Here is a 1,049,020-nt window from a genome sequence, read left to right as displayed (position 1 = left end):
GTTTTAATGTTAGGGCTATAAAAGAAAAACAACCGAAGAATAGTTGGACTATATAACACTACTAAAAAATTCCTGGTGAGTTAAAGGACTGACTGTTTTGATTCCAGGCTAGTCTGTGATGGCTTGGGAGAGTGTAAAAGCTTTGCAAGGCAAGGAACTTGGGATCCAGACCCAGTACTATCTTCACCTGATAAAAGATCAAGGCTCTTGGGGTTCTTTTCCTCATTTCAATAATTATAGTGAGGAAGAGAGGACATAAGAGGAATTCTAAGGCCCCTTCTGCAGTAAAATTCTATTTTGTTCTACAAAGACTATTTCTGGATGACTTTGCAAAAATAGATAAAATGCAGAACTTGGGAAAAAATGGGGTGAGAGCTAACAAGAGATATCAGACTGACAATGCAGACATTTTATTTAAAATTGAAAATCCTTTCTGAAATCCAATTGTTATATTAATAATTTTTCAGGCAATGCGTACTTAGTATTTTCAAGTGAGTCATTGCTATGACCTTGGGAAATGCAGAAAAAGATGATTTCCAAAAACTGTTACTTAATCAGTAACTAGGACTATTACCAAGGCCAATATCAGAACCCACTCCAGAACATGAAGATTCTAGGAATGAAGCTCTTTTCACTCACCAAGGGTTTCCCTCTGCTCCTCCCCCATCTTTTTCTCCTTTCTTTTTTCTTTCTTACTTTTTTTTAGGACTTTTCAGAAATTGTGAAACATCTCTTAGTTAAGCAGTCACTAGGTTAGCAGTGGCAATCAGATGGATGGAGTGTTTCAACACCCCATACAAATCAAGATCAAATGATCACAAAGCTCCAGTTTCATTGCACCTATACCCTTTGCAATGACATGTGGAATTCCACATACACAGAGAAATGGGAAATAGAAATATCAGTCATTCTCTTTCTTAGCCTTTTCCTCTAGTTTGATTTGCATTCTGTGTAAAAGTTATCCCTTTTATAAGTACTCTTCACTTTTCCAGAACATAGCTAAAACCATAAGTTATTTTCTTGTAAGACTGAACATATCCTATGTTAGAAGAACTATCTCTCTGGTAACCCTTTTAAGCCCTTGATAATTTCAGAACAATTCTGTCTGAAGGTAAGTAGTAACCTGTATTGAGTAAAATACTATGGAAACATGACCATCACTTTAAGGATGATTTTTTTAAAGTCTGTCATGCAGTGATACTAAAGTTTTAAGTTCATTATGTAGGTTCATTTCTCTTTCAATTTAGTGCTGATTCATTTTCCTGATCTTTTTAAAAAAAGAATTCTATCTGCTATTCATTCTGACCCTACTTCACAGAGTTTCTCATTCAATATGCACCTTGATTGAAAATCATTTTCATTTTGAAAATCTACACTTATATTTTTAGTATTGGGCTCATATTTGAAACCACTACTTGAATTCTCTGCTAAAGGCATATTTATCCACAAAACTTGTCTCTCCTACTTGGCAATCACTTGAGTCTCTCAAATCTCAGGTTTGGCCTTGGTGAGGATCTTCCCCAAGACATATGGTCTTATAGTCCCAAACACCCTCTAAATGTGAAAAAAAAAAAAAAAAAAAAACCACAGATGCTTTCTTTTACTGCTGTAGAGACACAAAAATAATGATTTTGATAATTTAGTGCTTTTATTGAAGGGTCACATTTTCATGTTGATATAGTCAGCTTTTGCTAGAGAAGCAACCCAAACTCTCAGTTGCTTATAACAGCAAGCATTTTCTTCTAACCCACATCACATGATGGTTGTTGGCCGGCTAACCAAAGACCAAGCAGTAGACCTGAGTGCAGGTCTGCTTATATTCTTATTCTGAGATCCATGTTGAAGAAGCAGGTCCTCTCTGGGACTTGTTGGCAGAAGTATAAGAGGCAGAGGCAAATTATAAAACTGTATCTAAAACTTCTGCTCAAATATAGCATGCAGCATGTCAACTCATATCCCATTGGCCAAAGCATATCATATGAAAAATCTGAGAGTCAATGTGCTAGGGATATATAATCCTCTTATAAGAAATAAATGAATGAAAAATTAAGAACTTTAATCAAATCCATCATATCCATCCTCTGATAAAATATTAATACCAACTTACTTTTCAAACAGATTTGGTTCCTAGAAAGATGTTATATGCATATATGATTTTTGTTTTAAGACCATCAGTCAGTCAGTTCAGTTGCACAGTTATGTCCAACTCTTTGCAACCCCACAGACTGCAGCACACCAGGCTTCCCTGTCCATCACCAACTCTCGGACCTTGCTCAAATTCCTGCCCATTGAGTTGGTGATGCCATCCAACCATCTTATCCTCTGTCATCCCCTTTTCCTCCTATCTTTGATCTTTCCTAGCATCAGAGTCTTTTCTAAGGGAACAGTTCTTCACATCAGGTGGCCAAAGTATTGGAGCTTCAGTTTCAGCATGAGTCCTTCCAATGACTACTCAGGACTAATTTCCTTTAGGATTGACTAGTTTGATCTCCTTGCAGTTCAAGGGATTCTCAAGAGTCTTCTCCAACACCACAGTTCAAAAGCATCAGTTCTTCAGCCACAGACTGTTTCATTTTGAATAAACACTTCATTGTAATGAAAATACTCTTTTTAAATTTATTTTTTATTTTTTGCTGTGCTGTGCAGCTTATGGGGTCTTAGTTCCACAACCTGGGATTGAACTCAGGCCATGGTGGTGCAAATGCTAAGTCCTAACCACTGGATCACCAGGGAATTCCTCCACTCATTATTGAATTATTTGCCCTTACTTGCTTTTTTTATGGAATGAATTAATAAACTGAAAAAGTTCCCATGAGAAGCTAAATTCATCATTGGTTTCATCATTTTACAAAATTCATAAATGCTATATGATTCTCCCTTTTAAAATATGTATCTTCAGAAATGGCATTTAGTTTCAAAGTGGATTTTACTTCATGAATTCTCATGCACCTACAGTGTTTTCCAAACTTGATTATGAATTCTTTCAAACAAACAAAAAAACCCTACTGTAACCACAGTAATGACTTACAAGATTATTATTGTAATGTTACTTAAATGTACAGAGTAAATATTAAAAGCATAAAATTTAATCTATTTTCAACAAAGAAAGTATAAAACTGAACAAAATGATCAAAACAGCCATTTGAAGGTTTGAAAATTATTAAAAAAAAAAAAAAAAAAAAGCCAATTCATGAAGAACTGCTGGGATCTGGGTAAGAAAAGTAGAGTCTGTGGTCTTTTTGCCTGGGGTGGCTCCCTTCCTACTCACCCTTAGCTCAATGAGCATATTGTTTTAGCAGAGCAGGGCTGACAGTGAACTCCAACAGCTTCTGCCAGGAGAAGACTTCATTTGGAGTAAAGGACAAGAGTCCATGCCAAGCAACATTGTCACTGAAGTTAGCTAGTTCAATAAGAAAAGAGTATGGAAAACCCATGTCTCTGCTAGCCTGAGGTCCCACTTAGGGCAAGTTGTGGACTGGTCAGAAATTTAATGGGGATACCCTGGAAATGAGAAAGCCATAGAAAAGCTAGATACGCTCTACACACATCTCTGGACAACTGAGAAATGACATGTACATTTAGAAGAGAGACAAAAAATGATTTGATAGTTAAAGCTAAGGAAGACGTGAGACATGCTGGAGAAATTCTCTGTCAGAGGATTGAAGCCTTACTGGTTTAATGTATTTGAGCACCATCTCTACCTGTGCCTCAGCTGGTAAAGAATCCTCCTGCAATGAAGGAGACCAGGGTTCGATCCCTGGGTTTGGAAGATCCCCTGGAGAAGGGAAAGGCTACCCCACTCCAGTATTCTGGCCTAGAGAATTCCATGTTCGCAAAGAGTTGGACATGACTGAATGACTTTCATTTCACTTCACTTCTACCCAAATCACTGCCTGACCACAAAGTTATGCACATCTAAAGGAAAACTCTAGGAAGCCAGGCTAAAAAATGTAATAATAATAATAATACCTGAGCAGAGATATCAGGAGCTATGAATCATGAGGGAAACGGGTTCTGCAAGCTAAGTCCAGGGAAATTACTAAAAAAAAATATTCTTCAGGAGGGAGAAATGAGAATCTTTGTAGCAATGAGAGTTGCTATAATTTATTATTTAAAATGTTCAGTTTTCAACAACAACAAAAAAAGAGATATGCAAAGAAATAGTAAAGTCTAACCCTTACTAAGGAGAAAAATCAGTCAATAGAAGGTGACTTTTAAGTAGGCCCAAAGGTTAGCTTTAGCACACAAAAACTTCAAGGCAGCTATTTAAAAAGATTTAACCGTACAACTGACAAGGGGTTAAAATCCAAAATATACAGACAGATCATACAACTTAATTTTAAAAAATGTTAATCAAAACCACAATGAGGTACCACACTGGTCAGAATGACTTTTATCAAAAAGTCTACAAATAGTGACTGCTAGAGAGGTTGTGTTGAAAAGATAGCCGTCCTCCACTGTAGGGAGGAATGTAAATTCCTGTAGCCACTATGGACAACAGTATGGACATTCCTTAAAAAAAATAAATATAGAGTTACTATATGATCCTGCAATCTCTCTCTAGGGTATATATCTGGAAAAGATGAAAATTAATCCAAAAAGATATATGCACCCCAATGTTCATACCAGCATTATTTATAATGGCCAATATGTGGAAGCAAACTAAACATCCATCAGCAGATGACTGGCTTAAGAAGATGTGGCGTGTGTGCATGTGTGTGTGTATGTGTAAATATATATATACACATTGTATATATACAGTGTAATATTAGTCATACAAAAGAATGAACTACTATATATAAAATTCATAAGCGACAAGGATTTACCGTATAGCACAGGGAACCATGAAAGTGAAAGTGTTAGTTGCTCCACTGTGTCCAACTCTTTGTGACCCCATGGACTGTAGCCATCCAGGCTCCTCTGTCCATGGAATTCTCCAGCCAAGAATACTGGAGTGGGGAGCCATTCTCTCCTTCAGGGGATCTTCACAGGGATCAAAACTGGATCTCCCACATTGCAGGAAGATTCTTTACCATCTGAGGTATAATAATCTATAGCAGAAAATAATCTGCTATATATATATATATGTATATATATATAGCAATACAATATTTTAAATTAATATAGTTCACTAATAACTATATTATTAATTATAGTTAATAATACAATAATGTTTAAAAAACTAATATAATATTATAAATCAACTATAGTTCACTAAAAAAATTTTAAATATGTTTTAAAAAAGAAAGGAAACCATGTTTAGAGACCTAAAAGTATAATAACAATTACACAACAAATAGAGAATATCAATAGAGAAATAGAAACCACAAAAGAGAACCAAATGGTGATTCTCGAGTTGAAAAGTTCAATAACTGAAATGACAAATTCATTGAATAGGTTCAACAGCAGATATGATATGATACCAGAAAGCATCAGTAAATTTGAATATAAGTCGAGAGAAAATATACAATCTGAAGAACATGAAGAAAAAAGAAAAAAGATTTTTAAAAAAGCATAGCTTCAGAGATCTGTGGTACAATATCGACTGTACCAAAGATGTGTAATGAGAATCCCCTACAGGGACAAAAAGCTTATCTGAAGAAATAGTGGGAGAAAACTGTCTGCATTGGATGAAAAACATTACAGATCTAGAAAGGTCAATAAATTCTAAGTTGGATAAACACAAAGAGATTCATATCAAGGCATATCATAGGTAAACTGCTAAAGCTAAAAAGGAGGAAATACTGAAAACAACAAGAGAAAAAAAAACTTCACAGGAACACTGGAGCTATACAATTTATAGCTGATTTCTCATCTGAAAAAAATGGAGGCCAATGGCATTGGGATGACATTCAATAAGCTGAAAAGAAAAAAACAAAACAAAACTAAACCAAGAATTCTGTATCCAGGAAAACTGTCCTTTAAAACTGAATATCACCCAGCAATTTCAAAAAAGAAACAAATGATTGATACATGGAATAGCCTGGGTAAATCTGCAGTGAATTAAGCTGAGTGAAGAAAGCCAATCCCAGAAGATTATATACTTTGTCATTGTATATAACATTGTTAAAATAAAAATTTTAGAAGCGGAAAACAAATTAACAGCTGTTAGGGGTTAAGGAGGGAGTGGATATCTGAGGGAAGTAGGTCCGCTATAAAAAGATAACCGGGGTTGGAGGGGATTCTTGTATTGATGGTAATGTTTTGTATCTTGATCTGTATCAATGTTACTATCTTAGTTGTGCTATAGTACTATAGTTTTGCAAAATGCTACCAATTGGGGGAAAATGAGCACAGGATACACAGGATATTTCTGCATTATTTCTTATAATTCCATGGGAATCTACAATTATCTCAAAATAAAAAGCTTAGTTTTAAAAATTACATGTAAAGTTAAACATCGTATTTTTTAAACTTCAGAAAACAAAGTGAATGAACCAAACACTCCAATTAAAAGACAGAGATTGTCACACTGGCAAGAAAACAATCTAAATGTCTGTGAACTGATCATGGATAAACAAAATGTGTTTTATCCATACAACACAATCTAGAGACAGTAGATTATTGATAGTCTGCAACTGGAGGTGGGAGAGGGACTGATTCAAAGGGGTACAAGAGAGCTTTGGGGGGAAACTTAAATGTTCTAAAATTGGATTATGATGATTATTGCACAACTGTAGACACTTACTTAAACAGAAATCCTTGAACTGCACACTTAACATACTTGAATTTTAAAGCATGTAAATTACACTTCTATAAAACTATTTACCAAGTTATGCTTAATTAAGTCTTCATTCTCATACTTCTTTTGAAACCTACTCATACAATTATCAATCCAAAAGTCTTTTACAAATTAAATATAATCAAACCACCAAACTAGTAAAATTCAAATTAACATTTCTAGGACACAACTGATAAACTTAAAATACCACCTTTTCCTTAAATAAGAAGTTTTCTCACTCTTGCTGTGAATATCGCTATGGTTGATGGTTGATCTAGTGCAGGCTTTTAGAGGCTGAAGTGTGCCTTATGGTAAATCAATTATCTTACCAATTTTCCCTCCAAACTACTGCAAAATTCTCCCTTGCATAGTTGGACCAGAATGTGCTTTGACTTTACTTGGTGCTTAGACATCATTCACTAGAGTGTAAGCCCCACAGGACTGGAAAAATTTTTTAATTCACTGCTGTGTCCCCAAAGCATAGAACAGTAGTACATGGCATACTGCAGATATCAAAAGAATAAATGAGTGACTTCACATGTAAAGACCACTTCTATTATGTGTTATAACTTCACAATATTATTCCAGTTTACTGTATCATTTTCACATGATACTATCATAATCACTAAACAAGAACATCTTACTCTAAGAAAATGATTTTCAATTGCCAATTATCACTGTAAAAAAAGAAGAGCAAACTTTTTTCCCTGTATTTGAAACTAGTAAGAGTTGTCTATTCACTGGTGGCTCAGTGGTAAAGAATCCCCTGCCAGTGCAGAAAACAGGGGTTTGATCCCTGGGTTGGAAAGATCCCCTGGAGAAGGAAATGGCAATCCATTCCTGTATTCTTGCCTGGGAAATCCATGGACAGAGAAGTCTGGCGGGCTACAGTTCATGGGGTTGCAAAAGAGTCGGACATGACCTAGCAACTAAACAACAATAGTAGTTGTGGGATGAGTGTTATCATTCTGACATCAGGACGTGTAGCAGGACTGGACATTATTACCAACACATTCAAAATTAAACTCTGGGGGATCACTCAGTATCAGCACAGTCATAAATATGTAGCCCTCCTCTGATCTAAAACTGTTTGTCATTTCAGTTTTTCAGCCTGTTTCCTCAGTAAACAGTAAGTGTTTTTGATAATTTGAAATATGTTTACATTAATTTTTAAATAGCATCTAACTAAAAACTAAAATGAAAAATTCTCCTAGAAAACTCATAAATGCTGAAGCATGTGTTGTGTGGATCTCAGTTTAGGAAGCACTGGCTTAAATCATTACATGTTTGACCTGATGTTGTTTCTCAGTTTGATAAGCATTTATATTTCATTACTGTCCTCACTAAAAGCATGAAATGCTCCAACTACTTGTTCTGTTGGGAGGTATATTCTACTTAATACTTTTTTAAATTGAAAACATCTGCTTTTAACTGTTTTTTTAGGCTCAATTCATTCCTACACTGTTTTATTATGGAGAATTCTGAAATCTCAACTATTTCTTTAAAAGCTGAAGCAGATTCTTGGCCAAGGGTAGAGGAGTGGCTGTACACTGGAGAGGGAGAAAGGAGAACAAAGACAGTTTATGGGGGAATTCCCTGGTTGTCCAATGGTTGGGACTCTGTGCTTTCACTGCTAAGGGCACAGGTTCAGTCCCTAGTCAAGGAACTAAGACCTTGGCAAGGCAGTCAAAAAAGAATTCTTTTTTTTTTTTTTAAGTGAAGATCAAAAAAAAAAAAAAAAAATGCAGTCGTAACAACAACAGAAGATAACTCATTGGCAACCTTCCAGTTTGTTCCCTGGCAGAGGCAATGGCAACCTTTTGGGAAAGAAAACTAGTTTCACTACTAATCTTCCCCCACAGAGTATCAGCTCAGACACCTTTACATTTGGGGGTCTTATACACAGAAAATTAATTCCCTTCCTTCATTGACATGAACAAATATTAGTGCCTACTGTGGTTGTACAATATGCTAACTGTTGGGGTTATGGATGTAAATGAGAGACAGTTCCTGCCTGAGAATGCACATGCTATCAGGTAAAAGAGAGACAAACTGAGTATTACATACAATGCATTGTGTAAAGTTCCGGCATCAATAGAAGTGCCTTCTGAAGGCATAGAAGGGAAGCACCTGATTAGCCTTAAATCCAAGAAAGCTCCCTTGATGAGGAATAGACTGATGAAGGGATAGAGAGAAGTAAGAACAGGCAGCAGGATGTTACAAGAAGAGGTAGCAAAAGCAGTAAAGGCACTTAGGCAGGAAAGAAAAAAGGAACTTGGAATTGAAGAGAGATGTGTCCGTTTTCTTATTTATCCCTTTACCCATCCATCCACCATCCATTCAACCAACAAATACTCAAAGTTAAATTATCTCTTAAATTCCAAATGCTGGGCTAAGTGATATGAAATCAAAAATTATTAAGATTTGACCCCCATTACTCTAGAAGAACTGGAAATCTCCAAATGGTTCAGGAGAGACCTAAATAATTGCAGGATCTCCTCATCTATTTCTTGAAGCTGTTCAGTTCTCTCCTTCTTTACTGCCAAACTAATCTATTAGGTTGGTGCAAATGTAATTGCAGTTTTGGACCATGAATTTAAATAATTATAACTAGTCTCAAACACATTTTAATTTATTTTTTAATAAATTTGTTTTATTATTTTATTAATCAAAATAGGAACCATTACAATTAACACATTCTTTTCCAACAAGAAGTAAGTTTGCTTATGCCTATAATGTGAAAATCCACGCTTCAGGAAAGGATTTTCTGCCTCTTGCTAGTTGTGGAAGCATTTCCCCTGAAAAAAGTTGTCAAGATGCTTGAAGAACTGGCGGTTGGTTGGCGAGAGGTCAGGTGAATATGGGGGACGAGGCAAACTTTCATAGCCCAATTTGTTCAACTTTTGAAGGTTAGTTGTGAAACCTACAGTCAGGTGTTGTCCTGGAGAATTGGGCCCTTTCTGTTAACCGATATGGGCTGCAGGTGTTGCAGTTTTTGGTGCATCTCATTCATTTGCTGAGCATACTTGTCAGATGTGATGGTTTTGCTGGGATATAGAAAGCTGTAGTGGATCAGATGGACAGGAGACCACCAAACAGTGGCCATGACCTTTTTCTGGTGCAAGATTGACTTTGGAAAGTGCTTTGGAGCTTCTTCTCGGTCTAACCACTGAGCTGGTTGTCATGTAAGATCCACTTTTCGTCATACATCACAACCCAACTGAGAAATGGTTCATTGTTGTTGCATAGAATAAGTGAAGACAATCGTGCAAAGTAACGATTTTTTTTTTTTTTTTTTGGTCAGCTCGCAAGGCACCCACTTAGCCAGTTTTTTCACCTGTCCAATTTGTTTCAAATGCAGAATGACCGTAAAACGATCAATGTTGAGTTCTTTGGCAACTTCTCATGTAGTTGTAAGAGGATCGGCTTCAGTGATGACTCTCAATTGGTCTCTGTCGACTCTGCTGGAAGGCCACTAGGCTCCTCATCTTCAAGGCTCTTGTCTCCTTTGCATAAGTTCTTGAACCACCACAGCACTGTATGTTCATTAGCAATTCCTGAGCCAAATGCACTGTAGATATTGTGTGTTGTCTCTACTGCTTTATGACCCATTTTGAACTTGAATAAGAAAATCACTGGAATTTGCTTTTTGTCTAACTCTTATTTATCCTTCACACTGAGGACAGCATACTTTTTCAAATGCAAATCTGATTAGGCCAGTGCCTCTGAATTCTCACTGCTATGAGATGAAATGAAAAATGTCTCAGCATGCTCCTGCCTGGTCTGGATGCTTCTACCAACCTCTCCAGTCTCAATCTTGTCCTTCTCACTCACTTCTCTAGCCATACAGGCCTTCGTGTCTTTGTTCTTACCATGGTCCTGTCCCTCTGTGACAGGACCTTTCTTCATGCTGTCCTGTGTGTATGGAATACTCTTGGAGAAATGTATCCTTCGTCATCCTTAAGACTTCAGCCTAACTCTTATTTGTTCTTCAGGGAAGAAGACTTTACCAACCTCTTAGACCTCCGGATAGTCCCTTATGATCTCTCATTTGCACTATTCACCACCCTTATAATCCTGTATCTATTTATGTCATGTTCAAATAAGGCCTATTTCTCTCACTAGATATAATAGTAAATGTATATTTTTCCTCACCTAATCCAGTGCTCAATAAAATATTCATTGATTGAATGAATGAATATATATAGTGTGTCATTCCCAGGTGGTGTTAGTGGTAAAGAACTCGGCTGCCAATGCAGGAGACTCTAGAGGCACAGGTTCAATCCCTGGGTCTGGAAGAATCTCTGGAGGAGGGAATGGCAACCCACTCCAGTATTCTTGGCTGGAGAATTCAATGGACAGAGAAGCCTAGTGGGCTACAGTCCATGGGGTCGCAGAGAGTCAGACACTACTGAAGCAATTTAGCATGCTTGCATGCACATATAGTATGCTAGTTGCACTTTCCAAAACTGGCCATGACAACATCTCCCATTGCACATGTATTTCTTAATGTGTGGATTTAATGCACCTCCTATTGAGAGGTGGTAACTGTGTTCTCTTCCCTTGAGTCTAGGCAGGTGTGTGATTACAGAAGTGAATTAATTGTGAAAAGGGCATTTCCATACAAAAAGAAGAAACTCTCTGAAACTACAATTTAACTCAATTCTGACACTATGCTGAAATAGCATCAGAACCCACAGGTTAAGGAGTCACTCCTACAAGACTGCCTCCTCCCAACTTCAGATGCCATTTGCAAGTCCAGATTGTCACCTGTGCTTCTGATCTACTTGCTACAGATTGGAAGTTCCAATGAATCCTTCTTTGGGTTTGATTTGCTAAAGCAGCTCACAGAATTCAAAGAAACATTTCACTTAGAAGATCACGGGTTTATTATAAAAGGTTGTAACTCAGGAATAGCCAGAGGGAAGAGAGACACAGGGCGAGGTACAGGAAAAGAATGCAGAGTTTCCCAGCCTTTTCCAGGGGCATTACTCTCCCAGAACCTTGGTGTGTTCACCAACCAAAAACTGTATGAACTCTGTCTTTTGAGGGTTTTATGGAAGCTTCATGACATAGTCCTGACTTATTAAATAATTGGCCACTGGCAGTTGAGTCAACCTCCAGCCCCTCTCTTCTCCCTTGAGATTAGGGGTGTGGGACTGAAAGTTCTAACCCTTTAATCATGTGGTTGGTTCCCCTGACAACCAGCCCGCATTTTTAGATTACCTATGGGCTTTCTGAAAGCCACCTCATTAACATAACAAAAGACACCTTTGGGGCAATTCCAAGAATATTAAGAGCTCTGTGCCAGGAATGGGTTGAAGACCAAATACTTACATTTTTTATTGTAAATCCCAATATCACAGTCTCGTAAGAATATTGTTGATGAAAAGAAATCAAGCTCAAAAATACAAATTGTCGGGTTCTGTCTACAGAGTTAAAAGATAGGCAGATCAAATTGACAAAGATAAGAAAATGGTTACTGTTGAAAGCAGTAATGACTGGGAAGGGCCTAAGATAGATAATGTTTTATTTCTTCCTTTGGTTACAGGAGTGTGTTCATTTTGTGAAAATTCATGAAGTTGTACAAAAAATACTTTGCTTCGGTGTGTACATTCAGTTCAGTTCAGTCGATCAGTTGTGTCCGACTCTTTAAGACCCCCTGAACTGCAGCACACCAGGCCTCCCTGTCCATCACCAACTCCCAGAGTTCACTCAAACTCACGTCCATCAAGTCGGTGATGCCATCCAGCCATCTCATCCTCTGTCATCCCCTTCGCCTCCTGCCCTCAACCTTTCCCAGCATCAGGGTCTTTTCAAATGAGTCAGTTATTCGAATCAGGTGGCCAAAGTATTGGAGTTTCAGCTTCAACATCAGTCCTTCCAATGGAAATCCAGGACTAATCTCCTTTAGGATTGACTAGTTGGATCTCCTTGCAGTCCAATGGACTGTCAAGAGTCTTTTCCAACACCACAGTTCAAACGCATCAATTCTTCTGCACTCAGCTTTCTTTATAGTCCAACTCTCACATCTATACATGACTACTGGAAAAACCATAGCCTTGACTAGATGGACCTTTGTTGGCAAAGCAATGTCTCTGCTTTTTAATATGCTATCTAGGTTGGTCATAACTTTCCTTCCAAAGAGTAAGCGTCTTTTAATTTCATGGCTGCAGTCACCATCTGCAGTGATTTTGGAGCCCCAAAAAATAAAGTCTGACACTGTTTCCCCATCTATCTGCCATGAAGTGATGGAACTGGATGCCATGATCTTCGTTTTCTGAATGTTGAGCTTTAAGCCAACTTTTTCACTCTCCTCTTTGACTTTCATCAAGAGGCTCTTTAGTTCTTCTTCACTTTCTGCCATATAAGGGTGGTGTCATCTGCATATCTGAGGTTATTGATATTTCTCCCAGCAATCTTGATTCCAGCTTGTGCTTCATCCAGCCCAGCGTTTCTCATGATGTACTCTGCATATAAGTTAAATAAGCAGGGTGACAATATATATCCTTGACGTACTCCTTTTCCTATTTGGAACCAGTCTGTTGTTCCATGTCCAGATCTAACTGTTGCTTCCTGACCTGCATACAGGTTTCTTAAGAGGCAGGTCAGGTGGTCTGGTATTCCCATCTCTTTCAGAATTTTCCACAGTTTATTGTGATCCACACAGTCAAAGGCTTTGGCATAGTCAATAAAGTAGAAATAGATGTTTTTCTGGAACTCTCTTGCTTTTTCCATGATCCAGCGGATGTTGGCAATTTGATCTCTGGTTCCTCTGCCTTTTCTAAAACCAGCTTGAACATCTGGAAGTTCACAGTTCACGTATTGCTGAAGCCTGGCTTGGGGAATTTTGAGCATTACTTTACTAGCATGTGAGATGAGTACAATTGTGCAGTAGTTTGACCATTCTTTGGCATTGCCTTTCTTTGGGATTGGAATGAAAACTGACCTTTTCCAGTCTTGTGGCCACTGCTGACTTTTCCAAATTTGCTGACATATTGAGTGTAGCACTTTCACAGCATCATCTTTCAGGATTTGAAATAGCTCAACTGAGATTCCATCGCTTCCACTAGCTTTGTTTGTACTGATGCTTCCTAAGGCCCAGTTGACTTCACATTCCAGGATGTCTGGCTCTAGGTGAGTGATCACACCATCATAATTTAACTGGGTTGTGAAAATCTTTTTTGTACATTTCTTCTGTGTATTCTTGCCACCTTTTCTTAATATCTTCTGCTTCTGTCAGGTCCATACCATTTCTGTCCTTTATTGAGCCCATCTTTGCATGAAATGTTCCCTTGGTATCTCTAATTTTCTTGAAGAAAATTACATTATACTTCAGTTTTTTTAAGTGTGTACATTATACTGTGAACATTATACTTCAGTTTTTTTAAGGCAAGCTCCCTGGCTCAAGTTTATAGTCCAAATTCACAGCTATTAGCTAAAGGTTTTATTTTGTGGCCAAGACAGTCACTGTTTGTTCTTCAAATCCTGTTTTACTTTCAAAATCTCTGGAACCAAATGACTAGGATCTTAGTTGGCTGGTTATGACCTTTCTTAGGCCTTCTAGAATGACATCTAATGACATAATCATTAGACTTTACCAAGCCCTTCTGCACATTTTTGATTAGTTTTTGCAGGATTATCATCACATATTATTGCTATCGTTTTGAGATTTTTTTGCCAGCTGTTGTCTGTTCTTTTTAATACTCATAGACATGATATGCCTATACCCTCTGCTTACCTCACTTGCAAAACTACAGCCAAAACAGGAGTTAAACTAAACCTTGTCTCTCAGAACTTGCCACTCTTAATTGTGATTGAAATCAGGCTCAAGCAGAAGCATCATAAAGCAGTAAGAGCTACAGAGAAAGGCTGGCTGGTCCAAATAGTAACTGAGAAATAAATCATACTAAATCAGGAATAGAAACAGAAGTAGAAAAAGTGGCTGAAATTTTTTTCTGTGACTTTCAAAAACTTCTTGAAATATCCATGATTATAGGCCACAGACAGTAGTATTTTATATATAATAATAAAAAAATTAGTATTTACAGTGCTTAATGTGTGTCAGATTTTGTGCTGTGTTTTTATACATATTGTCTCTGTTAAGTCTCACAACTACCTATAAGAGTGATTATAATTATAGTTATCTCCATTTTACAGATGGGGAATTGGAAATTTAGAAATATTATTAACTCACCCCAGACCATCCAGTAAATGAGTGGCAGTGTTGGAATTTGATCTTAGGTCTCTCTGGTCCTAAACTCCACTATTTTAACCAGTATCCTCTACTATTTATTGTACACTAGATAGTGTATGCTGATTGGAGATAAGGGCTGAAAGTTTATATAGGAGAGCTGAAATGACGTATGTTACAGTAAAGTGTCATAAACATAGATCAAAATACAAATATTGAAAGTACACATCATGCTAATCATGCCCGGAATAGACAGGCCACCAGTAAACCCAACCATATGCCATATTATTTTATTTTATGGGACCTGGATGCATTGTATATTCACCAAAGATGTCTCTTACTCTCTCAACATTCATCAGCATATTTGTTTAGATACTCAAGGTTGTTGGATCTGTTAACTGAGATTAATTTATAAACACTATGGGTTTTACACATCATCCGGGACCATTCTTTATTATTTTGTGCCTGTACAAGAAAAAAGAAAAAGAAGACTTGGGGACTAGAGGTTCACTTTCCTGTATTACTGTTGCCATGACAACTCCCAGGATCTTCTCTGATGATCTGTTGCTATCACTCAAAAAAAAAATTAGTAAGTTTTGTGTTTTTATTTTCTACCATTGACTTTTTCTGAAGTATTTTATTTCTTATGTCTTATGACCCATGACCAGACAAACTACAAGGCATGAATAATCATCTTAGTTGCTTTGGGATCAGGTTCATTGGTTTGTGTAATTCAAAAAAAAATTTTTTTTAATCATGAAACTAATTACTGTGCTTTCAATTTAAATTTATGATGTATTATGGTTGAGCTAACCATAAAATATAACATCATAAAACAGAAGATTTGGCTGGTGCTGAAAGATTATGGCAAAATCAATGGACCAGGCTTTCTAGGCTAGTGTGGTAGATTGTGGAGGACAAGATTGTCTATCTGAGCAGCAGAATAGATAAACTGGGTGTCTAATGTGGTTGAAGGGACCATTAGTTTGCTACTTTACCCCAAAATATATCTTCTGATACTCATCAGACATGGTGCCTGAAATGCCACTATTAGAGCTTTATTTCTATGAATCTTCAAAAGTTTTATTAAGAAAAAAATATCGTGTGAAATAAAAGATACATATTTAGAAGTGCATAAACCATAAATGGAGAAGGCAATGGCACCCCACTCCAGTACTCTTGCCTGGAAAATCCCATGGATGGAGGAGCCTGGAAGGCTGCAGTCCATGGGGTTGCTAAGAGTCAGACACGACTGAGCGACTTCACTTTCACTTTTCACTTTCATGCATTGGAGAAGGAAATGGCAACCCACGCCAGTGTTCTTGCCTGGAGAATCCCAGGGACAGGGGAGCCTGGTGGGCTGCAGTCTATGGGGTCACACAGAGTCGGACATGACTGAAGCGACTTAGCAGCAGCAGCAGCAGCAAACCATAAATCAATTTAACAACTACAGTAACTACTAAGTAAACACCTGAGAAACCATCACTGAAATCAAGAAATAAAACACTGAAAGCACTCCCCAAATTCTCCATGTATCTTATCCAATTAACAGCTCCTTCTCTCTTTCCCAGAGATAACAGCATTCTTGATATTTACAGCAACAATTCTTTTCTTTATAGTTTTACCAGCTGGGTATGCATTCCTAAACAATATAATAACATGTTTTCTGTTTTTAAAGACTTTCCATAAATGGAATTATGTTATAGGTATTTAATGTTTTCCTTCTCTTGCTAAAATTATATGTAAGATTCATTTAGGCTGTGATAATTAACTACAGTTAATTCATTACCATTAGTGTATAGTATTCCATTGTACTGTACTGTTGATGGGCATTTGGGCTATATTTTCTTCATCTTTTGGGTTGTTCAAATAATTTTTCTACTTCAGTCTTTTACTGTGATGAATTACACTGATTGATTTAATGTTAACCCTATCACACATTCCTGGGGTTTTAGTTCCTGAGCAACTCTTTTCATATGTTGAGACTGTGGTTGTGCTGTGCTTAGCCATGTCTGACTCTTTGTAATCCCATGAACTGTAGCCTGCTGAGCCCTATCCATGGAATTTTTCAGGCAAGAACACTTGAGTGGGTTGCCATTTCTTACTCCAGGTGATCTTCCTGACCCAGGGATCGAACCTTCGTCTCTTGTGTCTCCTGCACTGGCAGGCACCTGGGAAGCCCTAATGTTGAAATTAACCTCTATTTTTCCTTTTGCTTAAAACCCTTGCTGAGTTTTGGAATCAAGGATATACTAACCTCACAACAGGATTTGGAAAATGTTCCCTTTCTATTTTCTGGAAGAATTTGTATCTGTTCAATTTCATCATTGACATATTTCATTATTGAACATTTGGTAGAATTTTCTGGTGAAGAACTTGATTTCTGTCCCACTACCCCTGAGAGTGCTGAATCAAAGCTCAAGGTTCCTATAAATGTTTTTTAACATTGGCAAATGCTCTCAAGCAGTATTGGTGCTCAGTGACTTTACTAACCTCTTTGGGATCAGGTTATCTCTCAGAATTTGTCTGACATTTCCCTCAGAATATGTCTGACATTTCCCCACAATTTTATTTATTTTAAACTAGGTTTTAATTTATTTTTTGCTGTGCTGGATCTTTGTTGCTTTGCACAGTTTTCTCCAGTTGCAGCGAGCACAAGCTACTGTCTAGTTATGATGCACAGGCTTCTCATTGTGCTGGCTTCTCTTGTCGCAGAGCACAGGCTCCAGGTACATGTGAGCTTCAATAGTTGCAGCACACTGGCTCACTAGTTGCAGCATATGGGCTTTAGAGCTTGGGCTCAGGAGTTGTGGTTCACATATTTAATTGCTCTACAGCATGTGGAATCTTCCTGGACCAGGGATCAGACCCAGGTCCCCTGCATTGGCAGGCAGATTTTTAACCACTGAGTCACCAGGGAAGTCCTCCCTACAATTTTAAATTCTTTAAGGTTTAAAAGTAAATTTAAAAGTTTTTATTTGCTTTTGCTTCAAGTCTGCATTTTTATTTGTTTTGGAGTCCAGAGAAAGTAGATCTGAATAAATGTTTAAAAAGGAATCCTCTATAAAATGCAAATGTGCTTGGGAGAGTAAACTCTTTGACTACTTCATTGATTTAGTTAAGTTCATTGTTTTCCTAGTATATTTCAGAACTGAACAAGGAAAAATGATGGGACAAAAGTGAAGGAAAAAGTATTTTGTCCTAGTAAAGACAGATCATAGAAGTGGTTTACTGCCTATGCCACACAAGCTCCAACTTCTACTGGAAGAAGTAGTAAGAACTGCTATTGTGCCCTGACCTGCTCGCTTCACCATTTATGTTCTATTGACTTCACTCCTGGCTCCACATCTGCTCTGGTCCCAGCACCACCAACCAGCTCTGCTCCCATCTTTTCCACACCTTTGGTCTCTAGTGTTTCATGGTTCATTAGTCTCTGGAAACCAGAGGCACCAAACCTTCAAGTGTTCACTTCAAAAGTAGGTCCTTGAAAAGTTTCAGGGGACACAGTTTGACAAGTAATCACATGGTGCCCTGGGTATAGTAAACCACCCTTAGAAATTACTTTGTTTTTGGAAAGAGGTCACAGGCTGTCTGGATGAGATTAATTTCCTGCATTATTGAGGGAATAATAATCTCTCCTCCTTAGGGAAGTGTTAGATGTTCAGTCGTGTGTGACTCTTTGTACCCTCATGGACTGTAGCCCACTAGGCTTTTCTGTCCATGAGATTTTCCAGGCAAGGATACTGGAGTGGGTTGCCATTCTCCTCTCCAGGGGATCTTCCTGACCTTCTTGAATCTGGGTCTCCTGCACTGCAGGCAGATTCTTTACCATCTGAGCCACCAGGAAGAGGATGCTTTATTCACTTATCTACCTGAGATCTGAGCAGTCTACCTGAGATCTGAGAGGTCTACCTAAAATCAGAAAACTAATTAAACTGATCACATGGACCACAGCCTTGTCTAACTCAATGAAACTATGAGCCATGCTGTGTAGGGCCACCCAAGACAGGTGAGTCATGGTGGAGAGTTCTGACAAAACGTGGTACATTGGGGAAGGGAATGGAAAACCACTTATTATTCTTGCCTTGAGAACCCCATGAACAGTTTGAAAAGGCAAAAAGGACACTGAAAGATGAACTCCCCAGATCGGTAGATGCCCAATATGCTGCTGAAGAAGAGTGGAGAATAGTTCCAGAAAAAATGAAGAGGCTGAACCAAAGCTAAAATAGTGCCCAGTTGTGGATGTGACGGATGATTGAAGTAAAGTCTGATGCTATAAAGAACAATATTGCATAGGAACCTGGAATGTTAGGTCCATGAATCAAGGTAAATTGGAAGTGGTCAAACAGGAGATGGCAAGAGTGAATATCAGCATTTTAGGAATCAGTGAACTAAAATGGACTGGAATGGGTGAATTTAATTCAGATAACCATTATATCTACTACTGTGGGCAAGAATCCCTTAGAATAAATGGAGTAGCCATCATAGTCAACAAAATAGTCTGAAATATAGTACGAGGTGCAATCTAAAAATGACAAAACGATCTCTGTTCATTTCCAAGGCAAACCATTCAATATCACAGTAATCCAACTCTATGCCCCAACCACCAATGCTGAAGAAGCTGAAGAGGAATGGTTCTATGAAGACCTACAAGACCTTCTAGAACTAACAACAAAAAAGAGGTCCTTTTCATCACAGGGGACTGGAATGCGAAAGTAGGAACCCAAGAGATACCTGAAGTAAGAAGCAACTTTGGCCTTGGAGTACAAAATGAAACATGGCAAAGACTAACAGAGTTTTGCCAAGAGAACACTCTGGTCATAGCAAATACACTCTTCCAACAACACAAGAGAAGATTCTACACATGGACATCATCAGATGGTCAATATCGAAATCAGATTGATTATATTCTTTGCAGCTGAGATGGAGAAGCTCTATACAGTCAACAAAAACAAGACCAGGAGCTGACTGTGGCTCAGATCATGAACTCCTTATTGCCAAATTCAGACTTAAATTGAAAAAAGTAGGAAAAGCCACTAGACCATTTAGGTATGACCTAAATCAAATCCCTTATGATTATACAGTGGAAGTGAGAAATAGATTCAAGGGATTAGATCTGATAGACAGAGTGACAGAAGAACTATGGACAGAAGTTCATGACATTGTATAGGAGGCAGTGATCAAGACCATCCCCAAGAAAAAGAAATGCAAAAAGGCAAAATGGTCATCTGAGGAGGCCTTACAAATAGCTGAAGAAAGAAGAGAAGATAAAGGCAAAGGAGAAAAGGAAAGATATACCCATCTGACCACAGAGTTCCAAAGAATAGCAAGGAGAGATAAGAAAGCCTTCCTCAGTGATCAATGCAAAGAAACAGAAGAAAATAGAATGGGAAAGACTAGAGATCTCTTTAAAAAAATTAGAGATACCAAGGGAACATTTCATGCAAGGATGGGCACAATAAAGGACAGAAATGGTATGAGGACCTAACAGAAGCAGAAGATATTAAGAAAAGGTGGCAAGAATACACAGAAGAACTATACAAAAAGATCTTAATAAACCAGATAACCATGGTGGTGTGATCACTCACCTAGAGCCAGACATCCTGGAATGGGAAGTCAAATGGGCCTTAGGCAACATCACAACAAACAAAGCTAGTGGAGGTGATGCACTTCCAGCTGAGCTATTTCAAATCCTAAAAGACGATGCTATAACAGTGCTACACTCAATACACCAGCAAATTTGGAAAAATCAGCAATGGCCACAGAACTGGAAAAGGCCAGTTTTCATTCTACTCCCAAAGAAAGGCAACGCCAAAGAATGCTCAAACTACTGTACGATTGCTCTCATCTCACATGCTAGCAAAGTAATGCTCAAAATTCTCCAAGCCAGGCTTCAACAGTACGTGAACCGAGGACTTCCAGATGTTCAAGCTGGATTTAGAAAAGGCAGGGGATCCAGAGATCAAATTGCCAGCATCCATTGGCATCATCAGTAAAGCAAGAGAGTCCCAGAAAAACATCTACTTCTGTTTTATTGACTACGCCAAAGCCTTTGACTGTGTGGATCACAATAAACTGTGGAAAATCCTTCAAGAGATGGGAATACCAGACCACCTGACCTGCCTCCTGAGAAATCTGTATGCAGGTCAAGAAGCAACAGTTAGAAGCAGACCTGGAACAATGGCTGGTTCCAAATTTGCAAAGGAGTATGTCAAGGCTGTATATTGTCACCCCGCTTATTTAACTTATATGCAGAGTACATTATGTGAAATGCTGGACTGGATGAAGCACAAGCTGGAATCAAGATTGCTGGGAGAAATATCAATAATCTCAGATATGCAGATGACACCACCCTTATGGCAGAAAGTGAAGAGGAACTAAAAAGCCTCTTGATGAAAGTAAAAGAGGAGAGTGGAAAAATTGGCTTAAAACTCAACATTCAGAAAACTAAGATCATGGCATCCAGTCCCATCACTTCATGGCAAATAGATGGGGAAGCAATGGAAACAGTAACAGACTATTTTCTTGGGCTCCAAAATCACTGTAGATGGTGACTGCAGCCATGAAATTAAAAGATACTTTCTCCTTGGAAGAAAAGCTTTGACCAACCTAGACATCATATTAAAAAGCAGAGACATTACTTTGCCGACAAAGGTCCATATATTCAAAGCTATGGTTTTTCCAGTAGTCACGTGTGGACATAAGAGTTGGACCATTAAGAATGCTGAGCACTGAAGCATTGATGCTATTGAACTATGGTGCAGGAGAAGACTCTTGGATGGCAAGGAGATCAGACCAGTCACTCCTAAAGGAAATCAGACCTGAATATGCATTGGAGGACTGATGCTGAAGCTGAAGCTACAATACTTTGGCCACCTGATATGAAGAACTGACTCATTGGAAAAGACCCTGATGCTAGGAAAGATTGAGGCAGGAGGGAGGAGAAGGGGGCATGAGAGGATGAAATGGTTGGATGGCATCACTAACTCAATGGACATGAATTTGAGCCAGTTCCAGGAGTTGGTGATAGACAGGGAAGCCTGGCATGCTGCAGTCCATGGGTCACAAAGACTTGGACATGACTGAGCAATTGAACTGACTGACTGACCTAAAATCACTGATTTTCCAGGTAACAAGAGGGTTTGGAAGGCCCCTAAGACATGCTAGGTTTCTCTAGCTGCTGAAGATGCCCCCAACGTCTTTGTTTTCCAGCAGTTATTTTACAATGTCATTAATATATCTTCTGAATAAGTTCATACATCTCCTATGGATTTTTAAGCTAGTCATTGCAACAACTCTGCTTCCATCTTAGCCACTTGCTTTGGCTTTCCAGTCTACTGCAGAATTTTCATGGAGATGCATACATAATAGAGCTTTGTGTGATTTATTTTTGATAACTAACAGGACAGTATGATATGAACTTGTGTAAGACATGAAATCAGGTCACAAACTCAGGTACACAAGAAATATTATTCTTCCCTTTTTCTTTTAATATTTCATTTTTAATTCTATCCCTCAGACCACCAAGTTGGGAGAAAATTTTGCTATATTAGTAGTTAGTTTGGTGTTCTATTTCCAGTCCCCCTTCCTCCATCCCTCCCTCTAAGTTGTGTCAAGACTTCAGAAGCTATCACAATGAACAGCACTAGGTTTAAGAAGGAGCAGGAGGATACTTGTTCATCAGTCATTGGTTTGCAATGCTCATGTCTTCACTTACCTCCTCTGAGTTGGCCGCCATCTTCTCCAGATCCACAAGCTCTCTGCACTTGCATATCACTCATGAGCAAAGCCAGGAAACTCAAAGCTTATGGTTTTCCTAAACCAGTGGTTCTCAGCTAGGGCAACTTTGTCCCCAAGGAACATTTGGCAATATCTGTAAACCTTTTTTATTGTCACAACCTAGAATAGGCGGGTGTTACTTAACACTAGTTAATAGAGGCCAGGGCTGCTGCTGCTGTTGCACATCCTGCAATCAAGGACAGCCCTCCTATCCCACGCACCACCTAAGAATTATCGGTCCAAAATGTTAATAGTGCTGAGGTTGAGAAACTGTGCTCTAGACCAGCAAATTTGACCACTCATTAAAATTGGAGAGATTTTGAAAAATATCTATTCCTGGGGCCAAAGTAGACTATTTAAATTGGAGTCTTTAGAGGTAGACTTTGGTACTGGCATAAAAAATATAAAACTAAAAAAATCTCCAGATAATCTGATGTGCAGTCATGGTTGAGTACCACTGTCTTGGATGATTCATCCACTTATTTCTCTCTGGAGTCCAGCACTCCCTGTGTGCTATCAAGAAATGAAGTATTAAGAAACCTATAGACCTCTCGGTTCTCCATCCCAAGAGAGTCTTCTTTGAATCTAAGGGAGATCCTCTCCCCCTTCTGTTTCTTTCAGCCCACTTTTCTTGCTTATGTCACTTATAGATTTATGCTTTTAGATTACTAGGTCCCATAAATCACCTATGTACTTTCTACCTGCCCCTTACTTTCCCTTAAGCAATGAGTTAGTGAGTGAGTAAGTTAAGTTGCTCAGTCGTGTCCGACTCTTTGCGACCCCATGGACCGTAGCCCACCAGGCTCCTCCATCCATGGAATTTTCTAGGCAGGAGTACTGGAGTGGGTTGCCATTTCCTTCTCCAGGGGATCTTCCCGACCCGGGGATCGAACCAGGGTCTCCTGCATTGCTGGCAGACGCTTTACCTTTGCAGTCTGAGCCACCAGGGAATCCCCTTAAGCAATGAAGCACTGCTGAATTAATGGGAAATGAACAGGAAAATGCTGTGTGTGTGTGTGTGTGTGTGTGTGTGTGTGTTTAGAGTAGGTACCAGTGTTTGGGGGGACATGAATTCATGTCTCCCAATATTATCCAGGTGTAAACTTCACAAACATTCTATAACTTCTTAAAATCTACCACTATCATTCCTCACTGAAGCACCTGAATATGTCCCAGTTGACTTCAGTAAAAGAGTTCGTTTATAGTTTAAACGTTTCTAGTTTTGTTGAATAATTATCTGAATCTATAACTTCACATTTACAATTATTAAGGGACAATTCTAATAGGATATTTTACCATCAACTCACACTCAACCTTTCCAAAGCAAACACATCCTCATCTGTTTTAAATGTCCCCTTTTTCTACTCCATCCTCTCCTTCATTTCTGAATTACTTTAAAGAGAACAGCAGTCCTTCATCACTCAAGGGTGAAAAGGTAGAATCACTTTTGATAACTATCTTTCCTCCATCCCTTGATCCTATTACATTATCAAGATCTTTTAAATATTTTTTGAATGTATCTTACTGCAATTTCATTCTTAAAATTTCCATAGCTACCACCTTAGTTCATGACCTTATCATTTCATGCCTGCTTTACTGTAATATTTTCCATCATACTTGGCTCCATTGATTGCCACGCTCCATTCATTCTGAAGCCAGGATATTGATATCATTGAGTCCTGCCTGCACAAACTCATTGTTCTGCATAAGAAATTGCAAGGGTTTCCTCATTGTGAGTTGAATCAATTGCAAGTTTCTTTATGTTGCCTTCAAGTCCTCCACAAGCTGACTCTTTCATCTGCCTACCCTCTCTAAATCCATAAATCTTCTAACCTATCCAGGCTATGACCTAAAAATCACATATCCACCATGGCCAGTTCTAAAATTGATGTCACAGACAATCTGGTGTACAGCTGGGACCACAATTCCTGCCACTGCACTGGGCTGCCTGCCTCTCTGGAGACAAAATTTTCAATCAATCCTCCACACAGAGATTAGAGGTGAGTTTTCTGAAGGTGAAAGCATTCAATAGTAACAGTAGAAATGAGCCTTCAGGAGTCCTTCTCCTCCAGCCAAGAGATAAATAAAAAATACTATCCCTCCTGGATGGAATGGCCAAGATTACTCCTATCCTTAAAAACATAAAGGATGCAGGGGCAGAGGTTCCCATTGTATTCTCCTGCCATTCAGCAGTTTGGTCCCTACAGAATCAAATATTGATATATTGTGGTGGATGAAGGAAGACTACTGCAAACTCAGACACATAGGACTTGTAGCATTAGATGTTGCATCCTTGCTGGAGCAGATTAATGCAGCCTATGTATATGGTATGTAGCCATTGATCTGGTGAGTGCATTCTTTTTCATCCCTTGTCAGAAAGAAGAATCAGGAGTGGTTTGTATAAATGTGGCCTAGACCACAGTACAATTTATGTCTTCATCTAGGGCTATATTAACTCTCTTTTTCTCTGTCATAGTCTGAAGGACCTAGAGCATCTGAACATTCTGTAGAATATCACATAGGTCCACTGTTTCCATCTATCAATGAGATCATGTTCATCACACTGCTTGAACTGCTTGAAATGCTAAGTATATCGTGGGCCTTGGTAAGACACAGATACTCCAGAGTAAGAGTGATGATGAAGTACAAAGTCCTGCCCCCCTCCATTAACTGGGGAAAACTCTCAAAGAATGTCTCAACTACAGTGCTTCTCCTGGAATGAGCTGAAGCCTCTCTTGAAGCTATATCATAAATCAATTTCTCCTCAGTGAATTCCACTTTCTTCACTGCTTTATAAGGATTGTTTCATACTGCAGTTCCCAGTAGGTCTCCTGTGTACAAATATCCCACTAAGAGTCTGTTTCATGGGCAACCTGAGCCTTAGATAAAGCCTGAGGTAAAGTTTTAAATAATGTGGGGGAGTTGGTAGGTGATATCAGCCACCAAGGTAGTGAGTAGTAGATTCTGATGGCAAAGTTCTAACCTGGTTTTTGGTGGGAGGGAGAAAAGAGGAAGAATGGCCTACCATCTACAAGAGACTGTGAGAAGCTAGGACCACCTCCAATTCCAGCTGCATAGGAGTGTGGGAGAGAAAACAGCCTTCATTTCAGAGGACCAAAGCAGAAGCAGAGACCTGAGAGGATTACTGCCTTCTGATAAGCTCTAGAAGGTGAAGAAAATGTTCAGAGCAGAGTGAGGGGATTTTCTGGTAACAGAACATGAGTTTCAGATTGCTGGTGTAAAGGGAAGGAGTAAGATAGAATCTAAAAGGGGGATGCAAAGAATTGCTTGCTGATTAGAGTGGGTGGGAGGAGAGGCATCTTGGGTTATTACCAGTAATTAAAGTAAACAGAGATGAACATAATGAAATCAGCCTTGGAATTGTTAAAACAGAGCGGGGCAGGAAAGGCTGTGCCTGAGGATGAAGAGGACAGGTGAGGGCATTGTTGGGAATGCAAAGTGTCAGGATCCCCTTTCCACTGGAGTTTATGTGAAGGCTGGGAGGAGTGGCTAATATTGAGCATTAGACTCTCTGAGGCTTTCCCTTCAATCCTTGCATAGGGGAGACTCAATCTTTGCCTAAAGTAAAACTCCCAGCACATTTGTGAAATCAGGTGAATTATTTTTTTCTCTTTCTCACAATAGCAACTATGAGAGATATACTCCTCAATCATAAAATCTTTCCCTTCCTAATTACTGATATAGCATTAAATTAAAGACATTTGGTTGTAATAAAAAGGTTCAGAAATTGAAGCTGTCAAGCAAAAATATCCGTGTTAATCTCAGCACCATTAAACATACACACATAAAGAAAAAAATGATTATCTGACAAGGGGGAAGAATAAAATCATCAAGAAATGAAAACATGTTCTGTTTATAAAAAGCTGAGGTGAAGAATAGACAGGAAAAAATAAAGAGTGAATTTCAATAACTGCTGAACAAAGCTTTCTCATTTTGTCCAAAAAACTGATTAAATGCCTATGGAAGAAAGATTCTAATTCTAAGCCCATCTTTAACCTGAGTAACTTTGGGGGAAAGTCATTGATTTATTCATAAAACAAATATGTATGTATTTGGCACCTACTATGTGTCAGGCACAAACTTAATCTTGAAGATAAAGCCATGCAGAAGACGAAGAGAATCCTTTCCTTTATAGAATTGGGGTTCATAGCCAGATACAGACAGAGCAACAGTAGGATAGTGTGGTAAGGGCTGATGGAGAAAGTACAGGCATTTTCTGGGAGCACTTAGGAGGGGTTTTACCTTAATTTCAGTAGGAGTCAGAATAGTGAGATGACTAGAAGGGAAACACCTCAGAGGCGAAAGCAACAGCTCCTTAGAGGCCTAAGGTAGAGATCTTGGCAAAACCGGCTGGAATTGTTAATAAGTGATAGGTGGGGAGCAAAGGAGCAGCTAGAGTGTTAAACAAGGTAAAACAATTAAGTCTTTACCTTGGGGAGGATGAGTCATTGGTCACATCTGCATTTTAGAAAGATCACTCTTAGTACTGTGGAAAAAAAAAAAAGGATTGATGAGAGGTTTGAAGCGATTAGACCAGGTGATTTTTAAGATTTTTTCCCACCTCAAACATTCTATGATTTAAGGAAATTGTAATCACCAGATAGTTCAAAATAGCCACAGATTATAATAAGGACTAACATTTACTATATCCCTTCTGAAAGTCAGGACCTATTTAAGCATTTTATATCAATCAGTAAATTAAAATCCCACAACAATGCTATGATATATGTTCTATTATTATTTTCATTGTCTTACTTTATAGAAAAAGAAACTGAGATGCAGTGAGGATCCTTGGTTAAGTGGCAAATCTAGATTTGCATTAGATTTCAGTGCCCAGACTTTACCTTGGGATGAACATATACTAACTACTCCACTTCCCATTATTCAGAAATCTCATGTCCTGGGAATTTCCTGGTGGTCTAGTGGTTAGGACACTGCACTCTTATTGAGAAGGGCCCAGGGTTGATCACACCTGTTCAGGGAACTAAAATCCCACCTGTCTTGTGGTGCAGCTAAAAAAAAGAAAAGAAAGAAAGAATTCTCATATCCTACAGGAAGCATTTCTCAGGTGAAATGAGAATCTCTCTTTGTGACCAAGAGTGACAAATCTATAATCTGTACCTAAAGTTGGGACGCACTCAAAAGAGAAAGCAGGACGGTAACCAAGCTGATTTTCTCAACGTCTGGACTCAGAGATCAACTTTGTTTTGTCATAAATAAAAAGGTTTCTAGCTTTCATAAAATCTTTTCCCCAATCCTACCATCATCACACTTAAACTGGTTAATCAAATGCCTTCTCTTTTTTAAGCAATAAATTGGAGGGAAAAAGTGTAAGAAGCAGCATAAGCCTATGATCATATCCTTTAAAAATAATTAAAGACATTCTTTAGCTAGAGTAATTATTCCTGTTTTTCAACTGAATTAAAAGTGGCTTGAGTTTAAAAAATGAATTAAATGCACAACAGATGGGAAATCACTTTGATATTCCAGGTTTGGTAGTTGAAAGTGTTGCAGATCTTGTCTAAAATTACTATTAATAACAGTTTAAGGAAACTGGTAGTTTTTAAGCAGCTTAATGGTTGAAGAAAATAAACTTTTCATTTTGTGATTTCCAGAGAAGATGGTCCCTTCAAAATGGGAGTGACTAATATACTAATATTGTTATTATTGTTCAGTTGCTAATATTCTAACATTGTTGTTGTTCAGTTGCTCAGTCCTGTCCCACTCTTTGCAACTCCATGGACTGCAGCATGTCAGGCTTCCCTGTCCATCATTATCTATGGGGTTTGCTCAAGCTCATGTCCACTGAGTCAGTAATGCAATCCAACTATCTCATCCTCTGCCATCCCTTCTCCTTCTGTCTTCAATCTTTCCTAGCATCAGGGTCTTTTCCATTGAGTCAGCTGTTTGCATTACGTGGCCAAAACACTGGAGCTTCAGCTTCAGTATCAGTCCTTCCAATGAATATTCAGGGTTGATTTCCTATGGGGTTGACTGGTTTGACTACTTTCAGTCCAAGGGACTCTCAAGAGTCTTGTCCAGCACTACAATTAGGAAGCACCAGTTTTTTGGTGCTCAGTCTTCTTTATGGTCCAGCTCTCACATCCATACATGACTACTGGAAAAACTATAGTTTCGACTATATAGACCTTTGTCAGCAAAGTAATGTCTCTGCTTTTTAATACTCAGTCTAGGTTTATCATAGTTTTCCTTCCAAGGTGAAGCGTCTTTTGATTTCATGGCTGTAGTTACTGTCTGCAGTGATTCTGATGCTCAAGAAAATGAAGTCTGTCACTATTTCTATTTTTCCCCATTTATTTGCCATGAAGTGATAGGACTGAAAACCATGATCTTGGATTTTTGAATGTTGAGTTATAAGCCAGCTTTTTCACTCTCCTCTTTCACTTTCATTAAGAGGCTCTTCAGTCCCTCTTCACTTTCTGCCATTAGGGTGATATCATCTGCATATCTGTTGACATTAATCCCAGCAATCTTGATTCCAGGTTATGATTCATCCACCCTGACATTTTGCATGATTATTCTGCATAGAAGTTATATAAGCAGGGTGACAATAAACAGCCTTGATGTACTCCTTTCCCAATTTTGAACCAGTCTATTGTTCCATATTGGGTCTAACTGTTGCTTCTTGACCTGCATATAGGTTTCTCAAGAGGCAGGTAAGGTGGTCTGGTATTCACATCTGTTTAAGAATTTTCCACAGTTTATTGTGATCCACAAAGTCAAAGACTTTAGCAAAGTCAATGAAGCAGAAGTAGATGTTTTTCTAGAATTCTCTTGCTTTTCCTATGATCCAAAGGGTGTTGGCAATTTGATCTCTGGTTCCTCTGCCTTTTCTAACTCCAGCTTGTACACCTGGAAGTATTTGCATGTACCATTGAAACCTAGCTTGAAGGATTTTGAGCATTACCTTACCAGCATGTGAAATGAGAGCAATTGTGTGGTAGTTTAACATTACGGGGAGAAGGCGATGGCAACCCACTCCAGTACTCTTGCCTGGAAAATCCCATGGCTGGAGGAGCCTGGTAGGCTGCAGTCCATGGGGTCGTGAAGAGTTGGACACGACTGAGTGACTTCACTTTCACTTTTCACTTTCATGCATTGGAGAAAGCGATGGAACCCCACTCCAGTACTCTGGCCTGGAGAATCCCAGGGATGGGGGAGCCTGGTGGGCTGCTGTCTATGGGGTCGCACAGAGTTGGACACGACTGAAGCAACTTAGCAGCAGCAGCAGTTAACATTACGGAGCTCTATACAGTCAGCAAAAACAAGACTGGAGCTGACTGTGTCTCAGATCATGAACTCCTTATTAAAAAATTCAGACTTAAACTGAAGAAAGTAGGGAAAACCACTAGACCATTCAGGTATGACCTAAATCAAATCCCTTATGACTATACAGTGAAAGTGAGAAATAGATTCAAGAGATTAGATCTAATAGACAGAGTGCCTGAAGAACTATGGACAGAGGTTCGTGACATTGTACAGAAGGCAGGGATCAAGACCATCCCCAAGAAAAAGAAATGCAAAAAGGCTGAATGGTTCTCTGAAGAGGCCTTCCAAACAGCTATGAAAAGAAGAGATGCAAAAGGCAAAGGAGGAAAGGAAAGCTATACCCCTTTGAATGCAGAGTTCCAAAGAATAGCACAACAGAAAACACAGAAATACAAAGGATCATAAGAGACTACTATCAGCAATTATATGCCAATAAAATGGACAACGTGGAAGGAATGGACAAATTCTTAGAAAAGTACAACTTTCCAAAACTGGACCAGGAAGAAATAGAAAATCTTAACAGACCCATCACAAGCACGGAAATTGAAACTGTAATCAGAAATCTTCCAGCAAACAAAAGCCCAGGTCCAGACGGCTTCACAGCTGAATTCTACCAAAAATTTAGAGAAGAGCTAACACCTATCCTACTCAAACTCTTCCAGAAAATTGCAGAGGATGGTAAACTTCCAAACTCATTCTATGAGGCCACCATCACCCTAATACCAAAACCTGACAAAGAAACCACAAAAAAAAAGAAAACTACAGGCCAATATCATTGATGAACATAGATGCAAAAATCCTTAACAAAATTCTAGCAATCAGAATCCAACAACCCATTAAAAAGATCATACACCATGACCAAGTGGGCTTTATCCCAGGGATGCAAGGATTCTTCAATATCTGCAAATCAATCAATGTAATACACCACATTAACAAATTGAAAAATAAAAACCATATGACTATCTCAATAGATGCAGAGAAAGCCTTTGACAAAATTCAACATCCATTTATGATAAAAAAAACTCTCCAGAAAGCAGGAATAGAAGGAACATACCTCAACATAATAAAAGCTATATATGACAAACCCACAGCAAACATTATCCTCAATGATGAAAAATTGAAAGCATTTCCCCTAAAGTCAGGAACAAGACAAGGGTGCCCCACTTCCACCATTACTATTCAACATAGTTTTGGAAGTTTTGGCCACAGCAATCAGAGCAGAAAAAGAAACAAAAGGAATCCAAATTGGAAAAGAAGAAGTAAAGCTCTCGCTGTTTGCAGATGACATGATCCTCTACATAGAAAACCCTAAAGACTCCACCAGAAAATTACTAGAACTAATCAATGACTATAGTAAAGTTGCAGGATATAAAATCAACACAGGGAAATCCCTTGCATTCCTATACACTAGTAATGAGAAAATAGAAAGAGAAATTAAGGAAACAATTCCATTCACCATTGCAATGGAAAGAATAAAATACTTAGGAATATATCTACCTAAAGAAACTAAAGACCTATATATAGAAAACTATAAAACACTGGTGAAAGAAATCAAAGAGGACACTCATAGATGGAGAAATATACCATGTTCATGGATTGGAAGAATCAATATAGTGAAAATGAGTATACTTCCCAAAGCTATTTATAGATTCAATGCAATCCCTATCAAGCTACCAATGGTATTCTTCACAGAGCTAGAACAAATAATTTCACAATTTGTATGGAAATACAAAAAACCTCGAATAGCCAAAGTGATCTTGAGAAAGAAGAATGGAACTGGAGGAATCAACCTGCCTGACTTCAGGCTCTACTACAAAGCCACAGTCATCAAGACAGTATGGTACTGGCACAAAGACAGAAATATAGATCAATGGAACAAAATAGAAAGCCCAGAGATAAACCCACGCACAAATGGACACCTTATCTTTGACAAAGGAGGCAAGAATATACAATGGATTAAAGACAATCTCTTTAACAAGTGGTGCTGGGAAAACTGGTCAACCACTTGTAAAAGAATGAAACTAGAACACTTTCTAACACCATAGACAAAAATAAACTCAAAATGGATTAAAGATCTAAACGTAAGACCAGAAACTATAAAACTCCTAGAGGAGAACATAGGCAAAACACTCTCCGACATACATCACAGCAGGATCCTCTATGACCCACCTCCCAGAATATTGGAAATAAAAGCAAAAATAAATGGGACCTAATTAAACTTAAAAGCTTCTGCACAACAAAGGAAACTATTAGCAAGGTGAAAAGACAGCCTTCAGAATGGGAGAAGATAATAGCAAATGAAGCAACTGACAAACAACTAATCTCGAGAATATACAAGCAACTCCTACAGCTCAACTCCAGAAAAATAAATGACCCAATCAAAAAATGCGCCAAAGAACTAAATAGACATTTCTCCAAAGAAGACATACAGATGACTAACAAACACATGAAAAGATGCTCAACATCACTCATTATCAGAGAAATGCAAATCAAAACCACTATGAGGTACCATTTCACACCAGTCAGAATGGCTGCGATCCAAAAGTCTACAAGCAATAAATGCTGGAGAGGGTGTGGAGAAAAGGGAACCCTCTTCCACTGTTGGTGGGAATGCAAACTAGTACAGCCACTATGGAGAACAGTGTGGAGATTCCTTAAAAAACTGGAAATAGAACTGCCTTATGATCCAGCAATCCCACTGCTGGGCATACACACTGAGGAAACCAGAATTGAAAGAGACACATGTACCCCAATGTTCATCACAGCACTGTTTGTAATAGCCAGGACATGGAAGCAACCTAGATGTCCATCAGCAGATGAATGGATAAGAAAGCTGTGGTACATATACATAATGGAGTATTACTCAGCCATTAAAAAGAATACATTTGAATCAGTTCTAATGAGGTGGATGAAACTGGAGGCTGTTATACAGAGTGAAGTGAGCCAGAAAAAAAAACACCAATACAGTATACTAACGCATATATATGGAATTTAGAAAGATGGTAACAATAACCCTGTATACGAGATAGCAAAAGAGACACTGATGTATAGAACAGTCTTTTGGACTCTGTGGGAGAGGGAGAGGGTGGGATGATTTGGGAGAATGGCATTGAAACATGTATAATATCATATATGAAACGAGTTGCCAGTCCAGGTTTGATGCACGATACTGGATGCTTGGGGCTGGTGCACTGGGACGACCCAGAGGGATGGTATGGGGAGGGAGAAGGGAGGAGGGTTCAGGATGGGGAACACATGTATACCTGTGGTGGATTCATTTTGATATATGGCAAAACAATATTGTAAAGTTAAAAAACAAAATAAAATTAAATTAAAAAAATATACTCCAATTTTATATTGGAGTATATATACACCAATTAAAAATTAATTAATTAAAAAAACAACAAAGAATAGCAGGAGAGATAAGAAAGCCTTCCTCAGTGATCAGTGCAAAGAAATAGAGGAAAATAATACAGTGGGAAAGACTAGAGATCACCTCAAGAAAATTAGAGATACCAAAGGAACATTTCATGCAAAGATGGGCACAATAAAGGACAGAAATGGTATGGACCTAACAAGTGGAAGACATTAAGAAGAGGTGCCAAGAATACACAGAAGAACTATACAAAAAAGGTCTTCACGACCCAGATAATCATGATGGTGTGATCACTTACCTAGAGCCAGACATCTTGGAATGGGAAGTCAATGGGCCTTAGGAAGCATCACTACGAACAAAGCTACTGGAAGTGATGCACTTCCAATTGAGCTATTTCAAATTCTAAAAGATGAGTGCTGTGAAAGTGCTGTACTCAATATGTCAGCAAATTTGGAAAAGTCAGCAGTGGCCACAGGAATGGAAAAGGTCAGTTTTCATTCCAATCCCAAAGAAAGGCAATGCCAAAGAATGCTCAAACTACGGCACAATTGCTCTCATCTCACATGCTAGCAAAGTAATGCTCAAAATTCTCCAAGCCAGGCCTCAACAGTACGAGAACCATGAACTTCCAGATGTTCAAGCTGGATTTAGAAAAGGCAGAGGAAATGTTGGCAGATCAAATTGCCAATATACACTGGATCATCAAAAAAGCAAGAGAGTTCCAGAAAAACATCTATTTCTGCTTTATTGTCCATGCCAAAGCCTTTGACTATGTGGATCACAATAAACTGTGGAAAATTCTGAAAGAGATGGGTATACCAGACCACCTGACCTGCCTCCTGAGAAATCTGTATGCAGGTCAAGAAGCAACAGTTAAAACTGGACATGGAAAAACAGACTGGTTCCAAATCGGGAGAGGAGTACATCAAGGCTATATATTGTCTCCCTGCTTATTTAACTTACATGCAGAATACATCATGAGAAATGCTGGGCTGGAAGAAGCACAAGCTGGAATCAAGATTGCGAGGAGAAATATCAATAACCTCAGATATGCAGATGACACCACCCTTATGGCAGAAAGTGAAGAAGAACTAAAGAGCCTCTTGAACTAAAGACAGTGAAAATTTTGTCTTAAAAATTAACACTCAGAAAACTAAGATCATGGCATCTGGTCCCATTACTTCATGGCAAACAGATGAAGAAATAGTAACAGACTTTACTTTTTGGGGCTCCAAAATCACTGCAGATGGTGAATGCAGCCATGAAGTTAAAAGATGCTAGCTCCTTGGAAAAAAAATTATGACCAACCTACACAGCTTTTTAAAAAGCAGAGACAGTACTTTGCCAACGAAGATCCAACTAATCAAAGCTATGGTTTTTCCAGTAGCTGTGTATGGATGTGAGAGTTGGAGTATAAAGAATGCTGAGCGCCGAAAAATTGACGCTTTTGAACTGTGGTGTTGGAGAAGACTCTCAAGAGTCCCTTGGACTACAAGGAGATCCAACCAGTCCATCCTAAAGGAAATCAGTCCTGAATATTCATTGGAAGAACCGACGCTGAAGCTGAAACTCTAATAATTTGGCCACCTGATGCGAAGAGCTGACTCATTTGAAAAGACCCTGATGCTGGGAAAGATTGAAGGGAGGAGAAGGGGACAACAGAGGATGAGATGGTTGGATGGCATCACCAACTCAATGGACATAAGTTTGAGTAAACTCTGGGAGTTTGTGATGGCAGGGAGGCCTGGCATGCTGCAGTCCCTGGGACCGCAAAGAGTCGGATACGACTGAGGGACTGAACTGAACTCGAATATTCTTTGACATTGCCCTTCTTTGCAATTGGAATAAAAACCTACCTTTTCCAATCCTGTGGTCATTCCTGAGTTTTTCTAATTTGCTAGCATATTAAATGCATTTTACAGATGAGAAGAGTGAGATACAGATCAATCAGGTAACATGAACAAAGTCAAATGACTTGTAAATCGCTAAGGTAGGATTTGAATCTAGTGAGTCTGGCTCCAGAATTGTGACACTTTATTGCCTCCAAGGAAAAATCTCTTGAGGAGAGCATCCTTCCAAAATACAAATACAAAGCCCCAAGAGGAGAACATCTAATGCTTCATCCCTTTCTTCTTGCTTTAAAACTAGACATGATACCTGGAGGTGCAGTGGTCATTATGCCATCATGAGGAGTCAAGAAAAGCATGAATTAATGATGGAGAGAATTCAGTGATCTAGACCTTTCCACTGAGCACCACTGAACCAATGGCCATAATAACCTGCCTCTGGATTTTATATTATGTAAGAAAACAAAAATCCTGTATGTTTATAATTGGACTTGCTATATATTGCAGCCAAGCACCTTTCTAATCAGTGCACTTGTGTACTATTCTATGACAGCACTTTTCAAATGCCTGCAATCATTTGGGCCCTCATCTCCCTCCCTTTATAAGACTGGGTGTTCCTTAATGGCAGGAGAAGTCCAGTCTAATAATTAGTTCTTCTCAGGGATGGCTGCCAGTGACCACCCCCCCGGCCCACCACCACCACCACTCTTGGATTAAATGCCCTGAGTCCTACAGCTATCCACGAACTCAATCCTGCTAACAAAAGTGAGCCTGAAAGCTAATCCTTCACCAGTTCAATCTTAAAATGACTGCAACACTGATGACATCTTAACTAAAGCCTTGTGAGAGATGCTGACTGAGCCAGAGAACCCAGCTAAGCTGTGCCCAAACTCCTGACCTGCAGGAACTATTGTTTAATAAATATTGTTTATACTACTAAATTTGGGAGTAATTTTCTATAAAGTGATAGGTAACTAATGCAGTGTCCAATAAATATTCAATTAATAAAGCAATAAGCATTCGTTGAGCTGAAAAAAAAATGGGTAACAAGTGGAAATACAGGAAATATTAGCGAAGAATTCCTCCACAGAGAAGGTGATAACTGAGCTGAAGTTTGAAGGGTGAACAAAGGGGAATGGAATATATCTAACAGAGGGATTGATGTGTAAAGGGCAGAGAGAATGTAAGGAGATTTGAGTTAGGAAACTTTCTAGTAGAGCCTTTAGAATGGAGGGCAGGATGTCTGTGGGAAAGAGCTGAAGATAGAGGTGAAAGCTTTAGTAAGAGGAACACTCGGAGGCTTTGTATGCTGTGCAAAGATGAGAGCTTTGTTTTCTAGACAATGGGGAGCAGTGAAGGCTTTCCAATAGGGAAGATGCTTTAGATGGTAGTTATGGAGGGTGATGGAGTGGGAGTAGTTGTGGGGATGACTGGAAGGAGGCTGGCTCCTTTCAGAGCAATGCAACTCCATTTGAGAGAGGGGTATAGAGGATAGGATCTAAGGTGACTTGTAGGTCCTGTAGGTATACTTCACTGAGAGAGGTCTCTGCTAAGCTGCAGACTTAAATGAAGGCATTATCAACACAGAGGTGGTAGGTGAGGGATGATGGACATTTAACATGCACATACCCTGTGGCAGATCTGAGATTCTCTTATGGTTTCATATTTATTTCTTACAAGGACTTGGTGAGTTGTGCATGATTCACTCCATTTTACAGAGGACAAGGAAACTGAAGTTCAGAGAAGTCAAATAACTTGCTCAAGAAAGTGAAAAAAAAAGTGAAAGTGTTAAGTCACTCAGTTGTATCTGATTCTTTGCAACCCCATGGACTATAGCCCACCAGGCCTTCTGTCCATGGGATTTTCCAGGCAAGAATACTGGAGTGGGTAGTCGCTCCCTTCTCCAGGAGATCTTTCTGACCCAGGGATTGAACTCAAGTCTTCTGCATTTCAGGCAGAATTTTATCATTTGAGCCACCAAGGAAGCCCAGCTAATAAGCCCAGCTAATAAAGAATCAATGTTCCCACCCACATGACTGTCTCAGAGGCCCAGATTATTTCCACTTCCCGTAGCGCTCTAGGAGACTGACAAAGTGACAGGAACAAGAGGGGAATTTGGGGAAAAATGGTATTGAAGAGGTGGATGAAGAAGAGGAACCTGCTAAGTGGACCACAAATAGGTAGTCCAAAGCAGGGGAGATTTGAAAGGGTTGTGTCATGAAGGCAGTGGTAAGAGACAGATTCAAGACGAGGACACTGTCAACAGGATTAATGCAGTACTGAGATGAACGACAGGAAAGCAATTATTATCGGTCTTAAAAGGACAATCTCAATAGCTTGGTGCCAGATTGCTCGTGCCTTAGGGAAGACTTAGATAAACAATCAGGGCAATGAATGCAGACAAAAATCTGGCTATAAAGAAAAGGAGAAATATTAAAAAATGTGGACAGGGAACTCAGGGTTCAGGTAATATTTTGCTTGTTTACAGGAAGAGTTTAGACATCGGGAGTTGATCATATTCTGTGCTCAGAAAGACCTAGTGGTTAGGAAGAGGACTGGTGGTTACAGGAGAGGGAGATTATTGATAGAATCAAGTTTGTCAGCTGACACAAGAAATTTCAGTCTGGAGAGAGATGACAGCCTCCACCTTGGTCTCCAAATTTAGTCTCCCCTTCATGTGACCTGGAATGATTCTTCCTCTGCTGTCTTGAAGTGATCTACTTGGTTCCATTATTTTTTATGTCTGCTCTTGAAAACAGTTTGAGATCTTTAACAACTAATTCAAAATTCTGCCCCTGAGGGGCAGCACCAGACTACAAAAATAAGTTCTAACAAGATTTCTGGGTCTACCATAAATGTTCTGTGTGACCCTTGTTTCTTAGTTTTTGCTCTGTCTTATCTCCTTAGATCCCTAAAATATTGTAAGGATTCAAGAGATCACTGTGTTCTTCTATCTGGTTAGTACTGAACACAGTTTTGTGCACACAATGGATGTGTAATAAACACGCTGATTTGCATCTGCTTGATTCTGAGAAAATCAGGTCCATATAAGCCTTTTAAGGAAGACCCCTGCAGTCCATAGGCTAGAGGTGAGGTCATAAATCTATATCTAAGCAGCCTTTGTTATTTTTCTTATTAGGTAAAATTGTAATAGCAACAGTTAAATAGACTGTGATTTAGAGGTTAAACTAGAAACTGCTGGCTCCCTTCTCCTTCAGACCATCAAGATGCCCTTTCCTTAGCATGTAGGGGCAGAGTAATTGTGAATTCTATATGTATCAGTAAGTTGCTTGCAAGCAGCCATTACCAAAACGAACGAATTGAATAATAGCATTACAATGGCTAGTTCATGTAGAAATTTGACCCAGAGACAAACCCACTAACATGTTTCTGCTTGTTTCTAATTTTAGAATTCTATCAGATTAAGGCAAAACTGAGTCAAATTATCATTCCGTTCCACATAAACTGACATTAAGAAGCTGTTCTTTTTCATTTCTACCTGGAAACCTATTTCATCCAGCATTTAAACTAAATGCAATATAATAAGCATATGGTTGGTACATGCAGGATGATTAAGCTAGTTTGTAGATGCAGAACAAGTTCACATCTAGAAGAAAGGAAGACATATTCAGTTCTTCATCCGGGCATGTTTCAGTGTCATGGTTGATATGTTCTACTCTACGTAAGGTTGCTTTGATATTGTACAGCCACTCCAAATTACATCTCTACATATGGATGAAATCTCAGCCCACCGCAGTATCTCTGTGGTCTTCAGTCGCAGTGAACATGAAAATCACAGCATGAAGAAGTCAGAACGTTTCCCATTCCACTCAGACTCAGAATTGAGTTAAACAGCAGTGACATCCCTATTGCACTGGCTACGAATATACACTATGGCTGCATCACTAACATTGTATTTTGCTTGTGTCATTCAGTAGACAGTCTGGTGGTCAAGTCTGATTTGGAGCCCAAGAATAGGAGAATCAGGAGTGAAGGATTGTGTTTTTGAAGTCCTGAAGCACTCCCTAGCTTTGTTGTGAATTTTCATCACTAGAGTGTTAGGAGGCCATGTGCCTGAGGGGGCTGTCTGTCAGCAGAGGCATAAAGCAGTGTTCTTGGCTGCATGTGATCAATAAATATCCATTGGCCCTTCTGTGAATAGCAGAGTTGGTGACCTCAGTGTCACAGAAAATTTCTAATTTGGATAATTACATTCTGCTTCTCTCTATTGCTCCTGTAGCCTAAATAGAAAATGGAATTCTTCATTTTCGTTTGTCAACTGCTGCTTAACTCACACTGCTGTGAGGTGTCGCTGTGAGCTGTTAAACATCTGCTGTGCCCTACTTCGGAGGTGGTTGCATTTTAATTGAATTTCACTTTAATTGACTTGAACACACTATATAGGTAGTAAATCTGTTTGCAAAATGCTTTCAAGTCTACTCAGATAGAAAGATTCCCATGAATATTAAAACACAATAATTAGCTTCATGAAAGATATTTGGAGATTCATTTTTCTTAAAAGATATTTTGTGAAGGAAAGTCTATTATTGAGTATTTTTCATGAATGTACAATAAAATAAAAATTATTTTTCTTTATAAAGCTAAGAGTGTGCAATTAAAAAATTAATCAGTGGGTAGCTCCTCAATACCTGCTTAGCACAGGACTAGGTTCTTGTAAAGAAGTGCTAAACAGATCCAAGAATAGTTTCCACTAGAGGTCAGGCCTATCTCACCAAAGCAAGCACTGGGAATCCCAAAATATAGAGGGAGGGGAGGAGAGCAGAGACTATATGCTCTGCCCCCATCACCAACCACCTCTCCTTCCAATCTCCCATCAATAACAAAACCCTTAGTTTTAAAGCTCTATGGAAGATCCCTTGAAATGCGAATTTATGTCTTGAAAGGACTACTAAACAATCAAATATTCTTACAAGTTTTTTTTTTCTTCTCAACATTTAATGAGAGCCCACTATGTACCAGAAACCTTACCTACAGTATTGTGATCACCACTGGGTGGGTGAAAATATTCTGAGAGGTGTGTTAAATGGCCAAAGTTGCATGGTTAATAAATAACAGAAATAGCATTCAACTCCTTTGGCAAGTTGTTGCCGTTTCTACCTCCCCAGCTGGCCTCCCTGCTGATGAATTAGATATGGCCCTTGTCCCACAGGCTGAGGGAAAAGCAGACCTGTGCATAACTACCATACAATGTCATGGGAACTACCACAGAGAAGTATACATTCTGGTACCTGAACTCAGAGGAGGGAATTACTAACCCTGACGTGGAGGGGGAAGGGTGGAGCAGGGCCAGAAAATGTTTTCATAGAAGAGGTAAAATTTTAGACTGGGTCTTGAAGGACAAAAAGGGGGTGAGTTCCAGAGCACAGGTTGATTAAGTGAAAAGTTCTTGGGCTTTAGAATCAAGAAGACTAGAGTCTGAATCCTGGTTTTAGCTCAAACATTCCATGAACTCGAGCAAGCTTTTTAAATTTTTTCTAAACCTGATCTTTCTCATTTTCAAAATTGGAAAAACAGCTAAATTCTAGGAGTACAGGAGGAAGACATAGATAGTACAATGCCTAGAACATAGTGGACATGCAGTGATAACCATTTATCTTCTTCTTTCTCATGCAGAGAGAGTGACATGCACCAAAACAGGCTGATGTGAGAACCAGAAATTTGGTGTGGCTCCAGCAGAAAAAGGGTGAGGTATCTTGGTGGGAAACAAGGTTTATACAGATTCTGAAAGACCTTAGGTATCCTTAAGGAGTTTGGATTTTATCCTATAGGAAGTTGGGAGGCTTCAGTCATTTTGAAGCCAAAAAATGTCATGATCAGATTTCTGTCTCAAAAAAACTCTGATTTTCAGTGTGAAAATTGAACACTAGAGTGATAAGGAGGCCAGTTAGGAGTCTGTTACAATGCAACAACTTACAAGATTTGAGACCCAAAATCCATATACTGAAAGTAAAGATAGAGAGTGACAGTAAATGCAATTGATGGAAATTTTTGACTGAAAAACATTAAAGCTAACTTGGAAATTTTAATTAATGGGTTTCTGTACACAGTTGCTACTAACCAGTTCAGGGGAATGAACATGTTTTTGGAGAAAGGATTATTAATATTATTTATACAATAGAATTTGAGACATGTAGCACATACCAGTATACATTTCCAATGTAGTTAGAAGTTTGGCCCGATGCTCAGGATAGCGGTATGAACATGATTGTTAATGTTATGTAGGTGGAAGCTGAAGTCACGAGATCAGGCAAAATCATCCTGGGGGAGCAGACAAAGCACTAAGAGAGGAGATCCATGGGAGGAACCAGGGGAGAACATATGTCTTATGGAAGCAGGTTATTACTGCCATTGGTTCAGTGACCTCTTATTGAGGTAAGAAAAAAGCTTGCCTGATGAATTTTAGGAAGCCTTGAGGGTTGGGTAAGGGTTAGGGGAAGAGGGTGAAGGTTAGCTAAGGGGAATCATCAAGGCAGGAAACCTAAAATGAGTTTAGCATAGATTAACTAATCCCATTAGCTGTCAGGGCCTTGGAAAGCAGAGATCATTCATGCACAGAGGGAAAGTTATTTAGAACAATTTTCTCAAAGAGCAGTAGATAAGACATTGGCCAACAGAAAGAAACTTCAGCTGAACCCTATAAGGACACTTTGCCCTTGGGAAGGTGGAGAGGGTGATAGGAAGGAGATTTCAAAGAGGAGATGATACAAATGTTCTTAGAATGAGTGAATCTTGAGTTCAATAGGAACTTGGAGGCCATCAAGTCATTCAGAGAAGCATGGAAACACTTATTATGAGCTTAGTATGTATAACCTAACAATAATTCTCAAGTGAATGTGTTTTTTTCTTCTGCTTTCCTAGATATTTAACCTTCATTTCTTTGAGCCTGGGTATCCCAATGTGGGTAAAAGAATATGTCTGAGAAATTAGGAACTTTGAAGAAAGAATGCAGAGTGAGGATATGGTAACATTGTGAGATTCAGCTTCTGACATGCAAAATAGGATCAGACAACAAGACTATAGCTTTGCTAATCCAATTTTTGTCTTGAAAGAGAATTTCCTAAATCCCCTCATTCCGTATATTGACAAATTTACTACTGAGCTTGGGCGACAAAGTTCAAGATGGTGTTATACCATCTTGTAAGTGACATACTGTATCTTCCAACAGACCACAAGGTAAGGTGAAGGATGTGGCAGAGATACTGGTCTTCTCAAAAAGCGAAAGAAGAGACAAGATAGTGTCTATCAGGCATCCCTGTTGAGTCCTGACCTACTATGAATTATGCATTGTGGAAATAAAACTTTTGTTTAAAAAAGCGTTATTATGAGTGAAGTACAGTGATATTTTCTGTTCAGTTCAGTCGCTCAGTTGTGTCTGACTCTTTGAGAGCCCATGGACTGCAGCACACCAGATTTCCCTATCCATCACCAACTCCCAGAGCTTGCTGTTCAGTTCTACTTTATATGATTTTATTTTAAAAAAATCTTAGACACAATCTACTAAATTGATTTTATAACCTAAAATGGATTTTGATCAATAGTTTCAAAAATATTTAAGATTTTTAATGAAAAATTATATATTCTTTATTTTCAATATGATGGAGAAGTTTTACTGTGTTCTAACATCTTTGGAAAACATTGAAATGTCAAAGAAGTTGATGAGGAAGACAAAGAAGAAGTGAACTTAGAAATTAATGGAAAACAATGTCTTTAGATAAAGAGCCTCCAAGAGCCCTCTGTATCCTAAACTAGAAGTCTTTTTTCTTAATATTTATTTTATTTATTTATTTAGCTGTGCTAGGTCTTAGTTGTGGCATTCAGGATCTTCAGTCTTCCTTGAGGCCTATGTGATCTTTATTTGAGGCAAGCAAACTTTTAGTTTTGATGTGTGCGATCTAGTTCTTAAGCCAGGGATAGAAACTGGGTCCCTGTATCGGGAATGTGGAGTCTTACCCACTGGATACCAGGGAAGTCCCTAAACCAAAAGTCTTAATGTTAATAATATAGGGTTGGGGCTGAAGACTTTGAAAGACAAGGAAGTACAGGACAAAAGAGGGGAAAAGAGAAGGTTTGAGGGGCCACAATTGGCTCTCATCAAGGTGGTTTCCAGGAAATCCCTGGAGGAAGTCTCCCACCTAAGCCTGCCTGTGCACAATTTTCTAGAGAGAAACAAACAGGAGCCATTCCTGAGAACAGTACGATATGCAGAGTTCTCTGGAGGGGTGCCAGGTGCTTATTTGAATTGCTGATGGTGGATGATCAACATCTTTATTTGAATTGCTGATGAAGTAGGATCCAATTTTGGTGTATCAGGGGTTCAGATGTGTAAGGAAGTACCTCCAATCTTAGAAAAAAGGGATGTGACATCTAAAACACTAAATATTTGTAACTAAAATTATTTTTCATCTCATTTCCTGCCCTTACTATATTTTCTTGAAGAATCTCCACTTAACAGTCCCCAGGTCACTCACCATGTGTCTATTAGAGACTGTGAGGAGAACCGAGTAAACGGAGATTGGCCTTGGGGACAGATATTCTGAAGAGAAAATTTTTACAAGGTGAGAGGCATAGCTAAGTGAGTAGGGGTCTTTGTTTGCAAACACAAGAACAAAACCCCAAAACGAATTTAAGCAAGCAAGAAAAAAGAAACAGTGTTGTTGGGGTGACTTACGAATTCAAGTCAGCAAGTATGCAGTGAGGACAGGGCCAGAGCAGTCTGGGGACCTCAATAACAATAACCAATATGTAGTCTCTTGAAAGTGCCATCACTGGAATGGGCCAGCTCTTTGTATCAGTCTCAATTCCAGAGTCAAATTCCCAAAAGACAGTCTCTAATGACCTAATCTGGGTCACAGTCTTATCCCTTGACTAGAGAATGACAGCACATCTTGATTGTTATACTCATCAAGTCTGTATCCAGTGAAGGTGAGAAGAATAATTACACAGGGCAAAAGAGGACAAATAACAGAAGAGGGATTGAATGTTGGACTGTGGAAAATCACAGAGTCTACACCATGCAGGTATCATGCTGATAAAGAAAGCAGCCTCAGGAGACCTACTGGGCCCAGAGGGGACAGAGCAGCTGACATCCGTTCTGAGAGGCCTGGGATCTGTGCATGGCTCATGTCCAAAGCAAATGCATTTGACTGCCTGCATCCCTTTCCAGGACTGAATTTGGAATTCAAATCAAACGCTATTTGGATGGAAGAGATATGACTTTACTGGACTGTTTCAAAGAGCACATCAAAGGAGCTCTTTGTAAATAAATCATACTGCTGTGTTATATAAATCTTGAAGGGCTGTAACTGCTCTTAAATATGCAACTGGGTTAAGTTACAATTAATGGCAAATGCCAGGACATTGTTGAATACATTTTTCTCCTTTTCTTTTTATCCTTTCAAGAGGTGAAAATGTTGATTCCGTGCCTATGGGAATTATGGATCAATCTTGTCTATTCTTTTGCTCATCATTTGCCATGATATTCCATATTTGAACACTTACCAAATGCAAACTGGGCTTTTTCCCATGCAATTACAGGTTTTTACTGAGAGCATTGTTGCTTTTAAATCAGGGGAGAGCACAGATTACTGAAAGATAAAATACTGTCCTATGATGCCACTTTCTTAAATGAATAAACTTCACATACAACTTGAGATGTATCTCTTTAGTAAATTTAAGTAACATACTACACATACACCAGCATTCAAATCCACACATGCACGTTACTGCTGCTGCTACTGCTTCTGCTACTGCTACTTCCTAAGTACATAAGCCCATCTGATTTGTGTGATCACAAATGGACACAAAACGTCCATTTGTGATCAGCTCTTCTTTCTCCAGAGACTGGAATACCCGAGGGAAGACTGCCATTTGTAGAGCTTGAAATATACAAAATGTGTGCTCCTTGCTTCATGGTCTTCCTTTACTAAAAACTTTCAATAGTCTTCTGCTTACCACTCGATTTGTGGTCCCTGCTGCTGTTACCCAATAAGCCACAGCTTTGGCTGGAAGACAGTGCAAATTCTTAAGTAAGATCAGCAGTATCTGGTCTTAATGCTAGGTTGGAGATGCTAAACTACTTATCCAGAAGTTCCAAAGACGTTTCAAACTAAAGAAACTTTGGAGTCCAATTCCTGGACCACTTTTGAGAAAGTACAAATGCTAATACCATAGCAATAGAAACCATTTAAGTAGATCATCACCTTTTTAAATCTATGGATGCCAAACCTAGCTGGGAAAGAGAAAAACCCTGAGGGATAGTGAGGGATCTGAGAAGGTCATCTGCTTTAAGTGGAATTAGACATGTCAACAAATCATTTGTTCATTCCAATTTGATCACTAGGCAATTCCTACCTTCTGACAGAATTTCAATTTCACCAAAACTGGACTTGTGTATTTATATAATGGATTTCATGTTTTTAGTTGCAATATCCTTGAAAATATGCCAATATAAAGAATGAAGATAAATACATCTATGGATGTAGCTCATCACTACCATTCTAGGGAAGGATATTCCTAGAGATATTTGCTCAAAATGTCTAAGCAGAAGGATTTTGTGAGATCTATAAAAATTCTAGCAAAGTTTTATTTCATTTTCCAAAAATGGATTAACCAAAAACAAATAAGAAGTTCCTAGTTATCCCTATAGCGAAATAGTGTAGTGTACTTCAAGTTACTAGCCTTCCCCAAACATTATATGTAATAATCATGAATCCTCACTGTACCTACAAAATCTTTCTTAATACTTTATATGGATTTATTTCCTTAGTTTTATATCTGAACAACCAACTAATTCTGCTTCCACTAATGTCAGCCTGACTGATATACCACCTCTTTAAAATGCTGTAAGTTCAGATTTGATTTTCCTAGATGAGATACTGCATTTTTCATGATGAATCAATTTGAGGGCTTGACTAATTTTTTATAAAGGAAAGACTGTTTTCATAGTTTCTGGTCTTTCTCTTTCCTGAATAAGATTGAACTTGTATGGAGAATCACCAGTGGTTTCTCATTATGTAGACAGCTACAGTAGAACCCTAGGTTATGGTTGGAAGGATCATCTTTTGATCTTCAACTTGGCTACCTGTTGAAGTAGCCATGGTCATCATTTAGTCCTGTCCAACTCTTTGCGACCCCATGGACTGCAGCATGCCAGGCTTCTCTGTCCTTCACTGTCTCCCAGAGGTTGCTCAAACTCTGGGAGTCAGCGATGCCATCCAACCATCTCATCCTCTGTTATCCCCTTCTCTTCCTGCCTTCAATGTTTCCCAGCATTGGAGTCTTTTCTAAGGAGTTGGCTCTTCACAACAGATGGCCAAAGTATTAGAGCTTCAGCTTCAGCATCAATCAATGAATATTCAGGATTGCTTTTCTTTAGGATGGACTGGTTTGATCTCCTTGCTGTCCAAGGGACTCTCAAGAGTCTTCTCTAACACCACAGTTCAAAAGCATCAATTCTTTGGTGCTTAGCCTCTTTATGGTCCAACTCTCACATCCATACATGACTACTGGAAAAACCATAGCTTTGACTATACAGATCTTTGTCAGCAAAGTAATGTCTCTGCTTTTTAATATGCTGTCTAGGTTGGTCATAACTTTTCTTCCAAGGAGCAATGGTCTTTTTAATTTCATGGCTGCACTCACCATCTGCAGTGATTTTGGAGCCCCCAAAAATAAAGTCTGTCACTGTTTCCATTGTCTGTCCATTTATTTGCCATGAAATGATGGGACCAGATGCCATGATCTTAGTTTTCTGAATGTTGAGTTTTAACTCTCCTCTTTCATTTTCATCAAGAGGTTTTTTAGTCCCTCTTTGCTTTCTGCCATAAGGGTGGTATGATCTGCATATCTGATGTTATTGATATTTCTCCTGATAATCTTGGTTCTAGCTTGTGCTTCATCCAGCCCGGCATTTCTCATGATGTACCCTGCATATAAGTTAAACAAGCAGGGTGACAATATACAGCCTTGATATACTCCTTTCCCAATTTTTAACCAGTCTGTTGTTCCCTGTCCAGTTCTAACTTCTGCGTCTTGACCTGCATACAGGTTTCTCAGGAGGCAGGTAAGGTGGTCTACTATTCCCTTCTCTTGAAGAATTTTCCACACTTTGTTGTGATCCACCCAGTCAAAGTCTTCAGTGTAGTCAGTGAAGCAGAAATAGATGCTTTTCTGGAATTCTCTTGCTTTTTATTTAATCCAACGGATGTTGGCAATTTGATTTCTGGTTCCTCTGCCTTTTCTAAATCCAGCTTGAACATCTGGGAGTCCTCAGTTCATGTACTGTGGAAGCCTAGCTTGGAGAATTTTGAGCATTACTTTGCTAGCATGTACCTGTCAGAGGGACCAATATTTTTGTTTCTCAGCCTATCTTGCGGAGAGTCATGACTTAATTATTTCATCAGAAATTACCACTGACCTTCTGTGGGACTTGTTCTTCCATAAGACATACAGAATCAACTGTAGTCAAGTGTTGCCCACTATGCTATTGAATAATTTGTAACTTCTGAGGTTTGTGAAACAAATGTATGATTCAATACAGCTAATTGTGTTCTTAAGGGACTTACAGTCTCCCAAATTATAAAAGAAGTATGTGTTGTATGATTCCCTTTGGGATTTTCTAAAGCTTGAATGGTGACTTCAGTTTTCTCTCGGCCCTAGAGACCTTTTGTGTTGGACCTCTCTGTAGATTACAGTAACTATCAATCTAAGAATTACATAATTGGTCAAATTAATTGCTACATATGATCAAATTTGGGGATGGGGGATACTGTGTTTATTTTTCTTCCCTAAACTTTGCCTTATAGCTTTCTTGAAATTGTTGTCTTAAAAGGGATTGACCTAGACTTACTGCCCATTCTGACAAAGCTCTCCTTTATCTCAGGTACCCTAAATAAATGACTCTGGGGCCAACCTTGGATAATCTGATTCAGAAGCAGAAGAAAATAACTCCTTCATCCAAAGTAAAATCTACTTCTTCCTGCTGAGTGTGACCTGAAACTCTTTTCACAGGAATGAAAGTGTCTCATTTCACAGCTAGAAATCAAGGACAAACACCTGGAAGATTTAAACTCTGGTGTAGATGAGGTTCAATCTAACTGCAAATGCTGCTTATGAGGGTTGATTATGTAGGCCTGGGAAGGTAAAAGATGGACCAGCAACAGTGAGAATGGGAGGTTGTTATGAAGAGAAAGGGACAGTAAAAGAGAAACTCCAGCAGAAATGCCACCTGGCAGTAGGGGTTCAGAAGCCTGAGGGAGTGACTAGCATAGTTTTGCCCTAGCGGGTAAGGTCTTAATGACAAACAGATCAGGGGAAGTCAAGAAGAGGTAAAACAGAAAGGTGATAACTTATACATGTGCATTTGCTTGGGTAAGATGTTTCTGGAAAGCTGTGACAATTGAGAGGAATGACTCCTCAACCATCAATTTTGAGGCAATATTTTAGAATGTGGAAAAATCTTGAGGCTAAGCATTTATACTCCAATCAAAGTGTTTGGAATGTTTGTAACAGAGTGTGAAATAAACCCATGATATAGTTAATCAGAGTTTCCTAAAATATGCTATATTCATGTCTCTGGGATTAAAATACTGAATGAAAATCACACTTTGAATCTCACTAACATACTTGGGAGACTCTGATATGCAAGGGATGATATAAAAGCATAGTTTTTATATTTTCAGAGACTCTCCAGTGACACAATGGGAAATCTCTATATATTTTTTAGACTATAGTTTCTCATCACTATAATGAACCACGCTGAGAAAAGTGTCAGGAAAATACTCAGAACAATGAAGCAACTTCTACCAGAAGAATTCTCTCTGGCCAGTGCCCTGTTCTGACTAAGAAAGGCAAGTATACAAAGGGAAAAGGAAAAGGAAAGGTAAATTAAAGTTTATCTGAATTTGAAATAAAAATCAAGATAAAGTTTTGGACTTTCTCTATGATAAAGCAGAGTTCAATGAGACAATAATATTAAATTAATCTTTTCCTTTTTACTTAAGACCTATGGCTTGGTGGAACACAGAAACATCGTAGACATCTAACGTATCTTGATTTTCAATGCATATTTGATGAAGATTTCCACAACAGCCTCGTGGATGTGTTGTTGACATGACAGCATCATTGGTGAGTTATGGAGGTTTGCACAAACACAACTGTTGCTTGTGAATGACAGGGTGTGGGTCAGTCTTCTTCCAGAGCAAATTCTGAGCAAAGCACACAATGCTACCAGTGAGACAGCATCTTCAGAAAACGTGCTAGAAGCTCTCCTTGACTTCATCTGTTCATCAATCTCAGTGACTTGAATAAACTCCCAGAAAGCAAGATTATTCCAAATTTCAGAGTGTAAAATTAGGAATGATGATTTGTTGAATAGAGTAAATACAGCAGATTCCATATTACCATTTATTATTTACAGCAGCCAGAATACTGAATTAAAACCTATAGAAAATTTAATAGAAATAAATGATATTCATGTATTTTTCATCAAAAAAAGTGTGGTTTGGAGACAGGTTGTTTTTCATGAAAACATCTCATAGAACATCATTCTATCTTAAAAATGAAGTGTCAAGACCATTAGACTAGTGATTTCTTAACTTACAGAGTATTTTTTTAGTGGCACATTTTAAGAAAGACATTGATAAATAGTGAAGGATCCAGTCGTGACTGAAGCATCCTGGAGACCATACCTACTGAGGAACAATTGGAAGGTAATATGCTTCTTAGTGTTGATAAGTGAAAAGTAAGAGGTTCACTATAAAACTTTTAAAATATATTTTAAGGGTTTTCCTGGACAAGGAAAAGGATACATTTGTTTTATACTGCTACAACAACAGCAATAACAAAACCCCCAGACTGATAATGAGGCAGATTTTAAGTCCTGAGAAAATATATATTTAGTTAACTAGGAAAGTGATGTAGGTTGCCTAGCAAGGCAAGGAACTCCTTTTGCATCATGGCAAAGAGGTCCTCAGGAGACTGCCCACAGCACAGAGGCAGTAATTAAGACATGGGAGTAGGTAGAAGGAGAGATATAGACTGTGAAGGGAAGAACACCAAGGATGGAACCCTACATGGAGAGTCCCTGAAGAAGGCAATCCAGAGGAGACTGAGTAAGAGAAACTCAAGACTTAGGATACAGAGAACAGCATCATTTTTTAGAAACCAGAGGAGGAAACCAAGAAGAAATAAAATGATCACCAGCATCGAACAACTCAAGAAAGATCAAGTAAGATAAGAACTGAAGAGTAAAGTTTGGATTTAACAGACAGGGCTCTGTTGATCTTAGTGATTTCAGCCACTGTAAGAGGACAGAAGCCAAACTGTGGAGAGTTGTGGGAACATGAATGGTGATGAAGGGGAGCAGACAGTAATAGCCGCTCTTTCCAAAATGTTCCTTGAAAAATTCCAAAGGAAGACCAAATGTTTGTTTCCCCCACACCCAAATCATATGCTAAAGCCGCAGACCTCAATGTGATGGTCTTTGGAGTTGAGGTGTTGGGAAGTAATAGGGTTAGATGAGGCCATGAGAGTAGAGCCTCATCATGGGATTAATGGCCTTATAAGAAGAGGAAGATAGAGAAAGATCCCCTTCTCTCTGTCATGTGAAGACACAGAGAGAAGGCAACCATTTCAAGTCACCAGAAAGAGAGCTCTCATCAGAATCTGACCATGCTAGGACCTTGCTCTTGGACTTCTAGCTTCCAGAATTCTGAGAAAATACACTTTTGTTGCTTCAGCCACACAGTTTATGGTATTTTGTTACAGCAGCCTGAGCTGACTAATACAAGCAATATCCAAAATGAGGTTCTGGATCAAGGGACTGCTAGTTTATTTTTTTAGGATGGGCAAGGTTGATTGTATTTCCAGGCTTAGGTGAGGAAGGCAGTGAAAAAGAAAAGGTTGAGGATACAGAAAACAAAATGGATAATTAATGGAACAAAACTCCTAAGAAAGCAGTAGGAAGTGGAGCCAAGAGCATGACACAGGGATTGATCTAAAATAGGAAAAATACATAGTAGGTATATATGAAGCAGAGTTTCCAGAATCATGCCCTATAATTGACTGTTGAAGTGTTTAATACTCTGCATTCAGGAAGTGTTGGAAGACAATAGAGTACAAGGTTGAAGAAGAGGATTCCACAAAATGCTTTGTTTATCAGGAGCCTTGTTGATTTACTACTCGCCTTTCAGAAACTATTTCCTCCAAGTATTTTGGGGAATAATGGGGAAATTTTTATTTCCATTGTAGCTATATGGTAAATAGAGTGATTTTAAAAAAATAAAAAAACAAAGTTTAAATAACTGCTTCTAGGTGAAGTTTTAAGTCAGGAACATACAAGTCCATATCAGTCAATGAAAATAAATAACAAAAATATTACTAATGCTGCACAATACTCAGCCAAAAGCATTTTCTAAAGATTTCCAATGCAAATCTGAGTGTCAGAAATATTTTTCTATGAAGAGAATAATTTCACCTCTCCTGGAATTATTAAATGCCCAATTTTTAAGATATAAACTCTTATTTTACTATTGAGTTCTTTGAAAAACACATTTATCTGGGCTCAAGGAGTCTCTGCTGATGACCTTTATTAACACAATTTAACCCTGATTTTTTCTGTTCCTGCAGCTCAGGGAATTCCATGTACTCCCCAAGTAACACCTGGAACCTCTCAAGTACAAAATGTTTGTTAATTCAAGTTTCATTGCTTTTTAGCATTTTCCCAGGAAGTAATAAATGTGACAATCAAAGCATGACTGTCTTGCAGAGCCTCATCTATATATAATATAAATAGCCTGATTAAAGATTTAGTCGTCCTGATTTGCAAGTGGAGGGTTTTAAAACGCTGCCATCTACTGCACAAGCCACAAATTGCATAGGCATTATTTTTAAGTTTTTTTTTTTTTTTCCTTTTTAAATATTTATTTATCTGACTGTGACAGGTTACAGTCTTAGTTGTAGCATGCAGGATCTTGGATCTTTGTTGCAGCATGTGGAATTTTTAGTTGTGGCATGAGGTATCTTTAGTTTGTTATTTAGTTACTCAGTCGTGTCTGACTCTCAGACTCCCTGTCCTTCACTATCTCCTGGAGTTTGCTCAAACTCATGTTCATTGAATCGGTGATGCCATCCAACCATCTCATCCTCTGTCGTCCCCTTTTCCTCCTACCCTCAATCTTTCCCAGCATCAGGGTCTTTTCTAATGAGCCAGCTCTTCACATCAGGTATCCAGAGTATTGGAGTTTCAGGATCAGCGTCAGTCCTTCCAGTGAATATTCAGGGTTGATTTCCTGTAGGACTGACTGGTTTAGTTGTGGCATTTGGGATCTAATTCCCTGACCAGGTATCTAACCCGGGCCTCCTGCATTGGGAGGGCTGAGTCTTAGCCACTGGACCACTAGGCAAGTCCCCGCATAGACATTTTATAAACTGAAAATAGATATAGGAGAACATGTTTGGCTCTGCTGTATCCAGCTCTATCACTAAACTGTTGAAGATGATTTGAAATAGTAAAATTAAATTTATATTTAAAGATAAATTTATATATGCACTACCATGACACTTTCTACAATAGTCAGGCTTGTGGAAAAGCAAGATTGGGGAGCATTTGTGTGTTCTGACATGGGAAGCGTAGTGTGAAACTAGTTTTTAAGTATACTACTTCTGCTAGTGGCTAAGAACCTATTGTTGTGAGTCACCAAGTAATAACCATCTTGAACATTTAACACATGCTTGATTTAAAGGGGAGACTTATAAAACCTTCAGTGAAACAAAATAGCTTTTTGTCTGGTTCTCAGAGTCTGTGAAATTCTCAGTTCAAGGGAGGTCAAATATTTATATAATAATGTATAGAGTTAATTCATCCTTTTCTGCAGATTTTTATTATAAAAAAGTTGCTTTCAACAGAATAATTCATTGATTCTTTTTATATCTCATTTGAATGTATATATTTAGTAGAGAAATTTTTATGAGAATATAATCTATAGAGCCTCTATCACCCTAATATCATGAAAAAGTACCCTTGACTGAATTAAGTAAAAAGAATATGCTTTCATTATTAAGTCTCCATTCATCAAGGGAAAAAATGTTCTCTAAATCTCAATCATTTTATGTTTGCCTTCACTGAAGTGGATGATCTATTCTGTGATTTCAGTTATTGTCTAGTATAACACATTAAAGTGACATATCTTAGGATTTCGATTGGCAAGGCAAATATAAATAAGCAAGATCAATAGCCTGATGACCCCATGGATCAGAACCTTGGAGTCTTAATGTTAACCCATTATCTTTCACAGGCTTCTATTTAGGTGTGTGGCATGATACCAATTTACCTGCTTACAATCTGTGAATAAAGAATATTGACAAAGAAAAAATAATTGAGAGTAAGCATGATAGACTGGTGCCCTGCTAATGTGACCATTAATCATTAGAACAAGCAATTTAGAAAAGTGTATAGTAGGGAATTCTGGTGCATTTAAATTCAACATTTTAAGCTGGACTCAAGTTAGTTTAACTTAGTTCACGTTTTGGGTTACATCTATAGAAATAATTCTTGATATATAATGCAGATTCTCAGTAATCTTATGAACAGCTTTATTTTTCTGGTGTGATGGTTGATTTTATGTGTCAGTTTGGCTAGACCACAGTGCCCAGGTATGTGATTAAACATTATTCTGGATATTTCTGTGAGAATGTTTTAGATGAGATGAACATTTCAATCAGGAAACATTTAAAGCATAGTGGCCTGCATTGGATGGGATTCATCCAATCAATTGAAAGCCTGACTAGCATGAAGGAATTCTGTGGAAGATGGCTTTCAAACTTGAACTGTCAATTAATATTCCCACCAATAGTGCAAGAGGATTACCTTTTCTCAACACCCTCTCCAGCATTTATTGTTTGTAGATTTTTTGATGATGGCCATTCTGACCAGTGTGAGGTGATACCTCACTGTAGTTTTGATTTGCATTTCTCTAATAATAAGCCCAGGTGTTTCTTGACTTCCTACTTTGGGTGTTAGTCCTTAAATGTCTTGTAAGTCTTCATAGAACCATTCAACTTCAGCTTCTTCAGCTTTACTGGTTGGGGCATAGGCTTGGATTACTGTGATATTGAATGGTTTGCCTTGGAAACAAACAGAGATCATTCTATCATTTTTTAGATTGCATCCAAGTACTACATTTCAGACTCTTTTGTTGACCATGATGGCTACTCCATTTCTTCTAAGGGATTCCTGCCCATAGTAGTAGATATAATGGTCATCTGAGTTAAATCCACCCATTCCAGTCCATTTTAGTTCTCTGATTCCTAGAATGTCAAGGTTCACTCTTGCCATCTCCTGTTTGACCACTTCCAATTTGCCTTGATTCATGGACCTAACATTCCAGGTTCCTAGGCAATGTTGTCCTTTAAAGCATCGGACCTTGCTTCTATCACCAGTCACATACACAACTGGGTATTGTTTTTGCTTTGGCTCCATCCCTTCATTCATTCTGGAGTTATTTCTCCACTGATCTCCTGTAGCATATTGGTCACCTACCGACTTGAGGTCAAAATTCTCTAAGCCAGGCTTCAGCAATATGTGAACCGTGAACTTCCAGATGTTCAAGCTGGTTTTAGAAAAGGCAGAGGAACCAGAGATCAAATTGCCAACATCTGCTGGATCATGGAAAAAGCAAGAGAGTTCCAGAAAAACATCTATCTCTGCTTTATTGACTATGCCAAAACCTTTGACTGCGTGGATCACAATAAACTGTGGAAAATTCTGCAAGAGATGAGCATACCAGACCACCTGACCTGCCTCTTGAGAAACCTATATGCAGGTCAGGAAGCCAACAGTTAGAACTGGACATGGAACAACAGACTGGTTCCAAATAGGAAAAGGAGTACGTCAAGGCTGCATATGGTCACCCTGCTTATTTAACGTATATGCAGACTACATCATGAGAAACGCTGTGTTGGAAGAAGCACAAGCTGGAATCAAGATTGCCAGCAGAAATATCAATAACATCAGATATGCAGATGACACCACCCTTATGGCAGAAAGCAAAGAGGAACTCAAAAGCCTCTTGATGAAAGTGAAAGAGGAGAGTGAAAAAGTTGGCTTAAAGCTCAACTTTCAGAAAACTAAGATCATGGCATCTGGTCCCATCACTTCATGGGAAATAGATGGGGAAACAGTGGAAACAGTGTCAGACTTTATTTTTTTGGGCTTCAAAATCACTGCAGATGGTAATTGCAGCCATGAAATTAAAAGACGCTTACTCCTTAGAAGGAAAGTTATGACCAACCTAGATAGCATATTCAAAAGCAGAGACATTGCTTTGCTAACAAAGGTCTGTCTAGTTAAGGCTATGGTTTTTCCAGTGGCCGTGTATAGATGCGAGAGTTGGACTGTGAAGAAAGCTGAGCGCCAAAGAATTGATGCTTTTGAACTGTGGTGTTGGAGAAGACTCTTGAGAGTCCCTTGGACTTCAAGGAGATCCAACCAGTCCATTCTAAAGGAGATCAGTCCTGGGTGTTCTTTGGAAGGACTGATGCTAAAGCTGAAACTCCAGTACTTTGGCCACCTCATGCAAAGAGTTGACTCATTGGAGAAGACTCTGATGCTGGGAGGGATTGGGGGCAGGAAGAGAAGGGGACGACAGAGGATGAGATGGCTGGATGGCATCACTGACTCGATGGCTGTGAGTCTCAGTGAACTCCGGGAGTTGGTGATGGACAGGGAGGCCTGGCGTGCTGCAATTCATGGGGTTGCAAAGAGTCGGACACGATTGAGCGACTGAACTGAACTGAATAATAAGCCATGTTAAGCAGCTTTTCCTATGCTTTTTGGCCATCTTTATGTCTTTGGAGAAATGTCTGTTTAGGTCTTCCACCCATTTTTGATTGTGCTGTTTATTTTTCTGATATTGAGCTGCATGAGCTACTTGCATTTTTTGGAGGTTAGTCCTTTGTCAGTTGCTTCATTTGCAATTATTTTCTCCCATTCTGAAGGTTGTCTTTTCATCTTATTTACAGTTTCCTTTGCTGTACAAAAGGTCTTAAGTTTAATTAGGTTCCATTTGCCTATTTTTGTTTTTATTTCCATTACTCTAGGAGGTGACTCAAAGAGGATCTTGCTGTGATTTATGTCAGTGTTCTGCCTATGTTTTCCTCTAAGAGCTTTACAGTGTCTGACCTTTAATCCATTTTGAGTTTATTTTTGTGTATGGTGTTAGGGAGTGTTCTAATTTCATTCTTTCAACAAGTAGCTATCCAGTTTTCCCAGCACCACTTATTGAAGAGATTGTCTTTCTTCACTGTATATTCTTGCCACCTTTGTCAAAGATAAGGTGATCATAGGTGGATGGGTTTATCTCTGGGTTTCCTTCCTAGCTTGTTCCATTGGTCTATATTTCTGTTTTTGTGCTAGTACCATACTGTCTTGATTACTGTAGCTTTGTAGTATAGTCTAAAGTCAGGAAGATTGATTCTTTCATCTCTGTTTTTCTTTCAAAAGCTTGCTTTGGCTATTCAGGGTCTTTTGTGTTTCCATACAAATTTTAAACTTTTTTTTGTTCTAGTTCCATGAAAAGTGTCATTGGTAATTTGATAGGGATTGCACTGAATCCCAGCCTACTGAACAATCCTAGATTGTTTTGGGTAGTATAGTCATTTTCACAATATTCATTCTTCCAATCAAAGAACATGGTACATCTTTTCATCTGTTTGTGTCATCTTTGATTTCTTTCATCACTGTCTTATAATTTTCTGCATATAGGTCTTTTGTCTCCTTAGATAGCTTTATCCCTAGGTATTCCACTCTTTTTGTTGCAAAGATGAATGGGATTGTTTCCTTAATTTCTCTTTCTGAGTGTTCATTGTTAGTGTATAGGACTGTAGGGGTTTCTATGTATTAATTTTGTTACTTTACTAAGCAAAGACTAATAAAACTAAAAGCTGGTTCTTCAAGAAGACAAACAAAATTAATAAATCATTAGTCAGACCCATCAAGAAAAAAGGAGAGATGACTGAAGCCAATAAAATTAGAAGTGAAAAAGGAGAAGTTACAAAAGACACTGCAGAAATAAAAAGGATCATAAAAGACTACTACAAGCAACTATATCCCAATAAAATGGGCGACTTGGAAGAAATGGACAGATTCTTAGAAAAGTATAACTTTCCAAGACTGAGCCAGGAAGAAATAGAAAATATGAACAGACAAATCACTAGTACTGAAATCGAAACTGTGATCAAAAATCTTCCAACAAACAAAAGCACAGGGCCAGATGCCTTCACAGGTGAATTCTATCAAGTGTTTATGTACCCTTTTCAAACTCTTTCAAAAAACTGCAGAGGGAGGAACAATCCCAAACTGATTCTATGAGGCCGCTATCACCCGGATACCAAAATCAGACAAAAATTTCATATAAAAAAGGCAAATATCACTGATGAACAAAGATGTAAAAATCCTCAACAAAATACTAGCAAACAGAATCCAACAACACATTAAAAGGATCATACATGATGATCAAGTAGGGTTTATTCTCCACTTGATGCAAGGATTCTGTAATATAAGCAAACTGATCAACGTGACATACCATATTAACAAATTGAAAGGTAAAAAACCACAATAATCTCAATAGATACAGATAGAGCTTCCATCAAAAATCAACACTGATTTATGATAGAAATTCTACAGAAAGTGGGCATAGAAGGAACCTACCTCAACACAATAAAGTCCATATATGACAAACCCCAGCAAACATTGTTCTCAATGGTGAAAAATTGAAAACATTTCCTCTAAGATTAGGAACAAAACAAGGATGCCCACTGTCACCACTATTATTTAATATCTCTCTGGAAGTCCTAGCCATGGCACTCAGAGAAGAAAAAGAAATAAAAGGAATCCAGACTGGAAAGGAAGAAGTAAAACTCTCACCGTTTGTGGATTACATGATACTGTACAGAGAAATGGGAGAAGGTGATGGCACCCCACTCCAGTACTCTTGCCTGGAAAATCGCATGGATGGAGGAGCCTGGTGGGCTGCAGTTCATGGGGTTGCTAAGAGTCAGACACGACTGAGCGACTTCACTTTCACTTTTCACTTTCATGCATTGGAGAAGGAAATGGCAACCCACTCCAGTGTTGTTGTCTGGAGAATCCCAGGGACGGGGGAGCCTGGTGGGCTGCCGTCTATGGGGTCGCACAGAGTGGGACACAACTGAAGCGACTTAGAAGCAGCTGCAGCAGTACAGAGTAAAATCCTAGAAATGCCACCAGAAATACTTCTAGAACTAATCGATGAATTCAGTAAAGTCAAAGGATACAAAATTAATACACAGAAATCCCCTGTAATTAATTTTGATAAAAGACCTATGTCTTATAACTATGGACATGTGAGCTTGGAATTTAATAGGCTGAGGCTTTTATTCTCTTTTGTTAAGGTATTCAGTGCAATTAGAAGCAAACAGCTTATCCTATAGCCCTTAAATCCCTCACAACCTTATTTTCTCTATGGGAGCAGCCACTTGGCTACTCAGTGTTGCTTTCAATGGACACTTAGTTCCATGTGGCTGTAGGTGTTCACTGTTATTCAGTCAGTTCAGTTCAGTTCAGTCGCTCAGTCATGTCTGCCTCTTTGCATCCCCATGAATCGCAGCATGCCAGGCCTCCCTGTCCATCACTAACTCCCAGAGTTTACTCAAACTCGTCCCTAGAGTCGGTGATGTCATCCAGCCATCTCATCCTCTGTCGTCCCCTTCTCCTCCTGCCCCCAATCCCTCCCAGCATCAGGGTCTTTTCCAATGAGTTAACTCTTCACATGAGGTGGCCAAAGTATTGGAGTTTCAGCTTCAGCATCAGTCCTTCCAATGAACACACAGGACTGATCTCCTTTAGGATGGACTGGTTGGATCTCCTTGCAGTCCAAGGGACTCTCAAGAGTCTTCTCCAACACCACAGTTCAAAAGCATCAATTCTTCGGTGCTCAGCCTTCATCACAGTCCAACTCTCACATCCATACATGACCACAGGAAAAACCATAGCCTTGACTAGACGGACCTTTGTTGGCAAAGCAATGTCTCTGGTGTTTAATATGCTATCTAGGTTAGTCATAACTTTCCCTCCAAGGAGTAAGCATCTTTTAATTTCATGACTGCAGTCACCATCTGCAGTGATTTTGGAGCCCAAAAAAATAAAATCTGACACTGTTTCCCTATCTATTTCCCATGAAGAGATGGGACCAGATGCCATGATCTTCGTTTTCTGAAAGTTGAGCTTTAAGCCAACTTTTTCACTCTCCTCTTTCACTTTCATCAAGAGGCTTTTGAGTTCCTCTTCACTTTCTGCCATAAGGGTGGTGTCATCTGCATATCTGAGGTTATTGTTATTCTCCCGGCAATCTTGATTCCAGCTTGTGCTTCTTCCAGCCCAGCGTTTCTCATGATGTTTTCTGCATATAAGTTAAATAAACAGGGTGACAATATACAGCCTTGACGTACTCCTTTTCCTATTTTGAACCAGTCTGCTGTTTCATGTCCAGTTCTAACTGTTGCTTCCTGACCTGCATATAGGTTTCTCAAGAGGCAGGTCAGGTGGTCTGGTATGCTCATCTCTTGCAGAATTTTCCACAGTTTATTGTGATCCACACAGTCAAAGGCTTTGGAATAGTCAATAAAGCAGAAATAGATGTTTTTCTGGAACTCTCTTGCTTTTTCCATGATCCAGCAGATGTTGGCAATTGGATCTCTCATCCCTCTGCCTTTTCTAAAACCAGCTTGAACATCTGGAAGTTCATGGTTCATATATTGCTGAAGCCTGGCTTGGAGAATTTTGAGCATTACTTTACTAGCGTGTGAGATGAGTGCAATTGTGTGGTAGTTTGAGCATTCTTTGGCATTGCCTTTCTTTGGGATTGGAATGAAAGCTGACCTTTTCCAGTCCTGTGGCCACTGCTGAGTTTTCCAAATTTGCTGGCATATTGAGTGCAGCACTTTCACAGCATCACCTTTCAGGATTTGAAATAGCTCAACTGGAATTCCATCTCCTCCACTAGGTTTGTACATAGTGATGTTTTCTAAGGCCCACTTGACTTCACATTCCAGGATGTCTGGCTGTAGGTCAGTGATCACACCATCGTGATTATCTTGGTTGTGAAGCTCTTTTTTGTACAGTTCTTCTGTGTATTCTTGCCACCTCTTCTTAATATCTTCTGCTTCTGTTAGGTCCATACCATTTCTGTCCTTTATTGAGCCCATCTTTGCATAAAATGTTCCCTTGGTATTTCTAATTTTCTTGAAGAGATCTCTAGTCTTTCCCATTCTGTTGTTTTCCTCTATTTCTTTGCATTGATCGCTGAAGAAGGCTTTCTTATCTCTTCTTGCTATTCTTTGGAACTCTGCATTCAGATGCTTATATCTTTCCTTTTCTCCTTTGCTTTTCGCTTCTCTTCTTTTCACAGCTATTTGTAAGGCCTCCTCAGACAGCCGTTTTGCTTTTTTGCATTTCTTTTCCACGGGGATGATCTTGATCCCTGTCTCCTGTACAATATCACGAACCTCAGTCCATAGTTCATCAGGCACTCTATCTATCAGATCTAGTCCCTTAAATCTATTTCTCACTTCTACTGTATAACCATAAGGAATTTGATTTAGGTCATACCTGAATGGTCTAGTGGTTTTCCCTACTTTCTTCAATTTAAGTCTGAATTTGGCAATAAGGAGTTCATGATCTGAGCCACAGTCAGCTCCCGGTCTTGTTTTTGCTGACTATATAGAGCTTCTCCATCTTTGGCTGCAAAGAATATAATCAGTCTGATTTCGGTGTTGACCATCTGGTGATGTCCATGTATAGAGTCTTCTCTTGTGTTTTTGGAAGAGGGTGTTTGTTATGATCAGTGCATTTTCTTGGCAAAAGTCTATTAGTCTTTGCCCTGCTTCATTCTGTACTCCAAGGCCAAATTTGCCTGTTACTCCAGGTGTTTCTTGACTTCGTACTTTTGCACTCCAGTCCCCTATAATGAAAAGGACATCTTTTTGGGGTGTTAGTTCTAAAAGGTCTTGTAGATCTTCATAGAACTGTTCAACTTCAGCTTCTTCAGCGTTACTGGTTGGGGCATAGACTTGGATTACTGTGATATTGAATGGTTTGCACTGGAAACGAACAGAGATCATTCTGTCTTTTTTGAGATTGCATCCAAGTACTGCATTTCTGACTCTTCTGTTGACACTTCTATAAATGATTTTTGTATCTTAATATTTTACTGGTGTTGGTGGTTTAGTCACTAAGTCATATCTGACTCTTTGTGACCCCATGGACTGTAGCCTGCCAGGCTCCTCTCTCCATGGGATTCTCCAGGCAGAAATCCTGGAGTGGATTGCCATTTCCTTCTCCAGGGGATCTTCCTGACCCAGGGATCGAACCTGGTTCTCCTGCATTGCAGGCAGTTTCTTTACCAGCTGAGCTATGAGGGAAGCTTTTAGTGGTAAGAAGGAAAACCAAAAGCATTAATGAAAGACTTGAAACTGTGTATACTCAACTATTTTATTAACATACGCACAGCTGAAAAGAGCAAATTTTGTGAATATATTTCAGAAAAGAAATGAGAAAAAGGAGAACAGTGACTAAGAGGAAACAAAGGAGAAACTAGGAGGGTAGAGATGAAGGAGAGAGAAACAAGGGGGAGAAGGAAGAAATTAAAGGACATCTTGATAGGAAAGAAGCTAGAAAGAGGGAAGGAGATATTGAGGGAGTGGAGAAGAACTGGGGGAGAAAGAAATGTAGAATATTCAAATGCAAAAGATGGCCTCCAGAGCTCACACTTTTAAACATGATAATCCAAGTTGACACAATTAGTAAGTGGCATTTGGATTTGGATCCAAATCTCTTAATTCTTTGTTTTGAGATCCTTTATTTCACCAAAGTGCCCTCTGGACCTTTCAAACATAATTTTTTTCATTTGATTTGGTGTCTAGAACACTATAAAATCATGTACAAATGAGGATGGTAATGCATTACTTGAACCATGTGGTTTACTCCATCCAGTCAACTCAAAAGTAGAGGTTAACTAGCTTCTTTGATTCTATATTTTGTTTTGCCTTGTGAGACCTTGCTCCTGCATGTCCTTCATTCCAGAAAGTAACCAGATAGTTCCACAGTAGACAATCTTAGTTTTTTCTATGATAGACTGTATATGGCACCTTAGTTCATGTATCCATTTCTTACTAAGTTTACACTGACAGGCCTGTGTGATGTACAATCTAGATAGGAGGCATTTGAGTTAAGTCAAATACAAAATGTAATTAAATGGATGAATTTTTTTCTGAGGCAAAATCTCATTTTATTTAGGCCAGTATGATTACAGCTTTATAACATGATTTCAGACTATAATGCCATTAATATGTTAATCCTGAGGAAGTCAACTGGATTTTATATACTAGCTATAACAATAAGTAATATTTTATAGCTATATGATGGTTGTTATGAATATTAATTGCCCCTATCAACTGTTCCTGGACTATTACCATTTATTCTCTATTGCTTTGACTTTACAGTGAAGGTGCTATAGTGAAATTACTATCTGTGCAAATCAATTTTTAAATCCTTTGGATTACTCTAATTCTATCTTCTTATTTTTAATGAATGAAAATTGTAGAAGTAGATTATTCTGGAGTTGGAGGTCTGATTTTACCCTTCTTTTACTCATATAATTTCAGCCAGTCTTTATCCTTACACATAGATGATATTATTTGCTATTTTTAAAGGGAGAAAAAAATTGTTTTAAATTAGTGAATAGAAGACTTAATACACAAAAGAAATGAATCAGAAAAACCTGAATAATCAGGCAATTTCAGAATAAAATAATTATGTTTAAAGTCAATAGCTATGGGGACTTCCCTAGTGGTCCAGTGGTTAAGAATCCACTTGCTAGTACAGGGAACATGGAGTCAATCACTGGTCTGGGAACGAAGATCCCACATGCCTCAGGACAACTAGGCCCATGTGCCACAACTACTGAATTCTATACAGCCTAGAGCCTGTGCTCCACAACAAAAGGATCCACCACAATGAGAACCCCATGTGCCGGGGTCCAGCCCCGGCTGATCCAGGGTATTTGAAGGAGAGATGGCATAGGCGACCTATTTATTTAAATACTCATCAAAGATATAAAGAGTAATAGAATGAGGATAGCTCAGTGAGGAAATTCAGTGGAGAAAAGAGGCTGAGTAGCTTGGTTTACACAGGAGACCAATAAAACTTCAAGACAAGAAGTTTGCACCACTTACATAGGCCGCAGGCATCCTTCCGTTCTCCCGAAGGAGAGGAGACACTGAGGCCGCCCCGGTCGGATCTTAGAAGCCCAGGCATAATTATTAAGCATGGCGGCTTCCACACTCCAGATGGAGACTCAGCCAGAATTTGAGAGAGAGAGCGACATGGGGAGACCAAGTTTCCATGAACAAGGCCCGCATTTTATTTTCCAAAGTAGTTTTTATACCTTAAATTATGCATAGGGGATAATGGGGGAAGGGGTAGAGTCATGCAGTAAGCCAGGCTTTCTTCCTGCAAACTTATCATATGCAAAAGTTTAGGTGATTTACATCATCTTCTGGCCAGGAGGCCTGTTAACATTTTAAGAAACTTATTTTTCTCTAAAGGTGATTATTCTAAAGTCAGGCGCCAGCCTCCAAAAAAGCATTGGATAAAGTTGCATTCCTATAGGGCAAAGGTGAGGTGGGCTCAATCAAGAAAAGAATTAACTCAAGGGCCCAAGGTTACAAACATTGAGGCTACTACTTACATTTCTATACACCCATTATATCAATCAATACACTGCCAAGGACACAGTAGGTAAGGGGTATGGAGACTTAGCAGCAAACATTGGCCCAACAAGTGAAAAACCCTTCACCAATACAATTTCTAATCAATCTTTTAACTACTCAAAGGAATCTGTGGTTAGACAGTTTAAAACATCTCCTGCCTCTCACAGTTGGGAGGCTCTGAACAATCACATTTGGCCGGAGAAACCTATTCAGGCAGGCTAGAGGATTTCCAAAGGAGTTTGTAGGTTGAAACGCTGTCACACCCAGGAATTATTAACTGGAGCTGTAAGCTAACTCTTTTTTCAAAGAGAGGTAGTGTGGGACAGCTCCCCCGTAAAGTCAGAGGTGTAGGTGAGAGCACAAAGCAGAAAGTAGGCAGACTCTGGTTTTGGGGGTAGATGCTCGAGAATTTCCAGGGGGACTCCTGAGGCTCGATCCCGCCTTTGCGTATGCCAAGCCTCCTTCCTCATGACCTTTGCCACGGGCAGAGTTCCTCACGCTGGCTCCTGGCAGTGATAGACTTCCAGTTGAGCTATTCCAGATCCTGAAAGATTATGCTGTGAAAGTACTGCACTCAATATGCAATATGCAATATGCACTAAATATGCAATATGCCGGCTCCCGGCACCCATGCACCACAATTATGGCAGCCCCTGCTCACTGTAACTAAAGAAAGCCAGCACACAGCAACTAGGATGCTATGGGCCCCACTGAAGACCCAGTGCAACAAAAAAGTAATCAATAGCTATGAATAATCTGCTTGAACAAGGCTCATCAAAATATTTAGTGAAAATTCTTTACAGTATTACTGTACATGAAAATAATACATCCCAACTATGACTGTACTCTTTTTTTAAAAAAAAAAATTTTTGTCAAAAGTGTACCAAGAACTCTTAAAGAGTAGAGACACGTTTATGTATAACTGACCACTTTGCTGTATACCTGAAATCCACATAACATTGGTAATCAACTCTACTCCAATATAAAATTTTTAAAAATGTTAAGTATACTAAGAACTCTTAAAAGTCAACAATAAGAAAACCAATTACCCAATTTAAAAAATTGGATGAACGATGTAAACAGACTCTTCTCCTAGAATGTATACAGATGGTACATAGGCATATGAAAAGGTGCTCAACATCATCTGTCATTAGAAAATTGCAAATTATAACAGCAATGAAATACCACTACAGAATGGGTAGAATTTTTTTAAAATTCTATTAGAATGGTTAGAATTTTTAAAAACTAAAACAAACAACACTAAACTAACAAAGAGGTGAAGCAACAGGAACATTCACTCATGGGTGGGAATGAAAAATGATGTAACAACTCTGGAAAACAGTTCAACAATTTCTTACAAAGCTATGATCCAATAATTGTGCTCCTAGGTACTTACCCAATAGAGCTGAAAACATAAATCCACACAAAACCCACACAGGAATATTTACAGCAGCTTTATTCATAACTGCCAAAACCCAGAAGCAACTGAGAAGCCCTTCAATAGATGATGAGTAAACAAACTCTGGTACGTCCATGCAATGGAATATTATTCAGCAGTAAAAATAAATGAGCTATCAAGCCACAGAAAGATGTGGAGGAATCTTAAATGCATACTGATAAGTGAAAGAAGTGGGTATATACAGATGTTATGATTCCAATTATATGACTTTCTGTAATTCAAATTATATCACATTCTGCAAAAGGTAAAATTCTAGAGACAACAAAAAAGATAAGTGGTAAAAAAAAAACAAACACACAATGGTAGCTAGAGATTCAGAGCAGAACAGAAGGGAAGGAATGAATAAGTGAAGCACAGAAGAATTTTAGGGTGGTGAAAATATTCTGCATAATACTGTAATAGTGGATACACAACATTATGCGTGTCACAACCCATAGAATCCTATAATAAAAAGTGACTTTTGATGTAGACAAATTCAAAAATAATAATTTAGGAAGTTGGAAGATCCCAGGAAAATGTAGACTGTGACAGGAGAATCTAATTCTATTACAAATGCAAGAAACAATTTCACTGAAGGGAGTCCAGGGAAAGGTACTGACCTAAATAACTTGGGAAATGAATGTAAGATGAAAGGCAAAAAAAAACTGCACATAAATAATGTACTGTAGTCTATAAAGTTGTTTACCACAGGGATATGGGTTAACAATTCCAAGATTACTATACATGTTTATTGGAATTAGACAAGTAAGTAAATGAATGCCAGATGGTGGAAGCCAAATTCCTTACTGCTGAAGTAGATGTGAGAGTTGGACCATAAAGAAGGCTATGTGCCAAAGAATTTATGCTTTCAAATTGTGGTGTTGGAGAAGACTCTTGAGAGTTCCTTGGATTACAAGAAAATAGGTCAATCCTAAAGGAAATCAACCCTGAAGATTCATTGGAAGGACTGGTACTGAAGCTGAAGCTCCAATACTTTGGCCACCTGATGTGAAGAGCTGACTCATTGGAAAAGACCTGGAAGGTAGGGAAGATTGAGGGCAGGAGGGTGACAGAGGATGAGATGGCTGGATGGCATCACCAACTCAATGGACATGAATTTGAGAAAACTCCAGGAGATAGTGAAGGACAAGGAAGCTTGGCACACTACAGTCCATGGGGTCACAGAGTCAGATATGACATAGCAACTGAACAACATCAAGGAAAGAAAGCTAGAATGATCCTTGTGGTAATCAAGTAGAATTGGAAACATTAAGAACTCATGTTTAACTTCATATATATAAAATGGGTACTTGCAGAAATATTTACACATATGTGTATAGACATGGGTTAGTATACACATATATATTTTCTTGGTCTGTCAGCTGACAGAAACTTAAAGAAATGACATCCCTATAGCAACAGGCACACCTAACATTCAGTGTGGATTTTTATTTTCTTCTGCTAAGATAGCAAAAGAGATGATTTATCGTACACATGTTACATTCAGCCACAATTTAGAAGAGAACTAGTCCATAATATCACAGATTCAGGGCAAAGGACCAACAGGAACCACTTTGTTATAAGCAAGGTGAGTCTCTCAAAGGTGGTCGAGGGGATCAGAATGGCCACAGATGTTCCAGATCCATTGCGAAAAGTTCTAGATAGTAGACATGCAGCCCAATAATTTGTACCCATGTCCCTGGCTTCCAGCTTCCCTTGTTTCTGCATCTGTGGCTTCCATGGGTGTACGAATTTACTTGGACCTCTGAGTCATCATTTTTCTTTTGTGCTTCAGCCTGTGCATTGCTTCTTCCTCCACTTTGCTCTCATGGCATGGAGGTTTCTCAAAAGATGGTGCTGTGGCTGAGAGCTCAATGTGGATTTTTAATACCATTTTCCATTAAAAGGAACCAAGATCCTTGAAGAGATAGCTGATTCTAGGACTGGGGCAGGAAATATACAAGATAAGCCTAAAGCATCTTGTAATGCCAGAAAGTAAGGAACTTCTTAAACAACCCATATCAATGGGGTTATGTCAAAGGGGCAGAGGATCCAACTAAAAGCTCCTAATGGCCAAAGCTGGACCAATTTGAGCAACAAAACTGTGTTGGATTATACCCCAAAGTTTAAAGGAGTATTTGTGAGTCCATGCTGATAAAATAAATAATTGCATAAATTAACAAACTGGTAAGAAGGGACAAATGCCCCATGCAGGAGAAGTCCAAATTTGAGTTATATAGCTTCTTCACCCCAAAGGAAGGAGGTATAATTCCATTCCTTAAGTGTGGGCATGCTCAGAGACTTTCCTTCTAAAGAGTACAATATGGAAAGTGGGGGGGGGGGGAAGGATAACTTTAAAATTACCAATGTCAATGTCAACAGTCATAAATCATGTTGATTGCATGTCTCCTTCGTATAATATGATGAAAATGGCACTTTACCTCTTGTCATATTTCTTCCTCAAACCCACAACTCCAGTCTAATCATGAGAAAAACATGAGAACAATTCCAGTAGCAGGGCATCCTATAATGTACTTTACCATGACTCCTTAAAACTCCTTGTCTTTACAACTTTTTGTATAGCTCAGTCATGTCTGATTCTTTGCAACCCCATGGACTATACAGGTCACAATACTTGAGTGGGTAGCTGTTCCCTTCTTCAGGGGATCTTCCCAACCCAGGGATTGAACCCAGGTGGACACATTGCAGGCGGATTCTTTATCAGCTGAGCTACTAGGGAAACCCTGTCTTTACAAAAAGCATCTTAGAAATTCCCACAACTAAGGGGAGCCTACAGAGGGAGGCATGACAGCCAAATGTAATGCGGTACTTTAGAATGGATCCTGGAATATAAAAGGGATTTTAAGTAAAAACTAAGGAAACCTGAATAAATAATAGATTTTAGTTAACACTAATGTATCAATATGGGTTCATTAGTTATAAAAAAAATACCATACTAATGTAGTTAGTAACAGGATAAATTTGATAGAAAAGATATATAGGAACTTTCTGCAGAAGCTGCTCTATTTTTATGTAAATTTAAAACTGTTCTGAAAATTAAATTCTATTCATGAAAAAAGAGGCATGCTATTTGCCATCACTAAGCTTGGATTAATTATAATATTTCTTTATTTTACATTCAAAAGCAACCTGCAAGAGATATGTAACTAGTAAGCAAAAGAGCAGGAATGTACCAGATCTGCGTTTGGCTGCAAAGCTCTAGTCTTTCCACTAGATCAGCATTTGTCAAAATATGTCCTAGGGGACATTAAGCCCATTAAAGAGTCTTGGGGAAAAGTGTTTTTTGTAAGAAATTATTTACTTGTTAAATATATTTGGGAAATTTGTTATAAAGCTCCCCTGGGGCCCTTTGCTAAGTCGCTTCAGTCGTGTCCGACTCTGTGTGACCCCATAGACGGCAGCCCACCAGGCTCTCCCGTCCCTGGGATTCTCCAGGCAAGAACACTGGAGTGGGTTGCCATTGCCTTCTCCAATGCAGGAAAGTGAAAAGTGAAAGTGAAGTCACAGAGTCTTGTCCGACTCTTAGCGACCCCATGGACTGTGGCCCACCAGGCTCCTCCATCCATGGGATTTTCCAGGCAAGAATACTGGAATGGGGTGCCATTGTCCTTTAGAGATGCCCAGTAGACATTAGCAAATAAATGATTCTGAGAAATCTTACAATAAAGAAACCTATTTAACTCTAACACAGTGTCTCCCAAACTTCTTTTCTACATAATCTACTTTTCACATAACTTTTACTTCACTGGCCTTGCTCCACCAGGCTGGGAGACTGTGACGTTGTCTTTGTGCAGTATGTATTGACAATCTGTGGCAGATACTGTTGACTGCTTCCCAATATCAACTCACCCCTTCTTCTTTAGTAACAAGCTCAATTTTTAATTTGACACATTGTTCGCTAAAGACTACATTTCCCAGCCTCCTTTGCTATGTGTCCTAACCTTGTGATTAAGTTTTGGCCAATGAGATGTAAACTGAATTATCTGTGGAACTTAAGCAAATATCCTTAAAAAGGAGACAGGGTTCTCTTTCCAACTCCCTTCCTTCTTCTTGCTAGCTGAAGTATATACATGAGAGCTGGAATTCTGACAGCTATCTTGAACCATGAAACAGCACACTAAGGATGATACAGGAGCAAAACAGAAGAAACCAAGACCCCTGACTCCCATGTAGCTGCCATATCAACTCTAATCTTCCTACCAACTGCCTTTACAAGAGAAAGAAGTGCAAAGATATACACACCTATCTTGTTTAAGCCATTTTTATTTTTTTTTAAATTGAAGGATAGTTGATTTACAATGTTGTGTTTATTTCTGCTGTACAGCAAAGTGATTCAGTAAGTCTCCTACATGTGAAATTTCAAATATGCGAACATATGTTTGCATGTCCAATCACATAAGCTAGTTCACATGTCTGGTGTACACTGTCAAGTGTGTGCATCTTCTACAAGTGGTTGTGCTTCTGTGTACTTTACAGTACTGTACTGAGTATAGTACTACAGTATCTTTATTTCAAGCCAGGATGTCTGGAAGAAAGCATAAATGCAGTGGTGATGTAGCTGCTACTGCTGAAAAACCTAACATTCACAACACAGGAAATGGCAAGGGGATTTTCTTTCTTTGATGAGGCACTTGTTAGCTTTTGAGGCATAGGACCTGACTATAAAACTACACAAAGGTTGCAGCAGCTATTCAGAATGCAATTCAGTGCTACCGTGTCATCTATGATGAGAAAAAAAAGAGCTACTACCCAGACATTTTTTTCAAAAGGGCAGACAGAATTGAATCCAGCAAGGAACCAGAACCTGTGCCATCAGCATAAGGCATAAGTGAAATTGCAGCTTGCCCTCCATCTACTATTGCTGATGATCCTTCAGCTCTACCATCTCCCACCTTCTCTCCCTCCTCCAGTCAGCAATTCTTCCAGGCTGTTCACTCAGTGCCAGCCCCTGTATGTCAAGTGTTGTACTGTACTGCTATTTTTTTTTTAATTTTATTTTATTTTTAAACTTTACATAACTGTATTAGTTTTGCCAAATATCAAAATGAATCCGCCACAGGTATACATGTGTTCCCCATCCTGAACCCTCCTCCCTCCTCCCTCCCCATTCCATCCCTCTGGGTCATCCCAGTGCACCAGCCCCAAGCATCCAGTATCGTGCATCGAACCTGGACTGGCAACTCGTTTCATACATGATATTTTACAAGTTTCAATGCCATTCTCCCAAATCTTCCCACCCTCTCCCTCTCTCACAGAGCCCATAAGACTGTTCTATACATCAGTGTCTCTTTTGCTGTCTCGTACACAGGGTTATTGTTACCATCTTTCTAAATTCCATATATATGCGTTAGTATACTGTATTGGTGTTTTTCTTTCTGGCTTACTTCACTCTGTATAATAGGCTCCAGTTTCATCTTTTCAAGGTACTGTACTGTAAGAGTAAAAATGTTTGTTTATTCTTTATTTTTTGTGTTTGCTTTTTATATATTATTTGTGTTTTTAATGTACTATTTATGTGGAGTAGCATATATATATTTATGTGCATAGGCATGTGCACTAGGTTGCTTCAATCATGTCTGACTCTGTGAGACCCTATGGACTGTAGCCTTCCAGGCTCCTTTGTCCATGGGATTCTCTAGGCAAGAATACTGAAGTGGGTGCCATTACCTTCTCCAGTGGATCTTCCCAACCCAGGGATAGAACCCATGTCTCTTATGTCTCCAGGATTGGCAGGCAGGTTATTTACCATTAATGCCATCTGGGAAGCCATATATATATATATATATATATATATATATATCAACTATATATATATATATATCAACTATATATATATATATATTCTCAGTACTTTATAGTTGATTATGGTATTTGGGTACCTAGGCTCACTCTGTTGGACTTAGGAACAAATTGAACTTACAAACGTTCTCTTAGAATAGAACTCATTCCAGTGTAGGGGACTTACTATATATATATTCTTGTTGCTGCTGCTAAGTTGCTGCTAAGTCGCTTCAGTCGTGTCCGACTCTGTGCGACCCCACAGATGACAGCCCAACAGGCTCCTCTGTCCCTGGGATTCTCCAGGCAAGAACACTGGAGTGGGTTGCCATTTCCTTCTCCAATATATATATTCTTGTTGCATATATATATATATATATATATATTATTTTTAATATTCTTTTCCATTATGGTTTATTACAGGATAATGAATATAGTTTTCTTGGCTATACAGTAGGGCCTTGTTACTCATCCAATCTATATATAATAAGTTATGTCTACTAATCTCAAACTCCCAATCCAGCCCTCCCCCATATGATTTTTAAAATTTGATATGTGGCTAATTTGGTTTAGTTGCTATATGCAGCTGAAATGACCCCTAAGTGATATACATTCTTATTTAAAATAAAACAGTCTGAATAAAATAATACATAAGCAAAAAAAAAACTCACTAAAGTATTGATTATTGAGGGGTTTGGGAGAGGAAATAGTCCTTTTGTGCTAATAATTGGCACTTAGTTTCAAACAGATAAAGTCTTTGAAAGTCAGTCATGGCAATCTGTTGTCTATTCAAGTATTAGAACAGAAGTATCATCTTCTGAAAAATCTTCCATTATTTCCCAGTCAGACTTAGATGTTCCTCTTCTAACTGGCATCAAACCTTGAGATACTCCCTATAAAACAATCAATGCACTGTGAATTGTCAGTCTTTTTATCACCTAAAGAGAAAAATTTAGATTCTCTCGCCTCTTATCTCCCATACCACAGGCAAGGACAGCTGTTACAGTGCAAGAAATAATTGTTTAATGAATGAATGAATAAAGGAATTTGCTTAAACTTTCCAAACAGTTAAATATGTTCTTTACCCTAATTTTCCAATATCATCAAGACAACTGGGCTATTTTTTCATGGGATCTTCCTTCTAGTTTTTGGTCTTTCTGTTTGAAGTTGTTTTTCCTATGGAAGCCTCCCCTTGCACACTCCACATTTTATGCAGTGTAGAATGACTCGTTCCTTGTAAAGACATGCAAGCCCTTCTCCTTTATCTTGGGTCTGATACACAGAACAATTTGATCAGGATGGAGATTCATCACAGCCCATTGTGACTGAGTACAGCTTGCAGGTGATACAGGCCCAGGAGAAATGTAGCTCAGGGATGGCCATGTGGAAAATGGATAACATCATGCTCAGTCTTGCTGGCTTCCTGACTAGAAAGTATGCTGGATTCGGGGCAGGGGGTGTCAAGTAGGGATGGCAAGTCCCAGAGTTATGAAGACTCTTCAGTCAGCTCAGGTTCTCAGGTAGGACATTTTTATGACCTTGTAGAGGATAGAATCCTGAATACCTTTTGACTGAAAGTCCAAGAAAATCCCGAATTTCAGTATTTCATCTCTAAATGTATAGCTTTCAGTATAAAATATGCTTAGGCATTGAAAGTGAGATAAGCTTCTCTCTTCTCATTTTTCACTTGAAAAGAAAAGTGACAAATACAGCATTTTGAATTTGAATGTCTTTAGAAAGGACAGGTAATCTGTGCTTCACTCCAGACCCACAGTCACAACTACTTTATGTTTTATGTTACCTGCGTACCCCTGCAGGTATGTGCATTTGGAATCTCTAAAAATAAAAGTTTATATTCAGACACCTCTGTATTTTAAACACTACCACTGGTCCCTGTTTCTTAGGGATTCATTTTATAAATGATCCATCTAATTGGGAAAAGGGAGGATTATTTAATAAATGCTGCTGAGATGATGAATTAATAATTTAAAACCACAATATAGATTCTTATTTCTCAGCCATATATCAAAATAAGTTTAAGGTAGATTTAGAGCTACATATACAAGTTTCAAACCATTAAAAATAAACTAGAACTGGGAATGGGATACTTCTGGAAGGAGGAGGAATACTAAATTTAAAACATGGATGAAAATGGGGATTATTTAACCTCATAAAAGTTATTTTGACTTTTACAATAAGGGTGTTTCCAGACCTATATGCCTGGTATGAAGGAATGGTTAAGTGAAAGATGGTGCCTTTATATCAGTGGGGTATTATGCTGGTATTAAAGTTATAGTTAGGAAGGATTATAATAATGATACGAATCACCAATATAATAATAGTTATGTGTCATATGTTCTACAGGTATAACTTCAGTACCCATAGTAGCTAAAATGCAGTTATTGTTATCTTGATTTTATAGGCAATGAAACTCAGGCATGAGAATAAAAAAATAGCTAATATTTATTGAATGCCAGGGCTTCCCCAGTGGCTCAGCAGTAAAGAATCCGATTGCAGTGCAGGAGCCACAGGAGACATGGGTTCTACCTCTGGGTCTGGAAGATCCTCTGAAGGAGGGCTTGACAACCCACTCCAGTATTCTTGCCTGAAGAATCCCACTGATAGAGGAGCCTGGTGGGCTACAGTCCATAGGGTAGCAAAGAGTTGGACATGACTGCAGCAACTCAACACGCATGCACACTGAATGCCAACAATGTGCCAGAAATTGTATTTTATCCCTAAATAATACCATGCAATGTAGATATTATGTGATGTGTTCGATGTGTTAATTAGCTTGTGGTAATCATCTCACAATGTGTGTGTGTGTGTGTGTGTATGTATATATATATATATATATAACCTAATAGAAGCAGAAGATATTAAGAAGAGATGGCAAGAATACACAGAAGAACTGTACAAAAAAGATCTTCATGACCCAGATAATCATGATGGTGTGATCACTGACCTAGAGCCAGACATCCTGGAATGTGAAGTCAAATGGGCCTTAGAAAGCATCACTACGAACAAAGCTAGTGGAGGTGATGGAATTCCAGTTGAGCTATTCCAAATCCTGAAAAAGGATGCTGAGAAAGTGCTGCACTCAATATGCCAGCAAATTTGGAAAACTCAGCAGTGGCTACAGGACTGGAAAAGGTCCGTTTTCATTCCAATCCCAAAGAAAGGCTATACCAAAGAATGCTCAAACTACCGCACAATTGCACTCATCTCACACGCTAGTAAAGTAATGCTCAAAATTCTCCAAGCCAGGCTTCAGCACTATGTGAACCATGAACTTCCTGATGTTCAAGCTGGTTTCAGAAAAGGCAGAGGAACCAGAGATCAAATTGTCAACATCCGCTGGATCATGGAAAAAGCAAGAGAGTTCCAGAAAAACATCTATTTCTACTTTATTGACTATGCCAAAGCCTTTGACTGTGTGGATCACAATCAACTGTGGAAAACTCTGAAAGAGATGGGAATACCAGACCACCTGATCTGCCTCTTGAGAAATTTGTATGCAGATCAGGAAGCAACAGTTAGAACTGGACATGGAACAACAGACTGATTCCAAATAGAAAAAGGAGTATGTCAAGGCCACATATTGTCACCCTGTTTATTTAACTTGTATGCAGAGTACATCATGAAAAACGCTGGACTGGAAGAAACACAAGCTGGAATCAAGATTGCCGGGAGAAATATCAAATAACCTCAGATATGCAGATGACACCACCCTTATGGCAGAAAGTGAAGAGGAACTAAGAAACCTCTTGATGAAAGTGAAAGAGGAGAGTGAAAAAGTTGGCTTAAAGCTCAACATTCAGAAAACGAAGATCATGGCATCTGGTCCCATGACTTCATGGGAAATAGATGGGGAAACAGTGGAAACAGTGTCAGACTTTATTTTTCTGGGCTCCAAAATCACTGCAGATGGTGACTACGGCCATGAAATTAAAAGACGCTTACTCCTTGGAAGGATAGTTATGACCAACCTAGATAGCATATTCAAAAGCAGAGACACTACTTTGCCAACAAAGGTCCGTCTAGTCAATGCTATGGTTTTTCCAGTGGTCATGTATGGATGTGAGGGTTGGACTGTGAAGAAGGCTGAGTGCCGAAGAATTGATGCTTTTGAACTATGGTGTTGGAGAAGACTCTTGAGAGTCCCTTGGACTGCAAGGACGTCCAACCAGTCCATTCTGAAGGAGATTAGCCCTGGGATTTCTTTGGAAGGAATGATGCTAAAGCTGAAACTCCAGTACTTTGGCCACCTCATGCTAAGAGTTGACTCATTGGAAAAGACTCTGATGCTGGGAGGGGTTGGGGGCAAGAGGAGAAGGGGACGACAGAGGATGAGATGGCTGGATGGCATCACTGACTCGATGGACGTGAGTCTGGGTGAACTCCGGGAGTTGGTGATGGACAGGGAGGCCTGGTGTGCTGCAATTCATGGGGTTGCAAAGAGTCGGACACGACTGAGCGACTGACCTGATCTGATCTGAAACCTTAAATATATACAAGTTTTATTTGTCAATTATGCGTCAGTAAAACCAGAAACAATTTTTAATTGTGAGTAGGATGTGAAAGCTCTACCACATCATGTTTTTACTACTATGCTGTTTTTCTGAGTTCAATAGATAAATGCTTTGAGTTCTTAAAAATTGAATAAAAATTTCAAAATCACTTAAAAAGTGCAGAAACTAAGGAACAAAGACCACACAACTAATAATTTGCACGTATGCGTAGGAAAAGTGCTTTTGTCTTGTTTTTTCTATTTTTCCTTAATTTCTAAGTTGTCTTTAGTGAGAATTCACTTTATAAGGAAAAATTGCATTTCTAAAGAATTCCAATAGAAAAAATAGCCAGTGCCATTCATACCCTGTCTGCGGTCTCCTTGCTCAATCATCAAGAGTACTCAGGAGCCTGTAGGGAAGGCAATCAGAACTTGAGTGTTTAGAGTATGTAAGTAAGTTTAGAGTAAGTAAGAGTATGTAAGTATGTAAGAGTATGTCAGAAGTACAGGCAGGGAAGAAACTGTGAAATCAGGTACAGCTTAGAGAAGAGATTTTTAACCACTCTGGAGTCACTAGGTATCACTATTAGTATCTGATAAAAACTGAAGACCTTCCCGCCAGAAAAATGCACCTCCATTTACTCATGTACAATTTCAGGGTATTTCCAGACCTCTTTATCCACAGAAATCCAGATTTAGAAGAACTGACCACAGCAGCAGTCTCCTGGAAAGCAAGGACCACCTTACCACTAGGGTAAAAAGTGGGGAGATAATTTTAAGAAGTGAAATGGAATGGGGCTTCCCAGGTGGCACTAGTGGTAAAGAATCCGCCTACCAATGCAGGAGCTATAAGAGACATAGATTGGATCCCTGAGTTGGGAAGATCCTCTGGAGCAGGGTATGGCAACCCACTCTAGCAGTTTTGCCTAGAGAATCCCATGGACTCAGGAGCCTGGCGGGCTACAGTCCATAGGGTCACTAAGAGTCAGACACACCTGAAGCAACTTAGTACACCAAAATGGAATGGCCTTTTTCTCTGCCTGCATTTTAATTTGACTGTTAGAGATTCCTATGGATGACCTAACAGTCCCTTTCAAAAATATTAACAATCTCGGGAGAGTGAAAAAAAAAATGGTGAGCCATTAACCATTAACACTGTAGTATAAGTAAATTTGGGGCTTCCTCAGTGGCTCAGCGATGAAGAATCTGCCTGCAATGCAGGAGATGCATGAGATGCTGATTCAATCCCTGGATTAGAAAGATCCCCTGGAGGAGGGCATGGCAGGCCACCCCAGTATTCTTGCCTGGAGAATCCCATGGACAGAGGTGCCTGGCAGGCTACGGTCCACAAGGTTGCAAAGAGTCAGACATGACTGAAGCCACTGAGCACGCACACATAAGTAAATTCACTCAGAGTGCTTTCTTTCTAACACCTGTGCACAATCAGATGAATTACACAAATGAGAATTTTAGTTATTCTGGAGCCTGGAATACTTTGGGAAATGAGATAGGCCTGGAAAAGGATACACATTACTGATCTCTAGATGGAAGTGACGGTACTGGAGGTGAAAGAGGGGTGCATATGGCAAAAGACCACTACAATATTGTAAAGTAATTAGCCTCCAATTAAATAAATTAAAAAAAAGAGGGTGCAGAAAGGAAAGAAAGGTTTCAGATATATTTTTTAAATACTTAATAAGTGCCAGGTATTGTGAAAGTCAACTCATGTATATTATTATGACACATAATTCTCCCCAAAATTTGTGTGGTATTTTCCCCACTTTACAGACTTAAAAACAAACCCCAGAGGCTCCACAGTGGAGAATAACTTGCCCAAGTCAGCTGATGAGTGACATGACCAAGACTGATTGGACTCAGGATTGTTTTCCTCCAAACAAAGCCTCTTTGCCACAATGATTTCTTTGGATGAGAATCTAGCCATTCCTTATAAGATTGTTTCTATGAGAAAATATAGGTCAAATTCTTGACTTACAAATGTAATTCTGAAACACAATCTGCTTTTTAAATGGAAGCTGCCAATGTTCATCTTGATCACCATACTGTTATTTGGAGGAGTTTCTTCCTAACACACAGAATTGGCCTGATGGGCTTCATATACCAGTGCTTGCTTTTTAGATGATCTCCCTGCAAAATATGCTGGCATTCTTCAAACAAACATATGCCTGGGTGTTATTTAATTAACTGCTGAGCTATGAACATTGTGAAATTCAGGTTTACATATGTTTTCAAACAACATATTTTAAATAAAGTTATTTGCAACCAGAAGAGGAAGCTCATTTATCCATCATTCATTTGACTAATATCTGTCGAGCATCTCCTCTGTGCTAAACACTGTAGTAGGAGGGAGGCTGCTGCAGTGAACGGAGTCCCTTTCCTCAAACAGGCTGTGTCTCCTGAAAATCTGTCAACAGAGTTCAGATGCTTTTACTATGGTGCCCCTGTGGAGTAGAACTTAAAATAATGAATGTATTGAGAAGAAAAAGGAATGGAAATAGCCTTTCTACTACATAAAATATAAATCATCTCTGGATCTTCCTGCTCACCTCGTGCACTATAAATTGTTACTTGGATGAATGCCTGTCATTCAGTCAGAAATTCAACCCTTTGCTTGCATGGAGTGTATTACAAGTTGCTGTGGTGGAAACACAGACATGGGCTTAAGCAGGCTGCAGTCTAATGGAGGAGACCAGACAAGCTAAAATTACCAAGAAAACTCAAGGTCAGGTGTCAGCAAACATTCTGTAAAGGACGAGATACTGAATTTTAATTTTGGCCTTGCAGCCATTATGGTCCCTATTACAAGTACTCAACTCAGCCATCATAGCATGAAAGCAGCCACTCATGATATATGAAAGAAAGGGTGTAGCTATGTTCCAATAAAGACTCATTTGCAAGAACAGGCAGCAGGCTGGATTTGACCAACAGGTTCTGGTTTGTTGTTCTTGCTCCTGGTGAGGCAATTTTGCTGCAAGTACCCTCTTATAGAAAGCCAGCATAGGAACCCCTTCCCTTCCTCACCATAGGATGCATGTCCTTTTCAAAATGACAAGGCCATCTTCCCAGATAAAGACACCATGTGTGGGACAATGACTTTTTCAGGTAATGCATTCCTATGCCAGAACTTCCACGAAACCACATGTAGACCCACACTGCAAAAGTAAAGTATTTCAATTAAAACTGAAAATGATTGGTAAAGAAAAGCAGGGAAGCCATTGCAAGTAGGAAACAGAATAAGCCTCAACTCACTAAGAATATGAGGGCATGAGAAACAGCCTGATGGAAGAGAGGGCATGCATAGGCATGAATGAACGCAGCAGGAAGTTTCCATGAGAAGATAAGCATGAATCTTTGGAGTTGACATTTTAATTCAATTTGAAAAACAAGCAGGGGATCTAAGGGAGAGACAAGCCCCATGTAATGAGTTGAAGCAGGAAGAAGTTGCAGTCTGGAAGCCAAAATCTATCTAGACCAATGGTCCAGGATATGTCGTGTGGATGGTCTACTCTAGTCGAGGTTGTGCCTTATTACACTACTGAGGGAGATCAAAGGCCTTGGTGAATTGTTGCTGTGAAGCTGAAAGAAGGAGAAAGGTTGCAGGTGATAAACCATGACCTGGCCATCTGTGTGGACAGAAGTAGGTGACAAAACTTTCACTTGGGAGCTTTGCATACAGATCAAAGACATATATCTTATGTAGGCAGCAGAGGCAGCTCATATCATAATCCTAAATTGGGTACCCACACATAAGCAGCAAACCACCTGTGGCCAGGCTAGTATGTACCTATCCAACAAACCCAGATATTGCCCATCAAGCTGAAGCATTCATAAGATGTGCTTTCCTACTATGTGACAGACCCAGTTCTGTTTTTTGTCTTTGAAAGACATATTCCATTTCCCCATCTCTGAGTCGCATCCACTGGAATCTTAAGCTATCCTGGTTGTGTCCCAGTGTCCACTTGGTGCTCAAAATTTACTGTTCTAATATTTTTTTCTCTTAAGGGGGGAAGCCCAATTCTTACAAGACCACTTATTTCCACACTTTATATACTTCTAGATTTTTTTTTTTACATTTTAATATTCTGCTCCTCTTGAACATCTACACCCTTCCTATGACCCATTTTCCCTACCATCTGGGTCAATTAAGTCCAACAAATATTAAACGAGCATTTACAATGCCCAGATACTGTCTTAGGTTTTGGAGATAAAATAATGAATAAAATACTGCATTTCTCCTTAATGAGTTCACAGTAAGATGGGATGAATTTACAGTTGCTATAGAAAGAGATTTATTTATAATTTATTAGACATTGATGAATGCACCATTGTGAGAGTAGAAGTTTCTCTTAAAGCACTGTTGATAATAATAACTTACATTTGCGTAAGCACAATTACAAACTCAAAAGCCTTTAGGGTTAAGCAGTTTATGTCAATTAATGTTACATCCCAGGTGTGAAACCTGTCAGGGACTATCATTCATCTGAAAGCACCCAAATTAGAGAACATGAAACAAATTCTTCTACAAAACCAAACGTGTCTCTGGGCTACCTGGTTGAGAACATGGGTTTACTGCTTTAGTTTTTATGAAGTAAACATATGTTTTCATTTGACTAGCACAAGAAACTGTAAGGCAGCCTGGACAGGCACTACTGTGTTTGTTTTACAGACAAGAAAACTGAGATTACAATTTCCTATATGCATGGGTGAAGTTGTACTTATTATTCTGGTAAGCTCATCTATATGTTTATCAGTACAGCAACTGGTCTCTGAGAAAGGCTCTCTGTGAAATCTGGCCTTTTAGAAAAGCACATGTGTAATAGTGAATAAAAGTAGTGGCCACAGGACTGGAAAAGGTTAGTTTTCATTCCAACCCTAAAGAAAGACAATGCCAAATACTGTTCAACCTATCCCACAATTGCACTCATCTCACATGCTAGCAAAGTAATGCTCAAAATTCTCCAAGCAAGATTTCAACAGCACATGAACCATGAACTTCCAGATGCTCAAGCTGGATTTAGAAAAGGCAGAGGAACCAGAGTTCAAATTGCCAACATCCACTGGATCATCAAAAAAGCAAGAGAGTTCCAGAAAAACATCTACTTCTGCTTTATAGACTGTGCCAAAGTCTTTAACTGTGTGGATCACAACACACTGTGGAAAATTCTTAAAGAGATGGGAATACCAGACTAGCTTACCTGCCTCCTGAGAAATCTGTATGCAGGTTAAAAAGCAGCAGTTAGAACTGGACGTGGACCAACAGACTGGTTCCAAATTGGTAAAGGAGTACGTCAAGGCTGTATATTGTCACTTACATGCAGAGTACATCATGAGAAATGCCGGGCTGGATGAAGCAAAAGATAGAATCAAGATTGCTGGGAAAAATATAAATAACCTCAGATATGCAGATGACAACAACCTTATGGCAGAAAGTGAAGAGGAACTGAAAAGCCTCTTGATGAAAGAGAAGAGTGAAAAATCTGGCTTAAAACTCAACATTCAAAAAACTAAGATCATGGCATCCAGTCTCATCACTTCATGGCAAATAGATGGGGGAACAATGGAAATAGGGACAGACTTTTTTTTTTTTTTTTTTGGCCTCCAAAATCACTGCAGATGGTGACTGCAGCCATGAAATTAAAAGAAGCTTGCTCCTTGGAAGAAAATCTATGACCAACCTACACAGCATAGTAAAAAGCAGAGACATTACTTTGTTGACAAAGGTCCATCTGGTCAAACCTATGGTTTTTCCAGTAGTCATGTATGGATGTGAAAGTTGGGCCATAAAGAAAGCTGAGTGCTGAAGAATTGATGCTTGAAGAATTGAACTGTGGTATTGGAGAAGACTCTAGAGAGTCCCTTGGACTTCAAGGAGATCCAACCAGTGAATCCTAAAGGAAATCAACCCTGAATATTCACTGAAATAACTGATACTGAAGCTGAAACTCCAATACTTTGGCCACCTGATGCGAAGAACTGACTCACTGGAAAAGCCCCTAATGCTGGGAAAGATTGAAGGCGGGAGGAGAAGGGGACAACAGAGGATGAGATGGTTGGATGGCATCACTGACTCAATGGACATGTGTTTGAGCAAGCTCCAGGAGTTGGTAAGACAGGGAAGCCTGGCATGCTGCAGTCCATGGGGTCACTAGGAGTCGGACACGACTGAGCAATGGAACTGAACTGAATAGTGAATAATGTTGAATATGACCTCTCTTGTCAACAGCCAGGATTCCAAACCCTGGCCTCATTAATTACTATGCTTAAATATAGGCCAGTGAATATAACGTCTTAAGACCATCCCTCCTTAAAGAATTGCCTGGCAAGCAGAGTAGGGTTCAATGACTAATACTTGTCCATGAGTATCCTAGTTGATAATAAGTCATTTGGTGTGATAGGTGAGAGGAGCCAGACTGGAAACCATAAGTACATATGTGCCATCTGTATCCTGAAATGTTGCTCTCAAGTGTGTTTTCATCTCAAGTGTGGGAGTGGGAGCCAGATTTTAAAGAAATTTAGCTGAGTGAGATGCTAATGGATCTCTGGGCCTCTAGTCTGTCCTTCTTCAAACCTAGTACATGAGAAGTGATCAAGTAACATTCTCCACACTTGAGCACTGAGTGTTGGTATCATTGGCTCACGTATGGGATGAAAACTACTCCGTTACACCAAACATTAAAAGAAGAGGGAAAGTTACAATGTGGGCAGATACTTTCACTCCAGTGTAGTTAGTTGACATTTTAATACTTTGGTTTTTCTTTTAGACATGACTTAAAATTATTCTTACATTCAAACTAATATATGGTGCTAGTATTTAAAGATCACATCTATTTGTGGCCAATGAAGAAAGCTTTTTTAAGAAAAATAATAAACTTTCCATTTTAGCCTAATTTTCACAGAGTTCTCACACTTCACTTAGAGAGATTTAATATCCTAAATATAAAATGTGAAGAGAAGGAGAGAGGGGGAGAAAAAAGAAGTGAGAAGGAGGAAGGAAGACTATGTACCTGGTTTTAGAGGAAACAAATTTCCTTGGAGTTTTCGTAAATTCTAAAAATCATTTTAAACATATGATTTCATAGAAATATAAAGATATGCTTTTTTTTCTTTAATTCCCTTGGTATGGTAAGAATAAGAAGGATATCTCTAATTTAAAAAAACACACAATAACAAGATTGTGAAATCAGTTACTCTGACCAGTGTCTTCATTAGAATTCAGGGTGCTCTTTGGGCACCCATAAATCTGGACCAGATGCAGGAAACAGCTGCATCCAACTCCTTCTCTATTTATGAAAAAGTGATGAAGATTTTGTCCCTCCAACTAGCACCTGAATTCATACATATCTGCTTCCTACATGCTTTCATGGATGAACTTTTCTCATTTTTCCAAATTATGTGGAAGTTTTCAGCTTGGTGCCTATTAATACACTGACTGCGTAGACAGCCAGTTGCCCTACTTCAACCATTTCATTAGGTTTCCACATGAGCAAAAATGGATTCCAACTGTATTATGAATCTAAAGAAAGAATCTTTCTCCTCTCACCCTCCCAAACTACTTATTATTCCATTAATTTAAGAAAACAAATAGGATCTTAAAATGAATAGTTAATGCACAGAAATTTAGTAGGCTTTTCCTCTGTGCCCTTCTTCAATTTTACTGTGAATTCCAAGACCCATTTCTCTTTCCAGATTGCTCTGTTCAGATTTGCTTTCAAGAAGGGTCCGTGCTTTAGGATGACAGAATGTCCTCCTGTCATGGACACTGCCAGCATTTTAGCTTAAGCACCATTGTCTGACTGTTTCGACTTTATTAACCTTTTCCAACTGATGGCTACCCCTGTGGCTCTATTTGAGGTGTCTCTAAATGAGACATATTTTGAATTTCTCTAATTACAGAACTATCTTGACAATGACAGTCACTGACTGTAATTACTCGCCCAGTTTCCTCCAAATCTTTAAAAAAAAAAAATTTTGTCAAGGCTGACAGGCTACTCTGACATTTCAAAAATAGTTATTTTCTTGCGTGTAAAATTATCTGCTGTTTTGCCTCCCCTATTCTGCCTACTCGGCTGTCCCTGTGCATCCTCCTCCCTCTCCAGAGGTCTTCATCAATCATTCACATTTGAGAATAAATGCTACACATATTTCTCCTCTCTGTGGCCACTACCCTGGAGCCCCCAGAACACTGAACTGAATATGTGCATGTGAAAGCCTTGTTTACAACATCTCTGCAGCTCTCCCATAACTCACTGCATTTTCCACCAAAGGGTGGGAGTGAGAGAAGTGTAATGAAAACTTACCAAGACATCAGTCTCCTGGACAAAAGACTTCAAGTCTGTTAGTCTTGTTAGTGTTCCTGTGAAAAACAATGAACAGCCTAATGAATTATCTTGAAGCATATTAAAGAGGAAGATAGATATAAATCTGTAGGGATAATGAGACTTATCTCTGTGGGTTTTTATTAATGAGAAAAATATGTCTTTTCTATACAGAATGAAATCTTTAGGCAAGAAACAATTACTTAAGAAAGATCATTTAGTCCATTGTATAATCACTTGTCTAACATCTCTAATTTACATTTGTGCTCTGACACAGGGAAGAAATGAAATGTGACACTTCTGGATACCAGGACTCTTTGTAATGACACAAAACAAATTTAATCATCTTTCTTGCACTTACTTATTTTTTTAAACTTCCACACTTCTCTTAAGCCTCAACTTTTTATGATGTCAACCATGCTCTGTGTGTCTGCACCAAGAAAATTTGATTGATGTGTTGGTGAGTGTTATTTCTCTATAAGGCTAATAAGGAATGGTGATAGCACACCTTTAGTAGTCATTATTACTATTTACATGGCACCATTCATCTCAGGACAGTCAACAAAAATAATGTGAACCCAGATTCTGCATTTGTCACTTTGTCAACTGTTAGAAATTTAATCAGACTCTGTGATCTTGGAAGAATCACAGAGCACTGAGTATTAAGGTGGAAAACACCTTAGAGATGACCTAGTCCAGCACCTTCCCATGTTGACTGGGCATCAGAATCACCTAAGGTCATTTTAAAATTACACGTGGGACATACTCTTACAGACTTTGATTCAGAAAATCCAATATAGAGCTCAGGCTCTATACCTGTACTGTTTAAAGCTCCAGAGGGAACTCTGATGACCAATAAAAATTGGACTGTGAGTTACCATCAAATTCACTTCTCTTATTTCAGAGGAAGAGAAGACTGAGAACTACATAGTTTTTGAGACTTTTCAAGAGTTACATATGTAGCACATGATACTATTAGAGTTACATCCAACTTTCCCCACTCTTCATTCTGTGCTCTTTTATGTTGGTCAGGATTCATTTGGTTGCAAACAGCAGAAATTCATCTAAGCTACTTTAAGCTAGAAAGGAAATTCATTGGTTTCTGTAATGGGAAAGTCCTCAGGGCTAACACTGGGACCAGGGGCAGTGTTTCCCACTCCAAGCCTCTCCAATATATCCACTGGTAGCCGTAAAAGCATACTCTACCAATCTGGTAACTACAATGGAAAGAGTTTTTTTCTAATAGCAATAGGGGAAATAAAATAACCCAGGGAGCACCCTGATTAGACTGTTCACTTGCTTCCTCCTCAGCCAACGGAGTTCTCTAATGACAAGGATGGGTGAGTGAGTAAACTATCCTGTAAGTGTGGAACAGAAGTGGATCTGTTGCCAGAAAATGACTGGAAAATACTTTAGACATATGAAAACAACCAGTGTCTAGTTCATCTGTCTGAACCACCCTGTAATCTAATTCATGAATTTCAAACTTTTTTAACCATGACCTACTGTGATGAAAAATAACTTGATCCTAAGATTCCCAAATTTTATGAAACACAAGTTTCACAAAATAATACTGTTTTGCATTGCACTCTGATATTTTCCATTCTATCACTTTCTACTTCATTAAAAAAAAAAAATCCAAGTCCTGATTTACCATAGTATTTTCGTGACCACAGTTGGTTGAGCGAACTTTGAAAACTAGTTTGATTAATACTCAACAAATATTTAATGAACAATTAATAATGTTCAGCTATAGAGATAAGAATTATTCAGCATTTAAATGACACAGATGGCAATCTCTGGTCTCTAAATGTGTAAGTAATCAAGAAGAGACTAATTAGGTGTGTGGCACAGAAGAAGGAAGCTAATCAGAGGGAAAAGCAATACAGCATCTCTCAGGAAGAAAGCTGAGGGATGGGGTATACTGAATCTAGCCAGAGATGATGCTAGATAAGAACCAGGCAAGGAAGCAAGCAAGATGGATGGCCAGCCAAAGCCAGGAAGTAACACGCAAACCAAGGGTGAACAGAAGGTAATCCCAGGAGACTGCCAAGAATACATGAGAAAACAGAAGCTGAGAGGAAAGACAATTATCATGACACTGGAGGTAATGTCAAATGAGAACCAGCAGCACATAAAAGTAGGTCGAAAGCCCTTTCAACAGCTTGTGCTGAAAATCTGCCCAAGAATAGCCAGTGAGACAGAGGAGAAGGAGACTACCCTGGCACGTTCACAACCTAGGGAATGTGATAGGGAATAATAGGGAAATGGAAATCTTGCTTAAATATTACCAGGATCTGTGGAGTAAATCAACTGTGAGTATTATAACCACCCTCAGCCTCTTCCTGAGAATGTGCATTATGGAGCAAACACTACTCTAATACATATGGTTAACAAGGATTTCTACAGGAGAGATTGATAGCTAGGTCTCAAATGGTAATGGAAGATTCTAAAGTAGTCAAATCCTGTGGTGAGCTCCTTAAAGCTCACAGTAATGGTATTATCTAAGAAATGCAAGGAATATCTTCAAGATGAGTATGTTTCATATATGTTGTGAGGGATAACTTTAAATTATACTTGTTTATTTACTTATTTACACCTCTTTTGTTGACCAAAGCATTTGAACCAGCTCATATTTGTGTTTTTATTGTATAAAAAAAGTCTTTACATTATGGATGCTTCCTCAAACTGTGAAAATAACTTCCAGATATCTTTTCATGCTGTGAAAAAACTGCAAGGAGGCCCATGAATGTTGGTACCTTTCTTCTTGATTTCCTTGAATTCTTGCCTGCATCTTTACCTCTTAAGAGAATTTTCTCTTTGTTTATTAGCTCTGGTCTCCTCATGCAAAGAAATAACCATTTCCTATTGAAGTGCCTTCCTATTTCATTTTTCTTACTGCTTTCTTTCCCCCAACTACATGTTCTTTCCCATATAAAACTGAGATCTAATAAGCATGTCGTCTCTACCTGGTGAAACCCCTTGGTAAGCTGCAAGACCTGGATTTATGTTCCCCCCAAAATCTCTTTCCAGGAATAAGCTTCAGACTGGGTTAAAAGCAATTGCCAACTCCTGTCTCCTCCTACCATTCATTTCCATCTCAAGGACAAAGAACACAGCCTCGGCTTCCAATTTAGCTCCCAATGTGCAAATAAAGCCCAGCCACAGAGAGGGAGTTATTGCTATCCTGGACTTATTGCTTCTACGGCAAGCACACTTACACACCACACAAAGAGTCAGGGAGCCCTGGCCACATGCTACCTCTCCTCACAATTCATTGCTCCCTGTCTGCTCTCATGAGAGACCAGGCTTTCATTAATCAACCTTGAGTGTGACTACCCTGCATATCTGCTCAATGTTATATGTCCCTGTGGTTGGAAATGAGTAACTTTAGGAGTCAGTTGTGGAACAGTTCTGTGCATAAGCCAGTAAGATCAACGCATACAAGTTCTGCAACCATTTTTCTAAAACCATTCTGGCTTGCTGCTGTTGCTGCTAAGTCACTTCAGTCGTGTCCGACTCTGTGCGACCCCAGAGACGACAGCCCACCAAACTCCCCCGTCCCTGGGATTCTCCAGGCAAGAACACCGGAGTGGGTTGCCATTTCCTTCTCCAATGCATGAAAGTGAAAACTGAAAGTGAAGTTGCTCAGTCATGTCCGACTCTTAACGACCCCATGGACTGCAGCCCACCAGGCTCCTCCATCCATGGGATTTTCCAGGCAAGAGTACTGGAGTGGGGTGCCATTGCCTTCTCTGTTCAAAGGTCTAGGAAAGATAATAGGAATATTAATGGCAACCAGGATGGATTGAAGATGGGAAGGGTAACTCATAATATTTTGGAAGTTCCCTGGAGTACCTCATAAGACTAGGTTCCAATATGATTCAATTTTTACTTTCTGTCAACCTTGTCAAAGTACTTGATACCAAAGTCATACTAATTATGTTAAAAAAATGAAATAATTATGTTGTACACCTGAGGGTGTAGATTCATATTTGCCATCATTAATTTGCTAACATCTTTCTTTTTTTTTGGCTATTTAGTTCTTTTTTTTTTTTTTTTTTTAATTTATTTTATTTTTAAACTTTACATAACTGTATTAGATTTGCCAAATATCAAAATGAATCCGCCACTGGTATACATGTGTTCCCCATCCTGAACCCTCCTCCCTCCTCCCTCCCCATTCCATCCCCCTGGGTCGTCCCAGTGCACCAGCCCCAAGCATGCAGCATCGTGCATCGAACCTGGACTGGCAACTCATTTCATACATATTTTACATGTTTCAATGCCATTCTCCCAAATCTTCCCACCCTCTCCCTCTCCCACAGAGTCCATAAGACTGTTCTATACATCAGTGTCTCTTTTGCTGTCTCGTACACAGGGTTATTGTTACCATCTTTCTAAATTCCATATATATGCGTTAGTATACTGTATTGGTGTTTTTCTTTCTGGCTTACTTCACTCTGTATAATAGGCTCCAGTTTCATCCACCTCATTAGAACTGATTCAAATGTATTCTTTTTAATGGCTGAATAATACTCCATTGTGTATATGTACCACAGCTCTCTTATCCATTCATCTGCTGATGGACATCTAGGTTGCTTCCATGTCCTGGCTATTATAAACAGTGCTGCGATGAACATTGGGGTACTCGTGTCTCTTTCCCTTCTGGTTTTCTCAGTGTGTATGCCTAGCAGTGGGATTGCTGGATCATAAGGCAGGTCTATTTCCAGTTTTTTAAGGAATCTCCACACTGTTCTCCATAGTGGCTGTACTAGTTTGCATTCCCACCAACAGTGTAAGAGGGTTCCCTTTTCTCCACACCCTCTCCAGCATTTATTACTTGTAGACTTTTGGATCGCAGCCATTCTGACTGGTGTGAAATGGTACCTCATAGTGGTTTTGATTTGCATTTCTCTGATAATGAGTGATGTTGAGCATCTTTTCATGTGTTTGTTAGCCATCTGTATGTCTTCTTTGGAGAAATGTCTATTTAGTTCTTTGGCCCATTTTTTGATTGGGTCATTTATTTTTCTGGAGTTGAGCTGTAGGAATTGCTTGTATATTCTCGAGATTAGTTGTTTGTCAGTTGCTTCATTTGCTATTATCTTCTCCCATTCTGAAGGCTGTCTTTTCACCTTGCTAATAGTTTCCTTTGATGTGCAGAAGCTTTTAAGGTTAATTAGGTCCCATTTGTTTATTTTTGCTTTTATTTCCAATATTCTGGGAGGTGGGTCATAGAGGATCCTGCTGTGATGTATGTCAGAGAGTGTTTTGCCTATGTTCTCCTCTAGGAGTTTTATAGTTTCTGGTCTTACGTTTAGATCTTTAATCCATTTTGAGTTTATTTTTGTGTATGGTGTTAGAAAGTGTTCTAGTTTCATTCTTTTACAAGTGGTTGACCAGAGTTCCCAGCACCACTTGTTAAAGAGATTGTCTTTAATCCATTGTATATTCTTGCCTCCTTTGTCGAAGATAAGGTGTCCATATGTGCGTGGATTTATCTCTGGGCTTTCTATTTTGTTCCATTGATCTATATTTCTGTCTTTGTGCCAGTACCATACTGTCTTGATAACTGTGGCTTTGTAGTAGAGCCTGAAGTCAGGTAGGTTGATTCCTCCAGTTCCATTCTTCTTTCTCAAGATTGTTTTGGCTATTCGAGGTTTTTTGTTTTTCCATACAAATTGTGAAATTATTTGTTCTAGCTCTGTGAAGAATGCTGTTGGTAGCTTGATAGGGATTGCATTGAATCTATAGATTGCTTTGGGTAGTATACTCATTTTCACTACATTGATTCTTCCAATCCATGAACATGGTATATTTCTCCATCTGTTAGTGTCCTCTTTGATTTCTTTCACCAGTGTTTTATAGTTTTCTATATATAGGTCTTTAGATTCTTTAGGTAGATATATTCCTAAGTATTTTATTCTTTCCATTGCAATGGTGAATGGAATTGTTTCCTTAATTTCTCTTTCTGTTTTCTCATTATTAGTGTATAGGAATGCAAGGGATTTCTGTGTGTTGATTTTATATCCTGCAACTTTACTATAGTCATTGATTAGTTCTAGTAATTTTCTGGTGGAGTCTTTAGGGTTTTCTATGTAGAGGATCATGTCATCTGCAAACAGTGAGAGCTTTACTTCTTCTTTTCCAATTTGGATTCCTTTTATTTCTTTTTCTGTTCTGATTGCTGTGGCCAAAACTTCCAAAACTATGTTGAATAGTAATGGTGAAAGTGGGCACCCTTGTCTTGTTCCTGACTTTAGAGGAAATGCTTTCAATTTTTCACCATTGAGGATAATGTTTGCTGTGGGTTTGTCATATATAGCTTTGATTATGTTGAGGTATGTTCCTTCTATTCCTGCTTTCTGGAGAGTTTTTATCATAAATGGATGTTGAATTTTGTCAAAGGCTTTCTCTGCATCTATTGAGATAATCATATGGTTTTTATTTTTCAATTTGTTGATGTGGTGTATTATGTTGATTGATTTGCGGATATTGAAGAATCCTTGCATCCCTGGGATAAAGCCCACTTGGTCATGGTGTATGATCTTGTTAATGTGTCGTTGGATTCTGATTGCTAGAATTTTGTTAAGGATTTTTGCATCTATGTTCATCAGTGATATTGGTCTGTAGTTTTCTTTTCTTGTGGGATCTTTGTCAGGTTTTGGTATTAGGGCGATGGTGGCCTCATAGAATGAGTTTGGAAGTTTACCATCCTCTGCAATTTTCTGGAAGAGTTTGAGCAGGATAGGTGTTAGCTCTTCTCTAAATTTTTGGTAGAATTCAGCTGTGAAGCCGTCTGGACCTGGGCTTTTGTTTGCTGGAAGATTTTTTATTACAGTTTCAATTTCCGTGCTTGTGATGGGTCTGTTAAGATTTTCTATTTCTTCCTGATCGAGTTTTGGAAAGTTGTACTTTTCTAAGAATTTGTCCATTTCTTCCTCGTTGTCCATTTTATTGGCATATAATTGTTGATAGTAGTCTCTTATGATCCTTTGTATTTCTGTGTTGTCTGTTGTGATCTCTCCATTTTCATTTCTAATTTTATTGATTTGATTTTTCTCCCTTTGTTTCTTGATGAGTCTGGCTAATGGTTTGTCAATTTTATTTATCCTTTCAAAGAACCAGCTTTTGGTTTTGTTGATTTTTGCTATGGTCTCTTTTGTTTCTTTTGCATTTATTTCTGCTCTAATTTTTAAGATTTCTTTCCTTCTACTAACCCTGGGGTTCTTCATTTCTTCCTTTTCTAGTTGCTTTAGGTGTAGAGTTAGGTTATTTATTTGACTTTTTTCTTGTTTCTTGAGGTGTGCCTGTATTGGTATGAACTTTCCCCTTAGGACTGCTTTTACTGTGTCCCACAGGTTTTGGGTTGTTGTGTTTTCATTTTCATTCGTTTCTATGCAAATTTTGATTTCTTTTTTGATTTCTTCTGTGATTTGTTGGTTATTCAGCAGCATGTTGTTCAGCCTCCATATGTTGGATTTTTTAATAGTTTTTCTCCTGTAATTGAGATCTAATCTTACTGCATTGTGGTCAGAAAAGATGCTTGGAATGATTTCTATTTTTTTGAATTTACCAAGGCTAGCTTTATGGCCCAGGATGTGATCTATCCTGGAGAAGGTTCCATGTGCGCTTGAGAAGAAGGTGAAATTCATTGTTTTGGGATGAAATGTCCTATAGATATCAATTAGGTCTAACTGGTCTATTGTATCGTTTAAAGTTTGTGTTTCCTTGTTAATTTTCTGTTTAGTTGATCTATCCATAGGTGTGAGTGGGGTATTAAAGTCTCCCACTATTATTGTGTTATTGTTAATTTCTTCTTTCATACTTGTTAGCATTTGTCTTACATACTGCGGTGCTCCCGTGTTGGGTGCATATATATTTATAATTGTTATATCTTCTTCTTGGATTGATCCTTTGATCATTATGTAGTGACCATCTTTGTCTCTTTTCACAGTCTTTGTTTTAAAGTCTATTTTATCTGATATGAGTATTGCTACTCCTGCTTTCTTTTGGTCCCTATTCACATGGAAAATCTTTTTCCAGCCCTTCACTTTCAGTCTGTATGTGTCCCCTGTTTTGAGGTGGGTCTCTTGTAGACAACATATGCAGGGGTCTTGTTTTTGTATCCATTCAGCCAGTCTTTGTCTTTTGGTTGGAGCATTCAACCCATTTACGTTTAAGGTAATTACTGATAAGTATGACCCCGTTGCCATTTACTTTATTGTTTTGGGTTCGAATTTATACACAATTTTTGTGTTTCCTGTCTAGAGAATATCCTTTAGTATTTGTTGGAGAGCTGGTTTGGTGGTGCAGAATTCTCTCAGCTTTTGCTTGTCTGAAAAGCTTTTGATTTCTCCTTCATACTTGAATGAGATCCTTGCTGGGTACAATAATCTGGGCTGTAGGTTATTTTCTTTCATCATTTTAAGTATGTCTTGCCATTCCCTCCTGGCTTGAAGAGTTTCTATTGAAAGATCAGCTGTTATCCTTATGGGAATTCCCTTGTGTGTTATTTGTTGTTTTTCCCTTGCTGCTTTTAATATTTGTTCTTTGTGTTTGATCTTTGTTAATTTGATTACTATGTGTCTTGGGGTGTTTCGCCTTGGGTTTATCCTGTTTGGGACTCTCTGGGTTTCTTGGACTTGGGTGATTATTTCCTTCCCCATTTTAGGGAAGTTTTCAACTATTATCTCCTCAAGTATTTTCTCATGGTCTTTCTTTTTGTCTTCTTCTTCTGGGATCCCTATGATTCGAATGTTGTAGCGTTTAATATTGTCCTGGAGGTCTCTGAGATTGTCCTCATTTCTTTTAATTCGTTTTTCTTTTATCCTCTCTGATTCATTTATTTCTACCATTCTATCTTCTAATTCACTAATCCTATCTTCTGCCTCTGTTATTCTACTATTTGTTGCCTCCAGAGTGTTTTTAATTTCACTTATTGCATTATTCATTATATATTGACTCTTTTTTATTTCTTCTAAGTCCTTGTTAAACCTTTCTTGCATCTTCTCAATCCTTGCCTCCAGGCTATTTATCTGTGATTCCATTTTAATTTCAAGATTTTGGATCAATTTCACTATCATTATTCGGAATTCTTTATCAGGTAGATTCCCTATCTCTTCCTCTTTTGTTTGGTTTGGTGGGCATTTATCCTGTTCCTTTATCTGCTGGCTATTCCTCTGTCTCTTCATCTTGTTTAAATTGCTGAGTTTGGGGTGTCCTTTCTGTATTCTGGCAGTTTGTGGAGTTCTCTTTATTGTGGCATTTCCTCGCTGTGTGTGGGTTTGTACAGGTGGCTTTTCAAGGTTTCCTGGTTAGGGAAGCTTGTGTCGATGTTCTGGTGGATGGAGCTGTATTTCTTCTCTCTGGCATGTAATGAAATGTCCAGTAATGAGTTATGAGATGTCTATGGTTTTGGGGTGACTTTGGGCAGCCTGTATCTTGAAGCTCAGGGCTGTGTTCCTTTGTTGCTGGAGAATTTGCTTATTATGTCTTTCCCTGGAACTTGTTGGCCCTTGTGTGGTGCTTGGTTTCAGTGTCGGTATGGAGGCGTTTGATGAGCTCCTGTCAATTAATGTTCCTTGGAGTCAGGAGTTCCCTGGAGTCAGGGTTTGGACTTAAGCCTCCTACTTCCAGTTATCAGTCTTAATTTTACAGTAGTTTCAAAACTTCTCCTTCTATACAGCACCACTGATAAAACATCTACGTTAAAGATGAAAAGTTTCTCTACTGTGAGGGTCACTCAGAGAGGTTCACAGCGTTACATGGAGAAGAGAAGAGGGAGGAGGGAGTTAGAGGTGACCCAAATGAGATGAGGTGGAATCCATAGTGGAGAGAGTGGGCTAGCCAGTAGTCACTTCCTTATGTGCACTCCACAACTGGACCGCTCAGAGATGTTCACGGAGTTATACAGGGAAGAGAAGAAGGAGGCAGGAGACAGAGGTGGCCAGAAGGATAAAAGGGGGAAATGAAAAGGAGGGAGACAGATCCAGCCAGTAATCAGTTCCTTAAGTGTTCTCCACCGTCTGGAACACACAGAAATTCACAGAGTTGGGTAGAGTAGAGAGGGGTTAGGGAGGAGATACAGGTGACCTGGTGGAGAAAATGGAGAGTCCAAAGGGAGAGAGAGCAGTCAAGCCAGTAATCTCGTACACTAGTGAAAAATGGGTCCTGAAGATTGGGTTCTTAAAGGTACAAAATTGGTAACAAATACATAAAAACAAAAATTAGAAATCTAGAGTAGAGTTTGGAATTTCAAAAATGCGATGTTAATGAAAAGAAGAAGGAAAAGAAAGAGAGAAAAAAAGAACAAAGAAAAACAAACAAGGTCGTGAAAGTAATAAAGAAACTACAGGTACAAAATTGATAACTAATACCAAAAAGCAAAAATTAAAAATCTAGAGTAGAGTTTGGAATTTCAAAAATACAACGTTAAAAAAAAAAAAAAGAAGAATAAGAAGAAAAATAAAGAGAGAAAACAAACAAACCAACAAAAACAATGTCGCAAAAATTATAAAGAAAATACAGGTACAAAATTGATATCAAATACCAAAAAGCATAAATTAAAAATCTTGAGTAGAGTTTGGAATTGCAGATATACGATGTTATATAAAAGAAGAAGAGAAAGAGGAAAAAAAAAGTCACAGAAATTATGAAAAAAACTATAGGTACAAAATTGATAACATATATCAAAAGGCTAAAATTAAAAATCTAGAGTAGAGTTTGGAATTTCAAAAATACAATGTTAAAGAAAAGAAGAAAAAGAAAAAAAAAAAAACAAAAAAAAAAACCACAGTCAAAAAATTATAAAATATATATATGAAGTTTGCTGAAGAAGAAAAAAAAAAAATAGGGTCTTTTTTTTTTTTTTTGCAAAGTAATAGTTATAAAAGTGAAAATTAAAGGACAATAGAGGACTTAAAAAAATTTTTTTTTAATTAAAAAAAAAAGAAAGAAAGATTGATCGTAAAAATAGTAAAAATATATCTAGGTCTTTCTCTGGTTTTGTTGTGAGTATTGTGGGTTCAGTTCATTTTTGGCAGTTCCTTAGTCCGACTTATATTTCTCAAGATCTATAGGCCCCTTCCTATGTAATCCGTAGTAACCACAGGGTTTTAATCTATGGCCTGTAGCTTCCAAGGCGTTTCCCTCTGTTATAGCTTCTTCTGTTTGCTGGTCTCTTCAGTGTCTGGTTCCCGCCCTGACACAAAGGGGACGGTTGAGGACACTATTTTTTTTTTTTTTTTTTTTAATTTAGGCTCACTTGTTCAGCCGCGCTGTGGGGAGGGAGGGAGGGATGCTGCAAACAGATAACACTGGCGTGCGCTCGCCGTGCCTCAGCCACACTGGGTCTGCCCCTGCTCACGGTGCGTGTACCCTCCCTGCCCACACTGCTTGGGCTCTAGGTTGTTCCGCCGGGAACAATCAGAGGCCGGCCCTGGGCTGAGCTCCCAGGTCCAAGCCGCTCAGGTTCAGGCACTCGGGTAGTCCTCAGAGGCACAGACTCGGTTGGGCCTGCGTTTTGTGTTCTTCCCAGATCCGAGCAGCTCAGGTGATGAGGTGTTTGGCGGGCGCCAATGCTGCGACTTATCGCCTCCCCGCCACTCGGTTATCTGGGTGTAAAACCGGCGCACCTTCTCAGGCAGATGTTGACCGTCCAGACCCCCAAGAAGTTTTAGTTAGCAAAGAAGCCTGCTTACAGTTTTATAGATAGTGTCTCTCTGGGGCTGCGATTGCCCCCTTCCGGCTCTGGCTCCCTGTCACCGGAGGGGGAAGGTCTGCAGCCAGCTATCTCTGTTCAGTCCTTTGTTCTGTGCGCGGGCCTGGTGGTGTCTTAGGTTAGGGCTGGCTTTTCGCGTGGTAGATATCCCACAGTCTGGTTTGCTAGCCCAAATTATTTCGCTCAGATAGCGCTCAGGACATTCGGGCCGATTCTTACTCTAAGGGACACAGCCCGCGCCGCACTTCCCTGCCCAGCCCCCGCTTGCTAATGCCGTGTGCAGGCGTCTGCGCTGCTTCTCCGCTGGGGGAGTTACCGTAGGGCTCACAATCCGCGATTTTTAATTGTTTATTTTTTTTTCCCCTCCCTTTTATGTTGCCCTCTGTGCTTCCAAAGCTCAGCACAGATTCGGCAGTGAGAGGGTTTCCTGGTGTTTGGAAACTTCTCTCTTTTTAAGACTCCCTTCCCGGGACGGAACTCCGTCCCTCCCTCTTTTGTCTCTTTTTTTGTCTTTTATATTTTTTCCTACCTCCTTTCGAAGAGTTGGGCTGCTTTTCTGGGTGCCTGATGTCCTCTGCCGGCATTCAGAAGTTGTTTTGTGGAATTTACTCGACGTTTAAATGCTCTTTTGATGAATTTGTGGGGGAGAAAGTGTTCTCCCCGTCCTACTCCTCCGCCATCTTTGGAAGCATTTTTTTGCTAACATCTTTCTATCTTTCTTATTTCTTGCTATTTTATATATACTGCCATCTTACTCCTGATACCTATGGTTTGATTTATATTTTTTATGCTTTATTGTTCACATTTTTCACTTCTCCATATTTCTTCCTTATCTATCCATTTTATTCTCTTTTTTTGATGAAGAAAAATCTTCATTTCAGAAAATTTGGGGATGACCCCGTAGGACAAAAATAGAGGGATAGAAGTGAGAGCCTGAGTGTGACCCCATATAGCTCAAAACAAACCATGCAATTACATTTGTTTCTATCTGAGAATCTTGACCCACTGGTGTCCTCTTGTAGGTAAGGCTCTGGCTTGCGATGGGATATTGGAGCAGGGACTAGGCGTGGGGGTGGGAAGGCTTTGAACACTTAGTAGATCTGTGTTCTTTGCTGCTGGGCTGATAGCAAATAGCAGTACAAATATGTACAAAGTGCCCTGAACAAAGTCCTCCGTAACTGCAATGATACTGCACGACTGGCACCACTCAGTAGAGTTATGTCTTTGAGAAAAAATAGGTGAAGGATGAACTTCAGTAATTGTATATCAAGAGTGTTTAAGGTTTAGGAAATGCTTCAAGGATGTCATAGTATGTCCCATAGGAATAGGCCACCAGTAGACTCTTCAGATATGATTCCATTGTTGTCTGACTGGAAAGTGTTGTGAAAGAGGAGCAACACTTGGTTGAGGGCTTCCCTTATTGGATGAGCATCTATCTTCTCATCAGGCCTTTTCAGCAGCCTGCTCCCTAGCACCTAAGGTCTTCCTGTGGGTGGCCCTGAGGAGTATCCCCATGTTGCTCTCAAGCGACGGCAGGTGGGACCAAATAGTTTAAAGTTTTCATACACCTAAAAAGAGTGACAAATTCACAGCTCCTTAAAAGTCTTGGCTATTTATTGCTAGGAACTTATTGTTACTTTAGCAAGTAATTTTTAAATTACATTTTATACTGTTTGTTACTAGTGTGTAAAAAATGTTAAAGACTTTCATTCTTGTGCTTTCAATGTTATAAAATATTCCCAAGCATTCCTTTAACGTGAAGATTTTTGTCAGTATCACTTTCTCAGAGACATCTTAATTTTTTTCATTCTAACCACTGTCCTAATTTACATTGATATGTTCACCTTCACAAAATTCCTCTAGAATTTTCCAAATGGTGTTCACCTAGAGTTTTTCAAATGATGGCACTGTCAACATACTCATAGTCAGGAATTTATTCTATAACTTCATCCATAAGAAACTCAATTTTCTCTTCCAATGCTATCATTTTTTATTTCTTTGCTGCACTTTTATCTTTTGTGACCAATTCCTTTTATTGAGTATTCATTTTTGTAAAATGTCATGTGGGTTGGGTTATCACTGAGAGACAAGAAGGCAGCACAACTGCATGCTTTGCTGTGTTTGAACTTCATAACAAAGGCACAGCGACAGATCACAAACTTTAAAAGTAGTGATGCGATTGGTCACTGATCACATGCCCATCTGTTCTTTATGCACTGATTTGATACATCTATATCAAAGTATATATTCTTCAGGTATATACTCACTCCTGAAAAATGAAAACACTAACTGAAAGAGTTACATGCACCCCAATGTTCTTAGCAGCACTATTTACAATAGCCAAGATATGGAAGTAATACAAAAGTCCATCAACAGATGCACAGATTAAGAAGATGTGGTATTCACATACAATGGAGCATTATTCCACCATAAAAATGAATGAAATTTTGCCATTTGCAACAACATGGGTAGAAAGTGAAAGTCACTCAGTTGTGTCCCACTAATTGCAACCCCATGGACTGTAGCCTGCCAGGTTCATCTGTCCATGGGATTCTTCAAGCCAGAATACTGGAGTGGGTACAGGGAATCTTCCCAACCCAGGAATCTAACTGAGGTCTCCCACACTGCAGGCAAATTCTTTACCAATTGAGCCACCAGGGAACCTGAAGGAAATTATGCTATGAAAAATAAGTCAGATAAAGACAAATATTATATGTTATCACTTATACATGAAATCTAAAAAATGAAACAAACTCATGAATATAACAAGAAAAACAGACTCACAGATACAGAGAACAAACCAGTGGAGAAGGAGGGAGGGGCAAGATAGGGGTAGGGGACTAAGAGGTATAAACCACTATGTATACAATATATAAGCTACAAATATGTTGTAAAGCAGAGGATATATAGCCAACATTTTATATGAATGGAGTATAACTTATAAATTTTTGAATCACTATGTTGTACACCTGAAACTAATATTATAAATCACCTGCTGCTGCTGCTGCTAAGTCGCTTCAGTCGTGTCCAACTCTGTGCGACCCCATAGATGGCAGCCCACCAGGCTCCCCCATCCCTGGGATTCACCAGGCAAGAACACTGGAGTGGGTTGCCATTTCCTTCTCCAATATAAATCACCTAAACCTCAATAAAAACTAAAATTAAAATATGGTTATGCTTATGTGCAAGTGTGTGTGTGCACATGTGAACAAAAAGTTTCACATGTGAAGGATAAATAACAGAATTAAAGAGAGATTTCAACGTTATACACTTCTGAAGTTTTCATATGTACATTTTACTTTTCCCTTTTAAAAGAAGTAAAGACATATACAAAGCAATATATGTAATGAACAATGTATGTTGAAGTCTAAAGTTAATATGTTAACTTTACTCTCCTTTGAAAAAGATCTTTAGAACACTTAGACTCCTACCAACACCCTGCCACCTTGCATGCCATTCTTTTTTCCTTTTGCAGATGGCAAATCGTGGGAACTCAGCCTCCATAATCACACGAGTCAATTTCTTATAACAGACTTCTTTCTATCTCTAGCCTATGGATTTTGTTGCCCTGGAGAACTTGGTTAATATATGGCCTTGGATCAGCGAAGTGGCGAGGGCAGAAGCCAGGCTAAATTGAGTTTGCGTGACACTCTTGCCTCATGTTTTAGTTCTGACTTTTTCCAACACCATAAAATTAGACATTATTACTATTATCATAATTTTTTTTTTGCAGGCAATGTTTTAGATTCAGCTATGTTTACCATTTTCTTTCCTCACCATTATTCCTTGTATTTTTAGTCCTTCCTTCCAGTGGAATTATCCCTCTTTTGAAGTATAACTTATACATATAATTTAAGTATAGATCCATTGGTGACAAACTCTCTAAGTGTCCATTTATCAAAAGAAACTTATTTTTCTCTCATTCTTAAAAAGAAGGTCTTGACATAAATTTGAGATAGATATTTTATCTCAGCTCTTGGAAATAGTCTTCCTTTCCTGGTATTCATTGTTGACTCAGAAGTCTACTCTCAGTCTATTTGTGGTTTCTTGTTAGACTTTTCTCTTGGGCTGTTTTTATGATCTTTTGCTTGTGTTTGCTTTTCTGCAGTGTGGTAAAGTGGCTAATGGTAAATCCTGTGGTGTCACATGGTAAGGAACAGGCTTTACTGGGGGAACACTAACATGCCAAGGATAGTAAGCAAGGACCCAAATATCTCAATTCTTCCTCCACCCCATAGAAATCTAAGTCACTGTGGGCCATACAACCAAGCTTCAGTGAAGAGACACCCACTTCATCCTCTCTCCTTTTTAATTGGGCAAGCATGAGAATAATCTCAGTGGGGCAATCACAGATTACTTAGTTTCCAGGAAATGATGATTCAGGTATCAACTATTTACAGAGAGTTTTCTGAGAAACTGAGCTGCCCAAAACCTTGGAGGTCTTCAGACCAATAAGAAGTTGTAGAGCATCCTTTGGGGACTGGAGGCAGCTCCTGGCCCTAACTAGTTCATTGTCCAGGCAACAGGCTTCTGGAGCCTCAGCAGTTTCAGTCTCTGCTGATTGATTTGCTGTAGCAAACTTGCAGCCACTAACCTCTGGTCTCCGATATATCTGACACAGGAAGAGAGAGCAGTTATTTGCCCCTCATTCCCACTCTGCAGCCCTTCAGTTTCAGGATGGGATATGTCTCTCTAAATTCAGCCAGTCAGGGTTTATCATTTCCCCTGAGCAGTTAAGGAACCTGCCTGACAATGCAGGAAGGCAAGAAATGTGGGTTCCATCCCTGGGTTGGGAAGATCCCTTGGAGTAGGAAATGGCACCCCACTCCAGTACTCTTGCCTGGAAAATTCCATGGGCAGAAGAGCCTGACAGGCTACAGTCCATGGGGCTGCAGAGTCGGACACAACTGAGCACATCCACATCCACTGAGGAGTGAAGTATTAATAGATTTCTCTTAAGAGTCCTACATTCTCAAGGAATCCAGTTGTTATTCTGACTTCAAGGGGGACATCTAGAGGCAGAGGAGAGTAGCTGCAGAGCTAGCTGAAGGCACTGATATGTGAATCGTACTTCCAGCCATCCCTGTGGCCCTCTTTACCTGGTGACCAGGGTTCCTGCCAGGGCAGAGACTGCTTCCTTGATGCCTAACTCACACTCACCCATTTTGGACTTCATTCTGGTTAGAATGAAGAATGACGTTTCCCTATGATGACTTTTACAGTGGAGTGCTTCAAGGCTTTTTTCCCTCTTTGCTGATTTTCTAGGAAGTCTCTTTCCCTAAACACTGTTTCATCGTTTCTCTCTTCCATTTATTAAACCCCAGGAAAACTTGTTTGTCTATCAGTCTTCTGGCTTTCTTTTGTACCCTATAGCTGCAGCTGCCTGCAAACACCCAAGAATTGGGCCCAGAGCCAGAAACACATCACTTGTTGACAACCCTGCCACTCAAATAAGGGATTTTCCTAACTTGGCATGCTTTCTCCAGATGGTGCGGTCTCAGGCTCAGAGAATGAGCCTCTGCTTTCCCCATACTACTCAAGAATGAGGAGAGGATGCTGGTCCTCTCTTTGGTCAGTCCAGCAATTTATCCTGCATTAGCAGCCCCAAGGATTGGTAGATCCTGGAAGCATGTCTATCTCCTTCTGCAGACCACCCACCCCTTCTAGTCTCCCTGGTTTAATTCAGAAACTCTAAGTGTAGCTAATTGGAGCAAATTACTGAAAAGAAATTTGGTAAATATATCTATAGTCTCCAGAATCTATCGACATTTTGACCTTGTTACTGATTCCCAAGGGGTCAGTGACCCTTCGATGGATCCTTTGCCTGGAGTCACAAATGTTAATCAAATGAAACCAGGTTCAGTATAGCACAGCAATTTAGGAATGAAGAAGGGAGAGATGTGCTCTAAAAACACTTTCTCCTGGAAGGGAGGAGAGTAAGGGAATTTTAAGTGAGGCAGATTTCTTAAGAGCTCTAGGAAGGGGCGGACATTTCCAGAGGCAGCTGGGTCTTTCAGTCCTACATGCTTCTTTGCACAAACTTGCTAAGGCCACCTGCTGCTGCTAAGATGCTTCAGTCGTATTTGACTCTTTGCAACCCTATGAACTGTAGCCCCCCAGGCTCCTCTGTCCACAAGATTCTCCAGGAAAGGATACTGGAGTGGGTGGCCATGCCCTCCTCCACGGGATCTTCCCAATCCAGGGATCGAACCTGTACCTCTTATGTCTCCTGCTTTGGCAGGGCGGTTCTTTACACTAGCGCCACCTGGTAAGCCCTCCTAAGGCCTGAAAGTGAAAGTGAAAGTCGCTCAGTCCTGTCTGAGTCTTTGTGACCCCATGGACTACACAGTCCATGGAATTCTCCAGGCCAGAATACTGGAGTGGGTAGCCTTACCCTTCTCCAGGGGATCTTTCCAACCCAGGGATTGAACCCACATTGCAGGTGGATTCTTTACCAGCTGAGCCACAGGGGAAGCCCTAAGGCCTAGAAGAGTACAAATCCCCTCCCTGGGCAGGTATCTTAGCATAATAATGAAGCAAAGGTAACTTTTAGACACACTTAGTCTCCATCTCCTTTGTGCAAGCACTTTACTGTGGTCAAGTCAGACTGGATTCAAGGCCATTGATTGACCACTGCCTAAAGCACAGCTGAAAAACATCTCTGTCAAATACCAGATGCTTTTGTAATAAACACAGATAAATCAAGGAAAGGATCAGCTTGCAGAGGCTGGTATGGGTGACAACCTGATCATTTCAGTTCTAGGACTTTAACTTAGGGAAATATTGGAATACATGACAAGATTATTCATAAACATTTTTATAAAAGCAAAAGTTGGGAATAATTTTAAGGCTCAGTTGGTGATTGGCTGAATATATTATGATGCACCCATACAACTGAATTCTATGTAGCAGCTGCTGCTGCTGCTAAGTCACTTCAGTCGTGTCCGACTCTGTGCGACCCCATAGACGGCAGCCCACCAGGCTCCCCCAGTCCCTGGGATTCTCCAGGCAAGAACACTGGAGTGGGTTGCCATTTCCTTCTCCAATGCAGGAAAGTGAAAAGTGAAAGTGAAGTCGCTCAGTCGTGTCCGACTTGTAGCGACCCCATGGACTACAGCCCCCAGGCTCCTCCGTCCATGGGATTTTCCAAGTAAGAGTACTGGAGTGGGTTGCCACTGCCTTCTACATTGTAGCTATTTAAATTTACATTGCAGATCTACAGTTATTGAAATGAAAAAAAAAAAAAACATCTTTGCAAGATCCTGTAAGGAAAAAGCAGTCTACAGAACAGCATATGTGATACGAACCCAATATATATTTCATTTGACCCCTAAAGCATTTGGTACTGATGATTGCTCCCTCTTTCATGAACCTTTCTTAGTTTCATGATACCTTTTTGTTCACTCCTAATTTTCCTGTGCTTTCTCTGGCTGCCTTCTCAATTTATTAATCTATTCTTTTTGTCCACTTCTGAATGTAGATGTTTTTCAGATTTCTGTGTTCCCCTTCTTTTATCTTTTCCTTCTATCCATGCTCTTTGATTGACTGCACTTGGTTCACGAATTTAATAGCCATTTAAATGTTAATGACTCTCAAATCTGAGTGTTTAGCTTAAGTGGTTTTCTAAACTCCAGAACCATTTAGCCAACTGGGCATGACCAGTGGGACATCTTTCAGTCTCCTCAAACTGCCTGCCCCAAACAGAATTCATCTCCTCCATCCTTCCCAAACCACTTCCCCCAGTGACAGCCGCTATCTCCACTCAGTATCCTAACAGTCATTCTCGTCTTTTCCCTCTCTTTAACCAAACATATCTGTCAGTCCTACCATCTGAATAGCTCTCTAATCTGTATTTCTCTTCATATCCTCTTCCTAATGTTGGATTATTTAATAGCTTCATCATATGATCAAGGCACTGGCAGAGTACGGGCAGAGTATGGGAGCTCTCAGAGCCACCCACACTGCCAGCCAAGACTCTTGGCTATTTGTTATTTAAGAATTGTACTCTCATCTGAGAAAAAGATGAACTTGATGAATGGAGGGCAGAAGACAAAGATATTCCCTGTTCTGTTCCCAAGAAACAATTGATATGATACTGCAAGGGAAGGATATTAAAATACTAGATGCTCTTCAAAATCTTCTCACCTTTCTCAGCCATGGGAATTTTTACATACTAGTTACTTTGCAATATTTTTAATAAGCAGTAGAGGAAGCCCATTCTCACTGTCAATCATCTCATATATAAAAGAGAGAGGCACTTAATTTGCATACACCCATCCCAAACCAGGAAAGCAGTGACCAGATCAGGTCCAGAGTTTAATTGTAAATGGACATCATTTTATCAGCTAATCCTGTGACAGGAGAGGCATTCACTAACAGAACTATGAGATAGAGCCAAGAGAGAAATGACCAGTAGACAACTGAGAAACCAATGTATAGATAATATATGGTTAATATTTAACAAAAATATCAAAGAGAAATGAAAAAAAAAACTTTTTCAAAGAACTCTTTGATTTCTCTCACTTAATGTCCTGCGTCTTTCAAACCAGGTAATTGATTTACATCCTGACAAGTAGGAGGAAGTCTCCCTTGATATTTGACCAATTTCTCTAAAACAGCTGGAATTATTTTTAATGGCAAAAATTGGAAAAAGAATATTTGACTTATCAAAAAAGATTATACTCAACATAAGACAATATCAGAACATAAATGAATTTCCTTACAAATATTTTTACAGTTTAATGTAACTTTTATTTGAAATACACAGGGGGGAACTTGAAAACACCACAATCTTTGCAAGATTTGAGTCTTTATCAGACCCTGCTTTTGCCATTCCCTATTTGTATTTCTTAAAAACTCTAAAACAGTTTACAAAATCAGAGATTTAGACAGTCTCTGGTTTTCCAGTCTTGCCTGTTTAATATAATCAATACTGCTGCCACTGTGATCTTTCCAAGAGGCAAAGATTCATGTTAAAAATCCTATGATTCCCTATAATCTTCAAGATTATGTCTAAACTTCATGTTATGGCATATACAACTTTTTATACCCAGGACACTCTTACCTCTTCAAGCTTTTTTTTTTTGTATTCTCCCCTAGACTTATTACTCCATTTCCTTCCTTGTATCCAACCAGCTGGCTCTGCTGAAACATCTGCAGGTTTTGTAATGTTTTAATGCTGTTTCTAGCGCTGGGTCTTTACATGTTCTTCTTAGCCATCTGGCTAACTCCTACTTATATTTCAGTATTTATATCATGTCATTTTCTCTAGGAAGTCTTCTATGATGTGCACTTTTTATGTCCTACTCCCATCATTTTTGTGTGAATTGCCAACACCCCAATTCCCACAGACCAGTTAAAACCTGCACATTCAGTGGGTTTTGTTACATTAAAGGCAATTCTGAGCTTGGGGAACCTGGATCTTTTATAAATATTCCTGCATTTTACTCTTGAAATAAGTATTATCCTTAATTATGCTGGATAGAAAGCTTGGTTGCCCCTTTGCTACAGTGAGAGACATTATCTCTATCTTTTAAAGCTGTTTGCTAGCCAAACATCCTAGAAGAGATAGTCCTAAAAAAAGGGCAGCCAATGCCTTGCTCACAAGTGAAAATTTGAGAGACCCATGGAGGAGTGATTCACAACAATATTTTGAAGCTAGAGCCAGGATTTATGGTGGATTTGTGAGGTAATTTTTTAAAAGGGCAAATAAATATGACTTCGAAATCATTGACCTAAAGAGCTAGAAAAAATATAATGGTGATTTATTGAGATGGAATCACTATATGAGTAGCAGGGCAAGAAGATAAGTGTGGTTTTGGTCAGGCTAATTAATCAGTAAAATAATTACAATCATAATGATATTTATTGAGTATCTGCCATGTGTTGGGCCCTGTGTTAAACACATCACATACATTTAATTGATAAATATCGGTTAAGCACCTTATACATGCCAACTTAAAAATATAGTCACAGCCTGAAGGTTGAGTTGTTTTATTTGGTGGGAATTCTTAGGACTTTAAGCCCTGGAGACAGCACCTCAAGTAGCCCTGAGAAACTGCTCGGAGGAGGCCAGGGAAGGAGTCAGGTTATATAGAAGTTTACTACAAAGCAGGACGTCAGTCTGAACATCAAAGATTATTGTTAATTAAGGAAAACCAGCTATTTTAAGTTAAGGAATCTAGCATTATTCTATGTAGGGAAAGATGGAGGCATCTAGACTCACTGAAATGATTCCTTTCACATCTCAACTTTCTGGGGCCAGCATCCTGTGTTTTCACATCCGCAGTCTGTAGGGACTGGCTACAGGTATTCTCCTTTCTGAATTACCTTTAGGGCTTATTGGCTCACACCAGAGAGATGCAGGCACTGATGATTGTGACATCCTTGCTTATTGATATGGCAGGAAACACTCCATTTCATGTACATGTTAGTCATTAGTCTAGGAGCTGGAGATACTGTATTGAACAAAGCCAGCAATATCACTACTTTCCATTGTGGTGCTTGCATTGCAATGAAGGACAGTCAGGCTGCTGAAAAAGTTCACTATGAGTGGGGATTATCTTTTCCTGAGATGTCAACTGTGAAAGGTAGGTTTTACTTCTATTTTCCCCTGCGTTACAGATGAGGGAGAAAAAAGCCTTGGAAAAGTAATATGACTAAGGTCACAGTTAACAGGTGTTGGAGCCAAGATGCTAACTCATGTTTCATTATTTGCCTTTTGAATAAGAATGTAATTATGAATATTCACTAGTAAAAGTGAATATAATGAATGTCTTTTAAGAAGTGTTAAATTAGCCTGTGCAATAAATTTTCCTCAAAAATGCAATATTGAGAAAGTTAAAAAAAAAAATAAGGTCAAAATAATGGATCTGGCTGTTACAGTGGAAAAGTTAACTGAATTGCTTTTTCAACTTAATATTGCTTTAATTTCACTCTGATATTGGATTTTCTTATATTTCATCACATAAATTACTTTTGAATATATTTTCATTACATAACTATTACTTTCTTTTTTCTTTTGTGATATAATTTTTAAAATTATGTCATTGAAATGAATTTGAGTAGAGGTAAATTTCAAAATATTTTCCCTATTCAATGGAACATTTAAAAAGACTTCTAAGACATATTCGTAGCTCTCAGATAGTGTAAAGCACTGAAAATCGTGGTCCTGTGATGAAAACCCAACACTTAGAAGGAGCTACCTTTGACCATTTAGCAAAGAAAAGGTTTTGTGAAAAATATTTCCTGGGGCTATCTACAGTGAAATTCTCAAATAATGGACAATAAGAAACATTATATTTTTTGCTAAATGTAATAAAAAAGATGAAAGGAAAAAACTGTGGAAAGGAATTATTACTAACATATTTATTCAACTACTCATTTATTAATTTTGTATTTATATTAATTATTATTTAATGAGACTTGGCATTTGTAACACTCAATAAGCTTCTAATTACTGCCTGTCTTCCCTGCTAGACTCCAATTTTTACAAGGATTGATACACTGTCTCTTTTGGTCACACTTCATTCCCCAGAACTGCAGCATGATAGGTCCTCAGTAAATGCTAGATTCATGAATGAAGGAATTAATAAATACATCTGGGTATTTTCATCCAATTGGTGCCTGAAAAATCACAGACACAAATATTCATAATACAAGGCTTAAAGTTTCAGGTGCTCAGTTCAATTCAGTTCAGTTCAGTCGCTCAGTCGTGTCTGACTCTTTGCGACCCCATGAATCGCAGCACGCCAGGCCTCCCTGTCCATCACCAACTCCTGGAGTTCACTCAAACTCATGTCCAACGAGTCGGTGATGCCATCTAGCCATCTCATTCTCTGTCGTCCCCTTTTCCTCCTGCCCCCAATCCCTCCTAGCATCAGAGTCTTCTCCAATGAGTCAACTCTTCGCATGAGGTGGCCAAAGTATTGGAGTTTCAGCTTTAGCATCAGTCCTTCCAAAGAACACCCAGGACTGATCTCCTTTAGAATGGACTGGTTGGATCTCCTTGCAGTCCGAGGGACTCTCAAGAGTCTTCTCCAACCCCACAGTTCAAAAGCATCAATTCTTCGGCATTCGGCTTTCTTCACAGTCCAGCTCTCACATCCATATGTGACCACTGGAAAAACCATAGCCTTGACGAGACGGACCTTTTTTGGCAAAGTAATGTCTCTGCTTTTGAATATGCTATCTAGGTTGGTCATAACTTTCCTTCTAAGGAGTAAGCGTCTTTTAATTTCATGGCTGCAGTCACCATCTGCAGTGATTTTGGAGCCCCCAAAAATAAAGTCAGCCACTGTTTCCACTGTTTCCCCATCTATTTCCCATGAAGTGATGGGACCAGATGCCATGATCTTCGTTTTCTGAATGTTGAGCTTTAAGCCAACTTTTTCACTCTCCTTTTTCACTTTCATCAAGAGGCTTTTTAGTTTCTCTTCACTTTCTGCCATTTAGGTGCTACAACAAGTGTAAATGATTAATCCTGTGAGACTCGAAGGGTTAGAAAATTTTGTTCAAAAAATTGGGGGAGTTTCATGCTTCAGGGCTTGGATTTAAGATAGGCGGATACCTTCAATCTGGTTTCCTAGAAAATGCAGTCCGAGTCAATGATGACAGTGCTTTCAGACAAATGGAAGCCTCATACAAAGGGCAGAAAGGGCAAGTACAGAGGGAAATGGGATGAGTGAACATATGGGAGCTTGGATTTTAAAAATAACTAATTGAGTTTCACTTCTATCTAGATTATAAAAATCTGAAAAGAGCATTACACCTATCCTAAACAAAAAAAGTAGGATAAACTAAAAAAAATAATAATTTTCTCTAATAACCCATCAGATAGCTAAGATCACAGGGAAGCCAAGTAATCTCACATCAGGAAAGACAGGCTCCTCCAAGGACAGATGGAATGGGAGCTCTAACTCATGTGTGGCAAAATAGGGGCTGGGGAAAAGATAGATGTCATACAAGGAAGCAAAAACATTCAGCTAAAATTTTAAATAATTTTAAAGGCTGATTGTGATTAAAGTAGAGCCACAGATACAACAGGAGTTCACACTCACCCACAAACTCATCTCTGCAGACCCTGACTGAATGCTTACCAGAAAGATGAGGGGCAGAGCAGACAAAGTTTTGCTTGGAGGTGCAAGTCTAGAGGAAGGGGAGTGGCTACCTCTCCTTTGGGAAATGGACTTGGAGAAATGTTGGGAATTGGGAACTGAACAAAGCCCTGCCTGGACCCTTGTTTTGTATAAAACAAAAACCTTAAGTCTTTGGAAGAAAGGCAGTAAACCCTATCACCTCCATGGTACATGTGAAAAGCTGAAACTACAAGTGGGAGAAATGTGAAAGGAAAATCCCTCTAAGCCTAGAAGTGGAGCAGGAAATACTCTTCCACAGAGTATTTGTGGTGTAAAGACACACAGCAGAGTTTAGCTGGTATGGGAAGGAGGACAGGTTTACTGAGCAAAAAAAACACCACTCCTTAAGGTTCAAGGCCTGCCTTAAGCCTGAAGCAAGACAGGAAAACAGAGTACACTCCACCATCCTCCAATCAGACAAGCAAGTACTAAATTACAGAAAGCATTCTGTCTCTGGAGGAGAGGCAAGAAGGTGAAGAAAGACCATCTCTAAATTGTGGATGCACAGGGAAGGCTAAAAGTTGAGGATGAAGCAAGAATATTGAAACAAAATGAAACACCCAAAACTGTCAAAGTCCATTCAGATTGCAAAAATGAAACACTGCTGACTGTAATTTATAAACAGAAAATTATTTCTGACAGTTCTGCAGTCTGGGAAGTCCAAGAACAGGGTGCTAGCATTGTAAGGTTCTGGTAAGAGCTCTCTTCCTGGTTCATAGCCAGTGCCTTTTTGCCAAAGCCTCCTGTGATACTGCCAGCCTCTGTGGAGCCTCTTTTATTAGAAAGTGAAAGTGAAGTCACTCAGTCATGTCCAACTCTTTGTGACCCCATGGACTGTAGCCTACCAGGCTCCTCCATCCATGGGATTTTCCAGGCAAGAGTACTGGAGTGGGGTGCCATTTCCTTCTCCAGGGGATCTTCCTGACCCAGAGATCAAACCTGGGTCTTCTGCACTGCAGGCAGACGCTTTACCGTCTGAGCCACCAGGGAAGCTTAAAGTGAAAGTGAAAGTTGCTCAGTCGTGTCTCTTTGCAATCCCATGGACTATAGAGTCCATGGAATTCTCCAGGCCAGAATACTGGAGTGGGTAGCCTTTCCCTCCTCCAGAGGATCTTCCCACCCTGGGATCAAACCCAGGTCTCCCACATTGCAGGTGGCTTCTTTACCAGCTGAGCCACAAGGGAAGCCCAAGAAAACTTCCCTTCTCCAGCAGATCTTCCTGACCAGGAATCAAACCAGGGTCTCCTGCATTGCAGGCAGATTCCTTCCAACTGAGCTATCAAGGAAGCCCATTAGAGCACTGTCTAAAAAGGAGGGAGCCACCCTCATGACCAATCACTCCTCAGAGGCCCTATCTCCTAAATCCATCAGATTGGGTATCAGGATTTCAACATATGAAATTGGTGATATGGAGCAGGGGGACAAAACATTTGGATCAAAGGACTAAATTTATTAGCATCAAGTTTTTCAATAGTATTTTTTGTCATTTTATTTATTTATAAGACTTTTCCACTTATCATTAATTTCTTTTTTCAAAACCAAACTTTGGCTTTATTAATTCTCCCTATTTGTTATTTGGTGCCCATTTTATATTTCATTTTTATTTCTACTTCTTTCTACACTTTTTGATTTATTCTTAAGTCTTACTACTTAAGGTGAACTCAGCATTAATTTCTAGCTTTTAAGGCTCCATTTCCCTCTTAGTACAGACTTTACTGCATTCTACAAGTTTTGACATGTACCATTTTTGTTATATCAGTATTAAATATTTTTTAAAATCTAATTATTTCATCTTTGAATTCAGTAGCTCAGTCGTGTCTGACTCTTTGTGACCCATTGAACCACAGCACGCCAGGCCTCCCTGTCCATCACCAACTCCCAGAGTCTACCAAAACCCATGTCCATTGAGTCGGTGATGCCATTCAACCATCTCATCCTCTGTCATCCCCTTCTCCTCCTGCTCTCAATCTTTCCCAGCATCAGGGTCTTTTTTTTTTTTTTTTCAGTCACTGTAATTTTTTCTTTCTTTTTGTTTTTAATCGAGTCTTTTTTTTTAATTTTATTTTATTTTTAAACCTGAAACACTGTATTAGTTTTGCCAAACATCAAAACGAATCCGCCACAGGTACACACACGCTCCCCATCCTGAACCCTCCTCCCTCCTCCCTCCCCACACCATCCCTCTGGGTCGTCCCAGTGCACCAGCCCCAAGCATCCAGTATCATGCATTGAACCTGGACTGGCAACTCGTTTCATACATGATATTACACGTTTCAATGCCATTCTCCCAAATCTTCCCACCCTCTCCCTCTCCAACAGAGTCCATAAGACTATTCTATACATCAGTGTCTCTTTTGCTGTCTCGTACACAGGGTTATTGTTACCATCTTTCTAAATTCCATATATATGTGTTAGTATACTGTATTGGTGTTTTTCTTTCTGGCTTACTTCACTCTGTATAATAGGCTCCAGTTTCATCCACCTCATTAGAACTGATTCAAATGTGTTCTTTTTAATGGCTGAGTAGTACTCCATTGTGTATATGTACCACAGCTTTCTTATCCATTCATCTGCTGATGGACATCTAGGTTGCTTCCATGTCCTGGCTATTATAAACAGTGCTGCGATGAACATTGGGGTACACGTGTCTCTTTCCCTTCTGGTTTCCTCAGTGTGTATGCCCAGCAGTGGGATTGCTGGATCATAAGGCAGTTCTATTTCCAGTTTTTTAAGGAATCTCCACACTGTTCTCCATAGTGGCTGTACTAGTTTGCATTCCCACCAACAGTGTAAGAGGGTTCCCTTTTCTCCACACCCTCTCCAGCATTTATTGCTTGTAGACTTTTGGATTGCAGCCATTCTGACTGGCGTGAAATGGTCCTCTGAGTCAGCTCTTCACATCAGGTGGCCCAAGTATTGGAGTTTAAGCTTCAACAGCAGTCCTTCCAATGAACACCCAGGACTGATCTCCTTTAGTATGGACTGGTTGGATCTCCTTGCGGTCCAAGGGACCCTCAAGAGTTTTTTCCAACACCACAGTTCAAAAGCATCAATTCTTTGGTGCTCAGCTTTCTTTATAGTCCAACTCTCACATCCATACCTGACCACTGGAAAAACCGTAGCCTTGACTAGACGGACCTTTGTTGGCAAAGTAATGTCTCTGCTTTTGAATATGCTGTCTAGGTTGGTCACAACTTTCCTTCTAAGGAGTAAGCGTCTTTTAATTTCATGGCTGCAGCCACTATCTGCAGTGATTGTGGAACCCCCCAAAATAAAGTCTGACACTGTTTCCACTGTTTCCCCATCTATTTGCCATGAAGTGACGGGACCAGATGCCGTGATCTTCGTTTTCTGAATGTTGAGCTTTAAGCCAACTTTTTCACTCTCCTCTTTCACTTTCATCAAGAGGCTCTTTAGTTCTTCTTCAGTTTCTGCCATAAGGGTGGTGTCATCTGCATATCTGAGGTTATTGATATTTCTCCCGGCAATCTTGATTCCAGCTTGTGCTTCTTCCAGCCCAGCGTTTCTCATGATGTACTCTGCATAGAAGTTAAATAAGCAGGGTGACAATATACAGCCTTGATGTACTCCTTTTCCTATTTGGAACCAGTCTGTTGTTCCATGTCCAGTTCTAACTGTTGCTTCCTGACCTGCATATAGGTTTCTCAAGAGGCAGGTCAGGTGGTCTGGTATTCCCATCTCCTTCAGAATTTTCCACAGTTTATTGTGACCCACACATTTCACCTTTGAATTATTTAAAAGTATGTTTTTGAATTCTCAAACCTATGAATTTTTTATCTTTTAAGTACTGACATCTACTCTTTGGTTTTTGATTGCATTGCAATGAGAATTACGATCTTTATGATGCCAGTCCTTTGAAACTTGTTTAGATTTGCTTTATACCCTCGTACATGGTAGTCAACTTAAATAAATGTACTGCATGTGCTTAGAAAAGTGTCTTATCTTGTAAAACAAGCTTATTAATTATGTTTTTCAAATCTCCTATATCCTTACAATTTTTGTTTGCTCAACCTAACAGTAATTTTGAGAGACTCTTGAAATCTTTTGCTATAGTGGTGGATTTGTCAACTTTTCCTTGAATTTTCATCATTTTTTTTTTTGCATTTTCAAATTTTGTTGTAATTTTAATAGAATTGTTCCATAATTTTGATGCAATAAAAAAGCTATTAAGCTTCAGATTATATTGTACCATGACTCTCACTCTTGATGAAAGAAATACGTTTTCATTTTGGTCACTTAACATCCCTGGGTTGTTTCCAAACATGATTACTATGAAAATTAACCAATATAAGTAGAGTAGTTTCTCAGTATTCATGGGGAATTGTTCCATGGATGCTCAAGTCTCACATAAAATGGTGTGGTATTTGTGTATAACCCAATGCACATCCTCCCTTGTATTCTGAGTGACCTGTAGATTACATATAATATTTAAGTTCAATTCAGTTCAGTCACTCAGTCGTGTCCTACTCTTTGCAACCCCATGAATTGCAGTATGACAGGCCTCCCTGTCCATCACCAACTCCCCGAATTCACCCAAAGTCTTGTCCATTGAGTCGGTGATGCCATCCAGCCATCTCATCCTCTGTCGTCCCCTTCTCCTCCTGCCTCCAATTCCTTCCAGCATAATGTTTAATACAATGTAAATGCTAGTAAATAGCTGGTGAAAGTGAAAGTGTTAGTCACTCAGCCATGTGCAACTCTTTGTGACCCCATGGACTATGGCCTGCCAGGCTCCTCTGTCCATGGAATTCTCCAGGCAAGAGTGGGGTGGGTAACCAACCATTCCTTTCTCCAGGGTATCTTTCCAACCCAGGGTTCCAACCCAGGTCTCTGGCACTGCAGGAAGATTCTTTACTGTCTGAGCCACTTGGAGACCAGTAAATTCAAGTTTTACTTTTTGGAATGTTCTGAATTTTTTTTTATTTTTTATTTTTTTTTTTAGTATTTCAATCCGATGTTGGTTGAATCCATGGATGCAGAACCTGAAGATGCAGAGGGCCAACTGAACTAATCAGTGGAGTGCATATATGTTTTTATCCTAGCAAAAAGGTCAGAATGAACTCTAATGTAATAGATGGGTTAGTTTTTTATTGGTGCTATAACAAATCACAACATACTTAGTGGCTTAAAACAACACAAAATTATTTTCTTAGAGTTCCAGAGGTCAGAAGTCTGAAATAACTAACTCATTTCGAGGTCTGAGCAGGGCTGCATTCCTCTCTGGAGGTTCTGGGAAGAATCCATTGTCTTCCCTTTCCCAACTTCTAGAGTCTGCCTGCATTCCTTGGCTCCTCTCCCTCTTCTAAGCAAGCAACATCAGGGCAACTTTCACACTGCCGTCTCTCGGGCTTATGCTGCCTCCCACTTTCACTAATAATGATCCTTGTAATTATGTTGGGCTCATCTGGATAGTACTGTCTAATCTCCCCATCTCAAAGTCAGCTGATAACCTTCTTCAATCTGCATTCTAATTCCCCTTTGCCATGTAATCTAACATATTAACATGTTCTGGAATTAGGCTGTGGCTATCTTTGAGAAGCCATTATTCTGCCTACAACAGGTGGGAAATGGAGCTGGGAGGGACATGAAAGGTGGACATCATGCTTAGATTGAATTAGAGTAAGTTAAGGTTAGAGAAAGTACATAAAATAATACAGCAATCTGCCCAAGTGTGATATGGCTTTCAGATCTATTTCATGTTTTCTCCTAATAAATGCAAGTAAACATAGGTAATTACATTTATATGTTATTAAAATATATTTACTTCAGAAAAAAAGTCAACATTTGGTTTCTTTTCAGATAATACCCTAAATAATGTCCTCATCTATCTGAGTGGACTTCCATGAATGTCTAACATGGTAATGAGGATACACTACCCAATTTCTAAAGATCGTGCTACTCCTTCACATTCAAACTTCCTTAACAGTAAATGTTCAAAGGACCTAAAGTTAACTGCATTTCTGAATAAACTGCCTGGATTTTAACTCAATTTTATTTATTTATATACTTATTTATTGTCTGCACAATGAACATTTCATTCCTTTGTGGTTCAGGGTAGTCTTCAAAGTGGCTAAAACTACAATAATAAGACTGCTGAGCGAGGATGGGTGTCATAATTAAAGGCACAGAAAACAATCATCCTTGCAGCTAAAACTAGAACTTTGGGAGTTTTGCTGTTTTAATTTTTCAGTAGTTTTCTTAGTAATTCATTTCATTAACCAAATGTGGTTAAATATGTACTTTGTACCAGAGCTCATGCTAGTCATTTGGGATAAGTAAAGTCATTAATCAATTCAGTAAATATTTATTGAGTGCCTCCTAGGCATTAGGAAATTTTTTGATTGAGCTCCACAGAGGCCTTACATTTTAGTGTGAGAGACTGACAATAACAAGTAAAATATGTAGATGATAAGTACTGTGAATAAGTACCGTGAATCAAAATAAAGGAAAAAAAGGGGGATAGGGGACAGTGAAGACAAGTAGTCAAAGAAGACTTCTTTAGTAAGGTGACATTAAGCAGAGATCAAAGGAGGTTAGGAGTGAGCAGTGTGAATAAGATTGAGAAAAAGATTCCAGGAGGAACAGCAAGAGCAGAGTCACAGGAAGCTGGAACCTGCCCAGCATGGTCCAGTCCAAGGAGGCCAGTGTGGCTGAAAGAGAGTGAGCTTAAGGAAGAGAAGCAGAAGATGAGGTGAGCAAAGTAAAGGGCAAGGTGGGAAGTACGTTTTAGGGGGTCTTGTACATTGTGAAGATTTGGCTGGGAGGGCAAATGAGAAAGCTTTGAGCAAGGGAATGACTCAAAATTATTTTCATAAAGTTAGATTAAGTTACTAAAATAAAATCTTCTTGAAATTTTCCATCTGTATTTGGGCTTGTCTCTAGTTTATCTGATGTCATGACCAAGTTCCTCAACCAGTATCAAAGATTATCTTTCTGTTTGATTACATTTTAAACAATTAATTTATATTTTATTAGTCCTGGGATGCCAGTACATAGGTAAGTCAGACTTTCAAAATGGCATTGAAAAACAATTAGCTTGAAAACACATTTATCACCAAGTATTTTAGGATTAAAACTTCTATGTTTATTTAATATACAAATCATTAAGTTAAAAACTAGAGAATAAGTAACCAAAGATTAAAAGAGCACAGAGATATTGTTTAAAAAATTAAAAATAAGGATTGTAAGCTTAGTTTCATTTGTTTCCTTTTTGGAGGCTCATAAACAGTATTATAAATAAGTTATTTGAGCTTGTTTTGAAGAATGATATTTCCCATTGTTTCATGTTATTTGCTTAATGTTTTAACTTTGAAAAATCAAAATTACAGTTAAAGACCATTTTAACACATAAATACTACACTTTTTGCTCCTATGTTTACATATTGATAGACAGCAATTTTTAGGACTCTTTAAAATATCCCTCATGCATAACTGTTGGAGATTCACAGCTTGTGATGTGTTCACCTTTTTTTTAATAGGAAACTGTTTCCACATCATTTTCTCACACTCCTTAAACTAATGATATATGTATTACCAAAAATTTCTGTTTAAAAAACTAATTCTGACAAATAGACTTTTTTCCTTCAATTAAAACTTGAGTTTTAATACAGCAGGCCTAAAACTAAAGCTATTAAATATGCCATAGAGGATTTTAGTGAGCTTTTCACTATTGGGATATTTTCTGAAGACACATTCTTCCTGTGGAAAAATAATTTATACCATTTGAGCACCAACTTCCATCTACTACTATTACATTTTTAAAGGATTATTTGCAGGTTAATGTGTAATAAACATATATTCTCTGTGTGCAATCTGACCCAGAGAACTGGCTCAACTATCTTTGTGGTGATAACTTCTGTAACTCCCTTGCTAGGCCACTTCCTCTGTAGCTTCAGATCCCATTTCTTCTGGACCTCTTTAACTATTTACCCTGTAGACACTTCAAATTAAATCTGAGAAACTCACTTTGGTCTTAAAGATAAAAAACTAAATCCCATAAAGATAACACGAAATCAATAAACCTTCTCCTTCTTTATATTTTATTTCATTATCTGCAAAGCCTAAAATCACCTAAGAAACCTAAATGCTACTGTTAAAGACTCCAGCCTCCAACTCATTTTATCAGCCACTGAATTCTACAAAATTACTCCTAAATTTCTCTCAGATTCAGCTTCTTCACAGTATGATGTAATAGAAAGATTAAGGACTTTGGAGTCAACCAGACCTAGGTTCCAGAGAAGGCGATGGCACCCCACTCCAGTACTCTTGCCTGAAGAATCCCATGGATGGAGGAGCCTGGTGGGCTGCAGTCCATGGGGTCACTAAGAGTCGGACACGACTGAGCGACTTCACTTTCACTTTTCACTTTCCTGCATCGGAGAAGGAAATGGCAACCCACTCCAGAATTCTTGCCTGGAGAATCCCAGGGATGGGGGAGCCTGGTGGGCTGCCGTCTATGGGGTTGCACAGAGTCGGACACGATTGAAGCGACTTAGCAGCAGCAGCAGACCTAGGTTCAAGCATATTCTACTTTAAAGATAAATTACTTAACTTCAGCTAGTTTTTTCCCATTCACAATCTATTATATTGTAAAGCTTAAAACGGATAATATATCTATTACAGTGTCTGCCACATTATGTTTAATAAGCCTTCATTGCCATTCCGTTACCTTGTTTCCCATTCCTTTAGTTTAGGCCATCATCATTTATTGTTTCGAAGTTTGCAGTAGTCAAATTGATTCTATTTTCCATGCTATAGTCAAAAGGAACTTCCTTAAAGTCAAGTGTTCATTTGCTTCTTTGCCTAAAATTCTTTTTTGGCTCCCCGTGGCCTATACAAGGTTTAGTCCTCTTAGTGTAACATGCACTTGAATCCAGCCTGACCACCTGCCACTCTGTAGATTTATTCTTAAAAATTACTTGCTGGTCCCCGACATGGGATTGCCTATTTGCTCCTTTTATGTCTTTATTTGTCTTTTTTGTCCTTTTGCTTAGAATCCCTTTGTTGGTCTCACAGGTGAACCCTTATTCTTAAGTCTCAGTTCCCTCCTCTGGGAAACTTTCCTAAATCTGTCTAGGCAGTAAGGCACTCCCTGCCAGGTGAACAAATTGTTTATCGATTGCTTAACTGGTATGTCCCAGGCAGTACAGTATATACTGAAAATGGAGCTGTGAAGAAGACAGGGTTTACTGCCCTCATAAAGCATCTAGAGATAGACACTGACATTTAGACAATTATTTAGTTACAATTTTGTTGAATGTTAAAAAGATAGTGTTATGGAAATGTATAACCCCATCTAGAGAGGGTGGATGAAGAAGAGATACTGAAAGATTTGATGGATGGTTCCATTGTACCTTTTATATTTCTTTCTTAAAGTACCTAAACAATTGCATTTGAATTGCTTTAAATATATGATTTTTAACTAGCTGGTAAGTTATAGGAGACCATGATTATCAAAAGATCCTTCTGGCTATCACAAATATAAGATTCTGATTCTGACATCCATGACTTAAATCTATGTACATCAGGCACTAAGTATATAATCTTTTATCCCTAGCAATAACCCAGCCATTATTATCTCCTTTTTACAGATAAAGAAGTTTACGATTCAAAATTGATGCTGAAAGTTCAGATTCTCTGTACACAGGTGGTGAATCAATCTTCCTAATGGAAAAAATCCCCAAACAAGATTCCCAAAATGGACCAGAGTTTCCCTAAATGGACCAGGTTGAGTGACCTCAGCGTGCACACTGGGGGACTTACCAAAATGCTGGTGATGTGATGTCCTGAAGGCTACCTTCTGCTTCCCCAAAATAATTCCTCAGAGTGGGAAGTCCAGTGCAGTCCAGGCAAGAGGAAGAGAAGAGCATCCTCAAAGCACAAAGGGCTTCAGCAGCTGATAGAGCAGTCCCTCTTCCACTGTCTATTCCCACCTCAGAATTCCAGCTGCACGGACAGGGTACAACGAAGGCTTTGCCTTTCAAGGCAAGGGTTCTAGGCAATCTGGCCTCTCAAGGAATTCTCCAATCCTCCACTCTCTCAAAGGAGACTGGTGTGGAGAAAACCTCACAGTGTCTATCAAGCCAATGGACCCCCTCCACCCTACTCCACTAACTTGGGACTGTCCCAAAGTTGAGCCCCATGTTGGGCACCAAAATTGATACTGAAAGCTCATCTTCTCTGTTCACCAGTGTAATCAAATCTCAGAGACAGAGTTTTGGGTGAAGTAGGAAAGGATAGCTTTATTAGTTTGTCAGGCAAAGTTGTGGGGGTGAGCAGTGGACTAATGCCTTTAAAACTGTTGTGTCCCAACTTGGGGAAGATAGTGACAAGTTTTATTGTAATTGTTCAAAGAGAGTGTGAGCAGCTTGCTGACGCTCTTCTGATGGGTTGGTAGTGAGGTTAAGTAGGTGCCAACATTATCAACCTTCAGGTCCAACCGGTCTGGGGTCAAAAAGCTTACGGGCAGCCTACTATCATTAACTGTTTACTTCTCCCAGCTGGAGTGGGGTTCAGTATCTGCAAAACGCCTAAAATGTTGTGCAGGTCCTTTGATGGGGAAACAGGACCCGGTCCCAAGGCTGCTCTTGACTGTTTCTCCCTGGGGTCACATCACCTACCTTGGCTAAGTAACAACCGCTTGAACGTGCCCACTGGAACTCAGGCATGGTCATGGAGGCTGAATGAAGGCTATTTCCTGTTATCAAGGAAATGGGGGACACAGAAATGCTTTGTGCATAGGAGGCCCATAGGACCTGACTGGGCAGCAGTATGAATGGTTCAACAACTCTTCCAAGGTCTCTCTGAGCCAATGGCCCCAATCCAGCAGCTTTCGGACCCCAAACCCTCTTTTTACCACACATTTCTGTCTGCTTCTATACTTGTTTATTTTCACAATCTTTTAGTGTCTGGTTTCTAGTAAGTGTTCCACAAACAGCCTAAAACTAAAAGGAACGTTATTTTTCACTCTTGTTGCCTTCAGCAACTCACACCAGAACTTCCTCACGTTGAGGGGGAGAGGCATTACCAGATGGTCTCGCTTTTAGGCTTGCAATAAGGCTACTAATTCCAAATTGTTTGTTCGATGCCATCAGTCTTTTTTTTTTTTTTGCACTGGAGGCCAATTTCTCATACCCTCCTGAAGAAAAAAAAAACCCACTTTTTGAGAATATTGATCAACTGAGCCCACCTTCCTCAGCTGCCTGTATGGACTGGGGGGCCTCCGCTCCACAGCCTCCTTCCCCTCATGGGTGGGGCTACACGACAAACTTATCCATCACTTAAGGTTTCTTGGCGCCTCTAGGCAGGAAAACTGAAGCCACGGGATCTCTGCTTACTGGGAGCCTGCGGGGGCCCCCTCAGCTCCTTTCAAGCACTGCCTCTGTTCGTTCTTTCGACTTGTAGGTGGCAAAGACCACAGGCCTAGATGCCCACCACAAGAAAATACGAGCGGAACAGCCCCTCGGTGGCGCCAAAGCCCTACAGCCTCGAGCCTTGAAAGACTAGGGAGGGGTCGACGCTCCTCTTGCGCGCTGACGTCACGCCGACGCTCGGCCACGCCGGCTCCTCCCAGAAGCCCGCGAGTCCGGTTTCCGGCGGGAGCGTGGAGACCGTGGTGTAGGTGAAGCTAGGCTGTTGGATCCGGCGCTGGCCACGGGCTTCTCTGTCCTCTGCTAGAATGCCTCACCTGGAAAATATGGTGCTTTGTCGCGAGTCCCAAGTGTCCACCTTGCAGTCCCTGTTTGGAGAGGTATTGTGGTCCAGCTATCTTTTCTCTTCTAAATCCCAGAGGCAAAGAATTTCACGGTCTTTAGACAGTTTCCAATATTTAAATTTTCGTTTGAATTGAGGGGCCATAGACAATGTTTGCGTTTAGATAGGGGATGTTATAGGTCTGTCCCACTCCTCACCTAAAGTAACTTCTGAGGAGTTTATTGAACTGTACTGGCCCGCTAACTAGGGCTCGTTGGCCCAGGCATGTTTTCTTACACAGGCCAGTTTTGAGAGAGCGCTAATACAGAGCAGCAACTCAAAGTTGCTTCTTACCCCAGCTGTATAGGAGTTTATCCAACAGGTGTGTTTGCACGGTGTTACTTATTCAAATCTGAATCCCCCGCCCCCCGCCCTGTTTCAGGGAGGTAGTTGCTCTAAGTCCTGTGTGGATGGGTGATTGCTGGGAAGGCCAGTAAGGTCCATCGTTGTGCATCTGGTTTAAAACGTCAACGGCTTTTCCAACGTTATTAAAGCACAGAAGAGGTGTAGTCTTGCCTTCTTGACTAGCAGTTCGGGTGATGCCTAAGAGAAGAGGTTAAGTTTCCTCTGGATGAACACCACTAGGGAGTCCTTTCCGTAGGAGCTTGCATTCATCAATTGAATACTTTAATCTACTTTTTAATTATATTCTGGTGGCCTTTAGTGAGCCTTTGCTTCAGATTCATGAATGAGAGTTGGAATTAATCAGATTCGGATCTCATCTGAAGGAGAGTAAATGAGAATTTAGAGTCATACTCATGTTCTCCCCCTACGCCTCAGGTTTTTCTTGAGTACTGCTTTTATCCAACTAGCCGGTTGGCAGCCTAGGGTGGCCTGTGAAGTGTTAGTGGAAAAGTACCAGCCTCCTGAAGGGGCGCATTAGTTAGGGAAGATGTCAATGACTGCATCCTCAGTCAATATTCTAGTTAATCCTAGTTACCCATATTATCACTGAAACATTTTCTTGGTTATACCTCATGCATTCATTCCCTGGAGTTAACAGACCCAGATCTCTCCAAACAGAAGTGGTGCTCCTGAAAATGAATGTTGGCAAATAGAGATGAGTAGTATCAATTTGGTATAGATCAGAGAAACAAATCATGTTTAACAGTTTTAATAGCACTTTTCTGTAAGGTGCGGTGCATGTGGGAGATGCAAAGATTTGGAAAAAAAAAAAAAACTGGTTCATATTTCTAAGCAGACTCATTTATGTATTCAGGAGATTGTTATTGAGCACCTTTTCTGTTCCAGGCACAGTGCCACATCCAGAATTATTAGTTTATGTTAGATTTATGAAGGTGAAAGGTAAACTAACAGTGCAAGAGTTCAATTCTGGGTAATACTAGAAAAAATGATGTAAGGTGGATATTATTAAACACCTTTTGGATGCAGACAAGTATGGCAGGATTCCAAAAAAACGAGAATTTCAGTGTAGCTTGAAAAGGTGTCCTAATGAATATCTTGAGCTTCTCTTCAAGGTGAAATATAGTATTTGGATAGCAGAGATGCTCAGAAAGCTTGCATTTAGTTCTTGAGACAGAATTTTTGAGCTAGTTAATTTGCAAGATGCTTATGTATAAACTTAAGAAAAGAATCCATGAATTAGAACATCCATTTTTAGTTTATTGGGCTGCTATTGCCATAGGCATTTACCATTAATATTTTCCTGTATAAACTGAGTTCCTCATTTGTCTTGGAAAAAGGAAATTTGTAACTTGGTGGCTAGAATGTAATAAATGTCTGTGACTACAGTTGACCCTTGAACGATGTGGAAATTAGGGGTGCTGACCCCCTATGTGGAGAAGGCAATGGCACCCCACTCCAGTACTCTTGCCTGGAAAATCTAATGGACTGAGGAGCCTGGTAGGCTGCAGTCCATGATGTCGCTAAGAGTCGGACACGACTGAGCGACTTCATTTTCACTTTTCACTTTCCTGCATTGGAGAAGGAAATGGCAACCCACTCCAGTATTCTTGCCTGGAGAATCCCAGGGACGGGGGAGCCTGGTGGGCTGCTGTCTATGGGATCGCACAGAGTCGGACACGACTGAAGTGACTTAGCAATAGCAGCAGACCCCCTGTGTAGTGTAAAATCAGTATGTAACTTTTGACTCCCCCAAAACTTAGCTACTAATAGTCTTACAGATAAACAGTCAACTAACACATATTTTGTGTATTGTATGTATAATATTTTGTACTCATTTACAATAAAGTAAGCTTCAGAAAAGGAAATATTAAGAAAACCATAATAAAGAGAAATACATTCACAGTACTAAACTGAGTTTATCAATGCCTTAAGTTTATGTTGTCTACAAGATGAATTGTGTGTCAGTATGTACATCAGTATTGTGTTAATAATGCAAAGCATTGGGCATTTTATACATAGTAGAAGGAAGAAGGATGGAGAAAAGGGGGAGAGGGAGAGAAGGAAGGGAGAGGCTGGGAAACACAGACATACTGTATGGTACTGTAATCCTTTGAAAGCCAAATTATAAGACAAAACTAATACATTATTAATTTTATATTAAATATCCCTCACCTTATGACTTTGTAAGGGTATACTATTATCTATATATATTTTATGCTTCATGGCATGTCTAATTTTTCTTAATTTTTTCTATATTTTTAGGCTATGTGGTTCTTCTGTGAGTTTTTTCAAATTGTTGCAAATCTCCAGAATTTTTTCCACATATTTATTGAAAAAAATCTGTGTATAGGTGAACCCGGAAGTTCAAAACCTGTGTTGTTCAGGGGTCACTGTACTGTTGTAGTGGTAGATGGTGATCATAGAAACTCTACTTTTTCATGGAAATTGAATTGTCACCCAATTTTCTTGTAATTATTTTTTAAGTGCATGTGAATTCTCTCAAAGCATATTTTGTCTCTGATTTTTGTACTCTTTAGTGCATCATGGTTTTCAGCATTTAATTGTTGTCTAATAAATGTTCATTGAATGAATGAAGCATATTTGTAATATTGACCAGACCATAGAGAGATGTTTGACACTTTTTACTTTTCTCTAGCCTGCTAACTCATAATGTACTCCAGGAGAATCTTGGGAATAGATGTTGAAATGTATGCTGTGTAGATTTGATCGTTGAAAACAGTGATGATGACATGTATACATTTAGGCCAGGGTAAATGTAGTATACTTAATTCAGAAGTATTCTGTAAGTTTTCCTTAGAACAGAGGATTCTTGAAATTCTAGCCCTGTGATTCTGTATGCTTAGTTTCAGAGCTTTAAAATGTACAGTGAAGTTGCAGCCTGTGAACTTAGATTCTATAAAAAAGAGCTAAGAAAAAGAAGTATGATCAGAATTGTTCTTAAAAAATCTGTTAAATCTCCCATAAATTTGAAAATACAAGTGCACATATATATATACCTATATAATAATAAAAGATTTAAGTATATATATATATATAGAGAGAGAGAGTAATATGTCATGTATAATACATAGGCCAAGTATGATTTTTCCAGGAATTTTGAGAAAAAGCAGAGTTGAATTTAAGTAAGTTTAAAGTATAATGATGAATTCACAAAATGCTCACTGTTGAAAAAATTTGGATTAAATAATTTATCATGTAAAACTTTTTCAGAAGTTGATAAATGTTTATTTTTTGTTTTGTGTGCGCAGATTGATATTTGCCTTTTTTCCCCTAGAGACATCATTTCAGCTTTCCGTCTATTTTTATTTATGGACATACTGCCAGTGGAAAGACCTATGTAACACAAACTTTGTTGAGAAGTTTAGAGGTAAGACTACCCCAAGCTCAGTGTTAATTGATTTTTATTTGTAGACTCCTAGAAATGGAAGGGATCTGGGAGATGTTTAGTTTAAACTCATGTTTGTCTAAATCTATTTTTTAATCTTTTCTTTGTCCTCACTTTCTCAGTAAATTGAATAGTAAATGTGTTCTGTGGATTCTGTGTCATTAATATCTTGACTCCGTGTAGCTTTAATCATAGCCATTGCTGCTGAGTTTCATTTATTGTGTTTGTTTCGTTTATTTCCACAACAGTTTTCTAAGTGCAGTCTGTTCTTCACCCTGCAGCTAGTCCATGAAAATCATAAATAAGATCTTCAGCAAAATGTTCAGGTCTTTTGCTTGGCATATAAGACCCTTCGTGAGCAGAATTCAGTTTATCTTTCGTAATGTAATGCCTAAGAATTTGAGACAGAATCTAGCAGGCTCATGTTCCTCTTCTAGGTCCACCCCTTAGTGCTCTCCCCATCTGAAAAGTGGGGCTAATAGCGATGACATTTAGAATTTTTGTGAGAATTTAGTGAGTTAATATATGACAAGTACTTACCACAATACTTAGTGTATAGTAAGCACTCAGTAGAGGTTAGATGCTATTACTCATGATTATTGCCACACCTCATTTCGTATCCTAAACCAGGGATGGGCAAACTTTTTCTTTAATGGCCAGATAGTAAATATTTTAGACTTGTGGGCCAGGTACTTTCTATTACAACCTCTCAACTCCTCCTCAGTAAGAAAGCAGCCGTGGACAGTATCTGTCTGAATGGACTTAGCTGTGTTCTCATACAGCTTTATATATCAAAAGACTGTTATTTGCTACTCCTGGTCCCAACTTTAGCTCACAGTATGTGTGTTTTGTGTGGCATACTGGAGTATTGACAGTTCTTGCTGTTTCTTACTTTGAACCCTGGGCATACACTGCTCCCTCGGCTTGGAATCACTTTCTTACACTCATTCTCTCCACCTGTCCTACCCTTGAGTGTGCACGGTCCTGGCTCAGGCATTTGTTTGTAAGTCCCTGTAGGAAGTATCAAAAAATAATGTATTTTGAATAAAAGCATGAAAATTGAATACAAAAGTTCCATATTTAAGGACTGTATTTCATTTTTTAATGTATCATGATTTTTGCTGCTAGTTGATCATTGTAATAAATGATGATTATCACGACTTTTCATACAAATTTACAAAGAGACGTTTAGCATATGTTGCCATTAAAGGCCATAGATAGCACACAGATAGCAGTAAGCAAGACAGTTACTCATAACGGAGATAGTGTGGACTCTAGTTCATAAAGAAGTGGGGGTAAAGGATGTCAGAAAAATGCTGGTGAAATTGTGCCTAGGTAAATATATTGTAGCCTTACTTATACTGTTCCTCTGGAAAACAAAATCTTTATTGGGTGAGATTTATAGAGCATCACTAAAACCGGTTATGTTGTTTAGTCGCTAAGTCATGTCTGACTCTTTTGGGACCCCATGGACTGTAGCCTGCCAGGCTCCTCACTCCATGGAATTTTCCAGGCAAAAATACTGGAGTGGGTTGCCATTTCTTTAGTCAGGGGATCTTTTCAACCCAGGGATTGAACCTGCCTCTCCTGCATTGTCAGGTGGATTCTTTACCACTGAGCCTCCAGGGAAGACCAAAAATAGTTACAGGTGCCATGCCTCAGAGCGATCAGTACTGCTTTTTGATTTCATTTTGAGAACAGACTATATTTGTAAGTCTTTTGTTTCTTCATTGCTTCTGGAGTTAACTTCCATTTTGGTAGTTCTTTAAATGAAAAGTTCATTCTCAATCCTCACAGGTGGATTACTGTGGTTTCTAACTCTTAATTTTAATTAGCATTTTTTTTAATCTAGGTGTGTCCATCATTAAAAATATTATCTTAAAATTATAAATAAATTCTTACTAAGAATTTTAACATTCACATGTCCTTGGGGTTCTTTTTATGAATTCTTTAGAAGAAATTACAAGTTTTCTTTGAATCCCTGTTGGAAACAAATGAAAACTCAAATAATTGAAGTGAGTTTAATGGAGGGACTGTTTTACAAAGGTTGAAGAAGTGTTAAGGGAACCAGTAAGGGATGGTGATATGCTGAGAGCCTGTAGCTCCCTCAGACTTAAATGGACCATCAGAAGGAAGTGTAAAGGCCCCAGCAAGAGGTGTAATCTGTGACAAGGGGCTGCCCAGCTCGGCCTTTAGGAGAAGATGGAGCCACTGTCAAGCTCTGGGCCACTGAGGGATGGGAGAGGGAGTCAAGGGAATACTTAGTTTTTTTCTCTCACCACTCTTCGTCTGTCTCCTGGTTCTTCCCATTGACTGAATCCACTAGATCCAGAAAAACTAGAGTCTGAGCGATGCAGTCTGTAGTGGTCAACCTCGGGGGGCACAGAGCAGTTTGGAGAATGGTGGGGTATAGATTTAGAAGGGCAAACGGGATATCCAGCAAAGCCATTATTGTGTTTGTATGTTTTCTATTTATACTTTTTGTTTTTGTTTTCAGCTTCCACATGTCTTTGTGAATTGTGTTGAGTGCTTTACCTTGAGACTGCTTTTGGAACAAATTTTAAACAAATTGAATCATCTTAGTTCTTCAGAGGGTGAATGTTCTACTCATATAACCTGTGAAATATTTAATGACTTTGTTCGCTTATTTAAACGAATAACTGAAGCTGAAAATCTCAAGGATCAGACTGTATATATTGTAAGTAATTTAATTTCATTATATCATCTCTTACTTGAAAACTGATCTATGAAATCAGTTTCCATATTTTTTTTTTGAGATCTGTTATGTACAGTGCATTGTACAAGGTGCTTATGTGATTAAAAAAATGATATATTTCTTTTTTTAAACTGAGGTATACTTTTTCAATTGAGGTATGTATAGTTGATTTGCAATATAATATATGTTTCAGATGTACAGTGTAGTACACCTGAAACATTGATTCGGACAGGGAGGCCTGGTGTGCTGCAATTCATGGGGTCGCAAGGAGTCGGACACAACTAAGCGACTGAACTGAACTGACTCCATTTATAGTTATTATAAAACATTCACTATATTTTCTGTGCTCTACAGTGTATCCTTGTAGCTTATTTATTTTATATGTAGTAGTTTGTACCTCTTAATCCTCTGCCTTTATGTTGCCCCTTCTTCATTCCCTGTGCCCACTGGTAACCACTGGTTTGTTTTCTATGTCTATGAGTCTATAGATGTAGTTCTTATCTAAAGGGAGCTTCAGTTTTAGTAAAAGAGTTATGATATACTCATATATGACTACATGTAGAATGTGATTAGTGATAACATTGATAGGCAAAGCGCTGATCCAGGTACATCTGGTACAGCCTTATAAGGTGATAACATCTGAGATGGAGCTAAAAATATGATTAGGGTGTTAGTAGAAAGAAAATAAAGAAGAGAAATTTCAGATGGAGGAAATTAGGCAAAGGCATGTAGATGGGAATGGAGCCTAGGGAATACCAAATACTCTGGTCTTTGTGGGTTATAAAATATGAGGGAAGACAAAGAAAACTAGAAAAGTGGGAGGGGTAGATCATGGAGTGTCTTGAAAACCATACTAATGTGCCTTATTTCGTTTCCTATTCAGTAAGAGGAAGATGTAGAGCAACAAACATGCTTTAGGAAAATTGCTCTGAAGGCATGTTGAATAGATAGATTGGAGGGAATTGAAAGACATAGGCTAGATGGTTTTGAGGCTCTTGTAACTGTTTTCATTAGAGGCAATCTGGGCCTGGATTAGAGTTGGGGTAGAAAATGCAGAAAAGAATAAATGTAAGAGATAGCAAAGGTCAAATTTGTCAATTGTGTATGGGGTACGTCTGGGAAAGATGAATCATTTGATTTTAGATTGACTTAGTTTGAGTTTAACTTGTTACATCAATTTGAAAATAATTAGCAGACAACTGAAAGTATATAATGTGCTTTATGTTAGTAAATTTTTTATAATACTTTAATCTTACTTTAAAAATGATTATCTTTGGAATTGAAATTCAATTTTAATATAATACCATCTCATAACAGCTAAGTTATAAACTCACTGAAAGGACTGAGTTTTATGCATTCTTGCATCTTCTTAAATGTATAAAATAGTTCCTTCCACTTTTTAATTTTGTTCATTTATTTATGCAAATATCCCAGGCACTGTTTTAGATACTGGAGATAAAACAGGGACAAAAGAGTCTTCGCCCACTTGGGGCTTATAATCTAATTGAAAAAGGTAGATAATAAGCAAGTTAATATGTAGTGGATGTGGTACATTAGAGTAAGGCAGAATCAGCTGTGGGGGGGGGATAGTTATTTTCTAAGTGAGAAGGGCAGAGAAGATCTCACTGAGATAATGATAACAGAGCTGAAACTGGATGGAAGTAAGGGGCAAGCCATGAAAATATCTTAAAAAAAAAAAAAGAGTATTCCAAGCAGAGAGATTTGTGTGAGCATACAGAGATTGGAGTATCAAGAAGGCCATTTTGGCTGGAATAGTTTAAGTAAGAGGGGAGAGGGGTAATGCTGAGAAAGAAAAAGTACAAGATAGAAGCATGCAGGCTAGTGTTATGGGTTGATTTGTTTCCTCCGAGAAGTTGTTGAAGTTTCCTCCAAAAAGTATGTTGAAGTTCTAGCCCCTAGAACCTCAAAATATGACCTTATTTGTAAATGAGATCATTGTGGTTCTAATTAAGTTGAGGTCATACTGGAAGATTGGGCCCCTCATCCAATATGACTGATGTCCTAGTGAAAAAGAAGAAATGTAGAGACAGACATGCACACAGGGAGAATGCCACATAAAGTATGTTGCCACAAGGCAAGGAATTATCAGGAGCTAGAAGAGAGACCTGATACACCTCCTTCTCTAGCACCTTCACAGAAAACATGGCCCTGCTTGATCTGACAGTTACAGCCTCCACAACTGTGAGATAATAAGTTTCTCTTAAACCACCCTGTTTGCCTTATTTTGTTATGGCAGCTAGGAAACTGATACAGCTAGTTACAAAGTTTTTGTGCAGCTGAAGGAATGACTTTGTCATGATCTGAGTGAAGAAAACTACAGCAGGTGGGGTCTTGCTGGGGGTAAAAATCCTGAGGAATTTGGTTTTGGGCATGTAAAGTCCAAGTAGAAATGTTGAGTTGGCACTTGGACACTTGGCGTCTGAGGTCAAGAGAGGTCCAACATGGAAATACCATTTTGGATTTCTGAGCATATACTTTAAGCTGCAAGATAGGATTAGGTCACCAGCAGAGTGAGAGAGTTAGAAAAGAGTTGAGTCCAGTGACTGAGTACTGTGGTGCTCCAGTATTGAGGTAGTGAAGAAATTAGGAGACAGAAGATATCATTGATGTACAAATAAAACTTAGATAGTGAATAGTCTTGGAAGTCTCTCTAGGCTTCCCCTTTCCTGTACCTTTGACTAGAAAAAGTAGGCTTTTGTTGGAGTGCTTTTGGTTTCTTCTCCTTGGCCTTTCTGTGTTGTAGGCTTCTTCAGCTCTACACATGAGGCAAGAAAATAACTTAGACAATTCACCCTCCGAAGTGAGTTGTCATTCTTCTGGTCCTGAGGTCCCTAGCTAGTTTGCCTTCTTTCCACCTTTCAGAGCCTTATTTGTTTTGTATGTAATACTCAAGATTCTTAATTTTACTTAGGAGGAATAGGAAAAAGTACATCCGCTCCATCTTAGAGTAAGTACATAGTAAAGAATTAACAACTGCTAGAATAGTTTGGCACCATTACCTTGATTTATGCTAAGGCTACTTAAATTTAACCCACAGTTGCTTCTTTTAACATTAGTACAAATATCACCATGGTAGAAGAAGGCATATAAAATTTTAGTATTATCAGAAACAGCACACCCCGCTGCCCTCACCTTAAAGGGGCCTACAGATCACACTTCATAAGCCAGTGATACAGAATATAAGTTGATCTTTCACTGGGTAGGATAGGTGACAAGATCATTGGAGGAGAGAGGGATTTAAGGAAATAAATAGTCTACCATATCAGAAGGAAGTCATTTATGTAGATTTTTAAATATGCAAAAAATATAGGAGTTATGTTAGAAACATGATAGTCAGAAACTGTAACATTTAAAGAACAAGGAGGAAAGACCCCAGAGTGTTGGATAACTCCAACAAGTAGAGTTTCAAAGCTGTGTCTTCAGGGAGGAGGAGAGATCAATATTCTGTGAGGAGCCATGAGGAATCAGTAGGACCCAACTCCTTTTTCAGGCCTCATGGATCAGTGTTGGCATTCAATGTTGTTTGTTAGATGACTAAACATTAAAGGTGAAAAAGTTTGTAGGTGTTTAGCGTAGAACATTTAGAGTAATTTTGTAGAATATGCAGTTATTTAATTATATGAATTGGTAAGCTTCAGCACTTAGGAAATAATGCAGAAAGATGTTTGAGAATGTTTTCTAGTTAGTAAACATCCTTACAAATCAAGTCTATTAGATTACTTTCATGTAGATTATTTTTTAAAATGTTTGAATTAAAATTTTAACTTGAGTATTAGTTATTTGATAATTGCTTTAAAGAAGTATCATTTATTAAAATACTATCAAACCATTAATTACAGTGGGTTAATTATATTAAGTCAGAAGAATGAACTATTACTGCTTCAGCTTTGTGTTTTGAATTAAAATGGGCATACAAATGGACCAATTTATTTGAATTAATCTGTGTGCTGTATCAGAGAGTTTTAAATGGAAATTGATGGGAAAATTGCATATTGAGAATACATAGTTGAGAAACTAATTTGTTTCTTTTTAGCAGTAAATAACTAGCTTTATTTTGTCTAAATGAATTAGGAATAAAATATCTTAAGTTGATTACTCTCATACATTGTTTCAAGCTGCCTGTTAATCAGCAAAACAGATATAAAACATTTTGGATTATTCAGGGAAATAATATTATACTTTCTGAACTTTAATTGTATTCCTAATGTAAATGATTATAATTATAATCCCAGTAGTATTATCATAACACTGAACAAAAATTTAATCTTTCTTAACATGTTTGGTTTTCTAGCTAAAGGGTTTAGCATGCATTTACAAAGTTCAAGCAAGTAAAGTTTTACATATTGAAATTTAGAATTTTCTTCTATCTCTCAGGTCAGAAAGCTTTGTTATTATTGGCATGTGGTAGACATTTATCTTTTATTAAGTGACATAAAAATGCATGTAGTTTCATTTCGTGTATACCTATAAGAAAAGGTCCTTAACATCTTAATTCACTATCTTTTTGATAGTTTATCTTTAAAACCTTTTTAAGTGTAATTATGACTTATTCTCTAAAATTTGGGTTAAAACATGTTAGTAGACTTATTGACCTATTTGAAATGTCTTCCATAAATTTTAATACTCTTTAAAATATTAATTCATGTCACATTTTTTAACATGGAAGGTTCAAATCTTGAATTATATTATGTAAATGTTTTGTGAAAGGACTTTTAAAATTGATTTTGACACTGTGGTTTTTTAAACAAGGTTCTAGATAAAGCCGAGTATCTAAGAGATATGGAAGCAAACCTTTTACCTGGATTTCTTAGATTACAAGAATTGGTAAGTGATGTGTGAATCTTTTTCCCCTATGGCCTAATCAGTAGATATGTGTTGTCAGTTTTTTCTTTTTGCCTATTGGATAGCTGAGAAATAATCTCTCTCTATTATGAGTGAAGTTGAAGATTTTTTCAAAGTTTTAATCGATTTGTACTTTGATCACACTTATTCTTCAGTTATTTAGCTTTTATTTTTGATTGTGAAGTGGCTAACACTACTTTCTGCTAAAAGAATTCAGGTGTTTACTAGAATAAATGGTGGGAAAGGGCTAGACTTTGAACTGTCTGCAAGAATTTTAAAATTTTCTTTTAAGAAATATAAAATAGAATGACAGGTCTGCTCTGGATCATCTGACATTCTGTCTCATGGCCACTCAGTTATTGGAACCAACTTTGTGTTGCAACTTAAAATTGTGTTGGCACTGAATAATATTAATTCTAATTGTCAGGGCTTCATAAGAAAAGAAAGGGATAAATTTACTGTGTATCAACATACGTGTCAGGCGAAAACAAATAATACAATGGCAACAACAGATAGTAGTTTATAGTAGTTTGAGTAAAGGAAATCGGTGAGAGAGTTCAGTTTTCACCAATACCAGTTGGTATAGGAATACTAAACTCAAAAGGCTATTTCCTGTTAGTACCATATTGATGAAGGAATAAACATTTAGTTTAAGCAAAACAGTAATGTTCATCATATTCAAATAATGTTAATTTAAGTTTTATTGGCTTTATAATCTTCTATTTAACTTATAAATTAAAAGATTGGTTTTATAACTTTATAAGTACCTTGAACATAAGTAGTTTATACCTACTTAATTTTATGTCTCTGTTATTTAAGTATAATATTAAGGGACATTATAATAAAAATTATTGGTTGGGGCATAAACTTGGATTACTGTAATATTGAATGGTTTGCCTTGGAAATGAACAGATTATTCTGTTGTTTTTGAGATTGCATCCAAGTACTACAATTTGGACTCTTTTGTTGACTATGATGGCTAGTCCATTTCTCCTCAGGGATTCTTGCCTACAGTAGTAGATATAATGCTCATCTGAGTTAAGTTCACCTATTCCAGTCCATTTTAGTTCACTGATTTCTAAAATGTAGATGTTCACTCTTGCCATCTCCTGTTTGACCATTTCCAACTTACCTTGATTCATGGACCTAACATTCCAGGTTTCTATGCAGTATTGTTCTTTACAGCATCAGACTTTACTTCCATCACCAGTCACATCCACAACTGGATGTTGTTTTTGCTTTGGCTCCATCTCTTCATTCTTTCTGAACTTATTTCTCTACTGATCTCCAGTAGCATATTGGACACCTACTGACCTGGGGAGTTCATCTTTTCAGTGTCCTATCTTTTTGCCTTTTTATACTGTCCATGGGGTTCTCAAGGCAAGAATAAGAAGTGGTTTGCCATTCCCTTCTCCAGTGGACCACATTTTGTCAGAACTCTCCACCACGACCTGTCTGTCTTGGGTGGCCCTACAAGGCATGGCTCATAGTTTCATTGAGTTAGACAGGGCTGTGGTCCATGAGATCAGTTTGATTAGGTTTCTGTGATTGTGGTTTTAATTCTCTTGGCTCTCTGATGGGTAAGGATAAGAAGCTTATGGAAGCTTCCTAATGGGAGAGACTGACTGAGGGGAAACTAGGTCTTGTTCTGATGGGCGGGGCCGTGCTCAGTAAATCTTTAACCCAAATTTCTGTTGATAAGCAGGGCTGTGTTCCCTCCCTGTTGTTTGACCTGAGGCCAAACTATGGTGGAGGTAATGAAGATAATGGCGACCTCCTTCAAAAGGTCCCATGCATGCACTGCTGCACTGCATACCCCCAACCCTGCAGCAGGCCACCGCCGACCCATGCCTCTGCTGGCGACTCCTGGACACTCACGGGCAAGTCTGTGTCAGTCTCTTTTAGGGTCACTGGTCCTTTCTCCTGGGTCCTGGTGCACACAAGGTTTTGTTTGTGCTCTCCAAGAGTCTGTTTCCCCAGCCCTGTTAAGTTCTGATGGCTGAGGGCTTATGCCATACCCAGGTCTGCTGTACCCAGAGCCCCTGCCTCTGAGGCAGGCCACTGCTGACTGTACCTCTGCAGGAGACACTCAAACACAGTTCTGGCTCAATCTCTGTGGGGTCTCTGGGTCCTGGTGCACACAAGGTTTGTTTGAACCCTCTGAGTGTCTCTGGTGGGTATGGGGTTTGATTCTAAACGCAGTTTCGCCCCTCTGACTGTCTTCCTGGGGCTTCTCCTTTGTCCTTGGACGTGGGGTATCTTTTTGTGGTGGGATCCAACATTTTCCAGTCGATGGTTGTTTAGCAGCGAGTTGTAATTTTGGCGTTCTCACAGGAGAAGATGAGTACACCTCCTTCTACTCCACCATCTTCCTCCTCCACATTGTTCTGCTCCTTGTTGCTGGTGAGCTGGAGTTTGCTGCTCCTGAGAAATCGGTATGCGGGTCAAGAAGCAACAGTTAGAATTGGACATAGAACAGCAGACTGGTTCCAAATCAGGAAAGGAGTACATCAAGGCTGTATATTATCACCCTGCTTATTTAACTTATATGCAGAGTACATCATGAGAAATGCCAGGCTGAATGAAGCACAAGCTGGAATCAAGATTGCCAGGAGAAATATCAATAACATCAGATACGCAGATGACACCACCCTTACGGCAGAAAGTGAAGAAGAACTAAAGAGCCTCTTGATGAAAGAGGAGAGTGAAAAAGTTGGCTTAAAACTCAACATTCACAAAACTAAGATCCTGGCATCCAGTCCCATCACTTCATGGCAAATAGATGGGGAAATAATGGAAACAGTGAGACACTTTATTTTTTGGGGCTCCAGAATCACTGCGGGTGGTGACTGCAGTCATGAAATTAAAAGATGCTTGCTCCTTGAAAGAAAAGCTATGACTAACCTAGACAGCATATTAAAAAACAGACGTTACTTTACCAACAAAAGTCTGTCTAGTCAAAGTTGTGTTTTTTCAAGTAGTCATGTATGGATGTGAGAGTTAGACTATAAAGAAAGCTGAGTCCTGAAGAACTGATGCTTTTGAACTGTGGTGTTGGAGAAGACTCTTGAGAGTCCTTGGACAGCAAGGAGATCCAACCAGTCAATCCGAAAGGGAGTCAGTCCTGAATATTCATTGGAAGGACTGATACTGAAGCTGAAACTCCAATACTCTGACCACCTGATGTGAAGAGCTGACTCATTGGAAAAGACCCTGATCCTTGGACAGATTGAAAATGGGAGGTGAAGGGGATGACAGAGGATGAGATGGTTGGATGGCATTCCCCACTCAATGGATTTGAATTTTGAGTAAACTCCGGGAGTTGGTGATGGACAGGGAGGCCTGGCATACTGCAGTCCATGGGGTCACAAAGAGTTGGACACGCCTGAACTGATAATAAAAATTAAGTAAATATTTGGGGAGACAGTGCCTAGAGTCTTTCCACCTTTAAAAGTTAAATGCATTACTCAAATTTGAGTAACTAAAAGTTCTAAACTGATTGCCACTTAAATCATTGTATGCTTAAGATTAACTCCTAAAATCCACTTTTACTAATAGTCTTGGGAGGGAGATGTGGAGAAGACAGGAGAAAAGTAAGTATAACTCTTGGTGGTGTAATCTGGAAGTCTTCTCATGTAGTCTAGCCTCTCCCAGTTTAATTATTTCTTGGCAGTTTACTACTGACCCCAGGGATCTGTCCTCATTGACTAGAGGTCTCTTCCTCTCTTTTTGTTGTGTTGAGTTTGTGGGATTTATTTTTGTTTTTGCGTGTATTCATCCACTGTTTCCCATTGCTTTGTTCAAGGACTCCTTCTCTGGTAGCCAGAGTGCATTCTTGCTGTCCTCTCACCTTTCAGTAAAACTTACTCCCTTATTTTCCGCTGTGCCTAGTAATGGTGATCATGCATCCCGCCACAGTAGTTAGGCCATTCACTTTTTTTACTTTTAGTTATAGAAGCTATTTGAAGAAAATGAAACAATTCATATAAGCTCAGCTCCACCAGAAAAGAAAATTGTTGTTTTGATGTTTCTGAAAACATGCTTGATTTTTAAATGTGTATGTCATTGAAAAGAAATATAGCCAAAGCATTTCCCACTTTTTATATTAAATACTTATCAGAGTAAAATGAAGTTTAAATTATGATAAATATCACTGCAGTTGAAAGTGCTTTCAGATGAACAGATGAGAACCAACCTTTTATCAGTCCTTTTAGACTGATAAATAGCCTCGATTTTTTAACCTCTCAGTATTTTTTTAGCTGATTTTATAAAATGCTTTTGGATAATCATATTTTAAAGCAAAAGCAGCTCAATGCTTTGTGATGAAGATTGTGTTTAGAGCATGCCCATTTATCTCTATAGTAATCAGGAATTATTAAAAATTAATAAGACAAAAAGCATTTGAAAGTAAAAATCTTCTCTTTCATGAAGATGCTACATTTTCTATGGAGTCATTAATTTATTGAACTTAACTATCTTTGTTAGCCAGAAGTATATTTCTATAAAGAATGAAAATTTGAATAAAAGATTACACATAAGTTAGAAACTATAAAAGTAAATCACCATCAAAGAATAGTGTAAGAGATTTGGTCCTAAGAATAGTTATAGAACAAAACAGATATCATATCTGTTACTCAACTTAGGAGACATCCAAAAGAACATGAGAAGAATTAAAATTTGTTTTGGGAATGCAGAGGTGTCTACAGATAAATTCTAGCATTAGAATTAGCTTTCATGGCCACTCTGTAGAAGGATAACATACACACTGAGCTTGTTCTCTTAATGTTATTTCTAGAATATTATAATTTCAAAAGATGTCTGTTTACTTAACATTGGTATTTTGGATGCTCATTCTTGTTTGTGTTTTTAATGTATGCTCATCATCTTCTTCAACAAATATATTATTTTTTGTGGGTGCTATAGCCATTTCAGTTTTGCCTTTTTTGGTTTAAGTGTATGGTTTGAAAACACCCATTAAAAGATTTTATTTTAATCATTCAAGCAGATGTGTTTCTTAATTTCTATAAAATAAGTCCTTGTGTGACTCTGCTAGTGTTACGTGTAACTGAATTGTCAATTAACCTGAAAGTTTTATGGAAATTTTAAGTAATTATGTAGGAAAATTTGCATATAAAGATGAGCTCCTTGATTAGGTTTTCTAAATATGGCTTATTAATATGCAAATAATTTGCTATATATTAGAACTTGGCTGGATTTATTTTGAAAGAAAAATTCAAATGGAATTATTGTTCTGTTTAAGATTTTTTAATGCAAGTTTACTTTTATTTATCTCTTTTACAGAGTGACAGAAATGTGACTGTTATCTTTCTCAGTGAAATTGTTTGGGAAAAGTTTCGTCCAAATACCGGATGCTTTGAGCCATTTGTCTTGTATTTCCCTGATTATAGCATAGGTAAAATTGAATACATTATTTTGACTAATGATACTCAATAAAATATTTTTTTGTTGTTTTAAAGATTAAGCTAGCATGTTCAAATGAGAATACTTTGATGTCTTAATCTATTAGGGTTTGCTGCCAATCTCAAATAAATGTTTGTATTTCTGCAGTTAATAGAGATTTTATTTTGGAACTATGAGAGATGGTTCTCTTATAATAACTTTTTTTTGAATGAGCATTTCTCACATATTTATGCTAATGGTGTATTTTCACATTTTTGTAGTCAGAACAGTAAGATATATATGTTGTGATTATAATATCCTTATAAGTGAAAATCAGACTAAGTTAGCAAAGTACATTAAAATTGTACTGAAATGTTTGTATACCATGTGCCTGAGTTAAGTACTACCCAGAATGTATCTTTTAATTTTGTAAATCTCATTTTTCATTACTGTAACTCTTACAGTAGCAACCACTAGTCCTTATTGTTGTGTGTGTGTGCTTAATCTTAAATTCATAGATCTTAATGATCTTTATCTTTTGAAAAGCACAATAGCTTTTTGTGTTTCTGAGTAGTTTTGTAGATTAATACTGTGCTGTTACTGTACAAATATGATACTTCTGATTCAAAGATTATAACTTAAGCATAAGGTGGTTAGAAGCTGTGAAAAAGATACCTTTCCTTGACCTTGGCTTCAAAATACTGTCCCTTTGAACTAACAGCTATAAACATTGATTTTTAAGATCAACACAGTTTTGCCTGTTTTCACAAGAACACAGCAGTCAAATAACACCTCCTGCCTTTGCTAATTAACTGAGACAGAAAAAAGAAGACCAAAATAGATAAAGGGAGCCCTTATTTTTAATAGGGCTATGAAAATCACAAGGAGAAAAGGGTAGGAAGAAAATAAAGGATTTGATTAAAAAATTTCTTTGTATTTAATGTCATGACTGTTAGATGTTAAAATTTTTCATGACCTATTTTAGGTTTAAGTAGTGAAAAATTATTTTGAAATGCTAGTTTTCTAGTGATGTTGATATTAAAGTATGTTATCATGAATTGTGATTTTTTTAAAAATTTGGATGTAAAGCAGCAGAGATGGAGACAATTTAAGGACATAAAAGTGATCTTGTTAATTTTAAAGAGTATAGGAAAGTGTAGATTTTTGAAAAGTATGATATGGAAACAAGTTCATCTAGTTATGAAATTTTAGAGCCTTTAACATATCATTTTTTAAAAAAATTCAAAAACACCATCACACAAGAAAAAGTTAAAAAAAAAAAAGTATTAATTGATAAGCCAAATTATAGTGAGAATAAGTAAGAATAAACCTGGGCAAAAGGATAATCTTAGTGCCTGAGTCATCCAGTCATAACTTGGTACATATGTCATCTGTAGGACTGTGTTATCTAACGTTCAGGACACCCTTTCCTCCTAGCAGTATCAGAGCCTAATTTGGATTTCTTGTTTTCTGGTCTCTCCCACATGCAGACTGCTCATCTTTTGGTAATTTTTTTTTTTTCCTTCGGTTGGATTATAGTACAGTTAGTCAGGTTTTTGGTTTAGTTATTGGAATAACTAAATTCCAAACAATTGGAATAAATCATACTGAGCTCTAGTAAACAATCTGAAAATCTCAGTGACTTATAATTTCCCACCTGACAACCTTTGTGCAATTTTTATCCTACACTTTACATATGTTACTGTTTGTGCTTTCAGTTCAGTTCAGTCGCTCAGTCGTGTCCGACTCTATGCGACTCGTGAATCGCAGCACGCCAGGCCTCCCTGTCCATCACCAACTCCCGGAGTTCACACAGACTCACGTCCATTGAGTCAGTGATGCCATCCAGCCATCTCATCCTCTTTCATCCCCTTCTCCTCCTGCTCCCAATCCCTCCCAGCATCAGAATCCTTTCCAATGAGTCAGCTTTTCACATGAGGTGGCCAAAGTATTGGAGTTTCAGCTTTAGCATCAGTCCTTCCAAAGAACACCCAGGGCTGATCTCCTTTAGAATGGACTGGGTGGATCTCCTTGCAGTCCAGGGGAATCTCAAGAGCCTTCTCCAACACCACAGTTCAAAAGCATCAATTCTTCAGCGCTCAGCTTTCTTCACAGTCCAACTCTTCCATCCATACATGACCACTAGAAAAACCATAGCCTTGACTAGACGGACTTTTGTTGGCAAAGTAATGTCTCTGCTTTTTCATATGCTATCTAGGTTGGTCATAACTTTTCTTCCAAGGAGTAAGCGTCTTTTAATTTCAAGGCTGCAGTCACCATCTGCAGTGATTTTGGAGCCAAAAAAAAATAGTCTGACACTGTTTCCACTGTTTCCCCATCTATTTCCCATGAAGTGATGGGACCAGATGCCATGATCTTCGTTTTCTGAATGTTGAGATTTAAGCCAACTTTTTCACTCTCATCAAGAGGCTTTTTAGTTCCTCTTCACTTTCTGCCATACGGGTGGTATCATCTGCATATCTGAGGTTATTGATATTTCTCCCAGCAATCTTGATTCCAGCTTGTGCTTCTTCCAGCCCAGCGTTTCTCATGATGTACTCTGCATATAAGTTAAATAAGCAGGGTGACAATATACAGCCTTGACATACTCCTTTTCCTATTTGGAACCAGTCTGTGGTTCCATGTCCAGTTCTAACTGTTGCTTCCTGACCTGCATATAGGTTTCTCAAGAGGCAGATCAGGTGTTCTTGTATTCCCATCTCTTTCAGAATTTCCCACAGTTTAATGTGATCCACACAGTCAAAGGCTTTGGCATAGTCAACAAAGCAGAAATAGATGTTTTTCTGGAACTCTCTTGCTTTTTCCATGATCCAGCGGATGTTGGCAATTTGATCTCTGGTTCCTCTGCCTTTTCTAAAACCAGCTTGAACATTTGGAATTTCATGGTTCACGTATTGCTGAAGCCTGGCTTGGAGAATTTTGAGCATCCTTTACTAGCGTGTAAGATGAGTGCAATTGTGTGGTAGTTTGAGCATTCTTTGGCATTGCCTTTCTTTGGAACTGGAATGAAAACTGACCTTTTCCAGTCCTGTAGCCACTGCTGAGTTTTCCAAATTTGCTGGCATATTGAGTGCAGCACTTTCACAGCATCACCTTTCAGGATTTGAAATAGATCCACTGAAATTCTATCACCTCCACTAGCTTTGTTTGTAGTGATGCTTTCTAAGGCCCACTCGACTTCACATGTGGGCCAGGATGTCTGGCTCTAGGTGAATGATCATACCATTGTGATTAATTGGTCGTGAAGCTCTTTTTTGTACAGTTCTTGTGTGTATTCTTGCCACATCTTCTTAATATCTTCTGTTTTGTTAGGTCCATACCATTTCTGTCCTTTATCGAGCCCATCTTTGCATGAAATGTTCCCTTGGTATCTCTAATTTTCTTGAAGAGATCTCTTGTCTTTTCCATTCTGTTGTTTTCCTCTCTTTCTTTGCATTGATCGCTGAGGAAGGCTTTCTAATCTCTTCTTGCTATTCTTTGGAACTCTGCATTCAGATGCTTATATCTTTCCTTTTCTCCTTTGCTTTTCGCTTCTCTTCTTTTCACAGCTATTTGTAAGGCCTCCCCAGACAGCCATTTTGCTTTTTTGCATTTCTTTTCCATGGGGATGGTCTTGATCCCTGTCTCCTGTACAATGTCACGAACCTCAGTCATCAGGCACTCTATCAGATCTAGGCCCTTAAATCTATTTCTTACTTCCACTGTATAATCATAAGGGATTTGATTTAGGTCATACCTGAATGGTCTAGTGGTTTTCCCTACTTTCTTCAATTTCAACCTGAATTTGGCAATAAGGAGTTCATGATATGAGCCATAGTCAGCTCCCGGTCTTGTTTTTGCTGACTGTATAGAGCTTCTCCATCTTTGGCTGCAAAGAATATAATCAGTCTGATTTCGGTGTTGACCATCTGGTGATGTCCATGTATAGAGTCTTCTCTTGTGTTGTTGGAAGAGGGTGTTTGCTATGACCAGTGCATTCTCTTGGCAAAATTCTATTAGCCTTGCCTGCTTCATTCTGTACTCCAAGGCCAAATTTGCCTGTTACTCCAGGTGTTTCTAGACTTCCTACTTTTGCATTCCAGTCCCCTATAATGAAAAGAACATCTTTTTTGGGTGTTAGTTCTAAAAGGTCTTGTAGGTCTTCATAGAACCGTTCAACTTCAGCTTCTTCAGCATTACTGGTTGGGGCATAGCCTTGGATTACTGTGATATTGAATGGTTTGCCTTGGAAATGAACAGAGATCATTCTGTCGTTTTTGAGATTGCGTCCAAGTACTGCGTTTTGGACTCTTGTTGAGCATGACGGCTACTCCATTTCTTCTGAGGGATTCCTGCCCGCAGTAGTAGATATAATGGTCATCTGAGTTAAATTCACCCATTCCAGTGCATTTTAGTTCACTGATTCCTAGAATGTCGACGTTCACTCTTGCCATCTCCTGTTTGACCCCTTCCAGTTTGCCTTGATTCATGGACCTAACATTCCAGGTTCCTATGCAATATTGCTCTTTACAGCATCAGACCTTACTTCTGTCACCAGTCACCTCCACAACTGGGTATTGTTTTTGCTTTGGTTCCATCCCTTCATTCTTTCTGGAGTTATTTCTCCTTTGATCTCCACTGATCAGTTGGGCTTTACATAACTGAAAAGGCAAGGTGGAAAATATCTGTCATCATGTACCCTCCTGGAGATTTGTTCAGCCCTTTGGATAATGAATGTATAGTTTCAACTTTGGGAATTTTTCAGCCATTATTTCTAAAAATATTTCATCTGTCCCCTCTGCTCCCCCCACCTTTTTCCAGGGCTGCATTACATGACCGTTAGATCTCTTGATATTGTCCTGCTGAATCTCTTATTTATTCATTTAAACTTTGTATCTTTTTTCCTCAGTGTTTTATTTGGTTTAGCTTTTGCTTCTGTGTCTTCAAGTTCACTGACCTTTTTCTCTACAAGTGTCTTCATCTGCAATTATCCAATCCAGTGGATAAAAAGAAAGAGAAAAGGCACAGGAACCAGAGATGAAATTAGAAAATTAAAAAAGGCAGAGGAACCAGAGGTCAAATTGCCAATATCCACTGGATCATAAAGAAAGCAATAGAGTTCCAAAAACATCTACTTCTGCTTTATTGACTACACCAAAGCCTTTGACCTTGTGGATCACAACAAACTGTGGAAAATTCTTCAAGAGATGGGAATTCCAGACCACTTGACCTGCCTCTTGAGAAATCTGTATGCAATTCAAGAAGCAACAGTTAGAACTGGGCATAGAATAACAGACTGGTTCAAAATTAGGAAAGGAGTACATTAAGGCTGTATATTGTCACCCTGCTTATTTAACTTATATGCGGAGTACATCATGAGAAATGCTGGGCTGGATAAAGCACAAGCTGGAATCAAGCTTGCCAGGAGAAATATCAATAACCTCAGATACGCAGATGACACCACCCTTATGGCAGAAAGTGAAGAAGAACTAAAGAGCCTCTTGATAAAGTTAAAGAGGAGAGTGAAAAAGTTGGCTTAAAACTCGGTATTCAAAAAACTAAGATCCTGGCATCTGGTCCCATCACTTCATGGCAAATAGATGGGGAAACAATGGAAACAGTGAGAGACCTTATTTTGGGGGGCTCCAGAATCACTGCAGATGGTGACTGCAGCCATGAAATTAAAAGATGCTTGTTCCTTGGAAGAAAAGCTATGATCAACCTAGACAGTATATTAAAAAGCAGAGACATTACTTTGCCAACAAAAGTCCGTCTAGTCAAAGCTATGGTTTTTTCAGTAGTCATGTATGGGTGTGAGAGTTGGACAATAAAGAAAGCTGAGCATGGAAGAATTGATGCTTTTGAACTGTGGTGTTGGAGATGACTTGAGAATCCTTTGGACTGCAAGGAGATCCAACCAGTCCATCTTAAAGGAAATCAGTCCTGAATGTTCATTGAAAGGACTGATACTGAAGCTGAAATTCCAATACTTTGGCCACCTGATGTGAAGTACTGACTCACTGGAAAAGACCCTGATGCTGGGGAAGATTGAAAATGGGAGAAGGGGACGACAGATGATGAGATGATTGCATGGCATCACCGACTCTACTGATATGGACATGAGTTTGTGTAACCTCCGGGAGTTGGTGACGGACAGGGAGGCCTGGAGTGCTGCAGTCCATGGGATCGCAGAGAGTCGGACACGACTGAGTGACTGCTGAATCCAGTGGAATTTTTCTTTATAGATCTCATTATGCTTTTGTTTTCCTTTATCTCCTTGAGCATATAATTATGTTTTTAATAGTTGTTTTAATGTCCTTGTGTACTAATTCAATTACCTCTTTCATGATGGGGTTGTTTCTATTGACTGATTTTTCTCTGTTATGGATATCCATTATACTTTGTCATGTGCTTAGTAATTTTTGATTGGATGATAGATATTAAATTTTTTGTTGTTACATGTTGGATTTTTTTCTGTTAAGCATTTAAATCACTTGAAGATACGTTTGACCCGCTTGAAGTTATTTTTAAGCTCTTTTGGAAAGAGGGTTCAGGGCTAATTTTAGTTCCACTTCTAAGATACTTCTAAGTCCTTTTGGATTCTCTGCTGAATGCTCAATGTATTTAGTATAGTTTCTCTATTCTTACTGGTGGAAAAAATGAACAGATTATACCCCTGTCTGAACTCTGGAGATTGTTTGACCTACAGTTCTCCAATAATTGTTTTTTTTCCCCCAGAAGTTTTGCTTGTTTTTTTCTGGGCTTTTACTCTATCTATGCATGCAAATAGGAGAAGCAATGGCAACCCACTCCAGTACTCTTGCCTGGAAAATCCTATGGACAGAGGAGCCTGGTAGGCTGCAGTCCATGGGGTCTCTTAAGAGTCAGACATGACTGAACGACTTCACTTTCACTTTTCACTTTCACGCATTGGAGAAGGAAATGGCAACCCACTCCAGTGTTCTTGCCTGGAGAATCCCAGGGACGGGGGCGCCTGGTGGGCTGCCATCTATGGGGTTGCACAGAGTCGGACACGACTGAAGCAACTTAGCAGCAGCAGCAGCATGCATTTAAATGTTAGCATTCAGCTAAGAATCAAGGACAACCCTTAAGGCAGATTTCTGGGGCTTTTTCTCTGCATAGTGTCCTTCTCTCATGATGTTTACCCTGTATATTCTAGTACCCTTAGCTTTCTCTACTCTCACCTCTGTCTCAACTCAACTAAGATTAATGGGCTCCTTTTGCAACTCTACTATACTACTATTGTAAAGTTTCCTCTAATTAGAAAGCCTGGCTGATGGTAAGACTCACCTCATTTCCCTTTTCTCGTATTAGAGTTCTTGGCTGCCTGATGTCTGAAAATAGCTGTTTTCTATATTTTGTCCAGTTTTTAGTTGTTTATTTATAGAAGAGTATTTCTGAACTGGAAATACTCCCTCATGACTGGAATCAGAAGTCCCTCTTTCTTCCATCCATCCAGTTATCTGTCAGCTTTTATATATAAGTACCTTTATCTCCAAGTTTTAAGGTACTTTTTACAAGTTTTTACTGTATCAAATATTTATGTTTTAAAACTTGGTAACATTAAATTTAAAATTGCTATTAGGTGTAAAAATACATAGGCTTCAAAGTCAAATTTTGAACTTGGTATATTTTTTTCCAGTGGTTGTGATATAAAATTGCAGATCTAGCAACAATCTCTATTTAGAATTCCTTCAGGATAACATTCTAGGCATGAGAATAGGCTTTAAAATGTTTTGAGAATGGGGACTTTGTTTATTTGGTTTTTGGCATTTTGTTTGGCCAACTGCCCTGTTTAGCAGATCCTATTATATACAACTATTTCTGAATTTCTGTATATTAGTATCTATTGATAGACCATATGTATTGTTATGTACCTGATTGACTGTGAGGAAAAAGAGAACAGTTAAAATCAAGGTCTGATGGTAAATGGCAACGTATTCATAGTAAAAATACTCAGAAGGATTCTTAAGAAAAAGGAAATTGACTTGATCAGAGCATTCCATAAGAATTTTCACTTGAAAGTATTGTGATAGTCTTGAACCCTGTGGAACTAGGTTTACAGTACTGCTGCTGCTAAGTCGCTTCAGTCGTGTCTGACTCTGTGCGACCCCATAGATGGCAGCCCACCAGGCTCCCCCGTCCCTGGGATTCTCCAGGCAAGAACACTGGAGTGGGTTGCCATTTCCTTCTCCAGTTCATGAAAGTGAAGTCACTCAATCATGTCCGACTCTTAGAGACCCCATGGACTGCAGCCTACCAGGCTCCTCCATCCATGGGATTTTCCAGGCAAGAGTACTGGAGTGGGGTGCCATTGCCCTCTCCGAGGTTTACAGTACTACTCTTGGTCAAAGAGCTCTTAACTGAGAAGTCGAAAGAGACCATCGCATCAAGAAGTCAGAGGGAATTGCAATAAGGAATAAATGACTGACTGATTCAGGTGCTATAAACTGGGAAATTTTGAATAATAGATGGTTTCTTTTTAGTTTTAACTGTGCTTCTACAATATTACATTTCTAACAGAATAAAATATAAGTTTAGGATTCTAAAGGCTTCCCTGATACCTCAGTTGGTAAAGAATCCACCTGCAATGCTGGAGACCCCAGCTCGGTTCCTGGGTCAGGAAGAGTCTCTGGAGAAGGGATGGGCTACCCACCCCAGTATTCTTGGGCTTCCCTTGTGGCTCAGCTGGTAAAGAATCCGCCCACAATGATGGCCACCTGGGCTCGATCCCTGTTTGGGAAGATCCCCTGGAAAAGGGAAAGGCTATCCACTCCAGTATTCTGGCCTGAAGAATTCCATGGACTGTATAGTCCATGGAGTCCCATAGAGTTGGATGTGACTGAGCAGCGTTCACTTTCACTTAGGGTTCTAAACATGTGATACTGTATAAGAGTAAGATAAAAGAAATAAAGATAACCAAAGTTGTAGGAAGAAAACACATTTTATTAAAAAAGGGAATGACAAAGTAAAGATGAAGATTTTCATGAAAAAATTCTTGAATTGTTTTCATTTTACAAAAAAATGAAGCACATTTTCCAATTTGGTGGTGATTTATATAGTACCTCTTTGTTTTTACCTAGCTGACTTATGTAATTGGAAAAATAACTGAAGTCCATATTATTTTTTTGCTCTTGATATTGATGTTGCTTTGCCTATTATAAGGTTCTTGTGATTTTCTTTAGATGTCATTTCTTAGTATATATGTCAGGTAAAATTTAGTTATTTTTCTAGAACGTTAGATTCATGATTCTTTTACCTCAGTTTCAAAACTTGTATTACTTTTACATCCTAATCTTGTAACTGTTTTATTATTTCTGATAATTGCTGAACCTGTGTGTTTATTGTTTAAACCTGTATTATAAAATGCTAGAAGATACGACTAGGGTTCTAGATCAGTCATTTCTGTTCATTTATGTCCCGTGAACAGGGAACCTGCAGAAGATCCTATCTCATGATCATCCTCCAGAGTATTCAGCTGATTTCTATGCTGCCTACATTAACATTCTTCTTGGAGTTTTCTATACTGTCTGTCGAGATTTGAAAGAGCTCCGGCATCTGGTGAGTTCTCATTTTGCTTAAATAAAATGTACATCTTTTATGTAGAAAAGGTGTGAGATAGGCTAGAAGCTAAAAATTTATTCTGGAAGTAGAAATCTGTGGGTTAGTACAAATTTTGACCTGATCTGAAACCTTTCAGTCATCTTTAGTTGTTTACTTTCATATATCCTTAGGAGTGTGTTTTTTATTTCCTCCTTTCTCTTTTCTCTAATCACAAATAATTTTTATTAAAATTAAAATGAAGGCTAACAGAGAGGAGGTGTGAAAACTTAATAAGCAATTGTATATCTAATTTTTTTAACAATTGTTTTTCAGGATTTTGTATTAATATATATTGATATTACCAGGGCTTCTCTGGTAGCTCAGACAGTAAAGAATCCTCCTGCAGTGCAGGAGACCTGGGTGTGATCCCTGGGTTGGGAAGATCTCCTGGAAGAGGGCATGGCAACCCACTCCAGTATTCTTGCCTGGAGAATCCCCATGGACACAGGAGCCTGGCAGGCTACAGCCCTTGGGGTTGCAAAGAGTAGGACACGACTGAGCAGCTAAGCACAGCACATGTATTGATAGTGATCTGAAATCTAGATGCTCTTGAATATGATCAGAAGCTTTACATAGGTCTTTCCTTAGCCACTAACCTTGAGTTAGTCATCTTTGTATAAAGGATTACTTTGAATTTATATAAAAGGTTACTTAAAAAAATTTGTTTTAAACATTAGCTGTTTATACTTCATAGGCAGTTTGGAAAATGTATTTACTTTAATTTTCATATTTAACTTAATTTTGATCTTTGTTCTTTAGTTGTGTGGATCCATGAGGGAGAAGGCAAGAATATCTGGTTTCTTAAAATCTTTTATTAATACTTAAGATCTTATCTCCATGTAACAAGATGGTAAAATGTCTAAGGTTAGAAAATGGAACTTTCAAAGGAACAGATTCTCTTGATATATTTTCTTTGCTTTGTTCTTTTCTTTGCTCTGAAAAATATTACTTAGAAGGATTCAGTGTGTATTTGAGGTAGAATATAGGAGAAATTGTGTTCACATTTAGTATGTTTTTGGAACTTTTAAATTGTAGGCCTCTTCTGATTTAGATGTAGATTTCAAGTGTCTTCTAAGTAGGGAACAAACCAGAGACAAACTGTTCTAGCTCAAGCTTATCACTAACACCTCTCCAGAAGTTGAATGTCTGAGATTCCTGGTGACAGAGGGAAATGACAGCAAGGGGGCTTACAGAGGGGATAGAGGGTCAGTGCGCAGTTCCTGCGTGAGGTGGAGTCGGGAGCGAGTACTCATCCTCTGTCATTCCTGGGAAATAACTTGTAGTTACCATTCCTTAACTCTGATGTCCTTGAATCCTGCAGGTATCTGTGCTGGCAGTCATTTCAAAGTAGATTATTATAAAGTACAAGAAGGAAGAATTATTTAGAGAAACTATTTGTAGGAAAAGAAAGTGTTAAATCTAAATATGGTTTTTATAAAGTCCTTTGGGTTTCACTGAGGAATGATTTTATTGAGGGATGAGATTACAACTTTTTTTTCTTGTTATTGTTACATTATATTCAAAAACTTGAAACTTGAAGTGTGGTTTAAGTCTTTATTACTACTAGTGATTCTAGTAAATATAAGATGATCTTTAAGTAGTGGAGAAAAAACAGTATAGGGTCCTTATTTTTCTGCATATGTAGAATGTAGGATAATAAACATATATTTTCCTTTTTCCTTTGAATGGATACTTTTATTTGTTTCAAAGTTTGTAAGTGACACATTTCTTGACAGTTTAATAAATCATCTGCAAAATATTCTTTTTAGGCATCTTTTATATGTATGTACTTTTAAATCTGCTTTGGGGATTGTTATGTTACTTTTTATCTAGAGGCCAATATATTAGGTGGGGATTTATCCATTTAAGGAATATTTTACATGTTGTATTACTGCTGTTATTGATAATTATCATTTTTATTGTTGTAGTAATAAACTGATAACATTTCATTTGGGCAATTATATTGAAATAAGTTTTCCTGAATCCTAACAAAAATTTTACTTGAAAAATAATTTCTAATTGTGGTAGATAAATTTTTTTTCTCTTTTCTACCCCTTTGTTTATAGGCAGCACTTAATTTTCCTAAATATTGTGAACCTGTGGTTAAAGGAGAAGGTAACTATAATTTTACTGTAATAATTTTTCTTTTGAAAAAAATTTCTATAAGATCTAAATTATTGAAATTTTCTCCTTTTTGGAGTAGCAAATGAACGTGATACTCGCAAGCTCTGGAGAAACATTGAACCTCATTTGAAGAAAGCCATGCAGACTGTTTATCTCAGAGAAATATCAAGGTAATTTTTATTTTATTATATATATTGTTTCTATATTTTTGTTTAGAATATTCACTAATGTGTCCACATGTTTTCTTACCTTCTTCACATTGGGAAAAAGTTCTTGTGAATTTTGAATCATTCCTTACTATTTGGGGAAAGACAGACAATTTTTAGCCAGTATGTTACACAAGGCATATTTCTAATAACTGTTAATTTTTTTAAATCTGGAAAGCTATAGGAAAATCCGTTTCAGCTTTGTGTTTTATAGTTATGTTAGATATTTGAAAATAATGAAAAATTGAGCATTGAAGTGTATAAATCAAGTCATAAATCTATGTTTGTCTGTTCATAGTAATGAAACTACTCAGGAGACATGATTGCGCAGACAGTATAGTGAGAAGAACAATGGTTTTGATTTCCAGCTTAGCTATTTTCTGCCTTTTGAGGTATTAGCAATTCACCTTAAACCTCTAGACCTCAGATCCCTCTTCTAACAATCCTTAGAAGATTTCAGTAATATATGTGAAAGTGATTTGTGATATAAATAAGAAAGCGCCTTATGGATGTTAGGTTTATAAGTCTACATTGCAAAGCAACATAGATTTAAAAACATCAACTCTTCTGTCTTTTTTCACTTGCTAATTTTATCACTTTTCTTTTATGAATACCTTAATCTATAACTATTTCATATTTGATTTAATTAGCTGATTAGAAGATTTTAATATTAATAGTTTCTGAATAAGTAGAAACATTGCAAAGATATTTAATCCTTTTTTAATAATATAAAGTCATTTGATGAAAGTTTTTGGAAGTCACAGAATAGAAAAGCTTATGATCTGATTTTTTAAAGGTAGAAAAATTTGGGTGGTTGTTACAGTGACTCTTATGTAGTGATACAAGGACTTCTAGTTTTCCATAGGATAATGTTGGCCACCTGAATCCAGTTCTCTCCACAAAGATCACTAAGGAGAGCAAATAAAATCACTCTAACCCTAGCCTGCAGTATGACTAGAAATCTACTCTGCTGGCTCTGTGGTAAAGAATCCGTCTGCCAGTGCAGGAGCCCCAGAGATGCAGATTCGATCCCTGGATGGGGAAGATCCCCTGGGGGAGGAAATGTCAATCCACTCCAGAATTCTTGCCAGGATAATCCCGTGGACAGTGGAGCCTGGTGGGCTATAATCCATCGGGTTGCAGAGTCAGACCTGACTGACTAAGCATGCATGCCCACGCTACAGAGTTAACTACAAGTTTTAAGTTATATGTAAATAGTGAAATAAACAATTGAAGCCAGCAGAGCCAACTCTGGAGCTGAAGTGAAAAGTTAAGCAATGACTATAGGAAAGAGAGGAGAGGATGGTGGGGACAGGGCATGGGGTTGACATGTAGTCCTGAAATACAAATGAATCACCTCTGGAAAGACAGTCCAACTCTAAGTGAGAAAATACTGAGAACAAATGAGGCCTGAGCACTGGAGAATCAAAAGGAAATGTTTGAAGAGTATGTAGATAAAAATTAACAAAGTAGGTTTGGGAAAGTACTGTTTTTGAGGGTGATTTGATAGGACATGGTATCTCCTGTCTGCTTGATGGTAAAGAATGAAGTAGAGTGGGGGGATTAAGGCATAAAAAGGTAAGCTACTTACCAAGGAAGGTGAATCTGTAATAAAGCAAAATGATAGGTGAGCAATATTTTCAAGAAACTTGAGGAGAGGAAGTGTAAGCCAAGGAAGTTTATATCCAGCCAACCTGTCATTCAGGTATCATGGGTGTAGAAAAACAGTGTTAAGCTTGTAAGAACTCAGGGAACGCTATATTCATAAGCACTTTCTGAAAAATCAGTGCAATGGAGATGCCTAGGGAAGCTTTAGCAAAAGGATTGACGGGCACTACATTTGATCATAGGTCAAAACTAAAATATGGGAACAAGGGTAGAATACTGTTTGTATAATTACATTCTCTGACAGGATGGGAATAACACAATTACAAAGTTAAAATATGGAAAAAGAAGAGAAAGAGAAAAGGCAAAGTAGAATAAACTCATGGTTTGCTGTACACGTAAAAGGTGACATCAGAATAGTTCAGAACTTAAAATTATTAAAAAAAAAAAAAATTACAGAAGTCTCACACCCCATTATCCCTTTCACTTTTTTCCTTAACCACATAGGTAATTTCTAATTTGTTATCATCATCTTTCACAAGTATGTCTGTATACACATATATCGCTATATATGCAATTAATATGTAATCTATTTGGAGAAGGCAATGGCACCCCACTCCAGTACTCTTGCCTGGAAAATCCCATGGATGGAGGAGCCTGGTAGGCTGCAGTCCATGGGGTCGCTAGGAGTGGACACGACTGAGTGACTTCACTTTCACTTTTCACTTTCATGCATTGGAGAAGGAAATGGCAACCCACGCCAGTGTTCTTGCCTGGAGAATCCCAGGGACAGGGAAGCCTGGTGGGCTGCCATCTCTGGGGTCGCACAGAGTCGGACACGACTGAAGCGACTTAGCAGCAGCAGCAGCATAGTATGTTTAGATATAGATCGCAGAAATCAGTGTTGCTAATTTGATCTCCTACTTTACTAAGGTACTCTGAAAATATTGTTCTTTATTGGGGTGTACCCATTTATGTTTATTGATAGGAAACATATATGTTTTATTATCCTTGATTAGTTTGCAGAATCTCTTATGTGATTATTTTCTGTCTCTTTTTGAAAACAAAATTGGTATTTAGGGCAGTTTGCATTTTTGTTCCAGCTGTTTACCTTTATAATAATAGCACATATAATGCTTGTAGTTCCTTTTTATCATATTGTGGCATAAAGGGCCAGTGAGACTCTCCAGCAGTGTAATAGAGAAATGACATTCTAAGCCAGGTGATATCTCCTGGTCCATTTGAAACTGTCCCTGTATATGACAACCATTTTCCTTGCTACCTTTGACTGTCATTCACACATGTATAATAACAATTTTTGCTAAATTAAATCAACAGTATCAGTTGGTGCTTTTTGATAACTTTATAATTGTGATCATAAGAAAAGAGATTTTTGAAAAAAATTAACATCTGGGCATATATATATATATTTTTTTTATATTATATTATAATATATATATATTAAATTATATAACAATATATAATTTTATATTGTTCTAATATACACTAAGTGATTTTGTAGCGGTACCAACGTGTATATTATTTGTCTTGTTTATAAGGTAATTAGTGTATTTTGTCAAGTCAAAAAAAATTTTGTTTTTCTAGGGCTTTAAGTATAGTATATTGATTTTATATATTTTCAATCCATTATTACCCTTCCATTTTTTTTTTTCCAGTTCGCAGTGGGAAAAGCTACAGAAAGATGACACAGATCCAGGACAACTGAAAGGTATCAAAGGAAGTGTTGAGACAGTTACCAGAGACACTTCTTCAATGATTACTCATAATCAAGATACCAAAGTTCACACTAAATAGCATTAGTCAGAAGTGTTATAAAAGATAATTTACAAGCTACTGTTATTTATTTATTTTTTGCTGTATCACAGTATCTTAGTTCCCCAACCAGGGACCAAACATGAAAGCAGTTAGTCTTAACTACTGGACCACCAGGGAATTCCCACAGGCTACCATGATATTTTAAATAATGATTTAAGGTACCATGATATTCTAATTACTGGTTTTCTTTTAAGCAGTACTGCAGTGTAATGGGAGGAAATGAAGTTTGAATACCAGTTTTCTATTTTTTACATGTTGGATTATATCATGTGAAAACCAAGCAGTTTATATTTCTTTAAATGCTTGTATTAAACCAATCAATTGTATACCTAATTTTATCCAAATGTATATGTATTCCATGAGTTTTATGGAATAAAGTTCAATTTTATGTTTAGTTTGAGGATTACATTTCATTTGGTTATATTTTGAAAGCTTTGTCCTTTTGTTTCCTTTAAAGAAACTATCACCTTGGGTTTATCCCATAGAACTACAGCTGACCCTTGAACAACATATATTTGAACTGCAGAGGTCTACTTATAACACAGATTTTTTTCAGTAAATATATTGTAAATTTTTTTGGAGATATTCAACAATTTGGAAAAACTCATGAATGAACTGCATAGCCTACAGATATCAAAAAGAAATTAAGGAAAAGTTAAGTATGTCATGAATGCATAAAATACATATAGGTATACATACACAAAGTATATGTTAACTGACTGTTGATGTTATCATTAAGGCTTCCAGTCAGCAATAGGCTATTAGTAGTGAAGTTTTGGGGGAGTCAAAGTTATATGCAGATTTTCTACTGTATAAGAGTGGGGTGTCATAAATAGCCTCCATTATTTAAGGGTGAACTTTACTTTTATTTAAAAACAACAACAACAACAACAAAAAACTACCTAAAATATTTTGGGTCAGTAGCCAGTGGTGGGGAAAGTGGTATGAAATGAAGTGATATTGAGATTCTGTTTTGGTTTTTAAATGCTTGAGATACTCTACAAATGATTTTCGATTGTGTGCTGTAATGAAAGAAATAGATACAGGAGTTAAAAATCTGCAATAATTTGTCTGCTCTACTGCCTGTGTGACCTTGAGACCGACTCAGTGTCTTCATCTAAAATGGAAAGAATACCTACCATTAAATTACTGCAAAAATTCAAAGTGGCTTAAGTAAAGCACCTAGCACAGTGTCTTCCACATGCTAGATATTCAGTAAATACCAGATTCCATTTTCCCTTCCCCTAAAAATCATTGCTGCTGACTGACTACTGTTTAATGTATCCGTTCATTCTTTTGCATAAGGTACTGTAAGGATACAAAAAACATTAAACTTATCTCCCTCAGTAAACACTGAAGCTTAGTAGGAAATATAACTTACATTTAATTAATTCTTTATATAAAGTTACATGGACCATAAATATATATGAAGTGAGAATTCACAGTAGAGATAAATTTTCTGTTTTGGTGTGGTAGGGGAGCATCATGGAATGTTTAGTGGAGTGTAGCTTTGAAGGATTGGAGAAGGCAATGGCAACCCACTCCAGTGTTCTTGCCTGGAGAATCCCAGGGACGCGGAACCTGGTGGGCTGCCGTCTATGGGGTCGCACAGAGTCGGACACGACTGAAGCGACTTAGCAGCAGCAGCAGCAGCTTTGAAGGGCAGGATGGCTAGGATTTAGACTTCATGTAACAGAGTAAGCAGAGCATATCATTATAACAAATAACAGAATGAATAAAACTTATCATTAATAATAATATTTGCCCCTATCACCATTATTATCATGGCATTTTGAGGTCAGGGCACTTAAAAATCTTTTGACTACAGGATACCATATGGAAGTCAATACATAAGTGAGAAAGGATATGATACTTAAAATCTGATGGTAGCCTGTTAAATACTTCATGAAAGTATTTTGTTCTATAGGTCTCTCAGCATATACTCATGTGGAACTTCCGTACTACTCTAAATTTATTCTAATTGCTGCATACCTCGCTTCTTATAATCCAGCAAGAACCGACAAGAGGTTTTTCCTTAAGGTAATCATTTCTTTTCACTTTATTTTTGAAGAAATAGGGAATACTTTGAAATTCTTCAACTCCTATAAATTTATAAGGGATAGAGATTAGAATAAGAGATTGGTATACTTAGGGTTCATTCTTTAAAGATTTTGTTTTCTTTTAATCATTTATCCTTTGTTTCTCACTTCACCTTTGCCAATCAACAATGTTAATTGAGAACTTTCTTTAGGATTTTAAGAATGAATGAGTGCCACTTTTGGGGTGGAGACGTGATGGAGCAAACAAGCTAAAAAAGATGTATTAGTGTCTAGTAAGATTGATATGATAAACAACTTGCAGGAAGTGTTGAGGAAAGAAGGCTTCATGGAGAAGGTGGCATTGGTTGCTGAATTTTGAAAGACAAATTAGTCTGAAAATGACAGCAAAAAACACATGTCTTTCCTGAAATGAATATTGATAATAAAATCTACAGGCCTTCAGAACTTTATCCATCAACAGAGCATTCCTCACACTTAACAAACTTCTAAACAGAGTTTCTTTGGAATGCATGAGCCATTTCTTCAATCACCTTCCACCTAAGGAAATACCAACTCTTTTTCCATAATGAACTCAGCTGCTCTTCCCCATATAATCACTTGTTCTCTTTTACCAATTCATTCTGTCAAATGGGTGAAAAATATCCTTGCAACCAGATACATTTTGCTACACATCCTAGCCATGTACAGTTACAAGCTAATTAATAAAAAATTCAGTCAAACTGAACTTTTCTCTTTTCGAGGTCTTGGCTGCTTTTCCGTCTAACTCTCCAACCTTTTTTTACATTGGTTTCTCCATCTAGAATTCCTTCCTCTCCAATCTCTGAATGCTTGAATTTCACCTATTCATTTTTTTTTCCGCCTTGAATCATTTATTCTTTATTTCTCACTTCAAGATAACAGCCTACGTTGGGTGAGCTAGGTAATTTCACAGAGAAGTTCAGTAATAATTGTACATTTAAAAAAGAATAAATAGGTTTTGTTAAAAATAAGAGGGATGGGAATAATTTAAAGGGTGGTAACTCCTTTATTATTCTAAAGTTCCTATTATAGCATCATATGCTCCATACACTGTTATCCGGAACATTCAGGAGCCTTTGCATGTATATTAATTGGAAAGAAATCTCATTTTAGAATTGTTTTCTTTTTGAAAACTATGCAATTTGACTTATTAAATGTAATATATTCTTATCTATTTCCTTTTTGCCTGTCTCTACCACTAGTCTTTCATTTAAAGAGGGCAAGGACTGCCATCTATTTTTTTTCCTCCACTCTTAAATCCAAGTACTTAACTAAATGCTCTCAATTTTATTTGAATTGACAACTTGCCTTACAGAATGAATGAAAACTCATTAATATTTGTAAAAGTCTTATTTTTATAGAAATAAATGTGCTGTAATAAATCAATACAAGTTCTTTAGGAATATCACTTTTATTTTAAAACCTCTTTACATGCAAAAGTAATCTTGCATATGATCAAAATCTGATTTTAAAAATCTAAAATATGTTGATATTTTAAGGTGATATTTTAGGCAGTAAATAGAATAAAATAATAAAGCCCAAGATACATAAATTAGTATTGTGTGTACCATGTTTTAAACAAATTGTGCTTTCTGTTTTATGGAGTCCTATCTTTTATCTTAAAAATTATTTATCTTAATTGCAGCATCATGGGAAAATCAAGAAAACCAATTTTTTAAAGAAACATGAAAAGGTATTTATGTTGTAATTTCTCTAATGAAAAAACTTATGAATTTAGAATATTATTAAAAGTAAATTAATGCATAATTGTATTAGCCATTTGGCTATAAGAAGTTACTTGTATTGATATGGCACCGTCATAATAGTATTTTATTATGTAGAATATAGTGATTGGGGAGGCACAATTCAGTTGAGCTGGTTCTAGAGGTAAAAGTGAGTTGACAAAATTTTTTCTAAGTGAATTAATAGATGAAAAAGGTCACATTGGAATTTTCAGTTAAATATAGAATGTATTCCTCTTGTCCCCTATGAAATACCCACAGATATGGTGTTGAAGAAGTTAAAAAGGTAAAACTAAGAAGGTCTAAGCAGATCAGAGATCTGTAAAGTTTGAAATTGACTGGTAGATAGATTTACAGGTGACTAAGCAGATCAGGGGCTTCCCTGGTTGCTCAGATGGTAAAGAATCTGCCTGCAATGCAGGAGACCAGGTTTCAACATGTGGGTCGGGAAAATCCTCTCGAGGAGAAAATGGCAATCCACTGCAATATTCTTGCCTGGAAAATTCCATGGACAGAGGAGCTTAGCGTAGTCCATGGGGTCACAAAGAGTTGGACACTACTGAGCAACTAACAGACACACATAAGCAGATCAGGGAAGACTGAAACGTAATGCCCCAAACAAGCTGTTTTGACCTGAGGATCTAGAAATGCTTAGGAATTAGAAGCAATATGCATCTTTGGAGGTACGGTTGTGGGGCAAGATTGAAATTGGTGAAAGGAACATTTAGTCTATTTGGATCTCTCTGTGACTTTTCTTGACAGAAACTAGAGGAGTTTGAACTATAGACTTAGCACTATGGATGCTGAGAGTTTTGTTTCTCTTTTATTGTTAAAAACCGTTTTACTTAGCTTACACTTCTGAATTGAGGACATTGTTTTACTGTCTTTGCTGCTAAAAAAAAAAAGCACTTGCTGTGAATCTGTTATTCTTGTGTTATTCTTGTTTTCTCTGGGTGCTTTCAAGTTCTCTTTTCCTTTTACTTTAGTGTTCTTTGAGTTTCACTGTGATAATCTGGGATTGAATTTCTTTTTACATGGCATTAATTTGCTTCCTATTTGGAATAATGATGCCTTTTTAATTTTGGTAAAGTCTTAGTCATTAACTTTTCAAATATTGCCCCTCATCCATTCTCTCCTGGAATAGGAAATGGCAGCCCACTCCAGTATTCTTGCCTGGAAAATCCCATGGACAAAGGCGTCTGGTGTGCTACAGTCATGAGGTCGCAGAGAGTCAGACATGACAGAGCATGCACAAACACACACAAGTTTCCGTTCTCTCTAGCATGTCTTCCTGAGACACTAAAGTATCAGAGTCAGTCTAATTCTACATTTTCTATTTTTGCTGACCTGTGCACATAATGTCCTGCTTCCTGAATATTTTATTATTTTTAATTGTTGGCTTAACTTAAATGTTGGCATTTTTGAGGCCTGAGGTGTGTTCCTTTAGAGAATTTTTACGCCTGCTTCTATGCAAGCACTTAAAAATACCAGTAACTTGGGATCATTTGAAATTCAGTTCTCTGCCTGGGTGCTTTCAGACCACAAAGATACTGTGAATTCTGCCTCCACATCAGAATTAGCTCTGGCTACTAGTTAAAAGTCTCAAGGAAAACTTTTCTCCTCCATTCACACAGAGCTAGGGTTTGGCAGGCAAATTTCCTTATCAAATCCATTTGCTTGGCTTGGAAAGACTTTTCTAATTTGCCCTTTCACTGAGACATCTCTGATTATGCTCTCTGCTATAGGGAGATCATTGATTTTGTACCCCCTTTCTTACGCGTGTAGCTGCTTTGGGTCATAAAGGATTGGTAGGAGAAGGGAATACTTCTGGCTGAGGTAGTGAGGGAAGGATTTGTAGTAGGGCTTGCATTTTGAGTGGGCACTCAAGAATGGTGAGGATTAGATATTCAGAGATGGACAGAGAAGATATTCCGATTGAAGAAATACCAAGAAGTACAGGTGAGAAAGTATAGGATTTATAAATTACATAATGAAATACAGTTGGCTGTAGTATATGGTGAGTTTGAGAGAAAAGTCAATTGAGGCCAGATCGTGGAAGAATTTCCTCACTCGGCAGTTAGGGGAAGAAAGCCCATCTATTCTCTGTATCTCAGTACTTGGTGGTAATTGGGGCATGTTTATTGAACAAATGAATAAATTGGATGAATGCATGAAGAAAATCAAAGAATGAACATAGAGCTAAGAGATTTTAGGCCTTACTCTTTAGACAGAAAATTATTTAAGAATGTTGAGGAGGGACATATACGAATGCTGATCAGAGAGAACTGTGAAAGAGCTTGCACTTTAGACCATCCTTGTGAAATGAATGGATTTCTACAAGTCTAGGAGAAGGCAACGGCACCCCACTCCAGTACTCTTGCCTAGAAAATCCCATGGACGGAGGAGCCTGGTGGGCTGCAGTCCATGGGGTCACTATGAGTCGGACACGACTGAGCGACTTCACTTTCACTTTTCACTTTCATGCATTGGAGAAGGAAATGGCAACCCACTCCAGTGTTCTTGCCTGGAGAATCCCAGGGACAGGGGAGCCTGGTGGGCTGCCGTCTCTGGGGTCGCACAGAGTCGGACAGGACTGAAGCGACTTAGCAGCAGCAGCAGCAGCAGCAGGAAGATAGTCTTGATGGAGGGAACTGTATGAGCGAAGACATTGTGAGGGTGTTTTTAGTTGTGAGGGTGATTTTAGTTCTAGGTGAATGATAGTTCTTCTGATATCCTTATAGATTTGATTTTTGCAGTAGCCTCTTGTCTTTGGTTCATGTCATTTTAAAATCTGAACTAACTTACTAAAATCTGTATACACTTAGTAGTTCCTTTGTATTTTTATTGCCTCTCCTCTTGAAATCTTATTGAATGCTTACTTTATGCCAAGCATTCTGCTAGAGGCTCCAAAGTGGAGAACAAAAGAACCATTGTCTGCTCTCATGAAGCTTTCAATTTAATCAAGGAATCAAACATTAAATGCAAACCATAGGAGCTCAATTCTGTTTCCTTATTTAAATTAAAGGAGATTTGATTTAATCTTAAAAAAGCAAACCATACAAATAATTATCATTAACAGTTGTTTTAAATCTGTTGTGTTTTTTCTTCACTTGTATTTTTCTCTATGTACCTTCATTTTTTTGAGATGTACTCATTTTTTTAAGATTTTACTTTTCAATTCAACTAATGCGTGTATGTGATACCAGGTTATTTGCCAGTTAGTTTATATGGAAAAGGCTTCCCTGGTAGCTCAGACGGTAAAGCGTCTGCCTACAATGTGGGAGACCTGGGTTCGATCCCTACGTCGGGAAGATCCCCTGGAGAAGGAAATGGCAACCCACTCCAGTATGCTTGCCTGGAAAAGCCCATTGACTGAGGAGCCTGGTAGGCTGCAGTCCATGGGGTTGCAAAGAGTCGGACACGACTGAGCGACTTCACTTCACTTTATATGGAAAAGCAACATTTTTCCTTTCCTCACTCATAGTTCTGTTCCCCTCAATTAAACTTCTTTTAATTGCTCCTAGTTTTAGTTTTTTTCTGGTATAAATATCTATAACTCCAAGTTTATGCTTCAGGCTCTATATTTTTTAATTTGACTTGATACCAGTTTTGATTCCTTTTTATCTCCTCAAACATTTATTTTACTTGGTTTCCTTTTTCACCTGTTTTCTTCTATTCGTACAGACCTTCATTCTTTAATGAGCTGTGGTGAATCTAGTGAGGTATTTCTCACACTTTGACTCTCTCTGTAGGTGGGAAGCCAGTTTGTGTTTATAGAACCCAAAATCAGGACTATGAAGAAGATAAATGTCATATGCCCTGCAGGGTACTGGAACACTTTAATTTTGAATTGGAAATGTGTTTTCTAATCATAAAATAAGTGAAAATTAGAAAAGTATTGGTGGCATTTTGCAGTGTGATTCTCAGCTTGAATTGCCTCCCACTTTACTCCCAACACGTCAGGAATTTGGTAATTTTTACTATTCTCAAGTCACTTCTAAGTGTTAATGAGGACAGGGACACCAGTTCCAATTTAGATAGTTCAACTTTTACCTTTATGTTTTTCTTTATTCCCTCTAACATAATTTCATTCATTATCCTTTCATCCATTCATTTTTTAAACTAACAAAGTGCTAGGGATGAAAAAGATAAGTAAAACATCTGTTTTCGAGGCATTTGTGTGGAAAAGAAAAAAATGTAAATAAGTATGTAATGATAATAATAATAAAAGTTGTTGAGCACTGTAAGCCAAACACTGTAGACTCTGTGTATGATCTTACTTAATTCTCAAAATGAGTTAATAAATGTAGTTAACTATCATTATCCTCATTTTCTAGATGATTAAATTGAATATTAAAGAGAAATTTAGTAACTTGCCTGAGATTATATAGTTTTATGGTAGCACCAGCATCCAGTTCCTGGACTTCCTGAATCCAAAGCCTACTGTGATGTTTGACATACTGTTCTAGCACTCATACAACTGACAAATGATTATTATCTAGGATTTTTAAAGACTCATGCAGACAAATGAGAAAAAGGCAAAGGTCCAGTAAATAAATGGGTAAGTGATACAAAAAGGAACTTGAAATGTCTTATAAACATGACACAGTTATCACCCTCATTGACTAATGAGGGTGCAACTTTGACTAATGAGAAATGCAACTTTTAAATATACAGTTTATTACTTATTTATTTATTTTTGGCTGCACTAGGTCTTCGTTGCTGCGTGTGTGATTTCTCTAGTTGCAGTGAGCGGGAGCTACTTTATAGTGGCAGTTCATGGGTTTATCATTGCAGTGGCTTCTCTTGTGGAGCATAAACTCTAGGGTACCCGGGCTTAAGTAGTTGAGGCACAAGGGCTTAGTTTCCCTGTGGCATGAGGAATCTTCCCAGACCAGGGATCGAACCTGTAACCCCTGCATTGTCAGGCAGGTTCTTAACCAGTGGACCACCAAGGAAGTCCCAAGAAATGCAACTTTAAGCAACACTGGGATATTATCTTACACCCTTAATATTAGCAAAACTAAAAAAGAGTCTTTACGACTGCAAGTGTGGGTGATAGTGTGGAAAAATAAGAGCCTGAAATTCTGCAGTTTGATCATATCAAAGTCAATATTTGAATGTACTTTGCATTGATGAGGATAGGCTGGGTAGTACTGTAGTGACAAACTCTGTGACCTTCATTGGCTCCCAAAGCTGGTGCTCTGTGACAGGGACAGGGTGGGTAGGGAGGTAGGAAAGGGGTTCAGGATGGAGGGGACACGTGTATATTTTGGCCGATTCATATTGATGTATGGCAAAAACCATCATTATATTGTAAAGTAATTATCCTCCAATTGAATAAACTGGAAAAAAAAAAAAAAAGGAATACTGGAGTGGGTTGCCATTTTCTTCTCTGGGGAATCTTTCTGACCCAAGGTTCGAACCCGCATCTCCTGCATTGGCAGGCAAATTCTTTGCCGCTGAGCCACCAGGGAAGCCCGCATATATAGTAATAGTTTAAAAATTGTTATGAAAATTATAAAAATACCAAATTCTGGAGAACAGTTCTTCTCGAGAGGGAAGGGGAGAATGAGATATGGAAGGGGTGCAGGGGTCTTCAGTTTGTAACATGATCGAATGCTTTTTTTGTACAAATTGCATAATATTTGGATGTGGTTGAAATTGGGTGGTGGGTACACTGGTATATTTTCTAAATGTTTGAAGTATTTAACAAGAAAAGAATATAAACTTTAAGACCTGGAAAATGATTTCTAAACTATCTTTTAGATATAAGTAGCTGGTATAAATTACTTTTTTTGTAATTATGAATAGGTTTTTTTTTAACTTATTCTTTAAAGAAATAGTTAATCCCATGCATGTAAATAAAGCTTCCCATTTATTTGTCCTTGCTCATATAGAGTACTTAAATTCTTACACTGCTACTAAAATTATCTGATGCTGCTGCTGCTAAGTCGCTTCAGTCGTGTCTGACTCTGTGCGACCCCATAGACAGCAGCCTACCAGGCTCCCCGGTCCCTGGGTTTCTCCAGGCAAGAATACTGGAGTGGGTTGCCATCTCCTTCTCCAATGCATGAAAGTGAAAAGTGAAAGTGAAGTCGCTCAGTCGTGTCCGACTCTTAGTGACCCCATGGACTGCAGCCTACCAGGCTCCTCCATCCATGGTATTTTCTAGGCAAGAGTACTGGAGTGGGGTGCCATTGCCTTCTCCGAAAATTATCTGATATAATTATTTAATTTAATTATCTATAGACCCTTGAGCACTGCAGTTTTCCAGTAAGAAATAATTGTATTATTGACTCTGTAGACAAGTATGAACATTTTACAGTCTTAAAATTTTTTAATAAATTTTACATTGTTTCAAACTGCAGCTTATTCACATCCTGTGAAACACTGCATTCATTTTCTAAGCTTGTATTTACTATAACTCGTCTTTTTAGAACAGTTAATGTTGAACAAGTACATTTTTTAGGAAGTGGCACAAAGAGGAGTGGTGAGGCGTTAGTAGTAGATTATAGTCTAGGGGTTAGGGCCTGGACCCTACTTTTGATTGTGCACTATCTTGACAAATGACTTGGCTAAATCACTTAACATCTGGTTCAGTTCAGTTCAGTTTAGTCGCTCAGTCGTGTCCAACTCTTTGCGACCCCATGAATCACAGCACGCCAGGCCTCCCTGTCCATCACCAACTCCCGGAGTTCACTGAGACCCACGTCCATCGAGTCAGTGATGCCATCCAGCCATCTCATCCTCTGTCGTCCCCTTCTCCTCCTGCCCCCAATCCCTCCCAGCATCAGAGTCTTTTCCAATGAGTCAACTCTTCACATAAGGTGGCCAAAGTACTGGAGTTTGACCTTTAGCATCATTCCTTCCAAAGAAATCCCAGGGCTGATCTCCTTCAGAATGGACTGGTTGGATCTCCTTGCAGTCCAAGGGACTCTCAAGAGTCACAACAGCAAAATAGGGGTGATGTTTGGAACTAGACTGGATGACTTGTGAATTCTTTAATGTTTGTTGATGCTAAGTCAGAACATCTTGAAGACACCATTGAAAAATAAATCATTATCATGTCAGGTAAAATTTTAACTTAGAGACTGCCAGTTAGATTTCTTAGCCTGTGTGGGGAACTGTTTACAGTATAAATATGTTGTTATTGGGAATTTATAATACAGAAAGCAAGTGTTCTGCTGTAAGAAGAAATCCATGTTCTTTTTTCTTATAGACAAGCAATCATCTCCTCGGACCAAAACCATTTCCATTAGACAGATTACTGGCAATATTATATAGTATTGTGGACAGCAGAGTTGCTCCAACAGCAAATATCTTCTCCCAGGTAAGCTTAATGATAGGGCTGTTACATATTTTCTTTATCTTTATGGAATTCTTCAGGTAGTATGTCAGTAGAGTTCCAGACATTTAGATATTTGGTCTGCATATGTTGCTACTATAAAATGAACAATGTCCTTGGTAAGTAATTGAAATTTGCATATACTTAAGATATAACTGATAACAGAAACAACTTGATGTTTCTAGGCTTTTTCTTTTTTTAATAAAGAAATTTAATAATGATTATCTTGCTGATTAAAATGACTTCATGATTAAATTGTTGAATTATAATATAGAAATGTAATAATGAACAAGTTTAAGAAATGTATTTGTAAGAAAATGATCTATAATATTCTTATTCTCATATGTATACTTTGCAAGTTGGCAATATTCATTTTTTAAAAAAGTGATATAGTTTCCAAAATGATTAAGTTCTCAAAATTTTCACTAGATGGCAGCAGTAGCATAAAAATAGGAAACATGACCTTTATAAAGTAGTTAAGCTTCTTTTTTTTTTTTGATAACAGTTAAGAAAAACCTATTCATTGAAAATATAGTCGCAGACTTCTCCTGTGGCTCAGTGGTAAAGAATCCACCTGCCAGTGCAGGAGACATGGGTTCAGTCTCCGGTCCGGGTAGATCCTTGATGCTCCGGAACAACTAAGCATGTGTGCCACAACTATTGAGCCTGTGCTCTAGAGCCTGGGAGCCGCAGCTGCTGAGCCCATGAACTGCAACTGCTGAAGCCTGCACCACAGGGCCCATGCTCTGCAATAAGAGAAGCCACTGGAATGAGAAGCCTGCACGCTGCAACTGTAGAGTAGCCCCCCAGTTGGTGCAGCTAGAGGAAAGCCAGCATGGCAGCAAAGACCCAGCACAGCCAAAAATAAATAAAATAATTTAAAAAAATATATAGAGTCACAGTAGATCTCTTAAGTGGTTCAGAAAAACAATACTTAGCACATAGTGTGAATGGATAGAAGAAAAGACAAATGATGGCACTAGTATTTACGGAAAAGAAGTGTCACCTCAGATGTTTCAGTTAGCATTTTGTTTTATGTATATGTTTTTAGGTTGAAAACATGTAAATAATAACATTTACATTTCAGTTTACTGCAAATAAATATGGTTCGTGAATACATTTTATAATCTAATGCATGATGGTAGCCTTTAATGCTTCATTTAAAGAAGTCTCTGGTGACCAAAAATAGGTATATTCTCAGTGTGCTCAGCACACTGATAATTTTTATGTGAGTCAGCTTTATAGAAAATTGTATATACATTTATTACATTTTTGGAGAAAGGGAGTCTGGTGAGTTATTGAGTTATATAAATAGCTAGATGGGTAGGTGTATGGTTGCCCTAATGTTGATAATTTAAACAATTTTAATATGTATTACAGGAATTTTTTATGATCTATATGTATATGTTTATAATACATATAAATGCTTTTTCTGAAATTAGTTTTTAGTCAAATTGTACATTTTATTAATATGTAATACTTGATGATCTTTATTGTAAGGAATTGAGCCTCAAGAGGTGAAATGACTTTCTCACTATGACTGAGTAAATCTTCAAGAATTAAAGCCTAGAGAAGTGAAGTAGACAGTACTTCTAAACAGAGCAGAAAGATGGTTGCATCATGTATGATTATTAATACTTCTTAGGTGCCCCAAAATTACTTTTATGGGAGACACATATAAGGATGATAAATGGGAGTTTCTTTCTTTCAGAGACCTTATATTTTGGGGGGATAAAAAAAATGTACATAAAAAGTAGTATTGTAAGGCTGTGAGTGAATGCTAGATGGTGCAGCTGCAACGTTTACAGTAAAAAGAGGTCACTTCTGGATTGGACAAGAGAGAACTTGAAGGCATCACAGTAAAGGTGAAAAATGGAGCTAGATTAATGAGTAGGATTTTTTTTCTTTAAATACTGCTAATTTATATAAATGATATGTGTTTGTTGTACAAAAATGTGTAAATAAAAAAGGAAAAATAATAGTAGAATTAGCTGACATCTTATATCCAATGGGTAGTATTTATAGAACTTTAAGAGGGAGGACAATATGACCAAAGTGTGGGACTAGGAGAAAAAAACAAGACACAGTTGTGTGAGGCGAACGTGATAACCATTACACTAGAGAAACACGACCTGTAAGACACACATTTGTGAAGTGTCACACCCTATGAGTCGAGAATAAGTGGGGTTATATGGTAGCCCGACTACTAAAATTACAGCTATTTTAGTTATGATTTTAGTTGTGATGTAGTAGTAATTTTAGTTGTGATGTAGTAGTAAGTAATACTGCCACTACCACACATCACACCTTACATATTTACCTAACATTGGTAGAGCATTTCTAGCAGCAGATGTAGGTTTATAAGGATGGACAATCAAAACAATGATAGGCTGCTGATTTAGGGATCTACTTGCTATTCTGAGACTTTTATGGATGAACAATGTCACTGGTCTTTGTTTTCAGTAATGTCTATAATGTTGTACTTAAGCAATTTAGCACAAAATCGATCTTTGTGTTTTAATCAAGCTAAATTCTTTTCAGCTTTAACGACCTCAGCCTTTTCATTCTTTATCTCATCTAGTTAGCAGTCTTCAAAATGATAAATTTTGTATATTTAAAATATTGTTTTAAATTAATTTATTTGATGAAAAATCATTTAGTACTTCATCTCAGTGATTCCATTTAGGATACAAAGGTTGGAGGAGATGGTACAAAGGCATAGATATCCATAGGTTCTGCATCCATAGTGTCAACCAACCACAGATTGAAAATACTCAGAAAAAAAATCCAGAAAATTCCAAAAAAACAAAACTTGAATTTGCTTCACTGGCAACTATTTACCTAGCATTTACAACTATTTAATAGCATTTACATTGTAACAGGTACTAAAGATAATCTAGAAAAGTTATAAAACGTGTGGGAGGTTGTAACTAGGTTATACACAAACACTATGCTCTTTTATGTAAGGTACTTGAGCATCCTCAGATTTTGATATGGAGAGCTGGCGGGTGGTGTCCTGGAACCAATCCCCAGGATATTGAGGGTGACTGTATAACTAATTCTAGGAAGTTTACGTTTACTTTTGTTCGGTCAATAGAATATCAAAGAAAATTAAAAAAAAAAAAATACTGTCTTTAAGAAATGTGACAGAAATTACATCCAAAAGAAAGGTACGTCTCCCATGTACCTTGTATTTTTTTCTCCCCATTATCTCTCACTGACTTCTTTTTTTCTCCTTTTACTTTTCCATCAAAACTATGCTTTTGCCCATGAAGTGAAGTGAAGTTGCTCAGTCGTGTCCAACTCTTTGCGACCCCATGGACTGTAGCCTACTACGCTCCTCCGTCCATGGGATTTTCTAGGCTGGAGAAAATCCAGTACTGGAGTGGGTTGCCATATAGGAATGACAATTTGTCTTTAACTTTTAAGTGCAAAACAAAACTAGGACATTTGCATTGGAAGTACTTATTTGATATGAACACTAGATGGCAATATTGCTGCGTTGTAGCTGTAAGATGAGCAGGAAAATCTAGCTTTTTACTTGTTAATATTGTCTTTGATATTTAGAGAGAGCTGTTTGTTAATTTAATACGTTGGATTGTTTGAAGAAAAAAAAATCCTGAAGATATTTATGAGCACATTCACACTTCTACTTTTTCATTAAAATGTAAATAAAATTGGTAAGGAATTGTGTTGCATGAATACTTTCTACTTGAAACCAAATTGCTTTATATTGGTTATCATATTTCTGTGTGAGATAGGAAAAATTATTTTTCTATCTGTTTTGTCTGCCTGTAACTGTTTTAAGGATTTGTTTTATAGTAATTTGTTATTTTAGGTTATGCTTTTAATTTATCTTTTTAATTCTTTTTTTGTCTTTTTTTTAATCTTGAAGAAAAATGAAAATTTGTTTGGAAGCTTTATTTCACTGTTTTGATATTTCTGTGTCTTCTCTTACTCAACCTTGCCCACTCCCTCCATAATCTTACAGTTAGGTGAAAGCAGTAAAAGTATGGTTCTTTAAGATTGTCAGATATATCACTTATTTAAAAATATTAAGCCATATCACTTTATCTTTTCCAAGAGGATAGAACTGCTGAAGAATTTATTCCTGAAATTATTGATACAGGTTTCTAAAGTGGCTATTAAAAGGAAGATTATCTTTAAAAAATTAAGGACATTCAATTACATATATACTTATATCACATTGTTATTGATCTTATTTGATCAGTTAGCATTTTGAAAAATTACTTTTGAAGGTAGTTCACTGTAATTCTGCAGTTTGGGAATTTTAAAATAATAACTTGTTTCTTTAATTACAAGGAACAGTGCACTGTGAATTAATTTCTAGAAATAACTGGAAGATAAAAGGAACGTAATTCTTGTTTAGTTATACATAGTTTACTAAGAAAAATTTTAAGTGAAAATATCCTTATAAATTTATTTTCACTTTAAAGAGTATAAATAAGGAGCATTTTGGAGCCAAGTGTAGTAATGTACAGTTATTTTTTCAAAAATATGCATTTCCATTACTATATTCTTTTGAACTCACATGATACTGTATATTGGAATAGATTTGGACTTTTCAATTCAGTCGCTCAGTCCTGCCTGACTCTTTGCGACCCATGGACTGTAGCACACCTGGCCTCCCTGTCCATCACCAACTCACAGAGCTTACTCAAACTCATGTCCATAGACTTGGTGATGCAATACAACCGTCTCATCCTCTGTTGTCCCCTTCTCCTCCTGTCTTCATTCTTTGCCAACATCAGGGTCTTTTCCATTGACTCAGTTCTTCTCATCAGGTGACCAAAGTATTGGAGCTTCAGCATCAGTCCTTCCAATGAATATTCAAACTGATTTCTGTTAGGATGGACTGGTTGTATCTCCTTGCTGTCCAAGGGACTCTCAAGATTCTCCAACACCACAGTTCAAAAGCATGAATTGTTTGGCACTCAGCTTGCTTTATAGTCCAACTCTCACATCCATACATGACTACTGGAAAAACCATAGCTTTGACTGGATGGATCTTTGTTTGCAAAGTAATGTCTTTGCTTTTTAATATGCCGTCTAGGTTGGTTATAGCTTTTCTTCCAAGGAGAAAGCATCTTTTAATTTCATGGGTGCAGTCACCATCTGCAGTGATTTTTGGAGCCCCCAAAAATAAAGGCTCTCACTGTTTCCATTGTTTCCGCATCTATTTGCCATGAAATGATGGGACTAGATGCCAAGATCTTAGTTTTTTGAATGTTGAGTTTTTTTAAATATAAATTTATATATTTTAATTGGAGGTTAATTACTTTACAATATTGTATTGGTTTTGCCATACATCAGCATGAATCTGCCACAGATATACACATGCTCCCCATCCTGAACCCCTCTCCGTCTTCCCTCCCTGTGCCATCCCTCTGGGTCGTCTTCAGTGCACCAGCCCCAAGCATCCAGTATCATGCATCAAACCTGGACTGGCGATTCATTTCATATATGATATTATATATGTTTCTTTTTTTTTTTAATTTTTTTTAAAATTTTATTTTATTTTTAAACTTTACATAATTGTATTAGTTTTGCCAAATATCAAAATGAATCTGCCACAGGTATACATGTGTTCCCCATCCTGAACCCTCCTCCCTCCTCCCTCCCCATTCCATCCCTCTGGGTCGTCCCAGTGCACCAGCCCTAAGCATCCAGTATCATGCATCGAACCTGGACTGGCAACTCGTTTCATACATGATATTTTACATGTTTCAATGCCATTCTCCCAAGTCATCCCACCCTCTCCCTCTCTCTCTCCCTCTCCCACAGAGTCCAAAAGACTGTTCTATACATCTGTGTCTCTTTTGCTGTCTCACATACAGGGTTATCATTACCATCTTTCTAAATTCCATATATATGCGTTAATATACTGTATTGGTGTTTTTCTTTCTGGCTTCACTCTGTATAATAGGCTCCAGTTTCATCCACCTCATTAGAACTGATTCAAATGTATTCTTTTTCATGACTGTGTAATACTCCATTGGGTATATGTACCACAGCTTTCTTATGCATTCATCTGCTGATGGACATCTAGGTTGCTTCCATGTCCTGGCTATTATAAACAGTGCTGCGATGAACATTGGGGTACACGTGTCTCTTTCCCTTCTGGTTTCCTCGGTGTGTATGCCCAGCAGTGGGATTGCTGGTTCATAAGGCAGTTCTATTTCCAGTTTTTTAAGGAATCTCCACACTGTTCTCCATAGTGGCTGTACTAGTTTGCATTCCCACCAACAGTGTAAGAGGGTTCCCTTTTCTCCACACCCTCTCCAGCATTTATTGCTTGTAGACTTTTGGATCGCAGCCATTCTGACTGGCGTGAAATGATACCTCATTGTGGTTTTGATTTGCATTTCTCTGATAATGAGTGATGTTGAGCATCTTTTCATGTGTTTGTTAGCCATCTGTATGTCTTCTTTGGAGAAATGTCTGTTTAGTTCTTTGGCGCATTTTTTGATTGGGTCATTTATTTTTCTGGAATTGAGCTGCAGGAGTTGCTTGTATATTTTTGAGATTAGTTGTTTGTCAGTTGCTTCATTTGCTATTATTTTCTCCCATTCTGAAGGCTGTCTTTTCACCTTGCTTATAGTTTCCTGTGTTGTGCAGAAGCTTTTAAGTTTAATTAGGTCCCATTTGTTTATTTTTGCTTTTATTTCCAATATTCTGGGAGGTGGGTCATGGAGGATCCTGCTGTGGAATGTTGAGTTTTAAGCCAACTTTTTTACTCTCCTCTTTAACTTTCATCAAGAGGCTCTTTAGTTTCTTGTTGCTTTCTGCCGTAAGAGTGGTGTCATCTGCATATCTGAGGTTATTGATATTTCTCCCAGCAATCTTGATTCCAGCTTGTGCTTTATCCAGTCTAGCATTTCTTATGATGTACTCTGCATATAAGTTAAATAAGCAGGGTGACAATATACAGCCTTGATGTACTCCTTTTCACATTTGGAACCAGTCTGTTGTTCCATGCCCAGTTCTAATTGTTGCTTCTTGACCTGCATACAGATTTCTTAAGAGGCAGATCAGGTGGTCTGGAATTCCCACCTCTTGAAGAATTTTCCGGTTTCTTGTGATCCACACAGTCAAAGGCTTTGGTGTAGTCAATAAAGCAGAAATAGATGTTTTTCTGGAACTCTCTTGCTTTTTCTGTGATCCAACGGATGTTGGCAATTTAATCTCTGGTTCTTGTGCCTTTTCTAAATCCAGCTTGAAAATATGGAAGTTCACGGTTCATATACTGTTGAAGCCTGCCTTGGAGAATTTTGAGCATTACTTTGCTAGTGTGAAATGAGTACATTTGTGCGGGAGGGAGCATTCTTTGGCATAGCCTTTCTTTGGAGTTGGAATGAAAACTGACCTTTTCCAGTCCTGTGGCCACTGCTGACTTTTCCAAATTTGCTGGCATATTGAGTGCAGCATTTTCACAGCAGCATCTTTTAGGATTTGAAATAGCTCAACTGGAATTCCATCACCTCCACTAGCTTTCTTCAAAGTGATGCTTCCTAAGGCCCTTTGACTTCACATTCCAGATGTGAGTGATCACACCATTGTGATTATCTGGGTCATGAAGATGTTTTTTGTATAGTTCTTCTGTGTATTCTTGCCATGTTTTCTTAATATCTTCTGCTTCTGTTAGGTCCATACCACTTCTGTCCTTTACTGTGCCTATCTTTGCATGAAAAGTTCGTTTGGTATCTCTAATTTTCTTGAAGAGATCTCTAGTCTTTCCCATTCTATTGTTTTCCTCTATTTCTTTGCATTGATCACTGAGGAAGGCTTTCTTATCTCTCCTTGCTATTCTTTGGAACTCTGCATTCAAATAAGTATATCTTTCCTTTTCTCCTTTGCCCTTTGTGTTTTTCTTTTCTCAGCTATTTGTCAGACCTCCTCAGACAACCATTTTGCCTTTTTACATTTCTTTTTCTTGGGGATGGTCTTGATCACTGCCTCCTGTACAATGTTATGTTTGGACTTACGTTTATTTGTAAATTAGCTCAATTTTTTCCCCACAAGTATTGCATTAGTTGTAGTAGCATTTAGTTATTAACCATCTGTATTTTGCTCGTTTAAGTTTTGGTTTATTGATATAGGACATATTTAAGCTATTTTGGTAATTTTTAAATGAATTTCTCATTAATCAGAAAGCAGAATGATTTAGTTATTTTATGTATGGAGAGTTTTTGAAGCAGGTGCTTCATCTCTAATTTACCATAGCTGTAGGACATGTTTTTGCTAAAATTTTAGGTAAGGTTGCATTTACTTATTCAACCAAAAACCAATTTTTGGCATTTTTCTTCAATTATAGGTAGATGTATAGAACATTTATATAATTTTCAGTTTCAGTGATGGGATTTTGTCCATATTTATGTGATTAAAAATGTTTAGATATAATTTAGTTCAAATTTCAAAGTCAATATTCGATCTTTTTTTGCTAGTTGAAATTAAAATTTTCTTTCTCTGCTTAAAATTTTATTTAACAGATATTTTTTAAGGGCTTATTATGTTTCACACTCTATGTTATATAAAGAGAATACAGAAGTCAAGCAAGTGCAGTGCTTGTCCTCAAGGGCCTTTTAATCAGTCTATAGCTTCCTCTGCCATTCATTAGTATTGTGTGCAGCTGCCGAATTATATCACAGTTAATGGTGTATATGTATTTTTACTGGGAGGGCATTCATACTGAAGGAACTAATATTAAATACTTAAAGTGAGTATGTTGCAGGAAGGGGGATACCTCCAGGCCTTGAAAGGAGGCTCTTGTCCAGCACTCGGAAATGAATTGTCCTGGGAGACACACATGCTGACAAATGACAAAGCAAGAGACTTTATTGGGAAGGGGCACCCAGGCAGCAAGCAGTAGAGTAAGGGCACCCAGGAGAACTGCTCTGCCACATGCTTACAGTTTCTTGGTTTATGATAAATGAAATTAGTTTCCTGGTTGTCTTTGGCCAATCCTTCTGACTCAGGGTCTTTCCCGTTGGTGCACACATTGCTCAGCCAGGATGGATGCCAGCAAGAAGAATTCTGGGAGGTGGTAGGATGCGTGGTATCTCCTTCTGACCTTTCCCGAAATCTTCGGTTGATAGTGACTTATTAGTTGTGTATTCCTTACCAGGATTTCCTGTCCTAAAATAACTCAGGCAAATGGTTATATGGTACCTGGCGAGGGTAGGTGATTTCAGTCAGTGTGTTTCCCCTGACAAATATATTAAAACAGGATTTTTTTCACTTCAGTAGTCCCTGCTGTTTTATAATATAGATATTTGAATATCTTCCAAGTTAAATGGCAAACCTATTTGTTGAATGTTTCCTTCTGACAGTCCTTGAACTTAGTGTTATGCAGCATGATTGTTTGATACCTATGTCATACCTAAATTTTGCTAATAATTAAATTATGAGAATCTCTTAAAACTTGAAACTCTTTCATTTCAGTTCAGTCACTCAGTCGTGTTCGACTCTTTGCAACCCCATGAATCACAACACACCAGGCCTCCCTGTCCATCACCAACTCCCAGAGTTTACTCAAACTCATGTCCATTGAGTCGGTGATGCCATCCAGCCATCTCATCCTCTGTCATTCGCTTCTCCTCCTGCCCCCAATCCCTCCCAGCATCAGAGTCTTTTCCAATGAGTCAACTCTTCTCATGAGGTGGCCAAAGTATTTAGGGACAATAAATACTCTGTTGTGCATAGCACATTATAAACTAAGTGGCGTTTCTTCAAGTTACATGGCTGTTTTTCAAATATTTTGTGGTTAAAAGTTACGCTCATTATGTTACTTTTTTATATGCAATATTTCAAGCTATATTTGTAGGTTTTTAACCAAAAGTACTTCAGTCAAACTCATTTTATAGACTTATAAAACCTTTTTACCTTAAAAGTTAGTATATTATATAATACAATAGTTGTTTGGCTTATATTTTTGAAAAAGTAGTTATATTTATCAAATGCTAGTCACGGAACATCAGAAATCATAGATAATAAAATACTATCCATTGCATATATTGGTTAGATAAGAATTTGAACTTGATAAACATATAATGTCCTACAATTTAGATATATAAGATATTCATATAAAGTGATGTAAGTATGATAATTACTTTTATAGAAAATGAAATTGGTGAACAAAAGGGACAGTTTTACTAAAAACAAATTCCCTGGTTACTGGAGTATTAGAAAATGTGAAAAGCTGTTCTTTTATGATTTCTCTGTGTTTCATTTGACTTGTACCAACATTCTAGTGCCTCTATAATATACAACTGAAATGCTTGATGCCATTAAGGTTAATTATATAAATTATAGGAAATATCCTGAATGCTAGCACTTTCTAATAATCTTACTATTTTTTTTTCCTTAGCCACAACTGAAATTGTGAGGCATTCCGTTCCAAAGATAGCGCAAGAACCTTACTTAATGCCTACTTTGCCGATGAATAGGTCAGCAAGGGTGCTGTTTGACAGAGGCGGGCTCTTCTCTAGCAGTGAAGAGCCTTACTGTCTTGAAGCTCTGTCTCCACCGGGGCAGTAAATTAGATTCTGAAGTCTCCTGATACTCTTGGTGTAGATATGTTACCATTCTGCCTGTTAGACTGCTCTGCTGTAAGTGCTGATTTCAGGAGACTTTTTTAAAATGGTTTGGGATGCTTCATATTTGGAAAGAGTAAAGTTGAACTGTGGTTGGTTTTCACTAGCTGCTCTATTGTAAGGAATACTGATATTAACCAAGTATTAGTAGTATTACCAAGGTTAATAAAAAGCACAGGAATATTTTACTATGTTGCCCAGGGATAAAATCTTTCTTATTTTCATTTATAAAAGGATGGTGTTTACACCTGCTTTTCTCCTGCCTTCCCTAAATCTGGTGTTGAATTTCTTCAGTGTAGCCACTTTGCCTTTTGTGAATATATCAGCCCAGCAGTAGGCATTTTTACTGAACTCCAGAAAAATAGAACCATTGCTTAAGTGTGACATGTAAAATACTGCCTAAGGGATAGAAAAATTGTATAAATTATGCTTTCAACTGTTAAAGAGAGTACTCTTTTGGAACCTTATTCTTTGTAGGCAGTATTTTATAACTACCTTTCTAATAAATATACCAAATGTATACCCTTTATTTGCATTTTTTAGGGGGAAATGTGTTTAACACCAATAAATTTTATATGACTTTGCAAATATTTTGCTGAAAACGGACAGAATTTTATATGGATATGGGCTTATACATGTCTAATCAAGTAAACCTCTTAATATAGAGTCTGTATAGGCAAGTGCATACTTTAGATAGAGCTTTATGACTATATTATTTTCATGAGGATAGGAGTTTTAGCAAGAACAACTTAGGAGTTAAATGATTTGGAAAAATCCACATTATGGAAATGTGTGCTACATTTTAAAATGCTCTGTAAAAAGTTGATTAAAAGAAATGTTGATGCTTAAGGGGGTTTCCAACGAAAAATTGTCTTGATTCCTTGTCAGCTCATAACCAATCAGAGTCCTTTGGAGGATATTGGCCTCATCTGCCTATAAGTAGATATTTTTCAAGAGCTTGTGCTGCACCAAGTCCTTATGAGAAACTAGGGTCTTTAGTCCCAAGTCACATTTAGAACCTAAAGTGCTCCCTCACTTTGGCCACTCTAGTGGTGGAGAGTTGAATTTCCAACAATTAGGAATAAGAAAGGGAACTAGTTTTACCTAGGGCTGTCTAATTTATTCCCTTTGCTTCAAATGCTACGTGTATGCTAACTTTTGAGTTCTGAATTTCTAATCCTTTTCCTCTAGCTCTGGACCCAGATTGCCAACAGCACAGTCATACCTGAATGTGCCTTATTTATCAACACTGATACATCCAAAACCAAATTATTCCCTAAATAATATCCTAACTGGTCTTCCTGACACTGACATTTTTTTTTTTTTTTTTTTTTTGACACTGACATCTTCAAATTTGTTTTGCATACAAGCATCAGAAAAAAATCTTTGAAAAGTAAATATGCTTTTATGTTTATGGTTTTTTTACTGAGTTGCATTGTCTGTGGAACCAAGACTACATTCCATAACATTTCTTGTGAGGCCCTTCACAGACTGACAGTATTTTCAGCCACTGTCATTATTCATCTTGTACACCATTCACCGTAAGCTCTTTCTTTCTGAAAGCACACCCATTTTTCTCGTTGTGTTGTTACATGTGCTGTCCTCCAGCACTTTTGAGCTCTATTTGATGCTTATGGTCCACACCCCCACAATGCCATTTCTTAATGAATTCACATTTTGCCTCCTTTCCTATTTATTAGGCATTACCTTTTCTAAAGTCAGGTAATTGGATTTATACATATCACTAGCATAGCACTCATAGTGTCTTATTGCCATTGTATTATTGTCTCCCCTAATACCTTAAATTCTTTGTGGGCATAAACTTTGTCTTTATTTTTCTGTCTTTTGCACAGTGCCTTGAACGTGGGATTCATTCACTGAAAGAGTGACTTCCCATTCTTGTAAGCATGAAGTTAAGGCCTTCCTAGATACTAAAGATTAGAGACACTATCTTTAGTTCCTCTAAGTATAAACATTCATGGCACTTTTTATTTGAGTGTTTTCGAAGAGTAACAATCCACTCCCTGCCTAAAAAAAAAAAAAATACAAATTCAAAGTGATTTTAAGTTGAATTAGCTTTGAAAATATTTCCCTCCTTTCCACTGTAGCACTCATCACCTCTACTTTTTATTTGTAAAAACTGTCAGTTGAACTCTTGATATATGCCATATGTTCATGAATTATCACATTACTTGAAATCAAATCAAATGTGTTTCTTTTTGGGTTGTATGGACCTCATACACTGATATATATCACATTTTTTATTTAAATAATTTAATGTTTCAGATTGTAAAGCTCCTCCAAAACAAGCAGGATAGGATGTTTCACAAATCAATTAACATATATACCAAGCTATGAAAGTATAAAAATAATGAGCATGTTAAAATTTAATTACAGTTGTAAATTGATTTCCTTTTGTTGGCAGAAAGAACATAGTTTATTAGCCTAGGAACAGGTTCACACTGTTTTAACATCAAGCACTTCCAGCTGAAGCTTGTTAGTGACTGCCTCTCAGATTAAGGGGAAAAAACCCTCCCTGTGGTACATGAACTCCTATTGTTAAGACATAAATAATCAGCTCATCTCCTACATGGATGAGAACAAAGAACATAATAGTACACAGAGCAAAGATTAACTTAGCAAATATTGTATAACCCCATTAAAGATGTAAATTTTAAAATATCTTATGTTTAAGGAGATTTTTATTTTTCTCTATGAATGCCTCAGTCATGACATAGGTGCTAGTCGGAGGGAGGAAAAATAACTTTGGCTTTTGAATTAGGTAGATGCATTATTTTAAGCTAAAGTAAAATAAAATCCTTTAATTAGTGTCAGTATGCTACATAATATGTATATGTGTGTATATGGGCATATGTGTATAAAGGCTAAGGAAATACTGGTTTTTTGATAGCAAGAATATTTATTTTCAGATATTTAGTTTCATTTATTTTTAAGCCAATGACTAAAAACCAGAATTTACATTTTAAGGAAAAACACCAGTGAAAATATGCCTTAAACTAGAGGTAAAGAGACTGACTTTTTGTACAGCTTTCTTTTTAAACTTTATTCTGTATTTTCTAGTCCAGAATCTAAATCCTCACTTTGGAGAAAAAAAAATGCATTTTCTAGGCTAATTTTTATTCAGTTTCACTCATTTGAATTTGAGCTTGATACAGTAGACAACAAAAACAGCTCTGGAGGACAGTGTATACCCCTCTAAAATCTGAAAATTATTGGCAAAGGAATATGTCTTCGTAGGGAATAGAAGCCAAGAAGGGGAGTAATAATTTCCCCACAGAAATTTAAATTTACTCAAATAATTATTACAATATTTCTTGAAAATGATTCCCAAGTGTTTCAGGAAAGACCAATTAAAAATTCTTGATGTTTATGCTAACTTTTATTCAACTATTACATATTTTGTATGATTTATAGTCATTATTTTTTTATAAGTTATCTTTAATCCACAAATGTACAGGAAATTTTTTATAGGAAATTTTGCTTTGGGATACCATTTTCAGTGTTGTCTAATAATTTCAGATTTTCAGAAATTGTGCTTTTTCCTCCACTCTAATTTATCTTTTAAAAATTAGGCCTTAAAATAAATAATTTCATATGTAATATGTTTATTTTTCATTTATGAAAGGTTTGCACATCATTTGTTGTTGTTATTTAGTCACTAAGTTGTGTCCAGCTCTTTTGTGAACCCATGAACTGCAGCCTTCCAGGCTCCTCTGTCCATGGGATTCTCCTGGCAAGAATACTGGAGTGGGTTGCCATTCCCTTCTCCAGCGGATCTTCCTGACCCAGGGATCGAACCCGCATCTTCTGCTTGGCAGGCAGGCAGATTCTTTACTACAGAGCCACCTAGGAAGCCCATTACACATCATTAGGTTAATAAATTGCATATTAATATTACTTTGACATCAGACCTCTCATATTTGATAATTTTGTTCACAGGATTGTTGACTGTTGATTCTTAAGGCTATTATCTATATCCCTGGGGCAGGATTTTTGCCTGTATTGAGATGCTTCTTTATCTTTTTTGTTACAATTTTATTTGCATTTTCCCTGTGTTTTATCTGCAGTGGCTTTGCTGCCGAGTTTCTAACCTGCAGCAGACTCCCCTTTCACGGTGGAATGCTTTCAGAGTTGTCATTCTACTCACTTTTCCTTATTGTTGCCTTCTGTTAAGCTTTCCTTAGTCTCATTACAATGATGTCTTCCCTATATTCTGCATCTCCCTTTGGGATAGTGTAAGGAATATAAGCTTTGAAAATTCAGATTGTATTCAAATCCAGTGTAGTTGTTACTGCTATTAGCTCAGTGACCTTGAATATTTATTAACCTCTCTGAAGTTGTTTCCTGTTCTGGAAATAAGCTTTATTTATAGTACCTAACTCATGGCTGGGCTTTTGTGAGGACTAAAGGAATTAAAGTGCCTAGCACTCTTGCCTGGAAAATCCCATGGACGGAGGAACCTGATAGGCTGCAGTCCATGGGGTCACTAGGAGTCGGACACAACTGAGCGACTTCCCTTTCACTTTTCACTCTCATGCATTGGAGAAGGAAATGGCAACCCACTCCAGTGTTCTTGCCTGGAGAATCCCAGGGAGGGGGAGCCTGGTGGGCTGCCGTCTATGGGGTCACACAGAGTCGGACACGGCTGAAGTGACTCAGCAGCAGCAGCAGTACACTGCCTGTTATCTGTAGTCTGTAGATGCAGATCTGTCAATGTCTATATCTAGTCTATAGAGCCTGGACTTAATAGCAAGTTTCAATCCCTCTTCCATTAATTACCCATGATCACTAATACTAAGTAGTTTCCCATACCTCTTATTTCTCTTCTCTCAAGTTTTGTCCATATCCTCTGCCAGATCCTGAGAAGAGTGAATACCAGTTACATAGTGTGTAATTTGAAGAGCAGTAGAAGAAAAGATAAAAGTACTGAACTGGGGTCTTTACTACAGTCATAGTCTTGACAGACTACCTTCTAATATTCATCAATACCCCAAGTGAGGCACTATTTTGGCTAAACACTTTTAATATGTTAATTATTCTTAGGATTACATACTTAATTTAAAATTTGTTGTTACAACTCTTAAAATATTTTGTAGTAGACCTCTTGCATGATATATATGTTACATTCTTTTTCATTAGGACTTTTGCATTTGTAATTTGAAACATGTCCAACATATTAATTTGTTTGAGGTGACTGAGTAGGGGCTGATAATGCCAGTCATCCTTTTATGATGTCTGTTTTCACATGTGTGAAACAAGGCACTGATCTCCCAGAATTTCCAGTCCTGATGGGCTGGCTCAATTTTATTTCATAATAATTTTTACATTGGAACACTTTAGTACTTATTGTTTAAACTACATTTGTTTTCTGTAGACCCCAAACAAACAAAAGCAAAATTTTCACCATTTAAAACAATAGAAATAAAAAGTAGAATTTGGGAAAATTTAGAACACTGAAGGTGGTATTTACATAATAGTTTTGCTATAATCCTCCTGTGCTTTAAAGCAAGTGATAAGTTGTATTAGCCACAGGTTTGGAGCAACTTCGTGATGTCTTAATGGCCTCACAGCATGAAACCAACAGCTACAAATTCTTGTGGCTGAACCACAAGTCACAACTAATTATCAAACTTTCAATAGGAAAATCTGTAATCTATAAACTTAAAAACCCATATAACCTCAATCCAGTGGCATATTGATATGGAAATAATTAATATTGTTAAACTTGCCCACTTTGAGAAGTATTTTATCAAGTAGTTTTTTTTAAATCCCTGTAAATAAAGGTCAAAAATGTTTTTATTTCTATGAGTAGATTTAAATATCTGCTTCATAGGTTCTTGTTATTTTGAGACAAAATGCCTTCTAGCAGTTTATAAGTTCTCAAAGCCCTCTATATTTTGTGTATTTTTTCAGTGTAGTTAATTTTTAAATAAAAATATTTTTGAGTTGCTATAGATTTATGTTCAGTTGTAAGAAAAAATAAGGGCTCTTTCTTGCTGTATGCCCTTTACTCAGTTTCACAACCAGTAAATTGATATTGATGTGATCTACTGATCTTAATTAAATTTTCTACTTTTGCATTTATTCATTTTTGTCTATATCTGTGCATATTGGTTATTTGAAATTTTATTGTATGTGTAGGTTTGTGTATCTTGCTCCGTAGACAATATACCAGTTCTATAATCACAAGGACCCCTCCTTTTATAACCACACTCACCTTTCTCTTGCCTATTCCCCCAGTCCCTGACAACCACTAATCCTCCAGCTTCTAAAATTGTGTTGTTTCAAAAATTTGTATAAACAAATTTATACAGTGTTTAACATTTGAGATTGGCTTTTTGTCATTCGGCATAAATTCCTTTGAGAGTCATCCAAATTGTTGCATGTACCAATAGTTCATTCTTTTTTTGCTGCTGAGTTGTATTCCATGATATGATATACATAGTTTGTTTAACTCTTCACCCATTGAAGGCTCTCTGGGTTCTTCCCAGTTCTTGGCTGTCACAAGTAAAACTACTATGAATGCTCATATACAGGTTTTTGTGTGAACATGTACAAAAGATGCAACTACTGTGAATATGGTAATTGCACGTTTAATTTCATAAGTGGTATCAATGTTTTACTACCTCCAATGAAATATGATAACCTTACTTCTTTCTAAGTTCTTTTAAATTCCTGCTTTTTAAATATCATTGTTTTGAGGATCAGATGATAAGCAGTTTGTAATCAAATATGAGTTAGAAAACTCATGAGATAGTCTGCTTTATTCATATTTCTGCCTTTCTGTTGTTCTTTATTCCTTTTTCATGCTCAAGGTTCCTTCTATTATTATTTCCTTTTTGTTTAAAGAACTCCATTTAGCAGTGTTTCAAAGATGAGTCTGCTACTGACTGATTCTTTAGTTTTACCTCATTTGAGAATGTCTTTATTTCTACTTTATTCATGAGGGATAGTTTTGCAAGATATAGAACTTAGAGTTACCATTTCTTTGGCCTGGACTCCTGTTTAGTCCAGGAGAGAAATAAGCCTACCTGCGTAGCTTTCTGTTCTGTTCTGGATTAGGGATCAGGAGATGCTGAGCCTACATCACCTTGTGCAGTTGCTGCAGCCATAAGACATCCTGTCTTTACATTATTCCTCCAGTCCTGGAAGTAGTCTGCCTTCCTCTTTCTGCCTTTCAGAGTCCTTTGATAAGGTTATTTCCAGGGTTTATAGTTGTGCTTAGCTGGAAAGAACTGTAAATATGAATCTAACCCATGTTATCTGGACCAGAAGTCCTGCTGTATTTTTTTTTAAATGTGTTTTCTTCTGGCTTGGCTTGCTGTTAGTATTTGTTTATGAAACATGTTCTAGGTTTATTTAAAGCTCAGTTGGATGAGAAGTTTTCTGTAAATTACACAGTGCTAAAAAGGATTTCAAAATATTAAAATATATTTTGCCATTATTTAGAGAGCTTTGCCCCAACAAAGATTAAATCCTTCTAAGATCAATTTTATTGGCTACAAAATACTCCTATTTATTCTTATTTGTTGCAACTAAAACATTTCCTTCATTGGGGGCCTTAACAACAGTAATGACTCTTGTGTGTCTATTTTCTGTGTTCCTAAATCCTTGGCTGCTGCAGCAGATGGGAAAGACCGATTCCACTTCTGTCTTATGATTGCACATGCTCACATACAGAACTGAGTCTGGTCCTGAGTACCCTTACTAGTCTACAGGCTTTTGCCATATTCCTGTTGATCATAGCAAATTATTTAGACATTAATGCCAGCCTGCAGATAGGAGGACCTTATCATTTTGTCATGAGCACTTAATGTTGGGCAAGGAAGTAAATCAATATTTTCCATGATCCTGTCCATCTTTGAATGCACAGTACCTAGACCAAGTCCTCAAGAGTTTCATGGATATGCAGTGGGAAATAAAATTAGGGATTCAATAACGGAGAGAAAGGTGGGTATTCTTGTACTATACACGTATAGTAATAATTTTCCACAAGTTCTGTATATTTTCCCAGAATTTTTCATCTAGGCATAAATTAATATGTTTGAGATTCAAAATGTTGACCCTGTGTTGTTGTTCAGTTGCTCAGTCGTGTCCAACTCTTTGCGACCCCGTGGACTGCAGCACACCAGGCTTCCCTGTCCTTCACCATCTCCCAGAGCTTGCTCAAACTCATGTCCATTGAGTCAGTGAGCTATCCAACCATCTCATCCTCTGTTGTCCCCTTCTCCTTCTGCCTTCACACTTTCCCAGCATCAGGGTATTTTCTAATGAGTTGGCTCTTTGCATCAGGTGGCCAAAGTATTGGAGCTTCAGTTTTAGCATCAGTTTTTAAGTTAATCTTTCTACTTTAATTTTTTCAGTTTACTCTAGCATCATTTTCATAAACTATCAAAGTACTTTTAAGTTGTTGGTATTTGTACATTTCTTTATGTAATGTTCTCCTAAATTATGTATTTGTTTTTTCTGTTCATATGGTAACTCAAAGAATTAAAAGACTCTGAAATTAGTTTTTTTTAATGTGAGAAATCACATTATAATTTGTTTCATTTTAGTTTAGATTTTTGTGTGTATTAGCATCTCCTAAATCAGACCCCATCCATCTTCCCCTGCCAAATTGAGCAATCATCTTACTAATATTTTGGAAATACCTTTTGACTGCTACATCTTAAAATAGTACTGTATCCTTTGTACAATTTATGTGATTAATGTATCCATGGAATCTTGGTAGAACTGATTCAAGGGACTATCTGTTTCAGTGTAATTGCCTTTGATAATTAACTGTAACTAATACAGTGAAGATGAGCTTGATAAAGGACAGAAATGGTATGGACCTAATAGAAGCAGAAGATATTAAGAAGAGATGGCAAGAATACACAGAAGAACTGTACAAAAAAGATCTTCATGACCCAGATAATCACGATGGTGTGATCACTGACCTACAGCCAGACATCCTGGAATGTGAAGTCAAGTGGGCCTTAGAAAGCATCACTACGAACAAAGCTAGTGGAGGTGACGGAATTCCAGTTGAGCTATTCCAAATCCTGAAAGATGATGCTGTGAAAGTGCTGCACTCAATATGCCAGCAAATTTGGAAAAGTCAGCAGTGGCCACAGGACTGGAAAAGGTCAGTTTTCATTCCAATCCCAAAGAAAGGCAATGCCAAAGAATGCTCAAACTACCGCACAATTGCACTCATCTCACACGCTAGTAAAGTAATGCTCAAAATTCTCCAAGCCAGGCTTCAGCAATATGTGAACCGTGAACTTCCTGATGTTCAAGCTGGTTTTAGAAAAGGCAGAGGAACCAGAGATCAAATTGTCAACATCCGCTGGATCATGGAAAAAGCAAGAGAGTTCCAGAAAAACATCTATTTCTGCTTTATTGACTATGCCAAAGCCTTTGACTGTGTGGATCACGATCAACTGTGGAAAATTCGGAAAGTGATGGGAATACCAGACCACCTGATCTGCCTCTTGAGAAACTTGTATGCAGGTCAGGAAGCAACAGTTAGATCTGGGCATGGAACAACAGACTGGTTCCAAATAGGAAAAGGAGTATGTCAAGGCTGTATATTGTCACCCTGCTTATTTAACTTATATGCAAAGTACATAATGAGAAACGCTGGACTGGAGGAAGCACAAGCTGGAATCAAGATTGCTGGGAGAAATATCAATAACCTCAGATACGCAGATGACACCACCCTTATGGCAGAAAGTGAAGAGGAACTCAAAAGCCTCTTGATGAAAGTGAAAGTGGAGAGTGAGAAAATTGACTTAAAGCTCAACATTCAGAAAACGAAGATCATGGAATCTGGTCCCACCACTTCATGGGAAATAGATGGGGAAACAGTGGAAACAGTGTCAGACTTTATTTTTCTGGGCTCCAAAATCACTGCAGATGATGACTGCAGCCATGAAATTAAAAGAGGCTTACTGCTTGGAAGGAAAGTTATGACCAACCTAGATAGCATATTCAAAAGCAGAGACATTACTTTGCCAACAAAGGTCCGGCTAGTCAAGGCTATGGTTTTTCCAGTGGTCATGTATGGGTGTGAGAGTTGGACTGTGATGAAGGCTGAGCGCCAAAGAATTGATGCTTTTGAACTGTGGTGTTGGAGAAGACTCTTGAGAGTCCCTTGGACTGCAAGGAGATCCAACAGTCCAATCTGAAGGAGATCAGCCCTGGGATTTCTTTGGAAGGAATGATGCTAAAGCTGAAACTCCAGTACTTTGGCCATGTCATGCGAAGAGTTGACTCATTGGAAAAGACTCTGATGCTGGGAGGGATTGTGGGCAGGAGGAGAAGGGGACGACAGAGGATGAGATGGCTGGATGGCATCACTGACTCGATGGACGTGAGTCTGAGTGAACTCCGGGAGTTGGTGATGGACAGGGAGGCCTGGCGTGCTGCGATTCATGGGGTCGCAAAGAGTCGGACACGACTGAGCGACTGATCTGATCTGATCTGAATACAGTAAAAATAATGAAATAATGAGATAACCTGAAAATATTCTTGAAATTCTAACTTAACTAGATTAGAGACAGATTTTTGTTTATGAAAAAATGGAAGAGTAAATTTAGCCTATAATTTGGATTAGAGTTGAATTAAATATGTGAGAGTATTTGAATCACAAGAAAGTAGAAGTTATAAGAAATAATATAAGGAAATGCCAGTGGGAGAGTAAAATATGAGTATGTTTTCTGTATTAAAGGAAAAAGAAGTACTAAAGAAGCCTATTTTAATAATAAAGGGAGATTAATATTTCAAATGTTAAAGGGTTTAAAAGACATTTTAAAAGAGATTCAAATATCTATTACTAACCTACTTTAGCAAATGAATCCCTTGTAAAAAAAAATAGAAAAGAACGAAGTTAATGAATATATTTTGCCATAGGAGATAATATTAACTCTTCTGTATAGCCTCCCATTTATTACAATTTCAGACCTACTTTCTCATTATTATTCCTACCTGTTTCTAAACTGGAAACGATAATGAGTTTGTCTTAACTTTCAGCAGTACTCACTTTCCCCAAAAGATACCATTATTCCTTGACTGCTCGTCCTGTTTTGCGTCTCATCCCTTCCTAATAAGGGTCTTGTGACACTCATCTTGTGAGAGAGGTGGGAGCTTTGTGAGTGCATTTTGTCATTACTAAGTGAGCCCTTCTTTAAATCTCTTTTTAATTCTCTTCTGTCTGTGTTAATATACCTTCGTTGTTTTAGTTTGCTTCGTGTATCTCATCCTGTCCTCTGACTGTTAACCTTCCCATATTCTTCTATTTTGTTATATCTCTCCTAAAGAGCATATAGTTGGATTTATTTTTCAGTCACTTAATCTTTGACTTTTATTTGCAACATTTAGTTAACTTTTAATATAATTTCTAATGTAATTTTGTTTATATCTTATCTTGTTTTATTCTATTTGTCTTACCTACCTTTTGTTTCTTTTTCTTTGTTTTAGATTTTTATAATTCAGGTTTCCTTACCTCTGTTCTCTTAGTTGTTGCTATAAATATTATAACATTTATACTTACCAAAGTCAAAATTTAGTGATTTACCATCATATTTACCAGTTTCTTCATTCCTTCTTAAATTTCAGACCTTCCAACTTGTATTCCTTTTGTTTTCACCTGGAAGTATATTTTAGGAATTTCTTTAAGTGAGTAGGAATATTTTGATAGCACACTGTTGTTTTTAGTTTAGAAATGTGCCTTTTATTTCATCCCCAGTTTTAAGAGATTGGTTTTTGGGGGCATACATTTCTGAGTTAACAATTACTTTCTTCAGTATGTTAAAAATATAGGTCCACTATTTTATGTCTTTCATTGTTGTTCTTAAGACAGTTGTCTGTTCAATTGCTAGTCCTGTAAAGATAATCTGTTTTTCCTTTTCTAGCTACTTTTAAGAGCTTTTTATCTTTGATATTCTATACTTACTGTGGCATATCTAGGTATTGATTTCTTTTTATTTCCCCTGTTGGATTTATTTAGCTCTTCAGTTCTATGATATGGTGTTCTTCATCTTTTTGAATGAATTTTCATCCATCATCCATTATCTTTTCATCCATTATCATTATCTTCTGCCCCTTTTTTCTGTCTCTTTTCCTTCCAGAAATTTGATTAGAAATATGTTAGATTTTCTCATTTTGTCTTTTCTATTTTTTTTAGTCTCTTTAGTTTGCATTCTGTATCATTTTTTCATAACTACCAATGTATTCCTTAATTTTCCCTACATCTGGGTCTGATATGCCATATAATTTTTAATTATATTTTTCATGCGGTTTTTTTGTCAATTCATTTTTTTATCCACTTCATTTCCCGGTGAAACTGACACATTGAGCATTTTTTCCAAAGGGATTAATATATGTGGCCCATTATGTTTCTTGATCTGTTCAGAAGTATTTTTTTTAATTGAAATATAGTTGATTCATAATGTTATGTTAGTTTCAGGTATACAACATGGCAATTTTATATTTTTTTAGATTGTTCTCCATTTAAAGTTATTACAAAAAATCGGCTATATTTCTTATGCTGTGCAATAATCCTTGTAGTTTATTTATTTTATTCCTAGTAGGTTTTACCTTTTCATTCCCTCCTCTTGTCTCACCCCACCTTCCCTCTCTCCACTCATAATTGATAGTTTGTTGTGAATGTTTATAAAATCTCATACAGATATATTTTTTAGTATTTATTTATTTTTGGCCGCACTGGGTCTTTGTTGCTGCCAGGGAGCTTTCCGTAGTTGTGGCAAGTGGGGCTGCTCTCTAGTTGCGGTGTGTGGCCTTCTCATTGTGGCGGCTTCTCTTGTTGAGGAGCCTGGGCTCTAGGGCACACAGGCTTTAGTAGTTGCTGTGCATGGGCTCAGTAGTTGCAGCTCACAGGCTTAACTGCACTGTGGCATGTGGGATCTTCCTGGACCAGAGATTGAACCAGTGTCCTATTCATTGCAAAGTGGATTCTTAACCAGTAGACTACCAGGGAAGCCCTCATATAGATGTTTTTAACCTTAGGTGGTTTTATCTTTTATTTTCTAAATAAGTTAAGCATGGCATATAATTCAGAAAGCTATAGGAAATATATGAAACAGTTTTCAAGTAAAATACAGTGAGTTTTAAGTAAACTAATGGGTTATTAGAAAAGAAACCTATTTGTTAAATTTGAGATTGAAAAGTGCTAATAGTAATAATATAAATAGTAGCTCATATTGAATACTGTGTTTCAGGCACTGTGTTAAGTTGCCTTATAGATGACCTCATTTAATGGACACAATACTATTTCATACATTTTTAACAACCAACTTAATTTTTTTGTTTCATTTAACTCTTAAACTAGGTAAATGTGAGCTCTTTTATAAAAATGTTGAGTAACTTAACATTTTTCATCTGTTCATAAACTTTGCTCATACGTACCTGTTAAATACTACTAAGAAAATCATTAATAGAATGACAGCTGGATAACTATACCTCCACAATGAGCAAACACTTAAAGCGCATACCAGGTTTCCGATTTAATGGTCAGGGAGCCCTTAGTCCTGTTGCTGGAGACATACTGATGTGTCTGTTCTCTTGAACACTCCCTTTTTCACAGATCATCCTCATTCTTTTAACAAATTCTTTATTTGGGTAAGATTATAATACAGCTTATTAGAACTTAGCTCTCTCAGCTATGATCACATTTTAGCCACTCTTTTCATAAGTTTTAGAATTGTAGTTAGGAGATCTAAATCCTAGTCAAGTAAGTTTCTGCCATTATGTAGTCATTATCACTTTGGATAAGTCACTGAACATTTTGATTTCTACATTGCTAAGTTATCTGAATCTAGCAATTTTTCAGTGCAAGAGTTTGACAAACTTTTTCCAGTAAGAGGGCTACATAGTAAATATTTTAGGCTTTGCAGTCCAAGAGACAAAAATGGAAGATACTATTATGATATAAGTGCTTGTATATAAGTAAGAGAGAAAAACTGTTGTCTCACTCCACCTTGCTGGCCTGTCATAGGTGATCCCATTTGTGGGCATGGTTTGTACTCAGTCGCCATCAGCTCAAGACATTCTTGGAACAAAGAGGGAAGGGAACTGGCCGGCAGAATAGGAAGAGTGACCACTTGTGGTTAGTTTCAGTCTTTGTCACAGTGGCTTTCATGTCCCTGTGTACTCTTGTTTCCCTCTGGAGAATCCAGCTTTCTTAACCAAATTTCAAAGAATTGCTAGTATACAGACTGCTTCTGTGATATTCCCCTCTTAAAAGTCAGAAATGCTAGAGAAACTTCATGAGTTGGAAATTAAAGAATTCTAAAATAGCTTGGGGCCAAAAGAAAAAAATCAAAGTGGAAACTGAAGTGTAAAACTATTTCCAGGATAGTAGAGTAAACCAGTAGAATGAAAAAATAGTATAATTCAGTTCAGTGAAAGGCAAGAAAAGAATGAGAAAGACACATAGAAAAAAATAGAAAAGTTGACACAGTGGTAGAAATAAAATTTTAGAATATCATTGCAGTGAAGGGAAAAAGAGTATATATTTCACCCAAAAGGTAAAGGTTGTTAGACTGGCCTATAAAAAAAATCCCTCTGCATATTGTTTATGTGAGAGCTGTTTAAAGTTAAGAAAATATAAAACTTTTAAGTTTTTATTGAAAAAATGCTTTGTATTTGCTAAATATAGTCTTTTCTATATATAAAATACTGTGGTATCTACCCATCTGTTGGTTTTTAAAAATTGTTAATATTGACAGCTGACTGAACACTGCATAACAGTTCCCCCTTTTAAATTGCAATAGTAGAGTCTGTGTAGTATAATAGAGTGAGCATGAACTCTAGGTTTGAATTCTTACTAAGCCACCTAGTTCTGGGGTCTGAGGAAAGTTACTTAACATCTCTAAGAATCATTTATAAAATGAGTATAATAGCATCCACTTTGTAGGGTCATGAGGCATAAATGAGATGCTGTGTATAGAGTACATGGTACCAAGCAAATCACTACTACGTTATTGTTTTTATCATTCAGAATGTTTACTGCATCTCAAGGTATTGATCACAGATTAAGTGAACATTTTTTTTATTATTCCTAAGGCATATGATTAAGTATTAAAGATACTGCCATCAACAGTTACAGATCATCAAGTCTCCTGATCTTCTTTCTTGCCATTGTTGGCTTCTTTTTCTGTTGGCCTTCAGGAGATGAGGGGAAAAAAAAAAATTGGGAAAAGAAAATAGGCTACTCAAAGAATTCCAGCTCTTGGGTCAGCTTTGTTTCTTGGATTTCGGAGCACTTAATACTTCTGTCAGCGTTATGCACATGAAATTATTTTGGATTTTGATTTTTGACTTGTCAAAATGCACTTTTGCCATTGTTAATCTCCCTGCTCTTTTCCTGACTGTCTAATTGAGGATCAGTTTAAAAGCAAGACTAAGTCTAGATCTGAAGGATGGATTTCTTATCTAACAAGCTACTCAACTCTGAAAAAGGCCCACTTTCACATTTTAACTGCTTGATTCTCAAGGGAGTGCAGATTTGATATTCTGAGGTATTTGGATAGAAAGTTCATAAAATTTTTATGGAGAGAAGGAATGTCCTTTGTTTATAGTTTTTAAAGGTTAGCAGTCATATGTGTGTCGTTAGTTGAAATAAATTTATCTCTAGTGGAGTCCTTAAAGGTTGATCATTAGTTTGATTAACTAGGACGTTAAGCATATGTACAAATTTGTGTATACAAATTTCAAAGTAGTCATATTTGCAGATGCTCTTGTGAATTCTGTTATATATTGTTATCAAAGTAACTATAAAATGTTTCAGAAACAAGGACATCATGCAATCTGGTTAAACCATTTTCTCATAAAAATACTTTTCTTATTTTTAGATTACCTCTTTAGTGACCCTTCAGCTCCTAACCCTGGTTGGCCATGACGATCAGCTTGATGAACCAAAATACAAATGCACAGTGTCTCTAGACTTCATCAGAGCTATTGCTAGGTAAGCATAGACTAATCACTAATGTAAAATGTCTTGAATTATGTAAATGATATACTAAATATAAAAATTAATCTTCTTCCTAATGTAATGTCATTAGTCATTTAAGTAAGAGAAGATCATTTAAGTGCCAAGAATGACTGTTTCACTGTAGAATGAACACTCTCATCAGATTTACAAATGACAAAATTCAGAGAATTAGTTAACATGTTATATGGCAAAAATCAAGATTCTGAGAGTCTGAGACAGACTGGAATAGTGGTCCTATAGTAGCAAGGTAGGATTTAATGGGCAGCTGACTACAGACAACTTGTATATACTGTAGTGTATGTGTGTTTGCGTTAGTTGCCAAGTCCTGTCCAACTCTTTGCAACGCCATGGACTATATAACCTACCAGGCTCTTCTCTCCATGGAATTTTCCAGGCAAGAATACTGGGTTGCCATTTCCTTCTCCAGGGGATCTTCCCGACCCAGGGATTGAATCTGTGTCTCCTTCATTAGCAGATGAATTCTTTACCACTGAGCTACCTGGGAAGCCTGCCAGTTTTCTCTAGTAGTAGCTTCTTACTTTTTCAAACTCCTATCCCTCAGGATTGGATGCTTTTTAAGTGCTATCCTTTCTTTTTGTTGCCACTTCTAGATAGTTATTTTCTCCCCAATTTCTTGGAAAAATTTGAATTTCTTTGAGACTCTTAAAATCTGGCTCTAGTTCCCTCTTTTTCCAATTGATTATCTTCTACCAGCCTCCCAGCCATTCCACTACATGTATTGAAAAGTAGAATATGTGGTTTACAGGTTTCTTTTCAATCTAGATTCTGATTCTTGACTGTATTCAAACCACAAGTCCTAACATCTGTGTTCACTTTGTTCAGCAGTTACTGCTTCAGAGAACAAAATTGAAACTGAGTTGAGAACTCCTTTCACTACCTACATATGTGCCCATCTTCTGTCTTTCCTTTATCAGTAGATTGGGATTCCTTCTCCTATGTCAGATGGGCTCTTCCACTTCTGTTCTGAATTCCATCTCCTCCCTTTTTCCAGCATCTGTCCCAGCCCTCAGACTATGTATTCTCAGTGGCACCCAACAGGATTGACCACTCTCTCTCTTTTAAAACTCTTCTCCTAGAGTGCATGATTCTAATCTTGTGATTTTCATCTTTATTCCTTGGCTGTTTCTTCTCAAGCTCATTTGTCAGCTTATCCTATTCACTGGCCTTTATTACATTTAGTTGTTCCTTGAGGCTTGGCTCTTTTCATATTTTTTTTTCCTAGACTATTTTTACTTTACTCCTGACTTCAACAACTATGTACTAATCATACTCCCCAATTTTTTAGAGGCCAGACCTTTTTTCTAGTATTCTTGACTTTTGGATATTTCCTGCCTGTATCAATATATTTCCAAAACTGAACTCAGGAATTCCCCCCTCTTCTGCTTGCCAACAAAAAAGGAATGATGCCGCTTTCTTTCAGTGTTCCCTGGTTCATTGATTCGCACTTGCAGTCTGTCATGTTGCACAGGCCTAAAACCTGGTAGTCACTAGTGACATTTGTCATCCCCCTACTCCCAGTATCCAAGCATTAGTCTTTTTGAGCCTGTCAGGTTCCTCCTATGTTCTCAATTCATTCACTTTTATCCTTTATACCATTAATGTTCTAGACCAAGCCACTGTTATCTCTTCTCTGGTAACCTTCTAGTTGGTTTTCTGTCTACTCTTATTCTCTTATAATTTGTCCACACTATTACCAGAGTGATCTAGTAAAAACTTAATGTCACCCTTCTACTTAAAAGTCTTCAATAATTTCCTGTAACTCTTAGGATAAAAAACCAAAATGTTTAAAATAACTTTCAAGGCCCCAGTGACTTGGCCTGGCCTCAGCCTTTGTGCCCAGCCATACCTATCACACACATCTTCTCCGTTAGATATTTATACTTTGACCACTTTTTTTTTTTTTTTTTTTTTCAGTTCTTCACATTCACCATTCGTTGCATATGCAACACTTTCCAAATCCTCCTCTATCCAGCTAACTGCTACATAACCTTTAGATTTCAGTTTAAATGCATATTTCTTGAAGAAGCTATCCTCAAGCATACTATGACCTCCCATTGTCCACGCCCTCCACCCTACTCCCACACACTATTCACAGTTAGTTTATCCAGGTCCCCTTATCTTCTGAGACTTACCATTATTTTATTTAAATAATTCATTCAATAATTAGAACTCATTTTTCTTCCTACAGTATAAGCCCATGAAGAGCAAAGCAGAGACTGTGTCAATCACTAACTTACTCAAACCTTCTCAGAGGGTGGGAAGAATTGAGAGTAGCACTGAAACATATGCATTATCATGTGTAAAATTAGATAGCTGGTGGAAATTTCCTGTATGACACAGGGAGTTCAAGTCCAATGCTCTGTGACAACTAGGAAGGGTGGGATGTAGTGGGAGGTGGAAGAGAAGTTCAAGAGGAAGGGGACATGTGTATACCTATAGCTGATTCATAATGATATATGGCAGAAACCAACATAATATTGTAAAGCAATTATTCTCCAATTAAAAATAAATAGTTTTAAAAATTGTGAGGTTACTTAAAATTGTTATTTTAAAGGATAAAAACACAGGAAAATACTCATGATACAAATGTAAGTGGTTAAAACATTAATACAAAAAGTTGTATATCCAAGAAAGGTAGAAAAACCTAAGGCAAGGCAATAATGGTTAAATTGTTGGTTACTGCCAAGAAATCAGGCAGAGTCTATCTAATGGTAAAGCTGTCATTTGTGACTTTAACAAGAACACTTTCAGGGATACAGTGGGGTTACAAGTTAGGATATAGTGCATTAAGTGGTATTTGTGAGTAAGTTGATGCCGCACATGCAAAGAATGCTTTTTATTCACTTAAGATTTATTGTGATGTTCATTATAATCACTATACTAGGCTTTGGGGATGTAGCAAGATGTATAACAGATCTGTATCCTCATGTACCTATTTTCTAGACTATTTTTGCTATAAAGAGGAATAGAGGATTGTTACCTACTAAACAGCTTGTGGGGGCATGAGTAGCTTATTATTTAAGATATGAGCATATTTAAATGCTGATAGGAAACAACTTGTAGGGAAGAAGAGTTAATGATACAAAAGAGAGGTGACTAATTTAAAGTCCTTGAAAAGATATATATAACATGGGATTTAGAAACTTGAGTTAAAGAAATAGCCCTAAATGAGAGAGGGGACTCCTTTTTCATTATACATGAGGAAAAGGTGGTTTCAGATGGAACTGCATTTAGAGATCTGTTGGCAAGAAGTTGAAGGAGCTCTGACCTGAGGCCTTCTATTTTATGTGTAAGGGTAGAGGCAAGAGACTTAAGGACAGAAGTACAACAGTTTGAGACAAATATGGATAATTGAAATAGCTGCCACGGAGAATGGAGGAAAGTGCTAGCAAGGAGAGCAACTTGCTGAGAGTGTTGAGGGCCCAGTTGAGGTTCCCGACCTTGAATTTACAGTGGCACCAATCTGTGAAACTTGTGATCTTCTCCGACAGCATTCCATGTGCTGGGTACTGGGACAGCAAAAGGGTATAATTGAAATCACATAGGATTGGGGTTTTGCCAGGTGAATTGAGTGGATGCTAGCAAAGGAATGCTTGAGGTGACAAACCATGGAGTCTAAGCTAAGAAGGGAAGAAAGGAAGTAAAGCATGTGGAGGGCTAACAGTTCAGTGCCTGGCACTTAATAGTAATTATTTGTAGATGAGGAAAAGGCAAAGAGAGGTTTGTACACTGATTGTTTCCAGGTGTTCCAGGTCACTTAAAGGAGATTGGGATCAGGGTGGAATGTCTGAATTTATGTTTTTTAGAAGTAGAACATTTCTGAGTGTGATCATGAGAGTAGAAAAGGTCATTTGAGGTAAAAGGGACAAGTGCAATGAAGACACTAAAGCTGAGGCAAATCTTGGAATAGAGAGGAAACTGAACTGGATGCTGCATTATTCACTAAGAGGTGGTGACAGGGGATTAAAGGGTGTTAGTGGAATGGTTTGAGTCTCACAGGAGCAGAGCCTTTTGCACAAGGACAGCAGCCTCACATGACAGAACTGCCTGGACTATAGTAGAGTCAGTCTAACCTCATTGGAAAGAGCTAAAGACGAGACTTGATCCCTCAGTGGGAGCTAACTTTCAGTTAAGCTTGGTTGAGAAAAGAAAACCATTCAAGGAAGAGGTAGAGGACATAAAGGATCTTCTTGACCAAGGAACTGTGAAAGATTTGGACACAGAAGCAGTAGGAGACTGGTTCTAGAAAGGAGCACAGAATATGGAGGTAGAGTATGGAAGAACACAGATGAAAACATGCTTAATAAGCATTGTACTTGAATTGTGCTTAATGTTAACAGTAGTTGAAGTTTCTGATTTCTTTCCCTCCACACTAGGAAGACACTGCAAAATAACTTAATATTGTAACTTAAAGTTGTGTGATTGCAAATTCTCTGAAAAACCAAACTAAGAAAGAAAAATTCAAACTGCCTACATAAGTAAAAGGAAATAAAATAATACCCCAAGAGAAAAATTTTTGTATGTCAGTGCGGTGAAAGCATCAACAACGTGAAATAAAAGGATAAAGGCAAAATTATCCTTCAGTTCAGTTCAGTCGCTCAGTCTTGTCCGACTCTTTGCGACCCCATGAATTGCAGCACGCCAGGCCTCGCTGTCCATCACCAACTCCTGGAGTTCATTCAAATTCACATCCATCGAGTCAGTGATGCCAGCCAGCCATCTCATCCTCTGTCGTCCCCTTTTCCTCCTGCCCCCAACCCCACCCAGCATCAAAGTCTTTTCCAATGAGTCAGCTCTTCGCATGAAGTGGCCAAAGTACTGGAGTTTCAGCTTTAGCATCAGTCCTTCCAAAGAACACCCGGGACTGATCTCCTTTAGGATGGTCTGGTTGGATCTCCTTGCAGTCCAAGGGACTCTCAAGAGTCTTCTCCAGCACCACAGTTAAAAGCATCAATTCTTCGGCATTCAGCTTTCTTCACAGTCCAACTCTCACATCCATACATGACCACTGGAAAAACCATAGCCTTGACTAGACGAACCTTTGTTGGCAAAGTAATGTCTCTGTTTTTCAATTTGCTTTCTAGGTTGGTCATAACTTTCCTTCCAAGGAGTAAGCGTCTTTTAATTTCATGGCTGCAGTCACCATCTGCAGTGATTTTGGAGCCCAGAAAAATAAAGTCGGACACTGTTTCCACTGTTTCCCCATCTATTTCCCATGAAGTGATGGGACCAGATTCCATGATCTTAGTTTTCTGAATGTTGAGCTTTAAGCCAACTTTTTCACTCTCTCTTTCACTTTCATCAAGAGGCTTTTGAGTTCCTCTTCACTTTCTGCCATAAGGGTGGTGTCATCTGCATATCTGATGTTATTGATGTTTCTGCTGGCAATCTTGATTCCAGCTTGTGCTTCTTCCAGCCCAGCGTTTCTCATGATGTACTCTGCATAGAAGTTAAATAAGCAGGGTGACAATATACAGCCTTGATGTACTCCTTTTCATATTTGGAACCAGTCTGTTGTTCCATGTCCAGTTCTAATTGTTGCTTCCTGGCCTGCATATAGGTTTCTCAAGAGGCAGGTCAGGTGGTCTGGTATTCCCATCTCTTTCCTTAGATAATCAAAATCCTTAGATATATATGCCACATAATTAACTTATAAGTAGTCTAAATTCTGATTTAAGAATTACTCCTAGGCAGAATGCCACAAACACTATTTTTGTTTATCCTTTTTCTTTCTAGATATTACTTTAGAAAATAATTCATTTGTGTTCAGTGAGAGAATCTTCTATAGTATTTAAAAACTGTCTTTGGAATGTGTGCCCAGTTTTAATGTTGCCCTTGCAGTTACTTTATAAAATTCTGCTGTCTTAAAATGATACATGTGGGAATCAGTTGGTAAGTTACCTGTTTATATTGGAGGATGGAGGGATGATAGGAAAAAGTAATTATCATCTTGGGAGTAAATGTTTCTTAGAGGGATGATCTTACATATTCAATTCCCAATTAATTTAGTTTTTTTTTTTTTTTAAGTCCAAAAGCTTTAACTGTATGATTCAGTTTGCTTGAGTACTTCCCAGTGGCAAAGCAGAGAAATAGGATGTCATGAACCTTTTACAAATGCTTAGTGTTTTTAAGTCAGTCCAGTCGTTCTATAAAGAAAAATTTATTGCACAAACTGTGCTGCAGTGTTAAACAAATGGATTATTAGGTAAGATGGAGTTCTGCCACAAACAAATCACAGTATTTTCATTTGTTTTAATTCTAGTACTAGTCTGTTACACAAACATTTCTCTTTACCTATCACAGCATAGTTGCAGTTCTCTGTTCTCCTTACCTCTCGTACTATTGTAGTTATGGCTTCATATGGATCATTTTGTATGGCTTTGTAATAGTCTTATCAAGTAATGCCTTCTAGTCCTATAGTATTGCAACTTTGTTTTAATCATAGCTTCTTTAAACTTTTCTTTTCTATTCAGTGGGGAAAAAATAATAAATCCAAAAGACAATAAAACTTAAAATTAAGTTCAATTTACTTTGTCACTTTAGGTTTATAACCTTAGGACCCAAAGTCATTGTAGGGAAGTGTGCCTGGAGAGATGTACGAATCCATCTGTCCTTTTTGCCTGTGATTAAAAATAGCCTACTGTGTCTTTTGTCTTCTAAGACCCCCTAAAAAAGATGTTTCCAACCAATCATGAAAAATCTTCTCATGATTTTTCAAAAGGTAATTTTTAGTGGTACATTGTTACTAGTAAATTTGGAGAGTTCTGTAATGGGCTTCCCTGGTGGCTCAGACAGTAAAGAATCTGCCTTCACTGACCCAGGTTCAGTCCCTTGGTCAGGCAGATGCCCTGGAGAAGAAAATGACAACACACTCCAGTATTCTTGCCTGGAGAATTCCATGAACAGGGGAGCCTGGCAGGCTACAGTCTCTAGGGTCGCAAAGAGTTGGATACGACTGAGCGAATAACACCACTAACACATAGTCGAATGAAAGGAAAGCACATAAAAATAAGTAGCTTTATGATATAGTAACCATACCTTTTGTGACATTATGCCTAAGATAAGTTGGTTTCTTTTTTCCTTTTTTTTTTTAGTAAGTATTTTTAGTTGTTTTAGTACCCCCAGTGATAACAGGATTGTTTTGGCAGTGTTTTTATGCAATTTGGAAAGTTTTGGTGTTCTTCAGAGAGGCACTCTTGTAGTGAAACAATTAAAGTACTCTTCATTCCATCATTAGGTGCCACAAAGCCATAGCATCTCATTTGAGCTATTTTTAAATGTTTTTGCATAAGTAGTGTCTATAGTTCCCTATTCCTGATTTTTAAAAAAATTTGATGTGTCAGTCATTTGCTTAGAAACTTTTTTAGAAAGTGTATTACAAAATGATAGACAAAAACATCAATTAATGATGGTATAATAAATAAGAGCATGCAAATTAGTGAATCTTTAAAAGGCTGTTCTCATATGGATGATTATTTTTGCAGAATTGAATACTTTAAGGCTTTAATTTTATACTTATTGCTAGATCATTATATCTAATTATTTTGACCATTTATTCAAATAATAAACCTCCAAGTCTGAATATCTATAGTGAAGAATGAATTTAGAGAAAGGAAAATAATTATATGTCTCTGTCTTCTGCTATTTTATTCTGCCTGCCGTCAGAGTACAAAAATATACATTCACATCGTCTGTTTGTTGTATCGTATTCTTGGATCATACAGATTTAGTTACAATACACACACAGGTCAGCCAGTGTAAAAGACTGAAAAGAATGAAAACTACAAACGAGGACAGATGAGCTATGCATTATGTAATGATAAAACAGGTGTTTGGGAAGATAAACAATGTTCAAAAGCAAAGGAGATTTAAATACTGCTGCATCTGTAATTGCTTTATTCTGGTTATTAGACAAAAAACAAATAGCTTTCAAATGAAATCCAAACTTGCTGTGCTATAATTGAAATATATGAATATTGGATAGTTCTGACTTCATTTACTTTTGTTAGAAAAGCAAACTTTATGCATGGGAGGGAAACTTTTTAAAGAAACTCTGTTCCTAGTGACATTAAAAAACAATGTTAATTTTGTCATGATGCTTTTGACAGTATCATAGGGTTGTTTAGCATTAGTTGTGAATTATTTGGCATGTGCTTCTCAGAATCATACATACAAAGCTGAGCAGTCTAGGGGGTGAGGATGCTAACATACTATCTGTTTTTGTTTATAGGACGGTGAACTTTGACATAATAAAATACTTGTATGATTTCTTGTGAAAACAAGCTTCAAAGCCATATGGACACTGTGACAATGACTAAGCCAAACTGTGTTCATCCAACTACTCAGCTGGCCTGGGAGAGGAGTTCTTTGGCTCCATTGGATTTGTCCAGACAGGTGCTGGCCCAGCATGGAATCTGATGAAAATACTCTGATTGGTCTGGGTGAATGTGAGCAGAAGACTATTTACCAGGGACCCTGGAGTATTTGGAAAGAACGTGTTAATTATAAACAGCAGGGTCTGAGCACAATCTGTTCTATTCTTAATGATGTTATCTTAACACTGAAAATGCCTGAAACCCATTTACTTAGGACTGCATTTTGCTCTGTGAACTATCCCCTGCGCTTTGAACGTGCCAGCAGCCCTTGTATATAAGCCCAGTCTTTTCACTTCCTCTCCACAGGAGCCTCTGCAGTTGCTTGCCAAAGCAGATTTTCCTAAGGCCACCACTTTAAAAGATCATAGTTGCAAAATATAATAAGTAGAAGTTTTTTGTTATTTTAAGATCCAAGTTTATATGTGTCTGTCTTTCACTCTGATTTTCTCAAAAAGCAAGGTAGTTTGATCAGATAGGGCAGCTTTCCACCTCTAAGCCTCCTTGATAACTGCAGTATACTTAGGTGAGATTTATCTAGTCACTCTGGCAATAAACTACTCAACATAGCTTTTTAATCTGCATAATGATTTTCTTTCCTTTTTTTAATCACTGACCTTTAATAGTTCCACAATAGAAGTTTTCCTGTTACATTAATTATGAACCTAGGGTCTGATTTTCATACCTACTTTTGAAGTTTTCTGTTAGCACTTAAATGCTTGAAAATTATTTTGAACAGATTTAAAGTGCTTAATTACAGAGCCTACTTTAAATTTCAGTTGCATTTTATACTTTCCTTCTTTGTTTGGAAAAAAAATTTTCACAATAGTCACCTTCAAATAGCAATAGGAAGCCTATTAATGTAGTGACTGACACTTTCTGGATCAAAGAAAACAAGGAATTGTTTACTTGTGTTTATTTATAGGTACTGAGTGGGGGGAAGGAATGAAATTATTCTTCGTCTCCCTACATAAGATAAAAGATAGCAAGGAGCACCCTTGCCCTCTGTCTCTTGTCCCACGGAAGATGGTGAAATTTTGTGTTCTACAAGATATTTGGAGAAGCCAGGGCCAGGAAAAAACCATGTGCATTGCAAATTCATTGCAAATGCACTTAGAAATCTGTGCATCATTCAAGTAGAAGGCAGTTTGAGTAGCTGATTCAAGGAAGAGCAATGCCACTTGAGGGAATTTTCACCCCCTTTATAATTTGCCATCAAGTGGCAAGTCTACTGTGCAGCCTTCTTGGATAGCCTGGGATCAGTGAGCATTTTGAGGGAAAAACTCTGGAATTTGAGGGGGGAAAGAGTTTGTCAAATAGGGGGCTGGGGAAGACAAAAAGGAGGCAAGGGTTCCTATATGTGACTCTCTGTGCCTCCTTACTGCAGGCCACCTGTCCCCTGCCCAGCACCTTGCTCATCTTGCACTGCCCGACACTGCTACCAGCCCTGTGTGTGGCTTCCCTGCAGAACACCTTGTAACCAGATTTTCCCTGCCTCTGACTGGGCCATCAGAACTTTTATGTTTTGTAATTTACTTCCTAATGGCTTGCTAAATGACTCACTAATTTGATTAATTTATTTAAACAAAGACTAACAGAGCTTAATATGGATATTAGCATTTTAACAAGGGTCATCTGCATATGAATTTTCTAATTGGAAGGTATAAATCTCCAATTAAAGGGGAGAATCTAATGATGAGAATTATGCTGGCTAGTGGGCCAGATACTTAAGAGGGAACGTGCTTAAATTATTCTCAGCATTTATTCTACCTAAATCTAAAAATGATTTAGGAAGTAGAAAAATGAAGTTACCAAGCTGTGGGATTTCAGATTGTTTATACAGTGGTTATCCCCCATTTAAAAAATGTCTTCTTTCCATTATTGTGACTCAGATATATATGGTTAGGGGGAAACCTTACTTCCCTTATTACTTTCCAGTTTAAATCCCTAAATTTGTCTTCATTGCCGAAGCAGTTCTTTTTCAGTAATTCTGGAAGAGATCCTGATCCAGCAGGCCTCTTTTCATTAAGGCCTAAAAAGTCAAAAAGGTGTCAAGTCTCTAGGGCAGCAATTAAGACTTGGGGCTCTGGAATCAGATACCAGCTATATCTCTAGGAGCTATGTGACATTAGGCTGATTATTGAATCTCTCTGTGCCTCACCTACAGTGAGGTACACCTACAACTTCTCTCTTGGAGTTGTTTAGAGAATTAATAATTAAGTTGATATATCTAAGGTGGTAGATCTCAACTGGAGGGAGTTTTGTCTACCAGAGAATATTTAGCAATTTCTGGAGACATTTTTGATGTGACATTTGGGTGTGTGGTGGGGCTGGGTAGAGACCTGGGATGCTCCTGGAAATAGAGAACAAGCACTGACATTTTGTCTTTTTTGATAATAGCCATGCTAACAGACGGAGAAGGCAATGGCACCCCACTCCAGTACTCTTGCCTGGAGAATCCCATGGATGGAGGAGCCTGGTGGGCTGCAGTCCATGGGGTCGCGAAGAGTCAGACACGACTGAGCGACCTCACTTTCACTTCTCACTTTCACGCATTGGAGAAGGAAATGGCAACCCACTCCAGTGTTCTTGCCTGGAGAATCCCAGGGACGGGGGAGCCTGGTGGGCTACCGTCTATGGGGTCGCACAGAGTCGGACAGGACTGAAGCGACTTAGCAGCAGCAGCGTGCTAACAGATGTGAGGTGATATCTGATTGTGGATTTGATTTGCATTTCCCTGATGATTAGTGATTTGAGCACCCTTTCATGTACCGTTTGGCTGTTTGTATGTCCTCTTTGAAAAAAATGTTCAGGCCCTTTATTCATTTAAATTTGATTTAATTGTTTTGTTTTGTTTTGTTTTTGCTTTTGAGTTTTTAGAGTTCTTTCTATCTTCTAGATACAAGTCTTTTATCAGATATGTGATTTGCAGTTATTTGCTTCTGGTCTGTAACTTGGATTTTTATTCTTTTCACAGTGTCTTTTGTAGAACAGAAGGTTTTAGTTTTGATGAAGTCTGATTTATCAATTTTTTTTGTATGAAATATGGTTTTGGTATTGTAGTTAAAAAAATCTTTGCCTAACAAAGGTCACAAAGACCATCCTAAAGGCCCACACCAGAATTATCTGATCCAAATTTCAGTAATGCCAAGATTGAGAAACCCTGGTCTAGGTAAGGTAACTGGTACACCATAATTGCTCAATAAATGTTACCTATTGTCACTGTCCTGAAATATTTGTGGCCTAGAAAGGAGGTCAGTGATGGAATGCAATAGCATCCCAACTAAGTAGAGAAGCGGCGCTCTCACCTAATCCTATCTAGGAAACTTCGTGTTAAAAATTTTTAATTATTCAAATGGACACAATACCTTGGATTTTTACTTTTGGAATTGAAGGATTCTAATTCACATGCAGGTTTCATTACTTATTTTTCAGGATCTTGTTGAATAGTCAAAAGCTGAACTGAGAATGATCAAATCAGAGAGCAGGTGACTGAGGAGTTACATTGTTTGCCCTCAAGGTGTGATGGCTGAACAATTAGTGGTGTACTTCCAAGGAATTTAGTTAACCAGCAACTGTTTAATGTAATTAAGGTGGTCTGGAGCAAGGAAAGCTCAGCATAAGAAGTCTCCTTTGTTCCTCCAAGGTATGCTGTACTCTTCTCGTACTATGCAAAGAAAAGTAATGGACCAAATCCAGGGATAATGCATCTTACTACATTAAGTACTCAAAAGAGAGTCTCTAAAATAATAGATGAAATGCAACCACTGCTCCATGTACATGATCAGGACTGTAATAGCATCCTCCACTTTTACCTGAAGTCTCACACTACTGTGTACCATAGTTGCATCTTATGCCTGTTTCCATGAGCAGAGACTTGGATTGGAGGTAATTAACTGGAGGTTGATATTGTTCAACTTCATCCCCTACATTTTGAAAGCTTCATCTCCTACAAAGTGTGACAGTCTATCATATGTAAAATACTTTAGATAATTTTGCATGTAATTTCAGTCTGATGACACAGTTTGCTTTCAGAAATGCTTAGATTTCTTAGAGCTCAAATCCTTCCTATCAGGATATCAACATTTCACTCAAATTGGCTTTTAAATACCCTGAATGCACAGTTAGTGTTCATTTTCTAGCAGTGACACATTCATGAAGCACAGTTTGAGAAGTAGAAATTTGGTAGAGCAGAGAAAATTATAATCAGTTCATTCATTTAACTGCATGTTGATGCACAATAATGATGGGAATTTTAGGAGGCATTCAACTGTTTGAGTAAATAGTGGTAGCTTTGGCATGAGGAAAGAGCCTGGATTTTAGAGGCAGTAAAGATTTGCATGGAGTTTTGGATAAACCATAATCCACTTCATTGGCCTTTGAGGAAGTTGAAAGTCTTATTTAATGGCAGTTTCCATAAAATTTTTCAATATTCATAAAAAAAAATACTAAGTATCAACTATGTGTAAGGCATTGTGTTGGGTGTAGAGGAAACAGCAGTGGACAAAGACAAATTTCTGTCCTCAACAACAAGTGCTATCAGCATTTGCAGAGCCGGTGTTTGAAATGGGAAATCCTAAGGGAAGAACTAGGTCTATGGGATGAAGAGGCTCATGAGTTCAGTTTTGAACATATGCCATTGAGGTGCTTGTCCAAGTGGAAATGTGAAATAGGTAGCTGAATCTAGTTAGAGGTGCGAGTTGGCACCAATCATTAATTTTCGGGATCATCAAAATAGAGGTGAAAGGTGTTCTTGACATTGTGAGGGAGAAACCATCTTGAAATGAATTAAGAAGGTGTTCACAGCTATTGGTCTTCAGCTCACCACAAAACTACAAAATAATTTTATTTTTTCAAATAACAGTTCTCCACTATTCATATAAACCCCATTCCCTTCAGTATAAGAAATGGCAATAGGAGACCTGGGCTAAGTCCTGCAGCCTAAAAGGAAAAACCAAACCCACTTAGTATCTTAGTTCTATGGAGAACATTAGATCCAAACAAATGCTTTCATCACTTTGGGCCAATTTTCATAATAATAGAGGCATTACACCGGCTCAGGTGTGCCTGAGAATTTCTGAACCCACTTTAGGTTGACTTCCTCTGGGAAAGAACATTCAGCCATCCTAGTTCATGGGACTCATCCAGCTGGGAATAAAGAGAGCAATAGAGGAGCAGAGATGCACTAACCCCAGAAGCATCCATGAGAAAGGACACTAAAATAGAAACCCCTGCTGTTTTCTACATCGGTCTTTATTTAATTGAAAAAAATAGACTAAAGTCATCAAGAAGGTGGAAAGACATGGGAAAAAGCCACCTGGCTTGTGGAGGGATAAAACAGACAGCTGTTACAAATGCCTCTCAGTGTAAAAACAGTAATTAAGCTGAAGTGACCTACAGAGAAAGGAAATAGAGCTAAATAATCAAAAATTTTAATTGTGATATTGTAACTGAACATTATGTGGGAGAAATAAAACATGTACCAATAAAAAGACTTCTAAGATTACTAGACTAGGAGAGCTAACTCCCAAGTTTAGGTAAGATTAAATCTTTGGAACTGTTGAACAAAAGAGGACACTGCCCACAGCTCCTGCTGCCTGGGCTGGTTGCCTGATTTTTTAAAGGGTAAAAGTTCCGGGTTAAACTGAAACAAGAAAGAAGAGAATGGGAAAAGAGCCCTACACCCATTTAAAGCAAAAACAATTTAGAATATGTTTTTTATAGTGCTGTTAAACATAGTTTTAAAATTGTTTTAGTTATTATAAAAGGAGCAAGTTTACTCTGGAAATTTGGGGCAACTAGAAGAACTAAAAATCATCAGTTAACAATATCAGAGAGATCCTCTGTAAGTAAAAATTTTGATACACTTTAGTTATTGTTCTTGTAGTTTAAAAAAAGTGTAATTGTGTCTTTTATATTTTTCAATATAAGGACAGATCAGGTTGAAACTAATGGTTCTCACAGCTTGTGAATATGACTGGTAGAGCTTAAGATTGGTATTTAATCAAAAATGTTTAGATTTAAAAAAAATTTTTTAAATCAACAATTTTTTTTAAAAAATCACTTTTATAGCAGGTAGTTAAAATGTGAAACTACATCAAACATAATGAAAAGCAATATATTTCAGAGATACGATATCAAAAACAAATTTTCAAATATTTGTGGCCAGTGTTTCCTTTAATAGAATTGCTTATTTAAAATGCTTGTCCTGATAATGAAATGGGAAAAAGAACAACAACAACAACAAAAAACACCAAAGTGAGGGAAGAGAAAGAAAAGCTGAAGGACAGAAGGAGGAAGGAGGGCAGTAAAGTAGATGCTGACTTCTGGAGGTAAGAATCAAAAATGATTTGGAAAAAGGATGTTCTGTTATCTATTCCTAGATGACAAACCACCTCAGACTTAATAGCCTGAAAACAGCAATCTTTATTTTGATCATGAATCTGCAGTTCGAGCAGAGCATGGCTCCATGCAGTGTCCTGTGGTGCAGTTTGAAACTGGAGTTGAATCACATGAAAACCAGCTTCCTCACTCTTGTCTGGAGGGTGACATGGCCGATGGCTCCTACCTGGAACACCTACATGTGGTCTCTCCATGTGTTCTCTGCTCTTCCTCATGGCATGGTGATTAGGTTCCGAAAGTCACCATCCCAAGAGAAACTAGCAGATGCTGCATGTCCTTTCCTAATCAAGCCTCTGAAGTCTCATAGCATCACTTTTGCAGCATTGTGATTAAGGCAGCCATTAAGTCCTGCTTGTATTTAAAGGGAAGGGAATTATACCCATCTCTTGATAGAAGGAGTGTCAAAGAATTTGTAAGCATGCTTTTAAATTGCCACAAAGAACATAATAGGCTAAAAATTAAAATATTATAGATTGCAGATGGAGAATATATTTTATGTCCTTTCAAAATCTGAATTAGTGTAACACACTATTGGTTGTACCCATATCCCCATCAAATATCTCTTCCCCATTCTTCCAAAGCACGGGAGCTCTGGCTGCAAAAGGGCCTATATTACTGGAGTATAGAAAGCAGAGGCAGTTGTGCTAGGAGATGGGATTAGAGAGGCAATGGTTGCCAGGTCATACGTAGCTTGAAGGGCACTGAAGGACCTTGGTTCTTATTCTGTATGAGATGGGGGAGAGTTTTGAGCAGAGGAGTCATATGATTTGGCTTAGTTTTTTGTTTGTTGTTGTTTTTTTTTTTTTTTTTTTTCAAAAAGGTGGAACCTATATTGAGATTAGAGTTGAAGCAAGAAAAGCAAAAGGATATTAAAATAATGTAAGTGAGAGATAATGGTGGCTCAGATAAAGGTGTTAGCAGTGGAAGTGGTGAGAAGTTGTGTCAAATTTAGAATATAATTTAAAAGAAATATCTAGAGGACTTACTGATTAATTGGTGGGTGCCATGTTGAAAGAAAGAGGGATGATTCCGGGGGTTTTGACCTGACCATCTGGAAGCGTGGAGGAGAGAGAAGATCAGGAGTTCAGGTGTGGACATAGTAAGTTAAAGATTTCTGTTAGGTGTCACATTAGCGATGTCAAGGAAGCAGTTAGACAAGTCTGGGGCTTGGGGTAGAAGCCCAGGCTGGAGACATAAATTCTGGGGTTTTCAATATCTAAAGGGGAATGTATAAGGGAAATGTGTATGTGAAAGAATTATGGCCATATATCCTGGGTCAAAAAACTACTTACTCAGAGTTCCAGCCCAGGAGCATTCAGAACCCCCCGCCCCATCCCTGCCCCCTAGAAGATAAACCCCATCCCTGGGGAGTTGCTTCTGAACTGTAAGGAATCTTTGATCACATCTTTCCATGGGAAGACTGGATTCATGATATGACTGGAATTTTATTCTTTAAATACTGAAATAGCAAATACCAAGTTATTAACATTAATACTAAAATTTCAAATGATCTTTGCAGCATTAAAAAGAAAAATTACAAGAAAGGAGTAAGTGGGTCATAGATTTAGGTAAAGCAATTTACATGATGCCCAGTCCAGACAAAATGACCTCTAAATATTGAGTTCACTGGTTGAATATGCTAATTAATTCCCAAAGCCCATTCTTTTAGAGCTGTTCTTACTATTAGGAATTTGTGTTCTTTCCATTTCAGAAGTAAAAAGTAATGAAAAGGCAATATGCTGCATTTCTTCAGTAAAATAAAAATTCCTTATGTCATTATGCTGAGTCATGTCCGACTCTGCAACCCCCTGGACTATAGCCCGTCAGGCTTCTCTGTCCATGGAATCTTCTAGGCAAGAATATTGGGGTGGGTTGCCATTTCTCTCTCCAGGGGAATCTTCCTGACCCAGGGATCAAACCCACAGCTCCTACATTGGCAGGCGGATTCCTTACCAGCTGCACCACCTGGGAAGCCCTAAGTGTACAATATTGGTCACTTTTTTTCTTTGAAAATATCCATCTACCTTTTGTTGTTTTTTACCCTAATCATGATAAATGCACCACTGAATCAGGCTCAGTGGAGAACATGTTTGGAGTTGTGGCTACAGATGCTGGGTTGGTTTGCAGTGATTCTCCTTTAATTTCCATCATGAATGGTTCGTTAGTGAAAGTTGAAGGAGACAGAACAGAGTAAAACTGACAGACCTATCTAATGATTAAAACTCTTAACTGTGGCTCTATCATTACATTACAATAAATAAGCGCTACCTGATTAAGGAAGAAGAGGGCAAAAGCTCACGGGATTACTTGGACACATATTGCCATTTGATATAGAAATTTATTTTTATTTTTCTCTTTCTCTTTCACTCTCTTTTCACTTACTTTTCACTGGTAAAACTAAATGATTGTAATGGTGATAATTACCAGGTGAACATTTATGTGCTTGGCATCATGATAGACAATTCATATACATTATCCTTAATACATATATAGTGTGTAGGAAAAAAATGTATTCAGTCCACAACTGACACTAGAATGCCCTCTATATCCAGTCCTATTACTACCAAGGTGATAGTTGACTGCACATGCTGGGGGAAGGTGTGACTGTGTTCACACCAGATCCAGCTTCTCCCCCCAAAGTAACTGGGCACGTGCAGACTATATGGCTTTGTTCCCACACAAGGACACTCCTTCAAGACTACAATAGGTAACTCTTTCACCTAGTGCCATAGAGACAGAGAAAGTTAAGCAAAATGAGAATACAGAGGACTTTGTTTCTGGTGACAGAGCAAGAGAAAGCCCCTGAAAAAAAGAAACAGAAGTATACACAACTTACCATATGTCAAAGCATTAGTAATAAGAATGCCAAAGAGATTAAGATAAGAAGAATGCAGTGAAAATTTTAACAAGGTGCTATAAAATACATTTTAAAAAGTAACAGAGCTGAAGAATACAATAACTAAGATGAAAAACACATTAGAAGGAATTAACTACACATTAGGTGATACAGAGAATGCATAAGTGATCCTGGAAAATAGAATAATGGAAATCACTCAGAACAGCCAAAATGAAAACAGTATGGAAAATGAGAATGGCTGAAGGGATCTCTGGGACAACATCAAACACAGTAATGTTTACATTATTGGGGTCCCAGAAGGGAAAGAAAGTGGTTGAATATATAGTTATTGAAATTATGACTGAAAGCTTCCAATGCTTAAACAAGGAAACATATCTAGGTACAGGAAACACAGGAGTCCCAAACGAAATGAACCCACCCTCAAAAGACGACATCACAATTAAAATGACAAAAATTTTAAATAGAGAATTCTAAAGGCCGCAAGAGAAAAAGTGTCGTATACAAGAATCCCCAAAAGGCTATCAGCTGATTTCTTTGATAGCTGGCAGGTCAGAAGGGAGTGACATGATATATTCAAAGTCCTGAAAGGGAAAAAAACTGCAACCTAAAATATTCTACCCAACAAGATTAGCATCTAGAATCAAAGGAGAGGTAAGAAACTTCTCAGACAAGCAAAAACTGAAACAGTTCATCAATAGGAAACCTACCCTAAAAGAAATGTTAAAGGGTCTCCTCTAAGTGGAAAAGAAGAATCTACAGGAAATGGAAAATCCCACTTAGAAAGGCAAGTATATGGTAAGGACTGAGGGTCATCCACGTATATAGGCCAGTACAAAGATTAAAAGACAATTATTAAACCAACATAATTACAATAAACAAGGGATAAAAATAAAGATGTAAACTATGACATCAAACCACAAAATGTTGGGGAGGGGAATAAAAAATGTAGATATTCTTTTAGAATGTGTTTGAATTTAAATAATTAGTAGTCTGAAACAGTAAGTACAGATCAATATATATGAATCCCCTGGTAATCACAAATCAAAAACTAAAAAGAAGGAAACACAAGCATACAGAAAATCATCACACCACAAGGGAAAGAACTAAAAAAGAACAGAGAAGAACTACAAAAATAACCAGAAAACAAGTAGTGAAATGGCAATAAGTACATACATATCAATAATTACTTTAACTGTCAATGAACTAAACGTTCCAATCAAAAGACATAGGATGACTGATTGGATAAAGAAGTAATAAGACCCATCTATATGTCACCCCAAGAGACTTGTGTCAGAGCTAAAGATACACATGACTGAATGGGAATGGAATGGGGATATTTCATTCAAAATGAAATGACAAGAAGGGGTAGCAATACCCATATCAGACAAAGTATACCTTAAAAACAAAGGTTATAAAGAGAAAGAATGGCATTATATAATGATAAAGGGATTGATGCAAAAGAGGGATATTATACTTAACATATATGCACCTAATACAGGATAACCTAAATATATTAAGCAAATACTAACAGTTTGAATGACTCACAAGCTGGGATCAAGATTGCCAGGAGAAATATCAACAACTTCAGGTATTCAGATGATAACCACTTCAATGGCAGAAGGTGAAGATGAATTAAGAGTCTCTTGAAGGTGAAAGAGGAGAGTTAAAAAGCTGGCTTAAAACCCAACATTTAAAAAATAAAGATCATGGTATCCAGACCTATCACTTCATGGCAAATAGATGGGGAAAACGTGGAAACAGTGTCAGATTTCATATTCTTGGGCTCCAAAATTAATGTAGATGGTGACTGCAGCCACAAAATTAAAAGATGCTTGCTCTTTGAAAGAAAAACTGACAAACCTAGATAGTGTATTAAAAAGTGGAAACATCACTTTGCCAACAAAGGTCCGTATAGTCAAAGCTATGGTTTTTCCAGTAATCACATACGGATGTGAGAGTTAGACCATAAAGAAGGCTGAGTCCCAAAGAATTGATGCTTTTGAACTGTGGTTTGAGAAGACTCTTGAGAGTCCCTTGGACAGCAAGGAGATCAAACCAGTCAATCCTGAAGGAAATCAACCCTAAGTATTTGGAAAGACTAGTGCTGAAGCTGAAGCTCTAATACTTTGGCTACTGGATGCAAAGAACTGACTCACTGGAAAAGACCCTGATGCTGGGAAAGATTGAGGGCAAAAGGAGAAGCAGGTGACAGAGAATGGGATGGTTGGATGGCATCATTGACTCAATAGACATGAATTTGAACCAACTCAGGGAGATAGTGAAGGACAGGGAAGGCTGGCATGCTGCACTCCATGGGGTTGTAAAGAGTCAGACGCAACTTAGCGACTGAACAACAGACAAAGTGAAATATTGACAATAACGCAGTAATAGTAGGGGACTTTAACACCCACTAACATCAGTGGACAGATCATACATACACAGAATAAGGCAACAGTCTTAAATGACACAATAGACCAGTTAAACTTAACATATCTACAGGACATTCTAATCAAAAACAGCAAAATACACTTTTTCTTCCCCGAATGCGCATGGAATGTTCTCCAGGATAAATCACAGAATAAGCCACAAAACAAGTCTCAACAAATTCAGGAGGATAAAAATTATACCAAGCATTTTTTCTGGCCACAGCAGTATGAAGCTAGAAATTGATTACAGAAAGAAAAAAGGGAAAGAACAAACATGTAGAAAGTAAACAACATACTATGAAAAAACAAATGGGTCAATAAAGATAGCAAAGAGGAAGTCAGAATATACCTTGAGACAAATGAAATGGAAGCAAAATTCTCCAAAACCCACTGCATGTAGCAAAAGCAGTTCTAAGAGAAGTTTATAGGATGGAGAACTTCCTCAAGAAACAAACAAACAAATCTGAAATAATCTAACCTACCATCTAAAGAAGTGGAATTAGAAAAAGGATGGATAAAGCCCAAAGTCACCAGAAGGAAGGAAGTAATGAAGATCAGAAAGGAAATAAATGCAATAGAGACAAAAGAAAACAATAGAAAAAATCAATGGAACCAAAGTTTAACTTTTTGAAAAGATGAGTAAGATTGATAAACCTTTAGCCAGGCTCACCAATAAGAAAAGAGAGAGGACCCAAGTAAAGTGAGGCAATAACAACTGATCCCACAGGTATTTTAAAAAGTCATGAAAGAATACTACAAATAGTTGTATGCCAACAAACTGGACAACCTGAAAGAGATGGACAAATTTCTAGAAACATACACCTGCCAGGACTGAGTCAAAAGCAGACTATTTGAACAGACCAAATTTGTAATTTAAACCAGTAAGCAAGCCCCCAGCAAACAAAAGCCCCAAATCAGCCACCTTCACAGGACCATTGTACCAAGCAGAACAAAGAGCTAATACTTATCTTCCTCAAACTATGCTAAACAAACTGAAATGATTGAACACTCCTAAAATCATTCTCTGAAGTCACCATTACCCTGATACCAAAACCAGACTAAGACACTACAATTCCAGTCCTAAGTTATATGCTCAAAACTTCTGAATGTGTTTGACTACCAAAAGATGCATTTAAGAATGTTCTTTGTGGCTTCATTTCATCATTGTCAAAACTGAAAGCAATAAAATATTCATCAATAGGAGAAAGAATTTTAAAATTGTTTATGTGTTCTTATAATGAATCCACAACAGCATGGTTAAATATCATAGACATTATGTTGAGTGAGATATGCCAGAAATAGGAAAAACTAATTCATGGTCATCTGAATAATGATTACCCCCAAATGTGGTGGTTATAATGTTATAAACTAAAAGAGAATATGATAGAACTTTCTGGAGTGCTAGAAATAGTCTTTATCTTCATCTAGGTGGCAGTTACACTGGTGTATAGAAAAATTCAATTGATCTGTAGTCTACAGAGTTATGCAGTTTATTCATTTCACTATTATGTTCTTATTTTTACTTCAAAAACAAAACAAAACCCTCAAACCTAGCAATGATTCTCTGTTCTAGACCATAGGGGATCTACTCCATGAGTCAATGAGTATTACTGACTCATTGGTAAACAAGATAACAGAATCGAATTGAAAAAAATAATATGAAACGTAAAAATTAAAAAAGGGAAAATAAAACCCTAGGTTTAAATTTCCCACTTTTAAGATATAAAGTGTTAGTTGCTCATGTCTGACTCTTTGTGACCCCGTGGACTGGATGGAGCCCACCAGGCTCCTCTGTCCATGGAATTCTCCAGGCAAGAATACTGGAATGGGTAGACATTTCCTTCTCCAGGTGATCTTCCCAACAAGGATTGAACCTGGGTCCCTGCATTGCAGACAAATTCTTTACCATTTGAGCCACCAGGGAAGCTCCTACTTTTAAAAGCCCTGTTATATTTTCAGTAAATCTGTAGGGAAGTGCATGAGGAAACCAACGTTTTGGAGAAATTAAGAGGTATGTCCAACGCCCAGGTAAGCAAGGTACAGAGCCAGGTTTCAAACCCAAGCCATACTGTACCATTATACCATGGATGCATTTTTAGTGAGGCTACATTGGTTGGTGTATCTTCAATACTGTGTTCTCTAGCAACCGTAAACATCACAGGTTGAATTCTTGAGATAAACCTTGAAATCCTAATTAACGGAATGGTAGACAACATAACAATCAACTTCAGGGTCTCTTATCATTTGCCAAATGTAGAGTCAGCATATTTGCATTACATTGTATTCTAAGGGGCCCCAAAATATTTGCAGTGAAGAGCTGGTCTGTTTCTCATTTGAAGCTTTGCTCTTGATTATCTCAGAAGGGGAGTACAATCCAGAAAGTTCATGTATGGGGAAGGGGCGGGTGTGCTGACAGGTTTAATCCAGGCATGTCTTCTCCCCCATTGAAAATACTCTTATGTCATGATGAGAGGCCGCTGCTGAAGCTTGTGAGCCCACAGTCAATCTCAGTTGAGTTTTCAGTCTTCTAGTAAGTCACGAGCAGCTAGTAGGGACCCTGTGGGGTTCAGTCATCATGGGGATCTATTTTAAATGCTGTCAGTGAAAGAAAGAAAATGCATTGATCATAATATACTACTTTAAAAATCTATGACTTGTAATGCTAAGACAACGTAATGAATTTATTAGGAACACAGCAAGGGTTTGGACATTATTTCCTGAACATCCTGGCCTTCTACTGTACATTCACAAACAATGAATAAGAATTGTTAGCTGTCTATATTTTTTTAAGAAATCATCTGAAATAAAGCCTTTCCCAGACTAGTTGTTATAAACTAATACATCTAAAAGTATATTAATTAAAACAATAATCCCGTAAAAGGGTGATTGAGTAGCATATTGAAGGTGAGGAGTGCTTAGTGGAGGCTGGGGCTTAGGTTAGGAGGCTTAGGTTAGCTCATGTTGAACTAAGTTTGTAAACATTCTCTATGGGATTAATTTTGTATTCATGACATTTAATAATTATTCTGGTTACAAATCAGTGTCAGCAGCAGTAAAATTATAAATGGACAGGAGAGATATTACAGGTGGAAAATAACTGCTAAATAACAGCCAACATGCACATTAAAAAAAAAAATAAAAACAAAGATGGGAACATCCATCACAAGAGTGTTTCTTCACCTGACAGAGTGACTTACTTAAAGGATCATCCAGCCATATCCTTATGAATTCAGAGATGTCACTTATAGACAGAATCTTTATAACCAAGTCTGCTGAGTATGTATTTCTTGTATGCACAAAGCAAACTGCAATGCCGAAATATATGCTGCGAAGTGGGGAACTCATAATTTGACTTTACCATCACATAGTGGAACAGCAGCTGTCCAGGTAGGTTTTGCTTGGGGCAGGGGCATGTGAGATCATGCAATTATTCCTGCTGATTCTGTTCCTTCAGAATTTTCCTCTACCTGTTTCCACATTAGGAGAAGAGGTGACTATATCTCTGGTTCATTGTTTGATGAAGGCATTTTTAAATGAGGATGCTTACTTACAGTTGTTGTTTATGTCCACAGACAGATGGTTTTCTGGCCTTGTCACCTAACAAGACTGGGCATATCACCCTGATTTTTCAAACAAGTCCTCAGTTGAAATTGGTTGTTTTAATTATATATCTCATTTAGGCTGCTGTGGACATTCTATTCTACATTCCTCCTTTGGTACCTTCCTTAGTCTTAAAAGCAACTGCATACCTTCTTCAAATTCCTCTCTGAATCTGACACCTCTTCTGTCATCGTGTTTCCTTCTCTGCCTCTCCTGCCTCCCCTCTTCCCTGTAAACCCTTCTGATTACAGTAGGCCCACCCAGATAATTGAGGGTAATCTCCCCATCTCCAGATCCTAAAATCAGTCACATCTGCAAAGTCCTTTTTGCCATGTAAGACACATATTACCAAGTGTTAATGGCACCCCACTCCAGTACTCTTGCCTGGAAAATCCCATGGACGGAGGAGCCTGGTAGGCTGCTGTCTATGGGGTCGCACAGAGTCAGATATGACTGAGTGACTTCACTTTCACTTTTCACTTTCATGCATTGGAGAAGAAAATGGCAACCCACTCCAGTGTTCTTGCCTGGAGAATCCCAGGGACGGGGGAGCCTGGTGGGCTGCCTTCTATGGGGTTGCACAGAGTCGGACACGACTGAAGTGACTTAGCAGCAGCAGCAGTGAATAGGATGTGAACACCTTTGGGGGGCTATTTGCCATGTAAGGCAGCCTCTTTACAGGTGTGAGTGAATAGGATGTGGACACCTTTGGGGGGCACCTAAGGACTCATTTGCTAGGGAGAAAAGTAGCTAAGTTTCCATTCACAGCTTTTCATCAAGCTTTGGCCAGGCACTCTGCAGAGCAGGGTGGGGTAGGATAAACACACGCCACTGTTATTTCAGGACCAAGGGAGGGGAGGCATTCAGGAGAGGGGAGGGGCCCATCCATTTGGGGAGTTGGGGGAGACTTTTTTCACCTGGTTGTAGTACATGCTGTGACAGAGTTACACAGAATGAAGGAGTTGGAAGGTGATCCATCCAACTGGATGAAATAAAGACAGTCCATCGTGTGGTGACAGCATACAGGGGGAGGTGGTGGCATGTAGCCTGGACCTTGCAGACTTGGTAAGATTCTAAGGGCAGGAACCAGGTGAGCAAAGCTTGGAAACAAGGAATACTTTCCAGGAAGAGTGAGGAAGGGTTCCAGTCGGCAAGGAAGCTCACCTAACTGGGGTCGTACCACCCAGCTGCCAGCAACTGAAGGGAGATAACTTTGCTCTCTGGTTTGAGCATACTGGATAATTTCTCAAAGGCTGCCAATCCCCCTCCTCAGGTTAAGCTGTCCTCTTGCATCATTCTGCTCCTCTCTTGGCCCCTTTAACTCTGCCTTCATTTCTCCTGTTCTCCCATTCTCAGTCCTCACTTTGCTATATAGCTTTGTCTTCTAAGCCTCAGGTAGTCCCCCAGGTAATTTTGCTTACAGGTGAGATCCACCCCTGTATCCAGACATCCTTCATTCTGGGGAAGGGCTCAGCTCACTGCTGGTCCATGTTTCATAAGAGGCATTAGGCCCCATTGTTTATTACTTAATTAGCCCTTACAAAAGTGACAGTGCAGTACTCCAAGTCCAGCTTTTCCAAGGAATTAGTTTTTCAAATGTGGTTATATTTGTAGAATAAAAAAGAGATGATCATGAAAGTAAGGTGAGGTAGAATGACTACAAAAGAAAAAAATACTGCTTGTTAGAATCTATATCGTTATAACTGTCCAGTCCAATATGGCAACCACTAACCACACGTGCCTATTTAAGTAAATTAAAATGAAAAGTTCAGTTCCTCAGTTGTACCAGCCATGTTTCAAACTCTCAAGAGCTACCTGTGGCTAGCGACCTGGTTATTGGACAGGGCAGATGGAGAGCATTGTCATTATATAACCTTCTGTGGGACACCACTGGTTTGTATCCATGCTCAAAACCCCCAACATCTTCACATAAAATCCAAAACCTCTGTCATGGCCTATCGCAATGGTTTCCAAGGAGATGATACTGTCTACTGGGGGGCATTTGGGAAGTATGTAAAAGTGCTACTGGTATTTAATGAGTAGGGTCCAGGAATGCCAGACATCTGTGCGATGCTCAAGAGTAGATTCCCACAATGCAAAAATGTCCTGCATCCAGCAAAACCTTTGAAAAGTCCTGGAATCTATCATTGATAATTATGAATCAAACCTAGCTCCTAACTCCATTTTATATATAAACACAAACTAATGTTTATAGTCTTTTGCCACACACCTAATTATATAGAATGCAACTGTTGCATACTTCAGGAAATGTTTGTACTTTGTTTTGCTCAGAACTCTTCCAAGAGTACTTGCCATTTCAGAAAATCTCTGAAAACATGGTGCTTTTGAGTTGTCAGCACATAGGTATCAACCCATTGTCACATTCACAGTGATTTGATGTACAGGTGCAAGGATCCTACTAATTCATATAGCCTGGGAAATAATTATTTTATTGAAGACCTACTGCTTCCTGGAATTGGGGTATTACATTAATTTTTTAAAATCATGAGTGAATGTTGTATTATCTACAGATTTTTATTTCAAGAGAGTAAAAGGGCCATTTGAAAACATTTGTTATAGCAAAGATGCCTTTGTTTTATAGATTCAAGTACCTCCATGGGGGAACTTCCCTGGTGGTCCAGAGATTAAGACTTCACCTTCCAATGCAGGAGGTGTGGGTTCGATCCTTGGTAGGAAACTTGGATCTCACATGGTTCATGGCCAAAATAACAAAACATAAAACAGGCAATATTGTAATAAACTCAATAAAGATTTTAAAAATGGTCCACATAAAAAATAATCTTAAAAAAAAAAAAAGAACTCTCCTGGGGCTCTTTAAGCCACTTTGGACTTGCTCCCTCTGCTCCCCCCACACCAGCCTCTTGCTCTTTCCCAAGCTCTGCAAACAGACTCCTGCTTCAGCCCTTTGCACTCTATGCTCCCATGACCTGAAACACTCTTTTCCCAGTGCTCTCCATCCCTCCCTTACTTAAGTTTCAGCTCAGGCATCAGAGAGAACTTCCCTGACCCTTATCTGCAATGACACCCCCACTTCGTTCATCATCCACCTGTCCTGTATCTGATGGTTTACTCTATTTGCTTCCAGCTCACTCATGGCAGCAGGTACTTGGTAGTGTTCACCACTATACCCAGCATTGTGATGGGGCTCAATATCCCCCTTGAAGAGAGGAAAGAAATTTGAATTCCTCAAGCAAAGTATTCAGGGTATTGAGAACTTATATAGCTTAAATGGATATTGGGATTTTTTTTTTTTTGTAATTGAAGTATAGTTGATTTGCAATATTGTATTAGTTTCAGGATTTTTTTTAAGGTGGGAAACCATTTTCTAGAAATCTTAAATGTGTAAAAAATTACAAGTTGTATTATTATTAACTTTATTCTTTGTTAAGACTAAACAATCCAATTTTTCAATTTGCTTGTTCTCCTTGGAATTCATCTCCAGTGATGCCACAAAAAAAGCTTGAAGTTATGATACACTGTATCCCAGGAACAGTTTGACAGTTTCCTTACTGCTTATAACCTGCAGTTGCCTACAGAGGCCTCCTCTCCACTGTAGTCTCTGCCAAGTGGTTGTCACAGCATTAATTAAACTGGAAGAATAAAGGCATTGCATGTCATTTTCTATATTGAATGCCTTCATGTTATGGACGAATCTCCATGGAGAAATCTGGTACATAAACTGAAAACAAATGCCTGGTAAGTTTACAAAAGCTCAATCAGGGTATTGTTAAGGGGAGAAATTGCTGCACACTGAAATGTGAACTCTTCCCTGTATCATGTTTTTTAAATGTCTTGAGAAATATGAGTTTACTATCTTTTTTATTTTCCAAATTGTATTTCAACTTCATCCCCCAAAACATTTTCAGCAATTTTTAATAGATACAATTCTTAGTGTTACTGTATCCAGACAATAGGCTATCAACTACTATTAAAATAAGAGCTATATTGCTTCACTGCATTCATACATATGGATCAAATTTTTAATTTATTTTTAGATGTTCTCAGGTACCATATATACAAACTGTATTAAGCATATTGCATTTTAAGATATGTGGTTTTAATAACAGTGAGCATAGTGAGCTATAAAATCAACTGAAAAACAGTAGCCTTGCTGTTTTTCAGAAAAATAAATGACTTTGGAAAGATAAGGCTTTATCCTCATGTTCCAAAGTTCGGCTCACTGGGCTTCTGTTAAACTAGGATGTGCTAGGGTTCTACAGGAGGCCTTCCCTGGAAAGAGAGATTGTGGACAGAGTTAGCAAAACACCTCGGCCAGCCTTGTCGACCTGAGAGCACAAGGGGAGGGGCATGCCACGAGCCTTGGGAGAGCAGAGTGAACTCTGAAGCAAAGTCTAGACCCGTGCTTCTCAACTCCTGTTTTCTCTGGCTGTCCTTACTTGCCCACCATGGTGTGAGAATAGAGATTAAGAGTAAGTGCTCAGGATTTGGGGCTTCCCAGGTGGCGCTAGTGGTAAAGAACCTGCCTGCCAATGTAGGAGACATAAGAGACTCAGGTTCCATCCCTGGGTTGGAAAAATCTCCTGGAGGAGGGCAAGGCAACCCACTCCAGTATTCTTGCCTGGAGAATCCCTTGGACAGAGGAGCCTGGCAGGCTACAGTCCATAGGGTAACAAAGAGTCAGACACAACTGAAGCGACTTGGCACTCATGTTCAGGATTTTGATAGACTAATTATATTGCTTTGAACTTAATAATAGTACATTATATTTTATTAATGTAATTATCATTCTTATATTTCTATTTTTTATTTTTCTAGTAATACTTTTTACTGTAATATTTAGAAGTGTTGGTCCACTGAAGATTGTATTTTTTTTCTCTTAAAAAAAGATCCCCAGAAATAGACCCACAGACATAGAAAACAAACTTATGGTTACCCAAAGGGAAAGGCAGGGGAGGGGTAAATTAGGAGTTTGGGGTTAAAATATACATAGTACTATATATAAAACAGATAACTATCAACAAGGATTAACTGTATAGCACAGGGAACTATACTCAATATCTTGTAATAACCTATAATGGAAAAGAATCTAAAAAAGAACATAAAACTAAATCACTTTGCTATACACCTGAAACTAACACAAACATTGTAAATCAACTATATTTCAATATTTTTAATTAAAAAAAATTTATAAGTTCCCTTACCACAGATAATTTTAGAAGCAGTGATTGAAATAAAATTGAACTGTGTAAATAAATCCATTGCCAAGGAGTGCACTCTAAGTAGAACTTTACTTAGAGCATAGAAGTACAGATTGTTCTGTTTTTGTATTAGGTGCACAATTCCTGAAAAGTTTGAGGTACAAGATGAGAGAGATCATATTATTTCTAAGGTAACTTCTTATCCTGGTTGTGTGATTATTCATTTAACAAACATGTATTGTTAAATGTTCCAGATGCTTAGAATACACTATTGGATAAAATAATAAAAAAAGGAGTTTACATTCTGGTGGAAGGACAAATATAAAAAAGCACGCAAATTATGCAAATGTAGAACAGTATTTGATAGAAATGCAAGTTAGGAAGTTACAAGTGCAAGAGTTGTGTCTATGTGTGTGTGTATCTGACCATTTATGATACTGTGGTAAGTGTAAGCCTCATTGAGAAGATGACATTTGATTAAAAGTTTGAAGATGATGAGGGCTTAGCCATGACGCTTTAATGAGGGAAGAATGGTCCAGGCTGAGGGGAGAGCTAGTGCAAAGACCCTGAGATAGAAGAGCTGGGAAGATGGGTGAGGGAGCAGTAAGTGTACTGGAGCAGGCTGTTCTGGGGAAGTGATTGGAAACGAGACTGGAGACAGAATGGGAACCTAGATCTCTTGGGGCAACTTTGGCTTTTTCTCGGAGTGAAATAGGAAACCACAGAGACGGGGCTTGGGGTTACAGGCAGCACATTTTAAAAGGGCCACTCAGTCCACTGTGTTTAGAATAGAGTGTGATGGGAGATCAGTTAGGGGGCTGTTCTCGGTAAGAGATGATAATGGCTTGGTCCAGAGTAGTTGCAGGAGAAGCAGTGAGAAGTAGGTGGGGTCTAGTTATACTTTTATGGTAGAGCTAACAAGATTTTCTGACCTATGGGGATGTAGCATATAAGAGAAGAAAGGATTCAGTTGTCTTGGTCTCAAATCTTATTTTCTACCATTATAACTTCAGAAACATGCTTTTTCAGAGAAACTTTCCTATTATGTGTAAAAACTACAGTGAAGAGTCATGATTTCAAACCCTGGATTGTAGCCTCCATTGGAATGAGCCTGTGTCTTTTCCCATCTCTGACACTATCATGAGACGTGATTCCAGGTATACTACAGGCTATTAATGTGTTTTATGGCATAAAAAATTTTATACTTTGATTTACACAGAAGATACATACCTGTAATTCTCTCATACATTTGTGACAATAACAAATAATCCCCACGAGCTATCATACTTTAGCATCTATCATATATCTATATCATTGTCTATATGATAATGATTCTTGTTTAATGAGTTTTACATTCCAATGGGAGTTAAAGCTACTATAGGGGTTAAATTATTATTTCCAAGTTTTACTGGAATTCCCAGCTTGAAGAAGGATAAGAAGATAATTCTTTAGGAATAGTACCTCTTGTCATTCAGGGTCTGGACCCTGGTGGCAGCTCACTGAGACCAGAAGATCCTCCCGTATGTACTGTCTGTTGGAGAAGTGACGGGACACTTCTACATTTTTTAAGGTTTGCTCATTGGAAATGCAAATGGAAGAGCTACAGTTTTAGAGTTTCAACCATGCCCCTTTTGAAATCTAACCTCAATCAGACCTGAAATCCAGCCCCTTCAAAAATCTGCCTTTTAGTCTAGGGCCCTGACATCAGCATTCTCTGGTTTTAGAAACAGATTCCCATCCAGAAGAGAGAAAGACACAACTCACTGGAGGAGCTGTGCTAGACTGTATATCAAATCCTCCACACGCATAACCCAACTGTCTGCAACCTGTCGCCTTTGAGCATTACTGTCCCAAGCAGCAGACTGCAGAAAAGGCTTTGAGTTTAATAAGCATCTTGCCTGAAGTCACTCAGCTGGTTAATTTAGCCAGAATTTAACTCAAATGGTTTCATCCAAACCCCTTGATGTCCACCGTCCCACCACTCTGCCTCTTAACACAACAGAGTACTTGCCAAGTGATAGTCACATTCCTTCCTCTGAAACTCCAGCATCCCCTGTGGAAAATCCTTTGTAAAGAGAGACCAGGGCATGTCCTCCAATTTCTATAGTTTACCAATCCTGGGCATTCATCTTGTCTAGATTGAACTTCAGCCAGTTCATTTTTAGCCAAGTTTCCAATTTAGGCAGCCAGTGGGCAAAATACAAAAACCACCCTGTCGGAATCAGATGAAAAAGAAATACAGGCTGGGGATTCTTGGCATAACGATGAAGCAGGAGGTCCAGGGCCCTTGCTGCTCTTTTAAATGGTCTCCTACTAACACAGAACAGGGAGCATCCCTCTGGCAGGAGACACAAGAGCAGCATCCCCTCAGTAGATGAGCAATCACTGCAAACCACCTTTTGAGTTTTTGGAGAGAAGGATGGATTTGTTGGAGCCAAAAAGAAACAAAACTGACTGCACCACCTCAACACCCGAAATTGAAAAGTCCTTGGCCGTGGTACAAGAAGCACAATGAACACTAAGTCAGCCAAACTCAATTCAATTGACCACGGGAATCAAGGTGGGAAAACAAAAACAATTGATTGAAATGGTCCTGCTTGTCTCTTCTGTTGATCCTCACGCCCACACCCGTCCTTCCCTTTATCCTTTCCACCTGCTCGGTCCTCAGCCACCATCAGTGCTGTGAGCACATTAACCCTCAGGAAGCTAACATGGGAAAGTGAAGAGGCGGAACATGTGGGCTTCCAGAGCACTGAGGCTTCAATCTTTTGTCTCCTCTCATCTCAGAAACAAAGGTCAGGTCAGGAGAGAAGAATCCAGAATAGAAGTGGGAGGTAACACCTCCAGATTCTGATGGGAGGGAGCCCAAGAAAGAGGGGAGAAGGAGAGTTGAGAGGATGGCAGAGTAAAGGAGAACAGGGAGTGGAAAAACTAGGAAAAGCAAGAGTGATGGGATGAAAAGAAAGGACTCCACCCAGATACCACCAGGAAGGCCCTCCAGAATAACGTGTCCAAACAACACGACAGTACTGTGGCTTCTGCTGTTTTCAGGTCCTTTGAGAAAATAAAAATTTAAGATAGTATCAAGATAGATGTCTGGGAAGTCTTTTTAACCTACTTACTTAGCCCTGGTGGGACTGAACTCCATCTGCTTGGAGCCCCTCTGTCTTCCTTCACAGAACCACTGATGGTTACCTGCCTCCATTAGTGTGAGGCCTGTCACTCTCCCACCCCCCAAAACTGAAACGCTATCAAGAGTGATGACTGTCTCTAATAGGCCTTTATAGTCCCTGCCCTTCATATGATTCTTGCCTCATGTCAGGGACTTAATAAATAAAAAACCTAAATACCATAAAACCAAATCATTCAGTTCAGTTCAGTTCAGTTCAGTCACTCAGTCGTGTCCAACTCTTTGTGACCCCGTGGCCTGCAGCACACCAGGCTTCCATGTGCATCACCGACTCCCAGAGCTTAATCAAACTCATATCCATAGAGTTGGTGATGCCATCCAACCATCTCATCCTCTGCCGTCTCCTTCTCCTCCTGCCTTCAATCTTTCCCAGCATCAGGGTCTTTTCCAATGAGTCAGTTCTTCACATCAGGTGACCAAAGTATTGGAGTTTCAACTTCAGCATCATCCTTCCAATGAATATTCAGGACTTATTTCCTTTTGGATAGACTGGTTGGATCTCCTTGCAGTCCAAGGGACTCTCTAGTGTCTTCTCCAACACCACAGCTCAAAAGCATCAATTCTTCGGCACTCAGACACTGCAGCCATGAAAATATATCCTGTGTGAGTGCATGTATAGAAAGATCCAAAACAGGCAATACTAATCTTTGGACAGGAGTCAAATTATTTTTGAGTAAGAGTAATAGTGGGAGGTGCTGTGAGGGAGCCTCTTAGAAGTAATGATGTTCTATCCTTGAGCTAGGTAGTATTTTTTTAAATATTATAAATCTGCTTTATTTAGTGCTTGCAAGTGGGCAAAGAGCAGAGGAAGCATCACAGGGAATTAGGCCCTGTACACCACAGAACTGTCATTCCTGTTTTCATAATCACTGCAAGGGAGGACCCAACACCTGTCTGGTGGGAAATTTCTTGGGTCAGTGGAAAGTCAGGGGAGTTTACTCTGTTGTAGCATAGGACCCAGGCAGTGACCTTCTGATGGTTGACAGTAGAAGCTCAGGTGGAGCAGGTGTTGGCAGAGAGGAGATGAGGGCTCTCATCAGCCTCAATTCTAACTCCAGGAGTAAGAGAAGTAGAAAGCAGGAGAGAGAAAAGATCTGGAGGAGAGAGCAGTGCAGCTGAGAGGGGGCCTGAGACTATGGAGCCTACCTGAAGGCAGGGCTTCCATGCTTGCAGCTCTTCTCCTGGAGGAGGAGGTGGTACTGTATTTGAGGAGATGGGACTGCTGTCTCTGGTGGAGCTGAGGGCATTTCCCACAAAAAACTTTTTTAAAGTTTCCATTGTGAAATTTATTAAGCTTATATCATTATATCATTTATATCATAAATTTATTTATGATTTGTGCACTTTTTCTTTATGTATATGTGTGCTTCAATGAAAAGTTTACTAAAATGAAAAAAGAAAAATCAGAGAATTAGCTGCTTCAGACAGAGGCACTATCAAAAGAAATTGAGGTGGCTCAGAGACTCTAATTATACAAGGAGCTGTTTCTCCCTTCTTTCTTCTGCTGAGTATGAATTAAAATAGCTTACAAATTATATGACAAGCCCCACCAGCAGTTCCTAAACATAATTACTCCGTAGCACATCTTATTTCACTGCTGATCAATCATTGATCCTTAACAGGTCAACAAAAAGGAATGCATCCATATGTATTGCAAAGTACAATCTAATTAAGGACCTCTGTAGTCAGTCCCATGTTCTATATTATTGATTCCCCAAAATGTTGTTACACCAGAGGTGAACAAAAAGATTTCCTGCATCAGTAAGCTTTCAGGATGTCAGACACTGAAAAGTGAATTGTGCCTCTGATTAATTGACTTTAATAATAATAATTTTATTTATATAGAGACCTTGCCAAGGTATTCAGGGAGCTGTAAAGCAACCCATAATCCATGATTAAAGCATTATACAAGCAATATATAACAAGACTCCCTCCTAAAGTAAAACAAAGGGAAGAGATGGATGGGGCTGAGATATGAAGGTGCAGGAGAGGGGACGGGCTGTAGATTCAGTGTGGAAACGGTGGGTGATAAATGCTTCGTTAGAGGAAGAGGGGAGTTTCCTGGGATTGGCAAAGGAGTGTAATTGAACAGAGTTGCATTGAAATAATGGCCTATGGGGAGTCAGTCTGAACTCTGCAAAGACGTGTGCACGTCCTCCTCTCTGACTCTGATGAAGGGAGCACAGATAATCATCACATCTTTCCTGTCAGCTACATCCTATCTATGGGCAAAGTTTTTCATAATGATCCAAACAGCAGAAGTTAAGGAAAATCTTCATATAAATTATTCCTCACTTCTTGACATTGGCAAAAGACCTGGGTAATTTTCTTTTTATCAGCTCCTAGTGAAGTCCTGGGAAATATAAACATGTGTGCAAGTGACTGTGAAGGTGCCCAAGTATGAGAATTCTGAGAGAACAACAGCAGGAACTGAGAATTAGGTGTGATCAGCTGGGGCTTCCTTCCTCTGCAGACCCTTCCCCAGTTCCGCCTGCATGCCTTTCCCATGCCTGCCCCAGCCTCCATCTGCCCACATGACCTCTCTCTTCACCCATGGCTCCTCTCTGGGTCTTCAGTTTTTCACTTTCTTCTCTTGTGGTTTGCAACCAACGCATGGACATTAGTTTAAAATATGCAAAGCAGAGAGAAATGTAAAGAAGTGGAAAAAAATTATCCCTAGTCCAACCACCCCAAAGGCAACTGCTTTTTTGATATTTCCTAAAATATGGTATTAATGTGTGTGAAGTATTTACAAGAATAACATCTCCATGGATATGACCACAGTGTTGTCAGTGGTTATTCTAGGTGGTGGGGTGATGGTTCTCACTTTTATCTTTATACCTTTATATAATGTTGGAAAAAACATACATATCTATTGGTTAAAAATCAGGGGAAAACAATAAAGTAAAAAAGAGTCAAGCAGGTTATTTTTCTATTGAGATTTGTCACCTGATATTAAATGCTATCTAGCCCATCTCTTTTAGATGGGATGATATGATACAATTTGATTTCCAAAAAGATGATTGGTAGATGGTGAAACCACATTTTTGGACAGAATGTTGATGGTCTGGTTCTATTTCACTCTAGGTTACAAGTTTAATTTTTATTTAGTTCGGTCATGTAAGTAACAAGAAAAAAGAGTCATAGTAGGAAAAGTAAAACTAATTAACAATAACCACAGGTGATGAGATGAATGATTAAAAATGACACAGCCCCACTAGCAAGGTGATGTGTGCAGCTAAACAGAAAAGCTGAGGTCACTGAAGGGAATTTTTCTCTACTCAGGGCTGGGGCAGGGGATTCCCTGTGGCTCAATTAATTCCACCTAATTCCTGGGTAAATTGAATAAAATGTTTATCTTATGTTGGGTAAATACAGTGGTTAATATCTACCCAATGCAATGCTGTCTGCAATGAAAAAAAAAAATTAAACCCCTCTTTTGTTTTTTGTTGTTCTTACCTAGGTTGGCTACATAGTCATGTGCCTTTGTTTGATGAAAGCTGAAAAGATGTTCTGGCACAGAGGAAGTGGAGCCAGAGGTTACTGGGAATCCTTGGGCAATGAGTGATTGATTAGTGGGTGAGGAGTCAAGTGAGAGCTAGTGCCCTGGATTGAATAAAAGAGCTTCCATTATTCAGGGAGTGCTAGAGAAGGATAGAGAGAAACTGCATGGAAGGCTGCCATGAGTCTGAGAAAAAAGCAGCTTTCTGGGAAAGAAAACAGACGTTAGAGCAAAGAAGGCAACCATATTCTACCCACTGAGCAAAAAAAATTAGGAAGGACAAAGGATAAAAAATGAGTATGGAAGGAGGCAGATTGTAGAATGTTATATGTGTTTTGCTTTTGTGCACTATTTCCCCTTTAATATTTGTCCTTCTCTTGATTGCTGATTACATAGTCACCAATTTTATAGATTTTTATGTTTAAGATGAGAGTTTGTTTCAAAGCCTACAACTGATGCTACATGATTGCTCAGTCTTATCTCTTCGCGTGTTTGTATTTCCCTGCAGTATGTGGTATCTGAGACTATTACAGAAGAAAGAAAACAGGAAAGAATATAAGCCATCTCTGTTGCTTAAAGTGGGGTAGCAGCTGAGTCAAAGCTGGGATTATCAGGTAACAAACTGAGGTTCGATTCTTGGATTACTCTGATGTGATAAGACTGTCTTTCTCTAAACAGTGTTTGTCAAACTGCCAGTTGGGGTCCATTCCTGAATTGTGAAATCAGTTGGATGGATTACTCAGCCTTTTATAAAATTCAGGAAATAGAATAGAAAATATCAGAATGCATTGCATGTGGTAAGAACAAGTATTGTTTTATAAAACTTCTATTGTTTCTCACACATACACGTATTCCTGTGTGTGTACTGATTTGTAATGTAAAATGTATTTTTATATGGGTCAGAGTAAAAAAAAAAGTAATTTCAAAGCTACTTTCATAGAGTACATTCTTCAGTACTAATAAATTATGAGTTAAAGATATGGAAGCAGTATAATGAAAATTATACTTTATTATAATGGTTTTCTATAAGGATTTTGAAGCAAGGAAAGCCCAGGCTTGAGTTGTTTCAAACCATACTAAACAAAGACATTCTCAGAAATTGCGCCTAACTGGCAGATTAATAAACCTTTTAGTAAAACTGATAGAGTTGAATATATCTGTGTGTGAGTGAGTATTAGCCTTAATATGTTACCTTTTGAAGCCCAAACAAATTAAATCTACAAATGTTCAACTTCTGGTAATTTAATATAAGATATGGAGGCTAGTGGATCAGAGACTTAAACATACATAGTAGATAAGAAAAACACCACTTATATTTGTTTTGGAATATGCTACTTGAGTATTTTTTACTACATTTACCTCACTATCAACATTTCCTATTTAACTATATTGAGGTGAATTTCCTTCTCTGAACATAGAGTTTCTGACAGTGGAGAAGGTAGGTGACTCAGAAGCAAACCAAGTGATTAAAAATTATCATTTTGACATTAAAATTTGCATCCACAAACTAGCTATTTTATAAGAGGTTTCTGTAGCTGGCAGAATTCACAATTATGATATAAATATTTGTGTATTATTTTTTCTATTTTTTACTTGTCGAATCCAGCTTAATCCCTATTGAGAATGTTTTATCTTAGGAGTACCAAAACATTTTTATTATTAGGAAGTTTTACACAAAAGTCTGCCTGTTGTAGACTCAAGGGAGGGTGGATAGCATCATGTGCACCCACCTGAACTGATCCATATATTCCCGGGCTATGTCCTGATACTTTTTCAGGCTGTAACCCAAGAACTTGGTATAGGGTGGGTCAGCAGTTACCTAGATGTAAGAAAATAAATTAAGTAGTAATGTATTTTAACTTTAACATGCTTTTAAGAAATCTGTACCTGAAATTCCCCTCAAAAAGAAGCACTCAGTGAAGAGAAAGTGGGGTGAGTGATGAAGGTACATTGAGGAAGATACAAAGCAGTGAAAAAAAATCAATTTTAAGACTTTGGCACCAAATCTATAAGGAAAAACATTTAAATTTTTTTTTATTTGACAGTATTTCTAACTGAACTCATGGGCAATCAGTCTTCTATAAAGTAGCATTTTAAGAGAATACACCAACAGATTGAAATGTGGTTGTTGCTTTTTGAATTTTCATTCGCTGAAAATTTATCTTTCAATCTGTTCCTCACTTAATTGTTGGAGATATGTAGTACTCTCTTTAATAATTAGCAATCAGATTTCTTCAAAAGAAGAAAATCCCTTGCAAAATTATCTTTTAGAAAAGTTGTTGATTAAAGAGCACTATTTCTTGTTAAGAGTGCTGTAGATTACTTGGCAGCACACATCTTTATTCATGAACACCCTTTGAAATTCAGTTTTGCATGTACTTAATGTAATTTTTTTCTTCAAAATGAATGAAGTTATTTAAAAATGAGAATAAATACCCACATTTAGTCCTTTGAAACAATTAAAATAGTTAAAAGTGATTGTCCTTTAAAAACCTCTTTGCTTAGAAAAGCATATTGGCTATCACTTATAGTCATTCTTTGTAAGTTTTAAAAATATGAAACACAATCTTTATCAAAACCATAGCTGTCTTTTTGTAGAAATTGACAAGCTGATATTAAAATTCATGTGGAAATACAGGGAAGCCAGAATCCCCAAAACAATCTTGAAAAAGAAGAGCAAAGTTGGAGGATACACAGTTAACAATTTCAAAACTTACTTAGAAAGCTACAATAATCAAGACTGGCATAAAATTAGCATATGTTTAGACGTATGGAACAATGAGACAGAATTGGGAGTCTTAAAAAAATATATATTTATCATCACCTAATTCTTGACAGGGGTGAAAGAATTCAATAGGAAGAATGGTCTTTTCAAGTAGTAATGCTAGGACAGCTGGATAACCATGTAAAAATAATGAAGTCATACCTCTCCTTCACACCACATACAAATTTTAATTCAAAATTAATCATAGACCTAAATGTAGGAACAAAAACTATGAAACTCTTAGAAGAAAACTTAGAAGTAAATCTCTGTGACCTTGGATTAGGCAACTGTTTCTTAGAAACAACACCAAAAAAACAATTAACAAAAGGAGACATAGCTTGATTGAACATCATCAAGGATGAAAACTTTTGTGCTTGAAAGGACAGCATCAAGAAAGTGAAAATACAACTCACAAAATGGGAGAAAATATTTGCAGATCACATATCTGAAAAAAGTTTGATATCCAGAGTATGAAGAACTCTTACAACTCAACAACAAAAGACAACCTAATTTTAAAATGAACAAAGAATTTAAATAGACAGTATTCCAAGCATCTATTTAAATGGTCAATAAGTACATGAAAAGATTTTCAGCATCATTGTTACTAGGTAAGATTTTCAGCATCGTTGTTACTAGGTAAATGTACATCAAAACACAAAGAGTTGGCCGTGACTTAGGAACTGAACAACAGCTATATCAAAACCAGTACTTCTGTGGTGTGTTAGTGGTAAAGAATCTGCTTGCCAATGCAGGAGATGCAGGTAAAATCCCCTAAAGAAGGAAATGGCAACCCATTCCAGCATGCTTGCTTGGGAAATCTCATGGACATAGGAGCCTGGCAGGCTCTAGTCCATGGGGTCACAAAAGAGTCAGACATGACTTGGTGACTAAAAAACATACATAACAACATCAAAACCACAATGGTACCACTTCACACACGTTATGTTGGCTGTGATCAAAAAGATGGACAATCGTAAGTGTTGATGAAGATATGAAGAAACTGGAACCCTCATGTATTGCCAGTGGGTATGTGAAATAGTTCAGCTGCCTTGGAAACAGCTTGGAAGTGCCTCAAAATATTAGAGTTACCATATGACCCAGCAATTACATTCCTAGATATTGACTCAAGGGAATTGCAAAGATATATCCACACAAAAATTTGTACATTAATATTCAAAGCAACATTATTCATAGAAGTCAAAAAGTAAAACCAACCCAAATGTCCAGTCAACTGATAATGGGTAAATAAGATGTGTATCCACACAATAGAGTTTTATCTTGCAGCAATGAATTATTCAGTTATGAAAAGAAATGGAATACTAATACAGTCTCCAACATGGATGAACCCTAAAATCATTGTGCTAAGTGAAAAAAAGCAGACATAAAGGCCATATATTATATGATTCCACCCATATGAAATGTCCAGAATAGGCGAATCCATAGAGACAGAAAACAGATTAATAGTTGGCAGGGCTGGAGGGAGGAGGGAATGAAGAGTGACTGCTAGAGGGTAAGGGATTTCCTTGAAGGGATGAGAATATTCTAGAATTAGTCATACTGGTATATACTAATACCACTAAAACATACACTTGGAAAATATTAATTTTATGATATGTGAAAAAGTATTAGCTCAGTTGTGTCCGACCCTTTGTGACTCCATGGACTGTATCCCGCCAGGCTCCTCTGTCCGTGGAATTCTCCAGGCAAGAATCCTGGAGTGGGTTATCATTCCCTTCTTCAGGGGATCTTCCCAACCCAGGTCTCCTGCATTGCAGGCAGATTCTTTACCGTCTGAGCTACCAGGTATGTGAATTATATCTTAGTAAAAAACAAAAAGTTACTTTTTAGGGGACAATTGAGGCAATATAGACTTGGTCTTATATTAGACAATATTAGGGAATAATTTCCAACTTTCTTAGGATAAAAATGAATATCTATAAAAAATGAATATCTATAAAAAATCATTATTTTAATTGAAAAATCCTGAAATATTTAAGGATCCAATTTATGATGTTTGCAACTTATTTTCAAATAGTTCAACAAGAGAGACATATCTTTATACATGCATAAATAAGCAAAGTTAGGAAAACAATTGTTCAGTCTGGGGGGGCATGTAAGTATATACTCTACTCTTTTTTTCAGCTTTACGTGTAACTTTTCATAAAGTTGGGAAAAGAAGAAAAAAAGGTTCCCTAAAGTTTCATCCTTGTTGTTGCACAGTCGCTAAGTTGTGTCTGATTCTTTGCAACCCATGGACTACAGACAACCAGACTCCTCTGTCCATGGGATTTCCCAGGTAAGAATACTGGAGTGGGTTACCATTTTCATCTCCAGGGAAAGTTTCATCATTAGGCACATAGTAAATACCATTCCAATCTCCTTTGTGGGTTTGATTTTAGAAGCAGGAGATAATTTATAAAATGCTATATAGAATTTAGTGATTTTTGTTTTAAAACTCTGCATTTTTAGAGATTAGAGTGTTTGTCACCACTGAATTGTGACAAATACAAAATCCATTATTTTATAAGTCACTTGTCTACCTTCATTATTTTATCTTCTAAATTTAAGACACATTTTACTTTCCTTGGGGTTTCCCTCACAGCTCAGCTGGTAAAGAATCTGCCTGCAATGCAGAAGACCCCGGTTTGATTCCTGGGTCATGAAGATCAACTGGCCTGGGTCATGAAGATCAACTGGAAAAGGGATAAGCTACCCACTCCAGTATTCTTGGGCTTCCCTGGTGGCTCAGCTGGTAAAGAATCTGCCTGCAAGGTGGGAGGCCTGGGTTTGATTCCTGGGTTGGGAAGATCCCCTGGAGAAGGGAATGGCTACCCACACCAGTCTTCTTGCCTGGAGAATTCCATGGACTATACAGTCCATGGGGTCACAAAGAGTTGGACAGGACTGAATGACTTTCACTTACTTTCCTATTCAAACTTTTTAGAAAAATTTCAGGGCTGCTCAGGGTTAGATGATGAATAGCTAGTAATGATTATTTTGATGGCAAACTTTATTTTCCAAGCTGTTGGGGAAAATTTTTTATCAGGACGGTCTTCAGAGAGTAAAAGCAGAATCATTAGACTTAGCTAGAAATTCACATCATGGGCTTCTTGAGAGGAACAGCACATAAATGAGTACTAGACATCTTGTAAATAGATTGATGAGCTGACAGAATCTGGAACTGGAAAAGTAGAGCTTAGGCAAAATATTGTATAGACAAACCCCACTTAGGACTGACAAAGCAGCCCTCTTAGTGCTCAGGCTCTGGGGGCCTGGTTATCCTGGACCCTGTCACCTTGCCAGGCCATCTCCCCCTGACAGCCTCCTTCTAACCATCCTTCCAACCACGAACCTTTCTGTTCCAGGGGGTGGTCTTGGACCTCTGTGGGAACACTTATCAGTGAGACAAAGACAAGTTTTCAACCGAAGAGTTTTACCTTTTTCAAGAAGTAGAAAAGGCCTTACAGGTCAGCATCTACAGCCCCTGAATATGGAAACAATTGCTCAGTCATCCACTTACCCTCTCACTGGCAAGTTTTGCATATATGGACTGTCAGAGCAAGAATCCCATTGACCTTGTTCATCTCTCTATGCCACTGACATAAGGGAAGTGCTCAGTTGATATTGATTGAATGAGTATTAGTGCCAACTAATACTATGTTGTGCCATAATATTAGTGCCAACTATGTACAATACCCTGTGTCAGGTATTGGGGGTGCTAGGATGTAAAACACCATCCCAGCACTTGGAATTCTCAAACAGCCATAAACAAATTATAATGTTGCAAGTACAGTGGAGAGATACATGTGAGGTTTTATGAGATTACAGAGGTGGGTAGACTTAGGAAAACTTTCCCGAGCTGCAATCCATAGTTACACTGATAGTTATAATGCAGGGGTTAGCTTCTTTCACTGAAAACTGATTCTATTCTGATAATGTAATTGAAACCCAGAGGCCCATGTAATCAATGTCTATACTCATTTGTACATACTGGGCAGTTGTTAAAGACCAAAGACACTTGAAAATGATCTCTTCCCTGATGCCTTTTGACTGACATGACCTTCCAGTAAAGATCAGATCTTTTCTGCAGGAAGTGTTCTCTGAGCAATCTTGCTCAGATCCAACTTTCACTTACATACTCTGCCTTTGTTTTTACCAATTTGAAGTATCAGACATATTGCTTTGAATTGCTGTTCCTTGTTTTGTATATCTATATCATTTTTCTTGCTGGATTTTCAAAGGATGAGGGCAACCAGTTCTTTTCATTCCATTCTTCTCCCTTTACCTCCTTCAAGTAGAACTTTGCCCAGAGCAGTTGCTTCATCATGGTTGCTCAAATGTACTGGCTTTGTTGTTACCAAATATAACAATATCACTGGGGGCTCCCTTTTCCTTTTCACTTAATTAAGGCCTATGTGATTCCCTTTTTATGAAAAGAACTCCTCCCACTTCCTCCTGTGGGATGGTCAGGGCACTCTGATTCCCCTTTGGTTCAGTGAATGAGTGGCTCAGTGAGACACTGACTAGTCAGACATGACACTGCAAGGCAGGACTTGGGACAACATTGGATTTGTTCTAAGCTCCTTTCCCTCATCGCTCCTTCCAGAGGTGCATTTTTATTCTTTATTTCCATTTCTAAAACATACCACATAGGATCTGCAACTCATTCCCAATAAGATTATAAAGAATTGAAAAGATTTTAAATGTCTCCTTTCCTTAGATTAATTGTAATTCAATAACCTAGCAAAATCTTAAACAAGGAGTGAAACTACAACCATGCAATGTCAGATATTATACTGCAAGAGAAACAAGTACTTTCTGGCCAGCTCAGTTTCCTCACCCATCTCGGCACCCTTCATAGAAAGAAAGCCAGCATGCTCCCAAGGGGTCACCAGTTCATATCTAATGTTGGCACTGATTGTTGCCTTCTTGGTGACAACTTCATATTTACATGAAATGAAGTGGTAATTTCATTTCCTGTTTCTGGTACAAGGATGCCCAGTGCACAAACTCCATATAACAGGTTTCTATCAATAATTAGCACTCTGTAGGAAATCAGACACCAGGGAGTGAATAACCTGGAGGAAAAAGCCTCTCTCCCTTGGGTGCTGCCTTTAACAAAAAGTTGACACATCCTTTGGCAGGGAAGGCTAAGAGGAAGGAATAGAAAACTTAATGTGCAACTTTCCAACCTCTTCTGGGAATAAACTCGATAAGCTTTGGTATTCACCAGAATCTGATTTGCTAATCTTGAGAAAGTACTTTATAAGTTTAACATAAATTTAGAAAAAAAAAAAATTTAGAAGTACTCTAGCCCGGAGAACCATGCAGCACAATGGTTGTCCTTTTGACTTATAGCTGCAGTAGTAAGACCCTGCATGCGTTTTAGATGATTCAATCATATTCTATCAAACTCTGCAGCTCTGGTGTGAACTCTATGTAGATCATTTACTAGCTTTCCTGATAATAAAACATCATAATATGAACATTTCTTTCCTTGGGATCATAACCAAGAGATAGACACTATATGTGGCTCTGTAGCTGTCGAAGCTGAAATACTGATATCAATCATTCATAAAAACTGGGGACACTATAAAAATTAATTTGGATTTGGGTATTTAAAATCAGAGAACTGAAATAATAGGTTAGAAGTACCAAATGTCGTGAATACTTCTTGAAAGTTCCTATATGAGATACTGACCAAAAAAAAAAAAATAGACACTGTATTTCAGAGTAATTATTTAATAACAATAACATGAACACTAATTCTTATGTTAGTTTCTTCCAAATGATAATAATGCACTGCATACATATAGTGTTTTACTCTTTATAAGGCACCACATCACAATGATTCAGAATATTGACATTACGAATTACTAGCTGTGTGACCTTGGATAAGTTTCTTTGCCTTTCTGTGTCTCAGTATTTTTCATCTGTAAAATGGAAATAAGAGTACCGCCTGCCATCTAAGATTGTGAGGGCTGAAGACACTGAAAGCACTTAAGGTGATGTCTGATACAGAGTAAGGGCTTCATAAATATCATCTCAGTACTATTTTCTTTTTCATAACCTACATTCATCTGTTCATCACAATAAGCATTAAATAAGTGTTTAAATAACACAATAAGTGTTAAAGTATATTGGTGTGGTAGCCAGTGATAGAACTAGCTTATGCAGAGAGGCAACTTACTTTGACTCATGGGATCCAAGGAAAGGTTGGATACCCAAAACTATGGGAAGATCCTCCAGCTCACTAATTTGTTCTTTGACTATAATGATTCTGCTATTAAACCCATTTATTGTATTATTCTCCATCACAATATGTTCAGTTGCCTATTTTTCATAATTATTTTTCTCTGCTTCATGTTTCTAATATTCCTTATATCTCTGAATTTTTATTTCATTTAAAATGTTTCTTACATTAATCCTGCTTTTTGCGTGCAAGTTGTTCAGTATTTGCTTTCATTTTATCATGTTGGTCCTTGTAAGAGATCTCATTGTTTTTTCCTTGGGATCATCGCTGGCTTTGTGTTCTGGAGGTCTTCTGTTTACCCTTCCAGATCCACTCACCATCTTTTCCCACCCTGCTCAGTATCCTTTAAGACTGACCTATACAAACAACTTCGACAGGTTCCCTTGCCCTCTGGCTTCTGGAAAGAATCATCAGGAGAATGGTGGGAGGGAGAGCATGAGGTCAAGGGTATTTATCTCTCACTTCCCTCCCTTGTGTCCTTGACTGAAGATTGGAATCTGGACTGTCTTCTTTTGATTCTAATATCTCTTACCTCCTTCCAGGTCTGTTACTAGTACTTAAGTACTACCATATGCTGCCCATACAACTATAAATAGTCTTTTAAGTTTTCTCAAATTATCAGGTTGAATATGCCACTATCTCCTGCCGGATCCCTGGCTAATATATTCAGCTAGTGATGTCTACCTGGAGAGAAAAGCAAAAGCTTATTAGACACTTACTAGCATTTCTTCAAGTGAGTTAGAAAATAGGGAGTTCTAGACCAGGTGATTTCGGGGAAATGACCCATGGTGGAGAGACCCTCAAGCTGAAACAGAAGGATAAGCCACCCACCCCACCTCATCCTTTCCACCCAGGAGTTCAGCCCCTCTTCTTGGGAACTGCTTTTATCCTAGGATGCCATTGCTAAAGTTGTGGGGGTTCTTTGAGAAAGAACAGGTTGCTCAGGTGCTTGACAGCTCATCTGTACTTAAACTGTCTATTCTTTATCTCTGCAACTTCCAGAGCTTCTTAAAAGCTCTGTGGTTGTGGTAGAGAAGGCAGTAATCTCTGCTTAGGGAATGTTGGGAAGAGAAAAGATCGTAACTAGAAAATTTCCTGCCAGCCTATCACCATTTGGTTCTTTAAAGCGTGCCTCATCATCTATCCTACCCTAGACCCAACCATCTTCTGTTTCTCAAAGAGTTTCTTAAAGTTTGTTTTTGTTGTTGTTGTTGTTTTAAAGATTTAGAGCCAGCTCTGAGCTCTTCAACTTCTCTTCGGTATAGTTTGGGGAATGAAATCATTGGTGGAATTCCTTGGATCTGTAATTGAACACCCGTGCTCAAAAGATACTTATGTTTTGTTAGCATTGATGTTCTGATTCACTAGAGCAATGATTATTTGCCCAAGGAAGACTCTCAAAGGTTATTGATTGGGCTGATAATAAACAGAGTCAATCCTCAGAGGTAACCCAATCCATCTCCCTAGGGATATCTGTACCCGAAGCTATCACAAAGGGACAGATAGAAAATTTCTGCCCAAGTGAAGGAAGGTCTGGCCCTACCTTCTATGGTTATTATACTAACACTGTCCTGAATACTATAGTGGATATCCTGATGTACCACCTAGGCTCCCATCAGGAATGAAGGATTATTACCCCAGGTGTTGGGTGTGCTATCAGCCCTTTGGGGGGATTGCCTTGATTGAAGAGAGAAAAGGAGATATGATGAGAAGACGCTGATGCTAAGTGTAAGGCAGAAATCAGAGAACTATTAAAGTTTCTACCTTTGAGTACCTCACAGTCTTGCTAGGACGATAACTCACAAAAAGAAGTATAATTGAAAAAAACAAAAGAGTATGTGATAAACCACAAGAGTGAGCCAGGCAACAACTACAGTAATTTTCAAATTTGAAAGAATATGCATGAGGTCTGTTTGGGCAACGCTAGTCAAGGAAGATTCTGTATGTAGGAGATAATTGTAAAGAGACTTAAGCCTGGATGGAATTAGCTAGGATATGCTGCAAATATGGTTGATCTAGGAAATTCTTAACCCTATCAGTTCAGTTACTTCATTCTCTCAGTTGTGTCTGACTCTTTGTGACCTCATGGACTACAGTATGCCAGGCCTCCCTGTCCATCACCAACTCCCAGAGTTTACTCAAACTCATGTCCATTGAGTTGGTGATGCCATCCAACCATCTCATCCTCTGTCGTCCCCTTCTCCTCCTGTCTTCAATCTTTCCCAGCATGAGGGTCTTTTCAACTGCGTCATTTCTTCACATCAGGTGATCAAAGTATTGGAGTTTCAGCGTTAACATCAGTCCTTCCAATGAATATTCAGACTGATTTACTTTAGGATTGACTGGTTGGATCTTCTTGCTGTCCAGGGACTCTCAAGAGTCTTCTCCAACACCACAGTTCAAAAGCATCAATTCTTCAATGTTCAGCTTTCTTCCTAGTCCAACTCTCACATCTCACATACATGACTATTGGAAAAACCATAGCCTTGACTAGATGGACCTTGGTTGGCAAAGTAATGTCTCTGCTTTTTAATATGCTGTCTAGGTTGGTCATAACTTTCCTTCCAAGGAGTAAGCGTCTTTTAATTCCATGGCTGCAATCACCATCTGCAGTGATTTTGGAGCCCCCCAAAATAAAGTCTGTCACTGTTTCCATTGTTTCCCCATCTATTTGCCATGAAATGATGGGACCAAATGCCATGAAATGATGGGACCAAATGCCATGAACTTAGTTTTCTGAATGTTGAGCTTTCAGCCAACCTTTTTTTCACTCTCCTCTTTCACTTTCATCAAGAGGCTCATTAGTTCTTCTTCACTTTCTGCCATAAGGGTGGTGTCATCTGCATATCTGAGGTTATTGATATTTCTTCCGGCAATCTTGATTCCAGCTTTTGCTTCTTCCAGCCCAGTGTTTCTCATGATGTACTCTGCATAAAAGTTAAATAAGCAGGGTGATAATATACAGCCTTGATGTACTCCTTTTCCTATTTGGAACCAGTCTGCTGTTCCATGTCCAGTTCTAACTGTTGCTTCCTGACCTGCATACGGATTTCATAAGAGACAGGTCAGGTGGTCTGGAATTCCAATCTCTTTCAGAATTTTCCAGTTTGTTGTGATCCACACAGTCAAAGGTTTTGGCAGTCAATAAAGAAGAAATAGATGTTCTTCTGAAACTCTCTTGCTTTTTCGATAATTCAACGATGTTGGCAATTTGATCTCTGGTTCCTTTGCCTTTTTTGAAATCCAGCTTGAACATCTGGAAGTTCACGATTCATGTACTGTTGAAGCCTGGCTTGGAGAATTTTGAGCATTACTTTACTAGCGTGTGAGATGAGTGCAATTGTGCAGTAGTTTGAACATTCTTTGGCATTGCCTTTCTTTGGGATTGGAGTGAAAACTGACCTTTTCCAGTCCTGTGGCCACATACATGACTACTGGAAAAACCATAGATTTGAGTAGACAGACCTTTGTTGGCAAAGTAATGTCTCTGCTTTCTAATATGCTATCTAGATTGGTAATAGCTTTTCTTCCAAGGAGCAAGCGTTTTTTAATTTCATGGCTGCAGTCACCATCTGCAGTGGTTTTGGAACCCCCAAAAATAAAATCTGTCACTGTTTCCATTGTTTCCCCATCTATTTGCCATGAAATGGTGGGACCAGATGCCATGATCTTTGTTTTTTGAATGTTGAGTTTTAAGCCGGCTTTTCACTCTCCTCTTTCACTCTCATCAAGAGGCTCTTCAGTTCTTCACTGTGCCATAAGTGTGGTGTCATCTGCATATCTGAGGTTATTGATATTTCTCCCAGCAATCTTGATTCCAGCTTGTGCTTCATGAGCCCAGCATTTCGCATGATGTACTCTGCATATAAGTTAAATAAGCAGGGTGACAATATACAGCCTTAATGTACTCCTTTCCCAATTTTGAACTAGTCTGTTGTTCCATATCTGGTTCTAACTGTTGCTTCTTGACCTGCAATACAGATTTTTCAGGAGGCAGGTCAGGTGGTCTGGTATTCCTATCTCTTGAATAACTTTCCACAGTTTGTTATGCACACAGTCAAAGGCTTTAGGGTAGTCAATGAAGCAGAAGTAGATATTTTCTGAAATTCTCTTATCTTTTCTATGATTCAATGGATGTTGGCAATTTGATCTCTGGTTCCCCTGCCTTTTCTAAATCCAGCTTGAACATCTGGAAGTTTATCAGATAGTGTCTTTCCTATTTCAAATTAATTGACATGTGTTTCAGAGAATTCATCACCACAATGGCCATGAGAACAGTCAAATGACTGAATTTTTGTCCCCCTAAAATGTCTGCTCAGTTTCACAACAACCCTATGAGACAGGTACTATCATTATTCCCAACTTACCAATCAGGAAGTAAGGTCAGGATGGATAAGTGACTTTCTCAAGATTACATAGCTAGTAGGTGGTTGTGTTAGGATCCAAGTCCAAGGAGTCTGAGCCAAAGCATGTGTTCTCCTACCGTATTTCCAAGGCTTTCCTCTGAGACAATAAATGTTAAGACTTGGATTGAAATTGTTTATGAACTGATAGATATAGTCATGAAGTGGTAGAAGAAGACTTGTTTATCTTGTTTTTTATTTTTTTTTTTTTGAGAAAGCAGTTTTTGCAGCAGCCCAAATTATATCATGAGTAAGTGAAACAGTTGTTCATTAGATCTCCAGGATAGTGTAACTCTCACTTGGCAATTGCTGTAAGAGGTGAAGAAGATGAACAATCCTAAATGTTCACTATGGAAACATGGATATCATTTCTAGTCATATGGTGTTCACTAACCCAAGTTTAATTTACCCCAGGCAAATACATGTTTCTGGGTGTGGAAGGACAAAGGAAAGGGAGATGGTGTATTAAAAAAAAAAACACAAAACACAAAGAACAGAAACAGAAATAATGGAAAATTATCCCTTGCCCTTTCCTTTAATGGCAGTCTCTGTTGCACATAAGCAGACTGCCTTAGTGTTTTTAGTGAAAGTTAATAAAAGAGAATTTGTTTTGGAGATGAGACAGTACCTTACCTGATGGTTGAACTATTTTGAGTTCAGCCTTTGTGGCTTTATTGAACAGAACCCAGGTGTTCAGAGGCAGCTGCACAGAACCCAGTCAGTTTGCACAGAGAGACAAATGGGCTTTTTATAAACATGGGGAGAGTTATGTATTGATTCAAGGAATTCCTGAAATCACTGATTCCTTTTAATGACTCTTCTCTGATGAAGTGTCATCTGCAGGTAAACATGGGATCAAAGTTCTGATTTCTCCCAGGATTAATCATTTTCTTCTTTATCTGTGTCAAAGTTCTTTGATATGGCAAAACTTCCTTTTTCAGTTGAACTTACTGTATGTTTAGATTTCAATCAATATTAGTAAATATTGGCTTGAAAAGTCACTGCTTGCTTGAGGGAAAAGGGTTATCATTAGAAAAATTCCCATTTGCCAATTTTTTACTCTACTTCTTTCCATAAAGAGGTAAGCTTTAAAATCTTATTAATCTGAGAAAAAAAAGTTTGGTCAACATTCTTTCACTGTTTCACTTTATTCCAGAATATTTGGGGGAATTTTTCTGATTCTACATGTACTTTGTAGCATAGTTTTTTTAAGTACAGTTTGAAATCACAAACATTTGAACTGAATTGTGTGGTTCTACACCTTTTCATTGCCTAACATAGAGCAAGTTACCAGCTTCATAAAAGAAGATAATGACAAGACCTACATTTTTTGGTGGTTTTGAGAGTCAAAGGTTATGATCTATATGAAGACTTTGGTTCAGTGTCTGGCACATAAGTGCTCAATAAATATTAGCTATTAATGCTATTGTAATATTTAAAAACATATATGTATGCAAGTTATGGCACACCATAACTTTTTGTTATTGTTTTGTTATTGTTTGCATAATCTAAAAACGGCTACACATTACAGAATCCAGTTGTAATGAACTCAGTAATTTTTAAAAAAGATCCATGCAGTTAAAAATCCTTGAACAGAGATATCATTTGTAAAGGTATATCCAATGTGATTTTTTTTGTTTTTTGTTTTTTAATTTTATTTTATTTTTAAACCTCAAACACTGTATTAGTTTTGCCAAACATCAAAACGAATCCACCACAGGTATACAAAAATGAAGCATCCATGCCAAGCAAACGTTATTCTATGCTTTAAAATGGTGGATATATTTTCACTTTAGAATTCAAATTCATAAGGTCACAATGCCCAGTATAGTTAAAATATGTTGTTTATTTGCTAAGTCCTGTCTGACACTTGGCAACCTCAAGGCCTGTAGCCTGCCAGGCTCCATTTGTCCATGGGGTTCTCCAGGCAAGAATACTAGAGTGGATTGCTATTTCCTTCTCCAAGGGATTTTCCCAGATCAGAGATCAAACGCATGTCTCCTGTGTTGGCAGGCAGATTCTTTAACCCTGGTTAAAATAACGTAAGGCAATGGCAACCCACTCCAGTACTCTTGCCTGGAAAATCCCATGGACAGAGGGGCCTGGTAGGCTGCAGTCCATGGGGTCGCTAGGAGTAGGACACGACTGAGCAACTTCACTTTGACTTTTCACTTTCATGCATTGGAGGAGGAAATGGCAACCCACTCCAGTGTTCTTGCCTGGAGAATCCCATGGACAGAGGAGCCTGGTGGGCTGCAGTCCATGGGGTCGCACAGAGTTGGACATGACTGAAGCAACTTAGCAGCAGCAGCAGCAGAAAATACATACTAATTGAAATGATAATATATGAAAATTGAAAATACACACTAGTGTGTGTGTAAATGTGATGATCAGTATTTCAAATAGGGAACCATAGGCCGGTCAGTTAGTGACAGTGACCTTTTTATTGTCATAGACAACTGGGGAACTGCACTGCAGAATCATTTTTATGTATTTTTTTCAAAATGCAGGTATCAGGGTCTCACCTTGAATCAGAGCTTCCGAGAATGGAACCCAAACACTTGCAGTTTTTTATTACTGTGGTCCTGCTATAAGTAACTGGAAAACTGGGGAACATATATGAAACTGTGGTTTTTTTGACATTGGATAACAGGCCATTGCACGACTGTGATCCATGGAAGGAGACAAACAAATGAGAAAGTGAAAGTGAAAGTCACCCGGTGGTGTCCGATTCTTTGCGACCCCATGGACTGTATAGAATTCTCTAGGTCAGAATACTGGAGTGGGTAGCCTTTCCCTTCTCCAGGGCATCTTCCCAACCCAGGGACTGAACCCAGGTCTCCCTCATTGCAGGTAGTTTCTTTACCAACTGAGCCACAAGGAAAGCCCAACAAATAAGATCAATTCGTTGAACTCCCTCTTAGAGGCTGTTTGCAAGAAGGACCCTAACAAAGTCTGATGATTTCATGGTGGGGTTCTTGCAGGCTGAAACGGCACAGGATTTGTGGAGCAGAGTATCATAGAGGAGGAAGTGGTAAAGAGAAATCTCCAGAGGTTAGCATAGGGTTCTCCGAGTCTATGGCTAGGTACCAATTTATGCATGTGATATACATACACACACACACACACACACACACACACACACATGCACACACACACATGCACTATATGTGTATCTATATTAAGGGAGTGGATGACATTTTTCTTGATATTATGTTTGAGAAGTTCATCCATGATGTGTGGCAGTAGCAGCTTCATGTCATTGCTCCTTATTATCATATGAACTTTATTGCTTATTCTTGTATGATTAAAGCACATGGTATTTATCATTTGGTGGTTCAGAGAACTTTGATTTGTATGTTTTTTATTCATTTTTAGTTATTACACATAATGGTGCTATCAATATTTTCATATGTGTCTTTTGGTTCATATATACAAGCATTTTTCTTCAGTGTAAGCCTAGGGGAGGACTAGTTGGGTCATAAGATACATATACATGTAATGTACATTTTCCCAGAATGGTTGCACCAATTTTACTTCCACTAGAGGACATGTGAGGTCAAGTTGTTCCATAGTCTCAGCAACACTTGATATTGTCAGTCTTTATAATTTTAGCCATTCTGGTGGATGTGTATTGATATCTCATTGGAGTTTTTGTTTGTGTATTTCCCTGTTTAGTAATAATATTGAACACATTCATATGCCTTTTGCCATCTAAATATCTTTCTATAGGAGTATCTATGTTTTTCTTATAAATTTATAGAAATTATTTTTACACATTCTGGATACAAACCCTTGTCTATTATATGATTTTCAAACATCCTCTCCAACAAAATGGAAGATCTTTCACTGTCTTATTGGTGTCTTTTACTTTAGGAACTGGAGTTCCTAAATTTAATTTGTTCTGATTTATTTATCTTTTCTTCTACAGCTAGTGCTTTTTGTGTTCCATTTCGGAAATTTTTGCCCATCTTACTTCATGAAGATATACTCCTGAGTTTTTTTTTTTCTAGAGTTTTTTCCTGTCGTGATCATGGGAGCAGTCAAATTTCATTTTCAGTTTTCTCTTTCATATGAATGTCCATTTGCTGCAAGACCATCTTCTCCCTTCTGCACTGTGCCCCCTTTTACATAATCAAGTGTCATATATGGATAGGTCTTCTGCTGGATTCTGTTCTCTTCCAATTCTCTATTGTCTATCCTTACGCCAGTACCACCATCTCAATTGTAACAGCTTTAGAATAAGTCTTGATATTCAGCAGTGTGGCTCCTCCCAGCTCTGTTCTTTTTCTTCAAAGGTGTCTCGACTACTATTAGCTCTCTCTGTTTGCATATAGATTTTAGAACCAGTTGGTCAATTTCTACTTTTTTTCCCCCTTTCACTTGTGAGATATAATTGACATACAGAGCTGTATGAGTTTAAGGTGTACAGCTAATGATTTGACTAGTATACATCATGATGACCACAGTCAGTTCAGTGAACATTCATCATCTCATATAGATACAATATAAAAGAAAAAGAAGTTTTTTCCTTACGATGAGAACTTTTAGGACTTACTTCCTTAACAGCTTTTGTATTTAACATACAGCAGTGTTAATTATATTTATCATGTTGTACATTATATCCCTAGTTCTTATTGATCTTGTAGCTGAAAGTTTGTACATTTTGACTGCCTTCATCCAATTCCCCCTCCCCTCTCTCTATTTCCATGTAGATTTTAGAACCATTGGCCAGTTTCTACTGTTTTGTGTCAGTTGTAATATGTTTCTGCAATTTTTTAATTTTACCTAAACTTGCAAATCTCTCATCATAAATCCTAATATCTTCATATTATCCTTTTTATTGTCAGAAGGACTGGTGGTAATATCCCTTTTTCATTTCTAGCATTAATCATTTTTGCCTTCTCTCTTTTTCCATTGATTAGTCTTGCAAAGTTATTATCAATTTTCATAATCTTTCTAAAGAATATTTTTTTTGCTTGGTTAATTCTTCTTTTATATTTATTTTCTTTTAAAATTCTGCTTTTATAATTTCCCTACTTTTACTTATTTTGCATTTCTTTTTATTTTTGCAACTTCTTGAGATGGATACTTAAACCACTGATTTTAAGATGCTTTGCTTTTCTAATATACATGTTGACATTTATACATTTCCCTGGAAGCACTGCTTTCATTTCTCACAAACCTTACTATACTAGATTTTCATTAACAGTCAGTTCAAGTGATCTCTAATTTTCATTTTGATTACTTCTGTGTACCAGGTTATTTAGAAGTATATTGTTGAAATTTCAAACATGGGAGTTTTCTAGTTTTTTTTCTTGGAGGGGGGTGTTATTGATATCTAATTTATGCCTAGTGTAGTGAGAGGATGTACTCTCTAAATTTAAACTTAAGAAATTTGTTAGCGTAGCTAATGAACTAGCATATGTCCAATTTGGATAAATGGTGTTGCAGTTAGGTGTATTCTTCTATATATGAGAGTTGGGTCAAGTGTATTAATTGTCAAGTTACTAATACCAGTTGCTAGTAATATGAGGATTTACCAGCTAAAGTGACTGTTTCATTCTTTTTATTTCTCTGCTGAAATTCTCTTTTTTGTTCTTTTAGTTCCTTTTAGTAATTTTAGTTCTTTTAGTAATTTAGTTGAACATATCATTTTGAAGTTCATGCCTGATAACTCTGTCAGATAAAATAATAAGTATCTATCATATGCCTCCAGATACCCTGGAGAAGGGATAGGCTACCCACTCCAGTATTCTTGGACTTCCCTGGAATTCAGCTGGTAAAGAATCCACCTGCAATGAGAGAGACCTTCTTTCAGTCCCTGGGTTGGGAAGATCCCCTGGAGAAGGGAAAGGCAACCCACTCCAGTATTCTGGCCTGGAGAATTCCATGAACTGTATAGTCAGTCCATGGGGGTCCCAAAGAGTGGACACGACTAAGCGACTTTCACATCATACGTTTTATTATCTTGGCCTTTAGTTAAGTAGTGTCTTCTCAAATGCCTAAATATTTTTCACTGGGTATCATACACTGTATATTTAAAAAAAAAATGGAGAGGAATTGAAGTTCTAGATAATGTTAGCTTCCTTCAATGAGAATATTCTTTTACTTTTGTAGTTTGGTCTTGAGCTAGGGCCTCCAGATCACTTTACAACCAGAAATTGAAATGGTTAAACCTTGGATGTCAGCATCTGGCAGGGCTTTACTCCCAGTGTATATCCCTGTGGGGTCCAACTCACCTCTATAAATAAATTCCTGCTCTACAGAAAGCCTGAGCTTCCATTTTTGCCCAATAGACCTGTGTCTGCTTTAAGTTCTGCTCAACTTCTCATTCACTGCTTGTAAGAATGCTGTCCCTCTTGAAAGGATAGTGCTACCAAATGCCAGTCACCTCTTTGGGCTTCCTGCCTCTCCCTAAGATGTTTCCTGACACGTCTTTACTGCCTTGGTGGTGTATGTGTATTTCAGCTTTCCTAGTTCTCAGTGGGGAGTTTGGTCCAAACAACTAATTTTTGATGGCTAAAAAGTAGAACTCCTAGCCCAGAGAATTTTAAGCTAATAGCAATCTCATCTCATATTATGTGTTAATTGGTTTAGTAAACACAGACCTATGTCTATAATTCTCCTAGCAGATTTGTGAGCTTAAAAAAAGAAGAATTGTTGTTGCTTTAAGCTAAGGTTTAGCATGACTTAACTATTATACAACTGTAGTAAGTGATGCATATTTTGGTATTTGTATCTGATTTTGGTACTGCTGGCATAAGAAACCTCTGAAACATGTTATCACCCTTGGCATCTCATGGTTCATGGTAGCTGGAGGAGACACAAGAAGAGTGTTAGTGAAAACCTAAAGGGGCTTGAGAAGAGCATTAGCAGAAGTCTAACCTCCCCCCAACCACCCCCACCAAAGGACGCTTTCAATAAGGGCCTAAAGGAAAGGGGAGAGGAGAGATGAACCAAAAATGAACTGTGGCAGGAAGAATTCTAAGACCACCCCCATGCTCTCCACCTCCTGACGTGGCACCCATGACTAGGTTATATGGCAGAAGGAATTTCACGGATACAATTAAAGTTCCTAATCAGCTAACTTTGAGTTAATCAAAGAAAGATTACCCTAGGGAGATTAACCTAACCAAGTGTGTGTGTTCTCAGTTGCTCAGTTGTATCTGACTCTGCAACCCCATGAACTGTAGCCCGCCAAGCTCCTCTGTCCATGGGATTTTCCAGGCAAGAGTACTGGAGTGCGTTGCCATTTCCTCCTCCAGGGGATCTTCCTGACCCACAGGAATTGAACCACATCTGCATTAGAAAGCAGATTCTTTACCACTGAGCCTCCTGGGAAGCCTTTACAATTTTGACAGTGGTCCTTTTCTGTGAAGAGATTTGAAGTGTGAGAAGGCTTGGAAGGGCCACCTGGTAAGGACATGACAGTGTCCTCTAGGATCTGAAAACAGAAACAGAGACGTCAGTTATACAGTCCAAGGAAATGAATTCTGCCATCAACTCAAGGAGCAGCAGATCTTTCTCCAGATAACCAGTTGCCTGGTTATAGCCATGCGAGACCCTGAGTGGAGGACCCAGCTGAAATATGCTCTGAGATAATAAATCTGTGTTGCTTTAAGCTCCTAATTTGTGACAATTTGTTGCACAGAAATAAAAAAAAAAACCAAAAAACTAATACAGCAGTTGTTCAATTTTGAAGGGAACTGGATGAAATATAAAGAAGCCAGGTTTTTTTAGATTTGAACATAAAAGGTACCCTTTCTCAATCTGATAAGATGGCAAACCATTCTCAAATTAAGAAATGGCTTCCAGGCAAAGATCAAATCTAGGCTGGGCCTGTAGAATTCTTTTATAAAGCTTCAGAATGATGTAAGATGGCACCTCAGAGACAGACTCAAATACAAAAAAGTTTTTCTAAAGATCTTAAAGCATGCCTTACAGATTCTTGTTATGTAATGGAGCGTTTTAGAATCTTATGGGATTATCACATAGCAGCTTCATTAGGACCCCAACTTAGAAGAGAGCGTATCTTAAAGAGACTGAGATTGTGGCTTTCTTAAGAGGACTGAATTCATGGAGAACTCACAGGATATTTTAGAGAACTCTTCTGATGAAAGCACTATCAGCTTAAACTAAGAACCAAAAACAACAGAAAATGATTTCTAAGGAGCTGAACTAGGCTTCCACCTGTGCTTACCTGCTTTCCAGAACTACTATGGACCAGCAGCTATTGCATGCCTCTATATCTTCCCTTTTCCAACTTCCCTGGTGGCTTAGATGGTAAAGTGTCTGCCTGCAATGCAGGAGACCTGGGTTTGATCCCTGGGTAGGAAGATCCTCTGCAGAAGGAAATGGCAACCCACTCCAGTACTCTTGCCTGGAAAATCCCATGGCCGAGGAGCCTGGTAGGCTACAGTCCATGGGGTCACAAAGAGTCGGACACGACTGAGTGACTTCATTTTCATATCTCCCCTTTTCCAGCTTTAGTCTTTGAATCCATTGCCTGCCTTCCAATTCAGTGTCTCCTCCATGATGGCCCATGGCAAAACAAAGCCAAAGCAGCTTATGGCTTGCATTGAAGCCCATGGTCTCTGAAGGATCCATGCAGCTGGCTCAGATGTGCCTGAGCTGCCACGGACTTCTCCAAATAGAAGAGCAAGGTTGTGGAGACAGTGAATGACCAGCTGGCTCCTCAGTTTTTTGCCTTAAGAATTCTCCATCTTTCTCATCATTAAGTACATGTGCACAAGCATGAATACATGTGTAAACATGTATGTATGTGTCCAAGTGTGTTTGGGTATCTTTCCAAGAGGACTTTCAAGCAATTTTCTCCTAACTTCTCCTCAAACTGATGTGTGCCCTTCCATCCAACAGAAAAACTTCCTCTGCCTCTTTGTAACCAAGTCCATTTCCCTAGTTTAAGAGAGAAAAACCTCAACTAGCTCTTTTGTCAAACACAGGGCATATAAGAAAGGGGCATGCTCATATCAGATATCGCTCAGCACCTATTTTAGTAGTTATTCCCTCAGCATATCGTCTCCATGGGTCAGTCGTGGTTAGAGACAGCCCCTGGGCATCCCAAATGTAGCTGCTGAACTCCCAGGATGCCCTCATTAGCATAGATCCAGACTCTGCACAGATGTAGAGAAAAAACAAGGAAAAAGAAATCTGTCATTCAATTCTTTCAGAGATTCTGTAAAGGAAAAGGTGGACTGACCAAATTGCATAATTCTCCAACCAACAGGCTCACCAGAAAGTGTGGACTTTCTTTAAATGAAAGAGCTGAAGAAGAGAGTTTTCTAAAATGGGGCACATGTGTTTTTTCCTTTCCTGAGGGAAAACCTGTTCAACTTTGGGTTTCACCGCTCATAAATTATCAAGTTATTTCTCACTTACGACATAAATATCAGTCTGGTTGGTATATCCACCAGCACATCAGCTGAAACTGAAGAGAACTAAATTTACAAAACATTAAATCAATAAGCACGTGTGAATGGGTAAACAGCGTGATATCCTCCACTTAATAAGGCCAAGGCATTGCTGTTAATCATCTGTTTTGCAGCTTCTGAAGTTTTTTCCCTTTTAATTTTATAGTGTTGCTAGAAGCCTAGGTGAGTGAGGTCCTTCTATCAGAAGAAGAAAACAATGTATCTCAAAATAGGAAATGAGAAATATTCCCAAGAAGATGAAACCATAATATCTGAAGTGCTGCAATCATTGCAAGATGCTGTAATCATAAGGAAGAAATAATAGCTACATTGCTTAAACTGAAGAGAAACCCCAGAACATACAGGGCTACCAGTTGTCTCTCAGGAAAACACCAATCTTCCAGATGGCAAATGGAGGTAGAAAAGAATAAAAATAGCATGTTTGCTCCCTTCTCTGTTCTAGGACTCCCCCAAAACATGTCTCTAAACCCACAAGAACAGATTGGCAGTCTCCTCACATTAAAAAAGATCCTTCTGTATAAAAGTACCCACCCCCACCATGGGCTTCCCTTTTATGTTACTAAACAGAAGTCATTACAGGCTGGATTGGAGTATTTCAACTGCTTTATTTGCAATACCCAGACCAAGAACAACATACTAGAGGGAACCACCAGCAGATGAGAGATTTCATCTGGTAGAAGATGTTAATGACCACTGCAAATTGGTGGGAGCTATAGCTTCCTGGTGGCTCAGAGAGAAAAGCGTCTGCCTGCAATGCAGGAGACCTGGGTTCGATCCCTGGGTCAGAAAGATCCCCTAGAGAAGGAAATGACAACTCACTCCAGTACTCTTGCCTGGAAAATCCCATGAACAGAGAAGCCTAGTAGACTACAGTCCATGGGATCGCAGAGTCAGACATGACTGAGAGACTTCACTTTCCATAGTCCTAAATAGTTCCGTGTAAATGCAAAGAAGGACAATAATGTGGAAAGAACTGAGCTGCCAAGCAAAACCCAGAGGGGACTCAGAACTTGGAGTTTGCAGGGGTGGATGTGGGAGTGAGAAAGATGGAAAAGATGGCATTAACTGGAATTCTATATAAATACATAGAGCAGACTTGCCTGAGAGAAGGCTGCTGGTGGATTCTGGCCTCTCGATAAACATACGGACCAATTCTCAACCACTTATTCTAGAGCAAACCCTTTGTATTGAAGGCTTGTACTCCCTCTCTACCACCATTAACACACAGAAACATAGCTCCTAGGCAGCTTTTCTACTCAGGGGTAAAAATGAGCAAGAAAATATGCTAACAGTTACAACAGGAGAAAATCCATATCTGCTACCTAAAAAGTAACAATCTAGTCCATGTTTCCTTGTGAATGGACAATACATCATATGAAAAAATCCAGAATCATGAAATCAAAAGTTCAAGATAAAGAGACTATCTCATTCCCAATAAATATGAGATAATTTAGGGAAGAGAATAGAAAAAGAAAAACTGAAGTTATATTTCCAAAGAGATTCGGTATGTTTATTTTTTTTTAATTCAGGAAATCCCTTTGAAGGATTCATTAAGAAATAGTAAAAAGATTGTCTATAGGGCTGGGAACTAGATGAGAGAGAGTGTTGTCACTGTGCATTTCTTTTAGCCTATTGAGTTTTGTCCCAGGACCATGTTTTCCTATTTAAATTAATAGAATATAATAGATACATAAATTAAGAACAAAGTATCATAGAAAAGGAACAATCAGAGAACATGAAGGACCTCTTGGAAAAGAAAGACATTATTGATGAAATAATAGAAGAGTTTGGATAAAAGAGTAAATATACAAAGAGATAGCAAATCTCAAATGTATGAAGTTCATGAAATGAAAAAAACAGATATTATCAAAGAAATAATAGAAGAAAATTTCTCAGAGCTAAAAAGATATGAATCTTTGGGTTGAAATTACTTTTTGCTAATTCTTCTGTTTTAAAAGATAACTGCATAAATCTGTAATTACAAAACTGTTTATGGGCTCACACATGTAAAGATATAATTTGTATGACAGTAATTCCTTCTGAGGGAAGAAAAAAGGGATGTATGCATATATTGGGGAAAAGATTTTAGATAATGTTGAAATTAAGTTCGTATTAACTGAACTAAATTATTTTTAAATTAGGATTGAATTTACTCACCAGATTCTGAGGATGAATGAAAAAAGACCCACAAATAGACATCATTTTAAAATTTCAGAACTTCAAAGAGAGAGAAGAGATCTTAAGTACTTCCTTGGAAGAAAAAGAAGTCATTATATAAAAGAATAAGAATCAAACTGCCATGAAGCAATGCATTCAAAATTCTAAGGAAAATAATTTTCAAGCTAGAATTCTGCAACCCAGTCAAATTTATCAATCAGCAGTTATGGTAACATAATTTTAGATCTACAAAGCCTCAGAAAATTTACATGTAAAATATCCCTCCTAAAGAATTTTCTTCTGACAAAATAAGATAAAAAGTAATTCAAAAGGAGTTGTAAGATTCAAGAAACAGTGGCACTAATTTGGGTGCAGAATAAAAAGAAATCCCAGAGATCTACAGAGAAGAAATCTGTAGCTGGCCTGGAAAGCAGTTAGCCCAAATTAGAAGGGCAAGTCAGGGGGCTCCTACAAGAATGTGTTTAAGTGGTAGCCAACGAGATCAGTGGTGTGTCTGTGTGTGTGTGTGTGCGCACGCACGCACGCGTCAGTCTTACATATATCAGACAAAATACCTTCCACATCTTCTTTTCCTCTGGCTCACCTGACAAAAAAAGACAGTGCAGGTTGAACTCAACTCTGCCTAGGCTATGTCTGCACATCAGCAGCTGTTCATAACTGGGGAAACAATTGCAGCTGGAATGACTGGTCTCTAGGTGCATGACCACAGATCTCAGAGATGCCCTCAGTGTAGACTACCAGTGCTGTTATGTTTAATTTCCAGTCTTTCTGTAGCATCTATTTTATACCATCTTCTTAGTCTCTAAACCTCGTACAACTGTTGCCCATTCCTAACTCTTAACTGATACTTACATTATTGATTTATTGATACAGTAGACATATTGCTCAGAGAAGGCAATGGCACCCCACTCCAGTACTCTTGCCTGGAAAATCCCATGGATGGAGGAGCCTGGTAGGCTGCAGTCCATGGGGTCCCTGAGAGTTGCACAGGACTGAGCGACTTCACTTTCACTTTTCACTTTCATGCATTGGAGAAGGAAACGGCAACCCACTCCAGTGTTCTTGCCTGGAGAATCCCAGGGACGGGGGAGCCTGGTGGGCTGCCGTCTATGGGGTCGCTCAGAGTCGGACACGACTGAAGTGACTTAGCAGCAGCAGGCATATTGCTCTGTCTAATTCTTTTCCTCATGATTATAATTAATTACATCAGTATGGACTCCTTCCTGACATGCACACAGACATAAAATCCCATGTGGTCTAGAGAAGAAGAGAAAGTCCATCTACAGAGAAAGAGAAGAGAGAGCAAGGTAGAGTGAATCCATCTGGGCTCAGTTTTCTTGGTTCCAGTTCCCTTTTAAGGTCCAACAGCTTTTTTGCCCTGAATTCAATGAAATATCACTGTATCTTCATGTAAAATTCCGTGCCCTCCCCACCCCCACTTCTAGCTTGAGTTGGTTTTAGTTGACTAATATAGAACATCTGAATACTTTCTGGCCTATTTGGGACTTTGAAACTGTCTTCTGGACAAATTCCCCTAGTTTGGTTGGTGAATTTTTGTCCTGGGTTGGTGCACCACACCCCCCATGCCAAGTCTGGAATTGCAAGATAAAGGAGTCAAGCAAATGAACATAAGTATTTGGTTTATACTAGATTAATGCTGAATTGGAGGATGTAACTTTTGGAGATGTGTAACTAGAGAGAATTTCATAATGTTGAACCCTAGAATTTGGCCAACTTACCCATCCATCGCAGGTTGGCAGGAAAACTGTGACCTCTCCTTGCAAGGGCAGAGCCTTTGCCACTAAACTTACCTCATGGCACAATTTCTCTGCACCCAGAGAAATCCAAGGAAGAAAGAGGGAAAGGAGGGACTAAGCTGCAGACCCACAGTCCCTGCTTCTGAAGTCACTCAGCAGACAAGAAATTCCTCCCTTCCGAGAGTCCAGGTATGTTTTGCAATGGATGTTTCTCCACATGGTTCCACAGAAACCAATGGAGGGGGAAATACTTAGTCACACATGTTCCCTCCCCCTCCAGCCTAGTTGTGTCCTCTACACACACAGGGTCAGGAATCTCCTTTTGTCTACTCTAGCGCAGCAATAAGGTTGTCATTATGGAAAAAAGAAGACATAAAAATTCAGCAAATAATTGGAAAATATTTTGTGACATCTTTTAAAATAGTGATTTCTCCATCTAGAGTAGGTTTAGGAAGTTGACATATATTTCTGACCAAGACGTCTTGGTCACATTTCACGGAATATTTCCTTTGAGGAGTTACAGGCAGTATTCATACTTAAACGGCGATCTTTTACAACCCTTACAATACTGTAATCAATTCTAGGTCACCAAATGTAGCTTGTGGCCAAGGTCTTGCAAAAAATTGCTTCATTGTGCTTCACTCATTGTGGCTAAGATAATGGGACAGATGCCTTCTGGAATAACAGTGAGATTTCTTGATAAAAGTCATTCTTTATGAGCAGATAGCTCGGGAAGGCCGAAGAAGGCAGTGGCACCCCACTCCAGCACTCTTGCCTGGAAAATCCCATGGACGGAGGAGCCTGGTGAGCTGCAGTCCATGGGGTCGCTCAGAGTCAGACACGACTGAAGCAACTTAGCAGCAGCAGCAGCTCGGGATGACAGCTTGTTAAAAGCTTGGGTGTCTCTGCCCTTCTCTCTTGGTCACCCCATCCATAGTACATTTGAATCCAGGCAGTTAATGTCATGGTCCCAGCCCAAAAAGATGGATCAAGCAGGTATTTGCCATTCAAGTTCTTGCAGGGAAGATGGCATGCCACAGTTTTGAGGCTACTGGGACATGCAGCCCAATGTACTGTAATTAAATGTTGTTTTTCAAGCCTACTAATAAGACTGGAATAAAAATAATTGGGCAGATGTCTTAATTTTACATACCTCTCAATGTAATTAAGTTTAGGGTGATCTTTAGAAAAAAAGTACCCAAAGAATCTTTTGATCAGCATAATTTTTGAAGGCAACACCATAGAACTAGAATAGTTACAAGAACTCTTTAACTCCTTTGATAAGAGAAAAAACTTTCTTCTTATGCCCAATTTGATAGTGAAAATAAGATTTAAGTGGTGAGAATTATCAATGCCATCTATTTGTGGCTGTATTTTCAGAGTAATTAAATGCAACACACAACATTGAAATCTCAGGGGCTTAGCGCATAAAAGTGTATTTCTCACTCTTATCACAGCCCAGTGTTGACAAGGGAGATCTCCATCTTCTACAACACCTGTGCATGTTCTTCAAGGTTGCCTCCATTGGGAAAGAAGACATACCAGCCCCTACATGCCTCTACCTGGAAGGGACACATAGAGAAGCCATTGGTCAATTTAATCATATGCTGCTACTGCTAAGTCGCTTCAGTTATGTCCGACTCTGCGCAACCCCATAGATGGCAGCCCACCAGGCTCCCCCATCCCTGGGATTCTCTAGGCAAGAATACTGGAGTGGGTTGCCATTTCCTTCTCCAATGCATGAAAGTGAAAAGTCAAAGTGAAGTCGCTCAGTCATGTCTGACTTTTAGCGACCCCATGGACTGCAGCCGTAACCTAATTGCAAGGCGGGGAGCGTGTTGGGAAATATTAATACATAATAAAAGTGTAGGTTGATCTTTAGAAAAGAATATCCTGAAAATGCTATACTCAACATCATTTTTAAATGCACTACCATAGTGAAAGCACATGGGTATTTGGTAAGCATGGTCTCTGTCACTGTAGCTAAGTACAGCTGTCAGGCCATCTTTCAAATCAATGGTGGTTGCTTTTAGCAAGGCAGTCCTACTCTGTTCAGAATTTAAGAATTATATAAATTTCAGAATTTAAGAATTATATATCCTTAAGTCTATAAGGACAGTAGGTATTGGCATGTCTAATTCAGTCCTCAGATATTGTAGAATACACACACACACACACACACACATATGTATATGCATGCTAAGTCACCTCAGTTGTGTCCAGTTCTTTGTGACCCTATGGAATGTAGCCCATCAGGCTCATCTGTCTATGGGATTCTCCAGGCAAGTATACTGGAGTGGATTGCCATGTCCTCCTCCATGGGATCTTCCTGACTCAGGGATCGAACCTGGGTCTCTTATGTCTTTTACATTTGCAGGTGGGTTCTTTACCACTAGCGCCACCTGCGAAGCCCATTCATGTGTGTGTGTGTGTGTGTGTGTGTGTGTGTGTGTGTGTGTTTGTGAGACTTTGCTAAACCTGTTAGTAAAAGCTTATTTTCATGTATAGGATATTTATTTGTAACAAGTTCTTTAACTTCCGAGACTCACTGGATAGCTCTCTCATTTCAGTTTTGCTTTAGTCCAAAGAGGTTGGAAGACCATTGACAATGCCTCTTAAAAGATGATCCTGCAACATTATCTAAGAAATCTTTAAGGTTCCTGGGTGGAGACAGATGGTGCTGTGCAGCAGTTAAATAATCAGTGCTCACCAGACTGTTGATCTTACATGCGAATCATAAATCTCCAGACAATGACTGATGGTACTTGTGAACATTTTCCCACAAACTCATCAGATGTGCTTGCCATAATGCACCCAGAAAACCGAGTGCCCCTATTATGCTAATTGTGAATTACACAGGCAATGGAAGCACAAAACTTGACCAAGATACAGGGTTTGATCTGCTTTAAGGTAGAAGTGAGCCTCTCGACATAAGAACTCCAAGAAGTGGCCTGACATCAGATTGTTCACTTTGTTTTAGGCCTAATGTTTGAGGTTGTATTCATTTGCTTACCAGTAGTATCTGATGTGTGGATGTGTACTGAGGATTGGTTTTCAATATGTTTTTTTAGAAAAAAATCTAAGTCTATCGCCTCTCTATTGTTATAAAAGACTTTGAATTTGTTAAAAGTAAAGAGAAACAATAAATGAGCAGGCTGTCATTCAGAAAGACTGTTCTTAATTGATTTAGAAATACTCTAGGCACCCCATCTTTGTTTTCAAAGAAACTCAAAGGGACCAAAACACGAGCAGTGAATCACTCTAATATACATACATATATATATATATGTATATATACATATATATATTTAATTTAAGTGACTTTTGTTTCTTATATATATGTTGTAGATAATTAATTACAGTATTTTGAATCTTTTTGTTTAAAGTTTTAATGGAAAAAGCTGACGATTTCATACTGGGGTAGTTAAGATGGTTAGAATACTATTAAATTCACATAGATTACCTGCAGGCCTAGGAGTTGCTAATATTTGAACTTTGCCCATTACTTTCAGGGTTATCCTAGCTCATCACAAGTTACAGTGGAATATGTCTTCTCAGGAAGTCTATGCAAATGCAGCCTGTGAGGGTGGTAACAAGGATAAGGACGTGAAGATGTTTAAGAAGCGGTTTAGATAGAAGATAGCTGTTTTTGCTTGTTGTCTCCATTATTCTTCCTTAATGAGCCTAACTTGAAGGAGGTGAGGTTAGCCATAATAAACTGATAAGGCAAGACTTTTCACATGTGTAATCTATTACTTAGAAGGGAGGATAATACAGTGATAAAACATATTGGCTTAGAATCCAATTTCCTGGGTTCAAATTGCATCTCAGCCACTTACTAGTTATAAGACTATATCTTAGAGCCTCAGTTTCTTCATCTGTAAAAAGAGAAAAATTATATTATCTATCTTACAGTGTCATGATGGATAATGAGGTTGTGTTCATAAAGAATTTAGCAATTAATGTTTTCACGTGTGTTAACATGAGAGAGCTTAACAGGTGCTGTCCAAGGTCCTGAGGTGAGCTCTGAATCATGATTGTTACAACACAAGAGAAGTGTACATCATGGAAATCTATGAAGTAGATGACCTCCCATTCGGCAAGGCTTTCTATGTAGGGCACCATTTTGACTAATTTGAAGTGAGACCACTGATGAAGTGCTTCACTCTTAAGCTGTATCAGGGGATTAAGTGCCACCAAGTTAACTAGCCATTTAAGAAAAGAGCTGTTTTGAGTTGATTTGTCCCTCCCTTAAGTGAACTACCTTATTGATCAATTAATATCTCTGTGGATACACTTTAACTTTAAAAACAAAATATATCCACAAATTTATTCTTTATATGGGTTTGATGTATGAAAAGGAATTTTTTGTGAGAATCTGTTTAACCTGGTAGGCATCCAACCAACATGTTGTGTTTAGTAACTCATGATCGGAATATAATGTCCAATGCACAGGTAAGCTGTCATCTATTGAATTGTATGGAATAATCAAATGTCCTCCTGACATTATATTATGTATTATATAATTTATTTTTTACTTCATGTCCCCCTCTCTTATGAGAGAATAGTTGATCCATAAGAACAGGGTAGTGTCTTCTTTGCTCACTTTTATTCCTAGAACCTGAAACTATACATAGCATATAAAAGACATACCAACAATTTAGATAACCTAAATGAAATGTACAAATTCCAGAAAGGCAAAAATTATTGAGATTGACTCAAGAAGAAATAGAAAATCTGAGAGATATATAACAGGTGAGGAGATTGAATTAGTAATTTTAAAACATCCCACCAAGAAAATTCCAGGCCCAGATGACTTCATTTGTCAGTTCTACCAAATGTTTGGGCTTCCCTTGTAGCTCAGTCAGTAAAGAATCTGCAGGAGACCTGGGTTTGATCCCTGGGTTGGGAAGATCCCCTAGGGAAGGAAATAGCAGCCCACGCCAGTATACTTGCCTGGAAAATCTCATGGACAGAGGAGCCTGATGGGCTTCAATCCATGGGGTTGCAAAGAGTTGGGCACGACTGAGTGACTAACACTTACTTACTTTCTTACTTACCAAATGTTTCAAAAATTAACACCAATCTTTCGTATACTTCCAACACATAGAAGAGAGGGCACACTTCTTAACCTATTCTATGAGGTCAGTATGGTCCTGATAGATAAATCAAATGAATATCACAAGAAAACTACAAACCAGTATCTCTTCTGAATATATATATATATATATATATATATATATATATATTCAGAGAAGGCAATGGCACCCCACTCCAGTACTTTTGCCTGGAAAATCCCATGGATGGAGGAGCCTGGTAGGCTGCAATCCATGGGGTTGCTATGAGTCGGACATGACTGAACGACTTTGCTTTCACTTTTCACTTTCATGCATTGGAGAAGGAAATGGCAATCCACTCCAGTATTCTTGCCTGGAGAATCCCAGGGATGGGGGAGCCTGGTGGCTGCTGTCTATGGGGTCACACAGAGTTGGACATGACTGAAGTGACTTAGCATAGCATAGCATAGCATATATATATTCCTCATCAAAACAATAGCAAACTGAATGCATATAAAAAGGTTATACAACATGACCAAGTGGTATTTTCCCAGGAATGCAAGCCAGTTCAACATACAAAAATCAATTAATATTATATACCATACTATAAAATAAAGGACAAAAAACCTGCATGATCAAAGACATAATCCAATTAAAAAATGGTCAAAGGATATAAGTAGATATTTCTCCTAAGAAAATATACAAATGGCCAACAAATATATAAAATGGCATTTAACATCATTAGACAAGATATTAGACATCATTAGAGATTGTGCACCTCAAAATCACAGTAACGTACTACTATGAACCAATTCAGATGTCTATAGACTAAATGATTGACAGTAACAAGGTAAAATTGGAACCCTCACATATTGCTGTTAAGAATATAAAATAATGTCACAGTTTGACAGTTTCTAAAAATATTTAATGTAAAGTTAATATGTGACCCAACATTTCTGCTCCTCACTATGTACCCAATAAAGTTGAAAACATATGTCTTGTACATGAATGTTTATAGCAGCAGTATTCTTAATAGCCAAAAAGTGGAAACAAACACCCATCAATGGATGAGTGGATAAACAAACTATGTTATATCTATACAACGAAATATTATTCAGTCATTAAAAGGAATGAAGTTCTGATCCATGCTACCACATGGATGAACCTGGAAATTATTATGCTAAGGAAAGAAGCCAGTAATAAAAGACATATGTTATATGATTCATTTATATAAAATGTCCAGAATATCCATAGAAATAGAAAATATAGTTGCAAGGGCTGGGGGTGGGATAATAGGGTGTTACTGTTAGTGGACACAGGGTTTCTTTTTGTATAATGAAAATATTCTGGAATTAAATAATAATGATGTTGCAGAACTCTGTGAACATACCAAACACCACTGAATTGTGCATTTTAAAAAGGTAAAGTACATGATATTTGAATTACATTTTAATAAAGCTGATTTTAAACATTTGAGTGAAGAATCACAGCTAATAATTGAAAATACAAAGAATTTCATTCCTTAATTGCTTCTTAAAAAGAAAACTGAAAGGAATCCAAATATATAGTTCTTACCCACTGCCCTCTTGCTTTACATCCATTCTGCCACCTTTTCCTTTGAACTTTGCAAAAAAATTGTGTTATTACTTTCTCTTACCACATCACTTCTACATCCTTCATTGTGTAAATAAACTTAGCATCTTTGATAGTGAGAAAGAACTCATCTTCTTCACAAGACTGAAGGGAATGAAGAATTGCCTGGAAGTTATAGGATATTTTTGGTAGACTAGGAAAAGAAGGATTTCTGCCCATACTCCCACACGGAAACTTCTATTTGTGTTCGTGTATGTAGAAATAGGATATAACGTACATTTAATGTTGCAATAAAGCAAATTGTTTTGTAGTTAATGATGCACATTAAGGTAGGAATTCCTTAAGTGATATAATATGTTGGGAAGGATTATCTTTTTTCTTTATCCATTCCCTATTCATCCCCTCATGGAACCTGGTTCTTTCCAGTGCTTGGAGAGGGAATAGAAAGGAGCTATCTTTAATGTAACTGAAGGGAAGAAGACAGACACTAACACATCACTAATGCAAGAGCTATCTTGAAGGGAATTAACTTTTGCGATGTGAGTGTTTTTATGAATGGTTGCTAGATGTTTTCACTCTTAGGCCAGTTCACTTTGATATCTCTTCCTTCTTGCTATTCACTCAAAGGATTTGGAGCTCACTTTCTCCCCTAGGGTGTTAGAGGAACTTGATAGAACACAGAGTAACTACAACCGTCAGCAGAAACAGGACACAAGATGAGGTCTGCCCCTTGGGAGCGGGCAGAGAAACGGTTCTGCAGCCTCAGGTATTTTTGAGGGAGAAAAAAGAAGGTTCAGGGAAAGGGCCCATGGGAATTTTTTTTTTTTTTTTTTTTTTTTTTTTTTTTTTTTTTTTTACAGTCAGGTTCACCAGCATTAGCTGCGAGTCTAGAAGTAAGGCCCTGTTGTCTAAAAGTGAGACTCAGAGACCACACAAATAGTTGAAGAAAGTCGGTTGCAAACTTGTCACTCCGAGGGCCTTAGCTGAGTTGGAATGCTATATTACTTAAATAGCAACCCACTCCAGTATTCTAGCCTGGAAAATCACATGGATAGAGGAACCTGGTAGGCTACATATAGTCCATGGGATCGCAAATAGTCAGACACGACTGAGCAACTTCACTTTGACTGTAGTGTAAAAATAGATAACATTCAGTGTGGTTTTGTGCCTATATTTGATTGTTTGAAGGGGTGGGCAGGTCACTCTTACCACACTCCCAGATTACCAGATAACTCTTTGACTCCTCCGTTCTGAGGGGCAGGAGGTGAAGAGAGCAACAAGTGGGACTGCCCAACAATCTCTTCTTGATTTTAGTTATGTAAACTTATGTCAGGGAGGAATTTAAATTGTCCTCTTTTGATTGATTTTATGTTGTCCGTATTATGGTTATCAGTTCAGTTCAGTTCTGTTCAGTTGCTCAGTCATGTCTGATTCTTTGCAATCCCATGAATTGCAGTATGCCAGGCCTCCCTGTCCATCACCAACTCCCGGAGTTCACCCAGACTCACATCCATCGAGTCAGTGATGCCATCCAGCCCTCTCATCCTCTGTCATCCCCTTCTCCTCCTGCCCCCAATCCCTCCCAGCATCAGAGTCTTTTCCAATGAGTCAACTCTTCACATGAGGTGGCCAAAGTACTGGAGTTTCAGCTTTAGCATCATTCCTTCCAAAGAAATCCCAGGGCTGATCGCCTTCAGAATGGACTGGTTGGATCTCCTTGCAGTCCAAGGGACTCTCAAGAGTCTTCTCCAATACCACAGTTCAAAAGCATCAATTCTTCGGTGCTCAGCCTTCTTCACAGTCCAACTCTCACATCCACACATGACCACAGGAAAAACCATAGCCTTGACTAGACGGACATTTGTTGGCAAAGTAATGTCTCTGCTTTTAAATATGCTATCTAGGTTGGCATAACTTTCCTTCCAAGGAGTAAGCGTCTTTTAATTTCATGGCTGCAGTCACCATCTGTAGTGATTTTGGAGCCCAGAAAAATAAAGTCGGACACTGTTTCCACTGTTTCCCCGTCTATTTCCCATGAAGTGATGGGACCAGATGCCATGATCTTCGTTTTCTGAATGTTGAGCTTTAAGCCAACTTTTTCACTCTCCTCTTTCACTTTCATCAAGAGGCTTTTTAGTTCCTCTTCACTTTCTGCCATAAGGGTGGTGTCATCTGCATATCTGAGGTTATTGATATTTCTTCCGGCAATCTTGATTCAAGCTTGTGCTTCTTCCAGTCCAGCATTTCTCATGATGTACTCTGCATAGAAGTTAAATAAGCAGGGTGACAATATACAGCCTTGACGAACTCCTTTTCCTATTTGGAACCAGTCTGTTGTTCCATGTCCAGTTCTAACTGTTGCTACCTGACCTGCATACAGATTTCTCAAGAGGCAGATCAGGTGGTCTGGTATTCCCATGTCTTTCAGAATTTCCCACAGTTGATTGTGATCCACACAGTCAAAGGCTTTAGCATAGTCAAGAAAGCAGAAATAGATGTTTTTCTGGAACTCTCTTGCTTTTTCCATGATCCAGCGGATGTTGGCAACTTGATCTCTGATTCCTCTGCCTTTTCTAAAACCAGCTTGAACATCAGGAAGTTCATGGTTCACATATTGCTGAAGCCTGGCTTGGAGAATTTTGAGCATTACTTTACTAGCATGTGAGATGAGTGCAATTGTGCGGTAGTTTGAGTATTCTTTGGCATTACCTTTCTTTGGGATTGGACTGAAAACTGACCTTTTCCAGTCCTGTGGCCACTGCTGAGTTTTCCAAATTTGCTGGCATATTGAGTGCAGCACTTTCACAGCATCATCTTTCAGGATTTGAAATAGTTCAACTGGAATTCCATCTCCTCCACTAGCTTTGTTCGTAGTGATGCTTTCTATGGCCCACTTGACTTCACATTCCAGGATGTCTGGCTGTAGGTCAGTGATCACACCATCGTGATTATCTGGGTCGTGAAGATCTTTTTTGTACAGCTCTTCTGTGTATTCTTGCCACCTCTTCTTGATATCTTCTGCTTCTGTTAGGTCCATACCATTTCTGTCCTTTATTGAGCCCATCTTTGCATGAAATGTTCCCTTGGTATCTCTAATTTTCTTGAAGAGATCTCTAGTCTTTCCCATTCTGTTGTTTTCCTCTATTTGTTTGCATTGATCACTGAGGAAGGCTTTCTTATCTCTCCTTGCTATTCTTTGGAACTCTGCATTCAGATGCTTGTATCTTTCCTTTTCTCCTTTGCTTTTCACTTCTCTTCTTTTCACAGCTATTTCTAAGGCCTCCCCAGACAGCCATTTTGCTTTTTTGCATTTCTTTTCCATGGGGATGGTCTTGATCCCTGTCTCCTGTACAATATCACGAACCTCATTCCATAGTTCATCAGGCACTCTATCTATCAGATCTAGGCCCTTAAATCTATTTCTCACTTCCACTGTATAATCATAAGGGATTTGATTTAGGTCATACCTGTATGGTCTAGTGGTTTTCCCTACTTTCTTCAATTTAAGTCTGAATTTGGTAATAAGGAGTTCATGATCTGAGCCACAGTCAGCTCCTGGTCTTGTTTTTGTTGACTGTATAGAGCTTCTCCATCTTTGGCTGCAAAGAATATAATCAATTTGATTTCGGTGTTGACTATCTGGTGATGTCCATGTGTAGAGTCTTCTCTTGTGTTGTTAGAAGAGGGTGTTTGCTATGACCAGTGCGTTCTCCTGGCAAAACTCTATCAGCTTTTTCCCTGCTTCATTCCATATTCCAAGGCCAAATTTGCCTCTTACTCCAGGTGTTTCTTGAGTTCCTGCTTTTGCATTCCAGTCCCCTGTAATGTAAAGGACATCTTTTTTGGGTGTTAGTTCTAAAAGGTCTTGTAGGTCTTCATAGAACCGTTCAACTTCAGCTTCTTCAGCATTACTGGTTGGGGCATAGACTTGGATTACTGTGATATTGAATGGTTTGCCTTGGAAACGAACAGAGATCATTTTGTCGTTTTTGAGATTGCATCCAAGTACTGCATTTCGTACTCTTTTGTTGACCATGATGGCTACTCCATTTCTGCTGAGGGATTCCTGCCCGCAGTAGTAGATATAATGGTCATCTGAATTAAATTCACCCATTCCAGTCCATTTTAGTTCACTGATTCCTAGAATGTCTACATTCACTCTTGCCATCTCTTGTTTGACCACTTCCAATTTGCCTTGATTCATGGACCTGACATTCCAGGTTCCTATGCAATATTGCTCTTTACAGCATCGGACCTTGCTTCTATCACCAGTAACATCCACAGCTGTGTATTCTTTTTGCTTTGGCTCCATCCCTTCATTCTGTCTGGAGTTATTTCTCCACTGATCTCCAGTAGCATATTGGGCACCTACTGACCTGGGGAGTTCCTCTTTCAGTATCCTATCATTTTGCCTTTTCATACTGTTCATGGGGTTCTCAAGGCAAGAATACTGAAGTGGTTTGCCATTCCCTTCTCCAGTGGACCACATTCTGTCAGATCTCTCCACCATGACCCGTCCGTCTTGGGTTGCCCCACGGGCATGGCTTAGTTTCATTGAGTTAGACAAGGCTGTGGTCCTAGTGTGATTAGATTGACTAGTTTTCTGTGATTATGGTTTCAGTGTGTCTGCCCTCTGATGCCGTCTTGCAACACTTACCCTCTTACTTGGGTTTCTCTTACCTTGGGCGTCGGGTATTTGTTCATGGCTGCTCCAGCAAAGCACAGCCGCTGCGCCTTACCTTGGACGAGGGGTATCTCCTCACCACCGCCCTTCCTGACCTTCAACGTGGGATGGCCTAGAGGAGCTATTATGCTTATTGTATCTGCAAATTGGGGGATCACTTGTAAAGGTTGTTTTGTGAAATAATTTTTAACCGCTTTAGCAAACAAATACATTTGGGATGACGATAGTGATTTCAAATTAGGGGAAGAGAAAGGAATCAAATTCAGAATTAATACCTTAACCGATAGGAAAAGAAAAAATATTCAGTAGTTTTATAAAATTGACTAAATGCCAACTCTATTGATAAACATCCCAGGGAAACCTACAAAAGCTAGGAATCCTTGAATCTGGCATGGTCCACTCCTCCTAACAGAATAAATCTCCAGAGGTTTGTTGCAGCTATCTAATGGGAATTGTGTGCTAATAAGAACCACAGTGGAAGAGATCTAAATTCCTGTCCAAATCAATAAATTAAATCACTGCCCTCACACCTCAGAGTTTGTAAAACTTTTCATTCTTGAACTACTCAAGTGTGTCTAATCATCAGACTCACACCTATTTTTATGAGGTGGGCAAAATGACTTGTGCCAAATAAATTAGCATTGACAGGGACTGGGTTTCTTCCATTGTTATTGCTTTAATGCTCAGAGAAATGCTTTGTTTGAAGCATGTTGCAAGACAAATACATTTTTTGAGTGTCAGATTTCATATGCCTGCATCTTTTCCTAGTCCCTTACCTGTCATTATATGAAACTTTTATGACTACTTGCAGACAATGGCCGGAAACACAAAGGGAAGAAAAAGAGCATAGTTCAGTAAATAACAAATCAGCAATTTATGCTCGGCTGAGGAATTCAGCTCCCAGGCCCCAGACTGCTGAAGAGGCTGGATTCAGGCATAGTTGGCACTGGTGAGTCATAGAGAGGCGCTTTAAGCACCCTTGTGTCCTGCTGTTAGTGGAGCTAACCTCGCTTCCACTACTAATCAAATCGAAGAATCTCACATCAATTGCTTTATTTGCTTGCCTCTGTTTCTTGACCTGCAAAATCAATCAACCAACATTGTACTCTTCCTTTGATACACATTATGGTTGTAAAATATTGCTAATAAAAATTAGAAAAGTAGTTGACAGTTAAATATAAGTTGAATAAAGATGGCACACTGCAGGCATAAAGGGATGGGCTTTGATTTCTCCAGAACAATGATAGCCTACATTTATAGAGGGTTTTACTATGTGCCAGGAGTTATTCTAAGTACTTTACTTATATAACCACTTATTTAATCCCTTTAGAAACCCCATGAGTTCGGTATTTCATGTATAACATGCAGAGAATAATAATTCTATATCACAAAATTGTTGGAACAATTCCAGGCATAAAGGAAACAATAAATGTTACCTGTTATGATTTGGCTCACAATCTACTCTACTCTTTTTCACTCCTTGAAAATTCAGGCATTTGCTTTTCTCCAGTTTTGGGGGTACTTTTTCCCTTATCCATGATATACATAAGTCACACACACAGATTCTTTCTATGTTTTAAGATAAAAGTTTTTGAGCTTAAAATATTGGATGCACTTAACACAGTGGTATCACCTTTTCTCTTCCATTTTTTCACTCCCTTTTTGCTGAGTTTTATGCCATGCTTACTTTGATAATTGCCGGGGTCCAGCCCCGGCTGATCCAGGGACTTCGAAGCGGGGACGGCATCGACGAGGATCAGGATACAATAGCTTCAATTAGATATTAATTAGAGATGTAAAGAGTAGTAGAATGAGGATAGCTCAGTAAGGAAATTCAGTGGAGAAAAGAGGCTGAGTAGCTTGGTTTACGCGGGAGACCAATAAAACTTCAAGACAAGAAGTTTGCACCACTTACGTAGGCCGCAGGCATCCTTCCGTTCTCCCGAAGGAGAGGAGACACTGAGGCCTCCCCAGTCGGATCTTAGAAACCCAGGCATAATTAGTAAGCATGGCGGGTTCCGCACTCCAGATGGAGACTCAGCCAGAGTGAGAGAGAGAGCGACATGGGGAGACCAGTATTTCGAGAAACTGATCCCAATTCTTTATTTTCCAGGGTCTGTTTTTATACACTGAGGTGTTATACAAAAGTCACGTGGGGTCAGCAGTCCTGACTTTTATCAAAGTCAGGTGCTTCATACAAATGTATACAGAGGTCTTAGGGGTGTTACATCATCTTCTGGCCAGAGGGGCCTGCTGACAATTTATGACCCTCTCCTTGTGACAGCGGTCAGTCATCCAGGGCACTTATTTCTCCAGGGGCGATTATTCTTAAAACAGACACCACCCAAATAAAGTTACATTCCTATAGGGTGAGGGTGTAGTGGGTTTTAGTTAAGGAAAGAATTTACTTGGCCTAAGGTCTAACGTGATTAATATCAAAGGTTAATACTTATTTCTTCTATATATTCATTAATGTGTGTAAGGACAGGGGATGTGGAGACTTAGCAACAAACATTGGCTCAACAAATGAAAAACCCTTCACCAATACAATTTCTAATCAGCCCATTATACTTATACTAATAGTTTTCTAACTTTTCTAAGGAACCTGTTTTTAGAAGGTTTAAAGCATCTCATGCCTCTCATGGTTGGGAGGCTGTGAGCAATCACATGTGGCCGGACAAGCCTGTCAGGCAGGCTAGAGAACCTTCAGAGGAGTTTGTAGGTTAAAACACTCTTGTCACACCCAGGAGTTTTTATTAACTGGAGCTCTAGGTTAACTCCTTCTCCGAAAGAGGTGGTGGGGGACAGCCCCCCGTAAAGTCAGAGGTGTAGGTGAGAGCACAAAGTAGTAAAGTAGGCAGGCTCTGTTTATGGGGGTAGATGCTCGAGGATTTCCAGGGGGACTCCTGAGGCTCGATCCCGCCTTTGCATATGTCGAGCCTCCTTCCTCATGACCTTTGCCGCGGGCGGAGTGCCTCACTCTGGCCCCCAACAGATAATGGCCTTTTTTTTTTTTTTTCACTTTTCGCCTGTTAATTATGTTGTAATCTTTTTTAAAATGAAGTATCGTTGTGTCCAATATCATATAATTTACAAGTATACAATTTAGTGATTGACAGTTTTTAAAGGTCATACTCCATTTATAGTTATTATAAAATATTGACTATATTCCCTGTGTTGTGTGATATACCCTTTTAGCTTATTTTATATATAATAGTTTGTACCTCTTAATCCCCTCCTCCTACCTGGTCTCTCTCACTTTCGCTCTTGCCACTGGTAACCACTAGTTTTTCTCTCTATACCTGTGAGGCTGTTTATTTTTTTTTTATATTCACTAGTTTGTTGTATTTTTTAGGTTCCACATGTAAGTGATATCATACAGTATTTGTCTTTCTCTGACTTATTTCACTTAGCAGAATACCTGCCAAGTCCATCAATGTTGTTGCAAATGGCAAAATTTTATTCTTTTTATGGCTGAGTAATATTCCATTGTGTGTGTGTATCATATCTTTTTTGTCTATTCTTCTGTTGATAGACACATAGGTTGCTTCCATATCTTGGCAACTGTAAATAATGCTGCTATGAACATTTTTGAATTAGTGTTTTTCTTTCTTCATTATCTTTTCAAATTAGTGTTTTTTTGTTTTTTCCTGAATACATACCCAGGAGTTAATTGCTGGGTCATATGGTCATTATAATTTTAGTTTTTTGAGAAACCTCTGCACTGTTTTCCACAGTGGCTGCACCACAATTCACCTTCTCATCAACAATGTATGAAGGTTGATGTTTAAATTATACTTTTAAATTTACAATGTAATTTTAAATGTGTTCTCTCCATATAGCAGAGTGGTTTTGGGAGTTGAGCTGTGGAATAGTCTTTAAGCTTATGTTCTGACTCATCATCTACTGGGTGATTTGAAGTGATTTACCAACCTCAGCCCAAATTTCCTCAAGTGTAACATGAAATTAATAAAAGTACATACCTTCTGGATTTATTTGTAAATAATATAATACATGCAAAGAGTTTAGCATAGCCCCTAGCACAATAGAAAATATACATAGTAAATGTTAAGTGGAGATTGTTATTTGTAGTGATACTACTGGTTGACTTTCCATCATCTGTACCACCCTGCAGGATTAGTCTGAGGTAGTCATTTTTATGCACTTACCCTTACTGTAACTGATTGTATCAGAATGTATCTAACAGGAAAGGAACAATATTCAATAATTTTATAAAAATGCCAAAATGCCAACTCTACTTGGTAAACATCCCAGGGAAACCTAAAACACTAAGGGTCCATGAATCTGGCAAAGACTATTCTTAACAGAATCTCCAGAGATCTGCTGAAGCCATCTAGTGGGAACTGCATCAGTAAGACCCACAATTTTCATGTCACCCAATTCTAGACAGAAGACAAGAGGGGAAGTCTGCTGGGAAATTTCTGGGAAACTGAGCTAAAAAGAGCTAGTCCCTCTTCTTCCTTTCAATATTGTCATACCTTGATGTGAGAATGGAGGCAGCTGCAGCCATTTGCTGCCAGCCTGAGGATGAAGCCAGTGCACAGAGAAGGGCAGGGGGAGCTGGGTCCCTAAAACCCTGAGCTTGGAGCTGCTCTACCTTGGAGCTCCTAGGTAGGTTTTCTTCCTGCTTAAACTGTTCTGCATTGGGGTTTTCTCTTCCTCGTGGGGAAAAGCACTCTCTGATATCAAATGTTGATAATAATAGTAATCAGCAGCAACATACGAGAAAGACTGATGAGGTTTTCTATTTCTCTATGACAGACTTTCAAAGAGGTTCTACAAGTGAATTATTTAATCAAAGTATTCACAAAAGAGATAATGAAGTCCTTATAACCCATTTAAAGCTGCCATATTCTAAGTTTATGTGGGCCATATCGGTTTTCAGATTTTCTTGGGCTTTATATTTCAGCCGGATGTGCTGGAGGATGGAGTAGATAAATACCATGTTCCATGCGATGAGGCTTATATCTACTTTTGCCATCTTGATAAGGCTGCAGTCATATAGTCAAAGAACTCTATAAAGTAATGTAAACTAATGGTTTTCGATCACCCCATTGGTCTTTTTTAAAAATTATTATTGCTTTATAATGTTTACTTAAACATTGGTTTTTAATGGTAGATTATCAAATAACCAACAAAACACATTTTTTATCAAGTAATCTGTCTCTGTGCTGAGAACATTTCATCAACATGATCTTGTTTGATCTTATACTTAAACTGGCTTTTTTCTGATTACCTGATAGCCAGCATTCCTTAGGGAAGACAACCTTTTTACTCTTTGTAGCCAGTACTGAGAGTTTCTCTGCCTAACTATTATGATCATCCCTTTTCTAACATAGTGTTGCTCCTCAAAGTTTAGAGTGGTTCAAAAATCTCCTTAAGGACTTGTTAAAACAGATTGCTGACAAACTTTAGGTCTGGAGTAGGGCTCAAGTATTTGGATATCTAAGATTTTTCAAGTGACACTCATGCTCTTTTTTTACCTTTTTTTTGTTTGTTTGTTTCCTTTCCTGCTTTGAGGTTTCTAGATCTAGAAACTGAATTGCATAGGCTGTGAGTGCAGTCACTTCCTCCCTGAGTTTCAGAGGGTGCTGTAGCACAGTGAGTGGGAACATGGCCTTTGGTGCTAATAGCTCAAGTTCAAGTGCTGGTTTTATCTTTTCAGCTTTCCAGCACTCAGAATATTTATGCCCATGGGTGAAGCTCTTCTCCTTATTCTTATGTTATACAGTGCGTGCATACTTAAGGAATATATTTGCCTTGGTGATGAAGTAGCCTCAAGAGTCACTGTGACCTAAACTTCCCCCAAACTCTTCTTAACCCCTCATTTTGTATTGAGCCCAGAGTAAAACAATAGCAGGTAGACCCTCTGTACGTTGTAAGCATCATTTGACACTTGGGTTATCATCTACTTCATGAATGGGGTTGAATTTTCAACTCATTGCATGTTCGCCAGCTTGGCAGCTTTAGGACACATGATTTTTTAAAGATGGCTTCATGGGAATGATGAGTTAGTTAATTGTACTCACAATTAATATGGACAAAACTTGAGAGAAGAGAAATAAGAGGTATGGGAAACTACTTAATGTTAGTGACCATGGGTAATTAACGGTAGAGGGATTGGAACTTGTTATTAAGTCCAGGCTCTATAGATTAGATATAGACATTGACCAATCTGCATCTACAGGCTATAGATACAAGCAGTGCACTAGGCACTTTAATTCCTTTAGTCCTCACAAGAGCCCAGCCATGAGTTAGGTACTATAAATAAAGCTTATTTCCAGAACAGGAAACAACTTCAGAGAGGTTAATAAATATTCAAGGTCACCGAGCTAAAAACCACACTGGATTTGAATACAATCTGAATTTTCGAAGCTTATATTCCTTACACTATCCCAAAGGGAGATGCAGAATATAGAGAAGACATCATTGTACTAAGACTAACTGTATTACCTCTTTGGGCAAAGATGAGCCAATAAAAATAAGAACAGCCTGCACAATTTGTGTTTTTATTTTCCAGGCTGACTTATATGTAAAATAGTAGCAAACATTTTTTAGAGCAGTGGCTCTCAAAGTGCGGCCCACAGTCCCTAGAGTCCTAGAGACCATTTCAGAGGTGTGCAAGGGTCAAAACTAGTTTCAAAAAAATACTAAGATGTTCTTTGCCTTCTTCGCAATGTTGCTATTTGCCTTGATAGTGCAAAAGCAAGCTGCTAGCACCTGAGTCTAAATCATGAAAATGGTGCCAAAGTGCACCAGTAGTCATCCTTCACCATTACGCACTGCAGTTAAACAAACGGACAAACAAGTCTTAGTCAAGAATGTCTCTGATGAAAAGTGGAAAAAATCATTAATAGTATGATATCTCAATCTTTGAGAATATGTCTTTTTAACGTGTGTGAGAAAATGGAAAGTTCTCATAAAGCACCAAGTCCAGTGATTGTCTCGAGGTTAAGCAATAGTACAATTGTTTGATTTGTGAGCTGAACTAGCCTCTTTTGTCATGGAACACTATTTTAACTTGAAACAAGTGGCATATAAAATATGACTTTCTAGACCAGTTAAACCTTGGTTCAAGGTTCTAACTTTAGATATTTATTACCAATGATAAAATTCTAGTTTTCAAGTGAAAATTAGGATTCTGGAACTTTCATATCTGCCACTATAAATGTGACAGCTTCTCAAAACGTAATGACTTCTCTGACAATATTGGTGGTAATATTAATGAGTTTGATTTTTTTGTATGTGTAGTAAAATATATCAAAATTTGGAAGACCTGCATAACTCAGTGAAACAATTTTTCCAAATGTTATATATTCCAAATAATATATAATATTATAAACTCCAGGAGAGATAAAAAGGATATTCAAAATACAAGGGAGACCAGTGGATTTTATTGTGAGAGAATATGAAAAGTTCACCTATAGGATTTCAAATTCCACATTGCAACCAGCCCTTAAGAAACTTCCATCTGTTGAGTTTGGCTATAGTATCAAAGGAAAATATCTGCAATTATAAAACAAGGTTACTACTCTCTCCTTTTTAATTTAAGTATCTGTATGAGGCCAGATTCTCTTCATATCCTTCAACCCAAAGCAATATATTACAGGATATTGAATGTACAACCTAATATGTATATGAGAATCTGTCTGCTTTCTATCCAAGCCAGTCATTAGAGATTTGCAAAAATGTAAAACTGTGCCACTCTTTCCACTAATTTTTATTTTGTTTTGGAAAATATATTGTTCATAACCAATATGTTAACATATAATAGGTTTATTATTTTTAAATGAATATATAAATATTTTTAAATACCTTTATTCAAATTTTTAGTACAATACGTATTGATAGATCTGACCTTCAAAAACAAAAACTTTGGGGGATTCTCAATATTTTTTAAAAGTTTAAGTGGTTCCTGAAATCCAAGTCTGAGGCTCACTGTTCTAGAGCTTTGAACTAGATTTAAAGATATGGGTTTTGATATATGTTCTGTGAATAACCACCCTTAGGATTATTAAAAATAATATGTATTAAAGTAGATATTCCTGAGCCCTTTCCCACATTCCTGAAATGGATTCTCACAGCATAGAAATGAGAAAATTTCCATGTCAGAGAGATTTTCAGTCATTTTCATGCACATACAGGACCCTGCACTGGTCCAAGGTTTTAGACTCCAGATTGGCTGTAACTTATTAAATGACCTTGTGTAATTCCGTTAGCTTCTTGGAACTTCTGCTTTTGACATAGTAAGTGGGACCCATGGGCTCACCATAATAAAAGCTTATTCAGAGAGCCTTAGATAAAAGAATTTTAAAACTTCCCATGTATTGGCATTTCTTAAATTACACATGTCAAAATAAATGACTAAAGCACATGTTGCAAAGCAGGATCCTTGACTTTTAAAAATAATTTTTAAAGCAGTCTTTTAAAAGACTTTTAAATGAAGTTTTCTAATCTATTATCTGTCAATTTCAAAAACTCAAAGCAGACATTCTTGTTATTAGTGCATATTAGTTAGGTTCTATCTCAAAGTGCATTTCTAAAAAACAATACCCGAAAAAGAGAGAGCAAAGCAAAAACATAAAAAAGATAAATGTAGACTACCAAAAAATAAATAAGTAACAGCTATAAAACTCAGATGTAAAATGAATCTAAGGTGCCAAGGGGCCCTGAAGAATGAAAGCTTTTTTAAAATGAGAGATGATCCTCCCTGCCTGGGGGCTGCATAAGGAAAGAGATGTACAATCCCTTTAATGTTCTGCTAAGCCCCAAAGTCCAAAGCTCCATTCCTTCAAACCCCCTGAAGGCAAGGGCTGGCCCAGAGTTTGTAAAGTGCACTTGGAAGCAGTCCTTCAAGAGCTTTAAAAGTTAAAAGCAAAAGCTTTAATCTGTTGCTCAGACAAATATACATTCAGGGAGGTGCAGCTATGGGCAGACTGTGTCCTCTCTGCCCTTCTCCGGGAAATGGAGGGACTGTCACTTCTGTTTCCTTCTCAAAACAGATCTAAGCCACCTAGTGACTCCTGATAGAGGCTCACTGTACATCTTTCATTTTTGCCCCACGTGCTGGTGCGTGATTTCAACGCAGGGTATGTTTTCCTAAACCTGTAGCTGCTTGATTTCCTACTGTCTTGACACAGAATGTGTTTAGTATTAATGGATCACTTTTATTAAATCTTTACATGTCAGATACTGAACTCAGCAACCCTCCCAAAATTTCTGTGAGGCAAGGACTATTAGTATGTCTGTCTATACTGAGAAAACTGAGGCATGGAAAGGAGGAATAACGTCTGAACACCGCTAGCTATAAAATAGTAAGTAAATGCTTCCGATTCAGTCCTAGGACTACAGGACTCCAAGACTTGAACTCTGAACAGCTGGCCTATTCTATTTGCTTATCAAAATAACTGAAAGCAGAGTAACTCTCAGGGTAGGAGGGGCAGAGAGCCAGAGTTGCTCAGTTGTGTCCAACTCTTTGGGATCCCATGGACTGTAGCCTACCAGGCTCCTCTGTCCATGGGATTTTCCAGGCAATAGTACTGGAGTGGATTGCCATTTCCTTCTCAAGGGGATCTTCCCAACCCAGGGATTGAACCTGGGTCTCCCACATTGTAGACAGACGCTTTACTGTCTGAGCCACCAGGGAAGTCCTAGAGAGCTGGAGGATGTCCCTAAATAACACCTTTAAAGCCCAACAGCAAAAATAAATAAATAAAGCCCAATAGCAAATCTTCAGAGAGCCATTTTAATATTTAATAAAGTTTCCAGATTTTATTAAAATTTTCACCTGAATTAAATGATTATTTTAATGTCTAGTTTAATTTGTTGCCTACTTCATTTGTGAATGGTAGAAAAGCTGCCAATTTCAGGACCAGGGCTGCCAAAGTTTTCTAATTCACAATCCCCCCTTTATTTATTTATTTATTTTCTTCGTCCTTTGGTCAGAATTCAGGGCAAGGTCATAGGTATGGATTTTGTAGTATGGTCTGGACCTGTATGCAAACAATGTGGACCTTTGAGCTAACTCTATGTTTATTTTTGATTCCCCAGCACCATAGTAAGTAACTCTTGCAGACAATGTGGGAAAAAATACTTTCTTGCATTGGATCTGAGAGGAATGGAGGACTGAAAGAGGATTTGTAACTGAGGAGATCACATTTTTAGAATTCATTATAGGAGCTGTTGCTGCATGCTCTAGAATTATGGCCTTTCTGATTTTTTCTGTTCCCTCCTACCTTCCAAACTGAGACTGAAACCACAGTTTTTAGCTACCTACATCATTCTTTTTCTTTGTGTTCTCCAATTCTTCCCCCACAGGAATCTTTTTTTTTATATCTTATACTTTTAACATTGACATTCATTTTTAGCCCAAAACTTACCCAAGTCATTTGGGGGTTACATGATCATTGACTTGACTTGTACAGAATGGATGTACTGTAAAAATCTAAAGAAATAGTTTCTTTGCTCAAGGGAATGTCAACAGAAAAGGGAAATGGGGAAAAACAGCTTTGATATTCTAGAAAGCATGTATTAGTTTCTTGGATCTTTTTTTTTTTTTTTTCATTTTATTGTTATTATTAAACTTGATTTAACTGGAAGGAAGAAATCTTCTGAGGGTTGCCAGTCTGAATTTATAGCACAATTGGACTGTAGAATATGTTTTTTACTTACAATAAGATCTTCAGAATATATTGTCAAGGTATACCTCATTGACATGGCTAGGGTGTAAAACAGCATGCTGTCTAAAATATTGCACTGTTGTAACTTCATTTATGTAATGAAATAAGTAATATTTTTAAGGTCTTTTTTTTCCATTCATGTTATGTTTGTCTTCACAGCAGTGCTGTTCAGTAGGCATCACTGATGACACTCGGAATGTTAAAGTACTTGTTCAAATTCATGTGGCAAAAAAGCAGAGAAACCAGGAACTCTTTCCTTTCCAACAGTAATGATATAAAATGTTAAATTTGCATTTAACAAACATGTTGTCATTCAGCAAGCATTTACCATGCACATCTTAGATTAAATCACTATAAGAAGTTTTCTTAAAAGACAAGTAATAGAATCTCTGCTCTGAAATTCCCTGCTGAGAAAAGCAAACCTGTAAACCAACCTCAGTTATAACATATGCAATCAAAAGAGGATATGACTTTAAAATGTGGGTTGAATATGCCTTTAAAGTTGACAAGGAGACCTTGCTAATTCATGGAGTACTACATTGTAATGTAAATATTCACCCTCTAGTTTGTTTTCTTTGTCAATCGACCCTAAACAATTTGTGGTTCATTTAGACTAAGATAGGCTAAGATAATTTAGATTTTTAAATATGTTTTTTATACTATTAAGCTATAAAGGAAAGAGGGAATTCATCTCAATTCTTTTCTGAATTAGAACAAATTCCACATAAGTTGGGTATTAAATACATATTATGGAACTTTGAATAAGCTCTATCCCTAAGGGAGAGAGGTCTGTGGAATATAACCAATGTAGCTATGTAAAAACATTCTTCAAATGTTACTTGGCCCAAGCACTATCCTTGATGAAAGTGTTGTGTGAAAGTGTTGGTCGCTCAGTTGTGTCTAACTCTTTGTGACCCCATGGACTGTAGCCCACGAGGCTCCTCTGTCCATAGGATTCTCCAGGCAAGAATACTGGAGTGGATTGTCATCTCCTTCTCCAGGGGATCTTCCCAACCCAGGGATTGAACCTGGGTCTCCTGCACTGCAGGCAGATTCTTTACCTTCTGAGCCACCAGGGAACCTCATCCTTGATAGCAATGGCAATCAACTCCTGACATTCCATCTTCTAGATTTTGGTTGGAAACAGTATCATTTGACCAATTAAACAAACATAGAAGCTGGAGTTACTTTAGAATTCTATGCATTACAGATTTGTGTGAATAACCTATACAGTATTTCATCTGAATCTCTATAATCAAGAATTTCATTCAAGCCCTGCCTGCTTGCCACCAACCTCCTCTTTTAGATTATTGGGGTACTTTACTTTAGATAGGGCTTTCCTTGTGGCTCAGCTGGTAAAGAATCTGCCTGCAATGCAGGGGACCTGGGTTTGATCCCTGGGTTGGGAAGATCCCCTGGAGAAGCGAAAGGCTACCCACTCCAGTATCCTGGTCTGAAGAACTCCATGGACTGTATAGTCCATGGGGTGGCAAAGTTGGACATAACTGAGCAACTTTCACTTAACTTCACTTCTCCTTTAGCTATTGGGGTACCCTCTTCCGGGTCTTCCTATAATAGCCTGCGGTCAATTCTGAATGCTAAGATTCAGAGACAACATTACACAATGGGAAAGCACAGGATTTGAAATAAACAAATTTGGATTAAAATTCTTCTGCAAATTACTAGCTGTGTGATCTTAACTTCTTTCACACTTTTGATCCTGTTTTCTAACCCATAGAAAGAAGATAATGACAATGAAATTTTGCCAAGTCCTTGTGAGGACTAAATAAATAACTATTATATATTAAGCATCCAACACTGTGTCTGGCACACTTTCAGTTCAGTTCAGTTCAGTCACTCAGTCATGTCTGACTCTTTGCGACCCCATGAATCGCAGCACGCCAGGCCTCCCTGTCCATCACCAACTCCCGGAGTTCACTCAGACTCACGTCCATCGAGTCAGTGATGCCATCCAGCCATCTCATCCTCTGTCGTCCCCTTCTCCTCCTGCCCCCAATCCCTCCCAGCATCAGAGTCTTTTCCAATGAGTCAACTCTTCACATGAGGTGGCCAAAGTACTGGAGTTTCAGCTTTAGCATCATTCCTTCCAAAGAAATCCCAGGGCTGATCTCCTTCAGAATGGACTGATTGGATCTCCTTGCAGTCCAAGGGACTCTCAAGAGTCTTCTCCAACACCACAGTTCAAAAGCATCAATTCTTCGGCGCTCAGCTTTCCTCACAGTCCAACTCTCACATCCATACAAGACCACTGGAAAAACCATAGCCTTGACTAGACGGACTTCTGTTGGCAAAGTAATGTCTGTGCTTTTGAATATGCTATGTAGGTTGGTCATAACTTTCCTTCCAAGGAGTAAGCATCTTTTAATTTCATGGCTAAAGTCACCATCTGCAGTGATTTTGGAGCCCCAGAAAATAAAGTTTGACACTGTTTCCATTGTTTCCCCATCTATTTCCCATGAAGTGATGGGACCAGATGCCATGATCTTCGTTTTCTGAATGTTGAGTTTTAAGCCAACTTTTTCACTCTCCTCTTTCACCTTCATCAAGAGGCTTTTTAGTTCCTCTTCATTTTCTGCCATAAGCATGGTGTCATCTGCATATCTTTAGACAGCAATAAATATTAGTTTTATTTCTGTCAAGGAAAAGTCGCTCAGTCGTGTCCAACACTTTGCAACCCCATGGACTATAGAGTCCAGTCCACTATAGAGGCCTGGAATTCTCCAGGCCAGAATACTGGAGTGGGTAGCCTTTCCCTTCTCCAGGGCATCTTCCCAACCCAGGGATTGAACCTAGGTCTCCTGCATTGCAGCCGAATTCTTTACCAGCTGAGTCACAAGGAAAGCCCAAGAATACTGGAGTGGGTTCAGTTCAGTTCACTTCAATCGCTCAGTTGTGTCCCACTCTTTGTGACCCCATGGAGTGTAGTACACCAGGCTTCCCTGTCCATCACCAACTCCCAGAGTTTATTCAAACTCATGTCCACTGAGTCAGTGATGCCATCTAACCACCTCATCTTCTGTCGTCCCCTTCTCCTCCTGCCTTCAATCTTTCCCAGCATCAGGGTCTTTTCCAGTGAGTCAGTTATTTGTATCAAGTGGCCAAAGCATTGGAGTTTCAGCTTCAACATCAGTCCTTCCAATAAACACTCAGGACTGATCTCCTTTACGATTGACTGATTGGATCTCCTAGCTGTCAGGGGACTCTAAAGAGTCTTCTCCAACACCACAGTTCAAAAGCATGAATTCTTCAGTACTCAGCTTTCTTTATAGTCCAACTCTCACATCCATACATGACACTGGAAAAACCATAGCTTTGACTAGACAGACCTTTGTTGGCAAAGTAATGTCTCTGTTTTTGAATATGCTGTCTAGGTTGGTCATAACTTTTCTTCCAAGGAGCAAGCATCTTTTCATTCCATGGCTGCAGTCACCATCTGCGTGACTTTCAGATCAGATCAGTCGTTCAGTCGTGTCCGACTCTTTGCGACCCCATGAATCGCAGCACGCCAGGCCTCCCTGTCCATCACCAACTCCCAGAGTTCACTGAGACTCACGTCCATCGAGTCAGTGATGTCATCCAGCCATCTCATCCTCTGTCGTCCCCTTCTCCTCCTGCCTCCAATCCCTCCCAGCATCAGAGTCTTTTCCAATGAGTCAACTCTTCGCATGAGGTGGCCAGAGTACTGGAGTTTCAGCTTTAGCATCATTCCTTCCAAAGAAATCCCAGGGCTGATCTCCTTCAGAATGGACTGGTTGGATCTCCTTGCAGTCCAAGGGACTCTCAAGAGTCTTCTCCAACACCACAGTTCAAAAGCATCTATTCTTCAGTGCTCAGCCTTCTTCACAGTCCAACTCTCACATCCATACATGACCACAGGAAAAACCATAGCCTTGACTAGACGAACCTTTGTTGACAAAGTAATGTCTCTGCTTTTGAATATGCTATCTAGGTTGGTCATAACTTTCCTTCCAAGGAGTAAGTGTCTTTTAATTTCATGGCTGCAGTCACCATCTGCAGTGATTTTGGAGCCTAGAAAAGTAAAGTCTGACACCATTTCCACTGTTTCCCCATCTATTTCCCATGAAGTGATGGGACCGGATGCCATGATCTTCGTTTTCTGAATGTTGAGCGTTAAGCCAACTTTTTCACTCTCCACTTTCACTTTCATCAAGAGGCTTTTGAGTTCCTTTTCACTTTCTGCCATAAGGGTGGTGTCATCTGCATATCTGAGGTTATTGATATTTCTCCCGGCAATCTTGATTCCAGCTTGTGTTTCTTCCAGTCCAGTGTTTCTCATGATGTACTCTGCATATAAGTTAAATAAACAGGGTGACAATATACAGCCTCGACGAACTCCTTTTCCTATTTGGAACCAGTCTGTTGTTCCATGTCCAGTTCTAATGTTGCTTCCTGACCTGCATACAAATTTCTCAAGAGGCAGATCAGGTGGTCTGGTATTCCCATCTCTTTCAGAATTTTCCACAGTTGATTGATATCCACACAGTCAAAGGCTTTGGCATAGTCAAGAAAGCAGAAATATATGTTTTTCTGGAACTCTCTTGCTTTTTCTATGATCCAGCGGATGTTGGCAATTTGATCTCTGGTTCCTCTGCCTTTGGAGACCCCCAAAATAAAGTCTGTCACTGTTTCCATTGTTTCCCCATCTATTTGCCATGAAATGATGGGACCACATGCCATGATCTTAGGTTTCTGAATGTTGAGTTTTAAGCCAGCTTTTTCACTTCTCCTCTTCCACTTTTATTAAGAGGCTCTTTATTTCTTCTTCATTTTCTGCCATAAGTGTGGTATCATCTGCATATCTGAGATTATTGATATTTCACCCAGAAATCTTGATTCCAGCTTGTGCTTCATCTAGCCCAGTGTTTCTCATGATGTTCTCTGCATATAAGTTAAATAAGCAGGGTGACAAGATACAGCCTTGATGTACTCCTTTCCGAATTTGGAATCAGTCTGTTGTTCCATGTCCAATTCTAACTGTTGCTTCTTGACCTGCATGCAAATTTCTCAGGGGGCAGGTCAGGTGGTCTGGTATTCTCATCTTCTTGGAGAATTTTCCACAGTTTGTTGTTTTCTACACAGTCAAAGGCATTGGCATAGTCAATAAAGCAGAAATAGATGTTTTTCTGGAACTCTCTTGCTTTTTCAATGATTCAAAAGATGCTGGCAATTTGATCTCTGGTTCCTCTGCCTTTTCTAAATCCAGCTTGAGCATCTGGAAATGCACGGTTCACATACTGTTCAAGCCTGGCTTGGAGAATTTTGAGCATTACTTTACTAGCATGTGAGATGAGTGCAATTGTGAGGTAGTTTGAGCTTTCTTTGGCATTACCTTTCTTTGGGATTGGAATTAAAACTGACCTTTTCTGGTCCTGTGGCCACTGCTGAGGTTTCCAAATTTGCTGGCATATTGAGTGCAGCACTTTCACAGCATCATCTTTCAGGATTTGGAATAGCTCAACTGGAATTCCATCACCTCCACTATCTGTTTGTAGTGATGCTTCCTAAGGCCCACTTGACTTCTCATTCCAGGATATCTGGCTCTACGTGAGTGATCTTGCCATCATGATTATCTGGGTCCTGAAGATATTTTTTCTACAGTTCTTTATATTCTTGCCATCACTTCTTATATTCTGCTTCTGTAAGGTCCATACCATTTCTGTTCTTTATTGAGCCCATTTTTGCATGAAACCTTCCCTTGGTGTCTCTAATTTTCTTAAAGGGATCTCTTGTCTTTCCCATTCTATTGTTTTCCTCTATTTCTTTGCATTGATCGCTGAGGAAGGCTTTCTTATCTCTCCTCGCTATTCTTTGGAACTCTGCCTTCAAATGAGTATATCTTTTCTTTTCTCCTTTGCCTTTTGCTGCTCTTCTTTTCACAGCTACTTGTAAAGCCTCCTAGGTTCAGTACAGTTCAGTTCAGTCACTTAGTCTTGTTGGGCTCTTTGCGACCCCATGGTCTGCAGCAAGCCAGGCCTCTCTGTCCATCACCAACTCCCAGAGTTTACCCAAACTATGTCCAGTGAGTCAGTGATGCCATCCAACCATCTTATCCTCTGTCTTCCCCTTCTCCTCCTGCCTTCAATCTTTTCCAGCATCAGGGTCTTTTCCAGTGAGTCAGTTCTTCGCATAGGTGGCCAAAACATTGGAGTTTCAGCTTCAACATCAATCCTTCCAGTGAACACTCAGGACTGATCTCCTTTAGGATGGACTGGTTGGATCTCCTTTCAGTCCAACAGAGTCTCAAGAGTCTTCTCCAACACCACAGTTCAAAAGCATCAATTCTTCAGCACTCAGCTTTCTTTATAGTCCAACTCTCACATCCATACATGACTACTGGAAAAACCATAGCCTTGACTAGACGGACCTTTCTTGGCAAAGTAACGTCTCTGCTTTTTAATATGGTATCTAGGTCGATCATAAGTCTTCCTCAGACAACCCTTTTGCCTTTTTGCATTTCTTTTTCTTGGGGATGGTCTTGATCCGTGCCTCCTATACAATGTCATGAACCTCCATCCATAGTTCTTTATGCGCTCTATTAGATCTAATCCCTTGAATCTGTTTGTCACTTCCACTGTATAATCATAAGGGGTTTGATTTATGTCATACCTGAATGATCTAGTGGTTTTCCCTACTTTCTTCAGTTTAAGTCTGAATTTGGCAATAAGGAATTCATGATCTGTGCCACAGTCTGCTCCCAGTCTTGTTTTTGCTGACTGTATAGAGCTTCTCAAACTTTGGCCACAGAGAATATAATCAATCTGATCTCAGTATTGACCACCTGGTCATGTCCATTTGTAGAGTCTTTTCTTGTGTTGTTGAAAGAAGGTGTTTGCTATGACCAGTGCATTCTCTTGGCAAAACTCTATTAACTTTGCCCTCCTTCATTGTGTATTCCAAGGCCAAATTTGCCTGTTACTCCAGGTATTTCTTGACTTTCTTGCTCAGTCATGTCGAACTCTTTGCGATCCCTTGGACTGTAGCCTGCTAGGTTTCTCCATTCATGGAATTTTCCAGGCAAGAGTACTGGAGTGTGTTACCATTTCCTTCTCCACGGGGTCTTTCTGATACAGGGATTGAACCCAGGTCTCCTGCATTGTAGCAGAGGCTTTACCCCCTAAGCCATGATGGAAGCCCCTGTAATGAAAAGGACATCTTTTTTGGGTGTTAGCTCTAGAAGATCTTGTAAATCTTCATAGAACCATTCAACTTCAGCTTCTTTAGCATTACTGGTTGGGGCACAGACTTAGATTACTGTGATACTGAATGGTTTGCCTTCAAACAACAGAGATCATTCTGTTGTTTTTGAGATTGCATGCAAGTACTGCATTTCGGACTCTTTTGTTGACTAGAATGGATACTCCATTTCCTCTAAGAGATTCTTGTCCACAGTAGTAGATATAATGGTCATCTGAGTTAAATTCACCCATACTGGTCCATTTTAGTTCGCTGATTTCTAAAATGTCAATGTTTACTCTTGCCATCTCTTTGACCACTTCCAATTTGCTATGATTCATGGACCTAACATTCCAGGTTCCTATGCAATATTGCTCTTTATAGCATCGGACTTAACTTCCATAACCAGTCACATCTACAACTGGGTGTTGTTTTTGCTTTGCTCCGTCTCTTATTTCTTTCTTGAGTTATTTCTCCACTGACCTCCAATAGCATATTGGGTCAGAGAAGGCAATGGCACCCCACTCCAGTACTCTTGCCTGGGAAATCCCATGGACGGAGGAGCCTGGTAGGCTGCAGTCCATGGGGTCGCTGAGGGTCGGACATGACTAAGCGACTTCACTTTCACTTTTCAGTTTCATACATTGGAGAAGGAAATGGCAACCCACTCCAGTGTTCTTGCCTGGAGAATCCCAGGGACGGGGGAGCCTAGTAGATTGCTGTCTATGGGGTCGCACAGAGTCGGACACGACTGAAGCGACTTAGCAGCAGCAGCAGCATGTTGGGCACCCACCAACCTGGGGAGTTCCTCATTCATTGTCCTATCTTTTTGCCTTTTCATACGGTTCATGGGGTTCTCAAGGCAAGAATACTGAAGTGGTTTGCCATTCCCTTCTCCAGTGGACCATGTTTTGTCAGAACTCTCCACCATGAACCATCCATCTTGGGTGGCCCTACATGGCATGGCTCAAGTTTCATTGAGTTAGACAAGACTGTGGTCCATGTGATCAGATTGGTTAGTTTTCTTTGATTGTGGTTTTCAGTCTGTCTTCCCCCTGGTGGAGAGGAACAAGAGGCTTATGGAAGCTTCCTGATCTCTCCCAGTCAGGGAGAGACTGAGGGGGAAACTGGATCTTGTTCTGATGGGCTGGGCCATGTGCAGTAAACCTTTTTCCAATTTTCTGTTGATGGGCAAGGCTGTGTTATCTGACATGAGGCCAAATTATGGTGGAGGTAATGAAGATAATGGTCAGAAAATTACTAGAAAATTACTAGAACTAATCAATGACTATAGTAAAGTTGCAGGATATAAAATCAACACACAGAAATCCCTTGCATTCCTATACACTAATAATGAGAAAACAGAAAGAGAAATTAAGGAAACAATTCCATTCACCATTGCAATGGAAAGAATAAAATACTTAGGAATATATCTACCTAAAGAAACTAAAGACCTATATATAGAAAACTATAAAACACTGGTGAAAGAAATCAAAGAGGACACTCATAGATGGAGAAATATACCATGTTCATGGATTGGAAGGATCAATATAGTGAAAATGAGTATACTACCCAAAGCAATTTATAGATTCAATGCAATCCCTATCAAGCTACCAATGGTATTCTTCACAGAGCTAGAACAAATAATTTCACAATTTGTATGGAAATACAAAAAACCTCGAATAGCCAAAGCGATCTTGAGAAAGAAGAATGGAACTGGAGGAATCAACCTGCCTGACTTCAGGCTCTATTACAAAGCCACAGTCATCAAGACAGTATGGTACTGGCACAAAGACAGAAATATGGATCAATGGAACAAAATAGAAAGCCCAGAGATAAATCCACGCACATATGGACACCTTATCTTTGACAAAGGAGGCAAAAATATACAATGGATTAAAGACAATCTCTTTAACAAGTGGTGCTAGGAAAACTGGTTAACCACTTGTAAAAGAATTAAACTAGACCACTTTCTAACACTATACACAAAAATAAATTCAAAATGGATTAAAGATCTCAACGTAAGACCAGAAACTATAAAACTCCTAGAGGAGAACATAGGCAAAACACTCTCTGACATACATCACAGCAGGATCCTCTATGACCCACCTCCCAGAATATTGGAAATAAAAGCAAAAATAAACAAATGGGACCTAATTAACCTTAAAAGCTTCTGCACATCAAATGAAACTATTAGCAAGGTGAAAAGGCAGCCTTCAGAATGGGAGAAATAATAGCAAATGAAGCAACTGACAAACAACTAATCTCGAGAATATACAAGCAACTCCTACAGCTCAACTCCAGAAAAATAAATGACCCAATCAAAAAAATGGGCCAAAGAACTAAATAGACATTTCTCCAAAGAAGACATACAGATGGCTAACAAACACATGAAAAGATGCTCAACATCACTCATTATCAAAGAAATGCAAATCAAAACCACTATGAGGTACCATTTCACGTCAGTCAGAATGGCTGCAATCCAAAAGTCTACAAGCAATAAATGCTGGAGAGGGTGTGCAGAAAAGGGAACCCTCTTACACTGTTGGTGGGAATGCAAACTAGTACAGCCACTATGGAGAACAGTGTGGAGATTCCTTAAAAAACTGGAAATAAAACTGCCTTATGACCCAGCAATCCCACTGCTGGGCATACACACTGAGGAAACCAGAAGAGAAAGAGACACGTGAACCCCAATGTTCATTGCAGCACTGTTTATAATAGCCAGGACATGAAAGCAACCTAGATGCCCATCAGCAGATGAATGGATAAGACAGCATACACAATGGAGTATTACTCAGCCATTAAAAAGAATACATTTGAATCAGTTCTAATGAGGTGGATGAAACTGGAGCCTATTATACAGAGTGAAGTAAGCCAGAAAGAAAAACACCAATACAGTATACTAACACATATATATGGAATTTAGAAAGATGGTAACAATAACCCTGTGTACGAGACAGCAAAAGAGACACTGATGTATAGAACAGTCTTATGGACTCTGTGGGAGAGGGAGAGGGTGGGGAGATTTGGGAGAATGGCATTGAAACATGTATAATATCATGTATGAAACGAGTCCGTCCAGGTGCGATTCACGATACTGGATGCTTGGGGCTGGTGCACTGGGACGACCCAGAGGGAGGATATGGGGAGGGAGGAGGGAGGAGGGTTCAGGATGAGGAACACATGTATACCTGTTGCGGATTCATTTTGATATTTGGCAAAACAAATACAATATTGTAAAGTTTAAAAATAAAATAAAATTAAAAAAAGAAAAAGAAAAATTAACCTAAAAAAAAAAATGGTCAGACAATATCAGTCGCTCAGTCATGCCTGACTCTTTGTGACCCCATGAATCGCAGCACGCCAGGCCTCTCTGTCCATCACCAACTCCCAGAGTTCACCCAAACTCACGTCCATCGAGTCAGTGATGCCATCCAGCCATCTCATCCTCTGTCGTCCCCTTCTCCTCCTGCCCCCAATCCCTCCCAGCATCAGAGTCTTTTCCAATGAGTCAACTCTTCACATGAGGTGGCCAAAGTACTGGAGTTTCAGCTTTAGCATCATTCCTTCCAAAGAAATCCCAGGGCTGATCTCCTTCAGAATGGACTGATTGGATCTCCTTGCAGTCCAAGGGACTCTCAAGAGTCTTCTCCAACACCACAGTTCAAAAGCATCAATTCTTCGGCGCTCAGCCTTCTTCACAGTCCAACTCTCACATCCATACATGACCACAGGAAAAACCATAGCCTTGACTAGATGAACCTTTGTTGGCAAAGTAATGTCTCCGCTTTTGAATATGTTATCTAGGTTGGTCATAACTTTCCTTCCAAGGAGTAAGCGTCTTTTAATTTCATGGCTGCAGTCACCATCTGTAGTGATTTTGGAGCCCAGAAGAATAAAATCTGACACTGCTTCCACCATTTCCGCATCTATTTCCCATGAAGTGATGGGACCGGATGCCATGATCTTCGTTTTCTGAATGTTGAGCTTTAAGCCAACTTTTTCACTCTCCTCTTTCACTTTCATCAAGAGGCTTCTTAGTTCCTCTTCACTTTCTGCCATAAGGGTGGTGTCATCTGCATATCTGAGGTTATTGATATTTCTCCCAGCAATCTTGATTCCAGCTTGTGTTTCTTCCAGTCCAGTGTTTCTCATGATGTACTCTGCATATAAGTTAAATAAACAGGGTGACAATATACAGCCTCGACGAACTCCTTTTCCTACTTGGAACCAATCTGTTGTTCCATGTCCAGTTCTAACTGCTGCTTCCTGACCTGCATACAAATTTCTCAAGAGGCAGATCAGGTGGTCTGGTATTCCCATATCTTTCAGAATTTTCCACAGTTGATTGATATCCACACAGTCAAAGGCTTTGGCATAGTCAAGAAAGCAGAAATAGATGTTTTTCTGGAACTCTCTTGCTTTTTCCATGATCCAGCGGATGTTGACAATTTGATCTCTGGTTCCTCTGCCTTTTCTAAAACTAGCTTGAACATCAGGAAATTCATGGTTCACATATTGCTGAAGCCTGGCTTGGAGAATTTTGAGCATTACTTTACTAGCGTGTGAGATGAGTGCAATTGTGAGGTAGTTTGAGCATTCTTTGGCATTGCCTTTCTTTGGGATTGGAGTGAAAACTGACCTTTTCCGGTCCTGTGGCCACTGCTGAGTTTTCCAAATTTGCTGGCATATTGAATGCAGCACTTTCACAGCATCATCTTTCAGGATTTGAAATAGTTCAACTGGAATTCCATCACCTCCACTAGCTTTGTTCGTAGTGATGCTTTCTAAGGCCCACTTGACTTCACATTCCAGTATGTCTGGCTGTAGGTCAGTGATCACACCATCGTGATTATCTGGGTCGTGAAGATCTTTTTTGTATAGTTCTTCTGTGTATTCTTGCCATCTCTTCTTGATATCTTCTGCTTCTGTTAGGTCCATACCATCTGTCCTTTATTGAGCCCATCTTTGCATGAAATGTTCCTTTGGTATCTCTGATTTTCTTGAAGAGATCTCTAGTCTTTCCCATTCTGTTGTTTTCCTCTGTTTCTTTGCATTGATCGCTGAAGAAGGCTTTCTTATCTCTTCTTGCTGTTCTTTGGAACTCTGCATTCAGATGTTTATATCTTTCCTTTTCTCCTTTTGTTTTTGCTTCTCTTCTTTTCACAGCTATTTGTAAGGCCTCCCCAGACAGCCATTTTGCTTTTTTGCATTTCTTTTCCATGGGGATGGTCTTGATCCCTGTCTCCTGTACAATGTCACGAACTTCATTCCATAGTTCATCAGGCACTCTATCTATCAGATCTAGGCCCTTAAATCTATTTCTCACTTCCACTGTATAATCATAAGGGGTTTGATTTAGGTCATACCTGAATGGTCTAGTGGTTTTCCATACTCTTCAATTTAAGTCTGAATTTGGCAATAAGGAGTTCATGGTCTGAGCCACAGTCAGCTCCTGGTCTTGTTTGCTGCACTCAGTGCCACCAACCCTGCAGCAAGCCACCACTGACCCACGCCTCTGCTGGAGACTGCTAGACACTCACGGGCAAGTCTGAGTCAGTCACTTGTGGAGTCATTGCTCCTTTTTCCTGGGTCCTGGTGCACACAAGGTTCTGTTTGTGCCCTCCAAGAGCCTGTTTCCCCAGTCCTGTGTAAGTTCTGGCAGCTCTATGGTGGGGTTAATGGCGACCTCATCCAAGAGGGCTTATGCCATACCCAGTCTACTGCACCCAGAGCCCCTGACCCTTCAGCAGTTCACTGCTGACTTGTACCTCTGTAAGAGACACTCACAGTTCTGTCTCAGTCTCTGTGGGGTCTCTGGGTCCTGGTGCACACAAGGTATGTTTGAGCCCTCTGAACATCTCTGGCCGGTATGGGGTTTGATTCTAAATGTGATAGGGTAGCCTATCCCTTCTCCAAGGGATCTTCCTGACCCAAGAATCAAACCCAGGTCTCCTGCATTGCAGGCATGTTCTTTACCAACTGAGCCATCAGGGATGCCCCATTATGCTTCTCATTACTCAGTAAGTCAGGATCTGACCTGAGTTATCAGTGAACTACTCCCACTGCCCTTTGTTTTATCCTCCCATCCACTACTATCTTTCCAAACAGTCACCATCCTGCTCAGTCTTCTTTCTTTGTCCACTGAAGCCTGCTTATCTGGAAAACCTTTCCTCTATATCTTACTCTTTAATTCACCTCCAACTCAGAGTCCAGCTCATCCAAGAGGGCTTCCTGATTCAATCAGAATTTGGTGTTTTCATTAGCTTATCTTTCTAACATTTTTAACGTTTAACATTAATCTTGCTGCTTTCTGTAGAATAAATACACAGAAATTTCTTTTGCCTGTTCACTCATTCTATAGCATATATTAGGAAAATGGTAGGAAAAAAATATGTTAACCAAATGTATACACTATTCTTACTAGCAGTTTTCTGTGAGTAAAGTCAGAGGTGCAGAGAGGTCTGTGAGGTGATATTGATAAAAGGAAAAAGTCATTATTACTATCCATTCAACTCCAAGCAGCTGTGATTTTAATTGATGAAAATACCAGTTATAATTTACTGATGGCAAGTGTTTGACTCTTAAAGAAAAATGCCTCTCCTGAGAAGTGTCCTTCCCTACAGCATACAAGAAATTCACTCAGAGCTGAGCTACTACTGCCCCCTGTAGCCCATCCAATACATATCAGGACATAGTACAAAATGTTTTGCCTTGACATTCTCAGGAAAAGTTTTTATTGCTAGTATATCAATGATTGTCTACCCAGCACTCATTTCACACGCTAGCAAAGTAATGCTCAAAATTCTCCAAGCTAGGCTCCAACAGTATATGAGCCGACAACTTCCAGATGTTAAAGCTGGATTTAGAAAAGGCAGAGGAACCAGAAATCAAATTGCCAACATCCGTTGCATCATAGAAAAAGCAAGAAATTCCAGAAAAATGTCTACTTCTGCTTTATTGACTATACCAGAGCCATTTACTATGTGGATCAGAACAAACTGTGGAAAATTCTTCAGGAGATGGGAATGCCAGACCACCTTTCCTTCCTCCTGAGAAATCTGTATGCAAGTCAAGAAGTAACAATTAGAACCAGACATGAAACAATGGACTGGTTCCAATTTGGGAAAGGAGTACATCAAGGCTGTATATTTTCACCCTGCTTATTTAACTTATATGCAGAGTACATCATGTGAAATGTCTGGCTGGATGAAACACAAGCTGGAATCAAGATTGCCGGTAGAAATATCAATAACTTCAGCTACGCAAATGACACCACCCTTATGGCAGAAAGAGAAGAGGAACTAAAAAGACTCTTGACGAAAGTGAAAGAGAAGAGTGAAAAAGCTGGCTTAAAACTCAACATTCAGAAAACGAAGATCATGGCATCTGGTCTCATCACTTCATGGCAAATAGATAGGGAAACAATGGAAACAGTGATAGCCTTTATTTTCTTGGGCTCCAAAATCACTGCAGATGATGACTGCGGTCATGAAATTACAAGATGCTTGCTTCTTGGAAGAAAAGATATGATCAACCTAGAAAACATATTAAAAAGCTGAGACATTACTTTGCTGACAAAGTTCTGTCTAGTCAAAGCTATGGTTTTTCCAGTAGTCATGTATGGATATGAGAGTTGGAACATAAAGAAAGCTGAGAGCCAAAGAATTGATACTTTCAAACTGTGGTTTTGGAGACCGCTATTGAGAGCCACTTGGATAGCAAGGATATCAAACCAGTCAATCATAAAGTAAATCAGTTCTGAATATTCTTTGGAAGGACTGATGCTGAAGCTGAAGCTTCAGTACTCTGGCCAGCTGATGCAAGGAACTGGCTCACTGGGAAAGACCCTGATGCTGGGAAAGATTGAAGACAGGAGAAAAAGGGGATGACAGAGGATGAGATAAGGTTGGGTAGCATCACTGACGTCGATGGACATGAATTTAGCAAGTTCTGGGAGATGGTGAAGGAAAGGGAAGCCTGGCGTGCTGCAGTCCATGGGGTTGCAAAGAGTTGGACACAACTGAGCGACTGAACTGAACTGAATTGAACTGAATGTGGCTAAGGGACTGTGACCCTAACCCAGCCCCTAGATGGGCTTTAACTAGTCTACAGCAATCATGATTATATAATGTCTCTTACCTAAGTTGGTTAAGCAACCTGGCTTAAGTAATTACCTTGTGGCATTCTTTTGGTAATGGAAACTATGCTGAGCCAAATCAGACTGAAAGCATAATTGAAGGAGAAACTCTCATTTGCTCTCAGCTGGATATAAATGAGGAATCATGTACTCTTATTACTACTGGCATCCATGCTCCAATCACTGAGGTAACCTGTTACAACACTATGGAAGGCAAAGCAGTAAGATGGGAAGAATAAGGGACCTGGACTTTGAGCTGCTAAATCAGTTAACCCTCAAGCCCAACCAAAACTGGACTTTAAGTATCATGTGAGATAATACATTTTAAAATTGTTTAAGTTGGTTTGCAAGCATCCTGTTAACAGTACTGAAAATGGAAACAAAGGAAATAATAATAAATCTTTAAGGTTTTGTCAATCTCTAAGCTTAAGAACATTTATATAAAGATGCATTCTTGGATGGCACTCTTCCAAAACATACTCTCTCAGGCCATCTGTGAATAGAAATAAGATAGTGCCTTTTCAGGTTCAATTTTTTATTGGCCTTTTTAGCTTTCCATGTAAGAACTTCTTGATGTTGAGCCCTGTGGGTCTGTATTCCACTAGCAACAAATGATTATTTTTGGTTATTTTTATTGAGTTCCCCATTATTGTGATGGCATCTCTATAACTTCAAGATCTTTGTCTTCTTTTTTAAAGAGAAGTGTCAAAAGCATTATTATTTTAATTCCATACTGCCCTCTTTATGTTGCCTCCTCCCATGAGAAATAACTGTCTTCTAGTATGAAAATTACTAATATCTGAGCAGTTTGTTTTTAACAAAGTTAAAAATGTGGTCAAATATGTTTCTACAAAAATAGTGTTTCCCAAAAGAGGGGACTTGAGAGTTATTCACAAGAATATTTAAGTTTTGTGTTTTTATTTGAATGGCATTGTAGAAAATGAATTAACATAAGCATATTTGGATCATTTGTATATTATAATTGAAAACTGCCCCACAGTGTCACTGCCTGAGTTCCTGTTCCTGCTTCCAACAGAGTTGATGGCAAGTTGTAGTTCTTGAATTGTTGCCAGGAATGAGAAAAGGATGCTGGTGAGCTTGATACATTGAGGATGTCTTTTTACCAAAGGAAGGCCAAACAGTATCACAACAGACCACATGAAATAGGTTTCTCAGTAGTCTAATTCAAGAAAAATGGAGGGAGAATTGAGTCATCAATTTGTACCATGCCAAATGTAAAAGAGCTTCCATCTTAGCACTCAATTCTGTATTAATGTTGCAAGCAGGATTCAGTTTGAAAAAAAAAATGTCATTTGCTGTATAAAATTAAAGTTGTAGCTAGGTTGTTTTTGTAGCTTTGTTTATATCTAATCAAAATATCTTTCATATAGCTGAATAAGCATTTTTACCTTGTTTATCTAAGTACACATTTAGTAACATCTCACTTTATCCCTGACTAGTACATGATTTTGGACCAGATTTAAAACTTCTTTGTTCTTGTTTCCTTATCTATAAATAAGGGGTAATAGTATTATTCACTTTATTAGATTTTATGAGAATTAAAAGATTTAATGTATGTAATGAATTCAGACTTGTACCTGAAATTATAGTAAGCACACTGAATTAGGTCTACTGTAACTACTACTGTATTTTACTACTGTTACAGATAAAATAATTTAAGCCACTGCTGAAGCTTCATTAGGACTTTTCCCTTTTATAAGCATGTGCTAAGTTTGATGTCTTCCTTTTCTCAGTCACTACTAGAGAACTTAGCACTAGATCTGTGGCACATGAATAGCAAGACTGAGGTTTTATAATGTTTTCTTTGGCCTTATTTCTGGTTCCATTCATGCTCCCACCCATGTTTTCCTTTCTGCTTTGCTCTTTTAATTTATGAGGTTTTGTTGCACTTTATGTGTCTTTTAAAACATTCTTAAATCTGCTTGGAACTGAAGGTGTGGTACATAAAAATTAGTAAAAATGCTTCTCCACTTTTAGACTATGTGAAAGTAGGGCATTTAATAGACAATAAGCCTCACTGGGACGTATTACCACATACAGGAAGGATCTCAGAAATCATTTCCTGGACTGTGCAATATTTTCTCAGGAGTAGGAATATAATATAATGAATCAGAGTTATCTTCTGTCCATTGTATCAATGTTGCAGATGTTTATTCCATTTCTGTAAAAAATCCTTATGTAGTATTCTAATTTTTAAACACTTCCACAGTGATTACATTTAGGAGGTGCAATGTTTGTTTATATTCTAATTAGATTTCTAATTTTTTGATGATTTCTTAACTTTTCTTGAAAGGGAAATATATGCGTTCATGGTAAAAATGCTATGTTTCGAGTCCAAAAAAACAGAGTATTATTTGTGATGACAGTTATATAATTTCCCTTTCCTGATCTCTCTGCTCCATTTTCTGGGCCAGATTCAACCTTAAACATTTTGAACTGAGATAAATGAATATCCTGTAAGAGATTTTTAGCTGCCTATAAGAGTTTGTTAAGTTAGATGTGAAATAGCAATTCAGCAGGTGTTGAAATTTGCTACTTATAGTCCTTGGTTGGTGGCGGGTGGGGGTGGGGTACCTATCAGTGTATCAAGAAGTATTTTGCTTTTAAAGCAATTATCACTTTGTATTGGGGTCTGAGATGAGAGAGAGAAAGGAAGAGATAACTTTACTTAAAAGCACCATCCATATCCACAAGGACCATTATTCTCCAATTAAAATTCTCTACTCAATTTGACATTCAACTCTGATTTTACTTATTTTTTTTCTTCAATAGTATTTATTTGATGTGTAATTTATTAAGACAATGTAAAGAGGAAAATTGAACTTGAAGACTTCTAAGTAATAGATAACTTTTAAGTGCTTCTTCGTGTTTCCCCACATCTAACCAGTTTGGATATTATAGCATGACTTATAAAAATAGTTGATTTCTTCACTTATTAGTTATTATAATTTCTGCCTGTTGGACTTGTGCAGGAATAACAACAGAACATTTATTCTCTTAGTATTGCCATCTATTCTCTATGTGATCAATATCTACCGTCTGCTGGTCACATAAAGTTAGATAGCTGCAAATGGCTTTTCACAGTGTCCTTGTAAAATGCAATCACCAATTTTAGGTTTCCTTGAGATGTGTAAACAAAAAATAATTTTGATACATAGGGATTTCTGGTTCTTTCCAATCTGTGAATCGGCCTGATAGAAAAATGAAGTGGTGGGTGATATGAATCATATTAATGGATGTATTTAATGTGTTTGCCAACCTCTTTGCTTCACATTTCATGGATTATTATTCTAATACTAAGCATGCCCCTCCCAGTTTCCTTGGAATCCTGACAGCAAAGCTTTTAAGTTCAAGAATATTTAAAAAGAGTTGTGAGTAGGTGGACCATGTTAATGTTAATGAGTCTGTATGGTATGTTTTGATGAGTTCTTCTCATATTGGCCCTGATGATCTATTTGAAGTACTTATCCTTCCTAGATAAAATGCTATGAGCCATCCATTAAAAAAATTTTTTTGGCTGCATTGTGTGTCTCATGGAATCTTAGTTCCTCGATTAGGGATCAAACCTGGGCCCTTGGGCAGTGAAAGCATGGAGTCCTAACCACTGGATCAACGGTGTTAAATTTAAATATTCCTGGGTTACATTAAATTACTTTCACTACTGGAATTAGTTTATCAGATTTTTAAAAATGAATACACATTCCTTGTTCAAAGAACAAATTCAAACAGTACAAAAGGGTTCAAAGAGAAAAGTTTCTTTCCCTTACCCATACTCAAATTTCACTTTTGGGTATCTTCCAGAAATTTTCTCTGCATATATATTTAGTTTCCAATTAAATTTTTTCAAGCGGAACAATTCATATATTTCAGATAATAAAAGATAATTTTCTTTTATATTCACCTCTTTTATTTCATTCCCAGGGGAAACTGATATAAACAATCTTTCTCAATGCCCAGATACAAGCAAATATCTTGTAATGTCTGATTCTTAAAAATAAGATGCTCTACATGTTATTTGGCAATTGTCTTCTCATATAACATTACATGGACATCCCTAAAAAGTAACAGATATAAATCTTATTTTTTAACAGCTAAGTAACAATATTATTTAGAATGGATATTCCATAACAAATTGCAACTATGATGTTGTATAAGCATCCTTATACATTAGTCATATTTTCATGGGATTTTTTTTTCTTTTTAAAAATTTTTTATTGATATAGAGTTGTTTTACAATGTTGTATTCATTTCAGATGTACAACAAAGTGATTTAGTTACACATATATGTATATATTTTTCAAATTCTTTTCCTTTGTAGGTTATTACAAAATATTGAGTGTATTTTCTGTGTTATACAGTAGGTCCTTGTTGGCTATCTGTTTTATATATAATAGTGTGTATATGTTAATCCCAAACTCCTAATATCTCTCACCCACCTTCCTCTTTGGTAACTGTAAGTTTGTTTTCTATGTTCATGGATCTATTTCTGTTTTGTATGTAAAATCATTTCTGTATTTGTCTTTGTCTGGCTTACTTCATTTAGTATGATGATCTCTAAGTCTATCCATGTTGCTGCAAATGGTATTATTTCATACTTTCTATGGCTGAGTAGTATTTCATTGTGTATGTATGTGTATATATATAGTGGCTTCCTAGGTGGCACAGTGGTAAAGAAGCCACCTGCCAGTGCTGGAGATGCAGGAGTCTTGAGTTCAATCCATGGGTCAGGAAGATCCCCCGGAGTAGGAAATGGCAACTCACGCTTGTATTCTTGCCTCAAAACATCCCACGGACAATGGAGCCTGGCATGCTTCAGACCATGGGGTCGCAAAGAGTCAGACACAACTGAGCAACTGAGCATACAGTGTGCATATATATAGACCACATCTTCTTTATCCATTCATCTGTTGTTGGACATTTGTGTTGCTTCTGTGTTCTGGCTATTGTAAATAGTGCTGCAATGAACATTGGGGTGCATGTATCTTTTCAAATTATGGTTTTCTCTCTCTGGTAAAATGTTTCATCTCTTGTTCAACTCTTAGAAAAAACCCAACTCTATATGCTCAAGAGTGGGATTGCTGTATCATATGGCAGTTCTATGATTATTTTTTTAAGGAGCCTCCATGCTGTTCTCCATAATGGTTGCACCACTTTACATGCCCACCAACAATGTAGGGTTCCATTTTCTGCACACCTTCTCCAGCATTTATTATTTATAGATTTTTTTGATGATGGCCATTATGACTGGTATGAAGTGATACCTCTTTGTAGTTTTACTTGCATTTCTCTAATTGGTGATAAATAAATAAAAATTTATTTCTATATATAGAGAATGGTAGAGAACTGTTTGAATTTTTTTCCTAGATGACTAGTCCACTATATTTACACTATAAATTAAGTAAGCTCCACTTTCTTTGATGAATGGAATGCTACTCTTGTCATTTATCTATACTTGGGAGTTTTTCTTTTACTTTCTATTTTATTACAGTAGCATTATAGTCCCGCTCCAGTACTCTTGCCTGGAAAATCCTATGGACGGAGGAGCCTGGTGGGCTGCAGTCCATGGGGTCGCTAAGAGTCGGACACGACTGAGCGACTTCACTTTCACTTTTCACTTTCATGCATTGGAGAAGGAAATGGCAACCCACTCCACTTTTCTTGCCTGGAGAAGCCCAGGGACGGGGCAGCCTGGTGGGCTGCCGTCTATGGGGTCGCACAGAGTCGGACACGACTGAGGTGACTTAGCAGCAGCATAGTCCATTTAATATTTGACAAGGCAAGTCCCATATCACAATTCTCTTTTTCAGAGTCTTCTTGGTTATTCTTGGATGCTTTCAGTTTATCTTTAAAATGTTACTCAGCTCTGAAATACCTATATGTGAATATTTAATTCAATTATATTTATATATTAATTTTGGAAATATTATGTTTTATGATGCTAAATCTCCTCATTCATGATCAGGGTATATCATTCAGTTTGTTCAAGTTTAGATTTATGTTCTTTAGTACAATTTTATATTTTTCTTCATGTATATTTTGTCATAATTATGTCTCTCATGAATGATATTTCTATACCTATTATTTTATGCTATATTATTCTAGGTTATTGCCACTATAAAGAGAAACTAAGTACTTTTTATATTACCTCAAAACTATTCTTTTTTATACTACTAAGTAAACTGATTTCTTAGAGTTTCTATGTCTATAATCACATCCTTCAAGAAAGAATAATTTTTAAATTTTCTAAAATTTATATGATTTTTGCATATTAATACACTGGCTGTAAAATGATGCCAAATAATAACATTGATGTGGACATTATGTATTGTTCTTTATTTTAGTAGAAATGGCTATAGCGTTTTACTGTTTAGTTTGATGTTGGCTCTTGGTTTGTGACAGTCTCTGTCATATTTCTTTCTATTAATTTCTTTTTGGAGGTTTATAAAATTAGGAATGGATGGTGAATTTTGATAAATCTTGTTTTAGTAGACTATTGTTATAGCTGTAACAATATTCTTTTTTATACTGAATTATCTTGAAAGATTGTTTAGTACTGAACCATACTTGTATACCTAGAATAAACTCAAATTATTGCCCTGTTCATTTAATGCTAGATTAGATTAATAATATTTTACTTGGAATTTTGCATCCATGTTCATAAGGAAAACTGATTTAAAAGTTTCTTTTACTATTTATTGGGTTTTGTTAATAAGGCATTGCTATCTGCATAAATGGAGATTAATGCATTTTTCTATGAGCTAGAGTACATTAATGGAGAAGGCAATGGCACCCCACTCCAATACTCTTGCCTGGAAAATCTCATGGACAGAGGAGCCTGGATGGCTGCAGTCCATGGGGTCGCTAAGAGTCGGACATGACTGAACAACTTCACTTTCACTTTTCACTTTCATGCATTGGAGAAGGAAATGGCAACTCACTCCAATGTTCTTGCCTGGAGAATCCCAGGGACGGTGGAGCCTGGTGGGCTGCCGTCTATGGGGTCACACAGAGTCTGACACGACTGGAGCGACTTAGCAGCAGCAGCAGCAGCAGCAGAGTACATTAAGTGACATGAATCAATATTTTAAGATTATATCTGCATAGCTACCAGGGTCTGTAACTTCTTAAAGATATATCTTTAGTTATTTTTTTTTTTTTATGATTATTGGTCTGTTTAGTTTTTCATTCTTTTTCTGGGCTAACTTTGGTCATTTTTATTTTGATGGAAAATTACCACCTCCCCCACAGTTTTCAATTCTATTTCTATCAGGTTACACAGATTTCTCCCACAATTCCCATAACCCTTCCATATCAGTGGTTAAATCTGTTTTAAAACCATATATATGTTGCTTTCTGAATTTAAAAAAAAAATGGGTTTATCTTTTATCCTTTTTTTTTTTCCCTTGAAGAAACTCCTTTTTTTCAGATTGCTTTTCAAAGAAGAGTTAACTAAAGTAGAAAAGGTGGAACACAGGTGCACAGGCAGAGCAGAGAGTAAGGCCAGAGAGAGCATGCAGTGGTAATTAGTCCACATCTCAATCTCACAGTTTTTGTCTATAATTAGTACGTCAGGCATTGGATAAAGAAGCCACTGCTCTCTAGCTATCAGACTGTCAGTAGTGGATTGGCACAGCGCTGAGATGGCAACTTGAATAGACTAGAAACCTCTACCTTCTTTTCTATGTTGGGGAAGATACTGAAACCATGTTTCTGACAGTAAATTTAGTTATTAGATTTGGGCCCAAGTTTATTTACTGGCTATGCTTGGCACACTGTAGGCAATCAACCGATAATTGTTGAAATGAATGAATCTCTATCGAGTGCTCTTAAATTCACCAAGTTCATCATCTGCATCTAGAGAGTGGAATAGTAATACCAACCTCATGGGTTTAGTTTGAGGATTAAATAAAATGAGTGCTTGTGTCTGCAGGTATTTTCTCAGTAATAGAATTTTATGAAAATGTAAAATTTATGGCCTGATAATATAGTACCAATGTTAGTTAAATTAGACTGTTGGATTGCTAAGTCATCTACTGAAAACTTACTGTGTTTTTATTTCCCTGACCTTTGTTTAATAGCTTAACATTCAATAATAAGCAACTTAAAAAATAAAATTTAGCAGCTCATTGGAATTTGGGTGAACATATACAGTTTTCCTGGTACATGGTGAAACGTGACCTAAAGGCTTTCTCCATTTCTGAACTTCATCATATATATATATTTAAAATATATTAAATACATATGTTTAATTTAGTAATTAAATCAAACAACATAGCAACATTTGACTACAAAAATAGCATGCCTATTTAACATCATCTGCTCTCATGTTGTTGTTCAGTTGCTAAGTTGCGTCCAATTCTTTGTGACCCCATGGACTGCAGCACACCAGGTTTCCCTGTCCTTCACTATCTCCTGGGGTTTTTGCAAACTCATGTCATTGAGTCAGTGATGCCATCCAACCATCTCATCCTCTGTTGCCCCTTTTCTTCCTTCCCTTGAACTTTACCAGCATCAGGGTCCTTTCCAATGAGTCAGCTCTTCGCATTAGGTGGCCAAAGTATCGGAGTTTCAGCTTCAGCATCAGCCCTTCCAATGAGTAATCAGGGTTGATTTCCTTTAGGATTGACTGGTGTGAATTCCTTGCAGTCCAAGGGACTCTCAAGAGTCTTCTCCAACACCACAGTTCAAAAGCATCAATTCATCAGTGCTCAGCTTTCTTTATGGTCCAACTCTCACATCCATACATGACTGCTGGAAAAACCATAGCTTTGACTAGATGGAACTTTGTTGTCAAAGTGATGTCTCTGCCTTTTAATATGCTGTCTAGGATTGTCATATCTTTTCTTCCGAGGAGTAAAAATATTTTATACTGATAGCTGCAGCTGCCATCTGCAGTGATTTTGGAGTCCAAGAAAATGAAATCTGTCACTGTTTCCATTCTTTTCCCCATCTATTTGCCATGGAGTGGTGGGACCAGATGCCATGATCTTAGTTTTTTGAATGTTGAGTTTTGAGCCAACTTTTTCACTCTCCTCTTTCATATTCATCAAGAGGCTCCTTAGTTTCTCTTTACTTTTTGCCATTTGGGTGGTATCGTCTGTGTATCTGTATTTCTTGCAGCAGTCTTGACTCCTGTTTGTACTTCAACCAGCCAGACATTTTGCATGATGTACTCCATATATAAGTTAAAGGAGCAGGGTGACAATATACAGCCCTGATGTACCTCCTTACCCAATTTGGAACCAGTCCTTTGTTCCATGTATGGTTCTAACTGTTGCTTATTGATCTGTATATAGGTTTCTCAGGAGGCGGGTGAGGTGTTCTGGTATTCCTATCTTTAAGAATTTTCCATAGTTTGTTGTGATTGACACAGTCAAAGGCTTTAGTATAGTCAAAGAAGCAGAAGTAGATATTTTTCTGGAATTCTCTTGCTTTTTCTATGCTACATGGATGTCTGCAATTTAATCTCTGGTTCCTCTTCCTCTTCTAAATCCAGCTCGTACATCTGGAAGTTCTTAGTTCATGTACTGTTGCAACCTAGGTTGAAGGATTTTTTGTTGTTGTTGTTCAGGATGGAGAACACGTGTATACCTGTGGCGGATGCATGTTGATATATGGCAAAACCAATATAATATTGTAAAGTTAAAAAATAAAATAAAATAGATATTTAAAAAAATGAAGGATTTTGAGTATTACCTTGCTAGTTTGTTAAATGAGTGCAATTGTTTGGTATTTTGACCATTCTTTGGCATTGTCTTTCTTTGGGACTGGAATGAAAACTGACCTTTTCCAGTCCTGTGGCCATTCAAATTTGCTGGCATATTGAGTGCAGCACTTTAACAGCATCACCTTTTAGGATTTGAAATAGCTCAGCTGGAATTCGATCACCTCCACTAGCTTTGTGTGTCATAATACGTCCTAATTCCCACTTTACTTCACACTCTAGGATGTCTGGCTCTAGGTGAGTGACCCACAGCCCCATGGTTATCTGGGTCATTAAGACCTGCTTTGTATAGCTCTTCTGTGTATTCTTGCCACCTCTTCTTAATCTCTTCTGCTTCTGTTAGTTCCTTACCATTTTTGTCCTTTATTGTACGCATCTTTGCATGAAATGTTCCCATGGTATTTCTCAAAGAGACCTCTAGTCTTTCCCATTCTGTTACTTTTCTCTATTTCTTTTCAGTGTTCACACAAGAAGGCTTTCTTATCTCTCCTTGTTTTTTGTTGGAGCTCTGCATTCAGTTCGGAGTATCTTTCCCTTTCTCTTTCTGGTCTCATATGAGGTCTTAAAATTTCATCTGCCATGATAATTAGGAAAATTACTCTGATCACTGACTCTCTGAAATGTGATTTTCTTCTTCCCTAACTTAAGGTTTCCTTGAAGTGAGGCAAAAGTCACTTAGTCGTGTCTGACTGTTTGCAACTCCATGGACTATATGGTTCGTGGAATTCTCAGGCCAGAATACTGGAATGGGTAGCTTTTCCCTTCTCCAGGGATTGAACCCAGGTCTCTCACATTGCCGGGGGCTTCTTTACCAGCTGAGCCACAAGGGAAGCCTTCAAATTTCCTTATTTGTATCTAATTTGCCTAAGGGAAAACACACACACACACACACACACACACATCATTTTGGCTTCAAGCTCTCCAAAGAACACTAACCATCAGATGCCTAAAATGACTATAACAAAATAAATACCTCCAAGACAACATGATCAGGCCCAGTTTTATCAATAGTAAGTAGTGGTAGGTGTAATTACTAAGCCAGGGCTTTCAGAATCTTTGAGGATTTACATATAATTTCCTTTCTTAAAGAATCTTTCACACATACTCATTTTAAACCTCAGTGAACCAGTTGCTTTATATAGAGATCAGGGGAATAATTGTTGCAATCAAGATTAGCCATATATGCCAAATATTAGCAAAACTCAAAATGTGATGGTAAAAGAACTTCCATCCTATCTTTAGATGTTACATCTTAGTGTAGGCTCCATTTATCTATTAGCAGGAAACACAGATGTCTTGGAGGTCACTTTGAGGTCAACATTATTTTTCAACTTGTCATCGGCCTCTCTTAAGTTGGCAGTCATTGTCATTTTCCCGTTTTTTCTTTTCTTTTGACCTGGAAATCCCAGGGCAGGCCATTGTTAACCTTTATCAGGATACCCCAGAGTTAAAGCCGTGGTCATTCTGAAATTCAGAAAAAGAGGGTTCAATGATTAACAGAGGCAAGGAGAAGAGCTGTGGGGAAACCCATCACTGAGTTCCTAGAAAGTGCTGCTTGTTGACACACGAGTTTAGGGCTTTAATATCAGCAAGCAGAGCTGTTTGATCCCAGTAACACACCAGCCTTTGCCACCCTGTGTTTTGATCAGCTTGTCCACCCAGGTCAGTGTGGATCTCTTAAATAGAGGGGCACATGGTGTCTTCACTGTGGGGTGTCTGGTCCCTGGGCTTTCTGACCAGGAAGCTTTTATTACCTCATGTCATGTGAAGCCTCTGAACCGCCCATTCTTGGAGAAAATCTTCTCTCAGGCACTTTAAATGGCTCTTGAAAGAACCATGGCTCATCCACTGGAGGAGCTTCTGCAAAATAAAATTGGGTTGCTAGACTGTATTTTCATGAAAATAAAGGAAAATTAGGAAATCAACCATTATGTATAACACATTGTAGTCAGTCAAAAACGTGGGTATTTTAACTCTGAGAGTATTTCAGTATATGGGCTTTCCCATTGGTAAAGAATCCACTTGCCAAGCAGGAGACACAAGTTTGATCCCTGGGTCAGGAAGATCCCCTGGAAAAGAAATGGCAACTCACTCCAGTATTCTCACCTGGGAAATCCCACAGACAGGGGAGCCTGGCAGGCTACAGTCCATGGGGTCGCAAAGAGTCTGACACGACTTAGCGACTAAAACAACAACAATGTTAGCATAGTGTCTGAGAGCTACACAAAAGAACATAAAATGTAGTCTTTTGCCAGCTTTCAGCCTGTGACACGCCAAAGATTTAAAATTAATCATACTGCACAGAAAAAAAAACAAGTATAAGTTTTTTAATACCTTTGACTTGAATTCTACCATTACTGAAAAGACAATCAGCTAGTGGTTTACATTATTGTGTGTACCTTAAGTTTATAGACTCTTATAAAGTAGAAGGAGATTTTTGTCATCATTAGTATTTCAAGAACATTTCAGATAAAGACCATTTAGAATAAATATCTCACACAGAGTTGGACACGACTGAAGCGACTTAGCATGCATGCATGCATTAGGGAGGGAAATGGCAGGCCACTCCAATATTCCTGCCTGGAGAATCCCAGGGACAGAGGAGCCTGGTGGGCTGCTGTGTATGGGGTCGCACAGAGTTGGACATGACTGAAGCGACTTAGCAGCAGCAGCAGCAGAATAAATATCTATGGGTGAATTTTAAAACTTGTAAACCCAACTTCAGGCAGTAGTTTGGTGAAACCACTAGGAGCTTTTTCCAGAAAGGACAAACAATGTCTCATTAAAAATTTTGTGAGTCTTATTAAAAAAAAAAAACTTAATATGAGCAAAGCCATTAACAAAATCTGTCTTATAATTGAGAAATCTAAGAGTTACAAAATCCATCGCTATAAGATATGGTTGCACACATTTTCTGCTTATGCTTCCCATTTCCGTGTGAAATGATAATGTAATAATTTTAAAAGCTTCAATTTGCCCAAACTGTCATATATATACATATATTCATAAATTATTAAAATAATGTTTTTAAGAAATCACAGCTACCATTTCTTTTAAATGAGCATATAACTTACAGTTAGTAGGCTTATTAAATTGGGTCAGCAGTATGTTATTGGATTTTTATGTTTGTGGGTTCACATCAAAACAAACTAAAAACCTCACAAGTACTCTAGAATAATCAGAACCACAAGGCTAGAATTTCATGCAAAAGGACTGGGTATTTGTTATAGATAGCTGGTTATGATCCCCAAATGTAATGGTATGGTCATACCATCTGTGCCACTCAAATATTTACAAAATTAGCTGGATTTGAGCACCTTTAGTTAGGTGTTCAGGTTCATTTACATATCTTAATACTGAAGCTACATCATTGGTCTTGTTATAAATACTTTATCTCACATTTTAATGTAAAATGTGTGATATTTAACACTTCCTGTATGATTATATAAATGACAGAATTTGATTGAGGTAAGGCTTTTAAAATTATAATTATTATTACTTTTCACATCAGTATCTGCAGCTTCAACAGCAACTTTGTCAACCCTTGTTTTAATAGTGACCAGTTTTATAACTCATAGAATGTTTAGATTTTTAATTATAAGGCAAGTTTGTCAATGAGCTTTCTCTTATTAAATCCTCTAATATCAATGAACAATGAAATGTCCATTGAGCTATTAGGAAATAAGATATATTAGACTGAATTGTATAATGCTGAGAAGTTTGTCTTCAACAAAATTGTTAGAGCTTTTGCTGGCTTTGAGCAATATCTGTGTTATAGTCATTAACTGAAAAATAAAGACAAAAAATATGCCATTGTGTGCACTATGTGAAAAATAAAATCTCGTAATATCATAGGCATGGAAGTTGCTTATTATTTCACATTTAGTGCTTTGTTTGAGACTGACTCATGACCCATTTGAGATCAAAGTTCATGCAATTGGCAAGTAATGGTGGCATTATTGTGTGTGTCCCTGACATGTGAAGTGCACAAAAAAGGAATTCATAGAGATAAATTGTTTGGTATGAACAAGTCCCCTCGAATCCTTTTAAGATTTTCTCAAATTCAAATGAGGATAAAGCATTAGAGAAGTAATATATTAAAGGTAGCCAATTTTATTCTTTTTCCCCCTCTCAAAAGGCTTGGGATTCCTAGTTCTCCAGTATTTTTATTCTTTTCAGAGTGTTTCATGGTCCAAGACCCACACATTTACTGAACATAACTTTAGCAGTGAAATAGTGCTGTATTTCAGCTATGTAATATATTAAATAGACTTTTATGTTTAGGCTTAAACCCTAACTATGATTTACTGTATTTGGGAAGGGATATTTGGAGGGGTGGAGATAAATTCAGAATTAGAATGGAATATTCCCTGTAATCTGCACACAGCCAAAATTACTTCTGTGCACATTTGTTTGCCATGCATAGGCCAAGCCAGCGAGGAGGGGAGGAGGTCTAATACTTGACAATATAAACTTGAGAGAGGGGCATACCCATGGAGCAAGAGAAGCCACCTAGTTGAATAGGATTCCTACCTCCTGCCTCTCCAAAGTTGGGGGTGAATCAAGGAGGGATGGGAGAGGTTCCTCTCCTCTCTTCAGTATCATTTTCCAAAGTTAGTAGAACTTCTTATATGGCTTCTGAGGGGTGACCATTTGAGAGAAAACTAGGAGAAGGGAAAGGGTTGTCTGTTCAGGCAGATATTCAAAGTTAAAAGTTTGTTATTGGGGTCACCATGGCTAGGCAGAGCACTATTTTTGGACTCCTAAGCCCTTGGTTTAACTCACAGCTCTGTTACTGAGTAGAGATTTTAGAAAAGTCCCTGGTGTTGGTTAATCTGTTTGTTCCCAGTTCTGTTAGAACAAAACCACGGGGGCTCTGTAACAGCCTAGAGAGATGGGGTGGGGAGGGAGACTCCAACGGGATACTCAAAAGCAGAGACATTACTTTGCCAACAAAGTTTCGTCTGGTCAAGGCTATGGTTTTTCCTGTGGTCATGTATGGATGTGAGAGTTGGACTGTGAAGAAGGCTGAGCGCCGAAGAATTGATGCTTTTGAACTGTGGTGTTGGAGAAGACTCTTGAGAGTCCCTTGGACTGCAAGGAGATCCAACCAGTCCATTCTGAAGGAGATCAGCCCTGGGATTTCTTTGGAAGGAATGATGCTAAAGCTGAAACTCCAGTACTTTGGCCACCTCATGTGAAGAGTTGACTCATTGGAAAAGACTCTGAAGCTGGGAGGGATTGGGGGCAGGAGGAGAAGGGGACAACAGAGGATGAGATGGCTGGATGGCATCACTGACTCGATGGACGTGAGTCTGGGTGAACTCCGGGAGTTGGTGATGGACAGGGAGGCCTGGCGTGCTGCGATTCATGGGGTTGCAAAGAGTCAGACACGACTGAGCGACTGATCTGATCTGATGGCTGATTCATGTTGATGTTTGGCAGAAATCAACAAAATTCTGTAAAGCAATTATCCTTCAATTAAAAAAAATATGTCCACATTGGTCATATATTGCCTATGACTACTCTCATAATATATATTGTTGAGTAATAATATATTGTTGAGTAATAATATTGGAGAAGGCAATGGCACCCCACTCCAGTACTGTTGCCCAGAAAACCCCATGGATGGAGGAGCCTGGTAGGTTGCAGTCCATGGGGTCGCTAAGAGTCAGACATGACTGAGTGACTTCACTTTCACTTTCCACTTTCATGCATTGGAGAAGGAAATGGCAACCCACTCCAGTGTTCTTGCCTGGAGAATCTCATGGACGGAGAAGCCTGGTAGGCTGCAGTCCATGGGGTCACACAGAGTTGGACACGACTGAAGGGACTTAGCAGCAGCAGCAGCAGAGTAATAATATACTGTTGAGTAATAATATATTGTTGAGTAGTGACAAAAGCAACTGTATGGGTTGAAAAGCCAAAAATATTTGCCATCTGGCTCTTTTCAAGAAAGTTTGCTGACCCTGATCAAGACCAAGTGTTATAGGGGGGGAAATAGACCAAGTGTTAGGGCAGCAAACTAATTAAACTAACAAATTGACACTAAGATATGAATGACTAATATCTCTCCCATAACCACCGCCAGGAACATTCAGTTCAGTACAGTCTCGCTTAATCATGTCTGACTCTTTGTGACCCCATGGACTGCAGCATGCCAGGCTTCCCTGTCCATCACCAACTTCAGGAATATTAACCTATTAAAAATGTTTTAAAGACAAAATTAATTGCAATTACATGAATAGAATCTCGATTGGTACTTGACAGATACATTTTAGTAGGTACCCTTCTCAAGGCCTACCAGAAAGAACCTGCATCTTCACCTATTTGCTTATTTCTCTGTTTACTCTGCTTGTGTTGCCCTTTACATTCCCACTGCTCGGACTTGGATAGTTCTTACTTGTCTTTGAGACTTAGCCCAAGTCTCCACTAAAGCTTTTATTGCCCACTGAAGCATTCCTAACACTTCTGTTATCCTATTCTATTATTTTTCTTGCCGAACCTCAATTCTAAAAACCACAATGAAAATTATTTTATCAAGGTATTTAATCACACTATATTACAATTACCTGCCTGTATGCTTCCTCCATTATTATTATTATTGATTGATTGATTGCACTGCACAGCATGTGGGACCTCAGTGTTCTGACCAGGGATCAAACCCGCACCCTCCTGCACTGGAAGGTAAAGTCTTAACCACTAGACTGCCACGGAAGTCCCTGTTTCCGTCAATAAGCAACAGACTCCTTGTGAGCTTAGACTGTTTCTCTTCACCCTTATACCCCCAGGACCTAGCATGTTACTGGGCATACAGTAACGAACAATATTTAATGAATATCCATATTTATTAATCTCCCTCAGTTTAACTTCTGATAAGCAAAATTCTGGCTACAAATTTTCTTGGGAGGAATGTTTATAAGTAGCGAATGTTCTTAAAAATTTTCCTTGAATATTGTGAAAAGAAATTGAGTAGCTAGCATCTACAATCGTGTCCTGTTAGTGAAATCTTACTTTATGAACGCTACTAATAGCTGTTACATTCTAAGATAAATTTTCTTGTAACGAAAGTTGCCAACAAGGTCATGTGCTCAGAAAATATGGATTATGGTTTTTTATAAGCCCAAGTGTGTCAAGGTACTGATAATGTGGGCAGTATTTTCTCAAGAATGAAGTGTTCCTGAATAATTTTCCCATTACGTCAGTACACAGCATGAATCCAATAGTATTAAACAGATCCTTCTTCTTTATTTAACTTTAGTAGAAAGATTTATAGAATTATATATTATTCAGGTAGGATTTCATCATTGAAGTCACTAACTGAGAACCCAAATAGACAACACTGATATTATTATTCAGTTTTATGGCATATGGGAGCCTTGGCCTCTGTTTTACAATAGTCCAGTTTTATCTTGATCAAGTTAAAATTTACCTTACCATGAATACTACTTCTGAAAACCAGGCCTAATCAGTACTTATCATTAAGCAGAAGAATCTATTCAGACATATTGTAGACATATTGCAGTTACTAGAAAAATATATGACACCAGAATGAACCTCCACTGTCAGACAATGGAAGGCATTTCTGTCCTTAGTTGATCAGGTGGACATTTGTTGTTTGTTCTGCTCAGAGTTCACTTTCCCTTATTTTGGTGCATTTTCATTTGGGGACCCACCCCTTTCTCTTTCATAGTACGTGTAGTTTTGGTGGGCCTGACTCTACCCACTCTATTGATTGGGACCATTAGCATTACGATTACAGTGACTGTTCAGGGATTGGCATGCAACTGTAAGCCAATCCAATGAGACTCAGTCCTGTGATAATAAAGTACACCTGTTCTTGCCAAGGACTACTGTGTTGAGAGGGTCTGCCTGAGAGTGATACCTCTGCAGGAAAGAATAGAGCTGAGAGAGAGTGAATGGAGTCCTAGTAGCATTATTTAAACTGTGCTCGAAGTCAGGACTTTTTTGGGATGTTTCCATTGTCTCAACTAATAGTTTGTTTTGGATTTAACTGATTTGAGTTGGGACCTCCATTGCTTACAGTCACAAAGCTCTATCAATTCCAATCTACAAATAGTAGTGTAATGAAATTTAAAAGTTACCTGAAACAGTTATCTGAGGAAAGTTCAAATAGTTCAAATAATAGAAAATATAGAAAATGAATAGTAAACACCCCTAAAAGCACTTTGAAGCTAGTTTCAAAAATTAGACAAATTCTTAACTGGGAATGATAATGAGAAAAGAAGTTACTATATTTTCACTTTCCATTTTTAAATTTCAAAATTTTAAATATAGCAAACTATTTTAGTCATGTTTTGGGCATTAATATTTTGAATAGTATAACTGATATTTAAGTAAAGGCTTTAATTTTTCTTTATATGTTTTGAAAAGAGTTAATTCATTCTTTAAAACATTTCTTATGAAATATTTCATATATGAAAACACATTGGAAAGACAAAACATAAACATATTAAATGATATAACCAACACCTATCTTCCATTCCTGCCCCAATCATGGTAACCCACGTAATCCATGCTCACCCATACATGTTGAGCAAATGTTTAAATTCCTATCAATAAAGATTGAAGTTGGTCAATATGCCCCTCCTTAACACTCTAATTCTGGTAATGTCAGCCTCAGATTAAATTACATGCATATATGTATGTATAGTCCATAACTTAACTTTTATATTTTTATGTACATGTCTTCATTACTATTATTATTTTTACCATTTTTTTTGCTCAATTTTTTAAAAAAAGTATTAGCTGCACAGTCGTGTCTGACTCTTTGCGAGCCTATGGACTCTGTAATTTTCCAGGTTCCTTTATCCATGGAATTCTCCAGGCAAGAATACTGAAATGGGTAGCCATTCCCTTCTCCAGGGGATCTTCCTGCCACAAGGATCAAACCAGGTCTCTGGCATTGCAGGCAGATTCTTCACCATCTGAGCCACCAGGGAAGCCCAAATGGAATTAATCCCCTCTACCAAACCCAGTGCTATCACTGTGCTGTGTGTGTGCTAAGTCATTTCAGTCATGTCCAATTCTTTGTGACCCCATGGACTGTAATCTGCCAGGCTCCTTTGTCCATGGGGAATCTCCAGGCAAGAATAGTGGAGTGGGTTGCCATGCACTCCTCCAGGGGATCTTCCCAACCCACGGATAGAATGCGTGTCTCTTATGTCTCTTGTTTTGGCAGGTGGGTTCTTTAACACTAGCCACTTGGGAAGCCCTCTTTTAAAAAAAGACCACTTTATTAAGGTATGATCAACATATACAAATCTATACACACTTAATATATACAATTTGATAAGATAAGTGTACAACCATAACATCATCAGCACATCTATGCCATAAATATATCCACCACCTTTAAGAATTTCTTCCTGCTTCATTATTTATTATTATTTTTTATGTGATAAGTATAAAATATAAGATATACCCTGTTAGCAAAATCGTTAGGACTACAGTGCAGCATTGGATCTTGTCTCAAACCTTCCTTCAATGTTTACCAAGTATTACACAATAAAAAATAAACATGAAAACACAATGGGCAGGTATGGAAGCTTAGACACACAAGTGGAAAGAGAAAATTAATGAACTGGAAGACAAATCTGAAGAAGTTTTCTCAAATGCAACATAGAGAGATAAATGACAGAAAATACTACAAGTTAAAAGATATGGAAAAGAGTCAGAAAATTTAACTTAAATCTGAACAGAGTTCCAGAAGGCAAGGGTAGACAGTGTATTGAGCACCAGATTCAAAGGGTAATGCCTCACTCATTTCAAGTTCAGCCACTCAGTTGTGTCTGACTCTTTGTGACCCCATGGACTGTAGCACGTCAGGCTTCTCTGTCCATCACCAATGCCTGAGCTTCCTCAAACTCATATCCATTGAGTTGGTGATGCCATCCAACTGTCTCATCCTCTGTCATCCCCTTCTCCTCCCACCGTCAATCTTTCCCAGCATCAGGGTCTTTTCAAATGAGTCAGCTCTTCACATCAGGTGGCCAAAGTATTGGAGTTTCAACTTCAGTATCAGTTCTTCCAACGAACATTCAGGACTGATTTCCTTTCAGATGGACTGGCTGGATCTCCTATCTGTCCAAGGGACTCTCGTGAGTCTTCTCCAGCCCCACAGTTCAAAAGCACCAATTCTTCAGCACTCAGCTTTCTTTATGGTCCAACTCTCACATCCATACATGACTACTGGAAAAACCATAGCTTTAACTAGATGGTCCTTTGTTGGTAAAGTAATGTCTCTGCTTTTGATCATGCTGTCTAGGTTGGTCATAACCTTTCTTCCAGGGAGCAAGTGTCTTTTAATTTCATGGCTGCAATCACCATCTGCAGGAATTTTGGAGCCCAAAAACATAAAGTCTCTCACTGTTTCCATTGTTTCCCTGTCTATTTGCCATGAAGTGATGGGACCAGATGCCATGATCTTAGTTTTCTGAATGTTGAGTTTTAAGACAACTTTCTCACTCTCCTCTTCCACTTTGATCAAGAGTGTCTTATTTCTTCTTCGCTTTCTGCCATAAGTGTGGTGTCATCTGCATATAGAGGTTATTGATAGTTCTCCCAGCAATCTTGATTCCAGCTTGTGCTTCATCCAGTTCAGCACTTCTCATGATGTTCTCTGCATATAAGTTAAATAAGCAGGATGACAATGTACAGCCTTGACATACTCCTTTCCCATCTTTGGAACCAGTCTGTTGTTCCATGTCCAGTTCTAACTGTTGCTTCTTGATCTGCATACAGATTTCTCAGGTGGCAGGTCAAGTGGTCTGGTATTCCCATCTCTTGAAGAATTTTCCACAATTTGTGGTGATCCACACAGTCAAAGGCTTTGGCATAGTCAATAAAGCAGATGTTTTTCTGGAACTCTCTTGCATTTTCAATGATCCAACAGAGGTTGGCAATTTGATCTCTGGTTCTTCCGCGTTTTTTAAATTCAGCTTGAACATCTGGAAGTTCATAGTTCATGTACTGTTGAAGCCTGCCTTTGAGAATCTTGAGTATTATTTTGCTATTGTGTGAAATGAGTGTGACTATGTGGTAGTTTGAGCATTCTTTGGCATTGCCTTTCTTTGGGATTGGAATGAAAACTGACCTTTTCCAGTCCTGTGACTACTGCTGACTTTTCCAAATTTGCTGGCATATTGAGTGCAGCACTTTCACAGCATCATCTTTCAGGATTTGAAATAGCTTAACTGGAATTTCATCACCTCCACTAGCTTTGTTCGTAGGGATGCTTCCTAAGGCCCACTTGACTTTGCATTCCAGGATGTCTGACTCTAGGTGAATGATCACACCATCGTGATTATCTGGGTCATGAAGATCTTTTTTGTATAGTTCTGTGTATTTTTGCCACCTCTTCTTAATATCTTCTGCTTCTGTTAGGTCCATGCCATTTCTGTTCTTTATTGAGCCCATCTTTGCGTGAAACTTTACCTTGGTATCTCTCATTTTCTTGAATAGATCTCTAGTCTTTCCCATTCTGTTGTTTTCCTCTATTTCCTTGCAATGATCCTTAAGGAAGGCTTTCTTATCTCTCCTTGCTATTCTTTGGAACTCTGCATTCAAATGGGTATATCTTTCCTTTTCTCCTTTGCTTTTCACTTCTCTTCTCTTCTCAGCTATTTGTAAGGCTTCCTCAGACAACCATTTTGCCTGTTTGCATTTCTTTTTATTGGGGATGGTCTTGATCCCTGCCTCCTGTAGAATGTCATGAACCTCAATCCATAGTTCTTCAGGCACTCTATTAGATCTAATCCCTTGAATCTTGTCACTTCTACTTTATAATCGTAAGGGATTTGATTGAGGTCACACCTGAATGGTCTAGTGGTTTTCCCTGCTTTCTTCAAGTCTGAATTTGGTAATAAGGAGTTCATGATCTGAGAAACAGTCTTGTTTTTGCTGACTGTATAGACTTCTCCATGTTTGGCTGCTAAGAATATAATCAATCTGATTTTGGTATTGTCCATTTGTATGTCTATTTCAGTGATGTCCATTTGTAGAGTCTTCTCTTGTGTTGTTGGAAGAGGGTGTTTGCTATGACCAGTGTGTTCTCTTGGTAAGACTCTATTAGCCTTTGCCCTGCTTCATTCTGTATTCCAAGGCCAAATTTGCCTGTTACTCCAGGTATTTCTTGACTTCCTGCTTTTGCATTCCAGTCCCCTATAATGAAAAGGACATCCTTTTGGGGTGTTAATTTTAGAAGGTCTTGTAGATCTTCATGGAACCATTCAACTTCAGCTTCTTCAGCATTACTGGTCGGGGCATAGACTTGGATTACTGTGATAATGAATGGTTTGCCTTGGAAATGAACAGAGATGATTCTGTCGTTTTTGAGATTGCATCCAAGTACTGCTTTTTGGACTCTTTTGTTGACTAGGATAGCTACTCCATTTCTTCTAAGGGATTCTTGCCCACAGTAGTAGATATAATGGTCATCTGAGTTAAATTCACCCATTCCAGTCCATTTTAGTTCACTGATTCCTAAAATGTCAATGTTCACTCTTGCCATCTCCTGTTTGACCACTTTTTGTCCTTGATTCTTGGACTTAACACTCCCCTTTACCCTAATCCTAGCCTTGTAAACACCTTTACCTCATTTCCCTCCTCCTTCGATGTATTACCCAATCTCTCTACTGGCCAAACTCAACCAGAAAACAGAAACTTCAGGCACCCTGTTCACACTATTTGTGTTGGTCAGCATCTCAAGCATAGTTCATAGTGGTGAAGAGTGGAGAATAGATCTAGGTGAGAGCCAATTAAAGAAATTCGGCACAAAACCTTCCTATAAGAGTTTAAAAGTTTTGCTTTCACATATAAAGCTTTATTTTAGTAATTTTTTTTTGTCACATAACTAAAGTTTAAGATTCAAAATATGAAAAATTTCAACAAAATGAAAAGGCAACCTACTAAATGGGAGAAAATATTTGCAAATCATATATCTGGAAGGAGGTTAATATCCAAAATATATAAAGCACTCATACAACTCAATAGAAAAAAAAAAAACCCAAACTATCCAGTTTAAAAATGAATAGAGGATTTCGATAGACATTTTTTACAAAGACAAACAAGGTCAACTGCTGGGAGCCACCACGGGAGATCCCACCCATGACAAGGTCATGTAGAGGAGATCTGATGAGCAAGGCGGATCAGAACTCAAGGGACCCCCTGAATCTGCTCGAGCATCTACCCCAAAACCAGAATCTGTCTGTCTTACTATTCTGTGCCTTTCACCAACTCTTTTGACATTAACAGGGGGCTATCCCCGACCACCTTTCTCTGGAAAAAGTCAACTTAGGGCTTTAGTTAATCACTGTCCTGAGCATGAAAGGAATATTTCTATTTTAACCCCTCTGTTGGCATTTTAGCTTGCCTGACAGGTTCATCCATACTCTTGCAATTAACATACATGATTGTTCACAACTCCCCAACCTTGAAAGGCATGGGAAGCCAAAACATTCTAAAAGTCTTAAGGAGCATAGAGTCTTTTAAGGGATAAAAAATTATTAAAATAGATAGTACTGGTAAAGGGCTTCATTATTGGGCCAATGCTTGCTGCCAAGTGTCCATATCCCTTATCCATTGTGCACCTGGGAGTACATTAGTTAACATAGTTAGAATGTAAGAAAAACAAGTAGCAGCCTTGGAATTAACCACATCAGAACTTTGAGCTAATTGGTTCTTTCTTTGTTGTGACCCACTACACCTTTGCTCTGTGAGAATGTAACTCTGTTTAGTACTTTTTGAGGCTGGGAAAAATAAAGAAAAAACACTTTAAGGGAAAACAAGTTTTCTGGCTGATCAGCCTTTATCAAAAAAGGGTCATAAAATGTCCACAGGCCTCCAAGGCCAGAAGATAATGTACACAACATTGTTTATGGAAAAGGTATGTAGAAAAAAATCTTGGTTTCGATAAAGACAAAACAGATGTAATGTTTGGGCTGACTCTGTATGACTTTACATCTTTCATTTCTCTCTATGTACAAGTCAAGGTATAAAAGTTCCTTTTGAAAACAAAATTATGGGCCTCGCTCACTGAAGCTTGGTCTCCCCGTGTTGTTCTTTTTTTTTTTCTTTTTTCCTCCTTTTTTCCTCTCTGTTCTTTTTTCAGGATGACTCCTTGGAACACAAGAGATTTATTGGCTTTCTGTGTTAATCAAAAAAGATCAAGCCTCTGATCTCTCCACTTTGCTATCCTTATCGCCTAAGCCATCATCCTGAGGGTACCCCTAGATCCTGCTGGGTCTAGCCTAGGGGTACCCTCAGGATGATGGCTTAGGCGATAAGGATAGCTAAGCGGAGAGATCAGAGGCTTGATCTTTTTTGATTAACACAGAAAGCCAATAAATCTCTTGTGTTCCAAGGAGTCATCCTGAAAAAAGAACAGAGAGGAAAAAAGGAGGAAAAAAGAAAAAAAAAAAGAACAACACGGGGAGACCAAGCTTCAGTGAGCGAGGCCCATAATTTTGTTTTCAAAAGGAACTTTTATACCTTGACTTGTACATAGAGAGAAATGAAAGATGTAAAGTCATACAGAGTCAGCCCAAACATTACATCTGTTTTGTCTTTATCGAAACCAAGATTTTTTTCTACATACCTTTTCCATAAACAATGTTGTGTACATTATCTTCTGGCCTTGGAGGCCTGTGGACATTTTATGACCCTTTTTTGATAAAGGCTGATCAGCCAGAAAACTTGTTTTCCCTTAAAGTGTTTTTTCTTTATTTTTCCCAGCCTCAAAAAGTACTAAACAGAGTTACATTCTCACAGAGCAAAGGTGTAGTGGGTCACAACAAAGAAAGAACCAATTAGCTCAAAGTTCTGATGTGGTTAATTCCAAGGCTGCTACTTGTTTTTCTTACATTCTAACTATGTTAACTAATGTACTCCCAGGTGCACAATGGATAAGGGATATGGACACTTGGCAGCAAGCATTGGCCCAATAATGAAGCCCTTTACCAGTACTATCTATTTTAATAATTTTTTATCCCTTAAAAGACTCTATGCTCCTTAAGACTTTTAGAATGTTTTGGCTTCCCATGCCTTTCAAGGTTGGGGAGTTGTGAACAATCATGTATGTTAATTGCAAGAGTATGGATGAACCTGTCAGGCAAGCTAAAATGCCAACAGAGGGGTTAAAATAGAAATATTCCTTTCATGCTCAGGACAGTGATTAACTAAAGCCCTAAGTTGACTTTTTCCAGAGAAAGGTGGTCGGGGATAGCCCCCTGTTAATGTCAAAAGAGTTGGTGAAAGGCACAGAATAGTAAGACAGACAGATTCTGGTTTTGGGGTAGATGCTTGAGCAGATTCAGGGGGTCCCTTGAGTTCTGATCCGCCTTGCTCATCAGATCTCCTCTACATGACCTTGTCATGGGTGGGATCTCCCGTGGTGGCTCCTGGCAGTCAACATACAGTAAAAGATGCTCAATATCACTAATCATCAAGGAAATGAAAATCTCAACCATAATGAAATATCACCTCACACCTGTCAGAATGCTTATTATAAAACACAAGAAAAAAATAAGTGTGGGCAAGGATGTAGAGGAAAGGGAACCTTTATCCGTTGTTGATGGGAATATAAATTGGTATATTCACTATGGAAAAGAGTATGTAAGTTCCTTAAAAAAAAAATTAGAATTACCATGTGACCCAGATATTCTAATTCTGGGTATTTATCTGAAGAAAATGAAAACACTGATCCATAAAGATATATGCACCCATATTTTATTGCAGTATTATTTACAATAGCCAAGATTTGGAAACAACCTCCAAATCATTTGTTGTTTCCAAATGGATGGAAAAAACATCCATCATGTCTATCGATGGATGAGTAGATAAAAAATCATACACGTGTGTACATATATATGTATAATATTCAGCCATAGAAAAGAATAAAATCTTGCCATTTGCAGCTTCATGGATGGACTTCAAAGGCATTATGCTGGATGAAATAAGTCAGAGAAAGACAAATACAGAATGATGTCTTATATGTGGAATCTTAAAAACAAGAAGCTCATAGATATAGAAAGCAGATTGGTGACTGCCATAGGTGAGGGCTGGGTGGGTAAAATGGGTAAGGGGAGTTGAAACTTTCAAACTTTTAGTTATAAAACAAATAAGTCATGGAGATGTAAGGTATAGCATATTAACTATAGTTAGTAATACTATATTACCTAATTGAAAGTTGCTAAAAGAGTAAGTCTTAAAAGTTTTCATCACAAGAAAAAAAATTGTAACTACCTATGGTATCAGATGTTAACTAGAATTATTGTGGTGATCATTTTGCAATATATAAAAAAATATCAAATCATTATGTTATACCCTGAAACTAATATAATGCTGTATGTCAATTAAACCTCAATTAAAAATAAAATTAAAAAACATACAAAATATGTAAAAACTTATACTGCATGAGCACAATCAATTGGAAATAATGCCCCCTTAGTCAGAATTGATGCTACTTTTCATATTGGGTAAGGATATACCTATATACAGTGGCTAAATACTGTATCTCATCAGAGCTGGATCCAGATATATAACTTGGGGGTCCTCTTTAAGAAAAAGAATAAATTATGTGTAAAAGAGAATGACTGTTAAGAAGAAACATTAAAACAAAGTACAAATTTTTTAGAAAGCTAGCAAATATCACAAACCCCACAAAATCCAGGAAAATAGCATAACATTTTTATCAGTGAACTGCCCAACCCACTTTTATATTAATAATACTTCTTTTCCTACATTTTTGATGGCATATACTTTAGTAAACTGCATAGATTTCTTATATTTTGAGGAGTCTTCATAAATTTTGAGGGGCCTTAATAAATTCATCCATTCAGAACATCCATCTTATATGAACAAACTCATATGTTTTGTTAAAAGAGTTTACAAACAAAATAATAAAAGCAATCCTATAGTTTTGAAATGGTCCAGACAGAATCTCGCAGTGGCTTGACCATTTAAAAACTTGTTTTTTCAAAATATCTACTTGAGAAGCTTTTGTATTCATTGTGTGATTTTAGTCTCTATAAATATTAATCAGGTCACTATTTTGAAAAAAAACTTTTATAAAACTCTCATTAAAATGGTGAAATTATCCATCTGAACAGAACAAAATGAAAGATTGTGATGTTTATCCAGGTCAACAATTTGTCAAATTGAAGCTGCTTTATACTTTCAAGTATTGATCATGTAAATTTTTTTATTATTTTCATCTTTCTTCTCATCTTTATTTCATGTTTGGGAAGGTATGCACACACACATATATATATAATTTCTTTATCAACTTTTATTTTTATCATTTATGTTTTCTTGGCTATCTTAATTCTTTTCCTTGTCTTCATGACATTAACCATCAGAGTTTTTGGTTCATATTGTTTTGTAATAAGATAGTTTTTGACATTTTAAAACCTTATCTCATTTTATGAGTATACTACCCAAAACAATCTATAGATTCAATGCAATCCCTATCAAGCTACCAACAGCATTCTTCACAGAGCTAGAACAAATAATTTCACAATTTGTATGGAAATACAAAAAACCTCGAATAGCCAAAGTGATCTTGAGAAAGAAGAATGGAACTGGTGGAATCAACCTACCTGACTTCAGGCTCTACTACAAAGCCACAGTTATCAAGACAGTATGGTACTGGCACAAAGACAGAAATATAGATCAATGGAACAAAATAGAAAGCCCAGAGATAAATCCACGCACATATGGACACTTTATCTTTGACAAAGGAGGCAAGAATATACAATGGATTAAAGACAATCTCTTTAACAAGTGGTGCTGTGAAATCTGGTCAACCACTTGTAAAAGAATGAAACTAGAACACTTTCTAACACCATACACAAAAATAAACTCAAAATGGATTAAAGATCTAAACGTAAGACCAGAAACTATAAAACTCCTAGAGGAGAACATAGGCAAAACACTCTCTGACATACATCACAGCAGGATCCTCTATGACCCGCCTCCCAGAATATTGGAAATAAAAGCAAAAATAAACAAATGGGACCTAATTAAACTTAAAAGCTTCTGCACATCAAAGGAAACTATTAGCAAGGTGAAAAGACAGCCTTCAGAATGGGAGAAGATAATAGCAAATGAAGCAACTGACAAACAACTAATCTCGAGAATATACAAGCAACTCCTATAGCTCAACTCCAGAAAAATAAATGACCCAATCACAAAATGGGCCAAAGAACTAAATAGACATTTCTCCAAAGAAGACATACAGATGGCTAACAAACACATGAAAAGATGCTCAACATCACTCATTATCAGAGAAATGCAAATCAAAACCACTATGAGGTACCATTTCACACCAGTCAGAATGGCTGCGATCCAAAAGTCTACAAGTAATAAATGCTGGAGAGGGTGTGGAGAAAAGGGAACCCTCTTACACTGTTGGTGGGAATGCAAACTAGTACAGCCACTATAGAGAACAGTGTGGAGATTCCTTAAAAAACTGGAAATAGAACTGCCTTATGATCCAGCAATCCCACTGCTGGGCATACACACTGAGGAAACCAGAAGGGAAAGAGACACGTGTACCCCAATGTTCATTGCAGCACTGTTTATAATAGCCAGGACATGAAAGCAACCTAGATGTCCATCAGCAGATGAATGGATAAGAGAGCTGTGGTACATATACACAATGGAGTACTACTCAGCCATTAAAAAGAATACATTTGAAGCAGTTCTAATGAGGTGGATGAAACTGTAGCCTATTATACAGAGTGAAGTAAGCCAGAAAGAAAAACACCAATACAGTATACTAACGCATATATATGGAATTTAGAAAGATGGTAACAATAACCCTGTGTACAAGACAGCAAAAGAGACACTGATGTATAGAACAGTCTTATGGACTCTGTGAGAGAGGGAGAGGGTGGGAAGATTTGGGAGAATGGCATTGAAACATGTAAAATATTATGTATGAAATGAGTTGCCAGTCCAGGTTCGATGCACGATACTGGATGCTTGGGGCTGGGGCACTGGGACGACCCAGAGGGATGGAATGGGGAGGGAGGAGAGAGGAGGGTTCAGGATGGGGAACACATGTATACCTGTGGCGGATTCATTTTGATATTTGGCAAAACTAATACAATTATGTAAAGTTTAAAAATAAAATAAAATTAAAAAAAAATAAAACCTTATCTCATTTTAAATTTAGTTTTATTTTTGACATTCCTTAGAATAACTCTTTCTCATCATATTTAATTTTTGGTATAGTTAACAATTATGAAAAACATAAAATTGATTTAAGGCATAGCAAAAGCAGTCAAATGCATTTATCACCAAATGATTCACACTAATACTGCATATTAGTATACAGATGATTATGTTTATATATGTCACTGGAGCGCTTGTCTCTCAGGCCATTCCACTGCATCAGTGCCAATTTTGTGTACTGCTTTTTCTGGAAACATCAGACTGTCAAAGCAAGGTGCACCAGACACACTAAATATGTGATTCAATAGATTGGGAATGGTGAAACACAGGACCACTTACAGATGTATTTGCTGTTTGTAGTAGTACTATAGCTTTATGCTCTTTGAATATAGGAATTATGGTTGAGTTAAATTACATTTCAGGTGATCCTATCAAAAATGTAATATAGCTATAATTGCAAGCATGGCATTATTTCATGTATTTCTGACAGAAGAGAACTTACATTTTGAAACATCTTATGATTGAAAGAATTTCTCAGACTAGCTTCTGGCTTCTTGCATTTCACACCTCGTTACCTCTTCACTCTCCATACATTTCTGGTGCCAGAGGCCACAGGACATGGTCTATGATATAACCTCTAATCTGTACCTACATATCATGATGCCAGTTAGGTCTGTAGAATGGATGGTAACAGTATTTCTGGAAGTCATCCTTTACTGGGGCAGCAGCTGGCAATAACTTATATGAACACACAATGTCTTCAAACCACACCAAATTACCCAACTAAATTCAAGTACCATGAATCTCCAAATTGAGTTCCCTTTAGCCATATCCAAAAAAATGCTCACAGACACTCCAATGACAGTCTACACAAGCAAAAATATGGTGGGAAAACAGAGTAGAAAAAGACAATTATCTTAACTAGTATGGTCAGATTAACTTACTTTACAAATTTTGCACAAATATCTTACCACTTGAACCCATTTCTCATCCCCCTCTCAGGCCTTGGAGGAGGCTCATGCGTGTGAAAGGCCCTATACTTAAGCCTGTGGCCCTAGGTGGGAGGTACAGGTCCAGTTTTATTATTTCCCATATGAATAATCAATTGTCTCAGCACATTTAATGAAAAGTCCATTTTTCTCCTTTTCTGATCTGCAGTCCCGGCTACTATATACTGAATTTCCATATAATTGGGAAGACACTCTCAAATGTGCTCACTGCATGTGGTTCTTGTTTCCCCTTATGGTTGGTTTATTTTTAAGTTTCCTGGTCTCTTAGTAGATTTCCTTTACTTTCTATAAGCCCAATAACATAAGAAAATTATGTTTTATGCTGGATCTAATTGTTTTACAGGAAAGAAGTCTCCAAGAATGTCCAATATTCTATACTGTCAGAGCAGATGCCTCTGTCCTTGGAATTCTAAATTTTGGTTATCAGATTTTTCTCTTTGAGAATATCTGATCATTCTCAATAGTCTCTTATCTTAGTTACATTTTTGAAATATTATTTTATTTTTCTACATTTATTAAATATATACATCTTGTATTCTGCAGATGATAATTTCAATACCTGAAGTCTTTGAGGGTCTGATTCTAGGTATTTACTATTTCTATTGACTCACTGGGTTCTGATTTCTCACAGTATTAGTGATTTTTTTTTAAATTTTAAAAACTGGTTAGAAGAGTTTTTCATTTTATTTTCATGTCCCAATAAGAATATTTCAAATTTTACACATGCTTAAATTTGTTCCTGCTGATATATGGAAAGGCCAAGTCAGTACATTAGTGATTTTTGATTGCGAATGTATGTTCAATGGGGCATCTCAGGTGGCACAACGGTAAAGAATCTGCCTGCCAATGCAGGAGACATGAGTTCGATCCCTGGGTTGGGAAGATCCCCTGGGAGAGGAAATGGCAACCCACTCCTGTATTCTTGCTGGAAGATTCCATGGGCAGAGGAGGCTGGCGGGCTATAGTCCATGCAGTTACAGAGTCAGACACAACTGATCAACTGAACACAGCAGCACAGCACATTACTGTTGTAATTCTTTGAAGCCTGACTTAAAGGAATGGGGTTTTTCTTCCTAGAGACAATTTGAATTTGTTTCTTCTAGGTGCCTGGGAGCAGTTTCAACCCAAACACTTAAAAATTAGTTTTTGACTTGAAGTTTTTGAAATCAAACAGAAGTGTGTATTTGGGCCACAGATTCTTGATAGTCAGATTATGGTTTCACATTTTGGTGAGAGAACACCCCCTCATCACTGCTTGCCACTAAGATTGAGACTAATGAGGAAATTTTTTTTTTCTAGTTCACCTTACTATTGGGCTTCCCTTGTGGCTCAGCTGGTAAAGAATCCACCTGCAATGCAGGAGACCTGGGTTTGATCCCTGGGCTGGGAAGATCCCCTGGAGAAGGGAAAGAATACCCACTCCAGTATTCTGGCCTAGAGAATTCCATGGACTGTATAGTCCATTGGGTCACAAAGAGTTGGAGATGACTAGCGACTTTCACTTATTATTGAGGGTCTAGCTATTTGGGGATGGGGTATAGCTTTATGCATGGATTTCCTATCACAGTGCCTCACAAATTATCTATGAGCCATCATAGACAACTGTTTTTGTACATATATAATCAAAATTAGTTACCAGAAAAAATGGAATTCTGCTTGGATTGTTACTGCACTATAAAATCTCTAGAAGAGTTTCCAAACACTCTCAATTTCTGTACACATCTCAACATGTATTGGCAACAGATTTTGTAAACCAATCTGCAAACTCCACTTTGAGTAGCACTTACCTTATTCATCCTACCTTTGGCAGGCCCTAAGCTTTATCTCCCATTTCCACACCCAGCCTGAACTTGTGATATAATGATTTTTTTAATTGACTCATGATTTAATTATCTCAGTATTTTTAATTTGGGGTACATTAATTAACTTGTTCTGGCAAGATATGCATATCAGAGCCAACCCTCAAATATCCCACCTTTCTCAGTGGTTTCATTCCCTAAAGGCTTAGTGTAGGAAGGATTTTCTTTTATTTGACCTTTCATTACCATTTTGGAACCTATAGAATTGACCAGTGTCACCATCTCCACATTTATATTTGTATACTTTTAAAATTTTTATATACTTCCTATCTTATTCATTTTTACATTGTAAATAAGAGTAGAGATTCACATTCTTACACACACCAAAATGTTTGATACTTTGTCTCAAAAGATCAATGAAAGGCGGACAGGCGGACAGTGAGTGAATGCTTGCAACTTTAAAATTTAACTTAACGTCTTTTTTTGTGTTTCATTTAGGGTCATCATCTACCAATGATTTGAAAGTTGTGTATCTCATATGTATATTATTTAATTTCCATTGTATTAAGATTATTCAAATACTGGTCAATAATTTCTACTCATCAGCAAGAAATGAATTTATCGTCTAAGGATACTTAAAGGTATTTTTTTGTAGGTTAATTGCTTTTCCAAAGCTCTTTTAATTATAGAGGAATAGTACCCTATTTTAAACTCCTTTTCCCACAGATTTACTCATTTTCACCCCTGACATCACATTTTATCTTTTTACAGATTTTTTTGGATGTGAACCAAATTTTCTTGAAGAGTACATCTCTATTTTTCCATTAGTTCAAAGGTTTGTAGTTTTGTGGACCAAACAAATATTTCTGAAGATGTTTATTATGGCTCATTAAATAGAAGTAAGATCTAAAGGTTAGCACATAAGCTGGGAAGCTAAAAGTTTTGTATTATAATGCAGTTTGCCATGTGAATGTGTGACAAAGTGCTCACTAGGAAGATAGTGATTGTATATCCATCTTGTGTTAGTTTCTTCATTTAACCAAAAAATTATTTAAAAGTATTAATAATAATTAGTTGAACTGGGATTCTATGAAGAAGATCTCAGAGATGTGTGAACTTGGGCCTCAATTACTGTGAGGGCACATGTACACATGCTAGTCCAAAGGACTGCTAAGTAGAGTGTACAAGCATCTACCCTCTTCTTAAGCAGCTCAACATCACTCAGGGCATTATTTAAACAGTCTCTGTGCCTGTTAATGAATAACCATGAGGCTGTAGCCACATATTTGAGCCTGCATTCTGTTCAGTTCAGTCACTCAGTCGTGTCCGACTCTTTGCAACCCCATGGACTGCAGCATGCCAGGCCTCTCTGTCCATCACCAACTCCCAGAGCTTACTCAAACTCATGTCCATCAATTTGGTGATGCCATCCAACCATCTCATCCTCTGCCGTCCCCTTCTCTGCATAATTAAGAGTATAATGCACATAGAAAAGTCAAGTTGTAGAAGTTAAGAAAGCACAAAAGAGGGGAAGATTGGAAAATAAACTTGGTCACATAAATTCAATGTTAAGAAAGCCATGGTGAGAGATTCACAAGAGGTTACTACTTACAGAGTGAAGAGGGGGACCTCCTGGGAACTGAAGACCTTCTGGGATTAAGTGCAGCTGGACCTGAACCAAGTATCAGTGCTTTACTGTGTGTGTGTGTTGCTCAGTCATGTCTAACTCTGCAACCCCACGAACCATAGCCCATCAGGCTTCTCTGTCCAAGGAATTCTCCAGCAAGAATCCTGCAGTGGATTGCCATTCCATTCTCTACAGGGTCTTCCCAACCTAGGGATCGAACCCTGGTCTCCTGCATCGCAGGAAGATTCTATACCATTTTGAGCTACAGGGAAGTCTTGCTACTTTATAGCTTATTTCAAGCAGCAACCTTGGGATCAAGCATGGCCAGATTTGATCCCAGGCTCCTTTTCTTGCTGAGTGCCCTGGACAAATTACTTCTGTGAATCTCAACTGTATTTCTTAAAAAATGAGGATATCTACTTCACAGGCCATGGGGCTTCCCAGGTGGCTCTAGTGGTAAAGAACCTGCCTGCCAGTGCAGGAGACTTAAGAGCCTCAGGCTCGATCCCTGGGTCTGGAAGTTTCCTTGGAGAAGGAAATGGCAACCCACTCCAGTATCTTTGCCTGGAAAATCCCATGGACAGAGGAACATGGCAGGCTACAGTCCACAGCATAGCAAAGAGTCAGACACAACTAAAATGACTTAGCATGCACTTCACAGGCCAATGTAAGAACTAAATGAGATAACCTGACATTGGGTAAAGACATCCCATGCCTTGATGCCCAAACCAGCATCAAAGTTTGCAGTGGTTAAGTGCTGTACTCTAAAATGTGACTGTTCAAGTCACTGCTCTCTCACAATTACAGCTGTGTGATCTTGGGCAAGTCACTTGACCTCTCTGTGCTTCAGTTTCTTCATATGTACTATTAATAATATTTTCCCCATTGGGTTTTGAGGATTACAGGAGTTAATTTATGCTTGGCACATAATAAACATTTTTAAAGTGTTTACCTAAAAATGTTCCGTAGTCTTGGATACCTTCTAGAAGTGATTCATTTTATTTTAGGTTATATTCACATAACTGGACAGAAAGGTGTTAACAGTCTTGCCAGCTGCCAGTGAGTGTCTTCTAACTGAGGCAACACTGCCTGCCTGCGGGGAACAGTTGGTGGTAACTTACCTCTATCTAGGGTTGCTGTGGATAGTTGCGAGGTAGGTCCCGGTGAGAACCTTTGGAGCCAGCATCCAGGCTGCTTCGTTACTTCTTTGTTACTGACATTGAACAAATTAACATTTCTGACCATTTCCTCTCTTGTGACATGGGGATAATTTTTGCCTCTCTGAGTGGTGTGAGGATTAAATAGAGGTAACTTACTTACAACCCAAAGCCTGCACCAGCACAGAGCGGCAGCAGTAACGATGATTACATCAAATATATACAGCAGTTGAGTCCTTGGAGATTCTTAAGGGAGGGAAACCAGAAGGTAGCCAGAAGTGGCCCTTTTACCTGTCTGATTTCGGCCTGGAGAAGAGGAAAACAGCCAATCTCTTCCTTTTGCAACAAGGTAACTACAGAGGTCTCCCCTTTGAAAGATTACCTTTTCACACTCCTTGTCGCTCCTCAAAGACACTGTTCCTTCTAATTTTATAATCTCATTTCTGTACGTGCGGGTTTATCTGGGCTTGGTGGCGAGCCAAGGTTGGGTGGAGAGAGGCATTAAAACCTGGCAACCTGGCTCTGGATGCCGCAGGGCTCCTGCCAGCCGTCCTCGGTTAAAAACGTGCTTTTTATTTCTCTTTCCCGCAGCCTCCTGTGCAGCAGCTCATTACCACCCGCTTCAATCACCGCTGCCAGCATCTCCCCAGAATATTTCCCCCTCCCCCCGCCCCGTCTCAGGGACATTGGTCGTAGCTGACATTTAAAGGAAATAAACACCGATTTAAAAAATTACAACCATCTCCGCCTGAAGAACCCAGCAGCAATGAATAACAGAACAGTCCAGAGAAGAGCGCCTGTCGGGGCTCAGCTCCGCAAGCCCTTCCCGCCACACAATTCCCCACACCCGAGCATCACAAATCACCATTTCCAGGCACCACTTGAGGCTGCCAATTCTACTTTCGCTTAATCTCATTTTAAATTCCAGCTACAGACGCGGCTCGGTCGCTGCGGCGAGGAGCGGGGCGGAGGTCAGCGGGAGGGACGCAAGGCCTAGGTCTGAAAGAAGCGCAGGGGCCCCTCGCGGTTTGGGGTCTCAGGCGGATCCCCAGAACCAATGCGGGCCGCCCAGGCTCCGAGGTGGGCGAGCCCCGAGGGGCGCTAGGCGTAGCCCGCGCAGACAAAGAAGCCGGCGCCAGCACAGGTCCCCACCGCCCTTCTCCTCCGCGCCTCCTCTCAGAAAAAAAAAAAAGAGGGAAATCTGAGGGCCAAAAGGAGACCGTCCAGTCCTTTTGCTCCTCCAGACACCTAGGCGGGAGCGTCTCTCTTTCTGAGGCGTTTAAGTCCCTCAGGGCAGATTCGTGGACTCCGTGGCCCCGACCCCGCCCGGCGGCCCTTTAGAATGCGAACTGGGCTTCGGCGCCGGGACTCCCGAGAGGCGTGCGCCCAGCGCAGCGCGAGGTGCGGCGAGCGAGCCCGAGTGGGCGGGGGCCAGGCGGGCGCGCGCCGTGCGACGCGCGGGGGCGGGGGAGCGGCCGGGACACGTGTGGCAGCGGCGGGGGGGATTCGGCGCCCGGGGCTTTAAGAAGGTGTGGAGGGGGGCGGGAGCTTTCCCAGGCCTGGCCGAGGGGCGTCGCGCGGAGGCGGCGGCGGCGCACCCAGGCAGCGACCGTTCCGCTCCCGGCGTCCGCAGCCCGGCCCCGCGCTCCCGCGGGCCAAAGAAACTTTGGGAGCAGCGGTCTCCCGCGGAACTTCCCGGCGGGGCTCGGCGTCCGCGCCCGCGCCCGCTCTACTCCGTCCGCCGCCTTCTCGCATTCTCTCCAAGCGGCTACTCGGTCCCGGCGCCTCCAAAACTGAATGAGAGAGCGGCGCTCGGGGCGCGCGGTTGCGGCGGCGGCGGCATGGAGCGCAGTTCCTGGGCCCCGCGGACTTTCCTCCTGGCGCTGGTGCTGGGGGCGACGCTGAGGGCGCGTGCGGCGGTGGGCTATTACCCCCGCTTTTCGCCATTCTTTTTCCTGTGCACTCACCACGGGGAGCTGGAAGGAGATGGGGAGCAGGGCGAGGTGCTCATTTCCCTGCACATTGCGGGCCACCCCACCTACTACGTTCCGGGACAAGAATACCATGGTAGGTACCTCAGCATCTCCGCTCTCACCGGCCAGCGCAGCTTTGTACCGCTTTCCTTCTTCCCAGGGGCCATTTAAACCTGAACCGTGACAACCCTTACCTCAGCTTTGCGCTCGGAGGAGGGAGAGAAAACAAACTTAGTGGGGGAGAGAGTTGCGAGTTAGAATTTATTCACCGGTCGCCCCCCACCCCGACTCCACACGCTCCCCTCACGCGTCTCTCCGAGAGGAGCGGGTTCTGGGCAGGGAAAGGCCGGAAAATTCGGTCCTCCTCACTCGTGGTTCTGACAGCTGACACTTGAATGAATTCGCGCCTCTTGTTTCCTTAACCCGAGTCCTCGGATTCCAGACCTTTGTCCCTGCTCTCGTTCCCCCTGCAGGGCAGCCGAGTGGCGCTAGGCTTTGCGGACCCGCTGGTGACAGATTGACGCGCCCGGGTCCGCAGCCGCCCCGCCGGTCGCCCGCCCGCCGCAAACTTCCCGCAGCTCCTCGGCCAGGGGTCCTTCTCGGTTCCTTCGGAGTCAACGGCCCTCCTGACAGGGAGCGGCTGCTTCCAGCGCTCTGTTCTAAAGTGGCGTTGAAAATGTCAGGAAATGGTGTGTTTTTTCTGAGTCTCCTCTTATTTTAACGTGCCTTTTCTTTCTAGAACGATCTCTGTGATGTTTATTAATGATTATGTCTTTTAATCTGCACAGCTTTAATTTCCAGGGAGGGACTGGAAGGTCCTTATAATTTAAAGATACCTTTTGAAAAAGGATCATTATGGAGCCCTTCATCAAAATTAAACATGATTGAAGAGGTACAATTTAGCTGCAAGCAATAGAATGTTGTGTAGTGCATGCATTTTTGATGTTTTAAGCTAGTAAATGGAGTATGTGGGAAAATAAGATATTGTCTGTTTTCTATTATTTCTGTTATTTCCTGGAACTTCTGAATATTTCTCTTCACTTCCATGGCGCTTTTAAGCGGCAACAGGCACTATTTAATTAGAATCTGAAGGCAAAAATACTGATACCCAACCAAATAGAAACTGTTGTCTCGTGATTTCATGTTACAGTTTCCATCTTTTGTGGGCTAACAGTTATTGGCATAGCAGGAGATAATCCACGGAGCAGCTGGCATTTGAGATAAACATGAATATAAAAATGATAAGAAACCTTAAGTTTTCTATTTTAAAAAATCCTTCATATCCGCTTTAAAATATTTAGTCTAAATGCTTACTAGAGATTTAAAATAGTACTTTTACAGCTTTCTTGTGGCATGGCGGCAGCCTTGTCTGTAAAGCAGAAGTCTAATTTGGTGGAATTTCAGACTTTGGAATATTAATTTTCTGTAACTAGTCCCCTCTTTTAAAGCACTTATTGTGCTTACTCTCTTCTCAAGAGCAATCTGATGTTTTCCTGAGTTCATGAGAATCTTTTAAGGAATAGGACCAGCCAATATGATGCCAACTCAGACCTCACCCGAAGACCAATGGATTGAACCCTGTCACTTGGTGTGAGTCTTAGTTAAGGTGTAGAGAGTCAAGGCTGGGCTAAAAGATGTGGTTGTCAGGTTGTGATAGAAGACCTGTGGTAATACCAAGCCTCATTTCTGCCCCCTCTGTTTCCATATCCTTTGTAAGGTGCCAGCATAGAAAACTTAAAAATACCAAAATATGACATAGCCTTTGCTTTTGCTATGAAGCTAGCAAATGTAAGTCAGCCTAAGACTGACCATAATCACATTCTAAGTCTGAAAAGAAATAGATGATAGAGAGTAAGATTGCAGCGTAACACTTCAAGTTGCACATTGTGTGGGAAAGTCTCAATTTCTACCTCTTCCATCACTAGAAAAGGTAGAGAAATTTTATCGTGTAAGTTTAAGATGATCAAATCATTCTAAACTTTGTGAATGGTTTTTGTAGGATTTTAAATTCCTGTTACCTGTTTTGTCAAATATTTAGATTTTGAAACTGGCTGTAGCTATAGGCCTTCAGTAAGTTTTTCCTTGTGAAATTTTCTACAGGTAGAAGAACTGTTTAAAAATGAAATGATGCTTACACATGTCTCCATTTTTAATAGACTTTTGGAAATTAATGTTTAAAATTAATTATGTAACATCTATTTAAGAATTGAACTGATAGTAAGACATTTTAACCTAATATACTGTTGTAGTTAGGTTAGGAGGTTATTTGGCCTTTTTTTTTTTTAAACTAAGAAATACAAAATATTAGCTTCAGACTTTATTTCTAATTTTTTAAATCTTTAAAATGTAACAGTTATGTCAGGAAAACTCTGTCTTATCTATGATTTACACTGAACTCAGCATTTGAGGGAATGATTTTGGGGTACAGCTGATGACTATTACTTTTTTACCTAAAAGAATGCATTGAGACAGAGGTAGTGTGTATAGTGCTACCTAACACAGAACATGACTGGAGATCAGGCTGTGTCAGCTACCCTCTGAGACTTGTGTCTGTGACAGAATAAGAGATGGAGATGCAAATATCAGAGTTCAATATTATGGGTCTCTGTATGTGTAGTATTTGTTTAAAGATTTTTCTTGAAAATCTTCTGGGAAAAAAAAACACAACAAAAATACAATACAAAGAATTTGAAATTTGTCTATCTAACAGAATTGTCAGATATTCCCATCGTTAAGTAGTGTATTCATCTGTTCACAGTTTTGGAAGCTCTACTAATTCTCATCACTTGATCACTTGGTACCTCTGTTGTCAGCTTCTTGTATCTTTTAAATCTGTTGTCTGTGACTTTCTTGAAAGGGCATCGTTAGTCACAATGAGCCGTGGTGTCTGCATGATGAGTTTAGAAACTCAGCAGTAAGAGGTTATGGTTGTATACTTAGCAATATATGTCTATATATATATGTATATCATGTTGAATTAGGGAAGTCTCAGGGTCGGAGCAATTTTTCCTAGAATTTCCTTTTTTTGCACAAATCTCCAAATATGGTCAGTTTCCACAGCATGGTTTCCAGGCCCATACCTTAATTTCTTTTTTTTTTGGTAGAAAATTGCAAATGATGGGAAAATAGGAAATGGAAACCTAGATGGTCCAGTCAGGTAGCCATTCTCTTCCTAAGCCACACCTGGCAATTCACTGCTCCTTCTCCTAAGGACCAGGTCATGATTGTGAAACAAGCAAAGATTGAGTTGATGTCTGCACCTTTTCTTTCCCCCGATAATCCCTCTTCTTCACCCCGACTCCTTAGGCTTTTGTTTAAACCTCCTCTTCCAACCAATTTGTAGTGAATGTGACTTGTCAATGTTTTATTCTCCCACAGTCTTAATTACAACTGTGGAAAGAGTTTTTTCCCTTTTTGTTTAAAAGAATTTGGACATCATTGAACAGACAGATAGTATATTTTGAACTAGAAAGATTTGGATAAACCTGACATCCTGTAATAAGAAAATGCCAGCTCACAGGATGGGCTTTATTCAGTCATCAGAAGGGAGAGGTCAGATACAAGAGGAAAAAAACCCCACATTATCTGTGAAAGCCTAAGTAAATGAGTCTATGAAAAGTGCCTGAGCTTCCATGAGACAATTTATCTGAATTTCTAAAAAGACTAGAATACCCATTATTACAGTGGCATAAGGTGGGGGAAATGTTCCAATACAGTGAAAAATATGCTCTAAAATATTGATAGAGGAAAAATATCTGTTTTAAGCAGAACTGAATAGGTATAATGCTTTATAAAGGGGATTTGATTGTATTTTGTAAATTTGGTATCACTACTGGTAGTTCTTCTGTCCTACATTTTCATTCTATTATTTATTTAATCATATTGTGGAGTGTGTGGGAAAACCAACTTCAACTGCTAACACAGAATGTTTATGTAAAAAAGGTAAAATCAGAATAAAGTATTTAGGGTATTTTGTTGTAACCATTATTGGTATTATATTAAATGTGTTCTGGAATCAACTGGTTGCCATTTAAAAATCACCATTCAAAGACAGTGCAATATAATGACTTCAAGTACTAGAATGATATGTATGTCAGATACAATTTTTGGTAATATACTCCAGATTAAATTTCTTTCAAGGGAATGATTTTTTAAAAATTTGAATTAAATAACCATTATTTGAATTAATATTGCAGTTATTTGAATTAGCAATTATTTGAATTAATAGCAATCTGCTATTGCTAAGGTAACTGGGTTATTGATTGGGTGAGTAGATATTTGTTCTTTATATGTCTCTGACTCTGGAATCAGCATATTTAAACTCAGAATCATTTGTCAAATGCAATTTATAAGTGAACTACATCTGTGTCCTGCTTGTATATAACTATGAATATTTTAAAGCATTTTCCTCTACTTGTCTGATATTTCATCTCGTGCTCTACAACTTATTTCAAATATATTTTACTGATGTGGTTCAGATTGTTTCTTAAATCATATAAACATTGATTTAATATATATTCCCTGTGTGAGTTTCAAAAAATTAGGTCTTTAGAATCATAATTGAAAACATCTAATTTAGGCAGAGGTTCTTACTTCAGTCATAGCACTACATTACTAGAAATTATTTAATTAGAATATTTTCCTTTAATTTTTATGAATCTTTATTTTAAACTATTATTTTTGTTTTCATCAAAAATGGTAAAGAGTAAAAGTTGTATCATTGTAATCATATATTTTAATAGAACCATCTTATTTCAATAAATTTGTCTTTTCACCTTTAAAAAATCATAGGTGTTTTCACATTTTTTTCCATAAATTAGTTTCATTCAAAAGATAATATCTAGAACTTATCTTTGATTTATTTTTCCCCTGCCTGGAATTGGTCAACTCTATAGATGATCTGGAAATCTTATATTATTAGTTATATAGGATATATTGCATATTAAGTCATACTTGTTCTTCCAATGACTTCAGATGACACCTTGACAGTTATTTATTGTGTCTTTAATGTTCACAGATAGTCACTAATGCATGTATATTTGAAATATATTTCAGGTAGCCTTTACACTGGAAAAGCATAAATGAGTTACTGGTACTTTTTAAACACTGGCATTAAAAAAATCTTGTGTATATTCTCACACAAAAATATAAAGCTCTTTCTTCTTTTAAAAAATTATTTATGTCATATAAAAATAGAAAAAAATGGATAACCCTATACCCAGTGCTTTTAGTTAGAATGGGTAGATTCAGTGTGCAAAGTGCTTTGAACTATGATTGGGTGATGACATAACACACATATGATAAATAGAAAATTCATGTGTCTAAATGTTTTGGCTTCAATGATAACTTGGGTGATTAATCCACCCCTCTCCTACCCCACTGATTTTAAAGTTATTTATAAAATAATAAAGCTGTATTAATCTTATTAAACTTAAAGAAATATTAAAAACACATTTTCAGAAATTGGAACTGAATTTTCAGATATGAAGATTTCTTAATGACTGTTCAAACACAAGAATGGTATATTTAAAAAAAAAAATACTCTTGGCTCTCAGGAAATTCCACGTGAGGTGATCTCACTTTGGTGTCTGTTGTTTAGCTTAGAGAGTAATTTTTGCCATGGTCACCTGCCATGCCCATCTCATTGAAGGCAGAGCTTCTGAAGGGTTGAATGCTGTGCCTGTGGGTTAACCAATTATTTCTAACGTGTGCTTCTCTAAAACTACTCATATTTTTCCTTTTTATTTGATGTCCTGTAGGAGCGAAGGGTAGCAGCTGGATTTGGGGTGTGTAAATGGCATCCCACTCCAGTGTTCTGGCCTGGAGAATCCCAGGGACGGGGGAGCCTCGTGGGCTGCCATCTATGGGGTCGCACAGAGTCAGACATGACTGAAGCGACTTAGCAGCAGCAGCAGAAGGATCACTACAAATGTACAGATGTTGATTTATGGCTTAAGGCAGCTCTAATTATTAAAAAAATGTAATTAGATAGCTTTTGAATGCCACAAAGAGATAGTTATAGGAATTATGAGGTTCCCAAGTAAACATTGAAAACCTAGGTTATCTTTTAATGCTAATTTAGCTTTCCTTAGAAACATAAAACTTTGTTTGGGAAACAAATTAAATTTTATTGATTAAAGGACTCTTTGAAACTATATGAGAACTCATGAGTGTTTCAAATAGCCCTGGTTACTGATGGATGCTGATGCCCGCATACCAAGGGACGTGAAGAAGGAGTGATAGTGGTTTACCAATAAGTGCTACGCTCACCTCAGAATCGTCATTCTCTGCCTTTCCTGCTCTGACCCTGTCTCCTTCCACCTGTATCTCATGTGTTTTCTCCCATGTGCCCTGTCTTCCTCCTCCTATTTTTTTTTTCATTTTCTTTTTTCTTTTGCTCTTTCCCCTCACATCACAGGGCCTTGTCTTCCCTCTCCTCTTCCTACTTCTTTCCTGCTTCAAAACTTGATTCCTTTGCTCCTTTAATTCTTTCTCTTTCTTCCTTTCAGATTTACTGTCACTATCTCAACCTCTTTTCTCTCCTCTTTAACATGAAAAATATTAGATATTTGGCAAAACTAATACAATTTTGTAAAGTTTAAAAATAAAATAAAATTTAAAAAAAACATTAGTATATATACAGACAGTGTGTAATTACCATGTATTTTATTCATTGGATATTTATAATAATAAAAGTGGATGAGTTGGCTCTTGTATTTCTCTCAAAAAAATAGCTTCATCTTTCTGTGACATGCACTTGCCCTTTTTAAAAATCATAGGATAGTTATTCCTAATAGGAAAGTAGGTTCTTCCTGCTACACTGTAAAATCTCTCAGAAGAACTTTCAAGCCAGTAGCTGTTTAATTCTGAGTCAGCTACTTTCCCCACTGTCAGCTATGGAGTCAAACTGCAGAATCAGAAGTCTGTGTATGGAAGCATATGTATATAAATATATATATATACACACACCATGAGGAAGAGGTACAGTTTAGGAAAACGCACACTGAATTAGCTTAACTCTAAAAGGCAGGTTGATTTGATGTCTTGAATGCTTGAGTTCATAAAGACTTTTCTAATAAAGGGATGGACTGTTTCTATCATCACCTCAGTCACCTCAAGTTATATCCTTTACTTTCTAAGTCTTTGCTAAGACTCCTAACAATTGCATAGCTATGAAATAGTGATGCCACCTTTCAGGGTACCTGGCACTTAACAGGTTATAAAGAGGGTAGAGACCTTGGCATGAACACTAGATTGGGTGTCAAAAAGGGAGGTGTGTTGCTCTGGGGTAAGTTCCACAGTCTTTCTTCATTAAAACCTATTTTAGGGACTTTCGTACTGGTCAAGTGACTCAAGACTCCACACTCCCAATGCAGGGAAACCCTTGGTTGGATCTGTAGTCAGAAACGAGATCCTACATGCTACAACAGTATTCTTGCCTGAAAAATTCTATGGACAGAGGAGCCTGGTGGGGTACAATCCATGGGGTCATAAAGAGCCAGGCACTACTGAGCAAGATAATGGTGGTGGACGAGGAGTTCAGCAGGAACTGAAGGAAATAACTTGAGGTGACTGAGGTGATGATAGAGACCATCCCTTTACTGGAAAATGCTTTATGCAGTCAAGGTTTATACCTGAACAGCTGTATCAGCCCTGGAACACCTCTTATGGACTTCTTGTATCATAAGAGAAATCAGTCAAGTTCTTGTTATTTGCACCTGTGTAATTCTAATTATTTCTTCTAAACACATAAATGATCCATTTTGCATTCTCTTTTAGATTTGTCCCAATTCTTGTATTGAGCTCTGAAGTGCTCTGGTTCTCCCATAGAATTGCTTTTGGTCACATTGATGGAACTACAATATTTAGTAAGACACTTTTGATGATACATTTTCAGAGTTTCCTTCCAGATGTACTATTAATACTTCTGCAGGTGGCAAAAGAGTGCATTGTATGCTAACTTTTTACTGATGTTTTGAGAAGGTAACCTGTACCCTACCTTCAATTACTGGAGTTTCTTGTAACTGATAATTTATGCTAGTGAGTTTGTTTATAAACTTTATTTCCTGTCAGTCCTATTTGTCTAAAATGCAGTATCACCATATGTAAATCCTGTTGACACTTAAAATACTTAGATGTGTGACATGATTGTGAACATGAGCTCTGCCCCAACCTTAACCTTGTTTGTTATGTCTGGCTCAGCCTCTAGGACCAAATCCAGTATTGTCATTTCTCTCTTGCTTGCTGCATATTGACAGAGGAAACAGGCATCTCAGCCTTACCTTTAGGAACATGGAATCTTTTTGTTTAGGCCACCTTTGTTATGAATGTTGAAATATCCTATGATCATAGTTGCAGATCTTTTCTTACTTCCTTTTTTTCATGTAAACACTTCCTGTAACCTCATCCTGCAAAAAATGTTACATGTCCAGTGTTTGTGATGGAGGAATATAAGGAAATTAGTTGGTTGTAGGCCTTTTTTTTTTTGAAAGATGAGTTCATATTCCCATTCCAGGCACTGATACTATCAAAAAATTCTTACAAAGGTAACTCAGGAACTTAGGAATAAATTAATAACAACAACATTAACAATAGCAAGTCCTAAAGAAGCCCTTAGTATGTGTCAAGTACTGATCTATATGCTTTATGTATGTTAATTCATGTAATTTTCACAAGAACCTCATGAGGTGGGTATTGCTATCCTCCTTTTCTGGATGTAAAAACTAAGTCACAGAAAAATAAGTGTTTTTTGCCCAAGATCATAAAACTGTCATGCAAGAGTGCTCAGTCATTCTTGCTTCAGAACCCATATTTTTATCTAATATGCATTTATTTTTAGAAATGAGAATTATTTCAAGAAAGATAATAATAAAACATTACAAAAGATTTTAACAGAGGGAAAATAAGGAAAAGTGAAAGCTAATTTTGTTATTTAAAATAAAGGCTACAAAATGAAAACCACAAAGATTATATCCATGCCAAACAAGACCAGGACTTTATAGTCCTAAATATTCCTTGACTAGAATCACCTACCAGACAAAGCACAAAGCAAAGATATCATTTAGTTTACTGTTGACTTAAAAGAGTTAACATGCCTTTAAACTATCATCATGAATAGAAATATGAGAAAGTGATTTGCAGATTTTTCTGAAATTTATTAACATTTTGATGAATGTAATTTTAGTGAAGATTTTCAAGTAAATAGGGAATTTCTTCTCTGACTTACTGTTAGAACTTGAGTAGGACATGAATATAAGAGGAAAACTGTAAATTTAGATATAGAGACATTTTAAAAGATTTTCATTGCAGTTCATCTATTTGTAACATATTTCTTTCTTTCGGAAATTCCTTCAAGTGTTACCAGTCTGTGGGTAGAGCCTGTGAAGTTGAGTGATGGGCTTCACAGCGAAAGTCCTGGTGACAGTCCAGAGTGTTGTGCAGTGTCTGACCTTGCTTGTCAGAGGTGTGCTCTCACAGTGATAGAGACGCCAGTGGAATAACGAGCTGCTTTGTACTTGCCTTTGTAGGGTTATTTTTCAGATGTGAATCAGATTTTTAAATATCACTTTCTATTGAGCTTATTTGAATGAGGAGGAAAAGGGCTAAGCATCATCTCCTGCCCTTGTCCCCAAATTAATTCACCTTCTACCAAGGAGGGCAGAAGTCAGTTGGAGGTTTGGTGGCAACCAGGTGAGGTGACACATGAATTATGGTAGTCATACCAGTGTTTCCGAAGAATTGATGCTTTTGAACTGTGGTGTTGGAGAAGGCTCTTGAGAGTCCCTTGGACTGCAAGGAGATCCAACCAATCCATTCTGAAGGAGATGGGTCCTGGGTGTTCTTTGGCAGGGATGATGCTAAAGCTGAAACTCTAGTATTTTGGCCACCTCATGCGAAAAGTTGACTCATTGGAAAAGACTCTGATGCTGGGAGGGATTGGGGGCAGGAGGAGAAGGGGACGACAGAGGATGAGATGGCTGGATGGCATCACCGACTTGATGGACGTGAGTTGGGAGTGAACTCCGGGAGTTGGTGATGGACAGGGAGACCTGGCGTGCTGCAGTTCATGGGGTTGCAAAGAGTCGGACATGACTGAGCCTCTGAACTGAACTCAGCTGAACTGAACCAGTGTTTCCTGAATTGTCACCATTATAATTTATCCTAAAGTTTGTCATCAGATCTGAACGGAGAGCCACTGACCCCTGGTGGAAGCTAAATCAGATGGTGGAGGACAGATTCAGGCTGGGAGCTTCCTGTGTCAAACTCACAGAGGGCCTAAAGGGAGAAAGCGTTATGCTTTCACTAGGGGAGAAAAATGTGCTTCATTGGACATTAACAAAAGGACAGTAGCCTTATAAAGCTATTATCAAAAAGTGTAGAGAAGGTCCACATAGAGATCATTTCTTTCCTCAGGCAGGACAGAGCAGATCATCTCTCTGTTTAGCATTCACCGGTGAGCTGTGCCGAGTTGTAGCTCTAATGGCAGATCCGTGAGCCTCCAGGGTGGTGTAGGAAGCCCAGAGGCTAGTTACTGGGTGACCTGACCTGATACAGGTATTAAACTGTGAATATTTGTCTCAAAGAGGCAGACACTTCAATTCCAAATGAATCGTGAAGCATTTTAAACATACAGAAAACTACAATAAATTAAAATTCAAGATTGGTATCACTAATGAGTACCCAAGGGATACCTATCTGTATCCGTTGAAGTAAAATGCAAATGCTCTGGAGATCAAGCTCTTCACAATTGTTAAAATAATACTTAATTGATTTGACCCACATTGCTGAGTGATTTTTGCATGTCTAGACAAGTTTGTCCTGTCTCAGCTATGCCAGGGGTTCCCATGTATTTCTACAAGAAAATGAAAAACATGGAAGCTCCGCAAACATGAAATAGGAGGAAATCTAGAGCGAGGTACAGGCTTGGTTGTCATCTTATAGAAACAACTGGTAAAAAATAAAGTTCATTACTTTGGTTAATTAAAGACAGATATTTCCAGTGAATAAGAAGAATGTTTCTTAAAAGTACTTGTCAGTAAAAGATTTATATTGAAATTTAGGTTGGCTATTGAAATATTACCAAATAAAACAATTTCTTAAGCTTTTGTTTTGGTTACAATAGCCTCTAAACCTTTATTTTTACTTATTTTGTGACATGGACCCACGTGAAGATTTATAAGTTTTATTATGAGCTACCACAGAGCTGTACAGGTTGGAGAAGGGCAGGTGTGCCAGAGTACCACGGCTGCCAGCCACAGAAACTGGTTGTGGCTAACGTGGGCTAAAGGAATTCATTAATAGGAAGTGGTTTAGAATGGAAGGAAAATCCAGATATTAGACTTAGAAATGATGATAGAGTATCATGGAACAGGGAGTCAACTGCTAAAAGAATCATGGTGTAAGAATCATGATTTTCTGACTTTTAAGAGACTTTATCCACCCCTCACCCGCATTTTCAGGCTTTTCTGGCCCCACAGCTTGGATGAAACTTCTCCAACTCCTTTGCTTTCTTGTTGTCAATGAATTCTAATTCCTGGGACCACAAGTTTCATTGACTTACCTGGGCTATGGCCATCTCACTGAGATGGACATTAAGATCAGAGGGATATCTCTTTCTGAAGGAAAATTCAGGTTCTTTTACCCCAAAGAAGGAGAAATGAGTGTAAGGCAGGCAGAAACAACAGACGAGTGCCACAATATTCACGATACATGGTTAAGGGGAGAAAAAAAGTGTAAAATGACCTCTGGGAAAGGAAGTATTGACACACAGGCATATAGAGAAGCAGTGTTCTCTGGGGTCCTATTGCATTCTTCATTATATGTGAAGATTTTAAGCGATGTTTTGAGGGCAAGTGTCGAAGGGCGAATTATCTTTTTATTATGGATATAGATCCAACCTAAAAGTGACTTACCATGCTTTTATGTTCTTATAAAAGTGTCTGATTCTCTTTTCAAAGCTGCACACTGCAATACAGACTGCCTATCCTTGTACAAGAAACCCAGATTCTCTGAGATGTATACACTTTTCTCTCTACCTCAGTCCATGAGGGATCTTAGATTCAATGATCTGTAAGGGAATATTGAAGGTAAATTAATGAGTACATGCCTCTGCCTTCATGCATTGCCGTAGACAAACCATCCCGATATTCACTAGGAAGATATCAAAATGTCTTGGTCTTCTTTTGCCCTTTATTCTTCTCCTCCTTTGCTCTGTGGTGTTGGGGCACCCAGGGCTCTGTCCTTTCTCCTTTTCTCTTTTTCATCTGCTCTATCTCCCTAAGGATGCCATCCATTATGATGCTTTAAGTGCCACCTGTATGTTGGTGACTCTTTCCTGACTTCCTGAATTCCTCACTCTTACACCCCAGTCAGTATCTCCACTTGGATGTCTACTGGCATCTCAAACTTAATATACCCCTAAATGAGCTTCTTATTTTCCCTAACCCTGCCACTCCCAGAGTAGCTCCTCCTCGAGTCTCTTCATCTCGTTTTTTGCCAACTGAGTCATCATAGTTTTTCAGTCCCCAAACTGTTCTTTCCCTAATATTCCACGTCTAGTCCCAAGTCCAGGTAGCTTTACATTAATACACACCCAGAATCTGCCATGGCCACCACCCCCTCACACCTGGATTACAGCAGGCTGCTGATCACTTCTCCTGCTTCAATGCTTGCCATCTTCATTCTAGTCTTAACATAGCAGCCAGAGTGATTTGGTTCAAACCAACCCTCTACTCCACACCTAGGACAACCATCCAATCTACCAAGTTGCCTTGAACAGCTCTTGTCTGCCTCTGTTTTCCCAAAAATACTGCCTGAATTTGAAAGATAAAATCTTCTGTAATTCTATCCATCCTTTTTGTTGTTCCCCTTCTTAAAGAAAATCCTTGGCATGGCCTTGAAGGCCCATAGCACCTGGCCCCATTATAACTTTTCTGACCTCATATCTTACTAACTTTCCTCTTACTCTTCCTCTGAAATTATGCGAGCTTCTTTTTTGTTCTTCAGACACATGAAGGGCTCAGTTCTGTCTCAGAACCTTGGCACTGTCTGTTCCCCTTTCTAGCATGCTGTTCCCCACATGGCCCCGTGCTCCCTCCCTTCCTGATTCAGGTGTGTCTTCAAACGTCCCTTTTCACTGAGTTTCTCCCTGTCTATAGTCTTTAAAGCTTAGTCTCCCCCCGTCCCCAGTATTCCATATCCCTGTGGACTGCTTTATTTTCCTTCATAGGTGTTATCATCACCTATGTAGTTTACTCTTTACCTTGTTTGCTTTCTGGAACCCTAAGATAGTTTGCATTTAAATTCCTTTAAGTTCCACCAAGGCAGGGATTTTTTTTTGTCTGTTTTGTTTGCTGCTCTGTTTCCTGTGCCTAGGATAGTGCCTAGCTTATAGCAAGCATGTAAAACATTTTGATATAATGAATTAATGAGCAAAAATAGCACTTGAGAACCCTGTTTTTTAAAATTGTTATGTGAAAGTGATATTCAAAATAAGAGGAAAATTTATAAAAAATTGATTTGTGAGTACAATTTGGCCTTTTGAATCCATAATAACAATGTTTTAAAAAATGTAAAAACCATGTTTCTACTTTCCCACCCTCCAAACTTGCAACATTCTCATGACTTTTCTGAGACTATGCAACTCTATTTATAGTAGTCTGTTGGATTGGCTTTGCTTTAACTATATGTTAGCATATCCAAAAAAGTTCTCATAGCAATTAGTGACTACAATTATTAATAGAAACTATAATAGACTTGAAGCTCTTATTCCCAGAAGCTCCTCTGTGCTGCACCATAAATAAATTTGAAGCAATTTTGATGAATGGGTAGATAGTTTGCATTTAAATTTTCATCTGAATGGGAATAAATAATGGGAAGAACAGAGACCGAAATAGCTTGGCTTCATACTCAAACAGATATGTAGGAACCTTAAAGAAAACACACAAAAAAGGAAACAAAAGATTTCTCAAAAGATTTAATCTTTGACGAGAACTGTATTTGGGCAGTGATGAATATATGAAGGGAACAACAGCTGAGAATTCTGGCTCTTCATTACATTTGATTTATTGATACCTTGTAAGTTGAGAGCATCAGAGGTTCCAAACATGAATTACGGATTTCAACATGAATGTTGCCAGGAGTTGTTAGTGAGAATTGCTTCCTCTTATAGATAAGATTGAAGATTGTTTCCCCTACTCTATTTCTGATATATGTGGGTACTTTATAAAGTATCCTTTGAAGTCAGAAGAAACTTAGCTCTTAGGAATTTATGGTTGTGGATGGCACATGAACTGGTTCATTCTGGACTTTGCGCTTTCAAGCTTTGTGGCCTTGAGCAAGTGATCTCACCTCTCCATGTCTCAGTTTTCCCTTCTGAAAAATAGCAGTGATGATAATACCCGGCTCATGGGTTTGTTGTGAAACTTCAATGAGAGAGTACATATAAAGAGCAACACAGTGCCTGGCACAGAAAATAATGTTAGGCATTAGTGTTGTCATGCACTTGCTAACACTCTTTTTCCTGTGAGTAAACAGATCTATATTGACGGAAACAGGATTTATAATCTCTTTTCTCTTAGCGTTATGTGCTCACTTTATTGATATTTTTCAAAATATATAAAATTCTAAGACAGGCATAATACTTTATTGAATGGCTATACATAATTAATAAATTTATAAATGTTTGACATTTTTGTCATTTTCATTTTGTTTTCAGTGTTCTAAACACTATGGTGAATATTTTTATACATCTTTCTAAATTTGGCACAATTCTTCCCTCCCTCCCCCCTGGTTGTGGTTTTATTTTCATTTTTGTCATGAATTTTTATTTGTAGATTATGTTAATAAATTTATGAAAGCAGATATATTTTTGTTTCTTTTGTTCTCTCACATTGCTTTTGTACTTGGAGAGTCTTTTCCTACTCAGAGACAAGATAAATATTTACATAAATATTTTCCCTATCCTATTTTAAATTATGGATTATCATAACTCTATGCATTGTTAGTGCATTGATTTCATTTGTTTATGTTTCTTTTGTTGTGGGGCAAGTGGATCCCTCAGAACCACAAAGGACTCTGTGTTGATACAGTAACATTCTGCCATTACCTAGTTTGTCTTAGCCACTATTCAAAATGCTTTTGAAAAAGCTGTCCCATATACTATGTGTATTGAATTATTGCTACTGACCATGGTTGTGGCATGCAAATGTCAGGTGCCTTTACTTAAGCCTTTCAGGGAACCTTTGCTTTTTTTCAGCAGGATTTAGCTTACTTTGCTGCACAGAATTCTTTTTGGGATTCTAATATTGTCAACTGTGAGATCATGGGATCAGAAATTGCTGACATCAGGAGTTACTCTTTTGCTGATGGTACCTTTTTTGAGTGCCAATCAAAAGCATTTCTATCCAGTCTTGTATCACATATATATTATCTTATGCCTATGTACATTAGCAGTGTATGAAGTATCTACCTTGTTTTTTATCAAGGAAATGTTAATAAAGCAGAAGTGCCCACATATGAAATGCAAAGTGTGTAGGTTTCTTGTTCTTTCTAATTTAGCTCTCAAGCTACTTCTGTTACTCTCAGACTTCATTTTATCTTTTTTTGTGGGGGTATGCTTCTGTCTGACAGTGGTGCTGTAGCTTATCATGGGCCTCTTTCTCCCTAAATCTAGTGGTGTTAAACTTCAGGAATCCATAGTGGATGACTGCCCCCTCTATTCCACACAAAAATCAGGTGACTGCTGCCAGCAGTTGTGACATGGAATCTTCCTATACCTCACCTGCATTCAGTCCTGTCAGTGCATTTCGGGGAGATAATATCACACCTCTTTGCCCTGTAATTCTAGGCAATACTCAGTGGGAAAATTTAGCAAATTAAGTTATGTGAACCAATGAAATCCTGGTTTTTTTTTTTTGAGATGGTCCTCAGGACTGAATCCTTGCAGCGTGAGAGAGGAAAGTATCTCTAAATCTAATCTCTTGCTGATAAGCAGTCATATGTTTTGCCTGGATGTGTATATTCAGACAGAAATGGTATCAAACTATACCTACCATTTGGCTTTTTTCACTCAGCTTATATTTTCAGTATCATGCAATAATTGCAGAGCTTCATCTTTGTTTAGTGACTACATAGTATTATATTGTATGGATGTATACAAACATACAGTTGACATGTTGACATATAGCATGGCTTTGAACTGCATGGGTTACTTATATGAAGATTTTTTTCAATAAGTATAGTATGTACTGCTGTACCATGTATTCTGAGGCTGGTTGAATCTACAGATAAAAAACCATGGATATAGCAGACCAAGTATAAAGTTATGTGTGGATTTTCAACTGAGTAGGGAGTAGGTGCCCCCACCCCTTGTTGTTCAAGGGTCAACTGTAGAAGGGTCAGCTGGAAAAGACTCTTGAGAGTCCCTTGGACAGCAGGGAGATCAAACCAGTCAATCCTAAAGGAAATCAACTGTGAATGTTCATTGGAAGGACTGATGCTGAAATGGAAACTCTAATACTTGGCCACCTGATGTGAAGAGCTAACTCATTGGAAAAGAACCCTGATGCTGGGAAAAATAGAGGGTAGAAGGAGAATGGGGTGACAGAGGATGAGATGGTTGGATGGCATCACCAACTCAATGGACATGAGTTTGAGCAAACTCAGGGAGATAGTGAAGGACAGGGAAGCCTGGCATGCTGTAGTCAGTGGGATTGCACAGATTTGTACATGACAGAGACTAAACAACAACAGCAGCTGTTTTTAATTTCCTCTAATATTATACTCAAGTTTGGGATAATAAATACAAAATTGCAAGAGTCTTTTTTTAATTCATGTTTATGACTCACAGATGTGCAAATATTCTCACAGTGTAAATAACTAAAACATATTTTTGTTTCAAAATCTATTAAGAACACTAAAATACTAATATCTACTGTCAAATTGTTCTCCAAAAAGATTATATTAGTTTACACATTGTCCAGCAACCTATCTGCACACACACACACACACTCACACACACACCTCAGTACTCAGTGATAGTTATTTTTAGTATTCATTAAACTATCGGTTTGAAAAAGAGTATTTTAAAATTATTTTATTTTTGCTTTGATTATTAGAGGGGTAGAAGACTTCTGTATGTCTCATAACTGATTGTATATATGATCCTTTGTGTGTATCTGTTAGATCCTTTACTCATTTTTCTATTTTAAAGAAAAATTGGTTTCTTCTTCTATTGGTTTGAAGAAGTCTTTATTAATGTTAGTCATCCTTTGTAATAAATGTTACAAGTATTTTTCCCCAGTTTGTTCTTTATCTTTTGCTTTTTATGTAGTCAAACCAATCTGTTGTCTTTTCTTTTCAGAGAGGAATGACATTTGTTAGTGGTGTGATCTCTGGAATCAGACATACCTGAATTGTAGTCCTGACTCTGCTACTTTGTTTTAATAGTTGATTCTCATTATATGTGATGGTTTTATTCTATAACATCTCTGGGAACACTGAGTTAAATACTGAACTGTGGTTCCTAGAAGAAATAATAGAGTTAGATTCCTGTGAGCCTCTGGTCACATTTTCATAACAGATCAATACATGTTTTATGTGTGTCTGTTTAAAGATACCTTATTGAATATACATTGCTGATTCATTAACATTGAACTCATGGCCAGCAGTACTATAATTCACACATAAATGTATTTTCTCTGTTAGACGCATCACAGCCTTCTTGCTCTTAGGAGCACTAGACAGCACTCCAGCACTGTGTGTGGGGAGGTAGGGCGGCTGCATTTTCAGCAGCAAAATTACCAACAAAAAGCACAAAAATGTGAAAATGAGGCTAAATAGAACTTGAAAAGGATACTTGTTTACAGTATGGAAGTTGAAATAAAAAGTTCGACACTTGCCTTGTTCAACTGGGACTGTGCATGTTAGGTGACTTAAATTTTTGCCACTCTGTGCATGTGAATGACTGTGAAAGTGCCATAAGTATTGCTTTTGGAGTTACAAGTAAATTTTAGAGAGCAGGTGAATTAACAAACATGGAATCTGTGAATAATGAAGGTGGACTGTATACACTGCTGTGACAGTTACTTAACATCTCTAAGTCCCATTTCATTATATGTAAAAGGAAGACTTACATTGTGACATGACATAGTGAGATGTATTTGGTATATAATAAGCTGGTAAATGTTAGCTGCAATCAGTATTGTATGATTTTGTCCTTTAGTGTCATGCATACAAAAAGCTTCCTGAACTCTCAGATTATGAAAACATTCTTATATTCTCTCTTAGTCATTTTGTTTTTGCATTTAATCCTCAAATCAGTTGGACTTCTTTCATGTCTGGGAAGTATAGTACTGATATAGTGTTTTTCTATGTGTTCTGTCAGTTTCCTCACTACCATTCCTTTAATAGAACATTTTCCTTCTACTAATTCTTGTTTTTTAACCACTAATTTTTACGTATTTTATTCTATAGTGCAAGTGATCTTTTACAGTACATCTTCTAATTGACCATTTCTAGTATATAGGAACACTATTGATTTTTATATATTTTGTATGTAGGTGTTTTATTGAGTTCTCTGAATGTTTTTACCAATATTTGGAAAGGTCAATTTTCTTCCATTTTTAGGAGGCACTTTTACGGCACTCAGAAAATGAATTAAGAAAGGATGGAGGAAGAAGACAAATTGCATATGAACCAGGAAGGGGTAACAAGAACTTAATTTTACATCTTGCTGGAAAAAAAGGGAAAACAATAGAATGGGAAAGAGTAGAGATCTCTTCAAGAAAATTAGAGATACCAAGGGAACATTTCATGCAAAGATGGGCTCGATAAAGGACAGAAATGGTATAGACCTAACAGAAGCAGAAGATATTAAGAAGAGGTGGAAGAATACACAGAAGAACTGTACAAAAGAGATCTTCATGACCCAGATAATCACGATGGTGTGATCACTCACCTAGAGCCAGACATGCTGGAATGTGAAGTCAAATGCACCTTAGGAAGCATCCCTATGAACAAAGTAGTGGAGGTGATGGAATTCCAGTTGAGCTATTTCAAATCCTGAAAGATGATGCTGTGAAAGTGCGGCACTGAGTATGCTAGCAAATTTGGAAAACTCAGCAGTGGCCACGGGACTGGAAAAGGTCAGTTTTCATTCCAATCCCAAAGAAAGGCAATGCCAAAGAATGTTCAAACTACCGCACAATTGCACTCATCTCACATGCTAGTGAATTAATGCTCAAAATTCTCCAAGGCCGGCTTCAACAGTACGTGAACCATGAACTTCCAGATGTTCAAGCTGCATTTAGAAAAGGCAGAGAAACCAGAGATCAAATTGCCAACATCCACTGAATCATTGAAAAAGCAAGAGAGTTCCAGAAAACATCTACTTCTGCTTTATTGACAATGCCAAAGCCTTTGACTGTGTGGATCACAACAAACTGGAAAATTCTTAAAGAGATGGGAATCCCAGACCACCTGACCTGCACCTGAGAAATCTGTATGCAGGTCAGGAAGCAACAGTTAGAACTGGAGATGGAACAACAGCCTAGGGATAGCCAGTATACTCAAGTGGGGTTGCATAAGGTTATTTTGATAACCAAAAAAAAAAAAAAGAGATATTGTCTATGAAAACTCCTAACCTAGATAACCAATAATGTGAACTTCTTTTAATCCTTTATCTGTTTATTCACTGGGGATTAAATACTGGCTTTACTTACTTGAGAGGGTGACGAATCATTATGTGGAAATGTTTTGTAATTTGTAAAGTGATACAAAATGTAGGGCAGTGTTGCTGTTACCATCATTAATATCATCAGTAACATCATCATCATCTAGTTTTAAGATCATGAGAAAGGCTGGGCTGGAGGAAGCACAAGCTGGAATCAAGATTGCCGGGAGAAATAGCAATAACCTCAGATATACAGATGACACCACCCTTATGGCAGAAAGTGAAGAGGAACTAAAGACCCTCTTGATGAAAGTGAAAGAGGAGAGTGAAAAAGTTGGCTTAAAGCTCAACATTCAGAAAACGAAGATCATGGCATCTGGTCCCATCACTTCATGGCAAATAGATGGGGAAACAGTGGCTTACTTTATTTTTGGGGGCTCCAAAATCACTGCAGATGGTGACTGCAGCCAGGAAATTAAAAGACGCTTACTCCTTGGAAGGAGAGTTATGACCAACCTAGACAGCATATTAAAAAGCAGAGACATTACTTTGCCAACAAAGGTCCGTCTAGTCAAGGCTATGGTTTTTCCAGTGGTCATGTATGAATGTGAGAGTTGGACTATAAAGAAAGCTGAGCACCAAAGAATTGATGCTTTTGAACTGTGGTGTTGGAGAAGACTCTTAAGAGTCTCTTGGACTGCAAGGCGATCCAACCAGTCCATCCTAAAGGATATTAGTCCTGGGTGTTCATTGGAAGGACTGATGTTGAAGCTGAAACTCCAATACTTTGGCCACCTCATGTGAAGAGCTGACTCATTGGAAAAGACCCTGATGCTGGGAAAGATTGGAGGCAGGAGGAGAAGGGGACAACAGAGGATGAGATGGCTAGATGGCATCACTGACTCGATGGACATGAGTCTGAGTGAACTCCGGGAGATGGTGATGGACAGGGAGGCCTGGCGTGCTGCAGTTCATGGGGTTGCAAAGAGTCAGACACGACTGAGCTACTGAACTGAACTGAACTGATGGAGGAAAAGCAGGGTGGGAAGAGTGAATGAAGCAAAGACAGAGGAAAGAGAAGGAGCAGGGAGAGAGACAGACATAACAGAAAAGAGAATGGGGAGGGAAGAAAAAAGACTCAAGCAGAAGGAGAGGGAGAGAGGGAAAGAATATCCTGCATAAGGCAGCGGCAGCATCGCTCAGTCTTCAGATTGTCTTATTGTTGCCATCACTGGCTGACTTCTGCCACTGGCTCTCTGTGTTTCTGTCTCTAACCTACCTGATAATACCACACTTTTTCTTAGCCTTACCCCATTCTCTTTACTGATTTAGGGTATATGACCTTAGAAATTTTATATTATTGCTGATTTTGCCTCATTTTCACAGCCACATTCAGAAGTTTTTCTATCATCTAATTGTAATAGTTTTCTTTGTTATAAAAATGAAGTTATAAATTTTTATTCTAATTTACTTTCTATTCTTTCTGGTTAGATTACCATTTTAAAATGCGTTCTGCGACGTTCAGACTAATTTTTAGTTGTCCTGTTATGTTTTGGTAGTGGAAGGCTCATGAATTCATTAGTCCATCTATCATACACACACACATATACACGCATACTTATAATGACTTCTGAAAGGAGTATTTTGAAGACATCTGCCTTGAAATATCTTTTAGGAGATGTCCTCTTTTCTCCTTTGTGTTTCTGTCAACATTTTGTGTGCTCCAGAGCTAAAATCTCCTAGTGGTGAGGTGCCTCAGGGCAGTGACTTTGTGGCAGACCACCTGTTTGTGGCACAGAGCTGGCTGTCAGTAGAGGCACATCACACTTGGTGGTGGTTGGAAAGGCAAATAAGGAGCGTAAGGAACAAAGAGAGGGAAGCAGCTGGGAAAAATGGGAATGGGAATGGGACAATAGAAAGGAAAGGGTCTGGTAAGTTGTAGAAGGGTGTGTTTGTGTGTGTGTTGAGGTCAATATATGGGATGGAGTTCAGGGAGTAAGGGCCATTACAAGGCGTGGAGGGAGCCAGTATGTATTTTGGAAGTTGGGATGAAAGTCTTTTCATTTTGTCAACGATTTTCTTTGTTATGCATAAGCTTTTAAGTTTAATTAGAGCCCATTTGTTTATTTTTACTTTTGTTTCTTTTGCTTTAGGAGATGGATCCAAAATTGTTGCTATGATTTGTGTCAAAGAGTGTAAAATAAGAACTTTAATTTTGTTGTGATGGAAAGAGAGTTAAGGGAGACCCTTTCTAGATAGATAGATGTGTTTCAGGAACTCAGAACTTAAATGCTACTGTTATTAAAAAGTAGCTAATATTTACTCCATGCTTCTTACTCTTAGATACTTTGTTAAGTACTTTATCTACATTGTCCCATTTAATTTTCACAACTCTGGGAAAGGATACTCTTATGTACATTTTACAGGAGAGACTGAGGCATGAAGGTCATAGAGCTATTAAGTGGGAGAGCAGACCTCAAATCCCTGAGGATGATTTCTGGAGTTTGGACTCACAATCATGAATTGCTTTTGATATATATGTCTTAAAGCAAAGTTTAAAAAACAGCCCCCAGGAAGTAGTTCAGCTGCATCTTATGTTTTTGCTTACAAAACTGCACCATTTTCCACCATGCGTGAGTGAATTACCTGGCACCTAGTAAATGCATTACCCAGTCAGCTATTAGATTTTCTTTTCTTTTTTTGATCTCATCTTGACCATTTTCTGTTTATTATGTGCTGCTGCTGCTGCTACTGCTAAGTCGCTTCGGTCATGTCCAACTCTGTGCGACCCCATAGACGGAAGCCCACCAGGCTCCCCCGTCCCTGGGATTCTCCAGGCAAGAACACTGGAGTGGGTTGCCATTTCCTTCTCCAATGCATGAAAGTGAAAACTGAAAGTGAAGTCGCTCAGTCGTGTCTGACTCTTCGCGACCCCATGGACTGCAGCCGACCAGGCTCCTCTGTCCATGGGATTTTCTAGGCAAGAGTACTGGAGTGGGGTGCCATTGCCTTATATAAATGATAGAAAACAGGGTGGGTGGAGACATAAATTTATCAGTTTGTGGTTTCTGAGCTGCAGTTTAGTTGCTCAGTAGGTAACACAATAATATTTAAATCAAAATATTTCTTGGATAGCTATTGCCAATTATATATTTTGAAGATAAATTTTGAGTTCCTTAACACTTAAAATATATTGAATAGATACAGTTTTGAGGAAAAAAATGAGTTGGTTCTTTTTGAGGACCTGGAACAGTTATAGAATATCTTTCTTCTGTATTCTCTCAAAAATTATCATGTGTTTATCTTAGAACACAGTTCTCAATTAGCTGAGAACACAGCAGTCTATAAACAGACATATTTTCTATCTTGTATTTCCTGTACAAACAACATTTTAAATTCCCCTGTTCATTAGCACTTTGCTGACCAAACATGTGGTCCACATTCATGCTTAAAAAAATTCATCTGCCTTAACAATTTACATATCCCTGTTGTGTTCACTTTCCTTCAAAATACCAGCTATCTATAAAAGCTTACCCAAGCTTGTTAGTGATTTCTAAAGAGTAAAATCAACTTGTATTTGAGGAAGGCACATTATAGCAGTACTGTTTATGAATTACATTGGTGCCACTGTTTCTAATCTTTGGGAAATAATTTACAATACTTTATATACACACACACAAAGATTTTTGGGGGCCAGATCAGAGTATTAACTTCACTTATTCATAAGAATCTTCACAGTATACACGCACATATACATATATTGAGACATTCTCATGCACAAATTTAAGTGAAGATAGGTAGGTACATTTAATATATGCTTTAGTTTTTTGTTAGCACTTGGTCACTCTGGTGCTGCTTTCGGAACTAGTTTTATTTAGAGAAGGTTCTACTGTTTTATTCACTGATTTAATCATTTACTCATCTAATACACCAGAAACTTTGCAGCCTTATGGAGATTATAGCCAAGATGAGGGAGTCAGAAAATATGAAAATACATAAATAAAAATATATTAGATGAGAAAAATAAAACTAAGGAAAAGAAAAGGCAGGGAAGGGGGATAAGGAACATCTGAAGGTGGGGTGTGAGGAGGAAGGCTTTCCCTGAGAAGCTGACTTTTGAGTAAAAGCTTGAAGGAGATGAGGGTGCAAGCTCTGCATCTATAAAGAGGAAGAGCTTTCCAGGCAGAAGCAACAGTAAACATATAGGAGCCTGCCTCTGTATTAGAGTCACAGGAAGGGTAGATAGTGTGTCTGGGCCCCAGATAGTGGAGGGAGGTTAGGAAAATGACGGAAAGACAGAACTGATACTGTACAGTTTCATGGGCTTTTGTAAGGACTTCAATGTAAGGAAATCTTTTGGAAGGTTTTGAATGAATGAGCAACACCATCTAATTTCTTCCTTTCGAAAGGATCATTCTGGGCTGCTGAATTGAGAATGAACAGCTGAGGGGCAGGAATGGAAGCAGGGACCAGTTGGGAGGCTACAGCAGTACAGTTGGTAAATGATGAGTGGGACCAGAGTAGTACCAGAGTTTAATTTACTGAGAATAGCTTGTGGGAGATATAGAGAGACAAGAGAAGGAGAGAGAGACAGAGATGGGGGGAGAGGGTGGGCAGATCAGGATGGCTTCAGGAGTTCTGCCTTGAGTGACCTTGGGGGAATGGAGTTGCCATTTATGAGACAGGGAATATTTCAGACAAAGGAGGTTTGGGCATTTTATCAGGAACTCAGTTTAGGATATGTTAAGTTTGAGGGATCTGTTGGACACACATGTAAGGATTCTAGTAGGCAGTAGATGCAGAAGTGGAATTCAGGGAAGAGGGAAATGTAAGTATGGGTGCCATCTGCACATAAATGGAATCATAAGTTATTAGTGTGCTTTGAACATATCCATGGGAATTCCTTCTCGGTATCCTGTGACATGTAAATTTTCTTTAAACTTCCAGAAAATCAGACAATCAGCCCGTGGATCTTAGTATGTCTCATCAAAATAGTGGAAGCCGTGTACCACATCTTCACAAGGTTTTGAAAGTTTCAGAAACAGTGATTGGCGCTGTGTCCTGTTTATGACAGAAGGACTGATGTCCTCGATAAATTGCCAGTGAAAAGTGACTTATTCTTAGGAGAGGGCAATATTCATTGACTACTTAAACCATGGACACTGCTGGGTGCATCATGTGCATTATCTTGATTTAGTTAATCCTTGTGTGAACATGGTGCAGTAGATACTATTCTATCCATTGTGTGAATGAGCACCTGGGGCACAAATAGCTTAAATTGCACTCCTGGGCCACATCAATAGAGCCAGTAAATGTAGCAGGCCTCACGGAAACACATTGTATTCTTAGATTGTGTAGGTCAGGAGAGCAGCATTTAGCAGTGATGGGCTCTTCCTAAGGGAGTCTGAAAGGGTCCAAGTCTGTTCTGGTGCTTGACCAATGTGTGTATCTAGTGTTGCCAAAGGGACAGCTGGGCTGGGCTATATGTTATTATCCTTTAGAATATTACTAATGCTTTTTCAAATCCACATTAAGGTACATATTTTGCTTTAAGGAGGATTTTCTGCAGATTTAGTGTATTTCCTCCCTATCATGCAAACATCCACGAATGACTGAAATCTAAAAAGCCCCATCTGAAAATATCCAAAGACATATAAAACTAATACACAGATGCATTCAGGAGAGGAGGAGACTCTGTAGGGGAATGCAAAGGTCCTGGGATAAAAGTGGGATGAGCGGGCATCACACCGACCTTGCTGTTTGTGTTGTGTATGCATATCTGTGCATTTGTGTGCGCTAACATGCAACCAGGACAAGTGATTTAACTTCCTTGGATCTTGCTATACAAAAAAGCGAAAGAGTCAAGGTAGTCACCACTTTCCCTATATTGCAAGATTCCTAGGAAAGTTAAATTAGACATGTGACCGTGTTTTATGATGTGTTATACACATGCAAAGGGCTGCTATTATGGTTCAATCAGCCTTCTTAGACTTAGATAACTTTTTATTATAGTTAAAAAACCAGGGACTCATTCTTTTAGCTTCAGTCCCTGGGATAATTTTTGTAATGCCATTCACTTTTATTCAGCAAACTATATTTAAAAAAGAATAATTTGTGTTCCTTTATGTATTAATTTTCTTCTGGAGTGCTGAGAAAAGTTTGAAAAAATATTTTTTTCACTTGAGAAGATTCACTGTAGTACTTACTCTTTTTTCTTAACTCAAGGGAACTGAATTCCAGAGATATTTCCAGTGAGAATGGCTTGACAAAGCCAAGGCAAACAGCCCAATGCCCCTCCAGTTATACCTCAGCAACATGAGTCATTTGTCCTTTCCTGCACACTGCCAGTTTTCTTTCTTGCTTTATGGCAAACTTCATAGTCTCCTGATACCTGTGTTTATGCTTCTAGCTCCAAATATGAAGTGTTAATTTTCTCTCTGGTTTAGAGAATCCCAAGACACCAAGAACATCCATTTATCCCCTCCCCCATGTTTTTTGTTTCAGGTTCTTTGTCATTTCTAAGCAAAAGCTGTAAAGTTGCCAGGATAGTTCTCTTTTAACACTCCAGTGATCCCATTCTTCTTTCTTTTGGTTCAGGACAACAGTTCTTGCCCTCTACAGCTTCATCCTTAGCATCTAGCTCCTTTTCAAGTCTACATTGAAACTTTAGTACTGCTAAGCCTTCTTAAATCCTTGCTCATGACCCCTTTGGGGAGAAGGTGGAAACACGATGTTTTAGTCTTAACACGCTTTCCTGTTTTCTCCTTTTTAATCAAGCTTCTATCCAAAGATTGTAGTGTATCAGTATGATTCCTAATTAAAAAGTTTTGAAAACTAGCTCAAAGGAGAGATTTTCTCATAAGAATAGTTATTATTATACCCAGAAATCATTCTGTATGGATATACTCTTACATCTTAGTGACTAAAACTCAACTTTTTGTCATATTTCTTAAATTGCATTTGGCTTTATCCTGACCTTTTGTTTCCTTTGCAAGAGATTGTTTCATCAACATTGTGAACTTGTTTCTCTAACTGAACTCTTCTAACATTAAAATCAGTTTTACCATGGCCTCCTGTCTTTCAGGAAAGAAAGCTATTCATTTCAGGTAGTAACTCTTCTAGATACATGGGTTACTGATGACTAACAGCAGTGTAGTAAGTAAAACTGACATTGCAATTGAATGTCTTAATGTGCCTGAGGGACCACCAGGGATGCAGCACCTTATTGTCTGTGCAGAATGCAGGTATAGCAGTAGGTAGAGGGTAAATTAAGCTGGCAAAACCTGATGTCATTCCAAACATAATAAATGCAGGATAAAATATGACGGAAACAACTTTAAAATACATACTTGGGCTCTAAAGCAAACGGGAATATCTTCAGGTGACAGAAACAAGAAAGGACCCAGAGATATAGCAGTTAGAAAGAATAGAAGCTACAGTGGCTTTCAGGGTTATCTAGACCTAATATATCCCTTAGGTGCTGAGATTTTTTTAACTCCAAAGTTTATAAACACAAAAGAAAGATTGACCTAAGCTTTCAGTATAAAGTCCAAAGCTGGGATGGGGTTTTCCTGTTCCATATGGGTACCAGAAAAGCTCTGCCCATTCATTAGATTTGAAAGGTGACCTGGAAGTGAATATCTTATCCTGGTTGTTGAGTGAGAAAAGAGGTTGGTTGAGTGGAAACAGAAGCTGAAGCCTGCCTTGCATGTAGACAGTGGCCTGAATCTGCACCAGTCACAGGAACTTGAGCCAAGAGTGCAGCAACAGCACTATCCTACATCTAACAGGAGTTCCAGGAGTTTAGGGTGCAGCAAATGAGGCAGATGCAATATTCACAGGGGTGATGGCAGAGAGTTTTCTAGACCTGGAGGAAGTTTTGAGTCCTCCGGTTGAAAGTACACACTGAATATCACTGAGTAGGATTATTTTGGATGGTATAGAATCACAAGGAATTACCAAGATTTATCTGTTCTTCTGCTGGGGGAGAAAAATAGCCTTAAGTTAGCAGGAAGACATTTGATTATTTTTACTCCTTTTTAATTTCTAGAGAAAGGAATTCAATAACTGTTCATGGTAATTTATTAATATATCTCATAAGAATGCCATAGAGTCATACAAGATTTTGAGCAGGAAAACATTTTGTGTGTCATTGAATCTACTTCTCTTTTATGTTTATTAAATGATTCAAGATCCAGAAAAATTGATTGGATTACTGATTGGATTACTCAAGGTCCCGTAGTTATACAGATAGGACTGGAACCAAATTAAGACTGAATCAAAAATATGCTATTCAAAAAATAGTAAGCGCTGATACCTTTGAAAGTCTAAACACCAGACTACCGCTGCTGGCTGGCGTCCTTTCCTGTATTTGATGAGCCAAATGATCTGCCATTAGCTAGAAATTCTTTTATAAAGGATAGCTTTTAGCTTTTTCTTCAGCTAAAAAAGCTTTTTTTTTCCCCCTCAGTCTTGCTGATTGTATTTTCTGAAGGTGTTGAAATTACTGTCCTTAAAAAAATCAGTTTAACATATACATGAAAACACTTTGTTCTTATGCTTCTGAAATAGGATTTAGCCTACATCCAGATTGATAACTCCTTGTCATTTCTGTTTTCCAGAAAACAAAAATTGGTTCTTGGCTATCCAGATTTAACTGCTTTGATAGTCTAATTATAAAATATTTTTATGCAATATTGATTTTATGTCATTTTATGTATTCCATGCCTGAACTTGGTATCAAGAGTATGTTAAGAATTCTTAGGACCTGGGTTCAATCCATGGTCAGGGAACTAGATCCCATGTTCTGCAACTCAGAATTTGCATGCCTCCAACTAAAAGATCCTGCATGCCGCTATGAAGATCAGAGACCCCATGTGCGGCAACTAAGACTCGGCACAGCCAGATAACTAAATAATAAAAAACAAAAAAGACTATGTAGGAATTCTAATATCTCGTGTGTATCTTGTTCTGTATCAGTTCACACTTTAGTTCAGATAGCTTCAGTTGGAAAATGATTGTTGGTAGACTGTCGGAAAGGATATATGAAGAACATCTCTTTTTCCCAATAAAGGAAAATAGGAGTAAATAAATCACGCACACTGATGTATGCACCTTCACACATACTTGTTCACAAACACAGACATACGCACATATATTGACAGGAAACACAGGTTTGATTCCTGGGTTGGGAAAATACCCTGGAGAAGGAAATGGCAACGCACTCCAGTATTCTTGCCCAGAGAATCCCATGGACAGGGGAGTCTGGCAGGCTACAGTCCATGGAGTTGCATAGAGTTTTACACGACTTAGCGACTAAACTACTTATCTCTTCTAGCTGTTAAATGAGTGGTTAAGTATACTACAGTGACAACCAAACATATTGGAAAAGAATGATGTGAGTGTGTATGTGTATGTATCTGTGTTTATGAACAAGTGTGTGTGAAGAGATAATAGTAGGAAATAAATAAAGGCTGGTGGCCTTTGATAATTTATTTTTTAATTCACTAATTTTAAATTCACAAAACAAATTCACTACAGTTTCTAGTTGAGATTACATTCCCATTAGATATTTAGATTGATATATTTAATATTCTTTATATAAAATTCTTTCTGTGTGTGTGTGTATGTTTTCCCCAAGCAGTGCCTCAAAAATATCTGCATTGCTAAAACATGATTTGTCAAGAGCACATTCAACTTCTTTCAGTGAAGTGGTGGAGAAAACTGTACATTGTTAGCGACTGAATCTCATCTAAGTTGCCCTGAGCCCGGCTGATGCTTTATGGAAAAGTGCAATAAACTATGCCTGTGGATTCAAAAATAAAAAATGATAACCCGTCAAACCAGTATTGTGAACTTTAGGTAAAGCAACATTTTAACTTTTTCGATTAACTGTTTGCAAGAAATGTAAGTTTAGGATACTTTGAAGAGTTTGTCTTCCTTTGGGAACTTTTTTTAGCACTGATTTTTCCCCTGTGGTGCTCATCTTGGAGCACATCTCCCTTTTAAGTCAACAGGAATCTTGGAACTTGGCTTGTCACACAGCATGAGAAAGAGAAAGGAATCAACCAGGCTTTGGTGATTGGTCTCCACCAAAAGTCCCGTTGGGAGGTAGATGTAGTGATGGCTGTGACACCATAGAGGAGTGCGCCTTATCTACCGAAGGGTTCACAGGGCAAAACACTTTAAGGGCAGAGCCGATTTCCATGTCAAATACTATTTCCCCAGTTACTGAGGGTGGGTTTTTTTTAAGGCAAGAAGGTGTTTTGTCAGACTCTTTCTTTCATCCTTCTGTGAAAGTGTCAGAGATACTATGGTATCACTCACCATCATTATTGCTTCAACAATATAATGACTTTAAAATTTTTTCCTGAATTTTTTAATGCAAAAAGCTACTGTGTATACTTCTTTAGTATACATCTCCCTAACACTTTATATAAAACGATACTAGTCCTTCATGTTTCTATTTATGCATTTGGGGTCATTTCCAGTGGCCCCAGAGACTTTCTTGTAGTGCTGAGTTTACAGCAGAAGAGAGAAATAGAGGTACACAGAGAGAATGTGTTTAAAGAAAGGCTTATAGAAATATATTAGGAAAAATACTTTAGTTGGAAATGAAAAGAAGGCTGAGAACAACGTGTTAACTCATGATGGTTGCATACGCACCAAAGCAACAAAATTTTAGATAAACTTAAGTAAATTTATTTTAAAATGAGTATTATGCAGTGTGTTTTCAAAGTCACTAATCAGAGGGAAGCTAGTGCCTCCCAACGGGGAGAGGAAACAGGGGAAGGGCAAGATGGGGACAGGGGATTAAGATAATACATAGTAGTTTGTACTATCTATTAAATAAATATGCTACAAGGATTAATGTATAGCACAGGAAATATAGCCAATGTTTTATAATAATAATTGTACAACCTTTAAAAATTGTGAATCACCATGTTGTACATGTGAAACTTATATAATATTGTTCATCAACTACAATAAAAAATGAAAAACCAAACAAATTAAAATTCATGCAATAAAGAATCATAGGATGGTTGTATATAACTGACGTACTTAAAAAGGCAATTTCTTATGTTTCCTGATTCTGCAGATAGACTGTAGGATGATGTGAAGAATCAAGACTTGAGGGTCCCACTAATTCTTGAACTCAGCCCTTTACTGCCTTAAAATTCATGAATTTAGCAAAAACAAACAGATCAACAAACCCACTGGTTTTAAACAAGCCTAGAAAAGCAGTAAATAGCAATAGTACCAAATCTAAATCATTTTCGTTCTGATTAATTTGACAGATGTTACGATGAAAAGATGTTTGACTAGCTGGATTGAGCTGGTGTCTGTGTGTGTACGTGCAAATGCATTAGATGTTTAAATTTAGGGGCTCAAAAGTCAAAGAAGGCCTAGAATATGGATGTGTATGAAAGCTAAATCACAAAAACACTTACCACAGGAGATAACAAGCATGTTTCTCATGGTTAAGGAGTGTTGGAGGTTTTGATGATGAAAGTTTCAGTTAAGTACTAGAGTGAAAGAAATATCTCCTTATAACAGGCTGCTGAAAAAAAATGAAATGAACCTAGCTCCCACCCCACCAAATCTGTCTCATTAGGACTATGGTTTGGTGATACATGGAGTTTTCAAAGTGGTAATTATATAATGATGGGCAATTACAAGATTTAAATTAAAGAACATGTACTTTATTTCCCCACAAAAATATCTTATTTACTCTCTAGGATATTATTCCTCTATTTCATTTAGAAATAATCTAAAGACAATATGGAATGTGAAGTCAAGTGGGCCTTAGAAAGCATCACTACGAACAAAGCTAGTGGAGGTGATGGAATTCCAGTTGAGCTATTTCAAATCCTGAAAGATAATTCTGTGAAAGTGCTGCACTCAATATGCCAGCAAATTTGGAAAACTCAGCAGTGGCCACAGGACTGGAAAAGGCTAGTTTTCATTCCAATCCCAAAGAAAGGCAATACCAAAGAATGCTCAAACTATGGCATAATTGCACTCAACTCACACACTAGTAAAGTAATGCTCAAAATTCTCGAAGCCAGGCTTCAGCAATACGTGAACCACTAACTTCCAGATGTTCAAGTTGGTTTTAGAAAAGGCAGAGGAACCAGAGATCAAATTGCTCCGCTAGATCATCAAAAAAGCAAGAGAGTTCCAGAAAAACATCTATTCTGCTTTATTGACTATGCCAAAGCATTTGACTGTGTGGATCACAATAAACTGGAAAATTCTGAAAGAGATGGGGATACCAGACCACCTGACCTACCTCTTGAGAAACCTATATGCAGGTCGGGAAACAACAGTTAGAACTGGACATAGAACAACAGACTGGTTCCAAATAGGAAAAGGAGTATGTCAAGGCTGTATATTGTCACCCTGCTTATTTAACTTATATACAGAGTATGTCATGAGAAACGCTGGGCTGGAAGAAGCACAAGCTGGAATCAAGATTGCCGGGAAAAATATCAATAACCTCAGATATGCAGATGACACCACCCTTATGGCAGAAAATGAAGAGGAACTAAAAAGCCTCATGATGAAAGTGAAAGAGGAGAGTGAAAAAGTTGGCTTAAAGCTCAACATTCAGAAAACGAAGATCATGGCATCTGGTCCCATCACTTCATGGCAAATAGATGGGGAAACAGTGGAAACAGTGTCAGACTATTTTTGGGGGCTCCAAAATCACTGCAGATGGTGATTGCAGCCATGAAATTAAAAGACGCTTACTCCTTGGAAGGAAAGTTTTGACCAACCTAGATAGCATATTGAAAAGCAGAGACATTACTTGGCCAACAAAGGTCCATCTAGTCAAGGCTATGGTTTTTCCAGTGGTCATGTATGGATGTGAGAGTTGGACTGTGAAGAAAGCTGAGTGCAGCAGAATTGATGCTTTTGAACTGTGGTGTTGGAGAAGACTCTTGAGGGTCTCTTGGACTGCAAGGAGATCCAACCAGTCCATTCTGAAGGAGATCAGCCCTGGGATTTCTTTGGAAGGAATGATGCTAAAGCTGAAACTCCAGTACTTTGGCCACCTCATGCGAAGAGTTGACTCATTGGAAAAGATTCTGATGCTGGGAGGGATTGGGGGCAGGAAGAGAAGGGGATGACAGAAGATGAGATGGCTGAATGGCATCATTGACTCGATGGACTTGAGTTCGAGTGAACTCCGGAAGTTGGTGATGGACAGGGAGGCCTGGCGTGCTGCGACTCATGGGGTCACAAAGAGTTGGACACAACTGAGTGACTGAACTGAACTGAAAGACAATATGTTGAAATAAATGTATTTGCTTACAGTTAAAGGTATTTGACTTAATCTTTGGTAAGCTGACAAATGTACAGGTGGTGTCAGATTTTTAACAGATTGATTGCTGGTAGACTTGCGAAGTGGAGAAGGCAATGGCACCCCACTCCAGTACTCTTGCCTGGAAAATCCCATGGATGGAGGAGCCTGGTAGGCTGCAGTCCATGGGGTCGCTGAGAGTCGGATACGACTGAGCGACTTCACTTTCACTTTTCACTTTCATGTATTGGACAAGGAAATGGCAACCCACTCCAGTGTTCTTGCCTGGAGAATCCCAGGGATGGGGGAGCCTTGTGGGCTGCTGTCTATGGGGTCACACAGAGTTGGACATGACTGAAGTGACTTAGCATAGCATAGCATAGCATAGACTTGCGAAGAGTTGACTCATTGGAAAAGACTCTGATGCTGGGAGGGATTGGGGGCAGGAGGAGAAGGGGATGACAGAGGATGAGAGGGCTGGATGGCATCACTGACTCGATGGACCTGAGTCTGAGTGAACTCTGGGAGTTGGTGATGGACAGGGAGGCCTGGCATGCTGCGATTCACGGGGTCGCAAAGAGTCGGACACGACTGAGCGACTGATCTGATCTGATCTGAGACCTAGGAGAGGACTCAGGAACCTATTGGTTAAAAAAAATAAAATCAGCGCAGTTACGGTAACAGAGTGTTGGGGATTCTTTGTAGAACATCAGCATTTCAGTATTATTTGCACCAGTTGTAATTTCATAATGTTTAGCAGTCTCTTTACTACAGAAACAGGAATAGATCAATGTGACAGTGTACAGTGTTAGAAAGGAGATGTTTTTGTGTTAAATGTCCTTTAAGAGCCAAAAGCATTTATCAAGAGTTTTTAAGTTAAAAAAAGAAATTAACTGATATTGTTGGTAGTAGAGGGCACTAAGCAGTATCTTAATGACTAGATAGAGCAGAAGTTAAAATCATTTAATAATATTTGGCTGATATGTTTGGTATTTATTTTAAAAGCTTATATGTTTGAATATATATGATACTAATACTCAAGAGCCACTTTTAAAAAAACATGTTTTAGATTTATTATTCTGCATGCCCTTTTAAAATAAACTTAATTCACATTGCTATTTTTTTCATATTTTAGATTATCTTGAATAATTTATCATGAATTTATTATTAATTTTACTTTTCCAATCATTTCTTGAAATTTTATTTTAGAGTGTAGTATGTATTATAGAATCTTAGTAAGTGTTAGTAGCTCAGTAGTGTCTGACTCTTTATAACCCCGTGGACTGTAGCCTGCCAGGCTCCTCTATCCAGGGAATTCTCTAGGCAAGAATACTGGAGTGAATTGCCACTCCCTTCTCCAGAGGATCTTCCAACTCAGGGATCAAACCTGGGTCTCCTGCATTGCAGGCAGATTCTTTAAACTATAATGTTAATTGTTGTAAACTTGACTATGTCTTGAGAACTTTATTTCCTTTAAAACATGAGCTGAAAGCTTGATATGTTTCTTTGCTTAGCATTTTGATACAGAAGTATATATGTAGCACACAAAATGTATCTGTAAGTAAATTTTAAACACAGAGTATGTGAGAGGTGCAGAATAGGAAATAAAATATTCTTTTTAAATTTATATTCTTTTTTAAAATTTTCTTTATTTTAAATTGGAGGTTAATTGCTTTACAGTGTTCTGTTGGTTTCTGCCATACGTCACCATGAATCAGCCATAGGGATGCATATATCCTTTATATACCCTCTCTCTTGAACCTCCTTCCTACCCCTCTAGGTTGTCACAGAATACTGAGTTGAGCTCCTTGAAAGTGAAAGTGAAAGTCACTCAGTCATGTCTGACTCTTTGCGACCCCATGGACATATAGTCCATGAAATTTTCCAGGCGAGAATACTGGAGTGGGTAACCTCAATCACACAGCAAATTTCCTATAGCTGTTTTACACATGGTAATGCATGTTTCAGTGCTACTCTCTCAACTTGCCCACCCTCTCCTTCCCCCCGCTGTGTTCACAAGTCTGTTTTCTATGTCTCCATCTCTACTGCTGCCCTACACATAGATCCATCAGTACCATTTTTCTAGATTCTATATATATGTGTGTTAATATATGGTATCAAGTTTATATTCTTAAAAAACACACTAGTTAATTTGTCCACTAATAATGAAAGGAAGGGTTGTAATCTAGAAAATCATTGCCCTTCTTCCTCACATATAAACAGGCTAGTCCCAGACTTGATCTTTGAAATGATGTAATCTTGGGGAAATTACTTTTCACTCAATGGGGATTTCTTATTGTAAATAATGCTGACACAAAAACAGAAATATAGACCAATGGAACAAGATAGAGAGCCCAGAGATAACCCATGCACCTATGGGTACCTTATATTTGACAAAGGAGGCAAGAATATACAATGGGGCAAAGATAGCCTCTTCAGTAAGTGTTGCTGGGAAAACTGGACAGCTACATGTAAAAGAATGAAATTAGAACACTTCTAATGCCATACATATGGATAAACTCAAAATGGATTAAGGACCTAAATGTAAGACCAGAAACTATAAAACTCTTAGAGGAAAACATAGGCAGAACACTCGATGATATAAATCAAAGCAAGATCCTCTATGACCTACCTCCTAGAGTAATGGAAATAAAAACAAACATAAACAAGTGGGACCTAATTAAGCTTAAAAGCTTTTGCACAGCAAAGGAAACTATAAACAGGTGAAAAGACAACTCTCGGAATGGGAGAAAATAATAACAAAGGAAACAACTGACAATTAATCTCCAAAATATACAAGCAGCTCATATAACTCAATACCAGAAAAACAAACAACCCAATCAAAAAATGGGAAAAAGACCTCAACAGACATTTCTCCAAAGAAGAAATACAGATGGCTGACAAACACATGAAAAGTTGCTCAACACTGCTCATTAGAGAAATGAAAATCTAAACTATAATGAGATACCACCTCACACCAGTCAGTGGCCATCATCAAAAAGTCTGCAAATAATAAATGCTGGAGAGGGTGTGGAGAAAAGGGAACCCTCTTGCATTGCTGATGGGAATGTAAATTGATACAACCACTATGGAAGATGGTATGGAGATTCCTTAAAAAAATAGAAATAAAACCACCATATGACTCAGCAATCCCACTACGAGGCATATACCCTCAGGAAACCAAAATTGAAAAAGACACATGTACCTTAACGTTCATTGCAGCACTATTTACAATAGCTAGAACATGGAAACAACTTAGATGTCCATCGACAGATGAATGGATGAAGCAGCTGTGGTACATATATGCAATGGAGTATTGCTTAGTCATTAAAAGGAATCATTGAATCAGTTGAATCAGTTCTAATGAGGTGGACAAACCTAGAGCCTATTATACAGCGTGAAGTAAGTCAGAAAGAGAAATATAAATATCATATACTAACGCATATATATGGAATCTAGAAATATGGTGATGTCCTCCATATTTGGATATTTGCCCTGCAAATATGATGAATTTATTTGCAGGGCAGCAATGAAGAAACAGACTTAGAGAACAGACTTATGGACATGGGGGGAGGGAAGGAGGGAGAGGTGAGATGTATGGAGAGAGTAACATGGAAGCCTACAATACCATATGTGAAATAGATAGCCAGTGGGAATTTATATAATTCAGGGAGCACAAACAGGGGCTCTGTAACAAATCTAGAAGGGTGGGATGGGAAGGAGGTCAGGGAGGGAGAGGACATGGGTGTACCTATGGCTGATTCTTGATGTTTGACAGAAAACAACAAAATTTTGTAAAGCAATTATCCTTCAATTAAATAAAAAATAAATGCTGCCATTTTGGATTTTTGACACACAGGCAATTTGAGGATTAAAACTTATTAAGCTAACTAAAAATATATATTCCAACGTATGCAAACTTGATATGAAATGCCCAAATTGTTAAAAACAAAAACAATTGATACAGAATGAAGTTAACACACACACACACATTATATAAAGAAGGAAACATATATGCGTATGTGGGTATGTATATTCATCAAATATTTATAGAAGACTTCTTAGAACACCTAGAATGTGACTCCAATCACAAAAATATAGTTTTAGTATAAGGAATCCAAACAAAATAATACAGATATTAAATGTTTTAAAATGTGTCAAATGTTTTATTGATGATACTCTTAATGCATTAATGATTATAATGGTCATGGGCATCAACAGTTCTAGGCATTAGTGTACTTAGATATACTTAAACAATTACTTATATATTTTAATCAGTAGATAATTTCTTTACAATATTGTGACGGCCTCTGCTATACATCAACATGAATCAGCCATAGGCATCACGTGTCCCCTCCCTCCTGAACCCCTCTCCCACCTCCCTTTCCAGGCTGTCACAGAGCATCGGCTTTGGGTTCCTGCGTTATATATCAAACTCCCACTAGCTATCTATTTTACATGTCCTAATGTATGTGTTTCAATGCTATTCTCTCAAATCATCCCACCCTCTCCTTCTCCCACTATATCCAAAAGTCCGTTCTTTATGTCTGTGTCTCCTTTGCTGCCCTACATGTAGAATCATTGGTACTGTCTTTCTAGATTCCATATATATGTGTTAATATGTGATATTTGCCTTTCTCTTTCTGACTTACTTCGCTGTGTATAATAGGCTCTAGATTCATCCACCTCATTAGAATGGACTCAGATACATTCCTTTTTATAGCTTAGTAATATTGCATTGTGTATATGTGCTACAGCTTCCTTATCCATTCATCTGCTGATGGACATCTAACTTGCTTCCATGTCCTAGCTGTTGTAAATGGTCCTGCGATGAACATTGGGGTACATGTGTCTTTTTCAGTTATGATTTCCTCAGGGTGTATGCCCAGTAGTGGGATTGCTGGGTTGTATGATAGTTTTATTCCTAATTTTTAAAGGGATCTCCATACTGTTCTCCATAGTGATTGTATCAGTTTGCATTCCCACCAACAGTGTAAGAGGGTTCTTTTTTTTCCACACCCCTCTCCATCATTTATTATTTGTAGACTTTTTGATGATGGCCATTCTGACTGGTATGAGATGGTACCTCATTGTAGTTTTGATTTGCATTTCTCTAATAGTGATATTGAACATCTTTTCATGTGTTTATTAGACATCTGTATGTCTTCTTTGGAGAAATGACTGGGTCTTCTGCCCATTTTTTGATTGGGTTGTTTGTAAACAACCAAGCTCTGGTATTGAGCTGCATGAACTGCTTGTGTATTTTGGAGATTAATTCTGTCAGTTGTTTCATTTACTCTTGTTTTCTGCCATTCTGAGAGTTGTCTTTTCTCCTTGCTTATAGTTTCCTTTGTTGTGCAAAAGCTTTTATGTTTAATCAGGTGTTATTTGTTTTTGTTATTTCCATTACCCTAGGAGGTGGGTCATAGAGGATCTTGCTGTGATTTATGTCAAAGAACGTTCTGCCTATGTTTTCCTCAGAGTTTTATAGTTTCTGGTCTTACATTTAGGTCTTCAATCCATTTTGAGTTTAATTTTGTATATGGTGTTAGGAAGTGTTCTAATTTCATTCTTTTACATGTAATTGACCAGTTTTCCCAGCACCACTTGTTGAAGAGACTGTCTTTTTGCCCATTGTATATTTTTGCCTTCTTTGTCAAAGATAAGGTGTCCATAGGTGCATGGATTTATCTCCAGGCTATCTTGTTCCATTGGTCTAAATTTCTGTTTTTGTGCCAGTACCATACTGTCTTGATGAATGTAGCTTTGTAGTATAGTCTGAAGTCAGGAAGATTGATTCCTTCAGTTCCATTATTCTTTCTCAAGATTGCTTTGGCTATTTGGGGACTTTTGTGTTTCCATAGAAATTGTGAAATTATTTGTTCTAGTTTTGTGAAAAATACTATTGGTAGTGTGATAGGGATTGCATTGAATCTATAGATTGCTTTGGGTAATATAGACATTTTCATTATGTTAATTCTTCCAATCCAAGAGCATGGTATATTAGATATACTTTTAATGCATTTGAGTATCTATTCTAAATTTGCATTACTCAGTGAAAAGTAGTATTATTCATCTGATGAGAATGGCCATATTTTATACTTTATTCTTTGCTGTAGTTAGCTTTCTATAGATAGATGTGGATGTGTGTGCTCAGTTGCTTCAGTCATGTCTGACTCATTGCAACCCTATGGATTGTAGCCTGTCAGGCTCCTCTGTCCATGGGATTCTCCAGGCAAGAATACTGAAGTGGGCTGCCATGCCCTCCTTGAGGGAATCTTCTAGACCCAGGGATCGAATGTGGGTCTCCTGCATTGCAGGCAGATTCTTTACTGCTGAGCCATTGGGGAAGCCCAGACATAGATATGTAGACAGAAATTAAATCATTTATTTTGGAAAAGAATGGAAATAATGTCGTACTAAAAATGTAAATTAGCATGGAAAAAAGAATTTCAGAGGAGCAAGTGCCATAGTAATTATAACTCTCCCATAACATGACACTGTAAGAAATAATATTTGATAATGTATAATATATGTTGAGCTCTCATGTTAAAATATGCACTAGAGTCAAATTGCAGCTTCACTGGGAAATTCAATTTTTCTATTTTATGAATGGAATATTTCTGTTGTAATACACAATATTTTACTTATGTCAGTGTGTTTGTTTTCTAGGTCTGCTGTGACAAAGTCCCATAAACTAGATGACTTAAAACAACAGAAATACATTGTCTTACGGTTCTGGAGATGAGATTCTGAAATTCCCAGGGCAAGATTGGTTCCTTCTGAGGGCTGTGAGGGAAGGGTCTGGCCGGGGCCTCTCTCCTTGGCTTGTTCATGGCCATCTTCTACATGTGTTTCCTCATGCTGTGTTCCCGCTCCGCATGTCTGGCTCTGTTTCCAATTTCCTGTTTTTATAAGGATACCAGTCATATTGGATTAAGGCCCACACTGATGACCTCACTTTAACTTGATTACATCTATAAAGATCCTGTATCTATTTAAATAAGGACATATTCTGAAATTCTGGGAGTTAAGACTTCAATATATGAACTTGGTGAGGGGTCGGGGCCGGTACGCAATTTAATCCATAACAATCACCATTGTTTTGCTTTTGATGCACAAAGATGCTTCCCTGATAGGGTTAAAGGAACTGAATATGTTGTAAGATATAGTGAGTCACAGTTAATGTCCTTGAGTTTTCTTAATGATAGAGTATATATAAGAATAAAACGTTATGGCTATTACATTGAATTTTTAAATGCCGACATTACTTGTAAGAAGCCTGAGAGGACTTGGAATGAATGAATTCATTTGGGGGGGATATTATTCTATTGCCACAGCTAGTGTTCAGGATATTTGCTAGACAGACATGCAAGCACAAATACTTTGTATTATCTAAAATGCCTTTATCATACCACTTACATTTGTCTAGGGGAGTTCATAAATGCCAGATTTTTAGTAAGCTTCTACAAATAATTCATCATAGATGAAAGGCAATCACATCCCACAAGCACGTACTTTTGCTTATTACGAGTATATTTGTTGTCATCGTTATTATCTCTTTACGTCTGAGGTAAATGTGTTGAGAATTTCATCAAAAGCTTAATGCACTGCAATCATGCTTTTCTTTAATATGCAGATCACTATGGATTCCACAACCAGAATTCTCAGATATTGTATATCAACTCTGTTGTTATTTGGTTATAAGACATAGTAAAGTATAACAATTTCAAGAGATGGTAGAAGCACTAGCATTAAATATTAAACATTTAAATGAGGAAACACTGATTAATTCATAATATTCTGAGCAGCTCATGAATGTTTAATACCCATATGTTGATTGGATAGTATTTAACTGGAACCTTGGTCACCGCAGGACCGTTTAGTTACCATTTTTATTGGAAGGCCAAGTTTACAAAATAATTCATTTTATTTTAGGTAAATATTAGTTTGAACTTCTCATCATTTTTTGTTTGTTGTTTCACAAGCTAGAGAGGAATGAAAAATTAAAGATTAGCAATATCTTTTAAATATTTTAAGCCTAATTATCTTTTTTTTTAATTTTATTTTATTTTTAAACTTTACATAATTGTATTAGTTTTGCCAAATATCAGAATGAATCCGCCACAGGTATACATGTGTTCCCCATCCTGAACCCTCCTCCCACCTCCCTCCCCATTCCATCCCTCTGGGTCGTCCCAGTGCACCAGCCCCAAGCATCCAGTATCGTGCATCGAACCTGGACTGGCAACTCGTTTCATACATGATATTTTACATGTTTCAATGCCATTCTCCCAAATCTTCCCACCCTCTCCCTCTCCCACAGAGTCCACAAGACTGTTCTATACATCAGTGTCTCTTTATCTTTAAAAGTAGTAGTTGAGGTTAAGTTTGCATGGTCTTAGTAAAGTGAAAGTCTGTAGTGATAACTTTGCCTCAATTTTAATTTTTAGGTGCTCTTGTATTCATTCAGTAGATGTTATTAAGCAGCTGTTATGTGCAAGGCCTTGGCACAACAGTCAGCAATAATATACTGTCATGGCTTCATGTTATAAGACAGAGATTAAATAAATAACTACTCAGGCAATTTAATTACAATACAGTAAGTGCTAAGCTGGAGCAGTGTGAGGTTTTGTGGAAATATTTAATGGAGTTTGCAACATGGTCAGTGGGGACTAGGGAAACTTCTTAAAGGAAGAGCAGCTATAGTATGAGTTGCAGGCTGAACAACCATTGGCCCAGGGAAGGGCTGGAAGAGAGAGCATTTTGGTGAGAGGGTATTATAATGAAAGCCTTGAGGCCCGTGAGTCTTTGGGATGGGGAAACAGAATCAGGTTTGAGGTCCGAAGTAATATTACAGATGAGAACTTGTTTTCTCTATAGATTAGAACTAGTTGCTAGGAAGTGTCTGGGAGGCCTGAAGTCGTGTAATCTCAGTTTGTGATGATGGATTATGAGTATTGATCAAGATTGATCAATTGGTGATCAAGAATGATCCTAGTAAAGTAATACAATTACAGGATTTCTTTGGCAGAGTGGAAGCGGGGAAGAACTATCTTGCATCAGGCAATTTTGTCCTGCTGTACTTTCCTTTGGTCACCATTTGAGAGCTCTCCACATCCCTGTGAGCACCTAATATTTGACAGTGTAGTTCAGAGCTCCTTGCTATTTGCACCTCTGTGTGAGTGTGATTAACTCTTACCAGAATTCTTGCACTTCTATTTTGGGAGTGAACTGGGGGCACTGCTGCTGCTGTTGCTGCTACCGCAGCTAAGTCACTTCAGTCGTGTCCGACTCTGTGTGACCCCATAGACAGCAGCCCACCAGGCTCACCTGTCCCTGGGATTTTCCAGGCAAGAAAAGTGGAGTGGGTTGCCATTTCCTTCTCCAGTGCATGAAAGTAAAAAGTGAAAGTGAAGTCACTCAGTTGTGTCCGACTCTTTGCAACCCCATGGACTGCAGCCCACCAGGCTCCTCCGTCCATGGGATTTTCCAGGCAAGAGTACTGGAGTGGGGTGCCATTGCCTTCTCCACTGCCAGGTACCATAGGTACTACTAGGGTATCTTTAGTTGTTGTTGTTGTTGTTTTTAAATCTTGGAGTTGGAGATTTTGACTTCAACATGGAGTCAAAATTGTTGTTGTTGTCAAAGTTGGAGACTTTGACAACAACAACCATGGAGGATTCTCCTCCTAGTACCTTTGGTAAAAAGCTTATAGGTCCCTATTATCCCAAACTGAGACAAGCATGGGTCTCTTTCCAATGCTCAGTGCTTGGCCAGTGTCAGAGCCTTTACTGTGTTTATTTGCTCACACCAGTCTGCAAACCTCAGGGGTGAGTGACTATAGGTTCTCACTTATGGTCACCTTGTCACATTGAAAGCCAGCTCAGCCCATCACCCGATAACCTGCAAATCTGCTCCAGACAGGGATGCATCTTCAAGAGACTGAGCCATAGCTGTATCACATCTGGTTTCCTTCAGCCCTCCATTGATAGATGGTCACTAAAGTGCCCTCCCTTTCCTTCTCAGCCCTGATTAGCAGCATCACAAGTGAGAATTCAGGGGACTCCTTGCTGATCATGATGCAATCCAAGTAGTATATTAATTCCTGACTCAAATTGCCCTTACTTGAATTGGACTTCGTTATTTCAGTCTCCAAGTCTTGGTGTCCTGCTCCTTGGCAGATGACCCACTGCAGTATTTATCCTTGGGCAAACCTAGTGTCAGAGCACACTTCCCGGTCTATGCTCAGTTGAGTTATAGATGTGACCTAAAAACCCTATTCCCTGTCTACCACCCTCTTGGAATTCTTGACAGACAAATCAGAGTTTTTATTAAGGACTATAATTTACTAATAAGAATTACTACCATTATTAGTACTAAACCCACAAGGTCATTGGCTTAACTTATCAAACATTATCTGTAATCTCTTGCAATAGGAGTTTCTCTTACCTCCAGTAAGTCTGGAGGTAGTTGGTTCATCCCAAGAGTTCCAGTGCCTGCTTGATCACAGTAGCAATGCAATTTCCAGGGTCTGATCTTGGCTAGTGTGGGACACTGAAGACTTAAACTATTCTGACTAGGTCCAACAGTGTCTTGCCATTTAGAAAGGACCATAAGTTTCAGGGGGCTTCCCTGGTAGCTCAGTTGTTAAAGAATCCACCTGCAATGTGGGTGACCTGGGTTTGATTCCTGGGTTGGGAAGATCCCCTGGAGAAGGGAAAGGCTACCCACTCCAGTATTCTGGCCTAGAGAATTCCATGGACTGTATGGTCCATGGTGTTGAAAGAATTGGAGACAACCGAGTGACTTTTACTCACTCTAAATTTTAAGGAAACTGTTGTTTATGGAAATCAGGAGGTAGTAATTTTCAATTTATCATTTTTGAAAGGAACTTTTTAAGACTTCCTCAAGTTTTTTTTTTTGTTTTTTTTTTTTTAACACTCAACATGCACTTAGTTCTACAGCAGGTATAGTTAGTATTAAGGAGTATATTCTCCCAAAGTGTGCACCTTTATCTTGAGTACTGTGTAACCCCCAGAAGATCTCATTGAATTTCCATTGTCATGCCACTAGACGTGATGGTTTCCTATTCATCAGATCTCATGCACAAAGCTTTGCAAGGTTATTCTAACAATAACATGGTTATTCTAACTGGTGAGGAAATATATGTGTTTCTGGCTCAGGGTGCCTTTTACAATTTTAATCCAAGTTGTACTCAGTGTCCCGTCTATCTCCCATTTGGTGTCCACCCCTCTTAACGTCCATCATGACCAAAGTTGACCTGTCTTCTTGCTAGCAGAGAAAGGCTTTTCTCTTTTTAAAGGGGAAAATTAGGATTTTAATAATAGGGTTCTTTTGATCTTATCAAGTATTATTTATTGTATTATATTTAGGAGAAACTCATTGTCATAAATTAATCATATTAAGTATATTTAGTGTGCAGTTGTTACTGGCCAAGTCTGTAAAGTGTGTTAACCTAACTATTTCTCCAGCAAAAATGAGTTTATTTAGAATGAGCAGAGAATTTCGATTTGGAGTCTGCAAACATGAGAAGCCCCATACAAGTCCCCAGCAAAAAATGGAGGGCAAAAGGAAGTTGGGAGGGCTGTTCTCAACAGAGTCCATTGTTTTTCTTTGGCTGAATTATTGCCAAAGAACAGGCCATCTTTCTTCTTCCTGGGTTCTGTTATGATTGCAGGATGTAAGAGCTCCCCCTTCTGGTCTTCTGACTCTACTTAATTGGTGTTTCTGTTTATTAATATTTTGTGATACCAAAAATGTAAATCTGTTTGAGTTTTTATTCTCAAAACAAATGCAGTTGTCTATTAATTCTATTGTTGTCTATTCTTTCTATTAATTAAGAGACAAAGCAGCAGTTTTTCAACTTTAGCACTTTTAAGAATTATTTGGAAAACCTGTTAGACATGCAGATCCCTTAGGTCTTCCTGCCTGCCACCTACTTAATGCTTAGAAACTCGATTTTCTTGGCTCTTTTTTATAAGTGTTGAAAATATTCACTGCTCCCAGATCTCCTAGGTAATTGTTAGATTGGTTGTATTCCATAGATAAGACTTTGAGAATCACCGGGTTAACAAATGTGTCCCTTAATAAGGATACTAATCTAGTTTTTGCTTTCTATAATAGATTCATGCTTAGAATATTTGTGTAAATTAAATGTAGTAAATCAAACTGTATTTTAAGCCTTAACTATCCTGTTTAAGCCAAATACTCTCCCTCTGTATAGATACATTTTTAAATTATGGTGTGCACATTTCACTTAGCTTAAAGAAATACTCCCGCCTGGCAAGCAAGCTCTCTCTCTTTATCCCATTGACCTAGTGTTCGATGAATGCTTAAAACAGTATGATAGCATCACCAGTAAATTCTCAGCTTTGTAATTTTTTTCCCTTTAAGATGGTTATGAGTTCTTTGATTATCAGAGAAGTAGTGGAAAAATGCCCTTTGGTTAAATGTTATAATTGTATATACAGTCACCCCTCAGTGTCTGATTGATTTCCTTTGTGGACACCAAAATCTGCAAATACTAAAGTCCCTTATATAAAGTGGCATAGTAGAATAGGCCCTCTGTACATGCCTGTAACAAAATGTTGATGTGATGATTTCTAGATAATGGTATTTTAGATGACTTAATATTTTGAAAAACTTTTAATTTCAAAATTTTGAATGAATAAGCATTACATTATTAAGTAGAATAATTGTAAGTTAGTTTTAAAAGGTGAAAAATAATTTTTATTGGCTAGGTATGGTTGGAGATAGAGACTAAAAATAATAAGTGGAATAAAAAATAAATTAAGAAAGGCATTTCAGATAAGAGAAGAAATCATTCAGCTCACAATGGGGCTTTTACTTGTGAGTTTGCCTGAAGGAGAAAAAAGCCAGTCTCCTTTAAAAGGAAGGAAACAGCTTGAATTCTTCCAGCTTTTTGGACAGTCTTGACAATCTGTATTTGTCTTAATAAGTTACAGAGTATCTAAAAGTGTTTTAGCTACCATTTAGAGGAAACACAGGAGGGTCTAGGATTTATGGTCAGAGTAAATACAGTAGAAATTTCAGTGTGTCTTTTGTTTTCAGCTGTATGAGAACTCTTCCAAGGTGACAGCTTTGAAAGGCTGATTTCTTCTGAGGGGCTAGTTTTGATCTGATGTTTTAGAGGCAGGAAGGGAAGGGGAGGTGACCAAGGGAGTAGTGTTTTCCAGAGAGGGAAATTTCTTGAATATCTATTGAGTAGAAGCTAACTTTCATTCATCCTTGAACTTTGGAAAAAGAGGTTACTATTAATTTAGCAATGAAGTTTCCTGTCTAGAATTGACTCCAAAGTGCCCATCAGAGTGCAGATAATAGATAAAAACTTTACAGAGGAAGGAGATATTACCTACAGCTGATACCCTGTAAGGTTCCTTTATTAACAAAGTCAACTGTGGAAAGTTTTAGTTGCAGATAATTCTCCTCTTCCCTGATAGCTCAGTTGATAAAGAATTGCCTCCTGCAATGCAGGAGACCCCAGTTTGATTCTTGGGTCGGGGAGATACACTGGATTAGGGATGGGCTACCCACTCCAATAATCTCGGGCTTCCCTTGTGGCTCAGCTGGTAAAGAATCCACCTGCAGCGCAGGAGACCTGGGTTCGATTCCTGGATTGGGAAGATCCCCTGGAGAAGGGAAAGGCTACCCACTCCAGTATTCTGGCCTGGAGAATTCCATGGACTGTATAATCCATGGGGTCACAAAGAGTCAGACATAACTGACCAACTTTCACTTCCAATTCTGCTCTAAACTCATTATTTTATCTATCACCAGCCACCCATCACCAAATAAAATGATTTCACTCAATCTGGAGACACATTAAAGCAATTTGGTTATCCTTAAGGATTAAGATTTGGTTAAGATTAAAACCCTGAGAATTTATGCCTCAGGGTACTCCTGAGGCTTAGCCCTAGAACTTTATGGGTGCACCCACTCCAGTGTTCTTGCCTGGAGAATCCCAAGGATGGGGGAGCCTGGTGGGCTGCCGTCTATGGGGTCTCACAGAGTCGGACACGACTGAAGCGACTTAGCAGTAGCAGCAGCAGCAACAAATGAGAGGTTGGGGATCCACATCAGGAGTTTGGTGTGGGACAAATAGCAGCTGCTGGTAAGCAGTAGTGATTGTGGAGCAGGGGCTGGTAACAGTAGCATAATATTGTCTCCAAATCTGAGTTTTTAGTGACTATTTTCAATAACTTCATCCTCAGTAAGATTTCAAGTCCTGTTCAAATGGTAGTTTTAAAGGTTAAGTAATAAATCTAACAGTTTTGAACATACAATATGTACCATATAGTTTTCAAAAAAATTCATATAATTTCATTTAATTGTTACAGTCTTTTTTTTTTTTTTTTTTGGCTTTATAGATAGACCTTCCTCCAGCCCAGGTAAATTACCAAGGCAAATACTGAGTTATTTGAATTTTTTTAAAATTTCCTTCTGCTTTTTTGCCTGGCATTTGTATCAGATATAATAAATCAACATTTGATAAATACTTTATTGATGTATATCAGGGCTTCCCAGGTGGTGCTAGTGGTAAAGAACCCACCTGTCAGTGTAGGAGACATAAGAGATGCAGGTTTGATCCCTGGGTCAGGAAGATCCCCTGGAGGAGGGCATGGCAACCCACTCCAGTATTCCTGCCTGAAGAATTGCATGGACAGAGGAGCCTGATGGGTTATAGTCCATAGGGTCGAAGAGTCGGATATGACTGAACCAACTTCACACACACACACACACGCACACGCACAATGTATATTGTGCCACAAAAAGTAAGGAATAGCATAAATGTATAGATTATTGAGTTTTTCACAAACTGAACACACCTGTATAACTTTCACCCGAATCAGCAAGCAGAGCCTTTTTAAATATACTTTAAACAGAGTTGGATCCCACTGTTATCTGGAGATTGGCATCCTACTTTTTCTACTTAACATTTTATTACCAAATATGTCCCATGACACTACATATTCCTCAAAAGCTTTTTAACGGCTGCATGACCAAACTTCAGATGGGCGTACAATAATTTATTTAACTATTCTTTGAATATTGGATATTTAACCTGTTTCAGTTTTTCGTTATTATGAATAGTACTGAACATAAATCTCTGACTGCATCTTTGATTATTTCCTTAGGATACATTTCTAGGTGTGTAATTACTAGATCAAAGACCATGAATACTTTAAAGCTCTTGATACACATTGACAAGTTACTCCACAGAGTGATTATAGCAGTCCACCAGAGTTTATGAATGCCCGCATTCCAGTACTGGGTGTGTGTGTGTGTGTGTGTGTGTGTGCATGTGCATGTGTGTGTGTATCTTTGCCTTCTTGATAGACAAAAATTGATATCTGGCCACTGTTCAGGCTTTCTTTGTTTATTAATGAAGGTTAATGTTTTCGTATGTCTGTTGGACATGTTAATTTATTTTTCTATTTCTTATATATAGAAATTAAAACTATAAAATTGTTTCTTACTGATTTTTTAAAAGTTTCTTAGGGACAGTAAGGCTTATAAAACATAAGGATTATGTCTTTTTTAAGCTCATAAAAATTTGGAAAAGTAACGATATGTTTTCTTTTTATTATCACTTTTTCAAAGCATCCATATAACTCTTTCAGAGAAAAATCGGTGTCCATTCCTGAGATTTAAGGAGGATTGTAAATAAATAGGAATCAAAATTATACATTTCAAAGCATTTATAGTTGGCTGTTTCAGGCTTTAAAGATACCTTTGATTTTTGGTTACCATATCTGGGAGACATAGTTTTTATAATTTAAGCAACTAGAGATTTGCTAAAGTAGCTTTTGCATGAAGGCAGTGAAATTTTAATAAAATAAGAAATAATCCATTCACAAAAGTGAGGATCAATCAGGATGAGGAGGGAGGTCTGTTTCTCATTGCCAAATGTATCTCTATTTACCTCTGGTTCTATTCTGGGCCTTGTTACTGAGCAGAGACTATTGAGACTGGCAGATTGTGCTGTGTTTTATATAATATGGACAAATAACCTGCTGTTTTGAGCCTCTTAGGATGAGGCCATTTTAACATATGATTCTTAATCCCTGTGCTAGAATTCTGATTTCCAGATATTATAAGCCTTAAGCTATTCTTTCCTCTTTTGGAAATAATTTGGCAGAATATTTTTGTATCTCTTAAAGGTACCTGGATATTAACTTTGAGCTTTACCTGTTGTTTATTATTTGCTATATATTTTGATGTCAACCAAATCCAGTTTTTCCCATTATTTCCCAAATATTTCCTGTATTTTAAGGACATAAATGATTTTTTGTAGTCGAAAAGGACTTTAGAGACTATAAGGTTTTTGGATTCTTGAACTTACATATTTTCCAGGGCCAGCAGTACCCATGTTATCTAGGGTAGGGTAAAAGGAAGTGACAGTTACTATGCAATCCAGAGGGTATAGGCCCCAAATAAAGACACCAAGTTCAAAAGTTTATTCACTGTGCTGTGCTAACAAAACATATCCATGGCCACATTTGGCCTGCAGGTGTCCACTGTGTAGAGTCTCTGTATCTTATTTTAAAAATAAATTATTCTTCCTCGTGAAGTTAGTGTGAGCAGGAATTAGAGACCAGGTTTTTCTGACTTCCAATTAATTGATTAATTAAAAATCTCTTCAGTGCCTACTTCCACCAGACATTTTCATATGGTTATCTAATTTATTATGTATATGTCATTTACTTACAAAACTAGGTTTGAGGCTAAGGACAATAAAGCACACATAAACATATCTGTAATGGGTTGAAACCCACAGGGGAAAAAAGAACAACTAGAAAAATAATCTTAAAGGTATTAGAAACAGCCTGAGATGGAACATGGTAGCTACCTTTTTAAATAGAAAATGGAATAGAATGTGTGTAAACCTTTGATGACTTTCATTGGTTGACAGATAACAATGGAAATAGTTCAAAGCAAGCATATAATTGTAAACTGAATAAACATAGGGAAATTTAAGGAAGGTTTATCTGCTAAGTTTGAAGAAGAAATAGAATTTTACTATTTAGAGGATGTGTGTGTGTGTGTGTGTGCTGTAAGAATGTTCACAGTAAAGCGAATAGCAGCAGCAGGCACACAGATCCTGTGATGGGAGGAAGGAAAGTTAAGTGTAGTTAGAACAGTTACGGTAGGGATATATTGTTCAAGATGAGGCTTAGCATTTAAAGGGTTTATACTGGTTCCAAATAGGAAAAGGAGTACGTCAAGGCTGTATATTGTCACCCTGCTTATTTAACTTATATGCAGAGTACATCGTGAGAAATGCTGGGCTGGAATAAACACAAGCTGGAATCAAGATTACCGGGAGAAATATCAATCACCTCAGATATGCAGATGACACCACCCTTATGGCAGACAGTGAAGAGGAACTAAAAAGCCTCTTGATGAAAGTGAAAGAGGAGAGTGAAAAAGTTGGCTCAACAATCAGAAAACTAAGATCATGGCATCTGGTCCCATCAGTTCATGGCAAATAGATGGGGAAACAGTGGAAACAGTGTCAGACTTTACTTTTCTAGGCTCCAAAATCACTACAGATGGTGACTGCAGCCATGAAATTAAAAGACGCTTACTCCGTGGAAGGAAAGTTATGACCAACCTAGATAGCATATTGAAAAGCAGAGACATTACTTTGCCAACAAAGGTCCGTCTAGTCAAGGCTATGGTTTTTCCAGTGGTCATGTATGGATGTGAGAGTTGGACTGTGAAGAAAGCTGAGTGCTGAAGAATTGATGCTTTTGAACTGTGGTGTTGGAGAAGACTCTTGAGAGTCCCTTGGACAGCAAGGAGATCCATCCAGTCCATTCTAAAGGAGATCAGCCCTGGGTGTTCTTTAGAAGGAATGATGCTAAAGCTGAAACTCCAATACTTTGGCCACCTCATGCGAAGAGTTGACTCATTGGAAAAGACTCTGATGCTGGGAGGGATTGGGGGGCAGAAGGAGACAGGGCGACAGAGGATGAGATGGCTGGATGGCATCACCGACTCGATGGACATGAGTTTGGGTGAACTCCAGGAGTTGGTGATGGACAGGGAGGCCTGGCATGCTGCGATTCATGGTGTCGCAAAGAGTTGGACACGACTGAGTGACTGAACTGACTGACTGAGACCATTGCTTGTTGTGTTTTTCTGTATCCAAAGAGAAAAAGGAGCTAAAGAGAAGTTTTAAATTGGAGATATGAATGAGTCCCATGATCAGATCTACCTCTTAAAGAGACCCCTCTGGCTGCTGTGTGGAGGGGTGGATAGAGTGAAGCTGAAAGACCAATTAAGAGGTGATTGAAGCAATAAATGTGAGGATGATAGAAGTATGGAATAGGGTGAATGAACAGACTTGAGATATGGACAGACTTTAGATATATCAAAGAGAGAAAATTGGCAGTATTGGGATTGGGTGCATGAAGAGCAGAAAGAGAGATTTAAAAATGATTCCAGTCCTTGTATTTGTATCAGGTTGTATGGCTGTACCATTTAGGAACATGGGGAACACTGAGAAAGGATCAAATTGGAGATGAGGAAATGGAGAGTGTTTTGTGCTTACTAACATCAGGGGCAGTCTTATTCACTGATGTTGTTCAGCTACAGAACAGTGCCTGACATAGTAGGTACTCATCAAATATTTATTACAGAAATCAGTTATGCACTCATTTTTGGACAGATTGAGTTTGAATGTCTTTGAGACATTCAAGTGGTGATGCCAAGTAGCTGTCTGGACTTAGGGGAATCTGCTGGAGCTTAGAGGAAGAAAGCTTGGGATCCACTGACATGTAGATGTTAGAAGATGCTGATGTAATCTGGGCATAGAAGATAGAACAAGAATTGGACAAAGCCCAGGACAGAAGCTTTAAGTGTATTACTTTAGAGATTGAGAATAGTTGACTGAAAATGGATGAAAAGAAGTTTCTAGCTAGGTAGGAGAAAACAGGAAAATGAGGCTCAGAGAGACAGAAAAGAAGAAAGAATAGAATAGTACAGAGGGGTCAAGTAAGATGGGAACAGAAAAATGCCTTTGGATTTAGCAACATGGAGGCCAATAGTAACTAGTGAGAGCCATTCTAGTTGAGTATTTGGGGTGGAAGCTAGATTGCAATTAATTGAACAGTCAGTATGAAGTGAAGGAAGAGAGGCCATAGTTTGGAGGCAAAAGATGAGGACATTTGATCACTTATAAAATACGATTATAGAACAACTAAAAGCCTAGAACTAGGGAAACTGGAATGTACTTTAACATAAATACTGAGGAGGCAGGGAAATTTCATTCATGTATAATCAAGCATTTTCTGAGCACTCTTTTGTGTTATGCTGGAGAAATAAACAAATCATGTTGATGGTTTTTCTCTTCTTATCTAGTCACTGTGGTTAGAGATGTCTGCATTTCAGCCACTGGTGGTTATGTGTTAACAACAAATGGGTAAAAATGCTGTTCTTTGTGGGATACCTCCCAGGATGGTTGCTTCTTCAGAGGTTGTGATGCTGCCTAGGTGCAGGTATGGTGAAAATTCTTCTCATTGCCATCTTGAAATCCCTTTATGTCTGAGTTTAATGGGAATCCCAAATTAGCGAAGTGTCCTCTCTTGCTGTTGCCAGCCCTTCTGACCTCATATCCAGTGAATAAGTGCTGCCACTGCCACCAGGTGGAATAGTAGGAGCACATATGTGCTGCCAGTCATCATGGTTGCCTAGCAACAGGAGGAGATGCTGATGTCTATCAATGTGTGGGCACAGTGTATTCCAGCTCCAGGTGCTTGATGGACACACTGATTACACGTACACTCCACATCACCTTTGGAAGTTGTGATTCTGAACTGGGACGCTGGGCTATCTTTGGAAGCTGAATTTGGAAGAAAGAGGGGAATATAGGATATGATCATCTGGTTACATAGATAAGTATTGAAAAACAGGATTTGGGTTCCTGCCTATGGCTTAAGCTACCAGAATAATGGGCTCCTGACAAAGGATAAAGTATATCTCATGGAGATAAGAAACAATGTGTCTAGCAGGCACATGTGATTTTCATTGAATATGAAGAAGTGAGAGACAGATGTCTACATAAATCTGAGAAACAAATAAACCAAAAGATAGATTTTACAGTTTTAACCAGGTGTGAAGTAGAAAGAAACACAGCGGAAAAGTTACACAGAGTGAATATGAAATTTTAATACTAGACAATAATTTATTTCCTAGCTATTATTGAGATTTGGAAGTGTGTCTTGTAAGGTGAATCCCTTTGTGCTCACCACTGTCCTGAAGGCTGTGGGACAAATTCCACAATGTGATGTTTTGGATGAATAAATAACCATTACTGAGAAAAGTTAAAGGACAAAGAGCCACAGACAGAAAATTTATGCAGTCTCTCATCATTCCCAGAAGAGGTAGACAGGGACCGGGGTCTGTGTTTCAGTGGAGGGACCCCTCCTCCCTGTGGTTTTCCCTTTGTATAGAGCAAGAGAGAGGGGAAAAAGCAATCTTGCCAATGGCAGGCTAATCAGTCTGCTTGGGGCTGGGCAACCAGAAACCAGAGTTCTCTGGAAAGTCACTTGCCCAGCCTCTGGAATCGTTGGGTTCATGGAGTGTTGCAGCCCCCACTGGAGGAGGAAGCTCCTCATCCTAATGATGAGCATCCTGATACAGGAAACATCACATCCTATAGGTATGTGATGAATCATTGCCACTAGATCCAAGAAGCTTATAACCTTTCAAAGGATATCAGATATATGCACATAGAGAAACTGAGCTTGATTGCAGTCTCTCCTACTGAGGAGAGGAGGATCCATCTCCAACTAGTTTGCAGGGCATCTGGACTTTTAAACAATTCTGCTCATTGCCATACTGGTGGAATAAAATTTTTGCTTGAAATACAACATAGAAAAGGTGTAATTTATTCAAAAAGAACAGATGTTGCAAGTGATACTTTAGTGCCGTCCCATACACATCAGCTCACAAATGCCCTGTGTTATATTTTCAGGAATTTTGTGAGTCAGTGTTAAGCGTAGTGATTATTAAAAATTAAATTATGTAGAATTATCAGTGAAGTATGAAGTGAAAGTCGCTCGGTCGTGTCCGATTCTTTGTGACCCCATGGACTATACAGTTTGTGGAATTCTCCAGGCCACAATACTGGAGTGGGTAGCCTTTCCCTTCTCCAGGAGATCTTCCCAATCCAGGGATCAAACCCAGGTCTCCCGCATTGCAGGTGGATTCTTTACCAGTTGAGCCACAAGGGAATTATCAGTACATAAATAATATTAAAAATGAAAGTAATACACATTCAAATCTCATCACTTCCTAATTGCTTTACTACATTTTACTATTGTTTACATCTCTTTGGGGAAAATACCCAATGGTGAAATAATGGTGTGCTGCTGTTTCCCTTCCCAATTCAGTTCTCTCAGTGAGGAAGCAGCTGGTACCTTGACATGATCCATGGTGGGAGTTTGTAATATTTATAAAACACCAGAATCTTTTGCCCAGAGAGGCAGTTGGTGCACATTTAGCAATATACCACTGCCCATATCCTTAAACCTTGGCATGTGATTGTGCTCCAGTATGCTTCTAACTGCCAAATCTGCATCTCTGATCCAGAGGACTTTTTCTGGAAGGTCACTTCGCTCATGCCCAAGTTCACTGAAGGCAGGAGCTAATTCCCCCCGGAGCAGCCTTCACAGTGAATGACGGGAATCAGTGTATAAATATCCCAGCTCCCTTCACCCTCAAGGGGGATAATTTTGAGGCAAGTGTTCTATACTGTTTCCCTAAGTTTTCCCACAAGATTAAGTGTCAGTTGCCCACAATGGTATCTTATTTCATATTGTGCTTTCTATTGCCCTCCCTTCCCTTATCACTTCTTTTCACTTCTGTCTCTCTACCTTGCCTCAGGGGCCACTCTGAGGGAGTTGTGTAGAAGGAAAGGGAGTAGTGCAGTGTGGAAGGTGGAAGCATATTGGAGAACTTTGGGGTAGGATCAAGGGAAGAAGCAGAGGTATGATTTCCTGTGAGAATTTATGATAAACCTGCCAGATGGCAGACATAGATGATGATGTTCTCATAGCTGGCAGAAAAGCAAGATAGAGGAGTCACGGGGGACTTTGATTGTATTCACTTAATTCTAATTCAAAATCATACTTAGAGCCGAGTATATTTTCTTAAAATATACTTAGTCTATTAGGTACTATGAACAGTGGTATAGGGATGTGATGAATCATTGCCACTAGTTCCAAGAAGCTTATAACCTACCAAGGGATATCAGATGTATGCACATAAACATTTCGAGGTAGAAGATGGTGAGCTTTACATAGCTGAGAATGATTGCAGCTCTCAGGAAGGAGAATGAAGGCTTCGATGGATATGGAATGTGCTATTACAGTTTTTAAAAATTTTGGTTTTATTGAGGGAACATAGGTTCATACATTACATGTTTCATGTGTATGTCATTATATTTCTACTTTTATATACACTGTAGCATGCTTACCACCAAAAGTTTAGGTTTCATCTGTCAACATGTTGATCATGTTGATCAACAAGTTGATCCCATTTATCCATTTGCAGCCCCCTCACAGCCACCTCTGTTAACTACTATTCTATTCTCCATATCTGTCTGTTTTTGTTTGGTTTATTTTTATTCACTTGTTTTATTTTTTTATTTTGGTCACTCTGTTTTTGTTTTGTCTTTGTTTTGTTCATTTTTACACATGGGTGAAGTCATGCAGTATTTGTCTTTCTCTATCTGATTTATTGTACTTAGCATAATACTCTTAGGTCCATCCATGTTGCAGATGGCTAGACCTCATCTTTTATGATTGAATAGTATTCCATTTGTATGTATGCATATACACCACATGTTCTTTATCCATTCATTTGTTGATAGGCACCTAGATAGTTTCCATATCTTGGCTATTGTAAATAAAACTGTGATGGACATAGGGTGCATATATCTTTTTAAGTTACTGTTTTTGTTTTCCTTGGATGAATACCCAGAAGTGGAATAACTGGATCATGTGGTAATTCTGTTCTTAATTTTTTGAGGAATCTCATTACTACTTTCCATAATGGCTGCACCAGCTTAAATTTCCAGCAATAGCACATAAGAATGGTCTTTTCTCTACATCCTGACCAAGACTTGTTATTTTTTGCCTTTTTGATAATGATCATTTTATCAAGCATGAAGTAATAGTGTGATTTATAATAAAAAATGTGTATTTGTTCTTCATCCCTGTTTCTGGCACCGAACTCCTAAAACCCTTGGGATTTCCTAAGTGATAAGAGCTATTAAACATGTTGTTTGTTATTATAATGAGGTGACTTTTAGAAGGCACCTAAGGATGGGACATGTTGCCAGCAACATGATTAGAGGGTTGGAACTTTCAGCCTCCACCCCTCCCTCCAGGGAGGGGAAAGGGACTAAAGATTGAGCTATGGCCAGTGATTATATCAGTCATAAGTATATACTGAGCCTGCATAAAAACCCAAAAGGATGGGGTTTGGGGAGCTTTCATGTTGGTGAACTCACAGAGATTTGGGGAGAGTGGGACACTTGTAGAGCATGGAAGCTCTGCGTTTCTTCCCACATACTTCACTCTAAGCATTTCTTCCATCTGGCTGTTGGTTCATCCTTTAATAGCCTTTGTAATGAACCACTAATGTGAGCCTCACTAACAAATTAATCAAACCCAAAGAGGGAGTTGTGGCAACCTTGGATATATGATGCTTGAATATATGTGCTTTGGTTATAACCACAGATGACAGCCTGGACCTGTGATTGGCTTCTGAAATGGGAAACCATCTTGTGGGACTGAGCCCTTAGTCTGTGGAATGTGCTGCTGTCTCTGGGTAGACAGTGTCAGAATTGAGTTGAATTGTAGGACTCCCCATTGGTATGGTGTCGGAGAACTGCTTGATGGCATGAGAAAATCCCCCCACATGTTGGAATTGGTGATAAGAAGGTAAAAAGTCTGCCTGCAGTGTGGGAGACCCAGATTCAATCCCTGGATCATGAAGATCCCCTGGAGAAGGAAATGGCAACCCACTCCACTTATTCTTGTCTGGAAAATCCCATGGACGGAGGAGCCTGGTCAGCTACAGCCCATGAGGTCACAAAGAGTTGGACATGACTGAGCAACTTCTCTTTCTTTCTTTCTCTTTTCCTGATCGCTGGACATTTAGATAAGACCTTGAGGAACTGGAGCGATTTCAACAGGGAGAGATGGAGAAGAGAGGAGTTCTGGGTAAATAAAGTAGTGAGAATAAAGGCCTGAAACTGGGAAAGCAATCCTTGAGTTCATCTTCTAGGAAATATAGAGGTACACAGGAGCGTGGAATTGTAGGAAAGCCTGAAAAGGTGATTTCTAGGCAGTTTATGGAGGATTGGATGAAATTCTGGTGAATGCTTCCTATGCCTTCTAATATAATAAGTCTTTAAGAGGTATGAAACTATGTAAGTGTTCTAATCTTTTGAGCACAGGCACCAAAAGGGAATTTTATAAGACTCGAAAGGGACAGGGGTCTCTAAGGAGTCGATTCTAATGATAAATTATAACTTGTTATAATAAGGAATAAAGGGAAGACAGTCCTTATCAACTTGGATTTCAAAGAGCATTGAAAAAAGGCAAAAGAGAGAGGCACACAAGGAAGCATATACCCTGAAGAATGCTTGAGAGAGGTCTAAGACTGAAGTGAACTGAAGCTTTGAGAAAACTGATATGTGCTAGAGAGGCATTGATGGTTTCCCCCTCCAAATTAATATGTTGAAGTCCTAATTCTGAGCATCTCAGAATAAGACTGTATTTGTAGAAAGGCCTTTAAAAAGGTTATTAACTTAAAATGAGATCCTTTGGGTGGGACCTACTCTGATATGACTGATGTAATTATCAGAAGGGGAAGTTTGGACATGAACATAAATGTATACAAAGAAGGACACAGTTTGAAGGTGGCCATCTGCAAGCCAAAGAGAGGGCCCAGAAGAAATAGAAACAAAACCTGTTGACACCTTGATTTTGGACTTCCAGCCTCCAGCACTGTGAGGAATTGCATGTCTGTTATTTAACCCGCCCAGTCTGTGGTACTTTGCATGGCAGAAGTAAGCAATGGATGGGCCTTGGCTTGGGGCAGATTATAGAGTCAATCTTCATTTTTCATAGGTTCCATGTTTACAGCTTTGTCTACTTGATAAAAATTATTGGTAACCCCCCAAATCAATACTTGCTCCTCTTTTGCAGTCAGTCTCAGAACTGCCAGGCTTGCATTTTCCCAGCTGAGGTTGAATGCTCTGTCATCTTGTTTCAGCCCTCATAATATAAACAAGTGTCCTTCTCATAGTCTATTTAAGTGTGATCTCTTGCATTTTTGTGTTTTTTTTTTTTTCTAGGCAATTTTGCTGTTTTAAATGGTTTCCAAGTGGTGCTGAAAACATAAGCTTGACTCAGACATGAGTCCTAGTGTGCTGGCCCTAAGTTAAATGTTAATGAATCAATAATACCTATTAAATAAGGTCATCTTTAAACAGGAGCATGCATAAAACAAAGCTATGTAATGATGGATTGATGAAAATGTTGTGACGAGAGGCTCAGAAACCTAAACCTGTCTGTTCTCTGGGAACAGTGGTTCAGTATTCATTAATTCAGTGTTTGTGGTGTCTTTCTAGAACATAACTATCAGAAATAACCACACTCAACCGTATGATATTGGAAAATGGTGGGAAGTCTAGCTATCCAAATTCTATTTTCACCTTTCCACCAAGAAGCTTATTCCAAATGAAAAATGTAGAATCCAAGTACCTTTAGAAAAGAGTTGAAGCTCAAGATAGAAAAAGAGGTAGTGAGAGCATCTGTCCCTGGACGTGAGCTCAGTTCTCCAGCCATGGTATCGGAAAATGTGCATATGTGGTTCTTGAGCCACTATATCTCTGTCTCATGGGTAATAGTAGTACCATGAGCACTTCTGAGAGTAAAATTCCAGCAACTGCAGACCTTTAACCTCATGTTGCTCCATTAGTAAATTCTGGAAATTCTAATGACCTACTAGCAATCAGAAAAGAGAGGGTGCACCACAGCATCCAGAAAGGGTTTCCTACAAGATATAGTAACTTAACCTCTGCTGTCTTCTCCTCCCTTATTTTTGTTGGTATTGAATCCATAACATGTAATATTTTGAAAATGTTTGCCAAGTTCAGGAAATAGCTAGCTGTTTTTCTTTATTACTGATTCAGAGTCAGGACATACAGTGGGGTCTCCATTTGCCTAAAAGTCTCCACAGGCTCTGACATTGCTCTTTAGTCCTTGCTCCAAATCTACTGCCTTGGCTGCTAATCCTCATTTTAAATTCATTTCTGTCCTCATCAGTAAGAGAAAAGTCACTGCACATATGAGATCTCCTAAGAACAGGTGTCCCATTACATCCTCATTTTGTTAAACATCATTTGCACTAGGAGGAAGTTGCAGTGTAATAAAAGGCAAAGTGGATTTTTTACTGTAGTGGAATTCTTAATATAGTTTCAATTCAATTATAATTTTTAGTTCTGTGGATAGCCTTCATTGCAAATTCTATTTCCCATGAGGTATCAATCTGAAGCTTTTCATATCGCTGTAATTGGTCTATTTCATAACCACCTACACAGAATTTATTGGGTTGGAAATTTGTTAGACCTGCTAATTCCTGGGCTTTATACCAATCCTATAGAATCAGAATCCCTGATGGAGTCAAGTAGGGGGAAAGAGAGACTAGTAATCTGAATTTTAAGAAGTTTCTCAGGTAACTGGAAGTTTTGGTTAATAAAGTAAAATAATCTTTGAGAGAATTTAATTTGGCTCATGATTCTACCAGATACTCATTATTTGACTAAAAAGGAATACTTTCATGAGTGAGTACTTGTAGAATATGAGTCTATGTTGAATAGATATTATAACTGATATTTTAAAATTCTGTTTAGAATTCTTAGATAAGCATTTCTGTTTATAAATACTTGCAAATAAAATGAGTTTATAAAAATGTATCTTTATGCAAGCTTGCCTTTTGTCCAGCTCTTTTTTTAATAGAAATCTTCAACTTAAGAATTTATATCAATATTCTCAAGAAAAACACTCCAACAAATCAAAAACAAATATGCACTAAGGCTAGATTAAGATTTTCTTAGAAATCCTACAGCAGAAAATAAGGAATACTACAGGTGCAAAACACATTTAGTCCTTTACAAACTTCTCTCATTTAAACAGTTTTTGCATAACTGTTCACTTAACTTTTCCCTATATTCCTAAGCCTAACATGTTTCTTGATAATTATTCACACCTGGAGTTTTTCTTTATCTTCATCTTTGGAAAAACTGTCTTATGGCTGTATTGAAAATGCAAATTTATAATAAAGTACAAGAGATTTTAGTATTTTAAAAAGGAGTTTAAGACTCATGATACTAAATGCCATGTTGTAAAATATAAGGGGTGACATTTTTTATTTTTTACACATCAGAGAAATAGTATATATAATTATAACTTGATGTTATATAAATTAGTTATACATTTATTCTTTCTTTTATAACTTATCAAAGAACTATCAGATAGCATCTGTCAATGTAAATGTCATTTAAATTATTTTATTATTTAGTTATTCTTATCTAAAATTCTTAGAAAAGTATTTAGTTGTAGCTTGTTTAGAAGAGCCACTAGCTGTGCCTGTACATGAACATTTCTCTGTCACATCATTTACTCAACATTATTTTGTGAATTTCAATGCTAGCAATTTTGGAGTTTATTATTTAGATTTTAAAATATGAAATAAGAATGATTTTGCAAGTGGACAAGAACAGGTACTCAAGTACTGTTTTTATAAACATCCAGATGGTTCACATTATATTACCAGTATCGGGTAGTAGCACTTTGTAAATGTTTGTTTAGTGAATGAATGAGCTGGGCAGAACACATGCACGCACGCACACACACACACACACACACACACGGTCTGATTAGTCTGACTATAAAGTAAATGAGAATATTCTATTTGTCCTGTTTAAGTTAATTGTAGAGTTTCATAGTTTATTTTTTCCATATGTATGCCATATGTGTAATGACCTCAGTATGTATTTAAATGGATGCTTTGATGTTAGCACAGTTGCTTGTAATTAGTTAAGTGAATTGAAATGAACATACCAAAGTGCCAAATGAGAATACTATGAAAATGCCCTTTTTGTAAAAAATAAAATATTTATACAGCTACATTTAGTTTTACTATGTCTATTAGCAGTTCTGTTAATTGATTATTAATGTTGATTTAGTCAATCTACAAGTATAAGAGATATATGATACATCTCTGTACAGAACATATGTATTACACACAATTACCATGTTGAAAATTTGTAATAGTATATTGTCAATATGTTAAGTTGCAAACAAAAGCATACCTTTATGTTCTGTACAACTTGGGACACTATTGACAGTCACCCTATGATTTGTTACATGAGCTCAGATTTTCTTTAGTTAACGCTAGTCAAAACCACATTTTGGAGGAATTGTGGGGGCACTTCATGTTAAAAATATCCAAGATACAGTAATAAAAACAAAATAACTGCAGGCCCTTTTAATTGTGTAAATTCTTTAAACATCTGATTATTCTGGAAAAAAATTACATGTGTACTTATTCCCTAGGCATCTGTGCATTTTACTATAACATATTTACTTGTATATGTGCTTATAAGATTACTAGGCTTATTTTTCCCCCTAGAAAACCTTAATTAACATCCATATGTTAAAGGAAACATTCTTAGAATTTCTTTGAAAAGGTTAGAGTTAATAAGTCCCCCAAAATGCTTTCTTTTAAAGCTAATTTTTGCTTAAATTTTTAAAAGTTATAATGAGTTATAGACAAGGTAGTCTTTCATTTAAAAAAATAAAGAACAAAAGGGTAAAAATGGCTGAAAATCTGAACACCACATTCTTATTCATATCACTTTAATAATTTATCAAGTGCAGGGCCAACAATATGAAATTTTCATGTATGAGTATCATCTGACCTCATATAAAAGTAATACATGAAAAATAAGGGCAGAGATAAATCACAAATACCAGTAATTCTTGACAAGAGTTCTCTCAATTATAATAAAGTGCTATTTATAAAGAAAATAAGTATTTTTGGTTTTAGAAACTAAACAGTTTTATCATTATTTGTAGGAATTTTTGAAACTTCAAAATCACGTTACGAAAGCCAAAAGTGGATGACAGGAAAAAATCATTACTGCTTTAACTTCACTTGGGACTAAAAAGTAGGGTAAATCATTGTACAACCCTATTTTTCTCCTTTATATTCAAGATGACTAGTAAAGAATTTGTGTTTAGCATAAATTGAATCTTAAGGCAGTTTCAGCAGTAGCTGAAAGTAGCAAGGCAGTTTCAAAAATATTGTTCAGGACCTCACCTCAGGTGCTTATTCTGAGCCTAGGTCTCCAAGTCTCAGGAAGGGATTTCACCTAAATAAGATATGTGAGATTTTATCCCGGTTGTTAGTGTTTTCAGAAATTCTGGTGAAAAAGAGAGAGAAAAGGAAAGAAAGAGACAACCCTGGGGCATAAAGGAAAGGGAATGTTGAGGGATAGAGAAACAAAAGATTTACATTAACACTGATGTTTAAACTTACTTCCAAAGGGCTTAATTTTAAAAATAATAAGTTCACAAACACATTTGACTGCATGTATTTTATCTCCTAGGAAGAATTTAAAGGAGGGAAAAATCTCAGTGGCTCTGCTTTTATTATCGGTGGTGCCGGAAAGATAAGACTTAGAGACTCCTTGTGGCTCATCTGATTCTGTGAATCTGTAATATAAATATATCATAATAGACTTCCACAGAGATGCTGGATTCCTCTTCCAGCCAGCAAAGAACATTTTTACAAACCCTCAAAAATGTTTTAGTACATCATTAAACTTTGCATGTAATAGGTTCCCTGCACCTGTCATAATCCCCAGCTCATACTCAGTTTTCACCCTCCTTTCAGATGGAAACAAAGGTGGGAGGGCATTTGCCAGGGTATGCTCCCTCTGTTTTAGGAGGTGGGCTGATCCAGGGCTTTCTGACCTTATTATTGTGATCTTCAACTTAGTTTTCCATCACCCTGCATTTAGTCCTCCCTGGAGGCCATTTTTTCTGCCCTCTTCATCCCCAAGGAACAAAAGTACATATCCAAAAGTACAAAGCCATATAAAATGAGAAAGAAGAGTAATAATAATGATCTTTTCTTTAAAAAAAAGGCTGTGATAATTGGTGCAGCAGACATCAGGTTAAATGCTCGGAAGATGCCCGAAAGAGTACCACTGTACCACTGCCTTCCGCGAGAAGGTCAAGCCCCTGCCACCCTGTCAGGTCTTCCAGGAGATGAATGAAGTGCATTTGGGATGAGGAGCATGGCTTCCATTTCTTACAACCATCTTTTCCACGCCATGTAAAGTGTGTTTCTCAGCCCACCCTCACCTCTTTGTTTCAGCATTCTCATGGATTGAAAGCGTGTATTTATAGTACTTATTTCATAGGGATATTGAAATGATTAAATATTCTTAAAACACTTACCACAACACCTGACATATAGTGGTCAAATATTGTTTAGCTGTGGTGATCATGATGATGAAGAGGAGGAGGGATGGAGGTTACAATTACATTTGAGGGTAAAATGCTGTTAGAGATGTTCTAGGTCTGCCATTTAATAGAGACTTACAGAAGCAGAAAAGAGTGAGTGAGGTTCATTTAGCAGTGCCTCTCTAGAGACTGACACTGGTGGACAGCCATAGCCTTCCTCTTGTGCCTGTTTTGAGTAGCTGTTAGAGTAAATAGGTAAGGCATGAGTGATCTCTCTCTACCTCTCACAAGGTTAACTGGAGTCTATTTGTTCCTGGTCTCATTATAAGATTTCTGTGTCCAGTTCATTGCTATGGATTCATTCCTTCTATCTCAGTGAATCTTGACCTCCAGTCATTTCTTTTACATGTCAGTGGGATTTTTTTTTCAGCTATTGTTGGTTTGGGGATGTTATTATTGAAATGGCTGGCTTAGTATTTGAAAACCACATAAAACCATGCCATAATGGAATTAATATATGTAATGAAAAGTAGTTTGAGGATCATGTTATTATAGAATTTGAATGTAGATTATAATGTATTTTTAGATAGTCTCTATTTGTACTCAGGGCTAGTGGCACTTTAAGGAAGAATCAGGAGTTGAACACATCATGTTGATGAAATTTTGTGGCAAATAAACGGAGTTGGTTTCATTTTCAGAGTATATGTTTGTTCCTCAGGCTATTAAATCTGTATTCAAAGGCAAATGAGTTTCCGTTCATAAGGCAAAATGAAGCAGCATTTTTTTTAATATTGACAGTATTAGTTCTGGTGCTTTTCATTTTCAAAATATATAAAAATAAGAAATGGAAGCTTTTTGCAATAGGTGCATCGTCACTAATACTTAATTTCAAGATTTTTGCAATTTTCTGTCCTCTGATGTTTGTCATCTTGGAAGAAAAGGAAACATCATTTCAAATATTACAAAATATGTTTATTTTCTGCACATATTAAAGGTCTTTTGTATAAAGTAGTAATGGAATATGCTTGAAGTGATCAAAATTTAATGGCCCATAGAGCATTTGTAAGCCAGAAGCTTTAGGATGAAATGCAAACAGCATTAAATGTCTAAATTTATTTTCTTCCAGACTTTCATCTTGCAGTGATTTTCTGCAAGAATGGTATTAGGGTCTTATTGGAAACAGTTAATAGACGCTATAATAGATAATAACTGACTCTGTAATTAGTCATTTTAAGACAGAGGTTCTCTTTGAGCCACTGATAAGAATTGAATTGTGTCACTACATCATGTTTTCATTCAGCTGTCACAACCCGGCAATCCATATTCATAGACTCCCAGTGCTAAGCTCATTGCCAATTTAACACAGATGTGAGAGAGATACGTACAACCTCCTCAGCCTTTTGATCCTTTCTTATTTTTCATTTGAGGAAATGGCAGAGTAGCTTCAGAGTGAGGATAAGAGTGTCTTAGTGACAAAATTATGAGAAGATTAATTTGGTATGTACATAAAATATGTACATATACAGACATATGCACACACAAAGTATATATATATATATGTATACATATGCAAAATAACCACTTTTATGGTTAAATGTAAAATTCAACCAGAAATTTCTTAGATACTTCTGATTTTTTGAGTACTAGAATAAAAATACTGCATTAATTTTTATTTTTGTTTCCTTTCAGGAGAAACTTCTACTTTCATATTCCTGAATGAATAGCACTGGTCCTTTTTTTCTGTAGAAGAGATAGAGATTTCACAATTTTAGTTACATTGGCTATACTATATTCTCAGTTACATTTTATTTTTATGTTACTTTATGTTGTAACAAGGGCTTCCCAGGTGGCTCAGTGCATAAAGAATCTACCTGCAGTGCAAGAGATGCAGGTTCAATCCCTGGGTCAGGAAGATCTCCTGGAGTAAGGCATAGCAACATACTGCAGTGATTTTGCTTGGAGAATTCCATAGACAGAGGAGCCTGATGGGCAATAGTCCATAGGGTCAGAAAGAATCAGACAGGACTGAAGCAACTGAGTGTACACCCACGATAATGTAACAAATGTTTCTGTATGGTTGATTTTTTAAAAACTTTAATTTTTAAAAGTATATATAATTTTTAAAGGTTACTTTCCATTTATAGTTATTACAAAATATAGGCCATATTTCCTGTATTGTTCAATACATTCTTGAGCCTGTCTTACACATAGTAGTTTTTACTTTCCATGCCCTCCATCCCTGTAATGCCACTTCCCCACTGGTAACCACCAGTTTATTCTCTGTGTCTATACGTTTATTTTTTTTTATGTTATATTCACTAGTTTGTTAAAGATTACACATATAAGTGATATCATACAGTATTTATCTTTCTCTGACTTACTTTGCTTAGCATAATGCCCCCTAGGTCCATCCATGTTGCTGCAAATGGCAACATTTTGTTCTTTTTTATGGTTGAGTAGTATTCCATTGTGTACAGCAGTTTCTTTATCCATTCATCTGTCAGTGAGCACTTGGGTTGTCTCCGTGTCTTGGCAATTGTAAATAATGCTCCTATGAACATTGAGGTGCATGTATCTTTTCATATAGGTGTTTATTTCTCTTTCAAATGTTGCATGGTTGAATTTTTTTTTATTTTGCTAATCCAATAACAGAAAAATTTATTCAAAAGCACGGGACAGAGACTTAAAAAATAAAAATCTAGGCAGAATGTCCAAATAATTTTGATAGCGTATATTATTATCTCCCTTTTTTAAGGAATAGGGTCAATTACCTAACTTTCCATAGTTAGATTGCATTATGATGCCATAAGATTAAAGAAATGTATGGTTGGATTTAACAAACATCTGTTGAATTTAACAAACATCTTCCTCTGGGCCAGGCTCTGTGGAAGTTAAAATGTTTCAAGTATTCCATGTTAATAGACCCCTCTCACTGGGGTCAGTGAGAGGAGAGAGGAGCTTTCCCTAGAGGTCAGAAGAGCCTTCATGAGAGAGAGATCATTTGAACCTGTCCCTGAAGAATGGATAGAATTTCAGCAAAAGGAAACCAGGAAAGTAACTCTTGGTGAAGTTACCCTTTAGAGAAAGGCAAGGAAACAGGTTAGTTAAGAACATGTCCTAGTTGAAGTGGATCAAAGGATATTTGCAGCTAAAATGGGGAAAATTTACTGTAGAGACCGGATATGGCCACAACATGAAGGACTTTGAAATCACACTAAATATAAGATTTTAATCTGTGGATGATAGGGAGCTAGAGATGTTTGTTAAACAAGGGAATTATGTGATCTTATAAGACACATATGGTTTCTGATTATAGGTAATAATCTACTTGCTTTATTTCTTCCCTAAAATGTACTGGTAACTTCAAAATTCTACTTGCAGTCCATATTATTTATATTGCTTTTTTTCCTCTATAGTTAAAGTGGCTAGTTCTCCATACAACAGTTTTTAATGAAAATATTAAAAGATAAAAAAAGTTGACTCCAAGGAAAAAAGTCTTCTGGAAAAGAATTCTATAAATTTACCATGAGCATTTGTAAAACCATGAAAATAAGTAGATCATAGTGTTAATGTTAGTCATTCAGTCGTGTCCAGCCCTTTGCGACCTCATGGACTGCAGCCCACCAGGCTCCTCTGTCCATGAGATTTTCCAGGCAAGGATACTGGAGTGGGTTTCCATTTCCTTCTCCAAAGTAGATCATAAGGCAGACTGAATTGTTTAAATGTGTTTACCTATGTAAGCCATTAAGTTATTATCAGATGATTTTTATATAAACCATTGACCCTTCAGTATCTGGAGAAAGAGAGTCCAAGGCAGAGAGGAAAGTGCTAGTACAAAGGCTTGATATATGTGATTACAGCAAGGAGGCTAGCATACCTGGAGTGGGGTGAGCCAGGAGGAGAGCAGAAGGTGATGAGAACAGAGAGGGAACAGTGACAGATCACATAGGACCTTGTAGGCCACTATAAAGACATTGACTGAGAGCATTGGAGAATTCTAAGCAGTGGAGTGATATGACTGGATGTCTTAAAAGAACTCCTCTGACTCTTATACTGGGAAGATACTACAGAGAAGGATAGAACCAGGAAGACCAGATTAATGTCTAATGCAACAATGGGAGAGATGATGATAGCTCAGAACAGTGTGGTAAGTGGTCAGATTCTGGATATGATCTGAAGGCAGAACCAACATGATTTACTGATGGACTGCATTCAGAGTATGGGAGAAGGTGGTTCCAAAATTAGAGAGTTTTGGCCTAAGAAGCAGGAACAATGGTGCTGCCATCAGCAGAGTTGAGAAAGGCTGCAGGAGAAGCAGTTTTGGGGGGTGGGGTGGGCTTTCGGTTTTGGTCATGTTGAAGTTGAGATGTCTCATAGACCTCTGAGTGGAAGTATTGAGTAGAAGTGTTAAGCAGTATGTGTGTGTGTGTGTGTGTATACAGAGAGAGAATGTATAAAGAGGTTTGGACTGGAGATAGAAATTTGAGAGTAGTTGGCTTATGGATAGTATATAAAGCCAAGAGTCTCTAAGGGTAGTGTTTTTCTTATGATTTTTTTTTCTAATGATTTTTTTTCTAAGTCATTTAATGTTTAGAAATGATGTCTTGCATATTTAGCAAGGAAGGGGGCAGCAGATGATGAGATAGTTAGGAACCATCACTGACTCAATGGACATAAATTTAAGCAAACTCCAGGAGATAGTGGAGGAGAGGGGAGCCTGGCATGCTGCAATCTGTGAAGTCACATTTAAGCCCACCTATGCATGACGTTACCAAATAATAGATGTTTACATCACTACTAGAAATAGAATCAAGTAGAGATAAGAGCTTAGTCAGTCTGAGCATAGCAAATTAATGATGCTTAAGTACAGTTCTCTTAGTCATGGACTGTTTTTACTAGACCTGGCTGCTTCAGCACCCAAGAATCTAAGTAAAGAAAAGGACTGATCTGACGTAGGCTTCTTGTGTGGTGTGTGGAAGAATTAAGATCAGAATTTGCTTCATCCTCAGGTCTAAAGAGGCACTGGGTGGTGGTTAAGAGGGGAGGTCTGGCAAGGATTAACGATCGGGATGGATATCTAAGGGGCAGAATAGACTGGGGCCATGCTCAGTAACCACATGAGTCACAGACCACCTAGACAGCTTCCTCGATGCATGTCTCTAAGGGACTGAAACTTCCCTAGATATATACAAGCCATCAATAAACTGAATTTATCAATTGTCACAGCAGGCATGGCAGGGCTTATGTTTTTCTGGGAGGAACATAGCTGTTTGAGGCCAGAAATGAATAATTGAGAGCAGTAGAAGAAAGATTGAGAGCTGCCATGCATGGTTCTTTTCTGTCTTAGCCACTTCTCTGAGAGTGTTTAGCTTCTGTTCTAAGTTAACATGAACAGATACTTGAAGAATATCTTTTGGAAAGGAAGATAAATTAATAACAAGCTGGGGATGTTATTTATCTTGGGCCCACTTGCAGTCACAGTTCTGGGGTGAGTTCACTTGAGTGAACTGTGGTCGCAAATGAAGTAGTGGGTGGGAAGGGTACATGGAGAACCCTAGCAGTCAGCAGAACTCAGATGCGGGCAGTCCAGTGATTGGGCACACCCAGGCATCTAGCGAGGGAGATGCCAGGACGTCTGTACAGGAGCCCAGCTCTCAGGAAGGGAAGAGCAAAGCAGGGCTTTCAGGTCTACAAAAGAGCGGGGAAAAGTAACTCACTTTTATTGATTCGTTACTATATGCATGATAGTGTGTTAAGGATCTGGATACATTGATAGGTAATAAACATTTGCCTTTATTTTTTACAGTAAACCTGATAGTATTATCATTCCTTTTTGTATATGGATATCTATGACTTTGAGCAAACTCCGGGAGATAGTGAAGGACAGGGAAGCCTGGTGTGCTGCAGTCCCCGGAGTTGCAAAGAGTCAGACATGACTTAGTGACTGAACAGCAACAGTCAATGACTCACCCCAGGATCACACATGGGACAAAGGTAGAGACAGGGTAAGACTCAAATTTAATTTTGCCTCAATCCCCAAACCATAAGCCCTTACATTTTTCAGAATCTTGGGAATAGGAACCAGAATAGAAGCATAAGGAAATGGAGAGAAATCCACAGTGGCTGTGCTTGTGCATTAACACCAGATAGGTGCCATCTTGCTGGACTGGAGTGGAGTGGATTTAGAGGCAGTAGGTAAAAGCAGGGTCCTGTGAATCCACATTGAGGCTCTGCAGGCTGTGAAGGATGACCTGAGACAAGAGCATTTGAGTCCTGTGGTTAGTATAGGCAACTTAACAGGAAGTGACTTAATTCTAAAACTCCTAGATGGGAGGGGGACGTTTAAGAACCTTTTATCTCACCTAACTGAAGGATGAAGGGATCAGTAGAACCAGTTGTGGGAATCTGGGGTAAGCAAAACAGATGGCTGACAACTAAGCTGTGATTCTATAAATGAGGAAGTTTAGACTCTGAGAGGCAAAGTGGTTTTGCTGAAGAACAGGTAGCAGCATATGAGGGCCCAGGACCCAGATCTCATCCGTTATCTGGCCTAGGTTTTAACTAACATGCCATGAGGGATACCTCCTGGCTGCCTTTGGCCTTCTTCCTTTCTAGTCAACAGTGATATTGACTCCTATAGCTTTCATCTTGCTTTTGAAATACTCCTAATGCATGTGAATAATGTGGGAAAGAGGTTACTGAACAAAAGTTTGACCACAGCCAGTTTGCGACTGTGGGATCCAGTTGGGCAGGGGGGTGGGGGCAGAGAGGCAGAGAAAAAAATGGGAGAGAAGCCAGATAAACAGCATCAAAAAGTTTAAATGTTATCAGATGGTCCTGGGCAAGGTTCCTTATTGCTCCATGCCACAGATTCCTCACTTGTATCCTGGGAATAGTAACAGTACCCCCTCTACAGAGATGTTTTGATAATGAAATGAGATAATGCATATAAACTACTTATCTCAGTGCCCCACTGAATGGTTTTCATGTGGTTTACATGCCAGCACTCAAATCTGACTAAAGAATGTGGCGATGATTTACTTCAACATCCAGTGCCATTTTGGGGGTAATGTGTTGTCAGGCTCTTCTGTTGATATGTGTGTTTTATGGTATGGACGTTTCAAACCATTCTGCTCTACTCACTGGATTTCCTGAGTTTAATTAAAAAAAAAAAAAAAAAATTCTCATCACAGTTATTGTGACTCTGGTCATTCTCCTTACTGCCAGCAAGCGATTTCAGTCTTACACTGTGTACTGCCACAATAATAATACCTTCCCTTGGCTGCTTCCTACAAATGACTTCATCTTGGTATAGTAAAGGCAACGCAGGAGAAAAAATTATTTTCAAGGAGGAAATTATGACCAACTTTTAGGGTAGTGAGCAAGATACAATTTTAAGAAGCCAAACCTAAGTAGTGTATAGATACAGTTAATTTATCCCTTTTTTCCTCAGGAACATCCTGATTTTCTGGTTATGAAACCATTTGGACTCCTCTTGTATACTTTGTTCTAAAACTTAAAGCATGCAGTGGTCTTCTTTTCTTGTTCTCAAAAGGAAAAGGGCTGACTGTCTTCATGCAAATTAGCCTGCTTTTGTTAAAGACTTCATCTATGAAACACAGACTAACAATAAGAAGTGCAGCACAACTTACTGTTCTGCTTTCAGCTGATGTCAGATTGTTTCCCACAGTATGGAATAGTTAAAAAAATAAGAGTGTTTCATTACAATGCCAAAACTCCAGCAATGCCTTTGACTGCCTTCAGGGGTGGTGGTGAAGGTGGGAAAGCAACTATTCAGTACCACATTATTTTCTGTTGAGTTTGCACAAAGCTAGGGAAAGTGTAAAGGAAAGCGGAAAGGTGGGGCTGATGTGCTAAATTTAGGGCCAGCGATTATAGACGTTGGAGTTCTGAGTTTCTTTTTGTTCCTATGTAACTTCTGATATTAAGGAAATACTAAGTAGGGATAGTATAAAAATAATTTGTTAATAATGAGGAAAGACTGTTTTGACAATGTCTAACACTTCAGAAATGTATCTCATTATTCTGACTGTATTAATTGAGGTTTCTTTTTTCCCCTGTGTTTCAGTGACAATTTCGACAAGCACCTTCTTTGACGGCTTGCTGGTGACTGGACTGTACACGTCTACCAGTGTTCAGGCTTCACAGAGCATTGGAGGGTCTAATGCATTTGGGTTTGGTAAGCTATATTTTACACAGTTATAGGTCTTATTTTTGAAATATCTAAAAGTATTTGACATTTATTATTTCAGAGAAAAAATCTGAAGTGATTTTTGTATGTTTGCTTGAAGTTAAGTAAGTTGAAGTAAGTCATAAGTATGCAACCAACCATGAGTTTGGTGTGATGGCCAATCTATTCCTCTCTCTGTTTACTGCTGCTATTACACTTGGTCCTGTGGGATTTGAGTGGATTCCTGTGTTCTGTCATTTAGGTTGATGGAATTGGAATTCATTCTGATGCCCATTCTGATGCCCATGCATTTATTCAGTAACCTGTTTTTATAAACAGTTCTTAAAATCTTGGAGTAGGTGAAAAGTGTCATATTGTTTGGCAAGTAAGCATCACACACAGTGAAAGATAGCAATAATTGTTGACATCATTGCATTCTCTGAGTATTCATGAAATAATTTAAAATACTTATATGGAGTCTTTGTCCTTAACCCAGAGAGCTGGTAGTTTACTTAAGTGGAGGCAGAAGGCTATGTGATGGTCACTGATCACAGAGGGTTCTAGATTTGAAAATCTGTAGTTTACCCATAACTTGATAAACATGCCAATCTGAAATTCAGTAGACCCTTTACAGCATCAAAAATGCAAATTTACTGTGTCAATTTATGTAAGACATGAAATCTCTGATCGTACTCTGAGATTAGAAAACTATGAGATTTCCTCCATTAATGTGAGAAAGAATTTCTTTATTGAAGGCAGCCATGTGTTCAATGTTTTATTTTTCCTAGAGTATTTATTAAATAAATAAGTTTTACCTACTTTTGATATATAAAGGAGCATCCCCTCTATGTTGAGTCGCAGCAGAGCTCTGCCCAGATGCTTTACTGCTTGATGTCAGAGCAATAATGTTGAGGCTGCAGTGGTACCCTGCTGACCTAAGATGAGGTTCACAGCCTTAGGGTAAAGAAACCAAGAAGTCATTTAATCACCTTGTTAAAATTATCTGACATTGAGAATTTGCCCTGTTTTTAAAAGATCCCAGATAAGTTTTTATAATCTATTGGTTACTACTTTTAAGGTCTAATCCTTCAGAAACAATAAAATTCTCTTAAGTCTAAAAATTCCACTTTTTTATTCCCACCTTTACTGTGCTCTGTAGAAGTGAGAGGTCAGTTATAATTTTATATATATACATATATATATATATATATATAAAATATGTGTACCTAAATATATGCTATACTATGTGTTATGTTATATAGGATTTTCAAGTAGGGTCACCAGATTTAACAAATAAAAATGTACAGGATACTGGCTAAATTTAAATTTTAGATAAAAACAGTTCTAGGATAAGTATGCAGTATTTGGGATAAGATGTCCTGGGTTCTGCCTTACCCCAGTAGAATCAGAACCTCTGAGAACAGGGCTTGGCGTTGGCTCCCAGGTGATTTGACTGTTTATCCATGGTTGAGAACCACTGTACTGGATCAGTCCAGGGTCCACACCTTGAGCATCCCTGGGAACTTGTAACTAGAGAGTTCCTGGCCTTACTCCAGACTCAGTGAATTAGATACTGTGGGCGGTGAGACAGTGTTCAGTTTTTTAATAAGCACTTGAGGTGATTTTGATACCTACTAAATTTTGAGAACCACTCGTCTACATTAATTAAGTGGGAGAGACATTATTTAAATGACCATATAAATATGTAATAGTAAATCTTGCTAGGGGCTAGCTAGGAAATGTACTGAGTGCTGGGAAAGGGTGTGACAGAGAAATGAAATCTAAACTGGAGTAAAATGGCATATAGTTAGGAAAAGCTTTCCTGGGGAAGTTGTACTGAGCTGAGATGTGAAGAATGAGAGGGAATTAGCTCCCCGTGGAAGGTGGGGCACAGCACACCTGAAGGAGAGAACAATAGATGCAAAGGCCTCAGGGTGGGAAGAGGCTGCCTGTGTTCTAGGAATGAAAAGAAAACCTTGGAGTGACTGACCTGGAACCAAGAGGGAAAGAGAGAAGGCTGCATAGGAGACCAGGGCCAGAGCATCCAGGAGCAGAGGGTCCTTTGAGGGTCTCAGCTGAGGAGTGACTTGAACAGACTTTCATTTTAAAGGGATCACTCTGTTGTCAGCATGGAAAACAAACTGTCAGGTCCAGGAGTGCATGCAAAGAGACTGTTCAATGGTTAAAGGTCTGATGTGACAGCGCAAGGAAAGAGTCCAGGTGCACACTAACATCAGCCAAGCCTGGACCAGAAGGAGCATATGTGGAGGGTGTGGGTGGGGTAAGAGTGTGCACCATGCAGTCGGGGAGACCTGCTCACAGATCCAGACCCCAGCCTTCATTAGTCATGTGGCTCAGCCACGTTGCTTACTAAGCTTAATTTCCTCATCTATGAAATGCTGATGACAATGGCACCTGCTTCATAAGGTGTTGAGCAGTTGCAAAGATGAAAGGAGGTGATAAAGCCCTCACCACATAGAAAATATTTAGTAAAACTTGTTGTTCAGTCACTCAGTTGTGTCCAACTTTTTGCGACCCCGTGGACTGCAGCATGCCAGGCTTCCCTGTCAATTATAAATCTTGATACCTGAAGCAGCTGCTGTTCTCAGTCCAGGATTTCTATGTACTTCCTTTGGCTATACCAGGCTGGGGTGGGGAAGAAGCATACACACAGAGAAACAGTTCTCAGGTGGAATTAATCTGAGGATTATAGCTCCAGATGATTTGAGAGAACTTGGCTGAATGAAGTAACCATTATTTGCCAAGATGGAGGCTTGAAATGAGAAGAGTCATTAAGTATCATTTATAAGTATATTGTAAACATATACTGAAAGAATATATAGGATGCATGTATCATATGCCTCAGATTTTAGCTAGTAAGCCAAACGAAAAACTAAGAACTGAAAATTGTTAGAAATGATTTAAAGACACCTTGGCCTTAAGATATTTTCCATGGTGACTTTGAAAGGTTGTAAAAAGGCAGTTTCACTTGAATTAGAATGTATTTTGGTTCGGCTAAGTGACATGTAGTCTTCCCATGACCTCCAACCCTAAGATATAGAGGCTGAAGAGACTTCTGAACTTGAAGTCTATTGATGGTAGTTTGACCTCCATAATCAAATGCTCAGGTCTCCCACCAGTCACTTGGCATTTTTATAGGACATGATTTTTATGTGGATGGATAGGTAATTGAGATCTTTTTTTAAGTTCCAGTAATATCCAAATAATTTTTTGTGTGTTTATGTGATAGTGGTAAGTTGTCTTAAAAACAAAATTTAATAAAATAACTTGAAAATTATTAAACAGTTAATCTTTATAAATAATATAATAGAAAACAGAAGATTAAATGTCTTTTTAGATAAATGATCATTTTGGAAACAAAAGCACATTAAATTTTTGGTACTTAAGAGTCATATAGTCTTTATAATTTAAATAGAATGGAGAAGATTTGAGTAGGGTACAGATAAGAAAATAAAAGAACAGTCTTACAGAAGGTAAAATGTAACAGAATTGCTGCTTTTTGATAGTTTTATAGCTATAGGAATCAGACTGAAATAATGTGGCAGTCTTTGAGCTAGAACAAAAGAATTATTGAATACATAATCTATCGTTAAGCTCTGACTTAAGGCGGCTCAGTCAGTAAAGAAACCACCTGCAGTGCAAGAGACCCAGGTTTGATCCCTAGGTTGGGAAGATCTCCTGGAGAAGGGAATGGCAACCCACTCCAGTATTCTTGCCCGGAGAATTCCATGGACAGTGACTAACACTTTTAACTGATGAAATTTTAAGCAAATATGACTTATTTGCATTTTTCCAATATATTGTGGAATTAGTGTGTGATAAGCTTAGCTGGTAAAGAACTGCCTGCCAATACACGACTGAGTGACTGAGCACATATGTGTATAAGTGGAAAAAAATTCCAGAAGTACTTTTCTAGGCCCAGCTGTATGTTTTACTTTGCCTTGCTTATCACAACTAGTTAAATGTGTGTGTATGCATGTGTGTGCTCAGTCGTGTCCAGCTCTTTGTGACCTCCATGGATTACAGCCCATCAGGCTCCTCTGTCCATGGGATTTTTCAGTCAGGGATGCTGGAGTGGGTTGCCATTTCCTTCTCCAGGGGGTCTTCCTGATCCAGGGATCGAACCTGTGTCTCCTGTATTAGCAGGTGGACTCTTAACCACTGAGCCACCTGAGAAGCCCTTTTTTTCGCTTATAGTTAATTTTAGTTGTACTGATTACACTAAAGTTATAGTCACTCTCTTTTGAATATAATATTTGTGTATGACCAGCCTAAATAAGGCCATGATTACTCTTAAGATATTGTTGTATAAATGTAATCCCTCTAGCATAATTACATATGCTTCTGTGTAAAACCAGAATTCTTTAAAATGTATGTCTCACTGACCAAAAATAGACAAATGCCTAATGGCCAGAAATACATGAAAACAATAGCTACACAAAAGCTGACTGTATGCCAGTAACGCATGATTTGAAATACCTCATTTTGCTTGTCAATATAAGAAAACATGCTGCCCTAGGGAGGACTGATGTTTAATTATGGATATCTCTTTGTGTATCCCAGAAAAAAATGCTTCCCTCTTGTCTTTGGCACTGAATTCCAGCTCAATCATGTAAATCTTCAAGGCTCATTGTGGTTGCTCAATGAAAGGCTATTTGAATATCCTTTCATACAAAATTGTTCCTTGTCCAGACACTGAAATTCATTTTACTCAATACTTAGTATTCTGGCTCTAAAAGCATATTGCTTAGTTTTTGGTGTTCTGGCTTTCTAAAACCTGAGAATCAGGTTTGCAGTTCTGATGAGTAGCAGCCACACTTCAAATTGTTAGACCCTGCATAAATTAAACTTTTGTTAGACGCTGCATGAATTGCTTTGTAATTCCTAGATAATTTTGCTCAGCTAATACATCAGTCATCTTAGCAGTTTTTCACTTAAGCTTTTTTAATTTCCTATGCTTTTAATTTATTTTTTGGTAAGACCATTCTAGAATGACAAGATTTGATGAAATATAAGTTTGGGGAGAAAATGTAGTGCTCAGATCCAAGACGTGTTCTTGGATTCAGTCAATCATATCATGTTCTAATAGAGATTAAGCAAGTACCATAAAAATTTAATATTTTCAGTATTATCTTTAAAGCATGGTATTAGAACTTTAGAACTTAATGATTTTATTCCCAGAGTAATATGGCACTCTAGATGAATAGAGATAGATTTACAAAACAAAGTAACTATTTTAAGACTTCAAGTTTTAGTAAATCTTATGTTCAGTTCAGTCGCTCAGTTGTGTCCAACTCTCTGCGACCCCATGAATCGCAGCACGCCAGGCCTCCCTGTCCATCACCAACTCGTGGAGTTCACTCAGACTCACGTCCATCGAGTCAGTGATGCCTTCCAGACATCTCATCTTCTGTCGTCCCCTTCTCCTTCTGCCCCCAATCCCTCCCAGCATCAATCTTTTCCAATGAGTCAACTCTTTGCATGAGGTGGCCAAAGTACTGGAGTTTCAGCTTTAGCATCATTCCTTCCAAAGAAATCCCAGGGCTGATCTCCTTCAGAATGGACTGGTTGGATCTCCTTGCAGTCCAAGGGACTCTCAAGAGTCTTCTCCAACACCACAGTCACCACTTAATAAAAATGTGTACTTTACCAGTAGATGTAGATTGTAGCTTTCATTTCCAGAACACAAGTTTTTGTTACTGCTTTGTTTCATTGTCACTAAGAATAAAAATATAGGGTCTATTTGAGCTAATTTTTGGTTATCCTTCTCATTAAAACTAAGTAGAACTTTTTGCAAATTTGTAATTATCACCAAGACCCCTACATCCCTGAACATTAGCTACAGTTCAGTTTTGGATATCATATCTGTGTGAGTTTGAGACACACACGTGTTATGAATACATGCAAATATTTAGGCTGTAATATCTGTAAAGAAGGGGCAGCCACTAACAACTTCATTAAGTAGTGTCCTATATATTGTGATATTTGTTTACTAGCTACAATCAAGTTTAACTACTCAGATGATCTTGTTAAATTTATTTTTTCTGTCCCTTTACAGAGAAATATTTTGTAACATACTTAAGAAATTTTAAACACACTGAGGGACTGGAAGCATGACCTTTTTTGGGGTATGGTAAATGAGCTATAAGATAATTGAGAAGAAGACTTTAGTTTAATTAAACAAATTACTGTAGTCTTGGTGGCTCAGTCTGTAAAGAATCCACCTGCAATGCAGAAGACATAGATTTGGTCCCTGGGTTGGGAAGATGTCCTGGAGAAGGAAATGGAGACCCACTCCAGTATTCTTGCCTCTGGGGAATCCCAGGGACAAAGGAGCCTGGTGGGTTATAATCCATGGGGTCACAAGAGCCATATGCGACTTAACAACTAAACCACCACCACTGTAGTAAATGGTACAAGGAATATAGTTGAAAGAGATGAAGTTGCCATTCATCTTTCCTCTTTATGGGATATTAGCCTAAGTTTGTTCTTTATTTTTCACATTAGAGTATGCCAGCATTACCTTCATTAAGAAATACTATTATATGATTCACATTTGACATATGACAAAGAATTTAGGGTTATTTCCCAATTCATAAATCACTACAGAAAATCACTTGCAAGAGTAATGGGCATGATGAATATAACTGTTGAATTAATCAGTTGACAAATTGCTAGAGAAAATGTTGAGGAGCATGAGATTTGGGTCAAGTGGAAGAGTTAGTGGAGAAAGGCAGCTCAGTGCAGGGGTCATGATGTGACCTCTGGAGTTAGGCAGCTCTGGCTCCATGCCTGGCTCTGCTTCTTGCTGCCCTGGACCATGTCCTTTCCTCCCCTGAGCTTCAGTGTCTGCATTTGTAAAATGAGGTTGATAGGAAAGGCCAGTTCACAAAGTTGTTGGGTGTGTTAAGTGAGATTTTCCATTCAACTGCATGTATTGTATATATGCTCAAAACAGGTATTTAAAAAAATAATCAGAAATTCTTTCTTTGAAATAGGAAATAGAATGAGAAGACAGTTCAAGTGGCAGAAGATTGAAAGAGGGAGGCTGACTTTAATTTGAAGTGGGAATGAACCCAATTTCTTACCCATAGAACTTAGATCTGAGATGTACCTTGGGTGGAGCCTGCCTCAGGCCCTGCCCTCAGGTAGGAAGGGCAAGTGGTGGCTCTGAATGAGAGAGTGTGGGTAAGAAGACTAAAACCAGATATTCTGACATCATACCCAGTCTCAGATACTTTTTTTTAAAATGTAATTCACATACTATAAGTTTACCATTTGAAGTTTACTTTTCAATGACTTCTAGTATATTCACAAGGTTGTGCAACTAACACCTATATCTAATGGCAGAATATTTCATCACCTGCAAAGGAAATCCCACCCCCATTAGCACTCACTCACCATTCTTTCCTCCCCTCTGTCCCTGACAACCACTAATCTACTTTCTGTCTCTCTGTTGTTGTTTGTTGTTATTCAGTCGCTAAATTGTGTTTGATTCTTTGTGAACCCGTGGATTGCAGCACGCCAGCATTCCCTCTCCATCACGACCTCCCCAAGTTTGCTCAAACTTGTGTCCATTGAGTCGGTGATGCCATCCAACCATTGCATTCTTTGTCACCCCGTTCTCTTCTTGCCCTCAGGCGTTCCCAGCATTAGAGTCTTTTCCAGTGAGTCAGCTCTTCGCATCAGGTGTCCAAAGGATTGGAGCTTCAGCTACAGCATTAGTCCTTCTAATGAATAATCAGAGTTGATTTCCTTTAGGATTGACTGGTTTGATCTCCTTGCTGTCCAAAGGACTCTTAAGAATCTTCTCCAGCACCACAATTCAAAAGCATCAGTTCTTCAGTGCTCAGCATTCTGTCCCTGTAGACATGCCTATTTTAAATATTTCAAGTACAATATATGGCTCTGTATCTGGCTTCTTTAACTTAGCTTGGTATTTTCAAGGTTCATTCATGTTGTGGCATGTATCTTCATTCCTTTTTCTAAGTCGTAATTCTATTGTATGGATATACTACATTTTTATAGTGATATACCACAATTGGTTATTTGCAGATTCTTGAAAGGAGTTCAGTTCAGTCGTTCAGTTGTGTCTGACTCTTTGCGACCCCATGAATCGCAGCACGCCAGGAGTTAGGGCTGTGCAAATTGGAAATGTTTAAGGACAGTGTAAGGCAAAAGACCACCAAATTCCTTAAGTAATTCATCAGCAGCTGTAAAAGCTCTGAAGATGCACATGTACTTAGCTTTCTCTATGGTTCAGACTTGAAAATGGTTGGAAATCAAGATGAGTGACTCCTTTGCCTTTCTTCTTGCCATTCTAGGGAGATAGGTTACGATGGCATTGTTTTTACCCTATCACTTTGGCCTCAGATTAAACCATGGGGTACACAAGCCAAACTGTTGCTGCTGCTGCTGTTGTTTAGTTGCTAAGTTGTGTCTGACTCTTTGTGACTTCATAGACTACAGCATGCTAGGCTTTCCTTTCCTTCACTATCTCCTGGAATTTGCTGAAATTCATATCCATTGAATCAGTGATGCTATCTAACCATCTCATCCTCTGCCACGCCCTTCTCCTTTTGTTCTCAATCTTTCCCAGCATTAGGGTCTTTTCCAATGAATCGGCTTTTTGCATCAAGTGGCCAAAGTATTGGAGCTTCAGCTTCAGTATCAGTCCTTCCAGTGAATATTCAGGACTGATTTTCTTTAGGATTGACTGGTTTGATCTCCTTGCAATCTGAGGGACTCTCAATAGTCTTCTCCAACACCACAGTTTGAAAGCATCAGTTCTTTGGTGCTCAATTTTCTTTATGGTCCAGCTCTCACATCTGTACATGACTACTGGAAAAAAAACATATCTTTGGCTATATGGACCTTTGTCAGCAAAGTGATGTCTCTACTTTTTAATGTGCTCTCTAGGTTTGTTGTAGTTTTCCTTCCAAGGAGCAAGTGTCTTTTTAATTTCATGGTTGCAGTCACCGTCTGCAGTGATTTTGGAGTCCAAGAAAATAAAATCAGTCATTGCTTCTACTTTCCCCACTTCTTTTTGCCATGAGGTGATGGGACCAGATGCCATGATCTTAGTTTTTTTAATGTTGAGTTTCAGGCCAGCTTTTTCGCTCTCCTCTTTTACTGTCATCAAGAAGCTATTTAGCTCCTTTTTACTTTCTGCCATTTGCATGGTATCATCTGTGTATCTGAGGTTGATATTTCTCCTGGCAATCTTGATTCCAACTTGTACTTCATCCAGCCTGGCATTTCGCATGATGTACTCTGCATATAAGTTAAATAAGCAAGGTGACAATATACAGCCTTGTGGTGCTCCTTTCCCAATTTTAAAGCCAAGCTGAGTCAATCAAATTTACTAGTATAGGAATTTAGAATTAACACTCATCAATCACAGTCCAACTCTTCATGAGCTCAGTCAAGGCAGATATAAACTTTCGGGAGCTCTGAGCAGCTGTTTTCCACAGTGGCTCAGAGGAAGATCATGCAGAAATAGGAGAAGGAGAGAGACGGAATGCTGCCTGAGGTGTCAGAGCTTTCCAAGCTCTTATCTTAGGCTTTCTTCCCATCAGGCTCAGATATTCTTGGGCTCTAACAAACAATTAAGAATAGCTAACATCTATCAAACACTTGGTGTGTGCCAGATGTGTTACAGGTATTAACTCTTTTGATCTGAACAAAAATCCTACTATAGTTATTCTCATTTTGTTGATAGAGAAGCAAAGGTACAGAGATGGCAGGTAACCTGCCCAGGGTGACACATAAGGAGTTGTAAAGCCATAATCCAAACCTGGCTCTATAGCCACTTGTTAAACTCCACTTAACAGCCTGAGCCAGCTTGAATTGGTTTCTACTACAACCAAAATAAACTTCACTTTTAAAAAGCCCTTCTCTGCTTAGCCCCATCTGTCCCTAATTCTTGTTTCTTCCCAGCCTCCTTCTATTCCTTTCCAGTCACCTACTCCCTCTACATACACACATGCATATCCATGCACCAATCATGGTAGCCCACACACTGTTCCAAAATCCTAGCTACTTTCGACCTTGTTTATAGTGCTTGGAATTCCTTTTGGCTCTGTCCGCTGGGCAGACATCCTGCCATTTTTTAAGGCCTCTGTCCTGACTCACCTCCTCTACTGAGCCCATGTGACCCCTCCTCTCTGTTCCTCTCTGGTCCCTGCCTTCATAGACCTCTTTGCTCCTTCCTCAATGCTCCACCCTTCGACCTTCACCAGATATCTCTAACAATCTGCTGAATTTACTTGTTTAAAAACTTTTGTATCTCTTTGAGGATGAGAGATGGTCTAGTCAGCTTCACTCTCATGGCACATAACCAGTGCTCAATAAGTATTTATTGAATTAATAACAAAAATCTTTGAATCTTTATAAGGTATTTTGCTAGCATTGATGTTAGTAAAATGCATGTATTAATATGTGCACAAGTGGACAGGTATGGACAAGAGAGAGAAACTATTACTGTCTTTAAGTTTGAGGATATTTCCAAATCTACATATGTATTTATATCTCTACACATCTGTACAAACACTTGAGACTGTAGGAACAGATGTATATTTTATTATCAGAGATCCTAAAAAAATGTATTATCTTGCCCATCACTTTGTTCCTTTCTCTCCTGGAGGTAGCAGACATGAGTGCCTTCAGATAGGAGAGTGATTGATTAAGGGCCTTCTGTAGAATCAAGAGAGTAGAAACATTGTCAAGAGATTGTTCAGTTCATCTTCATATCATAGGAGCAAGTCAATGTAATGATACATGTAATGATCATTGTAATGATACATGTATGTATCAATGTAATGGTACATATAATGATACATGTAATGATCATACAGTGTAATGATACAATGTAATGTACAGTAAATTTCTTATTTTATTTCTTAGATCTTTCAAAAAATAATGACTAAAAAATGGTCACTCTATAATTTTTTGGGAACATAGTTGAAGAGAATAGACTTGATTAAAGTCTAGTCAAGTGTGGTGATTAAAGGTTTTCTGCTATATACGTGTAACACTTTGCATAACTTCAAATGTTTTTTATATAATTGAAAATGGTGTATGTTTGTTTAAAAGTAATTCTTTCCTTTAGGCAAAGAGCAAATAAATGACAAAAAAACCAAGCAAATAAAAAAACTAAAAAATCCCCACACTTGACCTATGATTCATCCATTTCATAGCTCTTTATTTAACTTGTCTGCCTTCTCTGGACAGTTTACATATTCTAGGTAGATAAATTCAGCCCTGGTAAGATATGTGCCCAGAAATCACTGTTCAGTTCAGTTCAGTCGCTCAGTCATGTCCTACTCTCTGCGACCCCATGAATCGCAGCATGCCAAGCCTCCCTGTCCATCACCAACTTCCAGAGTTTACTCAAACTAACGTATATCGAGTCGGTGATGCCATCCAGCCATCTCATCCTCCGTCATCCCCTTCTCCTCCTGCCCCCAATCCCTCCTAGCATCAGAGTCTTTTCCAATGAGTCAACTCTTCACATGAGGTGGCCAAAGTACTGGAGTTTCAGCTTTAGCATCATTCCTTCCAAAGATCACCTAGGACTGATCTCCTTTAGGATGGACTGGTTGGATCTCCTTGCAGTCCAAGGGACTCTCAAGAGTCTTCTCCAACACCACAGTTCAAAAGCATCAATTCTTCGGCACTCAGCTTTCTTCACAGTCCAGCTCTCACATCCATATATGATCACTGGAAAAACCATAGCCTTGACGAGACGAACCTTTGTTGGCAAAGTAATGTCTCTGCTTTTGAATATGCTATCTAGGTTGGTCATAATTTTCCTTCCAAGGAGTAAGTGTCTTTTAATTTCATGGCTGCAGTCACCATCTGCAGTGATTTTGGAGCCCCAAAAAATAAAGTCTGACACTGTTTCCACTGTTTCCCCATCTATTTCCCATGAAGTAGATCACTGTAGGTACTTTAAAAATGTATCCCTAAGGAAGAGGAGTTCTTTTAAGCTCTGTTCTCTTCCTTATTCTTACTCAAATCCGTGTGCTCAGGAACACAGTAAATTGGCTGCTCACAAATAAAAACATTGGTAAAGTCATATTTTTAGAGCAGATTCTAGTAAAAGTTGCTACTGTGCTGTATAAGTTATGAATTTTGAAATTGTTATAATTTTGTCTGTTAGTGTTTAAAAATTATTGGCAAAGAGACTCCTCTGTCTTGGCAAATATAACCTTATTTCTCTCATTAAAGAAAATATTTGCCCCAAAGACTGAATGCTAAACAACAAGGACAGAGCAGTAGGTCATTATGTGGAGGTACTTTCTCATACCTAAGTTTTTAACAATAATTCTGGAAGATAAATGAGGTCTTATTGCTCTGTAAAATTGTTTCTGTAAATGAGGTCTTACTGCTCACTGGATAAAAGCAGAATCAGAAATACTTTTATCTCTTTTTCTTAAATAATAATTTTTAAAATATAAATTCATTTAATTGGAGGCTAATTAGTTTACAATATTGTATTGGTTTTGCCATACATCAACATGAATCCGCCACGGGTGTACACATGTTCCCCATCCTGAACCCCCCTCCCACCACCCTCCCCGTACCATCCCTCTGGGTCATCCCAGTGCACCAGCCCAAAGCATCCTGTATCCTGCATCAAACCTGGACTGGCGATTCGCTTCACATGTAATATTATACATGTTTCAATGCCATTAAATAATAATTTTTCAAGCCACTTTGTAATAGTGTGTGCTAATAAGAGAAAACTATTTTTCTGTGAGAGTGAGGCTTTTCACAGCCTGTCAGTCTGTCCACTTTAAGCAGAGACAAGATCAAGTACATGCTTAGGGGAAAAAACTTCACAACAGCTGGTCTAGTGGTTGTTTAGCTTCTAGTGTAGTTTCCTTTTCAGGTTTTCCAGTCCTTTTTTAAGGTATCCAAGTAATGATACATGAGTTTATGTTTCACGTTCACAGTAATTGATTTTTAAATACTCTTGGATAAGGTTGACCTTTTCCTAGCAGCTAAATTTAGGAATAATTTAAAATAACTTTAGAATATTATGACTTCCTGAAAATCATTCTGATGACAATCTTTGAAGTATTTTTAAAAAGTGAAAGTAAATTCTTGGCATTGCTTAGGAAATAGTTCTGAATACAACATGTGAATTTGAAAATAGATGTAGGAGTCCAATAAAGGCATTTCACAGAATGCCAGTTCTGTTTTCACTCTTGTCTTCTGTTCTGTGGTTTATATTCAACCCTCTGATGCTAAGTTTTGCATGTGGCTTAATAGATGTGTAGGCTGCTCTCTGAAACAAGCATACAACTAAATTACTGTTTTCAGGACTCTGAATGTCTGAATGGAAAGATACTTGATAGTGTGGGAGTTGCCAGTTTTGAAAAACAGAGTAGCAAAAATTGTTAATATTTTGGTAAAAGTCCAGAGTGAGCTCCCCTCCTGCTCTTCTTTCTATGTGTTTTCATACATCAGAACCATGTTGTTGTTATTATCTAGTTAATTATGTTATTTCTGGTTGTCTTTCAGGAAGTTCCTCTCCCAGTGAACTCTAGTAAATAGCAAGTTAAAAGTAAAATAAATGGTGCTATCAGACATCAGGCTCTGGAAAGATGTTTTGTTTATCCTTAATTATTCTTTGTTTAAAATAATTATTTGCATTAGGAGAAGATTCTTTTTAACCTGACATTTAACCTCAATGATCCAACAGCATTTCTAACAATAATAATGAAAATGGAGAGAAATCTGTTATTAATAAAAGAATTCAATTGGGATTTGGCTTTCTGCTTCTACAGAATGGGACAAATGACCAGCTCTAGACTAATGATAAGGTTGGTGAAGTCTGTCCTTAAGCCCCTAGCCCTCCCCTCCCTTTTTTCTCCTTCTTGCTGCAGTTTTCAACAAGAAGATGGTATCAGCCACATCTTAGAATGAATTTTAAAATGTTGTGTTGATAGCAGCTTCTCCCACACTGTTTCTTGTGAACATCTAGTTTCTCCTTGTATACTAATAGGTCTCACATGGAAAAAGAGTAAAAAAAAAATCTTGGTTAAAGAAAGGTAAACAGTGCTTCTTGGAATCTTTAATATGCTTTTTGTTTGTTTTTCTTTTTGAGCTATAATTCACATAACATAAAACTTTCCATTTAAGAGTGTACAGTTCAGTGATTCTTAGTATATTCATTATGTTCTGCAACCATTACCACTAATTTGAAAATATTTCTATCACCCCAGAAAGAACCTTATATCTTAAATTAACAGTCAGTCCCAAATCACCCCTCCTCCAATCCCATGAGAACCACTAAATTTCTGTCTGTGTAGCTATTCTGGACATTTTATATAAATAATGATATATGACCTTTTGTGACTAGGTCCTTTTACTTATGGTTTCAAGTTCATCCATATTGAAGTATATTAAAAAAATTAAGTGCTTCATGCTTATATATGGCTAAATAAATAGTCCATTGTATGGATATTCAGTATCTTATTTATCCACTTATTTGTTGACATTTATTTACAAAACAGAAATAGACTCACAGATATAGAAAACAAACATATGGTTACTAAAGGGAACCCAGCAGATAGGCACATTGGTAGAAGCACAAAAATGAAACACAGAAGCAGTGGTATCTATGCCCCCATGTGCAAAGTTGATGTGACCAAATCAGTTGGTGACAGAAATGCTATCGGTCATGTTTACATGGTTTTATAATATGTGTAGGTACTCATCTAATGAGTTGATGTTATTTTAGAAAGTATAGAAATTTGAAGTAATCTCAATCTACTTTTAACATTTTATTTTATGAAAATTTTCACATTACATCAAAGTTGAAAGAATTTTACATTGAGTACCCACCACCTTGATAAAGTTTATATACAGTAGCAGCAGTGTTAGTTGCTCAGTCATGTCCAACTTCTTGGGACCCCATGAACTGTAGCCTGCCAGGCTCCTCTGTCCATGGGATTCTCCAGGCAAGAATACTGGAGTGGATTGCCATTCCCTTCTCCAGAGGATCTTCCTGACCCAGGGATCAAACACAGGTCTCCTGCATTGTAGGCAGAATCTTTACTATCTGAGCTACAGGGAAGATCTAAGTCCATGAGATTTTCCAGGCAAGAGTACTGGAGTGGGTTGCCATTTCCTTCTCCAGGGGATCTTCCCGACCCAGGCATTGAACCCGCGTTGTAGGTAGACACTTTACTATCTGAGCCACTAGGGAAGTCCAAGTTTGTATACAGTGTAATGCATAAATCTCAAGGATACATGAAAAGAGAGTTGATAAATCTACACATCTGTGTAACACAAACCCTTATCAAAATACAGACCTTAATCCCAAAAAGTTCCCTTTCCTCCACTAACTTTTGCTCCCACTACCCAGAGGCAATTATGTTTATTTTATTCCACCAGAGATACATTTTGCATGTTCTTGAACTGTTGTAAATGCTCTTATTCAGTATGTACTTTTCTGTATAAGGCTTCTCTAGACACAACATTTGTGAGAACTATTCATATATCCATCAGTAGCTTGCTCTTTTTTATTGCTGACTAGCATTCTTTTGCTTTTCTATTTTTTTATTGTTATGGTTATTGTGCATCCAACTATATGTTGTTGTGCACATAGCTGCATATGAACATACCTGTATAAGTCTTTTTGTGAATGTATGCTTTTATTTTTATTGAATAAATACTTAGTAGTGTAAGGTTTTCATTTAATAAGAAGCTGCCAGATCTTTTCCAGAACGGTTATACCTTTTTACACTCTTACCAAATTAGTAATAGAGTTGCAATTGCTTTGCATCTTCACCTATATAAAACATCGTTATTGTTTTTAATTTTAGCCATTTTTGTGCCTGTATTGTGGTGTCATGTTGTAGTTTTAATTTGCATTTCCTAGCTGACTACTGATGTTGACCACTGTCTCATGTGCTCATTGGCCACTTTTGTCAAGTTAAAATCTTTTGCTCATTCTGTTAAAAATTGAGGTTTTTTTTAAAATCTTGGAATTATATGAGTTTTAATACATCCTGGGTACCAGTCCTTTATCAGAGGTATGTTTTGTAAAAGTATTTTCCCATTTGTGGCTTGCCTATTATCTTCTCAGTGGTATCGGTGCCTCATCTAGGGATCTGTTGCCTGCCTTAATGCAAATCTGAGTTTTTAAAATGTGTGTTCCAGGTGATGGAGCCTAAAAATTTAGGTACATATTTTTCAATTATCATAACATTTGGGTGACTAGAGAGCAGATACCAGAATGCATATGGAATCTCTTTGAGTATTGCCTGCTTGTATTTAAAAAAAAAATCAGGAAACTCCATATGTGACATCATTTTTATATTTAAAAGTTTTCCATTCACATGTGTAAGGTTCTGAATTTAATGTGCCACTTTAAACAACTGAAATTGCTTCAGACTACTGGATTACACTGTGATAAGCCAAATGGGCTTCAGGACACTCCCTTCACACTAGAGACACATGCCAGAAACCAAACAGATGGTAAATTAGGCAGAAATGACCCTCGGCATTCTCATTAGAGCAGTTGGGAAAATTTTAATGGGCCCCCGTTTGCCTGGTCCGGTATCTAATACCCTTTGAACTGCCACTTTTTTTTCTTGTTACAAGTCAACAACCACCATGTATATTTTAATAGGGATTATCAAGCACAATTTGCCCAGAAGATGTACAGCCCTCTAATGCTAATTAGCCAAGTTTAAATAATCACTGAGTTCTGGGATAATTGGAAAGAAACACTGTTTTTCTTGCCAGTGCATAATTACCAATTAACAGGAAGATGAAATATCTGTGTGGCAGTCATATCTAGAAGAATCTGTTAAGAGTTAATTAATTGATGAGTTGGTGCCAAGTTAAGGTTGGTCAAGAAAGTTTAAAGGTGAACTTCTCTTGTTAAATAAATAAATAAATATACACAATATGTAAAGATTACATTGTTGAACCAGAGCAGAGCATGGGTGGAGTTAAGACTGTGACTTTGGCTTAGTGTAACAGTGCTTAAAGGCAGACGGTCATTACATTAAAGAATTAGTGTCGTTGACTCTAAATATTAAAAATACCAACTGCTGGTTGCTATTCTACTGCTAACATATAAGATTTGAAGCTTTATTAATATGCTTTTCTCTTGACCCTAATAATTGCATGGGCTTTCTCACCCTTTTAATATCCTCATGAAGTTGGGCCACAGACTCCTCTGTGTTTTTCAGCATTTTAGTGTCAGGACTTGAGTGAATGAAATGGATAGTTGGGAGATTCACCTAGAAGAAAATAAAAGCTTGACTCTCAATTTTGTTTTTGTTAACATAGAAGTTGCCACTGTGTTGCTCTTCAAAACAAACAAAAAAACAACACAAAAGATTAAACCCTTTTTTAAAAGTAAATATTTTTATTAAATAATAGCATGCTTTTAAATATATTTTAAATTTGTTCATTTAAACAAGTCAGTGAGTAGTGTCAGGTATTTAATACTCACTGCTTTAGTACTCTTGCCTGGCAAATCCCATGGACAGAGGAGCCTGGTGGGCTGCAGTCCATGGGGTCGTGAAGAGTCGGACATGACTGAGCGACTTCACTTTCACTTTTCACTTTCATGCATTGGAGAAGGAAATGGCAACCCACTCCAGTGTTCTTGCCTGGAGAATCCCAGGGACAGGGGAGCCTGGTGGGCTGCCGTCTATGGGGTCACACAGAGTCGGACACGACTGAAGCGACTTAGCAGCAGCAGCAGCTTTAGATTTAAATGTTTTAAAATTCCATTTGTTTACGGAGTCTTTTAATCACTGGGAAAAAATAAAAATTCAATGATTTATGAATGCATACATTTTATTATTTTTTTTTCAAAATCTACTGCAGTGAAGAGTGTACTGTATGTAGAAATATTTTAGAACTAGAAGTTCTGTAAATAATAAAGTGTTGAATTGTTCAAAAGATGATAGAACTCTTCATAAAACTATAGTTTCATAAATTATGGTGGAAATGAATATTTTTGCTGGTTTCTTTTGAAATAAAGTAGAAATGAATAAAGAAAACTTTGTAATAGGAACATTTTAAACCTTAACCCACTTAACATTTAACATTGAAAATTCCGAAAATGTTATTGAAATAGGAATTCTAATGTTTTGGTTTATTCTCATATATTTAGGACTCAGTCATTCCTTAAAGTAGTCTGTCTTCAAAGAATAAAAGGAGAATAAGTGACTGTTTTACTTCTCTTGATTTGTCTTCTCTTCTGATGATGGGGAATCGGTTAACCAATTTGCTTATCATTTATACATGTTCCTATAATTTAATTATCTTCAGCCTTGGGATATGTAATATTCTTCAGTTAATGTTTCAACGCATCATAACAAAGATACTTATTTTTCATGATTTTTGCTTGTTTGTTGAGTGTATATTTGTGTGCCCTTGGTTGCAAAGTAAAAGGTAGATTCTGTGCTGGGTTGTGGTATTAGAGAAGTTTGAAAAGCACTCACTGCTTTACAGGGTCCCTCTAACACTGTTTGCTTAAGTCTGTATGCATTTGTGTTCAGATATTTTATATACATTATGGAATTTCCAGATGGCGCTACTGGTAAAGAACTCATCTGCCAATGCAGGAGACATTAGAGACCTGGGTTCGGTGGCTGGGTGTGGAAGATCTCTGGAGGAGGAAATGGCTACCCAATCCAGTATTCTTGCCTGGAGAATCCCATGGACAGAGAAGCCTGGTAGGCTACAGTCCACCGGTTAGCAAAGAGTTAGACATGACTGAAGTGACTCAGAATGCATGCACGCATTTATGAAATCTTTGGCATAAGATTTAGCATTTGTAGTTTTGATGGCTAGTAAGCCTCCTCGGAGAACAAGACCATGTAATAATATGTTATTCATCTAAGGCACAAATTTGAATGATACATGTTTCAAGAGTTGTTGAGGAGCCCCTCGGTATCCATATTTCAATGAATTTTTGTGTTTCTCTGATTGTTCTCATTCAGTATGGCAGTGATAACTTTTATTCCTTTGTGAAAATTGCCCTCCAAAGGAGGTCAACCATTTGAGCTAGAGATGAACATGAGGAGAAAGAGAAGAGTCTCAGCTTGAGTGCTCACATTCCAGGGTCCAATTTTATGGCCCCTACTTGAGGCGTCTGCATCCTGTAAGGAATATCTGGGGAGTCTGGCTCATCTCTAGCTGTGTGCTGGCATCCTTATATTCCATCCTCCACGGAGTCCCCTGTGAATGCAGCTTTGGGGAGCAGGAAGGGAAACCTTCATTTCTTTCTTTTCTCCCTATGCATTGTCTCTCTCTCCTCTGCCTGTGCAACTGGGCTGTACAGAGAGATCCTTCTGGTCTCCCTTTAAGGCTCTTTCTGCATTGTCAGACTCAGAAACCTGCTCCAGAGTTACTCTCCTCTTTTTGGAAACTCTCATATTGGACTCAGAACTAAAGATCCTTTGGCTAAGACATCATATTTCCTGTTATACATCTACCATATAGATTAATGATTGATTACAGGTGTATTCTGAGCTATATTATTTCCTGTAGGCATAGAGGAATTTTCTAAATTGATCTTAGTTTCTAAATGATAGTATGAGTCCGTATTAAAAAAGGCAGTATTATGCTGGCAAAACCTAGTGATTTTCATTTTAAACTGGACACTAATTTTTATGCTAGGGAATAAAAAAAAATAAGCAAAATATATTAGTCTTGAAGGGATGCACTGGCTTTTGAACTAAAGTCATTATTTAGAAAAACAGGGTATGCAATTGGGCCTAAATTAAAAAAAAATGGTTTAGTCCAAGAAATTTTAAATTAAAAAAAGTTTAGATCTTAAATTATCTTCTGAATAATTGAAACACTTACTACTACAGCTATTTCTTTACTCTTCTCCAGTAGCATCTTTCAGTGTCCAACCTTTTTGCCTTTTCATACTGTTAATGGGGTTCTCAAGGAAAGAATACTGAAGTGGTTTGCCATTCCCTTCTCCAGTGGACCATGTTTTGTCAGAACTCTATGCCATGACCCATCCATCTTGGGTGGCCCTACATGGCATGGCTCATAGTTTCACTGAGCTAGACAAGGCTGTGCTCCATGTGATCAGTTTGGTTAGTTTTCTGTGACTGTGGAGAAATAACTCCAGAAAGAATGAAGAGATGGAGTCAAAGCAAAAACAGCACCCAGTTTTGGATGTGACAGGTAATGGAAGTAAAGTCTGATGCTGTAGACAACAATACTGCCTAGGAACCTGGAATGTTAGGTCCATGAATCAAGGCTAATTGGAAGTGGTCAAACAGGACATGGCAAGAATGAACATTGACATTTTAGGTATCAGCAAACTAAAATGGACTGAAATGGGTGAATTTAACTCAGATGACCATTATATCTACTACTGTGGGCAAGAATCCCCTAGAAGAAATGGAGTAGCCATTCATAGTCAACAAAAGAGTCCAAAATGTAGTACCTGGATGCAATCTCAAAAATTACAGAATGATCTCTGTTCATTTCCAAGGCACATTCAATATCAGAATAATCCAAGTCTATGCCCTGACCAGTAATGCTGAAGAAGCTGAAGTTGAATGGTTCTATGAAGACCTATAAGACCTTCTAGAATTAACACCCCAAAAAGATGTCCTCTTCATTATACGGGACTGGAATGCAAAAGTAGAAAGTCAAGAGCTACCTGGAGTAACAGGCAAATTTGGCCTTGGAGTACAGAACGAAGCAGGGCAAAGGCTAATGGAGTTTTGCCAAGAAAACGCACTGGTCATAGCAAACGCCCTCTTCCAACAACATAAGAGAAGACTCTACACATGGACACACCAGCTGGTCAATACAAAAATAAGATTGATTATATTCTCTGCAACCAAAGAAGGAGAAGCTCTATACAGTCAGCAAAAACAAGACTGGGAGCTGACTGTGGCTCAGATCATGAATTCCTTATTGCCAAGTTCAGACTTAAAGAAAGTAGGGAGAACCACTAGACCATTCAGGTATGACCTAAATCAAATACCTTACTATTATACAGTGGAAATGAGAAATAGATTCAAGGGTAGACAGATAAACAGAGTGCCTGTAGAACTATAGGCAGAGATTCGTGACATTGTACAGGAGGCAGTGGTCAAGACCATCCCCAAGAAAAAGAAATGCAAAAAGGCAAAATTGTTGTCTGAGGAGGCCTTACAAATGGCTGAGAAAAGAAGAGAAGCAAACGGCAAAGGAGAAAAAGAAAGATATACCCATTTGAATGCAGAGTTCCAAAGAGTAGCAAGGAGAGATAAGAAAGGCTTCCTCAACAATCAATACAAAGGAATAGAGGAAAACAATAGAATGGGAAAGACTCGAGATGTCTTCAAGAAAATTAGAGATATCAAGGGAACATTTCATGCAAAGATGGGCTCAATAAAGGACAGAAATGATATGGACCTAACAAAAGCAGGATTTAGAAAAGGCAGAGGAACTGGAGATCAAATTGCCAACATCTGCTGGATCATCAAAAAAGTAAGAGAGTTCCAGAAAAACATCCATTTCTGCTTTATTGACTATGCCAACAGCCTTTGACTGTGTGGATCACAACAAACTGTGGAAAATTCTGAACGAGATGAGAATGCCAGACCACTTGACCTGCCTCTTGAGAAACCTGTATGCAAGTCAGGAAGCAACAGTTAGAACTGGACATGGAACAACAGACTGGTTCCAAAGATGGGAAAGGAGTACATCAAGACTGTATATTGTCACCCTGCTTATTTAACTTATATGCAGAGTATATCATGAGAAATGTTGAACTGGATGAAGCCCAAGCTGGAATCAAGATTGCCAGGAGAAATATCAATAACCTCAGATATGCAGATGACATGACCCTTATGGCAGAAAGTGAAGAAGAACTAAAGAGCCTCTTGATGAAAGTGAAAGAGGAGAGTGAAAAAGTTGGCTTAAAACTCAACATTCAGAATACATTTGAATCAGTTCTAATGAGGTGGATGAAACTAGAGCCTATTATACAGAGTGAAGTAAGTCAGAAAGAAAAACACCAATACAGTATACTAACGCATATATATGGAATTTAGAAAGATGCTCATGATAACCCTATATGTGAGACAGCAAAGGAGACACAGATATATAGAATAGTCTTTTGGACTCTGTGGGAGAGAGCGAGGGTGGGATGATTTGAGAGAATAGCATTGAAATGTGTATTATCATATGTGAAACAGATCGCCAGTCCAGGTTCAATGCAGGATACAGGATGCTTGGGGCTGGTGCACTGGGGTGACCCAGAGGGATGGGATGAGGAGGGAGGTGGCTGGGGGGTTCAGGATGGGGAATGCATGTACACCCATGGCTGATTCATGTCAATGTATGGCAAAAACCACTACAATATTGTAAAGTAAAACTCAACATTCAGAAAACTAAGATCATGGCATCTGGTCCCATCACTTCATGGCAAATAGATGGGGAAACAGTGGGAGACTTTATTTTCGGGCTCCAAAGTCACTGCAGATGTTGACTGCAGCCATGAAATTAGAAGACGCTTGCTCCTTGGAAGAAAAGTTATGACCAACCTAGACAGCATATTAAAAAGAAGAGACATTATTTTACAGCAAAGGTCCATCTAGTCAAAGCTATGGTTTTCCTGGTAGTCATGTATGGATGTGAGAGTTGGACTATAAAGAAAGCTGAGTGCCAAAGAATTGATGCTTTCGTTTTTTTTTTTTTAACAAATTTATTTATTTTAATTGGAGGCTAATTACTTTACAATATTGTATTGGTTTTGCCATACATCAACATGAATCTGCCATGGGTGTACACATGTTCCCCATCCTAAATTAGAACTGATTCAAATGTATTCTTTTTAATGGCTGAGTAATAACTCCATTGTATATATGTACCACAGCTTTCTTATCCATTCATCTGCTGATGGACATCTAGGTTGCTTCCATGTCCTGGCTATTATAAACAGTGCTGTGATGAACATTGGGGTACATGTGTCGCTTTCACTTCTGGTTTCCTCTGTATATGCCCAGCAGTGGGATTGCTGGTTCATAAGGCAGTTCTATTTCCAGTTTTTTAAGGAATCTCCACACTGTTCTCCATAGTGGCTGTACTAGTTTGCATTCTCACCAACAGTAGAAGAAGGTTCCCTTTTCTCCACACCCTCTCCAGCATTTATTGCTTGTAGACTTTTGGATTGCAGCCATTCTGACTGGCATGAAATGGTACCTCATTGTGGTTTTGATTTGCATTTCTATGATAATGAGTGATGTTGAACATCTTTTCATGTGTTTGTTAGCCATCTGTATGTCTTCTTTGGAGAAATGTCTGTTTAGTTCTTTGGCCCATTTTTTGATTGGGTCATTTATTTTTCTGGAATTGAGCTGTAGGAGTTGCTTGTATATTTTTGAGATTAGTTGTTTGTCAGTTGCGTCATTTGCTATTATTTTCTCCCATTCTGAAGGCTGTCTTTTCACCTTGCTTATAGTTTCCTGTGTTGTGCAGAAGCTTTTAAGTTTAATTAGGTCCCATTTGTTTATTTTTGCTTTTATTTCCAATATTCTGGAAGGTGGGTTATAGAGGATCCTGCTGTGATTTATGTCAGAGAGTGTTTTTCCTATGTTCTCCTCTAGCACTTTTATAGTTTCTGGTCTTACGTTTAGATCTTTAATCCATTTTGAGTTTATTTTTGTAGAATTGATGCTTTTGAACTGTGGTGTTGAGAGGATTCTTGAGAGTCCCTTGGACTGCAAGGAGATCCAATCTGTCAATCCTAAATGAAATCAGTCCTGAATACTCATTGGAAGGACTGATGCTGAAGCTGAAGCTCCAATACTTTGGCCCCCTGATGCGAAGAACCGACTCATTGGAAAAGACCCTGATGCTGGGAAAGATTGAAGGCAGGAGGAGAAGGGAACGACAGAGGATGAGATGGTTGGATGGCATCACCAACTCGACAGACGTGAGTCTGAGTAAACTCCAGGAGTTGGTGATGGACAGGGAAGCCTGACGTGCTGCAGTCCATGGGGTCACAAAGAGTTGGACATGACTGTGCGACTGAACTGAACTACTACAGTTTTATGTAGGAAAAAGGGCTATGTCAGAGATGGATATGTTGACACCCCCCACCCCCCCCAACCCTGAGTTTCTGCATGAACTAGATTCCTCGGAAATAAGACAAGATGCCTAGACAGAGAGGAGAACAGTGGAGGGAGAGCAAGAGATTTAACAGCTGATGGAAGGAGCACACCAGGCTTACGACAGGGATGATGACTTTTATTGGTACTCCTTACTTTTCCTTTTATTTTCTTTTTCCCTGTCCCACTTCTTTTTCCTTTTCTTTCTTCTTCTTTTTTTTAAACTCCTCTTTTTAGTCCCTCTTCAGTGCTTTTACTTATTTTCTCTCCCTCTGAATCCAGGTGGCTTCTCACTAATTTACTTTTTAGAATTGGCATAACATATTATTTGCAGATGTACACCATAATGATTTGATACTATATAAATGGTCACCCCCGATAAGCTTAGTTAACATTTCTCCCCATACATTGTTATACAGTTTTTTTTCTTGTGAAAAGGACTTCTAAGATTACTTTCTTAGCAACTTCCGAATATGCAATATAGTATTATTACCTCTAGCTACCATGCTCTAACTTACACCCCACAACTTACTTAGTTTATAACTGAAACTTTTTACTTTTTGAACCCCTTCACCCATTTTGCCCCATTTAACAAAAATAAAATAGCCAATAATCTTTATGTTGCACTTCCCCACCCCTCATCCCTCTCCAAAAAGCGCTAATGGATAGATTTGTGCATGTGAAAATATAGTTAAGTATTTAGGATGATCTCAAATTAATAGGAAAAAAACACTTATCTCAACATAGCTGCTTTGTTTCTCTGTATGGAAAGAAAAAAATTTGGCTTGTAAAACAAGGAGGGCTATGAAATACTCTACTCTTGAAAAGTTGACTGCATTTCCACTGATCTGCAATTTAACATTCATGGCAAAAAACATTTCTGTAACTCCACTGCCCTACCTCTGGCAAGCACCAATCCATTTTCTGTATCTGTGAGCTTGCTTTATTTGTTTATTAAATTTCATATGTAAAAGAGATCATACAGTATTTATTTTCCTCTGTCTGACTTATTTCACTTAGTATATAATGCCCTCAGGGTCCTTCCATATTGCTATAAATGGCAAGATTTCATTCTGTTTTTATGGATGAATAATATATAAATATTTTTATGGCTGAATAATATATGTGTGTGTGTGTGTGTGTGTGTGTCTGTTATACATCACATCTTCTGTCTTCATTCATTGATGGACACGTAGGTTATTGCCATATTTTAGCTACTATGAATAATGCTGTAATGAACATAGGATTGCATCTTATCATTTCAAGTTAATGTTTTCATTTTCTTTAAATAAATATCCAGAAGTGAAATTTCTAGATCATATTTTGGCTTTATTCTTAATTTTTTGAGCAACCTCTACACTCTTTTCCATAGTGGCTGTCCCAATTTACATTTCCACCAACAGTGTACCAAGGTTCCCTTTCCTGCACATCCTCATCAATACTTGTTATTTCTTGTCTTTTTGGCCATAGCCATTAGAGAAAAGTGTGAGGTAATATATCACTGTGATTTTGATTTGCATTTCCCTGATAATTAGTGATGTTGAGCATCTTTTCGCCTATCTGTTGACCATCTTTGTGTCATCCTTGGAAACTGTCCTCTGCTCATTTTTAAATCAGATTGAGTGTTTTTGCTATTGAATTGTATAAATTCTTTATATATTTTTTGGTACTAACTCCTTATCACATTTGCAAATATTTTCTCCTTTTCATTTTGTTGAAGGTTTCCTTTTAGACCCTTTTCAGTGCTCTTATTTTTTCTGATTTTGCTTCTAAATGGTTGCTTGTTTATTTCAATTCTCTACTCCGTTTTATCCTTCCTTTAATCTTGTATTACTCTTCTCTTCTCCCTGCCTCCACTTTTCTTCCTTTCTTCAGTGTATCTTTTCTGTTGACATTAACTCAGTTTCTACTCTTGTCCCCTCATCCTTTCCCTCATTCAGTAAGCATCATCTACTCCTTTGGTTTATCCAGAGGAATAGTATTTAGGTTTCTGGCATTCTCTTCATAATCAAGCAGAGCATGTCAGGTTCAGAGCAGACTTATGAAGATATACCAAGAGGAAGGCAGAGAAATGGCAGCCCTAAGTGAAAGGCTTAAATTGTGAGACCTTGTCAGGTGATTGGTCATAATGTTCGGGAAAACAGTGTATTTTAAATTACATTTTAAAGTAACAAATATAGGGCTTCCCTCATGGCTTAGTGGTAAAGAATCTGCCTGCCAGTGTAGAAGCCATGGATTCAATCTTTGATCCGGGAAGCTCCCACATAATGCAGTGCAGCTAAGCCCGTGCACCGCAACTAATGTACCTGTGCTCTAGAGCCTGGGGGCAGCAACTTCTGAGTTCACACGCCGAAACTATCAAAGCCCACCTGTTCTAAAGCCCATGTTCCACAACAAGAGAAGTAACTGCAATAAGCCCATGCACTGCAACTAGAGAAAAGCCTGTGCAGCAATGAAGACCCAGCACAGCTAAAAATAAATAAAAGTATTAAAAAATTAAATAACAAATATAATATGAAAGCATATTTTAAATTATATTTAAAATTATTGAATAAGGTTTTATGCTCCTTGTTGATAATTTTTATTTCAAATATTTGAGATACCTTATGAATTCCAAAGTACAAAATATCACCAGTATATTCAGTTCAGTTCAGTTCAGTTGCTCAGTCATTTCTGATGCTTTGCGACCACTTGAATCACAGCACGCCAGGCCTCCCTCTCCATCACCAACTCCCAGAGTTCACTCAGACTCATGTCCATCAAGTCGGTGATGCCATCCAGCCATCTCGTCCTCTGTCGTCCCCTTCTCCTCCTGTCCCCAATCCCTCTCAGCATCAGGGTCTTTTCCAATGAGTCAACTCTTCGCATGAGGTGGCCAAAGTATTGGAGTTTCAGCTTTAGCATCAGTCCTTCCAATGAACACCCAGGACTGATCTCCTTTAGGATGGACTGGTTGGATCTCCTTGCAGTCCAAGGGACTCTCAAGAGTCTTCTCCAACACCAGAGTTCAAAAGCATCAATTCTTTGGCACTCAGCTTTATTCACAGTCCAACTCTCACATCCATACGTGACCACTGGAAAAACCATAGCCTTGACTAGACGGGCCTTTGTTGGCAAAGTAATATCTCTGCTTTTGAATATGCTATCTAGGTTGGTCATACTTTGCTTCCAAGGAGTAAGCATCTTTTAATTTCATGGCTGCAATCACCATCTGTGTGATTTTGGAGCCCAAAAAAACTCTGCCACTGGTTTCCACTGTTTCCCCATCTATTTGCCATTAAGCGATGGGACCAGATGCCATGATCTTAGTTTTCTGATTGTTGAGCTTTAAGCCAACTTTTTCACTCTCCTCTTTCACGTTCATCAAGAGGCTTTTTAGTTCCTCTTCACTTTCTGCCATAAGGGTGATGTCATCTGCATATCTGAGATTATTGATATTTTTCCCAGCAATCTTGATTCCAGCTTGTGCTTCTTCCAGCCCAGCGTTTCTCGTGATGTACTCTGCTGTGTGGATCACAATAAACTGTGAAAAATTCTGAAAGAGATGGGAATAGAAGCCCACCTGACCTGCCTCTTGAGAAATTTGTATGCAGGTCAGGAAGCAACAGTTAGAACTGGACATGGAAAAACAGACTGGTTCCAAATAGGAAAAGGAGTACATCAAGGCTATATATTGTCACCCTGCTTATTTAACTTATATGCAGAGTACATCATGAGAAACTCTGGGCTGGAAGAAGCACAAGCTGGAATCAAGATTGCTGGGAGAAATATCAATAACCTCAGATATGCAGATGACACCACCCTTATGGCAGAAAGTGAAGAGGAACTAAAAAGCCTCTTGATGAAGGAGAAAGAGGAGAGTGAAAAAGTTGGCTTAAAACTCAACATACAGAAAACTAAGATCATGGCATCTGGTCCCATCACTTTATGGCAAACAGATGGGGAAACAGTGGAAACAATGTCAGACTTATTTTTCTGGGCTCCAAAATCACTGCAGATGGTGACTGCAGCCATGAAATTAAAAGACGCTTACTCCTTGGAAGGAAAGTTACGACCAACCTAGATAGCATATTGAAAAGCAGAGACATTACTTTGCCAACAAAGGTCCATCTAGTCAAGGCTATGGTTTTTCCAGTGGTCATGTATGGATGTGAGAGCTGGACTGTGAAGAAAGCTGAGTGCAGAAGAATTGATGCTTTTGAACTGTGGTGTTGGAGAAGACTCTTGAGAGTCCCTTGGACTGCAAGGAGATCCAACCAGTCCATTCTAAAGGAGATCAGCCCTGGGATTTCTTTGGAAGGAATGATGCTAAAGCTAAAACTCCAGTACTTTGGCCACCTCATGCAAAGAGTTGACTCATTGGAAAAGACTCTGATGCTGGGAGGGATTGGGGGCAGGAGGGGAAGGGGACGACAGAGGATGAGATGGCTGGATGGCATCACTAACCTGATGGACATGAGTCTGAGTGAACTCCGGGAGTTGGTGATGGACAGGGAGGCCTGGCATGCTGCGATTCATGGAGTTGCAAAGAGTCGGACATGACTGAGCGACTGAACTGAACTGAATTCTGCATAGAAGTTAAATAAGCAGGGTGACAATATACAGCCTTGACGTACCCCTTTTCCTGTTTGGAACCAATGTGTTGTTCCATGTCCAGTTCTAACTGTTGCTTCCTGACCTGCATATAGGTTTCTCAAGAGACAGGTCAGGTGGTCTGGTATTCCCATCTCTTTCAGAATTTTCCACAGTTTATTGTGATCCACACAGTCATAGGCTTTGGCATAGTCAATAAAGCAGAAATAGATGTTTTTCTGGACCTCTCTTGCTTTTTCCATGATCCAGCAGATGTTGGCAATTTGATCTCTGGTTCCTCTGCCTTTTCTAAAACCAGCTTGAACATCTGAAAGTTCACAGTTCACGTATTACTGAAGCCTGACTTAGATATTTTTGAGCATTACTTTACTAGCATGTGAGATGAGTGCAATTGTGCGGTAGTTTGAGCATTCTTTGGCATTGCCTTTCTTTTGGTTGGAATGAAAACTGACCTTTTCCAGTCCTGTGGCCACTGCTGAGTTTTCCAGATTTGCTGGCATATTGAGTGCAGCACTTTCACAGCATTATCTCTGAGGATTTGAAATAGCTGAACTGAAATTCCATCACCTCCACTAGCTTGGTTTGTAGTGATGCTTTCTAAGGCCCACTTGACTTCACATTCCAGGATGTCTGGCTCTAGGTGAGTGATCACACCATCATGATTATCATGGTTGTGAAGCTCTTTTTTGTACAGTTCTTCTGTGTATTCTTGCCACCTCTTCTTAATATCTTCTGCTTCTGTTAGGTACATACCATTTTCTGTCCTTTATCGAGCCCATCTTTGCATGAAATGTTCCCTTGGTATGTCTAATTTTCTTGAAGAGATCTCGAGTCTTTCCCATTCTGTTGTTTTCCTCTGTTTCTTTGCATTGATCTCTGAGGAAGGCTTTCTTATCTCTCCTTGCTATTCTTTGGAACTCTGCATTCAGTTGCTTATATCTTTCCTTTTCTCCTTTGCTTTTCACTTCTCTTCTTTTCACAGCTATTTGTAAGGCCTCCTCAGACAGCCATTTTGCTTTTTTGCATTTCTTTTCCATGGGGATGGTCTTGATTCCTGTCTGCTGTACAATGTCATGAAACTCAGTCCATAGTTCATCAGGCACTCTGTCTATTAGATCTTGGACCAGTGTATTAGTCCTCTATAATTTTTAAAGACTTCAAAGCAAACCTGAGCAGAGTTGGTTGTGATCTTATAAAAGGGAGTTACCCGAATTCCCTAATACACATCTGGAAAATGAATCTTCACATGGCTGTGGTGAGGACTGGTTGTAATTATAGGGTAAAACTACTGAGTGTATAACATGAGCTCTCAGTGATTGTTTTCCCATCTCTGCTTTCACCCTTTAAATTTGCTAATGAGCCTCTAGATATTGTCATATATTTCTGCAAAATTTTAGTGGCTTAGATCTAAAGACTTTTCACCCTCACTTGTGTATCTATCCATGATCGTTATTTCTGGTCAGTATGGAGGGTTTGCTTCACATAGTCATTCAAATCTGAATAACTGACGGAGGCTCTGTGATCTTCATAAGACTTCTAAGGTCACCTTGGGCATCAATTTCCAGCTGATAGAAGAGAGAAAGGAGAAGAAAGAAAGTGCAGTTACATAACTGCCTTAGCCCAGCAATGGTACATCATTTCTATTCACATTCCCTGAGTGATTACTAGTCATATGGCTTTACCTGGATGTAAGGGGTTTGGGAGGAGGTGTGCTGGAAAATGTAGTTTTACATGGAGCAGCTGCTTCTCAGCAACAATTTTCTTCTTGTCAGGGAAGCATGACTCTTGATGGACAGTGAGCTGCCTCTCACCCTTTGCCCCAGCACACTCTATTCTTCTTTCCTCTCTTTCACTCTGCTCCCTGGGTTGAAGCAAGGGAAGCTAGGGTGCTGACGAGAGAGTGTCCATGGTGCAAATAGCATGATGCACAGTGGGTCTAAATTGGTTGGAAAAGGAACTGAGACCAGGAGGATCCTAAACATGGTGATTAGCAAGAAAAGGAAAGGAATCGGAGGGCTCATTGAGGTTGTAAATGCAGTAGGTATTTGTTGAATAAATGACCAATGAATGAGCAGTGAGGTAGGGGTAAAGTGGTAATAACTAGAAGAAGAGGAGCATTTGGTCAGAGTTGACATGTGAAGAGCTAGCATTTCACAAGTAGAATAATTCCAGGTGAGAAAAATGTCCATTGTGTCCATTAAAATATTGCTGACATGGAGAGAAGAAGATAAATGGCATTGAGTTTGTTGTAGAGCTGGGAGGAAAGGCTATAAGAGGGAGCCATGGATGTATCACCGCAGGAGTTGTTCTAGAGGGAAGACTGCTGAGCCTGATGCAGAGTCACTGGGAGCACATTGGACATAAGCCTCCCGCCTCACCAGTAACATTAATTTACCACATGTAGTATAATGCAATGAGTGTCACCACCCCAGCAGCAAAAGGAAGAATGCTCCATTAGGTCAATGGTTAATTTCTTCTCAAGCAACTAAAGACTGATGGAATTTCACTTTCAGTTGCTATTATCCATTTCTTGATTTAGAGAGAGAATGAGACTCAAGAATCATACCATTCTCCATAGTGTTTAGTTCTCACTTTAGGGAGCTTGATTGCTCAAATAGCAAAAGGACCTTGGTCTCCTCATAATAGAATCTCACAATGTGAAATCCCAAGGACAGTCCTCTACAGCTTGATAGACATATTGTGCTAGAGCTGCAGTTAGGTGAAATGTTAGAGTCTCATTTAACTAGAAATAAAAACCTTTGAAAAAGTTCTGAGTGCCACTCTCTGTGCCCAGGCAGATCCAGAATGTGGTTTAAGCTGCTGTGCACAAAAGACACAGGGAGAGGGAAATCAAAGGCACAGATGCCAGCAGAGTACAAAAACTATTTCTAGAAGTTCCATGGGAGGGTCTGGAGTAAAGTTAAGGAAACATAAGAGAATCAAAGGGTGTATCGATATAAAAAAAAAAAGTCATAAAATTGAAAAAAGAATTGAGCTGGTGGTAACTAGTTGGTCAGAATTTAGAGAAGTCCACTCAAAAAGTGCCAGCTAAGTCAGTGTTGAAAAGATCACGTTTTTAGCTGGTATCAACTCTGTGCTGTGCTACCTACTTAGAGAAAGCTGGAAAAAAGTTTCTTACAACAACAGGCCATTAGACAAGAATGTCAAGCTTCGTACATCTAAAGTGCCTCATTCCTTTTCATCAAGGAAGCAGTTGGAGAAGGCAATGGCACCCCACTCCAGTACTTTTGCCTGGAAAACCCCATGGACGGAGGAGCCTGGTTGGCTGTAGTCCATGGGGTCTCGAAGAGTCAGACACGACTGAGCGACTTCACTTTCACTTTTCACTTTCATGCATTGGAGAAAGAAATGGCAACCCACTCCAGTGTTCTTACCTGGAGAATCCCAGGGATGGGGGAGCCTGGTGGGCTGCCGTCTGTGGGGTCGCACAGGGTCGGACACGACTGAAGCGACTTAGCAGCAGCAGCAGAAAACGTATCCCTTTGGAAGAACCTCACCAATTTTTACAATGTTATCCCTTGTTTGTTGTCTGTGTCTGCCTGCCTCCCTCTGTCTTCTTCCTCTCTCTTTCTTCCTCACTTAATCTGTCTCATGAGGTGGAAAGATTAAGAAAACTCCTGGAAAATATGTAATATCTTTGAGGGGAGCCTCTGATACATTTAAGCCTGATCCTGCCAATAATGATTGAAGAAAAGCAAACCAAAAAGGGCCTCCTTTACCAGGGCTTTCTTCACTAAACCTTGATGTTCAGAAGTATAAAATTTGATTTGGCTTTTCATACTTTCTGTGAGTTTTGCACTTTAGCTCATAAGTTTCAGATTCCATTCTTGGTAGCATTCTCAGAAGAAAAATAAGGGCGACGGCCCTCAGTGCTCTGCTGTTAGTACTCTTCTCAGATGGAATTGGCTGCTTTGTCGCTATCAGCATTCCAGTGTAGCTCAAGGTGGCTAGCGATGCTAATCACCTCCTAAAGGTGTGAGGTCAGAAAGTAAGAGTGTTTTACTTACATGGCACGAAATATAGACTGTTTTTACCTTCTAAAGCAGACTGCGACCCTCAACCTTCTAATATTTACAAGATGGTATAAACTGTCTCTCCACTCCTGACATTATCACCCTTGATAAATATAAGCTTGTATAATTGGCTGTTTTGGCCTCTGCCTTTTCTCTTTTGTTGTAATCAGGGCTGGGTGACGGGATCAGAAGAAGGAGCTGTAATTCATGAGTCCTCAATGCAATGAGGTCGTGGCTTGTGGGTCGGTGGCCAGCAGGCCAAGTGAAACATCAGGGGGCTTTTGGGACTGAGAACCAGAAAGCCAGAATGATAAGGGTGAGTCAGTGGGAGTCACCAGAGACATAAGACAGAAGGCTGGAAACTGGAGACCAGAGCTGTTGTGAACGGCAGCTGAGCAGTCTGTGCTTTATACAAGGCCTCTTGCTGGTTGGGGCTGAAATATGGCTCCTGTTGTGCTTGCCAAGTTTGTGCTTTGGTGCAGGACCTAGTCTTCCAGAAAAAAGCACCCATGGATTACCAAACTGGGACTATGGGGCTTCTTTCATCCAGAGGGAATATCTTTCTACTTTCTGCAGAAGCCAAGAATAGAGCGATGACTTTGCCAGAGAATCTTATTAATATACATTCAGGCCCTCTTTTTTTTTTCCTACAATAAAGCTTTGGAACTTATTTATTTTGTATAACTGTCTGACACCTTCCATTTACACCTTCCAAGCCCCTGACAAGTACCATTCTACTCCCCGCTTCTATGTATTTGACTTTTAGATTCCATATGTAAATAAGATCGTACAATATTTGTCTTCCTCTGACTTATTTCATGTGGCACAATGTCCTCCCAGTCCATCCATGTTGTCACAAATAACAGGATTTCATTCTCTTTTAAAGCTGAATAATACTGCTGCTGCTTTTAAGTTACTTCAGTCGTGTCTGACTCTGTGCGACCCCATAGACGGCAGCCCACCAGGCTCCCCCATCCCTGGGATTCTCCAGGCAAGAACACTGGAGTGGGTTGCCATTCCTTTCTCCAATGCATGAAAGTGAAAAATGAAAGTGAAGTCACTCAGTCGTGTCCAACTCTTAGCGACCCCGTGGACTGCAGCCCACCAGTCTCCTCTGTCCATGGGATTTTCTAGGCAAGAGTACTGGAGTGGGGTGCCATTGCCTTCTCCTACGAAATAGTGTGTGGCATTTCTAATCATCAGGGAAATGCAGCTCTAAACCACAGTGATTTATCACCTCACGCTTGTTAGGATGGCTGTCATAAAAAATAGGAGAACAGATATTGGTGAGGATATAGAGAAAAGAGAACCCTTGTGCACTGTTAGTGGGAGTATATTTTGGTGCAGCCAGTGTGGAAAAGAGTATGAAGGATTCTCAAAATATTTAAACAGAAGTACCATTTCATATAGCAATCTCACTTCTGGGTAGATATCAAAAGAAATTGAGATCTGGATCTCAAAAGACTTACCTGTACCCCCATGTTCCATGTAGCATTATTCATAGTAGTCAAGATATGCAAACAACTTAAATTTCCATCAATGGATGGATAAAGAAAATGAGACCATCTCTTTAGCATGAGGTTAAATAAGTGGTCACTATGAGCCACTAGGGAAGTCCAAGTTGAGATTAGGCAATGCCAAATATTACTAATTGTACTAATATCAACGAAATGTAAACTCTAAAGCAGTTTCTGCTTCAACGTTTGGAATTCTCTATGGCTTTCAACAGTCAGTCTCAGAGATCTTGGTCTAAGCCTCATCTGTGGTAAGAGACTATTGAAAATCCCCAGTGAGGTAAGAAGAGCAACAGCAGTCCCTTGTGATTCCTCTCTAGGAATCTCCAGAGGATTATAAAATCTATAGAGTAAGGTATCTCTATACCTTCACTCCGTAAACACTTATTTGATTCCAGGTTATATATATTTTTTTCTTAGAAGGGCTAATATAGGAGAACTCAGATCCAGAAATCAGTTTTGGAAACCAGGGTGGGGTTAGGGAAAGATTTGTGTGAGATTTGGGGACAGACTAGAAAGTAAACTTAGAGCTCTCAAAATGCCCTGCAATATCTGGAAGCAGTAGGGAAGCCCTTCAGGGAGGGATAAGGCAGTGAAAATGCTGGAGGTCTGAGGCTAGTTACTATTTTACCACTAGCTTCTGGAACAAAGGAGCACAGTTGATCACTGCCACTGAGAGTTTTCTCCAGAATTCTGTGGGCTAATTCAGTCCTAGTTATTTTCCATATTATGTTTATGTATAAGGTGAGAAATGACCATATTCTTCTTAGAATTCTTCTGAAACTGTCAAAGGCCAGGGTAAGGAAATAGATCTTTCCCAGTCTGTTGTTTCTTCATTATATCCAGCCACCCATCTTCCTTTCCACCGATGACACCCATACACACACCAAAACACTAATTAGGGCAAAGACACAGCACTTCTTCTGCATATGACATTCTTGTGAATGTCCTTCTTGTCTAGACTCCGTTGATCTCATGTCTGACCACAGAAACCTCTAAATCATACAACATTCAACTCTTAGTTCTCCATCCCTTCCTCCCAACCAACTGCCACAACCAGAGTAGACCGCAAAGCATGTTTATGCCACACCCTCCATTTATTTTTCTTTTGACTTTTTGTTGTATAGGAGACCTCACTCTCTATTAGCACTTTGGCTCTCACTTAAGTGATTTCCTTCTAGTTGCTAATATTTGAGTTAGTATTTTCCCATTCATGCAAGTGTCCATCTCTTTTGCAACTCATCTTTTGGTTTGTTCTTGTACACCGTATCAGTATCAGACTCCTCCATTCTTCCTTTCAGGTGCAATGGCTAGGAAATTGTCTTCTGTTCACTTAGCTGCGCCTAAGATCATCATAAGGGATTCAGGTAACCCTCACTTGAATGTAACTATTAATTGTATGTGAGTACTTAGCCACTCAGTCATGTCCAGTTCTTTGCGACCCCATGAATTGTGGCCTGCCAGACTCCTCTGTCTATGGGATTCTCCAGGCAAGAATACTGTAGTGGGTATCCATTCCCTTCTCTGGGGATCTTCCTGACTCAAGGATTGAACCCAGGTCTCCTGCATTGCAGATGGATTCTTTACCATCTGAGCCACCAAGGAAGCCCCTAACTGTTAATCATCCAACACCGAATTCATATAAACTATGAGATTGTCTGGGGTGCCAAATTTTGAAGTTAGAAGAGGAAGTAGATTCTGAATTCAGTAGTTACCTTGTATTATGACTGACATGCTTTTGTTTTGACAGTTAAATCACTGCAAGGACCAGGGATGGGATCAATCAGAGGTTGTACAGTAACTATTCTGTTCATTAATAAAGACTCCTTAATAGAAATCTACATATGAAGAGCACTTGCATGAAGCAGAAAATCACCTTGCACTGGTCCTCATATCGTCCTTTTTACTGTTTTGTCTTTACTTGTATGCTGTTTTGCTAGTTATTTTTCCTATTCTTAATTTCTCCTTGTTCACTTTATGTCTCCACTAGATTGTTGGTAATTTGTTCAAGGGTGGCAGCTGCCTAGTATAAACTCCATAATACCTAATATGAAGACAGATATTTTTTGTGTATAGAGTTGTCACTGGTGATGACATACATCCTTACAATGTCAGAAAATGTGACATTTCATTAGGGAGTGATAAGTTTAGCTGACCTGAATTGTTATCACAATTGTTAGTCCATAAACAGCTATCCTTATCTCATAGCTGTTTCCCAGATAACATTATAACATTATAGGATTTGCTTAATTAGAATTATCTTTTTTTTTTTTTGCTGTTCTGAATATCAAAATGACTTTTATGTTCCTACAAAACAAATAATTCACCATAGCTTAAAATCAAGATGTGCATTAATTTGTACATGAAAGATAATCCCTTGACTGAGAAAGGCTAATTGGGGTTAGCTTCTGTTAGTACAGACTCAGGAAATAGCTTTGATAGATTTTAGCATATGGATAAATCCCTTCTCCAAAATTCCCATGATGAAGAATATCTTTCAGTTGAATATTTTTTAAAGAATTTGAAGCATAAAGAAAAAATCTTATCAGGCACAAAATGTTTGTCCATTTTCTCTTGATATGGATAATGAATTCCTTATCCTATTAACAGAGATGGGACTCATGTATACCAAAGAGCTGGGGTTCCAACTTGTTTTATTTTTTTTTCTTTCTTTTTTCCTGTTGATTTCACCTTGGTTTTTAAGACTAACCAAAACAAGTTTAAATTGCTTCCTTACTGCAAACATCATCTATTGCCTCACCTATTCTTACAGCTTTGCTCATGAATAAAACTCATTAACTAATAAGCTCTAATATTGAGTCCCTTCACAGAAATTATTTTTAAAATCTATTTACTTTCACCCTTGCAAATAATATGATTTGTTTTTGGAAGAGCCTTATGGCTATTAAATAATCACCATTTCTTCTGGAAAACAAATGACCTAATTAGCTTGATGTTGAATATTTAGCTTGTGAAAGACCTTTAGGTTGGACACACCTGTGACTTGGAAATGCAACTGTAAAGCTCTTCATACATTTTATTATTTTACTTTATTTTTTTTGTATGTGTTCAGCAATGTTCAATGCTTTAGAGGCAATATTAGAGAAAAATAAAATATTATATATATAATGTGATTGGGGGGAGCATACACATTATATTAGGTCACAGTAATCAAGTACCACCATGTGAGGCAACCCTTTTCTTTCTGGTTTTATTGAGAAATAATTGACATACATCACTTTGTAAATTTAAGACATTCAGCATGATGTTTTGACTTAATGCATATTGTGAAATGATTACCACAGTAGGTTTAGCATCCATCTTCTTACATAGATTCAATATGAAGAAATGAAAGAAAAGAATAAGGGGATTTTTTTTTTTTTTTTTTTTTTTGCCTTATGATGAGAAGAACTCTAAGGAGTTACTCTCTTAAAAACCTTCCTGTATGTCATACAACAGCGTCTGCTATAGTCATCATGCTGTACATGGTATACTTAATACTTCCTTATTTTATAACTGGAAGTTTGTTCCTTTTCACCACCTTCCTCCAGTTTCTCCTCCCTCAGCCCCTACCTCTGATAACCACAGTCTGTTCTTTTTTTCTATGGAAGTTTTATATTTATTTATTTATTTTTTTGGTTGTTGCTGTTGCAATAAAATTCCATATACAAGTGAGAGAAATCAGGTGGTAAGAGTCAGAACTAGAATGAAGGATTTTAAAGGAAGGGATGAATTTTATTTATTTATCTATTTATTTTTAAAGTAGTCAAACCAAATTGTTGGGAACTAGAGACAAGACATATTGATGAGAAGATGAAGGAAGAAGTCAAAAGTAAATTTTAGATTTAAGGAATGAACAATTACTATAATACAGCCAAAATGATCAAATAAATTTGGAGGGTTTGTAAAAGTTCAATTTGAGGTGACAGAGGGGGATGTAGCTGAATGAAAATATGTAGTAGAAACTAGAAAATGTGAGACTAACTGTAGAAACAAATCAGAACTGGGGCTTTAGTTTGGAGGGTCCTCCATAGGCATTGGAGAAGGCAATGGCAACCCACTCTAGTACTCTTGCCTGGAAAATCCCATGGACAGAGGAGCCTGGTAGGCTACAGTCCATGGGGTCGCTAAGAGTCAGACACGACTGAGCGACTTCACTTTCACTTTTCACTTTCATGCATTGGAGAAGGAAATGGCAACCCACTCCAGTGTTCTTTGGAGAATCTCAGGGACGGGGGAGCCTGGTGGGCTGCCATCTGTGGGGTCGCACAGGATCGGACATGACTGAAGCGACTTAGCAGCAGCATCAGTAGCCATAGGCATTAGGTTTTTTTCCCCCATTTATTTCTCCCTTTCCTTCATTTTGTTGTGTTTTGATTCAAAGAAATATTTAATTAAAGGAAAAATACTAAATTTAGGAGTCCTTGTTTGATGGGCTGGTTGATTGATTAGTTAGTTGGTTGACTGACTTCTTGGTTCATTCATTCATTCACGGGAGCTTCATGAATAAGGAAACGTATTGGTTTAAGGACAGTCAATGAGACATGATTCTGATTGTGCCTTTGAGGAACTTTTAATTTAGTGGATTGGGAGTATTTTGTATATCAAATGCTGTCTAACAAACTACCCAAAGTTTAGTTGCTTAGCTAATAGTCATCATTTATTTTTTATGATTCTGTAATTTGTGTAGGGCTTAATGGGGAATTTTGTCTCTATTCCATGACCATTTACTTAGGCTGGAATATCCAAGTTGACTTTTTCATTCACAAACACGTTGCCTTAACTGCAAGGGCTGGAACATAAGGTGATACTTGAACTGAGTTTTGAAGGACAAATATAAAGGACAGGGGAGAGAGGAGAAAGAAACATTTTTTTAAAGAAGAAATTATATATGGAAGACTGAGGAATAGTATACAATATAATGCATTCAGGGAACTTCATTTAGGTCAATGGCATGAAGGAACCAGAAGAAAGGTGCCAAAAATAAGAGTATGTGGTTAATTGTGGGAACTGAAGCTGCAGAATTAAGCAGGGATAGATCAGAGAGGGTCATATTTGTTGTACCAGAAAGAATCCAAAGCAGAGGGTGTTGATGATGTCAGTTATTTAGGGTCTACTAAGGAGGAGAGGTTTATAGGAAATCAGAAGGAGCAGACAGAGATAGGAAGTAAAACTAAGAGAGAGGGTTGTCACAGAAATTAAAGAAGGAGAGAGTTTTCAGAAGAACAACATGATCAACAAGATCAAATGCTCTCAAGCAGTTCAAGGAGGTGAGGAATGAGAAGTGTCCATTAGATTTAGCAATGAGAACTTGTGGCCGATGACCTCAGTAAGACCACTTGTAGTAGAAGCAGAGGCCAAATTATGACAGATTGAGCATTTAACAGGAAGTAAGGAAATGAGAAAGAGAACAGTAGCTAGAGGGAGATGGAGATGGAAAGAATTGTTTGTTTAAGATAGGAGAGGCCTTGGTGTACCATGAGAAGTAACTGGCAGACAACAAAGTATATTTATTGAGGGCTTATTAAGTCCTGGATGGAGACATAAAAGCTCAGAGAAATTAAGCAACTTGTTCTGGGCCACACAGCTAGGAAGGGAAGGAACAGGGATTTGAACCTAGGTCCCACTTCCCAGAGCTCATACTCTTAACCATTGTGCTCTTACCCACTTTGTAAGATGCTGCTGCTGACGACAGTGGTAGTGATAATGGTGATGGTAATGCAAGGATTCTTCCTTTGAAGGAGAAAAAAATTAATGAAATGGATATTGTGTATATAAAGCTTATAATTATTGGTGCCTTAATTTTTTTGCAATTGAAATTGTAGCTTTGTAATGGTAATGATTTGAAACGACCCTGATGCTGGGAAAGATTGAGGGCAGGAGGAGAAGGGGATGACAGAGGATGAGATGGTTGGATGGCAACACCGACTCAATGGACATGGGTTTGGGTGGATTCCGGGAGTTGGTGATGGACAGGGAGGCCAGGCGTTCTACGGTTCATGGGGTCGCAAAGAGTCGGACATGACTGAGCTACTGTACTGAACTGAACTGAATGGTAATGATTCATGATCTACATCACAAGTCAGCTAAAAATAAAACAGATAAAATAGCTTTAAAAAGATATGAAGTATTTGCAGGTATAAAATTCTAAATCTGTGTTTTAAATCATTTTACAGGTTCTAAATAAAGTTACTTATAAATTGCACTTAGGATGTGTAAGCCTTTCTACCTAGATGTGCTATGCCACCTTTATGCTTGTGACGATGGATGTTAAAATTGACTGCTTAAATCAGCCATCTGTTTGTAGTCTGGAAGTACCACAGATGAAAAACAAGTGTGATACTGTTGGGAAGAAACATTTTTGTAGTTTTTTACTTTAGAAAAGAATGAATGTCTTATTTAAATACACTATCATATTAAACTTCAGCTTGTGGAAAATGCTTACAAGCAGTTTTTATGATATTTTGATAAACATTGCAGTAATATGTAAGTGGGAAAAAAATGGCTCAAGGGAAAGGAGATTAATGATGTCTGGGAAGGAGCCAGCTGTATGATTACCTGTGTGGAGGATCAGTTTTTAGGAAAGCGTTCTTATTTCTCCTACCAGTCTTCAGTTGTCAAATATTAAAATTTAGAAATATGTCCAAGACAAAATTGACCCATGGGAAAGACAGCAGCCAAGGTTATGAAAACATTAGAAAACACTGAGTTATCCCACCTCCTCATCACACCTGTGAGAAACTACAAAATGATGAAAATGCATATGCTGCCAGCTGGGCCATCTGTTCTAGCTAGTGCTGGCCTGGTCAGCGTTGAGAATGGAGACACCTGGCAGAGAGATTCATGTGTTGCAGGAAGTATAGTCGTGATGTCTTGGCAGGTCATTCTCTTTGAATCAAAATGAAACAAATGTTTTGGCATTAGAGAGCTGCATACGGTGCACCATCCTTCCAGTGGAATAGGGAAGTATGGTTTGGTTCTCTGTGGTGGCCAGTCCTATATCATATATCAGAACATGAAAAACACGAAAAACCAAGAGATGTTCTCCCTTCCCCCTCCTTACTAACCCAGTTATCTCTGCCTGACCTATAAAACAGAATAGGAAGAAATGATAGCAATCATACTAAAGAAAGCTAAGTGCTCTGCATGTATTAGCTCAAATGTCCTATTTAAAATTCTTTGAAAAGATAATACGTGTGAAAATTAAAGCTAGGAGTGTTTGAGTGACTTGCCCCAAATCAACAGTCTATGAGCTGAGCATAGACTCAGGGTGTGTCTAACTGCTGAGCTCAGTCTCTTAATCATAAAGTTATAGTCCTTTGTATGTCTGAAGAGGATGTGGTTGATGCTATTTTGCAGATGACTTAAAATTCAAGGTAGCTTAAACATGTCTATTTTCCTTTGCCTTCCTTCCTTCCTGAGCATTGGGGTCTCAGCCTAAACCTCACTTTATTAGTAAAAGCCTGAGTTATGGCTTGACTTGAGTCTAAAGTTTGAAAATTTACCAATAAGAGTGTCAAACCCTGACCATCTACCCACTTATTGGGAAAGAGGTAATTAATGAAAAATCATCTGTAATCAGAAGCATATATTCTGATGGAGACATACATTTGGACAGATTTTTTAAAAATTAAGGTATACTTGATGTACAATACTATATAAGTTGTGGGTGTACAATATAGTGATTCACAATTTTAAAGGTTATACTTCATTCATAGTTATTATAAAGTTTTATAATATTGGCTATATTTTTTAAAGGCCACTGTGAATCTACCTTACTTGAAGATGGGAAAATAAGTTCAGTATTATTTCTTTATTGAATCCTAGTAGTGAATCCCACTCCCATCCCTGGCACAAATAGCTGTAGTTTTGATGATCTGTTGGAGCTAAAATTTTTGAAGCAGGAAATTTTTGTGTTCCCATCAGTGTGCCAGATCCTGCAGTTAGAGGTGCTTCATTCATCCACCTCTAGGCTTCCCTTCACACTAGTGGAAGTCTCTAGTGATTGCTACCTACTCTGGTCTTCAGAGTCAGCAGAGGCACCTCTGTCACATTACTGCATGAGTCATTTCTCGTGAATGGAGCAGCTTCAAGGTGTATGTAGTTGGAAGTTGGGAGGAGAGGGGGGCGGACACCAACAATTGATAAATTTTCAACAATTTGATAAATATTTACCAAAGTTGACACCAGAGATACAATATTGAATCAGTCACAATTTTAACCTGGGAGTAAACTGACTGTACAGAGCACCAAAGGTCAGAGTAAGTACAGATGTTAAAGGAACACATATAAAAAGGGTCAGAATTTCTCCTTAGCAAAGACATGAAAGCTGCTTAATTGTGTAAATGGAATTGAGGGATCTGGACGGAGGGGAATAGTTCAGAAAGTGGAACTAGGCTGTGGCACAAGCTGATTCTGGAGACAGGTGAGAACATTATGGGTCATATTGCGGAGTCTGGACTCATTGATGTTTCATCAGGGAAGTCACATGACAAATTTACATGTTAGAAGTATCACTCTGGGCGCAGGACATGGAGATTATTTTGAGAAGGGCAGGAGTGGAGGAGAGAAACTCTTGGCAGTAACCCAGGGGAGAAGTGATGGGGGCTAAGCCACAGTGATAATGGAGGACATGGAGAGAATGCGTCTATAGGATATTTTAGAGAAATAGAATCCAGAGATTAGGAAGCTGGATCTGAGGGTAAGTGATGAGTCAAAGCTAACATTAAGGTTTCTGACCTGGGTAGGAGGTGATGGTCTTCATTCTGAAAATCAAGGATGATGAGTTGAATCAAATGTGTTGGGATATTCAAATGAAAGTGTCCAAGATACAATAATAACAAGCTCAGGGAATGCTTTTGGCTTGAGATAGAAACTAGAAATGAGCTATTTTCCATAGGAGTGGATGAGATTACCCTGGAGAGGGGGAAGGGAAAAGAGAGGAGTAGATTAACTTCTGAGAAATACTGACATTTATAGAAACGGTAAAAGCTTAATAATAGGAATTTACAAAAGACCCTGGGAAGAGACAGGTGAGAGGTAGGAGAGATGAAATGGTTGAGTGTCCCAGAGGCCAAAGGAAGAGAGCATTTCTAGAAGGAATGAGAAAGTCAGCTGGCCAAACCTGTGGAGAAGTTAAGTGAAATAAAGCCTGAGAAAGGGTCCATACAATTTAGAAGCATAGACATATCAGTGATCTTGAATTAGACTTTATATGTCTAGAAATTTCTCAAGTGCTAAGGCAGTAAGTAAAGGTAAATACTTTTCTCATTTTTATTTTAAAGCCTGAATCATCATTTTTAATAACCAAGGAGTCTTTTAATAGACAAAATTTTAGTGTATGATTTGATTTTTTTTCATATTTTAAATCAGACTTTTTTCAGATAACATTAAGTATTACATGGTATGTTTCTGAAAAGAGTGCACTTTGTTAAACTTTTTATTTTTTTTATTGCTTCTTTTTTTTTTAAATTTTATTTTATTTTTAAACTTTACATAATTGTATTAGTTTTGCCAAATGTCAAAATGAATCCGCCACAGGTATACATGTGTTCCCCATCCTGCACCCTCCTCCCTCCTCCCTCCCCATACCATCCCTCTGGGTCGTCCCAGTGCACCAGCCCCAAGCATCCAGTATCGTGCATCGAACCTGGACTGGCAACTCATTTCATACATAATATTTTACATGTTTCAATGCCATTCTCCCAAATCTTCCCACCCTCTCCCTCTCCCACAGAGTCCATAAGACTGTTCTATACATCAGTGTCTCTTTTGCTGTCTCGTATTCAGGGTTATTGTTACCATCTTTCTAAATTCCATATATATGCGTTAGTATACTGTATTGGTGTTTTTCTTTCTGGCTTACTTCACTCTGTATAATAGGCTCCAGTTTCATCCACCTCATTAGAACTGATTCAAATGTATTCTTTTTAATGGCTGAGTAATACTCCATTGTGTATATGTACCACAGCTTTCTTATCCATTCATCTGCTGATGGACATCTAGGTTGCTTCCATGTCCTGGCTATTATAAACAGTGCTGCGATGAACATTGGGGTACACGTGTCTCTTTCCCTTCTGGTTTCCTCAGTGTGTATGCCCAGCAGTGGGATTGCTGGATCATAAGGCAGTTCTATTTCCAGTTTTTTAAGGAATCTCCACACTGTTCTCCATAGTGGCTGTACTAGTTTGCATTCCCACCAACAGTGTAAGAGGGTTCCCTTTTCTCCACACCCTCTCCAGCATTTATTACTTGTAGACTTTTGGATCGCAGCCATTCTGACTGGTGTGAAATGGTACCTCATAGTGGTTTGGATTTGCATTTCTCTGATAATGAGTGATGTTGAGCATCTTTTCATGTGTTTGTTAGCCATCTGTATGTCTTCTTTGGAGAAATGTCTATTTAGTTCTTTGGCCCATTTTTTGATTGGGTCATTTATTTTTCTGGAGTTGAGCTGTAGGAGTTGCTTGTATATTCTCGAGATTAGTTGTTTGTCAGTTGCTTCATTTGCTATTATTTTCTCCCATTCTGAAGGCTGTCTTTTCACCTTGCTAATAGTTTCCTTTGATGTGCAGAAGCTTTTAAGGTTAATTAGGTCCCATTTGTTTATTTTTGCTTTTATTTCCAATATTCTGGGAGGTGGGTCATAGAGGATCCTGCTGTGATGTATGTCCGAGAGTGTTTTGCCTATGTTCTCCTCTAGGAGTTTTATAGTTTCTGGTCTTACGTTTAGATCTTTAATCCATTTTGAGTTTATTTTTGTGTATGGTGTTAGAAAGTGTTCTAGTTTCATTATTTTACAAGTGGTTGACCAGATTTCCCAGCACCACTTGTTAAAGAGATTGTCTTTAATCCATTGTATATTCTTGCCTCCTTTGTCAAAGGTAAGCTGTCCATATGTGCGTGGATTTATCTCTGGGCTTTCTATTTTGTTCCATTGATCTATATTTCTGTCTTTGTGCCAGTACCATACTGTCTTGGTAACTGTGGCTTTGTAGTAGAGCCTGAAGTCAGGTAGGTTGATTCCTCCAGTTCCATTCTTCTTTCTCAAGATCGCTCTGGCTATTCTAGGTTTTTTGTATTTCCATACAAATTGTGAAATTATTTGTTCTAGCTCTGTGAAGAATACTGTTGGTAGCTTGATAGGGATTGCATTGAATCTATAGATTGCTTTGGGTAGTATACTCATTTTCACTATATTGATTCTTCCAATCCATGAACATGGTATATTTCTCCATCTGTTAGTGTCCTCTTTGATTTCTTTCACCAGTGTTTTATAGTTTTCTATATATAGGTCTTTAGTTTCTTTAGGTAAATATATTCCTAAGTATTTTATTCTTGAGAAAACAGAAAGAGAAATTAAGGAAACAATTCCATTCACCATTGTTAAACTTTTTAGATTGAGAGTAGTTTACCCAGTGAAAGTAAAATCAACCAGACATCATGCTTTATCCTTTTAATGCTTAGTGTAATTGTAATATAAAGTATTGCTAATGTCAAGGGAAAATACAAAAGCATTAAAAGCTTAATAATAGTAATCAGATCAGATCAGATCAGTCACTCAGTCGTGTCCGACTCTTTGCGACCCCATGAATCGCAGCACGCCAGGCCTCCCTGTCCATCACCAACTCCCGGAGTTCACTCAGACTCACGTCCATCGAGTCAGTGATGCCATCCAGCCATCTCATCCTCTGTTGTCCCCTTCTCCTCCTGCCCCCAATCCCTCCCAGCATCAGAGTCTTTTCCAATGAGTCAACTCTTCGCATGAGGTGGCCAAAGTATTGGAGTTTCAGCTTTAGCATCATTCCTTCCAAAGAAATCCCAGGGCTGATCTCCTTCAGAATGGACTGGTTGGATCTCCTTGCAGTCCAAGGGACTCTCAAGAGTCTTCTCCAACACCACAGTTCAAAAGCATCAATTCTTCAGCGCTCAGCCTTCTTCACAGTCCAACTCTCACATCCATACATGACCACAGGAAAAACCATAGCCTATACTAAATAGTATTTTGTATTTCTGTATATGTTTAAGCATGAATAAAAGCCTCTCTCTCTCTCTCTCTCTCTCTCTCTCTCTCTTTAGTGGCTAAGTTGTGTACGATTCTTGCGACCCCATGGACTATAGCCTGTCAAGCTCCCGTCCATGGGATTCTCCAGGCAAGAACACTGGAGTGGGGTGCCATTTCCTTCTCCAGAATAAAACCTTATGATCTAATAAATATTTTTAGAAGAACAGGAGGTAACTGGGATTAGGGGAAATAGTCATTTATAGTCTTTATGTTCAGAGCTTCCAGCAATATGGTAAATCCTCAAATTAATTCTCCATATCTTTATCCTGTGTGGGCTTGCCCATGTATACAGTCTTTCACAGACAAATGAATTTAGAAGATGAAGCAAACATATTTAAAGGGATAAAAAATATATATTCTGACATTTCATCTTAAGTTGAATCCCTAATGAAATGCATTTCTTTCAACCTTTCTGTACAAATTAATCCTAAAAAAAAGTATCAGTAATGGCCGATTGTAAAAAAAAGTGAGAAATAGAAACTAAAATCAATACTCCCTTAGGAGTACATAATCAAACAACAAATAGTTATACTGCAACAAGAACATCATGGTTACTGTGGGAATTCATGTTGTTATGTTGTCTTTAGAATACTTCTTCAAGAATACTTGCTAGAAAATGACTTTTGTGTGATGGTGCATAGACTCTTGGGATTGCCTCTCACATGTATTTAAAATATGAATTATGACCTAAGTCTTTGGATCTCTTCAGAATCACCTTACTCCAAGGAAATTTCATTTAGAAGGTCCCGAAGTACTTTGCAATGAAAGACAGATTCAGGGTTTTGAGTTTTAATGGGTTGCAATTTTTGACATTTCCAGATTATGCCTGGAAAAAAACTTCTAAGTTCTTGTGTATATTTTTTTTTTTTGCTGTAGTCCTTTAAGAAATAAGTTGTAGATTTATATCCACTTTGTAATTTTAACAAGGCATTGTAAATATTCCTAGATTGCAATTAATATCTAGCATTTTTCATGATAACACATTGAAACTATTAATTTTAGAACAAATCTGTATTTAATATTTGTACAGTGTTTCTAAATGTGCTCTTCTAAGACATTTGAAATTTCTATTCAAAAATATGTTCTTATATTGTTGTCAGCATGTCAATAATAAATGGTTGAATTAGCATTATATCTCATTGGTTTAATTTCTAATACTGGTTAAAATCAATGCATTATTTTAGTATCAGATCAGATCAGTCGCTCAGTCATGTCCGACTCTTTGCGACCCCATGAATTGCAGCACGCCAGGCCTCCCTGTCCATCACCAACTCCCAGAGTTCACTCAGACTCACGTTCATCGAGTCAGTGATGATCAGTGATTCGTTGAACTTCCTGCCTGAACAATAATCAAAAGTCTTCAAGGGAAAATAAACTCTGTCATTTCAACAGAATTCAGTCTCTACATGGTATCGTCATCAATGTAGATATGGTAATAGATAGGAATATAGGACTTGAAGTTCAGGGAAAAAAAAAGTAGTCAATAGAAATAAATCCTGAGATTGCCCAGCTGTTGAATTTAACACAGAGTTTAAAGCAGCTATTGTAAAAATGTGCAAAGAAGTAATGGAAAATAGGTTCAAAGCATTAAATGAAAGCATAGTGAGTTTAACATAGAATCTTAACAGAGAAGTATAAATTGTAATAAAATAACCAAATGGAAATTCTGGAGCTAAAAAATAAAACTGAAATGAAAAATTTATTGGTTCAGCTTAACAGCATACTAGATAAGCAGAAGAAAGAGTCAGTGAATTTGAAGACAAAAATAGAAATTAGCAATTGGCACATCAAACAGGACAAAGTTTAAAGGAAAACTTCAGAGACCTGTGGGCCAATGTTCTAAAATACAAATAATAGAATTTCCAGAAGGAGAAGAGAGTGAGAGTTGGGCATAAAAATCTTTAAAGATGCCATGGCCAAATATTCCCCAAATTTGATGAAAAACATTTAAAATTAAATTTAAATTTGGAAAGCTTAGCTAAATACAAAGAAATTCATATGTAACCACACTGGTGAAACAACTAAAAACTAAGGATGAAAAGAAAACCTTTAAAGTAGCCAGAGAAAAATGATACCTTAAACATAAGTAAGAGTGACTAGATTCTTTTTGTCAGGAATAGTGGAAGCTGGGAGACTTGAATGGCATTATTAAAGTGAAGACAGAAAAAACAAACAAACAAACAAACAAAACCCTGTCAGCCCAGGCTTCTATATCTAATGTGCTGCTGCTGCTGCTAAGTCACTTCAGTCATGTCCAACTCTGTGTGACCCCATAGACGGGAGCCCACCAGGCTCCCCTGTCCCTGGGATTCTCCAGGCAAGAACTCTGGAGTGGGTTGCCATTGCCTTCTGCAATGCATGAAAGTGAAAAGTGAAAGTGAAGTCGCTCAGTTGTATCCGACTTAGCGACCCTATGGACTGCAGCCTACCAGGCTCCTCCATCCATGGGATTTTCCAGGCAAGAGTACTGGAGTGGGGTGCCATTGCCTTCTCCATATCTAATGTATATATCCTTAAAATAAAATTTGAAACAATATTCTCATATAAGTGTCAGCTGAACTAATTCATTGTCATCAGATATGCACTGTGGGAAATTCTAAAAGACATTGTTCCAGTTAATAGGAAATAATAGTAGTGGAAACCTGGATCCATATGAAATAAAGAAGGTATAAAGAACACTGAATATGATGTAAGTGAGTGAATATAAAATATGGTAGTTTTCTTTTCTTTATAATATCCTAAAATAAAAGAAGAAAAACTAATTACATTAAAATGTGAGATTTTAAATGTTTATTTACTATACCACTTCACACTTGACCCTTTACACATCCTTTTTCACATTTTTTATTTCTTAATATCTTTAAACTTCACATTCCACACCTTACAAAATTTGCAAGGTTATTAGTGAAGTCGCTTAGTCATGTCCGACTATGGCCCCATGGACTGTAGCCTACCAGGCTCCTCCGTCCATGGGATTTTCCAGGCAAGAGTACTGGAGTGGGGTGCCATTATTACTTGCCCCCAAACAAAAGGGACAAATGAAAAAGTGATAGATGTAAACCTAACCATATCAATAATTACATTAAATATAAATTGATTAAACACTAATCAAAAGGCAGAGATTGTTAAACTGGATATAAAAATTGAGAGCCACATATATCCTGTTGTAAGAGATGCAGTTTAAATAGAAAGATATAATCAGATTGAAAGAAAGAAAAGAATGGAAAAAATAAATACTATGCAAATAGCATGTATAAAAAGCTAGTATGGTTATATTAATACTAATATGAGACAAAATATCAAGACAAAGAGTACCACAAAAGGTAAAGAGGAATATTTAATGAGAATAAAAGGTACAATTCAGTAAGAAATTGTACTGATCTTAAATATGTGTGTGTGTATGTAAAATTAAATAGAGTCTCAAAATTCATAAAGCAAAATTGAAAAAACTAAGGGAGAAATAATCAAATCCAAAATCGTAATGGAGTTTTAAGTATAAGTTTGAGTTCCATAACATACCAGGCAAAAAAAGGAAACAGTCATTCTCTAGTTCTGTCTGGTTCGTGGAGGGTGACCTGGATGAACAGACTTTCTCTAGCACTGCATTCTGAGAGGGATTCATGATTCATATACTTAAAGACACTTTCTTATGGATTAAGTTTTTGAAATGATAGAGAATCTTCAAATGGACTTCCTTGTTTTACATTTTTTTATAAAAGAAAATTTAATAAAATACATTTAATTAATTTCTGTGTGAAAATAGATTTAGATAACATTATTTTACTTTTTAAGTTTATTTATTTTAATAAAAAAATAGGATTTAGAACAGCTGAAAATATTAGCATGGCCCTCAGAAACTTTCTTTAAATTCAGGTGGTTTAGTAAAGCATTTAAGTTGGTCAGTATGAGGCTGAATTTGTAAACTGGTTTCTGATGTCCTATTTTCTAATTAGAAAGAAATCTGTGTGTTTTAGGTTATAGAGATGCAGGTGGCATTTCATTGTGAAAATTCAGGCACTCTGTTTGTATGTGTGTCCATATGGAGCACCATCCCACTTGTACATGGAGGTGGCCTTAGGGGTGCCTTTGGGTAGGGCCAAATTTTTTTTCTTAAAATAGTGCTTTGAAATTTGTCAAGCACTTGGACAGAGCAGGAGGGCACTTGGCGCCAGAAGAGAAAAAAGCATTGAAAAGGGAGGTAGAAGAACACAGTGGATGAATTTGGCTGACTTCACAGCGTTGCCTGGGGTCTGCTCTGGTTTGGAATATGAATTAGGCGGTTTGTGATTGGTACACATTATTTTATCACACAAAGAAAATTGGTAGATTTTTTTCCCTCTTGCTATTCTGTAAAATAAAATCAGTAGTATATTTGCTTGCATAGTTACTAAACATTATAGCCTCCCATAGACAAGAGGAGATTAAATTTCAAGATGACCTAGAGGAAAATATGCCAAATCAGAAGCAACATCAAAGCTTTTGTTTTTTAAGTAGCATATTTCAAAGATAAGAGTTCTGAGCCAATAATTAACTTAGATATTTCAGTTGAAATACTGATTTTCTCCTAGGAAATACTTTTAGATATTCTCTTTTAAATTGTATTATTTTTTATTTAAGTATGACAGTTGCATAGAAAGCTCAGCAACTTTAATCCAGCACATTTTGAATGGTTTGTAATATATACTCCAGAACAAAAAAAGTAGCATAGAATCTTCTATGACTTTATATTTTCATCCCCAAAGGACATATAAAAAACTGTATGTGAGGGGTTTTTTTTTTCCAGTAAGACAATATAATGAACTAATCTTTCTCTCAAGGGTTGACATTTTGGGTTACTATTATCAAACTGGGAAATATAAATGGTCTGGTTTATTGAGTTTCTCTTCTAAATGAAGGTACTTCCTCATGCACACAGTATAATAAGAGTACATAAATTATGTTTATTTTGTGACAAGATCCACACAGAAATGTTTAAATTGCTTCAAGTAAATATTAACTGTCACTTATTTAGCCATTGCAGAACTTATGTAATATTTAACATCTATTCAGGTATAGTTGTGTGGTTGAAGCAGTCTAATTTCAGTGTTATCAGTTCTCATTTTTGGTTGAGGTTACTTACAACTCTATTTTGTGTATCATCTTGTTTTGTTTAATAGGTGAAATTTGTTGATGTATTAAGCTAGTAATCAGGAATAGCTAATTCCTTCTTTAATTAATGAACAAGAAACACCTAGTTTTATGTCCCTAAAGTGTGCATCACTTCATGGCAAATAGATGGGGAAACAGTGACAGACTTTGTTTTTTGGGGCTCCAAAATCACTGCAGATGGTGACTGAAGCCATGAAATTAAAAGATGCTTACTCCTTGGAAGAAAAGTTATGACCAACCTAGACAGCATATTAAAAAGAAGAGACATTACTTTACAGCAAAGGTCCATCTAGTCAAAGCTATGGTTTTTCTAGTAGTCATGTATGGATGTGACAGTTGGACTGTGAAGAAAGCTGAGCACTGAAGAATTGATGCTTTTGAACTGTGGTGTTGGAGAAGACTCTTGAGAGTCCCCTGGACTGCAAGGAGATCCAACCAGTCCATCCTAAAAGAGATCAGTCCTGGGTGTTCATTGGAAGGACTGATGCTGAAGCTGAAACTCCAATACTTTGGCCACCTAATGAGAAGAACTGACTCATTTGAAAAGACCCTGATGCTGGGAAAGATTGAAGGCGGGAGGAGAAGGGGACGACAGAGGAAGAGATGGCTGGATGGCGTCACCAACTCAATGGACATGAGTCTGAGTGAACTCCGGGTGTTGGTGATGGACAGGGAGGCCTGGCATGCTGTGGTCCATGGGGCTGCAGAGTCAAACACGGCTGAACGACTGAACTGAACTGAAAGTGTGCATATGTCCAAGGGATGGGGAAGGCTATGTATATGTCATAGAGGGCAGAGAACATGATCCAGTGCATGATGTGAAAAAAAATATTAGAACTTCTCTCTTTTTTTTTTTTTGAGACTATGTAATTTTATTTTATTTATTTTTTAAATTTATTTATTTTAATTAGAGGCTAATTACTTCATCAACATGAAGGCATTGAAACATGTATAATATCATACAAGAAATGAATTGCCAGTCCAGGTTCGATGCAGGATACAGGATGCTTGGGGCTGGTGTACTGAGAACTTCTCTTTTTATACTATTCGTTTTAGCATTATTCTATCCTACAATTTCTAATTTTGAGTGTATTTTGTAATGTGTATAATATAATAGTGCAGTAATATTTCATTGGTGGTGCTTCATATCCCTACTTATTCTTTTTAGTCTCTTTTGCTGAGCTTTATTATTTGAATAGTAGATGGCTGAGTTCTTAAAGCACTTCTTTTACCTCTCTATATTTGACCTGTTTTAACTCCCCAACTCCTTAAACCTGTTGGACATTTTCGTTATTCAGTAAATATTTATATGGACTGTGGTTCTCCCTAAGTAAATCCTTTTGTGTGTGTGTGTGTGTGTGTGTGTGTGCGCTCAGTTATGTCTGACTCTTCGGGACCCCATGGACTGTAGCCCACCAACTCCTCTGTTCATGGGATTTCCCAATGGAGTGGGTTACCATTTCCTCCTCCAGGGGAGCTACCCGACCCAGGAATAGGAAACCAGTGTGTCCTGTATCTCCTGAATTGGCAGGCAGATTCTTTAACACTGAGTCACCTGGGAAGCCAAGGAAATCCTTCCATTCCACAACTGGAGGGTGAAAGGAGCCCATGATTTGTTTCCTGCCTGGCTGAATCCTTTAGACCATCTGCTCCTTGCCTCCAGTCTGCTGGAAGACAGCATCCTGGATGCTTAAAGCTGCCCTAGACTTAGATTCGTGTTCCTTCTTAACTTTATATTTTACTACTGCTGACCTTCTTGCCTCTCAGTCATACCCTGTTTATCCTTGGTCCCTTAACTGGGAATCATCACACGTTTAATTTTTAGATGAAGAGTTTGTAGGGGAAAATTTTAATTCTCTGTTATCAGTGGAAATGTAGTGAAGACTTATCATGTTTCATGGTCCATAAATTAGAGAGCCTAAAAGGTGTAAAAATTAAAAGAGGAATGGGAAAAAATAAGAGAAAGTGCATGGGAGTGACAGCGAGAGAGACAGGACAACTTGGGGGAGGAGACAGGTAGAGATGAGGTATGTAGATAGAAAGACAGGTGGATGGAAAAATAGATAAAGGCATCAGTTCAGTTCAGTTCAGTCTCTCAGTCGTGTCCGACTCTTTGCGACCCCATAAATTGCAGCACACCAGGCCTCCCTGTCCATCACCAACTCCCGGTGATGAGTTCACCAAAACTCATGTCCATCGAATCGGTGATGCCATCCATCCATCTCATCCTCTGTCGTCCCCTTCTCCTCCTGCCCCCAATCCCTCCCAGCATCAGAGTCTTTTCCAGTGAGTCAACTCTTCACATGAGGTGGCCAAAGTGCTGGAGTTTCAGCTTTAGCATCATTCCTTCCAAAGAACAGCCAGGACTGATCTCAGAGAAGACCAATTCCATGATATGATGATCTAAACTATAAAATTAATTTTCAGTTATCACTGCCTTTATCTTCCTGAAGACTATGTATCAGCTGTAATCACACAGATATAGTTAGTGCTGCAGTATTTCAGGTTCACTGACAGCCAAGCAACTTTCAGATCCATACACCAAATATCACCATTCTGTACTACCCGGAAAATCTTCGCTTTTCCTTCTTTAGTGAGGAAATTTGTGCTTGTTATATTTTATTCTGTTCTTGGGTTTCCTCTATCTTGGTCTTATCCATGAGAGGTTACCATTATAACCAGAGGGAGCTGAACCTGAGGGGCAGCCAAATGAATTAATTTATAAGTCCCTTACTGGCAAACTCTGATTTTATTTTTACATTTGTGATATTGTGATTTATAATATGAAATATATATTTGGTCTTGACTTATTTCCTGAAACAGAGCTCCTAAAACCCTTGGAATTTCCTTCAATAAAAACCATAAAAGTGTCTTTTCTTATGTTAAAGAGGTGATTTTTAGAAAGGTCTTAGCTGACAGGTGGCACTAGTGGTAAAGAACCCACCTGCCATTGCAGGACACATGAGACTCGGGTTTGATACCTGGGTCAGGAAGATCCCCTGGAGAAGGCAATGCCAACCCATTCCAGTATTCTTGCCTGTAGAGTCCTATGGACAGAGGAGCCTGGTGGGCTACAGTCATAGAGTTGCAAAGAGTCAGACACTACTGAAGTGACATAGCACGCAGGTAACCTAAGGATGGGGCTGTTTGCCTGTGGTGGTGATCATGTGATTAGAGGGTTGGCACTTTGAATAAACCTTTCCACCCCTTCTGCCTTCCAAGAGGGGAGAGGAGCTGGAGATTGAATTATCAGAAATGGTAGAAATGACCAATCAGTTGTGACTGTAATTAAGTCTTCATAAAACCCCAAAAGAATAGGGCTCAGAGAGCTTCAGTGGAATGTGGCACATCTGGAGAGGGCATGGAAGCTCTGTACCCCTTCCCCACACCTCACCCAATGCATCTCTTTCTTCTGGTTGTTCCCGAGTTATATACTTTTTACAATAAACCAGTGACTTAGTAACATGTTTCTCTGAGTTTTGTGAACTGCTCTGGCAAATAAATCAAACCTGAGGAGGGGGCCTTGGTAACCTCTGATTTGTAGCCAGTCACTGAGAAGTCTAGATGAGAACCTGGACTTGTGACTGGTGTCTGAAAACCGGGGAGGGTTCATGGAACCTCCAGTCTGTAGCTGATTGGTCCAGAAGCAGAGGTGGGTTTGTGTTGGCAATCTGAAGTCAGGGCAGAGTGAGGGCATTCTTTGTCGAACTGACCATTAACCTGTAGGATCTGATGCCATCTCCAGGTAGGTAGTGTCAAAATTGAGTTGAATTGTAGGACACCAAGAGAATTGCTTGGATGTGTGAGAAATTGACAATTACATCAGATCAGATCAGATCAGTCTCTCAGTCCTGTCCGACTCTTTGTAACCCCATGAAGCACAGCACGCCAGACCTCCCTGTCCATCACCAACTCCCAGAGTTCACTGAGACTCACGTCCATCGAGTCGGTGATGCCATCCAGCCATCTCATCCTCTGTTGTCCCCTTCTCCTCCTGCCCCCAATCCCTCCCAGCATCAGAGTCTTTTCCAATGAGTCAACTCTTCGCATGAGGTGGCCAAAGTACTGGAGTTTCAGCTTCAGCATCATTCCTTCCAAAGAAATCCCAGGGCTGATCTCCTTCAAAATGGACTGGTTGGATCTCCTTGCAGTTCAAGGGACTCTCAAGAGTCTTCTCCAACACCACAGTTCAAAAGCATCAATTCTTCAGCGCTGAGCCTTCTTCACAGTCCAACTCTCACATCGATACATGACCACAGGAAAAACCATAGCCTTGACTAGACGAACCTTTGTTGGCAAAGTAATGTCTCTGCTTTTGAATATGCTATCTAGGTTGGTCATAACTTTCCTTCCAAGGAGTAAGCGTCTTCTAATTTCATGGCTGCAGTCACCATCTGTAGTGATTTTGGAGCCCAGAAAAATAAAGTCTGACACTGTTTCCACTGTTTCCCCATCTATTTGCCATGAACTGATGGGACCAGATGCCATGATCGTCGTTTTCTGAATGTTGAGCTTTAAGCCAACTTTTTCACTCTCCACTTTCACTTTCATCAAGAGGCTTTTTAGTTCCTCTTCACTTTCTGCCATAAGGGTGGTGTCATCTGCATATCTGAGGTTATTGATATTTCTCCCGGCAATCTTGATTCCAGCTTGTGTTTCTTCCAGTCCAGCATTTCTCACGATGGACTCTGCATAGAAGTTAAATAAACAGGGTGACAATATACAGCCTTGAGGTACTCCTTTTCCTATTTGGAACCAGTCTGTTGTTCCATGTCCAGTTCTAACTGTTGCTTCCTGACCTGAATACAGATTTCTCAAGAGGCAGGTCAGGTGGTCTGGTATTCCCATCTCTTTCAGAATTTTCCACAGGTTATTGTGATCCACACTTTGGCATAGTCAATAAAGCAGAAATAGATGCTTTTCTGGAACTGTCTTGCTTTTTCCATGATCCGGCGGATGTTGGCAATTTGATCTCTGGTTCCTCTGCCTTTTCTAAAATCAGCTTGCACATCAGGAAGTTCACGGTTCACATATTGCTGAAGCCTGGCGTGGAGAATTTTGAGCATTACTTTACTAGCGTGTGAGATGAGTGCAGTAGTGTGGTAGTTTGAGCATTCTTTGGCATTGCCTTTCTTTGGGATTGGAATGAAAACTGACCTTTTCCAGTCCTATGGCCACTGCTGAGTTTTCCAAATTTGCTGGCATATTGAATGCAGCACTTTCACAGCATCATCTTTCAGGATTTGAAATAGCTCAACTAGAATTCTATCACCTCCACTAGCTTTGTTTGTAGTGATGCTTTCTAAGGCCCACTTGACTTCACATTCCAGCATGTCTGGCTCTAGGTCAGTGATCACACCATCGTGATTATCTAGGTCATGAAGCTCTTTTTTGTACAGTTCTTCTGTGTATTCTTGCCATCTCTTCTTAATATCTTCTGCTTCTGTCAGGTCCATACCATTTCTGTCCTTTATCGAGCCCATCTTTGCATGAAATGTTCCCTTGGTATCTCTGATTTTCTTGAAGAGATCTCTAGTCCTTCCCATTCTATTGTTTTCCCCTATTTCTTTGCATTGATCACTGAAGAAGGCTTTCTTATCTCTTCTTGCTATTCTTTGGAACTCTGCATTCAGATGTTTATATCTTTCCTTTTCTCCTCTGCTTTTCACTTCTCTTCTTTCACAGCTATTTGTAAGGCCTCCCCAGACAGCCTGTAATTATGCAACCAGGTCAATATACAATGAAGTTAATTTACTTAATTTTGCTTTCAATTATTAGAGATATATTTTTATTTTATTTCAGAATTACATAAATAATATACATGGTTATAAGTATCTATAAAATCCACAAAATAAGATTTATTCCAAGAAGTCTTATTTTTATTCTCTTCTCTATTTCATTCCCTGTTGTAACCATTTAAAAAATTTTACAGTTTCTTGTTAATAATATAAGCAAATGTCTCAATATTTGTATATATCTATATCCATGCCTGTATCTGTGTATCGTCTTCCCTCTTATAGATAAATAATAAATGTACATATACATTGTTGTTGTTGCTGTTTACTTGCTAAGTCCTGTCTGACTCTTTTGCAACCCCATGGACTGTAACCTGCCAGGCTCCTCTGTCCATGGGATTTCCCAGGCAAGAATACTGGAGTGGGTTGCCATTTCCTCCTCCAGGGGATCTACACGACCCAGGGATCGAATCCACATCTCCTGCACTGGCAGGTGGATTTATTTTCACTGATTCTTTTCCCCACCAGGGAGGCCCTTATACATATACATATATAGGACATGCATAGTTTCTGTAAGTATGTTGTTTTAAAGAAATTTAAACAATTAAAATTTTAAAAATTGAATACTAATGTATAGATACATTCCTCATCCCTTTTTTATAGCTGTGTAGTACTGGCACAGTGTTAAAGAATATGCCTGCCAATGCAGGAGACACAAGAGATCCCTGGATCCAGGTTCAATCCCTGGATCAGGAAGATCCTCTGAAGTATGAAATGGCAACCCACTCCAGTTTTCTTGCCTGGAAAATACCATGGACAGAGGAAGCTGGTGGGCTACAGTCTGTGGGATTGCAAAGAGTCAGACACAACTGAGCACACACACACACAGAGTACTTAATTCCATATTTATTCATCATCACCTATTAATAGTCATTTGGGTTGTTCTATTTTTTTTTCTGTATAAGGAGTAGTATAAAGCAGTGATTATCAATTTCTGACATTACTGACATTGGATTCATTTTGATATTTGGCAAAACTAATACAATTATGTAAAGTTTAAAAATAAAATTAAATAAAAAAAAAAAAGATGATTGAACCTTGCCTCTTCAGCTTTTGATTCAGTGAGTAATTTATTATGTTAAATTGGTTTGTTTCTCCAAGTGTCACTATTGTGTGTGTATGTGTGTGTATTTATGTATTATAGAAAATTTTACTCACATATAAAGCTAGGTATGATAGCTCAAGGGACCCCCATGCATCTGTTACCCAGTTTCAACAATGATCAATTCAGAACCAACTTTGTTTTATCCATACCTTACTCATTTTCCCTTTTCCCACTGGGTTGTTTTGAGGAAAATCTCAGGCCTGAATTTTGTGACTTTGGTCAAATTACTTAATAATATTAAATGTCAGAAGCCTCCTCTATAATATGGGCATGATCATACCTATTTTCAATGGTATGCTGCTAAACCTATAAGAACCAGCTCTCTAGGGGAAAACAGGTCCTGATTTGTATCATGTGCCAATTTCTCTGATGTAAATCCTCACATCATGGCCAATTTCAAGCTACCAATGTGATGCCACCGAGTTGAGAAGAATTGGGAAGAGATGTGTACAATCATTAGCATTCCCTTGCCAGTATAAGCCAGCTCCACCACACCACTGATGCCACTTCACAGAGCTGTAATGAGGACTTATTGGGGAGTAGTACAGGTCATACAGTATCAATAAATTCTAGCCCTGACTGTTCTCGTTATTTCTAGGCTGATGAGACTCTGTTGTCACTTGAGAGACTCCTTCAACAAGTTTTTCCTCATTACATGTTTTCCTGCATCTAAACATTCAGTTCTCACTACTATCAAAAGACCCATAAAGCAGTGTGATCCCATTCACTGACTTACTCTGTGTAATAATTGGCTTGCTACACATTATAATTAAAATAAAAACTTAAATACCTTAATCCCTTAGGGAATATAGCAAAAAAGTGTTAATATATCTGCCTCATAGATTTCATAATCTGATGAATATTAAGTGTTTTGAGGGGGGTATAAAGTTATTTCAGACTTTTGTGTTTTGGGTTTTTATTTTAGTCTTGTCATCATTAATTACCATCTGCTATTGATAGAAACATCTGGGGAAATATAAATATTTCCATTTATAGTTATGATATAATGAGCAACATATGCCCAATTCAGTTTATCATGGCTTGGCTTGCATGTTAAAAACCAATAGAATAAGTAATTGTGCTAATGTCTTTAGAGGATGTAGCTTAATGGTTTACTTACATTGCTTTGACATTTTGTTCATGGGGATTTGAGGAATGTTAATTGTTGTCATTGTGCACATTTAAAAAAATCAAAGTGATCTTAGTATCTTACATTGTGTATCTTCTCTTCACTTTGTAATCTTTTCTCAGTGAGGTGAAAGCAAATCAGGCAAATCCTGAAACCACTGTCACTGTGTTCTGGGTTCCATTTATTCAAATTTTGGGAAACTTGCGAAAGATTTGACACAAAAACAAAATCAAGTTTAGGACTGTAGGTATTGTGAAAAAGTTCAGTTGCTATGAAGTTATTTCATGAGGGGAAATCAATGAAATGTATCCAATGTATCCATGAAATTGGATACATTGTGTGCCATGTTAAAAATTCAATTAACATTATAGTTGCTGCTGCTACTGCTGCTAAGTCCCATCAGTCGTGTCCGACTCTGTGCGACCCCATAGATGGCAGCCCACCAGGCTCCCCCGTCCCTGGGATTCTCCAGGCAAAAACACTGGAGTGGGTTGCCATTTCCTTCTCCAACGCATGAAAGTGAAAAGTGAAAGTGAAGTCGCTCAGTCGTGTCGGACTCTTAGCGACCTCATGGACTGCAGCCCACCAGGCTCCTCCATCCACGGGATTTTCCAGGCAAGAGTACTGGAGTTGGGTGCCATTATTTAATCCAGTGTTTCTAAGACTAAATATGAAACATTTAAAGATACCAAATGAGCAAAGCATCAGTTCAGTCAATTGAGTCACTCAGTCATGTCCGACTCTTTGCGACCCCATGAATCACAGCACGCCAGGCCTCCCTGTCCATCACCAACTCCCAGAGTTCACTCAGACTCATGTCCATCAAGTCAGTGATGCCATACAGCCATCTCATCCTCCGTCGTCCCCTTCTCCTCCTGCCCTCAATCCCTCCCAGCATCAGAGTCTTTTCCAGTGAGTCAGCTCTTCACATGAGGTGGCCAAAGTATTGGAGTTTCAGCTTTAGCATCATTCCTTCCAAAGAACACCCAGGACTGATCTCCTTCAGAATGGACTGGTTGGATCTCCTTGCAGTCCAAGGGACTCTCAAGAGTCTTCTCCAACACCAGAGTTCAAAAGCATCAATTCTTTGGGGTTCAGCTTTCTTTATACTCCAACTCTCACATCCATACATAACTACTGGAAAAACCATAGCTTTGACTAGATGGACCTTTGTCAGCAAAGTAATGTCTCTTCTTTTTAATATGCTGTCTAGGTTGGTCATAGCTTTTCTTCCAAGGAGCAAGCGCCTTTAAAATTCATGGCTGCAAACACCATCTACAGTGATTTTGGAGCCCCAAAAAATAAAGTCTGACACTATTTCCACTGTTTCCCCATCTATTCCCCATAAAATGATGGGACCAGATGCCATGAATTCTTAGTTTTCTGAATGTTGAGCTTTAAGCCAACTTTTTCACTCTCATCTTTCACTTTCATCAAGATGCTTTTTAGTTCTTCTTTACTTTCTGCCATAAGGGTGGTGTCATCTGCATATCTGAGGTTATTGATATTTCTCCTGGCAATCTTGATTCCAGCTTGTGCTTCTTCCAGCCCAGCGTTTCTTATGATGTACTCTGCATATAAGTTAAATAAGCAGGGTGACAATATACAGCCTTGACATACTCCTTTTCCTATTTGGAACCAGTCTGTTGTTCCATGAGCAAAGCATAGTCATGGTGAAACTGGAGTGGGCATTTTTTTTTTTTTTTTTGTAGCATTAATGTCAGGGTTGGGCTTCCCTCATGGTTCAGTGGTAAAGAATATTTTTATTCTTTGTAAGAGAATAAAATACATGTCACCAGTGTAGGAGACATGAGTTTGATCCCTGGGCTGGGAAGACCCCTGGGAGAAGGAAATGACAACCCACTCCAGTATTCTTGCCTGGGAAATCCCACAGACATAGGAGCCTGGCTACAGTCCATGGGGTCACAAAAATGTCAGCTAGGGCTTACTGACTAAACCACAGCAACAAAAAAATGTCAGGGTATGCACACACTCAAAAAGTGCACAAAATATGCATTATTTTCTCAGTAAAACTAATCTGATAATTTCTAAAGTCTTCCCTAATTTGTTTTGTCCGTTCAACTGACCAGTTTTTTTTTTTTTAACCCTTCAGTTTTATTTTAAATTATAGTTGCTGTGCTTCCCAGGTGGTGCAGTGGTAGAGAATCCACCTGCTAAAGCAGGAGACCCAGGAGACTCAGGTTCAGTCCCTGGATTGGGAAGGTCCCCTGGAGAAGGAAATGGCAACCCACTCCAGTATTCTTGCTTGGAGAATTCCATGGACAGAGGAGCCTGGGGGCCCGCAGTCCATGGGGTCCCAAAGAGTCACACAACTGAGCATGAAGGCACATAGTTACTGTACAATATTATATAACTTGTAGGTATATAGGATGGAGAAGGCAGTGGCAACCCACTCCAGTACTCTTGCTTGGAAAATCCCATGGACGTAGGAGCCTGGTAGGCTGCAGTCCATGGAGTCGCTAAGAGTCGGACACGACTGAGTGACTTCACTTTTACTTTCACACATTGGAGAAGGAAATGGAAATCCACTCCAGTGTTCTTGCCTGGAGAATCCCAGGGACAGGGGAGCCTGGTGGGCTGCTGTCTATGGGGTCGCACAGAGTCGGACACGACTGAAGCGACTTAGCAGCAGCAGCAGCCAGGTATATAGGATAGTGATTCACAATTTTTGAAGGTTATACTCCATTTGTAGCTATTATAAAATATTGGCTATATTCCCCATGTTGTGAAATATATCTATATCTAATAGTTTGTACCCCTTAATTTCCTACCCCAATATTACCTGTCCTCCCTTCCCACTCTCCTCTTTTTACCCTGCAGTTTTAAAGCTAAAGTGATCAAATATTTGCTACAATCTCCAATGATTGACCAGCAGTTGTGAAGACTTGAAAATATAGAACTGAAGTCTTTTATCACCAGTCTTCTACTTTCTTTGTCTTTTAGGCAAGCCAGGACTCAGATCTTCATTATGTGTAATAAAACATACAGGATATTTTTTTCCTGTAGGGCTAATAATATTTCTAAGGCTAGTTGGATATGATGAGATCAATCTGATTTTAATTAATAAAGAAAATTTGAGTCACATCATCAACATTTGCTATGCTGTGCTGTGCTTAGTTGCTCAATCATGTCCGATTCTGTGCAATCCTGTGGACTGTAGCCCCCCAGGCTCCGCTGTCCATGGGATTCTCCAGGAAAGAATACTGGATTGGGTTGCCATGCTCTCCTCCAGGGGATCTTCCCAACCCAGGGGATCAAACCTGGGTCTCCCTCATTGCAGGCGGATTCTTTACTGTCTGAGCCACCAGGAAAGCCCAAGAATACTGGAGTGGGTAGCCTATCTCTTCTCCAGGGGATCTTCCCAACCCAGGGGATCAAACCTGGGTCTCCCTCATTGCAGGCAGATTCTTTACTGTCTGAGCCACCAGGAAAGCCCAAGAATACTGGAGTGGGTAGCCTATCTCTTCTCCAGGGGATCTTCCCAACCGAGGGATCGAACCAGGGTCTCCTGCATTGCAGGCAAATTCTTTACCAGCTAAGCTACCCGGGAAGCCCCAACATTGGCTGTAATAAGGATTAAAAGCTATTGGAGCACCATTGCTACATTATTTGTCTTTGTGTAATGAAGCAATGGGTGGGTAACCAAAGTAATGAAATAAAGATGTACAGTAAGGGATGCACTAATGGCAGTGCTGGTACAGGTCAGAAAGGAAATCGTTTTGTGAAAATGTAAGTATAATCAAATACTACATTTTCATAATGTTTAGACTTTGTACTTATATAGTCACAGCTACAAAACCCCACAACCCTCCCAATATGTCTTATTTCTGCTTATTTCTAACTCCTAGTCCCCATTATAAGCCATCAAAGAACTTGGCTTGAACACTCACATATTATAGTGTTATACTTAGGAATGCAATTATCATATCAAAGGTGAACAGACTGTATGTTAAATTATAGAAGTTAATTATCGAGTACTATGTGCCAGGTACCATCCTAAGAGCTGTACCTATGATAACTCATTTAATTCTCTCAATAATTCTAAAAATCAGTTGTTATTATGATCTCATTTTATAGGTGAGGAAATGGATGCCTAAAGATTTCAAGTTGGCCAGGGTCACACAACTATTAAGTAACAGAGGCAGGATTTGAGACAAGTCTGTCTAGCGCTGACCCTTATACTTGTAGTTACCCTTATACTATACTGCAGCCTTGGAGAAGGCAATGGCACCCCACTCCAGTACTCTTGCCTGGAAAATCCCATGGACAGAGGAGCCTGGTAGGCTGCAGTCCATGGGGTCGCTAAGAGTCAGACATGACTGAGCAACTTCATTTCACTTTTTACTTTCATGCGTTGGAGAAGGAAATGGCAACCCACTCCAGTGTTCTTGCCTGGAGAATACCAGGGACGGGGGAGCCTGGTGGGCTGCCATCTATGGGGTCACACAGAGTTGGACACGACTGAAGCGACTTAGCAGCAGTAGCAGCAGCATACTGCAGCCTACAGAGAGTATTCTAAAATGAAGTAGATGTGATATATGTATTTTAAATGTCACAGTTAGCTGCTGGTAGCATAGAAGATTTGAAGGTTTCCAAAGAGACTACTAAAGAGAGTGGTTGTATAAAACATGGTGCTTTAGTTGCTAAGTTGTGTCCGACTCTTGCGACCTCATGTACTGTAGCCCACCAGGCTCCTTTATCTGTGGGATTCTCCAGGTAAGAATACTGGAGTGGGTTGCAATTTCCTTCTCCAGGGGATCTTCCCAACCCAGGAATCAAACCCAGGTCTCCTGCACTGCAGGCAGATCCTTTACCCACTGAGCTATGACTAGGTTGTAAATGAGCTAGAAACATCAGTGAAGTCATAACTAGAGATAAATGTAGAAATTTAACTGAAATCCTCCCTAAAGCCTTAAAGATGTGGCTTCCCCCAATCCCTTCCCTGGTGACTTGTTTTCCTGGAGTAGAACAACTGATTAGCATATTTATTTCTGTTGTTAATGCCAAGCTTGTTTACCACCACTGGCTTTGCCTGATTGGTGGCATTTAGTGTGGTGCTTGGCGGTTCTCTCCGGAGCTCTTAGACGTCAGCTGTAAATCATCTGCTCAGCATCCCTGACTGCACACACCATACCTCCCACCTGGTGCCCTGGGCACAGGCATCCACACACTTTCCATATGTGGACAGAATTTTGCTCAGCATGGAGGGTGGGGTGAAAACACTGCAAATTAGAAGGTGGATTCGTAGTTCTCTGGGCAGGCCCTTATGTGTGTAAATCCTGTTCCTTGTAATTGGAAATGTGTTTGTAAGTCCCTATACACCCAGGTGAGACTGTTATGCCCCTGTACATTGTTTGGAAAGGAAAAAACAATCTGCTAAAAGAGGCCAAATATATTTATGAAAACTGGAAAGTATGTGTGGGCTTTTTGCAACCACACTCTTTCATGAAATTCAATTTCGATCTTTCATAGAGTACTTTATATTTCTTAAAAAAAATCCTGAAATCTATATTCAGTGATAGCTTGCTGCTGCTGCTGCTAAGTCACTTCAGTCATGCTTAGTTAGTGGTATTTCAATCTTTAGAAAGAGATCTTGATGTCACCTCTTGTAACATCTTTATAGGGAATCGTATTATTGTAATCTAAGCTGAAAGTCTGCCAGGCTTTCAGGTTGGGTGGAGTGGTGATGTTTTAGGGGGTGGTAGTGAAGTTGCATTGTATTGGCAAATAAACTTTAGATAGCTTTTACTAATAACTTTTGCTAAGTACAAATGATTTTTCCTATTTGATGTTCTTTAATGAAAAGTTTAATTGTCAAACTTTATCACTGAATTTATCACTGTAACTGTTTATATGTTCTTTTAGAGTTTCTTAGTCAGAGATTTTCAATATTAAAAAAAAAACACATGTATGAAAATGGGGGTTACCTGTCTGTAAAGGTGCATGTTGATTTCAAAAGTCATGTGGACTCTTGCAGTTTCCAGTTGAGAACCCAGAACTTTTTTCTACACATTTTTGTCAACATATTTATTTTATGACATAAATTCTTTCTCACCTTCCTGCTGTCCACACATCTGACTAATGTCCTGCATTGTTTTATGTGGTGTTCACATTCTCTTATACTTTGTATTCTAGGCAAATTTGAATCGTAAAATCACTTTTTAGAAAATGAGTTATTCCTTTATGAAATGAAAGTGAAAGTCACTCAGTTGTGTCCGACTCTTTGTGACCCCCTGGACTATACAGTCCATGGAATTTTCCGGGCTAGAATACTGGAGTGGGTAGCCTTTCCCTTCTTCAGGGGATCTTTCCAACCCAGGGATCAAACCCAGGTCTCTCACATTGCAGGTGGATTCTTTACCAGCTGAGCCATCATTGCCTCTCAACCTAACTCTGAGTCACAGAAACATTTTTCTCTGAGTAAGAGCAGTGCAGCTCCTCATGATCTTCTTCATTTATTTGAGTTGTGTTATGAAGTCCTAATCCCTGGTATCCCAGAAGGTGACCTTATTTGGAAGTAAGATCACTGCACATATAATTAATTAAGATGAGATCATACTGGAGTAGGATGGGCTCTTAACTCAAAATGACTCATATTTTGAGTCATTAACTCAAAAATGACTCTGTGACTCACAGAGACACAGGGAGAATGCCATGTGAAGGTAGATGATTGGAATGATGTAGCTGCAAGCCAAGGAGTGCCTTGGCCCATCAGAGGCTAGGAAAGAGCGTGAACAGACTTTCCCTGACAGTCCTTAGAAAGAACCAACATGCTGACACCTTGATTTTTGGGGCTTCTTGCCTCCAGAACTGTAAGACAATAAATTTCTGTTGTTTTAAGCCAGCCAAGTTGTGATACTTTGTTATAGCAGCCCTATGACACTAATACCAGATGTAAAGCAATGAATTCACATTAAAAACTGTTCTCCTGATACCAGAATTCCAACCCTTCTCATGCCTTGCTGGGTCTCTCTTGCAGTAACTTTCTAGGCACTGTCCTTGATGGTCTTTGGTTTGTGCCTATCCATTCTATACACTGCTACCATTTTAATGTTTCCTTCTGTGTGCACAAAATTCCAGTGACCACTCTTCATTGTGCGTGCAGCAATGCAAATTCTTGAGTGAGGCCTTTAAAGGCCTTCTTTTCTGGCCTCAGTTGCCTTTCTAGCTCTTCTTACTCTCCACCCCCAAGGCCCCAATTTGCAACAACCCCCGACCAGAGAATTTTACTCCCCCTTTAAAACCAAGCTCAAAGCCTGCTGTCATTGTTTATTGATTCTGTCCCCAAAGCATTTGTTGTCCCTTTGGGCTCACAAAATAATGTAGATTTCTTTTATGATACTTAAAATAGTTTGCTTTGCATTACCAATATCTGTGCCTGAGTCTTCCATTGTATTAAGCCCTCAAGGAATCTTTAACTTCTGTTGGCAGAAATCTGGCATCCTCAGGGTAGATCATAATTCCATAGCAGACCAACTAGAAACACATTCTGCTGATTTCAGGTTTCTGGTGAGCTCCTCCTGACATGTTCCTCTTTTATTCTCTTGCTTGAAGAATACAGTAATGGACTCAAATCAAAGCCTTTTCTGCCCTTATTCCCATCCCTGTTTGTATCTCCTTACCTACCACAGGAGGGTAAGTTAGAATCTGATGATTCCGTCATGACAGAAAGTCACAAAGGAGACAGTTTTTCACACTAAATCTCTTAATTTCCTCCCTGACCTAGTGAAGGCTCTAAACCAAATGTAGCAAAATTTTTCTTTTAATTGGATTCCTCTGTTAGTAAAAAAATTCCTCTATTAGTAAAAATAATTAGTAAAAGATTATACATAGCATCCGGAGAAGGCAATGGCACCCCACTCCAGTACTCTTGCCTGGAAAATCCCATGGATGGAGCAGGCTGGTAGGCTGCAGTCCATGGGGTCGCTAGGAGTCGAACACAACTGAGCGACTTCACTTTCCCTTTTCACTTTCATGCATTGGAGAAGGAAATGGCAACCCAGTGTTCTTGCCTGGAGAATCCCAGGGAGGGGGGAGCCTGGTGGGCTGCCATCTATGGGGTCACACAGAGTCGGACACGACTGAAGTGACTTAGCATAGCATAACATATACATAGCATGATGTATAATTATGTATTTGCCTGTTTATTTACTTTATAAATTCTATACTATACTTCTATACTTACCTACTTTGCATGCTATTGAACATATACATTGTATGTTAAAATATAAAAATTCTGATATTTCCTTACCACCTATAAATAGAGGTATATAAATGAATACTTTTAAAAAATGTTTAGATAGGTGCCTTTTCAAATAGAAACTATAGATGTGTTCTTGCCTGGAGAATCCCAGGGACGGGGGAGCCTGGTGGGCTGCCCTCTATGGGGTCGCACAGAGTCGGACACAACTGAAGCGACATAGTAGCAGCAGCAATCTAAAATTAAATTTTTTTTCTCTCAAAGACTACAAACGGGAAATGATATAAACTTTAATAGCAATTTAAGATACAATATATGGTTACAAATTCACATTAAAGATTATATATTTTACATAAAGCCTAAAAGAAGCCATAAAATGGAAACATAATCATTCAAATTGATGCTTGGAGTGATAGAATTTGTATATAAAGAAAAAACTTCAAAGGCTTCAAATAGGCATGATTCATTGTAAATAAATGAAAGCTACAGGGGAGGAAAAAAATTATTTTACCTTTAACCAATAACTTGCTTTGTTAAAGACCTCTTTTGTGATCCTACAAATGAGTGTATATTCAAGTAACCCCAGTATCATATGTTTTTAGTCAAACCAATATACTCTACTTAAATTTAAGTTAATATAATTTTTTAAATAACTGTATTTTATCTATTCTTTTCCTAATATATTTTGAATATGAAAAGAATTTTTAAATTTCTAAGACTACTTTGTAATCATTTAACCTCAAGGAATATGAAACACTCATTTTTCTGATAGAATATTCAAATTATTGCCTCAGTGGAGTATGAATTTAACAAAATATAAATGGAATCAGTGTACCTCATATTTGAAAACAAATCTTATAATCTGTCCTTAAAAATGTAATGTATTGACATTTCTTTTATCTGATTTGAAATTGGATAATCTGAAAATATGATGAAATACATTTCATCATCAAAATTCTTTCATTCATTGTCAATGCTTTCTTATAGCATTGACAATTGACATTGGCAATTGACATTGCTTTCTTATATAAACTGTCACTATACTGTATGCAAAATGCTTGCCATATCATAATGTTTTATGTATTTAGCTATAATTTTTTATATTATGTTATTTAAACTATTTATTAATTAATAATTCATTAATTCTATAAGAAAACAAAGACTAAAGGTTTGTTTATGAACTACATTTTCCAGAAAAATATATCTTTGTTTTGCAAGTCATTAGGGACATGGATAGATTTAGGGCTTCTAAAAAGGAGTTTTAATGATGTAGAAGCAGCCCATATTTATGGGCTAGGTTTTGTTCTATACATTTACATATGTTAACTATATAACCCAAGAAGCTGGGTAATATTGTTTGTTTTCAGTATTTCACATATAAGGAAACTGAAGCTCAGAGGGTATGCATAATTTACCAAGGACATAGATATTATATGGCAGAACTGTGATGTGAACCTAGGCAGTTTGGTTCTGGAGTCCTTGCTCTTGACTACTACTATACAGCTTACATTCATCACAATTTCCCTTCAGCTGCTATAAAGTAAACAGATTATTCTTCTTGATGACAGTAGGAAATGCTGTGGAAAAGAGGAAAACGGACTCTGAAGTTTGCTCATTTAGCAAACAACTATTGAGTGATGCTGTGCAAAACCAATGTAAGGCCCAATCACTTCTTTCAAGAAACTTAAAATCTAATAAAGGAAATAGAATTAAGTGAAGTGTGATAAGAATATATTAAAAGGATGTATTAATCAGAGAAATCCAGTATTGCTGAGGTAACAAATTAACCCCCAAGCTGCAGTTTAACTCAATAGTCTGATAGCAGCCAAAGACTCTTCAGAGTAGTTGTCCTCCATGCAGGGACTCGGCAATCTTAGGTATTTCCAAATTGTGGCTATACTATCAAAATGTGTGACTTCCACTGCCATCAAGGAAAGGAAATAAAGGAACCTAAGGAACTCTGGGTGGCTGTTCTGTGCTTCAAGTAGGAAATAGTGCCCTGGAACTTCAAAGAAACTAAACGTGTTGGGGAGTATGTGACTATCTTTGTTGTTGTTTAGTTCCTCAGTTGTCAAACTCTTTGTAACACCGTGGACTGCAGCACACCAGGCTTCTCTGTCCTTCACCATCTCCTGGAGTTTGCTCAAACTCATGTCCATTGAGTCAGTCATGCCATCGAACCATCTCATCCTCTGTAGTCCCCTTCTCTTCCTGCCCTCAATCCTTCCCCACATAGTGTCCTTTCCAATGAGTCAACTCTTTGCATCAGGTGACCAAAGCATTGGAGCTTCAGCTTCAGCATCAGTCCTTCCAATGAATATTCAGGGTTGATTTCCTTTAGGATTGACTGGTTTGATCCCTTTGATCCCAAGGGACTCCCAAGTGTCGTCTCCAGCATCACAACTCAAAAACATCAATTCTTCATCACCCAGGCTTTTTTATGGTCCAGCTCTCACATCTGTACATGACTGCTGGAAAAACCATAGCTTTAACTATATGGACCTTTATCAGAAAAGTGATGTCTCTGCTTTTTATTATGCTGTCTGAGTTTGTCATAACTTTTCTTCCAAGGAGCAAGTGTCCTTTAATTTCATGGTTTTAATCACTGTCCACAGTGATTTTGGAGCCCAAGAAAATAAAGTCTGTCACTGTTTCTGTTGTTTAGCCATCTATTTGCCATGAAGTGATGGGACCAGATGCCATGATCTTAGTTTTTTGAATGTTGAGTTTTAAGCCAGCTTTTTCACTCTCTTCTTTCACCTTTCACTAAATCAAGAGGTTCTTTAGTTTCTCTTCACTTGCTGCCATTAGGGTGGTATCCTCTGCATATTTGAGGTTATTGATATTTCTCCCAGAAATCTTGATTCCAGCTTGAGCTTCATCCAGCCTGGCATTTTGCATGATGTACTCTGCATATAAGTTAAATAAGCAGGGTGGCAATATACAGCCTTGATGTACTCCTTTCCCAATTTTGAACCAGTCCATTGTTTTATGTCTGGTTTTAACTGTTGCTTCTTGACATTCATACAGGTTTTTCAGGAAGCAATTAAGGCAGTCTGGCACTCCTCTCTGTTTAATAATTTTCCACAGTTTGTTCTGATCCACATAGTCAAGGTCCTCTGTGTCGTTAATGAAGCAGAAGTAGATGTTTTCCAGGAATTCCCTTGCTTTTTCTATGATCCAACCATTTGCCTTGTTGCATTTCTTTTTCTTGTGGATGACTTTGGTCACCACCATCTGTACAGTGTTACAAACCTCCATCCATAGTTCTTCATACACTCTATCAGATGTAATCCCTTGAATCTATTTATCACTTCCACTGTATAATCATAAGGGATTTGATTTAGGTCATACCTGAATGGCCCAGTGGTTTTCCCTACATTCTTTAAGTGTGAATTTTGCAATGAGGAGCTTTTGATCTGAGCCACAGTCAGTTGCTGATCTTATTTTTGCTGACTGTTTAGAGCTTCTCCATCTTCACTTGCAGAGAATATAATCCATCTGATTTCAGTATTGACTATCTGGTGATGTCCATGTGTAGAATTGTCTCTTGTGTTGTTGGAAAAGGGTGTTTGCTATGATCAGTGTGTTCTCTTGACAAAACTCTGTTAGCTTTTGCCCTGCTTCATTTTGTACTCCAAGGCCAAACTTGCCTGTTACTCCAAGTATCTTTTGACTTCCTACTTTTTCATTCCAGTCCCTTGTGATGAAAAGGATGACTTTTTTTTTGGCGTTAGTTTTAGAAGGTCTTGTAGGTCTTCATAGAACCATTCAGCTTCATCATCTTCAGTATTAGTGATTGGAGCATAGACTTTGTTTACTGTGATGTTGAATGGTTTGCTTTGGAAACGAACAGAGATCATTCTGTCATTTTTGAGACTGCAGCCAAGTACTGCATTTCAGACTCTCTTGTACTATGAGGGCTACTCCATTTCTTGTAGGGATTCTTGCCTACGGTAGTAGATATAATGATCACCTGAATTAAATTTTCCCATTCCTGTACATTTTAGTTCACTGATTCCTAAAATGTTGATATTCACTCTTGTCATCTCTTGTTTCACCACTTCCAGTTTACCTTGGTTCCAGGTTCCTATGCAATATATTGTTCTTTACAGCATCAGACTTTACTTTCACCACCAGACACATCCACAACTGGGCATTGTTTCTTCTTTGACTCAGACTCTTCATTCCTCCTGGAGCTATTTCTCTGCTCTTCTCCAGTAGCATTTTGGACACTTTCTGACCTGAGGGGTTAATCTTTCAGTGTCATATCTTTTTGCCTTTTCATGCTGTTCATGGGGTTCACAAGGCAAGAACGCTGAAGTAGCTTGCCAATCCCTTCTCCAATGGACCACATTTTGTGAGAACTCTGCACCATGACCTGTCCGTCTTGGGTGGCCCAACACAGCATGGCTCATAGTTTCATTGAATTAGACAAAGCTGTGATCAATGTGATCACATGGCTAGTTTTGGTTAGTTTTCTGTGATTGTGGTTTTTATTCTGTCTGCCTTCTGATGGATGCGAGGCTTGTGCAAGCTTTCTGATGGGAGGGACAGGCTGTGGGGAAAACTGGGTCTTGCTCTGGTGGGCAGGGCCATGCTCAGTAAATCTTTAATCCAATTTTCTGCTGATGGTTAGGGCTGTACTCCCTCCCTGTAGTTTGACCTGAGGCCCTCAGTCCTAGAGTTTGCAGTCTCTGTGGTAGGATGTAGGCTCCAGTGAGCAACAAATGCCCTGACCAAAAGGTATGTACAGTTAATTGGAACAGAAAAGAGTTGGACAAGAGTTAGTTAGGATTCTTTGGGAATTTGACTAGAAAGTAGCAGAAAACATCATGAAGTCATAATAGAAGCTGGTGAAGGTAATTGAGAGACATCAAACAAAAGGTTCTGGCCATCTCATAGGAAGAAGCTGTAGGTAGAGTCCCTCCAGTACCACGGAGAGCTCCTGCCATTTAAATTACTGTATGATGTCAATTGTAGTGCCTTCCCTGGTAGCTCAGCTGGTAAAGAATCTTTCTGCAATGCAGGAGACTCCAGTTTGATTCCTGGGTTGGGAAGATCCCCTGGAGGAAGGGATGGGCTACCCACTCCAGTATTGTTGGGCTTCCCTGGTGGCTCAGCTGGTAAAGAATTCACGTGCAATGCGGGAGACCTGGGTTGGGAAGATCGCCTGGAGAAGGGAACAGCTGCCACTCCAGTATTCTGACCTGGAAAATTCCCTGGACATGTGTAGTCCATGAGGTTTTGAAGAGTCGGACACGACTAAGTGACTTTCAATTTATTCAACAACAGTTCATTCCATAAACATTTATTACATGTCTATCATAATTTTTTGTGTGTAAAAAATTTATAATGTAACAGTCTGATGGGGAAGACAGATAACTCCCTGTAATGCAATGAATAGTTCAATAAAGAACTATTCTCTGGGTAGTATGAGAACATGGAAATGTTCCTAACATTAAACTGGGTTACAGGAAGGAATTATACAGGAAAGTTTCATGGGGGAGATAATTTATGATCACATATGTATATTAAGTGAGAAGTAATCATTTAGCCAAGCCAGAGGAAGAAAGGGCACTTTAGGTCAAAGGTCAACAAACCTTTTTCTGTAAATGGCACAATGGTATTTTAGGCTTTTCAGGTTATCATAGGTCTCTTTTGCATATTTTTTCACTTTTTTTTTTTTTTTTACAAATTTTCATAATGCAAAACTATTCTGAGTTCAGTGGTTGTACAAAAACAGGCCATGGTTCAGATTTGACCAATGGATCATAGTTTGCTGACCCTTTGTCTAGGCAGAAAGAACAGGAGTAAAGCCAGAGATAAGTACATACAACGTATATATATTGTTTGGTTTTGATAGAATATGAAATTTGAATAGGGATCATGATAAATAATCCCAGATAGATAGGTGACAGAATATCATGTTAGACTTAAGCCTATTTTTTTCTTAAGTTTTGATTAAACTTAAAGATTTAAATCAGTAGAATGATAAAATTAGATTGTGCTTTAGAAAGATACTTCTATTGAGAATTAACCTTAGGAGGTAAAACTGAACACAGAGACCAATTTGGGAGCTATTGGCACTGGTCAAAAAAGAAATAAGAAAAGCCTGAAATAAAGGCATAGTGGAAAAGGGTAGGTAAGAGGGGACACAGTTGAAAAAATTTTGAGGTAACATCAGAAAAACTTGATGATAGATTGACGTGACTCCAAGATGAGGTAAGTAGTTTTTTTTTAGCTGAGATAATAAATATTATGCTGACTCATTGATGTTACTCCTTTAACGGGAACTCTGATAATCATTTGTCCCAGATTTACACCATCTGGAGTTAGAAACCAGAGGCACATCTTCTGTCTTGATGTAACTTTTGGGGAAATCTATTGGGCTTTGCAGGAAGGGTATGGGGAGCTTTTGTTCCTGTCCATCAAATAGACTGAGCAGTACTTTTCCTGTGGAAGAATGCCTGTTCAAGATAAAGGATAAAGAACTCAATATACAGATTCATGGAAATAGTTCTAAAAGCTGTAGTCTTTCAGGACTGTCAGTTATTTCAGCTATTTTTGGATCAAGAAATCCAAAACTTCATAGACTTTGAAATTGCCCTCTGAATGAAGTAGACATAAGTCATCTATGATTGCCCAACATTTTTATATAGTTTCCCATATTGTTAGTATCACCATCCCCGAATAGAATTTCCATAATCGCTAGGGTTAAGGCATGTAGCTTAGTTTCTACCTACTAGACCAACACTCAGAAGTATGCAGGATGAAGTGGGGACCAAGTGTAGAGAAATCCAGATTCAGCCAAGTACAGCAATGAAAATGAGGGGAATATAGTTATATACAGTGGCCACTGTAGTGCAATTAGTTTGGAAAGGCTTGGGCAGGCAACATGTAGAGATTATCATCTTGTTGTTCAGTCGTTAAGTCAGGTCTGATTCTTTGTGGCCCCGTGATCTGCCGCACACCAGACTTCCTTGTCCTTCACTATTTCCTGGAGTTTGCTCAGATTCATGTCCATTGAGTCAGTGATGTTATCTAACCATCTCATCTTCTGCCATCCTCTTCTTTTGCCTTCAATCTTTCCCAGCATCAGGATCTTTTCCAGTGAATTTGCTCTCCACATTAGGTGGCCAAAGTATTGGGGCTTCAGCTTCAGTATCAGCCCTTCTAATGAATATTCAGGGTTGATTTTTTTTTTTATAGAATTGACTGGTTTGATCTCCTTGCAGTGCAAGGGACTCTCAAGAATTTCCTCCAACACCACAGTTAGAAAGCATCAATTCTTCAGCGCTCAACTTTCTTTCTGTCCAACTCTCACTGTATATGACTACTGGGAAAACCATAGCTTTGACTAGGCAGACCTTTGTTGGCAAAATGATGTCTTTGTTTTATAATATTCTGTCGAGGTTTGTCATAGCTTTTCTTCCAAGGACTAAGTGTCTTTTAATTTCATGGCTTCAGTCACTGTCTTCTGTGTTTTGGGAGCTCAAGAAAACAAAATCTGTCACTGCTTCTACTTTTTCCCCTTTTATTTGCCATGACGTGATGGGACCAGATACCATGATCTTAGTTTTTTAAGTGTTGAGTTCCAAGCCAGCTTTTCACTTTCCTTTTTAACCCTCATCAAGAGGCTCTTTAGTTCCTCTTCACTTTCTGCCATTAGAGTGGTATCATCTGCATATCTGAGATTGTTGATATTTCTGCTGGCAGTCTTGATTCCAGCTTGTGATTCATCCATCCTGGCATTTTGCATGATGTACTCTGTATATAAGTTAAATAAGCAGGGTGACAATATGCAGCCTTGTTAAACTCCTTTCCCAATTTTGAACCAATCAGTTTTCATATGTCTGGTTCTATTTGATCTGCATACAGGTTTCTTAGGAGACAGGTAAGGTAGCCTGGTATTCCCATCTCTTTAAAAATTTTCCAGAGTTTGTTGTGACTCATGAGTCAAAGGCTTTAGTCTAGTCAATGAAGCAGAAGTAGATGTTTTTCTGGAACTCTCTTGCTTTCTCCATGATCCAATAGATGTTGGCAACTTGGTCTCTGATTCCTCTACCTTTTCTAAACCCAGCTTGTTCATCTGGAATTTCTTAATTCAGGTACTTCTGAAGCATAGCTTACAGGATTTTGAGCATAACCTTGCTAGCATGTGAAATGAATGCAAGTGTATGATCATTTGAACATTCCTTGGCATTGCCCTTCTTTGGAATAGGAATGAAAAATGACCTTTTACAGTCCTGTGGCTACTGCTGAGTTTTCCAAATTTGCTGACATATTGAGTGTGGCACTTTAACAGCATTATCTTTTAAGATTTTAAATAGCTCAGCTGGAATTCCATCACCTTCACTGGCTTTGTTCATAGTAATGCTTCCTAAGGAGCACTTAACTTCACGACTGAGCAACTTTTAAGAGGAGAGGCAGAGTATGCAATATTAGGAGGAAAGACATCAGAAATATACTCTGAAACAGTGGACCAGAGAGCTTCAATTAAAGACAGTGCAGACTTTACATAGCTCTTTGGAAAGGATGCTGCTGTGTTAAACTCAGTGTTTAGGCCACATAGACCTAAGTGTAACTAGATGACTTTGCCCCTTACGGAGCAATTTTGACCTGAAAATGTCTCACTCACAACAGTACCTAATTCAAGCACATGTCTCAGGTCAGTTCAGTTCAGTCGCTCAGTCGTGTCCGACTCTTTGTGACCCCATGAATCACAGCACGCCAGGCCTCCCTGTCCATCACCAACTCCCGGAGTTCACTCAAACTCATGTCCATCGAATTGGTGATGCCATCCAGCCATCTCATCCTCTGTTGTCCCCTTCTCCTCCTGCCCCCAATCCCTCCCAGCATCAGAGTCTTTTCCAATGAGTCAACTCTTCGCATGAGGTGGCCAAAGTACTGGAGTTTCAGCTTTAGCATCATTCCTTCCAAAGAACACCCAGGGCTGATCTCCTTTAGAATGGACTGGTTGGGTCTGCTTGCAGTCCAAGGGACTCTCAAGAGTCTTCTCTAACACCACAGTTCAAAAGCATCAATTCTTTGGCGCTCAGCTTTTTTCACAGTCCAACTTTCACATCCATATGTGACCACTGGAAAAACCATAGCCTTGACTAGATGGACCTTTGTTGGCAAAGTAATGTCTCTGCTTTTTAATATGCTTTCTAGGTTGGTCATAACTTTCTTTCCAAGGAGTAAGTGTCTTTTAATTTCATGGCTGCAGTCACCATCTGCAGTGATTTTGGAGCCCAGAAAAATAAAGTCTGACACTGTTTCCAGTGTTTCCCCATCTATTTCCCATGAAGTGATGGGACCAGATGCCATGATCTTCGTTTTCTGAATGTTGAGCTTTAAGCCAACTTTTTCACTCTCATCTTTCACTTTCATCAAGAGGCTTTTTAGTTCCTCTTCACTTTCTGCCATAAGGGTGGTATCATCTGCATATCCGAGGTTATTGATATTTCTCCCAGCAATCTTGATTCCAGCTTGTGCTTTTTCCAGCCCGGCATTTTTCATGATGTACTCTGCATAGAAGTTAAATAAACAGGGTGACAATATACAGCCTTGAGGTACTCCTTTTCCTATTTGGAACCAGTCTGTTGTTCCATGTCCAGTTCTAACTGTTGCTTCCTGACCTGAATACAGATTTCTCAAGAGGCAGGTCAGGTGGTCTGGTATTCCCATCTCTTTCAGAATTTTCCACAGTTTATTGTGATCCACACAGTCAAAGGCTTTGGCATAGTCAATAAAGCAGAAATAGATGTTTTTCTGGAACTTCCTTGCTTTTTCGATGATCCAGCAGATGTTGGCAATTTGATCTCTGGTTTCTCTGCCTTTTATAACAAGAGGAAAAAAGTTATCCAATAACTATCTGGTGAGAATTTAATGTCTTTGAAGACAGAGAGGTAGAGGAGGAGGGGAGAGCACTTGAGTTTGTGCCTGGAGGAAGGCCCTCTATTCAGGTTCACTCTCAGATGATATATGTTTGACCTCTGGATTTAGAGTTCTCTTGGATCAGCACAGGGGTCTGTCCTAGAATTGAAGTACTGCCACTGAAGGACAGAAGGAGGGAAGAAGCCAGTGGACAGTGTGAGATAGCAGATGGATTTGTGTTCCAGTTCTGTTTGCTAGCTCTTTTATTGACATGTGTTTAAATGTTGGCAAGTTACTGAAATCCACTGGTTCTTGGTAATTCTCCTGTATCTTTTTAAGTGGGAATGATAATAACAGCTAACACATATAGTACTGACTGTGTGTGTGTGCTCATTTAGTCTTTGAGCCACCCTGGTATTATCATCTGCATTTTCCTGGAGAGGAAAGTGAGGAACAGAGTGTTTGAGTAAGTGGCCTAAGATTCTGCAGTTCCTTGATAGTGGAACAAAGGTCTGAACCCTGGCTGATTGTCTCCAGGGTCTGTGCTCTCAAACTTTCCCTTCTACTGCCTCTGTAGTAGTAGTAAGATAATAATATGGGTAAAACCCCTCACAGAGAGGGCATTTGATAAATGGTAGTGCTTGGAGAGGGATGGGGAGGGAGGGCAACAGCAGGAATTATCAACTTTGTAGTGAGTGAGGAAAGAATCAGGTTGACTTAGAATAAATTCTTTGAGCTTGGATTCTCATGCATTTTCTAACGTATGCCCATAGAATATACACTTCCAGAATGATTTTTTTTTTAAGATTTTAGTACTTTTTTCTTCTAGATTTAAATCTGAAACTGAATTGCCTTCAAATCAGTGCTTCAAAAGTTAAATACACCCACTGCATAAGTGTGAGTGTGGGCGCACATACTCTTCATTATCTTGTACCACTACTTGAAAGCTATTCTTTTCACATCCATTTTCATCAGGCTGGTACTTCACAGATAAGGTGCAATGAGGATGTTTGCAGGAAGTTCAGTGATTAATTTTCAGCATATAAAATAATGTTTAGCTTTGCTGAGATATTTGTGTACATTAACCTAGCAAAGAAGGCAAATAATAGACAAGACAGATTCTGTAAGTAAACATTTATTTGTATTTGAATCAGATGAAAAGATTAAAGGGTGACATAAAGGAACTCTATAATTCATTTTCTCTCTTCATTTAAAATTTAAGACTAACTTTCCAGACTGCATTTTTAGAACAGTCTACTTTTTTATTAACTGATGTAAGTTTTTAGATATCCTTTTCTTCTTTTTAAATTGTATTTATTATGGAGGATAATTGCTTTATAGTGTTGTGTTGATTAGATATCCCTTTTAAACAAAGAGCCAATGATGAAAATAAAAGGGAACAAAGCATCTTAAATATATGTTTTTTCTTACACTTTTTATATAGATACAAGTTAATATATTGACTAAGCTTCCTGACAAAATATTCTATCATACTTTCTGAAAGTGTTTGAAACAGTAAAATACTTATTTTAAAATTTTGTCATTTTTATGTATGAAGGTTACATTTATCACAAATCAAAAACCTCTAATCTTAATGTACTTTCCCTTTATTTCATGATATCCCCTCCCCAGATGCCTTATTTCTTGAATTCCACAAAAAGCCAGGACATGCTTCTACCCACTTTAACAATAACTGTGGCAAATAACAGGCTCAACACATTGGAGTAATCCACATCTTTAATCTATAACATACACCCAACATGAATGTGTAATTTTCCTACTACCTTGGTTATTTTTTGGTAATAAAGTCTTCAGAGTATTTCTTGGAAGTGAATAGCCTACATTTTTATGAGTATATGTACATTTTATTTTCAAGATGGAGGAATCATAGAGATTCTAGTTAAAGCTCTGAAGACCCAAGGTATGCACATTAAAAGCATAGAAGAGTATTCCTGAGGGAAAGTGGAGTTCATACAAGGTTTAGTCATAAACTTAAAATAACTGAAGACATGTCAAGGAAAAATGACATCCTGGAAGGCATAGAAATGTGTATCACTGTCTTAAAAGGTATCATGGAAGCATCTTGAGAACAATTAAAGACATTGTGAGCCTAATCTTGCAGAAGTATAATGTGGATAAAGGAAATTCTTACATGGATTCCTATCCTTTAACCACAACTTTGAGAAAACAGATGCTAGATATTCTTAAACTAGATATCCAGTGGTTTGAAGAACTTAATGAATTAAAAACATTCATACTTTGTCAAATGAATAGTTGTTTTATAAAGTTATATTGATTATTTCTTGATACAGAAATCATAACTATGTGAATATTCCTATGTGTGTACATGATAAGGAAAATATATCCATAATATCAGTGCTTTAAAATCTGTCAAGACAGTTATCAATCTCATAGAGACTCACAGTTTGAAAGATATACTTTACTTTTTTGTCCAAAGTTAGACCAAGAGAGCCATACTTCCTGAATTGCTTTCTTTCTCTCATGGTCCAATTCTCTTGCAAAAGAATTCCACAGAAAACAATTTTGTATGAAAGTTTGCACATAACCACAACAATGAAAATAAAACATTGATTGTAACTACATTATACACATATATATTTTATGTGTATACACCTCCCTGAGATTCACAGTGTAATTAAATTCTTTTATCATATATCTGATTTTCTTTTTTTCAAGTAATTTTAAAATTCAATGTATATATCCTATTATCCAGCATGCAGCAGAGGAAAACACCATCATACCTTTAAATTCATTATCAAATTCAAATTAAAGTTACCCAAGAGTAGGCTTCCAAATCACATTTATTACTTAGATGGTATATGTCTTTCATGACATGAAAGCCATTAAAAAGATCACTATGGCGGATGCAGTAAATTGTGTTTCACAGAACGCTGCAAGCTGACATTGACTCCTCTCCTTCTCCTGGATCTCATTATGTGCCTACCTCTGCCCGTTATATCTGCTTTTGTGAGCTGTCCTCCTATTTTTCTTCTGTTCATTTAAATTGTACTCAGAGAGCTAAGGAACTGAAAGGAGTCTTAGTGATCATGGACCAGCAGTTTATAGTCATTGGAACTGAAGCTTGAGAGGGAGCACCCTGACCAAGGTAATGCAGCAGCGGGTGACAGAGCTAATGGTACAGTCTTGTGCTTATCCTCTGCTGCCTCATGTGCATAAACAAATATGGGAAATCTTGGCTTTTCCCTCAAAACTCAACTCTTCAACAGAGCCATTTCTTTTTACTTTTTCTATCATGGTTTACTACAAGATATTGAGTACAGTTCCCCATGCTCTGCAATAGGACCTTGTTGTTAACAGAGTCATTTCTGACTGTGCAGCAAGGGTGCTGGTTTGCATCCAGGCTGTACTGCCATTGCTATATAAACTATAGGCGAGTTTTTACCTCCATTATCTTATTTTCCTAATGGGTAAAATGGAGAAAATAACAGCTCTTACTGCATAGGATTGTTTAAAAGCCTTAAACAAGTTCATGAACTGCTTAGAATAGTGTCAGGCCATAGTAAGTGCTCAAGAAGCATTAGTTGTTCTTATAATTGTCCACATTAATCACTCTTTCTCTTCTGTTTTATATTTTTCACAAATAGCACCCAGTTAGTGCTTGCTTATTTTCTAGTTGTTTTATTTAGAATATTAGTTTATTCTAGTTCTCTCTTCTCACCTGAAGTCATTTCAAGGTCGGGACAATGTCCTCCTGTATTTCTTCTATGTAGCTAAATATGGTCTAACCCAACATTTGATGCAACACAGGGATTCTGTAAATATTGTTTTCTTTGCTGATTCACTCAGAATGTCTGGAAACTGGTATTTATTCTATCTCTTCAGGTGATTCTGCTGTGTAGCCAAGTTGGAGAACTGCTGTGCTGGATGGTTGGATTGCAAGAATGTTATCCTATGGAGTATTTACCCACGGCAGGGCATGAGGCAATTGCAATTCTATATCTACCTTATAAAATTCTTTCAAATAATATGCAGTCTAGACATTGACTCACTTTCTCAGAGGAGCTTTGAGGAGTGAGGAGGTATTTGAATATGAATCCTGTTACCAAGGTTCTGAGACCCTGAAACCTTATTTTGTTTGATTCATTTCCCTTCCCACATAATTGCGGCTGTAACTTTTGCTTTTCCTTTCTGGCCAGGCTGACTCTTGCAGATGTGTCATTTCCCATACACTGGATCCCTGCTTTATGCCTGACCAGAGAGGCATGGCAATTCCTTAGTCACAGCTACTGAGTCTCCTTCGGCAGTCTATGATTTCCCTGGAAGTCTGACATCTTCTCTAACCTTGTGGTTTCTCTGACTTGGTGACTTTCATCCTTTTGTTGCAAGATACAGCTTAAATTTATATATAAGTTTACATTTATATATGTATGTATTTGAATGAGAAAGAAGAGCATTATTAGGATATGTCAAAATATATACTTGTTCTTCTATTTCTTTGGCCAGTATGACCTATTCTGAACAACTTACTATTCTAGAAGATTCTGTTTCATTAGTTGATATAACATATGTGTATAATTTATAGTCTTATTTTTATAGTTATTTGTTTTATATTTATTTAGAAAATATTTCTTGAGTATCTGAAGTGTGTCATACATTGTGATAGTTGCTTGAGGTACAAAGATTAAAGACATAGTCCCTCATAGACTCTCTGTAGAGGTAGTCAAGAGTATGATGGAGTGAGGTATGGACGTTGTGATGGCATGTAGGTAAGGCACCTGTTCAAACATGGAAGTACTGTACCAGATACTTCCATATGCATTGGGTAATTTAATTCTCCAAATAACTTTAGGATGGAATGGACATGGTGTTTTCATTTTATAGACTAGAAAACTATCTCAGAGAGAAGCCATTTACCCAAGTTCACAAAGCCAATTTTATTAAATTTTCGACTGTCCACTCATGGAAATGTTTTTTATTAATACAGTTTATTTTTAGAGCAGTTTTAGGTCACAGGAAAATTGAGTAAAAGGTACATAGATTTTCCGTACACCACCCTCCTCCAACCTTCTGGGTGTCTTGCACCACAGTGGTATCTTTGTTTTAACAGATCAACCCTCACTGACCCATCATTGTCACTCAAAGTCCATACTTTACACTAGGTTTCATTTTTGGTGTCGTGTATTCACCATTGTATTATTATATGGAATAGTTTCACTGGCCTAAATTTCTCTGTGCTCTGCTTATTCATATCTCCCATCTTCCCTCCCAACCCCTAGCAACCACAGTCTCTGTAATTTTGCCTTTTCCAAAATTTCAAGTGGTTGGAATCATACAGCATGTAGTTCTTTCATATTGGTTTCTTTCATTTAATAATATGTACTTTTTTATTTGAGAAGGGCCTGGCAACGCACTCCAGTATTCTTGCCTGGATAATCCCATGGATAGAGGAGCCTGGCAGGCTATAGTCCATAGGATTGCAAAGAGTTGGACACAACTGAAGTGACTTAGCACAGAACAGGACAGCACAACACTTATTCATGTTTTTTCATGGCTTGATAGCTCATTTCCTTTCAGCTCTGAATAATATTCTGTTGTTTGTATGTACCACACTTTATTTACCCATTCACTTACTAAAGGATGTCTTGGTTGCTTCCCAGTTTTGACAGTTATGAATAAAACTGCTATATACATCCATGTGCAGGTTTCTGAGTGGACATAAATTTCCAGTGTATTTGAGTGAATACCAAAGAGTGTGATTTCTGGATTATATGGTTAGAGTATGTCTATATTTGTAAGAAAATGCCAAACTATCTTCCAAAGTGGCTATACCATTTTGTATTCTCACTGGCAATGAATAAGAATTCCTGTAGCTCCATATCCTCACTAGCATTTAGGACTGTCATTATTTTGGACTTTGGTCAAATATTAGGTATGTAGTGGCATTTCATTGTTTTAATTTGTAATTCTCTAATGACATATGATATTGAATATCTTTTCATATGCCTACCTGCCATCTGTATAACTTCTTTGCCTGTTTTTAAAAATCAAGTTCATTTTCTTAGTGTTGGGTTACCTATTAATATTTTATATCTGAGGTAAACATGAGAAGATCATCTTATTACAAAGGAGAAAAAGCGTCTCCTGATAATTCAGCTGGGAGCTGACCTGGTACTCAGCTATGCCATGATGATCTCATGTTGAAAATGAGCAGTTTCATAGGTTATCTACTCTGAGACAGAGTAGATGTGGTTTGAGACAAAAACAAGACCACTTTTTAATCATGCCTGAACATAGATGAAAGCAAGAACACAGTACAAACCAAAAGCATGACCAACATTCCCTCTCCATGCTAATGTGATCGCTGCTGCTGTTATCAACCTCAACTTTAGCTCTTCTCTATTCCTCATGTCTCATAGATAAAAATTAAGATACTCAGTGATAAAATTGCTCCTACTTTCTAATAGTACCAAGATTGGAATCAAAACCACCTTTCCCTGGAACCTCCCCAACAAGACTGAGGGGGTTCCCAGGATTCAGGACTTTCAGTACTATAATCATGAAATAATCTAACACAAACCCAAATATTTTAACAAGCTCCTGCTAACATCCTCCCACTGAGATACCTCCAGATTCTCAGTAGTATTTGGTGACCCTTACTGCAAACACTTCCAGTAAGTCCAACCTTGTTTCACTGCAGGTGTGGTCCTGGTGGTATTTGGTGATGGGTAAAGACCAATCAACAAAATCAAAATTAAGCAAATATTATAACAATTAATTTAGTAGATTGCTCCTTAACAATAATGTTTTAAATGATTAATTTCCTTCTGACAATAGAAAATAGAAAACCGCACAACTTATGGGGAAGCCAGATAGCATGTTGAATGTTAACATAAAAGAACCAGAAAATATTGTTATGCCATCATATGAAGGACTTTGTTTTGTTGTTTTTATAACAACACCCTTTCCTTTCTGTTTGTCAGGTATCATGTCTGACCACCAATTTGGTAACCAGTTTATGTGCAGTGTGGTGGCCTCTCATGTGAGTCATCTGCCCACAACCAACCTCAGCTTCGTCTGGATTGCTCCACCTGCTGGTACAGGCTGTGTGAATTTCATGTAAGTACCCAAAGTGTCTGTGACTGGTACAGAAGGCAAATGTATTATCAAACCAAACTTGGATCTACCCGCCTGTGTACAGTAAAATCAATCAGTGGACAGCATCTTGTGGTGAAAGGAAGTACAATGTTTATCACAAGGCACCAAGGAAGGAATCCATGTAGCTAGTGCTCAAGAGACTTGAACTCCCCAGTAATTTTTAGGAAAAGGTTTTTAAAGACAGGATGAGGGAGAAGGTTGCAGGGTGTGTGATCAGTTCGTAGACATTCTTCCGATTGGTTGATGGTAAGGCAATCAGAAGTCTGTATCATCAACCTTCTGGTTCCAATCAGTCTGGAGTCAAGATGCTTGTGGCAGCATACAGTTAACTTGTACCTGGTGGGGATTTCAATATCTGCAAAGTAGCTCAAAGGCTATGGCTCACGATATTACCTGAAGCTCTTGAGGAGGAACTCAAGGTCCTTGAATTTGTTTAATAGCTAAACTATTATTATTTTGTCTTGCTTGACTGTTTTCCTTTGTTTCTGCATTTTCTTCTCTGATTAAATTTATGCTTGGCACTTGGGGAAGGCCTGGGAGGCTAAAGTTTTTCTACAAGTAACAGGCAGGCATGTATAGGCTTCTCTAGTAGCTCAAATGGTAAAGTGTCTGCCTGCAATGCAGGAGACCCAGGTTCAATCCCTGGGTTGGGAAGATCCTTTGGAGAAAGAAATGGCAACCCACTCCAGTATTCTTGTCTGGAGAATTCCATGGACAGAGGAGCCTGGTGGGCTACAGTCCATGGAGTCACAAAGAGTCGGACACGACTGAGCAACTAACACACACACACACAAGAGGCAGGAGTAGGACATGCAGTGGTCTGTCTGCAAAGGCCCTATAGAGTCCTGCTTGCAACCTCAGAGAGGTTATGTATATAGTAACTATTTAAAGGTATTATTTTAGCAGGTTTAACCTTAATTAAGACCACTCATTTTGGTGTCAAAAAAGGCCAAAATTGCAAAAATAAAACTTCAATAAGATAAAAGTATGTGAAGAAATGAAGACAATAGGGAAATGATTTTCAGGAAATAAGATGAAAACAGATACAAAAAAATGCTATGAGGATCCACACACAGTTTAGAAGAAGACCAGAGATTTAGAGATTCCACTTTTAGCTAAACCTAGCCACAAGTGCCAAGAGGAAAACATAGTTAGCTAATTCATGGTGGTAAGAAGTCAGAACTGTATAGAAACTCACTGAATCTCTCCTGTGCTCATCAGGAGGAAACAGGGAAGGGTAGTGAGCAGTGTCCCAATAGCATCCTTAGATAAACACTGCACTGTGGTTCAGAGTCTGTGACTTGTGACATCTCTCAATGCAGATCATTCCCCTACTCCTGCCACACAGTTGTCACTCCTCATCTTTCTTATCTCTTTTTTTCTCCCACTGTATTTTTTTTCAGTTCTAACACATGATATGCTTCATTTATTTATGTATGTTATTTATTGTCTGATTGTTCCTGCTGAAATGCAGGTTCCTTGAAGATAAGAATGGTTTTCTGTTTTGTTTACTGATTCACCCCAGTTATCTAATACAGTTCCTGCACACACTGGAAGCACTACCTAAATATTTGTTGAATAGATGAGTAGGCCAATGGAATAAGTTCTGAAACAGCTGTTCTATGGGCAGTCAGGTGAAACAGAGCTGGAATTCATCTTGAATACTGTTCTATGCCAGCCTTCTCCTCAGACAGCAAGATCCTGTAAAACCTGAATACTCCAAAATTTACCACTGCCTTTTCTTCTCCCTTAATAAAATACAGTTCATTGTCAAGGGTGTATGTCACATCACTGATTATATATTTTCTCTGCCTATCCTCTGGGTTACTCAGGCTGGAAACATCAGATTCATCCACCTGGCTGGTTGACATTTAATCCCATCATTTTCTCCCTCAGAAAGTTTTTCACCCTTGAACCCTTTCTTTCCAGTACCTCTTGCTAAGGTGCTTGCAATAGCTTCCTAACTGGTTTACCTCCAGCCTATTTCTCATCCGGTCCATCTCACAGTTAATCTTCCTAAGGCACAACAAAGTGTTGATTGCTCAAAACTTGGATAGCCTAAGACTTTCTTCTAAAGTCCAGCTTTTTGGAGTGGGTTTGAAGGCGCTTTCAAATCTTGCAGTCTATCAACTTCTTTCTTGTCTCCCATTACCTCTGCCTTCTGATGGTCACAAATTGGCAGCACATCCCACAATTCCCTAAACATTCCCTGACTTTTTCTCTTTCTCCATGCTTTTCCCTTAGCTTGGAATGCGTATTCTCTCAAATTCAGTTGTTAAATTCTTACTCATTCTGCAAGCTGCCATTCATTCTTAAGTAAAAATCTTCTATAAAGCTTTCTGAGATATCAGCAACATAATTGATGTGTATCGTCACATTTTTGCTTATAACTCTGTTATGCGTGTATACAAAGTCACTTCAGTCATGTCTGACTCTTTGCAACTCTATGGACCATAACCAGCCAGGCTCCTCTGTCCATGTGATTCTCTTGGCAAGAATACTGGAGTGGGTTGCCATGCCCTTTCCCAGGGGTTCTTTCTGACCAGGGATTGAACTTACGTCTCTTAAGTCTCCTGCATTAGCAGATGGGTTCTTTACTATTAATGCCACCTGGGAAGCCCAACTCTGTTATAATGCTGACTATATTTTACTATTTACTTATATTTGATTTAAATTCTTGCTTTTTCTATTAGATTAGATAGGAAAAGGACAAATTCTTATTTCTTCATGATTCCTCCTCAGTTGGTTCAAGGACTTATATACACAGGAATCACAGAAAATATCCTTTGAATTCTGCATCCTAGGAGACTGGGGAAGGGGTTATTCTAGGGCCTTCCACATGTTCTCAAGTCCCTTTTATTAAACAGCATGGTAGAGTGGACCCTCTATATCTATGGTTTGTGTATCCAGGGAAAAATCCAGGGATATGGAGTGCCAACATTGTATCTGTTGTACAATGTTGTCTATTTCTTTAGTTTAATAGTAACCTCTGACTCTTTTTTGGCACACTTTGTCTTACTCATGTTGGCACTTATTAGGATAATTTAAATTCTTGCTATTCATAAGCTCTTCATTTAAAACAAGAATTACTTTTTTTTGAAAAAACACAAAGTAAATCTGTGCCAGGTGTACAGAACTGCATATTTCCAAATAGATACAGTTTTTAATTTAATCTGTTTTAAAATGATATTTAATGGCTTGTGGCATTACTGTTCCTGGGATATCAAATTGTATTCTCTTAGAAATAATGTATTGCATGTCAGCTCCAAACAATATTTTATTAGCATTTGGTAAAAAAAAAAAATACAATTTGGTAATAGGTAATTTTTACTGATTACAAAGAAGTTTACATCCCTCACTTATATTTCCTAATAAAATTTTGATGATGCACTTTGCACCTTTCAACTTTCTTAGTAAATGTTTAAGTCTATGCTTATTGTAAGCAATGACTATGTTGAATGTTACATAACATAGCTGCCTCCTGTGTGGGCAAGATGTTTTTATTGATCTCTTTTCCTAATTAGTTTGTGAGAGAGTGTAGGGAAACTGAAGATTAAACATGAACTACTGAACAATTCATTTGAAATTTTCTGAGCTAAAGTCTTACAATTTCTTACCTTTTTTTCTTACTGTAGTATTTATTACATGTTGAGTAGAGCTATATGTAAGGATCAGTATCTGTAATTAGTATGTGGCTGGGGTCGCACAGAGTCAGACACGACTGAAGTGACTTAGCAGTAGCAGCAATACTTGAAGAAGATTTCTAGTGTTCAATATTAATTTAAACATTACACACACACAGAAAAACCCACAAAATCCTATGGCATTTGAAACATAAATATACTTTGATTCTGTATTTTCTGACTAACCCCCCAAATTAAAGCTTTTACTTTTTAAGATAGGGAAAATTACTTTTAGTAAATTAAACTTCAACCATAGTTACATGCTTTTGTAATGTACTTTGTATGAGGTTTTCATATCATTAGTTAATTCACTGTTGTTATTGTTGTTCAGTTGCTCAGTCATGTCTGACTCTTTGCAACCCCATGGACTGCAGCACACCAGGCTTCCCTGTGCTTCACTATTTCCTGGAGTTTGCTCAAACTCATGTCCATTGAGTCAATGATGCTATCCAACCATCTCATCCTCTTTCTCCTCCTCCTCCTCCTGCCCTCAATCTTTCCCAGCATCAGGGTCTTTTCCAGTGAGTCATCTCTTCACATCAGGTGACCCAAGTATTGGAGCTTCAGCTTCAGTATCAGTCCTTCCAGTGAATATTCAGGACTGACTTCCTTTAGGATTGACTGATTTGATCTCCTTGCTGTCCAAGTGACTCTCAATAGTGTTCTCCAGCACCACAGTTTGAAAACATTAATTCTTTGGCTCTCAGCTTTCTTTATGGTCCAGCTCTCACATCTATATATGACTAGTGGAAAAAACATAGCTTTGACTAGATGGACCTTGTTGGCAAAGTGATATTTCTGCCTTTTAATATGCTATCTAGGTTTGTCATAGCTTTTCTTCCAAGGAGCAAGTGTCTTTTAATTTCATGGCTTTTCTGTCCACAGTGATTTTGGAGCCAAAGAAAATAGTCTGTCACCTTTTTCATTTTTTCCCCGTCTATTTGCCATGAAGTGATGGACGGTATCCCATGATCTCAGTTTTTTGAACGTTGAGTATTAAGCCAGCTTTTTTCACTCTCTTCTTTCACTTTCATCAAGAGACTCTTTAGTTTCTCTTAGTTTGTTCATTCATGTCATTATTTAATTTTTCACATGTGTGTTTTCTTTTATAACTGGGCTTGAAATCCTCCAAGATCAGGGACTGCATTAGGTATTTTTATGTAACTAATAGTTCTTAATACCAAACTATAGACAATGGAAGGCCCTCAATAAGTTTTTTATTGCTTTATTTTTTATTTTATTTCATTTCTTGAGGTATAGTTGACTTATAGTGTCATGTTAGTTTCAAGTGTATGGCACAGTAATTCATATATATATGCACATACATGCATATATATATATCCCTTTTTAGATCCTCTTCCCTTATAGGTTATTACAAAATATTTAGTCAGTAAATATTTCTTAATAGCTAATAATGACATATTTCACTGATTCTAAAATACAGACTTTTTTTTTTTCTTTACATTTTGAAATCTCTTAAGTTGCTTCTTACACCTTCCCTGGTGGCTCAGTAGTAAAGAATCCACATGGATTTGATCCCTGTGTTGGGAGCATCCTCTGGAGAAGAAAATGGAAACTCCCTCCAGTATTCTTGCCTGGAAAATCCATGGACAGAGGAACCTGGCAGGCTCCATTCCATGGCATTGCAAATAGTCAAACACAATTGAGCAACTGAGCACACACACACATTATAATTGATGGTCTTGGATTTGAAGAAATCCAGCAACTAATATTTATCATATACTATGTTTGTGGTCTCTCTAAAGCTGGCAGTTGAATTGACACAGCACCCAGTTCTGCAACCTCATATTAGTATTGCTGGTGTATGGTCCAAACTCTGTGATTTTAAAACCCAATTATCTATTTTAATCCTTTTTCAAAGAATCTCCTAGTAAGAACTATGGACTATTTGAACTGAAATACCAAACCATTATATAACATGCTGTGTGTGCCATTCCCAGAAAAGAGTAAGTGGCACTCTGTCTGAATAAGCCATGTTTTATTGATAAACCACCTAGCAACATAATCATTTATACTGTGTTTTTACTGTCTTGATCATTAAAAATAATCAAGTGAGAGACAGAGAGAAGAGAATGGCCTGAGGGTAAAGTTGCTAGCTGTACTGGTACAAATATATCAAAGGGATCAGTAACTAAAATTATTCTGTCCTTAGTTTTATGATACCAGTCGATAACATTTACATCTTAAATGATAATTTCATCCAGAGATCTGCTTAGTCTGCAGATCTTACAATAATACAGTTTGTCTTCACGTTTGTATTAGATTAATCTTTAGTGACTAGTAAGTTCAAACTTATCCAAAGTTTTTGGATGTAAATTTAAAATTTTTTTCCAAGGGTGAGGAGGTGGTATAGAAAGAGGGAGGAGGAGAAGGAAGAAAGAGGTTAAGGCGGGGAAGGTGGAGGTGAAAAGGTAGAAAAAAGGACAAGGGAAGGAGGAAAGAAAGGATGGAAGGAAAGAAAGAAATCTCCAGGGCATGCAACTCTAACAGTTAGAAACTAACAAGGAAATAGAGTTGTAAAATAACAACTGCAAAATTAACTAATATTTTTGAAAATTTACAACATACCAGTCACTATTCTAAGTAGTTTATGTCCTTTAATCCATTATATCCTCACAGTAATTCTGTAAAGTAGATGCTATTATTATCTCAGTTTACAGATGAGTAGATGGAAGTACAGGCCTTCCCTGGTGGCTCAGTGGTAAAGAATCCACCTGCAATGTAGGAGATGCAGGCAACATTGGTTGGATCCCTGAGTTGGGAAGATCCCCTAGAGGAAAACATGGCAACCAACTCCAGTATTCTTGCCTGGAGAATCCCATGGCAGAGAAACCTGACAGGCTAGAGAAAATAGAGTCGCACAGAGTTGGACATGACTGAAATGACTTAGCATGCACGTAGATTGAAGTAGAGAGATGTTAGATAACTTACATAACATAACTCAGTGACTGACACAACCTGGATTCAGAAGACAGTCCAGTTTCAAGCAAGTGATTTTTGCCACTTTACTACATTTTCCTCTAAAATCATCACCTAACCTGTTTTATATGATAAAATGCCTATGGTATTGATATGATGAAAACTAGAGTTTTTAATGAAGTATTAGACAAGTACTGATGTAAACTTCTGAAATGTGGCTGATTAATATGTCAAACATGGGCCTGATCTTGATATGCATGATATAGGTTCATTCATTGGATGCCTATTATATCCCATCCATTGTCACAAGGGGAATCACATATAGGGAGAGAATGTGTGAATTAAAGGCAAAATTGAACACCATTAGATTTAACTGCTTAGACAGATGCTAGCATAATACTAGAGTAAAAATGGAACATAAAAGAAGATCAGATTTGTGTCTAAATTAATGCTGATTTAACCTTAAATGAACTCGCTGCAAACAGCAAACTTTATACTGAGAACAGTATAAAGCAAGCAGTGTTCTATTTAAGATACTGAAGCAACAACAAAGAATTGAACTCAAGGGCCCAAAGAAGTACAGAGGTGGACCATATTAGAGCATTTGATATTTTAAAGGAAGATTCTCCTAGAGGAACCTTAAGAGTACACTAAACAAGAAGACAAAAAATCATTTTAAAAAATTGAAGACAGAACTTTCTGAACACTGAACATACTCAAAGTGACACATGCAGAGATTTGAAATTCTGCCTAGACTATATCTCTGGTGCCTTTAATTTTTGATGAGAGCCATTCTAGTCTGTCTGGAGGATTCCTCATGAAAGATAGTATGGTTGCCCATTTATTTCCATTGATCAGAAGAAAACATTGGAGATGTTTGCCTTGTTACTTAAATGTTTGAAATAAGATCAGGAACTCTCCCACAGGTACATTTATGGGGAGTGCATTCATACCTCATGCAAAGAGATGACTCATTGGAAAAGACTCTGATGCTGGGAGGGATTGGGGGCAGGAGGAAAAGGGGATGACAGAGGATGAGATGGCTGGATGGCGTCACCAACTCAATGGACGTGAGTTTGAGTAAACTCCAGGAGATTGGTGATGGACAAGGAGGCTTGGAGTGCTGTGATTCATGGGGTCACAAAGAGTCGGACACTACTGAGTGACTGAACTGACTGACTGACTGATTGATTCATACCTATAGATAAGGACAGTAACAGTTGATATACACAGATTTTATTTTACTTTGTATTAAGCATTTTTTTAAACTGGAAGATAATTGCTTTACAAAGATGCATTGGTTTCTGCTGACAACAGCACACGCCAGCCATAAGTGTGTGTGTGTATGTGTGTATCTCCCTTTCCTCAGGAGCCTCCCTCCCACCCCCACATACCACCCCTCTAGGTCCTCCCTCTCACTCCCCAATCCCACCCCTCTAGGTCATCACAGAGCACCAGGCTGGGCTCCCTGGGTTATATAGCAGCTTCCCACTATCTATCTAACTTGCACACTGTAGTGTATATATGTCAGTGCTACTCTCTCAATTCATCCCACGCTCTCTTTCCCCTGCTGTGTCAACAAGTCCATCCCCTACATCTGTGTGTCTATTCCTGCCATGCACAAAGGTTCACCAGTATCATTTTTCTAGATTCCATATATATGTGTTAATATATAATATTTGTTTTTCTCTCTCTGAATTACTTCACTCTGTATACAGGCTCTAGGTTCATCTACCTCAGTTTGACTGACTCACATTCATTCCTTTATATGAATGAGTAATATTCCATTGTATATATGTATCACAGCTTTTTTATCCATTCATCTATTGATGGACATCTAAGTTGCTCCCATGTCCTGGCTATTGTAAATAGTACTGCAGTAAACGATAGGGGACGTGTATCTTTTTGAATTATGGTTTTCTGACAGTTTATGGCCAGTAGTGAGATTGCTGGGTCACATGGTAGTTTTATTCCTAGTTTGTTTAAGAAATCTGCATGCTGTTGTCCAATGTGGCTGTATCAATTTACATTCCCATCAGTAATGCATGAGGGTTCCCTTTTTTCCACATCCTCTCCAGAATTTATTGTTTGCAGATTTTTGGTAATGGCCATTCTAACAAGTGTGAAGTGATATCTCATAGTTTTTGCATTTCTCTAATAGTGAGCAATGTTGAGCATCTTTTCATGTGTTTGTTGGCTGTCTATATGTCTTCTTTGGAGAAATGTTTGTTTAGGTCTTGGTTATACATAGCTTGGGCTTCCCAGGTGGCTCAGTGGGTGAAGAATCTGCCTGCAGTGCAGAAGATGCAAGAGACATGGGCTAGATCACTGGTTCAGGAAGATCCACTGGAGAAGGATATGGCAACCCACTCCAGTATTCTTGCCTGGAGAATCCCATGGATGGAGGAGCCTGGTGGGCTCCAGTCCATAGAGTTACAAAGAGTCAGACATGACTGAGCACACACACACACATGCATACATAGCTTACTGCAAAAATAAATTACTTCTAATGTAAGGCCAAAATGATTGTATCCACACTGTTTGATAAAACCAGATATGCTATTTCACTAGAGAGGAATTTCATCTGTTTCCTAAGTTACAAGTCTGTTAATTTTTTCCTGTTGATCCAGTTTTCTTTTTGTTTTAAACAGACATTCCCCAACTTGAGACCGTTATTTCAAAAACATACCTTCGAATGATAGGATTGAAAAAAAAAAAAAAATCTGCACTTAAAAGTAAGTGGTTAGAAGCCTAACTGATACTTCTCATTTCCTCACAGGCCTGTTTTTCATCAAAGTTAAATAGCCAATTAGCCTTGGACAAGGAGATAGTCAAAGTTCAGGGACTAATGTGTGTTCTTATTTATCAACATTTTGTCAAATGAGGTCAAGATGCTTCCTGGGGATTTAATCCTTAGTTTTAAGGAGTATGGTAAAATCTTGAGATAAAATATTTTCATTAATCACCAGGAAGATGTAAGAAGTTATTTTTATTACAGTAATTACACAGCACTTTTTTTTAATTACAGATATTCAAAAGGCAAAACTATCCCCTTCAATTTTTCCTGTCTCCTTTATCCCTTCCTGTGTCTCCTTCTTGTAAAAAGCCACCATGTAAATGGCACTGGTTATATTAGGGAAAGTTACCGGAATCTTAGTGTGACACTTTTCTTTGCATCAAAACGTTAAGACCATCAGAGAAGTAGAACTGCTTTATGGTGAGAAAAATTGTCTACTTCAGAAATGAAGTATTTTTAACTCAGGTCCAAAGATGGACCTGCATCTATGAAATTCTATCCCACAGTAAATAGTTATTGGTGATTTTTTTGTTCTTTTTTTCTTTTTTTGTAGAAATATTAGTTTTTCCTAATGTTAAGTCTTAAAACTCTATAGCAAACCCATCCTTTTCTTCTTCCTTTCCATTCCTGTAATGTAATTGTAACTTGTGGAGGGCACTTAAGTAAATGGACTAAGGTTTGGAATCCTTGAAAGTGAAAGAGAAAGTTAGTCACTCAGTCATGTCCGACTCTTTGTGGACCTCATGGACTATACAGTCCATGGAATTCTCTAGGCCAGAATACTGGAGTGGGTAGCCTTTCTCTTCTCCAGGGGATCTTCCCCACCCAGGGATCAAACTGAAATGCTCCTTATTACAAGGCCTTGTGGTTTAGACGGGATTACTACTCTACTCTGCGCTTCTTACTTGAAAACACACGTAACTCTTGTGAAAGCAGAAGGACCCAAATTAGTAAATCTAAAAGCTTTACATATTACAGTTATCAGCCGTCCTCCATATCTGATAGAAATTTTCTAATGAGATGTGGGCAGAGATTTGAGTTATTTCTCTGTTAGTAGAATTCAGTGGAACCAGTTTTAGAAGCCAAAAATGTGAAATTAACTTCTTTATCTTTAAACTCACTACACAGTCAATAATAGTGATGACAAAAATGTCTGGGAAACAGGTAAATAAGCTTTGCTCATGGCAGCAGCAACTCCACAGTTTGCCAGCATAATCACTGGGTTAATATATACTAGCAAGAGGATTTTGCTTAATTCTGCTTTAAGATCTTTAAATATTAAGACATAACTACAAATATGAAATAAAATTTTGATTTCTTCTTCCAGATAAAAATGTTTTTGAAGAACTTGTCCTCTCTGACTTATTTGGACATACTGTGTGTGTATTTTTATATACAGATATCTGTATTGTGTATATGTGTGTGTGTATATATATGCACACATGGGTATAGCATATATACATATATATACATATGCATATATACACACACATATTCAAAAATTTGTTTAAAATTGTACTTTCTAACATGGTAGCTATATGTGATTATTTAATTTTCAATGATTAAAGTCAAATAAAACTAAATCAGTTCTTCATTTGCACTAGCCACATTTCAAGTTCTCATTAGTCATAGATGTCTAGCGACTATTATATTGGACAGAACACCTAGCATATTTACATTATTATAGAAAGTTCTGTGTGCAGTACTGATTTAGAGGATTGAATGAATTATTTTTTCCTCTAATGTTACCTTAACATTTACAGAATGTAAATAACCATATACTTCAAAGGACATTGATTTTGGAGTTGTTTTGTGAACTTGAATTATTAGAACTGCTAACCTGGACAAGTAGGGAAGTTTTAGGTAAAAAACTGATTACCAAACTCTTCATTTTAATTTTTTTTGTCAGTGTACCAATTACTATGGGCCTTAACTTTATGGGCAGTGGTAGGCCAAGTGTGACAGATGAGGATTCCCTCTGGCTCCCTTCCCACACAGTGTGCAGGACTCAGAGCTGCTCTTTGGCTACCCTGGGCTCCCCCTGTCCCCACTTCTGAGCCTCAGCCCCTGCTTTGACCCTGCCAATCCCTCATTTCTCCCCCATTCCCTGCCACATGTTTCAAGTTCTGGGTCTTTTCAAGTACACCCTTGTGCCGTGAAAATTTACTACCATGTGCCTAATATTTAAAGTTAACTGATATGAAAGGCTAATCATCATTAATAGGAAAGTGAGTGATAATGAAATTTGAAATACCATGTGATGATGATGATGATAATGATAAGAAAGAAAGAAAGAAAGTGAAGTCACTCAGTCATGTCTGACTCTGTGACTCCATAGACTATAACCTACCAGGCTTCTCTGTCCATGGGATTTTCCAGGCAAGAGTACTGGAGTGGGTTGCCATTTCCTTTTCCAGGTGATAATGATAGTAGTAGTCAAAATAGCAACTTCCATTTGTTGAGCACCTGTGTACCAGGCAAACTACTAAATTCCTCTCTTTGAACCACCTACTGAAGGAAGAGCTCAAGGAGCTCAGAGACAGGTTGGTTTTGATCTAAAACATGTCTTTTTAACTACCATCCTGTATACCACTCTATATCACTTTTAAAATATTAATAGTAATTATGAAAGACAGTATAACAACTTGGAAAATGCCTAGAATATTAAGTGACAAAAGCATAAAAAATTATTTCAAACACATTAAAATTATGTTTTCAGAGGACTTCTGGCATCATGGAAGCCTGAGTTGGCATAGTAAAAAACTTCTTCCACTAAAATCGCATAGAAACTTTGACTGAAATGATTAAAATATATAAAAAACTTGTTTGAAAGAGAAAAAAAACCAACAACATAGTTCAGGGGAAAATGGGAGCTATCAAAACTGGATCAGAAAGTAAGAACTGACATTTTGGTAGCCTATGGGTATTTTAAATCTGGGTTTAGGTCCTAGGCCTAGAATTCTGAGTGGCACCTGTAGGAACAGTCATGATATAGGGGAGGACAGAGATCAGGACCTGGGCTTGCTGCATGAAGCTTAGATCTTCAAAGTATTATTCAGCTCTGCCTGGGAAGACAGCAAAGAAGCTTGTTATTTGACTGAAGCCTTTGGTAAAAATAAGTCACTTATGAGAAACAAAAACTCTCAGCATGTGAGAAGTCTAGTTTTACATTATTCTCTTGGTATGGAACACCAAGTTAAGAAATTGACATCTTGTAGAAGCTTTAGAAGGGGAAATAGAAAGAATGAAAACAGGCATATTTCAAGAGATCATGGAGTAGAATTTTATGGAATTAAGGAGGACAGGAGTCTTTTTTATTTCATCAAAATAAGTAAAATAAATTAGCACTGATATAGATCATAGTGAACCTTCAGAAGGTAAAAGACATAGAAAATCTCAAAGACAACCAAAAAGAAAAGGCAGATAACCTGTAATTTTAGTCTAGGAATGCTTTTCTCATAAGCAACAATAGGTGACAATGAAATAGCATCTTCAAAGTGGGGAAGGAGAATAATTGTCTTCCCAGAATTCTATACCTTGATGAAGTATCAGTCATTGTGAAAACAAAGACATTTAAAAAAAATACAAGTTTTAATTGTTTTTCCCACACAGAGATAATTTTAAAGCAAGTTTTTAAGGAATGTACTTTAGAAAAAAAGAAAACAAACTCAGAAAATGTAGGATGCATGAAATTATGGTGTAATGCAATAATTATTAGTAAGAATGTTAGAAATTCTAAATGAATGTTGAAGATACAAGTAAATGTATATGTATGCTATAAACCAATAATTATTTTAGGATAGAATTTAAAGACAAAGAATAGCCAAAATACTAAGCAACATCAATGTATAAGAAAAATCAGTATTAAAATTTTCTAAGGTCCTCCAGTTGTTCTGGAAGAAGATCATAGGCTTAGTTAAGAATGATTTTTGAAAACATAAATTTATAGATCAGAAATAAGTGTATAACTTCCAAAATAGGGGGTGGGATGAGGAAAGAATGAAATAAAATTTGATCCACTAAAGCTAGTGGAGGTGATGGAATTCCAGTTGAACTATTTCAAATCCTAAAAGATGATGCTGTTAAAGTGCTACACTCAGTATGCCAGAAAATTTGGAATACTCAGCAATGGCCACAAGACTGGAAAAGGTCAGTTTTAATTCCAATCCCAAAGACAGGCAATGCCAAAGAATGTTCAAACTATTGCACAATTGCACTCATCTCACATGCTAGCAAAGTAATGCTCAAAATTTTCCAAGTGAAACTTCAGTGATATAAGAACTGAAAACCACCAGATGTTCAAGGCTAGATTTAGAAAAGGGACAGGAACCAGAGATCAAATTGCCAAGAATCCAATGGATCTTAGAAAAATCAAGAGAGTTCCAGAAAAACATCTGCTTTATTGACTACACTAAAGCCTTTGACTATGTGGATCACAACAAATTGTGGAAAATTCATCAAGAGATGGAAATATCAGGCCACCTTACCTGCCACCTGAGAAACCTGTATGCAGATCAAGAAACACGTTAGAACCAGACGTGGAACAGTGGACTGATTCCAAATTGGGAAAGGAGTACATCAAGACTGTATATTGTCACTGCTTATTTAACTTACCTGCAGAGTACATCATGCAAAATGCCAGGCTGGATGAAGCTCAGGCTGGAATCAAGATTTCTGGGAGGAATATCGATAACATCATATATGCAGATGACACCACCCTATGGCAGAAAGCGAAGGACCAAAGAGCCTCTTGATGAAAGTGAAAGAGAAGAGTGAAAAAAGTTGGCTTAAAACTCAGCCTTCAAAAAACTTAGATCATGGCATCCGGTCCCATCACTTCATGGCAAATAGATGGGAAAACAATGGAAACAGTGACAGATTTTATTTTTTTGGGGCTCCAGAATCACTGCAGATGGTGACTGCAGCCATCAAATTATAAGATGCTTGCTCCTTGGAAGAAAAACCATGACCAACCTAGACAGCATATTAAAAAGCAGAGACATTGCTTTGCTGACCAAGGTCCAGCTAGTCAAAGCTATGGTTTTTCTAGTAGTCATATATGGATGTGAGAGTTGGACCATAAAGAAAGCTGAGCACCAAAGAATTGATTCTTTTGAACTGTGGTGTTGGAGAAGACTCTTAAGAGTCCCTCGGTTATGTAAAGTCTAAAAATAAAATAAAATTTAAAATTAAAAAAAAAAAAAAAAAGAGTCCCTCGGACAGCAGATCCAACCAGTCAGTCCTAAATCAGTCCTGAATATACTTTGGAAAGACTGACGCTGAAACCGAAGCTCCAATACTTTGGCCACCTGATGCAAAGAGCTGACTCATTGGAAAAGACCCTGATGCTGGGAAAGATTGAAGGTGGGAGGAGAAGGGAACAACAGAGGATAAGATGGTTGGATGGCATCACTGACTCGATGGACATGAGTTTGACAGCTCTGGGAGTTGGTAATGGACAGGGAAGCTGGGCATGCTGCAGGGGTTGCAAAGAGTCATACACAACTGAGTGACTGAACTGTACTGACCAAAAGAAAGGGGGAAGGCAAGTATAAAAAGCATAGGAATATAAAACGTGATATACTATAAATATGCAAGTATATGTGTGTGTGTGTATACAAAAACACATACACATATATTCACAATAAATGTAAACATTCAATTCACCAATTAAGACACTGTAACTTTCAGAATGCAATTTCAAAAATCCAGCAATATACTGCTTCCAAGAAAGAAACCTAAATTCATAATGGCACAGACACATTAAAAGCTAATAGTGGGAAAAATGCCATACCAGGAAATTTTAAAAAATATTTTTATTTATTTATTCATTTGGTTTTGCTGGATCTTAGTTGTGGCATGTGGAATCTTTGATTAATGCAGCTTTTGAGATCTTTTAGTTACAGTGTGCAAACTCTTGTTTGCAACATGTGGACTCTAATTCCCTGACCAGGGATTGAACCCAAACCTCCTGCATTGGGAGCATGAAGTAGCTACTGGACCACCAGGGAAGTCCCCAGGAAAATGTTAGCCAAAAGAGAGTTGGTATCACTATATTTTTTGAAGTATAGTTAATTTACTGGTGTCACTGTGTTAATATCAGACCAAACAATAAAATTAATAATACTAGGGATAAAAGAGGAGATTGAAAAATCTAGCTTAAAATGCAACATTCAAAAAACTAAGATCATGGCATCTGGTCCCTTCACTTCATGGCAAATAGATGGGAAAAAGTGGAAACGGTAGCAGATTTTATTTTCTTGTGCTTTAGAATCACTGTGGATGGTGACTGCAGCCAGGAAATTAAAAGACACTTGCTCCTTGATAGAAAAGCTATGACAAATCTAGACAGTGTAATAAAAAAGCAGACATCACTTTGCTGACAAAAGTCTATCTAGTCAAAGCTATGGTTTTTCCAGTAGTTGTGTATGAATGTGAGAGTTGGATCATAAAGAAGGCTGAGCGCCAAAGAACTAATGCTTTCAAATTGTAGTGTTGGAGAGAAGACTCTTGAGAGTCCCTTGGACTGCAAGGAGATCAAACCAGTCAATCCTAAAGGAAATCAACCCTGAATATTCATTGGAAGGACTGATGCTGAAACTGAAGTTCCAGTACTTTGGCTACCTAATGGAAAGAGCCAACTCATTGGAAAAGACGCTCATGCTGGGAAAGATTGAAGGCAGGAGGAAAAGAGGGTGACAGGATGAGATGGTTGAATGGTATCACTGACTTAGAGGACTTGAGTTTGAGCAAACTCCAGGAGATAGTGAAGGACAGGGAAGCCTGGTGTGCTAGTCTATGGGGTTGCAAACAGTTGGACACAACTTAGTGACTGAACAACAACAGCAGGGATAAAATAATTGCTTAAAAACAAAATAACATGCATAAACACAGAGTGAAAGAAATATGCAAAATTGAAAATTGCCTTTGAGCTGGCAAATACTGATAACATATTTTCTAATGTTAATGTTTGAATTGAAGTACTGTTATAAAATTATCTGAACAAAAATTTCTCTAAAAAATATTTGTTGGATGGATGAGCAAATGCATGAATATACGAATGAAAAACATACCTTAATGCATAAAGGTACCAGAAGAATGTGTTAGAAAATTAAGAGTTTCTCCTATGTTATTTAAACTTCCATGCATGCACTTGTGACATCTGGGTTTATGGTACAACATTTTAAATTTAAAGTCACAAGTCTATATAAAGCTTTGCTGTTAAATTAAAAAAAAAACAGCTTGAGGAAATAAAAATATTTAAACTACATATTTTCTGGAATTCTTAGGTCATCTTTTAAAAATTGAAGCAGTTCATTTTGAGAAATTGTTATGTTTACCACTGAGAAATATTGAACAAAATTATTTCCATCTCCATTTAGCACCTCACAATACTGAGATCAGGTTTTGTTTATCCACATTGGCAAGTCCTAAGCTGGAAACAAAAATGTGTTAGTCAAATCTCTTCCATTTGTCTCCACTACTGGTATTTATAGAAGGGATTATGAATAATATGAACATACCAGTTATCTGGGCTGACATATATTTCAAATAGCAATGCCCTAAAATATTGTGCGGAAGATAAACAGTAGAAATGCTTCTAATTTAAAAAGTACACTGTAGTTGCAAGGAGTTGGTCCCTTAATCAACCCCTGGTTTTAACTTAAGCAAATATATTGAAAATATGGCTGTAAAGCTAAGCTACATAAGCCTTTCTTCTAAATCTGCCTGCAGGCATTAATGCTCAGATTTGAGATGGCATCCTTATTTGCTAAGTGCAAAGATGGTTACAAAAGAGCTTTTCTCACTTTGAGGATAAAAGCTAAAGTATTCTTTAATTTTGGTTACTGCCTGGCTCCTCTCAGCACCATAATAGTTATTTGGCTCAAAACCAAAAAGTAGCAATGCAGTGCTTACATGTCTATGGATCAAAATTAGATGAAAAATTGCTGTTTTTCATCTCCAAAGCTATTTGCTGCACATTTTATAACCCTCAAGATGCCTTTTGTAATATATGATAACAGAGCCAACTGCAGCATCTGCCTGGAAAGAGATTACTTTAATTATGGACTCAATGTCCTATTTTCTGCAAGTGATCCCCAGAGACAGGCTTCCTGCCGGAGGAGAGGTGCAAGGATGCACATTAAAGCTTACATGTCAACCATGAAGAGGTGGATAAAGTGAGACAAGGACACCCATAAACTGCCTTCATTTTCCTAGTCTGTAATGTGATGGAAGAGTCTATAGTGATAGGTTTTTAATTATTCCAGCATCTGTTCTTATGGACCTCTGATGGTAAGGGCAAGACAAGCTTATAAAAGAGCAAAACCTTTGACAACTCTGTACAGGAAACACTATATTTAAAAGGTTAGATAAAACATCATCTTCTTTAAACTTTCTTCTTCCAGATTGAAAAATATATAGGTGCTTTATTAGTAACATGTTATAATATTATTAGAAAGTGAAGCTGAGTGGTTTTCTTGTCAATCTCATTCTTGAAAACACATCAAGTGCCTCATTATTAAGAATTCTTTGCCATTAAGTATAGTAGAACTGCTAATAATGAATTTCATTTAGGATCAATGCATATATCTTGTGTATTTCTATGGAAGTTCTTTATAATTTAACACTGATTTAACATTATGAATGGACACTTAAAGCAAATTGTTACCTTGTTTGTATTAATATTAATTACATAATTAGACTCCTTGATGGATAGCTTTTCAGAGAATGAGTGTGTGCTTTTTCTTTTTAAAAGCATAGCACACACTCAATAGGATATTTGGGATTTCATCTGATTTCTCAAAAACTATAAGCATATTTTGAATTTTCTTAAAGATGAGAGATTATGGAAGAGTAACCATGGGAATTAATTTTAAACTTCAAAAGGAATTTAAGGGATTTGGCATGGAATAATTTTGTGTAGGAGAGGAAAAATGGAACAGAAAAATGTACCTACAGTCATATTAGGGGAACACATCAAGTCTTTTAATATTACACCAACCATGACATTCATTATTTTTTGGTGTTAAAGTTAAATGCTATTAATATTTTATACTTTGATAAAGAAATCTAAGTAAGTTTATCTTAGGGCATTTTAAATGGTAACATTTAACTCTAAGAAAATTAAAATATTTGATATTTTCAGACTTTCTAGTTGCTAATAAATGCCACAGTGGATAAATTTTTTAAAATATGTTGAAATTGATAGTTTTACAAGTTTTTTATATTATATATCTTGTAAATGAACAATTAAATATATATTATCTATATATCATCAGAATTTATAAATAGGATAGATTTAGTGTCCATTTCTGTTTAAAGATCTTGGATATAAGGAATTAAAGTAATATGTATGGATTTATTGGAAAATAGAAACCTATTAGAAGAAACTGAGAGTATAAATAATTGTACTAAATCATCAATGCAAAGAAAATAATTCCTGATAATAAAATTTTATATTTTACCATTGAAACATAGGTTTTAAAATTTTATACAGTGGTTCTAGGTGTGTTGTACAATCAGATACCCCATACAAATAAATAGCAAGGGTAGATTTCTAAACGGCTCACCTGGAGCATGAGATGACCTCTTCTAAGATCAAAGGGAATCAGAATTTTCTCTTGCAAAGTATTTATTTTGTAACTTCAGTGCCATATTTCACTTTGGTGACTGCAAATAGGACTTAGAATAATAGATTTATCATTTAATCCAAGTGTAATATTTGGAATATATGTTTTTTTCCCCTGCCAATTGTTTATTTTCAGACATTGCTCTTTGTAAAAATGCCATGTTAATTGTTTTTGGCTTTCAGTATTTTATGTCTGAGTCAGAATGTAAATTCCTTAATTTTGATTTATAATTTAAAAGAATGATGGTAAAGAAATACATGCTGCAGACAGGCTTTGTTTTTCACATTTAAACTTGACAGTAAAAACTACCTCTTTTTAAATGTTTTAAGATAATTTTATTTTATGACTGTGAAAGCAATATTTATGTAGTGAAGAAAACATTTAAAACTACAGCTGGGTGAATACCTATGCATGTACACACATTTACATGCCCCTTGGCACTTGTTCCCCTGTGTACGTGTGCATGCATGTACACACACACAGACACACACACAGACACATGTGTGCGTGTGTGCATATTCCCGTTACCACATGAATAAGAATACTAGGTATCTTAAGCCTTATTTTTCTAGATATATATATGTGTTCGGTTTTATTTATTTATTTTTCAATAAAACTGGGTTTCTACCATACATTCTGTTTTCTAATCTAGCTTTGTTTTAAACCTAATGTAACATTATAAATGTTTTCCTAATAAACCTCCATCTACAACATCATCAGCATTATATGGCTGTGCTATATTTAATTAATCCCTTATTTATGGACATTTTGCCTGTTTCCAATGTTTACTATTGTAACAGCTTTATGATGAACAATCTTATAGCTGATGCTCTTTGCACACTCCTAATTATGAAAGCATGTTATTTTCATGTTGAATTATCAAGTCAACCTGATTAAAATGAAAAGCTAAGCTATAAAGTCAACCCAGTTAAAATAAAATCATATTATGATCTTTGTACAAAGGCCAGCATCACAAAGACAGTAGTTAACTTTTCATTTTTTAACAGTAATAGTTCTATTTGATAGGTACTGATAGATTAAGGTGTCAGTTTCCTTATCATTGTTCTAACTACCTAGTCATCACTTTAATTAATAAAACATTGTTTCTCACCTTGCAGTATTTTCTGTTCCATTGTTAAGATTCAATAAATGCCTTTTAAACATCTGTTTTATAAGGCAAACTAATTCAGTTGAAAAACAACATATTCTGTCCCTTTTCTAAAGCTTACTGGAATGCATAGCCTTGCAACTAACTTATCACTAGTAAGTGGGCCTCTTAGTCTAATGCTTATATATTTTTAAATATCTTTGCTATTTTAGCTGTATAATTTTGTGTGTGTGTGTATGAGGAAAACATAAGGAATGTAGATTTTATTAGTAAATGAGAGTGGCTTTATTATATAAATATTCACCTACTAAATTCTTAATTATTTAATGTTTATAGGCCTGTAGTAGAACCTTTAAAATCATCATGAGTGATGACACATACATCTTTGTATTTCTTAATGCTACTTTTTGTAGCATTGTGATTGTCCTTTCTTCCATATTCTAATTAGTCTTTACTGGGAAACTACATTCTTAAAATAAATATCTTTGAGCTTTTCCCAAAGGAGGTCCTAAAGACTGATTCTTAGACGTCATGGTTTATTGTACAAATATGATTAATATTGACCATTTTAACTATGTAGAAGAATCTATAAAATAATGTCTTTTTCATCTTGGTAATGCCTTTTCCACCCTTATTTCTGCCATTTCTATATCAAAATCAAGGAATCACATCAATAAAAAGAGCCTGGTCACATATTTAGTACCATGGCCTGAAGCTTTGGATATCTGTCTGCCCATGGTCTCAATGCACTGATGTATAAATCATCTAGAAGTGAGAGTTCACAGTGAAATATTCAAGTTTATGTGTACACTAGATTCTTCCAGGAAATGAAATTCTGACTTCATGTGTATAAATTATAGAATGATAACTGTAAACATGAGTAAGCAGAAGAGCAATGAAATTGGTATTGATATGTAGACAAATGAAGATCTGTAAGAGGAAATAAAATTTCAATTGTTCTTACAAAATTAGGATCTATGAGTTATCAGTTTTATACCAAGAGGTAGACCATGGAAGCAATTGTGGACTCAGTCTCCCAACTGGCTGTATAGCTTCCATGACCCTCCAAATTCTGTGAAGCCTCGCAAGGGGCAGTGCAAAGAGAAGAATCACAGATAGCAGTTGCTGGAAGAGTGGTTACATGTCAGATAAAATTGCATTTTTATGGGGTCTAAATTATATCAGTTCTGATGGAAAGGCCTTGGAAAGTGTGTTTGTGTTTCCAGAAAAAGAAGTCTCTGGGAAACTACTATAAGTCACCTTTTTTATGAGGTAATTTTCTATATCTGATCTTTTTGTATTTATGCAAAATGAAAGATGGTTTAAATTTTGGTTGTTTTTTTTTTAACATAATGACACCTGTCTTGAGAGCTATAGCCTCCTTTGCTAATTCTACACTGAGAAAATAAAGGTAAAATTCTAGAGCACACTGAAGAATCTTTTTTCATAGTTCCCTAAAATAGTTCATTAAGTGTTTTTAATGAAAGATTTTGTCAGAGGATTTAAATATCAAATGCTTTTGAAATACATTTTTGTTGTTTCAGATCCATTTACCCAAAACTTTTCAGTACACCAGTGTTGGGAATGAGCATGGCCTTATGATAATTAGTATCTAAAATATTTTGCTGTTTTCTCATGGAAGTTTTCAAAATAACGTACTTAAATGTGCCAGTTTTTAAGTCTTTGAGTTTAAAATGTTAACTTACAGAGTGACTACTAAAGCTGTTATTATTGTGGCATTTTTGTTGCACCTCTGCCCGTTAATAAGAATGACTTCCCAGCACCAATAGTGCTAATCCACCAGTGAAAGTTTTGTTTTTAAGTATGAAATTGTCACAATATCCAATAACAGTAGTTGACCAAGAAGTATGAATTTCGGGAAAATTAAATGGTTAAATTAATGAAATTGTAGTAAATATAGTAATGATACTCACTTCTGTTCAGTTGCTCAGTCGTGTCTGACTCTTTGCAACCCCATGGATTGCAGCAAGCCAGGCTTCCCAACTCCCGGAGCTTGCTCAGACTCATGTCATTGAGTTGGTGATGCCATCCAACCATCTCATCCTCTGTCATACCCTTCTCTTCCCTTCAATCTTTCCCAGCATCAGGGTCTTTTTCAGTGAGTCAGTTCTTTGCATCAGGTGGCCAAAGTGTTGGAACTTCAGCTTCAGCATCAGTCCTTCCCATGAATATTCAGGATTGATATCCTTTAGGATTGACTGGTTTGATCTCTTTGCAGTCCAAGGGACTCTCTAGAGTCTTCTCCAGCACCACAGTTCAAAAGCAGCAATTCTTCAGAGCTCAGCTTTCTTTATGGTCCAACTCTCACATCCATACATGACCACTGGAAAAACCATAGCTTTGACTAGACTGGCTTTTGTTGGCAAAGCATTGTCTCTATTTTTTAATATGCTGTCTAGGTTGATCATAGCTTTCTTCCAAGGAGCAAGCGTCTTTTAATTCCATGGCTGCAGTCACCATCTGCAGTGATTTTGGAGCCCAAGGAAATAAAGTCTGTCACTATTTCCATTGTTTCCCCATCTATTTGCCATGAAGTGATGGGACCAGATGCCATGATCTTCGTTTTCTGAATGTTGAGTTTTAAGCCAGCTTTTTCTTTCATAGATATTTACTTTTTGCTTGCTTCATCAAGTTAAATTCATGACTTGACTTTAAATCTGAGTAAAACTGCATTTTAAAGACATCCACCCAGTTGCCTGTCTTAGTAACTTAAAAACATATGCAAAGATTTATCTTGTTTTACTCTGGAAAGAGTAAAACTTTTATATGTCATCATGAAGTGTGTAAAACTTTGCGATGTCAGATATTAACCAAAATATGATTTTATGGCTGAGAGTTTAATTTTTTGAGTATTTGAACATGGAAAAAGTGGATTTCATAGCAAAATCAACTCAGAAATAGCTATATAATAGTATTTGTCTGCATTACTGCAAATTCAGTCACTTCCATGAACAAATCTTTTCAGTATATAAAGTTGCTTGAGTCACAGTTGGGCAACTAACAGTTGACAATGAAAAATCATACAGCAAAGATTCCAACATACGTTTGTATTATCTCAAAGATTGATTATGTTTCTTTCTGCACTTTCCTCCATCTCTAATTGCCTTTGCGACTGGCCATTCCTCTGGACAACTAAAGATGTATAAGTTAACTTGGATAATGCTATCTTTTTAGAAACATTGCCAAGAAGGTATATTATTGATAAGAAGAGAGTTTTCTTAGCTTTAAGTTCTAAAAATAGCTAGAACAAACTAAACTCTTATTTTAAAGATAAGGAAACTGAGGCCCAGGGAGGTTGATTCAACATCACAAAGCTGGGTGATGACATAGTAGAACCCAAGGCTTCTGTTTCCTTCCTTCTTCATCATACTGTGCCGATCCTTCTGGGTCCTCTGGGCCCTCAGAGGGCACTGCAGGCATACTCTACCCTTCTGCTGTCCATCTTTCTTTTAGTTATTAATGCAGCAAAGACAGGGAGAAACATTACACCTAAACCCAGTACTGATCCCTAACTGATGATGAAAATGGGAACAGTTTATTTGGATTTATTAATCTATTAGACTGTGACTTTATATTCTAGATTTTCTGAGACAGGCTTGATTTCAGGTAACTGTATTATTTCTAATAAGATCATTTGTTTAATATACAACACTAACTCGTATATATATATAATTATGAGTTTCCTATATAAACTCATAAAAATATAGGATTTAATCTTCATTTGTTAACAGTCCATCAGAATAAACTTCCAAATTAGGGAAAAAAATCTTTTGTCAGATTATCCATCCTTATTTTTATTTAAGAACATATGATTCCCTAGGTATCTCTCTGTGTACCATCTACTATGGTAGGTTCTTTGCCTCATTCTTAATTAATTTCATAGCACTTTTATGAAATAAGCTGTATTATTATCCCTATTTTACAGATGAGGAATTAGAGGCTTGGGGTACTTAATAGCATTCTCATTACACAGCTAGTTTATATAGCTAGTAAGAGGCAGGATTGCAACTCAGGTTTAGCCGGGGCTAATATGAGCCCTTAATTGATGCTTTTCCAATGACTACACAAAGTTGATTATTACTATATGTAAATGTAGAACAAGTGAACAAGAAAAGAAGAAAAAGACTTACTATAAAATATTATAGTATGGAGTCTACTTATATGGTAATGGTTAATAAATTGATTAAGAAGTATTGAGTGTTTAGGAAAACCACTATTTGGAGAAAAGGGGGAAAAGAAAATTTTAAATAAAAGAAAAAGACATGGTCTTCTGATTCATTGAAGGAGTCAAAACTGGCATGTTATAATAGAAAAATACAGGAAAAAAGATGAGAAAAATACAGGGAAAGGAGATCTTCAAGTCTTCCTTCTTTCCTCAGAGACCTTCTTACTGATATATTACTTGTATTCCATGTGTAAGATTTTATTACTATGCTCATGGCATCACCTTCAGTTTTCTGGACTCATATGGAGATTTTACTTAACATGGAAAATCCAATTTTCCAACCATATTTAAATAATGAAGCATTTTGTATACATGTATATGCATACATACATGTGTCCTAAGTTGCTTCAGTCACGTCTGACCCTGTGTGACCCTCTGGACTGTAGCTTGCCAGGCTCCTCTGTCCATGGGATTCTTCAGGCAAGAATACTGAAGTGGGTTTCTATGCCAAGGGTTTTCCAAGCCCAGGGATCAAACCTATGTCTCTTGCTTTCCTGCATTGACAGGTGGGTTCTTTACCACTGGCGCCACCTGGGAAGCACATACAAGTATGGCTTTTAAAAATACTATGTATCCTCACTTTAAAAAAGTAAAGACAATCAGATTGACATGTTAAGTTCTCATGTCATTGACTTCTTTGCCTCAGTTTCCTTATCTGGAGACAAAGTTACTTCTATTTAGCATTTTCCTAATTCATTTAGGGAAAATCATGAAGAATTGCTTCAGTATATGCCTCCTTGATACTCCTAGGTGTCCGTAATCATAAAGACATAAGGCATTGTCTGTTGGCTATTATCTTTTCTCAGTTAAACATGCAGTTTTACTTCAAATTGACAAGGATGTGGATGTTATCACATAACAATAAACAGAACAACTGGTCAGAGAATCGTAGAGGATAATTAGCCATGTGTATAGCAAGAGAACAGGTTTCCAGTGACCTTCCAGGGGGACTAATGTCACATCTATATTAACATCCTCATTATTGACCTGAAACAAGAGAAAACAGCAAGTTAATTAAATTCTTAGATGATGCTAAATGATTAAATGCTTGTTACTAAATACCAGTGAGAAGAAAAAATTCAAAAGGTCCCTAGAGAATGTTAGAAGATAGTCTGGAAATAACAGCGATAAAATTGAACCTTAAAAATGCAAGCAGATATATCTAGAGAGGAAGTCATTTTAAACACTCACATTAGATAAGTTTGAATTAGAATGCAGTGGTGATAAAAGAAGCCTTAAGGTGATGTTAAACTGAACATTAGACATAAGCTTGAAATGTAATATAGTTAAAATGCTACTATATCTAGGACCCTTGTATTCAGATACTATATAATAGCATCAGATTAACACTCTTTGCTGGTGAGACCTCATTTAGAGTTCCTTGATTACAGATTACAAAGCAGTAAGAAAAAGGAAAGATTAGTCTTTATTATATGTATGCACATATACTACAGCCCAGGAAAATCCAGTGCTAGCTAGCTACAAAATGAAAAAAAAAAAGACTTCTTTTCCTTCAAAATACATCCCTTACCTGTCTGAAATAGTGCATGAGATTTTCATCTTTAAGATCCACCACTTTTGGTTAGGTTGCTGTTCCAACTGTTCCCATTAAATTGTATACTAGTTGCCTGGGAAGAATAAATCTGGAAATGAATTTGTTTGAAACACTCTTTAGCAACCAAGTCGCAGAGGCAGGAGTCTGAGTAGAGGAGGCAGGACAGACAAATGTGTGGCACTGGGGAATCTGTGCAAAGGTTGGAAGGGCTAGGTGGGGCCAGATGGTGTCCCCTTGGGCAGCTAGAGGACTTGTTTCTGAGGACCTGGGGAGAGAGAGCAGCTGGGGGCGAGGGTTCCTCATGAGGTGGAAACTGGTGGGGGGTGAAGAGGTTAGTGAAACTCACTTGAACTCAGTGTTTTCTGATGCACCTAAGAAGGCAAAATGGCTAATTTTTATCTATTTTCTACTGGTCCTGTAGAGGCAACAAGGCAAACCATTTGAATAACTAGCCTCATTGTCACCAGCTTATTCCTCACAGAAATGCTGTTAGCTCATTCAAGTGCTTTATGGCAGAATCATTCACTGGATAGACTCATAATTTGGGGCACTAAAAAAAGTTCTATTGGATTTTAATACGTGAAATGTGTTTCCCTCTGATGAAAGAAGTTTTAGGGTTGATTTGTTTTTTAATTGTGTTATGTCTGCCAAGGGAAGTTCACAATGAATTAATTCTGCTCAATGAATTTTTGCTCTTATAAAAAATTGTTTTAATGCCAAACATTGCCTGTTCTGAATATTGTACCAGAGGCATTTATTTACAACCTGGTACATATGTAGTTTGAGCTTCTTAGCATAACTTACAGTGAATTAATGACTTGTTATTTATTGCTCAGGCACTCTTTGGGAGTGATTTATAGGGCTGTGCTGTGCACTGGCGGTTACTTTTCAGTGTCTGTGCTGGCTGTCTCATCAATATCATTAAATGAATTCACAGTGACACAGCTCTGCTACTGTAGTTTTTGATATGAGGGATAACTGAACATAAATCAGGACTTATGTTTAATTCATAAGATGTACCAATCTCTCATGTAGGCGTGAGTTAGGTTAGAGGATGTCACAGATGTATTTCACAGTACCTCTTATGATTAAACCCAAGCTTTTCTGTATGGCTGTATGCACCAGGTAAAAATAATAGGTTGCTATACACTATGCCATTTTTCAGGTAAATGCAACTTATTTTTATTTAGCTATGATTGGTTTCTATTGTTGTCCCACCAGTGGGATATATTTTTGAAAGTAATACTGAGAGAGCTATAATGAAAGAACAGTTACTTCAAGTTTGTAATTCTTATATATTCTTTAAGTAGTTCAATATTAATTAATAACTACAATTTATTTTTTAATCTTATGTTGCAAAATGTTTTTAAAAAATGGAATAACTGAACATTCATGCCATGTCAAAATATTTTTTATTTTAAGCCTTAAGATTTCTTTTCAGTAATAACTTTAAAAATAACTATGAGAAAATAAGACTTTAGTCTAATAAGCTATTAGTCTAGCCCAAGAAAAGGAAAATATCACATGTTAATATGCTGTAAGGAAAGTCAGTCCCCTTCTTGTTTGAAAGAAAACAACTATACAGAATATAGAAGTCAAGATATGTCAGTTTCCTAAAAAGAAAAAAAAAGTGACAAAAATGAACTCTCCTAGTGTCAGGAGAATTTTCCTGGCATTGTTGTTATCCTTGCTGCAGTGCCCGATATTTATTCTTTGAACCAAACACTCTGAATGCACTATAATCCATGCAGAAGACATGATTTTTTTTCTCCTGGAGAGAAGGGTAATCTGACTCCAGCCGTGCTGCTACCAGGATGCTGGGGTAATGGTGAGATTGCCAGGCTGTCGAGCCTCGTCACTGGCCCGCTGTGGAGCCCTGTGATCAGCTCTGCAGACTGTCACAAAGAAAGAATGTGATATGTTCCTGCCAAAGAAAATAATTCCAACATATGCAAGAAACTGACACAAATGTCTTCTCCTCCTTCCTCTGGTTACAGTTGATTAGACCTAGCTTGAGGTCGTGATGATTTTAAGACCTACTTATTTGGGCCTTGCTCTGAAAAGAAGATGGATGAGCTATTGCTTTCAAGGCCCAACTGACAAAAGGATGAGAGGAAATGACATTACTTAGTAGAGTAATAAGTAATTGATTTCATAATGCTTAGGGCAAAGGGCAGAGTAAATGCACGCAGGAGAGCAGAGGGGGCCCAGGGCATGTCAGCAGAGGGCAAAGAAAGCAACACTGGAGAACTGAGGAATAGGTGTTTTGGAGGGGAAAATTACTAAAATTACTAAAGAAAAGGAATTGGTAACAGCAAGATAATCAAAGTAGTTCCTTCTGGTATGAACTGTGAGATAAAGAATTTATTTTAAAAGTAGTATATTTCTATAAACAGTTTCAATCAGAAAATATATGATTCCTGGAATTTGTATCATTTAAGAGTAGGTTCTACTACTCATAAAAGAAAATCTGACTTGTAGTGGCTTAAAAAAGTGCAAGTAGGACATATATTAAGTTAACCTCAAGAATGCATTCCAATATACATTAGGTGCGAATATTATTTGATTCTGCTTTTACAAGATGGACTTCCCAGGTGGCACAAGTGGTAAAGAACCAGCCTGCTAGTGCAGAAGATGTAGATGATGTGGGTTCGATCCTTGAGTTGGGAAGATTCCTCTGGAGAAGGGCATGGCAACCCACTCCAGTATTCTTGCCTGGAGAATCCCATGAACAGAGGAGCCTGGCAGGCTACAGTCCACAGGGTCGCACAGAGTCGGACATGACTGAAGCAAATTAGCACATACAAGGTACCTAGAATAGTCAAATTCATAGAGTCAGAAAGTGCATTGGTAGATGTCAGGAGCCAGGGGTGGGGGTAGTGGTGTGGGGGGCATAGTTTAATGGGGATAGAGTTTCAGTTTAGGAAGGTGAAAGATTTGGGAGCTGGATGATGGTGAGAGTTACACAACAGTATGAATGTGCTTAGTGCCACTGAACGGTATAGTTAAATATGGTTAAAATAGTCTATTTTATATTATGTGACTTTTACCTCAATAGAAAAAAACGTTAAAAAAAATGAATCTGGTTTTGCTTACCGATTAAGGCGTTCATGTCACATATTCTACTATGTGTCTGTGCGTGTGCACGTGTGTGCATGTTTCTGCTGTCCATGGTGACAACAGGGATCGTTTTTTAGCTGATTCTTTCAGAATATTCTTCTATATCTCTACATAACATGCTTATTTTGCCAGTGCTTCATTTTCCAGTTTTAGGTATTATCTCTTGATTTTTTTACAATGGGAGACTGGATGTTATTTTGTGATTTTGGTTGGATCAATATAAATAGTCTATAATATTGGTTATGTAAATACCATTCAGAACTGAGTCATATACTGCACTGTAATTTCCTTCCCTGCTCAAGTTTTTTATTTCCCCAGAATTAATAATTTCCTTGTATTTTATTTGCTTTCTTTTCTAAGTATTTCTATCTCCGCTAGTTCGCTCAACACATTTGAACCTATTAGATTTTCCATCCACTTAAACTTCCCAAGACTCTTTCCTGCGTCCTCCTGCTGCTGCTGCTGCTAAGTCGCTTCAGTCGTGTCCGACTCTGTGCGACCCCATAGACAGCAGCCCACCAGGCTCCCCCGTCCCTGGGATAACCTGTTCTAATCTGGACTGACCACTCTCTGGGAGGGCTGCACAGCCGGTACCCTGGGATCTCCTCATTATCTCTCTCACTTTGCTTCTCTAGTTTTCTTTATTTTACTATTCCTCTTTCATGATATATTCCCTGCAGCCTCTTCAACTTCTGTCATTGTTATTGATTTGTTATTTGAAAGATAGCATCCTCCAGTAAATTCTTGAGTAGGAAAAAGGGTTTTGAGACTTTGTAGGTCTGAGAATGTCTTAATTCTACCTCTTGATTGATAGGCTGATTGTGTATAGAATTCTCCAATGGAAATGTTTCCCTCAGGATTGGAAGAGGATTTTCAGTACCTTCTAGCCTTGAGTATAGCTTGAGAAGACCAAGGCCATTCTGATTCTTCATCCGTTCTAAGAAAAGTTTTGTTCTTTACAAAATTATATTACTTGTAGGATTTGTGGGATTTCATGATGCTGTAGACTATTATGGCTTTGTTTTTATTCATTCTGCTAGAACCTCAGTGGGCTCTTCCATATGCAAATGCTTGCTCTTCAGGACTAGGAAATTCTATTGAATTATGTTACTGAGGATCTGTCCTATTCCTATCCCCATTTTCTCTACTCTCTTTCTGGTATGCCTCTATCATGACGTTTGACATTTTGTACAATCCTCTCGTTTTCTTTACTTTTTGCTTTTCTTTCTACCTAGTTGTCTTTTTGCTCTACCTTCTGAGTGACTATGCCAACGCCTTTGACTGTGTGGATCACAATCAACAATGGAAAATTCTGAAAGAAATGGGGATACCAGACCACCTGACCTGCCTTTTGAGAAACCTATATGCAGGTCAGGAAGCAACAGTTAGAACTGGACATGGAACAACAGACTGGTTCCAAATAGGAAAAGGAGTACGTCAAGGCTGTATATTGTCACCCTGCTTATTTAACTTATATTCAGAGTACATCATGAGAGACGCTGGGCTGGAAAAAGCACAAGCTGGAATCAAGATTGCCGGGAGAAATATCAATAACCTCAGATATGCAGATGACACCACCCTTATGGCAGAAAGTGAAGAGAAACTAAAGAGCCTCTTGATGAAAGTGAAAGAGGAGAGTGAAAAAGTTGTCTTAAAACTCAACATTCAGAAAACTAAGATCATAGCATCTGGCCCCATCACTTAATGGGAAATAGATGGGGAAACAGTGGAAACAGTGTCAGACTTTATTTTTGGGGGTTCCAAAATCACTGCAGATGGTGATTGCAGCCATGAAATTAAAAGATGCTTACTCCTTGGAAGGAAAGTTATGACCAACCTAGACAGCATATTCAAAAGCAGAGACATTACTTTGCCAACAAAGGTCCATCTAGTCAAGACTATGGTTTTTCCAGTAGTCATGTATGGATGTGAGAGTTGGACTGTGAAGAAAGCTGAGCGCCAAAGAATTGATGCTTTTGAACTGTGGTGTTAGAGAAGACTCTTGAGAGTCCCTTGGACTGCAAGGAGATCCAGCCAGTCCATTCTAAAGGAGATTAGTCCTGGGTGTTCATTGGAAGGACTGACGCTAAAGCTGAAACTCCAATACTTTGGCCACCTCATGCGAAGAGTTGACTCACTGGAAAAGACTCTGATGCTGGGAGGGATTGGGGGCAGGAGGAGAAGGGGATGACAGAAGATGAGATGGCTGGATGGCATCACTGACTCGATGGACATGTGTCTGAGTGAACTCTGGGAGTTGGTGATGGACAGGGAGGCCTGGCGTGCTGCGATTCATGGTGTCGCAAAGAGTCAGATACGACTAAGTGACTGAACTGAACTGAGTGATTTCCTCAGCTTTATCTTCTAAATCCTTTATTGGTCTTTCAACTCTGCTATAATATTTCAAATTTCTAGTATGTTTTCCTTTTGAGTATTTATTTTTTATAGAAATATTTTAGCTGCACCATTTTTTTAAATTTGTATCCTGTGTAATCTCTACTTTTTAATTTTTGCCTGCTGGTTTGTTTCAGTCCCTCTTTCATAATAAAGAATTTCCTCAAAAGTCCAGTGATTTTTAGTTATAAGACCCTACAAAATCATTAGGAAATTCTGTTGGAGAAGTGAGGAGGGATAGAGGTAGTGATGAGAAAGGTTGGCCTTTCTTTCAAAAGTAGTTGTCCTCACTGTGGGTTGGTCTGGCTTGGCTGATTGCTTGAGGATCTCAGATGTTAGTATCTTTAGATTTTTCTTTTGAGCAAGACAGAGTTTCCAAAAGAGATGTTCCAATCACCTGAGAAAGGGTATATGTCTAGTTTCCAGTCTTCTGTGAACCAATAAAGGAGTCTGGGGATCTCACTTAGTGTGTAAACTTTTATTTATTTCTGTTTGCTTTGTGGTGGTCTGCCTTCAAATGTGCCTGGAGTTTCTGGAGAATAAACGTCTAGTCTTGCAGGTGTGATGAGGGCCTGTCACTGAGCTACCTCAAACTGAGGAGAGGAACTCTTAAAGGAAGCTTCTTAAACAGACTTCAACAAAGGGTCTCTAACATCAGAGGGAATCTGGTGATACTAATTTCTGAGTCTCTTTCAGCCTACCCATTGCTGGCTTCACATTCAGTGTTTCGGTGTGTTCTAGGTTAGTTGCAGCTCATTCATCTGCTTTCCAGTATCTCAAATTTTGATGTTTTTGTCACCTCTCCTGTCTTCTTGGGTCTTTGGGATTTTGCCTTTTTCAAAAATCTTTTACTGTACTTTAGGGAGGTTTAAGGAAGGAGTGGATGTTAATGTAAGCATTCAATTCACCATCCTTAAAATCTGACAACTTCTCAGTTACCAATTATAACTAAATCTGGATGTCACCTCTTATTCTCCCCATTCAGGCTAGAAGTCCTTCTTTTGAGCTGCCATTGCACTTACTTCGTTGTCATTTCATGTGTCTCTCTCCATTAATCTGTGACATCATTCACTTGAAAGCTGTGTATTATTTGTCTTTCTCTCTCTAGCATTTGCATGGAGCCTGTAACACAGTGAGTGTCAGAAAATACTTGTTAATGAATGAGCATGGATGTTAGGATACTAAGGAAGAGACACCTTTCCCGACTTAACCTATCCTGAAGAGGTTATACTGACTCTTGAAAATTTAGTTGCAGTGGTTATTATTTTTATTTAAATAAGAGGCAATTTATTTTTCAGATTCTCTTGATGGTTATTCAGTTCACTGTTTATTTTTGTTCTTTGTTTTAGAATGTGAAAGAGGTAAATTGTATTTTATGACTGTCTTTTAAAAAAGTACTTACAACCCAAAAAAATAAATAAATAAAAAAATAAAAAGTACTTACAGGGAGCTCCATTCCTTCTTGATACCAGGATAAGTACTTTAACCAGTGAGCTTAACTGAGGTCCCCTTTCCCCTTTCTCCAATAACTATACATAGATACACTGGTTATCCAGCACTTATCTCAGACATTAGTGAAATATTTGGTTCTTTCTCTATTTTTCAAATACATTTTGTAGTATTATGACCTTCTCATATGAAAAACTAAGCATTATTTTATTTAAATTTCTGTAAGAATACGTACTGTATTTTATTTAACAATAATTTAGGGCATTTTTTCAGGATGGGTAAAAACTTCCTGAAGATATATAACCTTGATTACTCCTTATTCAGCAACTCAAAATCCATGTGTTTTCTTCCACACATTTTCTCTTTTGAGTTAAATGAGTTAAATGAGTTAAAAAATATATATATAAATATGTATATATTTATATAAATATAAATAAATATAAAAAATATATATATAAACATATAAATATAAAAAATATATATAAATGATAGTGAGTCAGTATTTATCCCCTTGGAATATCTGATAAGGAAAGCCCTTGGTTAAACATTCCATTCTCCCTTCCAGCTCCTCCTTGCTTGTCCAGCATTTTTCTAAACACCTCTATGACCATATCCTCATATCCCTTAATTAAAAAAAAAAAAAAAAAGATATGTGAGCAATTAAAGCACATTTTGACAAGTTTAAAGAGTCTATGACCTAGGAAAATGTGAACAATCTGCTGCACACCCCCAAGATTAAGCCACCATCAGACCAGTGGCTACTGTTAATAGAAGAACCCTTAGATTAGACCTAGAGTTTATCATATTAAGTGAAGTAAGTCAGACAGAGAAAGAAAGATATCATGTGATATCACTTACATGTGGAATCTTAAAAAAATAGTATAAATAAATTTACAAAGCATAAATAGACTCATAGACATAGAAAACAAATTCATGATTACCAAAGGGTATGGTGGGGGAGATAAATTAGGAGTTTGGGGTCGCATATACACACCACTGTATGTCAAATAAACAGCATGGACCTACTGTTTAGCACAGGGAAGTATATTAAGTATTTTGCAGTAACCTATAATGGAAAAGAATCTGAAAAAGTGTGTGTGTGTTTGTGTGTGTGTGTATGTATATATCTGGATCATTTTGCTGTACACCTGAAACTAGCACAACATTGTAAATTAACTGTACTTCAATTTTAAAAATATTTAATAAAAATCAAAATTGCTGGAAGCTGGCTGGTGTATTCAGGAGAATACGGGGGGTGGACCCACTCCTTTCTCCAGCACACACCCTGGTACATTGTTTTAAATACTCAGACGAGAGGAATGGAACACTGAAAATGGAGGCCAAGTTCAACTGTTGACCATTTTACAAATTTGAAAGCACATATGCCTTTCATACGCTTTTATGCATGTATATGTCCACACTTATGTATTCATATGCCATGCACACTCATGTATCTAGAGTTGGTTAAAAAAAACATTGATTCTTGGGAAATTACATTTTACTTTTCTACATGTATTGAGTCTTCTACTACTTACAAAACACTTTCATATTGTTTGCCTTATTTAATATCCATCTCAACCTGTGAGATTCGGCAGGCCACCTATTGCTTCCATTTCACAGATGAAGACTCTGGGGCTTGGACAGGTTATACTATTATCACTTGCCCAGATTCATTAACCCAGACTGTTAGTTATAAAACCAAGGATAGAATCTAGATTTTTTTTTCCCTTAGACTTTGAATTGATCCTTGACCTTGATGTGTTATTTTACTCAACCTGAAATTCCTTCATGAAAGACAAGTCTCCTCTAGACCTCTGGGTCAGGAATAATTGGTCTTTCATCCACAATCATTTGTTCATTCTTCCAAATTAAAAATGTTTTGGCTGGACGTGATTTTCATAAAAGAATAGAGATAAATGACTTATGAAGAGCCACCCTGCACTGAGTAACTTGGGATGCTGTTTTCTAACTTGTCATTGCACCAACATTTAAGATTTAGGAGTTTCATTTGTTAGCAAGAAATAAACTGTTACTAGCTGCTGTATTATTTCTTAGTGACATCATGTATTAGTTCATTAGATCTGTCTAAAAAATTTGCTTCTTATTCCTTATAAATAATTTGTGGATGCCCCGACATTGCAGAATCAGGGTTGGTATAACTTCACATTATTTATGACCATATTCTTTAAACATATTCTAACCTGGAAATTGTGTGTAGATTTCACATTTACATAACTAATATATGCACTGTTGCTGCCACACAGTAAGAAATGTTTACCTGACAGGCTGTGACCTGCATAGTGTAAGAGGCATTACTCCTAATTTGTCAGAGATTCAGAGCATAAATTATGGGTTTCTTTTCAGACCACTATTTAGTGACATTCTATTTGAAATAGATAATGTGTCCAGCAACTTCTGATGAAATTTGAGATTTTGCTTCATTAATATTTTGGCTTCATTATCAGTCATGATGGTTGATTTAGACATAATTTAGAGTTATTCTTATATGTCCTTGAAATAACCTTTTTATTAACCCCAAAATGGAATCAACTTTTGCTATACTGGCAATAAAGAAACAAGTCTCAAAGATAAAAATATGAATACTTTAAAAATATTCCAACAGTAGGAAATTTTTTCCCTTACAAGAAGGGGAAATAAATGGGTATGATAGACTGTCTCCCTTGGAAGGAGTGAAGGTGAAGTTAATTATGTGATGTAGGGCTCCTTTCCGATTACACATCATTTGAAGATCTTAGACACAGAACTCAAAGATGCTCAATGGTTTTCATATTCCTGAGATATTTTTGGGTGCAATTTCACCCTTTATAAAAATTTCCACCTTTTAAAAGTGAACCCCAATTTCTAAAGCATTTCTTGTAACTGCATCTGTTGCTAGGAGAGGAGCAGAGGAAAAAAATGACAGCATCCTGAGGTATGTAATCTTGCTCATTCCTGTTGTCTTGGAAATATAAGAGTCAAGGTTGTCATCAAGTCTCATAACAATCTTCACTCATTATAATCTGCAGAACTTTCTGGAAAATTCTGCATGTCTCTAAGTTCCTTCTAGCCTTAGAAGCTAGATATCAAGCTGCAGTCTTTAAGCAATTTAACAAGGTTTGAGTATTTATCCCTCATTTGTTCTTTTTCATTCACCCAGTCGTGTCCAACTCTTTGTGACCCCATGTACTGCAGCATGCCAGACCTCTCTGTCCCTCCCATCTCCTGAGGTTTACCTAAGTTCATGTCCATTTCATTGGTGATGCCATCCAGCCATCTCATCCTCTGATGCCCTCTTTTTCTGCCCTCAGTCTTTCCCAGCATCAGGGACTTTTCCAATGAATGAGTCAGCTGTTCACATCGGATGACCAAAATATCTGTCTGTCCCCCATAGAACATAGCATAAATCCTTACATCTAGATGGTGCCAAAGGATATTTGTGGAATCAACTGATGGAGCACTAGGCAAAGTCATGGAGTTATTCTCATAATTTTTCAATTATCATCACTTCTATCAGGTGTCTTTTGTTATTTCATAGTTTGTTAATCACCTGATCTCCAACCTCTAAGTGTTTATTATATGAAGACTAACACTAAGTATAAGAAAGACACCTAGCATATGAAGAAGCATTAAGTGAAAGCAATGAATGGGATAAGTAAAGAGTTAAGATGAGTTAAAAGTGCTAGATATATTAATAGGTGTTTTAATCATTATCATTGTGAATCACTGTTATGAACAAAAAGATAAATGACTTTAGTGAAATGGCAAGGGAAAAGCAGCAACTGGAAATGTGTTTTTAAAGTGTGAGTTTGATAGGAATAAAGATGGAGTATTTCAATGCTATAATCATAAATCTGGAAACAGTTTTAGAAAAAAAAAGAAGTTAGCTAACTTTTTTTTTTAACCCACAAGAGAGACTCAAAACTTTGTTGTTCATACATCTGTGATCATTCCATTTTGATCCAAATTTAAATTCACTTGGAAATGGGGCCTGGGAATGTTCATACTACATATTGATTAGAAATATGAAAATAACATGATAGGATATATTACCATGTGAAGCAAATAGTATTGGTTTACTTCATCTTAAAAAGTGGCAGCATTTTTAAAATAGCTTTATTGTGACCATGGTTACTTTGGAGGCTTTGTTTTTGTTCAGTAAAATAAGCATTGAAGGAATTCTTGTATCTACACTTTATATGAAAGGTACACTTTTTAAATCCCTGATTGGATATTTCAGATGTAGTTATATACCTACTCCTGAAGCCAATCCAAGCATTTAAATGGAACTGGCAGTCTGATTTCATAAGGAGACTTGCAATTGTGTTGTTACTTAGAAGCTTAGTTTATTTTCCTAGAGATTTAATGCACAGTGCTAGTATTATCCTTTGCTACTAAACAAAATGCTTCTCAAAATTTTACATTTGGGCTTACTCCTTGGAAGGAAAGTTATGACCAACCTAGATAGCATATTCAAAAGCAGAGACATTACTTTGCCAACAAAAGTTCATCTAGTCAAGGCTATGGTTTTTCCTGTGGTCATGTATGGATGTGAGAGTTGGACTGTGAAGAAGGCTGAGCACCAAAGAATTGATGCTTTTGAACTGTGGTGTTGGAGAAGACTCTTGAGAGTCCCTTGGACTGCAAGGAGATCCAACCAGTCCATTCTGAAGGAGATCAGTCCTGGGTGTTCTTTGGAAGGAATGATGGTAAAGTTGAAACTCCAGTACTTTGGCCACCTCATGCGAAGAGTTGCCTCATTGGAAAAGACTCTGATGCTGGGAGGGATTGGGGGCAAGAGGAAAAGGGGATGACAGAGGATGAGATGGCTGGATGGCATCACTGACTCGATGGACATGAGTCTGAGTGAACTCTGGAAGTTGGTGATGGACAGGGAGGCCTGGCATGCTGCGATTCATGGGGTCGCAAAGAGTCGGACACGACTGAGCGACTGATCTGATCTCATCTGATCTGATCTTGAATTTATGTGACTTTTATGGTGCTTGTATATTTAATTTAAATTCTGTTTAGCCTTAGTCTAAGACTAAATCCAATATGTGAAAATCCAAGTTTATAGAAAAAGGTCAATTAGAGGGTTGTGGTTTGTTTTACAGTAGTATTCCTTTAGTATTTTCCTTTATGCTCTTAATATTTGAATATCCTCATATACCTGTTAAAGAATATATGCATATATCATATAAGGTAAATACCAATTTTACTTCTGTTTGTTTGATCACACCTTGTTATATTTTGTTACTGAAAATGATAATTTTTAACACATGGTCATTTTTATTTTTTCCTTCTAAAAGGTATTTTTCAAGAACCTGTGGCTAGATTTTGAGTATAATAAATCGTGTCCCCTACTTTTTTCCTTCCTGAACTTGTGAAAGTTTTTGATCTTTTATGTTGACTTTGCCTTTGTTTTCTTACTTAATTTCACACACAAGGAACTTTTGTTGTTTAGTCACAAGTCATGTCCGACTTTATGCGACCCCACGGGCTGTAACCCACCAGGTTCCTCTGTCCATGAGATTTCCTAGGCAAGAGTACTGGAATGAGTTGCCATTTCTTTCTCCAGAGGATCTTCCTGACCCAGAGATCAAACCTGCATCTCCTGCATTGACTGGTGGGTTCTTTACCACTACACCAGGGAACCCCACAAGCAACTTTTCCCTCTATCCAAATGATAAACTTTGACCAAGAGGAAACTTGATTTGTATTTATTTTGTTTGTGGTATCAGTAATTCAGCAGATGTTTACTGATCATGAACTATGTGCCATAGATTATACCAAGCCCTAGAAATAAATATGCATGAGTGAACAAACAGAAGTGGTCCTTGCCATAGAACTTGTATTACTATTGTTGTTATTATTGTATTAAATCATATTATTATAGCTAACAATGCACCACAACTCTGTGAGGTAGGTACTATTATTGGTGAGGTACAGAGAAATTGTTATTTATTCATGTGATTTATCCCAATAAGTACTGAAATCAGATTTAAATCAGGCATTTTGTTCTCTTAACCACTCCACTATACTTCTCACAAATAAAATAATTATAGTTGTGACAAAGGCCACAAAGGAGGAGTGAAAGCTAAAATGAGCAGCTATAACAAGAAATTTGATTTAGTCAGAGAGGTAATGAAGGCCTCTCTGAGGAAGACATTAAATATGAGACATCTGGATGACTAGGAGTTAGCCTGTAGAAGAGAATGTCCCAAATGTAATTGCACAGCACATGCCAAGATCCTGAGGTAGGAAATGGTTAGGTGGTTAGAGAAACTAAAAGCAGGCTTTAGGCTGTAGATGAGATAGATAAGAAAGGAATACTGATGGAGCAGCATGTACTGCAGAAGAACGGGTTTATCCCCACAGAGGCACAATTTGTTGAACAATATAACTTTGCCATATTTCTAATTATAGTTGCTTCATATGTAATCAGATATCTTCATTTAAAAATGCATATTATTGATAGACAATGAATGATTTGAAAGTAGGAATATCATTAGCTATGAGATTCCCCAAATGTTTCCTATTCAAGATCAAAGAGACCTGGAGGTACAAAGTATTTTAATCTATAAATCAGTTACTTAAGGTGGATACTTCTGACACTTTATTATTACTAGTAAGGTTATAACACCATGGATGTTTTTATTGCTGTTATAAATTGCAGCTCTATACTCAGTGTGGTGGTCATGTGTGGCACCCCATGACATGTGGAAAACAAATAGAAAGGAGGGGATAGGTCTGGCACCAAAGCTCAGGACACTGACCCTATGGCAGAGAATGGCCAGAGGCTCCAAGTCAGGCAGGGAACAGAACAGACCAAGAGGACAGCACTGACATTGGAGTTTCCCATAACTAGAGCCCAGTGACAAATCTGGGTAGCCAACCTGGGAAGGCAGAGAAAGGATGGTTAGCATCTGGAACTCTGGCTATGAAGACTATGGTGTAAACTTCTTGAGAACAACAAGCATCTTGTGTTCACTGCTTTAGCCCTGGTGCCCAGAGCAGTGCCTGACGTTATAACCAGGAGGTCTTAGTGCGTGTACCTAGGTGGAAGTCTTAAGTCCAGTGAGACAGTGTGAGAAGGAGAGAAGGAGGGATGTTCCTGCGAGGAAAGGGCCCCAGATCTGCCTGACAGTGAAGGAAATACAGAGAAAAGCATGGCTTCACAAGAATCAGAGCTGTTCCCTAAGGCCCTATTTCTGTAACAGTGGCCTTTGTCCTGCCTAACTCCAGGATTGGTTTTAAGAACAGGGGTGAAATTGATCTTCTGAGTGTCAGGAACAACTGCATACTCATGCGGATCTTCTCACTTAGTCCCTCCAACAAAGATAGGCTCAATTATTGCTCTGTTTTATAAATGAGTAAACCGAGGCATGGGAAGATTATTTAATTTGCTCACAATTAAGACTATTAAGTAGTAGCTAAGATTTAAACCCAAATTTGTCTTCAAAGCTTGGCTGCTTCTTAAAATACAACTCTGCTTTCAAGTAGCTATCAGAACAAGAATGTACATGCTAAGGGCCTCACAGGGAGGAATGGTATTTAGGCTCATGGTAAAGAATCAGCCTACCAATGCAGGAGATGCAGAAGACGCAGCTTTGATCCTTGAGTCAGGAAGACCCCAGGGAGGAGGAAATGGCAACCCACTCCAGGATTCTTGCCTGGAAAATCCCATGGACAGAGGAGCCTGAAGACTATAGTCCTTGGAGTCACAAAGAGTCAAGACACAACTGAGCATGCATGCATGCATGCATGCATGCATAACAGAGTTGGTTCTGAATTGGTTCTACAGAGGCAGAGAGTGGTACTGTCCAGGGCTGAACAATCAGAGATGTCTTAACACAGGACCCCCAGGAGTGAAGAGCTGGAAAGGCTGAGGGAGCAAAATGGTGGCTGACCAAGGGCACAGATCGTGGAGCATGTAGAATCCACAAACAGAGATTTAACCCGTGACTTATTACCATAATTAATGATTTGTTGTTTTCTTTCAAATGAAAATTAGTTTGTCAGATGTAGTAATTGAGGACACTAATTACACATAGCTGCACAGGGCCTGCCCCAGGCAAAATTGAATGTCTTTGGTTTTGATTTGTTACCTCCTTTCTTGGCAGCATTTCCTTCCTCTCACAATTCCTTTATGTACCCTCACATGCCCAAGATTTTATGCTGCCTTTATCTTTTCCTTCCAGAAGAAAATTGATGTAATAAATGAGCTCATAATAGAGTTGGTTGGTAATTTAATAAATTCTACTGCCTGGAAATTTTTATATTTACAAAATAAATCTTACCACATGTGATATGGTATCCTGGATTGGATTATTATGGGGTGGAAGGAGGTTGCTATAAGAAAAATCTGAATGCTAATTTCTAAGTATTGACAAATGTACCAGGATTATGTGAAAAGTTAGCATTAGGGGAATTGAATAAAGAGTGTATGGGAGCTCTCTTGTACTGTCTTGGCCACTTTTCCATAAATCTAAAATAACCCCCAAATAAAACGTTTAAAGTAACAAAGGGACCTTGTAGAAAGATCAATTACTATTCAAAGGAATAAATCTCTATTTAAGAATTTCAGGCATGCAGGTCCTATCATATGGGTATGTAAAGATGCCTCTATAGTTGTGGACACATTTGCTTTCCACAGACCCTTAGCTTCTTTAACCATTGAATATTTCTGTTTTGTGTATTTTGGGTGCTTTGACTTGTATCCAGTATAAGAGGTTTGTTTCTGTTCTTTTCACTGCCATCATGATGCTAAAAGGCAAAAACCAAGCTGAGAATTAAAACTGCAAAACAAGAAGCAGATAGCCATTTCTTTCCTCTTCAGGGAGGGGTGATTTATTCCAGCAATCTGAATTAGACAAACACTAATTGATGTGCTGGGAGATAATTTAGAAAAACCAAGGTCACTGAATTGCCACTGTTATAAAATATCAGAAGGAAAATAAATTCACTTGGGCTTTCAAATACTCACATAGGGTTTGTTCTTTATCTAATGGCAACATGGAAATCAGTAGTCTTTATATGACCTAATTTAAAGGGATAAGTGCTTGACTACATACACTCAGTTCAGTGTTCCAAAAGAATTTACTGTGTATAACTCCAGGGACATTAAAACTAGATAAAGAGTTTAAAAACATGATTTCCCTCTTGGAAAAGGTAGACCAACTAGTTGGCACTGTGTCAGATGAGAGACAGTAGAAGCTTGTTCTATTATTTGTACAAATTGACTGGTTTGGCAGTTGCTACAGCAATGAGCCATAATGAACTATAGAAAAATGAAAATGTGATTTCTTCAGCATTATACAAAAATGGAATATTCACAAGAAGGCAGAGAATGACATTATAAGAACCCAAGCTGTGTCAAAATAGTCTTCCTTGTTGCTACTTTATCCAGAATATAATTCAAATAGTAGGCAAAATTGTAATGGTATGCCATCATTTTTGTGCTATTAATCAGGGGGCAGTGCCTTGTAATTCCAAAGGAATTTTAATATACTCACTTTCCATGACTGACTTTTCACTTTTAACTGTATTGACTCTGCCTTTGTTTGCAATGAAGGCTTTCTTTTTGCTTGAGTTCCTGAGATTGGATGATCTTCCTAGCAAAGGGAGAAAAAATATCCTGACTAATATAATTCAACTTGAAAATACCTGGTTTCTGATTAATTTACTTACTTTCCTTTGCATGGTTAGGGAATCCCTGGACTTTTTGATATGTTCTTGACTTTGAACTTTTGTGTTTTACCTTATATTTTTATGAACTTCCTTTTATCCACACTGGGTTTTCTCCAACAATATTGTGTTCAATTCCAGGAAAAGCCTTTAAAACAAAAACACCACACTCTTCAACTTCCCCAACCCCAAGGCTATGTTAGTCAAAGAGTAAACTCACAGAAAATGTGAGTCAGACAAAACAATTTTCCTAGAGCTGAGACTTGGTGTGAGCCAGCAAGGACCATTTATACAGACATCTATTGCAGAATGTGTGTCAGACCTTACTTTTCTCTTTTGCCCAAAGCAATACAGGAAACTAGTTATGACTGTTCCACAGAAACTGACTTCAATAGAAAATTCTACTTGGCATTAAGGTATATTATATATAATTAAACTCCTAGATATAAGCCAAATCTGAAACATTTGTCATTGTATAAATGTCAAAATGAATGATACTCAGTGTGGTAAATGGAAGGTTCAGTGTGAATATTGTAATTCTGCTATGGGCTGAATTCTTACAAACCTATGCACCAGTGAATCTTAACTGGGGCAATTTTGCCTATGCTCCCAGGGGACATTTGACAATGTCTGGAAACATTTTTCTGTCATACCTTGCATCTATTAGTTAGAGACCAGAGATGCTACTAAATATACTGCAATACATAGACCAGCCTGCTACCACGAAGAATTGTCCAGCTCAGATGTCAGCAGTGCCAACACTGAGAAATCCTGCCCATACACCAGGTTGCGAATGACTGTGCCAGAGACAACTCTAAAAACATAGCATTTCATACAGTTTGGGGTTAATTGGGAAATTCTACTTCACTACAAAATTATTCTTTCTGGCTAATGTTGTGAGTTAAATATACATCTGATTCCCATCTACAGAAGATGGTGGAAAATGGAGGGGAAAGGAGGGGTAGTCCTCTGCCATGACCAACAGGGTAAATTTTAATCTTTACTAAAGGGTCTTTTGGAGAAGGCAATGGCACCCCACTCCAGTACTCTTGCCTGGAAAATCCCATGGACGGAGGAACCTGGTAGGCTGCAGACCATGGGGTCGCGAAGAGTTGGACAGGACTGAGCGACTTCACTTTCACTTTTCCCTTTCATGCATTGGAGAGGGAAATGGCAACCCACTCCAGTGTTCTTGCCTGGAGAATCCCAGGGACGGGGGAGCCTGGTGGGCCGCCGTCTATGGGGTCGCACCGAGTCGGACACGACTGAAGCAACTTAGCACCAGCAGCAGCAAAGGGTCTCTGGTTGGAGAAAGAAGGAATAAAATAATTTGCTGACAGTATTGGGTTGTTACAATAGTGGTACATTGCTGGCACTTAAGAAAAAACATGTAACTGTTCAGACCAGTAGTTTAAAAGCCTGACTGTACATAGAGTCACCTGTGGCTGAGCCTCCTGCCTAGAGATTCTGAATTTTTTTTTAAGATTTTTATTCTATATTGGGGTATAGTTGACTTGCAGTATTGCATTTCAGGTGTACAGGAAAGAGATTCAGTTATATATATATATATATATATATATGTATCTATTCTTTTTGAAATTCTTTTCCCATTTAATTATTTCAGAATATTGAGCAGAGTTTCCTGTGCTATACAGTAGGTCCTTGTTGGTTATCTATTTTATTTCATTATTTTAAATTCTTGGATAGGATCTAACAATCTGTATATTTTTAAAGCTTCCAATTTATGGATGCACTAATCTAAATGGTTTAGAATCTGCCTTTTTTTTTTTAGTAGTATGGAGTATTTATTTTAGATAAACAGAACAGAAGGCAGGAACCTATTGTTTTACCATCTGGAATTAACTTACAGTCTAGAACAGGGATTGGTACACTACAGTCCCTGGTCCAAATCCAGCTACCTACATGTTTGTTTGTTTGTTTGTTTTTTAGAATCAGCCTTTATAAACACCCTTAAAAAAATAAAAAGATCTGTCCAGCAAGATTTCTTTTTTCCTACTCGTGATGACCACTACCGTTCTTACTGTCTGTTCCCATCTCTCTTCCCTTCTGCCTGCCCTAAAAATGCACCTGCCTGAGTCTCACACTTGGCAGTGATTTTATGTTTCTCACTGGGCCTACTGTCTGTTTTTGATTAGGTTAGTAAGTGGTTCTTGTTAGATTTGTGCTGAAATTTGTGCTATTTCGAAATCACACTCACAGTAACAGAACTGTTGATATCACCAGGAATCCCACTTGTACACTCCACACAGCTACCCACAGTACTGGAATTTACTTGAAACACTAAGGAGATTCAGTCTAAAATGATTCTTTGTTGACCTAAAGGAGTATATTTCTAGATAAGGAGGGCACAGAAAAAAAAAAAATCAGCCTTCATCCAGCCAACATCCTAAGCATTCACAGTGCTTACTTCAATAGTGTGATTTTTTTAAAAAAAATGGTACACATGACTGCTTTTTTATGTACTTGTGAGAGTTGTAGTTTGGCCCTGAAGAGGGCCAAAGGGCTTTGCTATAAGTATGTGAGTCAATTTAAGGGGACTTTCGATTAATCATTACATCAATAATTTAATGTGTTTTCTTTCATCTAAATGTGTCCTGAGGCACATAAGAGAAGCACTACTTATACATTGCAAAGGAAAATTTATTCTCTCCCTGGGCTCAAAGTTTCATGTAATATGCAGAAATTAAACTTTGGTTTAATTGAAATTTGGTTGCAGTTTGAGGCTTTATAGTTTCCTTGGGCCACCTATTGCATTTTTTAAATGAAGCATTGAAGGACGGCATCTTTAAAAAATTACTAATTTAGCTCTGTTCTCTGGATATTTCAAGCAACAAGACATTTCTTTTTGTCCATTAAAACATCATTCTTAAGAAAATAGAAATAACCCAAAAACACTCATGATTATCCTTAATAATGATTATAGTTTCCCAGGTGGCTCAGTGGTAGATAATCTGCCTGCCCATGCAAGAGCCATGAGAGATGTGGGTTCAATCCCTGGGTCAGAAAGATCCCCTGAAGAAGGAAATGACAACCTACTTCAGTCTTCTTGCCTGGAAAATCCCATGGACAGAGAAGCCTAGTGAGCTACAGTCCATAGGGTTGCAAAGAGTGGGACATGACTGAGCATGCACACGTACTTCTATTTACAGTTCTGTTGTGCTGGGTACTCTGCTTGCTCCCTCCCTCCACATGCCTATCTGTTACTAGCTTGGACTTCCCAAGTGGCTCAGTGGTAAAGAATCTTCCCACCTCTCCTGTTGCCCATTTTTAAATTGGTTTAATTTTCTTTTACTATTTTAAGAGTTTTATGTGTATGTGTGTGTGTATAGGATACACATACACATATCTATGTAATCAGTTACAAGAATTGTGAATATTTTCTCTCATTCTGTAGATTGTCTTTTTACTTTCTTGATGGTATTCTTTGTTGCACAAATTTTTAATTTTGATGAAGTCTAATTTATTTATTTATTTATTTTCTTTTTTGCTTGCATTTTCATGTTGTATTTTAAAAAGCATTGCCAAATATATGATGATGAAAGAAGTACCTGTGTGCTTTCTTAAAGAGTTTTTAGTTTTAGCTGTTATATTTAAATCTGAATTACATTTTGAGTTAAGTTTTTAAATATGGTGTGAGGTAGGGGTCCAACTTCATTCTTTAACAGGTGAGTGTTCAGTTGACTGAACACCGCTTGTTGAAAAGACCTCTTCCCTCAATGAATTGTCCTGGATCCTTTGTCTAAAAGTAATTAACCATAATGTGGAAGTTTATTTCTAGACTCTCAGTTCTATTCCAGTGATTTGTATGTCTCTTCTTACGGCAATATCACACTGTCTTGAATATTGTAAGTTTATAGTAAGTTTTGAAAGAGGAAGTATAAATCCTCTAATTTAATTATTTTTATCAAGATTATTTTGACTCTCTCAATTCCTTGAATTTCTGCTTGAACATAAGTATCAGCTTGCAAAATTGTTAGAAATACATAGTTTGAATTTTGGTAGGAATTGGGTTGAATCTGTAGGTCACCTTGGTTATTATTGCCATCTTAACAACATTAAGTCTTCTGATCAATGATCATGGGATTTCTTTGCATTTATTTGGATCTCTTTTGCTCCGGTGATGTTTTGTGTTTTGTCATGTGCAAGACTTACACTTATTTTGTTAATTTTTTTCTAAGTATTCTATTCTTTTTGCTGCCATTTTAAGTGGAATCTTTCTTAAATTTTACTTTCAGGTTACTCATTAACAATGCATAGAAAAACAACTTATTTTTATATATTGGTCTTTTAGCTGCAACCTTGATGGACTTTACATGAAAAGTTCCCTTGATATCTCTAATTTTCTTGAAGAGATCTCTAGTCTTTCCCATTCTGTGTTTTTCTTGATTTCTTGGCACTGATTACTGAGGAATGCTTTCTTTTTTTTTTTTTTTTTTTATTTTATTTTATTTTTAAACTTAACATAACTGTATTAGATTTGCCAAATATCAAAATGAATCTGCCACAGGTATACATGTCTCTCCTTGCTAAGCTTTGGAATTCTGCATTCAAATGGGTATATCTTTCCTTTTCTCCTTTGCTTTTCACTTCTCTTCTTTTCACAGCTATTTGTAAGCCCTCCTCAGACAGGCAATTTGCTTTTTTGCATTTCTTTTTCTTGGATATGGTTTTGATCGCTGTATCCTCTACAATATCACGAACCTCTGTCCATAGTTTATCAGGCACTCTGTCTATCAGATCTAATCCCTTGAATCTGTTTGCCACTTCCACTGTATAATCATAAGGGATTTGATTTAGGTCATACCTGAATGGTCTAGTGGAATTCCCTACTTTCTTCAGTTTAAGTCTGAATTTGGCAATGAGGAGTTCATGATCTGAGCCACAGTCAGCTACCGGTCTTGTTTTTGCTGACTGTGAAGAGCTTCTCCATCTTGGATGCAAGGAATACAATCAATCTGATTTCGGTATTGACCATCTGGTGATGTCCACGTGTAGAGTCTTCTCTTGAGTTTTTGGAAGAGGGTGTTTGCTATGACCAGTGTGTTCTCTTGGCAAAACTCTATTAGCCTTTGCCCTGCTTCATTCTGTACTCCAAGGCCAAATTTGCCTGTTACTCCAGGTATTTCTTGACTTCCTAGTTTTACATTCAGTCCCCTATAATGAAAAGGACATCTTTTTTGGGTGTTAGTTCTAGAAGGTCTTGTAGGTCTTCATGGAACCGTTCAACTTCAGCTTCTTCAACATTACTGCTTGGGGCATAGACTTGGATTACTGTAATATTGAATGGTTTCCCTTGGAAACGAACAGAGATCATTCTGTCATTTTTGAGATTGCATCCAAGTGCTGCATTTTGGACTTTTGTTGACTGTGATGGCTACTCCATTTCTTCTAAGGGATTCTTGCCCACAGTAGTAGATATAATGGTCATCTGAGTTAAATTCACCCATTCTAGTCCATTTTAGTTCTCTGCTTCCTAAAATGTCGATGTTCACTCTTGCCATCTCCTGTTTGACCACTTCCAATTTGCCTTGATTCATGGACCTAACATTCCAGGTATGCAGTATTGCTCTTTACAGCATTGAACTTAACTTCCATCACCAGTCACATCCACAACTGAACGGAGTTTTTGTTCTGGCTCCGTTTCTTTATTCTTATTCAATAAAGGACAGAAACGGTATGGATCTAATAGAAGCAGAAGATATTAAGAAGAAGTGGCAAGAATACACAGAAGAACTGTACAAAAAAAGATTCACAACCCATATAATCACAATGGTGTGATCACTCACCTAGAGCCAGACATCCTGGAATGTGAAGTCAAATGGGCCTTAGGAAGCATCACTATGAACAAAGCTAGTGGAGGTGATAGAATTCCAGTTGAGCTATTTCAAATCCTAAAAGATGATGCTGTGAAAGTGCTACACTCAATATTCTAGCAAATTTAGAAAACTCAGCAGTGGCCACAGGACTGGAAAAGGTCAGTTTCATTCTAATCCCAAAGAAAGGCAATGCCAAAGAATGCTCAAACTACCACACAATTGCACTTATTTCACACGCTAGTAAAGTAATGCTCAAAATTCTCCAAGCCAGGCTTCAACAGTACATAAACCATGAACTTCCAAATGTTCCAGCTGGATTTAAAAAAATGTAGAGGAACCAGAGATCAAATTGCCAACATCTTCTCGATCATCAAAAAAGCAAGAGAGTTCCAGAAAAACATCTACTTCTGCTTTATTTTTATGCCAAAGCCTTTGACTGTGTGGATCACAATAAACTGTGGAAAATTCTGAAAGAAATGGGAATACCAGACCACCTGACCTGCCTCTTGAGAAACCTGTATGCAGGTCAGGAAGCAAGTTAGAACTGGACATGGAACAACAGACTGGTTGCAAATAGGGAAAGGAGTATGTCAAGGCTGTATACTGTCTCCCTGCTTATTTAACTTATATGCAGAGTACATCATGAGAAACCCTCGGCTGTAGGAAACACAAGCTGGGATCAAGATTGCCATGAAAAATATCAATAACTTCAGATATGCAGATGACACCATCCTTATGGCAGAAAGTGAAGAAGAACTAAAGACCCTCTTGATGAAAGTGAAAGAGGAGAGTGAAAAAGTTGACTTAAAGCTCAACATTCAGAAAACTAAGATCATGGCATCTGGTCCCATATTTCCATGGTATCTAGTCCCATACTTCATGGCAAATAGATGTGGAAACAATGCAAACAGTGACAGACATTATTTTCGCGGGCTCCAAAATCACTGCAGATAGCGACTACAACCATGAAATTAAAAGACTCCTAGGAAGAAAATTTACGACCAACCTAGATAGCTTATTTAAAAGCACAGGCATTAATTTGCCAACAAAGGTCCATCTACTCAAGGCTATGATTTTTCTTGTAGTCATGTATGGATGTGAAAGTTGGACTGTGAAGAAAGCTGAGCACCAAAGAATTGATGCTTTTGAACTGTGGTGTTGGAGAAGACTCTTGAGAGTCCCTTGGACTGCAAGGAGATCCAACCAGTCCATCCTAAAGGAAGTCAGTCCTGAATATTCAATGGAAGAACCTATGCTGATGCTGAAACTTCAGTACTTTGGCCACCTGATGTGAAGAACTGACTCATTTTAAAAGACCCTGATGCTGTGGAAGATTGAAGGCAGGAGAAGAAGAGAATGACAGAGAATGAGACATTTGGATGGCATCACGGACTCAATGGACATGAGTTTGAGTAAACTCTGGGAGTTGGTGGTAGATAGGGAGGCCTGGCGTGCTGTAGTCCATGGCATTGCAAAGAATCAGGCACGACTGAGCGACTGAACTGAACTGATGGACTTATTTATTATTATTAATTCTAATAATTTTCTTGTGGATACCTTAGATTTTTTTGTAAACAAGATCATGCCATCCACAAATAGAGATGTTTTTACTTCTTATTTTTCAATCCAGATCTCCTGTATTTTGTTTTCTTGCCTGATTATCCAGGCTAGAACCTCCATTACAGTGTTGAATAGAGGTGGCAAGAACAGAGTTCTTGTCTAGATTAAAAATAATATTCTCAGAAACTTTTGAAAGCATTTACTGCTGTAATGAGAACATGAAAATGATGCATTTCTTTTCTTGATTTGAAAATTCTTTAACTTCCTTTTCCCGGAAGCTTTCATGATCTTTTTGTCCTGTTGTTTTCAGTTTCTTGATAATGTGTAGGACGAAAAGGAAGTATATGAATCTAGTTCTTCATGCCGGAGGTTTCTCTCCATCTTCCTATTTTCAGTCCTGTATATTATACCTCATATCTAAATTCCAGACACTCACTGATTCAATATTTCTAGAGAATAAGACTCAGATTTATTAAATTTTCCTAAAATTCTTTCCATGTCACCCACATAAATGTTTAACTGACAAATCTGTATTCTTAAACTGCCATAGGAATTGTTACCTGTAATCATCTGAATCAACTGATATTTAACAGCTAGAGATAAGTATGATCTGTGGATTTGAAATGTTCACTGTGCATTTCCACTTCATGATTATAAGTTAATTGCAGCTAATAAAAGCGTTGTCTATTTTCAATCAAGTTAGAAATCATGAGAAGATATTATTTCCAAGTCCCTTTTTAGTCTACCCATATAATTGAGTTTAGGGCTTCCCAGGTGACTCACTAGTAAAGAATTTTCCTGCTAAACAGGAGATGCAAGTTTGATCCCTGAGTCGAGATGATCCCCTGGAGAAGGAAATGGCAACCAACTCCAGTATTCTTGCCTGGGAAATCTCATGGACATAGGAGCCTGGTGGGCTACAGTCCATGGGGTCACAAAAGAATTGGGCGTGACTTAGTGACTAAACAACACAACATAATTGAGTTTGTTGTTGTTCATTCACTAAGTTGTGTCTGACTGTTGCCGACCCCATGGACTGCATCACATCTGGCTTCCCTGTCCTTCATTATCTCCCAGAGTTTGCTTAAAGTCATGTCTGTTGGGTCAGTGATATCATCCAATCATTTCATCCTCTGTTGTCCCCTTCTCCCCTGCCATCAATCTTTCCAGCATCAGGATCTTTTCCAAAGAGTTGGCTTTTCGCATCAAGTGCCCACAGTATTGGAGATTTGGCTTCAGCATCAGTCCTTCCAATGAATATCCAGGGTTAATTTCCTTTCGGATTGACTGATTTGCTCTCCTTGCTGTCTAAGGGACACTCAAGAGTCTTCAGCACCACAGTTTGAAAGCATCAGTTCTTTGGCGCTCAGCCTTCTTTATGGTCCAACTCTCACATACATTCATGACTGCTGGGAAAACCATAGCTTGGAAATTATTTCATGTGGAAAATTGTCAAAGGCTTTCACATCAGTGGGACCATATAGATATTTCAGAAAATAACTCTGCTATATACTGAAAACACAATATAGAAAAGGTTCCATAATAAATAGGTTGATAAAAAATATTCAATAAAATATGCAAGGACCTTTTTAAATCAATGAAAAAAATTTAAATTCCCACTTGAATGTCCATATGCCAAAATAAATTCCAGATGAGTAGAAAAAATTCCCAAAAGAATATGAAAGCAAGCATCTTTTTAACTGAGTTTAGAATGGGAAAGAGCTTCTAAGCATGAAAACCCTGGAAAAAAATTAAAAGATAATAGATCAAAATATTTGATTATATAAAAATTTTAAACTTTTGAAAATAAAAATCATAAAGACAGTAAAAGACTAATTATAAACTGCATAAAAAGTGTTGACAACAAGTATATGTGTAGTTAATAGTCTTAACATTTAAAGAGCTCTTTAGTAACTCAGAAAAACACTACAACCTATAGCAAAGTTGGCAATGACATGAGTAGATCATTCCCAAAGCTGAAAAATATAATCACCAAATATGCAAAATATCCTCACTAATAATCAATGGGATAAAAATTAAAAGTAACATGACATCCATCTTTGAAATGAGAATTAATAAACTGATAATGTTTATTGCTGGGCTTCCCTGATGGCTCTAGTGGTAAAGATACCACTTGCCATTGCAGGACACATAAGAGATATGGGTTCAACCCTGGGTGGAGAAGATCCCCTGAAGGAAGGCATGGCAACCCACTCCAGTATTCTTGCCTGGAGAATCGCTATGGACAGAGGAGCCTGGTGGGCTACAGTCCATAGGGTCGCAAAGAGTTGGACTTGACTGAAGCGATTTAGCGTGCACATGTTTATTATCACCAGAGCTGTTGTGGCATGGGTTCTCTCTGGGACACTAATGGGGTCAGGTACCTTTTCTTAAATGCTATTTGGAGTTATGGCTTTTGCATTTATGCCCTTAATTCCATTATCCAAGTCCTTGAAATCCATCTTAAAATACAAGATATGCTGAAAATTTTGAACTCAGAGAAACAATAGAATGGTGGTTGCCACATGTCGGGGTGTAGGGGAAATGGGGAAATATCTGTCAAGGTGCATTATCTTCCAGTTAACCAAATGAATGAGTTCTGGGGGTCTAACGTACACATGGCAATAATAACAACACTGTGTGTATATTTGAATGCTGCCAAGAGAGTAGATCTTAAGTGTTTTAACCATAAAAAAATATAAAAATTATAGACAGGATTAAGATGTTAGTTAATGCTATGATGGTGATCACTTTGCAATATATAAATGTTTCAAATTAATACCTTTCACACCTTAAACTTATGCAGTGTTTTGTGTCAATTATATCTCAGTAAAACTGGAGGTAAAAACTAAAGATATGATCAAAGGTTATTTAATTATTTAAGATATTAAAAAAGAAACAAAATTCCAACAACAGTATAATAAATTATGATACAGCTATACAGTGGATTATTATTTGGCTTTTGAAAATCTTGTTCCAAAAATATTTAATGAAATAAAAACTACTTACAACACATATTTAGTATAAAGGAAGATAAGTATAAAGGAATATAGCATCAGTGACTCAACAGACATGGGTTTGAGCAAACTCCAGGAGATGGGAAACCTGGCATGCTGCAGTTCATGGGGTCACAGAGTCAGACATGACTTAGTGACTGAACAGTAACAATAACATAAAAGAATATAACTACTTTTAAGCAAGTAATTTTCTAAAAATCTTTATACTCATAAGCTAATTTTAAAAACTAGATGGGTATATAGTTCTCTAAAATGTTAATACTGATTGTCTCTCCTGAATGATATGAGTAATTTGTTTTACATTGGTACTTTCCTGTATTTAAATTTTTTCATAATATGCACAAATTGTTTTTAGAACAGAAAAATTATCAAACACTGTTACCTATGAGAGAGGCTTCCCTTATAATTTGTTTCCTCCAAAATAACCATTATATATACTTTGTCAGGATTTATTTACAAAAATATTAGTATTATATCAATACACTAGTATTTTCCTAATTATTGTGATTAATTAAGTTAGAAATCCTGTCATTCCTAATCCAGATTGGAAAAGAAGAAGTAAAACTCACTTTTTGCAGGTGATAAGATACATAGAAAACCCTAAAGACACCACCAGAAAATTGCTAGAGTTTATCCATAAATAAAGCAAAGTTTCAGGATATAAAATTAATGCACAGAAATCTTTTGCATTTTTATACACTAACAATGAAAAATCAGAAAGAAAAATTAAGGAAACAATCCTATTCACCATTGCAATAAAAAAAATAAAATACCTAGGAATAAACCTATCTTTGGGCTTCCCTGGTGGCTCAGAGGGTAAAGCGTCTGCCTGCAATGCAGGAGACCTGGGTTCGATCCCTGGGTTAGGAAGATCCCCTGGAGAAGGAAATGGCAACCCACTCCAGTACACTTGCCTGGAAAATCCTATGGACGGAGAAGCCTGATAGACTACAGACCATGGGATCACAGAGTCGGACACGACTGAGCGACATCACTCATCACAAAGAGATAAAAGACCTGTATGTAGAAAACTATAAGATACTGGTGAAAGGAACTAAAGATGACGCAGGCAAATGGAGAGATATACCATGTTCCTGGATTGGAAGAAGGAATATTATGAAAATAATAGCAAATACTACCCAAAGCAATCTACAGATTCAGTGCAATCCCTATCAAACTACCAATGATATTTTTCACAGAATTAGGACAAAAATTTTCACAATTTGTACGGCAACACAAAAGAGCTTGAATAGCCAAAGCAATCTTGAGAAAGAAGAATGGAGCTGGAGGAATCAACTTACCTGACTTTAGACTATACTACAAAGCTACAGTCATCAAGACACTATAATACTGGCACAAAAACAGAAATATGGACCAATAGAACAAGATAGAAAGCCCAGAGATTAAACCCACACACCTATGGGCACCTTATCTGTGACAAAAGAGGTGAGAATATACAATGGAGAAAAGATAGTCTCTTCAGTAAGTGCTACTGGGAAAACTGGACAGCCATGTGTAAAAGAATGAAATTAGAATACTTCCTAACACCATACACAAAAGTAAACTCAAAATGGATTAAAGACCTACATGTAAGACCAGAAACTATAAAACTCTTAGAGGAAAACATAGGCAGAAAACATAGTCAACACTCTTTGACATAAATCACAGCAAGATCCTCTATGACCCACCTCCTAGAGTAATGGAAATAAAAACATAAATAAACAAATGGGACCTAATTAAACTTAAAAGCTTTTGCACAGTGAAGGAAATTATAAATGAGATGAAAAGACAACCTTTAGAAATAATAGCAAATGAAACAGCTGATGAAGGATTAATCTCCAAAATATACAAGCATTTCATTCAGCTCAATACCAGAAAAACAAACAGCCCAATCAAAATGTGGGCAGAAGACCTAAACAGACATTTCTCCAAGGAAGACATACAGATGGCTAATGAACACAGTAAAAAATATTTAACATTGCTCATTATTAGAAAAATGGAAATTAAAACTACAATGAGGTTATCACTTCACACCAGTCAGAATAGCCATCAGGAAAATCTACAAACAGTAAATTCTAGAACCGGTGTGGAGAAAAGGCAACCCTCTTACACTGTTGGTGGAAATGTGAATTGATACAGCCACTATGGAGAACAGTATGGTGACACCTTCAAAAACTAGGAAAAAACTACCATATGACCCAACAGTCCCACTACTGGACATATGTACACTGAGGAAACTAACTGAAAAAGCCACATGTGCCCCAGTGTTCATTGCAGCACTATTTACAGTAGTGAGGGCGAGGCTGCAACCTATAAGTCCATTGACAGACGAATGGATAAAGAACTTTTGGTACATACACACAATGGGATATCACTCAGCCACAAAAAGGAGCACATTTGACTCAGTTTTAATAAGGTGGATAAATCTAGAGCCTATTATACAGAGAGAAAGTCAGAAAGAGAAAAAAACAAAAAACAAATACTGCATATCAAGGAATATGTATGAATATATGTTGCTCCAGGACAGCAATCGAAATGCATACATAGAAAACAGACTTGTGGACACAGAATGGGAAGGAGAGGATGGGATGAACTGAGAGAGTAGCATTGAAACATATATATTACCATATGTAAAATTAAATAGCCAGTGGAAATTTGCTATATAAAGCAGGGATCTCAAACCTGGTGCTCTGTGATAGCCTAGAGGGCTGGGATGAGGGTGGGAGGTGGGAGGGGATTCATGGCTGATCCATGTTGATAGATGGCAGAAACCAATATAATATTGCAAAGCAATTATCCTCCAGTTAAAAATAAATTAATTTAAAAAAAAAATCCTGTCCTTCCTTAGAGCTGTCATCAGCTTTGTTTAAGCCATGAAACATTTTAATTTATAGCTTTTTTAAGAAAATTCTAAATCATATAGGATATATGTCTTCTAATTCTTTTTCAAATTCGTGCTGTATTTTCCAAAATGACCTGTCAGAACATCATCATAATTCCTTGCATTTTTTTGCAGTCTTTCACGGAATTGATCTCTTCTAATTTTAACCACAACCCTGAACAAGAAGTAGTGTAAGTTTTTAATGGCAATCCACTCCAGTATTCTTGCTTGGAAAACCTCATGGACAGAGGATCCTGGTAGACTATAGTCAAAAAGTCATGTACAATTGAGTACTCAAAGATAAACATTTGTCTGGGGTTGACATAAACTGTTGAGCTGTGGTGCCAACACACATTTTCTGATTCTAGATCTACCATTTGAACCTTAGAAGTTATCCATTTCAGTCAGTTGATTTTATAGATTAAGAAAATGAGACACAGAGAAGATAAATGATACAGCCTAAATTCCGGAGATAATAAGTGCCAGACCTATGACAAGCTCCCCTTCTGTGTCTGAAATTAGTACTCTTTTGATCAGTCTCCCTCGGAGAAAAGACCTAAATACTTAGCATTAATGTTTCAACAAATATACGGACTCCTTAATCACTATCGAATGGCTAACATAATTTTTAGTAAGATTTTCTTAGCATTGGTTCATTATTTTACCATTTCTGTCCTTGTGTTGCCTAAGGATGCCTCTGAGGCAAGTTGACACAGGCTTACTTAGTTAAAAGGTTGTTTAAAACAGCAGAGCCACTCAAATACTTTTCTTTGATGATTTAAAAAGGTGGTATGAAAAACATTTTTGATTTGAAATTTAGAAGGCATTTCTGGAACACAAGTGATTTAAGAATACTCTGGAAGATGTTACATCATAAAAACATATAGCAATAGTAAAGCAAATATGTGAGCTTATTTACTTTTATTGTTCTGACTTAACTGATTTCTGGAATAAATCTTGCTTATAATAATGTTTATCTTGACCATCTATTATTATCACCTAGCCACTTCACTTTCACTTTTCCCTTTCATGCATTGGAGAAGGAAATGGCAACCCACTCCAGTGTTTTTGCCTGGAGAATCCAGGGGACAGTGGAGCCTGGTGGGCTGCCGTCTCTGGGGTCGCACGGAGTTGGACACGACTGAAGCGACTTAGCAGCAGCAGCAGCAACCATCTTCCTCAGTGTTTCTTATGCAATAGCATATGGATTACTTTTTAAAGCATCTAACATTGTATGGTAAGCGGTAATGAAGACTAACCATTCGTGTTCCACAAACATTTACTGCGTGGATACAATATGTCAAGCACAAATAAGACATAGACAAAAATTCCTGTGCCTAGGGTACATGTAGCCTATTACAGAAGACACAATTCAAATTAATTCAAAAGATACTTGCTGAGAACTGATCATATGTCACCTGAGCAGACCAAGAAATATGAGCACCTATAAAGTAGGCTGATGTCTTAGCACTTCAACAGGTTCATAATCCTTAAGGTTTTCTGAATAATTATTTAGTAGAGGCAGACAGAACATGATCTTTTTAATAAGAAAAGTTGTACATCATTTTTGTTGTTTATAATCAAGATTGTATTACTTGTGGTTTTCTGAACCAGGACAATTCTTGATAAAACTCAAGCTCTTTTAGAATCTAAACAATAAAAAGTTCTTCATTTTTGATATAGAGTACCCCTCCATTCAGTTTTAGAAACGTAGCACGTGAGTTGGGAGCTTCTGAAGATGTTTGGGACCTTGGCATAATCCTTTTTGCTAATCAGTCCAGTCAGCCTTCCCTTACTTTAAAATTCTCTGATCAATCCTGATAAATTTGGCAGCTGTGCTTCTTTAAATAGTTGGTAAGAGCAATCATTTTTGCACACTGACAAAACAAAACATAGTTTTATCTGCTTGGAGGTTATCTTCCCTCCCTAAATCCATTTTACTGTTGATTTACAAAGTAAACAAAGGATAAAACTCCACCAGTGATAAATGTTTGCTTGTCTTTAGTATTATACATCCCTGACTGTCAGTGCTTTTTAACCAAAATTATGGTTCTTTATTTCAATGCAGTGTCACATAGCAGTATTATTGAAAATACTTTAAGTGAGAATCAGGGTTTCAGTTACATTTGGTTTAATGCATACAACACCATAGATGAACATAACTGCCAGATGAACATTGGGCCATCTGTGTTTTGCCAGATTCCCATATATGCAGGCAGCGATGGTCATATCACCACCCACTTCTCTTCTGGGAAACTGGTGAATTTCTTTTGATGTGTATAGTAAGATGTTCCCAGATATCAGAAACGTAAAATTGTTGTGGCAAAGTTATCAAAAAGAGAAAAGAAGTTATGATTTTAGGCCTGATCTCATGTCAGACTATCTCAATTCAAACTCCTAACTTGTCAATTGGACTTTCATCTCTTTTCATACACTAAAAATATCAAAATTCTTTACAGAAATAAAATACAAATACATACTTTAAAAAATTATGTATAAAAGCAGAGTGTAGCATCTATATGGTAAATGTCCTTTGAAAGACTTGTTTGGCATGGGTTGAATCTAATGTTGGTTGTACAGAAAATGGCTTTTTTTCTTGTAGTAAGCCCAAACTTTTTCCTTTTTCCTTTTTTGTCTTTCCTTTCTCTTTCTTTTCTTTTCCCCTTCCTTCTTTCCTTTTCTCTTCCTATCTCCTTTTCTTTCTTACTCTTCTTGTTTGTTTTTTTTTTTTTTCACCCAAAGACCTTCAAACTACATTTACAGTTGGCATTTACTCTTTGGAAAATTCCCATAACTGGTTCAATATGCAGAATGCTTCTGAAATTCTTTCAGTGATAAATGTTAGATGAGGAATGTCATTCATGGAATTTTTTTTAGTTATGCCTTGCTCACTTTTTAATGGAAGTTAAACTCCATTATAAACAATGATCTTTCTTTTCAATGATTTCCTGGGATGACCCAGAGGGATGGTATAGGGAGGGAGGTGGGAGGGGGGTTCAGGATTTGGGGAACACGTGTACACCCGTGGCGGATTCATGTTGATGTATGGCAAAACCAATACAATATTGTAAAGTAGTTAGCCTCCAATTAAAATAAATAAATTTATATTAAAAAAAATTTTTTTGGAAAAAACTATTTCATTCTTATGTATCAGTGCTAGTACTCCATTCCTGGAGAAGGAAATGGCAACCCACTCCAGTATGCTTGCCTGGAGAATCCCAGGGACGGGAGAGCCTGGTGGGCTGCCGTCTATGGGGTCACACAGAGTTGGACACGACTGACGTGACTTAGCAGCAGCAGCAGCAGTACTCCATTCCAGAAATCTGAGTATAGGCCAACTATCTCTCTTCTTGAATAGACAAGGATATTTTGTTGCATCAGGATGGGGAACACATGTATACCTGTGGCGGATTCATTTTGATATTTGGCAAAACTAATACAATTATGTAAAGTTTAAAAATAAAATAAAATTAAAAAAAAAAACAAAAACAAAAAGAAAGGTCTTTGAACTATGTTTCAATTAAGCATGTTGTTAAAATTTCAAAGACAGACAATGCCTTTGATAAAATTTTTTCCAGGTTCAGAGATACGTGTATTCACAGCATCTTATTGTATGCTGAGGCAATCGATTCCTTTTCAGTCTGATTAAACTTTCCATAATATTAACCTTTCAATACAGATTACAGTGACTTAGCCTTGGTGGATTTAGAAGGGATCAACATTAGTATATTGTTGGTTAAGGTTGTTAGGCAGTCATGAATGAGTTTGCTTCTTTCCATGTTGTTTCAATTTATAAGAATAACTGTGAAAAGAAAGGCCTGGGCTGTAAGTCAAGTCACCTTAAATTAGGAAGTTCCTAAATCAGGGGCTTCCCTTGTGGCTCAGCTGGTAAAGAATACACCTGCAGAGACCTGGGTTCAATCCCTGGGTTTGGAAGATCCCCTGGAGAAGGGAAAGGCTGCCCACTCCAGTATTCTGGCCTGGAGAATTCATGGACTGTATAGTCCATCGAGTCACAAAGAGTCGGACATGACTGAGTGACTTTCATTTCATTTCATTTCAAGTCAAGGCTAAGAAAATAGGCTGTGTTATCCTTGGAGAAGATGTCTGACACTACCTGGGAGGTCTAAGAAGGTTTTGTAAGGTAAAAAGATTTCTGGATAAATTTTAGAGGATGAATAAAAGATTTTTGGCAAGAGTCTTCAATGACAGGTGATAGGATGTGAAAAACTGGGAAAGGAGTGGCATGAAAGAAACCAGGCATTCTAGAACCTGTGAAGACTACTCTGTGGCTCAGTTACAAGGTGCCATGGAAGGTGAAGCTGGACATACTAGGCAGGGACCAGATCCTAAAGAACCTTTTAGGTCATTCTAAGGAATCTGACAGACTGCTTTAAGTGATGGAGAGCCACAGAAGGATGTCAAGCAGTTTTAGAAAGAAAACTCACACAATGTGAAAGCTGTGACTGCGTGGGGATGAATCTGGAAAGAGATTCCAATCAAGAGAGTGCACATTGTCCTAGGTTTAAAAATGATTCTTTAGGTCAATCTGTGAGCAAATTGATTCGTGAAATAATGAAACAGTACACTTGGGTAGGCATTATAGCAACTATATTAAAACTCCTTTTCAGTCCTGTTTTGGAAACGTGATGGCAATATTCAGAATAGAAGCAAATTGTGAACTGAAAATTGTTTTGATTCACTCATATGTTCAAGCCATTATGACAGATGCCTTGTGGGGAATTAATTTCTTTTTAATTAACTATTTCTATATTCCAAAACCTTGAAATCTATTTAGGTAGAGAGACTATAAGTATCTGAAGAGTAAATGTTATTATCTTTAAATAATAACTGTTGAGATTAACCCTATCTTCATATAGAGAATCTGAAGCCTCAGGTAATTAAAGAAATATGTATTCAGCTTGTCAATGGCAGCTCCCTGTGGTCACCCACTCGTCTTTCTGATTCCAGGGACTGTGAGCTTCAGGTTCGTACATCACCGCAACACACACTTACTGTTAAATGGCTTGGGCAGCCTACTAGACAGTTGCTCTATAAATGCAGTTAAAATTAGAATATGGTAGTTTTTTAAAATTCATAACAGAGGCTGTTTCAAGCTCTGATAGAATCTATGGAGCTTTTCAAATGATAGATCGTAACAGTCCCTCTAATTTTAAAATTACTTATTTAACAGATATTCTTGTTGGCAAACTTGCTCTAGAAACCCACGCATCTCCCAAGAAGATAAGTACTAATTAGAAGCTTATTCAAGAAATTTGGTCTACTCCCCAGAACACTGAACAATGAGGATATTTTCTGAACTCTTCTGAAAAATTACTGCTAATTATTGAAAATTAAGTTGCAAGTAGTACCAACATAGTTATTAACATCACAACTTTGATAGACTTCTTCCCAAAAGAGAGCTATAAATTGCATAATATAATTCTGAAAATAAATGCCTGTCACCATATACCATAGCTATATATTATCATCAGTTCAGTTTAGTCGCTCATTTGTGTCCAACTGTTTGTGACCCCATGGACTGAAGCACGCCAGGACTCCCTGTCCATCACCAACTCCCAGAGTTTACTGAAACTCATGTCCATTGAGTCAGTTATGCCATCCAACCATCTCATCCTCTGTCGTCACCTTCTCCTCCCTCTTTCCCTTTTTTCCCAAGGAGCAAGCGTCTTTTAATCTCATGGCTTCAGTCAGCATCTGCAGTGATTTTGAAGCCCCCAAAAATAAAGCCTCTCACTGTTTCCGTTGTTTCCCCATCTATTTGCCATGAAGTTCTGGGAACAGATGCCATGATCTTAGTCTTCTGAATGTTGAGTTTTAAGCCAACTTTTTCACTCTCCTCTTTCACTTTCATCAAGAGGTTCTCCAGTTCTTCTTTGCTTTCTGCCATAAGGGTGGTGTCATCTGCATATCTGAGGTTATTGATATTTCTCCCAGCAATCTTGATTCCAGTTTGGGCTTCATCCAGCCAAGCATTTCTCATGAGGTACTCTGCATGTAAGGTAAATAAGCAGGGTGACAATATACAGCCTTGACGTACTCATTTTCCTATTTGGAACCAGTCTGTTGTTCCATGCCCAGTTCTAACTGTTGCTTCCTGATCTACATATAGGTTTCTCAAAAGGCAGGTCAGGTGGTCTAGTATTCCCATCTCTTTCAGAATTTTCCACAGTTTGTTGTGATCCAAATAGTCAAAGTCTTTGGCATAGTCAATAAAGCAGAAGTAGATACTTTTCTGGAACTCTCTTGATTTTTCGAGGATCCAGCAGATGTTGGCCATTTGATCTCTGGTTCCTCTGCCTTTTCTAAATCCAGCTTGAACATCTGGAAGTTCATAGTTCATGTACTATTGAAGCCTGGCTTGGAGAATTTTGAGCATTACTTTACTAGCATGTGAGATTGAGTGCAATTGTGCAGTAGTTGAGCATTCTTTGCCATTGCCTTTCTTTGGGATTGGAATGAAAACTGACCTTTTCCAGTCCTGTGGCCACTGCTGAGCTTTCCAAATTTGCTGGCATATTGAGTGCAGCACATTCACAGCATCGTCTTTTAGAATTTGAAATAACTCAACTGGAATTCCATCACCTCCACTAACTTTGTTCACAGTGATGCTTCCTAAGGCCCACTTGATTTTGCATTCCAGCATGTCTGGCCTTAGGTGAGTGATCACACTATTGTGATTATCTGGGTCGTGAAGATCTTTTTTGTATAGTTCTGTGTATTCTTGCCACCTCTTTGTAATATCTTCTGCTTCTGTTAGGTTCATACCATTTCTGTCCTTTATTGAGCCCATCTTTGCAAGAAATGTTCCCTTGGTATCTCTGATTTTCTTGAGATCTCTAGTCTTTCCCATTCTATTGTTTTCCTCTATTTCTTTGCATTCATCACTGAGGAAGGCTTTCTTAGATCTCCTAACTATTCTTTGGAACTCGGCATTCAAATGGGTATGTCTTTCCTTTTCTCCTTTGCCCTTCACTTCTCTTCTTTTCATAGCTATTTGTAAAGCCTCCGAAGACAACCATTCTGCCTTTTTGCATTTCTTTTTCTTGGGGATTGTCTTGATCCCTATCTCCTGTACAATGTCACAAACCTCTGTCCGTAGTTCTTCAGGCAACTCTATTAGATCTAATCCCTTGAAGCTGCTTGTCACTTCCACTTTATAATCGTAAGAGATTTGATTTAGGTCATATCTGAATGGTCTAGTGGTTTTCCCTACTTTCTTCAAATTAAATCTGAATTTGGTAATAAGGAAGTTCATGATCTGAGCCACAGTCTTGTTTTTGCTGACTATTTAGAGCTTCTCCATGTTTGGCTGCAAAGAATATAATCAATCTGATTTTGGTATTGTCCATTTGTATGTCTGTTACGGTGATGTCCATTTGTAGAGTCTTCTCTTGTGTTGTTTGTATTTGCTATGACCAGTGCGTTCTCTTGGCAAAACTCTATTAGCCTTTGCCCTGCTTCATTCTGTACTCCAAGGCCAAATTTGCCTGTTACTCCAGGTATTTCCTGACTTCCTACTTTTGCATTCCAGTCCCCTGTAATGAAAAGGACATCTTTTTTGGGTGTTAGCGCTAGAAGGTCTTGTAGAAAAACAAATATATCATGGGTTAAAAATTGAAGGACATAACCTCTAGGGTCTTTTAACTCTGAGTTACTGTGATTTTAGCAATTTTGGAATATATAAATATACTTTTATATTTATATTTAGATGTGTTTATTTATGTTTATACATTTATATTTTGACTATATATGTATATATTTAAATGTATTTTATATAAATATATATTTCCATAAAATATTTGAAATAAGTATTGTGCTTCTGTAGTAAACCACCATGAATTCCTACATTAACTCTGAATGTGTTCAAAGTAAGCTTGCCCTTATTGAGGAAAGTCACAGCCTGGGGCTATTCATGTGTAAAAGCAATGGAACTTGGGTTCTTGGTGGTTATCTGGGCTTCTGCTTTTTCTTCCCCACCAAAATAAGGTGCTAAGTAGCAGACCCTTAAAATCACCTAACCAGGCACCTATTGCACCTAACCAGGCACCTGTTGTAGCATGCGTATTTTTAAAATGTGATCTGAGGGATTTAAAGATTTGTATAGGAAGTGATGTACATGATGATTATCTGTCAATGCATATATTTGTGTCCTTGTATCCTAGGACTTGGACCGTGGTGTAAATAAGCTTGGCATCCGGCATATTTGTATTTGGTAGGAAATAAGAGAGATGCAAGGGATCTGGGGGCTGATGGAGGAAATGGGGCAGAGCTCAAAGGGAACTGTAGTGAGCTGAATAGAAACCAAAGGACTCAACACTGTGAGAGAAGTGATCAAGAGAAATGGACTGAAAAGTTGGAATAGAGAGCACAGTCTCTAGGAGGCATGGATTTAAAGATTAGGCCCAGAAAGCAGGGTCTCCTCCAAAAAAAAAAAAAAAGATGGAAAACTACCTTCAAATCTTTGAATCAATCAATGACAATTTAATGTAATAGTTATAAAGTGAGATACATTATTTTCTTGGGCTCAAAAATCACTGCAATAGTGACTGCAGCCATGAAATTAAAAAATCCTTGCTCCTTGGAAGAAAAGCTAATGACAAACCTAGTCAGTCAGTTCAGTCACTCAGTCACGTCCGACTCTTTGAGACCCTATCAACCACAGCACATCAGGCTTCCCTGTCCATCACCAACTCCTGGAGCTTGCTCAAACTCATGTCCATCAAGTCAGTGATGCCATCCAACAACCTTATCCTCTGTCATCCCCTTCTCCTCCTGCCTTCAATCTTTCCCAGCATCAGGGTCTTTTCCAGTGAGTCAGTTCTTCCTTTAGAATGGACCGGTTTGATCTCCTTGCAGTCCAAGGGACTCTCAAGAGTCTTCTCCAATACCACAGTTCAAAAGCATCGATTCTTCGGCACTCAGCTTTCTTTATGGTCCAACTCTCACATCCGTCCATGACTACTGGAAAAACCATAGCTTTTACTAGATGGACTTTTGTTGAAAATAGTAATGTCTCTGCATTTTAATATGCTGTCTAGGTTTGTCATAGCTTTTCTTCCAAGGAGTAAGCATCTTTTAACTTCATGGCTGCAGTCACCATCTACAGTGTTTTAAAAAGCAGAGATATTACTTTGCCAACCAGGTCTGTATAGTCACAGCTATGGTTTTTCCAGTAGTCATGTATGGATGTGAGAGTTGGACCATAAAGAAAGCTGAGTGCCGAAGAATTGATGCTTTTGAACTGTGGTGTTGGAGAAGACTCTTGAGAGTCCCTTGCACAGCAAGGAGATCAAACTGGTTCATCCTAAAGGAAATTGGTCCTGAATATTCATTAAAAGGACTGATACTAAAGCTGAAGTTCCAATATTTTGGTCACATGATGCAAAGAACTTACTAGAAAAGACCCTGATGCTGGGAAAGATTGAAGGCAGGAGGAGAAGGGGACAACAGAGGATGAGATTTTTGGATGGCATCACTGACTTGATGGACATGAGTTGAGCAAGCTCTGGGAGTCGGTGAAAGACAGGGAAGCCTGGTGTGCTTCATCCATAGGGTCGCAAAGAATTGGACAAAACTGAATGACTGAACAACATAAAATGAGATCTTGACATTCAGACTGCCCAAGTTTGACTACTGACCTAGTACCAGTTACAGGACATTAAGCAGCTGAAACAATAGTTCTGTGTCCCAGGAAAATGAGGGTAATAGTACCTACCTATTAGCATTGTTGTTGATATTAATTGACTTAATTTACACAGAGCCCTTACAACAGATATAGAGCCCTTACATATATATATGCATGATATATGTATATGTATGCCTTCAGTTCAGTTCAGTTGCTCAGTCGTGTCCGACTCGCGACCCCATGAATCGCAGCATGCCAGGCCTCCCTGTCCGTCACTAACTCCCGGAATTTACTCAAACCCATGTCCATCGAGTTGGTGATACCATCCAGGCATCTCATCCTCTGTCGTCCCCTTCTTCTCCTTCCCCCAATCCCTCCCAGCATCAGAGTCTTTTCCAATGAGTCAACTCTTCGCATGAGGTGGCCAAAGTACTGGGGTTTTAGCTTTAGCATCATTCCTTCCAAAGAACACCCAGGGCAGATCTCCTTTAGAATGGATTGGTTGGATCTCCTTGCAGTCCAAGGGACTCTCAAGAGTCTTCTCCAACACCACAGTTCAAAAGCATCAATTCTTCGGCGCTCAGCTTTCTTCTTAGTCCAACTCTCACATCCATACATGACCACTGGAAAAACCATAGCCTTGACTAGACAGACCTTTGTTGGCAAAGTAATGTTTCCGCTTTTGAATATTCTATCTAGGTTGGTCATAACTTTTCTTCCAAGGAGTAAGTGTCTTTTAATTTCATGGCTGCAGTCACCATCTGCAGTGATTTTGGAGCCCAAAAAAATAAAGTCTGACACTGTTTCCAGTGTTTCCCCATCTATTTCCCATGAAGTGATGGGACCAGATGCCATGATCTTAGTTTTCTGAATGTTGAGCTTTAAGCCTTATACGTACCTATATGAGTCACATTATTATTATTACTACTTTTATTTCTCCCAAGCAGAGGACTTCTGATAATGACGTTGAGCACATAGTTTGCTCGTCAATCCAGTTTAAAACTGTTGAACCCTTTCTTCAAACAGCATTAAATACTTAGAACATATATTTGAACCAAATGCTCTAGATGAATTAATGGTGCCTGAAGCATTTCCTGCAGCCCATCCCTTGGACTCCCTTGGAGACCCCTGGGCACACTATAGAGCACATTTTGAAAACTACTGATGCAGTGAGAAGAATCCAAGGCTTGGAATCAAGACCTGAAATTAGGTTCTATCTGCCATTATCAGGCTATATGACCTTCAGCAGGTGCACCCTGAGCGTCTGTTTCTTGTAAAGAATCAGACTAGATCAATGGTTTTCAAACTTTTCTACTTCAAATCCCCAAGTATTCCAGGGAAGAATACCAGGAACTTTTGGAGACTAGGCCCCAGGGGGCATGCTAGCTGAAGAGAAGGAACCCAACAACTTCAAAAGCTGGGGCTCCCCTGTTCATATATAGGAATTCTGTAATATTTGTTTGAAAAATGAGTAACACTGCTAAAGAAATTTTGACTAGATGATAAAAATTTATTCAGTTTTAATTGTTCTATGCTGAATTGCTTCAGTTGTGTCCGACTCTGTGCGACCCCAGAGACGGAAGCCCACCAGGCTCCCCCGTCCTTGGGATTCTCCAGGCAAGAACACTGGAGTGGGTTGCCATCTCCCTCTCCAATGCCTGAAAGTGAAAAGTAAAAGTGAAGTTGCTCAGTCGTGTCTGACTCTTAGCGACCACATGCAGTACAGCCCACCAGGCTCCTCCATCCATGGGATTTTCCAGGCAAGAGTGCTGGAGTGGGGTGCCATTGCCTTCTCCTTAATTGTCCTATAGTTCTTAGAAATTCATACATTGAACCGCAGTAGCAAAAGTAAGAGCATGAATGAAATTCTAAATCTGAAGAAACTGAGAAGTAGAGGAAGTTGTGTGGACTATTTACAGGACTCTGTGCAGTGACCAATGTATATATCAGTATCTCTGATTTCCAGCGAAAACACAGAACCTCTGTGACATGAATTTTATTTGAATACTTTGGCTCCTTCGTGTTCAGAGGCACATACACTGGCACAATGATAACTAAGTTTGTGGACCAATAAGAAATATTACCATAAGAATATTATATACTTATAATCCGAAGACAACTAAAATGAATGATTATTTAAATACTGTATATTGCAGGACTTTTCTTGGTTGTTAATGATTTCAGAAAATATATCCCTTCCAAAGTAAATGTCAAATTAAAAATCTACATCTATAATTGCTGTTTTGCTATCGGAAGTATCTGTGAACTTGGAAGCTCTTGACTTAATTGAGATTTGTTTAGTAAATTAAGTTTCCATGTTCTCTTTGGAAATAAAGCTTGTAATTAATTTATGGGTCTGTGGGTCTTGTTCATGGCTTGGATTGGTCCTTAATTTAGTCCGTCTCATTTTCAGCTTGCTAAAAGCAATGAAAACCATATAAATACATGTGACTATATAGGGAGAATGGTAGTATCTATTTATTTGTGGTTTCAATAATGATTAATATGCAGTAGTAAGGGCTGGTTACCCTTATAAACATCACATAGAATGGGAGTTGAAGACTGCCCAGTGATTTTTCTCTCCAGTTGTATCTCTCTCCCACTATTCAAAACTCCCACTACTGTGTCATTGTTTGTGTGTGTTAAAGTATAATATTTTCAGTGTCACAGATGAAATATGTTAGCTTGGAGCAGTATCACCCATTAACACTTCAGCATGGCTTAGTTTATCAGATTACTTCCAGAGACTCGGGTCCTGGGGGTCTGACACTAGCGATAGTAACAGTCCAATGCGGGACAGAAATCAGTAAGGTCTGCAGCATGGAGGAGGAACATGCATCCACCTGGAGACCAGAATGGGGATGTTGGGAACCATGAGTCTTAACAGGCTGGACAAAGGGCAAGATGTTGATTGAGGGATGCACATATGGAGGGGAAACGCAGAGGCCAAATACTGTGTTTTGTGACCTAGTCCAGTGCCTTGTACATAATCCATCTTCAGTAAATGATGGCTGAATCAAATTGTTTTTGTCCTAGGCTGGTTTTGGTTAGAACTAACGTTGAGATCTAATGTTAATGCATTTTAGTTATTAAAAAGATTTTGTATAGATTATTTTCGATTATTTTCTGAAATCAAATTTCTTATGAAGAGGCATAATTTCCTGTTTTAAATTTGTTTAGATAATACATTGTGTACCAAGAGAAAAAAAATCTTGTTTAAGAAAAAACACTTCAAATATAAAACATAAATAATTCTTCCTCTAATAAAACAGTTCCTTTTATAGCTATTGAATAACAAATCTGCTACAAGGATTTTTTTTTTTCATGAATCCAAATGTACAGCTCTGATTAGAGTAGGTAAAAGATTCACATCTTCTTCAAATGGTAAATTAGACCCAGTAGGGGAAAAGGTATATTTTATTATGACAGACTTTGTATTATGAAAGTGCAGAATAGGCCTCTTAAAAAAAAAACCTTAAAAATGTATTTCTTGGTCTCAAATCTCTGTGTTATGATAACTGTTGATATCGGAAAAGAGTACATTATGGGCATCTTCCTCCAATGCTAATATCATTATTGTACTACAAAACATTTTATATCAAGGTCTCCTGAAGAATAATTTTAATAAACATCCTTTTTATGCTTTTTTTTCCTACCCAAGATTTGCTCACATCTGCAGTTTTCAGAATAAACCCACAAATGTTAGAACATCTTTACAAAGTAAAACCAACCAGAAGATAATTCTCAACCCAGGTGCCTTGGTTTAAGCCTTGACTCTCTTATTCATTTTCACCTCTGTTTAGATGCACTCATTTTTTAAAAGATCATGTCCATGTAACATTTCAAAATAAGGTTTTAAAAAGTTTAAAAAATACATTGTTATCACCAAACGTATTACAAGATTTGTGTTAACCTTTTCCTATTCATTTCCAGGGCTACAGCAACACACAGGGGCCAGATTATCTTCAAAGATGCTTTAGCCCAGCAATTGTGTGAACAAGGAGGTAAGAATCATCTTTGACTACTTCATATTGGTTGTGTCAGAATTATTCATGGTAGGTCCTATGTACTGAGTAAGCATTTCATGACTATTACTTGATCATATGCTTTGAAAATGGAGTTATTGACCCCTTGCTGCTAAGTCGCTTCAGTCGTGTCCCACTCTGTGAGACCCCATAGACAGCAGCCCACCAGGCTCCCCCGTCCCTGGGATTCTCAAGGCAAGAACACTGGAGTGGGTTGCCATTTCCTTCTCCATTGACCCCTTAATATATCTAATAATTATTTTGTTGCTACTTACTAATAAAGATCTGTAGACTTCTGAAGATACTAAGTGTGAGCACAATAAACCAACAGGAAATTTATCTTCTTCTCATACTTTTTTTTCTTAATGAATTATGTTTAGTTGTCTTGGAAATATGAATCTTAGTTATTTTAGAATTTTACAGAAACACACCTGCTTAATTTACTTTTAACTTTGTCAAAAATGTTTATTGCTTTTAATATTTGATTATGTTATATATGAGCATTGTATAGCATCCATATACTTGTTTCAACCATGTGCACTATTAATTTCAGATGCAGCATCATTTTAGGTACATTAGGTGTACGTTAAGTAGTCACATTAAGCTTTGTGACTGCCTCATACACATCCAGACTCTCACAAAAGTCTTATACCAAAGTCTTACAGATGCACATATGTAAATGCATGCATGTGCATGCAATGGAAAGGTAAATACCAAGGTCTATGCCCCCACACAAGTTTATTCCCACTACCTCTTGAGCTTCTATCCAACTTTGCTTGTGTCTTCATTGTTGTATTTACTACTTAACATAGAATTTTCTTATGAAAAGTGATGGATATCATCCTTAAGAGACTGAGCTTCTCGAGTATAGGAGCCATGCCTTAGTGCTCTTTGCTGTCCCAGAAACTGGCACAGTGCTTAGCATATGAGCCTTTCCAAAAATGTTCATAAGCTGAATACAAGTTTCTCCTCAGCCATACATATATTCCTTGATTTAAGCATCCTGACAATTAATATATTTGAAGCCAGTCTTTGTATATATCATCCCAATTTCACCATCGTCATGGACATATTGTAAATTTTTGTTTACAGAGTGATATTTGGGGAAAACTTGTTAGCTTAATTACAGTAGTGAATTTAAAGGAAATTTCTACTAATTATCTCTCTGCTGAAGAGATTCTAATGAGTTTAAGAGAGAAATGAGGAAAATTATGTGGGTTTTGAAAGACTTAAGACAGTGCTATTTATTATTTGTAGTAATATATATATCACTAATATAGCTTCATCTAAGTAATGTGATACTTGATAACTATTACTGGAAAACTTCTGATTGTTTATATAATAACTCAAAGTAGAAAACCCCACTCTAATTCTAGCTGCAGATATATTATCAGTGTTCTTAGTTTGTTTGAACAGATTTGTGTTCTGTGACCTTTGAGAATAGAAAAGTGTGATAGCCTTTGTAGTAGGCTGAAGAAATCTATCACACTGTAAATCTTTTTTCAGACTATAAAAGTGTTCAGATTACTGAAAAAATAGAACACCATGTATATTATATGTATCTTCTCCTGACTCTATGCAGTTTTCTGTCCAGAAAATTGCATAGACTCAGGAGAAGATATGTCTAATTTTATTAACATTTATCATTGCCCAAAAACTGATTTATTTTAAGCCTTGGACTTTTGAGCCTCTTCTGTTGTACATAAATTGTTGAGATTTGATTGATTTGAAATGAAAAAAAAAAAAAAAAAAAAACAAGAAAAATCAGTGGGAAAAAATTCTCAACCAGTGAGGAAGAAAGTGCCTTACATAGTAGTGTTATGCCTGACCATAATTTACACGATGGTAGATGGATATATTATTAAAAAATGCCTTTCAGCCCAGGACCAGAGGAAAACATTGAGCTTTGCAACAGCACCTAATCAACTGAACTCATATCAATCCATCCAAGATAAGGTGGAAAGAATACTAACAAGAATGATGGCTTCCTGCTGTCAGGAATAATAAAGGAAATAATTGGTGCTATAAAACATATATTTATTTTGGCCCTATCTACTTCTGATTAAAACATTAATTATATCCTCAAATAAAATAACATAAGTTTAACATGTAATAATTTCCTATGGATTGGTGGGGAATAGCCAAGTATTGAAGAGGGTAAAATGACAGTCTCTGTATACCACAGGACAGTATCTTTCAATCCCAACATACTTGGTAGTTTTTTTTATTTCACTTAAATTAAGGAATTTAAACAAAGCAAATTTTGCTTTGTGGAGCTTGAGTATAGCTATTATTACAAGATGATTACTGCCTAAGCATATTAACTATTTTTTATTGAAGTACAGTTGATTTACCATGTTGTGTTAATTTCTGCTATATGGCAAAGTGATTCAGTTACACATATATATATGGTTTTTCTTATATTCTTTTCCACTATGGTTTATCCCAGAATATTGAATATATTTTCCTGTGCTGTACAGAAGGACCATATTGTTTAGCCATCCTATATATAATAGTTTGCACCTGGTGACTCAGGCAGTAAAGAATCTGCCTGCAATGTGGAAGACTCAGGTTCAGTCCCTGGGCTGGGAAGATCCTCTGGAGAAGGGCATGGCAGGCCACTCTTGTCTGGAATTCTTGCCTGGAGAATTCCATGGACAGATGAGCCTGGTGGACTATAGTCCATGGAGTCACAAAGATTTGCACACGACTGAGTGACTAACACTTTCACTTTTACAAGCATTTTTTTTTTAAAAAAGTGAAAGACTCAGAAAACATACTGACAGTATGTTAGAAGATTCCCCCTCTCTCCTGCTTCCCATTAGATCAGGGGCTATCCCCTCCTTGGGGAATGGTGTACTAGCCTCCTCCCTACTTTCCCTTCTCCCACTTTCTTTGTACTCTGTACAGAGCTGCTAATATGGAAATAGGATTCTATCATTACTCTGCTTCAAGCCCTTCAATATCTCAATTGGAGGCAATAGTTTATCATCAGAGGAAAATCACTGCTCCTGTATAAGAAGAATTCTTGACAACCTGGCCTTAGTTTTCCTCCTCTGCTTCATTTGTTGTTATCCTTTCATTTCTCTTTAAAATTCCTGGAATGCCTGTCTCTCAATCACCCATGTTATTGGCACTCTATACTCTTTGTTTTCTTTGTCTGAACGACCCTTTTTCATCTTCTTGTCTTCTTTTTCTAGCTCAGGGTTTCAGATCCTGCTTAGGTATTACCTTCTCCTGAAAAAAAAAAAAAAATCTTAGATCCCTTATATGCTCCTCCTTGAGCTGGTCTTGGCAACTCTTATGCATGATGACATAACTCTCAAAGCCCAGTAATAATACAAATGGAAAACCTGCCAGCATTACTGTGTGCCATAATGCACGCTAAGCACACCACAAATATGAACTTGTTTATACTGCAACCCTCTAAAGAAGGAACTGTTATTATCTGCACTTGACAGAAGAGGAAACAAAGGTACAGTGAGAATAACTTGGTTAAGATCTCACAGTTAGAAACTGATCAAGCTGACATTAGAGTCCAGGCAGTTTGGCCAATAGTCCATGATATTAGCCCTCACATTACATTGCCTCTCAAAGAAGTCTCTTACTTAAGCATGCATTCATTCATTTGATAAGTGATATTTAATACTGTAATAAGAACATTAGCATACATGCCTTGTCTGTTGTTAGCTATAAGTTCCTTGAGGGTAGTAACTGGGCTCTTTATTACTGAATCTCTAAAAAGTAAAAGTGAAAGTTGTTCATTCATGTCTGATTCTTTGCAACCCCATGGACTGTACAGTCCATGGAATTCTCCAGGCCAGAATACTGGAGTGGATAGCCTTTCACTTCTCCAGGGGATCTTCCCAACCCAGGGATCAAACCCATGTCTCCTGCATTGCAGGTGGATTCTTTCCCAGATGAGCCACAAGGGAAGCCTACTGAATCTCTAAAGCCTTCCACAATGTCCATTGGATAGTGTGCACCCAATAAATGTTATTGAATGAACGAACAGTTGAAGTAATATGAAACTGGACTTCAACGTATTAGCTCTGAGAAGCTGCTTTCCCTCCAGCAGGGCTCTCCAGCAGCCTGCTGAGTAGAGAGGCAGGCTGGAGAGCCACTAGCATATGGATGCTGAGGAGGCAATGTACTCATCCTGAGAGTTTCCCAGAGAAGGGAGGAAGAGGCTAGTGTGGAATGTTAGGGATTGCAGGGGCAGGAGAAAGAAAGAATTCTGGAGAAGGATCAAGCTTCAGAAGTGGGAGTACTAGGGAAAACATTTCAACATGGGAGAGGCATTCAAAAGGGACAGAGGCTTCCAAAAGAATGGAGAGGAGAACAAGAAAGAAGCTTTAGAGATTTTCAATCAGCAGGTCATTGGCAATTTAATGTGAGGATGGTTTTGAGAGTGGCCAGACCACACGAGGCAGCCTGGTTGCTTGGAAAGCTCTTGCCTAAGCTTTGGAGTCCAACAGTCAAGGGAAGCGGAGAAGGCAATGGCACCCCACTCTAGTACTCTTGCCTGGAAAATCCCATGGATGGAGGAGCCTGGTGGGCTGCAGTCCATGGGGTCAGGAAGAGTCGGACATGATGAGCGACTTCACTTTCACTTTTCACTTTCATGCATTGGAGAAGGAAATGGCAACCCACTCCAGTGTTCTTGCCTGGAGAATCCCAGGGACGGGGGAGCCTGGTGGGCTGCCGTCTATGGGGTCTCACAGAGTCAGACACGACTGAAGTCACTTAGTAGTAGTAGTAGTAGTAGTAGTCAAGGGAAGACGAACTGTTGTGAGTTGAGAAGTAAATGTGAAACATTTTTAAATTTGAGGCTTTGACAAGGAAAACTATTGATTGTTCTTGCTCCCTAATGCTGCAGCAGGAGCCCCAATAAAGACTTGCCTGAAATAAAGAAATAAAAATAAAGTTTAGGCTTTGAAAAAATCTAGTATTAAAGGAAAGGAGAGAAAGGCCACGGAAGTGGAAAGCAGGTTCAAGGGAAAGATGGATTCTCTCTTTGTCTCTATTTCTCTCTCTGTCTCTCTTTCTTTCAGACACTATTTATAGACTTTCACTGCCTTGTAAGACTTTCATTGCCTTGTAGAGAGAGACCATCAGGAGCACACCTAGAATTAAACAAATTGGATTTAGTACTCATTCCAGAATAGGAGAAGGAGGATATGCAGATGACACCACCCAAATGGCAGATAGCAAAGAGGAATTAAAGAGCCTCTTCATGAAGGTGAAAGAGGAGAGTGAAAAAGCTGTCTTAAAACTCAACATTCAGAAAACTAAAATCATGGAATCCAGTCCCATCACTTCATGGCAAATAGATGGGAGGAAAATGGAAGCACTGACAGACATTATTTTATTGGTCTCCAAAATCACTGCGGACAGTGACTGCAGCCATGAAATTAAAAGATGCTTGCTCCTTAGGAAAAAAACTATGAAAACCTAGAGAGCATATTAAAAAGCAGAGATATCACTTCACTGACAAAAGTCTGTATAGTCAAAGCTATGTTTTTTTCCAGTAGTCATATATGGATGTGAGAGTTGGACCATAAAGAAAGGTGAGCACTGAAGAGTTGATACTTTCAATCTGTGGTGTTGGAGAAGACTCTTGAGAGTCCCTTGGACTACAAGGAGATCCAACCAGTCCATCCTAAAGGAAATCAGTCCTGGGTGATCATTGGAAGGACTGATTTTGAAGCTGAAGGAAGCTCCAATACTTTGGCCACCTGATGTAAAAAGCTGACTCATTGGAAAAGATCCTGATGCTGGGAAATACTGAAGGCAGGAGGAGAAGGGGCAACAGAGGATGAGCTGGTTGGATGGCATCACTGACTCAATAGGCATGAGTTTGAGCAAACTCCGAGAGATAGTGAAGGTGAGGGAAACCTAGCGTGCTGCAGTCCATGGGGTTACAAAGAGTCAGACACTCAGACACGAATGAGCGATGAAACAACAACAGCATGATTGGAAAATTATGAAAGCAATCATTATGATTATTTGGGCCTATATTTTATGATTTTGGTTCAAGTTTAAAGAGAAGGAGCTTTGCTCTGAATTGGATATTATCAGCAAGTAGGTATATTCTGTGGTTGAGGACCCCAATAAATCTTTTCCAAAGGGAAAGCAGAGCAGAGTCAAGCTAAGACTGTAACTGATAAAGAAGCAGCAGTCACTTCTATCAGCCGGGAGAGAGGGACACACGGTGTATTGTGAGTTGGACAGTGTTCTGGTTGTGCTCACATTCAGGTGTGATTAGAGTGGTCCTGTGTGTCTTGACCCACCATGATTACAGATTGGCTTTGTCTGAAGCTGATGTTCTGTGAGATTGTTTCTGTTTGCCAGAAGAGCACCACGGCCCAACTGTGAGTGCCAGGCCAGCTTCTGGATGTCAAGGGCTTCTTTTCCTTTCTTGAGGCCTGGGGGAGAATGATGTTAATAGACGGTCATTGTCTTCTGGGTTTAGGCTTTATGAGGATTTTTGAATCAGAAAAGTAGGTCTAGATCCAGGTTTTGTGTTACCAAACTCGCTAGAATCTCTGGTACAAAACACAAGCTCAGTAAATGAGAAGGGAAGGCATCTTGCTGGAACAAAATTGTATCCAGGGTCAGCCAATAGGTAATAATAAGACTAACTAGATAAGTGTGGTGAGATTACAGATGTTTATTTTTTTTCTTTGAAGTTATCTGCACTTTCTATTTTTTATAGTGAGTTTTAGTATTATTCAGGTTGTAGTATTTATCACTAAAATAACGAATATAAAGTTATACCTATGAAGGAGGGGGACAACTGCTGAGGCAAGTGGGAAAAATCACTTTTAGGGACTGAAGGAAAATTCTGAATTACAACTCCCACGTCTCTTCCTCTGTGAGGTCTTTCCTGGCTCCCATAATGTGATTGGTCCATGTTGTCATGATTATTTGTTTAAATACTCAAGTCTGTCCCCTCACCCTTACTTGAAGCTTCCTAAATCCAGCAACTATGACTTAATTTTTTGTTTTTCTTAATATCTAACAATGCTTGGCATAAACAATATACTCTCTAAATGTTTGCTGACCTTATACTTTATACATTTGAAAAATCTGTCTCTCCTGAAAAAAATCTTTAACTCTGAACTTTTGCTATAAAACACCATGAGGCAGTGTGGCTATTACCGAATCAATGTTCCTTATACTGACCTTGGGTTGAAATTATGAATTGTTGCACTAAGAAATCTGAAAACTGTTCACATATTTTCATCTAAAAACTAATGAGTCCTCTGAATGCTCTTGGACATAAACCATACTGGGGATTTTATGTCTTTACCTTGAATCCCAGGGTCCCAAGCAATTATAAGCACCTATCCAGTTGAATTCTGCTGACAGTTGTAGTGCAGATGAGGAAGCAGAGTTTTCTCATTTCCAGTCTGGAGTGGGGGTAGGCAGGTGCCAGGTTGTGTACTCCCAGTTGTTTTGGAAAGTGGAAGATGCTTAGGTTCATTCACCAGCAGTAGAAAATAAAGCAGGGAATTCATTTAACATACAGTACTCAACAAGGATTATAGAATGCATACTATGTACCAGACTAAGCTAGATCTTGGGATATAAGAGTGAACAGAGTAAAGATCCCTGCTTTACTGAAGCCTACATTGTAGTGGAGACGATAGACAGTTAACATGAGATATAATAAATGCCCCCTTCGTGGATCACAGACTTGCTGTCTAATCATCTATCCTCTGCCGCCTCATCCTCCTGCTGTCTTCAGTCTTTCCCAGCATCAGTGTCTTTTCCAATGAGTCTGCTTTTAGCATCAGGTGGCCAAAGTATTGGAGCTTCAGCTTCAGCATCAATCCTTCTATAAATATTCAGTGTTGATGTCCTTTAGGATTGACTGGTTTGGTCTCCTTGCAGTACAAGGGACTCTCAAGAGTCTTCTGCAACACCACAGTTAGAAAGTATCAGTCCATGAGTGTTCAGTGCAAACTCCAGGATATAGTGAAGAACAGAGGAACCTGGCATGCTGCAGTCTGCAAAAAGCTGGACGTGACTTAGTGACTGAACAACAATATTTTAAACGAGTAAATGTGACACTGTGTTAGAAAGTAGCGAGTGCTATATGGAAAAATAAGAAGACCTAAAAATAGGGCAGGGTAAGATAACAGAGTTGGGTGGAGGGGAGAAAGGCAGGCTTCAATTTTAAATAGGGTAGCAGGTAAGTTAGGTAGGCCTCACTAAGGAGATAACATCATAGCAAAGACCAAGAAGGTATCTGCGGGATTGTCCAAAAATGTCATTGGTGATTTCAAAGACAGATATGGTAGTGTTTTATTAACTACAATTCTCAGTCTCATCTCAGTTCAGTTGCTCAGGCATGTCCAACTCTTTGTGACCCCATGGAGTGCAGCACACTGGCTTCCCTGTCCATCACCACTCCAAGAGCTTGCACAAATTCATATCCATCAAGTCAGTGATGCCATCCAAACATTCATCCTCTGTCGTCCCCTTCTCCTCCTGCCTTCAATCTTTCCTAGCATCAGGGTCTTTTCAAATGAGTCATTTCTTGGCATCAGGTGGCCAAAGTATTGGAACTTCAGTTTCAGCATCAGTCCTTCCAATGAATATTCAGGACTGATTTCCTTTTGGATTGACTGGTTTGAACTCCTTGCAGTCCAAGGAACTCTCAAGAGTCTTCTCCAACACCACAGTTCAAAAGCATCAATTCTTCGGCGCTCAGCTTTCTTTAAGGTCCAACTCTCGCATCCATACATGACTGCTGGAAAAACCATAGCTTTGACTAGACAGACCTTTGTTGGCAAAGTAATGTCTCTGGTTTTAATATGCTATCTTGGTTGGTCATAGCTTTTCTTCCATGGAGCAAGGGTCTTTTAATTCCATGGCTGCAGTCACCATCTGCAATGATTTTGGAGCCCAAGGAAATAAAGTCTGTCACTATTTCCGCTCTTTCTTCATCTATTTGCCATGAAGTGTTGGGACCAGGTGCCATGATCTTAGTTTTCTGAATGTTGAGTTTTAAGCCAGCTTTTTCTTTCATAGATATTTACTTTTCACTTGCTTCATCAAGTTAAATTCATGACTTGACTTTAAATCTGAGTAAAATTGCATTTTAAAGACATCCACCCAGTTGTCTGTCTTTAGTTCAGTTCAGTTCAGTTCAGTCACTCAGTCGTGTCTGACTCTTTGCGACCCCATGAATCGCAGCAGCCCAGGCCTCCCTATCCGTATCACCAGCTCCCAGAGTTCACTCACTCACATCCATCGAGTCAGTGATGCCATCCAGCCATCTCATCCTCTGTCATCCCTCCTGCCCCCAATCCTTCCCAGCAGCACAGTCTTTTCCAATGAGTCAACTCTTCGCATGAGGTGGCCAAAGTACTGGAGTTTCAGCTTTAGCAACATTCCCTCCAAAGAACACCCAGGGCTGATCTCCTTCAGAATGGACTGGTTGGATCTCCTTGCAGTTCAAGGGACTCTCAAGAGTCTTCTCCAACACCGCAGTTCAAAAGCATCAATTCTTCATCGCTCAGTTTTCTTCACAATCCAACTCTCACATCCATACATGACCACTGGAAAAACCATAGCCTTGACTAGACAAACCTTTGTTGACAAAGTAATGTCTCTGCCTTTCCATATGCTATCTAGATTGGTCATAACTTTCCTTCAAAGGAGTAAGCATCTTTTAATTTCATGGCTGCAGTCACCATCTGCAGTGATTTTGGAGCCCAGAAAAATAAAGTCTGATGCTGTTTCCACTGTTTCCCCATCTCAGCAGTGGCCACAGGACTGGAAAAGGTTAGTTTTCATTCCAATCCCAAAGAAAGGCAATGCCAAAGAATGCTCAAACTACCGCACAATTGCACTCATCTCACACACTAGTAAATGAATGCTCAAAATTCTCCAAGCCAGGCTTCAGCAATACGTGAACTATGAAATTCCAGATGTTCAAGCTGGTTTTAGGAAAGGCAGAGGAACCAGAGATCAAATTGCCAACATCCGCTGGATCATCGAAAAAGCAAGAGAGTTCCAGAAAAACATCTGTTTCTGCTTTATTGACTATGCCAAAGCCTTTGACTGTGTGGATCACAATAAGCTGTCTTTCTTAGTAACTTAAAAACATATGCAAAGATTTATCTTGTTTTACTCTGGAAAGAGTAAAACTTTTATTTGTCATCATGAAGTATGTAAAACTTTGCGAGGTCAGATATTGACCAAAATATAATTATATGGCTGAGAGTTGAATTTTTTGAGTATTTCAAAATGGAAAAAAAAATGGATTCCATAGCAAAATCAACTCAGAAATAGCTATATAATAGTATTTGTCTGCATTACTGCAAATTCAGTCACTTTCATGAACAAATCTTTTCAGTATATAAAGTTGCTTGAGTCACAGTTGGGCAACTAACAGTTGACAATGAAAAATCATACAGCAAAGATTCCAGCATACGTTTGTATTATCTCAGTGCTCAGCTTTCTTTATTATCCAGCTCACATCCATACATGACTACTGGCAAAACCATAGCTTTGACCTCACGGACCTTTGTTGGCAAAGTAATGTCTCTGCTTTTTAATATGCTTTCTAGTTTGGTCATAGCTTTTCTTCCAAGGAGCAAGCATCTTTTAATTTCATGGCTGCTGTCACCATCTGCAGTGATTCTGGAGCCCAGAAAATAAAATCTGTCACTGTTTATTTTCTTGTCTAAAGTCTGTCACTATTTATTTTCACTGTGAACTACTGTTAGAGGTGATCAAAGCAAAACATTTAGGCAATTTCAGAATTGACTGAAAACCTGAAAGGAAATAGAAGAAACCAATATTTTGCAGAAATTACTATCAAACAGTCTAGAAAGAGCTGCTACAGACCTAATCCATATCCCTCAGAATCATGCAAAAAGAATCTGCTGAAAATGTTAATGATGTCTTATATACAGACTGGGATTGAGGAATAATATTTGAATTTACACTCTTGTTCCAGATCTCTAGTTTGCTTATGTGTAGATTAGCAATGACGCCAGGGAAGTTAACTTGACAAACGGTACCCCACTTATAAGTGGCACGTGTTGTGTTGTGTGCCTTGTTATGTGGCTTCAGTTGTGTCCGACTCTGTGACCCTATGTATTGTAGCCTACCAGATTCCTCTGTCCATGGTATTCTCCAGGCAAGAATACTGGAGTGGGTTGCCATGCCCTCCTCCAGGGGATCTTTCTGACCCAGGGGTTGAAACTGAGTCTCTTGTGGCTCCTGCATTGGTGGGCTGGTTCTTTACCACTGGAGCCACATGAGAAGCCCGTAAGTGGCAGGATTAGAATCCAGATCTCTGGCTGGCTTCAAGGTTGGTTCTGTTTTACCAAAGAGATTCTTAAATTTTAAAAATCCAGCATTAAAAACCCATGGGAGCCACTACTTCAAAAAACAAGATCACTGCTGTTCCCTGAACACCTAGAAGAGAACACACACTTTTGAGCCCTTGTGACACAAAAGTAGCAAGTGTGAAGCTGATATATCAGCATGGTCACTGCTGATCCAGCCGTGAACACAGATCATGGTGGAGGTGGGGGCAGGGAGATTACAGCATGTATATATATATTCATTGGCCTGTGTGCTTCTTGGCAAAGACTCTTCAAACATACACATCGATTATTTAGCAAGGCCAGATGGCAGACTTAACGGCCTCCAGTAATTGTGCCTTGTAGTGCCCCCAAAGGGTGCATGCCATTTATAAACCATGCTGGAATTCTCTGTTGTTGGGTTGATGGAAGTGTATATAACCAAAGGCAAATGTTTTATGTCAGGAGGAACGGGGTCAGGCTTACAGTTGGAGCAGTAAACCTTGGCTACCTTCTGCCAGGCACAGCAGTTTTTCTGCTGTTCATCACCCTCAGAACAGTCAGGGGTAGAAAGTGTGCCTACATTCTCTGAGGGCCATTGAATCATGGTGGTGGGAAGTGTATTTATTTCATTCAGACCTGAACTCAGGAATTCTTTAATCCTTTTTAGTAAGAATTGGCTAAAGTTTATTTAAACTGTTAAGTGGAGAAGATTAAAAAGTTCAATAAGTAAGTCTATAAAGTGAATGAGGTGATTCTTTTAACCTCTCAATGTGAGGTGATGGATATGTTCCTTAGTTTGATTGTGGTAATTATTTTAAGATGAATATGTATATACATCAAAGCATCAAGTTGTGTTTCTTAATATATACAATTTTTATTTATCAATTACATCTCAGTAAAGCCGAAGAAAAAAGAATACCTTTTATACCCAAATATTAGATGAATTGTAGGTCAGATCTACTGAAATTTTCCATTGGCTATTTTTGAGTGCTCAGTAACTTGTATTACTAAATGCCTGTCCAGTATCTTGAAATGCAATTTTTTTATTAATTCAGACAAAACAAGTAAAAATTGACTAATAATCAGAATTGAGTTTCACCATATCCATTTAGATTGGTAAGTGAAAAGTAATGAATGATGTATTTTACTTGAATGTGCCCAGTGATAAAACTTCTGCTAGCTAAAGACATTTGTTTTCCCCATGGCTATTTTGTAGTTTACATTTCAGTTTAGCAGTTCCAACTGCTATTCCTGAGATTCTGCATTTTGTAATTACAAACAAAGAGAACTGAATTAGGATGCTTTGGTAAAATCATACAGGATCCCCCAGTCTTTCTTCAAATCTTACAAACTACCCAATAGGGGAAAGAACTGATGTCCTCCTGGGGCAGTGGCTGGCAAAATGTGTCCCTAAGTGATCCTGACAACAGACAAGATTAAGGGAATGATGAAGAGAGAACTCATTGGGGCCACAGTAAAATTCCTGCCACTGGCTCTAGGTGGGTCTGACTCCTTTTTTAATTTCCTGAAGAATGGTGTTTTGGACTGATGCTGTTTATGCTAAGATGATTGAACATAGATTTAAACAACCTTCTTTTCAGTTCTCAGGGCTATATACATTCCCTCTTTGACAGCTTTATCTAGTCCAAAGTCAAAATATCAAGATTTATACCTGAGAAGAATTTGACATTGAGTTCTTTTGGATGCCTACAGAAATACACTTTCTACTCAAGCTGCTATATAATCTGCTAGAGTCCCCCATATTTTGAAGGAAAAAACCTAGGATTGGATCTATACAATCACTTGGGAGAGAGCAAAGCTGTTGTAAACACAGATAAATTACAATTTTATTTTAGTGCTTGTGAAATATTATTTCATGTAACCTATTAATCCAACCTTATTTTTACATTTGAAGATTTAGTTGTTTAATGTAACCATCAATACAGATTTTCATAATCTTATTTGTAAGCATTGGAATTCATTAATATTAATTCATGCATATTATACTGGGTCCCCTATGGGCATATGTGGAATATCATACCAGATGCATGGGAATTGAGTGGCAATATAAGGGAGTTTCACATCCTGTTCATAAATAGCTTATAATATAGATATTAGTAGTCCAAATATAGAAGAAAAAGACCAAAACACATTTACAGAAAAAACATAAGCTCAGTGGAATGGCATTACCCCTTTCTCCTCATGAGACCTGAGTCAACAGTTTTGCCTTCTCTTTCCCATATTGTCAGCCTTTTCCTCTTCACCATCCCCTCCTCCTCAGTGTTTAAACAGGCCAAAGCCACTGCTGCTTTGAGCAGGAATTCTCTGTCTAAATGCGAGTACTTCTCTGACCATCTTACTTTCTCACACTCTATCTTCTTGAAAGAGTAGTGTGTGTTCTCAGGCTTTCCTACTAACTGTGCCACCTGACTTCTCCTGCCAACTCTCTATGGTAACAGTCATCCTCTAGGTCAATAACCCAGTAGGTGCTAACCAATCCAGAGGACTCTGATCTTCACCCTACCTGACTTCCTTGCTCCTTCTCAGTTTCCTTAATGAGTTCTCAAACTTCCCATGGATATATTCTGGAATTGGGAGTGGTCTGTCTAGTGACTTCTTTTAGACATTTTTTATATTGTCCCTGGTAATCTCACTCACACCTGTGATTTTCATCTCCTGAGCTTTGTGCATTTGCTTGGTGCTTACTCAGAGAGTCTGTAACACAAAGTGGTTGAGAGAACAGAGTTTGGTGCTATGTACCCCCTTGGTTCCAATTTCTAATTTGGTACTTTCTATCTGTGTAATCTTTCAAAGCCTTGAGTCCCTAACTGTAAAATAGAGAAAATAATAGTACCTACATTTTCGGTCATCCCATACTGTTCCCAAGATCCTGGCACAATATTCTATGTCCAGAAGAAACATAGTGAAGTTGTGAGAATTAAATGCAGTAAAGATGTGCATAGCACACTGGCTAGCAAGTAAATACTCTATAAATGTTAGCTATTGTTATTGTTCACCATTCAGAAAACTAAGATCATGGCATCCGGTCCCGTCACTTCATGGCAAATAGGGAAACCGTGGAAACAGTGACTGACTTTATTTTTCCGGGCTCCAAAATCACTGCAGATGGTGATTGTAGCCATGAAATTCAAAGACTCTTACTCCTTGGAAGGAAAGTTATGACCAGCCTAGATAGCATATTAAAAAGCAGAGACATTACTTTGTCAGCAAAGGTTCGTCTAGTCAAGGCTATGGTTTTTCCAGTGGTCATGTATGGATGTGAGAGTTGGACTATAAAGAAAGCTGAGCGTCAGAGAATTGATGCTTTTGAACTGTGGTGTTGGAAAAGACTCTTGAGAGTCCCTTGGACTGCAAGGAGATCCAACCAGTCCATCCTAAAGGAGATCAGTCCTGGGTGTTCATTGGAAGGACTGATGCTAAGACTGAAACTCCAATACTTGGGCCACCTGATGGGAAGAGCTGACTCATTTGAAAAGACCCTGAGGCTGGGAAAGATTGAGGGCAGGAGGAGAAGGGGATAACAGAGGATGAAATGGTTGGATGACATCACCAACTCAATGGACATGGGTTTGGGTGACTTCCGGGAGTTGGTGATGGACAGGGAGGCCTGGAGTGTTGCAGTTCATGGGATCGCAAAGAGTCGGACACGACTGAGTGACTGAACTGACTGATTATTATTGTTGAGCTTCCCAGGTGGTGTTAGCAGTAAAGAACCCGCCTGCCAGTGCTGCTGCTGCTACTGCTGCTAAGTCGCTTCAGTCGTGTCTGACTCTGTGCGACCCCATAGACAGCAGCCCACCAGGCTCCCCCATCCCTGGGATTCTGAAAGCAAGAACACTGGAGCGGGCTGCCAGTTCCTTCTCCAATGCATGAAAGTGAAAAGTGAAAGTGAAGTCGCTCAGTCACGTCCGACTCCTAGTGACCCCATGGACTGCAGCCCACCAGGCTCCTCCATCCATGGGACTTTCCAGGCAAGAGTACTAGAGTGGGGTGCCATTGCCTTCTCCGGCCTGCCAGTGCAGGAGGCTTAAGAGACATGGGTTTGATCCCTTGGTGGGAAGATCCCTTGGAGGAGGGCATGGCGACTCACTCCAGATTCTTGCCTGGAGAATCCCATGGACAGAGGAGCCTGGTAGACTCCAATTGATAGTGTCCCAAACAGTTGGACACGACTGAAGTGACTTAGCATACATGCACACATTGTTATTCTTACTAGACACTGACATTTGGATTCCATAGATACCTTGAATTCAGTATATACTAAAATGAATTTGACATTTCCTCCAGATTGGTCGGCTTTATTGCAGTTCTTGTCAGTGACATATTCAACCCAGGCACTAAACAGAGACCTAAGTAATAATTCTTTGCTCATTCTTTCATCCATGTGTACACTTAATGTGTCTAAGACCAATTTATTTTATCTTTTTAATATCTCTTAAACCAGCTCTTTTCTTTGTGTACCTATAGCTATATCTTTGGTTCAAGCCTTCCATACATCTATGAAAGTATTCTTCAATAAAAACCTAATTTTTTCCTCCCAACATCAATTCCTGTAACTGCCTCCATTTGCTGTGTTGAACCTGCTTTCAAGGCCCTCCATGATCTGACCCTGTCTCTCTTTCCAACTTATCTCTGCATATAGGCTCTCTTCATCCTCCCCACCCTCACCTAATAGCAAACTCTCTACTTCAGCCTTAACCAAACATGCCATCCTGTCTAAGCCAGTTTCTTTCCCCAGAATCCACTTCTCATATTACTTATAAAGTTGCACTCATCCTTAAAGATCCAGTTTAAATCTCTCCTCCTCCATCATTTGTATTTTTATCCCTAATCCATCTTATACTTATGAATTAAGGTTAGTTTACCTTATTGCATTGTCATGTGTTAATTTCTACATGTATTTCCTCCTGCACTTTGAAACCCTTGGTTAAGCATAAATTGGGTCATTTTTACATTCCCAGAATCTGACACAGTGTCTGGCACTTAGTAGGTACTCAGAGATGAGTTGAAGGAATGAATGAGCCATGTAGAAGAGGTGTACCTTTCCCAGATTGTCTAATTACTTTTATTTCTTTAATTGCCAGCCAACATTCATCTCCTATATCCCATGAATGGTTTTTACAATCATACTTAAACATTGTGCATTTCTTTTGCATTGCATTTTGGACTTTGTTAGGAATAGCCCTACTTAATTCACAGTTGGATGAATATTATTTTAAATGATGTTCATTGCATTGCTCAGTGTACCCTTTCTAAGAAACCACAAGAGAAACTTCTTTTAAGTCTCTATATGTGAAATAGGTACCCCTCTTCTGAGCAATGTGTGTGCTTTTTTTGTATAAACTCTTCAACTTATGTAACATTTTAGTTTCAGAACCAAACTTAAGACATCAGAGTATGCATCTTGCATATTTATCTCCCCTGGATATATTTTTCCTATCCTGATTTGATATTACCTTTCTACATGTTAGGTCTTGTTTGATTGCTAACAAAGGTTAGCTGCCTTATTTTATAAAAGGTGAATTGTACAATTTATCCTTAGCTACATAAAGGAAAGTGAAAAGGTAAAATGAAGACGCTGACATATGTACAAGTAACTAAGAGGAGAGGGAACAGAGGAGAACATTAGAAGTTTCTAACAGCAATGGTTTGAGCAATAATATCTTACTGATGTTATCCATAACCAATCATCTAACATTTTTGGAGCAACTGTGTGCCAGATGTTGGTAGGCATGGGGGTGCAGAGATATACAAATTGCTCACAGGAGCTCACAGTCTTGTCAACTCTAATTTCTATTCTGGCCTTTAGAATTATGTCTGAGATACAGAGAGGATCAGTTCAGTTCAGTCTCTCAGTCGTGTCTGACTCTTTGTGACCCATGGACTGCAGCACACCAGGCTTTTTGGTCTATCAACAACCCCCTGAACTTGCTCAAACTCATGTCCATCGAGTTGGTAATGCCATCCAACCATCTTATCCTCTGTCGTGCTCTTCTCCTCCTGCCTTCAATCTTTCCCAGCATCGGGTCTTTTCCAAGGAGTCAGTTCTTGACATCAGGTGGCCAAAGTACTGGATTTTCAGCTTCAGCGTCAGTCCTTCCAATGAAAATTCAGGATTGATTTCCTTTAGGATGGACTGCTTTGAACTCCTTGCAGTGCAAGGGACTCTTGTACTTTTCTTTTGCATTGCAAAAGAGTGCAAGGGACTCTTCTCACTTTCCTTTATGTAGCTAAGGATAAATTGTACAAGAGTCTTCTCCAACACCACAGTTTAAAAGCACCAATTCTTCAGCGCTCAGCTTTCTTTATGGTCCAACTCTCACATTCATACATGACTATTGGGAAAACCACAGCTTTGACTAGACAGACCTTTGAGGATACCCTTTCCAAAAGGGACACATTCCCCAGCCCACAAGAAATAACTCTTTTAATTAGAACCATTTCACGCCAGTCAGAATGGCTGCTATCCAAAAGTCTACAAGCAATAAATGCTGGAGAGGGTGTGGAGAAAAGGGAACCCTCTTACACTGTTGGGAATGCAAACTAGTACAGCTACTATGGAGAACAGTGTGGAGATTCCTTAAAAAACTGGAAATAGAACTGCCTTATGACCCAGCAATCCCACTGCTGGGCATACACACCGAGGAAACCAGAATGGAAAGAGACACGTGTACCCCAGTGTTCATCGCAGCACTGTTTATAATAGCCAGGACATGGAAGCAACCTAGATGTCCATCAGCAGATGAATGGATAAGAAAGCTGTGGTACGCAGCCATTCTGACTGGCGTGAAATGGTACCTCACAGTGATTTTGATTTGCATTTCTCTGATAATGAGTGATGTTGAGCATCTTTTCATGTGTTTGTTAGCCATCTGCCATCTGTATGTCTTCTTTGGAGAAATGTCTATTTAGTTCTTTGGCCCATTTTTTGATTGGGTCATTTATTTTTCTGGAGTTGAGCTGTAGGAGTTGCTTGTATATTTTTGAGATGTTTGTCAGTTGCTTCATTTGCTATTATTTTCTCCCATTCTGAAGGCTGCCTTTTCACCTTGCTAATAGTTTCCTTTGTTGTGCAGAGGCTTTTGAGTTTAATTAGGTCCCATTTGTTTATTTTTTTTAATTTTATTTTATTTTTAAACTGTACATAATTGTATTAGTTTTGCCATTTCCAATATTCTGGGAGGTGGGTCATAGAGGATCCTTCTGTGATGTATGTCGGAGAGTGTTTTGCCTGTGTTCTCCTCTAGGAGTTTTATAGTTTCTGGTCTTACGTTGAGATATTTAATCCATTTTGAGTTTATTTTTGTGTATGGTGTTAGAAAGTGTTCTCGTTTCATTCTTTTACAAGTGGTTGACCAGTTTTCCCAGCACCACTTGTTAAAGAGATTGTCTTTAATCTATTGTATATTCTTGCCTCCTTTGTCAAAGACAAGGTGTCCATATGTGCGTGGATTTATCTCTGGGCTTTCTATTTTGTTCCATTGATCTATATTTCTGTCTTTGTGCCAGTACCATACTGGCTTTGTAGTAGAGCCTGAAGTCAGGTAGGTTGATTCCTCCAGTTGCATTCTTTCTCAAGATCGCCTTGGCTATTCAAGGTTTTTTGTATTTCCATACAAATTGTGAAATTATTTGTTCTAGCTCTGTGAAGAATACTGTTGGTAGCTTGATAGGGATTGCATTGAATCTATAAATTGCTTTGGGTAGTATACTCATTTTCACTATATTGATTCTTCCAATCCATGAACATGGTATATTTCTCCATCTATTAGTGTCCTCTTTGATTTCTTTCACCAGTGTTTTATAGTTTTCTATATATAGGTCTTTAGTTTCTTAAAAAACTGGAAACAGAACTTTCTTATGATCCAGCAATCCCACTGCTGGGCATACACACTGAGGAAACCAGAAGGGAAAGAGACACGTGTACCCCAATGTTCATCGCAGCACTGTTTATAATAGCCAGGACATGGAAGTAAGCTAGATGCCCATCAGCAGATGAATGGATAAGAAAGCTATGGTACATATACACAATGGAGTATTACTCAGCCATTAAAAAGAATACATTTGAATCAGTTCTAATGAGGTGGATGAAACTGGAGCCTATTATACTGAGTGAAGTAAGCCAGAAAGAAAAACACCAATACAGTATACTAATGCATATATATGGAATTTAGAAAGATAGTAACAATAACCCTGTGTACGAGACAGCAAAAGAGACACTGATGTATAGAACAGTCTTATGGACTCTATGGAAGAGGCAGAGGGTGGGAAGATTTGGGAGAATGGCATTGAAACATGTATAATATCATGTATGAAATGAGTCGCCAGTCCAGGTTCAATGCACAATACTGGATGCTTGGGGCTGGTGCACTGGTACGACCCAGAGGGATGGTATGGGGAGGGAGGAGGGAGGAGGGTACAGGATGGGGAACACATGTATACTTGTGGCGGATTCATTTCGATATTTGGCGAAACTAATACAATATTTTAAAGTTTAAAAATAAAATAAAATTTTAAAAAAAGATCTATAGATAAAAATTACATATGTATAAATATAGCAAATAATTTTATAATACCCACAATTATTCAGGTCCTCTATTATATCCATGCCCTCTTAAAAGTTAAAAGTTTTCACATTGCATGTAATTGACACAGTGCCTATGGAAAACAATATGGAGATTCCTCAAAAAAACTAAAAATAGAACTACCATATGATCCAACAAAAAAAAAGAAAGCTGTGGTACATATACACAATGGAGTATTTATTACTCAGCCATTAAAAAGAATACATTTGAATCAGTTCTAATGAGGTGGATGAAACTGGAGCCTATTATACAGAGTGAAGTAAGCCAGAAAGAAAAACACCAATACAGTATACTAACGCATATATATGGAATTTAGAAAGATGGTAACGATAACCCTGTAGGCGAGACAGCAAAAGAGACACTGATGTATAGAACAGTCTTATGGACTCTGTGGGAGAGGGAGAGGGTGGGAAGATTTGGGAGAATGGCATTGAAACATGTAAAATATCATGTATGAAATGAGTTGCCAGTCCAGGTTCAATGCACGATACTGGATGCTTGGGGCTAGTGCACTGGGATGACGCAGAGGGATGGTATGCGGAGGGAGGAGGGAGGAGGGTTCAGGATGGGGAACACATGTATACTTGTGGCAGATTCATTTTGATATTTGGCAAAACTAATACAATTTTGAAAAGTTTAAAAATAAAATTAAATTTAAAAAAATAAATAAAAATAAAAAGGAATGTATAATATCATATAAGAAATGAACCACCAGTCCAGCTTCAATGCAGGATACTGGATGCTTGGGGCTGGTGCACTGGGATGACCCAGAGGGATGGTACGGGGAGGGAGGTGTGAGGGGGGTTCAGGATGGAGAAACACATGTATACCCGTGGCAGATTCATGTTGATGTATGGCTAAACCAATATAATATTGTAAAGTAATTAACCTCCAATTAAAATAAATAAATTAAAAAAAAAGAATATAGACTAAGCTTCTTTGGCATATGCTTAAACTGCAGGTGGCATAAATGGCTAGAAGTGTATTTATTTCTCAGTAATGAAGCAATCTGGAGGTAGGTGGTCCAGGGCTGGTGGAGTGGCTCTCTGTGTACAGCACATAGCTTCCATATCTGGGGACCACGTCCTCACAGCATAATGGGTAGAGGGTCAAGAAGCATGCCCACTCCTTTGAAGGGCATGACGCGGCTCTGAAAGTGGCCCACATCACTTCTGTTCACCTTCTGGCAAGCAGAATTTAATTTCTTTGTCACAGAAGCTGCAGGGGACACTATCAAATATACCTTTAACTGGGGACTGCAGTCCAGTGGAAATACAGAAGGGAAGAATAGATATCAAGAGACCTCTAACAAATTTCTACTAACAGTAGCAAGAAGGTTTCTTCTTGTTCCTGTTCTTCTTATTAGTGATATTAGTATTGTTGTTGTTATTATTATTATTATTGGATGATGGTGATTTTAATGATTTTTCTGCCCACTCTGAACATTATTTAAAGGTCATATATGACCAGGCTAAAGGTCACTTTATAGTTGCACTTCCTGTCCTCTGCCCCGTCTATGAACTTCATCTCTTAAAGTTCTCAAAAATCTAAGATTTTTAAAAATTTATTTATTTATTTTAATTGGAGGCTAATTACTTTACAATATTGTAGTGGTTTTTGCCATACATCAACATGAATCAGCCATGGGTGTACAAGATATAAGATTTTTTAAAAATTAGTACATAGTAGTAGTATTTTTAAAAAATAGCAGTTGACCAGCGATTCAGATGTTACATTGTTCTACATTCTGATTTTTCACTTAAAACTTTTTTTCATATCATAAGCCAAGTATATGAGAAAGTACATGAGTATCTACCCCCAGAGAAGGTAAAGCAAGACAATGAGTCACAGGTTTTAGTGTATAAGATCCCATTACTGACAGCTCCTAGAAGAAGTCTTACTGAAAGAGTTCTCTGTTCCCCAGTTGTAGGTTACAAAAATATTTTTTAGTTTTGCTCCTCTTTCATGTATTTTAGAATATGAGTGATGATAAATTGTTATAAGACACAAATCAAATTGAGATGGGAAATAGGAGAGGAAGGGAAGAGAAAAATGCTTTCTAATATTGCTGATTCTGTGTATAATTTAACTATCTTTAAATATTAAGTAATCTTTTATACTGATCATAAGTATATTCCTGAATACACAGAGAACTATTTTCACTCTAAATTTATAACATTTTTGGAAGCTTAATTATCATACTTGAAGGTCAAATGGTGCTTTATTGCAATAAAATACAAAAAAGTAATAAAGAAATTATTCCTGGGGAGATGAAAGTCTAGGTTCATAGCTCATTAAATGGTAACTTCACAGACTGTGTCTAATTTGTCATATTTAGCTTTGGAAGTTTCATACATTTGAATTTCAAATTAGGTGAAGAGATACCTGAGGCAAAACTACCTAGGGCCTTTGAATTCTAAAATGATTCAGGAGCTATAGTTCCCATAATCAAATACCCGTATTTGTAAAAAATTCCTAGCATCTATATAGTGCTTGCCCTAATTCAAAGATTTTAAAAAAATAATCAATGATATTAACACAAAGTTCATTAACCACTCCCTCAATTCGTTTTTAGACAACCCTTTCTTTTTCTTCCCAGCATATTGAAATTGCCATCCTTTGCAGTAAATAATGTATTGAACATGTTGACTGAAAAACTTTGGAGTCACATGGTTACTCAAAAGTTTCCTTCTCAAAATAATTCATTTGAAAGAAAAACACTTGTGAAAAGAACAGCTTTTGGAGGAATTAAATGCAACCCCATTCTTTCTAATGTGTTTATTCTAGGCCACTGTGATCTCATGAGATGCTAGTGGCCTCAACTTTTGAAAGAGCATAAACACAGAAATCTTTTTAAGAAATGAAGCTTTTCTTTCAGCATATAATTTGTCTCTTGGACAAATTGAATTGATGATAGATTTTCCTTTAATATGGAGAAACTATATAATTATCCATATTTATAATCCATGTCTATGATATTTACTAAAAACAACAAAAGATTTAAGCTGTTAGAATGCAATTAAGAGAAGCATGGCTGTGAGCTCCAAGATCCAAATGACATCAGTGGCTTCCTGTTTCAGTTCAGTTCAGTTCAGTTGCTCAGTCGTGTCCGACTCTTTGCGACCCCATGGGCTGCAGCACGTCAGGCCTCCCTGTCCATCACCAACTCCCGGAGTATACTCAAACTCATGTCCGTTGAGTCGGTGATGCCATCCAACCGTCTCATCCTCTGTCATCCACTTCCCCTCCCACCTTCAATTTTTCCCAACATCAGGGTCTTTTCCAATGAGTCAGTTCTTCGCATCAGGTGGCCAAAGTATTGGAGTTTCAGCCTCAACATCAGTCTTTCCAATGAATATTCAGGACTGATCTCCTTTAGGATGGACTGGTTGGATCTCGGGACTCTCAAGAGTCTTCTCCAGCACCACAGTTCAAAAGCATCAATTCTTCAGTGCTCAGCTTTCTTTATAATCCAACTCTCACGTCCATACATGACTGCTGGAACAATCATAACCTTGACTAGACGGACCTTGGTTGAAAAAGTAATGTCTCTGCTTTCTATTATGCTGTCTAGGTTGGTCATAACTTTTTTCCAAGGAGTAAATATCTTAATTTCATGGCTGCAGCCACCATCTGCAGTGATTTTGGAGCCCAGAAAAATAAAGTCAGCCACTGTTTCCACTGTTTTTCCATCTATTTGTCATGAAGTGATGGGAACAGATGCCATGTTCTTAGTTTTCTGAATGTTGAGCTTGAAGCCAACTTTTTCACTCTCCACTTTCCCTTTCATAAAGAGGCTCTCCAGTTCTTCACTTTCTGCCGTAAGGATGGTGTCATCTGCATCTGAGGTTATTGGTATTTCTCCTGGCAATCTTGATTTCAGCTTGGGCTTCATCCAGCCCAGCATTCTCATGATGTACTCTGCATAGAAGTTAAATAAGCAGGGTGACAATATACAGCCTTGACATACTCCTTTCTCTATTTGGAACCAGTCTGTTGTTCCATGTCCACTTCTGACTGTTGCTTCCTGACCTGCATACAGGTTTCTCAAGAGGCAGGTCAGGTGGTCTGGTATTCCCATCTTTTTCAGAATTTTCCACAGTTTATTGTGATCCGCACAGTCAAAGGCTTTGGCATAGTCAAATAAAGCAGAAATAGATGTTTTTCTGGAACTTTCTTGCTTTTTCGATGATCCAGCAGATGTTGGCAATTTGATCTCTGGTTCCTCTGCCTTTTCTAAAACCAGCTTGAACATCTGGAAGTTCACGGTTCACATATTGCTGAAGCCTGGCTTGGAGAATTTTGAGCATTACTTTACTAGCGTGTGAGATAAGTGCAATTGTGCGGTAGTTTGAGCATTCTTTGGTATTGCCTTTCTTTGGGATTGGAATGAAAACGGACCTTTTCCAGTCCTGTGGCCACTGCTGAGTTTTCCAAATTTGCTGGCATATTGAGTGCAGCACTTTCACAGCATCATCTTTTAGGATTTGAAATAGCTCAACTGGAATTCCATCACCTCCTCTAGCTTTGTTCGTAGTAATGCTTCCTAAGGCCCACTTGACTTCACATTCCAGCATGTCTGGCTCTAGGTCAGTGATCACACCATCGTGATTATCTGGGTCGTGAATATCTTTTTTTGCTTCCTGTTTAAGTTTACAGAAATATCCCAATCTTCCATTTGAACCTACAGAGTTCAGCAAGTCCTCTGTTGCTAGTGTCATAGGGACAAATTATTAATTATAATCTGACATTCTCTAAGTAATTGGAGATAATAGAGAAAATACATTTATAATTTGAGAGGGAATTTTCACAGAGTAACTATCTAGTACCAATAATAGATATTTAACATTCAGATGAGATCAGTCGCTCAGTCTTGTCTGACTCTTTGCGACTCCATGAATCGCAGCACGCCAGGCCTCCCTGTCCATCACCAAATCCCAGAGTTCACTTAGACTCACGTCCATCGAGTCAGTGATGGCATCCAGCCATCTCATCCTCTGTCGTCCCCTTCTCCTCCTGCCCCCAATCCCTCCCAGCATCAGAGTCTTTGCCAATGAGTCAACTCTTTGCATGAGGTGGCCAAAGTACTGCAGTTTCAGCTTTAGCATCATTCCTTCCAAAGAAATCCCAGGGCTGATCTCCTTCAGAATGGACTGTTTGGATCTCCTTGCAGTTCAAGGGACTCTCAAGAGTCTTCTCCAACACCACAGTTCAAAAGCATCAATTCTTCGGTGCTCAGCCTTCTTCACAGTCCAACTCTCACATCCATACATGACCACAGGAAAAACCATAGCCTTGACTAGACGAACCTTTGTTGGCAAAGTAATGTCTCTGCTTTTGAATATGCTATCTAGGTTGGTCATAACTTTCCTTCCAAGGAGTAAGTATCTTTTAATTTCATGGCTGCAGTCACCATCTGCAGTGATTTTGGAGCCCCAAAAATAAAGTCTGACACTGTTTCCACTGTTTCCCCATCTGTTTCTCATGAAGTGGTAGAACTGGATGCCATGATCTTCGTTTTCTGAATGTTGAGCTTTAAGCCAACTTTTTCACTCTCCACTTTCACTTTCATCAAGAGGCTTTTGAGTTCCTCTTCATTTTCTGCCATAAGGGTGGTGTCATCTGCATATCTGAGGTTATTGATATTTCTACCGGCAGTCTTGATTCCAGTTTGTGTTTCTTCCAGTCCAGCATTTCTCATGATGTACTCTGCATATAAGTTAAATAAACAGGGTGACGATATACAGCCTTGACGAACTCCTTTTCCTACTTGGAACCAGTCTGTTGTTCCATTTCCAGTTCTAACTGTTGCTTCCTGACCTGCATACAAATTTCTCAAGAGGCAGATCAGGTGGTCTGGCATTCCCATCTCTTTCAGAATTTTCCACAGTTTATTGTGATCCGCACAGTCAAAGGCTTTGGCATAGTCAATAAAGCAGAAATAGATGTTTTTCTGGAACTCTCTTGCTTTTTCTATGATCCAGCGGATGTTGGCAATTTGATCTCTGGTTCCTCTGCCTTTTCTAAAACCAGCTTGAACATCAGGAAGGTCACGGTTCACATAGTGCTGAAGCCTGGCTTGGAGAATTTTGAGCATTACTTTACTAGTGTGTGAGATGAGTGCAATTGTGTGGTAGTTTGAGCATTCTTTGGCATTGCCTTTCTTTGGATTGGAATGAAAACGGACCTTTTCCAGTCCTGTGGCCACTGCTGAGTTTTCCAAATTTGCTGGCATATTGAGTGCAGCACTTTCACAGCATCATCTTTCAGGATTTGGAATAGCTCAACTGGAATTCCATCACCTCCACTAGCTTTGCTCGTAGTGATTCTTTCTAAGGCCCACTTGACTTTACATTCCAGCATGTCTGGCTCTAGGTCAGTGATCACACCATCATGATTATCTGGGTCATGAAGATCTTTTTTGTACAGTTCTTCTGTGTATTCTTGCCACCTCTTCTTAATATCTTCTGCTTCTGTTAGGTCCATACCATTTCTGTCCTTTATCGAGCTCATCTTTGCATGAAATGTTCCTTTGGTATCTCTGATTTTCTTGAAGAGATCCCTAGTCTTTCCCATTCTGTTGTTTTCCTCTATTTCTTTGCATTGATCGCTGAAGAAGGCTTTCTTATCTTTTCTTGCTCTTCTTTGGAACTCTGCATTCAGATGTTTGTATCTTTCCTTTTCTCCTTTGCTTTTCGCTTCTCTTTTTTTCACAGCTTATTTGTAAGGCCTCCCCAGACAGCCATTTGCTTTTTTGCATTTCTTTTCTATGGGAATGGTCTTGATCCCTGTCTCCTGTACAATGTCACGAATCTCATTCCATAGTTCATCAGGCACTCTATCTATCAGATCTAGGCTCTTAAATCTATTCTCACTTCCACTGTATAATCATAAGGGATTTGACTTAGGTCATACCTGAATGGTCTAGTGGTTTTCCCTACTTTCTTCAATTTAAGTCTGAATTTGGCAATAAGGAGTTCATGGTCTGAGCCACAGTCAGCTCCTAGTCTTGTTTTTGCTGACTGTATAGAGCTTCTCCATCTTTGGCTGCAAAGAATATAATCAATCTGATTTCGGTGTTGACCATCTGGTGATGTCCATGTATAGAGTCTTCTCTTGTGTTGTTGGAAGAGGGTGTTTGTTATGACCAGTGCATTTTCTTGGCAAAAGTCTATTAGTCTTTGCCCTGTTTCATTCCGTATTCCAAGGCCAAATTTGCCTGTTACTCCAGGTGTTTCTTGACTTCCTACTTTTGCATTCCAATCCCCTATAATGAAAAGGACATCTTTTTTGGGTGTTAGTTCTAAAAGGTCTTGTAGGTCTTCATAGAACCGTTCAACTTCAGCTCGTTAGCGTTACTGGTTGGGGCATAGACTTGGATTACTGTGATATTGAATGGTTTGCCTTGGAAATGAACAGAGATCATTCTGTCGTTTTTGAGATTGCATCCAAGTACTGCATTTCAGACTCTTTTGTTGACCATGATGGCCACTCCATTTCTTCTGAGGGATTCCTGCCCGCAGTAGTAGATATAATGGTCATCTGAGTTAAATTCACCCATTCCAGTCCATTTCATTTCGCTGATTCCTAGAATGTTGACATTCATTCTTGCCATCTCTTGTTTGACCACTTCCAATTTGCCTTGATTCATGGACCTGACATTCCATGTTCCTATGCAATATTGCTCTTTACAGCATCGGACCTTGCTTCTATCACCAGTCACATCCACACAGCTAATGTTAAATATCCACAAAAAACAATACCCAGCTGTGGATATTTAACATTAGCTGTATTTAAAATTTTGGGAAGAGACTGATAACTGGTTATTTTCATATTATAGTGGAGGTCAGATTACCTCACACTGAGTGAAAAATAACGAACTATTAAAAAAAAAATCTCACCCTCCAAAAATGTGAACATATTCCTTAGTAACTTCAACTCTTGCAACTCTGGACCCAGCACCAGCACACTGGTAGGTTAACATATGTGGGCTGAGTGCTGTTGTTCATTTACTCAACAAAGTGTCAGTACATGCTCTTTGTACTTGTGTTTTAAAATGGGTGAATAATAACCTTGTTTAAAGAAATAAGAAAGCATATTTTTCTTTGAAAATTTTGCTACTGAATTTACCTTTTTCATGTTAGATCTCCTCAGTCTTCATGATGTGAATTGATTTGTTGTAAGTTGGATCTCTTTACAGTTGTTTCACATAATAATCCTTCACTATTCCTTGCATAATAATCTTTATCAAATTTGCACCAATATGAGTTCCTGTATTCATTCAAATCAATTCTAGTCTTTTTCTTGTAATTCATGGAGATTAGTAAACCATTTCAAGAATAGCACTGCTGAGTTAAAAGGGAAACTCTATAAGGAATATATTTTTTTTAATAAATTTTTAAGTACATTCTAAAAACAATGATTCAGGTTTATTTTATTTTCAGCTATATTAGCTTATCAATTAAAAAATCCATTCTCATCTTTTTTATATAGCCCATGAAATTTCAGTGAAATTGCATACCTAATATTCAGGTCATTTAAAAGTAGCATTTTGGAAAACATTTGGCTAAGGAAAGACCTAGAATAACACTAAAGCATTTCATTTTTTATATAAAGCTTTATATTTTACCAAAACAATCTGTATGGGCCCAGCTACAGAATTTGGAGGATGAGTAACTTTTCAGTAGCACTATCACTAACACTGAAAGGAATCTGGAAAAATAAATCATTAGTGCACATTTATGAGTGACTTGGATTCCTACGAACATTTATTACCTATCTAGTATGAAAAGACTATATTATGCTTTTAAGTTTTAAAAGTTTTTGGATTTCTCAACTAAAAACAAGTCAGAGTTTGGCATGCTTTCAATCCTAATCCTTTGCTGAAAACATGCTTTTAAAAAACATGAAGGCTTTGGTAAGTCTCTATCATGATTCTTACATTATGTTGACTTGTTTCACTTTATTTTTTAAAGCCAAGTAGAATCTTCATTTTAACTTACCTGTTTAACATTTCACTTTTAATCTGTGGTTTTGACAGAGTTGACTCATTTTGGTGACGTTTGGCATACTCCTTAAGTTACCAAGATACAACTTTAGCTCAATTTCCAATTTAGTTAAGTTACTTTAAATTGTCAAGCTTTACAAAGAACATAGTTTTTCAATTTTTGTGCCTCAGTGACATTAACTTTGTGGGTAAAGATTACAGAGATGTTCTAATATCTTGAACAAGATCTAGAGTTCATTGAAACATGAATCTATTTATTCTTTATGTTACATGTTCTATTAACCAAGATAGTGATGTTGTCATCTTGCCTAGGATTAGTAAAAATTAATAGATATCCAGAATTATGAGTTGGTTTGTTTATGCATTGCCAGTACTCATGGAACTCCTTGGAGTGATCTGTGAAATCCAACTGCAGGATATGATATCCCATGATAACTGTACTTTAATTCTAAAACATTATTGAAAGTTTGGCCTCTGACTATTGCATGGTTTTTAAGAGTTTACAAGATCTTGGTGGAAACTTCCTATTAATCTGAATTGCCCCAACATTTATGGGAAGACAAATGATTTCATAAGTAATCAAGGCTTTCTAAACCAAAATGAACTCCTCGTATTCTCAGAAGTGAATTTGTTCTGTAGTGTAGGGTGTACAACTAATTGTTTTTGTGAATCTAGAAATATCCAGATTTGTCAACAGCTCTGTTTGGTGAGTCCCTCACAGTGTAAACCTCTGTCCAACCATTATATATGTAGTCTCACCAGTGAAGCTATGTGTGTGTGTGCTAAGTCGCTTCAACCATGCCCAGATCTTTGTGACCCTTTGGACTGTAGACCACCAAGCTCCTCTGTCCATGGGATTCTACAGGCAAGAATACTGGAGTGGGTTGCAACGCCCAGGGGATCTTCCCAACCTGTAAATCGAACCTGCATATCTTAGGTCTCCTGCACTGGCAAGCAGGTTCTTTACCACTAGTGCCACCTGGGAAACCCACTAATGAAGCTAAATCAAGGACCATATTATGAAATTCTCCCCCTCAGTCACCTTTCTAAGTACAGAACAACTCCAAGTTGTTGTTGTCTTCCTCTCCCTTCAATCTCCTCTGACAACTAGCAGCGCCCTCACTTTCAGTGCATCCTCCCCTGTGTCTGCCTGTGGTCATCATCTGACCTAGTCTTCTTAGCACGATTCAGAGGCACTTGGAAGAATTAAGATGTCTTATACTTCTGTTAAACATGTGTCCTATCCTATTTTCTCCAAATCCAGAGCCTATTTCTTTAGGAACATTTTTGTTATTTCTCATTCTTAGAAACAAAACTTCCCAGTTTAAGCCATTTGGCAACTTTATGTGGTAGCTACTATCAGTCATGCAATTTCAGATTCAAAGGAATTGTGAAATTAGACCAAAGTTGATGATGGGTGGGGGCAGTCTAGAGTCCTTGGAGAGGCAGAGAATTAGAAACAGACCAACAGAACATTGAGATAAAACATTCAGTCAATCTAGAAGGATGAGTCAGTTCAGTGGAAAGGAGCAGGAACTGTATACTTGGAGATATGCCACTACATGCATTGGAAGGTTGACAAGCTAGGATCTTTCTGAAGCATACATTTTATACTTAATAAAGGAAAGAGTTAAGACCTTTTTGGAAAATTAATATAATTCAGGATCTTAGTAATTCATCCAAATCAGTAGTATGAGGCAAAGCAAGTACTAGTATCCAAGTGGGAGTGTAGTATATGTTGTTGAACTATATTATACTTCTTCAGGGTACTTTAATTCTTCTGTGGTCTATTTATTCTGATAAATTTAGAAAAGCTGGTGAACTTTCTACAAACTTACATAATTCAGAAAGGATGGTGGACTTTCTACAAGCTTACAAAATTCTTTTACACTGCATAAAACTAGATTGATATAGTTGCTTACTGTGAGATGATTAAAATAAGCTTCCCAGGTCCATTACTGTACTAGATTTTGGACCAAATATATATGTGTATTATACTATACACATGTGACTATTTTTCAAGGAAATGTCTACTTTTCATTTCACCAAGTTTAATGTGTACTATGTTCCTCTTTTTGAGGAAATAATGTTTAGTTATCTCAGACAGTGGGTATATTTTGTAAAAAGCACACTGAGTCTTCCTAACTAGTGATTGAAAACATAAGTTTGTTGAGTTAAATCCAACTGGACATTAATTGGGTGTTTAAACTATCCAAACTGCTTATCCTAAAGAACTTTAACAACATTATGAGTTTATTTTGGCATTTTTCAAAGGTTTGGATCTTTAGTTATTATTTTCCAAAATATCGTAAAATACATTACAACTAAGAAGGAAAATAGCATTTGATTCAATTAAGTATTTATTGAGAATCTATTACCAGCTTTAGGCTGGTGTCTTCAGTGGGCATATTTTACGTCTTTGAGGAACTTATTTCTTATTGGGATAAAAGATATATACTTACTATAGATAACAGTTTTGCATGCTATAAAAGTAAGAATTGTATCATGTGATCAAGACAGTTATTTTTGATGCTGGCTTTCTGTTAGAATCAGCTGAGGAGGTTTTAAAAATACAAATTCCAAGTTTCCATTCCCAGAGATTCTGATTCAGAGGATGGTTTCTAAATGGCCCTTCCATGATGATTATTTTGGAGGTGGTTCAGTGAAAAATGCCATGTGCCAAAATAATTTTGGAAAGAAAGATATCAATTTGGATAGACTCCTTAGATTAAAATAGACTAATACATAATATTCTCTTTATTGCATCTAGGTCTTAGTAATCAGAGTCATTTAAAATTGATAGGTAATTTAATTGATGTCTCTGCGGATGTTTTGTCACATTTATCTAACTATTGTACTGACTAGAAAATATTTCTAACTGATAATTGCAATAAGACTAACACCTCTAGTTTGAATTACAAACTACAAACTTAACTGTGGATTTTTCATCTAACATAACTGAAGCACTGATAATTGTGATAGAAACTAATTTTTTTAATACCTAGATAAATTTCTTCTTTAATGAATGTAAAAGATGTTAAAATATCTGTTATGGTTCTAATTTTTAGATAAGTGAATTGGCAACATTTCTTCCTAGATTTAGGAGTCCACTGAGAAAAAAAAAAAATAAAAATCACCAAAGTGTCAGTTGGCCAGTATCCCTTGTTTCCTAACTCTTAACCAGAGTGCCTGTTCTTAAAATGCATATTTGAACAGGTACTCCTTTGCTGATAAATGTTCAAGAGATCATCATGCTTTCATAGTAAAATCCAAACTCCTTAGCATTCAGTTTCATAATCTTGGCCTTCCAGTCTTCCCAACTTCACTTTACTACCCCCTCCTCCAAAACTTTGTTCATGTCATGCTGAAATAGTTGTACTTGTTCCAAAAGGCCATTCTCTCCTACTTCTCAGTGGCATTTCACTTTCACTCCAGAAAGAAACACCCCTTCCCTCTCCTACCCCAACCTGTCTCCTCCTGCTAGTCTTTCACAACTCAGCAGCCTCTCCTGACCACTGTCTTCTCCTGGGCAGCCTAGAATTAGTATCCTTCGTTTGTGCCCTTCTCACCCTATGACCTCTGAACACTATCCCATAGCACTTATTACACTATACTGTACTTATCTCCACCAGATGGTAAGCTCTTTGAGAGCAAGGAGGGTGCTTTTTGTCCATATACTACCGCACACCCAGAATGGCCCATGGTATGTAATGGGTGCTCACATTACATTCGTATTGTAAGTTTCAAGGAATACCTGACTAAACTTGTATGATAAATAACTATCCTGTGTGTAAGGGGTTCTACTTTTCACTTTATGAGTAATGCATGACTTTTAAATATAACAACTAACTAGTGAGTTGGTCATCTTATTTTAGGATGTTAATTGACATTTTCTTCTTAGTCCTCTAAAAAAGTTCTATCTAGCTCTTTATTTGTTTCGTATGGCTTAAGTTTTATAACCATATTTATGATTGTTTATTAATGGATTTTGCTTTTGCTGCTAATAAATCATCTTTCCCTTTTTCTCTCTTGGTCCAGCTCCAACAGAGGCCACTGTGCACCCACATCTAGGTGAGTATTTGAGACTCCAGTGTCACTGACCTCAGTGCTAGATCTACTTGTTTCACTCCTTTGCCATGTGGGCAGAGCATACAGAGATGAGGAAACTCTCTGCCCTCTCTGATTCTCTGATCATTCATTGAAATCAGACTCAGGTCCAGATTATACTTTAACCTGAGATCTCACTGAGGAGGTGATCCAAAAGTCCAGTTTGGGCTAATGAAAGGACTTTTGAACCAGTTGTTGCATTTATCCTTAGAATCCAGTTGGATCTGATCTTTTGGCATAGGATTCTAATGCTGAATTTTCCCCTAAGCCTCTACCCATCATAAATAGTAGAGCATGGAGGCAATAGGCAAGGAGCTATGAGTGTGAAAGCCGATCTGAGATATCTGCTTAAATTAGTGTTGTTGTTGTTCAGTTGCTAAGTTGTGTTTGACTCTTCACAACCACAAGGACTGCAGCACACCAGGCTTCCCTGTCCCTCACCATCTCCCAGAGTTTGCCCAAGTTCATGTCTATTGAATCAGTGATGCCATCCAACCATCTTATCTTCTGTCAACATCTTCTCCTCCTGCCTTCAATCTTCCTTCTGCCTTCTCCAACATCTTCTGTCTCATCTTCTCCTTCTGCTTTTAATCTTTTCTCGCATCAGGGTCTTTTCCAATGAGTTGGCCATTCGCATCAGGCCAAAGTATTGGCTTAAACTAGCACTGGCTTGTAAAAAGAGAAATAATTTGGCCATTTCTTCAAAAACTAAAATGACATTGTTTAAATAACTGGATGCTTTGTTTAATAGCACCATGTAAAGTTGCTTCCTCTCATTTTTCTCATGATTTTTTCATTCTGACATGTATTTAGTGGGCTGCAGTTCTTGAGGCAAGATTGTACAGTATGGATTCTGGAGCCAAATAAACTGGATTTATGTCACCTCTGCCACTTGGCTTGCATGGTGATGTTGGGCAAGTTACTTAATCTCTCTATGCCTGTTTCCTCACCTATAAAACGGAAGTAATGATAGTACCTACCTCCTGTGGTTGTTATGAGGATTAGATGAATTTGTATTTCTAAAGCATAGTCAGGGATATATATATATGTAATAATAATATTTGGAAAGAAGGCAATACATGAACAAATAACCATAGAGGCTTACCCACGACTCTGTAAAAAATCTCTGGAAAGCAAATGATCTTTAAGAGTTAAATTTCTCATATATGACAGTGAAGACTGATTTTAAAAGCAGTTTCCTACACACACTATTTAATAAGAATGAAAAGAAATCATCCTAGCTGACTCCAGCCTTTTCAGCTGTCTGTCACTGTGGGACTTGCAGATGGGTCAGTATTTGTCTCTTGGGCTTTCTCTTTCAACCTATAAACCCAATTAATTTATTTTTCTCTTTGGAAAATCTGCCTTGAGAAGCTCTACTTTTATGTAATGCTACAGCTTGGGGCTCCTCTTCTTTGGCAGATGAACGCAAGCACTTAGAAGCATGCCTTCTGGCAGCTGAGGCAGCCGGGTGACCCACAGTGGCCCAGCCGCATCTCAGCCATATTGGGTATTTGAGAGAGCAGTACCCTGTAGGCATTTCAGACACCGCATCTAATCACTCAGAGGAATCATTAAATCACTCCCAAGCACAGGAGACATCACAGTGTTCTCTCCAGTATAAATCCATATTCTCCCTGTTGTTGAGCCTAAGGCTTTGAGTCTGAACAGCCATTTCTCTCAATACATGCTGATTCACTGGTTTTCCCGACTTCGTTATGTGCTTACCTACTGGCATACCTGGTATAAAGAGGGTGAGGGTGCCTGCAGGTGGCATTGTTACCAAAGAGAATTTGCAAGTGAACTTTCTGGTATTTGGAGGTGATATTTAATCCCTCAGTCAGTTCAATAAATTATATACAAGTGAACCCCCCAAAAGGGTAAAATATCACTTTTGGAAAAAATAAAAATTTGGGGTTATGTTTTATTAATCAGATTATATGATTTTCATTTTTTTATTTTTATTTTTTTTTAATTTTATTTTATTTTTAAACTTTACATAACTGTATTAGTTTTGCCAAATATCAAAATGAATCCGCCACAGGTATACATGTGTTCTCCATCCTGAACCCTCCTCCCTCCTCCCTCCCCATTCCATCCCTCTGGGTCGTCCCAGTGCACCAGCCCCAAGCATCCAGTATCGTGCTTCGAACCTGGACTGGCAACTCGTTTCATACATGATATTTTACAAGTTTCAATGCCATTCTCCCAAATCTTCCCACCCTCTCTCTCTCTCACAGAGTCCATTAGACTGTTCTAGACCCAGAGAATTTATACTAGCTCAAACAAATTTTCCAAGCAAACCATGGGAATCAGATGAGAAAATTTTCGAGCACCAAATTCATTTTTTACAATTTGTGGAGAAATAATTATCATTCCTCATACAACCTTAAAAATGAGTCTACTTACATTGTTGCTGGCCATGAAATTGTTTTTACTTGTCCATCCTCTATCCAGTGGAAATATCACATACTCTACAGTTCATGAAAACATTCTGTGCTCTTGGTATGACCTGAGTTCTTCTATAGCTTAAAAAGAAGTATTTAATACAATCTCAGGTGTAACAATAATATATTTAAGACTATGGATGGTTTTCTGCCATTCCTCCTGACTTCTAACATGACTTTATTTAGAAGTTTTACTTACTTGTGTAGATAATTTCTCCTATGCAGCTCTGAAGGGGAAAATGTTAACAATTTGGAACACATTAAATTTAAAAAATGAGTGAATATAGGTAATGAGAAAAAGCAAGTCAGGGCAAGAGGGGTAGTAAGAAAGAGAAGAGGAGATGGGTTAGTAAATAACAGCAATGTTAGCTGACAACAAATAGCCACAATGTTCTGTTCCCTTCAGTGCTCTAAAGTGAGTTAGGCACTGACTTTATTCTTGATGTATTGAGCTGTGAGGGGCAAGTCTTGTGTGACCTCTCCTTGTAGGCTAGTGCTAACCTTGGTCTTCCCACCTCTGTGACCTGGGTGACATTTTGGTAGGGTTCTCTTTGGGGACTCTGGTTTCCAGACTTCTAAACAGCAGAGTTAATCTTTTACTTAGTAGTTTAGGGGCACGGCAAATGCAATTAGCTGCTTGTTTAAACTTCTATTTTAGGTTAAAATACTGTTTATTCATCATAAATGTAGCATGTTGACTCTTTTGCATAGCTAAATCTATTGTTTAGTATAACCCTTTTCTAAATCTTTGTCTTCCTTTAGCTGAAATTCATAGTGACAGTATTATCCTACGAGATGATTTTGACTCCAACCACCAAAAGGAATTGAATCCAAACATATGGTAAGTTAAAGGATCATGCCTCACTTTGGTCTGTATAAAAGGCAAAAAAAAAAAAAAAAGCTTTCTTGGAGTAGTTACATAAAATTAAATTGCTCTTTAGCTCTACGTTATCAATGAGAATTGTTCAACTAAGGAACTGGGATTAATGTCACCTAGAGTATGTCTATTGTCTATTTCCTGACTTCTTTAAGAACTGAATCTAGGTACCCCTCAAAGCCATGGGTTTGGTCAGTTTTTTTCAGTAGTACAAGTTATTTACATAGAAAACATTGTGCTTTATTATGCCTAATAATTGCATTTATGTTAAAGGAAAGAAGGGAAATGACTTATCTGAAACTGACAGATTTTTTGAGTCATACTTCCAAATAACTTATATGTTACTGGATTACCTCATTTATACTCCAGTCTTTCCTTCCAAAGCTGTTTAGAGACAACCCTATGAGATTTTGGAGGGTAAAGAAAGAATTAACCAAAACACATACATTAGAAACTTATAAATGGATGCATGAATTTTTTGGCAGTTTGTTGTATTTTTCTGACTTTGGAGAAATGAGTCTATCCATTGAGAGCTATAGTCAGTCTACATAATTTGAGAGAATATCTGAATATGTTATTTTCTGTGGTACTAAATGATTTGTGTACATGAATAAGAGTTCAAGATAAATTAGAAGCTCTAATGTAATCAGGTTGTAACCAAAACCCAAGCAATATTCAAGACTAGAAAGAGAATAACCACTTCATCCTCAAATGTCTGCATATGATATTAATTTGTTTTTCCTTATTTTCACTGTTCAACAAATATCAAACCATAATTATTTTATTTATATAGTATATTAAAAAGGAATGTGATACCTTCTTTTGAGTAGCTTATAGTTCAGTAGAGGAGACACTTAAAACACATTTTTAAAAAGCTTATGATTCAGAATAGAAATCCTTGAGTGTTATAAATAACATACTACAGTTCTAGAAAAGAAAGGCTGACTCTAGTGAGAGTTTCTTGGAGAAAGTAGTCCTTAACCTGAGAATTGAAGATGACATATAGGTTTAGAGAGTGTTGATGCTTAAATACAAACAGGAACTTGTCTTTTTCTAGAAAGAAATATAGATTTAGAGAGTATAAGTACACAAAAAAATCAGACTAGACAGAGACATAAAGTCTTATGATTTCTACACCATTAAAGAGATAATTTATCAAAAAGATTTTACTTACCTCTGAACATGTTCTAAATATAAATTTCTTAAAATAAGTTGAAAATCTTTATTAAGGAAAAGCCAAAAACTTTCTAAGCACTACTTCTATCGAAGAAAAATTCTCTCATTCTCCTCACATTTGGCTTTTTTATATCCCATTTATATAGATGTTATCAGATGATTTGTTTCTTTCAAGGCGAGTTCATTTGTGTCAAGCTAATTCATTTTCTTCAGTGAGTTTTCTTGACAAATACAAAATGTGACTTTTATGTGGTCCAAATTCTGTTATTTTTGAAATCAATAAAACGTGATTGATTTTGCTTCACCCATTTTCATGACTGATCTGGTAGATGCTTTCTTGACCGAAGTTATGGATTTTGTGTCCCACTTACTTAACCTATGGTTTTTCCTCCTGTTTTAGAAAACCTTTTATTAACTTTAAAAAGCCATGCACTCCTGTCTTCTATCAAATATGCTTCAGAGTAATTTTGCTTTATCCCTTATTGACCACAATCTCCTTCATCTAGTCTCTTTAGGATTAAAAAGTAATAATAATAGTAATAATAACATAGGAAGCTGTCATCATTTGAGAGATGGCTTTGTTGAACATAAGTGGCAGAGGTTCTGAAATCAGGTCTGTCTGGGTGGACTTTCAAGCTAGCTACTTGCCAGCTGGGTATCTGAGAATAGTACAAAGCTTGCTTTACCTCTCTGAGCCACATTTCTTGTCAGGAAAAGTGAGCCGAGTATTTTCCTAACACCATTATTTTAAAGTTTGATGAACCTGAAAAGGTCTAGCACATCTCCTAATGTATTGTTGCTGCTCAGTACGAATCAGTTCCTTCTTTCCCTCTCCTATTCTCTGTCTCCTACTCTACCTTTTTGTCTCCCTCCTTCTTCCCTTTCTTTCTTCCTCCTATACTATACTTGCGTTTTGGTCTACTTGCCTCCCAGGAGCTCAGATATGATCCCAAGTCATTATTATTAAAATATTCTTCAGTTAATTTATGTAAATGAGTCCCCAAGTCTTCTCTTACTGTATTCAGATCAAAAACAGACTTCAAATTAAATATATCTATATTATATAATATATATTAATGAAAATACAGTAGAATTATAGAGAAGGGAGAAACAAAGAGTATTAAATATCTTAACCCCCCCTTAAAGTAGACGTAAGCTCCCTAAAGTTAAAAACCAATACAATCAGCTATTCCAGTGAAGTATTTCCAATAACATAACAAAGCTCTCTCTTGCTTTCGACCAACATAGGCAGTTTTCGGGCTTCCCTAGTGGCTCAGTTGGTAAAGAATCCAACTGCATTGCAGGAGATCCAGGAAGATCCCCTGGAGAAGGAAATGGCAGCCCACTCCAGTATTCTTGCCTGGAGAATCCCACGGACAGAGCCCCTGGAGGGCTACAGTCCATGGCATCGCAAAGAGTCGGACACGACTTGGCAACTAAACCACCACCACTACCAGGCATTTTCACTCTCCCGAACTCTGTTTTCTTGGTATACATATTGACATGCGAGTTTTGTCCCTTATGATATTGTCTTTGATTTTCTTTACCCCAATTAGAAGCCACTGAGCAGCTTTGTGAAAACCAGGAAGGGGAATCCTTACTGACAACCCATAACTTTATGCCCTTGGCACACACCACCAGATAGAAAGAAGCTCAGGGTGTACTGCTTTGGGGCAAATTCCCAAGGCTCAATATATCACTCAATATAAGAATATATATAGAATATAGAAAAGCACTCTGCTTTTATGAGCATGTTTCTTCCATAGAGTTTGAAAATCATCATGTGCATTATTTGACTTGAAATTTTTAAGGACAAGCAAAAGGAAAAATTAAGAAACTACAGTCCCATCTGTGCAATGATGGGGAGAGAGATCAGTTTAAATTTAGTCACTCACACTTTATTTGCTTCCATTGACTTCATCTAGTGAAATCAACTTTTTTTCCCACTTCATTTCATGTTATTCTTGATATCTAAATTTCTTATCTCTTGTACAAATGACTGTACACAAAAAACAAGGGGCATAAAATGATATTACTATTATAATGAATGAACATACCAGCTAAGTTATTATCCCAAGTGTATGACAGTGATTGGACTAGAACCAGGAAACTTTTTTACATCAACTCAGTATTGAATCTGTCTCTCTGCTTAGCTTAAATATTAGATTTGATTTTAAAATTAATAAATGTACTTAGTGAAAACTTCAATAATATTAAAAATAACAAAAATAAACCTTCTTCCCACACTAGATCTATATTCCTTCCCTCTAGAGGAATCCACTGTTACCAGTTTCTGTCAGTCCTTCCAGAAATTATTTAGGCTTACACAAGTGTTACAGTTATGAATTCTGTCCACAAAATTGGGTATCAGAGAAATAAAACTTTCGTTATTCTTTTTAACTCAATTTCTTTTCATTGTATCCCTTCTGCTAATAGTGAAAACTAAATTTTGGTCAACTTTAGCTTCCCTTCTCCCATTTTTCTGATGTTGTAGCTAAGTATCAGAGAGCTTATTAGTTCAAAGGCAAGGGGTAGGTGGGGACACACCTCTTATTCCCCAGTCCTCTGTTCCTACAGATATCCACTGAATCCTCCCTGTCTCATCTAGTTTTTGGTGACTGGTCCACACAGGTAGCCTTCTCGCCTGTCCTAATCACTCACTCCTTCATGACGATTGCTCCATTTGATCCCTGCTTGAAGGCATGACAACTTCTGCTGCTCCTGGGCCTGGGCTGTGCTGTCATGTCACTGTGGTCTTTCTGCCTCCCTGAGGTGCAGAGTATAGAGTCCTCCTGTGCTTTGACCCCCAAAGGGGGTCTCCCTATGGCGCTGCCAGAGAAGTGGCCTTTTATCTCCCATTCTCTCAGCCATTTCTGTTTGCTTTGTTCAAATAAAGAATGAGAAGTAAAGTTACAAGTGAAGAGAACAGCAAAACCCCTTCATGGGAATATAGTGACACCTCAGGCTTGATGAGAGGGAGGCTTCTCCACCTTAACTTGGCCCTGATGCCGGGCCACATGCAGGTAGACCTCTGGATCACAACAATAACCACATCAGATCAAATGTACCATTGAACCCAAGAGACTGAGAGAAAGAATGTGGATAGGGCAACACTGACTTACCAGCACTGTTGACAGTTCTTCATTATCAAGTGTGTTCAGTGTGATTACACTCCTCATGATGGAGATGGATCAGTAGAGTCTTGTTCCAATAGAGACAACCCTATAGCCAAAAAGAAAAAGAAAAAACATAGGAAGGAAAACCTCTTATAACTAAATTTAGAAGGAAAGTAAAGACCTACAAATACTCTCTATCTCAACATTTCACTTAAGCATGTTCTACTTGTGTCTCAACTACCTTTTTTATAGTTTATTTTTATGAATTAATTATTTTAGTATCATATAAACACGGTCAGTATTCCATATGAATGGTGAGAAATCTTGATTTTTTTTTAACTAAAAAGAACTACACCTAATAGCAAAAAACTAGTAACATCCCAGGTACCCATAAACAGGAGAATGGATAAATAGTGATACATTCATACAGTGGCATGCTATTCGGAAATAAAAAGGAATAACTTATTGATAGCTGAAACAGCATGGTTGAATTTCAAAAATATTATGTTGAACGAAAGAAGCCAGATCCAAAATAATTCTTACTGTATGATCCTACTTACATGAAATCTAGAATAGATGATATTATCAAAAGTGCTAGAAATTAGATTAGTGATTGTTTCAGGGATGGGGAATTGACTGGGTAGGAGCATGAGGAAATTTCTAGGGTGATTAATATATTATATATAGTATTATGAGAGCATGGGTTACATAGATGTGTACCTTTGTCAAGCTTGAGATCCGTGTATTTCCCTGTGTGGAAATTTACCTCAGTAAAAAATTTCAACAGTAATTTTAAAAAATGAGAAAAGTTAAGAAATAGGAGACATTTATGATTCATAACTTGAGTTAAAAAGAGTTCAGAGAGATGGAGAGAGAAAGTTAAAAGAACTTAAAAGTGAGTAAATTTTAAAAAATAATTTAAGTTTTCTTAAGAGATGTCTTTACCTTCTAAGCAATTAGAAAGTCAGGAAGAATCTTTGTTTTGGCTTACAGATTATCCCTTTAATGCTTGTTTTCTGAAGATCACAGAAGGAATCCAGAGCTATAATATCACTAGGCTCTGATGTTCTAGTGGGAAATGGGAGACTGTTAGAAAACAGGATGATAAATAGCAACTTGAAGACAACAGATGTTTCCCCTCCAGCACAGTAACAATAGCAAAGATGTTCTATTCAGCAGAGATCAGGGAAGAACAAGAGTCACTCATCAGAAGAAGCATCTTAGATGAGTAAGTTGTGATACCAACAGGGATATGAGACATCAAGAAGAGAGACACAAATGAAGTTGTCTCAGATCCTGTGGCACATGGAGACTGCTGTCAGTTGGCTTATCATACAGAAAGCCCCACAGTTTACAGCTAAGGAAGCTAAAACTGTGGCTGGCACTGCATAGAGTTGCTGAATCAAGAAAAGACTAGAACATTTCCATTTTTATAGGTAAAAAGATCACACTACAGAACTAGAGAAATTGAGATCACAGACTCTGCTGCATCTGATAGTCTCTTCAAAATCCTAATTTATTGGAGCAGTTACCCAGAAATGGAGCAAAAAGATTGGTGATTTGGCGTATTAAAGTTTATTTTCTTTGAGAAAAATAATTATCTAAACAAAGACCCTAAAACGACTGAAATTTTAGTATGGGGGTGAGTTATTCTAGCTGATTCTTTATTTATTCAGTGATCAGTAGTTTAATCCATGTAAGATAAAAGAAGTCAAGCGAGCAGTAAAACTACTTCAGAGTTCCTTAGTATCTTGGAGCCCCCATAGAAAACAAGAGCAGAGGGGACTCCATTTAGTAGACAGGTGTGAAAACTACAATGTAAATGTAGTTTCCAGGTAATCAGAACAAAGTAAATCTGATGACCAGTGTCACTGGCGGGGGGGGCAATGACGTTGTTGGGGTACGTTGTTCAATGTACAACTGGCCTGTGGGTGGTAAGCCTGTAAGACCTGATGGGTGAAGGAAGCACTCACCATGGGCATCAAGGTCTGTGCATCACTGCTGAAGGATTTCCAAGGGGCCTTTGGTTGTTGTTGTAATGATCACCACTTGGAATCATATCACCTAATATGCCATCTTACCTATTTGACATGAAACAAATACCTTATAAGTTTTCAGGAGCTGGTGACAAAGGGAGACTGTGAATGGGTAATAAATGTCTGCAAAATAATATTTTATCTGATGACTTACCTTTGCCAAAACCTCTAATATATCACTGTAGTTTGGATTGTGGAATTATAATTTAGTTTTAAGGTTTAATGGTCCAATATTCTGATCTTTTTAAAAAGTGTACTTATTATTTATTTGACTGCATTGGATCTTAGTTGTGGCAGGCAGGATCTTTAATTTTCTTTTGCAGCATGTAGGATTTTTGTTGCAGCATGTGGGATCTAGTTCCCAGACCAGGGATCAAACCCAGGCCCTCTGCGTTGCATTCAAGGAGTCCTGGCCACTGGACTACCAGGGAAGTCCCCTGATACTCTGATGTTCTGTGCATCCTTTTCTACTTTTTCTCTTCATCTTCTTGACCTCCCCTTTTTCTACTTTCTCTCCCTCTCTCTTCTCCTTTGTTAGTAACTTTTTTCCCTTATTATAAAACTCTCCTCTAACCTTCTTTCTCTTGCTTCCTCCCCCTCCTTCCACTTACACTGATGTAATTGCTCTGGGGAAAACTTCATCAACAATAGAAAGGTTAACCAGGAGGTGTCCTACTATTAAAATTAGGTGCAAATCTGGAAGTTTATTATTTCCTTCTTTAATCTCTGTTTTTTATGACAGAAATAAGAACTCACTGAATGGAATTAAATGTCAAGTACATTTGAAACAAATGAGAAAATATTTCCTCAAGCAGCATGTAGTAGAATTCACCATAGTAGGAGGTCAGAATATTGCATTCAGTAGTAGGGTATTAGAAGGGATATTTTTAATTCAAATAATATTTGTCATTATAACTGTTAACAAAGGAGAAATTAAATTTTTAAACCCTCTGATGAATAGGAAGAGTTCTCTTACCTTCCTCAGTGAGAAGTAATGAGAAAGAATGAACTATAAATGGAATTTGTCATTTTCATATTTAGAGCATGTGTTAGTTCCTTAGAAAAAAAAGTCATGACATTGTTGAAGGTGATATTATTCTCAGTCTTATAGAGTGGACTTTCCTTCCTGTTTTTCTAAAAATATTCCATATTTACAAAGAGAAGAGAATTCTTTGAGGGTTTTTCTTTTTTTTAACTGTGGTCTTTCACAAGTAAATAGTCATGCCTTTTTACTATAAAACATCATCTCTTTGCTATAAAATATGGTCAAAAGTTGAGTGTTCTGCTTATTGAGGTTTTTTTGGTTGTGTTTGGTTTTTTGTTTTTGTTTTTTTTTTTTTGGAGTATAGTTGGTTGCTTGTTGAGGTTTCAGTGGAAAGTACAAGGAGCTCCAGTGTCTCCAAATGAAGTCAGCTGACTGTCCAGCTCCCAGATGGCTGACAGGGTCCTGTTTACTTTGATAGATTCACCAGTCCCTGATCTAGCCTTGCCTTTCAAACTCACACATTAGATTATCAACACATGCAGTGTGAGCTGTACCTGGGGAAAGAGACTTGTTATCTTTGGGTCAGGAAATTATAAGAGATTTCTCTTTTCTCTTTCCACTTTTAAAGTACATTTTATAATCAGATCAAATATTAAAAGTATTTTAATATCTCTGTTCAGAAATGCTGGTGAATAGACAATTGACTCATAGAATACCAGACATCACCTCCTTTAGAGGCAATAAATTACAGAGAGATAATACAGTGTCCCCAGTCTTGGGGACAAACAGCATGTATCCCAAATGAGAATTTGATAACTGATTGTCACTGAGTTTCCAGATGATTAACTTGTTTCAGCAGAGTGACTGACTAAAGGCTGAGTGATTGCACTCTGATCTAAAAAGAAGAATGAGCCATGTAATTAGACTGCTCTTGAGAAAATAGTATTTCGGTTATTTATTTATTGTTATCAGGATGATGTCACCACCAACCATTCATAAATCTCTGACTGTTCGATGGAGCCCAAGTTTCTCATTAATCCTCCTCCTCTTTCCGGTGTCCTCAAAGACCTGTGTGAGTCTCTGTAGGACATGGGGACCACAGGGATTCCGGGGACATTTCACTTCAGCTTCCTCTGTGCCTCCTGAACAGGGACTTTGGCACGTTTTCTAGCCTAATAATTTTAAAATCAGGATTAAAAACATAATTATACCTTCAGAAGTGTGCTCTCTACAGCACAAATGCACACTGAATATAATTTCTAAACAAAAACAGCCACCTAAATAATTAAAAAAAAAAAATGGAGTATTGACACCAAAATAACAAGTTTCAAACTGCCAAGGAGCTTGTTAGAGTGAAAACCAAATCTTGGCTCAAAGCATTCTTTTTCTTTTATGTTTACAGTTTAACCCACATGTGTTGGTCAACAAGTACCTGTCTTCATCCTTACTGATTCCTTTATGGTTTTGTTGGTGGAAAAAAATGATAGTATGATAATGTGTATATAAAATAGGGATGAATTATCTAAGGATGTACATGACCAAAGGAATATTGAATTTGCTTATGTACTTTAGTCCAGTAAATTCATTCTGAACATTTTCTATGAAGTCCATGACATTTCTTTTATTTTTGTACATTTGTATTAGCAAAGCAAAACCCCTATCCTATAAATGAAAAAAACAACTTTTAAGAAAAGATGCTAGGTTTTCCAGATGAACTCTGATAGCAAAAATGATGAAAAACATTTTTGAAATGCACATGATTTTTGTAGAATTGGAGTTCTTTTCTTTTCCTGGCTGCATTAGAGTGGAGTGGGAAGGATATTGGACAAGGAGTCAGGAAAACTGGCCTCTAGTCTCATTTTATAATTTGTAAAATGAGGGGGTAATGAAACTCGGTGATACTTCAGATGCCCTCCAACTTGAACGCCTAATGATCTGTGAACTCTAGTAATAGATAAGATTCATGTGGTACCTAAGCATGTGATAAATAGATTCAGAGAGAGCTCAATAAATTCAGGCTTTGCATGGTCTTTGGGGATAGCAAGCATTTCCCTTAAAATGTCTTTTAATCATACTGTTCATGAGAGTATATTTTGAGGTGGGCAATTCATATGATGTACTTGGTATTTGTCAGATTCTTATGTTCTGTTTTTCATATTGAGAAAAAGAAGGCAGGGGGAGTAGATTCTTAGATTAGAGAAATATTCACTATTACTTTTAAGCAGAGAAGCAATTCATTTCTAATCCTTAGCTTGGGAGGTCACATTCCTTTTTAAATTGAAAAACAAAAATCTGTTTAACTGAAATTATTTAAAACTTCCTCTTTCCATCAATCTCTGAAGAATATGTTACCTTACTTTACAGAACCCATCATTTTCTTCAACAAATTCAGTTGGGAAACTACAGGTTAAGATGTTAGAAATAAATAGCACTTTTCTTGGTGTTTGTACCACTAAAGCTCATCACAGTGCCTATAGGTTCCTAGCACAAGTTTGTTAATTATAATAATGAATTAATGAATGATAAATGAGTAAATACACCATTGGCAGCTAAGAGTGGATTGGATTTGACTACCCAGAAGGATGTGTTTTCAAAATAAATTACAAAAAGTTATGTTGACAAACCCAGTCATACTGTGAGAAATTCAAGCAAAGGGCATTTAAAAGACCTTGATGGGAAACTAACAGATTTGTTTCATTAGTCCTTGGTGAAGCCATTGTGCCTCCAGGTAGCAACAATTCAGTGAGTAATAGCTGGTATTTCAAGATCTTTAAGATTCAACTGGGTACCAATGCCTTTGTTAATTTTAAGTTTCTGGATCTATAAAGCACATCAAGGAAGAAAAAGGTCCAGAGGGGTTGTTGAGCCAAGTGGGGAGAATGCTGTAACTGATTGCCTTTTTTGTGTGTTTATTGGTTTTTTTTTTTTTTTTTTTTTTTTTTTTTTTCTTTTTTTTTGTTGTTGTTGTTGTTTTTTGTTTATTTTATTTTATTTTATTTTTTTTTAAATTTTATTTTATTTTTAAACTTAACATAACTGTATTAGATTTGCCAAATATCAAAATGAGTTGCCAGTCCAGGTTCGATGCACGATACTGTTTATTGGTTTTTTAACTCCTGTTATTCCACAAAATAGAAGTGGTTCTCCAAACACATCAAACATCTACTATTCACTGGTTCCCTAGTGCCAGGCTATAGGCACCTATGCTAGAATCATCTTTAAACAATATACAGATATCTAGGCTACACCTGAATCCTATTTAACATAAACTGTGGGTGATGGGGATTTGAAATACATGTGTTTATACAGATATTATTTTCCCGATATACAGTTGATTTGGGAACTGCTGATCAATATTTATAGATAGAATGATTGCTTTGAGAATTCAAATATCAGGCCTCGGACTTCACACCAACAGTGATGATTTTAGTTTAGAATTACTGGAGGAAAATGTCAGATAGTCCATGTGAGGGTTGAACAATCTTTTAATTTCTCTCTGACAAAGCTTATTTTTCTTCTGAGTCATTTCACAATGCCTTGGAGGACAAATAATCCTCATCTATCACTAAGAAGCCCACTATGATTTTGATGCTACTTCTCTGTACTTCAAAATCACACTCCTTGGGAAAAATTAATGTATAGTTTTAAGAGTAGAAAAACAGTAGTAAAAAGTTCATGTAACAGATTCTCTGTGGGGGAAAAAAAACCTAACATACTTGTTTTGGATGAAAATGTTGGAAATCCATATCAAAAATAGTTAAAGCTTATGCTAACATTTGTATCATGCTTGCTCTGTTTGAAGTGTGCCAGGCTCTATTTGAAGTGCTTTAGACCTCAAGCCTTAGGGCTTCCCTGATAGCTAAGTTGCTAAAGAATCCGCCTGCGATGTAGGAGACCTGGGTTCAATTCCTGGGTTAGGAACATCTGCTGGAGATGGAATGGGCTACCCACTCCAGGATTCATGTGTTTTCCTTGTGACTCAACTGCTAAAGAATCTGCCTGCAATGTGGAGGACATGGGTTCGATCCTTGGGTTGGGAAGATCCCCTGGAGAAGGGAAAGACTACCCACTTCAGTATTCTGGCCTGGAGAATTCCATGGACTATACAGTCCATGGGGTCCCAAAGAAAGTGGACACGACTGAGCGACTTTCACTTTTCACATCATGCCAAGCATAAAATGGTGAACAAGAGACATATTCGTTGCACCATGAAGCTACTACTGTCTCTTGTAACATAAAGGACATTTTATTAGAATCTTTCTTTACAGTAATCAAGCAAAGATTTCAATCTACTAAGATATGAGATACTACTGTTTCTCCACAATTCCATGTCAGAAGTTGTTCTCTGTTTATTCTTAAAAAAATCAAAGCTTCTTGACATTGTTGATCTTATTTGTGTGGGAATATAGCTCAAAAGATGAGAATATTTTTTCCATGCAATACACATATAGGAAATATGTCTATTTATTTGCCAAGTTTTTACTTATTGTGCTTCTGCCTCTTGGCTTTATGAGCTTTGTGATATCTTTTCATACCTTTGTCTTCTTCCTATTTGAATAGGACTTCCTGCTCCTTCTTTTCTCTGAGATTAGCAAACAACTGAAAGGGTCTGATACAACAATCTTCAAAAACGAAGGGCATACTTAGTGTCCTGTCCACAATGTTTGGCACCTAGAATGTGAAAGTCTTTGAAAATGTCCTTTCTGCATGAAATACAGCTCTCATGCACTTTGAGGTTCAGACTAAGAAAACACAGTTCAGTCTTGCTACATGTAATGAATGTAGGTTGAAATATCATAATCCCAGAGCATTATAAATGTTACTGTAAATATGCAAAGTCAAATCCACAATATTTGTATTGTCAATTTATACTGAAGACATGAATATATTTAATTTTGATATTCTGTTCTAAGATTTTATTAGCCACTTCATAATAATAAGGAAAGCAACTAAGTAAATTATTTGCAAGTTTAACATTAACTCAGTATCCAAAATTTGCTTGGATTAGAATTTGTATTTATTTAATATTATTATGTGGATTAAATACAATCTGATTCCATTATTTTTTGCATGGTATATTTTGTAGACTTGCACATCTATTTTAGGACAGTTATTTTAAACATTGATGTTAATCATAATTCAAAAGAAAAAGGTTTAAATTTGTAAAACACCTTTGGATTTCAGAGATATATGGTTTTAGTTCATTATATAAGTGTATATAACTTTGCTTATCTTTAATATTAGCAAAATACTTGTATTGAACATTGTTATGTAATAATTGATAATACTACTAACTGCCACTATTAAGTGCCTACTATAAGATTAGTTCTGTACTCTGTTTTATATACATTCTCTCATTTAATCCTCATGATAACTATGTGATATTTAGTTCAGTATTATTATCTTCATTTTACAGATGAGAAAACTGAAACTTTGGGAAGTTAAAGTAACCTCCAGTGCCAGTAACTGAAAGAACTAGGATTGAACTTCAAGTCTTTCTGTTTTCATGCTTCCTTAACTTGTCACAATACAAAATACCATTACCTACCTGGAAATGTTGATTTCAACTGAATAACAATATCTATTACATCTTTTGAGTGATAAACCACTCTGTGCTACTTAGTTCGCAGATTGAGGTTGTGTTCTGTGTTCCCATAGGGTGGAATGTAACAACTGTGAGACTGGAGAACAGTGTGGTGCAATTATGCATGGCAATGCTGTCACCTTCTGTGAGCCATATGGTCCAAGAGAATTGGTAAGTATATGCTATTTATGTACATTATTCCAAATACATTGTCTTTACTGAGTTTTTTTGCAACAAAGGTTTTCCTACTCAATTCCAATTCAGATGAAAATGTGCAGTATTACTTATGAGTCCTATTGCAAATATCTCAAAATTAGGAGGAGTGATTTTAGTTTATTTTCAAATGTAAAAAAATAAAGAATTTAGTAAAAAAAAAATTGGCAGCATCAATGGATCTCATTAAACATGGCACGTCATATATATGGCTTTTTAAAAATATGGGTATGACATGCATGACATATGATATATACAAGAGACAGGTATTGTATATATAATATCTACATAATTTGTTACTTTATAAGTCCTTGTATAAAGCTTTACTTTTATACTTCTTATCTCCTTGTAATTGAAAAATGTTAGATGAACAATTTTATCACATTATTTTTACACTTTGTTTCCTAATCACCTAGAAACTTTAATGAAATATTTAAAATGAAAGAACAGACTAAATAAACCAGTTCTTAAAAAAGTTTGGTTTATGCCAAATTGTTTGATAGTAGGTTATTTTAATTTAGATGATTAGACTTTGTTTGCCAAAAATAAGTCCTTGGCTTATGTGTAAAATGCAACATGAGCATTCTAAAATTGAAAGCAATTAAATCATTAGCCATCAAATATGACTAATGAGCCTTTTGTTGTCACGTGGTACTTCTTTCTGGCACCAAGACCACATTCATTTCACATTCTTGAAAAAGGATGTATTCTTTTTCTTGAAAAAGCTAATTGTTGTCTTACACTTCAAGCTCAGTTTCTTTGTACCTAATGTTCTTTCTGCCACATCTCTTATGCTTTGCCTTTCAACTTGAGTTTCAATGCCTCTCCTTTTTTCTCCCACATCTTCCTTATCATGCAGCTTTTAGTAACAAGTTGTATTTTTCACCCCTCCATCATACATTATGTTTCAAATTAATTAATTGTAAAAGTGGCCAAAGACTGCCTTCCACCTTAAAAAGGAGGAAAAAAATCTAGCTAGGTAATTAAAGGAAGATTTAGTTGTCAAATTGTGAAAGTCAATTAATTTTTATAACATGGTTCTTATTTTATGCTGCTTGAATACCCCTTTCATGGCAATAGACAAATTTAATTTATTAAACATACGAGCTTCAGAACGTTGATAAATTGAAGAGTTTTTAGTTGAAATTAGAACACAAACAGAATTAATTGGATGCAAATTAAAATAATAGGTACTCATAATTCAAATCTTACAAGGTGTTATAATATTCCTGCAAAATAAATGTGACTCTGTAGTGAAAGTCTTCTTGAAAAAAATAGATTTGCTAGTACATCTTAAATAATATACTATGACTGAATTAATTATCTATAAACCTTAAAACAAAATTAAATTTTTGTCATAGTTAATTGAGCTTAGAATAAATGACCATTGTAGAATGTCCTCCCCACTCAGTAATATTTCAGGAAATGCTTGGCCAATTCTTTTTTCTTTCTAATTAATGAGAAATAAACATATCTAAGAATATAATGCCAAAATTCATATTTATGTAGCATAGAAACTGAAGTATCTAGTTTATTTGATTCTATGTATATTTAAGTCCGATAATTTCATTATATTCCAGTATATTAACTATTAGAGTTTATATGCTCAGTGGGCTAGTTTTGAATTGTGTTATATAATTAATATAAGATTAGCTTTTCAACCAAGAAGGAAAATATTCAAAATAATTATCTTCACCCAAGAAATGAAAAAACATACACAGATTTATGTTTACATCATAAGTATTTCCCTAATATGAGTTGTGTTGTAGACTTAAAGGGAACAAAATGAAGATTCATTAACAAAGATAAGAATGACATCTACATTTTATACACTAGGAACTTCCAGTTTCCAGTTATTTTTATACTGGATTAGTATCCCAGGAGCAAAAATATATATTGTATCTAAATTGTGTTTACAGAAAAAAGATCAATCAAAAGAAAAGTGACGAATTCAGTTGTCAGTTAACAGGCTATTATCCACTAAAATTCAAATATTTTCACTTCAAAACTGAATCCAGTAAAAACTGTTGTGCATGAGAACTGATGAAAGTTATCAGCCCCCAAATATCACTTTTAAAAGTAGATATGTATACTTTAAAATTTTTCATAAATCCAGTTCTTACTGAAACTGTGAAACAAGGAACCATAGATCAAGGCAAAGAACTTTGGAAGGCCTTATTTTTTTAAATGCCTAAAAGAGCATTTCCATTTTGCGAATTTAGTCAAATGGCCATTTCATTTCAATAAAAGACAAAGCCTGAGAGAGGAGGTATCTGCTACCACATGGGCATACTGTGCATTTGTGTTCCCACTGCTGCTCTGCTGCGCAAGCCTCACGTGTTTCATTACCTCAGTGAAGTCTCCATGTTTCAGGGAGGGCACTAACTTGATTCATTTTGCTAGTCTGAATTGAAGGTAATGAGGAATTCATTTACCCATTCCTCTAAGAGAAAATGTGCTCTCTCAGAGCTTAAAATAAAATTAGTTATGTTACTCTCCATTTTTTAAAAAATAAATTATTTACTCAATTTTTCTCTCATATTTGGAAATGTGTTTTAGTTACAATGAGGAGTTTGGGCTAAAACAGGATTAAATTCAGTACAAATTTATAGGGAAGAAGTGTAGAATGAACAGATTCAGCCTACAGTGAATTCTTCAGATTCATTTGGTGAACACACTAATTTTCTATAATTTGGAGTTTATTTGATAATTTAAGAACAGTGAGATTTGGTAGTGAAAAAGTCCTCTCTCTGATATTCATCAGTTCAGTTCAGTTCAGTCGCTCAGTCGTGTCCGACTCTTTGCGACCCCATGAATCGCAGCACACCAGGCCTCCCTGTCTGTCACCCACTCCCAGAGTTCATTCAGACTCACGTCCATCGAGACGGTGATGCCATCCAGCCATCTCATCCTCTGTTGTCCCCTTCTCCTCCTTCCCCCAGTCCCTCCCAGCATCAGAGTCTTTTCCAATGAGTCAACTCTTCGCATGAGGTGGTCAAAGTACTGGAGTTTCAGCTTTAGCATCATTCCCTCCAAAGAACACCCAGGACTGATCTCCTTTAGAATGGACTGGTTGGATCTCCTTGCAGTCCAAGGGACTCTCAAGAGTCTTCTCCAACACCCTAGTTCAAAAGCATCAATTCTTTGGTGCTCAGCTTTCTTCACAGTCCAACTCTCACATCCATACGTGACCACTGGAAAAACTATAGCCTTGACTAGACGGACCTTTGTTGGCAAAGTAATGTCTCTGCTTTTCAATATGCTATCCAGGTTGGTCTTAATTTTCCTTCCAAGGAGTAAGTGTCTTTTAATTTCATGGCTGCAAAATCATCAAAATCTCTTTAAGAGGTTCTTTAGTTTTCAGAATGGCTGATGTAATAACTTTGCAGACTGAAATTATGTATTTGAACTCAAGAATAATAAATAATTTATAATACCCAAATGTAAATATAGGTGAACAGATTTTATAGGCAGTGCTTTGTTGGGTTTTTTTTTCCCCTCTTCATCTTTCCTATCCTTTCTTGTAGCTGACAATTTTACTAATAAACTAAATTAGGTCAAGGTAAAGGAATGAGAGTCAATCATTCCAATAGTCCTTAGCTTCCCTGGTGAAGAAAACAAATAATGGAATCAATGACTAATCAAAGTCTAAGGTCACCCTCAGTTAGCACATGTAATTTGAAATTTGGCACTATTCCAAGTGATTTACTGTTTGCTAGCAGAGGTCACAACTGTGAAACTTGATCATCCAGGTGACGCAAGCATCCTTTATTACACCCTCAGGATAAGTATCAAAGACTCTCTCATATATTTAATGCACTAGCAATAGCAATAACCATGGTGCTTTTAGCTTATATAATGCCATACCATTGTTTCAAAGAACTTACATTCAAGAGTATTTCATAACTCATCTGGGAATTACTCAGTTACATAAAATCAGAGGAGGAAAAGAGCATTCATTCAATTTTTGTGAAAAATTTTAAAAATTTCCATGTGCCTCTCTGGACTTTAAGATCAAATTTTCCAAGTGGAAATCCCTGAGGGTAAATAGATACTCTAAAAGTTATGGGGGAGGGAAAAAACAGATTTCTTTTAACCTTGTAGGGCATTTGGTTCTGTCCAAGGCATCCATGAGACATTTGTTCTCTGAAACATTTGGTAGATACCAAAAAGTCTTTGAGATTTGGTCTATCCAAACGTCCATGAGCTTGTTTGGTTTATGTTAAATGGTTTAGGACACGACCAAATATTATGGACTTTTTGTAGAGGACCAAATGTCTTTTGGACATTTTGGACAGGACCAAATGTCTGCTAACCTCCTTTAAAGAAATCTTGAAAAGGAGCTAGTATTTTGTTATCTAAAGAAATTTCTATTAGTGCATTTTTCTCTAATGACTCTGGTGAGAGGAAGGGAATAGGAAACAGAGTTCTGGACATGGTGGGCCAGTTTTTTCTTAAATAATCTGTGATAATGAAAGATTTAAATAGATAATTTCATCTGATACCCTGACACCAGTGATTCTTGCAATGGTAAACACAAATTAGGAGCTGATAGCCATACTGATATCTAGACAACTTATAAAAAGGTCTCTCTTGCCCTCCCCTTTGTTACTTTTTCTGTTTCTTCATGAATGTTAAAGCCACATAATTAAAACATACACTCCAACACCGCTTTCCAAATTGTGTTGTAGAAATGGAAAGCACAGTTTGATCTTTTGATATTCACATTTCAGCTGAATTTTGGCACTTCAAGAAGCTTATTCACTGTTTGTCCACCAGTTCCCACAGTGATTCATGAACTGGCTATCTCTTAACCCTTCTGCCATGGTGGACTCCATCGTATGAGGGCTGCAAAGTCCAAGAGTATTATTATGACATTAAGAAGACTACTCCTTCTGCCATGTTTAAAACATAGTTATCCACTTCCTATTTTATTGGGTTCAGTCATAGGATGCATCCCATACCTTAGCTCATGGGATCAGAAACCCAACAAGAGTCACTGAAAATAAGAACCAAAAGAAAAAAGAAAGAAAATGAGAACCTTATTTCTCACCTTACTTGAGCTGGTATGGGTCAAAGTAACTGCTCCATAGAATGAATGAATGGAAAAAAATTAATTTTTTTTTAAATTTTAATTTATTTAAAATTAAATAAGGTACCATTCCTTTTCCAGAAAGGGGAAAGTTATTTAGGCATGCTTTTTCATGAAACTAAAGGAAAATAATAGCAATGTGTTGGAAGAGTATTTCTACCCCTATAATTTGATTATTTGGGAGAGGGATAACAGTTTTATTGAAAAATAATCCTCATACTCTACAATTCATTCATTTAAAGTATACAATTCAAGGTTTTCACCTTAATCACAAAATTATACAGCCATCACCACATCAGTTTTAGAACATTCTTATCATCCTCCAAAAAAATTCTGTATCTTTTACCTGTTGTAATTTTATTTACCTTTCAGAATATTCCTACTCTTCTCATATGTTTTAATTTTGGCCCCAGTTTTTGTTTGGTCAATTTTTAATGACATTTTTATGGGCCCCAGGCCTACTGATGAGGATTGAGAGAAGGGTGCAGTGAGTAGAGGGGGCTGTGTTAAATGCCTGGTAAATTACACTAAAAAGAGTTTTAAACAAGACCCTGAAAAATGTACTGGGAGTGCCTAAGTGAGGATCTCCCAGAGAAACACAAAACATATTGACAGAAACAAGCTAATCACTGGATAAATATAACCTTTGTTTATGGCTCCTTTCCATCCTCTTAATTTTCACTCTCCCTCCTCCTGAATCTTTTGCCTCTTTCTCCTGCTTTCTATCTTGTCTGATTTTGGTATATTCCTTTTTCTAGATTACCACAGGCCTTAATACAACAACAGCTTCTGTCCTCCAGTTTTCCATTGGTAAGTGTTGTTAGCAATTAAGCAATTTAACTTGGAAATGTTTGTTTTAATCATTGTGTTCCAGCAGGATTATGGTGCCAAATGCTTTTAGATTTAGAGAAAAGTAAGTCTTAACACTGCAGTAAATAATTTAAAACATTTTTAAACTGAAATTAAAAAAATTTTAAATGCTGTTCTCATTTCTCTCTGGCAGCAAGTGGCATGTAAAAACAATCCAGGTAATCCAAAACATTTTAAAGGTAGTTACATGTGGATTTTGAGTGTATTGGAATATTTTATTATACAGAATGACCTTACTAATAATGTTTTTCTCAGATTAAGATTGAAATTCATTAAATTGCCTGCATTCTTACTGAATGGTAGTAAAAAATGTGATTTATTTATGGCTGAGAGAAACCAATTTAGGCTTCATGTTTGACATAAGTAATCTATGTTTAATTAATTCACACACCAATAATTTAAAAATGACTGTATCTAGCAATATTTCTTTTAGGTGCTTTGTATTTGAGCTAAAAATTTCTACACAAAGCATTTAGTAAAATAAGGTTATCTTTTGGACAAGTGTGTATAGTTTTTCTATTATATTATTTTCCATTTGAATTTTCAAAGTTGTATATTAATAAATAACATGTGTGTTTCCAAAGGGAATATTCTAAGTAAAGAAAGATATTGCCTTCTAGATGGGGGCTCATTTTTGGTCTTGGTTTTAAAGACCAAACATGGACACCTCCTGGCCTCTCCCGTAACATGAGGACTGCTGACAGCCATGCCTCTGAGATGGCACCCTCCACTTTGGACCATCTTCACTGTCATGTCTTTGGGAATCCACCACTAGCGGAAGAACCGTTTCTCTCACTGTGCTTCTAGTCCTAATTGCAGCACAGTGCTCTGGCAGCCCATGGTAGTTGATTTCCTAAGAGCAATGTTCTTTAAGTCATGTAGTTGTCATTTTTCCCTCAGGTGGCACCCTTTCAGTTTCTGTTAGGTATACTGTGAACCTGCTTGTGTACAATTTGGACTCTTCTCTTCTCACATTGATAGCATTACCTCCAACAATTTACTAACTACTCGGAAGTCCTTTATGTGGTCATAAGGAAAGCATTAACAAAAAAATAAAATAATAAGGTTTTTGGTAGGAAGGTTTTTTGATCTATTAGCAAGTGTATAATAAATTTTCTATAATGAGCATATAATACTTCTATAATCAGAAAAAAGAGCTAATTTTTTTGAAGTTGTAGTGTTACAGAAACAGGATTTTTTTCAATTGTAGCATGATAGGCTAGTGTAACTTAGAGATTCTTAACCAGAACAAATGTGTTTAAATTCATTATACTACTATTACAAAATATAAGCTAGATTTTTTTATTTATCAATAGTCTGAGCATTTATTAATAATAATTAATATATTAATTTCAGATATTATCTTTAAACATTTAAAGAACACAAGAGAATCCTCTTTTAAAATATATGCTCACAATTCTACTATATTTAAACTTTATTCAAGGTAGCAGAGATCCAGCACTGATTAAATTATCCCTCCTTCAAGGGAAAAAAGATCTTTTTTTGTAAATAGTAAGGAGTATACTTTTGAGCCAGCATAGATTCATTTCCTCACTTTTCAGTAGCTGAGAAAGGAATGTTTATCAGAGAATAAAGAGTTTGGTGCCGGAGACCCAAAGCCCAGAAGAAGCACCATACCCAAAGGCTTGAGACTAGACCCAAAAAATGTAACTTGGCAAGAATCATTGATTTCTCCACAAGTCACAGGGTTATAGCCCAGCAGGCCAGAGTGTTGCTTGTATTATAAAAAGCATGGATTTGAATCCTAGACTAGAAGACTGGAAGAGTAACAGAATCAGGGAGTTACAAAAAGATGGATAGATAGATAAGTATGTCAAGTTTGTAACTAAAAAAATACTTCAGTATTTTTTAGTATGTTTAGAATCAAAAGTGAAATTTTAACATGTCATTGTATGGGAATGAGACAAAATATTTAGTTTAGTAAATTATAATTTACTGCTTAGTGACTTCATCAGGAAATTTGCTTACTACATTTTGATGATAAAAATTCTTGAGAACTAAGAAGTATTAAGGTGGCTGACAAGCAGTGTAGTGGCAAACCATTAGCTATATGATGTATGGTGTTGTGTGGTAAATAGGTATAACAAGCAGAACTTTTCTGAAATGATTTTGTGTATCTCATGATGAGTGCTTGGAGTACTATTGTTCTGTTTGTATTTATGGTGTGAGGACTAGACCGGGGCACACACAGAAATTACAGACACATCATAATTGTATATATTCATCCTGAGTTTTACAAGCCCCACAGTGACCAAATACCAAAGTAGCAACCTCAGCCTAGTAGCATTGCATTTATATTCTGTTCAAAATTTTTATTAAGTGTGTTATAAAAAACACAGTATGTACACAGTTCAACATTTATATTTATTTGTGTCTTGTGAAACTTTCCAAATATGTTCTAATAGTATGGTTAAATATGGTCAGTCAGATTTAGAGTCACTTCTTAAGAAGTCCTCTGGGATGTTAAATTCTCATTGTATATCGTGATGATTCAGATATAATATAGACCACTTTCTAGGGGATTCTGTCTTTATTTATGGCCTCAATAATAAATTATGCCTATACAACCACAACTAAATAAATTATTGCCTTGATATTTTTATATTGCTCTTGTAAACATTTTTAATTACATCATAAGCATTATCCAAGAGAGTTCCAAGTATCTTGTCTTTAATTACTAAGGAGTGTCTTAATCAACTCTTGCCATGTCAATTATTAGCACCAATGCTATGCCAGTATATCTTTCTAAATACATACACACACACACACACACACACACACACACATACATAGATTACAGACTATCTTCACCAAATGAATTTTTAAGTTAAAGCATCCTGAAAACACAGTCCTGAAGTTGAAATTTACCAGATTATCAATAGCTAAATTGTCTTGAAAGATGTCCTAAAATACTCTTAGAACAACTTTTCATTTTTCCATTTCAGTGAAAGATCTCATATCCATTTCTGTGCTAGGCATCGATCTGCTACAATCCTCACTTGATTCATTAGATTCAACTGGTGGAATTTATGGTTGTAGCCTTAGGGGCACTTACCTATTTCCTTTAGATTTCCTCTGAGACAGGAAGAAAAATTTGAGATGGTGCCCTTGCAAACCATTATTTTACAGGTTCCTCCAAACTCTGTTTTCCTAAGCAGGATCCTGGGTCCAGGGGAAGTGCTAGTAGTGCTTTGGACTCATTGTTCATTTAACAGAATTTCACTGCGTATTTTGCTGTCTCCTTAGGCTTTTCTGGGTTAAAGTTGACTATGGAAAGACAAAAAAGTGAGAAAACAACATTTTACACTGCTTAGTGATGTGGTGGAAGGCTTTAGATGCATATGGAGCATGCAACCTCTAGAGAACTGCTAGATTGTTGTAAACATAAATGGACGTGTCAGGTCCCTGTGGTGTTAGGTCCTGCAGAGTAAAGCGATTCAGGAAGGCTTCTTAGGAGAGTTCCTGAAGGTCAACAACATGAGTCATTGGAAAGGATGAAGTTTTTCCAGTTGAGGAGATAGAGTGACATAAGCAAGCCATAAAATGGGAATCTGAGTTCTTTCCTGGAGCAGAAAGACTGGCTAAGGAAGGCTATGAGCAATGTAGCATTATAGTTGTGTCCATCTGAAGAGTTCATGTTCATCAGCTGGGAGTTTTACATAGGCAGTAGAGGTCAGAAAAGTTACCTCTTTCTCTCTTAAGCAATAAAGAAATATAATGAAATTAATTTTTAATATGTGTCATCTTTCTTAAGAAAGATCAGTTGTGTTAAGAATGGATTTGTCCCTTCCTTAATATAAATCTACATTGATTTACTCAACACGAGCTTGCCAAAGAATATACTTGTTCAATTTAGCCCAGATCTTTTTTCCAGATTAATAGAATCTGTTGGCTAAGTGGGGATTGAAGGTAAAGCATTTTAAAAACATACATCATGAAGAACTTTTTGGCTTAGGAGGTGTATCTGTCTTGTCCATCATGTTATTCTCAGCCCTAGCCCTCAGCCCTAGGGACTCAAAATTAGAAGATGCTCATAAATATTTCTTGCCTGAGTGACAAGTAACTATTACAGAGACATCTGTAATATTATGTAACCAAGTGCTAAATTGATGTGATACAGACATTTCATGTCAAGAGATTTGGGGGAAATGATCTGAGGACCTCAACTAATGGAAAAAATAATCCAGAAGAAAACAGAGAATCACCAATAAACTGTGCTTTTAGTGAAGCCAGTAGACAAAAAATACATATCCATGTGTTTAATCAGTTTGTTATTAATGAACTAGCTAGAATCTTTTATTTGTTCATAATTCATAGAGTTGATACCTTTTTTCTTTGGTTTTACTTATGAATATCCTAAAGATTTGGGGGTTTGTAAGTATGTGTTTGGGCTTCACTAGTGGCTCAGTGCTAAAGAATCCACCTACAATGCCAGAGTTGCAAGTTTGATCCCAGAATCAGGAAGATCGCCTGGAGGAGGGCATGGCAACCAATTCCAGTATTCTTGCCTAAAGAATCCCATGGGTAGAGGAGCCTGGCAGGCTACAGTCCATAGGGTCGCAAAGAGTAGGACATGACTGAAGTGACTTAGCATGCACACACACACACAGATGTTTGTGTGTGTGTGTGTGTGTTTACTGCTTTTTCATTTGTTTATAATCACCTTAAACAAAGTAAAGGCACTATGTCATGAATGTTTTGTATTTACAGATTAAGGTATGAAAATGTCTTTCAGTACAGTCACTCAGTCGTGTCCAACTCTTTGCGACCCCATGAATCGCAGCATGCCAGGCCTACCTGTCCATTACCAACTCCCGGAGTTCACTCAAACTCATATCCATCGAGTTGGTGATACCATCCAGCCATCTCATCCTCTGTCATCCCCTTCTCCTCATGTCCCCAATCCCTCCCAGGATCAGAGTCTTTTCCAATGAGTCAACTCTTTGCATGAGGTGGCCAAAGTATCGGAGTGTCAGCTTTAGCCTCAGTCCTTCCAGTGAACACCCAGGACTGATCTCCTTTAGGACGAACTGGTTGGATCTCCTTGCAGTCCAAGGGACTCTCAAGAGTCTTCTCCAACACCACAGTTCAAAAGCATCAATTCTTCAGCACTCAGCTTTCTTCACAGTCCAACTCTCACATCCATACATGACCACTGGAAAAACCATAGCCTTGACTAGATGGACCTTTGTTGGCAAAGTAATGTCTGTGCTTTTTAATATGCTGTCTAGGTTGGTCATAACTTTCCTTCCGAGGAGTAAGCATCTCTTAATTTCATGGCTGTAGTCACCATCTGCAGTGATTTTGGAGCCCCCAAAAATAAAGTCAGCCACTGTTTCCCCATCTATTTGCCATGAAGTGATGGGACGAGATGCCATGATCTTAGTTTTCTGAATGTTGAACTTTAAGCCCACTTTTTCACTCTCCTACTTCACTTTCATCAAGAGGCTCTTTAGTTCTTCTTCACTTTCTGCCATAAGGGTGGTGTCATCTGCATATCTGAGGTTATTGATATTTCTCCCGGCAATCTTGATTCCAGCTTGGGCTTCTTCCAGCCCAGCATTTCTCATGATGTACTCTGCATGTAAGTTATATAAGCAGGGTGACAATATATAGCCTTGACATACTCCTTTCTTTATTTGGAACCAGTCTGTTGTTCCATGTCCAGTTCTAACTGTTGCTTCCTAACCTGCATATAGGTTTCTCAAGAGGCATGTCAGGTATAAGCAAGGTGAAAAAAAACAGCCCTCATAATGGGAGAAAATAATAGCAAATGAAACAACTGACAAAGAATTAATTTCCAAAATATACAAGCAGCTCATACAACTCAATACCAGAAAAACAAACAACCCAATCAAAAAGTGGGGAAAAGACCTTAACAGACATTTCTCTAAAGAAGACATACAGACGGCTAACAAGCACTTGAAAAGATGCTCAGCGTCACTCATTATTAGAGAAATGCAGATCAAAACTACAGTGAGATATCACCTCACACCAGTCAGAATGGCCATGATCAAGAAGTCTACAAACAGTAAATGCTGGAGAGAATATGGAGAAAAGGGAACACTCTTGCCCTGTTGGAGAGAATGTGAATTGATACAGCCACCATGAAAGATGGCATGGAGATTCCTTAAAAGACTAGGAATAAAACCACCATATCACCCAGCAATCCCACTCCCAGCATATACCCTGAGGAAACCAAAACTGAAAGACATGTGTATTCCATTGTTCATTGCAACACTATTTACAATAGCTAGAACATGGAAGCAACCTAGATGTCCATTGACAGATGAATGAATAAAGAAGTTATGTATATATACACAATGGAATATTACTCAGCCATAAAAAGGAATAAATTTGAGTCAGTTCTAATGAGGTGGATGAACCTAAAACCTATTATACAGAGTGAAGTAAGTCAGAAAGAGAAAGATAAATATCATATTCTAACACATATATATGGAACCTAGAAAAATGGTACTGAAGAATTTATTTACAGAGCAGCAGTGGAGAAACAGACATAAAGAATAGACTTATGGACATGGGGAGAGGGGAGGAGAGGGTGAGATGTATGGAAAGAGTAACATGAAAACTTCCGTTACCATATATAAAATAGATAGCCAACAGGAATTTGCTATATGGCTCAGGAAACTGAAACAGGGCTCTGTATCAACCTAGAGACGTGGCATGGGGAGGGAGATGAGAGGGAGGTTCAAAAGGGAGGAGATATATGTATGCTGCTGCTGCTGCTAAGTCGCTTCAGTCGTGTCCGACTCTGTGTGACCCCATAGATGGCAGCCCACCAGGCTCCCCCGTCCCTGGGATTCTCCAGGCAAGAACACTGGAGTGGGTTGCCATTTCCTTCTCCAATGCACGAAAGTGAAAAATGAAAGTGATGTCGCTCAGTCGTGTCCGACTCTTAGCAACCCCACAGACTGCAGCCTACCAGAGTCCTCCATCCATGGGATTTTCCAGGCAAGAGTACTGGAGTGGGGTGCCACTGCCTTCTCCGGTTGATTGCTTCTTCTGTGGATGATTCATGTTGAGGTTTGACAGAAAACAACAAAATTCTGTAAAGCAATTATCCTTCAATTAAAAAATAAATTAATTAAAAAGAAAACAAAAAAGACCAGTTTATATGAACTTTATATATTTTTCAAATCTACCTCACCCCAAGTTCCTAATCCCTATCTTAAGTAATAAAAGGGAATATTCTGAAATATTGTAAGATGCTACTAAATATAATGTTCTGGCAAAGGTTATTGAAATTAATTATGTCTGCATTATTAAAACTAATAACAAGAGTTTTCTCTTCCTGAATTAAAGTAGTTTGAAAGATACTATGCCGTTTCCCTTTTGAAATATTTAATTTATTGTCACTCATCTTGATGAGGCTTAAAAGATAAATATTAATATTTCATTCATAAATATTTTTTACTAATATTTATTGAAGCCTGTTCTTTAGAAGGGATAAAACATTGAACAATAGGATGAGAAGAAATTGATCATTAATATAGACTAAATAGTCCTTCCTCCTTGAAAAAAATCTCATTACCACACCCTGATATCTCTGAATCCCCACTTCCTCTATTTTATTTTGTGATGCTTATTTCACTCAGCATTGATTTATACTGTGGCCATTTGTGCACATCCACTTTCATCCTTTTTAGCTTAAATGATCCTTGAAGAGTAAGGAGTGTACAAGTGTCCTCTTGTTTTTAGGATATAATTTTACTCACAACTAGTACCACCCCGGAGTATCAGCATCACAGGGAAGGTTAAAGCGATGGTCCCTTTCTGGGAGATGAGGTAGAGGGCATTGTAAGACCTTGTGGCCAAGGTCAAAGCCCAAACAACAAAAGGGTAGTAATGCTGAGTCCCCAGATTGTTGGGGGTGGAGAGGGACGTTATGTAACACCTGCTCTCAAAGGTGGATATAGTCCTACTAGAAAATGAGCCAGACTTGAGCACTAGGGCTTGGTTTAAGGCCTCCACCCCAAGGAAGAGAGGGCTGCTTGGCAGGGAACCTGGCAAAGTCTGACACATTTTGCATTTCCCTTCCTTATGTTTTTCCCAACATAGCATCTGATGAAACCTCTATGTTGGTCTTGGGAGGGAATTTGTAAAAGGGTGAGCACCCAAAAGTGGTTGGAAATTACATCGTGTTTCATAAATTAGAAGAGAATTGGTCCCTTATAGGAGTGGCAGGAAAAAGGAAAAAATACAAATATTTTGGAAGTGAGGGAATGGGGATAGGGCTGAAAGAGAGAAAGGTACAAAGGGGAGGAGGACAGCTGTTCATTTTATATCCTGTGGTCATTGTCCATCTGCCATAAACTGAAAGAAGTCACCTAATGAGATTTGGGAATTTCAGCCAAGGAAGTGACTAAGGAGCAAAATATTAAGTACAATAAATTACATACTGTCACATTTATTCAAAAAGAAAGGCTTGTAGGTCAAATAGTCTGTTTCCTAATAAAGTCAGTCAAAACAAAACCTGTTGCTAGTAGCCTCATTTTAAAAATTAATATAAAACAGAAGGGGAAGAAAAGTTGCTTTTAAAACCTGATTCTTTTTCTGCATTTAATAATAAAGTTTTTTTTTTATTTTAAACAAAACATTTTTAGCATATGTATAGCATGAATGTAGAATATTTGAGTTTTTACTGTACTTTGACCTCTCTCTCTTAATCCTTTCAGTTTTTAGTAGTTGCTTAAAATGGAAAATTTACTTTCACATAATGGTTCTTTTTACAACACTGTCCTTGAAATATGTTTTTTTTTACTGGAAAAAATGGTGAATTCCACCAAAAGTTATTTCTTGGTGGGCAAAACCAAGGTATAGACATAAATTCTAGATTTTCATATTCAGATAATGCTTAATTGATCTTTTGGGGCAGCTGAAGATTTTGGACATGTTGATTTCTCTGACTTGACAATTTCTGCTAATAAAATAATGATTTTGGTCAACTTTGGTCATCATATCCAAAATTGAATTCACTTGCTCTTGACAGATCCAAGAGTAATTCGAGGATTTCCTCTCATACAGAATGGAACTATTTTTAATTAAAGTAATATCCTTTCAGTCACAATTCCCATCCCTGTCATTTGGAACTGAGAAGCCCCAGGATGCTTCCCGCCTGGGCTGCCACAAAGCATTATCCGATACAGTAACCATTTTTCCCTTCCCTGCCTAGTACTCACCCCTTTAGCTATAGTCTGTGAGCTTCAACAAAGCATGAGCTGCTGTCTCTGTGCAGGCACAAGCCAGGCGAGCTGAGCCTGTATTTTGTGAGAGCCTGAAGCAGCACTGCCTGGCAGGCAATGTAGGCAGGGTTCGACATAGGGGCAACCGTGCGAGAACAGCATCCAAGTACTCTGTGGATACCTGCGGTCCATGAAGGTAATAAGTAACAAAAACAACTTGTTTCAAAGGCTATCAGGTGAGAAGCTAACTCACTGCTAGAGGACCAACTTGATTACAGTTTTTACAACATTTATAAACGAATGAAGTAGATTTATATAGATGTGCCACATTATTATATAAATCTGCTTCATTCGTTTATAAATGTTGTAAAAACTGTAATCAAGTTTGTCCTCTTATAAGACAGTATGAACAGGTATGTATAATCTTATAAAGTTTAGGTTTTCTACACGGAGAGGAATAAAACAAACATGAAAACTAAGAAATATATGAAACTGGCTATCCTGGAAATTACAGCATTATCTTCTTAAAACCAAGAGTCACAATTTAGGTCCTGTTCATCAGGTAGTACTTCCAAGACTGGCCATATTACAAAGATTTTGGTCTACTTAAAGCAGATTGTTTTGATGCCATGGGCTGGGAGAGCTAATGCCCTTAGGATTTTTCTGGGAGACTCAGTAATGAAGGAAATAAAAACCTAAGTATAATGTAATTATTGTTCTACATCATTGTTGTTCCTGGAAAATAAACATTCACAGCTGCCTCTAATGAAATATTTGAGCAGAAGTTTGGGAAAATATCGAAATATTGATCATCTGTATAATAATGGCCCATTGGCTTGCTTGCAGCAGAATTACTCTGAAGAATTGCCAGGTAGCAAATAAACTTTTACTGTATTTCTCGGTTCTTTTGGATACAATGAGTGTTTACTCCCTAGTGAATAGTACTATCCTTAAAAATCGCTCTTATGGGAAGACTTCCCTGATTGTCCCAGTGGTTAAGACCCCATGCTTCCAATGCACAGGGCACAGGTTCAATCTCTGCCTCAGAGAGATCCTTGGTTGGGGAACTAAGATCCCACATGCTATGCAGCCAAAAAAAAAAAAAAAAAAAAAAACAAGTTTCTCTTGGCAAAGAAAAAAAAGTGATAATTGCCAGAACTGCTTATTATACCAATGTCTTCATCTTGCTCATCACATTTTTCACATTATAGAATGAGGCAAGTCCCTTTCTTGAATGCCTTAGCCTACAGGAACGTAATATGCCCTGGAAGTGACAGTGTCTGGCTTTTAAAAGCTTCTCTAAAAGTTCCCCATTCATTTCTTTTTCTCTTTCCATTCACTACAAGCTCTAGTTAATACCCCTCTCCTCCATTTATCTACCTTGAAAAGATGAAAGGATGTGCTGATTCTACTAAGATTGGCTCCAGTCCTAGCAGGGAGTTTAAGTAGTCCGATTACATCCATTTCATCACTTTATGATCTTTCTGTATCAAATGCTGTTGTTTACACGCGGCTCTAGGACTCTGCTTGTTTCTGAGGTCTGAATTTTGAGTAATAGCAGCAGCAACACTTGGGCTGCAAGAATTCTCAGCAGGGTTCTGTCCAGACACTCCTCAAGCCTCAGTATTTATGGGCCCCTCTCCACTATCTAGAGGCATGATTTCTGGCAGTGCTTCTCCCCAATCCATAAATTCTGCAAGATCACTTCTCTCCTTCTGTGGCCCTGTGCCACGTTTAAAAAGGCAGCTTGTTTTTCAGGCAGCGCTTTGAGGAAAAGAGTCTGCTCCCGGCAACCACTACCAAACCCCCAAGAGGGAGTAGCTCCTTCTATTGTTTCTGTTCTGATTTACTTTGAAAAGTCCCGGGCTTTGTGGAGAAGGGCATAACCAAATAAAAATAAAGCTACCCAGGTCTTGGGAGACTAAAACCAATTGATTTATTCTTCTGCTATAAAAGTAAAAAGATATAGAGAGGACTACAGGAGATACTGGCTCACAATCCCTAATCTGTAATTCCATAGTATAAAAACACTCAGAAAAAACACAGAACTTTTTCTTTTTTAATTTATCTGATGGCAAAGCCTCACATGATCTGAATTCATTTGGTAGCAAGACTTGAAGTAATTTAAGGCTATTTATAATCTTATACTACTTTATATGAATCTTCGTATATTTAAGTGCAGAAATATTAATATGTTTCATTATAGGATAGTGCCTCAAACTTGCTGGTGATCTTACATACTCTGTGGTGTATTTACCTTGTTACCTTTCTGAAATCTGTAAGTTAAATCAGTCAGTAATTTGGATCCTAAAGTTTATCTTACCTTAAGTGATTGTGAATATGTATAAATGTTATTTTGAGAAAGTGAGTAATAACTCTTGAATTCTTAATAGAATAAATGACTAATATTTCTATTTTTTAAGTGGCTTTGATTTTATACTAAATCAAGCTATTCTTTAAGGTTTTTACTTTTATGGCAACCACCCAAAAGAAATGGGAAGAAAGGAAAAGGTTTATGTGTGAATTTTGGGAAACTTCCTGGCTCTGCAAGGTATTTGCAGTCTCCTTTGTGCATATATATTATGGTTAATGGGCTACTGAACAATGAACAGGTTTTCAGTGTGCTTAATATGGGCTTTACTGATTAGCACATAATTGCTACTTGCTCATGTGTTTGTGTATTCTTGGCATTGTAAACTCTAACAGCCATTTAAGATCCTCTCAGCCAGCACTGCACAGAAGCACTCCCTAAATCCTGGAAGTTGCAGGTTCTCACCAGGTTTTGTTGAGCTCCTGAGGCTCATTCAGGTTCATCTGCAACACTGTCCAAAACTGAATGGCTTATTTGTTATGTAAGCAAACAATTGAAATGAAGTGAAGTCCTCAGTTGCTCTCTTTGCGACCCCTTGGAATGTAGCCTACCAGGCTCCTCCGTCCATGGGATTTTCCAAGCAAGAATACTGGAGTGGGTTGCCATTTTCTTCTCCAGGAGATCTTCCTGACCCAGGGGTTGAACCCAGGTCTCTTGCATTGTAGGCAGACACTTTACCATCAGAGCTACCAGGGAAGTATATAAGCAAACAATTACATCAAGTCATTTCATCCATCCTCATCCAGTTGTAATATGATCATTTCCTTTTAAGAATATTTTAATTGAGCCAGATCTGCTTGAAAAAAAGAGAAGAGAAATAGTTTCAAGAATCATATATTCTTACTTTATTATTGTCTTGCATTACAATACATTTGTCATGTAAATGTGCCATGTTAAACGAAATGAAAAGTGAACCATGTAATCTGGAGTTTGGTACCCCGTGTAAGTTAAGACATTTGTGAAATTCAGGAACACACTGCAGGGCATGCTCTGTACAGGGGTGGGATCAGGTTTTGTGGGTCCACATTGGAAGCTTACACAGTTGCGTGAAGGCTAGAGTGTCATTAAGGAAAAGAATACAAAATTGAACATTCAAAATTAGGTAAAAATGTGAATGTTTATTTAAAATGAGAAAAGAAATCACAACACATTACAAATGTTTAGAAACTGGCAATACCACAAACATAAGAAAATCCAACATTTTTGTTAACTACCTGAAATACTTTTTTCCTTTTTCCTTTTGGGTGCATATTTTAAAATTACCTCTGCCTATGACAACTTTTGCTGTTGATGTAAATGGGGAAGGGAAAAGAGCACTGGATTGGGAGTTAGAACATGTAGTCACTTCTCTGCCAACTGAATTTGCCACAGAAACTTAGGTAATTGGTGGAGCCTTGGTGAGCCCCTGACAACTCGTTTGTAAAGCAAGAATGTTCATCTTCATGATCTCTTAAATGTCTTCCCACTGTGACCCTTAATCCTAGAACTGGGTGAAAAGAATGAACTATGAGTTAACCAGGAATACATTTTTTCTAAAAACATGGTTATGATGTTGCCTATTTTAGTTCAGGGGGCCCTTATAAGAAATATCAAAGTAGTTGCTATACCTTTATTCAACCAATCATAACTAGTTTATACTTGTAGCTTGTTTTGCTAGCAGGGAAATATATTAGGTAGAGGAACAGAAAAGCAACATCAGCCAAACCATGTAATGTTGTTACCCAAGCAATTCTCAGCATGAGTGATCAAATGTGCTGCCCCCTCTGGCTCTTCCCAGAAGAGTGACAGACGCTATGCTGGTGGACAGAGGCTATAAATCACCTCCATATCCTTATCCTGCTGAAAAGAAGTGCTGCAAAAGAGCCAGTAGTAACAACAGTAATAATAATGATATCGTTGCATTTCCAAAAAATTCTCTTCTTAGAGTTTAACCGACACTGCTTCCTAAATTTCATTCATTCAACAACTGTTCTCTGAGCTCCTCTTCTATGTGAAGCAGCTCTTAAGGCACTGGGGAGACAGGGTTCATGAAAGAAAATCTTTGCCCTGGTCGGGCTGACATGCTGATGAATATCAAACAAATAAATGTCAGGGAGTACTGAATGCATGAAGAAAATTAATCAGGGTCAGCACATGAGGGGTCGCATTTTGTTGGAGGTGGCCAGGGGATGGCCGCTGAGGATGTAACCATTGATCAGAGGCTTAAATTTTGTAGAAGAGATAACCTGGCAAAAAGAATAGCCAACAGAAGAGCCATGTGGACTGCCAACGGGTAGCCACACGCCTTATGTAAATGTCAGTTCTGAATGTTATTTTACTGCTTAAGTGGGGAAGGCTACTCAAAGGGTATACATATCCTGGCTTTTCCTGAATGATAACCAAAGTCAATAGAAGTGGGACTGAATCATGAGAAAATAACTAGGCTTTTAAGTTTGCATGTACCTCAGACAGAAGTATTTTTAATAATTGGTTGACTCATTGGTTGATTGATTGCAAGACTGATCATCTTGACCTGACTCCCTATAACAAAAGTGAAAAGTTGCTTATCTATTGTTTTGTAAATTATAGTAGGGATGGTACTATTTAAATAGAGCCCTGGAGTAAAAATTGATACCAATTTTAGCTGCAATTTTATAATGAGTAAAGTGGTTCAAAGGTCAAACTGAGATTACTAAAAATGTTTCTTACAACCATAGTGATGAATCTCTCTAACAGTAACAGTAAAGGAAACAACCTTATAGAAATAAGTTTTGCCATTCTTCTTGTTTTTTTATTTATAAATAAGTACTAGGCACTGTTTTACGTTTGTAAATATTTATTGTTTCCTTATAGTAAAATAATTATTTCAGAAACGGATTTATAAGCTATTATGGAATTTGTTATTTAGAATACAAATGTGAATTACACTATTATTTTAAATTTAATCCTGATTGTAATATTGTATCAGGTTAATGTTTTCCACATAATTAAAGTTTTCTGAGTTGGGAAATGTTAGAATATTACTTCTTTGGAATACAAGTATTTTTTTTTAATCTCTTTTAAATGACTTTCTATAGATTTTTAAAGCAAATGACCAAAGAAATTACTTATCAGTGCAATACCTTTTGTGTTTGTTCTCAGCGCTCAGATAGTACGTTATCACACTGATCTATGTGAGAGATGGTTTAAGGAGGTGATTGTGAAGGTAAAATAAAGGCATAGATTCAGTAAATCTGCAGAAGGGTATGCAGCTTTGGATGACTATGGAGGCAGGGGAAGGAGAAGAATGGGCATGGAACCTGCAGAGAAAGTGATTTCCAAGTGAACCTGATATGGGAACTAGAGGTGGTTTAGTCCTTTAGGTTTTACCAAAAACAGAGCCATATGGCTCAAGGCAGGAGCCAGAGTAGAAGTAGAAGCACAGAAGCGTGTCCCCACGTGTTCTGACCATGTGAAAATCAAGCAGTATTTGTTTGTTTTCTTAAGTGTGCTTTGTGCATCAGAAGGAGTATAGTGAAGTGGTTGAAGGCATGGATTCTGGTCTGCCCAATTCTGAATCCCATTTGGGCTTTGAGAAATTGCTTAGCTTCTCTTTGCCTCAGTTTCCTTACCTATAAAATGAGCATGCAGAGTAGTACCTAACTGCTCAAAGCAACTATAATTGTTCTCTTGAATTATTGGAATTTTTTCTTTCTTCTGTGGCTGCTGCTAAAACTTTAACTGGTCAGATTTTCTGTTTTCTCTGGATGTTAGGCACTGCAAACTCAAATTTCCACTCTATCAATTCTAAAGACCTCATGAAGTATGTCTCCTTATACTGTTATGTCTTGCTATCTTATTCCCAGAGCGCCTTCTTTTTCTTATCAAGTAGTTGCCTTTCTTCCCCTCTAATACATTTACCAATGATGCTAACAAACAGGAAGACAACTCTTTTGGTTCTCAGTTTCCATTTCCACATTGCACTTACAGCATTTCCATTAAAGAGCTGGGAAATAGCCCAAAACGAAAGAATATATTGAAGAGGGAATATATGCCTTAACATGCCTTAAATTATTTGATAAGTAGTGATTCAGCTTAATATTTGGCCCATAAACAAATATTTTCTCCTTTTTCTGGGATAAATGAATTTATGAAATGAAACAAAAATACTGAATCATACCTGAAATTTCTTAGTGTGGACCGGAGTTGTTTTCTAAGCACTTTTCATGTGTTAATGCCTTAATCTTCACAACAGTTCTATGAAGAGATTGCTATTATTATTCACATTTTACAAATGTAGAGACTGGACACAGTAAAGATTAGTGACTTGCTCAAGATTCACACAGCTAAAAAGTGTCAAATCCCAGATTACAAACCTAATAGCGTGCCCTCACCAGCCACTCTCCTAACCTCTATACATACTTTCTTTCTGGAAGATAATGTATCAGAGGGAATTTCACTCCAAAAAATGAAGTTAAAAAATTATATAGAATTATCAGTAGATTGCATCCAAAAAAAAAAGAATTATCAGTAATACTAACAAGCATTTAATTTATTAATATATAGAATTCCCTCATCTATTTAAGACTGTGTGACCCCTGGAGGACAAAATGGCAACCCATTACAGTATTCTTGCCTGGAAAATCACATAGACAGAAGAACCTGGCAGGCTACAGTCTGCCAGGGTCACAGAGTCAGACACAACTGAGGGACTGAGCATGCACATAAGGCTATATGATGTTAAGATTATATGATGATAAGATATACCTATCATCAACAATTTTATAGCATTACAATTTAGAGTAATATTTTTCTATAAAGTTACAGTTTTATTAGGTTTCTTCCTAGACATAAAAGTGGGTTTTCTCCCTTAGAATAATGTGTTAATCTAGTTAAACATTCAAACAGAAACAAATCAACTTGAAAGGACAAGATAATGTCTTACAATTAAAAAGATATTACATTTGAGAAACTTTTTTCTTAATGTACTAGAAAATGATTCCTCATGGAGAGGTCAGAACATGTGCCTTGGGGGTGATATTTGGTGTGGCTTATAAGTACTTCCTATGACTTTGCAAACTGTTTATTTTTAATTATACTGGGCCATTACAATAAGACTTTACTAATAAGTAAAATAATTCATCTGGCTATCATTATTCTTCATATTACTTTATCTAGCTGATAAAAATGTATCATAATTACTCATGTAATCTGTCTCTGATATTTTTATTCTAAAGACAAACTGGATTGTGTAACCATCTAAGTCATTTTAGGGCAATTTCTAGTTAATGTGGGAGAATTATTGCCCTGTTGACTATATGACAGTACCAAAATTAATCTTGGGTGAGGATACATGTAGTACAAATGTTCTAAAGCACAGCTCTCAGATTTTTTTTCACTTTTGACCCAATTCAGAAAAGTTGAAAATCCTTAAGTCCCATCCATCCATGGTTATAGTTCCCCCTTTCTAGTATAAATATATCTCAGTAAAAACAAAAAAAATAGATAATTTCAAATAAGCAAATTATAGCAAACTCATTCACGGTCAAGCCAGAGCTGATTTCTGTTGTGTACCACGACTGTTCTGGGTACTTGGGACACAAGTAGTAAACAAGACAGACACTGCTTTGATGGAGCTTACATTCTAACAGGAGATGGATAATGAGCAAATAATAAAGTAAATAGATGAGATAAATTTATACACTCATAAAATGGAGTGATAAGATGCAGGATGATTGGACATTGGGGGTGAACTTCTTTAGACTGAATGATCAAGGAAGATTTCTTTGAGGAGGTGGTATTTGCACAGATCCAGGAGAAAGAAGAGGAACAAACCAAGGGAGAGTCTGTGGGATAGGACATGAATGGAATGAGGAAAGAATAGAGTGTGAAGATATTGATATCATCAGTGTAATTGCAGGCAGAGAGTAGGCGCATAGAAGCCCTGAGATGGAGTGTTCAGGGAGGAGAAAGTCCAAAGTGGCTGAAACAAAGTATGTGAAAAGAAGAGTAGTACAAGGAATGTTCTAAGATCATGACGGATTTAATGTATCATAGCAATGAGCTTATCCTTTGGTTCCTAGTGGACTGAGAAACCTTGAGAGAGTTTTAAGCTGGGTTGGCCTAATCACTAAAACATTTTACAAGACTCTTTGTTTTTGAAAGGCCTATAACTGCTATGTGGAGGATGAATTAATTACAGGAGGATAAAAAGGGGAGCAAGAAGACCAGCAAGACATGACCCTGACTTGACTAAGGTGGTAGCACTAGTGGAAGATAGAAGCTGAGCAGTATTTTGGAGTCAGAACTCCCAGGCTGATGGGTTGGAAGTGGGAAGTGAAGGAGAAAGGGAAGAATCAAAGATGACATCTAGTGTTTTGTTAGTTTCTTTGAGCATCTGGAGTGGTGTCATTTGAAATGCAAAGTGTACTGAATATTTGTAAGGTGAAAAACCAGTTCTTCTGATTTTGACTTAATAAACTTGAGATGTTCTTTTGGGATGGTAAGTAGCAGTTGGATCTATAAATGTGGATCTCATGGGAAATATCAGTTCAGTTCAGTCACTCAGTCATGTCCGACTCTTTGCAACCCCATGGACTGCAGCACGCCAGGCTTCCCTGTCCATCACCAACCCAGAGCCTGCTCAAACTCATTTCCATCAAGTTGGTGATGCCATCCAACCATCTTATCCTCTGTCGTCCCCTTCTCCTCCTGCCTTCAATCTTTCCCAGCATCAGGGTCTTTTCCAATGAGTCAGTTCTTGGCATCAGGTGGCCAAAGTATTGGAGTTTCAGTTTCAGCATCATTCCTTCCAATGAATATTTAGGACTGATTTCCTTTAGGATTAACTGGTTTGATCTCCTAGCAGTCCAAGGGACTCTCAAGAGTCTTCTCTAACACTGCAGTTCAAAAGCACCAATTCTTCAGTGCTCAGCTTTCTTTATGGTCCAAATTTCACATCCATACATGACTACTGGAAAAACCATGGCTTTGACTAGATGGACCTTTGTTGGCAAAGTAATGTCTCTGCTTTTTAATATGCTATCCAGGTTGGTCATAACTTTTCTTGCAAGGAGCAAGTGTCTTTTAATTCCATGGCTGCAGTCACTGTGTGCAGTGATTTTGGAGCCCAAGAAAATAGTCTGTCACTGTTTCCATTGTTTCCCCATCTATTTGCCATGAAGTGATGGGACTGGATGCCATGATCTTAGTTTTCTGAATGTTGAGTTTTAAGCCAACTTTTTCACTCTCCTCTTTCACTTTCATCAAGAGGCTCTTTAGTTCTTTGTCATTTTCTGCCATAAGGATGGTGTGATCTGCATACCTGAGGTTACTGATATTTCTCTCAGCAGTGTTGATTCCAGCTTGTGCTTCATCCAGCTCAGCATCGCATGATGTAATCTGCGTATAAGTTAAATAAGCAGAGTGATGATACACATCCTTGACATACTCCTTTCCCAATTTGGAATCAGTCCATTGTTCCATGTCCTGTTTTAACTGTTGCTTCTTCACCTGCATACAGATATTTGTTGTAGATATTATTTAAAGCCTCAAAGTAAAAAGAGGCAATGTAGAGAGAAGAGAAAGCCACCAAAACAATTTGAGATCAAGAACAAAAAGGGCAACAATGGAGAATGAGAAGTAACAGCCAGTGAAGCAAGAGAAAGATCAAGAAGGTAGTGGAAGATAGAAGAAGTTATCCAATTAAGGGGAGAGGATGGACTGTGACAAATCCTGATGAGAAGTCTAGTACCCTGAAATGGGGAAATGATTTGTTGATTTGGCAACAGAGAGTCCCCAGCCACATAAGCAAGAGTAGTTTCAGGGAGGTGCTTGAGTGTAGAAGTCTGAATGGAGGAAGGGACAGAGGATAGGCTGTGATGAAGTGGAGACAATCACTGGACAGCCCTTTTGAGAAGTTTTCCTATAAGTGGAACAAAAATAGGATTGGAAAGAACAGAAGGTACAAGTGTGACATCAATTTAAAAAATTAAGATGGGAGATGCTTTGTATGTTTCTATGATGTTTGTATGACAATAGGAATGATCCAGGAAACTTATTGGAAGAAAGTGATGATACAAGAGAAAGAGAGGGGAAATCTTAAAGAGCCATTGGAGATGGAATCTAGACCACATGAGAAGGTTCACCATTCTTTAGAACAGAGCACTTCATCCATTATAACAGGAGGAAGGCAGAGTACACTGGTAGAGTGATTGAAAAGATGAAGGTATTACTCTGTGGTCTCTATTTTTCTTAACTATATATGGTGCATTGTTAATCTAATAAGAATGAACGCAGATATATGACTTTATGTTAAAATTCCAAAAATTTTTTAAAACAGTATTTTTATACATACTTTGATAATACAGAGCAAATTATTAAAATAGCACAAATTCTAGCAACAAATTCAATAGCACAAATTCAGGACATCATCAATGAAAGATGGTTTTGTTGCAAGATAGTTTCAAGGCATTATGTAGGTATTTGCTTTAGCAAAGGAGTAGAGATGGCTTGTTATATTGCAGTACATGTATGTCTTAAGTATAGGACAAACTTTAAGCCAATATTAGTTCAGAAATGTTGCTGAAAAAATTATCTATCATTATGTACTATGGATTGACTAAATAACCAATAGTAATGCAAATGACAGTTATAGTAAGTAATAGATTTACTTTATCATCTATCAATTTATCAAGAATTGCCAACCAAGACCAACTGGAAACAACACTCATGAGGTACATTTAACATAAATATCCTGTCCTCCCCCAAGCTGGGGGTATTAAAGTAATCCTGGTGTGTGTACCTCTACATGGAAACCAGAATTCCTTGACTGTTGGATTAGGGTTCCCAGTGAGTTCTAGAAGTTCATCAATTTTATTTATGAATACCATACTTCAGGAACCCTTCATCACTTTATAGGCTGCTTATATCCTTGATATAAGTAAAACTGATAATATATGAAATTTCATTTGCCAGTAAAAACCAAAGAAAGAGTTTGCATTTTCAGACACATTTAAGTCCATTAATGGTTCTCAGACCATACTTTTATAACCATAATTCTAAGTTATCTTCCTATCTTCAGCAATTCTTAAAATCTTTTCAAAATTGCTACTTTAGAGTGAAGGATAGCAATTACATCGGAAGTGATCCAAAGGAGAGAAAATGAACCTGTACATGAGAGGATATTTTGCATTTTTCATTTGAGTTGTTTTTCCTTTCTGGTTTTAAATATCAACTTTGGCAATTAAAGATCTTTGATTTAAGAGGGGAAAGAAGTACCTGTTGCAGGTGGCACCTGCTCATTATTGTCTCCTCACTGCATTAGAGGTGTTTTGAGGTATGTGATAGCTCTGCACCACTGCATTTGGGAGCAGGGATTTGGGGATGGCTTCAGGCACCTGGGCACATGGATGTTAATTAACTCTTTCCTCCCCTCATTGCAGACAGAGTCAAGCAACCATTTTCAGTCTGGGCAAGGACAAATCTTACTCTACTGACCCAAGTCTATGTGACAGTGGGGCTGCAGTTCAGAAGGGCTTATCTGAAGAAGAAATTCACCCAGTCTGTGTGGAACAGCTATATTCATAGTGGGAGTGGAGAATCATTTATTCATTGGCTTGGCACCATTTGGGATGGTAGTTTGATAGGAGTGGCCCCAAAGGGAAGCATGTATACAAAGCCAACTGATTCTCTTGGGTGGTACTTCTTCCAGGAGGGGAAGTTCCCATGGCATGGGCAGTGCTTCTCTTCTGGCTGTCCATTCGCACCTAACACCCCAGTCCTGATCTTCTGGCTATCCATTCCTCTGTGGGAATCCCTGTGGCTTTTGAGCCGTCTTTTCATGTAGGAACCCTTTAAAGATAACCCTGGGCTAGTTCTGTTTTCCAGGGTACACTTTTAGTCTGTAGGATCCATGCACCTTTATGTCACCAGGGCTGGAAGTACTGCTTTATCCTGAAGGGACTGAGAAATTGTTGATGGATTATAAGAAGGGAGTAACAAGATTCAGTTCACTTGTGGGAAGAGCACTGGCAGTAGTGTGGCTGGGTGAGGACATGTGAGGCTGGAGACCAGCTAATCACTATTGCAAAGTTCTGGCAAGAGCTACTGAGAATCCATTGACAATAATGAGGAGGAGATGGGTTCAGAAGATACTAACATTTTAAATACAAAATAATATAATGACTAAGCAAGTAAGTGAGTCACCTGCCCGGTACCTTTTATTTCAATGAGCGCATCATAAACTTATTGTACTATTCTTGCAGCAAGAATGCTGGAGTAGTTTGCATAGTGAAAGACAGGGAAGCTTGGTGTGCTGTAGTCCATGGGGTTGCAGAGTTGGACATGACTTGGCAACTGGACAATGACAATAAGCTTATTCTCACAACAGTAAACACTTTTTCTCCCAACAGTGAGATGATAACAAAAGAAAATAGGGGAGGGGTCATATTGGTTATCAGGATCATAGTTGAACACATTTTTTATTTTAATGTTTATCAGCTTTCCTGTTCCTTTTCAATTTGTAAATAATTTGCACTGAATTGCTTCTGTGAGGAACATTTTTGGTTTTCATTTGTTCTTGCCTTTCCATTTTGGGGATGCACCTCAGGCACTTGCTTTTAAGTACTTAACCATGTATAAAACAGAAAGGAAGCACATAAATACCATTTACATTCTTTAGGCTAGTGTGAACTGCCTTTTGAAAAACAAATTGTCTGCCAGACCTCATACGTGTTTGTGTTGAAGTCTGTCTCACATAATCCTGGCCATTTCCATTTCCAGCCCCACAGTTTGATATTTATTTTAAGCAGCTGCTTAAGAAAGGTAGAACTTAAATGATCAAACAGCATAAAGTAGGTTTCTGTTTGAGCTCAAGGTTACTGTGTAGCTTTCTTTTCAGTAGCCTTTTTTCATCAACACTCTAGCTGTGAGAATAAATCTAGGAAAACTGCTGTTTGGCCTTTTTAGCTCACTGCCAGCCCTGGCGATGGCAAACTAACTGGTGTTGTACTAAACACCACTGAAATAAAATAAATGAGTCTGATTAAAGCTTGGAACTCTTGAGTACTACAAATATAAAAACCATCAACAGATGCCATTTGCTAAAACTACGATTCCTCTAGCAGATGGGGGAAAGTTAAACATAAAATATCCTATTTCTTTTTCGTTTGGTTCATTTGTTTTTAATATAGTATAAAAACCCTGCTACTGAGTTCCAGTAAACTTCTGGCTTATGTTTCATGGCTGTTTTGGAGAGTGTGTTTTATTATAGGAATTCATTAAACATGTTAAAACAAATTCTTATCAGAGTTTAAAACTGTCTTTGGTTTTCATATATCCAATACTGAAAATAATCATGAAAAACAATGACCAGATATCCTCAATGGAAAATAATGTTTCTCTTTCAAATCTTTGATGTTGGGCTGTAGTAGAATAATATCAATCATATCTCTAATAGTTCTCATTCATTTAGTATTTGAATTTACAGTGTTTTAATTTCTCATATGGAGTCGGATGCAACTGAGCAACTAAGCAGCAGCAGCGTGCTACATCATAAGTTAAATAACAGACACATGGAAGAATGCTATTTTTACTCCTCATGCAATTGAGTGACTGACATGCCACTTAATACAAGCATTATTAATATTAACTTGCAAGAACTGTAATGGCATTATTAATCATTCTATAATATTCAGATATTTCTTGGCCTAGAACAGAGTGTTTATATTTAATTTAGAAGTTCGTGTATCTCTAAAGAGACCTGCAGTCTACTTTTTTCTTAACTCAAAATTATTTATTTAATATTTATCAGAATAGATCACAAGAAATTTTAGCATAGTTAGAAGAATTGGGAAATGATCAAATAACTAAGTGGGCAGAAAATTATCTAGAGTATTTATCGGGAAGGATAATATGTAATCACACTTCTTTTTTAACTTTGAAATTTATTGTTATTGCTGCTTACAGGTTCAGGTTCATGTCGCTATAGTTATTCAGACCCTTGTATCATCGTGTCATATGCCAAGAATAATACTGCGGACTGGATTCAGCTTGAGAAAATTAGGTTTGTTATCATTTAAAGTATCATCATAAGTTTTGATGTAGGTGGGTTTCTGCTTCCCTGTTTACCTTCATTCTACCACTGGCTTTATTCTTCATGCTTAAAAGTACTCTGGTTGTTAATTATTTTGAATTACATGAATGCACATATTTACCTGCATATTACCCGCTCTATTTGAAGAGCATGTTAAAAGTGTCATTTTCCATTCTTCCCACTGTCAGTAGTTGCTATAACAAACTATTTATTTTTGGTAAAAGTACATTTGAGATAGTAACCTTTCTGATGGGATTCTCCACAAAATAACATCACCATCTGTCTCTCTAGGTAGCCTGGCTGTGACTTGGTTTATAGGCCTAGAAATGTATCAGATTACTACCTAAATTCCTTCCAGTCTGTGATGACAATTAGTTAACAGCCTTTTGGATCTAATCTCTGGTTCTGTAATTTTCCTTCTAACTTCCCTAAGGCCAGTTCTAAAATTCTGTTATAATTGTGATGTGAGTTATCATTTATTACATTTTCTTTATTAAAAAAAAATCCCTTCATAACAAAATGAGGTTGGATGCTTAAAGAGGGAGAAGCTCATTCAGGTTGAAAATATTTTATTAAATTTAGCAAAACTCAGATCTGTTAACCATTTTTGTGCAGTTTAAATCATAAAATAAACTTCAGAATGGGTGCTAATGTCAGGTATGGTGAGGTATTTAAAGGAAAAAAATACCTTGAAATTTTATTAAGTAGTTTTTCTGCTCAGTTCAGTTCTTTAATTAGTATGACTCAAGTAGAACATTTTCCATAAGTTCTGTGACAGTTTTTTTTTCAGGCTATTTTCCTTACCATATTTCCATATTGAAAAAAATGTGATTTATTTGGACAAGAAGAATAAATATTAGGTTCTTAATCTTTAATATTAAAAATTTCTAGTATTTGAAATAAAAATAAAAGTCTCATAAGTTCAAGTTCTGTTTCAACCAAAACTTGAGAAAAGTAATTCTAACTCATGGATTTTAATAGATTGTCTCCCTCTGTGACAGGATAAAATATTATTTATAGATACCTGGTACAAGCCAAGCTCTGACATGCTGTGTCAATTGCCAATTTTATAACAGAGCATTTGCTATTCCTTCTAATTTTTAGTAGTTATAATGAAAATGCATTCATATTAAGTACTGATTTATATAAATGGCTTTAAGCAAAGCAGCATAAGTATTGCAAGTTTTACTCATATGTCTCCATTTTTCTCTAATATATCTCATAGTTTGGATAAACTGTAGTGTATATTTCTTGCTGAATAACATCTGTATGCTTCTGATATGACAAATAGTGTATACATTTAATTATAAGATATAGAGATCACATTCAGCTGATTCTATTTATTTTTCACTACATAAGACTTTCAATTTTAGGCCATGCACCAAACTATCATTCTCATTAATGCAAATTTACCATTAGTGATCAGAGTTTCATTGATTTAAATTATTTTTGAAGTTAAAAACATAGTCATCATTAAATATTTTAAAGGAAAGGGAATTGATTACCCCCAAAGGTAAGGCACACCATTCATAATCTACACTGACAATCCTACGGATTTATATGTGCTTCATTGGTGAGTGAAAAATATGGCTTTTCTCTAGTCCTTTCAAAACTGATTTATAGTAAGCCCCAGGTACTACTAGTTTGCATTTTAGTACCACTTTTAATCTTGGCCAAGGCCATCATTTTTACTACAGCAGGTTTCTACTTTGGTAAAATAAAATGTTTAACATAAATATTAAATAGCAAAGGACTGAGATTTCAGCAGATATGATATGAAAATCCTATGAAATTTTATCATGTTTTTAAAGACTGGTATGCATGGAAATCTTAAGAATTCTAAATGAGAGCATTTAATTCTCATGGCAAATCTCACATTTTCAAAACGAAAAAGTATTTGTTTTCTAGAAATAAAGTAACTCATGTAAATGTTGATTTTAAAACATACAATATACCATGATCTCTAATAGATATAAAATTTCAAAGTAAGAATTAAAATTAAGATAATTTTACAGTTTCTCTCCTTTTTTTCTTCTTAGTATCATATAAAGTATATAGTTTTAGATTGAGTGTCTACCATTTACAAAATACTGTGCTGGATACTCTTTGATTTTTTACAAGAGCCAAGGCAGTTGTATACCATTTTCTCTTCAATTATCCATTTACTGGCTTACCTGAGTACACTTACTGCCTGCCTTATGTTAAAAGTAGAGCTCTTTAAGACATTTAATATTTAAACTCCCATCACTCAATATAGACATCTTAATAACCACATATAGTAAAAGGTTTAAGGGGTATAAGATTATGAATATTTCATCCATAATGTGTAATGTTTTTAAGATAAGAAAACCATAATCTTAATTAAGAAACAAAATGGATCTATAAGAAAGATAAAGTGGACACTGTTGAACTTTATTGTGGCACCAATTCTCATCTCTCCAGAGCCCCTTCCAATGTCAGTACTATCATCCACATCCTCTACCTTCCTGAAGACGCCAAAGGGGAGAACGTCCAGTTTCAGTGGAAGCAGGAAAATCTACAAGTAGGTGAAGTGTATGAAGCCTGCTGGGCCTTAGATAACATCCTCGTCATCAACTCAGCTCACAGACAAGTTGTTTTAGAAGACAATCTGGATCCAGTAGACACGGGCAACTGGCTTTTCTTCCCAGGAGCTACAGTGAAGGTTTGATCTCTCTTTCACTCCTTCTCTTCTCCTCTAAAACCTAAAGCTCAATAAACCAAATTGTACTAAACTGCTATTTTACTAAAGTATTTTATTAAGTGAAAGTTTCTCAGTTGGGCTTCCTTTGTGGCTCAGCTGGTAAAGAATCCACATGCAATGCAGGAGACCTGGGTTCGATCCCTGTGTTGGGAAGATCCCCTGGAGAAGGGAAAGGCTACCCACTCCAGTATTCTGGTCTGGAGAATTCCATGGACTGTATAGTCCATGGGGTCATGAAGTATTTTACTAAAACCACTATTAAAAGAATAGGTAATATCACTTTACCCTCCCCTGTAAGAATGGGAAATCATTCATTTGCTCATCCTTTGAACAAGTATTTTTGAGAACCCATGGTGCCATGTACTGGGCTGAACCTGGAGAATATAACCACAAAAGGCAGATATGTCTTTTCCTTTTATTGTCTGTCAGTTTAGTGGGAGGTTACATATAGCAACATGCATGTGCAAAACAGCATAATTGTTGATTTGCTGGGAAAGTTTAAGGTGCTGTAGAAATACAATATACAGTGCCAGATCCAGAGTTGAGGGATTAGGAAGGCTATCCAAGAGAATAGGAATAGACTGAAGGGTCATTTCAAATTGGCCAGATGGGAAGACTAATGTTTCTAGAATCATAAATCACACATAAAGGCTAGAAGATGATAGCACAAAGCAGAGGCCTTCGACAGTGTTTGAAATGGTTGTCTAATAGATACTGAATTGAGACTTGTGATAAAGTCTTAAGATATGACCAGTGATAAAACCTTAAAGTCTTAAAAGCTCACTTTTTGAATGAGAATTAAAATCACTGGCTTGTCTGCCCAGAGAATGTGTGGAATAAGATACTATGTCAAGGCGATATTTTAAGAAACCGTTTGATCTTCAACTGGACTCTCTCAAGTTTCAAGTATGAAAAAAATGAAGTACAGATGCAGATTGGAGAGTTTTTAAAAATGTGACTCACTGTTACAAAAAAAAAAAAAAGACCTCTGTGCTGCATGGGGGTGAGGTCACAGAAGTCACAAGCAGAATATGAAGATCTAAGACACTCATCTCCTTTTAATAATTTATGGGTTGCAAATTGTTTAGAGTACTTCCCTGGTGGTTCAGTGGTTAAGACTCTGCCTTCCAATGCAGGTGGGGGCAGGTTCAATATCTGGTTGGGAAGTTAAGACCCCACATGCTATGTGGTATGACCAAAAAATAAAAATAAATAAATTATTTAGGAAACCTTCACCTTTTTAGAAAACCCTCCTGACACAGTTAAATTGGTGCTTAGCAAATCAAACTCTAGATACTGACTAGCATTAGGAACGGACATCATCTTTGCTCAACATGAAAAAACACTCAGGAAACCTTATGGAGATTTGTTCTGATAAAGACTCTAAAACTTTGGTTCCTTTGGATCCTTTAAAGAGTCATGGATGCCTTTCATATGGGTGTGGAAAAGAACCTTTGTAAGGATAGCCCATATCATATCCCACTGCTGCTGCTGCTAAGTTGCTTCAGTCGTGTCCAACTCTGTGCGACCCCATAGACGGCAGCCCACCGGGCTCCCCTGTCCCTGGGATTCTCCAGGCACGAACACTGGAGTGGGTTGCCATTTCCTTCTCCAATGCATGAAGGTGAAAAATGAAAGTGAAGTCACTCAGTTGTGTCTGACTCTTCGCGACCCCATGGACTGCAGCCTACCAGGCTCTTCCATCCATGGGATTTTCCAGGCAAGAGTACTGGAGTGGGGTGCCATTGCCTTCTCCGCATATCCCACTACTACTTGATTAAGAGAAGGATTTCTGTTGTCACTGTTCACCATTGGCAAGATATGTAAACCCAGGAAACACATGGAGACCTCAGGGCCTGGGATTCACATTCTTTTCCCGTGATGATCATTTGGTAATTATTTGATCTCAGTTCCCTTTACTATATATTATATGTACTTTTTGTGCCTGTTTTATAAGCCATCATTATACTAATTTAATTAACTTTTTGGTTTCTTAATGCATTGTACTTTGGTACCACCCATGTTAAAAATGTATGAAGTATGGGTTTGCTTTGTAGTAATGGTTACTTAGATTATAACTCTGTGTGGAGTATACTTGTGCTATCACACATTTGAGACTTGCCTAGTTGCCTATTAAGAAAAAATCATTGTAGTAATGGTTTGTACCAGGGTCTTTGGCTACCAAATAGAAGCTTTTCTCTAATGTTTCTTTTTAAAATTTTAAACAAGTGCAATGATAAAATCTAAGATTGTCATTTTAACTCATTTATATGACCAACCGCTTGCATTTTGACTCAAACCTCTAGCATGAAAAAATTGCTTTTGCCAAGTGATTTGGAGTTCTAGAAATAAAAATTGTTTATTTAAACTGTATGCAATTTCTCCATCAAATATTTTTCCTTTAGTGGGTGGCCTCTGAGATGAAAACAGAGTACAACCAATTAGAAAACATATCTCGATGTTCCTATTGGTCATAAGACATGTTTTGAACATTGCTTTGTTTTGGACTTTTTAGTTTTGAGAGTATTGTTTGTTCAGAGTATATGTTGTCTTTTCTAAATAATACTTATTAAAAGTCTCCAAGATGCTTGCTGCTGCTGCTGCTAAGTCGCTTCAGTCATGTCTGACTCTGTGCGACCCCATAGACGGCCGCCCACCAGGCTCCCCTGTCCCTGGGATTCTCAAGGCAAGAACACTGGAGTGGGTTGCCATTTCCTTCTCCAATGTGTGAAAGTGAAAAGTCAAAGTGAAGTCGCACAGTCGTGTCCGACTCTTCACGACCCCACGGACTGCAGCCCACCAGGCTCCTCCGTCCATGGGATTTTCCAGGCAAGAGTACTGGAGAGGGGTGCCATTGCCTTCTCCAAGATGCTTACACCTTAACTAAATCAGAGATTGAGTGTAACATCAATTGAGTGCTTCACTGTGCTTCATTACAGAGTAGAATTTATTCAAGGAAAAATGTCCAAGCACAGATAGGATACTCTTTGGTTAAGTAGTAACAGCTACTTTTTATTGTCCATGTATTATTCTAGGGACTTGTTATTCCGGGTATGTATGTGAGATTATATATATAATCTCATAGATTTGATCTTTATGAACCTATAAAAAGATGAAAGTGGATGTGGAAGTGTTGAGTAACTTGTCCAGAATGCTCCTCTAGCCAGTGGAGGAGCCAGGATTCAAATACAGGAACCTGACTTCAGAACTCTTGCTCTCAGCTGCCTGATAACTGTGCTCTTACAAGTAATAAATATAGACTTAAATGCTCCCTATTGGTCTTATGTTTCTTCCCAACATTTATTTGTTAATTTATCTGCCTGTTTTCTTCCCCATCACTCTCTGACAGTAGACTGAAAGATTCTTGTATTTCTCATATTTTTTTATCTTGATCTAGCTTTATTCCATTTGTACTATATATTCTTTTCTCTGGATGACTGATTTTGGTTGTTTTCTTTTTTTGGATGCACTAGGTCTTCTTTGCTGCACATGGGCTTTCTTTAGTTGTGGTGAGCAGGGGCTACTCTTTGTTGAGCCATGTGGGCTTCTCATTGCAGCGGCTTCTCTTGTTGCAGAGCATAGGCTCCAGGTGAGCAGGCTTCAGTAGTTGCAGCACATGGGCTCAGTAGTTGTGGCATGTGGGCTCTAGGGCACTCGGGCTTCAGTAGTTGTGGCACATTGTCCCTGTTGCTCTGTGGCATGTAGAATCTTCCTGGACCAGGGATTGAACCTGTGTCTCCTGCATTGGCAAGTGAATTCTTACCCACTGCACCACCAGGGAGGTCCTAGATGAATGATTTTCATACATTAAAATCTAGTAAGTTCAGACCAAGCACAGGTTGCTTCCTTGTCTTCCACTCTACAGCAGCTGGTTTTATTTTCACAATCATGTTTACTGGTCCATCACTGCTGACCTAAAGTGAAGTTAAGGAGATAGGAGTATTAAGATATTTTCCTCACAGAGGTAGGAAGCATTTTCAGTAACCTATAGAGAAGGTGAAATAGAGTGAGAATAGGGGAATGCTAAATAAATTGAAATCAACAGTCTCATGGTAGCAGACTTCTTGTGCTGAGGATGTTGGAGTCAAGAATTATACAAAAGGATGCCGCTGACAAAAGATAACACCATCATTCCTTAATAGAAATTATATCATGCCTCCTCCATACTCAAGACCTTTGATGGCTTCCAGTGTAGGCCTTGAGGGGACAAGCCAAACTCCCTAGCATGTAATTCAAGGCTGTTTCCAGTCCATGTCCAGCCTGAGTTTTCATCCTTATCTCCTGTCCTCCAGCATCACAAATAAAATGGAATTTCACACTCCCACCCATTTAGACATGCTCTTCCACTTTTCTTTTTACTATGCCTAGTCATTCCCCAGCATCCTTAAGGGCCCAGTTCAAATGTCATTGTCTGGATGAAGTTTTGTGTGTAGCTAATGTCTGACTCCTCCCAGTGCTGCTATAACCATAAGGTTGAATAATAAACAGGACTTGAGGTTGAAGACTGTCTACAAAGTACAGGTTCATTCTTCTTCACTAGTGACCATTCATATTCACTCAGACAGCTTTTTAAAATCTGTATCCTTTTTGCACAAAAACTAAGTCAGGTCCCAAGACTACTGATAGACCAAAAAAGCAATCAATCACTGTAGTAGCTAGTCTCAGTTCAATAACAAACACCACATGGTTCACCATAATAATGCAAACTCCAAACTTCACCCGTAGCATCTCCTTTCCTCCAGCTGAAGTCTTCTGAGTAGGAAAGAGATAGTGGTCAACTCCTTCCCCCTCCTCCACTAAGTCATTAATTTTAACCTTTGAATCATCCAGGGCTGGGTCAGGAGGAAGGAGAAGAAGCGAGCGCAGTTATTGTTGTGAGTGGGAATTATTGATCTCATGATCTGGCAAGTAATCGAAGCTGGAGTTCTCTTGGCTCCATCACGAAGCTTTTTGGATATGTCACCACTTTTCACCAAAACTGGGGATTTCTCACCTGTAGCTCCCCAATGTATATCTCTCAGGTTATGTCTACTTCTACTACTTCCCACTGGGACTCTGACTTATGACTTCAGCCTCTTTCTGCTGAGGGCTCTTTGCCCCTCCAGGAAGCCCCTGTGGGCAGGATCTTAGACCAGATTTCCTCTCGTGTGCATGGGTCCAATCCTAGTCTATGGTGAACATTCACTTTGAATCCATCATTGGGAGAAAAGAAGTTAGTTACTTCAAAATGCAGCCCTCTTGTTACCCAGCTGCCTGCCAGGCAGCCCCAGTTGTTAGTCTAAGCCCTTACAGAATCCCTTCCAAGGGATGGCCTTGAAATCCTGAGTCCCAGGCTTGAGGCAAGTAGATGATACCTTCCTCCCCTGCAAGGTCATGGATGTGACTCACAGTTCACCAACAACCCTCTGGAAAGGAATCATCTCTCTGCTTTCCAGCTGCCAACCTACTGCAGCTTCAGGCTCACTCATTCTCAATTTAGGGACGTGGCTAAGTCATTTTACCACCTCTTTTGTTAGTAGGTCCTTATATCTGGTCCATCATTTCACTTTGTTTAGGTCCTTACATTTGGTCCATCATTTCACTTTGTTAGGTCCTTATATTTGGTCCATCATTTCACTTTGGAATGAGGAGTAGCACCTGTTTTATTGGCACCTTATTTCAACATTCTGTTACAGCATATATACACATCTATGAGAGCATTTACAATGTTTCTTTGTAGTTATGTTTGTCTCCCTAGTTAGCATGTTAGCTTCTTAAGCTTAGGAACTGTTTCTGCTATTTTTGAATCTCCAGTGTTTGGCACATGATACATTGTGCTAGTTGAACAAATAAAAAGCTGAAAAAATACCAAGATCTAGTTTGTGAAGAAAGAAAATAAATTTTATATTCAAAGATGACATGAGGGCAAAAATATTGTGAATGGGACTGGATAGAGCAAAACTGTTAAGAATTAACAGGGTTCAAATCTTGGTTTCACCCTTTACTAGCCATATGATCTTGGGCAAGTTATTTAACCTCTTGGTTTCTCAGTATCCTCACCTTTAACAGGGATGATAGTAGTATCCATTCCTGTTGTGATAATTAAATAAGAAGACGCATGTAAACCTTAGAACAGTGCCTGGCATATAGAAAGGTTTTAATAAGTACATGTCTTCTTCATTGAAAATTTTGAGTACAAATAAGCTCCACAGGGAAGTGAATATGGAGAAAAATAAGTAGAAGGCAAAGGATTGAGCTGACAACCCCAATTAGGAGGGCAGAAGGAAGAATAGGATAGAAAAATACAGAATTCATAAATTATGTCATCCATGTATGTCATTAAGATGATATCAAAATCAAATGAAGTAAATGAATTAGGTTGGACACAAGTATTTCCCATAGGTGTAACTTTTGGCAGTCAAACTGCCAAAAGGACCAGTTTCCATTGGAATTAAGTTGAAATGACATTCACATAATTAAAAAATTAATAGTAGTTTTCATTATTAACAACAAATGATTTTTAAGTGCTCTTCATAAAATGAAGTAATAGTAGTGAGGTTGTTGATGTTGAAAATAGAGTTTAAGAGTGGCAGGTCAAATAGGAAAGATAAAAATGAGTCACTAGCATTCATAGTACATATTTTTCCTTATCTTCTTTAGATTTGTTTTCCATTTCTTTGGTAATAATATTTAATCCATTTTATCTGAGCCTGTCCTTGTTTATCTCAAGTAGGGCAGAATGATAGAAGACTAAATAGAGTAATTAACTTAAGGAGTTATGTGATCTGGAGAACTGCAATTATAGGTCACCAGTTTAAATCTGTCCTGGGTTGGTAGAAAGCCGTTACCATCTGTTGGCTCTTTAGTAATTAATATGAAGTAGGTGTCTAATAGTATCAGCTTTTAATGTAGAACCTGACCTTATGTTTGTTGCGCTTTTTTATTTGGATTGGTAAGCTAAAGAGGACTGTAAGAGGTTACAGAATTAATATGTTCTTCCTAGGCAGCCATCTGTGATTCTCCTCCATTCTCTTTGCAAGTTCATGGCCTTGTCTGACTTAGCGGCCAGTGTTTTTCCAGAGAGCTTGCCCATGTGGAAGAAAAGGGGCAACACATTCTTAGAGTGTTTCTAATTACCATCATGATTTTATTATTTCCCATGAATCCCTAAGTAGCCCTCTGTTCACAACCAAATAGGTGGGGCTCTAAATGCCTATAAATCTAGTCCTGGAAGTCAGAAAGCTCCCCAGAGCACCACCCTCATTAGCAATCTCCACAGTAAGCCAGCCATGAACTCAAAGGCAAGGAGTCTGAACTCACTTGATATTGAATCACCTGTCTTAATTACTGGTTCTAATAATATTTTTGAGAAGGAAATGGCAACCCACTCCAGTATTCTTGCCTGGAAAATCCCACGGATGGCAGATCCTGGCAGGCTACAGTCCATGGGGTCATAAAGAGTCGGACACGACTGAGCGACTTCACTTTCACTTTCAATAATATTTCCTTCTTTTATAAACAATTGCATCCTTTCTTTTTTTATAATTTTGTAAATGATTTCTAGACTAATCAAGGATTTCTTGTGTCAGTTGTTTCTATTCTGAAGATACGGGATATACTGTGTCAGTCTGCAGTTGCTGGAATCGGCTACTGCTGCCAACAGCTGCCATTCCCTGGTGGCTTTGGGGGTTTTGCCACATTTAATGGTGGAAGGCACATTCTTCCTGCCTGAAATGGGAGAATGGTTAATCCAAGGGCAACTTCTGGTGCTCTGACTCTTTGAGAATGGTATTGGTTTTGCCATCAAAGTTTAAGGGAAATGGTTGATTTTTTTCAGCCCCTTCCATTTCAAACATATAGAATCAAGAATCAGTGTTTCACCTTGCGTAGGATTCTGATACACATCTCCATTGAGTAGCATGGATACTGGATAATAAATAATAATAACAACCATAATTAGGATAAGTAGTAAAAGAAGCCGTAGTAATGGTGGCATTTCATGAATCATCTGTAGTTGCCAGCACTATGAGGAAGGCCTTTTGATCTAAATTTTATATCTACAGTAGGTAAACACTGCATGTCTATAAAGAGCCTGAGAACTTAATGCCCAGGTTTTCTTAGTCATTCTTGAAACATCCAGAAGAATCCATCAAAGTTATCTCTTCCCAACTCCTCAAACACACATACTGCAGTCTGAAAATGTCCTTAATTTCAAGTTCAAAGAAAAGTGCTAAATGTAAAATTTTAAAGGGTCAGCCTGGAGCTGTTGCAGCTACCTGCTTTCTATATCTCACTGTTAAAGAAAAGACCTGCAAAGGTCAGGAAAGTACTCAGAAGAACCCAGAAACAAATGATTTGGAAAGAAGTATGAGGAGATATTTTGGGTTTTGTTTTTTCTGTTTTTTCTATCCTTTAATAGTACCCAGTGAAGCAAAATTTGCAAATGGATCAATATGCCATGGAGGTAAATACTGGTCAAGCAGCTGCTTCATTTTGTTTATTTACCCCCATCTTTGGTGGCAGCCAAAATTTGTATTTTGAAAGCATGAAGCATCCACAACTCCTTGATATCTGTGTGGGAGAGAGAGTGCATGCTTTGCTCAGTCACTGTTAATAAATGTTTTTATCTGCTCAGCTAGCCTGGTTACCCTCAGCTTGCAAAGGCATAAATCACTGGCTTCTGTCAACTCTGGAATTGACCCACAGATTAAATGCAGATCACTAGGAGATAGCTGCTGTTCCGTGTATTTTTTATTTTTAAGAAATCTTCCCACTCTGATTGCTGTGCCTGCACCTGCTAATCTTTTTCTATTTATTATCCTAGTTCATTGTATGGATAGCAAAGAATGCCAGATTACTCCTTCTGCACATTTATGTCAACTTGTGTTGAGAAGTAAATCAACATTAAATGTCACAGATTCTGTTGTGAAGGTTTGTCCTTTAGAATAGGCTATGATCAAATGTATTTAAAATAATTTTTCTTAAAAAGTAATTTATTAAATTTTGCAGATGTATGTCAAGGATTGGGAGTAACTAAGTATACAGAATTTAGAAGGGCCATATCTTAATCTTTTATTTCTACTTCCAGTTAGACTGCTTCCTCTCTCTTCCATTTACTGTTGATAAATATCCAATAATAATGTCAATTTTCCTAGTTTAACAAACACCAAAGGCCCTAATGAGGAGCCATTAGGTGAATTAGGTAAATCAACAACCCATTAAGGAGAAGCATTAAGTCAGAAAAGAGAGTCTATTAATTTTCTTATAGCTCTTGTACATTATGCATTTGCCAAATTCATTATCCCAGTGGACACTAGGCAGATCTCCAGTCCTGAATAAGAATTGGAGCTTTCATTCTGGGGTTCTGCTGTCACTTGTCTAATACTTTTATCACAAATTGTTGAATCATTAATGGAGAATAAAGGTTGTAACATCCAAATTATGGGAAAAATGTAAACTAATTTGTCTGAAAATGTAAAGTCTTAACACAAGTTGATGCTAGTGAAAAAAGTCAAAGACAAATGGTTAAAAGGATGATTACATTCAAAGCAGAATTTATTTCTAAATGTGTGTTTTGAGAGTATAGTCCCCTGGCAGAGCAATATCTGCCTGCTATAATGCCTAACTTTTCTTCCATAAGTTGGGCACCCCAGAAAAAGGTTTCAAAAATCCATTTAATGATTTTCTTTTTTTAGACTGTAAGGACAAACAGGAGGAAATCAGATATGCTTTCCAGAAATATGCTTTGCAAATCGCTGTACTGGAAACTATCTGGTCTGTGACTTGAGGGATTTGAGTACTGGCTTTCTAATGAGGATAAACCTGAGCTCAGTAAGACTTGTGGCTAGACCATGTTCTCATGTCTTTTTCTATTAAGAATCGGAATGTTAACTACAATTTTCTGGCCAGATTCCAGCTTGGTTAATTGCATGCTGTCTCTCTAAATTCGCTTTGCTTGGGATGTTCTTCATTTTGGATTGCATTACTCTTATTGTCATGTTTCCCCCAAGAGGTGGGTACATGATATTGTAAAATGAGCCAGAATATAATTTGTTAAACTAATAAGAGTACTTTGGGGATGAAGGGTTAAATGTAAGTAGTGTGTTTTTCACAATTTCCCCCCAATGAGGCCTATTTGTACAGTAATTAATGTGGAATAGCATTAGTGAAACATGGAATTGAGCCAAATCACCATGACAAGAGTGGCAATAACACAGAAACAAATAATTTCAATAAATTCTACTAAAAATAACCATTCAAACAAATCCCCAGAGCCTCCCTTTTCTTGTTTGTTTATGATCTGAAGCTGACACATTAATCACTAATTATTACAAGTTAGTACAATATTCAATGTGAAATTTATTTTATTCTATATGAACATACAAAACCTAGTAACCTTTCCCATCATCTTTGTACTTAGCACACCACAGAGCTCAATTATTTGCATAGTGGTTCTCATTAAGGTAAGATTTGTTAAATGAATGAAGATAGGGGATTAAAGAAGGAAGGGAATTAGCATTTACTGATTTCCTAAGATTTAGCAATCTTTAGAATAAGCATGTTACTTGCACTATCTCATTTAATCCTCACAATTGCCCCCATTTCACAGATGAAAATAAAGAGTCTCCTAGAGCTAAATGACTTCTCTAAGATCAAACAGCTTTGATTTTCAAAGCCAGCTACATTGTATAATAAAGTCCCAGCCCTTTTGTTCCTCAGTATCTTGCAGCCCACCACGTTGTGTCTGGTGTTATGGGCCTTAATTTGAGGAGGCAAGACTGAAAACCTCAGACACTGTGAAAGTCATATTGATCTCTACAGACAAGGTTAACAACTGTTGTGTGGAATTTTTCATTGTTATTCTTTCTCTCATTACTCCAATTCAAATCTGTCACTATGGCTGTTTTAGAATTGTCGTAACTATTGCCAAATAATTACACACTTGTCATAAAATATACCATAAATTGAATCTTTATGAATCATAGTACAAAGTGGTTCAAATGCTTAATGAATCCAGAAAATAATGAGAAAAAAAAAAAAAGAAGACTCTTTGAACTCCCTAAAATTTGCTCACTGTGGTTGAATCTATTGTGTTGACTAGAGAAAATGCACTTCAGCCCTCCTGCACCTGGACTGTGTTTATAGCCAAGTTATCAGTTTTTTAACTGGTATTAAATTACCTAGAAATTGAATGTGTGCAAAATGCCTCATGAAAGAAATCACTCTCTTCCTATTTTGTTTTTTTCTTTATAAGCATGAAAGTCTATACCTTTAAAGACCATTGAACCAGGTGTAGAAAATATATATTTCTATATGATAATAGCTATAGCATGGTGACAGGCTTAGAAAACACAATGATATGTAATGCTATAGGTCAGTCCATTTCTGGTCACTCAGTCACACATCTCACTTGAATCCAGAAACTTTTATACCAGTATATTTTGTTTCCAGCCAGACAGTGGCTAATTTATGTCTCTGCCAACAATGCCATTTTAATTAATTTTATTCATCTTATTTCTCTTTCCTCTGCTCCTCATATCTCATCTGTTTGCATTGCCTAGATTTTAATTAAAAAACCTCTCCTCTCTAAGGAGCAATCTGAAGTGGCAAAAATAATCACTTAAAATATTACAGTCATTAAAAAATTGGCTGTGGTGGAAGCCATGCATTTTCAATTTTCCTACAGATGATGTTTTAGCTTCCTTTTAAAGTGCACTTTGTATCTGAATTGTCTGCCACCAGCCAGCTTGGCTATCAAAAATGGTCTTCCAGCTGGGTGGGCTGAGTGACAACTCCTTAATGGAGGAAATGGATGGCTCTCTGCTCATGTGGAGGGGAAGGCACACCAGGCAGATTTCATTCCATCTGCCACCAGCTCTCTGCAAGCTGGCATTGCCCAAATGCCCAGTATACTCACTCCAACTAAAAGAATATCGTCAAAAATAAATTGTAAGGCTACAGATACCTGAAAGAATCATCAGGGCCATTAGACCCCAGGGAGATAATATTAAGAGGTGCCTCAGTGTTCATCTTTGATGAAACCCTAATTAAACTATGGTGGAGGTGATTGCAAGTACTTTTTTTACAAGTACAGAGGTGAAATCATTAACATTTTCAGCAGAGTATAGAGAGCAACCTTAGGAAAATGCTATCCTGAATTGTGGCCAAAGACTTGTTATATTGAGGAATTTGCACTGATGTTTCCTGTTGATGTTTTTCTGAATGGCAAATCCATGTCACTTAGTTACAGTGTGTTCTGCTTTTCAAGTAAAGGAAATCCATGTAACAGCAAAGTAGAGAAATATTTTTGATTGATAGATGGAAACAAATAAGGATGATATATTAGGGATTTTTAAAAATTGGAGCTTTCCTAGTACTTAGAAGTATAAAGTATGTGTCATTGGTCAATGCTAAAATAATGAAGTAAAAGTAATATTTAATGTCATTATATAATTAGGAGGGCTAAGGATAGAAAGCAATGGCAACCCACTCCAGTACTCTTGCCTGGAAAATCCCATGGATGGAGGAGCCTGGTGGGCTGCAGTCCATGGCGTCATGAAGAGTCAGACACGACTGAGCAACTTCACTTTCACTTTTCGCTTTCATGCATTGGAGAAGGTAATGGCAACCCACTCCAGTGTTCTTGCCTGGAGAATCCCAGGGACGGGCGAGCCTGGTGGGCTGCCGTCTATGGGGTCGCACAGAGTTGGACACGACTGAAGTGACTTAGCAGCAGCAGCAGCAAGGATAGAAAGAAATATATAGAACCATCTGCATAATTTATATCTTTATTTTACTCAAAATAAATTCTTAATTATTTGATATTCACCATAAATTATTCAAAAGTTGAGACTCAGAAAGTCACATGTTATTTGTAATCATTTGTTCAAGAAAACCTGCTATATTTTTACCATACGCAATATAAAATTGTCCTAAATTCCAAAGTATTCTTGTTTTTATTGTATCAAGAGCTCATATATCTCACAGAGTTAGAAATATAACTTTTATGAAGTTGTTTAGATTTTAATTGTCATTGCATGTAAATGACATGAATTTGAATAGATGTAAAGCAAAAACAACTGGGTATTAAAATCACTGAGTAATTTGCTAAAATTCTTTTCATTCTTTAAATTCACATTTTGTTTGGATTTTTAACATAAACACATGTATGTTATACAATGAAAGTTCATCTGTAAGAAAAGTGGCAGCAGATTCCTTGCATCATTAAGTTTTCCTAAGGGAAACGTTTCGTAATCTGCCAACATTTGGAGAGCTTTAAAGTTCTAATTCATGATTCAGTATATTCTGAAAATTAATGAATGATTGTAATATTTTACCATGTTGTATTGTGCAGTGTATTCTTTTACATTTTATTACAGGTTTTAAGTTGTTCTGAAGAATTTTAATGCCTTACAGTGAGAAACACAGTTCAAAATAGATTTAAATGTTCTATTTCTCTATAACCTAGTGCTATGGGTATATACTGCTAAGGGAATATAATAGCTTATTTTTGGAAAATAGCATATTCAGAAATAAAATAATAATTATTTTGTAGCACTTAGAGATTTCCAAAAAACCACTTCCACATATAATATAATTTGTGCTTCTTACAGTGTCTCTAGGATATAGACATTAGTGGCCCCAGTCTACAGCCTAAGAAACTGAGGCCTAGATGGGTTAAATGAGTTGTGCAGAACCATGTAGCCATTCAGTAGAGATAATGCATCAGAACATGCCTTCTTTTTTTTAATTTATTGATTTTTTAATTGAAGGATAACTGCTTTACAGAATTTTGTTCTTTAAACATCAACACAGAACATGCCTTCTGATTCTGATCCCCAAACTCCTTGAGGGTGGACAGTAACTGAGTTTTCATTCCGTGTCAAGAATGCTTTAATTTCTAGTATTTGGTTTTTTTTTTTTTTTTTAAATAACCTTAATCTCCTCAGCGCAATTAATTGAATTGGGTTCAAGGGGGATGTTCAAGCACCTCTACCCATACAGGGTATAAAGGTATATGGACAGCTAGTTTTTTCTTCCAGCTTTATTGAGGTATTGATATATAACATTATAGAAGTTTAAGGTGTACAGCATAATTATTTGACTACATACCTCATGAAATGATCATCACAGTGAGTTTAGTGAATACCCATAATCTCACAGAGATACAAAATTAAGAAATATAAAAAATATATTTTTGATAGCTAATTTATGACAGTTATATTAGCACAAATGGTCTACTAAACCACCAAATGTGTTTGGTAACAGCCAAATAACTAACAAAAAGATCCTTTAAAATATACCTCTATTTTTTAAAAATACCTACTTATTTTAAGTTTGTGAAATGAGTTTAACAATATGGTATTCAGTTTCATAATGATGTTTCTTTACATAAAATTTCCATCTCAACTAAATTAGGAGAAGGCAGTGGCACCCCACTCCAGTACTCTTGCCTGGAAAATCCCATGGATGGAGGAGCCTGATAGGCTGTGATCCATGGGGTCGCTAAGAATCGGACACGACTGAGCGACTTTCCTTTCACTTTTCACTTTCATGCATTGGAGAAGGAAATGGCAACCCTCTCCAGTGTTCTTGCCTGGAGAATCCCAGGAACGGGGGAGCCTGGTGGGCTGCCATCTGTGGGGTTGCACAGAGTCGGACAGGACTGAAGCAACTTAGTAGCAGCAGCAGCAGCAACTAAATTAAAATGATGCATCAAAAGTGTTAATAAATAAATCTTGAAAGTGTAGCAAAGCATAATTATGTGTAACACAGAGTCTTCAAATATTAGCAAACAGTTCTGAGGTAAACAGAATCAAAATGGAAATAATTAAATTGGCGTTTAGTCAGAAGTGACCAAGATTTTATATTAAGCAAATCACTCTTTTCATTACACAAATATATTCTTCTAAATTGTAACATGAGATTATTCCATTTTCTTGTGTATAGATGTTTCATGGTTGCCTCTTACTTGGACAATGACCTAATATCATTTGCACCAGAGTAAAAATCATATTAATTCCAAATGAATATAGACCACAATGAGTCGGACACAAATAAGTGACTGAGCTGAACTGAACTGCAGTTGCTCAGGATTCCAGAATGAGAAGATAATTGTAAAAACCACTCTTTAGAGCTTGGTGGCTTTATTATTAGGAAGGTAATCTTTGTTATTCTAGTTGGCATTCCATTATCTTTATAGAGTACATACTAGTCGAGGATCTTTGGGTTTGTCATTACTTGACAGTTTCATTTTACTGTTAAATAAACTAAATCCTAGTTTTGATCAATGTGTGTGGATTAAGGATTGCATATAAGGAGCACAGTGTAGCATCCATGAATAATGTGTACTCATTGTGGTGTGAAGATCTTCAAGCAGATGAAGCCTGCCACACAGTATAGCATTATCTAACCTGGGGGCGTCCCTGGTGGCTCAGATGGTAAAAAATATACCTGCAATATGGGAGACCTGGGTTTGATCCCTGAATTAGGAAGATCCCCTGGAGAAGGGAATGGCTACCCACTTCTTGCCTGGAGAATTCCATGGACAGAGGAACCTGTGGGCTATAGTCCAGGGGATTGCAAAGAATCAGATAGAACTGATCAACTAACACTTTCACTTTCAAGCTGATGATAAGCACAGTGTGTATGCCTTATGTCTTAGTGCTATGAAATGACTCCCCCAAAATCATATGCTCCAACTCTCCTGAAACTCTGGAAACTTCTGGAAGCTTTTTTACTCTTTCATTGTAGTAGTCTGATTTCCCTCCCCATTGATTTTATCTGCCACAATCAGTTTAATTGTCGTAAAATAATTCTTTGCACATACTACTGCTCTGTTTTAGAACATCACCACTGATGGAATATAGCAGTGATCTCAGAATATCATTTAAGATCCTCTACAGTCAGGCTCCAATCTAATTCTCAAAATTATGCCTACTTATCACCTGTCATTCATTCATATTTGTCATCCAACTTGGATTTTTATCCATCCTTTAAAGCCAATTGAAGACCTGCTCTTCCATGAAGCCTGCTTATTTAGACCTGCCCTGGACACAGTGACTGACTGCTACCTTTCACTCATTAGCACTTTCCATATACTGCCTTTGATACATCTCAACTTGGCTACAATCTTTTTAGAGCAAAGATTAGATTATTATTATAATCAATTATAAACCTCTTCCCTCCACTGACTTCCTGATGCTTCCTAACTTGTGAGTTTTCCATAAAAATTAGTTAATTACCTGAAAGACATAACCATATCATAATTTATTCATTTATTAAATTATTCAACAAATATTTTTTAATTACTGCCATATGCCAAGCATTATGGAATATAGGAATATGATCCTTGCCCTACAGAACCAACAGTCACAGGATCTAACTGAAATCCTCTCACCAATTATTTTTCTTCATTTCTATTTTATTTTAAGAGTATATAAAACTTGAAAGAATGTTTGATCTTTTATTTATTGGCATGTCTCTATGTGTGACATTACCAGAAAATGATGAATGCAAAAACTTATCATATTTTTAAAAGCTAAGTACTCAGTTTACCCAGCTCTATAGTTGGATCTTGCCTTTGATTCTTCACTTGAAGCTGGAAAAAAAGTATATTAAAAAAAAGCATCACAAGAAATTATTTTTCTTTTTTTGTGATGATGTGTATTTTATTTTTTTTTAATTTAAATTTATTTATTTTTCTGTAAGCCTGAGGGTCTTCTAGAGAATGACAAAGTTTGTTGTTTACAGGCTCATCGGGGACATCATGTACTTCCTAGATCTGGTCAGAAACTTTTGCTCAAAAGCTGGCTGAGAGTATACCATCATATCACGGATTACTTTGACCTTTTCTGTATTCCATGTTTTGATTAGCAAGCTATTCTGCTCATATCCCATTTAGAGACAAATTGTGAAAGGTTTGAATGGCAAGCCAGAAATATATGGAATATTGAAAAGGTCAGTGTGATTTAAGTCCATAACCACAGTATTGAAAATATATGACAAGTCATTATCACACTTAATTCCTACAACAAGGACTGTGGTAAAGATGGGAAATTATTTCAATTAAAATATTCTTGTTTCACACTGAAGGCTGAGGTGGCAAAGCTCAAATGGTCTCTTGACTCTCTTTTTGTGATAACTTAATAAGTTAGAAAAAAATTGTAACTGAATTAAATAAGACCAAAAAAAAGAAAAAGAGGTAACAAGCTCTTTTGATTTCAGAATCCATCATAGAGGGAATAATATAGTGACTTTTCTAAAAACTCTAATTATACATGAATAAGACAGATACAGCCACAAAACCAATTCAATGGACACCCCACGCTCTCTTTTTATCTACAGCATAGCTGTCAGTCAGATGGGAACTCCATTTATTTCCATGGAAACGAAGGCAGTGAGTTCAATTTTGCCACCACCCGGGATGTAGATCTTTCTACAGAGGATATTCAAGAGCAGTGGTCAGAAGAATTTGAGAGCCAGCCTACAGGGTAAGTAATTGTTATCTCCCATGCTGTGTATAGCACTTACATTTATTCCACTGGATATATTTTAAATGCATATTGTTAACTAGCAAAAGCATACTTAAGTCAATACTGGAGAGTCATATCATGGACAAGCCAAAGGGGTACACTTATCTTAAACATTCTTTATTAAGCAGTCAATTATTTTATGCATACTAAAAATTTGTGATTGCAAATATCTTTAAACTTCAGTTGAATACTTACTTCTCATCTTTGTTTATGCAGCTTTTACCAGGAAAAGTTTTGTTTTTGTTTTTTGCAATGTGTATAGCATATAAAATCTTTCCACTACTTTTATATTGAGACTTTCAGTTGTCTCCCCGGGATCTGAGATTTATATAGATGCTGTTACTGATTTTTAGTGGAATATGGTTTTGATCTATAACAAATTAGTTGTTTGGGGGGTAAAATTTACCATTTAGAGATTTTTTTTTTTTATATATATGGAATTTAGAAAGATGGTAACAATAACCCTGTGTACGAGACAGCAGAAGAGACACTGATGTATAGAACAGTCTTATGGACTCTGTGGGAGAGGGAGAGGGTGGGAAGATTTGGGAGAATGGCATTGAAACATGTAAAATATCATGTATGAAATGAGTTGCCAGTCCAGGTTCGATGCACGATACTGGATGCTTGGGGCTGGTGCACTGGGACGACCATTTAGAGATTTTTAAAGGAAGGAGACGAGCCTGACATTGAAACAATGAAGATGGTTTGGTGGTAGTATTTTCTTGCTTTTCTGAACTGTGTGCCTTCTTCTGGGTCCAGTGTCCCTAAGATATTTCTGTTAATTGAATGGTACTTTCAGAAGTGCAAATTGAGAAAAATTAACAGCTTCAGAGAATCAAAATTCATAAGATAAGTGTGTGTTGGAATTCTAGAAATTTTCTGGTTCTCACCTGGCCTTTTTCTTTCTTTTTTTCAATAATATGCACTTGTAACCAGGTTCTTACTGTTTAGTGCATGTTTTCTGAAACCATGATGAAGGTGAATGAAATTAACATAAAATATAGTTTCATAATGATTATGAAATAGCAATGACTTAACTGTTAACTATCAGAAACTTTTCAAGAATACAACATTTGAGGTATTTACATATCTCTGATCTCAACAAATTCAATCAAAACTGGATGGGACCTAAGTGCCTGAGGGACCAGAGGGCCACCATGGACTTCTTGGGTTCCCCACTTCCTATGCATTGCCCAGAAACTGCATTTGGACCCGATAAGAGGGAAATCTGACTGGCAGCCTGAGCTGTGCTGCTTGACTTTCTGCTGCCACATCAGGATCTCTCACTGTTGCAAGCGAGATTTCTACTAGTACACGCAGCCCTGCTCTTCCTGCCTCAGGGAAATCTAGCCTGTGAGAAGCCTCTGAAGAAAACTGAGGGACTAGCCTTGAGGGACAACCCCCCCCCCAGGGGGTACCATTGACCTCTCCAAGCCTAGCAGTAATGCTCAGACCCTTAAGTCCACAAAGTCCTTCTCTTCCGAGGTTTTTGTCACGCTTGAAGTTCCAGTCCAGTATGGCTCTGGTGTCTACTTGAGGGACCAGCAACCATTGTTTATCTTTCTTGTGTCCAGGATCTCCCCAGGAGGCTGGCTGCTTTCCTTACACAAACAGGGCTCATTCTACTCCCCTCATAGACCATGATGGGATCTAGAACTTTGACCATGCACCCAAGTCTTCTTTACCCACTTTCTGGAGATAAAAGACCCATCACCAGCATATCAGCTCTTTCTATAAAAGACCAATTCAGATCCCTTTCCTGACAATGGAACTTACTGCCTATGAGAGGGTCCCAAATTTTCAAGCACCAAAGACTCATTGACCTCCACTCCTTCAACTCTCCAAGTTTGTACTATCCATGCAGCAGTGACAGGTTATTCTTTTTCAATGAGACCTATACCCCTGGGAACTCAGGTGATGTCCCAGTGATATCCAGATACCCAGCCTCCTTCCTACTAAAGCAGAGAGAAAAACACAAGTCTCCAGTGGTAACATGCTGACATGCAAACCCTTTCCTGTTTAGTTAACTGGCTAGCTAGTTGGCTATGTATCTCTTTCCTCAAAGTTCTAATGTCCTCTTATTCTTTGGGGAAGAGATAAAATTTATTTTTACCTATGGCCTTTATATCCACATATTTCCTCTCCCAGAATGTCCTCTTTTATTATTAAAAGTCGTCTATAGAAGAACAAAAGAATGCTTTACTATATCGACTAATGGTCCACACAGCTCTCCAGTACTAACATTAGTGGAGACTTAGTTCAAACACACGGAAAAACCCTTTAGGAATTAAGCTTAGAAAGGAACAGATTTTATATTAAAAGAAACGAAACATACTTTAGAAAATTAATGTACTAATCCAGAAAAATAACTGGCAAAAACATATTCCAGTGAACAGATCAGACATTTTGTTATCTCAGAGCACTAATGATATGAGAATTTGTGGTTAAAAGAAAACTTTCATCTCCCAAAGCAAACCAAAAGAAATAAAAGTATTTATGCTTGAAAAAAGAGCTAAAGTCAACACAGACACAGGAATATCAGACCAAATTCCATTCACTTAGTGACTCACATGGTTTCTTTGGCCAATTCTCAGTGCTAAGATATATCAGGTTTTGGTCACAGTTAAGAGGCTGGTACTTTCAAGCCATGACATTGTCAGCATATTTCTGTTCCAATAACATAGAATAATGTGCTTGACAAAAGCACCTGTGTCACTGTAATTGGAACACAATTAACTCACCTAAATTCTGAAAGCAGCTTAATTATTCTAGCAACCACACCTTAGCTTTGTTGCAGCTTTTCCCCTAGGATATCAGACCACACTGCCCTCTCTCAGAACTACTTCATTTATACCCTTATCTGGTGAACCAGTTATCCATGTTGCCCTTATATTATAAAAAAAAAGATATAAAAGGATAATGAGAGAATCTAGTACTTTCTTTGTTTTGGGATGGTGATAAATTGCTGATTTAATCTGTAATGTTGTATGTGAATGTGTATATGTGTGTATACCTTCTCCATACCTACTCACTCCCAAATGCTGCTTTATTGATCTAGGAGAGAATGCTGTTGTAGTTAATTCTTAATCAAAACTCCAGTGAAGATATCCTGTCACAATCAAATTAATGTGAAGCATTTTTACCTAGGGTAAGAACTGACAAAGAAAAACAGATTAGGATCTTGGTAGTGAAATTCTTGATGTGTTTTTTGAGCCAGATTTACTGAATATTTGTCTCATTCTTCCCCTCAACCATCACCACCCACACAGACAATTTATCATCATAAGCTCACTGCTGAAACAGACATAAAACATAGGTGTTAAATTCCCACAGTATTCAAGAGTGACCAATTGAATTGATTGAATTCTGACACTTTGAGGTCACTTTTTTTTAACACACAAAAAAATAAATTATTAATATGGATATAATATTTTCATCTCTTTTAATTATGTTTTTTCTCCCATAAGAATTATGAAAGAGAAAAAAGAATATGCAGTCCTCTCTAATAATATCTTCAAAACATTTCACATGAATTCAGGCAAGAAAAAGTATCCACAGTCATTATGACTTTTTTTGGAATCCAGTTTCCAAATATTCCTGTTTCCTTACCATTTGAATGAAACTATTTGATCTCAGATCACAAAGATGCAAAAATTGTTTGCCTTTCACATCACAAAGCTGTATGTAGATAGGTTTATTTTAAGTGGGATTTTAAAGTTTATTTTCTTTTTCCTAGAGAAGATCCATCTGTTACTTCAGCAAGATAGAAACTTTAATAGATAAACTGATAATTTATGTGAGCCTTTGTGAACTTTGGCTTAGCCTTATAAACACATCATTTAATTAGCAACTACAGTATCTCACCTAGCCGAAGCTGTCTTCAGGTGGGAGGGGACTTTGTAGAGAAACACATTGCTAGAATATGGAATTTGTATACTTGTCATACATGTTTTTAACTACTCAGAGAACTTTTCAAAATACCTGTTTTATTGCTTTCACTGAAGTATTCATATTAGAGAACCTCCACAATGTAATGAATGTTAAGCTGTGTTTTGAAGTGTAATTAATTTACAGTGTTGTGTTAGGTTCACGTATATAGCAACATGATTCAGATATATACATACATAGATAGATATATCATATATATGTTCTATATATATGATATATATGTATATATATTCTTTTTTCAGATTCTTTTCCATTATAGGATTATTATAAGATATTGAATATAGTTCCCTGTACTATACAGTGGGACCTCACTGTTTATTCTATATATAATAGTTTGTATCTGCTAATCTCAAACTCCTGATTTATCCCTTCCTGCCTTTCTTCTTTGGTAATCATGGGTTTGTTATCTATGTCTGTGAGTCTATTTCTGTTTTGTAAATAAGTTCATTTGTATCACTTTTTTATATTATACATGTGTCAGTCGTGTCCGACTCTTTGTGACCCCGTGAACTGTAGCCCACCAGGCTCCTCCATCCATGGGATTCTTCAGGCAAGAATACTGGAGCGGGTTGCCATTTCCTTCTCCAGGGGATCTTCCTGATGCAGGGGTTGAACCCGGGTCTCCCACATTGCAGGCAGATGCTTTAACCTCTGAGCCACCAGGGAAGCCCATATTATACATGTAAAGAATATCATATGATACTTGTCTTTCTCTGTCTGACTTACTTCACTTAGTATAATAATCTCTAGATCCAGGTCCATCCATATTACTGCAAATGGCATTTCTTTTTTTTTTATGGCTGAGTAATTGAATATCAGACTATTGAATCAAGAGAGCATACTCTAGTCTTCCACAACTGCCCCAAATCCTTGGAAGTTATAGAAAATGAGCAAATGAATCTGTAATGACACTCTGAAAGAAAAAAGTGTGCCCTAATTAAGCCAGGAATTAGGAAGTGTTACAAAAAATGAGAAAAAAAAAACTGATCTGATTAAAGGAGAAACCAATAACTTAAAATACATATTTAATGAGGCACTAAAAAAGGTATAGGTACTGAATGAACACAGGAATCAGATGGGGCTCTGACGTCCTGCCGTGGAGATTGCCAAGTAGGTGAGTCTCTCACTGCATTCAACTTCTGTGCGGGCAGTTCTCCGCTTAGGAACAAGCAGTGAATGTGAACACTTGGAATGGAGAAGCAGGGCAATGCCAGGTGACTGGAAACCTCAAGGATCCCCATGGTACTCCCCACCCAAGAGCACATTGGCTCTCATTGATGGACATTTTTTACACCAAAACTAAGGGTGAATAGTGGATACAAATCTTAGCAAATGATCTGGAATCATCAAATCTGAGGAAAATCCACTGCATAAGAATAATTAATCAAACTAGACAGCTAAGAACTGAGAAAATAGAAGTATCAGAGTAAACAAATGGAGATTTTATTATTATAGTTAATGTCCTCAAAGAGATAAGAAAGCATACTGTATTTGTTAAAACAGTTTTATGAAGAAAAAATAGAGATGTGAAAAATGAAGATATATGATTGTTGAAACAAATTTAGTGGATTTTTCCCCTGAATATGAGCATAGGCATAGGTAAAGAACAAATTAGTGAGCTGGAAATTTGAGTTTTGAAGTGTTTCCAAAACTTAGGATTATTGTATAGTGTATATACTATACTGTAAAGTATAGGGGGAAGAATAGCATTTCTAACATTAGAAATAATAGGAATTCCTAAAGGAGGAAGGGCCAGAGGGAATATGTGGAATGAAATATTAAAAAAAAAAAAATAGAGGAAAGGTTCCCAAAACTTAGAAGAAAAAAGAGACATAGTTCCTATGAATGAAAATGTTTAGCAAGATGGATGGGAAAATACCCGGTCCTAGACCATAAGGGAGAAACTTTAGAACACAGTTGAAAGTGAAAATCTTAAATCTTTAGATGAGTTTCATTGTGCTTTCCTTGGTAACACAAAGCATAAGTTTTAAAAAATGAAGCCATTATCTTCATGTTCTGAGAGAGGATTATTTGGAACTTAACATTCTCCTCCAGACAAATATGATTCAAGTATTGGAGAAAAATAAAAAGCTTTGCAGACACAAAGGTTCAGAAAGTTTACTACTCCTGAACACTCTCTGAAAGAATTACTGGAAGATGTACCCATAGAAGTTAATCCAAGAGAAATATGATAGAGTCAAGAAAGAGTAGTGAGCAAGGAAAAAAGGAAAGCTTGTAGTTCAGACTGAAAAAAAATTGATTATTAAAATATTTAAATCAAAGTTTGTAGTTAAAGCCCAGATGACCTCAATATGAAAGGTACAAAGGGAAACTGACAAGAAGAGAAAAAGGAATTAAAATACTGCCAACGTTCTTTACTTGCCTGGAGTGAGAATATAGGTCTTGGGTAACTCTTAATGTTAGTAGAAAGCTTTAAGGGTAAATAGATGTGTTAAAGAAATTATGTTAGCTATATATAGGCTACATAACTTCTAAAGCATTAGCTTAACAGAATAAAAAGAACTTAGTCCACAAATGCCAGGAAAGTGACAGAAAAATAAACAAAAAACAGAGTAAATAGAAAACAGAAAACAGTTTGGCATGAACCAATCTAAGATCCCCTGGAGAGGAGAATGGCTACCCACTCTAGTAGTCTTACTTTGAGTGAGAATTCTATGGACAGGGGAGCCTGGTGGGCTACAGTCCATGAGATCACCAAGAGTCAGACACGACTGAGCAATTAACACTTTTGCTTTTTCAATCTAAATATATCAGTGCACAATAAACTTGAATGAGTTATGTTCATTTATTAAGTGAGATTTTCATAGTAAGTTTTAAAAAAAGCAGCTATATATTTGCTATTTATGAAAGACTTAAACTAGAATAATATAAGAAGTTGAAAATCAATAAAGAAAAACTAATATACCAGATAAGTGCAACAAAAAAAGCAAGGAGGCATATTAATATCAGATATTCAAACCATATAAAATAGAATTCAGACTTAAGCAATAAAAGGACTAAAAAGGAATATTTTATTCAATAATATATGAAGAGCACTTTGCACAGTGCATGACACATAACAAGCAATCAAAAAAAAATTAAAAATTGGTTGCTGTTCCAACTGTGATTACTGTTGGTAATAGGATATGACCAAAGTGGTACTCAAAGAAAAATTATACTCACAGAAACTAATAAGATATAAAGAAACACAAACAAAATTAAATAGTCCAATAAAACCTAAATGAGATTATCTAAACTAATGGGAGGTCATTTTAAGAAAGACAATATTAGTTAAAATGATAATTGGATATATTTTGAAACCATGGAATTGCTAAAATGGATCAGAGTAAACTTGTTTCAAGCTGTTAAGACTTCTTATTTGTTCATGTTTGCTTTTGATGTGGGTTCTAACATTGCTTTCTATTTAAGCAAATTGTTTTTCTATTTTAAAACATAAACAGTAAATTTTCAAATAATAAAAAATAAGTTCATATGATTAGGTGTGCCAAAATTGTTCTGGAATTCCTTGTTTAATTTGCAGCACATTTTTATCTTCACTTTTGGCAATGCCATGCTTCAATAACCTCTTCCCGCTCCAAACTAGCTGTCCATGTGAGCATCCAGAATACAGCAACTGTCTTCCTCTTCAAAAAGGACTTTCTTTACTGAAGTCACAGAAAAAAGAGAATGAAATCAGAATCTTAATTCCTCACAGCTTGGAACAACATTAGACCACGATAGGATTTTTCTGTAGCGGTGTTAGAAGAGGCTGCTGGCAATGAAGTGTTCAGATGCTCACTTCTTCAGCATGTCTTTGTTCTCCATAGTCTTTCTTCAGTAGTTCACCTGCTCCACACTGACCACAAGGCACTCCTGAATATCTAGGAGTTTATATGAAGGAAAAGCAGAACTCTGATACGCCAAGAAACGTAGCTCAGGGTTATCTATTAATAGAACACATCTAAGGAGCATTAGAAAATTGAGAATTTAATTCCTCAGCCCCATAAATTATGATAAATAGTATAATTATTTAGTGATGTATTTTGAAGTATGACAACAAAATAATGACTAGTTTGGCATATATAATAAAATATTATGTAACCCATTTTTAAAGAGTTAATAATAATCTGGGGAAAGTATATATTATTAATGTAAATGAAAAAAGGCAAAATTCAAAACCATCTATATAATATTTTTATGACCATGTTGAAATACACATATAAAATATTAGAAATATAGTCAAATATTAATTGTTCTTGTCTTCCAGTTTTCCAATAATGAGAATATAGCTATCAGAAAATAGATGAAATACCCAGAATTCCAAAGCACTAGCAAGACATAGAAGGGATGCCGGAGGGCAAACAGAGAGAGTAGTGTCTCAGCTGCTGAACTGACTATTCCCTGTTCCTTCCAACCTCCAGTCCTAAGACTCCCATTCTGCTACCACCCACGCCCTATTTAGAGATTTGCTTTATAAATTTGTTCTGAAGAAACTCTTTCAAGAAATACATTTTAAAACATCTCATCAAAGATTACAGAAAAAAATTGAGCACAGAAAATGTTTTCCTCAGGTCAGCCGTAACTTAGTCTCTGATCAGGAATTTACTATAAAAAGACCAAAATACAAAGTATTAGTTATATTTTTTTAATGTCATTGCTTAGAAAAGTGGGTCATACCTGCAACTGTCTTTTAAATTTCAAAATGTCTTTCTTAAATTTCAGTGCTATTCACTGGAATAAAACCAAGAAAAAGGCAATATAAACTTAATAAAACAAATTTATATTGGCTTCCCCTTCTGGGGAGATAATCCCAAAGAATGTTACATATATCCTTGAAAACCTAAACTGCATATAGGCCAACAAGAACAATCTCCATTATAGCCCCTTCCATGTCGGTTGATGCTTTTATTAAAAATTGGTCTTAAAACTATTTAAAACTCTTCAGAACAGTTGGAGCGTCTTCTTGCTATTTTCTACAAATTCTTGCCTCTATCCTACCCAGAAGAATTATGTTACCTCTAGCTTAGGATCCTTTTCACAAGATGCTTATAATGCTCCAGAGGGATTTTATTTAAGCTTATAATTCAGGATAAGTGAATCAAGGACAGATTGACAGTCTGAGTTAACATTGTATTAAGTGGGTCTCCTTTTTTTTTTTTTTAACAGGCACATTCATTATTATTAAAGCAAAACCACTTGACCATTTAGATCACATAAGTAATAAATTTAAATGCCCAGATAGGTTTGTAGCCCAAATCTTGGGCTGTACAAAAGACCCACTGATAGAAAGTACAGTTTTCTTTCAGCTAAGTATCTCCTTGCTTAAATTGATTGATTACGCAATTACATTTTGCATGTTGTACTGCAACTTTGTGCAAGATTGCTGCTCTGCTAATTCTAATATGAAAAAATACTCATTGTAATTTAAAAGTTCACTTGAATTGCCACTTTGACTTATTTTAAAACAAAAATAGCACTATATTTTACAAGGCGGTGGGGGTGGGGAGAAAAGGAAGCTAACATTATTTGAAACTGTAATATGCCAGGCGATACATCTTTTTCTCTAAACATCCTCAGTCTAGGTCATATTTCTGTTTTATTGGTGAGGAAGCTGAGTGTTTTCTACCATTCTGAAGCCAATACTCTTTATTAATGTTATTCCAACAAGAGTGTAAATAAAAATAATGCATGTAATAAAAACCTAAGACAAAATTGAATTTGAGTGAAATATAGCAGAACCAATTGAAGAAAAGAATTTTTAAATGTAGTTCATACAGGAAAGCCTTCAAAGAGAACTCATCCTTTACCTTCACCTAAGCTGTCATGCTGGAGGAAAAACCTATAAATGCAATGAAGGTGGAGAAGCCTTTAGTCAAAGTATACACCTTGCTAGACCTCACAGGACTTATGCTAGAGATAAGCCTCATGAATATAAATGAATGTGGAAGAATCTTTACATATGGCACATTCCTTATTAAATATCAAAGAATTCATCCCAAATAGAGACCTTATGGATGTAATGAACTTATTCAGTCTCAGAGAATTTCTAGTAGATAAAAAAATGTTATGAATCTGGTAAATGTAGGCTCTTATAGCCAGGCTCTGTTCTATATCTTAGTTCAAGCCTAAAGTCATCAACTTTAGGTGGTTTAATATATTCTGGAAAATATAATAAAACAGATCTTCATAGATCATGTGAAAAGTTCCACTACCTTTTTTAGAGGCTTTTGTACCAATATTTGTAGTGGGGGGGGAAAGGTATTTAAAATATAAGACCTCTGTTTCCTATGTTCATATTCTTAGTATTTTCATCAATCTATGATGAAATAATTTAACTTTTCATTCTGAATTCTAACACATATAAATTGAATGTTTTTCTTCAATTTCATGTGTAAAGTAAAAATTAAAAGTCTTCCAATGTGAATCCCACTCTTCACTGTTAAAATGTAGACATGTTTTCTGGTATATATTCATTCAGAAATTTTTCTATGACCATACAGAAATACTCTCTAGGGTCACATTTTCCTTACTAAACTTGATTTTTAAAAATTTAACAATATATTATGAATGTCTCTTTTAGTCAGTGACTATATATCATTATTTCAGAATGTCACTGTACCAATTTATCTATCTGGACCTCTGTTGATAGTCAAAGAATATTGTGATAGATTTTTTGTATACTTAAAGTATTTCTGAAGGAGAAATTCCTAAAAGAAGAAAAAAAACAATTAGAGAATCAGATATATACCTATACATATATATGTATATATGTAATTTTCATTTTGATAATTACTGCCAGATTGCCCTTTGAAGAATATTCATCATTCTTTTTTTAGCTTATGAAAATGGTATTTTTAATTTCAGCTTTATTGAGATACAGTTGACATATAAAGTTGTAAGATATCTGAAGTGTTCATCATGTTGATTTGATATACATAAACATAAAATCTAGTTAATTAGCATATCTATCATTTCACTTTTGTTTTTTTTGGTGAGAATTTTTAAGTTTTACTCCATATCATTTTTTATTTTCATTTTTATTGGGGTATTGCTGATTTACAATATTGTGTTAGTTACAGGTGTATAACAAAATGAATCAGTTATAATTTTGTATTGTTCTTAAAACTATTAAACTGTGAGCTGATTAAAATATAATTATATTCTCAAAGCATTCCAAAGCAGCTAATAGGGAGGATCACAAGCTTTCCAGTTAAAAAAAAACTTCTTTACATTAGTTTTGCTTACAAAAAGAATTCTCTTTTTGATACAAAAAGTAGAAGGACATACACTAAAATATAAATTAAATAATATTTTGCCTTTCTACCTCTAAGGAACAAAGTTGCCTCAAGGCATTTTATTGATTATTAAATTTTTTTGCGTATTGAAACTTTGCCCCATTCTATTATAAATAATAGATACCCATGTATTTATAATAAATAATGTAAGGGATGTTTTTTTAGAATTAGCCATCAAAGAATAAATATAAATTGCTGTGTTGTAGAGAGTTCCTCCCTCTAGGCGGACATTCCTTCAAATGCAGTTCACAAAGAACCACATTTCCTTGGGGAAAACAATTTAAACTGTAGAGAAGTAACACTCCTTTTCAGGGAAATTGCAGTACCATCCAAGATATTGCTAAAACTATAGAGCTCTGTAAATACCACTGCTGGACTCAAAGATTTGGTTATGTTCATGAACAAGATATGTAAATGAAAAATGCAGTATGTTAAATGAGACTATTTAGCAAACAGGATATGTCTTATAACTTATACTGTTTTTATATTATAGTATAGTTTGGATTTTTGGATATTTCTTAATGAGAAAATTAAAGCAGATTGGGAGGAGTGTCACATATAAGTGTATTGGAGGTTGCAATTTTAGATGTCTAAGGAGGACTTCACTGAGTCAGTGACATCATCATAAATATCTAAAGGAGATTAGGGAGTCAGCCATGCTGGCTGGGCAAGAATATTCTTTGCAGAAAGAACATCAGTACAAAATCTCTGAAATACTAACATCTCTTGATTCAAGTGGCATTTTCATGCCCATAAACATATACTGACAATCAAATTTGTAATAGTTCATAAAAAGTTATATTGTAACAGAAAACAAAAAAGATTTGGTTATGTCATAATTTTACTTCATATAATTATTATATTGAGAGAGTCAGAGACCATGACATTTTTGTAATTGGAATAGACTACAACTTTGCAACCTGACAGAGAGGGATTCTGAAGTCCGGGCAGGTGTCTATCAGGTCCCTCAGTAGTTGATTCAGCTCTGGGACCCCCTCAAGGATACTTTGCCTCCAACTAAGCTCGAGCCAGTGTTTGTACAAATTCATGAAAGAATGAGCTTGTGCCATAAGAAGCTCCTACTGAATTTTTAATTAATGAAAGATAATTTATTTAAAGCAGTGAGACTTTTACAAAGTGATTTTTCAGATTTCTCTCCACTTTTCAAAGCTGACTAAATTTTCTATTTCCTTTTATTGTAATATATATTTGTATATATCTTTGTATTTATTTATTTTATTGTATATATATATGTAATATATTTATTTTAATTATTTATTTTAAAGAAAATAACCTCACTTTTGTTATCTTAAATATATTGGGAGAAATGAAAATTAAAATAAAATTGAATATATTTTAAAAAAGATTAAAAAGAGATAATACAGCCTAAATCATGTCTCATATAACCCTCTCTGTGGTAGAAGTCATGAAAACAATTCATTTAGATTAAAAGAGTTACTTAGTTACAACTAATAATTAAGAGAAAAAGACTGCTAATCTCATTTCTCACTTGAATAAAATGTTCTTTTAGTCTGTGACAATTCCATCTTTTCCAATTTAATCTTTCATTTTGAAAATACTCTAAAGCAGATGGATGCCTAAAAGGAGTCATCATATGCATCATTTATAACCTTAACTTGCTTTGTGGATCAGTAGACTGAGTGGCTTAATTGGGATAAATGGAGCAGGTAAAAGACCAATGAACCAGTGTGAAATATTCTTGTGTGAGTGGAGAGAGGTCCCTGGTATTTACAGTAGTCTAGTACTATTAGGAGCTGCTTTTCCTTAAATGATTGATATAATCTGTTAAAATACAAAAAAAAAAAAAAAAAATTTAACATTTTCTAAACATTTTGGTCTCAAGCAGTTCAACATAATTGTCCTGGCACAGTACCCTTCTTAGAACTGCTACTACTAAAATAACAGTGAACTAAGAAACAGAATATCTATCTCAATTTCAGAGCCAAACACGCAGTTGGCCTTAGGTAAGCCACTTATATCTGTGTGTCCCAGTTTCCTCTGTAGGCAAGTTAGTTGTGTGAAAAGCAATGGCCAAATTAGACACAAGCAGAGATAAATACTAAGGAGATACAAGAGTTTTTAAATAGTAAATATTTTTATTCTTTTCTGCATATTTAAATCTCATCCCCTTTCTGGAAACTTGCTAGACTTTTGCCAGGTTGTTTGACTTTTCATGCTATAACTATTTTTAATGTGCAAAATACCATATAAGTATTTATAATATTATGGTACTATCTTTTATGATTTCCTGTTTCCTTAGTTCAAATTTGAGCCCCAATCTCAACTGTTTAAGTGCTTTGAGGATAAAGGCTATTATGTAGCAGATACACTATACATGTCATGCGTGCTAAAGTCTCTTCAGTTGTGTCTGACTCTTTGCGACCTTTGGACTGTATCCCCCAGGCTTCTCTGTCCCTGGGATTCTCCAGGCAAGAATACTGGAGTGGGTTGCTATGGCCTCCTTCAGGGGATCTTCCAAGCCAGGGATCGAACCCGTGACTCCTAGAGCTCCTGCATTGCAGGCAGATTCCTACCATGGAGCCACCAGGGAAGTCACACTATACATAGTATTGATCAAATTTTTCTCCACAGAAAAACTGTAATAGTGAAAAGAATGTGTTTAAAACTTTGTTTAGGAGCTTCCCTGGTGGCTCAGTAGTAAAGAATCAGCCTGCAAAGCCAGAGACCTGGGCTTGATCCCTGAGTCAGGAAGATCCCCTGGAGAAGGAAATGGCAACCTACTCCAGTATTCTTACCTGGAAAATCCCATGGACAGAGAAGCCTGGCAGGCTACAGTCCATGGGGTTGCAAAGAGTCTGACATGACTGACCGACTAACACTTTCCCTTTCATTTTCATTACCTAAAACCTGTAGTGCTGCATCTTTGTTGTTGTTGTTCAGTTGCTAAGTCATGTCCAACTCTTTGTGACCCCATGGACTGCAGCACACCAGGCTCCTCTGTCCTCCACGATGTCCCAAAATGTGCTCAAATTCACGGCCGCTGAGTTGGTGATGCTGTCTAACCATATCATCCTCCACTGCCCCCTTCTCCTTTGCCTTCAGTCTTTCCCAGCATCAGGGTCTTGTGAGTCTGCTCTTCACATCAGGTGGCCAAAGTATTGGAGCTTCAGCTTCAGCACCAGACCTTCCAATGAATATTCAGGGTTGATTTTCCTTAGGATTGACTGGTTTGATCTCCTTGCTGTCCAAGGAACTCTCAAGAGTGATTTCCAGTACCATAGTTCAGAATCATCAATTCTTCAGTGCTAAGAGATCCATTCTAAAGGAGATCAGTTCTGGGTGTTCTTTAGATGGAATGATGCTAAAGCTGAAACTCCAGTACTTTGGCCACCTCATGTGAAGAGTTGACTCATTGGAAAAGACTCTGATGCTGGGAGGGATGGGGGGCAGGAGGAGAAGGGGACAACAGAGGATAAGATGGCTGGATGGCATCACCGACTCGATGGACGTGAGTTTGAGTGAACTCCGGGAGTTGGTGATGGACAGGGAGGCCTGGCGTGCTGCAATTCATGGGGTCCCAAAGAGTCGGACATGACTGAGCGACTGAACTGAACCGAACTGAAGCCTTCTTTCTGGTCCAACTGAATGCAGAGTTCCAGAGAGTAACAAGGAGAGATAAGACCTTCTTAAATGAACAATGCAAAGAGATAGAGGACAGTAATATAAAGGGAAAGACTAGAGATCTCTTCAAGAAAATTGGAGATACCACATCTTTATTTCAGAATTATTTATTACTAAGTAAATATTCCTCATTAAAAATAAAATGTTATACTCTATAAAGCTTTGACTTCATATTCTGACTGTTAGTGTTTGTCATTTTTTTAAAGGTGGGACATCGTGGGAGCTGTCATTGGTACAGAATGTGGAACAATAGAATCAGGTTTATCAATGGTCTTCCTCAAAGATGGAGAGAGGAAAATATGTACCCCTTACTTGGACACTACTGGTTACGGGAACCTGAGGTTTTACTTTGTTATGGGTAGGTACATTTTGAACAAATTTTATTGTTCAAAATAGGGCAAATTCTAGACCATCACCTATTCCTAAGGAAGTAAGGTTGTTTGTTGTCTACACTATAAAATAAAAATTCATGAACTATGAGTACCACTGGTTGGGCAAATTGGTGGTCACATCTGCCTCACACCAGCCCTGCTAGAACCATCCTGAACAGAAGCTAGTCTTGTACGTACATGATTATACCTAAAGACAAAGTGCCTTAAAACCTTCTTTCCACATCTACTGCAGTGGTCATAGCTGAAAAGACAATGAGACAGAAGCTAAGAACAAAGTAACTCCTTTGTCCAAAGCCTCTAGCCTCTCCAAAATGCAGTCAACCAAGTGAATCATTTGTTTTAAATGGATTTAAATCATTGCATAACTGTTTTGTTGTGGGAAGCTAAGAAAGAAACAATTAATAATACTTTTTAATACTTTAATAATATTCTCTATAATATGGTGGTAAGCACAGAAAAAAAAGTACTTTTAAAGTGTTATTTTTCTTCAGATGATTGCAGAGCAAATAAACAGTTAAAAATTTAGAAAAATACCCAAGGAGGAATTAGGGTTTGAAATGTGTGTCCTCTCAAATTTATCATTTTTGTCAGCAAGAGCCACAGCTACGTACTCTTTCACTGGATGTCATTCCAAAAATGTGAGTAGGTGTCACATGCCTTCTTTGTTAAATGACTGGAAAAGCACAGACCACACCTGGAAGTGAAACAGGAAATAAACATTGTCTACCTTTGACCTTACTAGCAAAGATGTCAATTCATCAGGACAAACAAGCCTCCCAAGTCTAGGCTTCTGCACTGGCCATTATTTCTCTCACATTCCTCACTTCCTACAGCTCAGAGTGGCAAAGAAAACTTCCAGTTGTATCATGTTGTCAAATACATTGCCTGTGTGATGCTACCTCACTTTCAATAATGATCCATTTGATTACAAGGATGTTGTGGATATAAACCATAATAGTGTAATCTTCCTGCCATAAAGATATCCTCACCTTGACTCTGAAATGAGTTATATAAAGACCCAGACCTCAGTTTCTTAATTTTTTTTCAATTTTAAAGAGAATAAATTTTAATTTTTTCTTTTTTAGAAAGAAATTTTAAGAATTTAATAAATTAATTTCCTTTAAATAGAATTCAAACAGGCTCTCAGTTTATTAAGACTGATTCCTGGGAAACCTTAAGAACATTCCCCATCCAGCAAATTATAATAAGCATTTAATATGCCAGTCTAATTTAAATATTTTCCCTTTTTCATATTTTCATTTTTTACATAATATTTTTGAATTCTTCATTTTTCATAGTAAATTATGGTAAATCAACCCATTACACTGCCTTTGTATCAGAGATTGTCATCTATATATAACAGATCAAGTTATCTTTAATTATTTCTAGGACAAAGCAGATTATTAATGAATCGATTAAAATTACATTGACTCTGAGGAAAACATTCACTTGAATGGACCCAAAGTACATTATCCCAAATAAAAGCTCTCCATTCAATTAAAAAATTTAATGAATTCCTATTGAATGTAGAACACTGAGCTGGCATACATGGAGACTACAGCTAGAGAAAATAATGCCACCTAAATCACAGAGTTGCTGATCAGTGAGTTTCAAAGTCCTAAAATGGTGTCTAATAAATAATTAAGACTCAATGTATTTTTTTTGTGTGTGTATAAAAATTACTTTGAGTTCTTGCCCACAAGTAACATCTAACTATGAAAGAGATTGCATTTGGGCTGTAAAGGAATGAAAATGTTACAGAAGTGCAAAGGAAGATCTGGATATTGCCATGGAGATGGGATTAGGGTAAAGCTTTGTGAAATAGATGGTATTTGAACTGGGCCTTGAAGGTTTAAGCTAAGCCAGCATTTTGACCAAAAGCACAAATATAAAGGTACATGACGTGTTTAGAGCTGGGTCATTTTCCCAGTATTGTTGAAAGGAAAAACATAAACTGGAACTAGAATCCTGAACTGAAGCCAGAGAAGCAACTGACTTTAATATCATACTGAAGAATTTAGACTCTCTTACTCTAGGTAACATGGAGCTGTCAGATAATTTCAGTCAGTTCTATAAAATATTCTCATCTTTGTTTTAGAAATGTAATTCTGGCATAGTGTGAAGGAAAGACTGAAACAATCAGAAATTAGAAGATAGAATACCAAGTAGGATAGGGTTGCCAGATTTATTGGGGGGTCACTACGAACAAAGCTAGTGGAGGTGATGGAATTCCAGTTGAGCTATTTCAAATCCTGAAAGATGATGCTGTGAAGTGCTGTACTCAGTATGCCAGCAAATCTGGAAAACTCAGCAGTGGCCATAGGACTGGAAAAGGTCAGTTTTCATTCCAATCCCAAAGAAAGGCAATGCCAAAGAATGCTCAAACTACCACACAATTGCACTCATCTCACACGCTAGTAAAGTGATGCTTAAAATTCTCCAAGCCAGGCTTCAGCAATACGTGAACCATGAACTTCCAAATGTTCAAGTGGGTTTTAGAAAAGGCAGGGGAACCAGAGATCAAACCGCCAACATCCGCTGGATCATGGAAAAAGCAAGAGAGTTCCAGAAAAACATCTATTTCTGCTTTATTGACTATGCCAAAGCCTTTGACTGTGTGGATCACAATAAACTGTGAAAAATTCTGAAAGAGATGGGAATACCAGACCACCTGACCTGCCTCTTGAGAAACCTGTATGCAGGTCAGGAAGCAACAGTTAGAACTGGACATGGAACAACAGACTGGTTCCAAATAGAGAAAGGAGTACGTCAAGGCTGTATATTGTCACCCTGCTTATTTAACTTCTCTGCAGAGTACATCATGAGAAACGCTGGGCTGGAAGAAGCACAAGCTGGAATCAAGATTTCTGGGAGAAATATCAATAACCTCAGATATGCAGATGATACCACCCTTATGGCAGAAAGTGAAAAAGACTAAAGAGCCTCTTGATGAAAGTGAAAGTGGAGAGTGAAAAAGTTGGCTTAAAGCTCAACATTCAGAAAACTAAGATCATGGCCATCTGTTCCCATCACTTCATGGGAAATAGATGGGGAAACAATGTCAGACTTTATTTTTGGGGGCTCCAAAATCACTGCAGATGGTGATTGCAGCCATGAAATTAAAAGACGCTTACTCCTTGGAAGGAAAGTTACGACCAACCTAGATAGCATATTCAAAAGCAGAGACATTACTTTGTCAAAAAAAGTCCGTCTAGTCAAAGCTATGGTTTTTCCACTGGTCATGTACGAGTGTGAGAGTTGGACTATAAAGAAAGCTGAGCACCGAAGAATGGATGCTTTTTAAGTGTGGTGTTGGGGAAGACTCTTGAGAGTCCCTTGGACTGCAAGGAGATCCAACCAGTCCATCCTAAAGATCAGTCCTGGGTGTTCATTGGAAGGACTGATGCTAAAGCTGAAACTCCAGTACTTTGGCCACCTGATGTGAAGAGCTGACTCATTGGAAAAGACCCTGATGCTGGGAAAGATTGAGGGCAGGAGAAGGGGATGACAGAGAATAACATGGTTGGATGGTATCACCAACACAATGGACATGGGTTTGGGTGGACTCTGGGTGTTGGTGATGGATAGGGAGGCCTGGCGTGCTGCGGTTCATGGGGTCGCAAAGAGTCAGACATGACTGAGTGACTGAACTGAAACTGAGACTGAGAGACTTATTTAAATTTGAATTTCAGATAAACAACAAGTAACTTTTTGTATAGGGATTGGTCATGCAAAGTATTTTAGCTGGCAGCCCTAAATTATGGAGGCTATTGCACTGATCCAAGCAACAAAGAAATTACAGTGATGGTGGCAATAATGTGAAGGAGGGACAGAGATAGAATAACTGAAGAAGAGCCAACTGAAGTTCATGCTCAGCTGACTGGGGATGGTGAGAGCAGTCTTGGAGCGGACACAGACTTCTCTGTAGGATGATTGGAAGAATGATGCCATTTCCCAAAATTGCTATTTTCAAAAATAATAATAATTATGATAAAGAGAAAATGTGTAGTATAGGGTTTTATATTATTAGACATGTTGGGGTTGGGGGTTCTGGAAGGCGATATAAGCACAGAAATTCTATTCAGGGTCTAAATCAGATTTGAAAGTTGTCAGCATGCAGGTGATAACTGGAGCCACTAAAGTCACTGTGCTCTCCCAAGCAGGAGACAGAGTAGGACATGAAAACTCTGTAGGGAGAACCCTCATCTAGGTGTAGGTAGAAGGACAAGAAGAGACAAAGTACACTGAGAAAAAGCATAAGGAAATGCAGGAGGAAGTCATGATTCTGTGCCACAGGAGGAAGGGGAGAGAGTGGTTCAGGGGTGGGATGACTGGGAGGTGATCAGCAGTGGAGGAATGCCACAGAGACAAAAGGCAACCAGGACAGGCGGAGAGCCCACCTGTGATTCCTCATGGTATGGTACCTGGGAAGCCAAAGTATATAAAGTTAAGAGAAATACAGATGGCTCACTGACAGAGAACTGCTCTTTCAAGAAGTTAATCAGTAAACACATGGAATGGGGTCTGATCTTGAGGAGAAGGTAGAATCCAGCAAAGGTGTGTTTAGGTTAGGATAGGCTGGGATAGGCTAGGATAGGATGACAGCAGGATAGGTAGGATAAGACTGGATACTGCAGGAAAAGACTTAAAGACTTGGGTGAAAGTGAAAGTGTTAGTCACTCAGTCGTGTTTGGCTCTTTGCAACCCCATGGACCGTAGCTCACCAGGCTCCTCTGCCCATGGGATTTTCCCAACAAGAATGCTGCAATGTGTTGCCATTCCCTTTCCCAGGGGATCTTCCCCCAGGTCATCCACATTGCAGGTGGATCGTTTACCATCTGAACCACTAGAAAAGAATATGGGAAGCGATTTAAGATATGATAGACAGTTTATAAGTAACCCCTCACTAAGTACTGTGCCTTAGGAACATCAGTAGCCAATTGTTAATCTAAAACAGATCACATTCCCTTCTCAGACACTGCCTACGTGTCCTTCCTGGTTTCATCCTTTGGCTCATATCAATCTGCTATGACTATCATTTCTGGAAAATTTGCTCAACTTTTTAAGTTTGGTTCATGGTCTGTTTCCTTTATTCACATATTCACGGTCTGTTTCCTTTATTCACACATTCTCAAATTCATTGAGGACTAGTATCCAGCACTGCTCTTAGAGCCAGAATGCAGTGATCATGACAAAAGTAATCTAATATACATCATTCGTTTGGGGATTTTAAATTTTCTTTATTATTTCTTCAATAAATATATACTAAGCATCTCCTATATATCCCACTCTCTTATTCTACACTTGTATTTCTTTTCTCTGAATTTTGGCTGCAGTTATGGCAACACAACACATTTGATTGCTAATTATCATTCTTTCACGTATGTTATTAGTTACTTGCCAAATTACAGACGTTTTGAGGTCAGGGCTCAATTGAACCTTTAGGTCCAATATCCTGCACACAGTAAATAACAAAACCACTTTCTTAATGTAAAAAAAATGTCTTAAAAAGCTGTTAATACCTAAAACAGGATTTAAAATATTTTAAAACTTAACTGTCCATCTAGTTTCTATTGAAATCTTCTGTACTTTAATTGCTGTACAAAACACCTCTTGAGTCATACCTTTCCACAATACATCAAAGTGAATGAAGCTGAAGAAGAATCTGTATCTTTCTGAAGGAGCTGCTGTCACTGAAACTTCACAGAACTGATAAATTGCCCCCAGAGGGATCTTTCAGATAAAGTCTGTCATCGTTTTAAAGTCTTGGCTCCTTTTGGACTTTCTTCTTCTGTCATTCTGGGCTGGATGAAACTCCCACCTGGGTTTCTATTCTCTCTGAAAGGCAGATGCAGTTCACGAACTGTTCTTGAGAGAGCAGAGAGGGTTTACAGGGAACAAATTAATGAAATTAGAGAGAACTGATGGTTCAGTTCCTGTGTCTCTAGATGTGGTGCTTTAAACCCATAATGCCTGTGACCTTTCACCTTTTTTGTTCTTTTTGGTAAGTCTTTTATACTGGCTCAATAACCAGTTTTTAAAAAGATAATTTAGTTTTCATGTAGCTCTTTCCCCCTACCTCCCAAGACTACCCTGTAGAATGGCTTGGTTAACTGTATTTACTATAACCTTGAACTGTGCAGTGATATGCAAAAATGTAATATCAGATGTCAAAATCATGATCTTCTCTTTACAGGTTGTTGCCCTTGAACAATAAACATCTTTTAGAATGAGGTCTACATTATCACTATATCTGGCTTCTCTATTCTCAGTTCAGATTACTTAGCTCAGTAAATATTTGTTGTATGGGAAGTTACATATGTCTAACAGATGTAACATGCCAAATTTAACAAATACCAATACCCAAGTTTTTTGTGTTATCATGTACTTTCTTATACTGGTCCTTGGGATTTTCCAAGCAAGAATACTGGAATGGGTTGTCATTTCCTTCTCCAGGGGATCTTCCCAGGGCTTGAACCCAGGGCTCCCACATTGCAGGCAGATTTTTTGCCATCTGAGCCACCAGGGAAGCCCCACACTTGCTTACACTTAAATTACATATGTCTGACAGATGTAATGTGCCAGTTTTAACAAATACCAACACCCAAGGTACTTCTGTTATCATGTTCTTTCTTATACTGGTCAGGTTCTAACTTTCTTATTTAACATCACATTTCAGTAATTTCTACCCAAAATCAGATCCCAGTTATCCAGGTTGAGTTTAAATCAGACATTTGCCATAAATGACACTTTATTTATTTATACAGATGGTGAGTCTCATCCATTATTTATTGACTTTACTAGATTAACTCTTAAAGGGTAATCTTATTCTGGAGTTTTTGAGTTTGCTTTTTGTGTCACTATAGACTATTTGGGCGGAGAAGGCAATGGCAACCCACTCCAGTACTCTTGCCTGGAAACTCCCATGGACAGAGGAGCCTGGTGGACTGCAGTCAATGGGGTCATGAAGAGTCAGACACGACTGAGTGACTTCACTTTCACTTTTCACTTTCATACATTGGAGAAGGAAATGACAACCTACTCCAGTGTTCTTGCCTGGAGAATCCCAGGGATAGGGGAGCCTGGTAGGGTGCCATCTATGGGGTCGCACAGAGTCGGACACGACTGAAGCGACTTAGCAGCAGCAGCAGCAGAGTATTAGGGACAAAAATTTCCTGTAGATAAAAATTAAGATTAATAGTGTTTGATTTAAGAACTGGAAGAGATTTTTCTCGAAAGATAATAATAATATAATTAGAAATTAATATTATAAATTTTGGACCTTAGGGCTAGAATATTTGCCAGGAAATCTGTGTCGCCACTCCTGCTATTATGTTTGGTGTTGTTATGAAGGATAATGGTAGGTGGGGAGAAGTTTCTAGTTAGACAAGTAATCCTTTAAAATCCAGGTTAGGTGGTGATGGTTTAGTCGCTAAGTCTGACTCTTGCGGCCCCATAAACTGTAGCCTGCCAGGCTCCCCTGTCCATGGGATTCTCCAGGCAAGAATCCAGGGAAAGGTAGGTGGTTTTGAAGAACTCTTAGAGTTCTTGATCCTCCATGGACTAAAAACTGCACGCCTTATAGTAAAAGGCAAGTTTCTTGCTTAATGGTTTTGCGAGAGCCATCAGTCACTGTGTAAAACAGCCAGAAAAAGGTACATTTCTAGAAACTAACTAGCATGAGCATCTCTTTGGACAAAATGGAACAAAAAAGAAAGGCTAAGATGGGAGCAGAAAAAAGAATTCTGTATCTGTAAGAAGAAAAATATTACAAATTCAAATTAAGTATGAAAAGATCTCTACTGCTCATAGACAAAGGACAAAAGAAGTTTGACCACAATTGTATAAGATTGAAATAGGCCAGAGGGTAGGTATTACAACTGTCAAGAGATTAACACAAGAGGGTAAAGGAAAATATTTTACCCAAACCCCATCTCCCTCTCTGCAAGGTCTTCTCCACTGTGTTTGTGTCTTTTCCTCTTCTGTATCTTACAAGGACATTAGTCATTGAATTTCCGAGCCATCTAGATAATCCAGAATGATCTCATCTCAGTGGCACCCCACTCCAGTACTCTTGCCTGGAAAATCCCATGGGTGGAGGAGCCTGGTAGGCTGCAGTCCATGGGGTCGCTAAGAGTCGGACAGGACTTAGCGACTTCACTTTCACTTTTCACTTTCATGCATTGGAGAAGGAAATGGCAACCCTCTCCAGTGTTCTTGCCTGGAGAATCCCAGGGACGGGGGAGCCTGGTGGGCTGCCGTCTATGGGGTTGCACAGAGTCGAACACAACTGACGCGACTTAGCAGTAGCAGCAGCAAGATCTTTATGTGAATTACCTCTGCAATGACACAGTTTCCAAATAAAGGCATTTTCACAGGTTCTAGGATGCTAGGACATAGACATATCTTTTTTAAAACCACCATTCAACCCACCACAGAAAATATCATGAAAAAAATAAATAAATAAATAAAATCCAGGTTAAACAGACAGTTGATAGAAGCCGCAAGAATAAAGGTTACTGGCCCAATGCAATAGTGAAAGAAATAGAGGGTCAAAGTTTAAAACTTAATATCAACTCCTGGTTCTTCCACCGACTAGTTAAATGATCTTCAGTTTCTGGTACTTGCATGATTAATCCAGTTGCATCATCAGAATAATCTTAATCACCTCTCAAAGTCTAACTTTATATCATTTCATATAACTGTAAAGTAGTGTGATAGGGAATAAACTACTCTATATATCTTCAATCAAATGAGGTACCAAAAGTAAAAATGTAAAATGAGTTGCATCTAAAATACAAATACCTAATATGTACTAAAATATTAAAGGTACTACATGTAACCATTTAAGTAACACTACTTCAGTAATCCTTGATTCAGTGACTCACCACACTTTTTTAAAATCATAATCAATAGTTTCTGAACTTTAACCACAAAGACCTCAAATATAAAAAAGTAATGGTTTATTAAAAAGCAGAGCACATTTATTTAGTAACAGTTAAAATATGGACCTGTAGTCACAGTTTGTTGCAGACTATTATTTGTGTAATAGTTTGGTAAATAGTTACTTTGGCCTTCAAAAATGTGAAGTCTTTGATCTTTAGCATGGCCTATCTGAACTACCTTCATAAATTATTTCTTTGGATCTGGTTACTTTGTTTAGGGTCATTCTTAAGTGACATCTGGGTTTTAAAATTTTTTTTTGTTCTAATATTTAACACAAATGTTCGTGGGTGCAAATCGGTACTAACACTTAAAATTCTGTGTGCAGGAGGGATTTGTGATCCTGGAGACTCTCATGAAAATGATGTTGCCCTGTATGCAAAAACTGAAGGAAGAAAAGAACACATTACACTGGATACTCTTTCCTATTCCTCATACAAGGTACACATCCCAATCTGTGTGTCGGATGGCCCCACCCCAGTTCAAGTCAAAACCGTAGAGACTCTGCTAAATGCAGAGGATAAATCTCTCTTCTGGTAGTCCAGGAAGTTGCCACATTTCTTTAAAAGTGACATGGACGTTATTTTAGCATTCACTTTTTTCCTGATATAAAGAAAAAGATGAAATTTTATCAGGAAGATTGAATTATAGCCCATCAGAGACAATAAGGTGGAGCCCAATGAGCTAACAATTATTCTTGTCCCTAAGAAAACTCTTAACAGTGACTCTACCTGTGAAGCCTTACAGACTTGCTATCTGGCATAGTGGGCATTAATCCAGCATTTGCAGTTTCCTAGGCAAAAGACATGGTAGAAGTATTTGCTAAATCACTTCAGTCGTGTCCGACTCCATGTGACCCTATGAACTGCAGCCTGCCAGGCTCCTCTGTCCATGGGGATTCTCCAGGCAAGAATACTGGAGTAGGTTGCCATGCCCTTCTCCAGGGGATCTTCCTGACCCAGAGATCAAACCCACGTCTCATATGCATTGGCATGCAGGTTCTTTACCACTAGTGCTACCTGGGAAGACCCAGTAAAAGTATAGATTGTTACTACGTTTGCTTTTTTCTCTTTGCTAATTTGAGCCAGAGAGCCAGTACTTTAAAAAGCTTGAACAAAGCCAGCATTTAGCATCTCATAGTTTAAGTCAGGAAGACAGAAGATAAACATCAAGGCTAGATAGGTAACAACCAAAGAAAGTATCCAACATACCCCACATGCTAGGGTCACCCAAGTCATACTGTTTGGAATTTTATTAATGTACAGTTTTTTTCAGCTATAACTAGGTAGGGTTATACTTGCACTGGTCAGCTGCAAGCCTCAGACCAAATCAATTATGTAAATTATCATGGATTAACTCATTGGCTATGGGTGTTTCTGCTTAGAGTCCTATTTTTGGAATACCTGGTTTGGCAAAGAATTTATATTACTTGAATACACTTTAGAAGATTGATTAATGTCAAGTTGCCTTTGTCTAGTGCAAAGGTAGATAAAATGGATACATTAGCTTTGATAACTTTAAAGACCTTAAGGCAATTTATCTTCAGGTAGAGAGAGTCTGACCAGTCACACACTGAGTTTCAGGTGTCGGCAAAGGAGGAATTCTGAGTGATTAAAATGAGTGTCCCCTAAGGACAGCATCTTTGATGTGAAATAACAAATGGAATAAGCAGAATATTGCTTGGTGCTTAATAAATGGCAGTTGTATGCATAGTAATTGTAAGTTGAATCTTGGAGAATTCACACTGATTCCCACAAGGAAGATTATGAGTGATTTTGGTTTCCTTTGTTTTGAAGGTTCCATCTTTGGTTTCTGTAGTCATCAATCCTGATCTTCAGACTCCTGCTACCAAATTTTGTCTCAGGCAAAAGAACCATCAAGGATATAATAGGAATGTCTGGGCCGTAGATTTTTTCCACGTCTTACCTGTTCTCCCTTCTACAATGTCTCACATGATACAGTTTTCTATTAATCTGGGATGTGGAACACAGCAGCCTGGGAACAGGTAGGAAGCTACAGTCTGTGTGTGTGGACAAATTAACAATGAACACATGAACTTGGCTATTCAATCAGAGCAACTTCTTAGTAAGTTGTCAACTTAATTTTTAATTTTTAATAAAATATCTATTAATAAAATACAAATTTCCCCCCAAGGGAAAAAGAAAATTTCTTTAAATAATACAGAGAGTATGATTAGATAGATTTTAAGTAGAAATGACTTTATTCTAAGAAGTTGATCTTAGGTGTCAAAGTGTTTGGATTAGCTCTGGTAGCCACCCATTCCAAAAGATTGCAGAGAGAGAAGAAAAAACAAATAACTGAAAAAATGTTTGACCCCATGTAGTTTAGTGGCCCCCTAATAATAGACACAGAAATCAACTAGCACTTCAAGAGCTATGAATTCTCAGTTTTACTTGCTGAAGTGTTGCTCTTGTCCTTCCTACGGATTTTGTCAGTCTCACGTTCACAGGATGAAGTAGCAGTGTGAGACACGGTAATTGCCTTGCCATCTATCAAATTCAGGAGCACAATCTCAAGTTACCATTTGCTGTCTTTAAAACATCGTTCATTTCTATTAGCAGTAATTTAACTGCTTGCACTTTGAAGGGTGGCCAGACTTCAGTGGAGGGGAAAACAATCACTTTGGAAACAGCATCTTAAATTTTTTTACACTAGTTCTACAGATGTTTAATATACTTCTCCAGAGATGAGTCATTTACTTTCATTTGTTATCTTTGCCCTGTTTTGTTATGCTTATTCTGGTGTGATCAGTATCAGCTTAGAGTTTTCTACCAACCATGGGCGTTCCTGGTCGCTACTCCACACTGAATGTTTGCCTGAGATCTGTGCCGGACCCCACCTCCCTCACAGCACGATCTACTCCTCTGAAAACTACAGTGGGTGAGTGAACTCTAACATAGCAAGAGATTTGAATCCACGTTGCGCACTCAAAATCAGTAAGTAAGCCTGAGATTAGTGTTTTTGGCATACTAGGTAAGGAAGCTGCCTTCTCCTTCTCATCTGATTTAGGACTGATCTCATTTTTTTAAAAAGTAATTTTTGTAAATCTGATGCATGATCACAATTTGTAGAGAGTCATTCATTCTTTAGGTATTAAGCTTTTATATTTTGGATTGCATAAATTTAAACTCTATAATAGTGACATCTGGTTATTGCCAAAAAGACTTAACTGCCAAAATAGTTACTAATGAAAAGATGCAGGATAGACAAGTGGAAGAAAGTTAAGCTTTGGAATTGAACCTGGGCTCAAATCGTGGTTCTGCCATCTACTTGTATAATGATATTTACTCTCTCAAACTTTCCACCTCTTTCCATGTAAATTAAGGACAATGATATACCCTTTAAGGACCGTTTAGAGAATTAAAGATGTCTATATAAAATACTTGCCACTTTACGGAATAATCACTAGATAAATAGTAAAAATGTTTCCAAGAATGCAAGATTAAGTTAAAAATTATTTTCCTTCCTAGCCTGTGTTTAAATACACATAGAACTAGAGAATAGCAAAAAATAAGAAGTAATCAGTGCTAATCAGCACCCTAGCTCATCACAGATTATCATAGAATAATATCTAAGGTCTGAGTATTGATGTAAAATTTCCTTTTAAAAAGTCTGAAAAAAATCAATGGCTATAAGATACTCTTAATTTTCTATGGATGTTTCTAGAAGTTACATATTTGTTTTAAAATTATAAACAGACTCCACATGTGAATTTAAAGAGTTTATTACCAGCCATCTCAAGTATAGAGAGACTAGAACATCAAAAGCATGTAAAATAGATTCAAAAGGTGTGAACTGGATATGAAGCTGTTTTGTGCTAACTTTCTTGCAGGTGGAACCGAATAACAATTCCCCTTCCTAATGCAGCACTAACCCGGGACACCAGAATTCGCTGGAGACAAACGGGACCAATCCTTGGAAATATGTGGGCAATTGATAATGGTTAGTTTTTGCCTGTCATAATCACATGCCATTGAAGTAGACTCTTCCTGCACTTTTGTTCATCTGCACATACTTAATCACATTTCTAAGTCATGGTCTTGCAATTCATTAAACGCCCTTTCTTCCCTTTCTCCTCTGCATTCCGTTAGAAGCCCAGAGATGCACAATCAGAAAAATAAAGATAGTGGAGTCAGCAATATTAGATGCTAGTACGCTTCAACATACATTCTTTTAAAATGCATAAAGCTCTGAAACTCAGATTCGCAGTTGATGACCGGGGATAGTCTAACATTTCTTTTGAATGTTATATACAAAATTAACATAAATACCATACTGCATGTATTAACATGACTCCTTCTGCTCTTAGTAACTACCATGACATCTGGAATGATTCTTTTTTAGGTGCAGACACCACACGTCAGGAAACATCATCTCTAAAATGAAACTTCTGTGTTTTACCTCCTTTTCAGAAAATAGCATAAAGGGAAATTTTAGAAATACATAAAATATCCTGTTACCTTTAATTTTTAAATGAATTGTTGATAAATTGTTGCATAACATTAAAGCCAGTATCACTCATGTTGAGTACTCACGAGAGAAGATATTTAATCTGTTGGAGTCCATGAGTGTAAATTTCCTGTTTTTTTTAATTAATAGCCAACTCATTTAACAATTCTCACTTCAGGCAGATTCAGAGATTTCCTGTGTTTTTAAAGAGTATATAAACTTGACTGAATGGGTTATACTACAAGAAAGTAAAAGGGAGGGAAGAAATGACAAAATATCAATACTTAAGTTAGTTTAGGATAGCCACTGATTTATGTTAACTTTATAAAGTGGGAAAACCTTTCACTATTGTAAAATGCTAAATTTCCATCTCTTAACATTTTTTTCTGAATAATTTAAATATTAATGCACAATTAATTCAAGAAGTTTCGATTCTTGAAACTCAGGAATGACTTCAGGCAAAATAATTTGCTGTTTGTTGTTGTTTAGTCACTGAAGTGTGTCTGACTCTTTGTGACCTCATGAATTATAGCACACCAGGTTTCCATGCCCTTCACTGTCTCCTGGAGTTTGCTTAGATTTATGTCCATTGAGTCAGCAATGCAGTCTAATCATCTTGGTAAATTTTTTAAACAATCTATATTAAAAGAAGACCAATAATAGACTCAGATTTCAAAGACCATATGAGCCACATGGGTACAAACATAAAGAGACAAACACACTGTATTTGCAAAAACGTCTGAAGATGAATTTTTTATGAAATTTCTCCACTGGTAGACTATTTTCCATAGAACTTGAATTACCAGTTGATTAGCTCTAAGGAATGAGTATATGCCTCTGGATTGTGGGCTATGGATGATATTTTCCTGCTGTCATACTTTTCAATGGTCTTAGAATGAGCTTAGATTACTTTTTTTTTTTTGTCAGACAATTTTTTTTTTTTACTTTTATTTTATTTTTAAACTTTACATAATTGTATTAGTTATCAAAAAAGTAAAGTGCAAAATGAAGAACATATAAGCCTATGAAAAGAATATTTAAATTTCCTTAAGATGTACAGTATAAGTTTAAATCAGAAAGTGTTTGCTACAGGTCATGAATTCCCAACATCATGCTTTGAGTAGAGTGAGAAAAGATAAAAATACATGGAATAGGCATGTTTAGCAGTGTCTGTCAAATGTAGAACTAGCCACAGAATCTCTTAAATTCTGATATTATTTTATATGTGAGGCTTTTGCAGAAGCAGAACCTGGTTTCTTTCTGGCTTCTTCAAAAGGCAAGAGGAATACACACATATCTTCTCAAGGGAAATTTGTGTCTACTTGCCAAAGAATACCCCCCAAATCTCTCCCATTTCACTATGGAATTTCAGAATTACATCAAAGAAAACAAATAGAAAAAAACATTTCAATATTGAAAATTCTTAGTAAAATGAAAGATCCTAGAGCAGAGTATGTTTGTCACCACTTTTTAATTTGTTTAGCTTGATTACATTAGTGAAAATAGTGAAGAAAATGGATTTATCTTTTCCACACTCTTAGAAAAACAGAGCCTTTAAATTTATTCTACTGTGAGTCCTAATGATTTCATAATTAGCAGGGAAAGATGACAACAAAATTCTTAAAGAAGAAAATGATAATGAATAGTAACTTTGCTTATGCCTGAAATCGAATACAGGAGAGCTCAATAACCATTGGATCTCTGATTCCACATTAGCTTTGTTCCACTTTTACACTATTTAGTGTGTTACTGATTGTACTGATTATCAAAAGCTTAATATCTTTAAATGTATTTGAATCTGAGTATCTCAAACCTCCCATTCAACAATCAGGGCCCCTTTTCTCATCATTCCCACGGTTAGAATTTAGGTTTGTAATATCATTATCAGTCAAACCTACCATTTTTAAAAAGCTCTACAAGTATAGAGAAGACTTTATGCTCAACCACAGATATTAAGTCTGCACTTGAGGAAGGATAGATTAATATTTAGAAGTACATGTAATAGTCATCTGCAGTGATATAGATTTTCCTCAGATGAAAATGAAATGATATTTTTAAATTAAATTATAATCTGTCCACTTTGTGATCTATCAAATTGATCTTTTGTAAATTCTTAATTTCCACCCAAAGAATATCAACTTGGGAGAAAGTCCAAGACAGAGGCACTAATATTCTGCCTGAAACCGTTTTAGATGAAGAGACTGCATTAAGAACCCAAATTACTATGTTCCTACTTTCTGTGCTATGACAGATTAAAATTTTGAAAGGATTATTTAAGTTAAAACCATTCTGGTGTATTTGTAGCTACACACTTACCTTGTCACACAGCACTCTGTAAGTCAACTGGATTCCTTATGCACAACATACATGCAAGAAAGAGATTTCATGGCTATTGCTCCACAAAATTGTTTCACATGCTGGTGGTGGTCTTGGCCTTTCCTGTGATTTTGCCATCTTTCACATGCTCTCTTTTGCCCTGCAGTTTATATTGGTCCATCATGTCTCAAATTCTGTTCTGGCAGAGGACAGTGCACTCGACATGGTTGCAAGTAAGCATTTTTAAGTAATATTTATACTTCTCTTTTTTGATATGTGCTTTATATACTGAAACCACAGGTGATATTAATTTGTTTTATAATTAATTAAGTTTCCTTTTTAGGCTTTTGAGGTTTTTCAAGACCAAAAGTAGCATGCTCCAAATGGAATTTCAGCATAATAGATTATTGAATATATTTTGTAAGTGGAAGTTGCTTAATAAATAATTTTTCTATTGGGCTAAATTGTGAACAAATGTAGCATACTTCATGTAAATTTGTGAACAAATTTGAATTCTTCATATCTTGATGGCTGCCTTGTATGTCTTTAGTTTCTTCAATATGATATTTCTCCATAAATTTGTTCTAGTGTTCATGAATTGTATTTGAATTCCTGGCATGCTTTGTAAATGAATTATAAAAATCAACGATGATCCATAAACCTGATGTGAAAGGAAACTGAAGCAGGCCAAATTAACAGAATTGATAAGAAAATCCATCATCTTTAAGTGCTATTTCAAATCTTCCTTGCTTTTGAGAATCTTTTAGGTCTTCAAATGATATAGAAAGAATTTCACATAATAATGATATTGAATATGAAGTATGAAATTACACATAAACAGTGTAATACCTTACCTCCCACCAGACCATTCTGTTATATTCATAGCAAAATGATAGTCATATTTATTATATCATTCCTCTATAATATTTAATTATAAAATATCCTGAGAATCCCTGAAACTACAGTCTTTGTTATATAGATACATTTTCAACAATGGATCATCTAGTCTGTCTCTTCTTGTCCTCCAAATTAAAAAGTCACTAATTAATTGCTTAATGGAAAAATCATAAAAGGGTTTTGAACCTGATCATTTGTAAATTATCTTTATAAGGCAAAATACTGGTCACCACTGAGATTAGTGTCAGGTTAGCTTTGTTTTTTATTTGAAGTATACTTGCTTTACAATACTGTGTTAGTGTCAGGTGAATAGCATAATGATTCATTACTTTTGCAGATTAGATTGGTGCAAACATAATTGTGATTTTAGACAGTGAATTTTAAATCATTATAACTAGGCTCAAACACATCTTTATTAATCAAAACAGAAACACTTACAGTCAACACATTTTTGCCATTGAAAAATAAATTTGTTGATTCCTTTAGCATAAAAATCTATGCTTCAGGATTCTACAAAGTCTTGGAGAGCTTTTTATGCCTCCTGCTGGTTGTGGAAGCTTTTTCCCTGCAAAAAGTTGTCAAGATGTTTGAAGTAGTAATCAGTTGGCGAGAGGTCAGGTGAATATGCCAGATGAGGCAAAACTTTCTAGCCCAATTCATTCAATTTTTTTTTTCCAGAAAGATTATCCTTTATTTAGCTTTCAGTACTCTTCAGTTCAGTTCAGTTCATTCAACTTTTGAAGTGTTGGTTGTTCTATGTGCAGTCAGGCATTGTCTTGGAAAAGAATTAGGCCCTTTCTGTTGACCAATGACAGCTGCAGGCATTGCAGGGTTTGGTGCACCTCATCAGTTTTCTGAGCATACTTCTCAGATATAATGGTTTTGCTGGGATTCAGAAAGCTGTAGTGGATCAGACTGGCAGCAGACCACCAAACAGTGACCATGACCTTTTTTTGGAGCAAGTTTGGCTTTGGGAAGTATTTTGAAGCTTCTTCTCAATTCAGCCTCTGAACTGGTTGTCACTGATTGTTGTATGAAATCCACTTTTCATTGTACATCACGATCCTATCGAGAAATGGTTCATTGTTGTGTAGAAAAAGAGAAGACAACACTTCAAAACAACAATATTTTGATTTTTAGTTTAGCTTATGAGTCACCCAGTTATTGAGCTTTCACCTTTCCAATTTGCCTCAAATGTAGAATGACCATAGAATAGTTGACGTTGAGTTCTTGGGCAACTTCTTGTGTAGTTGTAAGAGGATCAGCTTCAGTGAATGCTCTCAGTTGGTCGTTAACTTCTGACAGCTGGCCACTACTCTTTTCATCATGTCTTCTTTGCAAAACATCTTGAACCACCACTGCACTGTACTTTCGTTAACACTTCCTGGGCCCAATGCGTTGTTGATGTTACAGGTTGTCTCTGCTGGTTTACGACCCAGTTTGAACTCGAATAAGAAAATCACTCAAATTTGCTTTTTGTCTAACATCATTTTCATAGTCTAAAATAATCGAAAAATACAAAGCAAGTAATAAGTCATTAGCAAAAAAACATAAAGCAAGAAATGCACATTAAAATGATGTATAACCACATTTATTTAAGAGTGTATTCCAATATCAATCAGCAAAGTTCAACAATGCAAAACCACAATTACTGTTGCACCAACCTAATATATTGCATTATAGGTTATTACAAAGTAATGAGTATAGTTTTCTGTGCTGTACAGTAAATTTTTGTTGCTTATCTATTGTATATATATTAGTTTACATCTATTAATCTGATACCCCTAGTTTGTCCCTCCTCTTTTCCCTCTCCCCTTCAGTAACCACAAGTTTATTTTCTATGTCTGTGAATCCATTTCTGTTCTGCTATATACATTAATTTGTATTATTTTTTAGATTCCACGTACAAGTGATATCATACAGTATTTGTTTTCTCTTTCTGACTTACGTCAAAAAGCATAATATTCTCTAGGTCCAGCCACGTTGCCGCAAATGACAATATTTCATTCTTCCTTATGGCTGAGTAACTTTCCATTACTCAGATGTGATTATACATATATATCGTGTCTTCTTAAGTAAATCATCTGTTAATGGGCACTTGAGTTGCTTCCATATCTTAGCTATTATAAAAGTACTGCTGAGAACATTGGAGTGCACATATTTTTTCAAATTAGAGTTTTTGTCTTTTCTGGATATATACTCAGGAGTGAAGTTGCTGAATCATATGGTAATTCTATTTTTAGTTTTTTAAGGAACTTCCATACTCTTTTCCAAGTAGCTGTATCAATTAGCATTTCCACCAGAAGTGTACAAGATTCCCTTATTTCCACATCCTCTCCAGAATTATGTACTTACTGCCATTTTATTTCTTGTTTTCCAGTTGTTTTTGTAGTTCTTCTTTTTCCTTTTTGTTTTGCCCTTTGTAGTTTGATCATTTTCTTTTATAGTTTACTTCAGTTTCTTTCTTTTTGAATTTTGTGCATTTTTTGTATATTTTTTCATTTGTGGTTACCATGGGTTTCCCTGGTGGTTCAGTCAGTAAAGAATATGCCTGCAGTGCAGGAGACCTGGGTTTGATTCCTGGGTCAGGAAGATCCCCTGGAGAAGGAAATGGCAACCCACTCCAGTGTTCTTGCCTGGAAAATCCTATGGACAGAGGAGCCTGGCTGGCTACAGCCCATGGGGTCACAAGAGTCAGACATGACTTAGCGACTAAACCACAGCATGGGTTCATATATGTTGACCCATAGCTATATCTACTTGTTTAAACTGATAAAACTTATAGGCATTTAAGTTCAAATACATTGTAAAAGATCTACATTTTTACTCCCCTCCCCTACATGTTATATTTTTTATGCCATTTTTTTTTTTACATTTTCATGCTTATCCCTTTACTGTTTATTGTAGTTATGGTTGCTTTTATAATTTTTTGTTGTTTTTTTAAATCTATTTCCTATCTTATTTAAGTGATCTTCAGTCCTCACTATATAGTTCCTTTCTTATTGATTCTTGCTTCTTTTCCATTTGAAGAAGACCCTTCAACATTTATTTTAGGATACATTTAGTATTGCTGAATTATTTTAGTTTTTGCTTCTCTGAGAAATTCTTTATCTTTTCTTCTGTTCAAAATTATAATATTGCCAGGTAGAGTGTTCTAGGTGACAGATTTTTCCCTTTCAAGACTTCATATATCATACCACTCCCTTCTGACATGAAAAGTTTCTGCAGAGAAATCAGCTAATAGCCTTATGGGTTTTCCCTCATGTATGACTCTGTTTTTCTCTTGCTGCCTTTAGAATTCTTTCTTTATATTTAAATTTTGCCTTTTTTAATTACATGTCTTAGTGTGGTTCTGTTTGGGTTCATCTTATTTAGGACCCTCTGTGCTTCCTGCCAGAGAAAGCGATGGCACCCCACTCCAGTACTCTTGCCTGGAAAATCCCATGGACAGAGGAGCCTGGTAGGCTGCAGTCCATGGGGTTGTGAAGAGTTGGACATGACTGAGCGACTTCACTTTCACTTTTCACTTTCATGCATTGGAGAAGGAAATGGCAACCCACTCCAGTGTTCTTGCCTGGAGAATCCCAGGTTCGGGGGAGCCTGGTGGGCTGCCGTCTCTGGGGTCGCACAGAGTCGGACACGACTGAAGTGACTTAGCAGCAGCAGCAGTGCTTCCTGCACCTGGATAACTTTCCTTCCTGTCTCCTTCTTGGGTTTGGACAGTTTTCAGCCATAATTTCTTCAAAAACATTTTTGATCCTCTTCTTTCCCTATTCTCATTCTGGAACCCCTATCATACAGTAGGAATGTTTTGTATTATCCCATAGATCTTATATGTTGGTTTCATTTTTTCATTTGTTTTCCTGTCTGCTGTTCTGATTGGGTAATTTCCATTATTCTATTTATACATTCTTCTGTATCATTTACTTGATTATTCATTGCATCTATAAGGTTTTTTATCTCAGAAACTGAATTATCTATTTTTGATTGGGTCATCTCTATAGTTTCTCATTACATGTTAAAATGATCTACATTTATATTCCTAGTCTTCCTTAATTTAGTTGGCATTTTTATTACCAACTCTGTCTCAGTGTCTTTTAGACTCTGTTTCATTGTTTATTTTTTCAGGGGTTTTCTCTTGCTCTTTCAATTGGGAGTAGTTACCCTGTGTTTCATTTTACTTAACTTTCACTGTCTTTATGAATTTAGGTGAAATAGTTATCTATTGTGGCCCTGAAAGTGTGTTTTTATGTGAGTGCATCAGTATCTTTAGCATGAGACTGAATTTGATTTGTATGCCAGCCACATCTTTCCTCAGGATATGCTGGCCTCTATCACCTTGATAGGGGGTGTGGTTGATGTTGGAAGAGCTAGATCCTATGCAGGGTGTGAGATGGAACTCCTCTCTGCTCCGTAACTGTTGGAGTTCTGTCAGGGCTTGGATCTGCTTTCCAGTTGCTGGAGGGGAAAAGCTGAAGGTTGGGCTCTAGCTGGCTCAGTTCCCTTTCAGTTCAGGTCAGTTGCTCAGTCATGTCCGACTCTTTGCGACCCCATGTATCGCAGCACGCCAGGCCTCTCTGTCCATCACCAACTCCCAGAGTTCACCTAGACTCGTGTCCATTGAGTCAGTGATGCCATCCAGCCATCTCATCCTCTGTCGTCCCCTTCTCCTCCTGCCTCCAATCCCTCCCAGCATCAGAGTCTTTTCCAGTGAGTCAACTCTTCCCATGAGGTGGCCAAAGTACTGGAGTTTCAGCTTTAGCATCATTCCTTCCAAAGAAATCCCAGGGCTGATCTCCTTCAGAACGGGCTGGTTGGATCTCCTTGCAGTCCAAGGGACTCTCAAGAGTCTTCTCCAACACCACAGTTCAAAAGCGTCAATTCTTCGGCGCTCAGCCTTCTTCACAGTCCAACTCTCACATCCATACATGACCACTGGAAAAACCATAGCCTTGACTAGATGGACCTTTGTTGGCAAAGTAATGTCTGTGCTTTTGAATATGCTATGTAGGTTGGTCATAACTTTCCTTCCAAGGAGTAAGCGTCTTTTAATTTCATGGCTGCAGTCACCATCTGCAGTGATTTTGGAGCCCAGAAAAATAAAGTCTGACACTGTTTCCACTGTTTCCCCATCTATTTCCCATGAAGTGATGGGACCGGATGCCATGATCGTCGTTTTCTGAATGTTGAGCTTTAAGCCAACTTTTTCACTCTCCACTTTCACTTTCATCAAGAGGCTTTTGAGTTCCTCTTCACTTTCTGCCATAAGGGTGGTGTCATCTGCATATCTGAGGTTATTGATATTTCTCCCGGCAATCTTGATTCCAGCTTGTGTTTCTTCCAGTCCAGCTTTTCTCGTGATGTATCTGCCTATAAGTTAAATAAGCAGGGTGACAATATACAGCCTTGAGTTCCCTTTAAGTACGTGTTATTCTTTCTCCTGACACTGAGGCCTTTGGCCCAAAGGAGAGTGCTGAAATAAGTAAGGCTCTTGTGCTTACAAAAGTCTGATGTGCTGCCTGTGTTGGTATCTGCAACTCTACTCAGACACAGCCCAAGTTTGCATCCTTTTCTCTGTTTTCATTTCCTAGATCTAGTGCAAGGTTGTGGCATGGAGTTGGCAGAGCCAGAGCATTTGCTCAGCTGGGACAGAGGGTCAGAGCTTGTGGTTTCAGAAATTGAAGTGGTTGAACTGCCGTCAGAGGTCTGGGCTGCTTCTGGGGTGCTGTTTAAGTGCCAAAAATGACTGCTGCCACCCCAGCTGGACCATACCCCAGACCCCCAAGCCTTTTCTTTGTCCCTAGACCTAGTCTTCCCCCAGGACCTGTCTGCTGGAGATCTAGCACCAATCTGTGGCGTGGAGTGGGCGGGGCTGCAACATTCTTTTGGCTGGGAGCCAGTTGCAGGGGCTCCAGTAGCTGCTCTGCCATCAGAGGTCTGTGCTGCTTCCATGGTGCTACCAGAACAAGTGGACTTGTCCCACCCAAACCACATCCCAGACTGCAGAGCTGCTCCTGTGTCCCTATATCAAGTTTTCTCCCAGGACCTGTCAGCTCTAGATGCCATGCCAAGCTGTGTTGCAGAGTGAACAGGGCTGGGTATTCACCCAGCTTGGACTGGGGAGCACAGTGAGGTGGCAGCCGCTAGTCCAGAGCTCTCTCTGCCCTATCTGTTGGCAAGCCAGCACCCTCCTACTCCTGGCAAGTGGAGTCTAGGCTTCTGCAGCCCTTCTGTCTGTCCCAGCCATTCTCCCAGCACCCAAGGGAACCCCTCCTAGAGGTACAGGACCCAACTGATGCCTATTTTTTCCCATCCTACCTGGTTACATGACCACCTTTCTTACAGCTTTGGTTGTGTGAGAGTTCTGCCAGTTTCCACTTAGTTTTACATGAGAATTGTTACATATATAGATGTATTTTTAATGTGTTCATAGGGTAGGGGTAAGTTCTACATCCACTTACTCTGTCACGATGAGTCTCGGGTTAACTTTTTTAACTGTATTTCAATGAATTTAATTAACAGAGACACCATTCTGCATAATGGAAATGTTTGTAATGGAAATATATGTAAAGAATTGAAAAGTTCCCATTTTATCTCAAAATAGAATAAGCATCTCTGCCTTTTTTTAATAAAACTACCAGCTCCTGCCCAGAAACACCGACTCATTAGAACTATGAAACATCAACTGGTATTTTCCTCGAGTTTATCCTTACTCATTATCCGTAGACAGATCATCCTCTTCTTTAGTGCATTTCAAATAAAATTAACACAGAGAAGCTGACATTTTTGTAATTTCTAAAGTTGTCCTGAAAAATTTTGAAAGCAAATTATCTAAAATGACAGCTGCTTTTATTAATGAAAATAGAAAGTGCTATTTCTGAAATACCTATCTATAATTACAATGGTTACACTGTGTACCTCATTATTTTGTGTACAGTATCTCTGTTAGCATTAAATAACTTTGTTAAGGCAGCCATCTGTGTCACCCATGATGGATACAAACAGAAATCTGAATGGCAGATGCCTTTTGAGCATCTTTTTTTTAGACACTATACATTATCCTGAATAATTGTAGCCTTTTCTTCCTGCTGAGGTCTTGCGAAATTTTTTCACCAGTTAGAACTTTAGTTTTGTCCCTGTTCCTGGCAATGTTTCTTAACATCCATTGGTTTTCTTCATTTGTGACTGGGCTAAACGTTTGGCCACTACCTCCTTTTCCAGCAATGTATGCCTTTCAATTTTAAGCAGAATTTCACAGAAAAGTAATTCACATTCAATACCATTTATGTCCTTTAAACAGATCCTTGAATTTGGGCCTCTGCAGCTGTTCTCCCCACTATGCTCCCTTAGTCACTACTGTTATTTGCTACCAGGATTCCACCTCTCCTGCTTTCTAACACTTCCTTGGCTGTGTACAGTCCCCAGGCCTGTTTTGTTTTGTTTTGTTTTTAATCAAGTCAATATATTTTTAATGACAAAATGGTTAGTGTTAACCCTATGTAACATGTGATCAGAAGTAGCTGAAGACCATGGGGTGGTAACTATCAAAAGTAATACTGGACAGAGGATTACTTACAAAAAGAGCAATTTTCAATAGAAAAACTGAGCATTTCCCTTGGGAAATATATTTAATATTTTATTATTAAGCAACTGGGGCAAAAAGGCCTGGTTTTCTAAACTGACAACTCATTATCCTGATAAGCTTATTTCTGTTAGAGATGCTAATGAGGACAGAGAGTATTAGACACCTTCCTACACAGGTGTCATCTGTGTGTCTTAAGAGTGGGGCGGGCTTCTTCCCCTGACATTCAAGGTGATGGTAATGCCACATTTAAGGGTGCATAGATGAACCAATAAGGAACATATTTGGAGTTGGAAGAGCCTCTGGACATTCCTGAAATCCTCAGTGTGTGCTAGCCTACTATTCTGCTGCAAAACAAAGGCTACAAAGGTATTATATATTTGAGTGAACTCCTTATCAGCATTCTATCCCAATTATGTAACTTTTGATTAAAATACACTTTCAAGATGGGAAGTGACTCCAAAGTGAGTCTACTCTAAATGATCACCAGTTTCCCCCAATCACTAGACTGAAGAAGATACATTTAATATACAGATATACATTTGCCCTGAAAAGCACTCTGGCAATAGATAATCTTACTGGGGAGCATTAATTCCAATTTGTGGCTATGGTAAACTGAATTGTTTTCCAGTGTTAAAAATGTGTCCTCTTTAGCTGACTTTTTATCCTTTTTAGAAACTGCTTGGCTATTCAGAGTTGGACTAAGTCAAAGGGATAACCTGAGAAAGAAGTGAACTGTTTGAGGCGTATTTACTTGCTCTGTAAATATTGGTCTTCTTTTCCACTCCCATCCCTAATGCCAAGACAACCTTAGCTGTGTGCTACAATAGTTCTTGGCCTTTTAGGATGCAGCCTCTTTGATAAAATGATGATAACATAAACCTCCCAAGGAATATCCAATACATATAAAATTTCGCATTTGATTTCAGGACATTCACATACTCCAGGGACCCTCTGTGAGGCTGGCATAGATCTCAGTTTCTGCATTTGTGCTAATGAAGTAGTCTGTAAGTGTTGCTATAATATCACCTTGTTGGTGCACTTGCTTTATAAAAGACATGTTCCACAGACTCACAGACATAGAAAATAAACTAATGGTTACCAAACAGGAAAAGCAGTGGAGGAGGGACAAATTAAGAGTTTGGAACTAGCAGATACACCCTATGTATACAAAATAGATAAGCAACAAGGACCTACTGTATAGCACAGACAACTGTATTCAATATCCTATAATAAACCATAATGTAAAATAATTTGAAAAGCAATATATATATATCTGAATCACTTTTCCATACACCAAAAACAAACCCAACCTTATAAATCAAATATACTTCAATTAAAATTTCAATAAATAAATAAAAATAAAAGGCTTGTTTCAGGTTTTAGAAATTTTTGAATGCTTAGAAACCTGCCGCCCACCCAAAAAGATACCAATTTAATTTTATAATGGGTAATATAGTAATTATTGTGAGAAGGAAATAGTGCTGTACAAATAAAGAATTTGAAACTGATTCCTGATGAACAAACTCCTTAAAATATAAGAAGTTTCTGATATTCAGTTATTAAGTCATCTGTGATGAGTTCTGTCACTAACAGAAGACTCAGGTAACTCTATCTATATTCTAGTCAGCTCACATACATACAGTACATCCTTATATGGCAGCGGGCAGGCTGTTGTGTAATGTGTGTAAAGGGGGAATTTGCTTTTTCTCGAAGCACTGCTAATGTGGGATTCCACTGAGAGACAACCAGTTCTGCTAAGGACACCTATCTAGGTCAAGGGTGTATGCATTCCCTTTATAATGCCAATTCAGTTTGAAATAAAAATAGATTTATTTTCCAGTCTTTTCTGAATATTTCCAGTAATTACTGTAAAAAATATAGCATGTATTTTTATGTTTGTTTCTAAAGGAAATTTATTCTAGATATCCTATAGAAGTATTTTACCTACATTGTTTCTTTTATAAATTTAATGAACATCATTGTGAATAAAATTGCATACACATAATATAACTTTTACAAAGATTTTAAATTGGAAATATGGACAAATATAGATACATTTGCAGGTAAATTATTGGCATTGGTTGAGGGCAAGTGCTAAATAAATATTTTAATCATAATTTTTTTTTTTTACAGCAGGACTGTATTCTTTTAGAGTATTTACAGTAACTTCTCCCAAATCAAGCCTTCAAATTCAGTATTCTCCAGAAACAAATAAGCCTTGCTCACCATTCATTCAAATACTGGCTTCTGGACTTCCTCATCCCTAAAGTAAATAAAGAAATCTCTGAAAGGACTAATGTTTAGGATTTAATTTCATTGTCTGTCTTTCAGATGTGACCCTGGATTTTCTGGGCCAGCTTGTGAGATGGCATCCCAGACATTCCCAATGTTTATTTCTGAAAGCTTTGGCAGTTCCAGGCTCTCATCTTACCATAATTTTTACTCTATCCGTGGTGCTGAAGTCAGCTTTGGCTGTGGTGTCTTGGCCAGTGGTAAGGCCCTGGTTTTCAACAAAGATGGGAGGCGTCAGTTAATCACATCTTTCCTTGACAGCTCACAATCCAGGTGAGTTAAAGCAGAATGAAATACATACAGAAATAAGATAGCAAAGATTGAATTCATATCTATTAATTTTCTTTTTTTTCCTTTGTTACTAATATATATATATATATATATATATATATATCTTCTGATTTTCAGTCAAGATGAGAGGAAGCTTATAGTTTATATAGGGTTAATTTGCCCTAGTTTTTAATACATTAAAAGGCTCATTATGATTTTAAGATACTAATGACTGACTAGATTTTTTTTTAAATATGAAATGTTAGCATCAAAACTGTTCTTAAGCCAAGGGCTAGTTAATTATTTATGTAGTTTTATTTATTTGGCAGCTTGCAGAGGCTGATTAGATTTACCCTACATCTTCCCTTCCCCCAGTGCTTAATAAATAATGTAGCAAGAGAATGATTGACGTTTTAAGTGTATGTACACAAGTATGTAGTATACAAATATGTGTAAACATATGGTTATATTTGTATAAATAGATGTCTATAAAACACATGTATTGACCTCATTTTCTACATATATTCATATATATCTCAGTGAAATTGCTTACATTTTATAGAAGAGGGATGAATGGAAACCTACAGCTTTTGAGTAGTTTATTGAAATTGGTTCAAAATTCTTTAAAAGCCACAATGAATGTTTTAAATGTTTATGCACACTAATTATAGACAGTTCATGTCTAGGTTTCTCCAGTTCACATTGAGGCTGGGAAGCAAGTCTGTTCTGAGCACGTGCAAAGCCCCTGACCAACCTGGTGAAGGTGTTTTATTACATTATTCTTATGATAATGGGATAACTTGGAAACTCTTGGAGCATTATTCATATCTCAACTATCATGAGCCCAGGTATGTTGGAAAGCATTTGGAAAAATGGGAGGATGATATTTCTTTCCTAAGGAAATCTTTGTTCAAGTGGTGTAAGAGCCTAGATACTTTTGCATTGAGAGATGGTAAGGATAAGGATTGATGCCTCTTGCAATGAAAAACTAGCAAGCTACATTCTTGTAATCTGTTTGCCCTGCTGACTTCTGGTAATTTGAAAAAATTTATTCTCATATTCTGAAATGTGTATCTAAGGGAAATATGTTTTTATGTCTAGGAAAGAGAAAAATAATTAACACTTTTATCCCTTTTCAACTATAGTACAAACTATTAGATAAGATTTTAATATAGTACTAAATTACAAATGCTGTTGACAAATATTTGTCAGCAATATATGATAAATTATAATAAATCATATGAGATAACTCATAAAATCTTATGACTGATTTTTTTAAATGTGCATGTAACATAATTGAGTTGTAAGTACAAAGATATTTTTCTAGCATATATCTCATCCCTGGCAAAGATGGAGTGGAGGCTGTATTTAAAGCCCTTTCTTCAGGCCACTGCTATTTCTCTTTGGCTTATATATTTCACAGTCTACAGTCACAATTGTGAGATTTAAGTTTTACTTGAAGCAGAGCCATCCTTCAGTTTGGGTAGTGATAATCACCATTTGTGATACAATTTCAAATGTATCCAAAGAGTCACATCCTTTTCTAGAACACTTTTTGACCTGCTGACTGAAATTCCTTTAAAACAGCAGAAGAGGAAGATGGGAAAGTTAAAATAGCACTAAAGTAGGTATCCCTGTGGCTTATATCCACTGTCAAATATAAAGAGCTAATAAAGTTTGCCTTCCTGGAAGTACATACATGTTGAACATGGAAAGATGTGAAAAAGACTTGAGACTTTGGACACTGAAGTGTGCATTGGCATCATGGCAAAAAAACAGGGCAATGATGATTTTATATACTTTGAAGTTTCACCTAGAGCTATCCCTATATTTAAGTATTTGCAAATACATGAGAACTTTTATTGATATTTTCATTAGAAAATGAGGTACCATGTAATAGAGATAGTATTTAACAATTATTATGAGTAGTAAATATTATATGTTATAAAATTTAAGAATGCACCAAATGTGTTGAATCTATTCCCTCTAGGGGTAGACACAAGACTAAACTCAATGTTCTCACTCAGTAGAGACATATGAATCCTAAAGAAACATTTTGTAGACTCTCCATAATAAGCATTAAGAGAAAATCTAGCAAAACTCAAGGTGATAATAAAAAATAATGAAAGCGTGAAGAAAATATCATTGTCCTAAGTTAAACTTGCCTAAAATACATTTTTTTCTAACAAAGATAGACAGTTTCAAATTCAGTAATCAATTTGTAGCATGAAATTTAATTAATCTTTGTTGATATGAAAAATAATTATAGATTTAATGTGCTATTGCAAAGGTACGTTTTATCTTGCCTGCCATTTGACAGCAACATTTTTCTTCTAAGCAGAATCAAGGTGGCTTTTCAACACTAGTTATGTGCACAGCTTGAAAGATTAAGATCAGAGTGGAGGTTTTTTTAAATGGAGAATATGGTAGTGGTACCAAGAATACTTTCATTTTATATATATTGCCTCTGTCCAAGAGACTCTTCCTTCCTCTTACATAAATATTAATAAAGGGTAACATAGCAGAAGTAGAATTTGATATATTCTAGACACTAAATTACATTTTATATGATAAATAATACAAACCATGTAAACTCACCATAGGACAGTTAATTATATCTTCATGCCTTCAGCCATTTGCTGAGTTTTCTTCAGTATAAATTGCTATCTGTAATTGCTGTGAATTTCATATTGTCCCTTTCTGCCATGGTTGTTAGAAAATGAAGTGTGATCCCTATTAGATATGCTAGTTGGCTAACTCCTGTTATTCCTAGCTGATTTCTAATAATTTGCTTACCTGTAGTTCTCTCAATAAATGAAGAGTTCTGCTTGTTATTTATATTTATAAAAGTTAAAGTCTGTATATATCTGAGTTAATCTTTTAACTCTTAACTGATTAGACTGTCTTGTAAACTAAAATATAAAACTTTATATTGTTGGTGAAACTGATATTATTCTAGATTTTTCTTAATTATGGGGCTTGTTTTTTTATTCTAAAATTATAAAGTCTAACAATATTTTATTTTTGTCTTGATTATTGATTATAAGAAATCCATGAGCTTAGTACATATCCAAAAAGGGAATCTTGAAACAGAAAGTTGACTTAAATTCCTGGGTTTTCATCTAGGAATAGTCAGATCAAATGGTTCCATAGCTTTACTAGCCAGTTACTGTAATAGGTATAGAGTAGGAAAAACAGAGACTCCCACCCCACCTGAAGATATAATGTAGCGATAAAGAACACAGACTCTAGAGCCGTGTTCACTAGATCCGTACCGTGGCATTGTCACTTAAAAGCTGCTTAACCTAAAAGAAAATCTTTAACCTCATTTTGCCTTTGTGTTTGAATCTCTATCAGAGTACACTGATAATATGTACTTATTCTATGCAGAAAGAATTTATTAAGTCCCTTTTATATACCAGGTTCTAGGTGCTAAGATAAAATGGTGAAAAACAGAAAAAAGTCTATGACTTTGCCGTAAGGATAGTATTATCCCAGTTTCACAGATGAAGATGCTGAAGCGCATAGAGGTTAAATACCTTCCCTGCAGCTGCAAATTTGTCAACCATTAGGTGCCAGGAGTCTGATTACAGACTCACAGTCTTAACATCTCTGCTGATGAAAATATCAGTCACTTCAATTACTGTTATCACACACATATACACTTTATTTTCTTTAAAATTTCCTGAGAAATTCTACTTCTCAGTTGTTAATTTTTAACATTGTGTATAGTTTCATCAGAAAGAATAATACCTGCTTTTAAAATTATTAATATAAAATTATAATTTTCTAATAACAATGCTAATACAATAATATTATTAAATTAATGTATGATATTTTTATTGTTAAGCCAGTTTGAATATAGTTTGATTATTTTATTATTTCTTTGCTATGTTGACATAAATAATATTTAATTATTTAATAAATATTTAGAAAAAATAAAGTGAGAATTACTGAAATAAATTTTATTCTTTTAATAAACTCACATTGGTTAAAATATTAGCAAATTATGTATTTAAAAATAATAAACTTATAGTAACTATGTCTTTAAAAAAAAAAAGAAATGCTTTTTAGTTTATATTTCTGTATTTAAACATTATTTTTTATCCTGTTTAAAAAGTCTGTTTACTCACATTTCAAAAAGTCCTACCACTTTTTTACTGTTTATATCATCAATGATTGTAATCAGGTTATTCCACCCCATATTTTCATGTACAAATTATTTAAAGAAAAAATAGACTTTATTTTTAATAAGTTTCAGTACACAAAAATTATATTTTCAAAATGTGATTTAATGCTTCTTTGTGTAATAATTAAAAGATGAACATAATACAAATATGAAAATCAATCTAATTTTTCAGTAAATCCAGCCTCAGACTTTGAAGTTTTTAAAGAATTTTTTTCTCAGTTATCCAACTAGTTACCTGCCTTAGGGAGTTTTTCTTTGCTCACTAGGAAAAAGATTCAGTCCTTTCAGTGTGCGTTAACGCAGACAACTCTCCTGGTGTTTAATTGTACATTGATGGAGATAAATGTTCCATTTGCCATTCGCTTCACATCTCACCTTGTATATGGATGTGAGCAGCATGGTACTGTGATTTATGGAGCTTTCAAGCAGATGTCATTGCAGTGGCAATTAATGTATGGTTCCTGCTGCTGTGTACAATGATTGCTCCTGGAAATTAGATATTATTCTTAATTTTCTTCCCCATTTGTCAGATGCAGGTTTGTTGTCATGGCCACCATGACAGAGCAAGTGACCTCGCACACTATGCTAAACTCATGGGAATGAGAAACTGCCATGGTTCCTACCAGTCCAAAACTATAATATGTGTAACAAGCTGCCAATATTCTTTACCAGACTTAGGCGAATCTTGCCACATTGACAACTGTGTTTTATTGGGTTAGTGTCTCTGAGAGCAACTGAGTGAAAGGAGTCATATTTTTGGATGTATCAAGAAGACTTTGTTGCAGTCAGACAAGAAACTGGAAAATCTCAAAAATGTTTGTCATAGTGGGAGAATTATTTTTTCAAATATTATACTGCAGAAAACAAGATCCTGCTATAAATGTTTGTATTTTAAGACACCGAAATAATCCAAATTTTTACTTCTGTTTTCTGCTTTAGAATAATCTCCGTAGAATTACCAGATGATGCAAGACAGTTTGGAATTCAGTTCAGATGGTGGCAACCATACCATTCTTCCCAGGGAGAGGATGTATGGGCTATTGATGAGATTATCATGACATCTGTACTTTTCAACAGCATTAGTCTTGACTTTACCAATCTTGTGGAAGTCACTCAGTCTCTGGGATTCTACCTTGGAAATGTTCAGCCATACTGTGGCCATGACTGGACCCTTTGGTAAGGATTTCATCTTTGTTGTTGTTGTTGTTACATTTTGCATTCAGGATTGAAACACAAAGATGACCTTCCAATCCACCTAGCACTTAGTCTTTTGTATTAATTGAACATGAACCATTTGAAAAGTCATTATTATGTCTATAAGTAAGTTATCTTGGGAAAGAAGACTGAAAACAGAATACTGATAGATTTAAAGATAAATCTTACTGTGTTTATTAATCTTGAATTTTTACTTTCCCATCATTACACGTAAAAACCCTCTTCACCAAGTGTTAATATCTAAAGTGACTAACATATTCTCCCTTCAAGGTGGTCCATCATGATCACAGTGAAAATTGAAATCACTTTAATGACTATTTTAATAAAATTTCTCATGAGATGTTTTATTTTCATGCTGTCTTACATAAAGTCCAAGAAGCTTTTCCATCCCACATTTGTTTAATAAGATCTCCTTTGTTTTAAAATTAATTTAATTGGAGGCTAATTACTTTTATCAAGATTGGACCAGTGACTTGTATAGCTAATGTCAGTGGAGTTTCAGGATTGTAGAATCTCTTAGTCCAGATACCTTTCATTCTTAGGTTTGTTTCTCCCTATGATCATATGCAAACTTAATTATACATTAAGCAGTAAATGAATAATTTAAGACTGTGATTAGTACTTCAGAAACATCGGTAGGATGACACAATAGTGATTAACTAGAGTCAGGAGTTGACCACTTTGGAAATCTAGGAGGAGGCTGCTGCTGCTGCTAAGTAGCTTCAGTCGTGTCCAACTCTGTGCGACCCCATAGACGGCAGCCCACCAGGCTCCCCCGTCCCTGGGATTCTCCAGGCAAGAACACTGGAATGGGTTGCCATTTCCTTCTCCAATGCATGAAAGTGAAAAGTGAAAGTGAAGTCATTCAGTTGTGTCCGGCTCTTCGCGACCCCATGGACTGCAGCCTACCAGGCTCCTCCGTCCATGGGATTTTCCAGGCAAGAGTACTGGAGTGGGGTGCCATCGCCTTCTCCGAGGAGGAGGCTATGTTTGGGTAATTCAGAGAGTGGATACAATGCATTCCACCAATTGGGAAGTAAAAGAACGGGAAGTTCCAGGCACTTGAAGACCTGAAGGAAGAGCATTCAGCTACCGGAACCTTTTAGTGCAAAGACTCCCATAACATGAGCGACTATGGCATGTTCAAAAATCAGGAAGTATGCCAGTGGTGCTGGAGCCTCGGGGATGAGGGAGCAAATGTAAGAAATGGAAGCCAAGAGATGTGCAGAAGCCTGATCAGGTAGAAGTTTCCAGGCTTAGAGATGCTACACTAAAACTCAGGTCTGTAAAATCTCACAACTCACAGCCTTCATCATTGTGCATACTACCCCTCTCTGGGTTCCCTTAGAACTTTAAGCATGATTGAAGAATAATTCTCTGAGTCTTTTACTTTCTCTTGAGTCATGATCAGACCAATTTAATTTCTCCAGATGAATCTCACCAAAAGCTATTCACTGCAATTGTCTCCAGAGAGTATATCATAAGTGACCCATCAGTGACCTTATCATAATTAGAGGTAAATTTTACACACCATTGCACATAAAATTACCTTTGATGGGAATTGTGCATGGACAGTCACATATCACACAGCAGGCTAAAATTCTAGCATCAAAATGACAGCTAATGGAATGGAAGTACAGCTGATCACTTTTGCTGTGAGCACTGTCCAACTAGATAAAATGAAATTTCTATATGACAAAATATAAAAGGTTATATTTTGTATTTTCTAGTTGATAGCCTCAGGTGCTTATTTTTGTGCATGTTCTTTCTTAGTCCCAGAGTCTTCAAAGAAAATAAAGGGGTGAAGCAAATAAGATACAAAGATGTAAAGCAAAATGAGAGTTCTTAGAATTTTATTATTCTGAAATTTTAAATTGACCTGAATTAACCACCATCCAAATTGATCTTATATCATAAACTGTATCCCCCAAGTTTGTTTAGCAGTTTTTCTTTCCAGCACTTCTAATACAACAAAGAATCATATCACGAATGCAAGTCCTGTATCATGTTTATTTTTTCATAAATAGTTCACATCTGCTCAAATAAACTCCAAAGTTGCTGAGCATTTTAATTTAGCACTTGGGTTGAATGCATGATAACAGCAGTTTAATTTCTGTGCTTTGATCAAAACCCTAAGAACAATATTCTTTCACACAAGCCTGATGAGTATTCTTAACCCACCACTGCTTTAATTGGTGGAGATACATTTACTTTGTGAAAGTACAATCACAGTAATTATAGAAAGCCATAAGAAAATATAAATAATTGTACAATCCCCATGGGCACCTTGAGCAACGCCATAGGAGTTTTATTAACAGCCACATGTGAGCAATCAGATTTGACTTTCTGATCTTCTCTGAAACGAAAAGGAGTTGTCCTGGTTATGAAACAACAGAGAGTATACTCTGGTGGTGATAATGAGACTAGAGAAACACATTAACCGCTTTAATAAGGACATGAAAAATGCTCTCTACTCATTAAAATGAAACAACATGGAAGATTTCAAACTGTTCCCATTTTCTTAGCCAATGAATCAGAATAAAGCCTCTTTTAATGACACCGTTTTCTCTCTGCTGCTGTTGAGGAATATATTGTCCGAGTTCAGTGTGAACTCATTTTAGTGATGTTTTTAAGAAACACTTATTGCAATATTAAAATTCAAATGATGATATTGACCAACTATTTATCTTAACTCCCTAGTCCTAAAACAAGTTGTTGTTTTTTTTGGTTTTTTTTTTTTCTTTTTCAATGTAAAACCTTTGGAGCATGTTATCTTATTAAGTAAAAATTTTTTGAACATGTTCAAATATGTGGCCTCTGGCCTTCAATGACCTTGCTTCTATCAAGGGAAATTTTGAAATGTATACATGTTTGCCACAAATGACTGGTGTTAAATTAATTATTGTTGGCTTTTCCCAGCTGTGAGTTCATTTGGTTCTCATTTTCTAACTTATGACTTTCCATGGGTATGGATTCCTGTTACTGAGAGTGTTCTCCAGGGAAAACCTGAACAATTGCTTTTTCATTAGAAGAACTACAGTCAATATGCTATAAATCACTTTACAGTGTGTCATATTAGAGCATGTTTTTCCATGTGGAAATGAATTGCTTTTAATTATTCATAGTACTTTCCTTTCTTCCATGCATAGTCTCTGAAATCAGAACCTCTGTCTGCTTTATGTTCTAAAGATAGTCTTTAAAGCCCCTTCCATGTATTTTAAGATCACTAAGGGAATTATTTTAATTGATGTTTATTAAAGGTGAATTGACCAATGCTATTAGAGAGAATACCAAGGCACATTTACATTCCTCTGTCTTATCTAGTAGACTAGCTTAAGTATACACGTGGGAAGGAATTGTTTATTATGCAGAGTTTTTTTTTTTTAATGTAGAGTTTTAGTTTCAGAATGTGTAAAACTGTGAGAGGATGGTCATTATAGCATATTAGAATTGGCAGTTGGTTTTAGTAGAAGACATAAAGAGTTTTCCAGACAACCAAAGACTAAAGGAGTTCAGCACAACTAGATAGGCTTTACAAGAAATGTGTTAAAAGAGCGTCTTCAAGCTAAAACAAAATGGCTCTAATTGATAACAGGAAAACATGTAATAGAATAAATCTCACTGATAAAAGTAAACATATAGTTAAATTCGAAACACTCTCATGTTGTAGTGTTTGCATGCTTGCTAAGTCATTTCAGTTGTGTCCAACTCTTTGTGACAACTATGGACCATAGCCCACCAGGCTCCTCTGTCCATGGAATTCTCTAGGCAAGAACACTGGAGTGGGTTGCCATGCCTTCCTCCAGGGGATCTTCCTGATCCAAGGATCAAACCCATGTATCTTATGTCTCCTGCATTGGAGGGTTGGTTCTTTCCTGGGAAGCCTTAAGTTGTAGTGGTGGTAGGTAAATCACTTATAAATCTAGTATAAAGGTTAGAAGACAGGCATTGAAACATGTAAAATATCATGTATGAAACGAGTTGCCAGTCCAGGTTCGATGCACGATACTGGATGCTTGGGGCTGGTGCACTGGGACGACCCAGAGGGATGGAATGGGGAGGGAGGGAGGGAGGAGGGTTCAGGATGGGGAACACATGTATACCTGTGGCGGATTCATTTTGATATTTGGCAAAACTAATACAATTATGTAAAGTTTAAAAATAAAATTTAAAAAAAAGTAGTAAAAATAATTATAATTACAATAATTAGTTAACAGAAAAGATTAAAAATATGTAAATTATGACCCCAAAACATGAAACATGGTGGGGGAAGTTAAAAATGTAGAGCTTTAGTATTCATTTGACTTAAGTTGTTATCAACTTAAAATAGACAGTTATATATATAAGATATTTTATATAAACCTCATGGTAGCTACAAAGTAAAAACCTGGAATAGATATACAAAAGATAAAGAGAATGGAATCTAAGCATATCACTACAGAAAATCATCAAATCATGAAGAAAAAGAGCAAGAGAAGAAAGGAAGAAATGAATTACAAAATTACAAAAGAAAGAAATTACAACCAGAAAACAATTAACACAATGACAATAGTAAGTTTTAGTAAGTCCAAACCTTACAAAAATTATTTTGAATGAAATGGACTGAATTCTCCAATCAAAAGCCAGAGTGACTGAATGGATTAAAAGAAACAAGACCCAACTATATATTGCCTCCAAGAGTCTCACTTCAGCTTTCAGATAGCACACAAACTCAAAGGGATGGGAAAAGATATTCCATACAAACAGAAGCCAGAAGAAAGCAGGAGTAGCTATACTTATATCAGACAAAATAGACTTTAAGTAAAGACTCTAATAAAAGATAAAGATAGGTGTTACATAATGAGAAAGTTACTAGCCCAACAAGGCTATAAAACATTTGTAAATATTTATGCACCCCAACATAGGAGCACCTAAATATATAAAGCAAATATGAACAGACATGAAGGGAAAAATCAACAGCTATACAAGAATAGAAATGTACTCAGGTCTCTACCTTCAATATTGGATTCATGTAGAATATCAGCAAGAAAACATTGATCTTAAAAGACAAGTTAGACCAGATATATTTAACAAACATTTATGAAACATTGCTTCCAAAAGTAGAAGACTGCATTTTCTTCTCAAGTGCGCATGGTACATTCTCCAGGTTAGAGCATATGTTAGGCCACAGAACAAGTCCTAACAACTTTAAAAAGTCTGAAGTCATGTCAAGCAGTTTTTCCAACCACAGTGGTATGAAACTAGAAATCAATTACAAGAAGTAAACTGGAAAATCCACAAACATGGAAATTAAACAATGTGCTACTGAACAATGGGTTGAAACATTAAAGAATGTCTTGAGACAAATGAAAATGGAAATACAACATAACAAAACATATGGAATGGGAATTCCCTGGTGGTCAATTGCTTAGGAATCCACACTGACTATCAAGGACCCAGATTCAGTCCCTGGTTGGAGAACTAAGATTGTGCAAGCCTTGCAACATGGCAAAAAGAAAAAGAGAGGGATGGATCCAAAGCAGTTCTAAGAGAGAAGTTCATAGTAATAAAAGACTACATTAAGAAATAAAAATGATGTGAAATAAACCTAGCTTTGTACTTCAAGGAACTAGATAAAGAAGGACAAAATAATTTCAAAGTTATTCAGATCAGATCAGATCAGTCACTCAGTCATGTCGGACTCTTTGCGACCCCATGAATTGCAGCACGCCAGGCCTCCTTGTCCATCACCAACTCCCAGAGTTCAGTGAGACTCAACGTCCATCGAGTCAGCGATGCCATCCAGCCGTCTCATCCTCTGTCGTCCCCTTCTCCTCTTGCCCCCAATCCTTCCCAGCATCAGAGTCTTTTCCAATGAGTCAACTCTTCGCATGAGGTGGCCAAAGTACTGGAGTTTCACCTAAGCATCATTCCTTCCAAAGAAATCCCAGGGCTAATCTCCTTCAGAATGGACTGGTTGGATCTCCTTGCAGTCCAAGGGACTCTCAAGAGCCTTCTCCAACACCACAGTTCAAAAGCATCAATTCTTCGGCGCTCAGCCTTCTTCACAGTCCAACTCTCACATCCATACATGACCACTGGAAAAAACATAGCCTTGACTAGACAGACCTTTGTTGGCAAAGTAATGTCTCTGCTTTTGAATATGCTATCTAGGTTGGTCATAACTTTCCTCCCAAGGAGTAAGCGTCTTTTAATTTCATGGCTGCAGTCACCATCTGCAGTGATTTTGGAGCCCAGAAAAAGAAAGTCTGACACTGTTTCCCCGTCTATTTCCCATGAAGTGGTGGGACCGGATGCCATGATCTTCGTTTTCTGAATGTTGAGCTTTAAGCCAACTTTTTCACTCTCCACTTTCACTTTCATCAAGAGGCTTTTGAGTTCCTCTTCACTTTCTGCCATAAGGGTGGTGTCATCTGCATATCTGAGGTTATTGATATTTCTCCCGGTAATCTTGATTCCAGTTTGTGTTTCTTCCAGTCCAGCGTTTCTCATGATGTACTCTGCATAGAAGTTAAATAAACAGGGTGACAATATACAGCCTTGACGAACTCCTTTTCCTATTTGAAACCAGTCTGTTGTTCCATGTCCAGTTCTAACTGTTGCTTCCTGACCTGCATACAGATTTCTCAAGAGGCAGATCAGGTGGTCTGGTATTCCCATCTCTTTCAGAATTTTCCACAGTTTACTGTGATCCACACAGTCAAAGGCTTTGGCATAGTCAATAAAGCAGAAATAGATGTTTTTCTGGAACTCTCTTGCTTTTTCGATGATCCAGCGGATGTTGGCAATTTGATCTCTGGTTCCTCTGCCTTTTCTAAAACCAGCTTGAACATCAGGAAGTTCAAAGTTCACATATTGCTGAAGAAGGAAAGAAATAACAAAGATCAGAGTGGAAACAAATGCAACAGAGACTAAAAAGATAATAGAAAAGATCAGTAAATCTAAGAGGTGGTTTTCTGAAAAAAATAAACTGAATATACAAATTTTTAACTAGACTTACCAAGAAAAGAGAGAAGGCACAAATAAAATTAGAAATGAAAAAGTAAACATTGCAACTGACACTACAGAACAGTAAAGAATTATAAGAGGCCATTAAGGACAATTATATGCCAACAAATTGAACAATATAGAAGAAATAGAGGAATTCCTTGAAACATACAACCTACCACGACTGCATCATGATGAAATAAAAAAATCTGAGCAGACTGATTACTAGTAAGGAGACTGAATTAGTAATCAAAAACCTCCCAGAAAACAAAAGCCCAGGAGCAGAAGACTTTACTGGTATCTAATTCTTAGACATTCTAGAATTATTGCCAATTCTTCTTAAACTTCTCCAAAAAGTAAAAGAGAAAGGAATATTTCCAAACCCATTTTATAAGGCCAGCACAACTCTGACTCTAAAACTAAGCAAGAATGTAATGAGAAAAGAAAATTACAGGCTAAAATTTTTAATAAATATAGATACAAAAATTCTCAGTAAAATATTAGCAAATCTAATCTAACAACACATTAAAAGTATATATATCATAATCAAGTTGGATTTATTCCTGGGATACAAAGGTGAGTCCACATATGAAAATCAATCAAGTAATATAACACATTAACAAAATGAAAGATAAAAATCATATGACCATCTCAATAGATGCAAAAAAATTGTCAATATTCAACATCCATTTTTAATTAAAAAAAAAATCTCAACAAAGTAGGTACAAAGGGAACATGCTGCTCTACTGTGCTTAGTTATTCAGTCTTGTCTAACTTGATGCAACCCCAAGGACTGTGGCCAGCCAAACTCCTCTGTCTGTGGGGATTCTCCAGGCAAGAATATTGGAGTGGGTTGCCATGCCCTCCTCCAGAGGATCTTCCCAACCCAGGGATCTAACCCAGGTCTCCCACACCACAGGCAGATTGTTTACCAGCTAGCTAACAGTTCTTACTGTTCAGTCAGTCAGTCATATGTGACTCTTTATACTCCATGGACTGCTGCATGCTAGGCTTCCCTGCTCTTTTACCATTTCCTGGACCTTGCTCTAACTCAGGTCCGTTGAGTTGGTGATGCCATAAAACCATCTCGTCCTTTCTCGTCCCCTTCTCCTCCTGCATTCATCTTTCACAGCATCAGGGTCTTTTCTAATGACTAGGTTCTTCACATCAGGTGGCCAAAGTGTTGGAGCCTCAGATTCAGCATCAGTCCTTCCAATGAATATTCAGGGTTGATTTCCGTTAGGATTGACTGATTTGATCTTCTAACAGTCAAAGAGACTCAAGAACCTTCTCCAACACCACAATTCAAAAGCATTGATTCTTCAGCACTCGGCCTTCTTTATAGTCCAACTCTCACATCCATACAAGACTGCTCAAAAAACCATAGCTTTGACTATACAGACGTTTGTTGGCAAAGTAACATCTGTGCTTTTTAGTAGGCTGTCTAGGTTGGTCATAGCTTTCCTGCCTAGGAGCAAGTGTCTTTTAATTTCATGTCTGCAGTCACCATCTGCAGTGATTTTGGAGTCCAAGAAAATAAAGTCTGTCAGTGTTTCCATTGTTTCCCCATCTATTTGCCATGAAGTGATGTGGCCAGATGCCATGATCTTGGTTTTTTTGACTGTTGAGTTTTTTTTTTAATTTTATTATTTAACTTTACAATATTGTATTGGTTTGGCCATATATCAACATGAATCCGCCACAGGTATACACATGTTCCCCATCCTGAACCCTCCTCCCTCCTCCCTCCCCGTACCATCCCTCTGGGTCGTCCCAGTTCACCAGCCCCAAGCATCCAGTATCGTGCATCAAACCTGGACTGGCGACTTGTTTCATATACGATATTATACATATTTCAATGCCATTCTCCCAATTCATCCCACCCTCGCCCTCTCCCACGGAGTCCAAAAGACTGTTCTATACATCTGTGTCTCTTTTGCTATCTTGTATACAGGGTTATTGTTACTATCATTCTAAATTCCATATATATGCGTTAGTATACTGTATTGGTGTTTTTCTTTCTGGCTTACTTCACTCTGTATAATAGGCTCCAGTTTCATCCACCTCATTAGAACTGATTCAAATGTATTCTTTTTAATGGCTGAGTAATACTCCATTGTGTGTATGTACCACAGCTTTCTTAGCCATTCATCTGTTAATGGACATCTAGGTTGCTTCCACGTCCTGGCTATTATAAACAGTGCTGCGATGAACATTGGGGTATACGTGTCTCTTTCAGTTCTGGTTTCCTCCATGTGTATACCCAGCAGTGGGATTACTGAATCATAAGGCAGTTCTATTTCCAGTTTTTTAAGGAATCTCCACACTGTTCTCCATAGTGGCTGTACTAGTTTGCATTCCCACCAACAGTGTAAGAGGGTTCCCTTTTCTCCACACCCTCTCCAGCATTTATTGCTTGTAGACTTTTGGATTGCAGCCATTCTGACTGGCATGAAATGGTACTCATAGTGGTTTGGATTTGCATTTCTCTGATAATGAGTGATGTTGAGCATCTTTTCATGTGTTTGTTAGCCATCTGTATGTCTTCTTTGGAGAAATGTCTATTTAGTTCTTTGGCCCGTTTTTTGATTGGGTCATTTATTTTTCTGGAATTGAGCTGTAGGAGTTGCTTGTATATTTTTGAGATTAGTTGTTTGTCAGTTGCTTCATTCGCTATTATTTTCTTCCATTCTGAAGGCTGTCTTTTCACCTTGCTTATAGTTTCCTTTGTTGTGCAGAAGCTTCAAGTGTAATTAGGTCCCATTTGTTTATTTTGCTTTTATTTCCAATATTCTGGGAGGTGGGTCATAGAGGATCCTGCTGTGATGTATGTCGGAGAGTGTTTTGCCTATGTTCTCCTCTAGGAGTTTTATAGTTTCTGGTCTTACGTTTAGATCTTTAATCCATTTTGAGTTTATTTTGTGTACAGTGTTAGAAAGTGTTCTAGTTTCATTCTTTTACAAGTGGTCGACCAGTTTTCCCAGCACCACTTGTTAAAGAGATTGTCTTTAATCCATTTATATTCTTGCCTCCTTTGTCAAAGATAAGGTGTCCATAGGTGCATGGATTTATCTCTGGGCTCTATTTTGTTCCATTGATCTATATTTCTGTCTTTGTGCCAGTACCATAGTGTCTTGATGACTGTGGCTTTGTAGTAGAGCCTGAAGTCAGGCAGGTTGATTCTTCCAGTTCCATTCTTCTTTCTCAAGATTGCTTTGGCTATTTGAGGTTTTTTGTATTTCCATACAAATTGTGAAATTATTTGTTCTAGCTCTGTGAAGAATACCGTTGGTAGCTTGATAGGGATTGCATTGAATCTATAAATTGCTTTGGGTAGTATATTCATTTTCACTATATTGATTCTTCCAATCCATGAACATGGTATATTTCTCCATAAGTCAACTGTTTAACTCTCCTCTTTCACTTTTATCAAGAAGCTCTTAAGTTCCTCTTCACTTTTTGCCATAAGAGTGGTGTCATCTGCATATCTGAAATTAGTGATATTTCTCCCAACAATATTGATTCTAGCTTGTGCTTCATCCATCCCAGATTTCACATGTATGCATATAAGTTAAATAAGCAGGGTGACAATATACAGCCTTGAAGTACTCCTTTCCCAATTTGGAACCAGTCCATTGCTCCATATCTGGTTCTGTTCCTTCTTGACCTGCATACAGGTTTCTCAGGAGGAAGGTCGGGTGGTCTCCTAGTCCCATCTCTTGAAGAATTTTCCACCATTTGCTGTGATCCACGTAGTCAAAGTCTTTAGTGTAATCAATGAAGCAGATATAGATCTTTTTCGAGAACTCTCTTGCTTTTTTGATGATCCAGTGGATGTTGGCAATTTGATCTCTGATTACTCTGCCTTTTCTGAATCCAGCTTGAACATCTGGAAGTTCATGGTTCACTTACTGTTGAAGCCTCACTTGGAGAATTTTGGGCATTACTTTGCTAGCTTGTGAGATGGGTGCAATTGTGTGGTAGTTTAAACATTCTTTGGCATTGCCTTTCTTAGGGATTTGAATGAAAACTGACCGTTTCCAGTCCTATGGCCACTGCTGAGTTTTCCAAACTTGCTGGCATATTGAGTGCAGCACTTTCACAGCATCATCTTTTAGGATTTGAAATAGCTCAACAGGAATTCCATCACCTCCACTAGCTTTGTTCGTAGTGATGCTTCCTAAGGCCCACTTGACTTCGCACTCCAGGATGTCTGGCTCTAGGTGAGTGATCACACCATCATGGTTATCTGGGTCATGAAGATCTCTTTTGTATAGTTCTTCTGTGTATTCTTGCCACCTCTTCTTAATATCTTCTGCCTCTGTTAGGTCCATACCATTTCTGTCCTTTATTGTACCCATCTTTGCATGAAATGTTCCCTTGATATCTCTTATTTTCTTGAAGAGATCTCTAGTCTTTCCCGTTCTGTTCTTTTTATCTGTTTCTTTTCATTGATCACTGGGGAAGGTTTTCTTATTTCTCCTTGCTATTCTTTGGCACTCTGCATTCATATGGATATATCTTTCCTTTTCTCCTTGCCTTTCACTTCTCTTCTTTTCTCAGCTATTTGTAAGGCCTCCTCAGACAACCACTTTGCCTTTTTGCGTATCTTTTTCTTGGGAATGATTTTGATCGCTGCCTTCTGTGCAGTGTTTCAAACTTCTCTCCATAGTTCTTCAGGCACTCTATCAGATCTGATCCCTTGAATCTATGTGTCACTTCTACTGTATAATTGTAAGGGATCTGATTTAGGTCATATGTGAATCATCTAGTGGTTTTTCCTACTTTCTTCAATTTAAGTCTGAATTTTGCTGTCCCAGGGATGCCCATAAAGGGAACATATCTCAACATAAAGCCATATATGACAAGGCTACTCAGTGATGAAAGGCTGAATGCATCTTCTCTAACATCAAGAATAAGACAAGGATGCCCACTCTCATTACTTTTATTCAAAGTTGTCCTGAGATTTCTAGCCAGAGCAGTTAGGTAAGAAAAACAAAAGTCTCCAAATCCGAGAGGAATAGTATAACAGTCTTTATTTGCAGATGATGTGATTTTACTATGTGTAGAAAGATGAAAGATTCCACCAAAGCTGTTAGAACTAATAAACAGATTCAGCAAAGTTGCAGGATACAAATTAATAAACAAAAAGTAATAGCATTCATATATATTAACAATGAAATGCCTGAAAGAAAAATTAAGAAGATGATTGCATTTATCATTGCATCAGAAAAAATAAAATATCTATTAATAAGTGTAAGCAAGGAAGTGAAAGATCTGTATATTTAAAACTGTAAGATACTGATGAAAGAAATTGAAAAGACACAGATAAATGAAAATATATTCTGTGCTCATGGACTGGGATGATTAATATAGTTATAATGTCCATACAACCCAAAGCCATCTTCATATTCAATGCAATCCCTATCAAAATTCCAATCTCATTTTTCACAGAAATAGAACAAGCAGTTCTGATGGTTGTATAAAAACCACAAAAGACTTCAAATAGGCAATCTTGAGAAAGAACGAAGCAGAAAGTATCACACTCCCTGATTTCAAACAATTGTACAAAGTTATAGTAATCAAAACAGTGTGGTATTGGCATAAAAAGAACGCATAGATCAATACAGAACAGAAATGAGAGCCCAGAAATAAACCAATGCATATATAATTTAATTTTTGACAAAAGAGACAAGAACATGTGGGGAAAGGACAGTCTCTTCAGTAATTGGTATTTGGGAAAAAAAGTTCTGCACTCAATATGCCAGCAAATTTGGAAAACTCAGCAGTGGCCCCAGGAATGGAAAAGGTCAGTTTTCATTTTAGTGCCAAAGAAGGGTAATGCCAAAGAATCTTCAAACTACTGTACAGTTGCACTCATTTCATATCCTAGCAAGGTAATACTGAAAATCCTTCAAGCTAGATTTCAACAGTACATGAACTGTGGAATTCCAGATGTACAAGCTAGATTTAGAAAAGACAGAAAACCAGAGATGAAATTGCCAATACATGCTGGATCATAGGAAAAGCAAGAAAATTCCAGAAAAACATCTGCTTCATTGACTACACTAAAGCCTTTGACTGTGTGGATCACAGCAAATGGTGGAAATTTTTTCAAGAGATGGGAATACCAGACCACCTTACCTGCCACCTGAGAACCCCATATACAGATCAAGAAGCAACAGTTGGAACCAGACATGGAAAAATGGATTGGATCCAAATTGGGAAAGGAGTAGTTCAAGGCTGTATATTGTCACCCTGCTTATTTAACTTATATGCAGAGTACATCATGTAAAATGCTGGGCTGTGTGAAGCTCTAAGTGGAATCAGTATTGTCAGGAGAAATATCAATAACCTCAGATATATAGATGACACCACCCTAATGGCAGAAAATGAAGAACTAAAGAGACTCTTGATGAAGGTGAATGAGGAGAGTGAAAAAGCTGGCTTAAACCTCAACATTCAAAAAACTAAGATCATGGTATCTGGTACCATCACTTCATGGCAAATAGATGGGGGAAACAATGGAAACAGTGGCAGACTTTATATTGTTCGACTCCAAAATCACTGTGGATGGTGACTGCTGTCATAAAATTAAAAGACTCTTGCTCCTTGGAAGATAGCTGTGACAAACCCAGACAGTGTATTATAAAGCACAGACATTACTTTGCTGACAAAGTTCTGTCTAGTCAGAGCTATGGTTTTTCCAGTATCATGTACATATGTGAGAGTTGGACCATCAAGAAGGCTGAGCACCAAATAATTGATGCTTTCAAATTGTGATGCTGGAGAAGACTCTTGAGACTCTCTGGGACAGCAAGGAAATCAAACCAGTCAATCCTAAGGGAAATCAACCCTGAATATTCATTGGAAGGACTGATGCTGAAGCTGAAGCTTCAATATTTTGGCCACCTGATGCAAAGAGCAGATTTATTGGAAAAACCCTGAAGCTGGGAAAGATTGAGGGCAAGAGGAGAAAGGGATTACAGAGGATGAGAAGGTTGGATGGCATCATTAACTCAATGGACATGAGTTTGAGAAAATTCCAGGAGTTAGTGAAGAACAAGGAAGCCTGGCATGGTAGATTCCATGGAGTCACAAAGAGTTGGACACAACTGACCAACTGGACATCACCAGATGGTCAACATTGAAATCAGACTGATTATATTCTTTGCAGCCAAAAATGGAGAAGCTCTATACAGTCAGCAAAAACAAGACAGGGAGCTGACTGTGACTCAGATCATGAACTCCTTATTGCCAAATTCATCTTAAATTGAAGAAAGTGGGGAAAACCACTAGACCATTCAGGTATGACCTAAGTCAAATCCCTTGTGATTATACAATGGGAGTGAGAAATAGATTTAAGGGCCTAGATCTGATAGACAGAGTGCCTGATGAACTATGGACGGAGGTTCGTGACATTGTACAAGAGACAGGGATCAAGACCATCCCCATGGAAAAGAAATGCAAAAAAGCAAAATGGCTGTCTGAGGAGGCCTTGCAAATAGCAGTGAAAAGAAGAGAAGCAATAAGCAAAGGAGAAAAGGAAAGATATAAGCATCTGAATGCAGAGTTCCAAAGAATAGCAAGGAGAGATAAGAAAACCTTCCTCAGCAATCAATGCAAAGAAATAGGGGAAAACAACAGAATGGGAAAGACTGGAGATCTCTTCAAGAAAATTAAAGATACGAAGGGACATTTCATGCAAAGATGGGCTCAATAAAGGACAGAAATGATATGGACCTAACAGAAGCAGAAGATATTAAGAAGAGGTGGCAAGAATACACAGAAGAACTATACAAAAAAGATCTTCAGGAACAAGATAATCAGATGGTATGATCACTCACCTAGAGCCAGACATCCTGGAATGTGAAGTCAAATGGGCCTTAGAAAGCATCACTACGCACAAAGCTAGTGAAGGAAATGGAATTCCAGTTGAGCTATTTCAAATCCTGAAAGATGATGCTGTGAAAGTGCTGCACTCAATATGCTAGCAAATTCGGAAAACTCAGCAGTGGCCACAGGACTGGAAAAGGTCAGTTTTCATTCCAGTTCCAAAGAAAGGCAATGCCAAAGAATGCTCAAACTGTAGCACAATTGCACTCATCTCACACGCTAGTAAAGTAATGCTCAAAATTCTCCAGCCAGGCTTCAGCAATACATGAACTGTGAACTTCCAGATGTTCAAGCTAGTTTTAGAAAAGGCAGAGGAACCAGAGATCAAATTGCCAACATCCGCTGGATCATGGAAAAAGCAAGAGTGTTCCAGAAAAACGTCTATTTCTGCTTTATTGACTATGCCAAAGCCTTTGACTGTGTAGATCACAATATACTGTGGAAAATTCTGAAAGAGATGTGAATACCAGACCACCTGACCTGCCTCTTGAGAAACCTGTATGCAAGTCAGGAAGCAACAGTTAGAACTGGACATGGAACAACAGACTGGTTCCAAATAGGAAAAGGAGTACGTCAAGGCTGTATATCGTTACCCTGCTTATTTAACTTCTATGCAGAGTACATCATGAGATACGCTGGGCTGGATGAAGCACAAGCTGGGATCAAGATTACCGGGAGAAATATCAATAACCTCAGATATACAGATGACACCACCCTTATGGCAGAAAGTGAAGAAGAACTAAAGAGCCTCTTGATTAAAGTGAAAGAGGAGAGTGAAAAAGTTGGCTTAAAGCTCAACATTCAGAAAACGAAGATCATGGCATCCGGTCCCATCACTTCATGGGAAATAGATGGGGAAACAGCGAAAACAGTGTCAGACTTTATTTTTGGGGGCTCCCAAAATCACTGCAGATGGTGACTGCAGCCATGAAATTAAAAGATGCTTACTCCTTGGAAGGAAAGTTATGACCAACCTAGATAGCATATTAAAAAGCAGAGACATTACTTTGTCAACAAAGGTCTGTCTAGTTAAGGCTATGGTTTTTCCTGTGGTCATGTATGGATGTGAGAGTTGGACTGTGAAGAAGGCTGAGCGCCGAAGAATTGATGCTTTTGTGCTGTAGTGTTGGAGAAGACTCCTGAGAGTCCCTTGGACTGCAAGGAGATCCAACCAGTCTATCCTAAAGGAAATCAATCCTAGGTGTTCATTGGAAGGACTGATGTTGAAGCTGAAACTCCAGTACTTTGGCCACCTGATGCAAAGAGCTGAGTCATTTGAAAAGACCCTGGTGATGGGAAAGTATGAGGGCAGGAGGAGAAGGGGACGACAGAGTATGAGATGGTTGGGTGGCATCGCCAACACAATGGACATGGGTTTGGGTGGACTCTGGGTGTTCATGATGGACAGGGACGCCTGGCGTGCTCTGGTTCATGGAGTCGCAATGAGTTGGCTATGCCTGAGCGACTGATCTGAACTGAACTGACAGAGTTTAAACTGAGTTGTGTGATTGACTAAGACTAAGCAATGCAGAAGGAAAAAACGTTTGTCCTTTTCTCCTCCTTGAGAATTCCAGACCCCCAATCTCCACTTTGAGAACCCCAGACCCTTTTTTCCTCCTTGGGGACCCTGGACTTCTTATCAATCTGCGTAGAAATTGATTCTCCCAGGTACATGAAAAGATGCTCAACATCACTAATCATCAAGGAAATGACAAATCAAAACCACAAGGAGATGTCACCTCACACATATTAGAGTGGCTATTATTGAAAATAAGAAATAACAAGTATTTCCAAGGATGTGGACAAAGGATATCCAATGCACTGTTCTTGGGAATGTGAACTAGTGTATCTACTATGAAAAACTATATAGAGGTTTCTCAGAAAATTAAAAATAAATTCCATACTATCAAACAATTTTACTTCTGGGTATATGTCTGAAAAAAATGAAATCACTATCTTGAAAATATATTTGTACCGCCCATGTTTGTGGCAGCCTTATTTACAACAGCCCAGACATGGAAACAATAAGAGTGTCCATTAGTGTGTGAATGTATGATAAAGAAAATGTGGTAGATACAATGGAATGTTTTCAGCCATAAAAAATAAGGAAATTCTACTATTTGTGACAACATGGATGGACCTTGAAAAAATCCAAACTTATAGATAAAGATAACAGATTGGTGTTTGCCAAAGGTGGGGAGAAAGGGGTGGGCAAAATGGGTTGATTTATAAAAGGGCACAACCTTTTCACTTACAAGATAAAGTTTTGGGGATAAAATGTATAGCATGACTATAGTTAACAATACTGCATTTTATATTTGAAACTTGCTAAATGAGTAGATCTTAAAAGTTCTCATCACAAGAAAAAAAATTTGTAACTATGTGAGGTAATAGATGTTAACTAAACTTACCACAGTGATCATTTTGCAACATATAAGTATATCAAATTGTTGTGTTATACACCTAATACGGTGGTATATGGCAATTATATCTCAATAAAACTAGAAAAAAAGTAAAAATTGATAAGATGAACTAAGAAAAGCAAATTTTTTTCTTTAATTATGGCTGAGGAAAAGGAGACTCATTTAAAAGAAGATTTAGAAATAAGAGAGATGTAGAAATGTTGAAAGAGTCTGCTAGTTACCTTCATGGGCAGTAGAAATAGAAGTTATATAATATTACTCAATATGTCCTTTTTTTTTTTTTTTTTTTTTTGCATATACAAGTCAATCACTAGCTCCAGTCATGGTAGGACCACTTTTTAGAAGAGAAATTTCCTAAAGGAAGTAGTGAAAGTAAAGAGAATATAAAAGAAACATGCAAGAAATGAAACTAGCTGTGAATGACAAAGGACGTGAGGAAAAAGAGGGTGATGTTTTTTGTGGTATGTAATGTTGTGATGGGAAGACTTTGGAAGCCTTTTAAAACCAGCCCCAGGTGACATGGTCAGCCTGGAGATGTAGGGAAGCTGATTTGAAAAGAAGGATAACAGCTGCAGGATGGGTGGCCCAAGTCAGAGGGAGTGGACAAATGGCTACAAGTTCAGGACATTCAAAAAGTATATATTCATGTCTCATGGGGCATCTATAAGCATCCACAACAAAAAGAAAGCTGTATATTTTATAACAAGCAAGAGTTCCCTAAGGCTGAGGCTAAAAGTGTGTACATGCATGCTAAGTTGCTTCAGTCGTGTCCAACTCTATGTGACCCTATGGACTGTAGCCCACCAGGTACCTCTGTCCATGGGATTCTCCAGGCAAGAATCCTGAGTGGGTTGCCATGTCCACCTCCAGGAGATCTTCCCAACCCAGGGATAGAACCTGTGTCTCTTATGTCTCCTGCATTACAGGTGAATTCTTTACCACTTGGCACCACCTGGTAAGCCCAAAAGGATCCTAAAAGCCTGTTTATCTCATAATACAAATTAAATACAATTCACTTCCAATAAGAGGTGGGAAATAGTACAGTAGCTCTACTAACATTGAAGAAAGTCAATAATATATTCTTACATAATAATATAACAGAACTGAAAAATGAGTGAAATGTATTTTAAGCTATATAAGAAGAGCTATAAAGTAGTTGTCAAGGTACTTCTAAGTTATAAGAATCATCAGGTATCAACAATAATGTGTAGTGATGGATAACACAAAACGATTTCCTAATTGATCAGGAGAAATCCCTTCAGAGCTCATGCTTAAACCACACCTGATATATACATTTAGCAAGAAGTGGGCCAAACATTTTTAAATAAGATCTACATTTTTTTCTAGGGCTTCAGCTGGTAAAGAATCTGTCTGCAATGTGGGAGACCTGGGTTCAATCCCTGGGTGGGGAAGATTCCCCTGGAGAAGGGACAGGCTACCCACTCCAGTGTTCTGGCCTAGAGAATTCCATGGACTCTAGTCCATGGGGTCACAAAGAGCTGGACATGACTGAGCAACTTTCACTTCACTTCAACCTTTTCTTCTGCTATCTTTTGGTTAATTTTTCAAAATAGGATTTATGTGTTTGTGGATGTTAAAAGTCAAGAGTCTTTCCTACGTGCTAATGTTTATTCCTTTGGACTGGTCTCATCATGAGGCACAGGAGGTTGCCTGATACTAATATAAGGGATGTGTCATTTGTAAACATTCACAGAGGAGAAGTTGGGTTACTGCCCCTCTGAAACTTTGGATAGCCTTGATCTCTTAGCTCACAAGAAAAATAAATTTATGGCTATCCCTTTATAAAATGAATCTGCTTATAGAATAAAAATAACAGCCAAGTAAATATCTTTAGGATTTTTCTTTCATTGAACATCAGCCTAAAATTTATATAGAAATTTTGTCAGTTTAAATTGTTTATTAGTAATCCTAGAGTATTCTTGGGATTATTATTTTTTTTTACAAAGACTATTAAAAAGAATCAGTTCAGTCGCTCAGTCATGTCTGACTCTTTGCAACCCCATGAATCGCAGCACACCAGGCCTCCCTGTCCATCACCAACTCCTGGAGTTCACCCAGACTCACGTCCATCGAGTCAGTGATGCCATCCAGCCATCTCATCCTTTGTCGTCCCCTTCTCCTCCTGCCCCCAATCCCTCCCAGCATCAGAGTCTTTTCCAATGAGTCAACTCTTCGCATGAGGTGGCCAAAGTACTGGAGTTTCACCTAAGCATCATTCCTTCCAAAGAAATCCCAGGGCTGATCTCCTTCAGAATGGACTGGTTGGATCTCCTTGAAGTCCAAGGGACTCTCAAGAGTCTTCTCCAACACTACAGTTCAAAAGCATCAATTCTTCGGCGCTCAGCCTTCTTCACAGTCCAACTCTCACATCCATACATGACCACTGGAAAAACCATAGCCTTGACAGACCTTTGTTGGCAAAGTAATGTCTCTGCTTTTGAATATGCTATCTAGGTTGGTCATAACCTTCCTTCCAAGGAGTAAGCATCTTTTAATTTCATGGCTGCAGTCACCATCTGCAGTGATTTTGGAGCCAAAAAAAATAAAGTCTGATACTGTTTCCGCTGTTTCCCCATCTATTTCCCATGAAGTGGTTAAAAAGAATAAATCAACTCAAATTGTGCTGCTAAAGAAAATCAGATGGAGTGAACTCACTCCCAAGAGCCATTTTAACTACCGTTTCACAGTAAGTGATTAGGAAGGTTAGCAGATAGATAAGGCTAATATGTTGAGTGACAAACTGAAAAGTCACTATTATTTTCAACAGCTGTGAAAAAAGCATTTTCAGTGCCTAAGGAAATACCTCTATAAAATTGATAATGTAATTGAAAGTTGCTCAGTCATGTCTGACTCTTTGCAACCCCATGGACTATACAGTCCATGGAATTCTCCAGGCCAGAATACTGAAGTGGGTAGCCTTTCCCTTCTCTAGGGGATCTTCCCAACCCAGGAATTGAACCCAGGTCTCCCACATCGCAGGCAGATTCTTAACCAGAGGAGCCACAAGGGAAACAATGTAATTGAATACACTCCCAAATAGATTTATAAGTGACTTTCTAAAATAAATCCTATTTACTAGGTTTTTTCTTCATGAGGATTTCATTACATGAAATTTGTATTCGTTGATAGGCTAACATATATTCAGCTGTTTATTGATTGCACTATAGGCACTATTTGTCCTGTAGGTATAGTACTTGGCACTGAAGATGAAAATAGACAAGTCCTTTGTGGAGCTTATTTTCTAGAGGAGAAAAACAATAATGAACAAATTTGTGATAATATTCCAGATAGTGACAATTGCTGTGAGGATAAAGGAATGGACTATTAGGTAGCATAAGTGGAAACTGAGACTATTTTAGGTAAGATGTTTAGGGAAGCCCTCTTGCAAGTGGAGAGACCTCAGAATAATGAGAAAGAAATACTGAAGTGAAAGTGTGCAAGCAAACCTTGACAGGTAGAAAGAACAGCAAAATCAAAGGTCCCGAGGCAGGCAAGGAACTAGATTATGTTAGGGCCTCATAGAGCAATAGAGAAGTTTTGGATTTTATTCTAAGCATTATGCATGCTATATGCTAAGTCGCTTCAGTCGTGTCCGACTCTTTGTGACCACATGGACTGTAGGCCACCAGGCTCCTCTGTCCATGGGATTCTCCAGAGAAGAATATTGGAGTGGGTTGCCATGCACTCCTCCAGGGGATCTTCCCAACCCAGGGATCAAACCTGCATCTCTTACACCTCCTGCCTTGGCGGACAGGTTCTTTATCACTGGCACCACCTGGGAAGCCCCAGTGTGTTATGGGTTATGAGAATTCAGTAAATAATTTGAAGCAAGGGTGATGTAAACATTTTTTTTTATTTTATTTTATTTTTAAACTTTACAATATTGTATTGGTTTTGCCAAACATCGAAATGAATCTGCCACAGGTATACATGTGTTCCCCATCCTGAACCCTCCTCCATCCTCCCTCCCCATACCATCCCTCTGGGTCGTCCCAGTGCACCAGCCCCAAGCATCCAGTATCGTGCATCAAACCTGGACTGGCGACTCGTTCCATATATGATATTATACATATTTCAATGCCATTCTCCCAAATCATCCCACCCTCTCCCTTTCCCACAGAATCCAAAAGACTGTTCTATACATCAGTGTCTCTTTTGCTGTCTCGTATACAGGGTTATTTTTACTATCATTCTAAATTCCATATATATGCGTTAGTATACTGTATTGGTGTTTTTCTTTCTGGCTTACTTCACTCTGTATAATAGGCTCCAGTTTCATCCACCTCATTAGAACTGATTCAATGTATTCTTTTTAATGGCTGAGTAATACTCCATTGTGTATACATACCACAGCTTTCTTAGCCATTCATCTGCTGATGGACATCTAGGTTGCTTCCATGTCCTGGCTATTATAAACAGTGCTGCGATGAACATTGGGGTACACGTGTCTCTTTCAATTCTGGTTTCCTCAGTGTGTATGCCCAGCAGTGGGATTGCTGGATCATAAGGCAGTTCTATTTCCAGTTTTTTAAGGAATCTCCACACTGTTCTCCATAGTGGCTGTACTAGTTTGCATTCCCACCAACAGTGTAAGAGGGTTCCCTTTTCTCCACACCCTCTCCAGCATTTATTGCTTGTAGACTTTTGGATCGCAGCCATTCTGACTGGCGTGAAATGGTACCTCATAGTGGTTTTGATTTGCATTTCTCTGATAATGAGTGATGTTGAGCATCTTTTCATGTGTTAGCCATCTGTATGTCTTCTTTGGAGAAATGTCTATTTAGTTCTTTGGCCCGTTTTTTGATTGGGTCATTTATTTTTCTGGAATTGAGCTGTAGGAGTTGCTTGTATATTTTTGAGATTAGTTGTTTGTCAGTTGCTTCATTTGCTATTATTTTCTCCCATTCTGAAGGCTGTCTTTTCACCTTGTTTATAGTTTTCTTTGTTGCGCAGAAGCTTTTAAGTTTTAATTAGGTCCCATTTGTTTATTTTGCTTTTATTTCCAATATTCTGGGAGGTGGGTCATAGAGGATCCTGCTGTGATGTATGTCGGAGAGTGTTTTGCCTATGTTCTCCTCTAAGAGTTTTATAGTTTCTGGTCTTAACGTTGAGATCTTTAATCCATTTTGAGTTTATTTTTGTGTATGGTGTTAGAAAGTGCTCTAGTTTCATTCTTTTACAAGTGGTTGACCAGTTTTCCCAGCACCACTTGTTAAAGAGATTGTCTTTAATCCATTGTATATTCTTGCCTCCTTTGTCAAAGATAAGGTGTCCATGTGTACGTGGATTTATCTCTGGGCTTTCTATTTGTTCCATTGATCTATATTTCTGTCTTTGTGCCAGTACCATACTGTCTTGATGACTGTGGCTTTGTAATAGAGCCTGAAGCCAGGTAGCTTGATTCCTCCAGTTCCATTCTTCTTTCTCAAGATTGCTTTGACTATTTGAGGTTTTTTGTATTTCCATACAAATTGTGAAATTATTTGTTCTAGCTCTGTGAAGAATACTGTTGGTAGCTTGATAGGGATTGCATTGAATCTATAAATTGCTTTGGGTAGTATATTCATTTTCACTATATTGATTCTTCCAATCCATGAACATGGTATATTTCTCCATCTATTAGTGTCCTTTTTGATTTCTTTCACCAGTGTTTTATAGTTTTCTATATATAGGTCTTTAGTTTCTTTAGGTAGATATATTCCTAAGTATTTTATTCTTTTTGTTGCAGTGGTGAATGGAATTGTTTCCTTAATTTCTCTGTTTTCTCATTATTATTGTATAGGAATGCAAGGGATTTCTGTATGTTGATTTTATATCCTGCAACTTTACTATAATCATTGATTAGTTCTAGTAATTTTCTGGTGGAGTCTTGAGGGTTTTCTATGTAGAGGATCATGTCATCTGCAAACAGTGAGAGTTTTACTTCTTCTTTTCCAATTTGGATTCCTTTTATTTCTTTTTCTGCTCTGATTGCTGTGGCCAACACTTCCAAAACTATGTTGGATGAAAGTGGGCACCCTTGTCTTGTTCCTGACTTAGAGGAAATGCTTTCAATTTTTCACCATTGAGGATAATGTTTGCTGTGGGTTTGTCATATATAGCTTTTATTATGTTGAGGTATGTTCCTTCTATTCCTGCTTTCTGGAGAGTTTTTATCATAAATGGATGTTGAATTTTGTCAAAGGCTTTCTCTGCATCTATTGAGATAATCATATGTTTTTTGTTTTTTTCATTTTGTTTATGTGCTGTATTACATTGATTGATTTGCGGATATTGAAGAATCCTTGCATCCCTGGGATAAAGCCCACTTGGTCATGGTGTATGATCTTCTTAATGTGTTGTTGGATTCTGATTGCTAAAATTTTGTTAAGGATTTTTGCATCTATGTTCATCAGTGATATTGGCCTGTAGTTTTCTTTTTTTGTGGGATCTTTGTCAGGTTTTGGTATTAGGGTGATGGTGGCCTCATAGAATGAGTTTGGAAGTTTACCTTCCTCTTTAATATAATTGTAGCTGCTATGTGAGAATAGATGGTATGAAGTAATAAGAAAAGCTCAGAGGCCAGTAGTGTCATCCACATGTACTTATTAGAATGTTGCTAGAAACAGTCTGATGGGCCACTTGAAAATATATATTGGAGAACAAAAGCTTAGAAATGAATGCCAAAGGAACAAATAAAATGGCCATGTTCCCAGAATCATGTCTTGTTGATGTCCACACGGTTGACTTTTGAGTCATTTATTTCTCCAAAGTTAGATTTTCCTAAAAATCTTCCTAAGAACTAAGCAGCTAAGTGAGATTTCAGAAGTAAGAGAACCTACCACTAAACAAGTTAACAACAAAAATCTGCATTTCATGATCTGGATTCAAGGTTCCTCTGGCTTGTTAAAAAAGCAATTCAGTAGGCTGAGATTGTTACTTTCTACAGACAGTGGTTCACAGAGCTCTGCGGTAGGCCCTGGGTGACCTGACCTGGCCAGCCTTTCCTGTTTCCCTGCCTTTCATTCATTCCACCCCAACCACATCGTCCTTCCTTCTCTACTTCCTTCTCTACTCCTCCTCTGCTCGAAGCCAAGCTCTTTCCTCTCCCAGCACCTTTGTATTGCCAATGCCTCTTCCTAGGAAGTTCTTTCATTGGTCTCAGTGCCAAGCCTTCAGGTTTTCCAGGGAACTGGAAAAAGTCTAAGGACTTGAAAAATGAATATTGTTTCAAAAATATGATTTTTAAAAAATGGTAAAAATAAAATTAATAAATTTAAATTAAGTATATGTAAAACGCAACACATGCCAACTCCATTAACTGCTAAATTTAAATATTCTTAAAATTTTATGCTGTTGGTAATAATTTTTTGGTCAGATGCCTGAGTATGTTGAGAAGTCACAGCCAAATGTATATTCTATGCATTCAGTTCAGTTCAGTTAAGCCGCTCAGTCGTGTCCGACCCTTTGCGACCCCATGAATCGCAGCACGCCAGGCCTCCCTGTCCATCACCAACTCCCGGAGTTTACCCAAACTCATGTGCATTGAGTCGGTGATGCATCCAGCCATCTCATCCTCTGTCATCCCCTTCTCCTCCTGCCCCCAATTCCTCCCAGCATCAGACTCTTCTCCAATGAGTCAACTCTTCGCATGAGGTGGCCAAAGTATTGGAGTTTCAGCTTTAGCATCAGTCCTTCCAAAGAACACCCAGGACTGATCTCCTTGCAGTCCAAGGGACTCTCAACAGTCTTCTCCAACACCACAGTTCAAAAGCATCAATTCTTTGGCACTCAGCTTTCTCCACAGTCCAACTCTCACATCCGTACATGACCACTGGAAAAACCATAGCCTTGACTAGACGGACCTTTGTTTGCAAAGTAATGTCTCTGCTTTTGAATATGCTATCTAGGTTGGTCATAACTTTCCTTCCAAGGAGTAAGCGTCTTTTAATTTCATTCTATGCATTCAGTTCAGTTCAGTCACTCAGTCATATCCAAATCTTTGCAACCCCATGAATCACAGCACGCCAGGCCTCCCTGTCCATCACCATCTCCCAGAGTTCACTCAAACTCACATCCATCGAGTCAGTGATGCCATCCAGCCATCTCATTCTCTGTTGTCCCCTTTTCCTCCTGCCCCTAATCCCTCCCAGCATCAGAGTCTTTTCCAGTGAATCAACTCTTCGCATGAGGTGGTCAAAGTACTGAAGTTTCAGCTTTAGCATCATTCCTTCCAAAGAACACCCAGGGCTGATCTCCTTCAGAATGGACTGGTTGGATCTCCTTGCAGTCCAAGGGACTCTCAAGAGTCTTCTCCAACACCACAGTTCAAAAGCATCAGTTCTTCAGTGCTCAGCTTTTTACAAGTAGCCAAATAAAATTCAAAGGCAGAATTATAAAATCTACTTGAAGATTTCTACACCAAAAATATATATATATGTAATGTATATTAGGAACATAGGTGCATTTTAATATACTTGCCATAATGTGTGATGGAGTTTCCAAAATTAAAAGTGTCAAAGTCCTATAAAAGTCTTAAAATGGCCCTGCTTCAATACTCACTAAATTAGTAAAACTAGGTGACTACATATGGTTGGACGGATAAAGAAAAAATTTTGGAGAGTCCTCATGTATCTTTCTTTCTTGCCTCACCTCTTCCCTCCAAGCTAAACATTGTCATTCAGAGCTCTCAGGCCTAACTATGTGGGGCCTGTGTGTTCCTTCCTGAAAGGACGTTAGATGCAAGAGGAAATAGGAAGGAGATGACAGAGAGAACAGGAGTGTGTTGAAAAGGCAAGCCCTAATTCTAAGTAGTGTAAATATGGACTGGGCAAGTTCACTTCAACCAAAATTGGTTCTGGGGTTATTATGGATGCAATGTAAGAATAACAGGAGTAAAAGGGTCCAGGACAGCCAAAGATCTGAGATGAGTTAAAGTTATTAACAGAGGCTGGAAACAGCAAAAGCTTCTCTGATTCCTCTCTTCCCATCAGAAGAGGTGGGAAGTCTTATTGGTGGAAAGAGCTCCTGACAACTTCATGCTAAGTCACTTCACAGTGTCTAACTCTTTGCAGCCCTATGAACTGTTGCCCACCAGGCTTCTCTGTCCTTGGGATTCTCCAGGCAAGAATATGGTAATGGGTTGCCATTTCCTTCTCCAGGGGTCTTCCTGATCTAGAGAGCAAACCCATAACTTTTACATCTCCTGCATTGGCAGATGGGTTCTTTACCACTTGCGCCATCTGGGAAGCCGCCCTGGCAACTTTACTACTCTCATACCCACAGGTTCCTGGCAGGACACTGCAGACACTACGCGAGTTCAGAGGAGCTATTTGCCCCTGAGTCCTTGGTCTCCCAGCTCTCTGATAGTCTGTCACCTTTCTGGCCATCAGTCTGTTTCTCTCTTCCTTTCTTTGGGGGGAGCCAAAGCCCAGGCAGTGCTTTGTGCTGACTTCCTCTCTGTCTTGTACCTGGCAGACATTTCCATTTTCCTGCCACAGTTTACTCCAGCTGCTGAACATTTCCTAAAACTGCAGTGAGGTGGACAAAATGAAGATTGAACTGAGAAATGACACAAACCTTTGAAAGCATAAAATTTTTGTAAACTTTTAAAATGTCTATAAACATTTTAAAATTTATTTATGTATTTTAATTGGAGGCTAAGTACTTTATAGTATTGTAGTGGTTTTTGCCATACATTGACATGAATCAGCCATGGATGTACATGTGTCCCCCATCCTCCTAACTCCCTCCCCATCCCATCGCTCAGGGTTGTCCCAGTCCACCAGCTTTGAGTTCCCTGTTTCATGCATCGAACTTGTATCTGTTTCACATATGGTAATATGTATGTTTCAATGCTATTCTCTCAAATCATCCCACCCTTGCCTTCTCCCACAGAGTCCAAAAGTCTGTTCTTTATATCTGTGTTTCTTTTACTGTCTCACTTATAGGGTCGTCATTACCATCTTTCTAAATTCCATATATATGCATTAATATACTGTATTGGCGTTTTTCTTTCTGACTTACTTCACTCTGTATAAGCTTTTTTTAATTGGAGTATAATGGCTTTACAATGTTGTACATTGTACAACACCATGAATCAGCTCTATGTATACATGTATCCCCTCTCTCTGGAGCCTTTCACCACCCCCATTCCATCCCTCTAAGTCATCACAGATCACAGAGCTGAGTTCCCTATGTTATACAGCAGCTTCCCACTGGTTATCTATTTTACAGATGTATATCAATGTCACTTTCTCAATTCATCCTACCCTCTCCTTCCTCCATTGTGTCCCCAGGTTTGTTCTCTACGTCTCAGTCTCTGTTCTTGCCCTGCAGATAGGTTTATAAGTACCATTTTTCTAGATGCCATATATGTGTGTTAATACACAATATTTGTTTTTCTCTTTCTGACTTCATGCTGTATGACAGACTCCAAGTTCATCCACATCACTACAAATGACCGAATTTTAGTTTTTTGTGTGGCTGTGTAATATTTCATTGTATATTAATGTATGTACCACATTTTCTTTATCCATTCATCTGTCAATGGACATTTAGGTTGCTTCCATGTCCTGGCTGTTGTAAATAATGCTACAAGGAACATTGGGTGCATATATCTTTCTGAATTATGGTTTTCTCAGGGTATATGACCAGTAGTGGGATTGCTATATCATATGGTAGTTCTATTTTTAGTTTTTTAAGGAACTTCCATACTGTTCTCCATAATGGTTATATCAATTTATATTTCTACAAACAATACAAGAGAGTTCCCTTTTTCCACACCCTCTCCAGCATAAAATTTCTACAAACTTTAGAACTAGATTTTCTTTAAGTGATTGGAATTTGCTGCTGGCGTGTAGACTTGGGGAGAATTGAGCTAGTTACACAGGAGATAAAGGTGAGTGACTGGGCTGCAAATGGACCCCTGTGCTCCTAAGAAAGACATAGAGTCACTCTTTGTGGCTCCCAACAGAGTCACTTGTCTACCTGCCATCTCATAGTAGCACCTGTGCAGGTGTGTGCAACCTGATTAGAAACAGAATATAGTGTTCATTGTGGTCACGACCACTGTGTACAGACATCCTGAATGTCTAACCGAGGTGACTTATTTCCCCCCAGTTCTGTCTCCCACACATAAAACTATCTCATCCTTGAGAGAAAACTGCTATTAAGCACCCAATTTTTTGTTGAGATTTGTTTGCCAAGAGGCTGCTTTCTGTTGAAGCTGAATAAACAGCAGCCAAGCAGCTTGATTTAAGCATTTTATAGCTTAAAGCAAAATGCTGGTCCTGTCTTGAAGAACCATGTGCAAATTTCCAAACTGAGAAAATAGAAATGAGACTGAAGAAGCTAAAGAATATAAACTATGTACTTTAAATAGGAATTGTAATGATAAGCAAAATAAAGCAGGAGCTAGGAACAGAGGTATAAAAGGAGACTGAAATACATGCTGTAAAGCACATGTATTCCAAAATATTTTCTATTGCTAATCCAAACTAACAAGATAACTAAGGATTTCACTTAGAAATCCATAAGGACTTTTAAAATGAAGTACTGAATAAACACATGAAAAAATGCATTATATGTAGAAATTTCAAATTTGTTTGAAGCTGTAAATGGATTGAAGTAAGTAAAAAAGTTTGTCATAAAATACATTTGTATCTAGAAATTTCTTACATAGAGAATTACTCTAGTTGAGAAACCAGTAAAGAAAATGTAGTCAAAAACAAAGGGAAAATTAATAAAACAGCCTGTCATATGAATACAACATGTTAAGGCCTCATGTTTTACATCTTCTTTCTCTAAAATCCTCATTAAAGTGATAGAGGCAACATAACAGAGAAAATGCTGTACCATTTTTGGACTTTGAAAGTTGAATGAGCTTCTTGAAGAAGTAGGATGTGGGAGGAAAATGTGGTGGTGAGAGTGGAGTGAGTGAACTTTAGATGACTCCTTGGTCCTGGCCCTGATTCTTTGAGGCTGAGGCTGGGGCTCGATATCAGAAACACAGGTGATGCCATAGGGGGTGGCTGTCAACAGAAGTATGGAAAGTCAGGTGTTTCCACACATTGAATAACACAGAATGCAAAACCTGTTAGAATCACAAATGGAAAATTACAACCATAATTCAGAGTGTGATTTCAGTATTTTGTTTGAGTCCTTGATGGATGAAGCAAACAAAAAATAAGTGAGGACCTAGACAAATGTATGGGAGAAAATTAACAGTGATATTTAATAAAGAAAAAATTATACCCTGCTAATAAAAAATATATGTCTCTTTCATGTGTCCACTGGACATTTGCAAAAAAATAAGTTTGAACTAGGCTCTGAGAGAGTCTTAACAGATATCAATAAAGTATGACATCAAAAGCAGGGACCATTAAGGTCACATATTCCAGCACTTAAAATTTTTTAACTATTTTTTCCCTGAAAACAATACATGGCAAAAACTGGGAAGAAGGAGTTATTTGCAACATTTATACCAGACTACATATCCCAAATATGTGAAAAATTTGTACAAATAAGTAAGGAAAAGATAAATTCCAATTCTAATGATGGGCAAATTACATGAAAGGCTACTTTAACACCCCAAAAAACTACAAATAGGTAATGAATAGTTAACATAAATATCATGTTAACTGTTCTAATAATCAAAGAAATTTAGACTAAGAGGTTTTACATAGAGTAGCTAAAATGAAAACTATTGTCAATGTTCATTATTGATATGTATTAAGGATTTGCAGTGCCATCATTGTTAATATTTTTGGTAAATATAACTTGGTACAAAATTTTTGAAGGGCAGTTTAACAATAAGTACTAACCTTTAAATTTTGCTTTGACCACAATTCTGCTTCTAGGAATTTATCCTAAGAAAAAAATTAAACAACTATACAAAGATATAGAAGGATGCATATTGTAGAAGTATTGTTTATAACAATGAAAAATGGAAACAGCCTCCAAAGATTCCCATAATTGTAGATTGGCTTTATTCATTAAAAATGACAGTGTCTCAGTATATTTTTTCAATATGGAAAGGTGGCAATGAAATAGTTTTAGAAAGAAAAAAAACAGGACTATTAAGATTCTATATTTTTTAAAAGAAAGAAAAGTAAGTGCATATATGTTGGTATATTCCTGTGTGTAAACATAAGGAAACCTGGAAGTATTTACACTAAAATAGTAGCAGTGGTCATCTCTAGGTAGAATTGTGAATTTTTAGCTTTTTAAAAAATGCTTCTATATTGTCAGTTTTTTTCCAATAAGTGTAAAATTTATATAGTCCACTAAAATATTATGGTTATTTCTATTTTGAGACATAAAATTATAGAAAGTACAAATTAGTTTGTGTCACCTTTAATTCCAGTATCAGCAAGTATTTCTGTCAACTCTAGTAAACATTTCTTTGATGATTACAAGAGCAAAACCCTCAAAAAAGGATTATAGAGAGGTTTAAATTCATTCACATGTCCTTCTGCAGATTAACGTAACTTCTGAATAGTATCAGACCAAAAAGGTTTTGTATTGGTCTTCTGTTTCTCTGAAAATGAGTTCTGCAGAGCTGTTCTTTACCATGGGTTTCTTGAAAATAACAGAATACTGTTTAGATTTCTAAGAAATGTAAATACTGGTGCATTGTCTTCTCTTGTGGCCCATTGGTAGTGACACTCCTGCCGCATAGTTTACTTACCAAACTATTCTGAAAGAGATAAATCAGTTGTCAAAAATGGCTCAGTCCCTAGGTGATTTGACTATTTTACATGAATTTCCTTTTAAAGAACTGTGTGACCTGAGTATTCCTCTATTTACTTTAGTTAGATGTATCTGCCTTTCATGTAAGAGAGCCTTTTTTCTGGAGATGGGAATGAGACTCTGGGGAAATGCAGAAAGGGCAGTTTCTTTAAGAGAGGATAACCTCAAAACCTTGTCTGTGTTCATTACAGCATTTAAGTAACTATGGTTTTGGAAAACTTGCCTTTTCTCCCATCAAGAGCCCTCACTCATGTGCTCATTTTATTTAATATTCTTTGCATGCTTTTGATAGGTGTGACAGTGAAAAGGACATCAAAGTAGAAATCAGTTGGCCTGGTTTCTAGCTTTTTAGTGACTGTGTGACCCTGATGGTCAGCAGCTAAGACTCTCGGTTTTCCTTCTCTATAACAGTGCTCAGGATCCCTGATATATCTCAAATGATATTGACTTAGAAGTCAAATGAAATAATCCAGCTGTTGGAAAACCATGATGTCCTGTACCAACACCAGGTGCTTCTTGAGGTGTGCAAGGCTCTGAATGCTATAGCGGATGCAGAGATGAGCAAGGTGTGACCTCTCCCTGTGGAGAGGCTTCCATCCTGGTCAGGAAGATAGGTCCTCAGCAACCCCTGAGATTAAGCTATGAGGGGAAGGCAAAGGACCTATACTCTGGACTATGAAGACTTAGGTATGAGTAAGGAGACTTGAGTTGCATTATGGTATCATCTACTTACCAGTGTCATAACAGAGAGCCTACTAGCCTTCTTGGGGGTGGAAATGAAAAGGCACAGGGAGGTAAGCTTGCCCTAATGGAAAAAGTTATCCCCATTCTCTCATTAAAATGTGTAAGTATTAAAAGATTCAGGACTGTTTTCTTGTTCCTTTATTTGTGAGGCAGTCTTACAAATCAACATGAATAGAGCTAAGCCTCCAATTCCTAGTGCATTCTGTCTCCAGAATTTCGCCCCAAAATGCTGATGTGGGCTTTTTTTTTTTCTGTTTCTATGATTGCAATGGAGAAGTTCAGCTTCATTTTTGCCTTTATAAACATATCTTCACTTAGACAAGCAGCAAAGAGGAGCAGTTTTGTAAATTAAAGGATTGCAGCCTGTGAAATTCTCTCCCATTAAATTCCAGTAGTGTATGAACATCAGAATATTAAAGAGGAAAAAGTCAGACTTAATATCACTGACTTTCAGCCAGTCTTGAATAAATCATAAACAGTCAAGTGAGTTTGTTTTCTGAGTGGTCAAGATTCTGAGGTGCAGACGTCTGTGATCTTCTTGGGTTATTTTGCTTCAGTTTAAGATGGCAGGAGAGATATCATACAGGGCTTCCCAGGCAGCTTAGCAGTGGAAAGTCTGCCTGCCAATGCAGGAGACACAGGTTTGATCCCTGGATTGGGAAGATCCCAAAGAAGGAAGTAGCAACCCACTCCAGTATTCTTGCCTGGGAAATCCCATGGGCAAAGGAGCCCGGCGGGCTATAGTCCATAGGGTCACAAAGAGTCAGACACGACTTAGTGACTGAACCACCACCACCACCAGTGGTATCAGGCAGTACTATGAAGTATGGCAGGTGTATCAGAAGTGCATTCAGCTCTCAGTTGCAACAAGAACAACCAGAAAGAACTGACCATGATATAAACAAAAGTGAAAAGGCTTATTTTGTCATTTGTAACAAGCCCTCCTAGGATTAAGGGCTGGAAGCAGCTTAACAAGGCCATCAGGGACCCATGCTCTCTTCATTTTTCTACTCCACCATCTCAACAGAGAGAGCTCCAACTGCATATCTGTTCCTGTTATTGTCATAGAATGGCCACTGCCCTGTTAGGGAGAAAGCACTAGGAGCAATAGGCAGAAGGACATGCCAGCCAAATCCATCTGTCTCTCTTTAAAAGCTTGTATTAAGTCTGAGCAAGTAAATACTTTGCTGGAGGCCCATTGGTTAAGGACTCCATACTTCCAATGCAGGGGGAACAGGTTTGATCCCTGGTTGGGGAATTAAGATCCAGCATGTCATGCAGAGGGAAACAATAGGATGGGAAAGATTAGAGATCTCTTCAACAAAATTTCATGCAAAGATGGGTACAATAAAGGACAGAAATGATATGGACCTAACAGAAGCAGAAGATATTAAGAAGAGGTGGCAAGAATACACAGAAGAACTGTACAAAAAAGATCTTCACAACCCAGTTAATCACGATGATGTGATCACTCATCTAGAGCCAGACATCCTGGAATGTGAAGTCAAGTGGGCCTTAGGAAGCATCACTATGAACAAAGCTAGTGGAGATGATGGAATTCCAGTTGAACTATTTCAAATCCTAAAAGATGATGCTATGAAAGTACTGCACTCAATATGCCAGCAAATTTGGAAAGCTCAGCAGTGGCCACAGGACTGGAAAAAGTCAGTTTTCATTCGAATCCCTAAGAAAGGCAATGCCAAAGAATGCTCAAACTACCACACAGTTGCACCCATCTCACACGCTAGCAAATTAATGCTCAAAATTCTCCAAGCCAGGTTTCAACAATATGTGAACTGTGAACTTCCAGATGTTCAAACTGGTTTTAGAAAAGGCAGAGAAACCAGAGATCAAATTGCAACATCCTCTGGATCATTGAAAAACTGAGAGAGTTCCAGAAAAATATCTATTTCTGCTTTATTGACTATACCAAAGCCTTTGACTGTGTGGATCACAGTAAACTGTGAAAAATTCTTACAGAGATGGGAATACCAGACCACCTGACCTGCCTCTTGAGAAACCTATATGCATGTCAGGAAGCAACAGTTAGAACTGGATGTGAAACAACAGACAGGTTCCAAATAGAGAAAGGAGTACATCAAGGCTGTATATTGTCACTGTGCTTATTTAACTTAGATGCAGAGTACATCATGAGAAATGCTGGGTTGGATGAAGCACAAGCTAAAATCAAGATTGCTGGGAGAAATATCAGTAACCTCAGATATGCAGATGACACCATCCTTATGGCAGAAAGTGAGGAAGAACTAAAGAGCCTCTTGATGAAAGTGAAAGAGGAGAGTGAAAAAGTTGGCGTAAGGCTCAACATTCAGAAAACAAAGATCATGGCATCCAGTTCCATCACTTCATAGCAAATAGATGGAGAAAAGTGGAAACAGTAGCAGACTTATTTTTGGGGGCTCCAAAATCACTGCAGATGGCGACTACAGCCATGAAATTAAAAGACGCTTGCTCCTTGGAAGAAAAGTTATGACCAACCTAGACAGCATATTAAAAAGCACAGACATTACTCTGCCAACAAAGGTCCATCTAGTCAAGGCTATGGTTTTTCCAGTAGTCATGTATGGATATGAGAGTTGGAATATAAAGAAAGCTGAGCGCTGAAGAATTGATGCTTTTGAACTGTGGTGTTGGAGAAGACTCTTGAGAGTCCTTTGAACTGCAAAGAGATCCAACCACTCCATCCTAAAGGAAATCAGTCCTGAATGTTCATTGGAAGGACTGATGTTGAAGCTGAAACTCCAATACTTTGGCCACCTGATGTGAAGAACTGACTCATTTGAAAAGACCCTGATGCTGGGAAAGATTGAAGGCAGGAGGAGAATGGGATGACAGAGGATGAGACGGTTGGATGGGGTCACCGACTCAATGGACATGAGTTTGAGTAAACTCTGGGAGTTGGTGATGGACGGGCAGGCCTGGCGTGCTGCAGTCGATGGGGTCTCAAAGAGTCAGACACAACTGAACTGAACTGATGTCATGCAGTGCAGCCAAAAAATGCAAATAAATAAAAGAGAAAGAAGTTGAGTGAGTTTACCCACCTAGCATTTTTCATTTATGTCTCATTGGTAAAAACTCATTGGTGGACATGGGCACCCCTAGACCAGTTACTAGAAGGTGACTGGGGAGAGGGAAGCTGTAGACAGCACCTGATTCAGCCTACCTACCAAACAACATCTGCCCACAACTGCTGGTGGTACAGATGTTTATGCCAAATAAGAATTTTATTATCACTGTTTAACCATCCTCATTTAGCCTCTTAACTTGTCCTTTTCTATATGTTTTGTTTTCTCTCTTGGTGTCTTGGCACCTTTAAAAGCTGTTACCATCAGGGAAGCGCACAGAGCACACACTTCTCAGGTTTGAATGCTTTCTCTCTCCCACCAAGTTCATGGTTAATTTGTAACCATGCACAAGTTAGGTCCAGGTACTATTTGCAAAACCCAGCACTTCTTTCTGAATCTGTATAGAATTGCCAGGACACTAAACCATCTCAGAAGGAAGGAATTTAAAAGGAGTGCTGATTGTGAAAATAATCTTAAATTATTTCAGGAATGCTGGAGTGGATAAATACTCTATATGGTTTTTGTGAGAAAGTTTTAGTGCCTCTGTGTGGTCTGTGGACCATTCAACCCATGTGCTACTATGCCCTCTGTAGTTTTTAACCAGATGCCTAGGGTATATACTGCACCTTCAAACAGTTAAATGAAGGCTAGTTTTTGCCTTTGATAACCTTTCTCATAAAGAGTAGTAGAAAGAGCATATAACCCTTGAAGCTAAAAGCAACCTTCATTTATCACAGGGAAAAGTGTTTGGGGTTTTGTTTTGTCTTGTTTTTTGCCTGTTTTAAAGACTATGGAATTTATATAGATGCTTGTGCCCATATAGCTTACTAGTATTTTTGTTTAATGCTGATTTCTTTAATTTTGTAATTTTACTAAAAATTGCATCCCACAGCTTCATATTTTCTAGATTGCATTTTGCATACCCTAACACATAGCAGCAATCATGGTTTTGTATCTCTAAGATAGGAGCATTACTGCATAGTAACTGAAAGTTAATGATTTTTAAATTAACTATAAATGAAAATTATTCAAAATTACAATGTTTTCTTCTCTGTCTTAGAGTAATAGAAGAACAAAGAGATAGTGTATTGGTTGAGAAGTTTTGGAATCAGGCAAAGCTGATTTCTCGTCAAGTGTCTGCCATTTACTATCTCCATTTCCTCATTTGTTGTTGTTGTTGTTCAGTCAGTAAGTCGTGTCTGACTCTTTGTGACCCCATGGACCTCCACTATCTCCTGCATACGTTCATGCCAAGTCACTTCAGTCATGTCCGACTCTTTGTGACTGTATGGACTGTAGCCCAACTCAGGGATCAAACTTGCAAGGATTGAACCTCCATCTCTTTATGTCTCCTGCATTGGCAGGCGAATTCTTTACCACTAGTGCCACCTGGGAAGCTCAACTGTCTCCTCAAGTGTGCTCAGATTCATGTCTATTGATAATCAGTGATGCTATCTACCCATCTTATCCTTTGCCTCCCCCTTCTCCTCCTGCCTTCAATCTTTCTCAGCATCAGCGTCTTTTCCAATGAGTCTGCTCCTCGCATCAGGTGGCCAAAGTATCGGAGCTTCAGCTTCAGCATCAGTCCTTCCAATGAATATTCAGGGTTGATTTCTTTTAGGATTGACTGTTTGGATCACCTTGCAGTCAAGGGACTCTTGAGAGTCTTCTCCAACACTCCACTTCAACACTCAGCCTTCTTTATGGACATCTCACATGACTACTGGAAAAACCATACCTTTGACTATATGGACCTTTGTCAGCAAATTCTGTATTTTAATATGCTATCTGGGTTTGTCATAGCTTTCCTTCCAAGGAACAAGCATCTTTTAATTTCGTGGCTGCAGTCACAATCCACAGTGATTTTGGAGCCCAAGAAAATAAATTCTGTCACAGCTTCCACTTTTCCCCCTTCTATTTGCCATGAAGTGATAGGACCAGATACCATGATCTTAATTTATTTTAATGTTGAGTTTCAAACCAGCCTTTTCATTCTCCTCTTTGACTCTCATCAAGGGGCTCTTTATTTCCTCTTCATTTTCTGCCATTAAGAGTGGAATCATCTGCATATCTGAGATTGTTGTCATTTGTTAACCAGAGGCAATTGTTCCTACCTCACAGTTATTTGTAAGGATGGAACTAAGGATTATAATGCGGATATTGTGCTAAATAAGCACAGTCTGAGAGTATAACCTAACTCAGTAACTGGTGGGCATCTATATCAATACAACAAACAAGATGAAGCGCTGGATTTGTAAGCCTAGCAGTGCTGAATATGACTTTACCCTTCATTTATGAACAGTACACTAAAGCAGAGATTCAGTCTCTTACATTTCATTCCTCTATTTGTTGTCCTAGTGCAAAACTTTAATTTAAAACTTAAACAATAATTAGTCATTGTCTGGGAAAAGCTACTTACATTTTATAACCGTGAGCCCAAAACCATGATCGTCTTCCATATGGACAAAATCCCATCTTTAAGTAACATCATAAACTCCTCAAGAAGCAAGTGAGAGTAGTAACTTCTTATTTTGCTGATTTGGCAAACAGATTTAAGAAAAAAAAATACTAAATGCCTCAAAGATTTCCAGAAGTATTGCATTATCACCTTTGTCTACTCCATCTAAGCCCTCTTACCATTGAAGATGGTATAACCTGCTTCAGAATCACAGTACCAAGTACCCTGGCAGATAAATCCCAGTGTGGTTGGCCCTGGGAATATTTACATTGAACCATATTAACTACAGTGAAGCAGGTCCTTGTTTTAATTTCCTCTGCTAGGTTACAAATTCCTTGAGAACTTTTCTCTGAAAAAGTAATTGTGCATACCTTCAAGCAGTTTATAATCACATAGTACTCAATTGTGTGCTCGTGTGTGCTCAGTGGCTAAATTGTGCCTGACTCTTTGCAACCCCATGGATTGCAGCCCACCAGTCTCCCCTGTCCACAGAATTTTCCAGGCAAGATTACTGGGGTAGGTTACCATTTCTTCCTCCAGGGAATTTTCCGACGCAGGAATGAAACCTGCGTCTCCTGCACTGGAAGGTGGATTCCTTACCACTGTGCCACCTGGGACCCAGTAAATCATGGGAATTTTACAACCATTAAAACCACATTATCTCATTTTCAGTAATTAATAGCTGAGTACTGAAGACTGGAGAATTTTAAAACTGAAAAGTTTCAGATTGTCCCATTTCCTATCACCAAACAACAGCCACTGCAAACATTCTGGTAAATTTCCATTATGCATCATTTTGCAAATTTTTTTAAAACTTATTTTAGTCACATGTACAATAATTTGATTATACTACCTTCATAAATATTTGAAATATGGACAGTCTGTCAAGTGACTATACCAGTTTACTTAAGCATTCCAGTTTCCCTATAGTTTGATGTTAAAATGTTTGCCAGTTATTTCCTTGGGATAGAGTCCATGAAACGAGTCAAAGGTTTTATACATTTGAGCGGTACATGAGTACATACCCATTTTCAAATATGTTTTACCACTCTAGGTATCACCTTAAAAAAAAATATTGCTTCTTTGATAGGCAGATTATTTCAAATTGCCTTTTTAAAATTAATTGAAATCCATTCTAGAACTTGGCAAGGTTTAAATAAGTAAAATAAAATTATTTTGGCATATGGTATGAAATGAAGAGCTTAATTTTTCCATAATATATTGCTTTTTTAAATTTTCTAATTTCCACCTCTGTCTTTCAGTTTTACAGGAGATTCTAAACTTGCCTCCAGTATGCGCTATGTGGAAACACAATCAATGCAGATAGGAGCATCTTACATGATTCAGTTCAGTTTGGTGATGGGCTGTGGCCAGAAATATACCCCACACATGGACAATCAGGTGAAACTAGAGTATTCAACCAACCATGGCCTCACCTGGCACCTTGTCCAAGAGGTAAGTCTATTTTCTCTAAAACTTGTGATAGGTAGACTTCACCGTTTTACATAGTGAGCAGAGAATTCAAATTCTAAAAGTTTAGGTTTGGTTGAAAAGGAACAATATTTTTTGTAACAGAATTGACATAAACTCAGAAATGGATTATAAGGATGCCTATCAGATGCTAAAGGGCAATTGAAAATCTTGAAAATATGGTAATAGATATACTAGGATGGTGTTTTCAACATTATTTTCTCTAGCTCTCTTTCTCTGTTAAAGTCTCTTTCTTCTTTCCCTGTAGCATGTCTTCATCTGTTCTTTTATGTCTCTTCACCTGCAAGTAGACCATACTAAGAATATATCTCCTGCCTTAAAAAACAAAAAAGAAATACATAATTCCAGGTTCTTGAAATAAAACGTACTTCTTTCTGTATACATACTGGTGATTCATACATTCAGTATGATATTTATGCATATACTACTGATATGCATAAATATCATACTGAATAGGATAATGTTACCAGGTGGTGCTAGTGGTGAAGAGCCCACCTGCCAATGCAGGAGACATAAGAGATATGGGTTCAATACCTGAGTCAGGAAGATCCCCTGGAGAAGGGCATGGCAACCCACTCCAGTATTCTTCCCCAGTAAATCCCTTGAACAGAGGAGCCTGAAGGGCTACAGTCCATAGGGTATCAAAAAGTTGGACATGACTGAAGTGACAATATGCACCAAATAACAGTGTGACACTAACAGGTCAAAAAAGGAACCCTAATCCACCTTCTGTTTTTCCATGTGGCTATTAGAAGACATTTCATTGCCTTGTGGCGTCTCATTTATTTCCCAAATATTTTAGCTTCACAGAAGGAAAATTTATGGATTGAATCCATATTGCAAATGGTTAATATTATAACATTAGATTTCTCTAAGGTCTTTTTCACTTGTTTTGAGTGAGTAAACATATTGCTCTGAGGAAATAGAAGCTGAGTTAAATTTTTGCCTGATTCTCTTTTAGGAATGCCTTCCAAGTATGCCGAGTTGCCAGGAATTTACATCAGCAAGTATTTACCATGCCAGTGAGTTCACACAGTGGAGAAGAGTCATAGTGCTTCTTCCCCAGAAAACTTGGTGAGAGATGACACCTTCAGATATGACTGTCACTTTAACTTGTACGTCTCTTCTAGCGTGACGAATATGAAGAAGAGTTAAGCACAAGATGGCAGTATGCATTCCTCTGTTTTTATTTTAGAATCGAAAGATCTTTCTTTTTGTACTGGGGATATTTGAAAAATAGAGCTAATGAAAATTTGGTTTCCAAAGTGTCCTAGCTTTTCCTCATCTCTCTTTTTGCCTCAACTTTTCATTTTATGGGAAAACTCATTAAGCCAGTTTCTTTGGGTTTGACATATAAAGGAGAATGATACAGGAAATCTAAAAACTCCTATGTCAAAAGTTTGGATTGCAAATCTGTTTTCTTCCTGCAAAGGCCTACTTTTTCTTTTCTTTTTTTTTTCAAATATAAATTTATTTATTTATTCATTTAAATTCTTTTATTTTTTATTTTTTTACTTTACAATATTGTATTGGTTTTGCCATACATCAGCATGCATCCACCACAGGTGTACACGTGTTCCCCATCCTGAACCACCCTCCCCATACCAGCCCTCTGGGTCATCCCAGTGCACCATCCCCAAGCTTCCTGTATCCTGCATTGAACCTGGACTGGCGATTCATTTCTTATATGATATTATACATGTGTTAACGCCATTCTCCCAAATTACCACCCCCCCCACAGAGTCCAAAAGACTGTTCTATACATCTGTGTCTCTTTTGCTGTCTCGCATACAGGGTTATTGTTACCATCTTTCTAAATTCCATATATATGCGTTAGTATACTATATTGGTGTTTTTCTTCTTTCTGGCTTACTTCACTCTGTATAATAGGCTCCAGTTTCATCCACCTCATTAGAACTGATTCAAATGTATTCTTTTTAATGGCTGAGTAATACTCCATTGTGTATATGTACCACAGCTCTCTTATCCATTCATCTGCTGATGGACATCTAGGTTGCTTCCATGTCCTGGCTATTATAAACAGTGCTGCGATGAACACTGAGGTACACGCGTCTCTTTCAATTCTGGTTTCCTCGGTGTGTATGCCCAGCAGTGGGATTGCTGGGTCGTATGGCAGTTCTATTTCCAGTTTTTTAAGGAATCTCCACACTGTTCTCCATCGTGGCTGTACTAGTTTGCATTCCCACCAACAATATAAGAGGGTTCCCTTATTTTAATTAGAGGTTAATTACTTTACAATATTGTATTGGTTTTGCCATACATCAACATGAATCCGCCACAGGTATACACGTGTTCCCCATCCCGAACTTAACATGTCCTTTTTTCTCTATTCTCCTTCAGTAAGAATGAAAATCATCCCAGGCAGAAGCCGCAGTAACTAGGGAGAAAATTTAATACTTGATAATAAGAAAGAGAAAAGCACATTTTCCCCAAATATTGCATTGTTTCCTGTTAGACTGATCACTCTGAGGCCTGTTTGAGGAATAGACTGTACGATAAAGAGTGAAGACAGGAAGACCAGTTCAGGGGGTGTGGGGTGGTCCAAGCATTAAATGTTTAGGTGGCTTGGAGTATGATTGTAACAGACATGGCAAGAGCCATCATTTGTGAAATTTATATTAATGAAATCGGACTTGTTGATGGACCAGATGGGAGCTGGGGTAGAATGGGAAGAATCAAAAACAGTTTCTAAATTCTGGGCCTGGGAAAAATGTCGAATGGTAGTACCACTGACTAAGAAGGGAGAGGCTGGAGAAGTGGATTTAGGACACTGGATTAAAAGTCATATGCTTCTTATGTTTTGTGCTATGAATTTTGAGATACTTATCTATTCAAGTAAAAAAGCCAATTGGACTTAGGAATCTGGAGCTTAAAAGGGGAGTTGGGCTTAAAAGTTAAAAACTATGAGTACTATTTAAACCCTGGAACAAGATAAGCTCACCGAAGAAAGAACCTTTGACAAGAAATCAGAACACCTGAGTTCTCAGTATATCTCTGTAAATGACTGACTTCATGCTTTAGCCATTCACAGCCTCTTCAAACGTAATTCCTTACGTATATGATGAAGAGGTTGAATTAGATGATCTTAAAGATCCCGAGCACTTCTGGAGTTCTGTGTTTTGTGTAGCAGAAAAGGCATAAAAGAGACAAAAAATTATATTTTTCTGTGATATCTGCTTTCCTAGACCCCTTTTTTAAAGAAAATTACTAACTCAACCCTTCTTGGACTATTTAATAGGAGAATTAGGCTCTACACAAAAACAACTGGCTAGATAACCACCTAAAATTATTATACCTCCTTTAGTTGAACATTGAATTACTGCATTATAGAAGAATGCCTCCTTGATTATTTTTAAAGATTCATCATTATGTCAGTTTGAACAAAATGCTTGAACTTTAATTTCCACATTTTTTATATCCAACTGTGAACTATTTCCTGGATACTCAATTATGCTTTGTATAACAAGTTGTTGCTTTCTCTAACATCCTACTCTTTTATATCTACTGCTGGGAATATAATCAAGATTTATATTTAATTTCAATGATATTCCAAGCATGTCTATCAAGATTATACAAAAAATTATATCAAGCAATTGAAATACCCGTCAGTATTTCAAAGCTACTGAGGTGGTGTTTTTTTTTTCTAATTTGCCCCCATTATTTCACCATTATGTATATTACCTCATTATTTAAAAACCACTGATTTTTATTCATTGACATGTGGGTTACCTTTTCAAAATTATGATTGTAAGATAATCCTGACAATATATTTAAGATTTTTATTCCCAGAGTAAATGGTTTATTCTGGGAATGTTCCCAGAAACATTTTAAATTATTATCCTTAATTACCATAGTTTACACAGTATCCCCAAAAGTAGTGTCCTTTATCAAAACGGACTTTGCAAGTTACTTAACACTAAAATTGTATGTTGTATTATTATCTCTTAGCTTAAAAGATAGTACTACTGGATTGAGTTTTAATATAGTTAAAAAGAAATCAAATTCTCATCAATGTTTATTAGGCATGAGTGCATGCATGCTAAGGTGCTTCAGTCATGTCCAACTCTTTGTGATCTATGGACTGTAGCCTGCCAAGATCCTCTATCCATGGGATTCTCCAGGCAAGAATACTGGAGTGGGTTGCCATGCCCTCCTTCATTTATTAGGTACTTGAGAGGAAATGCATTGATTCTCAAAGTCTTTAGTTTTTACACAACACCTGACATATTGTTGGGATATTCATTAAATGTTGGGAAATTAAATAGAATTTCAATTCAGTGTGCCTTGATGAACCAAAGAGATGTTTTATTACAAGCCATATCTTTTTAAAAACTGAAAAAAAAATCTACTAGATTATTCAGTCTTGACAGCTTGCCTTTATGTACATGTAGGTAAATTATTGAATTCTGCTTTTCCAAATTTCCTTCAAAGCCCTGGGTGAGGAAAATGAAACTATTTCTGAAAAACAAACAATCCAATAGGATATTTATTTTAATATCTCTACTGACTAATACTTAAACTAAATATTATTGCAGTAATTGTTTAAAAAATAATGTTCAACTAGTTATTTTCATTGTTTTTGTACCTATAATGCTCTAAAGCTCTGCTGTAAAAACAAAGCATATTTATCCTCTTTGACATTCTTTTTAACTTTCTTATGTGCATTTCAGACTTTTGCAGATGGCAGGTTTTTCCCAAGCATTGGGAGAAGAAATTACAGTTTAGTTTGAAGCAGTATTCCTTCTGCCAAATCTTTCTTCTGCTGTTTTGATTCAAGCATATGCAACTATAAATTGAACACAGACAAGCAAATGTGATCAGCATTGTCAAAGATCTGTTAACTTTAGAAGATACGCTAGATAGGACAACTTAGATTGAAATATTGAATATGTATACACCTGCTCAAAGAAATTATATTTTATATGAACTGAACATTTGTTAGCCAATGAAAATTAATTTCATTTTTATGAGAGACATTTACATAAGAACAGAGCCTAATGAAACCCAAACAGCTGTCAGTTGCTGACTTCATAAACAAATCAACACCTAATGACTGAATGAGTTTCAAAATAATTGAGTAAATGTAATTACAGTCACTGAAGGTAGAAAATACAGTTTAGTCAGCTTTCATTTAATCTGATTCCTCAAGTTAGCTTACTATCAAGAGATGACTCAGTGGTATTTTATTTCACTCTAGAAGTTTATAAGGCTGGAGGGAATCAAATAAAGAAAAGACTGTCAAGTTTTGCTGTGTTTGAAAATCTATAGCTTGGATTTTAAATGCAGGTCAACTTCATTTCAAGATCCACTAGGCAGTAGTGGCACATCCAGACTCAATCCAAAGTGCACAGGATTTTCTTCTCAAGATTTGGCAAAACTAATACAATTATGTAAAGTTTAAAAATAAAATAAAATTAAAAAAAAAAGAATAGATGGTCGAGAAATAAAGTTAAATATTAATTAGAAAAAAAAAAGAATACTTAATTTTGAGAGACAGACAGAGGCAGGGAGGAGGAAGGAGAGAGAGAGAGAAAGAGAAAATTGGCAAATTAAATATTTGTATTGGGGTTGATATTTAGCAGTGACGCAGCTGCAAATCAGTGAGATCACACCTTGTGTTCTCACATGTGATCAGCTGGAGATTGCTCACACAACTAATTTTTTTTTCACACTAAAAATGAAGCCAATATTCAACCTCTTTCACTTTCTTTTCTGTTAATTAACATCAGCACATGAAACTGTGGATTGTCATTTTAAATGGAATAATTCACTTTAAGCATTTTATCTTATGAAATATCTTTTTAAGAGTTCAGAGATACATGTAAGGATAAGTTATTTATAAAAAGGATTTGGAATGTGTTTAAAGTGATTTTTTAGAAGCATAAATTAGGTCAGATTTCTGAAACCCTCCAACCCCATTTTAATATTTGAAACATCAAAACTTCAAAATAATATATGCCATAGGTTTCATGTAAGCATATGATTATAAAGAAAATAAACTATCACCTCTGTCAGCAAATCACCAGAGCAGTCATTAAATTTTTGAGCTGGAAGGGATCCTAGAAATCAGTTTGCCCAATCTCCTAATTTGAGAGGTGAGGAACTAGAAGCTCCTGAAGGCTTAAATTTCCCACTAAAGGTCACACAGCTGATAAATTGCAGAGCCAGGGTCCTTGGGGTCAAGTCCCCTGACTCCTAACACATTCTTCACTCCATTACCTACAGAAGTCAGAAACAGGGTGCCCTTTCCCGGCCTTGTCCGTCCACTCATCAGTTCATTTTTTAGCAGACTTTTTTTGTATGCTTACTTTATTCTGTTCCTGTGCAAACTACTAGATAAAAAGATATCCCTGTCTCCAAGAGAACTCAGAGTCTAGACACCTGTGACCCTCAGCTTGACTCAGATTGTATCAGTCTTAAAAGAATATAGTCATCTCTCTAAATGACAGTGGTGCATGAGTCTTAATTTACTTGTCTTCTGTTGGGCTCCAAGATAATGTCCCTACTTTTATAGTAAGCTTTTCTAAAACACATTTCTTAATTGGACTATGAAAATTGTGATGGCTATTAGATTACAAATATAAACTGTTACCATGGAAGGGGACATCTGTCTCATTGTATGTACCAGGAAGAGCACTGATATGCTACAAACCTGTGTCTACTGGATGCATCTCAATGAATCCTGAAATTATCCTACTATGAATAAAAAATGCAACATATCAACCACATATCATTAGTAAAATAAGCAGTAAAGGCTTATTCTGGATTTTAACAGTCTGTTATGTACTTAGGGAGTATTTAATATGTGGATAATTGATGCAGTAGACCTTAATGGATCATTCAGAGCCATTAAGATCAAGTGTGTCTGTAGCTAGTGTACTTGGGGAGGGTTTAATCAATTGAACTGAGCATGCACGCCTTTTCTGCACATTTTTTTTTGTTTGTTTGTTCTCTCTTGTTTTGCACTTTGACCAGATAAAACTGGTCATGGATACCTGAAACTTCCTAGAGGTGAAAAGTATGATGTGATTTTAAAAGCACATTTTGTAGTAGTCAATGAATGGAAACCCTCTTGGCATTTCTCTCAGAATGTCTTCTGCTTTAGACTTTATATCTCATTTGAATCAGGGTCCCAAGTGTTTCTCTATGTGTAACAGACGGTTTAAGTTTTTATCTCCACTTAACATCAACTTGTCCATGAAAACCAAGCAAGTTAATGGTTTAGAAATAATAAGCAGGATTTAGAACCCAGATGTTCTTACTTGGAAAATAGTACAATGTCACCCATCCTCTCAATCCCAAAACAGCACCTGCAAACGAAACTTTTGTTTTATATTGAGAGCCAACTGGAAGTCTTTGAATAACTACTGATACATTTATTGTAAGAAACTGCATTACTGTAAGATAAACACTGTGCATTTTCATCTGTGAAAGACAGTTTTGTATAAATATTTATTTTTTAAAATTAGTCTTCTTTTCTTTTCCTAGCATCAAAACCCTAAGCAACAACAGCAACAAAATCTGATACTGTATTTTTCTTTAACATGTCTCAAATTAAGACTGATGTAAACAGATAAGTAGACTTTTCTTCAAGATGGAATTGTTGAATCAGACAGTAACTGAGTGGAAATTAAACCACTAAACAAAAATGATCGGCATCTAAATTCAAGTTCCAAAGAGTTAGTTCTCTGGAGAATTTTGAACTCTGGCGTTCTTTGTCTGTATGACCCATGTCATGTTTTTATTACTATACCTTGACTTGTTTCTAGGTCCAGTGCCACCCGCTTCCGTTGGAGTCAGAGCTATTACACAGCTCAAGATGAGTGGGCTCTAGACAGCATTTACATTGGGCAGCAGTGCCCCAACATGTGCAGTGGGCATGGCTCCTGCGACCGCGGCATGTGCAGGTATATGTGTCAGAAGAGACGATTGACTCTGCTTCTCTGGGTGTGTGTTCACAATGATACCACAGCAGGTGCCATCAGACTTCTAGGGATAGCCTGATGAATAATGAAATAGCCAAAGGAAAACGATCCTCCTTTCTATCCTTATTTTTTTTAATTTAAATTTATTTATTTTAATTGGAGGTTAATTACTTTACAATATTGTATTGGTTTTGCCATACATCAACATGAATCTGCCATGGGTGTACATGTGCTCCCCATCCTGAACCCCCCTCCCACATCCCTCCCCGTACCATCTCTCTGGGTCATCCCAGTGCACAAGCCCCATGCATCCTGTATCCTGCATCAAACCTGGACTGGCGATTCATTTCTTATATGATATTATACATGCTTCAGTGCCATTCTCCCAAATCATCCCACCCTCTCCCTCTCCCACAGAGTCCAAAAGACTGTTCTATACATCTGTGTCTCTATTGCTGTCTCGCATACAGGGTTATTGTTACCATCTTTCTAAATTCCATATATATGCATTAGTATACTGTATTGGTGTTTTTCTTTCTGGCTTACTTCACTCTGTATAATAGGCTCCAATTTCATCCACCTCATTAGAACTGATTCAAAGGCATTCTTTTTAATGGCTGAGTAATACTCTATTATGTATATGTACCACAGCTTCCTTATCCATTCATTTCCTGATGGACTCTATCCTTATTTTAGATGTAAAAGATATTGTTGCATTTCAACAAGTATAAAGCCATATATTCTAAACCTCAAAATGTAACCTCCTGGGTTTACATTTCAGAGTTTATCAGCTAGCCCTAAAGTCCTCTTTTTTAGTTAATAGAGCTTGGCTATTGCCTCTCCTTCCTTCCCCTGGTAGTCTTAAAGCACAGGTCAAACAGCTGCTGCATACTGTCCTACATCACTTCACCAGAAGCTCAAGGTTGTATATAGAGGGAGATGGTGATTATCGCTAATGAGGATGATAGGAACACACTTGAATACTTAAAGACTCTAAAAAATACATAATTTAATCAGAAGGAGGAACTATAAAACATGGCCACAGTTAAGTATTGGGTGAGCAGACAAACATTTACATGTGACCTTTTAAGCCTACAGGAAATTTTCATAATCCTTCCCCTCTACCCAACCACACATGTTCATATACGCCCATATCTTTCTTCATTATCCTCATTTGTACCATTATAGCATTTTCTTTTAAAAATGAATTCTGTCCCTTTTTCCCCATGTGAAAAACTGAAGGTTGTTACCACCATGTACAAAGACTGACAGAGTAATTAAAAGTCTAGTGCAGATGCTAATACCTGAGCAAAACTGAGACATAGGGAATGTTGCAGGTCAGATGGCTGTGGCAGTCACATACGAGTCTATCTCTTGTTCACTCAGCCCTCCTCTCTCATAGGTGTGACCAGGGATACCAGGGCACTGAGTGCCACCCAGAAGCTGCCCTTCCTTCCACGATCATGTCGGACTTTGAGAACCCGAGTGCTTGGGAGTCTGACTGGCAAGAAGTTATTGGGGGACAAATTGTAAAACCCGAAGAAGGGTGTGGGGTCATCTCTTCTGGATCATCTCTATATTTCAGTAAGGTATGAATGAGAGCCAAGAGTAAGTTATCAGGGCAGTGGCTATTTCAATATGTGACTGATGTTATGGAGCAGTCTGAACTCAGAAGGTACAAATGTGATGTAGTTTTATTTTTTCCCACTTTGTCTGCTTTTGATTGAAATTGAAGGTTGCTCAGTTGTGTCTGACTCTTTGCAACCCCATGGACTATACAGTCCATGGAATTCTCCAGGCCAGAATACTGGAGTGGGTGGCCTTTCCCTTCTCCAGAGGATCTTCCCAACACAGGGATCAAACCCACATGAGCATTCTTTACCAGCTGAGCCACAAGGGAAACCCAGTACTGGAGTGGGTAACCTATCTCTTATCTTTTTTTTTCTTCTGCTTTTGATTGGACTTTGCCAAATTCCTGTGCCTTAACTCCATTTGAGAAACTCATAGTTTTATGCTTGTCTTTGCTTACTACAAATCCAGGTAGGTCGATCTAAAATTCCTGCCCCTCTTGTACCTGATTTAAAGCTCATTGCTTTCCTTTCCTCCAATGCCAATCACGCTTTGAGTGGGGCAGGGCCTTGGCCCCTTCTCATCCCAGCCTTTGAAGGGTGTATGAGCATGTGGGTCTGAGGGTAAGGATATGAGTGGTGGTGGAGCTTAGAAGTTAACAATAGCAACTCTGTAGCCAGACTACCTGTTTCAATCTGATTCTTCCACTTCCTAGCTGTGTGACTTTGAACAAATTCCTTAACCTGTCTGTGGCTTGACTTCCTCATTGGTAAAAAAAAAAAAAAATATATATATATATATATATATATATCTCATCAGCATTATTATGCAGGTTAAATGAGTTAGTACTTGTAAATCATATGGAACAGTACCTAACACATAGAAAGTACTTCTAGAAGTGTTTATTAAACTTAGATTAATAAGTTTATTAAAATCATTAATATTAAACTAATTAATATTAAACTTATTGCCATTAACCCCAAGAATATGATTGGAGGAATGTGGGGTAATGATGAGGGCAGAGGTGTGCAGAGCTGTTCCTAGGGAACTAACCAGCTGTCCATCAATAGCAAACATCTCAGGTCCTATTTCCACTCAGTTTGGTGGCTGCTTGTGGTGTCAGCTGATGTGGGACCATCCTGGTCAACTTGGGCTACTATGATAAAATACCATAGAGTAGGGGACTGAAACAGCAAACATTTTCTTCTTACACTTGTGAAAGCTAGAAAGTCTAAGATCAAGGCACCAACAGATTCAGTGTCTAGTGTGAAGTGACTGCTTCCACACTTGTAGGATGGTCATCTTTGCATTGCATCCTCACAGGAGGCAAGAGAGAGCATGCATGCTAAGTCGCTTCAGTTGTGTCCAACTCTTTGCAACCCTATGACCTGGAGCCTGGCAGGTTTCTCTGTCCATGGGATTCCCCAGGCAAGAATACTGGTGTGGATTGCTATGCCCTCCTCCAAGGGACCTTCCTGACCCAGGGATCGAACCTGCGTCTCTTACATCTCCAGCACTGGCAAGCAGGTACTTTATCACTAGCACCACCTGGGAATCCCCAAGAGAGAGCAGAGAGAGAAGCAGCAGACTCTCTTGTGTCTCTTCTTATAAGGGCACTAATTCCATCATGAGGACTCCACCTTCATAACTTAATTACCTGCTGAAGGCCCCACCTCCTAATACCATCCCTTTAAGGGTTAGTCTTCCAGCATGTGAATTTGGGAACACCTTAACATAAAGTCCATAACAGAGACTCCAAGTAGAAGTTTATCTTGCAGGCTTCAGCTTCCCCAGTGGAAGCAGACAGATCAGTATACACCAACTAGGGACTGAGATGCCAGCCAGAATCCCTAAGTCTGATTCTCTTGAAACAATCCTAACACACATTGGTTGGTGAGGAATGGGGTTGAGAGAACCACCTCCCTCTCCTCCCTTGCTACAGTCTAGGAAGGACATTCTTTTCTTCCTCTCTCCTCCAGTTCATCTCTCCATATAGTCTTCAAAAGGACTGCAGAGAGGAGCAGGTCCAGCTCTCCAACCTGAGCAGTGTATGCAACTGTAATTATTAGCAGCTCTCTTTAGAATGTGGAGTGACTAGTGCCACTTCTTTCCAGCAAGGACTATAGCCACCAATTCTAGGACAAGTGGGAAATGTCTCATTCCACATCATATAGCAAGTACATAAAGGTGGGTGATATATGATAGGGCTGATATGTTGCAGAACCTGTTTGGGCAGAAATCCTAAACACATTAATTTATGCAAATATAAAAATAGGTACAGCTTTTGTTTTGATACAGGTGCAGAACAAAGAATCAGCAAGTAAACAAGAGAGAATGACAGAAAATCAGGGATATATTCCATTTAATGATATTCTTATCTATTGACATTGAAGGTTCCCTGATCATTATTCTTAGAGATGATACTCAATAAGTGACCAATACACATTCTATAGATCTGGATACACAGTCTAATCCTGCAGAAATGGAAACATTGTGTCTCTGATACCATCAGTTCTAAAACAAGATGATGAATCCTTGGGGTTCCTTTGTGGCTCAGATGTTAAAGAATCTACCTGCAATGTGAGAAATCTGAGTTTGACCCCTGGGTCAGGAAGATCTCCTGCAGAAGTGAACAGCTACTCACTCCAGTATTCTTGCCTAGAAAATTACATGGACAGAGGAGCCTGGTGGGCTACTGCCCGTGGGGTCGCAAAGAATTGGATGTGACTGAGCAACTAACACAAATGAATCCTTAACCAGTATGTACCCAAACAGCCCAGTAAACATACGTGTTAAAAAACACAGATATTTTAAACATATAAGGGTTACATATTAATATTTCTTCCTCTTAATTAAAGATGATGTCTGGAGTCAAGCTACCTGGCTTTGTACCTGGGCTCCAAAACTCATGTATTGGTTCACCTTGCAGAGTTATAACATCTTTCTGTGTCACATCCCACTGTGAAGTGGGATGTTGGGAGTGAGTTAATGCAGGTAAAGAATAAAGGATGGTGTTGGGCACATAGAATTACCATTATAAGTGTTCAGTTCAGTTCAGTCACTCAGTTGTGTCCAACTCTTTGCGACCCCATGAATCGCAGCATGCCAGGCCTCCCTGTCCATCACCAACTCCCTGAGTTCACCCAAACTCATGTCCATCGAGTCGGTGATGCCATCCAGCCATCTCATCCTCTGTCATCCCCTTCTCCTCCTGCCCCCAATCCCTCCCAGCATCAGAGTCTTTTCTAATGAGTCAATTCTTTGCATGAAGTAGCCAAAGTATTGGAGTTTCAGCTTTAGCATCAGTCCTTCCAATGAACACCCAGGACTGATCTCCTTTAGAATGGACTGGTTGGATGTCCTTGCAGTCCAAGAGACTCTCAAGAGTCTTCTCCAACACCACAGTTGAAAAGCATATAAGTGTTAGCTATCATAGTTTATGAGAATGAATTTCAAATTGGTATCATTGAATATTTCCATAGGCATGCCCTGCCACTAATAAAATAAGCGTTTCAAAAATAAAATCAATCTCTTCCTCCTGTACCAACTTTCTCTGTAAATTTTTGTCAAGATACCTAAGGATCATAGATTTACTTTTTTTCTCTTGTATCAGTCAGACCTATTTTGAATTCTAAGTGAGAGAAACTAGCTTAAGCAAAAAAGAAGGAAATTTAGTTCTTGTAATCAAAACAGGGAGGGCTTAGATGAAACTGGCCACAGAGATACCTAGAACTGGAAACTCAAATGCCCACAGAACTCTCCCCTTAAGAGGAGACTCGTTTTCAGGTCAGCAGTCATTGTGAGAGTGGCCATGGCCACAGAGCCCTATAAGCAACTCCATGGGAAAATGTGAGTAAGGTTTCTGGTTGACCACTCACACGTACATGAATGGTGTCATATGATGGGCATGGCCAGAGGTGTATCCTCACTCCATTGGCAGAGAGGTGGAATACACAGTTTGACAGCCCCCACCAGCCAGCATGATTGAAGTAGAGAAGAGATAATAACCCAAAGGAAGGGTTCCTTAGAGGTTTGAAGTCAATCTAGATTCATTTCACTAAAAACATGCTTCTGCCTTGTCATTCTTCCATCACCAGTGTTGAGGACAGTCTCTAGGACTGCTGCCCTAACTGCATAACTCATTTTCTTTTTCCAAACATGAATCCTTTTCTCCAAACTGGAAACTGTCCTCATCATCCCATATGTTGCCAATTTCCCTCTTTGCTTAGTCTCCACTGCTTTCCATTATGCCTTCCACCATCTCTAATATCCATATAAAACTTTTGCCCAAATCCTACTGCTTCTGGTGCTGAATGTCAGCCTCTGCGTACTGGTGCTGAATCAAATCTCAGAGATGGAGTTCTGAGTGAAATAGAAAAGAAAAGCTTTGTTGCTTTGCCGGGCAAAGGAGGACAACAGTGTATTCCTGCCCTGAAAAACTATTCTACCCCAGGAGGATTTGGTGAGGAATTTTATAGCGGTTGTTTAAGAGTGGGGTTGCTGACCAAGATTAGGGTGTGTGTAGAGCCTGCACTCCTTTATCCTGGTCTCGCATAGTTTCTTGATGCTGCTCTAGTTCTTTTAATCTGGCCTCAGTGGTCTTCTCTGGAATGAAGAATACGGATATCTTCCACTTGGTGGGGGTTTTAGTTCTGTAAAAATGCAAAGATATTGTTACGTGTTTCCCTTTAGGCAGAACGAGGACTCTGCCACAAGGTTGCACTATTGTTTATTGTTCCTCCTTTGTCTCTGCATCCTCTCCCTTCCCTGACTAGCAACTGTTTGAATCTACTCTTTGGGATTCAGGGAAGGTCGTGAAGGCTGGAGTCTGTTCCCTACGAACAAGGAACAGGGGACATGGAAAGGCTTTTGTACCCAGGAGCCCCACAGGGTCCTGCTTGGTTTCACTTGCATGGGGATTCTGGGACTATGGCAGATGACACTGATCTCTCCTTTATTTGACTGCCTCTCTCATTGTCAATGTTTCTTACATATATAGATCATATTTTTATTTTTATTCTCACATTACCCAGCAAAATGCAGAATTACTGACTGAGCCAAACTTCTAGATAAGATGTTCTACTCAAAAATGCATGCCTTGCATTAGGTATTTACATATCCATAAATACCCTTGAGACTGAATAAATTGGAACCTTGATAATTGATCAGATGACCAAGTGGGATTTAACAAGGAATAGAACTTGGTCTGTAGCTCTAAGTTGTCATTACTTTCCCTGCTTATGTCTGCAAAATCTCCTTTCTAGTTTGTTTATACAACACATGGTGTTGAGCTTGGTATAATTGGCAATCTAATTATTTGAAGAAAGTAATGAATGAATTGGAAAGAAAAGTGGAAACAATAGGAAGTTCTAAAAAAATGTTATTTTCAAATAAATATAGTAGAATTATTTTTCTGCTGGGCTTTTTGATTAAAGATGACTTTCAGTTCAGTTCAGTCACTCAGTCATGTCCGACTCTTTGTGACACCATGGACTGCAGCATGCCAGGCTTCCCTGCCCTTCACCAACTCCCAAAGCTTGCTCAAACTCATGTCCATCGAGTCAGTGATGCCATCCAACCATCTTGTCCTCTGTTGTCCCCTTCTCCTCCTGCCTTCAATCTTTCCCAGCCTCAAGGGTCTTTTCCAGTGAGTCAGCTCTTCGTATCAGGTTGCCGAAGTATTGAGTTTCAGCTTCAGCATCAGTCCTTCCAATGAGTATTCAGGGTTGATTTCTTTTAGGATTGACTGGTTGGATCTCCTTTCTGTCCAAGGGACTCTCAAGAGTCTCCTCCAACACCACAGTTCAAAAGCATCAATTCTTTAGCACTCAGCTTTCTTTATAGTCCAACTCTCACATCCATACATGACTCCTCAAAAAACCATAGCTTTGACTAGACAGACCTTGTTGGCAAACTAATGTTTCTGCTTTTTAATATGCTGTCTAGGTTGGTCATAACTTTCCTTCCAAGGAGTAAGCATCTTTTAATTTCATGGCTGCAGTAACCATCTGCAGTGAATTTGGAGCCCAAGAAAATAAAGTCTGTCACTGTTTCCATTGTTTCCCCATCTAGTTGCCATGAAGTGATTGGACTAGATGCAATGATCTTTGTTTTTTGAATGTTGAGTTTTAAGCCAACTTTTTCACTCTCCTCTTTCACTTTCATCAAGAGGCTCTTTAGTTCTTCTTTGCTTTCTGCCATAAGGGTGACTCTGCATATAAGTTAAATAACCAGGGTGACAATATACAGCCTTGATGTTCTCCTTTCCCGATTTGGAACCAGTTTGTTATTCCATATCCTGTTCTAACTGTTGCTTCTTGACCTGCATACAGATTTCTCAGGAGCCAGGTAAGGTGGTCTGGTATTTCCATCTCTTTCAGAATTTTCCACAGTTTATTATGATCCACACAGTCAAAGGCTTTTGGATAGTCAATAAAGCAGATGTAGATGTTTTTCTGGAACTTTCTTGCTTTTTCAGTGATCTAGTGGATGTTGACCATTTGATCTCTGGTTCCTCTGCCTTTTCTAAATCAAGCTTGGTCATCTGAAAAGACAACTTTAATGGAAGACAAAACATGAAGTTTTGTAAAGTGTTTTAGAGGTTTTATTATAAAGGCTCAAGATTTTAAAGACATTGCCTTTAAATTTTGTATTATTTTATGTAAACCCTAAAGACATTTTAACCTAAAATGTTAGGGAATACTGGAGCATATTTTCCACTCTCCAGCAATGAGAAAATCCTTAATCTATTATCTGAACACACATACACTCACATTACATGTCTATGTATACATAGATAGATAGATAGATATAAATGCTCCTTGTTGTTGTTCAGTCGCCTAGTCATGTCTTGACTCTTCGTGACCCCATGGACTGCAGCATACCAGGCCTCCCTGTCCCTCACCATCTCCCGGAGTTTGCCCAAGTTCTTGTCCATTGCATCCGTGATGCCATCCAGCCATCTCATCCTTTGATGCCCTCTTCTGCCTTCAGTCTTTCCCAGCATCAGGGTCTTTTCAAAAGAGTCAGCTGTTTGCATCAGGTGACCAAAATATAGGTCACACATATCTACACATACACATAGATACATTGATCACAGTATGATAGGAAAAAAAACTACAAACTATGTGTTACATCAGATTCTAAGTTCTGACAGAATGGTTTACCATGAGCCATTTCTTTTTTCTTTTTTACCCCCTTTAAAACAATGTTCATCATTTCAGGTCACTGAACAAAAGAAATTGATTTGTGCTACTCTAGAAAAAACATCTTCAGTGCCACACCAAGCATTTATATGATATTTTTCACCATTTACAAAAATCCCACAAAATACTCTCAGAACCATTATAGAGCAATACCATATTCTCCTGGAAAAAACAACACTATTCTGTGAATATTGCAATAGGCAATCATTCCAACCATCTAATTATGATAGCTGGATTTTTATACTTCTCATCTTAGATCTTTATCCTTCTGGCTCATTTCCAAATGCCAGGGTTTTCATAGAATTTTGCTGGGTGGGAATTAACCAGCTAGATTCTTCTCAAAATCATTCTTCCTGTACTGATCCTGAGGCATGAAAATTCTAGGACAGATTATAGTAATCTCTGAGGTGTTTCATACTTACAGTATGTCAAGTCAATAGCAAGAAAAATGAAAGGCACATCTAATATACTGAAATGCATATTACTTTTAAGATTTCTTCTAATATGTACATAAAATTGAGAGTTCCAAAAACCGAGTTCCTGTCTCAGGATTAACCTTAATTTTCTTTTTGCTGGCACCCTTGTCTATTTTGGGATCTTTTAATTGGCTTTAGATTTATCAGTAACTGTGTACTCCCATAATTATCACCAAGTATTTCCCCTGTGACTTCTAATAACTGAAACCCTTTCTTAATTAATTTAGTGGATTAGAGTAGAGTTTAAATTATAAGCGTGAGGGATGCTTTGCTCTATACTGTGTATCCTATCTCAGATTTTCTTCCCAACTTAATTGAACTTCTCAAAAACTCTCCAAGACAAATCAGTGCAATCCATGGATTAGTTTTGGCAGATTTGATTTGGGTGAAGGAATCTTATCAACAAACTTTTTTTCAATCCTGTTAGCATGTGTTCTTGCCTGGAGAATCCCAGGGACGGGGGAGCCTGATGGGCTGCCGTCTATGGGGTCGCACAGAGTCGGACACAACTGAAGCGACTCAGCAGCAGCAGCAGCATGAAACCATTTACAGATAAATGATGACAAACTTGTCGATTTGTGTCTAATACATTTTGCAACAGAACTGTGACAGGCATGGGCACTTCCTGTGACACTAAACAAAGGAAGCAAGTTAACCGGATTTGAAGAAGTTTTTTAACATTTTTAAGACACAAAGAGATCATTTAGTGGTTGCAAAAACTTATTTAGTGATCCCTCCCACCTTCTCTGTTTCCAAGAGAGACACACAGGCTGACTGACTGGGAGCCCAGGAGACTTCAGTACTCTCTGTTCAGAAGTTTCTGTCTTACCTTTCACTTCAGTGCCCAGGTAGGAGTAGGGTCAAGGCATATGTATGCAGAGATTATTCCCTCAAGAAAGCATGCCATGTGCTAGGCAAGTTATGTAGCATGTTATTTCACCTAATTGTCACAACACCCTATGTGGAAGGTATTATTACCCATATTGTACTTTTGAGGAAAATAAAAGCTCAGAAAGGTCATGCAGCTAGAGAACAGCATGAATCATGGGCTGAGATTCAAACCCAGCTCCAACTGATTTCAAAGTATGTGTATGATCTTTCTGCTCCATGACTCTGCCTGGAGGAGATTTACAAAGGGAATACTGGAAGTGTTTTAATTAAAATGAGTTTTGCTTTGTTATTGAAGACTTTTGAATACTCTTTGGTGTAATTAGCAGTTCTCAGGGGTCTCATAATCAAGTCCTGGATATTAATAGAATGTATCCAGGAACAGTTAAATAACATAACTTGCTCATCTCAACAATAAAGGAGAACATGATCAACTTCACATAGAGCCAGGATACTCATACAAATTTGAAACTGAAACAACAAATTGCTCCCAGATAATTGGATCTGTGATTTCTCTGTTCTTTGGAAAGGCTGGGAAAAGACAGTTGGTGAGCTGGGATCTGGATACTTCTTGGGTGGACTTTGTCCAGTTCTACATCCAGATCGGTGGAGAGAGTTCTGTGTGCAACAAGCCTGACAGCAGAGAGGAGGGTGTCCTCCTCCAGTACAGCAACAACGGGGGCATTCAGTGGCACCTTCTGGCAGAAATGTACTTCTCAGACTTCAGCAAACCCAGGTAACCAGCTCTGATTGCCTTCCAATGGTTTCAGGAAGGTTAAGGGTGATGTTGCTGTTGTTTAAAACATTGAGTCATTTCAAGGAGAGAGAACTCTCCATGATATAACACAATTAGATATGGAGAGAGACCAACCAAAAGCATTACTTCTAAGGCACACAGGGGAAAGGCAGAAACCAGCGAAAGCCAACTGGGTCTAACGAGAATCATAATATCCAGGAAGAAAGTCAGGGATGGTAGGTGGGAGATGGAGCCTGGAGAGGTTCCCCCTATACAGTAGAAAGGGAATTGATAATGGGGCCAACTGGTTTAAACAATTTGAAGCTATTCAAAGTATATTTTTTCTAAGGAATAGCATTGTCAATCTGGAAATTACTGAGAATTCAGTAAAGTAAGAAGATTACTATATAGACAAACAAAAATGCAATAGCTTTTTTAAATTCCAGATATATTCCATTTTTATTTAAGGGAATTTTTCTTTAGGGCCTAACTATCTCACCACATTTTCAAAGACTTCTGTGACACTAAAATGGTTAAGAGATTCTGAGTTGGAAGCTATCAGAAGACCCCATGACGGAAAATACATAAATATAAGGAATAAGTTTAACAATACTGAGAATCTCTGTAAAGAAAACTTTAATAAAGCTTCAAAACTTCTTTCAAATTGTGAAAGAAGTGAACAAATAAATGGAAAATAATGCAGCATCCTTGGATAGGAAAACTGAACATTATGATATGAAAGATATCTCTTAATTTATATGTTATACTATTGCAACCAGAGTCTTAGTGGTATTTTTTTTGGAACTTTATGTCTAGAAATATTAACTGACAAAAATAGTTTAAACTTTTGGCTAAATATAGAGGGATCCCCTACACAATATTATAGTATATTGTATAACCTACATAATTAAAGTGGAATGATACCAGTGCATAGATAGAACAATCAAGTCAAATGACCCAGAAATTAACTCAGATATACATACAAACTTATATGTGAAAAAAAAAACACACACATCAATTATCAATGATAAAGAAATGGTCATTCAATCAAATGGTGTTAGAAAAAAGTGCGTAGGCTCTTGGGGGGAAATATCTATATAGATTGTCATCTAACATCTCAGATGATAATGTTCAAGACTGGTTAAAGATTTAAACATTTAGATTACTATCTGATCTTGGGAACAGACCTAAACTTTCTATACATAAATTCAGTAGAAGAATTAACACGCATGTAACACATCCATTTCAAAGGAAATAGAAAAAAATTAAAAAGAAAATAAACTGAGAAAATATTTGCAACAAATATGAGAAATAGAAGATCAGTGTTCCTGTAAAGAGCTCATAAAAATTATCAAGAAAAACACTAAGATCCAGTAGAAAAATAGGTAAAAGGAATGAATAGATGTTACAAAACAAGAAAGACATATGTTTAATAAAATACAATTAATATCCAACCTCTCTTGTAATAAAAATGATACCATTTTTCAACAGTCAGTTGGTCATTTTTTAATAACACAAAATGCTCTTTCCACATGGAGCAGCAAGACAGGTGCTCTCATGTCATCCTGCATGCCATTATTCCGGGAAAGAATTTTGGAAAAATCCTTTGGATTTTTGGAAAAATCAAGAGCCTTAAACATGACCATTTTATTTGGCCTGGTAATTCCATTTTGCAGAATCCTCCCTAAAGAAATAAACTGAGGTGTACATAAAACTATATGCATAGATTTTCATCACAGAATTATTTATAAGGAAAGGTGAAATAAATAGTAGCACATCTGTATGATGAAAAATTATATAAATGGTAAAATGATCTTAACTAAGTTTACTGACATGAGGATGTGCTTATGATATAATGTTCATTTTTAAACTGTAAGATACAAAATTATACATATAATCTCACCTGTGTATAAGAGTACATGCTTTAATGTTATACAGCAAACTGTTAGCAGAGGCCAATCTCATGTGGTAGATTATCAGTGATTTATGTTTCATTTTTACTGGTTATTTATATTTTTTTTTGAAAAAAATTAATGCTATTTTAATGCAATAATATACAAGGGAGCAGTTCTTTCTAAGGATTTCTTTAGAAATGTTATGACCATTGTCTTGGTAGTCAAAAGACATTGTTCAGTTAATCAAACTCAGTTGAAATATCTGCCTCCAAAAGATACCATAACAAATGGAGAAACCAGGACCAAGACTAAACTTGCTTACAACCTTAAACCTCTTGTCTAATTTGTCTAAACTTAGAAACTTCTCAAAAATACCAAGAGATCAAGCAAAACTAAACTTTCTCTTGTTGCTACTAGTGTTATTTTAACAGCTGCTAAGAAAAACAGAGTTTTTCCTTTCCTGGCACTAAATGATTTGCTTTTATGCAGATTTGTCTATCTTGAGCTACCAGCTGCTGCCAAGACCCCCTGCACCAGGTTCCGCTGGTGGCAGCCTGTGTTTTCGGGGGAAGACTATGACCAGTGGGCAGTTGACGACATCATCATTCTGTCTGAGAAACAAAAACAGATCATCCCAGTTGTCAATCCAACTTTACCTCAGGTATTTCTCATTATGTCTGAACTCCAGGACGACATAGAATTGTAAAAGAGGATGGGATTACTGACTCCTCCAAGGATTTAGTGCTTGACACTTGAACATGTAGTTTGATTTTATGTGTTTGCACTAATTTTTTTTTACCTCTCTATGCTACTCTTTCACAGATTATTTAGATGTTAAAAAATGTAAAAAAAAGACTAGAAAGCTTGGCCAATTCATTAAGCGTGATTATTAGTTTGTTTATAAAATAATTAGATATATAGTGGCAAAATACTTTCAGTTGTTAAATAATTAGGAGAAAAACTTCATGGCAGTTTAAAAAACAATTTGAGAGTCTGATTTATTTTCTTAGAAACACAAATAATACATGGTAATACAAATAGTAGCATGTCATGAACTGAAAATTTATTTCTTCTTTTCAAAGCTATCAAATTGCCTTTCTGTGTTGTTTGTATTGTTTCTATTAGAACTTTTATGAGAAACCAGCTTTTGATTACCCTATGAATCAAATGAGTGTGTGGTTGATGTTAGCTAATGAAGGAATGGTTAAAAATGAAACTTTCTGCTCTGCCACGCCATCAGCCATGGTGTTTGGAAAATCAGATGGGGACCGATTTGCAGTAACTCGAGATTTGACTCTGAAGCCTGGATATGTGCTGCAATTCAAGGTATTTATGCATAAACTTCTTGCAGATTAAAGAGTAACCATCTTCCAGATTTGTAAATGAAATTCACAAAGAACACAAAATGATCATATTTCTGTCAGTGAAGGGACTCATCCGAACAAACAGTTCCCAACAGTTTTGGAATGGCAAAGCTTTTTAGCTCTGCCCATAAGGAAAACAGCTTGTCAGTTTTTAGTGAGCCCCAGAAGTGGCTGTGTCACTGTATTTCTTTACGTGCTCGTGGAACTCTATCAGAATTAAAAAGAAAGATTACTTTGAGGATTTCAATCTGATTGTGACTTAATGAATCCCATGCTTTTGGATGGTAATGGATGCGTTCTCCTTTTCAGCTAACTAGTACTTTTTTTTTTTTTTAATTTTATTTTATTTTTAAACTTTACATAATTGTATTAGTTTTGCCAAATATCAAAATGAATCTGCCACAGGTAAACTTGCGAGTAATTTTATGTTTTTACTATCGGGTTTTCAAATAATTGCTTTTCCTTTGATTCAATAAATTTTTACTTAAATTATCATTGTTCTTCTAAAAGCTGCTTATTTTTCAGTGCTGTGATAACATGTCAACATGGATAGCAAGTATTTACTTTGACAAGCTCTTTTTTCAAAACCCTAATCAAAATTTCATTGTGTTTATAATAAAATCCCATTGGTGAATTCTGGGGTCGAGAGTAATGCATTTTTAATGATCCAGCACAACTACATGGTCCTTACATAACGGCAGGATGCAGATGCTAAATAATTTACAAATGGAATTATTAAAGAGATCAGATGTTTATGGGAAGCTCTTCAAATATAATTTCCAGAGGTCTGTAAACAAGGCAGTGAGTCATAAATAAGATGATTAGTGAAATGTTATTCTTCTCTGTTTAGATTTTGATGCTAAATTGCCATGGAAAACCATTAATAACGGTGTACAACTATATTACTTTGTTGGTACTGCCTAAAATGGGAGTAAAATAACAGCAATAGCAATACCTTGTCAGAATAGTATGCTGTTTCTCACCTGGTGCTTTTTCTAATTAATTAGCCACAAAATCATGATAGTGTAGGTGTTGAACTCTGCAAGGTGGTATTCTAAAGTTTAAAAATCTAAATAGAGAAAATATTATTAAATGTTTCAAAACATAATGCAAAATGCCTAAGAAAAGTCTCAATTCTACAATCACACCAGCAGAAATTGTTGATTTGTAGCTATCAGTTGATAATAGGCAGGTAATATGAGTCATTTAGGAATTGTTAATGTATATTTGGAATCTGTAATAAGAACTTGATGTTATTTGTCCAGAAAAGGTACAGTGCTGGTGAAGTTTTGATGACTGCCTGCCTTGTGTCAACACTAAGTGCTAGGAATACAGAGATGAGAAGTGTAGCCAAGCCCTCAAGAAACTAGCAAGTGAGCCAGAAAAGTGAACAGTTGCAGTAGAGTCACTGATGCTGTGGGAGTACCTGACATGGTTCCTGGCATATGGCAGGTACTCCAAAATTATCTAATAGTTAAATGGATAGATGGATGGATGAGTTAAAATAGGAAGTTTCTGGAAATACAGAGACTTAGCAGACTGCAAAATGGAGGAGGTGGGAAATTTCAGCTAGAACAGAGTGTGCAACTATGTGAAAATACAGGAAAGTGCAAATGAGAATGGAAATGTTGGAAATTTGAGTTTGGAACCAAGATAAGGTTGATTCTAATGAGCTTTATGTGATACACTAAGTCACTTAGATATTAATCCAAGAGCAATGAGTCATGGGAGATGTTTAACCCATTGAATGTGAGAATCAGACCTGTGTTTTAAAAGGATCGTTCTATTGACTTAACAGGAGGAAAAACTATTTATAAAACCTTTACTATGTTCCAGGCTTCTTTTTAGGCTATGAAAATAGCTAGGTATAGAGACTTTGACAAAGAAAGAACAAAAGAGAACAGATAGAACAAAAAGGACAAATGCCTTGAAGTAGGAGTGTGCTTGGAAAAGTTCAAGAAACCACAAGGACGCCACTGTGACTAAAGCAAAGTGAGGAAGGGGAGACTGGTAGGAAAAAAAAAAAAAAGATCAGACTTTGACTTTTGCTCTACATAAAATGGGCTTCCTTGGTGACTCAGATAATAAAGAATCTGCCTACAATGCAGGTGACTTGGGTTTCATCCCTGGTTCGGGAAGAGCCCCTGGAAAAGGGAATGGCTACCTGCTCCAGTATTCTTGCCTGGAGAATTCCATGGACAGAGGAGCCTGGTACATTATAGTCCATAGGGTCAGATATGACTGAGAAACTAACACTGTACCTACACTACATAATACATAAAATAGCTAGCAGAAGAGTGACATACTTTGACTTAGACATTTAAAAAATCACATAGGTAACTGAGTTGGGAGTACACTGGCAGAGTCAAAGGCAGAGATAAAAAGACTGCCAGGCAATTATTTCAGTGATCCAAGTAATAGATAATGGGAACTTGGACCTGTGAGACAGTGGAAGAGGCAGAGAGATGTGTTCAGATTGCTGAGTGTATTTTGAGTAAAGTGACAATGCTAGAAAAGTCATCAAAGTAAGAAATAAGGAGGCCAGACTAAGGCATAGCCTGGGACTATAAGTAGATGGTTCTGAAAGATGTTAAAGGTGCAGTCAACAGGTTTGGGTAACCTATTGGGTGATAGAATGGATTCTAGAATGACTCCCACATTTCTGGCTCAAGTCACTGAAATCAGAAATTCAGGAATAGGAAGATTTGTTTTAGGATGGTGGATGATGAGAAGACTTGGACCTGTGGATTTAGGGATGCCTGTGGATTGCTAAGGGTTTCCCAGGTGGTTCAGTGGTAAAAGAATCCACCTGCCAAGACAGGAGATGCAGATTCGATCCCTGGGTCGGAAGGATCCCCTAGAGGAGGAAATGGCAACCTGTTCCAGCATTTTTGCCTGGGGAATCCCATGGACAGTGGAGCCTGGCAAGCTATAGTCCATGGGGTTGCAAAGAGTCAAACATGACTGAGCACACATGCTCATGGATTGCTGAAGGACAAACACACAAGAAGCAGTTATGTACATTGTTCAGAGAGCCTGAAAGTATCTGGGAGTCATAAGGATTTAGAAGGAATCTGAAATTATGATTGTGAATGAGATTAGGGAGCTTGTAAGGAGTAAAAAGGTAAGAAAGCCAAGAATTGAATTCTAGAAAACATCAGCAGTTAAGAAGCAGGCTAAATGGTCCATAACGAATAAAATCACAAACTTGTCACAGAACTGAAAGCTCCATTGACTTACCTACTTTTGCCATAAATCTAAGACAGAAAGCTAACTATGCGTGCCCAGTGTGACTCCTCTCACCACAGGCCAGCCAAAGGCTATGCTAACTAAGTAATGTAATAAAAGCGTTTGTGTTACAAGAGGTGATCTTGCATCTTAGAGGGTCAGGTCTTTATTTTCTTGACATTTAACTACGTAAACTTGGATAAATGAATCAGTAGAATTGCCACTAGCCATATTATAAATCCTTCTGAGAGATGCTTTCTAGCTCTGAGCATGGAATTAAGGAAAATATGTGTTCTTCCCATTTTTGACAGACTGACTCAAGCTACTTTACAGTCACAAGCAGGAGCTGGTTGACCTCTTGAGCTCTGACCCAATTTTATTTGCCTAGGGGCCTATCTTTCCTTCATCCTTTATTTTTTTGGTCATGATTATGTTCTCTTGCGTTCTTCAATTTTTTCTATAAAATTTGACTATTCTTAGTTATAAAGCCTTATACAATCCTATGATGGCTCCAACCAACAAATGAAATAACATATGAATAGATCATGTGATCTAAGATAGCATGTGATTAAATTTCACATTTACAACTTTTAAAAAATATAAACTAAAACAGTAATACAATCATTTATATATTTATTAATTTAGAAAGAAACTGTCCAAAGCTTTAGTAGCATTCAGTGCTGTGTAAAACTGATTCATTTGAATCTAAGTGATTAAAAATGAACACATATAAATAGGAAATTCACAGTTTCTACATTTTGATTCAGTAATACTACTCCTAGATATTGGTAAAACAGAAAAAAATGGTTGTGCTAGGGGCTTCCCTGGTGGCTCAGTGGTAAAGAATCTGCCTGCCAATTCTGGAGAAGGAAGTGGCAACTCACTCCAGTATTCTTGCCTGGGGAATTCCACGGACAGAGAAGCCTGGGGGGCTACAGTCCATGGAGTCGCAAAGAGCTGGATACAACCGAGTGACTAACATACACACACGCCAATGTAGGAGACACAGGTTCAATCCCTGATCCAGGAAGATCCACATGCCTCAAAGCAATTAGTCCTGTGCAACAAAACTATTTAGCCTATGCTCTAGAGCCCAGAAACCACAACTACTGAGCCCACATGTTACAACTACTGAAGCCTCCCTCCAGCCCATAGTCTGTGCTCCACAATAAGAGAAGCCACTTCAGTGAGAAACCTGGGCACCACAACTAGAAAGAAACCCCTGCTCACCACAACTAGAGAAAAGCCCACGCAGCAACGAAGACCCAGCACAACCAAAAATAAATAAATTTATTTTTAAATGGTTGTGCTATAGCATTGTGATATAGGTTGCATTTTTTACAATTTTTTGAATATTTTTAATCCTGTAATGACAATCATCTCCACAAGTGCATAGAAAAGCAATGGTTTATTTCTGGATTATGTTGCTTATTCAATGCTGTGATAGAAACTTAATTCTTTCATGTAAGTTGACAGTGATTTCTTACTAAGCTTTTGTAAGAAAACAGAATAAAGATGCCTGTCCCCCGAAAGCAGAGGACAGCTTCGGTGACCTTCATGTTCTAAAGAGGACAGCTCTCTATCTAATCTGCTTCCCTCTGTTTGTATCCTCAGTCTGGGAAAGGAAAAGAAAACAGTTTCTTGGCTTCTCATCTTTTGTCCAAGACTCTGATTACATCTATGCTCTCTCTTCTCTCTTGTAATCTCAAGAAGGGAAGCTGATCCTGCTTTCTATTGAAAAGCCCCTATTGCTTTTACAGAGATTTCCAGACGCTATGAAAGGGTCTTGGTTGGAATTGAGCTGCATGTCTTATCATTGTAAATTTGTGCAAACTCAGTAGAAAGAACCCTGACTGCTCTAGCACATAATTTGTTAAGTGATGTCTTAAAACCAAAACCTGTGTAATTCTGTCTTTCTTTTTAACAGCTTAACATTGGGTGTGCCAATCAATTCAGCAGTGCTGCCCCAGTTCTTCTTCAGTACTCTCATGATGCTGGAATGTCCTGGTTTCTGGTGAAAGAAGGTTGTTACCCAGCTTCTGCAGGCAAGGGATGTGAAGGAAACTCCAGAGAACTGAGTGAACCCACCATGTATCACACGGGGGACTTTGAAGAATGGACAAGAATCACCATTGTTATTCCAAGGTCTCTTGCATCCAGGTAAAGTGCCCATTCTTACCATGTGCCATAGTTGCCATTTCTAAGGAGCATATATTTATCTCAGTATCTTCATTTCATATATCTCAATGCTGCTGCTACTCATAACCTCTAGCAGTATCTATCGGAGAAGGCAATGGCAATCCACTCCAGTACTCTTGCCTGGAAAATCCCATGGATGGAGGGGCCTGGTGGGCTGCAGTCCATGGGGTAGCTAGGAATCGGATACGACTGAGCGACTTCACTTTCACTTTTCACTTTCCTGCATTGGGGAAGGAAATGGCAACCCACTCCAGTGTTCTTGCCTGGAGAATCCCAGGGACGGGGGAGCCTGGTGGGCTGCTGTCTATGGGGTCTCACAGAGTCGGACACGACTGAAGCAACTTAGCAGCAGCAGCAGCAGTATTTATCCAAGTAATGACTCTTGAGAAAATGACACACACATTTGTGAAAAAGTTTATTCACTTACTCATCCATTCATTCATTCAACAAATACTTATTGAGCCACCTACCTATGCCAAGTTCTGTCCTGGGCACTGGGATTACAGCATTAACCAGAAGATGTTTAAAAGCTAAGTGAGTTATAAAGCATTATTGTAACAGACTTTCACTATGTGGTGATTTTTTTCTAACTTAATGCCTCCTTGAATAGACAATTTGAGATATCTCATCATTAAGATACATATTAATACAATAGAGAAAAAGATTTTAAATCAATTGACAGAAGCATGAGCTAAAGGGATTAAGAACTTGAAGCAAATTAGTGTTTGTAATACATCAACAAGTTTAACTCTTAGCTTCCTGGCAGCTAGGACAAAGTGTGAGAGGTCAGGAGATAGGGTCATTTGGTTCTCAATGTTGAATAAGATAAAAGAAAATATATACATTCTGATAAAAAAATTAAGTGTACTTTTTTCTAAAATACATTTGTATTGCATATATATATCTTTGTGTTGGGTGGAGTAGGTAACATCAAGATCAGTGTTTTAACTATAATTTTTTCAGAAGATAAAGAAGCGTTCAAGTGGGCACTTTTTAATTGAATCCTAGAATATAATATTCAATTGTGACTCAGTCAAAGCATTTCTGTGCAGAACTGAGATGATATAATAGGTCTATTTGTACTGCTGGTGATGTAACTTAATATAGAGGTTGCCGCTGCTGCTGCTAAGTTGCTTCAGTCGTGTCCAACTCTGTGCGACCCCATAGATAGCAGCCCACCAGGCTCCCCCATCCCTGGGATTCTCCAGGCAAGAACACTGGAGTGGGTTGCCATTTCCTTCTCCAATGAGTGAAAGTGAAGTCACTCAGTCGTGTCCGACTCTTAGTGAGCTACTCATTAATGCCATTCAACATTATTTCCAGCCTTACTTTCTTCCTAGAATATGGTAGGACTATACTTTCTCCACACTCAAAAATTAGGCATTACCTAATGAAATGTGAGTGGAAATGAAACATATGACTTTGAGTCCATGTGCGTTTTGCCATCATATCTGTTTCATGAAAGCACCTTTTGTGATAAAGCTTACATCAGTCTGGATCCTTGCATTTCTGCAATCAGCAGACTTTCTTACAACCTATACTGGACATATAGCATAAGCCAGAAATAAACTTTTGTTGGGTTAACCCACTGAGACTGGGGGCTGCATGTTATATCAGCATAATGTATCTCATCCTGACTGACAGAATGATAAAAGCTAAGAATCTATGGGGATGGTTTATCTATAATGTTTGTAGAGACATTCTGTCTATAATCTTTCACCTAATTGATCACCAGATTTATATCTAGCTGGATATCCTGGTTGTGTTCTCTTCCTTCCTTGTTAATTAGTCATACATACCTTCAGAAACTGCACCATAGATTTTGGTATACAGACTTCTCAGATAGGTAGGAAACTTGTTTGGTCAGGATATATAAGTTTCTGTGGTAATCTACTAAACTTCGGAGCATAATCTTTAAATGCCAACTATTCCAAGAAAGAATTCATCAGTCATTAGATCTAAGATCAACTTATAAGTAATTTTTTGTCTTTACATGCCAGTGTACTTTGTTGTGTATCAGAGAGACTCAAATGACTTGGTTTGTGCCAGAGTTGATGAGTTGACCTTCTTTAGTGAAATTTAATAATTTGACTTGCATTCTGCTTTAGTTAGGATACAGGTCTAGGTACTATAAAAGCAAAATAAATCAAATGCTTAACAAGGCTTAAACAAGATAGAAATCCATTCTTTACTGCCTAATAGTCCAAAGGTGAGCAGTTCAGAACTGACACGGTATCTCTGCCATTCTGAACACACAACTTCTACCTCTGGATCCAAGGCAGCTATTCCAGACCTTGTTATACCTCTCAACCAGTGGAAGGAAAATGATCAGGAATGCATAGGCACATTACTTTTTTATATATATAAATTTATTTATTTTAATTGGAGGGTAATTACAATATTGTATTGGTTTTGCATTACTTTTTAAAAACTATCATTAGTCCTTTTTCATATCCCTCAGTAGAGCCTATGATAATATTTGTACAGTTACCTATTGCTGTGCAGCATTCCTCTCCAAAACATAGTGGCTTAAGACAGCGGTGGCTTATTATTTCTCATGGTTTTACAAATTGATTGGGTAGTTCTTCTGCTCATCTCTCCAAGCTTTATAGTATAGCTTTTTTCAATTGGTAGGTTGATTAGTGTCTGGGATTAGTAGGACCTTTATCACTATGTGGTTTTCATCCCGGTATCCACCCCAGTATTCATAACAATATCCACAGTTGGGTGGTTCCAGTGTTAGAAAAAAACAAAAGTAGAAGCTGCCTGACCCTATCTTACTGCCACATCCTAGGGGTCAAAGCAAGTCACAAGGCAAATCTAGATACAGAGAGTGAGAAAACAGACTCCTCTTTTTGATAGAAAGTGCAGAAAAATCTTATAGAAGATATACATAAGTAGGTGTGATCCATGTGAAAGTGAAAGTTATTCAGTTGGGTCCAACTCTTTGTGACCCCATGGACTATACAGCCCATGAAATTCTCTAGGCCAGAATACTGCAGTGGGTAGCCTATCCGTTCTCCAGAAGATCTTCCCAACCCAGGATTCAAACCGGGATCTCCTGCAATGCAGGCGGATTCTTTACCAACTGAGCTACCAGGCATTGTTATAACAACCTAACATAGTTTGTCCTAGCCCTATGATTCATATATGTTCCCCATGAAAACACACTCACTTTCCTCCCAAGACCCTCAAAGGCTTGTCCCATCATAGTATCAGGCTCTAAGTCACTTATCTCATATCAAGGTTCCCTGGATATGACTCACAGATCTAGGAATTGAAAAAAAAAAAAAGAGTTATCTATCCCACCCCTACCCAACATACAACAATGAGATAAGATAAACATAATATAATAATAATATATATAACAACATAGTAAACACTGCCCACTCAGGAAAATGAAAAGAATGGGAAGCACATAGCAAACACTGGTTCACCAGAATTCTGAAAGCCAACAAGATAGCTGTTACTAGGGTTCCCTTCTCTACGAACAATGTCCAGGATAAGAAAGTTTGACAGTTCTCCTCCTGGTGAGTAGTTCCCTAATCTTTTGTTCTTCTCAGGTGTTTGTTCTACTCTATAGGCTTCATCCTCTGAGACATTTTTCCTTTTCCATAAGGACATATCTGCCTTTGGAGCTAAATAGCCCTTTCATCCTGCTTATTGCCCATCTCAAACTGGGCATTGTAACATTGCACCCCTTGTAATCCTCACCCCCACCACTGCCCTTCTCTCCCCATGTTTTTCTGAAACTGTTCACTTCAGTTGCTCAGTTGTGTCTGACTCTTTGTGACACCATGCACTGCAGCACGCCAGGCCTCCCTGTCCATCACCAACTCCTAGAGTTTACTCAAACTCATGTCCATTAAGTCAGTGATGCCATCCAACCATCTCATCCTCTGTTATCCCCTTCTCCTCCCACCTTCAGTCTTTCCCAGCATGAGGGTCTTTTCAAATGAGTCAGTTCTTCACATGAGGTTTCAAAGTATTGGAGTTTCAGCTTCAACATCAGTCTTTCCATTGGACACTCAGGACTGATTTCCTTTAGAATGGACTGGTTGGATCTCCTTGCAGTCCAAGGGACTCTCAAGAGTCTTCTCCAACACCACAGTTCAAAAGCATCAATTTTTTGGTGTTCAGCTTTGTTTATAGTCCAACTCTCATATCCATACATGACTACTGGAAAAAACATAGCCTTGACTAGATGGACCTTTGTTGGCAAATAATGTCTCTGCTTTTTAATATGCTGTCTAGGTTGGTCATAACTTTTCTTGCAAGGAGCAAGTGTCTTTTAATTTCATGGCTGAAGACACCATCTGCAGTGATTTTGGAGCCCAAGGAAATAAAGTCTGTCACTGTTTCCACTGTTTCCCCATATATTTGCCATGAAGTGATGGGATCAGATGTCATGATCTTCGTTTTCTGAATGTTGAGCTTTAAGCCAGCTTTTCACTCTGCTCTTTCACCTTCATCAAGAGGCTTTTTAGTTCTTCTTCACTTTCTGCCATAAGGGTGGTGTCATCTGCATATCTGAGGTTATTGATATTTCTCCTGGCAATCTTGATTCCAGATTGTGCTTCTTCCAGCCCAGCGTTTCTCATGATGTACTCTGCATATAACTTAAATAAGCAGGGTGACAATATACAGCTTTGACATACTCCCTTCCCAATATGGAACCAGTTTGTTGTTCCATATCCAGGTCCAACTGTTGCTTCCTGACCTGCATACAAGGTTTCTCAAGAGGCAGGTCAGGTGGTCTGGTATTCCCATTTCTTTAAGAATTTTCTACAGTTTGTCATGATCCACACAGTCAAAGACTTTGGCATAGTCAATAAAGCAGAAATAGATGTTTTTCTGGAACTCTCTTGCTTTTTTGATAATCCATTGGATGTTGACAATTTGATCTCTGGTTCCTCTGCCTTTTCTAAATCCAGTTTGAATATCTGGAAGTTCATGGTTCATATATTGCTGAAGCCTGGCTTGGAGAATATTGAGCGTTACTTTACTAGTGTGTGAGATGAGTGCAATTGTGCAGTAGTTTGAGCATTCTTTGGCATTGCCTTTCTTTGGGATTGGAATGAAAACTAACCTTTTCTTCTGAAACTGTGGCCCAGCCTTATGTCTTCCAAATAGAGAAGTGCAACATGTCATGAAGCTGGGGAGTATAAGGGGATAAATCTTTGCTGCAGTGTCTAGAATACCAGGATATTGGAAGACATCGCTTTAAAAGTAGTCCACAGAATCAGGAACCAAGGAACACAATGCTGGTGTGATACCCCAAAGCCAGATAATACAGAGTTGAATCTGAAACTGCAGTTGGTTTGATGCTAAGTAGAATCACCCAGTTGGTAAAGCCACATCTGAGAAATAAGAAAAGACTGTCCTTATTATTACAAAATGAGCCAATATTTTGAGGCTTCCAATTTATCAATATTTTCTTAGATCTCAGCTTTTGGAAGACAAAATCTTGTTCATTAGGATTTGGCTTCCTGGTTTGTTTGAATACTATCCAACTTGCTCGGGATGGCATTTGTGATGGAGAGCTCTCTACTACAGAATAGAAAATATGTTACTGCTTCAACCCAAGCAAATGAGCTATTGTTTGTTTCTTCTGCAGTATGTTAAACTCAGATATCTCCAAATGCAGTGTTGGAAAGCTGAGAATTGTAAGTGAAAATTGTTAAAATTTGGAACTATTTTGCCACAAACCAACATGCTTATAATAGTTACTAGAACATTGTTCTTTTACAAATAATTCGAAGCTGATTTTCTCAAAGGAATAGTTTGTGCTCATGTTAATTCTCTTGGTTCTTGCCTACAGAGGAGGAACATTGGTGGTGGTAAATACGTGCTGTTACCTCCTTGCTGACTCTCATCCCCAACCATACAGCCACTCATCCTGCTCTTGGCTCTCTATGCCGAATGCAGAAAGTCAGCATCTCTGGGAAGGTCTAGAAACTCAGCTGCTTAATATTCTGCCCAATGTCTCCTCCACCACCACACATCACAAGACAAAGCAGTGCACAGGTGCTTACCTTCCTGGTTTAAGTGGCAGATGCAACACCCCTCTGAAGTGTGGTGGGCTGAAGGACAGGGGTAGAAACTGGTTCTCCAGGTAGCTCAGGCATCCTCTGAACAAAGATGACAATTGGAAAGGGAGTAAAGAGAGAGTGTGTTATCTTCTACTACCTTATCTGGAACATGCAGGATAAAGGGGAATTTTGCTTTCTGAGGGGCAGAAATTATAGATCCATGTTTCTCTGGGTTCTATTATAGAAACTTAAACAGAAAAGGCAAGTGTGACTTTAATTAAAAAAGACTTCTACCAGGGAATCAAAGTGTTTCTTTTTTAGTATAGATGTACAACCTATCTTTTGGAAGGGGCACAGAGGCCTTACCATTTTACTACAAACAATTGGCAAAAGATGCTTTTCACCAATTCCATTTATTTCCTTTGAAAGGAAAAATATCTTCAAAGGCTAAATAATATTATGACTCCATTGGGAAGAATTTTCCTAAAGCCCATGGCTTTAAAATTGTACTTTCTTTTTTCTTTTCATTTTTTGGTTTTGCTTTGTTTTGCTAATCTTCAATTCTGTTCTCTTTTGCCTTAAAAAATAAGACCAATACATTTTGAGTTAACTTCAAAGGAAATAAAAGATGCATTCACCTTCCTTTTGACACATTGAAAAATGTGTTAAGGCTTGCATTAATAGAAATTAATCACTGAAAAACTTTTTAAACCTAGTAAACAACATTCTTGGCTACATTTGTAAATTTGCCAAATGTAGATAACTTAAAATAATGAAGAAAAAAGCCAGGGTTATGATTCAGTGTTGCCAAATTACCATAGTTATTTGAAGAGCCAGAAAGAAATGTACTCTGCTACTGCTATATTATTTTCATAATAATAGAGGAGAAAAGGAACCATCTTTATCTACAATTATCTTTGATAATCTTCATTAATGTTTAAGATTCTTTACTCTTCTTTACTTAGAGACTGAATTCACTCAAGAATCTATAAATAATGGCAGCATAATTAATTGGTATTTAGATAGTCTAATCTATTATCCCTCTTTAATGTTAGTAGAATTGAGAAGGAAGAGATGTTTTCTTGTTATAAAGTTATAGATGTAGGTGAGTTTCCATGTATTTGAAAGGAAATGAGATGTGTTGAAAGGATTGGAAATATTAGAAAGCAACTGGGACAAGTTTTAGTTTGGCAGCCTCAAAACTTATGAGGAAAATAGGACTGGGCAGTAACCCAGGCCACTGGTGTTCCAGGGTTTTGAAGCACTGGGACCAGGTCCCTCTTTTGTTTGTTGGCAGTTACCAGTGTTCGTTGGCAGCCCAGCTGGTTGCTAAGTTTGTAGAATAAGCATCTTGGAGACTTCAAGATGAAAAGTGAAGAAGGCAAGGAAGGCAACAGGTGAGAATAGAGCTGTCAGTACAAACTTGATTCTTTCCTACCAGAATCATGCAAATGGCAGAGCCGTAGTCCCCTTATTTGTCCTAACAAAGTACATTCTATTTGATGGTTTCAAAGATTCCCAAATATCCTCTTAAAATATGCAAGAATAAAAAAAGCTATGTTTCTGGCCATCAGAATCTTCTTTATCTGAAATCCTCCTGATATTTAGACATTTATGCTGAAGAAAATATCAAGAAGTTTTGAGAAAGATTTGAGAGAGACACTTTTGAAGGTTAAGTGTACAATCAAGTGAACGTGACTTCCAAATAAATATATATCTCTTGAGTTTTTCTAAACTGTTCTGTATTTCAGTGCTTTGGTATAAGATATTGGTACAAGAAACACATGTGCTGTTTTTCCCAACAGTAAGACCAGATTCCGATGGATCCAGGAGAGCAGCTCCCAGAAGAATGTGCCTCCTTTTGCTTTGGATGGCGTATACATATCAGAGCCTTGTCCCAGTTACTGCAGTGGCCATGGGGACTGTGTTTCAGGGGTGTGTTTCTGTGACCTGGGGTACACCGGTAAGGCTGCAGACAAGTCTGATGATCTGTTTGTAAAATATTCATCTCTGAGTACTATATTTCATGTTACTTTTTCCAAAGAAATATATTCTTAAGTATTTATTCTTAAGTCCCAAAATTATAGAAATTTGTAACCTAGGCAAATGAGGTACTGAAATATTTTCTAGTTTTGAGCTGCCTAAGAAGGGAAAGCATGATAACACATATTTCATCCTTTAAGTATATTCATTTACTAATAATAGTGATAATAATTAACATTACTTGAATCCCTGCTTCATGCCAAGCCCTACAGTAGGTGTTTTTTATTTCACCTCATTTAATTCACAAATAACCCTATAACATAGTACTGTCGTTGTCCCTGTTTACACTTGAGGAAACAGACACAAAGACACACAGTAACTGTCCCAAGGTCACATAGCTAAATGTTGCTAGAGCTCAGCTTTAATCCCTGGCAGCCAAGCTCTTAAGCAATAGGCTTCCTGTGCTCTTTACATTGCTTTTATACAAAGTGTAATTTTATACATTTAAAGTAAAAGTCAACTTACGAAATGATAAATGCAAGACTGCCAAACAAAAACTTAACAAGAGAAGTATTTTTTGACCACAATCACCCTTAGATGTTGCTACAAGCAAAAGTAAAAAGGAAGCTGAGATTAAAGAGTAAAATGGGAGAAAATATTATAAGCTTCGTAATCTTTTTATAGAATTTTTCCTGGAATTAACTTCAAAGGATCCTTCCCCGCTTTTCAGTGTTCTGCTCTTCATCTGGCACGTGACCAAAGACACACATATGTTGTTACAGGCCTTCTGTAGAGTGCTGTCACTCGTAGTTTCAGGGTGTTTTTTCTTAAATCTGGGATAAATTCCCCATATTGATCCTCTAATACAAGGACAACAAATGAGCACATTTTGTTTGTGGACAAAATCTTGTATCTCAGTTTACACAAATCCTCTGGTTAACAAAAATCATGAGACCGTGTGGTTCCCTCTGTGTTTGTGTTTAAAAATTTTAAATAATAGAAGCAGAATACTGTTTTGATGATAGTAGTGATGACTGTCGGAGAAGGCAGTGGCACCCCACTCCAGTACTCCTGCTTGGAAAATCCCATGGATGGAGGAGCCTGGTAGGCTGCAGTCCATGGGGTCGCTGAGGGTCGGACACGACTGAGCGACTTCACTTTCACTTTTCACTTTCATGCATTGGAGAAGGAAATGGCAACCCACTCCAGTGTTCTTGCCTGGAGAATCCCAGGGACGGGGGTCCATGGGGTCACACAGAGTCTGACACGACCAAAGTGACTTAGCAGCAGCAGCAGCAGTGATGACTGTATTTCAGGCAGATGCTTGAGGTTTGAATTTTCATATGGTTTCTTTCCCCTAACACCTATGGCAATGTCTCCTTTGCCCACACACTAATGTACCTTCTAATGTTTCATGATTTTAACAAAACCTGTCTCCTCTGTATTTCTTTTCTCGGAAGCTGCACAAGGAACCTGTGTGTCTATTGTCCCTAATCACAGTGAGATGTTCGATAGATTTGAGGGGAAGCTCAGCCCGCTGTGGTACAAGATAACCGGAGGCCAGGTTGGAACGGGCTGTGGAACACTTAATGATGGCAAGTCTCTCTACTTCAGTGGCCCTGGAAAAAGGGAAGCGAGGACTGTCCCTCTGGACACCAGGAATATCAGGTAAGTAGTTAACGGCTCGCTTCTTCATGAACATAATATTTACCTTACTGTGTGATCTAACCTACAACACTGTTCTTTTCGGAGTTCACATAGTAATGTTTCTCTACATAGATTCTGATATATAAAAATGAAGCATAACTTTATAATAAAATAGATTCTGTAAAACTTATACTCTAATTCGTTAATCAGCATGCAGTCATCACCAAGGCCTGTGTGTCTACAATATGTCAGCTTGGTTTTCTAAAGTTCTCGGTTATTATGAAGATTATTTGATATTAATTTTAATATATGCCAGGAGAAACAAATAATTTTTTGCAATTTTGAATTCTGTGTCCAAAAATGTGGTGCCCCATTTATCTAAGTTTATTTGTATTTACTTATTGAAGGCTATTCCAGAAATTTAAAATACCTACACTGACACCTACTGGTACAATAAATAAGTGCTTAGTTTTAAGGGCAAATGAAATAGTAGCACATCTAAAATATAACTGTGCTTCTTTAGTTTTAATCAAATTATTTTAGAATTGAAAGAAAGAAAGCTAAAGAAATGTTTGAAGCTTTTAGAGATTCTTCTCACTAAAATCTGGATTCTGTGTCATATGTTTTCTACCTTCAGTCTCTTTCCCCTTCCTTCTGAGTCCTTCTCACAGAGCTAACCTATCATGTAGCTTGGTTTATAGTGACTGAGGCATAGATTACATCACACTAATTGAGAGACAGTTGTGAAAAATTAAATGATCTGAGTTTAAATCCATAGTAGAAGTAATTGGCCCTAAACAAATGTAACATACAAGTTTTTAATGTTAGATTTTTCCTCCTGAGTTTCCAAGGATAGTATCATCTCAATTTAAAGGAATTCCATTTCAGTGATTTCATTAAGTTGCATCAGACTGTCACAGAGAAGTGAAGTTAAATTGTTTCCTTTTGTTTAAATCATTATTCGAAAATAAAATTAATGGTCATATCAATTAACTTTTCTGAATGGTTATAGAATTAGCCTACTATCTAATCTATGTAGTTTCTGCTTGTCATATGCCCTTTGTGTTTAAAAATAGTGCCTAAGAATTACAGGAGTTTTACTTTTTACTGTGTCAAAATACAGAAGGCTAGATGTCTTCTGAACTCATGTTTTTAAGTAACACCAAAACTGAGGTGTTTTGGGTTTTTTCCCCCCAGACTCGTTCAGTTTTATATACAAATTGGAAGCAAAACTTCAGGGATTACCTGCATCAAACCAAGAGCTAGAAATGAAGGTAAGCTGCTATATTTCCATAAAAACTACAGTTACTCCTAGCAAAGTAGTTCTTTCTCCTCCCAAAGTTTGGCTGAAATTTTGTAAACTGATTTATTGTTCAATTGCTCAGTCATATCTGACTCTTCACAACCCCATGGACTGAAGCACACCAGGCTTCTCTGTCCTTCATCATCTCTGAGAGCTTGCTCAAACTCAGGTCAGTGATGCCATCCAACCATCTCATCCTCTGTCATTCCCTTCTCCTCCTGCCTTCAATCTTCCCCAGCATCAGGGTCTTTCCTAGTGAGTCAGCTCTTTGCATCATGTGGCCAAATATTGGAGCTTCAGCTTCAACATCAGTCCTTCCAGTGAATATTCAGGGTTGATTTCCTTTAGGATTGACTGATTGGATCTCCTTGCAGTCCAAGGAACTCTCCAGAGTCTTCTCCAGCACCACAGTTCAAAAGCATCAGTTCTTCTGCACTCAACCTTCTTATTGGTCCAACTCTCACATCCATACATGACTACTGGAAGAACCATAGCTTTAACTAGATAGACCTTTCTCAGCAAAGTAATGTGTCTGCTTTTTAATATGCTGTCTAGGTTTATCATAGCTTTTCTTCCAAGGAGCAAGCATTTTTTCATTTCATGGCTGCAGTCATCATCTGCAGGGATTTGGGAGCCCAAAAAAATAAAGTCTGTCACTATTTCCATTGTTTCCCCATCCATTTGCCATGAAATGATGGGACCAGATGCCATGATCTTTGTTTTTTGAATGTTGAGCTTTAAGCCAACTTTTTCACTCTCCACTTTCACTTTTAACATGAGACTTTAGTTCCTCTTCACTTTCTGCCATAAGGGTGGTGTCATCTGCATATCTGAGGTTATTGACATTTCTCCTGGCAATCTTGATTCCAGCTTATTCTTCATCTAGTCTTGCATTTCACATGATGTACTCTGCATATAAGTTAAATAAGCAGGGTAACAATATACCACTCTTAATGTACTCCTTTCCCAATTTGGAACCAGTCTGTTGTTCTCTGTCTGATTGTAACTGTTGCTTGTTGACCTACATACAGGTTTCTCAAGAGGCAGGTAACGTGGTCTGGTATTCCCATCGCTTGAAGAATTTTCCACATTTTGTTGTGATCCATACAGTCAAAGGCTTTAGCATAGTCAATGAAGCAGAAGTAGATGTTTTTCTGGAATTCTCTTGCTTTTTCGATGATCCAACGGATGCTGACAATTTGATCTCTGGTTCCTCTGCCTTTTCTAAATCTAGTTTGAACATCTGGAAGTTCTCAGTTCACATACTACTGTTGAACCCTAGCTTGGAGAATTTTGAGCACTACTTTACTAGCGTGTGAAATGAGTACAATTGTGTGGTAGTTTGAACATTCTTTGTAAATGGATACACTACCCTATATCATTCCTTCTCCTCTCCATCACTAAACGGGTAACTGCAGAGAGCCTTTGTCTCTAAGTTTCCTCATCCAGATCCTTAAGCGTAGAAACATATTTGTTTTGGGAAAACCTGTTCCTTTACAGGAATTCCCAGGTGGCACTAATGGTAAAGAACCCGCCTGCCAATGCAGGAGGCATGAGAGGTGTTGGTTCAACTCCTGAGTCAAGAAGATCCCCTGGAGGAGGACATGGCAACCCATTCTGGTATTCTTGACTGGAGAATCCCATGAACAGAGGATCCTGGCAGGGTACAGTCCGTAGGCTCGTAAAGAATCAGACATGACTAAAGCTACTTAGCACACACACACATTCCTTTATAACTTTAAACAAGGAGAAAACAAAACTGCAGAGACTTACATTCAGCACTGTAGGGGACTAGGAATTTTCCTTGCATAGGGTATTACTGATTGCAGATCATACACTGCTTCCTGCCTGTAAACAGATCCTTTGGTAGAAGGAGCAGTTGTTGGTAATAATAAATATGAATTTTTACTGAGCAGTTATATATGCAAGGCACTGTTCCAGGTGTTCTATCTGTTAATGCACTTAATCCTCACTATATCCCTTTGCCATAGGTACTATAATTTATCCTATTTTACAGATGTAGATGTTGGGGCACAGAGAGGACAAATAACTTACTCAAGATCACGCTATCAGTAAGTGGACGAGCAGAGATTCAGACCACTAGAGCCTATTCCTCTCTCCTTCCCCAGATCCCTATTCTCTCAGACATCCACACCATCTTCTGCCTCCATGATTCAGTGCTGAAAGAAATGCAAAAGCACTTGAAGTATACATAGTTGGCCTTCAATTGCTATATAGATATGATAGGATTCCTTAAGGGACCCTACCTGTGAGTTGGTTCCTGGCATAAAATCCATAAGCTTCTCAGATGGAGCCTCCTCCAAACTTTGATCTCATGAAAAGCATGTGAAGAATTTTACAGCTTTCAAGTTTGTTATTGTCTCAGGCATAACTATGTAAAACATATTGGCTTAAACACTACAGTGGCCGCTAGTCAGTAGAGCCACCGATAGCTCTGTTCATCAGTTCTAAATATCCTTGGCCTTATCATCAGTAATTGAAAGCTTCCTTGACTTTTCTAAGTGTCTCAGTACTGTTAGTCTAGTAATTATCCAGATCATCTATACATTGAATCAGCAGTCTAGAAACTTGTATTTTGTATTTCCTGGTCTCTTTGACAGTGTTTATTAAGAATCTGCTCTAAGCTAGGCACTGTTCTAGGTTTCATGGATACAGTGTCACCAAAAGACAGATGCATCAGTCTTGATGAGCTAGGTTATGCTACAGTGACAGGCAACTCAGTCTCTGTGGGTTAAAACATGAGATTTGTCCTCTGTGCTGCATTTTCCTCATGGGTCATCTGAGGTTCTCATCCAGCACCCAGGATAATGAAGCAGCTGCTGGGTAGCTTCTGGGTGTTGTCAGCCATGTGGCGGAAGGAAAGAGCACATATGGTAAAGGGGACAAGAAATGCAAACTGCCATGTAGCAGGATGCGAAGAACCAGTGTGGCAGTAATGAGCACAGCAGACAAAAGCGCTACCGTTAAGAGAACTTATATTGTAGTAAGAGGAGTCAGAACATCAAGAATAAAAGAAATGACCAGGATGTTAGATTGATGGGCTAGAGAGAAATAAATAAGCTGATGAGATAGAAAGTAAACTTATGCTGGGAAAGATGCTAATTTCAACAGAGTGATCTGGGAGTGGACTTACTGAGAAAGTGACATTTAAAATGAAATCTAAAGGGGAAAGTGTTAGTTGCTCAGTCATGTCCAGCTCTTTGTGACCCCATGGACTGTAGCCCACCAGGCTTCTCTTTCCGTGGGATTTCCCAGGCCAGAATACTGGAGTGGGTAGTCATTCTCTTCTTTAAGGGTCCTTCCTGATCTGGGGATCGAACCTGGGTCTCCTCCATTGCAGGCAGATTCTTTACTATCTGAGCCACCAGGAAAAGGCTTCCCCAGTAGCTCAGCAGTAAAGAATCTGCCAGCAATGCAGGAGACTGGTTCCATACCTGGGTTGAGAAGATCCCCTGGAGGAGCAAATGGCAACCCCCTCAGTATTCTTGTCTGGGAAATCCCAAGGACAGAGGAACCTGGTGGGCTGCAGTCCAGTTCAGTTCCTATGATGGGCTGCAGTCCATAGGATCGCAAATAGTCAGACACAACTGAGCACACACACTAATGGTGAAAAAAGCCACAACAGAAAGAGCTTAAGGCAAGTTTTCCAGTCAGAAGAAACAGCAAAGGCCATGAGGTGGAAAAGAGTTGTGGTGTTGGAGGAACAGAAAGAAGGCCAGATGGCCTGGGGCTCGTTAAGGTTTAGGACTGCTGGGGAGAAGGAGGAGAGGGACAGAGCCAGGTCACGCAGAGCCTTGCTGGCCATGGAACAGAGGTGGGATTGGAATCCATTGTATTGGAAACAACTGAAGACTTTTAGGTCAGGCAGTGACATAACCTGATTTAAATTTTTATAGAATCACCCTACAGAAACAATATGTAGTTCAAAACAAGAGTATCTCTAGAGCACATTCTCCATCCACATGGAAACAGGAGCTTTGAGGGATGCAAAGGTAGACGGAGTTCTGTCCCAGGATCTTGCTTACTGACTGGAGAGGTGGAGAACCTGAATGTTGTCTTTAAACCTTGTGATAGAATTGCTGTTTAAAAGTAGTTCGTGGTTGGAACATGAAGCAACTGTGTGCATGTGCATATATGCATGACTCTTCTGAAAATTACAAATCCGTACCCCTATTTGTATATGAGGAAAAAAAAGAAACTCTGACCAGAGTATAGTGGGAAGCATCCACTTACTGACCTGAGGCTGTCCTCTACTTTAACCTCTGATTATAATTGCTCTCGTCTGCCTTCTGGGACTTTTTCCCTTTAGGAACACAACTTATTCTCAACAACCCTGAGCCGTTTTCTTGAACTCACTGCTGCCTGTGTAATTTACGTCCCACAGGCATTTCTCAGCCTTTTATTGAAAACTGGTTGTTAAAATGTAAATCTGCCTAAATCCTTGAACAAATCTCTTCCAGTGATAAAAGTAAAGATTTTCTGCATACTCAAGCTGAAGCCTCAATTTGCATATTTGGAATTAAAATCAAAATTAGGCTATTTTCAGTAAGACTGGGAAGAATGAGGATGGAGGTATCATTTTAAAAGGGGAATGTTTTATGTTCCTTAAATATTTGGCAGTTGAGCTGAAATGGTTTGGTTTTTTCCGATGGACAGTGTTTAGATGACACAGCTAAAGAGGGTCAGTTCAATTCAGTCACTCAGTCATGCCTGACTCTTTGCAACACCATGGACTGCAGCACACCAGGCTTCCCTGTTCATCACCAACTCCCAGAGTTTGCTCAAACTCATGTCCATTGAGTCAGTGATGCCATCCAACCATCTCATCCTCTGTCGTCCCCTTCTCTTCCTGCCTTCACTCTTTCCCAGCATCAGAGTATTTTCTAATGAGTCAGTACTTTGCATCAGGTGGCCAAAGTACTGGAGTTTCAGCTTCAGCATTAGTCCTTCCAATGAATGTTCAAGGTTGATTTCCTTGACTGGTTTGATCTCCTTGCTGTCCAAGGGACTCTCCCTCCCTCTTCTTGCTGTCCAAGGGACTCTCAAGAGTCTTCTCCTTGATATTTGGCAAAACTAATACAATTATGTAAAGTTTAAAAATAAAAAAAAAAAAATTTAAAAAAAAAAAAAGAGTCTTCTCCAACACCACAGTTCAAAAGCATAAATTCTTCAGTGCTCAACCTTCTTTATGGTCCAACTCTCACATCCATACATGACTACTGTAAAAACCATAGCTTTGACTAGATGGACCTTCGTTGGCAAAGTAATGTGTCTGTTTTTTAATAGGCTGTCTAGGTTTGTCATAGCTTTTCTTCCAAGAAGCAAGCATTTTTTCATTTCATGGCTACAGTCACCATCTGCAGTGGTTTTGGAGCCTAAGAAAAAAAGGCCCAGAGATCGATAGAAAACAGATAGAGATACTGCTGTTTCCCTTTCTTGCATTTCTCCATTCTTTCATACTTACCTGAGAGGCATTCCATTGACCTGAAGAATTGGGGGCCTCCTCTCTGCAGATCTTGCAGTTGCCTGCAGGTGTATGTGACAGTCCTGAAAAAGCTAATGTGGAGGAAGTCAGCAGGCAGAAACCAGTTGGAGCAGGGACCACTTGAGCCATAATTCTCATATGCTCATATACATCTGAGTCCTTTCAGTTCAGTTCAGTTCAGTTGCTCAGTCGTGTCCGACTCTTTGAGACACCATAGACTGCAGCATGTCAGGCCTCCCTGTCAATCACCAACTACTGGAGTTTACTCAAACTCATGTCCACTGAGTCGATGATGCCATCCAACCATCTCACCCTCTGTCATCCCCTTCTCCTCCCACTTTCAATCTTTCCCAGCATGAGGGTCTTTTCAGATGAGTCAGTTCTTCACATTAGGTGGCCAAAGTATTGGAGTTTCAGCATCAGTCCTTCCAATGAATATTCAGGACTGATTTCCTTTAGGATGGACTAGCTGGATCTCCTTGCTGTCCAAGGGACTCTCCGGAGTCTTCTCCAACACCACATTTCAAAAGCATTAATTCTTCAGCACTCAGATTTCTTTGTAGTCCAACTCTCACATCCATACATGACTACTGGAAAATCTATAGCCTTGACTAGATGGGCCTTTGTTGGCAAAGTAATGTCTCTGCTTTTTAATAAGCTGTCTAGGTTAGGCATAACTTTTCTTCCAAGGAGCAAATGTCTTTTAATTTCATGGCTGCAGTCACCATCTGCAGTGATTTTGGAGCCCCCAAAAATAAAGTCTGTCACTGTTTCCACTGTTTCCCCGTTTATTTGCCATGAAGTATGGGACCAGATGCCATGAAAGTATGAGACCAGATGCAATGATCTTAGTTTTCTGAATGTTGAGTTTTCAGCCAACTTTTTCACTCTCCTCTTTCACTTTCATCAAGGGGCTTTTTAGTTCTTTGCTTTCTGCCATAACGCTGATGTTATCTGTGTATCTGAGGTTATTGATGTTTCTCCCGGCAATCTTGAGTCCAGCTTGTGCTTCATCCAGTCCAGCATTTCTCATGATGTACTCTGCATATAAGTTAAATAAGCAGGGTGATAATATACAGCCTTGACACACTCCTTTTCCTATTTGGAAGCAGTCTGTTGTTCCATGTCCAGCTCTAACTGTTGCTTCCTGACTTGCATACAGATTTCTCAAGAGGCAGGTCAGGTGGTCTGGTATTCCCATCTCTTGAAGAATTTTCCACAGTTTATTGTGATCCACACAGTCAAAGGCTTTGGCATAGTTAATAAAGCAGAAATAGATGTTTTTCTGGAACTCTCTTGCTTTTTCGATGATCCAACGGATGTTGACAATTTGATCTCTGGTTCCTCTGCCTTTTATAAATCCAGCTTGAACATCTGGAAGTTCACGGTTCATGTACTGCTGAAGCCTGGCATTATTTTGTGTAATTTTGAGCATTACTTTGCTAGCATGTGAGATGAGTGCAATTGTGTGATAGTTTGAGCATTCTTTGGCATTGCCTTTCTTTTGGATTGGAATGAAAACTGGCCTTTTCCAGTCCTGTGGCCACTGCTGAGTTTTCCAAATTTGCTGGCATATTGAGTACAGCACTTTCACAGCATCATCTTTTAGGATTTGAAATAGCTCAACTGGAATTCCATCACCTCCACTATCTTTGTTTGTAGTGATGCTTCCTAAGGCCCACTTGACTTCATATTTCAGGATGTCTGGCTTCGCATGTCGGATATCTGGCTCTAGGCGAGTGATCACACCATCGTGATTATCTGGGTTGTGAAGATCTTTTTTTGTATAGTTCGTCTGTGTATGCTTGCCATCTCTCCTTAATATCTTCTGCTTCTGTTAGAATCCTTTGGGAGGCTTTAAAATGCAGATTCTGTTTCAATCGGACTGTGATGGTATGCTGCATAACAAATTATTCCCAACTGAGTGGCCTAAGGCAACATCTGTTACCTTCTAGTTTCTGTGAGTCAGGAATTCAGGTTCTGGCACAGGACTTCTCCTGAGGTTGCACACAAAGTAAAAGCCAGGAGCAGTGCATTCATCTGAAGAACCAACCAGGGCTGGAGGATCTCTTTCCAAGATGCTCACTTATCTGGCTGTTGGCAAGAGACCAGTTTCTTTCAGTGAACTTGTCCACAGGCTCTTTGTGTGTCCTTACAGGGAGAGAGAGAGAGGGAAGAGAGTATAAACACCTCTAATGGCCTCATCTCAGAAGTCACACAATGTCTCTTCTACCATACTCTGTGTAATAGTAGCAAGTTACTAGGTCTAGCCACTCTGAAAAACAAGCGAATTAACCTTCACTTTTTGATGGGAGGAGTGTCAAATAGTTTGTGGAGATGGTTTAAAAACTTCACAGGTGGAACCTGTTCCCAGATGATGCAGGTGCTGATCCTTGGACCAGACTCTGAGCAGAAGGTGCTAAAGGACCACCAGTGAGATTTTAGTCTTGTGATGCCTTATTTTTGATACCATATCTACTTTCCAAATAGGTATTCCCAGATAACTATCTAAATTATTTATTTATTCTCATTTGCTCTCTCTCATGTTACAAATATCAACCATATCAAACAAATTAATGTCCACAAGAAAGCTATATTTTGAGCAAGCAACAAGGGTTGGAGACTAGAGCTTTGTCAGACACTCCTCACCGTGATTAGAATAAAGATGAGAAAAAACCTCCCTTCACTTTTCTTCAGGAACTTTGATGTGGTTCTCTCCCTTCTGCAACACATGGGTCTGACTTCCACCCACTAAAGCTCCAGCTGCCCATGTCTACACCCATACACAAATAGTGTCTCCCCACAGAGTTCCTGTTCTTTGAGCTGTTTTTATTCTCTCATCAAACACAATGATTTCTTATATTTTAAATATGGTAGCATTAATTCTCTTGAGTTTTCTTTTGCATGTTAGACATTATTATTCCTGACATCACCCCTTGTCAGATGTAGTGATGATAATTCCATGTAATGTCAATTAACCTTAAAAAGCATTCTTTTAGTTCTATATTTTATCATATTATTTCTTGAAACAATTTTACTAAACTCTTTGCTATACAGTACAACACAGGGATTGAGATATTCTGCTTAGTTAATAATGAGGAAACTAAAAAGATATTATATGAACCATGGGTTATTATTCCAGGAAGACTGAGGGAACATGACATTGTAGCTCAAAGGATAAAGAATCCGCCTACAATGCAGGAGATCCTGGTTCAGTCCCTTGGTTGGGAAGATTCCCTGGAGCAGGAAGTGGCAACCCACTCCAGTATTTTGCCTGGAGAATTCCATGGACAGGGGAGCCTGGAAAGAGGCAGATTACAGTCCATGGAGTCACAAAGAATCAGACATGACTGAGCGACTTTCACTACTACTACTAGAAAGATTGAGCTATAATAAAATTAATATAACAAACACAAATTTACTAGACATAATTTATGTGAATATTCAGATAGCACTTCAGTATCCCCAGTCATAAGTTTGAATATACAGTGCCAGTCTTAGGAACAATTATGGAATAGGCAATTAGATAGATGCCAAGAAAGCCCTCTGCCCTTCCCATCAAATAGAATATATAATTTTTAATTATTTGCTAATGATATATATATATATTATATGTATATATATATTCCATTGATTTCTACCATTTCATCATTAGCAGTTTTTTCCTTTGCATTCATATTACCCTTCCCCTGTGTCCTCTTTTAAAATAAAAAATGTTTCTGGGGGAGGTAGAAGGAATCGCACATGAAGTATCTTAAACCTTCATGTGTGTTTCCCTAAATCACACTTCTCTGGTGATAGGCAGAAGGAGATGGGGCAGAAGAGATACGTGAAGGGGAGAAGGTGAAAAGAGAGAGGAAGGTCAGAGTAACATCAGAGAGGAGTAAGTTCTTCTGCTTTGCTGTGTGATAATTTGTCTTTATCAGTCTTCAGTGACCAAGGCCTGACAGAGTATGAAGTGCCTGTAAAAGTATCCTTCTGCTTAAGAGAATTTCAGATTGACCTGTGCTTCCTATCTGGTGCATCAGCGGCAAAGAGCCCTTCTTTATTCTGTGCTGGGAGATTGAGATATTCCTTCTGAGTATATAATAATGATATGAGACTTTGTACTGTTCGGGACAGAATCTAAAATTCAAATACATAATCTGAAGTGCATTTTTATGTCCCTCTTACCAACCTCCTCATTGCTCATATAAAGCTGAGTGGTCTTTAAAAGAGCTTATTATTTTTTCCCCCATTTCCTAGGAGTTGGTGCATCAGAAACTGTCAAGAAATTGATGAGCCTTCAGGTCTACTAATTCATTCCTTGGAAGTTAGACAAATGTGCCCTCATTCTATGAGATGCAATTTGAAGTTTCTAGTACAGTCTTGCCACTTAAAATAATACTGTTCCTTACCTTTTTTGCCTCTAGGAAAGCTGTCCAAGTAACTGGATTTATGTCTTTTAACACAGGGCTTGTTGTTCAGTATTCCAATGACAATGGGATACTCTGGCATTTGCTTCGAGAGTTGGACTTCATGTCATTTCTGGAACCACAGATCATTTCCATCGACCTCCCCCGAGAGGCAAAGACACCTGCTACAGCTTTTCGATGGTGGCAGCCCCAACATGGCAAGTTACTGCTCACCCCAACTTTCCTGGTAGCATTTAATCATCCAGTTAAAGCCACTTCATATTATGTGTTTTTTAATTTGCTGTCAATTTCTAGATAATTTGATTTAAAACCACAGTCATAGAGATATTCATATTGCTATATAATGAACCTCCTGTAACTGCTTTTATTCATCTGATTTCAGGGAAGCATTCAGCCCAGTGGGCCTTGGATGATGTCCTTATAGGAATGAATGACAGCTCTCAAACTGGGTTTCAGGATAAATTTGATGGCTCTTTAGATCTGCAAGCCAACTGGTATCGAATCCAAGGAGGTCAAGTTGATATTGACTGTCTCTCTATGGATACTGCTCTGATATTCACTGAAAACATAGGTATACATTTTCACTTGATAAAGGGAGAATATTTAATTAACTAGAGGACTAAATTAACTAAAGCCCAAAAGGAGATTCTCTAATGCAAAACCATGTGTATAACTGCCTGTGCTGAGGGAGGCAGTTGGAAATAAGTTGTTTTGTCTTCTAGTGTGACTTGGTGAACCCAATGACAGTTTTTGCAGGGACTGTCTTTCATGGCATGCATAATATGACCAATGTTTCTCAAAAATGAGGCAAAATGTCTGTCTGAAAACATTCCCATGTTTTATAATTCGCAGAATTAGAATTTTCAGACTCTCTGTTAGCCTGTCTCAAGGTGGTAAGACTTTTCAAATTAGCAGCCATCCATATTTCTGAGTCTGTGCTAACTAGATAAAAACAATCAGTGTGAGATGAAAAGTCAAAGCACATGTGAGACACTATAGATAAGTTTACTACTGAAAGCATGACAAGCAGAAACACCAAATAAGAAAGAGAGTACAATTATGTGCTACCATTAAACTTTTCCTTTTTCATAGGAAAACCTCGTTACGCTGAGACCTGGGACTTCCATGTGTCAGCATCAACTTTCTTGCAGTTTGAAATGAGCATGGGCTGTAGCAAGCCCTTCAGCGACTCCCACAGTGTACAGCTCCAGTATTCTCTGAACAATGGCAGGGACTGGCATCTTGTCACTGAAGAATGTGTTCCTCCAACCATTGGCTGTCTGCACTACACAGAAAGTTCAATTTACACCTCCGAGAGATTCCAGAATTGGAAGCGGATCACTGTCTACCTTCCACTCTCCACCATGTGAGAATTGTCATTTGGCTACATGTCAGAACTTCAGGTTTCTGTCACCTAATTGGAAAATAATTGTGATGCCACTTGGAAATTCTATTACTCTTTCATGAGGATTATGCATGGAACATACCAGGGGGGGAGAAAAAGTTATAGGTGCTTGGGTAATACTTTTTAAATGTGGTTAGGAGTTCCAGGAGTTTTATGAGGCTGAACTTTTCTGCTTCTTCAGCGACCTGAAGGCTGCCCAACAGATTCAGGTTTTAAATTGTTGTAAAAATAAACATCTACCCAATAACCAGAGTGATACTTATCTACATGAAGCAGTTTGTAAAATCATTAGATGGGGAAGAGTGTCCTTAGTTGTTGTTGGCTTTTCTTTTTTAATCTCCACACCACAATAAGAGTAAAAGGTTCATTCTTTTAAAATGCTCATATCATTTTACATCTTTCTTCCCCTCCGCAGGATCTCAGATTACATTCAGCCCTACCTTATGTTAGGGCTTACAGCAGGCTCCCACTTCTGTGGTTTAGGTGTTGGATAGTGAAGGATCTTTCTAGGAACTAATGTTACTGTGGTGGGTGAGAGAGTTTGTGCCATCCTGGGGCTGCTCTCCCTAGATCCCTACATTTTCCTTCCACTGCCCTGCTCTGAATTGTAGGCAAATTGGCCTCTGCAAGCTGCATTTGCCAGCTGCATGTGTTTTCTGGCTTCCTGGTAGGTTTAGGGAGTAACAGATAATGGCAAGAAAGTGGAGGGTGGAAATAAAGTTAAACCAGGGTATTCCTCCCCCTCCCTCTCTATCTCAAGTACATCTTGGCCAAGTTCAACAGCTCCAGCTCCACCATGGTGTCCCTCCAGGTGACACTGGCCCCTGGGCACTAGCAGCACCTCCTCCTGTAGCTCTCCATCTTTGGACTTGCAGTGGCTTCCTGACTTTCCTAAACTCTTATTTCCTCACTGATGCTGCTTCTCACTATGCATCCAATACTTTGTAAATTCTCTCCATCAAATACTTAAAGTGGTTTCCATTTTCCTGGTTCCATTTTGATTCAGAGATGTGCAAACAAGTGGCAGAAAAAAAAATACACACACACAGGAAATCAATGTGTTTTAGTATTTAACTTAAAAGAGTTTCCTGTGGACCCCAGAGCTTTAAAGAATGCTCACTTGTAGCTCATTTATTCATTCTATTTTTATTCAACAAACATTTATTGAATATCTCTGCCTGCAATGCAAGAGACCAAGAGACGTGGGTTTAATCCCTGGGTTGGGAAGATTCCCTGGAGAAGGAAATGGCAACCCACTCCAGTATTCTTGCTTGGAAAATCCCATGGACAGAGGACCCTGGCAGGCTACAGTCCATGGGGCCGCAAAAGAGTCAGATACAACTTAGCTACTAAACAACAACAACATTATGTGTTAGATCTCTGGTACAAAATGAATAAGGTGATGCCTGGATCCAAATATGATTTAGGATAACAGGTATCTAAGCAGTTATTTATGCTATAAAATGCTAACAGTGACAAAACCCAGAGATATTATTGAAACAAAGGGGGATATTGAGGAGATTGAATGGAGCTTTCTGCAGGAACTGATGTCTGAGTTGAGTCTGAATTAGGGAATAGAGCTTATCTGATTGAAGAGAGCCTGTAGGAGGTCATATGTGCTGTTGTAAGCAAAAAAAAAACCCAGAGACCAGAAGAAACATGAGTTGATGGGAAAACTCAAGGACTTGATGCTATTAGAGTACCATTGTGAAGAAATAGGCAAAGATGAGGCAAGAGAAGAGGGCGGATGATGAAGGGGGCATGTATTTCATATTAGCAGTTTGGCATGTGCAGGGGAACCATTTAAAGTGTGTTAAACTGAGTGGTGACATGATTAGATTTCCGTTTCAGAGCCACCACACTGGCAGCTGTGTTGCATTGAAGGAGGACTTGTGTAGGGAAAACAATAGCACTTGAAATGTTACTATTGAAATTCCACTTCAAGTCGACTGTGTTTTACATTCCAAATAACTAACACATTTCTGCTGTGCAATCTGTTCCTAAATGAGAGACTGCTACTGCTGTTTGGTAAGGCTGTACATATTTCTGGATAAAGTGGTCTTCTGACAGTATATCCCAGTTAACAGATTACAAATATAATAAAAAAAAAATGGAGGTGCATCACATCATTCTAGTTCTCACCTTTATGGGAGCCAGGCCCTCAGGAACCAAAATAGAGGCAGAAGTTGGATAAGGCTTCCACTTACTACCTCAGAAACATTAGGGACAGTAGAACAGAGACTTGATGGCAAGAACTTTGTTAGATTCCAACTTATCCTCATGTTTATCATCCTCAGTCTCTTTTCCAGTACTGAAAAGTTGTAAAAGCCTAAAAGCGAAAACTAATATTCTGCATAGAGTTAAAACACAGAATAAGTTGATAGTTCAAACTAACTTTTCCAAGTCACATATGTTCAGTTCAGTTCAGTCGCTCAGTCGTGTCCGACTCTTTGCGATCCCATGAATCACAGCACGCCAGGCCTCCCTGTCCATCACCAACTCCCGGAGTTCACCCAGACTTACCTCCATCAAGTCAGTGATGCCATCCAGCCATCTCATCCTCTGTCGTCCCCTTCTCCTCCTGCCCCCAATCCCTCCCAGCATCAGAGTCTTTTCCAATGAGTCAACTCTTCCCATGAGGTGGCCAAAGTACTGGAGTTTCAGCTTTAGCATCATTCCTTCCAAAGAAATCCCAGGGCTGATCTCCTTCAGAATGGACTGGTTGGATCTCCTTGCAGTCCAAGGGACTCTCAAGAGTCTTCTCCAGCACCATAGTTCAAAAGCATCAATTCTTCGGCGCTCAGCCTTCTTCACATCCAACTCTCACATCCATACATGACCACAGGGAAAACCATAGCCTTGACTAGACAAACCTTTGTTAGCAAAGTAATGTCTGTGCTTTTGAATATGCTATGTAGGTTGGTCATAACTTTCCTTCCAAGGAGTAAGCGTCTTTTAATTTCATGGCTGCAGTCACCATCTGTAGTGATTTTGGAGCCCAGAAAAATAAAGTCTGACACTGTTTCCACTGTTTCCCCATCTATTTCCCATGAAGTGATGGGACTGGATGCCATGATCTTCGTTTTCTGAATGTTGAGCTTTAAGCCAACTTTTTCACTCTCCACTTTCACTTTCATCAAGAGGCTTTTGAGTTCCTTTTCACTTTCTGCCATAAGGGTGGTGTCATCTGCATATCTGAGGTTATTGATATTTCTCCTGGCAATCTTGATTCCAGCTTGTGTTTATTCCAGTCCAGCGTTTCTCATGATGTACTCTGCATAGAAGTTAAATAAACAGGGTGACGATATACAGCCTTGACATACTCCTTTTCCTATTTGGAACCAGTCTGTTGTTCCATGTCCAGTTCTAACTGTTGCTTCCTGACCTGCATACAGATTTCTCAAGAGGCAGATCAGGTGGTCTGTTATTCCCATCTCTTTCAGAATTTTCCACAGTTTATTGTGATCCACACAGTCAAAGGCTTTGGCATAGTCAAGAAAGCAGAAATAGATGTTTTTCTGGAACTCTCTTGCTTTTTCCATGATCCAGCGGATGTTGGCAATTTGATCTCTGGTTCCTCTGCCTTTTCTAAAACCAGCTTGCACATCAGGAAGTTCACATTTCACATATTGCTGAAGCCTGGCTTGGAGAATTTTGAGCATTACTTTACTAGCGTGTGAGATGAGTGCAATTGTGCGGTAGTTTGAGCATTCTTTGGCATTGCCTTTCTTTGGGATTGGAATGAAAACTGACCTTTTCCAGTCCTGTGGCCCCTGCAGAGTTTTCCAGATTTGCTGGCATGTGTTCAGAGGCTCTTATATGAAAGCAATGGTGAAATATTTTTAAAGTATATTTTCTACTCTCCTGTTTTTGGGTCAAGAGTAAACAGCATCCAAAATTTGGTATAAAACAAAGTCTCTCAAATAAAAGAAAACTGGAACCCTGAGGAAAACACTTTTAAAATGAAAGAATTAAATGTTTTGTTTTTGAAGGTTGCCACTCAAACCAAGTATGATTTGTTTGTTTTCTGTGTTGTTTTGTTTTTCTTAGATCTCCCAGGACCCGGTTCAGATGGATCCAGGCCAACTACACTCTGGGGGCTGACTCCTGGGCTATTGATAACGTCGTGCTGGCTTCAGGGTGTCCTTGGATGTGCTCAGGACGAGGGATTTGTGATGCTGGACGCTGTGTGTAAGTTAATGAAATTGGCAGTTTCTTTCTTTGTAATGCAAAAAGAAAGATAATATCTTGATCTCGTGACAGATAATGCCTTTTCTCCACTCATTTTTTTCCTTAGGTGTGACCGGGGCTTTGGTGGAGCCTACTGTGTTCCTGTCATTCCTCTACCCTCAATTCTTAAAGATGATTTCAATGGGAACTTACATCCCGACCTTTGGCCTGAAGTGTATGGTGCAGAGAGGGGGAATCTGAATGGTGAAACTATCAAGTCTGGAACATCGCTCATTTTTAAAGGGGTCAGATAAGATTCTTCACTAGCACTGAAATTCCTGTCTTTTCTCAATGCTCCACACAGATACATTTCTGTTCAGATGATATATTATTGTATATACTGTTACTGTCTTCTAACACATATCATGTTTCCTCTTATATTGACTGAGATCATTTTTTATGATCACTTGGGCATTAAACTGGAGAAGGCAATGGCAACCCATTCCATTACTGTTGCCTGGAAAATCCCATGGATGGAGGAGCCTGGTAGGCTGTAGTCCAGTCCATGGGGTCGCTAAGAGTTGGACACGACTGAGCGAGTTCACTGTTTCACTTTTCACTTTCATGCATTGAAGAAGGAAATGGAAACCCACTCCAGTGTTCTTGCCTGGAGAATCCCAGGGATGGCGGAGCCTGGTGGGCTGCCATCTATGGGGTCACACAGAGTCAGACATGACTGAAGTGACTTAGCAGCAGCAGCAGCAAGGCATTAAACTCTTCCCTTGCTTTGGTAATCAGACCTTCCTTACATTCTGTTGGAATTACATATGTAAAAATTATATATACACTATTTCTAGAATCTTGGCTTCTAGAATGTAACATTTTGTGTGTTTTCAGATATTTAACTTGAAATATTTTTCTAAATGACTTTATGGAAGATCTTTGCTTTTTCCTTCCATTTTCTTTCTTTTTCTCCTGCCAATACAACCATTTGGTGACTCTAAGAAAATCAAACATTTAAATCAAGTTAAATAGCTTTCTCAAACATCATTAGTGTATTTTTTGTATTTCAACCTAAATGTTGGTTAGAGGGTTATTAAGCAATTATGTGAAACTGTGCTGAGCTGGCACATCTTTGTATGTGAATACGTGCCACATCCTGCCCCTCTCAGCTGGGGCAATTGGCTAATCTAGGTGTGCAAATGAAATCTTAAACAAAATCCACATGGGTCTCTGTACGACCTTAATGATTAACACCTAACACTTAGAAAATTAGACACCCTGGAAGTTTTTCAATTATAGTTAATAGATGCTGGCTGTCATTCTTGTTTGAGTCCAGAATTCTTCTCAAGTTTTTAGATGAGATAGAAAAAATACTTTAGGGGTCAGGGAGATTTACAAGTCCCTAGGAACAGTAAATGACTGAAGAAATTGAGGTAGGACATTTCAGGATAGAGACTGCTGTTTTGATTGTGTATATTTTAATTCTTGTCTGAAGCTTTAGCTCTCATTACCACTATCTATTTGAAGCAATTGACAAGACCACAAAAGGTAAATTCTGTGATTCAAATATCTTTACCTGATAAAATTTTAAGCAGTAAATTAACCTGGTCTCTAGATCCGATGAACAAGGGAAACATATAGTCTTTTATATTAGTATTAAATATTTTCTCTTTAGCCATCCAAATGCAAGGGCAGCCAAGCATTATATGTGTTGGACATATATTATCTCTCAGTCCTGCAAGATGCAAAGATGGCTAAACATATACCATTCAGTAGGTTGTAGTTTGACCTAGAAAGGCATTCTTTTGTGAAAAAGGAAACGATAGTTTCTTTTCAATGTTTATAGATTCAGGAGTGCTATCTGCTATTAAAATAGCTTTGCATTTAGCACAAATGGATTACTGAACCTGGAAGAGGATCAGAAAAGAAGCATCTGTATGAGTAGAATATATGTAGAAGCAGGCAATACAGTTCCACTGGGCAATTTTCCATATCAGGTACTTAACTGTAAATAAAATTTAAAATGTGAAAGAAAGATGCTTTCGTATTTCAGATCATGCTGACTTTCAGCAAAATTGCTCCTACAAGATACATGGGAGCAAGTTTATACTCACATTCTATAATCAAGGATGAAGAGTAATCATATTCCTTTATCTTGATGTTGTCAAGGGATATTTATGAACTGGATCTGTTAACTACCCACCTCGAAGCTTTTTCACTGTAAGATGAAATTACCTTTTCCACGGCCTTAACCTCTATATGGCGCCAAGCTATGAAAACATCCAAGGCCTTAAGCTGATAAGTGTATGAGGGAGAGAGTAAAGACTTCAAGACATGAAGGATAGGCAATGACCAAGCATTATGGACTGAGCAGGGCAGTGAATTATTAAGATAAAAGAAAAATAAGAGTGGAAATATAAGGCTTTTACATAACCACCTTCAATCCTGGAAGTTTGAATCTAGGCTTTGTATAAATGCAGTTGCTTTTTCATTATGATATCAAATAATTCTCAAATTCTAAATTTAGCATTATCTAGGTATCTCTCCCCAAACCAAAAGATGATTTAATAAACAAAACACTGATATTTTATAAAGGATGGAGGATAAGTTTCAGAATCTGACATATCTGAGTTTGAATTCTACTATTTTCACTTTTGCGATCTTGAGCAAGTTACTGACCTTTTCAGATTTTCCGTTTCCTTATGTGCAACAGGAAGATAATAATATGTTTCCCTTATGAGTGATAGGTGTTTTAAAAGAATAAAGTGATTCTTTTAGAACCCAGAATGTTGTGGGCATTCAATATGTGGTTGCTCTATAACAGAGAAGCCCATTACAAAATTAGTCTTATTTAAAATTTTTCAGCTATTGAAGAATGTATTGTATAATAAATATTAAGAAGAGGAAGAATTTGGTATCCGTTAGCTGATAATTAAGAAGCCAGTAGACAGTACAGTGTCCACTCAGTATCGACCAGCCCTACACCACCAAAGAGCCACTTCATTCAGAGTCATACTTGAGACCGAAAGGCCTGTTAGTACCTAGGACATTTGCATAGCGAAATTCTATTTTACTGGGCTGTCACTGCAATCCTGCATACATGGAGAAAACAAGCTGTGGAGCTGTCAATCCCAGACAACCAGAAATAGTTAATTAGCAGAAAAATTACTAAAGCCAGTGTGATCGCTTTCTGCCTTCCTTGGCTTCTCTGCATGAGCGCTTCCAGCCTGGGCTTAGGGACTTGCTTAGTTACGCCTTATTTAACTTGACCAACTGGAGGGTGTTGTGTCAGCCTGAATGAGAGCCTCCTGGGGCTGTCAGAGCACGCAAAGGAGTAAGTTCCTAAGACTCTTTGGAACCCTGAAAAAGTTACCTATTAGCTCCTAGCTTCCAGCAGGAGCTGGCACATTTTCCGTCTGTTTCCTCTTTACTCCTCTCACAACATGCTGTGATCAAAGGAGGCTGTGTTTTAAAAAGGCTTATAGATATATAATGATACCATTTTTGCACTGCTTTCTATAAAAGTCACAGCAAAGTATGACATAGAGTTGAGTCAATGAAATGTTATTCAAGCATAGAGAATGAAAGCTATTAAAAGGAGAAATGATCAGTTTTTCCTTCCAAACTGGACCAAGTATTGTCTCTTGATAATTATGCATCTATTATATAGCTAATATAAGTTAGATGTATAAAATCAAAGGAAAATATTCTCGCAAATAAAGTAAGATTGCTTAACATGTATGTTTTTTTTGTTTGTTTGCAGGAAGGACTACGGATGCTCATTTCAAGAGATCTAGACTGTACCAATACGATGTATGTCCAGTTCTCACTTCGATTTATAGCAAAAAGTAAGTCATTTCTATGGGTATGAATTCACTATTTCCCTTCAAGCAAATTTCCCCATGCATGGTTCCTCCTCCGCAAAGAAATAACAGATTTTAGGCCCATAAATTTTGTTATATGGGAGAGCCAACATAAATTTGAGTGCATAAGTGTTTGCAAATGTTCTTCTATAATATATATCCATTTTAATGTCGGGGTAAGATTACTACTTATTTTATAATGATTTCGTACAGAAATACTAATCATACTAGTCCTCTGCTGGTTAAATTTATCATCATATCCCTGAATCTTTTTTTTTTTTTACCACTTATTTCTAGCTGAAAGAAATTTAAATTTTAAAAATTTAGCTTTTGGAAACTTGATATTTTCTTTCACAAATGTAAACCCCTAAAGCCAACTCTGTCATTCTGACCTTCCATATTAACTAAATAATTTTCCTGACAAATAATGACATTTGGATATAAGGAATTTTCAAGTAGACTTTTGATAATATCCTGAGATGTAAATGTTTGACCCTTTGTAGAGCTGTGAAGCCTATAGAATCAAAAATTTTTGACATAATATTTCCTAAATGAAATATAGAAAGATATGTGTTCATATTGAGAAAAAGAAGGAGATAGTACTGTGTGAAAAATCCAAGATTTGGTGTGTGTTTTGAGATCTATTTATCCAGAAATTGCAACCCATCCTCACTTCAGCTTGCCTCAGAAGCATTTGGACTATAAAGCATCTATGTGAATGCAAGTCAGGTTATGCACTGATGCAAAAAAAAAAAAAAATAGTCTAAGATTGTACAGTATTCCCGTTTTTATCACAATGTGTTTATGCCTGTGTTCTCTTCTTTCTAGGTACCCCAGAGAGGTCCCATTCTATTCTATTGCAATTCTCCATCAATGGGGGAATCACCTGGCATCTGATGGATGAATTTTACTTCCCTCAAACTACCAACATACTTTTCACTAATGTTCCCTTGCCAATCACTGCCCAAACCAACGCTACAAGATTCAGACTCTGGCAACCTTATAATAACGGTAAAAATGCTTAAGTTCTCCTGTGGTCAAAACTGATTGTGGCATGTGAACGTGCTTTCACCTAGGCTGCTGAGGAAGTGTTTGTCAGCTAAGTGACTTCATTGTCGATAGCACATTTTGCATGCTTCACGTTTGAGGAGTTTCAAGGAATATTTAGGTTTATATATCTCTACCTTCATACTTGACTATATATTATCTTCGTGTTTGATTCCTATGCAAATATAGCTAAATCCTGTCATAGAGCTATGCTTTTTAAAAAATAATCCAGCTCTACCATTAGGTACTCATCAGTTGTAACTACATTTTTTACTGAATTCATTTAGGAATACATAGTTCTGAGTGCGACACTTCGCTAATGAGACAGAACAACGTTAGAGCAAAATGCCATGACAAAAAGGGACTGACACCAAACAGATAGTGCCTGAGATAAAATATTCTGTCATATACACTTGACTCAGTGATAAGTTAAAGTGAATGTATAATTTAACAGCATTTTCAAATGCTTAGAGAAAACAATTTTACAGATTTGTAATGTTTTATTGCTTCCTGTATTTCTATTAACTGCTTTTTATAAAGAACCAGACTCTACCAAATTGTACCTTTAATGGCCTAGGTAAGCACAGAGATATCATATTAAGCTAATTCTTTGCAAAGGTAACACAGAGTGGATTAAAAAAATGTACTGCCATCTCTAAAACTTAACCTGAGTGTGTCCTTTATAATCAGTAAGTCAAAAAATAAAATAATTGTAACTTATTGTGAACAGAAAAAATAATCTTGTATAATCGCTGAGTCCAAAAATGCAGCCAGTTTTACGGTCCAGAGGATAGTTGTCTTCATATTATGTTTGGAATGCTTACCAATTTTTCTTCATTTCTTTCACCAGTTGCTTCCAAAACAAGAAAAGGGAAGAAAGCTACTAGGATTAGAACAGTGATAGGATTAGAGAGGGAAAGGCACATGTGACTTCATTTAAATCATCAGGTTGTTTCTATAGGCTTCTATTTATAGATCCTTTTATATATTTTATAAGAATTCTACTAAAAGTAGCAATCAGTGAAGTAGCAGCCTTGGGGAACCTTGTTGTTTCTGCTTGGCATGGTCTTATCACCTCATTTCCAGTTCAATCCAAGCAGTGTTTTGCAAAAGCACTGGGCTTACCCTTCTTATCTACTCAGTAATATCTTCCTTGGGCTTCTCAGGAGGCTCGGTGGTAAAGAATCTACCTGCAATGCAGAGACCTGGGTTCGATCCCTGGGTTGGGAAGATCCCATGGAGAAGGAAATGGCAACCCATTCCAATATTTTTGCCTGGAAAATCCCATGGACAGAGGAGCCTGGTGGGATACAGTCCTTGGGGTCACAAAAGAGTTGGACATGACTTAACAATAAAACAGCAAATACCTTACTTAAACACCCTACCTGAGTTGCTGAATCAAATTCTATGACAGCCTAAAGAGTGATTTTCCTAATTTTCTGTATGTTCCCATATAGCTCCAACTAAACATACATGTTTTGAAAAGTATTAAAGGAAAAATAAAGTAACATATAACAGAATGTTTTCTTCTGTGTAGTTTTTAACAATTAAATAAAGCCGCACAGAGTTGGACACGACTGAAGCGACTTAGCGGCGGCAGCAGCAAAGCTGCACAACAAGCCAGTGTTGTAATGGCCATGGTCCTTAAGCCTAAAGGAAACATGATTCTAAGTCATGCTGCTAAGTCACTTCAGTTGTGTCTGACTCTGTGCGACCCCATAGACGGCAGCCCACCAGGCTCCCCCATCCCTGGGATTCTCCAGGCAAGAACACTGGAGTGGGTTGCCATTTCCTTCTCCAATGCATGAAAGTGAAAGTAAAAGTGAAGTCGCTCAGTCGTGTCCGACCCTCAGCGACCCCATGGACTGCAGCCTTCCGGACTCCTTCATCCATGGGATTTTCCAGGCAAGAGTACTGGAGTGGGGTGCCATTGCCTTCTCCGTCTAAGTCATGAGTTGACTCTAAACTATCCTGCTGCTGCTGCTGCTAAGTTGCTTCAGTTGTGTCCGACCCTGTGCGACCCCATAGAAGCAGCCCACCAGGCTCCCCCATCCCTGGGATTCTCCAGGCAAGAACACTGGAGTGGGTTGCCATTTCTTTCTCCAATGCGGGAAAGTGAAAAGTGAAGATTCCTTAAAAAACTGGAAATAGAACTGCCTTATGACCCAGCAATCCCACTGCTGGGCATACATACTGAGGAAACCAGAATTGAAAGAGACACGTGTACTCCAATGTTCATCGCAGCACTGTTTATAATAGCGAGGACATGGAAGCAACCTAAATGTTCATCAACAGATGAATGGCTACGAAAGCTGTGGTACATATACACAATGGAGTACTACTCAGCCATTAAAAAGAATACATTTGAATCAGTTCTAATGAGGTAGATGAAACTGGAGCCTATTATACAGAGTGAAGTAAGCCAGAAAGAAAAACACCAATACAGTATACTAACGCATATATATGGAATTTAGAAAGATGGTAACAATAATCCTGTGTACGAGACAGCAAAAGAGACACAGATGTATAGAACCGTCTTTTGGACTCTGTGGGAGAGGGAGAGGGTGGGATGATTTAGGAGAATGGCATTGAAATACGTATAATATCATATATGGAACGAGTCACCAGTCCAGGTTCGATGCACGATACTGGATGCTTGGGGCTGGTGCACTGGGACGACCCAGAGGGATGGTATGGGGAGGGAGGAGGAAGGAGGGTTCAGGATGGCGAATACATGTATACCTGTGGCAGATTCATTTCGATGTTTGGCAAAACCAATACAATATTGTAAAGTTTAAAAATAAAATTTTTTTTTTTTAAAGTGAAAGTGAAGTCACTCAGTCATGTCCAACTCTTAGCGACCCCATGGACTGCAGCCTATCAGGCTCCTCCGTCCATGGGATTTTCCAGGCAAGAGTACTAGAGTGGGTTGCCATTGCCTTCTCCTCTAAAATATCCTGAGTTGCTCCATAAATAGACTAGTTAGTGTAACTCATTTATAAATCCACAGGCTGACCATCCATCCTCATAGATCCAGGCATGTTACAGATTCCCTTAAACAATGAAAGCATAACTCAAAGCCCACTCTTGCTGCTGGAGGGTCCATGGTACCATAGCACTGCTGTGACAGGAAGGGAAGCAAACTCTTACCAGTCTTCTGAAATTAGTGAGGCTCTTTCATGCAATGTCAACTTAAAAGGATTGAAAGCATAATTTTTTCCATACTTTAATCTGATAACACAGTATTATATAGTTTGTGCTTCTTTTTCTAGAAGGCATATGTTTAAACCAATAGTTACTGAGTTCCTTCTGTCCTTTCTTCCTTTGAGCAAAAATGTTCATCCAGTTTTCACCTTTGAAAACTTGCTTTATCCAAAAATGCCATAGGTAAGAAAGAAGAAATCTGGATTGTTGATGACTTCATCATTGATGGAAATAATTTAAATAACCCCGTGATGCTTCTGGATACTTTTGACTTTGGGCCCAGAGAAGACAATTGGTTTTTCTATCCTGGTGGTAACATTGGTCTTTATTGCCCATATTCTTCCAAAGGAGCACCGTAAGTATTTAATTGAAAAGTTAAAAATAAAGCCACTGCTCTGTAGAGATCACAATGAGCTTTTGCCTAAATGGATTCCTTGTTGTTTTCTTGTGTAACAGTGAGGAAGATTCAGCTATGGTGTTTGTTTCCAATGAAGTTGGTGAGCATTCCATTACTACTCGTGACCTGAATGTGAATGAGAACACCATCATACAATTTGAGGTACTTGACTTTGTTCTATTAGTAATGCTTTAAATTTTATCTTGAACAAAAGCTAGGAAAGAGGAGGAAAATCTCAGATGATTTCATGCATTATGACTTTCCATTTTTGTGCAAGGACAAAAGAGGTTTTACATCATAATTCATTTTTATTAGCAGAATGTATTATCCTACTAAAGTTTATTTCTGAATTTTTAGTCCTTCATTTATGATATAATTTCCTCACCTACTACAATGAGAAATTGTCAAATTATTTCAAACATTATAAAAATGAAAAGGACTATACTATTCTAGTGCTATTTTTCACAATTTTTATGTGTTACTTAAGACCCAGGTTAGTGTGATTATAGTCTATACAAGGCCAGCACTTTTGTTTAATATTTATCATGATGTCATGAATTTTACAGATAAAATAATACTTACTATTTTTTTTAATTTCTGTATATTTCATCACTCTTTATGGACTCCTTTTATTTTTCAAGACAGAAATTTTAAATGTATAGAAAAAAACTTTTATATATTTTAAAAACTTAGATAAAATCAGCAGAACCAAAGATACATTGTGCTAAGGCTCAATAGTCTTAACTTCTGAAGATACTTGTTTCATGGTTGAAACCTATACTAATCATTGGACAGGCTTAAATTAGTGCCTAATTGTGTCAACAAAAGTTTTAATATTTGCTCTAGATTAATTGTATCCTCTAAATTAGAGTTGTTTCTTTCATCTTAAAATCAGAGACCAAATGATGCCTTAGTGGAGAAATTATTCTCTATTCTAAGCTTTCTGTTATATTTTCTAATTTTTTAAGTTACTTATATAACTTGTTTTATATTTTCTATTATTTATGCTTTAAATGTTAATAAAAGTAATATCTGTGGCCCTTTCAAGAGTTCTGTTATTAAAAGAATCTAGGTAGAAACAAATGTCTATAGGTGGAAAAGTTTACTCAATCAGAATAGTTTACCCATCAAAAGAAAAGAGGAGTAACTTCAACAAGAACAAAAATTATAGAAATATATCCAGTTGCTATGACAGCAATAAAATGTTAATCCCAGTTGGAAGAGGGAAATTTTTTTTCATGAAAAGAATCGCATCCATTTGTTTAAGTTTTAGTTTAATTCACTTGAAAGCATGAAACAGGAATGAAGTGATTGTTTCCCTCATGTTTAAAAAGTCCTTTCTGAGAATGTTCTCACTATGCTGGGAAATGGTGACAATAATTTTATTTCATTCTGTTTTAATATTGAAAACATACTGGAGATTCTCCATGTGCAAAACTTTGGATTGTTTGAAGGTGTCACAAGATGAAAAATAGAAGGTCTTCCCATCCAGCAGTCTGAAAAAAAGCTAATGGTTAAAATAAGAGAAACAATCTTTTCACTACAGTTTGTATGGCTTGGCAATGAATGTGGGCTAAAGGTAAATTTTGGAATTCCATGCCAGTCTCTGCCTTATTCACTTCCTAGCTTTTTTTTTTTTTTCACTTCCTAGCTTTTTATAAAAATGAGGGAAAATAAATTTTTCATGAGGCCCTTTGAGGTTCTTTATGAAAAAGTATTATTTAAAGGTAATATGCAATATTACTCAGGCAAAACAGATTTTCATGGTGTTAAATATTTCAGCAAGACAGTTCCCAGGAAAATGGACCCTCGAGAAAATAATGAAGTGGTGAATCATTTCAAGGCTTGTTGCTCTGAGGTAATTTGTATCATTTTTTTCTTCTTCGTCAAGATCAATGTCGGATGCTCAACTGATAGCTCCTCTGCTGATCCGGTCAGACTGGAATTTTCCAGGGACTTCGGGGCAACCTGGCACCTGCTGCTCCCCCTCTGCTACCACAGCAGCGGCCATGTCAGCTCCTTGTGCTCCACTGAGCACCACCCGAGCAGCACCTATTATGCAGGGACCACCCAGGGCTGGAGGAGGGAGGTCGTGCACTTCGGGAAGCTGCACCTTTGTGGGTAAGGACCTACTGCTTCCAGCTATTTTTTTCTCATTTCACAGTTTTCTTCACGATGTCATGGTTGACTTGCCACTTTATCACAGAAATGTCCACCTTACGTTTCTTCCTCAGTTCTCCACTGAAAGCAGATCAGTGGATGTTTAAAACATAGGACACTGAGCTGACATACTACTAATTCATGGTTTGAGTGTGTACGGGTGCTCAGTTCTGTCCAACTCTTTGTGACTGCATGGACTATAGCCCTCCAAAGTCCTCTGTCCGTGGAATTTTCTGGGCAAGAATGCTGGGGTAGGTTGCCATTTCCTACTCCAGAGATCCTCCTAACCCAGGGATTGAACCCACGTCTCCTGTGTTTCTTGCATTGGCAGGTGGATTCTTTTACCACTGAGCCTCCTCGGAAGCTAAAGAACATTTGGCTTGAAGACAGATTTAAAAGAGCACACCGTAGGCAGCACCCTGTCCTGAGGTTTATATCTACATGGGTCTTTATTAGATCAATTAAGAAGCAACAGAAATATAGTTTTTCCCCAGTGTTATAATCTGTCCCCCACCTCACAATTTAAATGCAGTTAGAAGTTTTACTTTCAAATATCTACTTATATCTTTTGTGCAAGGAGAGGGCACATATGGAGGGTGGAAGCCGCAGAATATTCCAGGTGTTTCATAAAAAAAATATATATATATATGTATGTATGTATGTATGTATATATATATATATATATATACACACATAAGCACTCTTCCCCCAGGTATTTCTATTTTTTCAACCTCTCTCAGTATTCTTGTTACATATATGTGACTCTTCCATTGAAAAGTTATTTGGAAGTAAAGAACTTTAATCCCATTAAATATGAAATGAAAAGTATAGTTCAAAAAATAAAACTAATAATATAGGTGAACAAAGAGAGAAAGTCAACAAAGTGGCCTACTTCGGAATTTGTCTTTTCCCTCAGAATAAAGAACTTACTCTTTTAGGGTATTAAAAAAAAAAAAGTACTAATATTATACTTTCAAGATGGGGATAGATTTACATTCCCCATGTGAAACTCAGCATAATTAGAAGTCTCAAGTCTTCAAGCGAAAGTACTAATACCTAGTACTTTTCCAAAAGGGTGAAAGTGCTCTTCAAAAGTCTTCATTCTCTTTGAACATAAATCCATTCACTCCTCATGATACCATCAGCAAAATTTTTGTAATTTGATTGCTAAGGACTCTAATATTTTATACTATTGAGTATATAATTTATTAATTCTTACTGTTATACCAGGATACTGTTCTAATTATTAGAAAATCTAATTTAAAAAAAATAAGCATTACTAAATAAAACATGCTCAAGATTCTTTAGAAGTGATAGTCAAGGAAGCAAGGAGAATCTCTGAAGACCATAAGAATAGATAGAGCTGATGACTCAGTCAGCACAACCAGAAAGCTGCTATTAGGGTGTATGGAGGTGGGGTGTGAACCTGTCTATATAAGAATTAGCAGGGGGAAATAGCTCAGGAAAAAACTTTTTACACAAAGTCAATTGTGTTATTTAGGATTATATGTTGCAAGAAATATAAAGAGGCTTACCAAAAGCAGTGGAAGAACTTATTAGAAACATGCTAGGAAATCATGGACTCCACTGAGAAAGTGTGAGGACATCAGCAAAAGGAGTTTGTGATCCTTTTTGTCATGCTAATAGTAACATCACTCATCAAACTCCAGCTCTCATTTTCTAGAATTCTTAATTCTACATTTCTAGAAAATAAAATCTGAGCCATTTAGCTATGGCCAAAAGACCAAGAGCTGCAACAGAGGGATAGATGCCCAAAGTCCATGTTTATGGGAAGTACTACTGTTCTTTAGTCACTAAGTCATGTCTGACTCTTTTGCGACCCAATGGTCTGTAGCCCTCCAGCTCCTCTGTACATAGAAATTCCCAGGCAAGAATATTGGAGTGGGTTGTCATTTCCTTCTCCAAGAGATCTTCCCAACTCAGGAATCAAACCCGTGTCTCCTACATTATAGGTGGATTATTTACCACTGAGCCACCTGGGAAGCCCTTATGGGCAGTGTAGACAGGGAAAAATGGTTGGATAGCCAATCACTTTTACACCTATGACCTATACCATGGTCATTATGGTATTGTGAAAAGCTCCAGGTTTTCATTTAAGTGGACTATTAATTTCTTCCAATGGCTCAGGTAAGAATTAGGTTAAATAGAAAACAACCATAAAGATAGGGTGAAAGCCATGAGTTTAGATAGTCTTAACAACTGAGACATGCTTCTGAAAGTTCCTACATGAAAATAATCCATTTTAAAGGCGTATGAAATAAGATCACTGCCAAACAGAGGTACTGAATGAAGCTCCCCACCCCAGGACAGTATTCAAGGGTCCCAGAGCCTGCATCACTATCAGTTGATTTTGCCCACCAGGCTATGCTTATACATGAGGTATGGTGATATAATTTGAGCAAGAGAAATGCAGACATCTATATTTTTACCTACTGATATTGGGATTCAGTTTAAAATTTGCCTCCTCTAATTATAAAAGGTACAGAACTTAACCATCTTTTTCTTTATATTCCATGTGATTTTCATTTCTACGAAAAGAAAGTAAACGTGTTAAGGAGGCATGCCAGCTTTTACAATGGTATGAACTTACCTTTCAAACTGACTTCAACAGTTCCTGCAAAGAGAAGAATTTGCCTTAGAAGTGTTCTCTAGTCCTTGTTCAGGAAAACAATTAGCACTCTTCTTAAAACCCACACAGGCATGAGTTGCTGGAAGGCAAAAGTTAAATTTTCTCCAACTCAGTGAACCATTCCTTGGTTTGTATTCAACATGGTACATAATAGTGGCACAAGTGCTAGATGCTAAGAAAAATATATTACCCGTGTTTAAATTGCCCTTTTATGTGCACTCACGGGATACTAGGTGCCAAAAAAACTACACTAAGTGTTTCAGGTGTAGAAATGGCATTTTTGCCATTTCAAATGTCAATTCACATTTGAAGTGTTAAGTATTGAGCTTCTATCACATATTATTCACATCACCCTTGTGTCTTTTTCATTTGGAGTCTTTTTGTCTTTGAAACTTCCTAATTCCTTTTGCTTTGTACAGTTTCATAATGAGTCAACCAAAACCCCTATTTAATGAAAGCACTGCTGTGTGCTTGAAATTTAAAGTTTACATTTAAAAAACAGATCTTTTGAATACCACTAGCCTGGGAGAACAGACACTGACATTCACTAGGGAGGGTGGCAGTGAGAAATTTTCAAAATAAGATTTCAGCAGATGGGGAACCACAGTGAAACCAGACCCTTCAGTCCATTTATCATAGTGCTTGCCGTTTCTGTGTCAAGACAGGTGAACAATAATAAATATCCAACCAAGGTGGTTCATTTGTATTCAGAACATTTGAATAAATAAGAAGTTCAAAAAAACCCATGTAGGCTTTTGTTCAAAGGAAAACTCCAGCCATTTCCCTCAGCTCAGCAGTCTGAAAAGTTCAAAAGGTAGGAAGTGCTTCTTGCCAAGACTAAACTCTGACAGGTATTAGATAATAAAATTTAGTTATGAACTGGCATTTTGGGGGCACCTTAATATAGTTGGAGTCTTGATATGAACAACGAAATTAGGGTTAAAAATATATGTGGGAACTTGACTCTGTCTGCTTTACTACCTACTAAACTTTAGAAGTCTAATAAATGTTTCTGATACTGACTTCTAATTTCTGTTTCTCAAATAAAAAATTATTCTGAATTTGATTCTATATAATTGAAAATTGGGCCAATTCATAGGGTACTAATATGAGTGCACTGGGTTGGAAAGATCCCCTGGAGAAGGAAATGGCAACTCACTCCAGTATACTTGCCTGGAAAATCCCATGGACAGGGGAGCCTGGTGGGCTGCAGTCCATAGGGTCACAAAGAGTTGGAAACGACAGAGCGACTAACACTTCTGACTTGTGTCAGTTCAGTTCAGTCACTCAGTCATGTCTGACTCTTTGTGATCCCATGAACTGCAGCACACCAGGCCTCCCTGTCCATCACCAACTTCCGGAGTTTACCCAAACTCATGTCCATTGAATCGGTGTTGCCATCCGACCATCTCATCCTCTGTCATCCCCTTCTCCTCCTGCCCTCAATCTTTCCCAGCATCAGGGTCTTTTCAGATGAGTCAGTTCTTCATATCAGGTGCCCAAAGTACTGGAGTTTCAGCATCAATGTCAGTCTTCCAATGAACACCCAGGATTGATTTCTTTTAGGATGGATTGGTTGGATCTCCTTGCAGTCCAAGGGACTCTCAACAGTCTTCTCCAGTACCACAGTTCAAAAGCATCAATTCTTCTGTGCTCAGCTTTCTTTATAGTCCAACTCTCACATCCATACATGACTACTGGAAAAACCATAGCCTTGACTAGATGGACCTTTGTTGGCAAAGTAATGTCTCTGCTTTTTAATATGCTGTCTAAGTTGGTCATATGCAAGGAATAAGCATCTTTTAATTTCATGGCAGCAATCACCATCTGCAGTGATTTTGGAGCCTAGAAAAATAAAGTCAGCCACTGTTTCCACTGTTTCCCCATCTATTTGCCATGAAGTGATGGGACCAGATGCCATGATCTTAGTTTTCTGAATGTTGAGCTTTAAACCAACTTTTTCACTCTCCTCTTTCACTTTCATCAACAGGCTCTTTAGTTCTTCTTCACTTTCTGCCATAAGGGTGGTGTCATCTGCAAATCTGAGGTTATTGGTATTTCTCCTGGCAATCTTGATTCCAGCTTGTGCTTCATCCAGCCCAGCATTTCTCATGATGTACTCTGCATAAAAGTTAAATAAGCAGGGTGACAATATACAGCCTTGACGTACTCCTTTTCCTATTTGGAACCAGTCTGTTGTTCCATGTCCAGTTCTAACTGTTGCTTCCTGACCTGCATACAGATTTCTCAAGAGGCAGGTCAGGTGGTCTGGTATTCAAGAAAAAGAAATGCAAAAAAGCAAAATGGCTGTCTGAGGAGGCCTTACAAATAGCTGTGAAAATAAGAGAAGCAAAAAGCAAAGGAGAAAAGGAAAGATATACCCATTTGAATGCAGAGTTCCAAAGAATAGCAAGGAGAGATAAGAAAGCCTTCCTTAGTGATCAATGCAAAGAAATAGGGGAAAACAATAGAATGGGAAAGACTAGAGATCTCATCAAGAAAATTAGAGATACCAAGGGAACATTTCATGCAACGATGGGTACAATAAAGGACAGGAATGGTATGGACCTAACAGAAGCAGAAGATATTAAGAAGATGTGGCAAGAATATACAGAAGAACTGTACAAAAAAGATCTTCATGACCCAGCTAACCATGATGGTGTGATCACTCACCAAGAGCCAGACATCCTAGAATGTGAAGTCAAATGGGCCTTAGAAAGCATCGCTATGAACAAAGCTAGTAGAAGTGATGGAATTCCAGTTGAGCTATTTCAGATCCTAAAAGATGATGCTGTGAAAGTGCTGCACTCAGTATGCCAGCAAATTTGGAAGACTTGGCAGTGGCCACAGGACTGGAAAAGGTCAGTTTTCATTCCAGTCCCAAAGAAAGGCAATGCCAAAGACTGCTCAAACTACTGCACAATTGCACTCATCACACACGCTAGTAAAGTAATGCTCAAAATTCTCCAAGCCAGGCTTCAGCAATATGTTAACTGTGAACTTCCAGATGTTCAAGCTGGTTTTAGAAAAGGCAGAGGAACCAGAAGAGGAACCAGAGATCAAATTGCCAACATCCGCTGGATCATCAAGAAAGCAAGAGAGTTCCAGAAAAATATCTATTTCTGCTTTATTGACTATGCCAGATCCTTTGACTGTGTGGATCACAATAAACTGTGGAAAATTCTGAAAGAGATGGGAGTGACTTGTGTGACCATCTCTATATCTAGCTCCTCTGAAAAAAGACTGTCTTCTTTGAACTGAGTTTTATACATAATAAAATATACTCAATTATTAGTATTTCTGGCCTGCTACCTAAATATATAGATTATTTCTAAAGAGTTAACTTATCTTCAGCAATATGATAGGACAATCATCTTACAAGTAAAAAGCAAAATTGCTTTTCATTTAAAGAGAAATTAAGAAATAAGAGACATTTAACTAAAACTTGACTTTGTCATTTGTCTCTTTAGAATAATCTTTTGAGGGTCTCTGTTGCCAATAGGACAAAGTCCAGAACACCCTAGTGTTCTTTCCACAAAAAGTGACATTCAAGAAATACTAACTGAGCATCTGCTATGTGTGAAACACTGCACTAGGCACAAAAAAGATTGCAAAAAAGAAAGAAGTATGGGTATTGGTCTCTAGGAGCTCATAGCCAAAAAGAGAAATAGGTGTGCTTTTAAATACTCACAGCTGTGATAGCTATTATAATGGAACCTCCATCAAAATTGTGGAAGATAGAGAAATTAAAGAGCTAGTTAATTACCATGTTACCTAGCAAATTTACTACCATCCTATCCAAAAAATTGAAAACAGGTATTCAAGCAAATATTTGTACACAAATATTCATAAAATAACTATTCACAGTAGCCAGAAAGTGGAAACAGACAAATGTCTATCAGTTGATCAATGAATAAATAAGTTGATTTAGCCATACAATGTAATATTATTGGGTCATAAATAGACTATAATTCTGATACTTTCTACAGCATGGATGAACCCTGAAAACTTTTGATAGGGGATTAAAGCCAGACAGTAAAGGTCACATGGTATATGATTCCACTTATATGTAATATCTAGAATAGGTAAATCCACTGAGACAGGACATAGCTTAGAGGTTTTCAGGGGCTGTGTGTAGGGGAGAATCAAAAATGACTGCTAATAAGTGCAGGATTTCCTTTAGCATGAAGTCTTGGAACTTGATGGAGGTGATGGCAAGCTAACAATGTGGATGTACTAAACACCACCAAATTGTACACTTTGAGTAGTTAATTATTACTTTTATATTATGAGAATTTTAAGTTCATTTAAAATGGACTAGTTAACAAAACATGCATGCTAAGTCACTTCAGTTGTGTCTGACTCTTTGCCAGCCCATGGACAATAGCCTGCCAGGGTCCTCTGTCCATGGAATTCTCCAGACAAGAATTCTGGAGTGGGTTGCCACTCCCTTCTCCAGGGGATCTTCCTGACCCGGGATCAAACCCAGGTCTCCTGCATTGCAGGCCGATTCTTTACTATCTGAGCCACCAGGGAAGCCCAAACAGAGCTTATGTGTGTGTTAGTCGCTCAGATGTGTCCGACTCTTTGTGACCGCATGGACTATAGCTCACCAGGCTCCTCTGTCCACGGGATCCTCCAGGCAAGAATACTGGAGTGGGTTGCCATGCTCTTCTTCATGGAATTTTCCTGACCCAGGGATTGAACCCAGGTCTCTGGCATTCCAGGAAGGTTCTTTACCATTTGAGCTGGGAAGCCCCATAGATAATGTTTAATGGAAAATGCCTCACCAAGAAAGTCAGTGTTGAAAAAGATAGAAATTCAGGTGGAGTTTTGACAGTGACACTATTGGGAAAGGCTTGTAGAAAGCAGGAACTTTATTGGCAACATCCTAGAGATTGAGGAATGTCATTTGTGGTCTTGAAATATTGAACCTTGTTTTCTACTTGAATGTGGTGCAGAGGTGGTAACTGCCCACTGCTCACTGATCAGATGTGCTTACTTTGAAGATATTATTCTGTTGGTTAGCTTTTGAAGGACTTGTATCTCTTTTCCAGATCTGTGCGTTTCAGATGGTACCAAGGGTTTTATTCTGCTGGCTCACAGCCAGTGACGTGGGCCATTGATAATGTCTATATTGGTCCACAATGTGAAGAGATGTGTAACGGACACGGGAGTTGTATCAATGGAACCAAGTGTATATGTGATCCTGGTTATTCAGGTCCAACCTGTAAAATAAGCACCAAAAATCCTGATTTTCTCAAGGATGATTTTGAAGGTAATCTTTTCTTATGAAACCTATATAACTTTGTGAAAGAATTTACACATTAAACACAGTTTGTGTCTGCTGTCGCTTCAGTCATGTCTGATTCTTTGTGACCTTATAGACTGTATCCCACCAGGCTTCTCTGTCCATAGAATTCTCCAGGCAAGAATACTGGAGTGGGTAGCCATTCCCTTCTCCAGGGGATCTTCCAGCTCAGGGATTGAACCCGGGTCTCCTGCTTACAGGCAGATTCTTTACCATCTGAGCCACCAGGGAAGCCTTGCTTTTTTTGTTTGTTTGTTTTTAACTTATTTAAAGCCTTGCTTTTAAATGTGCTCCTCAGGATTTCATCCTTGACTATATTGTCTTCTCATGTGGTACACTCTGCCTTTCAGGCTTTCCTGGTAGCTCAGACAGTAAAGAATCTGCCTGTAATGCAGGACACTCTGGTTTGATCTCTGAGTCCAGAAGATTCCCTGGAGAAGGAAATGGCAACCCACTCCAGTATTCTTGCCTGGAGAATCCCATAGGCAGAAGAGCCTTGAGGGCTACAGTCCATGGGGTCACAAAGAGTTGGACACGACTGAGCAATTCACATACACACACACACACACAATTTGTAATATAAAAGTAATCATTAGTGAAAGTCACTCAGTCGTGTCCAACTCCTTGCAACCCTATGGACTATACAGTCCATGGAATTCTCCAGGCCAGAGTACTGGAGTGGGTATCCTATCTCTTCTCCAATAGATCTTCCTGACCCGGGAATCAAACCAGGGTCTCCTATCTTGCAGGCAGATACTTTACCAGCTGAGCTACTAAGTTTCACCCTAATATTTCATTATTTTTCATTACATTTGGAACCACCCATGCCTTTGTTTAGTTCTGAACTTCATAGGATTCCATTTTTGAAACAAAATCAGTAAGAGTGAACAAGACCGTAGTTAAGAAAAAATAAGGCTATTTTCTAATCAATGATAATTTTGGAAAATGTCTATATAGAGAGTTAATCTTGGATGACAACATAGAAAAATGTGTACTATAATTGAAATTATTCACAATTGTATATGCATCAGATATGCGCTCTGATAAAATTGGGAAAACGTTCTCATAAGAGAAAGTCTTAAATGTGATAGCTATCTGTGTTAGAATGGTGGCGGTGATTTAGTCACTAAGTCATGTCCAACTCTTTGCAACCCTATAGACTGGAGCCCGCCAGGCTCCTCTGTCCATGGGATTTCCCAAGCAAGAACACTGGAGTGGGTTGCTGTTTCCTTCCCCAGGGGTTCTGCCCGCCCCAGGGATCAAACCCACATCTTCTACGTTGCAGAGGGATTCTTTACCACTGAGCCATCAGGGAAGTCCATATCTAGGTTAGAAAAAGGGGATTGATTTTTTTTCCCCCAAGCTGCCTGTGAATGTTTTACAATGTATCTATGGCTTCAAGGTATACTTTAAAATTAGGTTTAGATATATAAATACAGTGGAATAATAGTTATAAAAAGGAATGAAATACTGATAAATGCTGCAGTATAGATGAATCTTGAAAGCATTATGCTAAGTAGAAGACGTCAAACACGTGTCATATTTTTATGAAGCACTCAAAACAGGCAAATCCGTAGAAACAGAAAGAAGATTAATGGTTGCCAGGGTGGGTGAGGGGAAAATAGAGATCAGTTGCTTACTGGATACAAGATCTCCTTTATGGGTAATGAAAATTCTGGAGCTAGCTAGCAGTGATGGTTGCACAACATTGTGAATGTACTAAATGCCATTGAATCATTCATTTTAAAATGGTTAAATGGCAAAATTAATGTATTATGCCTTTTACCACAATCGAAAAAGGTCAATAACTGAAGAGATTGGTGAGTTGGTTTCAAAAGACATTATTTAATAGGAAATATTAAATTACACTGAAATTTCTCACATTAAAACTGTAGCTTTTAAAATACTATATAACACTGGCCTGATACTGTCCTCTCAGTAGCAAGGACACAGTAAAGAAGTCAGTGGAAAGGTCTCATTACCCTTCTTTAATTCTGAACTGACGCACTCTGAGCAGCCAGTGTCTGCTTTTGCAGAGGAGCAGAACGGAAGGAACAGTTTGGCTGGACCATAGATACTAGGGAAAGGCCCCCTTCCTTTGTCATGTGGACCCTTAAATTATACAGCCAGTGTTAAACAATTCAAACAAGCTAAAATGTTGAAAAGACCTCTTACCCCCAAATCTATGACTTAAATATTTGTGACTTCATATTTTAAAACTACACAAAGCATTTGGCATATTCTTTTTAAAAATATATGGCTATATTTGGGGTCATAGGTAAACCACATTTTCCATTCTTTTCAGGTCAGCTAGAATCTGATAGATTCTTATTAATGAGTGGTGGAAAGCCATCTCGGAAGTGTGGAATCCTTTCCAGTGGAAACAACCTCTTTTTCAACGAAGATGGCTTACGCATGTTGATGACACGAGATCTGGATTTATCACATGCTAGGTAATCATTTTTAAACGCTGTTGAAGAACTACCTTGTAATGTAAAGTAGCAGAATGTAATCAAGTCAAAAAGAAGCAGAGATCTCAAGGACAAGGCCTCCCATTGGAAATGCTATGCTTCTGGCTTGTCAAAGACTCCATTAAAACACAGTTTACACAATTTTCATTCTAAAACTGAGAGAGATCATGCAATAACTAGATCAGAAATGAAACGGAGCTAAACAGAAAGAGGCTAATACCTGGCCTACTAGGTGGTGACCAGGAAATGACAATGTTTACCTTGTTTTAACTTAAGAACATAATCTTCTTTATCCACCGTCTACAGACTACTTTTCATTAGCACCTGGTCTATGTAGAAATTATTTACCATGCTCAGGAGAAAGCATGATTGAAATTCAGTGTGCTCACAGATTATTCACCATTAATTTTATATCCATTAACAATTTAAGAACATCTAAAGTGTAGGTTTGTTGTTTATAAGCATCTCTTTCCAATGATTTGCTCATAGATTCGAGTCACTCATTTTCTAAATTAAGCACAGTCACTCAGAAGCAAACATTTTAAACTGGCTCCGAGGATTATGTCCTGTCAAGATGTGTATCCCTTGATCATTTGATGAGCCAAAAACTTAGCCAGGAAAATAAAAAATACAGTTTAAAATGTATAAAATGGAACCCTGACCTATATTTGCAAGTGAATAAAGAAATCATGTTCTATCTTTTGAAATATTTCAGAGTATCTTAAAATATATTTTAACATATCCTCCTCTTTCTCTTAAGTTCTTTCATTTATTGAATTATAAGTTTGATCATGCTTCATATAAAATATAATTCTATCTATAAGAATAATTTTACAGTTACAGATTTTATTTATCCCCATTCTATTTTAATGCATATGGTTTAATTTACTGCTCTTTATCTAAGAATTATCACTGGCAACTGAATTCTCTAATTTAGAAATTATTAGGCTTTTCTAAATAATTCTTACATGGTTTATCTATAACTAAATTAATATAAACATTTTCCCAATACAAGTAGACAATATACTAAAAGTGTTTCTCTGTAAACAATTATTGTTTTTATAGGTAAAAGCTTTACAAGGCAGTAACCATGTATTTTTTTCATTAATCCAATGTTAAAAACTCTATTATTTATCTCATCTCAGTAGCATGCTGTGTAGGATTTGCATATATTGACCTCAAAATGCTCCATGTAAAATCCCAGTTTTCTCGGGGTTATAAGGTAAATGAATGTCCTGATAGTGGATATGGGGGAGGGGAGGAACCCATGAAGAATGCATGATTTTATATATGGAACTGATAACTTTTATTATATGCCCCAATATATTTCATATGTTTGACATGCATTCATAATTGGGTATGTGTATTGGGTTACATAGGAAACGTATTTTGTATTACCAGCTAGCACAGCAGCCAGACCAGGAACCAACAGCTCTCCTGCCAAAGATAACATGTGAGCTGGTTTTCATTGGCAGCCCAGCTGCCACTCTGTCCACCTCCCTGCCAGCTGGGAAGGCTGCCACTGGCTGACCGCCACATCTTTCGATGACCAGTATCATCCGTCCCAGATGCAGCAAGAGTCAGAGGCTGGCACTGCCCACCATCCACACCACCCCACACTCATGCTCCCCTGCTCCTGGCACAAAACGCAGAAAAGAGGCTCAAGCTTAACACACCTCTTCCAAAAAATGTCTGGCCTTTCACAAAGAGGGGCTACAACTGGTGAATTTAAAAGTATCTCACAAAACCAATAATATGAGATCTGAAAAACTACTGGTAAAAGATGGGAATGGATGATTTTGTGGATAAATGACATAAACTATATTAATTGCATCCTTTCAGTTTCAGATACTAAAGACAAGGATACAGATTTATCTTAGATAGATAGCAATACACACTCCCAAATTTGGACAGCCTTTGGACTGCTCCCATCTTCTTAAAGAATAGCCAGAGGGCAGGATAAATGCTCAAATCCCTCAGACACTCCCTTGTTGGTGGTTGGTGGGGTGGAGGGATACCAAATATCAATATGGATACAGAGTAGCCTTTTTCAGACTTCACATTTTACTAACTCCCTTTCACATTTAAAAGGGAAATCAAACTTTGGAACAATTACTTTGAATGTTCATTAAATCATCGTATTCATTAAAGCTGTGAGTTCCCCGTATTACCCTGTGTACTTGTCTACAGTAAATTTTACTTGTATCAGATTTGTGCAGTTCTTCATGCGACTAGGATGTGGTAAAGGTGTTCCAGATCCCAGGAGCCAACCTGTGCTTCTACAATATTCTCTCAATGGTGGCCTCTCGTGGAGTCTCCTTCAAGAGTTCCTTTTCAGCAACTCCAGCAATGTGGGCAGGTACATCGCCCTGGAGATACCTCTGAAAGCCCGTTCTGCTTCTACTCGCCTCCGCTGGTGGCAACCATCTGAAAATGGGCACTTCTACAGTCCCTGGGTTATCGACCAGGTCGGTCCCTTCAAGATTAACTACTATAATTTTGTCATTTGCACTGAATGTGGCTTTAGAAAGCAGTTAGGCCAACCCCTCGCTCAGTAGAGGAGGTCCAGGACCCACAAGTTGGGTGACTTACCCAAAGGCATGTTGCTAAATTAGATATGGCATTTAGCTTCCTTTCATTCTCTGGTTCCTCAAATGCCTGAGCCTATAAAAATGAATGACACAACAGAAGGCCCAGGTCCTGCTCATAGAGGATTCTGCCATATGGTTAGAGGGACTTTATTAACCGTGATTCAAGGCTATAATTCTCTGAAAAGAAAAATGTGCAAATTAGCATTTGTGCCACATACAGTAGTTTCCATATCCTCTTTCCTAACCTTTGAAGAAAAAAAATAAGTAAATCTCCCTAACATCCTTATGAACAGTTCTAAAGGATCTTCGTACATAATAAAATGCATATCCAATAGAACTCAAAGAACCTGTTAAAAAACAGTAGAATCCCTGCAAAGAATTGGAACTGAAATGCCTTAGGGTACAACTGTTCTTAAATAGAAATTTTACTTGGAAAAATCATGTATAACCAAATTTTGCGTTCCCAGCTTGGGTGCATGTAGTTTCCAAAGGCACAATTTGGCCCATGAAGGCTGTGAATGGTTTTGTCAGTCTTTCAATTTGTTTCTGTAGCTTCTTGCCAGATGGGCAAGCAGACCACATAAACAGGAGCATTCTGAAAGGCCCCCTAACATTATGCTTGCTGAATAATGCCAGTTCTGAGCAATCTGACAGATAAAAACAAACAAAAAAAGGACTGAACTTTCTCATGTCTCAAAACCAAATTGAAAAGTTTTTCTTTAAAAAATATATTTCAGATCCTCATTGGAGGAAATATTTCTGGCAATACAGTCTTGGAGGATGATTTCACAACTCTGGATAGTAGGAAGTGGCTGCTTCACCCAGGAGGCACCAAGATGCCTGTGTGTGGCTCTACAGGTGATGCCCTTGTCTTCATTGAAAAGGCCAGCACCCGTTATGTGGTCACCACGGACATTGCTGTGAATGAGGATTCCTTCCTACAGATAGACTTTGCTGCCTCCTGCTCAGTCACTGATTCTTGTTATGGTGAGTGTTGCCTTCCTAGGTGGAGCAACAAGCATGTATAAATGGGCATCTGTGACTGCCACAGTCAAAGGACTGAACTACACCTCCAAGAAGTCTCTAAGTAAAACACAAGTGCACTTTCAGTCCAACCACAACTGCATTCTTAATAATGTTGTGGGTAATTTGAGTTTTAAAAAGCCTCAGAATGTAAACTTATTTTAAGTATATGTTCATGAAGACTTCTTTTATATATGTGATACCCAAAGATTTGTATCATTTTGTAACTCCAGATTTATTTATTTTTTAATTGAAAGATAAATGTTTTACAGAATTGTATTGGTTTCTGCCAAACATCAACATGAAGCAGTCACCAACATGAATTAGTATACATATATCCCTCCCTCTTGAACCTCCCTGCCACCTCCCTCCACATCCCACCTCTCTAGGTTGTTACAGAGCAGCAGTTTGAGTTCCCTGAGTCATATAGCAAATTCCCACTGGCGATCTATTTTACATATGGTAATGTAAGTTTCCTCGTTACTCTCTCCTCCTGGTGGCTCAGACAGTAAACAATCTACCTGCAGTGCAGGAGACCTGGGTTCGATCCCTGGGTCAGGAAGATCTCCTGGAGAAGGGAATGGCAACCCACTCCAGTATTCTTGCCTGGAGAATTCCATGGACAGAGAAGCCTGGAGGGCCACCATAGTCCTTGGAGTCGCAAGGAGTTGTACACGATTGAGCGACTAACTCTTTCTACATTTTCTCTCCATACATCCCAACCTCTCCTTCCTAAATCCAGAATTTTTAGGTATCATAATTACAGAATAAAAGAGTCATCACATAAGGAATGTCAGAGTCAGCAGTAGGATTTACACACACAGGGTTTTACATGTGTTTTAAATCATAGGGCTTTAGATTAGTCCCGTTATTGTCTCCTTTCCATTCTCCCAGGATTCATGAAATTTTATTGTTACCATTTTGCCTAATACTTTCTGCCATTGTGGATCATAGTTTAGTCTAAACCACCCTGACTGTGACTAGTTTTCATCTTCTAGGTTGTACACCTACACACATACCTTACACACACACACACACACACACACACACATACACAGACCTATCTTAGGAGCAATAAATGCTGCCATCATTGCATAATCGGACACTTCACTGGAATTTGCAGATCCATCAAGATTCTGGGGACTTCCTAGTCTTTCACCACCCTGTATCATTGTTCTTCCAAGAGATCTAAACTAGAATGTTCACAAGGACCTTGTTCTATTTTAGATTCTTGGGGCCTAAAATCTGGAGAAATTTGTTACTTCCAAGGTCCTGCAAAATCCAGATTTTTCATATTTCCATTAGGCTGAACTTAATGGACAGATCTTAGGGAAAAGCTCAGAAGTGCTCTTTCTACCTTGGACTCAATCAATCAGCATAAACTAGTCAGTAGAGGTGGAACTTGAGAAAGTATCAGGTATATAGCCTGTCTTCACACAGTCCGGTTGAGGGGATGCTTCAGAAAGTTAAAGTCCAATAAATGACTAAATCAAGTGCTTGATGGAGTGGTACTAATGCAAAACTGTAATGAGAGTTCAGCCAAGGGAGAGATAACCAACGGATGGCCAATCCTAGAAGTTTGGGAAATTTCACAAAGAAGCTAAGTGTCAAGTGAGCATTGATAGTTGGAGTGAATTTGAAGGGTGAGTGAGGAAGAAGAAGATACCCCAAGCTGGTCTGATAGCATAATGTGGGAGTTCTCCTGGTCCATGGGAATACTATGAGCAGACAAGCCTGAATAGACAATATTTGCATCTAATGGAGGAGGACAGAATGCTAATTTTGAAAACACAAAGGGACTTTTGGGTCCTAGACACCCACCCACTGTCCGTAGACACAATCAATGAGAAACCAAAGAGATAAGTTATGACATGGCCATCCAGACTGCAGTGGAACCAGGACTGAGACTCTGCCCATGTAAGCCCAGTCATGTGTATTTTCTACTGTGGAGTAGAGCAACTTCTTGAGAAAGATTGAACTGAATAAAAAAATAAAAGAGGAAAGTGGCTAATCTTTGTTGGCAGCAAATTAAGAAGGGCATTAAAAGGCAAGCATAGGAATTTGTGCTTGACAAAGTCATGAATAAGAGGGCATGAGTGCAGGGGAGTAGTATGGTGGATTTTAAGGAGATTAGCCCATGAACCAATGAAGGTGGGTAAAGAAGAATCCTGGCAAAGAAGTGTTGGTGGATATCTCTGTAGGAGGTATTGAAAACTTGCACTACTTGCCATGAACACAAATAGAAGAGATAAAACTAGTATGATACACTGAAGACCAAAAGGAAAGCAGCAGCAGACCTCAAAGCCAGGTGACATATTGAACATAAAGGGTAAAGAAGAAAGAAGTAAATTTTCTAAAATAATTTCTAAATTTTAAACCCAGAAAACTAATGCAGGAGCATTGTCACTGAGAGAATTTGGTAGTTAAGAAGAGATGTTTACATGTATACCTATTCCTGATTCATGTTGATGTGTGGCAAAAACTAACACAATATTGTAAAGCAATTATCCTCCAATTTCAAATAAATAAAGAAGAGATGTTATTTATGAGAGAAAATGAGTTTTTATTTAGTTTGGTGCAAATAGTTTGAGGTAGAGATATCCTTTAATGTGGAGGGCTTACAATGTAGAAAACAGGAACTTTGTACTGTTCATCACACTATGCCAGCATCCAGCACAATGCCAGGCTGAACAAATTTGCTGAATGAATAAAACCAACTTTGAGATGCCAAATTGGGATATTTGGGCACAGAAATAATAGTTGAAGCCCAAGGAGGGTATGTGTAGAATAGAAGGCCAGAGATGGAGGCTGGAAAGATGCCCATAGCTGGGCTAGTTAGCAGAGAAGTCAGAAGGAAATAAGACAGAATATTCAGAATAATGTCTTGCAAAAGAAAGGGACATTTCAAGAATCAGGGAGCCATCAATAATGTCCAGTGCTGAAGGGAGGACAGGAACAATGAATAGTGAGACGAGCCATTGTATTTAACTAAAAAGGCCACCAGGAGCCTTAGAGCAGTGAGTGGTACCACGCTGGCTGCACAGGAAAGTGCCCCCAGGGAACTTTAAAGCTTCCAACATCTTGGCCTGCCCCACAAGAGTGAAATCCCAATCTCTGCAGATGGGACTCTGACATTGGTACTTTCTAAATGTACCCAGGTGATTTCATTGTGCAACGGAGACTGAGAATCATGGTCTTAGAGAAGGCAATTTCAATAGGGAGGTGTGGACTGAAGTAGTTTATAATGTCAAGAAGGGACTAGAGAGAGAAAACATAAAACATAGGGTATAGGTTGAATGTTTTGGAGGAAGAGAAAGGAAAAAAATCTCGTTCCGTAGACCCACAGCCTGATTGCCCATTTGGGCATGAATTTCATGACTTTCAGCTACTTCTTTTACTTCTCTGATTTCCCAGTATATTCCATAACACAACAAAGCAAGGCTATATAAGAGTATAAAAGAGATTTTTCAATTTCTTAGGAGTTTCTCCTAATCAAGAGAAAATTTGGCATAAGTTGGTCAGGATCCCTATAGAATGGTTAAATTTTGAGAAGTCTGCTCAATTTTTTAAAACTATTTTAAAAGGAACCATTGTAACATATAATTGCTATGTTCTATATTTGTATGTTGACCTTTAAATAAACAGACAAAATATACTATAGTTATTATAATATGTAAGTGATATCTAATTTATATATTTGTATAACATATGTGCCATAACTATTAGATTAAATAATAAACATATCAATTTTAACTGTTACTATGATTGCTTTAACTGTATATAAAACAATAAATTAAAACATATGATAACATAAGTAATCATGGTTCCTGGGTCATCAGACATGTATTTCTAACCAGAATAATGCCTTCTGTTGCAGCTATTGAATTGGAATACTCTATAGATCTTGGATTGTCCTGGCATCCATTGATAAGGGACTGTTTGCCTACCAATGTTGAATGCAGTCGTTATCACCTGCAGCGCATCCTGGTGTCAGATACTTTCAACAAGTGGACCAGAATCACTGTGCCTCTCCCGCCTTACACCAGGTATGAATGTTTCTGCATGTAGTGAACCCAAATGTGATATAATTTTCATGTCGAATTTCAGAACAGCAAGATTAAATGTTATATGAGATTTTGTTACATGTTGATGATGCTTGCCATGCATGAATTTTTTAAAGTGCTGTAAATAAGTAAAAAAGAAATCAGTTTTTATGGTGACATTGTTCTGCGTTTTCCCCAAATCCAGGTCTTTACTGACTTTTATCTCTAGTGTATTTTTCAAATGGTATATGAAAGAAAACAATGGCTAGATCAGTAAGCTTCTCTAATTTATTATGCCAAGAACAAGTTCATTATGCCAAGAACAAGTCTTAATGGATTTAAATGGAGTCTATTTTCTGTCAGTTAGACTACTGTAAATATAGCAGTGAGTGGTATATTAAATGGATGTAGCACACAAACGTGTACTAAAATTACTGTTTACTTTTGAAATTTTGTTGTGAGCAGTATCTGCAGAATTATCACCCGGAGCATTCTTTTATGTGAAAAACAATTGTGAATGCTTCTTCCTTGTGTCTTTAAGAAATGACAGTATCTTATAAAACTGAGTGGTAGATGCTGGTAGAAAAGTTGTCTAAACTATCTGTATATTCGCTTTCGTGTTGGAGAAAAGCAGAGCATTCACCTTACCTGGTGGGATAGTGTTACATGCCTCTCTCTCTTTTCACCATCTAAGTAGAAAGATAATCAGTTGCTGCCTTTAAGAAAGAAGCAAAGCAACCAAAGCAGTCCATGGAATAGGAGTTATAGTTTGGGCTCATTATCATTCTCTCCCTTCCACAAATGAAGAAGGAATAAATCTTCCTAGCAAATGATCGTAAAATTCAGCCATTCATCTAGGGCATAAGTTTTCCTGGGATTTTCATAAATGGGATGGTTTCGGTTACTAACAGCCCAGGGCTCCTCTACAATTGCTGGCTCAGGGGTACAAGACTATATTAACTGTCAGCAGAGTTGCCAAGTTTAAATGAGATACGTGAGATTTAGTTGCTCATTAAAGGTATTGCCATGCATGAATTATTAAGGCAATCTTAATAAGTAAAATAGAAAAAAAAAAAAACTCCATTAAGGCAGTAGTCTTTTAAGTCATTATGAATTCTGTGAATTATTACCCAGCTACTTGGTAGCATTTTGCAAATAAATGACATTCTAAGATAAACTGCAGCTCATCATTATACCCTTGAGTCTTTTACGTAAAAGTGATTAATCCTCATCTTTTAATCTATCTTTTGTCTCTTGCACATACTCATAACATTTTTGACCCTTTCAAATGACATTTGAAAAATCTGATGAGCAACCGTTTCATCTTGTTATCATATTGAAAATATGCAGTTTGTTTATTATATTACCCTCCAACCTCATGTTGTACAGTGGTCTTAAAGACAACACTGGTTTATAATAAGGCCCTCTGGGTAATTCAGAAAGAAATGTGCATGGATGGAACCCAAGCCAGACCCCCTTCTGGTCGTGCTCTGCATTATGCCAAAGATCAATTAGAACAAGAGCCAGACTCAGAACACTTTGTCTCAAGCTCGTCAGTGTACTTTATCGGCTCTTACATACAGTTGCTTTTTAAATATGGTGCTTTCTTATTTTGAGCTGAACTGCCTCAACATCTGCCCAGTACTGGGAATTCAATGTGTATGTTGCCCTTCAGGACAGAATTGAGGATTTTAGTTTGTAGTTCTTCACTATAAACAGACATGATGCTGATGACTTAAAGTCACGTGCTTAAGTGGGGATTAAGAGTGACTGTGACAATGTGCCAGCTGTAGATTTGCTCACTCACTTATCATGTGACCACAAATCTAGGACACCATTATTGTTGACATAGTGGTAGAAAGAGTCAACTGAGGTTGGGTGTCCACAAATTGACATCAAACCATTAGCCAAACTGAAATGACTGGTAGTCATCAGTAGTGATTATTCATTCATTAAGTCAATCATTAAGCATGTATTTTTAAAGTATTTAATCATGAGCTAGATCTTTGTGAGGGGCTGAACTTAGCCCTGCCCCAAGGAACTTTCGGAGAAGGCAATGGCACCCCACTCCAGTATTCTTGCCTGGAAAATCCCATGGATGGAGGAGCCTGGTAGGCTGCAGTCCATGGGGTCGCTAAGAGTCAGACGTGACTGAGCGACTTCACTTTCACTTTTCACTTTCATGCATTGGAGAAGGAAATGGCAACACTGTTGGACTTCTAGCGACCCCATGGACTACAGCCTACCAGGCTCCTCCATCCATGGGATTTTCCAGGCAAGAGTACTGGAGTAGGGTGCCATTGCCTTCTCTGGATCATAGTCTCTAATCCTCCCCATATACACTGATAAAGTTAGATCTTCATGAAAGGAAGAAAAAGAAAAAAAGACTGAAAAGCATTGTGGTTTAGTGGAGGGCTTCCACTTTTCAGCCCTGTGAGCTTCTAAGTAAGTCATTTCATGTCCCTAAGTTTCAGTTTCCTCATCTGAAAAATGAAGATTTTTTACCATATAAAAAGCTCATAAATGTACATGGTAATGTTTGGGACATTGTAAACATTTACTGAAATGTAAGTCATTTTTACTCCTTGGAAGAAAAGTTATGACCAACCTAGATAGCATATTCAAAAGCAGAGACATCACTTTGCCAACAAAGGTCCGTCTAGTCAAGGCTATGGTTTTTCCAGTGGTCATGTATGGATGTGAGAGTTGGACTGTGAAGAAAGCTGAGCACCAAAGAATTGATGCTTTTGAACTGTGGTATTGGAGGAGACTGTTGAGAGTCCCTTGGACTGCAAGGAGATCCAACCAGTCCATTCTGAAGGAGATCAGCCCTGGGATTTCTTTGGAAGGAATGATGCTAAAGCTGAAACTCCAATACTTTAACCATCTCATGCAAAGAGTTGACTCATTGGAAAAGACTCTGATGCTGGGAGGGATTGGGGGCAGGAGGAGAAGGGGACAACAGAGAATGAGATGGCTGGATGGCATCACTGACTCGATGGACTTGAGTCTGGGTGAACTCCGGGAGTTGGTGATGGACAGGGAGGCGTGGTGTGCTGTGATTCATGCGGTAGCAAAGAGTCGGACACAACTGAGCGACTGAACTGAACTGAACTGAACTGAAGTCATTTTTCCTTTTATGAGTTAACCACATAATCACATGTGTTAACCATATCTCGGGTTTATTACCGGACTTCAGTCAGACTGAGAAGTCTTTCTCATTTAGCTTAACAAAATGAGCTCATAGTAATAGTAAGACACTGCCTTAAGATACTGCCCTGGAGGAGCTTACAACCTGATTATGGGAAAACAAATAGCTTAAAACTAATACATACCAAATATAATTTAAAGCTTCACTGAGGAATGGTCTGAAAATGCTATAGATATTGAGTATTGAGAGACAGTGTTAAATGCCAGCATTAGAGAGGATTTTGTAGAAAAGATGGGCTCTGGCCTCAAAGAATGGCTAGGATTTAGGAGGGTAAGGAAAAGCACTCCCTAAATTAGGGGAAGAGCATGACCATGTGAGCCTGGGATAAGCACAGAGGTTGCTGATTAAAGAGGGAGCTCATATCTAAAGCTGTGGGACATTATTTGTTAGTCAAGTTGGGTTAACTTACAGTAAGCACTAAAGCGAGGCAAGGGGCTTCCTGGGTGGCTCTAGTGGTAAAGAACCCACCTGCCAATGTAGGGTACATAAGAGACACCAGAATATCCCCTGGAAGATCAACCCCTGGAAGATTGCCTGGCATGGCAACCCACTCCAGTACTCGTATCTGGAGAATCCCATGGACAGGAAGCCTGGCGGGCTACAGTCCATAGGGTCACACAGAGTCAGATGCAACTTAGCACACATGCAAAGCAAGGCAAAGAGTTTAGACTTGTGGGGAAAATGAACCATGGTGAGTTCTGAGCTGAAATTATTCCCAAGGAAAAAAAAATGGGAAAATAGAGAGACTCAAGTAAGAGAAAGACAAAGGCATTGTGATAATGATGGTGCATGATAACAAGAGTCTGGCTACAGTTAACATGAGAGTGATGAAGCAGATATTACAGGGCATTTCAAAGAAAGAATTGGTAAAACTCAGTCATTAACTTCTTCATTGCACACATCAAAAGATGACTCTAAAGTTTGAAGCCTGTGAAAATGGTGAGAAAAAGAGAGGAGTGAGCTAAAGCTGATTCCAAAAAGGGCAATATGGCAGATTTAATCAAATGATGCTGAATTAAATGTGATGGAAATATCCTTTTGACAGGGCTATGAAGACTGGAGCCCAAGGGAAGATAATAAACCTTGGAGACATGAGCACAGAGGTCATAGGAAATGCTGTAAAACTGCAGCAGCTCTCCAGAGGAGAGTATTTAAAAAGAAAAGATCCCTAAATTTAATAGCAGAATAAGAAGAACATGGTATCCAAAAGCCAAGTGAGACTAGAATATCAAGTAGGAAGAGACAATCGTCAGTGACAAATGCTACAGTGAGTTAAGAAGCAAGTTTCACAATAAGTTTACTAGAGTTTTCCAATAAGGACATAGTCAGTGACCTTCAAAAGAATAGTTTCAGTGAGATACTGGAAATTAATACAGCTTGTCTGGTGACAGAGCCCATGGGCTTAACCTATCGTACTAACTGTATTAGCACTGCATCTTTCTTGCTTGCCTATGAGTATGGTCCTAGAAGAGATAGGCAGCGAGGATGCCAGGAGTTTTGAGAAAGACTGAAAAAGTAGGAAGATGCTGAAATCAATTTTGTATCCCCTAATCTGAATCTGCCTGCTCCTCTTTAGTAACCCCAGACCTAAAAATAACAGGTAGCTCAAGTGGCATCATAGGTTCTTGAAATGTCATCTGAGAACCAGGGTGAGTCGATGGAAGGGCAGGTAACCTAAATCCACCTAGAAAGTCGGGGAAGGGGAGCTGCCACAGGAAGGCTCAGGTGTGACTTGGCTATTTAAAGTCACAGTTTGAATATAATCCATTCCCTTCTACTGGCCCTAATGACCTGACTGATACTACTGTCTTTAAAGATTAACTATTACACTTTGGAAGCCAGGTGGTTTTAGTCACAGCATGGAATGTTCTTAATGTGTGCCGGAAGATTAAAGCAATGGTGATAAGCTCAAGAAGGGGCAAAAAGACTGTGGAAGGATTGGAGTGGTGGAATAGGGTTGGAGGAGACTATACTTTTTGCAGGTAAACACATTTAAAGAGGAGACGTATTTTTCTTTTTTTTTTTTAGTTTTCTGAATGTTGAGTTTTGTTTTTGTTTTTGTTTTTATTTTTAAACCTGAAACACTGTATTAGTTTTGCCAAACATCAAAACGAATCTGCCACGGGTATACATGTGTTCCCCATCCTGAACCCTCCTCCCTCCTCCCTCCCCATTCCATCCCTCTGGGTCATCCCAGTGCACCAGCCCCAAGCATCCAGTATCGTGCATTGAACCTGGACTGGCAACTCGTTTCATACATGATATTACACATGTTTCAATGCCATTCTCCCAAATCTTCCCACCCTCTCCCTCTCCCACAGAGTCCATAAGACTGTTCTATACATCAGTGTCTCTTTTGTCTCTGTATTGGTGTTTTTCTTTCTGGCTTACTTCACTCTGTATAATAGGCTCCAGTTTCATCTACCTCATTAGAACTGATTCAAATGTGTTCTTTTTAATGGCTGAATAGTACTCCATTGTGTATATGTACCACAGCTTTCTTATCCATTCATCTGCTGATGGACATCTAGGTTGCTTCCATGTCCTGGCTATTATAAACAGTGCTGCGATGAACATTGGGGTACACGTGTCTCTTTCCCTTCTGGTTTCCTCAGTGTGTATGCCCAGCAGTGGGATTGCTGGATCATAAGGCAGTTCTATTTCAGTTTTTTAAGGAATCTCCACACTGTTCTCCATAGTGGCTGTACTAGTTTGCATTCCCACCAACAGTGTAAGAGGGATCCTTTTTCTCCGCACCCTCTCCAGCATTTATTGCTTGTAGACTTTTGGATTGCAGCCATTCTGACTGGTGTGAAATGGTATAGTGGTTTTGATTTGCATTTCTCTGATAATGAGTGATGTTGAGCATCTTTTCATGTGTTTGTTAGCCATTTGTATGTCTTCTTTGGAGAAATGTCTATTTAGTTCTTTGGCCCATTTTTTGATTGGGTCATTTATTTTTCTGGAGTTGAGCTGTAGGAGTTGCTTGTATATTTTTGAGATTAGTTGTTTGTCAGTTGCTTCATTTGCTATTATTTTCTCCCATTCTGAAGGCTGCCTTTCCACCTTGCTAATAGTTTCCTTTGATGTGCAGAAGCTTTTAAGGTTAATTAGGTCCCATTTGTTTATTTTTGCTTTTATTTCCAATATTCTGGGAGGTGGGTCATAGAGGATCCTGCTGTGATGTATGTCGGAGAGTGTTTTGCCTATGTTCTCCTCTAGGAGTTTTATAGTTTCTGGTCTTACGATTTAAAGAGGAGACGTATTTTTCAGTGGCATTCCCACCTACTGTATCTGTAATGAAAATATCTTATTCTAAGAAAGTCATAACTAAGCATGATGTTTATTGGGTTCATCATGAAATATTCAAGGAAATCACAAGTTCATTTTTTTTAAATAGATTAAACTTTCTCTGATACTCTATTTCTCTCCATCTTTATTTGTAACTTACCAGTATCTTTTGAAGGACTTTTGGCAAGTATTTATATTAGGGAACATCTTGTTTAAATGTTTCAATCAAGTTGAGGAAGTTTTAGACTTCTCTTACATGTCTATCTTCTCATACATCATTTTGATGCTTTGAATATCGCTGGTGTAAATTTACCATATTTATGCTAGTGCCTCAGGGCTACAAAACATAAAACAATTTTGCCTTGTATAAACCATGGTACTCTTAATTTTTCACATACAGAATATATTAACATATATGTGGGCATTCAGTTCAGTCACTCAGTCGTCTCTGACTCATTGCGACCCCATCAACTGCAGCACGCCAGGCCTCCCGGTCCATCACCAACTCCCGGAGTTTACCCAAACTCATGTCCATTGAGTCAGCGTTGCCATCCAGCCATCTCATCCTCTGTTGTCCCCTTCTCCTCCTGCCTTCAATCTTTCCCAAAATCAGGGTCTTTTCAAATGAGTCAGCTTTTTGCATCAGGTAGCCAAGAGTATTGGAGTTTCAGCTTCAACATCAGTCCTTCCAATGAACACCCAGAACTAATCTCCTTTAGGATGGACTGGTTGGACATCCTTGCAGTCCAAGGGACGCTCAAGAGTCTTCTCCAACACCACAGTTCAAAAGCATCAATTCTTCGGTGCTCAGCTTTCTCTATAGTCCAACTCTCACATCCATTCATGACTTCTGGCAAAACCATAGCCTTGAGTAGACAAAACTTTGTTGGCAAAATAATTTCTCTGCTTTTTAATATGCTATCTAGGTTGGTCATAACTTTCCTTTCAAGGAGTAAGCATCTTTTAATTTCATGGCTGCAGTCACCATCTGCAGTGATTTTGGAGTCCCCCAAAAATAAAGTCTGTCACTGTTTCCATTGTTTCCTCATCTATTTCCCGTGAAGTGATGGGACCAGATGCCATGATCTTCGTTTTCTGAATGTTGACCTTTAAGCAAACTTTTTCACTCTCCTCTTTCACTTTCATCAAGAGGCTCTTTAGTTCTTCTTCACTTTCCGCCATAAGGGTGGTATTATCTGCATATCTGAGGTTATTGATATTTCTCCTGGCAATCTTTATTCCAGCTCAGGCTTCATCCAGCCCAGCGTTTCTCATGATGCACTCTGCATAAAAGTTAAATAAGCAGGGTGACAATATACAGCCTTGACATACTCCTTTTCCTATTTGGAACCAATCTGTTGTTCCATGTCCAGTTCCAACTGTTGCTTCCTGACCTACATACAGGTTTCTCAAGAGGCAGGTCAGGTGGTCTGGTATTCCCATCTCTTTCAGAATTTTCCATAGTTTATTGTGATCCACACAGTCAAAGGCTTCAGCATAGTCAATAAAGCAGAAATAAATGTTTTTCTGGAATTTTCTTGCTTTTTCAGTGATCCAACAGATGTTGGGAACTTGATCTCTGGTTCCTCTGCCTTTTCTAAAATCAGCTTGAACATCTGAAAGTTCACGGTTCACGTGTTGCTGAAGCCTGGCTTGGAGAATTTTGAGCATTATTTACTAGTATGTGAGATGAGTGCAATTGTGTGGTAATTTGAGCATTCTTTGGCATTGCCTTTCTTTGGGATTGGAATGAAAACTGACCTTTTCCAGTCCTGTGGCCACTGCTGAGTTTTCCAAATTTGCTGGCATATTGAGTGCAGCACTTTCACAGCATCATCTTTTAGGATTTGAAATAGCTCAATTGTAATTCCATCACCTACACTAAATTTGTTCGTAGTGATGCTTCCTAAGGCCCACTTGACTTCACATTGCAGGATGTCTGGCTCTAGGTGAGTGATCACACCATTGTGAATATCTTTGTTGTGAAGATCTTTTTTGTACAGTTCTTCTGTGTATTCTTGTCACCTCTTCTTAATATCTTCTGCTTCTGTTAGGTCCATACCATTTCTGTCCTTTATCGAGGACATCTTTGCATGAAATATTCCCTTGGTATCTCTGATTTTCTTGACATCTCTAGTCTTTCCCATTCTTTGTTTTCCTCTATTTCTTTGCACTGATCACTGAGGAGGACTTTCTTATCTCTCCTTGCTATTCTTTGGAACTCTGCATTCAGATGGATATATCTTCCTTTTCTCCTTTGCTTTTCCCTTCTCTTCTTTTCACAGCTATTTGTAAGGCCTCCTCAGACAACCATTATGCTTTTTTGCATTTCTTTTTCTTGGGGACGGTCTTGATCCCTATCTCCTGTACAATGTCATGAACCTCCGTCCTTAGTTCATCAGGCACTCTGTCTATCAGATCTAGTCCCTTAAATCTATTTCTCACTTCCACTGTATAATCGTAAGGGATTTGATTTAGGTCATACCTGAATGGTCTAGTGATTTTCCCTACTTTCTTCTATTTAAGTCTGAATTTGGCAATGAGGAGTTCATGATCTCAGCCACAGTCAGCTCCTGGTCTTGTTTTTGCTGACTGTATAGAGCTTCTCCATCTTTGGCTGCAAAGAATATAATCAGTCTGATTTTGGTGTTGGCCATCTGGTGATGTCCATGTGTAGAGTCCTCTCTTGTGTTGTTGGAAGAGGGTGTTTTCTATGACCAGTGCGTTCTCTTAGCAAAACTCTTTTAGCCTTTGACCTGCTTCATTCTGTACTCCAAGGCCAATTTGCCTGTTACTCCAGGTGTTTCTTGACTTCCTACTTTTACATTCCAGTCCCCTATAATGAAAAGGACATATTTTGGGGTGTTAGTTCTAAAAGGTCTTGTAGGTCTTCGTAGAACTGTTCAGCTTCTTCAGCATTACTGGTTGGGGCATAGACTTGGATTACTGTGATATTGCATGGTTTGCCTTGGAAACAAACAGAGATCATTCTGTCATTTTTGAGATTGCATCCAAGTACTGCATTTCGGACTCTTTAGTTGACTATGATGGCTAGTCCATTTCTTCTCAGAGATTCTTGCCCACAGTAGTAGGTATAATGGTCATCTGAGTTAAATTCACCCATTCCAGGCCATTTTAGTTAGCTGATTCCTAAAATGTTGATGTTCACTCTTGCCGTCTCCTGTTTGACCACTTCCAATTTGCCTTGATTCATGGACCTAACATTCCAGGTTCCTATGCAATATTGCTCTTTACAGCATCGGACCTTGTTTCTATCACCAGTCACATCCACAACTGGGTGTTGTTTTTGCTTTGGCTCTGTCTCTTCATTCTTTCTGGAGTTATTTCTGCACTGATCTCCAGTAGCATATTGGGCACCTACTGACCTGAGGAGTTCATCTTTCAGTGTCCTATCTTTTTACCTTTTCATACTGTTCATGGGGTTCTCAAGGCAAAAATACTGAAGTGGTTTGCCATTCCCTTCTTTAGTGGGCCACGTTTTGTCAGAACTCTCCACCAAGACCCGTCCGTCTTGGGTGGCCCTATACAGCATGGCTTAGTTTCATTGAATTAGACAAGGCTGTGGTCCATGTGATTAGATTGATTAGTTTTCTGTGATTGTGGTTTCATTGGGCATTAGGTTAAGACAAATTATATCTATTTCCATTCCACTACTACAGAGAGCAAAGCTACTTCCAAAAATTTTGAATTCCCTCTAAGCTTTATCACTTGTGAGATTTGCTGCCAAAGTTCCATCTGAGAATCTGAGGTTTGGCTCTATGCTGTATGGCTATATGCTCTGTATGTATGCTATATATGGGTTTTAATTGTTTTAACAAATGTATGTCATTCTCCATGAAGTTATTTTGTAAGTTGTAGGAACTTTCTCATATCTGAAGGATGGTCCAGGATCCCTAGGTGGCTCAGTGATAAAGAATCCACCTGCCAGTTTAGGAGCTGCAGGAGACACGGGTTCAATCCCTGGGTGGGGAAGATCCCCTGGAGGAGGAAATGGCAACCAACTCTAGTATTCTTGCTTGAGAAAGCCCATGGACAGAGGAGCCTGGTGGGCTACAGTCCATAGGAGCACAAACAGTCGGACACAACTGAGGTGACTTGGCACTCACACATGCTTATAGTATAATATAGTATAGTATACTCCCTCCTTGACTGGCAGTCCTCACACCTGTGAGATGAGACAATCTTACAAGACAGTTTCTAAGAGTCATCCTCTCCTTTCCATTCCAACGTGTGCTTGACTTCCTTCTTTTGTTCATAGTTCAGTGTCTTTTTCATCAGAGTCTCCCCCAGAGCAGAGTCTTTGTGCATCCTGTGACATGACGCACACCTTTAGAGCCCTTCACAGGTAATTCATTCACACACCTCTTACCAAAGTTCATGCCTCCTTTCTAGAGCCTACTTGTACCTGTTGGTTGTGGGCTGTGATGGTTCAGTTGAGGCTGAGTTGAGCTGACCATTGCTTCTTCCCAGGTGTACACCTATGAGTGGAATTACTAGATCATATGATAACTCTGTATTCCATATTTTGAGAAACTGATGACCTGTTTTCCCACAGCATCTAGGAGGAGCATATGAGGGTTCACATTTCTTCACATCCTTGCCAACACTTGTTACTTCCATCTTTTTATCACAGTCATCATAGGATGATGACTGTTCAACTCAAAATATAGAATAGAGAGTTACCACATGAACTAGTAAATCCACTCATAGGTGTACACCTGGGAAGAGGCATGGGTCGGCTCAGCTCAGCCTCAACTGAACCATCACAGCCCATGACCTACAGATACAAGTAGGCTCTAGAAAGGAGGCATGAGATATAAGCTTCAGAAAGTTATATCTAACTGTGGTTTGAATTTGCATTTGGCAGGTGACACTAGTGGTAAAGAACCCAGCTGCCAATGCAGGAGACTTAAGAGACACACCAGTTTATTCCCTGAGTGGGGAAGATCCCCTGGAGGAGGGCATGGCCACCCACTCCAGTATTCTTGCCTGGAGAATCCCCATGGACAGAGGAACCTGGAGGGCTACAGTCCATAGGGTTGCAAAGAGTTGGACATGACTTAAGCTCCTGAGCACTCGATGACTAATGTTTTGCATCTTTTCATGCATTTATCGGCCATTTATGTATCTTCTTTGGAGTTTTCTCCACTTTTGTCTAACACAGAGAAGTAGAGTCATGGAGGAAATTTTATGCCCAATAGAAAGAAAAGATCTTGACAAGCAAGGCAAATATGGGACACATTTTGAAATAAGACAGACACTGTAGAGCCTCTAACTCAATCTCAGAGTGCCAAAGGTTTCAACTCTGACATTGAATAGCAGAAATCAGGATAGACTTGTGTGTATATACAGCAGCAATAGGCAGGCACAGCTGTCCACAAATAAAAAACTGTTCTATTTTAGGGATAATGGTAGGAATAAGATTATTTTGTACAGGTTGAGATAGAGTTTTGAAGGGTTTGCTTATTAAGAATACAGAGTAATAATGAACCAATAGATCCTTGCCTTGTCTCGGTTTTGTGAGTAAGTCAGTATGACTTAGGGCACTGGGCTTTAACATCATCATTAGTAGAATTGGAAGATTGGCTATATTTTCTAGTCTTAAATATTTTATGTATCTCTGAGAGTAAAGAAAACATCAGGGAAGAGTGAAAAAGCTTATTAAAAATTATGTATTGTTTCTATCAAAGAACTTTTTTTCATGATGATGGTGAAGTCTCATCAGGACTTCATAAGCAGACATAGCCATTTTGAAGAAAAGAACAGATATAAAAGACCCTGAAGTAAATATCAAAATTCATTAAAAGGTGTGTAGACAGTGTGGGAAAAGTTTCCTTGGAAGAGCAATGATGGAAACCATACTATTGACAATAACATTTTACCTGCTTAGCAATGGATGTTTAATTATTATGCAACACTTATGGAGCACTTACTATGTGATGTAAATGGAGAGGAAATGATATAAATTCAGAGAAGATGCAAGGAGAGGCCTTTCAATGATGTGGAAAAAGGAGAAATCTGCTCTGGGGCCATTTTCCCCACAACTCCAGGAGCAGCAGCTGATGGTGGCTATCATTATAAGAAGCTTCAGGATAAATAATGACACCTGCCAAGGGACTTCACCAAGACACTTTAAAGTCTTGATAAACATGAACTAATTAAAGTTCACAACACCATTGTGAGGTGGAAAGTAGCATTTTCCTAGTTTTACAGACAGGGAAGTGTCAGCATGTAAACCTAAGTGATTTGGCCCCTTTACATAGTGAAGCTGTGACAAGACAGTAAGAAGTTCTGGAAGTTCAACTTTCAGACTTTCATTTTCGACTTACCTTCCAATTCATCCCTTAGTGAAAGTGTTGCCTTTTCTTATAAGACTATATTGGACAGTGTATGTGCCCATTTTACGGGGCAGATACAGTTATTTCCAAGAATATAAAATCATTACATTTGAGATGGGGGGCCTATAAAATCATCTAATTTAACCCCCTTTTTACATGTATTAAGTTACTCACCATGAGCATAGAACTTACTAGGACCGGAATATAAATTAAAGTGAAAGTGAAGTCGCTCAGTCGTGTCCGACTCTTTGTGACCCCATGGACTGTAGTCTACCAGGCTCCTCCATCCATGGGATTTTCCAGGCAAGAATACTGGAGTGGGTTGCCATTTCCTTCTCCAAGAGATCTTCCCAACCCAAGGATTGAACCCCAGTCTCCTGCATTGTAGGCAGACACTTTACCGTCTGAGCCACCAGGGAATATAGATTAGAGCCCTTATTTATCCTGACTTTCATTGAACAACTCTGATTTTCACACATTCTATGCATAATATTCTACTGTTTCCTTTACTGTGGAATGCTGCAAAATTGTACAAACTGAAAGTGTCATGATCAGAAGTCCCCATGAAAGCTATCAACCCAAACAGTACATCTGGCTCATAAATCTTCTGTAAGTCTGTTAAGTGGCTACCTGGACTATGATCAGCACAGCCAGTGAGTGATCAGAAAACCAGCACATGCTACGCAGCTCTGCCATCTCCTAACTCTTAGGAAGATCTCCCTCACTTTCAGTTCAGTTCAGTTCAGTCGCTCAGTCGTGTCCGACTCTTTGTGACCCCATAAATTGCAGTACGCCAGGCCTCCCTGTCCATCACCAACTTCCGGAGTTCACTCAAACTCACGTCCATCGAGTCAGTGATGCCATCCAGCCATCTCATCCTCTGTCGTCCCCTTCTCCTCCTGCCCCCAATCCCTCCCAGCATCAGAGTCTTTTCCAATGAGTCAATTCTTTGCATGAAGTGGCCAAAGTATTGGAGTTTCAGCTTTAGCATCAGTCCTTCCAATGAACACCCAGGACTGATCTCCTTTAGAAAGGACTGGTTGGATCTCCTTGCAGTCCAAGGGACTCTCAACAGTCTCCTCCAACACCACAGTTCAAAAGCATCAATTCTTTGGCGCTCAACTTTCTTCACAGTCCAACTCTCACATCCATACATGACTACTGGAAAAACCATAGCCTTGACTAGATGGACCTTTGTTTTAGCAGTCATCAAATCACTGTCCCCTCCACCACTGACCCCCAGCTCCTGCCCATCCACTCTCAAGACTTCTTCTATTCAAATTTTCCTGGCCACCTTTATTGCTACCAGTTTAACATTCTCTCAATAAGTGTGCATGAAGCCCCATCTATAGGCGTCACCAACAATAAACTGATAAATAAGGAAAACAACAGAGGAAATAATGCATAAGTAAGGCACTTTTAATAAAAGGTGAGAAGAGCTATGATAAAAGGTGATGGGCTAGTCAAAATGTCCATCATCATGTCTACAAATTATAAATACTGAAGAGGGTGTAGAGATAAGGGAGCCCTCTTACACTCTTAGTAGGAATGTAAATTGGTACAGCCACTATGGAAAACAGTTTGGAGATGCCTTAAAAAGCTAAAAATAGAGATACCATATCATCCAGCTATTCTACTTCTGGGCATATATCTGGAAAAGATGAAGACTCCAACTCAGAAAGATACACACACCCCATTGTAGCACTATTACAATAACCAAGACACGGAAGCAAACTAAACGCCCCTTGACAGATGAATGGATAAACAAGATGTGGTATACACACACACACAATGGAATGTTGCTGTTCAGTCACTTAGCCATGTCCGACTCTTTGCGACCCCATGGACTGCAGCACATCAGGCTTCCCTGTCCATCACCAACCCCAGGAGCTTGCTCAAACTCTTGTCTGTTGAGTCAGTGATGCCATCCAACTATCTAGTCCTCTGTCATCCCCTTCTCCTCCCACCTTCTATCTTTCCCAGCTTCAAGGTCTTTTCCAATGAGTTGGCTCTTCACAGCAGGTGGCCAAAGTATTGGAACTTCAGTTCAGCATCAGTCCTTCCATGAATATCCAGGGTTGATTTCCTTTAGAATTGACTGGTTTGATCTCCTAGCAGTCCAAGGGACTCTCAAGAGTCTTCTCCAACACAACAGTTTGAAAGCATCAAATTCTTCGGCCCTCAGCCTTCTTTGTGGTCCAACTCTCACATCCATACATGACTACTGGAAAAATCATAGCCTTGACTATATGGACCTTTGACTATATGGCAAATAACTATATCACTACAATTGTTATAAATACTATGAAAGGAAAAGAACTTTTGCTATGGAAGAAATGTAATTTTTAAAGGGCTCTGAAAGAATATTTCTTTATGAGGACCTGACCTTTTCTCTTAGACGTAAAGGATACAAGGGTTAACTGGGCAGAGACAAAAGAAAAACATGCCGGCGGAAGGGAGGCAAGAGTTTGGAGCGCCTTGTGAGCTGAGAGGATGAGCAAGGCTCCAGAATTAAGTAGCGAGGCTAGGGGGGTAAAGGAGAGGGCTCAGCTCAGGCAGAGCCTCGTGGACCAAGGAGGAGCTTGCAGTTGAAGTTAAATGCAGTAAGAAGTGACAGGAGTGTTTTAGGTCGACTTTTCTCTGCTGAGAGGAACAGATGGGAGCTGGCGAAACGGGTTGTGAAGAAATGAGTGTGTAGATGCTCAGTAAAGAAATATCGAATGATTTATTTTCAGAGTGAAGATTTGAGTTCTGTTTCTTTTCTATTTTCTAAACTTAATACATGCTAAGGTGCTCAGTCGTGTCCAGCTCTATGTGACCCCATGGACTGAAGCCTGCCAGGCTCCTCTGTTCATGGGGATTCTCCAGGCAAGAATAGTGGAGTGGGTTGCCATGCCCTTCTCCAGGGGATCTTTCCTACCCAGGGATCGAACCGATGTCTCTTGGGTCTCCTATATTGTCAGGAGGTTCTTTACCACTAGCACCACCTGGAAAGCCCAAATTTAATATATATGAGTTCAATTAGAAAATTTTAAATTCTTGTTATTTGATATTTGGTCCTGCATAAAACAGATTTCAGTCACGTGGTTAACATATCTCTTAATGACAAAAATACATGAATCCATGAAACAAAAGTTACTTTGGCTAATTATTTACCCCATGCTCTTTGAATGTTCAGGCGCACTTGAGCCTCAGGCATTGTTTGGATTTTACTGCCATCTAGTGGCTGTTGCCCAGAAAATCCCATGGATGGGGGAGCCGGTAGGCTGCAGTCCATGGGGTCGCTAAGAGTCTGACACGACTGAGCGACTTCACTTTCACTTTCCACTTTCATGCATTGGAGAAGGAAATGGCAACCCACTCCAGTGTTCTTGCCTGGAGAATCCCACGGATGGAGAAGCCTGGTAGGCTGCAGTCCATGGGGTTACATAGAGTCAGACACGACTGAAGCGACTTAGTAGTAGTAGTAGTAGTGTCTCTAAACACATAAGTTTATTTGTGTTTCTGAACAAGACACTCCTCCCAAGCTATGCAAGTGAGCAAATAAATTTCTGCTTATGTAGTGGGAGAATCTCTGTTTGGGTTTTATTTATCTTGCATTTAAATCATCATAAAGTAAGTCTGATCTTACTACCCTCTTTTTGTCTGTCTAGTTATCTAGGGTTTCATTGATCCTTCTGACTTACACCCCCACTGTCTTCCTAAGGCTCTCATTGTGAGAATTCCTCCAAAATGTTATGTGAGGCCTATCAGTGTGCCCCCTGCACAAAAGCATCTGACCTTAGGTAGCATGGGGGAGTTGAAACCCTCTCACCAAGTCAAATGCAGAGGGCTTGTGGCTGCTTAAGGACAAACATCTTTTCCTAAAATGCAAATATAAGTTACCAGCAGACCTGGTGTCCCTTCACAGTGGTTTCCACCCAAAATTCAGGGCTCACTGGCTCCCTGAGGCTACTGGTTTTAGCATTAGTTTTAGTTTCTGTTTTAATCTGTTTTTACAAGGCTCAGAAATATCATTGGCCCAAAATGTATTCTCAAGCTATTGCAGTTCAATTTGGCTTGGTTTTATTAATCAAAGTTAGGCAAAGAACACTGCCATTACCAACACTTTCTTCAGAATACAGACGAGGGTATACATACATTTGTGTTACATTCCTCCATGCACTTGTTTAAACATATCAAAACACGTTCTTTTGTCCACCACATCCTTCATTATAATTTTACTTCTCTTCAAAGGTCCCAAGCCACTCGTTTCCGTTGGCATCAGCCAGCTCCTTTTGACAAGCAGCAGACGTGGGCAATAGATAATGTCTATATCGGGGATGGCTGTATAGATATGTGTGGTGGCCATGGAAGGTGCATCCAAGGAAACTGTGTGTAAGTAGGCTTTTTTCTTTCTTCTGTAGAAAGTCCCTGACTCACATTCCAGCCAGATTTTTCTGAAACTGATTTTTGAATCACTCCCAAACTGCCTTAAGTTATATGTATTTTTCCTGAAATCCAACATTGAGCTAACTATGAAGTTTATGGCTATAGAATCTTCATTCTTGGTTAGAGATTAGGAACTGAACAATAGCTATCTTTTAAGGAGAAGACTGAGTTATAATTGACTGTGTTTTATTTTCTTCTGTGTTTTTGTGATACACCTGAGACTTGAGAAAAATATTAAAGGAGGTTCAAGAGTTCGGCATATTCTAACTGAAAATAATACATCATAAGTATTTTTCTCACTTAGGTCTGAATGTATATGTAATGATGTGCATTACTTGTGGTTTGAATGGTATTCCTATGTTATTTGTATAAAAAGTATATAAATACCTGATCAATTTGCCAGGTGTATTTCATGGAGAGACCTGGGATTTTACTCTTATAGAGCCTTAGCATCTTTGGAAGGATCTAAACAAAGTGTGTGTGTGTGTGTGTGTATGTGTGTGTGTGTGTATTGTATACTACGGGGCTCTGTGCTTTATTTTCAAAAACTCTACTGTTAGATGGGGTAGTATGAATGAAGATCATGATAAAGAATTCACATTTCCCTTCTCCATTAATCTCTGCACACCTGGGAGGTCTTTCTTTTGATTAATGATTCTAGCCCATATCAACCATGACCTCTGCAACCCCAGAGCTTCCCAGTCCTATATTCATATTTCTTCCCACATTGAACAGAGAATTCAATCCTGTGGTCAGAGATGGCAGATGCTATCCAAAGTGCCCTTTGCTATTTGGAACCTGGCCTCTTGAATTCCTGATTGGCCCAAAGTCTCTGTTAAAAAGCCTGATTTCATAAATTATTAGGACCAACCAGGCTAGTTTGGTATCTGCAATTGCTTATCAGCCATCCAGAGCTGTGTCATGTAGGGAATGGGCTTTAGTGAATTCTTTCAGGTTGCTTCTTTCTTTCCACCTATAAGCCCAAGTCACTAATTTAGGAAAGCCTAGAGGCAGTTACAGAGAAGGCAATGGCACTCCACTCCAGTACTCTTGCCTGGAAAATCCCATGGACAGAGGAGCCTGGTAGGCTGCCTTCTATGGGGTCGCACAGAGTCGGACACGACTGAAGCGACTTCACTTTCACTTTTCACTTTCACGCACCGGAGAAGGAAATGGCCACCCACTCCAGTGCTCTTGCCTGGAGAATCTCAGAGACAGGGGAGTCTGGTGGGCTGCCGTCTGTGGGGTTGCACAGAGTCGGACACGACTGAAGCGACTTAGCAGCAGCAGCAGACGTAGTTAATTCACTGCTTATTTCTAACCTAAAGCACTGTTAAGGAGAGCAGCTGAATTACGGCAAACTCTGTGAAGATAACTAATCTTTCATCATCTTGGACTAGGAAAAGGAGTTGGCCTCACTAATTTGAGAGCACGCTTGCAGGGCCTGTGTTTGATGCTGACTTTTCTTTACTCTTTCTCCACTCCCAGCTGTGACGAGCAGTGGGGTGGCCTGTACTGTGATGAGCCTGAGACCTCTCTTCCAACTCAACTCAAAGACAACTTCAATCGGGCCCCATCTAACCAGAACTGGCTGACTGTGAATGGAGGGAAATTAAGTACCGTGTGTGGAGCTGTGGCTTCAGGAATGGCTCTTCATTTCAGTGGGGTCAGTGTTTGGTTGCTGTTTATTCATTTCTGCATCCTCTGAGTTCCTCCCCCTCCCAAAACTGACTTTCTTTTGAAGTTTAATCGACAAACAAGATGCAGAGTTAGAAACTCTAAATGCACAAACTTAATGTGAACTCACAACTTTCTACAAATCAGAAAATGCTAATCATTTTCAACATTTTCCTGTCACAAATCAGTTTTGACAATTTAACTATGCAGGGTGGTGTCAGTACAGGTATATTTAAGTGCACATTTTTTAAAAAGAGATTTAAATGAATTTCCACCCTGGGATAGAGAGCTTGTACAATGTGTGAAGGTCTTCCATCTGGATGATGTTCTAATTGAAAATTCCTGAGCTTGCAACAGATTTAGGATTTAAGGAGCCAAAAATCTGGAAAATGAGCTTTGATGTTTCCTGAATTTATTAACAATAATTAACCCCTTATATAACTTACCCAAGCAAGAATAACTGTTAGTAATTTCTAGACATTTATATTTATAGCCGATTATTTTGCGAATGATAGCAGCAATGTTAGAAAATTGCTTTGAGAAATTTTATAATCATTCTGCACTGCTGCCAAAGATGACTTGTTTAAAAGTAGAATTCTCCAGTAGTATGATTAAATACCTTTCATAGGTAAATTTTATTTTTAAAAATTACAAATTCACTGTCAGTTATTTGTTTCCCTACCACACCCTACCTTAGAGTTTTTTGTGCCAATGAAGTGTACTAGTATTTTAGCCCAAGAGTAGCAACAGAACATATAGCATTTTTATAATCATCAACAGTGGTTAAGAATGCAATGTTCACAATACTCTTTCTTCTTTAGTATTAACTTAGATGGAACTCTGATACCTAGTTTTCCTCATAGTTTCACCTATTAATAAGAAACAACTACTTATCTATGTTAATGAATTAATATAGAAAATATTAAAATCAACTGTAAAAGTTTAAAAAGCTTACAACTAGTATTGCTAATTATAATTAAGTTGTATTTTTGGACATCATTTTAAAATTTCATATTAAAATAGTCATCTCAATGCACTATTTTGTTAATAGTGAATGCCTTTTTAAAAATCTAACAGATACCTATAAATAACTAGAAATAGAATAGTTACTTTAATTCCAGCTCTCCTGTTGCTTAGAAAAAACAAGAGAATCTCCTTAGGATACATTGCCCTTTGTAAGTTCTAATACTAAAATTTCAAAATTCAGCATATGTTTGCTGTGTACCTACTGTGCGCTAGAGGCCATATAGAAGCTAGTATAGTAGGAGAAATTATAAGAAAATCATTACTGCAGTACTGTGTGAGCTGTATTACAAAAGAAAGGATAAAAGCCAGAGAACACCTGGAACCTGTCATGATGATTCCTTGTCACCGTATCGGTGCATTCTGCTTCTTAGGGCTGCAGTCGGCTATTGGTCACCGTGGATCTAAACCTCACGAATGCTGAGTTTATCCAGTTTTACTTCATGTATGGATGCCTGATCACACCAAACAACCGTAACCAAGGTGTTCTTTTAGAATACTCTGTCAATGGAGGCATTACCTGGAACCTACTAATGGAAATCTTCTATGACCAGTACAGTAAACCTGGGTTTGTATTCTGTTTTATGTCTAATAACTAGTACGTTGAGCAACATTGCTTGATAAGACCTGCCAGCAGTCTGTCACAGGGACCACAGGGAGACCTGAACCACACTCACCACTAGAGGATGCCCCTGAGACAAACTTGAGGATAAAGTTTCTGAGCTGGATAAACAACTGGTTTGGGTTTTTTATTTCAAGAACAACTAGTTTGTAAATTTTAAAATAGATAAATACACAATCACAATGCCAGTAATGAATGGACCCATTACAAAAAACCATATAAATTAATGAATATATAATTAAGTTCAACAACATTTTGGGAAAATGGAAACAAAAAAACGGTTTGTTTGTTCACATAGTGTTCACTCCATTTTAGGGACTTGGAGGCTAGAAAATAAACACATTGTCTTCTCCAAAATAAACACAATGAAATGTAAATATCCTTAAGAAGCCTAGAGTCTCTTTTCACATTTCTTACTGAAAAATCCTGAATAAACACAATATATGTGTCATTTTTAAGAATATATTCTTGAAGGGCAAAAATACAATGTAAAAATAAATAAATAAATAAAAAAATTTAAAAATACAATGTGACCAATTAGAAAAGCCAAAAGGTTCGTAAAAAAGAAAAGAACATTTAATAAAATAGTAGTAGGAAGAGAAGAATATGGAAGAGAAGGATGAGAGAGGAGAGAAAGAGAAAGTTGGAGGAAAGATGAAAGAGGGGATGGGAAGACAAGGAGAGGAGGAATGATTGTGGCCCAAATAAGAGACAGAAAAAAATGAGAAACATAGATAATCCCTCAGTGCATGGCAAGCCAGATACCAGCTAAAAATTAGGTAAAATAAAAGTAATCGAGAATCTTGTAAATGATCATAGAAATTCAATGTATCAGTCAAGAACAGGTTCAGCTGTGAATTACAGAAAACCTAAAATAACTTGGAAGTTTTTTTTCCTTCTCTTAATATAAGTTAGATCCAGAAGGAAGCTGCCCAGAGCTGCTCCAGTGGTTTCACCAGGACTAGAGACCCAGGTCGGAGAAGGCAATGGCACCCCACTCCAGTACTCCTGCCTGGACATCCCATGGATGGAGGAGCCTGGAAGGCTGCAGTCCATGGGGTCGCTGAGGGTCCGACACGACTAAGCGACTTCACTTTCACTTTTCACTTTCATGCATTGGAGAAGGAAATGGCAACCCACTCCAGTGTTCTTGCCTGGAGAATCCCAAGGACACGGGAGCCTGGTGGGCTGCCGTCTATGGGGTCGCATGGAGTCGGACATGACTGAAGCAACTTAACAGTAGCAGCAGAGACCCAGGTTCTTGCTAGCTGGTACTTCTGCCACACTCTACACTTGACCTACACAGCATGGTCCAAAAGAACCCACATTCCAGCTCACAAGCAAAAGGATGGGGCAAGAGCAGTGTGGTCTCTCTCTTTAAAGACATTTCCTAACACTTGCCTACACTTCCTTTCGCATTCCAATAGCCAGAACTTTGTCACAGCAACACACCCATATGCAAGGGAGTCTGGACATGTTGTCTTTATTCTGGGTGACTATTTGCCTCACTAAGAAGATGGGTTCCTAACATGAAGGGAGAATGGGAATATGGCAGTTGAGGAAATGCCAGCAGTCTCTGCCATAAACAAACATTTTAAATCCTACACATGCATTAAAGTTGGACACCAATAAAGGATTCCAAGTGAAACTAAGTGGTACACATTGTAATAGTGCAAAAAAACTGTGCTCACCTATTAGTAGAAGATGGGCGATGAGCCAAGTAAACTATTTATGAAGAAAGTTATAATGTGTCTCATGTATGAGCTTCTGAACACTTAAACAACATAATAGACAGAGAGAAGGAAGTTATGTTTCTATAGGGTAAAAGCATAACTTTCCAATCCACTTTAGTTCTCTGAAGGAGAAACAAATTCACCAAGGTAGGAACAGTGGTCATAATTTATTTACACTTTCAGCAACCTTAGATAAATTTCCACTCCAAAGGTTTTTAAAATGTGGTCAAGGATTTTTCAGGAAAGAAAAATGAGAAGAAAGTCATTGTTCTGGGTAAAGCTGTGTGATTGTGTGTCCTTCCAGGAATGGATAGATTTCTGGTATTACTTAATACTTTATAAAATTTTAATTAAACATGCCAATTTAGTGGATAAAAATTATAAAAAGATCTTACAAGGTGAGCATACAAAAAAAAGAGGAAAGAGAAGGGCACACGTGAGCTTCAAAATTGAGATGCATGAGACAATGAACTTCGAAAAAGATTATTTACCTAAAGACTCATAGGACTTGCTGGTGGCTCAGATGGTAAAGTGTCTGTCTACAATGCGGGAGACCCAGGTTCGAACCCTGGGTCGGGAAGATCCCCTAGAGAAGGAAATGGCAATCCACTCCAGTACTATTGCCTGGAAAATCCCATGGACAGAGGAGCCTGGTAGGCTACAGTCCATGGGGTCGCAAAGAGTCGGACATGACTGAGCAACTTCACTTTCACTTTCAAAGACTCATAGTCTCCAAACTGCCGGCTACTACACAGATGAGGGTCTAAGATTCACAGTCTACACTTTCCTTCCCTAAGACCAAGCTCCACTGAGCTGTTGTAACCCAAAGGGTATGCAAAATGATGGACATGACCTAAAAAATGTATTTAAATTCCAAGTACTAGAAATTCAACTAACAACATTGTAGCCTTGAATAGATTTTGATTGATCCCCATCTAGAATACTACCTACTGTTCTGGTCATTATACTTAAAGGAAGACGTAAAGAGAGAAAAAGGGGTAAAAGAATCAACAAGGAGATATTGTGTAAGCAAAACTAAGGTAACTAAACCTCTTCAGTGTGAAAGATAAAAACCAAGGGGTCATTTTGAAGCTCTTAGCTTAAAGGTTCTTCCCAGGATGAATTGAGGCTTGTTGGCCCTGTCCTGTAGTGCTAAGAGGCAGCCTTGGACTGTAAAGGGAGTTAGATTGGCATGGATTAAAAAGATGAGACTTTACCGCCGCCTCTTGCATCTCCTGCGTTGACAGGTGGATTCTTTATCATTGTGCCTCCAGGGTGAGCTCTGCAGTTTTCTGTTTGCCTAGGCCTCCTTCAGATCAGGAGGCATAGGGTATATGCACTTTGGTAGACATAAACCAATATTGACTTAAGAGATGCATGTTTGATCCCTGGGTTGGGAAGATCCCTTACAGGATGGCACAGCAACCCACTCCAGTATTCTTGCCTGGAGAATCCCATGGACAGAGAAGCCTGGCGGGCTACGGTCCATGGGGTCACAGAGTCAGACACTACCAAAGCAACTTAGCACACACACACACACGAGACCATAAAATCAAGACAATTTATCATGGTTTTTAAAAATTATTCTAGCTAAAGTCCTCTCCTCATCTCCTAAGTGATGTGTAATGTCTTATGTCTGGATGCACATCCTTTTCTCCCATGAGACATTTGACACGACTTTTCCCCAACCTCACCATCATTTATTCTTCAGATTTGTGAATATCCTTCTCCCTCCTGATGCTAAAGAGATTGCTACTCGCTTCCGCTGGTGGCAGCCAAGACACGATGGCCTGGACCAGAACGACTGGGCCATTGACAACGTCCTCATCTCGGGCTCTGCCGACCAGAGGACTGTCATGCTGGACACCTTCAGCAGTGCCCCGGTGCCCCAGCACGAGCGCTCGCCTGCAGATGCCGGCCCTGTGGGGAGAATTGCTTTTGACGTGTTTATGGAGGACAAAACTGCAGGTAAATTTTCACTGATGTTAAATGAAAATCCATTTGGGTCTTTTCCAAAAGATGTCTGCCTCTAGGTGAGTGATCACACCATCATGATTATCATGGTTGTGAAGCTCTTTTTTGTACAGTTCTTCTGTGTATTCTTGCCATCTCTTGTTAATATCTTCTGCTTCTGTTAGGTCCATACCATTTCTGTCCTTTATCGAGCCCATCTTTGCATGAAATGTTCCTTTGGTATCTCTGATTTTCTTGAAGAGATCCCTAGTCTTTCCCATTCTGTTGTTTTCCTCTATGTCTTTGCATTGGTCGCTGAAGAAGACTTTCTTATCTCTCCTTGCTATTCTTTGGAACTCTGCATTCAGATGTTTATATCTTTCCTTTTCTCCTTTGCTTTTCGCTTCTCTTCTTTTCACAGCTATTTGTAAGGCCTCCCCAGACAGCCATTTTGCTTTTTTGCATTTCTTTTCCATAGGGATGGTCTTGATCCCTGTCTCCTGTACAATGTCACGAACCTCATTCCATAGTTCATCAGGCACTCTATCTATCAGATCTAGGCCCTTAAATCTATTTCTCACTTCCACTGTATAATCATAAGGCTATATAGTATAGCATTATAATTTTATCATCTTAACATTGAATATTTATTCTTATTAATTCATTGATTAGTATTTCACATGGACAATGGTATAATTGCAAATATTTAATGAAAATCACCCTTTTAAATTGAAAAGGCTTGAAATGTTCTTCACTACTATTAAATAGTCTAACTCTTTCAAGATTATCGAGTAGACTTATATAATCTGATTTGGAACTTTGCTAAATTACTCATTTGTTTTCCCTATGTAATGGTTTATGTAAGTGAGTTTATGATCAGAGAATAATTTAAGTGCAACTTCTGTATGAATAAAAGCAAATACATGTTTTTTCAAGTACTGAAAATACTGATTTTTATTTTAGACTAATTTGTGATGTACAATTAAGCTCATGCTTGTCTTGCAAAGACAGTGCTCCTAGAAAGTATAATATCTACTTACAGAAGTAGTTTATGATACTGCAGAAGAGATTAGTGTTAGTTGATTAATGTAAGCCCTTTTTCAAGATTGCAGCATTCTAGTATATAATAAAATATATACCAGAGAATAAACTCAAGATATTGTTATTGGAATTCAGATTTCTGTGCCTTTTGATTCTTGAGTCCTATATTTCTGCTGTAGGACTAAATGTAACTCCTAATCCAATGGAGTGAAAACCAACAGATAATCGCATTATGGTAGCCATTTGAGTCCTAGAGATAAAAATGCTTGTTCTACAGGCATATGTTAAGCTCAGACAAAATCAAAAGAACACAACACTGGTGAAGGCTGGATTCCAATTAAACTGTTTGGTCTCTTCTCTTCTGAGGCCATCCAACTCTTTGCACAGTAACCCAGGCTTCCATTTGTACCTGTTCATCTCCACTGTGAATGCTGGAGCTAACCAGGAAACTGCCAGAAAAAAGTTGGGCCTGTGAAATCAAAATGTATCATGAATTAGATGAAATGTATAGATATGTTTAATTTCTAACCTTTCTGGGATAAAATCATGAAGTTAAAGCATCCCTTCCAAAAGAGAAAGCAAATTGTGAGGGACATGAATGTATGGTGTGCATGTGTGTGTGTGTGTGTATGTGTGCGTGTGTTTGAGAGAGAGGCACAATAGGATTACTCTGCACTGATTAAGTCATATCTTGCTGCTTAAATTTTCATTAAACTCTTAGAAGCTTTTTTAAAAATCACTTTATTGAGGTATAATTGATGTACAAAAAGTTGTAGGTATTTAATGTATACAACTGGATAAATTTGGATTTATATATACACCTATGAAACCATCACAATAAAGGCCATAAATTTATCAATCATCTCTGAAAGTTTCCTCCTGCCCCTCCTCTTTTTTAATATTAATTTTTCTATTTTGGTAAGAGCACTTAACATTAATATCTCTCTTAGTAAATTTTTAAGTACGCAATACAGAATTATTAACTATAGCCCCCATGTTGTACGATAGATTTCCAGAATGTATTCACCTTGCATTACTGAAACTTTGTGCCCTTTGACTGACAAGTCCCCTTTTCCCCTCCCACTAGTCTACTCTCTGGTTATAAGAGTTTGGCTATTACAATTTTTTTCATTGCCCAGGAGACACTACCAAAATTTGAGTATAAATAGCTAACTCACTTCTCTATCATGTTACTAAAAATCTTCCTCTTTCTTTAGATTTGGCCTAAAAAGTTAAACACCTGTCAGAAAAACAAATGGATGTACATTTCCCTTTGTTTTTCATTTGTAACAAATAAAATGCATTCTTTTTTCCTAAATGTAGACTTAACTAGTTTAGGGAAAAAAAGAATGTATTGTATGTGTTACAAATGAAAAACAAACTAGTATTGGACACTTGATATATCTCAGTCTCTCAGTATCTATGTTCCTAAAATGATGTGCTTATATCAGTGTTTTGTCTGTAGATGGTATGTAATTAGAGAGATTACTACTTAAAATAATTATCGATCTTACCTAAAGTGAAAATTTGCTTTAAGGTATGTTTGTCATAAATCTGTCATAACATTTTTGTTTTTCTTTTTTAAGTAAATGAGCACTGGCTATTCCATGATGATTGTACAGTAGAAAGATTCTGTGACTCCCCTGATGGTGTCATGATTTGTGGCAGTCACGATGGAAGAGAAGTATATGCAGTGACCCACGACCTGACCCCCACTGAAGGCTGGATCATGCAATTCAAGGTGAAAATGTTATGACCTTAACAATGTGTGTGTGCTAAGTCACTTCAATCACGTCCGACTCTTTGCAACCCCATGGACTGTAGCCCACCAGGCTCCTCTGTCCATGGGGTTCTCCAGGCAAGAATACTGGAGTGGGCTGCCATGTATCCCTCCTTCTCCAGGTGACCTTCCCAACCCAGGGATCAAACCTACATCTCTTATGTCTCCTGCATTGGCAGGTGGGTTCTTTGCCACTAGGGCCACCTAGGAAGTCCAGTGTACAGCAGTCCACTGTAATTCTTCAAGATCCATCTGTCTTCTTTACAGACCAGATAGGTGAGCCGAAAGGAGATGTGATAGAAATCACAAGCCCCATGACCTTAACTATATAAATAAGCCATATACCAGTAATATAAAAATTAAAAAAAAAAATTGTAGAGACAATGATTATTACAATCTTTTATTGACTTAATACATACATTGAAAACTATTAACAAAATTTAATATTAATATACATCCCAAGTATATATAACTTAATGATTAAAAGTGTTTTATTTTTGAACTATTTCAAGGTGAACTTGTGCTGTGTGCTGTGCTTAGTCACTCAGTTGTGTCCAACTCTTTGCAACCCCATGGACTGTAGCCTGCCAGGCTCCTCTGTCCGTGGGGATTCTCCAGGCAAGAATACTGGAGTGCGTTGCCATGCCCTCCTCCAGGGGATCTTCCCAACCCAGGGATCAAACCCAGGTCTCTGGCATTACAGGCAGATTCTTTACCATCTGAGCCACCAGGGAAGCCCAAGAATACTGGAGTGGGCAGCCTATCCCTTCTCCAGGGAATCTTCCAGACCCAGGAATTGAAGTGGGGTCGCCTGCATTACAGGTGGATTCTTTACCAGCTGAGCTACCAGGGAAGCCCTAAGATGAACTTAAATAAGATTTAATGTGCTTCTGAGATTAAATATTAATAGAGAAAAATATTGATAAGAAAAATGTATAAAACTGATTTCAATTCCCTGAGTTTAAATCATTATATGATGTAGGCATTCTTTTCCTTTAAGAGAAGATTGTGGCTATACCTACTTTTTTAATAAAAACATTTCAGTGTTTCTGGAGAAAGAAAATTATAGAAAACAAAGGCATTATTAGCATTAATGCCAACATCAATTTTAGCTAAGATCTTATGTCAACCAACTTATTCTGTCTACCTCATTCCCACTGTATTAGCAACAAATGTTGCATTATGACTGTCTCCATCAACAAAGAATGCTGTGTCTTATCAAAAATACCCTCTGTAATTACTTCACTGCATCTTACTTGCAGTTGAAAGTGATTTATTGAGAGTCATAAATTGTATAACAAAACAGTAAACTTGATAAAGCTATTAGCAATCCTTCTTGGTCGAGCATTCTGCCAAACAGAAGTGCCAGACCATTAGCACAACAAACAACAATTTGTAAGAGTAGGCCCAGGCCTTCCAAGGCAATCTGCCAGCTATTGCAGAAGCACAGCTTTCAGCTTCTCTCCAAACTCCCCACACAATATATTTGGCACTTTCTATAATTTGTCACCTAGGGCAACCATGTCAACTCCACCATTCATCGGCACAGCAAATAATGAACCTGAAAAGAAACGGATGTGTTGCAGTGTCTGTCAAATAATCAGCAGCTTTCTTACTATGAAGTCCTTAGAGCATGCAATATGGTTTTAATACCTTAATAATCTTAATAATCTTTCATCTCTCTGTTTATTAGATCTCTGTTGGATGTAAAGTGTCTGAAAAAGTCACCCAGAATCAAATTCATGTTCAGTACTCTACAGACTTTGGTGTGAGCTGGAATTATCTGGTTCCTCAGTGCTTACCTGCAGACGCAAAATGCTCTGGAAGCGTTTCTCAACCATCTGTATTCTTTCCAACTAAAGGGTGGAAAAGGATCACCTACCCACTTCCTGAAAGCTTAGTTGGAAAGTAAGTAGAAAATTAAACCCTGGTTCTAAGCATTCAGAAGTGGATTTAGACACTGTGGTCAGCCTGAAAGTACTGTGTAATTGTCAGTAAAATGCTCTCTTCCTCCATAACTCTAAAGTTCACTCATTAGTGACCTCCATGATGAACTAATTTAAGGAGACCTCAAGATGTAATCCTCAGACTTGTCAAGATAGGCCCTGACAGGCTCTTCCATTTTCCGTACCTCACTATTGCTGAGCAATAGTGATGGCCTTGGAGCCAGTTGAAAAGGTATATGTTACCTTATGGACCTTGTAAATTGTGCTTTCCACATTGGCCCCTTGTCAATCCATGATAGATGGGGCCAAGAGAAAACCTAACTTATCAAGCTCTTAATACTTGTACAAATCCTAATTCTCCATGCTGTTTGTACAAATGTAGTTTGTAGGTTTCATTTTTTTTCTTATCAAAGTATTATGTTCTGCACCTGTAGTGGAAAGTAATTAGCCTAGACAGTAGTGAGCCAAGATGATTAAACTGTTTTCTGAAAAGTATGTGGAAAAGTTAATTTAGGCAATTACAAAAAAATTCCCTTCAACTGTAAAATTAGGGGAAAAGATACATTAAAGAAAATGATAGTTATGCTTCCACAATATGTCACAGTTTCTGGCTAAATGAAGAACCTTTTGTGAAACAGATTCGAGATATATGACCAGAACACATAGAGCCTTTGAATAAGGTATTTACACAAGGCAAAAAAGTCCCATAGAGATTGTCTATTGCATGATCACCCACAGTTTTCTGGAACAAATCTAAAAGGCTTAGTTAACATGCTAGACAACAATCAGTATACTTTCAGCTGCAGGTAACAGAAAATTCCATTCAAATTAAAATTACATTTGGCTCAATTGAAAGTGAAATATATTATCTGTATGATGAAAAAAATCCAAAGTAAGTGGACTGTAGGATTGGTTGGTTGACAACGTCAACAGTGTCTTCAAGGACATTATTATTTCTTACTCTCTTACTCTTATTCTTTGCTCCACTGTCCACACATGGATGTCATAATCAGTCTTCAGACTAGTTTCCTTTGTGAACATAGATGTCTCCCAGAAAGCTGGACCACAGTGCATCCTTACCTGTGTCCAATGGAAGAGAAAGAGAGTTGCTTTTGTTTCCAGCAAAGCTGGAGCAAGTACCTCTTTGCATCTCATTGGTACAAATTAGTTCAAGAATGTTCATTCCTTACACCACCAACAGTTAGGGAAATTATATTATGATTCTCATATGACTCATCTGGGCTGAAGTGGTTGCTGGAGAGCCACCATACCCTCATTGCCTCATTTCCCCGTCTTGTTCTCACTCTCTTTTTTTATAATGAGGTATATAATTTACAGTCAGTAAAATGAACACATTTTGATTGTTCCTCATGATTTCTTCCCCTTGTATAATCCATGTAACCACCAGAAACAAGATACAGAATGTTTATATCTTCCCAGGATGTTGCCTCATGTACTTTGAACTCTTTCCACCAAAAAAGGGTGGAATATGTTAATATAAGTTTAATTATGACACTTCTGTTTTCCCCGGAGGACAGAGAAGAGCAATGATAAAATTAAAATCTCAGGGAAATTTTCCTTTAATATGACCCTTCAAAATTATTTTCTAATTAGCATAGTTATTCTGGGAATATTGATTATTTTTAGGGGATTCATAAGCTGCTGTTTCCCAACCACCTGAAGGCCGTGTGTATGCTGACAAGGCACTGTCAAAGGAGTGATTTACCTTCTGTACAATTTCAGAAATACAGTTAATGAATCTAAATTGCATTGTAGTCCATGTAGAACATGGACTCCAGTTCATAAGTTGATTTTTAATAGTTACAGATTTGTGTTTTAAAATGTTCCTTTTGCTTGACATAGAGGTTCCACTGTATTTTCATTTTGTTTTACAAGTTTACTCACATATTTTAAAATGTAAGTTGAACTGGCTTTAAACTTACATTGCTAGAAATAGAAAGATAATGATGGTCCCAAAACAACTTTTATTAACCCATTTCACCTTGGTCAGAATGGTTTAAATGTTTTTTCTCTTGAATACTGAATGTATATGCGGGAATATGGACCTGAATAAAGTTAACTTTTGTTCTTCACTCCTTTCCTCTTGTGTTGCCAATAGTCCAGTAAGGTTTCGGTTCTACCAGAAGCACTCAGATATGCAATGGGCAATTGACAATTTCTACCTGGGCCCTGAATGCTTGGACAACTGCAGAGGCCATGGAGATTGCTTAAAGGAACAGTGCATCTGTGATCCGGGATACTCTGGGCCAAACTGCTACTTGACTCACACTCTGAAGGTAAAATTAAAGCACCTGAAGAAAGCATGTACCCTCATTCCAGGTCGTGCATCAAGAGCCAACTTAAGAGTGAGACTAATAATTTATAACCACGTTCTTTAGGACTCCCAGTAAATAAATCCTTTGGACAGAATCTTAAATATATATATATACATACATATATATATGTATATATATATATATATGCTGCTGCTGCTAAGTTGCTTCAGTCGTGTCCTACTCTGTGTGACCCCATAGACGGCAGGCCCCCAGGCTCCGCCATCCCTGGGATTCTCCAGGCAAGAATACTGGAGTGGGTTGCCATTTCCTTCTCCAATGCATTAAAGTGAAAAGTGAAAATGAAGTCGCTCAGTCGTGTCCGACTCTTAGCGACCCCACGGACTGCACCCTACCAGGCTCCTGCGTCCATGGGATTCTCCAGGCAAGAGTACTGGAGTGGGTTGCCATTGCCTTCTCCATATATATATATATATATATATATATGGTTTATTAAATACAAGAATATTAGGACCAAGTGCTAGTATGTTTTACACACTTAATAATATAAACCAGTCTGTATGGATTAAAGAACATACTCTGTTTAGGGGGGTTTTATAGAGCAGACTGTTAAAGTCAATATTAAACCTTACTTAATTCACTTTTTTCAGTAGATATACTATTTAAATTAGGAGGATACTGTTGTTGTTATGAAATAAAGCAAATAATATTGATACATTATCACACACAAAAAAAACAAGTTTTCAAAAAGGTGGAAATGGCACCAGAATTTTTGTTCAGAAAGTGTTCTGATTTGTTGACTGCTGAAATGTGGTTGCATATTAAATAAGAATAGAGAGGTTAGTCTTGGAAATTTTAGCTATTATATCATTATTTAACATGCAAAGTTGCTCAACACTGTTGCCATATATATATAAACTCTGTTTCTGTGAATAAATATACTGTATTTATCTTACAATAACAGAAAAATGACTAAGGTAAAAAAGTACAAGTGATTGAAATTGAGTGTATAAGTGACAAACAATGTAAATAAAACCTGTCATTTTGTGACTTCCCTGGTGGTCCATTGGTTAAGAATATGTCTTCCAAGGCAGGGGATGCAGTTTTGATCCCTGGTCAGGGAACTAAGATCCCACATGCCACAGGGCAACTAAGCCTGTGCTCCACAATTACTAAGCCCATGCACTTCAAGTAGAGAGAAGCCCCCGAGCTGCAACTAAGACCCAAGCAGCCAAAAATAAATACTTTTTTTTTTAAACTGTGATTTTTTTCTACAATACTTCAACAATTTTGAAACTAATAGATTAAAAACATAAAATTGGAGCAGTGCTCACTTGTACCTGAAGCTGTTAGTTTGTATGTTACCAAATGAGATTATAACATGAGAAACGTAGCTACAGGTACTAAATAAATTTTTTGATGTAGAGTCTTTCATGAACATTTAAATTCCATTAGCATGCTTCAGTTGGATAAGAAATTGTAGAAATCTATATTATGAACCCTGAATCAGATATTTATAATGAGAGTTTAACATGATTACCAAAGCATGTCTTCTGACCCTTGTGTTCTCATATATAAACCTCCAGTTATAAATTGCATTTATTTGCTAACATCAGTGAGGTGAAGTAAGGCTAACATGTTGACCACATGTCTTTAACTATAGAGTTGATTATGTTCCAAATTTGAAGAGGGTCTATCTAAATCATCTGAACCAAACAATAAGATAGCAACTAGACAGCCTACCTAAAGAAGTGAAAAGGTATATAGTTTTTCTGTAAACAGCTACTACAGTTGCAACTATAACATACTGTTTTCATGACATATTTCTATCACTAAAAAAACAAAAAGAAAAATGAAAAAAAAAACTGCCTCAACCTAATGCAAAACTGTATTATGGACAAAAAGAATGTTCTCTGGACAAAATGAATAGAAAATCAAGAGCTTGACTGTGATGTGAGGAAATGAAATAATTGAACATAAAATTAGCCATAATAAACCCTAATGTTTTATTTATCTGTTATGTTTTGGAAATAGACTATTCCTGGTTGGTGGTCCTTTTTAGTCAAAAGGATAAATTGGAGACTCAGGGGGAAATAGTTCATTCTAGATTTTGAGCTCTTCTCCCTATCATCCTGAATCTTGGCCCTGACAAACATGTGAAAAGTACTTTAAATTGCCTTCCAAGATTGTTTTCTTTTAACTTCATACAGAAAGGTTTGGTTTCAAGTGTCCCTGCCTAACCAAATAAGACATTTTAAGTTTGTTCTGTGTTGAAAGCTGAAGGGTCCTGGGTTCCTAAAATACTCTCCAAGGTGCAGGGAGTGGAGGGGGCACATATTTCCAAGGAGAATATGACAATCATTCAGGGAATACTGGGACAGGGGGAAGTGCTAAACCATCTGTTTTATCTTATTCCTTTAATTTTTTTAAATTTTTGTTCCTGTTTCATAATATCATAATAAATTACAAGAGTACTTTCCATCATATACAGATAAATATTTTGAGAGTATATGCTTAAGTAAGTTTTTACAAATAGGAATATTACTAAACTCAACTTTACAATTGTTCTATTTTAAGATTCTTTCTAGATTTTAAATTCCAATAATTAAGCATTATTTAAGCAGTTTAAATGATCGTCAATAGATGATGGACAAGAATATTGTGGACGTATCATGTTGGGTTTCTTTTAATATCTTTCAGAAAAGCATTTGAAATCAGCTCTAATTTTTAAGGTCCAAGATGTAACTTTGTATTGTCTTAACTATTCCATAATTATTCTTTTAAGTTTTTACTTTTAAACACATACCACTTACTTCCAGACTTTTCTGAAGGAACGCTTTGACAGTGAAGAAATCAAGCCTGATTTATGGATGTCCTTGGAAGGTGGAAGTACTTGTACTGAGTGTGGGATTCTTGCAGAGGATACTGCGCTCTATTTTGGGGGATCCACAGTAAGACAAGCTATTACTCAAGATTTGGATCTCAGAGGGGCAAAGTAAGTCAATTTTTTTGTTTTCTTTGTTAAAACTTAGCAAGTTGGCCCCCAGAGGAGAACACACCTATGAAAGAAGTTGTTATCCACCGCTTGAGTAGATAATTTGTTCTAACTATCTGTTCTGATGGCTAATTTGTGCTTGCATTCAGATTCCTGCAGTACTGGGGGCGCATTGGTAGTGAGAACAACATGACCTCCTGCCATCGGCCCATCTGCCGGAAGGAAGGCGTGCTGTTGGACTACTCTACAGACGGAGGCACGTTTCGGGGGTGAAAGCCATGCCTTGCAGCAGATTCCCAAATTCCATCCATTGCCCCTCAGAAGAGTCTCCGCAAAGCTTTGCTGACCTGGCAATGCAAACAGTGAAAGTCACAATGAGAAAGCTATAGACCTTGGTTGCATTCCACCCATTACACATTCTATATTTGTAACTTCTGTGTTGTACAAAATATACCCAAAAAGGGAAAAGAGAGAAATCACATTTAAAAAAAACTCCAAGCTTATGAATAAAGACAATAATCACGAGGCATAGCTGAAGCTTGATTATAAATGATACAATTAAGAAATAAATTTTTGCTTAGTCTTCCAAGTAAAAGATAATTTTAAAAACATTTTAAAATGTTTTAAAAAGCTTTTGTGTGAACAAGCATATAATAAATGGTATAGAAAATCTATAAGAAAGCATTAGTAGTTGTGGAAAACTATAGTCAATTTGTGAGTCTGTCACACACTATTTTAACAAGATTTTGTTTCATTATTTTGAAGTAGCTAGAACCAGATGAGTAGTACCATGAGGTCTTTAGAAAATCAGCATTAGGGGATAGGTATCATTCTTAATAACTGGCAGATAAATAGATGACCTTACCTTTAAAGTATTTTAGGAATTCAAAGGTGTTTTCTTAAGTAATTTAAACATTCCACCTACTGTCTTATCAGTTGATGAGAGAAGCTTCATATTCGTCCAACAAATCACAAATTGCATAGAATTATAATCACTATATTTTAAAATACTAGGAGTATCTTATCTAGAAAGATTTAAAACATGGGTGTTTCTCATTATTTATGAGAAATATGGATATAGGAATCAAGAACAAAACTTTAGAAGCAGAAAATTTAATTTTTACCTCAGTATTTTTATTTTTGCCCAAGTATTTCTAAATACCCTTCCCTTTATATCATCACTCTCATTTTGAAACAGTGTGTGAATACTTACATTAAAGTCAGTGAAATCACTTCTCATTATATGGCTGAAGATCTCTTTGGAGAACTTGCAGTAACTTCAATATATTGGTGGTTTGTTGTGTTTTTTCCAGTATGTTACTATGTTGGTATATTTGTTTTATAGGAATTACTTGGACTTTGCTCCATGAGATGGATTATCAGAAATACATTTCAGTCAGACATGACTACATACTTCTTCCTGAGGAGGCTCTTACCAACACAACTCGACTCCGCTGGTGGCAGCCTTTTGTGATCAGCAATGGACTTGTGGTCTCCGGGGTAGAGCGTGCTCAGTGGGCACTAGACAACATTTTGATTGGTGGAGCGGAAATCAATCCCAGTCAGCTGGTTGACACTTTTGATGATGGTAAGAAACAAGACATTGAGCAGTCTTCCCTGTGTATCTTTTGTCTGCTTATGTCTTTACATGAATTACTACATGAAAAGCATTTAGATGAGTGCCTACCGTATATTTACTGATCAACGAATGTCAGCTATTATTTTGCCTCATAGTTTATACATCTTCAAGGTTGACTGCTTGTTGAAATTTCAACAAAGAATTTAATAAATCCCATTAAAGACAAAATGTCTTGCTCTAAATATAATTTGAAAGTTCAGCAGCCCCAAATAATTTCAGTTTCTTTAAGAATTTCTATACACAGAGACACATGTTTTATTGGTTTGAAAGTATTCCAGGAAAAATCTTGCAATGGTAAAAGTTACCCAGACTAGCAATTATATTTTAAAAGTTGGGTAATTGTTGTACTAGCATTTAATAATCTTTTCTAGATTTGATTGTTATATATATATTATACCAATTAAAGAAAATAAAAATCAATCTTAAAGGGTAAGCAAAGAGCTAGAGCATAGACATTCAAGTAGTTCAACAATAAACCAATTAATTTAAGAGAATAACATGCCATATTACTTCCAATTTATCTTAACAGAAGGCACCTCCCATGAAGAAAACTGGAGTTTTTACCCTAATGCAGTGAGGACAGCAGGATTCTGTGGCAATCCATCCTTCCACCTCTACTGGCCAAATAAAAAGAAGGACAAGACTCACAATGCACTCTTCTCCAGAGAACTCATTATACAGCCAGGATATATGATGCAGTTTAAAGTAAGGGAAAGCGGCTCCTCCAGGCAGTATGGTGTTACATTTGGGGGAGGGAGTACAGAGAGAAAGCTTATTTGAACAACTATAAGGAAATGATTGATTTCATTCATTATAAGAGACTTTATTTTATGAATAAAAAAAGTTATCTTTCACAAAGGTCTTTATCTTATAGGATTATTTGAACACAGATATATTGAGACATAGAAAGACATGCAACTGTATTATATCTCAGATATGCAATCTTGACTTCACTTTTACAAACCTTGGAAATAAAAATCTCAAGTAGGTGCCTCTGTCTGTCTCTTTCTTTGTCTCTATCCTTTTCTGTCTCTCTCCCCCCACTAATTTCTCTACCACTTTCTCTTTATGCCTATTTCATACATCAAGCTTTGCTTCTTTATATGTCCTTTTTCATTATCTTTCCATTTTTCTTTTCTCTCTGACTTCCAAACAGCAAACCTATACATTAGCCCAATCGAAACCTCCCAAATCCTCAAAGATTTTAAAAGGACCCTCACTTCTTATTAATAAATGCATATTTTACTCATATAGAAAAATGAAAGAGAAGGCATAGGAGGTAATTAGTAGACAAATTAGAGAGAAAGATAAAGCACTATCGATTAATGTCTTATTGCAGAAAACACTAAAAAGGGACATTACAGAAATGCAGTTTATTACTGGATCATTTTAAAGAGACAGATCAGTTGTTCTAATGCCCTTATTTAAAAAGATGTGCTACAATGACAGTTAACAGAAAGAATCCTTATTAGCATAAATAAAAATGTGTTCGTAGCTGGGAAGAGGGGGAAATGGGGAGTTAATATGTATAGGGTTTCAGTTTTGTAAGAAGAAGAATTCCCAAGTTGAAGAAAAAAGGCAAATTTTCTGTTTTCCTCAGCTTTGTATTAAACTCTCCTTCAGAGACTGGAGGGTGAGGCAAGTCCCCCTGAATACTACTACCCCCTCAGGACTATCCTTACCTTAGTGACATGAAGGACACTCAAAATCACATCCAGTGTTACACTACCCCTAATTCCAAGACACGCCCCTTAAGAGTGAAGGCTTTTCCTCTCCCAGGCCCGCATCACACTCATATTTTTGAATAAGTTGGTTGGGGCCTCCTCTTTTGTTGCTTCTGTCAACCCAGAACTGAAGAGACTGAAATTTTCTTCTCTAGCCAAGTCAATTTGTTCCTTTTAAAAAAGAAAAAAAAAAAAAACTTGTCCCCAGAAATTTAAAAATTGAAGTGTCACTAAATCTACAACTTTAAAGTCACCATAGACTTTCTGAACACCACATGCAACACCTTTCACCCATTCCTCGTTTTTCGTTTTCTCTGTACTATTTGGCTTCTCCAGCTGTTCTTGTCTTGTTCTTGTCTTCTCCAGCTGGTGAAATTCTCTTTCCCCTCAGCTTCTGGGTTCTCTGCTGCTTCTCCTCTTACCTTCTTAATAGTTACGTCTATCTCCTTTTTGGCTCTTCTTCCCTCAACCCTCTAAATATCAGCATTTCTTAGTACTTCTCCCAGGCTTTCCTCTCTCTTCATAGACATTCTCACTATTGAGAACTTCATTCATCCTCTGGCTTCAAGTATCATATCTTTAAGGGCAACTCCAAGATTTGCATATCCAACCTTGACTGGCTCATCAACATTTAATCCAGTACTTTTAATCGCCTGTATACTTTTCTACACCTTTGAATTATTGGCACCTCAACTCAACATGTTGAATAGTGAACCTCCTATCTTCCCACTTCTGCCAACTCCTCTCTCTGATTTTCCTATTTCTCTTGATGGCATTGCCTCTCACTTATTCACCAGCTCTAAATTTTAATTTAGTCTTTGATTTATCATTTTTCACATCTAATTAGTTACTCCATCCTTTTAATTCTAATTCCCTGTATTCCTGACACCCATCCCATCTCCTCTGTGCACTGTTACCACCTTCATTCTGGGCCTCATTAAATCAGTAGTCCACTGAGTAGTCTTTTCCTGTCTAATCTCTCTCCACTTCACATGTCTTCAGCAGCACAGATTGATCCTTACAAAGCATAGCTTTGATACATCATTCTACTGCTCATTGATGAATTCTTTTCTTTTTTTAATTGAAATATATTTGACATATGGCAATGTGTAAATTTAAGTCATACCGCATGTTGATTTGATACATTTATATATTATAATACAGTTGCCACAATAGTGGTAGTTAGCACCTGTATCACATCATATAATTATTATTTCTGTTTGTAGTTGGAATAATTCAGCTCTCCAACTTCTGAAGAATTATTTTCTCACCCACTTAATCAGATTCAACCTCTCCTTCTTATGAAGCACCAAAGCATTTTATTTTTTTCTGGTTTCCATTTCCACTGCTGGAATATACTGTATTCTCTCTCTGAAACCACAGTTGTTTTATGAATAAGCATATAGTATGAAGTTTATAGCACCAACCTTCCCTAGTGTCAGCACTGAAATAGGACTTGTTCATTGAGCAGATGATTAGAACTTAAATTTGAATCACCAAGTCTTTATAGCATTTATGCACTGTTGATGATTCAAGCATTTAATTGCACATGATATGGAATACTTTTATCTACATGGAAGTGGAAAAAACTAGGAATAAATATTAAGTAATTAAAAATTACCATTTTTAATTACATATACAAATGTAATGGTAGCATCAAGGAAGTTAGTAAATGAATGAAACTATCTTGAACCAGTGATACTTTGTTTCTTTCCATTAATTCTCCTAATACTACTTTTCTTTTGACCAATTTATCTTCCCCAAATTTACAATTAGTATGTTATACTAATTAGGTAAATATAAATAGTAATTTTTAACCTTAATTCTCATCTCCTTGCAAAATGGTATGACTTGTATAAAACTCCAAAGAACGCCTTCTTGGTGCTGGCAGGCTGCTCTGTAAAAGCTTCTCCAAATACTTCTTGGTTACTTATATAGTCATAATGAAGAGAGATGGGAGTTCTTGTTAAGGATAGGCATTATTTAATCTTGCTGACACATACCAATTATCTGCTTGTTTTAGATTGTGGTGGGTTGTGAAGCCACTTCTTGTGGTGACCTTCATTCCGTAATGTTGGAATACACTAAGGATGCAAGGTTTGTGAACTCACTTTTTACATTTCCTCCAAATGTGTATATACAATTCAAATGGTTGTCTGTTTTTAAGGCAACTGCTTACAGGGAAGCATTCTTATGTATTAGAAGTGGCAGTTAATTGTATGCATGTGAAAATGTTATTTGTATAAAATTCACAATGTATCTTATTTTCAATTTTTCCTTCAAACCAAGAAAAATCAATTTCATGCTAGGCTGCAGCCAACAAATTTTGTATTTTAAACTAAGACACTATATTTGTCCTCAAAGTAGAACTCTCTTTTATTTATGTTGTTTGTTTTCAACCAACCCTAATAAAAATATAAATCAGTGAAAGATCTGATTATGCTTTAGCTAAAGTCACATCCCCTAAAGCATAGTAGCACTGTTGACTATAAGTCTGACTTAGTGCAGTTACCTCTTTAGGGTGTCTGTAGGCCTGCCTCCCACCACCACTTTGAAAAATGAATTATAGTAATAAAGTTTGGGTAGACAGAGAATTTTGTCAGTCAACTCCAGGTATAGTTCTTGTAGCAATATCAGGGAGAAGAAGCCACTAGAGTCAGCTCTGTACCTGCTATTATTTTATTCTGTCATCTGTAACTATGTTAATGTGCTTATAAAGAGTTAGGGTATATCTTATTTGAAATAATTTTCAATTTTTCTTTTTATTATATGTTATTATATATATGTATATATGAAATTTATATTAAAATTTCTTAATTTAACCCAATCATTAAGCATTACCTTGACATGAGACAGCTGTCTAATGCAGCCTCTGAAGAGTTGTCTAATGCAGCCTCTCTGGTTTCTGCAGGTCCGATTCCTGGCAGCTTGTTCAGACCCAATGCCTTCCTTCCTCTTCAAACAGCATTGGCTGCTCCCCCTTCCAGTTCCACGAAGCCACCATCTACAATGCTGTCAACAGCTCCAGCTGGAAGAGAATCACCATCCAGCTGCCTGATCATGTCTCCTCCAGGTAGGCTGCATACTTAGGTAAACTGTGTGGAATGACCTGTGAGTCTCTGCAGAGCTCATACAGTGACTCGACAGCAACTGATAAAAGGAGTCTAGACTTTTAGTTATAGCCCTAGTCCCCTCTCCCCTCGTCTCCCCGCTCTTCTCACTGCCCCATGCCCCTAAATGGCAACTCCACGTGCCCATAAGAAATAGGATTCTTCTTTGTAAACAATTCACAGACCTCAAATTTTCTTTTAATTAAATACCACAGCACACACCAATCTCAGTCACAGCCCTTGAGTGAAAAATGTCCCAAGACTTGGACTTGGCATCACAACTGCCCCAGTGTTCGATGCTCCCAGAGGCTCTGCTGTTCCCCCCACAACTAGTGCCCACTGGGGTGTGCCAGGCTGATCAGGTTATACTGAGTTGCAGGGTAAATATAACGGAGCATAGTCTTCCTAGAGTAGCATTTATTTTCCCCAAAGATTTGCAAATGACACACCACTGTAGGAAAAATGGATATGGGCTTATTACGGAATAGAACAGGAAATGCACATAAATTTTTGAGGAATTTTGGGGGTTTACTTCCAGAATCTGAGGGGTACAAGTTCACTCACTTCTGCCAATTGGATGCTTCGGGGGAAAGTTTTAGAAGCCCTTTTCTTAGAAATAGCCCCTATCTCCAGAGACTAGAGGCTGGACACACCCATGGGCAATAACAGCCTCCTGAATCCCTTCTGCTTTCAGTGCAACACAGTTCCGCTGGATCCAGAAGGGCGAAGAAACAGAGAAGCAGAGCTGGGCAATCGATCACGTGTACATCGGAGAGGCTTGCCCCAAGCTCTGCAGTGGGCACGGATACTGCACCACCGGTGCCGTCTGCATCTGCGATGAAAGTTTCCAAGGTCAGAATCCTGTTTTGTTGTTCTTGACCCAGGAGACTATAGGGTTCTCCTCATCTCAACATGTGTGCAAAAGCCACTAGGGAATGGATAGAAACTCTGGCCTGAGGGATTTGAGATAGATGATGCACTCTTTGATCACAGACTTATTTACCTCGGGGATGAATTATGAAGGATAATTTTATGCTGTGTTCCTTGAATTTTTTAAAATGCAGATTTTATCCACCTCCCTAAGATATTCTATAGTATCTTACATTCTCCAACTTCCACATGAGTCCCTGCCCCAACCTCTACCTTCCACACTTGATTTTTGCTCTGGGCCTCTCTCCTTCCCTGCCTGGCTGCCTGTCCCCAGACACTGGACCAATATTCTTTCTTCTTCGGCCTCTCCCAGAGGCAGCAGCCCCAGGCCTCCCAAGATGGAGCTGACAATTCAAAATGTTCTGTTTCCCAGGTCTCTTCGTCACATACACATACAGAAAAACCTTCATAACTCAAAAAATACACTTTTACTGCTTGAGTTTCTAGAGGCTGACGATGCATTTGGGGCAAAGTATCTACTCAATTGCTGAGATCCCAAGAGGTTGCTTTGTCAGTCCTGTTTGAAAGCCTGCAGCCCTGCTTTCCTTTGATGAAATGTTTCTCACAGGTTTCAGCCTCTATGTTACAAAGTTCACTGTATCCAATTACTATTACATCCTCAGAGCCTAATTCTTGACAAAGAGCAATGCACAGTAAATTTTTTTTACTGAACTCTTACATTGCCTTATACTTTACTGTTTACACAAGTATCCCCCCATTCATTCAGCAGAGTCATTTAGTACTTATGATACCCACCCCCATAAATTAACTATGGTTAATGTCACCATTATCACTTTATAGGTAAAGACATTGAGGGGAGCATAAGTGACTTCCCTAATAGTACATGTTGGAAAGAAGACCAGAACCCCAGGTAGTTCTTTCCAATCAGTCCCTATGTCTCTCAGAGATGAGAGATTTATCCAAAGAGGACCTGAATTAGCTTCTCCCAAGTGTACAATGCAAGAACCCATAGATGTGGATTCTGGAGTAGAATCTACTTAGCTTTATTGATGGATGCTATTTCCTTGCCTCCAAATGAAATAAGTATGATAAATGTAGATTGCTGCACATCTCTAATGTTAGAAATTCTTAACCGCTGTCTTCTTCCCCTGGTCGTCTTATTGCTGAGACCAGCTGGGTCTGTCCATGTGTTAGCTAGAGAATTTGAACTTTTAGGCAAATGAACAACTCAGCTGTCTCACTAGGAGTCCTAGCTGTCTAGAATTTGCCTTTTTCTCTGATCCAGCAGAACTATGAGCTTTTGATCTTGAGTTATTTTAGACATTGAGAAAAGTTGTGCTTTTCCAGTCAAGGAAAAATGTAGAGACATACACATTTGCTAAAGTAGTGCCTTCCTTAAATGCCTGTATTGCAGCTCTGTTATCTCTGAGAAACACTTCCAGTTTATTATTCCTGTATTTATTCCAGCTTCATTATGGAATATTTTATATGTACTCAGTATTATGCTAGGTACTAGAATCCAACAATGAATAAAATATAGACTCTGTTCTCAAGAATCAACTATGAGAGCTAGAGGGAGAACAAGAACATGACTTCTTTCCTGCTATTTTCTTATCATGCTAGGGAAAAATAAATTATGTTGCCTCTCATGCCAGGGTGAGAGCTCCCTTCTAAGACCCATGGCTGGTAACGATGTAAACCCAGCCAGACGCTGTATTTTTTTTTAACAATGGGCTTACACCAGTACTAAGTACATTAGCACCTACCTATTTTAGTAAATATCAACTCAAAGATAATATGACTTTTTAGCAACATAAGCCAATAATTGCTGAAATAAAAGAGAAATATTTATCTCTAGGAATCTATATCTGCTTGGTATTTTGTCATTCTTACAGTAAATCTGACATTGATCGGATTAAATGTGAAATTGAATGCTTGTTCATAATCTTTGATGATTCTGCTTGTTCCAGCTAATTTTTGCAACTATTCATTTCCCTCTAGGCGATGACTGCTCTATTTTCAGTCATGACCTTCCCAGTTACATTAAAGATAATTTTGAGTCGTCAAGAGTCACTGAGGCAAACTGGGAAACTATTCAAGGTGGAGTGATAGGAAGTGGCTGTGGGCAGCTGGCACCCTATGCCCATGGGGACTCGCTGTATTTTAATGGCTGTCAGATAAGGCAAGCTGCCACCAAACCTCTGGATCTCACTCGAGCAAGGTAACAAAACTCCTGTGTTGTAGTTCAGATACAGAATCAGTCACAAGCACATCACTGTCCATTGTTAGATATGATCATGAACTTCATGGCACGGGTGTCACTAAGCAGCAGAAACTTAATATCAGCTGAATTTGGTATGAGAAAGTATATATTTTCACAACTCAGAATTATGATTTGCTTAAATTTAGTATCGAGTTACCTTGTGAGTGGTGGTAACATAGGCATAAGCTTAGAGAAATGGCCAAATATAAAAAATAGAGAAGTGTATCACAGTAACACAGTGCTATAGGTCAGTTGTATGTCAATAAAGTTGAAAAAGTAAATAATTGGTTATGAATAATCTATATAGATAATTTAATGTGGACCATATGCAACCACGTAAATACAAATATGAGTGTGAAGATTTATAGTAATGAAGCATACATAGTCCTATATTTAGCATGCTGCTACTGCTAAGTCACTTCAGTCGTGTCCGACCCTGTGCAACCCATAGACGGCAGCCCGCCAGGCTCCCCCGTCGCTGGAATTTTCCAGGCAAGAACACTAGAGTGGGTTGCCATTTCCTTCTCCAATGCATGAAAGTGAAAAGTGAAAGTGAAGTCGCTCAGTCGTGTCCGACTCTTAGCCACCCCATGGACTGCAGCCCACCAGGCTCCTCCATCCATGGGATTTTCCAGGCAAGAATACTGGAGTGGGGTGCCATTGCCTTCTCCATATTTAGCATGCTGCTGCTGCTGCTGCTAAGTCGCTTCAGTCGTGTCTGACTCTGTGCGAACCCATAGACGGCAGCCCACCAGGCTCCCCCGTCCCTGGGATTCTCCAGGCGAGGACACTGGAGTAGGTTGCCATTTCCTTCTACATATTTAGCATATGTAGCTACAAATGGAAATGGAAGATTGATGGTTGGATAAATGCGAACTTTAAAAGTTCACACAGTTTAGGAACTGCATGCTAATGTAGAATAGAAAAGACAAAGGAAAAGAGACCCAGGAGGGTTGAAATTTTTTTCCCCACCTGCCCTTCCAGCTCTGCACCTAAGCCAGAGCAAACACAGCTTTTTGTCTGCCATACAAGTAACTTTGCTTTAAATTGATTAGTGCATTTACAGGTTTAAGTCTAGCAGTTTATTTGACCACCTATTAATCACTCTGTTAATCACTCAGGAATTTTATTAATCACTTCAGGAATCGTATAAAGATAGATTTCCTATGTTTAAAAACTATATCTTCTAAGGGGAATAGGATGCCTGTGAGAAGCACATCAAACACAACAGCAGACATGGTCCAGAGCCTGCATGTCTAACTCAGTTTTCCCTCTTCTCTGATCTCCAAACATCTTTTCCTAAAATAAACATGATTTATCCTTGTCTAGATTCTGTTCAGCTTGAAGCTATTTATAAAAAGCATATAGCATAGAGGCACAGTTCTTGAGTCACTAGCCTATTGTGTTCCCCCTTTGCCTGGCCAAGAAATAAAGCCATTCTTTCCTTCTCCCTCATAAAAAGCATATAGAGTAAATAGTATGGTTTTATTTCTTTTCTCTTCCATGTCCTCAGCTGCCTATTTGGCTGATATCACCTTGAAGAAAACAGAAGGTGTTTCAGGAGAAATGTTCTAAAAAGATTTCTAACATCCAAGGAAGAAAAAAGATCTCTGAAAGTCAGAATTGTTTTCTCTGTGTAGAACACCAGCCTTCCAAGCTAATTTTTCATATGTATGATGTAAAAGATAGTATAAATAAATTTTGTTATTTATATGACTTAGTCATAAGACTGGATGCTTCTATTTTTACCATATTATGAACTTGAAAATTACAGAACTTAGAAACAAGAAAAATAAAAAAAATAAAGTATAACTCCTTGAATACTACCTGACTTTTGTTTAAAAATGAATTCTCCTGTGGTTTGTTTTTTTGTTTTTTTTTTTTTTCAGCAAAATCATGTTTGTTTTGCAAATTGGGAGCACATCACAGACAGACAGCTGCAACAGTGACCTGAGTGGCCCCCACGCCGTGGACAAGGCCGTGCTGCTGCAGTACAGCGTCAACAATGGGATCACCTGGCATGTCATCGCACAGCACCAGCCAAAGGACTTCACCCAAGCTCAGAGGGTGTCCTATAACGTCCCCCTGTAAGTGCCCAGAAAGGAAAATCAACAGTGTGTGATGAAGTTGTTTGAACAAACACCACAAAGTCAGTGGTGGCAGAACCAAGACTAACTAATCCAGATCTCCAAAGTTGTGTTACTGTTTCCTGTTGGGACAACTGACAAAACTTGGAGCCAGGAATAAGAGCAAGAGGGAACAGAGAAAAACAATTAAATACCAAGGTGCTTTGTGCATATTTCCCTCCCAGTAATGTGTTTCTAGTCCTTTAGAAGACAACATTTTAAATCTCCTGCTGGGTACACTGATTTGAAAATTTGCTGAGGATAGGTAGGTTTGTCAGTTTTGCCTGGCATGGTACCCTAGTGTCTAGCATCTAACCCATCACACAGAAGGTACATCCCATTTGTTGACTGAAGATGCAGCTCTTCCAGGTCCTAGTGGAACAAGGGGAAGAAATGAGAGAAATGTAGAAAGATTGCAAATCCTTGAGTAGCCAATAAAATGTGTTGCTGCTTAGAAGAATACTGTGACCTAAGCAAATCTAAATTCCATACCCAAAGTTCTGTTGATTTAGGGTAGCCTATTGTATTTACCAGAAAGTTCTCTCTTTTCTAGTGTTTGACCTGTCTTCTTATCTGCAACCTAGGGAGGCACGGATGAAAGGAGTTTTATTGCGCTGGTGGCAGCCACGCCACAATGGAACAGGTCATGATCAATGGGCTTTGGACCATGTGGAGGTCGTGCTGTGAGTATCTGATACATAACATCTCATGTCCATTTCAGAAAGGTTTGAAATTCCTTTGATATGGCATGCTCCTTAATTCAGTAAGAATTGTTCCTGATGAGAAACCCCCACAGGATCACTTTGGCTTCCACTCTTCCACAACTGCAAACTATAGCTCTAGTCAACAAGTGATATTACAAGGCCCTGAGTATAACTTAATGTACCTTAGAAAACTTCAGTAAGTAACAGTTTATGTAACAGTTTGACAATATTAATTCAATGGGATCGAACAGAAGTCTCCAGGTAAATGGGATCAGTGCCTTCATGAAGTCTGGGTTGCCTTATAAAATGGAATGACATCCTGAAAAGAAAAAGGATCTGTGCTGGTCGATGTGCAGAGAATCACTAGTTCATGTGCCTGATTACAAACACCTGTCCAAGCCACAGATGCCTGGGGCATTCTTCCATTTAGTGACATGGTCAAAACCAGAACAAAGAATTTGGTTTCAGATTCCTCGTGATTTTAAACCTAGCACCTAAGAAGTCAAGGGTGCCCCCTCCATGGTTTCTCCCATAGAATAAGGTTGTCAGCACTCTCAACTAGCTGGGTTGACTGTTCCACAGAGAGATGACTTGCTTTTTCTCTAACAATCTAGTTCCTGTAGAACTGGAATGCTTATGTCTCGGCGGGTTCGGACTGATGGCTCCAAGTGGTTGGCAAGGAGAGGCGAATCTTCTCGGTAGATAGGTTCAAATGTTCATTCTGTTTACCAAATAGAAAATGAAATCAGCCCTTTGGCTGATTTCAGTCATTTTGAAAGCAAATTTAAATGATTAATTGGTAGGAAACCTACCAGATTTGTTTTCTTTCAATCATAGCCATGAGCTGAATTTTTCAGTCTTGAGTTAGTCCTTGTCCTAGTTTTCACTGAGGCACCTGCTTGCATGGCATCCATATCAACCCCCAGATCCAAGAGCAACCCAGTCCCTACACAAGCTCCCACTGTGCGCTCTGCTGCTTTGGACCACTTGCTGGGCTCTGCCTCCATAAGAGAAGGTTGATGTTTATAATAACAGTCCAGACTCAGTTGACTCCGTATAATGAGGCTGATGTTTCACTTAGATTTTGATCTCCTCAGACTGCATTATGCCAGGAGACTAGACTAAGCTGGGCTCTAAAATGAATGATTTTTGGTAAGGTCAGAGAGAGCAAGATATCCAGACAAACCAAAAACCAACCCTACATCCATTCTTCCCTGGCTACTTTCCTTTCAAAGGAGCGCTTCTCAATCTGATTGAACATGAGATACACTTAAGAGCTTTTGGAAGCATCAACATGTGTCCCAGTGCCCATACCCATCCCTATGGATGATGTGATTTAAACTGATCTGCAGTGAGACCTGAGCATCAGTATTTTTTAAAAGCACCTCAGTTCATTCTAATAAACTGTTTGAGAATCAGATTTAGAATTAGTAACTAGTTTTTATCTTCCAAGTCTCTCTCCCAGACAGTTTACATTAATGGAGCTTCCTATCCCTGACAAAGCATTACCAAGTTTTATAAAAAGTTCAAAATTTGACAGTTCTCAATAGAAGGCAGGGTGCTAATACTGACCTTGGGTGGATATAACAAATCTTACATGTCATGTGTTTGAATAGATATTTCTTCTCCTCCCACCCAGCCGAGCAATTGCAGTTATCCATTTCGGATTTCAAAGGCTTATCATCACCACAGTTCCTTCCCACAGACTAAAATTAAAGAGTAGGTGGGTCAGAAGTACAAATATACTCCCTGGTATGAAATAACCCCTTCACAACTCGGGAGTCAAATTGGAGGTGACCTGCTGCCTCAAAGGTTCACATCATACAGTTCCCAAGGGAACCTTCTGGTATACCTGGCATTGGTATTAATTTTTATAAGCAGCTGCCAGCTTCATGATATTCTCGTGATATTATTACAAGAATCAACCTAGTGTTTCTGGTATTTTCTGGAGCAATAATCTGCATTTGTAAATACTTTACTTTTATTCCGTCTCCAGAATTTTAGTACTTTGAAGAATTTATCACTTACCAGCCACCTGTCTGCTCTTACTCTGTATGATTTTCTCAGAGTCTCAGGGGACTAAAACATTCTGAATGAGAAAAGGTCATTGCCTCACATGCAGAGTATGACATGACTTGAGTTTTATTCAGAGTCTTCTTTTCAGTGAATATTTTAAATTATAACTTTATACATGTAACCATAAAATTTTACATATTGATAAACATATGTATACATTATTATGTGTTAAAATTTGTTAAAACTAAAGAAGTTACTTTGTTTTCCTTCTTTTTTGGAAGGAAGAAATATTTCATAAAGTTGAGTTTAATCAATAAGTTGTTTTAAAAATACCAAAGAAATTATCTTTTTAGAACTATATTTTTGATTTTTTGCTTTTGTATTAGGATTTAATATGTCCATGCCACTGTATTCTTTTAAACTACGTCTTTTCAGAAGAGTCACAAAAAATTTTAAGGCATTTGCTAGTCAATATGCCTTCCATAGCTCTACATAATTTATTTTAATTCATTCATTTAATGAGCTTAAAATTAAAGTTCCAGATAATTCAGAAAAATAAAATAATTTTTCCAAGTGTCTTTCAAGCAGATAAAACACAAAGAAACCAGCCAAGGTTCATGTCACAGTTCACAAATATTACTAATTATATCTTTGCTGCAGCAGATGTATTTTTAGAAATAGGTGAAATACTCCCATAAAGCCCTATTAAATTCAAAATCTCATCCTAATTAATTATACTTTTGTATAATAACAGTTATATAAACTAAGATTGTTGGTTTTCTAAGTGTGGCAGGAACAGGAGGCTGAGGTGCATACCTAAAGAGATACAAGCCATACCTAATTGAACACTGCAAATAGGGCAACTGATATGTTTTTTGCAACCAATGGTTGGAGGTATACATTTTTAGAATATATTTTCTTTTCTGAGTAAAGATTGGCCCTAATATAGCTTTATTACCATAGTTTAGCTCTTTTGCATGTGCACTAAGGACACATGCTAAAAACTCCGAGAAAGAAAACCCGTGGTCACGCATGGTATCTTGAGTCTAACCTCAGTACTGCCCGTATTAGTGAGAAGATACATGAGTTTGATGAGGAAAAAAAAAATGGAGCACTTTTGAAAATATTTCAAGGTTTAGGAGTGCATCCTAAATGAACAAGATACAGAACATATTTTTAATTTAATAGTTTAATTCTAAAATACTATCCAGAAGGATTTGAGTTTCATAAATATGGATATACAGAATAAGCTCCACACCATAAAGATAAAAACCACCGTTTTGGCATTTAACAAGCGAAGTCACTTATGCCTTATGCTTGTTTGAGAGTGTAATCTCCCCACTCTGATGATTTTTTCAATAAAACCTGTACATGAAAAGCACTTCATGATGATTAGCCCTGGCTAATCTGCCACAGAACAGATGAACCGAATTGACAGATCACTTTTTCCCAGCCTCACTAGCTTACAAAATGTCCTCATCTGTAAAGTCTGAGTGATGCAGCGTAACACAGTCATTGACAATCAAGTGTCAGAAACCTAATTTCTCTGAATTCATTGGCTAGTGTAGAATATTTGTTTTTCCGTAAATGTTTGTGAATACGTTTGGGCAGATCCCTCACAAGATCCATGCTGGTGGGGTCTTCTTAGGATAAAAGAGAATCCTTTTTTTTAACCTTTGTTGCCTGGGCACTCATCCTTCTATCCTAAGAATCTCCCTCACCCAACTATGCATTTCATTCACACATCACATTTCCTGTGTATGTGTCTTAAGTCACAACCTGTCATGTGTATGATGAAGCGGGCTGATTTTTGCATGTGTACCTTGAAAGCAAATTGCTCAGTAAAGAGTCAGCCTTTGTGAATTCAGTTACCAAAAAAGTGAATTATCACCACATTTGCTGAGAATTGAAAACCAATATGTTGCTAACTATGGTCTTAAAAGCATTTATCAGATTTTAATAATATGAGTTCCATCATGGCCATTCCCTCATGCTATTCATTATCAAGATACTGTCATATTTTTGGCACAAATGATTTATGGAGAATAACATATTACATTTGTTGCAAAGCATATTTATCCTTCCTTAAATTTGATTGTGTTATTTGATATACAGGACTTACTATTTCTAAAAGCCCATTCCTTAATATATTCAGGAATAAGTATCTTCTAAAATGTAAATAATTGAAAAATCAAATAATAACATTTACGGTAGTTATTAAACTATTACTTTTATATTTATGCTTTATATGCAACATTTATGCCAAATGTAGTACTGTAGCTACATGTACTTTGACACATATGGTTATGAGCAAATATTGCATGTTGCATTACATAGAAAAGTTAAATATATGTATATACTAGGTATAGAAGAATAAGGAATAACTTCTTTAATTTTTATTTTCAAAAGAGATGAAAAATCGTATATTGCGTCTAAACCTGATCAGACTTTTATGAGTAATCACAGTGCTGCATGTGTTGAAAGGCATTTTTTAACTTGTGTTATATTTCATTATTTGCTGTCATTGGTTTTCCACTAGAGTAAGGTAAGTCCTCTTACTAATTCTGGGGAACTGTTTACTAAGTTTCATTGTTATTACCTATGTTAACTGAGAAATTTTGTGGAAGACCTTTGCAATTGAAAAAAAAAAAAAACTGTGAAAGCAAAGTTATATGTAGTATTGAGAAATACTGGAACACTTGAAACCTGTATCATAAAACTCGGTGTTCAGCCAAATTGTAATAAATCTCTGATGTATACAAACAGCATAGACCAGAGTGCCAATCAGCATGCCTTCATTGGACTGCTTGACTCTGTGCCTGGGATTTTCCTAGGTGTTCTCAAAATATGAACAGTTTATAAGTTTGTTATGAGAGGAAAATGCAAATAGAAATGTGTGCACAAGAGCTATGGGCTCTGATTAAATGTGGTGTCTTTCAAAAGATCTCTTGTGCTAGAGATGATTGAGAATGCCTGGACTTCTCAAATCTATTCTGTTAATAAATGAACCAGCAAAAGGGAGTGGATTTATTCATAATATTTGTGAGTTCTAGATCCTATCCTTAGGATCTAGAAAAGGATTGGCCTTTTAGAATATGTATCTACATTTGCTCTCTAATACGGATACTTTAAAACTTAGGAAAGAAAGTATACTTAGGTAAGACTGGTATCCTTAGATAAGACTTAGGTATCCTTAGGTAAGACTTCTTTAACATATGTTTACATTTGGAGATACTTTAAGCCTAGGTAAGAAGGTAAAATGGTTATCGTTTGTTAAACATCTGCATATTCTGCTAGAAGTTTCATTTCCCCAAAGTACACAATATCAGATACTATTCTTATCACCATTCAGTAGGGAAAATAAAAATGAAGTGCTCTACATTTGTGAGATATGTGAGCCCATACTTACGTATATCCCTCCTGAAAATGCAAGGCCTTGAAAGTAAAATGTACAGCATCTTCTATGCAGGGCAGTTTAATTGATTAGTTTCAGTGGCAGTTTCCCATCTTACAATCATCAGTATTTCTCTGAAAAATAAAGGCAGTCACTGGATTCTTCTTTTTGCATTGATATAAAGCATTACTTATTATATCATAAGTTTTGATGAAAAATTACTTAACAGTAAAAATAACTAAATTTCTATGCGCTCACATTACTTTTATCAAGTCTCCACCTTCCCCATTTCCTTTAGAATCAACAACAAATCACTTAATTTTTTATAATGATAAATAAGATAGTGGCTCCAGTGAAGAATACGAGGTGAACATAGTCACTGGTTCTTGAAAAAACTTGCAATATCCATATTTCCTATGAGGGAAGCATATTATTATTCCATATGCTATTTAAAGTCCCTAAACTCCTGCAGCAATAATGGAAATTTAAGTTAGCATTTCCAAGAAGTCATTGATCACTCTCGCTTCTTTCAGTGGCTGCCTCAAAATAGAAATTTTTAAATGGACCTAGTTCTATTCAGTCAAGCAAATTGATAAGTCAAGAACCATAGTTGATATGCCTTGGAATGAATATTACCTGCTTTCATTGGAATTGTAATAAAATACTTTCTCATATTAATATTATTGCAGTGAAGAAATAAATCCTTAAAATTCCATCACACCTATAATTATTTTGGTTATAAGTTTATAACTAGTTTATCTATAACTATACCTCTATATTGGAGAAGGAAATGGCAACCCACCCCATTATTCTTGCCAGGAGAATCCCCATGGACAGAGGAGCCTGGCAGGCTACAGTCCATGGGGCTGCAAGAGTTGGATACGACTTAAGCGACTAAATCACCACATACATCTATATGTATCAAAACCAAAAATAGGCTCCCAGATCTGCTCCACAAAAAAAAAAAAAGACATAATAAGCATAACATCTTTAAACTGGTTTTAAAATGTCCAGTCCCATTAATTAGATATTCTAGAAGCCACTGGTGTTTAGTAACCATGTGAGTTTATTAATGGTCCTTGAAGCAGGGAGCGCTTTGGTATAGCTTCCCATGATGCTTGATTTTCAAAAGCTTATGAACTGGAAAAAATCTACTTTTGTTAGATTCCATCCTGTCACCAGAGATACTTATGTTTTATGTAACAAAATGTTTCCAGTGTGCTTTGAAAATGTGGCCATTTCTAATGTGACTACAAAACATTAGCCATCTATAACAAACATCTATTGCAAATGCTGAATGCACATCAACATTTGCAGGGATCTAAAGATATGTTATGGATATATAAATTTATTCAAAATTAAAGGATATCCAATGAATCAAAATGCCTCCTAAAGTAAATATAAGCTCCCAAGCTGGATCTATTATCAAGGTATTAAAGATCTACAACCTGTTAATATTTATTTTCTCACTCATAAAAAATGAAGCAGGCTTCCCTGGTGGATCAGCTGTAAAGAATCAATTTGCAATGCAGGAGACATGGGTTGGATCCCTGAGTTAGAAAGATCTCCTGGAGAAGGGAATGGCAACTCACTCTAGTATTCTTGCCTGGGAAATCCCATAGACAGAGGAGCCTGGAGGGTTATACAGTCCATGAGGTCACAGAGTTGGACACGAGTTAGCAACTAAACAACAAACAATATAAAAATGTAGAATTTAAATCAGTCCATAATAAGTAGTTATATGGAGAAGTTGCTTTGAAGCCACACATGCACATCAACTTTTGTTCAAATGAAATGTTCCTGTGTTCCCATATATTGAGGTCACTTTCCCATCAATCTGGGTTGCATTGAGATAACTGAATATCCTAAGTGTTCTGGGTTTATCTTTTTTTTATGTAAGATATTTTAAGTATTTTAAATTTTCTTTGAGTACCTTATATTTTAAATGTGTTTACAACAGAATAATTTTCATTGCTTTAACTTTGCAATTATTCCTTATAGTTAAAGAGTAATGATTTACAACAGGAATCCAATCAGTAAGTCACCAAAAGTTCAACAAACATGCCATGACCACTCAGGGTCAGGCAGGAGGCTCAGGGCTATGGTACGGGGTTGGGGGGAGTGGGGCACAGCTGCTACACCCAGAGAAGTTTAGTCAAGGGGAGCCAAGATATGAACATGAGTCATCTCCATGCAAAGCAGAAAAGGAACAGTATGAGGATTCAAAGTAGGGGTGGAAACCTACTGGCAGGGGTGAGCAATAAGAAAAAAAAAATGTAATACTTGAAAAATAAGTAGAAATTTAGGAAGCTGGGTTGAAGATTATCCAATAAGGCAGGTGGAAGGGACTCAAGGTGAGTTTAAATAGAGATGTCTGTAAAGTATAATAAATGAAAGGACTTGAAAAAGAGTAAAATGAAATGTGTGGAGGACTTAAAATAGCTGGCAAAGTTGACTTAGATAAAAGGATTAGGAATCCTTTTTAACAAGATTAAATCAATGTTTGATGGACTTCCCTGGTAGCTCAGATGGTAAAGCGTCTGCCTACAATGCGGGAGACCTGGGTTTGATCCCTGGGTCGGGAAGATCCCCTGGAGAAGGCAATGGCACCCCACTCCAGTACTCTTGCCTGGAAAATCCCATGGATGGAGGAGCCTGGTAGGCTACAGTCCATGGGGTCGCAAAGAGTCGGACAGGACTGAGCAAGTTTTCTTTCTTTCTTTGCACATTACACAAATTTCTTTGCAATTACACATTCGGTGATACTTTCTTGGTATTTATGGTTTCTCTTTCAGTGGTATTTCTTTCATAAGCAGAAAGGATGAGGAGGCTAGCTTAGGGGACCACTGTCATATAATAGCTCAGGGAAATTCAGGGAAAGAGCACACATGAAGTATCCTAGAATGCTGGCAGGAAGACAGCTAGTTCCAGGCTAATCTTCTGTGACTAAAGAGGTGAGAGGATTCTTTCTCCTGACACTTGATTAGTTCAATACATTAGGTCATTGTTCTTTTTTTATAACTAGACTTTACATAGGCAGCAAGTAGTACTTCTCACCACTAATAAATAATATATACATTCATTTCCTCCTCCAACTGTGACATTGAAACTGGTCAACTTGATTGATAAATAGAATATTAACACATCAAGGGAATGGGGAGGACAGTCAAGCTATCTGAAAACAAAACCTGATTTTTTTTTTTCTCTCTCTATAATGTCTTCAGAGTATATTTTGTTTCCATTCTATCATTTCTAACATTTTCATAGGATAGAAATCCAGAGTGCAAGTTATTATCATTTTATTTTGTAAACTATAGATCAATGCAATGTCTTTTTATCAAGTTTTAGCACAAATGCTATTGCTTTTTGATTATATCTGATAAAATTCACTTTATTTTTCTTTGAGAGATTTTATTATAAATTTTATTTTCTAATGATATAACATCTATAAAATCCTCATTTTAAAGGTTTCTGTATGTTACAAATGTTAGTATAATATCTGGGTAAAACAATTATTTTACATCTTGCATATTTTACATCCTTGCATATTTTATTTTACATATTTTACATCTGGTCTGTTGAGCAGAAGAATATACTGCTCAGTGCAAAATTACTCTTTCCTTCCTCTGTAACCCAACGCAAATTCATATCATATTTACCTTCATGGTGAAATCACATCACATGACATTATCCTGCTCCATGCACATTTTAGGTGGTGCAGTGGTAAAGAATCCACCTGCAATGCAGGAGAAACAGGAGACGAGGGTTCGATCCCTGAGTCAGGAAGATCCCCTGGAGGAGGAAATGCCAACCCACTCCAGTATTCCTGCCTAGAAAGGCTACAGTTCATGGGGTAGCAAAGAATCGGACATAACTAAGCACACAAGCAAGGAAGAAAAGACTTTAAGACAAGACAGCATTCAAGAGACTGAGTGAATTTGAAAAATACTAAGAGGCTCACTCTTAAAAAACACATTTTAATGCTATATAGAAACATGTCACTCCGGTCCGTGTGTAAAGGAGTCTGATTCTTTTCAGTGATCTTATGGATAAGGATCCTACTTAAATTACATTTTCCATATCAGAGCCAGTATCATGCATATTTTTACAGGTTCCCAAAATTCATTTTCAGTATTTTTATCAGCTTGGCCTTGAGTATGTATGTATGAATGTGTGTGTACATATATGAGGGTGATATGTGCACATAGTTTTACATCTAAACATTCACTTACACGTTCTTAGTATCTTATGATCTTTTTTTCAGTAGGGTGTCTCCTTCATAAGCCCATGTTCATAGAACATGACCCCAGCTGCTTACTGTTTGAGGAAGGCAGCAAAATCTGATATTCTGAGAAAAAAAAAATTGCTTCTTCATTTTGCCTGTGAGACTGCAGGAAATAGGAAGATCAAGCTGATTCCGAAAAGAAGTTTGTTTTTCCTTTGTTTTTGTTTCTCAAGCTTTAAATGGCAATGGTTGCTGGAAGAATCAAATTGTCCTTCCTACTTGTTAAAGATGTATGTAAATAAGGTAATAGGTATAGTACACACTTTATCTCAAATTAATTCAAGTCAGCCTTTTCAGAAAGAGTTCAAGAATAAAATTAAAAATCCAAAAACCGTTGCAGTCCACTTTTGCAATTAATCAAGAGAATTTACCATTTGTTCTGGTTCAGAGCTCATGAAAAGAAGGGGATTTCTTCAAGGCCAAAGGCAGTGAATACAGTTGTCAACCTTTAGTTCTTCTGTCCTGGGGTGGTAATGTTAGCATGGCCTGTAAACCCTGAGAATTTTCCAAAAAATAGCAGGGTACCTTAGGACGTAGACTAGATTGTGCTTTCAGTGATGGAACTTACATGCTCTTTCTTTTTTCCCTCCCTGCTTCTGTCCTTTCTGATTTTAACAGCACTCGCAAACAAAATTACATGATGAATTTTTCACGACAACATGGGCTCAGGCACTTCTACAACAGAAGACGAAGGTCACTTAGACGATACCCATGAAGAATCAAAAAGTTTATTTTTCCTTCCAATATGTGATGTGTTGTTTCGCATTCTTTTAAATCTCGCACTGCATCTGATATCAGGAAAACTTCTGTGAAGGACTTAGTGATTAACTGAAAGCCCTTCTCAAGACCAAGTGTATACCACTTTCCCACACTGTGAACTAATGACAAGTGACTTATTTCTCATAAGTAAATGTCTTCATGTTGATGTATCCGTGCAAATTGTGATCTGTTGTAATATCAGTTACAGTAGCAGTATTGAAAATAAGAAATAGTTTAACAGAAAAAAAAGTTTAAGCACAAAAGTTTAAGAGATTTTATGTTTAAAATGGCATTTAGTACAGTATTTAACATTCTTGGTCACAAAGCTATTTAAATGGACTGTATTTCAGCTATGTATCATGTTTTATATGATTAAATTATCATTGTTGGTTCTTTATGTATTCTCTTCTACAATATAACACATTGACACTGTATTTACTTATTATGTTGCAATATTTTTTGCTGCTGAATTTCAGGCTACTTATATTCTATAGAAAATTCATTGAAATACCTACTCATGAAGATAGTTGTAAAGATATTGTATCTCCTTTAATATACCCCTCAAAATGTATGTTGGTTTAGCGTTGTTGTGGATAAGAAAAATGCTTGACCTTGAAATATTTTCTACTTAAAAAAATTGTGGATGAAACCCCTATCTCCCGCAAAGGAGTTCCCATTTCCTTGTCTAAAAAATACTTTTAAAGTGTTCTGTGGCTGATTTACTAACAGTAAGTGCCATTTTGTGTCTGTGATAACAGAGTGATTTGTAAAACAGTGGATGTTTTCATTGTGTTCTCTTTGTGGACTGTTTTTCCTGCGGGTCATATCATACCTTCTGATGAAGTTGTACCAACACCAGCAACGTTATAATGGCCCTGTAGCCCTGAACTCTCTATTAACGTAACAAAAAGGTTGCACTCTAGGGTGAACCAAGCTAAAAGTCCATGCTTAAATAAAAACTATGTTCAAAAACCATTTGAAGTTCATTTGCTGTTTGTGTTATTTGCTGTTTGTGTCTTTATTTGCTGTTTGTATGTAGGATTTGTAAGTCTGGGCAGGTTTGGAAAGAACAGTGGCAGATATAGTTACTGATTTTTTATTGTTCTGTCATTGATAATAGCCATTATGAAGCCACGCTTTTCAATGTAGCCATTTGGTTTTTTCCTAATATTCACTCTGCAGTCACACCAAGAAAAGTCAGTAAAGAATTTTGAAAATTATTTAACTCCTGAGAATTTTGTTAGCTGCTGCCATAATGCCTAGCTCATAAGTACTCATGCATTCATTCAGCGAATATCTATTGAGTGCTTGTTATGTGACAGTGTTAAGGATTAAAAATGCTGACATTTTCCTTGCTTGTTTTTTAACATCTACAAAATAATAAATACGTTAATTTTGTTGTATTTTTTGGTTTTCCAGAGGGTTAAAAATACATATATCTAGGTAAGAAAGCATTGAATGGCAGTAGTATTTCTCATTGAATATGGAAACAATAAGGGATGATCTTGCTGAGAAGTTTAGTTAAATTTTATTCTGAGTCTAGTATCAAATCCATTGTGAATCATTTCCTTGAAGATATAAAGGCCTTTTTTCTACTTAATGTAACATATGACACTTTGTATAATTTGGTGCATATGTAGTCCATAAATATTTATAACTATTGTTCTTAATTGTTGATTCTTCTTTGTTTACAAATTGTCAGATGATGGTTCACCGTTTGGTAGTATTTTGTTTCATTTTTTCACTGGTATAAGAGGTTGAATTTTTCCCAAAGCCTTATCTTTGCAAGTAATTTATGTGTGCCATAGACCTATCCCCTAAGATAAGATATTTACAATGCTCTCATCCACGTGTCTTACCCTCAGAACAGGATTTGAACTCCCCACCAATTCATCTCAAAGTTTAATAGCATACGTTGGGACTTATGTCTGTTGATTTATTTAATTTGAAAACATAGTTCAAGTAGGAATTCAAGTAGTGTGGACTCAACTGACTTATCTTGCTGAAGGAAACAAAGTTTAGTAACAGATAAAAATATACATTTTTATGACCAAGTTTCCATGATTTCTACACAGTTGTTTCTTATTCACCGCACATTTTAATGTAAACTACACACCAGTCTAATCTAAATATAGTCAATATCACTTTTATTTTATCTTTTACCTAAAAAAAATAACATGTATTACTTTTAAAATTCCCCAAACTTTCTTCCTTATGTTCCAAGGTTAAAGAAGGAATTATGGGAGATCACTTAAAACATGTATCCATTCATTTTAATGTTTTCCAGTTGATATTTGACAGCAAATTGTATTCTTCAGCCAGTTCCCTGATGCTGGGACATCAAGAATATTGAAAATAAGAAAATACAGTTAATACAAATCTTTGTAGAGAGCAGTTTAATATCACTTTATGTAACTTTATGTTACATAATATCACTTTATGTGATATTATGTAATATCACATTAATGTAACACTATGTTACAATATCAGTAAGAATTGCATTTGTGTATACAGCATGGCCCAGTTACTTCTAGGTACTTACCATAGTGAAACTCACATATATATACAAAGAAATGTGTATAAGAATGTTCACAACAACATTATTTGTAATTGCAAATAATTAGAAGCAATCAAGTATACAGCAAGAGAATGGATAAATTGTGATTTATTTGCATAATAGAATATTGTGATGAAAATGGATAAATAGTACACCCCTTAATGATAACAACAAAAGTTGCAAAATTATAAATATGGTTTAATGCCATTCATCGGATCTTAAAATTTGCTAACAAATACCACATGTTGCATATGAATACATGCATAAATGGCAAAAATATAAAACCATGTGTGGTAATGGTACATACAAATTCATAACGGCAGTTACCTCAGGTGAGGAAGTAGGATCAGAGTGGGATATGTGGAAGACATTGACTGTGTCTAAAATATTTCTTTAAAAGCCAAAATAAAATATAATACAATGTTAAGGCTTGAATGACTTATGTGTACAAATGGGCTTGTCATATTTCTGTTCTCAAGTTAGGATCTAAATACTATTGCCAAAAAAAAAAAAAAGAATAGGGAATTCCCTGGCAGTCCAGTGGCTAGGACTTGGAGCTTACACTGCAAGGGGCCTAGGTTCAATCCCTGGTCAGGGAACTAATATCCTGCAAGCTGTAAAATATGGCCAAAAAAAGAGAAAATAATAAATAGGCTTTGTCAGGCAAATTCAATGGGGAAATATATTCTAAGAATAAAGCAGCATGTGCAAAAAACAAAGATGGGAAGCAGCTTGCTGCCTTAGGGGAGTCACAGCTTATTTGAATTTGAGGAGGGGCACCTGGGGAGCAGTGTGGAGAGATGCCAGGGGCCAGTGTTGTTGGCAGCATCAGGAGTGAGGGAAGCAAGCAAGCATTTGCTTAAACTAACAAAATTCAGCTTTTCCCAGGAGGCACTGGGATACTGACTGAGGTGTGGAGAGGGGCTGGAGTAAGTTAAGGAAAGAAGCTGGAAGATTAGAATTAATAGGTAGATTTGGGACAACAGCTGAGGAATAATTTTAAGTTTCTGACAAGAATTTTTGCTAAGGATTCACACTTCTCCAGAGAAACTACAAACTGCTTCACATAGAAAATACAGTAGTAAATACAAAAAGTAGCTATGCATTTATTTATTGTGCAGAAGGGGGGAAAACAAAAAAAAGCTGATAGTGCAAGAATTCCAGTTCAGAGGTGAGACAGTCTTGTCATCATTACTGTATCTTCCATTTAGTCCTTTGGGTGCTTATTGTAAATGAATTTTTACAGAATTTTTAAAATCCAACATGGATGGAAATGGATGCTGTCTTTATAGATGTGGGAGACCATGCAATGACAGTGGGAAAGCCTGCCTCTCTCCAGTGGCCTCATTACCTTATTGCAGCCTCTGGATCCACTGTCTAGAAACCATGCCAATACAGCAGAGAAAGAGAAGTCTGGAAATGTAATTTTTTATGGAGAGAATACTGGTAGAATAATTTGTGGCAATACATATGAATAATAAAAAGGCAGAAACTGTGTGTAAGAAATATTGCCTCAGTAAATCTAAAGACAGTAAACAAACACCAAAATTATTACAGAAATTCCTGAATATTACTATCCATAGAAAACAGACATACTGTGATAAGTGAGGCACTTTTGACCACCTCCACAATTATCTTAACAAAAACTAGACAACTCTCTTAAACATTAAAGAAGAAAGTCAATCCTTACTAATTCTAATGTAATTTCTTTCACATTCATATTTTAGGTGATTTGAAGTTAATTATTTGGTCTTCCTCTAAATTTCCTATTTGTAATAAGATATTTATAACTATAAAATATTGGAAACTACATAAATATCCAAACATAGGTGAGTGAGTGAACACAATGTGGTACATACACACAATGAAGTATTATGTAACTGTTAAAAAGAAGGAATGAAAATCTCTGTGAAATGATATACAGTGATTTCCACAGATATTGAGACATGAAAAAAAGCTGAGGAAAAAAGAGCATTTACAGTCACCATTGTTTGAGACAGGAAACTAGAACACATACCTATATCTGCCTAGCTTTGTGATGAAAAACCAGGAAGAATAAGCCAGGAAACCGTGAAGTTGTTTACTCCTGGGGGGACTGGGTAGAATGGAACAAAGGAGGGAAGACATTTCTCTGACTACATTTGTATAGCTTTCACTTTGGGGATCAATGTTAATCTACAAATTTAAAAATTAAATCAAGCCACCAAAAGGAAAATAAACTAAACTAGAAACTATAGCACTATCTAACTCACAAAGCTGTCCTAATATGAGCTAATACAGGTATGGTACTTAGAACAATTCCAAGCACATGTGCCAAATACTGAGTGATACTCAGTATTACTGTTAACAATTGCTGTCATATTAAGTCACCTGACTTACTTCCAAAACTAGTTTATAATCTACCTGTCTACAGTGTTACTGCTCAAAATCTGGCCCTCCAATCGGCCCACCAGCCTCACCCAGGAACTTGTTAGAAGTGCCTATCTCAGGCTCCAACCCAGATGGACTCAGTCAGAATCTGCATTTTTAACAAGATCTCCTATGTGCATTATAGTTTAAGTACTGGGCTCAAGGACTGACAAGGTAATCTCATAAGACGACAGTGTCAAATGGATGACACCGGAAATGTATGTCACAGGTACCCAATTCCTCCTCACTATCTCACTGTTAGGATTTATTCAGAGATGATCAAAGTCTGAAGAAAAGTACACACACCCAGCTATCAGTTCAGTTCATCACCGGACTCTCAGGCTAGTGTGGTACCCTTGAAGAGAGTGCCCTCGTGTGGAAGAGAGAGGAATTTCCAGCTCTTCCTCCAGGGCAGCGTCGTGAAGGTGATGCTCGGCCTCTGATGGGATGGTACTACTGGTACTGGTACTACTGGTTTTTCTCCAGGCGCACTTTTCAGCTTTAAGAGCCGCCAGCAAGTAACTAGCTAATCATACAGTCGCTTTAGAAATGCAAAAAGCAAGGCGGGGCCGGGGGGGGTGGGGGTGGGGTGTGGAGAGTGACTCGAATGAACCAACCATAATCCTTGCTAAGACAAGGCCAAAGGCAAGTTTTTATACCGAAATCATTTCTGCCGTTCCTCTTCTTGGATTGGAGCACTCTGGCCACGGTGCTCTTACTAGGCGTTAAAAGCAAATCAGGCTCTTTCCTTCCCTCCTTCCTCCTTATTTTATCCCTTCCTTCTTTCCATACTCCATTTTCGCTCCATTTACCCTCCTATCTGCTAAACTGCATATCAGGTCGCATTACTTAATAAAAAACAAACACTGATTTGTACATTCTAACTCGAATGCCTGGGAAAGAATCCGTGGCACATATGTTCAAGTGTTTATCCGAGGCAACTCCTCAAAGCTTAAAAAAAAAAAACTTTAACACTGTCATTCAGTTTTGTCATTGTTACTGTGTCAACATGATTCTCCATAAGGAGTGTATTTTGAAATATATATTAGCTTATTTTCATTTAAAAAAAATAGTAACATGTTTCTCACTTGAGTACTACCACTTTATTTACCGTGTTTGCTCCACGAATCCCATCGTCAAGACCCCGTGAGCAGCGGGAGACAAACGGGGGTGTTGTTTCCGTGGCCTTGGGGGGCTGGACGGGCGGCGTATAATTTCCAGCACACCTTAAAAGTTCTAGAAGTTGGAGAAGAGACCTCTGGGTCGCAGGGGTCGCGCGGCGGGGGGCGGGGCGGGCTCGGGTTACGGGTCCTGCGGGACGTCGCGCCTCCACAGCCTGTCAGGGAAGCAGCGGCGAGGCATCGAAACGACGGCGGCGGCGGCTCCGGAGCGCGGCGGGGCGGCGGCTCCGCCAGGGCAGCGCCGGGCAGTGCCGGCCGGTGAGTGCTCGCGGGCCGGGCCGGGGCCGGTGGGTGCGCGCGGGCCGGGCCGGGGGAGGAGCTGCTGCGGCGCGCACGGAGCGCCCACCGCCAGGCCCTCGGGGACCCACGGGATTCCCGCGTCGCCGCCTCTCCCGGCATCTCTAGCTCCGCTCTGTCTCTTGGGCTGTCCTGAAACTGCTTTCGAAAAGTGAATTCAGCATTTGACTTGCTCACACCTTGCCTGTCTCTAGCCCCTGACAGCAAAGTCTCAAAAAGCGCCTTCCTTTGCAAACCTCCGGCTCAGGCCTCCCTGTCTGCAGCGGCCGCGCCGCACAAATTTTTTTTTTTTTTTTTTTTTTTTTTTTTGCCAGACGTTTGCGTCTTTACTGGACGTGCGCAACTCTTTGGTTCTGACCCAACCCTTTGCTGTTCACAACTTTGCTTTCATAGCTTCTCAGGTGCCCAGAACGTTCTCAGCCTTGCCGTGCTGTGCGCATCCTCAAGACACCTTCTTACTTACTGCAGCTCGAGCGTCCCCCAGCCCCGGGGTTGCCTTCGGCTGCTCTCGGGAGCCGAGCGCCGCCCCTAGTCCAGCCGGGAGTCAGGGTGGGTTCTGCCGCTTGGACGGCCAGGGTTCCCCGAGAGGGTCTGTAGTTCGTAGTCGGGACGGCTCCCCTCCGCGCCTGGAGGAAGCTTGTACCTGGAGTCCGTGGCTTCTCCATGAGCCGAGGGCTTGCTGAGGGCCTTCCTGCCCTAAAATTGGGTAGTGGTAGCCTCCTGCTTAAAAACGCTTCTAAACACTTGCAGTGATGGGCGCTCAACCGCAATAGGGGTTCTGATACGAGGGCCTCTGACTTATATTTAATAAAATAGTTGATCAGGAAATCAGTTTACATGTGTCGACTGCCTCGTTGAGGCGCACTCTGGGCAAGACCCACGAGGAAGCGTGCTGGAAGCTGTGCAAGGACCTTCGCTGTAGGGAAGGCAGCGGTCAGGCTGTGAGGAAGGTGGGGAGAACTTTCCTCACTGGAATGAGTACTGTGTATCAATCCGAGGTCTAAAATTTTCAAAACACGTAAGGAAACACAACATATATGGCAGGTTCAGGGTGGAGGGTGCACTGAGATTCAGCGCTTTCTTATCTGAAAAGTGGGAACAATGTCTATTATATAAATGTATCATTTAAGGTAAGCTTGGCAAATGCAGGGGAATTTGAAGGATGCAAAAGGAAGTGCATGCCTTCTTGAAGTGAAATTTGAAATAGTTTTATGCCACGCAATCCTTATAATTACTTCCATAGTTTTTCTGTTTCTGAAGACTTTCTGGCAGGGGACAGGAGGCAGGAGCGAGAAATTCAATCTAATTTACATTAGAAAGAAACTTGGGGTGAAGAATTCCTAGGTAAGGTTGCTATGGCTGATACCTTAAGTGCACTGCTGGAAAGCATTCTAGCCTGTAAGTAACACCTGAAGCCCCAATTCTGTTAAGTAAGGTTTCTTTTCTTTCTTTTTTTTCTCTTTAACTACTCTGAAACTATACAGAGTTACACGTCCCTCATTAATTTATGAGTGATACCAAAAGAAGTGACTCAATCCAACAAGAATTTGAGCTCCTTTGCTGTATGAGGCACTTTTCGAAGAGCTGCAGAAGGATGAAAGATGAGGGAACTTTGCAATTAAAACAGTAGCAACAACAGTAGGCTGATTTGTAAAGAGTGGATGCAGGTGTGCACTGCCTATTCAATTTAAAACCAAAACCAGTTGGGCTTTTATTTATTCTAAATGCCATGTGTAGCCCCTGATATCCTAATCATTTGGTAATTTATTTTTCCTATCATTGCCAGTGGTCTGCATTTTAGTAATTCCAAAGGAAAGGGTTTTCTAGGAAATACAACTAAATAAGAATATAAGTCCGTTTTCCCTAGTGTTTGCATTATCATTAAGCTAGTGAAGTCAAAATCAACAATAACAATTAGGAGATGATTACTTTCTTTCCCTTTCATTTCAATCTAGTAAAACAAAGTCAGCATGAGTAAGTTTAATATTCTGTTGCCTCCCAAACTCTTTTATCTAAGTCCATTCTTTTGGAGGATGATCCACTGTCATGAAATCTTTCCATCCTTCTTTTGGAAGACAGTTCCAGAGGCCAATTTCACAAAACCTTTCGTTATAGATACCAGAAGCCATCAACATCATCACATCATCTTCTTCCCAGTTTTACCCTTGAAAACAGTTGTGTTCTATGGGACTTGAGGGAGGGGACAGGTCATTTTTAAAATTTGGTCAAAGCTAGGACTTTATCCTTGGAAAAAATGCATATGCATTCAGAATATTGTATATCTCTTGGAGGATTCATGGTACCTTGCTCAAGAACAGGGGCAGTGTGGAAATGAAGTAAGGATATGGGTAAATCTATAAACTGTGGGTATAATTTAATTTACTTCAAATGGAATAATACCTGGCTTTTTGAGTTAGTGTTCTCTGGGAAGTAAAAAAACTATTATTTATAAAATGGTAAAGACAAATTAGTCCTATTAATTTTTTAGTTGATTAAGATCAGCTTTTATCTTGAACATTATTAATCTGGTTTTTCCATTTTTGTCATTCTTCTCAAGGAAATGTTTCTGAGATTATTTTTCTCTCAGCACTGATGCCTCATTCAGGATGGTTTCTCATGTGCCAACTTTTGTAATATGGGAATGGCTGAGTTCAAAATTTGAACTTGCTCACTCACACAGTTCATACAGGAAGGATATATATCTCACATAATTACCATATTCAATTTGAACCACTATGACAGCAGTAGTTGTGTCTTGGAGAGAGTTGGTTGGTATTAGGAGTGAGTGGCGGAGAAGGCAATGGCACCCACTCCAGTACTCTTGCCTAGAAAATCCCACGGACAGAGGAGCCTGGTGGGCTGCAGTCCATGGGGTCGCTAGAGTCGGACACGACTGAGCAACTTCACTTTCACTTTTCACTTTCATGCATTGGAGAAGGAAATGGCAACCCACTCCAGTGTTCTTGCCTGGAGAATCCCAGGGATGGGAAGCCGTCTCTGGGGTCGCACAGAGTCGGACACGACTGAAGCAACTTAGCAGGCAGGCAGACAGACAGGAGTGAGTGGAGAACATTAAGAATATCTTGGATGTAGCTTTTTTTAAAGAACCAGCAACCTCTGGATCAACTTTCCTTCTTCTATCTCTAGGGCCAAGGAGCAAGCTCTGTCTTCTCCAACTCTCAGCCCCATGGATCAGGATTTCATTGAATTGCACTAGACCTGCCATCTGGGTACCCTGCCCCCTGCTCTGTGTGCTGCATGTTGGATCTGGCTAAGTAGAGGCCCCCTGGAACTAGTAAATGGTAGAGTGAATCATAGGTAGTAATGGATTTTACCTGGACTACGATTCGTAACATTTCCAGAAACCAATATCACATTACACTATTTAGAAGAAAACAATAAAACACAGAATGCCAGAAGCATCCCTGCTTACTCTCTTTTTAACTTGGACCAAGACCAACCCAGTCGATCCTTAGAAATGAACCAGTTTTGACTTACCTTATATTTTTTATTCTTTATCTATTTGGCTGCACTGGGGCTTAGTTGTGGCTCTCAGGATCTCAGTTGCATCAGGTGGGGTCTGTCTGCAGCACGCAGGCTCAGTACTTGCAGTGCACAGGTTTGGTTGCATGTGGGATCTTAGTCCCCCAAGCAGGGATCGAACCCATGTCCACCATGGAAGGTGGATTCTTAACCACTGGACCACCAGGGAAGTCCCTTGACTTACCTTATTGTTGAGTCACAACTAGGTAGCTGGTCCGGAGAAGGCAGTGGCACCCCACTCCAGTCCTCTCGCCTGGAAAATCCCATGGATAGAGGAGCCTGGTGGGCTGCAGTCCGTGGTGTCGCGAAGAGTCGGACACAACTGAGCGACTTCACTTTCACTTTTCACTTTCCTGCATTGGAGAAGGAAATGGCAACCCACTCCAGTGTTCTTGCCTGGAGAATCCCAGGGACGGGGGAGGCTGGTGGGCTGCCATCTATGGGGTTGCACAGGGTCAGACACGACTGACGCAACTAGGCGGCGGCGGCAGCAGCAGCAGCAGGTAGCTGGTCGCACCCCTACAACGTCGTTGATGGATGTGCTCAATGGTTTCCAACTCTTTGTGGCCCCATGAACTAGAGCCCTCCAGGGTCCTCTGCTCATGGAATTTTCCAGACAAGAATACTGGATGGGGTTGCCATTTCCTACTCTAGGGGATCTTCCCAACCTGGGTATTGAGCCCACATCTCTTGCATCTCCTGCATTGGCAGACTGATTCTTTACCAATAGTGCCACCTGGGGAGCCCTTGGAATGTCACTGATACACATTAATTAGATTAGTAAATTAATGGACATCATGGTTTTAATCCAAGCTCTGCCCTTAACTAGGTACATGGGCGAATAACAAATTAAATTCCTTGGACCATATTTTTCTTATATAAAATGAGGGTGTCACAGGGATCAGTGGTTTTCAACTACTACTATGTAGTCCCACACGTCTGAATCACATGTAGAATTTACTTAAAATATGTATATACACTGGGTCAGAGATTCTGACTTAATTGGACTGGGGCAGAGCCAGACACTTCTATTTTTTAAAAGCCCACCTCCACCCCACCCCACCCCCCAAGAAATGCTAATATCCAGCCAAGGTTGAGAATCCCTGAGTTAAATCAACATTAAGAACTGATTCTAAAATGTTGTAACTTAATATGAACTGTTTTTAAATAACACCCTTCCAATGTGTTACCAGCTCCTCTCTTACCAGAATGTCAACATTTATTGGTTGGCAAATTTTAAATGTTAACAATGAAATATGTGATGAATTACTTACGTGGATAAAACAGAAACCTCTGCGAAAGATACTTAAGGAAATGTCGTATCTCTTCTTAAATAAATTTTGTTTTCTTTTTCAAAAAAATAAAACCAGCTTGAACATCAAAAAAATAAATAAATAAAATGGTGTAACTTAAAGATAGAAAAGCAGACCGGTAAAACCTGTTTCATGTGTGGCTTAGCCCAGCATTACATACACTCCACAGTAACCAAGCCTACACACTTTTCTAAGAAGCAGTCCAAATCAAGCAATTTAAATTTATTCAGGGAAGAGTCTGTGCCTTCTCGCCATTTCAGTATTCCCACGATGCTTTGCGGGTTCATTTTGATGGACTGAATTAGATATAACTCTGCCCCTCTAAAATGATTAGCTGTTCCTGAAGGTCCCCAGGGACAATTATCTCTCTTCTCTTGGTGTCCATGCCTGTGTTTACTAGCCTATTGAAAGTTTCTCCTAGAGGTGATCTGTGACTTTCTGGGGTTGAGGAGAAGGTGTCAGCAAGGGATAAGGATGATCACATTGATTGTTGCCGAAATGTGAGCTTCTGTGACCGAACTGAGATAAAAAAAAAAAAAAGATCCTCACGCCTTCTCAAGTAGTTGTAGACTATCAAGTTACCAGAACTGGGATAGGTAAAAAAGAGCACATTGTTTACCTTCATCATTTGTTGGGACCTAATCTTGTTGCCATTACATCGTAAATTCAATTCAGGTTCACACTTTGAAAATTATTCTTCAAGTTAAAGATAGAAGTTACTGTAATCCATGAAATTTCTGTTTATCTTTCTCTTTTTTTCCCTCCCACTGCTCTTCATATTCCAAAATACTTAGAAGAAGAAAAAAACAGTGTGTATGTGTGACTGTCAGATCAGTAAAGAGAAACAGACATGAGTTGACAAAAGATGGAAAGGCATTAAGGAGGAAGGAGACCCATGGATCACTTAATTTTTTTCTTTTCTCTCTGCTGTTGGGCTTAGAGCTGCTATACATTTATTCTCAAATTTTCTAAAGTTTAAGCAAATTGTACCCCAGCTGCTATGTTTTAGTAAGTGTGGGCTTGCAGCCCATGATCCTGTGTTGCTTGCATCTCCCATACATGGTGTGTTGAGTGCTATCTTAATAGGGTGCAGCCTGGACATGTTGTTGTTGTTTAGTCACTAAGTTGTGTCTGACTCTTTGCCACCCCATGGACTACAGCATGCCAAGCTTCCCTGTCCTTCACCACCTCCCAGAGCTTGCTCAAACTCATGTCCATTGAGTCGGTGATGCCATCCAACTATCTCGTCCTCTGTCGTACCCTTCTCCTCCCGCCTTCAGTCTTTCCCAGCAACAGGGTCTTTTCTAATGAGTCAGCTCTTTGCATCAGGTGGCCAAAGTGTTGGAGTTCAGCACCAGTCCTTCCAATGAATATTCAGGGTTGATGTCCTTTAGGATTGACTGATTAGATCTCCTTGCATGGTAAAACACATTAAACAATGTACTGGTCTGTACTGTTGACTGTATGTCAGTTGAACCTTACTATGAAGGAAGTTTAAAATGGAAGCCAACATTCAGTAAGAGCTGATTAGTGCTGACCAGTTCGAGCTTGGCATGTGCTCTCAAGATTGGCACAGACTTATTACCTGGTTCACTTCAATCATTGTCATTATGTACCTGGGCTTCCCTGCGGGCTCAGCTGGTAAAGAATCTGCCTGCAATGTGAGAGACCTGGGTTCAATCCCTGGATTAGGAAGATCCCCTGGAGAAGGGAAAGGCTACCCACTCCAGTATTCTGGCCTGGAGAATTTCATAGACTGTATAATCCATGGGGTCTCAAAGAGTCGGACATAAATTAGCGACTTTCACTTTCACCAGGATCCTGTAGATGACATTGGTGTGTGATTTATGCAGTAGTGGTTTTGATTTCAACTATCAATAGAGAACCTATCTGAAGAGACCTGATATGTTTAATTGGCAGTGGAGAAATTAGTACCTGCCTCCTAGGGTTGTATGTGAAGCAGGTAACAGAAATATAATCTTGGTAGCTTATGCTTACAGTCAAGCAGCTCACCTATGTCCGTCTCTCAGTTAGTGGTATTCTCGAATGTGGGATTCTCTGAGGTCTCTAAACATAAGTCTCAGCTTTCCCCTCAAATGCAAATATCTCCTGTGCTTGCAGACTCCTCCTCTGAAAGGATAACAGAAAGTACATTTGGCTCCTATTACCAGCACTTAAAACTTACTTTTATTATGTTTGTTATGTGTTTGTTATGTGTCAAGCATAGAAATCTTGGAAAGTACGGACAAAAGGAAAATAAAATTACCCACAATTCTGAACATAACCTCTGTTTACCATTTTGTGGTAAATACTTCCAAATTTTTCTTCATAATGTCATAATATAAAATATGTCTATATATTTTATGTTAAAAATATATTTACTATATAAAATTTAGCACAGTCACCAAATTTGCAAATTAAAAAACAAGTTAAAGATGAAAGATAACATCCTAGGCACAGGCATTTGCCTTCCCTCTATCCTATAACTCTTTTTAAATGGCTGTTACATTTTGCAGATAATAGAAAGAACCTGAAGAGAGTGGGGGCAAGTTATTGATGAAACAAAATCAGGAAATTAGTGCAGGAAGGACCACCATGGGAGGGAGAATGACCTTCTAGAAAGAAACTCAGGGCATGGAGTCAGCAAGGACAGAGAGCAGGCATGAGCAAGGGGGCCTGAAAGCAGAGAGCTTGATGGAGTTTTTACGGGTTAGTTAGGGTAAGCAGCGCTTCTAATTGAGTTTGGCATTATGGAGTAAATCCTTTCTCTTTCTGGCATTTGAAAAGAGAGTGAACCCTAGTCTGAAGGCCAGCTCTTGCCTCCTCACACTAAAGTCAAACTAGAAGTTGAAGAGCCTATTCTGCTGTGCAAAGGTTCCTGATCACCATTCCATTCAGGGAAGAATCCTGTCCTGAAACACTTGTGTACAAGATAGTGAAGGAAAGTGACCACAGTTAATCAGAAAAGTCAATGAGGTCTTTGTATATATACATACATACACACACATGTACACACACACACACATATATATTTATAAAACCAAGAATAATCTGACATATGAAGGAGTATGAAAAAAACAACCCCAAGATAAACAGTTATTAATGTTAGAGGGGAGATTGTTTAAAATAGCTTTAGAGTTACCAAAGGGGAAGCAGGAGGGGAGGGATAAATTAAAAGTTTAGGATTAACAGATAGACACTATTATTGGATTGGCCCAAAGTTTTGTTCAGGTTCTCCATAATATCTTACAGAAAACCTAAACAAACTTTTTGGCCCACCCAATATGTTATTCAAACTAGATAAATAATAAGAATCCACTGTATAGCAAAGGGAACTATATTCAATAATTGTAATAACCTATAATGGGAAAGAATGTAAAAAAATACATATATATATATACACATACACACACATATATATATATAACTGAATCACTTTGCCATACACCTGAAACTAACACAGCATTGTAAATCACTATACTTCAATTTTTAAAAAATGTATAAGGACTATCAAAAAAAGAAAAATATATATAAAATAACTTTTAAAAATAAAAAAAATCTGAGTTCCTTCTGAGTGATTAAAAATATATTGTTTCCATACAACAAAAATATAATTCTATAAAGAAGGAGTAATAATCAGAAAACAGACAAAAAAGATCTTGAAATTTTAAAAAGTAATTACTGAAATCAATTTAGTAGAGCAGCTGAAAGATAAAGTTTAAGCAGTCTCCTGGAATGAACAACCAAATGTCAAAGAGATGGAGAATATATATGCTAGAAAATATAAACATAGAAAACAGTTCATTATGTCCAACTTCAATCTATTGGAGCTCTAGAAAGAGAAAATAAAGTCACTTAAGATTGATCTTAAGCTTCTCATCACTGAATAGGACGCTAAACTACAATGGAGCAGTGCCTTCAAAGTTATGAGGGAAAATGATTTTGAACCTAAAATTCTGTTGCCAATTAAATTATTAAGTGCAAAAGTAAAACAAGGACATTTTCAGATCTTCGAAGACTCAGGCAATTTTCTTCCAAGTACCCTTTTTTAAACAATTACCTAAGGATGTGCTCCAGCAAAATGAGAGCAGAAAGTAAGAAGGAGGAAGATGTGAAATAAAAGTGTTATTCCCTCAGTACAATCCTAGGCTGGCAGATTTGTACCAGACTTAGAAAAAAAAAAATGATGCAAATTAAAAACAAAAAGTAATCAGTATACTCTAAGAATCATGACTTTAGGAAGAACTAAGTAACTTCTGTTCAGTAGCCAGAACCAGTAATGAACTATATTCACATAGTTATAATAACAGGACACCTAGCAACCCGGGGTATTAAACTAACTCATGCAGACCTCTCTTCAGTACAAATACACAAAAGTAAAGGATAAGACACAATGAAATATATAAGTAAATCAGTCAGTCAGTTCAGTCGCTCAGTCATGTCAACTCTTTGCAACCCCATGAACGGCAGCATGCCAGGCCTCCGTGTCCATCACCAACTCCCAGAGTTTACTCAATCTCATGCCCATTGAGTCAGTGATGCCATCCAACCATCTCACCCTCTGTCGTCTCCTTCTCCTCCCACCTTCAATCTTTCCCAGCATCAGGAAAATAGTCAAAATTTCGCATCAGGTGGCCAAAGTATTGGAGTTTCAGCTTCAGCATCAGTCCTTCCAATGAACACCCAGGACTGATCTCCTTTAGTATGGACTGGTTGGATCTCCTTGCAGTCCAAGGGACTCTCAAGAGTCTTCTCCAACACCGTAGTTCAGAAGCATCAATTCTTCGGCACTCAGCTTTCTTTATAGTCCAACTCTCACATCCATACATGACTACTGGAAAAACTATAGCCTTGACTAGATGGACCTTTGTTGGCAAAGTAATGTCTCTGCTTTGTAATATGCTATCTAGGTTGGTCATAACTTTTCTTGCAAGGAATAAGCGTCTTTTAATTTCATGGCTGCAGTCACCATCTGCAGTGATTTTGGAGCCCAAAAAAATAAAGTCTGCCACTATTTGCACTGTTTCTCCATCTATTTGCCATGAAGTGATGGGACCAGATGCCATGATCTTAGTTTTCTGAATGCTGAGTTTTAAGTCAACTTTTTCACTCTCCTCTTTCACTTTCATCAAGAGGCTCTTTAGTTCTTCACTTTCTGCCATAAAGGTGGTGTCATCTGCATATCTGAGGCTATTGATATTTCTCCTGGCAATCTTGATTCCAGCTTGTGCTTCTTCCAGCCCAGCGTTTCTCATGATGTATTCTGCATATGAGTTAAATAAACATGATGACAATATGCAGCCTTGACGTACTCCTTTTCCTATTTGGAAATAGTCAACTTTAAAATAAAGACTACCAGAAGAATGCAGAAAATCATTTAGAAGAGCAGTTAGTGCAAGTTTATACCCAGCACAACCATAGCAGTTTCTCTGGAGGTTACAGATCCTGAGATATAGAGATGGGATTATGCCATTTAGATCTGGAAGGAAGACGTGCCCTCAGGCACGAGGAAACATGGAACCTCTTCTCACCTCCCCCCACTTAATATGAGCTCACGATTTTAAAAACCTATAAACAGTAGTGAGGGAGTTTGAGCAAACACAACAAATAGAAGAATCAGATCCCAATGAATCAAAAATAATAGAAATATATGAAAAAAGTTATAATTGTGTTAAAAAATTGTTAAAGGGATAAAAAGAATAGAAAACAAAATTTAAAAAACAGTGCATAAAAAGAACAGCATATTTTAAAAATAAAATAAATGAAAAATACAGACATTGATTATTTTTAGTTAATGTATTAACTAAACAACATATTACCCAAAGGAAGATCAGTGAACCGGAAGTCAAATCTGAGAAAACTGCCTAAGATCAACCCGTTGAGATTAAAAGATGAAAAATGTCATAGGTTGAAAGACACATTGGTATAATGAGCTCCAGTAGATGTCTAATAGAAATTTCAGAAGGAAAGAATAGAATGTTTTAGCCTATATTGATTAATAAGTAAACAAATTAAAATGTAATACAATCTAGAAAAAAATAGTAGGGAGTAAGGAGACTTAAATATTCATTTTTCGTGGTAAGCACTCATAGATAATATCTAAATTCAGTAAATCAAAAGATAGCCATATATTACTTAGAGCAGTAGTTCTCAGTCCTAAAGGAGATTTGGAAATGTATCATAGTGACTGGAGGGCGCTACTGGCATTTAGTACCGGGGCTGAACATGCTAAATGCACAGCACAGTTCCACATATGTCCCCCCCCAAATATTAATACTAATAACACTCTTTTTGAGAAAAGCTGATTTAGAGTTAAAAATAAGCCCACCAGAACTAAAAACAAAAAAACTGTTTTAAGAAAAAGTTTGCTTTAGGGAATAGAGCTGGAGTTGGGGAGAAAAGGGGTGGGAAACCATTTATTTTTGTGATTAGTCCTTCAATAATAATTGTATTTTTACCATGTCTGTATTATGTTTATTAAATAAGACTGGTAAACCAGTATATTGTTCTTCCATTTTCATTTAAAGAGAACTCTTTCTTATTAAAATATCTGTCATTCAAACTTAAGCACCAATATGAATTACTGAGCTTTTTATCCCAAAGAAGATTCTAGAGGCATATCTTCTGAGTATTAATGATCTTTCATGTGTTCCTAGTTGGAAAATAAATATTGCAATTTATCACCTTAAGAAGTCATAGAAAACTAGTGCTTGGATGATTAGTATCTTTAGTGGAGTTGACTAATTGTCTCATAGTAGGTGGGTTTGATCAGTAGTTCTGTATAGGACAAAGGAGGATGGAAATATGGTCAAATAGCTAGAGCACGTGGCTTCAAATTGGAATGTGTAGCCTGCTTTTTATGATCCTTTAAGACCACATCCTGTTCAACCTCTCCAGTTTCATTTCCACTGACTACCTAAAAAAAAGTTTCTACCAGTACTTTTGGTATTCTGTGACTGTGCTGCATGATGCTTAGTCACTCAGTCATGTCCAACTCTGCAATACCATGTACTGTAGCCTGCCAGGCTCCTCAGTCCATGGGGATTCTCTAGGCAAGAATACTGGAGTGGGTTGCTATGCCCTCCTCCAGGGCATCTTCCCAACCCAGAGGTCGAATCCAGGTCTCCTGCATTGCAGACAGATTCTTTCCCATCTGAGCCACCAGGGAAGCCCAAAAATACTGGAGTGGGTAGCCTATCCCTTCTTCAGGGGAACTTCCCAACCCAGGAATCGAACTGGGGTCTCCTGCATTGCAGGCAGATTCTTTACTGAGTTAGGAGGGAAGCCCATTCTGTAACTAGGTCCCATTAATTTTTACCTTTCACTTCTCAGTGCATAATCACATGCCTCACTTAAAGGTCAGTTTTCATTCCAATCCCAAAGAAAGGCAATGCCAAAGCGTGTTCAAACTACTGCACAAGTGCACTCATTTCACACACTAGCAAAATAATGCTCAAAATTCTCCAAGCCAGGCTTCAACAATACATGAACTGAGAGCTTCCCGATGTTCAAGCTGGATTTGGAAAAGGCAGAGGAACCAGAGATCAAATTGCAGACATCTGTTGGGTCATAGAAAGAGCAAGAGAATTCCAGAAAAACATCTATTTCTGCTTCATTGATAAGAAAGACTTTGATTGTATGGATCACAACAAACTGTGGAAAATTCCTAAAGAGATGGGAATACCAGACCACATTACCTGTCTCCTGAGAAACCTGTACGCAGATCAAGAAGCAATAGTTAGAACCAGACATGGAACAATGGACTGGTTCCAAATTGAGAAGGGAGTATGTCAAGGCTGTATATTGTCACTCTGTTTATTTAAGTTATATGGAGAGTACATCATGCAAAATGCTGGGCTGGATGAAGCACAAGCTGGAATCAAGATTGCCAGGAGAAACATCAATAACCTCAGATAGGCAGATGACACCACCCTTATGGCAGAAAGCTTAGAGGAACTAAAGAGCCTTTTGATGATTGTGAAAGTGGAGAGTGAAAAAACTGGCTTAAAACTCAACATTCAAAAAACGAAGGTCATGGCGTCCAGTCCCATCGCTTTATGGCAAATAGATGGGGAAACAATGGAGACAGTGACAGACTTTATTTTCTTGGACTCCAAAATCATTGAAGACGGTGACTTCAGCAATGAAATTAAAAGACGCCTGCCCCTTGGAAGAAAAGCTATGACAAACCTAGACAGCGTATTAAGAAGCAGAGACATTACTTTGCCAACAAAAGTCCATATAGTCAAACTATGGTTTTTCCAGTAGTCATGTATGGTTGTGAGAGTTGGCCCATAAAGAAGACTGAGTGCCAAAGAATTGATGCTTTTGGACTATGGTATTGGAGAAGACTCTGGTGAGTCCTTTGGACTGCAAGGAGATCAAACCAGTCAATCCTAAAGAAAATCAACCCTGAATATTCATTGGAAGGACTGATGCTGAAGCTGAAGCTCCAATACTTTGGCTACCTGATGTGAAGAGCTGACTTGCTGGATAAGACCCTGATGCTGGGAAAGATTGAAGGCGGGAGGAGAAGGGGATGACAGAGGATGCGGTGGTTGGATGGCATCACCAGCTCAATGGACATGGGTTTGAGCAAGCTCTGGGAAGTGGTGATGGACAGGGAAGCCTGGTGTGCTGCCATCCATGGGGTCACAAAGAGTTGGACATGACTGAGCAACTGAACAACAACAATCCATCCCTCAAGAGCTACTTCCAGGTAGTATCCTCACTGAAGCCTTCCTTGAGCTCTAGTCTTGCTTCTAATTTGGTTAAGACCACAATGCTCCATAAGCAACAGATCACAAGTGGGAGCATATGCCTGTAATTAATACAACTTAGATAGAAGTAGATAAATATTTTGATATGATTAGTCTGATACACAATTAATGAAGCAACACAGCATAAGAGCATGGTTTCTGCAGTGAGCAGTCCTAGATTCCAACGCAGGCTGTTACTACTTCATCTGAAAAATGTGGATAATTCCTGCCTTACATAGATGCTGAGATTCTTCAATTTCAGTCTCAATAAATGTTATACTATAATTATCATTGTATATATATATATATATATATATATATAAGGAGCTCACATAATTATCTCTCATTTATAATATTTTAAGTCAATTTGTAGTTTTTATGTACCCACTTTGTAAGTTATCCAATACTTAAATAGAGCCTTCAGTTCAGTTCAGTTCAGTTGTTCAGTCATGTCCGACTCTTTGCGACCCCATGAATCGCAGCACGCCAGGCCTCCCTGCATTAACATTGTTTAAATATAGACTATATTTTATTACCATTAACATTGTTTAAATATGGACTGTGTTTCATTACCATTATACACATAAACTCACAGAGATTGAAGAACAAAATCTCACTTGTGATAGCAGAAAATTAGAAGTAGCCTAAGTAGTCTAATGATAAACAAGTGAAAAATGGAAGTGTTAGTCACTTTGTTGTGTCTGACTCCTTGTGACCCCATGGAGTGTAGCCTGCCAGGTGCCTCTGTCCATGGAATTCTCCAGGCAAGAATACTGGAGTGGGTTGCCATTCCCTTCTAGATGCTTAACTAAATCATGATATATATATTAGAAAATATCATATAATCATTAAAAATATCTTCTGACGTTTATTGATAAGGCAAAATGTTTATGACATAATGTTAGGTACAAAACATTTTAATGAAAAACTACTAAGACAGTATCTCAGTTCTGTGAATATACATTACATGTATGTACATACATTGTATTTGTAATATACATTTAACATATCATTTATGCATGAGAAAAGTGAAAAATTACATATTGTGCTATATATTACTTTTATAATGAGGAAAAAGTAACATGATTTTTATATCAAAGGCCCTTGATCTCATTTCCTAAATGTTTGTATTTTGTCATCAATGATCTCTTACTCCCATCCCTAAAACCTCCTACATTCCCCTATATGTTCCTTTATTTCATATGCCTATACCCACCTGTAAGAAATCCTTTAAAGGGTATAGATTGCAGAGACCCTAGATGACAGGTCCCTGAGGGCATGGACCAGAGCTTTTTAATCTCTAAGCATAGCCAACTGGTAAATTTTAGCCAAACGTATAAATAGGGACTAAGTAGATTTGTGTTGAGCAAATTAATAGATGGAGACCCAAGGACTTGAGAAATGAAGCAAATGAAGTAAAGGTGAGTGAGGTTCAGCTAAAAGGTAATAGTATAAAATAGATAGCCAATAGGAATTTGCTATATGATTTGGGGAACTCAAACAGGAGCTCTGTATCAACCTAGAGGGGTGCAGTGGGGAGGGAAAAGGGAGGGAGGTTCAAGAGGGAGGGGACATGTGTAATACCTATGGCTGATTCATGTTGATGTTTGATAGAAAACAACAAAATTCTGTAAATCAGTTATCCTTCAATTAAAAAATAAATAAAATTTAAAAGATAGTAGTAATTATAAATAATAAATATTGAGTGTCTTACTGTAAGTGTTTCATAATTCTTACCTTAAGCTTCAGTGCAGCACTAAAGGACTGCCCGAGCAAATTATGGGACATCCATGTAACAGCACACTCTGCAACTGTTTTAAAAAACATGAGAATGAAGAAGCTCTTTTGTACTGATATGGAAAGGTCACCAAGATATAGTAAGTGAAAAAAGCAAGGTGCAGAATGGTGTAAGTCGTGCTACTGTTTATAGGAAGAAGACCATATATTTATATCTGCTTGTGTAGAAAATAGCTCTGGGAAGACACAAGAAGCTGACACCATGATTGCCTGCCAGCCATGGAATGGTAGTATAACGTCACTTTAATGCTTCTTACACGTGAATTTTCGAACCTTGTGAATGTGTTGGTGATTCAAAATGACAGTTAAATGCAGACAGAAGAAAATCATTATCCCCATTTACAAATGAGCAAGGAGATTACAGGAAATCAGGTACACTGCTCAAAGTAGCAATAATAATGGTCACATTTACTGAGCACTTACTGTGTGCCAGGCCCCAGTTGAAGTACTTTAGAAACATTTTACGTTTATAATTTTATTATTTATTTATTTTTTACTTTGCTGGGTCTTAGTTGCTGAGAGGGCTTTTTCCGTACGTGGCTTGTGGGAGCCACTCTTGCTGTGAGCAGGCTTCTCATTGCGATGAGTTCTCTTGTTGTGGCGCATGAGCTCTAGGTTGTGAACTTCGTGAGCTCAGTAGTTGCGGCTCCTGGGCTCTTAGAGCACAGGCTGAGTAGTTGTAGTACGCAGACTTAGTTGCTCATCGGCATGTGGGATCCTCCCAGACCAGGGATCAATCTGGTCCAAACTGGTCTGCATTGGTAGGCAGATTCTTTACCATGGAGCCACCAGGGAAGCCCAAAACTTTTTCTAATTTATTTTCACAGATCTATAATGATTTTATCCGAGTGGTATAGCTGAAGAATCTGAAGGAAACATAATTTATTTTCCAGCTCAGGACACTTTGGAAGTGATAATTGCTCTGGGACAGCAAGCATAAGCCAGGACTAGGGTCACTCTATTTATAGAGAGGTCAGGTAACTTGCTCGATGTCCCAGCAAGAGGGAACACCAGGACTGGAACTTTGGTCTGAGAGAATCTACAGCCTGTGCTCCTGACTGCCACTTATGGATAAACAAATGAAGGCTTGCAGAATGCACACACCTATGAAATGACAGTTCCAGCCTCCAACATAGTCCTTCTGAACCCAAAGCCTACCATAAGGTGTTACGTCTCAGAATGCGAAATCCTTTGGCTTAGGAATTGAATGGGAGGTGGATAATTACAAAAGAAGAGAGAAAGGATGGGAAGAGCCACAGGCTATATCCTCCAGCAACCATGGCCCCCACCACTCACAAACACTCCGAGAGCATTCAGGCTGCAAGCCGCATGTTGCTTTGTGTTAGGTGTTCAGACAATCATGCTGTCCTCACAGAGTTTACAGTCTGCATTCAGGACCAGCTTGCAGGGATTATTGGGCCCTTGGCTCTTTCCACATGTTGGGCCACTTCAATTAATCCATGATCATTAAAAAGGAAAAGCAGGGAGTTTATCTTGGTTATGCTAAAAGTCCCAGAGGTATAGAAAAGAGGAAGCAGCTTTTCCAAATTCCTTTAAAGAGAAGATTGCAAAAGTCACAAGTGAAAGAAAAATTTTTTCTGAACTATAATCTTTCTCTGTGGGCTCTGAAAAATACAGACTCCAGAATTACTAAATCAGAGTCTCCAGAGGTATTTTAAGTTCTCCTTGTGATTTCAAGGAGAAATCTGTGGTCTTTTAAGCTCTCCTTGTCATTTCAATGTGCTTCCAAGTTTGTTGTGACTGGTCTAGTTGACCCTATGATAATATCATAGAACAGCTCAGAATGCTTGAGAGGCAGAACTAGGGCCAGACCCTTACCCCAACCTTCAGTTTGGAGCATCTTCCACAAAACCATAGTGAACCTTCATTATTGGCAAGCAACTAATTCTTGCTTTTAGTTTGAAGTTAAAAATGTTGTCACTACATTTTTATTTATAAATATGTGTGCTTTTTAAAACTACTTTGAATAGGAAGCAAGGTTTGCATTTTGAAAATATTTTGGGATAAGTCAAGTGAGTGTAGATGAGTTCATTTTCACATTTACACAGTGAGGAAGTTAAACTGGATGGTTTACAAAATTACTTTCAGATCTAGAAATCAGTGTTGAAAGTATTCTAAATTGTTTTTAAATCCCTTCTTTCATAGCTTTGAAAAACAGGGCTTCTACATCGAGATCAATTTGCTTTTCTGTTATTAGCATTTCTGTTGGAGACTCTGTCAGAAGGCTTGTTCCTTAGGTCTATCCAGAAAACTTTTCTCATGTGAGGGTTTATATACTTAGTTTTACAACTTGGTGATTTATAATGACTATCCACAAAGTGGAAGCTCATTATCTGTCAGATAATCATCTGGTCATTTGATCTCCTGCCTTGGTCCCTTGGTTACTTTGCCTCTCTTCTGATATATAACCTCTTCTTCTGATAAAGTGGTTATTGATAGCCTTCAAGGCTTTAGTTATTTAATTCTTGGGATGAGCATACAAAGTTCCCCCAAAGGACCATCTTTCATTATAACATCCTCTTCTTTACTCTTCCCAGCAGTCCTTTCCTTTCTCAGTTGAGACATCTTTGAACTTCCAAATAGATATCTCAAGGAAGACAAAAATTGTAGCCAGGATCCTAAAACTTCAAAAGAGTTTGAGAGTCCCCTCTTGTCTGTGTCTCTTCCTGACCTGCTGCTAAGTCACTTCAGTCGTGTCCGACTCTGTGCGACCCCATAGACGGCAGCCCACCAGGCTCCCCTGTCCCTGAGATTCTCCAGGCAAGAACACTGGAGTGGGTTGCCATTTGTTACCAGATTTAGCAAAGGACAATATAAGATACTCAATTGTAACTAAGTTGGGATAAAGAATAAAATTTTAATATAAGGATGCAATCTTTGGAACATACTTACACTAACCATTTGTTACTTATCTGACATTCACATTTAACTAGACATCCTATAATTTATTTGGCAACTCTGCAGAGAGTACATAGCTAAGGCTTTCCTAGTTCATCTAATGTTTTGGGGTCTAAATTCTTTCAATATTTGCTCTTAATTTAAAACTTGAATGTTTGTAATAACTAAGATTTCAGTTTTCTTTAGCATTTTCATAAAATGTTAGCATTTGCACTGCCCACCTACACACAATTCCCTTTTGTTGTGAGAATATAAGAATAGAAATAAGACTTTTCTGTAGAAACCCAAGCTTGATAATTCTCTCCTTTGTAAGTTTTTATTAAACATTTCAAAGATACACATAAGCAAAGATAGTAATATAATGCATTGCACACAATTTATTTATACCCTATTCAGCTTCCTTCTTTTTGTTTGGTTTGATAGGTAGGTGTGAGTGTATATATTGCCATATCCTAAGTCAGTGGTTTTGAACCTTGACTGCATTAAGAATCACCTGGGGAGCTTTTAAATCTCAATCCTTGCCTGTCCCCTAGACCAATTAAATCAGAATTGCTGGCAGTAGAGTCAGATGATTCCAATGTGCAGCCAGGGCTGAGAACCAGTGCCCAGAACGAAAATGGCAAATGCAGATACATTTTTTACTGCTAAATCATCTCCTTACATTTCACATTCCTCTTCATAACTTACTTCATGTATTTTTCAGCAAGTATATTATATCATGGTGTCTGTGTGTTTATGTGTATATATATATATAAAAGTTATGTTGAATTACAGCAAACATGTCATTTTATAAAATTTACTTTAAAAAAAATCTCATCTGTCTTTAATCATGTCACTGATTCATTATTAATTTCCTAAAAGCTTATAATTGGCTTTGTTTTCAAATATTTATTTGTGATTTTCTGATGTCTTTTTCATATACATGTCTGTCTTAGGTTATAAACCAGTGGTTCTTAACTTTATCTGCTCATTAGATTCATCTTGCTGCTGCTGCTGCTGCTAAGTCGCTTCAGTCTTGTCCGACTCTGTGCGACCCCACAGACGGCAGCCCACCAGGCTCCCCCGTCCCTGGGATTCTCCAGGCAAGAACACTAGAGTGGGTTGCCATTTCCTCCTCCAATGCATGAAAGTGAAAAGTGAAAATAAAGTCGCTCAGTCATGTCCGACTCTTAGCGACCCTATGGACTGCAGCCTACCAGGCTCCTTCGTCCATGGGATTTTCCAGGCAAGAGTACTGGAGTTGGGTGCCATCGCCTTCTCCAAGATTCATCTTAGGATGCGCTAAAAAAGATGCCTGGGCCCCACCTCCCAGAGGCTCTGCTGGGAGGCTCTGTGCTAATTGGTCTGGTGTAGAGCCCAATCATTGACGTTTTTAAAAAGCACCTGAGGAGATTCCAAGTTTAGGGAGAATTGAAAGCCAGATTCAAAAGATGTTTTGAATCTTCCTGGGGACGTTTAAAACATGCATATAATTGCCCTGCTTAATGAACCTGAACCTGCATACATGCTCGGTTGTGTCTGACTCTTTACGATCCCATGGACTGTAGCCTGCCAGGCTCCTCTGTCCATGCTTAAGGAGGTAGAAAGAATTTTGAGGTTCTAGGAGGAAGAGAAATGAGGAAATGATAAATGACCTTCATAGTAATAGGTGTAAATGAGGAATTTCTGTTGGGGGGAGCCAAAGGACTTTTAAGAATAAAAATAAGGATGTCTAATATTTTAGAAATGTTTTATTTCTTCTGCTACACTTTAACATGACCTATTGTGTTGCACTGAAAGCTTCAAAGCAGTTTGCTGTACTTAAGTACAGGGATGCATGCCCACACCCCTCTGAAGTAAATGCTCACTGTCCAGACCTCACCTATGGGACCCTAATTCAGGAGGCTCAGAGTGAGGCCAGACACCAATCCTTTAAAACCTTGCCCAGAACATTGTGGTGAGAGGGCAGGTTTGGTCACTACTGCACTTTACGATAACACATCCCAATTCATTGCAATTCATCCCATTGACAACTGGGCAAATTCAAGAAGAGTAACAGTAAAATCAGTGGTAAAACTAGATTTTTGCAATAGGGATTCATATTATGAGACCTCTCTCAGATCTACCTGATCTTTTTCTCTTTGGCTATGTGAAGGAAGAAGTTATCTTTCTATGACAGGCTAGAAGACGATCAAGGAAGAGGTCTCCAGAAAAATACTTAAATAAAAATGTCAGAGTAATCTTAGTCTTCTATAATGTGAAGTACAGAGAGGAAGCATGACATACACTATCAATAATCATGATGCACCAGTACAAAGACTGTGTGTGTTCATCAGTGAGACAAGGACTGAGCTGGGTCCTGGGAATTCAGGGTATTGTCTCGAGGGATTTACAGTCTAGAAGAGGAAACCAATAATTATGTAGTGGGGAGAGATAGGATATTATACATAACAGTGAGTAGAGACCCACTTCATGGGAGATTAGAGGTGAGCAAGGACTCAGGAAAGCAAAGAACAAAACCTGGCTTTTGAAAGATGATTAGAATGTAGGGGAAATGGAAGGAGAGTGAGGGAAAAGAAACAGCATTCCTTGTCAGAGTGAATGTAATTCTGGGCACAGGCACAGAGGCTGGAAGCAGCTTGGTAGGTGGCCTGAGTTGCAGATGGTTCTATGTTGCCGTTGCATGATGTTCTGGAGGAGATGGGGGCAGAAGGAAGGCAGAGTGGCAGTGTTGCTGTCTGTAAACCCACCCACATACCTCAGCCCAGCCATTCTTGTGTATTCTGATGAGTTCCTGGAATAATAAATAAAAAGTTAGATGAGAAGCCAGTCTTGCTAACTCTAAAACAAAAGATGTACAGTCTTAGTCAAATTGTGCTGCAGAATCCTCTTTCTTCAGGCTTATCTTTTCATATCATCAGTATTGATACTTGGTTGCATTTACTGCTAGAATTCCTTTTTATTCTAGACTTTTAAATTTTCAACCTCCTTGAACCTAGGCGTTTGTTTTATGTGATGTTTTCTGGTTGGTCACACAAACATGATTTAAATTTGAGTGTAATTTCAGTTTGATGAATATTGAACTTTTCACCATGAGCAAATTATATTGGTCAGCATCAGTAATCCAGCACCCACCTGCAGTTACCACACTGGCACCTAACCATGAACTCATGCTAACCCCTGGGGAGGGAAATGTCAACCCATTCCAGTATTCTTGCCCGGGAAATCCCATAGACAGAGGAGCCTGGTGGGCTACAGTCTGTGGGGTCACAAACAGTCAAACATAACTGAAGCGGCTAAGCATAAGCATGCTAACCCCCAACTCCTCTGCCCTTTACTTCCTTCAGTTGGGACCCATGGCTTTAGTTGTTGTGCACTTATTTTTTTATTATAAAATATATCTTTCAAATTTACAACTGCAAAGAATCATGTACCAACCACAATCACCAGTTTACTTACCACATAGCTTAGTCAAATCTTAACATTTTGCTCTATTTGTGCCAGTTCCTTTTTACAAACTAAACGTTGCAGATACTGTCAGTTGAAGCTCCCTTTCTGTTCCCCTTCTCTCCAGAAGTGACACCATCCTGATCTTAGTGTTTATCATTGTCATGCATGCTTTTATACATTTACTACATATGGGCACATAACAAAATACATAATTGCTTTGTAAGTTTTTTAAACTTTAAGTACTTCCATTCTTGAAGTACCCATCTGTGCCATACACTTTTATTGAAAATTATGTTTTTGAGGTTTATGATGATGACATATATAGATTTAGTTCATTTATTAAAATTACTGTGTAGTGTTCAATTTATGACTATACAAAAATTTATGTAGACATTTAGGTTTTTTCTGATTTTTCACTGTCATAAAGCTGCAGTTAACATATTCCTCTGTGCAGAAGCATATTGGGTTTTTGTTCCTTAAACATTTCTTTTACTCATATGAGTAAAAGAAATGTTTAAGGAACAAAAATTATGTAGATAAGTAGGTAGATAGATGTAGGTATAGAAATATCAGTCATCCTAATAGTCTCACGCATAGAAGCCTCAGCTCTGAACCACAGAAAAATGTAAGGAGTAACCATATGTGAGTACAGAATTGGGAAGGAGGCTAATATACCTTCAAGAAACTTGGAGTTAGTTTAAGGACTGGTCTTGCTCCTTTTTCTGTTTCTTTGACACATAAATTATTAGAGTCAGCCTGATTCGCTGTTTCCTTAATATTGACTTAGAGCCAATTGCTGCAATATTTGTCCACTGAATTTAATACAATCCTTTGTTTAAAGTATATACATTACCCACTAATTGCCCTGGGAAGAAATGTCATATGTTTTTTATTGACCTTAATTTCCTTTCATTTATTTGTGCCTACTCTGTCTAGATCACTAGGTTCGGTGCTCTGGGTATTCAAAGATGAAAAAGTCATTAGAGAACTTACAGTAACACTGCCAGGAAGAGATGGTAGGAAACAATCATCTGTAAGATTTTGGCATCTGAAATAGAGTTTTTATTTTCTCCCTTAGTGACACTCAGGAAATGCTTGTCTCCTGCTGTTGATGAATAATTTCAGAGTACTATGGATCATGCTGAAGAAAATGAAATCCTTGGAGCAACCAAGCGGTACTATGTGGAAAGACCTATCTTTAGTCATCCAGTCCTCCAAGAAAGATTGCACAAGAAGGACAAGGTTTCAGATTCCATCGGGGATAAGCTGAAACAGGCATTCACGTATGTTCTTTCAGCCTGTTTCCTTTATTCTCTCATTCAGTTACGAGAGAAGCAAGGTCAAATGTACAAAGAGAGTCTATGATGTAGAGGAAAAAACAAATGATGAACACTCGTGATTTGCAGAGCAGTCCACATGGTTCATTCAGATGTCCACATCTACATTCAGTGGTAGATGTCTGATGGAACACAAGCTTTATTATGCATTTCACCATATGAAATTCCAGCTATGCCTTATGTCATATAAAGGTTTATATAAACAATCCACTTTTCAGTTCTCCACACACCTTTAAAATATCCACTGCTTTCAGTGACTGTGAAGCTGGGGAGATCCCAGCCAGGAGAAAGACATAGGATCTCATTGTCTTCCTAACCTGTCAAGTCTCCTCCAAAGCCCCTCAATAAAATGGCTTGATCCTTCCCCCTACTGAAAAAATGTCCACCTCTTCCATTTCAGGAATGTTCCAACCACTCTAGTCTTTTTCCTGCTTCAACTCTAGTGCCAACACCTTGAATCTATGAATGTAAGTCCCCAACTGAAGCTATCAAAGACATTCAGTGTCTTGGGACTCTTCATTTTGAAAACACGGATACAGTAATGTGGCTGGCCTGAGACTGATAATACCTTGGTGCCTGATTGCATACCTCATTGTGCAAACTATCTGATTGCTGCCTCCTGAACCATTGAGACCACAGCTCCTGTGCTGTGTTCATTTAAGCTTCTCAGTGACCCTGTGCTCTGGGTATGACATCATGAGAGGTTAAAAATACATACACTGGAGTCAAGACTACCTGAGTTTTAATCCTAATCCCAACCACCTATCCGCTGTGCACTGGTTTCGTCCTCTGAAAAATTGAAATAGTAATAGTGTTTACATCATTGGGTTACTGGGGTTAAAATCTATTAATTTATGTACAGTGCAAGGCACATGGAAAGCACTATATAAATGTAGCTATTATTAATATCTCAGTTTTCTAAACAGGGAGACTGCTATCAAATCTAGTTTGTTTTACTCAGATTCATTGCTCTTGTCATAGTTGCCTTACATTTTTGCTTCCAATATCCTTCTACATCTAATTACCAAGTACTTTTAATCACTAAAGACACTATATAAAATACCATGCATGCGCTTCGCAGGTGGCACTAGTGGTAAAGAACCCACCTGCCAATGCAGGAGATGCAATAGACTCGGGTTCGATCCCTGGGTAGGGAAGATCCCCTGGAGAAGTGCATGGCAACCCACTCCAGTATTCATGCCTGGAGAATCCCATGGACAGAGGAGCCTGGTGGGCTCCAGTCCCTGGGGTCCCAAAGAGTCAGACATGACTGAGCGACTAACACTTCACAACAATTCATTATCCTTTTAAATGGAATAAATTGCTTCCTTGTCACTAAGAGGACTTGAGACTGTCACAGTGATAATGGAATTCATCTGTCTATACTCTTACAGGCATCAACCAGCAAGAGGACTGGCCAAAGCCCATAATACAGTCTCTGTATCAAAGTTAATTAAAACATCCAGGGATTAAATACAATGCCTTGGTTTTATTACCACGGTGTTCCACCTAACCAAGACAGCCAGGCATAGACTCAGCTACAGTAACGGATGGTGTTTTGAGTTTACCTAATCAAAGACCCTAAAGCATTGAACACATGTTTATAAAGCTCATAATACCTGTGTGAATTCCTTTCATTTTATAAGGGAAAACACATATATTTGTATGGCTGAGTCTCTTTGCTGTTCACATGAAACTATCACCACATTGTTAGTCGGTTGTACCCCAACACAAAATAAAGATGTTTTTGAAAAAAAAAGAAAAGGAAAAACTAAGTGGGTAGGTGCTGGTCAGTGGTTCCACAATCAAAAGTTAACTCAATTGGTAAGTACTTCCCATACTTTACATCAACACAGAAAGCACATTAAAGATTTCACCTATTGAAATAATGGTTTCTGGGATATCTCAACTATTTTGAAACTAACTTTTTCTTATTTTTCATGGTCAGTTGTGGAGTGTTAGAGTGGACCCAATTCAGATGTTCCTATTTTCTAAAAAAAATAATAAGCAGCTATTCTCTCTGACCTCTGCAGAATAGAAAAATCACCCTCATCACCAGTTTGAATTTTTCTTTTTTGTTCCAAACTATAAGGAAGGGAAAATGCCTTGATGTGAATTCTACAGAAATGGTTCTCATTTATCTATTTCTTTGTCCTTCCAGATGTACTCCTAAGAAAATACGAAATATCATTTACATGTTCCTCCCCATAACCAAGTGGTTGCCTGCATACAAATTCAAAGAGTATGTGTTAGGTGACTTGGTCTCAGGCATAAGCACAGGGGTGCTACAGCTTCCTCAAGGTCAGTAGAATATATTTCATTTTTTTCTTCCTCTGATATCATCTCAAACAATTGTGTTAACTTTGTTCTGTTTAATTTCATCATGATTTTAAATTTATAATTTTTATCACATTGTTCTAGCACCTTTTCCTGTCTAGAGTAATTCTTCAGAAACATTTTACCCTTTAAAAGCCTCAGAGCTTTTAGTTGCAGAATATGGTGATACATTTACAGATTAATACATTTAGGAACTGGTGGGGCATTGTCTTTCCTTTGCTAAGTTAATTTCTAACTCCATGAACATGTTGTTAGGGGCTGTCCTTAAATCAACTATACTCCATTTTTAAAAAAAGGTTCTTGACTAAGTCCATATCTAATTATAAGGTACCATGATATACTGAATTCCTCTGCAGTTGTATAATTTTATAGATATACAAGAATTTAAGAAAATGCTCATTGATTTATTCATCTGTTCACACGTGTGTAACCTGGCCCTCCCTGTCTTCACAGAACTAACTATCCAGTTAGGGAGAGAAGCATGAAATAAATAAAAATACACATAAATGTTTATGTACAAATGATGGTAAACACTATGAAAGAAGATACAGGGCACTCTGACATGATAATAATATGGGGACCTAATTTAAGTAGGTAAGTCACAGAACCTCATTGAGAAAGTGAGATTGACCAGTATTGCAGTAGGACCTAAGTAGGGACTGGAAGTACTTGGCAGGGCAGCAGCCACCTCACTACATTTTATATCATATGTACCCTTGTGCATATGCATTTAAATCTTACACTGTGGTAAAGGGGTGTTTTTTACAGTGCTGCAATAAAATTGGATTCTTTAGCTCTGTTCTTGTCTGATATCTAAAAAATTAGTACTTCATACTTCCACATAAGGGGAAAAAAAAGGTGAGATTGAGCTGAGACCTGAAGGATGAGTAGGAGGCAGATAAAGAATGAGGAGAAATACATTTCAAGAAGAAGCAATAGCATGTGTGAAAGCAGTTAGCAGGAAAAGAATTGGGTGTTTGAAGAATTCTGAGAAAGGCAGTGTGCTAGGAGTGTGGGGAGTGAGGGGCCAGTGGCTGGCCAGATGGGCAGCAGCAGGTCTGCACAGCCTCGATAGGATCTTTTGGATTCCATTCTGAGTCCAGTGAAAGCTTGTCAGCTTGCTTTCCCCTTGGGTGTTTTTTGTTGTTGTTGTTGTTGTTTTTTGCTAAGAGATCTCTGGAACTGTTGTGTGGGGAAAGGACTTGGTTGATGGGAGTGGCACCAGAATGAATGTAGGGAAACCAGTTAGAGGCAACAGTGACTCAGTGTAATCAAAAGGGGATAATGGCTTGACAAGCCTCTAGGTTCAGTTCAGAGCTGCCCCATAGACGGCAGCTCACCAGGCTCCCCCGTCCCTGGGATTCTCCAGGCAAGAACACTGGAGTGGGTTGCCATTTCCTTCTCCAATGCATACAAGTAAAGTTGCTCAGTCGTGTCCCACTCTTTGCGACCCCATGAGTCGCAGCACGCCAGGCCTCCTTGTCTATCACCAACTCCCAGAGTTCACTCAAACTCATGTGCATTGAGTCGGTGATGCCATCCAGCCATCTCATCGTCTTTCGTCCCCTTCTCCTCCTGCTCCCAATCCCTCCCAGCATCAGGGTCTTTTCCAATGAGTCAACTCTTCACATGAGGTGGCCAAAGTATTGGAGTTTCAGCTTCAGCATCAGTCCTTCCAATGAACACCCAGGGCTAATCTCCTTTAAGATGGACTGGTTGAATCTCCTTGCAGTCCAAGGGACTCTCAAGAGTCTTCTCCAACATCACAGTTCAAAAGCATCAATTCTTCAGCACTCAGCTTTCTTCACAGTCCAACTCTCACATCCATACATGACCACTGGAAAAACCATAGCCTTGACTAGACAGACCTTTGTTGGCAAGGTAATATCTCTGCTTTTCAATATGTTATTGAATATGTTGGTCATAACTTTCCTTCCAAGGAGTAAGCATCTTTTAATTTCATGGCTGCAATCACCATCGGCAGTGATTTTGGAGCCCCAAAAAATAAAGTCTGACACTGTTTCCACTGTTTCCCCATCTATTTGCCATGAGGTGATGGGACCAGATGCCATGATCTTAGTTTTATGAATGTTGAGCTTTAAGCCAACTTTTTCACTCTCCTCTTTCACTTTCATCAAGAGGCTTTTTAGTTCCTCTTCAGGTTCTGCCATAAGGGTGGTGTCATCGGCAATCTTGATTCCGGCTTGTGCTTCTTCCAGCCCAGTGTTTCTCATAATGTACTCTGCATATAAGTTAAATAAGCAGGGTGACAATATACAGCCTTGATGTACTCCTTTTCCTATTTGGAGCCTCTAGGTTAGCTGTCTGGAAGAACTATTCCCTCACCAGTTTCCTGAAAAGTAATTACCAAATGATAAATTAAAAAAAAAAAATTCCCCTGTGATCAATTAGTTGGATTTTCAATTTGCCAAGTAACTGAGTTGTTGAATCTATTAAATCTGTTAAACAAAGTTTTAAATCAGGCTTAGGACCATTCTCCATAACCATTTTAGCACCAGAGGACAGAGAAAGGGATGTATTTAAAGGCAGAGGTGAGGGTGGGGGAAGGAGCAAAGGTAAACTCAGCATCTGAAGTGGGAAATAGGATCTAGACTGACGTTCAGTCAAGTTGGACTGACAGAGCTTCAGGAAATGGCTGCAGTGAGCACGTAGACAAATGCTTCAGAGAAATTCTAGGATTTTACATAGTTGTGTTTTCACTGAAACGCCATTCTGCAACTTTTTTTGGACCTTCTTCCATTTTGATAAAGATGGTAGCTGTAAAAATGGAAAGAATTGGAAACATACATGCTGTGTTTTACAGGTAAAATCAGCAGGAGTGGCTGTTGGATTGATTTGGAGGAGAATGAGGAAGCTGGGCATGTGAGGGACAAGGAGACTGACATTAGATTAGGAGTAAGAATTTTCTAGAGAAAGGTGAAAAAGTCTTATGCATTTACCCTCCGCCAAAAGTCAAGGAAGGAAAGAAGGACTGCAACAGAACCACTTGGAGCACTGGACACGTGTCCCTTGAAGTTTGTGGGCACTATTGCAGGAAAAGTAAATCTACAGGTGGAATGGTGTGAACCACCTAGAACAGCAGAATGTGGCCTGCACTTGCAGAGTTTCCTGGGGCTAAAGCACTACGGGGTGCTTTGGGAGGTAACCAGGCTTGGCTCATTTGAAAGTAACCTGCCCAAGAAGACTGCCTACAGCATAAGCAGCTGCCCAGCAGAAAGAACCTGAAAGAGGTGTAAGACCTGGAACCTGGAAGGGGCCAAGATTAGGGGAGGGGTGTTACATCTGCCAGAGAATGCTGCACTGGGAGTTCCTCATTGAAAAGGGGTCTCCGGAGAACCCTCAAAGCACCGCACTGGAGAAGCAGCCGGCATTTGGGAATTAACAGCAGATTACAGCTGTGCCAGTCAAGGAAGGCTTTCTGCCCATATCTAATTTGGGAAAGATTAAAGCAGAAAAAAATCTACTCCTGGTGAAGAGGGAATGACAAGGAAAACTGTCTCAGCCTGGACTCTCTGAGCACAAATACAAGATTCTGTGTAGGAGTGGGACAGAAGTGTGGGCACGCTGAGACACGTCAGCTTAAATTAACAGGGTTTTCATTTGTTCGTCATAGATAAAGAACCAGGAGAGAGATACACAGAGCCCGCTGTTTTCTAATCATCTCCCCGTTTCTGTTTGGTCTTAATCCCGCAGGTTTAGCCTTTGCAATGTTGGCAGCCGTGCCTCCAGTGTTTGGCCTATACTCTTCATTTTACCCCGTTATCATGTATTGTTTTTTTGGAACCTCCAGACACGTATCCATAGGTAAACCTTATAGTTGATGTTTTACTACCTTTCCTTTTGGATTTCCCAGTTTTGCAATGTGCTGAAGAAATAACATGTTTGTTATTAGGGTATCAAACTTTTGTTACTATATGCCCAATAGGTGCTTTTAAAAAATACACTCTCCCTCAAGATTTCTAGAATTAATAGCTTTCTTTTAATATGGGCATAATAGAAAAAGACAGTTTTCTTGTCTGAAAAGACAAGAAATCTGTGATGTAAGTATTTCAGTTCATAATGCAATTTGCTTGCATCTGTGTTTTCTTTTTTTTTATTAATGATACTTCAAGTTCCTATTGCTATGCATACATTGCATTTGCATCTTATTTTAGACACTGAATTGTACATGTTCTTTTTAGTGTATTCAGGATCAGGTTTATATGGGTTTCATAGTAGTGTTGGTGCTGCCTGAGGGTGCTACCAGCCAACACACACACACACACACACACACACACACGTCTCAGATGTTCATTGCTAGGTGACAAACACGCCCCAAACTTAGCAGCTAAAAACAATCATTTGATTATCTCTCATAGTTTCTGTGGGTCAGGATTTGGGAAGGGCTCAACTGGACGGTTTTGGCTCAGCATCTCTCAAGCAGTTGAGAGTCAGGTGGGAGCTGGAGCCAGAGCAGCTACAGGAGGCGGGTCTCCCTCTCCCTCTCCCTCTCTTCTTACGTCTCACCCCACCCTCTCTCCATGGGGTCCTTTCTGGGGCCTTCTCATACACAAGGTTGAAGCACAAACAAGCAGCACAGCTCTCAGGCAGAAGTCATATCATCTTTTGTTACGTAGCCTCACAGGTCACACAGTATCACTTCCACTGCATTCTTTTGGTTACTAGAGTGCCACAAGTCCACCCAGATTCAAGGAGAGAGGAATTAGGCTACCTCTTCATGGGAAAATGTCAAAGTTCTAGAAGAGTGTATGGAATGGAAGATTCTCTCACTGTGCAGTGTTATTTCAGTGAGGATTTATTGACCTCACCTGTCTCTCCTGGGATACTGGCAACAATCATATCAGATATGCTGAAAATCATTTCTCTGATTAATACTTCATTATTTCAGGTCCATTTGCGGTTATTAGCCTGATGATAGGCGGTGTGGCTGTTCGATTAGTACCAGATGATATAGTCATTCCAGGAGGAGTAAATGCAACCAATGGTACAGAGGCAAGAGATGCCTTGAGAGTAAAAGTCGCCATGTCTGTGACCTTACTTTCAGGAATCATTCAGGTAAGACTCACAGATGTGGAAATAAGCTCTCATTTGCTCATTTAATAAATATCTTTTGAGCAGTCCTGGCTGGTCGTGGGCAAGGTCGGCCAGCAAAACTCCAGAGCTTAGGGTTTGTTGCTCAGGAATACCAGTCCCACTGCATGCTTTACTTAAATTGATATTGAGTAGGAACTAGCTAGCTTCAGTTGGGTACTTTAGAGGTTCTAAAGCAAGACTAGCTTGAAGCAGGGTGGGTTGGTAATGGGAAAAGGCATTTCTTATCTGCCTGGAAGGAGCAAGCAATGACATGACTAAGTGTGCCCCCACTTCTGAGGGACAGGGAGCATAAAAAGGGTACCCAGTACTTCATGAGGCTCCAGGCCCCTCCAAATGTTGTTGTTTTCTGAATAACCACTGACTGATTTGTTAGCTACTTACCTGCTATAGATACAAATTTGTAGTGTTAGAAAGTGGTCCAGAAAAAACTTTGGGATGTTTTCTGTTGGATTTAACTTCTGATCTATCATGTGATTTATTTGTCTCTTTGTCATAAAAAAAAAAAAAGTTTTGCCTAGGTGTCTGTAGATTTGGATTTGTGGCCATATATCTCACGGAGCCCCTGGTCCGTGGGTTTACCACTGCTGCAGCCGTGCATGTCTTCACCTCCATGTTAAAATACCTGTTTGGAGTTAAAACAAAGCGGTACAGTGGGATCTTTTCAGTGGTATATGTAAGTAAGCAACTTCCCGACTTACTGGTACTTGTTTCCCTTCTTTATTTTTCCTCCTTCTCTCCTGTATCTCAAGGCTCACTTTGCTTATTTCTAAGAATTTCAGTAGAATGGAGAAGATTTAGTCATTCTAAGGCTTTTCTGAGAACAGCATTACAAGGGGAATTAAACCTTAAAGTTTCACTTCATTAATATGTGATACTATCTACCTCACAAGAAATTTTTTGTCAGGTATTTATTTGGTGACTACAACTTTAGCCTAATTAGCTCCAGAGACAGCTTCTTCATAAGATCAGATTAGGTTCTCTTTGGGAAAGTGAAAGTGAAAGTTGCTTATTCATGTCTGACTCTGCAACCCCATAGACAGTAGCCCACTAGGCTCCTCTGCCCATGGAATTTTCCAGGCAACAGTACCAGAGTGGGTTGGCATATCCTCGTCCAGAGGATCTTCCCAACCCAGGATTGAACCTGTGTCTCTTATGTTCTCCTGCATTACAAGCAGATTCTTTACCGTCTGAGCCACCAAGGAAGTCAATTTAAAGTCATTCTGGGATAACATCTCTCTCTCAAAAACTGCTTGCTCAAGCAGGCGAAAATTGGACGTCTATAAAGGATTTGACTAACACACCTAACCAGTTTAATCTAATATAATGTAAATAGACCCTTCCACCCAACTCAGAGAAGATACAAATTATTTACAAGCATGTAGGTAACAATGGTAATAACTGATCATGTTGAAAATGGTCACGTACAGCTGACCACAACTTCTAAAAAAATTCAGTTTCACATGGTGCAATATAATTAGCAATAGATAACTAAAGATGGCTTAAAACCCCCATACATTTAGAAACTAAAAACATTTCTAAGCAGCCCATGGATAAGAGAAAATTATGAAATAATTAGAACCAAATGACAGTGGAACTGCTACTTATCAAAACCTCTGAAATGCTGCTAAAGATATTTTTGGAATGAAAGACTTATATGGACTTTGTAAGAATTCATGTGTCACACACTGTGTTAGGCAGAGCAGTGAGCTTACAGTTCAATGGGAAGACAAATGTATTAGTTGCTTTGTTGTGTCTGACTCTTTGCGACTCCATAGACTGTAGCCCGCCAGGCTCCTCTGTCTATGGAATTCTCCAGGCAGGAATATTGGAGTGGATTGCCATTTTCATCTCCAGGGTATCTTCCTGACCCAGCGATCGAACCCAGGTCACCCGGATTGCAGGCAAACTCTTTACCTTCTGAGCTATAGGGAAGTCCCCAGTGCAATGGGAAGACAAATAGTAAACCACTAATCACATAAATGGGCTGCCCAGGTGCCTCAGTGGTGAAGAATCTGCCTGCTATTGCAGGAAATGCAGGTTTGATCCCTGAGTCAGGAAGATCCCTTGGAGATGAAAATGGCAATCCACTCCAGTCTTCCTGCCTGGAGAATTCCATGGACACAGGAACCTGGCAGGCTACAGTCCATGGGGTCACAAAACAGTCGACATAGCAACCAAAACAAGTCACATAAATGTGTAATTAAGTATAAATTGTGTTAAGTGCTATGATAGAAAAATCAGGCTGCTATGAAAGTTGAATAAGGAGACCTTTAGATCAGGGATCTATAATTCATACACACAACATGGCAGAGTAGAAGAAAGTGCACTCATCTTTTCCTGTGAGAACTCCAAAGTTACAACCAGATGGTCAATACCGAAATCAGATTGATTATATTCTTTGCAACCAAAGATGAAGAAGCTCTATACAGTCAGCAAAAAACAAGACCAGGAACTGACTGTGGCTCAGATCATGAACTCACTGCAAAATTCAGACTTAAATTGAAGAAAGTAGGGAAAACCACTAGACCATTCAGGTATGAATCCCTATGATTATACAGAGGGAGTGACAAATAGATTCAAGGGATTAGATCTGATAGAGTGCCTGAAGAACTATGGACAGAGGTTCCTGACTTTGTACAGGAGACAGGGATCCAGACCATCCCCAAGAAAAAGAAATGAAAAAAGGCAGAATGGTTGTCTATTGAGGCCTTACAAATAGCTGAGAAAAGAAGAGAAGCTAAAGGCAAAGGAAAAAAGGAAAGATATACCCATCTGAATTCTGAGTTCCAAAGAATAGCAAGAAGAGATAAGAAAGCCTTTGTCAGTGATCAATGCAAAGAAAGAGAGGAAAACAACAGAATGGGAAAGACTAGAGATCTCTTCAAGAAAATTAGAGATACCAAGGGAACATTTCATGCAAAGATGGGTACAATAAAGTACAGAAATGGTAGAAAGCAGAAGATATTAAGAAGAGGTGGCAAGAATACACAAAAGAACTATACAAAAAAGATTTTCATGACCCAGATGGTGTGATCACTCACCTCGAGCCAAACAAGTGGGCCTTAGGAAACATCACTGGAGTGTGAAGACAAGTGGGCCTTAGGAAGCATCACTACAAACAAAGCTACTGGAGGTGATGGAATTCCAGTTGAGCTATTTCAGATCTTAAAAGATGATGCTGTGAAAGTGCTGCACTCAATATGCTACCAAATTTAGGAAATTCAGCAGTGGCCACAGGACTGGAAGTCAGTTTTCATTCCAATCCCAAAGAAAGACAATGCCAAAGAATGTTATAACTACCACACAATTGCACTCATCTCACATACTAGCCAAGTAATGCCCAAAATTCCCCAAGTGAGGCTTCAACAATATGTGAACCGTGGACTTCCTGATGTTCAAGCTGGATTTAGAAAAGGCAGAGTAGCCAGAGATCAAATTGCAGGCATCCGTTGGATGATAGAAAAAGCAAGAGATTCCAGAAAAACATCTACTTCCGCTTTATTGACTATGCCAAAGCCTTTGACTGTGTGGACAACAAAATGTGGACAAGTCTTCAAGAGATGGGAATACCAGACCACATTACCTGCCTCTTGAGAAATCTATATGCAGGTCAAGAAGCAACAGTTAGAACCAGACATGGAACAACAGACTGGTTCCAAAATGGGAAAGGAGTACATCAAGGCTATATATTGTCACCCTGCTTATTTAAGTTATATGCAGAGTACATCATGCAAAATGCTGGGCTGGATGAAGCACAAGCTGGAATCACGATTGCCAGGAGAAATATCAATAACATCAGATATGCAGATGAAACCACCCTTATGGCAGAAAACAAAGAAGAACTAAAGAACTTCTTGATGAAATTGAAGGAAGAGAGTGAAAATGCTGGCTTAAAACTCAACACTCAAAAAACAATGATCATGGCATCCTGTCCCATCACTTCATGGCAGATAGATGGGGAAACAATGGAAACGGTGAGACTTTATTTTGGGTCTCCAAAATCACTGCACATGGTGACTGCAGTCATGAAATTAAAAGACGCTTACTCCTTTGAAGAAAAGCTATGACCAATGTAGACAGCATATTAAAAAGCGGAGACATTACTTTACCAACATAGGTCTGTCTAGTCAAAGCTATGATTTTTCCAGTAGTCATGTAGGGATGTGCGAGTTGGACTATAAAGAAAGTTGACTGCTAAAGAACTGATGCTTTTGAACTGTGGTGTTGGAGAAGACTCTTGAGAGTCCCTTGGACTGCAAGGAGATTCAACCAGTCCATCCTAAAGGAAATCAGTCTTGAATATTCATTGGAAGGACTGGTGCTGAAGCTGAACCTTCATTATTTTGGCCACCTGATGCAAAAAACTGACTCATTGGAAAAGACCCTGATGCTGGGAAAGATTGAAGGCAGGAGGAGATGGGGACAACAGAGGATGAGATGGTTGGATGGCATCACGACTCAATGGACATGAGTTTGAGCAAGCTCTGGGAGTTTGTGGTGGACAGGGAAGCCTGACATGCTGCAGTCCATGGGGTCACAAAGAGTCAGACATGACTAAGCGACTGAACTGACTGATTGACTAGATTAGGGATCTAGGAAAGTAGCTTTGAGGAAGTAACAAATAAATTGAGTGTTTCATTGATTAGAGTCCAACTGTGGGTGTCCATGCATGCTCAGTCATATCCAACTCTTCGTGACCCCATGAACTGTAGCCCACCAGGCTCCTCTGTCCATGGGATTTCCCAGGCAAGAATACTGGAGTGGATTGCTGTTTCCTTCTCCAGGGGATCTTCCCAAGCCAGGGATCAAACCCACAGCTCCTGCATCTCCTGCATTGTCAGGCAAATTCTTTACCACTGAGCCACTTGAGAAGCCTTCAACTGTGGGAATAGTTCCTAAATATCTAAATTCTTCATTTCCCATAATAGCTGGTAACATGCTTCTTACTCAGAGATTTCTCAAAGTGCCATGTCACAAAGGAAATAGGACAGAGAGGCACACCAGAGAATGCTCTAGGCGTTGATAGGAAAGGTTAGTAGCCTGGGCTCGGTGGTCATCTACTTGCCCAGGGTCCAAAAGAGTACTGACTGTACGTGGGGTGCCGAGACTACAGCCTTAGGAGACAATTAAGTGGCTTTCTTCTCTTAAGTTTCCTGGGCTTCTTTCTAAGTTTCAGCTACTCTCTTGCCTTCGAAGCTCTCCTGATTCCTCTTTCATCTGCTAAAAATGATTTCTCCCGCTTTCAGTTCGTAAAAGCTTTTCTGTATATTTGCTTTCCGATTATTATGCTGATATAACCCATGGTCCTTTCCTAATGCTCAGTACTCAGCTTCAGGGTGACTCTTCTGAATTTTACAATTCTACATTGAGACATTAGTGTAGCAAAAAACACTGTAATATATGATTGTTGGGTAGGTATTACAACTACAAAGTTTTATAGTTGGGTAAAAATGACTCCTAGTGGTGAAAGCTGCAAAGAGAGATTTCAGCCTGAGAACTGTTAACTGGAAATGTCCACCACTGGGATGGCTAGTGTGAATTAGAGCACTGGACTGTCTATTCAGGGGCTACTGCTTGATGTAACATCCATGTTCACTGTGTTACAGAGTACAGTTGCTGTGTTGCAGAATGTTAAAAACCTCAACGTGTGTTCCCTAGGCGTTGGGCTGATGGTTTTTGGTTTGCTGTTGGGTGGCAAGGAGTTTAATGAGAGATTTAAAGAGAAATTGCCAGCACCCATTCCTTTAGAGTTCTTTGCGGTAAGTCAACTTCCAGCCACGTTCACCTAGCTGTTTCTGTGAAGGGTTTTGAAGTGGGACAGGGGAGAGAGAAGTTAGACCTTTTTTTTCTCTGTTCCTCCAAGAGAAGGTTGGAGTTTGTCAAGGGGAACTTTTTAAAATACAGTGACAAAAAAAGAAAAGCACTAAAACATAGGCATGGGTGACTTTTAAAATATAGATGAAGACTATCCACAAAAATGTGAATGTAATTATCTGAATGAAATTATGGAGATTTTCCTTTCTCAGAATTTTTATTGCCTAATTGTTTTATAATGAATATGTAATACTTTAATGACTTGAGAAAACTAAGCTGTTTCTAGTTTGGAAAGAGCAAAAGACAAAGGTTCCCAAACTTTGTTAATTCTTGGCACTCACAGGTCAAAAAAATACCTAACTAATAGTTCCATTTACTAAGTAATCAAGTCCAATAATTTAATGTATATTTATGTCTAACAACTTAAGAACTGTTTGTAAAAATAATGCATATAAATTGAAATAAAGTGTTATTACATTTTTAAATAACCATAGCAATTTATTAATGAATTTGTGTGGCTTGTGGACACTGCACAACCCTTTGAACCTGTGAGTCAGACACCACTACCCTCATTTCCTGTTCACTTTTGATTTTTGTGTAGTACTTGTTTTCTAAATCACAGCGACCAAAGGCTTTGCAAACCTTTGGTATGACTGAAACCAATGTAGTAGGAACTAATGTGGAAACTGTGAACTACTCAAACTAGAAGTTTGCCTGGTATCTGACAGGTGTCCCTATTTCCCATGAAAGTCTCACAGACCCAGTGAGCTCTCCTGGGGACCCTGGGGCACTTTGGTGTATAGTTTGGGAACCCACAGGAGAGGAAATAAAAAGGATAGGTATCGGATCCAAATTTAGCAAGATGTTCCAGCCCCAAAACCTACCAGCTGGTATAGCTCACAAGGAAGCCAGTGCCTTTGATCCTCTTCCTTGCTTTCATCTCATCTACACCCAAAAAGGACTGTTTCTCATCATCTCAAGACCTGTTCTATCACTGGGGTTTGACACAGAGTTCCTGTTTCCTCTTGGAGAACAACAGGAGGTTCTCAGCTCCCTTGCATGGCAAAGGAGAAGGACAAGCCCTAATCATGAAGTAAATAATGAAGATTCTTTTTCCTGGCCGAGGTTCCTAGCTCTGTCCACTTTCCAGATTCCCTTTAAAGTTTCCTTCATGTTTCCCAGATTAGTGGTTCTCCAGAATTCTTTCATTGTAATTATGGTGAGCCTGGTTTTTTTTGGGTTTTGGTTTTGGGGTTTTCTACTTATTTGTGTGTTCCTCAGAGCAAGGAAGAAGGAAGCCATGCTGGAAACTTGGGAACAGTATCTGCATGACTCTCTTTAAACATAAAATTTCTTTATCATAAAATTGTTTGGAGTTTTGTATTCTGTTTCAAAATGCATCTGTGTGTATTGGTAGGAAAGCTGTGGTTTAAATTATTTACCACTGCATAAAGTTGATGCTCCAGAAACTTGAGCCATGTGTATCCTGTGGATTTGAATTTGGGGGCACTCCCCCAGTTTTGCTCCTGAGTAACCCACTCAGAAAATTCTACAGGCAGTCGTTCTTTGGGATGAAGAAAGTTGCCATCTCTCCTGTTATTTTCTCTTCTTGTAGCTCACTGAGGCTTGTACTTCACACACACTAAAGCCAGAAAACCTTATATATAAGGACACTCAGTGACAGGCGGTTTCACTCTGACTCTGCCACAGACATGGGAGAAGACAGCCATGCTTCTGGAGGTGCTGGTAGGCACCTTGGTCCTGCTGTCCTGGAAACACAGTCTACAGAACACTGATACACAATTGTAGATCCCAACATACCTTTTACAATGATACACTGTCACTGTATCACCCTCACAAGACATATTTCATATCCTTTGTTTGTGCCACCTTGGCCAGAGCCTCATCTTACTTGCCCTAAATGCAAAGCCAACTCTTAGAAGGTTTTACGGCTTCTTTCTGTTTGTAGCCAACTAGCCAAGTGCCTCAGGATGAAACAGAGCAAAGTAAAGAGGAAAGAATTCCAGGTCACAAGGAGACTGTAGAGTCCACCTTAATGTTGTAGAGAAGGTCATTAGAAGAAGTTAGAAATGCTGGGAGCTGACTATAATTCTTCTTTTTAAAACTGAAAGTGTAAGAATAGATTTGGCTTGGCTAACAAGTTCTTTGAAGCTTATTTTTGTGATGTTTGAATGTTTATTTCTCAAAGTGCATTCAGGTTTGTGTCTCTTTCAGGTGGTTATGGGAACTGGCATTTCGGCTGGGTTTAACCTGCATGAATCGTACGACGTGGATGTCGTTGGCACACTTCCTCTGGGGTAGGAAAATAGTTATAAGTAACAGTGTGACTTGAATAATTAGTGGATGGATATCTTATATCTCCTACTTTAATGTTCTTGAAATGAAAAATCATTTTCTCCTATATATCAAACAGCTAAAAGGGTTTGGAGTTTTTTGTTTGTTTGTTTGTTTTAGCTTGTGTATATGTGGCAGAGGTTATTGTGGTAAAAATAATAATAACAACATAAAATTCACCATTTTAATCATTAAGTGCACAGTTCAGTATACTAAGTACAGTCACATTGTTGTGAAACAGATCTCCAGAACTTTTTCACCGTGCAAATCTGAAACTCTATACTGTTAAACAATAACTCTCCTTTCTGCTTTTCTTCCATCCCCTACTTTCTATCTCTATGAATCTGATTATTTTAGTACTCATGACTGGCTTATTTCATTTAGCATAATATCATCAAGGTTCATGTTATAGCATGTGACAGGATTTCCTTCCTCTTTAAAGTGGAATAAAATTCCACAGTGTGTCTGTACCACGCTTTGTTTATCCATTCATTCATTGATGGACATTTGGGTTGCTTCCACCTTTTAGCTATTGTGACTGATCCTGCTATGAGCATGAGTATACAAATATCTCTTCAAGACCCTGTTTTTAGTTGTTTTGGATATACACATAGAAGTGGGATTGCTAGATCATATGATAGTTCTAGTTTAACTTTCTGAGAACCTCCATACTGTTTTCCATAATTGTTGCACCATTTTACAGTCCCACCAACAATGGCATGTGGTTTTTCATTTTGTTTGTTTTTTTTTTTTCCTATATAGCACTTACTAGTTTTTTATTAATATCTTCCTGGGTAGCATAGGAGTTAAAGCAAAATGACCTAAATCTAGCCTGTCACTTACTAGCTTTGTGACCTTGGGCAAGTCACATACCATCTCAAAGCCTCAGTTTCCTCCTCTGCCAAGTAAGCATGGTAATTAGTGACTCTCCGAGGGGCAGTTGTGAGACCTCCAGGGCAGTGCAGGTAAAGCGGTCCATGTAGCACCTGGCACACAGTGCATGGTCTAGACATGTTAATGGAAAGCTCTGTGGCTCATTATTTCAACCAGTTTTCTTCTTTTAGACCACATATTGCTGCTTTGCTTCATCTGTTTTTCTCTTATCTAATGCTACATTTTTTTAATTTTACTATTATTTTTTATATTTAAAGGAGTAAGAGTGACTGCCAGCCTCTCCTGGTCTCATCTGTCCCTCCTTGATCATCTCTGGCTGTCTCTGTATCTCTCTGTGTGTCTCTGTCTTTTTGTCCCTGGCACCATCTGTTTCTTGCCACCCTCTCCTCTCCTTGCAAAAGAACAGAATCAGACATTTGCCCAGATGTTGGATATTGAAAGAACCTGGCATATTCCATCAGGGCTTGCCCCAGGGACCAGCTAAGAATCTCCAGGGAAGCCCAGGGAGGAGGAGTTGTTTTCCAAGCCAAAGTTCACCCAGGGAGCAAGTATTGAAGGAGGAAGCCTGCACTCAGCGTCAATGAATTGCTATCATAAATGAGTTACTTATGGTTCATTTAAAAGTATAACAGTGATAATCCTTGCTTTTCTACTTGCACTTATAATTTTTAAGTACTTTTATACCCCCATGTCAATTGATGGCTCACAATAACACTATTGACATGTGTTATCCTCACTTAACAGATTAAAAAGTTCATTTATTCTCAATTATTCAGCATATATTTGTTGAATGCCTATTAGGTGCTAGGGACACAGCAGTTAAAAACAGAAGTGAACATGGAAGCAAAAAAGTCTTTGCTCTCATGGAGCTGATATTCTACTAGGAGAAATAGGCAATACATCAGTGATGAGACATGCCGTAAGACAGGGGAAGCCAGGTAAGAGACAGAAGGGGCTGTCAGGGAAGGTGACATTTGAGAGATGTGAGTGCAGTTCAGTGAGTCCCAGCCTGGAGTCAGAACTCAGTCTTCTGATACCCAGTTGTGTGATCTTTCCATTACCTCACACCTGGGTCACTAACATAGTTAGTCATGTGATAAACACAAGACTTTGGATCCAATAGATAACCCTATTCAATAACGAATCACAAGTAATTTACATGGTGAATTTTTACACTTAGATTTCTCCTTTTTAAAATTCACATGCCACCATAATTCCTACCTAATACCTTCCTTTCCCTATTGCATTATACCCAAATATGCTTTCCCTCTATTAGTAAAAGCTAAACCTTAAAAAAAAAAAAAAGTACCGTTTTGAAACTTGGCTTCCCAGAAACTTTATCTTTATGGAACTTTGCTCAAAACCAGGCAGGAAACCAATAATGCCTGTCTAACATCCTATCTATGTACCGTCACACCACTTCAGTGATATATGAGCCTCATTGCCAAACAACAGTGGTTTATTTGCTCATAGTTTGTCCGTGTAGGTGAGGCTCAACTGAGTGATTGTCTCACTTGGGATCTCTCAGGCAGCCACAGACTCTAAAGGGATGACTGGGGCTGGAGGAACCAAGAGGACCTCTGTCTGACAGCTCAGCTGCAGTGGCTGGAACAGCTGAGGGCTGGCTGGCATCTTCTCTCCACACAGGTCTCCAGCAGGGTAGCCAGGGTCTCTGTGTGTCGGCTCAGGCCAACAGGACGGAAGAGCAGAAGCTGCCAAGTGGCTTACCGCACTTATTCAGCATCACTCCCACCACGTTCTGCTCAAAGCAAATCAAATGGCCAGCCCAGATTCAACTAGAGGGGAAACAGATGACGTCTAGATATGGGAGCAACACACACATGTAAGGGAGGAATTGTTAGTGATTGTATTAGAAAACACTGCTGTAACTACCACACTTAACCACACACACACACACACACAGACACACACACTTAAATACACAAAACAGTGTCCAGAAATTGATAGATGACTGTTAAAAGATCCCATTCATGGCAATATATCACGTTCCTTGGTTCACGTTCCTTCTCTTAATTCATTGCCGCATACATTCTTTTCTCATATTCTTACTCCTCAGACCCAAACCTGCTGCCATGCCTTCTCTCCTGATTAATGCTTATGCAGCAAAGTTGCAGGGAAAGACAGTAAGTTCTATAGTCAGACCTCCTGGGTCTGATCCCAGCTCTGTCTTCAGCAGATCACTTAACTCTGCAAATATCCATTTTTTTCACCTATAAATTGGGATAATAATGACACCTATGTAAAAGTATTGTTTTAAGGACAAATAAGATGCCATTTGTCAAGCATGCAGCACATAACTTGAGTTTAACACATGCTAGGTTCCTTTCCATTGCTCCCCTCCCTTTCCCTCATCCCAGAACCTTAGACAATCCCTTTATCATTATGATATGACACAGTATGAGAAATAACACAGAGAGGCAGGTTCTTCACAGTTTTTGTTGAACTTGGTAGATAAGTCATTTGATCTTGGACAAATTGCTTGACCTCACTATGCCTCATTTTCCTCATCTGTAAAATGGGGATTATAATGGTGCCTAGCTCACTGTGCTATTAGAGATAGGTAAACACAGAACCTGGCACAAAAAGAAGCACTAATAAATGACTATAAAAATATAATACTGTGCATCAGTTAATTGATGTTATTATTATTTAGCCCAATGCCTTGAATTGGAGCAGGTGCCTTTGAAAACCTCTATAGCCCTTTCTCCCATACGATTCCAGGGAATACCTATTCTGTACTTTTAAGACAAAGGTTCCAAACTATAGGAATGGACCACAAAATTAGGTTCCCCATTAGGACGCTCCAGGAGTCACATTTATGGCCCCTCCAGACTCGTAGGGTTCCCAGGTGAGACCCAAGGAGTATAATCTGCTTCTGCTCCTTTCCCATGTTAGAAACTCACCTAAAGGGATGTGGGGGAAAAGCAGAGTCCTTACATCAAATAGCAAGGGAGAGCAGTGAGTATCCTTGGTGTTGCCTAGACAGTAGTAATTCTCCAATAAGATAGCCTTGTCCAGCTCCCTCCTCACCTCAGTTTTGGTTTGAATGTCTTGTGGCATCTGAGTGCTTCACTGACCCTCTCTTCTTCCTACTCTTGAGTCTTACTTACACCTGCCATAAGGGGAGCCGGGGAGCCATGAGGTATGGGGTTACTCCTTTTCTAAATAAAATGGCATTGAATCTCTGCTGATAACCCATTCAGGTTGAAATCTGACACTCTGGAGGTGGGGCCTGGAAAGAACCTGTGGGTCCAAGAGGGCCATGCTTTTTGCTGAAACAAGTACCCAAGTGCTGATTACCTCATCTGCAGATAGTGCCCCTCCCCCCACTAAAATGCTGCCCTCTAGCTGCATGGTTTTTTCCAGTGGTCACAACCCCCAGGTTAAAGTCAGCTTCACTTTTCAGGCTGCTACCTCCAGCCAATCCAGACACCAGCCTCTTCCACCTTGTGTACGTGGATGCCATTGCCATAGCCATCGTTGGATTCTCAGTCACCATCTCAATGGCCAAGACCTTGGCAAATAAGCATGGCTACCAGGTTGATGGCAATCAGGTAAAAGTAATTAATTTCCTGCAGATGCTTCCTAGCGGTATGGTCATCTTACTCTACTGTGGGAGGCATTAAATCCTCAGAACACTGAGGTACTGAATCCTACCTCACCTCAGTAGTAGGTGAAATCTCCACTCTGAAGTTTACAGTTTGCCAAACTCCTCTAGGTCCTGTCCCTACTTTAAAGCCCACAGCTTGAGAGTCTAATATTTTTCCAGAACCATTTTTACTCTACTCGGAAGCTTTCTCTTTGTTCATTAAACTTTGAGTTTATGATTCTTCACTCAAATATATTATTTGCTGCCTTCTTTTATAAGATAGCTGCAGATAAATTATTTAATCTGAATAAATTATTTAATCTGAATGAGCCATTAGTTGGGCTTGAAGTGTTACTGTAACACTGTGTGGTTCTAAGAGGAGACTAGATGTTCTATGTTTGTGTGAGACACAGTGATCCAACTAGGAAGACCAGAAGTTGCCCTGAGATAAGGACTCACTCACTGGTCCAAAGAGGACACTGGCATGGGTTCCTGGATGAACATGAGCCCAGGCATTTAAAAGATGCCAGTAGTCCTATCCACCAATGATTTTCTCTTAAACATCAAAAATATTTTGTCCCTGTTGTTATAGTTTTCTTTAAAAAACAAAAATATTAATTGTGTAGAGAGTGTGTTTAAGAAAGAGGGGGCTAGGTGATAATCACAGCATTTATCTCTAACACAATAAAAATTCAAAATGTTTTTCTCCCACCTTAAATTATGCAATAATTCCTATTGTGGACTCATGCTAAACAAATTTTTATATCTGGAAAGAGAATGAATAGACAGTCCGTACTGTTGAAGATGTCCATTAATTGGGTCATCAGGCCTGTCTTCCTGAAAAATAACTGATCTCTTTTGTGCTTTCCTTCCACATGGAAAAGGAGCTCATTGCCCTGGGACTGTGCAATTCCATTGGCTCACTCTTCCAGACTTTTTCAATTTCATGCTCCTTGTCTCGAAGCCTTGTTCAGGAGGGAACTGGAGGGAAGACACAGGTGTGTATGCAGCTGGCCCCTAAGGTCTGGTGATTTGGGTGATGAACGAATCTCCTGATTGTATTCTGCCTGAAGATCCATGCTCCAGTGAGCTGTGTATGAATCAGAGAAAGGCATGATTGGTTGAAGCAAATCACAAGAAACTGAATCTACAGAAAAGGAGTATATTTGCCCGTCAAATCAAAAAAATTAACACTCCTGGCTACCAGTAAACCTCAAGGTTCAGACATAGGATGTTGTCATGAAAGCCTGAGAGTGAGTGTGGGCAGATTGCCAGCCCTGTTCCATAGAACTTTCTGCAGTGATGGAAATGTTCGATATTTGTGCTGTCCAGTATGGCAGCCACTAGTCACATGGCCTTCTCGAGCACTTGAAATGTGGCTAGTGCAACCAAGACCTGAATTTTTAATTTTATTTAATTTACTTTTTACAATTGAAATAACCACACGTGGCTACTGCAAATGGACAACAAAGCCATGTCTGAACTCTTCTGGCCCCTGTGTGTCTTAGGTCTGCACCATATATCTCCTTTTCTCCACGACTGTATGGGCATTTCATTCAGAGTATATAAGCATTTCAGCTTCTGTTTAAAGGCTAAAAGACTTCCTGGTGGCTCAGCTGGTAAAGAATCCGCCTGCAATGCGGTAGACCTGGGTTCAATCTCTGGGTTAGGAAGATCCCCTGGAGAAGGGAACAGCTGCCCAGTCCAGTATTCTAGCCAGGAGAATTTCATGGACTGTATAGTCCATGGGTTCACAAAGAGTCGGACATGACTGAGCGACTTTCACCTGAAGGCTCTAAGAGGAACCAAAACCTCAGAAATGGAGTGGGAAACAGTTACAGGTTTGTGTAATGGTATGGCTGACTTATGTGAAGCCATATCTTTCCATAGTGATTTTCTAGAGACTAAGAGGAACCTATGTCCCACTTCTCACTCAAGTCTCCTAAAAGCCCCTTCCATGTGTCTTTTCTCATCCAGCTTGCAGGTTGTTTGGCTTCACTAATGATTCTGCTGGTCATATTAGCCACTGGATTTCTCTTTGAATCACTACCTCAGGTGTGTACCTTGGACTTGGTGAGAGGTTTTTCCATGTGTAGAGATTTTACAGTTTTATTAGTTGATGTATTTGTGACTCTTGTGGGTTTTTACTATAACCCTAGTAGGGTAGTAGCAAAAAGGGTCAACACTAGGGTCAACATCCTCTTCCACAATCTGCCAACACCTGGGACCTGCGGGAAGCCTTCTCAACATCTCTGGTTCTGTTTCCTTACCTGCAAAGTGGAGCTTTGGGTTTGGCTTATCTCCAAGGTCCCTTCTCTCTGATCTTCTATGACCTTATACTTCTATTAAAATTTTGAGATGGCCTACACTCATAAAACATTTAATCTAGTAGAACTTAGGAATGATATAGAGTAGAAAACTCATGATGCAAGAAGACCATGGGGGAAATCATTCCATGAGTACCATTGAATGCTAAACCTCTTGGCCACCATACAGGTTTGCTACTAGGATCTAAACCTGGTTTTCCAGGGCCCATTTTAGCTAACCAAGTGCTGAAAATGCAGATGTTCTTGGCTCCAAGCATACCATCACTGCTGTGTAGGAAGTGAGTGGAGAGAGGATGTGGGGAGGGCAGCAGGAGGACAGTGAGGAGCCAGCAAGGCTCCTGAGGACACAGTGTGTCCAGGGGGTCTCTGGACACGAGAGGAGAGGCAAGTGTGGATGTCCTGTGTTTCAGGCTGTGCTGTCGGCCATTGTGATCGTCAACCTGAAAGGAATGTTTATGCAATTCTCAGATCTCCCCTTTTTCTGGAGAACCAGCAAAATAGAACTGGTAAGTAACAAAGGTGATTGTTAGGTGAGTATGTCATAGCAACAAATGAATTGTTGCTGGCAAAAATGTGAGAAAGATAAGTTACTGTGGCCAGTTATTATATGCAATATCCAGTTAAGCAAGGCTAAGTACTGTGTGTGTGTGTGTGTGTGTGTGTGTGTGTGTGTGACTCAGGACGTTTTTCACATGATTCTACCTAAAGCTCTCTGTCTTTTGTTTAGACCATCTGGCTTACCACTTTTGTTTCCTCCTTGTTCCTGGGACTGGACTATGGTTTGATTACTGCTGTGATCATCGCACTACTGACTGTGATTTACAGAACACAGAGGTGAGAGTGCAGATTGGCTTGGTTGTGTTTCCTGCCTGACACTTCAACAGTGACTTTAGATACAGACCAAAGCTCAACCTGGTCAAAGAATGCTCTTTGATTACTTCTGGTCTGCATGAGAGGGAACTGAGGACTCACGGGGCTTGCTGGCTAAACAAACAAAATGATAAATGAAAAACTCAATAGGATCTTGCCAGATGCTCTATTCTGTCACAGTGTACAATTATATTAGTGACTTTTTAAAAGAGCCTAATTTGTCTCATGGTTCCTGCCACTCCAGCCCCTGTGGCACCCTGGCTTATGTGCGCTCTTCTGAATGAACTATGTATTCTTGCAGTCTTTGGCACTGAGTGCTGACATAGGTTTTGATGACGTGAAGCAGACTCTGACAGCAAGTTACCATATGTGGGGCTTCAGCTGCTCCTTCCTCCACCCTGAACTGTTACCACCTGTCATCTCTTCTCCTAGCAGGAAGCTGAGCCCAATGGAGAAGGTATAAAAGAACTCAAAAAAAAAAATAGTGTATTCATGATTAATAAATAACTCACTACAAAGAAAAAATAAAGAAATATTGTTTCCAAATAGCCTGACCTTGGAGTCAGACAACCCTGGATTCAAGTCCCGGCTTTCACCCTCTATATACTCTGTCATTTTACATGACAGCCTCGGTCTCTGCCTCTATAAAATGAGTCTAATGCTTGCTCCCTCAGAGAGTCACAGTGAGGTTCAGATGAGGATAATGCATGTGAAGAGCCTAGCACAGTGCCTGACTCATACTATGCACCCAACAAATTTAACACAAGAGGAATGAAAATGAGGTTAGTCTGCTTTTGCCTGTAGTTGCAAATCACATGATAGTTCTTAAAGTTTTGATTGTGGTTTATTGAAGAGCTGCTAGATGGAGAATGGTGGGATGCCTCCCACTCTGAAGGAAGGAAATGAACATTTTCCTCATCAAAAACTACATAAAGGGAAATGTTAACATGTGGAATCTAAACTCAAGATAAGAATTACACTGTTTTCATAACAAACTCTACCCTGTCACTCATTTTTATGTAAAAAGAAGTCCCCCACTTGTTTTCATAAGAACAGGATTAGTACATGCAAGATTTCTTTATCTCAGAGCTTTAGTGAACATCATGGTTTTAAAATATCTATATCTTTTATGATATAGATACAGACAAAGGTCCATATTGCCAAAACTATGGTTTTTCCAGCAGTCATATAGGGATGTGAGAGTTGGACCATAAAGAAGGCTGAGTGCCAATGAATTGATGCTTTCAAACAATGGTTCTGGAGAAGACTCTTGAGAGTCCCTTGAACAGCAAGGAGATCAAACCAGTCAATCCTAAAGGAAATCAACCCTGAATATTTATTGGAAGGACTGATGCTGAAGCTGAAACTTCAGTATTTTGGCCACCTGATGGGAAGAGTCGACTCATTGGAAAAGACCCTGATGCTAGGAAAACTTGAGGGCAGGAGGAGAAGGGGGTGACAGAGGATGAGATGGTTGGATGGCATCACTGACTCAACAGACATGAGTTTGAACAAACTCTGGGAGATAGTGAAGGACAGGGAAGCCTGGCATGCTGCAGTCCATGAGGTCCCAAAGAGTCAGACGTGACTTAGCGACTAAACAACAACGAATACCTTTAAGAAGCCATGGTATAGAATTCAAGATTTTTTTCACTTTTTGTTTTTTTCACCCACATAGTAGTTTGTGATTTCTTATCATAAATTTTAAAGTTAGGTTGTTTTTAAATGCTCTGCTTCTTTTTCTCTCCCAAATGATTTAGTAAAGTTCATTTTTTATGTTTTGTCCCTGTTGGTGATTGGGCTGGGTCTTTGTTGGTTAGAGTCTGGGGAGCCACTACTCAGGCTACTTGTTTATTTTCAGCTGCTTCTTTTTCTGTAATTGGAGCAGGCTGTCCAGAGAGGGCTAGTGCGTCACTGGCTTTGCTTGTCTCCAAACACCCAGATTCCCTCACAGCCAACAAGGTTAAGGGACAGTCAGTTCATCAGCAAATAGTTCAGGATGCCTCCTTCCTGTAGGCGATGTGGGCAATGATATAAATGTGACGGAAATTCAGCTTTCCCCCCCACAACTGAGGTGGGGGGAGACATATTAAAATAATTATAAGCTTTTCTTAAAAATTATAATCTTCATTGGATAAATTTTTTTTAGGGAGTTCTGTGTTCTCATAGAGATGCTAGGCTGAGGGATATCGCAGTAGATAAAACATGGCCCTTCTATTCAAAAAGGCTTCACTCTCCTAAGAATATAGATTCATAATGATGATGATGATGCTAATCATGGTAATGAAGTAATGGTGGCATTAAATTAGTGTGGTTATGTGCCTGGTTCTGTGCAAAGATCCATGCTTTGTATCATTTCATCCTTGTAGACCAATGACTATTAGCATCCCCATTTCACAGATGTGGAAACTTGGGCCTAGATTGATTAAGATCATATAGCAAATGGTAGACAATGATTCAAATATGAGTTTTTGTAAATCCAGAGGCTAATTCTTAAAGAGCATTTTATAATCCATCTTCAAGAAATTGAAATGCATGGTTATAAGTGCTTCAGTAACCATAAGCAAGGTACAAGTGATAATAAGCATTAAGAAATGGCCAGATAAAACCCCATCAGAGTTCATAAAGAAAGACTTTCTTGCTCCTAGGGGTGATTAGAAAAGAAACAAGGAGTATTTAGACCTGAGGGTTTTCAGTGCACTCCAGCTGGTCAGGAAGACCTTTTCCGCATCTGTCTGTTGAAGTCCTCATACACTGAGACCCCGCTCACCCAGCCAGAGAGCTCTCATCCTCCCCTGTGTGCCCACAGCAGTGCTCTGGTCCTCCAGCACCTCGCATGTCTCCAGGTTACTTGTGTTTTGTGTGGTCCATATGCTAAGTCACTTCAGTTACGTCCAACTCTTTGCTACCCCGTGGACTGTAAATCTCCAGGCTCCTCTGTACATGGGATTCTCAAGCAAGAATACTGCAATGAGTTGCCATTTCCTCCTCCAGGGCATCTTCCCGACCCTGGGATCAAACCCTCATCTCTTATGTCTCCTGCTTTGGCAGGCAGGTTCTTTACCACCTATGGTCCTGTGTTAACCCCTACTCACCCCTGCCCCCTGGCAACTAGATTGCAACATATGGACAACATTTTGAGTCTCTTTTAAAAGGTTTTCTCATAATTGTGAACTCAGCTGAGAACCTTTCTTCTTGTCTACAGTATCAGTTCTTGGTGTTATATTTGTCCACAGTCATCACTAGACTGTGAGCATGAGCAACTTAATTGTAGAGGTGAGGTTCCTGGAGCCCAGAACCAGCACATGATTCTGTGTTCTCTGAATGTTTGTTGAGGGAACCCACCTAGAAAAACCTGTGGCATTTCTGCTATAGATTCTAACTCACAAAGTAGTTGTACATACATGCTGAGGAATACCAGAGCATGGTAACAAGGCCATGAAATGTCAAAGAAAAGACCTTGAGCCATATTCTGGGTCTGCCAAGCTCTCTAACTTGAACAACTCACCTAACCCCACTGGACTTCAGTTTCTCTTCCACATGATGGCAGAAATAAACCCAGTATATTTTTAATGGGCTATAATAAGGTAATATCAGGTGTTTAAGAAATAGTACCTATCATCATTTCACTGTCTACTTTGAGCCAGACTGTAAAGATATAGGAATTTGTGTTCTTGAAAAATAATGTTTAAAATCTCTTCATTTGGGACTTCCTTAGCAGTCCAGTAGCTGAGACTCCACATCCCAATGCAAGGGCCCTGTGTTCAATTCCTGGTCAAGGAACACAAAATCTCACATGCTGTGAGAGAGAGTCCACATGCTGCAACTAAAGATCCCACATCCCACAGCTAAGGCCCAGCACAGCCAAAGAAATCAATAAGTAATTTTTTTTTAATCTGCTCACTTGCTATTATTTTCTCCCATTCTGAGGGTTGTCTTTTCACCTTATTTAGAGTTTCCTTTGCTATGCAAAAGCCTTTACGTTTAAGTAGGTCCCACTTGTCTATTTTTGTTTTTATCTCCTTTATTCTAGAAGGTGGGTTGTAGAGGATCTTGCTGTGATTTATGTCATAGAGTGTTCTGCCTATGTTTTCCTCTGTGAGTTTTATAGTTTCTGGTCTTATGTTTAGGTCTTTAATCCATTTTGAGTTTATCTTTGTGTACGCTGTTATGAAGCATTCTAATTTCATTGTTTTACACATAGCTGTCCAGTTTTCCCAGTGCCTCTTATTGAAGAGATGGTCTTTTCCCCATTGTATATTCTTGACTCAGTTGTCAAAACTAAGGTGCCCATAGGTGCATGGCTTATCTCTGGGCTTCTCTCTTGTTCCACTGGTCTGTGTTTCTGTTTTGGGGCCAGTACCATGTTGTCTTGGTGACTATAGCTTTGCAGTATAGTCTGAGGTCAGGAAGGTTGATTCCTCCAGCTTCATTCTTTTTCAAGATTGCTTTGCCTATTTGAAGTCTTTTGTGTTTCTATACAGACGGTGAAATTTTTTGTTCTAGTTCTGTGAAAAATGCCATTGGTAATTTGACAGGGATTGCATTGAATCTGTAGACTGCATTTGGTAGTATTGTCATTTTCACAATATTGATTCTTCCAACCTGGCAACATGGACTATCTTTCCATCTGTTTTACGTCATCTTTGATTTCTTTCATCAGTGTCCTAATAGTTTTCTGTATACAACTCTTTGATTCTGTAGGTAGGTTTACTGCTAGGTATTTTATTCTTTTTGCTGCAATAATTTTCTGATTTTTTTGTTGTTAGTATGTAGGAATACAAATAATAGCAAATGAAACAACTGATGAAGCATTAATTTCCAAATCAATCAAGCAGCTCATGCAACCCAACACCAGAAAAACAAGCACCCCAATCAAAAAGTAGGCAGAAGATGACCTAAACAGACATTTCCCCAAAGAAGACATACAAATGGCTGATAAACACATGAAAAGATGCTCAACATCACTCATTATTAGAGAAATGCAAATCAAAACTATAATGAGATACCACCTCACACTGGTCAGAATGGCCATCATCAAAAAATCTACAAACAATAAATGCTGGAGAGGGTGTGGAGAAAAAAGAACCTTCTTTCACTATTGGTGGGAATGTAAATTGATACAGCAACTATGGAATACAGTATGGTGATCCCTTAAAAAACCAGGAATAAAACTACCATATGATTCAACAACCCCATTTCTGCGCATATACCCTGAGAAAACCATAATTGAAAAAGACAAGTACCCCCAGCTATTTACAATAGCTAGGACATGGAAGCAACCTAGATGTCCATAAACAGATGAATGGATAAAGAAGCTGTGCTACACAGCTGTGGTACATATATACAATGGAATATAATTCAGCCATAAAAAGGAACACATTTGAGTCAGTTCTAAAGAAGTGGATGAACCTAGAGCCTATTATACAGAGTGGAGTAAGCAGAAAGAGAAAAACAAATATTAACACATATACATGGAATCTACAAAAGTTGTGCTGATGAGCCTATTTGCAGGACAGCAGTTAAGATGCATACATAAAGAACAGACTTGTGGACACAGAGAGGCGGGGAGGAGAGGGTGGGACAGATCGAGAGAGCAGCATGGAAACATATGCACTACCATATGTGAAACACAGCCAGTGGGAATTTGCAGTATGACTAGGGAACTCGGAGGGAGGGTCAAGAGGGAGGAGAGATATGTATACCTATGGCTGATATATGTTGATACACAGCAGAAACCAACACAATATTGTAAAGCAATTGTCCTTCAATTAAATATAAGTTTTTTAAAAATCTATTTACACTAAACTTAAGGAAACTCCTATGCTGATTTGAATTTTTTGTTTTCTCCTCACACCTTCTGTTGATCCTCCAACCTCTTGTTCCACAAGTCAGTTCTCTTATTTCAAATAAAATGAAAATCCCCTCTCCTGCTTTAGAATTAGAGCAGGCAGATAATTCTGTGTGCCGAGTGACATGAAATCATGTCCCAGACATGGTTTGAACTCTGCACAGTTCATTTTACCTCCCATATTTAAATCCTTAAGTCATTTGTCTGGAACAGATTGTGTGTATAATATGTGGATGGTATATACCAGCATGTGTGTGGTGTTATGTGTGTGTGTGTATGTGGTGTGAGGTATATGTGCTGTGTATGTAAATTGTATATGGGTGAGGTGTATGTAGGTGGGGGGTGGGGGATGTGTTAGGTTTGGGATGGTACTGGGAATGCAAATTTAAGTGGAGCCCTTCTGAAAAGGACCATAAAAGGACCAAATAAACAAAAAGAGAAAAGAACCAAGTATCCCTGAAGTCACTAGCAAATCCATACAGGATTTGCAAATGTGCAGAATCTTGTGTTTCCATCACTACCTGAGCATCAGCATGATAATATTCCCTCTCTGTCTGCAGTCCAAGCTACAAAGTCCTTGGGCAGCTTCCTGACACTGATGTGTACATTGATATAGATGCGTATGAGGAGGTAGGTCCTTTTTTCTATCATTTTAAATGGTTGTAAGCTTGGCTAATTATTGATTTTACTCAGGATAGAGAGTTAGGGGTGGAGATGTGGAAAGTGTGGTGGTCAGAGTGAAAAGTCTGAACTTTCATTTGCTGTCTGGATTCAGTTTTATAGTTTATACTATACATCAGTTACACAGTCTCTTAATATTTATTTTTCCTCTTTTTTAATGAAGATAAATATATATTCTTGGACTTAAAGTATATGTTTACAAAATACCAAGACTGTTTGCCAGGGTGGTCTGTATGTGCGTGATTTCCTTCTGATGAATTCAAAGGGGTGATAAAATTCTAATATTAACCACGTACAATGTAGGTGGTGGAGCTGTGAAATTCTTTTTTTTTTCTGCTACATTTTTAGTGGTTAAAACTATGGCTTAAAATATCCTTGACTTTGAATTTTCTTTTCTGATGTGGAATCTCTTATGTAGAATCTTTTACAAAGTCTTCTTAAACTAGTTTTATCTGTTTGTTTTGTGTTTGGGAAGAATTTCTCAGACTCACTGTAAGATATTAATAAATTAGACTGCTAGTAGGATTGGTATATGTTCCCCTTCCAAAGAATTATGTGCTTGATTACCTGTTTCCAACTGCATTCCAGAATTTCACGAGGCTTCTTGATAAAATTTTTGCCTGAGTCTGTTTTGACTCCTACCTACATTCTGTGAATAAACCAATATACACTTCTGTTCATTTTATGTGACTGCTTCTCACAGTTTGAGTGGCAGCTCCCCTCTCCTAGATTCGCTTTTTTAATGTTTTTCAGTTTCTTCTTTGTATTTTATGGTTTAAAAAAAAAGAAACAAAGACTTTTAAAAGAAATGGGAAGATGTGCATTTTTAAAGGCCTTCCATTCAACATGCCTTCCTTCAGAACATGAGTAGGTCAGCTAGACTGACATTATTTTATTTAAACACTGTCAAAGGGTCCTTGGCAACATCTGTATTAATTTTCAAGTTGGAAAAGGGAGACAGTTGAAGTTTTGATTCTGAAATATTTCCCCTATTAAATTCACTAACATTTTATTTTTCAGGTGAAAGAAATTCCTGGAATAAAAATATTCCAAATAAATGCCCCAATTTACTATGCAAATAGTGACTTATATAGCAATGCATTAAAAAGAAAGGTGAGTCACAAGAATTAAGAGTGATTATTTCTGAGGAAGGAATCTAAAGATTGATAGGCATGTGAGGGTCACTTACATGTCTCTATATACCATTTATACTATTTCATTCTCTCCATCTCTATTTTTTAAAATTATAGTAAAATATAACTTAAAATTTATCATTTTAATGATTTGCAATTATACAAGTCAGTGGATGGAATTAAGTACATTTCAGTTGTTGGGTAACCAATACCACCATTCTTTCTCTTTTAATATATGCATATAGTTGTTTCAGAAATATTTAGAAAATTAAGTTTCTTATTATTGGGAATACATGGATTCCTTTGGTCATGATGAAGTTTCTTATTCTTGGGAATACATGGATTCCTTTGGTCATGATTAGTATTCCACCCCACACTATCCACTAAAGAGGGAAACCTCCCAGTCAACCCACAAAATCTCTTAAATATAAAAAGCTGAGAGATCTAAGTTTGTAAAACACTACTTTAAAATTCTTTTTAGGGACTTCCCTGGTGGTCCAGTGGGTTAAGACTTTGCTTTCCATTGCTGGGGGTGTGGGTTCGATTCCTGGTCAGGAAGTAAAGATATCCCAACATGCCTTGTGGCCAAAAACCAAAGCTTTCAACAGAACTAGTATTGTAACAAATTGAATAAAGACCTTAAAAGAATGGTCCACATTAAAATTCTCTTTAATATTTAGCTTCTGGCTGTCTTGAATCAAGACCAAGAATAAGAAAAGTTACCAATCTTCTTTTAATGAGGGAGTAACCCAGTTCAGGGTATTTGAGGGAGAGGGAGAACAAGGGTTAGGGTGATAACTTGGCATAGAAAACAATCAGATGGAGAGAATTAAAGATTAATTGCTTTGGGTGGATTCTGGGAGCAAGAAGTGATTTTTGCATTTATTGCCCTCTGTAAAGACTGGAGTGAACCCAGCCTTCATAATGGGAGCAAGAAGAAAGGCGATGAGGAAGTATGCTAAGGAAGTTGGAAATGCCAACATGGCCAATGCGACCGTAGTCAAAGTGGTGAGTAGTCACTTCACTGCAGGTTTCCTTTGTCTCTTGATCTGTGTGCTCCCCCTTTGCTCTTGATCTGCATGCCCCTCACCTTTTAACACAGCATGAAGTCCCTAAAATAGGAAAGCTTAGAAATAAGGTAAGTATCCTTTATATATTAAAAATACATAATAAGGTCAGTTATGAGAATGCTTCTGAAATAAGTAGTGATAGGAGCCAGGAAAATGTGATTTTTAGAAATGAAAATCACATAATACCTTAATAAATGTCATATTATTACTTTGTCAGAAATTCATTCGGCTGATAGTGGAAAAAAACCTCAAAGACTGGTTTTTGCTGTTTGGTCTTATGGTAACTGTGATCTGTCATGTTGAAATTAATAAGACTATTTTAGAAGTGAGAGGAAAATGGATATGAATACTAAAGAAAGTGGTTTCACTGGACAGTAGAGGAAGAGAAGGAAGAAAAAAGAAACAGCTAAAATTGAATATTGTATACATATCCTTTTTTGTCATATACAAGGCTGGAATATAGTGAGTAATTTAGAAGAGATCTGCTACAATCAGAAACTGGAGAATATAAGGACTAATTTTTCTCTCATAAATCTTTCTCAGAACCAAAATATGAGTTGTTTATAGAATTCTGGTTTGGTTTGATTTTGACGTAGGATGCCGAAGTAGATGGAGAAGATGGCACCAAGCCTGAGGAAGACGAGAATGAAATAAAATACCCCCCAATAGTCATCAAGAGCACACTTCCTGAGGAACTGCAAAGATTTATGCCCCCAGGAGATAACATCCACACCATCATTCTGGATTTTACGCAAGTCAATTTTATTGATTCTGTTGGTGTAAAAACTCTGGCAGGGGTAAGCATCATCTTCAAGGAGTCTTTTAAGGATAATATCTCTGTGCCCAGAATCACCATCAGTTAAATCAGAAAACTGAACTAGGGTTTTCAACTCTCAAAATTTGGTTGCTGTTGCTTTTGTTTTTCAACTTTTTGTTGTTAAAAAGAACAAAAATATACAAAAGTAAAGAGCAGAGTGTAATGAACCCCCTGTAACTATCACTCAGCTTCAACAATTATCAATTCATGGTCAATTTTGTTTCACTTATCCCTCACACCCACTTTCCCCTCCTCTTATTTTGAAGCACATCTCAGTCATCATATAATCTAAAAATATTTTAGTATATATCTCTTCAAGAAGATTTTTTTTAAAGTCATTACCATAATGATTCTATTACACTTGAATAAAATTTAACAAGAATTCTTCAATGTTCCAAGTCATCACTGTTGATATAAAAATCTAACAAAATGCAAATTTTAAATGATTAGTTCAAAATGCATAATTTTTGAAGCAAAGCCACTCAAGTGAATGAGCCAGAGCATCTTATATCACTAAACACATATTAGTAGAAAGAAACTTCTCTTGACACCTCACAGAGTCAAGAGAAACTAAACTTTATTTCAACGTTCTTACAGATTGTGAAAGAATATGGAGATGTCGGTATTTATGTATATTTAGCAGGATGCAGTGGTGAGTACCATTTTAGAATGGGGAGGCTTTTTATTTATTTATTTCTGAAACAGAATTTATATTACATTTATTTATAATAATTTTTGTTATAAAAAAACTAAACAGCATCCATGAAGAGAAAACTTCATCTCTCTGCATCCTTGGGGGAGGCATTTTAACATTTTGGTTTTGTTTCTTTTTTTTAATAACTACACTTGGAAGAATTTTCCCTTAATTTTAGTTTTGGTGAAAATGAAAATTATTCTTCTGAAAATTACTCTGAAGCTAAGCTTTGAAATTAGCCACATAACAGGCACTAACGTTCCTGGGTTACTTGTGGCAGGCCTCTTGCACTGGAGTTTGAGGAAAGGAGCTAGAAAACCATTGTGAAGGAGTTGTGGGTTTTTTTAGTAACCATGTTTTTAATGGCTGCCATAACAAAGTTATATAAAATCATTTAAGTGTTTTACCATGCAATGCCTGCTATCTTTAATATAAATTTTGGTTAAAACAGTACTTGAAAATTAAATCCACATAAAGGCTTCACTTTTCACCTACCAGAATGGCAAAAATTGGAAATGTTTGACAGCAGGCTCTGCGGGCTGGCTGTGGAGGATGGGAACCCTGACATTGCTGGTGGGAGTGCAGACTGCAGCAGCCTCTACGGAGAGCAGACCAGCATTTCCTTTCCAAATTACAAATTCATTTTTACCTTTAACCCAGAAAATCCAGCAATATGCTACACACACTCAAAATGACACATTACGTGATTAATCATCACAGTATACAAAAACAAAAGGCCAAAATCAATTTGTGTCAAACAGAAGGGGCCAGTTAAATAAACCATACATAGAACACTGTGTAATGGTAAAAAAAAAAAATGACTGAAAAGATTAAGTGTAAAAAAAATTATGGAATTATATATATGTGTATAGATACACATATATACATACACATACATACCAAAAGATAATGCTATCTTTTGGGTAATGGAAAATAAAATAAATATATACTTATATTTACATCTGCATAAAGACATACTGAAAGAATATACAATAAAATAATAAAAGTGGCTTCCTTGACCAGGGGAGTGATGTCATGAGGACAAGTATTGGGGTGAGATTTTTTACTTTATATCATTTTAATATTTTATGTGAAAGTGTTATTTTTTTAATGTTTAAGACTGACACCCAGAGTGTGGGCTAACTTTCCCTTTTTCTTTTATAGCCCAAGTTGTGAATGACCTCACTCGAAATCGATTCTTTGAAAATCCTGCCTTACTGGAGCTGCTGTTTCACAGCATTCACGACGCAGTCTTAGGCAGCCAAGCCCGAGAAACGCTTGCCGAACAGGAAGGCTCGGCTGTTCCTCCCCAGGAGGACTCTGAGCCCAACGCCACTCCCGAGGCCTAGGCGAGGAATTCAGCCTGCCATGGGGTATGAGCCTCTCATGATTATTAACCTACATGCTTTAAATACTAGACTCTACGTTGTCCCCCCCACCACCCCCGCCACCGAGGGTAAATACTAGTAGTCAAGGCTTTGATTTGGAGGGTGAATGACACACAGCAAGATGTATCTTACTTGTATTTTTTTTAATTGACTATTTCAAAAATGTTAGCCTCTTGCCTGCCTTTATTGTTCAATGACATTTCTGTTACTTTTTAGTATTATCTTTGTGAGCCAAGCACTTAAAAATTTATATAAGTACTTTATCCACAAATCAGATATGCCGTCACCAGAGGGGTAGTAGTACTTAGTTTTTCTTCTTGTTGATCTACAGACTTTCTGTAATCAGTTACCTCACAAAAGTGGTGAACTCACAATTTTTTAGAAGTTCTTCTTTTAAAATAACTATTTATTGTAATAGAAGCAGTATAAGTACATTGGGGAAAATTAGAAAAGATAAACAAAAATAAGGAGAACCTTACATTACCACCAAAGATTATTGCTAACACTTTAATGCATATTCTTCCAGATCTTTTTCTATTCATATAATTTACATCTTTTAACCAAAATAAGATTATACTCTATGTAGTGTTCTGTAACCTATTTTTTTTTCAGTCCACAATTTCTGCTTTCTCATTCTGACCATATTCAAAGTTCCCCAAGTGTCCCCACATTTGTAGTTGGTGTATCCAAGCTAGTATTCAGTCTATCAGAGAAGGCAGTGGCACCCCACTCCAGTACTTTTGCCTGGAAAATCCCTCCTCCATGGATGGAGGAGCCTGGTAGGGTGCAGTCCATGGGGTCGCTAAGAGTCAGACACGACTGAGTGACTTCACTTTGACTTTTCACTTTCATGCACTGGAGAAGGAAATGGCAACCCACTCCAGTGTTCTTGCCTGGAGAATCCCAGGGACGGGAGAGCCTGGTGGGCTGCCGTCTATGGGTCGCACAGAGTCGGACACGACTAAAGCGACTTAGCAGCAGCAGCATTCGGTCTATGACCTTACACTACAAATGGTCTTGTCCCTCTAAGTCTCAGAAGTCTATCTTAACCTAGCACTGTCCCTTTATTTATGACATGGACTTGTTAAAGGGAGTTGGAGCAGTTGTATAGAATCCCATCTTGTGACTATGTCCACTTGCTTTTTCAAGATGTTATTTAGCTTGTCCCTCCATTTCCTGAACTACCTATAATCTAGAAGTTGTATCTAACTAAAGGCTTCAAGAATTTGAATAAAACATTTTTTTGCTAGCATATATCATAGATGAGACACATGCTTCAAATCACATCACAACAGAAAACAAGTAATATCTTGTTGATCTACCATTAATGAGGCTAAAATAAATCATGGGATTAATGTGACAACCATCCCCCAATTACATTTTCTCCTTTGTGACTAGTGAGTTATCTGTATGGTTCCTTTAGCGTTGAATGAATGCTCAGTTCTCCATTAGCCATTCACCCAGGATTTTTAACGTTTAGTAATAGTTCTTGCCTTAATCAGCAATTTTATTAAGGGTTTGTGAATTTTTTTTTCTCTAATTCTTTCCTAGTAGTTTTCTCTTAACTTGGATTATTTGATCATCCTTAAATATAGTTCTTACTTGAAATCCAGGTTAAATGTTTTATTTTTTATGCTTAATTATCAACTTCAAAGTAAGGAGTTGGTTTAATAGATGATGACAGATTAAGTTATTTTAGGTTTCTCTTTTTTGGTATAATTATAGATTCATGAATTTTTGTAGTTTTAATGTCTTTCAGTCTATTATAGTTATTCTTTTTGGTGTTCAAATCATCACACCTGTGGCCAGTAGGACCCCTCATAGAAGTTTTGTTGTTGCTGCTAATAGTGAAGTAGCCTTCAGGACCCTGTGTTTTAGAAATCTAACCAAATCCTGGTTAGATTTGTATAGTTATCTATAACCATACAGATAACTGAGTATTATCCTTCTAAGTCCATCGAGTTATCAGTTAATTCTTCATCAAACTCAGTTTTAGCCGATGAGTGAGTAAAAAGCTATTTCAAGCATTTTTCTTTATAGCTGTTCAAAAGGAGACCTTTAAGCCAATATATGTCATCAGAAGTTCTGCTCCTATAATTCCAACCACGAGGTCACTCCAAATCACAGCACAAGTATTAGCCAATCTGCTTAAAGCCTCATCTGCTAAGATTTCCTGCTAATGTTTTATCTTTTTTATGAGTTTCCTTACTGACTCCTTATTTTAGTTTTCAGGAAGAAAACACTTTGAGGAGAAAAGTACATCAGGAAAGGACTAGATTAACATGAGTCTACTCCAAACCAAACCATATGGTTTTTTACTTTAACTCCTATCAGGTTTCTCAATGACTTTACTAATTTAATTCAAAGTAGTCCCCCTCCTTTATAACCGATACTGTATCTAGATCTAGAGTGAAATTAAATTTGCATCCAGTTGTTTCCTTTGCACTCATCACACACAAGATCAAATACATCTGCCTTCTGAAAGAGCATGTAGTTGTAGGACCTCAGCTTACACTGGAAACTTTTGTATAAAGGCTTGATCATTTCAGCCATTCAAGTAGAGCTCAAGGATTTTAAATAATGTTATACAATATTTTATTTCATTATCTTAGCATTAATTTTCAATAAATGCTTTACACATAGCGTATACTCAAGTCTTGGTTGGTGGTAGACTGAAAGTAGTATACAGGAAAAGTACCATACATAGCTTACAAATTTGTATTTAACTTTTCTGCCCTTTAATTTTTAACCTACTCTGAAGAGAATTCTACCATGTACATAAAAAACACTGAAGTCTTACTGAGGAAAAGTGTGTTTTTCTGCATGCCTCTGATAACATAAGAATGCATTTCAAAATGTAATCTATATGTAAATATTTTGGAATCTTTTGGGTTATTTCATATAGTGGGAAGTTTCCTGACCTTTTTATACTTACAATCAAGTTTTATCTCTACCTCATTCTTTCTGGACCTTAAAAGCTGTGTATCCTTCTATGTCTGTATGTGTATCTTTCTGTTTTTCAGCCCAGGTTCAAATTCAGATTCTTATTGCCCTATCAAAGAGCATAATCCATACTGATAGATATAGGGACTGCTGCTAAGTCGCTTCAGTCGTGCCCGACTCTGTGCAACCCCATAGACGGCAGCCCACCAGGCTCCGCTGTCCCTGGGATTCTCCAGGCAAGAACACTGGAGTGGGTTGCCATTTCCTTCTCCAGATATAGGGACTAGACTACTGTATTTTATGGCAGTATGGGAACGCCTTGTTTTCAGGAAGGTCCCATATAGTGAAGTTGTCTTTCTCAAATCCTCTGCCAATATGACCATGGTTTATCTCTGTCTCACAGTTGGATGGAATACGTTTGCAAACAATTGTGAACCAGGGCCCAGGAAACTCCTCATTCGTGTCATAGACACTGACTGTACAATCATATAGCAGCTGAGAGTGGGATCTCAATGCGAGTCTCATCTGCAGTGAGATTCAGTGAAGGGAATGGATCCTCTGCAAGCCCTACGAGCTCATTTTGTAGTTTTCAGGTAACATCTAAAATATCCACTCTCTGTATTTGGTCCTGCATCCTTACCTATACCTGTCTAACAGAGAAAGGAGATGCCTGCCTACAAAGGTCCATGTTGAGAAAATGAGACCACCCTCTCGTGTGACTGGAGAGGGTAGCAAACTGAGAGTCTGCCCCCCAGGAGGCAGGTGTGTGTTGATATTGGGAGGTGCTCTTGAGTGGGAATGAGGAAGGAAGGTTATGATGATGATGAAGCCTGCCCTTTTAATCAGTTTAAATCCTAAAATCAAACCCAACTTCCTTGGTGTTAGACTGTATGCTTTAGTGAGTGCAAAAATGCTGTTGGTCCTTTTTTATTGTACCTTTTAGGAATGCTTTTAGGATTCAGTGTAGGTTCTTGATAATGTGGTTTGAATGCTGATAAAAGTTGGTTTGAGGACTGACAAAAGTATCTAATTCTCCAAACATATAGCTGACCAAAATGCATACAATGGTTTTTAATTCCTTCAAATCCCATAGCAAAACGTTCAAAAGCCAGGACTCCACCAGGTAACTTGCCTGCTCTCTTGACTTGGGTTTAATATAGTTTGAGCATCTTAAAAATCCACTTTGCCTTACCAGGTTTTTCATTGTACTGGTGTATATAGCATTTCAGCTTTATGTTAACCAATGAACCTGAGCTTTGTGGAAATTAAATTTTATAAATCTAATCACATTTTTAAAATGTTATTTAAAAGGTCACTACAGTATTTTTCTGAAGTCAGAAATCCTTTGTATTCTATCAGCATGCTGATACACATGTAAACATGTCTGTACACACAAATACATATTTTACATGGAGGGAGTTACCAGTGCATGTGTATTTTCTTCTTTTTAAATGGAATACAGACATGCTACTCTAGTTAGTGTTGATGCTATCTGCATGCATGTGTCTGGGCAGAGACACCCATATTTTTTCAAATAATTCACTGTGTACTGCTTTGATGTGTGGCCAGTAGATTTCCATCATGTAACGGAGATGTCAAGATTATTCAGAATCTGTAACAGGTTCGGCCTGAGTACCACATATCCAACTTGAGCTGTTTCAAATTGGTGCACCTGATGTTTGTGGTGATATATGAACAAGTGCTAAGGCTTTAGTGTGTTCTAAATGCATACACTGATCAAACAGTACAAAACATAAATCTTTAGTATTACAAGCATCACTTGGAAATGGTTCACTTTACTTCATACTTCCTGAAAGACTATAGCAGGTTTAGGGAAAAAAAGCTTTTCTGATCAAGTTCACAATAATGAAAAGAGAAAGGATGCTGGCTGGATTTTATGAATGAATGGCTTTAATTTTTCTGCTTAAAAATTTTCTTATTTAAAGATTTCAATGCAACACTTAGAGCATTTTCTATGTTGTCAACTTTTTTTGTGAATTACAATGTATCCATCTCTATTTTGCATTACTTGTGAATACTGAACTACAATAAAAATATTCTTTATTGTGTTTAGGTCTCAGTGTTTGGGAGGGGCACAGAAGGGGGTTATTGTGGTGAAAGAGGGAGGGAATTTGGTGGTGGCGGTACATGAAATAATTTTAAAATGCTTTGTTTAGGATTCTAATACAACTTTTATTTTAGAAATACTTCAGTGTAGACCAGAGTTCTTTTTTTTTTTAAACTTTACAATATTGTATTAGTTTTGCCAAATATCGAAATGAATCCACCACAGGTATACACGTGTTCCCCATCCTGAACCCTCCTCCCTCCCCATACCATCCCTCTGGGTCGTCCCAGTGCACCAGCCCCAAGCAACCAGTATCGTGCATCGAACCTGGACTGGCGACTCGTTTCATACATGATATTAGACATGTTTCAATGCCATTCTCCCAAATCTTCCCACCCTCTCCCTCTCCCACAGAGTCCATAAGACTGTTCTATATATCAGTGTCTCTTTTGCTGTCTCGTACACAGGGTTATTGTTACCATCTTTCTAAATTCCATATATATGCGTTAGTATACTGTATTGGTGTTTTTCTTTCTGGCTTACTTCACTCTGTATAATAGGTTCCAGTTTCATCCACCTCATTAGAACTGATTTAAATGAATTCTTTTTAATGGCTGAGTAATACTCCTAGACCAGAATTCTTATGGAGGCTTTACCAAAATTTTAAACCATTAATTTATAAAATGAAAGTAAGTACTTTTCTGTATAAAGCCAATTCTGGATTTTCTAAATGAAATTATTATAATACATATAATAATATGTATTATATATTATTCTAATTTACTACTTTGCTAGTCATTAATATCAACAATCCTTAATTAATTTGAAATTGACTTAAACGGCAAAGCAAAACACATTACATCGGATGCTTCTTACACTTTAAACAAAGTTTAGCCAAAGCTTTATTATTCAACATTGTAGGAAAAAAAAAACTATTGAAACACATGTGATCATGTGCCTTGATGGGCCACTGTGATGAAGGAAAAGTATTATGCATAGAAGCATCAGTGCTGGAGCAGTTAAACGTGGACTCGAATCTCAGCTCTGCGACAAGGAAACAAGATAGGAAAATTCTGCATCTGTTAAATCCACCTCACTGGGCAGATACAGTGGCAGACACAGTGAGCTAAGGTAGGTACAGCACCCTGCCAGCATGTCTAGAACACACGTGGTCAAAGTGAGCACTTTACAGTTTGAAACCTTGAAATGGTTACTGAGTCAAAAAAACAGCTTTTCTGTCGAATGGCATTAGATATCACCCTTTATGGTACCACAGAGAAAAAAAAAAGACATCTGGGAAGAAAGCATACAATTTTGAAAACCATTTATTTTGTGTGTGAAATGGTTATTAAGAAATCTGTATACAGTTAGGATTCCAATGAAAAGAAATGTTTTCGCAAACACCGCCAGGGCTCAGTTGTATGTCATATAGCGGGGAGTAGCACTGAACTTGGCATAGGACTTAATGACCTTATTTACAGCTTCTAAGAAATCCTTCTCAGTAGCAATTTTTCGCCGTGCTCGGATGGCAAACATACCAGCTTCTGTGCAGACACTTCTAATCTCAGCACCTTTCAAACAAGAAGAAAATAACAGGCTTAAATAAAGCAGCCCAGACAGACAGACCAAAAAACAGAAGCAAGACGTTTCCACCTACCAGTGCTATTTGGACACAGTCGTGCTAACAATTCAAATCTGATATCTCTTTCAACACTCATTGAACGGGCATGAATCTTAAAAATGTGAGTCCGACCCTGAAAATAGGGAAATTAACAATGTTAAAATGGAAAATAGCACAGGAAAGAAAAAATTTCAAGAATCCCTTTTCTACAGTGAAATGATGTTCCCACCTCTAGATCAGGTAAGCTAAACTCAATCTTCCTGTCCAGTCTCCCCGGCCTCATGAGTGCTGGGTCCAGAGTGTCAGGTCTGTTTGTAGCCATCAGCACTTTAATGTTGCCTCGAGGATCAAACCCATCCAGCTGATTGATCAGTTCCAACATGGTCCTCTGCACTTCATTGTCACCCCCAGCACCATCATCAAAACGAGCCCCTGAGAAGACAGGAGGAAAAACATGATCTTCACATTCACTCAGAGAAGCACTCTCTGGGGAATATCATGCCCTCCAGCCCAAAGGAACCTCTCAGTTGTAAGTAAATTCTGTAAGAACAGCCTGCTTTACACAAAACTAATTAGAAAGGGTTCATCATAGGTTTATTTAACATAAGTTCCTTTAAATAAGTATTTTTTTTTATCTTTAAGCAATTTTGTTTTTTAAGTCACTCAAGAACACCTCTTTTATTTGACACAATATACACCTGGACTAGGTAACAAAAATACATGCAAACTTTAGCACTATAATGGTATTTGATTATATGTAAGAAAATGCCATGCTTTTTTAAAACTGTCAAAAATATGGCTAAATCCATAATACAGTAGAACTGTAACAGCTTACTATCACACCAATTTGGATACATTAGAATACTCTATAGTGTCAATACTTGCCTTCATTTCAATCAGAATAGCACAAAACAAGACCTCCAAATATATATATTTTCATTTTAAAGTTGTACAAATACATACTGTTGCATTAACGTATTATGTACAGTATCAAGCACCAAAATGAAAAATTGTTAAATGAGATTAAATATGAACCAAAATCCCAGTATTTTCTTCTAGTACCCTAATACAGTTTTATACAAAACTGTACCCTAATATGGACTTCCCTGATGGCTCAGAAGGTAAAGCGTCTGTCTGCAATGCAGGAGACCTGGGTTCAATCCCTGGAGAAGGGAAGATCCCCTGGAGAAGGAATGGCAACCCACTCCAGTACTCTTGCCTGGAAAATCCAATGGACGGAGGAGCCCGGTAGGCTACAGTCCATGGGGTCACAAAGAGTCAGACACGACTGAGCGACTTCACTTTCACCCTAATACAGTTTTATATAAAATCCACTTTGGAACCACAGATTCAGAGCATCCTCACATCATAAGGTTTTATTCCAAAGGTATTACAAAAATGACATCAGGGTCACCACACCACATCTACAGATGGGTCAAATTACAGCCCTTGAACATTTACTAAAGAATGTCCAAAGCCCACAACACCAATCGAGTCTAAAAGCAAGGCTAATAACCACAGTCCCCAAACACTGTTACAGTGTCCACTATATTTTTTTTGTCACTGAGTTCATTAAATCACAGCTGTCTAGTGATATAACACTTCTGCAGCTAACAGGGACTATTGCTTGTATGGACGTAACAACAGCCAAGGAACAATAGAACAGTATAGAGTTTTCAAAGTCCACCACATTTCTTACTTACTTCAAGCTTCTCAAAAACCCATGAAATAAAGCTGTAATTATTCTTTTTATAAAAGAAGCAAACTGGACCTCAGAGTTAGTTAAGACAACTTGTTTAGATCGCACAGCTAATATTGTATTTCATCAAATCTATGAAGCCAGTAATATTATTTTATGTACATTTTATAAACTACTACCAATTAAATTATGCCTCAACTGCTTTCTGATCCAATTAAGTGAAGCTGTATCTCAAGTAAGGAGTTGCCAAAGTGTGAAAATACGAGTTCTGTGAATGAAATTGGGCAAGTTCAAAGATAAAGACTTTGAGAAATACCAATGCTATTTAATGCTTTTCCCCTTTATGTGTAGTCCTACTATTAGATCTGTAACTCTCATGTGCCAAAGCTCATAACAGAGCTGGAATTAAAATTTCAAACAAGACTAACATATCAGGGATCTTCACACATACTACTGTAGAATCCTCAAGAAACTCAGTCTTAAAGTTCTCTGAGATACCATTCATACCTCCAATAGCATCAATTTCATCAAAAAAGATAAGGCAGGCTTTCTTTGTTCTGGCCATTTCAAAGAGCTCTCGAACCATTCGAGCCCCCTAATGAAAAAAATAATTTGTTAATTCAGACCTGGTTTAAAATCTTCTTAATAAGTTATGCTTCAACCTTTTCAGTATTTCCTACAAGTATCCTCAACTGTCATTACCTAAAATTTTTTCACAAAGATTAATGTGTGCTACCTATTCCATCAAATTAATCTCACTAGGTTTAAAGCACTATTAAGTAATTTCATGATTCTGTACTTATTAAATAGTCAATAACTTTAAGACTTGAAGAGATCAAATTAACACAATTGAATAAAGGTTCCATTTCAATCAATAAAACTTGAAGAAATGAAAGAATCTGATCACTTGGCATTTCTGATCACTGAATTTGATTTGTAAGTTTTGATCAAAGAATAAAAGTGTATCTCCACATATGGAGATTCTTTTCTAATTCTCATTGTAAGTATACTAAACATTAGCGTTTCAATGAAATATATTCAGCCCTAAACTTACTCCCTAATGAAAAAAACATGTCTGTTTGTATGTGTACATACACCGCCCCGCCCCCCCACCCCGCCCAGACACATATAGACAATCTCTGGTCTCTTTATCAAAAGAACATAAAACACGGCCCTTGAAGTGAATATACTTTCTAATACATTCTCTGGGCATTACTGGGGTATTTATCTTCTAAACCAAATCTGTAGAAAATGGTGCCCTTCAGTAGGGAACATACTGATTAAAAATGTTAAGCAGTTGTTTATTTCCAGATAACTACAAGGGAAGACTAGTGGCTTCTAGACTTTTAACTACTAATTACAATCCATCAATCAAAACATTTCAGGTCCCAAGCTTTCGATGGGGAATCACCATTTTAATTTCATCTATGCTTTATAAATCTTTCATAGAGCTACATATTCCTTGATTATGGTCAATTTACTTTACCTCACCAACATACTTCTGTACAAGTTCAGATCCAATAACTCGAATGAAGCAAGCATCAGTCCTATTAGCAACTGCCCGAGCACAAAGTGTCTTGCCGGTACCCGGTGGACCAAAGAGGAGCACACCCTTGGGAGGCTCAATGCCAAGGTTAACAAACCTCTCTGGCTGTGATGGAGACATAATTTTTACATTTACCATTTCTCTATAATAAAAACAGGACTATCTCTACATCAGTATTTTTAAACCAAAATTACTAAGTCCACAACTTATGTATTTGATCTAAGTAAGAATTTTATTTATTCTATGACATAAGATCCAGACTCATTAATACCCAAGGCTGAATGGCTTTTAAAGATATCCTACTATCCAGGGTTAACAAAAACACTTTTTCCCCCTAATTAAAAAAAAAAAAAAGTGTTTAAATAACAAAAGTATTAACTCATATTTAATACCTTGGCTTTTTGCATTATCCCCTAAGCTTAATTTGATTCAATTTAAGCCCATTTCTTCTTGATATCATTAAAACACACTGCTTCTTTTATAATAACCTACCTATAACATATTTAACATATTTATAAAGGTTATATCTCAGCCTCCCTTGTCACTCTAAATAGATTTTTCTTTTTTGAATAGAGCTGGCTGCTCAATCCTTTTGCCTTCTCTTCTGGAACTTAACAATTCTCCACACCTTTACCCTCTACCCCATCAAAATTTTTTATATAGGAAAATAAAAATATTTAAAATGAACATAGGCAGAATTTTAGTGCACAGTAGGCAAAAGGCTGTCATATCTTTGTACAAAGAAATTTAAAAAGCAACAGTCTCAGCCACTTACATGAAGCAGTGGGGTCTCAACTACTTCTCGAAGTTTCTCAATCTGTTCCTTACAGCCACCCACATCACTGTATGTAACATCAGGTTTTTCCTCCACCTATGAGAAGGACGAAAATGTACAACATAGAGCCACACGCTTTTGAATACTAATTGTTCTATCCAGTAGAGTAGACCCAATACCCTAAAGAAAAACCAAGACTTACACCAAGTAAGAATTTTAATAAAGATTGAACATACTGCCAGTGTCCTAGACTCACAAGCTATACTACCTGTTATAACACTAAGTGAGAGACAAACTAGTAAAAGACTGATAAAGACTTTCTCATCTGAAAAATTATTTTTAAAATGTTGGCAACTCTTCAGTATATATGCACACATTAATATTTTTTATTAAAACTTTCAACACTTTTTGCGATGAATGCAATTGTATTCAAATTCATGCCATTCCTTTTCCCTCCCGCAGTTTCTTACCTGCATCATGGTAACTGTTGGGTCAATCTTAGGAGGCAATGGAATGTGAATCTGATACTTATTTCTGTCCACACTAAAGAGACAAAAAAAGATCCTCACTAACACATATAAAAAAATATACTGAATTATCATGTGTTCTATATACATTAATTACATTAACTCACTTAGTCCTTATAACCATGCTAGGGCAAGTGCTTCCTCCACCTACACCATGTTACCTTAAATAGACCAGAAAACTCAACTCTAAAATTCTGTACTTACTTTAATCCTGACATTTGAGGCCATGAAAGGCTAAGTAGGGGTGGGAGGTCAGGAAGCAGATGCAGAAGAAAGGATGTTCAACCATAGTCATCTACTAGATTACCCCCTGGTATTTCATGACACCCAGTTCATTCACTCAAAAGAAAGTCAAGGATGTGAAAGTGATGTGGCATTTTTAATGAAAGATGAGTATTTACTGTAGATAGAAATCTTACCCAACTCTCATCCCTTCTTCAATGTCGGTAGGTGCTACCTGATCACTGAGGTCCACCACAAACTTCGCAAACTGCTTCACATTGATAATGTACTTCGGGTCCTCTGAGTCAGCATTGATTATCTTTGTGCATCTAACATGGCAAAAGGCTTGATTAGAGTAAGGAACCTGAACCACTAATCATGAACTGAAGTAACTGGATTCTCTCCTGGGCAAGCAGTACACTACCGAGCAGGTGTAAACTGCAGAAACTGGGCCACTGTTAAGGATCCTTCTCTACAGAACATGCTCAATCCCAAAGGTCTGCTCAGCTTTAGTCAAGCCAGTAAAATTTCAGAGGATATATTCCCCTGGAAAATTAATCCCAAATAGTTCATGATTAGGAAGTTCCCTTTCTGGATTTTCATAACTATATCCCTTTATTAGTGATACTGCTCTGTATCTTCAGGTATTCTCCTTTTTATTTTTCTTATTAAAAGATAGTCATCTTGTCATATCATGTAATAAGTGTGTTTTCATTTTTCCCTGAGTTTATATTTCAAACCCATTTTTACTGTTGCTGCTATTTTTAACTTAAATATATTTCTTCTTACGGGTTATGGTGAAGGTAAATTTGCTATCCCACATACATCACAGGTGGAGAAGGAAATGGCAACCCACTCCAGTGTTCTTGCCTGGAGAATCCCAGGGATGGAGGAGCCTAGTGGGCTACCGTCTATGGGGTCGCACAGAGTCGGACATGACTGAAGCAACTTAGCAACAGCAGCATACATCACAGGAGAAAGTAATCTATTCCCTATTTGCTATACTATCTGCTTACAGAAGAAACACAAAAACAAACAGAACTCATATGAGAAAAAGCTTATAAGCTATCACAACAAATACAGGGAAACACAAAATAGTCTCTGGAATGTGCATTTAGGCAGAGCTAAGAGTAAGGTAAAGAATGCTTTGTCCTTGCAGCAAAAATTGTGGACAGGACTCTGTTTTCTGTTATGAGCCAAAGTCTACCAGGGAAGTATAATTTTATATAAAGTATCCATCACTACTTTATCTGACAGACCGTGCCAACACAGATACAGATTTTTTTAATCCTCAGCTGAGAAAATATATATACAGGGACCTCAACATGCAGAACATTGAAGTAAGGAGTTTTGAAAAACCTGCTCATCCTTAAAAGCAAAGAGAACACTGGCAAAAACAGTCCAAATCAACATTCTCAGAATTCTGGAAATTAACTACAGGTTTGGGGGGAAAAAAAAAGGCTAAATCCCAGTAAGAACAGTGAGTGTTTTGCATTTAAACTCACTTTAATCCCATAGCCCTCTCCCCACCTCTGCGGAAGACTTTAAAGGCAACAGCCTCCCAGCCATAGTAAAGGTGGAAACAAGCAGCCTCCCTGAGGGAAGGAAGGGATGAAGAGATGGAGCTCCTCCAAAAGCCCAGCCTCAGAGAACTCCTGACCTGTGTGACAGCTGGCTAAAAAGCCCCATTCTCAGGATTTGTTTTTATCTGACCTGACTCAGAGTTCACTGTCTACAGATGCTCTCCCCACAGGGCATTTATTGGAAACAATCAGTGGCAGTTATTTAACATCAACTGGCTGAAGCAGAATTTACCATTTGGAGATAACAAGAGGCTCACCAAAAAACTTCAAAACAACAACAGGAACAAACCCTGGGGAAAGGAGAAATCTGAGTTCCAAAACTGACGTCCAGTTTCCATCAAACAGTTATGAGACACAAAGAGAAGTAAGATATGGTCCACACACAGGGGAAAGGCAGTCCAAGGGAAGACAGTGGTCTTACTAAACAGAATCTTTAATCAATGTCATAACTGTTTTTTTTGAAAACTAAAGGAAACCATGTCTAAAGAATTAGTGGGAAGTGTGAGAACAAGGTCTCACCAAACAGACAATACCGATGAAGAGAGAAACTGGACTGGAATATTATTTGGCTATAAAGAATGATGTTCTGATACAAGCTACAACATGAATGAAGCTTAAAACATCATGTGAAGCTAAAGTCAGAAACAAAGGGTGATACACTACATGGTTACGTTTACATGAAATGTCCAGGACAGGCAAATCCATATGGATAGAGTAGATTAGTAGCTGCCATGTCCAAAGAGAAAGGGGAATAGGGACAGTTAATGTGTTTGGGGTTTCGTTTGGAGGTAGTGAAAATATTCGGCAGAGAGTAAAACAGAAGGTATCAAGAAATGCTGGGGCAAGTGGTAGGAGGGTGGCAGTGGTGGTGCTAACTTGAGTGAAAATGAGGCAGGTGGAGGTGAGAGGGGAAGGGTAATTAAACCTAAGTGAACCCGCTGCTGGCATTCCCTAGATCCCTACCTCCACTGTTCTTCCAAAATATTGGAGATTGGAAACAACAGGAGACAGAAGACAACTTCTCTAGGAAAAATGACCGTCCAAGTGAAAAGATCTAAAGATACTGACACTGAAGGCTCCCCAACTAAACATTCAATCATATAAGCTACAGTGATGTTTACGACAGACATGCTTCACTACTGAATCTAGAGCATCTATCAGCTTTTTTGCCTCCCACTAAAACAGAAGCCCAAAGATTATCAGACATCTAGCATAAAAGACACACACCATGCAAACCAGTACAGCCACTATGGAAGAACAGTGTGGAGATTCCTTAAAAAACTGGAAATAGAACTGCCACACGACCCAGCAATCCCACTGCTGGGCACACACACCGAGAAAACCAGAATTGAAAGAGACACGTGTACCCCAGTGTTCACTGAAGCACGGTTTACAATAGTCAGGACATAGAAGCAACCTAGATGTCCATCAGCAGACAAATGGATAAGAAAGTTCTGGTACATATTCACAATGGAGTATTACTCAGCTATAAAGAAGAACACGTGAGTCAGTTCTAATCAGGTGGATGAAACTGGAGCCTGTTATACAGAGTGAAATAAGTCAGAAAGAAATACACCAATACAGTATATTAATTCTGTATTGTATAATATGTGTATATTAATATATATGGAATTTAGAAGGATGGTAATGACAACCCTATATGCAAGACAGCAAGAGACACAGATGTAAAAAACAGACTTGTGGACTCTGTAGGAGAAGGCGAGGATGGGATGATTTGAGAGGACAGCATTAAAACATGTATATTACCATATGTGAAACAGATGACCAGTCCAAGTTTGATGCATGAAAGAGGGCAAAGCTGATGCACTGGGACAACTAAGAGGGATGGGATGGGGAGGGAGGTGGGAGGCAGGGTCAGGATGAGGGACACATGTACACCTGTGGCTGATTCATATCAATGTATGGCAAAAACCACCACAATACTGTAAAGTAATTAGCCTCCAATTAAAATAAATAAATTAAAAAAAAAAAAGACCAAACAAGAAAAGAGGGAAAAACCATCTTAGAGGAAACAGAAACCTTCCAGTTTAGCCTTAGCTTCCTTAGAGACGACAACATATTATGACCATGATATGAGAACAGGACATTCAAAAAGCAACAAAACATATACACTGAAAGCTCTCAGGAATTAAAAACTTAAGTGAAGTGAGCAGGGGAACAAAATCAATACATGGACTCAAAGTTAAGAAAAGATCATGAAAAAGTAGAGCAAAAAGACACAGAAAAGCAGAAAAGAAAGATTAGCATATCTAAACAATCCAGTATCAGTAACTAAAGTCCAGAACAGAAGACCAAGAAAACGGAAAGAAATCACTCACAAATAGTTTCAAGAAAATCTACACACTGAAGGACATGAGAGCCCAGCATCACAGATAAAAATGATGTTTAATAAGTAGTAAGAACTAGGTATACTAGTCATTAGCACGATACAAATTAAAGTGAGCTGGGTTTTTTGCCCAAATGGCAAAAGCGTAGAAATCAATAATCACGTATCTTAACACTGATCAGGCAAATATACGTTTCCCTCAAAACCTTTTAGTTAAGAGTTTAAACTGGCCAAACCATTTTTTTCTCCACACATTTCAAAACGGTAAATACCTCTGTCCCCATTCCACTTCTAGTAAGCTATGCTATAGGTATGTATGCACATACACATAAAAATATTTAACATGAGTGTTCAAAGGAGCACTGATGCCTGAACATCATCACTTATGAACAGTGAGGAAGGAAAGGGAGGTTTCTGTATTTTGCTCTGTATTTTCCTATATCATTTAAATCTTTTATATGATTATGTCTTTGCCTATTTCTTGAATTATTACTAAAAGCATAAAATTTTAACCCCAGATACTTTTGGAAAAAGCTTTATTTACTTGGAATATGGAATAAAAATTCTTTATGAACTATTGCCTTATACTCAAAAGTACAGATAAAAAATAAATTTCCAGAGACCACTATGCATACCTCGCAACCTGCAAAGGCTGTTCACTCTGGAGTGTTTGCTTATCCGCAGCCAAATCCCAGAGTGCTGGTGGGGCCAGGCCAGTGTCAGACTCTTTAATACCTACATAAAGAGAGATCACAAAACTCAATGAAATGTACTGCAAGCTTTCTCAACCTCCGCAATAGTAACATTTCAGACTGAGTAACTGGTTGCTGGCGTGGTCCTGTGCATTCCAGAATGGCTAGGAGCATCCCTGGCCTCCAGCCACTACATCACTAGCGCCACTTCCCCCTCAAGATAGGAGAATCAAGAGAGTCCAGATATTGCCCAGTGTCCTAGGGGATCACCCCAAGTGAAAACTACTACCCCAAAGTACACGTAGGCCAAAAATGTAATGCCATGTTTGACATTTTTTTGTGCAGGTCAAATACTATAAAACTTCACCACTCAAGTTCTCAAGAAGAAAAGTTTCCAACTACCAGGCACAGTCTGCTTACTTCAAGCAATAAATACCATGTAAGATTATATTTTTATTCAAGAAATTCTGACTTGTTTATTAGAGTCTATTGAACTTGGCCTTGACCAACAGAAACATTACTTGCTTAAAGGATGATGTTTCTTAATTGCTAAGCATTAAACTTGCTTGTAGAAATAGTGAAAGAGATTATTAAATGAGATGCAATTTCTTAACAGATAAGGGGAATTTTTTTTTTTTTTTACACTTCATGTTTTAGTTTATTCTCTGTGAAAATAAAGTTACATATACTGCTTTACACACTTGGGCAGAAATAATACATAATTTAAATCTGGAAGACTGGATTTTATAATACTCCTCGTTAGCAATTAAGAGTAGAATAGGGATGACTAACAGTAGACATAAAAAGCTTTAAAAAGTGAAAGAAAAAAGGAACAATGGTAAAAACTTAGAGTGTATTAGTTATTAGTGCATATCCATTATATTCACTAATGGATTTTTGTGGTTAATATGGAACTTGGGCCTGATTCTATGGAAGAATTCTATTTTGGCTTTTAAAGTGAAAATGAACTATTTATAAGAGGAATAGCACATTTATTTGTAGCAAATAAAATAGTTTTTGGTAAAGGATGACTTTTTAAAAATGTATGATTAAAGAGTAACATTTGTATTTCTGCTCCTTTGATATAATTAAACCATTACATATAAAGAAAGGAAACAGGAATAAAATATATTTATACCAGTGAGCTCATTAATTTTCTTGAGAAGTTGTTGAATGTCATCTTCAACCTGTTTGATCTGCCTAGAATAAGTGCTCTGACCCTAGGAGATAAAGGATATCAACAATTTATTAAACTATATTAACAAAAACTTTTAAGTTACACTTGTAATAGCTATTATTGTCCTAAAGCTTGTAAAATGAAAGTAGTTTCTCATTTTCAGAACAATTCCTGAACCAACCTATACCCCCCAAGCAGGCAACACACCATCGTGCAAGATAACAAATGAACATGGTGCCTGAAATTATCTAAAATTGAGGCCCATTTCTATGCATTAAAACTTACATTTCAGCTAATTTATTTTCACACATTTTCAATATAGTAAATGTTTGTGTAAATTATTTCAAATATCTTTCCATAGAGTATCACACTTTAATTACAAATAGTATAAAAATAATGTATAAGCTTCTGATTTATTCTAGATACAAACTGTAGATATATAACATTTTTCAGTGAAGATTAAACTGCTCAAAGTCTCTTCTAACTATTCTGGAAAGACAATACCAAAAAGAGTCCTAACTTCAACATAAAACATCTGTATTTTGTAGATACTGAAAGGACTTACATAAGTTTTCAGCAAGGCAATATCCCCTTCATCCAACGCTAAAAGAAGAGAGATAATACATGAAATTCAAACAAAAGAAACTTGAGCTCCCAATTCTTTTCTATTCAAATCAAACTACGCCAACTGAGAAGAAGTGTGCAAAGTTGTAGTGATATAAATATAACCATCAATTAGTTCCTGGACTCAAGGAACTTTTATCTAACTGGGTGAAGGCAAATTCTTAACATTATATAAAATAGCTTCAGAGTGATATGACATAACAAGAATCGAGAGCCCAAAGACTTTAAGAATCAAAAGGACTTCAGCACTAGTCCCAGCAGGGTCATGCATTTGCTAAGTTACCTTGGAAAAACCACTTAATTTCTCTGAGCATCAGTTTTCTCACCTGAAAGAATGTTAGCCTCAGTGTTTCTTTAAGATAAAGACATGGATTTAGAAACACAAAAAATTCCACACCCGTTAGTTATAACTGTATCCAAGGGATAAACCTGTTTATATGTTTATAGAATTAAAACTTATCCAGAGAAATACACAGATGAAATGTTAAATCAACGACTAAGTTTTCCACTGGGTGACTGAGCACCTCTTTCAAGGAAAAAGAGTGAGATGAAAGCGGAGAGGAAATGCTTCTTTGAGGGGTGGGTGACTATTAAGAAGAAAGGGTGCTACGAGAGGTTGAACTTCAGAAAGGAAAGAGTTAAGAGAAAAAACAACAACGATCCACGCACATATGGACACCTTATCTTCGACAAAGGAGGCAAGAATATACAATGGATTAAAGACAATCTCTTTAACAAGTGGTGCTGGGACTCTGGTCAACCACTTGTAAAAGAATGAAACTAGAACACTTTCTAACACCATACACAAAAATAAACTCAAAATGGATTAAAGATCTAAACATAAGACCAGAAACTATAAAACTCCTAGAGGAGAACATAGGCAAAACACTCTCTGACATACATCACAGCAGGATCCTCTATGACCCACCACCCAGAATATTGGAAATAAAAGCAAAAATAAACAAATGGGACCTAATTAACCTTAAAAGCTTCTGCACATCAAAGGAAACTATTAGCAAGGTGAAAAGACAGCCTTCAGAATGGGAGAAGATAATAGCAAATGAAGCAACTGACAAACAACTAATCTCGAGAATATACAAGCAACTCCTACAGCTCAACTCCAGAAAAATAAATGACCCAATCAAAAAATGGGCCAAAGAACTAAATAGACATTTCTCCAAAGAAGACATACAGATGGCTAACAAACACATGAAAAGATGCTCAACATCACTCATTATCAGAGAAATGCAAATCAAAACCACTATGAGGTACCATTTCACACCAGTCAGAATGGCTGCGATCCAAAAGTCTACAAGTAATAAATGCTGGAGAGGGTGTGGAGAAAAGGGAACCCTCTTACACTGTTGGTGGGAATGCAAACTAGTACAGCCACTATGGAGAACAGTGTGGAGATTCCTTAAAAAACTGGAAATAGACATGCCTTATGATCCAGCAATCCCACTGCTGGGCATACACACTGAGAAAACCAGAAGGGAAAGAGACACGAGTACCCCAATGTTCATCGCAGCACTGTTTATAATAGCCAGGACATGGAAGCAACCTAGATGTCCATCAGCAGATGAATGGATAAGAAAGCTGTGGTACATATACACAATGGAGTATTATTCAGCCATTAAAAAGAATACATTTGAATCAGTTCTAATGAGGTGGATGAAACTGGAGCCTATTATACAGAGTGAAGTAAGCCAGAAAGAAAAACACCAATACAGTATACTAATGCATATATATGGAATTTAGAAAGATGGTAACAATAACCCTGTGTACGAGACAGCAAAAGAGACACTGATGTATAGAACAGTCTTATGGACTCTGTGGGAGAGGGAGAGGGTGGGAAGATTTGGGAGAATGGCATTAAAACATGTAAAATATCATGTATGAAATGAGTTGCCAGTCCAGGTTCGATGCACGATACTGGATGCTTGGGGCTGGTGCACTGGGACGACCCAGAGGGATGGAATGGGGAGGGAGGAGGGAGGAGGGTTCAGGATGGGGAACACATGTATACCTGTGGCGGATTCATTTTGATATTTGGCAAATCTAATACAGTTATGTTAAGTTTAAAAAATAAAATTAAATAAAAAAAAAAAAAAGAAGTTAGAAGAAAGGAAAGAATAAAATTTGGTGGTAAAAAAAAAAAAAATAAAAGACATATCACCCTAAAAAAAAAAAAAAAAAAAAAACAACAACGAAAAACCACCATAAGAACATTTTTAAATAACCTATAAGAAAGAAAACAGCATAAACATGAGTACAAAAGCAAAGAAATCATGAACGAAAGTGTTGCAGGTAAAGGGTCAAGTGGTATGGTCTCTAAGGAGAGTAATCCAGCACTGTCTATAAAAATGTCAAATAAGAAAAAAATTCAACTGCATTTCTAAAACTTACCTCACGGCTTGTGTCCGTGCATGGGGTAAGAGTTACATGAACAAGGTTATTCATTGCTCTATAATGGCCAACAGATTAGAAGAAAACGAAATGTCCATCAATGATGATTAATTCATAGGTGACTGAAAGTCCAATAATTTGGATTCTATACAGTTCACACTGACTCTATATAATGATATAAACTAATTCCTAAAACATACTAAGATTTTAAGAATCAAGATGTACAGAAAGTTACACTTATGCCTTTTCTTTTCTAAAATAGAAATGGAATATATAAGCAAACTTTCTTGTATGTACATAGAAAATGTACAGAAAGATGAGGCAAAAGGGCAACATCAGCTTCCTCTGTGGAGGGATGGCTGCGGTCAAGGATGACGCTTTTCAATTTACCTTTTTCTCTTTGGGATTTTGAATCATGTGAATGCATTACCTAGTCAAAGAAATTTTTTTTTTACAGTTATGTCTCAGGATCCTGGCTATGCAGGGATAGCAGCAAGTTGTCACTTGAGGGAGCAGAGGAACGTTAAAGAGGGTCAAAGTAAGCAACCACCACCAGGCGGGGAACTTTTCAAGGCCTGCAAGACCAAGTGGTGTGCGTGATTTCTTCAAGACCTGAGAGCTGCATGTGAATAAAAATTTCGATCAGCGAAAAATGAACAGAGGACGTGGGGCTGAAAGAGGGAACAGAGAAGACCAGCCGGTTAACCCGGCTGCCGCACCAGACCGAGCGACAGAACGACAACCTGGACTCCACTCCCCTCCCCCCACGCCCGGCCAAGATGGTCCTGAGGCGGCCCGGAGCCCCTGCCTGTGTCAACTGACCTCGGATGGGCTTGTCGTCCTTCTCATCTTCTTTAGTTTTCCTCTGATCAGCACCGAGGTAATCAGGCATTTTAAGGGCTCCAAATACCTCAGCTCCTCAGTGATTACACAGCACCTTCCTCGCTTCCGGTGGTGCCCCCACCTTTCCCTTCCTCACCGGAAGTAAAGCCGGCTCCGCGGCCTTTTCACTGAGGCGCCAGGCAGAAGAGCGCCCTAGAGGTCACACGCTGGCGTTGCACCCGGCGAAGCGGGAAAGGAGAAGGCTATCCTGTTTGAGAGCGAACGTCGCTCTCCTTCAGCCTCTCACTGTGGCGAGGTCCCTCAGCAACAGATTTCAAGACCAACACAGACTCAGGTTGCTAAGTTTAAATACTGCTTTAGTCATTTACGCTATACTTTGGGGTAACTTCTTTAATGTCTGTGCTTTAATTTTCCTCTTGACCTCCGAGTATTGTGGAGGCATTAAACAACGACGTTTGTAAAGTACCTGGCTTATTAGATACACAGGGAGTAGTGGCTTGTTTTATAGAGTGAGGGTAAATAGGAGTTGTTCATTAATTTGATGTTAACGACGGAGGGGGAGGTAAATTGTTTCCATTTTTGAGCTCGCTGCTAAGGAGTGGTACTGTCTTCAGATACAGGGAAGTCAGGGAAAACAGGTTTTGAAAGAAATGAATTCCGGAGATGAGGAACAGAAGAGAGCAATTAGGAGACAATTGTAGAATTTAGAAAAAAAAAAAAAGAAGCCTGACCCTTCTGTGAAAAGGCAACCTACAGAATGGGAGAAGATACTTGTAAGTCGTGTATCTAATAAGGGGTTAAACGACTGAGCGACTGATCTGATCTGATCTGATACAGAATATATAAAGGACTAAAACTTGGTCCAGAGGTTAGAATTGGAGGTCCAGAAGTTGGGATGCAGAGCTTTTTCACTGTGGGAGCCCAGGTTCAATCCCTGGTGGGAGAACTAAGATACTGTAAGCTATGTGGTGTTTTCAAAAAAGAATAGAAAAAAACTAAAACTCAGGACAAAACCTGATTCTTTGAATAGACAATGTACTTGAATGGATATCTCTCCAAAGAAGTTCTACAAATGGTCAACAAGCACAGGAAAAGATGTTCAGCATTATTAGGCCCTGAGGAAATGCAAATGAGAACTGTGAAATATCCCTTCATACCTGTTAGAATGGTTATTATCATGAAAAAGGGGGGAAAAAAGTGTTGGTGAGGATGTGGAGAAAATGGAAATATTAAAATGGTGTAACTACAATTGAAAACAGTATGGCAGTACCCCAGAAAGTTAAAAATGGAATGGTCAAATGACCCAGCAATTCCAGTTCTGGGTGTATACACACAAGAATACACACAAGCAGGGTCTCAGATAGTTGTACTCCATATTCGTAGCAACGTTATTCATGATTCCTGAAAGGTGGAAGCAACCCCGTCGACAGATGAATGCATAAATAAGATGTACATACAATGGAATATTATTCAGCCTTAAAAAAATCTGACACATAACCACTTGTGAGGAAATAGTGTATGATTCCACTTATAGGAGTTACCTATAGGGGTCAAATTCAGAGATGGAAAGTTAAATGATGGTTGATGGGGGCATAGGGGTGGTGGAAATGGGGAGTTGTTGTTTAACACCATAAGTTTCAGTTTTGCAAGATGAAAAGAGTACTGGAGATTGGGTGCACAACAGAGTGAATGTACTTGACACTACTGAACTGCACACGTTAAAATGGTTAAGATGAGAATTTTATGTGATTTCACTACAATTTAAAGGTTATGATGAGAATGGATGGAAGAGGTGTGAGAAAAAATTATTAATATTAAGAAAATGGAGTCAGGTTATCTTGAACCTTGGAGACTGTTTTAACAGTGGTTACATTAATAAAGAGCCTCTTGATGAAAGTGAAAGAAGAGAGTGAAAAAGTTGGCTTAAAGCTCAACATTCAGAAAACTAAGATCATGGCATCTGGTCCCATCACTTCATGGCAAATAGATGGGGAAACAGTGTCAGAGTTTATTTTGGGGGGCTCCAAAATCACTGCAGATGAAAGACACTTGCTCCTTGGAAGAAAAGTTACGACCAACCTGGGACAGCATATTAAAAAGCAGAGACATTACTTTGCCAACAAAGGTCTGTCTAGTCAAGGTTATGGTTTTTCCAGTGATCATGTATGGATGTGAGAGTTGGCGGATAAATAAAGCTGAGCGCTGAAGAATTGATGCTTTAGAACTGTGATGTTGGAGAAGATTCTTGAGAGTCCCTTGGACTATAAGGAGATCCAACCAGTCCATCCTAAAAGAAAGCAATCCTGAATATTCATTGGAAGGACTGATGCTGAAGCTGAAACTCCAATACTTTGGCCACCTGATGCGAAGAACTGACTCATTGGAAAAGACCCTGATGCTGGGAAAGATTGAAGGAGGGAAGAGAAGGGGACAATAGAGGATGAGATGGTTGGATGGCATCACCGACGGGATGGACATGAGTTTGAGTAAGCTCCAAGAGTTGGTGATGGACAGGGAAGCCTGTGCAGTCCATGGGGTTGCAAAGTGTCAGACACGACTGAGCAACTGAACTGAACTGAAAATTAATAAAGAAAGGGGTCAATAAGAGTTTTAGTGGGAAATTGATTAGCTTAGTTTTTGAAATACCAGTTTTGTCATGTAACATACACAGGTAAAAGTCAATGTATTTTAACAAATGAAAATTAATTCCTAGATAATAATTTGCTTATTTCTCGTTCTCTTTGCAGAAGAGTGGGTACATCAATTGCACAACCTAATCCAGATACTCTGGCAGCGGTAATGGGAGTGGGAGTTGGGGGGGGTGGGAGGGTCTATGAATTTTCACCCACTGTTTTCCTTTTGCTAATTCTTGCTTTTTACTTCAGTCCCAGAAGGAGTCATACAGCTGAAGTATAAATGTCTTCATGAACAATTTAGTCCCAGAGTCCTGTAATTGGGAATATCCTGAAAGAAAACTTAATGCAGCTAAAGCAGTGTAAAATGATTGTTGGCCTTGGATTAGGATCTAACACTGAAGAGGGGTTTCTTCTGCAAATGATAGGAGTGTTAAATGAGATACCACTGGTAAACTAGTAACAGCACAATAAACATTAGCTTCTATTATTTCTGGAGAAGGAAAAGGCTACCCACTCCACTATTCTGGCCTGGAGAATTCCATGGACTGTATAGTCAATGGGGTTGCAAAGAGTCAGACATGACTAAGCAACTTTTACTTTCACTTTCTATTATTATTTACGTAAACATAATTGCATTAGAGTGTATGTACAGAATTCTCTGTAAACGTGTAGGCTGTAACAGTTATTCTCAATACTAATTTGTACACATCTTTTCACTTTTTATACAAGTAGAGCTACTACAAAAATGAACGGTTACATTCAGACTAATAAAGTAGTAGTAACTTAAAAGGAAAAGAATATAGTAAGAGCTGCTTTAGAAAATCATGTTCTATGTATTTCACTGGAAGTGGAAATTAATCCTTTTTTTTTTTAAACCAGGAAACTGATAATTCTAGGAACCTTTCATTCGTGAATTTTGGTCCCCAGCCGGATGTTAGTCAGTAGAGGACCTAGGCAGCCGCACACGTTGGCTGAGGGGAGTGGGGGTGGGATTGGCCTACGCACCACGAAGGAGTCATCCCGGAAGTAGTTATTGGCCGTCTCCATGCGCCGGTTCCTGGACCTCGTAGAGCCAAGGCGCGAGGCTCGGACAGAGAGGTAGAGCTGGAGGGACTCTAAGCGCCCTCCTCCTGGGACGCGAGCCGCTGCGCCCGCGGGGCTGGCTCCGGCGTCATCATGCTGCTCCTGCCAAGCGCTGCAGACGGCCAGGGCACCGCCATCACCCACGCTCTGACCTCTGGTACGTGCCCACTGAGCCCCGGCTCCGTCTAGCCTCAGCCGCCCCTCTCCCGGTCTCCACCTTGGCGACTCCGTAACCTCTCTATCCTTGCCCGTGGCAACTAGCCTATCGAGTGCGGAGCTGCGACGTCACGAGTGTCTTTTTGCTCCCTGTTACACAGAAGTCCTTTCCCAGACTGGAAGGAAGGAGGGAGGGGGGCGTCTTCCTTCAGCCCCCGCAATTTCTTCCTCGTGTCGCTGCTGCTGACTCATGGATCAGGCGGAGCAGTTCGGAACCGAACCCTTCAGTACCCTAAAAAGGTTCTTAAAAGCATCTCCTTGCCTAAGGCAAGAAACTGCCCGCAGCGAGCTCCCCACGTGCCTGATCCCCTACAAAGCTTTGCTGCCGGCGCTCACTTAAACACCTCTCTCCCTCTGTACGTTTGCTCCGGATTTTGTTTTTTAGATGTCCCAACCCAAACAGTGCTCCTTATATTCGATAAGAAAAGGTGTGGTGATAAGACCCGTGTAGACAGACTCTTAAAGGCAGTCATTAAGTGAAACGTCCTATGTCAATCAACTGTCTTCAGTTTTTGGTTTTAAGGGAAAGTTCCCCTGCTGCTGCAGCTTCTTAAATTTATAGCCCAGGACAGTCATGGTATTGTAAATTTAGAGTCTCTAGTTTCAATGATTTCATTGATTATCAGAACCACGTATACAGACGCTTGTATGTGATTTCAGACATATTTCGCAGTACATGTGTTCCTGCTTACAGAGGTTTCTCTGTAATCTCGCAAATAGAAAGGCTTGAAAGCCACACCTGCACTACACACACAGGTCGTACTTCTTAAACATAGTGGTTTGGAATCTTCTCCTGTGCATGGTAGAAGAAACCTCAATTTTCCTACCCAAGTAAAACATGAAAAGTGGAACTAGTTTTACAAAATTGTGGCCATTCGGTACAAAGAAAGACTTAAATCTGAGTTATTAGACAATACAGCTTTTTGCTTTCATTTGAAATATAAAATTAAAATCAAGATGCTTACTTTTTTCCTGACCCAAATTACCTTTCTTTAATTGTTAATGTACAAAGGTATAGTGACTTACTGCACTTCCCAGGAATAATGATAAAGACTTACTTTTATTCAACAGTTTGGGGCTTCCCTGGTGACTCAGATGATAAAGGGTCTGCCTGCAATGCAGGAGACCTGGGTTTGATCCCTGGGTCTGAAAAATCCCCTGGAGAAGGAAATGGCAACCCACTCCAGTACTCTTTGCCTGGAAAATTCATGGATGTAGGAGTCTGGTAGGCCACAGTCCATGGGGTGGCAAAGAGTCAGGCATGACTGACTTCACTTTTCTTTCTTTCTTTCTTTGATTTTCAAAGTGCTTTCATAGTTTGTCATCCAGTTTTACAAGGAAGCAGATAAGTATTCCCATTTTACAGTTGAAGGCATCTCTGACTCATTTCACATAGCTACTAATAGTCAGACCCACGCTGAAATTCAGAGCTTTTGATTTCAGAGCTGTTCCACTAAAGCACAGTTTCATTAGTAAATTCCTGTTAGCTGCTTGAAAATTGTCTTTCAGAAAAAATCATTGCTAATGAATTCTTAAAATGTTTGAAAGCTATCTAAATTCAGTTTTTAATAATTAAAATATTTTGAGTTATTTTCAGAAGATTTTTTTGATGAGGCTAGCTTTTTATGAGTTTATAATTATTTGTTGCTTTATTACAGTTATTAGTCTAAAAAAGTGGAGAAGGCAATGGCACCCCACTCCAGTACTCTTGCCTGGGAAATCCCATGTATGGAGGAGCCTGGTGGGCTGCAGTCCATGGGGTCACGAAGAGTCGGACACGACTGAGCGACTTCACTTTCACTTTTCACTTTCATGCATTGGAGAAGGAAATGGCAACCCACTCCAGTGTTCTTGCCTGGAGAATCCCAGAGACGGGGGAGCCTGTTGGGCTACCGTCTATGGGGTTGCACAGAGTCAGAAACAACTGAAGCAACTTAGCAGCAGCAGCAGTGTAAAAAAGAAGGCAGTTAGAAACATCTCTCCCTGTCCCTCATCTTCCTCTCATTTCCTCAGAAAAGTATCGATTTATTGACATTGCTGAATAATTGGATAATTATCAGATAATTGGAAGATGTTGATTAACTGTGTAAATACTAGGAAATGATTATTTATTGCTTATCCTCATGTTAACTGGATTACTGCAGTTAGCTTCTCAGTTGATGGTTTTAAAATTATATACTTATGCTGTCATTGGTTTGATATTATTTATTGCCTTGGAACAGATTTATTCTGTGCAATACACTGAAGCCTCTCTTAACACTTTCACTCACAGCCTCAACACTCTGTCAAGTTGAACCTGTGGGAAGATGGTTTGAAGCTTTTGTTAAGAGGAGAAACAGAAATGCTTCTGCCTCTTTTCAGGAACTGGAGGATAAGAAAGAGTTATCAGAGGAATCGGAAGATGAAGAATTGCAGTTAGAAGAGTTTCCCATGCTGAAAACACTTGATCCCAAAGACTGGAAGGTATTTAATATCTGACTCTTGTTCAGTCAGATGCAGTTTTCCATTATTAAACCACGTTTTAAAATGATTCAACAAAATAATCATAATTTAGCACCTGTTTATGGTCAAATCCTGAGTGGGACAGCACTAGCCATAGAATACTATCTCTACTGGAGAAATCCAGAAAGATTTCACAGAAAAGGTACTGTCTGAGTGGTCTTAAACGGTGAGGTGACAGTCTTTGAAGCAAGAGGGAGAAGAGGGAGAAAAGGTGTTCTGGGCAGAAGGAACAGATATGCAAAGACACAAAGGAGTAACAGAATGTGTGCTGCCTCTTCAGGGCCTGGTGAAGGGTAGAGTAGCACATGAAAGGGTGGTGGCGAGAAATCAGGCTGAAAACAGAATCTGAACTCTGGAGTGTCCTTTTTATGCCATACCAAGGAAGGAATTTAAATTTGTTTTCAGGATAGTAAGACATCATCAGAAGTTTCTGAGCTAATTTCAGAAAAGTAATTTCTGGTAGTACAGAAATTTGCTTGAAAAGGGAGAGCAGGACGAGAGGGGAAGGGAACAGTTTGCTGTTATAGGGCTAGTGTACAAGTGAATGCTTGATGCTTGAACTAAATTTGTAGCCAAGTTTTGAGACAGAGGAGAAAGATTTGCTTTTGGGGGAGGTAGACTTGACGAGTCTTGGAGACCTTGGTTGCGCTGCCCAAGAGAAGGGGACGTATTTGGAAGACCCCGATCACCCCAGCTTGAGTCACCTGTTAGACCGTGCTGTTGGTCACCAGCACAGCATTGCAGGAAAGGAACTTTGTGGGGGGCGTGATGTTGTGTTGCTCTGCATCTGGAACTCAGACATCTGTGCTAGAGTGAACTAGGGAGTCATGAGCATTTACAGGGCAATTACTATCCTCCAACCCTGGCATCGGATCAGATCAGCTTGGATCAAGGTATAGAGAGAGACAGAAAGAAATCCCAGGACTGAGCTTTGTAGGGCATTCAGAAGCCAGTCAGAATAACTGGAAAAGCTACTGAAAGATGGGAGAAAAACAGTGGATTCACAGAAACTAAAGCAAAATAGTGTTTCAAGAAAAGAGTCACCTGTGCTGCCAGTGAAAGTTGAAGTCAAGTAAAGGAAGTTGGTTGATCTTGTATTTGGCAGTTGGAAATTGATTCTGAAGAGAGCAGCTTCATAACCCCATGGCTGAGAATGGACAGAGTAGAACTAGATTGGAGTGATTTGAAAAGTAAATTCTAGAGGATGTAAAGCTAAAGGAGGACAGCTATTTCAAGAAGTAATTTTGATGGGAAGCAAAGAAATGAAAGCAAGGTCTGAATGAAGAGTGATAACAGAGCATGTTCTAATACTGATGAAAATAATTCAGTTGAAATTTAGAAGACAGCTGAAAGATGCTAGCATTTGAGAGACGTAGAGAAGATGGTATTTAGAACCAAGAAGAGGAATGGAGTAATTTGTCTTAGTAGGACAGGTTTTCTCAGTGGTGAGGGAAAGGGAAAAGATACATGGATGCAGGACAAGGGCAAAAAGATGCAGGAATTTGAGTATGGTAATTTACATAGTTTTCCTTAAGCAGGAAACAAGGCCATTGATGAGAGGGTGGAGCAGGGTCTATGAAGCTTAAGGAAAGACTAGAGGACCAAGGTATGTAATAATAGTTGGAGAGAGTGGAATGAAGTGTGAGTGCCAGGCATAATAAAGGAATCCATCATTGGGAGTTTGCAGTCCTGAATTTAAAGGAAAACCAGTTGATCCTATTTGATTTTTTTTCTCCCATGTTTTACACCTTCAACTCCCCTTTCTTCCCACTCATTCTCTGATACTAGATACACCCTTTGAGTTCTGTTAGGAGCCTTCGCTCAAGTGCTGCCTCAACCTCTAAATTTGCAAGGAAAATGAAAGCAGGTGCTTCATTTTGTTGAGAAACCCCAGTTTCTCAAAATGTTCATGCAACCTTCTTTGCTCCACATGGTTCCTATCCTGTCATTGACACTGGCCCAACCTACTTGGGCTTCTGTAATGCTCTCCTCAGTTCTGAAATCTTTCTGGCTATACCTTGATTTAAGGATAGCCATAGGATATTAATTTGTATTAATAGAAAAAGAATTATTTGGTCAAGTAATTTCAAAAAATACTAGACTCTCTAAGTTTCTGTCTGCTTGTTTTTGTTTTGGGTTTTTTGGTTTTGTTTTGTTTTTTTAACTGCAAGGCTTCTCAAAGCCTTTGTTTGCTTTCTGTGTATACAAATTAACAAGAACGCTATATATACAGTGGTCCGTGTTTTCTAAACTTCTGTGACCTCAGGAGTCATGTGGAATATCTCGCTAGACTTCTATTACGAGAGTCTCATTTTAGGAAACATTGTATTCGGATAGCAACACAAGGGATAGGATATATGGCTTCATTTTAAATTTGACTCCCTTTTGTGTCTTTATCAGAACCAAGATCATTATGCAGTACTTGGACTTGGCCATGTAAGGTACAAAGCTACACAGAGACAGATTAAAGCAGCTCGTAAGTACTTGGTTATTTTGAAATAATCAAATATCTGCTATAGGAAATGTTATCCTATTGAAAAAGTACTGCATGATTACAGTTTTCTAGGCATAACTCTGGATTTAATGTAAGTTATGTAGTGTACCAGTATATAACCACAGTCTCCTTACCTTCAAAATAAAAAATAAGTAATAAGTCTCCTGAATGGATATTCTCATTAGGGTCAAGAAATCGGGTGAGTGTATTTGTGACAGAATAAACAACATTCTCCTAATGGCACACTTTAAAAAAAAATAGTATTTCACCTCCCTTTGGAAGTTCGGCCAGTTGTGCTTAGTGGAAGTTGCCTTGATAACTTCAGTTTGTCGGTGCTCTTTTGTGATCTTAGGTCACATCTCTGTAGATACCATCTTATCTCTTCTGTCCAAGAAAGAGGTATCTGATACTTCATTGTTCTTTTTATTGACAAGGTTAAAAATTGGTGGGGTGCAGGTACGGGGGCAGAAATCGTTGGCTAACCAGTCTTCATCAGCTTAAGCGTCACTGTCCACTTAGTGCTCTAAACTGTACTGTCCTCTGACGTCTTGTGGATGTAATTTCTTACACACCGTTTGATCACCTAATTAGTAAAGCTTCATGAAAGAGGTGAAGGTGATCAGTTTTCTCTTTTATCTTAGAACAGTGTTTTGCCTTCTACTCTAGAGAATGGATATTGAGATCAGAGGAGGTAAAATTGTGGCCATATGAAAAAGGAGCAGGGAATCAGGGTCAGTCAAGAAGAGAAAGTATTGTACTTGGAGAAAGATGACTGAATGAGACCTACCTCATGTTGAAAAATACTGGTTGAGCCTGAGTATGGTAAATGAGGCTTCCCAGGTGATGCAGTGGTAAAGAATCCACCTTCGAATGCAGGAGACGTGGGTTCAACCCCTGGGTCGGGAAGATCCCCTGAAGCAGGAAATGACAACCCACTCGTTTTATTGCCTGGAAAATTCCATGGACAGAGACACCTTGTGGACTATAGTCCGGGGGGTGCACGAAGAGTCAGATATGACTGAGCACAAAGCACACACAACTATGATAAATAAACTCAAAAGTTTCCCATTATTGCTTGTATTTAGGAAAGTCACAGGAAGTATCTTCTTCATTTTGTTAGTTGAAGGAATTTAAGACCTATTATTGGATTTCTTTAAAGGCTGGCATGATTTTAGAATAAGCATATGTTAATGCATATGAATAATCATTGCAATATACATAAATGCTAGGAAAATTCATTTGCTCTGGAAAAGTATTTGCAAAGTCTTACTCTGAAAGAATAGCATACAAATACTATAAATGTGTTGACACATACAAATTTGTGAAAGAACTATGAAAGTAGTTTTATGTTTTAAGATGAGGGAATTGTTTCTCTAAAGATAGAAACATATGCAACAATTATAAAAGAAACATTCGTTTGCTTCTGTTAAGTCCATTCATTTTATTGGGATAATAGAAATTAATTTTTGAATATTCTGTTGCCAAAAGTTTCGTACCCCCAATGTACAGATTATTAGCATTATGTGGATTCACAGTTAACTCTCTGCCTCCTTGTTGTGTATTCTCAGTATTTATTCAGAAGACTGATATTCTTTTTCCTCTGTCACTGTAAAATAGATGGCTGCTACTTACTGCTCCCTGGAATCTAGTCCAAAAGTAAAAATGCAAAGTTACTTGTTTGCAAGTTTGTAATTATTAGCATGAAGTGAAGTGAAATCTCTCAGTTGTGTCCGACTCTTTGCGACCCCATGGACTATAGCCTCTCAGGCTCCTCCATCCATGGGATTTTCTAGGCAAGAGTGCTGGAGTGGATTGCCATTTCCTTCTCCAGGGGATCTTCCCAACCCAGGAATCGAACCCAGGTCTCCCACATTGCAGGCATACACTTTACAATCTGAGCCACCAGGGAAGCCCATTATTAGCATAGACAAACCCAGTAATATGAGTCTGATTACATTTGAGACCCTTCTAGTTCTTGAGTCCTATTACCAACACATAAAGGAGGTTGTAGGCTTTTTTTACATTTTATTTAATTTTTTTAATTAAAGTATAGTTAATGTATAATATTATATAAATTACAGGTGTCCAGTATAGTGATTCACAATTTTTAAAAGTTATACTCCATTTATAGTTACTGTGCTGCTGCTGAGTCGCTTCAGTCGTGTCCGACTCTGTGCGACCACATAGACGGCAGCCCACCAGGCTCCCCCGTCCCTGGGATTCTCCAGGCAAGAACACTGGAGTGGGTTGCCATTTCCTTCTCCAATGCAGGAAAGTGAAAAGTGAAAGTGAAGTCGCTCAGTTGTGTCCGACTCTTCGTGACCCCATGGACTGCAGCCTACCAGGCTTCTCCCTCCATGGGCTTCCCCAGGCAAGAGTACTGGAGTGGGGTGCCATTGCCTTCTCCATATAGTTACTGTAAAATATAGATTATATTCCCTGCGATGTATAGTATATCCTTATAGCATATTTTGTACTTAATAGTTTGTTGACAGTTTTAATTTTTTAAACTTTTTGAATGGCTATGATGAAAATTAGGGATTCATTCACGAGTAGATAAAGTAAGTGGTCTTTTTTTTTCCTTTTCTGCATTATCTGAAAAGAATAAATTGCTAGGAAAGTTGAATGATGGATTAAGAGACAGTACGCATACTAAAAGTATTTCCATTTTTTTCTTGAAGAAAAATCGCCACACTGGCAAATGATGCATGTAGGTTTGATAGTCTCTGCTTGGAAATTAAAGTCTTTGATTTGAATTTTCTAAATTTAATAATTTTAGCTTAAAATACTTCTCATGGGGGACTTCCTGGGTGGTCCAGTGGCTAGAACTCTGTGCTCCAGTGAAGGAGACCTGGGTTCAATCCCTGGTCAGGGAGCTGGATCTGATATGCACAACTGAAGATCTCATAGGCCACAACTAAGGCCCATTGCAACCAAATAAATATAAATAAATATTTGAAAAGTAATTCTCGTATTTTAAGCTGAAAACTGTTTCATAAAATGCCTCTTAAAATTAGAAATAATAGAGACTTTTTGTAATAATCTATAATGGAAAACAGTCGGGGAAAATATATATATATATATCTGAATCACTTTGCTATAAACTGAAACTAACACAATATTGTAAATCAGCTGTACTTCTATATAAAAAAATCATAGATGCTTTTTCTGATAATAGCAATATGAATGTACAATAAAAGCCCATTTAGTAATGTACCTTCAAAACCCCAGAAACTGTCTTTGGTGAGGAAGGGAGGAGAGAGAAGTCTGAAATTACAATAAACATGCACAACAGCTGCTCAAAAATTACCCTTGCCTCTTTCAAACTGAAAGATGTTCTTTGGCCTCCATTATCTCATTTTTAATATTGGAGGACATCTTTTGCCTCCTTCAGCCCCACCTCTGGGCAGAGTATACTGTACATAAATGACTAGAGGTGACTAGGTGGAAACGTCAATGAAGGAAAAAACAGTGTAGCCTAAGAGCAGACTATTAGCAAGAAACAGGCATCGCCTATCTCAGACTTTATCATGAGGTTCGAAAGAAGACTTACTCCACCTTGTCAGTGCGATACGAAGATGTTGCATTGGGGTAAGGCGGGGGCGGCATAGGCACTGCAGAAAGAGACTCAAGAAAAAAATAGAATTGCCTGGAAACTCAAAACTGGAGAGCAGGGTTTAGAATTACAAAGGCTGACTACAATTAGAAAACAGTAAAGCAGACAGCCTAGAGGAATGTTCCCAAGATTCAGAAGGAAAGAATAAAAAGATGTCAGATTTCCCTAAAGAATGGGTCAAAATAAATGTAACAGAGGCAGTAATTGCAAATAAAGAAGAAAACTTACCTGATTTATAAAGAGCTGAGTTTGAGAATATTTGTAGGCATGTGTGTGTGCATGCGTGTGGTTAGTTGTGTCCAACTCTTTGTGACTCCTTGGACTGTAGCCTGCCAGCCTCCTCTGTCCATGGAATTTTCCAGGCAAGAATACTGGAGTGGGTTGCCATTAGGGTTTACTCCTCAGCACACACTTGCATTTCAAAGGAGAACAGTATGAGTTAGGCCGAGCTGCACAGCATCCGTTTTGCCAACCAGGGTGGAAGAGCCCCAAGCGGTGACTAGAGAAGCTATGGTTTTCCCCAAGCACTGGCCGTGGGAAAAGCCAGTTCTCCCTTCCTGCAGTGCCCAACAATGGTGGGGTCATCACATCTCTGAACTATCCTATACGATGTGATTGTTGTTTCTGGCTAGTAAGCTTCCAGGCCTAATAGTCAGACTCTTAGTTCCTGTGAGGTGCCTAATAACCTTCAGTAAATTTCCTTTTCTTCTTAAACCAGCTAGAAGGTGAAAATGTCTCCTCTTGAGTGTTAGTGGACAAACTGATAATACAGTTGTTGTTGTTTTTTAACTGTAGCTCAAAAAAACAAAAGTGTATTTATCAAAGTTTCTGAACCCTTACAAAAATCACTAAATATGCCATAAAAAGAAATATTGTACAGAAATATTTATAACAGCCTCATTCACAGTGTCCAAAAACTGGAAGCCACCCAAATGTTCACCAACAGGATGATGGATAAGCAAACTGCTTGTATTCATAAAATAGAGTAGTGTTTAGCAGTTTTTAAAAAATTGCTGATATACATAAGGGGGTGAATCTTAAAACATTATGTGAGATACAAAGACATACTGTATGATTCCATTTAGATGAACTTCCAAGAGCCTACAAACATAATCTCTCATGAGAGAAATCAGAAGGGTAGCCCCAAGTGGTGGGGGGTGGGACTTAACTGGAAAAGGGGGTAAAGGGGAACTCTGAGTGATGAAAACAATATGTATTTTCCTTTGAGTGGTTGTTAAACAACTGTATACAATTGTCACAACCTTTTGAACGGAGTACTTAAAATATGAACATTTTATTCTATGTAATAAAGTAGATCTGACTCAACAAACCAAAAAAAAAAAAAAAAAATGACTTGAGTGTTTGTATATATACACTTGGACCTGGACAGAAATAAAAATTGTATTAATAGATGTGAGAGCAAGATCACTGACTATCAGAACAGACGTTTGGCAGCTAGAGCCCTACCATCAGGAAGTTCATTGCCTGCAAAGCTATCATGTTACCTTCTCCCCGCCCCCCCCCCCCCATTTTTTTTTTTTTCCTGCACTGCAAGGCATGTAGCATCTTAGTCCTCTGATCAGGAATCGAACCCAGGTCCCTCGCAGTGGAAGCGTGGAATCTTAACCACTGGACGACCAGAGGATACATCTGTTACCTTTTCTAAAGGAGAGAAAAAATAAAACATTCAATTCAGATATTTAAAAGAATATCACTGAGGAAGATGGAGGGAAAAAAGTAGATAAAACAATATCTTAAAATGGATTTATAAGAAGAAAAAACATAGTAGAGTACAGAAGGAATAGAAAGTGTTATAGAAGATATTTTTAACTGAGGCCACAGTTAAATGCAGGGAATTTGAAATTTTTGATAAAATTGGCTTTTTTTTGGGAATTGAAAAAATTGAAAGAGTTACCCAGAATTATCTTCTGAAAATGTTTTAGGCCTAGGTGATTTCTTAAGTGAATTTTTTTTCAAATGCTTAAGGAATTGAAAATTCTCATGCTGAACATAAACTGTTTTAGGAACAATTCATTTCATGACCATTAATGTAATCCTAGTATGAAAACCTGGCATTGAAAGGCAACATTATGGAAAAGTCAGTGAAAAGTTCTTGGTTGCCAGGGGTTGAGGGATTGAGAAGAGATGAATAGGTAGAGCGCAGAGGATTTGGGGGCAGTGAAAATACTCTGTATATTATGGTGGATACGTGTTGTCATGCATTCATCCAAACCCACAGAATGTCCACCACCAGGAGTGAAAACCATGGCCTTTAGGTGATTATGATGTGTCAGTGTAGGGTCATCAGTTGTAGCAAATAGTGGGCATTCCCTGCTAGTCCAATGGTTAGGCCTCAGCACTTCCATAGCCAGGGTCTGGGTATGATATCTGGTTAGGGAACTGAGATCCCACAAGCCACATGGTGCAGCCAAATTTGAAGGAAAAAAAAAGCTAGATGAAAAAAAAATAACAAATGGACTGCTCTGGTGGGGGGAGTTGATAAGGAAGGGCGGAGGGCCTATAGATCTGTTAATCACCCTCTTAATTTTGTTGTGAATCTTAAAACTAATTAATTTTTAAAATGTGGCCAGAAAGGCTTTAAAAAAAAAAAAAACTACAAATATCATCCATGAATGTATTGAATAATACCAAAAACAGTTAATAGCAAAATGAATTCAACAATGTGTTAAAAGAATACTGCCAATGAATATTACTTTTAAGAAATATATTAACAAAGCTAAATCTGCTTATATTTTACATAATATTATCAATATATCAATGTGATATCCTAAGAAGATAGTGAAAGTACATTCAGTACAATTTAATATTCACTCCTTTTTGATAAATAGAACTTTAAAAAGAAATATAATTAATTCCCACATATTTCAGATTTCACTGCCAACAAACTTTTAACTGTGTGATATTCTCATAAAAACCCATGAGGGAGTCTGCCAATGACTTTTACGCTATTTGGGAGTTTGGGTCAGTGAATTAAGATATTAAAGGAGAGAGAACTATTAGAAAGAAAGAAATATATTATTTGTAGGTAATATGTGAAAGTGAAAGTTGCTCAGTCGTGTCCAACTCTTTGTGACCCCATGGACCATACAGTCCATGGACTTCTCTAGGCCAGAATACTGGAATGGGTAGCCTTTCCCTTCTCTAGGGGAGCTTCCCAACCCAGGGATCAAACCCAGGTCTCGTGCATTGCAGGCGGATTCTTTACCAGCTCAGTCAAAAGGGCAGCTGTAGGTAACAGGATCTACCTAAAAACTATAAGAGTTGAATTAAGTAGCCAAGTGCAAGAAAAATAAACAAAAATAATAGTTTCTGAAAGGTACCATCAAATATATTAGAAAGACAGAGTCATTTTAAAGATAATCCCATGACAAGAATAGGTAGCCAGAAACAGACCTTGGTAAAATTTACTGAGATAAAGGAAGCCTCACAAATTAGTAGAGAAGGGAAGGATTATTAGATAATGTTAAGACTTTGAAAATTAAATAAGCTTTTCAATTTTGACCATAGAAGATACTCAGATAGAAACATATCAAACTTCTGAAGAATGAAGGACCTCCTTTATAAGTACTGGAATACAATATAAAGGAAATGATCAGTAAATATGAATTAATGAACTGAATGTTTTTTAAAAACACAAGAATGGTCACAGCAGCTGGGGAAAGCATTAGCATCAAACGGACTAGGAGAGGCAGCATACAAGCACAGGCTCTGGAGTCAGGCTACCTGGATTGGAGCCTGATTTGGCCAGGACTTTGGACACGTTGAATAGAGGTAAAGTAAGTGGTTATTTAACCTCCTTGTGCCTTATTTCCTCATCTGTAAAATGGAGAAACTAATAGTACTTTTCTCAGAGAGTTACTGAAAAGATTAATTGATAAAGAGTGCTGGCACCTATTAAATGCTTAATGGATATTAACAGCTAGCCATTATTCACTGTAAAATGACTCACAAACTAAGAAGAAAAACTAAGATAGCTCTCTATTACTCCATAAGTAAGGGATGAAAGATAGAAACAACCACAAAAATTTTTTTGATCTTCAGCACCAGTGATAATGGTGTTTTAAACGATTGGATCCAGTGCTGTTGAGGTTTTGGTGAAAAGAATGTTAACATAGGGGTTGCAGTGGTGTAACTTTTAGAAAGAGATTTGTTCATACATTTCACTCACTGATATACTTCTCTAAGTATATACTGAGAAGAAAGAGTCATAAATATGAAAAAATAGTTCTGTACAAAATGATTCATATTGAAATATAGTAGTGAAGAATTGGAAACAATCTATAGTAAATACTCAGTAGTAGGGAAATAGTTGAATAAGTTATGATAAATCTACTTGAAATACTGTACTAAGTAGTTGTTAAAATTTTCTGAAGCGTTTGCACATGTCTGGAAAATGGAACTGCTGTAATGCTTAGTTGAAAAAAATCACAACTTAAATTGGTATGTATAATATGATTATACATTTTTAAAGGTATATGCTTAAGGGGGAAAAAGTCTGTGTGGAAGTACACCAAAATATTAATGGCAGTTGTCTTTTTGAGTGCTGGCACTTAGGCCAGTTCTTAGTTATTTCAGGGTTTCTCAGGTGGCCCAGTGGTAGTGATCTGCCTGCCAATGTGGGAGACACAAGAGACTTGGGTTTCTGGATCAGGAAGATCCCCTGGAGGAGGAAATGGCAACCCACTCTAATAACCTTGCTGGAAAATCCCATGGACAGAGGAGCCTGGCAGGGTGCGGTCCATGGGGTTGCACAGAGTTGGACATGACTGAGCGCACACACACACTAAAATTATTTCTCTGTAATTTCTTTTTAATAAGCATATGTTTTACTGTGGGAGAAAATATTTTTAAACTAATATTATGCTTTTAAAAATGGCTCTGTTTAACTGATCTTTTTTAATTTTGATGACTAAAAGGACAAGTTATCTAAATCTTTGTAGATAAAGCAATGGTTTTAAAACATCACCCGGACAAACGGAAAGCAGCTGGTGAACCAATAAAAGAAGGAGATAATGACTACTTCACTTGCATAACTAAAGGTAAGAAAGCGCGTTCAAGAGTTGGGAATTTTTGATAGTGAAGATTATTTATTAATTGTTTAGATTGGGTTTCCTATGTATACTGCAGTTCATTTATACCATAACATTTAAAAACATTTTTAGTTAACATCTGGTTATTTGTGGTCATCTCCCCCAGAGCCTCACTTTATAAAGTGAGGTTCTCCCAACCAACGGCATCAGCAATACCAGAAATGCAGCTTGTCAGAAATGCAGAAGCTTTGGCCCTGCCCCAGACCTACTGAATCTGAATCTGCATTTTTAACAAGATCAGCAGGTGATTCTTATGAGAAGCTTATCCTGGAGTTACTTCATACAAGTGCTGTGTTTAAGGTTGAGACTACTAAGATCTTTTTCAGTTTCAGACACTTTATGGAATTAAATTGTTCCTCAGATATTTTGCTTATTTAAATCAAGAAGTTGATTCTATCCTAGTCAAGGACCCACAGCTGTCAATGGCTATTTACATAGCCATATCCTCATAAGCAGATTAATTGAGGCAACCACCATTTCTAAATGTTTCCTTAAATGTGATTTTTAATTTTGATGCCAATTTTTTAAAAACTGTATACACACTTTTCAAACTTACTCTTCATTGGCTCACTCTTACACAGTGCTCAGGATGCCAAAGATCCTTTGATTTTTTTTTTTTTTTTAACAGCCTTGGGATCTAACAGTTAATTTTCTAGCTATTTCTTTTTCCTCAGTCATGCTTTCTTCAAGATTGAGTGTTTACTGTTCTGTCCTTTCTTTTCCAGAAGAGATACTTATAGAAGTTTTTAAGTCCAGTTGTAACCAGTAGTGCTCAAGCTATTACTGAAGTCCTCCCCTCCCCATAAGCACACACAACTTTTAAGTACAAAAAATTATTTTAAGGAAAAAAATGTAGTATTATGGTGATGTGACCTTTGATTTTTTTTTTCTTCAGCTTATGAAATGCTATCTGATCCAGTGAAAAGACGAGCATTTAACAGTGTAGACCCTACTTTTGATAACTCAGTTCCTTCTAAAAGTGAAGCAAAGGACAATTTCTTCGAAGTGTTTTCCCCAGTGTTTGAAAGGAATTCCAGGTGAGTTATGGCATCCCCTTGTGATCATAATGCTCTACTGGCTGGCTTCTTAATAGTTCCAAGTTTCTGGGTTTTTCCTCTGGTAATAGTTTGGTTCTCTTCTTCCTCCTCCTTTACAATATTGAGCTCCTCTGGTGAACTTACTATGATTGTTTATTTTATTCTCTAAACAGTTCTTCCTTCCTGTAGTTAAATTAACTCACAGGACATTTTTCTTTTAAATTTCCTTTGGGGGAAAGACTAGTGGTTGACTTTATGTAGTGTGATGCTGATACTTAGGTGACAGTGATTTCCCATTTTCTCCTTCCCCTTTGTTAACAGGCACACTACCAACATTTGGTCAGTGTTCATTGAGGAAAAACTTTTATTCTATTTTTGCACATCTGATTATCATAAGGTTCTCTGACAAAGGGTAAATTTATATTTAAGATTAAGTCATATGTAATTTATTTAATTAAAATCAGTTTCAAATTGTGTGAACCAGTAATCTACATTTCTTTGCTTCCATCTGCACTGGAAGGTTTCCTCAGAGCACATCTTAGCTGCATATTGGAGTCAGCTGGGGAGCTTGAACAGTTCCTAATGCCTGGGTTCCACCTGGAGAAACTAAGATTTTAATTTAAGTGGTTTGGAATGCCTGTAGGTTTTTTAATGCTCGCAGGCGATTTTGATGGGTAGCTAAGTTTGGGAGAAGGCAATGGCAACGCATTCCAGTACTCTTGCCTGTAAAAATCCCATGGATGGAGGAGCCTGGTGGGCTACAGTCCATGGGGTTGCTAAGAGTCAGACACAACTGAGCGACTTCACTTTCACTTTTCACTTTCATTAACTGGAGAAGGAAATGGCAACCCACTCACAGTGTTCTTGCCTAGAGAATCCCAGGGACGGGGGAGCCTGGTGGGCTGCCGTCTATGTGGTCGCACAGAGTCAGACACGACTGAAGCAACTTAGCAGCAGCAGCAGCAGCTAAGTTTGGGAAGCACTTTGATTAGTGGTTTGATACAGTCTACTGTTTCCTATACCCTTTCTCCTTACCTTTGTTTTGTGGTTTAAAAAAAAAAATTAAGGTTGTAAAAAAAAATTAGTGTATTCATGTGTGTGTGGAACAGTGCATCAAGTTGGAAAAACAGGTCAACAGCAGTCTCAGGATCCTTTCAGAGATGGTGGGTGAAGTGCTAAACTTACAAGTCTGATTCTTAAGGGGGAGGTGGTAGAGATGAGGAGGTGGAAATCTATTCCCTCCGAGGATTCACGTTTCTTAAAAGGCTCAGCCTGCAGGTCACTTCTGTACTGCCTGTACTGCAGGACTAAGTGAGCTTGAAACATGGTGCTAGAGTCTGTTTTTCCTGGCCATCCTGGCATCTTCCACAACCTTGTAATTTACAGAACTAAAGATAAGCTGAGAGTTAGAACACTGTTCCATTGTTTTCTTCTGCACCCCCATCCTCCCCTTGCCCTCCCTTTACTGCACCTGTATTGCTCATCACAGCACTCCTGATCCCTCTGCTCTATCTCTTAGTCATGGAGGACGTAGGGCAGGGAGATTGTAAGGGACTGATAAAAACTTTTTTAACAAATCAGTTGTTGAACGTTTGTACAAAATGTTTTTAGCTTTTCCTTTTTTCAATATTTCAGGTGGTCAAATAAAAAAAATGTCCCTAAACTTGGTGATATGAATTCATCATTTGAAGATGTAGATGCATTTTATTCTTTCTGGTGAGTGAATACATTGTTTCTCCAGTGCTTTCATTTTTTTAAGAAAAGCATTCAATAAGTACTTGATTGACTTTTATAAATTAATTGATGGGTGGGAAAATCACAGAACTTTCACTGAACAAAAGGAGGACTCTCTTAAATCAAAGTTTCCACAGAATGCTGTATTATCTCCTATGTAATATTTAGGCTATTATGATTGTTTTTTCAATCTCTTTCTATCAACCAGATTTCTAGATGTCAAGCACACTATAGCAATAAAAAAATGAAAAATAAGGAGTCGTTTGAATTCAGTAAAAAATAATTTTTCATTTATTTTTTAAAGTTATTTGAATATATGACAAAGGAAGACTGCAGTCTCTAACTGGTTCATTAATTTTAATACATATTACTCATTTTCTACTTTTATATTATGTGTGCTATATTTTCTCATTAAGGATCTGGTAAATATGAAAACAAAATCACTGTAAAACAGAAATGACAAATTTAGCTCTGTCAGTTGTAGTTGCTCTTACCTTCGGAGAATACAAACCAGGTAAAGTGACCATTACTAGATGACCTTAAAACTTGACAAATTAGTGGAGGTGAAGGCAGGGACAACTTGTACCAAGTCCCAGTCAAGCGTAAAACCTGATATTCAGAAGAGATAGCAGGAAGCTGTATTTTGATTTAAGGCTGATAAGTATTTTAGACTTCCATTCCGAATACAGCATCATTTTAAAAAGAAGAAGAAAAAGACTTGAGTACAGTGTGATTTCAGTATCAGAAAAGAGGGGAGGGATCTATTAAACTCCTCCACTTGTCATTAAAGTTTCTTAAAATTTAATGCTCCTAACTTAATTTTAAAAGGAAGATATTTTTCATTTTTTTAGGCTTGACTTTATTTTATTTTTATTTATATTAGGTATAATTTTGATTCTTGGAGAGAATTTTCTTATTTAGATGAAGAAGAAAAAGAAAAAGCAGAATGGTATGTATGTAAATCATTGATAAGACATTTATTTGGTTATTTGGTATTTGTGATGATATAAAAATGCACCATGTGTATTTTCTTTCACATTTTTCTGTGTATCCATTTTAAATAAGTTTTTTGATATTTTGAGATCCCATCTCACAAGTTAAGCTTAATAGTGCTAAATATGATTATGAAATTGTCAATAAAGCTCAAGTCAGCAAATTCTTTTTCTTCTGGTTGCTTAACTAGTTTTATTTATAAAGCATTACATTTTCCTTTTATACCATCTATAAGCAATAGTTTGTTTCCAATATTTCCTATTTAATAGCCGTGACGAAAGGAGATGGATTGAAAAGCAGAACAGAGCAACAAGGGCCCAAAGGAAAAAAGAAGAAATGAACAGAATAAGAACATTAGTTGGTAAGTGTAACAAATGAATTTTTAGAGTTCTTTAATTAAATGTTAGACATTCAAAAGATTTAACTTTTTTTTGGTAGATAATGCATATAGCTGTGACCCAAGGATAAAAAAATTTAAGGAAGAGGAAAAAGCCAAGAAAGAAGCAGAAAAGAAAGCAAAAGCAGACGCAAAACGAAAGGAGCAAGAGGCTAAAGAGAAAGTAAGATGACATTTGATAAAGTTGGACTTTAAATGTTCATAATATTGTCAATCTTCAGATCTGTTTTAAACACTGACTCTGTCAGTAGAGAACTAGGTGCTTCTATGAATGAGTTATGACACTTAGCACAGTTGACAGAAGGATCTTCTTTACCACCAGATTCTTACTGGGCAAAAATATGAAGTCATATAAATTTCTCAACACTACACTTATTTCTAATATGTCTGTTTTACATTTCTACAAATTTTTGTAGAACTTTACCATCTGCTTTTCCTTCAGTCTTTGATAAGTTGATGTTTACCTTTCTGTAATATAAGTTACTAAAAACTGTATTTTTTAGTAAGGTTATAGAGCATTTAAGAATTCTAATTTTATTACTAAATAATTTTATTAAAGCAAAGACAAGCTGAATTAGAAGCTGCTCGGTTAGCAAAGGAGAAAGAAGAAGAGGAAGTTAGACAACAAGCATTATTGGCAAAGAAGGAAAAAGATATCCAGAAAAAAGCCATTAAGAAAGAAAGGCAAAAACTTCGAAACTTATGCAAGGTAGGTTGACTGACTGAACAAGCACTTGACATACAAGTAAATCAGATTTCTGTTTAAACTTAAAAATATTTCTATACGATAAAAATATAATTAAACTACTCTCTGCATTTTATCTCAAAACATAAATGTTTTAAAATTCACTTTTTAAAAATTTCACACATGCATATTCAGTATGCAACTCTGATAGGGTCGTGTTTTGTTTGTTTGTTTTTTAAAATAACCATCTTGCGATTTTAAACCTTCAGAAAGAAAAAAGCTTATTATTTTAATACATGTCCCATATTCAGATCTTCTTGATTATCTTAACATCTTTTTATACTTGAATTGTTCAAATTAGGATGTAAATAAGAGCAACAGTGTCAGCTGTGTTTCTCCTGGTTGTGTCTGTCACAGGTCCCCTACCATCACTATCTCGCCCCCTTCCCCCAGTTGGAGATACCAGATCATTTATTCTAAGAATGCACCACAAATTGGTTTTGTCTGGTTGCTTCTTTAATAGTGTAAATTAATTTTTATCACAGAAAAAGTTATTTTAGAAGTTAAACATGGGTTGCTTTTAAGGATCTAAAAGCTTTCATTTTTGTCTAAATAAAGGGATATTATTTAGTTCAATGCTGGTAGTTTGTGTTCAAATAGATTTTACTAAAAATATTAACTAAAAAGGCCCAAAAGTTTTCAAATGTAGTTTTGTCCAAGAGACAGTCTTACGTTTTAAACTGGTAAAGTTAGAGGCCAGTATTATTTTATATCACACAGCATAAAATGGATAAATTAATGAAATTCCAAGCTAGAGATTGCCACACCATATACTACACCATTGTAGTTTAATTCAGCAAATATGTTCATGCTTACTATGTAGAGAAAACTCTTTCATGTAACTGTCCAGAGGCTCCAGACACTAGAATATGTATTCTAATATATGGCATCTTAAATCTTCACTTAATAAAATTGAAATTAAAACTGCCCCATCACTAGGCTTTGAAAGGCATTTAATAAAAATACAATCTGTCTCTTCAGACTTTTGACAAGTGGAAAATCTAAATAGAAAAAATGAAATATTTTCCTCAGATTTCACCTAAAAAATTATATTGAGAAGAATGCAGTGTATTATAGTTACTGAGAGCATGGACTCAGGGCTAGCAGCTTAGATTTGAAGTCATTCTCTACTTCCTATGTCCTGGCTGTGGTTCTCAGGAGGTTCCCTCAACCTATTTGTGTCTCAATTTCCTCACTTTTACAGTAACTGAAATAATACCTAGAAAGAGTTATGAAGATGAGAGGAGATCATTCACATGTAGCACTTGTTAGATTTGGCATAAGGAGAACTGAATCAAAAACTTTAAAAGTTAGTTAGAAAATAGAAAATTTTAAAAGTTCTTAGAGATGGTACATAAAAGAGGGTTAAAGTTCTAGCCTTTGGTAACTTTATATTATTGCTCCTTTGCAGCGTAAGTTCTTTTATTCACTCATCAGATATCTGATAGGCACTAAGTATGTGCCAAGCAGTTACAACTGATGTTGTTGATATAATGAAAACACAGTCTTTGCTTTTAGGAATCCACTAGTTAATGATGGAGAATGAAAAGAAAACAGGCAATTGAAATAACTTAAACATGAGTACCAGGTTGAAAAAGTACCAAACAGGTGGTTAAGGAAGGATATTTGAATCTAGTGGGATTTAGTCAGGTGAAGCAGTGTGTATATGAGATTAGATGAGAGAGATCAAGGAGCACTGACACATCCATACAAGAGGTTTGATGAACCAGAAGTAGCTGAAGGAGAGGTTGGTTCTTAAAGGACATTGCTAGTCTAAATCTGATCCTGAGTCAGTTTTGCTCAGGATGCCAAGAGAACACAAGAGGCCAAGAGACAAAAGTCTTTTGCATAATCCAGGTGAGAGGATGGGCCTTAAACTGGTAGAGATGGTGGAAACAGACAAAGGTAGATGACATGAACCAACGTTTAGGAGGTAAGATCTCCTGTTGCCTGTTGGGTATCAATACTGATTATAAGTTGGAGGAAGTATAAGGGGTAATACATGTTCTGGTTTCTTGAGTGGAATATTAGATGGTGTATAATATTACTCAGTGAAATAGAAAGCAAAGGAAGAGGAAAGGGCTTAGGAAAAATTATTTCAGTTTCGGGCATGCTGAGATAAAGATACTCAGTAGGTGGTTTTGAGGTACAAGTCTGGCGTTTAGCAAGATCATCACAGAGTCATCCACATCTCAGTGGAGAGTAGATGAGACTCCCAGGGAGAAAGAATAAAGAAGTATAGAGATCAGACCCTGGCAATCACCAATACTTAAGGTATGGATAGAGGAGCACTGATGTTAATATAATAACACAGTCTTTGCTTTCAAGATCCACTAGTTAATGATGGAGAATGATAAGAAAACAGGCAATTGAAATACTTAAAGATGAGTACTAGGTTGAGAAAGTACCAAACAGGTGGTGTTAAGGAAGAAAGTGAAAGTGAAGTCGCTCAGTCGTGTCCGACTCTTTGCAACTCCATGGGCTATAGCCTACCAGGCTTCTCCGTCCATGGGATTTTCCAGGCAAGAATACTGGAGTGGGTTGCCATTTGAAGGGAGGGAACAAACAACAGGGAGGAAACAGTCCCGCCCATCAACAGAAAATTGGATTAAAAATTGACTGAGCATAGCCCCGCCCATCAGAACCAGACCCAGTTGTCTCCCCCTGCCCTGCCCCGAGTCAATCTCCTGTCAGAAAGCTTTCTTCATAAGCCTCTTATCCTTATTCACCAGAGGGAAGACAGAATAAAAACCATGATCACAGAAAATTAACCAAACTGATAACATGGACCATGGCCTTGTCTAACTCAGTGAAACTATGAGCCATGCCTTGTAGGGCCACCCAAGATGGACACGTCATAATGGAGAGTTCTAACAAAACGTGTTCCACTGGAGAAGGGAGTGGCAAACTACTTCAGTATTCTTGCCTTGAGAAGCCCATGAACGATATGAAAAGGCAAAAAGATACAACCCTGAAAGATGAACTCCCCAGGTCAGTAGGTGCCCAATATGCTACTGGAGAAGAGCAGAGAAATAACTCCAGAAAGAGTGAAGAGACAGAGCCAAAGTGAAAAAACACCACCCAGTTGTGGATGTGACTGATGTTGGAAGTAAAGTCCGATGCAGTAAAGAACAATATTGCATAGGAACCTGGAATGTTAGGTTCATGAATTAAGGTAGATTGAAAGTGGTCAAACAAGAGATGGCAAGAGTGAATGTCAACATTTTAGGAATCAGTGAACTAAATAAAATGGATGGGAATGGGTGAATTTAATTCAGGTGACTATTATATCTACTGCTGTGGGCATGAATCCCTTAGAAGAAATAGACTAACCCTCACAGTCATAGTCAACAAAAGAGACCAAAATGCAGTACTTGGGTTCAGTCTCAAAAATAACAGAATGATCTCTGTTTCCAAGGCAAACCATTCAGTATCACAGTAACCTAAGTCTAAGCCCCAGCTGCTAATGCCAAAGAATCTAAAGTTTAACAGTTCTATGATGACTTACAAGAGCTTCTAGAGCTAACACCCAAAAAAGATGTCCTTTGCATCATAGGGAACTGAAATACAAAAGTAGGAAGTCAAGAGGTACCTGGAGTACCAGGCAAGTTTGGTCTTGGAGTACAAAATGAAGGAGGGCAAAGGCTAACAGAGTTTTGCTAAGAGAATGCACTGGTCGTAGCAAACACCATCTTCCAACAACACAAGAGACACCTCTACACATGTACATAACCATATGGTCAATACCAAAATCAGATTGATTATATTCCTTGCAGCCGAAGATGGAGAAGGTCAGTGAAAAAAAGACTCGGAGCTGACTGTGGATCAGATCATGAATTCCTTATTGCACAGTTCACACTTAAATGGAGAAGGAAATGGCAACCCACTCCAGTATTCTTGCCCGGAGAATCCCACAGACAGAGGAACCTGGTGAGCTATAGTCCATGGGATCACGAAGAGTCAGACACGACTGAGCAGCTATACACACACAGGGAAAACCACTAGACCATTCGGGTATGATCTAAATCAAATCCCTTATGATTATATAGTGGATATGACAAATAGATTCAAGGGATTAGATCTGATAGACAGAGTGCCTGAAGAACTATGGACAGAGGTTCTTAACATTGTACAGAAAGCAGTGATCAGGACCATCCCCAAGAAAAAGAAAAGGCAAAATGGTTGTCTGAGGAGGCCTTACAAATAGCTGAGAAAAGAAGAGAAGAGAAAGGCAGAGGGTAAAAGGAAAGATATACTCATCTGAATGCAGAGTTCTAAATAGCAAGGAGAGATAAGAAAGCCTTCCTTAGTGATCAATGCAAAGAAAGAGGAAAACAATAGAATGGGAAAGACTAGAGATCTCTTCAAGAAAATTAGAGATACCAAGGGAACACTTCATGCAAAGATGGGAACAATAAAGGACAGAAATGGTATGGACCTAACAGAAGCAGAAGATATTAAGAAAAGTGGCAAAAATACACAGAACTATACAAAAAAGATCTTCATGACCCAGATAATCACTATAGTGTGATCACTCACCTAGAGCCAGACATCCTGGAATGTGAAGTCAAGTGGCCTTAGGAAGCATCACTACAAACAAAGCTAGTGTAGGTGATGGATTTCCAGCTGAGCTATTTTAAATCCTAAAAGATGATGCTGCAAAAGTGCTACACTCAATATGCCAGCAAATTTGGAAAACTCAGCAGTGGCCACAGGACTGGAAAAGGCCAGTTTTCATTTCAATCCCAAAGAAAGGCAGTGCGAAAGAATGTTCAAACAACCACACAACTGCACTCATCTCTCACGCTAGCAAAGTAATGCTCAAAATTCTCCAAGCGACGCTACAACAGAACATGAACCAAGAACTTCCAGATGTTCAAGCTGGATTTAGAAAAGGCAGAGGAACCAGAGATCAAATTGCCAACATCTGTTGGATCATAGAAAAAGCAAGAGAGTTCCAGAAAGACATCTACTTCTGTTTACTGACTATGCCAAAGCCCTTGACGGTGTGGATCACAGCAAACTGGAATATTCCTAAAAGAGATGGGAATACCAGACCATCTTACCTGCTTCCTGAGAAAACGGTATGCAGGTCAAGAAGCAATAGTTAGAACCAGACATGGAACAACAGACATGGTTCCAAATTGGGAAAGGAGTACATCAAGGCTATATATTGTCACCTTGCTTATTTAAGTTATATGCAGAGTACGTCATGCAAAATGCCAGGCTTGGTGAAGCACAAGCTGGAATCAAGATTGCCAGAAGAAATACCAATAACTGACATATGCCGATGATACCACTCTTAAGGGAGAAAGCAAAGAAGAACTGAAGAGCCTCTTGATGAAAATGAAAGAGGAGAGTGAAAAAGTTGGCTTAAAACTCGGCATTCAAAAAACTTAAGATCATGGCATCTGGTCTCATTACTTCATGGCAAATAGATAGGGAAACAACAGAAACAGTGACAGACTTTATTTTCTTGGGCTCCAAAATCACTGCAGATGGTGATTGCAGCCATGAAATTAAAAGATGCTTGCTCCTTGGAAAAAAAGCTATGACCAACTTAGACAGCATATTAAAATGCAGAAACATTACTTTGCCAACAAAGGTCCATCTAGTCAAAGCTATGGTTTTTCCATTAGTCATGTTTGGTTGTGAGAGTTGGACTATAAAGAAAGCTGAGCGCCAAAGAATTGATGCTTTTGAACTGTGGTGTTGGAGAAGACTCTTGAGAGTCCTTTGGACTGCGAGGAGATCCAACCAGTCAATTCTAAAGGAAATCAGTCCTGAATGTTCATTGGAAGGACAGACGCTGAGGCTGAAGCTCCAATACTTCAGCCACCTGATGCAAAGAACTGACTCATTGGGAAAGGCCCTGATGCTGGGAAAGACTGAAGGCAGGAGGAGAAGGGGACAACAGAGGATGAGATGGTTGGATGGCATCACCAATTTGATGGACATGAGTTGAGTAAGCTCCAGGAGTTGGTGATCGACAGGGAAGCCTGGCATGCTGCAGTCCATGGGGTCACAAAGAGTTGTACATGACTAAGTGACTGAACTGAGAGGAAGCGGAAGCCTAGGGAAGTGTCCCAGTAAAAGAAGCATTGGAACCTTAGCACCAGGTTGCATGGAGTAAGGGAGCAAGGAAAAGCGAGGAATGGGAGATGTGTCAGCGGCAGCTTAAAGAAGCATGAGAAGTACTTCCGATTCTTGTTCATCTAGGCACATCATGACATTCCATTCTAGGTATCATGTCTAGTCAACAGGTGTTGCTGGACTTCCTGTTTCTTAACACATTATTTTTTTATGTTTGGCGCACACACTAGATAGAACAGGTAGCCTAACAAAGGGATTTTGTTGTAAAGAGTTTCTTGATTCTTCAGTGGTTCTGTGGGGAATCATTGTTTTATAACATCCAGAAGTCCTCTGCACCATCACATTTTTGTTTTGCTCCATCCTTGCTGATGCCTCTTTATTGCTGGCTGGCCATGGAGAGCCTTGGGAGGTGCCCTGGGAATGTGGTTGGTGGTGGTCAGAAGGCAACATGTTCAACCTAAGAAGTTCTCAAAAACTTCAAGCTTTGTAATTGTGTTTATGAATGTTTTGAGTGCCAGTAGATAGAAGATGAAAATGTTTGTGTTTATACTTCTAGACCTGGAATCACTTTTCTGACAGTGAGGCAGAACGTGTTAAAATGATGGAAGAAGTGGAAAAACTTTGTGATCGGCTTGAATTAGCAAGGTATAACTATAGAGCTGCTGTTGAAGTCTTCTGTTGGGCTTGGGATAAAGTTTCATCCCCTTTTTTCTTTTAAGTTTACAGTGCTTGAATGAAACACTCACATCTTCTACTAAAGAAGTAGGAAAGGCTGCTCTGGAGAAACAGGTAATCGTATCACTTCTACCTGTATTTAGCACTTAATTCTGCCTCAGTACTGCTTTCACCTCAGTATTTCCCCACCTAACATGGAAGTTACTGTAGGGGCAGAAAGTGTCTCATTTCTGTTTGGGTTGATGTAAACTGGATTTAAGTATTTATGCTTATTATCATATATATTTGTTTGATTTGTGGTTATCTAGCACATTAATCTGGAGAAGGAAATGGCAACCCACTCCAGTATTCTTGCCTGGAGAATCCCAGGGACGGGGGAGCCTGGTGGGCTGCCATCTATGGGGTCACACAGAGTCGGACATGACTGAAGTGACTTAGCAGCAGCAGCACATTAATCATAGATTTTTCAGAATCACTGTTAAAAAAAAATTGTGTTAATTCCTTGAGCAAATTTTTGTAGGATAATAACATTTAGAACCAAAAGAGATTTTTATTCTGTCTAGTCTACACCTTTTATTTTACAGATGAGGAAACAGGCCCAGAAATTCAATTCAGTGCAACAAGTGTTAGTACCTGCTATATATAACCCTGTGCCTAGGTGATGTGGAGAAAGTCTTACGCTATTTATTGTTGCCACAAAGTTCAGGAACAGTTACACTAAAGAGAAAAGGCCTAAGGATCAAAAGATGCAGGACACCCAGTAAATACCGTCTGTAGCTTAGAGAGGAAGTGCCAACACTAGGTTGGAGTGGTCAGGGAAGCTCAGCGAAGGGTTTGAGCCAGTTTTGAAGGACGACATTGTTAAGTGAAGATCAGGGGAGCAGCATGAACCATAAAATACAGGTAGGAGTACAAAGTTGGCAGGGACGGGGATTGGGAGATTAAGTTGGTTAAGAAGAGTAGAGCCAAATTAAGCCAGATTTGAATACCAAGATGACTAGTTTCCATAAGCACAGATCTTTTGAATAGCACAGGGTTAACACTGCTATTAATCTGGCATTTGTAGACAAAAGGCATTGGATGAGTGTAAGTGACTAGTGTAAGAATCTCACTTGGAGGACTTGGACTATGAGTAATAATGGGAATCACTGAAATGTTTGGGACTTGGTGACTTGTTCTAAGGGACTGAAGTGGGAAAATGAGTCAAAGATGACTCCAAGATAGCAGAAGCAACATCAAGTAAAGGCATGTTTTTGTTTTTGTTGTTTCACTTGTGCATGTTTGAAGCTACACTGGAAGTGACAGTGTAAAAGGTAGAACTTAAAGATTAAACAAAGGGCACTTTGCTGTGCTGCTACCTTTTTGTAGAGAATAAATGAGACTATCTGCAAGAGAGGATAGATAAGAGCTTTGAAATTGCCTTGTGGGTGAGTAACCCACTGACTGTAGACTTCACAAGTAGTGTCCACAGCAAATAGCTATCATGTGACAGGAATACAGTGTAGTTTAGGCTGAGGCTGGTTCTTGGTTCCTTGAAGCAGAGATATGCAGCCTGGCTGGGGCAATGTAGGGTCCTTGTCTGAATGATGCTGAGGGTCAAGAACCACAGGGGCCCAGCCAGAAAGAGAACTCAGAGTAGTAAGATGCTTTAAGTCCCTGACTTAACCTATGATATTTGTGTAGATAGAAGAAATAAATGAGCAAATTAGAAAAGAGAAAGAGGAAGCTGAGGCTCGTATGCGACAAGCATCTAAGAATGCAGAGAAGTCAGCTGGCGGAGGTGGAAACGGAAGTAAACATTGGTCAGAAGATGATCTGCAATTACTCATTAAAGCTGTGAATCTCTTCCCTGCTGGAACAAATTCAAGGTATTGGTTCTAATGAAGCTTCTCTTCACTGGAGCCTCAGGATTATGTAGACAAGCATCTGAAATAGCAGCATATTGCAGCAAGTTTCCAAAGATGTGCTTGGGTCTAGATGCTAAATTCTGTGCCACTGTGGAAAACGTAAAAAGCAGAGTGCATTTTGAACCTGCTTGCTAGTCTTAACAGCTTATACCAGCACACATACAAAGATCCATATATACAGCAGGATGCTTCATCAGTTTCTCAGGAAATTAAGGATCATGAAACATAAACCTTGACTGTCACGTTGGCCTATTCCATTGTGGCTTATACTAGGCACTAGGTTTTGTGTTCCATGGTTTCTCTTTAGTCTTAATTCTCCTGTATTACTTCCCACCTCAACCTGGAGCTTAAAAGTATGTGTCCAAATGGCAGTGTACACAAATGTGTGCTCTTATTTCTGTTGATTTTTTACATGATCTGTAAGATTTTATACAAACTTGAAACCAAGATTATACACAGCTGATTTAAACACTCAAGTCCAGGCAATAGTAATAATTAGAGCACTGATTTAGAGCTAATTCTTTAGATGTTATAGCTAACCCTTCTGCAGTAAAAATGTAGGATCATTCTGAATTTTTTTTTTCTTCTCATTATTATATCCATTTTTCTAGATGGGAAGTTATTGCTAATTACATGAACATACATTCTTCTTCTGGAGTTAAGAGAACCGCCAAAGATGTTATTGGCAAAGCAAAGAGCCTTCAAAAACTTGGTGAGTTAGTTTTTGGCAAATGAGTTTCTTTGCTACCTGAGATACATATTTTAAAAGTAATCTATGTGATTTAATGAAAGACTGAGATGAACTGTATTAAAAAAAATTTTTTTTTCCCTTCTCAGACCCTCATCAAAAGGATGACATAAACAAAAAGGCTTTTGATAAATTTAAGAAAGAACATGGTGTGGTGCCTCAGGCAGACAATGCAACACCTTCAGAACGATTTGAAGGTAATGAAATTTCATTCTTCTGAGTAGAAAATGCTAACCTTGTGTCTATCTGGGAATATACAAGATCTAGGGCCTACAAGCAGAATGACTGGAAAATAAAGCATTTAGCGGACTGGAAGGTGTAATCTTTTAGGACTGACTGACTTCAACACCACTGAGAACTGCAGTTCTTCCATTTCATATGCCATGAGGGGAGGGGTGTGTTTGTTTTGTTCATCGGATTTTAACAAATCAGAATTAAAGGATATTAGGACGATTGAAATTTAAGGTCTGTAACTAACTTTTTATCAAGGTTAATTTCCTGATTTTGAAAAATATACTATATAAGGAAATGTTCTAGTTTTTAAGAGAAGACAGGAGTTAAGGGGAAGCATGCCTACAAATCACATGGTTCAGAACAAGTTACGCAGACACAATTTGTTATGCTGACATTGTCTTGAGTGTTCTAGCTAATCTCTGATTACTCTGGACCAGTGTGTTTCAAATGCAAATTATGACTCAGAAGTGGGTCATGAAATCAGTTTAATGGGTCATGAATAGAAAATATCAGAGGGCATTACATCTGTTATACAAGTGGGTATTTGTGAAACTTCTGTTCATGTGTATATGTGTTCGGAATGTGATACATTTTTCCTTACTCTGAGTTGTTGACAAAAGTTTGAAAAGTTCTCTTTGACTTCATGCATTTGTGAGCCACCAGTCCTTTCTCCCTAAGCTAATCTTGGATACACTTTGCAGATCACAGTGCCAGATCTGTTTTGGGATTAACTAACAGCTTTGACTCTTCGTGACCTCCTGTCCCTATCTTAGCAGTGCCACTTTTCCTATCTTCTAAGTCTGATTTATTATCCTGTATTTCAATTTGAAAATATTTTAATAGAAGAGACTTAGAATGTTCTATAAAGAGCAAAAAATCATTGTGTTTGCTTGTTGCATTTGCAAAATCAAGGGTGACTTTTGTCTAGGCTGAGTGTTATTTTGGCTCTTTTAAGAATGTTACCTGGAGTAGAAGTGGCAACTACTCCAGTATTCTTGCCTGGAAAATTCCATGGACAGATGAGCCTGACAGGCTACAGTCCATGGGGCCACAAAAGGTCAGAAACCACTGAGCAGTTGAGCACAAGAAAGATAAGTAACAAAGTGGATATTTCAGGACACTTGGAGGGCACGTCTAAAGGAGATAATGCTCTTTTCCCTATGCCCTCCACAAAAATGCAGACATGTTCAGATATTACTGTTATTTTCAGCCCTTTCTTACGGTTCTAATTTACATGCTTGAGGCAGGCACTGATGGTTGTTTTCTGGCAAGTGGGAGACCCTGTGAGGGCAGGAGTGATTGGTGGTGATGTGGTACTTGGGCCCGACTCCTTTATCTCTTCTATGGATTTAATGGGTAGGCCCCCCTCTCTCCAACTGTACCAGTAAACAGCAAGCTGGCTGCATTTTTTGGAATGGTGATTTCTCATGGAAATTTTACATCTCATTCATTTTGGTATTTTTTAGTACTGGGTTGGCCAAAAAGTTCATTCAGGTTTTTCCAGAAAATGTTAAAAAACCCAAATGAACTTTTTGGCCAACCCAATACTTGGATAATAATAGCAGATAATAATTACATGCCAGTTCCATCTTTTTTCCAAGAGAGAGAAAATGAGTTAAATCTATGATGTTAAATGGGTCTTCAAACTAATAAAACAAAATTCCACTTAAGGGTTTTCTGGAACTTAAAAGCTGACTTCAAAAAAACCAGAAGTCTTTAATCTGTCTAATCTGTCTTTAAATGGAAGTTCTCTGCCTTGTTTTGAGGTATGTTGTTTTTTAACTTGTTCACTGTGCCTATGAGTATTTTTTAATTGGGAAATAACTTAGATTTCCAGACTTCACCCCTGGATACCATTTGAAGTAGTAGTCTCATTACTGGCAGTATAGGTGCCGCTGTGTTCTCATTGCATGGTCTGAAATAACTTAAGCTATGGCTGTCTGGGGCGGCCTTACAAATAGCTGTGAAAAGAAGAGAAGCGAAAAGCAAAAGAAAAAAGGAAAGATATGAACATCTGAATGCAGAGTTCCAAAGAATAGCAAAAAGAGATAAGAAAGCCTTCTTCAGTGATCAATGCAAAGAAATAGAGGAAAACAACAGAATGGGAAAGACTAGGGATCTCTTCAAGAAAATCAGAGATACCAAAGGAACATTTCATGCAAAGATGGGCTCAATAAAGGACAGAAATGGTATGGACCTAACAGAAGCAGAAAAGAAGAAGAGATGGCAAGAATACACAGAACTATACAAAAAAGATCTTCACGACCCAGATAATCACGATGGTGTGATCACTGACCTAGAGCCAGACATCCTGGAATGTGAAGTCAAGTGCGCCTTAGAAAGCATCACTACGAACAAAGCTAGTGGAGGTGATGGAATTCCATTTGAACTATTCCAAATCCTGAAAGATGATGCTGTGAAAGTGCTGCACTCAATATGCCAGCAAATTTGGAAAACTCAGCAGTGGCCACAGGACTGGAAAAGGTCAGTTTTCATTCCAATCCCAAAGAAAGGCAATGCCAAAGAATGCTCAAACTACCGCACAATTGCACTCATCTCACACGCTAGTAAAGTAATGCTCAAAATTCTCCAAGCCAGGCTTCAGCAATATGTGAACTGTGAAATTCCTGATGTTCAAGCTGGATTTAGAAAAGGCAGAGGAACCAGAGATCAAATTGCCAACATCCGCTGGATCATGGAAAAAGCAACAGAGTTCCAGAAAGGCATCTATTTCTGCTTTATTGACTATGCCAAAGCCTTTGACTGTGTGGATCACAATAAACTGTGGAAAATTCTTCAAGAGATGGGAATACCAGACCACCTGATCTGCCTCTTGAGAAATTTGAATGCAGGTCAGGAAGCAACAGTTAGAACTGGACATGGAACAACAGACTGGTTCCAAATAGGAAAAGGAGTTCGTCAAGGCTGTATATTGTCACCCTGTTTATTTAACTTCTTTGCAGAGTACATCATGAGAAACGCTGGACTGGAAGAAACACAAGCTGGAATCAAGATTGCAGGGAGAAATATCAATAACCTCAGATATGCAGATGACACCACCCTTATGGCAGAAAGTGAAGAGGAACTCAAAAGCCTCTTGATGAAAGTGAAAGTGGAGAGTGAAAAAGTTGGCTTAAAGCTCAACATTCAGAAAACAAAGATCATGGCATCTGGTCCCATCACTTCATGGGAAATAGATGGGGAAACAGTGTCAGACTTTATTTTTCTGGGCTCCAAAATCACTGCAGATGGTGACTGAAGCCATGAAATTAAAAGACGCTTACTCCTTGGAAGGAAAGTTATGAACCAACCTAGATAGCATATTCAAAAGCAGAGACATTACTTTGCCAACAAAAGTCCATCTAGTCAAGGCTATGGTTTTTCCTGTGGTCATGTATGGATGTGAGAGTTAGACTGTGGAAAACGGCTGAGCGCCGAAGAATTGATGCTTTTGAACTGTGGTGTTGGAGAAGACTCTTGAGAGTCCCTTGGACTGCAAGGAGATCCAACCAGTCCATTCTGAAGGAGATCAGCCCTGGGTGTTCTTTGGAAGGAATGATGCTAAAGCTGAAACTCCAATACTTTGGCCACCTCATGTGAAGAGCTGACTCACCGGAAAAGACTCTGATGCTGGGAGGGATTGGGGGCAGGAGGAAAAGGGGACAACAGAGGATGAGATGGCTGGATGGCATCACTGACTCGATGGACATGAGTCTCAGTAAACTCTGGGAGTTGGTGATGGACAGGGAGGCCTGGCGTGCTGTGATTCATGGGGTCGCAAAGAGTCGGACACGACTGAGCAACTGATCTGATCTGATCTGATCAGTCCATTAACTTAGACTTACTACTAAACCAAGCCAGCTTTTGAACCAATTTCCCTACATAAGTGGGATATGCACTTCTTACATCCTTAGGAAGGAATGTATTTGTGATACATCTATGAAGTATTCTATAAGACATACAGATTTGGTTTAGCAGAGATGTACAGCATAGGCTTTAGTGGATGTGCTGACAGTAACAGTGGAACATGGAATCTAATCTCACATCGCCTCGACAGCATTGGGTACCTGCCTTAATTTTGTTAAAATTGTTTTTTCTAGTTAAAAAGAATAGTTTACAGGCTCTCCTCCAACGAAAAGTTTTGTAATTAGGCAGCTCTTTTCTCTAAGGAACTAGATTTATCAAAAATCTAAAATGACTTATGATTGTGTTTTTGAACCCAGTAGTCCAACTGTATATTTTAAATCTGATTTTTAAACAATGTCTGGTAAGTATATTTTGAGACCAGAAATACAAAGCATTTCTTTCCTTTTGTCTCAGATAATTTTCTGGGATGTAAGCTATCTAAAGTTTTTTTTCCCCAGTTAATATTATGTTGGCCACAAAGTTTGTTTGGGTTTTTCCATAAGACGGAAAAACTTGGTCAATTCAATGCTGGTATATGTTTGTCTAATCTCAAAGTACATTTACGATTACACACCAGATTCAGATGGGCACTTACCAAATGACTCATCTGAGAAGGTGTTCCAAAACAGTTTTCTATAAATTAGGATAACTGTTTGAAATAAAATTTGTTTCTTAAACAGGTCCATGCACAGATTTCACCCCTTGGACAACAGAAGAACAGAAGCTTTTGGAACAAGCTTTGAAAACATACCCAGTAAATACACCTGAAAGATGGGAAAAAATAGCAGAAGCAGTGCCTGGCAGGACAAAGAAGGACTGCATGAAACGATACAAGGTTGTAGATCTTGAGTTTATAGATTCCATTATCATTTAAATTATGGTTTTATACTTATTTCAATACCATCATAGTTGTGGGGCCAGTATTAGACATTTCCTAGCTCTGGCAGTTAGTTTAAAAAAATCAACCTTTTCAGTACGGATTTATCCAATTTGAATGTTTTACATATTTATATCAAACACTAGAAATGTCTGCAAATCCTGACAACTTTTTGTCTAAGTAAAATGTTTGTCTTCTTCCTAGGAACTGGTTGAAATGGTAAAAGCAAAGAAAGCTGCACAAGAGCAAGTGCTGAATGCAAGTAGAGGCAAGAAATGACTTATGACAATCTTTGTTGTGTGTGCATTTTTATAATAAAACTGAAAATACTATACAAATTTTCATTCTTAAAATTATACTTAAAGTGTGTCCCAGCATAATTTCTCTGAACTCTGAGAATCTACCATTCATTGTGGTGGTCTTATCCTTTCAAAGTCTGACATATAGTATTTTATTCATATTTACCAGTGTAGATGTTTTTTTTTTTTTTTCTTTACAACTTGAGGGTCTCAGTTTTATAATGTTCCAAATGTTTATTAGGAGCATTTTTAATCATGAAGCCAGCACATGTTACTGCAAATCTGGTTAAAATCTGGTAGTTGCTCAATAGGACCTAAGGATTTAAAAGAAAAGACAGTTATAACTAAATAAAAGGAAAGTCCTTAGCCAACTTTCTGCATGGGAGACTAGGAGTCAGGCTTACCAACAGCAGCAACAGCTGGACTCTTATCATAAATATATTTGGTACACACGTCTCGAATTATCTCAGCATTTACAGCCTGAAAAATTGAAGATACAGGCATTCGGAGTTTTTTGTAGTAGTAAAGACACTGTATACCTGGAATGTTTTAGAGCTAAAGCAAATTTTATGATACCTATCTTGAGCTGTTGTATTAATAACAAAGATTGTTTTACACAAGATCCAACAGTATCTAAGGACTACTTACATCAATTCTTGCTTCAAGCTCAGGGATGGGAATTCTTCGATTATAGCATAACATTTGCCTACCTATATCTTCACAGATGGGAGTGGAACCTGTTTTAATGAAAAAAGAAAACTAAGGACTGGAATCTAGATCAACCATGTGAAAAAAAAGACCTAAGTCTTTATTCTTTTACCATCAAGTTGCAGCAACATGTTTGTTTTCAGAAGATTTTTGGCACGTGCAACTTCACTTTCAGTGACACTTGTACACAGTCGCATCCTAAAAGCCATTTGGAAAAATCAAAGGTCAAGTAATTTGAAAATGTTACGTGTTTTATGAGTTAATGACCTAAAGAAAGGATGCTATATTCTCTGTTACACCACAATGTACAATTGATTATGAATTCAATTTAGTAAAAAGTTGAAATTACTATCGATCCCAACAGTTACACAAAGTTAAAATACTACTGATTATTTTCCTGGTAGGGTTAATTTCTCAAAAGTGATATGGTTAGCAGAGATTCACTACAATATAAAAATAGGCTGACTGCATTTTGAGAAATTCTACAGTCATTTTGAAAATTTGTGAAGCCCCATGTGTTAGGATCTGACTTGCTAGGGGATAGATAGATCAGTGGGTCACTGGTTTCTCAAAAGAATCTAGCTGAGTCTAATTTAAACCTAATAATTAAGTTAATGATTACATCTCTTTAAGTCTGGCTCAGACAGTAAAGCATCTGCAATGTGGTAGACCAGGGTTCAATCCCTGGGTCAGGAAGATCCCCTTGAGAAGGAAATGATAACCCACTCCAGTACTCTTGCCTGGAAAATCTCATGGACAGAGGAGGCTGGAAGGCTACAGTCCATGGGATCGCAAAGAGTTGGTCACGGCTGAGCTACTGCACGTCACTTCACATCTAGCTAGAGCGTAAACCATTTAAGAATGGTGTAGGAAAGGGACCAGAGCTAAATAACAGTTTTCCAAGAAGCCGTGGGACCTTCTGCCTGTCTCAAGTTACTAGATTTGACTAAAACACTACATTTCTTTTAGCAATGGCAACTTCAGATTCATTTTTAACACAGCCTTTCCAAGCCAAATAGGTTTAGAAATATTTCCTAAAATTCTAGTTGGCGTTTAAACATTTTTAAGATCTTTCTGAAGTAATCTGCTACTTAATGATTAAGAAGTTTCTATAATATAAATCAGCTTCACATGAAACCCAGAAGAAATGTGATCTTTAAAACATTGCAACAATTGCTACTATTGAACAGTAGTCTTGTTCTCTTAATAAAATGCTATCACCATAAAAAATTAATCACCGTTAACAGTGTAAAAGAAAGTAGTCTGAATTGGTAATTCTTAAGATTTAAATTATTTTCTCACCATTCTTTTTGAACAACATGTAGCATATCTGCAACAGTGGCTGGTTCACAAACCATATAGATTCCCCACAATCCTGTATCTGTGTAGGAAGTGTTGAAAGACTGGAAGCTATGGCAGAGGTTGCCATGACAGGTAAGCTGGGCCAGCTTGCTAGATAAATTCTGAAAGGAAAAGAAATTGTCCAGAAGAACTGTAGGTATACATGTGCAAACTACCAGAAAGAAAAATGATGTGTAGAAATAGTGACTGCCCAAAAAGGCTGAGTTTCTCAGTTTTATTCAGCAATATCTCAATAAAAAGCTAAAATTCAATGAAACTAAGAATTATAGTTACCTCACCAGCCCAATGCATCATCCTCAGAGAAAGTCATAATGTTAAAAGAGTTAATCCTTAGAATTTGCACCCACTTCTAAAATAATACATTATCATACTAAGTCAGAGAAAAGCAAATATATTATATCACTTACATAAATGTAGAATCTTAAAAAACAAAGATACAAGTGAACCTATTTACAAAAGAAACAGACTCACAGACTTTGAGTTTGGGATTAACATATACACACCACTATATATAAAATAACAAGGACCTATGCATGCCACAGGGAACTCTTAAGTAATACTCTGAATGGATTTATACAAATATGTATCACTTAGCTATATACCCAAAACTAACACAATTACATTATAAATCAACTACAGTATAAAAATTAAAACCAAAAAAAAGAAGTGACAGATCCTGTCAGGACAGAGCTATCCCTAAAAGTAAAAATGGGATGATCTCACATACTGTAGTTCAAGCACATTCTCAGGATCCCTTGGCTAATCCAACCCAGCATTCCACTTCTAGCACTGACTGACCTGGGATATGGTTATTAATTAATTATGTGTTCCAGCTTTGTTGAATAATCATTTATAAAAACCATATAAACCAAAAAACTGAATAAACTATGCCAATTTGCTTTGCCAACAAAAAAGTTAAAAAGTTTATTTAAGAAGTAAAATAATGCACTATTACCAACGTACTTTGTAGAGCTTTTGGCAGTTTGCTTAAAAATCTGAAATACAGCATGTGAACCTAAGATATTTGTATGAAATATATTTTGTCAAAGTCTTTGAGTACAAATATATACATTTTGTTAGTTATTTAAAATCCTAAAATGATGCTGTTGAGGTGCTGCACTCAATATGTCAGGAAATTTGGAAAACTCAGCAGTGGCCACAGGACTGGAAAAGGTCAGTTTTCATTCCAAGGGAAATGCCAAAGAATGTTCAAACTGTCATATGATTGCACTCACTTCATATGCAAGTAAGCTTATGCTCAAAATCCAAATCCATCAAGCTAGGTGTCAGCAGTATGTTAATCAAGAACTTCCAGGTGTACAAACTGTGTTTAGACTAAAGGTAGAGGAACCAGCGATCAAATGGCCAATGTTCACTGGATCAGAGAGAAAACAAGGGAATTCCAGAAAAACATCTGCTTCACTGACTACAATAAAGCCTTTTACTGCGTGGATCACAACAGACTGTGGAATATTCTTAAAGAGATAGGAATACCAGACTACCTTACCTGTCTCCTGAGAAACCTGTACACAGGTCAAGAAGCAACAGTTAGAACCAGACTTGGAATAATGAACTGGTTCCAAATTAGGAAAGCAGTATGACAGGGCTATATATTGTCACCCTGCTTATTTAACTTCTATGTAGAGTACATCATGCGAAATGCCGGGCTGGATGAATCACAGGCTGGAATCAAGACTGCTGGCAGAAATCAATAACCTCAGATATGCAGAGTATACCACTCTAATCGCAGAAAATGAAGATGAACTAAAGACCCTCTTGTTCAGGGTGAAAGAGTAGAGTGAAAAAGCTGGCTTAAGCCTCAACATTCAAAGAACTAAGATCATGGCATCCAGTTCCATCACTTCATGGCAAATAGAAGGGGAAAAAGTGGAAGCAGTGACAGATTTTCTTGGGCTGCAAAATCTGTGGATGGTGACTACAGCCATGAAATGAAGATGCTTGCTCCTTGGACGAAAAACTGACAAACCTAGACAGTGTATTAAAAAGCAGAAAAATCACTTTGCTGAGAAACGTCCATATAGTCAAAGCTATGGTTCTTCCAGCAGTCAAATACTGATTCGAGAGTTGGACCATAAAAAGACTGAGCACCAAAGAATTGATGCTTTCAAATTGTGGTGCTGGAGAAGACTCCTGAGACTCCCTTAGACTGCCAGGAGATCAAACTAGTCCATGGTAAAGGAAATCAACCCTGAATATTCATTGGAAGGACTGATGCTGAAGTGAAGCTCTAATACTTTGGCCACCATACTTTGATGTGAAGGCTTGGCTCACTGGAAAAGATCCTGATGGTGGGAAAGATGGAGGACAAGAGGAGAAGGGGGCAGCAGAGGATGAGATAAATTTTGAAGTAACTTCAGACATAACAGTATAGGAACAAAAATAGTACAAAGAATTACCTTTATCCAAATTCCTTAACAACTGTTAACTTTTTTTCCTTTATCAATTCTCTTTAACATATTTTTCAACTGTTTGAGAATATAGTGCAAATATCCTTTTTACCCCCAAATACTTGTTAATATGCACTTCTGAAAAACAATGAATTTAACCTTACTACAGTTATAAAATTAGGATATTACTGTTGATATAGTACTATCAATGAATCCTTCTATCCTTAATCAAAATTTAACAATACACCAAAAGAAAGTTTTTTTTCTTGCCTGGGAGCAATCCAGGATCAGTTCATATGTAAGTCAAAATTCATAGCACAGTTTTATCTTCTCATTTATTATGGAAATTTACTTTTAAAATCACATACCATTCCTCCTCCGAAAGAGCGATCCCAGTTGCCAATCAGTGTATTTGCAACCATGAGACAGATTGTATCTGGATGTGCCCAACCAACAGCTTCAACAGCTACTGCAAGATGTGCCAAAGGCATCTTGTCATCCCTCACTCGAATCTAGTTGGGATAAAGAATGCAAAGCTCTAGTTAAGATTACCACTCTATAACATGCTTGACAAGAAACTAATTCACCAGTGCTATTAATTGCAAACTTAAAATGCTCACCATGACACTCTTGTTTTTTAAACAATCAGGCCTCATTATACTCCATAGTTCAGAAGGATTTCACCAAAAGATCTCCAGTTGAAATACTACAGACACGTAGCTACCAGATAAATAATGTGGTCAAAAAGCTTTGCATTATTTAACTGGCAGAAATAATCATCAGTCTGAATTTTTCTGTCTAAATTTAGGCTAATCTTAACAGGCTTATTTTTGTACTGCCAATGCTAGTCTCATGTAACTGCCAAAATCAGGCTTCTTTCCAGATACTAATATATGAGCATCATCCCTAATGTGGCAAACAAAGCTTCTAATGAGGCTTAAAGAAATAGCTGACGGAGAGCAGATTTCTCTAGAAGTTCTGGCTTTAACAGCTACGCCCAGAAATGTACTGTGGGTAGACTCAGTCAGGAATAAATCTAATAGTGTCAAAATGTGGGATGTTTTTAAAATAAAAGATTACTTTTATGCCCTGCCAATAGGAAAATAGGCATAATGTCAAAAAGCACAAAAAGACCAAATAATACTTTCCTTAAAAAAGAAAAATAGGTGGTTAAATATATGGAACAGGAAGAAATATAAGCAACTGAGTCCATGTGCATTTGGACTCCTTTGGTTTCCTCCATTTTACTGTTAGGAACAGGCACATTTTGTAGGAACGGTCATAAATACAAGAAACCAAAAGGGTTAAAAGCTTAGGAGGCTCGGCCTACCTCACTTCCTGTGAATTTGCACGGAGGCAGAGCTGGTATTTCTCCTTTGTGTGTGGACAAAGATTCACCAAAATGAAATTTTGCTAACTCAAGCAGCTCATCATGGGAAACTCCTATATTGAAGGAAAATATTTCATATATCCAGCAGCAATAAAATGTAAAGCACACAATTAACTGCCAGTACTTCTGTTTACAATGAGCTTAAGGTGGTATAACTGATACAGGTTACACAAGGACTACTTGCAGTCAGTAAAAAGCCTTTTCAAGAGTAAGCTCACAAAGCACATTTTATCCCTGGTGATAAGACTTGCAGTTGCACAGATTTCTCATTCTGAAGAACAATCAGTTTTTATCCACTGATTCAAAGATAAGGATAAGATAGCTTGAAGGTATTACTTTCCATACAAAATCATGTTACATTAAGTAATTAAAAGTCCTAGAATGGTGGTGGTGGTGGTGGTTGAGTTGCTAAGTCATGTCCAGCTCTTGTGACCCCGTGGACAGTAGCCCACCAGGCTCCTCTGCCCATAGGATTTCCCACACAAGAATACTGGAGTGATCAAGTCTCACCCATGGAGCAAAGGAAACACTGCCTGGTACCCTTTCCCAACTGGGACTTCAAATGTGCTGTGACATGGGATTCCCAGCGCTGTTTGTCAAAACCCAATTTGGTGATATATTCTCTGCTCTTTCTCTTTCTCTTTCTTTTAATGTTAGTTTATGGAAAGTAAGCCAGATAATTCTGTAATAAATATTTGTATTATTTATTTGTAAAAAAAAAAAATACTGGAGTGGGTTGCCATTTCCTTCTCCAGAGGATCTTTCCAACTCAGGAATCCAACCTGGGTCTCCTGCACTGTAGGCAGTCTCCTGCATTACAAGTGAATTCTTTACCAATTGAGCCACTAGGGAAGCCCCCAAAAGTCCTAGTTGCAAACTAGCAAAAAAGGGTCACTTTTCAATAAAATTTTTAAAGTAAAAAATCATTTAAAGAAAGCTGGACATACTTTATTCTCTGTGCTCTGCTATCAAATTTCAGGACTAAAATAACCTCATATAGATTCCTGAATAAATTCATAGCTAATCAAATACTCACTATTTGCTATCCAGAATTTAAGAAGTCACTTGGATTCTATAGCGCTATTTTCCAAACTTGAGCCTAAAGAGATTCAGTGAAAGATTCTTAAACTTACAAGACTAATTCAGGCATGGGTAAGTGCCTTAAAAAATATCGCCACAAAATTTTTTTTTTAATGAAACATTCCATTAGAACATAAAAGCACAACTTACACCCATATTTTCCAAAGAATCTCTGGTATAAAACAAGACAGTGAATGATTATATACACGTTCTTTTCACAATCACTACATAGGAGAGCCACCTTGGATATCAGTCCAGATGGTGACAATAGGAAGAACTTGGTGGTACAAAGATGACAAGCAGAGAGTGTAGACCTGTGAGCATGGACACAATTCTCAGCACCTGGCAACCACCTCCACTGTTTTACTACCTTTATCTGTAGCCCTCCTGGTTGGATGTTCCAGACTTGCAGCTCCTGTCCCAGTACCACCTCTACTTACCTCTATCTAAAAGGCAGGGGAGCCAATAATTTATTTTCTTTTTTTTTTAAATGAAGCTGGGTCTGGCCTGTTTCACTGAATTTATAATGCCACTGCTTATAAGAAACATCATCGCTTATGTACCAATAAGACAATATGCTAATTAATCTAGGATAGGCCATTAATTGTAAGATATCCCAACTCTGACAATGTCAAAATGAACCAATGAACTGTGTAACAAAACCCACTGCATCCATATGCCACCAACAATGGCAGAATCTCCTAGACAACTTAGTTGTTGAGGCTCCATCCAACCAACAGTGTCCCCTTTCCAAGGCAGTTTCACTGTGGAACTCCAGTCACCACCAGCCATTTTAGAAACAGTGTTACTAACTCGAGAACTTTAGAGCACACAGAGCCACACAAAGGCAACATGTTTCTGACAGTTAACCTCATTTTCATCTTCTTCATTATTCCCAAGTAATAAAGTCTATCCCAGCCAACTAGAATTTTAAATTATTGTCATTTCTAAAGGAAAATTTACACAAAAGAACATTCCATGTAAATCTTCGTTTTGTCTTAAAAAGAGAAAATAAAACTGGAAACCAATAAAATGTACTATTTGCCTAAATTCAGACTACCAGGAAATCTAGCAAAATCTAACCTGAACTTACTTTCTTTGTTCCTCCAAGGAGGCCTTGTCCTCATGCCACTTTCATGTTCAAATTCCCATTAAATAGTCTCAAAATCCCTTATATACTTCCCCTTCTCAGTAATTAGCAGATCTACTGAATGAACGAACAAATCAAAGAATGAATAAACAACGTAACATACTCAGGCCATGCCTGACCAAAGATGAAGCTAGTTCTCAAGAAATAATTTAAAATCTCAAGAGATTCCCAAACTGTTGAACACTATCTTTCACTGTCATTATCTTCCAGCTCACCCATCTGCCCTTTCCTTGCAAGTAAATTCCATTATGTATGTACACTTATATACTAGAGGGTCACTAAGTTTTCCTATTTAAAAACTCTACTAAGTAAAGAGAAGACGGGGGAAGTCCAGTTTCAGTGTTCCGCATTGCCCTTACCAAGCATACTAAACAATTTGCTCTGTAAATGAAAACTCTAAAGATATCTCCCAACAGGATCAAACTGATAAGCATATCACTCTGTTTAAAACAGTCGTAGAAATTTAAACTTACCTCCAGCAGCAGCAAGTACTATTCTTGGCCCCTTATAATGTGTGGTTATATAATCCACTAAGTCCTTACGATTTATAGATCTGTAAATGGAGTAAGAAAAGCAGTACTAAAGGGAAATTTAAAAGCACAGATCCTCACATAATATACCTTTATACCTCACATAATATACCTCACATAATATACCTTTAATATCCAATTAAATTGGATATTAAAGTTATTCTAAGTTAAATGCAGTCAGAAATAGGATATATGCAACAAGTATCAAAGAATTTCAACATATATATATTATATATATTATATATATATATAAAATGTAATATCATCACTTGTTTACTCCAGAAATAGGTATAAACCCAGATACCTGGAAGTCAAGTGGGGCTAAAGGGTCGTTGAAGTACTATAATGATACCATTTCATTCAGATTATTGGGGGTAAAAAATTACTTTCTGAAACATACTTTGTGAATGTTTGTGAATGTTAATTTTCACAATTCAAATTTTTTCTCAAAAAAAAAAATCTGAGAATTATACCTACTTGATATTTTCAGTTGGTCCCAAAATTGTCCGTCCAAGTGCAGTATTTTGATAAGCTGTAGCATGAAGATAATCAAAAACAACTTCTTGTAAATTGGTTTCCACTTCTTGCATCTCTCTAAGGATTACTCCACGTTCACGTTCAATCTCTGCTTCTCCCAATGTGCTGTTTTGTATTATATCAGCAAGAATTTCTACAGCTAATTGAAAATAAAACACAGGAAGAAACATTGAGTCTTAATTTTCACTATTAGTATCTATTAAATTAGCATCAGAAACCACGAAAGTGACCAGCACTCAATACTGAATAAATGATTACACTGGAAGAAATAAATGTTTCTGTACATTTGATATACCTAAAAGGAATAAATTAAAATGAAAAATATAATCCCCTGTGGTACAGATAAGCTTAGAGAAAATTCCTAAATTTGCGAGAATTAGTGTCGTCTCAAACATCTTTCCCCACTTAATTACAATTAATGGTCAGTGCTGGTTAGATTCTGTTTATCAAAGACTCTGATAAATGATGATTCAACAGAGCTGGAACAGTTAACAGTTGAAGAAAAGGATAATTACCCCAAAAGACATACATGTGACTATCAAAGGATAATTAAGTGACCCTTGGGGAAAACTGATGAAACCGTCAAATATTTATACAAAAACGACCCTAATTTGTAAAAAGTCACAAGTAAACTAAAGGATATACCATGCTATTAAGCAATTTTATCAGAGAAAGTACATACTTCTCCAAAAAAGAGAAACCTCAACTATCCTTGAAGAATTAGTATACAGTTGTAATCACAATCTAAATTTTAGTAAATAGAAAACAAATTTATCAACTTTCATTATGTTACCCTGCTATAAACTTCTGTTAAGTTCACTTAAAGTGGACTTGTTTCAGAAGCAAAAATGTTCCAGTACCAAGGACTTCCTGTAATTAATTACCTCTACATTGCCCAAAATGACAAAACAGACTGCAAGAATAAGCTGGGACTGAGATTATGACCAAGAGGAAAAAATAATTTGTAAAACCAAATTAAATCTGTCCATCTAACACCATGTTGTGAATCAAATAAAAAATGCTCCAATAAAATTTAAAAATAATAAAATCCCATCTGTCCAGAGAAGTAAAGGCCCAGATGGGTAAGGAAGAGCCCAAAGACAGATGGGAAAATGAGAGATCCTGTATGAAGAGCCTCCTCTATTTGGAAGCAGTAGTCTAGACTGGTACCTAAAAGTGGGGATTCATATTTCCCAATAAAATATAAGAATCTAATAAGAATCTTCTTTCTAATGTATATTTAATACTGAAATTTAAAAGCATAGATCCTCAATAACATACCTGAAATTAAATTGGACCTTAAAGATATTCTAAGTCAAATGCAGTCAGAAATAGGATATATACAAGTATCAAAGAATTTACATATATATATATATAAACACACATACATACATACACACACACACACACACACATACACATATATAATACCATCACTTGTTTATTCCAGAAGCAGCTACAAACCCAAACAACCTGGAGTTAGGTGGGGCAAACTATTATTTAAGTATTCTAATGATACAGTTTCATTCAGATTGGTCATCACCAGAGATGGGGGAGGGAAAAATGAGTGAACTGTTTTAGGTTTATTTTTTTGGGTTTTTAAATAAATTGAATTTTGGAAATTCAAATTTGAAATTGAAATTAATGTAAAGGAAGCTAAGAAAGAAGTGCACTCCAGGAGGAGGAACCAGAATGTGCAAATGAAATAAAGAAGCAAGCACGTTCTGTTCAAAAACAAAGCCCGGCAGTCAGAAGATATAAAATATGTTCTGGCTTGTAAGAGAAATGAAAAATTCAGATAACAAAACAGAGAAAAAAATAAAAAGTAGACAGTAAAAGTGAATATATAATAAAACAGTTAAAAATCATTTACTACCCAGGTATGACTCTGGAGGAATTAATATTTGAATCAAGTGTTAGGACCCGGTTTGTACAAGTCTTGCAGCCTATAAATATTTAATATCATTTGTCATATTGGTAGAAAAAAATAGGTGCCCCCTCACCCAGAGTTTGATTCACTTATTTTCACATTTCTGGGGTTTTACTCTTTCTCAAGAAACATAATGAAAACAGTACTAAATTGTTTCTGAATGCCTGTGAAAATTACATATCTGCAGTATAAATAATAATACCTCTTGGCAAATCTTTAGAGAATGCTTTGGCATAATACACAGTCTGCTCTCTGGAGGTATAGGCATTGAGATGAGCACCCATATTTTCGATTTCAAGTTCCAGATCTAATTGGGATCTCTTTTTGGTGCCCTGAAATAAAAAAGGGGGGGGGGGGGCGGAAATATATATATATATAAAATCTCTTCCTTTATCCCTCATTTGTTCTACACAGTTCAGACAATGAATATGAGGACAGAAGCCTATGTACAGTTTGATGTAAGGACCAAATTTGGTTTCTAAACTACATTGGGCTTCAGAAATAGTGACATACTTTCAGATGACATTTACATCCCAAGAGAAAATCTTTGTTTCACCTCTACAGAGCAATTATCAGTAATTATTCCAGGTAATTATCCTGAAAAAAGAAAGATTCTAAAAAATAATAAAAATAAGACATGCTATACTTTTGAAGTAGTATATGTAAGACTTATATATATAGTCTTATATATAAGACTATATCACGTAGTCTTAGAATAAGACTTTGTGTTTACTGTCTCTTAAAATGTGTTTAAAAAATAATCTTTATAACTTGCCTTGAAAGCCATATGCTCCAGAAAGTGAGCTGTTCCATTATTCTTCTCATTTTCATATCGACTTCCAGCATCAATCCAGAGCCCAACCTTAATATAGTCAGGTAAGAATTAGATAAGACATCATCTTCTTTCTTTTGAGGGGATAAGGTAGGGGTGGGAGCAGTGTTCTTCCTTTTTCTGACAAATGCTTTCCAGTCTTAATATTAAAGTTTTCTTGACTGGATTGACAATATAATCCTATGAATTATGAGATTTAAAAATTTTAGTCGTCTACTGGGTGCTGCAAACACTTACTTGGCAGCTTTACTGAGGACCCAGATTGTTAGCCCAGTGTGTTACTACAGTCAATTATCAAGTATAAGATAAGAACATCAGAAGAGACTGTCAGAAAACCTAGGTTAAGATCCTGTTCTGTCATGTATTAGTTGTGACCTTGGACAAAACCATTTAACTTCTCGAATCTTGTTTTTCAACTATCAAATGGATGAAATGATCCCTGCTACAAAGAAGTATTTTAAAGATCAAATAAGACAAGATATGTAAAAACATCTAGCACACGGTAGTCCAGCAAGTATACTGCTCTCATTATTATCAACACTGCACAGTACACCCTGCTACAAGATGTAGTCACTTAAACTAAGCACACATGCATCCAGTATGGAAGTATTACAAGAAAAGCGTCACAAGGGACAATCACTTGTCAAGGCAAAATAACTGCTGCTCCTTTCAACTACCCGCCAACCTACTGAAAAGGTTTACACGTACTGTCTGCTGTCTCCTAATGAGGGGTCAAACTAAAGCACTTACTGTGCATGTTGCGAGCCCAGAGTCTTCAGAGGCCACCCTGAGTCCATTCTCCAAACAGGTTACTCGAGTTTCAGGAACATTCAGAAAAACTTGTGCAGCAGCCTGTGTACTTCTCAATCTGTTTCCTCCAAAATATAAAGACTGGTTGGGGAGAAAGGAAGCAGCAAAACATATCACTGTTCTTAATACAAATTACTGATTAGAAAACCAAATCTATGTCAAAGAGACTCTAAAGTACTCTTTCCTCCTTAACTTTTACTTCACTACATCCACCCCTTTGCCTACCCTAGGAACATTCCTCGACCAACCACTTTCCTAAAGCCAGCAACAAGTCTACAAACATGCCCTTTCCTGAAGAAAAATGAACGGTTTTTGTCATTATCCTAAAAGAAACTACTTTTATTTCAATACTTCTAGAAATGTTTAGTACTCATAAAGGGAATAAGAAGGGGAGAAAAAAGTCAAGAAAGGGAGAAAAAAATATAAAAATACACTCACAGCATAGAAATGCTTAGCTTCCACTGTTCAAGAAAAGCAAAGCTTTGAAAAGGACAGAAAAAGAGGGTAGAAAGAAGGGTAATTACTCAAGATACACTCTGGCTGACTGATTAATTGACTATGGACTATTCGCAGGTCCCCATATGTTTTCTTCTTTATACATATGTTAAAAGTCCCACGAACTCTAGAGAAAGCTAGTCTCTTACGAGAAAAATACATATACAGACAAACTTTTCCTTTAGCTGCCCCAGGGTTCACAGGAACCAGAGCTGATGATCAGGACGAGAGCCAGTTTTAGGCAAAAAGAGAACTCGGAGCGGATTGGGGCGGGGGGGGGGAGGTCCTCAGTTTTTAACAGCAACCCCCACCCGCCCACCACCGCCCCCCCCCCCAATTGTAACCACTGCGATTTTAACAATCAACACGCACTCTTTATAATGACTGAGTAACTGGGGGAGGGGGTTAGTAAACCACGGTCATCCCACACGTCCCTGGCAGGTCACGCGCTGCGGGTGACCAAAGCCAGCCCAGCGCCGACGGGAATAAGCGTCCCCGGCAGCCGGATGCCCCACAGGTCCCGGCTAAGGCCCGATCCTCAGTTGGAGGTGTGTGGGGCGATTGCCCGCGGCCCAGCCGGGCGCCCGTTAACTCAGGGTCGCCGCACAGGGTCCTGCGGGTGAGGCCCGGTCTAGCCTGATTCCAGGTGGCACCCAGACAAGTAGACGGAAGCTCACCCGCCCAGCAGCGCCTCCGATTAGGAGCCTCTCTGTGAAACCGCAAATCCGCCGCCGCGCCGCAGAAAATAGCACCGCTCGGGCCACCGCTGCCGCCGCCATCGTCTCAGTTTGGGACTGTAGGAAGGGTGTGCTTCCGGGGTCATGACCTGATGTCCCAGACGAGAGGGCGGACCCCACCTAGTGACCATGATGGGAATGACAGTCCTGTAAGCGGTCTTGGAATCTTTCAGGACGTGGTGCTGACTGAAGAACACGAATTAGGGAGTCTGTAGAAGCCCCTGTATCAGCGGTTACTTTTATCTCCTACGACGTGCAAGTGCACAAATGTAGAAAAAGGTAACGGGGCAACATATTATCCCAGTGGTGGGTAAAATTAATTGGAAAAGGAGGGATTTGATCCGTAATATGAGGAACATGATTCCTCACTGTCCTTAGAGGAAGTCTCTAGTGCAAGGGACGGGGAGAGAAGTCTCTAGTGGTGAGGGAAGAGAAGCAAGTATCAGTGTTGACACCTATTCACACTTCAGCACCTTACAGTCTGGCTCATCCCATTCCACAGAAATTGTTGGTGAAGCCACTAACTGCTGAAAGATGGACATACAATCCTTGACATGGATTTCTTTCTTCATTCTATCTGTTTAAAATTTTTGTTTATTTATTTTCCTGCATGGGGTCTTAGTTGCAGTACACGGGGTTCTTCCTTGCAAAGCGCAGACTTCTGTAGTGGTGGTAGGGCTCCAGAGCACGGGGGCTCTTTAGTTTGGGCGCCTGTAGTTGACTATGAACTATTGTAGCTCAGTAATTGCTCGCGGTGGGTGTAGTTGCACTGTGGCATGTGAGATCTTAGTTCCCATGACCAGGGATCAAACCCATATCCCCTGTGTTGGAAGAGGATTCTTTCTGTTAAGATTTGTTTGTTTGTTTGTTTGGCTGTACTGGGTCTTCCTTGCTGTGGCAGTGGGGCTTTCTCTACTTGCAGAGAGAAGGGTGCTACTGTTCCGTTATCTACTGTTCTGTTATCTTGCACGGGCTTCTCATTGGAGTGGCTTCTCTTGGGCTCAGTAGTTGTGGCACACAAGGCTTAGTTGCTCTGAGGTATGTGGGATCTTCCCTGGACCAGGGATAGAACTGTGTCCAGTGCATTGGCAGGCAGATTCTTAATCACTAGACAACCAGTGAAGCCCTGGAAGAGGAGTCTCAACCACTGGACCACCAGGGAAATGGACTTTCCTCATTGTATCATTTTATTTTACTTTATTTATCTATTTTGGCAGTGCTGGGTCTTGGTTGCTGTGCAGGCTTTTATCTAGTTGCAGTGAGCAAAGGCTATTCTCTAGTTGCCACTGAGGCACCAGGAAAATCCTCCTTTAAGAGCTGCCCTTTCTTCTAGTCCCTTCTTCTTTACCTTCTTGGGCAGCTCTTTATGCACATATATCTTAGTGAGACTAAAAATAGCCAGCACTGTTCTAACTGTACTATTCCTATGCTCTTTTATAGATGTAGAAACTGGGATAAACAACTTGCCTCAGTTCAGTTTAGTTCAGTTCAGACACCCAGTCGTGTCCGACTCTACAACCCCATTGACTACAGCACACCAGGCTCCCCTGCCCAACACCAACTCCTGGAGCTTACTCAAACTCATGTCCATTGAGTCCGTGATGCCATCCGACCGTCTCATCTTCTGTCGTCCCCTTCTCCTCCCACCCTCAATCATTCCCACCATCAGGGTCTTTTCAAATGAGCCAGTTCTTTGCATGAGGTTGCCAAAGTATTGGAGTTTCAGCTTCAGCATCAGTCTTTCCAATGATTATTCAGGACTGATTTTTCTTTAGGATGGACTGGTTGGATCTCCCTGCAGTCCAAGGGACTCTCAAGAGTCTCCTCCAACACCACAGTTCAAAAGCATCAATAATTCAGCACTCAGCCTTCTTTATAGTCCAGCTCTCACATCCATACATGACTAGAGTTCAGGATACTAATAATAGGCTGTAGCTCCAAAGCCTTTGCTCTTAAACACCACGTCATCCTACCCTGAAAGCCGGTGTTCCCCAGGGTTTTGGACCTCGGCCTGGGCCTCTTCCACTGCACACTCTCCCTGATGGTTTCCACTTTCACTTGAGGCCTTCCCTGTTTGTCTTTCTTTTGAGACCAGGCCACTTAACCATTCAATGACTAGACAACTACACTTTAATATCCCATTGGCACCTCAATGTCAACTTATCCAGAATGCACTTCACTGGCTTGCTCCTAAGTCTATTCTTGTATAGTCAATGAAAACAGCCAATGATACCTCCATTCATTAGACATCCAAACCAGAAACCTGGATTTAATCCTCAGCTCCTCCCTGTTTCTCATTCTCAACATCAAATTAATACACCCCTTTCCAGCCTTTTCAATCTACTCCAGCCCAACTGTCATAGTGTTTGGAACAAGGGGTCTTTTTTTAATGCAACTTTTAGTATGATAGTCCCATTGTGAAGAACCCCCCAGTAACTTCCCTTGGTCAGGATAAAGTGAAGGCTCCTTAGTATGAAAGATAGGTCCCTTCATGAGCTGATTCCTGCTTATCTTTCCAGACTCATCTCTCTCCACCTCTCCCTTCTGCTATGATCCACAGGTTCAGCCTACAGGATCTATTGTATGATAAAGACAGCCAAGTTTATTCCTTCATGTTTATAAAACAAATGTGTGTTAACAAAGAAATACAAGCATCATACATATATACAAAAATATTTAGGTATAACCACAGGAAGCACCTGGGAAATTTCAGCACATCCTAATTCAAACTTAGCTTAGGATCTCAGGGAAAATGACAGGATAAAGACCTCTGAAAATTCTCTCTTATTTTCATAAAATAAATGAGAAAACTGAATTGGCCAAAATATGAGACTTCTCTGGTAGTCTAGTGGTTAAGACTCCGGGCCTCCACTGCAGAGGGCATGGGTTTGATCCATGGTCAGGGAACTAAGATCCCGCATGCCACGCAGCATGCCTAAATAAATAAATGAAAAATAAAAATGGCCAGAATCAACATTTTCAAAACTCTGAAAATTAAACAATGCTTGCAGTAATCTGGGTGCTATTTTTTTTTTTTATCCAGTAAAAACACTGAAATCTCAGTAAGAATACTGAGCTTCATACTGTTCTAACTTAAGGGTTTAAAACTATAGTGTTTAACTCTGTCTTTAGCCCCTTGCCCCTAACTCGTACCCTTGAAAACCAGGATCTCACAACCAAGGTGAAAATCAGTAGCCTGGTAGCCACCAGAGAGGGCAAAATTGGGTTGGAATTCCTTCAAGGCCTCAAATCCAGAGAATCTAAATTATTTGACCTGTCTCATGCTCCGCTGGGGCTTCCCTGGTGGCTCAGCAGTAACGAATCTGCCTGCCAATGCAGGAGATGCAGATTTGACCCCTGAGTCAGGAAGGCCCCTGAAGAAGGAAATGGAAACTCACTCCAGTATTCTTGCCTGGAAAATTCCATGGACAGAGGAGCATGGTAGGCTACAGTGCATGGCATTGCAAAGAGTTGACATGACTGAGAAACTAACACTTTTCACATTTTTCACTTTTCATGCTTTTCTGGATGACCTCACTTGTGAGTTTGCCTTTATTTGACCTGACTTGAGGCCAGAAGCCTTCTTCTGGAGATGTTTGTCGATAATATTTAGAGGCAGCTGTCTAACTTTAGGTGGCTTCTTGGAGGTAGCAAACAATAGGCAAACCAAGAAGCTTAAAAGAAAAAGCTAGGGCCTCAGTTGTCCATATAAGGATACCTCGTTTTACTGCTCTATACTTTTTTGTGTCTCACAAATGTTGTGACTTTTAAAAATTGAAATTTCGCGGCAACCCTATTGGCACCATTTTCTCCTGGGTCATTTGCTCACTTTATGTCTCTATGTCACATTTTGGTAATTCTCACAATATTTCAAACTTTCTTCATTATTATTATATTTGTTATGATGATCTGCGATGTCAGTGATCTTGAATGTTACTAAGGCCCAGATGATGGGTAGCACTTTTTAGCAAGAGATAATTTTTAAATTAAGGTCTGTACGTTGGCTTTTTAGACATAGTGCTATTGCACATTGCAGTATAGTATAAACATAACTTTTATGTACAGTGGGAAACTGAAAATTCATGTGACTCACTTTATTACAATATTTACTTTATTGTGGTAGTCTGGAACTGAACCTATAAGATCTCTGAGGTATACCTATAGAGGCTTTAAAAAGCCCAGACATATTTCTGGGAGTCTGGAAAGCCATGCACATGTCTATGGCTGTGTGCATACTCAGGGCTGTACACATGCCCAAGAGAGACCTGACCTTGAGGCTCTGTGCAAGCAGGAAGAAAAAGCTAAGGCTGAGTTGTCAACTGCCTGGCTAAATGTTGAAGGTATACACAGAGCTTCTTGACAACGACTGAGAAGTTCATTGGATCTAGGCATTCATGGAAGTATCTGTGTAATTATTAGCTGACCATTAAGCTATTTGAGCAGAAACTTCAGTGGTAACACATGAATTTAAGGAATTCATTTAGAAAAGTCACTAAAGCAAACAGCAGCGACTATATCTGGGAGAGAGTGGAATCTGATATCCAGAACTGACACATTATATTAAGTGTCTAGTTCTCAACAAAAAAAATTACAGTTCAAAGAACTAAGAAAATACAGTCGTGCACAGGAAAAAAACATCAAAGTAAATGTCCCTGAGGAAACCAAGACATTGGACTTAAAAAGACAAAGACCTTTTAAAATAAGATGTTTTTAAAATGTTAACAAAACTAAAGGAAACAATGTCTAAACAACTAAAGGAAGGTATGAGAATTATGTCTTATCAAAAACAGAATATCAAGAAAGAGATAGTAATTATCTTTAAATCAAAAGCCTGAAATTAAAAGATATAATAAATGAAATGGAAAATTCATTAGATGGGCTCAACAGCAGCTATGAACAGGTAGAAGAAAGAGCCAGAAAGTGATGATAGATCAGCTGAGATTAACAGTCTGTGAGTTTAAGAGAAAAAAAATGAAGGGAAATGAACAGATCCTCAGATTTCTTTGAGATAACTTCATGCATTCCAACATGCACATAATGGGAGTTCCAGACAGAAAGTACAGAGAGAAAGGGAGGGAAAGTATCTTTGAAGAAATAATGATCCAAAACACGCAAATTTGATGGAAAACACTAATCTACATGTCTAAACATCTGAACAAAGTCGAAGTAGAATAAACTCCAACACATCTACACCTAGACATATCATAATGATAAAACTATAGATAGACAGAGAAAATCTTAAAAGCAGAACAACTAAGATATCTATTCAAATCCTTTATCCAAGTCTTGGTAACAATTTTGAAATAATTCACACATCATATAATTCTGCCACTTAAATTATACAGTTCAGTGACTTTCAGTATGTTCACAGAGTTGGGTCACCATCACCACCACTTCCAGAACATTTTAATTACCTCAAAAAAAGAAACCCATACCCTTTGCTGTCAACCTCCACTCTTACCTTTTCCCCCAACCCTAGGTAACTACCCCCAAAAATTTACTTTATTTCTTGACAGTTTTGCCTTTTCTAGACATTTCTAAAAATGGTATAATAGAATGTATAGTCTTTCATATAATCATTGAGTATACTTGTTTCTTGTAATCAAGGACTATACTTCTTTCACTTTACATAGTATTTTCAGGGTTCATCCATGTCACTGAACATGTAAGTCCTTCATTCATTTTACTACTGAATAATGTTGTTTCATGGATATACACCTGTGGATCATTTCCACCTTTTTATTCTTATGACTTATGCTGTTATGAACATCAGTATACAAGTGGACATCTGTTTTCATTTCTCAGGTATATACCTAGGAGTGGAATTGCTGTGTCAAATGGTAACTCTACACTTAACTTTTTGAGGAACCATCAAATTGTTTTCCAAAGTGCTATACCACTTTACATTTCCACTAGCAGCACGTAAGGGTTCTAATGTCTCCACATCCATACCACTACTTGTTATTGTCTTTTTTTTTAATTTTAGCCATCCTAGTGGAGGTGAAATGGTATCTCATTGGGATTTGAGTATGACTTTGATGTCTGAGGGAGTGTAGGGGAGGTGGGGAAATGACTTATAGCAGAAGTGGCCCCTGGAGAGCCCAGGCGTGTTGGAGGCACTGAACTCCCGGCGGAGGCTGTGTTGCACGCATCCTGCTTAGCCTCTGATTCCTACTCATTTTCAGACCTTGCTTCTTCAGTCTCTCCACTGAGTCTGTGAAGCACAAAAGTTTTTATTTGATGAAGTCCAGTGTATTTGTTTTTTTTCTTTAGTTGCTTGTGTTCTGGGTGTCATATTAAAAAAATGCACAAAGGTTATTAAGATTTACATCTGTGTTTTCCTCTAAGAGTTTTATAATTTTAGTTCTTTCATCTACGTCTTTGATCCATTTTGAGTTAATTTTTATAATACCGTATGAGATAGGATGTCTAATTGTCTCAGCACTATTGTTGGTATGGTCATGATATTTAAATGGGTTGACGTTTATCACCAGTCCTTTTATGCAGCTTTTCTAAACTGATTAATCTTTTGACTGAATTTCATTCTCAAATAGTTGTTGCTAGTTTTGTTGTTTTGAAAGTTTCTTTATGGATGTCAAATTCCTTTAAGCTTTTCATGTTTGAGAATATCTGCTTTTGTCTTTATCCTTGAACAATATTTTATCTGGGCTTGATATTCTTGGGTCACATTTTCATTTGCTCAGAATTTCATAAACACAGCTCCATTATTTTCTTCAATATTGCTTTGGAGAAACAGAGGCTAGCCAGATTTGTTTTAACTACCCTAAGTATGGCTCACTTTGTCTGTTTGAAAATCTAAGAAAAAAATAGTTTATCCTTGAAGTCTAATAACTTAACTATGGATATATCATAATATTGAGTAATTTTTTTCTTTTTTTAAGTAATTTTTGTGTTCAGTGATTTTCATCAAAATTTCAGGGAACACAATATATTTTTTCAATCTGCAGATTCACATCTTTCTTCATTTTAGGAAAATTCTCTTTGTTTACATATTCTGGCATTCCCTTCAGTGAGTTCTTTATTGGGGATAACAGTTCTCTTTATGATGAATTACTTTATCTGTCTTCCATGTTTATTAGCATCTCTCCAAGTTCTTGAAGCTTTGTCATTTTCATCTCAATCTTTTGTGATTATCTCAAGCCAGAAATAGACCCACACACATCTAGCCAACTAATTTTTGGCAAATATGAGAAAGTTATTTAATGGTCAAAGGATACCCTTTCCCACAAATGGTGCTGGAGCAATTGGATATTTCTAGATACCCTCCCCACTTCCCTCAGTGAACCTCAGCCTAAATCACACACCTTATATAAAAATCAACTAAAATTGAATCATAGACTTAAACGTAAAACTATAAAACTTTTAGAAAAACACATAACATAAAATCTTTGGGATGTAGGGCTAGGTGAAGAATTTTTAGACTTGATATCAAAAGTTAATTTCCTGGGTGTGATATTGTATTACAGTTATGAACAATATTACTGTTGGACAAGATAGATAAATGGTACATAAGATCTCTCTATATTATTTCTTTTACTTCAAAATAAAAAGTTGAATTTTAGGTGAAAAAGAAGTTACAGTTCCAAAAAAATTTTGTATTGTGGGAAAAGTACTGTTTCTATCTACTGATCATCACGTATCACAGTCAGGCGCACACACACACACACACACACACACACATTAGTCACAGAGGTTCTTACAAATTGATATAGGAAGAGAAATTTAGAATTGTTCATCTGGGCATAACTAATAAGGTAATAAAGCAAATTGCAAATGAATTGGAGTAAAAAAATCTTTGCATGTTTCACAAAGCTTTCCTGATCCAGCATTTTCTACAGTGGCCCTCTAATGAGGAGGGAGCTATTAGCGAACTATGAGGTGTGTAATGTGACAGTTGGAGCAGCTCCCTGCATCTGGCTATGGTACTGGCAGCCTTTGTGCCCAGTGTGGACCACTGAAGTGCTTTAGCTTTATTTCCTTTTGTTTTTTTGCCTCTTAATGGAGGTTACATTGAGTGGGAAGGAGGCCCTGAGTTGAATGTATAATCACCATGGGAAGAGAGGCCACAGTCAATCCCTGGGAATGTAGCTTATGGCCCCCCCACATGACTATTGTCAAAGTCCTTCTTACGCATTTTTTCTATGTCTTGAATGTTTCTGAGTTTGAGTGAGTGTGTGAAAGTGTGTCTATGTTTGTCATTCTTATAGATTACCTGATTTGTCCTTGAGGACAGAGGTAGAGGAAAATGTAGGGTACTTTATACAAACAATTTCACATCCTTCAAAGTTCTGGTTTGTGTTTATTAACTAGGAATCAATTATAAACAAGTGTGGTAGAAGAAAAGTAATTGCTGAAAAATCTGAACTCCCACTTACATCCACTCAGGCCACTATGTCTTTTCTATAGGAAATTAAGTCCAGCATTTATGATGATAGCAAAATCTGATTTTCTGTCTTCCTCACCTTTATTTTCTGCTAGTCTGCCACTGCTGCTAAGTCACTTCAGTCATGTCCGACTCTGTGAGACCCCATAGATGGCAGCCCACCAGGCTCCCCCATCCCTGGGATTCTCCAGGCAAGAACACTGGAGTGGGTTGCCATTTCCTTCTCTAATGCATGAAAGTGAAAAGTGAAAGTGAAGTCGCTCAGTCGTGTCTGACTCTTCACAACCCCATGGACTGCAGCCCATCCATGGGGTTTTCCAGGCAAGAGTACTGGAGTGGAGTGCCATTGCCTTCTCCCTCTGCTAGTCTAGATGACTCCAAATTTCAAGGATCTTTGCATACCCTGTGGTCTTTCTGGAACTCTTAAATCATGAATTTCCTCCTCATCTTGTTCTCCATTGACTATCCATTCAGTGCTCCTTGACTCACATTGGACTGATATGTACTAAATGTTTCTTCCCCTGGGCTCCATTTACTCCACAAACCTTCCCAGAGACTCTGTCTTTTTTGTAGTGAAGACCTACAGTACCTTCTAGAAAGATATTCTACTATGGATGACTCCAGTAGGGTGTGTGTGTGTGTGTGTGTGTGCGCTCAGTCACTAAGTCACATCTTTAGGATAGACTTAAACTTATTAAATCTTCATGGGAGGCATCCAACGGGTCTGGTAGAGAAGGAATGTAGAAGACAGAGTATCTGCTAAGTCACTTCAGTCGTGTCCGACTCTGTGCGACCCCATAGACGGCAGCCCACCAGGCTCCCCCGTCCCTGGGAGGCAAGAACACTGGAGTGGGTTGCCATTTCTTCTCCAATGCATGAAAGCGAAAAGTGAAAGTGAAGTCGCTCAGTCGTGTCTGACTCTTAGCGACCCCGTGGACTGCAGCCTACTAGGCTCCTCCATCCATGGGATTTTCCAGGCAAGAGTACTGGAGTGGGGTGCCATTGCCTTAGGTTCTAATTTAATATTGGAGAAGCTTTTATAAAGATCTCAACACAAATACACAAGAGTACGAAATCACCTGGGTCACAGGATGCTATTCAACAGACATAAGATTCTTACAGAAGTGAGAATTGAACCTATTTTCAACATTTTCTCCATTATCTGGTACCTGAGAAAAGAATAGGCAATTCAGAAACTATAGGAATGATGATCTGCCAGTTAAGTAATTTAGATTTCCAGGGAGGGGCTCACGTGGTGTCTAGTGGTTGGGAATCTGCCTCCCAATACAGGGGTCAAGGGTTCAATCCCTGTTTCAGGAAGTTCCCACAGGCCACGGAGCAACTAAGCCCCCTGCGCCACAGCTACTGAGCCAGTGCTCTAAAGCCCAGGAGCCACAGTTACTGAGCCCCTGCACTGCAAATACTGAAGCCCACTGCACTTAACAGCCCATGCTCTGCAACAAGAGAAGCTACTGCACTGAGAAGCCCACACACCGCAACGAAGAGTAGACCCCGCTTTCTGTAATTAGAGAAAGCCAGCACATAGCAAGGAAGACGCAGCACAACCAAAAATAAATAAGTAAAACTTTAGGTTTCCAGGGAGAGAAGCTAGTCAAGTCAGTTTGGTTTTCTATCTACCTGGATCTTTTGTATGCATCCCTCTCTTCTTAACCCTGGCTGATTTCACCATGTTTGTATAGAGATAGCTAGTGTAGTAGTATTGTTAGTCACTCTGTCGTGTCTGACTCTGTGACCTCATGGACTGTAGCCCACCAGGCTCCTCTGTCCCTGGAATTCTTCAGGCAAGAATACTGGAGTGGGTTGCCATTGCCTTCTCCGGAAACCACCAGAGGAACTTTCAAAAGCACAGAAATCTGGGTCCCACCCATCTTCACCATCTGGTCCTAACCCCACCTTCGCCCAGATTCTCCCCCTGCCCTCATTCTGCTGCTGTCACTCCCTTCCGGACTCCTGGGAGTGCTCTCTCAATGAATCACTTGCACAGGCATCCCCACTTCAGGCTCTACTTCTAGAGAACTTGCCCTAAGATGCCCACAGTAGAAGTGACATTCCTCATTTTTGTCTCTTGTCCACCTTCTTTTCCTTCACTGCACTTTTCACAAATATCAGTTTTATGTTTGTTTGTGGATTAATTCATTGTACCTGTTTCCCTATTAGCCCTGACCTCTGTGAGAGTGAGGACCATGCCTGTTTTACCCCAACAAGTTGCACCATGTCTAGTCCCGTGGGGGAGCTCATAAGTTGTTGAACAGATAAATGAATTTGTGATTTTGGTGTCTGTCTTCAAGATGAGTGTAGCTGGTAATGGATAAAATGCTTACATGGTACCTTGGACTATGACTTGGAAGTTGTATGGGGCTCCTTTATGTGTTTCTAAGTGGAAGCACTTAGAAAACTAAACTTCACTAATTTACATTCTTTGCTCAGGAGGAAGAGGGTGGAGGGGTAGAAAATTGAATGGCAGGTGGTAGTGGTTCTTTATCTACATTAGAGAGGTGAGAAAACTGAGGTTCAAGGGGATTAGGCCACTTGCCAAGGCACAAAGTGAATGAAAGTCTGAACTCTGAATCTAATCTCAGGCTTTCTGACTCTTAAAGCCCATGCTTTCCTCCTCCAAGGGTTTCTTTCTCTCTCAACCTACTAGCTTATTTAATTAAATTATCTTGGACCAAATATAAGTAAAGGTTTAAATATATGAACTTTGAGTTAATGTTAAAACTGGATATAAATCTTAAAATCCTCTTATGAACTGCCATTAGTCAATCTATAATAATGTACTGAACATCTATAATATGTTAAACATTGATCTCATCATGATTAAAAAGGGAAATTAATCGGAGATGATTTTTAAAATTAAAGTACAATTGATTTCCAATATTGTGCTAGTTTCAGGCATACAGAAAAGTGATTCAGTTTATATATATATATACATACACATATATATGTATATAATTTCAGATTCTTTTCTAAGTTATTACAAGATATTGAATATAGTTCCCTGTCCTATATAGTAAATCCTTGTTGTTTATCTATTTTATATATAGTTGTGTGTATCTGTGAATCCCATTCTAATTATCCTGTCCCCTTTCTCTTTGGGAACCATAAATTTGTTTTCTATGTCTGTGTGTCTGTTTCTGTTTTGTATTCATTTGTATTACTTTTTAGATTCCATATATAGGTGATATATTTGTCTTTCTCTGCTTTGCTTAGTATGATATTCTCCAGATCCATCCATATTGTGCAAATGGCAGTATTTCATTCTTTTTTATGACTAATATTATATTGTGTATATATATACACACACCACACCTTCTTTGTAAGTAGAGATGATTTTGATTTTGAATTTGCTGCTGGCCCAGTTGTTCCAAGGTCACCTGATGGAATTAAATGTACCTGTGTTTCAAGGACTGGAACAGTAGCCTAGCCTCTGTATCTCCAGTTTCATCTCCCTCAAAGCCATGCTTAACCCCAGAGTGTTTTTTTAAATTGAATTATAGTTGATTTACAGTGTTGTGACAACCTCTGTTGTACAGCAAAATGAGTCAGTTATACACACATGCATATTCTTTTTTTTTAATAGTCTTTTCCATTATAGTTCATACCAGGAGACTGGATATAGTTGCTTGTGCCATACAGTAAGAGTTTGTTGTTTATCCAGTCTAAATATAATAGTTAGCATCTACCTTCCCCATACTCCCAGTCTATGCCTTTGCCCCGCCCTCTTCCCCCTTGGCAACCACAAGTCTGATCTCTACATCTGAGGCTCTTTCTGTCTTGTAGATGGGTTCATTAGTGCCATATTTTAGATTCTATATATCTCTGTCTGATTTCACTTAGTATGATAATCTCCAGGTCCATCCGTGTTGCTGCAGATGACTTTATTTTGTTCTTTTTAATGGCTGAGTAGTATTCCATTGTGTGCAGAATACATCATTTCTATCCATCCATTTATCTATCGGTCAAGATTTAGGTAGCTTCCTTGTTTTGGCTATTATGAATAGCGCTGCTATGAACATTGGGGAACATATATATACACTCTATATTCTTTTTTTCTCCTTTCTCCCTTCCTTTTTAAAATACATATGGCAGCATATTATATACAACATTCAACTGTTTTTTTTTAAACAATATATCTCAGAGATCACTGTATAGCACTGCATCGAGATCTTAAATGTTTAAATATCTTTTAATATACAGTTTTAAATATACAATTTTAAATTATAAATATACAATTACATAGGATTCTACTGAATTGATGTGTCATCATTTAACCAATCCCCAGTGATGGATTTATTTGTTCAGTCGCTAAGTCATGTCTGACTCTCATAACTTTCTCCTCCTCTCTTGCTATTATAAAACAGTGCTGCAGTAGATGACTACAAATACACATCATATTATGTTGAAATTATCTCCCTATGGTCTGTCTTGACTTAGGCTCTAAGTTCCTCTGAGGCAGGAAATGATGCTTTATCCATCTCCAAATTTACCTGCTTCTAGCAGGGCTTGGCATGTGGTAGATGTGTAGTTAAAGTTGGCTGGACTGAAGTTATTATGTAAGGAATAAGCCAATCTCCACATGCTTTGCTGCCTGTCCAGATCTGGGAATCACTGGACCTGCAGGCCCCAAAGGGTCTGTTGGGTTATCCTCTACCCTTCTCCCTCATCCATCTGACCCTCTCTACCCTGATCTCTGTACCCAGGTGGGAGCTGAGCTACATCACCATCCAGGCTCCCCACCTCTGGCTTCCCCTAGGGTTCATCCAATAGGAGGCACTGCCAAGGGATGGGGAGTGGGAGATGGAAGTTCTTCTCCCTGATGCTTCCCTGCCTCAGAGTTCAGTTCCAGCAGTGGTTCTGTCTTCCTCTGCATAGGACTACAGATTCCTCCCTTCACAGCTCCAGCACTCACAACACTGTCTTCTGCCCTTGCCCTTCACGCCCAAAGTGTAGTACCAAGCCCACTGTTAGTCCTGGGTGGTTGTGATCTCCGGTGGCCGCAGCCTGCAGAAGCTTGAAGCAGGATTTCAGTTCCCAGCCAGAGATTGAAGTCAGGCTACAGCAATTAGAATGCTGAATCCTAACCACTAGACCACCAGGGACCAGTGGCCAGTGACAAGGCCCCCTTGCCCTTAGCCTTTGTAGAAATGAATTCCCTCAAAGACAGAAAAGAGTGAGACAAGTTAAGTGTTTATTAGGAGAGAAAAGAGTATGTGAAGAGTGTGTGAATACGCACACACGGGCAGGCTCAGAGAGAGCCACATCCCTGTGGTAGTTTGAATCACTTATATGGGGCATTTCTTCCAGGCTTCGTGTGGCCAGTTTCCTTGCTTTGCCTGGTTCTGAGTCCATATTCGCTTTATCTCGGGGTCCTCCCCTGTGTCCGCACACATCTCTTAGCCAAGATGTATTCTGGTGAAGAGGCCTATGGGTAGGTTGACATCATTTACTATGAGGGGTCACCACCTCCCTTTTAACTCCGAGGAGCATTTCTGCACATGTGAGGTTGGAAAGGTCTCCTTGACCTTGAGAATGAGAAACATGTGGTCTCTTACCTGGGCAGGGCTCAGCTCCTCCTCGTCTTCATCTTGGAGTATCTCTCCACAAGGGACAAGCTCCAGCTGCTCAGCCCTGGGCCCATCTATCTCCTGCCTCAGTCCTTCATCCCTTTTTGGATCCCTTAACTCTGCCCATGTCCCTGTAAATCATCTTGCCACTAAATTATCTTCACTTAAACCCTTTGCATAGAATCCTGTTTTCTGCCAGGACTTTCCCTGATTTAAGGTCTCTTCTGAATCTGAGATTCTACCATTCTAAGCCTTGATAGAGAGTTTCCCAACTCATTTTTGAGATATAACAAAATCTGGCTAAACAGGCAGTTAAACCATAACTGATTGCCCAAAGATTTATAACAATAGTAACAAAGTAGTGTTGAGAAAATGAAGCACCTAAACCCCTGCCCCCTTGTCCTACTGTGACTGCTTTGCCAGCATCAGCATTTGTCATTCAGCCAGGAAGGTTTAATAAAAAATAAGCTCAGAATTCAAAGAGTATTGCAAAGACTTCTGCCTAGCAGCTCTTTTCACTCATTGAAGCAGCAGATAGGAACTGAAAAACTAAAGCACGCAAATAAGACCAGAAAAATTTTATGTGAATTAAGCAGTATGCTGCTTTATATATTTCTTATAATGTACATAGTGCTCACACAGTGTGAGCTGTTCATTAGTGGGCTGTGAATTGCACTTTTTTTTTTTTATATCTGTAGGTTGTTCTCCAACCAATTAAGTTGAAAATAGGGTTTTTTTCCCCAGATTAATAGCTGAGCAATAGCCTGGAGAGTCTTCAGGGCATTGAGATTGATTCTTTGTACTTTTGAATTGTTAAGGAAATCTGGCTTAAAGTAAAACATAATGGCTGCAGATTGCAATGTTCCTCATTAGCAAAGCTCAGGCTTTTGAAAGGAGTGATTTAGGATTTTCCGTCAGGGAGGATCAGGCTGCAATATCTACACACAGTTTTTGCTTTTAGACGTTAGTTACCAAGAACTTTAGAAGACACACAAAATGTAGATCTGTCACTTTGTCTCAAATCAGGGTGCTTCTAAGATAGCAGACCTTTTCAGGCATGAATGATTCATGAAATCATTTCTCCACCTTAAAAATAAAATGATGAGGGGAATGACAAACAAAATGATTCATTTATTATTTACAGCATGTAAATGGAAGTTTCTTTGGGAACATATATGCTATATTATGCACATGTATATAGATACATACATATATAGGAAACTGAGTCCTCCTAATCAAGTTCCCATGCTGAGTTTGTGATTAACTTCTCTATCTAAAACTTTATTCCCTTTCTTGTCCTGCCAGTTATTATTATTGTATATAAAAAATGATATTATTGTATACACAACTAATAATTACTCAGTTTATACGGGAGTTAACTTCCCCATGAAAAGTTTCTCTTCAGGCCTTAAAACAACCAGGTGGTCAGCTGATATGATCACCTTATGGATGAGGAAACTGGGGATCTGAGAAGCTAAGATGACACAGCTTTGAAGAAATAGAAGAGAAATGCTAAAAACAACCTAGAACTCTGACCAAATTCTGTGCTTCATGGCTTCTGTTGTTCCAAGGCTTTACTTCTACGAGATGTCTCAGAAATTTCTCAGAACAACCTCAGCCTTGAATTTTATGGTGCTGAAGACATGAGTTCATTTAATATTGATGAAATAAAATTCATATTTTAAGGTAAGACAAAAATTTAAACATAAAATTTTCCTCTGCCCATTTGGACCTCCTCCCACCCCTCTGGATGTGCATTGTACATCTGCATTATGCATTAACGAGACCTCCCCAAGGGCAGAAATACCAGCTCAACCATGAAGTTCAATTTTTCTTCTGGTGCCAGTCATGTAACTCCTTAGAAGATAGTATTACTTACTTATAACCTTATTAATGTTACTAGCTACATTATTTGTATTCTGCCTATTTTACAATATTGTTGTTTCCTGCATTACCAAATGTATGACTGACTCTCTTTATTAAAAATAATGACTATGTGATTTAAAACAATTAACCAAATATATCATTCTATAGGATCAATAATTGTAATAGTGCAACTCTAGAGATGGGAAGAACAACAAGAAGGAACTACTTCCTGGACCATGACAGACTAGTAAGATAGGTGGGCTTTTGGCTACTGTTAACAAGGCCTGGGCCAATAATAGCATATTGAGTAGCCTGTCAATGAAATCCTTGCCTGATCTGAGAATGAGTGTTTCTAGCACCATGGGATACATTGATCATGAAATGACTCTAAAATCTAGCAAAAATAAGACTAAAAAGAGGGCTCTGTAAAATAAAGAACATAGCCCACCATCCAGTTCTACAAAGATCAAGTCATTAGCTGCTGTAGTTGCTGCTGCTGCTGCTGCTAAGTCGCTTCCGTCGTGTCCGTCTCTGTGCGACCCCATAGACGGCAGCCCACCAGGCTCCCCCGTCCCTGGGATTCTCCAGGCAAGAGTACTGGAGTGGGGTGCCATTTCTTTCTCCAATGCATGAAAGTGAAAAGGGAAAGTGAAGTCGCTCAGTCATGTCCGACTCTTCCGGGCTCCTCCGTCCATGGGATTTTCCAGGCAAGAGTACTGGAGTGGGGTGCCATTGTCTTCTCCGGCTGCTGTAGTTGCTGACCTACAATATGCCTTGAAAGGAATTCAGGGCAAAGATCAGGATGAAGCATTTTGGACTCTGGGAAAACTGGCAGATTGGCCCTCAAATAGTTAAATATTTTCAGGAGAAAATTTTAAGAACCCAGTTTCTTGCATTTTCCCATCCTTACCTCTTTGAAACAGTCTTCAGAGCTTTCTAGAAGACTATCTCCTGGTTTATAATCTTCAAGTTGACTTGAATAAAAATTTCTGTTTCTTTGTCAGATTGACTATTAATTTTTTGGTCAACAATATAATGAAGAAAAACTTGTTCAGGGAGATTCACCATAAGATATCCTTCCTGTTCTCCTTTAGAAGATCTATAGAAAAAAAAAAAAGAAGAAGATCTATAGAAAAATGGAGATAGTCTTTACTACCATAGCAAAATTTAGTGGGGCCTGGTATACTGGTCCTCATACAAAACAATTTTATCGTTTGAATCACTAACACCATTTTCAATAAATTCTAACCATCTTTATTAACTAGTAGATTACACACTTACTACCTTCCACCCTTGAGTTGTTTTAATAATCTCCACAAGAATCCTTTGAGAAAATTATCACTGGCCTTGTTGGAGAGATGAATGCAAACCAATGTACCAACCAGGTAAAAAAAAAAAAAGATCATCTTTCTGGGTAAGTCCCCAAAGTGAGGATCTGCAGAACAGAGCTTTGGAAGTCAGGGGAAATTGCAAGATAGCAAGCAGTCAGAACTTCCGAGGAAAGAAATGGAATAGATTTTCTTAGAATATTGGTTAGAACCAGCACCAAAGTATCCCAATGGTCAAATAGTTTTCTGTGACCTAATTGTACTGTCTGAATTCAAGTGGACTTCATAAATTCAACCCATCAGCAAGTCCATTAGATCATAGCCATTGTGGATTTGGCTTTAAAACCCTGTATCAAGTCCATTCCTCAAGGCTCCATCTCACAGAGATGAATCCTTTCCCTGTTGCATCAGTTGTTTGTTCCCATGTGGCACTATTGGTAAAGAATTAGCCTGCCAATGCAGGAGACTCAAGAGACGTGGGTTTGATCCCTGGATCTGGAGGATCCCTTGGAGTAGGAAATGGCACCCTACTTCAGTATTCTTGCCTGAAATATTTCACTGGCAGAGGAGCCCAGTGGGCTGTAGTCATGGTATTAAAAAGCAAAGACATCACTTTGCTGACAAAGGTCCATGTAAATCAAAGCTATGATTTTTCCAGTAATCATGTACAGATATAAGAGTTGGGCCATAAAAAAGGCTAAGTGCCAAAGAATTGATGCTTTTGAATTGTGGTTCTGGAGAAGATCCTTAAGAACCCCTTGGACTGCAAGGAGATCAAACCAGGCAGTCCTAAAGGAAATCAACCCTGAATATTCATTGGAAGGACTGATGCTAAAGCTGATGCTCCAGTACTTTGGCCACCTGATGTGAAGAGCCAACTCAGTCAAAAAGAACCTGATGCAGGGAAAGATTGAAGGCAAAAAGAGAAGAGGACAACAGAGGATGAGATGGTTATATAACATCACCGACTCTATGGACATGAATTTGAGCAAATTCCAGGAGACAGTGAAAGACAGGGAAGCCTGGTGTGCTGCAGTCCATGAGGTCACAAAAAGTTGGACATCGGTTAGCTACTGAAAAACAAATTGGGACATTAAATTCAACTTAGTGTTCATTCTGTATCAGTCTGTTTTTTTCTTAATATTACATATATTAACTTATCATCTCAATTACACAGTAATTCATATAGCAACTTATTATAAAAATAGTAAATTTCTCAGTAAATATTTAGTCATTCATTGACTAACTTTTTGGGTGCCTACTCCTCTCTGAGCACCATGCTAGGCTTTGGGGATCCATTGCTGACATGGAGCCTGTTCTCATGGAGTTCACACTCCAGTCAGCGAGACAGATATCAAATAAATGGTCAAATGCACCAATGCAAAACTGGGATTGTGACATTCTAAAGAGAGGTGGACAATGCCGTGTACATACTCAGTGGATGGGAACGTGTCCTATTCGGGGAAGTCAGGAAAGACTCCTGTGAGGAAAGTCCTTTGAGCTGAGGAAAGAGAAGATGTGTTGTGGATGGTGATGCAGGCAGAGGGCGCAGCGGGGACTGCTGGGAGGTGGAGGCGTAGGAATCTTAGCACCTGTGGAAACCTGTGATACTTTAAGAGTGAGATTTGCAGAGTCCGGTGAGACAGGTAAAGAGCTTGTCTTCATTCTAAGAGGTAGAAGGTCAAAGTCTGTGTTTTACAAGGAAACTCTCGCTACTGTCTATGGAAAATGGATCAAAGCATGCCAGAGAGGGTGCTGGTAGACCAGCAAAATAACTCACAATAGTCCATGGAAGAGTCATCTAGTCCAGAAGAGGCTAATTTTAAACTGTCGGTTCAGGAAGTTATATCTGAGCTGTCTTCCATCCTAGCTTGTTTAGGCACTGCTGTTTTTGTTTATTTTCCTCTTTATTCAGGCTTTTTCCCTCTAGTCACTGATGCTCAGTTTAATTGATCAAATGCATTACAAAATAAATGCATTGACAAAAGGTTAGTTTCTATGGCATCATTTTGCTTGTGAGAGAAAATGGCCAAGTTTGGAGCAGCGCCATATAAAAGAACTATTAAATGTTACTGATGCATTGTTTAATATCACGCTTGCTTCTTAAATCACAAAATACATCTGGTGACATCTGAAATTTGTTTCTTGAAATGTAACATGTGAAAAGCAGTCCTGTGAGTCCACTGGGATTATGAGTAGCTTCTGCTTTCTTTGTGTAGTGTGTTGGGTAAGAACACACACTCCAGACAGGCTGCCTCATTTGAATCCACTTTTGCTTACTTCACCAGCTTACCTTACAGCGCCGTTGGGAGAATTAAATAGGTTAAACCACTTAGTACAGAAGCCGGCACATAAGTGCTCTCAGGAAGTGGTCATTACTGTCATTATTTTTCCCCCAAGTGTTATTTCCTAATAAACACATATTATTATATGCAGAGCTATTTTTTAACATAATGATATGCTTTATTTTTATGATGATTTTCAAAATCAATAATATTAACTTTAGTAATTGTGGTAAATAGGCTCTTGGTGTGGGATTTTATCGGGTTTTTTTAACTTTTTATTTTGTATTGAAGTATAGCTGATTAACAAACAATGTTGTGATAGTTTCAGGTGAATAACAGCGAAGGGACTCGGCCATACATATATGTGTATCCATTCTCCTTCAATCTCCCCTCCCATCCAAGCCGGCGCATAACATTGAGCAGAGTTCCACGTGCTATACAGTGGGTCCTTGTTGGTCATCCATTTTAAATATAGCTATGTGTCCAAGTTTATCCCAAACTCCCTAATTATCCCTTTCCACTCTTCTTCCCCCATGGCAACCGTAAGTTCATCCTGTAAGTCTGTGAGTCAAACGGAGTTATTTTAAAACTGGCAAATATGATAGCATAAAAATGTTAGCAATGTTTATCTCTAGATGCTGCGGTGAATGGTGATTTTATCTGCTTTTTTTGTATTTCACTGTATTTTCTTAGTTTCTAAAGCGAGTATGCATTGTTTTGTCATCTAAAATGCTCTTTTTAATTGTCTTCTTTATAACTTAGATTAATGCCAACAGGCAGATAGAAGCATTAGAGAAACAGTTCTTCAGAACAACACACTGTTGCTTGAGATTTGTCCAGGTGCCTCATCAGGTTAAAGATGATTGAGCCCAGTGACCTGCTGGTCCACATTGGGCACACCTAGGAGACAGTGTTGGCAAAATAGTACCCGCTATGCTTGCTTCTTAATACTTTTAAGCTCCCAAATACAGTCAACAACCAACTGACAGCTGTGTTGTATAAGAACTGGTGATACTACAACACTAATCTACTGTCTACACCGAAGCTCAGTCCCAGTAAATATTCATGCTAGGAGCAGCTGAACTCTCCAGTTCTTTAATATATGAACGTCAGATTAAAGCTCCACAGATGCAGTGACCTGCCTGCATCCCCAGAGCACTTTAATCCTCATATTTGCAGTCTCCATGACCATTTTCAAGGTCAAAAGGTCAAGGACTTAACCAGATTTTATGCAGCTCAGTGTGCCCCTCAGTATGATGGTTCTACTACCCTGATCCGTCTTCCAGTACGAATAGGCAGGAGACATAAACAGAATTCGGGAATCAGACCTCATCGCTGGGTTGGGACAGGTATTCAGAGAACAGATACTAGGAGAAAGGTGTGCTCCAGAAAGCGGGGCACACTGCCCAAGCCAGGTGAGGGGGTTTAGCTCCTAGTAGCTGGAATCCCCCAACTGATGAGGGGCAAGGCCTGGAACGACAGAACAGGTAGCACTTGGAACTCCAAGCGGTGGGATCAGGGAGGCTTGTTAGCTCGTGGTAGAACCATGTTATTGGACTGGCCTCATGAGCAGGACTCTTGTCCTTGATCCTCCTGGTGGAGGAAGGATTATGAGAGCTGGGAAGTTTGACAGGAGGGTCCCAAAGAGGGAGACTTGATAATGGATGGAGCACCAAGGCACAGGCCCGTGGGAACATGGCAGGGGGCCAGATCTCAAAGCAAAAGCAGGACGGCAAGAAAGTCGGCAGTGGAGATGGGTGGACATTGCAGTCAGGATTAGCCTGCACACTGGCCCAGAGCTGGGCCACCCTTGGTGGAGTGGAGGCTGGAGTGGGTGTGAGCGGTATCGCAGTATGGGCGGAGCAGGAATTAAGTGGTCGGGGGACTAGGTGGAACCTGATATTAATAAAGATAGCAACTGCTCGATGAGCACCTACTGTGTGTCAGTCACTGTGCCAGGGCTTTGCATACAAAGGGCTTTGCTCTTACTCAAAACACCCCTGTGAGGAAGGTGTAATTATCTCTATTTGATAAATGAGGAAACTGGGGCTTAGAGGATGAGCAATAGCCCAAGGTCCTAGAGTTACAAAAAAGCAATCCAAAATGTGTGTGACTTCTAATCCAGGATCTTTCTACTCCAGGAACACATTTACTCCTCACTGTATCTGAGCACAGGTGACTCCAGTTTTTCTGTTCTTGGGGATAACATCATACTTGCAACCTATGATTTATGTTAAAACAGTAAAATTTCTATTTGTGGGAAAGTCAAGTCAAGCGTGGAGCTGGTAGTCTCAATAACATATATTTGTATTTCCATATTTTAATAAGTGAACTCTGTCCTTAACTTTCAGAAAACATAAACATTCCTGGTAGTAGCTTGAGAAATTTTTCTGGCCATTTTGCTAATTCTGGAAACCCAGAAAATAAAGATTAGCTGATAGCCATTGGAACCCTTTTTATACAAAACTAGAGAAGTTTTTTAAAGATTAGACACTGCAAGTTGAAGGAAATTGTCAATAGGAACAGGAATTCTGGCGGAAGAGTTTGAGGTCACGGGTTTCTGAAAGGACTTTGAGTCCCAGTCCCCTACCCACTCTTCTGTAGCAAAACTAGCGGTATCACTGCCGTCTCCACTAATCAAACAGCACATAAATGAGAGCTGGCTGCATCTTTGTCTTTTACAATTCCAAATTCCAGTATCTCTGTTTAAAAATTGAATCATGACCTCACCATGACCATATTTTAGAGTCATTGGAGGAAAGCAAGCAAGGAGGGGTAAGAATGAGCCAGATCCTCAGGCACAAACCTGTGGTCCCACAAAACCAGACTTACTGACCCCACACAGTGAGGGAGAGCATTAAAGAGAGGGAGGAGGAAAGCATTTTGTAAAGCTTAGGTTCCTTCTGAAGGATTCCGAGAAGGGCATAAGGGAAGCAGGCACAGCTCCTGTACTGAATGCTGTTTCTGCTGTGGGCTTAAAAGAAGCGGGTACTGCCAGGAATGGAGGGTGGTTTCACAACTAGGAATCCCCAGTAAGAGATGAGAATAATAAGATGGGTTGAGGCATCCTTGAAAGGAAAGAAGCAGTCATTCAAAGAGGAGGGTTGTGGCATTTTACAGACTGGGGAGAACAATGGTTTCTGTTAACTCTGCAGCTGGCTCTCTGTTCCTCCTCCCTGGCTGATTGACAGCAGAGCTGCTTTTTTTTTTTTTTTTTCTTTTTCCGTTCAAGATGTATTTTTTCATCTTTTAGTTTCAAATAGGATTTTCCTCTTTCAAAAGGGTGGAGGGAGAACAGGGGGAGGAAAGTTGATTGATCCCCTTGCTCTTCCAACTGACCTTCCTGCACTGTGATCTGGACCTTTCGGATTTTTCTATTATCACTGACGGCTGGGGCCTTCAGCCTCTCTCTATGAAGCTATGTTCGTATCATAACCTGGATGAAACATTGAAAAACATGCTTATAAGGTTCTAAGTGACAGAAATTTCTGGATGAATGGACTGAGCAACACAATACGCTAAGTGCCCTCCAGGCCCAAACACCTTGAGTAAGGCATTTCCAGGCAGTATCTATGAGTTACCACGTTCTGCTCTTTGTTTAAACCAGATCATGCTCCCTACCCTCAACACACACTCCATATTTAAAACTCCTAAGTGGCTCCTAAATGATCTGGCCTCTATCTGCCTTTCTGATTTTATCTTCTGCGTCTCTTCCTCTTTCTCCCAGTAGTCCAACTACATTGGCCTTCTTTCTGCTGCTCCTGAACGCTAACCTCATTCCAGTACTCAAGCCTTTGCTAGACTTAGCTGGAATATGTGGTAATATGCTTACAGAGATTTTTTTTTTTTTTTTAAAAACAGAGATTTTGGACAAGAGTAACTCCTCATCATTTAGATCTCAGCTTAAATTTCATCTTTTCAAAGATACCTTTCCAGTCACTTCTGTCTAATCCCTCCCCCCAGCCCTGTCTCTCTCATTACCTCTTTAAATATATGAATGTATATAGCAAAAGAGAAACAGGCTCAGAGGTATAGAAAATAAACTAGGAGTTACCAGTGGGGAGAGGGGTATGGGATTGATACAAACTACTATGTATCAACCAGATGTAACAAGGACATATCTTACAACACAGGAAATTAGAGCCATTATTTGGTAATAACTTTTAATGGAGTATAATCTGTAAAAAATACTGAATCATTATGCTGTACACCTGAAACTAATATACTATTATAAATTAACTGGGTTTTTTTTTCCCTTAAGAATTGAAACGGAGAGAAGAACCCTCCAACAGACACAACTCTCCAACTCTCATAGGTCTTGCTTCCACGTCTTATTAGCCTTGTGCCCTCAGAAAAATTAATTAGCCTCTAAAAATTTCAGCTCCCTCTTCTAAAAAATAAAGAGTAAAATAATGCTTAGTGCCTGAGTTTGTTATGAGGACTAAAAGATTTGTAAAGCCCTTATCATAGTGTCTGGTATGTGGAAAATGTACAATAAGTGGTGCCCCAAAATAATAAGCTGAATCTCAAATGTTAAAACTCTAAACCGACACAAGAATATGGAATAATACAGCAAAGGAACATACAGAGATGACTGCATCATAAAGAGAAATGCATGATCAGAGACAAACTGTAAATTACCATCAGTCTGTATATTGTGAAAATATGACACAGGTTTTCTAAAGTATGGAAATGAAAACCTCATTTCCACTTTAAGGAGGTTTTCTGAGTAGATTTGTCATTTTTACTTTGTTTCAAGAAAATGGAAGGCATATCCAGATCACTCAAGGAGCAGGGGGGAGGGTATTTCTGATGCCTAAGAAAGAACCCTGAATGTAGACAGTTTTATGAGTGTTACTCAGAATGGTCTGTAAGGACAGAGTTGTTAACTAAGCTACCATAAAATTCTAGAGTTGCGGCCTCTGCCTGGCGGCACACGAGGATGCAAAGCTGACAAATCACGTGTGGCTGCCTGCCGTCCACCTCAGTTAAGAGACTAATCAGCAGATTGCTGAGTGAGGCAGCTCATACTGTTGCTGCTGCTGCTGCTGCTATTAACTCCACTTAAAACCTGACTTTGAAGCAAGGTCAAGAGAAATGCTAGATTGCATGTACAATGAGTATCTGAGGACGGCCTTGAATTAAATCATCACACACATCAGCCTCATTTTTTTCTCCAGGGCTCTGGAAGTCTTGCAGAAACATAAATTTCCTGTCCTCTTGTACTTCCCTTCCATCCCCCCCAATTCCCACTCCTGCCCAGCCCCAAGTGGATTCTTCAGAATTCAGTAAATCATAATCTATTTATTCAGTCCACAGACACAATAGAAGTGTCTGCTGTGTGCCAAGCACAGTAGTAGGTGCTAGAGGTATAAATATAAACCAAGCAGAGTATCTGCATATGAGTAGCCCACATCCTGCTTTGGGGAAACAGAAATGAAAACAAATTGTCACACTATAATTTGCTCCGTGCTTTAATAGTTCTCTGACAGCATGAAGGATTATGTCAAGGCTGTATATTGTCACCCTGCATATTTAACTAAATGCACAGTACATCATGTGAAATGCTGGGCTAGATGAAGCACAAACTGGAATCAAGATTGCCAAAAGAAATATCAAAAACCTCAGGTACACAGACACCACCCCTTATGTCAGAAAGCAAAGAAGAACTAAAGAGCTTCTTGATGGAAGTGAAAGAGGAGAGTGAAAAAGCTGGCTTAAAACTCAGCATTCAAAAAACGATGATCATGGCATCTGGTCCCATCACTTCATGGCAAATAAATGGGGAAACAATAGAAATAGTAACAGACTTTATTTTGGGGGTACTGCAGATGGTGACTGCAGCCATGAAATTAAAAGATGCTTGCTCCTTGGAAGAAAAGCTATGACCAACCTAGACAGCATATTAAAAGCAGAAACATTACTTTGCCAACAAAGGTCCATCTAGTCAAAGCTATGGTTTTTCCAGTAGTCATGTATGGATGTGAGAGAAAGCTGAGCACTGAAGAATTTATGCTTTTGAAATGTGGTGTTGGAGAAGACTCTTCAGAGTCCCTTGGACTGCAAGGAGATCCAACCAGTCCATCCTAAAGGAGATCAGTCCTGAATATTCATTGGAAGGACTGATGTTGAGCCTGAAACTCCAATATTTTGGCCACCTGATGCGAAGAACTGACTCATTGGAAAAGACCCTGATGCTGGGAAAGATTGAAGGCAGGAGGAGAAGAGGATGACAGAGGATGAGATGGTTGGATGGCATCACTGACTTGATGGACATGAGTTTGAGTAAGCTCCGGGAGTTGGTGCAGTCCATGGGGTCGCAAAGAGTCAGACATGACTGAGCGACTGAAATGAACTGAATTGAACTGACGACATGAAGGTCGAGTTGGCTATTCTGCTTTGAAAAGGTGGGAAAGCTCCTCAAAGATGGTGATTCTTGATTTGAGTGTTGCAAACGAGCCTGAGTGGTTAAGGGTGAAGCCAGGGAAGATCATTCTAAGCAGAAGAAGCAGTGTGTACACAAGTGCAGATAAGTGTGTGGTTGACATGCAGGCTCTGGGTGGACAGGGAGGCCGAAGAGGTTGTCTGAAGAGTGACTGTAACTATAGGAACATGTGAATGTGAAATTCAAAGTTAAACCATGTTTTGCTTCAGCTCTGAATTTTGGAATTGGAAGGGATCTTAGGGATTATGTAAATTAACCTCATAGAGGTTCAGGGTACTTAATGACTTGTATACAGTAGGACCAGAAGCAATCTGCTGGGAGGAGAAAATATTTTCCCCTTCCCCTCTTAATTCTTTTGGCTGGTTGAATAATTAAAATGACATAAGACAGATAAACAGATAAAAAAATTTAATTATGAATGTACTGTGCTTAGCTGCTCAGTCGTGTCTGACTCTTTGCAACCCCATGGACTATAGCTAGGCTCCTCTGTCCATGGGGATTCTCCAGGCAAGAATACTGGAGTGGGTTGCCATTTCTTTCTCCAGGGATCTTTCCAACCCAGGAATTGAACCTAGGTCTCCCGCATTGCAGGTGGATTCTTTACTGTCTGAACCACAGAGAAGCCCATGATGTACAGGGAATCCAAATAAATACAGGAGATTCCAGAGAGTAAAATGAGGTCATCCTGCACCAAGGAGACGAGAGTAGAAGTCTGGGACTTGAAAAATGAAGAAGTAAATTTGTAAGAAGAATGAAGAGAGCAGATGTTTAGTAAATACATATTTGCTGGGACAAACAAACAATGGGACACAGAGGAGAATTTTAACAGGCTTTTCTAGGTTCCTTCCCGTCTACCACACCTAGTTCATATCATATTATAGATCAGCGGTCCCCAAACTTTTTGGCACCAGGGATCGGTTTTGTGCAAGACAACTTTTCCTTGGGAAAGGGTGGGGTGGTTTTGGGATGATTCAAGAGCGTTATATTTATTGTGCACTTTAATTTAATGCTGCTGCTGATTTCAAAGGAGGTACTGGTTCTTAGCTCGGAGGTTGGGGACGCCTGCTATAGATAACTCTGGTGATAGTTCTTTTTTCTGGAATAGGCCCTCTGTCTAAATTCTTTTAGGCAGGTAAAGTGAGAGTTGATAAGAAAAACTTCTCGAGCCTTGCGTTTCTTGCTAATGTCAAGAGACACATTTTAGGTTGGTCAATTCTGCTTCCTTACTGATCTCTCCCACTCAAGGTCTGCTCCTTTCTCTGAATCCTGCAACCATGACTCCTGGCATCAACCTGGAATACTGGTCCTACAAAGCCTGGAAATTGGGTCTCTCAGAGCTCAACTTGGAAGTCAAAGTATAGAGTTTAGATGTATGTGCCCATTCATTAACTATGCTAATTGACAAATATTTTATATACATTGTTATCACACTTCAAAGACTGTTTAGAGGAGAATATATTGGTTTCCCATTGCTACTGTAACAAAGTACCATAAATTTTGTGGTTTATACATGTTTATGTATTTTCTTACAGTTCTGAAGCCAAAAGCCCTAGTCGTTTTCACTGGGCTAAAGTCATGGTGTCAGCAAGGCTGGTTTCTTCCAGAGGCTGCCCACCTTCCTTGGCGGTGGCTGCGTCATGCGAGTCCCCGCTGCTGGCACCACAGGGCTGCTTCTCTTTGACCTGCTTGCTGCCTCCTTCTAAGGTCCCTTGTGATTACATGTAGGGTCCACGTGGATAATCCAGGCTGATCTCCCCGTCTTAAGACCCTTAATCACATGTGTAAATCTGTTTTGCCACATAAGGTAATATTCACAGGCTCTGGGGCTTACGGGGTGAATATTTTCAGGGGGAGAGAGGATTCTTTAGTGTAACACAGGGAGCCATATTCTTTGTTCTTGAATTGGAAGCAGTTGACACACAGCTGTTGTTGGCTGGGGACTTGGGAATTTGGGGAGGAGGACTGGACAAGTAACCCTCACTAGTCCTCAATCTCTGAAAAATCAGGTAACCTGAGGTGTTTGTTGGGAAGAAGGCAAGAAATCTTTTCTCTCTCTGCCATAATAAATGTCATCCAAGTTGAATTAACATTGTATTGTTTCTTTGGGCAGCGAACTGAATATAAAAAGAAGTTATATTTATACAACAAGTCAATAGGGAAGTGTCTATTTTAAGGTCCAACCATCATAAGATAAAATGTTTAGTTAGCTAGAGTGAAGAGGATAAATAAGATTTAATGTCTTCAACATTAGCAGTCAGTTTTTGCTGTTTAGAGTTTGAAAAGTATCTGATTCTTTATTCTAAATTCCAATCTTTGGTTTTAACTCTGTAATTCAGCTGCGTGGAAACCCAAAATAATGTTAGCAGAAAAGCATGAGAACAAAGAAGGCTGATTTTTTTCTCAGGCAGTGTGCCCAGATGAAGACTTCCCTCACATCATATTCTTTCAACCACTTAGGTGTAGGAGGAGTTCTCTCTCATTGGAGAAAATCAAAGTGGGTCTTCCCATATTCTTCTGGTTATTTTGTCAGTGGATTCAACCTGACAAGCTAATAACAAAAGGATTAAACATTGAAGTGTATAGTCAACATGAGCAGTGTTTTAAGTTAAAACTTATGTTTTAAAAGTTAAATGAAAACTAAAATCAAATAGAAAAGTCTAAAAAAACCCTTGAAGTCTAATAATTTTTCTTAATCACAAAATACATATGTATTGGTGACTTTAAGTTTCCTCTTTCACCGTTGATGGTTTTATATATATATATATATATATATATATATATATATATATATAAAGTTTCATGATTGAAAAATAGCCTAACACAGAAGTCAGCAACCTTTTTTGGTAAAAGGTTAGATAATTTAGGCTTTGTGGGTCATGTCTCTGTGGCAACTACCCACTTCCACCCTTGTATTGCAAAAGTAGTCAGATGATATATAAATGAATTAATATGACTTTATATAAATAAAACTTTTATGGACCCTGAAATTTGATTTTTACAGAATTTTCAGGTATCACAAAGTATTATTTTTTGAATTTCCTCTCAATCATGCATGTAAAACAGTAAAAAAAAATCATTCTTAGCTCACAGGCCATACAAAAACTATAAAACTGAAGAAAAGGATGACATTGGACTGGCAGTGATTTCTTAGATATAACATTAAAAGCACAGGTAATAAAAGTAAGAATAGACAAATGGGGCTATACCAAACTTAAACTTTTGTGCATCAAGGACACAATTAATAAAGTGAAAAGAACCTATGGAATAGAAGAAAACATTTGCAAATCATATTTCTGATAAGCGGTTAATATCCAGAATATATAAAGAATTCTACAACTCAACAACAGAAATCACTCAATTTAAAAATGGGCAAAGGAGTTCAACGGAAATTTCTCCAAGATGATATATATTAATAAACGGCCAACAAGTGTACAAAAAGATGTTAAACATCCCTAATCATCAGAGAAATGCAGATCAAAATCACAACAAAATATCACCTCATACCCTACTATCAATAAAACATGGCTACTATCAATAAAACAGAAATGACAAGTGATGAAGATATGGAGATATTGAAACACTTGTGCACTATTGGTGGAACTGTAAAATGATGTAGTCACTATGGAAAGTATAAAAAAATTAATCAGATCAGTCGCTCAGTTGTGTCCGACTCTTCGCGACCCCATGAATCACAGCACGCCAGGCCTCCCTGTCCATCACCAACTCCCGGAATTCACACAGACTCACGTCCATTGAGTCGGTGATGCCATCCAGCCATCTCATCCTCTGTCGTCCCCTTCTCCTCCTGCCCCCAATCCCTCCCAGCATCAGAGTCTTTTCCAGTGAGTCAACTCTTCGCATGAGGTGGCCAAAGTACTGGAGTTTCAGCTTTAGCATCATTCCTTCCAAAGAAATCCCAGGGCTGATCTCCTTCAGAATGGACTGGTTGGATCTCCTTGCAGTCCAAGGGACTCTCAAGAGTCTTCTCCAACACCACAGTTCAAAAGCATCAATTCTTCGGCGCTCAGCCTTCTTCATAGTCCAACTCTCAATTAAATAGAGTTGGGAGACCAGAAGGGGAAGCTGTCACACTGTATGATGATAGCAGACCCCAATGGAAAGGAGAAAGACTCTTCTTTGCTGGCAAGGATTCAGCCAATGGAAAGTCATGAATTCTGTTGCCTGAGCCCTCCCAACTCCCTTTCCTCCTCCATGAAAGGATGCTCCTTCCATTGCTCTCTTGGGACTTGCACATGGCTCACCATGGTTGCAGACCTTGGACTGCAATTCTCTGCTGACCCCAAATAAACCCATCTTTTCTGGAGAAATATCTGACAGCCTTATCTGTAGGGGCAGCCCAAATGTCCATTGATGGATGAATGGATAAATAAAATATGGCAAATACATACAATGGAATACTATTCAGCCTTAAAAAGGAAGAAAATCTTGTCACATGCTATAACATGGATGAACCTTGAGAAAATCACACTAAGAGAAGACATGGGACTTCCCTGGAGGTCCAGTGTTGAGACTTAGCCTTCCAGTGCAGGGGTTGGGGATTCAATACCCACGTGCCTCATGGCCAAAAAACCAAAACATAAAACAAGTAATATTGTAACAAATTCAATAAAGACTTAAAAAAAAAAAGAAGGCAGTCATAAAGAGACAAATATTGGATAATTCTATTTGTTTATGTGTTGCTGAAGGGAGCATGGATGATTCCATTTGGATGAGGTTTTTGAATAGTCAAATCCACCTAAACAGAAAATAGAATGGTGGTTACCAAGGCCTGGGAATTGGGAGGGAAAGAGAGTATTGTTTATGAGTATAGAATTTTAGATTTGCACAATGAAAACATCCTAGAGATCTGTTTGCCATCAATGTGAACATACTTAACGCTACTGAACTGTACCTTTAAGAATTTCCACCTTAACCATTTTAGTTATGTGTTTTTTACTGCAATACAAGAAATGAAAAAGTATTACTATAATGTAAAATTTGAGGATTTTATATTCTGAGAACTAGTTTGAATCAGAACCAAAACAAACTAGGGGGCAGGTTAGATCTGGTCCTCAGGTCAACTTTGGTTGATCATTGGCTTAATGTAATCCAACTTACCCTGTAGTCAGCATGCAGTCTTCACATATTTAACCTGCCGCCCACAATCTTTTTTATTAGAGTCATTGAATGTTACAACTGTAAGTGGCCATAAAGACTTGGTCATTTTGGAGGGTAGGAGTGGGGGCCTGGTGATGTGAGATGGGTATTTTCCAAGGTCAAAGAGGTAGTTAATGGCAGATTTAGACGTTAGCTGCCTCATTGCTATTTGGAGTTATCTATAACAAAGGTCCATCTAGTCAAGGCTATGGTTTTTCCAGTAGTCATGTATGGATGTGAGAATTGGACTGTGAAGAAAGCTGAGCATCAAAGAATTGATGCTTTTGAACTGTGGTGTTGGAGAAGACTCTTGAGAGTCCCTTGGACTGCAAGGAGGTCCAACCAGTCCATTCTAAAGGAGATCAGTCCTGGATGTTCTTTGAAAGGAATGATGCTAAAGCTGAAACTCCAGTACTTTGGCCACCTCATGCGAAGAGTTGACTCATTGGAAAAGATTCTGATGCTGGGAGGGATTGGGGGCAGGAGGAGAAGGGGATGGCAGAGGATGAGATGGCTGGATGGCATCACCGACTCGATGGACATGAGTTTGAGTGAACTCCGGGAGTTGGTGATGGACAGGGAGGCCTGGTGTGCTGCAATTCATAGGGTCGCAAAGGGTCAGACACGACTGAGCTACTGAAATGAACTGAACTGATAGATTCTTAATGTTCATGCAAACAATTTTTGATTTAACTGGAGGTGAATGCAGTAGTTAATTCCACAGGTGCTGCTATAAATACACATTGAATTAAACTCCCCTAGTAAGTTACACGACTGAGCGACTTCACTTTCACTTTTCACTTTCATGCATTGGAGAAGGAAATGGCAACCCACTCCAGTGTTCTTGCCTGGAGAATCCCAGGGACGAGGGAGCCTGGTGGGCTGCCGTCTATGGGGTCGCACAGAGTTGGACACAACTGAAGCGACTTAGCAGCAGCAGCAGCAGAAGTGACTTAGCAGCAGCAGCAGTAAGTAGTCATGTGGTGCTCTAGTCCTCTGTGCCTTTAGGCTTGGAGTTGGGAAAAGAAAGGACAATACTGATTGCAGAACTCACTTTACAGATGAGCTATTGTGCTAAAATTGGTTTATATGTGGTTTTACAGAAGTTATTTAAGTAGAGCCTAAGATTTTGTGAAGCATTTAAAATAAGCTCATTTAATACTAGTCTCCAGAAATGTTACCTTGGCCCACCTAACTACTTAAGGGATCTGTGTAAATTTGCTCCTCTTCTTTACAGCATTAATTAACATTTAAAAAAGAAGTAATGTTTTTAAAAAATTCAACAGTAAATTTTAAAGATCTTATAGGCTTTATTCAATGATTCATGAATTTGGCAGCATCCCATCTCATAGATAGATAGAAGCTCCCAGGCATTGTACAAAATTAAAGAACTTTACAGGCAGAAGGGAGTGGGACCTGGAAGTCATACTAGCAGAAAGTGAATTGGTTGTGACAAGGTCACTTTCCTTTAGGGGATGATGTGGGTCTGGGTGTGTCCTGTCATGACATAGATATATCAGGCTGATTATCTCACTAGTGTTGACCAGGTGATTCCTTGATTGACTGGTTTAAGATTGGGAGAGGCTGACATTATAAGTCTCCATTTGGTGATGTGGAGCTAAGCATTAATTGACTCCATTTTAGGCCTGTTGTCTTATTTTTAACAGTGACAACTTAAAAGACAAACCATTATATGCCAAATGCCTGACTTTCTAGGGGTCACCAAAGAGCGAAGGACATATAAAACCCAATTCAGCAGGTCAGGATCTAAAATTAAACCATGAGTGAAATGCAAGAGGCACAGCGTTCATTCTGCTCTGTACTGTGAAAGCAGGACAAGGTACTTTTGCCTGGAATGATAAAAATTGGTATACTAAACAGCTTTTCATTGTCAAGAAAAATTAAGCTTTAGAAGTGTTAGGGGAAGTACACTGACTGAAACCGCCCACCCTGGCCAGGTACCATATAACTATTTGCATGACTTGTTTTACAACAGGAGGTCCTGGTAAGGAACAGGGAACTAATAAGCCACCACCAACCAGAAGGGTTAGGGAGAGGTCAAAAGGAGACACCATGTGTCTGACCACCTCCCCAAATCCTTCTGTCTGGCATCCATGTTGGCTGAACAAGGAAGGCATGCACCACCAGAAGGACTCTGAGTCAGAATGACTGGCTAAAGACAACCTGGAAATTAATCCCATCACCATAAAACCCGAAAGCAGAGCAGTTCTCCTGGGTTCCCTTACCTTGTTGCTCTCTGCTCGGGTGCCTTCTATCAATAAAGTTTCTTTGTCAGCACATGTCTCCTCCCACAGTTCTTTTCTGAGTGTTAGACAAGAGGCCGCTCTTGGGGCCCTGGGTGAGGGAGCCCCCCTTTCTACAACAGAAGTAGAGTAG

At 38.2% G+C, this 1,049,020-nt stretch overlaps 6 protein-coding genes and 1 long non-coding RNA gene across 15 annotated transcripts; 4 read left to right on the top strand and 3 right to left on the bottom strand.

Annotated features, from left to right (window-relative positions):
* Positions 1-118,780: 118,780 nt before the first annotated feature.
* Positions 118,781-120,428, bottom strand: LOC123334695. Its single transcript, XR_006552747.2, has 3 exons — positions 120,203-120,428; positions 119,634-119,710; positions 118,781-118,959 (listed from the first exon to the last, which is right to left on the bottom strand). It is a non-coding gene; the product is annotated as an uncharacterized LOC123334695 (long non-coding RNA).
* A 123-nt stretch (positions 120,429-120,551) lies between these two features.
* Positions 120,552-199,881, top strand: ORC5 (origin recognition complex subunit 5). 4 transcript variants are annotated; one of them, XM_006053469.4, is made up of 14 exons: positions 120,552-120,763; positions 124,427-124,519; positions 127,035-127,235; positions 132,024-132,098; positions 137,418-137,529; positions 146,968-147,098; positions 149,207-149,255; positions 149,344-149,434; positions 152,752-152,804; positions 154,839-154,951; positions 156,635-156,682; positions 163,954-164,064; positions 190,571-190,683; positions 198,962-199,881. In XM_006053469.4, exons 1-14 carry the CDS (start codon positions 120,692-120,694, stop codon positions 199,005-199,007), a joined length of 1,308 nt encoding a protein of 435 aa, XP_006053531.1. In that variant the 5' UTR covers positions 120,552-120,691; the 3' UTR covers positions 199,008-199,881. The 4 variants fall into 4 exon arrangements, with proteins under 4 accessions (XP_006053531.1, XP_044802525.1, XP_006053532.1 ...); XM_044946590.2 differs by lacking the exon at positions 156,635-156,682; XM_006053470.4 differs by lacking the exons at positions 190,571-190,683; positions 198,962-199,881 and adding an exon at positions 164,585-165,212.
* A 126,677-nt stretch (positions 199,882-326,558) lies between these two features.
* On the top strand, positions 326,559-879,686 carry RELN (reelin). The gene is made up of 64 exons (XM_006053468.4): positions 326,559-327,064; positions 398,640-398,750; positions 483,320-483,455; positions 552,980-553,050; positions 586,056-586,088; positions 589,334-589,412; positions 602,420-602,516; positions 608,409-608,460; positions 632,041-632,137; positions 634,610-634,850; positions 652,215-652,360; positions 667,518-667,669; positions 676,975-677,087; positions 678,443-678,651; positions 679,419-679,547; positions 680,500-680,609; positions 683,599-683,665; positions 694,246-694,479; positions 695,163-695,324; positions 699,605-699,841; positions 738,486-738,678; positions 739,676-739,788; positions 746,505-746,642; positions 748,063-748,249; positions 757,329-757,534; positions 759,919-760,090; positions 760,555-760,755; positions 765,949-766,181; positions 774,058-774,215; positions 775,696-775,903; positions 777,080-777,156; positions 787,145-787,303; positions 787,489-787,677; positions 788,199-788,472; positions 792,562-792,702; positions 792,809-792,986; positions 796,448-796,532; positions 797,376-797,558; positions 800,982-801,153; positions 801,255-801,357; positions 803,087-803,316; positions 811,063-811,283; positions 813,622-813,769; positions 815,997-816,255; positions 817,116-817,365; positions 821,279-821,447; positions 838,542-838,682; positions 840,225-840,402; positions 841,811-842,004; positions 845,503-845,759; positions 848,372-848,526; positions 850,259-850,473; positions 852,631-852,808; positions 855,625-855,800; positions 855,950-856,056; positions 857,146-857,388; positions 857,969-858,144; positions 861,187-861,260; positions 862,075-862,236; positions 862,968-863,125; positions 865,166-865,385; positions 867,317-867,514; positions 868,138-868,236; positions 878,571-879,686. Exons 1-64 carry the CDS (start codon positions 326,839-326,841, stop codon positions 878,665-878,667), a joined length of 10,377 nt encoding a protein of 3,458 aa, XP_006053530.3. The 5' UTR covers positions 326,559-326,838; the 3' UTR covers positions 878,668-879,686.
* Positions 879,687-885,008: 5,322 nt separating this feature from the next.
* SLC26A5 (solute carrier family 26 member 5) lies at positions 885,009-946,948 on the top strand. The gene is made up of 20 exons (XM_006053464.3): positions 885,009-885,116; positions 907,994-908,198; positions 910,414-910,553; positions 914,304-914,414; positions 915,499-915,665; positions 916,213-916,377; positions 921,311-921,463; positions 923,754-923,836; positions 928,195-928,342; positions 929,262-929,375; positions 930,355-930,432; positions 931,115-931,210; positions 931,432-931,538; positions 937,986-938,055; positions 939,127-939,219; positions 940,140-940,247; positions 940,906-941,106; positions 941,724-941,778; positions 942,985-943,193; positions 946,555-946,948. Exons 2-19 carry the CDS (start codon positions 908,047-908,049, stop codon positions 943,167-943,169), a joined length of 2,226 nt encoding a protein of 741 aa, XP_006053526.2. The 5' UTR covers positions 885,009-885,116; positions 907,994-908,046; the 3' UTR covers positions 943,170-943,193; positions 946,555-946,948.
* A 2,578-nt stretch (positions 946,949-949,526) lies between these two features.
* PSMC2 (proteasome 26S subunit, ATPase 2) lies at positions 949,527-964,421 on the bottom strand. Its single transcript, XM_006049848.3, has 12 exons — positions 964,261-964,421; positions 960,974-961,011; positions 960,370-960,451; positions 959,175-959,274; positions 954,807-954,938; positions 954,331-954,403; positions 953,861-953,956; positions 953,026-953,190; positions 952,047-952,134; positions 950,070-950,272; positions 949,877-949,973; positions 949,527-949,790 (listed from the first exon to the last, which is right to left on the bottom strand). Exons 1-12 carry the CDS (start codon positions 964,328-964,330, stop codon positions 949,633-949,635), a joined length of 1,302 nt encoding a protein of 433 aa, XP_006049910.1. The 5' UTR covers positions 964,331-964,421; the 3' UTR covers positions 949,527-949,632.
* Positions 964,422-964,476: 55 nt separating this feature from the next.
* On the top strand, positions 964,477-1,004,673 carry DNAJC2 (DnaJ heat shock protein family (Hsp40) member C2). 6 transcript variants are annotated; one of them, XM_006049852.3, is made up of 20 exons: positions 964,477-964,615; positions 967,029-967,077; positions 967,797-968,157; positions 970,489-970,679; positions 973,119-973,194; positions 981,790-981,888; positions 982,835-982,976; positions 984,612-984,692; positions 985,594-985,659; positions 985,973-986,064; positions 986,142-986,263; positions 986,660-986,809; positions 993,495-993,583; positions 993,658-993,727; positions 995,297-995,481; positions 996,132-996,232; positions 996,358-996,465; positions 1,001,089-1,001,243; positions 1,001,490-1,001,553; positions 1,002,309-1,004,673. In XM_006049852.3, exons 3-20 carry the CDS (start codon positions 968,094-968,096, stop codon positions 1,002,359-1,002,361), a joined length of 1,908 nt encoding a protein of 635 aa, XP_006049914.2. In that variant the 5' UTR covers positions 964,477-964,615; positions 967,029-967,077; positions 967,797-968,093; the 3' UTR covers positions 1,002,362-1,004,673. The 6 variants fall into 6 exon arrangements, with proteins under 6 accessions (XP_006049914.2, XP_025146855.1, XP_025146854.1 ...); XM_025291070.3 differs by having other exon boundaries at positions 967,167-968,157; positions 970,578-970,679; XM_025291069.3 differs by having other exon boundaries at positions 967,167-968,157.
* Positions 1,001,577-1,015,627, bottom strand: PMPCB (peptidase, mitochondrial processing subunit beta). The gene is made up of 13 exons (XM_006049849.3): positions 1,015,494-1,015,627; positions 1,014,262-1,014,402; positions 1,013,455-1,013,541; positions 1,012,882-1,013,011; positions 1,010,690-1,010,888; positions 1,010,156-1,010,235; positions 1,007,393-1,007,505; positions 1,006,431-1,006,574; positions 1,003,595-1,003,755; positions 1,002,405-1,002,490; positions 1,002,233-1,002,321; positions 1,001,989-1,002,064; positions 1,001,577-1,001,898 (listed from the first exon to the last, which is right to left on the bottom strand). The coding sequence occupies exons 1-13, from the start codon at positions 1,015,593-1,015,595 to the stop codon at positions 1,001,834-1,001,836; spliced, it is 1,473 nt and encodes a 490-aa protein (XP_006049911.1). The 5' UTR covers positions 1,015,596-1,015,627; the 3' UTR covers positions 1,001,577-1,001,833.
* Positions 1,015,628-1,049,020: the final 33,393 nt, after the last annotated feature.

The sequence above is a fragment of the Bubalus bubalis genome, chromosome 8, assembly GCF_019923935.1.
Source record: "Bubalus bubalis isolate 160015118507 breed Murrah chromosome 8, NDDB_SH_1, whole genome shotgun sequence".
Lineage (NCBI taxonomy): Eukaryota > Metazoa > Chordata > Mammalia > Artiodactyla > Bovidae > Bubalus > Bubalus bubalis.
This window is presented reverse-complemented; position numbering and strand designations above follow the sequence as displayed.

Coding starts and splice junctions, on each gene's coding strand:
- ORC5 (XM_006053469.4), top strand. CDS start 120,692: ATGCCTCACCTGGAAAATATGGTGCTTTGTCGCGAGTCCCAAGTGTCC. Junction 137,530..146,967: donor TTTCCCTGATTATAGCATAG/GTAAAATTGAAT, acceptor TCCCGTGAACAG/GGAACCTGCAGAAGATCCTA. Junction 149,256..149,343: donor ACCTGTGGTTAAAGGAGAAG/GTAACTATAATT, acceptor TTTTTGGAGTAG/CAAATGAACGTGATACTCGC.
- RELN (XM_006053468.4), top strand. CDS start 326,839: ATGGAGCGCAGTTCCTGGGCCCCGCGGACTTTCCTCCTGGCGCTGGTG. Junction 774,216..775,695: donor CTGTGACCTGGGGTACACCG/GTAAGGCTGCAG, acceptor TTTTCTCGGAAG/CTGCACAAGGAACCTGTGTG. Junction 855,801..855,949: donor TTGGATCTCAGAGGGGCAAA/GTAAGTCAATTT, acceptor GCTTGCATTCAG/ATTCCTGCAGTACTGGGGGC.
- SLC26A5 (XM_006053464.3), top strand. CDS start 908,047: ATGGATCATGCTGAAGAAAATGAAATCCTTGGAGCAACCAAGCGGTAC. Junction 908,199..910,413: donor AAGCTGAAACAGGCATTCAC/GTATGTTCTTTC, acceptor TTGTCCTTCCAG/ATGTACTCCTAAGAAAATAC. Junction 921,464..923,753: donor TTCCTTTAGAGTTCTTTGCG/GTAAGTCAACTT, acceptor TGTCTCTTTCAG/GTGGTTATGGGAACTGGCAT.
- PSMC2 (XM_006049848.3), bottom strand. CDS start 964,330: ATGCCTGATTACCTCGGTGCTGATCAGAGGAAAACTAAAGAAGATGAG. Junction 959,275..960,369: donor GAAAATTAATGAGCTCACTG/GTATAAATATAT, acceptor CTCTTTATGTAG/GTATTAAAGAGTCTGACACT. Junction 949,791..949,876: donor ACTGTGTCCAAATAGCACTG/GTAGGTGGAAAC, acceptor CTTGTTTGAAAG/GTGCTGAGATTAGAAGTGTC.
- DNAJC2 (XM_006049852.3), top strand. CDS start 968,094: ATGCTGCTCCTGCCAAGCGCTGCAGACGGCCAGGGCACCGCCATCACC. Junction 968,158..970,488: donor CACCCACGCTCTGACCTCTG/GTACGTGCCCAC, acceptor TTTCACTCACAG/CCTCAACACTCTGTCAAGTT. Junction 996,233..996,357: donor AAAGAGCCTTCAAAAACTTG/GTGAGTTAGTTT, acceptor TTCCCTTCTCAG/ACCCTCATCAAAAGGATGAC.
- PMPCB (XM_006049849.3), bottom strand. CDS start 1,015,595: ATGGCGGCGGCAGCGGTGGCCCGAGCGGTGCTATTTTCTGCGGCGCGG. Junction 1,002,065..1,002,232: donor AGCTTGAAGCAAGAATTGAT/GTAAGTAGTCCT, acceptor TCAATTTTTCAG/GCTGTAAATGCTGAGATAAT. Junction 1,001,899..1,001,988: donor TCCAGCTGTTGCTGCTGTTG/GTAAGCCTGACT, acceptor TTAAATCCTTAG/GTCCTATTGAGCAACTACCA.